Consider the following 1,137,772-nt stretch of genomic DNA (forward strand, 5'->3'; position numbering starts at 1 on the left):
GGAAACTGATCTCATTTGATTTCCAAGGGCTGATGGGCTCCAATTTGCATTCAGATCAGAAGGCTCTGCATTCACTTAACACTTTTAAAAGACAGACCACTCTGTTTCGATGCCTGTATTCAGATGTGAGACCTTGGATGCCCAGGAAGAGGTTAAAAGTCAATGGAAACAAACATCAGGAAAAACTTAAAATAGGAATGAGCATAAACATGGCAGTTAAAGATGCACTTAAGTGGAAGAATGGAAAACAGAAGCAAATTAAACAATAAGCATGCAGGATATCAAAGGCCATAAGCCTGAGCTGATATTTTTGCATGCAAATTGCATTTCGGAGATTAGCCTAGAAAGTAATTTATTAGGATGTGAAAATCATACCATGACTAATTCTTTATCAAGGGAATGAGAATATTAAACACAATTGTGTAAAGAGGCTTTACAGGAGGCTAGATGCACATTGATTCAAAGGGGGAAATGCCACTTCAGAAATAACCTATAGTACCACCACTCACCAGAGGTTGCTCACAGCAATTATTTGAAATAGCCTAATCAGTACTCATCAGCACTCTATATAGCTATCCAGATATTAACCTTCTTGGACAACTCAGAATCACTAACAGGTATAAAAATAATTTAATCAGAAGATCCTTGTATAAGGATCACTCTATGATCATCCGAGTAAAAAGGACAAGCATATGGATCTTATCCTCTAAGCTTTTAGCCTTCCTCCCAATGTATTCTCTCAGTTCACAAACATTTCCCGAGTCCTCTGGGTTTTGAGAAGAGTCTGGATTGCCTGCTCACTTCTACTCCACATCACCTCTATCTCTTACCTCCCTCCTCTCTTCTGCCTACAAGAATCATTTTGCCACATCAGGCTCCTCCTGCAGAGGATACTTTTCAAGATCAACAGCGCTGTGTTTCAGTTGAATGCCACATAATCCTGCTCATGTGTTATCACTTTACAGAAACAAGTGATCACTGATCTCAATGACAGAGCAAAGAGCTAACTGGAGGAAATCAACCAACCAACCACACACACACACACACATACACACAGATTGATCTACCAGGAATTTTCCATAACAGCAGACTTCAGAAACAATGCTGTATTTCTTAACCAAAGATGCTGTGCTTAATGAGATCCATCCTCCTCTCTGATGGAATATTTTTCTATATTGTATTCCAGAAGGAGAGTATGGTGCATCTTTGTTATTTTATCTGTGCACACAGATAAGCTTTACAAGATGTTGAGGATACTCAAAAAAAAAAAAAGACCTTAGAAAGATAAGCATGTCCATGAACACATCAGGAGCAAAAAGAAATGACAGTCAGCTTTCACAGGCATCATACTGTTCTTGCAGACCATGATGCACAATATCAAGTTAACTGTGTGTGGCCCTTTAGGATCCTGTCAGATATGCTGACTACATTACAGGTAACTTTTTTCCAAAAGCCTAAAAGTCTACCCCTGAAACTCAGTTAAAGTTGATACCAAATCTTAATATTCACAACTATGGATCCTGGTGAAGCAATACTTCTTCAAACAACAACATGTTCTTTGCAGAAATAACCTCTAGGTCATTTAAAATCCTTTTGCTGCTAAGAACAGAGCACAAAAGGTACATTGCAGTACAGTGTTACATTAGCCAATCTGGTACAAAAACAAAGGAGCTGCAATAGGCTGGGTAAAAAAAATGCCTCATAAAAGCTCTGGATTAATCATTCCTTTTCAATCCAGCGCTGGTTACAATTCCAGCCCTCACCTTGGTTGTCAAAACATCGTGTCTGCCAACAAACAAGCATTAATCTCTTTGTGCTGGTGCAAAGCTTTAGCAAATTTAATGAGAAAGTATTATTTGAAGGATAGAAAAAACACTGAAGGGAAGAAGGAAGGAGGAAAGTTGTTTTGTATTTGCTTTTCTTCCAATTCCTAGGCACAACAATTGAGATAGATCCACAGCCTCCTCTGGATCACAGCTAAAATGAAGCTCTTTATCTTGAGCAAATGTTGGTTCCCAAATTTATTTCAGTTTTCATTCCATGGAGTGTTCAATGTTCAGTGTTTTAGACCACATTTAGGAAAAATAATCAATGCTAAAGGTTTGTGGAAAAGAGACAGATGTCTACTTATTTTAGGAAATACAGCTTCCCCTGAGTATACCATCAAAACATATGGTGCACACATACAGTTGTGACACTCATCACAGGCAAACAAGTTGTGTTCTTTTCTGGTGAAGTGACTCACAGACCAGATAAGGTTTCAGCTACAATTAAATCTTCATTTGGTATTTCAGAAATTAAAAGAAGCTCCATGAAGCTACTACACAGGTCTCAAAAAGGTGCAAGCACTTAAAATGTTTATCTAGACCTTTCAAGGTTACACAAGGGAGTGCTTCCATTGATTTGTACAGAGGCAATAACTTTCTCTTACTTAAAATGTGTAGTAATCAGTCAGTGAAAAAAAAATCTGAAGACTGACAGAGATATTAGATGACTAGCATTTAGTGATAAGACTAACAGTAAAATCAAGTATTCCATAAATACTGGAGGTCATGGTTCTGAATTAGTTTTGTTCAGAAAAACCTCCATCCATCAAAATATCCAATTCCACACTAAGTGTTCAGCACTGCTACTAAAATGAAACACATATTTAATTACTCTTGACTGATGTTAGCGTTCACACTTCAATCACTTGATAAAAATAGCTCAGAATCATAGACATCAAAGAATGGCTTAGGTTGGAAAGGACTTTAGAGACCATCTTCTCCAAATCCCTTGCCATGGGCAGGAACACCTCTCAGCTAGACTTGGCTGCTCAAGGCCTCATCCAACCTGGCCTTGAACACCTTTGGGGAGTGAGCATCCACAACCTCTCTGGGCAACCCATTCCAGAGTCTTATCACCCTCCTACTGAAGAATTTCTTCCTAAGATCTGGTCTAAACCTGTGCTCCTTCAGCTTAAAATCAACCTCCCTTGTCCTATCACTAGACACCCCTGTGAAAAATCCCTTTCCAGCTTTCCTACAGGTTCTCTTTAGGTATTGGAAGACAGACATAAGGTCCCCCTGGAGTCTTCTCCACATCAACACATTCAGTGCCTTCAGTTTCAGCATCAGCCCAGCACGCTGTGGGGCAAAAAGAACAAGACAACCCTCTCCCAGCACAGCTGAACATTTCCTTCCTCTCCCAGAGAAGCCCTTTAACAAAACTCTTGTATCTTTAACGTGCAGTGGAGCAAGACGTGCATTTGATAACTTCTGCTATACCCACAAAAACCCACCAGCATACTTCCCAGAAGAAATTTGTATGAGTAACAGGTTATGTTCAGCACTAAATATTCTCTCATTACACACATTAGAATAATTCTGTTTTCATTTACACTTCTGCAGCCTTACAAATAGTCTTCCTAACCACACATGATAATCCAAACTCAGAGTAAGAGCAGGGAAGTCTAAAGGGTCAGCTTTTGTTGTAATCCACTCCATGAATGCACAAAAGCCTAACCCCCTACAGTTATATTATTTTCCATTAATCCCACATGTGCCTTTACACAAATCTACCCCTCAGGTTGCACATTTGCAACAGAAATATTCACATAACACTGGTTTGATGCTAGTGATGCTGTATAAATATGTAGAGGACTAGTGCAAAGTGTCAATATGCATATTCATAGTATACAGATGTACAGTTATTAATTAGGACTGCATATGAACATATTGCACACTAGGATTACTCATTTTACTCATCTATAAGCAGCATGCAAAATCAAGCTTAGGTCTTGCAGTTAATGTAGTTTCTATCTATTTGTGAATATTCATAAATATTTATGAACACTCAGAGAATCATGAAGGCTGGAAAAGACCTTTGAGTCCAACCATAACTCAGCTACCATGACCACTAAATGATATCCTGAAGTGCTACATCTGCCTACTTCTTGAAGACCTCCAGGGATGGTGCCTCCACCACCTCCCTGGGCATCCTGTTCCAATGCCTCTCCACTCTTACAGTATTTTTTCCTAATTTCCAATCTAAATCTCCCCTGGCACAACTTAAGCCATTTCCTCTTGTCCAATCACTAGTTACTTGGGAGAAGAGACAAACAGCAGCCTCACTACAACTACATCCCCATTACATCCTCTTAGCTTGGACAAGAGTCTTTCCTCTGAGCCTCAGTGGAAGAAAGAGTTCCATGTTGGGACTCAGTGTAAAACGAAGTAAGCTTAGAAGTTTGATGATACAAGGGCCTTGCTTCTGTGCAGCATTCTCTTCTGACTATCTAGAAGCTACCTTCCCCTCCATTTTCTCAGGGGTTTGTTCATTCTTCATTCAAGCAGCAGACAGTCCCAGGAATGGCACACAGGCAACATCAGTTTCCATGACCAGGGTCTGTGCTGCGTTGCCCCAGATGCCACACTGCAGTAATGGAACCCCAGTGAAAGCTGCTTGATGAAGTTGACTGTACTTGCTACAGCTGAACTACAAAAAAGTTTAAGGCCTTATGCTCAAGAAAGATCATATTCAAGGCTGATGTATCACAGAATCTACACAAACTGCATTTATACTTTTATTTCTTTTTAAAAAGTGTTCCATTTCAAAGGTGGACTTCCACATTTGACACATCCTCAGGATTCCAAACTTATTTCTCTAAGCTAGGTATTTATTTTTCACATGAGGTTTGCTCAGGAAATTACAGAACCATTTTGTGATGTAATTTTTATTCTCACTAAAGCACCACAGAATTACTTCATTAGGACAGACATCTGCACCTCTGTCTTTCAGTGATTTGAGACTGACTGCTGTTTAATTGAACCAAACAGATGCTTATCCCTCTTTTACAGTTTTATTTCCTTGGAATTTTATAAACTGCTGGGGAGAATAACTGATACTACATAGCTGCTACCGCTAGCGAGACTACACAAACATTACCATCGACAATCTGGGAGGCAATAGTTAAAAATAATGAGTTTTGTTGAAAACCACAATTTAATTTGCATTCTCAGTGCTTCCTGACACTTTTTAGAGATTTATTAGTCACACTGGTTGCATATGAGGGGCAGCTGAATCTCTTAATGCAGTGACTCTCCCAAGCATATGATCATGCCATTTAATTTAATTTAAAATATATTGCTTCTCCCTACCCCCCAGAAGTTACCCAAATTCAAGCTATTGAGCTCTTAATGAATATTTTACATAGACCTCTAACAGAAAGAAAAATATCACTTGTTACTATTGGAATAAACTGAGTCCCCAGCAAGAAAATGAGGAAAATAGATGTGCCTGTTCCTCTGACAGCATCAAAATTCTCAAGAGTGATTCTGGCACCACAAGGAAAAAAAAAAGAAAGTGTGGTGACTGAAGAACCAGAATGCCTCTATTAACCCAGCAATACAAGTCTTCCCACTCTGCCATGGCAACATGCATCAGCCCAGAGGAATTGCACAAAGCCAGACTGAAGGTTGCAGTGATGCTGCAGTGATACGATATGGGGCAGAAATTAAGATGAGATCAAAGCTCTGAGTCACACCCCCTCATCATCCTGTAAGGAAAAACAGTGAACAGAAAAATAGCCAGTGTACACGGATTATTGTGAAGTAAGAAAAAAATCTGAAGAGAGCTAAAAGTACAAAGGGCAAAATCTACAGTTAAAACAGCCAAGAGAAACCACTGTGCAAAGGCAACAGCCTTTCCAGATACCTCAGCACATACATGAAGGTACTGAAATGACAGAGATGGTTAAACTGCAGAAGTGGGGCAAAGAGCTGCATGTGTACAATACATATCACCTATCCGTGTTTGGTAATGCAGGTAATCTGGGACTACAGGAGGATGATTAAATACTTCCAATATACTTATGACAGATAACATCCAAATAACTTTTAGCACTTCATAAGGAAAAACATAGCCACAAGGCCTAGAAAAATTCCAAAGAGAACTGCTTTAGAAGCTCAGTGGGACCCCAATGTCCCTTTACAGTTCACACAGAAGTAACTAGGAAGTTTCGGAGTAGGTATCCCAATATAAAAAAGTACAACTAATAATTGAAAGAAAGTTGGAACACTTCTTAATAGTGGAGTAAATGTAAAAAGAAGGTTAATTAATGAACTATGAATCACTTCATAATACAAGAGAACACTCTTATTAGTGCAGTCAACATAGGTTTAAGGAAAAGTTGTCTGGTTAAGCCGGGGGTTTCTCATTTGAGGAACTACAGTAATACTATTTGGGCTTTCAGAAGGCACTTCACCTAAACCACAAGGCATTCTAGACAAAACAACACAGTGAAGAGTACATTCTGTGAATTAAAACTGACTTAAGTAAGCAATCTCATATTCAGTAGTTATGTCACTACTGGATCTGAAGTAATTTTACACTGTTCTCAGTGAAAGTCACAGTGCTGGCAGAACAGAGAACAATGGTGGGAGCAGTGGGATCCAGGTCAGTGGGCTTGCTGCACTTTTTTCTTGAGAACACATTTGCATGCACACATTAAAACCAGAAGGAGCATTTGCAGAAAGCATATATGTAAATCCCAGCTAAAAGTAAATGATTTATGCTCAAAGTTAAAAAGCTTAATATTTTTAATCCTTTATAAATAATAAAAAAACAAGCTTACTTTGATTGCAGTATAAAGTGCATACAAGAGGCTGTACTGAAAGGTCTTTCATCCTGAGGATGAAAAAAAATAGAAGTAAGGACACTAAGCTTTAGAAATTAAGCTTATTAAAAAAAAACACCAACAAATGTAATGTTTGAACTTACCTAAAGGTAATAGAATTGGAAATAAAACCAGACAATAGCTTTATATCTAAGTTTTTAGATCAAAACTTTAGACTTCCATACCCTTAGGTGCTCTTAAGTCAGGAGTGTGCTGTATAGGAATTGCAGTACATAGGTGGTCAGGCTATATAAACTAGCAGGATCTTTTGTCTCATTCAGATTTTACTAGTCAGACAAATGCTATTTAATTGATTTTGCAGCAAGGCATTTTGGAATGCAAGCTGTTTCCTCTACATATGTTTCTTCCTTCATCTTTACTCATCCAACAGTTAACCTCATACAAACAGGCATGAGAACAAACAAACAAACATGCTTTTCCTCCATATATTTTTTACTGCTTCAAAGAGGCTAGTAAGTAATAATTTTTCCTACAGAATCCAAACCATTCTGTTCCATGTTATGACTGATCAGAGGTTGTCAGTCTTGTGTGACAAGCACATGATTTAAAATACCTTAAAATTTTGGCTTGTTGCTATGACAGAATGCAAAACTTAACCACCAAGTTAATTTTATTTACCTCCTCCCTGGCTTACTAAGAAGAGTTCTACTCTCTCAGAACAGTCTTTGTGCTCTTAGTATATCTTTGACAGTTTCTAAAGTAATAGCCTGTACTGCTAGATGTCACAGATACTGCAATGTATTTACTTGCAGCTCAGATATTTCCATCGAGCTCTCTAGTCTCCTCCACCTGCTTGTCTGCAGAGTAACTCCAACTCTATGCCTCTAGATTAAGTAATGTAATTCAAGTTCAATTTCATATAACAAATACATCCTGTTCAATGATAAATATCAAACTTGCAGAGAACAGGATATTACAAGACATGATATAACATAAAATATTCCACTGAACATGGTAGGATTAATAAGTGAGAAGCAGCAGAAATCATTATGGCTGAGATTAATCCAGGCTCTTCTGCACTCTTACAGCAGGACACAACAGACATGAAAAGAACATCTGAAAAACCTGCTGTACCCTACACCATGTCAAATCATACCCAGCAGCTGGAAATCATACCTGGGCCCCATGTCATCTTTAATTCCACTTTGACTGTCTACCGCTATGTAAAATCACAGAATCACAGAGTGTCAGGGGCTGGAAGGGACCTCAAAAGATCATCCAGTCCAACCCCCCTACCAGAGCAGAATCACTGATACCAGATCACACAGGAACGTGTCCAGGCAGCTTCTGAATATCTCCAGGGAGGGAGACTCCACAACCCCACTGGGCATCCAGTGTTCTTTCATCCTCACAGTGAGAAAGTTCTTCCTCATGCTTACATGAAACTTCCTATGCCTCAGCTTCCACACATTGCCCCTTGTCCTTTCGTTGAGCATCACTGAGCAGAGCCTGAATCCAGCCTCCTGGCACTCACTCTTTACATATTTATAAACACTGATGAGGTCACCTCTCAGTCTTCCTCATCCCCAGCTCCCTTAGTCTCTCCTTGTAACAGAGATGTTCCATTCCCTTAATCATCTTTGTGGCTCTGCACTGAACTTTCTCACGCAGTTCTATGTCCCTCTTAAACTGGGGGGCCCAGAACTGGACACAGTACTCCAGATCTACCATTAAGCTACCAATCCCATACTATGCCTTTTTTGGGTAGGTAGTTTATAATGTGCAGCAAGGCAAATTATTATTGAAATGAAATTTAATCAAAGAGAGCACCTCACCTTTGGCAGATTTATTCTGCTTTCTGCTCAGTTACTGAAAAATACACCAAATATGTCCCCTTAGAGGTCCCAAGAAAATAAATATTCAGTGCAGGTGATTGTCAGAGCAACAGCATGTTACTGTCTGCCCAAGAGAATAAAACAATGCTGTGAGAACTGATTTTCAATCTTGTATAATAAAAGGGCAATTTGCCAGGAGACCTTTAACACTGATTTGTTAAATTAATGCAGAAACTTATTTAGTGGAGGGATATAATAGAAACACATAATCAATTTTTATGCAGCCTTAATTACTAAGAAAATTGCACTGCAGATTTTATTCAAATAAAACAAATACTACCAGACAAGCCTGTCTCCAGGAGAGTGAGGCAAACAGCAAGAACTAAGCCACAGCTTTTTCTAACACAAAGGAAAAACCTCTTTATGTGAGCTGGATGTCTACCCTTTCCAGTTTGCCCAGACTTGCCCCTTCCTTTGCTGTACATTTAACCATGTTGTTGACATAGTAGATACTTTTTTTTTGCTGACACACTAATACTAGACAAGGCTCTCTTTCATCGAGTACTCAGCTGTGCTCCAACACCAGGCTTCCAAAAAAATCAGCAGAACCAGACAACTCCTATAAGTGCCTATGCAGCCTCTTATAGACAGATTATAAACCATAGCTGCTTAGAGCATGATCTGTAAATGGAATCCTTTACTGGACTATCAAGTCCACACATAAATCTGCAAACATGAGGTTATATTATTACACCAAATCCATTCTGTATGAGACTTCTACTAAACTTACACCCAACTGATATTAGAGACGCAGGCAAAACAAAAGACAACTCAGAGAACACCAGAAATGGCAGTTGTTTACCTTCCAGAAAAGTCCAGGTAGTTACGCAGTATTGGTAAGCAGTGTTTGACTCCAGCTCCCCAGATGGTTTTACATTGCAACAGATCAATGTTAGAAGAGTCCTTTTGCTTCCATTCAGTCTCATACAGAACACACTGAAGAAAAACAACACAGCTCCACAGAGACTATTCAGCTCTACTCAGACACTCAGGCAGAAAGCTTAAAGATGAATGTTCAGAGCTACACCTTACTACCTGTGAAGATATCTGAGATGATCAGGAATTGCTAGATTAAGCTTTGAGAGCAGTGTAAAAAGCCTGGGGAGGGGGGGGAAAAAAACCACCAAAGGGAAGGAAAAAAGAAAAAGAAAAATCAAAATCAATCAACATCAACTCAAAAGCAATTTAAACAAGTCTTTATTGTTCTACTCCAAAAACTAGAAATAACAAGACAAACTAATTCCCCAACTTCTTTTTGTCATGATGGAATTCAACCCTCAAATACATGCTTTGAAAAAAAAAGGAAAAACAGAAGTTATTTTTGTGATTTGTGCCTCGCCACCAAACTTGAATGACCCTGAGAGAAGTCCGTGCAGACAAACCACTGGGAAGTTTTATGTGCAGCTTGTTAGAGCTGTTTCCCACCCCCCTGCTTTGTGTTATTGCTCTGCAAACTGAGGAATGTTTATAGCAAGTGTTAATCTTGACTAAAATCCATCATAAAGAGTGCTACAATATTGCTTTTTATTACAAATAGCCAAAACTTTTTTTTGAAAATATAAATGTGTAAAACAATCAACTGACTGTACAGTGCATTTACAGTACACAATTGAGAAAGTGTATCCATGCAGTGTGGAGAACTGCTTTATACATTAGCCCTTGGCCACAAAGAACTTGGCAGCACTACTACAATTTGAATGACTATAGGGGGAAAAATATAATTAAAAACCCAAGAACCTCAGTTACATCTAGGTTTACCATTAGAATGGGATACATACATCATTATACATGGAATGGTGATTTTTAACTAGAAACTGTCATCATGTTGTAATTCTTGGAAGGGCTGGATCTGCCAATTCTCCACTCCTCCTTACAGCTGGTCCTGCTCTCCAGAGGTTTGGCTGCCTTCCCACCAGGCTGGGGGTTTTCGTAAAGGACACAGATAGATCCATCTTCACCTATGCGATAGGACACTTCGAAAGGGTCGACCCACAGAGTCAATTCGCTGGGCAAGAGCTGGAAGAGTCTCTCGTGGCTCAGTCCAATCATCCCCGCCGCCTTTCCTATCAAGGGGTCCATCTTATGGTTGATCCTAATGCATCGGTACCCGGAGCCTTTGGAGGGCACCAGGGGGAACCAGTGGTGCTTGTAGTGCTCTGCGGGAGGGAACAAAGAGCCGCTTTACCCCGTCCCCTAAGCCCCACCGCCCTTCAGCCCCGCGGAGCCTGAGCTCCGCCGGATACCGCCCTCCTGGCGGAGGAGAGGCAGGGGAGACAGGCTGGGGGAAGAAGAGCCCACTCACCCCCGCCCCGCGGCCTCCCACCGCCCCCGCTCACCGCACAGCGCCTCCTGCAGGCACTCTCGGAAGCACCGCAGCTGCTCTTCGCCGATACCGCCGGCGGCCCGCAGGAGGCGGGTGACGAACGCCGCCGCCGTGGAGATCTCGGTCCTCATGGCCGCTCCGGCCGGCGCGCACCTCCCCGCCGATGCCGCCGCCGCCCCGGCCCGCTGCCAGCGCCGCCTCGCCCGCCCCGGGGCCGCCCCCCGCGCCTCCGGCCAATGGTGTCTCCGCGCAACTGCCGCACGGCAGAGCGGCGCCCCGCCCCAGCTGCCAGGCCGAGGCCCCATTGGCGGCTGCGGGAGCGGGGCGGGCGCACAGGCCGGGTCGTGTTTGTTTTGTTGGCGGAGGGGCGGTGTCTGGCGCCGAGATGGGGACCGGGCCGGTCCTGCGCCCCCCCGCCCCGCGCCTTCTCGGCGCTACCCCCGAGCTGATGTAAAGTAACGGAGCAATCAGCAGCGCCGCCTCGAACAGCGAGAACGGCCTTAGCCTCTGCGCACGGAGCCACACTCTGGCTTCGCTCTGCCGCTTTGCGAGTTCACACAGGCCGCGGGCACTCCCACACGGGATCTATCTGCAAGGGACATCTGAAAATAATCTAGTGCAGCCTCCTCTTCCCCTTGTCTCTCCGCCTTTCCCCCTTTCAGTTCTGACTTGCTGTCGAACAGAAATAACAGGTTACATACACCTTCCTGTTCATCACGTACATTCTGACTGCACCATTTTCTGAGTCCCTCTACCTGCCCTTCTGGAGCACCAGATCCTCACTCCAGGACATCTCCAGTTCCTCACCCTTACAGTCTTGACCACCGTGGGACATCCATCACTAACAATACTCCAGGCAGACCCAGCAGTTAGCTTGCCTTATGCCCTTCTCACTCATTTCTCAAGACCCAGCATGAGCAAAATCTAAGAACACTTCACCACTTCTTTTTGGACAGTGCCAAGGCCAAGATGCTCTTACATGGCAAAGCAGAGGCAGCTCAGGCAACATAGAATCATAGAATCAGCCACGTTGGAAGAGACCTCCAAGATCATCCAGTCCAACCTATCACCCAGCCCTGTCCAATCAACTAGACCACAGCACTGTCTCATCCACACACTTCCAGGGACAGCAACTCTACGACCTCCCTGGGCAGCCCATTCCAACGGCAAATCACTTGCTACAATTAATCTCTTCATGGATAAAAGATGTGTCTTGATGACATGTGTCTTGGCAAGTCAGTTTGCTCAAGAGTTCCAAACCAGTAATTCTGACTGTAACCTACCACACTTACTTCCTCCAGATAACTGCCAAGTGTCAGCTGAGTTTCATAGAATCCATATATCATGGGTTTTAAGGAGCTGACAGAATGAAGCTCTCAAATGAATTGGAGAGAAAACAGAATTATATTTGGAAAGTGAGACATAGAAAGAAATTACAAAGCAGATTCAAAATCCATAAGCAACTCTCTTGAATTTTCCTCCAACTCAAAACTAAATCTATAATCCCCAGTGTGCAAATCCTCCTCCCCAACACCTCTGCCAGCCAGAGGCCAAAACAGGCCTACTCCTTACATGTTTATCTGGATAAAGCAGCTCCCACCAGACACAGGGCTGCAGGCTGAGGAAAGGAAAATGAGCTGGCCTCACCATGAGTTTATAAAGAGATAGCAGAATTATGGGATTGAATAACAATTTTGGATTCTTAACCCTATAGTTGCCAACCTAGGACACCATAGAACACATTGGGTCAGAAGGGACCTTAGAAGGTCATCTAGTCCAACTCCACTGCAGTGAGCTGGGACATCTTCAACCAGATCAGCTTACTCGGATCTCCATCAAGAACTAAAGAAGCAAGGGAAACAGTAAGGGAAGATGTTGGGGTTCCTTTGTGTCCTACATTTCAGCCATGAACTGCCCAGGACAAAAGTATAGAAAGGTATTTTACCTCAAAGGAGTAAAAGAAAAACAGTAATGCAGAATTGGAAATTAAATGGATTTACAACATCAATACAAAGATGTGTATGTACAACTACTTACAACGTTTTTACAAAAGATATTCATGGGGAAGGAATATATACACACAAACCAATCTACCTCAGCCCAGTTCTCCACCTGGGCCTTCCAGGCCTAAACCTTCAGTGCCTTCCAAAACCTCCCCTGCCCCCACCCTTATCCAGGCCAGGAGCAAGCTGAGCTGCCTTATATCCAGGCCCAAGCCTAGCAGCCCTCAATGTTCCCTCCCAAGCCAGTGGTGTAGCAAAAATTAGCTTGCCAGCCACAGCCAGGTAAAAGAGGACGGCTGCTCTCCCCCACAGACCAAGAGGTAACAGCCACTGCTTCAGAGGAGAGAGAGAACTGGATGTGAACTCCCCTATATAGAGATAACAGAAAATAGAATAAACAGTTAACATGTCCTGTGTGCTCCCCCAAGACTTTCCAGTCTCTCTGAAGGACTTTTCTTTATGGTTATACAATTTAATTCTTAATTTCCCTTAACCTACATCACTTTCTTAAATATCTCCAACTGATAAACCCCTTTGGTTTCTTCTGAAATTTGTCTCTGCACATTGTCACGACAGCATTGGGCATGTGCATGCCAACTCAGCTGTGACCTTCCCACCCTCAGTGACAAGCCACAGCTATTTTTAACATTTAAAAAAGTAGCTGTGTTAGGTGTAGCAAATATTCCCCCAATTTTCAATAAGCCTTCTCTCTAGTCTGAAGATACTTGTTTTCTCTTATCCTTGAAGGTCTGTTTGTGATTCTTTCAATCACTTTTTTTCAAGGTCAGTGACTAAGGCCAGGATTTTATCCCCAAGACTGCTTGCAGCCAAAACTGCACATATCAAAAGCCCATTCACGTTGCAGAGGTCATACAATGCTCCAACCATTTCCCCCCTCTGTCTTACTTAAATATTTCCTCTCCCTTCACTAGTTTTTGTATCTTAGAGGACAGACTGTTCATTAAACTACCAAGGAATCACTGCTTGCTCCCAAGACTTTGTTTGCTAGATTCTATCACCTGATATGTTGAGGTGTTCAAATAAAAGTGATCTTACATTTTAAATTAGAACATACTCTGACATATTCTGCTTAAACTTAATTGAAGAAAGCAACTTCCTATCAAACTTTGATAAAATTTGCAGTAGTATGTCATGAGAATTCGTATAGTGCCTCCTTATTAATGCTGCTCAATTTAAGAGGATTAAGACATCTTCCCCTCTCTTTAACAGCACACAAGACCAAGATCATAGTATCATAGTATCATCATCAGGGTTGGAAGATAGAAGGGCCAAGAACCCCAAACGAAAACGCTATAGGCATATGTGCAAAACTCAGATGCTGTCACCTAGTTTGACATTTCCACTCCACAGCTTAGAGTTTAATACAGGCCTATCTTGTCACAGAGCTGGCAGATGTGCCCTTGACCTTTCTGCTTTCCTTTACAGACTCCCATAACAGCTGAGAGCCCCCTGCCCCAGGTGCCCCCAGCCAGGTGGCAGCAGCCGCACCCTCGAGCAGTTCGGGGGCACTGGAGAGCAGCAGCATCCCCTGTGCCCGTGAGGGTGCAAGATGAGTCACACCTGCGGCGTCGGGGTGAAGCTGCTGCCTACAGCCTGCCAAGAAGAGGCTATGAGAGACGTCCACATACTTTAGCAAATACTCAGACTGCGGGCGTCCCCTCCAGCCAGGTGCTGCTTGTGGCATTGCACAGCTCAATGGTCCTGGAGCCCAGCAGTCCCACAGAGACACCATCGGGAGTCTTGAACAGCTCCCCAGCGCTTGAGACTGGCAGCCGGTCCAGCACTCCAGAGCCCGTGTGGGTGCAAGTTGGTTCCCGCCTGAAGCATCGGGAGGATGCAGCTTCCTAATGCCCACCCAGAATATGCCACCGAAGGACCAGACGTGCAGCACCCCCATGTGTTGGCCCTGATTCCCCTGCACAATCTCCACTATTAAGTCGTTTTTTATCTCTACACTGGCAAATTCCACGCTCATTTGCCCACCTCCTCCTCTCCCTTTCTCGGGGGGCAACATTAGGGGCTGGGTTCAGAGATTGGTAGCACCTTGCCCACCCCTCCCTCCTTGCTGCCTGCCCTTGGCCACCTGCCCAGCAGCACGGACGTGTGCTTTGGGCCTCACTGGCCCCACAGCCTGAGAAGTTCACAGCAGCCTCCCAGACTGGGGATCCCTGCTGCTTTCTCCTGCCTTGAGTGTGGCCCAGCATGGCCCAGTCAGTGCTGCTGTGTCTCTCACAGCAATACAGGCCTTGTGCCAGGGAACATTGTGGCAGCGTAGCACAGAACCCATGGAAGAACCCCAGCTCTTCCAGACAGCTCTGGGACAAACATCTTGCTCCCAGCAGGTCCAGAGACTCCTGCACAGGAGTCTGCCTGCCAGGCAGATCTGTGGACTGTGAGCCTGCACCCCCTGTCTCATATTCAGGGATTCTGTGGACAAACAATTATCCTGCGGGACCATGGTGTGCCTGACATGTAAACATGCCTGATCCATTGGGAATGCATCCAGGTAGGAGCCCATCCCTCATCCTCAGGACACAACAGGTGCTCAGCAGCACCAGGGCCTAACTCAGGCTCCTCACGTTTCTCCTGCAGGCACAAGCGCTGCACAGTGGCCACCTTAGATTCCATTGCCCAGACACGTAGGGATCAGAACGCATTCCTGCCAGGAATGCCCATGGGGATGCAAATCTGGACTGTGGTGTGCCCAGCCTGTGAACATGCTTCCTCCTTCCAGACTGCATGTATTTACATGAACACACAAACTCCCAAACATAGAGGCTTCGTTTACTTTAAGTCAGAAAAGTTCTGCTAAAACCCAGGCAGATATTAAGAGATCTTGTTTTAACTCATTTGTGAACATTTTCAGTGAAGATTAGAGTAAAAAAAAAGTTTCTAAGCAAGTAAGTGAAAAGTATGTAGGAACACTGCAGCAGTTAACACTGCTAGCAGAGATTAATGCTCACTAGAGTGAGGTCTGACACCCAGATCCATTACTCCCAGGTTGTGCATTCAAATAATATAAGGTCTGCCTACTAAAATAACGATAATAGATTTACCAGGTAATGCTGAACTCAAACTTTGATTTCTGGTATTCTCCATGGTGACTTTCACATTTAAGACTCAAGGTAAGTAAACCAGATAGAAAAATATTAACCATTTTTCATCTTCCTGTCAGAAAATGGAGCCACAAGCAGGAATACTTAAAACTGGGAAGGGTTTATCAAGAAACTAGTTGTTTACCAATTTCTAATATAATGATTTATATAAATAGGCGGTTTTGGAGGCTGCTAGAGGTTCAGGAACACAGCACTGGAGGTGGCAGTAAAGCAACTTGTAAGCACTGTACAGCAGAGTTTAGCAGTAGCTTCATTGTAAGCAGTAATTCAAGTACTTGCGCACAGAGGAAATAAACCGCAAGCTCCCACGCCATTTTCTGGTCCACTTGCTGGCATGTTTTCCCGGGGCTCGGAGCGGCGCAGCCTCACCGCACGGCCAGAAGCGGGACGCGCTCCCGCCCGCCGCAGCCGCGCGCTCCCGGCCAGCGCGCGAGGCGGCCACAGCCGACGGCGGGGGCGCTGCGGCCGCGTGCTACGCGCCTGCGCCGGCCTTGACTCTCGGAGGCCGCCGTAGGTTCCGCGCCTGTCCCATTGGTCTGAAGGGTGGCCTGCGGCCGGTGATTGGTGGGTGGGGTAGGGCGCGCCGTGCGCTGCTGCGCGGCGCGTGGAGAGGCGCGGCCGGGTTGACCGAGATCTGCTGGCGGAGATCTGCTGGCGGGGCTGTCAGTGCTGGCGGTGCGTTCTCGGAGCCCGCCGGGGAGGCCACCAGTGTCCCCCGCCATGACGTCGCAGCCCCCACTCGGGCTGCGGAAGCGGAGTGGTTCGGCGCTATGCCGGGCAGGCTGGGCCGGGGTCGCCTCTCCGACAGCGGCGGACCGCGGGGAAGCCCTAGAGAACGGCTTCCCGCCCCACAAGCGCCCTAAGAGCTCGAGGGTGACTGGGCGTGACGAGGGACCGGGAGATCCCTTCGGTGACAACGACGACTTTACAGCGGACGACCTGGAGGAGATTGATGACATCTTGGCTTCGCAGGCGCTGTCCCAAGAGGTTGCCGGGCCCCCCACGCCCCGGCCAGGCCTTCCGAAACAGACGTGGGGCGGCTCCGGAGCAGGCAGCGCTAAGTGGCAGGGTCTGCCCAGAGCCTGCGTCCCAGCTGCGGAAAGGAGCCCGAAAGGTCGGTGTGCCAGGGGGCACGGTGTGGGGGTGTTTCTCCCAGACAGTGCGGTCCCTGGTCACAGGCGATGCGGGTGTTGGTGTTCCTGAGGCCGCCCTGCAGTGGTGAACCATTTGGGAAACGGTTGTTATCCCTTAAGGAATTGCTTCCATTTACTGTATCAGGCCATCAGAACTTCCCGGTGGCATGCCGGGTGTTTAAAGGGAGAAGTAGCGTCCCAGGCAGTCACACAGCATTAAACTAGCAGTATTTGGAACACTTAACACTGCCTGTGACACGTCTTAAAACAAAGGGGTTTCGTAAACCTTTCACCTGCTGTATCATGGTATTGTGCACAAGACCTGCCGGAGACTTTTTTTACCCCCGACTATTAAGTAAGTTAACCGTGTCTCATATTAATACTTGATTTCCAGACTGACTTTCAAAAAACATAGAGGTTACAGGGGTCTGTGCATTATTAAAGTGAAGAGGATTTAAATACTCTTTCACATTTGTTATCTGTCCAGGTCAAAAAGTTCTTCAACCCTTGTATGTTAACTAAAGTGATGCTGGAGGAAATGGAAATGCTTGCTCTTACTGTGGGTTATCTTACTGGTTTAAGATGTTAGAGACGTTTTGAGGGGAATGTTTCTTTTCTGTTTGAAGGATTGATTGCTCTAAAAGAAAAGTGACTGTAGTGATTAGATGCACTTTACCTGTTTGTAGTGACAGGACAAATGTCCAGGTATCCAGACTTACATAATAGCAAATATTAAAATGCTGATGCTAAGTCATCAGTGATGTTCACGCTTCACAGATGCTGTCTTTTCTCTGCAGCACAGGAGGACAATGTGATGAGAGAAGCCTTCCAATTTGAAGTACTGCAAACACAGCATGAAGAAATAAAACAGAAGGTTAGCAAGATTTTTCCCTCCCCCCTTTTTTTTTTTTTGTTTGGTAGGGTGAACTAAAAGATGGGATAAATTTGGTTCCAGGTATTTTATTCTAACCAAGTTGATTAGTAATCATTGAAATCCATGGATCTGTCAAAAACCATCATACTAGAAACAGCTCCCATAATATTAAGAGTCATAGCAGTGTTTTATTTCTCAGTCATTTCAGCTTAACAATTTCTATTTTAGTAAGTTGTACAGGTTTCTAGTGCACCTAGTGGTTTTCAGTGGATGAGTCTTGGCTGTTATGAGAGGAATAAAGAAGGAGCAGCTTGTGTGCAGCATTCATGCCTCCACAGACCTTGGTTTCCTCACAGTTGTGCTTTCTCCCAGATGGAGGGTCCTTCTCTATTTCTTTCTCTCATCACCCTTACTTCTGTTCTCTGAATCTTTCCTAGCTCTATTACATGCTTTTCTACAGGGGAAGCTCTGACTTGGGCACCATGTTCAACAGGGGAGTAGACCAACATTTTCTGCAGTGATCTAGAGGGGTAGATCTGCCTTTGTTTCATGCTTTTATGAACAATTAGTTTATTATCTCTCCAAAGTCTTCTCTCGAAGGGTGATGGCTGTTCAGAAAGTGTTATAGATGTCATGAAGATACTGTCTGGAGGTGGTAGCTTGTCTTAGGGGACAGTGTGCTTGTCGACTGCTGTGCTAGATGAAATATAATCATCACTGTTAAAATCCAAACAATGAACCAATTACTGATGTGCAGTTGTCTCTTCTTCAAAATAAGAACTTCATCACAGAGTAGAGGAAAGAGAAGAGTAGTCTCTGACAGATACTAGGATGCTTCATGAAAATATTCTATCATTCAGTGAGAGAAGACAGTAGCTGAGCCTGATTTGGTGAGAGAAGATGAAAAGCAACATTGCAGAATTTCCAAGCTGGGTTACGGGAGGATTTTTCTCCCGAGAAAGTATAACTATACTTAGTTTTCAGCCACATAACATAGACAGGCTTTTAGTCACATAGGTCCTTTAATGGAATTAATCTCTTTGCAGCTGAAAGAAATGCAAGATGAAATTCTTACTAAAAATGGAGAAATTAAAATTTTGCGTGACTCAATGCAGCAGATGGAGTATGCTATGGAGGAACAGAAGAGATCATATGTGCTGTTGGAACAGCAAAAAACCCAGACCTTAAGTGAAAAAGAAAAGGAGTTCTCCAAAAAGGTTTGTCCACATGTCCTGCCTGATTTCACAACTTAATGTCCAAGACCATGTAGTCAAACGAAGAACATCTGTGTGAAATTCCTGATTGACACTTTAATTTTCTTATCTTGAAGGCAGCATTTGTGAGAACTTGCTGAGGGCTTTCTTCTGCCAACAAAACAGTAAAACAAGTGGTAGAGGTTTTAATTTGCTTGTTGCTTATCTCAGCAATCTCAAGAACATTAAGATTGGAATGTATTGTGAAAGGGGGAGAAAAAAGGGACAGAACATGCTTTTTGACTCTGACCAGATTGGTATTCATGCAGTCATCTTTGAAAGCCATGAAGAGGACAGTGGCTGCTTTTGTCCTGTTTATGGCCTCACTGTTATGCCCTGCGTGACACTTGGTCTGTCTTAACAGCTCATTCTCTTGCCTGAAATTTTGACACTTGGTTCTAAGATAGCATTAACTGGGCTGGCAAACATAAAAAATGGAGATCTCAGTCACGCTTCACAGAGCGTAGATGGTAATCTTGAAATCTTGGCAATGCTAGTTGCTCTGCAGTTGCTTGACCTCTAAATTATTCAGCAACAGTAAAACTGTCTCTAATTCCTCTTGCAGTTGCTGTCATTGCAGTCAGAGTTGCAGTTCAAAGATGCAGAAATAAATGAAATAAGAGCACGACTTCAAAACTGTGAAAGAAACAAGCATGTTACTCAGACGGTTTTATCACGAAGGTAGGAGCCTTGGGAAATGGATCTGTGTTTCCTTTTTTTCAGTATGTGTGCTTAAAACTGTCTTAAAAAATACAACCAAATAGGTCTGTTGGTTGATCTTTTTGGAGTTTGCTCAGAAAAAGCCTTCCTTGTATCCATGACAGAAATGCAGAGTGAATTGCCTATAAAATATCAATGTAAATAGATCCTTGTCTGTTGTTTAATAAAGTAATGACAAAATAAACACTGATTAATCTAAGTGATTTTTATTTTAGCCCTAAAAAGAATTCTGCAATACAAGTGAAATCAGAAGGATCTTCTCCACAGCCTGGGAAAAAGTCTTTTCCTACAAAGGAATCCTTCAATGCTGAAACATCCACTAGACCATCATCTTCTTCAGGAAATTTGATTGCCCCAACTACTGTGATCAAAGAAGGTAAACTCCTGTACAGCTTGCAACATTTTTAGCTGCATATGAACATTCTGCCTTGGAGATTTTTGTACCGTGACCAGACAGTTTCAGTAGGGCAGAACAAGCATTTGTTTTAGTTTTGTTTTGCTCACACTTCTTGCCATTTTACATCAACTGGCATTAAATAAATGTCAACTGAAATTTGCATCAAGATCATTTTAACTCACACCTTGATCGTGTCCATATACCAGATGCCAAGATGTCAGTGGTGATGTAGCTCTTTGCCATCATGAAAAGCTTTCATTATTATTATGTCATGAACTAAAATAGCCAACATTTTAATTGCCTTTCTTATTGAATAAAGAACAGGAAATAATTTGCCTGTTCCATGAACTGGACTGCCAGTCAGCTAATGCAGTTTTTATAATCTTGTGCGTTTGGCTTTACAGTTGACCTTTTTGGGGGTGTTATTTTAAGAGGCGCATATTTAGCCATATGTAAAAAGCAACCGACACAGTGTACATGCTTCCTCTTTTCTGGGTAGGGCAACAGTTGTCATAAAACTGTATCTCGAAATTCATTGAGCAAAGCTTAGGAAACAAGTATGTGCATGGATTTGAAGAGTGCTGTACCGTGAAACACAAAGGGTGGGGTTTCTATAGCAGCTGACTGACAGTGTTTCAAATAGGCACTGAAATGGAAGAAATCCATTACAGGAAGAGTCCTGAAAGATTTGATATGTGACTACTGTCAATTCCAGTATTCAGTCTGAAGCTGTATGGGTAGTATGAACTACATCCAACACAAAACCGCAGTGGCTTTAAAGCATTAGTACTGCTATTTTTTTTCATCTACCTGGCTGCTGGTTATGGTAACAGCACTCAATGTGCCTATTTGTTTGACAACCACACTCGATTATTTGTCTTATGAACCCTGCAAAACTTTTGGCTTCAGTTTGGCTGCTAATTGTGACTTATGGTGACAACGGAAAGATTATTAAATGCTGTGGATTTTATTTGTTGATCTTTATTTTTACTTTTTGGTGTTGATTTTTAACGTTAGTAATGTAAATCTCTGCTAGTAGTGGGAGTTCAACTCAGGTATTAGTTTTCTCTAAAAACAGTTGAGACCAATAGCACTGAACAATCTAGAACATCTGATAGTAAAGGTGAAATTTTGTGCACTTTTTGGGGAGATTTCTGCTTGCTGTTAACTTTTGTATGACATCTGAGTTGCACAATACATGTTTTTTACTGCCTGTTTACATGCTACACAACAGCTCTGGATGTATGTGATGGACAGGAGCAGACACTCGAGTGGTGTAGTTGTGACATTAGACTCTAATTCCTATTTGTTTTAGACAGTAAGATAACCCACCCTGAAGTTCTATCTGTGAAGTATGAAGCAGTGGCAAGAAACGGTTCCTACAACTCTGTGCCTAAACGAAACACACAAGGTAACTCAGTCCTGTTACTGCAGGGAGGAAGAGCATTTCTGAGGCACTGCCTTTTTGTTGAGCAGTGTCAAGATGTGGAGACTACTAGGTACAGGGTCACTATGCAGGACAGTGCTGTGAAGCTGGTTGCTTTTTGCTTTAAATCCTGTGGATGTGCAGTAAAACGTCTCTGATTATTATTACCTTGTATCCTTACAACAGGCTTATGTTCTTGTTTTAGTTCATTAAAAAAGATGTCCTAGATTTTGTTTTACAGAAGGATATGCATCAGGAGGCAGCTTATTACAAGGCTGGCTCGTTCAGTGTTTACATATTAAGCTTTTTATTGTAAATGGATATAAACCCAAGAAAAACATGATTTTTGCTTTTAAATAAAGGTAAAAACCATAAAGCAACATTTGTAACAGCCAACACCAGGAAGTCTTCAAGGCATTATTTTATTTCCAGTCCAGAACAGAGTTGTGCATGATGGAATTTCAATGTCTGGACTGGAAAATCATCCGGATAGTTGATATGTACAAAAATTTGCCTGGAGCTGTTTTACTAATAAAGGGCTGTAATTAAAATATCTCTGAATATAATTGGGTTAATATTTAAATCATAGCTTAAGCTCATTTTTCTGAAAATCATTCTTTTGTAGAGAAATATTTGTCATGAAAAAATCATTTAGAAGTTGAGAGGACTATAAACAAGGCTGTTTTTTTCCAAGTATTAATTTGTTGATGTTACGGTTGATGGTAAAGCAATTACAAAGACAATTCTGTGTCCTTTCAGGTTCTATCCTACTAAATGCACTGATGAAGCAGCCCATTGTCCCTGGGTCATCATTAGGACTCTGCCATCTTCTTAGCAGCAGCTCTGAGCCCCTACCTGGAGCAGTACTGCAGCCTAACGATTCAGAAAGGTCAGTTTCATTTTACCCGTGTCTGACCTGTTCTTAGTGCAGTGGCACTCTGAGTGCAGAGGTGTCTATTCATGTAGGATGGCTCATTCCTTGTGTTAAATGCTCTTCTCCTTAGGCCATTTAATGCACAATTTGGAAAAATATTCTGTACCTTTCAGTATTAATCTTTGATGATCATAGATACTAAAGAGGAGGACTACACTAAGAGATAAATTATTTTGATACATTTGTAAGTTAAACGAAACAAAAAACAAACAACCCCACCCCCCAAAAAAAAAACAACCAAACAAAAAAAAGATTAATTTTTATTAAAATTTTATTTTGGTGACTTGATCTCTCATATCTCTGGCCAAGGAACTAAGTTTGTTGTTGTAGTCCTCTAAAGGCCTCTACACATAACAGTGTATATCAGTAATGTACAGTTGCTCATTCTTCCCAGAAGCTATCAATTAACCTATTTTCTGATTATCCCCTGATGCTATCAGAAGCATGACATTGGAAAGCCATTGTTTGAAATCTCACTACAGTGAGCTGCTGAAGTTACAAGACCTATGAATGCTTTGAAATTGCCTAACTATGCAGATAACAAGGAGTAAGATTCCATTTTTTTCCCAATTTACACTTTATTTTGGGAACAGGCATCTCTTTTTACTCTAGCCTTCCTATTTGATTCAGAATATTAAGTCACAGTTTAGTTCTCTGCCTTCTGAAGCATTTCCCTTCAATTTTTCTGGATAGGAAGTCCACACAACCACCCAGCAGCAAGACAGCTTCAGAAGAAATTGCTCCTCTTGTGTCCCTGCCAGAAGCTCAAAAACTTGCAATAACAGGATTGAACTTGATTGCTTTGGATGAAGGATTATATGAAGGAAACCCAACAGGAAGCCAAAGAGAGATCTTCCACATCACATGCTGCAAGATCCGAGGTGCTGTGCACCTCCTGCCCTTGATAGAACACCACATTGGTGCATACTGTCAAGCGGTACAGTTAGCGGACAAGTCAGTAAATGGTTCTTGTGGAGACCATTCAGCCCTTTCTTCCACAACCAACACAAATAGAGTGTCAAGTAAGGAGGACTTCAGGTTGTCTCTTGAAGAAACTACACTCATATCCCTGGGTGTTCTTTATTATTTGGTGTTTTATAGCTGGGATGTTGTCCACACTTTGCTATCTGCTGAAGTGGAAACAGGTTCTGCGGCTGGAGATGAACAGGTTTCCAAGATGGACAAAAAGGTGGTGTGTGATTATCAGTCTGATAATAAAGAAGATAACAGGACACAAAGAGGGCTGCCTGTAGCTCCCCAGGATGCTCCCAATAAGGATGGAGTTCAGCATTCTTTGTTTAAAAAGCTGCTTCAGGTTTTAGCTTTTTCTGCTGCAAGAGAGGCCCAGACTGACAGTATACTGAACCACAGCCTAAAGGTTTTGGTGAAATTAGCTGAAAATTCAACAATGGACTTGCTATTAAAGTAAGTCTCTATTAGCTTTAGAATTACTTGCCTGTTGTTTAGCAACTTTTAATTATAATTTGCACAGAGGGCAGGACAATTTTTGACATGCATGAGAGAATCTCACATTTCTCAGATCACCTTTGAGAAGCAGTTGAGGATCTTCCTATTGCCTTTGCTGCTACTGAATGTGATCATCAACCCCCTTCAGCAACAAGATATGCTTATGAGGGTTATATGAAGCAAATACTGTTGCTTTGTTGCATGGCTGTCACTTGAAAATGAGAACATTTTCATATGAACTTGATCAGAATTTCTGTAACATTTGTTTTGGGTTTTTTTTGTGATTACTGGGAGGTGCATAAGGAATGAAGGCACAGGGTCTTGTGCTGGGAGGTAAAATGGCACTCTCAAATGTGAGGCATTTCATCTGTTCATGGTCACAAAACCACAGTATGAACTGCAGACTGCCAACTGTAACTGTTTCTTAGTGAACTTACGACACTGAAGTTGAGATCACGTATGCTTTGAATGGCTAAAAAGGCACAAATTAGAGTGTTGTTCAGGGCAAATAGTTTATTTTCAACTTGTTACTACTTTCCCCATTTTTAACTGAGCTTTCTTTTGAAGTTTTCAGCACTTGCTGAGTAATCAAATACTGCTCCGGTGTCTCTGTCCAGAGACCTCCCTGCCTGCTGTCCTTTCAACTGTCAAACTGTTGTGCATTCTTGCTCAACACCACATCTTGGCTAGCCAACTGTGTTCCCACTCAGGTAAAAGACTGCATAACACAGAGGACTGTTATCAGCTGAATGTTAGCTAGCATGATAAGTGATGTTAGGTAGCATGATAAGTAATGCAAACAAGCCTTGCTCCAATGTGTTGAAACTGCAGAAGGCAGTGAGCCTGCTTTTGTTACCTCAAAATCTGACTTCAAGTAGTGCAGCATTCAGAGAGCATTTTGTCTTGTGGCATCAGGCTACATAGTGCTTGTGTGGCTTTTCAAAACTACTTTCCATATTAATGTCAGTTGTCCTAATGATGAGGGGAAAAAGGGCATTTGAGTTCTGAAGTGTAATTTATCTATGCTTGTGACATTGAGTTTAGTGTTTCCAGTAGTCTGCCTGACAAATAGTCTTTGTCCAGTTCCTTAGGAATGATGGAGGACAGTATTACTACAAAGTTTAGGGATGTGAGTTTCTTCAGCACTGCTCAAGATGTTTGAAGTAAAGGAAGAAGTTGAGCCTGGATCATGAGTCCCAGGACAGCAATCTGTATTTTCTGAGATGTTTTCTTGTATGAGAAAATTATTTTTTGTCATTAACAATCAGTTGGGAAAAGAACAAAGCTCTCTCAATTTCAGACACTTGCCTTCTTCTTGCACTGTACATGTACATTACATCAAGACCAGATAAATCAGCATCTGAAACGCTTTGGCTTCAGCTGGAACAAGAGGTAATTGCTTCTGTCTGTTCATGTGCTTTTTCCTCCTGTTTCCAGTTGGGGGAGAGGGAGGAGCAGGGCAACGTACAAAGTGCCTGAGAGGAAGTTCTCTCTCCAGCTGAAATAGAAACTGAAAGTATTGACTGCAGTAGAAGTCTGCTTGACACAAAACTAGAAACTATTCTTAAAGAATAGTTAAGGCACTGAAAAGCAAGAAAGATCTAGGTAGCTCGAAGTGCTCAACACGTGCCTTTATTTTGCTTCTAAGTCGATAAAGGAGGAAAAGGAAGAAAGGTCTATGATTCATTCTGGCTTGCATAGAATGGTTTAGGTTGGAAGGGACCTTTAAAGGTCATCTGGTTCCACACTCCCTGCCATGGGCAGGGACACCTTCCACCAAACCAAGATGCAGAAGGCCTTGTCCAACCTGACCTTGAACACCTGCAAGGAGAGTGTTGTAGAAATTACTTCTGAACTGTATGTTTCGAATTATTACATATAAAAGGCAGTTTCTAGTGACTTAAGACTGTACTAATTTTATTCAGTGTAATAGAGCTTTAGAACTTCATTCTGAGGTTCTGTTTGCTCCACTTCTACTCTCATTTGAAAGAACTCTGAACCACTTTAATTATTCAACTTACCTACACTGTTCTATTAGGTGGAAACATCTGTATGCAGTGCATTAAGGCCCAGTGCACCTGTTAAGTCTTTCTCATCAGGAAGCTGAAAATATTTCTGTGCAAGGCAAACTCTGTAAAATTTTACAGGGAAAGCATTATTTTGGGAGGGTAAAAAGAGATCAACTGTTAGGAAAACATCAAGGATGTGTGAAATACCACTTCTACCTCCCTTTATGTGCAGCTCAATTGTTTGATAATGCATTCTGTGTGTTTCGTAACAGACAGTCAGGCTCCTGAGCAGATGCATGCGGTGTTCCAGACCAGCGGTTTTACTACCTGGTTCAGACTGCCAGTGTAATCTTGAGGTATGTCACAGAGTTCAGTCTAGTGGCAACTTGAATGTACTCAATGCCTAAATGGCTTTTTGTCCCCCATCTTTTTTTAGCTACAACAAAACAGAAGGAATCTGTCACTGAAAAGATGCCACCTTCTAAAGAATTTGCTTTTACTTGCTAGAAAATATTCTGATATGTGAAAGTTTGAGGAGATTGATCAGTAAAGATCATCATGACATACATTTTTCTGCTCTTGTAATTTGTGTACTGAGATGCTTTTTTCCTCTTGCAGGTGGTTAAGGCACTAATTATAATGTTACACAGACAGTGGGTGAAGATTAGAAGATCTGAGAAAAGCTTGTGTGCACATAAGGAACAAGTAATTCAGTTTTTACGGGATGCTGTTTTACTCTTGCACAGCCTATCTCAGAAAGATAAACTGTTTCATGAACACTGTTTGGAAGTTCTCCATCAGTATGACCAAGCCATGCCAGGAATAAGAGCCATTCTCAAAAAGACTCACAAACTGAGTGCCTGTGAAGGTAAATCAAGCCAAATGACAATGAATCCCACTTCTATCCCTCCCTGCCCTCATTTCACAAGTACTAAGTATCATGGGTGCTTGTTGCTCTGTTAAGGATGTCCATAGTCTAGTGCTTCTCAATCTCCATTATACTGAATCACTACTATTCTTTAATAGTTTTATCCTGTTCTTCTCTACATACAACTCTGCTTCTGTTACCTGATCAAAGTTCTATACTTCAGCTGTCTGTAGTAGAATATTAATTGTACATTACCTCATTTAAAAACAGAGCAAATCATTACTCACAGTCTTTTAACTGGCGTTACATCTTCTGCTGTTTTGTTATTTTTTCCTTCGTAGATCCATAACACCTCTTTGTTCTTTCTCATGTAGCCCCCAGCCTCCCTCCATACCACACAAGTTTCTCTAGCCTATATCCATCAGGACTCACCCTTTGCCCTGCGCACTTCTGGTGTCTTTTTCCTAGAGAAAGCTAATCTTGTGAAATTGCCTCTCCTCCTTGAATCTGGATGCCATCTCCTCACTTGCTCCTGGCATTATTTACATGCGTCTTGAAGATCCGAATGAGAAGACTGTGCTCTCACATAACTATGTGGTTTGCTACAGGATATCAGACAAGGCATCAGGTCTTATGCAGAGCCAGAGTGAGAAATCCTTCATTGTTGATTGCCTCATTAAAGGCAGGTCTTGCTAGCATGCCATTAATAGTTACAGTGACTTTCCTGGAGATGCTAACCAGAGCATTAGTGCTACTCTAATTGCTTAGTGTCCCAAGGCTTTCTTGAACTTTGTGTAGCACTGTCTAGTTATGCTTGGGAAAGTGCCAAACCACCATAACAGCTTATGACACCAGGGACAGCAGTCTACCTGTGTGCTTGCAAACCTACAGTCAGCATTCAGTTTCTTTCTTTAAAACAAAGCCCTGTGCTTCTGTCCTAGTGACTCTGGAGAATTAGTTAACAAAAATGAGGCTTGAATGCAGTAAGTAGCCAAAAATATCTGCAAAACCAATTGCCCTTTACTGTTTTTCTCCTAACAGACAAATTTAAGTGGCTGGTCCAAGATGCTTTCTCCTTTAATGCCTATCTAAAGACCTTGAAAGAGGAGACAGTTGTGGTAGTTTTCTACAGTCAGTATGTTTGAAATGCAGATACCAGCTATAATAATACTACAGCAAGTAATTTTGTTGTTGTTGTTGCAGAGTTGATTTTGGATGAATTATATCCTCCTGAGCCAGAAGCAGAAGACCAAGGAATGGACTCCAGCTAGCTAACATACAGCCAAGATCTCTGTCCTTCCTTCTCTGCATAATAATCATCGCCAGTGGAAATCTCCAATTTAGATCTGTTTTATTAAGGGATAATCTAAAGGCAGCACTCACAAATGCATCACAACTGAGCCATTTCTTTGTTGTGGCTATTTTCAGTGCTATCTAAATGTAGCTGGGAGCAAAGGAATATCAATGTAAGAATGATACTGTGATGTACTGTTTTGCTATGCAAAACCACTTGATGGCTCGTGACTGGTTCTCTTGGCGATTTTTGTCCTTTATGAGACTGTTGCAAATGGAATGGAAATCTCACTCGTGGATTCTACATCTTACTGTAACTACAGCTGAATTTATGATGCTGAATGTGTGCTGAGGTGGTGGGGATCACCTTTTGAACATGTTTGTTTCTTCTGTAGCTGTAACACTTTTTCTTGACTTCCAAAATTTTCATGTTGTTGTTAGTAAAGAGTTGGCTGTGATTTTAAAAACCTTTTTAGAAATGACTTCTGGTTGGCAGGTTAGCTGTAAGCAAGACATTCAAAGCCCTGTAACAATCACCACGGTCACTCATTTTTCTGAGCTTCATCACCATCCTGCAAGTGCAACTATTAGATGCCAAAACAAAAATACACTAGAACTTAATTAAAACGTTACCTTATAGTAAGATGGTGATGTTGAGGAGAGTGTTCTGTCTCAGTAAGAGAGAGGATATCAAAATGTGTGCAGAATGTAGTATCTAGAATGGTGAACATCTCACTCCCATGGTACTCCTGGAAAAAGAACTGTTGCTGCATCATTTCTCATGTCCATGACTGTCAGCTGGGTATCAGCTGAACCTTAGGCCCTAGAAAGGAAAGGGCAGTGCAACTCACCTGAGCCTACAGGTTTTTAAATAATATGGACAGCTTTTTTCTTTTATTTTTTATTTTTTCTTCAGCAGATACTTGACTCAGAACAAGTCTACCTGCAGGATCCAGAAGAAAAGTACTACAGGGGGAAGGAAGCCCTAGGAGAACTGGGAAACATTCAGTTCTCTCCTCATAACCCAAAGAGGTTGTATCCTGTTCTGGTGTGTCTGGGCAAAGAGCCCTACTCCAGTGTGAGGAACAAGCTCTTAACTTGGCTTTTGAAGAGAACTTTCCCAGAAATGGCTACACAGCAATAATCCAGCATTTCCCTGGGGCTAAAGCTCCTAGATACAAAGCTTCATTCCTTCCTCCCACAACACAGCTAGGGGCTAAGTCTCCTCCTCTTTGAGCTCCACTAGGCATGTCCTGTTTATTTCTATTAAACACAAGCTGCCAACTGCTCCTCTTAGTAACAGGCTTCAAGTGCCTTGTAGCAGCTGGAGCTCTGCCATTTTCCTCTTTAAATGCAAGAAGGGAAGACACACAGGCATGTAACAGCACAACCTTCTGCGTCCATGGATGCTTGCACAGCAGCAATCCTAGAACTGCAACCAGGGCACTGCACAAAGCATACCACAGGTATTCCAGCATGACATAAAACCATTTCAGTTGTCCACTTCAAGAAACAAGCCCATAGCAGTTCTGGCCTTTTGGGTAAGAGGAGAGCCTGAGAATGTCAGGTTGAAGCCTGTTCATTAATGAAACTCAAAACACTTAAGATAATTCCTTAGGAAGAGTCCCGTGTGCATAACCAGTGGTGAGGCAGCATCTGGCACTAATCCTGCTGTGAGGAGCAGACTTACAGCTGCCCTAACAAGGCTATGATAGTCACAACATAATGCAATGACCTGCCATCACTTTTCAACTGCCCTATGCTGTTGTCACCACCTAATTTCTCTAAACAATTGGTTTATAGAGATAAAATTAATTTTAACTCCTTTGGGTAAACAAACCAAATGAAGTGTTAGGAGTTTGGATGAAAACAGTTAAGGAATCACAAATTTTTGCAGCAATCTGCTTAAAAAAGTTTCATTAAAGAATTCCTGGCCTCATCTGAAGGGTGTGTGTTTGGCAACTTGGTCAAAGGGAGAAGTGTATTACGGTTAAATTTCATATAAACAGAAGTGTTATCTGTGGGAAAAAATTGCTAGAACAGCCCTAACTGCTCCTGGCACTGTATCCCTTCCCATCCACCCACTGACAGCCAACACCCTAACATGGACATCTACACTGATTATTCCCAGATTTGACTTCAAAGTGGTATAGCCCAGGCTACACAGAAACAAACTCACGCCCCTACACCCTCACCAGTAGAAGTTATAGTAACATCATGGTACTTTAAACCATAGCTTTTACAAATGAAGGCATTTTATGTAAGTGAAAAGTCTGTGCTCCTAAGGAGAATGAGACTGCACTGCTGAAAAGGCAGACAGCTGCCATAAATCCTCATCTGTTAAGTCAATTACAGTGACCATGTTTGCTGAAGGTTATTGCTAGATTGTACTGACCTGCAGTAATTCTTCCCTTTACTTTCACTTGAGATTAAAGAGATGCAATCACGTATGCAATAGTTTATCATCTCCCTGAAACAAAACAAGCATTTTTATAGATGATGTGGCTACTGGTTTCCTACTTTTATGATCTAGAAATAACAGAACTCAGACTGCTCATCAGCAGAATTCACAGCATAGCAGCTCTTACTTCAAGGCCACTTTGCATTTTCCACACACTACAGATAAGCTGTGCTTCTGTATTAACTGAGGAATGCAATTTACTTTGGCATCAAGCACAGTGACAGGACTGAATAGTAAAGTATTGAGCAGCAACAGAAGCCCCTAGTCATGTTCTAGACATGCTTATCACATTTCTCAGGCAGCAGTACAACCATCCAGCAATTTTCTTGCTCAGGGATGGCAACTAGAGCTTCCTCTTGGCTGAAGGCTGAGCTATGTACAGCTGGCTTTTTCCTCTTCAATTAACAACCATTTGGAGTAGGCAGGACCAAAGCTAGGCTAGAGCTGAAGAAAGCAACCACCTCAACTAGCTTACCCAGTACTTAAGCAGCTGTTTGCAAAAAGAAGGATGATGATCTACTGACACCACCCACTGAACAGTTGCAGTGCAGCAGGAGCTATTTGCACAGCCAAGAATCTTCCTGTGGCAATTCAAGGACCTGAGGTACTGCATGGATTCAAATGCACAGCAGTTATTTCTGCTGGAGTTGTGCACAGAGATAAGTGCAGGATGCTTCACTGACCAAAAGAGAGTAAATTTGCACAGGTAATTTTCTGCATGGACTAGCTGAGGATGGAGGGGGCCTTTGTAGGTCATCTACTACTGTCCCTGATCAAAGCAAACTTCCACAGACAAACAACTGTCTCGTGTCACGTCAGGCCCCAAAACACATTTTTATAGAGCAAGCTGTAGTAGATGAAGATGCAAATACAGAGTAAGTTGGCTTTACTCATCCTAATAGTGTGTACAGCTTAAGAAAGTTTAGCCTGGGCTGTTGAAACAGTTACTTTAACCACTGAATTATAGGTTTATTTATTGCAGGCAGAATTATTATTTATGGTTATATTAATAAAGGTCAAACACAGTAGTTCTGATCTGCCTGTATTATATGCTGTGAATGTAACAGCAAATGCAAACACGTTTGTAGTGTGAACTGTTAAAAACTATGTATGACTGATTAACATTTGTGAAAGCACACAAACCTACCGTGCCTGAAGTTTATGAAGATGCTTCCAAGAGCGAGGGCCAACATACTCAGCACAAAGTTTAAGTGCAAACAAGGAGCAATATGCTGAGCACAGGTACCTATAGTTCACTTTGAGCTAATCTTCCAAAAGAACCATCTGCAAGAGCAAGAAGTGTCAGAAGGAAGTCTCCAGTAACTGGCTTAAAAGTTGTTTTGACTGCAGTATGGAAAATGGGATATGAGAGGTTAACTTATACATATCTTGAACTGTTCTTCACTCCAGTGAAACAGCCACCTGAGTTGTGGATTTGCATGACAGGAGGGACATGCACTGCTCCAAATTCAGCCCCAGGGAAGCCAGGGAGAACCTGTGCCTCATCATACCAGCCAGAGTCTCCTTGTTATCCAGTACTGACAAGAGTACTTGAGCCATGTCTCAAGCCTAAACGAATCACTTTACAACAGAAGGATATCCTTTATCACATGGCTAATTTGCCCTTAGTGGAGACTGACATAAAAAGTGAAGCAGAGGAGACTGCTCCATCAGTACAGATGCCTGAACTCTTGAAAGCTGAAGTAATTGATTTTCTTCAGCTTTATCTCACCTCTTACAGAATTAACATAGGTATGCTTTTTTCCCCTGCTCTTACACAACTTACTTAAAATCTGCAAATCTGACCAGGTTCTTGTGATGCAGGCTATGCCAGCAAGTACAGGAGTTTAAATGGTAAGCAGAGGGAAAAAGCCAAGGCCCAAACCACTGGCTAAAGCAAATCAGGTAAGTTATTCTACATACCCAGATAAGATACTAAGTTTCCATACTTGAAAATAAAACAGGAAAGAATTGCTTGTTTGGGAATAATGACCAGAATTTTCCCCTCCATTATGTCCAGTTCCTCAGTGGAGCCCTGCCATGGATTTTAAAGTACCTGCCAAGTTTTGTTCTGGAAAAATTCACACTACCCTAAACAACTGCTGACTGACTTCATGGACATGTAACCAGCAGTATTACTCAGCTAACCCAGGCTCTTAACTTTTTAGTTCAGCAGATTTCTCTACTTATACCATGTTTTGTTGCAGTTTTAGAGGATGAAGGTACCTTTGAAATGTTGAGTGCTTGCTGAAGGAAATTTGAAGGTTTCAAACAAAACACCAGCTCCTATTCTTCAGATCTATATGCAGAGAGAAGGGAAGGCGCACAGCTCTTCTCTGAACAATAGGAGGCTTTTCTGTGTCACGCCTCAAATTCAGCACAGATGTGCCTGCTGAAAAGTCATGGGAAAAGAAAAACAGACGAACTAAGAAGCAGTGACAACAAAACCATCAGAAGTAACTCTGCCATCTCCTAGTATAATTTCTAGCCCAAGTATTAACTGTTTTCTGGGAACACCTGGTAACAATGGCTGTCACACACTGAAGAAAAATGTGGTTTTGCAGATAGTCCCTTAAATAATGCTCAGATTGAAGGCTAAGAAAACCAGATTGATAGAATGTACTTCAAACACAGCATTTATTACAAAGGTGCATAGAGTTTATGCCATTTCTTTTGGATACGTAGGTTTAAACTACAAACAACATACAAAGCTAGGTTACAGTATGTAATAAAATCACCACTGGTTATCTAATAAAATCAGTACAACAGAGTAATTCTACTGTCTTTAATTTTGCAAAACATTTCCGCAACAAAGGCACTTACAGAATTAAACAACAACAACAAAACAACCCAAACCCAATATACTCTTTCAACACTGAAGTTTTAATTCTGTCCCATCTCCCCTACAGCACTGTGGGTAAGTGGTTTGATGTGAAGGCAAAGTGATTACTTGGGCTGACACATCAGCAGTGTACAAAAAATTAACTAAAGTTTATGGATCAATTTCTCCATCTTTTCTTTAAGGACCCTATTCTCTTAACTATACAAAAATGAGTGTCAATGGGTTGCACGGCAACAACTGAGACAAAATTTGGTCCCACAGCTTATTGTTAATGATGATGGATACACTAACAGTAAGAAAAGATCTGATTAACTGCTCCAATTCCAAAGTGAGGTAAGTGGACCATTTTCTCTTCTTTCAATGAGTTTTGTAACTGAAGTTGCTGAAGTACTACTCAAGTAGTTCCTTCTAGATTGCTGATTCATCTCTTCACTTGTATATAGTTATCATTACCATCTGCTCACTGAAGGAAAGGTGTAAGTTTCCAGGCTCCTTAACCCTATCCCTCATCTCCTCTCACCACTCCACACACAGTGGTTTTCAGGGCAATTTATTTGGTCTGTACAACATCTACAACAAAACTTCAGAAATTCAAGCAACTCTGTTATTGTTGCCACTTCACTATCCTACTATCCTTTGCTCAGGCTGATGGCAGATGATGGAGCCAGCATCTCTGAGAAGTGAAGATTTTCCTTTCATAACCCAAACATAACCCTGCTAACACTGCTATGAACTGTACATGTCACATCAGATGGCGGAAAGGAAGAGTGGCGCAGAGTAACCACCTCATAAACACTAGAACATGGTAACTATGCTTTGAGATGGAGCACTGGCCAGGCTCCACCCAGGCAGCTGCCTAATGAACAAGCTGGAATAGTCTCTGCACTCCTTTTCTAGCAATAAATGTATAAGGGTAGGATCTATAGCAAGGGCATTATTTCTGCAGTTACTCAGTGCCCTCCCACACATAAAAAATGCACATTTCTAGAAAAATGCCTCAGTCTCCATACAGGAGGAGGTCTATTTTGGGTTGCTTTCCCATAACTGCTAGCAGTGTAATGAAGCATTGCCCAGTTTCTCAGATGACAAGGCAGGAAGGAGGAGGAACATACAGATACAGGGTATGCATACTCTGTGAATGCCTCCTGGCACCATTTCACGCTACTGACTTCAACACTCTTAGAAAGGTGTAACAGAGGGACATAGGTTGGCACGAATCAAAAGTCTACAAAGTTCTACAAGTTTCTTCTGAAATGCCCTAAAGACTTTCTTGAGAAAACAATTGGAATAACCCAGAAATAAAACTCAGGAAGAGAAATAAGGCTGCCTTTGACAGCAGCACCTTCCATCCATCACATGAGGTAAAGCAATGCCACCATCAATGTTTTCAAACAGTTAATACACCCCAAAGGTAGAACTGGAGCACGAATGGCTTAACAGCCTCTCTGAAAAAAAGAGTCAAGTCAGTGTACATGATAAGTCAAAATTATTTCCCCAGTGATGTCTCAGCGACACATACAACAGACTGCACGACTTGTTGTTCCTCAGCAGAGCTGTAGTTCAGTGGCAGAAAAGACACAACTGCAGAGGGAACCAAAAACAACTAAAAAACGTTTGATCAACACAAGGTGTACAGAGACAAAAGCTTTGCTAACACTGGTAGTCATGAGGATGGTCTCAAGATGTTTCATGACTGCAAGCACTACCTTCCTGAGAATACATTGCCTCCATGTGACCACATTCTGCCTTTCTCTGCCTTCCATTCAGCTTTATGGGAAGGCTGAACACAGCACCACATACCATTATTCAAAAGCAGATTGAGTTTATGTAAATCCCACTTCTAGGTTCCTGCCACCTACAGTTCCCCTTTAGAGACAGGCAATGACAAACCCTAAACTTTAAACACCACCATCTATTTCTGACATCCTATCTCTCCTGCAAATTCTTTCCCTGTGATGAGGCAAGACTAAACACTAGCAGGTACTTCTGCTTAACATAAGATTAAGGTGCTGGTTTTACTTCCAAACTCTCCATCAACACATACCTTACATAGGCTTGTCCAGAACTACTTGGACAACAAATACCTGTCCAACCATTTTACAAAGAACTCTCAGATTTTCACCTTTTGACCTATTTGTTCTACTAAGTGGCAGAGAGTTCAGTTTGTTGTTAATTGCTAGCTATAACTTAAAATGGCCTGAGAAAATATTCAATAGAAGGCACAAATTAAAAAAGACAACCCCCCAAAACAAACAACAAACCCCCAAATAACTAATAAACCAAACCAACAAACCACTCAAATTTTTAAAAATCCCAAATCCTAACACCAGGAAAGAATATGAGGAAATTGTCAACTCCTGCTACTTAAGCACAGACAAATGCAACTACTCTGAAGACAAACAAACATGGTGGTCTGCTCCACTGAAGGCAAATGTGTTTCAAGAAAGGAAAATTCCCTTTTGAATGGTAAATGAAATGTATAACATAAGTCTCTTACCCAACAACAGCAACAGGCAGAACACACATAACATAAATCAGGTAGATTTTTGGAGACTTAAGCTTTCCTGTTTCGATACTGTGCAAAAGATTGCTGCAGCTTTGGGTGTTTGATAATGCCCAGATTAGAGCATTCCTGTGAAAAATTATTGCACAGCAAATGTTATTGTGGTTCTTATCTCTGAAGTACTCTTTCCACACACTTTTCTCGTTGTACATAGAGCAAAACCTCTCTTTGCATTTGCTTGAGGTATAAATTTAACCATGTCTGCAACAAAAATACTCCTTCCTCATACTCAAAACATTACAGAAAAGATACCAAATTAACTTTGACTTAGACAAAAGACTGCTGTCTTCCAGAGAAGTATACTACAGTTGCATGGTGTAAACAGCACAAATTATACGTAGAATATGGAGAAGCACAGTAGATCTTTCAATAGGTGGGCTTCTGAGGATCCATGTAAGCAGGGTTGTAAGGGGGCTGGCTGACTGGGTAAGGTGCTCCAGCACCAGCTGCAAAATCAAACCAAGAAAAAACAGATTTGTAAAATCTATACTCTGAATGAATTCTGTAGCTACAAAGGCAACTTCCATTTTGAACACACAGTTCAACTTATGAGGAAAGGCTGAGAGACTTGAGGCTTTTTAGTGTGCAGAAGAGAAGACAGAGAGGGCATGTAATAAATGTTTAAAAATATATGAGGGCTGGGTGTCAGGAGGGAGGGGACAGCCTCTGCTCACTTGTGCCCTGTGATGGGATAAGGGACAATGGATGTAAACTACAGCACAGAAATGCCACCTCAACATGAGGAAGAACTTCTTCACTGTAAGGACCACAGTGCACTGGAACAGGCTGCCCAGAAAGGTTGTAGAGTCTCCTTCTCTGGAGGCTTTCAAGCCCTGACTAGATGCATTCATGTGTGACCTGCACTATATTATATGGTCCTGTTTTGGCTAGGGGATTGGACTCGATCTCTGGAGGTCCCTTCCAACCCCTAACATCCTGTGAAACTGTGAACTTACTATGCACCTCAACTGGACTTGAGGACAGTTTGTGCTAACCCAGAAAGTACCTTCATTTCCAAAGTAAGATCACAAAACCCTTTGTTCTTGTGGTTGTTTTTATATATATACTTAGGTGTATATGTCTATTATGGCAACCACAGGCACATGGTTAGCATTCAGGGCATAACAGTCTAAAAAAATGCAGTCAAAAAAAGAACAGCTTGGATCCAAAAGAACAGACACTGGAAGTCAGAGATGCACAAACAATAGGAAACATCTGACGGTATGCAGAAAAATGAAAATAAAGCACCAGATAAAAGAAAGAGGCCTAAAGAAAGCATTTTAGGATTCCTCCAGTAGAAATGTTTTCTTGACAAATGTCAGAGTTCATAAAAAAATAAAATAAAAGGTAAAAACAAAAGTATCTCACCACTCTTAAGCACATCAAAGAGGTTTGACTTATAGAGATGTGCATCATTCAGAAGATATCCTTATTTTCTAGTAGTCTGAGACAAGCTGCTCTCAAATGGCATCCTTGCTTTTAGGGCTGTCAAACAGCACAGGTTATCTGAACTAACACAGCACCTGACCAGATGCCTGGATGGGGTGTGTGGTTATGCCCGGCTGATCTGTCAAAGTGATTGGCTGTAACTCCTGTGTAACACAGCAGGTGATCCTCCCTTGCCTGTGATCTAATTCCACAGAATCACAGACTTTTCAGGGTTGGAAGGGACCTCAATGATCATCTAAGTTCCAACTCCCCTGCCATGGGAAAGGACACCTTCCACTAGGTCAGGTTGCCCCAAACCACATCCAATCCGGCTTTGAAAACATCCAGGGCTGGGGCTTCCACCACGCCTTTGGCCAACCCCTCCAGTGTGCCACCACCCTTATGGTGAAGAACTTCTTAATGTCTAATCTGAATCTGCCCTCCATTAGCTTGGAGCCATTCCCCTTAGTCCTATCACTACCTGACACCCTGAAAAGTCCCTCACCAGCTTTCTTGTAGGCCCTCTTCAGATACTGGAAGGCCACAGTAAGGCCTCCTTGGAGTCTTCTATTCTCCAAAGTGAATTAAGAAGCTGCCCTTTGGTTGATAGAGAACAGAAATAAATTAGAGAGCTCTCATGTTGAGGCATTGTCAGCTGGCAATGTGGGAAGTGCTTTAAGATTTTTCCAAGAAGAAATAAAAAGATTTTAAGAACTAATAAAGCAGCAAAGGTTTGAGAAACCACAGAGCAAGAGAAGCAGGATGACCAGTTTATTGGCTCCATCACATGGTAAAGCAGCCACAGCATTCTGGGGTAATCCCATAAAACTTACAGTTTCTTCAGAGTTTACAACAGAAACATGAGGTCAACAGGGCAGCCAAGTCAGTGTCTTTACATGCAGGCTGCTTTGCACATCATCAATGTGCAATTTCTGACTGGTTTACAAATGTCTGAGACGATGAACAGCCACTTTATATCTGATCTGTCACAGAAGAGTTACTTTCTAAGGGCATTAGCTACTATCGAGGACTATGCTTTGCTTGTTAGTTAACAGGATAAACAGAGTGGTTTGTAAGAGGGCTTGAAGATCCTAGGACAAGGTAAGAGCCTAGTTTTGGCCTCTCTGAACAGCCAGGAGGCAACTGTTCAGAGAATGGCTATCACCAGCAGAAACGGATGTAACTAACGGCAACAATGAAGCCGCATGAAAACAATGCAATGGCAGAAGGAAAGCAGAAGGATAAAAGATTCTGCTAATTTTAACTTCTAGTCATTAGGCAAACATGTCTGAAGTTGATCAGAATCTCTGAATTCCAGAAACATTCCAGACAAGCTAGCTACTAGAAAATGCCATCAGTGTAGACACTGAAAAAATTAGCAAATACTAGAATAGAAAGGGCATGCAGAAACTCCTAACTGCTATACCAGATGTTAACTGGATTCTTGTTTTAATAGGAAATTTCAACTGAACTAGGAAAACATTCTACTGACAGTCCCACTTGTCACCAAACTTGGTTACAGCTACCTCTACTCCAGCAATGCTCAACATAGAAATGGTGATGGAGAAATTTCAGTAAGGGTGAATTACAGCATCCACTGTAACTTGATACTGCCAGAGAAAATAATATATGCAAATAACACAAGACTGCCTCTAAAGCAACTGTCTCTAGCTATTTAGGAGATGAAGAAACACTCAGGGCTGCCTTACCTGCCATGGTTTCATGATAAGCTGGAGGTCCTGATGGCTGCATGGGGTAAGGGGGAGGGTACTGTGCAGGGTACGGTGCTACTGGCATTCCAGGTTGTGGCTGGACAGCCACAGGCTGATAACCTTGATATGGAGCTACTGGGTAGGCAGGTGCCATCCCCTGTTGCTGGGGATAGGGAGCGTGAACCACTGTAGTGGCAGTCGTAGTGGCCACAACGGCTACAAGAAAGCAAAAGGAACATGGTTAGTGCTGGTGGTTCTAGGAGATCCCCTAAGAGAGCCAAAAGCAATAATGTAAAAACATTCTCTCTGAAGATCAATTTCTCTCTTCAAACTCAGGGTAATTTCATTTTCAAAGTTCCACGAAAGCTTTAGAGAGATGTCTCTAAATACCCTTCCATTGATCTCAGTGGTAATAACAGCCTCCACACACTGGGCTGGCAGCCAACGCAGCTCCTTGCTCGGCCACAGAAGAACAAAGGGTTTTTTTCTTGGCCTCTTCAGAAACCAGGAACTCAAGCCTGCAGCCACATTATCTATCATTTGGTATGAGACTGAAAAAAATGCTCCTTTTAAAGTGTCATTCTCTTTTAAAGATGAAGGTGATAGAGACCTCCTTTATTAGGTACAGAGCTTCCTACCACAATTGCCCACATGGTTTTCCTTTTGTACGTAATCCAGACACAGGTACACTCATGTGTCTGTCTCTAAACAGCAGTTGGAAATGCAAGTACACATCAAGATGTTAATTTTCCTAGGAAGAGATGTTGGAACACTGGTTCATAGCTCTCTTTGGAATGAGGAAGTATTAACATTTTATAATAAAGGGCAACAGTTTAGTTTTGGAGATCTTCTTCCCCTTTATGCTACAATTTCAGACTTTGCTCAAGACTGCACTGTTGCAGTCCTGGGCCTTTGGTGTATTTAAAATGTCACCTGCTCACCTAAGCTAGACAAATATCCCCAACTCACCCTAAATCCACATATTGAGGGGGTGGAGAGAGAAACCTTCTAAATGCTTAGAAAATATTCCAAAACATCCTCCTGCAACTTCACATTCTGAAGCAGCTTAAAAGCTTAGTGTTTTAAGTATTGCAACTTTTGCAGCAAAGAGGTAAGTTAAGGTAAGGTTATCGTCTTCTTTCAGAGGAACATCATCTTCTGGGAGGGGGAAGTTGTCTTAGAGATGTGAAAAACAGAACAGCTGGGCAGATACTTACGCCGTGGTTTTCGACATGCTTTGTACAAGCAGCAGCAGGAGCAGGTGAGGCACAGGATAATAGTGATGATAATCACGGCACAAACGGTCACTCCAATTGCAATCAGAGTTCCAAAACTGCTAGAGACACACCACCAGAAGTAGTAAGAAACTTTAACACAAATTCACCCAACAATTCATAGAATGTACTGGGCTGGAAGGGCTCTCTAGAGGTCATCCAGTCCAACCCTCTGCAAGCACACCCCCAATCAGACTGCACAGAGCCCCATCAAGCTCAAGCATGAATGCCTCCAGGAACGGGACCTCCACCACCTCCTTGGGCAGCCTGTTCCAGTGTTGCACCACCCTCATAGTAAAGAGCTGCTTCCTAACACCCTCATAGTAAAGAGCTGCTTCCTAACACCCAATCCAAATCCACCTTTCCCTAGTTCATTGCCCCTTGTCCTAGTGCTACAAGCCTTTGTAAACAGTCCTTTCCCAGCTTTCTTGCAGGCCCCCTTCAGGTACTGGAAGGCTTACCTCACAGGGAAGGAAAAGTTGCTCTGTTAAAAGATTTGGTGCCCAGTAATAATTCCCTTTCACTTCTTACTTTACATAATTTGTTTCCTACAGTCTGAAATCAATGAAGCCCATCTGCCCTAGAAGTCAAAATCACCACCAATGTAAAATGCACCATGCATCAATTTTGGGAACAATTGCAGGAAGTCAGTTTTAATGAGCACTGAGCTCTAAAATAATAAGAATAGAGCACTGGTTTTATATCCATCCTGGGTTTGCTTCTTTAGAGATTCTGACTACAGATGTTGTTTTTTTCCTGTTAATAGGTTTAACAATGACACATCTCCAAAGCCTCCAGCAATTCTCACTTGGCTACCAAACAGATATGGAATGTGAAAACCGAGTACTGATGACACTGAAAAGTTAAATCACTGCAAAATGCTCTACATTCAGAAGACTTCACCTCAGTCACTCAGAGCAACTTAAGCCTCAGTAATTTGGACACTGAATCTAAGCACAAAACAAGTTCAATTTAAAATGCCTTTTTTTTTCCTTCTAAGAGAGCTTCCCTCATTTTCTATTCTATTTTGCAACAACTATAAGAAAATGCTTGAGTCAAATCTTTTCAAGAATCTGAGCAACCATTTTATCTAACTGTATCTAACATATGCATTGATTTCGTTAAGCACTTAACATGAGACTATGTATTTACTCCTTGATTACTCTATTTAATACTGCACCTAAGCCTTTGCATGTAAAACATGAAGCAGGAACTGCTGTAGCCACCTGAAGTTACAGAAGCCATCTGAGAAACGTGGCCAAGAAAGCAAATGGAAGATTGCAACAGAGCTGCAGAATGTGAAGAGGCATGTATGCTTTCTCTCTGTTATTTGCACCTTTGCAGGATGTTGTGCTGACTGCACAAGTATATTCCTAATCATGCTGCTTATCAGTGCTACTCCTATCCTTACTAGTATCAGCTTCTCTTCAGCACAGTCCACCAGTCAGCTCATTTCCATCAAAAAAAATCCAGTTTCTTACAAACCTAGTATAAAAATGAAGGTACAAATAGAATTTCAAGGGAAGGGGTTGAAGGTGGAAGACAAATAAACATTCACAGTGATACTACATCCAGAAACAGTGTCTGCCTCCTGTCCATGAAGCCAACAATAGACATATATCATATCAGTGTGAAAACACAAGCTGATCCCTTGTGTATGTGGAAATGGATGAGATTTAAGAGTGCTTTGTGGAATTCAAATTAACCATACAGGGTTCTTACTACATACTCATATGAAATCATAAATACACTGGGAAAGGAAGAGAAGTGTGCACAGTAGATTCATACATTGGACAATATTTTGACTGCAGTGCTTACAAGAAGCAGAATGAATGTCTGTGACACACTATGAACACCTCTAGAAACATGAACGATCCCAAATGTTAACCACAAATACTCCTACTTGTGGAGTGCCAATGGCATTTTCCTTGCTCTTGTTCCTACTTCTCTATCAATGCTGAGAAAGCTCTCTCACTAGGGAAGTTGACATTTCCATTATACACAATTATTACCAAGCAACATTAGCAGAGACAACAAAAAAAGAGTCTTCTAAGTTCTTCCTTGGGCTGTTTTCCCAGTAGAGAAAGGAGGAGGGGGAGAACTGCTAGTAAGCTATGCCAGAGACACAAATTGTGTCAAAGGAAGGGATTAGGCCCAACAAAGAAACTAGAATGCTTCACTTCTACAATGAACCTCACTGAATTTTGGCAAGGCTGGGCAAAAATCAAACAAGAGGTGGTGGGGTACCCATCACTGGAGATGTTTGGGGGGAGGCTGGATGAGGCACTTAGTGCCATGGGTTAGTTAATCAGAAGGGTTAGGTGATAGGCTGGACTCGGTGATCCTAGAGGTCTTTTCCAACTTGGTTAATTCTGTGAGTCTGTGTGAAACCTAAGAAGTGGAGAAAAAGTGAAGAAATGCCTACTCACCATAAATGAACTAGCATAGCAGGAAAGTAGCAGGGAGGACTTATCTTTTACAATCAAATTTAGTTCTGATAAGTCTATCTGTAAGGAGTGCGTCTGCAGCCAAGCTGGCCACCACCACCAGATAAACTCTGGATGGCTTGAAGCACGGGCTCCATTTGTTTCATTGTAGTAGCAAGTTTTCTGCTCACTAAAGCAGGTTACCTCACTGCATATTTACTATCACTAGTAAGGGAAAAAGTGACAAAGGCAAAACTCAGGGCCAGGGGAAAAAAAACCCAAACCACTACATTCTTATTACCAGCAAGTTGATAGAGACACTGTGCATTTTCATTATGTGTCTGTGCCTTTGCTGAAACGACACAACCACAGCATGGTGACTCTTGGCATACATCACTTGATGAGCTAAATAGAGACCCATATTTAAAGTAAAGGTGTGTCAGGTGCACAGCCCTTACAGCACAGTTCTGTGTTTGTCTGTGTAAATGCTGCAATTCAGCTCTACCTGCTGAAATACTGTGTTACTACAGACCACAATCATAGGTCTTCAGCAACAGTCCAGGGAATAAAACAACAGACAATAGTTAGCTCTTCCCAGAGTTTTCCAAGGAGACAGTACACAAGTGGATTATTGTAGGCATTTTTATTACCTGCTTGACAGCAGAATCACAATTTTCCTGCCAGTGCTTGAGCTCATGCAGACTAATGTCTTACAACAGAAGGCAGCCTGATGCTTAAGCAAAGCAAAGCAGTGTATGCTACCAGCTTGCAGCTCGCTGCATCAACATTCTCTGCTTTGAAGAGCTCTGCTGTGAAAATATTTTTGTTTTCTAACAATTTCTGTCGATAAGCAAACCCAGCAATAGTCTTTTGCAATAAGTGAATGGTCAGGCACTACCTTCTTTTACTGCCCAAAAAGTACTACCTCGAGCACTTCTTCCTGAACATTCAGCAATATCCCACTAGCAAAACTGACAAAACAAAACCCAGTAATAAAACTACTGAAAAAAAGTGCAGGAAGGCCACCAGTACTAGACATTACTCAAGTAAGGCCAGAATGGTGCTCAGCACACTTTGAGTGAACTGTCTAAGCCTCAAGAGTTAAAATATTCTAGATACTGCATAAAGATTGTCCTGCAGTTGTGACTCCAGAAAGCCTATACTCCTTTCTTGACCAAAACTACTGCCTCATTTAATTGCTTTCACTTGATGAATCTGTCTAACGGGACTCTGAAGCCATTTTTCTTTCTGAGTAACTTCACATTAGATGATAATTTAATGATCAACTACTAGCTTTATACATAACGGAAAAGAACAGATATGACAGAATGTGGCTTCCTTTTTTCCCCCCACTGAATAGTTAAGTGAGCAATAAAAAAAACACCAAACAAAACCCAACCCAAGCTCTCTGCACTCTGCAAACAAACGTCAGAGTGCAGAAGTTAGGGTGGTCACAGCACCAAAGCAAAAGGCTCTGCTGACGTCAGTTTGAACACAGCTTTCCAGACTCCCACATTATATATACTATAGTCTCTAAATATAGCACACGCTGCTACAAGCAACTTGAGTTCTTTCACTGCCACTTCCTGCTTCTCTCTTTTCACAGAAAAGCTAACTTGTGCCAATAACTTAATAGAAAACAAAATCAAGCCTGGTAGCAGTTTTACTGCAGCAAACATAAACTGCTACTTAAAATATCCATAGGAAAGTAAATATAAAGAGACACTGCTTGCCCTTTCCTACCACCACTTCTCTCCTACCTTGCCCTACCCTTCTCTCACCTTCACAAAGCACCAATTTGTGTGTGCAGTAAGACTTCCCTTTTCTCTAAAATCCAGTTATTCTGTGTCCACAGAAAGAGAGTTGATTAGTGCCAGTTTTACCCCTTTTGGCACCAAATGAGGCACAATGACCATATTAAAACAGTACAATTAAACCTAGGCTCTAAATAGTGCTGTTTATAGAAGTTAATCTCACTCTTAAACGCTGTCAAAAACAGTGTAAAATGCTTTGAGTGTACTTAAGGCCCTTTAGAATACCCAAGTTTCAATAGCAGCAACACATTTTTAAACCTTCTTAACAGTTTGGATCAGTCAAGTCGGTGACATTTTGTAAGCCCTGTTGGAAAGGAAGTTTTGCCTATCTGTGTATTCATGGCAACAGGACACACTGCCAATCCTGCCTTCAGAAAAGCAAAAAAACCCATCCAAATGAACAACGAGGGGACCTACTAGTTCTGAAAATTTAGTTTAAGCAGCCTATTTATTTTGCAAGTTCTAACCTGCTCCAAGATTTGTCCCATGCTACAAGCAGCATGGCTGCTTTTAAACCCAAACATTTACAAATAGGGAGTTAAGGCTGTAACATGGGGTGGTCTGGAAAGACCTCAGAAAATAATTTAGGCCATTCCTAAAAGTGGAAAAAAAATGGGAATATACACATCTTGTTCTTTACTGCTCCAGAAAAGGACACAGTTCCCAGAAATGGTCTACGCTTCTCCTGACTTTGGTGTAGAACATGACCAAACAAGTTCCTAGTCTGAGATACTTTCCCAAGCCAAACACTTCAGTCACAGCCATACAGTGCCACACTCTGCCTCTAAAGCCTAGCAGTAAAACAAAGGATAAACCTCTTAAAGGAAAAGTAGTATGAGTTCCCAGGAGTCTTCCAGAAGGATTATTTCTTTTTTCAACTTCACAAACAACACACTTGCTCAGTTTAATATTTCAGCACGAAGATTCAAAACATAAACCCCACTTTGCTTCCTCAGTTTAATATTTCAGCATGAAGATTCAAAACATAAACCCCACTTTGCTTCCTCAGTTTAATATTTCAGCATGAAGATTCAAAACATAAACCCCACTTTGCTAAAGACTCAAAGAAGTCATTTGCTATTACAAAGAAAGCAAACTCCCCTGAGGGAGTAGAACATAGTAGCATGACTTTAAGATGAATAGACTAACCAGCCTATTTTAGTGTAGCTGGATTTGGGGCCACAGGAGCTTCAGCACATGTTGACAATCAAAACAGACAACACAAGAGTCCACTCTCAATGGTCTGGGTGCAATGACACTGACTGCTGGTGCCAGTCATGGCCTGCTCCAGTCACTTTACCCAGGGGCCACCTCCCCAAAACAAGGTCTCTACACAGAATCAGAGAATGCTTTGAGATGGAAGGTACAAGGTCATCTAGTCAAACCTCCCCTTGCAGTAAGCAGAGACACCCTCGACTTGATCATGTTGCTCAGAGCCCTGTCCAACCTGACCAAGAATGTTTTCAGGGATAGAGTTTCTGCCAACTCTCTCAGCAACCTGTGCCATTGTCTTACTGTAAAAGAAGTCTTCCTTCTCTCTAGTATAAATCTCCCTCTTTTAGTTTAAAACCAACACCCCTTGCCCTGTCACAAAAGGCCCTGCTAAAAAGTCTGTCCCCAACACTTGAATGAAAGGCCACAAGAAGGTCACTCAAGTGCCTTCTTTTCTCCAGGCTGAACCATCTCAACTCTCTCAGCCTATTCTTCCTCTGAGAGGAGGAGTTCCAGCTCCCTGAACATTGTTCCAGCCTCCTCCGGACTTGCTCCAATAGTTTCATGCTCTTGTGCTGAGGGTTCCTGAGCTGGACAAAGTAATCCAGGTGAGGTCTCACCAGAGCAGAGTGGAGCAGCAGAATCACCTCCCTTGCCCTGCTGCCCACATGATCAAGAAACATCTAAGAAATGAGGCTTGGGTGATTCCTGAGGTGGGTAACAGGTAGCTTAAGACTCAGAGTGAAGAGTGTGGTTTAAAGAATTGTGAAATCTTGATAGTTTCATCAGACTGACATGTGTGAGTAACTGCTAAGTCATTTTATAAACTACTCAGCGCAGTGGAGGATGGACCAGAACTGTGATGACTGCCTTGGGCTTTCAGATGAATGTTAACTCAAGTTAGCACTTGAGTGTCCCTCCCAGGATCCTGCTCACACACAGTTCCTTAACGTGAAGAAAATGGTTTCAGTCATTTTTGGCTAAACCATCATCATGGTATCAGTTTAAGTCATCACTAGTTGTTGCCTCCTCAACTGCTCTAGCATGGACACAGATTAGCTGCCACTGAAAAGCACTACAGCTTATCACAACATTCCGAAGTTCAGAGTACCCCAAAAAAAGAAGAGCAGCTCACAGAAGGAGCTCCCCAAAACAATCCCTGGCACACTTCTGTTTACGTACAGCCTAAATAAACCTGAGCTAGATCCCTACTGTCAGCATCTGAGCACAGCCCCAGTGACCCCCAGCATCACCCGAGCAATCTCTGGTGGGAGAACCAATACCAAGGCAACAATAAAGCCATGGCAAGCCAACAAGCCTCACAACTGCAGAGGTGTTATAGAAAAAAGCAAGTCTTTGCAAAGAAAATTCACTCAGTGTGTCCTATATTTGTCCAAGTAGGAATTCAATGTGGGTTACCTTAAGCCCCAAATAATAAACTTTATTTTCATACACAAGGACCTAGTGGAAGTAAAGCTAATCACTATTTTTTTCCCCCAAAGACACAAGCTTTTATTTTTTCAAGTGGCAGGTTTAGCACAAGTTCTTAAACAGCCTGTATGACAAAGTGGCAGGGAGGGAACTTCCTGGAGTCTGTGGTTTTACCTAGATCCAACAGGTTATTAAAAAGATGTATACAAGCATTTCTCCTTGGTCTATAAACAGTCTGCTTGTACTAAATATGTCTATTTACACAAATCCCTTTGTAATGCATACTGAAAACTACAGTTTTCCAGGGAAGTTCCCCAAGAAATCTCCTATTGTACACTTTGTAGACAGTTGACAATAATTGCTGCAGGTAACAGGTACATTACAAATATGCCCAGAACAAAGGGAAAAGTCAGAGCTGCATTCAGGAGGACTACAAGTCTTCATCGACAGTGTAAGAATTAAGACCACAGCTTGATGCATGTCACAAGATCAATTCAGACAAGTCCACTGGACCCCTAGCATGAAACCTGTCCTCAAACAATATAAGGCATTTGCTTTTACAGACAATAAATAATGTACAGTGCCACTTCAGTGGCAAAAAGAAAAAAAGTAGAGTGATTACAGGCACAGATATTTAAGGCAAAAGAAGTAGTCCCACTGTTAGGATGCCAGTTCAACAATGTAGGGTGTTATCTCCCAGCCTAATTAAAATTTGGGATCAATATTAAGGCAACGGGAGGGCTTTCTCTGAAATGGCTAACTGAATTCACAGAACAAGTTTAACTGAACAACAACAAAAATCTAGCTACCACCAAAATTTTTCCCCACCTAAACAACTGCAATGCCAATAATTTGCTACTATTGATACCACAGTGTTTCTAAAAACATATTTAAAGCAACTAATTAGAAAATATATTTGTTACAGAAAAGTGAAAAAAAAAAAAAACACCACAAAACCCACACATTTTTTCCTGACAAACTGCAACCCAGCATGAGAGTTGCCCAACACAGTGAAACACAATCAAAGAAGTTTGGACTGGGTTACACCCACCAGCTTTGCTTACCATATAAACCAGCTCTTATATGAAACAGCCTTTACACACACTGCTCATACATCATCACATATATAAAATCCAGAAACACTTTGTTCAGGTAGGAGCAAATCTTAAATTAAATTAATTAATTTTCTTATACTACTGAGAAATGGAATGCTGCCTTACTCTCCTCCTCTTCAGAAGTGGTGTTACTCATCCAGCACAATGGGGATCATCAAGGAAAATCTAACACTGCACAAATGAGAACAGACCTCTGCAGTTAAGCTCACATCTGGCTGACTGCTACTCCTCCTTTTAAATGATATTCATCATTAATGAGACCTCCATAAGAGAAGTCACTGAAGTGATTTTGATGACTGATTCCTTCCAGAACATTAAAAAATAACCAACAAACTATTAAAAAAAATGGTTTTCAAGTTTACCTCTCAGTAGAGCTGAGAGACAGAGATCATACTAGTAAACACAGAGGACTATCACATTAAAAATTAATGGTGTAAAACATTTTTCATAAAAACACTGTCAAAAGAACAACCTTTGCACAACTTCCTGAAATTAAACTAACTTGTTCATTTCACAGACGACCTTACCACTGCAGCTCTGAATAAGTGGGCAATTTAAAGGCATTCTCCTTCTCCCATAATACTTCAACAACACAACCTAAGACAAATACATCTAGTTACACCTCAGGCCATGGCTATTTTATGGAAGTATATGAAATGGCAAATTAAGAGCTGGCTTTGGAACCCATGTGTCCACACTTTCATAGACACTGTGTAAGTAACAAGCATGGTCTTTTAACCACATTGTGAAGGAAGTATTCAGTGTTTCTTGGGCTACTAGACTCTTCTCTGAAGGGTCCCTTCTACTCTGCCTTTGGTTGCTTTTACAAGCTCTTTCCAGAGTTAACCTGCATGTCAAAAAATTATTGTTTGAAGAGTCACATGTGTAGAGGCACAGCAAAGCCCAAAGAGTTAGAAGAGGTAACACTCTACCCTAGTAGGTACATGCAGTCAACGAAGTACATGCCTAGAGGAGTACAGCCCTGAGTAAAATCCAATGGATTAATCTTACTTTGCACATTTAGGCCAGGTTGTCTTGCTTTTTGCCATGACACAGCCCTCTGCAGTTAGAAGAGCGTGCTAACCCAACCACACACACCTGCTGAGCCAGAACAGCATATTTCAATCACTTCTTTCATCTTGGTTTCAGAGTAAATGAACCTGCATAAGCATTAAGTTTGAAGGAGGCAGCTGTGAAACCACTAAAGGCAACTCACAACTGATTTGTGTCAGAAGTAGCTTCTTCACTTAAACTACAAGAAACACAAACCCAAATGCTCAGTAATGCAAGTTCTGATTACAAACTGTGCCAGCTTTTACTTACTTTTCAGGCTAGCAAAAGCATGTATTTTTTTAAATATTAAATACCTTCAAATCTCAATTGTTTCTAGACAAGAAGCTTACATTCCCGGGAGAGATTAACCCGTGACTGAACATAAGCCTTACAGAACAGGCTCTGTATGTGATTTAACTTGTTACAGAAAATATGAAGGATCAGTACTGGAAAACAAATCCTCCACTCAAGAAAGAGACTGCTTACATTTCTACAAGTTCTTTTCCAATTAAGAATTTAATTTTATTTTCTTGTCATTGGCAACTTATTTCAAATGCTGGAGCATCCAAAAACACAAAGTGTAAAGTGAAGTCCCTGGTAGGGATGGTGGAGAAGAAGTGGGGATATCAGAGGATTTTTTTAACTTGTCTGTGGAGAAGACTTGTGATTATCCTAATTTGCTGTATCTCAATTTAGATTTTTTTTAATACATCTTCCACAGTCAGAAATTTACTGGTTTTGCCAATTATGCTCATAGCAGACTACTGCAGGTACTGCATCTCATAGGGTTTCTCCATTTCACAGGAGAACTGCCACAAGTCAACACATCGATCAGCCCAGGACAAAACTCCAGCGAGCACATCCTCAATCTGACAAGGCAGCTCTGACTCTGCCAGCTGAGGCTTCCCAGACAGACTGCCATTCTGCCTCCCTGTTACCATCACATAAGGATGAACAGCATTGTCTCAAGCATTTCTGTATCTGTTAGACAACTTGCTGTAATTTCAAGGCAGAAATTAATCCAGAGTCTGATTAACTGTGTACAAAGTCAATGTGAAGTTCTGTTTCCATTCAGAAAGACTGATAGCTGTCTCGACTACATTATTTACTTCTCTGACTCTGATACAGATGTTCCGAATTGCTCCACCTCCTTAAACACTCAGCTACTTCTCAATTAGTTGAACTGTGGATGTGAGTCATCTAATTTCGTTTTCCAGTAAGGGTCACTACAGGAAAACTGGCATACCAAGGCTGAATAACCATGTTACCAATGCAAATGATGGCAGCTGTGGTTCCAGTGAATCAGTGCAAAATTAAATGGGTCAAGACAACTAAATTAACTTTACTATTCACCATCCATCTTTGAAACCAGAGCACAGCAGGGGAAAATTCAGTAATTAAAAGAAATAAAAAAACAAAAACACCACACCAAAACACACACACACAAAAAACAGTGGAATGCCTTCCAGGGGTAAGGCCTTGCCACAGTGCACTTACACCACCAGCAGAAACTGTAGAAATCATGTACGGTCACCTCATGCGTTAGGGAAAATGTGTTGGCAAGTTTAAACATACAAACCCAATGCACACACTCTGATCCACAGGCTTCAAATGATCTTTAATGATTGGTCAACAATGGAAAAAGCCTAGATGTGAGTTAACACTTTTATACTTTTCCTAACATTTGTTTCCAAATGCAGTGTTTTGGGAAGAGAATTCTCTCAAGTACTTGAAAGAAAGTTATTAAGACATTACAAATGAATGAAATGCATTGTCTTTAAAATGTCCAAAAGAAGATTATAGAACACAAACTGTTTGAACTATGAACTGCATTTAATAGAACTGCCAAAAGTGCCTTGCACTCCTGCCTCAACAGCACTTGATATTGAAGTACTGAAATACATTAACATTAAAGGATACTAGCAAAAATAAACTACTAAAAAATTGCTACTTTGCTTGCACTTCCACAAGACCTCAGAATAAACACATATGGGTGGGGGGGGGGAAAGGCAAAAGCACAAGTTAAAAACTCCTTAGCCAGATAAGAAAAATACACATCACCACTAAGCCTTCCAGAATACTGTCCATAGGTACAGAACTTAACTGTAGCAAGTTTTCCAAGCAGGGAGAAGCGATGGTCCAACTCATTCATCCCAGTAGCAAGCCCACATGCATTTTGTAACAAGCCCTCAGAAAGGAGAAATCCTCTTAAAAAGCCAAGATTGATGACGCATGTGCTGGAGCGGTAACTAGGAATAGGCAGATGCAAGAACGAGAAACTAAAGGCTTTCTGATACTTAATGCCAGGAAACCATACCTCCCACTATGGGAGGGTAATATCAAAGATAGTATTTGCAAATCATGAGAAAGAACAGAGCACTAAAGGAAGCTGTCACCTCTCCTCAGACAATAAACTGTTCAGAGACTGCTCGTCTTGCTGGAGATAGAAAGAGTTATCTCCACTCACATCAGCACTCCTCTCTCACAGTAAACATAGTCATCAAGAAACAATGCAAAACTTGTCTTCCATAAGAAATCAGCAAGGAACAAGAGGGCGGAGTACACCTAGCAGGCAAAAAACAGGAATAACTCTTCCAGGAATCACAGAATACAATTTACTGCTTGGGTTAAAAAAAAACCAAACAACAAAACAACCAATCAAAACAACCCAACGCCCCCAAGAGCACACAAAAGCCTGGGCAAAGTGTAGGGAAAGAAACCTACTCCATGTGCCACTGACTGAAATCACCAGTATTGCTACTCACTTTCATTCCTCATGTTGAAACACCCTAAATGGTGTCACCAGTTACTTTGGAAAGTTCTGGAAATCGGTGGGGTTTTGTTTTGTTTGTGTTTTTCTTTCCCATTCTGACGCTGCATGCACGTGGCTTATCAATGTTGGTATTTTGGTGAATAATTACCATCTTCCTATTAAAATGGCCTGAACAGAAAGTAAGTTTCATGTTGTCTCTATGCCTTTGCAAGAGTACAACATTTTTCAGTGCTGCAATGCAACTGTAAGGAAAAAGGCAAGTATCCCTAAGGATTCTCTTTTTAGACATACCATAGTTGAAAATAGGTAATTAAAGCCACTTAGCTACTACTTCCTAAATGTTTTCTGTAATTTACAAACACTCCTTTGTGGACTGTGGGCTTAAATTCCTTTAGCAATTGTGCAGGTACTTGTAATTTTAGTTTTTGTTTGGTTGGGGTTTTTGTTTGTTTCTTTCTTTCTTTTAAAGACTATATACTTTAATTTTCTGTGCTTTCTACTAACTTTGCCTGCTGACATGAAAAGCAATATATTTAACCTTTATTATTACAGCAGATTCAGTATTTCTGCAGCTCCAAAGACTCAGTCTTTTAACTAAAAACGCATCAAGAGTGAACACTGATTGCAAGATGAGGCTCACATCTGATGCACGGGAACTATGTGAAAATACAGGAGACAGCACCTTCAAGCCTAGCAGAGAAGCAGGAACATCTCTCCTCCTATATATATATTACATCAATCCTTTCCGTGTACAAAACTATTGGGTCAAAAGAGACCAAGTACCCAACAGTGGTGACCTTATATCGCTCTCTACAACTACCTGAAAGAAGGCTGAAGTGAGATGGGGCTCCGCATCTTCGCCCAAGTAACAGCCCTAGGACAAGAGGAAATGGCCTCAAGCTGTGCCTGGGGCGAAGCTTAAGTTCGATAAAAAGAACAATTCCTCCTGCTAAAGGGCTGTCAAGCCCCGGAAAAGGCCGCCCAAGGCAGGGGTAGAGTCCTCATTCCTGGAGATATTCCTGGAGCCGCGCAGATGTGGTGCTGTGGAACACCCTTCAGCAGTGCTCCTGGCAGTGCTGGGTTAACGGTTGGACTCGATGATCTTCCAACCAAACCGACTCTATCATTTACCCTCTTCACACTGATGCCCCGGCATACACCGCAGCAGCGCTACCATTAGGTGCCTCCAGCCTTCCTTCCTACCGCGTACAGAAAGCAGAAAGACGCATCAAGAGGTGACACGACGCGGCTGCCGGAGGACTCGCCCGGCCCTGCGCACCCGCCGTGCCGCACAGCGCTGTTCCCCGGCAGCGGGGGGAATGTCGCCTGCGCACCCCCAGTCGCTCCCCGCACACAGGCTGCTCTGCCGCGACTGATTCTCGCCCTACCGTGCCCGCTTACCCCATGCTTGCCGCTGCCGCTATCGCCGCCACCGCTCGCCCCGCGCCCGCCGCCCGGCCACACCCCCATGCGTCACACTGCTCGCCCCGCCCCCTAGGGGGTCTCGGCCCCTCCTGCCGGGGCGGGGCGAGCGGCGCCAGTGCCCCTCCTCTGCCTCCCGCCCCAGGCGCCGGAGCTCAACTGCTACTTCCTACGCAACCTGAGCACAGTAAGGGTTGGAAGGGACCTCCGGAGATGACTAGTTCACTCTCCTTGCTAAAGCAGGCTCACCCTGAAACAGGTTGCCCAGGATCACGATGTCCAGGCGGGTTTGGAGTCTCTCCAGAAAAGGAAACTCCACAACCTCTCTCCCTGGAGCCTGCTTCAGGGCTCCAGTACCCTCACAGCAAAGAAGTTTCTCCTGTTCAGCTGGAACAGCCTTAGTACCAGTTTTTGCTTCTTGTTCTGTCACTGGGCAGCACCGAAAAGACTCCGGCCTAGTCCTCTTGCCCTCATCCTTTAGATATTAATAACGACTGATGAGATCCTCTCTGTCTGCACTTTTCCAGGATAAACAGCCCCAGGTCTCTCAGCCTTTCCTTCTCGCAGAGATCCTCCAGTCCCTTCAGCATATTTGCAGCTTTCACTAGACTCTCCAGCAGTTTCCTGTCTCTTTTTATAGCCTCCCATGCTATATAAATGTCTGAAAGCAGGACTCTTGTCATCACCAATGTAGTGCACAGATTTAATTTACTTTGCCTGACGCTGAAACAGGACAATAAATACTATAAAACGGTTTGGGTTGGAAGGGACTTCTGGAGTCACTGCAGTGAGAAGTGGTAAACACTGATAAAAACTAAATGCAAAAGATGCTGAAAGTCAAGAGGATAGCTCAAAAGCAGTTTCTCTAACTAAGCCACTATAAATGTAATCTGTGAGTATTTAAGAGCATAAAGAGTGTCAGTACTTTTTTAACAACCCTTCCCATTCAGTAATAAGTGTATGGACCAGTGGTTGTTATGGTCTAAACGACACGATCTCTCCTCTTCCTTGTGTCTCTACTTCTTCACATACTCCAGCATATGCATGGGGTTTGAGTTATCCACATTCTTAACACAGAAATAGCATTTCTATTTTCATATTCTACTCACATGCATTTATCACACAATGAAGAACCTTTAAGGAAGCATTTTAAAAGCTGAGGCTTGGCATGGCTTACCTGGGGCCAGAAGAAATGTAATCATCAGAGTCGAAGAACGAATCCATGTCAGTTAAAGTGCCTGAGTCAGAGGCCCTGTAGTTAGAGAATTAGTTTCAGAAATTGAATTTATTCAAGCATCTGGCTAAGTGCCAAATGCTTATGAAAGGTAACATACACTAGAGATTTATTTTCCCATCATCAAAGGCCAGAAGTATTTGAAAACACTCAAGCAGACACACTTGTACAGGTTGCCCAGGAGTTCATGCTCCAGTATGTCCACCTCATCATTCCCATTTTACAGGTATGCATTAACACAGATCCCTGACAGAGGCAGACAGCTAAAAGGTCCTGTTTTAAGTTTTAACCATTAAACCGTACATTTTTTGTCACTTGATGACAGAACTGTAACCAGCTGTATGCATTCACTTTGCCTCATACCTTCCATTCATCAGACCACAAGATTGCCAGTTGTCGTATTTTAAGGCAGGATTAGAGCAACAATATCGAAGCGTGCAATATCCACAGCAGTAGTAAGGACAGGATTTTGCAGGTTGTGCGTTGCCTCTCAAATCAGTGTATGCCTGACAGTCCTCACTCCAAACTGGAAAAAAGTTAAAATCCAATTGTTAGCAACTACAGAAGCAACTGTCTCAAGTCTCTTTCTCATACTGACCAGCTTACCCATGGTAACATTTAAACATGCTTCAGGTATTTTGTTAAAGGTCTAACAAACGGATTATTTCCTTTAGAGTATAACAAATACTTCTCACAAAGTACCTTGGCATCATCAAGTAGCTCTTCCCAACTCTTACACATACATAAAGGATTAAACTCTGTGCTCTGCCTGGTGACGCTCTTCGTCACATCTGCTAGCAGCTACCAAATTACTGCAAAGGCTCAAGGTGCAACATCACTAGCCAAATGTGTTATAAATTCCACAGAAGCCCTGAAACCAGTTAGAAGAAAATGTGAAAAATTCCTGGTTATCTGATTTGATGCAAAAGATGCAACACAACCATATTCACCATAGATCTGGCTTTCCCTGGGACTTGGTGGCTTCTACCTGGTGCTTTGTTTACTTCATGGAAAATCCCTACCCTGTTAGCACAAGAAAAGAGACATCATAAACCAGAGGTTCCTAGGTTAAGTGGTGTCTTTCCATTCCAAGAGTGAACTGGTGTTGCTAAAAAGGTAAGATAAGCAAGATGCTCATGCCCTAGGATGGATTTCTTGGGGGACACTCCATGCTTTTCAGCACTACACTGGGATGATGTGTTTCTTAATGTACTGGCTGGTTTCTCTCCTCTACCTCTGAAGCCTGAATGACTGTATTGTAAGAATATATATTTCTCAAATTTTAAGCAAAAAAGCATTTCCTAATAAGAATCTTCAGCAAGAGTATCACTGCTGTTTTCAGCAATAAATGCTGCAGTCAGATAGTTTCTATTCCTCATTTTCCATTCTGTCAGCGTATCACTTACCACATTATCAAGACACACCCTGATATTTTGCTCCTAAACTGCAAAATCTCAAATTACTTCAAGTGTAGTTGTTCAGAGAAAGCAAACAAGAGGCAAAGAAAACAAATAATGTTCTTTCAGTAAGAGGTCTTTCCTGAAGTATTTAAGTTGATTTTGACATTTGAAAACTCAGTCTTGACTCTGATACCAAGACACACACAAATATTTCAGCCAACATTAATAAAAAACTAAGTAAATGTTCTAAGAGGTTAAATGTGTTAAGTTCATTAAACACAAGCAGAAAAGGAACTTCTCCTGTACCAATACCAAAGAACTTCTACTAATGTGCTCATGCATACTTATGCCTGATTAACCAAATTCTTCCCTTTCAGACACATAACATCACCTGAGAAGTCTCTCCTTCCTATATCACCAATAAGGAAATTATAGTAGCTAAAACAATTCCAAAATACCTTGTGAATACCTTACAATCAAAGAAAGAAGCCACAGAATTTCTTCCTCTGTCTCACAATCTCACAACTGCAGCACAGTAAGACTGGAAACTAAAGGCTTAGACCTTAGTTCTCCAGTGGCTGAGCTGAGCCAACAAGGGCTAAGGGCACCAAAGCAAAAGAATCTGGGTCCTCTATTTTCTTTGTTCCTGTCTTATTCCATCAGCTGTGGCACCCACAACACTCTTCCTCAACTGATTCAATTCACCAACTGATCAGTAAATCAACTAGGTCTTGTGAGACTTTTTCCTCAGGTGGTTTTCCAACAGGTTAATAATTTGAATCATCTCCAAAGACATCCATAGTATACCCAAAGCAACACAATGCAAGGGCTATGGCTAAGGAAGGCAAAAACTCCCTCCTGTTTTGGTACATCTGGTGCTGAGGTGTTTATCCTATCCTACAGGACAGCACCCTAAGGATTTCAGACAACCAGTGCAACAAAAACACTTGACACTGATCAAGTTTCACCTCAAGAGCAGGTCTGCTAAACTATTCCCACTGAAAGTCCTAAGCCACTCCAAAAAGGAAACTTCTACCTTCCAATGCCATTTATTCAAGGCTAGCTAGTACAGTTGCTGTTGTGGCACTGTCATTGTGACAGCTCAAAGAACTATTTGTTCTGGTGCACATACTTCAAAGTACTTATAGATAAAACTCAACATTTCAGCCATGCTCAGCACTCAAAGTGTGCCCCTTTATTACTCTGACCAAGTTAAACGATCTTTTACATATCCCTTGAAGATCACGTTCACCTTTCTTGCACATGTCTGTGTAGAATTTGATCCATCAGGGTGATGCCACTGATGCATATGATATCAAAAGCACTTCTTTTCTGAGACTTCATCTGATAAGGCCTATGACCAAATCTGCTTTCTTTCATCATGTGACAAAGTTGGAGAAGCCCACACGCTCCATCCTTTAAGCACAGTAACATGACAGCTCCAAACAGTGCTACTGAAAAAAGGCAATTATCAATGTAAGCATCTGATATCTATGCATCAACCCAGTTATCAAATGATTTTATATTAGCACTGCTGTTTCTATCATCACCCAACACCTAAGCATTTATATTGTCTTGCCCTAGAAGGCTAAAATCTACCATGACAGGGGTGAAAAGGTGGAATGGGATTCAAGAGGGACCAGCAGCCAAGCCACTTTGTGGCACGTCGTTTCTCTCCTAGTAGTCCTACCCTAGGTTTACCACCGGACAGTACTCAGTAAGTAGGTACATGCAGCCGTTGCTGGGGCACCATTTGCTGCTAACAGCACACTCAGGTACCGACACAAACCTACCTCACTCTCAGCATAACCCGTGTCTTTCTCGATGACCACAGTTCGCACCAAAACCACTGAGGTGTGCATATCCCCTGCCTGCCACTGGGCCACTGGTGGGGTCGGAAGCTTGTGGGTTTGGGGCACCTCGGCTGCGCCGTGGGCTCCGGCCTCAGAGTCGGCACTCGCCACAGGGCGGGCAGGACCCGTCCGCCGCCGGTTGGACGGCTGAGCTGACGGGTTCGAAGCCGGGGACTCCCCCATGCCGGGGACTTCTGGAGGGCCTCCTCTGGGTACGCAGTCCCAGAGTCTGCCTCAGAAAGAGACGCCGGAGCCTGCCAACCCCCCTTGAGGGCCCAGACCGCCTCCTCTCCCCTCGCAGCACCCGGCACCCCACCGCCCTCAGCTGCCGCCCCGCACTCACCGACCACCGGCAGCAACCAGAGGAGGCCGAGAGCGCCACGCCACATCCCGTGCGCCCTTCCGCGTCTGCTGCTCCGACGGCCCAGGGCTGGGCGCTCCACGCGCTCCGACAACGCGGGGCGCCGCCGCGCGGCAGCGGAAACGACGAGCAGCGCCGCGTGCACGTCGGCGGGCAGGGCGGCGGCCGAGGCGCGGGAAAGAGCGGGAGCGGTGCGGCAGGTGCGGCTCCTTGGCCTTCCCGCTTACGGTGACCGGAAGGTGCGAGGTCTAGCCGCGGTCAGAACAGAGGACTTGCAATGTGAGCTTCGAGGCACTCCCGAAACACGGAGCTGCCCAAAGGGCTGCGCTGCTGAACGAGCTGCTTGTTCCCTGGCTCCATTTACCTCTGCCGCCATCTAACGGATCACTCACAGGCGATCCACAGCGTGAGTGCCATAGGCGTTCACAGGCGATGTGCCTACCTGAGGTCCAGCACAGCCAGCTGGCAGTGCAACAGCTGTGCTGGTTCCAGCAGAGGTAAGAGGCAAAGCTACCAGGTACCCCTGGGAGTGGGCTGGCAGTGGGTGCCCCAGCTGAGCTTGGCAAAGCTTCTCTGCTCCAGAAGGGCTGGTGACACTACCCTGGCCTCCCCTGCCATGGCCGTGGTAAGGCCACATCCATGACTCTACTGCTTTCCTTTACAGCCTTTAGTGCCAGCTCAGAGCTTGCTGGCCCCAGCACCACTCGCCAGGCAGCATCAGCACCCTCTACTGGCTTTCCAGTACTTCAGGAGAGCAGTCATTCCAGCTCCCCATGGCCTACGTGAGTGCAAGCTGGCTCCAGGCTGCAGCATCACTGCCCAAACTCCCTACGATTGGCCCAGAAAACGCTGCATGACCAGCCATGCAGCATCCCCGAATGATGTCCCTGACACCTCTCACAACAACAGTAAAGTTGGTTGCTTATCTCTGCACTGGGAGGTTAATTTTTAAGCTGCCTTCTCGCCCTTTCCGGGGTGGGACAGCGTCATGGGCTGGGCCCAAAGTGTCCTCTTCTCCCCGGGGACTGAAACACCTTCAGCACACGTCTGTCCTTGCTGGCTACACAGCACCATGGGCGAGTGCTTCAAGCCTCGCTGGCTCCGCAGCCTCGGAAGTTCACAGCCAGCCCCGGACCGAAACTCCCTGTCGCTGTCCCGGCCCGGCCTAAACGCGAAGCGGGTTCTGCCTCGTGGTCCACCCAGCGTCTCCGGCGTCTCCCGGCAACGCAGGCCACGCCCTCCCGCCCGGCATGGCCCTCGCGGCTCGCCGTAGCGCGGCGGTGGTGGCGGCGCGGCCGGGCTGGTGGTGAGTTCTGCGGCCCCCGGGCCTGGGCCGTCCTGTCCCAGGCTCCTCAGTACCCGGCCCCGATAGTGTGGGATCTCTGCTGGGTCCAGTCCGCAAGCCGTTTCTGCTTTCGCGGTGTTGATGGTCGGGCAGCGGGGCTCGGGGTTGCCGCTCGTATAGGGGAGTGTGGTACGGTTTTGGGGAGGTGTGCTTCCGCGGTTGAGGGGCTGTTTGGCTTCGGCCTTGTTGACAGGTGTTGGCAGTGTCCCCGGGTTTGGGAGGGTGTTGTGAGCATGGAGGATACTGCCAGGTTTGGGAGACTGGACGGAGTGCTGTTCAGTCTAAAGGATGTCGCCGGGTTTGGGGGTGTCGCTGTGGAGTGGGACTTCAGACATGCCTCCGGCTTCCGAGGTGCTGCCGGTGGGGAGGTGTACTAGGATTTGGGCAGTGCTACCCAGTGTTTCTGGTTTAGGAGTGCTGCCAGGCTTGGGGTGGAAAAGAGAGGCGCTCTTGTGATGCAGGCAGAGCAATTGTCCGAGCGGCACGGGGGCCTGTGCTACCTGGCTTCGTCCCCGCTGCTCCGGCAAGAGCGGGAGGGCTCGGTCGGCAGCTGCCGGAGAAAGCTGTGCTTGCTGGCCCAGCTTCTCGGCTTCATTGCCTGCCTTTCGTCTGCTCAATTTAAGATCTGGGGTCCCCCGCGATGTTTATTCTGCCCTTCTTTTGGAATCTGCTTGCCGGTCCCCAGAGAAGAGAGTTTAACTTGTGGCCAGGCCCAGAGCTGTGTGTCTTTGCCAGAGCTGCTGGGGGCAATTTTATGAATGGCCCATGAGAGCCTCAGCAAAGGGGCAGATGCATGTCCCCTTTCTCTGACCTGTTGAAAGCATCTGCTCCAACTGAACACCCCTGCCCATGGCACAGCAGCAGTACCAGCAGTGCATCTGTTATGGTGCCAGTGTGGCCATGCTGCACCCTCTGCCTGAGCATTTGGGCTGTTCAGCAGCTCTGGTATCAGAGCTGCGCACCCTTGGGAAGAGCTGAGAGGTGGCCCTGAGGAAAAGGGCTTCAGGAAGTCCTTTCCTAAGTCTAGCTGAATTGCAAGTGATATTCTGCCGGTGGAGTTGCTGTGGCAATCATGTCTGTTGATGAGTTTGCTGACTTCTCTTGGGTTCACCTGAGTTTCTGCTTTGTATGAGATTGCCAGCAAGCTTTTAAATCCTCCAGCCTTTGCTCCTGTTGCACCTTCCTGTTTCTCTGTGTCACAAAGTGGTTTGGCAGATGGCTGTCTAGTGAACAAGAGAGCCTTCCATAGCAGTTGGCTGTCGGAGCCATCAGAAACAGGAGAGGGATGTAAGCTAACATTTCTAAGCTGGATGGGACTAGCAACTTGGCTTTGTTGTTTCTGTCCTGGCACAGGTCAGATCAGCTTTGATAGTGTTTTGTATTCTAGTGATGCCAGAAAAGGTCACAAATCTTTAGTCTCGTGGTAGTTTTTCACCTGCAAACACTTCAATGTACTACTACTAGTGCTTGTTACTTGCAAATAGAGAACAGGATCTTTTGCTTTGTAGTCAGTGATACTCTTGTAGTGCAGTTCATCTGTGTTTGTCTCATTCCTTCTCCCTCTGTCTTTGTTTAGGGTAGTGGAGTAATTTAATTCCCTGACAGACAATGAACCTTGTGCCTATTCCAGGTGCCTACTCTCCTGTGTGGGAGAGAAGGGCAGGTGTCTCATCAGGACATGAGTAGAAGTGCGATGTGGTTACTAGTTGCAGTGGTGGTAGCAGTGGCCCTGTACTGGCTCAGTGATTCCGGCTCAAACTTGGTGCAAGGGCTGCCTGAGTTTCTGGCTTTGTTTTGCCTGTGCCTTTGGTTGGAGTGGGGTCTATGTGGCTGTCTGGAATGTAGCTTAATGCCTTTTGAGCTGTTGGAGAGGCAGGCCTGAGAGCAGAGTTGGCAGTGGGCTCTTGTATAATGTCATTAGAGCAAGGACTCTGACTATTTTTTAGCTTATGCTTGTTGTTCAATCCAGGTGCATCAACCTCCAAGGAAGGGAGACATTTAAAGGCAGCATCCCTCTCCAGAAGCTTTTGTTCTAGGCATCTGCCCATCTTATGTGCACTCTGGAAGTGGCAGCTGTGAAGAATGACATCAAGAGGTGCTGGGACTGCTTTCTCGAGGAAGAACTACAGGCTGAGCACTGAGCCAGAGAAGTCCAAGGTCACAGGTATGGTCCTATAATGTGCCATGTGAAAGCAGGACCACTGTGGATCAGATGTGTGCCTCGCTTGAGATCAATTGCCTTCCATATGCAGTTACCTTGCTGATGTGAGGTGTGGTGGGGCTGAAACTGAGTAAATCCCTGAACCAGGATCAGATTTTGGGATGAATGTTCCTGTAGTACTAAAGACTCCAGAAGCTCATGGCTCAGTGCCCTTTCTTTGGCTTTCTCTGAGGCTGGAGAATTTTGGGTTGCCCTCCTTTGTCCCGTCTGATTCAGGGAGCTCTTCCTTCCAGGTCAAGCAGCTTGTCAAGTTCTCATGTTGATCATTTTCTGGGAAATTGTGGTACCTGCTAGTCAGTCTGTTTTCTGTTGGACTTCCTGGTCCAGCTTATGGTTGTGCTTATGACACCACAAATCTGGCATTCGAGTGCACCGTTACACACAGAAATAACAGATGCTGCATCAATGTGACGCTAGGGATTGTTTTGCAGTGGGAAAGCTGAAGTGAGGTGTACATCATTGGAGAGGGCCATGGGTTAGATAAGATGAGCTGCATCTACAAGCCTTTCTATCTTGGCATCTTGTAGTGCAGTTTAAAGATCTCACAGGTATGAATAGGACATCACAAATTGCACTAGTGATACGTTTTTGGTTTTGTTGGAAATTAAATTGAATTCCTTTGTCCAGCTTTTAGAATTACTTTGTCTGTACGTAGAACAGAGGGTTGCTGTGGCCATAGTTCTACTTGTGAGAACCAAATTTTAGCCTCCTATACTGCTGTTGTAGAGCAGCTGAAATTGGAGAGGAAAGCCCTTGCTGTGGAAGTGCGTCCCACAGTGCTGGCTGCTGGGGCAACGATTGAAGACAGTAAAGTAGTGAATGACTTCTTAACACTGCGTTTCCCACTGCATTGATCTGCAAACCCCAACATCTTTTTCCTATAGTTACCACTTTGTTGCATGAACATGAAATTAATGTTTGAGTTTGTCTCCTGAATCCCCGAGCTTATTGCCTTCTGTTTTTCACAAGGGATTGTGAACAGCAGGCTGCTGAATGATTACCTGCATCGTGTCTTTACCAGTGCTGATGGGAACCAGCCTGCAGCTGCTTACAGGTATTCAACTTCTCATTCACTAGGTGGCAAGTGATGCTGTATCAGTCCCCAGACAGACAGCACTGTGGCGAGAGGAAAAATCTTTTAGTGCCACTCTGTGATCTTTGTCAAAAGCACAGCAGCACTGTGTTACAGAACTGGCTCTTGGGTCTTGTCCTTTGATGGCTTTTCAAATTGTAAGGCTTGCTAGGAAGGATTCTTCAGATGTTTTTGTGTGAAAAAGCTCATGTAGAAAATCAGTAGGTAATGTTTGTGAAAGAAGGAAGCAAGTAGGCATTCACATCATTGTTTCTGTTCCCTCTTTACCTGTAAGGAAGTGCAAAACACACAGGTTTTAGGTACAAGAATGAAAAACAGGTTGTCAGTGCCCTGTAAACTAAAGGCAAGTCTCTTACTCTCTTACTGATACATGGAGTACCATACAGTTCTCAGGCTGTAGAACTCTACTGAGAGTCACTAAAGGAGAAGAAAGACAAAATTTCTGTTTCTGTTTAGTGTCTGTTTTCTTCTGTTTGCTTTCAGTATTCCTTCACCTTGTAGCTCAGAAGTTTTGTAGCTTTGGATGAGAGGAATTTCCCCTGTGTTTAGCTCTTTTGCCAGAGGCAAGTCAGACAGGTTCAGGGCAGGTGGGAGCGTGGTAGAGCGGGGCAGGCGTGTAGCTGCTGCTGGTTGGTGCTGCTGCAGAATGGCTGGGGTCACGTTCCATGGGCTATACTTAGCAGTGCCAGCTCAAATGTGAGCTCAGAGCTCACTGAGCTAAAAATAGCTCTTGGCCCTCTACACTCTTAGTGAGCTAGGGTTGTGGCGGGGGGGAGACAAAGTGGGTCATGTTACTTTGCCATGAGCTCTCCTGCACAGCATGCCTTGGAATATTCCATCTGCCTGAGTTTTTTTGTTTCCAGTATTTCTAAGTTCCTTGGCAATTTATGACTTGAAATGACAGAATTGATAGTTTGTTGGACTGGCCTCTATCTTTTTTTTTTCCTGCCTTCCACCCTTTTCCCTGGACCTTGCTATTTGGTAGGAAGCCCAGTAGCTGTCAAACAGGTCTTGAAAATAACATTTGCCATATGAGAGCAACTTCTGTGGTATGACATCTTGTATGGTATGACATCTTGTATTGAGAGGCCTAAATTCCTCATAGAGGAGCTCACTGCAGGTGTGTCTCTGACTGTCACGTGCTCTTCTAACCTCCTTCCAGAACTCCTCCTCCACACTAGGTACTGATTAAGCTGTTTTGCTGAAACCATCCTCTCTCACATCAACCAAAACTGACACTTTGCTTCCACTTATGTGTATCTTTACATCCATCAGGCTTTCTAAAGGTTTCAGTCTTAAGGAAACCCCTAGTTCTGCAGAAGTGGGAAGCTGTTCCACAGTTAGCTTTGGAAATGGTACGCAAGGATAGGAAGAGCTAATGACTCCCACATTAAAAGGAGGTCTTGTTGAGGTGCCTCAAAGGCCTGCAACACAACTTGTGTTGTTCTGTGTCTCCGTGGGAGACTTGGAAAGGGAGAGAGCATAAGATGGGAAGGGTTGATGCTTTTACAAAGCTCTTTGGGGACAATATAATGGTAAGGTGTCTGTGATGGTGACTGGATAGTGAAATGGTCTATGAAACTCGGTGTAGGGAGATGCAAAGGAATGTATTGCAAGGGGACCTGCATCAGCGTGATGCTTAAAATGATGGTCCCTGGGCTGATTTCCGCTACGTAGAAATGATATTGGACTGGGTACAAAGTCAGAAAAAGAAAATAGGAAGTTAGGAACTTCTAGGAAAGGGATGCAGGATAAAGGAAGTCAGTATGCCACTGAAGAAATTTGTGGCTTTCCCTCACCTGGGGTATTTTGTGGTTCTGGTCTCATCAACTCCAAAAGGGTATTTTAGAGCTGCAGAGGTTTTGAGGATGGGTAAGAGCAAGTCGGGTGTCTGGGTTGACTCTTGTACAAGAACGGCTATGTAAAGTAGCCTTGAAAAGAGAAAGCTAGGGGAGGGCATTATGAGAACTTTCTCTAAAATAGTGGTCCAGAGGGAGGCCATGAGAAGCTTCTCTTCTCTGTTAGCAGCAAATTCCTCAGGTTTATGACAAGAAACACGGATCAGCTACTTCCTGGTTCGTATTCTGCAGCACAGGACTGTGGAGACACATGTGTCTGGGCTGCAGCTCTTCTAAAGCTTGGATGCAGTTTTCTGAAGTGCTTCTGTGGATGTTTATTCCCTAGAAAGCATCTGACCTTCCAGAACCTGCAGGAGCACCTTGACCGGTTGCTAGCAGAAGAGAATGGCTCTGAAGAGAGTCGAGGTAGGAGATACTGAGCAGGTGTCCAGTTTGTGCTTCTGCTTGTGCTGCTTAATTGGGAGGGCAAGTTGTATCATAAAAGGCAGTCCTCTGAGTGAGTGTTGTTCTGCCCTGCTGTGCTCTAATTTCTCACACCTTAAATTCTGCCTGAGAGTCTCATCAGCCAGCCCTGGATCAGGTCTGCTTGCTGATGGAGGAGGAATATTTCCAGTTAAAAATGCCTAGAAAAGCACTTTGGGGACAAATGTTGGGAATGTTTCACTGATAATGATGTGCAGAGCCATTGCTGTGACCCAGCAGTGTGCAGTGCTACCCTTGGGGGGAGGAAATGCAAAGGCTTGTTCACAGTTTTTATCTACTGGCATGCACTTTGGGCTCAGACTGCTGCCTGCATTCTTGCTAGCGTCTGTTTCCATGAGTGAGTCAGGATGTAGCAGAATGCAACCTGGTCCTCTCCTAAAAAGAGAAATTTCTCTTGCTGACTCCAATCAAAGTATGGTATGTTGGCCAGACATTTGGCTCAGAGTTTGCTTTTGTCTTTGAGTTTTGCCAAAGTAAAATTTTCAGGCAATATGGAAAATCTGACATATAACCTGAATGCTGCATAGCTAAGACCTTGTGTGTTGCTCTGAAAACTTCCTTTTCAATCTCAATGGTGTCTCCTTTCCTGAGGTTCTTCTGTTCTAACATGATTAACACTGTTTTAGTCTTTCTCTGCTGTAGTGGAATTAAGATGCTTTTGTCTAGCTGGAGGCATTCATCAGGTGTCCTGTTAAATCCTATGCAACTTTCCCTAAGAGATTTTCTCTAACTCCTGTTTCAGATCAGGAAGCAGAGGGTCGGCTTGGCCCCTCTACTGTGGTGCTGGATCACACAAGTGGGTTTGAGGGGCTCCTGCTGGTTGATGATGACTTACTTGAGGTGAGTGTGATGCTGGGTGTAGCAGAAAATGGTCTTACGGGACTAAAAGCACTTTGGGCTTCTTGATTTGTTCTCCTTTAACAGATCCTTGTCTCTAGCTTTGTAGCATGTTGTGAATGGAGTCTACCCAGAAAGCTGCAGTATCCTGAAGGAAATGAGCTCTCCTGGGAAAACGTCTAGCAGTACCCCTAGGTCTCAGCTCTGAATGGAGCTGCAAGGAAGTGAGAGGATTACCCTAGCCCAGGGTTTTACTTGAAGAGCTTGGCTAAGCAAAGAGAAAACCAGGAGCCAGCCTTCCTGTCTCTCCCTCCAGCAGCCTGCCTCTTCCTTCCTTCTGGTCTTCTCTAATGGTGGCATGAGGATGAAGCTGAGGCTTTTCTTTCTCCTTTGTTTTCACTAGGTCTCTGTTTGCCTCTTAGCTGATGTTCCTTACACAGAATCAGCTGAAAGAATCCACTGGAATATAATCCTTTCATCTCTTCACTGAGCACACACATCCCATCCCACTCTGCTCATTGCCTTCTTAATCCAAGTATCCTTCTTTACCTCTAGGAGAGGAGACTGCCCTGGTCTCCTGTTTCCTGTTAATCACCGGCTGTAGGTAACCTCAGCTGTACCTAGAACTTGCCCTGTATCAGATCAGACTGGCTTGTTTGTGAATTCCTTGTGGCTGCCTTCATTTCTTCTTCATGGTCTATCCTCAGATTGAGAGAGTCAGGAGTCAACAGGGTTCAGTTTCTGGACAGCACTTTACCTGCCAGTCCTGCCAGTTAACCTGGACACCTTGAATTTAAAGTTTTGTCCTACCTTGTCCAGGATTCAAACTTCTTTCCCATATTATAGGCACTTTTGTATACCTGTCACCGTTGTCTGAGAACCTGTCTGCCGCCATGATACCCCTGTACTGCTGCCATGCTGAATGCTTCTCTGGGATTTATCAAGTAGAGATGAGCTTTGGGAAGGACCTGGATGGTTCCCCGGGGCCTGCTGGCTCCAAGTACAGGTGCTAGGATGGGGAAGATGTCCTGTCCCTTCCCTGTGTTTGCAATTAGCTCTCCATCTTGCTATTTTGAAGGCTAGGATGCAGGGAATGGGTATGGCTGAGCAAACCTGTCTTTCTGACTGACTTTAAAGTATCTTCTGTTTGTTGTTCCAGGTGATTGGCCACAGTAATTTTGGGTCCATCAGGGCAACAACGTGTGTGTATAAAGGTAAGAAGATGTGGAGTGATGCTTTGAGAAAAGACCCTGGGAAGAGTATGTGGAGAGTTCTACAACTAGAGAGCTCAGGAAAGCTTAAGTACGTTCCAGATCTTGAGTTCTGCCTTCCCCAGTTCATTCACTGGCTTTTCCAGGAAGTCAGAAGGGTGGAGGGTTGTGTGATGTCAGAGGGAAGAGGTGGGAAAGGGATGCTAGGACTGTCCCGAAGTTCCTTCATTTACCACACTTTCCTGTGGGAGCAGTGTCAGGTTCTGCCACTCTAACAATGAGGCAGGCAGCATGCATTGACTGCATGGTGTCTCTTTTGCTTCCAGGGAAATGGATTTACGAGGTGCTCATCTCCTCCCAGGGACTCATGCAGATTGGCTGGTGTACTCTCAACTGCAGGTTTAATCAGGAGGTACTGTCACTGCTGCGTGTGCCACAGGGGTGCTCTGTGTTCCTCCACTGCTTTTCAGATCAGTGTGAAGCATCACACTGGTGCTGTGCTCCTGCCCTGCTGGCTTCTTGTGCCCAGCACATGCACTAGAAATGCTGGGTCTGCTGTTTTCAAAGCCCTCACTAGACTGTGGTCTGTGTTCACAGGATGGGCCCAGTGGGAAAGCCTTGCACACTAAGTCTGCGGCTATGGTCTTGCTGCTGCTGCTCTATGTTGTCTTCCAGATGATGTCTTCTCCAGAGCATGAGACGGGTCTGCAGTGCTGGCAGCCTGTCTCAGAATGGCTTTCAGCAGCTGGTGCTAGGGAGCTTTTTAGCCCAGGAGAGACAGGCCCAGGCCAACTCTTCTCAGGCATTGTGTGGAATGTATGATGCTGGGAATGGATGTCAGCTGCAGAGTTTCACTAACTTGCTACTCTGCAACATGTGAGAGAGGAAGTGCTGAGCATCCTGGGGGTGCTGCTGAGACAGAATTTGGAAGTGTAGGATGCCAGTACTCTTCTTCTGACTGAAAAACGAGTAGGGGTGATGAATTTCCCTTGAACCAAAGATCACAGGCCATTGAATTCACTGCTAGAGAAAGGGCTTTTCCCATACATAGTATGTGTGCTGTCAGCTGCTCTACCTGCCTGCTGTTCTCCCTATTAAAGCTGCTCTTGCAATGAGAAGGATCTTCTATGCTTGGTCTGGTCTGAGTCTCGTCTTCTATTTGTGCAGGAAGGAGTTGGAGATACACCAGATTCATACGCGTATGATGGCAACAGGGTGCGCAAATGGAACGTGACTACTACCAACTATGGCAAAGTGAGTAGCTGTTCTCCCAGTGACAGTTTGCAGAGTAGAGAGAACAAAGCAGGAGACTCCTCCTGCTTGACAGATTCTGTTGGACTTATGAAATGTCCTGAAGCTGCGCTCTGCCTCAGTGCTCTTGGGCAGGCTGTGTGCCAGCAATTGTTTGTGCCCTAGGGGTGCTGGACATGCGATGAGTGTGCTCAGTTCACAGACTGCAGACTAATTCCCAGCGTAGTGCTGCTGTTGGCCTCTGGAAGGCTCTGATTTGCTGTAGCATGTTTTAGTGTTGGGATATTTGATTCTCTGCATATTCTTAGTGCTGGGGAGGGGAAAGATCCCAATACATAGTTTATATGCAGCATCCAGAAGTGTCTGAAAATACTATATAAGCTGCTGTGAGGAGAAACTCTCTTCTTCAACTCTGAATGACGAGAAACTGTTTGGGTTTCAGTCTATTTTCTGACGTGGGAATACCCTGAATTGATGTTTAACCTCTTCTCTCCCTTTTCTGCAGTCCTGGGCAGCAGGAGACATCGTCAGCTGTCTGATAGACCTTGATGAGGGCACCATTGCTTTCTGCTTGTAAGTACCTTTGCTTTGTTGATGTCTCTGCGTAACATAAAGGTTTTCTCACTGCTCAGCAGGATGGTCAGGCCTATTTCTGCCCCCTTGCCTTTTAAGTAGCAGAAACACATCTGTAAATGGGCTGTTGCCTCTCCTAAGGTGAGAGCTCCTGTCAGAAAGACATATGTGTTACAATGTCTGGGTAAGGCTTGCTGGATTTTGGAGGGGAAAGCATCTACCATGATGCTTAATACTGCAACTGTCTGAGACACAGATTGCTTTAGTGGTCAGTGTAGACCTTGACTATCCTAGATTCACAGGGAGCTATGGAAAGGCGGATAATATCCAGATTCCAGCTCCCATGCACAGTGAGCAGAGGCCAGACTGAGTTCCCTGACCCTGAACTACAGCCTGCAGCCAATCAGCTAGGATTGAAAACTGTTAGATGCTTCTCATTATCTTCCGGACACGAGCAGCTTGAAAGTATTGTTCTTCTGTTTCCATTCAAATGAATGTGGTCAGAAATGTCATTTGCCTCTAAAATGCCCTGCTTGTTGGTTAACCGCTAAGGATTTGGGTTGTTCTTGAAGCTGGGTGGGCTCTGCATGTTGTGCAGACTCTGTGCCCTCCTGTGCCACCATATGAGAACTGGGCTGCTGCTGAGCTTTCCCTGGCTGTGACGTTTGTATGTGTGCCAGGTTAAGAGTGACAGGAGGCACAATTGTCTGATGTGTCTGTGTTGACAAGTTGCTGGGAGGGGAGGGCAGGTACCTGCATAGCCCAGGTAATCTCAAACCCCTCATACTGTGACTAAAATCCTGTGGCTTTTCCTTCTTTTAGGAATGGCATATCTCTGGGAACAGCTTTTGATAACATCACCAGAGGTGCTGGAATGGCTTACTTCCCTGCTATCAGCCTCTCCTTCAAAGAGTCTGTTGCTTTCAACTTTGGAAGCCGACCACTCCGATATCCTTTAGGTGTGGGGAAAGGAGGTCTAAAGGGAGAAGAGCCTGTTTTGAGACCATCTTTGGAGGGTGTAGAATATACATTCCTGACTGCCCTTCACGTGTTGGCACTTGTGTCAGAGCAGGGTCAAAGAGAAGAACCAGATCAGATACCCCCTCGTCTGGAACAGAACAGGGCACACTAACATCAGTCCTAGATGGTTTCTGAAGTGAAATTTGCTGTCAGATCTGAATCAGCAGCTACTGCTGCAGCTGAGGGCTGCCTGCTCCCAAGCCCTCAGATCCTGCAAAGATCTCCCTCTCCAATTTTTTTGAAACCCCGATGCTGCTGACCTGCTGAGCCTCTTTGTCACGGGTCACTGCTACCTTCCAGATAGAAGTGATCTCCAACATTGCCTGCTGCCTTCCTGTTCAAATGCTGCAGCTCCTGTCAGCAGCCCTGGATGTGCCCGCTGATACCTATAGTAGGGGGTTCCTGTTGGTCCTGCTGATGAGAGCAGAAGTGTGGTGTGAAACACTTACTGCCTGCAAGACTGAGGAAGCAGAGATAAGAGCTTGTGGCTTATCATCCATTTAGAAGGCTCTGTGGTTTGAACTGTGACTGAGAGACATGGGTGGGTATAAAGTAACATAGAAACAGTCTTTTCCTTGCACAAACAAAAGAAGTCCTGGAAGGATCAGGTTGCATTTCACCTTAACCCTTGCCTACTTATCCGGTGGAAGGTTACCGTCCCTTGCAAGATCCTCCAGTTGCAGACCTAGTGAAGGCCCGCAAGCTGCTAGGCTACTTGAAGAATGTGATCCACGTTGGGATAGATGTGACGGTAGGGTGATGCCTCTGCCTGGGTCTGCGAGGCACCATGCTGGGAAACGTGGCTCTACTTCTCAGCACATGTCCATACACCTGAGAGGCTAAATGCTTAAGTGTTTTTGCACAGGGGATGTGTGTCCCTGGAGTGCTTAGGCTTGCAAAGCGGGATACTAGGGCTTTGTTACACTTTTCAGTCCTATGAAGTGTCATTCCCAGTATGCAGGAGGTGATACTTGTCAGAAGTGGAACTGCTGGATTTAATTTTGCAGCTGTGAAAGTTCATGTCCTGAACTTTTTACTGATGTCTTAGTACAGTGGTGTGGTGAAATTCTGGCAGGTCTGCCTTGAGAACTGCTCTGGCTGTGGCACTGTTCACTAGAAACCACTTTTTTTTCTACTAGGGTAAGAGATTTGCTCATCCCCAAAGCACAGGGAATGCCATCTGCTCTTGGCTCGAATGGAGGCCTACTTTACTAACTGACTTCCCATTGACAGATGATCATGTAGATGTGAACCCTTTTGGAGAAACAGGTCTTCAGAGGCATGGGCCTGGCTGTTTTACTGTCCTCACTTCCCACGGTCAAGGTTTTTATTGCAGTCAGGTGTGGAACAGCAAAGAGTGGCTGCTCCAGTGGTTCATGCAGTTGGTGGTGGATTGGGCTGGATCCAAGATGTGTCTTTTCCTGGATTCATCATTGCAGGAGGGGAAGCTGGTGGAGAAGGACACATCCATGTGGCAGCTGCAGGGAGAACCCACAGTGCTGATTACATTAGCTCACATCTTCAACTATTTCTCCCCACTTATGGTGAGTTTTGCCTGCCCAGTGCAAGGCTCTCTAGGTGTTTGTTATTGTGCTTGTACCTGTAAGGGAAGGTAAAGCTCAGCTTCTGAGGCAAAGAAACTTTGCCTTGCGGGACTGTTGACCTGGCTCTCCATCTGCAGTGCAAAGTGTACCTGGTAGAAGATGTGCTCATGACCTTCCTGTTGAGCATCCTTGAGCGTGGAGGGGCTGTGGAGGCTCACCCCCTTATTCAGCAGCTACTGGATCTCATGTGGCTTCTTATGGAGGTGAGTTGCTGGGGTGCTGGTTCCTCCCCAGAGATGACATGGAGAACCTGGGAGGTGCTGAGGACAGGAACCTTTCCTAAAAAATGCTGGTAGTGATCAGCTTTTTTCTCTTCTTGCTGACAAGTTTCCTTATTTGTGGTAGACTACTCTCTCACCTCACTCATGCAAGTGCCGCTTCAGAGTCAGGGAATGAGAGTTGAGTGAGAGTAATGGGTAATGGTGATGCTGGCAATGATCTAACAAGGCGTTTGTAAGCTTCTCCTGCTGCTAACAGGACTGGTGATGTTCAATAACTTATGGGAACATCAAATGTATCAATAAGAAATTATTTGTCTCTTGGGTCTTATTAATGCTTATGTGACTGTGAAGGTCTTAAATACCTCCCTGGCAGAAATGGGCGCTGCACTCTTGCCACCTCCAGTTAAATATGTCCCTTCTTGTCCAAGCCGGATGAGGTTACTCCATTCACAGACACTTGTTTGAGGCAATCTTTGCTAGCCACTGGGAAGCTGGTAGTGCTGGAGAGCTGAGGTGGTTACAGAGCTGGATCTGCCTGGGCAGAGCATGTCTGTCCTTTGGGGTAACAATTAAGAGATAAGGGAACTGGCCCAGTCAGCTGCCTTGCAAAGCTTCATTGAAACGTATGATGACCCCCTAACCCATCATCTCAGAAGTGAAGCTGAACATCCTGGTTGGGCTGCTGTGTTAGTGGGAGAGTTAGCTCTTGTCCTGCTGGCTGACTGTGAGACAACTCTTCCATTGTTGCATTTACACAAGAGCGGCTTCTTTCCTTTCTGGGTTGGTTCTGCTGACTCTCTGGGTTGGGTAGGTTTAGGTGGCACAACAGTAGGTGACTGAGTCCTACTAAATACAGCCAGCGACTCGGGGTTTTGGAGATGACTTCTGGGTTGGGTTTACTAGTGTAGAAACTGTGTTCGTGCAGCAAAGTGATGGCACCATCTTCTTAGCCTTTCCTGTGGAGTCAGATGAGCAAATACTGTGGGTTCAGAGCAGCTGCTTTTTCAGTTCAGAAGTGGATGCTTCCTTCCAAGGTCACAACTCTGGGAAGTGCATCTATTCCCGACAACATTCTGCTGCTGCTTACTGTTGCTTGTTTTCTCAGGAGTATGAAGTGCATGAGTGCCTCAAGCAGCTACTGATGTCCCTGTTGCGGGCTTACAGGTTCTCCCCGATCATCCCAGACCTGGGATTGCAGGTGAGTTACATTTCTGAATGCCCAGAAATCTGTGACTAACCAGCTTCTGTTCTGTCCCCTTGTGCAGAGGTGCACAATGGCTTGGATTTTGCAATTGCTTGATCTGGAGAGGGCAGCTGTGTCACACTGTGCCAGCTGCAGAGTTGTATGCTCCTCTGTAGGTGGAGCCACTTTTGCTTCTCCTCTTTCCCTAGATTCACTACCTCCGGCTCACCATTGCAGTCCTGAAGCATGAGAAATCCAGGAAGTACCTACTCAGCAATGTTCTGTATCCTTTGTGTCTCCTCTGGGTTCAGTTCTCCCTGCCCCCAGAAATGCAGCCAAGGAGATTATTTCAAGGATCTTCATGTCCTGGGAGGCAGAAGCTGCCCTGTCTTTGAGAGGTCATTTCTAATTTCTGGGGTCTCCTCTGCCTGCCTGACACCACTGTGCTCAAAGACCTACTTTGGGGGGGTGAGGGGAGCAGTGTCATATATAGTTCACATTCTACTAACAGAGGATTCTGTTTCTACCCAGCTAACCTCTCCAGTGTCCACAGGGCAAAGTACTTTCAGAGCAGAGCACCTTTGGACAGCTACTGTGGTAATTGTGTGAGACTTCTCTTGGGAGAAAGGTGCTCTAGGTCTTGCAGAGCTGGGAGCAGTTGTTTGGAAAAGGGCCTGTCAGCACAGCTCTGGAAAGCTGGCCTGTGAGTTCTCCCCACTAGCTTCTGTGCTTGCTTTAACTTGGCCACAGCTTCGATGTGCTTCGTTCGGTTGTGTTCTTCTACATCAAGAGCCCTCTGCGTGTGGAGGAGGCTGGTTTGCAGGAGCTCATTCCCACCACTTGGTGGCCAAACCGCTTCACCAAAGAGGTAAGGGCACACCTACTTAAAGACTGAAGAAATGTGGCCTGCTGTGCCCATCGTTTTCCGACTGAGGAGATTGGACTGCCCATGTTTCCAGCTGCATTAGCTCTGGTGGAGCCTGCTGAGCTGTGTGAGAGCTTTAGCCTCTGCCTTGCCCTGTCATCTTTATTGTCCCTTTAGAGGGGATGACTGGGATATGTTACTCAGGTCCGGGGAGAGGGATAGTTTTCTGTGACAGCAGGTTTGGAAGGGAACCTGACAGTGTCTAAGGAACTACAGGTTGGCTTAGGTGTCCTCAAAAGATCTGTCCCTACTTGTTACAAGGCCAGGGAAGGCCTGTTCAGGTGAGCTGCCAGCTGCAGTCACACACTGGCACGTTGTTTCAGGGAGTTCCTGCTCTCTGTCTGGGACAACGTTTTGCCCCTGCAGCGATCTCCTGCTCATCGGTGTCTATCCCCCAAGCAGGGCAAGGAGAGTAAGGATGTGAAGGAGGAGAGTGCTGAGGAGAGGCTGAGGCGACGGGCATACGAACGAGGCTGCCAGCGGCTCAAGAAACGCATCGAAGGTCTGTGAGGAAGGAGGAAAGTCGGCAAGATGCTGTCCCTTTTGTGCAGCTGGTGGGGACCAGGCCCTGAGCTGTTTCCAAACCCAGCTCTGTTCCTGCCAGCACAGGCTGTGCTGCAAAGGCAAGGGCCAGCCATACCATAACCTGGTGGAGCGTTATGAATGCCAGGACCTCAGTGCATAGACCTGCAGCACCCCACCGTGGGGCACTGGCAAACTAAATCTCCCCTTTTAAGTGCATTATTAATCACCTGTGCATTAATTTATTGCTAGGTGTTGGAGGAGAAAGTTCTCAGTGATGCCATTGCCTCTCTGCTAGCACCAGTTGTTCCTGGGCCCCCTCTGTTGAGGAGGGAGCCTGTCTCCATGGGACGGGGAACTGCAGTTGGGGTTGGTATGGCAGTTGCTTTCCATTACATGGTTGCTGATGGCAGCTGTGTGTCTCCATTTTAGTGGTGGAGGGTCTCCAGGTTCAGATTCTGAAGCTGCTGCTGAACAACAAGGACAGAGGCGGGGTGAGTGCTCTGTAGATCTTCTGCTACAGTATCTCCACATTATTGGACCCTTAATGCCTAGATTTACCATCTTCTTTTCCTCTTGCCAGGGAGAAGCCTCCAGATACATCTTCCTAAACAAATTCCGCAAGTTCCTTCAGGAAAACGCTAGCAATAGAGGGGTAAGTCGGAGGGCCAGACTTCCTGCAAGCCTTGTGCTGAGAGCTCTCTGGTCCCTTCAGGCTGGGAGCCCTGCCCTATTGGCTGGCTGCTTCCAGCAGTTGATCAACTGAGATCTAGATACAGCAGGGAGTGGAGATAGAGAAAACATTTGAGGGTAGAAACCAGATAGAAACCAAGTCCTCTGCAGTGATTAATAGGAAAGTGGTCCTTGGGAATGGCCTTAGGGGAGAGCTGAATGTCCTCCTAAAACCTCTTGTGGAGCATGGCTGTGGAGTGCTCTGCTGCAGCTGGCCTGCTGGCTTTGCCATCCTTTTGAGTGCCTGGGTGAAGGTTGTTGTTCTGGCTATAGATCAGGCTGCTGGCTTACAGCTTTGGGAAGTAGGTGTCTGCTGTTGCAGGAAACCCTTTCTTACCTGCATCTTCGTGTTCACCATGAGCCTCATCTTTGATGGTGGAGCACATGGTATTCATCTTCCTCTGTCAGACCAACTGCTTGTTTCAGTATCCAGGACTTTAGAGATGGAAACTGATGGTAGACAGCAAGGCTGGGCACCAGTGCTAGAAGCTAGAAATGCTTGCAAGGCTGAGAACACAAAGTTCATGCCTGCCTGATGTGGCCACTGGAACTAAGATGCACTTTCACACATGCCCTGATGGCTGAAATCTCATTTTTGCCCTAGAACTTGACTGTGTTGTGCCCACCAGAGTACATGGTATGCTTCCTGCATCGACTTATTGCTGCTCTGCGTTTCTTCTGGGATGGTCACAAGGCAAAGACCCCTGCCGCACTGAGCAGTGAAGGTAAGGCTTGGAGGAGCAGCTTTGAAGTAATTTCTGTGATTAGGGCAAGATTTACCTCTTGACAGTGCTCTCCAGGATGCTGGAAATTGGGTGCTTGACCGTTTTGTCACCCTGCATCTGTAGTTCCCAGTCACCCTGGGAAGTTCCTGTGTGCAGAGCTAGTCCAGTTAGCATCCAGACCTGAGACTTGCAGAAGACAACTTGCACTGTTTGCTAGTTCTGCTTGCGTGCTCTGGAACAGAGTCAGTATTGATTGTGGGTCTGTAGAGGGGCAACTCACTGAACCCATAGTGAAAGTTTTGGGGAAGATCTTTGTCTGTTTTGTGGTTCCCAGACTATGGGATTAAGGGGAAGCCAAGTCAGTTGTGCAGTTGCTTTCTCACTTTCAAACCTCGTCTTGCCTGTCCTGCCACAATCTGCCTGGCATTCCATTTTTTCACTTTAGACTGAGACTCTTTCTGGATTCAGGAAGTGCCCCTGTGGGACTGGGACAGAGCTGGAATAGCCAGGAGGAGAGCTGCCGAGTTTTTCTATGATCCAGTTTCCCCCAGTGACTGTGGCTGGGAGGGATGAAAAGCTGGGAGGCTTCTTGTTGATGGCCAACAGTTGCTCCTGTTTCTGCCTGGATCTAACAATGCCTGCTTCATTGTGGAAGTCTCCTGTGCCTTAATGGCTTGTGTGTCTGTGACAGCAAAAGTCGTCACTGAATGTGATGGAATTTGCCTTGGGAGGCCTTACATGTCTCCATGGATTCTATTCAGGGGACTCATGGGGAAAAACAAATCTTCTCAATTTCAGAGGCATATGTTCCTCCTCAACTCTTCTATAATGGGAAGGTGGATTATTTTGACCTTCAGCGACTTGGAGGTCTCCTGTCTCATCTTAAGAAGACTCTGAAAGGTAAGTGCTCTTATTTCCAATGCCTTCATCCAGGTCCCAACTGGATTTCACCCATGAGACTTTCAAGGTGGGGAGCTGTGGGTAATAAATTGTGATTAAATTTTAGGACAGGAGACTTGAATTTTAATGAGATGCAAGTTAATGCTGAAGAAAACACCATCCCTCTTGAGTGGAGTATGATTTAAGTTAACAGTTTACTGTTTATATCCCTGAATGGGGCTTGTTGCTGGTGGAGGGGCATGAGTAGTCTGGGAATACCCTCTGGTCTGGTGCTCTTGCTGAGCCACAGTCAAGGGCTGGGAGCTGTCACAGTGCAGACCATCAGCCTTGCTGCTGGGTGTGAAGGGTCTCTAGGATCCACTTGCTGTACTGCTCCAGGCAAGCCATAGCAGCCCTCTCTGTTTTATATGCTGCAATAGTCTTTGAAAGCTTCCCTTTTGGAAGGGTTATAAACCACTCACCATTCCACTGGACTTGTTTATTTTCTGATATCTGGCTGATGTGGCACTTTCCTTTGGCTCAGATGTCTCTTCTCCTTCCCCAGTGTGCTTGCAAGATTTGCACCATTTTTCCTGTCTGAAATTGATCCCTGGCTGTCTCAGATAACTTGAGAACTGTGTAATCTTCTCTGGTGCCTTACCAAAGTCTTCCTGGCTCCTTTAGAGATGGAGCTATGGACTAGAGGACACGTTGTTCAGGCTTCATACAGCATAGCCATCAGCACAGCCCTCCTCTGGGCTGAAAAGGGTTTCTGATCTGGGACTCAGTCCTAGAGACTTGGGAACACATGGGAGAACATTGGGCTGGATGCTTAAATGGTCTCAGGCCCTAAGTTTTCTTCTCCATGCTCATCTGACTTTGTCCTGGTGGTCATCTGGTTCCACAGTTACTCTGTTTGTAGCTGTTAGGACCAGGAACAGAAGCAGGTCCCAGGAGAGCATCACCTCTCACTGTGTGTTCTCTGTTAGTAAGAGCAGGAGGCTGAGGGGAAGGTGAACTTGTTCTGATGTAGCATCCAACTTCACTGGCTACTGCCAGAAGCAGGAAGGAGGATGCGCCTTGAGAAGCAAAGGCAAATCCCACGTTCACAGATGCTTTGGTGTACTCTGTGCAGATGACCTGGCTGCAAAAGCCAATGTCCTGATTGACCCTGCAGAGTTGCAGGCAGTGACTATGGATGACCTTGATGAAGATGAGGAATCGGCAACATCAGCAGCACAGGTGAGCCCTGTGTGGGGGACAGCAAGCTCAACCTCTGCAACCTCTGCCTAGAAGAGCTTTGCTTTAGAAGAAGGCAGTGTCTGGACTAGGACTGCAGCAGATAAACAGCTACACTTGCATGAGGGTGGAAATCAGCAAGGACCTGCGTGCACCAGGTCTGAACAGCAACATTTTCTTTGCTTTGCTCTTTCATTACACACTGATCTGAATATGTCCCTCTCCTCTCTGGCAGCTCTTGGTCTTGAATTCAAAAGAGTGCTAGGTGACTGCAGGAAGAGCAGCTTCTTGCTCTGCAAATCTGCTGATTTTTATCTGCCATGTGCTTTTAGAGGAAAGACTTTGCTAACCAGGCACTGGTGGTCCAGCCGTGATAGGAAGGGGGTCTGCTTACCTTCCAGAGGCCCCTATATGTCTATACCAACGTTCTTGCAGGGACAAGGGAGGAATAGGAGGCAGCCAAACAGCTGGAACTGCTTCTCCCTTAATTTCTTTTCAGTCTCAGCGTCCCTCTGCTGCCCTGGCCATCGGTGGAGCTCTCGCCAGACCTGGCTGGCTCAGCTCCCCCACCCTGGGCCGTGCCAACCGCTTCCTCAGCACGGCGGCCGTCAGCCTGATGAACCCACGGCGGCCGCTTGGCAGCCTGGAGAAGATCAAAGTGCGCACGCTGAGTGTGGAGCAGCGGACTGAGGAGGACAGTGAGTACTTCTGCTGCATGCTAGCCTGGCCCAAATGGTCGATGGGACAATGGCTACTTCCAGCTCCCAGTACTCTCGAGAGGAATGCAAATCTATTTACTGCCTTCCCATTTCCGGGGTCCACAGTTAACTGCTTTAGCCAACCTGAACATGACACTGATAATGCTGCCACTCTCTGTATGTAAGGTGATGCCACCTTGGTTCCTGCAAGTGCATCAAGACCTTGCAAAGACATGGTTCAGAGGCAGCTGTACCCCTTATTGCATTGAACACAGATCAGCCAGAGTATGATGTGCAGTAGCAGCGCTGTTGCTGTTGGGTTTTGCCAGGCAAGCCCCTGAAATCCGCACTGGGCTTGAGGCGCTGGGACTTGCATGGCCTAGGTCCATTTGAACAGCTTTGGCAGGTCAACCTGATGCAGACAGTGAGGTGGGAATTGTGTGTTAGTGTATCTGAGGAATCACATGGGCTGGGGAGGAGCACTGTGTTAGAGAGGCACAGCAGGGATTTGGCTTAAGAGGTGTGGGCAGAAGTTGAGGTGCCCAAACGCCTTGGTGAAAAACTTCTCTCCTGTCTTGGGGGTGCATTGCAGTTGAAGGCAGCCATGGAAATGAGGGACTCTTACTGGGCAGACCCCCAGAGGAGCCAGACCAGCCCATCACAGAGAACTCCCTTCTGGAAGTCCTGGATGGGATAGTGATGATGTACAACCTCAGTGTCCACCAGCAACTTGGGAAGGTGAGTGGCACATGCTTTGTGGGAATCCATTCCCTGAACATCCACAATTCTACACTGACTTTGTGTTTTCTGCTTACTTAGTGACTGTGTGTGCCCATTCTTTATTGAGCCCCTGTGGGGGATCTGGTTGCATGCTTATGTCTAGGAAAAAGTATACCCTGCTCTATTGTTGAGACTTGCTGCTTTTCAGATGGTTGGTGTGTCGGATGATGTGAATGAATATGCCATGGCACTGAAAGACACAGAGGAAAAAATCAGCCGCTGCCCGAAGAGGGTAAGTGTCTCAAGACTCGCAGCTTCCTTCTCTGGTAGAGCTTCGGTATCTGACAAAAAGAATGCAGCACAGTGGGTGATTTCTAGCCTTGGATAGTAACCCCTGTCTGGAGCTGCCAGCTGCATTTCATACTGTGCCAACCCATTGTACCCATGCCTCAAGGAACAGAGGGAATGAAGCAAGCACTTCAGCTTCTCCCAGACAAGCCATGGCAGCTTGCAAACCTCTGAGCACCACAGATGCCACAGATGGTCTCCTGAGATGAGGATTTTCCAGTGTGATCTGGGGGGGACAGCTATTTTATTACATCTGCCAAAGGCTGCTGGTGTATTAAAAAGTATCTGACAGTAGTTGACTCTGAAGTCAGTGTCCACACTAGACTGGTGTATGCAACAGGCCTTGTGGGCTGCAGCTGAGACTGATGAGTCCTCTTCTATAGCACTGATTCCCACTCCCTCTGCGGAGAGGCTGCTGTCTCTTGTCCCTCCTGCCAATACTCCCTAGGTGGTTTTCACTTTTGCATTGTTTGTCCAGCTATAAATGGCAGCAACATCTACCTTCACATCTCTGCATTCTTTTCAGAGGAGAGACATCCATGAGGAACTGCTGAAGAGCCAAAAGGTCTTCTCTGAGAAGCTGAACCACCTAAGCCGACGCCTCGCTTGGATAAATGTCACCATTTATTCAAAGGTAGGAAGCATAACGTGAGCAGCTCAAAGGAGGCTGAGCAAGTGTGCCTCTATCTGTGCCACTTGGCTCACATGTCACAGGTGTCATTTGCCCTGGTATGGGAGCAATGCCAATGATCTTTGGGGCTTGTTTTTTCCCTTCTTGTGCATAAATGACTCTTTCCTAGGCGTGTCCCAGGCTTGATCTCATAATGTTTACCCAGTCTGTCCTGAGCTGTGCATGGTGCTATGGGCTTTCCCTTGGGACATCAGGCCTCTGCACCACAAACAGAATTACCAGTCAAAGGGTGATTCAGTTCTCAGGGTGTATCTAGAGAGTAGAGCTTACTGGGAATCATTTCTCTGATCTGTGCTGTGCTACACAGAAAGGTCTCACTGATGCTGCTCTTCCTGAAATCCATGGGATCCAAGCCTAGGGGTCTTTTTCAGGTGTTATCTAGTCCTTCACTATGTTCCCATGCAGACAGAGTGCATTCTGTGTTTAGTAACACAGTGAATTCTTGCACATGTTGTTCCTCTTTCCCTGCAGTCCCCATTTTCCAGGATACAGTCTCTGATTTGATTTCTTATGAACAGTTTTGCTGTTATATCCTCTTCCTGTCTTCCCTTGCGCAATGCCTTGCTTGTAGCTTTGTTGTGATAGGGATGGGGACACGCTTCCCTGAATATACAGTGGCATCAGCATCTTTGCTCTCCCAGGATGTAAACAAGGGGAGGAAGTGTGTGAGTTCCTGTGAACATGTATGTCAGAGATCATATTGATCATATAATAGTTTAGGTTGCTGCAGTGTTTGATCCTGATTCTAGAGGTCTTTGCTCATCCCTCACTCCCTGAGCAGGACTGCAAGGCACAGTGCTCTGCTGCAGAAGCTCTCCCACTGCACTAGCACAGTCTGTGTTGCCAGAAAAGAAACTTTTCTTCCTGGACTGCTCTTGAAAGGCTGAGAAGCATTGCCAGAGTGCATTGCAGGTCTTGCTGTGATGGCCCATGCAGAAACTACTTGTGTTTCTAGATGATCTGATGTCATATTGCACACAGGTGCCCACTTCCCACTATGACCTTTCTGGATGAATCAATAGCATCTGAGAATGAAAGTTACAACTCCTGTCCACTTGTTCTTCTATCCTGGTCTGCATTGCCCTCAGGGAGAGCAGGTCACTAGCTGGCTTGGGATGTGAAATGTGCTCCAGGAGTCCATTGAGGTTGCTCTGAGGAGGGGCATGGCTGCACAGAGGAGTTTGTCCATACTGCCTGTACCTTCAGGGCTCCATCTCACAGCCATCCAAGTGCCTGCTGTTTCCCAATGGAGACATTAATCTTTGTCCCTGGGACTTCTTTGCAATGAAGGGACACTTGTCTGAGTGCTGCAGACTCTGACGATGATGAAGAGAAAAAAGGCTGTTTCTGTCTAGAGGTGAAATCCTGCTCTGTGCTGAGGTGTCAGGACACAAGAGAGGCTGCTCCTTACTCAGGGCAGTTAGTCACCAGTTTATTCTGAGATGCTCAGGCTTAGTCAAAAGGGAGTGCTACAGCTTAAAACCAGTTTTAAAATCAATAATCCTGTCTTCAAACCACCACTGTGGAAGCACTATTTCATCTCATTTCATTACAACACTGTGTTTATCCATCATACTGTAGGTAATCACATCTTTGTATTTTCGTGGTGGAGGCTTCCTACTCACTTGGCAATACCTGAAATGGCACTTTCATGTTTTCAGGTCTTAATGAAACCAAATGCAGCACTCTTTACCTTCATATTTTCTGCACAGTTGCTTCTTACCCTGAAAGGAACAGCTGAGCTGTGTGTTAGTGCCAAGAGAAAGGTGTCTTTTAGTCCATTACTTGGTTTGCATTAGTTCAGTCTAATCCACAGAGCAAACACATGTCAGTCTCCTAGACATCATAGAAACAAGCTTCAGAAAATTCACTAAGCAACTGAAATCCTTTATCTGTACATCTGGCTTGATTTTTTTCTTTAATAAGTGCAACCCTTCCCCATCTGTTTCACTGTAAATTGCTATTGCTTATGGTAGCTTCTTGGCATTATTGCAGGACACGAAGTAGGACTTGACAGAATTGTACAGGTTGGAAGGGACCTTTAAAGGTCATCTAGTCCAGTTTCCTCTTTCTGTGGCTTTGTTGGTGCTGATTTTTATAGCTTAAAGTTCTTTAGATGCCTTTAAATGTCCTGGTTTTAATTTGGGACCCCCTGAGTTTTCCTTAGAGAAGCAAGAGGCCAGAGTTCCTCTGAATGGCTGGCACAGAATCGAGAAGGCTGTGGCCACCTATTGCAAAGATCCAACTTGGTATGAGCTTTCAGCTTGTTCCCATTCAGTTCCCCCAGAGGAGCAGCTTTCTTTCCAGCAGACTTATGGTGGGTTTGTGTGATGGTTTGGGTGTTACCTGCCCCCCTACACTTCAGGAAATCACCCAGATTAGGCTCAGATGTCTGGTAGTTAAAGAACAAGGCTATATTTACAGCTTAGCAGAATATACAAGCATATATATATATACACAGTTATATACAAGTTAAAAGTAGTACAGAAACACAATACCCCTCCCAGAAACAGTCTCCAGGAGGGCTCCTGACCCAATCCCCACTTCCCCCTCCCTCTGTCCCTCCTTCAGAAATAACCAGATCAACCCACGGATATCTCGCATGATAAATCTGGAGATCTGAGGTGAGATGTCAAAAAGATGACAAGGAGGTTAGAGGAAAAAAGGGTTAGATTGGGTTAGAGTTAAGGCAGAGGCAGCCACAGAGACCAGACTGCCAGAAAGGCAGCACAGCCAGAAATGAGAGCTGAGCAGGGTGTGAGAGGTGAGTGTCTTACCTATATTTTGCCTAGTTGTGTTTCTCAGCAGAAGAATGGTGATATAGGGTACATGTTTTTTTTCCTTTCTTCTCACAACTAAGGATTTTGTATCTCTCAGTAAAATATTTCAGTTAGTCTCAAACCAGCACAGTTTGCTAGAGCCTGCCTTCCTTCATTCCAGGTGCTTGGAATAAAAACTGGCTCCTTTCTTTTGTATCAGGCCTGTGTGGTCAGATATACCCTACCGAGGAGGAGTTCTTGGAGGGCTTCAAGACTCAGTGGGACAAAGCCACAGTTGATCTGATGTCACATTGTTGATGGTTATGCCCTGAGCTTGAGGTTGGTGTAGGAATCTCTGACTGCTCCTTCCACCTGATGCTTCTGTGGAAGACCAAATGGTACTGATCTGGTTAATGAACTTAGAGCAGTGTTCTGAGGAACATCTCAGACATAGAGTTGTTTTTCATTGTCTTGGTGGTTATTGTGTTCCTCCAAACTGAATCTGGATAAAACTGAATGGGACTTGTGTGCTGTCTGGCCAGGAGAAGATGCAGGATATATATTGGCTGCTGCGAGTGTGCATCCGCACCATCGAGCATGGCGACAGGACAGGCTCCCTGTTTGCTTTCATGCCAGAGTTCTACCTCAGCGTTGCTATGAACAGCTACAGTGCACTCAAGAACTACTTCAGCCCTGTAAACAGCATGGAGGAACTTCCAGGTAAGGGGCTTTCGAATCCCCCTAGGATTTAGAGAAATGGCCACTCACTTGATGCCCAGAGTTTGTGTTTATGTAGATCCTCTCTGTGCACATTCTGTGCTTTTCCTGGCTGAGTGATCCCACTGAGCTCTTAGTTATGTGCTTTCCAGGGCCTGAAAAGGTAAGAAGAGCTTCTGTTCCCATCAACAAGGCACAATTAAAGTACTCACATCCATTAAGTGAGAGCTGTGTTCAGGTAGTAGCAGATTTGAATGGTAGCAGACTTCTTCAGGACCTACAGGCTGGGCATGGCTTTCCTACGCAGGTCTGAGCTGTTGTCTGCATTGCTCAGGATCTTCTGCACTAGGCATCTCTGGTTTCCTCTTTCTCTGGGTAGCTCTTTCAGGCTCTGCAGACTGAGAGAGGTGAATATGTTTTCCCAGCTGTCTCTTGTGACAACTAGATGCACAACAAAGCTGCAGCTAGCTGTAGCAGGAAGGAATTCCATGGCCTGTGCCGTGCCCACAGTAATGCTGGGACCACAGGGCTGCCCATCAGGCTGTTGGCATGACTCCTGCTCCCTCCTTGTCTTTGCAGGCTATGAAGAGACTCTGATGCGCCTCGCTGCCATCCTGGCCAAGCATTTTGCTGACTCGAGGATTGTGGGCACAGGTAAAGCTGCTTTGAGGTGATAATGATGCAGGTCAGGTCAATCCCACTGCCAGTGGCTCACCACACTGAGGCTGGGAATCTATCTGCTGAATCTGTTGAGTGCTTTGTGCCTTCACACACAGAGGGAGGCTGGGCATTGCCCTTGTCTGGTGTGTTCTGCCTATGCCAGGGCTAGATATGTGACCTAGGATATCCTTTTGAGAGCAGGACTCCTGTCCCAGCTGCTTGCATGTCCAGTCTGGGGTTATACTTTAGCTGCCTGAATACAGGAACACTCTCCACACTGGCTGGGACAGTATGCCCTTCTAATTGAGGGTCAGCCCCTGCCAGCCTGTGGTGTGCAGGTGCCCCCAGCTATGCTTTGTGTCCTTGACCTCATCCCTTCTTGTTCCTCCTCAGACATTCGGGACTCCCTGATGCAGGCGTTGGCCAGCTACGTCTGCTACCCGCACTCGCTGCGTGCTGTTGAGAGGATCTCAGAAGAGCAGTAAGTACTGCTCTACTTCTTCCCAGGGAGCTGGGGCAGGGCTGGGGTGGTGGCAAGGCTCAGTGGAGGAGCAGGTGGGCTGCCAGGCACCACTGAGGGTCCAGAAGCTGCAGCAGGGTGCTGGAGTTGATTTGAGTTTTCTATCACCCTTATGCTGGTGACTTTGCTCTGCCCCAGCTCCACCAGTCCTGCTGTGTGTTCTGTTTAGTCCCCTACCCCCAGACCCATGGAGCTGACCCATATCCTTGTCTGGCAGGCGGATCTCTATGATGAAGAACCTCCTGGCTCCCTATGAGCAGCGACCGTGGGCACAGACCAACTGGATCCTCGTCAGGCTTTGGCGGGTGAGCATCCTGCATCCTTGCCTCTCTCAGCATCTGAGGCTGACTGGAAACTGAGCTTTTTGCTTTCCCCTAGTGGTAAAACTCAATTGTTCAGTCGCTAAGATCTTTCCTTATCTCTTTTTTTCCAGGGCTGTGGCTTTGGGTATAGATACACACGGCTCCCACACCTGCTGAAAACCAAGCCTGAGGATGCCAGCCTCCCCAGCCTGCAGAGTGAGTGGGGCAGGGATTGGGCATTTGGGATGGTGAGAAGGACTGGTCTCTTCCCTAGCAGCCATCCCTACTATGGGCCAGACCATCTGGTGAGATGGCTGCTAAAGTAAGGGGATCCTGGCCATATCTTTGCAGCAAACATTTCCTTTCCTAGACATTCCCAGCCTCTCTGCACTGGCTGGTGACTCTCTTGTGCTGCATGGTGGGTTAGATCCACCAAGTGGAGGGGTTCTGCCTTTCAAGGGAAAGAGGCCTGGGGCTGCATCCTTAATCAGAGCTTCACACCAAAATGTAGGCCTGCGAGAGGGTGCTCTGATGTCTCTGGTGAGCAGCTGCAGTGGGGAGGAGTTGGCAAGTGTGCCAAGCAGCCAGTACCCAGTGAGAAGGAGTAGAGACCCAAGGAGGCAGGATACTGGACAAGTTTGTAAGCAGAGTGTTTGAACCAGGCATCTGTCTTGGAGCCTGGTAGAGCCTGTCCTGCTTTTTGTTGTCAGTGCTGTAACAGAATTGAGAGATTCCTCAGCTCTGCTGTAGCTGAGAAGGGCGTGTGGAGGAGAGGTTACTTTACTTGAGCTGAGGAATGTGTCCCCAGCTTCACCCTTGCAGAGTTTAGGCGTCTCTGGATACATTCCTGGCACCTCTGTGCTGTGAATAAGGCTTTGTGCCAGACCTTGCTCTTGAAGAGCTGCACAGGAATGGGGGATAGAGGGTGTTGGAGCCTGACATGGGCAGGTGGAGGTATGCACTGAATCCTGACTGGTGTCAGTGTCTGTGTTAACCACTCTTGTTCTCTTTCCTGCCCGTGGGTGCCCAGGAGATCTCTCTGTTGCTAGTTTCCAGAGTAAGTTTGTTGTGTAACCCTCTCTTGTCTGGTGAAGTAGATTTAGAGAGCTCCTTCCTTCCCCTCTTCTGTCTAGAGAGGTCCTTCTTTGCGGGGCAGAGGGCTTCACACAGTGATGGTTTTGTCTCAGTTACGTCCCTGGGAGATTCCAGGCAGGTGAGTGCCCACATGGCAGTCACTGAGGCTGCATCATGGACCCATTCTTGCAAGTTTTATCAGAGTTACCTCTGGGTTCAAAGCCCTGCTGCAGGCTGTGCCAGCTTTGTGATCCTTTCATCCTTGTCGGGAAATGGGGAAGCCCTGGAATACATGCAGGAGGAACTTCTCATCCTTCTGATGCATAAACAAGCCACTGAGTGGCTGCCACCAGTCCCATGGGGTTGTAACTGAGGTCCCTGTGTCCCAGGGAGCTCGGGGGTAGGAGCAGAGTACCTCAGTTTTTGAGGTCTTTCCCTCTGTCTGCTGGTGGCTCCGCACAGTCTGTGCCCAGAGTGGGCTGGGCTAACTGCTGAGGATTTGCTCCTGGGATGGCTATTTTAAGTTGCAGCCAAATCAATAATGAATGTTGATTTGATTGAAGAGGGACAGGGGACTTGGAGGTATCCTTGAGATGCTGCCCAGGGAAGACAGAGCAGGTGACCCTCCTGCCACCTTGCCATCCATCACTCTTTGCCTCTTTGCAGTTTAAGCATTGACAGGGACAACAGGACAAACTGCTGAGCTGAAGGAAATCCCTGTCTGTGTCTGGGTCTGCTTCTGCAGGCCAGTCTGAGGGGAGTGTGGTCAAAAGGCTCCTCTCTGGTGCCCCGGGCTTGCCCTTTTTGGGAATGCACCTTGCAGTAATCTATGAAACACATGGAGCACAGACCACCTGGTCTCCTACTCGGCCTCTTACCTGTGCTCACTTGTGGTGAGCCACAAGATGGCTGTCTAGGTTAGCCCAGGGAGGGGAAGAGGCTCAGAAGGGCCATGTGCGCTCCTGCCTGCTCCCTGAGTTGTTCCTTAGCCTCCTGGCACCAAAGAGCTCTTGTGCAGGCTTGGCTTCTGAGAGCAGATGAGAGCTCTGCTCAGGGGTGGGGGCAGTTCTGGTCGGTGGCTGCTGCGGGAACTTGTTTAACTTTCATCATGGTTTGTAGGCAAGGCTGGGTGCTGTTATGGCACGCACATGGTGAGCAGCAGTGGTGGCCCCATGCCAGGCCCAGCCTTGTCTTGCTTTTATTGAGCAGCAAGGTGGCTTCAGGTTGCAGCACAGAGCTCTGCTGCCCTAGGCCTTCTGCCCACACATCCATCAAGCAGTAGTGGTGAGGTGGATGGGACCATGAGATCATCTCGCTGAGCTGTTGTGCAATGTGGGCCAGAGAATTCACCCACGTCCCCTTTCCAAATCCAGCAAATTACCTAAGCTAAAGAGGTCTTTCAGGAAGAAATCCTGTCTTGATCTGGCAACACCAAAAGCATCAGCTGGTTGCAGCTGAACTGTCCAGCCCTTCTGATGGTGTTTGCTCACCCTCAGAATTAAATCTGTCACTTTTCCTGATAGGAATGTACCTAACCTCATCTTATGTCATCTACTGCTGCTCTGCCTTTCTCTGCCAGGTTAAACTCTGTGGTTATTCTTCAAAAGTGCTTGTGTACCAGGGTAAACTCACTTCTTGGTCCCTTTTAATGGTGAAAAGAAAGAGCAACCTCCGTATCATCTCCAGAGAGGGGGTTTGCTTTCTGTGAGTCCTGGCATTCACCCTTCCTATGTTTTCAGCAGCTCCAGAGATGCCAGTGTCATGCTGACTGGAATGCCTCCTGCTGGTCATGGAGCCAAAATCTACATTAGCCTCTTGACCAGCACTTTGCTTTGGAGGGATGTGCAAGTCCCAGGCAGGCACTGGGGCATCCTGGTGCCTTGCACCCAAGCTCGTTGATATCTCATACCCCGAATGCCACTTCCCCCTGCCTCACCCTGCAATGTTCCCTTTGGTCAAAACATCACTGAGCAGGCAGAGTTTACTGGTGACATGGATCACTGCATGCCTAGCTTACCTTATTCACTGCTCTTTGATCACCACTGAGCAGTAGCTGATGCACATCTACATCTGGATGCTTTGATGATCTGAGTGTTGAGTGTTTGCTTCCCAGTCTGGTCCTTTTCAGATTGTCCTTCTCTGTGCTCAAGTGCTGCTGTAAAAGCTGCAGCATCCAAAGCCCCTCTTGGGCTGCTGACCAAGAAATCTCACAGATAGCCCTGTTATAAATCTTCCTGGCTCATTAGCAGACTATAAAGCACATCATTATCTTCTTGTGATGAAAGTGCATGACCCTGCTTCTTCACAATTATCTAGTGGAAACACTTAGTGAAGGTGCCTCTGCTTTACAATTATCTGCTAGGAGCACTTATTGAAGGCTTCCACTCTGTCTGCTTTATTAATTTTTAACTCTCTCTATTAATGGACCTCTGCTGATAGACTTTCTCCCATTACTATATTTTTTTAATAATTACTAGATTTTTTTCCTATTGTTGAAGAAACTTGGCATCTAGCATGCTCAGCCATGGATGTTTCTATTATGTCTTCTCCTTCTGTCACCCCTTTTCTCCTTGTTTCCACCAACCACTGCCTGTGTTTGGTTATATTCACTTTATCTTTCACATTTTAACCAATGTCTTTGCTTCATCCTGGTCTGAGTGAACCTTTCAACCCAAGTGCTTGCTGTAGTGTTGGGGCTTTCTGGCCACCTAATAATCTTCTTAAAGGCATTTCTGGTTTTTTTTCCACTACTTACCACCCACCTACACGTGGGATTTTTTTCCCCTCTCTGACTATTTTGCTTATCGTGGGGAAGTTTCTGTTTTGGAAACATCGAATGTGTCTGTAACTGCTTGGGGCCATGCCCTGTTGCCCACATTAAATGTACTGAGGTCATAATTTCTGGCCTTGGAAAACCACTGATCTCTGTTCCAGTGACTGATCTGTATCTGTCATGGTGAAGACTAAGCCAAGATTGAGTGGCTTTTGTATTAGGGAGTTACAAATTGTAGGACCTCTATCGACATGCTATTGCCAGCATCAAGAAAATAACCACATCAGTGAGTATCCACAGCCTCCCTGTGGAGTCAGGTCCCTGCTGGAGATGGCAAATACCAGGGCTGTGTTGTTAACCAGGAGATATGTCACAGCAGTAACTGGGACCTGAAGGAGGTGGGTGGAAATGCCTTAGCAAAGGTGAACATCTTGCAGATGAAGATGAATGCTGCACCAAAACTAGGTTTCTGAATTCTAGTAATGACTGCCTCATGAAGAGCCTCATCTGGGAACTCATGTAAGGGACAAAGCTGCTTTTGTTGTGTTCTGGGGCTGGTTCCTTATGTTGTTTTAAAAGAACAGCACTGATTGCAGGTTCTTTAGATTCAAAATCCTCTTGGGAGCAGGAAGAGCCAAAGTAGTCCGCTCTTTCCCAGGTTTAGCTTATAAACCTTAAAAGAATATACATAACTATGGAGAAGTTTGACCAGAGGCACCACTTTTTAATGCTTTTTTGAAGTGACACAGTCTTTGCCAGAAGCAGGGAAAGCATTTAAGAACCTAGAGTTGGAGGTTTGGAGCAAATTCACACCACTTATTGGAAACAGACCATGAGGAAGCAGTCATTGGCTAAAAGTCAGGATAGAACAAGTTATTACAAGCATAAGACTATCCTTCAAAAAGCCAAAGCTGCCTTCAGATGAGGTAGGCTTTGGCTGGGCAATTCATGTTGAGATCCATCCTGACTTGAATTGTTGGTAAAAGAGGCTTTGGCAGCAGACCAGCAGGACAGCCCTCAGAGCTCATCCTTATGTAGAGCTGCTTCAGAGCTAATGGGTCAGCAGTTCTAATGAAAAAGCACTTTACACATTTAGTGGGGAGAAAGCTAAGACAAAAACTGAACCCTGTGAAAAAATCTGCCACTTCTGAATGACTGAGAGAGGAAACAGCCAGGGTTTGGCATTGCCAGGTGTGGAGTTGTGAACGCAGAAGGAAAATGAGATTTGAAATCGGGCTGTGAGGTGAGCATGGCCTCTACAGATAAGATTGCAGGCTGGGCTCGGGACCTGTCTAGGCACCCTCTTGAGGAAAGAGTCCTGGTATTTTGAGTCTAACCCCTCCTCCCCAGGGCCAAACAAAGCGGTGGCACCTTTCCTTGAACTGCTAAAGACATTCTCCTACCACCACCCACCTCTTTGCTGTAGCAAGAGCCCTCATCTGTCTCCTGTTCAAGCTGGCACCATACAAAACCCCTTGCGGGGTGGTGCTTAGACCATTGTTTTCTATCCAGGACTGGTATTTAGTGTGGTTCTACCCCAGATGAAGGTTTGGATCCTTCTTGTTGAGGACTGGAAAAAAAAAATCTGATCATATTCAAGCTTCTGAGGCTGCCTCCAGCACACCAGACAAAGCCTGTTTGTTGTCATGCCCAGACTGGTAAAGGTGTGCTGTGTCCCATTGTTCGTCACTGATGAAAAAGATGATGAGATGGGCTCCAGTGGTGACTTCTGGGCTTCTCCACTTTTGCTTTGCAACCAGCAAATTACTGAAGATCTTGAACTAGAATTCCTGTGAAAGAGTTATCCTTGAAATCTCACTCTCTTGTCATCTTTTGGTATGCACCAGCTTAGTGCCCAGTCAAAGGAACAAATTACACAGCAGCAATTACAAAGAAAGGATACCGGAACCAAACCGAACCACTTTAGGCCATGGTGCAAATCTGCTGTGTGCTTGTGGTCTGGGTGCTGTGTGCACTTCTGATTCCATCTCTCCAAACCAAGTCTGGGAGAACTGACAAGGCTCAGGGAGGGGTGGCCTCTGTGTGAGAAACTGCACAGGCTGGAGCTGTGTCTGAAATCATGGCTAGCTGGAGAAGGTGGCTGGAGAGAAGCATTTTGCTGTGTCTCTCACCAGGAAGGGATTGCAAAGAATAAATCATAGTATCATACTATCAAAGAAAGCAAATAGGAGCCAAGCTTATTTCCAGATTCCTCTTGCCACACACAACTGAGCTTTGAAATGTTACTCCAGGACATGTTCAATGCTAAAGACTTACATGGTTTCAGGGTACCCTGGGCAAGAAATCCACTGAGGACCACTAAATACATTCAAAAGATGTCTGGCTTGGGCAGTCCCTGAGCCATGTGTAGCCAAGGGCTGCGAAAGTACTTGTGGGTAGGAGGACAACATCAAAGATGTTTCTTGTGATGAAATGCCTCCTAAAGATAAGCTTTTAGGCAGGAACAAAGCCAGGGTGCTGGCCTGCCTGGAGTAATTATGCACTGTGAGACATCAGCACTTGTCCTCCAACAGCAGACGCTCATTGTACTTTGTAGTGGGTATTTACAGAATGGTTTGTCCTGTTCCTACTGGAGCTGATGGTCTTCTGCCACCCCTCTCTGGTTTTGCTAATCTCAGTTTGCAATTTGCCTGTAGTTATGCTGCCTTGCTTCTCAGTCCATAGGGATGTGATGTTTCCTTTGCCCATGCTGGGCTTTTGAGCGGGCTGCCTGCCACCCCTTCTGCAAGACCTTCTGCAGTCACAGCACAGCTTGTTCCTCTGGGCACCACAGTACTGGTGCTGCCAGAGTTTTCACCAGCTCTTACTTACTGGTAGCTTCTAGTAGAAGGAAATGTCTTAGATTGTCTTTTTTCCTTTGTATTGGGTAAATCTGCTCAAGACTCTTCCTCCAAGCCCTGAATTTTAGCCTGTGGTTTGAACTCTGATGACCTTCCATCATAGTGTTGGATGCTTTTGTAAGTCTCTCGCTTGTGATGGTGAGAAGCATCCATGCCGTTTGTGCCCCCTTGCTTTCCCTGCCTGTCCATGGGGCCCAGTGCCCCATGCAGCCCCGCAGGGGCTACTGGATCTGACCCCATCTGTGCTCTTGATAGTGAAAAAGATGCCACAAACCACAGGGATGTATCTGTGCTGGGGCTGAGCCTGGCCAGGGGGCATGGGCATCTCTGCCTGAGCCTGTCAGGACAAAGCCAGTCACAGCTCCATGCAGAAGCCTCTCTGGAGTGGAATTTACTAGGTAACTTCCTCCCTGGATGCAGGCAGAGAGGCACAGCCACATGAGGCCAGGGGTGGCCATGCTGGCTGCGGGGCGCTGCTGCCACACTAGTGTCATGTTGAGATCCTGCTGCCACACTGGTATCAGGAGCAATCACTGCTGAGATGACCGTGGGCTTCTGCAGAGCTGAGCAGGAGGGATATGGAGCTGCAGGGCAGCACTTCTCTGCACATGGACAGCAGTGGACATGCAGGGCACTTCCCTGGCTAATTCAGGCTGGCATTGCAAAGAAGTGCTTGGAGGCCCAACAGGCAAGAACACTGCTCAGAATAGTCCTTGTACCCTGCCTCCCAGTGCCCTGCCACCTCTGTTTACTGTAAGACACAAGCCAACACTTACCAAGGCCAAGATGGGGCTCCCAGCCTACCCTTGCCCCCCACCCATGGCCACTCTGGGACCAGACCACTGAAGCTGTCACTGTCTGGTTTCAGAGCCGTGTCCCTCCACCTTGCTGCAGCGGCACATGGCAGACCTGCTCCGCAGCGATCGCGACCTGGCCCCCAGCTTCCTCAACAGTGTCCTCAACCAGCTAAACTGGGCTTTCTCTGAGTTCATTGGCATGATTCAGGAGGTGAGTGTACCACTCTGGGGTCTGGTGCTTGATGGATGCCCATGTCCTACACCCAGCAAGGTTCCAGACAGGGCTAAGTGTGCAGCTTCCCTGGCAGACATGGGAGCTGAGCTGTGCTGGGAGTCGTGGCCCTCCTCTTGGGAAGGGGCAGCTTGTTAAGCCATCTCCATTGCCTGGCAGATCCAGCAGGCAGCAGAGCGCTTGGAAAGGAACTTCGTGGACAGCCGCCAGCTGAAAGTGTGCGCCACCTGCTTTGACCTGTCGGTGAGCTTGCTCAGGGTGCTGGAGATGACAGTCACGCTGGCACCAGAGATCTTTCTCGACTGGAACCGCCCATCCTCAGAGCTGCTGCTTCGGAGGCTGGCCCAGGTATCCTCCTTTAGCAGGATGTGAAGGAGCATCCTTAGAAGGACCTCGGGGGACCCTCGGCCAGATGTGCTGAGAAGTGGGGGATCCTGCTGCAAAAGCTTCAAAGAGGAGCAACTAAGCTCGTGAAGGGCCTTGAACACAAGCGTTATGAGGAACACCTAGGGGAACTGGGGCTGTTTAGTCTTTAGAAGAGGAGGCTGAGGGGAGACCTGGTCACCACTATGACTACGCAAAAGGAGGTTTGAGCAAGGTGTGGTAAAGCTGAGCAGAGAGCTGAGGAGGGTGTATCTGGCTTCACAGGGAACATGTGTTTGGGTAGGTGCCTTGACCCTTTAGGATCCTGGAATATGGTTTTAGATTATGTCTCCACTTCCCTGGCAGGGTTGCTAGAAAAGCCTTGTTCCAACCCACAACACGTCTTAGGCTCTAGTAAAATCGTTTCTGTTCTGAAGTTTGAGCAGCCCTGGAAATCCTTGAGGACAGGCAGCACTTGAACAAGCCACCCTGCTGAGGAGCTGTCACAGACACCTCACCTGTACTGCAAGGGCTGGGTTGATTCCAGGCTGAGGTGACAAATCAAAGCAAGACATAGTAGGGTTTAGTAAATCAATTGTGAGGGAAGGTGTCAGCCTGGGATCCTGGGATTTCTGTAGGAGTCATTGCATGAGGAGGAAAGCAAGGAAGCAAGGGGGCCTTGGCAGGTGGTTTAGGAAAGCTGGGGAATAGGCAGCAGAAAGCAGGGTGCTGCAGTATCCCCCTATGCATCTTGTTGCTGCAGAAAAGTTTGTGCCTCACTACATGTTCTTTGTGCATGAGGGCAGCAGGAAGAGGCTGCATCTGAGAGATGGTACTCAGCTTGTAGCAGTTGTCAAGCCTGGAGCAGTCCCTGCTCAGCCCACCGAGACTTGGGTGAGAGCTAATGGTGGCTAATTAAGTCTCTTCACAGTTGATTTCTTCTGTGCTGGTCAGAGGCAGAAATCTCTGCCCGTGGTGATGTTCATGTCAAGCAGAGAAGCAGATATCTCTTTGCACTCATCCCGTGCTTCAGGGCTGGTAGGTCCGTCCTTCTGTCAGCTCCAGGCAGGGCAGGACCTGGAGTGTGCTTCACCCTGCTGACACTGCTTTTGCCCACAGCTGCCAGCTCACTCTTTGCAGACTGTGGCCATCCTAGTGACTTTAGCTTCTGCTTGCCAGGAGTTTTTATCCATAGAATTAGCCTGTCATCTGTGGATGAGATTCAGATTTAGGTGGAATATGCTGAGATTCCGGTGTCTTGACCTCGGACTGACTCTTCCTGGAAAGTCTGGGTCTGGCAGAACCACTGAAGTGTGGTTCCACCTCCTCTGCCAGGGCCAGGTTAGGTCTGTGCTTTGAGCCTCCCACTGTGTATTAGCCAGCTCCCAGGCACTGAGCCTGAACTATAAGGATGTGCTGCCCCAAAGCATTCTCTTTGGATGCTGCTCACAGGAAGGCCCTTCCAGATAATACGAAACCTCTCTGCGTTTCTCTACACAGCTCTTGAACCAGGTGCTGAACCGGGTGACAGCCGAAAGGAACTTGTTTGACAGAGTGGTCAGCCTCCGTCTGCCAGGTGAGTCCCTGCTTCCCTCTCCATTGAAAACCTGCTGGAGGGGAGCCTTGGGGTGGCTTGCACTGAAGGTCAGTGCAGAGGTGTGTGAGATGGCACTTCCAGATACAGTTTAGTGGCTATGGTGGTCTTAGGTTGACGGTTGGACTTGATGACCTTAGAGGTCTTTTCCAACCAAAACACTTCTATGATCAGACCTCAGGCCTGCCATATCCTGGCAGACTGCCACAGAACTGCAGTTTTCAGAAGACATGTAAATCCTCCAGATGAACACAAGCTTTGAACATGAACCTGGAAAGCAGCTCTGTAGAAAAAGACGTGGAGGTCCTGGTGGACAACAGGATGACCAAGAGCCAGCAATGTGTCATTGTGGCCAAGAAGGCCTGTGACATCCTGGGGTGCATCAAGAAGAGTGTGGCAAGCAGGTCAAAGAGGGTTATCCTTCTCTACTTTGCCCTCATCTGGAGTATTATGGCTTTTTCTGGGCATTCTGGTTCAAGAAGGACAAGCAATTGCTGAGAGGGTACAACAGAGTGCTACAAAGTTGATTAGGGGACTAAAACATCTGTCTTACGGACAACAGCTGAGAGACTTGTTGCTTTTTAACCTAGAGCAAAGAAGACTGAAGTGGGACCTTACCAATGCTTATAAATACTTAAAGGGCCTGTGTCAGGAGGATGGGGCCAGCCCAGTGACAGGGCAAGAGGTAATGGGTACAAACTGGAATATAGGAAGTTTCATCTAAACATGAGAAGGAACTTTGAGGGTGATAGAGCACTGGACAGATTGTAGTTTAGGTATCAGGCTTGGTTGCCATGCTCTGCATGGAGTGAAGGTGCACCAAACTGCTGGGGGAGCCCATTCTCAGTAGCAGCCCTCCTCCTTGTGCAGATGACCACAGACAGCCTGTTAGCAAAGACTGGCTCCACATGATGTGTTAGGGGCATCCTCTCTATTTCCTGTACAGAAGCTGGATTTTCCTCCCTGCTTAAGTGGGCACAGACCACCCTTTCTTGAGGTTTAGAAGAGGCAGGGGCCTAGACATGAGTAGGAAAGACTCCTCTGTCCTTAACGAAAACCAGACACTCACCAGAGAGCCCGAGCCATGATCACCTCCTGGACTGTGCTGCCACCAAGGCTGGAAGTAATGGTGCCTCCTTGCTTTACCTGGGGTGGGGTGGCAGTGGCTCTACCTTTCACTTTTGCTTTTGTAGGGCTGGACAGCGTGGACCATTACCCAATTCTTGTGGCTGTGACAGGCATCCTGGTCCGGCTGCTCGTGGACACTGATGTTCAGGGGTGAGTGGCTTTTGACTTCCAAAGTACAGAGCTGTCACATGTGGCGTTGCTTTGGGTACTGACGTTGCTTAGTCAGCGCTGTGGAAGGTATTGGAGGAGTGATGTGGATATGTGGGGAACAAAATGAGGTGAGGTAGATGTGCACAGAGTAGGTAAAGAGCCAAGAACCCACCTGCCTCCGCAGCAGCTTCATCCCAGTGCTAGTGTTGAGGTGCAAAATTCCTTCCTGTGGTGCAGGAAAGTCCTTGTGAGAGGCAGCTGTAAGGTGCTGTACTGTCAGCACATATGAACCTTCCTCCCCAGGATGGGGTCTGTCACTCTGTGGCAGGACAGTTGCTCTTGAAGGCAGTAACCTCCACATGTGCCAATGCAATGATGCAGGCAAAGTGCTGTAACACACAGCAGTGGGTGCAAGGGAGTTTGTTAAAGCTCCTTCACTCTGGACACAGATTGGGGAGGCATCAAAATAGGTACAGTGCTCTCTGGAGATGCATCTTATGCAGCCACTTGGGTGATGCTAATTTTTGGGTGAAGTAAATCTATTCAAAGAGACAGCTTTGGGGGAAGAATGTGGCTGGACAGAACCACAGCTGATATTCTAGTTTGTGTCTCTACCCAGTCCTGCAAACAGGCTTATTCTGGCATCCTCTGCAGCTCTGCCTTTGTGCATTCCTGGTGTCATTCACAGGTGTTTTGTCTGGCCCCTGTGCCCTATAGGGTACTGTGGGAGATGTGGCTCTTCTGTCTGCACTGCACATCCTGCTTGCTTTCATGTTTGGAGAACATGATAGTCTCTGGCTTTGCAGAGAGCAGAGCCCCATCTGGCCAAGCAGCTCAGCCCTGCAGCCAGTCTTTCAGCCTCTTCTCTCAAGGACTTGAAGATACACACAAGTATATCTAATTATATCCTGCCTCCCATGGCTGCTGCAACAGTCTCACAGTCCCAAGTGTGACAGTGCCAGGAGTTTAGCACAAGGTCATTCAGCCTTTCTGGACTGTGAACAGGAGTGGATTTTGCTCACCCCCAGAATCCTGCTCCCTGGAAAGGGCAATCATGAATTTCATGTCTCAAGTAGACACTTCTTCCTGGATGGAAGGTGATAAAGCAGTTCCTTGCATGCCAGGCAGGATGATAAGTCCTTCTCTGGCCCCCTGTTCCTTGAGTATCTGTCCCAGGCCAGGTGACTTGTAGAGTTCAATGGGGATAAAGCTCATTCTCTGAGCTTTGATTTAGCAGACTGAAGAATGCTAGGAAGATGCTGTGGTAACGGTTACGTCCTTCCTAGCCTGCAGGGAGTCCTGAGGAGACAGAAGGCTTCCAGACTGTGTCTCTTTTACCTGAAAAGCCATTGGAGCTGTGGGTTAGTGAAATCCAGGCAGCCAGTGTCACAGGGGTTTATGTTGCCAAGCGGCACTGTCCCATCTCTGCCAACAGCATCCTTCATGCCTTGGGCAGCAGCAGGCTGTGTGGTCTCAAACCAGAGGTGCCATATCCTGTGGTGTGTGGTTGGGAAGTGGCAAGTCTCTGACCAATCTTCAAGGGCTTTGTAGTCACCTCCCTGGGCACAGGAAAGCAGAAATAAATACATTCCAGGGGAATGATGTGAGAAAAGCACCGTGTCCTTACGGTGAACCTAGCTGAGCAGGAGAAGCACAAGGTGGAACAGGCGGAAGCCCAAGGAAAAATGCCTATAAAACAAAATGCTGCCATGTGATTTTGCAAAGCCCTGCACTAAATCTGTGGTTTGATACATCACTGGTCTATAAAAGGCAAGCAAATGTTGCAAGGGAGACATTGAGGTCAATCAAGACAAAAGACATAAGGCTGATGGCTTGGTGACCCTCTACTACTCCCAGACAGAGGGGGTGGGCAGCCTGATGGTAGAGATCAGCATGGCCGTAAGCGACATACCTCATGGGGAAGGGAAGAACCAGCCAGCCGCCCTCTGAATTGAGGACCAGGGTGCAGGTGTTCTACCCACTTAGAGTGGTTCTGCTGCTTGCAGACTCTCTGCAAAGCAGCAATTGTGGATGGGATGGAGAGAAAGAGTGGATCTGAGAGGCTTTTCTGCTGCCTTTGTGTTCCTCAAGGGTTCAGCTGTGGCTTCATCCTGTGTGCAAGCCACTTGGTGCCAAAGCTACAGGATGCTGAGGACAGTGAGGTGGGGCTGAGGTAAGCAGAGCCCCACAGGAGTGTCCTTCCCAAAACCCAAGAAGGTCAGCAACAACTGGCCCAGCAAAATCTCTTCCAGATCCTATTTGTTAACTCCTAAATTGCCAGAAAACGCTATCAGAGAAATTATCTGATCCACATTTGCATATAAGAGCTTCTCTGTGGGACACCAAACATCACCCTGTGAGGAGGCTCTGCCCAAGAGGATGAAGCCAGGGGATACCACCTTCGCTGTGGTTTTTCTGGTTACCTCTAATTCAGTGAGCTGCTGCTGCTGTGCCAAACACTTGGTTAGGAGGTGCTGTAAAGTTTACCCTGGGAAAGAGAGGATGTGAAGGAATGATGTGGTAATAGGGTCAGAAGGTTCTACTTGGGAAAGATTGGGAGTAAAGAGAGACAGGGCCTTGCCGACTCGTCTAGGATGCAGCTGGATGCCTCAGCCTGTGCTGTGCCTCGGCACAGGACATTCAGCAAGTCCTCTTGCTATGGACTCCTGGCATCAGAGCCATTAAGCACAAGAAGAGGGAACAGTGCCCAGGCTGGGATACGATGAGCCAGCTGATACATTGTACACCTTGGTCCCTGGATGGATCAGGCTGTGCTTTTGAGACAGAAGAAGTGCTTTTTCCTCATCTGGCAGGACTGCTGGTGCTGCTGTGGTGAATCAAGGCTTCAGTGTCCACTTCGTCTGGCTTTACTGATCGTTGTAGCAGGGCCTAGGGATGGCTCAGCTCCTTCACTGAATGTAACAGACTTTGCAAATGGGTAGAGCAGAATTAGCGCAGGATACACATGGGCTGCTGCTAGCTCAAGCTGGCGTCCATCAGAGTTCCCAGACAGGAGTGTGGCAGTTGTTTCCCAGTAGAGCAGCTGCCTGTTAGACAAGGACTTGCAGGAAGAGAACTAAACCTTGTCTGCAGGTGAGAGTGGGGCAGCCTGGTGCTGGCTGTCTCACTTGGTTTAAAACTCTTTTGGTCTCTACTGTATTTTAGGATCGCTCAGGCCACCTGACTTGACTTCCAGTTCTCAGGTCTGACAGCAGTTGGGCAGCACCTTGGTTGCAGGGAATCTTACCTGAAGTAAGGATGAGAGGCAGGGATGCCCATGCACTGCTTGTTTGGAGGCCCTAGGTACTGAGCCCTGGTTTTGGGAGGAGGAAAGGGAAGGCAGAATCTGACAGGCTGAGCCAGGAGTTGGGGTTGAAGCTTTGGGTCTGCGCCAGAGACCTTGGCTGCCTTCATCTGGTATCATCCCCTCATCTATCTGCTAAATAATTGAGCAGATTTTCTATTCAGCCTCCTTTGGAGCAAGCTAATGGAGCAATGTTGGCTAGAGCTTCTGTAAGGATCCTGGTGAGAGCAAGCAGCAGGGGAAGGGGTGAGGCCCAAAGGTGAGGCTCTTGTCCCTTGCAGGTGAGGGCACATTGTCATTAGTACTGGATGCATAGGTTGGAACAGGCTTTGGGTAAACTGAGTGGCCATCCTAGAGCTGAGCTATGTAGTGCTGAGCCCTGGCCACCCTTCTACTCTTCATGCATCCCTTATGACTCATGGACACCATAACCTCAGAGGCAGCGAGAATCAGAATCAATCAGGGTTGGAAGAGGGACCACAAGGATCATCTAGTTCCAACACCCCTGCCATGGGCAGGGACACCCTACCCTAGATCAAGCTGTCCAGAGCTTCATCCAGCCTGGCCTTAAACACCTCTGGGGATGGGGCCTCAACCACCTCCCTGGGCAACCCATTCCAGGGTCTTACCACTCTCATGGTGAAAAATGAGGCAGCGCAGTCCCCAGCCCTGCCTGTGGGTGATGGCTGCAGTGTGAGTCTGGAGGGTTAGGGCACATGCAAGGAGCCAGGAAACATGTCTGCATTGCAACTGTACAAGAAAAGACCTAAGCAGTCTTCAGGGTTCATCTTCTAGGAACTTCTGCCTGAGAGATGCAGGAAATAGAGGGAAGAGAACTGTTGTCACCAGGACCATCGTGGTATCAACCAACAGAGCAGAGAACAGGGATCCTGGGCCAGAAAAAACTATGCTGTGCCAGTGGAATGCTGAGCACAATCCATCAGGACCTTCCAAGAGGAGCACCACTCTTGGGACCCTGGGGACTTGACTGGTCCCTGCCAGACATGGCTCTTCTCTGCAGTCCTATAGAACACTAATTACTAATCACTTAAACACTCGTGCTTCTTCAACACGTACTGATGAGTGAGCTGTCACGGACTAGTAGAGATTTCATGGGCCACTGAGTCTAAAGGAATCCTTGCTGCCCTGCTCTGAAAGCTCAGAAAGTGAGTGGTGCTCAAGCCTTGCAGTGCATAATGCACTGGGACGAGCACGAGCCAGAGCATGGAGAAGTGACTAGCTCAGACCTAGGTTTCATGACTGTAAATGGAGTCTGACCTTACTGATCTTGCAGTTTTTACAAGCTGCCAGTTCCAAACACTGAATCCTGGGCAGGGAGACTGCCAAGACTGGGATCTCTCAGTCTCTTGGGGCTGTTAGGCACATGCTGGGAGGCAGGAGTAGGCTTCATGCTAGCTGGCACCAGGCTTTCCTGCTTCAAGCTCTTTGAAAAACTGTGAGCATCATAAGGGAAGAATCCATGGCCAGGCATAGTCATTGCAGCCCTGGTGGCAAGAGGACAGGAATGGGACAGGCATTTGCTGTGCCCATGGAGTCCTGCCTAATACATGAAGTGCCAGAGGAGACAGGAGTCAACACTGGAGACTGGTCCTCAAAGCTGGACCTTATACTGCCATGTGATGCTATGCTTTGTGCTGACCCATTGCTTCACCCTGCAGAGTCAAGGAGTAGGAAGCCAGTTTGGCAGCAAGCTGGGGCTATAATGGTGCAGATGGCAGCTGAGAGAGGACAGTGGATTCCCCAGAGACCATCCATTATGTTTCTCAACTTTTGCCTGTCAGGGAGGCTGTGCTCCTGGCTAGGTTGTTCCTTGCTGAGGCAATTTGCTTTTAAAGCTACTTAATGAACTGCTTTGACAGTTCAGATGGCCATGCCTTGCTTACTGGAGCAGCAATGTGGTGTCGGGTCTGTTCTGAGCATCAGAAAGATGTGAAATGCAGCAACAGGATTTTCCTGGGTAAAGGCAGTGAGGAACCTCAGACATGCTGTCCCTGGCATAGTGGGGCTTAGCCTTCCTGCAGGGATAGAACTGCAGCCAGCCTAAAAGAGCTCTCCTGGGTTTCTCCAGGCTGGTGTGTCCCTGAAGTGCTTGGGAGCTTTTCTCACACTCCCAGGTTGTCCTGAGATCTTTCCCTGAGCTTTGGTCATCAGCCTCGGCTGAAGATGCTGGTTTGTGGGAACATTAATCACTGGATGCTGGCACTGGTACCAAGGAGGGGGAAGGTTCATGAGGAGACCTATGAGGATGGTGACAGCAAAGCAGTGGGTAGGTAGCACTCACTCCAGGTGCTGGAACCTGGATCAACACTTCACCTTTCCTTTTGGGGGAACATGTGGTGCTTAGGTGTGGTGTGTGCTCCAGCATGGGCTCAGCACCATCTGAGCAGACTTGGGGCAATGACCTTGCCAAATTTCAGCCTGGGCCTTCTCGTCTGGGTCTCTTCTCTGGACAATCCCAAGGCAAATTGAACCATCCTTTGCATGGCATCCCAACCTGGATGCAAAGCTAAGGCATGGCATCGCCTCAGCTCCATCCGCACGGGGCAGGGTGTCGCTCACCTGTGCATCCAGCGCTGCAGCACCTCGTCGCTCTGCGGCAGCACCCCGCTCAGCGTGGCCCGCTCAGCGTGGCCCGCTCGGCGCTGCGGGCTCGTCAGGAGCGCTGCGCTAACGCGAGGCGACAGTGCCGGCGGCGGCGGGAGCGTGGGGAGCAGGGCGCGGGCCGGCGGCGCCTGTCGCTGCGCATCCCATCGCCCTCGCCGAGCAGCGGCCGCGGGGTGCGCAGCGCCGGGGCACGTCTCTCATGAAGCTGTGCTCAAGGTCAGCGTCGGGAAGGGCACTAGGAGGCTCTGGTTGTCGAGAAAGAGCTGATTCCCGCAAGCTCGCTCCTCCTTGAATAGACTGGGGGGGTTCTGACGAGTACTTTGGGTAGGGTTGACTCATTGCTGGGGAAAAAGCTGCTTGTTTCCTGGCTGCAAAAGTTGAAGGTCAGGTGCTAGCACTGTTTTAGTGCTGCAGGGACTTTCACCTCCCTCTAGCAGGTCTTGGGGCTGGAGCACATGGCCATAGGGAGCTGCAGGTTGTGGGGAAGGTCTGCAAAGGGTCCCGATCCCCATTCGTCCTGCTTGGGTTGTGTTTGAGCAGTGCTCTTGCCAGCCCCGTGGCTCTGGCATCCCCTATGCTGCAGGTGATGGTGGCTAGCAGATGTGGGGAGACACCCTTATCTCCCTGGAGGATCAGGCATAGGGGGCAGAGCTGCTCTCTGTGCCAGGGCTATGCAAAGCTGGGTACTGGGGAAAACAGTGCCAGTGTCCAGTGAAGTGGGGACTCTGACCACAGAAGGTACTGAAACTCAGCCTCAGATGGGATCAGTCCTATCTTGAGTGGGTCTCCTCAGAATTCCTCAATCCTGTTTGTCCCTTTTGAGCTCTAGATAAGCCCTTGTATCTGTTGGCACTGCTCCTTCCCCACTCCCATACATCACTTTGGAGACCTGCCCTCCCAGGAACAAGCCACTGGATGCTGCTCTTGCACCAGCCCCAGGCCAGCTCTGTTTCAGCACATCTAACCTCCTTCACTGGGTTCACCCTGGTGCTGATGGGAACAGAGACTGTGAGCCTAGTGTGAATCACCTGGCTCTGTGTGCTAAGGCATCAGGAATTCAGGGCTCCCGTAGACCCCACCACTACACCTATGGGCTGCAAGGTGGCTGCACACTGCTGCCCTGCAAGGGCAAGGAGACACTCAGCCCAGCATGAGCTTAAAAAAATAGGCATTTTTTATTCCAATGTAACTAGAGAATTACAACCCGAGGGAGGATTACTCACATGTATCGATAGGCTGTGATTAGATTACTGCCTAAATAGCTGTGCTTTAGCAGCGCATTTGTCCGCCTCAAGGAGAAGCAGCGAAGGATGGTGGTGCATCCGAGCCCTCTGTGTCCTTGGTGGCACAGGGAGCTCTGAGCAGTGCGGACCAGGCGCTATACCACGGCACCTAATCCTGCCTTGACTATTTACAGCTGCTTGGGGAGCAAAAGCTTGTCATGTTTGCTTGGCTGCGTGGATGGTCGGGTGCCAAGCTCCATCCCTCCTGTGTGGCCATGTTCAAGGATGGGGTGTGTTCTTGCCTTGAAATGGGGTCGTGCTTCCCCTGTGCCCCCAGCCACAGCATTCTGATGAAGACTGGGAGAAAATGGTGGCATTGCCATCCCTGGGGGCCCTGGCAGGAGTGAAGACAGTACCCCACTTGTCACTGCTATTCTTTGGCAGGGTCATCCATTACAGTGGCACCAGGTTGAGTCTCACATGCCTGATCTGTGGCAGACCACTGGCCCCAGAGTCACTGCTAGGGAGTTTGGCTGCCTGAAGGAAGCAGGGGTTCCTCAGGTGTGTTGCATTCATCAATGTTACCCTTGTGCTAATGAGGCTGTTGCCAGTGGCTTATGCAAAGAGCTCTGGCCGGGCACCAACATCCACCCGCAGCCCAAAACCCACCAGGAGCTCATGGCTGAAGCAGCTGTGGGTGATGCTGGTCACCCTTGTGGGTCATAGTCAAAGCTGGGAATTCAGGGCACCAAAAAATCCTGCCTCTAGCAGTAGTGGAGAACAGCTTTCAGGAGACTCTGGCTCTGCTCCCAGCTCTGCCCCACTATGACACAATGGGGGTGTCTGAAAAGACAGAGCTGATGGACTCCGAGTCTGACTTGAGCTGCAAGACCTTGGGGTGCTTGGGGTCAGGGAGGTCCTCACCAAGAGCCAGGCGGATCTTGCCATTCTGCCTCTCCCTGACAGGCTCAAGGAAGACCACGTGCTTGTTGGCACTGACCTTGCGGTTTGGGCCATCGGTGGCAGGGGGAGTGGTGCTGAGGATGGAGGACTGGGCGCTGCACTCCTGCGGAGGGCTGAGAGGAGCTGCCTTCTTGCAGCAGCTCAGGCAGCGGCAGGGGGTGAGGTACAAGTAGATGATCACGAGCACCAGGCTCACGATGCACCCCAGTAGTGTCGTGAGGCCGGTGCTGAAGGTCTCCCCGCCTGGCTTGGGGTAGTGAACTGTCACATTGAATTCACACAGCCTGCTGAAATTGCGGGGGTTGTTGATGGCCAAGCCTACATAGACCCCCGAGTGCCAGGGCTTGGCTGCTGCGATCTTTAGGCTGCCGTTGTGGTAAACCTCCAAGGAGCGGTTGCTATTCCCTGGGTGTTTGATGGGCTCATGTTGAGGAGAGATCCACATGTAGGTGGTGGCTGAGGCTGGCAGGCTGGTGTTGCAGGCAAGCAATGGGGTCTGGTCCACCATCACAGGGAAGGGCACAGGGTGCATGTCTTCAGGGCCTGCCGAGCAGTTCTCAAACATATGGCTGTATTTGAGGAATTTGATCAAGGACCGGGGCACGTTGTCAGACACCTTGCAGGTATGTTCCTCAAAGAAATCCTTCACAGAGCTGAAACCTCGCTGCTTCCAGCGCTGGAGCATCAGGTAGAGCGGGCAGCTGCACCTCACAGGGTTATTGTGCAGGTACAAGCCGTTCCTGATGTTTTCAGGCAGAGCTGCCAGCTCCTCCACGGGGATGCTGCTCAGGTTGTTGGAGGAGAGGTCCAGCGTGCGGAGGCTGTAGTTTCCCAGCCCTTGAACTGAGTGGAAGGGGAAGGTGGTCAGGTTGTTCCAGCTCAGGTAAACCTTCCGCAGGCCGCTCAGCTTGGTGAAGGCATTTTCATCCACTCGTGTAATGTGGTTGTTGTAGAGCAGCAGCTCCTCCAAGCTCACCAGCGCATCAAAGTAGTGTGTCTCAACAGCGTGTAGGTGGTTGGAGGACATATCGAGGTGCCTCAGGTAGGAAGCATTGTGGAAAGCCTGTGGAGAAAGGTCCTTAATCTGGTTGTGGCTGATGTGGAGGGCCTCGAGGTGCGGGAGGGCAGCCAGCCAGTGGTCGTGGAGCTGGGTGAGGGCGTTGTGGCTGAGGTCCAGCGTGGTTGCAGTGGGTGGCAGCGCCCGGGGCACACGCTGCAGTGTCTGCCGGCTGCAGCTCAGCAGGTCGGAGGTGCAGATGCAGGCGATGGGGCAGCTGCGGGGCAGTGGGGAAGTGTGGGGAGCATGGCCGTGGGCACACAGCTGGAACAGCAGCAGCACCACCAGCTTTGCCACCTGAGACCAGAGCAGAGCTGTGGATGCCTGCAGGGACATTGTGCCGGGCAGATGCCTCTTGTGCAGCTCAGGAGCACGGCCCAGCTCGACAAAATGTGAGAGAAAGCGTGCTGCGGTCCTTCCCTCTATCCCCCTGTGCTGCCTTGGTAGAAGAATCCTACCAAGCATCCACAGATGCAGAGCAGGATCCCGATTCCAGCCGTGGGGCTTGAAAAGAGTTCAAGGGCAGCATCACCCTGCCCAGCACTGCCGTATCTCACCGCGGCGGCCCGTACCTGTGCTCTGCTCTGGCTGGTCGTGGGCTGCCCAGCACTCGGCTGCCGTGGGGTGGGAACTGGCGTCTGCCGTCAGGGGTCTGAGGCACTCCAGCGTTCCGGGGCTGTGCTGCGTGCTCGGCGAACGCCTTGCACTCTCCCGCTGCCACTGGTCCCTGGAGCACGAAGTTTCTCACGGCTCAGCATCCCCATGCTTCGGTTGCTGGTGACCACCATTCGGTTCCCTCCCGGCCGGCAGCATCTCCCCAGGGCCGGAGCTCGCTGCGGGAGCGCGGTCTCTGTCTTGCCCCTATTTATGACCGTACCGTCAGTGCACAGCCTGTGGGCCGGGCAGGATCCCATTGGTCCTGGCGTGGGGAGTGGTGGCCGCGGTGGTGGCTGTGGCCGTGGTTGTCCTGTTAGTGGGCAGGGCGATGCATAGCCGGCACCAGCTCTGCGTGGTGGCTTTTCCCCAGGGATACTCAGAACCACTTCACCAACCCTCCGACCTTACCGGTGTGCAGCCGCTGTCCCTCCCGCTGGAGAGGCGCAGCCTGGAGCCGCTGGAGTCTGTTAAGCGACGAAGCAGAGCGGTGCTGGCTGCTCCACCACTGCTCAGCAGGATGCTGGAATAAACCCGCCCCAGCTGGAGCCCATCGTGTCCCGTCCTGCACCTCACGGTCCTTTACGCTGCTCTCATCCTCACCAACTCCTGCAGGAGATAGCAGCGATCCTCCAGGTCCTCTGGCCATCGGGGGACCTGAGCCCAGCCCACGGCAGAGAGGGTGCTGTGGGGAGGGGTTGCCACAAGGTGAAGGGCAGGATGCACAGGAATGTCATTACCCAGTTAGTGGGAAGTGGAAAGGCGGGCTGGGGAATTGGTTTCCATTAGGGCAGCAAAAAAGCTCATTTGGCTGCTGCAGCTGCTGCGAATCAAGGGGCTGTTAACCCCCTGCACGCCGGCCCAGACTTAGCCCGTGCAGCCAGATTGCTTCCCTGCTCTGCTTGCCTGAGGGCCAGCCATGAAGCCAGTGCTGTGCCTTGCCCAGGGCCACAGCACTGGTGCCCGATGGAGATGCCTGCTAAGATGCCCTTCACCTGTCCCTTCTTGTGGCTGCCCTTGTACCTTGTCAGGCAGCCACTTGCCCTGGGAATACCCCGGTCTGTCCCTTGGTGTAGAGGAGCACAGCCCCTGCCATAAGGCAGCTGCTGCAGCAGCCCTCCCTTCACCTTTGTGGAGCTGTGAAGCAAGGATGATGCTGGCTGCTTCAGCTGCCTTGCAGCTTCCTAGGCTTACCAGGCAAGGGCTGCAGCCTCAGCAAGTGCTAATGTACCGTATTGATCCCCCGAGACACTGAGCTGGGGGAGGCAGAGGAGGATAGCTGCTGTGCCCTTCATCTGCATTTGACCACGTTTCCCTGGCTCCATGCTGCAAGGAGTCAGGGGGCCTGCTGGATGGGGCTGCAGTGGGGTGGCCTTGTGACCCTAGGGTGGGTTTCACCCAGGGCAGAGGCCAGACTATGTCCCTCCGCAGGGCCGAGCGTGCGACAGCGGTGCTGCTGGCGGACCCCTGCTTCCAGCTGCGCTCCATCCAGTACCTCCTGGGCCACACAGAGTCCTCGGCTCTGGCAGCTGCTGCCCCGACCACAGACAAGCGACACTTCTCCCTGCGCAGGTGTAAGTGTTCTTGCTGCTTGGGGACCTGGGCTGTGGCCACCATGGGGCCATGGCTGGCATGGAGGATGGAGCTCCTGCCATCTGTGACCCCTGCGACACATCCCAGCCCTGTAGCTGTGGGACAGGGGTCTCTGGCTCTCCTGCTGTCTCTCAGTGATGGCATTTGGGATGGAGATAGGTCCACTGCCTGCTTTTGGCAGCATTTTTGTCCCTCCGTAGTGCTCAGTGTCCAACTGCTGACCCAAATACAGGGATTCCTGTCCCTAGCAGCAGGCTTCCTGTCCTGGCTGGTTTCCAAGGACAGCTGCAGTCCCCTAGCACCCTGGGGGAGCCTGAGCTGCATTCCCCCTCATATCCATGATTTGTTTCACAGACACAGGGTACATCAGTGCTGAGGAGCTGGAAAAGGTGGAAAAGATGCTGAGCCACCTGAGCGAGGAGTCTAAGCAGGCAGCTGCCACCACACTGGTGAGTTTTCCCCTTCCCAGTCTCTGTGTTTGGCAGTAGCCCCAGCACAGCTGCCCTGGGACGTGGGGGTTCTGCTGGCACTGGTAGCAGCCCAATGTCTCTCAACAGCCCACCAGTGAGGAAGACCTGTGCCCAATCTGCTACGCACACCCAATCTCTGCCATCTTCAGACCCTGCTCTCACAAATCGTGCAAGTGAGTAGCTCACATCCATTGACCCCTGCCAGGGTGACCTCCCCATGCTGTGCTGGGGAGCACTTACACTCTTTCTTTCTCTGTCCCAGAGCCTGCATCAACCAGCACCTGATGAACAACAAGGACTGCTTCTTCTGCAAGGCTACCATCACAGGGGTGGATGACTTCACCAAGCCAGCCAGCTCTTAGCACCCAGCCACACACCACAGGCTCCCCGAGCTGAGCAATTGGCTTTTCTCAAACAGGGCCACTGCCTGCAGGGCCAAGACCCAGCACCAGCCACAGTGTGGGGCAGGGTGCTGCTGGGTGGGACAGGCTGCTAGGGGTGAGATTGAATGCCAGGCTCTGGGCCCCAGCATCCCCCTCACCCAGCACCTCTGTCTCATAGGCCGTTCTCAGGGAGGGGAGCCCAAGCTCTGCAGCAGCCTCGGTGCTGGGGCAGGGGGGCCAGACTGGGCAGTTGGGCTGTTAACTTGCCCCTGGCTGGGGGCTGACTTCATGAAATGCAACATTAAATTATTCTTCCTTATGTGGTACCCTGAGAGGTGGAGACGGGAGGTCAGGCCAGCTCTGGCCGGTGCCCCAGCGCTGGCCGTGCTCAGATGACGCTCAGCGGTAGCTGGAAATATAAATATTTAATCCAGGCAGAGCCAGAGCGCAGGGTCCACTGCAGGCTGCTACATGATGATGCGTGGCTCTGGGACAGACTCGGCGATGGACTTGTGCGGCAGCACGTTGGCCCCGTTGAGGTAGAGCTCGTCGTTGACAATGACGTCCTCACCCAGTACTGTCACATTCTCCATACGCACCTACCCCATAGAGGCCCTTGTCGTACCTGCCCTGGCTCAGGGCTCTTGCCCACCAGCCCCTCCCTCCCCTCAGCTCCAGCCAGCAGAAGTGGGAGAGCAATAGCTGAGCCCCAAACCCTGCAGGGCTGCCTATGTCCTCACCCACTGTCCCACGGAGCAGCTCCAGCCCACGATGCAGGACTCCAGCCAGGAGTGGGAGCGGATGCGGGCCCCCTCCAGCACAGTGCAGCGTTTGATGCGCACACCATCCTCCACCACCACACCGGCCCCGATCGTCACGTTGGGGCCAATGACACAGTTTGCCCCAATCTTGGCACTGGGGTCCTGGAAGGAAGAGGGGCTGCACTGGGGCCAGCAGGGCAACCAGAGCTCTTGGCACGGTCTGTGCCACTCAGCCAGTGTGAGGAGAAGAGGGCACAGTTCAAGGATGGCAGCGAGGACAGTAGTGGGAAGACAGAGAACCTGTGACAGGTGCTCAAGGCCAGTGTGCTAGGGGCTGGCACTTACCACCAGCACATTCCCTACAACACCGGGCCCCGAGTGCAGCTTCTCAGGGTGCTGAGCCCGCAGCCACTGCAGGTACATGCACATGCCTGTGAGGAAGTCCTTTGGCTGTCCAATGTCCATCCAGAAGCCTGTGGGGATAAAGCCAAAGTGCCAGTCCTCAGCGTGGGGGGGGGGAGGCATGACAGTGCAGGCAAGACCCTACCATGCTGCACACACCATGTGCAGAGCCTTACTCTGCAGCTCCATGGCATAAAGCTGCCCGTCCTGTGCCATGGCTGGGAAGATCTCCTTCTCGATGGAGGTGGGACGCAGCTGTGGGGACAGGGCACAGGGCTGAGCTGGGGGCCCAGGCCCACCAGCCCAGCTCTAGCACCCCAGCCCCTACCTGGATGCGTTGCAGGATGCCAGGGCTGAAGATGTAGAGCCCGGCGTTGATCTTGTTGGACACAAAGACGCGTGGCTTCTCCACGAAGCGGCAGATGCGGCCGGTGTCAGCCTCACTCACCACCACACCATACTTGGCTGGTTCCTCCACACGGGTCACCACCAGTGAGCCCTCGCCTCCATGCTGTCGGTGGAAACGGGCCAGCGCCGCGAAGGGGAACTCGCAGATCACATCGCTGTTGAGGACAAAGAAGGGCTCCCCGCCTTCGGCCAGCAGGTCCCGTGCCAGTGCCAGGGGCCCCGCTGCCCGGCCGTGAGTGATGCCACAGGAATGGGGTGAGCCCAGTGCCCAGGCCCTCCTGGCCCCACCTGTGACTATCAGTGGCCCTGCTCCCCACTGCCCCTCTCAAGCCCTGAATCCTCAACTGACACACCCACTCCTGCTGGAGTCCCCATCCCTGTCCATCCATAGCCGCCTTCCTGTCCATGGTATCCTCTTCCCAGTGTGCTCTATCCCTACCCGAATATTCTCACCTTGGTGACCATGGTGTCCCCTTCCTCGTTCCACCTCTCCACCCCCCCCCCCAATACTTCCTCTCCCCGCGCCCATGGTATCCCCTTTCCTACCTACCCACACCCACCCAAGGTTCCCAGCTCCACCTGTACCCATTCCAGTGTCCCACCTAGCCCACCCTGCTGCCACCGCCCCAGCCCTGCCCTCTTCCTACCCGTGCCCAGCGGCTCCTTCTCGTGGGACAGGGCGATGTGGATGCCGAGCTGCGGGGCACAGGGTAAGCTGCAGCTGCTGAGCAGGATTGCGGGGGGAGGCAGGGGGGATGTGAGCGGCCCTTACCCGTTGCTCCTGCTCCCGCATGGCCGCCTCCAGTGCTTCCGACATGTAGCTCACGGCCAGCACCACATGGCTGACACCCGCCTGCGGGAGCAGGTCCGGCTCAGCCTGCGGCGGGGCGGCCCCACGCCACCCCCCGCGCCCCGCGCCGGGCCGAACCTGCCGCAGCGCCTCCAGCTGGTGCAGCAGCAGCGCCTTGTTGCAGAACTCCACCAGAGGCTTCGGCCGGCTGAGGGTCAGCGGCCGCAGCCGCGTCCCGAAGCCGCCCACCAGGATCAGCGCCCGCATCGCCCCGCGCCCGCGACACGTCAGCGCCGCGCGCGCCGCCCGCGTCACCGCGCCACGGCACGCCCCTCTGCCCGCCCCGGGTCCTAGCGCCGACCGCGCCTCTTGCTGCCTGCCCCGAGTCCTAGTGCCGACCTGCGGGCAAGCTCCCGCATCCTATGGGTCACTCCAGCTCCTAGCCCCGGCCCTTAGGTGCTGGCGGTAGCCTTCAGTCCCATTGCCCGGAGAGAGGTCCCTCCCGCCTCCTGCCCCACCCCCAGAGCTGCCAGGCCCAGTCCCTGCTGCTGCCCGCCGCACTTCTGCGCGGGGCAGGTGTTCCATACCCGCGGGCGAGCCTTGTTGGGAAGAGGCTGCACCCCACACCGACGAGTCCTGCCTGAGCCTTGCCCCCACCCCACTCCCCCGGGAAAGGCAGGCACAGCACACCACGGACAAAAACAGAGCCTTTAATGGTTTTTGGTTCTCTGTGAAGCACGAACAGGGTGATTATTCATGTAAAAACAAACTGGGGGGGAAGCAAGGCTATGTACAAGCTCTGGAGTCCCTCCGCGGTGGCTCAAGGGGAAGCAGAGGCAGTGCCCTGTATTCAGAGAAACGGCAAGAGGCAGCGTCGGAGGGGTGCAGCGGGGCAACCCAGGACTAAGGGCCTTGCACCAGCCTGAGTACAGCCCGCCGGAGGCAAGGACATGCACAAGGAGGTGGGACACAAGCCCAGAAGGGCAGCGGGGCTGCTGCAGGGCCCCGATGCACCTGCTCCACCAGCCTAGCTCCCTCCTGCCGCTCAGTTCCCTGGCCACCACCCCAGGACAGTGAAGCAGGAACCCAGCGCAGGGCAGAGGGGCACGGACGTCTCTAGCACTACCCAAAGGGAGATTGCCCTGATGTGGGTGTTGGTCTCCTCTCCCAAGTAACTACTGCGAGAACAAAAGGGAAGCGCTTGCACTGCATCAGGTGACGTCCAGGCTGAGCACTGGAAAAACAACTTTCACTGAAAGGGTTATCAAGCATTGCAAGAGGCTGCCCAGGGAAGCAGTGGAGTCCTCATCCCTGGAGGTGTTTAAAAGGCCGGTAGAGGTGGTGCTTAGGGGATATGGCTTAGTGGGACACATGGAAGAGTAGGGGTAGCAGACATGATGATCTTGAAATGTCCTTTCCAACCAACTTAAATGTTTCCATGAATGAAGGTCCTTGGCCAGGGAGCTTAAAGGGAGCAGGGGCTTAGCAAGCCTTTGAGTAGCTGAGAGAGAGGCAGAGTGGTGTGATTTAGGTGGGAAAAAGCTGGCAACTGCCCCTGCACCCTTCCAGAGCCCCTGCCGCATATTACACCCACAGTGGCAGCTATGGCTGGCCACTAGCCCTGCACCAACGCTTTCCAAGCAGGCCGTGCACACACCGCGCTGGTACACATGCTACATGCCAAACAAGCTTTCCTGAAGTAAAAAACAAAACAAACACACACAAACCCCAACCCTGGCCTTTCAGGTACTCAGGCAGTTTGTCAGGCAGCCAGGAAAATGGTAACGCCATGGAACAAGTCAGTGACACCAGGGAGGGTGCAACTGGAGGTGCAGAACAGAAAGACAGGGGAGTGATGCAGAGCGGGGTACAGTTCAGTACCACCAGGCCACAGTATCAAACATTAATGCCCTCATCAAGGGGAGCTGTGAGTAAAGCACCAGCTCCAGGAAGGAGCCTGGCAGCAGAGCATGTCCCAGCTGGTTCATCCCCAAACTGGTTACTAATTTTGGGAAAGATCAACTCTCTGCAGCAAAACTAAAGGAAAGAGTCAGGTGGCAGCACTCCTCACTCAACCAGGAGCCCCCTCAGGGAGGAGACAAGGAGAAGGATCAACCCTAACTCTCGGCCTCCCCTTCCATCATCTTCATGCATGGGCCTGCCAGAAGAGCAGGGGGAAGAGGACAGCCTGGTGCTGGAGGGACAGTCGCCTACATTCTGTACGACCAACACTACAGGACAGAAGGGTTGAAATGGTCCAAAAGGCCCCGCTGCACAGCTGGGGTCACATTAACTGCTACAAGTACTATTGCTAGCCCACAAGCTGACGTCTTATTTGGTCAGTGGTCCAGGGCAGAGTTACTCTCACAGAGCTCCATGCCTGCCTGCACGCAGGCCTGCCCATGCCACACCAGTGGAGAGGAAGCAGAACCCAGGCTTGAGTATAGGCCCAGGCAGTGGCATTCCCTCCCAGCTGCAGCTCTGCCAGGGGTTGCATTTGGTCATTTTATTTCTGAGTTTGGGTTGGTTATTCACAATGCCCAAACAACACAAAAAGGCAGCATCAAAAGCAAAGCCCTGTCAGAAAACCCAGGGCAAGGCTCACAACACCAAACACAGACCAGCACCTGTGCTACTCACCATCAGCCCCACAGACACTGCCAACCATCAAGTGCCCTTTCCGAAGAGCTCAGGAGAATTTCAAAGGGAAGGCTCTCCAAAAGGCTCTCGAGGAAGGAGGCTACTCACACCAGAGCCACAGCCCCTTGAAGAGCTCCAGAGCTCTCCTGCTTTCTCTTCAGTGTGTCCAGGTCCTCCCTTCAGAACGCACATGTGACAAGCGGAGAACCAGAACACCCAACACTCAGCAGACATCTATGGAGCCTCCTCCAGAGGCAGAGCTAGCACTGTCAGAACCATCTGGCTGACATGAGGAGCTCTTCCATCCTGCCTCCCCTCAGCTCTCCTATCAAGTACATTTAAAAACAACGGAGCAATACAATTGTTTAAAACCAAAGTTGTCGTCTTTTTTCCTGTGGTAGTCGGTGGTCTTGTCTGCTCTTGCCACCAGGACAGTAAGAGGCTGTAGCACAGGGCTACTGGTTTTCCTCACGCATCTGTTCCATGATATTGATGAGGCTTTCCAGCCCGAACACATAACCCATGTCAGGTCCATCATGCACAGTGGGGTCATCTCGAAAGCCCTTGAAGGTGCTGTGTGCAAAGTCAATCATGCGCACGTCCACCTTGGGCTGGGCTGAGGAGCCAGGCTCCGTGCTGCTGCCATCCTGAAGGCTCTCTGGGAGAGAGCTGTCCACCCGCTTCAGGCGCATCTCCGGCCGGCGCTCCACGAACATCCCTGCTCTGCTGTCCTTCCCATCATAAATGATGAGAAGGGAGCTGGAGTAGAAGCGGTAGGAGGCCTGTCTCTCCAAAACCGCCTTCAGGCTTCGCAGTTTGGCCAGTACAGGCTCAAAGAGGTCCTTGCGCAGCTCAATGCCGTTGTGGAGATACTGGTAGAGGGCGTTGCGGAAGCCTTCAATGGAAAGACCTCGTCCATAGTATTTATTCCTGCACAAGTAATGTCCTGTGTCCAGCTGATAGACCTAGAGCGCCAAAGGAAACAGGTATCAAGTGGGAGCAATAGCTTAAGGCCCTGCACTGATTGCCCTGAGCTGTCCCACACTGGTAATGCAGAAGGAACTCACCGAATTCCCCACCACGCCCAAGAGGGAGCAGGAAATGGTTCTGCCTGCTCCCTGAATCCCACAGCAGCTCATGAGTGCATCCCACGGGCACAGACAGGATGCCCAAGTACTGGTTCTCTCCTAGGACACCCAAAAATGGCTCCTCACCTCAATCAACCCCAGGAGGCACAGCAAAACAGACCTTGAAGCTTAAAAAGCAGCAACCTGGACAATCCTCTGGTAGCAGGAGCTGCCAGCATGCACTGCCATTATTGGGTGATATGATTAATGAGGGGTCCCTGTTGCCTCAGAGTCTGTGGGCAGACATCTGGATTGCAAGATCCTTCCATGGGTGGGGAAAGAAGTAACTGTTGTGCAACACCATCAAACCCTTGTGCGCAGGGCACAGCCATGAGAGAAGAGCATACAATGCAGAAACACCAGCTGCTGCTGCTGGGACAGAGGCACACATTCTTCCCTAGCCACTATGATTCTGGGTCTGGCTAAGCCTCAAAAATTATTTTACTAGAAAACTTTCTAATTGTCTGTGGACAAAAGAGCTCTGGGTAAAGATGGCCTTCTCAGGAGAAGCAGATTCCTTTGTTCTGGGCTTAGAAATGAAGACATGTACCATTAACACTGCTGCACCTACCTCAACTGAGAGGCTTTGTAACAGCACTCGGCAGAAGACACTAACTGGGAGTTCTACTGGGGCTGTGAAACAGACTGCACAGCACCTGCAGCCTTGGGAATCCCTACCTGCATCCCACACACGCGCACACCCAAGGTGGCAGAAGTGCTCTGTTCACACTTCTTCATCTGCCGAGCAGCCTTCTCCTCAGATGCGTCATCTCCGTGCTGCCTGGTCCCCATCTTCAAATCAAGCACACAGGGAAGCTTGAAGTGATGCACCACATTCTCCAGCAAAAGGAACTCTGGGAGACATGTCAAGGAGAGCTCACCAGTCAGAGACACTGCTTCCTAGGGCCACCGTACGCAGGGGTGTGGGCCAGCACATGATAGGGTTGGGCAACAAATGAGAATCAAAGAACTGCCAGGACAGGCAGAACAGACCATCCAGGGAAGTGAAGAGGGTAAACAGGATAGAAGAGTGGCAGTTTCAAAAAGGACACAGTATGCCAGTAAGAACTGCTGATAGGCTCAGGGAGAGCTTAAAGCCAAATCAAGTTAGCGATTTAACCATATGGATAAACAATGCAATCCCCATGGACTGAAAACTCACAGCTCAAGTACGAGCACAGTGCTGCTGCTCCAACACACAGTGGGGAACCAGGGAGGCTACAAAGGCAGGAAACAGAAGGCTAACGGGAACCTTCAGGCACAGTGGGCAAACCCTCCACTGAGGCATAGCATCGAGGACAAACCCCAGAAAACTGAGGCAACAGCTTGACCCAAAGGAGAGAAAACAACCCTGAAGTTTGTCCTCCAGGGCACGGCTTAATATGGCAACCAGAGCATATCCAGAGTAAACCTACAAGGAAGTTTAATGTTCAGAAAAATCTGTCATTAACTGTTTGAAAAAGCAACTTCATATAAATAAGGAAGTGAAATTCAACAGGACAGGCAAAGAGAAATAGTTGTCTGTAAGTGACACAGGCTAATTTAAAACTAAAAGCTGGAGGCTCAAAGCACAGGTTTGGGAACACAGAAAGGAAATCCAAAGAGGTAAGTGGTAAAAAATACAGGTACTAAAAGTAAATTGGTTTCCACGAGAGGAAAACAGTATCAAACTCCAGCAAGTGAAACACAAAAAGAAGCAGCAAACTCCCCACAAGCTGGCAAGTGCAAGACGAAAACAGGAGAAATCATGTGGAAGGCACGGGAAGTAACAAATCCAGTTAGTTTGGAGTCAAGCCAAGTCAGGCAAGAGTGCCCACAGAGCTTAAAGATGAAGTACAAGAGGAGCTAAAGGGGGCAGCAGTGGCATGGGAGCGTGCAAAGAGACCCTCTAAAAAGAGAAACGGGATCAATATTTTGCTGCTTTGTTTCCTGGTAAGACCTTAAGGGATTCCCAAACCAGAATTGTGATCTCAGAGAATTCTCGAACTGCAGTGGCCAGAGAAGGGATTCCACATCAAACAAAACGAGTCGTGCAACTCATCTGACACCATCTAAACACCAAGAGACTGAACAGGGGCTGCTGTTCAGGCAAACCAGCCTGACTGGTCAGTAGGGGCTGTGTGTGGTGATCCACACCGTTCAGCAACTGATCTGGAAGAGTAAACCAACAGGGAGATGGCAAATACTCTCAACGTACTAAGCTACTCAAAGCTGCAAAAATAAGGAACAGTTGTGAAAGACTCCAAGGATCTTATGAGACTAATGTTGCCATTACTGGGCAGGTGAAAATCACTACACATTATTCACAAGATGAATAAAGTGCATAAAGTAACATGTTTGGAGACAACCATTACCAGTCAGGAATGGGATCTGGGGGTCAATGAAACAGCAGTTAGAACAAGAGACTGTGCAAGGAATTATGGAGAGGATAGGCAACAGCACTTAATAGCAGTGGACATCTCCAGTTCACCTGCACTTTCTGTCCCATGTGCAGTGATGGTTGTTGTCTTCAAAGGAACCAGAAGGCACTCAGGAAAGGTGACAGGGGCAAACATGACTCACTCCCAGACAAAGCCTGGCACAGAATCACAGAATGGTTTGAGTTGGAAGGGACTTTAAAGATCATCCAGTTCCAACCTCTCTGCCATGGGCAGGAACACCTTCTGCCAGATCAAGCTGCTCAAAGCCCTGTCTAACCTGGCCTTGAACACCTCCAGAGAGAGGGCAACCACAATCTCTCTGAGTAACCTGTTCCAGTGTCTCACCACCCTCACTGTCAAGAATTTATTCCTAATATCCAGTCTAAATCCGCCCTCTTTCACCTAAAAAACTTTAAAGTTCAAGCCACAAGCCAACAATGAAAGAAAACACAAGATGATCTAGTCAGAAACGTGGCTGCTCCAAGCATCAGCGTCACTGCATGGGAAGCAGGAAGGAACAGCAACAAGAAACACCTAACAGTTTTGGTTGTGTGAAGGACAGGAAAGCCAAAGGAAATGGAGGCCTGGCTGCTCAGGCTCAAGGCACGAGGCCAGAGCTGCAGCAGCAAGCTGACACACTCAGTTCTGCTTCCAAAGGATACTGTAGAGCTTTCGGTCCTTAGACTCAGAGCGCATGCGGCTCAGCTGCTGCTTGTGGCAGCGCAGGCTCCAGGGGTTATAGCTGATCTTCTCAGAGCTCAGACCACTGTTCCCATCCAACATCTGAAATGGAACATCTGAATGGATGTGCAAGTCCATCCTGGGACTCTTTGTCTCCTGGATGCTGCTGGTATAGAGACAGAATAAACTGGCCTGTTAGGATCCAAGCATCCTCCAGATACAACTGTCTCCCTCCTGGGGACACAACCATCTCCTGCTGCACACTTCACACAATACAGTTCTTAACAGCAAATCCCCACAAGTACCCTGGGCTGTGAACCCATGCTGCAGAGCAGTCTAGCTAACATCTCTGCTAGGTTGTATTGTAGGAACGTTTGCTTCTCAGGGAGCTCTGGCTGGTGTGAATAGGCAGACACTCATATTTAAAAGAGCCCTGGAAAAAACTTCTGGATTAGTAACTAAGTGGATTGAAGTGTGTGAATCTGCTCCACATGCTTTGGTTCCACGTCCAATAAACTGTCAAGAGTTATATCCTCTGTCAAAAGCATTTCATGTGGATGATTCACCCTAAATCCAGCACAACTCCTGACACCATTTGCAGCACCACAGTGGGCTGGGCTAGCAAGTGAGAGAGAGCCTGACCGCTGCAAGGAGTGCAAAATGCCCTTGATAAAAGGAACACCAGAGCTGAAAGGGGAAGACACATTTCCTGCTCAATATGCTGTCATTGGGCCCTCAAAGCTTTACCTTTCACTATTGTCACTGGCCAGACCAGGCTTCTCCTCCTTGTGCTCAGTGCCACTGCTTGATCTGTGAAGGCTTCGACGCGAGTGCTTGCGTCGTGGCTGGTCCCTCTCTGGCATGTCATCCTGCTCCAGAGCCTCATTCTCCACGTAAGGATAGGCCACCAGGTTAATGTAGCCATCGCTGTCTCCCTCAAAACAGACAGACACCACACCTGCCAGAGAGAAGTGATGTGTCAGTTCTGTTTCCCAAGACAGAGAACACAACCACTAGCACCCAAACATTCAACAGGAGAGAGGAAAACGTAGCTCCCAGAGCAGCAAATCCAGAGCCATGAAAGGTTTAAGACTACAAGAACCCAAATATTGTCAGCACAGGCCAGAGGAGAAATCCCCCAAGCAGTGCTCGGTGTGTCTACCTGAGCAAGCAGTCGGCAGCAGCAGAGGAAGCTATGCCACCCACAGGAAATGAAGGACAAAAAGCACAACTGCTAGGCTGAGAGGATCATTTCCTTCCCTTCAGTCTTGCAGCCAATGTCATCCAATGGGAGAAAGTCAAGTGTAGCCCAGCAAGGTGTTGAGGTGGGCAAAGCACATGTAATATACATCTAGGTCATCTGGGTAAGCACCTGTGTCCTGCAGAAGTGTTCCTGCTGCTGACAAGGACATTGTTGGCCAAGGAGGAGTGTGCTTTTTCTGCTGAATGATGTCTCCAGCATTTGAGCCATGAAGCACAGCGTTTGATGGCTGAGGTGACAACTGCTACTCTTATTAGAAGCCAGTTTCACAGAATAGGGATCTGCAAGGTCCCAGGGCTTCCTAGCCAAAAAACATGGAGCCCTGGAAGTAGAACTACCTCAGCCAGGTGCAGGCAAGCAGGACCATTTGTATCCGCTCCAGCTTTACCTTCTGAAGGCTCCCAGAAAGCACCTTGGTGCAAGGGAAGGTAGAGATCTTTCACAGCACAGACTCTGAGTACATCTAGCTGGCCAGCCACACAACAGCTGACATCTTCATTTCTGGGACTCCTCAAGCCCTGAAAATGAAGCTATCAGCCCATCTCCTAACTTGCAGTGACAAAATTCTTTCACTAGCTTCTCACCAGCACTGAATAGCTGCCAGGAGCATCAGATGCTAGATACACCAAACGACAAGACTCATCACTAACAAGAAGCAGCCCTCAGCTGATGCAGGACATCATACTACTGCCCTTCCTTTTTCCTTATCTGCACATAACAGTGCTAACAAAGGTTCAGGCAGCAAAACACCACCCCAGGACAGTTCAGGACTCCACTGTGTCATGACATAAACACCACTGCAAGTGCTCTGGCTGTCTGGACATGCTCTTTAAGACATCCCTGTGAAAGGGCAATCCTAACAATAACCTCAAAGTGCTAAAGCAGAAAGTATCATCTTAAGTAATCCTCACCCTCAGATCAGCAGCCATGATTTCTGGGACTATCAGAAACCCACACTGGACTCAGACTGGGGTGGAGATGCACGTCCTATGCATTGAGGCTACCAGGAAGTATCTACCTTCAAGAAGACAAGTCTCCATCTGGACTATCATTTTCATCAGCTTTAAACACGACTCCCAAGGCAAGCCTTACATCATGTTGATGTAAGTAAGTGCATAGGATTCTGCTGGGATTTCTGATGGGTCACTAGAGCACTGTACAGCCCCAGAATGAGCAGAGTGTAATAGCAGGACACATCTGTTGGAGGCTGTATCTTTCATTCATGACCTGCACACAGACACAGGTAAGGTTACACTGCTCCAAGACCTCAAGGCTGCAGGCAGATCAAATGGCAAGGCCCTGAACAGATGGTGGTCCCAGCTGTCTCCGAGAAGCACTCTACTCCCCAGTTCTGTCTGGTGACAAAGCAGCAGAGGCAATAGGGACACCACATCCCCCAGAATGCTACCTGCCAGCATTACCATCCTGAATACAAACACACATGGGCCTGAAGATATTGAGCTGCTGAAAGATACAGATGGGCTGCCAACCTCCCACAACCATGCAGGCACTGGAAAATTCCATTCCTTCCAAGCAGCTGGAGACAAGGCTTCACCTCAGCACAGGGAAAGAAACACTTCCTGCTTCAGCAGCTCTCCGATAGGGCTCCATAAAAGAGATGGGATGAGGAAGCTATAAATTATGGGGCTGCAATGTGCCAGTGCTTAGTATATGATCAAACTTCGTTTGCTCAAGGTCAGGCCTGCAATTGACAATAACTTGGTAGTAAAACTACTTCAAGTTACACCTCCATAACCTTAAGCTTCAGACTACAAAGTGCCATACTGCACATTCTGTGTCAAAAAAGAGGAACGTGTTAAACTCTGCATGTCTACGACAAAGACTCCCTCCTTCCCAAGTGCCCCTATCCAACTGCCAGCCTGCATAAGAGGAAGAACAAATGCCAAATTAACAGAAAAAAACCCACATCAGAACAGGCAGAAAGGCACCAGCAGCTGTAGGCAAATGAGAGGGGCAGGCTGCTGAAGCAGTAAGTGCACTCTGGCATGCTGCCAGGCCTCACCTTTGTACTCGGGCGTGAACTCCTTCATCTCTGGGGGCAGAGATTCATAGAAGCGCTGCTCTCTGGTGATGAGGGGCTTGCAGACAGTGTGATCATCATAGCGCATCATGCTGCTGTGGCCGCCCACCTGGTGAATGAAAGGCTCCAGCAGGACCCCCCGGTCTCCAGATCGAGTGGCATTCTTGCCATACTTGCCCACTTCCATGGTTTGACAAACACACATTGCGTTGGGCACCAGTTGCACTCTTGGAGCATGGGGAGAGCCACGTGGGCTGGAGGGGTAGCTGTCAGCAGTGGTCAGGCAGCCACGGCAGGGAAATCCTGGCAGTCTGCTTCCTTACAACGACCTGGAAAAGCAAAGCAGAGCCCTGTGAACAGAGGACCACTGGCATTCACTCCCTGTTGGCTCAGAAAAGTTTTCAGTATTTATTTGCACCCCTAACAGTTCCTCTTCTGTTCTGTTTATACCCCACGTGTTCCAGCATGCTCCTCAACACCTCTTTGATCCTGCAGGTAAACATACTAATTTGGAAGCAGCCTCACCTACAGTTTCTCCAATAGGGTTGACAGGAGACAGGGAAAGGAGGAGATGTAAGTATTCTGAGCCTCCCATCCTCCAGTTCCTTTTATCAGTGAGGCAGTGTGATAATGGATCACAAACCACAAGCTACAGCACAATTAAAGTCAAGACCACACCTGCCTATCAGCAACGGTGACTGACACAGGCAGAACAAACATTTCAAGAACCTGAACTCCACTCCATTTTCAACATCTAAACGAGTAAACAATTTCCATTCACCTCCTACTCTACCACTGCTCCCTCCTTTACCCACTTGTTTGTCTTCAAGCGACATGAAAGAGTCCAGGAATGAGACAGTCATCGTGTTGCTGTGTGTATGCTTCTACTGAATGGATTCAGACTCCCTCTTTTATTACTCTGAGTCCCTCAGGAAAACAACTATTTGCTGATGCTTTCACAGAACCAACCCACACAACAGGTCCCTGGTCTCTAGAGGTAGGCAAGAGAGATCACTAGCTCCAAATGAGATTAGAAGTGCCCTGGAGAAGACAGATGCTCTTTTAATGCATGCAGAGTGCCTGGCACAGCCACGGGATAATGGAAAAGTAAAAGCCATCCAAATTATCTTCAGATTATTTGCCCTTTCCAGCTTAGATCCCAGATACTTCTAGGGCTGCAGGGGAAAACACCAGAGGATTTCTTCCTAACAATGAGTTATCCAAAGTGCTTGGTACCAGAACCAGATGCTGACTACAATTTCTGAATTCATCACATTTCCAGCTTCTCAGAACAGCCACAGCCACGAGCAGGAATTTAAGAACTGAGTGATCTCGGAGGCCTGAACAAGGGACATGATTCGGGCTGTTCCTCATCCGGCCACAGGATGTCTCCATAGCTGCACAACACTGCCAGGCTGGGGCAAGTTTTGGGATAAAGACGGGCTCAGTTCCCTCCCCTCCAACTCAACCGTGTAAGATTCAAAGGCAGGGTCAATGCTTCAGAACACATTTGACTCAATCTAACCCGAAAGATCTCTGCAACAGGACAAGGCTTCTCTCTCCCTGTCCACACACTCCTGCTCACTGGCTCGCAGTGGATTTTGGGGCAGTAAGAGTGTACGTACATTTGAGTTGAATCATCTCACTGATACCAGGAAAAACATTTCCTTTTGTGGTTACATGACCACACAGCCACACTCAGTGTGAGGGGAACAAGGCGAAAACAAGCTGGCTTTTAAGGTGGGGGGCAGAAAATAAGAGGGGATGGAAAAAAACCAACACCACAGATTTCTCTGGAGCAACTCCTATCCAAGTCTCTTCAAAGTATCCTTCAAAGTCTAGACTGTACCAGAGACAAAACTATGCTGTGGATTTCTTTCCTCTTATTTGCTTTATCAACATGAAGAAACAGCAGCAGAGGTTTGCTTACATCACATGTTTTGGTTTGATTTCCTGGTAACATCTCAGAACAAGGTGCCAGAATCTGCATCAGATCAGCACCTCACAGATTTCAGAAGAGTGCTTTACAGAATTAAATCTCCTGATGCAGCTTGGTCTTGGAATTGGTTTTTGTTTTGCCAATGACTAAAGCGGAATTTTTCAGTTATTCCAAACAATACAGGGCACAAATTTAACTTCACACTTTCCTAGAGTTTAAGCCTCATGGGACAGGAGAAATAGGAGACTGTGTGACAACAGTAGCTGGCACACTCAGGAGACATGCACATGATGCTTGGGCCTGGTGCTAGTCCCACTTCTCACTGAAGGCCAATGACAAAATGTCTCTGGGTCCCAGCTTTGCCACTGGTGGAAGAAGCGATACCTACACTTTAAAGAAGTGGGGCTAAGCAGACTCAATAGCTTCAGTCACCACCACTAACTTCAGATCGTGATCACCAGCACCCAGGCAGACACTCACACCCCCACAGACTGCTCTTGCCTCACCTATGGGCTACAGAGAGATTTTAGCCATTAGAACAAGAGACTTGAACTCTGCCCCTACTTGCAGCAGCCTGCTTTCCCGAGAGTGCTCATCGAAAGCACATACTGCCTGACTTATCTGGCATCCACCAACTAGGCAGTGTCTCTCAGGCCTTCTCCACTGCATGGCCTACAGATATCTGCAAGATGACTGCAGTTGTCTGAGGGCTCCTGGGCAGACTGCAGCCACCAAGAAGTGCCCCAGGCTCCATGGTGACAAGTTTAGGATGTGCAGGCACACTGGGAGGGAGCAATAGCCACAAAGAAAAAGTTCTGTGGTTGTGATGCAAGAGGAGGAGGCAGGCAGCAGGTGGGGAGTGTCCAAACCTGGTTACAACTGCTCCATATTCATCCATGTGCTCTAAAGAAAACCCAGAGCTTATGTCTGCCCAAATACAAGTGAATGTGAGGGAAAAAAGATTTCGTGGAAAGTAGCGTTTCAGAGACAACATTTTAAAAGAGAAAGCTGGAAAATCAGATACCTTACAACTCAGATGCAGCTTGGTGGTTTTCATCAGACTAACTCAAAGTAAAGGCCTGTTACTAAACATGGGCACTATCCACAAATAAAGCCAGAAGAATCCTGGCTGCTTCAAACAAGTATAAAACTATTTGAAGGCCTAAATATTACTCATCCCTCCCCTGTTAAACAACAGCAAGGATTCAACTATTTCAGTTGGCTTATAAAATTCAGAGTCCTTCCAATTAAGCTGTGAAATGCAGTGTGCAGTCCACACAATAGCTTGAGGGTGACCAGTTCATCTAAGCAGATCCTTTGATACCTTCCAACTCCACCACTATAGCTCTAACAGCACTAAAACATTCAGGCCAGTTCAGCGTTCCTCTTCCAGCAGACTCATGTACAGTTAGCAAGACAGATCACCTGTCAAAGCAGACTTATGAGTGGTGGAGGGTTAAAGGTTCAGGAGCTGACTTATGGGTGGCTACCAAAGGACAGAGCATATCCCATAATCCATTATCTTCCCCAGTAAAACACTCTTTTACTGTAAAGAATTTGGTCTGCAGTATTTAAAAGTCAGTGTACCTACTCCAAATTTTAACTGCACACCACTGAACTAAAAAGTTCAAACACTTTTTAGCAAGACAGGTATAAAGAAGAGTAAAAAGCTGTATTTTCTTGTAGTAACAAAGTATTTCCAAACTGAAGCCAGGAAGAGACACAAAATAGCTCTGCTCCTCCTACTATTTAGTGTGGTAAAACCTTCCCCCAACACGAGCATCACCCTCCAGCAAAACGTATGCTGGTCCACAGAAACAAACAGTTCTGTGCTCTTGAAGGCCCAGACAGGTACACTTATGTGTTACTGAACCCTGGCTGAAGGCACTGAACTGTACCAGACCACCATCAACATCAAGGACTTGAAGATTTTCAAGGTCTCTCCCAAATGAAACACTTCTATGATTCTAAGGAGATGTCTGCTCCTGCCAGTTCCCAGCACCAGAGCACCACCAGCTGAGGATGCCAACAAAGAGGCAAGGAGTGGGAAGAGCAAAGGTGTCCTCTTTGATGGTGTAACTTAAGGTGACAAGCACACTAGCCTCGGCGGTCACCACACACTTGAGAAGTGGGGGTGGAGAGCCGCAGTGCAATGAATGCAAGAATCACAGCAGCCTGCACCGCAGTGCTGTGTTCCCACTCTTTATAGGCCATCTTGTACAGGAACGCTGGCTGTGCTGCATGACTCACCAGCAAAGCCATCCTCCAAAATCAAAAGGAGAACAAACATTTAGAATTGTGATGTGCTACAGCCAGGAAGCTGCCTGCACTAAGCACAGCTGACTCACGCCCTCGCTGTAAGCAGCCTGCACGCCAGTCTTTCCAGCATCGCCTCCCTCTGGCTCCTAGGGCCACCGCCAGCCCTCGACATCTATGGGGATGAAGACTAAGGCAGACAGCCACTGACAATTCTGGATTCAGGCCACAGGCAGGAGATAAATATCTGACCTCCAGGTCATGCTGACAAAAGTTGGCCTTTCTCTTAACAAGCCCAAAGCAGTCAGGAGCAAAACACCAGTACAGCAGGCACCTGGATGATAGGTGTGTGGTGAGTGCTGCTTGTGAGCCAGTCTTGCTAGCAGAGAAGAGCAGCAGCCAGGCTGAAAAGCACCATATTTTCTAGTCGTGCTGGACTGGGTGATCCAACTTCTGTAGAAGAAAATCCAGTCTGAGGAAAAAAAAGTAAGTACAGCAGTGGGCTATGAAATCAGCTTCCCAGCACAAAAGCTAAGCCACAGGCCTGAGAGAAGTCTGTCTAGTCAGCAGAAAAGGCAGATGACCTCTGGGACCTGACTAGAGGGGGAAAAAACACTCTAAGAACCTGTGGCAACATTTAGGATGTAAGCAAAAACATTTGGCCTGTGTCGTCTCCAGGAAGCTACAAACCTTCCTAGGCTGCTTGAGCACACAGCTTTGAATCCTGAACCTTTCCTCTCATCTTGTCCAAAGCTGTAACTAATACCAAATGCAGCCCTTTTGGACACACTGCCCTCACCAAGGCAAGTGCAGCACTTCGGGTCAAGGCCAGACAGCGGAATACATGAAAACGTCAAAAACTTATGCATGCATCAAAAGTGAAACAGAACTCTTAGGAAAAGCTGCTCAAGAATGCCAGCTGAGGAAGAGAATGCCAACAGTAAGGTTGGAGGAGGAGTGCAGTAAGCAAAGCCACAGCCAGCAGTAAGTGTCCTTCACCCTATGCCACATGCTGAACAAAGCCACACTTCCTTCACCAATGCTGTGTCCTCAACAACAGGGCAGAAATGCAGAAGAGCCTCTGAAGCACTCACAGAGCCTCATCTGCTTTAAGCTAGGGCTTCACTGAATTTAGAGAAAGGACCATGTGGAAAATAAAGTTAAGCTTGCAACACAATTCCCTAGGCATACCCTATGCTTCTGTCTCCTAGAGAGCAGCAGGAAGACCATTTGTGCCATGCTTCTGTCACATCCATCACAAAGCCTCAGCACTTAGGCCAGTAGCCTGTGAGACCAAGAATTTTCTCCTCTTCTCCTCCTAAGAAAGGAGCGGAAGCCAAGCCTTTTCAGCGCCTCCTGAAGAACAAGAGGCTGCACTATGCACTACTTACCATGGCTGGAAAGCTGAAACCACTGCCTACACTTGGGGTTAAAAGAGGATTTTTCCTTAGAGGCCAGATTAGCAGGAATTGCAGCAGGCAGCCCTTCTGCTGTCACTTACACAAAAGCATGGCATGCTTTCAAGGAAGGATGAGCTACCTGAAGCCCTTGCTAGGGATCTAGACCCTGGGCACAAACAATATCTGTTTTCTCACTGGCACGCTACACTGGTAGCTTCTCTTTGGTTTTAGGCTTAAGCCAAGCCCTAGTACACAACAGTGCATAAAGAAAGTCTGCCATGTTTAACAACATATGGAACAGGTGCTCTGCAACGCTTTGTGAACATCTGCCACGCAGCTGTCTGCCAGTAAGGGTAACCAAAGCTAGGGCTCAAATGGCCTCTTCCAGTTTGTATTCCTGTTTGGCCTGATGGTGGAAAAGCTGGCGTTACCGAGATAACATCAGCACAGCAAGCATCAGAGGACTGCATGTAAGCTGATTTAATTTCCCTGCTGCTTTTTACTCCAGGCCTCCCCTTCTTCTCTGGAGAAAAGTAGCATGTTAGCAGGAAGGCATAGGCTGCCTGGGGGCCTGTCAGTCCTTGTCACTGCTCTCAGTGTCACTGCAAAGGGGAGGTTTGGAGGAAGGTCCAGCCCTGGTCTCATCATCACCAATTTCCTTTCTGCTAAGGCAGGGAGGACGAGTACAAGGGAGCTGAGCTGCTGAGTCCTGCTGCACCTTACCATTAGCAAAGGGCACCTTCCTTCTCTGTTCAAAAGCACTGGCCTCAGGCCAAGTCTCTGAGTTTCCATAGCAGCAAGACCTGATGGAATATGTGTATTAACAAAAGGTTGCTTTATCAGCACCCGCCCAGAAGACTTCCTCCCAGGCTTGTTCCTGGCAGAGCAGGGTCGCCCAACACCAGCTTTGCATTTTAAAAGAGAGATGAGAATATGACACAAGCTTTCTAGAGATGAGCTTAGGGAACGTCAGTTCTCATGAGGCCTCACTGTTCAGCTTTCTGTGAGCTCATTTCTGGTTTCTCTTCACCTCATTTAGGAAGAGGAAAAGTCTCTGGTGGATGCAGGTTATTTTTAAACTATTCCAACACAAATGCTGCCATTCAGCACAGCTCTCAGATCCAACAGAGACACAACAGAATCCACTTTCAACAGCTACCAAATGTAAAGAATCAACCTAACCCACTAAGATGTTTCTTCACGTTACACCAGTGAACGGGCTCAGGAACAGGCTCTTTAGTAGCAAACTGTGGTCCTTGCATTCATAGCAAGAGAATTTTTTTTAAAAAAGGAAAAAAAGAAAATAATCATCACATCAGTCCCATGGGAGAGGTTTGCCTCAAAGACTAACTTGGAAAGAATTTGTAACTCATCCTACAGACTGAAGAAGTAGACAGAACAATTTCACCTCCTGCCTCAAAAATCCTGTTTCAGGTTTTCATTGATGCTGATAATAAAGCATAGCCTGCTCTTCAGTCACAAACCCTGGCCTCTTCCCCAACAGTCAGGCTTAAATAAACAAGTCACATCCTTGAGGAAGTCCTGAAGGACTGCACGATCATCTAGGTAACTCCACCCAAATGCCTCTCCAGTAGGAAGATGACAGCAGGCTGTGATGAGCTCAGCACGAGGACAAGCACATTCTGAAGCTCTGGACTTTCATGTCGGCTGTGGGCACCAAATGCTACAACCTCAACAGCATCAGAAGGTGGGACAGATGAGCAGGTAAATGCACCAGGCTGATCTGCTGACACGAAGAGAGTGAGTCAGAGCTTGTGATGCTTGTGCTGAACCAGAGAATGCAGCAAGCCACTTCCAGCAGAGAAAAGGAATGTGTGATTTTGTGATGACATGCAGAGCTTAGCTGGATGGATGGCAATGGTGAACTGCTCAGTGTCAGCAGGACAGCCCCACAAGGCAGATGAGAATCCAAAGCAATCAGATGAGCAGTAGTCTCAGTTTTGTGCCACAACAGGGGTGAAGAGAGTAAATGGCACCTCCTAAGTTCTTCGTTCACTTCCTGATTAAAAATGCCCCAGAAGTCCTTGGAGGTGTCAGGGCCAGAGCCAAAGAAGTCAGTTTGGCCTGATCACCTAACAGAGCACCTGCCATCCCCCCCGAGCTGAAGAGACACTGTCATACACTTGTGCAAGCACCTCAGGATCTTGACCTCCGCTCACACCTCCACAAACCCAACAGGTAGAAATGACTGTGCACTTTAGGCTTGTGGCCCTCAGGCTTCTAGCTGGTACAAACACCTGGCAGGAAAGATGGGACAAGATCCTTCCACCTTGTGTAAGAACGAGAGGAAGCCTCCAGCAAAAGTACCAAAATCCCAGATAAAGGAAGTACAGCAATAAAATCAGTTTGCAGTCTTGAGATGGTGGTTGAGAGGAGCTGAGAGGCACAATCAGTGTGTTGCATCATATACATGCCACACACAGAAGCAAAGCACAGAGACCAAAGTGACAATTCCTCAACAGGAAGAGCTGTCAAATCCCTTGACTCAAGAGCAAGGGCACACATGTGCTCTACTTTCAGACCACATGTGGGCTGCCAAAGAGGAGAAAGAAGAGGTGTGCTTCTGGCTCTTTGCCCTTCATTGTCTCACAAAGAATACTCAGAAAAGAAAGGGAAAATTAAAGAAAAAAACTCAAAGAACCAAAATCTATCTAGAAAAACAACATATAAAATCTATTTGAAATTAGAAGTCAAGCAAAAGAAGTTTCATCTACCTGCACTTTGTACATTTCTTTTTCTGCTTTTAGAATGTGCAATCACTGAATTAAAGAAGAAAACCTATGTGAACAACTAGGTCTCCAGCTCTTTCATAGGGAAATGCGAGTCAAAAAACAAACATGAAGAGCTTGGCCCACAAAAGGAAAAGGGCATGTTGATACTTTCTTCATCCACCATGTTTTCTCTTCTTTAGTAAAACAGGGCAGATTTTGGAGAGGAGACAACTGCTGGTCATCGTGGCTCTTTAAAATAATCCTCCACAAGGAAACCAGATCAAACCAAATACCTGGCTTTAAAAAACAACCAACCAACCACACCAATATTATATTCAGATTTCTTCTGGCATTGATTGAGCCAAATCAGTTTATAATTCCTCCAATTATTTCCTTGGACCATGGTTACATAGGCAGTTGACAGCTGCACCATCACGAGCTGCACCCTCCCACTCAACTCTGCTGCACTGGTACAACAGTTTGCAGCCTCACCATGAATCAGAGGAGAGAACTGATCACAGTTAAAAATAAACCAGCACTTTGTTTTGTTGTTTTTAAGGATTACTTTTCAAGCCAGGTCAGATTCCCCATCCATTGTGCAGCTGTACAAACAGTTGTATCAGTACAAGGTCCCTGAATTGCTGATGGTTATCCTTGTGCCTAAGGACAATGTTTGCATGCCCAACTCACCTCCTATTTGATGGCTGCTGCAGAAGAGGATTACTCGCCAAAGTGAACACGTCGAGTGCTTTATTGCCGCAGCCTGCAACCGTGTGGAGGGTCTCTCTAATGAGACAAAATGAGGTCACGCTGATGTGTATCTTACAAGTAAGGCACGGCTGCTGTGCTCCCTTGAGCTGTTGCTTGTCCTAAATTATATGTCATTTCTGCAGCCTGCACGCTGAAATAAATATAAACCCATGACTAACGAAGTCAGCAATGCGAAGGAACAGCTTTGGGCCAAGCTCTGAAGCGAAAGCGCTCCGAGAAGTTGCGTAACCGTTAACTGTCTTGGTGATCTTCCATTCACAAAACCTGAGCCTACGTGATGTGCAGACTCCCACCGATTAGAGCGAGGAGTCTATCTGCAGTTTTGGCAGCTCTCCAACTGCAGCTGAATTTTGATTCTAGCAAATTCATCTAGCAAAAAAGATGGAAAAGCAGAATAAGCACTCGGCAATGACGACATGCCAGCAGACTTCAGAAATGACCACGAGAGAAGGAGATTGCAGGTTCTTTTCCCAACTTGCCAGCTCAAATACTGTTTGAAACAAACCCAACTGAAAACACTTCCTATTTGATGGCTGCCTGGCAACCTACTGGAGAGGACTGAGTTCTTTGTTCTCTGCTTTCAGCTGGTGTCAGGTATCCACGTCGGACACACACCAGGATGGAAGGCATTCTCATTGAAAACAAGGCACAAAAGATGGACTAACCATTAAGGTCTGACTTCTGGAACAGAGTAGGAATGCGTGTTCATGACCTAACTTCAGGAAACAACTTCTATAGTTTCTGTTGTGTCTGGTCTAGAAAGCAAGAATCACAGTCTCTAAGTTGTTCAGCAGCCTCGTTCTGTAGATGTTGTGAAATCTGCCCAAAAGGATACACAAAACTAACCAAATCAGTATTTGGCAAATCTTACCCTTCATTACTTAATATGCATCTCAGGGTACAGCTCCATGACAGCTTAAGCAAATCTAAGTCAGCACTCTTCAAACCCTTCCTCTCTCCTGAGTCAGCACTGGCATTCACCCGATCCTGCACAGAAACTAGCCTGGCAAAAAAGTTAACCTGGAAAAAAAGAAGAGTTGTTTTTTGCCAGTGTGGCTTCCTGGACTGGTTTTATGCCAGTGTCCAACCAAAGTAAAAGAGGAGACTCATCCAACAGGACAAGGACAGGCAGAAAAGTAGCAGTGCCCATTTCATTGAGCTCCAACTGTCCTGTAATGTGTGCTCAGTGAAGTCTCACCCCAATCTTAAAGTGACACGAGGTGCTGCTCCTAGGACAAAGATCGTTCAGCTTTTTCACTCTCTCAATGTCTTCTCAACACCAGAGTCAGCGCTCCTGCAGACAGGTAAATTATCTGATCTGGCAGGAAACTAAACCAGCAATATACAAGCCAAAAAGCCTTTAGCTTTCAGCTGAATCACACTTGTAGTGACAGGACAACAGGGAATGGATTGACGCTGGAAGAGGGTCAGTTTAGACTGGATATTCAGGAAGAAATTCTTGACAGTGAGGGTGGTGAGACACTAGAACAGATTGCCCAGAGAGGTTGTGGATGCCTCGTCCCTGGAGGTGTGCAAGGCCAGGTTAGATGAGGCCTTGAGCAACCTGATTTAGTGGATCTAGGTGTCCCTACCTATGGCAGTGGGGGTGGAACTGGATGATCTTTAACGTCCTTTTCAACCCAAACCATTCTATGATTCTGTAACAGATCTGATCATGAGGTTCAGCAATCTGCTTAATATCAAAAGAAGGGATAAGGTAGGAATCTGTGACTAAAGACAAGGAAAGTCTAAAGCACAGCTTCAAATGACTATGAAGCTGCACTCTTACTTAACACAGTCCTGTTGTGATATTTTGTCTATGTAACATTTATACAAAACTACTTTTCTACAAAAGATTTAAATTGTACTTAAAATCAGCAGATCTAATGTTTCATGTCTTTATTTTCCACGACACATCACTAATGTTTAAAATGTTCTACTTCCTAAAAAGTAAAACTTCATTTTCAGAGGGAAAGAGATATTGAAAATATATAGAAACAGCCTGCTGTGATTAAAACTAGGGCATGACAAACAGCAGTAGAGTGTGCAAGCAGTACCAGGGAGCAAAGCCAGGAACAACAACAACATTTTACAAACAACACTGATTCATGAAAAACAAAGAATTCTTAGAAACTGCTGCCTGGGTTATGTCCAAGGTGCTCTCTACCTTGGTTCCACTATTAAGAAAGTCACTTCAGAAAGCTGACCACCTCTGCACAACCAAGCTTTGCTGGAAGCAAGAGCTGATCCACCTAAGGGGTTTATGGAGGAAAGCACTGCAACAGTGGCTGTGAAGTGATCCATAATCAAACTCATTTCAGCAGTCATGCACATAACTTCAGTGCAGGTACTACCCAGAGCAGCTGTCAATCAATATACCAGAGCTCCCTGTGTGCTGTCACAGCCTCACCAGATACATTGCAGTGACACTAAAGTTGACATAAAGCTGGAACCTGCAATTTCTCCCCTGCCTCACTTGTGCATGCATGTACCTCTCACACTGGAGACCAAACACTTCACCATCTGCTGTACACAGCACTACCTTAATGCTAGTGACGTTAGAGGGTCTTCTCAGAGATATGTCATTTGTTCATAAGGTACAGTTCATGCTGACACCCACTTCCTCATGATCCATTTTAGCCACCTCTCATTGCTGCTTCTAACACCTAACTCTGGACACAGCACTGATCAAACATGGGATTCTTGGAAGACATAGTTTTGCCTCAGAGACACAGCAAATTTGACTTCTGTTTGTCACACTGCTGCCACTTGGAGAACAGCACACTGAAACAGTCTGGGCTACTTCCATAAACAATTCCCTTCTCAAAAATTCAGAGTTAAAGCTGTGGCTGCCTCTTAAAAAAGAGATGGCAAGTTTCCAGCCCTACTCTAATTGGACAAAAATGTAAAAAGTAGATCTTTTCAAAGAAAACAGTATGTTCACCAGCAAATGTTACAACAGCTCTGTTGCAACAAATCACTAGAATATCATAAATCAGGAGCAAGAAGTTTAGCTTAGTAAATTCTTGACTGCTGGCACTTAGCAACTAGCATTTCTTTTTAAAAACCAAATACACACATGAGAGGATTTTAAAACATGAAGAAAATTCAGTACAGCCATCGTTTAGGCCTGCATTTAGACACTTGAATTTCACACAACTCTCCAATACAGGTACAACAAAAAAGGCAAATGTGAAAATGCAATGAAGCTGCAGAAGCACAACGTCCCACTTACATCACAGTAGGCTCTACGTGTCTCATGGGCAACAGAATAGGATCTGCACAGAGGAAGACTTCATAACACTGTCACATAAAATTATCAACCCATACAAACACAGCTGTCTTCTGGCAGTTAGTCTCTTGCTCATGCAAACATGAAGCAGCAAGAGTTTTACAGAGGTCAAGACTCACAGGATTCATCTAGATCTACTTTCTGCTGCTGAAATGAAATATGAAAAAGGGAGAGAAACTGACCACAAATAGGGAGAGCTTCGCACAGGGGTTGTTTCTTACCCTGCAAAAGGTGACCTCCCAAAGCCTCTTTGACTCTCCTCTCCTTTAAGAGGATTATGAAGCCTACCCTTGGGAGACCTCTGCTCAGCTACTGCCAGACTGATACTGCACATTAACACTATGTTTTGTCTCTTCATTATTATCAGTGGAGAGATATTAGAAGAATGTGTAAGGTCACTCTGCAAAATCAGGACTTTAAGTGGAACCTCTAAAGCTAGCAAGGAAAGCCCCAACCAGTGGCATTTGGTGTGGACTGTTTTGTGGCTGCCACATGCCCAGCTGCAGATCTGCTTAGTGCAGACCAATCCAGCTTATTTGCACATGCAGGCTACTGATTATCCTTGGAAGCAGACATTTCAGAAAACAACTGAAAATGGAAGATCACCATATGCTAAAAAGTCAGGGCAAATCTAGGGACTCCAGCTCACAGCTCCTGCACCAAACCGGCTTCTGAATGAACACTAAGCCTGGGTGTATTTTGAAGTGAGGAGCTGCAGTGCACGTTGTCATATCAAAGGGAAAGCCAAGGAGAAGACTGCAGCAAATCCAATGACATAAATCCCCGTTCTTCACAGACACCAGGAACCAACATTCTGAAGACTCTTTTGGTTTTTTGCACCTTCCCATGAGACACCATTTGGATGTTTCCAAGGGGAGTCTATGAAGCAAGTCCTGAGTGATCCTCAGACAATAGCAATCAGGAATCAATTCCCTTGCCACCTAATAGCACACAGATTTAAAGCAATCTATGCTGCCATGCAGGTGAACATATGCAGTTTTTCTTTCATAAAGTAATCAAAATCACAATGTATTATAAATTCTACAGTTACAAAACCTGTTAAGAGAAACCTGAACAGGTAGGAACACGTTGCCGGCAAGGATACCTAATCTCTGTGGATGGAGGTTTAGGAAGAGATTAGACAGAGTCAAACTAATCCCAATGGGTATGGGCAGTCCCCAAATGGGACAAATGGTAGAGTGTTCTCAGAAGGAAAACAAATAAATTAAAAGTATGTGGCTAACACAACAGAAGCTCTTCTCCGATGCAGCTCTAAGAACACTCTATGATTCTGGCTGGTTTCAGGTCCTCCTGAAAATCCTTAACAAAGTTTCACAGAGAATCTTCTTTTGCACCTTCAATTAAGAAGAAAAATCTAGGTGATAGAAAAAGGAACCAAGGCTTTTTTACCCAGCCAGATGCCAAGTTGAACAGCTAAGTGAAGCCAAGGGCAAAGAGGTTTAACCACTAACTGTAGAGAGAAGCTATGGGGTTAACCACGGAAGCACAAAAGCCATAAGGAGCTAAAGCCATGAAGAATTACTACAAAAGCTGCAAATACAGAGAAGCTCAAATTACAGTCCTGAAGTACTTTTGATAAAAGAAGGATGATCTACAGCTTTCCAAGAGACCACTAACTGAAAGAAAATCAGCAGCAGCTTGTGGTGAACTTTTAGTATCTATTCTTAACTTCTGAATTATGATGCTTTTAAACAAAAAAAAAAAACACCAAAAAAGCACACCCATACCAACTTTGATTAAAAAACTGTCAGCTGCTGCAGATAATTGATTTCCACTGAAAAATCCACAACTAGGACAAAGCTGAACTTCTAATTGCTATTTTTGATTCTGCAGTGACAAAAAACCTCAAGACAAACGTTATGTAAGACCATTAACCTCTTTGCTCATAACTGGCACCTTAATTTAGCATGCTACCACACTAGATAGCTTAAACTGAATTCTTAATGCCAAAGCATAGCACTGGCTGCAGTAAGGCAGAAACAGCAATAACTGAAAGGGAAAGAAAAAATTCCCAAAGCAAGCATCACATGCTGAATTTTGCAATTACAGTTCCTTGGGCACAAGTATTCCTGAGCCTGTCCAGCTCTAATAGTACTAATTCCAGATTGGTAATCCCCAAAAGATGATCAGATGCTCTGTAGTTTCTCAGGAGCACTGAAAGAAATCAAAGTACGCAGTAGAGCCAGACCAAAAGAAAACCTTCAGCTCACCTTCTACACTAGAAAGCAGGTCAAACCCAAACAGGCTGCAAACTGCTGAAATGGAAATGACTTTGTTTTGAAGGACTGATTTTCTTCTTTACAAACTGACCTCTCAGCATTCCACACACATCCTCCAAGGCAGTTTAAATCAGGCAGGTCTGACTAAAGCCTCCAAAATTACCCTGTACTGTACTTTCCTTTAGCCCAGTGGCTATCCTATATGACTGAGGGAGAAACACAACAAGGTAATCTTGAAGAACATTGATGTCAACCTCCCCTCAAGGAAGGACAAATTAATCTTTTACACTGATAACAAGCAAGACAGATTAATTTCAACCAAACAGCCTCCTAAAGACTGTCTTCCATCCATTTGTATCATATTGAGGCAAAGAATTACATTCAGGAGGAAAAAAAAAAGACTGATTAAGACCCTACTTTCAGAAGTTATCCTGCTGTATGGAAAGAGCTCTCTCTATGAATCACCAGTTCATCCTCCTCTGACTTCATTTACTCTTCAGAATTCCCTGAAGTGCTTGCATTCATACTCCACCCATCCAGATTGTAATGTCCCAACTTGCATACAAGAATACTGTGGGAGACAGTATCAAAACACGCGGTGAAACTTAAGCCAAACGGCCTCAGGTGCTCTTCCTCATCCACAAATCCGATTACTTATCAGAGGAGACAAGGAGGTGCGTCAAACACAACTTACCTTCAGTAAATCCACACTGACTGCTTCCAGTCACATTCCTTTACACACCCAGAAAGGTCTACCAGAAGGACCTGACTCGACTGTCCTCAGGACTGAAGCTGACCAGCCTGCAGGTCCTTGCATAATCATGTGGGCCTATTCTGAAGACAAGTGCAGTTTTTGCCTTTGTCTAGTGATCAGAGACATCCCAGCACCTCCACGACTGGCATTGCCATGACACAGGCAGCTCAGCATCTTTGGGTGCACATATCAAGTACCATGGACTCACATGACTCAGGTCCTCTCAAGCAGTCCTTCACTCTGTTTTCATTTGCTTCTGACTGCAGTTTCCTCTTTGAACTCTGCCTCTAAACACAAAGCCCCAGGAGACCTTACCACTGAAGACTTAGGCATAAAAGCATTGAATATCTGAGGCAGGACTGTGCCAACCATCACTCATTCAGCCACCTCATTCAACGGAGCCTTTGTTAAGCCTTTTACGGCTGATGCAGAGGTAGAAGCTACCTCATAATTATCAGGGATGTTGCAACAAGCTCTGTCCTCCGAGAAAGTAGCTGTTGCCACAATTCAAAGAGAGAAATGCAGAGTAACAGAGCTGAGTTTGTCCTTTCTGTATTCCAGGTTGTCAAAGAAACCACAGGTCTCTTTGCACTATGTAAAAACAACTTGCTGGAGAGTTGCATGACCCCATTTCTAAAATGTCTGGCAAAAAAAGCCTCCCCCTCACTGACAGCCAGGCTGAGAGAAAAAGCAAAAAGGAAGTTGGACTTGTAAAGAGCAAACCTAGGTCCTCCTGAAAATCTCCAACAAAGCTTCATGGAGAAGCTTCTGTTGCAGTTTGAATTAAGAAGGAGAATCTAGGAACCAAGACTTTTAACCTAGTTAGATGCCAACTAGCTGGACTGCTTCAGACATAGAAGATGATGCTTAATGACGACTGGGCTCCCGTGGGTTTCACAGGCATAATATCTGAGTGTATCAGATGAGGGGAAACGGCAGGAGAAATCTCAAAGCTGTTCTAATGCCCAAGTCATTGCTGCAGGCTTCTGGCATCGAGCAGGCGTCTCATTGTGCCACGCTCGCACTGCCAAAGCGGCGGCAGTGCCTGCTGCGTCTGAAAGCTAGCACGGAAGTCTAAGACAAGCAAACAAAAGTGCGTGTTATCAGGCTCCAGAACTTGCAAGTCTCCCCTGCCCCCTTCTGGGAACAAGGTGGATTTGAGAACTTCGGCATCTATTTCCAATGACAAAATTGTTTACTTGGGCAAACAACCCAGAAAAACAAACAAACAAACCAGCCCAAACACAGAGAGAGCTTCTGCCTCAAGCAGGAGTTCCTTCAGCAGCCATGTGGATATTATTAAGAACATTTTCTTCAGCAGCAGACACAGACTCAAAACGGATTTTCTCTCCCCATACGCTGAAGCCTCTGAGAGACACTCAGGCCTGTCAGAAATCGGCCCAGAAAATTCACTACAGCTCAACTGCTATGACTAAATCATTTCTTAGGGCACGATGCAGATGCGCAATGCAGACTCCCACTCCTTCACCCCAGGATCTCCACTACTTCCAAAATAAAATGAAAACAAATTTAAAAGACAGCAACTACAGGAAAACTGCACGATACGAATTAACTGCTCACAAACCTTCTCCACGAGTTATGGAAACCACATTCTATTAAGCTGCTGACTGAGACCTGACTGAAGCAAGAATTCCTTTGCAGTGAGTTGCCACCCCACATATTTATATGGAGATCTTAAATGCAAGACACAAAAGACCTCATTAGGGCCAGGGGAGGAAAAGTTGTCCATCTCCCTCTTCCTACCACTGCCAACCAGAAAAAGGTTGTGATACTCTTTGTTCATTTTTTTAAAGGTCTGAAATGCAAAAGTCTCGCACCTTCCTCTTCACCTCCACAGTGCAGTCCTGCAACACTCTGCTACTCAAACAAAATTAAACGGACATTGAAGCACTTCTCTTTTGTTTCCGTTTTGCACATGGGGTACTGAGAAAGAAAAGTCTAAGCAAAGACTCCACATCCCACTCCCAGCTGTGACAAGAAGGCATTTTCCCAAGGAACAGAGCAGCCTGTTAAGCAGCCATTTAGGATTTGTGAAGAGAAGTGCTTCTCATTTGAAGAGACTGATCCTACATTAGAGATCCAGGAACTCTATCCAAAGAGCACATTGTGAGCAATGAAACATTCCATGCTCTCCCTTCCTCTTGCAAAGTCAGCTGGTAAGGAGCAGAAGCTGGCTCCAGTGCTCGGGGAGCAGTCCAAATGTTTTGTTTCCTAGGAATAAGGACAACATCTAGATTTAAACTTATCATGTCTGAGAGTCATGCATCAAAGTCAAACACAAACTTGCCACAAAGAAGCATCACAAGAAGCTCTGTCACCCTTACCACATTTCAAAACCAGCATTTAATTTGGTTCACTTTAAGCTCACTGTAAAGCAGCTTTACAATTCCTATGATATGCTGTGAGCTGTCACACCACTCTGATCCATTTCCTCCTCAGATCTATACATTGCCCTTTTTCTGAGCTGAGAATTAATTATATGGTAAAGAATAGTGCCAGATAAAGGGAATCCAAGAAATTTGCTCTCTTAAAGGAACTGAGGACTACAGTAGCTCTGTCTTCAAGAAATCTATAGCAGTGTCCATTCAGTACAACTCATGCTGGTAGAAAGAGAATGAGCTTAAGATCTAAACAAGCAAACATCAGTATTATGTCCATGTCTCCTCCTATGGCCAAAACCAAAACATGCTAGCCTTGGCACAGGCTTTACCTCTGCCTCTTCCACCACTAGACCACATCAGAGCAGCATCCTGACCCAAAGTTCTGCTGAAACTGCAGGTGACACACAAAGAGCAGCTCTGAATAAACAGATTAACACTTAAGCATTGTCTGCATAAGCTCTACCTACCCCTCCACAGAAAGCAAGGCAGTAACAGTGAAAGCTTCGCAGCCTCGCACAACCTAGAATTGCTCTACCCAAGAGGACCTCATTTCTCATATGCAGGCTGATATATACTGGGGCATTTCAGCAACCCAAATCGACTCAAGAGTGAATGAAGGGACAGAGATGGTAACATTTTCTTTTTTTCTCTGTCTTACTGTGAAGATAAAGCCGAACATTCTCCTTCAGCTACGCTTGTCTTTTTCCACCTGGGGAAGCTGACAACACTTACACCTGGCAAGCCTCAAATGGCATCATGCAGTTTAACCAGACAGCCCAGCTTTTGTCAGAAGAGCTAAACCATTTAAAGCCAGGAAAAACACAGCAATTTTTACATCTCTGTGCTGAAGTGTAAAGCGCTCAGTTGATTTGGTTAAGAGATTCAGTAGAAAATCATCATCTGAGGTCATCCAAGCACAAAAGAACTAGGAACAGGCTACCAGTTCTGATGCTTCCACTGAATGTTTCAATCATCCTGTCCAAGCATTCAGTTCTGGTGCTCCTCAGCACTTCAGAAAAGAACAGCAGGACAGTCAAGTAAACTATCTGTACACTGTTTTGAAAAGACAGCAGTCTGACCATCATTTTATTTCCCATGATCTCTCTTCACTCCATTTTGGCTTAGTCTTACATGACAATTACATTCTCAAGACTTTAAGAATTTGTATCCTAGTCCACTAACAACTGAATTGAGTTTGTTAGCACAGACTCAAATTAGGACAGCTCTTTCAAGTGAATGTGGTGCATTTTGGCTGAAGAATGAAACCCTTTAGCAACTGTTCTGCTCAAATGGCAGAAACAGAAAAGGGCAACCCAAGAGCACAGCAGCTCCACAGAAAGACTTAAGAGCATGAAAGCAAGATTATCCAAACATTCACTTCACCCTGGTAAACAAATCCTTGTGCCAAAAGCACAAGGAGCAGCTGTTACCAAGTGATTTCTTATGCTAACATAGTTCCAAGATACTGAGAAAATTTTGGGGGTTTCTGAAGCATCTGAAAAAGGTCAAGGAAGTAAAGAAATCCAAGGTAGATGTACAGCACTCCAGACTGTATCAATGCTCAGCACACAAGTTATTGCATAAGAAAAGGGAACCATAGGTTACCCTGCTATACCAAGTGGACACGGATTCTGGAACCAGTGTAGAAGGCCTGTAAGGATAGATAAAACTTTTTATTAAGACCAGTTGATAGAGGATGATCTTCTCTCCTATTGCAATCCCTTCTGATTTTAAACTGCTCATGAAGAAAATAGTGCAGCTGGAAAAGACATATTTTGGGGCCCTACTTCTCTACCTAATCCTTCTTTCCTTGGGAAAAGCGCTGGCAGCTCACATACTAGTTGGAATGACAAAAAAGCACTCACATCATCATCTACCTCTCCAAAACCCCAAGAAAAACGAGTTGTACTTTGAAAGTGTGGGTTTACCACCAGAAGTGTTTCTACATTAAGGGATTCCACTGGCAAAGCTTCACGAGGCAAGAATGAACGTGCTGATTAATGCAGCTGTCCTAAGCATTTGTAGCAGAAACGACCTTATAAGCACGTCCACTGGGAGTTAAAGTCACTTAATCACGTTGCAAATCCATGCTCCCTACTTGATATCAGTTTAATTTTCTCATGCAGATGACCCTAAAGGGTCACAGACAAGAAAATAAGAGCTATGACTTCCCAACTTGACACTTCATTGTGATTTTTTTCACAACAGAATATACTGTACATTCTCTTCTACGGTCAAGGCACTAAAAAAAGAAACAAGCACAGGAAAAAAAAAGAGAAAGGAGAAGGAAGAGAAAAATCTGAGCTCCATGTTAGGAAGAAAAAAAAACAACTCAATGCAGGTGCTGCAAGGAAGTAAACAATGTCATGGAAATACAGGGATGAAGTGCAACATTTGGGGTTTGAGGTTTTGAATAGGAAATAAGAGTTTCTGTCATAACAAACCCATTTTTGGCAAAGATAGTGCACTAAAGTTAACAAAAGATTTAAGCAAAACATAAGAGTATGTGATGGCCCTTAAAGCTAAGGTAGCAGACTTCATTTGAAACTGGCTACAACTCCAAAGAGCATTTCATATAGGAATAGTCTTGTGTCCCTCTTTACATTAAAAAAATCCAACATGGCAAAACAAGCAGGATAGAATTCAGGGTCCTGGAAGGGATTTGATCTGGGCTTTTGTTATCCTACTATTCTTTTAGGGATCAGCATAACCTCACAGACTCTCAGTCATTCATACTGATAATCTTAAAGCTGTTAAAATGGCTCAGGGGTTGTTTTGCAGCTTGCAGTGTGCTCCAGAAGGTAAAGGGTACAGAATTAACTGAGACACCTCCAGCCACTTGAGTGAAAATGAAAGGCAATTTGAACCTGAGGCGATCTTCTCAAGCACTAACATGAATTGGATGGCTAGTCACAGTCTTGAGCTTGGCAAGGTGCTATGCATTCTAAAGGGCAAAAAACAAAACTTGGCACTTAAAGGTGTCTGCAAGATCATTTTACCAGACCAGGAGCCAGCACTGACATCCTTAGGAGCAGCCTTCTAGCAGATCTCACACTTCCAATGTAACTTTGGCTTTGCAGTTAAGACATACTCAAGGAGAAGGGAGCTCAAATATGCCAAAGCAGCAGTCTTTGAAAACAGTTCACCCTACTGTATTTCTCAATCTCCTTCTAAAGGAAAGGGACCTTTAGTACTCAAAATCTTATTAATACTCTGCTCATATGCTGATACTGGGCAGCAGCCCTCCTGGAATATTCTACCATACCAGCCAGTTTTGTTCTGAAGGTTTTGAACAAGAAACTTGTCCCTTTCAAAGGAAGCAAAGAACAAATCCTATATTTAACCTCCTATTTGTTGCAGCCATTGCAAACAAGTTCTTGTAAACACCCTACAGGTCACAAATCTCCAGTATCTTATCTAAACGTTAAGCTGCTGAAGTAGAGCTCAAAGCTCCTACCAACAGGCTTCCTAGAGTGCCACTTAAAACAACTGAGGCCACTGGCTAAGTAGCAGAGCTGGAAAGCAAAAGCAAAGAGAAAATTTGTTAAGTTTGATCTATTGTCAAATTAGCATTTATTTTTAAGTGCAGCACCTGCATATATATACACACACACACACACATAAAAATAAACAAACTCCTTTTCCCCATGCTAAAAAAGCATAGCACACATTCCTTTGGAAGACAGACTGTGACAAGTTTGCTTTTAACTGCAGGTCTGTCTCAAGTGTATAAATGCTACCTTGATTTTTTGCACCTTAAATTTCTCTAAAGATACTGGAAGACTGTGTTGCAGCTCCTACAGAACAGAAGCCTGCTAAATCAGATGCATTCTTACAGACACCTGGATTGCGATGCATCACAGACTATACAGAGCTGAAGAAAGAAAATGTACTCTTTCATTTTCTTCTCCAGTTCAATACAGCATAACAACAGGTGCCAGAAATGACCCCTCTAAGACTGAAAGACAAAGATTAAGAAACCTTACACATAGAAAAATAAGATGCAGTTCTTTTCTCTGGAGGTCATAGCAAACCCACAAGCAATAGCAAACCTGAAACAGTAGAAACTGCCCTGCACTCACCAAAGAGCCAACCTGCCAAGCTCACTACCACAAGGCATTGACCTTGACAGAAACAGTCCACAATCTAACTTGTAACCTTTAGTTGCCAGGTTTTAGGAAGATATTTTAAAATAGTAGATAAAGAGCTTGGTTTACTTTTGGCTGGTGAATGAGACCACACTCTGTAACTACTCACAGGATATTCAAGTCAAGACATATTTACAAACCAGAATTGATTTTTAAGACAGATGGGGTTTGTTACTAGGTAATTTGGGGGTAATTTCCTCAACCCACCACACTAGGTGAACCAAGCTGTCAATAGGTTCAATGTCTTCTCAGCTGCTGAAATACATATGAGAACATCAATCCTAAGGATGCTCCATGACTAATGAACAGACTGTGATCTTTCTTAACGAAAGCTGAGAATAATTAAAGAGGGAAAATAGAAACCTGGAGTGCTGCTACTACAGCAAAATTAAAACAAATCAGTGTGCACAGCACCTGAAAAAGAGGGGATACTATTCAGATTCTCCATGGTGCACAATAGCAATACTTAGTCTAACTAATGAAGTAAGAAATCTTTTCTCAGGTCTGTAAAAATAAAAGATGTATAAAACACGCCTGATAACACTTACTGGTTCAGACTGAGCTTACCTTCAAATTTTAATAAGCATATTCAGGTCAACACTTGTGGTTAGAACTGCAAAATATTTAAGACCTTGATTACATAAAGAAGATTTGTACCCAGAGTAAATGCCACTTGCACAGTGTAAGAAAAAAAAAATCACTTAAAATATTTGGTCCAAATGGGAAATAAACCATTCCAGGATTTGCAGAAGTAAAGCTACCCAGAATCAGTTAGTATATGGTCACATTTAATTCGGGACAGATCTGTGTATTAAAGATTAACCTGATATGGAATTTATTGTGGAAGTGAGGGTATTTGTTTAAGAAACTAGCTAAAAAGCCCAGCATATGCAGTGCTTTAACAAAAGCTGAGTTTCAGACTGCTCTTTCTGGGACAAACTCAAAAGAAAATGAAGTTGTCTTTTTCCTCCCCCCTTGCATTTGTTACATGAGACCCTCCACCTTCACCAATGTCACAGACATATCTCCCTCAGAGCTGCCATACAGCTTCACATACAGTTTGGAAAGGTAAAATACATCTTAGTCTACATAGGAAGTGTTACAAAGGCCTTCCAAAGCTCCAGGACTTCAACAGTTTTATTTACAACCCACAACAGCTCTCGAATCAACACAAGAGTGCAATCATACATCATCCTCTGCAATAGCTCAAGCATTTTCACTGAAGTTACTCTTTGGTTTGATCCAGCCACTGACTAAGACACAGGGCTATGCAGTCTCCTAGGCTTCTTTCCCAAATCCTTCCTGCTTTAAATAACTCACTGACATCTGCACTCACTGGTGCACTGATTTTGGTGCTTGAAGCTGCTTATCACCTATAGTTAGCTGTAATGAGATCATGACTGCCTCCCCACACGTGCTTAAGCTGCTTAGACAGTTCTGTCAAAGGACACAGAACAAACAGCCAGCTCTATCTTCTTTTGCCTAAGATTCCTAAACTCACTTTTGGAGCCATACTTTGATACCGAACAGTGGACAATGCCAATCCAAATTAAAGACTACACAATATTTTGCACAGATCCACTACAGCAGTTTTAAAAACAAGGGAAACACAGCTCAGCATAGAACTACAGGGGAGGGAAAAGATAAACATCATAGAAGAATATATTAGCAATGTAACAGTTCCCCTTTAGATCAGCACTTAAGTCAGCTGTGACAAAGAGAAGCATCCCTTGTAGAGCAGGCACCATATTCTTCTCTCCCTACCCAAGGCAGGTAGATGTGGAACTCAGCATCTTCAGTCATTACTTGTTGCACCTAAAACTAGCTAAGACCAACAGATACACAGGTCAGAGGCCTCCTCATCAGAAAAGCAAACTGTGGAAGACAGTCACTATTTCAACATAAGTTCTCTCAAGAAAACAAGGTCATTTGAGTCTGCTGGCAAACAAATGCTTACACCGTGAGTACTTCTACTGAGTCATATCGCTGCTGACACAGAACTGGAGGAAAAGAGGTATTCTACTTTCTTCCTCATTTAGAATAGCACAAGGTAATCCCTTTCGGCCTGGAGGCCTATCAAACGAGTATTTTAGCAAACTAACCTCAAAATAGAAAAAGAAAATAAAAAAACAGTCGATGACTGAGTTCTGAAATCATCCTAAATCAGCCACATAAATGGCCAGCATTGCTAGAGCACAAGCTAGCCTCCAAATCTTGGAAGCTTAGCTCTTATTACCGTGAACTGACACTGATTTAGAAGTCAACAAATATACAACAGGAGCCAGCTTTCCACTCTAGTTCTAGTAAGTTCCAGTACACTTACCTGAGCATTCCTCTACTATATCCTCCAAAGATGAGAGTGTATTTCTCACAAACCGTGTCTACATGTACTCAAAGGCCAAAGTTACAAAGCAAGAGGTAAAAAGCAAGCAGCTTATTTCTCTTTGCATAGTATTTCAGGTGGCTGCATAGTTATTCTGGGCAAAACAGGAAAAAGTTACCTCAGAGACGTCACCCAAGCTCTCTCTGTCAAGCAGTCACTGGAATATGGAGCCAGCGTCTCACAATCAAGAGGGAGAAGGATGCCAGAAGCAAGTCTGCCTGGAAGATGTTGCATGGAAACTAGTTAGCAAGTTCTAAATTAGCTTTTATTAAGATCTTTTGTTATTCATTAATTTAGCATGTTTGAGAGCATGCTTTTGCTAGAGTCTGAGACCAGAATTCATAGGGATCTCCCTTCAGGATGCAACTGCATCCTGTGGGCTCTGAGAGATGCTCTTTAGCAAAGGTACCACTGGGGCTGAGGGGACCAATGTCCCCAGCTGCATCCTCCATTCCTCAGTTGAAAATTGCCAACCAGTGGGTAGAACAAAACAACTTTGCTCTTTCTATGACCTGGTTGACAAGGCACTGATGGGTATTAATGAAGAAAGGTTGAAGCGTGGTATGCTAGGCTGCAGCAGCTGAACAGGCACTGCTGCAGCCCCAAATACAAGAGAGGTAGTGTTTGGCAAAGCAGCAGGACAGCTGGGGGAGGAGATAACCTTTCTAACTACAAAAGCTAAACCAAACAGCTTATCTAACGGAGCTCTCAACCACGTGTAGTAACATCCTACTGGGATAGGCACCTTACATCTCGTAACCTTTTTCACTGCTTTTATCAGATTGGGTTGACGCAGAGGATCTACTAATACAATTACGGCTGCTACACCCAGGTTATTTTTGACCAGAAACAATAGCACCCGTGTGCACTACTGTGCACAGCATTACACAGATGGAGAGGCACCTTTACTCCAAAAAGAGGGGATAAAATCACTCATTGTGAATGAAACTGAACCAAATCATAGAATCAGTCAGGGCTGGAAGGGACCACAAGGATCATCTAGTTCCAACCTCCCTGCCATGGGCAGGGACAACCTACCCTAGATCAGGCTGGCCAGAGCCCCATCCAGCCTGGCCTTAAACACCTCCAGGGACAGGGCCTCAATCACCTCCATACTGATGGAGGTTACACAAAATAAAAGCTTCAAGCAGCTTGTCTTTTGTACACAGTTCATGCCACTCAACATGCACACAGAAATAAGTGAAGGCAAATGGCACGCACCTTGTGATATCTGCAGCTTGCACCAGTGGGGACTACGTAGGAAGTAGGGCACCCCAACATGCCAATTAAGAGAAGGGCATCTATTAGAAAGTACTTGTACCCGAAGGGCACGCTGGGAAAGCCAAAAATAACAGCTGCTGCCACATCAGAAAAGCACAGGCACTGCATACAGGCAATGGCTGCAAAACAGAAACTAAGCAGCCATGCACAAACATTTCCTCTTCCTCCCCCTGCAAACCCTGCAACAGCAGCAACAAATCTGAGATGAAACACTTGCCAACATCCTGCTCTCCATTCCTGTCACATCAGAAGGGTACAAGAGGGAGACTGCTAGCTGCTCATCCATATGTCTGAAGGGTTCCTTTGGTTCACAGCAGGTAATACAAATATTCAACATGATGCTTGTAGTGGTTTATGTGTTTTCTTTCATTCCTCTTCTCTAGCTCACCCAACTCAGAGCTCAATAGGGACTCTTTGCATTTACTAGGCTTGGTTTTGATACATTTCTTCTCAAAGACTAAGAAGTCAGAAATAAAAGTCATTGTTCCTAGGTGAGTTACATTACATAAGCAAGAGCAGAGTCACAGCTCTACTGAGCTGCTTCACACCAACTCTGCAAGCCGAGTTCAAATCTAACTCTGCCCAGCATTAGGACTGACACTCAACTGTAAGAGCAAACAATTGAGGCTGCAGTTTTCTGTTAGTACTAAGTCCTGAGACTACAAATGCCAGCATCAACACTGAACTGTGACATACACGTCTCTTACACCTTACAAGCTAACTCCTGATGGAAGATTGGGTGAATCCCAGGTGTTTGGGTTACAATGCAGTGTCTGAGTAATGGCCCAAGCAAGGCCTCTGTCCAATCTTCTACCACTTGGGTATCTGTCTTTCGATCACAGATAGGAGAAACACACCTCCTCTACAGCGAAGGTAGCAAATAGTCTACTTCAGACTTACCACCTATGTTTCTTATTCCAATGGAACCCACAAGACAGGGCCACTTCCTACCCTGGTGTACCAGTCAGAACTCATCAGGTCCACAACAACTTTCAGACACAAAGAAACCAACTGAAAGCCAAAATCTAAAAAGCCAAGTGAGCAAATCTTTTTACAAACAAGTGGTGATCCACTGACTCAAAGGGATTACGTTCTGCAAGCAGATGTTCAACAAGCAGCTCCAAGCTTGTACAGGGCTTGTCATTTTGCACTAGCCAAGCTCAACAAGGTCACATTTTCAGAGTTTGATACTCAAAATGAGTAAGCTGTATATGTGGTGAAGGGAAGGACAGAAGAAAACAAACCAGGCAGATCAGATGTAGTATGCAAGTGCATGGTTAAGAAGAAATCACAATGCTTGTTCAGAAGGCTAATTAGCTGATAAGGGGGTAGGTACTACTTTGGCCTAGGCACTTTCTGACCTCCTAGTACCTCGTATTCTAACTTTTGCTTGTCACTGCATGCAGTGCAGTACAGGACAACTTGCAAGTAGTTGACTTAGCCTGACATAATAAGGGATCCCAACGCACATCTAATTTTACTTTCCATAACATTTTTGTAAGGAGGAGATGGCCAGTACTGTCATCCTCATGGAGCACACAACGATACTATTCATAGAAGTAGTAGGAAAGAGGCATCAATGCTACTGGTCAATTTTTAAATATACATAAAACTGTATTTTGAAAGTCTGGGTTTGTATAGCTAAATACATACAACCACATTGACGCGGTTTCACAACCAAGATGCAGCTTACTCTGAACAAGAGTAATGCTCCATTCCATAAACAGCCCCATATTCCCACTAGCAAAATTGTTTTAAGCACCCACAAACGTGGGGAGGAGACAAACAAACAAGTCAGCTTGTCTTCAGTTTCCTCTGCTCATGTGTTAGAGAACTCTGATTCCCACCTGCACAAACGCCTCAGCTAGCACCAGTGACAGAGCAAGAACCTCTCATGGGTTGCCATCTATACTTGCATGAGTTGAAGTGACTGAAAGTATCTACAGAAGGGGGCACAACGAAAACTTCTGGTGACTGGAAATGGATCCTAGAAACTGTCCCTTTTCTCATCTTCAACAGTCATTGTGCTCACTTGCTCTAATTAAAATGCAAAACTGCCACAAGGTGCCTACCGCATAAGCACAGCAGAAGCTATCCCAGTCACACATACTGCTCCAAAGCCTCTATCAGCACAGCTTACTCTTTCCACCTCTGCAGTCATCAGGGACTCCCCCCTCAAGGGCCCAAGGATCACTTCCTCTGCCCTTCTAGAAGTCCTCATTAGACAGGAAACAAAAGCAGTGCCATGAGAAGGACCCTTCATATCCACCTATCAGGCTCCAACCAGGATGGCACTAGACCATTCATCCACACACCTGGAAACAGATGAAAAAGCTGGGGAGGGTACAAAACACTCCCTGATGTTGCCAGAATAAAAATCAGCATTAGAACAATTTAAAACTTCAACGAGGCATGGGTTTTACACAGTTAAAACACTAACCCAATGTTATCTTATCACATAGAGAGTTCACAATCTATTCACAACATACCACTTTCCATCCAGCTCCAGAACAAAGTGCCCAGCCACAAAAAAAACATCCCTCATTCTCAAGAACAAGGAGCATTATGCAGGATTAGAACATCCCTAATAGGCCTATTCAGGGTTACAGTGACAGCATCTGATAACCAACATGTCTACTTCTAAAACAAACAAATGAAAACTTGCAAGCTTCTGACAGAACTTCTGTGGAAGGGAAACTGAAGTTGTAGTTCAGTGATGTATCTAACACAGACAGTATTCTCCTCCATTGAAAACCTGACCATACACATACGTCAGCTGCAGATGACAGCTCAATGCAAAGAGACTTGCAGAAGATATCACAGCCTATTATTCTGTGAGAGAAGCTCCCAAGTAAGTTTACACGATTAGGCAGACTATAAAAATACAAGGAAGGTACAGAAACAGTGGCCACACTGTTCTGGCACCATTCAATGCCTCGTAGCAATGACCAATCCTGGAATTTGCTTCTGGAAGGTCTGAATACCAAGTTAAGCCAGGTGAACCTCAAGGGAGGAAAAGCAGATGGAGAAGAAATACAGCAAGACAGGCTGAAGTGAGAAGGGCTGCACGTACTAAAGCATACTGCTGGAAAGAAAAACGGGGCCTTGCTGATTCCGAGTTTTAACATGGAGGGACACAGAGTCTGGCACCAGTTTACACTAATAGTAATTGAAAACTGAACAGCAGTTAGTACCACCTCTCCTAATTCAAGTTCTGCTTGGAAAACCTTAGGGAATGGCTGGTGATGATCCAGGTCTGCAGATCCATGAGTACATTATCCTCCGGGGACTGCCAGGCACCCGCCGGTAAGCAATGGGGCATCCAGCCTTACCGGAGCCTGCCCACACCTCTCCTCTGCAGGGCTGGCAATACGCTGAGATGTAGGAAGGGCCCCCAACCCCACCAGCTTCCTCACCATCTTGGTTTCATGTTACCACCGTGGTTTGCCGAGTTCCTTCCTGAGAACAGCGCCTGTAGAAGGGAAGGGCACAAAAGGAGGGGACGCTAGACCTGCTTGCTGGGCCGGGCACGGGCAGCACGGCCTTGTCCTGGCACCGTGCTGCCCACTGACCTGTCCTCACCGGCCACGGATCTCGCAGCTCTCCCCACGCTGCGGGACGGCCCTCCCGCCCCAGCTATGGTCCGTACGCGCCTCGCATGGGGAGGCACCTTGGTCTCACCCCTAATGCATCCCGAAATTCGAGGTCAGTTCCCCCTTCCCCTCCTTAAGGGACCGTGCCCGGATTCCCCCCTAGCATGGACCTGTGCCTGGCTTCCCTGCCGCGGCAAGGCGCTGGGACCTGCTACTCTGCACAGGGATGTGCCCGTGTCCCGTTCCCAATCCGCGGGGCCGCGGAAAGCTCTCCCTCCATCCCAGCCTGGCCGCACCAAGCTCTCCCTCCTTCCACGACGGAGCCGCGCCCGGTTCTCCCCTCACAGCACCACTCCCCTGCCTTGCTCCCCTCCCCCTCACGGCACCGTGCCTGCCTCAGTTATCCCTGTTCCTCAGCCTGTCCCGGGCCCTCGCGCACTGCGGCTCACCGGGCCAGCCTTGCCTGCCCAGCCGGGGGCTGGCGACACCGAGCCCCCAGCACCACCGCTCCACTCCGCCCGCTCCCTGCCGTTCGAATCAACAAGAAGATGGCGGCGACCGCGGGGGCGGGGCCCTGCTGCTGGCCGTCATAGCAACCGCGCCGGCCAAGGCCCGCCCCGCCGCCTCCTGCCGCAATCCAGAGCCATGCCCCGCCCGCCGAGGGCAACTCGCAGAGCTGATAGGTCCAAAGCTCCGTCACTCAAGAGCAGAGCCTCCCTGCCCCTTTCCGTGCACGGACTGCCTCCGGACGGCCGCGCACGTTAGGCACACGTGACGCTCCCCCTGACCCCACCCCGCCGCGGCTCACGGCGCTCCATTGGCTATTGCCGAGAGCAAGCGCAGCCAATGGGCAGGGGCGGCGGGCGCCGCTGGCCGGGGAGGCGTGCGGCCGCTGGGGCGTGGCGCCGTGGGCATGGTGCTCCTTTTGCTCCCGCGGGCCGCGGGTCAGATGCGGCGCTGGGAGGGGAGCCTGGCTCCTCAGTCCCGTGCGTCCGTCTTCCCTGGGGTCTTGGGCGAGTGTGGCGGCCCCAGTGGCGCGTTCTGCGAGGCTAACCAGGCTAAGGCTGGCTTCCCGCCGCCGCGGTCTGGCGTCTGGCAGCTCCCGCGCGCTGGGCTGGCTCCTCTGGGCGGTGAGCAGAACGTAGTCACACGCCGTTCGGTACAGTAAAAGGTTTAAGTCCTAAATAGTCACAGTTCCTGCGGGCTCAGGGACCCCCTGTCAGGGTCACAGAAGTGACCTCTGCTGCAAAATTTCACGTCTGACTCCTGTCCTTTTCCTCCCTTCTAGCCACCTACTCTCCAAATTAATGCCTTCCTTCTCACCTACCAGCGCTTCATTTCCCTGGAAGCTGCCAGAGAAACATCCTTTGAAATTCAAATAACCAGCTTCCCACCTCTGGGCACCAAATGACTCCTTCAAAGCCCTCCTGCCTGTTTGACGGGCTCTGCTAACTCCTGCAGTTTACCTGCACCAGTGCCAATTTGGTTTTCCTCTAATTAAGAAACGCAGCACCTCTGCTGACCAGTACCACCGACCAGCTGCTAAACCTTCCCACAGCTCGGAATGCTCAAGCAAGGGAGATCTTGAGGAGGACGTGGGGCACGGGGCAAATGTTTCTCAAAGCTACCTGTGATGCAGCTTTTTTGCCTCAGATCATGTCTCTGCAGAGAACCACCCCACATGGGTCAAATCCAGAGGTTACAGTGACCTTGCTGTGACCCTGCCAAAGCCCTTAGCACATTTTTCACAGTGTCAACCCCTGCATAGGGCTGGTGCTGCTGCCATAACTACCATCCTGGTACTGGGTTGTGCCACCTTCAACCACGACTGTGGACAGTGCAAGTGACCACCGCAGCAGGACAACCACCAGCAGGACTGTTTGACCGTGGCAATCACAGCAATAAGTGCAATCTCTGCCACAGTTTATTGAGTCTGTGCTGCCTGGAATGGCTCAAGGGTTGTCTCCACTCCAACATGGGCAGCAGGTTTGGACACAGAAAAAGGATTTCCTTCTCCTTTCAGGCCTGAGTGATGCATCAAATTATCTGCCAGTGCATGGTGCTCTCCCTGGCATGATCTGCAGGGAGCTGTGGGTCATAGGGAGCCCTTCACTGAGTCAGGCTGCTCAGATCCAGCGCCGTGTCCCAGTCTTGCTGTTGAAGAGATAGTCCCTGCCGGTGCCTGAGATGAGAGGCAGCATTCAGCTTTCACACTATGGGCACTGCCCAGGCATGGCTGCCTGGTAGCTGTGTCCTCCAGACAGCACAAGTCTGACAGATCCAGGGGACAGGGCACTCACGTGGGTCTTGGGCACGACCATCAAACTGCCCCTGCACAGAGGAGATGGGAGAGAGTGCTGAGGCCCCAAGGCTCCCTCCCACGCCCTTGGTGGGGCACCCAGCCTCACTGCTGTGGCACACACTTACTGGGCTGCTGGCATGGGGGCTGCTCTGCTTCTCTTCAACTCCTCTCTGCTCCTCTACATCCCAGGAGCTGCTGAGGGAAGAGAGGTGAGGGCATGTCAGTAATGGGCCCCTGGCATCAATCCCAAGGAATGCAACCAAGAGTGGGTTGCCAACCCGACTCTGCACTGCCAGCTGCACCCTATCGAGCCCATTGTATCCACCTACCTGATGATCCTTTTACCCAGCCCTTGTGTCCCTTGGGCACTGAAGGAGAATACACCAAGGGCCCAGCTCCCACAGGCACTGCCACCTTTCAGCAATAACCAAGAGACAAGCCAGTCTGCCACCACATCCTCTGCTTCCCTCACATGCTGTTTCACACTATTCCTGTGCTTGGAGAGTGCTGTGCTGAGGCAAATGCAACCCCAGAGAGACTGCTGCCAGGGCCACCTGTGGGGGCTGAGCCTTTTCCCTTTCATGGTCACTAGAGCCTCAGTTCCACCAAGCATCACCAGTGAATGTAAGATCCAGACGTGCATCACCCTGAGGCAGTTAGGCCACTGGAGGTGGCTGCTATCCTGCCTGTGGGCTTGCATACCTTCTCCTCACCATGCAGATGCCCAACACAGGCTGGGCTGGCTCCAGTGCTTCCTCAGGCTCTCCTCTTCACCAGCTGTCACTCCTCATTCATCCTTCCAGAAGGGTAACCTGCTCACCTCTTCCTGGGGAGCTTTCTCTGTCAAATTGGGGCTTCCCTAGCAAGTCACAGCAGCCCCAGATGTGGTGCTGGGATCCAGCACTGCAGCTGGCAGTAGAGCTGATACTGATCAATCCCACTATACCCACTACAGAGTTTGTCCTCCAGCCTGGTAAAGTTGCCATCTGCTGCACCCATGACTCCCAGCAGTGCTGCACCCTCACCCTGGGGCAGAGATGGCTCCCTGGCACAGATTTACAGACCATAGCTAAACGCAGGGTATATTAAACATCCCCCACATGCTGCACCTCTCCAGCTGCAGGATCCTGTGCAAACACACATGGCTGCACCTTGCTGCCAATGTGACCACCATGACTGCACACCACCCACCTCTTGTCTAGAAGAAACTTGCCAGAGTCTTGGTTTCTGCAGGAGGAGGAGAAGGCAGTCATGAGCCCCTGTTCCTCCTCACTGTTCCAGCCTGTGCTGCAAGGCCAGGGCTCACCTGCACAGCAGTCTCCAAACCATGCAGGCCAGGGTGACCAGCAACAGGGCACTGGAGACTGTCAGCACGGCCACAAACCAGGCTGGTGGGTGCCACACTGCCACTGTATGCATGATGACCAGTGGGTCCTTCTGCAACACCTGTGTAGCCAGTAGGGTGAGGAGGTATGCAAGGCCCAGGGATCCTGATGGACCTGGGAAGACTGCCTGGCCTGGTGCTTACCGTCTGCCAGGTGGTGGTGCTGGGCGGCACTGGGGTGCTCCGAGGGGTGACATGCACCACTAGTGCTACCACAGTGCTGCGGCGCGGGCTACCAGCGCTGCTCCACACCTTCACTAGCAGCACATAGGTGCGAGGCTCAGGCAGGTCATTGAGGAGATAGAAGATAGTGTTCCCCTCCAGCTGAAAGCGCCCATCCTTATTGCCTGAACAAGAGGGTCTGCTCAGCGCCATGCTGCAGTGTGGGACGGGGCTGTGCTGCGGTTTGCCAGCTCCTCACCTCCGGCAATGGCGTATGTCAGTGCCGCATCGCTGGGACTGCCCTGGCACACCAGGCGGGTGACAGGCTGGCGGTTGCCTGGCCCAGCCACGATCCACAGCTCCTGCAGCTCGGGGGTGCACACAGGCGCCTGGTCCGGCACGGGCTGTCAGGAGCAGGGGCAGGCGGTATGGCACCCGTGGCGCCTGCAGCCATCGCAGCTCACCCGGCAGGCTTGCACTCGCACCTGCAGGCGCACGGTCACCTCGCACAGGCTGCTCCGTCGCTTTGCTGGGTCCACATCGTTGTGAGCGTCTGTCAGCCGCACGCTCAGCCTGTAGCTCTTGTGCCGCTTGGAGTCCAAGGGCCCCACCACACGGATCTCGCCTGCAGGGCAGTGTGAGCTGCTGGGCACCCACAGGTGCCACAGGGTGCAACAACGGCTAGGGAAGGGGCCAGACATTCACCAGTCTGAGTGTCGACGGAAAAGGGCTGCGCAGGGCCAGGGCCTCCCTCTAGTCTGTACTCCAGGCTGTTTTGTGGGTAGTCACGATCTGTGCCAGTCACGTACCCCACAGAGCTTCCAAAAGCTGCTGTCTCAGTCATTGTGAAGGTGGTACCACTGGGGCACACCGGTGTGAATTCATTGACAGGTGTCACCGTCAGGAACACGGGCACACGGGCTGTGTGGCACACAACAGCTTGGTCACACTGGTACCACCCCACTGCCTGCACCAAGATGGACATGCCTGGGAGGAGGGACAGTGACACCACCCCTGGGGCAAGCATCTCTAGGGCAGCAGGAAAGAAATGCTTCCTCTGTGACTTGCTGGTTTGGGAAGGAGCTTTTCCCACTTCCCTTGTGACCTCCCCCATTGCATCCCCACAGGGCACCCACTGGGGACTCACTGCTCTGTGGGGGCTGCCCTTCCGCTGTCACCACGACGGTGGCTGTTAACTGAAAGCCCATAGTAGCCACAGCCTCCGAGTCATAGTCCAGAGTGGTGTTGACCTACCGAGCCAAGGCACAGGGAGCCAGGTGGAGTTAAGGTGCCCTGCAAAGCCAGGGTGCCCTGCAAAGCTGGAGTGGCCCACAGTGGCAGGGTGGCCATCAAAGTATCCTGCAAAGCTATGATGCCATGGGAGCACAGGGAAGCAAGGGAGTGGGGAGTGTGCAGGCTCTGGGGAGTCAAAAGCCCCAAGAAGTCCTGATCTAGGGCCAGGTATAATGGCACATCAGAGGGTGCTGTGCATCAGATGGTCCTGCTGTGCTTCCCCAGGTCTGGGGTTGCCCTCTGCCTGGGCACTGCCCATGGTCTGCTCACCTGCAGCCGTGGCCCCTCCATGTGGAAGATGGACCGGGAGGCAGGAGGTCCCTCAAGAGCATAGTGCAGATGCCTCTCGGTGCCACTGGAGTCAGCACACCTCAGTGTCACCAGGGTGCTGCCAGGGGACACTGTCTCGGGCACCTGGGACCTGTTGGAGGGCAGCCAGCATCTCAGCTCCTGTCTCACATATCCTGGGTGTGGCAGAGATCCCCCTGTACCCCACGACCTCCTGAACCATACACGAAGATGGCTGGGACACAGCTTGGTGCCCACTGGTCTGAGCCCTGCACGGTGATGTTTACTGTGGCAATGGCATGGTCGTTGGGGTGCAACACATTGTAAGCCTGGACAAGGAGACGTGCGTGGGCCACCTCCAGCTGCTGGGTGCTGCAGATCTCACCTGTCACTGCAGAAGAAGGCATAGCCTTGTGCTGGGCACAGGGATAGGGTAGCCCTAGAAACCCCCACTGCTCCACTCACTCTCATTGATGGTGAAGAGTGCAGGTGCCACAGGAGCAAGGATGGCATAGCGGACGTTGTCACCGTTGGCATGTACCTGTGTGACCACCTCCAAGGGGCCAAGGCTCTTTGGTACTGTCACAGCCCACTGTGCCTCACTGCAGGCAAGGCAGGCAGTGTAACCTGGCCTGGTGCCACTAGCACCCTCCACCCAGCCCGGCCCAACTCACGGAAAGGTGACACGGGAACGACTTGATGGCAACACCTCCACCCTCACGAAGCCACTGCAGTTGTGCCCATGGCGGTCCATCACCTCAATCTCCAGCCTGAATGTCTGTGGGGCAGCACCAGGGCAGCTGTGGAACAGCCCTGGGTGGGACTGGGAACTGGGACAGGGACAAGGGTAGAGATGGACCCAGTGATATGGATGGGGATGAGGACAGGAATAGGAATAGAGATAGAATGGGGACAGGAACAGAGAAAGGAAAGCGGAGAGGGACAGGGACCAAAATGGGGTTTGGACTGAGAAGTAGCAACTGGAGTGAGAAGAGGGTTGGAGCTGGAGAGGAGGATGAGCTGGAGACTGGAATGAGGATGGGAATATGGACAGGGGTGAGGTTTGGGACAGAAGTTGAGATGCAGAAGGGGATGGAGCCAGGGATGGGGACAGGGCTGGAGTATTACTGGGGCAAGAGTAAGATGGGAGCCCAATGGGACGAGCAGGACACAGAGAGCTGCAGACAGTGCCAGCAAGGGGATAAGCCAGGTTAGCTGAGAGGTGGCTGTGACAGCCTGGGGATGCTGGTGTCCACCTGGATGTCTTTGCTGGGGCTGAAGCCATTGGCAGGTGCCAGAACCAGGCCTTGGTGTGTGAGTGTGAGTGGTGTCTCATGGTTTCGGAGCCTGAACTGCAAAGAGATGGGTGGTGGGAGCAAAGTGGGAAGAGAGTAAACACCTCTATCTCCTCCTCCATGTCTGGGGTTCCTCTGTCCCCAAGGCTGCTCCAGTTTGTGGGGTCTGCAGGACCCCACGGCAGCCACCACTCACCATCAGCCCACCAAGTGGCTGCGGCAACACTGCATACAGGGGTGTCCGGGGTGCAACATCTGCCAGCACTTGCACCACATCTCCTTCTGCATCACAGCACAGCCATGGGAGCCCAGAGCCATCTGGCACCTGCAGCCCCCACCACCCCATGTCCCATGGCTTCTACCTGCACTGGCAAAGGGGTTGTCACAGCGCAGTGTTTGTCCTCTTGTCACTTGGACAAAGAGATGATCTTGCACCTCATCCTCCTCAGGACAAGCAGCCCACAGGGTCAGGGTGTACTGGTTTACCTGGCGAGCATCAAGCTCCGCACCAGCACGAAGCGTTATCTACCATAGGAACATGAAACTTAGTGAGGCACCCAGAGGCTTCCACTCCACTCCCCATCCCCCAGGCGCACCTCTGCCTGAAATGTGGTGCGCTCCATAGGGTCAGCACTGATGGCGATGGAGTTGAAGGGGTGGCCAGGCTCGATACCATACAGGGTAACATTGGGGCTGCCACTTGCATTTCTGCAGGCCACGGTCACCTTGGCCACGTGAGTGCCTGGCATCGCATCCTCACTCAGAGTCACCACGCGTGGCAGGTCAAGCAGGGCTGGCAGGAGACCCCAGGGACAGGCCTTGCATCTGGCCAGTGCCACTGACAGCTTGCCCAGTCATGCTTAGGGAGCTTTGCTCCTGCATCTAAGCATCCACAAGCACGCAGGTCTCCCTGCTGGGTGCAGCGAAGCCCAGGGCACCCTGCTCTTACCTGTTGCTCTGACAGAAGACCCTGCAAAGAGGAGAGAGTCACTCCAGCCGGCCAAGTGTGTCCCAGTAATGCCCCCTCCCTGCCTGAACCCAGCCAGACACTGGCTCCTCTGCCTGTCTTGGGGTCAGCACCAGGCACGTGAGGGCAATAGAGGGGACCCTGTACCCTGTCACCCTCCTCTTGATCCCCCACCTAGGGTTTGGCTGCCAGGGTGCCCCCAACAGTGTGAGCCTGAAGCACCTACCTGGGGCATGGAGACTGAGGAGGAGGAAAAAGGTGAAGCGTCCATGCATGCCCATGTCTCGCTGGCTGTTTGGGACAAGCTGGAACCCGTTGCTAAGGGTGCTGGGCACCACCCCAGCACAACGTCACACTGGCCATCTGCAGCTGCCAGCCCTGCTTCAGGGCAGAGACAGGACATGGCCCTGGCCCTGGCTCTCCCTGCTTTCTCACATCTCCATTGCTACCCTCTTGCCATCTCTAACTGGTGTGAGGCAGGTGGGCAGCGATGCTCCATGGGGTTTTGCTGCTGCACCATGCTGCCTTCCCATGCTTGAGGCCTGGAAAAATTAGCTGGGAGGTAATTTTTGGTCAAGTCCTCCTTAATTTGCAAGCCAGAGCTGCTTCTCCCAAAATTCTTATTAAGTGCTATTAGCTCCCAATTAATAGGCGCTGGCGGACCACGGCCTGTGGCTGGGGTCACCCTTCCTCCAATGCTCAGACCTCTTTTGGCAACCCGGTGTTTCCAGGTGCCTCGGCTAGGGCCCTGTAATGGGGCTACCCTTCCTGCCAAGGCTTCTCGGGATCCTCCGGTCTCCGCAGGGCTGGGGTGCTGCCACACAGGGCGCCGGGTCCTATCTTCCCTAGAGACGGCTAGTCCCACCGTGCCCGCGTAGCGCCCGCATAGCGCCCGGCGCGGGGCCCCGGGGCGACGGGGAGGGGCAGGGCGGAGCCCCGTGGCGGCGGTGCCGGTGCTCACGTTACGACGACCCCATTGGTTGCGGTAGGGCGGGGCGGTGCCGCCTAGACAGCGCCGGGAGGTGGCGGGCACGGCCGGGCGCTCCGCTCCGCTGCTGTTCCGCCACCGGCACCGACGGGACCGGGAGAGGGACTGGGAGCGGGAGCGCGACCAGGCCGGGCATGCAGAGCCCGCGCTCGGACGCCTGCCCGGGCCAGCTCGGCGCCGACCGGGTGAGTGCCACCGCGGGCACCGGAGAGGGGACGGGGACACCCTTGTCCGCGCCCCGCCGAAGCGTCCGGGCATTGCCATGATGTCAGGGTGCTGGCAGTAACATCAACGCCGTGACATCATGTGCAGGACCAAGGCGGCGCATGGGACGTGAGCGTCTAGGGGGATGTGGGCGACCCGCTGGGACACGGGTAGCCGTGGGGGCATGAATGGTCATGGGACGCTGGTGCCCAGGGGCTGCAGTGTCCAGCGGCACCGCCGCCCCGCAGCTGCCACTCTGCCGCCTTCCTCAGTTGCCCCAAGGGGGCCGATGGTGACAAGGTGGCCCAGCCGGCTCCCCTGGGCCTGCCGCACGCCTACCCAGCTGCTCCCACCGCCGGTACAGGACGACTTGAAGTGGTGGCACAGCGCCAATAAGGCTGGCTCAGAGAGTCCCAGACAGCGGGGACCGGGACGGGAATTGGGACAGTGACAGAGACCAGGGCAGCGACAGACCGGTCAGCAGCTCCTCTGGGGCTGGCTGGGGGCGGCTGGGCGAGCAGGACGGGGGAGCGATCCCTCCCGCTCGCTAGCTTCCCGCAGCTTCAGCGCTGAAAGGAAAGCGGACGTAACACCCTGCTTTTGGGGTCAGACAATAGGAATTCAAGAACGAGGAGCGGCCCGGCTGCAGAAGCCAGCCGCCCCTTCCCCGCCTGCCCGGCCACACTCCCTTCCTCCTCGGTTGCTCCAGACAGAGCTCTTTGGGGGGCCCTGGGTTTAGGCCTGGTTGCACCCTGACGTCACCTGGGGTGTCCCCAGCTGGAGGGCACAGGGTGGGTGGGGTAGTCCTGCCAACACACGGGAGGAGAGCACCCCACCCCACCACCCGCGAGTGCCCTGGGGCTGCAGCTGGCCCTGTGCCACCGAGCGGGGTCCTGCCTCTGGGTTGTCTCGACTGCCACCCCACTGATACTGGGGGGAATTGAGAGGCCAGCGGAGGCAGGGGCGGGCAGTGGGGCCCCAGCTTCTACGTGCTGTGGCCCTGTGTCATTTCCCGCAGGCACGGCCGGGGCTGGGTGCCTGCTTGCTCACCCGACATGCCGCTGCACGCCGGCCAGCTCCACGCAGGAGCCGCAAGAAAGCGGGGCCCGGGGCTGCGGGCAAGCTGGGACCTGTGCCCTGTTCCCCGCACCCCGCTGCATGCCAGGCTCCGCCAGCAAAGCCCACCCCCCCAACCCCCGAGCTAGGGCTGGAGGACGCGGGGTACTGGGGGAGCGGGCGATCGTGGTGTTGGCAGGGGAAGGCGGGGGTGATGGCACTGACCTGCACGTTTCCTCGCAGCGGTGTCGGCGAGAGGCGGGCGTGACACTGCGGACACACATGCCGGGCACGCGGCAGGCGTCGCATCACCCCGGAGGGGCACCGGGACCAGCCACCCGCGCTTCATGTCCCTCACGGCCCAGCTCAGCAGCGGACTCGGCCTGCAGCCTGGAGACAAGGGGTGAGGAGGATACAGGGGGAGGACCGGCCACCCGCTCCCCCCCGGCCAGCGAACGCAGCCTGGAGTTTGACTCGGGGTACTCGGAAGCATCAGGGAGTACATGGAGAGAGGAGGAGGTGCCTGTACGGCGCCGGCACCCACCGCCCTGCCAGCGGGCACACCGTCTCTCCGCTGGCCTCGCTGCCCCACCGCCTGTCCCTGCTCGCCGCACTCGCCCAAAATCCACCTCGGACGCCTGTTTGGAGCAGTGGCGGGTGCTGGAACCAGCTGACACGCAGGATTGGACCGTAGCACTGCTGTCGCAGAGCCGGAACCGGCAGCCCTTGGTGCTGGGCGACAACTGCTTTGCCGACCTGGTGGAGAACTGGATGGACCTGCCTGAGGTGGGCGCTGAGCCCCGGCGCAGAACCTCTGCCGAACTCTCCCGCCGGCTGGCCAAGCCACCCGCCTTCCTGCTCAGCCTCTCAGGCAACGTACGCCGTAAGTTGGCCAACATGGCCCGTCCACGGGGAGCCGATGGTGCCCGGCCAGCGGCTCGTGAAGCCACCAAGCGCTTCTCCTGCCCACTGGGGCTGGGGGGACAGCCCAAGGGTGCCTGCTTCCACCAGTCCCACAGCAACATTGCCCAGTTGGCCACGGACTTCCACCGCTTCACTGCCCTCATGAACAGCCGCAGCCGGCAGCCCATCATCTGCAATGATGTTATCGGCTACATTTAGCCCTTCCCGACGCTGCCCACATCCTCCTCCGCTGTAAATAAACCCCAGTTTTGTTACAGTATGGGCACAGAGACCTTATCGAGGGGTGCTGCCTGCACCCTGGCTCTGGGCAGGGGCAGGCAGGGGGGTTTTGCAGAGAGATCAGATGCAAAATGCAGCTTTTATTTCATGGATTAGGGGGTGACAACCCCGCACTTAGGGTAGGGAGCAGAGGAGAGGGGGACGCCTGTTACTGGCCTCAGCATCCTCTCCCTCACACACATACAGCAGCTCCAGCCGCCGCATCTCCCTGGCATGCTCCAGCTTCTCTGATAACCTAGAGTAAGGAAAGGCTGTTTTAGGGCTGCTGACTTGTCCCCCAAGGCTGTCCAGCTGTATCAGGAGGCCCTTAGGTCCCTCTGGGGCTCCCAGATAGGCTGGGGGGATGTGGGGGCGAGAGCAAGGGGCCGGACAGGGGTCTTGCCACGGGAAGTGCTGCCGGCAGGATGTTTATCCAGCATCTGGCTGGGAGCTGTGCTGCAGCTGGAGCAGCTCAGGATGGAGGGAGAAGGGGTCTGGTAGGCCCCCCCGGTGCAGGATTGGATCATGGAGCCAGGGATCTACCTCTGTGCCTGTTGTTGGGCCTGTATCTCTTCATCCTCTTCCTTGTCATAGATCACAGTATAGCCATGCAAGAGCATGGTCACGCTCCAGCCATACGTCCTCTGCAAGAGGTGGTTGTCAGAATCCAGCCCTCCACCCCCCAGGGTGACACGCTGCCCATCACTGTCGGTGACAAGCTCACCTGCAGCCAGTCCAGCACCTCTTGCACGGTCATCTCCTTCCCATCTGCACCAACTGCCTGCAGCTCCAGATGGTCCCAGCAGCTCCACTCCTTCCCGCCATACTGCAAAGGGCAGGCACTGGCACCCCACATCATGGCTGCGAGCCCCATGGGTCAAGGACTGGTGGGGCACGAAGGCTGGAGAACAGTAGGACAGGCAAAGAGACCTGTCTAGGGGCAGGGGGATGGGGGCACTGGGGACCACAGCCATTGCCCTAGCACAGCAGGGGCCAGGGCTGGTGTGGGGCTGGTGCTGCCCCCAGCCCCGGGCTAGGAAGAATTCACAAAGAGCCATTGAAGTGCTGCCCAGCCCCACACAATCAGCTTTTCTCACACCCGCAGCCCTGCGACCCCAGCTCTGGCCCGAGGGGACCAGTGAGGCGCCAACCTCGGGGCCATGTGCTGGATGCAGCCCTGCACCGTCTGGCATGGCTGCCCTGCCATCTGCCCTCACCACAGGCAGTGCCAGCCCCTGCCAAGTGCTGGCCCCGGCTTTGCTCAGGAAGGGGCATTTGCACCTGGCCACTCTCCCCTCTTGCCTTCTGCTGCCTGCACTCATCTCACCGTGTGGAATGGGCTTAACCCCATCCTCACTGAGGCGTTGACTGCCCAGTACAAAGAGACTGCCACTGCCCAGTAGCCTGGAAAGTGCATTGCATCCCTCTGGCATCCCAAGGTGGGTTCCCCAGGTCACGCCAAGCAGGTCTGGGGAGCATATGCTCCCACCATGGCCAAGCACCCAGGCATGAAATGTTGCACTGGGCAACCTAGTTGTGGGACATGAAGGTGCTGGGCACTATAGCAGGTACCCAAGGGCACGGCCAGCTCAAACAGCATACTCCACCCAAAGATGGTGCCAACCCAGGGGACATCATGGCAGCTAGGCTGGGCAGCCTGCAGTGTGTAATAGGACCGTGGGGTGGCTGGGCAGCCTGAAGTGTTGGAGCTGGCCAAAGCGGTGGAAGTGCCTCCTCCCCCTCTTCCTGCCCCCGGCCCTGGGCCCCCCGGGCCAATCTGGTTCCAATCGGAGTTTCCTGCCGTGCCGGAAGGGCTGCCTCGCACGCCATAAACCCCCAGACAAAGGGGCCTCTATCGCCCAGACGGTCCCAATCTGGGCTGGCCCCCACCCCCGCTCTCCCTCCGTGGCAGAGTGGTTGCGGCTTGGCCCCCCATCACTGGGACCCCCAGCTCCACTCCCTGCAAGCAGCCCTTCCCGGCCCAGTGCCAGCTGCTCTTTGGCTGCTGCAGCTGGTTTCCATAAGCCAGATGTGCGTGGCTGCTGCAGCCTCCTATTCCCTGGCCATGGGGCTCACCGTGGGGCCCACTATGGGGGGCAGCAGGGCTGCCTCGGGCCTAGGGGCTCCCCAGAGCATCCAAGTTGGCCTAGAAGCTGGGGTGAGTGGGATGGTGGTGGTGGCAAGGGGCCAGGCAGATGGCTGCAGGAAGGAGTCAGTTCCTCACTGCCTGGATCCATTTCCAGAGTGCCACTGCCAAAACTGCCCCTTCTGCAGGGCCACCTCCTTGCTCCTTGGTTCCTCTGGCATAGCCTCACAGTGGCTACCACCAAGATCTACAGTTACCTAAGTCCCCTGAGCATCTCCACCTGCCCCACCCCACAGAGAAGGTCCTACCCAGTAGGTGGTGGGTGGCAGGGGCTGAATGCGGAGCAGCAGGCAGTCAGACAGGCAGAGGTTGCTGTTGCGGTAGCACTTGAGGTCCTGGCACCCCCACACCAGCTTGTAGACTTCCAGGCACACCAGCCCAGCCACCGCTGCTGTGGTGGTGATGATGGCAGGCACAATCCGCCCAGCAATCCTCTTGCTCTGAGGACAGGAGGGATGTCTGTGGCTGCACCACACAGGACAGGGACCCCGACCCCACAGGCTGCCCCTCTCACCATCAGCCAGTCAGCAGGGGGGATGCCATAGTTCTCTGCACGCAGGTTGGAGGCTGCTGTGATGAAATCCACATGGATGTCATTGTCCTGTGGAGAAGAGCATGGAGATACCAGCATCTCACAGGGACATCAATCTTCCCAAGCTTAGTGGGGCTGCCTCCCCAGTCTGCAGTACCTTCTCAAAGTGGATGGGCTCCATCAGAGGCACTTGCACCTCCTCACCCCCTAGCAGCTCCTCTCTTTTCTGAACCAGATCCTGGGTGAGCTTCACCAACCGCCCATGGTCTGTGGGCACAAGGACCCCTGAGGTTGTACACCTTCACTGAGGCACTGTCAGGAGCACAGCATGGTGCCCCTCCTCTTGTTTCAGGTCCGTCTAGGTGCTGGGGCAGCAATCCTGCCCCTTGGCTACCAGACTAGACCTGAGGACATGCCCTGGGAAACCATGGGTGTAGAGAGTCTCACCCTCAGGTGCCTGCACCTCCTCCTGCTCCTCAGCAAGAGGGATGTTGAGCTCCTCCTGGGGTAGGAAGGGTGGCAGGACTGTGCTGCGGAGGATGGTCTGGGTGGCTGCCTGGTCACTGCATGGAGGCACCTTGTGGGCCTTGGCAAAGAGGTGAGCAGTGGCCAGGATGTACTGCAGGTGGGTGTTCTGTGGGGCAGAGCAGGGGCTGTGGGGTGCCTTGCCAGGGTGGCCCACGAGCACACACAGCTAAAGGCTGCCTTGTGCAGTCATGAACAGAAAGAGCAGCATGGCTTTGCCCCGAGGTGGAGATGGAGATGCCTTTCCATCTCCAGCCACAGAAGGTAAGTAGCTGTCCCCAGCAGTGCTCCTGCTGACTGGGGACAGGGACAGACCCAGCTCAGGCCTTGGCAGCCCCAGATGGGCTGTGGCAGATGGAGCATGACTACAGCTTGGCATCCACTGTTCATCTCTTCTCTGCACTCACATTATCAGGGTCAAATGTCAGTGGATGAGGACAGCTCCTGTCTCCTGTCCAGAAGGGGATACCTGGGCTGGTTTCCTAGCACAAGAAGGGCAGAGTCAGGCCCAGGGACATGTCCCTCTGGCTGCAGCAAGACACTAAAGAAGAGAGAGGGTGCAGGGGTGCCAGCTGCATGGGTACTGGGCTCACGTGCTCTGGGGGAAAAGTGTGCAGCAGCTGGACAATGGCATTATGGTAGCAGTTCTGCCAGTGCTGGTGGGCCCAGCACACACAGTCCTGCCAGTTCTGTGGCCGCTCCTGAAGGCTCTTCTGCACTTGCTCCAAGACTTCCAGGGCCTTCCCTGCTGGCAGCTGCTCCAGGAACGCCGGGTCTCTGCAACACCAGGCACTGCTGCTGCTGCCCCAGGAGCAATCCCAGGGGACACTCCAGGTGGGGCACAGCCATCTGTTCCCCCCTCCACAGCCCTGCAGCAATGGGCAGTGCCTAAGCCCACTCACTTCATGAACTGGTTGACGTGCTCCGCAGGCAGCTGGAAGAGCCCCTCAAACTCATCACGAGCCCACTGTGGAGGTGTAGCAGAGGCTGAGCGCTCATACTTTCTAGGGCCCCAGCCCCGGGGGAGGGAGAGGCCATGCAGAGCTTGGGCTACCAGCAGGAAGCAGCTGGGGCGGTATCCTGCCCATGTCTCATTGCTAGACCATGGCCGGAGAGGGAAACGGGAAAGGAAGACAAAGGTCACAGTGCCTCTTTGCTGGGGGCCATAGGCCAGCACAGCACAGCCTACCTGCAGCGTGTGCTGGATGGTGCGGGGGAAGTACCGCAGGGTGCAGAAGGGGAAGGTGCCATCCCTGGATGCACCAGCTGGTTCCAATGGTTTGGTCAGGAAGGGCACCATGGCCAGCACATTCCCCCGTGGCCCCTCAGTGCCCGAGTCCAGCAGCGGTGTGAGGCAGCGGACGCAGCGGTTCTCCAAGTAGGTACCTGTGGTTAGGCAGGGGTGCTGGGGAGCTAGGGACCATGTCCAGGGACTCAGCCTTTGCTCCCCCAGCACTCACGAGCCTCCATCGAGTCCAAGGCACTGGTGACGCCATTCAGGTGCTGGAAGAAGTCATCTCCATAGAGTGACTCAGTGGCAGGTCCCACCTCGTTCTGGTGAGCTGTGACGCTGACATCAGGGTTCATGCGCTGTATAGCTGCTGCAGCCACCACTGACTTTGGCTTCTACCAAAGCAGAGACAGGGTGAGTAGCTCTCCCCTGTTGCAGGGAGCCCTGGGACAGCCAAGGTGCCCTTTGTGGGGACATTGACCTCCACCTCATGGCCCCTTACTGATATATCTGATGAGCGGTACAGGAGCTGCCGATGAAGGTTGGAGAGAGCGATGGTGTCCATATCAGTGACAGTAAGGTGCCCACCTGGTCCTGCTGCCAGCCCCATCATGGCAAAGTTTTTCAGCAGCTCACAGCCAATGGCACCGGCTCCCACCTGCCAGGGCAGAGCTGCTGCAGCTCACCATGCACTGGCTGCCTGCTGTGCAGCCTCTCTGGTACTGTAACAGCCACCTCAACTCACCACCAAGTACTTCTGGTGGCCCAGCTGCTCCTGGAAGGTGGCCCCAAAGACAGCAATCTGTCCATCGTAGCGAGTGCCCCTCTACTGGGACAGAGGAGCTATGTGAGCATGGGTGGCCACAGCATCCCCAGTGCATGGGAGCTTCCTGGCACACACTCTCACCGGGGCACAATCCTCCTCTGTGAGCTGCATGGCCTCCTCCAGTTCCAGGCACTCCAGGGCATCAAAATACAACCACTGATCCAGGGGCAGGAACTTCCCAGTGATGGCCTGGGGTGAATGAGGCCCTGCTGGCTCAGTGGCCAGAGCAGTTCCTCCAAAGCCCAGCCCAGCCGCTTTTCCCAAGGCTGGCAGCAAGTGCCCTCTCGTGGTCACCAAACACCGCCGGATGTGCTCCAGCACGACCAGCTGGACCTCAGGGCCCAGGACCCCCACGCTGCTCACCTTCAAAGCCTCCTGAGCTGCCATGGCCCCAACAACGGCAGCCATAGGGCACAAGTCCCCTGCACTCACGCTGGCAAAGGCACGCACAACATACTCATCCAGGAGACCCTGTTGCGTTCTCAGGCTCCGTGCCAGCTCCAACATCCGCTCAGCATCTGCCTGCAGTGAGAGGAGTGAGGCTAGCTCAACACAGGGTGGCAGGGGGCCGGGGTGCCTGGCAGGGTCAGGGTGGGGGACTCACTCGTGCTCTGGGTCGGGGCAGGTGACCCTGCTCCTTGCAGAAAATGTGTAGGGCCTGGAAGGCGGCATGCAGGCTCTGACTGCGCAGCAGCACATCTGGACTTGCCACTTGGATTCTGGGCTCTGCCAGTGCCTGGCGCAGGGACTTCTGCTGGCACAAATGCCAGAGCTCTGGACAGGGCCTCCTCAGGGCCAGGGCAAGGCGCGGCATGGCATACATGGCAATGCCCCAGCAGGACCCAGGGTCCAAGGAGGTACTTACATAGGAGTGCACCTGGGGCAGCCGCTCCTGCAGGACCAGGCCCCCACAGCAGTAAGGTGAGAAGGAGCTGGTGTCTCCAATCTCCAGCCTAAAAGCATCTGTGGAAAAGGGGATGTCACTATCACCATCAAGGACCTGGAAAGCTCCCAGACTCTGAGCCAAGGCAGTTGTGGATCCTTGGGCAACTCACCCAGCACATGCACAGGGATAGGCTTCTGGCCATTCAGCTCTGACATCCCCTCCACGCCAGAAAATGTCACCAGGTCACCATCACAGAAGAGGTGCCCATGGCTGTCTTCTGTCCCTATGCATGTCACCACGCCTGGGTTGCCCTGAGAAGTAGAATTGACATGAGGGTTGGGGACTAGATGTGGGTGGCATAAAGCCACCTGTGGAGACAGTGGTGTTTTGGGGAGCTCCTCCTGAGGCTGCCCTCCTACCTGGGAGATGTGTTGTATGATGGCACACACTGGGTCCCCTTCTGCTGGGTCCTCAACAACAAAGTGCTCCCCAAAGTCACAGAACAGCTGCCTGGAGAAGACCAATTGGGTTTTGCTGCAAAAGCTGTCTCACTAAGCTGCCCAAGCACTGCCCAAGGTCCTGCCCAAGCCAAAAAAGCCCTATGAGCAGGACAGAGACATAGGCTGCAGAGCGAGGCTGGGAACTCTAAGGACAAGGTGACCTGGAACCAGTGGTAGAACTCTGCAGCAAAGACACCACTTACCCTGCCAGCCCCTTGGTGTCAGCCACAATGAAGCAGATGCCCCGGACATGGCAGAAGTCTCCAATCCAAAGCTGCTCCTCCAGTGGGGATTCAGTCAGTACCACCACCTGTACCGGGCTTGTAAGTGGGTGCTGCCATGCTAGACAAACCCCAGGACACAGAGATGTGGACTCACCTGGAAGGAAGCAAGGAAGGCTTCTGACAGCTCCTCAGTATGAGCTGCCACCACTACATGAGGGTTCAGTTCAGCCAGGGCTCGCTGGGACACCTCAGCACGGTTCTGGCCTACATCGTTCCCTCCCAAGAGAAACTGTGGAGGGGACACATTGTGAGGCACCCCACGGGTCTGGAGTGCTGCTCACAATGGGTCATGTTCACACTGCTGTGAGGCCCTCTGCTGAGGGCCATTCCAATGACATGGGACACCCCATGGACCCTAACCAAGACATTAGGACCCTAGGCTATACCCATTACAAGGGCATCCCATTCCACACTGCTTACCAAGCCGCCCAACCTGAATCTGTTACTGGAAGGCCCCCATTTTGTACCCACACCTACAACAGGGTGTGTATTTGCACCTATACCCATTATTGTGACCTCCACCCCAAACTTCTACCCAGTACTGGCACTCCGACTTGTCCTGTACCCATACCCATTATGGGTATCCCCACCCACAGCAGTACCCATTACTTGGAACCCCATTTGCACACCCATACTCATTACCAGGGCCTCTGTTCATACCCATAACTGAGACCTCTACCCATACTTCTCTACCTGTTACTGATGTCCCTATCTGTACCTGTATTCATCACTAGCACTTTTGTCCGTGCCCATGCCCATTATGGGGACCTCCACCATACCTGCACCTATTGCCAGGACGCCAACCCATATCTGTACCTGCTACCGACGACCCCGCTACCAAGACCCCTACCTCTACCTTCACCCGTTATGGGGAGCCCTGCCCATACCCGCGTCGGTAGCCGGACCCTCGGTACCTGGTGGGAGAGGTCACCCGTGCGGACGGCTCCGCTGTCGTGCAGGACGACACGCCCAGTTCCCGCCAGCACCAGCGCCGCCGCCACCTGCGCTCCGGTCCCACGCAGCCCCGACACCAGCACCGCCGCTTCTGCCAGCCGCCGCGCCCCGCCGCCCAGCACGTACCTGAAAGGCAGCGACCATTAGTGAGACCGGGAACCCCCGCCCACGCTCGCCGCTCCGCCGTCCCCGGTCTCCTCACTCACAGCTGCCGCGAGTAAAGCCCCTGCTCGCCGCTGCCCGCCATGGCCCCGCGGCCGCCACGCCCCGGGGCGGAACCTGCCCAATGCCCGCACCACGACTGCCTCCCCGCAGGCCCAGCCCCGCCCCCAGGGACACCCACTTCCGCGTGCCCCGCCCCGCTCAGACCCCTCCCGCCGGACGGGGCTCTGTAAGCTCCGCCCCATAGCCGCTCCCATCGAAACATGGCTCTTGCCGGATGTCCCGCCCCCGCCCAGACCCCGCCCCCAGCCCCCCGTGAGCCCCGCCCCCGCCTGCCCACGCCCCCGGAAAAGAGCCCCGTCGCAGCGGTCCGCCTCTCCCGCGGGGCCCGGCGGCGGAGCCATGGCGGCAGCGGTAGGGGGGCAGTTGCCGTGGCGGGGGCTTGTCGCGCTGGGCCGGGAGCTGGCGGCCGAATGGGCGGCGCAGGACGTGCGGGCTGCGCTGTGCCAGCTACTGCTGCTCTGGCTGAGCCTTAATCTCCTGGGCATTCATCTGGCCTGGCGAGTTTACGGCGAGGAGGTGGCCACGCTCTGCTACCGGACCGGGCCCACCGCCCGCCGGTCCCCTGGTACCGGCTCCAACTCCGGCCCCGGGCCAGGCCGGCCGCGCGCGCACTCCTTGTCCCCTGCCAGCCCCGCCAGACGCAACGGCGCCGCCGAGCGGCACTGCCCGCCCCGGTGAGTTCCGACCGCTACCGGACCTGAGCCGCTGCACTCTGCCTGCTCTGCTGCGGCCCCCGCAACGGCCTCGCCTGGCTAGCGCCCTCCCGCGGCTGCACACTTGACCCGCTGCACCGCCCTAGACCAGTACGTCCCAGCAAGCACCCTCCTGGCCGTGCCTCTCGCCCCGTGCATGCTAACGAGCGTCCCCCAAGCTGTGCCGCCAGCCCCGTGCAGCCCATCACATTTCCTTCCAGATCAGTAACGCCAGTTGCCTTTTCATTTGCAGCTAGACCAGTACAGCATCCGTCCAGCTACAGAGGCAACACAGTGCACTGAGTACCCACCCCAGTCTACTGTACCCCAGCATGCATTCTACTTGCACACCTAGACCAGTACAGCTCAGTGAGTGCCTTCCCAGATGCACACCCAAACTAGTGCACCCCAATGAGTGCCCCCCCAGCTTTGCATGTCCCAGTGAGGTCCTGGTTGCACTCCCAGACCAGTATAATCAGTGAACATCCGCCCATCTATGCCTCCAAACCCCCGTGCCCCCGTGTGTGCCTCAGACCAGTATGCTCCAGTACATGCAGCCTCAGCACTGCCCAGCTCACATGGGCAAACAGACACCCTTCCCGTGTGCTGGGGAGCCATTCCGGAGTTTCATCCCAGCCCCACTCACCCTGCTTCTCTTTTGCAGGGAGGGCTCAACAGCAGAGCTGGCAAAGACACACCGGGAGTGAGGAGCACCGGGAGCGAGGAGCACCGGGACCATCGGGCACTGCCTGCAACATTAAAGCACTGTGCCCCACCTGCTGCCCCTTGGTTTGGCACCTGCATCCATCACTTGGGAAGAGGCTGAGAGAATGGGACAGGGTGTTTATTGTGGCAGCCTGCAGCAGGCACTGGCCTCACTTGGCCATGTAGTACTGGGTGGGCACGAAAGGCATCTTGGTGACAAGGGCCGGGTGCTGCTTCTTCCGCACTTCAATGGTGAGCGCAGTGCCAGCCCGGCTGTGCGCCGTCTCCACATAGCCCATGGCAATGTTCTTTCCCAGGGAGGGTGAAGGGCAGCCGCTGGTCACTGTACCTGGGGATGTGGAGATATGCAGAGGTGAATGAGGGTTGGCAGCTCATTCCCCTTCCCCTGCCATGGGCACAGCTTGGGGCTGTGCCCAGTCCAGTCCTGCTGCCCCCACCTACCTACAGGTATGCCCTCAGGGCCCAGGATGGCTGTGTGGGGACGGATTGGGGGTCCCTCTGATGTCAGTCCCACACGCTTGCGCTTTGGCTTCTCTTTCACTTGTGCCATGATGATGGCTGCGCCAGGGAAGTCCATGGCTGCACGACGGCGCTTCCCTGTGGTGTAGATAGGCAAGGGTTGGTGATGTCCACCTTGTCCACTTACGTTTCACTGGGAGTATGGGAACACCTTGCCCCTCTATCTGCCATGAGGAAGAGGTGAGGGTGACTGTGGCCATAACCTACCCAAGGTCCACATCAGACCAGCCTCGGCAGGTGTGGTGGTCTCGTCGATGTCATTGCCATAAAGGCAGAGCCCAGCTTCCAAGCGCAGGCTGTCCCTGGCTGCCAGCCCTGCTGGCCACACCTCAGGGACACCCAGCAGTTGCTCAGCCAGCTCCACTGCCCGTCCTGCAGGCACTGAGATCTGCAGGGAGACATGGTCAGGGTCAGCAGGGCAGGGTGCTACTCAGTACCATGGTGCAGGGTGGGCAACGTGGTTCCTGGAGTACCTCCACACCATCCTCGCCAGTGTAGCCACAACGTGTAACCCGGCAGCCTGGCACACTGAAGACTGTCGTGGTGATGCTGTTCATGAAGGACAGCTTGGCCAGGTCATCTGACAGCCCCGCTTGCAGCACCTGTGCCATGGAAGGACCTGGGGAGACAGGTGGCTCTAGGGGATGGCAATATCTAGGGAAGGAGGACACATGGGGAGGGCGCTGGCGCCCATCAGGCAAGGACTCAGAGGAAAATATAGTGTAGCACCCACAGAGGGTGAGACTCCTAACACGGTGACACTTTGAGCCAGTTCACAAGGAACCCTCTGTACCTTGCAGAGCCAGGAGCGCGTTGTCTGACACCTCCAGGTGAATGTCACTGCCAGCGGCCTGTAGCTCTGTTGCTCTGCCCTGCCACGGTGACAACGGGCTGCTAGCCTGGGGGCCAGGCTAGTGGCAGCCCCACACGTGGCCATGGCCACCTCTCCACAGATCTCACTGAAAGGTGACAGGGCTCATTCCCACCATACATCCCACCTCCCGCGGGGCTCAACCAGCCCAGTACCCTCATGATGGCCAAATCCTTATCGGCACAGCCAGCATTGGACACCACGTAGAGGTGATCTTCTGACGTGTTGGTGACAATGAGGTCATCCACGATGCCGCCCTTCTCGTTGGTGAGTAGCGTCAGAGTGCCCTGCAGGGGACAGCTCTCGAAAGCAAGGGCAGGCTGCCCGTCCTCCACCAGGAGTATTCCCAGGATCCTCTAACCCCGCCAGACACCTGGTGCCCCCCCAACTCCCAGTGCCCCATACCTGTCCCGGCTTCAGCTCGGCGATGTCCCCCACCACCAGGCTCTCCATGAACTTGATGCGGTCCCGGCCGTACACCCGGGTCTGGAAGGGTGCAGGGGTCAGTTGTGAGGCTTCTTGAGTGCAACCTCTTGTCCTCAGCCCCCCTCCCATCCCCTCCTCCCGCCCCAGTGACCTGCAACATGTGGGAGACGTCGAATAGGGAGCAGCGACGGCGAGTGTGCAAGTGGGACTGGAGGTGACCCTGCTCGTAGAGCAGCGGCAAGCTCCAGCCGGCGAACGGCACCATCCTGCCCCCGCGGGACCGGTGCAGGGCGTCCAGCGGCGTCCGCTTCAGCCCCCCATCCCCGGCCTCGGCCCCTCCAGGCCGTTGTCGGCCGGCCGCGCTCACCGGCGCGGAGCCCAGGAGGCGGCGAGGCAGAGCGGCGCGGCAGCCCGCCTGCAGCATCCTTTCTTCCCTCCCTGGCACGGCAGCCCGGACCGGCCCCGGGGCTCCTGGGACATGGAGTCCGCCCGGCCCCCGCCCCGCTCCCGCCCCCCGGCACCGCCTCCCCCGCCGCCGGCCCGGGGGGATGCTGGGTGCGGGTCCTGCGCGGGCACGGCCATTACCGACCCGCCGAGAATGAGACAAGGCAGGCACAGGCAGAGCCATGGTAGCAGCTTTTAGTCGTGACCGAGATTCTCCCCACTCCTCCTCGGCCCCCAGGGAGCGGTGGGCGTCAGCACCAGCACCCTCCTGCCCGAAGAGCCTGGACTTGCAGCAGCCCAGGGCCACTCCCCAGGGCAGAGGTTGGGGGCAGAAGGGGTGGCTGGGTGCTTCCAGGGGCAGCGAGCAAGCGGCGCGGGACATGCCAAGAGCAGAGCCACCGCTGCTGGAGGGCAACTGGCCTGGGAGAGGCTCCTGGGAGGCTCCAGGGCAGCAACATTGACCACCACTGCCAACACAGGAGGAAATAGGGAATGGGCACTGGAAGGGTCTGGAACGCCTCCGGGGCTTCAGGTACGAAGGCCAATGCAGGAATGACGGAGTCCACTTGGGCCCTGGGAGTGTGGAGGAGCCAGCTCCCTCCCACCAGCACCCACAGGGCTCAGGTGTAGGAAAGGAGGTTGATATCGTAGCAGCCATCCACCTGGAAAAAAAACAACCATTGTTCCTGTCACAGCACCAAAGCCTTGTTGGGACACCCCATCCCATCCCGAAAGGGCTCCCCTGAGATGCAGCAGTGCCAGAGCCCCACGAGCAGGGTGCTGGGACTCACGTCGAAGCGCCCAATGCGGGCAGCTGTCTGGCGAGCCCGGATCACCTCTGTCAGCACCCACATTTGCTGGACCTCTGTTGACACCTTCTCCGGGTCAGGGAGCTCCTAGAAAGAAGTGAGCACAATGCTGTGGAGCAGGGAGTGGCCCAGATCAGCCTGGACTTGAGCAGTGGTGTGGAGATATGACTGTGGTTTCCAGGGAGCTGTGATCACAGGACACTCGAGATAGTGCCCACATTCCTGACCTGCTGGTGGTTCCCCAGAGCAGGGTGAGCAGAGCCCTGCTCTAGGAAAACAGGCAGCAGGGGAAACAGGTGACCCTGAGCCTTGGGTGCCATGGTGCCGGCACAGCCTGTCTCTGCTGGCAGGTGTCCAGGGCAAGGACAGAAAGCAGATCATTGGCTAATGATTAAAAACCTAATCACACAGTCCAGAGTCCCTCCATGGCACTCCCCAGACCTGGGGACAGAAACCCCACTGTGAGCACTGACTCACGCAGGAATCTTCATCTGGACAAGACTCACTTCCATGCTGCTTCTCCTCTGCCCATGGTATCAGGCTGATGGTGGGTGCCTTGTGGTGATGCTAGGAACAGCCAAGCCCAGAGTAAACCCTGGCACCTCCTCTGGACCACCCCTTGCCAATAGAGATGTGATTCATGCAATCTCCAGCCTGTCAGACAGCTAGGCAGGGACCAGAGCTCCCTGACCTGCTAGGGTTGACAGAAGCCTTGCCACCAACGTGGTGTAAGCTCAGCAGCACCAAAGCCCAATGGCAGAACTGCTCCAGAGGTGCTGGGGGGGTGTGAGACTGCTCCTGGCCCAGCCAGTGGTTATTCAGCAGGTTTCCATGGGCAACCCAGCTGCCTGGACTTTGCTCACTGAAGGCCACTGGCCAGGCAGATGTGCCTTGCAAGCTGTAAACACGTGCCATGGTTGTGACCTCTTTCTGCCCATGTGCTGCATACTTCCCAGAGTGCACCCTCTGCAAAGTGATGGGGACCAGCCAGTCCACCCTTCCTCACCCATCCACCCACTAGCTGAGTGATGCCATGCTGCCTCCACTCCCACGGGGACCCTGTTGCCCACAGACTAGAGGTCAGGTAGACTGAAATGCCACCTCGAATAGCACATCATTTTGGAGGTACTTCTGAATGCTGAAAACTACTTCCAGCACAAGGTGGCTTATTTCACAGAATCACAGGATGGTTTGAGTTGGAAGTGGCTTTAAACATCTAGGTTGAACCCTCTGCCATAGGCAGGGACACCTACTAGATCAAGTTGCTCAAACCTCCATCCAACCTCATTGTCTGTTTCAGGGCTCCACAAACTACTTCTGCTGTGGGGCTGGAACCATCAGGACAGGAATAAGGCAAGTAGGGTCACAGGGGATGCTTGCACCCACTGGGACCCCTGTGCAGGTCCCTCCTTCCCCTTGAGACCTCAGTGGAGATCACTCACCTCATGCAGGCTAGCTGGCTGCTCTGGAGGTGTCAGCTGGGAGAGCCAAGAAGGGAAATCTTTCTGTGGGCTCTGAAACAGATTGAGAGGGTCACACAAGGGTGTCCTCAGTCCCACCCCCATCCCTCATGCTGTGAAGCATGCTGCATTGGTGTGGTTTGAGTCTGTGCTCCTGTGGTCTGGAGTCCACCCACGTTTATAAGTATCAATTTGTTTTTAAAGGGAATTTTGTATTTTGAGTAATTGTTTGCCATCTTGATCTTGCTGTAGCAACTTTCAGCTCCATCTCACTACTCAGGCAAATGTCCACCTTTGGAACAGGCAGGGCTGGGGCTGGCTGGAGCAGTCCCTTCCCAGTCCCCAGCACACAAGGGGACCCCAAGTGCCTCAGCAAATGACAAGGACTTGGACCCACACCCCTGGGTCTTCTGGAGGGAGCCTGAAGGCCCTGAAGCTGTGGCAGATGCAGGGCTGGGAGTGATGGCCTGTCCTGGACACTCTGCACATAACTGACAGGGAGGGCAGCACCAGAACAGGCTCACCTTCTGTCCAGGGGGGAAAATCTGGATCTCCTCAATAGTGAAGTGGAGCCAGACTGGAGAGGGCTGCCGCAGGATGAACCGCACTGCTGTCACCTGGTCCACGTCACACAGCATCTGCTGGGATAAGGACGAGGAGGGAGCTGTTACCACAAGGGCTGGTGCTGCTCTGAAGCAGTTTTGGGTACTTTATCCAAAAAAAAACCCCACCCCAGATGGAAAGAGCCTAAGGGGAATAATCACTTCATGGTGGGTGGCTGGGTAGAGCATGGCATGGGCTGGACCAGCATGGAGACCTTGCTGAGAGAGGCTGGCAGGGGTAGGAGAGGCATGGCATGGCAGGAGCATCAGCACAGGCACCTAGGGACCAGGTCTTGGGGTTCAGGCAAAGAAGGGTGAGCCCCAGGAGTATGAGTGATGTCCCAGCTGTCCTGACCTGGTGGCGATGGAGGGAGAAGTAGTCCTGGGACCCCTCTTCGGTGTGCGGGCAGGGCATCAGGCAGTAGTCTCTCAGGCAGGTCACCCAGCGGCGGGATCCGCCGGGGCCGGGCCGCTGCACCCGCACGCTCAGAAACGCCGTGTAGAAGTTCTTGAAGACGATCTCCTGCACCTGCGGGACTGGCGACCTCAGCCTCTGCACCGGTATTCCCCCGCCAGAGCCAGCATCGGCATCGGTATCTCTCATACACGCATCGTCATCCCTTTCAATACCGGGGCTGGCATCGCACCCGGCATGGGGACTGGTACTGGTAGCCCACGCCTCGTACTGACACTGACATACACCTCATACCACCACACCCATACCGGCACTGGTACCGGTATCCCCCCAACTACTGGGACTAGGACAGGCACCGGCAACCCTCCGTTCCATACTGGGAGCGGCAGCGGAATCGCCCTCGCCCCCATAGCGGTACTGCCACCGGCATCACCCCCTATACCAGTACCAGCATCAGATTCCGCCCCCACCCCTACTGGGCCGGGCACTAGCATCGCTCCCACCCATGCTGGGATCCAGATAGCGCCCAGCATCCTGCCCAACACAGGCACTGGTGCTGCTCTCGGCGATAACCCGGCACCGGTATCCTCTCTTCCGCTCCAGCATAGACCCAGCATTCCCCCGATACAGGATCGTTGCCGTCCCTGGTATCTCGCCCCCGGTATCTCTCTTCCTGCATCAGGACTAGCAATGGCCCCCACAGCGGGACATCCCCCCCGGCATCCCCCTTGGTACCCCGCCGGGACCATTCCCATACCGGGCCCCTCCATACCAGTACCGCTCCCGGTACACCCCGCCCAGCGCCGGGCGGCACTCACATCGGCGGGGGCACCGCGGGGGAAGCGGAGGTCGATGACAGCCACGCCAGGCCGCGCCGGCTCGGCCCCTCCGCTCAGCTGGAGTGCAGCGGCGGGGCGGGGGGCGCAGGGCAGAGGGGAACGGCCCGACTCCACCGGCGGCCCCGGCCCCGCCGCTCCCGACATGGCGGCGCACGGCGGCCGCCGCTCCTGGGCGGGCTGGTGTGCGCGGTGATGGCACACGCCGCGCCGGCCGGAAGCCGCTCCCGCCGGCAGGGGGCGCCGCGCTCCCACCGCGCAGTCCCGCGGCCGGAGCCCGTCCGGAGCCCGCCCCGGTCCCGTCCCGCGGCGGTGGCAGAGGCAGGACTGTAGTAAAGCACACGGTTTATTGACTCCATACGTTTACACAACGCGGAAACCACCCCCGCGACGCCGAAATCAGAGCGTGAGGTGAGGGGGCAGAGGAGTGAGCACCCACCGGCTCCCGCCCGGGCCCCTCGCCTCCCCCCGGCCAGCCCGGAGAGGGCGAGGGAAGAGCCCCGCAAGCAGAGGCAGGCGGGGCCTTGCCCACTCAGCCGCTCACCGGGCCGCGGCGACGCGCAGCCCCGCGGAGGACGGGTGGGTATGGCTTTGTGTGCGCTGGGACCCTCCCCGGCGCACAGGGCTGGCTCGTCCCCTTGCCGAGGACCGCTCGGGGCAAACACCAATAACTCCATGCTTCGGATGAGTCGAGAGAGAAAAAAGAACAGCAACAAGGTGAAGGAAGAGGCGGCCGGGGGGGCCCCGCGGCTCGGCCCGAGCAGGACGGTGGGTGCCGGGCGGCGGCCCGGGGAAGCTAAGCTGGTACAAACTGCTGGTAGCGGTACACCGGTGTTTAAGTCTTTTTTAATAAAACAACTGGAGGCTGTATCAAAAATTTAGTAAAAAAATTAGATTCGAGAGTTCGCTGATTTTTCCCCCACCTATTCGCTAGTCCTGGCACTTTCTTTTTTGATTTTTTGTTTTTTGTTTTTTTTTTCAGTTTTTATCTTTCCCCATAACGTCCCAGCGTGGAGCAGCCGGGAAGAGGCATGTGGCCCTGAGGCCGTTCCAGCACCGCTCTCATGGAAGAGTCCAGACAAAGAGGTCCCACAGAGCAAGCACCCTTTGCCAAAACACTTCGTGGGGAGGGGGCTTGCTAAAAACGTTGCCCCTCCCCTGCCCAGTGCTGTGTGGAAAGTGGAGGAGCTGATGTGGAGTGGGGCCTGCTGAACTCCCCCCCACCCAGCACAGTGCTGCAGCACCTTGAGGCATGGGCAGCTGCCCCCTGCTTAGCCATAAGTACCCCAAAGCCAATCTTGACTCAACCAATGACTACTGTATGATGTATGAGAAAAAGAGGATTTCTTTGATTAAGGAAAAAAAAGAAAGAATCAAACCCCGAACCAATTAACTGATTCCCCTGAGGAGGAGGGCTGGCTGTCCTTGAGGGTGTCCCCTGAATTGCCCCTGGAGCTTGCCTGCAGCACAGCACTGTCCTCTCCTCCCCAAAACTACATAGCCCAGTTTAGGTAAACAGCAGATTAAATGTAAAAACTTAAAACATCGACTTCAGAAAGTCCCTTGAATTTAATTATTTTTAGGCTACCTTTCATGTTACGTCCTGTAGCTAGACACACGTGAATAGAAAAAACAGTACAGTTAGTGTTAAAGGCAAACAGCGGAGACTCAGAGTGCTACCCCAGTGCTGCCTGCTCCTCCCGCCCCGTCCCGTTCCATCCCAGTCCCGTCCCCCCTCCCTGCCCGCCACCCCGGCCCCGGCCAGGAGCCCAGCCGCTGGGAGGGCGTGTTTCAGCCGAGATTTTTTTTTCTATGAATAAAATAAAACCAAAGCTTGTTAGGCAAAAATAAAACAAGTGTCCCCCCGAGTCCTGCGAGCGCTCCGGTGCGGCAGGCGCAGCTGGGGAGGGCCTGCTGGGGAGCGGGCTGGGGTTTGGGGTTCCCGGCTGGCGAGGGAGCTGCCGGCCCACAAACAGCACTGGCGTGGAGCTGGAGGCCCCTTCTCCCCCCGAGAGCCTCCCCTTCGTTAAGGAGGGACGTAGGGTGGCGGGGACCTGTATGGGGTCATGTTCTTCGGGCGGGAACCTTTCCCCTCCATGGGTGCAGTGAAGGGAGGGGGAGGCTGGTAGGGTGGCGCATTGGGGTCCTCGTCCCGCAGTGGCGTGTACTCCCCGATGGTGTCCTGATTGAGTGGCGTGGTTTCTGGCATGCTCTGGTTGGGGTACTCTGGTGGGGGCAGTGGGGCTTTCTCCTCCTGGAGGATGAGGGGCATGCTGGAGGATGGTGGAGGCTTGGAGTCATCCAGCTCATCGGCGAAGATGATGGGTACACCTTTCTTGATGAAGGTGGCCTGATCTTCGATGGTCAGCTTCCCTTTCCTCTTTTTGCGGTAGCAGATCATGGCAATGATGCCAGCCACAAGGAGGATGGCGGCCACCACCACAGCAGGGATGACAGTGTGCAGGTACACATCGTCCTCACTGCTCTTTTCGGGATCTTTGCCTGCTGCCACCGTTGGTGTTGCCTCTGAGATCACCCTGTCATCTTTCGTCACAGGGATAAACTGGATGTGCCTGCAGCTGCCAGAGCCAACCACTGACACATTCAGAGGCTTGAACTCAGGCTGCAAGACGTTGGAGAAAGCTGGGCTAGGCCCACCAGAGTCATCTGCAATCTTTTTGCTCAAAGTTCGGATCTGCTCCCGGGGGCAGGGCTCCAGGGGCAGTGTGTTGTTTGTCCACTCCACAACAATGGAGCCTCTGGCAATGTTCTGCACTGTGATGGTGCTGCTGTTCCTGTCACCGAAGGCCAGAGCCAGCTTCTTCACTAGCATGATCTTCTTATTGATGTCATTCACCACTGCATCATGGTCCCCTTCCAGCCTGGCCTTGAACTTCACCGGAGACTTGTCCCCATGTGGGCGTTTGTGGACGTGGATTTCAAAAGCATCCACGGCGAAGAGCCCACCTTTGTCAGTGGCGTACATGAAGTACTCGTGCTTCCCGATGTGGCTGTGGTCCGGCATGCCGTACATGAGCTGGCTGGTGCTGTTGAACTGTACCCACGAATTCTCCTCTATCATCTGCTGCTCCTTCAGCTTCAAAGTCAGCTGCAGCTTGTCCGTGGTTGTATCCTCCTTGTCATAGAAGGTATCTGATGGTATTTTAACCTCAAAGTAGGTGCCCTCCCATGCATCGACTCTATCAATGTGGTTTGTCAGCTTGGGTGGCTCGTTTGGCTCCCAGGGCCGAGGGAGCCCACTAGCTGTGGTGCGTACACGGCCTGGAGGGGAGGCTGTGGTCAGCTTGGAGATGGGGGATCTGGTTGTGCTGGGAGGCTTCGTTGGACGGGGTGTTTTAGGTCTTCGAGTAGGCCTTCGTGTTGTCGCTGTGGAAGAATCTGTTGTGGATGGTGTGGCTGGCTTCAGTGTGGAGACTCTGGGCTTCTTGGTAGTAGTTGTGGGTGGTGTAATCACTGCAGTGGGCTCTATGTACCCGGGCATTGTGGGGCGAATGGGCACAGAGACTGTGCCAGTGCCTTCCGCTACCTTGGTTGGCTGGATCGGTCCCAGTGTGGGCGTCTGGACGATGGGGCCCCTCGTTCTGATGGTGACTGTTGGCTTCCTTGGCAGCGGTATGGGTTCCCGGACAGGGGGTGCTGTTGTCTCTGTGGGAGGTGCGATGGCAGGTGATGTCGGGGTAGGGACAATCCTGGTCGGTGGTTCCTGTGCCGCAGTGGTGGGTGGCCCGATGGCAGTCAAAGGAGTCGGGGTGGCGTTGATCTGCCGCCGCATCCTCTTTGGGAGGTGAGGTTTCTTGTTAGCAATGTGCCAACCAACAACAGGGTAGCCAAGGCGGGCAGACATGGTTCCTTCCTTAGCTGGAGCCTCCACCTTGCTGATATTTGGGACACTGTTTTGGCTCAGAGAACATCCCAGTTTCCATGAGAGCAAGGCTCCATTTTCCACCACCTTCTTTGCATTTCCCGGTCCAGCCATGAAGGCTGACATGTCAAAGAGTCTGTTATTTACAACAGGAACCAACTTCATGTTATGAAGTTCCACCTCTGAGAAGCTTCTCATTCTGTTTAAGAGTTCAATCCTCTGCTTTGGTGTCATTTTTGTTAAGTCAGCATCCAAAATAACAGTCAGGATAGTGACCGGCTCTTCTGAGCCACACACAAACGGTGCTGCATCGCCTGTGTCCTGGATGGCCACTCGCACGGACTGGGGCTCGTTGTGATCTTCCTGGTGGACCTCAACAGAGAAGACGTTTGCAGCCTGTGGCACATAGCTCCCATTTGGGAAGGGCTGCAGCGTGCTCACCGAGATGTAGTGGACACCCTTGTCCGTGTCAAGGGGCAGCCCTTCCAGGGAGCTACTCTCCACGTTCCAGTGTAACCAAGAAGGCAAGGAGTCCTTCCCAGCTTCGGAGATCTACCAAAGAAGGAAAAAAAAAAGGTGGTGGTGCTTTTAGAAGTACAGGACTAGGACAGGTTCTAACAACAATAATGCTTAACTTAAAGGATTAAAGACAAAAATCCAAAGTGTAACAACTGGGGAAGAACTTCCTGGCCAGGGCAGGGCAGCTCATATCTTCTCTGCATGGTGGTGAAGACAAACTCTGTAGTGTATGCTGGTCCCAGAGGACTTCAGGAGCCATGAGAGATCACAAAGTCCTGCAAAGGTCTCTCACCTACAGGCACCATCTCTCTGCCACTTGTTGTGCAACTACTAAGCACAAATGGTTCATCTTCTCCAAGGGCAGGTGGGGAGCTTAAGTCATGTGGACAGCTACAAAGCTGAGGGTGAAGTTAGACCACAGAGCAGAGCTGATTCAGTAACTGTCCTCTTCCCACTCCTTCCTCTCCCAGCCCTGCTGTCTCACACCTTTCCTCATTTGATCACACCTTGCAAGCCCATTGCTCCCAGCAGCTCAGCAGAACACACGTTTTCTCTGTTAACTTTCAGCTTTGCCCCCCTGTCCCCAGCAGTCAGGCTGAGCTAGAGGGACCAGGAGCTGGAAAACTGTGGGTCAGAGTCCCCAGCCTGGTTGGAGCACAGCAGCTCTTAACAAACAGCAGGAAAACCTGAGAGGCCTGCAGACACTTAAAACACGGCATGTCCTCCTGCACTGCCAGATGAATGGCAAGCTGGGGATGAAGGAGTGGTGCAGACCCAAGCACTGCAATGGCCAGTGCAGGCAGGCAGGGGCACAGCTGACGGGCTGGGGCACTGGGGGACATCAGACAGGGTGGTGCGCCAGCCTGGCTTTGCACCCAGTTACCTTACAACAGGGATTTTGCATTCATATAAGAACCTGCTTCTGCAGACTACAAGCAACTGACTCAGACTGCAGACACCTCAGGATGTGCAGCCCAACAGCAGAGGCAATGCACACAGCGATAACATTCCCATATGCTCCAGTGGAGGGAGCCAGCAGTAACTTCTCTGGCTGCTGCCTCTCCCCAATTTATCCCTTCGTGCCTTGCTGAGCCTGCCCTCTTCTCCCAGCTAGGTCTCGTTCCTAATCAGCCTAGGCCCAGACCCTGCAGGTCTCCTGGCCGTTTTGCTCATGTGGAAATGACTGCCCGATTTTGTCACCAGCATGGCTGGCAACCTGGCAAGGTGCTCCCCAGCCCGTGTAGGGCAGAGAAACACATGCCAGAGCCCAGGGGACTCCCATCTCCTGCCCTAGGCTGTAGCTTAGGGTGAATGCAAACCCCCAGACCTCCCTGGTCCCTGATGTCCATCCAGCTGCAGGACAGCCATTTGCTACAGCTGCTCTCCAGCTACGAGGCACGGCAGAGCCACTCAGGCTGCACAGTGGGAGAGGTGACACTGTCAGCTCAGCAGGCTGTGACATGTCCCAGAGTTGTAGGTACCACACAGGGTAGGTACCCCACAAGAAGTACCTTGAGATTTGCCACGCCCCTGGCTGGGAGGCCCTGGCTGGGCTTTCCAGAGTTCATCACAACACATCCTCCCCCACACTCAGGAAACTGGATGCTTTGGGGCCCATAGAGACATATTCAGCAGCCTGGTTGAGGTGCTGGGCTCACTGCAGCCTAATGTGGAGCTGTGCTCCAGCTCTCCTGAAAGAATGCTTTGGTTACTCTGCAGTTTTGTAAAGCTCATATGCATTTCATAATTCATCCAAACACAGAACTAGGTAGGAAACTTCACCAAGAAACCTGCCTGGCATGAGTGCCCTCAGGTCTGGCAGTGGGTACAGAGATGGGGCTGGACGCACCAGACCTGTCCAGCCATAGGCCCTGCTTGGGAGAAAGCCTCTGGAAGGGACAAGAGCAGTGCCTGGTGCTGCAGGGCTGAACAAAAGAATCCTGGGCACCTCTCCTGCCAGCTGTAGGCAGGATTCAGGCAGCACATGGAAGGGCTGTGTGTGTAGGTGTGCCTCAAACTCCTTGCTACTGAAGGCTTTGCGTGCTCTGTAAGGATAAGGTAGGACCCCAAAGTCTTTTGGGAAGAGCAGCTTTTGTGCAAGAGCTGCAGAGGTTTCGGCCATGACCACACAGGCAACACCCTCATTCCTCTCCTCTGCAAAGGATCGGCCCTGCTTTTGGCCAGCCTGGACAAGCTGGAGAGCACATCGTGAGACATGTGCTGGGTACAGTTTATAGAGCAGAGTTTGAAGCTGTTAGCACAGCTTTTGGTTAACTCTTCAGCAGCAACATCCCAGAGCAGTAAATTCAGACTCGCTCTTACACAGGCCAGAGAAAGCCACCCCATGGGCCCTACACCCCGATGTATCCCACAGGAGCTGAGGCATGGAGATATGAACACCCTTCCATTTGGCCTTGCTGCTTACCCACATGTCTGGCAGAACACAGTGGGTTTTGGCAGAGCTGCTCCATGCACTGCGGCAAGAACAGGAGCTGCTTTAATCTCAGCCAGCCTGAAGGAATAACAGCCCTTCACCTGGGACAGGCACTGGGAGCCAAGCCTCCCTCCTGCAGGAACAAAGGACCAAATTGTCCTTCCTTGGCATCTTTCCCACCAAGTGAGAACAAAGGCTGGGTCTGCCCCTGCCAGCCAGAAGGGCTGACCTGCACTTGTGTTCCTTTAAAAAAGAGTGATTTCATCACACCTTCCAAAAACTGAGACACCAGGACAGTGCCCTTAATATTAACAGGAGCTGAATGGTACCACTCTTTATCCTCTCATGCCAAAATTAGCCACTGACCTGCCCACTGAGGAGGAGGAAGGGCAGGGTTGGGCACACATTTGGAACAGAAACACAATGAGGCAGGACCCAGACGCAGCGTTATTGAGGCTTACACGATCAAGAAGAATAAAACCTCAAGTAGTGAGTGGTGAAATGCATGCTGAAAGTGGAAGTTTGGGCTACACTTGGAACAAATCTTCCCCGTCCGTGCACTCTGTGAAAGCCCTTAATTAGAGGATCACACCCTCCACGCAGAGCTCTCCTGCCAGCCGGGGTTTTCTGATGCGCCCTCCTCCTCCTCCTCCTCCTCCCTGGGCATGGCACATGATTTGAAGAGGAGATGTACGAATGTCACTTTTAATCTCACCTCACGAGGTGGTTCTCTTCTATCACTTCTGCTCCTATGTTCAAAAACCAAACTCACTTAGGAGAGGTGGCCAACCCCATGTGCAAAAAGCAGAATGAGGGAACCTCTAGCCAGCCTGAATATTTCTGCTTGAAAACTCCTTTTTAACCTACAGTTTAAATGTGAGCTCATGGTCTTAAGGGCTCACAGCTAGAAAATGCAACTGCAGCTAGACAGATTCACACTCAAAACTAGACTCTCCTGAAAAAAAACAAAACCAGGCCAGGCAATCACCTACTGAGACAACTTGTTCTAGCAGGGATGTGATGGCTGCAAAACACCTATAAACCCACTTAGAATCATAGAATCAACCAGGTTGGAAAAGACCTCCAAGATCATCCAGTCCAACCTATCCCCCAGCCCTATCCAGACAACCAGACCATGGCACTAAATGCCTCATCCAGTCTTTTCTTGAACAACTCCAGGGTCGGTGACTTCACCACTTGCCTGGGCAGCCCATTCCAATGCAAATCATTCTCTCTGGCAAGAACTTCCTCCTAATGTCAAGCATATACCTCCCCTGGCATAACTTGAGACTGTGTCCCCTTGTTCTGTTGCTGGTTGCCTGGCAGAAGAGACCAACCCCCACCTCAGCCGTGTTAAATCTCATGCCACTGGCCTCTGCCCACCCATCCAGCCTCCTGTAGGAGGCTCTCCTACCCTCCAACAGATCAACACCTGCTCCTAGCTTGGTGTCATCTGCAAACTTACTGATGCTGGACTCAATCTCTTGGTCCAGGTCATCAATAAAGATATTGAACAGGACTGGGCCCAGCACTGATCCCTGGAGCATACCACTAGTGACAGCTGCCAACTGGATGTGGCACCATTCACCACCACTCTCTGGGCCCGGCCCTCCAGCCAGTTCTTGACCCATATCAGAGTGAATCTGTCCAAGCCATGAGCTGCCAGCTTTGCCAGGAGCTTGTTGTGGCAGATGGTGTCAAAGGCTTTGCTGAAGTCCAGGTAGACTACATCCAGAGCCTGCCCCATATTCACCAGGCAGGTAACCTGATCATAAAAGAATTTAAAGAGCTGAGCTAGTTCACCTGTACACAACCCACAATGAGATGTGGACTGCTTCTAAGGGTTCTGCAAGAGGTGATTAAGAAAATGAAATTTCTGTGAATTATGCCTAAGCCTGTGAAGATGCCTGTGCCTCCCCTGGGAAATGTTTGGGGAGGCACTAAGTTGCAAGCAGTTGATGCCACAGCTCCACTTCAAGCACAGCCGCTGCCACGGCCACAGCACGACTCATCCGTGTAGCAAAGGAAGAACCCAGCAAGATCAGAGCAGATAAAGCAGTTGTTGGGCTGAATAAAACCACTTGTTCTTAAATGAATGCCCACCAGCTGAGCCCTCTGCATGGGTCTGTCCTGGTCATGGTTGTGGGGAGCCCTGGACTCTCTTGTAGCAAAGCTTCCTTCAATTATTGCTTCAAAGGGCATTTGTTAAAGCTACACAGAGTTAATAATTTGGGATCTCTAGTTTTCATGTAAAAAATCCTCCCAGTTTTCTGCGTAGGCAATAAATAAGAGCTTTCAGCCCTGCCATTTCCCTTAAGGGGTCTGGTTTCAAAATAACTCTTTCGTTGCTCAAGGGAAAAAAAAGTTGTCTTTGTTTTCTCATTATTTGAGATAATTGTAAATGAATGCTTATCAGCTAAAGATTATACACAAGCCTGGCAGGGGACTGAAGGCCATTAAAAAAGTAGCCATGTTTGGGAGTTTAAATACGTACAGAGGTCTAGCTGGGTTTGAAGACCTTGTTCACAAAGTCCTTTCAGATATCCATGCCCTGTTATTTTTAGGCTGACCAAGAGTAGTCAGCTTATGAAAGAAGATAGCTCAGTTTGAGTTGCCTTTGCTCCCCCTCCTTGTCCCATCCCACTCCAACTTAGATCTTAAAGCCCTATAGCCAATAAGACAAAGATAAGCAAAAGAGCAGTGAGCAAAGCTGCTGCCTCTGAGGGAATTCGGGCAGAAAATGCTTTCTCGCCTACAAGAGTGGCCTCTGATCCTCGAGGTATTTAGTCCTCCTTCCAAGCAATCCTCTGAAAAGGAGGGAGCAAATCCTTTGCTATGAGGCAGGTACTGTAGGATCCCCACTATCTGCCACTACGAAACCCTCCTGGATATCTAGAGGTATCTGATGGGATCTTCACAGTCTATGATGCCAGATCTTCCCATGAGTAGCACCAGCTGGGGACTCAGCTCCTTCCTGCACCTTTTCAAATCAGTCCTAAAACATCCCTGACTGCTTTTGGGCAGGGGTGAGCAAGGCTAATCCTGCAGCTTTGCCAGAACTCCCACTGCCCCTTCCCCTCCCGGCATCCAGCTGTTGCTGAGAGACAGACTCTGTGCCAGGGATTTCTTCTGGAATATAATCACCAAATACAATTAACTGTACGACAGACTCCCCTTAGGAGTTGCTCCTTCAACGCTGCCCTAACACACATGACCAGCAGTGAAGAATACCCTGGCAGAGCCCTGCCTCCATCTGAACAGAAGGCAAGCTGAACTGTGCTCAGCCGCCTGACCTCGCCGGTGCTAAACCCGGTCTGCAGCACCCAGGTTTCAGAAAGCAATTAACCAGCGGGCAGGGGAAGGAAAGTGGAAATCCAGATGCAATTCAAATGCAAATACAACTGCAAAGTCAAACCTGAGCTGTTTGCCTAAGCTCCAGCTTCATTTTAACCCCCTCCTAATGCAGCAGCACTGGGCAGTTTTGTCAGCAGAGCAACAGGCAGTCTCGGCCTCTAACACGACGCGTGGGCAGCAAGATTTTGGGCTGCCTTGTTTCACTTGAGCCAAACAAGTGGTGATAGACACTGGTTTCAGATCTGCCCCAGAGCTGTGGTGATTTACAGTGCTGGCAACAGCTGATAAGGAAGCTAAGAGAAATGTTGAGAACATGGGGCTTTCAGGCTCCAACTCAGAGGGTGGAATCCTCATTTTGGAATTCCCTCTGTCCCTGGGTCCACTGGCAACATTCCTCTTCTTTAGTGACACAAAGATGGAGCCAGTGACTGCAGACATAGGGTGTACATATTGTTAAGCTGCCCAGGTACCACTGGCCTGGGCAGATCCTGCTGCAGCAGAGGTGCCACGCTGGGTTAGAGAACACAATGTCTCAAGGCAGGAGCTGAACAACCCTCAAAACACAATGGCTGCAAGTCTTAGGCTCCAAGGAACAGCCCTGACAGTGAGGCAACCAGATGATGACAAAAGGAGGAGTATGCAATCTTACTCCCCACCCTCCTTTAGTCGAATATATTGGAATTGCAAAGTAGGACATCGGATAGGCATTTCCTAGGAACACGAGGCCCAAGAAACAGTGGTGAAAAGAGGGTGAGCATTTTTTGGAGCCTTCTGCTGACCAGGCACAGCCTCAGTGCCACTGCACAGTGCTGTGCTATGGGAAAGCTTGGTCTGAAGGAAGGGAATTGAGTTTCCTTGGCTCAGTGAGGAGGGAGACACCACAGCACATATGCTTCCCCACGGAGGGGCTGCAATACCTGCCAGAACTTTTGGGTGTCCTCAGCAGACAGTGCTCTTCTGGGCTGCTGCATGGCTTGGATGAAAGGCACAGGCACTCACAGATGAAAACAAGCTGCCCCAGGACATTTCATGCAGGAGTATCTGCCCCTGGAAGTCTAAAAACAGCCCAGAGACTTCAGTGCCTCTCAGAAATACGTCAGCCTCAGTGACCCGAGTCTTCATTACCAGCAGGAGCTCACCACTTCTGTTCAGAGACCGAAAGCTATAGGGGAACAGCCGGTAATTGGTGCTTCCTTTGTGCACAGGGTAGGTCAGGGCGGTTAAACTAACTTTGCCTTTCGGCTGGTCCCAGCTGAAGCCCTGCAAAGCTCCCCTGCACGGCTCCATGCACTGAAGCTGTTGCCTTAGAAAAAGCCAACCTTTCACCCTCAGAAGGTGGAGTTAAGGGACAGCAAGGCTAAAGAGGCTGTACCACAGGTCCTGGCTCCCAACCTCAAACTTCAGTCCCTGAAAGAAAAAGGCAGAAAAGCTACCTGAAGTAGCTGCTGTACTTCTATGTGCCCATGAAAATAATAAGTTCAGGTGTGTGCTGCTCATCTCATTTCCAAGCACTGCGCATGCAAGCACAGCCTGATGCAGAACCCCCTTCCTTTGCACACAGCAGGGCAGGGCTGTGCTCTGCGGACGCAGCCTGCCTGAGGAGCAGTGGCTTTGTCTCACCAACTTCTCCCGAATCACTAAAATGGCTTCGCAGCAGCGCAGGCTGAGCGGCTACGCCCAGCTCATGCCAACCTCGCATACTCCTACCATGACGGCTTCTTTTCCAGATGCGCCTCTGTGTTTGCTATAAGGGCACTATTCAGCATCCCACTCTGCCTGGGCAAGGGAACACAACAGCTGTTTCACTGGGAGGTCACTACAAAACATTGAGTGTCCCAAGAAATCCTCCTTTCATCGGTTCATGCAAGCAGCTTGGAAGGATTTGTTTAGCCTTATTGTGGGAGCGGGAAGGCAGAGCCCGCCTGCGCCAGGGCTGGGGTCAGTGCGGGCTGCCCACACCCGGCTTTCTCCCTTGTTTGGAGGGTGAGCACAGGGCAGGAAAAGCCTCAAACAGCTTAGGAAAAAAAGTTCAGTTGGGCCTCTCTGTCAGCGCGACTTTTTATAAGCGAAAGGCCAACGGGAAGCAAAAATACCACACAGCAGGGAAGCCAAGTGCTGGGGGTTTAGTGCTGCCACCGCGCAGCTAACCAGCCCTGGCAATGTATTCCTGCCATCAGCAGATTGCTGGAAAGCTGGCACTGGAGTAGGACAAGGAAAGACAAGCCAGGTCCCACAGTCTCAGGTCAGTTCCTTTGCAGGATTCTCCTTACCGCTGCATTTCTCAGGTTCTCTGGACACTCAGAGCAACAACCCCTAGGAGCAGGACAAAACAAGGAACTTCCCATCCCGTCTGAAAAGGCAGTTTATAATTAGATTGAGTCACATTTTCCACTCCTCCAAATTCAGAGCTTGTTACTAAGCGTGCACTGAAAATGCCAAATTCGCCCAGTCTGTCTTGCTGCAGGAAAAAGATAAGCAGCCTCCTTGCCCCCCCCAGCAGAAATCTTATCAGCTCATCTTATCACTAAGATTGCAGCATGGCAGCTCAGCAAAGCCCTGCCCAAGTCATCCTTTGCCTGGACCTGTTCCAAGCACCGCCATTTATCCCTGTGCAGTCTCCTGCAAATGGCAGCTGTTGATTTGCCTCCTGGTTGGTCCAAGACAACTGAGGACCCCAGGGATGAGGCAAAACTTGAATGCACTGACACAGAGTCTCTTAAGATACCCAGCTTGATGACAAAGACCTTCAGGAGTGCTCTTTGCTTGTCTTCCTCCTCTGAGAAATGCCATCTCAAAAAAACTCTCACGCAGTTAAAAAGCTTTGAACTAAAGATTATTGCAAGAGAAAAAAAGAGTGAAGTATTTTGAGTTTTTCTTCCCTGAAATTGAGTTTGTGCTGGCACTGTGGAGTGGTTGCTGACATCCACTCCTTTGTTTTTGGGGTCAGAGCAGGGTGGAGACACCAGGCACAGCCCTGGCAGCCGGTACTCGATGTCAGGACTCCTACAACCCAGTCTCTGCTGATCCTGCTCACAAAACACAGTCCCTGATGAGAGTCTGATGAGAGCAAAGCTGTTCAGTAAAAGCCACTTCAATTGGCAGCAAATAGAGCAACCACTGGAAAATCAGGCTACTGCTTGGAAAGCAAGACTTCTTTTTACCCAGATTAATCTCCAGTGCTCTGCTAACCCACAAACCTGCTGCATAACTGCACCTCTGAATTAATTCAGTTTTCTAATCACTTGGCCACCAGCTATGTTTGCATACTGCGACAGCTTCTTGGAGCCCCTGCAACATGTTTTATCTGTCTTCCCAGCAAAGCCCTGGTGAGACTGTGCACTTCAACCTGAAAGCAATCAGGAGCCAAGGCGCAGCCAGTAACTAAGGCTTGGCTGCGCTCACCTGAAAGCTTCCCTTTAGCACGGGCTAATGAACCTGGGGCAGATCTGCTCCATAGGATCCGTCCCACAGCTAACATAATGACGCAGGTCAGCAGCTTCACATTCCCTTCAAGGAAGACACAGCAAATCAACTGTTTGTGCAAGGATGTGCCGTGGCATTGCACATCTTTATGTATTGTGGCCATATACACTCAGAACATTGGATGTGCAAGGGCACTGGCTCCATCCCTGCATCCCAGGGAACACTATCACAGCAATGCCACTTCATGGCTGTATTTAAAACTCAGCCCCAGGTGCAGTGCCTGGTGCTTTTGGAGAGACATTTGCAGCTCACATGCCTACTCTTTGCTGCCTCCAGCTTGGAGAAGTGCTGTCGCAGCCTCCAGCCCACAGCTCAGAGTCAGGAAGCCCTTCTCTCTGCCTTGGAGAGGCCAGATGCTTTGTACAACAGCTTCTGCACGAGTCAGCTCAACATGCTGCATGCAAGAGGGAGGTCATTACCATGCAGCTGCCCTCACTGGTGTGGTGATTCTTTCATGGGCCAAGGCCAGTGTTAACTCTTCAAACTTCTGGCAGGTTTTCCTTGCTGGGGGGATGAGTGAAGAGCCACTTAGTGCAAGAGCTACTGTCCCAAATGCTGCCAGAGGTGCTATCAGTGTTAGCACCACTGTTCTCACCTGATTGTGTCTTTATCTGGACAGCAACAAGAGGCTTAGGTTTTCATGCAAGAAAAATGAGACAGCCTTAGAGACAAGACTAGCAGACCTCCTGGAGACCAGTATCAGCACTGCAAAAACCAGTCATGATGCACCTTGCCTAACATCCTCTTCTGGGACCTCAAAAATTGGAAGCAGAAAAAGCTACAGACCTGGATATTTCTGCCAATGGCAAAGATGTCTGAGCCAAAGCAAGATGGACATTGAAAAGCAAACAATTGTATCAAGGGAGGTTATTTATAGAAGAGAAAAGGAAGTTTTGATGCTGCTATAGGAGGCTCCAGTAGAATTTCATCTAGAGCATTTTGTATCACTGTGGTCATGCAAGCATAAGGAAAACAAACTCAAGATGGAAGAGGTGCAGAAGACAGCTGCAAAGATGAGCAGAGGGAAAAAAAAAGAAGTTCATTTTATGAAAAAGACTAAAGAGGCTGGCTTGCTTAACCTAATAAAATCAAGTCAGAGGAATATGCCTGTCACTTATAAATACATAAAGGAAGTAAATATTATGAAGATAGAATTGATTTAAGCTAAAGGGCAGCACATAAATATTTCTAGCCATCTCTAAATTTAGGCTGGAAGCTGCATTTTTAATCAGGGCAGCCAAATTCTGGAGCAGCTTCAAATGGAAGTGGCAGGAACAGGAAATCCACCTGGTCTTTGGCCCTTGCATAATCTGTTCCTCAACAACAGGACACAGCTGTGAGGTAAGGGGTCAGACTCCATGCAGTCTTCGGTGGACATGGGGCAAGGAGATCACGAGGCCAACAACTGCTCGTGGTGAGGCTACCAGCACCAATGCCCAACCATTACACTGCTCCCAGCCAGCCTCTGCCAGGAGCTAGTGGGCAGCTGCAGACCCTCACACTACCTGTTGTATAGTATGTGGAGATTGAGTGTTTTAACCCAACTCCTGTAAAATCACCAGTGCGACAAGAAGCTGATGTTAATCCTTTGGGGAAGGCACAGCACAGAGTTTTCATTTCCAAGACACCTTCAGACCCCAGGAGAGCAATCTTGCAGTGAGAAGCCTTGCTGTAGCGAGGAAGCTGGAGGTCAGCAGCTGAGCTGAACTGCCTCCAAATACCTGCAGGCTGCAGCTACCCTTCAGAGGGCACGTTAATGCCTGACCAAGGCATTTGCTCAGCAAGACAAGGCACAGGGCAAGGGGGTTTCTGATTGCCAGGCATGAGCTACAGTGGCCACAAAGCTTCACTGGTAGCTGGCTCTGAGCAATGTAGAAACAAGAGGTAAGACTTTTAATGCTTTTCTGTATGTCCTCCTTTGCAGCTAGAGAACAAACTTGCCTGTGACCAGCAGCTCTCACCTGTTGTGAAGCAGCGTGGGGGCTGCTCACAGGAGCTGACACCTGCTGACGCACCAAGCACGCAGATCCGTGCGGGAGTGCATGCCTGTCAGGCACTCCTCCACCACGCTGCAGATGCCTGCCGTTGTTTCCATCCCACAACCAAGTTTGCAGTGAAAACTATTTTGTCTGCAGCTGTCTGGAATCTGCCTGGAATCTGCTAACGAGCAGGGAGAGGATCTGAGCAGCAGCTTCACAGCCATCCCCACCACAATACAAACTGAGCCTACAAATAATTAACGGGAATCATCTAGAAATGAAGCACCTTCTTCAGGCTCCAGATGGGAAGCTCCTGGGAGCTTGGAGACATCAACTGTCAGCTTTTATAAAAAAATAATGACATTACAGCCAATTTCTTTGAAATGTAATGGTACTAACTACAGGCAATCACATCTCATCATAAACCCTGACCCACTCTTTCATCTCACAGGGCACAGCCCTTATTCTTTCTCATTAAGGTTTGAGTACACCAGTGAGCAAGCTCCAGAAGGGTTAGCCTTTTCCTGCTCCACCTGTGAAATGCAAGGCAGCTGAGGAAAAAGGAAAAAAAAACTAAGCAACTTGCCCTGAAATTTTCTGGCAAGATAAAAATGCAGCCCAGCACCCAAAATTGCCTACGCAATTCTCACCAGCCAGGAATGAGATCGCTGTAGCAAAGGTCAGCTGTGCTCAGCAGCCGACATGCTTCCTCTGCGAGGGAGAGACCTTCTAGACACACCAGGCTGCTAACAGCGCCCCAGAGCCCAGTGCACTTCTAAAATCAATTTCAAGGTGAACAGATGCAACATGCACTCAGGCAAGCCCATGGACGAGCGTGAAAATCACTCAGCGTTCGCTGAACCACACACAGCCAGCAAATGTTGGGTCCTGCTCCAGCCCAGTTCATTTGAGGCTTTTCAGGCAGCTGCTGGTGTTAGCAAACACACCTCGACACCAAGGTGGCAGAGGCATTGTTTGAAGCTAACAAGGTGAGGTGGAAACATTCTATCAATCAAGATTTTCCTGCAGCTACTGGGGCTATCACAGATGACTTTGGTGCCAGGATAAGGAGATGGAAGAAGCTGTGGTGTCACACAAACAGTGAAAATGCTTCCTGATGTCAAAGTAGCTATTAGACAGCACCAGAACAAGCTGCTAAGATACAAAATCCCAAAGCAAAGTTATCGTTTCCATAACACGGGATCTTGGGCTCGCTGCGCCCACACAGACTCCTGCAGCTCAGTGCTGCACAGGTGCTGCATGCTCAGAGAGCAGGCTGTGGTTAAAGGTGGGCAGGCACCACTGCCCCCCGCTTTAGGCCAGTCTCCCTGGCCACAGGCAATTAAATGTCACAGCCTTTGCTTTGAAACCAGCCCATCCCCTTCCTCAGCTTCCTACTAGGGGTTCACACACCACCTTCCTCCTCCCTTTCTGTCCATAACAGAGGCATTCCTCAGATTTTCTGCCTACCACTGGCACACCACGGGCCCAGCACCCTCGCTAGGGTCAGCGAGAACATGCATCTGGATTGAGATAGTTGGGTGACAGTAGACAGAACTAAACTAAATCTGCCTTCAGGAGAAGTGGAGATGTCAGACTCTCTCTCGAGTTGCTCTCCATCTCCCTCTGATCTTCTGAGACACACCAGAAGGTTGTTGTGTTGTTTTTTAAAGAAATGTTTTCTAAAATTGGATTTTTGTAACTACTTTCCAGTTTTCCTCTCTGAAAAAAAATTCAAGACTGGAAGGTAACTCTGTTACAAAACCAAAATTTTCTGAACTCTCTGTGATCCAAGCAAGCAGATGCTAAGAAGAGCAATGTCTCAGCACCTTCTTGCCAGGAAAGGAAGGATGAGCAAGTCTATGTTGAGCAGTGTGTCTGCTCTCCTCTGGGCCACTCTGACACTTTCTTGCCCTCAGGACCAATTCCAGAACTCAGTTTTGAGGTGACTGCAGTGCCAGCAGCACGAGGGTAAATAAATCAGATAAATAAAAAGGCTCCCATCTTTTCCAAGATGACTGAGGTCAGGAGACACTGTGTCAAAGGCAGCTCCGAGCCCCAAAGGCAGAACAAGGCCTATTTGTCTAGCAATAGTTTGTTGCCACAGCAGAGCAAACTCCCTGAGCCTCAGGGCAGCAGCCCCAGGGAATCCGTGGCTCCTCAGATGCTACAGCAACATCTCATGACCGTGCCCATCGTTCCAGGGGCCAGCACTGCACAGCTTAAATAAAACCAGCAAGCCTGATCAGTCATCCCCCAGAACTCTCCTCTCTTCCTTACATAAGAAAGGAGCCTTGCCACGAGATGAGAACTTTAATAATTTCTTTTTAAAGAAATCCTTCTCCCATAGCCCTAGAAAAGCACAAGGCTGCTTCACAGCAACCTTCATGCCCCAGCCCATTAGTGGGGTTTGACTCCTGCAAGGATCTAACTGAACGTGAGCCTTAGGGAATGGCGTTTCTCACCTGGACGACTTCTCCATTGGAAGCAATGAGGTCCGTGGGGATGGAGACTCTGAAGAAGCGCCCCACCACCGCAGAGCTGTCCGGTATGCCCACCACAGCCGGCACAGTCTCCCGGAGGTCCGAGAGCACAGAGTGCATGGAGGCCTCCAGCTGGTTTTCCCAGTCCCGAACCACTTCTGCTGGCTCGCTGGGCCAGTGGCAGTGAGCAGAGGCTGCCAGAAGCAGCACGGGGAGCCAAGTCCTCCCCAGGAAAGGGGGCTGCAGTAGGCATCCAACAGTCATTCTTCCCAGCAGCCTCATGACAGCGCTTCAGCAGGAAAGGGGGGGGCAGGCAGTCTGCAGGCACCGTGGTGCAGGCAAGGAATCCACCAGTCCTTCACAGCAGCCTCATCCTAGGAGTCCTGGGAACCTAGTTAAACACAGGAAGCCCAATCAGCACATTAATTACAATACCCAGGTCGGCCTCCCTGCAATGGACAGAGGGCCACCTGACATGTCTACCCTCTTCCTTTCAGCTTTTTGGTTTAGCTGCAGGAGTTACCACCGTTAAAGGAGGGAAGAGCTTCTCAGCTCCTCTTTTGACAGGCAGCAGCTAGAAATGCAAGATCCTTCTGCTTTGCCATGTTCTGCTGCTCTGGAGCCACAGCATCCTGAGTCAGCCACAAGTAGGGAGACAGGACAGACACAACTGAAGCCAAGACAGAGCACAGCAGTAGAAGGTGATCTTTCAAGGCAAGCTGAAGGCAAGCTGCAGTACCAGTGGATGCCACTTAGCCAGCATGAAGGTCCCAAGAAACCTTCAGTATTCCAAAGCTGCTATCTTGACTGCTTGATGCACAACAGATGTTCCTGCTCCTCTGACCCATGAACCTGGCTCCTCTCAGTTCCAGCTTTTGGTATGGTGTGCTCAGACTAGATTTAGGGGCCAGTGATACACACCCCAAAAATGGGACTGGAGTAAGCTACACACACACACACACACTGCTACCTGTTGTCCTGCCCCTCCCTCCTGCTTGCACAGCTTATCTGTCCTCACACTCTGTCAAGAAACATCTGCAGCTCTCCCTCACTTTACTGTTCTCTTCTTCCACTTGCTTCCTCCCCATCTCAGCCTGCTCTGCTACCCTGGATCACAGCTCTCCTCTCCATCTTCTGTTCTTTTGAGGCATTATTTCCTTCACTTTCCCAGCTGTTTTTCCCTCCAGACTGCATTCAGCCATGGATCTGTACACACTCCATGTTCCTCTTCACAGCCTGTTTGAAGAAGAGCAGGTGGATTCATGGAAGAAGACAGTGCCATGCGGGCCCCAGGGGAGGCTGTACTGCCCACTCTGGTATTTCAGCTTGCAGCTAACACAGGTCTCTATAACTAATCTGGAGTAAGGAGTGGGCAGTGGGTTATTCAGGACTGGGGGACAGACACATGGACCAAGTGGGTGCTGCTTAGTCCCCAGAAGCACAGAAGACCTGAACCAACTCCTTTTTTCCAAGCTCTGAGACAGAAGTGACTCCAAATTCTCAGAGCAAACCCAGCCCAACCTCTAAGCAGTGGCTCTCAGTCCTTTGAGCATGGCTCCATTTTAGCTTGTTCCAGCTGCATGCAGCTGTTCCTGTGACGCACATCAAGCCGTCCCAAGAGACCCTGGAGCCAGAGCAGGTGGGAAGGGAAATCCCCACTGCTTCTTGCCTTCACAGAGCTTCCAGGGCAGCACAACAGCAGAACCAGCTGACCTGCTGTGCTGCAGCCAGGGAAGAGTGTACTGCCCACCATGGGCTTGCAGACAGGAGCAGAGGGCAGCCAAGCCCAAGGTTTGGAGATCTGGTTGCTCACCCTAAAACCCACACTCTAGAGAAGCTGAGAGGCAGTGCTCAAGGACTAGCATATCCTCATCCCTTGATGGGCCTTTCCACAACAAACCACTGATGCAGAAGAGCTGACATCTCCCATGCTGAGGTAATGGGTTGTGGGTAGCAGAAATTATGAGCTTAGTACAATCACCTCTGGCTATACAGCATCCAGGAAGCAGATGCCTCATCTGACCACTGTCAGTTGCGGACAACTTATCTCAAGTGAAAGGCAAAAGAGACAGCAGCAGCAGAACACTGCTGGAAACCACAGGACAGATGGGAGGATGGTTGGTGTGAGATGCCAGTGCCAGAAGAAAGCCCATTCCCCTGCTGTTCATGTCCTTCCAACTGCCTGACCCGACTGGGACAGGAATACACCAGCCAAAACAACAGGGGAGCTAAGGCCAGACTCTTCCCAAAGACAACTGAGCACATGGTGGTCTTCCCATGCAATGAAGTGCCTGAGCCACTTCTCCAGAGGTTATCACCATGAAGTGGCTGGGTAGGTAAAGACAGGTCACTCTTCCTAAAGGGCACATCTCTCCCAAGAGCTCACACATGGTCAGAGGACCTAACACACTCCAATTGATTTTGAATGAACCTAGAATCAGCTCAGCAAGCAGCCTAATACCACAGTACAGGGCTGGGGGAGAATATCCAACACTGTGTGAACGAGCTACAGAGATGAAGCAGAGTTCCTGAGGAGGCCACTGACCATCAGAGCAGGAAATGGGGAGCCTCTCATCCCCACACAGTGCCTTAAGCACAAAGAACCAACTTCACACTCTGTGTAGCCTGAGGTATGGACATTGCAGAGGTGATGCCTTGCCCATGAGCTACTTCTCCTGAAGCCTTCTCACTGGAAAGTCCTGCTGCATGAGGGACTAGAAATCAACCCACACGGCAAGTATAGGCAGGATGGGAGGCTTCAGCCAGGGGAGGAATGCAGCAGCAGAGCCCAACACTGCCATGGCGGCGGTGGGGCTGAGATGCTATCAGCATGGAAACATGGCTGCCTCTTGCAGCTGCACACACCCCAGCAGAGGAGAATGCTCAGGACAAACACACCCAGCACACAACCGCACAGAGCTGGAGAAGTCTGGCACCACATCTTGAGGCCAGTCTCTGCCCCTGGCCTGACAGGGCTGCAGAGGAGCATGGTGCAGCTCTGTGCTGTTCAGCCAAATGACATGATCTGTCCTGGAGTGCTTTTGTTGAATGGAGGGGAGCATTTAGGCAGAAAGGAGATGGTTTTTGATATCTGTGGTGAGTAGGAGATGAAGTCATTGCCTATTTCAGAAACAATTATCAGAGCAGGTGACAAACACTGCCTGTCTGACAGGTATGTGCCTCTCAGCCAAGCACCTTGCATGCAGGCCATTAAAATCTTGCAGGTCACACAAACTCAGAATTTCATTTTAGAGGAACCACAGAAGAGCCTCAGCATATAAAAGTGGAGCACACAGGAGGTACAGGAGGAATTTGGTAACTTATAACGAAAACCAAACAACAGGAGAGCTGAGAACAAACTTGCACCACCAAAAAACCCTCTCCAAATGCAGCTCCACCTCACCAAACAATTGACAGAGGCTGAAACAGTGCCAGCTTTGCACAGTGTGCTAAGGAGGAATGGCAGCCCTGCAGATAGCTGGAACAAGGCACTGTCCCACAGTGCTGAGCTCCACACGGACTATTGCCTCAAGGCAGAAAGCTTTTTGAGACAGAAGGTCCTCCACCTAAAATCCACTGGTCCTGTTCAGCAAGCCTGCTGGCCACCAGCACTGATGGTGTCTATGCAGCTATAGAAGAGAGCAACTATTTCCTACAGCAAGGCTGGAAGAAGCACTGGGGACTTGTGTGGTTCCTCTACCATGTTCAAGAGCCCACATCATTTCACAGGGCACTACCACAGTCAAAACCCAGACTGGCCAGCTTGATACACCATCCCAGCTGCATGGAGAAGACATCAGTGCTCCAGACTGCTGTCTGTGACTAGTGAGTGGCACAGAGCTGGAGCTCTCTGGGAACAGAAATCTCAATGCTTCAGCTCCCCACAAACTCAAAACAGGACTGAAACCCAAACACAGATGGCATTCTGCTGATCTCTGGGAAGGATCAGGCCACAGAGCTGACTGACTTAGCATTCTCCAGTTGTGAGGGAAGCCTAGACCACCCTGGCTTCTCTACGTGGCACAGTGCTCCTTCCTCCAGCAGGATCTGTACTGCTCAGTTTTGCAGAACAAACACAAAGATTCAGGTTAGTCCTGAATTTCAGGATGTTTCCTTCCGTCTGATCTTCTGAAAGAACCGACTTTCTCTTTATCCTCCTGCTTCAGAGAGAGCTCTTTTGGTCTCAACTTTGGATGAAACATCAAAGTCACTATCAACATCTGCTTTAGTCCTAGCACTTGGTGCACGTGCCAATGTTGATTTCTGATCTCCAGTGCCAATCTCCCCCCATCTCAGACACACAGAACTGGGCCTGCTTGATGAAGTTATGTTGATATGATGCTACAGTTTGATATGATGCTAACTTGTCAAGACAATGCTGGAACTTGCTCCTTCTCCATGCATCTATAAGGCCCCACTGACACGTTAAAGACATGCTCTACCTTCATTATCCAGGAACACAAAGCAGTGCAGATGGAAGATTGGACTGTAAGGGAGGACTGAGAGCAGGACAAAGTAGCTACTGCTAGCCATGCTAGCACCTTCCCACAGACCTTTCCTTCAGCCCAGCATGGAGGGAAGAGTGTAGGAAAGCATCCCAGCAGCAGGAGCATGGCTGTCTTGGAAATCCCTCTTCCTCTGTGTCCAATTACACTCTCTCTCCAGCAAGAGGCAGGGAAAGTGAAGTCTCCGTCCAGCTGCGTCTAATCCAATTGCTCAAGCACAATCACATCACCGGGCTGCGGTAATTAATCACTGCCAGCACACTGACGCTGCTGAGCCGAGCGCGCAGCCAGCTCAGGTAACTGCCTGCAATTCTCTGCTCCAGATAAAAAGGTATTTAGGAGAGTTAGGAAGGATCCCACTTACCTGATTGCTTATTTAACAGTATCCTAATTAAAGGAAGCGTTAAAGGAGCGGCCTTTCTCTAAGGAAGCAAACTCGGGCTCAGCTAAGAAGGGCCGGTGCAACTTTGCAGCGCAGAGCTGTTGTCTCTGCAGAGCTCTCCCGGGCGTGTTTCCACAGGAGGATCTCGGGGCAAGTCCCGTCAGCTACCGCGCATCTGCGTGTCAAGGCAGCAGCAGGAATGATGAAACCCAGCGCCACCAGCCAGGCACACAAAGATGGCACTCTCCCTGCTCTGGCACAGGACGGTGGGCACAGGCAGGGGCAGCTGGTGTTTGGTGCACGTCTGTGCCGTGCCAAAGGGGCCTCGGTGGGGAGGCAGGAGGGAGCAACAGAGCAGCCTACCACTAAGGGTATGAACAGGTACAACCTCCTTAAGACCAAGAGCATACCAGTCTGCAAACCTAACATAAACACAAAGAGCCTCTGGAGCATAAAACTGAGGCAACAGAACTTTCTGCACCTGCCCAACTCCAGATGCACTCTTGAGGAAAGGCAGCAGCCCCTCTTACATTATAAGCAACCTGCTGCACATAGCTAGGGTTATTTCCAGCCTCAAGGGCTTCAGCTACTTGTGTCTGCAGAAGATGACCCAGGCCCCAGACACTGCTGTGCTGAGGATGAGTTCCGAGATGGGATGTAGAGGAGGGGACGGCATGGAGATGCATTTGTCACATGCAGATACTGCAAGGGAACAGGCTCCATGCTTCACTGACCACATCCTGTCCCAAATGGTACTAAGGGGGCATCGGCAGGGCCAGGGGCTTTATAATGAGGCTAGACATCTCTCCACAAGCCAACTTCATTCACGAGTCTTTAGCTGAAGGCTGCAATTGCAGCTGCCTGCTTACAGCCATGCATACATCAAAACCAAAGTAGCAGGCAGCTTGGCACCACAGACTGGACTGCAAGAGAAAGCTGCCTTACAGAGCTCAGATCAGTGCTCCTGAAGCCCCAGGAGCCCCTTCCACTATGCCCTCTCAGCCACTTGACAAGGCTGCCACCATTAGTTGGTCATCCAAATACCATTAGCCCAGGAAGTACAAACCAAGCTGGACTTGATTCTTTGCCCTAAGCTTGCATTTCTATTCTTCTGCTGCTGTGCCCACCTGGTATTCTCACCAAGTCAAATGTCCAACAAGACAGCTAGCTCAAAGGACAGATGGACACAAAAGATACCTTTTCAGCCTCATCCCTTCTTGTATTTCTGCAGTGCTTATTTCCAGCACATCTGGTGTCAGTCACAGGAAACTAACACTGAAAACCAAGCTAAGGAAAAAAACCAAAACAATCCAACAAAACCAATGAAACCAGAGACAGCAGTGCTAAAAATGTGTGCTGGGCACTCTCCTGCTGCTGGGGAACTTGGCTGGGAACTGTCACTGACTGGTGGCTTCAAGTCATACATGTCACAAGCTGCTTTGTAGAGCTTGTAGAGGAAGTGGTCATGGCAATCAACACCTCGCAGCGGTTTCTATTCTGCCAGAGTAAGCACCATGATATTTAATTTTCCTGTAGCTAAGAAGAAACTTTTTACTATCTTCCATCACATCTTGCTTGAAAACTACAGCTTTGTGCCATCAAGAAGGGATGAAGCTGTGCCACAGCCCTCTCCTTTGTATCTTATGTCTCCCCTTGGCCAACAAAACCTGCTGATGGCTCTTCCCCAGCCTGGGAGAAAAGACTCTGACTGATGCCTCTGCTCTGACCAACAGACAGCAAAGTGCTGAGCAAGCAGCTAATGGAAGGTAGGCCACTCAAGGGACTACACAAGCTTTGTGTTTGTCACCAGCACCATCTGTAAAGAGAACACAGAGGCAGCTCCAAGACAGACAGGAAAGATGTAAACAGGAGATTGCCCCCTTTTCCCCCTGTACTGTATCTGTCTGTTCAGAAGCTTGAACACTATACTGCTTTTTCCAGCTGGGGACTCTGCTCCAGGGAAGACACCTTGCCCTAGAAAGGGTAAGCATGGAGGATAGGTTCCTGGTTAGACCTCTTTCCAACAAGGACTGCGCAGGGGACCCTGACAGCCTCTGAAACCCTCAGCCAGAGGCAATCCTGCAGAGGTGTGAGCAAGGAGATCTGCAGAGCCACAGCAGAAGCACACAGGACACCAGAGCCCTTCGGCCAGCTGGACAGGAAGCATGTTTTTCTTTCCCTGCAGAGTACATTTCCCCTGCAAGGTGTGGCGATAAGCCTTCTGGAGGCAAGGACCTTCCCCAGCCTCCTGAAGCCCTCGGGAGGAAGGAGGGGATGAGTACAGTAGCCACAAGCACCTCTTGACTACACACTGCATGCTGACCTGACACATTTGCTGGAAGACCCATATGGATGTCCTTGTGCTTGCCAACCCTGCTCAAGCGGCCCCTTGCAGCCCATGTGTGCCACACGTCCTACACTTGAGCTGCGCCTTGACTGACTGCTGCTGGGATCAGCAGCTGCAAATTTTGGCTAGGCAAGACTTCTGACTCTTTGATGAAAGTTTCAGCAACCACAATCAATCCTTTCCTCCCACTTTGTTATTCCCAGACAGCCAACTCAGATCATATCTCCAAGTGCATTCAGTTGAAAGGAAATTCAGATATTATCTTCCCAAGTATTTAGAAGGCCTGAGAGATCAGTTTTTCCCTGTAATTACAAACATAGCAGCCAGGTAGAACTGCCATTTTCCTGGCTGCTGGCAGCAAGCAAATGAGGACACAAACACCCACCAAGCAGCCAGAGCAGGGGAACAGCTTCGGTAGTGCCACTCCACACTGTCTGCATCCTGCAAGCAAGTCCCACCTTTAGGGGAAGCCTACCAGAGAAAAGTGCTGGAGAGTAAAGGTACAAATGGATCCTTTCTGGAGGAAGCCTTGAAAAAAGTGGGATGCACTGAGGCATGAGGACGATGCAGAACAAAAGCCCATGCTCTCCTCCAATAGAAGGACCAAAAGCTAAACTAACCAGAACCGGGATCAAACCCAAGCAAAAGGAGAGTCTTCCCAAGGACCCAAAGGGGTTGAGAACATGAATGTTAAAACTTCATGTTGGCTCAGGAGAAAAAACCAACCAGGGTGGGATGGGACAATTTTCTAGAAGGCAGAGTTACCAAGGCAGCATTTCTGGCTCAGGCAGCACTTCGTGACAGATAGCAGGATCCTGGGACAGCGTTCAGGGAAACGATGACTCGCATTCCTCTCCAGGCATCTCCTCCCGGCTGTTACTGGAAAGGGCATATAGGCTAAATATACAGCTGTAGCAGGGCAGAGCAAGGGGTTGCTGCCCAAGGGCACGCAGCTAACGTGGCTTTGCCTTCGCTTGGGTTTCCAGTGCGAAGCCAATCCCTCAAAATGCTACTTGCAACTCCTGGGTTTGTCTGAAACAGAGCGAGAGTGTAGAAATCCTAATGTGTAATTCTACCTTGAAGGAGATGTAAGCTAAAGCTGGTACTAAAACCCACAGGAAATTAAACTACAAAAGGTGAAAAAACAACCAAAGCAAAAGGATGGGACTAAGAGATCCTTCCATACACATGCCAGAGATGCATGTTTTGAAGATAAGCACAATGGGCATGTACATGTATAGACACAGGCACATAATAAAGACCAGAACTCAAGGTACCAAGATACCTTGCTGAATTCACACAAAGACCATGGTGTTACAGAACAGCACTTTAGCAGAAGCCACCCTATAGGAAAAGCCTGGGACGAGGGCACCTGGGCAGGCAGTGGAAAAGAGTCCACAGAGATGAAACCAAAGCACCACAATGAAAATTTAGACTGATTTTTTATCTCAATCACAAATAAGTTATCTCAGTGGTTAGTGTATATAAGGCAGCAGACCAGTGCCCATGGGACTTGGGTTTGAGGGACAATGATTGCTAGAAACGTTGAAAGTAGAAGAAAAGTCTCCCTATCCTCCATGGGCTCACCACACCACAGCAGCTTGAGCTCACTGAAGTCTGATTCTGCACTGTTTAGAAACAATTTAGATGTGGCTCCAACTGGTTTACAAGGGAGTTTGAAGAGACAAAGCTGAGTTTTATGTTGTTTTAAAACCAGTGTGGATTTCTGTCCCAAACACAAGTATACAAAGCCGAGCCCAGCCTGCCTCTTGGCCATCTCCATCCACAAAAGGCACAAATTGATTTCTAAAGGCTAAATAACCTTTGTTTAAAAGAAGATATCTAGAGGACCCCTCGGCAGCTCTAGTCAAGAGAGTACAGCTGAGGCACCCAACAAGAAGAGAAGAATGAGATAAAAACAAGAAGCAAGGTACCAAGACAGCACTTTTTGAACGTGAGGAATATATCAGAGCCCAATGACATGTTTCTCAACAGGCAGATCCTTCCCCAGCTAGAGCCAAAGGACACGTGCAGGAGCAGCTGTCGTACAGTCACCACTTCATGTCCTGTCCTCTGGTATCACTCGCCATCCACCAGCTGTTTCAAGTCTAATTCACACCAGCTAATGACCTCTGATAGAAGTCACCCGGCTGGGAAGCAAGTTTCTGTCAAAGCTGCTGCTGTGGAAATGGGTATAAACCAAGGCACTATTGCTAACAGGTGACCACAGCCTTTCCTTTACCCCATGCTCCAAAGGGACAAAGTCATCCATAAGCTTCTAACAGCACCTGAAATTTCAGCTGAAGCCTGGAAAGTGCAGTCCCCTGCTGTACTATGCAAGAAATGTTCTTTTCAGATGTAGTAATGAGCACTGCAACCAATGAGGCTAAAAAGATTTACATCTCTTGCTTGATTTCTTAATTGAATTAGGGGCTGAACAAAACTCCTTATGAGGCTTCAGAGGATCCACATGGAAGAGAAATAACGAATATCCCAATCAAAGAGGAAGCTTCTACTGGACATTTTGCCTTATTAAGTACTAAAGAGTCCCCACAAAAAGAGAAGGATCCTGAGGAATAAACTCCCATGTCTGGCAAGGCAAGAACCGTTGCTGCAGTTTTGGAGCACATTACATGAGTCGCACAGAGGAGTGTGGTGAGCTTTGGTGTGTGCTTTTAGCCAAAACTCTTCCACCTACCTGGCTGCTATTTTCTATTTTTATTTTTAATATAGAAGGTATAAAGCTCTTTCTGTCAAATTATCAAGCTGAAGCTACTGGAGGAGTGACAGACTGATGGGCAGGGCAGTCCTGCAAATCCCCATTGTAGGAATCCTGACCATACTTTCAAACCCTGTTCGGAAGGAAACCCTCCTGAGGATCCAGCTCTGGTGCTACTTCTGATCCTGGCTATAGAGCTTGCAGAAGGACCTTTGCCCATAGTTTGGCCATGCAATGGCAGAATTTTCTTCCCATCACCAGAATGGCCTTGTGCAGCAAGAACAGCATCCAGGCTTCCCTAGGACACACCAGCACTGCAGCCACCAGGCAAGCGTTGGCTTTGCTAATGGTTCCAAAGCAGATGCGAAAGGGCAGGAGAGCCTGAGAGTGGGCAGCTGGAACAAACAGCTGTGGGGCTGTGGGCATCAAACCCAAACCTGAAAATAAGAAAATCTTGATGGAGGTTTTGTAGCCAAGAGTCACCTCAAAATGCTGTTTGTCTGAACTGCTTCAAGGAGAGGCAGCCGCATTCCAAGGGTTCCTAATCACCTTCTGGCCATTCCATAAAATTCCTCAGATAATTAAATAGTTCAAGCAGGTCCCTGAAAGTGTTTAAGCACCATCATTTCCCACAGGCTGATGTCATAGCGCCAGGGCTTCAGCACTAAGCACAGGACTGGAAGACACGGCTCCAGGACTGCTCCCCCACCTGCCAGGGGCCCTGACCTCCAGGCACAAGATCTCCTCCTGCTGCTACCACCAACGGGAAGCGAAGCACAAGCAGCTGACATTAAGTGGACACAGGGAACAAGGCAAGCAACATCAACAAAAAGCCATTTTCAGCACTTCAGTTACATATGCAGCATGATTTATATTCTTTGTGGCAGCGTAACTAAGGGCAGGCACATTCTGTTTAGAAACATCCTGCTGTTCCATCAGCTTTACCACCCCACCCTACAACTCCAAGCCAAGGCATTAAGATTCAGCTTTATGGAGCTGCTCAGCCCCAATTTATTACTCAGCTAGCAAGACTGCCATAGCTCTTCATTTAAATATATTTACCACCCAGCGATTTATGCAGAGCAGCCAGGGCATCAGCTGTGGACCTGCAACTTGCAATGTTTCCTATGAAAACTATTCTAAACACTTCTTGGCAGAATGAGATATAAGTGTTCCAACTTTAACCATCAAGCAGAAAATGGAAAGCTGCGAAATGAAGCAGCATTGCTCCCATGCCACAGAGGCGCAGAAAGCTTCTGGAGGAGGAATTACCTCCCTGAAGATCAGCAGCTTCCAGCTGAGCAGCACATTCCCTTAAACCTGCAGAAATTCAGGAGGCACCAAAACCCCATCGAACTGATAACCTCTTCCTGCAAGAACACATTTTTATGGGTGCCTTCTCTTGCTAGAGACCAGGGAGCAAAGGGCTGGACTGCTATGGTAAAACTGCCTGCTCCTCACAGTAACCCCTGGCTCAAGCAGCTAAGCCTTTCCTTCACACAGTAAGTCCAAAAGCAACAGACCACCCATGGCACAAATTTACTGAGGCAGAAGGATAGTGCATGGCTTCACAAGTCCATCTGCTTCCCAACTGCTCTGGAACAAGAAGATTGATTTAAATGAAAAAGCAAAGATGAGCACCTTAAAAGAGAAGGCAAGGGAGTCTGCACAGCACTCCTGCAGCATTCGTTTCACTGCATTATTTTTCAGATCATCTGGTTTTGACCATGGCCTGTATAGCTTCAGTCAGAAGTGTGGAAGGCTGGAGCTGCTCATCACAGCTCTATCAACATAAAGATAGCTGCACTCTGCTCTGGTATTGAGAAATCAGGAGACAAGTTGAATTATTTCAAGGAGAGACCAGACTACTTCACCATAAGAAGTATCAGTCAGAATTAGGCTGTTTTTAAACACTAACCCTCTGTATGGATACAGGACCCACTAAGTCACCATGCTGAAGCTTATTCCTTACACCAGGCACCAGGCATTCAGCCTGGCCAAAAAGAGCCTGAGAAACAATCCCAACACACACAAAACCAGCACTAAATACACTGCAAGGTGACTGCCCCTCTCTGCAATCAGCACAGCACTGCACTCACCATGGTAATGAAGTTCGGAGGGTTGCTCCAAATAATCCTCCAACACAAATATCCTGCCATTCCCAGTACCCAAATTCCAAGAACAAGAAAGTCCAAAGGACTTAAAAATAGGATTGAATTGTCCTGCTCAGCCACTAGATGAGTTATTTAAAACTGGGACCCAAGGACAGACTGGGTAAAGGCAGAGTGCTCGCAGGAAAAGGGGAAGGCAGAGAAATAGTAAGTCCAGAACAAGGAAAAGTGATGGTTTTTTTTCCACAGAACAGCCACAGAAGCTGCATAGTGCAACACATCTGCAACAGTTAACTGGCTGGCATGACGTCTGGTATCAGTCCTCAAAAACAGTCCCGAGGTTTTGCCACAACAGAAAAATGTCTCCCTTCCTCCCAGACACTTTCCCTGGCACAGGTCACATTGGTTGAAGACCTGTGCCTGTTTCTGAGGCAAAGCCTCCCAGTTACAGTGCACTCAGGCTGCAGCCCTCCTTTTTGACTTTCCATAGTGGTTTTCACACAGAAGATGAAGAACTATGCCTCACTTTCCCAGCACACAAACAGTGTCCCACTGCTTCCCAGAGGACAGTCCAGACAGCTGCAAGAGGACAGCAGCATGGGCTCACAGCTGGACACAGACAGGAAAGATGACAGCAGCTGTGTCCCTCCTCCTCCTGACTGGTGTGGGCAGATTAAAACATGAGTTTAAGTTACAAAAAACATGGAATAAGAAGATGGGATGGATTCTATACCAACTTCCTTCCCAGTGCAAAGTAACATAGCAAAGCCTGTGATGACTAACAACTCCCTCGGCAAGAATCCCAGGAATGGGGGCAAAGTCATCACAGCTCCAATGTATGTCCCAGGAAAACAGAGTCAGATGCCACTCTGAGAGAAGAAAAATGAAACCAGAGCTCATCTGGGTTTTGTACAAGTTTGAGTCAGGTATCACCTCTTCCTGCTCACCAAACATGCTTTAGATACCCTGAAATCACTCTCCCCTTCACGTCTGCAGTTCTTAGGCAAGTCAGGTGTACTCAGGCTTTGTCATCCTTTGTAACAGCAATGCCTCTATGCCCATATTTCATTTTACTTGGAGCTCTACTCCCACAGAGCCATCTTCTCTGCCTCGAGGTACTAGGACAGAGTGCAGTCCTATACACAGTCCATGCTGATCCTGGGAGAGAATCGAGGACAATCCCACTGCCCAGCCTAACAACCACCCACAACACTGCCGAGTGTTCCTGAGAGTGTGACAGCAAGCAAATACATCTGTCCTTACTCCAAGCCTTTTCTCCTGAATCTCTCACCCCTACCTGAGCCACTCTTGCTCTGATTTCTGCTCAGTGCTCATTGTTAACATGATGCCCAAACCCCAGTAACCAGTTTAAAAGGGCACGCCGTTACCAGCACCCCCAGAGATCCCTTACTGCTCCCACAGTCACATGGCTACGGCTGTTCATGTTTCTGAGCACATCTGAAGCACTTCCCAGGAAAGCCTGACAGACAGCTTGTTGCCATCAAACGGCACAGGAGAGCATCGACAGTTTAGCGAGAGCATACGGGCTGTGTGAGGAGAGATGCTCCAGCACCACAGGAATAATGCAGTCTTGGAGCAGCGGAGAGGCCGTTAAGCTAAGCTCTGAAGGTGTGTTCAGCTGCTTTACAGTGCTGCTGCAGATGTGGGGAAACAATTAAAACTGCTTATGGCAGTATGTCCCATTCAGCCTCCCAAGCGGGAGAGCAATTCCCACCCCCAGGTGGCAAGCGCAGCGACTCGCTACCCAATTCCCTGCACCAAAGCTTCTTTCCTCATGATGTCTCATCACTGTTTTCAGTGGCTATAGAGCATTTCTTTGGCTTACTGATGTTGGTTTGGGGGTGACCTGTAAGGTCTCAGCCAAGATAGGTGAGTTCCACAGGACCTAGCTGCATTTTGTTACATGGCATTGGGAGGATGCAGACCACTTCAAATGTGGGCAGGTGGCTTACAAGTCATCCAGCAGAGTCAGTCGCAAAGCCTGGTCACAACCACCCGTTCTTCATCTGCAGGGGCCAGACTTAACATTTAAATACAAAAAAAAAAGCAGTTACACCACACCCAGGGCCAGCCTCTAGCTCCACAACAGCCCCACTCCCTGAAGAGAGAGTCTGGATTGGCGCTTGAACCTCTTCTGGACATAATAACGGGTTGTAGAGTCAAAATATGGGCTTAGCAGCTCAGTCCATCCCTCCAAAATGAGATGCTATGCCAAAAATAACCTGTTACTAGTTACAGTCACCCAGCACTCAGGAGGTCTCTGACCAGAGACCACAATGCTCTGCACCACAGCATCACCATCACCACCAGCTCGGTGCTGGCCCGGAGAGGATATCCTTCCCAACAGCACACTGAGCATAGGGGGTTTCACATAGAGCAGTTAGTGGTTTGTAACACAGCAGATTGCCAGGACTCATTCACCAGCCTTCCCAGAGGAAGCATTTTCTTCTAGCTCAGAGGTCTCTGCTGCAGCTTTGCTGCATCTTCAGCCTTCCTGCTGGAGCGGTTGGACTCCTCAGGCAGTTTGTACCTGGCACTTCCCAGAGTCATGTACAACAGCTGGTCAGCAGCTGTAGCGAGCAGCACACTCCAATGAACAAAAATGATTCCGTTTTGGAACTTCTCAAGCATAATCATAAGTTCAGTGTTGTCCCCTGCAATCCCTCTGCTATCCCACTGCAGCAATACCCAGAGCAAACAAAACCAGGTTACAGAACTCCCACAAAACACAGGGGAAAAAAACCAACAAACTGTCAAAGATAACAGCAGTGTTTCCCACTGCAGGGCAGCAACAGCAGCCTGCCTTCTCATTTACTCCTCAAGACCTTATGCCAGCCAGGAGCTTTACTCGCTGCTGTAGGCTGAGCCTAAATCCCATCCCCCCCCCCCCCCCCCGACCCAGAGCAGCTGCTGCTCTAGGTAACACGGACACTGCCTGAACCTCAAGGTTACAAATAACGAGTTTTAAAAATGAGAATACCTGAGAGTTAAGGCTGTCCAGGAGCTGGTCACAGCAAGCACCACAATCCACTCCTACACTCCACCCCTCTTCCAGCTTTTTGTCCTCCCTCCCCGTGAGCCAGGCAAACCCTTCCCCATCCACGAGTGTCAGCAGGCAGCCCAGGAGAGGCAGGACCTTGTTCTCAGTGCTGGGGATGTGGCAGCACCTCCCTCCCACCTCCAGCAAGCATTCAGCCTCTCCAGCCCCAGGCTGGATTCAGCGCTGTCTGGACAGGAGCTTTGAAAGCCTTACCTTGGCAGATCAAGTCTAGAAAGCCCTGGTGAACAGGGAGCCTTTCAGATGCCCATAGCCCGATAAGATGTAGGAGATATGGGGCACTTTTGCTGGGAGAGGAGATGGCACATCCCTTGCAATCAGACCTGGGGCTGCCAGCCCCCAGTCATTGTGCCAGACCAAGCACTCTGAATGCAGGCAGTTAGGATCTCTTTGGGGTTTTAAATACTGACAACCTAAACCTTTTTTTTTCCCCCTTCCCTTCATCCTTTCACTCTTGGAAATGGCTGAACTGCTTTGGCTGAAAACCTGAAACAAAGCCTGAGGCAGGGACACAGCATGGGAAATTCCAGTGCCAGCAATTAAGTTCAAGAGTTAAAAGCATCTTCCATCTCAGACAGTCTCTGCAGCAGGGTGTGACTGGTGTCACCACCGTTCAGGAGCTAAATTTGTCACAGCAGCTAAGGCAGGCTACCCCACACCCCGAGATCTGGATTAAACCCACTGCAAACGAGAATTCATTCGGGGAAGTCCAGCAAGAGGCAGCTCTGGCCACATCACTGCAACTGGGAGGGAACTTCTGAAGAGCAGGCTGACAGCCTCAGCATGTGTGTGCTCCACGGTTACTGTTGCTACGCCTTGCTCCGTCCCAGCCTCCCTTTGTCACCGGCTGACCCCACCTCCAGCGGGTAGAACTGTGGCGCTGCAGCGGGAGCAGGTGGAAGGATGCTTAGCTACAACTGCATCCATGAGTGAGGTGCGAGCAGAACGCAATCCGGCAGCTACGCAAACAACACTGCCATTAGCATCTCTGCTTCAGCTGCAGCCTGAACTCCCGAATCTAAACCGGTTTGAAATCCGAAGGAAGGACCTCCCAGATACAAGCCCAGTTGAGGCTGCCTGAGCAGAGTTTGAAAATACCATTTCATTGCTGCAAGAAGTTATGTTCCTGACGTCTCTATCCTGTGCAGTAGCACTGCTTGCTCCCTCCTCGTCACTGCTCCTCTTCCTTGGGAAAGCTTCTGCTTTCTTATGCTGCTCTTTCACAAAAGCAAGAAACAATCTGAAGAAAAGCTGATAAGAGGACCCCGGGGCAGATGTGCTGTCATTTTTAAAGAAGATATCAGCTATCTACATCAGCAGTGTCCCTAGAAAGGCAAATCACTGGAGATGGGTGCCCTGAAGCACTGCAGGCAACAGCATCACCCAGACTGGCTGAAGCAGCCCAGCAAAACACCCCGTTAGGCACTGAAGGAGAGGTCTAATCACATCACCTGCAAGTCTATCTCTTATTCTGGATTTTGCAAGGACCAGCAAACAGAACTGGAGTGAATTTGAAGCACTTCGACAACTCATATACTGACACGAGCACAACAGCCAAAGTGAGAGCTCAGAGGCTGGGAAAAACACCCATAATGTCATTTGTGACAGCAGGTTTGCTGTGCTTGTAACATACGCTGCCAACACAGCCGGGAAAGCTGCTTGGAGATCAACAGATAAATGCTTCTCACCATTCAGCCTGTTATTTCATGTAAATTGGGTTCTCTTGCTACAAAAAGGCATCTCCATATGAACTGCAAGGTGCTAAAAAAACTCAGGAGCAGCTACAGCAAAACACAAGTTCCAGAAGTGCTCACACCATGGCTGGACCCTTTCACGGCTCAGGGGGTCCTGCTCCCCTTGTTGAAGTAGCAGCTCTGCAGACTGGAACTACAGAGACTTGTCGATGCAGGTGATCTCCTCAAAGATCACCTTAAAACAGGGGTTTGTTCACAGAAATAACTTCAGAGTCCTCAGAGATATGAAGTTATGTTTTGAAAAGCAATAGTGAAGCAAATTCAACTAAGTAATTGAGTCTGCCTTCTATTCGGGCAACGTGGAAATAACGTTTCCCAAAGCCCACATCTGACACACAGCACACTCATCAGCAGGTATGCTGCTGCGACCTTCCAGCCTGAGCTACCGCATCTGTCTCTAGCAGCCCCTTCTGCTGGCCCCCTGGTGCAGGGAATCCTGCACGGAGCATACCGCGTCCCAGGGAAAAAAAAAGGGAGAACTGCCCTGGCTCTTATCCTGAACCCTGGCAGAGGCTGGAGGGGCTTGGAGAGGACACGTGCAAACCAAGCCAGAGGCAAACAGTAGCTCTTTAGAGGAATAAACCACTCGTCAGGCTGTCGTGATTGATAAGTACATCTGCCAGTCCCCACCTGCTGTTCACATTCCTGGCATTTCTTTCTGCAGCATTTTCTCCCCGAGAAGGGACCGGTTGCTTATCAGCTGCTGCAGAGCAGATTTAAAGGAAGGGAAACAGGCCCCAGCTTAAACAAAATTAAGAGATTTCAGGCCCTAAGCACGCCAAAGGTAGTTTTCTTGCATCAGATTGGGGAACTTGCTGAAGGGGTTTGTTCCTTGACAGGACAAGGGGTGGTGGTTTTAAACTAGAAGAGGGGAGATTTCAGGCTAGATGCAAAGAAGTTTTTCATAATGAGGGTCGTGGAACAGTGGCCCAGGTTGCCTTCAGCAGTGGTAGATGCTCCATCCCTGGAAACACTCCAGGCCAGGTTGGACAGGGGTCTGAGCAATCTGATCTAGTCGAAGATACTCCTGCTCACTGAAGGAGGTTGGGCTAGGTGACCTTTAAAGGTCCCTTCCAACCCAAACCATTCTATGATTAAACATTCCAGGCGCTCTTGCAGGTTCAGAATCTCGTAATGGGCGTTAAGTGCTCTCCTTTGCTCATTCCTGCCACTGTACTTCTATTAATTCCTGGCAGATAAAGCAGAGGGCTCCAGAAAGGTCTCTGTAGCCTCCAGCCACTCATGACAAAATCATTTTCTGCACCAGTCAACCACCCCCAGGAACAAAGAGAGATATGGGTGAAAACATGCCAGCCTCTTCAAAAGGGTGAAGGCTTCACTGCCTTCTCTGCAGAGCTGATGAGCATGGACAGCCGGGCCAGGACAGCTGCTGGGGGCAGCAGCAGATACTTCTGGGAGCAAAGGGCAGGAGTTCAGTTCTGGTTTTCAGCCCTGGACATGGGCTGGAAATTCCTCCTTTTCTCCAAGTTGGTCTTAATGTGGCAAGAAGGTAAATAAATTACAGCAGGGTGTCAAAGTAGAGAGTAGAACATAAGCCTGCTCATTATATTAAGGGGAAAAAGCAGCTCTGAGGAGTTCTCGAGAGCTCAGTGTCTTTAAGATCCCAAGCTCTCTGACAAACTAGATCAAAATTACCCATTAGGATCAAATTTATTAGGAATTCAGTACAGGCAGATGCTCTATCAGCCCAGCTGCCTGAAGGCACCCAGACAAAGCACAGATTCTGGATTTGGGGCAACACCAGCACCCACATAAAAGTAATCTCCTTCCACCCAAAGATGAACACACAGAAAACTTCAAACAAGTACCTGAATTTTTGCTTATCTGCAGTCTTTGGGGAAAGAGGGAAGACAGAGAAGGAAATAAATGCAGCTTTCCCTATGCCTGGAAGAGGAGTGAAAGACAAACCAGGATTTTATTTCTGCCTGGGGCAGTTATTTCCATCAACAGGCAGTATCACTCCTGGAGGCAGACGGTGCAGCCATGCCTTTAGAACCCAGACTGAATGCCATCCAAACCCTTGATTTATCCTGGCCGCTGCTGGGAAGGGTCCAGGACACCTCAAACACCATGAGCCATCCCCCTCTGCAGAGCAGCTTCCTTACCACTTTGTGAGGCTACCCCCTCAAAGCTGCCTTGCTCTCTTTGAGGAAGGAGCCAAAGGTTAGCAGTGGGGAGGGGAAGAGGAGGACAAGCCAGGTGTGAGCAGCGCTGGATTAGCTGGCTAATGGGTGCAGCTGTCCTCCGGTTTTACGGCTCTTGGAGGAAATTTAAACAGGAACTTTCTATAAATTAACTGCCCATAAAACAAGCATGTTTTCTCAACACACCAGAAGGTCGCCAGAGGTCTGCTCAGCCCCCTGTTCCCAGGACACGGGGAGCAGCCTCTGCAGTTGCTGTTTCGCCCTCCGAAGCAGCAGAACGCGCATTTAGCCCCTGCAGAAGTGAGCTGCCGAAAGCACGTTCACGAAGCAATCAAAGTCATTCTCCATTCACAGCAAACTCATAATTTATGTTCCCCCTAAAACCTCCAACATAATCCAAATGTCTAAGTAGCCTTTGTCCCAGAAAGCAAACTATACAACAGCCTCGCACGGACGGCCGCGGCTCCGCTTGCAAAGTCCATGCGTAGCTGTTTGCTCTGCGGGAGCAACAGACACAGCGACTTCAACCCCTCCCAAACCTGGAAGTGATAAGCTGGTGATAGACCCTGTCCCTAATCCTTCTGGCTTCCTCCTAAGGATTGCTCAAGAGGTCAGAGTTGCCTCTTAGTGATATTAGGCTGATAAAAATGCACCTGACAGATTCCTGGTTATGGAGGAGCCAAGAGGACCTGAAAAACCAACGTGATGCCAGAGCAGCAAACAAGGGGAAGAAAAGAAATAAGGCAAATTGCTTAGGGTGCATTAAGAGGACCAATGTGTGTTGTGGGGTGCTCATTCCTTGCGATCACCCCAAGCCACAGGAGCAGAGTCCCTGGCAGCAAGGACCCCAGGAAGGGCTGCTTCACCAGGGAACAAGCTGCCTAGTCTCAAGAAAGAAGGAGCAAGTAATTTGGCTGAAGGGCTGAATTCCTCTGGCAACACAAAAAGGCAAGTCCACAGCTGCACCTGTCTCGAGGTATGGGACCCATGCCAGACAAGGAGGGGGCTCACAGGCCCCCAGCACCCTGCTGTGGGGATTGCTGGACATGAGCAACAGGCTCCCTATGCTGGGGGAGGCTCAGCAGAGCCAGGAAAAAGCTGTCTGAAAGACCGATGGGAATGTTTGGAAGAGTTGAAACTATTCGAGTTTGGGAAGCAAACACTGACCAGCCACACAGTTCTTCCAGGGACATTTCAAGCATCAGTATGGTTGTGTTCCAGTCCTCGAGTATATTTGCTATAAATAAGCATTTTAAGACACTTTGTTTCAAACCTTATTAGTCAAGAGCAGTGCAATGCTTCAAATCTTAGACCCGTGGGCTGCCAGCCAAATTTACCGCCAGCTTTTAAATCTGTGCCATGTTACCCAGGGTACAGCACAGGATCATCCTTGGGCCTTTTTCAGGTACTTTTCTACAAAGACATTTATTCTGTGTTACAACACTAGGTCTCTGCCAACGCATCAAGCTCTGTGGATTAACACATCTTTATTCACAAACCAACACCAGGGAGTTTATTTTCAAATCTATGTTTTTGTTTCTTTTTCCTTGGCTTTTGGTTTGGGTTGGTTTTTTTTTTTTTGGGGGTTGGTTGTTTGATTGTTTTTTTAATAGGTCAATAAGCAGAAGACACCAATAATTCTGTGTGCAAAGTGACTTTCTGGAGCTAGGTATTTTTGTCACTGACAAAGTCACAGTACATACAACTGGCAGTGATTTCTGGGAGCCCCGCTGGAGCAGGCACAGCGCTGCCAGGACACAAGGGCTGCATGTACCAAGCCAACTGCACTGCAGACATGCCAAGGCTCCCCAAAGGCTCTTCTCCTCCAACGACATGGCAAAGCAGCCTGCAGCGGGAAAACGGATCGTCCCGCATCCTGCCCTGGGCACTCTGCCTGCAAAGAGGTCCAGACCCATACACTTCTCCAACCCAAACACACAGCATTCACAGCAGGATCTTACTCTCCTGCCTGGCAGGAGAAAAGGGAAAACCCAGGCACAGTGGTTGTGGTTTGGGAAGCTCCAAGCAGCTGTTTCGATGGGTTTGGCTAAGGGCAGATCCTGCACCCCAGTGCTGCTTACTGCTCTGCCACTCCAAACTCTGATCCCAGCAGGGATGCAGGTTCTTGTGCACCAGAGACAGACACAACATGGCTTACCCTTCACAGCAGATTCCCACTGGCATCTTACAGTACACAAATATTAATATTCACTGATAAAGCCAGGCCTGCTTAATCCAAAAGCCATAGAGCTGTGGCCAAGCAAGTGTTTTCTTTGGAGAACAGACCAGACACTCCAAGCCTGGTTGCCTTACCTATTTTCCAAAGCCAGACTTAACCCAACAGGAAAAAAAAAAAGACAGGCTGAAACATCAACCCTCACCGCAAAACCTCCTGCTCTTCAAGCTCTTGGTTGTTATTGAAAGGGGGAAAACACCCCCAAGGTATGGCAGCCATCCCTCCCTGCCCCACCACAGAGATGGGGAGAGGACATGCCTGCTGGGTCAGGTATGTGGGGTATAATAATCCTAAGTTATCAGCTCGATCAAGGTAGAGATACTCTGTGACCACTCAGCAGGAGAAGGGCTAGAGGAGTCCTCTATCTGCATTCCCATCCTTACAGCCCAGGCTGTAAATTCTTTGGGGGCAGCTGCAAGCAGGAGGTCCTGGGGCAGCAGTGCTGGCCACAGCTAGCTGGGAGCACCACAAGGAGCCACAGCAAGTTCCAGCAGCTCCAGGGGAAGGATGCTGGGTAAACCTAAAACCCGGGAACAGTGTTTGTTGCCTTGATGTGCAGCCCGAGAAAACTGCTGAACTGGGCACAGGTAGAGGAACTGAGACTGAAGCGGAGTGATCTGTCTTAGGGGCATTTGTTTTGGGTGTGCCAGATAACTGATAGGGAGCTTTGGGCTGTGAGGACTTGCAAGGCTACTTGCACTGAGAAGACTACAGCAGGGATACAGTCCTGTCAGTTTGACATCGCCTATGTAAAAGGAACACCAGATTTGAGTATGGATGTAGCAGAGTTAAAATCAATGAGCAAAAAAGCAATACGGGGCTGTTATTTGGAGGTCTGGGAAGAGAATGGAAGGGACAGAGGCAATGAAGTGTCCTGAAACAAAGGAAATGTGGAGAGTAAGATGTAATATGAAGAACAGAAGAGGGTTGATTGTCCTGTGGTAGAAGCAGAGACACATAAGGTCAGTCAGGACCTGAGTGTGCAGACTGAACACCCCCAGGATGCTGTGGAACCCCTGTGGACAACCTGTTGAATTCTCCACCCAACCTGTGTCCAAGAGACTTGCTGTGGGAAGACCAGCTTGGGTGGACTCACACTCCTGTGAAGTGGCAGGGAAGGGTGACAGGTTTGCAATTCAGCAGCAGAGCGATCTGTCGGACTTAGCAGTGATGACGACTGGGGCTTTGGAGTTCTAAGCCTGCAAAATGCTCTAACTGTAAATTACTATCAGTGGTGTTTATTAGTGAATCAATTAAACAATCGATAACTCAAAGAGCTTCTCACTGAAGTACTGCTTCACAACACACACTGCAGTCTCTCAGATCAGCTGCACCTCCAGCTTGCATTCAACGGGGCTGGACCAGCCCAAGGTCTCAACTGCTAACTGCTGTCTAGGTATCCCTGCTCAGAAAAGGAGCTTGGGTAAGCCTGCGTGGGCAGATGCCATCTGAGCTGCTTGTGTTACATGTTTGTACAATGCCTGACCCAAAGAGGTTGTGAGGCACCACTGAAAATCATGTATGCCCCCACCATGGTGCAAGCACACCACTGGCCATGATTTTAGTACCTTCTAATAATAAACTAGGATAAAGAGCTTAAAAGTTTGAATTGTCTGTGTAAAGCACACCTGCGATTAACTGGACACACCTCAAGCCCACCACATCAGCCAGACCAGAGAGCCAGCCAAGTGGGGCTGGGGACAGGGTCCACCTTGGATCCTCCCACTCTTCAAGAAGGACTGACCTAAATCCTCCCTCTTTCAGACACCAGTGGCAGGAGGAAAATGAGCCAGTCTCATTAATTTCACCACCCACTGCCTGGTGAACTTCTCTGCAGAAAAAGTAGAATAAAATCCATAGCTCTGCTGATGACCTGGCAGCTCCCACCTGGAGCAGGAGGTGAGAAATGACTGCTGCTGCGGCACTGCTAACGGCCAAGCTCCGCACCCACAGCTTCTCCAGTTATTCACCTGGGGACTCTTTAAATTCGAGTTAGGGCCCCAGCAAGGCAACCGTTCCTCGGCAGGGCACTTTATGCAACAGAAGGGCACGCAGCCCATCCTCAGCTGGTGGTTCAGCAAAGGCTCCTCTGATACACAGGAGACCTTGAGACCAGCTGGCTGCACAGCACAGGCGATGCCATCAACCCCTCCCTGCAGCTCCCCCAGAGCCAAGTGTTCCAGGACACCCTATTTTCCTGTGATTTCCAGAGTTCAAGTCTATTTTCCAATTTGATAGTAACAGTACAAGACTATTTAAAAACCCCACACTGGCCTGAGTGGCTCCAGAGTCTAAAATAAACATGCCAAGCCCTATTTGTGATGGAGTAAAAATAGCTTGTTTCTTATCCCTTCCCAGGACCTCTGCTTCGTACACAAAAGCTTCACAGGTTAACTGTAAAAATACCAGGCGTGCAAGGAAACATCTTCAGTTGAGCTTTGCACTCTTTGGAGGAGTTCAGAAACCCACCTCTGCCTGCAGTGAAGGGATGAACCCTCAAAGCTGCTCTTCCACCCAGGGCTAAAGGCCAGGTGCTGCCAGTTCCCTTTAATAGAAACTACTGTTCTTCTGGAGAAAAAAACCCAACAAAACCAAACCACAACCAACAAACCTTCACTGGAATTACATCTTGTGCTCTTTCTTGGCTGGATACTTTTTAAACAACACTTACTCCAAAGAGCTTTAACTATAAAAACTGGTGCAAAGCTGCGTGGCAGCCAGGAAGGGCTCCCCAGGAAGCGGAGCGAGGACAATCAGCGTCTGCACCAAAAGCAGGAGAGAGGCTGCGGCCAGTCTGGCTCGCTGTAAGAAACATCACTGCACAGCAAGTTCTGCTAAATTAACTTTTTTTTCCCAGAGTCTAAGTGTATCTCACATAGCACCTGCGAGGCTCAGGGCCTGAAGAGAACAGAAAAACCAGACCTAGAAGAGCAGCTCTGCAGGAAAGTTGTCACCAAGCTGAGTTTAATCATTACATCACTTCTAATGACAGACCAGCCAGACCCACAACCTATTTATGACTCAGCCTTAAAAAAGCACCAGGGGAGAATCTGCAATGCATCTGAGACCTGCTGGTACTTATACAGGCAGTGAAAGGTGTCAGGGCAAATGCCAGGCGTAGGCATGCCCAGCCCCACAGGCAAAGCTGGCCAGAGCCACCAGCTCCAGGGACCTTCCCAGAAATGGCCAGCAGCCAGCACATCGCCCTACAAGGCAGCCCTCACAGTGGCACAGGCAGCCCTCCATCTGCTGCCACACTCCCGGGCACACCTCCGCCTGAGAGCATGCACCAGGCTTTGACTCATGGCAGGCACCAGGTTTGGGGCACCCCTAAACCCCACCTTTTCCTCAGCACACCCAGTTGCAGGCACCATGTTCCAGCACCAGCTCTGTGCTCACCACTGAAATTCATCTCCAGGAACCTGGGCTCCAATTGAGGTGGCATAAATGAAGCAGAAATTCAGGGCTTTGGGTAAGACACAGCAACGTCTCAGAAGAGTTCTTAGGCACAGCCACACACTCATTTTAAGTGACAGGGACTGGAAAAACAAATTTGCTTGCTAAATACACATCTAGTTCAGCTGGTCATGTTGAAAAGCTCAGTGCTTGTATTTAGATTATGTCCCCACATTACATTGAAGGCCAGTGACCGGTGAGACCCCTCACATGGGTCCCTGGAGTTCCCACCTCTTGATCCAAGTCAGCCTTGCACATTGTCTGGAGCCAAAGGCTTCAAGAGATGGAAAGCTATGGTCTCCCATCAGCTGCTTCTTCCCACTGTTAGGCACCCTAGTAAATAAATGAGAAAGAAATGCTCCTTTTCCAGGTTTTACTTTGTCTGGCTTCCTCCTCCTCTTGGTATACAGACTTTCATCACTCATGGACAAAACTGCTCCAGAGAACAAGGAGAGAGATCTGGAACTTTTCATCTCTCTTATCCCACCTGCCTACACACTATCTCTGAAGAGTCACCTCTTTAGAGATGCTTCAAGGTAAAAATCACAGCTTGTCTTATTTACACTGATATTCTGTGTTAGCTGTTACATAAATACCACTGCTCCTAAAGGAGGCTTCTCTTGTGTACCCTGCTCTCCTCACCTGCCATTCTTTCAGCTTACTCTGCAAGGGCAGGACTCCTAGAAATTAGGCCAGGCACCAATATAACAACCCAGCCACCAAACAAGCACCAAATAACCACCACACCAGTAACCTCTCCTGTACATGCACAGTCAGGATTTCAGCTCAGACTTCCACTCCCCAGCGCAGGCACTACAGCAACGCTCCCATCCCTGATGCAAGGTGATGCAGTGCATTGTGCATCCTTCCTACTCTGATGCACTTTTCCTCCTATTCAATGTCCCACAGAGATTTCCAGAGCTCGTCATGCATCACAGGGCCCACGAGTGGCACACACTCTCCTGCAGAGGCAAAGACTTGGAAACTCCAAAAAAGGAATGGCTGAACCTTTGCCCTGACTCTTCCTCACAGGGCAGATGTGCTCTGACCTGCCTGAAGATCCACAGCAGCATCATGGTCAGCTTCATCATCATTTTAAGCTGGAAGCATTTCTACCTCTCAATCTCATTCCTCTCCACTTTGTGGTAATCTAAGTGTTACAGCCCCTTGGAACAGCGGATGTGGGAAATGATACACATTAAAGGAGCTGAGTAAAAGATGAACAAGAAGCCAGTTTCCATCTGTCTCAGCTTTCTGGGTGGATGCAAGGTCCCTAAGACTATTTCTATTTTCTCTTGTACCCCTACAAACGGACCTCCTCCTCCAGCAGCACCAGCTCAAATGAACCAAAAAAAGCTGAACATGCCAACTTTGGACCCTGTAAAAAACACTGTGCTGTGCAAGAGTACTGCACAGAGTCACCAAAGAAAACCCAAACCACTCCAAAAAAATAAAGGGACAAATAAATTAAACTCCCTTCAGCTGGACATCTCCCATTCATTTCCCACTATTGTCCCAGCTAGCATCCAAGCAGCACATACTGACAGAGAGAGTCACCTCCCACAGCCAGCTGCATCCTGGTAGCAGGCAGTGCAATTCCCTTACAGCAGAACTCCCGACTGGATGCATTCCACATTAATAGTCTGCTCGAGCACTTCTGGGCAAGCTGCAGCAAGCAGGCAAGTGACCTGACGCAGGTTTCTTTTCAGCCACTAAGCCACTTTAAAAGACATCTAAAAATACATTAAATGCTTTTCTCATGTGACTTTTCTATGCAAGGGACTGCTCTAAAGCCTGCCAGCAGCAAATGGAACAAGACACCGCTGCAAGACCTCTTTCCTGCACCAACAGCCTCGGCATCATCAACTTCTTTGAGTCTAGGAGACCAACCTAAAATAAAACCCTGTAAGAGCCAGTCTGCTCCTGATGCAGCAGCATTTCCCCCCAAAGGGCTGTGCTTCCATTCAGGATCACCAGCCAGACAGGGAGCTGCAATGCCTTGCCTTGTTTCTGCTCCAGAAGGATCTTTAACTAGTTACACCCAGAAGAGTCCAAATATGTACGCCTCCCAACCAAGCCTAAAGAAGAAAAATAACTTCCCAGCTCTGCTGACACAGGTAATTCCTCTCCACTAAGGAGAGGCGAGGTAAATAGGACAACTATTTGTCTTGGAAAGTGCTTTGCGAATCAGCTCAGCTGCCTGCCACCACAAAGCCCAGGCAGGAGGGCACCGGTCACTTCAATTACTCCAGCTGATCCTCAAGCCCATCTCCCTAGAGTAGATTTACATCACCAGTGTTCCCACCAGGACTCTCCCCTACTCCCAGTGGGGAGCAGACAGCTTCTCGGCTCTGTTGAGACGTGGACCTGTGTGCTTACAAGCTTCTGTTAGTGCCTGCGTCTGCCTTCGACTGCAGCAGACACTGACATACTAGGAAATGAACGGTGTCTGCTCCTAAGATCAGCTCAGGCTGCAGAGCAGACCCATCTGCTTCTACAAATACTGAGGGTGGCTCTTCCTCGCTCCGAACCAGACACCTAGCTGTGTGCTCAGGCAGCTCCCAGCTTCAGCTGACCTTTTCCAGTTGGCATGGTCTATGACTGCTGGTCCCAAACAGGGCTTCGAGTCAGCTTTGCAGAATTCACTAAGAATCATCTTAAGTCACTGCTTAAAGAAGAATCCTATCCCTAAACACTCGCTCAGGCTTGGCCAGCCTGAATGCCATATATGACCAGAAAGCAGTACTTAAGCAACACAGCACCCTTCCCGGGCTCTCGGATGGAGGGATCAAGCCACATACAATACTGGTCCAAAAGATGCTTACAGTGAAGAGCTCTGCACCCAACTTTGCTCTCCATGATCTCCATTCTGCTGGTGGTGGACTGCTTTTCCAGCAGGACCCAAAATGAGAAACCCATCACAAAACACAGGTATGTGCAGCCAAGGCACTCCAGCAGGACTTTGATTTCATCTTAAACTTCAGGAAAAATAAGATCCTAAATCTCACCACCTCCTCTCTTCTCTGCTTTTCTTTACAGAGCAGAGAAGAAGCTGCCTCAAGTAATCTCCTGAAGCATCATATCAAGGCAATGGTTTTCAACTAGTGTGTGAACAGACTATAAGAAATCCACAAAAGGTGTGAAAAGCCTTACCTGAAGTCAGCAGGATGAAGTTCTCTACACAAAGTTATGCCCCTCTAGAAGAAGCCTTAGGAGCCTGCAAATCATGGAAGAGAAACAAGCTGGAGGCTGCTGCACCAGATCACACAGAAGTGAAGCACCCAGCACCAGGACATAATGCGGGGGTCTGCAGGAAACAGCTTCTTCCTGTGATGACAGGACCGCAGCCTTGTTCCGCGGGGACGCCCATGGCCACGCACGACCTGCCTGATTGCCAGACTGGGCTGAGCATACAGAGCCACATCCAGCTTGCAGATCAGAAGTTACCGAGGAGCGATGCATGGCCCTATCTATCCCAGCAGGTCCTGTTCCAGCCCGGCGAGAGAGCGGGAGGCAGAGGCAAGCAGCACTTGCACCATTTCAACAACTAGGGTGTTTTGGGGGCATGAAAGTCTTTGGAGTGGCAGCACAGAATCAGTATGGCAGGGAGAAGAAGAGTTAGGATTCCAGTTACCAGGCATAAAGGGCATGCAGAAGTATGGTACCAGCACTGGGACACTGGTTTGAGAGGAAGGCTGTGCCCGAACCACATCAGACGTCTGTAGTACCGCTTCTGGACTCCAGAAGCTTGTCCCACCTCTGATGGGACCTTGCAAGCAAGCCTTCTCATGCCCAAATTAGCATGGTAATCATGGAGTACTTCGCTCTGCCACACTCAACAGACAGAACTGCACGCAACTTTTATCCCCACTTATCACTGTCACCATGCAGGGGAAACACTGCTGCCTCCTCAGTGCTTTATTGCCAGCAGCAAATTAAGACCTTTTTCTACATTAACTTTGATGACAAAGGTTTCATGAGTCTATAAAGTCCTGTTCTCACACTTTCCTTACAGTTTATTGCCAAGGGCTGATGGAGTTTTGCATGTGCTACCATTATAACATGTTGCTTCAGCTTCCTCTGTACATTTCTGAAGCAGATTCTTATTTATTCTCAGCAATTGTTATTCTCAGAAGATCAAACTTCTTACCTCCCTGACCCCTGAAACTCAAACAAAATTTTATTCTAAGATGTGATAAAGTGTATTCTGAAAGAGCAACCAGCACAAGTCTGCTGGCATACAGATAAACATAAAGCACTGTCTTCACAAACACGGCTGGAAGCACAGAATTCCCCCCACACAGAACACTAAGTTTCACAATTGGGCCAAACAGCTCTCTCTGGAGAATGAAATGGTTACTGTGTGAACACGTACAGCACTATGGCAGAGAGCTTTATGCTGGATTACATGAGATCGCTGGTCTGAATCAGTTCTTTATTACTGCCACAAACATTAGTGCTCAGCCTGGAAAACACCTGATCTGACCTGGACACCAGTTAAAATAAGGCTCACTGCCCAGTTCCTGATGCTTTATTCCACACAGGATCGACAAATCTGCATTATGACCACAATCCCAAACCCACAGGCCCACCTATGTATGCCATACAACAGCTATCCTGTGCAAAACTGCATGGCAGAGGCTTGGAATGAACCCACAGTGAGAGCTAACAAAATCAATGCCACAAGTTGGTTGTGTTTATTAAGTTCAGTTATTGCCAGCATTACTGAAGTTACGCTTTCCAACATGCCTTAACCATACACACTGCAGAAGAAAGGAAACACACTGAGGATTCAGAGAGTAGATAGGTGAGGGGGAGTGTTGAATTTGGGGAAAAATACCAGATGACCTCTCCCTTTGAACTGGCATGGTTCCACCCTCATCCACGACCAGTCTTTACCCTGTGTCTGCAGAGGTAGAGGTCTAATCTTTAGAGGAGACTTAGCTACACTGATTCTGTCCATCCTCCCCAATAGGATTCTGCAAAGTTTAATTCAGAGGAGGTTTTAGAATAACCACCTTTCATGTTCCAATGCTAGCCTCAGGCAGTAATAAAAATTCCACTGGAAATACTTCCTATGGGGTAGGGAAGTACCATGCATGGGCTATCATGCAGGAGCACAGAGAGCTCAGACCTCACTAGAAAGTCTAAGGGACATAAATACATAATCATCACAGCCTCGAATATTCATACCAGCACAATCCCACCCTTAAAATCATTGTGTCACATTTTCCACTGGCATCAGACTGTGCTTGCTGATGGCTGCCAGACCATCTTATTAGAAAAATCCCTTACTTCGGGAAAAGCAAAGTAGGCATCTTAAGAGAAAGCAAATCTTGAGGGAAAGTCTTTTCCTTAGCAGAAAAAAAGAGCCCCAAAGTATCTGGTATCAGCACATACTTGGATCTTCTGCCTCCTAGCTCCAAACACCTCTTGGTACCCATAAAGTAGCCAACACCAGTGCAAGGCTTTCCTGTAGTACCCCAGCAGCTGCAATGCAAAGGAAAGATCTCACCTTATACATGATTTCAGCAACATGTAAAGAGAGCCTGATGAAATCTTTCCGTGCTGCAGAAGAGACTCAGCTGAAGAACAGCACTGAAGGGTTGCTGTAAAGAACAATTTCACTGCAGAGGCGCTGAAGCCACACTGGAAAAACCCAACAACTATTTCCATTGTGATTAAAGAGCTATTTCAACAGCATCCTGACTGCTGAAAAAGCAACTGCTAGAGACAGATTCAGTTTTGTCTACCACTCTTGGTCTTCCTACCCTGTAACCGACAAGTCCCAAAGAAGACACACACACAAGGAAACCTGGGAGCTCAGATGTTTTCCTGAGAGCATAGAAGGGTCCATTAGGGGACTGCCATTATAGAAGAAAAAGGGAGGAAGTCTATGTGACAAGAAGGAAGCAGTGCCACTCCTGCAAGGGACTGGCAGCACAGACAGGCCCCACATCGCGATTTGAAGTTGTGAGAGTGGCAAGAGGCTTTCACATCACCTGCCGCAATTCCACACCTGAGTGGAAAGCTGCTGGTTCAGACCTTCACCCAGCTATTTGTTACTCAAGCTCATCCCAAAATCAAGCCCTAGCTCTTGGGACTAATATAAAATGATTAGTAACTGCTAGAGGAATCTCTCATCAAAATGACTAAATGCTAATCTCCACTCTTAAGGAGCATGCTTCACAGAAGGTTAAGCTTTCTGAAGCCTGAACATACAATCCAGTTCAAAACCAGACCCAGTGTGAATTTGTCGCCCGCATGCGTGCATTCGGCACTCTCATGACCTGTAACCATGCTAGAGCAAACTGAAACCTCTCCCCTAATGGTTCTCAGCCCCCGAGGAGGGAGGGGAGGAATGCTGCCCATCAGGTCCTTACCAAGGAGCATCTGAAACACCAAGCATTGCAGGAAGAGATAACTTAGCCAATTTGTTGGAAAGCTCCAAGGATCCAGGATCCAAAATATTCCTGAAGGTGCTCATGTAACCCTCTATGAACTGAGCCCTCTTGGACGACACAGGAGAAAATACACATCTAACTCACACTTGGGGTTGCACTGATGGCAAATGGCACAGCTGAGCACTATGGTGAGGCCCAAACACCTCAAAAGGGTAAGAGAGCAGAACTTTCCAGTAGAAACCTTAATTCAGATTTGTCTTTACAGGTCAGACGAGGCTAGGAGTTTGTTTTTCCAAGTGAAAATCCAAAGCAAAGCTGAACACTGTACATCTGCAGGGCTGGGACAAGTCCTATTGCTGTTATCAAACTTCATTCTCTGTATGTGGAATCTGACAGAGACTAAGAATTACTCTCCAGGCCTAGAGAATACTTGCAGGAGAGTGAGACAACTCAACCCTGAAGAAGAAAATAACCTTTACTGCTCAGAGCACCATCCCAAGGGTGAGAGCTCTGTTTACACAACAGCACACTGACTCAAGTGTGGCTGAAATCCTCTCCTGACCACTTTGCTAAGCCAGTGCAGAAAGGATCCAACTGAAAAAAAGAACAATTTTACACCAAGTTAGCAGGATCAGTCGATCCACTGATCATCATCTCATCAACACAGCTGGCATGTGGGAGGAGGCAAAAGGGCACAGCTGAAAGGGAAAGAGAAGGGCCTTTTTAAGAGCATCAAACCACGAGGCTGCCAGAGATAACCACTCACTCTGAGCTCAGCAGAGGGGGCATGCCCACCTCTTCTTTCTCTAGGCAGGGCCTTACTTCCTCTCAACCTGCATTGCCAGTGTGCTTACAAGCTCCCTCTGGCTGGAACATTTACAGACTCCTTCCATGGACAATGCACATTACTAACTTCCAGACCTGCCAGACCTCTGCCCTCCGAAAGCCTTACATCGGCCCAGCTCTCCCACACTTCACCCTCTGCTACTCACTGACATGCCCTGGCAGTGACACAGCAGAACACCACTGGTGCTAAGGTCTGGGGGAACATTGTGCGCTCTGAGTTAGGCATTGGCAAGGAGCCATGGGACCCCACTCCAGGTCCCAGCACACTGCCCAGGGATGTGGAAGAGCTGCAAGGCTGCACTGTTGCCATCAGCAGCAATTCTGGGGAATTCCCTAGCATGCATCAAGCCTGGCTCCCTGAAGCCAGCACTGCCGGGCTGAGGGACCTTGAGTGGGACACGACACTTGGGAAAACAGGGTACCTTGCATCCAGCTAATAACTTGGGCAGAAGCTACCACGAGACAAGAGGCTCCAGCTTTAATTCAGGTTGTGGTTTCAAGCTACATCTGTCCATCTGACCAGGTTACTGCCAAGAGAAGAGGGAAGCCCCCACTGCCTCCCCACATCCCAAGCAAAGCCACACCGTTCACCTTGGCCATACAGTTCACAAGCCACAAAAGAGCCAGGGAGATTTTCTACTGGTCCACAAGTAATCAGCTCCCTAGCACAGTAAACACCTGCAAAGAAAAAAGGTTTGAGTCTGCCCAGATAGAGGACCTGAACTGTCTCCTTTGGATGGCATTGCATCAGCAGATTGGCTTGGGTGCTCATGTGAAATGCAATAGAAGTGGTAACATCAAATCTACACAACTGTCTTTCCCACTGGCAAGCTAGAACTTTATCCCAGAAAAGCTGAACCAGAGACAGTTTAAGCCAATGGATAATTGCAGGGAGAAATACGGATAGAAAAAGGCATTAGATTAGGAAGTGCATCTACCTATCATAGTTGCAGGTTAACATGCTTGCTTTCTGTGCAGCAGCGTCGTACTAGTTTTCTCAAACTTACTCAATCTCCCAGAATGAGCCCTAAAAGCACCGGTCCTTCAGCTTCATCTTTTCTTTTTCACAGCTTAAACACAGTCAGTTCTCTGCAAATGGGGTTTAAGATACAGACCTCTCCAAACTGCACAAACATCCCAAGAACAAACATTTTCAGCATACCAAGAGCTCAGATACACTAGGTCAGTCCAACTCTGTTTATTTGTACTTCGCTCAAATCAGTGCCGAAGTACTCGGAGCTCAAGGAGCGACAGCCTCCTACTGATTCCACAAGAGACCAGAAGTAATTGGTAGATAGCCTGCAAGCACCACAAAGAATGCCAGAGGCATTTATTTACATGACCCCTGTTTGCCCAAGAATTCAGAGTTTGCAGTTTCTTCACTCAAATTAATCATTACTGGAATTAAATCCTTCATACTATTCCTCAGCTAAGAGAAGTAAAGGCACAAACCATCCAGAACCATCCCCACTCTGAAAATTTTCAGATAGCCATCACTGCTGAAAGGAGACAGACAGGTTCAGTACTTGTCAGCTGGCAGTGCACCCTGGTATTTCTCCAGGACAATCTCTTGTTATCTTTCTAAGTGACACAGAAGAGGCAATGAGACACCATTTCCACTGCTGAACACCACCACTCCTGCCAGGGCAGAACCATCATACCTTCTCTGCCAGGCTGCAGCATGCCATGTCTCACACCTGTGCCACAGAGCAGGAAAATTGCCACAGCCCTCTGTGGTGGCAACTGCACAGTCCTATTCTCTGTCAAACCAAAGCAGGACCACTGGCCTTTAGTGCAAAGCACCTTTCAGACTTGTAAGCTGGCAAGCTTGCACAAGCCAGAGCGCAGCAACACTCCCTCCAACATTAGTCCCTCACTGCTAGAGTGCAGCTCTGCCAGCAAGAGACACACAGGGATTCCTCCAGACCAGCCGTCCGTGGAAGACAAGCTGCGGTCAGAACTCGGAGCCAGCTTTACCCACGCACTTCGTAGCTGAAGCTGGCAAAAGGTCTCACCTTATCAGTCACACGTTTTCCTTCCTTCCTTGTAGCAGCTTGAGTCCAGCACACAGGGCAGTGAGATCAGAGGAGAAAAGTGGATAAGCAGCACTTGAACTAGAAACAAGTACTGGCCATTTCTAAAAGCAGAGAAGTGCTCAGGGTTAACAAACCCTACATAAAACCCACACTGCAAGGCATAGAACACCTTTACTGACATCAGCCCCACAGCTTTAGCCAGTTCAAATACCAGGTCCAACACAGCAGTTAAGCAGAATTAACTACTCTGTTAAAGAAACAGGTACTTCTAGGCTGGCATGTGCCATCAGCAACATCTTCCAGTTATTCAAGGCTTCGTGCCAGCTCCTGAAGAAGTGAGCACAAACTCCTGCAACAAGAAGACGGCACGACCTGGAATCAGCCAGGCTTTGCTGATTACTCCTCTGAGTAAACAGTGGTGTTCCCAGCACTTCAGCCTGCTCTCGAGCCTCTCCTGTTGGCATACTACCCTATATTTAGGATAGAAGAGCGCAATGACAAGCATTAGGGAGAATGAATAAGTGGTTTAGGGTGCTCAGAATAGTGGCAGAGACTGTGCAAAGAAACCTATGCTGAATTAGAAACTCTTAAAGTGAGGAAAGGAGTCTACAAAGCTAAAGTTGGGAAGACAGCCTTCCATACATAAAGTCAAACAGCAAATTTTGCTAAGGACAGCATTCCCAAGGTGAGATGCTGGCAGTCCAACCTGTAATAGCTATGGGCTGCAACTGCCTAGAGGGCCTGGAAGAAACCTGATGAATACTTGGTCTTGTAACATAAAAGGAGGATTTTAGTCTCATTTTGGACAGGTGAGGGATGTCAGTGCTATTTTTCAAAGGCTCTAAGCCCAAAGCTCCAGGACCAAAGGGAAGAAGGCACCTCAGGGTACGACTATGAACCCTGCTATCACCTCCCATGTCCTCCTGCCTGCATTTCCCTGTTCTCCCTACCAGCACCTTCCCACCTGCAAGCAGCAGTGATTAGGTTAAACTCCAAAAACACACGAGGAGTTTGTGATCTGCAAACCTACGCCAGAAGTTGCCAGACTCATACCCCGTGACTTGATGGACACTGAAGACTCTGCAGCCCGGTACTCCTGTGGAGCCAGGGCCCATCCTGCATTGACACCCCTTTGTGCAGCAGAACTTGTATTTATTTGCCAGCACTACTGACTACAGAGTAAAGTTTGAGTGTGGGTTTGTTAAGTACAGAAGAGGATCGCACTCATATCAGGAAGACCCAAGGTCAGCCCATGGTGCTCTACAGACTCTCTGCGAGGTCGGTCTGTCCCGCAGCGAGGCCGGGAGCCTGGTGTTGTCCTGCCGCCCGAGGCGGCTGCGAGAGGGGCGCACCCCGGGAGACACTGAACACCGGACACGTGGCGGCAGCCTACCTGTGTTCCCGTGGAGCCGAGTCAGGCCCGGTAGCGGATAAAGCCACCGGGTGCCAGTACAGCCTGCGCTGGGTCGGGCCGGGTAAGCTCACATGAACTTGGCCACAGCTCGCCAGGCTTTCGGCACATCTCGGCACCGGTTGCCGCCACCTCTAGCACCCGGACTACTCCCACTGCTCCCGCCGGCGCCTACAGCGAAGCCCCACACCTCGCCCAGTATAGCACAACGCCGGCCCAAGCACTCGCTGCTCCGGGCCGAGCCCGCTCCGCCTTCTGACCAGGCAGGGCCGGACCACTGGGCAGCAGTGGGCGCGGCGCCCACCCAGACTCCGGGGGGCACCGAACAGAGTCCGAATGGCAGCCCCAAAAGTGGGTATGGGACGGCGGGAAAACAACAAGACGAAGGGAAGCGCAGTACGATGGGGACAGAGACGCCGGACCCCGCCGCCAGCCCGGGCTGCTGCCTACAGCCGGCCCCGACAGGCCGCGGAAGGAACGCGGGAGCTGAGACAAAGCCGGGCCGCCCCCGCAGGCCGAGACAGGCCGCCCCACTGCCCGCGTACTCGGAGGCCCGAACCCCGCCGCATCTTTGCCCAGGCCGCGCCTCCGCTCCCAGCTCCGCTACCGGCCCACCCGGTTAGGCCAAGGACAGGACGGCACGGCAGGTGCCGCCATAGCCCTACCGGGCCGAGGCCGACACCCTGTACCCCACGTCCCCGCAGCCCCTCACCGTGCGACGGCCGGGCCCGGAGGCCGCTCCCCGCCGGCTCTCGCCGCCAGCGGCCCCGACGCACCGAGCGGGCGGCGCGGCGCGAGCGCGACCCGGCGCGGGCACGTACCTGGGGGCGGAGCGCGCGGCGCCTAGCAACCGGCGGCACGAGAGCGCCACGGCCAATCAGGGCCCGGCGCCCGCCTCCCGCTCCGCCCCCCCGGCCGCGCGCGGGCCCCGCCTCCCCCGGCCCGCGCTCTGCGGCCCCGCCCTCCGCGCCGCCGCAACCACTCCCTTCGGGCCTCGCGCCAAGCCCCGCCCCGCACGGACGGCCCCGCCCCGTGCACCACGTGCAGCCCGGTCGCGAGGTGACCCCCGTCCCTGCGGGCAAATATTTGCTCTGGGCCGGCCTGGTGGCTCCAGCAGCCCGGTGGGTCCAGCAGCCCGGTGACATGGGTGCCGCCGCTATGCAGCCTGTGCTGGGGGTCCTGCTCGCCCTGACTGCGGCCCTGGGCTCAGGTAGGGCCACGGCCAGGCTGTGGGGCTGCCATGGGGCTGGAGGGTGTAGGGCAGTGTGGGTTCAAGAGGCCAGGACAGAAGCTTGCAGGCCACTGTCCTGTCCTTCATCAGAGGGGTGAAGCAGGAACTAGGAGCTGCAATGGGTGCTGAGTACCTGATAGGTCAGGGAAACCACTGCCCCAAGAGTCATGGGCCCTGTGTCCATGGGGAAGGGATTCCATGATCCACAGGACAGAGGTCCACTGCTCCATGATCCTGTGCTCTGTGGGCAGGGGTCCCATATGTCACAGGACAGAGATTTCCCACTCCATGAGGCCGGGTTTTAGTACTCCATAGAGCCCCCACAGGCATTCTAAGCTACTGCCTCACTCCTCAGGCCACCGCTCACCCCTCAATGACTTCCAGCGCCTGCGAGCCACCGAGCTGCTGACTGTGCCCTCAGACCCGCCACTGCCAGAGCAGGGCTCTGCGGAGCAGTGTGCCCAGCGCTGTGCCACCAGCCTGACTTGCCGGTGAGTGGGGCGTAGTGCCACCACAGGTCAAGTGGGAGTAAAGAGGGGCCATGATGCCAGGGTCACTCTGTACACTTGGATGCTGGGTGTCCGTGTGTCTGCCCCTGGTTCCGCAAGTCCTGGCCCTGCATGGTGTCATGCCAGGCTCCTGCTGTGCCTCCTAGGGCCTTCCACCATAACCGGCAGAACCATCTGTGCCAGCTGCTGCCCTGGACCCAGCACTCACCCAGGGTCCAGCTGCAGAAAAACATCCACTATGACTTGTATCAGAAGAAAGGTGAGCTTGTGCCACGGGTGGGCATGGGGACACCACGGATCAGGCACAAGCCACTCAGGGCTGGGCTCCCTGCTGCTCATGTGCTCTGGCTCAGCCTTTGGGGCTCTGACACAGTGCCTGTCTCTGCCCAGACTACCTGCGGGACTGTATTGTGGGTGATGGCTCCAACTACCGTGGCACGCGAGCCACAACAGACAAGGGTCTACGCTGCCAGCACTGGCAAGCCACGACACCACATGACCACAGGTGCCCCCATGTCCCCATCTGCCCTGTGGCACCCACCAGTGGCCCTGGGCAGTGTGGGACAATGGGAAATGGGCTGGGGTCAGTTTGGGGGCAACAGAGACAATATGGGACAACAGCACAAGCAAGTGATGGCACAGCATTGTGGCCGTGCCTGCCCCAGGGTAAGGGGCTCCTGGCAGCCCTCCTACCCACCCTGCTGCCATCAGGTTCCTGCCATCCCCCCGCAATGGGCTAGAGGAGAATTACTGCCGAAACCCTGACCGCGACAAGCGGGGCCCATGGTGTTACACTGTAGACCCTAACGTCCGGCACCAGAGCTGTGGCATCAAGAAGTGTGAGGATGGTGAGTGCTGCAGCCCAGACACACCCTGTGCCATGTGTTACCCCTCCACTGAGGCCCCTGGCCTTTGGCAGCTGTCTGCATGACCTGCAATGGGGAGGAATACCGTGGCACCGTGGACCACACTGAATCAGGGACTGAGTGCCAGCGCTGGGACCTGCAGCATCCACACAAGCACCCCTACCATCCTGACAAGTACTGGCTCCGGGTCCTGAGCAGCATGTAGCCACCCTGGCTATGCCATGTGCTAGGGTGGTGGTGCCACACTCTCTGTCTCTGGCCCAGGTACCCAGACAAGGGACTGGATGACAACTACTGTCGCAACCCAGACAGTTCTGAGCGGCCCTGGTGCTACACCACCAACCCTGGGCGGGAGCGCGAGTATTGCCGCATCCGCATCTGCAGTAAGTCCCTACTAGTGTCACCACGCAACTGGGATGAGGGGTCCTGGGTGCCAGCCTAACCCTGCTACTCTCTGGTCATGCAAGCAGAGAAACAACCACGGCCCCACAATGTCACCACTGGCTGCTTCAGGGGCAAAGGTGAAAGCTACCGGGGCCGAGTGAATGTCACTGTGTCGGGAATCCCCTGCCAGCGCTGGGATGCCCAAGCACCCCACCAGCACCATTTTGTGCCTGAGAAATACTCATGCAAGTAAGGAGTTTGGGGAGGAGGTGCCTGGGGAGGGGGGCAGTGGACAGCACTCATGGGTGCAGGCTGGTGGGGGGGCACCCACTTGGCACCCCCACTAGAGACCTGCAGGAGAACTACTGCCGCAACCCTGATGGCTCAGAGGCACCGTGGTGTTTCACTGCCCGCCCTACTGTCCGCATTGCCTTCTGCTTCCACATCCGCCGCTGCCCCGATGAGCTGAGTGCCCAAGGTGAGCTGCCCTCAGACACCCTTGCCTCAGGCTGCCTGATGGTGGTGCCAGCCCTCTCTGCCTCTCCCCAGAATGCTACCATGGCCACGGTGAACACTACCGCGGTCACATCAGCAAGACACGGAAGGGCATCACCTGCCAGCCCTGGGCTGCCCACGCACCCCATGTGCCCCAGTGAGTGTCCAGCGGAGCTTGCCGGGAGGGGTGGAGAGAGACTTGAGGATGGGGCTGATGGTGGGGTGGAGATGGGGTGGGGGATAAGGATGGAGACAGATGGTGACAGTGATGTTGACTTCCCTCTGGCAGAATTTCACCTGTCACCCACCCTGAGGCACACCTGGAGGAGAACTACTGTCGCAACCCTGATAATGACAGTCATGGCCCCTGGTGCTACACCATGGACCCCCGAACCCCCTTTGACTACTGTGCCATCAAGCCCTGCTGTAAGCACCTACCTGCAGCCTTGGGGTGGGTCTCCCTAACCACTCACTGGGGTTGTGATGGTCCTCCTGGGGTGGATGGATCTTGCCCTGGTGCCACACTCTGCTTTGTTTCTGCAGCTGGCAGCACTGTTCCCTCCATCCTGGAGAATGCAAGTAAGGGTCTGTGGATGCTGGGTGGGTGCCACGGGGTGGGTGCCAGTGGTGTGGCCCTGGCCAACACCCAACCTGCCTGCAGACGTGGTGGCATTCGAGCAGTGTGGCCAGCGGGATGAGAGGCTGCAGCAGAAAGGGCGCATTGTTGGTGGCCAGCCTGGCAACTCACCCTGGACTGTCAGCATCCGCAACCGGTGAGTGGGCATCCTGCTGGCTCCCCTGTGGGCAGCATACCCCGGGAGCTCATCACTCATCCTTGCAGGGCTGGGGTGCACTTCTGCGGGGGGTCCCTGGTGAAGGAGCAGTGGGTGATCAGCACACGCCAGTGCTTCTCCTCCTGGTAAGGCCAAGGCTGGGGTGCGGTGGGTTGTGGTCCCAACCTCTCTGTGCTCTCACGTCCCTGTCCCACAGCGATGCAGATCTGATGGGCTACGAGGTGCAGCTGGGGACACTCTTCAAAGACCCTAGCCCTGGAGACCCTGACAAGCAGACTATCCCCATTGCACGAATTGTCTGTGGCCCCTCCGAGTCCCAGCTGGTAATGCTGAAGCTGGCAAGGTAAGAGGCCAGGTTTGGGCCCTCGCCCTGCTCTGCTGCCAGCTGGGCTCGCACTGCATCACATCACTCCTTTTGCCACAGGCCAGCCACTCTAAACAGGCGCGTGGCCCTGATCTGCCTGCCACCCGAGCGCTATGTGGTGCCCGCGGGCACTGTCTGCGAGATTGCTGGCTGGGGGGAAACTAGAGGTACCTGCTGTGGGCAGCCTTGCAACAGTATCCCATGCCCAGCACATGCCTTGCCTGTGACACTCCACTTCAATGGCATCCCCCTGCCCACAGCATCTTCAATCCCTGGCATCCCCCTGTCTGCAGCATCCCTTGCTTGTAATGTTGCCATGTTCATAGTATCTGCCTGCTCACAGCTCTGACAGGTCCATGGCATCTCTCTGCTCATAACATTCCCCTTCCATGCCATTCCCCTGTCCATGCCATGTCCCTTCCACAGCATTCCCGTCTGTGACATTGCCCTGCCACAACATCTTTCTGTGCATGCCATCCTCCTGCCCGTGCTGTTCCTCAGCAATGCATTCCCCCACTCACCACGTTATCTGTCCACAAAATCCTCTGCCTGCAGCATTCCCCTGTCTATGGCACCCTCTTACTTGGCATCCCCCTACCCCTGACATCCTCCTGCCTATCACCCTCTTCCTGCCTGTGCCTGCATCTCCCTGCCTACAACATCCCCTGCCCATGATATCCCCTGGATGCTGCATTTTGACAGCACTCTCCCTTTGAAGGCATCCCCATGCATGCAATGCCCAGCCATGGCATCCACTCACTCATGGCACTTGCCTGCCATGACATCCCCTTATCTGTGCATCCCATGCCTGCTACCCCATGCACTCTCTGCCTACAGGCACAGCAGACAGCAGTGTGCTGAACGTGGCACGGCTGCCCGTGCTGGCACAGGGTGAGTGCAATGCAGCACTGCGTGGGCGCCTGAAGGAGAACGAGCTGTGCACAGCCCCGCTGCGTGCTGGTGTGGGGGCCTGCGAGGTGAGCCAGAGTGAGGACCACTGCCTCGGGGAGCCCACAAGTGCCAGCAGTGGGGTGACTGACCTTTCTGGATACCACAGGGAGATTACGGAGGGCCACTGGCCTGCCTCACTGCTGACTGCTGGGTTCTGGAGGGGGTAATCATCCCTTCCCGCGTCTGTGCCCGCACTGACCAGCCTGCGCTCTTCATCCGCATCTCCCTCTATGTTGACTGGATCCACAAGGTGATGAAGATGGGCTGAGCCGGCTCAGCCCCAGCCTGGCATAGCTGCCAGCGAGCAATAAAGGATTGCCTGTGGCCACAAGGGTTGGCACTACACAGGGTCTCACACCTTTATTTTGCATCATCTTCAAATCAGGTCTTTTTGTCTCTTGCTCCTGGCTACACTCACTCTGTCTTCTTCTGGTCCTGGTGTGGTCCCCAGGGCCAGCAGTTATCCCAGGTCTGGCACAGCATGTGCTAGGACCTGTGCTGGCCTGTTCCATCCTGCTGGGGCTGCCCCAGATGCTGTAGGAACCAGCGGGCATAGTTCTCAAAGACATTGGCCTCTGCCTCCACACCTGTCAGCGCATGGCCATCATCTGGGTACCACAGCAGCCTGTGTAGAGAGTGGGATGAGATGGATGTGATAGAAAGATATTCAGCCCGTACCCTGGCAATCTCTCCCTGCTCCTGTACCACTGCACCCCACTCACCGTGTTGGCACCCCCCTGGCCCGCAGCAGCCGGTACAGCTCCAGTGCTTGTGTGGGACTGACACGCCTGTCCCGGGCCCCCACGCACAGCAGCACTGGCGTCTGCACCTGTGGCACAGACAGCAATGGATACCTGGCACCCTGCATCAAATGCCCCACACCTCCTATGCCACCCATGCTTTACCTGGGCTGCCCGGGCAATGGGCGAGTGCAGCAGCATGGTGATCATGTCTTCAGTGCATGGCACCCGCTCAAAGGAGTAGGGCAGCCCCAGGGAGGTGTAGCGCCTGTGGCACAAAGATGCTGGTTGGCAACATGGAGATGTGACATGGCACAGCATGGAATGGGGTGGCACTCACCAGTCAGGGATGTCAGATGTGCCCAGCAGCGCGGGCAGGTTGGAGACTGGGCTGCGCAGGGCACAGGCTTGGTAGCGCTCAGGCTCGTGGGCAAGAAGGTGGAGGGCAATGAAGGCTCCATGGGAACCAGCCAACAGGGCCAGGCGGTGTGGGTCGAGGGGCTCACTGCTCAGTGCCTGCTCCACTGCCAGCTGCACTCGTGTGGCACCCACTATCAGCACCCTCCCAGCAGATTCCACCATCAATACCCCACTGTCAGTACCTCCCCAGCCCAGTGACCCTCACCTGGGTGTCTGCTACATCCTGTTCACCCACACAGGAGAGCAGGGAGTGGATGCTGGCCTGACCGAAGCCCAGGGAGCCACGGTAGTTCACTGGGGAGATGAGGGATGTGGGTGCTGTGTTCCCAGTGGGGCACAGGGGCCACACTTCCTTGGGCTCCCTGGTACTCACCCAGGAGCACAGCAAAGCCCAGCCGGCACAGTGCAGCCATGCTTGGGCGCCAACGGGCATCAAAGACAGCGTGAGGGCCACCTGCAGATAGCAGAGATGTCATCTGGGGTGCCACCAGTGCTTCCAGAGAGTCCCAGTGGTCCCCCCACTCACCATGGGGGCACACAATGAGGGGGTGTAGTACCATGCTGTCTGGTGGGCTCAGCAGCAGGGCTTCAAAAGCGAGGGTACCTGCACCAGTGAAGGGATCCTATTCAGCACCCACCACTCTGGGGACCCCTCACCCTGCCCACCCCCCCACGCCCAAGGGCCCCCGGCACCCAGGCAGCACTCGGGTGCAGCGGGGACCCCTGGACGCTCACCATGCGAGGTGGGGCTCTGCCTGCTTTGTGGTGGCTGCACTTGTAGGGTCTTCCAGGTGACACCAGGCACTGCTGGGCTGTCCTCCACTGGCACCCAGTGGATCGGCAGCTCTCGGCCCGCTGGAGGCAGCACCGCCACTACCTGGAGGCAGGCAGCAGGTGGCACCGGAGCACCCTTGCTCCGGGCCACCTGGCCCCGGCCGAGGTGTAATCGGCCCTAGTACGCCGGCTCAGTGCGCCGGTGCTCAGGGGTGCCTCTTCTGCCATGCCCAGAGGTGTCATGGTGTGCCGTGCTGTGCTTCACCATGACACGTTGTGCCTTGACACGCTGTACTGTGACCAGCCATGCCAGGCTCTGCTGGGCCTTGCCACACTGTGCTATGCAATGCCATGCTGGATCTGGCTATGCCACAGCATGCTGGGCTGTGCCTGGACATGCCTGGCTGTGTTATGCCATGCCACACCAGGCAACACTGTCCTACAACATTCTTCATTATACCATTCTGTGCCTAGCCCAGATGTGCCTAGTTGCACATGCCCATGTTGTGCTGTGCCTGGTCATGCCATGCTGTGCCTAGCTTCCCAGTGCCATGCCATATGATGCTGTGCCATCTGGTGCTAGGGTCTACTCACAAGGCTGGGAGGGTGGTGTGGGGCTGAGCACGTGGCCACCAACAGGTCCCACTGGAAGGTAAGCAGCTCCCAGCATCCTTCAGGTGACCCTGGGGACAGAGAGCACACTGGCACTCTTGGATGCTCACCAGGGCACCATAGCTGGCTTTGCACCACATACCTGCTGTGAGGTTGGTGACAACAGCTGTCTCTGTGTCCACAAGCAGCAGGTCCTGCAAGGGGGACAGATCTCAGACACTATTAAGCAAGGGGACCACATTCCCTGTTCCCCTGGACCAGGACTCACCTTGCGGCTTCGCTGTGCAGTGCCCAGCACTACTCGTCGGCTGTCGGCTGCCCAGCACCATGGCGGCAGTGCCTCTCCATAGAGCCCAGCGAAGGCTGAGAACAGAGCAGAGCAGTGGTGAGGCTGGGCCATGGGCACCTGGCATGGGGAGGTTCTGGCCTCCTGGCAATTCTTGGCACTGCCCACCATGCCAGGCTCACCCTCTGTAGGCTCATGCACCACGTCGAGAACAGTCACTGCCTGCCTTGTCTGCCAGTTGATCTGGGGACAGTTGGCAGTTGGGGAAACTGAGCCAAAGATTACAGGCTGAGACCAACCCCTGCCCTGGCCAGACACTGCAAGGTGCCATAACATTCCAGGCCAGGCACATATCGGGGAGGCAGCTGTGCCCACTGTCCACAGGGCCTCTCTCACCATGCACAGTCGCAAGCACTGGCGGTGGGGTCCTCCCAGATCTCCCTCCAGGTAGATCAGGCGCTGGCCATCAGGGCTCAGCCGCGGGGAGCAAGCAGCACAGTACTCAGACGACAGCAGCTCTGCAGGTGGCAGGGGGTCAGCACCCTGGAGACTCTTGGGACTCTTGACACCCACTTTGAACCCAGTGCTCACCACAGTGCCCACTGGCCAGGTCCAAGTAGAAAATCCCTGACCTGGTAGGGGATACCTGGGTCAGGCTGGAGCTTTGCAGCTATGCTGGCATGGGGTAGGTGTCCTGGATGCCAGAGGAGACCTACCTCCTGTTGGAGCAGGCACTCAGCCCCAGGCGGAAGGGCTCATGCCACCAGCCCACAAACACCACACCGTGGTCATCTGGGGACCACAGGGCCTGTATGACAGCAGAGCTCAGTTCCACAGCCCCTGGCTGGCCTCCGCAAGGGATCTCCCTGCACCCTATCCTGACCTGTCCAGGGCAGAGGTGCTCCGGGACGCCCTCCAGCACTGAGAGGCTGCTTCCTTCCAGATCCAGGGCACAGAGGACAGGCATGCTGCGGGTGCTCAGTGCCTCCCCCCAGTCCTCGTGGTACACAAACCGTTCATCCTGTGCCACAGTAGCCACTAGACATGGGCTTTGTGCGTGGTATGCTCATGGGGCACATGCCATGCTCACAGGGTGCACAGCACACTCATGGAAGATACCGTGTGCTCGCAGGGTTCATGGCACCCACCTGCTCATCCTTGTCCTCCTCTGCTGGTCTGGCTGCTCCTGGCACATCCCAGGGGCAGGGGGGCTGTGGTTTGGGCCGGCTCTTCTCGGCCACGTAGAGTAGCCATGTCTCTGAGTGGGACCAGGCCAGACAGGCAAAGGGCTCTGGCATGGTAAGAGGGTGCCAAAGCCCAGCCTGGCACAGGCACAGCCAAGCACTGGGGTCACTGGCTGTGCTGCCCTCACCTGTGTTGTGGGCAGAGGGCATGAGGCATGGGACCTACCCTCCGTGTAGATCTCCCCATGCTTCCCCAGTGCCGTGAGGTCTACACTGTGGCTGCGTCCACTGCTGTCCCACACCTACAGGGACAGGGGTCAGCAACGGCACACCACAGCTGTGGTGCCCACTGCCTGACACTGGCCCTCCAGCCACGCTGGGTGATCCCCAAGGGTGCCGTGATGAGGGCAGTCCACGTTACCTCCAGCAGCTCGTGGCCCAGCCGTGGGCAGCGGCTGAGCACGGCACGGTGCTGTCCCGTGGGCGAGTCCTGGCTGAGAAGCCTGTAGGTGGGAGGGAGGCTGCAGTGGGTGGCACACTATGGGCACCAGTCATGCTGCCGGCATTGGCCCCGTCACGGGTACTAGCCAGGCCACGGGCACGAGCCACGCCATGGGCACCAGCAACACTGCCCCATCCCACTGCCTGTCTGTGCCATACTGGTTGCGGATCTCGGCGCTGAGCGCTGCCTGGCTGACAGCGAGGCCGCCGCTGCCTGTACGCTGCAGGCTGTAGTGGCGGCTGAATCGCAGCAGCCGGCGGCGGGACAAGTCGGGGCGGCTACACTCTGCGGAGGGCAGAGGGAGGGCATCAGCGCCCATCAGCCTCAGCCCTTTGGGCCAAAAGCAGCAGGGCACCCGAGCCTGCAACTCACCGGTGTAGAGCAGGAAGGTCTGTCCCCCCGCGGTGGCCCCAAGGGCGGCACGGGTGACGGCAGGGAAGCAGCTCAGCTCCCGGTAGCAGGCAGCAGGCCAGCTGGCCGCCTGGGTGGTGGAAGAGGCACTCCAGTGGGGAGTGAGCTCACCCTCTGCCTGTGCCTATCCCCACAAAACTGGGCTGTGACCACCCACAATCCCCCTGGTACCCTTGCTCACCTCTGTGCCTGACTCAGTCCCTGAGGACATGGGGCCTTGCTCCGCTGCACTGGCCTGCTGGTGCCTGCCGCTCCACAGCAGGCAGGGTGCCAAGGCATGAGCAAGCAGCTGGCGTGAGTGGCCTCATTGGTGCCAGCTTTCCAGCTGCCCCTCTCTTCCCATTATGCCCAGGGTGACTGGGCAAGGCTCCCCCTCTGCCATGGCACACTGTATCCCTGATGGCACAAACGCCAAGCCGTGATGGAGAGGGTCCAGTGACCACAAGCTCCTGAGGCGCTGGGAGCAGAGGTGATGCTGGTGGCAGCATCACCATCAGAGACACTGAGGTGCTGAAGTACATCATTTATTGGAGGGTGGCAGCAGCGGTGGGTTGCTGGCACTGCAAATGTTCAAGCAGCCAAAGCACCATGTTCATGAAACCGTCAGCTTCAGCCTCAACTCCAGCCAGAGCATGGTTGTTCCCTGGGTACCAGAGCAGCCTGGAGGGGAGAGTGGGGTTAATGCCATGCCCACACCACCAACCTCAGCATCTAGCACAGCACTCACCGTGTGGGGATCCCTCGGGTCTTGAGGGCACGGTAATACTCCAGCCCCTGCTTGGGAGGGACACGCCGGTCATCCTCCCCCAGCATTAGCAGCACGGGTGCACGGACCTGTGGGAGCAGCACAGCCTCAGAGCCAGCACTGCCCGTGAGGACAAGGACAGGGATGGGGACTGGGACAAGGATGTACTTGGTTGATGTAGCACATAGGTGACTTGTTCAGCATCTCTGTCCACTGTGCTGGGTCTGGCAGGGCATCAGGCTTGTAGGGCATCCCTGTCTCAGTCAGGCACCTGCGAGTGAGATGGATGGGGTCACATGCAGGGTCGGGGTGGCAGCAGATTAGGGGCAATGAAACTTACCAGTCAGGAATGTCAGTGGTGGTCACCATGGAAGCGATGTTCACCACAGGGTTGCGAACCACACAGGCATGGTAGGTGTCAGGGAACTGGCCAAGGAGGTGGCATGCCAGGAAGCCCCCATGAGAGCCACCCACCAGTGCCACCCGGCCAGCATCCAGCCATTCCTCCTGTAGCACCCGCTCCACACAGAACTGTCATCACAAGGCACACCCATTAAGGTAAGCAGCCCTTTTCCTCCTTGGGGTTACCCAAAGGAGTATAGGGTCTCCCAAGATCATGTGCTGGGGCCATACCTGCACATCGCGCACATCCTGTGTGCCCACGTTGCCTGGCAAGGAGGCCACACTGTCCTGGCCGAAGCCCAGTGAGCCGCGGTAATTCACTGTGGGGAAGAACATCAGAGCCTTTCTTCCCTCTGTCCTGGCCCCATTGCAGGCACCATACTACCCAGCAGCCCTAGCCCCTGGCACCACTCACCCAGCAGCACTGCGAAGCCAAGGCGGCAGAGCGCTGCTGGGTACAGCATCCACCTGGCTGTGAAGACAGAGTGGGGACCTCCTGTGAAAGTGAAAGGCAAAAAGGAGTGACTGCCCAGACAGGGCCACCAAGTGGTCTTAGTCCATGGTTAGGACAGATCAGCTTCCTTGGGAGGAAGCTGGGGATGGGAGATCAGACTTGCAGGTGTGACCCTCTCACCAGCTCTTACCATGGGGCATCACGACTAAGGGATGTTTCTGGGCAGTAGGGCTCTCACTTGGGCGCAGCAGGATGGCATCGAAGTCCAGACCCACTGTGGAAGTTAAGTGGGATGGTCAGAGATCAGAGTTGATAGTGGAGCCAGGCCCAGTGCCTGGGGCACTCACCATACTGGGGGTGCTCTTGCTCTGGTGGTGGCTGCAGGGTGCGGATAGTCCAGCTGATGCCACGCACAGGAGGTGCATCCTGCAGGCAGACCCAGTGCACCTGCGCTTCCCGGCCAGCCTCGGGCAGAACGGCCACTTTCTGTGCAGGGAGAGCGGTTGGTGAGGGCGTCAAGGGGCTGGTAGGTGCTGGGAAGGGGGGCATCATCTTACCAGTGTTGGGGGACAGCTAGGGGTGGAGAACCTGGCCACTAAGAGGTCTCGGTTGATGGTGAGGATAGACCAGCTTCCCTGGGGGGCATCTGGGGTGGAGGGGAGGAGTCATAAATTGCAGGCATGACTGCCTTCCTAGGCCTGTCACTGGCTTGGCACTCACCAGCTGTAAGCGAGGTCGTGGTGCCCATCACTGTGTCCACCACGAACACATCCTAGGGGTAGAAGGGCAGAGTCCAGCAGAGCACTGACCCAGCCCAGCCACCCTGCATGCCCCCATGCTATCCTGGCACAGCAATCCTCACCTGCTGGCTGCGCTGGTATGTATCCAGCACCAGCCTGCGGCTGTCGGCTGCCCAGCACAGCCGTGGCAGAGCACAATAGATGCCTGGGAAAGCACCTGTAATGACAGTAGCAGAGTGGTGGTACTCAACATCCCTTTGTGACCCCACTGTTGCCTCCAGGGCTGTACCTACCCCACGTCTGCCGTGGCACAATCTCCAGCACTGTGTTGGTTTGCTTGGTGTACCAGTCATACTGCAGAAGACAAGGGACAGGATGAGTTTTGCTTGGTCTCAGCCTGCCCACCCCTGATGTGTCTCAGGGAAGGGCATGACTGCCCTTCTGCCAGTCCCAGCACGGGTGCTCTGCCAATCCTCCTGGTGTTGCTCACCAGGCGGAGGCGGCTGCACTGCTGATGGGGGCCCAAGGTGTCATTCTCCAGGTAGACAATGCGGCAGCGGTCGGGGCTGAGCCGCGGGGACCACACAGCCTTGGTGTCCTCAGAGAGCAGCTCTGCATGGGCACAAGAACACAGTGAGGGGGCTGCAGGGAGCAAGGGCACCAGCGGGGTTGGGGTGTGCACTGCTCACCGCATCTCCCACCCGTCAGGTCCATGTAGAAGAGTGCTGACCTGCCGGCAGGGACAATTGTCACTGGGGAACTGGGGGCCTTGGCTGCAGGGCAGGGTGCCCTACAGGGACTCACCGCCGGTTGGTGCAGTGCAGCAGCCCCAGGCGGAAAGGCTCGTGCCACCAGCCCACAAACACCACGCCAGTGTCATCAGGGGACCAGAAAGCCTGAAGGGAGAAGGGACAGAGAGTGGCTCAATCTCTTGCTGCACTGACACCTCCCTTCTCTGGTTCTCCAGAGCTCCCCATGCTGACCTGGCCAGGAGAGATGTGCTCTGGGACACCCTCCAGCACTGAGATGCTGCTGCTTTCGATATCAAGGATGCAGAGGACAGGTACGCTGTGGGTAGTCAGTGCCTCCCCCCAGTCCTCATAGTACACGAATTGCTTGCCCTGTGGCACAGCCCAGTCAGCCTCATGGCTGCCCCATCAGGCCTCTCCTACCTCAGGGTGGGGGGACCCCACCTTGAGGGATGCATCCTCATTCTCAGGGCATCCTGTGTCCTCGTCGGAGATGCCCAGCTCAGTGTCTTTGCTCTGGAAGAAGGACTTGGCCTTGGGACGCTTCTTCTCCGCCACGTACAGCAGGTGGGTCTCCGAGTGTGACCAGGCCAGGCAGCCAAACTGGTCTGCAGGAGTGGATCAGGCACTGGCTACCCCATTCCCTCAGGACCCCACGTCCCTCAGTGTCCCTGGCCCCTCACCATTGTCATAGACGCTGCTGTGCTTCTTCAGTGCCGTCAGGTCTATGCTCTTCACCTTGGAGTTCTGATCCCAGACCTGTGGGCAGATATGCCAGCGCAGCCCCAAGCCCTGCTGTGGATCTGGACCCAAACCCCACTGTGGACTCAGCCCCAAGCCCCAGAGCTGATCTGTCTCACTCTGGCCCCCTCCTCACCTCCAGGAACTGCTTCTCCTTCTCATTCTCCTTGCCAGGAGGGACCTTGCACAGGACAGCCTTCAGTGCCCCACTAGGGGACTCCTGGCTCAGAAGCCTGCAGGTGAGTGGACACCCATCAGCCCCTTGGTATTAGCATCCTGAGAGGATGCTGGTGCTGGGGAGAGGATGTGACTCACTCGTCCTTGATCTCAGAGCAGGTGCCAGCAGGCCCCGAGTAGACAACTGAGGCCCCATCATGGAAAATCAGGTACTGGCGGCAGAACTTGATGTTCTTGGCCCGTGCCAGGTCCCTCTGTGTCCACTCTGTGAAGAGCAGGGTGAGGACATGTGCTGTGCCCCTGTTGTTCAGAGGAAGACCCCCTGGACACCCCTGGGCTTCCCAGGGGGCTACCCTGTCCCCATACCGGTGTAAAGGTTGCAGTACTTGCCCCCGTACTGGGTGGTGATGTCAGGGCCAAGGCAGGCAGTGCTGAGCTCTGGGTGCCTGCTCAGCTCCTGGTACAGCTCCACCACATCCTCTGTGCTCGACATCACCTGTAGGAGACAGAGGGGTGTCAAGGGGGTACGAGGCCATGCCAGAGTGCTGCAGGAGGGACAATAATCAGGTAGCAGTGAGACAGAAAGGTCAGATACTGGTACACCAGGGCACATGGGAAAGATTGGGAGCACACTGGGGGCAGTAACTGGGGGCACTGCCTGGAGCAAAGTGCTGAAGCAGTTATTGGGGTATACTGGAATTAGAAGGGCACTGGGGAGAGCAAGTTACTTGGGTACATGAAGAAACAGAGGAGTACAGGGGCAGTTACTGGGGCATTGTGGCAGTACTGGGGACAGTGCTGGAGATGCACAGCTGAGGCAGTTATTGCAGCAGAAGTGGGTACGAAGCCGTAGAGGCAGTTACTGGGGGACTGGGCGCAATATTAGGGGTGCAGGGGTCATGAGAATAGCAGGGCAGTTACTGGTGTACCGGGGGCAGTATCTGGGTTGCAGAACTGTGGCAGTTACTGCGGTGTATACGGGGATTAGGGGCACAATGGGGGCAGTTACTGAGGTACCAGAGCCATTACCTGGTGGAGCAGAGCTCAAACACCTGCTGGGGCGCATGGGGGAATCAGGAAACTATGAGGGGCAGTTACGGGGAAGTGCAGCCCACGGAGCACCGGAGACGGGCGGCTGCCGGGGCGAGGACACTTCCCGGGGTGGGGCTCCTGGGGGCTGCAGTGCTGGGGGGCGAGGGCGGCGGGTCCGCCAGGGCTGCTGGGGGCAGGGTGGGCTCCCGGGGCAGTGACGTCACGACTCCCCCCTCCCCTACCCGCAGGCCCTCACCGGCGGCTCCATGTCGTGGCGGCGGAGCGGAGGCGGAGCAGCGCCGCCGCTTCCGGGGCGGAAGGGGTTGGCGGCGGCGTGTAGCACCTCCCATCGGTTGCAGGTGCTGGGGCTACCGCGCACGGTGCAGCGCCTCCTGGTGGGGGCGGCGGTGTCGCTGCGGGATGTCTCGCCGACCGTGTCCGCGCTTCACCCCGCCTGGCCCTGCCCCCCCGGCGGGTGTTCCAGCCCAGAGACGCCGGTTCATCCGCCCGGCCCGGTTTGAAAGCCGTGCTCAGGGGCGAGGACACGGCCCCGCAGCCCCTGGGCTGACCCAGCAGGTCTCCTCGGCAGATGGCTGCAGCGCAGAGGCTTTGTGGATGAGCCGAGGGAAGTCCGCCGTTGGGGGACTATAGGGACCCCCAGCCCACCAGTCAACCCGGGGGGCGTCTGGCCCTTTGGGGCCCACGGGGCCCTCCAGCACAGCAGCCAGCCAATGAGGGGACTTGGCCCTCGGCAGCATACAAGGACGCCCAGGTCAGAGCAGAGCAGGTCTTTGAGCTCCTACAGGGATACGGAGACTCCTCTAGCCCAGCAGCCTGAGCAGTTGGATGTTGGGTCCCTGGGGGCCCACAGGGACACCCCTGTCCAGCAGCCCTGGATGTGAGCTGCAGAACCCACTGGTGCTTGGTGCCAACCAGGTCAGTTGGGCTCCCAGGTCCCTCTACCCTACTATGCCAGGGTTCCAGACCCCCTACTCCCCCTCGCCACAACCAGACAGGAACCAGGGCCAGTCCAGTGGTTTGTGTCAAGTCCTTTTTATTCTGTTCCCACAGAAACACCTGGTGAGGGGGCAGCTTCTGGGAGGGAGTCACGACACAGCGGCAGGGGTGGTACGGCACGGCACGGTACGGCACGGTACAGGGTCACTACGGGTGGCACAGAGCACAGCAGACACGCACACCGTCACAATGTTCAGAGGGAGCGCACCCGGCACCGCACTTACCACTGGAAACCGCACCCGGCCACGCACAGCCCTTTGCCTTTGCACCTTCTGCCCCCTGCTGCCCTGGCCAGCAGACTGCCACAAGCTGGGCCGAGGGCCTGGCCTGGCGGGGTGGGTGACAGGCCCCTGGTCCCAGTGGGTGCGAAGGCAAGGTGGCAGATGTGCTTGGGCAGCGAGATGGGCCCCGGCGGGGGTCTTGGTCCCGCGTGCAATTTACACACTGTACAAGTATTTACAGCGCGAGGAGCGGGGGGGAGCCCGGAGGAGGCACACTCAGGCTATGCACTTGTCATCGGTGGGGAGAGGCGTCGGGTGTGCGCAGAGTTGGGACTCTCCTCTGTGGGGCTGTCCTGTGGGAGCACCGTCCTACCCCCGTCCCACAGCCGCCGGACTCTCCCCTAGCTTTGGGCACAGGCAGAGCCCCTTGTGAGGAACCTGCTGGAGAGTGTGAGCTCCCGATGGCAACCGGGTCCTCAATAACAAGTGCATCGATCTGCTAAGAGCTTTCAGTACAGCGATGGACTGATGGAAAAGAAAAAAGAAAAGTCCAGGCAAAGAACAGCAAGCACTGAAAGGCGGGTGGAACCGTGCAGAGAAGTAGCAAGCCATGCTCTACGACGGGACAGACAGTCATGGGCACTAGGGCTGCCCTTTGGCAAAGTGGCCCTCCGTGGGTCGAACATGCCACGAATTCATACGCACGGGTGGTTGATAAAGAGTAGTTATCGGGTCGCTCGGCGGCACGCTTTGCGATGAAACCCTTAGGTGCGACACTGAACTGATTAGCTATTCACAGGTCTTGTCTGGAGTCGTGTTATTTCGTTGCATAGAACATCAGGTGGGTGAGCGGACGGCTGCCACCCACCGTGGAGGGCACTGGGGGGGATGCCACCGGTGCAGAGAAGTGACGGGGTGCAGGCAGCACGTGGCTGTATGCTGACGAGCCCCCTCCTCGGGCTGCCTTCCCCCCCATCCTGGAGAATCCCCTCCTAGCAGGGTGAAGTGGGCTTTGGCCTCCAGCCGCCATGCCGGCCATCCCTGCGTCCCCACGAAATGGCTTGAGAAGGACTTGGATTGCACAGTAAGAGGAAGGATACTGCTGGAGGCAAAGCTCTCCTGATCTTGTTCCACGGGATTTGTGCTCTTTTGTAGCCTCCTGCACTCTATTGCTTCTACAGACAACAGCCCGTGTGTGCTGACTCATCGCACAAAGCAAAGAGGGAAGAGGATTTGGTATAAATTTTAGAAAAAAAATTCCCAAAACAAAAATAAAATGAGTCCAAAGAAACCGAGAAAAAAGGACCCCCCAACGACGCCCCCTGCCCCCCCAAGTGCGGATGAGGTATACACAGAAATCAAAGTGGGATGATTAAGGCTGTTCTTGAAAGAAAAGGGGTGCCTGGCGGCGGGCGCGCTGGCTGCACGGTGAGGGCGAGTGCAGCCCTTTCAATACTTCCAATGGCTTCGGGATGTGCACCCAGCTGGCAAAGCGTCGACAAAGGCTGGCCACGCCGCCTGTCAGAGTCCTATGGCCTCGTATTTCGGTAGTGAAACAGTGTTAGGTCCTAGCTGACACGCTCCGGGGGCTTCCCGGCAGAGCCGGGAGCAGGCTGCAGTGTAGGGGGCATGGGGATGGCCCCGGCAGGGCAGATGGGATTGGGAAGGAGAAAAGGTGCCTGTGGCGCCCAGCCCTCGGCTCACGGCAGGGGGGAAAAACCCATGAAGAGGCAAGAGCTGGGGTGTGGGGGGAGCAACTCTGCGTATAATCTTGAGAAAGGGCTATGGCCCCTCGACAGGGCCTGACCCAATGGTCCGGATCAGGCCTGTTCCCTCGTGGTGGCTGCTGGGGCTTGCCATGTGCCACAACGGAGCTGCTTGCCAGGCACAGGGGGCACCTGCTCCAGGGCGTCCGCCGGGCCCCTGCTTGGCTGCCATTTGGTCCAACATCCAGGGATTGCCCTGCTTTCAAAAGCTTGTGAGAGACAAAGAGAGAGGTGTTAACCAGAGACAGTGCCCTTGTGGAGGGGATCCCATCCAGCAGCAGTATCGGCATCAGCCTGAGCAAATTGGCAAGGGTGAGACAAGAGGTTCTGCTAGTGGAGCAGCTGCTGCCACCCCTGTACTGGATGTGTTCCCAGAGCAGAGCTTGGGCTGCCCAAACCTCCCCTGCAATCCTGAGGTCATGGGATCAGCCTACACGGCACTGCCAAGATCAGGGAAGGAGGCCAAGCCCCCATGTCTTGGTTTGGGGCAAATGCTTAGGTCTGAGGGTGCGGATGAGTGGCCCAGAATGAAGGGGAGGGAGCTGCACTGTGTCCGTCTCAGCCTGGATATCAAGAGTGTGGCAGGGCAAGGCTGAGTGTGTGCTGGGGGTGACAGCAGGAGCTTTGGGAGTTGCACAGCGGGGGTATGACTCACTGTTATACTCAGAGTCTGCTGCTGCGAGCTGAATTCACTGGTTTCTTCATAGGTTTTTCCACTGCAACAACTCGATCTCCAACTCACTTCCCAAACTCCTGCAGTGAGAGGGAGCAGGAGGTCATCAGGCACATCTGGGCTTGGGATAGTCTGTGGTACAGCTCCAGCACTGGCTGCACTCACCTTGTGCTGGTCTCTCACCAGAACGAAGTGAACTTCTTGCCGAAAGCCGACACCGCTGCAGGGAAGCCAGGAGAGGTGTTAGTATGCTGCAAGCACCCTGGGCCCCCCGCTCCCTGGCCCCTCACCTCCCTAGACCTCCCATCTCCCCTAGCACCCCATCTCCCCGAGCCCCAGATTGCAGGAGCATCACATCCCACTGGCTGCACCCAGTCACTCCTATGGCATCTGACCCTGTCTTGGTGCCAATGAGCATTATGACCCTGTCTCCACCCCGAGAGCAGCTCTCACCTTCAGTCAGTTTGCCTGCTTGTTCCGCTGCCCCTCCCGGCAGGATTTTGGAGAAGACACTCTCTCCTTCTGCCCCAGGCTGTCCTGTGGCCATGCCGGTGGGACCACGTGGCCCGGCAGTTCTTGGACCAGCTTTGCTGTCTGCTGGGGGACAAATTAAGCCACTGTTGGCTGATGATAGTCCCAGCCCAGGGAGCTCAGCCATGCCCTCGGGGTGCCGGGCAGCTGGCAGAGGATTATGGCATCATGCTGCTGGGCCCACTGACCTGCTGCTCCCAGAGGCTGTGCTGTAGGTGCTCTCCCCGGCTGTTGTGGCACTTTAGCTGCAGGTTTGGATGTGTCCGTCTGCTCTGCTTTTGGCTGGAATGAGAAAACAGCTGTCAGAGCTTGCCCTGCTGGCAAAGCATCCTTCAGGGGTGGCCTGGGCTGGGAGGTGAAACCAAAACCCCTGAACACTGTTCCACAGATCCAAAAGAGGCAGCTAGGGATCCAGAGCAATGGGAACAGAATCATAGAATTGTTTAGGTTGGAAAAGACCTTTGAGATCACCGAGTCCAGCTGTTAACCCAATGCTCCCAAAGTCACCGCTAAACCATGTCTTTCAACACCACAATTGCACAGCTTTTAAACCCCTCCAGGCATGGGGACTCCACCACTGCCTTAGGTAGCATGTTCCAGGGGGCTTGACAACCCTTTCAGGGAATAAATTTTTGCTAATGTCTAACCTAAACCTCCCTTTGAACAGCTTGAGGCTGATTTCTCTTGTTCTATCTCTTGTTACTTGGGAGAATATAGTCCCTTTCAGGGTCCTCTTGAGGGGATGGCTGCTTGTATAACACCCAGAAGTGGCTGTGATGGGCATATGAGTAGGATACACACTGCCCCAAGGCTCCCATCTCCAACCTTTCATCTGCCAGCACTTGGCCATAGCTGACCAGGCCAGTTCCAGGCAGAGCCACGAGGCAGGGAGGCAGCCGAGCTGGCCGAGCTCATACTTACTGCTGGCACTGGATGCCCGCCTGGCTGTGCATGCTGTGTGGCTGGTGCCTTCCCTGCCGCCTGGGCTGGCCCTGGTTGCTGCTGTGGTGGTCGAGATGATGGAGGTCCCTGTGTCCTGCCCCTGGCCTCAGGCTGTGCCGAGCCCACTGGCTGGGCAGCCTGCCGTACTGCTGGCTGCTGCCGTGCTGCCTGCTGCCCTGACTGCTGCTGCCTAGCCGCTGGCTGTTGTGGGTGTGCGAGGGCCTCCGGCTTCAGCGCTGAGGTGGCCGACCCATGTGGCTGGGAAGGCTTCTGTGTCTTGGGGGTCTCAGCGCCATGATGGTGAGCACTGCTGCGGGATGGTGGGCCGTACTCAGCAGAGCTGGGGCCATAGGGGGCAGGTGCGCGGGACTCAGACTGCTGTGCCTTCTTGGGAGCAGTGCGGGGCTCGTGGCCACGGGGTTCATGGCGGCCAGGCTCTCGTGGATGTTGCTTGGTTGAGCGGCGTGGGGGCTCGTCACTGGCATGCCGGGAAGTGCCAGTGTGGCGCCCGTACTCTCCATGGTGGCGGTGCTCACGGTGCTGGGGGTAGTCATCGTGATGCCACATGTCCTCATCGGGGGGCTCATCGTAGTCGTGGTAGGTGTGCTTAACTGGGGTTCTCTTCTGCGAGGAAGAGTGGCCACCGTAGTGCCTGACCCTCTCTGCTCGTGCCTCTCTGGGCTTATCAAACCAGTCTGTCTCCTCCTGACCCAAATGATAGGCTTCGGAAACCAAAAACAAACCACAGTCAATCTCTTGCTCAAGGCTGCCCGGAAGGAAGCCATGCAATGAGGCGGGAGAGGCAAGCAGCGGGCATGCGCATGAGGGACAGCCCGTGCCAGGAGGGGTGGGACACGGCACAGCACAGCACCGCATGGGACCGGCTAACACCGAACACCCGGGGAGGGGGGAGGAAGGCACATGTCAAGCAAACTGAGGCAGTGAGAGTGTCTCTGCGTACGAACGGATGGCATGCCCCGGGGAAGTGCCATGCTCTGGGGTCGTCACCATGGGGAGCCATTACCTTCACTGTCCGAGACAACGCAATGGGCATCGTCCATGCCGTAGCCCTCCTCGTGCTTGTACGAGTGACTCCTTGGCACGTCTTTGATGTGCTTTTGCACATCAGGCAACGAGTGGCTGGAGCAGAATGGGGAGCAGGGGTCCCCCGCCGACTGGGGGCCGGGTCCCCCTGCAGTGCGTGACCCACCCACTGACTTCCCCAGAGGGCTGACGGGGCTCTCCTCCTCTGAGGGCTGTGTGCGGATGGGTGGTCGCCCACGGCTCTGGCTCATGCCAAGGGATGAGGGCTTGGAGCTGCCTTTCTGGGAGCGCTCCATACCCTCCCGCTCATAGGACTTGCTTCTACTGCCCACCTCCCGGCTGGAGGATTTCTCCACCCCATAGCCAGAGGAGCGGGTTCTGCTGCTGGCAGAATAGACCCGCTCCTCCTCGTCCACCAGATCCCGGCTGGAGACACCGTAGTACTTCTGCTGCTCATAGACATTCTTCTTTAGGCCATAGGTGATCTCCTCCTGCATCTTCTTAGCCCTGGAGGCCACATTGCTGCTTCCAACTGAGGTTGTCACTGCATAAGAGGCCAAGTCCGATTCCACATCTTTGGCTTCTTCAATGGGGGAGAACTTGGAGATCTTCTGCTCCATGCCCTGCTTCCTGTGCTTGCTGCGCTTCGAGGACACAACAGCAGGTGCCAGGTTCTTGGATGAATGCTTTGGTAGCGGTGCACCAGGGCCGTGCTTGTCCACCCTTGAGGCATGCCGGTATTCACTGTCCCCATAGTAGTAGGATGAGCTCGTGGAGCTCCCTGACACTCTGCCATTACTCTCCATGCCCCTGTGGTAGCTGTTCTTCCCTCGATAGTCGGAGCCATGGTGGTCATAGATGTCCTCCTCAGACTCCTCCTCAGCTTTGGCGTAGCAGCAGGGCCGGCTGGAGCTCTCAGCATCCCCCAGCTCAGTCTTCTCTCTGCCATGGCGGCTGTCAGCACCTGTGCCCACTGGCTCCCCTTTCTGCCCCTCCACTGCTGGGCTCTCCTTGGTGAGTTCACTGATGTCTTCTATCATTACGTAGTTACGAGGGATGTTCTGCTCCAGGTTAGTGTAGAGGGACTCAGAAGAGAAGCTGGCCGAGGGGCCCTGTGCTGTGCTGGCTCTCTCAGATGTTCGGGCTTCAGGTGCTTTGTATTGCTCATAGCTGCCACTCACTGGTGCAGTGCTAAAGGTGACATCAGGAACAGCAGAGGAGCTGGTAGCTGCACCTATGACCTCGTAGTTAGTGGGGATCTTCTGCTCCAGGTCAGCCAGAGATGTCTGCCGTGGCTTCTGGTGCCCACTAGCTATGTCTGCAGGGCTCTGGAAGAGGGTTGGCTGTGCTACTGGTGCACTGGCTGCCCCAGAAAAGGCGCTTGGGGCTTGGTAGGGGTTTTGAGGCCGGAAGCCTGGCTGGCCTGGGGTGCCCAGCTCTGAGTAGGCAGTGCCAGGGGCTGGGAAGGTGCTGGGTGAGGCAAAGGTGGGCAGTGGGGTTGTCTGCAGTTCATCCTGTGTGGTGCTGGCTGTAGGGTACTGGGGAGGCTGCAGACGTGCCTGTGGGAAGGTGGTGGGACCCTGCGGGGTGGGGTATGGGTAGGCATTGTATGAGGCAGGGGTGGAGGCAAAGTCAGGGAACTGCCCGGTGGGTGCGGGGCGCAAGCCAGTGCCATCGTAAGCAGCAAGACGCAGTCTGTGCAGCTCGCTGTCGGACAGGTAGTCGCGGCGGTCCCCAGGGAAGTGCAGGTAAGGATGGTCCCGTGGGCCACCCCGCTCCTTTAGCAGTGACTCCTTGCGCTGGGTGATGCCCAGCTCCAGGTACTTCAGCTTAGCATCAATCTCTTTCTCTTCCTCGTCCAGCTCTGCCTGCTTCTTCCGCAGTTTGGTGGCCTCATGTTCCACCAGCCGCAGGTCACGGTCCAGCTCCTTCAGCAGGCTGGCCTTGGTGACTGGTGCAGTGGCCTTGGTGGCCAGGCTGCTCAGGTAGAGCTGGGAGGTGGCTGGGCTAGCCAGGGGAACGTGGGGCTCCTCGGGAGGTGGGCTGGGCAGCGTCCGCTTCACCTTGCGTGCCAGTGGGCTTGACTGCAGCCCTGCCACCTGCAAAGATAAGGAACATCTGGTCAGGGCTTTCCAAGTAGGTGTCTCCCCATATCTCCCAACCCTGAGCATCATGGAGCTCCTCCTGTGCCCTGGGGTTGCGGCGAGGCAGCCACTGTGCACGTGTTCCCCACACAGGGAGGAAGTGTGTTTATGTAAAAGCGCAATAAATAGGATGGAAGTAACAGGCAGGGCGCTTGCCATGAGTAATTACCGGGGGTGGCAGCCGGCCAAGCGCCGAGCTGGCCGCATGCAACTGCCGCCTGCCGCAAGAACTGCCTTTCATCCTTGGGCACTCGGCAGTGGGGCCTGAAGGCGCAGCCAGGGCCTGTTGCCGCCCTGGGAATTTCCCGAGGGCTCTTTGCTGGGCACTCAGCAGCCCAAAAGCAACCTCATCATGTGAGGGAAAAGGGGGGGATGGGAGCTGCCACAACCCAAAATGGAGCCATGCTTGGTGGCTGCTCCTCAGGAGAGGAGGGTGACCTGGCTGGAGCAGAGCACAGCCCTGATCCTTCCACCAGCTCCTGCTTGCTGATGGTCTCCTGCAGCCGTTTGAGTTCCAGGGCCTGTCTCTGTCTGCTGGCGCTGGTGTAAAAGTCTATGCCCACCGGCTGCCACCAGCTGCCACAGGAAGCCAGCCCTTTAAAATATTAATTGCTGCAATGCTAATGAAACTGAAATGTCTTGAGGTGCCTCCTGAGGCTGTTTCCCGAGGGACTGGTTGCTCCCCACATGGACGTACCTGGGTGCCAGGGAGCAGTGAGTGCTGGTAGAGGGAGAACCTGTCCTTGCTGGCCTCCTCGGCGGTGGGGCTGATGGGCTTGGGATCGGAGAGGGAGCGCTGCATGGTCTTGATAGGGCGTGGCAGCGTCTGCTGGCGCTGGGCTGAGTCAGCAGTGAAGTGCTTCTGCGGGGGAACGTGAGCCTTGTTCAGCCGCTCACTGGTGGCGAAAGAGGACTCAAGGAGGCGGTGAGGGGACAGCGGGGAGACAGGCGAGTAGAGGACCTGGGGAGAGCGGGGTGGCTGGCGGGTCACCAGCTGGGAGAGGGACTCGGCAGGCAAATGGGACTGGTAGCCAATTTCCAGGGGATCCGGTTTCTTCTTCTCGAACTTGCCCAGAGTCTGCTGTCGGACAGTGTGAGGGTCCAAGGGGCCAGTGCTCACCATCTGGATGTTGGTGGAGTAGGGTGGGATGGTGGTGGGGACCGTCAGTTGGGGGACTACTATGCCGGGCTGGGGAGCTGGCTCCGGCTCTGTCTGACAGGCCAGGCTCTCGCCTCGCTGTGTTTTTTCTGGGGCCGAGATGTACTTTACAATCTCCACTCGGGGATCATGGGTGGTGATGTGGATGGATGGAGAGACGCGGAGAAGCTGGTCAGGCTCTGTCTGCACTGAGCAGTCACTGATGGTCTGAATGCCCACACTGGCTGTGCCACGGGCCGCCCCCTCTGCCTTGCCCTCGGTGCCAGAATCAGCATGCCGTGAGGTCCGGGGTCGCCGGCGGCGAACAGGCTGTTCCCATTCTCCACTGTCCTCCTCGTCTGTCTGCACACTGCAGTCAGTGCTGCGCCGTGCCCGCCGCCGCCGTGATAGCAGGTACCGCTCTTCTCCATCTTCCTCATCTGTCTGCACACTGCTGTCTGCTGTCTTCCTTGCTGCAAAGGCCTCTCTTGTTGCCTCTTTCTCATAGGCATCCCGCAGCCGTGGCATTGAGTTCCTCTTCTTGATGCCCCGGCCAGGCTCCCAGGACTCCTCGATTTGCAGTGACATGTCCGAGGCTGAGCTGCTGAGTGGTCGCTGCGGCATGGGGTAGCGAGGGCCGGCAGACCCCTCTGGTGGCGCCTGGCTTGGTGGCAGCCATGCCTGCCCATTGTGTGGCACGCCCCGTGGCACCTCAGTGGGACCCTCGGGCAGGCGGGCAGTGGGCTCGGCGGGCACAGGGAAGATGGTCTTCTGACGCTTCTGTTCCTCCAGCTGTTGCTGCAGCTGGTGCTGAAGCTGGTGGATGTGCTCAAGTTGGAGGCGTTGCTGGGCGAGCTGCTCCCGCTGCAGGGCCAGCTGTGCATGCCGCTCCTCTTGCTGCTGCTGCAGCACCTGCTGCTTGATGCACTGCAGCTCCTGCAGCTCCCGCTGCACCAACAGTTGCTCCTTTTCCCGATGCCGCTGCAGCTCTGCACGCTCCCGTTCAAGCTCCTCCTGGAGCCGCATTTGCCGCAGCTTCTCCAGCTCCACACGCTCCCGCTCCAGCTGCAGCACGTGCTCCTGCTGCTTGCGCTGCCGTTCCTCTTCCCGCTCCCGCTCCTCCCGCTGAGTCCCTTCCAGTGGTGCTTTGGGCACCGTGGCTGCTTGCCCACTGTCCTTGCTGGCCGCTGAAGGTGCTGCTGATGCCACTGGTGCCTCAGCACGAGGAGCAGCTCCTGCTGGTTCCACTCTTTGCAAACCACTGGTGGCTGCAGCAGGGGCTTTGATAGTGGGACCAGCACCTGCTGCCACTGGTGCAGTGCTAACAGGCTTGCCCAGGTAGACAGGTGTCTCCATCAGTGAGGCTGCTGGGGCTGGCCGGCTTGGGGCTGGGTAGCGGTAGAGGCCCTGTGTTGCCAGTGGGACACGTGGGGTGACGACTGGCAGCCTGGTCAAGCTGGCCAGAGGGACAGCTGCCACGCTGCCGGGGCCATACGGTCTGTAGAGACCACGCAGCATGGGCCGCAGAACTGAGGCTGGCTGCGTGGTGATGGGCAGTGTGGAGGCAATGGGTGTGTTGATGGTGGAGTAGATCATGCCATCGGCGGCTCGCACGGTGGCGGTGGAAGGGAACATCTGCCGGACAGCGCCTAGACGGATACCAGGGACATTGTAATGTGCCAGGCTGCCAAAGCCCTGCCGTGCCTCGGGGAAGGTTGGGTTGTACATCCCCCCAGGTTTGGCGGGTGTAGGGCCCTGCTGCTGAGCTGTCATTCCTCCTGTGCCCCCTGGCCCAGCACTAGGGCCGTAGGGCAGCATGTCAGGGCCATTGGTGTGCCGGCCCCCATACTGGTCCATGGAGTTGAGGGCAGCACACATGCGACTGATCTCACGTGCCGTAGTGGCACTGTAGTGGGCCAGGCTGGACTCCTGGAAGCTGGCCAGATCCCCCCGGGGTGAGAAGCGGTAGTCAGAGTAGATGTTGGAGACTGAGCTGTACCTCCGCATGGGGAGTGGGTGGCCCAGCATGTCTGCTGGCTGGCGAAGGTCAGAGAAGGAGCCGTACTGCAGCCCCTGGCCCAGGTAACCTCCCTCAGCGAAGCCCACACTGTAGGAGTGCTTCATGGTGCTGAGGTCCACAGCGGCATCACCTGCTGGGGAGTGGAAGGGCTGGTCCCCCTTCATGGGGTAATAGTTCATCCCAATTTCAGAGAGGTTTGTGTCTGACATAGAGGAGTAGAGGCGGCCAAAGTTGCCAGTGGAGTAAAACTTCTGCTCCTCATAGAGTGGAGGTGCTGGGGCTGGCTGCTCCCGGTAAGGGAAAGTGTCTGGCAGCTCTGATTCTCTGCCGCCATAGAGGGGGCCACTGGCTTTCCGGACAGGGGCCACTGCCTCCCCAGCTTTCTTCTCTGGCATCTTAGAGGTGGGGTTGAAAGCACCAGTACAGCTGCCACCAAAGGGGAACTTGTAGACCATGTCACAACAGGCCACCTGGCTCTCTGGCTTCATGCCGGTGAGGTCCAGCACATTGTCTGGCGGCTCCTCCTTCAGCACTTTGGTCACTGGGCCAGCTGCTGCCTCCTCCATCTGCACCATCATCACCTGGGACTTCTTGCCTCCCAGGGCAAGGAGAGGGCTCTGGCTCTTCAGCTCCACTGGCACCGCCCGGTACAACTCTGAACCAGGGTCTGTTGGGAAGGTCTGTGGGAGGCCACCAGTGTTCTGTGTTCCACCAGTCTGAGCAATGAGCACATCCTTCTTCACCATTTGGCCTGGCAGGCTGTACCTTGCAAACTTGGTCTGAGGGGCTGCAGTGGGCTCAGGTTTGCTGCCAGCTGCCCCACTGGCTCTGACAGCAGCTGTCTGGACACCCTGCTCCACCTGCTTCACCTGTGCCAAGCACACAGGGCTCCCGGTCCCCTGCCCAAAGTCCATCCGGCTCTGGAAAGGGTCTCCATAGACCATGGGCTGCTTGGACTGTGAGAGGATCATGGGAGAGGCGATGGCCAGGCTGGCAGTGCTGGCTGCTGCGATGATGGCATGGGGCTGCTCCTGGGCATTGAGGTTGATAATCAAAGGCTGGATGGCGGTGGATTGCCGACTTGGGATGTGGTCCAAGGTCAGACAGTACTTCCTGGCCTCAGTGGCCAAGGAGGTGAGATCCATGCCTTGGTCTGTTATAATGATGGGGGCAGACTTCAGCGCAGTCCGTAAGTCCACAGCATTAGTGCTCGGCACTTTGGGTCCTGGCTCGACCCGAGATGTACCAGGGATGGAGGAGATGCGGCAGAGGGAGATGTTTTCTGCAGGGAGTGCTCCCCAGCCATACAGCCCAGTGATGCCATCAGTGGCTGAAGTCACAGCAGGTGCCTTCTGGGCATGCTCCTTCACTGACTGTGCCCTGACATAGGCGCCTGGTGGCTGCTCCTGCTCTGGTGTCTGGCTGTAGCCATGTGCTGGCAGCTGCTGGCTTGGCCTGGTAGGTGATGAGGTGGGGGATGTCAAGGAGCCAGAGCTGACTGGCTTGGTTTGGCTGGCCGCATCAGCTGCCAGAGTGATCACCATGAAGGGGGCATCCTGTGACGAAGCCTGTCGGGTCAAACGTGGTGAACCTGACCGGTGTGGTGTTTGTGTTCCCTGTGCCACCATGGGGGAAGAGGTGGCAGGGATGGCAGTGGTGGCAGAGAGACCCTCATAGGGAAGAAGGGGGCTCTGTGTCTGTGTGGAAAACTCTGCCGTGGCCTTTGTGGTTCGGGTGGGACTCTGTGTGGGGGAGGTGGGTGAGAGTGGAGGGCTGGAGCTCTTGAAGAAGGGGTATGTCTTGGGTGCTGGGGGCTTGCTGTCGCTCACTGTTGGGAGCTTCTCCCTGGCTGTCTGTACACTGATCTCTACAACCGCCTTGCTTCTGCTGGTGTCCTCTGTCTGTGAGCCGTAGCTGACAGTGGTCTTCACTGGAGTGTAGCTTCTGCTGGCTACAGATGGGGCCTCTGGAGTTGGGGAGCTGTAGCTCCGTGGTGCACTCGCAGGGCCGCTTGCCACTGTTGTCACTGTGCTGGTACCTTTGCTGTAGGTGTAAGGAGTGCTGGCAGCCTTGGGCACTGGGCTAGGTGCTGCTGGGGTGCTCTGGAGCTTGGCTAGGTCTTGACCTTCTTTTGCAAAATGCTGGGTGACCCGGACATCAGGAATGGCCTTGGCTGTGCCGCTGTCAGAGGTGGAAAAGGAGACAGGAGCGGAGAGCTGTGTGGGGCTGGTGCCAGGAGTGAGCGGACCACCATTCTGCTTCATCAGGTCAGCATAGGCGCTCTCGGCATTGAGGAAGTGCTTCTCTGGGTACACCTCCTCCTGCCCCTTTGCCTTCTGGCTCTGCTCAAGGGCCAAGTCAAAGGAGGAGGATTGGTGCATCCTGGAGATGCTCTGCGAGGTCTGCAGGATCTCCTCATACACTGCTCCCACCTTTGGCAGGGCACTGGGATAGCTGGGCTGGGAGGGGCGTGAGGAGCCACCATCATACTGGTACTCCTCTGCATACTGGTACTCAAAGCCATTCTGGGCCCCGGTGCCACGGTAGCTGACCTGCTGGTAGGTGCTGCTGTAGGAAACAGCTGGCTGGCCTTGTTGGACCTGCTGCTTCTGCATCATCTCTGCCTTCCTCATCATCTCCTCATAAGCTTCCTCAGCACTCTTGAGGGGCTTGCTGGTGGTCTGGCTGGGGCTGCTCTCTCCCTTCTCCGTCGGGGAGTATAGTGACATGAAGGTGGGCAGGTTGTATTCGCTGCCTGACTTGTACAGCTTGGAGGTCACAGCGTCAAAGCTCTCTGCCTCCGAGTCGATGGAGGGTGAGTATTCAGAGCAGGACGAGCGGTGCAGCTCCTCCATCTCTGCTGCTTGCCGCAGCTCCTCAGTGGGGGAGGCATCTTCGATGGGAGAGAGGTTGCTGGGGGGAGTTTTGGAGCGCTCCCTCCTCCGCTGAGCTCTCAGCTCCTCCTTGTCACGCTTGGTCTTGCGTGCTGTACTCCGGATGCGCTGCTGCTCTACCTCCCGCATCTTCTCCTGCTCCCGCAGCAGCTCCTCTTCCTCCCGCAGCTCCTCCTCCTCGGATGAATCCTCAATGGTGGGCAGCAAGGGGCCATGGGAGCGATGTCGAGCCTTCCTCTGCTGCTTCACCTCCTCTAGCCGCTGCCGGCGGCTGGGACTGCTGTCGCTGTCCTCCTCCAGGGAGGAGATGGATGTGGGTGAGGTGCCTGAGGTGTAGCTGGGCGTTGTGGCCGGCAGAGTGGAGGAGTACTCGCCCCGGGAGCGCTCCTCTGGAGAACCTGTCAGGCTCTCCATCTCCAGCTCAGGCTCCCGGTCCATGCTGGTGTCTGCCTCCTGGCCCATCTCCATCTCCCGGCCATAGCCAGTTGTGCTGTTCAGCTCAATGGTCTTGAAGCGCCGCAGACCACCCTGGGCTGTGCTCAAGTCGTCGCCCTCTGCCACCTCCATATCCTTCCTCTCCTCTGTGTACATGCTGCTGGCACCATGTGGCAGGCGCCGCTTGGTCAATGCCGGCTCTTTGCCCTTCTCTGCCTCAGCCTTCTGCCCGGTTTTGGGAATGCTGTACTTGGCACGCCCGTACCCTTCCTCCTCCTCCTCCAGGTTGTCCTCCTCAGCACTCATCTCCAGGATCTGCCTCCGCATGAACTCCTCGTCGCTCACCTCTGCCTCCCGGCCCTTGGACCGCGGGGGCACCGGTGAGAAGCCCCCTTCACTGCTGTCCTCCACGTAGTCGTGCCGCAGCTTGCTACCAAACTCGTCTGAGGACTCGGCACTCTCCCGCCGCTCCCGCCGGTTCTCCCAATCCATCGAGTCCTCATCCTCCTCCAGGATGTCCTCTAGCTCCTCATCAGAGTCAAAGGCTTCGGGGGCAATGGAGAGGTACCGCGGGCGCTGCCGTTGCCGCTGCTCCTCTCGCAGCTCTGTGGAGCCTTTGCTACGCTCTGCAGGCTCTGGTGGAGCACCTCGCCCTTCTAGCAGGGGCCTCATGCTGCTTTCCAGCTTGGTCAGCTCGGAGGGGCTGGGGGGACTCTGCCCAGCCAACCCAGTGCCGCTCAGCTTCTCTTCCTCTTGCTGCACCAGGCCGGTGATCTCGCTCTGTGAGCTGGAGATGCCATCAGAAGAGTAGCCAGTGTCACTCAGGCTCTGGGGGCTGCGGGACAGGTCCGGCGGGTAAGGCTTACTCCCGTCCTGTGAGTGAGGGAGAGCACAGCATCAGATCTGAGTGGCTCGGGAACTGCTCCCCCTGCTTCCCCCCCAAGTCCTTGTCTGGGGAACATGCAGAAAGTCTAGGCAGCATTTGGGGTTGTTGTCCCATGTCAATGGCTTGTCAGCAATTTCTGTGCTTGCTAACAAAGGCAGGGGACCAGGGGAAGGGCGTGCTGCAAGCAGGGGACAGCACAGCAAATATCTTTGGGGGAAATGTCACCATGGGACTCAAATATGTGTAAGAAACTGAGTCTCACCAGTGTTATCTTCCCAACAACTAACTCAAGAACCTGTCCCATAACAATGTTGATTCTTTTACTGCCCACCACTTAGAAAGCCAGCAATGGCTGAGCCCCAGCTGTAAACTTTGGGTTACTTATGGACACATGCCCTTCCCTGGAGGAGGGATGTGAGGGCAGAGCTGCCTATAAGGGGTGCATATGCACTGGTATTTGGGACAGGGGTTTGGGGAAGGGGCAGCCCTTACACCCTCGGGGTGGTGGCACCAAGACAACAGCTTTGCTGGCAGCAGCCACCTTTTAATGACTGCTAGTGTCTCTGACTGACAGCCCTGCAAAGCAGTCTTCAGAAGCTGGGCGGCCCTCAGGGGCCTTTTTAATTGATGTTACAATTAGGTAGCATGTGGATAAGCCTCTGAGCTGTGAGGGAAGTGCCATCGCCTCTGGCCCCAGAGCTACTAGCAGGGTCTGTCACTGTGGTTGAAGGACCATAGACCTTACTTGATTTTGGAAGTGTCAGCAGACAGGGATGTGAGGAAGTCTTTCCTGGGGCTGGCTGTTCCTGGCTGGTGGACACTTCTTGCCATATTTCCTTCCTGTGGGGGGCTATGCCAGCTGCTGCCAAGATGGTTGCTCATGGGGGAAAACCATCTCAGTGCAGCCAGATGTTTGCCCAAATTGCACTGAATTTTCAAAAGGGTGGGAGGAGGAGCTTCAGCAGTGCCCACTGCTGTGGTGTGCAATGTCATGAAAGGAGTTTTCCATTTAACAACAAATTCAACTGCCCTTACATCATTTTAAAACAACTCCAAAGGCCAAAGCTGACCTGAACTACCTACCATGTTATGCCCAAACTGATGGAACCATAATAAAGAGAAGGCAGATACTAGCAGGCTGCTACGGACAGCTATGCAGCCTGCCAAGTTCCTGGGAAGGTTGGAAGTGCTGAGACAGTGAGACAGCAGTGATCTGAGCTCACGCTTACCCAAAAGGCCATTTCCCTAGGCAAATGGCCTCAACAAGTTGGTTTCTGCTCCAACTTGGAATAAACTCCCATTTCTGAGCACAGTAACTGGTGGAGGCATGGATCAATGCCATGCCAGCCTTGGGTGGGATGCAGTACCCAGGGATGCTCAGAGCAGGATGCACTCCAAGAGCTCACCTCCTGCTCCTTTGCCCGCGGTGCCTCGGGGGGTGCCCGGCTCTCCTTGCTCTCCACCTCTGGTTTGGGGGTTATGCTCTTCCCCTTTGATGCAGTGCTCTCTGGAGCTCTGGAAGGCTCTGGGACAGCTTTGGGCAGTGGCTTTTCCTCGGCTGGCGGTGGGGGCTTCTTTTCAGCTGGGGCAGGGCTCTGGGTCCTGCTCTGCTCAGTAGCCCGCAGAGTCTTTGCCGGTGAAGACTGCCGCTCAGAGGGTACCGCCGGCTCGGCAGGTGACGGCGCGGGGGCTCTCTGCTGCTGGCCAGCGGCCGGCGGCCGGTGCTGCGGGGAGCTGGTGGGCGTTTGCTTTGGGGTAGGCATCGGCACTGGGGCAGGGTCACCGAGGCTGCCTTCAAGCAGGCGCTGAGTTTGGCAGTTCAAGCACAGCCATTCGTTTTTCTGTGAAAGAGAGACAGGAAAGGTTCTGTTCAAGCTCAAGGAGCTTTGTCCCAGGAGGGTCCTCACTGAGAAATTGAGCTGATGTGACACACAGTGATGGTGCACAGGACTCAGCCCATCCCGACCAACCATCCAGCCTAAATCTTCCCCCGAGTCCAGACTTCAGTGACTGTTCATGCAGAGAGACCGTGACTGTGACACAGGGGTTGCATGCTGTCCCCCACGACACCTCAGCATCACCAGCTCTTTTCAATGCCACTCTTGCTGGCGTTTCACTTTTAAGCAAAATTAAACAACTAAGGCAGATTGCTACCACAGCTCAACACTCCTCAGGCTCCACGCAGCTTCTCTCTCACTCTGATTTGTTCTCCTCGATACAATAAAGGTTTAATAGCATCATCATCGTACTCAGAGCTCTTTTTTCTAGGTTATCAGAAAACACTGGGTACACAAGTCCGCAAGAATTTGCCAGAGATGTTACCCAGAGCACACGCTGTGCAGGGAAGGAACACGGCAATCTCCTCTAGTGCAGTTCTCAGCAAGAGACAGCGTTTTATGGCCTGCAAAAAGCAGCCTGCGAGCGGGACTCTGAGTGGCAGAGAGCCTGCGGGGCTATGGCAGGGGCTCTGCGTTAAGGCATCAGAAGCACTTCGCCTTCCCCGTCATCTGAGGGCTATTTTTACCCTCTCAGGGATGTCCAGGAATAGGGGCTTGACATTTCTTTCCCTTTTGATGTTTCATCGTCTTAAATCTTTATGGGTTTGCTGCTAACAGCCTCATGGGCTCCAAGTTCTTTCCCCCAGACTCCTCTTTTGTCAATCCACTGCTCTCAAAGCTTGGGGTGGTCAACCTTCAGGGGCAGCTGGCCCCAGAGGAGCTGTCATGCTGTCAAAGACATGGTCATATGCTTCAGCTGGGTCAGCTTGGGACTGGGGCTGTAAGATGCCTGCATTTCCTGGGGCCACAAAGGACATGGTCTCCATGCAGAGGATGAGGTTCAGCAAAATGGCCTTAAGGAAGCTGCTTCAAGTTGCACCAGGGGAGGTTTTGGTTGGACATTAAGAAAAATTTCTATCCCAGAAGGGTTGTCAAGCCCTGGAACAGGCTGCCAAGGGCAGCAGTAGAGTCACTACCCCTGGAGGGATTTAAGACTAAAGATGTGACATCAGGGACATGGTTTAGTGTTGGACTTGGCAGTGTTAGCTTAATAGTTGGACATAATGATCTTAAGGGTCTTTTCCAACCTAACTGATTCTATGATTCTGTTCTCTGACTCCAAACCCCAAATGTATGGGATGGAAGCAACATAATGGACTTGACACCTGCATCCCACACCTGGGAGTCCCCACGTTTTAAAGATCACAGGATGTTAGGGGTCAAAAGGGACTTAAAGGTCTTCTCCAACCAAAACAATTCTATGATTCTTTGATGCCAAGATGCTAGAGATGCTTTTGAGCTGGTGGTGGCTGAGAGTAGCAGAATTCCCCACAAACACTTCTTGGCTCCTAGAGCAACCCAGACCAGGAGCAGCTATCCAGGTCCTGCTCTCCAGGGAGCAGAAGGGCAGGCGGGCTGCTTCTGCAAGGATGGCGTAGGTGGGCAACATCCTCCCTCCCACCTTCACTGCCCCACAGCAGCCCCTGCTTGTCACACTAACGTCTTAAGAATACATTAGGGCTTCAGAAGGCCATTAAAAAGAATCCCTTTCAGTGTGGTAATATTTAATTACTGCTTAATCAAAGAGAAAGTCTAATTAAGGGGCAAGTGCAGCCTATTGTATCTTAATGACTGCATTTGTCTTCTTTTATTTCAGAACTTGCTCTTGTCCCTGTGCCTCTGAATCAGATCTCCTCGCCCCGCTCCGCTCTGTAATTATTTCAGACTGCAGAAGGGAATGTGACTGCATGACACACATTGAATCCTTGCCTCATGGAAATACATGGTCTTTCATTTTCCTTTCAGAAATCCCATTTTCCTTCACCACAGCACCCTCCCCAATGCCAGCAGTAAAGGGACAGGCTGACTGTGCCGGGCAGAGCTCAGCTCCTGCTCATCCCTCTCTGCCACACCATTGTGCCAGTACACAGTTTTATCCTGCAGGCCATACACACACTCCCTGGGCAACCTGTTCCAGCGTCTCACCACCCTCACTGTAAAGAATTTCTTCCCAATATCCAGTTTAAATCTACCCTTCTGAAGCCTCAATTCATTTGTTCTTTGCCTATTACAACAAACCCTTGTAAAAAGTCTCTCCCCAGGGCATATCCTGAGATTTGCTTTAGTGAATACCTCCAGCAGCAGGAGCTGATGGCTGCCTGCCTCCTCCATGTGCACCAGGGTCAAGAAGTCCTGTTTGTGGCAGCTATAGGGAGATGAAGGTGAACAAGGCCACCTGCATCCACTGAGAACATCTCTGGCAAACCTCTCTGAGCTCAGGGCTGACACCCATCATAGAATCAGTTGGAAAAGATCTCTAAGATCATTGAGTCCAACTGTCAGCCTAACACCACCATGGCCATTAACCATGTCCTGAAGTGCCATGGCTACATGTTTTTCAAATACCTCCAGGGACAGTGACTCCACCACTCCCCTGGCAGCCTGTTGCAAAGCCTGACTAGTCTTGAAGGAAAGACATTTCTCCTAATATCCAGTCTAACCATCCCCTGGTGCAATGCCAGACCATTTCCTGTCTTCCTATCATCTGATACTAGGGAGAAGAGACCGACCCCTGCCTCATTACCACCTCTTTTCTGGGAGTTATAGAGCAATGAGATCTCTCCTCAGCCTCCTCTTCCCCAGACCAATCAATCCCACTTTTCTCAGCTGCTGGCTGCTAAAAATCCATGGGCTCAGTGAAGATGCTGCATCCGAGGCATCTCATCCCCATGCCATCATTCCCAGGCTCTGTCAGTGTCACGACCCATTCCTCTGCCATGGCCCTGCAGCATTGCTGGCTGTTGTTTAGTCATCCCACAGCACCTCTGCTCCCTCTCTGAGGGCTTGGCTCTGGAGCAGCTCCCCAGTACCCAGAGCCTGGCTGCAGGCATTTCCCAGCTAAGGTGGCCAAGGGGATTACTCTGCCCCTGAGAAAAATGCAAACACTCCACCACTGGCTGCTTGCTAACAGCTTGTAAATCCCCACCGAGATTAACCAGATCCCATGAAGATAATAATAATTAGGCTGTATTTAGTGCTTTGCATGTCCACACTGTGGCATGCTCAGGAAGTCAGGGTGCCCCTCGCCAGGCTGGGAAGTGGGTAAGGAGCTTATGGCAAAAGCACAGCAGTGCCTGAGTCTCTGTACTTAAAGATACTGGAAAGCTTGGCCTGATCAGAGCAGGGATGGAGGCTTCTCAACACCAGGTGTTGCTGCCTGAGAAATCTGTACCATGGCAGTGGGCACGGGGGATTTAACCATGCAGAGGGCATGCAGTGGAGAGCAGGTGAAGTATGCCTCAGATGCCATCTTAAATGAAGAGGTGCTGGCAGGGCAGAGAGCACTTGGCAATCGGCCAGGCAGGCAGGGGAATGAGGAGAGCTGCCCAGCCCAACTGAATCATCATCTTACACCCTGGGAGGGTCACTGCACTGACCCCTTGGGTTCCCAGCCTCCTTCACTCCCAAGTTCCCAGAGGAGTTATGGAAAGTGTAGGTTTCTGTGAGAGAGAGATCCTGTGGTCAGCAGGATGAAGTCCAGGGTGCAGGGCAGCCCTGGTCAGCGACTGAGGGCAGGTGGCATCATTCACTTGTCACATCTGAGCAGTAAGGACTATCCCAGCTTTCAATTCTGCACCACTTGAGCAGAGCCCATTGGCAGTTGCAGGATGTGGCCACAATCCCCGTGGGCTCGCTGCAGAGGCAGCAATTGCAGTGCAGTGTCTGCCTCTGCTCACTCCTGGGGGGCCAGGGGGCATCTGCAGCAGCCCTGATTACAGAGGACTCCCTGGAGCTGCTGCCCTCACAATACCCCAGGTCAAAACGTGGTGTGCCTCAGGGGTCTGGGTGTGTCGGGGGTGCACCCAGCTCCCCCCAAGCTCTGGCATCTGCTGGCAGGTGGCCACAGCCACGCTTGCCAACCTCTGCTGGGTTTTACCCTGCAATTGTTTTAATTTACTAATGGGCAACAACGAAGCTGTAATTAACTGAAATAAAAGCTCTCCTGCCTAATTTTGGTCAGCATTACCCTTGGCAAGTTCATTACATGCCGATTCCCCCAGTGCCAGTGGGTTGGTGTTTTAATGATGGAGCCAGCGAGCTTCTGCATCACAGCTGCATGTGAGTCCCTGTTCAGCTCAGAGAGCTTTGGTGGGAGCCAGTGGTGACAGAGGCTTCACAGGCTTCCCCAGAGGTTTCCCACTTTAGCTTCTGGCTGCCAGTCCCACCATCCTCATCAGCCCTGAGAACCTCTCTGCAACCTCTCTGGCTTTCAGGAGGTGCATGGCTTTGGTCTTCGTCCCAGTGCAAACTGCTCCCTACCATCCCCAGCACCCTCAAGACCTCCCTGAAATCTCTCTGGCTTCTGGGAGATACATGGCCATGGTCTTCATCCCAGCACCAACCACTCCTTGCAGTATCATTCTTAGGACTCTGTCTGGTTATTTCTGCTCTTGGGTATTACTTTACACAATCAAAACGGTGTCTGTTAAAATACCAGGACAAAAATCAGTACAAAATGAAATAAGCAGCATGAAGTATAAGTATCTTGTGAGCCAGATCTCATCTCCCAGCATTAAATGCAGCGAATCTCACAAGAATATTTCATTTATTTGCTGACAAGAACTGTGCAGGGCTCATCACTGTGACAGATGGGTGCCTGGAAAATATGGAAAACACTTCTGCTATCTGAATCAAGATCCAAATTAACAACAACCTCATAAAAATCACTTCTCAAGCATTCCTCTCAGTCCTACTTGCAGGAAAGCTCCTGTTTACACTTCTGCTATCTGAATCAAGATCCTAGTTAATGAGAGCCTCATAAAAATCACTTCTCAAGCATTCCTCTCAGTCCTGCTTGCAGGAAACCTCTTAAGTCTTCTGACATCCAGACACCTTCTACACAACTTTCTGCAGCAGAAAGGGGACATCTCACTGTATGATCCCATCTCCCAAGCACTCAGCATCCCTGTGCTGAGAACCCCACAGCTCTCTCCATACTGTGGATGTGTTTTAGAGAAAAGGGACTGAGTCATGTTTCATCGTTGTATGCCAGGACTATTTGAGACCCGTCTCAGGCAGTGTCTGGGGTCTGGCTGGTAGATTCTCCACCCCCTAAGCACTCCTGTGCTTTTCCTTCCCCTCGGCAAAGATGCTCTCACTGCCTGCTGCCCCCTCGGCCAGACCCCAGTGCTCATTCATTTCGGATGTTGCTGCCCAAGTGTTGCCTTGCTCCCCTCTCAGTTTCAGCCCACTCTTATAGCGCAGCTCTCCTAAGCCCCTCCCAATCACCTCCCCATGGCTCTGACAAACCCCATTCATGAAGCTGCTGCAGTTTTAGGAAGCAAGAGGGAGCGAGTCAGCCCATCCCAGCAGTTCTCTGAGATGCTTGCCTGTGGAGAGGAGGATGCACATCACAGCCCTGACTGCTGTACGTTCATATACAGTGCTTTTAACCTCGTGTGCCATCAGCAAATAACTACGGGCCTGGTTTTACCTCCACCCCAGCCCTTATCTCTCCTAGGAGGCTCAGGCAGTGATGGGATTTGAAACGAGGGCAAGGAAATGCGTGGCAGCTGCAGAAGTACCAAAGATCAGGAGGCGAGATGGAGCAAGCAGCAGAAGCTCGTCAGAGCTGTGCCTGCAGTGGGAAGAGACTGCGGAGGATTCAGGTGGCCTTGGTGCCAGGAGGGAACTGAGATCCAGGGAGTCTCTCGCCTTGATTGTGCACCTTCTCCCTCTAAAAAGGCCCCCAAAGTGCCTCTCAAGCAAGATGCAGAGCTGCCTGGGCCCGCGCCGCTGGAGTCTGTGCATACATGTAAATATACATATGTGCAAGAGGGAGCCCGGGCTGGGGAAGAGGCAGAAAAAGGAGGCTGAGGGGGACCTTCCCACCCTCCACAACTAACTGAATGGAGGTTGGAGCAAGATGGGTGTTTTTCTCTTTTCCCGAGAGTAAACAGCCTCAAGTTGCACCAGGGGAGGTTTAGGTCAGATATTAGGAAACATTTCTTCACCTAAAGGGTTGTCAAGACCTGGGACAGGCTGCCCAGGGCAGTGGTGGAGTCACCATCCATGCAGGGATTTAAAAGAGGTGCAGATGTAGTGCTGAGGGACATGGTTTAGTGGTGATCTGGCAGTACTGGGTTAACAGACTTGATGATCTAACTGATCCAAAGTCAGTTCCAACCAGAATGATTCTATGATTCTATATATACATAAAGTCTGCAAAGAAAAAGGGAGCACTAAATGCAACTCTAAATGCTGTTCAGTGGGTTGTGTTTCTAGAGCCCAGCTGGCTACACACCAGGGCCCATCCAGCTCAGGGAGCCAGTGGGCTCCCTTAGGAGCTGCTGTACATCTCTGGGCTGCCCATGGGAGGCTGTAGCAACAGAGAGTCAGCAATTCCCCAGCATAAAGCCACAGTCTCCTGGGACCATCCACAGGGAAAGGCAGCAAGGGGACTGCACACGCCTCTCACAGCCAAGGCTCCTTGGCAGCCAACTGCCAACTGCTAATTGACTTCATTACAATCAACTGGGCAAGTATTAAAGCAGCCAGGGTTCACAGACTAGCCTTGCTGCAAACCACCACAGTTATTTCAATCCCTTGCTAAGTATAACATTTGACTAAGCAACCCATGGATGCGTTTTCCAGTACCAGCCTATTCTTATCTATTCCCGTGGCCACTCTCAAGCTGATGGAGCTGACAGTCCCTCCCTAGCTCTCTTTCACATGTGTGTGATGGACCAGTGGCCTTCACACTGCCATAATGTGATTAAAAGCAGTGCAGGATAATGAGCTTCCCAGGATGAGCTTTGCATTGCAGGGCTTGTTTTCTGCCTCCCATCTGCTCCATTCCATCCCTTTTCCCTTCGCCTTCTGGGACCTCTCCTCATTGGAAAAAAGACATAGGAAGAGAAGGTGGGAGAAGCCATACATGATGGCTGAGTACTGGAGCTGCCATCAGCCACGCCAAGAACACAGGCAGTGCCAACTCCCAGCCCTGGCTCTGAGGCAGCTGCAGGGGAGATGCTGTGTCTCTCACCAATGCTCCCTGCCCTCACCAACCCTGCCCACAACACGTCTGCTCTACCACCTGTCCCCTTTACTGGTACCATGGAGAAATGAAGGCAGAGGTGGGGAGCTAAACAACAGCCAGATACCAAAGAGGTCATCACAGTCCTGTGGTGCCCAGGACCATCCTTCACCCTTGGCTCTTTGTTTTCTTCTCCTTCCACCTGCACATACCTCACACGAGGAATTTTCCCCTCTCCTGCTCCCAGCTGCAGCACACAGCCCAGAGGTCAGAGCAACAGCCCCTGAGGCATTGCCAGCCACCTACCCTGTGGTTTGATGCTCTGCAGAGCCAGCAGAGGATTATTCCAGCTGAAAGTCTTGGACTGATGAGTAATAGCAATGCTCCTCTCCGCTCGCCTTCGAGGAATAGCTGTGCTCCTGCCAAGTCCAGCTTATTGCACTGCAGCAGCCGATGGCTGGGCAGCCAATGCTGCTGTGGTGAGGGGGAAGCAGCACGAGCCTCTGCGGCTGTAGGAGAGCTGCAAAGGTGGTTTCCACCAGCACAGCCAGCCTGGACCACCTGCAGCTTCCTGCCCAGTTGCAAACCCCTGTGGCTGTGTCCCTGGGTCAGGGCATCACCGTCCAGGGCAGAGGCAAAGATCTGCCAACGGACTTTCTGAGGCACTGACCTGTGGGTACAAGTATATGCTGCTCTGCTTTCTCCTGAGCTGTCCCAGCAAGGGTCCTTCCCACGTTTGGCTTGATAGAGGCTAGAGGAAAAGGCCACCAACTCTTCCATGTCATTAGGTATTGTGATATTAGAATCAAGCTTGGACTGCTACTCAATATTGTTATTTCACTGTTGGGTCCTAATCCAGAGAGCTGGGAAAGAAGCTTACCCTGACTGACTCAAATGCCAAGGGGCCAGTTGGACAAGCAGTTTAAATCATCCAGCTAGGACCCCAGATACCCACCCCAGCTATAGCATCCACGGGCAGTGGCTCTCAGCAGAACCCAGCTCTGGAGCATTTCAACACCCTCATCCTTGTGCAGCCAGAGTCATAAGCCCCCCAACTCATCCCTGCTCATCTTCCACCACCTCCAAAATCAGGACAGCTGCTGTGGCAGGAAGCACCTTCTGTATTTTTGGAGCTTTTTTAAAAAAAAATCTTTTCCAACAGCAAGAATGTTTCTGAGTCAAAGGACTGAAACTATTTTGCAATCAAGGAAGTGTATTTCCAAACGAGCCGGATTGCGAGAGCCTGGGTGCTGTGTGGGCTGTGTGAAGGGGCTGCTAAAAAAGGGTACACAGCTGCCCAAAATTTGGAAACCAGTGCTATTGCAGAGTATATATAGACACCCCTCCCCACTCAACATATTTCCTTCCAGTTCATTAGATAAAAAAGCATTCTGAAAAAAATCGGTAGGATACTCAGGAGAGCAAAAGATGCTTTTGGCTTGTCTGAAAGCCGTGGGACCAATTTCCAGGGCTGTGGCTGAGCATCCATTGCTCTGGGGATGGCCTGCTGAGCACTGGTGTCACTGCCATGCTTCTGCAAGAACAGAGACATCCAGCCATAAACCAGCTGCCATTGAGAATGGGAGGCAGAGATGCCAGCTCCCAGCATGGCAGTGATGGTGGAAATGAATGCAAGCTGATTTGCCTTGAGATTGTGAGGAGGTGAGAAATGGCCCCTATGTGGGCACAGGCCATTGTCTGTGTTATTATTTGAAGAACAGGAGACCAGTATCAGGGTGAGACATGACCACCAGAAATGCCCATCCTCACTCAGACCAAACAAGTTCACCTACCACCTTCTGCACCAGGTGGCCCTTGCTTCAGATAAAACAGCCCCTTGATTTCACACAGTTACCAGTGCTGGGCAGCAGCTTTGATATTCATTTATTTCCACTGTCATTTCCAATCTGGATGTGCCCACTTTTTTTCCTGGCCATGCCTTACCACTGTGCATCTTCTGCTATCTTAACCTGATGTTCCTTTCTATAGTAAGCAGCTGGAGATTAAGCAGCCCTTGGCCCTGGCCAGGCTCAAGATGGAACATCTATTTCAAATATCTGGGAGAAAGAGCACATCCAGGGTGGGGACCTGAAGGTGCCATTACAGGAGGAAATGCATGAGCACAGTGTTGCTTGTTTAAGAAAAAAGAAAATCACAAAGAGTAAGAAAAAAGGGAGGGATGAGAAAGCAAGTCTCAGGCACTGAAACAGCTTTTTGTTTTCCTTTTCACTGAGCCTTACTATTTCTCTCTGTTTTATCTTGGAGAAAGAGCTAAATTAACTACCAGCTCAGTTCTGAGAGACTGGATCCAAACAGAGGAAGAATTAAGAAGATTTTCTGTTCACAATAAAATCCAGCCAACGGTATTAGAGCAGCAGAGGGTTTGGTCTGGTTTTGAGAGATTAGCTATGGCTGTCCCAAGAAGGAGGAGCTCTGATTTCCCCTTTCTGCTCCAAGGTGATGTTTATAAAAGCTATCCAGATCGTTTACAGTTGTCACACAGCAGGCTGTAATGACCACCATCTAACCACACAGGAGAGAGATGTGGCTCTTGTCCTGTACCATGTCACAGCATCACAGAATTCATTGGGTTAGAAGGGACCTTTGAAGGTCATCTTGCCCAAATCCCCTGCAATGAGCAGGGACATAGACTGATAGGATCATAGAATGGTCTGGGTTGGAAGGGAACTCTGCAGGTCACCTAGTCCAACCCCCATCCTGTAGTCAGCAGGAACATCCTCATCCAGATCAGGTTGCCCAGAGTCCTGTTGAGCCTCAGAGAATGATTTGAGTTGGAAGGAACCTTAAAGATCATCTACTTCCAACATCTCCAACTAGATCAGGTTTCTCAGGGTCCTATCAAGTTTGACCTTGAATATCTTCAGGGATGGGGCCTCAACCACATCTCTGAGCAACCTGTTCCACTATTTCACCACTCTCACTGTAAATAACTGATTTCCCATTCCCCTTAAACCACACGCAGTTTCTCTCAGTGCTCCAGCGCCAAGGACCCTACTGGGTTCCTGCTCTTGGCACTGCCAGAGATGAACCCACTGAGAAACCACATCTTCTCAGCAAGCCCCACTGCTAACATCACAACTCAGCATCACATCCAGCACTAAACCCCACCAGCACAGAGGCAGGAGCCTCTCCTTCCCTTGCTGAAGAAGCAGCAATATATTGCTCATTTTTGTTTGAATCGATCTGGCCATGCATTGTAATTTACTCTCTGATGTAGCACTCCTTAACACGATCTATCAGCCTGCCAGCCAGCCTTATCTTTAACAGTCCCCATTATCGGGATGTATTTCTCAGCCAAGGTTAACAGCAGCAGGAGGATCTCCAAACGCTGGCTGCATGACAATAATCCTGCAGCACTGCCCAGGAGACTGTACCTTGCGTCCAGTGGAACCCATAACTCCTCATCATGGATCCCAACTCCCAGCTGCCTTTGGTTCGAGCTGAGCTGGAGTTAATTCTCCTCAAAGCATCTTTCTAGTGCTGTGCTTTGCAATGCTGTAGCTGAGTGTTGATCACACAGCAGTGTTTTGGCTACTGCAAAGCTGAGCATCCAGGCTATGCTTTTCAACACTTCCCCGCCTCGAGAGTCTGAGGAGACTCAGCTGAGCCAGCTGACCCAGACTGGCCAAAGGGATATTCCATGCCAAATATAAGAACGAAGTGAAAGAAGGAAGTCTGGGGAGATTGGCCCATGGCATCTCTCCCCCAGGACAACCATGACACCCAGAGCACCCTGCTTCCCGAGCCCAACTACCGTCCTGCTGACGGGCAGTAGAGATTAACATCTCTCTCTCTGCTTTCACTTCCACGCAGTCTATTACTTTGCTTATCGTTATTATTGAATTGCTTCTGTCTTATAACTGGCTTTAGTTATATTTTCTCCTCTCCCCTGTCCATCTAGTAGGAGGAATAATAAAGTGGCTTTGGCGGGCATTTGGCCCCTAGCCAGAGCCAAACCAGCATAGGTGCGCTGGCAAGGGGCAGGTGCAAGGTGTTTCTGGTGGCCACACTGCTCTTTCACACTGTTGTAGGTTAAGGGAAATTAAGAATTAATTGGTATAGCCATAAAGAAAGTCATCCAGAGACTAGAAGGCCCCAGGCAGACAGGCTGCATGGCCCCAAGGGAAGCCCAGGATATTGCAACCTGTTATTCTGTCCTGTGTTCCTGCATCTCCCTGTTTAGGGCGGCACACAGCCAATTCTGGGGCTCTTCCCTCTGCTGCTGGCACATGCGCTGCTATCTTTTGGTTTGTGGGGGGTAAGAGGCCTTCTCCTGGTCTTGGCTGGCAGCTGATTTCTGGCTATGCCACTGGGCCTGTTGCGGGGGGCATTAAGGCCTGGTAGACCTAAGCCAAGTCGGGGCAGTTCAGCCTGCTCCTGGGTCAGATAAGCCTGCGTGGGGAGGAGGTTTTTGGAAGGCTCTGGAAGGTTTTGGGCTGTAGGCCCAGGTGGAGAACTGGGTCTAATTTGTGTCTGTATTCCTTTTACCTGAATCCATTTGGCATCTACTTGTAAATAGCATTTCCATTTAAACTTCCAACCCAGTGTGGAGCGTTTTCATTTCACTCCTTCGGGAAGGGGTGGAAGAGCTTCCTGTCTGCTGGAACCCCAGACACACAGGCAGGTGTGCTGCAATAGTCAGCTCTCTGCAGGAGCCACCTCAGCCTCTACGTGTGCAGCAGTGTGCTGCTGGCACAGAGCAGCCCGGCTGGACCATGCGGGGCGGGCAGCAAAAGAATGTTCCACTTGTTTCCCAACAGGATGGAAGAAAGTCCAAGGAAAGATAAGTTTATCAGAGAAGTCTTATTTCATCAAGCTCTTGGGTTTTCATAGGCACTAGTGTTGACTAAAATATCCAGCCATACAACTTGTAATTTTCTGCATCTGATCAAAGCAGATCCAAGCTGTCTGATTGCTCTCTTTCAGATTGCAAAGAGCCCCAAGTGTCTATCAGGCAGCAGCCACTCATTTCCAAACCTGAACAAAATTTGTGTCTTCAAGAGTTTCAGCTTCCTTCCACAGAATCAGAGCATGACAGGGTTTAGAAGGGACCTCTGAAGATGATCCTATCCAACCCCTTTGTAGCAAGGACATTCTTGACTAGGTCAGGTTGCTGAGAGCCCTGTCCAACCTGGCTCTGAATGTTTCCAGGGATGCAGCATCTCCAGCCTCTCTGGTGCTCTTGGATCACCTATCACCTCGATCCAGTTTTGTTTCCTGTCATGAGCTATTCAGTTCTCAGTCTCCTCACCCTCAGACCAGTCTAGCAGCAGCAAATGGGATTTCATTTGATGGTTACGATGGCTTTCAAAGCATGGTGGGGAGCCATCAATTCTATGGCTTGGAAGCTAAGGACGTGTCAAAGCGAGATCCTGCGGCACCCACACAGCCACATAATGCTTTTAGAAGTTTTTAAACAAGGACAAATGTTCTCTGGAGATAACCCTAGACTGGCAGAGCCCCAAAACCCCACCCTGAGGTGGCTCAGGCTGCTCAGGGTTCTGCCACTGATGCCTACCAGACCCCCCTTCCCAGGCCACTGGCATGTTGGGTAAATGTGCCACCATAAGACATCTGGAAACAGTCGTCCTCGGCTCCCCTGGGCCAAGCCACAGACTGGGAGGTCGCCTCTGGAATTCCTGGCTGTTTAGCACTTGGAAAACAGGGCACCAAAGGCCAAGGACTTCACCTTTGGGGGGAAAGCAACCAGTGCTGCCTAGACACAGGCAGACATCTCACATAACCCATGACCCTCCAATTTCAGCCCTTTGCTTTCCTCTCTTTCTCCACAGAACAGTTTGGGTTGCAAAGAGCCTCCAGAGGCCACAGCCTTTGCAGTAAGCAGGAACAGATTCAACTCTCAGGGCCTCATCCAGCTTGACCTTGCATGTTTCCAGGGATGCAGCACCTATCACCTCTCTGGTGTTGATGTGGAATCTACCACCTCCATCCTGTTCTACTTCTCTTTCTATGGCCCATGCCAGGATTTTTTCCTGAAACAGGGGTGTTCCTGGAGAACTGGAAGCTTTGGTTTCTGTGGGCAATGTTGTTTGACCCCATTAAATGAATGCTGCTTCAAAAAAAGCTCTGCTCCAGGCTTCAAGATTGTGAGTCTCGATAGCAGCAGCAGAAATATTTTAATTAAATGAGCTACCTTTATGGAATACACCAAGTGATAAGCTTGAAAAATTAACTCTCATAATCTTTCATGCCTCTGTGCAGGTCAATAAATTATTACAGTGAAAGGCTGGGAAACGTTCTAGAAACATGGGTTGCTACAATGGAGACAGATAAGCCATTTTGCTCCTCAAATTACACACAGTAGCATCTTTCCACGCACACCCTCTCCCATCCCCTCGCCTGCTGCCCACGGCAAAGCTGGAAGAGCACAGACAGCATCTTCTATCCACTCAGGTCCAGCTCCCAGCCCTCCTCACCAGAAAGTGTCTTTCTGTCTTCATCATCTATTTCCATTTCCCAAAGTGCCACGTCTACGTGTTTTTTGAACACCTCCAGGGACGGTTACTCCACCACCTCCCTAAGCAGCCTGATCCAATGCCTGACCACTCTTCCAGGAAAGAAATTTTTCCTGATACTCAGCCTAAACCTCTCCTGGTGCAGCTTGAGGCATTTCCTGTCTTCCCATCACTAGTTACTTGGGAGAAGAGACCAACTCACGCTTCCCTACAACCTCCTTTCAGGTACTTGTAGAAAGCAATAGGGCTCTCCTCCTAGGGATCCCTCAAGTTGCCTCCAGAGGGGTTATGTGTTTTGGTGGGTCCACCATGATTTTCATTATCTTCAAGACTTATTTTAAAACTTAGTATTATTTTCAACCCCTTCCTTATTTCAACTTAAACTTACTTCAAAAACAGCTGATAGCTTCCCCCCAGCTGCCATGTGGTGGTCTCATGGCAACCCTGACCTGGATGGATATCCTCACCAGCAGTGTCAGGTCTCTCTGTAGGTTGGGGGTAGAAACTGCCTATGAACACCTGGGTGGAAGGGATGAGATATTCCATCTCAAGAGTCAATGTAGCAAGAATGAAGCTAAGAAGGCAAAATTAAATGGTGCAGTCTACATAAAATGATTGCTCAACCACCCCCACTCCCTCACCAATGAATATTTACTCAGTTTAACGTGCATCTTTGAAGGCACTTCCTTCCATAGCCACCTTCTTTGCAAAGGCAGACAGATGCCTGTGGGACCTCTTGGCTCCCTGAAGTCACAGAAGAAACCACCTCATGTAAACCCTTTAAGTAATTTAAGAAGCTCCACTTTTAAGAGTAGTTTGGGGACACTGCAGAAACCTGTTCCTCGGAAGGCTGGCAACAGTCATCTGACTTCCAGCCTAAATCAAACGCCAGATCTGTTAAAAATATTGCTGCCTGGCTCTAGTTTGCTCTTCTCCTGATGTCCTATTTGCTCTCGGCAAACAGATGACTGTTGGTCATACTTAACAGCTCCAAGTAAATGAGGGAGTTATGTAAAGCTGGGAATTTCACAGCTCCTTGGCAGTTGGCGAGCCCTGTCGGAGCAGCATGGGTGTTTGTTCCCGGCAGCCAGCGGGATCTGCCACCGCAGCCCCCTCGCCCAAGTGGGCGAAAGCCAGGGAGTGCCAGGCTGGCACTTGGCCACACTAAGCTCAGGCTGTCCAGTTCCAGAGCCTGGCTGAGGGCCTGGCTGGGACAGTACCCAAGCTTGCAGCGCCACGGGCAAACCCACAGTGTAGGTCCTATCCTTACACCCATGGTCACGTTTTGAGGGATTATTCCCAGCCCAAGATCTCATTTCTTTGACAAACTAGAAGGACTTTTTGAGAATACTTGTTCTCTGAGTCAACCAAGGTAGACAAGACAAGAGAAAGGAGCCTCAAGTTGCACCAGGAGAGGTTTAGGTTCAGTATGAGGAACAATTTCTTCCCTGAAAGGGTTGTCAAGCCCATTAAATCCCTGGAGGGATTTAGAAGCTATGTAAATGTGGTGTTGAGGGAAATGGTTTAGTGGTGATGCTTGGACTAGATATCTTAAAGGTTTCTTCCAACCAAAAGAGTTCTCTGGTTCTCTGATTCTATGAAATCAATGCTTTCTTCCTTCAACAGACTTGTGTGCTCTTTGACCTTCAAACAATGGAAAATATCATAATCAAAACCCGACACAACCCAAACTTGTGTCATGGATCAGAGACTGCCTGTTAGTTATCTCCCAGCCACAGAATAAATAAGGGCCAAAAGCTTCTAACTGCAGCATGGGAAAATGCAAAGTATTCAGAAACACAATCTGAAGATACCAGAGCAGATCTCTAATTAAAAAAAGTCTTCTTATCACTCTCAAATGTATCTCCATTTTCCCTAAATCCTGCCTCTGGGTTTCAGCATTTGGTTATGCTCCTTGCTTCAAGTAACTCAGGACAATGAAGTCTCCAAGCTAACTCTGCAAAACATCTTCTCCCCACTTCATATCCTCACCTTGCTTGTTTTAGTGTAATGAGAAACATAAAAGCCAATAGAGGACCTTCCTCTGCACTGCCACTTCTGCTGCAGAGCACCAAATCACTCCCAACCCACCCTGTCCTGGCCATTTGCTTTGTTGGGTGCAAAACAGCTCTCAGAAAATATACCTCTGACATGTTTTATCATGCCAAGGAAGATGGTGGTGAAGGTGATCTTGTGTTCATTCCCCTGTGGTCATTCTTCTGCAAGGAGAACACGGGACAGGACATCAAGGGGTGAGAAAGATGTGAAGGGCTTATCTCCACTTAAGGTCTTCCAAGGTGCCTTTCCTCTGTCTAATATTTGGGCAGCTGGCCTCAGCCAGGCATCATCTGCCCCAGGTGTGAGATAAGCATCTCCAAAATGACAACCCAAGATCCTTGTAAAAGCCACCCTTAGTGGGTACCACTCTCTTCATCAGCATGGAGAGAAACCTGAAACTGGAAGGGGAAAACTCTACCCTTCGTGGCAGCAGCTTTCTCTAGGCCACAGAGAAGATGCCCAGTGGAAGGTCCCTGTGTGCTGAGCCAGTGGGCAGGGTGGCACAGGGCTTCCCGAGCATAGCACACCTCACCCACAGCATGCTGCCTTATTTTAGCAGGCAGAACAGATGGCAGTGGGAAGAGAAGGAGGCAAAGCAGAAGCTTTTGAAATAAAGCCCTGTGCTTTGGTTTGGTGCATTTTGACAGCCATAGTCAGGATGAGCTTTGAAGCAGCTCAGAGGTTCATTGGTGGGGGACCTACAGCCATGGAGAGCAGAGACAGGGGAGAAATCTGCCCTGGTTCCCAAATACCACTTGGCAGGGACAGCTGGCATTGGCTCAGAACTGAAATAATCCCCAGCAAAGGGAGGCAGAGCACTCAGAGAAGCTTTCAGCCCTGCCAAGAGGGTGTCTCGGCTTCACCACCTCCTGCCCATGGGGCTGTGGGAAGCTGGGACCATTCCCTCCCCTGCTGCTGCTGCGGGTTTGTGCACTGCTGAGCCTCAGCACCCAGAATCTTCCTGTGGGCAGCACCCTGATTCTTCCTCCTCTCTGAGCCTCTGCAGGCCTGGGGACCATGACGGCAGACATGCAGGAATTGCTCCAGCAGCTGCAGTCCTGGGCTGGAACTCCAGGCAACACTGAGAAGATGGCTTATCCCTGACCGGCTCTGAGCAGCCCTGTGCTGGACCACAGCACAGCTCACAAGCACCCCAGAGCCCATATCCCACCAGCCCAGCCACCAGGATTCTCGGGAGATGGTGCCAAAGGCTTTGCAAGCAGGTGCCATCCAGGCGGGAGCTGAGGGGGGCCATGAAGCCCCAGCTTCCTTGCTTTTGCCTGGTTCCACACTCGCTGTGACCAGCAGGATAAAACACTACAGGGCAGGGCAGGGGAGCCTGCAATAACCTCTGCCACCTCCTTCTGGATCTCTGCCTCACCATCCACGAGAGAAAACACAGGCCCACCAGCTGTGCCTTGAAAACCGTTTCTCTTCCAAGTGCCCTGGAAAGTTGTTTAAGTTGCAAAGCATTACCTGGGGCTCTCGCATCAGGTTCTTAATTAGCTGAAACGATTTGCTTTGTCGGGGAATGGTTTCCAGGAGCTCCTAAACAGCTTTTTAATGTCAGCTCTAGGAGCAGTCTCAGAAGGAAAAAGCCTTTCTTCTGGGTTGTGAGTGCCGCACCGGGCTACACCTTAGCCCACCCCCGGCAATTTTCTCTCCATCACACAACGAAGCCAGGCAGTTTTTAACAAGCTTCATATTCCCTCCCGCCGGTGCAGGCTGAGCTGTGCAGGCTAAGCTATGCAGGCTGCTCTTTCCCCGGGTGCCTGCGGTGCTGGCAGGGGCACAACTGTGCTCTCAGCTCCTTGGCATCATCCTAGCTGGGAACTCCAGCTCCCGGCTGGAGCTCACAGGGAAAGAGTGCCCGAGTTTGGCTATGACAGCACCAGAAAGAGCAGGCGGCTTCGGATCACATCAGGGATTAAAACCATCACCACTCAATTTGCAAACTACCCTTCAAATACCCAGAATCATAGAATGGCTTCAGCTGGAAGGGACCTTAAAGATTATCTAGTCCCAACACCCTGCCTTAGGCAGGGACATCTTCCACTAGACCAGTTTCTCAAAGCCTCATCCAGCCTGGTCATAAACACTTGCAGGGCTGAGGTCTGTGTGAGGCAGAGAGAAGGTGACAATTGTCCCTTTAATGGTAGCCTACCCAGAATCGCTCCTTTTGTGTATTGCTACATCTCATTCCTCTAGGTGCCATTTCAAGCACTGTATTTAGAACCTCCTGACAAAGTACAAAGTACTAAATAATTTTGGATGTCCTTTTCTGAGAGGGAAGGTTTCACTGGAGCAAAGCAGTCTCCTAGGGCCATGGCAAAGCCATGGCTTCCCTCTCTCTTTAAACTTTCACTCTGTGTCCCATTTCTCACCCAATTCCTTATGCCTGGCTGGGGTTGCCTTTAAAATTTGGGGGATTTTATACTGAAAGTAATTGGGTGGCAGAGCAGCCACACCAATGCCAGTTGCAGGCAGCATTTGCCCGTTGTCATTTTCTCATGGTGGAGGTGACCAGGAAGGGGTATGGGGTGGAGGATGGTGCTGTAATCCCCTCCATGCCTGTGCTAGGAGATGGAGACATGTCCCAGCTACAGCTAGATCAAGCTGAATTAGGAACAAAAGGATAATGGGGTGAAAACAAGGAACTCCAGAAACATCATCCTAGCAAATTACCAAGTGACTCTACAGAGTTTGGATATGCCAAGACCTTGAACCTGCTGCTTCACCCACAAACAGGCTGTGATGCACCAAACACCAAAGGAGGCAGGTACCCAGGTGGACCCACATTGGCAGGTGACACAGACACTGAGCTAAGTAAGAAGGGCCAAACGGGATGGCATATCCTGTCCCTAAGGGGTTATTTGCTGCCCTTTGGTGTTGTGCTTGGACCACAGGCCAACACTTCAGAGAAAAAGAGTTTCTATAGAGCAATCAATATCCTCAGTCAGCAGGCAAGCCTCTGAAAGCACAGAATCTCTCCCCAGCCCAGCTCCTCACCTTTCCTATGTTCTATGAGCTTCTGAAGGGATGTTTCCTAAAATTCTCCCATTTTCTCAGGAAATTGTGGCACATTTAATGGAACATTTTATCCCCCAGGGCTTCTAAAGCTTGCCTATGTCATCAGAACTTTCTCCAGCACATTCTGGGTTAACATCATTTAGGGCCATCAAAATGTTCGGGGGCTGGAGCCCTCTGCTGTGAGGACAGGCAGAGAGAGTTTTGGGCTATTCAGCCTGGAGAAGAATCTGGGGAGATCTTACTGTGCCCTTGCAGTGTAATTAAAGGGGCTGATAAGACAGGGACAGACTTCTTAGCAGGAGCTGTTGCAGCAGGACAAGGGGTGATGGGTTCAAACTAAAAGAGGGAGACCAGATATCATGGAGAAAATTTTTGTGACAAGAGTGGGAACACTGGCACAGGTTACCCAGAGTGGTGGTAGAAATCCCATCCCTAGAAACATTCCAGGTCAGGTTGTTTGAGGATCTGAGGATCCTACTTCAGTTAAGATGTACCTGCTCACTGCAGGGGAGTTGGACTAGATGACTTTTAAAGGTCCCTTCCAACCCAAACCAGTTCTGTGATTCTATGATCCTTTATTTATAGTTAAGGCCAGAGCAGGGGCAGGGCAAGTGGGTGGGGAGGAAAAGCAGTGACACATCCCTGCAGAGCCAGATCTCAGCCTTGAGGGAAGTGGGATGTGCCCTTTGCCCTGGGAGCAGTCATGCCCATGAGCCCATTGCAGGTGCCAACAGCACGGTGCTGCGCTCAGCCCAGCTCCTGGCAGGGCTTTCTGAGCTCCAGCATGGCCATGGTGGGAGGGCCCAAGGAGCACCTGACATGCTGCACATGCAGAACACCCTTGTCCAGGCACCACTGTAGAGCTGTCACCACCATTTTAGGGGGCATATCTTATGGTGGCAGAAATAACAAGTAGCAAAGGCAGTGGCAAGAGGGGAGATGGGGACTCCCCTGGCCCCAAGCATGGGTGCTGGCTTGCAAGTCAGCAAGCACTTCAAGATGCAGGAACTCAAGCACTGGACAAACCTTTCCACCCTCTCATGGGAGTAGAAACAGGATAAAAATTAAAGATGGAAAAAAGATTGTGATCACTACAGGGTCAAGCACAAGCATCTACATTAGTGCCTTGGCTTATGGCTACAACCACTTATGTCAATAACTGCACCTCCTCACCCATCCCTGCTACACTTCCCATTATTGGACAAGAGCTGGTTTGCAGCCTTACGTGAAGAACCACACTGTGGAAGCTTCAGGCTTTGCAGGAAATCCTGTGCCAGCACTATAGAAGCTGCAGCAAGGCTTTGGTCTGCTCAACAGAGTGGCTGCTGCTGGGCACACTTTATAGCCAAAACCAAGAGGCAGGTATGAAACTGATGCAGCTTCAGTGTAAATGGCAGGACAGAGACAATATTCATCATTGATGGTGAACATCTGAACCATTTTGGTTCACTAAAAGCTGGGACATCAATGATAAGTGGAAATGCAGGGATGAGTCTTTCTGCTCTGAATGGAACCCGTGTGGAGGAAGCCAGGGTCCACAAGCTCAAGGAGCCCTGAACAACAGCAAGAAGAGTTTTCAGCAGATGAAGAGGTAGAGGAACCCCTGGAGGGCCAAAGCTGCTATAAAGGTTTGGTACCCAACTCCTCTGCATGCGAGTCTCCACAAGCCATTCCAAGAATTTCCTTTGGGACAGCAGAAAATAAGTATAAATACACAATGAAATAATAATGTTTCTAGCACCTGGTGTTTTGCCAGCCAGACCCTGCCCTGGGGTGCCATGTGGGCACAGCTTCTGCAGAGACCTCACACCTCCAGAAATCAAACCATCCCTCTGAAACTTCTGCCTTTCAACTAAATAGCAAAAGTCAAGCAAGAAGTATTTAATCATGTGGTTCCAGACAATTCCTGACCCCACATCTGACAAATTACTCCAAAGGTGGCCTTTATCCCCCTGAAACTCTGTCACCTGTTTGTTAAGAGATATTCCTGCCCTAAGAGGACAGCTGGAGTTCAGAGGGCTGTGAGGTGGCCATGGGCCATGCTAATAGGTGCACTGCTGAGCCTCAAAGTCAGCCCAGATAGCATGAGAATGAAACATTGCTCAAGGTCTGCATTCAGAGCCCTGGTGTGCTTCAAAGGAAGAGCTTGCTTTCATTTTCTATTCCATTTCTGTATTTCTTTTTGGTGCAGCCTGGTACCATCCACCATCAGCCTAGCAACCAGGCCAGAGGCGGAGAAGCAGGAGGAAGCAGCCAGCCACTTGCTGCACTTTCTGGCCTGCTCAGCTCTTTGGCTTTTAACATGCTGTGAGGTTTTGGGGTTTTGAATAAAAGGTTGAAATGTCCCAGCTCATGTTCTTTGATACTTGCTGCTGCCTATGTCACCTGGCACAGGATCACTGTGTGTGGGGAACATGGCACCAGAGCTCTGTGGAATCCTGGGCACCACGACAGTGCAGAACCCTAATTCCCCAACGGTATTCATCACAGGAGGCTTCCCTTCCAACAGGGAGAAAGGAAGGCCCTCTTTCCTGGGACACCAGAGCTGCCATGTGGGGAGACTCAAGGAGAGACACAGCAATGGTGAGGGCTCAGCTCTTCATCCTGCACCTCCTGGCAGTACCACCAGCCTGATGGATGAGGCTGTGTCCCTTCAGCAAAGCTCCACTGCCATTCACAAAATCATAGAATCATTTTGGTTGGAAGTGACCTCTAAGATCATTAAGTCCAGCTGCTGACTTAATTCCACGGTGCCCACTAAACCACGTCCCAGAGTGCCATGTCTACATGTTTTTTTAACACCTCCAGGGACAGTGACTCCATCAATGCCTCAGGCAGCCTGTTGCAATGCCTGACCACTATTCAGGAAAGACATTTTCCATACTATCCAACCCACCTCACTACAACCTCCTTTCAGGAATTTGTGGAGAATCCAAAGGTCTCCCCTAAGCTTCCTCTCCCACAGATTAAACAATCCCAGTTCCCTCAGCCACTCCACATAAAACCTGTTCACTAGACCCTTCAACAGCTTCATTGCACTTCTCTGGACATGTTCCAGGAACTCAATGTTCTTCTTGGAGTGAGCAGCCCAAAATTGAATCCAGCATTTGAAGTGTGGCCTCACCAGTGCTGAGTACAGGAGCACAATCACTGCCCTGGTCCTGCTGGTCACACTGTTCTCGATACAGGCATCGATGGAGGAAAAAAGCAAACACCCAGCTGGCTGAGTCCTGAGCTCTCATTTGTGATCACTCTGTTAATGCCTTCTCTTTGTGTAGGTTTTCTCCCCTTGCCAGTGGCATTTTCTCCAACACTTACTGTACTTCTCAGGAGATGAGATTTTATAGCCCTCACCTCACATGGCTCTCCCCACACACGTGTTGGCAGGAAAATAGGGCATCCCAGCACACAGCAAGGGCTGACTGCTGAGCTGCATGGTACCAGGGTGAAACCCTGTAGAAGTGTGAGTTGTAGATACCATAGAGCTGTCTCTGAAGTGCTATTGGCCCCTGGAAAAGGACACAGCCTTCACCGACATGCACGTGGCTGGTGAAGGCTTGGGCTTTCTTCAGCAGCACGATATCAATGTGCCTCCAGTGCAAGCAGGCTGTGCTACCCACCTGGGCTTGTCCTGCCCTTGGTCTTTACCAGTAAACAGCTTTGATATGGGAAGAAGAGAATCAACACAAGTCTGGCCTGAGCTAGCAATGCCCATGTCCAACACAGGCATGTGCAGCTGGTTGTCCCATCACTGTTGGCTGATAGAATCATTTGGGTTGGAAAAGACCTTTAAGATCATTGAGTCCAACTCCACAGTCCCAGCACTGCCAAGTCCACCACTAAACCATGTCCCTAAGCACCACATTGAAACATCTTCTAAATGCCTCCAGGGATGGTGACTCACTCAGCTCATCCCACTTCCCTGGGCAGCCTGTTCCAGTGCTTATCAATTCTTTCAGTGCAGGTTTTCCTAATGTGATGGACTTCTTCCCCAGCATGCCCACACACTCGTCAGCAGCTCCTCTCCTTATCTTTGTTTCATGGACCTGTACAGACGCTAAAGACCAGAGATACAACTGCAAAATGCCACAGGGTTAACTAGGAGCAACGTTGCTTTGGAAGGTGGATCAGCACCAACAAAATCAGTCCAGGATGCTCCCATCACAGCTGGAAAACCGTCTCCACTGCAGCCCAGCCCTAAAGCTGCCTCCCCCTCAGCCCACTCAGGAAGCCAGTGTTACGAAGCCAATTAAACGCTCGATTAAGTGTCCCGACATGTTCCCAAATAAGGCACTAACATGGCATGCTATAAAAAACAAAACCAGAAAGCTCCAAGTTCTATCATGGCCTGTGAGCACATCAGGATAATCTGTGCCTGCTCCCAGGGGTGGAAACACGAGCTGAACAGCCAAATCCTCTCACCATCTCCAACAAAAAGAACTGTTTCCCTCTCTACTGGCTGCACCTTCTGACCGAGACTCTGATTTTGTGGTTCCACCAGCCCTGTGGTCTTGCTGCTGGTAGCTGCTCAGGGCCCACATGCTGCTCAAAGCATGGTGTTCCAAAGGTCCTCACCAGAGGAGAGGTCCTGTGTAGACAGGACCCCATGCACCTCATGGAGCAGCCTGGATTCAAGAGTTGGTGCTGCCACATCCTGCTGGCCCCAGTGAGTCCTCCCACCAAGCTAAGCATCACGAACTTGATCCAAGCAACCCTAAAGCAGAAACCTAGAGGCCACCAAGCATCTCCAGCCAACTCTGATCCCACCACTACCCCTCCCAAGGTTACAGTGATAACCTGCTGATTCTGGGTGCTAGTCCTTGCTCTGGGGACTGCTCCTGGGCGTCTTTATCCACTGTTCAACATCAGACATAGCAGGAGCAGGAATGTGTCTCAAAACTGTCCCTATCCCATTGAGAGCCCTCATGCTTCCCCTGTAACCTCACACTCCTCCATCCCTGCTTTCCTGTAGCATCTCCTGCTCTTCACTGCATCTGACATACCATTAGGAGAACACCATGGGAACCTCTTTGCTCCCTTGTCAGCTGTGTCCCTCAATAAGTTGTCCACTGAGGTTTGCATTGGCTCCCTGCAAGTGGGGCTCATCTGATAGGGTACGAGGACATCTCCCAGGGCTGGTCCTGCAGCGGGTGTCAGTGACACAGCAGAGAGGCATGAGGCTCCAGGTCTGATTTGAAGAGTGAAGGCAGAAAATCCTGTGCTAGAAGCAGGTACACCTGAATGCTGTGAATGAACTGAGATTTTTTTGCTCTTCAGCACTTATTAATCAAAACCTTTACACCGTGGCAGCTTTAGCATGTCCTGCTTCCTCTCTGTGCTTCTACTTTGCCTAGTTTTGCTGCCTTCAACCTTTCATGTGTGCAACAGTAACTCTTTTCAAAGCTTCTCAAGGTCAAGAAAGTCCCTAACAAGGCACGTTAGGGCAATTATTGATCTTCCCTCTGTCTTTCCCAGAGCGTCTCTGAACTGTGAAACCTCAGTCGGCAGATGGAAAGTTACTCAGGCCCTTCCCAGGCTCCTGAGTTTTAATATTCATGGCACCCGACTCAAGAGAATATCAAATCCTCTTTCACTGATAGCCTTGTGTCTGCCTCCATATCCCTGCTGCAAGGGCACAGCTCCTTCCATCTACTCAAGGATGGCTTCAGAAGGTTTCTGAAGGATAAGCCTGTGCCACAAAGGTTTCATTGACAGAAAACCATCACTCCTTAGAAGCAGATTTGCAACAGCTACCAAAGTAAGTGTCTGCAGAAAAAGCATCCAGAGCTTAGAGGGGATGGGAGCTGGCATGGAGACTTATCCATGTTATATGGGCCAAAGGCACTTCCCTGAACAATTCCTTGGCACTCTAGGAAAGACCATAATCAATACCACACAGATGAAGTTTCACCATCAATTATAGCAGAAATAAGTACAGGCTGCTGCCTAATGGGGCAACACCAGTTGCCTTTCACATCCCCAGCCTGAAGCAGCTCAGCACAGCCAGAGCAGCCTCCCTGCTCCCCAGGGCTTGCAGTCACCACCTCATGTGTACACATCCACACTGCCACTGCCTGTGGGAGCAATGGGTGGTGGTTGGGCACTCATGGCACCGAGCGAGGCTGCTACAATTCAATACCTTGGGTCTTACAAGTCTGCCTGCAGCACCCTCTTGGAGAACACTGGCCAGTGGGTCTTGTACACCCCAGGTGGTTGTTTGGAGCAGGTGGCCATTCCTGGGCTGCCTGTGGGACCAAGGCAGCAGTGTGGGCAGCCATTCACCCCACAATGGGGTGGTGGTGGCTGTGAGAGCTGGCAGAAAAGTTGCCTGAAATCTCATGGGCATTCAAGAAGGACATCTACAGTGGAGGCTCATCTATCATGCCTGCCCTCGTACCCATCTGACGTCCAGCACCACAGGCTGGCTCACAGCAGCAATATTGATGCTCCAAAAGCCAAAAATCTCTTTGTTTTATGGCCAAATCTTTGCACTGCCTGATCCATGGTGAGTACCAAGGCTTAGTTCTTGATGTATCCTGCTGGCCTTCCCAGAAGACAGCTCAGAAAGACACCTTGGCACTGCCTGCCCAGGCAGCTTGCTAGCGCAGGAGAGCAGCAATACAACAGACAGAGGCTCCAAGTCCTAGGGCACAGCAAATATGTTCTGGAAAACCAGCCTGGCATTGGGAAAGCATCATTCATTTCAGCTACATCTTCATTTAGAAGCAAGGAAGGCAGAAATCTCTTGCCTAGCTCAGCCACTGTCACTCCTCTGAATTTATCACTTGGCTTTATGAGCCATTGCAAACAATCTGCAGGCATGGGCAGTGCTTCCTCCAGAGCATCCATCAGCAGGGGGCACGGATGGCTGGCGTCTGCCTATTAAGAATATAACTGCATCTGCAGAAGGAAAGGAGTCTAGAGCTCTGGGCTTCTTTCTGATTAAAGGAAGGAACAGCAGGTCTTCAGGTAACTGTTTAAGTGGCCAGAAGCTGAGAGCAGGTTTAGCAAGGCAAAGCCCAGCAAACAGAGTAGTCCTAGAACCTACAAAGATGTGATCAGCAGAAGACAAGAGTCTGCAGCAGACACAGAGGTCACACAGAAGCATAAAACTGTTTGGGTTGGAAAAGATCTTTAAGGTAATTTAATCCAACCACTAACCTAATGCTGCCAAATCACCACGAAGCTGTATCACTTAGCACCACACCTGCACATCACATCAATACCTCCAGGCATGGTCTCCATCACTTTCCTGGGCAGTCCATTCTAGTGCTTGACAACCTTCTCAGTAAAGAATTTTTTCCTGATATCACAGGATCCCAGGATATTAGTGGTTGGAAGGGACCCAAGGAGATCATTGACTCCAACCCCCCCTGCCAGAGCAGGACCACACAATCTTGCACAGATCACAGAGGAACGAATCCGGATAGGCCTTGAAAGTCTCCAGAGAAGGAGACTCAACAACTTCTCTGGGGAGCCTGTTCCAGTTCTCTGTGACCCTTACAGTAAAGAAGTTCCTCCTGGTGTTGAAATGGAACCTCTTATGCTGCAACTTACACTCATTGCTCCTTGTCCTATCACAACCTAACCCTCCCATGGCACAAGTTGAGGCTGTTTCCTCCTGTTCCATTGCTTGTTATTTGGGAGATAAGACTGACACCCACCTCACTACAACCGCCTTCCAGGGAGTTGTAGAAAATGAGGTGGCCTCTCCTCAGTCTCTTTTTCTCCAGGCTGAACAATCACAGTTCCTTCAGCCTCTTCTCACAAGACTTAAGCTCTGGACCCTTCACCAGCTTTGTTGCCCTTCTCTAGATATGCTTGAGCACCTGAATGTCGTTTTTGGAGTGAGGGACTCAAAACTGAACCCATTATTCAAGGTGTGGCCTCACCAGTGCTGAGTGCAGGGGCATAATCACTGCCCTGGCCCTGTGTGCCATACCATTTCTGATCCAAGACAAGATGCTGCTGGCTTGCTTGGCCACCTGAGCACACTGCTGGCTTGTATTCAGCTAGCTGTCAACCAACAAATCTAATCACTGCATCGCAGAATTAACCAGGTTGGAAAAGACCTCTAGGGTCATTGAGTCCAACCTATCACCTAACCTTTCTAATTAACTAAACCAGGACCCTAAGCACTTCACCCAGTTTCCTTTTAAACACCTCCAGGGATGGTGACTCCACCACCTCCCCAGGCAGCCCATTCCAATGCCAATCACTCTTTCTGTGAAGAATTTGTTCCTAACATCCAGCCTAAACCTGCCTTGGTGCAGCTTGAGGCTGTGTCCTCTTGTTCTGTCACTGGGTGCCTGGGAGAAGAGACCAACCCCCACCTGCTTACAACCTCCTTTCAGGTAGTTGTAGACAGCAATGAGGTCTCCCCTGAGCCTTCTCTTCTCCAGGCTGAACACCCCCAGCTCCCTCAGCCTCTCCTCACAGGGCTGTGCTCCAGCCCCCTCACCAGCCTTGTTGCCCTTCTCTGGACACGTTCAAGCACCTCAACATCTTTCTTAAATGGAGGGGCCCAGAACTGGACACAGTACTCAAGGTGTGGCCTGACCAGTGCTGAGTACAGGGGCAGAAATAAAAAGAAGGCTGAGAGTGGATTTCATTAATATCTATAAAAATCTGAGGGGTGGGTGTCAAGATGAAGGTGCCAGTCTCCTTTCAGTGGTGCCCAGTTGATAGGACAAGGAATAAGGAGTATAAACTGGAACACAGGAAGTTCCACCTCAGCATGTGGAGAAACTTCTTTACTGTGACAGTGATGGAGTGCTGGAGCAGGCTGTCCAAAGGGGTTGTGGAGTCTCCCTCTCTGGAGACTTTCAAAAACCACCTGGACATGTTCCTGTGTGGCCTGCCCTAGGTGATCTTCCTTTGGCAGGGGTTTGGGCTAGAGGTCCTTTCCAATCCCTAATATTCTCTGGATTCTCTGGTTCTAATGGACTTCTGCAGAAAAACCCAGCAGCCACAGACAGGTGGACTGTAAACTGATGCACGCTGCGCATCACCCGCCTGACAGGACTCCACTCTCAAGTCAGCCTACTCTGCCCCCACTGCCCCCACTTCAGCACTCAGTTCTTGACGGAGGAGCCAGAGAGAGCCCAGCATTGCCCGGCCTGGCAGCAGGAGGCAGCTTAATTACCGCGGGTTAATCAGCAGAGAAAACTCCTGAGTCACAGCCAGCTGTTAATTACCAATCCGTAAAGGGATTGCAGGGCTCGCTCCGGCAAAGCCAACTTCATCTCGCGCTGTGCTGTGCAATGCTCTCCCTTTGACCTGAAGATTTATACCCCTGGGGCTGGGGCATTTTCCAGAAATGAGTTTTCAGTCATGAGTTTCTACCCAAAAATTCAAGAGAAACCCAGCGACTGCTGCACTCCATGGCCCACAACTCCGGTGATCTCTTCCTCCTGCAGGCAACTCCAGGGTCTAACTCCCTGCCCATCCTTCAGCGTGGCACCTTGCTCCTCCTCCTGTCCCCAGAGAGGGGACCCAGCTGTTGTCTCAGCGTCCAGATGAGGCCTGAGGATCCTGCCAAGCTGTCAGCACAGGAAGCCCCATTTCAGGGGAAACAGCCTCAAAAGAGGACTGACAACAGCTGCTCCCTGCTACACCAGGGGCTGCAGAGCATGTCTGTTGGTACCCTTCAGCCCTCTGAGCCCAGTAGGAATAACTGGACCAGGATTCACATGGAAACTTTAGGTGCCTGTCTCTGCTTGTTGCCCAGCTGCCCATCACCAGGTATGAGCAACAGCTCTTCAGGGAGGGTTTCATACCCCCAGTGAAGAGCAAGGGCATCATATGGAGGAAGGACATGGGGCTTTTCAGGATGGTGAGCTGCAGATCCCCACCATGGCCACTACCTGTGCTCCAGAGGGCAGGAGGCATGTTCTTCCCAAGACACTTCTATCGTGCTTTTCCCCTTGGGAGGGGCTGGTGAGGCTGCCCAGGAGGCACATACGGCCCCAGATGCCAGACCTGGGATTTCCACCCTAGGACAGTGCTGATCTGTAGGGACTCTCTTAACCCAGTTAATCCTCTTTGGCTGGGAGCTACCAGCTAATTACATTCCCAGAGAGAGCAGGGACCCTTGGAAAGGGGGCAGGGAGGCATGGCACACCAGGACCAAACATGGGCTCGTGGCTGCTGGCTCCCACCTGCAGCTATGGCAGGTGAGGCCAGAGCTTGACTCTCTTCCCTGCTTGCTTTTTTCTCTTCTGTGATTTTTTTTTGTGCTGAACAAAATAATTTTGACACAAAACCTTTCCTTGGCCTCCCTTCTCTAAGCCATCCTCTGGCTGCCAGCAGTGCCACTCTGCTGTGCACAAGGGCTGATCTTGCAGAGTCTTTTCTATCTAATTGAACTCCCTTTATCACAGGTTCCTCCCTGCAGCCAAGCGCAGGAGCTGCTGCGGTGATTTCTGCAAGTAGGGCAGCTTGGCCCCATCCTCAGCATCAGCATCTTCATCATACCCTGGGGAGCCTTTCTGCTTGGGGCTCAATTTTCCCAGTGGGAGGTCTTGGAGCATAATGGAAAGAGAGGCTTAGGGCTTTCTGGAAAATATCTGATATGATGACTCAAGGTCTTTGCAAGAAATCCATCTGAACAGGCTTGTGGTTACCTGGCTGCAGGTAAAGGAGAGCAGCAGAACATGTCCCACGAAGGACTTAAGTGAACACTGCTCCCACATCTTGCTGATTTCTGATAGCACATCCAGGATAACCTCGGAATCCCAGCGTGGGCGGGGAGTGGAAGAGACCTCTGGGGATCATCTAGTCCACCCCTCCTGGTAAAGCAGGGGCACCCAGAGCAGGCTGCCCAGGATCACAGTGTCCAGGTGGATTTGGAATCTCTCAAGAGAAGAAGACTCCACAGCCTCTCTGGGCAGCCTGCTCCAGGGCTCCAGCACTCTCAATAACAGATACAACACATGGATGTGATATGCATGTTGGATATGATATATCCATCTAATAAGGAACCTAACAGCACTGACTGGTGAGACCAGAAAGGGAAATGCAGCAGCATACCCATGACCACACAAGTGTTTTAAAAAAGGATGACTTTCATAATGCATGGGGAAAGCAAGAAAACAAATGCAGTTTCAGGGCCTGGATATGGGCTGGTGAGTATCACAGAGCTTAAGAGGACCCCTCCTGAGGGAAAGGGACCTGTTGGAAGGTCATGGCCTGGCACCCAGGGATCAGCATCATTCTTGAAGGGAACTTGTCACTGCTCCTGTTTCAGGCTGGTTAATTAGGCAGAGGGGCATCCTGCCACGTTATTTAGTGACACAACATGCATAGTTCATTGGTTGCTTAATACAAAACCCCTGGAGTCAATTGGGGTCAAGCAGGGTTACCAGGAGAGCATCATTTGAGCACAGGGCAATCACGGTGTGAGTCAGCTCTTGCCAGATCACTTGGTCCCTTAGCAGACTGCCATAACCAGGCCTGATTCCTCAAATCCCCAGGGAAATGGTCCAGCACTCACTTTTCCTGCAACGCTGCTGCCTGCACAGCACAAGCCTGAGGCTGTAGAGAATTTAGGAGAGCCCCAGAGCATTGGCTCTGACTTGGTGGGCACAGCTAGCTCGTGGTGCTGTTGCCAGGAGCCAGCTCCTGGAGGAGGTGTGATGAGGTGGGAAGAAGCTCCAGGCACCTGTACGTCTGGTAATTCATGTAAACAAGTTATTTAAAGCTGGGTAGTGTGTTATGGCAAGCAAGCACAAGTGGAGGGCAGACACACTTTTGGTCTCTGCTGGTCCCCCATAGATTCCAGAACCATGGACCACCATGGACCACTGCAGCCCACATCTTCTGTCTTCTGAGATGCGCTGCCAAAATGCCATGCTTGTACCTGAACTCTTCAAGTGCCCAAGGCTCTCAGTCCTCACCACCATCTTCTGACCATAACTGCCATGACCCAGAGCCAAGGGAAAATCATCCTTGCTGGTGGATCTTGTGGGACCTCTGAGCTTGGAGGCACTACCCAGCTCCTCACAGGCAGGATGCTTTTGGTGCAACCTTCTCCTGAAACAAACTACGCAAGTGCTCAGCCCACAGCAGCGCAAAGACAACAAGGGACATGCAAGTCGCCTTTTCTTTTGGTGGCTTGGCACCCAGGCAGCTCAGCTAGTGAGTCCACCAGAAAAAGCAGCACCTTCACTATTCTCTTTTGCTAGGTTTGAGTGCACTTGGCTGAATGAAGTGCCGGGGAGGAGGCAGCTCCTTGGATACCTCCCTAGGCGGCTGCAGAGGGTGGGAGGGGATGACAGAGACCTGGAGCCTCCAACTCCATCTTTAGCTCAGGAGTGGGATGGGGATGAAAATACCATGGGTAAAAAAAAAAAAAAGGCATATTTCCAGGGAAATTGGAAGGGTTGGGGCTCTGCAGAGAGGGGAAAAAGCCATCCCTGCTTTCTGCACCAGTTTTCTCCCCATTTCATAGCAGCAATGGTCAGACAGCTGCACCTCCTGCACCCCTACCACTACTGACTGCAGCTCAGAAGTTGGACCAGGTGTCCTTCCTGATGCTGACTGTGTTTTCAGTTACTTGAGACCTGTCACATCCTGCTGGTTGCCCATCCACAGAGCTGAAACACACACAGACATGCAGCAGAAGGTCTGCTTCCAGCTGTGTGAAACAGCCTAGCAGTCTCACCTCCATGGCAGGCCGGTACACCTCATGGGGTCTCTCTGCATGCAGCTCCTCCATACTTCTCTATCCCCTTCTTAAAGATCTACTCTGGCCACAGGCTCTAAGACTCACCTCAGCCACTTGTGGGGACTACTCTTTAACAGATGTGATGAATTTGGAAGTCAGCACATGCTGAAGCACTTGGGTTAGTACGTGTTAGAATGCTCTTCACCCTCAGCACTACACAGGATCACAGGATGTTTGGGGTTGGAAGGGATCTCCAGAGATCATCCAGTCCAACCCTCTTGCCAGAGCAGGACCATATAATCTAGTGCAGATCGCACAGGAATGCATCCAGACAGGTCTTGAAAGTCTCCAGAGAAGAAGAATCCACAGCCCTCTCTAGGGAGCCTGTTCCAGTGCTCCATGAGCCTTACAGTAAAGAAGTTCTTCCTCATGTTGAGATGGAACTTCCTGTGCTGTAGTTTAGATGCATTGCCCCTTGTCCTATCACAGGGCACAAGTGAGCAGAGGCTGTCCCTTCCTTCTTGACACCCAGTCCCCAGGTATTTACAAACGTTTATTAAATCCCCTTTCATTCTTCAGACTAAAAAGCCTCAGGTCTCTCATCCTTACCTTATAAGGCATGTGATGCCATCAAGGAGCTGGGGTCCTCAGGAAAGCAGTGCTGCCAGTGTGCTCTCCAGCTCCCCTTGTACTACTGGGGTCACTCAGCCCCACAACAACTTGTGCTCCAGACCCCTCACCAGCTTTGCCCAGGCTGCAGTGGTACAGAGCATGCTGCCCATCTCACCTCATGCTCCTCTGCACATACTAGACCCAAACTCAAATCTCCTTGTTAGTTTTCACACAACTTCCAAGGGCAGCTTACAGTGAAGGCCTAATTCATAAAGCAGTTAACGGATCAAGCCTCACTACTTCAAAGAGCCAGTTCTGGTATTTGCACAAATCTCAGGGCTTGGGACAAGCTCATGTGAGCTGCAGGCAAAAAGAGGATCAGACCACAGGAAGATTTTCTCAGAAGATCAAGGAAACCTAAAGCCCTACTGCATTAACAGATCTTGTAATGTTTCCCTCTCCTCAGAAAGTTTTTGTTAAGAGCATTGGCAGCTCAAGTGCTGCTTCTTCAACTCTTAAAAAAAGAATAAATCCCACAAACCAATCCATCTCTTCTGAGATGGATAATGATTCTGTGCAAAGGGAAACAAAACTGAAGGCACCACAAAGCCCAGACGGGACCTTGCTGGGGGTCTTCACTTGTGAAGGTGCTCTGCATGGATACCTCGGTGATGAGCAGCAGCAAGAAGCCCTGAGATGGATGTATGTGCAAGAGTGAGCTTGCTGAAGGTATCTGAAGGTGTTTACTCAACAGCTAAGGTCACCTCTTCACATGACACTTAATCTCAAGTGTCAGCTAGTGACCCTGGAGACAAGCACTGGAGAGAGGTTACCTTTCCACGGTACCTGTAGAAAGCACCATGTTATCAGTTACAACCTAACCCCAAATTAATTCTCTAATTAATTAATTAACAGGTGGGTGCCAAGAGGAGCACATTAAAGCCATCACACCGACCTGTGAGCTTTCTGAAGCCTGCAAACACATAATTGCCCAAGGATGTGCCAACACGGGGCTCCAGCCTTACTCTAGGGACTAAGCATCTGGACACCACCTTTTGTCCCCCAAGCCCTTAGGGGTAGAAAGGAAGCAGAAGCAGGAGCAATGAGCAGAATGTTTCCCCTGTAAGAGCATCATGCATGAGCAGGAGCACACTGCACACCACACCAGAGAGCAGCCCTCCTCCACCATGAACGTGACCATGAGCAGCAGCAGCTTCAGGAAGAAGAGAAAATTACTGAGTGTAATTGAAACTGCAGGGAGGAGCTAGGGACATGAAATGTAATTATCTGCTACGGAACAGAGCCAAGATTAGCAGTCCTACTTCTGGCCATTTAAAGTTCCCATTAACTTTTCCACGTGCTGATGATATTGGTTTTGTGTCTTACTGGCTGCCAGGTGCAGCACTTTCAGAAGAAAGCCCTGGACCTCCTCTCCCAAGTGTCTTGAATCACCTGTGAAGGAGGGAATGAGGGTCTAGATTGAAGGATCCAGAAGATCTTTCTCCCTAGCTACCAAGGTGGAAGGAGTAGGAAGATGCTCCAGATGAATCTCAGTTTCACCATGCTCCTCCCCAGGTGTCAGTGGCTACAGTTTCTTTGGATAATGCTTTGGGTGGGCATCACAACAATTCAGGGACCTCCTTACTACAGCTGGTGAGACTATGTGGACCTCAGATCACCTCAACCTCACTGAGGTCCTCTCCTCGCACTCCTTCTCAGCAGTCTGCAGGATATCCAGCCAATTCACATCCAAACATCTCCACATCCATTCCACACTCAGTCCATTCCTCAGGCATAACTCAGTGAGGCCCTTGCCTCCTAGAGAGGGCAGCAAGCTCCAACGGCCACTGAGTGCCCCTCAGCTGGTTTGAAACACTCTAACACTCTCCTCTGTACCATTTTCCTTGCAACCTCACCATCTGAGTACATAGGAGCTGCATAATTTCCTTCAAGAGAGTCATCCTAAACTTGGTCAAGCTACCCATCTACAGCACCAAGAGGTGACTGGCACCTGCACAATCTCCTTCTACTTTCTCACCACTGGACACCTTCAAGGAGCAACAGGCACCGCTTAGCAGTGGTTCAGACAATGGCCACCCTCTCCTCTGCCTCTTGCATGAAACCAGCATGAAGCTGGTGCACACATATGAAGCCTGTGTCTTTGTCAAGAGGTGGAAGGCCGTGGCCTCCAGCCCTGCAGCTCCCCCTGGGAGGAACTTCACTTCAGCAGCTCAAAAGCTTTTTATGCCCTTGAAGGAAAATGCATCATCTTTTTTCCATTTTAAACTCCCATCCTTGGATCGAAAGATGCCCACCCCCACCAGCCCTCTTACCTCCACCAGGTGAGGCGTAGGGTTGAAGCCACACATGTTGCAGACCTGCTGGTGGCAGGTTGTGCAGGTATTGTAGTTGGGGGGCTCGCTGGAGCCCACGTTGATCTCCGCTTTGCAGAGGGGGCACGAGACCTTTGCTTTCGGCACTTCCTTTGGCTTGACACCCTGCTCCGGCTTGCTCGGCTTTGTGGCCGGTGTGGCACCAGCCCGGCCCTGTGCCCCCGGGGCTTTGGGACCAGCTTCTTTGCTGGCATCACTGAACACGATTTTTGGAGGCACTTTGCCAGGAGACGCCTGGCTTGGAGGGGGTGCTTCTGGCTGGACAGACATGAGCGTGCTCGCCTGGGTCAGGAGGGACGCCCCAAAGCCAAAGAGCTTCCCTGTGAGCCCCTCCTGGGGCTGCTCTTGTGCTCCAGCCCCAGGGGCTGGGGCAGCTGGCTTCACCCCCGCGTCTCCCGTCATCTTTCTCTGCTCAGAAGAGGAAGGCTTGGCTTGCTGATGCTGCGGGGAGGACCTGGCCGCCTCCTGAGGTTTTGGCTGGCCTTGGCCGTGTGGTTCCCTCTGGGGTGTAGCGGGTTGAGGTTTGGGTGGCTCAGGTGGCAGGGTGCGGGTGGCTGATGGGGACTTATCCACAGCTGAGGGTGTCGGGTGCTTGGCTGGGGAGTGGGAGGGGGATGGTGAAGGAGAGTGAAGCTGCTGCTGGCTCTTGGAGCGAGGAGCGGTGGTCATATCCATCCCCAGCGCTCGCTGCATCTGGCAGTTCAAGCACAACCATTCCTTCACCTGCGAGATAAGGAGAGGACACAGGCATTGAGTGGTGGGCAGGACACTCTAGTGCACCCTCAGGTTCGCCTGAACAAACCCCGTGTAGCTACAGGAGCGAGCACCAACCCCCGAGAAGCATTTTGGTACCACACTCTGCAGACAAAGTCCTGCTGCCAGGGCGGACAGATCCCATCTGTCACAGGTACCCAGCGCACGGCGCGGCGGCGCGAACGCCAGCTGCAATTAGCCTTGGCTTGCTTCCAAGGCTTCTGCTGTAAAGCTCCTGCTAGCCATGAGGCTCTGCCTGCAGGCAGCCTATTTTGTGCTCCCAAGGGGAGAGAGGCCTTCCTGAGGGCTCCTAGCCCCATCAGCTCCCTGCAACAAAGCTGGTGAAGGGTCTAGAGACCCAGACTTATGAGCAGTGGCAGAGGGAACTGGGGTGTTTAGTCTGGAGAAGAGGAGGCTGAGGGAAGAAGACTTCTCTATAACTACCTGAACCAGTGCTGTAATGAGGTGGGTGTTGGCCTCTACTCCCTAGTAACAAGTGAAAGAATGGGAGGAAATGGCCTGAAACTGTGCCAGGGGAGGTTTAGATTGGATATTAGGAAAATACTTTTTACAACAAGAGCGGTCAGGCAATGGGACAGGATGCCCAGGTAGGTGGTGGAGCCACCATCCCTGGAGGTGCTCAAGAAAGGTATGAACGTGGCACTCCAGGACATAGTTTAATGGCCATGGTAGTGACTCAGTGCCCCCACTGAGGCTTCCCCAGTGCCAGCAGACATCGCTTCTCTGGAATCATTGAGGTGGTTGTGATATATCAGCCCAAAATTGGGCACTGCCGCCTATAAGGGACAGCAGGGAGCAGGTTCTCCTTGCCTGATACACCTGCATTGCTGGGAGGGCAGAAGGTTAGCTGGGCAGTCAACAGTTAATTGTCACTCCCATCACAAACTTTTGGATGCAAATGAAAATATAATGCTCCCTGGCTAAGCAGTGATAAATGAAAGACTTCCCCCCTTGAGAGGCATTCCCTGTGACACGTTAATGTCTGAATTAAGTTAATTAAAGAGGCTGTGCAAAAGCTGTGAGCTTTTCCATACCAGGAATCCCCAGGATGCTCGGCAGCCGTACAAATGCTAATGGATAGCACAGTCAGCAGGACAGCCAGTCCTGCCTCCAAAAGATTTCTCTAAGACCAGCAACTAAAGTGGCAAAAAGGGCCAGACTATTCCCAAAAACCAGGGCAAGATCCATGACAAGTGGATGCAGAGCCTGGCATGAACTGCAGCACCCAACAGCTCCCAGTCCCTGTGCACTTCTGGGGCTACACATTCATAGGGCCAGAACGTGCCACAAGAGCTGTGGATTTTCCTGCCTTTCATTTCCCCATTTCAGTGTTAAGGATATAGAACCACAGAATGCATTGAGTTGGAAGGGACCCTCAAAGTCATCTTTTCCAACCCCCCTGCAGTGAGCAGGGACATCTTTAACTAGATTGGGTTGTTCAGGGTCCCATCAAGTTTGATCTCAAATGTCTCCAGGGATGGGGCCTCCACCACATCTCTGGGCAATCTGTTCTAGTATTTCACTACCCTCATTGTGAATATGCAACCTAAATTTACCCACTCTAGGTTGAATCCTATTACTACAAGTCCTTCTAAACAGTCCTTCCCTAGCTTTCTTGTAAGTCCCCTTCAGATACTGAAGCTCTATTATAAAGTCTCGCCAGAGTAGAGTGCCAGAATCACCTCTCTGGATTTGCTGGCCACACTTCTTGTAATGCAGCCCAGGATGTGATTTGCCTTCTGGGCTGTGAGTGCCCATTGCTGGCTCCCATCCAACTTCTTGTCCACCAGCACCCACAACTCCTTTTCTGCAGGGCTTCTCTCAATCCCCCAGCCTGTATTAACATCGAGGACTGCCCTGACCCAGGTGCAGGACCTTGCACTTTGCCTTATTGAACCTCATGAGGTTCTCCTGAGCTCTTTTCTCTAGCCTGTCTAGGTCCCTCTAAGACTTGGCTTAATCCTTGCTGCAGGGACAGCAATGGCCCCATTGCCTTGCCCAACCCCACATTTCCAGGCCTATGTGGACATTTGGTTCTGAATTTGGATGCTGCACAACAGATTCATAACCCAGTGACAGGATTTTTGTCCCCTGCACTCCAACCACAGGCAGGTTTTAACCACTTTCTGCATCAGAGATGCAGTCCAGTATTTTGGGAGGTCCTGAGACAGGATATGATGAGGAGTTCCTCAGAGGGGATGCAGATACACACTGAATCCCTCTTTACAGGTCCCCTTTCTAGAGGGACTCTCAGAAAGCCCAGCCTACAAATAATAAACTTTTTAAAATAGAGGAAATTCAGATAAATTAGTAAAAACTGATCAAAATCAAAGGGGAGGTGCAGGAAGAAGTCTCCACCTGCCTGCTATGTCCCCCTGCCCAGCACCCAGCTGACTCACTGGGCTGCTGAGAGATCTGCATTTTCTCTTAGCCTCCAGCCAAGCTCTTCCCATCACCTTACAAGCCTGGTTGTGCACCAGCTCTGTGCTCTTCTCAGCCTTCACTGTGTTTGCTGAGCTTCCATGCCACCATCCCCACCAGCCTCTGCTCAAGGATTTCACTCAGAGCCAAGTGAGTTTTCCCTCAGCACTTCTGAGTTCCATCATTTTTGCTCCAAGCTGTTCCAAAAGACACATTATATTCAGGTCCTGAGAGTACTTCTTTAATTTTGATCATTTCTTATGGTCTCTCTGTCTTTCTTCTACCACTAGAACTCCTTATGTTATTTTTGCTTTCACACTCTCTGGAATTTCTTCCCACTATTCTATTTCAGGAGAGCATCTCCCAAAATCCCATCAGCTTTTCCCGCCATCCCCATCAGCTCTGATTAAGAGAGAACCAATCCTTTCCATTCAAATTCTCTCTCCCAGTATCTGAGGAATGCAAATCTTCCCTCTCCACATAATCTCCTTACTCACACTTTAAGACCTTCCAGTGAGATGAAAACTGGGAGAAGAGGACATCTCTGTGTGCACCTAGATTTTAAGGAACCATGACCACTGGGTCCACAGCAAAGGACACTCCACACTCCTGGTTTTGTGTAGCCCATATTTGCTGTAGCCTGGTACAAGACTTAGTTTTACCTTCTGGAACAGGAAAATCACTTTGCCACTCTCCTCCACAAACTTCCAAACAATCAAACAAAATATTGAGGGAATTCAATTGTCTACTCTCAGCTGTCTGCCAGCTTCAGTGAGAAGTGTGTGCTGCTGGTGAACACTGAACAGCTCCAACTGTGTCGCTTCATCCCCTGCCTGCCACACACATGTTGCCCACTTTGCCCTTGGCCAGGATTTGTGTAGGAGAACTGCTACCAGGAGGTGCCATTCCCAGGTCCCTTGGCCATGCAAGCTGCAAGTGGCTCATGGACAAGCCCACCAAGATCTTCCTGTGCTGAGAGCTGAGGAACAACATTATTATCTGAGCTTTCTCGGTGTCCAAAATAAACCCGGTTCATATAACCAAGACAGAAAAAATCCAGGGGGTGTTGGGATGGGGTAGGAACCACCAAACTGCTCTAAGTGACATGGTGAACAACTGCTGAGGAACATCTGTCCTGAGGAGCAGAAGGCTGCAGGGAATGCAGTGGGGATACATGCTCCCAAAGCAAGCATTTGAAACGTGAATTCAGTTGGGGATTATCACAAACTGCCTGGACAGCCTCTACTGATGCAACTGATGATACAATGTGTGGCTTATACAGATCAAAGACATCCTAAATTGTACTGGAGGGAAGATAGTAAAGAGGAAGGGCTAACTCATCTTAACCAAAGATCTTCTTCCCCCAAGAAAGAACGGAGGACAAAAAAGCCTGGGTGTAACTCTTTACTAAACTAATCCCTGAACGTTCTGCTTTGGTGGAGAATGGGGCAAGTAAGACACAGGAGCAGATCACTGAGTGGACTGTGTGGTTGGCTTGCTTCGCTGTCCTCTAAACGCTTCTCTTCTTGCCTGAAGACTCATCATCTGGGGGAAGATGTTCAGAAAACAACAGAGAAAGAAGGGGCAAGAATATGAAAACTATTTATCTTACTACTTCATCAATGCTAAGAGTCTGGGTAACTAGCATGAGGAAGTGTCTATCAGTGAGAGGGGAAACACCCTACACTACTGAGCGCTCACCTTCCGCGAGTGCTGATGTGACTGCTCTACGCCAAAATAAGGGGAGGTAAAACTGCACGAGGCTGCTGGCCACACCAACCTCCTTCACCCCAGGAAATCTGACTGGGGGAAATACTGAAAACTGCAAAGAAAATGGGGATGTGGACAATAGCTCTAAAACCAAGCTGGTGCTTCAATGAGGAGAAAATGAGGCCAGCTAAAAGTGAAGGTGGCTGCTGTGCAAAACTGAGAGCATCAGCAAATGTCAGAGCTCAGCACACCAATGTCAGCTGGGAAGCGCTTAAACCTTCTGGAAACAAAAGAGCTTCAGGAAGAAGTCTCTGGGGGAGCTGAAGGAAGGATTGCTGGAGGGCGTTGGGGACAAAGGCGATCCTAGAAAGGACAAAGGTCCATCATTGGGTGGAGGTGGCAAAGCTGCTAATGAGACAGATATGATGCACATGCTGTAATTACTGCCACTGAACATTTGGGGAGAAGCAGGATAACACTTGTTATGAGGATGAAGCATTTCCAACTTATTAGCAATTGAGAAGAACATTCAAACAACATCTCCCAGTACCAGAAGATATTTAAATTTGGCAGGTCTGAATAATTTTGCATCCAAGAGATCTAAGAGTGCTAAGAAAACTGCCGCGTGCTGATGTTCATTTTTAAGACGCAATTTTAGAAGACTGGAAGAGTCTTTTGCTTGAACACCCAAGGCTGTAAAGGTATGGCCTGAAGGTGACAGCTAGCCAGACATCTGTCCAAGACAGAAAGACAGCCCTGGATTCAGGCAGCAGAGAACTGAAGGGCATGGAAATGTGGATTTAGGAAAAACTAGGTCACGGCGAGCCAACCTGATTTTATTCCCTGCACATTTGATATTAGTAATGCACAGAAGCAATATCCCTGATGTCCAAAAGGTGTTCTGACCCAGTAATATGTGACATGCTGACAAAAATCCCAAAGCCACTATAAAATATGACCAGTGAATATGCCTAGTGGATTTTGGACTAGTTACCTGGCTGACCTGGCAGACGAGAAGGATTTATCACTGCTTAGGTATCTCTCTCCATAGCGAGGCCTTCACCTCACTACGGCAACACCACTCACAGGCAGGAGATTCTGGTAAAACGATCAGTCCTGATGAAGAGGAATCTCTGCTGCCTGGCGAACCTGTGCTCACTCCCAGCTGCAGGTGGGAGTGAGGAGGTGGCTCAGCCTCCTCTTCCAGCCCAAGGGACTCTTTCCAGGGCCCTCAACTGTTCCACACCGACATTTTAAGGAGCTTAGTAAACCGCTGCGGGAGATGCAGACCGGATCTGTAAGAGTGAGCCTAGGGATGCAGAAAATGTCTGAAAGGAGAGAATTACAGAGGTTGATCTTTTTTCTTTATCAAAGAGAAGATTAAGAAGTGACTTGATTACAACATAGCAGCACATTGAGGAGAAACAATATCAGGTACTAAAAGGTTCTTAATTAGGCAGAAAAAGGCATAAAAAGAACTAATGACTGGAAATTGAAGCCAAATATACTAAGCATCACTTTTAACAGCAGATGTTTCTAACCATTAAAGCAAATTATACACATGCTGTTGGGCTTGGCAGAAGACTCAGGGAGGTAAAGCTTGAAGGCCTTTCATCTATAGGGTACTTTATATCCGTAGTCATCTCCAAAGCTCTGCAAGTTTGAACCACCCCATCTTTAGTGACATTGGGTACGCCTATATCCAATGCCTGACTGGCCTCAGCCCCCACCACAACACCCAAAGCACCCACAGCCACTAGCTTTACTCTTCCCACCAGAGACCCCTGCAACATCCCAGACTGTTCCTCTAGATCACCTCTCAAATCTTGTTCCTCAGTGTGTGGACAGGTCTGCAACTGACAGTGCCTGCAGAGTCACTGCTGCCAGATGTGCCTCCCCTTTTCGATGCCATCCTGCAGCTGCAGGCATTGACCATCTGCAAAACCCATTAGGAATGAAAACTTCCCAATCAGCATGTCCTTGCAAAAATGCTAGCAGGCACACACAGAGCACCTGCTGGCCCTGCCCAGGGCAGATTTAAACACCAACAGGGATCATAGAATTGTTTCAGTTGGAGAACACCTTTGAGATCATCAAGTCCAACCACGACCTAACTCTACCAAGGCTGATGCTAAACCATGTCCCTCAGCACCACAGCTCTGAGTCTTTTAAATGTCTTCACAGATGGGGATTTGACCACCTCACTGGGGAGCCAGAGAGTTACAGAGGGATGGGCACAAGCATGGTGGGCTAGACCCCGACCCTCTGCAGAGGGGTGCAGTGCAGGAGAGCAGTGATACAGATGTGGGACCAAAAAGCCTCTATGTGTGCTGCAGCTTACTGTGTCCTCTAGAACACACCAAGAAAAGCACCCTGTTAAAAGTGATCTGAAACAATAGCGACAGCTTGAGTTTATAAAGCTTCTGAGGTTATTCTAACACCACCTATTTTAAGAAACTAAGTGGAAACAGCTCGTCCCCTGGATTTGTTACCAGGAGATGCAAGGGAGTGCTGGTAATGCTCAGGTTGTTTTGTTCTCTGAGGTAAGACAATCCAGGTCTAAAAGTATCTCAAGTATAGAATTCAGCCTATGCACTAGACAGGAGAAGCTTTAAAATCAGTTCTAAACAGAAAAAAAAACTTCTTAAATGAGCATCCAAGATTTCTTCAAGCCAAAATTTAGGATCACAATGAAGAATCATGCTGTCTCTGCTGAGGTTTGGTTATTTTGGATCATTTCAAGGTCAACAAGGCTGCTATCCATGAAGATAGCAACCCCCAAAAGAACAGAAGAGCATTTAGATGACCAGATTTAAGACTTTGGAGATTTGTGATTGAATAACTTCTCACAAGCTCTACTCATTTACAACACCTCACTGTGGCCAAAGCCACCTGACCTCATTAGCTTATACTCCCCTGTATCAGAGGAGGACATTCAGGCACTTCAGAAGCATAGTCCATCTGACTCATTTTAGATGGTTCTTGGAGGCTGGGAAGAACAGGTGCCAAGTCATCTCAAATCAAGCATGATCAGTCCCACCCAAGATGGATCACTTTGAACAGGATGGAGCAAAGAATCTTTGTTCAGCAGAAGATAAAACCCATCCTCCTCTTTTGGCATAAGACAACAAAGTACACAACCAGCTGAAATCACGAAGCTACATTCATGGGAAACCAGAGGAGAAGAGGAGCGTGGGTTTTCTCCAAGTTGCCCAAAATATGTGTATTTAGTATTCTACAAAACTGGAACTCCTGAAATAAAACTCCACATTTGGCATGTTTTGGAAGAGCAGGACAACAAGCCCTCAGCAGGAGCTCTTCAACTCAGAGAACCTGGAACAGGCATCTGCTTCAGAGCCACCACTCTCAAAGCCAACCCCCAGCAGATGCACTCCAGGACCAGGGTCAAAGCTCCCTCCTCTGCCTTTTGCAGCCACCAGTGTAGCCAGAACTAGATGAGTATAAAAATAACCAAAGCTGAAACTGGGTAACAAAGGTAGTGTGTTAATCAGGCTAATAGGAAGGCTCAATGCCAAAGATCACTGAGGGGATGAAGAAGGCCTTCATTAATGGGTGTCACTGGCTTATCCTGGAGAAACACTGCAACAGCCTGGCCCCTCCCAAGAGCTGTGAAAGCTGCCAGTGACCTGCCTGAGAGTGTCCTTACGTGCCTTCGATTCATCAGCTCTGCCTGCAGAAGAAGAACCGTCGTGTCTCATGAAATCAGCCAGTCAGCAAAATGCCCCTTCCCTCCGTGCCTCCCAGATCTGCTCTGGAGGAGCTCTCCAGGGGGCACATCTTGTGTCCTACATTGCCATGCTGAAATCTGCCAAAGCCACGTACTCTGCAATTAAAGCAACATCCTGGTCCAAGAGAGGAGGCAGAGCTAGAAAGCAGCCCTCTGCTAGAGAACAGAGAGAACAGCAAGCTGTGGTGGGTAGCTGGGATGCTGCTGGGAAGGCACGAGGTGGGAATGGCTGTAGGAGAGCAGGGAAAGCTCAGCAAATGTTGGAAGAGCTGCTGATGCATGGAAAAAGCTAAAGGTACTGCATGGGGAAGGCTTCCCACACTATGTCAGACTGGCTGGTGGAGCCTATGACAAATACAAATATGTCTTACTGAGAAGTTTTTGGTTTGTTTCTTAAAGCAGAGCTCTCGTCGATTTCTCCTACAGCAAGGAAGGAGACAGCTTGCCACAGAGCTCATGCTGAGGGTAGGAAAAGCAGCCCCTGTTGTTTGGATCAGCGCACAGCCTGCGTGCAAATGAAATTAGAAGCCTGCAAAGCATCCCGTGGGAGGCTGCAATGTGGTATAGCAGCCAGGGTCCAATCTCGGGGACGTGGGAGAAAGGATAACCTCAGGAGATGAAGTCTCCTAAAGAACCTCTGGAGGACCACGAGTGGCCCAGGAGGCAGGAGCTCTTCTGTGTTTGTGGCCATGCTGAGTGTCAAGACATCACCAAAATTCAGGCGTGAATCCAGGTGGAGAGGAGGCGGATGCAAACACACAGGCAGCGTGGGCTGAAGCTTCCCGGCCCAAGTCTACAGCACAGTTTGAGGAGAACCCAGGGCTCCAGAGCAACTGTGCAATTAAGAGTGTTTTGGCTCCTAGTTGACAGGGGAATTGGTCACTGAGGCACTTCTGAAAAAGGCCACCTTATGCTCATCTTTATCTTCAAACATCTCACTACAAATAAAATGCAGCCCTTAGCACTTCTGCCCAGAAGAGGAAGCCACCAAAGCCGTCAGTAATCATCCTGCTATTGCCTGCCAGAAAATCATCAACTTGCTTGCTCGCTGGCGAGTGAAAGGAACCAACCCCCAAACTCATCTCCTTCACCGCAAATAACAGATGGGAAACCGCGCCGGTCCTGAGAGGCGAGCTGCGAACGAGGCAGTGCCATTTCATCCTATTAGTCACTTTCCTCCAGTTAGCACTCCCTGAACCAACCCAGCGCTGCTAGAGCAAGGCTTCTCCTCTCCGCAGAGGGCCTCGGGAGGTATGAACCCACTCGAGTCTCCGCAGACCCTCTGGGTCCAGCTGTTGAGACAACCTTTACGCACGCCGCGCAGCCACCGCCGCGGGGACGAAGCGAACGCCGGCAGGAGGGAAGTGGCCGCCGCGGAACTCGGACTAACCTTCACCTGCCGTCACCGGCAGGACGCTGCTTCCCCAGTAGCATCTCCCACAGCTAAGGCGCCGATCGAGCCGCTAACCCCTCGGTGCGCTGCCTCGCTACTCGCCTTTGCTGACGGAGAGAAGCAGGAGGAAAGCTTCCCAGTGTCAGACCTCTGCTCCCCTCCGGAGCACGGGTCCCCCCGCCAAGGCAAGGCAAGGCACTGCCTAGCTAAGCACGCCGCCAGTGCCACCGCCGCAGGCGAAGGGACAAGTCCTTCCAGTTCATTAGGGAAGGGCTCTTGTGCAATTTGCTGCCTCACTAGCTCCTGTTTAGACAGCCTTTGTTCCCTGTTCCATGAAAGGTTTGGACGTCTGTACGAGCTTAGAGGATGTTGCCCCCTGGGCTTGGTCAGGGAGGATGGGGAAGAGCTCATCCCAGGTTTTAACCTCTTGAGCTCTGCACGCCGGCATGTCCCAAGTGCAGCCCCAGGTCCCCTCCTGCTCCACGACGTGGGACTCTCACATGAGCCCTCTCAGGCGAGGGAAGCCTAATGGCTTGTGCTGCCTTTTGCTGCTGCTGCCTCCGTACCCTGCCGCCAGCCAAAGGACGGACGGACGTCCCGGGTAACAGGAGCCCCTGGGCCTGCTCACTTACTGTCTTCTCCGGAACTAAAATAGCAGCCTGGGAGGCAGCGGAGGAGCTCAAAACTTTCCATTCACTGGAACCTCCTGCCCAAAGCAGAGAAATGCATCAGGCCGTGGGGTTTCTCCGGGTGCAAAGTGGTTACCATGCACAGCAGCAACGCAGCTCCCAGCTGTAAAGCCACAAAGAGCATAGGCTGCTCTCCATACGGAGAGTAACTGAAAAGCAGAACAGTTTCCTGTCGGCAATGCAGAACAAAATCATCCTTCATTTACTGCATGACTCCACATCTATTTGTTTACTGCATAGCTCCACGTTTATTCAGTGAGGAGTGATCCCTCCTACAGTCCTGCCCGTGAGTTTGTGCCTCCTTTGGGGATCCTCCTGGACAATTACAGCAATAGGAGATAATGGCTGTAGCTCAGGGATTCAACTAAACAACGCCTGAATATCTGAAAGTCCTTTTCTCCCTCAAACCTTGCATTACCTTGGCAGCATCAACATCTGAGCACAGCACAGCAGTAGGCAGGGCAGAGAAGATCATGATCCTTTGACCCAGTAGAAGGCATCTGGGACAGAAGGTTTTAAACAATAAAGACAACCCTGGTGCTAGCATAAATAACCCAAAGTATTTTCAGAGACAGAGTTGCAGAGCAGGTGTCATGGCCTCACATTCCTCCAGTCTGAAGGAGCCAAGTTAGGTGTCATTTATCCTGGGCCAATATGTATTTTATGGAGTGCAGAACTTCTGCAAATGAAGCCATCACCATGGATCAATGCATCACAAGCAGAATGTATTTTCTGCCCTCTTCCCCCCCGCCTTTTAAAAAATTAATTGTTATTCTGAATTAAACACATAATAAACACTCTTGCAGAATTCAAGGCTTGAAGACAGACAAGCCATTGCACAACCTTTTTACATACCTAAACAGATTTAATTGCTCAATTATTCCAGATAAACATGATAAGTTCCCCAACATGAATAATTTATAATCCAGCTAGCCACACAATCTATGAAACACAAACCCATGGCTGCAGCAAAGGCAAAGCAAGCATGGTCCTGAGAATTCAACAGAGATGTTGAGGTGCTGGAACATGTCCAGAGAAGGGCAATGAAGCTGGTGAGAGGCTTGGAACACAGTCCTATGAGGAGAGGCTGAGGGAGCTGGGGGTGTTTATCTTGGAGAAGAGGAGGCTCCGGGGTGACCTCACTGCTGTCCACAACTACCTGAAGGGAGGCTGCAGCCAGCAATCAGCAACAGAACAAGGGGGCAAAGTCTCAAGTTGTGCCAGGGGAGGTATACGCTGGATGTTAGGAGGAAGTTCTTCACAGAGAGAGTGATTTTCCATTGGAATGGGCTGCCCAGGGAGGTGGTGGAGTCACCATCCCTGGAGGTGTTCAAGAAAAGACTGCATGAGGCATTTAGTGCCATGGTCTAGTTGACTGGACAGGGCTGCGTGATAGGTTGGTTGATTCTATGAATCCCTCAGCTTGTTACCTAGCACTGGCCAAAGGAGCTCTAGTGTAGGCTGCCCAGGGCAGGTCAGAGCTTGCCTGAAATCACTGGGAGAGCCCATACCTTCATCTGGGTTACTGTGTTGCTCACAGGATACAAATATTGACCAAATTAAATAGGCACAAAGTTCAGATGTGCACCTGTGAGGAGCTAGCCACAGCACATCCCCCTTGCTGTTGACTGTCTGTGCATTGCTGGATGTCTCACACAGCCCTCTTCAGCAGCTGGCTTTACTGGTTTCTCCAAGAATTTCGTTAGGTGATCAGGAGGGAGCTGAAGAGCTGAAAGGAAGCCCAGCGGGACAAAGTGCATTGGAGGATGAGCATCTGACAGGGCACTGAGGACCCCGAGGTTGGGGGCAGGGGAAAGAAAGGTCTCATTCAGCCATGGGGCAGATAGGATAAATCTGAGAGGGGCCTGGATTCAAACCAGTCTGCACTACAGCCAACAGATGTTTGTCTAGTTTGGTCTTTAACAATTCCCATTAGTGGTGGATTTCCTGGGAGGGCAGCAAAAGTGGGAATAAAGGAGTTCTGGCTTATCCATCTTCACTGCTACCAAACCTTCACCAAACATTAACCTAGGTCTTCCTTGTGGTCCTGCAGACCACAAACAGCGAGTAGCAGCTATTTGTTCAGTAAATACAGTCTGCCAACAGCTGAAGGCATCCATTAGAGGAAGAACACCATGGCATCAAGGGCACTGGCTACAAAACTCTCGGTCTGGATCTCTCTTGGGCTTCACAGCACCTCCATGGCCTTCAGACCCATGCTATGAAAAGAGCTCAGCCTTGCATTTTCACACTGCAGAAGCCTACAGACCACCTGCCCCCAGACTCATCTCCTGTGCCTCCCCTTCTTCTGACAAGCCCCACTTTGATGACCGGGGTGCCTGCAACAGGCTTACAAGCAGAGCCAGAAACACCAGAAACATCTTGTCCAGCCTACTTTAATAAATTAGACTTTCTGTGTTGGAATTCCAATCCTCGTTCAAATGTTCCCAGATCCAGCCAAAAGTTATCATCTCCTAAGTAAAATATTCCAACTGTAATAAAAACTCTGCAAACAATTAGAATTTGAAGAGATACCTGTAAAGCCACATCACTGTTAATTGGGCTTTTATAGCCATTATACACCCTCTCAGAAGGAGACACTTAATTGCAAGCTAGTCTACAATAACAATCACTCTTCTTCTTCAAAAAAAAAAAAATAAGGTAGTTGAAAAGGAAGGCTAAAATTGGTCCTTCAAATCTTGATTTTTTCACTTGCTGGTCTAAAGTCATTATTGCCATGGAGATATAAACTGATACATCCTGGAAAGGTGAATAACCTCTTAAGCAGAAAGAACCCTGCTGTTTGAAAGGCTGCATCTTCTATCAGCATCCAAGTCAGAATATAAAGTTATCCAATCTGGGGAGCATTCTACCGCCCTCCTGATGTGGGGCTCAAAGGATCACCATAAGGCAACCTGCCTGGGATCTTTCAAGCCCAACTAAAACCTCATGACAAGTTTATGATGACAGCCAGCTTCATTCTGCTCAAATGAGGGACCCAGTCCTTGATTACAAAACCAGAAACTGTTCCAAAAGAGAAAAGAAAAATCTAGCAGAAATGTCTCAGTTTAAAAAACAAACAAACAAAAAAACAGCAGCAAATCTCCCTTCCACATTTTGGGCTTCTTAGCTTTTCTTTGACAAATGTCCAAACAGCAGCAGCTTTGGGTTAACATAAAACATCCAAAACACCAACCAATGAAACCACCCACAGGAAACAGCAGAAACCTCCCAAGCCCAGCACACAAGCATTCTCTCACAAGCACCCTTTTTGTGCACACACACCACTGTCAGCTGCTATTTTAAGGCTGCCTTTGTCCCTCAGTGCCGCCACAGCCGGCTCTCGCATCCCGTGGTGCATGAGGAGCATCCAAGAGCATCCCCCTTGCCAAGACAGTGCTCCCACTGCTGAGCTGCAGCAGCATTCCTAGCAGCGGTGCCTGCAATGAGAAGATGGACACTGAAGCATGCAGCCCAAGCTACTAATACCAGAAGAATAAATCAGGTTGCTCACTTGAACTGTTTCAACCAAGTTCAGTTTGTGTAGCATTGAGAAAAGAAGGCTCGGGGGACATCATATCACCACCCCTCAGTATCTAGAGTGCCTACAAAGAAGATGGAGGCTGCCTTTTTACAAGGAGTCACACAGAAATTATGAGGGGTAGTGGGTAAAAGGTACTCCTGGGGACATTCCAGTTGGGCACAAGAGGAACATTTTTCATAGTGAGATCAGTCATTGGAGTAATGGAAACATTAATGCTGGAAGAGATCTCTAATATCATCAAGTCCGACCATCTACTCAGCATCACCATGTGCACTAAACCACGTCCCACAATGCCACCTCTGCATGTTTTTTTGAAGACTTGCAGGGGTGGTGACTCCACCACTTCCCTGAGTAGCCCATTCCATTGCCTGACCACTCTTTCAGTAAAGGAGTACTAACCTCCCCAGGCAGGTGGTGGAGTCCCCACATTGGACACTTTTAAGATTCAGCTATATAGGCTGCTGGGCCATCTTCTCTAGGCAGTGCTTTTGTCAAGAGAGGTTGGACCAGATGACCCTTAAGGTCTTATCCAACCTGGGATTCTGTGGTTCTATAAAAGTATTTAAACACTTCTCAATGAGGGCATCCATCTACACCATGACAGCTGACAACTCAGTCTGCTGGAGCAGGCCAGTGTCTAATGAAATCTCAAATCAACTTGTCAGGCAAATGGAAAAGAGAAAAAAAAGCTTCTCCTACTTGTAAACAGTGCATCTTTGATGGAAGCACCACGGCTGTGACAGACAGCTATCTTCAGGCAGCCATCCTACACTGCTGGCAGGACATTGCTCAAAAGGTGCACAGCTTCTACAGAACCATTTCTTGGCCAAGCCCTACAGCTCAGTACAGAGAATCATACAGTCACTAAGGCTGGAGAAGAACTTTACCCTCACAGAGTCCAACCATAACCTAACTACTGCAACCAGTAAACCATACTCTGAAGCATCACCTTCAGGGATGGTGACTCCACCACCTCTCTGGGCAGCCTGTTCTGATGCCTCACCGTTCTCTCAATAAAGATTTTTTTTCCTAGTCTCCAATCTAAACTTCCCCTGGCACAAGTTAACTCCACTCTTGTCCTGTTGCTAGTTACTTGGGGGAAGAGACCAACACCAGCCTCACTACAACCTCCTTTCAGGTAGCTGTAGAAAGCAATAAAATCTCCCCTTAGTTATCTCTTCTCCAGACTAAACAACCCCAGCTCCCTCGGCTGCTCCTCATATGACCTGCCCTCTAAACCACCCATTGCTCTTCTCTAGACATGCTCCAGGACCTCAAAGTCTTTCCTGTACTGTGCTGCCCAGAATTGAACACAGTACTGGGTCTGAGTACAGGGACAACATCACTGTCCTGCCTCTGCTGGCCACCCTGTTTTTGATAGAAGCCAGGATACCACTGGTCTTTTGGCCACCTGGGCACACTGCTAGCTCATGTTCAGCTGGCTGTTCACCAGCACCCCCAGATCCTTTTCCACTGGGCTGCTTTCCAGCCACTACTCCCCAAGCCTGTAGCATTGACTGTAGCTGTTGTGATCAAAGTTCAAGACTTGGCATTTGTTCCTGTTAAGCCTCAACATCTGCAGTTGCTGAACATGTCCAGCCCCTTCATGCCAGGTGATGCTGCCACCACAGCCAAAGAGAACACAGGCAAGGCAAGCTGAAGGCGCTCCAGGAATGGCAACACTCTGTGTCCATCCAGGCAGAAAGGAAACTACAGAGGAGCAAACTGCACAATTCAAGCTGATTTCATCCCTCTCTGATTTGCTCCAATGCCAATTAGAAATTGCTTTTGGAGAGAAACAATCAAACTTGTCACTATGCCCCAGCCTCAAACCCGGGTGACCCAAGAGTAATCACCACAGGACTGACTGAACTATAGCACACTTCTTGTAGCCGAGGGAGCCAGAGCCATTGCCGCTCCCTCCATCTCTGGGTGTTCTGCTAGAGAGGTCTCACTTCTGATTTTCAAGTGTTGTGCATCAGAACCACCAGCTGAACAGTGGGAGTCATGCCGACCATGAGCAATCAGAACCAAACTGCCTTAAATTGGATAGAGAAGGGATGGATTGGCTGGCAAGAGGGAAGCAGCAGGAGCTGTGCATCAGGGGGGAAAAAAACATTTTACAGCCCAGCAAATACCACCTTCCCATAACTTTTTATCTGCCCACAGCCTTGTCTGTTAGCATTAACCCCCTGCTTATCTGGCTTAGCTTCTGGCACTCTGCAGAGAAAGGAAGGCAGGAGGAGCAGGTGTGAACCACAGCATGGAAGATGGCACATTGTGCACAACCAGCACCACCTTGGGTGATGCTGCACACTGATGCACAGAAACCCACTCCTTCAGGAAGAGGGCCTTGCCATGATGAGACCTTTGCTCCTAAATGGGATGCAGGCTGGGTGACATGGGGCAAGTGCCTGCAGCTGGAGGACATAGAAAAAAGGGTTGGCTGGAGAAGTGGGATTTGGGACAACAACTTGAGCCAAGCAAAACCACCAGGAGAATAAATGAAGACCTGACTTTTGACAAAAAATAATGTAGCACCTGAAGCTGAGGTTGGGGTGGCATGGCATTGAGATCACTCAGTGATGCTGGAGCTGTTCAGAGCCCTCCAAATGGCATGTCCTTCAAACTGCCACAGCATGGGACTTTTCCTGTATAAATTGTACACCTGGGACCTGCATAAAGCATTATCTCAATATGTCCCCTGGGTCTCCAAAAGAATTTAGCACCTGGAGTTAGTCACTGGATTTTTTTTCCCTCCTAATTCAATAAAGCAATAATGATTGTCTGCTGAGAACAAGTAATGGGATCCCAGAAGCCACTCAAAGACAGATGGCAGTGGCAGCATGCCTGTTTGGGGACATTTCTCAAAGCGCTCTCCAATTTGAAAGCCACAATTATATCATCTGGAAAATTAGTATGGCAGGTCAGAACATAAGGTAGAGTATGTAAAAAAACTCATTTCAGGGCATTAGCTGGCCTGGCCAGGACCTCACTACTGACCTGGGACTCCAAAAAAGATCAGGATTCATGCCCTGGTCTGCCAAAGGTCCCATTGGCAGGTTGCTCAGGACTAGATGAAAGCAGCAGGTCTGGGTACAAGAGCCCAGTTTAAGTGGGCTTCACATTTGGCAGGAGGCCTCTCCTTTGCCCCAACACCATGGTCTTACCCATGCTCGACCAAGCACCAGGGGTACTTTTCTCAAAGCTCTGCCCCAGCACCATGGTCTTACCCATGCTTGACCAAGCACCAGGGGTACTTTTCTCAAAGCTTGAAAGGTTTTGTGATAGAGTAGGGCAGAACGGAGGCAGATGTGCTCAAGGATAAGCCTCTCCCCACAGCAAGGATGTTCATTATTTCTAAGGAATCCAGAAATTCAGGTCATTCAGCTCTACCTCAGGTGCCCACTTTTAGCACAGATCACTCATCTTTAGCCAGACCTTCCCACTAGACCTGGTATTTTATCTCCTGGGCATCATACCCTGCTGACAGGGGAAGGAGCAGCAAGCAGCATCTTCCGGGGAGATCAGGAGAAATGTGGGCTGCCTCCTGGGGAAGAAAGAAGAGGCGACACCTCTGAGAGTACAGAAGGGGCTGAGCAGAATTGGTGTGCAGCCCAGGGCCATGATGAAGCTGGGTTTGGAGGAACCCCACACCCAAGCTGTTGCAGAGACATGGCCTCTCAGTTTCCTCCCCTGCCTACCCATTCAGGCACTGGGGTATTCTGCAATTTGGAGACAGTAGGAAAAAAAACCACCCCAAACTAAAATCCCAAGGGGAGTTCCCATGCCTAGAGCTAAGCGTGGTGGTGGAGGCAGCCCATCCAGCGCAGCTGCCTGCAGCACTGCAGGCACAGCTCAGGCTCTGAGCAGGGAGCGCTTGCTGAGGCTGCGCTTCTGGCAGAGCCGAGTGACGTGCGGTGACAAGCTCCTTTGCTCTTGGGGGACAGGGCTTCAAATAGCTGCTGGCTTGTGGCAATTAGAGCGGGCAGCCTCTGCCAGCCCGCGCTGTGACTGATGCAAGCGCCGTCTGCGGAGCTCTGATAAGCATTTGGGTGATTCACAGGACTTTGGGCTTTGCTGAGCACATGAGGCCCAGCGCCCATGCTTCTGCCTCCGTCTAAAGGGAATGCTGGGTCGTGCTTGTTAGCAGGTGAAGAGGGTGGCTGGAAGTGGGAGGGCAACTAAACTGCCTCTCCATTGGACTGATGGCACATCTGTCCTGCCCACCACTTAGGTATCGTCAGTGGAGGTCTCCCAACTCAAGGGACTAGCCAGCCTAACCCCATGGCTTGGGCACAGCAAGAGGGTGGCAGAGCAGGTGGGGAGGATGCCAAGGGTCAGTGTTAAGGCTTCTTCCCATTCTGTTTTTTTTTCATAAGCTATAACCAGGCTGCTGCACAAGTAGTTTGGGTTCAATTAAGATGCAGGAGATGGGCATCCAAGTGAGCAAATAGGCAAGGCAAGAAGAAAAAGGACATGGGGAAAATAGGGAGTGACACACTGGCCCTTCAGTCTTCAAAACTGACTTCCAGCTGTTTTAGTGCTGTGTTCTGTCCATGCCTTAATTCATTTTGACAAAGCTTTAGTCCCACAGACCTGCTGCATAGTTCACTTCTGTCCCATCAAGAACACATCTCACTCCCTATTGATTTCCCTACTGAGCCATCTCAACAGCTTGGCTTTGATTTCACCAGGAGCAGAAAGCCAAGCCAGAGGCACAGTCTATTTACAACATGAACCAAATCCAGAAGTGAAACATCCCACCCTTTGGCTGTCCTTGATCAAAAGATTTATATCCTAGATGAAACAGTGTTTCAATCAGTTAAAATAACTGATTTTCATAGTCCAATTAGCACCAGACCCCCTCAGACAAGGGCTGCCCAGGAGCACAGCTGTATATTATGTCTTGAAATGAGCATCTGGGTATGACAGGAGGGTGAGGTCTGGGAGCAAGGCTGTATGAGCTTGAATCAGGCAAGTGAGGAACATCTCTGCAAGCAGGAACTGCTGTCCCCCAAGCACCTTGCTGCATTCACAGGGCTGTTTCCAGAAATCTCTGGTACTTCTTAATCTGCCACACAGTGCAAAACAGACAGAGTTAGGAAGAAGCAAGATGGTTTCTGGTGGTGGGAGCCCACCCAGCTCTATAAATAGAAATGGTGACTGGTTAAAATTCATGTCAAAAGAGACAGTGCTGAGATGCCACCATCTCTGCCAAGCATCACTATCTTTAAGGACCAGATGAACCTATCCAGGGTTAGGTGAGGCATGTCAACTATCTAGGGCTGGGTGAGCCACATCATGGCATCTCCTCCTATACCAGAGCTCTCCCACCAGGCACCCCTCTGCCACACCAGTTTCAGCACTGCATGGGGTGCAGAGTAGGTGCTAACAGGGGGCACTGTTGTAACCCTCCTGCTCCCTGCTGCTGGCAGAAAGAGTCAATAGGCACCAATTTGTCTGGGGTTAACTCAATCCCCAAGGAGACACCGAAAGCACCTGAAGGTTCTTCCCAAGCACTCCAGGAGGGCAGTGCAACTATTACCATCCAGCACACACTGCAACAGGATTGAACCAGGGCAACAAAGGCACATGCAGCTGCTGCTCTCTGGGATATTCTGTGTGGTGAGTGTGATGCAGAGGGTGAGATTCCCCCTACTCATCTTGTAGGAAAACCTTGAGCAACACCTGCCTGAGTGAAGTAGCTCCATCCTCTAACCTTGCTGCAAATATCTTATTCCTCTGCTCAAGGATGTCCAGGGCAGAGTGCAGAAAGCAAGCAGCAGACACAGTGAAACTTTCAAAAACACAGAGCCTCTAACACGATACCCAGCTCTGCTTTGGAGAACTTGACAGCTGCTTCCAGTCCTCAGCTTGCTTTTCTTTTTACTGATAAAGAGATATGCGAGTTGAAAGCTGGAGGAAAATCACATCCAAGCAAACAGCTGCTGTAGCTTAATGTACTGAGGGAAGGATGCAGGGCAGGGGTGGCTTAGCTTGTGCAGAAGCAGAAGATAGTAAGAACAACACAGGCCCCTTCTCTAAGGACTACTCATCTTCACTTGCAGTTGTTATTAGCCCTCTCCACTGCAACATGGCTTTGGTGTGCAGGAAGCCACCTCTGCCATCCCCTCCAGACAATTTAGCATGTCACCATGGACCTTTCTGTGCCCCTGAAGTCCCTGCTGCCAGGGCTCAGCAGAGCCAGCCACCAGCAGAGGGGAGCCACTGTGAGCAACATCAGCCCCATTAGTCACTGGGGATTGTTAGCCAAGACAGTTTTTGACATTTTCCACAAGTGATTTTTTTGCATTGTCTGAATCATCCTCACCGAGCGCAGCGGAAGGTGGCATACTGGGAGGAACAGCCAGCATTACTCATGAGCTGCTTCTTTTTTTGTTGTTGGCTCCAACTTAAACTGCAATCTGTTGAACAGACAAGTCACACCTCGCTGTGGATGGCTTGGAGAGGCCCCTTGCTCAGGGTGCAGCAGGGGCTGAAAAGGCAAACGAGTTAACTCCTAGAATGGTGGAGGCTGGAAGGGACCTCTGGAGATCATCTAGTCCAACCTCCCTGCCAATGCAGGTATGCCTAGGTCAGGTACCACAGCTAAACATCCAGGTGGGTTTAGAATGTCTCCAGAGAAGGAGATTCTACAACTTCTCTGGGCAGCCTGCTGCAGCACCTTCACAGTAAAGAAGCCTCTCCTTATGTTCAAGTGAAACCTCCTGTGTTCTAGTTTGTATCTGTCACCTCTTGTCCTATCACTGGCCACCACTGAAAAGAGCCCAGCCCCATCCTCATGGCCTACACCCTTTACATATTTATGTGCACTTCTAGGATCCCCTCTCAGTCTTCCCTTTTCCAGGCTAAGGAATCTCAGGTTTCTCAGTCTTTCCTCATGAGAGAGATGCTTCAGTCTCCTAATCATCTTTGTAGCCCTCTGTTGGGCTCTCTTTAGCAGTTTCCTGTCCCTCTTGAACTGGGGAGCCCAGGACTGGACACAGTACTCCAGCTGCAACCTCACCAGGGCAGAGTAGAGGGGCAGGAAAACCTCCCTCAACCTTCTGACCTCACTCTTCTTAAAGCAGCCCAGGAGACCACTGGTATTCTTGGCCATGAAGGCACATTCCTACCTCGTGGTGAATGTGCCCACCAGTGTTTCCAGGACCTTCTCTGCAGAGCTGATTTCCAGCATTGCAACCCCTCACCTATACTGGTGCAGGGGGCTTTTCCTGCCTAGGAATTTGCATGTGGAAACCCTCAGTGAGCACAACTATGCTCTATGCTACTCTCCAGCTTCCTACTAGTTTGCTTTATTCACTGCTTAATTACCTCATCAGAAAGCGATAGAGCAGAGATACATAAATACATACATATATAGATAAAGAAAAGCCCATCCGAGAGCTAACAGAAGCATCCTTCACTGCAACAGAGTGAATACAGGATGAAATGAGGGCTGGAACACCTGGTGTAGGGATAAAGAGATGACAAGGTGAAGGACAGCGGTGAGGAAGCACTAAAATACGGAAAGTACACAACACACATGCAACCTATTGGTCCAGGGTGATAAATTCAAGGTTCCTATCAATATTTTCTCACCTTAAAAACAATATAGAATAGTCACTGTGATCATAAAGAACATATTTTTAGTGCCTAGCTCACAAGGTGCTCTTGAAGAGAGCTGTAAGACTTGCTCAGGCGGCCCATTCTTGGCAAGTGCTGGTTCTGGCCAGTGCACACTGCAAGCCCCGAGACCAGGGCTGGGAGCTGCCCCATGGCAGGAGATCCAACCAACCATCCACCTGGACAGGGATGTTCTCAGGGCAGGTGCAGCCCAAACTAGTGCATCTGTATGAGAAGGCTGCAGCCATGACAGGCTCCAGCTTGTACATACAGGTCACTGTTGGCTGGAGCTCTGCTAAAAATAAACACCACACTGGACTAAACCTCCCATTTCTTTCCTATTGCACAACCTGATCCAATAGAAAATTTCCTCCTGGATCTGCAAAGTAACACTAACAAATTTAGTTTTACAGCATCTCATGAAGAAGAATGATTTCAAAGACAAATCATCCTAAAATGGGCAACTTGACTCAGTAACTCAGTGGTCTTGATGAATGCAGGGTGCAATGTTGCCATACACAGATGCAAGAGGGCTGTCTAACACCACAGCAGCACACAAATCCTGCCTGCCTGAAGGCACCCTGTGGTTTGAATTGATCTCAGAATGAAAAAACATACTTCTGAATTTGCTGAAATGTGCATGGAAAGGAGGGATGCTGCTTACAGAGCCAGCCCTACACCCTTACCTCCCCCAGCTACCTGCTCCTCTACCACAGCCACCACGAGTGTGTGTGAAATCCCTTGGGGGATGCCAGCGTGCAGAAATTTACTGTTAAGTATTAGCTCACTACAGCATCTGCTTTTTGAGTTGCAGCATTTTTCAGACCACTCTTTAAGGGGAGCAAGAACAGCCTCATGTTTCTGCACGAGCACAGTAACAGTCCTTGGAGACGTGGTGCTGCAGGCATGCCAGTGGCTGAGGTTGCTCCACAGCCAGGAAAATGAATAGCCAGTGAGGTCCCAAGGGCAGGAGCAAACCTTGTTGGCTTTGCAGTTCAGTAAGGGAACAGACCATGTAAATGCAATCTCGCAGCTCCTCCTCTGCCGTCACTCCCCTGGCAAAGAGATAAATCGAACACGGAGCTGACGCACCCAGAGAAGCTGAGGAGGTGCCATGTCAGCACCACCCCACGGCTCCTCAGTGAAGAGCCAAGAAGCAGAAGGACCACTTGGGTTGTTTGAAAAAGCAGAGAGAATCGGGAGAGATTAAATCTCTCATTTAAAATGTGTTTAATTATCTCCCAGTGAGTAGATACCGTTTTTCATGCAACCCTCCAGCGCTCACTCCTTGGTGCCACCAGACCACTCTGGACATAGCCAGAGCCCCAGAAATCACCACATTAACACCCAGGAGTGATGAGGCAGTGTGTCAGAGCAGAGCATGTTGTAAAACACAGCTTTAAGCTGTATCAATTACAGAAACACAAATCACAGTCATGCTCCAAGGACTTCAGGGCTACTCAGACCACAGGGGACCTGCGCCCAGCAACTCCCCACCAAATCGTTTCAGCATCTAGAAGTCCACAGGGCAAAAGCACTGATGCCAACAGAGGTTTTGCCCACGCTTGCACAGCAGGCAGAGACCTGTAAATGTTTGGGTATTCAATGAATGATGGGCAGGAGATGAGACAGCTAAGAGGAAGAAATCAGAGACTTACTACAATTAATAATGGCCATTGTTTTAATGTAGCACTTATGACCTCCCTCAGGCCCCTGAGCACAGCCCTTGCTTGAGAGACTGCTGAACCAGTGGTCTCCAGCACACAAACTTCAGACTGGGCTCTTAACTCACAAACCCAGAAGTTTATACTGCAAACAGAATCATAGAATGTTAGGGCTCGAAGTGACCTTGAAACATCATCTGGTCCAGCCCCCCTGCCAGAGCAGGATCACCTAGGGCAGATCACAGTGGAATGCATCCAGACAGTTCTGGAATATCTCCAGACAGGGAGACTCCACAGCCTCCCTGAGCAGCTGGTTCCAGTGCTCTGTCACCCTCACAGTGAAAAAATTCTTCCTCAGGTTCACATGGAACCTCCTCTGCCTCAACTTCCACCCATTGCCCCTTTTCCTGTCACTGGACATCATCAAGAAGAGGCTGGCTCCATCCTCCTGGCACTCACCCCTTACATATTTATAAGCATTGATCAGGTCACCCCTTAGTCTCCTCCTCTCCAAGCTAAACAGCCCCAGCTCCCTCAGGCTCTCCTCATGTGGAAGATGTTCAACTTCCTTAATAATTTTTGTGGCTCTGCGTTGGACTTTCCCAAGCAGCTCCCTGTCCTTCTTGAGCTGGGGGACCCACAACTGGACACAGTACTCCAGATGAGGCCTCACCAGGGCAGAGTAGATGGGCAGGAGAACCTTTTTTAACCTACTAACAACACCCCTTGTAATACACCCCAGAATGGCATTGGTTTTCCTGGCCACAAGAGCACACTGCTGGCTCGTGGCCATCCTTCCATCCACCAGGACTTCCCTTCACTGCTCTCCAGCAGGTCAGTCCCCAACCTATACTGATACATGAGGTTGTTCTTTCCCAGGTGCACAGCTCTGCACTTGCCCCTGTTGAACTTCATTAAGTTTCCCCCTGCCCAACTCTCCAGCCTAAGTCTCTCTAAATGGCAGCACAACTCTCCGCTGTGTCAGCCACTCCACCCAGCTTGGTGTCATCAGCAAACTTGCTGACAGTGCACTCCATGCCCTCATCCAGGTCATTAATGAACACTGTTCCCAGTACTGACCCCTGAGGAACTCCCCTAAGAGGATGCAGTGGGAGATGGTGTCAAATGCTTTACAGAGATCAAGGTAAAGCACATCTACTGCTCTTCCATCATCTATCCACCTGGTTACATCCTCATAGAAGGTTATCAGGTTGGTCAAACAAACGGCATACTAACACACTGCAAAGTATGAGACTGACAACGAACCACATGAGAAATGGGCTCTTAGGAAAAGCAGCATATGAAGACCTTCACAGTTTCTGTGACATTTGGTCTTTATTGGGGTTTTTAAGTAATTTGCTAAATGAATGAGGTGATGCTGTGGGCAGGCACTGCACCTGCCGGTGGAAGTGGGGTGGAGAAGGCTTTGGGCCATCTCAAGGCTGTCTCTCTAGCACTGATGAGCTCTGCTACTACTGTCAGGGAAGCTCTGCTGAGCATTTAATCATTCCTCTGCTCCCCCTGACCCCTTTGCTCCACTTTACCTACGTTTTCTTACATCACTGAGCAAAAAACCATCTACTGTTACATTATAATAACTACAGCCCTACACTGTACATTCCTACTTAGTTATTATTTCATTCTCTTCTCCTCAGCTGCTGGCCTATTCTCCATTAATACAACTGAACCATTTATCTAAAACCTGTAAATTATTTTTGTGGCTATCTCCTCCCACCTCAGATAACTCAGGAGTTCAGGAGCAGTTGTTGTTTCCAGGCAAACGACCCTGACCACCCAGCAAGTTCTTAATCCTCCCTGAGACTTTTTACATTTCATCTGCTGAAGGTCCGTGATCAAAGGCTGCTGCTGATCTTACCTGGCACAGAGCACACAGGGAACAGATTTATTCTCAAATACTTTAAATATTTCATCTCAGACTCTACTCAGAACGTAAAAAGTACAAAGAATCTCCTCAATCTCCGTAAGCAGAGCTAAAAACGTGGGCCAGAACTGAAGTGTAACAAGCATCATCACTGCCTGCAGACACAAATGCAGCGAGCACATTCACACCAGCTTTAGATAAAACCACAGGCTTCAGGAAGAAAGTGGTTTGGAGAGGAACATACGTGTATAAATATGCTCCTTTTAGTCAAGGTGGGGGGAAAAAAACCCAACAACCTATTATGGACATCTGAATGTTATGAAACAGCATCTGAGGAACACAATTTCAAATGGAAAGAAAAAGAATAATAGAAAAGCAAAGATCTGCTGTGATCCCAAAAGGTCCCAAGCAAACCCATTAGCCAGACAGACACTTTGAGTCTCATCTCAGCACTAACTGAAGCACAGATTTCAATGCTGTGCTCCTGCTCTTCATTAAAATCAAAACCAAGTTCTACTTTTTGTTGTTGTTGTTTAGCACTTAGGTCCAGGAGGAAACGAATCAAAAGAAACCCAACCAATTTTAAGAGAACACTGAAGAAGAAATTAATTTATCAAATTAGCAATGTGCAGTGGCACTTCAAAACCCCAGAGAAACAGAAAGGATGCCTGCAGGTTACTCCTTATGATACCAAACAGAGCAAATCCAATCAGATGAACATGCTGCAGGATCAGTCAGGCAGAAGCCACAGGAGCAGCATTACAAAGTGAAAGACGTATAAAGAGAGGATTTTCTAAACCTATTGTACTCATTGGAAATGGAGCTGTTCCCCCCTGGAGGAGATGACAGCATTGCTGGTATGGTCCTGCAGAACAAGCTGTACCAAAAAAAAACCCTGATGACAGAGAAACACTAGAAGAAAGTTTGAATGAGACATTAAAAACCCTCCTAGAATGTTAGGGCTGCAATCCTGCATGTGAAACAACACAGGAACGTCAGCAAACTGTGACTTTCTACCACACTGTTTCATCACTCCTTGCCATTAATGGTGCCACCATAGCTCCCTGCTTCACGTTTCCTCTCAGTTAAAATCACAGGCTGTGGGAAGAGCACTGACCTTCGGGAATAAGTGAATGAACAAGAGAAGTGGCACGCCAGCACGCGACCAAATTGAGAGCGATGACAGCAGTTATTGCGGAGCATGGAGATGAGCAGAGGGAAGGATGTGATTATCTGCATGTAAAATACTGAGTGACACTGACAGCAGACAGGAACTTCTGCTTGCCCAGTCTTGTGAAACAGGAGCGAGCTGGTGCTCCAAAAAGTAAAGAGACAAAATAAAACCAAACCAAAAAGGTATTTATTTTCCTCTGCCCAGCAAGTGATCAAACCCAAGGCACCAGAGGCCAACTGCTTCGTCGTGATGGAAATCCCTGGCTTGCCTTTAAGACAAAATGACCATCAAACCACAGGAAAAGGAGCAAAGTAAAAAAGACAAAGGGGAAAATACAACATTTCAAAGGAACGTGCGTGCTTCTGAGCAGAAGATATCAGCTAATTCTCAGGTTGTGGTGCTATGCTAGGAGGTACAGTTAACTCTCCACTGGTAAATTTCCTCTTGGTATTTGCCAGTGGCAGGACAGAGTGTGATGGGTTACAGCTCATACACTAAGGCTATGATTTTATTTATATCATAATCATAGAGTCATCCAGGTTGTAAGAGACCTCCAAGATCATCCAGTCCAACCCATCACCCACCCCCATCCAGTCAACTAGACCTTGGCACCGAGTGCCTCATCCAGTCTTTTCTTGAAGACCTGCAAGGACGGTGCCTCCACCACCTCCATAAAACCTATTTCATAACATTTATATACAAAAGGCACATCAAGCTTATATAAACATCCTGTCTTCAAAACCAGGCTCCCAAACCAGAAATCCTCATGTCAAACAAGTACTGGAGTTCTCACCACACCAGCAGTTTCTGGCAGCCCCACAGACCGTGCAGGTAAGGATGTACCAAGGAAAAGACAGTTTTGGTTTCCATAGGTTGAGGTTTCTTGGAAAATGTGATATTTTTGACAGTTTAATCCTCCTAGAGAGCCTTGAAAGCAGAAATGGAAGTTACAAATCCCCTTCTACTGCAGCACAAAGTAGAAACACCAACTAATCACATGAAAATGTATTAGCAAGAAATGCAAGTGGAGAACGCAACCCCTCCAATCACCTCATCAGCAATACCGAGTAGCAGCCCTGCAGCACCAGCTGGATCTGAGGGATCAGGCTGGATGGATGTTGTGCCCTGTAAGCATGGTCAAGCAGTGGAGCAGGATGGACTGCCACACCCATTCGTGGGGAGCTTCAACTAAGCCCAGAGCTCCCTCATCTGATTGCTACACTGAGTGGAGGATTCAACCCAGCTCCTACAAACAAGAAAGAACAACTTCCAAGCTGCCTCCTGCTAACCCTTTTGAACATCACCAAACTGCCTCAGACACCTTTCTGTGGGGCTCTGCAAAAGAAGCACAAGCGATTGTGCTGAGGAAAGTGAGTCACACTTCAACCACCACAGCTCCCCCAGCCAGCCCATCACACAGGCTGCCAACACAAGCTGCAAACACTTCTCTTGGACAACTGTTTTCATCACCCAGCTCCCTCAGCGACCTACTTACAAGTCCTAAGGTTGCTTGTTGTTGAAATGCATATTAAACTCAGAACAAGCAAATAACCACATTTTTTTTGTCCTGGGTCCAAAGTTGTTTTATATTTGACATTTAAAATGCTGCACAGTCAACCATATTTCAGAGGGCATGGAGACCTCAAGATGCTAAGAGACGGCTTTGAGATGCTACGCAGAAGTTCCACGTACACACAGATATTTAAATGTGGGCTCCTTGTACAAAAGGGTTGGGGAAAGCTCTTGGGGCAAGGCAGAGGAGAAAAAGTCTCTGTGAAGCAGGAATTGAGCAGTTACTGCATTTTTGTTTGTTTATTTGCTGGTTAGCTGATACTATTCAGAGCAGCTGGTCAACTTCCAAAGCAATGCTTGGACAATAAAATAAATGTTTAGTAATTCTATTCAAAAGTGAAACAGAAAAGTGAGCCACAGGTATCTCTTCATAGAAGCCTGAATGTCCACCTCAGGGCCCTTTATGAAGATATGAGACTTTATACTGACCTTCACAGGGGTAAATACCTCCTTACAGGGGTACAAAACCAGTGACAGCTAATTATGTCTTACTATACCATGGGTACCCCAACTCTCCTTTCACCAGGGAACAACTGGAAGGCAGGAGTCTCTCAAATTATGGTGTTTAGAAACTGCTATGCCTAGTGTCAGGAACCAGCATCATATGTTTGCCAGACACAGCTAGAGGCCATAAAATGTGGGTACTCAAGGGACAGCTTGAATCCTATTTCCTTGCACGCTGGAGTGGAACAGTAGCTTTCTAAAATTTGGCTTAAAGTTTCTCTTATTAAACTGGAGAGCAGATTTGCCTCTTCAGAGCTGCAAAAAGCATTCACATCACTTCCCATCCTGCATGGAGGCTTCTGACCTGACAGATTGGTAGGGGAAGCCCCGTGCCCCAGGCAGCTCCAGCATTCCACACACCGCCACTGCTGGATCCACCCCTGGAACTCTGTGCATCCATTTCCCATTCCACACAATGCTCCCCCAGCAGGGCATCATCTCGCACAGGACTCTTCGCACCTCCCTCCTGCTACCACGCATAATGCTGGCTGAAACTCATCCACCAGCAAACCACTGGTACCTGGGATGAGTCAGGGTCTCAGACACTCAACACCTTGGAGGTTGCCAGCAACCCTTCTGCTCCCTTCCTGCTGTCGTGTCCTTTGTCCTCAGGACAACTGTGTGTTGGTAGCTCTCACCTCAGCAAAGCTTTTTGGAGTCCCAGCAATAGAGACTGAACTTCTCTCGTTCAGTCACCTCCCTTTAACTAATTTACCTCCTCCATGTTAAAGCTCATGTTATTGTAATTATTCCAATTAGCCAGCAGAGCCTTGTTCTTGCTCACTACCTTGCAGCTGCCAAAAGCAAAGGCACAACTTTAATGCTTGGAGAAAGCAAGAACCTCTCCTTGCAAACCTTGGCATGCCACCATCCAGCAGAACTGGCTGAGAAGGCTGCCTGAGAAAGAGGAGGTGTTACCTGGGTGAGATGCGGGTTGGGGTTGAAGCCACACTGGTTGCAGACTTTGCTGTGACACTGGGTGCAGGCGTTGAAGTTGGGCTGGCCAGAGGATGAGGTGAGCTCCGTCGTCTTGCAGATGGGGCACAGCGTGCTGCTGGGGAGCGGGGCGATCTGTGGGACCGAGTAGGGAGAGGTGGGGGTGCTGCCCCGGTCCGGTGACACTGACGGGGACCGCCCCGAGCCCTGGCTCCTGGCGTCCACCTGCAGCATCTTCCGTGGTCCCTCTGCTGGTGGTCCGGGCTGGCCCCGGCCCCTCATCTCCCGGGGGCTCTGGGAGCTCGGTGCGGTCTGGGTGAGGGAGGGGGATGCTGAGCGCTGGCCCGCGGCCTGATCCAGCTGCTCCGGTCTCCTGGGTGTGCTGAAACGTCATTAAAAATACACAGAGTAAGGCCAGGTTTAGCACATTCCAGTGATGCCAATCACTGTAAAAAACCATCTGAAGCACACTCTCTGCCCCTGAAGCCCCAGCTCAGCCACAGAAGCACGGGGAGACCACGCTGCAGAGCAAGGAAATTGTTCAGCTCAGCAGAAGGATGAAGGATATACTTTACCTTAGGAAATGAGGCACAATTTCGGCTTTCTCTTGCATAACCCAGCAGCAGAGATGTAATTGAATTACTCGGTGTATGCCGAGCTGAACTTCAGTCAGAAAGTTGCACATAGAAAATGAACAAGAAGTTTGGGGCAGCTGAGCCTCCTGCCAGCCAAGGACTCCCCTTCAGCACTTCCCCAGCACAAAGTGGTGCTAGAGGAGGCAGCAGCAGTGCTGGGCTGCAGACTGTGGGGGGCCTCTCTGCAGAAGACAGCCAACACATGCTAAACCATCTTCTCACAACCCACCTTTATGAGATGCTGTGAAACCAGAAGACTGCAAAAAGCACTATGGACTCCAAAGCCCAAAGGAGGCAGAAGAACTACTTGTTTTCTCTTTCTGAATTGTGGAGCTGCCCTTGTGCAGATCACAGGTGAAAGCAACTGAGGGCTTGTTTCTCTAAGGCCACAGTGGTGGTAAATTAAGAGAGAGGGCATCAGCTCTGCTTTGGTAATCATTGCTAAAGCAGAAAACTTGAGGAACAGGCTCTGGCCACCCTCACAGCTGAACCCTCTTCTGGGTTATTCCAGCCTTGGCTGGGCAGAAAACCAGCTGGGATGCATCAGGTCATCAGGACAGGGCTATGAAACCTCCCTGTGAAACCTCAGCTATCCAGAAGGAACAGTCTTGGGGTCAGCAGCGCACCCACTGATGGGCAGGCAGCAGAGCCACTGGCCTGCGGGGGATCCTCAGCACTCTGCAGTGTGTGCTCTCTGCCATCCCAGAGCTCAAGGAGAAGGTGCAGCAGCCCTGGGAAGCTCTGAGTCCTTGTGTTGGAGAACATGGCACGAGCTCCCACGTAATTCTCCTCCCACATTAGTTCTCTGCAGGTACCTTGTAACATGCTGCCGAGAGACTACGAGTGTATGAGAATGAGCCTGGGATGGGAGATGTTTATCTAATTACAAAATAATTTGGTGCTTATCAGTGATCCCCACAAATATTTCTCAAGGAGGCAGGAGCCCTAATGCCCTCACTACCTGAGATCTACAGCTGTTCAAGGAAAAATATTACTCTGAATCTCAAATTTAATAAATTGTTGATTTACTGAAGCAGGGTCTGACCTTATAAAGGTTTAAAAAGGGAACTTAAATGCATAAAGCTAATGAAATTCAAAGTGCATGTTGCCACAGTAATAGGAAGTCAGATGAAAATAAATATTAAAATAGCACTTTGGGAATTCTTTTCAGCTGCAGATTGAAATCCACTTCTGTGAAGGAGGAATCGTGCAATAATAATAAAGCAAAGCAATATGGGAGTAACTGATCTGCTCCAGACTAAAGAGCAAACCACACCTGGCCCTGCAGCCAGACACCTGCAGAAGTGTGGTCTGCACACACCATTCCACCATTAATGGGGTGGGAACTCAGAGCTGGGATTCATCTCCTGATGCTGAGGGCTGCAGAACAGCTGTCTCCTAAGACATGTGGCATGTGTAACCGTCGGAGATGGGAGAGCTCAGCCCCAGACACTGGGATAAAGCACTCCTGGGAAGCAACTCTCCCTACTTTCAGTCCTTACAAACCCAGCATTCGTGTATGAAGATAGCTGCTGCCCTAAGGGTGAGCCCTGCAACGCCACGACAACGCTAACTGGAAACTGGAGCGAATATCGAACCACAGAATCTTGCAGTTGGAAAACACCTCTGAGATCACCAAGGCCAACTGTTGACCTAACACCACCATGCCCACTAAACCGTGTCCCAGAGTGCCATGTTTCTTGCACAGGGATAGTCACTCCACCCCCTCCCTGGGCAGCCTGTTCCAATGCCTGACCACTCTTGCAGTAAAGGAATTTTTCTTAATATCCATCCTAAACCTACCCTGGTGCAGCTCGAGGCCATCTCCTTTCCTTCTACTGCCTGATACTAGGGAGAAGAAATCAACCCCCACCTCACTCCAACCTCCTTTTGGGGAGCTGTAGAGAGCATTGAGGTCTCCCCTCAACCTCTTCTTCTCCAGACTAAACAACCCCAGTTCCTCAGCTGCCCCTCATAAGACTCGTTCTCTAGTATACAGGTTCTCTATGTTCTTTAATACATAGTCAAGTAACTGTTGTTTGAAACAGAACAGTTATTCTCCTGCAAATCTCCAAATTCAAATTTCTTCTTTCCACTTGACATGAAAAAAAAAAAAGTTTGTCCCCAGTGGGAATTCTGATCCTACCAATCCCAATCCAGCCCTAACCACAGAACTTCCACTCAACCACTGCTTCACTTCCCAGCCCAGTGAGAAATGGAAGAAAGCAAGAGCAGCTGCCCACTGCTGAAGAGTTTAGCAGTGTATCGGCAGGTACCCCCATTTCTGCAGCTGGTGCTAGCAGTACTGGCAGCATGCCTGACCTATTTCAAGCACCTTTCTTCAGCTAAAGAGAGATGGTTTTGCTTAATGAGCCATTTGTGGCATGTCAGGAGTGGCATCACGAGGAGCTGGCACACAAGGCACACACAAGTTCACCATGTTTCCTATCTAAAACACAGTTTGTGGCTGTCTTGAAAGAGCAAAACTCCACGAGAAAAAATACACAAGTTGCTGTTTATTTTGCCTGGAGCATCTTTCCTGGCACAGAAGTGGGAGGAGAGCAGTGGGGCACTTGCTGCCTGGTGGAACAGTGCTCCTCTGAGATGATCTCCCGGTCTAGGATGCAGCTTCCTCCCAGCTCACTCCACATTTCCAAGTGCAGAGAACACAAACCCTATGAGGAGAGGCTGAGGGAGCTGGGGTTGTTTAGCCTGGAGAAAAGGAGGCTCAGGGGTGATCTTATTACTGTCTACAACTACCTGAAAGCACATTGTAGCCAGGTGGGGGGTGGCCTCTTCTCCCAGGCACCCAGCAATAGAACAAGAGGACACAGTCTCAAATTGTGCCGGGGTAGGTATAGGCTGGATGTTAGGAGGAAGTTCTTCACAGAGAGAGTGATTGGCATTGCAATGGGCTGCCCAGGAAGGTGGTGGAGGCACCGTCCCTGGAGGTCTTCAAGAAAAGCCTGGATGAGGCACTTAGTGCTATGGTCTAGTTGATTGGATAGGGCTGGGTGATAGGTTGGACTGGATGAGCTTGGAGCTCTCTTCCAACCTGGTTGATTCTATGATTCTATGAAGTGCTGTGCACCATCTCCATCCCGCTCTCAGCAGTGGCTTCCCTCTGTGCACTTATATCATCACTGCATTTATGTATAGTTACCCAAGATGCTTCAGCCATCTCATGACACAAGCTGGGCTGTCTCTCACTTGCACCAATTGAACATGTCCATGAAATTTTAAGACCAGAAGGAATCATCTGGCCTGTCAAACGCAGTAAATGCAGGAGAGATGCCCCAGGAAAGAGCATGAGAACAGTCATATGGAATCAGATGCAGGCCCACGCTCATTGCATCTTTTGCTAGGGTGCTCCAGTGTATGTCCTCTGCCCATCTATGAACCATTTGCTGCTGTTACACAAGTCCAAACTGCAGCTCATCCACTTTTTTCCCCACGCATCTCTTGTTATTATTGATAAAAATATTAACTAGTTTTGGCTGCTAAGTGGCTCCAAAGGAATTCCCCCCCAGTGCCACTGGATCGTTCATTAACAATTAGCTTGAGATGCCTTAATGAGGCAGGATTGCACCCGCTGGATGAGGACTGTATTGATTTTGCACTGCCCTAATGGCTGATTAGAAATATTGGGCGATGCTCGCTCAGACAGCTCCGCAGGGCCCAAATTCAGCAGCTCTCACAGTTAACAACTGAGTGATAATTTTGTCCAAGTAAAGAATATCAATTGCATTTGACTAAGCTTATTAACAATTATACCATCGAGGTTTCCATTTAATATATTCTGTTCATTAATGCTTTATCAAGGGAAGGGCAGGCAGGCAGCTCTGCTAATGTGCACACAGTCACTGGCAGGTTGGGCAGCTGGGAAGATTCATTTTCTTCCCTTTTTATTTCTTTTAATTTTTAAATTGGAAAATTATGGCTCTCATATTGGTTTCTAAAACTCCCTCAATATTCCAGCATAAAGCCATCAAATCAAGCCACAGCCAGCCTCCTATCCTGGTGCAGCCCAGCCAACCCAAGCAGCACTCATCGACAGCCTCTGCTCAGCTTCTTCTGAGTCTGCTGGAGCTGAACGCTGACTATGTCCTTTGAACATGGGGCATCGAACCAGCCAAAACAGCACATGGCACCAGCCCTGGCTTCCTGCAGAGAGAAGCAGAGCATTTCACTGCCCAGAAATGCAGGGGGTAGCCCTGGGTCCACAACATCAGTTTCACTCCCAGCTCTGCCACCTGCCTTGTCTTCCCTAGACATTGAAAGAAGCACTGCCCATCTCCCGATGGGCACTGCAAAGCACCCACAGAATTAACCCTCAGCTCTGTGCAAGACAGGAGACTAAACTCCCAGGTTGTTTCCAGCATGGCCCAGAGCTACACCACCCTGATAGATTCATCTGTACCCAGGTCTGCTTTGCTGTCAGACTCTTCTTCTGATGAAAAAAGTGCAGAACTTTTCTTCCTCCTCTCAGGAACAGGCACAGATATGAAACCAGCCTTTCTATTTAGGGCTGGTGCAAACCTGGCAGGCTGGGAGGAGACAGGGAAAGGCTAAGAAAGAAGAGCTCACTGAGAAGATCAGCAACAGGAACAGTATCATGAAAACCAAGAGCCAAAGCCATTATTCACAAAATCAAGCTCAGTGGTGTAATAGGTCACAACCACATGATTTTTTTATGCCAAATTCTTTCCCTTCTGTAAAAAAAATGATGGATTTCCACTGAAATAAGAAAAATTGGGAAGGCTTTAAAAACAAACTCCTATTTACAGCCAAAACAAATGTTAGACTGTTTGCTGATTGATGTTTAATTTCAGAAAGAAATGATTTGTTGTAAAGCTAATCTTGATGGCATGGCAGCACCAGTGAAAAGATGTCAGTAGCTTTAGGAAAGATGAAAGCAGTACAGTGACACAGCATCTGTCTACAACCCTGTTCCACTGAAGAGATGCAGCCTTCTATTGGGGAATTCCTAGGTAACTTCAGGGCCTGCAGAAGGAAATTGCTCTAATTTAGCTCAAGCTGGTGCCACTAAATTTTACAGATGAGACTCAAGCTTGGACCAAATTTCCCAATAGCTGTCACTGGGTTCTTTTTAACACAAGATACTAACCTGGAGCAACAACCATCACAAGGTAAACGCCAACATGGTTCATGTTTTTGCTCTAAAATCAAGCAACAACCATATGCACACATGGCTGCTGACTTGGTGGTCTTAGAACCACAGAACTGCTGAGGTTGGAAGAGACCTCTGAGATCACCAAGTCCAACTGCTTGCCTAGAGCTCACAGTCTCACCACTACTGCTAAGCCACTACCACTAAACCATGTCCCTCAGCGGTACAGCCATGTACCTTTTAAATACCTCCAGAGACAGTGACTTGACCACTTCCCTGGGCAGCCTTCTTCAGACAGGGTGTGTGGGAAAGTTCAAAAGAGAACAGGTACATTGCTCCTCTCCTAATTTAGTTGTTCTTTCCCAGTTTCATGTTTCTACAATAAACATACCAACACTGTCCACCTGCTCAGCTGCCACCAAACCCCAGCAGGGTCTGGCATTTTTGGTCCCAGTAAATCATCTGGGAGCTGCAGCCCTTTTATGCAAGTGAGAAATATGGACTGCATCCCTTTCTCTGCCTGGGGTTGGCTGAAATGGGCCCCTGCTCGCTGGGCAACAGATCCAATCACCGCATTGTAGTGGATAAAAAAGAATACAAACCCAAATGGCATCACTGCCATCATCTGCCAAAGGGGGCTGCAAAGAAGAGCTGAGTTTGTTTGTGCAATGGAGGAGCGGGGTCTGTCCATGAAAGCTACTGCCTAGCTTCACAGCCACATCACCAGCAAAGTCTTTTCCACCAGTATAAAAGGGAAAACAAACGACTGCTTACATGCAGCAAGAGCAAGTGCAGGAGCAGCAAACGACCAAGATAAAGTGCGAGAAGCAGAGATGCTCACACCCAAAAGAGGGAGGCTGGGTTAATGAACGAGAATTAGAGCTGCTCAGCTACGAGCAGAGATTTGACCTACTTGGTTTGACTGAAACCTGATGTGAACATCCACATGACTGATTTTAAGAATCACTGAATATAACCTATTTAGAAAAATAAAGAAAAAGGGGTAACTAAGCAAAGGGAGAATTGCACTCTAGGCAAAAATGGCACAGGGTTGGACTCAGAAAAAACATAATTCCTAATGTCTATAGGAACTGCATGGGATAATATCAAATATTAGCTGGTAGACACTGCTTGTCAACAAGTCAGACTGGAAAATAGGACACACAGCCTCTTAATAAATAAACAGAAAAAGAGGTGTCTGATGTGCAGAGCCTCTGGTTTCAGCTCTGTGCACTAAAGATCTCCCATTAGCGATGCTACAACACCCACTGAGCTTGGGAGTTTTATTGGTGGCAGCTTTGGAGCTCTGGAAGTGCTACATCCACATAAGGGATCCTGGACCAGATTCTGCTTTGACCAAAAATAATTATTATTTTTTAAAAAAGCAGCAGTCAGTGAATCAAAAATCAGCACCTGCTTAAATCCACTCAATTACATTTTTGTCCATGCAGAAAGAAGCCTGTGCTGGAACTGTATGTACTGGGGGGCTTAAAAGCAGCGAGTGCCACACAGCTGAAAGGAAACAGAAAACACGAAACGGTGAGGAGAAACTGTCAGGGAGTATTTTATTAGCTGGCAACACAAGCACTCTGGTGAAAGGCCGTGGTGCTTAATGACTTGCTTTTGTGAGCAGTGGAAAAACCCTGCTCTCCTGCAGCCCTGTGCTCCAGGGCTGCTTCATCCCCATCAAATAAGATGCAGCTTCTGTCAGGCATTTTCCCCATGACTGAGGCATCCCTAATGCACATCTCCTGATGCTAAGCAGTATATGTGAGCTTCTGCTCAATGCTTCTACCCAATCTGGGCAATCACTCGGATCCCAACCCTCCACACACACACCTGTTCTTATAAATATAGAGGAACATGATGTCCTCAAGCCCTCTGCCTCGCTGCTAAACCCCACTGGGCTCACAGAGGGGCTGCCAGGCAAGCAGTGGCATAAGCCACTCGCACTTAGTGCACCAGACTAATGGCCTTCCCTGGAGGAGTCACGTTTCAGTGTGATGCCATGGGTCTATCAGCACCACGATGCCCAGCGTGCCACCTCACTCCTCTGGCCTCTGGTTTTGCAGAAGATAGCACAAAACACTGTTGCTGCCAGCTTTACCCTTAGCTCAAAAGGCAGAGATCTGTGCATTCCATGGAAAGGTAGCAAAATCCATAAGTTTTCCAATGTCCATCCACGTTTGAGGTGCATGAGTTGGCATACTGCAAAGTCAGGATTAGGAAAAGCCTCAGATCACCATGAATCAGTCACTCACCAGCTTGTTACCATCACGTCTAGCTCAGCCAGGAAACAGCAACAGGCTAACACACCCATGGCATGCATGCATGAAGCACGGCTGTTAACCAGCCTCTGCCATCTTAGTAGCTGAATCCTGTGTGCCAAAAGTGGGGGTTCAGGACAGAGTAAATCTCTAAACATTTACTTTCTTATTTTCTTTCCCATGCCCTGTTTTTTGCAGTTCGACCAGATGATCATTGCAGGTCACTTCAAACTCATGTTTCTCTCTCTCCTCTCCTCTTCTCATTTTGCTATGTGTCAAATAAGCACCTGATTTGCACCTCACTTGGCCCTGTTTGAGGTACAAGAACTTCCTTTAGGGCATTTTGCAAGATAAAATCAGAGTGAAGGTTTCTTGTACCCACCAGCCTGGCATCCCCAAACCTTTCTCCACGATCTGATATCTACTAGTCAGCCCATGCAGACCATGAGCATCTGCAAACTGAATGCAAGGAAAGTGATCCTCCTGGAGTTCAGAGCAGCTTTCATGAACCCCAAGACCTGAACTGAAGTCAGTGCAGAATTTTGCATACCTCAAATAAGCCAGAATATCACCAAGTGACCTGCAGCCCACCATGTGCTGCCCTTTCAGCTGCTGATCCCTGAAATGTGCAGCTACCACTGTCAGAATCTTGACCAAGCTCCTCAGAGCCACCAGCAGCTAGCATGACAGAAGAGCCTGCATGAAATGATCTCAGACCAATATATATCAAAGAGATTTTCTGTGAGATATCTTTATAGGAGAGGGCACACCGAAGGTTGAAAGGTTTAAACAGGTCTCCTTTTCAAGTGATATAACTGTTGCTAAGAACATTTAAGATCTTGAACTTCAAAGCATCAAAATGTCTCAGGGGTAAGTGGGGTGTCCGATATCCATTCTGCCTGAGCATCAGGGAAAATCTGTTCCCTCTGTGATAGCAGAAAACTACATGTAAATCTCCCAGAGATAGAGTGGAAGGCACTTCTTGACCATGAGGCAGTGAGCTGCACAGTAAGAAGAGCAGTACAGTTAGCTGCTGGGAGCCAGGGGGGGTCCAGATGCAAAGCAGAAGCCCTGAGTCTGCCGTGCATGCACAGAAATGTCACCCCTGGGGTCAGTCTAGAGCTATTAGAAAGGTCCATGGCATTTCTGATTCACTGCCTGCACCTCTCTGGGTACTGTGTTGTAGCTGGAAGGTACAACACCAGGAGGAATGGTAGCTCTTCCAGTCAATGGGTGCAGTTGGTAGGTCAGCTTTCAACCACAGGTGCAGGTGAAGAACAGCCTTGTAGCCATCAGGCAGAACTAGAAGGAAAGGAGGCAGTGGCACCCCAGCTGCTGACCCCAGGGATATTGCTGAAGGGGAGGATGCTCAGCACATCTGCCTGACTTGTGAAGAAGTCCTGACTTGTGAAGTTCTGCCATGCTGAGCACATCAAACTCCACATTCATTCAGGAGAGTGCTCGGGGTGGCCATGCCAGGGGCTGCTGCAGGCTCCTCTTCTCTTTACTGCAGGACATGGAAGGTCTGTAAGAAATGATGAAAACCCCTGGCACGGGGATGTAGCCCTGCAACCAACACCAGGGAGCATGCAGAGAAAGGGCAGCAGGGATAAATGTCCCTAAAGTCACAGTGAGGTTCACGCTGGAGCTGTCTCTTTGATCTGATTTTCACCCAGTGTGGCCTCTATATCCTTCCCCACTCCCAGCTGCTGGCTGTGAGCAAACCATTGATGCACTTTACAAATCATATCTTTTAGAAAGGGTCATGACAATCTTGAAGATACTGCCTGCACCAGAAAGGACAAGGATGACAACTGCTCCCTCTGCCTCCATCTGCTTATAACTGAGCTCTAGCAATGAAACAGTGAAAGCTGAGTGCCACAGTCATGTTTAACTGAAAGCCTTTGTCCCAGTAAAGCCATCAGCATGAATTACTCTGCTGTGTTTATGAAATTCCAGCAAAGCCAAAAGATAAACCATGGCATGAAGCTAAGGAATTTTTATGGCACAAGGCTCAGGAAAGCTTATCTTGTAAATCTATGATTATAACCCCCCCTTGAGAGCCTCACTGACTTTAATTGGCAGAGTTTTTTGTTTAGGTTGTTAGCTACTGCTAGAGCAACGCAGCACAAAGCTGCCTTGCTCTTGCCTTACTCCTGTGACATGCTTTCAGATGCCAAAACTGATGTCAGAAACGTTCAGCAGCAGTGACTGTAAGAGACAGCTTAAGATCATAGAATCATAAAGGTCAGAAAAGACCTCCAAGGTCACCAAGACCAACCACCAACCCAACACCACCAGGCCAACTAAACCCTGTCCTGAAGTGCCATGGCTACACATTGAACACCGCCAGGGACAGTGACTCCACCACCTCCCTGGCAGCCTGTTCCAATGCTTGACCACTCTTTTTTTTCTAATATCCAACCTAAACCTTCCCTGGTGCAACTCAAGGCTACTTCCTCTTGTCCCATCACTTGTTATTTGGGAGAAGAGACCAACACCCACCCCTCTACAACCTGCTTTCAAGGAGTTGTAGAGAGCAGTGAGGTCTCCCCTCAGTCTCTTCTTCTCCAGACTAGACAATCTCATTTCCCCCAGCTGGTCCTCCTAAGACTTGTTCTCCAGACCCCCACCACCTTTGCTGCTGGACTGAAAAAGGCACACAGACTACAACTACTACTATACTACTAGAATATTCAGATTTACATGGGCAAAAAGTAATTCAAATACGTGAGAAAGTTTCTTAAAAGCAGAGTAAAAGCAGCAGGTGGGAAGGTATGAAAGGGAAGTTTCCATGGTACCTGTTAGAAGATTAGGGCTTTAGGCAAAACATACACTATCAAAAAAGAGTTTAAGACATAGCCATAACGTGGCAACATAAGTAAAGGTGGAGGAAGTAAGGCTGCAGGAGCAAGAAGCCCTTCAAAAAGTAAATATTGTATCTAAATGTGGATAAAACCCAAAACAAACAACAAAACAAATGTGCAAATGAAATGTTGCCAAATTAACTTTATTAGCTTTTTTAAGGCATGCCAAAAATTTCCCTGAAGTAACAACTTATAAATTGAGGGGAAGGGGGAGAGAAATATTTTCCAAAGCTTTAGAAGCACAAAATCTGCCAAAGAATCTGAAAAACTGAAACACACAGAAATATCTAAGGAATGAAAAGGAGACTGAAACACACAGAAATACCTAAGGAATGAAAGACTGTAAAAGAGAAGATAAATGTAACCTTTGCCATGCTAAGGAGAAATTTATGAAGGGTCCCACACCAGAACAGTTTCTTTTACAGGATAAGTCTGCAAAACCAGCTCAGTAGGAGAAATATCAGGAGAAATATCTAGAAGGAAGGGGAAAAAACAAGTGAGAGATGGCAGAATAAAGGGAACTCTTCTTCTAGGTTAATAATTGATCACATTTTAGGAGGCCAAGGATAGAGATAGATTGTCAGGTTTTCACCAATACAGCTGCAGGACCCTGCCATGAGATAAGTGAGATATATTCATAAATGGGAAGGAGGGGAACAATGAAGAGACAATTTTGCTGAGCCATACAAATCTATTCAGAGTATTTGAAGGTAAAACTGAATGCAAAAACCCTCAGAAGGCTCTCCTGAAATGGGTCTCTCAAAATGCCAAGGCAGCTGAAACCCAAGGTCAAGGAACGCAGGTAACGCAGAGCAGATGAGACAGCCATGGCCACACGTAGTGATGGGCTCTAAATGAGATACTGCTGCTCTGCAAAGAGTTCTTCAAGCCATTTTGGACACTTCTCAGAAAATGTCAATGCAGAGCTCATCCACAAATATAGAACAATCTACAAAAAAACAGACAATTAAGTTATTTTGGGAAAAAGGCCTTCTGGAAAGCGATTCAAAGAGCAGAGCAGCCCATTCCCTTGACTTGCTTCTGGCTTTTTTCCCCCTCAGAGAACAGCATGAAGGTCTTGTTTTGCAAGGCTCCCTTTTGAGCCTCAGCCTTGATTCAATCCAGGAGCTGGAGAGATTTCTGCAGGCAAGTGTTCCAACACGAGAGCAATTTACTGCTGGTGGGTAATGAGGGGTCATTTCCAGTGGTCCAGCTCCCGTCTGGCTCCGCTGTCCTGTCCACACCACCCATTTGTCCCTGTGCTTCTACAAAACCTTCAGCAGCAAGAATCTGGTGTTTGACCATTAAGGAGCTGGGAAGACTACGTGGGCCTTTTTTCAGATGAGTTGAACTCATGCTCCAAAATCAAAAGCTGATGCAAAAAAAATAATGTATCATTATGCACCTCCTTGACAGCTTGAATCAACCAAACAGCCCAGAACAAGGAACAACACTCATCCCAGGCAGAAAAAAATAGGAAGTTCCATCAGAAAGAGAAGTGCTGTTAAAAAAGAGGTGGTAATGACATACCAGAATGAAACCAGCTTGTATTTTTAGCAAAAGGAAAGAAAAGCCCAGTTAAAGCAGCAATTTCCCAAAGAGGAAATCAGAGTACTGTACTGCAGAGAGACACAAACAGCTCCTGGTGACTGCAGTGAGCAGCAGCAGGAAAATCCTGACTTTGCACCCCTCTATGTTTCAGCCTGGGCAAATCAAACACAAGATTTCTTTTTTTCTTCATTTATTTGTCTGTATGTGTCTGTGAACATTTGTATCCACCCTGCATTCATGTCTTTGCACCTGACAGCATTTTGGCCATCTTGTAATTGTCTCTCTGAATCTTCTCCAGGCCGTTCAGGCCCTTCATTTTATTTTTGTTGTTGTTGTTGCCTCAGGTTACCAGGCTGGCTGCCATCTAAGGTGTGGAAAAGCAGTCAAAAGAAGATGACTTAGACAAGGAGTGAGGAATCAGGGGTCAAGTCATGTTCTTCCTGAAGAGCTCCAAGCACTGAGCATGTTGAAGGGTACGAGGACTTCATGTCCAGCACAATGAGATACCATTTAACAAGACTGTGTTTGTCAGAAACACTTCTCAGCTGCAGATGTTTATCCATCCTTGATGTTCTCCACACCAGCACATGTGGTCCAGTAATGTCAGCTGTTGGAGACAAGACTATGGCTGCAAGTGCCTGCTGGGGATGCCACCGTGGGGCTGCCAGTCAGCTGCCTTGTGCAGGATGGGGTCAATACAGCTGTTTGTATGGCTTGGCTTTGCACTTTTTGGTTTTCAGAGAGTTTTAACTGGAAGCTCCAACATGAATAGCAAATCAAACTCTAAATCAGTCCCATTTTGGTGTGTTAAACTTGTTATTCACAACAGGAAAGATAAAGCAAGCCCAAAGAACAATACATTACCAATACTGTCAGAGACACCATCAACTTCAATATTTCAAGCTGTTCAGTTTAAATGTACTTTTGAAATAGGAGAGGTTGAAATTCCCCTGCCAAATTCTTTACAGGATCAAAGGGAAGCACTTCTCCTGCATCTGCAGTTCTTTGAGGCACCTTGTTCCCTCATGTATTTCCCTCAGAGCAGAACATTTGTCCCAAAAGAGACTGACACATCTGCATATTTGAAGTATCTGTCCTCACATTCCCATTGAAAGGCTAAACTTGGCAGGTAAAATTTAAGGCTGAGAAGTTTACTGGCTAAGTAAAACAGCTTTTGCATGCATTGATAAGCAGAAGGCATTTTACTGCCACCCAAAGCAGGCTAGCTGATATTGTTTGCCTGTTTCAAAGCAAAATAAAGGCATAAACACGTGTTAATCCAGTGTTGATCCAACATGGGTTGGAAACCCGTTGTGGAGCCATCAGGAGTTGCATCCTAACAAGTGCAGCTTTCTCAAGATGGGAAAGGAGAGAGATGAAGTAAAAAAGGGCCACCTAAGGAGATACCTTTCAGACTTTTGTCCCAGAATGATGATTTCTGGACAACTTTTTTTCCAGGTTAAGGTAATCAGCAGCATGTGTAGTAACAGGGACCATCTTCTCCACTCAACAAGAACTGATGTACTATCACAGATGTAGTGTAACCAGCCAAAACCTAGTCTAATAAAGTAGAAAATGGACTCTACCTGCTCTAACAATCACCACCATGAACCACCTGTTCAAAGGACAGAAAGGAGGACACACTCCCTCTGGCTTCACAACCTCACCCAGGCTGGAGGTGCTCCTGCAGGACCAGCAGATTCAAAGATCTTGACTCTGTATAAATGGAAACCACTTCTTTTCCTCGTGTGCTCCCCAGCTCAAGGTTCCCAAACAAAACATCCACAGCAACTTGTAAACAGGAGGGAAAAGAAGAAAGCTTGGAAAATTCCGCTCCTGGGACTGCAGAGCTGCCCTGAAGACAAAAGGACAGCTGGGGCAGATGCTGAGCAGCACAGACCCATTCCCAGTGGTGTAAGCAGAGCCCAGCGTCACCTCCTCTCGTAGGCTGGCGTCAGGAGTGTTCACAGAAAGCTGCCGGTGCCTCCTGGCCGCGACACAATGTGCCCCAGCACTATCTGCTGCAGACATCTCCTGACTTCCTAGCACACAGCACACAAATGTGTTTTGGGAGCAGCCTGACAGTGGTTTCCCTGCCCTCCTAAGAGCCATTCCCAGCAGAATGGAGAGGATGGAAAGGAGGGTCCACAAGGGCAGCAGTCCAAAGGATTGCTATCAAAAGTTGCCCACTTCTTGTGGAGATCATACAATGGGTTGGGTTGGAAGGGACCATTAAAGGTCATCTAGTTCAACTCTCACTGCCATAAGCAGGGACTTGTTCAACTAGATCAGATTGCTCAGAGCCCCATCCAACCTGACCCAGAACATTTCCAGGGATGGGACATCTTCCACCTCTCAGGGCAACCTATGCCAGGTTGTAAAAAAATTCTTCTTGGTATCTAACTTAAATCTCTCTCTTTTAGTTTAATACCATGGTCCCTTGTCATGTCACAACATCTGCTAAACAGACTGTCTCCATCTCTCCTATCAGCCCTTTTAAGTACTGAATGGCCACAAGAAGGTCTCCCTAGAACCTTCTCTTCTCCAAGCTGAACTCTCTCAGCCTGTCCTCATAGCAGAGGGGTTCCAGTCCTCTGTTCATTTTTGTGGCCTCTTCTGGGCTCCCTCTGATAGGTCCATATCTTTCTTGCACTGAGGACTCCAGAGATGGACATGGTACTCTGTGATGATGATCATGTAGAAATCTTGCTGTAAACAGGTAAAACGAAACCCAAAATACAGTAAGTCACCATTCGTGGGCAGAAGATGCAGTTCAGAGGAGCTGTGGGAAAGATCTGTGTACTTCAAGGACAACACATGGCTCATCACATCCTAGTGCTTGGTCCTACAAGTACTACAGTAATGGGTCCCAAACTTGGAAACCTACACTGAAACCTCAAACTCAAAGGCAGTAACACAACAGAAGTTACCTTTAGACAAGGTACTGGAAAAGAACACTGCAAAATCATAGAATCACAGAACTGTTTAGGTTGGAAAAGTCCTTTAAGATCATGGAGTCCCAACCATTAATCTAACACTGCCAAGTCCACCACTAAAGCATATCCCTCAGCAACACATCTATGCACCTTTTAGATGCCCCTAGGCATGGTGACTCTACTACTTCTCTGGACAGCTTGAAAAATTACTTCTGCAAGCACAACAAGAACAGTTTAGGCTGTGACTACCTCGGGTGCTTAAGCTAACTAGATCAAACCCAGCCTGGCCAGGCCAATGTGTGCTGGTATTGCAGTGTCCAACTGCAATGCAGAAATACCTGGAAAGGCTTCAAGCCATCAGCATTTGCTGGGTGCTAACTAGGAGTTTAGTGCTTGAAAAAAATCAAGAAAGAGAAAGAAAAAACCCAATCAAACAACAATTTGTCTCCCTAAGAAGATTAATAGGTGCATTTAAAGAAATCAGTCTGTAGGCTTAATGAGAAAGAGGCAGCAAAATCCTAAATGTGAGACCTCCTACAGTTTTTCAGTCCAGCTGTACTGTCAAATAATAGTTTATGTAACTGGGATTGGAACAAAATAAATTAAAAGTAATTTCATGTTTCACCAAAGGAAAAAAAAAGTACAATTGGAGTCATCGTGGAAAGAGCTCTAGTTCAAGTGCTGCATTTCCCCCCCAGCCTTCCATAAGCTCCATACCATCAGCTGGTTTGGTGTTTTCAAAAGGGGAAGGCAAATTACCAAGTCCCTTAAGAACTTATTACACATTTCCAAATTTCAGCTGTTCCTATTTTATAACTCATCACTTCACATCTCTGTAACTGAAATGTTTTCTTCAGGAGATGAAAGAAGAAAAAAGTAGCTGTTTTTCCTAGGCTGCAATCTGGTTTTTCTGGTTAAAAAAAAAAAACCACAAGTGGTTAACAGCTACAACATGTCAGTCTGGGAAAGTAATTCCCACACACAATTTCATCCTTTTGCAGACATGAAATATGGCAAAATCTCTCCATACTCCTCACGTCTAGACTGGTGAAGGAAGGATGCAAGCCACAGACTCTTTCTCACACTGGGGAGACCATGGTGGACCCAGATGGGTCTCAGGTGGGCTTACAAGAGAGGCAGGACCCCCTCTGAATCCATTTAATGATAGAAAAAGACATTTCTAACATTGACTTCATGCTTGCATATGACTTCCAAGGACGGAGCACCCTGAGACTCTGTCTGGAGAGGTCACATATTCCAATCACCTCTTAACTGTGCTCAAAATCCATCATTAAAGTGGAATTCCAAACTACATCCCCACATTCACAAGACTACAATCATCAGGAGAGTGCTGGTCCTGTGCAGCGATGTCTGCTGGAGCCAGGCTCTGAGCATGGCATCAGTCTCATGTCTCTCTCAGCCATTAGAGAAGCTAGTGAGCCTCCACTGCCAGCAAAGTCTCAAAACAGGCTAAAAGGCAATCTTCTACTGGCAGGGAAGAACAAAAAGAGAAATGGTTATTGACATCTGGTCTCTGAAAATCTCCCTACCATTAGTACCTACACAGGCATCTGTGCTGCCAGCACTTGAGGCTGGATGGAGGAGGATGTGTCAACTTCAAACTTCTAACACTGAGTTTTGTCACATCTGCACCAGGCAACGCTTTGGTCCAAGGTGAATTTTTCCTTCTGTGGCCCTCAGAAGAGCTGTCAAGTCCTCATCTGAAAATTATTCAGTGTGGGAAACTGCTTTGTCACGTCTGAGAAGCCGTGGTCCCTAGCAGGTCCTGGAGCCCAGTGACGAACAGTTAGTCAATCCCTGCTCAAAGAAACCCAACATTCAGCAACATTTCCCAAGCAGTGTGGATGCATTTTCCAGGCAGCAGCTGCTCACTCTAGGTTGTGTTATAACTCAGAAAAGGGGGAAACCCTCTAAGAGGAGAACAGGAGATGCTCTTCCTCTGGAGATGAGCTAAGCAAGCGCAAGTAGCAGAGGTTCAGATGACTGCTGGTGGGACAGGCAGCAAGTCATAGGCAGAAGACAGATTTGTTTAGGTTGCAAATGGCCTTAGATCAGGTCCAACCATTAATCCAGAACTGCCAAGATCACCATTAAAACATGCCCCTAAGTGCCACATCTGCATGTCTCTTTAATACACCTAGAGCCAGCAATCCAACCACCTCCCTGCGCCTAACACAGGGGCTCAGAAGCTGCAGGACATCCTGCACAGAAGTCTCAGTACAGCGCTGAAGCCTGCTCACCGAGAACAAGAAACACCTACAGACACAGGGACAGCCTCGACAGTCGTCAGGGAGGAAAGAAAGAACTTCTCACAGGATCCTGCATTGCTGCAACTCAGTGAAGTCCCTGTATAACTTCCATGCAGTGGAGAAAACTTGGTGTCCTTCACATGACCCTTCCTTAGGTCCTGCTGCCTGGCTGTGAACACAGAGGAGAGGGCCATGGCAGACAAGGGTAGGACCATCACATCATCTTCAAAGTCTCAGCTTTGAATCCTGGCCCATGTGTCAAGGGATGCCTTTGCTGTGTTCCAGCCATGCAACATGAGCCATCATCTGGCTGCAGAGCCATAACTGGGTGAATGTCCCATTCAACATCAGTTCATACTAAGAACCCTGCTGTCCAGTATGGCCTAAGTCTGATTCTTTGAACACCTGGACTTGAAGGTACTGTTATCCTTCAGGGAAGCATATGAAGCTTAAACTACATCTACATATCTCAAACACATGGACTACCACAGGCAAATCTATGGCTGCCTTTTGGCTTTGCCAAGGAGAGCATCCCACTGAAGATCTCAGTCATCCCTTTGTTCGACTACAGATGGGGTGTCTACCAGTGGGGAATGGCCCACAGGTCTTCCCTGGTCCTGTGCCCCCACCTTTGCCCACTGGTACCTTACACATCTTGTCAGTCACTTAGTTCTTGGACAACTGCACCAGCATGAGCAAGTGCTAATGGTCTCCAAGTGGCAACATTCATCTTGGTTATTTCCAGGTTGTTCCAACCTGGAACAGGAAGTGAGGGAAGGATAAGGGCAAGCTGCTGAGGTGACCTATAAGCAACAGGTCTCAAGGTCTGCTGCTGCAGAAGACACTAAGGACAGGGACAGGAGGAAAGTCTGGGGACAGACTGGGCAGGAGAGGTTTTGGGGTTTTTTTTGGTGTAGCTCTTCTTAGAAGCTGTCTAAGACACTTCAGCACATTAAACACACGCACATTTTTCTTCTATAGACAATGACCTAGAAACATAACTAAATCATTTTTGACAAAAGAGAATGCACCAAACTATTTAATCACATCTTCAGGGGGAATAAAGCCAGAACAAGCAGCTAATCTACTGCACATCACAGAAACCACAGTTCTGGGCTGAGGGAGGCTGCATCTCTTAGGAGGGGAAGCTTTAATTTAAGCCTTTTGTGATCATACTTCCCATTGCACCCCCTGGTAGTGCACTACTCCTACACTTATTTGTGCTCACTGTTTACACACATCTCATTGCTGTTCAGCTAGCTTGGGGCTCTGACTCCAAATTCTGGTTTGCCTTTCTTAGCCATCATAACAATCTTTACCACCCGGGGCCAGAAGTCAGGCTGGATGGCAGACCATCACTTCTCATCTCCAGCCAATTCATGACACTTTAAAATAACAACAAAAACAAGAGAAAAAAAAACGAACAAAATTAAAACTGTGTTCAGTTGTGGCCTGTCTTGACTTGGTGTTCCTCTGCCTCTGAGCTCAGCACAAGCAGGGACCTGCTGCCTCCTATCCCACTGACCCACTGTTTCCAGTCTGTTAATGGAGTCAAGGTCTATCTTTGATATCAAACAGACCTTTTGTAAGGGCATGTGGTGATAGGACAAGGGGCAAAGGTTTTAAAATAGAGCAGAGTAGATTTAGATTGGACATTAGGAAGAAGTTCTTTACTACCTGGATGTGAGACACTGGAACAGGCTGGTGAGAGAAATTGTGGAAGTCTCATCCCTGGAAGTCTTTAACACCAGGCTGGCTGAGTCTTTGAGCAAGGTGGTCTAGTGGGAAGTGTCCCTGCCTACAGCAGGGCAGTCAGAATTTGATGATCTTTAAAGTCCCTTCCAACTCAAGCCATTCTCAGATTCACACACTAGCAAACTCTAAAGAGACCAAGAGCCAGCAAGGTATCACCACCAGTGTAGTTAAGTCATCTTTAATGTTAAACATGAGCGAAGTCTGGGTAAGGAGGCCCCTAGGAACATGCCCTCCAGAGTCGCTGCAAAGCACAGGGATTCAGCAATGCTGCTCTCTCTTGCAGGCTCCTCAGTACCTCACTGGAGGTGCTGGGTGTGCTCAGCAAGGAGCCAGCTTGCTGTATGTATAAACACTTCTGAGCATCAGTGACATGAGAAGCAGTACGGTGAGCCCAGCCATGAGTGACAGGCTGCACAGCAGCACTTCGGGGTCACCACAGAAGACCAAAAAGCCCTGTTTGTAAGAACAATTGTGTCCACAGAAGGATGCAAAGATAACAAACCTGCCACTCAAAGAGACATTTAGAAATGCAGCAGTAGCTCAACTGCAGAATCTCCATCACAAGAGAACACCTGCACCCCCCATAACAGTTCACAGTGTGCGGGACCAGGATGACCACAAGCACTTGCTGCCAGTCACCAGCAGAAAACAACCTGGGCAGCATCCAGGAACTGTGGTGTTCACCAGCAAAGCCGACGTGATAACCTTATCTCCACGTTCAGTGAGGGGGCTGGGGCTGTTCAGCCTGGAGGAGAGAAGGCTCAGGGGAGACATTATTGCTCTCTACAAGTACCTGAAAGGAGGTTGCAGCCAGGCGAGGGTTGGTCTCTTCTCCCAGGCACCCAGCGAGAGAACAAGAGGACACAGTCTCAAACTGTGCCAGGGCAGTGGGCATTAGGAAGAAACTCTTCACAGCAATAGCGACCGTCCATTGGAATGGGCTGTCCAGGAAGATGGTGGAGTCACCATCCCTGGAGGTATTTAAGAGGAAGCTGGATGAGGCACTTAGTTAATTAGAAGGGTTAGGTGATAGGATGGACTCGATCCTAGAGGCCTCTTCCCACCTGGTTAATTCTGTGATACCATGGAGCCTTTGCCATGGAGCCCATCCACCCAACCTGCTTTAGGAAATGCTGTGGGCACCCCAAATCCCTGTTACATCCTTCTGGAGTTGCATCCCCCTCACTGGGAAATGAGGATTGCTGGAACAACACTCTTGGCCCATGAGGATTCATGGTGCCAGCCCACACAGGGAATGAGTGACAAAGGCTGGCACAGAGGCTGGACATGCTTCCCTGTCAGGAAGGTGCCTAGATGCATGGTGAGTTTTCCCCAACCAGCATAAACTCCAGGAGTACACCACAGCACTGAATACCTGTTTGCCCTGAATTGGAAAGATAATGGGAAGCATCAAGTATGTGCTCAACTCACACAGCAGAGAAAAGCAGCAGCTGCACCGGAGCTGCAGAAGTCAGCCAATCACACTGCTTGGCACAACCCACAGTAAGGAGGGACCCAGTGGATTTGGCACCACTGAACATCAGCTGAAGAGGCTGACCACCAGTATTCCAGATTTTGGGGCACAGCAAGCAGCTGTGAAACAGCTGCAGGCTGTGTGAGAAGGGGCCGAAGAGCTCTCCTGCTTTTCAGCCAGCAAAAGAAAGGGAGCCCCCTTGCTCTGCGAGCGGAAGCTGATGCCGTAGGGGTATCCCGGAGCCCCTGGCGCAGCAGAAGGGAAGGGCATGGAGCCGTGATGCCTCCAGCACAAAAGCCAGGCAGGTTTCAGCAGGGAGAAACCCCAACCTGCAAAGCAGACTGCAAATCTGTGTATTTGTTTTGGAAATAAAGGCATTAATATTTGATGCCAAACAGTTTGAATATTGATGAGTGTGTTCAGAGAAGAGGTTTTGGAGTTACTTAAGCACCCAGAATTGTGCCATCTACATTCCAGGGCCTAACAGCTGCTGTCAGAGCCATCAGAAGGATGTAAAACACCATTTGCTGAAGGGAAGACATGTTGCAGCTGACACCACCAGCCCATCACGGGAGAGAAGGGGAGCCCAGCGGGATATTTAACACAGCAAATGTTTTGACTTGCTCCATCAAGTAAGCCATTTTATACTCCTCCTTTTACCTTCTCTTTTGCTCACATAAGGCCTATGAGCTTGAAATGTTGCTTATCTGTTCTTCTCCTGCTTGCTTGAACTCAGCCTGAGCTCTGTCCTGACTCTCCAAACATGTGGTACCAAGTAACAAGCCAGCAGTGTGCTCAGGTGGCCAAGGCCAACAGCTTCCCTGCCTGTACCAGCAATACTGTGGCCAGCAGAAGTAGAGCAGTGGTCACGCCCTGTACTTGGCACTGGTGAGGCCACACCTCAAGTACTGGGTTCAGTTTTGGGGCCCTCACTACCACAATAGCGAGGGATGATGGAGCATGCCCAAGAGAAGGGCAACGAAACTGGTGAAAGGTTTGGAGAATAGGTCTGGTGAAGAGTGGCTGAGGGAACTGGAGTTGCTTAGTCTGGAGAGGAGGCTGAGGGAAGACCTGCTCATTCTCTAAAACTAGATGAAATGAGACTGTAGTGAGGTGAGTGCTGGCCTCCTCTCCCTAGTATCAAGTGTCAGAAAGAGATGAAATGGCCTGGAATGGTGCCATTGTGCCAGGAAAGGTTTAGGATGGATATTAGGACAAACTCTTTTACTGCAAGAGTGGTCAGGCATTGGAACAGGCTTCCCAGGAAGGTGGTAGAATCACAAAATTAACCAGGCTGGAAGAGACCTCGAGGACCATCGAGTCCAACCTATCACCTAATCCTTCTAATTAACTAAACCATGGCACTAAGTGCCTCATCCAGCCAGGTGGTGCCTCCACCACCTCCCCAGGCAGCCCATACCAATGGGCAGTCACTCCTTCCGTGAAAAATTTCTTCCTAACATCCAGCCTAAACTTGCCCTGGCACAGCTTAAGGCTGTGTCCTCTCGTTCTGTCACTGGGTGCCTGGCAGAAGAAACCAACCCCACCTGGCAACAAGCTCCATCCCTGGAAGTATTCAAGAAACATGTAACCATGGCACTTAGGGACATGATTTAATGGCCACAGTGGTGTTATGTCGATGGTTGGACTTCATCTTAGAGGCTTTTTCCAATCAAAACAATTCTATGAATCCAGAAACTAACATTTACCAGGAACATGGAAGGCTTTCCAGAGCCCCAGACTGCAGTCCAGCAGTCACATAGAATCATAGAATTAACCAGGTTGGAAGAGACCTCCAAGATCATTCAGTCCAACCTATCACCCAGCCCTATCCAGTCAAGTAGGCCATGGCACTGTCTCATCCAGTCTTTTCTTGATCATAGAGCTTTGCTTCATATGCAGCACAGTCATATGGAAATGGACATCAACTGCTCATTTCTGCAAGCTTCTGAAAAGTGACCATGTAAAATGAAAGAGGGAAACTTAAAAGCAATTAAAAAAACCAAATCTATGTATAGACTTATTACCCATTATTTCTGTGGTAGGCAGGAAAGCAAAGCCAATACCCAGCAAATGCAAGGGGGATACCAAAAGGGCAGGCAGAGCATCTGGACAGCACTAATGTTTTTTTTCTTAGGCTCGAGCTTCTTGAACCTGAACTTCCCTCTAACTGGGAAGGCTGCTTCTTTCAATCCTGTTCTGACTATAGTCTTTCCTATAACCCAATTTTTCACTCCAAGCCCCAACACCAGCCAAATAGACTGATCCTATATGTATATATAGCAAAGTGAACAGGATCATCATTTGTCTTGCTGTCCCAAGCCAAGCAAAGGCTTTAGGAGAATGCCTGCAGCACGCACAGGAGGTGATACTACTTAATACCAGAAACTTCCCTTCTTGGTCACTTCAAGACCTTTGACTTGCAGTAAGCCTACCTGAAGACTTGAGAAATGCTGTGGTATTCAAGAGAGCAGTTTCTTCATCACCAAAAGCAAAAGCAAAGGTCACAGTGATCTCTGCTATGGTAGAAAGCTTCCTCCTGACCTCAAAGCCCAGCCTGACTGTTTGCAACATGCATTTCCTAGCTCTGGAGGAACAGCGACGCTAAAAGCACCACTGCTCCTACTAAGCATATGTATTTATGGCTAGTCCTCAATGCTTCCCAGGAGACCAACCATCTTGCCCTCTCCTATCCTTCAGTCTTAGCTCATATATCTAGACATCAAAAAAGTCTTTTACAGGCTCCACATCCAAGCAGTGGATAGACCAAAAACCTGAATGATTTTGGCATAAATCAGGCACAGACAAATATGATCAGCAGAAGCAATAAAATCTCTCTTCAGGATACCAGGAAAACCAGCCATCTAAAACACTGTGCCCCAAGCTACGTTTCCACCCTTGGGATCACCCCTGCGTTGACATCCAACCGCTTTTCACCAATCCATCAACAGCACTGTAAAATGAGCTTGTCCTTTCTGTTTAGGGGGCCTCTTTGGAGGAACAGACCAGGACTCCATTGCCAGGCAGCTGGCAAGTTTTCAGTCCAAACACGTTTGCAACCAATTTGTGTTCCTTTGATCCCACGGCTTAATAATGCTCCATCTTTTCATCTCCTTTGAGGCCACAGAGCCTCTGTTTGTCTAGGCAGACCAGCAGCATCCTTCCCTTCCTCCTCCAACTCAGCATCACCCTGCCTGAGTGCCAGAGCCAGGCACAACACCCCTTGGTGAGATTCTAGCAGCCTTGCACAGGGGTGAGGTCTGCTAATCCATGCTAAGAACACCTCCTTGCCTGATGCAATCCTGCACCATGTTGGCTTCTTCCAGAGTTGGCAGAAGCTGGCACCTCACAGTGAGTGCTGTGCCTATCGTCCCTTCACCCTCTGGCTCTGCTGTGCCTCACCCAAAGCATGCAGCCAAAACCCCAAAGTTTACAAATAGCAGTAAATGCTGCAACCCACTGAGAAGATGTCATTTCTACAGGATGTTTTTTACTCTCCAAAGTCTCTCCTTGGTGTACAGTGCACAGTTTCATGCAAACAATGGCTACAGATGTAAACAGAAGACCTCCAGCGCACCCCACACAAGGGACTCAGGAAACTTCCCTGAATAACACAAAGCAAGAGGAATTGTGAAGAATTACACAAAGTAGCACCACTACAGCTTTCATTGGCTCACATACAGACTTAGCTTACTTAGCTCCAATTGAAAAAAAATATGCCCAGATATTAAGAGCAATTCACTTTCTTCCCCCTTGCCATTTGGGATTTCTGGGGCAGCAGTGTTTGCACCACTGCTCAGCCAGCAGAACCTGTGCTTTGCTAAGCCTTTTACAACATCTGGTCTACCTTACATGCCCACTCCAGCATCTCACAAAGACAACTTTCTCCACAAGGTCTATTTTTTCCTTCATTTCCTCTTTGTTACCTTGAATTAAAATCCCTCGGTGTTATCTCAGCTCCCCACACCCCTCCCACACTCAGTTCTTAAACACCGATACAGATCAGCAGCTTCCCTATCCCAGTGCTGCTCCACAGCAGCCTTTGCTGCCAGCCTGCAGAGCCCTGCGTGGCCCACCTCTTTAATTGCATGAATTAATTGTGAGGGAGGGCAGCTCCCCAGCAGCAGCTCCCCAGGAGGGGCAGGAGCAGCAGCTCAGCATACAAGGGCTTGAGCGTGGCTGGCAAAACCAAAGTGGTGTGTCTGGCAGTAGAGCAGCAGGACTGCTGCAGGACCTAGCTCCTCCACCCCACCACCCCCATAGGTTCTGGGACCCTCAAAGCCACGAGGAGTGTGGAGACTTTCAAAATCTGCCTGGATACTGCAATCCTGGGAAAGCTGCTCTGTAAGATCCTGCTTTGATTGGACTAGCTGATCCCAAGAGGTCCTGCCCAACCCTTGCCATGCTGTGATTCTGCCCTAGTCCAACAACGAGCACAGACCCTGGGCAGTGCTGGGGGAGCCAGGCAGCAGTGCCAGAACCAGACAGAGAGGGCACAATCTGCACAGCTCCCTCGGCTGATCCTGTCACGATGGCCTAAATGGCCCTGCAGGTATTCAGTATTAAATTGTCATCAGCAAGCTACAAACAACTTCTGGCCAGCAGAGTGTGAAGCAGAGGAGTTGGCGACTCTTCAGCAAGGCAAACTGGAAAAAGTACAGAGGAAAATGGGCACATTTTCACTCGGGGTATTTTTTCACACTCTTTGTGTAAAAGTTAAGAGCGATTTCACCAAGCAAAGGCTGCCCACAGTGCAGCCGCCCTGGAGGATCCCTGAATCCCATTTGGATATGACAGTGCAGCCTGCATCAGTGATTGCAGCCTGCTGGCTGGCTGGGAGCAAGAGGAGAGCATCACCAGGTGAGACCACAGCCTTCCATTTGGGCTTCCACTTGCATTTTCCCCGTTTGAAGGAACACAACCAGCAACACCAGCAGCGCTCATCGCTGCATGGGCGAGGCAGAGAGCCTCAAACGCTGCTGCCTCACCACGCACCGTAGGCACACCGCCTGCAGAGTCCCCCGCATCCCTTCGTGAAACTTTCCACTCCTTGCATTTATTTTACCAGACAGGATGGTATTTCGGGACTGGTTTGTTGTTTTGGTTTTTTTTTTAGGAATATCTTCAATCCCACGCCCATTTCCAAAGCATCTCCCTTCTGACTGACACTGCCTGGCAGAGGGAGAGCAGCTTGGTGCCGTTCCCCACGAGGTTTTGCACCGATGACTCCTGGCAGGGCTGCACGTCCCTCCTGTTACATAACAACCTTTCCTGTTTGGTGCCAGCTCCAGTTTGGGTGGCTGTGTTTGGGGCACTGACACACCGTGGTGTTGTCAGCTGCTGCCAGGCACTATCCCCCAACCTTGACTGGATCCCCCAGTCCACGCTCCCCAGACCCAAAATGATGTCCCTTCCTCTTCCTAATTCCACTCCCCCTGCAACTGCCCTGGCCCTCACTGCTGAACCTCTGCCTACCTGGCAGCACCTACCTTTCTCCTGCCCCTGAAAACCCTGCACTCCTTATTGAGGGCATGCCATCCCTCTCCTGCACCCAGTCTAAAACCACACCCTTGCCTTCCCTTAGCACAAATGAGTGTCCCCAAGCTGCCAGCTCTCCTGAGGCTCTAACCCTTTCAGCAGCGACCTGCCTTACTGACTTAGGTGCCTCTGTCTGTTTCCTAAGCCATGCTCCACCTCCTCGCCTGCCCACAGCCCCTGCCTATTGCCTGCCCACTCACCCGCTTACACCCCTCAAGACTGTGCTCTGGTTTCCCCTCAGTTTATGCTGCTTGCATGCCCCTCTCTTACCCTCACCTGTATTTGCCTGTAAGCAGCCCATAAACGTGTCCCAAGTAGCATCTCCTTCTTGCGTGCCCCACAGCACCCCAAACTGCACCCAAACAGCATTTCCTGTCTACATGTCCCCAGCCACCTCCTGCACACTAACCTGCACCCAAGCAGCATCTCCTGCGCTTGGAATGCCCCCAGCACTCCAACCCGCACTCAAAACCCTTGCATCCAATTGGCACGTCCTGCCTGCACACCCTCCAGCACCACAAACTGCACACCACAAACACGCACCTAAGTGACATCTCCTCTGTCTGTACTCCCCAGGATCCCAACCTGCACGCACAACGTCTGCATATTCCTAGCCACCTCCTGCACCCCAACCCGCACCGAACAGACCTACGATCAAGCAACGTTTCCCTCTGACTGTGTGCCCCCAAGTACACTCTGGGCAGTGAGGTCCCAGAGTCCGCGCCCCACGCCCCCGCATCCTGCCGGCACCCACAGCCCACCCACGCCCCTGCAGCCCATCTGCTCCCGTACACACGGCCCCCCGCAGCTGCCCCCGCCTTCGCCGCCGCCCGCCCGGCCCTGGCCGCGCCCCCCGCGCTCTGACCTGGGCCCGGGCCCGGCAGCGCTGCCTGGGAGCTGTCCGCCGCCGCCTGGTGCTGAAGGCGGCTTGGAGAAGGCGGCGGCGGCGGCTGCTGCTGGCGGCGGCGGGGCTCCGGCGGCGGCGGCGGCGGGCGGGAGCTGCCCGTCGTCGCCGCCGCCCTCCAGGCTGGCCTCGTTGCCCATGGCGGGCCGGGCGGGACCGCTCCCTCAGCGCAGCGCCGCCTCCGCCGCCGCCATCAGCCCCGCGCCGCCATCGCCGCCTGGACCCACCGCCCCGCGCATGCGCCGGACGCAGCCCGCCCGCCCGCTCGCGCCGCGGGCACGCGCGCCGCCCCGGCCAATCCCCGCGCGCCGCCCCGACCCCTCTGCCCGCCCCGCGCCCCGCCCGCCGGCACGCGCCCCGCCCCGCGGCCTGCGCCCCGGCAGCCAATAGCGACATGAGGCCACGGCGGGCGCGCCCCACGCGCCAAAACCGCCGGCCAATCGGCGCTCCGCAGCGCCCGCGCCCGCCAGGCGGCGCCCCAGCAGCGTGCAGCCCAGCAGCCAATGAGCAGTCTGCCTCTCATGAGGTCATACCCCGACAGCCAATGACCATGGAGGCACCTGTGAGGTCAAAACCAAACAGCCAATCAACTTCTAGACTCCATGAGGTCACATCTTGATGACCAATAAGTGCTCACTCTTTCCTGAGGTCACACCCTGACAGCCAATGAACACCCACGCACCCATGAGGTCACAGGCTACTGCAGGATGGCGCATAGCAATCACCTCTGAGTTCACAGGCTGCTCCAGGAGAGCACACAGTGCCAGGGGATAGGCTTTGCACACCCTTGGAAACTCATTGTCTGTCAGCCAATGAGCAGCCCCCCTCGCCTGAGGTCAGGGCTGCTCAAGGCTGTCAAACTCCACCAACAAATGAGCATCCTGCACCCTTGTAAGGTCATACACTTTCATTATGGTATCGTCCTTGTCTTGCTCCCTGCAAGGTGGCAGGCAGTCCTGGGGTGTCACGCACTCCTGGCCCACGAGCAACCTGGTATCTCATGTGGTCATAGGTTGTCCTAGGAGGCCAATCAGTGCCAGATAATGAGCATGCAACTCCCTCTGAAGACTCCCCCCTGCTGCCATGCAGTGCCTAAGGGGTACTGCTTTGAGGTCACAGGCTCTCTAGGGAGGTAATAGAGGCCTCAGCCAACCATCAGCCAGACCCCCACAAAGTCACCAAATGCATATCTGATGATCACTGTTGTACCAATAGGCTTTCCCTAAGGCTTATACTCAGCTCTTGAGCATCCACCTTCCCTGGGAAGGACCACTAGTTCATGTGGTGCTCAGCCAACAGGCACCCCATTTCTGCATGAGGTCACAGGTGCCTGATAGGGTCCCACTCTGCACAGCATCTGCACGGCAGCTCCCCCTCTCTCACACACAGCAATCATTTACCTTGGCAGTAATGAATGTTGCTAATAGAGCACACCAGAAGCAACTACCGAAAGGAGCAAAAACAGGTGAAAAGGGATCATGACTAACAACACAGCCAAACCAGGGCAAAACCAAAATAAATACACACCACTATGAAAAACACACTGTTCTCTTGGGTTTGTTTTTTCCTGCAGACACAGAAGACTTAGAACATCCATGTTAACCTCAGTAGCCTTGCAGCAGTCCCAGCTCAGGCTTTGCCCGGCCAAGAGACTCTGGCCCTGGCTGAAACTTTCCTTGGTGCCAAACCCCAGGCAACAGCAGCTTAGGAGATCTAGTGAGAGATGATGGAAAACACCACTCACCAAGTGACACCATCTCTGAATATATCTGCTTGGAAGAGACCTTAAAGATCATCCAGTTCAACCCTTGACCCAGCACTGAAGGGCTGACATTAAACCATGTCCCTAAGCATCAGGTACACATGCTGCTTGAAACACCCCAGGGACAGTGACTCCAGCGCTGCCCTGGTGAAGGTGCTTTGTTCACTGCTGTCTGATCAGAATCTTTTGGCCCAGGATGGAGTTGATTTTCAAACATTAAAGTAATGGAGGCAACAGACACAGCAGAAGGGGAACGTGAGATGCCAGCTCACACAGACACTGCTGTCCTTGCTGGAAGGGATAGTGGACCACAGCTGCGGTGCTGTTTCAAGCAGAGTGGTCTAGCAGGGGACAGGGCTGGCTTGATCAGGTGCAAACACAGACCCCCAAACCAGGGCTAAAGCATCAGCTCCAAGAGCCCTTCTTCACACCTCTGCTGCAGGCTGTGACCAGGTCTCCTTTCACCAGCTCTCCAACACCCCCATGTGGAAGCCCACATCCCTCACCAGCCACACACACCGACCTTCATTGCTGCCTTCTTGGAAGGGTCTCTCCAGCCTGGCTTCAAGCCAGAGAGCTGGAGGAAGGCCTGTCACTTTTTTTAAAACGCATGCAGATACCTACCTTGAAGAGATGAGTGCAACATACAAGAGGCTCAGTAAAAGGCTTCCTGCAGAACCTCTCCCAGGCTTCTCTTCTCCAGAATTAACTCTGCTTGGTTAAGTCCCCCTCCCTTCCTTTCATGCTTGTTTCCTAGAGCTCTGAATTCTTGTGCCCCAATCCAACCTCTCCACCATTTCCCATCATTCAGCAGTCAGCCCCACGTGATGTAGAGAAGACCCAACTCAAGCTTCCATAGACATTTGCCCTAGGATTGGCACCACTTCAACCACAGCTTCACCCCACCTTGGCCTTCCCTGCAGCAGAGGGCTGTCTTTTGAGAGCTGGCACCAGATGTTTCTGAAGGGTCAGGCACACCCTGGGGTGACCCCCACACTCAGCATCTGAGCTGAAGTGGAAGGAGACCACTCAGAATCCCATTAACCTGTGTGCACAGCAGTACGTTTTATTCCACACAGACATATTTTTTAGCCAGCCCAGGTACTTGGGTTTTCAGCCTGAAGCAGATGGAAGGGGAAGCATCACAGATTTGTACAGTACAAAGTTCTGCAGCAAAGTACCTCCCCAAGCCAGTTGGTCTTGGATGACATGGGATCTCTTGTACCATGTCTCCAAGTTGATGAATCCCAGACAGGGTCAGCCCCACCAGTCTCCCTCTCCCTTGAAGGGAGCTGTTCTCCAGCACTTCCTGAGGCACTTCCAACTCTCAAAACACCAGGCAGACCAGTTACAAACCAACAAAAAAACCCCCATCTCATTAAAAAAAAAAATTAGAAATTCATACAACTGAGTTTCACAACACATGCCCAGAAGAGAGGTCACAGCAGCACATTCATCTTTCAGTTTCCAGGCAGCACAGGGGGTGACCCTCAACATCCTCTGTGATTTCAGTGCCAAGCCTGCAAAAAACTCAGAGGCTGCCAGTCTACAGAACAACATACCCCAGGTGTGTCTGTGCATCTCTCCAGTTCTGCAGCAGAGGGAAGATGTTTAATTTGATGAACAGCCCCCTTCCAGTACTGCTGGCCATGGATGCCCTGTGCACACTTCTTTCTCCAGGAAACTCTTGGAACTACTTACACCAGGAATAGAGCTAGTCCAGGTTGCTATTCACTGCTCTTGCTTCAGGCTGACATCCCAGATCCTCTTCCTATACCTCTTGCTTGCAGCTGCATCCAAGAAGTACAGTTCCACCTGGTGTCTGAGAGCTCAACAGCAACAACAGCCAGTATAACTGCAGAGCTCTGGGCTGGCCAGAAGGTGAGAAAACTGTTTAAACTGCATGAAAACAGGAAGAAGTAAAACACGAGAAGTAATTCAGTCCAAGCATTATCCAGAGGCTTGGTGTGAAGCCAGGATTCTCCCTGGGGCAGCTCATCTCCCCTGCAACGCAGCATCAGTGCTTTGCAAATAGACCCCTACATAGCGGTGCCTGCATGTTGCTTCGTGCCAGGCTCTGGGCAAATGCACCCTGCCATGCAGCTGCCTTGCCCAGCTGTGCCCTGGAAAGGCAAGAGGTTGTCACTGCAGGAAACTGTCCAGTCTGGCTTGGCTGCTGCTGACAGAAGACGTAGAAGGAGCTGTAGATGCTGGCCTGGAGACCTTCTTCTTGGTCCTCACTGCTAATGGACGGATTTCTGCCAGGTTTGTCTGAAAGTAAAACTGTCAAGGAACACACAGACCAAGGTCCTGGGGACCTAGCAAATCAGCCCTGGGGCATAGCCATCTATTTGCACCCGAATTAAAACTCCCCTAACTCACAGGAGCAGAGCTGGGGCATGCTCAGTGTCCCACAAATCATGAATGCTTCCCAGTCCTGTGCTAGCCTCTGGCACACATTCAGCATTTAAATTTGTCCATCAGAGACTCAGGTTCTACCCTGCATGCCAGGACTGGGACATTGTGTGGGAAAAGGCACAGCAGACACAACCTGCAACCTCCCAGGGCAGAAGTTCTTGGAACAACAGGTCCCTTTTAACTCACATGGCACCATATAAATCTTCAGAGACACAGAAGTGGCAGAAAGTAAACATCACTGACTGTAAGAAGTCTTGAACAGCCACTTGCTGCAGACTGGAAAACACGTGGAGGCTGTGCTAGCAGAGCTGCAAGGTTACACAGACCAGCATGCCTGCAGCTCTTGGGCTCAGAGAAAGGAGCTGCTCCTCCATTGGCCACGTGCAAGGAGCAGCACTGGATCTTCTCCATTCACCTAAGACTGACAGTATGGAAACATCCATACTGCCCCAGAGACTTGCCCAAATATCTCCTTGCCATTGGGTACTTCCACCAGGCTAGAGTGAGGCCACAGGAGCAGCAGCCCAAGGTTTTCCATCAGGTCACACCTTCCAGCCTCCTGTTTGTCTACAAAGAGCAAACCCTTTCAAAACTAGCACCAGAAGTGTAAGAGCCATGGGTCACCACAGTCCCCTCTGACAGCACTGCCTGGAGGGGAGCAAGCAAGGGACAGACTATATGCAGGGTGGGAGTCAGAGAAGCTCCCCACCTGCTGAGTGAGCTCAGCCCTGCCACTCCTAAAGGTCTCTTCCAACCTGAAAGATTCTATTAAGATCATCAAGTCCAGTTGTTAACCCAACACTGCTAAATCACCAGTAAACCAACCATGTCCCTGAACACATCTTTTAAGTCCCTTCAGGAATGGCAACTCCACTTCCCCGAGCAGCCTGTTGCAGGGCTGTCTTCCACTAAAGAAATCAAGGTCTCTCACCTGCTGCAGGGCTGCCAACTGGGACAGGCACAACACAGCAGCAGTGTCCCACAGGAATGAAGGCTTTGTTGCATGGGCTGGCAGGCATGCAGCCAAGAAGAGACCGTGGTACTCAGAGATCCCAAGGGCATAGGCAGCCCCTGCAAACTGCACCAATTTCTAGTTGATAAGCTTCCCTGAATGAGCCGCCTCTGATAATGCCCTCAGCAAGTTCAGGCCCTGCATGCCTTGGCTGAACTCAGACTTGTTCAGAATCAAAGAGAAATCTGATAGTGCCTCAGCCTATATTTTGCTGACCAAGGACAGGACACCAAGATGGTCACAACTGAAGAGAAGAAACAGACATGAGGTGTCCACTGCATCACTACTGCCACGTAAGCTTCAGGAAAGGATACAGGTTGTATGAACTTTGTTCTGCCTCCCATGCCATCATAGCCCATCCGCACCTAGGAGAGAAAGAAATGAGCCTGGGGCCTTGGCTACCTCTCCTAATGCAGATTACGGGGAATGGTGAACCTTGCAGGCTGCAGCTTCTGGAGGCGGGTTACAAACACCCAGTAGTGCCAAATACAACACATTGAAGGGTAAAGTTTGCATCTCTTAGGCACTTTGTGAAGTAAGCTGAGCCTTCCAAGCAGTAATAAGGCTTACAACTCTGTCACTGTGACTGAGGAATACAAGGAAAACGTCCAGAGCTCCAAAAAGGTGGAAGAAAAGGACTCGGAGGGCTGCCAGGAAGCAAATGAGCATCTGTCATCCCTGGAGCAGTGCAGGACTGGGAAGCAGGCAGGCCATGCTCTAGGATTTATCTTCCACACAGTAAATGTGGCAACATAAAAGCCTCATTTCCTTCCTCCTGTAAGGTCACTTCAGGACAGAGGTGCACAGTGCCAGCCCTCAACAGTATCACCAAGTGGATAGTCATACTCACAGTGCCGGTGTTCTTGTGGGGACCCAGGAAGCTACCCAAAGATGGCTTCTTGGAGAAAACAGAGTTCCTGATGAATGCTGGCAAGAGTCCTTTAAGAGCATCATCCTCCAGATCATCTGGCCAGTTCTATCCCACAAAATGAGAAAAGCCCTTTAACCAGCACAATCTGCTGAATTTAGTCCACACAGAGAGCACTAACAATGCAGGGAGACATTCAGGACAATGGTTACTGCTGTGCCACACCTCAGGCCAAAGAACAGCAGCTTCAAGCCTCCTACCAGGGCCCGTGTGGAACAGCACCAGGAAGGCAGGATGCCACACCCAGCAAGTCTGGAAGAACAGCCCCATCAGCTGATCCCACAGCCCTTATGGGTCAGGCCCACATTGTATTTGCCAAGCACATCTGCAGCAGGATAATCAGCAACAAGCACGTGAGCCTCCATCCTCCCTCCTCTTCTGCCCAATTCCAGGAGGCCTGAGGCAGCAATACAGCATTTCTAGAAGACTGTCAAGCAAAGTACTCTGAAGCATGTACTGTGGTTCTGTAGATGGGCTAGTCTATGGTCACAATGTCTCCTACATGGAGAAAATGGCTCCTTTACCTCAAGCTTATTAACAGCAGAATCAAAGAGATAAAACAGACAAAAAAGTTTTAAAAAATAAAATCAAGGTTAGTTCTTTTACCTCCTCTGTTTCCTTCAGAACTTTCTTTGCCAGATTTACCACAGGAGGCCTGTAAGAAACCCAAGGAGCAAATCAGCAGAGATTTGTTCAAGTGGAGCTGGCAAGGACAGACAAGGCTAAACAAATGACAGTGAAACTTGCAGCACAACACCACGCAGCTGGAGAGCTATCTGATCTCACACAGCAACTTCCAAAGAAGAGAGACTTTGATCTCCTTTAGAAGCAGAAAGAGGAGGGAAAACTCACGGCTTTTTATCCATCTTCCTCCTTTTTGCAGGTCTGCAGGGAGACCTGCAGGGCTCATGTTCAGGAGTGTCCACATCAAAGGTAGCATCTAGATTGATCTCACTGCTGTTGGCTGGGTGGCGGAGCTTTGGGTGCTGCAGTTCCATGGGAGCAGGGCTGCAAGGCCATGCAAAGTGTTATCAGGAGGTCACTGCCTGCCACCCAGCAGACAAGACAGCACTGCACAACACACAACTGAGTTGCAAGGCAGCTGTGAAACCAGGATCAGTGCCCTGTTGTACTTACAAGACACACAAAGGACAATCCAGATAGCAGAGTTTATAGTCAGTGTCCCAGTCATGGAATGGTTTGGGTTGGAAGGGACCTTCAAGATCATCCAGTTCCAACATCTCTTCCATGGGCAAGGACACCTTCCACTAGATCAGGTTGCTCAAGGCCCTGTCCAACCTGTCCTTGAACGCTTTCAGAGAGAGGGCATCTACAACCCCTATTGTAAATAATTTCTTCTTAATCTCCAGTCTAAATCTTCCCTTTTCCAGCCTGAAGTCATCACCCCTCATCCTACCACTACAAGCCCTTTTAAAAAGGCCCTTCCCAGCACTCTTATAAGCCCCCTTCAGGTACTGAAAGGCCACTATAAGGTCTTCCTGCAGCCTTCTTCAGGCTGAACAACCCCAACTCTCTCACCTTGTCCCCACAGTGGAGACGTTCCAGCCCTCTGATATCTTCTGGACCTGTTTTAGCAGTTCAATGTCCTTCCTGTGTTGTGGGTACTAGAACTGGACCAGGTGGGGTCTCACAAGAGCAGCATAGGAGAGAACTCCTGTTCACCCTTAAATGGTCTGTGTTGTAACAACAGCCCCCAGAGCTCAGGGGAACTGGCACCCTGCTGTTCCATCTACACAATCAACCTGCTGTGCTGGGGTAACAGCACAGACTCCTCACAAGAAAAGGCTTGACTACAACTGTGAAAGATGCCATAAAGGCTAGGTTCCTCTGCCTGCCTAACACCTCTGTTCCCCATACACCACTCACTAGAATGCCAAATCTGAGGTAGCCAGAAGAGCAGCTCTATGGATATTCCCCCAGAAGTACATAGGGACAAAAAGTCTGTCAAAACCCAGCCTGTTCTTCCACCCTGTCCTGGGCCAAACCCTCCAAAACACCCACCTTTTTCAGGTACACCAAACACTACCTTGTCAGCAACATGAAAAAATACAGTATAGGATACAAGCAGCACAACTACCATGCTACTGCAATGCCCAACAGATTAGCACGTCTCTACTTCCCTGGACAGTTAAACTATGAGCTCTTACACTGGACTTGCCACCTCCATCCTTGGCCCAAACCCAAGGATGAGCTTCACTAACCTTTCAGAGACTAGTCGACTGATTGTCTCTCTGGTTACAGACGGGACCTTCAGAGTATCCTGCAGGATGGCTATCTTCTTCTTCAAACTCTAGGGGAAAAGGGAAAGCAGACAGGGAGATAAAGGAAATACTTAGTAACAGATACTTCACCCCTTTTCTATAAATTAGCAACAGGTGGAGCTGAGGCAAAGCAGATAAGGAAAGGTGGGCTGGGTAAACTAGTCACTGAGCAAGAGCCAGCATAACTCCTGGCTTTGCAGCTGCAGGACATGGCCAGTTGCCAGTTACTGCAGACAGAGGAATTATATTCTCACCAAGATCTCCTTGTCTGCATTCTTCAGATCCTTCTGGGTGCTTTTTAACTCCTCCTCTGTCTTCTCCAACTCCAACACTGTTTTCTGTAGCTGCAGAACAAGCCCCACCAACAGCAGAATGCTGGTTACCACACCAGGAAGACTGCAGAGCTGCAGTGCCACAGGCTACTCTCCCCTCTTTCAGGACTCAGTTTTCCTGTGACCTATCTTGTATCAGAGCAGCTGAATGCCTGCCCATTTCCTCAAGCTGCCTGCAGAGGGACCTCCAGGGCTGCTTGGCCAACAAGAACCTTGCTAGAGCACTTACTGAGCATTTATGCTTCACAGTGATAGCTTTTCCCTGCTCTAACACTTGGTGGCTGCATTCTGAATTTCTGCAGGACCTCGAACACACCAGAGCACAGTAATTACAAACCACAGGCTGGAAGATGGTTGTGCATCAACAGTCCTGGCACATGGACAAGCCTGATTCAACACGGAAAAAGTGCCAGGAGCAGGGGTCAAGATGTGGACTGCTACCACATCAGAGACTCTGGTGGGTTCAGGAGTCTGGGCCAGCCCACAAAGTGCTGGTGCAGTCAGCTCTCTGTCAGCCAGCCCCAGATCCCTGAGTGCATTGACTCGCATCCTCCTGACGCAAGCCGGTGACTGCAGCTTGGCACGAACTCAGCCGGAAGCAGCCCAATTTCAGTAGCACCTTGTGGAGGGACTTAACTCCCTGCAGGAGCAGCACAGCAAACTGAGAACCTCCTTCTCCATTTGAGGGGATAACAGCAGCTATGGCTGAGTTACAGAAATAGACCAAGTCCACCCACAGTCTCTCACTTCGTAAACTTGGACATGGGAATGTCCCAGGGAACACCTGTGCCTTGGAAAGCAGGCCATACATGCCTATCATGGGGACTTGCTACCAGAAGTGACAGAAGGCGACTCCTGAACTGAGCTAATAGAGCCCAGCCAGGCCTGCAGCAGAGGGAGCATAGCAATGGAGGCATGTGAGCAGCTCCACACTGCACCAGGTCAGGACTATCCCTGGCACGCTCTGGGCAGAGCCACCTGTATGTCCTCACCGCTCTCTGGGAACCTCTCCTGCCTGGGTGCAGCAACATGCAGGGCTTCTGGCTCAGTTCAGCTGGCTGAAGACACAAGGCTGAGTGTGACTGTGGTTGTGCCAAGTCAAGCCTAAGCCCTTGTAACTGGTACTGGCTCCAACTCCCTTCCCACCATTCCTAGAGGCCAAATTCTGCGGGAGGAGAGGCTAGCAGCCGAGTTAGCTCATGCTCAGCAGCATGGCAAGATGAAAGCAGTGTTGCTTCCAGAACTCAGTGGAAGCAGCAAAGCACCTGTGTGCTGCTGTCTTCCAGTCCAGGCTCCCTGCCAAACTCTGACCAGCTGTGCACATGCTGCCCCACCAGTGTTCCCTGGGGCAGCACTCCTAACAACCACCCATGAGCTGCAGCATCACACCCTGACCCAGAAACCACAACCTGACACTTCCACATGACCCATACCCATAAAGAGGTACTCTGTTGCAGGAGGTCATTGCAGAGGGCTTAGGCCACAGATACAGACAGATCTACAGATATCATCCTGGTGACTCAGACTCGTCCTTTACCTTGCTATTGACAGAAAACAGCTCCTTCTTCAGCTTCTCTGTCATCTCACTAGACATTTTCCGAGCCTCCTTCAAATTCTCATACTCCCTACAAAGAGACCAGGAAAGCCATGCTGTTTGTGAGAGGACTGAGCTAGAACTAATCAGAGACAAGCCAAGGCCCTTAATTTGAAGCTCTGCAACTGCAGAGCCACAAGAGAAAACTCATGAGACACAAAACCCTTTAGGGAACAGTTGAACAGCAACCAAGAGCATGTCAAACGCACTACTATCCCACAGAGGAGAAAAAGCCTGCATGGAATAGCATGCCTGAGAATAGAGCCTGAAGAGATCTTGCCAGCAAAATGGAGACCAGATCCAGAGATACTGCAGTTGCCAGTGGAAAAAGAGACAGCAGAGCAGGCTTCATGCTGGCAGCAAAGAGGGGACTTTGTTCTAAGTGACTTTTCAGACTTCTCACTCTTGGCCATGGTACATTCATTCCCAATTACACCACAGGGACACTTGCCTCATTACAGCTTTGTATCAAAGCTACAATTATTCAACTGCCATCAGAAGAGACCCAAAAAAAGCTGTGGTTTTGCCCAGCAGGACCAGATGGATTTCCAGGTAGGGGAGCGCAGTGCTGCAGATTGGCCTGGCCACAGAGCACTGGAGGCCACAGCTGCACCATGCCCTGCTGCAGAGGTACAGCCTGGAGCTCCCATCCACAGCCTTCCACCCAGGCACAGGAAGGGAACAGGGAATAATCATCATCACCTCATAGGTGCACTGACAACTCTGGAGACAGTTCCCATGGTGACACACATGTCACTACAGTGACAAGAGGAACGCTTCAGTGTGACAACCTCCAATCTATGTCCCTGGGCTTTGTCAGTCAAAACCCACTGGAGGCTCAAATAGGCAGTGGGAGCCCTGCATAGCCCATGTGCCTGCTGGCACTCAGTGGAGGGCTCTCCCCGGGCACACCCAGGACAGCACAAACCAGCTGTGCCAAGCCCACAGCACCTACTTTTTCAGTGAGACACAGTAGACTGCAAGCTGCTCCACCGCTGCCTGCCCGACTCCCATCTCTCTGATCATCTCCTCCACTTCAGGGCGCTGGCTCTGAAGCAACAGCTCAATCCTGTATCAAAGGAAAAAAAAATACCCTGAGCTCATGAGTCACAAACAGAGCTGGGAAAGAGACTGGAGCTCTGCTTCCCTGCAAGGAGCTGGTGCAGCCTAAGCTCCTGCTGCAGGTACTCTGGGTGTTGCAGGGGAAGACGCAAGTACCCCACCACAAGCATGGAAGAGTAGCATTACATGGACAGGCTGCAGAAGGGGCAGCTGTACACACACACTGTGCTGACATCCCAGCTCCTGGGCCCTGTGACTGACTGCATTCTAGGCTGGGATTCTGCCCCAGCATCCTCTCACTACGGAAGGGCAAACAGCCATGCTGGGAGCACTGGAGACAAGGTCAGCCTGCACACAGCACTGTGCCCTGATGCTCTCTACAGGGAGACAACCTGTAAACACTGCAGGGGCAGAGGCACGAGCAGGCAAGGGCCAGTGTGCTAATGCAGCAGTTTCCAACCCTGTCGGGGTAAGAAAACCCAGCATGTGGAGGTGGACATTAGAACAGGCAGAGGAGGACACTTCCCCCTCCAAGAAGGGCATGCAGCCCGGCCTGCAAGGCCCAGGATCTCACCGCTCCATGGTTCTCAGCTTGTTCCGCAGACGACGGGCCTCCTCCTTTGAGCTTCTGTTATCCTCCTGCTGCTGCTCCAGGAATTTCATCTGCTTCTGCAGAGAAGCAAGTGCACACAGACCGTTAGGAAGGCTCCAGGGATTGTTAGCGAAACATCCTGGCTTATGCGCACTGCAGGCAGCTGGGAGCATGCATTGGCTCTTAATGCTATCGCCACCTTAGCAGCCCAGGATTAGGAGAGTTTAGCTCCCTCCCTGCTGCACCCCAAGCTCTGCCCCTTGCAAGCACAGCAGGGTTTCAGCTCTCATCACAAGATAGGTCTGGAACTGAAACTCAGTCAGAGCCTTCTCTCTGCTGGGAGCGCTCATAGGGTTGTGCAGTGCCCTGTCTGCAGCGATGTGTTTCAAAAGCAAAGGAGTCCACAGCAAGCAAACCTCACTATCGCCTTCTCCTCCATGCACAGCTGATCTCTCTGCCCTCGCCTCCCGGTTCTCCTTGCTATTAGCCGCTTAGAGCGTAAACAGGATTGCTGAATGGGGCTCTTCTGAGTAACCTTAGCCAAAGCAGAAACCCACCCAGCCAACTCTCACTTGCCTGGAAAGGCTGCAAGCCTCTGGCAGCCATCACCTTGTCAGGCTCTCCAGTAGCCGGCAGCAGTAACAGAGAACCTCAGCTGAGCTGGCAAAGCACAGATCTGCAGTCTGACAGAGGAAAGCTGGCCCGAATTAGCACTGTTTCAAAGCATCTACGTGGTTTAGGTTTGAGTGCACCTGAACACCTCACACAGCATCTTCCAAAGGCTCCGGGTCTGGTTTCAGCACAGGGCTGACTCTGGGAAGAGGTCCAACTAGAGACCATTACCTCATAAAACTCTATTCCACACATCTTAGAGGAATTTAGCTGCTTCCTGCTGCAGACAGCAAACAGCTGTGAAACTGCTGAGACTTTGCAGAGGAGATAGTGTTGCAGTCTTGTGTGTTATTCTTGCTCTGGCTCTTCCTAAACACAGGTCTCTATACCTCAGTTCCCTAAAGCAGCGTTTTGTGCCAGGTTGGAGGCTGAAAACAGCAAACTCACACTGAGGTTCAGCAGCAGCTGACAGCACTAGCAGAAGACAGGAATGGCTTGCAGCTTGTGGGCTTGACCTGCGTCAGTTAAGCTTGTATTTTCACTGCAGAAGTTTAGTGCTTTAATCTTTAATGATGCAGTAGAAGACAGTGCTTGGCATTCAGCTGGGAAACCCCATACACCACAAAAAAGATACCTCCAAGTCCCTAATCCTGCCTTATCCATCTTTCATTAAATGGCCTTAAGCATATACAGAAGGCTTTGCAATAGCCAAAATAACCAGTTTCCTCCTGAAATGCCAAGGCAGAAAAGCCAAGCACAGAGATGCTGAGCTGAGCAGCAAGCACTAGCTCCCACCATTACAACTGTTTCTGTAGTAGGTAGCATCAGAAATACCCTGCCACTGGTACACCCAAGATCCCAGAAGCATGTCTGGTATGGCACAGACCCAGGCTACCTTTACACCCAAGCAGATTGGATACAGTCCCATGATCAGACAAAACAAGCCGTGCTGTTTTACAGCAAGGTTTATCTTGCATTAATTCCTTCTGTATCTCCTGCCCTGTGACAACACCATGTGGCTAGCATCAGGCAGACCTCGAGGAAGAGTTCCCCTAAGAAGAGTCCAGTCACATAAAGCAGGACCCATAAACAAGCTCTCCCTGGATTGCTTGGCTTTGCAGGTCAAGGAACATGATACAGCTTAGGTTACTGGATCAGACTTGCAGCCCAAGAGGAAGAGATCTGAGGGAGTGCAGTTGACCCCTACCCTACCTTCCAGCTCACAAACCCACTGGCCTGAACCCCACCTTCTTGTGACAAGCAGAAAATGGCCAGCCCAGCTCCAAGGCAGTCACTCTGCTCATTACAAGACAGCCCAACAAAGCAGCTCCTGCTCTCAGCCTTTTCCACTTGCTGTTTACGCACAGTACATGACTACACCCTGAGTCACTGCATGCTGAAACAACGGGAAAATTTGATCCCTGGACTTCACGCATTACTAACCTCACCAAAGGAAAGCCCTGGCAACAGCACAGACAGGAGAGCTAGCTGGATCAGATCCCACTCAGCTGAAGCTTGCAACTCCCCCTCCATATATTTCAGTTTGATTTCTCCTCCAGACAAACTAAGAAACTAATTTTCCTTGAATCCCGCCTGGCCTAAACCCATTTCAGAAGAACATTCTACCGCAGGGAGCCAGTTTTTTGGCAATGGGGCACCGGGGCCAGCTCTCACACTCTGTTCATGCTGCTACCTTTATGATCCACACTGCCACTTCTTCATTAGCAAGGCTCAGCCAGTGTCCCCCAGGCTCAGCTGGCATCTCTTGCCCACCGCAGCCACCTCTGCCTTGAGCAGGCAGCCACAGGCCTGGCTTTTACACCTCTGAATCACCCCTGGCTGGAGTGCACGCAGGACCTCAGGACCAATGACATCACTCACTTTGGATTAATAAAACAGAAACAAAAACCCAGCCCCACTGCCCTCGTGTCAAGGAGACAGAAGTCTTGCGGCTTCAAAAATCTCACAGTACAATCTCTTTACTAGCAGGGCCTGTGGAGATCTTCAACAAAACTAACACCAGCTGTGCAATGGTTAGTGCCCAAGTCCTGCTGGGGGACAAGAAAGGTACCTTGAGAGAGGAGCACAGCATCTCTGTCTCTCCCAGCACCTTCTGGAGTGAGTCTATTGTGGCATTGCGAACATCCAGAGTGTCCCTCAGCTCATCCACAATGGCCTGGCATTCCCGCTTTTCTTTCTCTGGAAAAAAGGGAAAAAGAAAAAGGTCACAGCTCAGCAACCCAGGCTTTATCTGCCCCACAGCAGCAGGAGCACAACAAACAGGCACTGCTTGTAGTCTCAGGCTCCAAGCTGCTTGGAGCTGGCCGTTCCCGCAGAGAGCCATTTCCTAAGTGCTGTCTGCATCAGGGTCTGTACTGAGCAGTTGCTTCTCCCAGTGCCAGCAGGCTTCAAGATTTTCTTCACTAAAGATAACAAGTTCCCTTTAATAGCTTTCCAGTGCCAGCCTTGCTAGCATTAAGCTGATGTATCTTGCGTGTGCTCACAGGCAGGCTTGCACAGGGGAAACTGTTCTAGTCACACCAAGTTGTTGTTGAGCTGGAGAACTGAGCCCCAAACCTGTCCTTTCCACGTGAAGCCTGATGTGCAGAGAAGCCCTGTGGAGCCATGGGACGACTACATACAGCGACCTACCCTGCTGCTGCATCAGCCCTCCCCACAGCATCAGCGAGAGGCAGTAAAGCAGAGCTGTGCTGGGCAGGTTCCCAGGTCCCAATGTCCCTCCCCAGGTAGGCAATCCAGTAACAAATCATACACCTCTGACCACCAGAGCTGGTAGAAAACATCACCAGAGTACAATTTGTGTTGTAGAGACAAAGTAGAACAGCTCAGGAGGTAACAATCACCATCAGGAACTGACAGACCCCAGCAGGGAACAGCCACCACCACTAGAAAGCTCAAAGCAGTTGGGTAATGAGAGAAATCAGCAACAACTCTGTTTAATTTTGCTGAGAGCAGAGTAAGGTCTTCACCTCAGCATCTTCTGCCTTTGCTAAAATCACCCATGACTCCAGCCTGACCATAGTGGAGAGCCAATGAGTGCCTTTCCACTTTTTCCCCTTGCAAGTAATCCAGTTTCAAATTATGACCTGCAGCCCAGCTTCACTGCTCAATCAGGCAGCAGGAGAGCCACATGGGGCTGAAGAAGTGAGGAACACATCTCAGCAGAAGCACCCAGGTGGATAGTGAAACTGAGCATTTTCTCTCCGGTGATCTGAACCCTTTCTCACCAGAGGCAGCATGGCTCTGAGATGCTTCCCTGCATTTGCAGGGACTCCACAACCACCAAAAGACTTAGGCCTTCCCCCTCCTCCATTCCCAGCTGTCCAGAGGCAGATGGCAGGAGTCAAACCTCCCCATGCTACAGGAATGAGTGTTCAGCTCATTCAGAGTGCCTCCCACAGCGCCTTCTGGGTCTACTGGGAGCTCAGCGCCTCTAGAGCCATTTGCAAGCTGATCAGAGACTGGCAACTGCACAGCCCTTCTCCAGCACAGAGCACACTCTACTAAGTGAAGAATTTATACATAAGAACCACCAGAGAGCAGAGTGCCCACAGCAAAAGAGGCAGGAGGTGGGAAGGAGTTTCTCATTTCCAATATGAAAAGAGAATGGGACAGGGAATGTCAAACCCAACCTCTACTCACCAGAAGCCGAGAAGATGAGCAGGCCTTCAAGCAGTGTTTCTTGGAGAACATCCTAGCAAGAATCCCAGCCACCTTCCCCAGAATATCTGGCTCTCTACCAAGTCACTAAACTCAACCAAGCTGGCAAGAGAACAGGCCTCAGAATAGAGACATGCAGACCATCCAATTCTGCTCTCAGGCTAAGGACTGAATCCTCAATCTACTGGCTATTCATGTCTGTCTCGTGCACGCAGGGAAGGCAGAGGGAAGACGACTCTCAGGGCGTGGGTGAGCCCCCAGCATTCTTTAAAGATTTATTTTCCCCCCTCTTCTGCTAGTGTGTCTTTGGATTTCTGTCACTCAGAGTGACATTTTCCTTTTGCTGCTCATGACTCATGTTCTGATGACAGGCTGCCTACAGACGATGCTTAAAACCCATCCACAAGTCTCCAGGGCTTTTGGTTTTCCTCCCTCCTTCAAACATCCTCTAAAATTAAAGATGGGAAAATGGAAGCGCGCGCACACTGAACTCCGTCTGCTCTTCACACGACACATGTGGCACTGCAACAGCCAAACAAAGCCCACTGCTGCCTGGGCACTCTTCTTACCCCCTCTTCTCTTACACTCCTTGCCATATGCAGCTGTGAGTTCTCAGAGAGCAAACCAAGGGGTCTGCTTTCAACAAGCCTGCTTCAGATATAGCTCGGCTGCACGTCTGCAGTTTGTGATTAGGAAGAGAGGCAAAAAATAATTGTCTGTGTGTCCTCAGCTACAGCAGATCTGGGCCAGGCTGCGGGCTCTGGCTCTACTGTCAAAGCTTTCTATGGCTTCAGGTGGCCTCACCTCAGATAAGCTCTAAAGAGGCTGCTCTAGCAAAATAGTTTGCAGTCTGCACCGTGCCCTTGGCTTCAGAGAGGGGTGGGTTCTGCACAGGGGCTCCTCAGGCCTGGGCAAGGCACCTCACAGAGAGCAAGCCCATGATGCATGGACTGTGAGCTACTGATTACCTACAGGCAGCTGGAACTCACCTTTCAGAGAGAACTGAGCCTTCAGCTTGTCCAGTTCATTCTAAAACACAACACACAAAACCAGATTAGGAAACACACTGCAAAGAAGCTTTCACTGGATCTTAGGACCCAGGAGGTTTCTCAGCTGGACAGTTGCACCAGTCAGGTGTTAAGAAGGGCACATGGTAGCAGCAAACACCAAGTAATATCACAGGGAAAGCAAAGAGCACCTCCAACTGGCATTCTTCAGGGGCAGAGAAGATCCCAGTTTCATCTTAGCCTTGTCAACCTTGTGTTTCTCACGCTGTCAGTCATCTTGTTTTAGCTGAATAATTTTGGAAGGCTCTCAGGGAAACACAGAAAATCAGACACGAACAATTTTTAGAGTGTTTTACCTAAACAAGGCGATAAGGCAGGGATGTTGCCAGACTAACTAGATTGAGAGCTGCTTTGAACTGAAGTGAACTTTAATCAGGTGCAGGTGAGAGACAGGAGGGCACGTCCAACTGTCTGAGAAGGTAACCAAGCATACCATCCAACAGCAGCAGCTAGCATTCTGATGGACACTAAGGCACTGCAGATTTGGATGCTGATAGGAGCTAACAGATTAGCTAAATAGGCATATACAGATCACCACTAAAGCAATCCATGTCAGACTGACTGCCTGTAACATCTTCGGGTGCTATGAGTGTCTGGGGAAGGTCAAGTGTTTCTAATACCTTCGTTAAGGATCAGAAAGAAAGAGCAAATGCCCCTTAGCCTAAATTATACATAAAGCAGCAATATGAGTTATAAACACTGGCTAACAGCCAAAAGAAACAGAGGTTACAAAGAGAGGCTATCTATAAATAACACATATATATTTTTTAAAAGTGAGAGAGAAATATATACAGGAGTTAACAGAAGATGACTTTAAAAGCTGTGTTAGAGAACTGCAGAGGAACAAGTCAGGCAGGAACTGCAGTGGAATAAAACCACAATAAAATGCCAACACAGTACTGAAGCGGAGCACACAAATCTGTGCAACCTGGAATGCTACATTCAAATTTAAGCTGAGAATAGCACTGCCAGTGACCACGGACCTGATGGGACCAGAGCAAAGCTCTGCTAGTGACAGCAAAGGCAGGAGATAGGGGATGTAAAGCTGGGTAAGCAGAAGGGACTCAGCACAAAGCCTAGCAGAGCTGACTTGGACTTGCCCCTGGGGGCACAACAGCCCGAGGGCTGACATGGAGTTAACTCTGCTGCAGGAACTATTCTGGAGTAGCTTCCTCAGAGTCCTATTCAGGAACGATTAGTGAGCTCACAAGATGTGCTAATTAGCCTGATAGCAAAGAAATCTCAGGCTGCTGCGGGCAGCTATGTAACATTACCTCATTCATCAACTTAATCTGAAATCCCTCATCCTCCACCACAGCTCCTAAAGGCTGCTCCCAATTTTCACTCCTATGACAGCAGCTCTCCTCTCTCTGCCAGCATGAGTTACAAGACCACAATTTCATAAGATCAAATGAGTTTATCCTGACCACAAATAGACAGATGTCCTCCCAGGTTTCCACCCTCCCCTGCAGGTTTACAGGCAGGAATCCTCCTCCTCCGCCTGCTTCCTTTTCACCAAGCTGAACCAGCCAAAGTCTCCTGATCTCCTCTGGAAGCAGGGGCTCAGCTCCCCAGATCATAAGCAAGCTGAAGTGCCAGGTTCCAGGCTGCTACAGAGGTGTTACACCCCAAACCTCACACTTCTGCTCTGGGAATGGTCACGTGGATATTGTTCTGATCACTGAGGGCCACCTTTAAGCACAACACAGAATAAATCCGCGCTCAGCATCCAGAAGTGCTTGGACAAACTGCAGCATTCAGCATATGGTCTGCATCTACTCCAGGGAATCAAGTTTCAGCTGAAGCTGATGACCAGTGGTGGGAAGCAAAGCAAAGCCCACCACTACCCTTTGGCTGTAAACATTTCAGAGCAGAAGCAGGAGTGAGGAAAAGCACCAAAGACAATTATCCAAAAGATAACATGGATAGCTCTGCAGCAAGAGGAAGAGGTCTCAGATGACGCTCTTCCAACCACTGCATAAGGCTGGTTGTCAGAAAAGCATTCTGTTTATCTCCCCCAGACAAGTGGACCACAGCTAGGCACTCTGCTTTCTAGCACACTGAAGAACACTCCCTTGCCCTGGTCCAATCTTTTAATGGCAGGAAGCCAAATGCTCATTTCAGGACATCTGCAGGCTGCACAGATACAGCTCCAGATGATTATGGAGCTAAGTACCACTCTACAGCCAGGCTATTGCAGGAAGAGGCATTGGTCAGCAACAAATCCTGGCTTTGGGGGCTTTTTCAGGTGAAATTGCTTCTGGTTGAAGATGTTCCAAATAATTTCTTCTGCTTTAGAGTCTGGAGATGGCTCACTATGTGTTTGCTTTGCTGAACTGCTGCCCAGGCCAGAATCAGATGCCCCATGGCAGACTAAACTCCAATCTAGATGGACATTAAATCCCAAGCAGGAAGATCACTTGCGTTCTTAACATGCTCCATGTTCTCCAGAAACAAGACAATGCACAATATGGAATTGATAACAAACCAGCATCAGCCCAGCAGCAACAAGGATCAGCATATGTGACAGTAAATACCCACACAAGCCAACTACACTAATGCACACAGAAAACACCTGGCTCTTTCCCTCACCTCTCATTAGGAAAGCCACACACTCAAGGCTAGATGCTGCTCTGACCGCCACACAACACGCTTTGTGAGAGCAAGATGAGTTACCATCAAGCTTCTTGTGCAGAGAACAGCTCTGCTATCCTGCCATTGAGCATAGGAGCAGATCTTCAGCACATCCTGCCTGGAGGGAAAGGCTGGAGGAACCCATCTTAGATCCCAAGTTGGGGGTGAGAGGGAATAGAAAGCTCTTCTAGGGCAATTTTGTCCAGTCACTGGTATATTTACACTTGTGAGAACGGATCTGACTACATAACTGAAGGCAATGTTTATCTGCCCCGAGCCATCACTCTGCCGCTCAGGCACACAGCTCAAGAAGCCCAGAGATGCTTTTTTTGTTTCCTCAGCACAAATACTTTGGCCTTCAGCTTCTTTATTAGCTGCCTTGGAAAATGACAGTGCTACTGACATTAGAGTCTGGCTGGCTTTATTTTAAAAACATAGGATATACATATAGCATTGTCATGGCAACTGCTAATTATGGTAATTGCTGCACATGCTGATTCTAAACACAAGAGGGTACAAGCGTCCCATTATACCAAGGTCAACCAATTACCTTTTTTTTTTTTGTTTTGGCACAGATAACTCCAAGACATAAGGAGCCATGCTTCATCCAGACTAATCGAAGGAGGAGAACATGGAACAGCCACTCTGTGTTCATCCCTTCTCACTCACAGCGCTAACACACCTACGGGCAGCACTTGGAGAACTATACCCAGCACCTCAGCTGCAGCCAAGTTACTCCCCAGGACCCAGTCTCAGCACTGCCCACCATTGCTGGTGCAGCTTTAGGCAGTCTCTTTCCTAATTTATCCTGGGGAACCCCTGACTTAACCTGATTTAACCTGCTCTAGTTGAAGATGTCTCTGCTCCCTGCAGAGGGGTTGGACTGAATGACCTTTAAAGGGGAGATTCTATGAATTTATCAGCATCCTTCCCCACTTCCTTAGTCTGCTCAAACCCACCTGCACAGAAGTGAGGTGATGGCACTTTCTCTAGCAGCCTCTTCTCTCCAGAGAGAAGCCCCGTTAGCAGGACTTAAATGCAACTGAGCCAGATGCCACCAGTAGTTCATAGCATTTGGGATTTTCCTTCTCCTGCCTTTTGGCAAAGCCCTGAAGTCTCTTCCCCAAGGCTTTGAGACCCAAGGGAAAAGCGGCAGTTGGATGTTTACTTGATGCTGCTTCAAGTCACCAGGTAAGGTGAGAATGAGAAGGAACAGCAGTGAAATAGAGGAGGCTTCTTGAGTTATCACACGAGATTTGGTCAGGAGGAACTCTAACCCACCACACAGACACTTTCGTACAATATAGGCAATGACTGGGCAAGGACCAAGAAGGAAAACAGACAGGCAAGAAATAGTGATGTGCATCGTGTCTGAAACATGAGCACAGCACAGAGGGCACAACATCAGGAAGCAGTTCTTGGCAGAGGACTGGCAGGTTAGGCCGTGCTTCCAAGATGCTCAAGCATCACACCACAGAAAGACCACCCAAATTACCTGCAAGGCCTCTGCATCTGGTGCCATCTGCTCCTCCAGGGCAACATCAAAAAACAGTTTATTGATGATGTGTCTTTTGTTGACCTAAACACAGGAGAAAAGAGGAGGTTGATGGGCACCGATATGGACACACAACACATATGGAAGGCAGATGGAGTGGGACAAGGCACTATGTTATCACGAGGCCATGAAAAGAAAGTCAGATCACGTGCTTGATGCCGTTGGTGAGGATGCTCTGCTTTGGCTCATCAGCACAGCAGCAGACCCCCCCACACACCCAGTTTTGGAAGCGCGACTCCAGCCAAGCTCCCGAGCTGTGGCAGAAAGATTCAGGCACTTCTGAATTGAGCGCAGTCTGTTCTCTGGCAGCTAAGGCCCAAGCAGCTGACGCTGAGCTAACATGATGCCAAATTCTAAGACAGAAGTACGTGCTGCTTTCTGCAGGCAGAAGGTGCTGTAATTGAATTTGATAGCTCTCCACACCTCCCCCATGCAGTTACAGCTTTGTGTTTTAAGTATTATATACAGTCATGACACCAGCTAATTGCATAGTTACTGCTACATAAGATGTTATTTCGCGATAACTCCATGGTAACCCAGAGATGTAAGAGGCAGTGAAGAACAGAGGGAATCAACAAGTCAGCGAAGGAACAAGGGCCAAGACCTTGAGAGGAAGAAAGAAGCACGAACATGGAACAAGCCCAAGCTGCAGCTGGCTAAAACCCTACATCTGAGTTTGAGGCAACATCTCCTGCAGCCACTAAAGACCAAGACATACTGGCAGCACCAAGGAGGGTGACAAGTGACTTCAAAGTTTAGGTCCCAACTAAGCTGCTGGATCTCCAAGCTTTGGCTGCCTATCTCAGAAGCAATGCACATCCTTCCTTCCCTCCCCAGCCTTGGCTATACTCAACACAGGGCCGAGTGATGCAAAATGCGGACTGGATTACAACAACCGTGTGCAGCAGAATGAGCTGCTTACCCAATGGAAGCAGCGGGGGACTCTAGAAATGCAACTCTGATGTCCTGATTGAACCCTTGCCACTCTTTCTATTGTTATGCCAATACTTAGCCTAAATAAAAGCCATGAAGACCCAGAGACCCTTCCCAGAGAGGCTGCAGTAGGGACAACAGCAGGGCACCCTCAGACCATCCCTCTAATCAGAAGGGTGGCTGAGGGGAGGGTGCTCTCTAAGCCTTTGAGGAGACGTTTTAGAGGAAGAAATTTCCCTCTGCCTCACACCATCACAAGCTCAGAGCACAGCTCAGTGCCACAGGAATATCAAGGTGTACAGAGGTGATGGTTTTACCTGGATTCTGCACTGTGGGCAAGTCCGTCTTGGTGCTGTGTCAAACCACTGTAGGAGACTGAGAAAAAACAAGAAAACACAGAGTAAATCCTCAGAATCCAGAAGCGCTGCTCCCTGAGGCCACCCCTCAATTCCCGGGAGACAAAACAGAACCAAAGGCATTTAGTCCAGAGGTGCAGCTAATGGGAACACCATGTTCCAGCACGTGCACTTCGCCCTTACCTCTGAGACAACTTCCAGCTGAATTTAGCATGTGAGCTTATCTTTACCAGGGAAGTGTCTTTACAGAGCTCACATCTCCCTGGAAGAGAGCCTTTGAACAACTGTAGCTTCGCAGCAGCAAACGGATCCACACGCAGAGTGGCACAAGAGCTGCTATATCAGGATACAACAGCTGAGACATCTCCAGTTTGGTCAGCTCCAAAGAGTACCACTAACACCAAACACGCCTCTGCAGAGCAACGGAGACTGGGCTGGTCTCTGCTCTGAGATGATGAACACGAACCTGTTGGGCTCCCCAGGAGAGCTACAAATGTGTTTTGCAACCAAGGCATCACGTCACGCTCAGAACAGTTTATTTTTGGAGCAGGGTAACAATTTGTATCTGGCAAGTTACTTTCAGAAGCTGTGAGAGGAAAGCAGGCCCCAGCTGTGCCAGTGGCTGAAAAGTGACCATTGCACCTGCCAGCGGTGGTGCCTCTCAAAAGCAGACAACCAAACGTCTGCTTCCTCCACAAACATGCCGAATTTATTTTCTCAGAAGTATCATTTCCTTCCAAGACAAACATTTGCAAAACAAGTTACAGTAAAAGCATGAAATTGCCTGGAAGGCTTCTTTCATAATCTAACACCGCTCTTTCCCGATAAACAGCCTACGTAGGAGCGATCTGCTGGCACCGGCCCTGCCAGAGAGGGGAGGCCACAGGCAGGAGTGACAGCACAGCGGAGGCTCCTGCGGCAGCTTCATCAGCTCCTCCAAATCCCTGAAAAACGGAACCACTGCCTTTAAGGCTGCCAAAGCCTCCACAGGTTAGAGGCAGGGCAGCAGCTAAGGACGAATAGAGTGGCACAGCAAGTACCAGCAGCGTAGTGCGCACTCAGAGCCCCGAGGAGCGGAGCAGGCCGAGCGGTGTCTCTGCGGGAAGAGGCTGCCGGGACAGACAGCTGTAGGCCTGTCCACCAACTCGCTCCAGGTGGGGAAACCCGCAGCCCTACGAGGCTGCCGCCCCACACCAACACCCACCCACCCGCCCGCCCGTCCCGCTCCCCGCGGGAGGCCGCGGCCCGGCAGCCAGGGGGGCGGGGCGCGGCGCTCACCAGGCATGGTGGAAGGTGTGCCCGCAGGGCACGGCCGCCACGTCCCGCTGGTTGTCGAATAAGTCGGAGCAGATGGTGCAGTAGGCGCGGATGGGCATGGCGGGAGCTCGGCCGGGCCGCGCTTACGGCCCCAGGACCGGAACGGCGGTGCGGCGCCACACCATTCAAATCCGGCCGCGCGCCTCCGGCTTCCGGCCCGGCGCGGAAGTGACCTCAGGGGCCCGCGCGGGTCTGCGGGCGGGGCGGGGCCCGGGGATGGGGGCGTGTCCTGCGGGCGGGGCGGGGCCCGGGATGGGGGCGTGTCCTGCGGGCGGGGCGGGGCGGGGCGCGGCCTCGGGGCTGCCGGTCGTGTGCCCGTGTGTCCCGCAGCGTGTCAGTGGCAGCTGGGACGGAGTGTCGCCCTGCCCCGCCGCCCTTACTGCCAGAGCGGCAGCATCGCCCCCAGCCTTCCCGGGCCGCCCCGCCTCAACCCTGGCAGCAGCGCCGTGTGCCGCCTGTACGCAAGGCAGATAGCGGCACCCCGGGCCCCACAGAGAGACAGGGCAGGCGGCGCTGGTGCTGTCTCAGTTTGTCCTCAGCGGGATCTTTATTTGCCAGAGATACAGCGTGGGGTGGGAGGCGGGCGTACGGGGTGCCGGCGGCAGCCGCAGGCAGAGCCGGCCCTGCAGGCATGCAGCTGCGAGGGGGGAAGCGGGGAACGGAGAGGGGTAGGCACCGGGGGGACACTACATTTGGGATCCTCCAGATATGAGGCATTAGGGGGGGCCGTGTGACTACCCCCTGGAGGGGGGACACTGTTGCACCCTCGCCCCCTCCCTCCAATGTGCACTCACACATTCCCCCCCCCCCCGGGGCCCCGGGTCGGAGAAGGGTGCCGGGGGCCCCCTCCTTCCCGCGCAGACCCCCACCTGCAGTCCCGCACATGCACGCGTGTCCCAGGGGACCCCGCACGACAACCCCCAAGCCCTGCGGAGTGTGACCGGGGGGAACTGCCCCGTATCTCTGGGCATCCCCGGGGAGAGGGGCGGTGGCAAGGGACAGACTGAGAGAGCAGTGGGGGTGCGGGGGGTAGACCGACCGGCAAAGCCACCGAGGGAGCCGGGTGGAGGGCCGGGGGATGCCGGGGAGGACGGGCTCCATGCAGGGCTCTGCCCCGCGGCCGACTCTCCGTCGGGGCACGTAGAAAAGAGGGTGCAGGCGGGGGTGCGAGGGGGGGACCATGCCGGGGGCTATGTACAGAGAGGGGGCATGAGGACCACCACCGCTCAGCCGGTCTGCTCGCCTGAGGCCTCGGTGGTGGCGGCAGCGGCAGTGGTGGCAGCCCCGTCCCCGTTACACGTGGTGGCAGGAGGCGTGGCGGGGGCCGGGGGCTGCGCGTCGGCGGGCGGAGTGCTCGAGGCCGCGGGGGCCGCAGTGTCCGTGGCGGCGCTGGCGGTTGCAGCGTTGGAAGCGGCGGTGGCGGCGGTGGCAGCGGTAGTGGCAGTGGTAGCGGCCGGGGCCGAGGCGGTCTCCGTCTGCTCGGGCGCCCGCAGTCGCTTCATGAGTGTGGTTACTCGCACGGCTTTCTGTGGGGAGAGGCGGGGGCCGCGGGGTGTGGGCACTGCTCTGTCCGTGGGCCCCTCACAGAGGCTTCGGGTCCCCCACCAGGATTGCCTCCTGATGGCTAGCAGGGACGCAGGGACTGGCAGACCCATCGCGATGGGGAAATGGGCTCGGCTGAGTGGGGAAACTGAGGCACAAGGACCCCACACTCACCTTCCACTTGGCACGGGCAAAGTTCTTCTCGATCTGGGCACAGACACCATCCTTGATGTTCTTGTCGGAGGCGGCGTTGCCAGAGATCCTGGGGAGATCGGGAGGGGTGAGCAGCACCCACCAGCACCAGTCCCCCCTCCACTCTGCCCCTCAGCCCCACTACCACCACCTCCAGCCCATACCACTCGTGGGAGATGGCCTCCTCAGCCGTGATCCTCTGGTCCTGCTCCACCTCCATGAGGCGTGTCACCAGCTCCTTGGCTGGGGGTACAGAACACGGAGGTCACCACCAGGGGGGAATAACGTGGGAGCCCCGTGTGTGTGTCCCTGGCATGGGGCTCACCTGCCTGTGAGATGTCATCCCAGTATGGCGGGTCAAATTCATAGTCCCCTGCCAGGATTTTGCGGAAGAGGTTCTTGTCGTGGTTCTCATAGTCATCCTCATCTGCCTCCTCATAGAAAGGGGGGTTTCCGGAGAGGCTGGGAGAGAGAGCAGGAGACTCAGCCTAGCCCTCAGCCCCCAGCCCACTGTGGCCACCCTGTCCCTTGTCCCACACTCACAGAATGTACATGATGACACCAATGGCCCAGCAGTCCACCGGCCGGCCATACCGCTGCCGTCCCACCACCTCTGGAGCTGCAGGCGACAGGAGAGCAGCCCTGCTCCGGGGTCCCCACCCCCCAACTCCTCACCCTTATGGTGATGAGGAGTTAGAGGGACCCAATGGAAGCACCCAGGATGAGCCTTGGGGTGAGGGAGACTAAGAGGGACCCACCAGGAACACCCAGGATCACCCCCTGGGGTGGTGGAGAATGGGAGGAACCCACTGGGAAGACCCAGGGTCAGCCTTGGAGCGATGGGGAGCATGAGAGACCCACCAGGAGCACCCATGACCATCAGGAAGGACCGAATGGAACCCCCCCAGGACCCCCTAGGGTTGTGGGGAGCATCAGAAGGGACATGCTGGGACCTCAGCAGTGCCACCCACCCTTGCATGCCTGCCCAGCTGGCTCTCACCCACCCAGATACTCAGGGGTGCCGCAGGGCTCTTTGATAAGCCCATTCTCCAACTTGGCCAGGTGGAAGTCACTGATAACGATCTTGGAGTTCTTCAGACGGTTATAGTACACCAGGTTCTCCAGCTGACAGCATGAGGGCCATGAGTTCCAGGGCACAGGGCATGCAGCCCCTATAGGTGCTCCCATGCCACTGCCACCCACCTTAAGGTTCCTATGAACGATCTTGAGTGAGTGCAGGTAAGCCACAGCCTCCAGCACCTGCCGGATGACGTTGCTAGTGTCCTTCTCGGAGTAGTAGCCCTGGTCCAGGATCCAGTCGAAGACCTCCCGGCCAGTGGCCCTGCCAACAGCAGCTTTGATGAGACACCTCCACAGCAGGGGCACCCTCAGCCAAGCCCCTTGCAAACCCCAAACTTACAGCTCCAGGAAGATGAAATACTCCTTGCGGGTGATGTAGACATCCACCAGCTGCAGGATGTTGGGGTGTTTCACCCTACAGAGAGACAGGGGCATGGGGCAGGGAGTGTCTCCACTTTTCTGGCAGCACAGGAGCCCCGCCAGCCTTGACACTCACATTTTGAGGATGATGATCTCGTTTTTGGCTGCCTTCCGCACTTTCCGACCATCCCGCTTCAGAAACTTCTTGCAGGTGTACAACTTCCCTGTCGTCTTCTCCTTGGCCCGGAAGATTTCGCAGAACTCCTCCCTGCAAGGGTGCCCACAGCTGTCACCCCACCAAAGACTGCCAAATTCAGGGAGCTTAGGTGGTCCCTAGGCTCACCCTCTCAACCCAGGAGAGATGCTGTGGAGTGGGCAGAAGCTGCGGCTAGAAGCAGTCTCCGTTGCCAAAGTGGAAAAATAAAAAACAAGGGCAGTAAGAAGAAACAGATGTGGAATAAGCAAATTGATAAGGAAGGGAGGAAATGTGCTGATTAAAAAGTCCCCTTCCTATGGCAGGTGGAATAGGACCCATCATGACGCTGCCTGCGCTGAGGCAGAACAGTAGTATGCTCTGACTTCCATGTGAGCGCTGTGGTTGGGAAGAAAGAAGAGGGGATCATTGCTGCAATATTTTTGTTCTATTATTAATGGAGTTTGAGCCCATCAGCTGGGCTTGAACTGCATGGGAGCCTCCAGCATCAGTCTGGCAGAGCCTTTGGCTTTCCAATCCCCTGTTTGAGCTGAAATCCTCATTAGTGTTGCCTCTGATGCAGGGGAACTGGGATCTGTGGGCTTTGGGGCCGGTTGCAAGAAGAATGGAAAAAGGTCTGAGAGCATTCTAAAAGGTCCCCACCACCATCCACCATGACTCCACGAGTCATAACCCATGGCCAAGTGGTTCTAGATGTTCTGGAGACCAACAGAAAAAATTCTGGTGCATATTTTTGGGCCAAACCACTCTCAGTGGATCTGAGGACTTCATTTTGTGGATCACTTCCAAATGGTTTCCCCAACATGGCAATGGAATTTGAGGGGAAGCAGCAGCACTCCACTTCCCTCCAAGTGACAAGTGCCCTTTCCTTTGCTGTGCCACCTTCCCAGGGGAGCTGGGACTGTGTGGAACTGCTGTAAGCCCACAGATCTTGGGGGAAGAAGAAAGGGATACAGAGAGCTGCCTGGCTCTCCTCCGAGCCAGCAGTGAATACCCCCCGGCACCCACCTGCGGGAGGGAGCAATTAGGGGACAGTTAATGCTAAATGCACCCTGCCCGTCCCAGACGGAGTCTGGAGCCCTGCAAGCCCCCGCAGGTGGTATGGTGCCACCCCCCAGCCTGGTGCATGCAAGCAGTTAGGGTGCTTGGGGCACCCCCAGGGCCAGAGAGGGACTAACTCACGTTTTGATGACCTGGCCCAGGTCATATCTGTCGGTCACCTCGGACGGCTGGTTGTAATCTTTCTTGTCTCCCAGCGTCACACAACCAAACGGCATCGCAGGGCCCGGTGCTGGCAGGGCAGGGAGAGGCGGTGAACACCCCAGCACCGCCTGCCCCCTTAGAGCAGCGTCAGCACACACACACACTCCCCCCCGCCCCGAGCCGCCCTAATTAACGTAAACCCTGACGAAGCGCAGCGGCTGCTCCTGCTCCCCGCCTGCCGCAAGCCACCATATGCCCAGTCCCACCGATGTGTGTCCATCCCCGTGGCACTCAGTCTCTCTGTCTGGCCTCGGGTCACTAGTGCCAGCTCCTCCAGCCCTCGTTTGTGTGCCATTGATGAAGTTGCCAGCGCTAGCACAGAGCACACACTGGAGAGGCAAGTAAACGCGGACCGACCCTTTCCTGTTTCTCAGCCCAGTTTTGCCATAGGGTGATATTTCGGTAGGTGGTTTCCCCAGGTGAGGAGTCGTCACATATCATCATACATGCAGTGAGCGACACCAGCCTCAGCTCCCCATCCCCTGCCAGCCTGGACAGTCCCACCACAGCAATGGTCATGTGGGCACCGAGGTTTGGCAGTACCAGACAGATGGACACTGCAGTTTGGTGGTGCCAGCCCTTCTGCCACAAGCAGCAGGTAAAACACTGGCTCCAGCATGCTTCAGCTCCTCTAGCCTTTTAGGAAGTATTTTTTGCCCCTTGCTTTCCTATTGGGAACCCTTTGAAACCAGAGCTTCCCAGCAAAAACTTGTTCCCACTAAATGATTTTTTTCTCTTTCCCACCCCGTTATTGGGAGGAAGTTTCAACTAACATTATTTTCTGGTGGCTCAAAGGGAGAAAGGGCTGCCTGAGCCCCGCCAGCCCTCTCAGACAGGCCTGAGCATGACCCAATGCCAGGATGCTGGCACGATCCTGGAGGCACCCATTTCCCGCTGTTAAAGCTCCTGAAACACTATGCTGCACCATACCATGCTGTACTGTGCCAGTAGTGCTGAGGGCCCGGCAGCACAAGCTGCGGGCAGGATGGCAGCGCGGGATGCGGGAGCCGGCATCGCGGGTACCCAAGCTCCGAGCCTGTTGCTATGGCAATGGGAGCTGGAGATGCAGAAAGCGGCACATCCTTCGGAGGGGGCAGGGACAGGCAGGGACGGACAGCACCCGACCCACCTGCGGGTGCATGGTGCTGGCTCTGCTGCATGGGACCCAGGAAGATGCCAGTCGTGCCTGCAGCACCCCGGGCAGGCACCTAAGTGCTCTCTGGGGTCCTTGACCCTAAATGTGAGTGGGACGTGGGTGCAGCAAGCCAAAGAATGGGGGGATGCTCCTTCCTGCCTCCATCCCTTAGACCATGTCTGCTGGAGTGATGTCTACGGAGTGGGTGCACCCAGCTCACATGACACCTGGGCACCTTCTGCCAGGAAAGCCCACATCGGACAAGAGCATCCATCCTCAGTCCACCGAGGGTGAACCCACTCCCAAAAGAGAAGCAGAGCACCCATGGAATTCCCTTCCCTGCACCACAGACCAAGGGAAGCTTTCCAGCCCACATTCAGCTCATCCTGACAGCTTCCCAGGCAAAGGTGCTGCCTCTCACTGCTGTCTCCCCGTGCCACATGATGCTGGATCTGACATGTCACAGTGCCCAAGCTGAGGAGGTCAAGGGCTGTCCTGGCAGACATTGGCATGGTGGCAGGCTTGGTGTCGCAGGCCGGCAAAGGCAGGGCTGGCCTGCAGGCAGGTGGGCAGGCTGCCAGTGCCGGCGGCATAATGCCAGGATTAGCCGGGAAGGAGACCCGGGTGGGATGATATATTGGGATTTTATTGCTGCCTCTGCGAGCGCTCAGCTAATCTGCACTCATAAAATTAGTTCCCGTTGGTTTAGCAGGCACCCATCATGCCAGGGCTGAGTACCAGCACCCTTCCTTGCTCAAGGCTGGTCAGCACACCTGAGGTATCCCACAAGGAAGTCTGGAACCAAGCCCCACGTCGGTGCCAGCACCTGCACCCCAAGGGTGAGAGCATCCCTACTGTGGTAGGGGCACCCAGGCAAGTGATTTACAAAGAGGTGAGTGCTGGCTCTCCGGGGTGTTAGGGAGGGGAGGTTAGGTACTGTGCTGGCACCTGCACTCAACCAGTCGTGCCCCCCTCCCCCCTCCAAGCATCTAATTTGGGAGCAGAAGCAACAGCGGGTGTAAGACAATAGCGGAGAAGTGGGTGGCCGGGTGCGGACGGAACAGAGGGATGACGCAGCCGTGCAGCCCTCCCCGGCAGGGCCCCCCAGCACCCCGAACCCCGGCTCTGCCCCATAGTGTGGGGTGCCACCAGTCAGTGCTCCATCACCTGCCTCGCTTTCACCTGCAGTCGCCCTGGACGTGTCTTGCACGGGGGGGATCTACAGCCATCCTGCCCCCCCCCATCCCAGGGGAAGAATGTACCGGGGAGGGGCACAACGTAGGGGTACGGGATGGACAGAAATACGGATGGTGCGGGCAGCGGGCAGACAGGGGGAGGCGGAGGAGGCTGCGACAGCCCCACGATGCCCGTAGGAGCCCCTGGGCTGGGGCTCGGGCAGCGGCAGAGGCAAGGCTGGGGGAAACCTTGTGGGAGGAGGTGCAGCCCCGGACCGGGCACGGCAGGGGAGTGCTCGGCCGGGGCCGGCCCGGAGCGATGCGGCAGAGGGACTGCAGGAGAGCGGGGCAGGGGCCCGGGAGGGGATGCTTGCGGCACGAAGATCCCCAGCGGCTCCTGCCACAGGGGCAGCCAGGTTCTTCGGGCTCTGCGCTGGTAGCGGGGGCGGCCCCGGGGGAAAACGAGCGGGGATGTGCAGAGGGGAGCTGGGCTCTGGCAGCTCGTCAGCGCCCGTCGGGGATCGAGATCTGCGGGTCGTGGGACGCCGGTGGCGAAGGGGCGGCAGGAAGGATAGCCGTCGGGGAGGACATGGCCCCTGGCACGGCCCCGCCGTAGTGTCCCAGGCCACCGGGATGGGGAGGGTGTTCGGGGAAGAGTTAGGGGCCAGCCCCGGCCCAAGAAGCGCCAAATCCTCGCAACGCCCCCCACCCCGGGCTCAGTCCCCGTTGCCCACGGCCCGGCTTGGCCCGGCTCGGCTCGTTCCGGCTTGGGGCAGTCCCGGCGCGGTGCCGCGCTCACCTGCACGCCTCTCCGACCGCAAAGGGGAGACGCGGCCCGGGGCCGCCACTCGGAGGGGGCCGCACGCCCCTCCCTCCCGCGCGGGGCCGGTGCAGAGCGGAGCGGAGCCGAGCCGAGCCGAGCCGTCGGTCCGTCGCGGCGCGGCCCCGCGCGCCCGGCGCGGCAAGTTGGGGGGGGCGGGACCGCGGGGCCCAGCCCCCATCCAGCCCCGCCCTCCCCTGACGTCACCACCGAACTTCGAGCCCCGCCCGTCGGGGCACCGGTGGGGACGGGGCGGCCGGGACGGGAACCGGGGGTGGAAAATCACCGAAACCGGTCTGGGATACTGCCGCGATACGGGAACGTGGTGGAGTGGTATGAGATGGAGTGGGGTTGATTCGATGGTATGGGGTGGGATAGGGTGGGGTAGGATGGGATGGAGTGAATGCTAGGATGCGAGGGAATGGATTGGATAGGATAGGATAGGATAGGATAGGATGGCATGGGAGAGAGTGGTATGGAGTGGATAGAATAGGATGGAATAGAATAGTGTAAGATGGGATGGGACTGGATGAGATGAGATGAGATGAAATAAGACGGGGTGGTGTGGAGTAGATGTACTGGGATGAGATGAGGTGGGTTACAATGGGGTAGAATGGGATGAAATGAGAGAAGGTTATTAGCAGTGCCAAGTGTGGACTCAGTGTCAAGTGTCTGTCTCCTCAGGACACTAAGAGGTGCCGTGAAGCTGTAGGTGGACGCGTGGCCCAGCATCTACACTGTGATCCTGTGGGAACTGGGCAACTTCTCTCATCCTCCTTCTGTAACTGCAGGACCAAAGGCCCTCCTCACTCCCATGTGTGCAGGGACTGTCTGTGCCCCATGACTTGGGCCAAGAGGCAAAAAAGGGCAAGAAATTTGCCACCTTGATAGCCTTAGCACTGGCCACAGCCCAGAAGGCACAGTAGAGTCCCCATCCCCTTTGCCCAGCCCTAGAGCACCTCACTCCTCATATAATGCAGCCATGTGTACAGAACCTCCCAACAGCTGTGTGCTGGCATTTGCAATCCATATGGTGCCACTTCCAAGCTGCAACCCTCTCCTCTCCCACCCCTGCACCCGCCAAGCTCCAGCTCCCCCAAACCATCCAACCTGACTTGTCCAGAGCTGTCTTCCTCTTCTATAACTCACAGCCCTCTGAGCCAAGGTAGGGCAGGCCCAGGGAAAAGGGGCAGGAGGGTCCCATGCCCCAAACCAGCATCTCCTCTCTGCATGCAGGGAGAACAGCCAGGACCCCAAAGCAGAGGCAGCTTGGGGCACTCCCTGCATCCATCTCCTGCATGGCACAGAGCCCTGCAAATCCCAAGCCCACTGCCACCCACATGGGGTAATTGACAGTACGTAGAACTGAGGAATTAGCAGGACACTGTAGTTGGAGCTTCTAATCAAGAGTTTAATCATAGCGGCTGGCAGCAGCATGGCACAGTTATTAATCTCCACACCTCGCAGGAACCTGGAGAGTAACTCACAATTACCCAGCAGGCACTCGGCATGGCCCAAGACTGCCTGAGGGATGGGCAGTGGTCCTCTAGCGCCCCCCAGCCTGCTTTGTGCTCATCATCTCCTGGTACTAGCCTTCTGCCCCAGCAGGACTGCCACAGTGTCCTATCACTGTCTACCCAATCCTCTCCTGGCCTTGGCTCTCATTCAAATCTTGGGCCATTTTGTGTCCCATTTTGGGATTTTGGTTCTGCTGAGCTCAATGCCCGTTTGTTCCCTGTGCCCTGCCCCACTGTCCTGTGCACTCACCAGTCTGTACTGACCACTCTGTGCACCCACCACTCTGAACCTTCTTCCTTCTGCATCCACTGCCTCAGTGCACACACTGCTTCATGCACCCACTGCCTCATGCACTTGTGCACCCTGTGTACCCATCACTATTCCCACTGCTCCACAGTCAGCCTCACAGTGCAGGGTGGCATGGCTAATTTAGGGTGACATTTTCCACAGGACCCCTGCAGGGAGCAGGCTTTGTGGAGGCTCAAGGTGATGCTGCCAGAAGTGGGACAACCAGGTGATACCTCTCTGCCTGAGGTATGGGGACACATGGAGTGGAGGGACACCTGACTGCACCTCTTTGCCTGTGGCAGGGGGACATGGGGTGGGGGACATCTGGCCTTCCCCCTCTGTCCCAGGCAGGTGCAGGGGCTGTGGGGCCAGCCCAGCCTGGCAGCCTAGTGATGGGGCACACACAGTGGGGTGCAGTGGGGGGGGTTCAGTATGTCCGTGACTTAAGCACCACGTGGCACTGCATCCCTGCGTGCTCACCATTGCCATGGCAACCGCCAGGCAATCAGAGATAATTGTGTGTTGGCCTGGCAACAGGGCCAAATAAACCCCATCTCTCCTTTCGGGGGGCTTCAGGGAGGGTAGACACAGAAAAAGGGATCACAGCCACTGATCACTACTGCTGGTCCTTTATTGAGGTCAGCGGCAGCAGGGTGGTGCAATGCTGAGACCACCCTCACCATGGGCATTCTGTGGCACCCATGTGCCCTGTAAGGTGTCAAGGGAGGTGGCCACATCCAGGCGGAAGGTGATACTGGGCAGTGCGTAGCCTTCCCACAACCTCACTGCATGGCACATGCTGCACTGAACCCACCACCACCACACCAGCAGTGTGGCCGCAGGAGTCGGCAATGAGCAGGGCAGCACCCGCACGGCTGGCATCACAGAGCTCTCCAAGGGCAGCGTGGCCACTTTCTCCAGGTTGACAGTGGGGAAAAGTGGGGCATCTGCAGATAGCACTGTCACTTCCTTGGGGCAGACATCCAGCTCCCAGTAGATGTCCCTGGTAGAAGATGGGGTACTACAGCTCCTACAGCCTGTCCCAGTTGGTGACCAAACTGTAGGTGAGGGTGGGGCCACCCTCCATCTCCCTGGGTGCATCTGCCTGCAGCTGCTCATTGCTGGCCAGTCTGCTCCTGGTGTGACTTCTCCCTGTGTTGATGATGATGGGACATGAACACAAAACACAAAGCCTTGCGCCTCTCCACCAGCTTGGCCTCTCCATAGTCTCTCTGGGGCAGTACTTAAAGTTGTGGGGACCAGGGCACAGAGAGGCTGCTTAGGGTGAGGAGTTTCACATGCAGATCTCTTGCTAGGAGAGAACCAGCCCCCAGGCAGATGCCTGGGATGTGGCTGACACAAGTCCTGACCAGGTGCTGAGAAGGGGCAAGCCACCTAGGCCCAGGGCAGTGGCTGTTTCAGAGGCAGAAAAAGCTGTGTCTTTGAGGCTGGAAGACTTTGGACTACATAAAGACTCCCTAGGGGCCAGCAGAGCTCCCCAGGATCCAGCAGAGGTCCCAAAGGGCTACCAAATCTCCACAAGGGCCCCATTAAAGCTCTCCAGGGGCAATCAGAGCTCCCCAGGGGCCAGCACAGCTCCAGGCAGATATAGAAGGATCCTGGGTTATGCAGCTGCCCCCAGATGTGGGTGACAGAATCAGGTGGAGAGGACAGGGCTGGCGGCTGGAGTGTGGGGTGTCTGGGTGCAGGCAGCCCCCCTGCCATTCTCTGGCATCATTAGCAAAACTTGCTGCTTTCTAAAACTGGCACGGCCGCCGCTCTTCACGCCTGCTCCCCGCCGCGCCGGCAGCCGCTAAAAACAGCTCGGTGCTGCCGACTGCCTCCTGCCACCTCTTACCGGGGCGGCTGGCGTCGGGGACCACCACTCTGCTCAGGCACAGGTTTGGCCGAGTTTTGCTTGTCTCCAGTGCAGTCCCCAATCCGGTTGCCCAGGGTCTGCAGCGGAGGCAACAGAACAGGTTGCCCACCTAGGTGTAACCCTCTGCCTGCACCCAGCCTTTGCACCTGCTTTGCCACAAAGAGCCTAAAACCTCCACTGGTGCCAGGTGCCGTTGCGGCAGCACTGGGAAAGGCTCCTGCAGCATGTCCCCGGGCGCTGCCAGCAGCAGGACTGTGGCTGGCTCTGCTCGTGTCCCCGCAGCCCCACGCACGGCCACTCATGTTTTATAGATGGCTGTGATTTTAATAATTAATCCCTGCTAACGACAGCACTTTCCCCAAATAAAACATTTAAAGTGCTGTGTGTGCAAGGCGTGTTGCTGGGGTGGGATGCTGGCTGCTCTGCCGCAGCCAGGGTGAGTGGGCATGGCATGGCACGGCATGGCACAGCATGGCACAGCATGATGCAACATGGTACAGCATGGCATGGCATGGCATGACTGCACATGCCCACAGCACCACCAACCACACCCAGCCATGCAACACCTTCAGGTGCCACTTACCTTGTGCCCACCCTTGGGTACCCACCTGGGTAGCACCTCTGAGACACCTCCCAGTCAGGGCAGGAGTGGTGAGCATGCTACATGACATGCCATCCTGAGAGGTCACCCTGCCCTTCCCCTGTGTCATGGTAGTGTGCGCAGCACTAGTGCCCATCCTGCCTGGCAGGAGTGGGCAGGAGCGGGCAGGAGCCTGCAGGAGCAGGCACTTGCCAGCCTGCAGCACTGAAGGCTGGGTGCTCGCTCCTCACCTCCTGCAGCGTAATTAGGGCAGGATAAATTCGTATTAGCATGAAATCTGTCATCTCTGCGAGCACAGTTGTGGTGGGGGGAGCAGCCAAAGGCAGGGGCCCTTGTTATGTGCCTTAACCACACAAGCCTCGTCAACTAACGAGTCATTGGCTGTGCCACTGCACTGTGAGGCAGTGGTAGCCCCACTCCCATGGTGTATCCCTGAGGCCACCACCCATGTCATAGAACAGCTTGGCACCCATCCACCACCCAACTACAGCCTCAGGCAGCCACCCTGCCCTGTGCTGAGGAGGGCAACACCAAAGTGCCTGTCTGGCTAGCCATCCATCTATCGATCTATCCATGCATCCATGCATCCATCCATCCATCCTTGCATCCTGGCTGCTGGTGGCTCCCCAGCTAATCATCTTGGCTGCACTCCCAGCACCCAGCATCCCGAAGCACCTCCAGTTTCTGATGCAGCTCTAACAACCATACAGTGTCAGGCCCTTTCCATTACCACAGCAGCTCGGCAGCATGGCCAAAATGGAATCAATTTGCCTCACAGTGACAGGGCCAGGACCTACAGTGGGTGTCCCAAAGCCCCAGCCAGGGGAGCAGCATGGTCCCACTACGGAGAAACAGAGGCATGCTTCTAGCAGACCCCTCTGACTGTGGGATGCCAGCACCCATTCATGCTAAAAATACTCTGGAGGGCAGAGCGGCAGAGCAGTGTAGGTGCGAGGTGCCGGCGGAGACGGACAGTTTGGCTGATGGGAGCTGACGCAGCCCCGGGCTCCAGCGCTGCTTAATGAGCAGCCGAGGCGGTTTTATTTAAAGCCGGTGCTGTGTGGCTGGCCCCGGACTGCCGAGTGGAAGTGGCCATGGCCGCGGGGACAGAGCATGTTTCAACACCCCTTGCCCAACCTGGATGTACCCTGAGAATCCTCTGTCCACCCACTCAGCCATCTGCACACCGTGCCCTCATCCTGAACTCTGGATGTGTAACCAAGGCAGCGATGCCCATCATCCATCCTCTTCTCTTTTCCAGTATTTTGTTCTAAGGCAGTTTTGCCCCAAAACTGGAGTGGAAGCATCCTCCTCATCGGGATGAGCTTCTCATAGATGTGAGAGAGGCAACAGGAACAGAGAAAGCCAGTTCATGTTGGGGGCAAACCAAGTATTGTTAGGCGGGTGCTCAGCTACTCTCCACTCCTAGGCAGTCTCCCCGCTCCTGGGCAGTCTCAATGTCATCTTATGGGCATGTTCTGGAGCTGCCCTGACAGCTGCACTGTCCCCTGCACTGGCAGCAGCTGAAGCAATTAGGATGCAATTAAGTAAGGTTGGTAATGATATCACAAGGACACTGTGCAAGCAGGTAGGGTGGACAGCGATGCCCAAAAGCAGGCAGCACAGAGGGATAAGATGGGTTAGGTGCCACTGTGTCTGCCAGTGTGATCACGTGGCCTGTGCACCATCGTCCCATGGGCAACTCAGTGACAGGGACGCTATAATCCCATGCTCTGTGCTTCATTACACCAGCATCACTGTGATCCCATGTCCAGAAATCCATCACTTCAGGAGCATCATGATCTCTGGGGCACTGTAATCCCATGCCCTGTGCACCCATCCTGCTGTGGTCACAGGGGCACCATGACCCACAGTCCCAGCAGAGGGGTCCCAGGGGCACCACCAGGCTCTTCCCAAGAGCACAGTGCTCCCCGTGCCTTCTCATGCACCACTGTTCACTGTAGCTTTGCAGTGGGATGGGTGCCTTGAGCCTACCCAGCTGGCACAGCTGCTGGCAGAACCACTGGGGTTATACTTAGCCACGGCTCAGAGAAGGAGGGAAATTTTTAGGAAAAATGTTTAGTGCCAGCATCACCTCCTGGGCACCTGAGTCCCCCTCCAAGTGCAGGGGGCTGTGGGTGGGGGACCTCGGGTGCAAGGTACAGCCCTGGTGTGGTGGACACAGGGATGGTGTCCAAGGTGGCCATGCCAGCACCGGTATGAAGGTGCCCTCCCGTGGCTGGTACGGGAATGGTGGGTGCGCCCTCACCCAGATGCCCCTGGAGCAGTGGGTAGGACCTGGGGCAGGGACTTTCATACACAGGGACAGGGGTGCTGCCAACACAGGCACAGCCCCCCCGAAAGACACAGTCTCAGCCTGGAGAAAAATATAATTAGGTTTTAATGAGTAGCTGAGGGGCTGAAACCCCCTCGGGATCCGTGGGTGGGATGGTCCACCCCATGGCACCTGCTGGGGCTGAACTGTGGTCCCACAGCAGCACAAAGTGTTATGGGGCCGAGCCTGAGGTCTTCAGCACCCAGCTGCTGCAGGACTGAACCCCAGACCTCACAACACAGACTCATCTGTGAGGTTGAACCTCCCAGTGCTCAGCCAGTTCAGAACAGAGTCCCACAGCACCTCATGGTGTGGGACCAGTCATAGGGAGCATCCAGCATGGCCTGGATGTGAGCCATGGGAGAGCACCCCACAGCACCCAGCTGCCTCCCAGCACCCATCCCATAGGGAGGGTGTCCCATAGCACCTGGTTGCACACTGCATCCCTCCTAGGGAGGGCATACCCATGGATTATGCAGGTCCAGGAGTCTCCGTTGTGCTGGACACCCCATCAGCACACACTTGTGTCCTCCTCTTCTTCCTCTTCTCCCTCTTCCTTCTCCTGTTCTTCCTCAATGTCCTCATCCTCATCATCAAGCAGCTGCCCTGATGGGGCAGGAGGGAAGGGGGGGCCATGCTCCAGGTTGACATAGGTGACAGCCAGGTTAACGTAGTGCTTGCCCTCCAGTGTGGCCAGGATGTGCTCCAGCTTGCCCACCAGCCCCGTGAAGGATGGCCTCTCCTCAGGTGCCGGTGCCCAGCAGCTCAGCATCACCCTATACCTGTCACAACATGCCTATCAGCACTGGCAACACCCCAGGCCAACCCACCACCACCCTGCCATCACCCAGCCCCACTCACAGGGAATCGGGGCAGTGGGCAGGCTGTGGCAGACGTCTCCCCCTCAACAGGTAGCGGGCCATGTCGTAGGGGTCCACCCCGGGGTATGGTGATGCCCCCCGTGTCAGCAGCTCCCACATGAGCACCCCGAAGGACCACTGTGGAGCAGAGAGCCACCATTAGGAGTGGGCAGGAGGGATGAGGGTCAGGAGATGGGGATGGGCATTGTGCCTACCACGTCTGACTTGGTGGTGAATTTTTGAGTCTGGAGGCTCTCCAGTGCCATCCACTTGACAGGCAGCTTGGCATGGCGGTGCTGCTGGATGCTGTAGTACTCCTTGCCAAAGACATCCCGTGCCAACCCAAAGTCAGCCACCTTCACTGTCAGTGTCTCATCCAGCCTGTGGAACATCATTTTAGGGATCATGGGGAGACAGCAACTGCCATGCTCATCCTCAGGCCCATGGGGTGACCTCCTGGTGGAGGTCTGGTGGGCATGGCCACACTCACATGCAGTTCCTGGCTGCCAGGTCCCGATGCACAAACTTCTTCTGGGCCAGATACTCCATTCCCAGGGCCACTTGCAGTCCAAAGCTGATAAGGTCCTTCAGCGTGGGACTCTGTAGGACAGTTGTGAGAAGAGTGACCTTGGCCCTCCAGTGCCCCTGCCCCTTGCTCCAGGGTACTCCCCTACCCGTTCCTTGGCACGGATGAAGTGGCGCAGATCCCCGTGGCGCATGTAGGGCAGGACAACGAGGGGCAGCCCATGGCGGGGCAAGCACACCCCCAGCAGTGAGAGCACCTGGGGGTGGTGGAAGCTCTTCATGAGGATGCCCTCACGCAGGAACTCCTCCACCTCCTCCACGTCCGTTATGCCTGCCAAGAGCAGAGCCATAGGGCACCCTGCCACCATGCTGTGGGACCACACAGCAAGACTATGCCACAGAACTGTGCTGTGGGAGCACGTGCTACTCACGGTGCAGGGACTTGACAGCACAGTGGATGTCCCCCAGCAGTGGGTCCATGTAGGTGCCATGGTAGACACTGCCAAAGTGCCCTATAGAGACAAGTGGCATGAAGCTGGCACTGCATGTGGTGAATGGGTGATACCACAGCCAAATCAGTGTGTGGTACCACCTTTGCCGATGACCTGGTGGCGGTGGGTGATAAGCCGCTCCTCAGGAATGAGAATGTCCTTCACTTCCTCCAGCAGCTCTAAGCGCAGATCCTCCAGGCAGTAGGACGTGGTCCTGAGCAGAGGTACGGGGGAGCCACCACCCACCACACCGGCACCAGCACTTGTGCCAGCACTGGCACCAGCACTGGCACCAAGACCAATGAATCGTGCCCGAGGCCCCACTGGGCTCGGACTGACCACCGTGGGCAGCACTGCTGGGACAGGCAGAGGCAGGGTGAGAGCTGGGTAGGTACCCAGCACTCCACCACCCACCAGTGACAACCACTTACCTGACACCTCTCTATAATCGACACCAGCACGTTGGGTGGTGACTGGGGTGTTGCTGTGGCCAGACTGCACCAGCAGTTCCAGGTTCTCTGTCCCTGCAGGCAGTAGTAGGGTGGGTGATGTGGCAGGGGGCTGGGGGGGCAGTGGGGTGCCTGACGATTGTGGCACTCACCCTTCTTCTTCCTCCAGTGCCAGCGGAGCAGTGCAGCAGCCAGGATACAGCAAACCAGGAAGGTAATCCCGATGCCCAGGGTCAGGCTGGTGGCCAGGTCCAACGAGGTGGCAGCTGGCAGCACCCAGCCCAGCGCCTTGCAGTCTCCATTCACACAGATCTAGGGGAGCAGAGCCTCAGCAGGAATAGGATAGGGGACACCAGGGTGGGTCTCCAAACCTGAGGGGTGCCTACCTCCACGAGAGCCCCAGCCGAGGGCAGGCGCAGCTTGCGGGGGAGACGACATGTCACCTCATTCTTCAGCACATTGGGGTGGCAGTCCTGGCCCCCCACCGTCATGGTGATGTTCATGCACTTGGCCACAGCATCCAGCCCCAATTGCTGCCCAGACACAGCACACTGAACCTGGAGGTTCCGATGGTGGGACCCTCCAACCCAAGCTCACCCTGATGCCCCACGTACATGCACCTCGATCTCATCATCGCCAGGTTTGAGGCGGAGGCGCCTGCCCTCCTGCTCCAAGGGGAATATTTTGGGCTGGGGGTAGTAGCGGAGGCGGAAGAGCCAACGGTCGCTGGCACCATCCAGCAACACGCTCAGGTTCCCTGGTGCTGTCTCCACATTGCTCTCGAAGGGGAAAGGTGGGCTGTGGCACAGCAGCTGTCCTGCTGCTCGTGGGCCCTCGCACTCCTGCAGGCAAGGGGATGCTGCACACTGGCATAGCATGGTACCCAGGGAACAGGGGTGGGCAGGGCAGGGTCAAGGGACAACACTCTCCTGCCCCAGTGCTTACTGTGGCTTCAGTCCTCACACTGCTGGCTTCAAAGCGGATCTTGGCACGATACACTGAGTCCAGGTGGGTGCCGGTGATGGTGACAATCGAGCCCCTACAGTGGGCAGAGATCAGGGCCCCGGGGTGCGCATGGCCCCCAGACGGTATACGGTCCCTGAGGTGCACGTGGTCCCCAAGGGGCACACAGTCCTTGGGGTGCATGTGGTCCCCAGGGTACACATGGTCTCTGGGGCACATGTGGCCCCCAAGGTTAACACAGCCCCTGGGATGCACATGGTCCCTGGGGTGCATGCAGTGCCCAGTACCTCATCCAGCCCAGCTGGGGTGGAGGGGAGGCCAGGGCTGTTTTCCTGCCAGCATAAGGGAGCCCACACACTCACTCATAGCTGCAGCTTGGGACAATGGCTGAAACGAAGGGGTCAGGGCGGTACTGGAAGGGCATGGGTGCCAGAAATTCCTCCCCATCGATCCACAGGGCCACTCTGGTTATGCCCAGGCCACCAGCAGCAGGTGTTGTGCACTGAATTGCCTTGTCGCCCTGCCTGGGGACACAATAACAGTGGCTGAAGAGGACACTGAGACCACAAGGAGATCTCCATGCCTGTCCTTGTGCCAGGGACCCCACATGTCTGGCAGGGGCAGGACAGAGGCGTACCTGGGCTGCCCAGCCAGAATGCATTCAGAAGTGTTGATCATCACCCGCCAGCTGCTCCCTGCTGAGAGGTGTGTGCCATGGAGTGAGAGGTGGGTGCCACCACCCTGGGGGCCAAATGGAGGGTGGAGGGTGCTGACACGGGGGTCCTGGGTAGAGATGGGGACAGTGGGGTGGGTGAGCCAAGTCCACCCCTCACCTGTGACACAAGTGACCACCAGTGTAAGGCCTTACCACAAAGAAGAAGCCATTGAGGGTGGCTGAGCCACGGACGTGGAAGCCAGAGGGTCCAGCAGGTTCCTCGACAGTGAGCACCACATCAGCTGAGCCCACTCTTGCCATCGGGCCCCCTGGCTCCAGCTCGCACACCAGCTCATCCACAAAGCCCTTGTGGCGAGAAGTGGGCAGAGATCTGTGGGTTGGTGATAGCAGTCAGCCTCAGACAGAGAGCTATCCCCAAACCCCCCACTGCTGCTGTTACCCACCCAGCACCACCATGCACCTGTGGCTCCTGCTCTCCTCTGGCAGCACGGTGCAACCTCGCTGTCCCACCAACACCTGGTACACACCGGCTGGTCTGTGGCTGGGGTCAGGGTCCAGGTGTGAGCGGAAGGTCATTCCACAGAGTGTCACCCGTGTCCGGCCCCGTAGTGGAGCAGTCCGAGGGTGGAACTGTGGGAGAGGCATCAATGTCTCCCTGAGCCCCCAATCCTTGAAGTCACAGGTCCAGAAAGCCCCTTCTCTGAGGTCTCTGGATGGTGCAAAGTTCACATCACCCATTTGCCACCTCCCTCCCCACTTGAGCACCCAGGAGATGTGGGGAGCAGAGGGGAAGGTGGCGCAGACCTACGTCAGTGAGGACGGGTGGGCAGCTGTCCTGGACCCAAGGGCCAGCACACTCATGCTGGCGAGTGCACCCATCCCCGCACCAGCCGCAGCCCATGAAGCGCTCAGCTCGTAGGCAGCGCTGGCATGTGGAGAAGTGGCGGCAGCCAGGGCCAGTGACATTCAGACGCCACACCTGAGGACAGAGAGTGGAGACGAGTGGGGAACGCAAAGCTCAGTGCCCACCCTCTGCCCCTCAGACTCCCCACTTACCTTGGTGCTGGCAGCAAAGAACACCGAGTGGCTCTGCAGCCCCATGGCACCTCGCACTGGCCCTGGCTCCCCCAGGGAGAAGTTGGCCAAGGTGAGGAGGTAGGAGCTGGAGCGCTGGAGCACCATCTGCCATGGGGCAGAGCAGGGTGAGGAGCACACCCCATGTGCCACAGGGAGCACCCACCCTACCCAGCCATTGATCCCACCTGCAAGATGCGCCCCTCAGCCGTGCCCAGGTGGGCCACAGTGACGTCTCCCAGGGCAGTGACGAAGATGGAGGTGAGGAGGACACCGGCCAGTTGCCTGTTGAACAGGTCCACCTTATGGGAGGCGGCAGGGATGAGGGTGGGCTGGTCCCAGCAGCTGGTGTTGACCACTGCAGCTGAAAGGTTCACCTGTGGCCAAGTGTGGGGTGAGTGCCTTGAAGCTGGCCCTAGCATCCCAATCTTCCCACAGCCTTCTGGGTGGGCACGAGCTCAAGCCACAAGATATTTTGGGGAGCACTCAGTTGCACAAGCTCCCTCTCCAGGCTGGGAAAATTTGGAGGAAAGAACATATCCGCAGCCCCTCCCGCAGGCCCCGCACACGCAGCGTCAGATCCTGGCCTCCCATCCCACTGCATCTGGATGTGGTTATCTGTGCCAGTACTACAGGGCGTGGTCCCCAAAGCCAGCCCTCCACAACATTCGAAGCTTAGCAGGGGGCTGGGCTTGAAGTCGGACCCCCGGAACCAGGGCATCTCCACTAGTCCCCCATCAGTGCTCAGAGCTGGGGGTTCCCTCCTGGCTGGCCGTGCCAGCAGCATGTGTCAGCAACAGTGAGCACGTTCCACGTGGGAAGAGGAGGGGATTTGTCTGCACCTTGCCCCACTCCTGGCTGAGAATGCCCAAGCTCATGTCATGGTTGCTTGCTGGGACCCTCCCTGCAGAGAGGATCTTGCCCAGGCACCCACTCGTCCCCATCCCAATTGTGCCTGGGCTTGTTCCTGGGACACGCTGTTCCTGCCCTGTGGCTTCATCAGACAAAACCCCGGTGACTAAACCACACTTCCGCCTGTGGTTTATTTGCCCAGAGAAGGCGTCGGCTCCGGGGCTGAGGGGGGGCAAGGTGGGAGTGGCCAGGTACCCCAAGTACCCTGAGTACTGAGGCCCTGAGTCTTCCCTGTCCCTCACAACTAGTGCAGGGGACGGCCACTGTGGATACAGCCACACTGAGGACTTTCAGCCCAATGCACAGCAAGCAGCCGTGTGCCCATGTGTTGGGACATGAGTCTGAGGCACCCAGCTCTGATGAGAATAGGGAGTGGAAAGCAACCATATCCCTGCCAGTACACTTACTCCTCAGTGTGAGCAGGGCTGGTGATGCAGAGTGGGCAGTGATGGGCAACTGGTGGGGTTGACTCACACCTGGGCAGTGCCACTCTCCCTATGCATAGTCCACCTTCCTGTCAATCCAGCTTTACTAGCACTTCCCAGCATCCCAGATCCACCTAATCACGTCCCAGCCAATTCCCAAGCTCCCCCAGGATGGTGCAGGGTGAAGGACTCACATTATGTGGGCAGTACTCCACTGGCTGGAAGAAACTGAGCCCTCGCAGCAGAGGCTGGTGCCCAATGCCACAGCACTTCTCCATGCCCTCCTCTATGGCCTGGTTGATGAGGTGGAGGGGGAAGGCACAGACAGCTGAGTCCTCTCGTGGTACCCAGCTCTCTGGATGGCTCTCAGCAAAGGCACCAAAGAGCACCATGTCAGTATCACTGATGCCGAGGTCACGAGCCAGGCGGGCACCAGGGCGGGCAGCATGGGCTGCCTGCAGCACATTGTAGGCGACATCCCTTTCATCATCCTCTTTGCCACTGCGCCGCCGTCGCCGTCGCTTGGACTCAAAGCGGCAGTCGAGGACAAGCTCACGGTAGTGGCGGAGGTCACGTTCATGGGTGCTGAGCCGTGCCAGACGTGTATGGTATGCTGCAGAGCCTGGACGTTCTGGCTGCACCATCAGGAAGTAGATATGGTCCCCACCAGCAAAAGAGTGCACGTAATGGATGGTGTAGTTGTCCTGGTATTGGGGCAGTACTGTTAGCCACTGGTAGTCATCCGAAAAGCCATCCAAGGTGCCCTTCAGCCTGCGAATGGACACTGACTGTGGGCTATACTGTGCTGCCACACTACTGTTAATGGTGGAGCCAAGGTAGAAGAAAGAGGCATAGGAAGTGGCCACTACAGTGGCACTGGTCCCCAAGGGGCTGGTCACGCAGTCAGGACAGTATGCAGGGCTATTTCCTCTGGCTGAGTACAAGCAGTGAGTGGTCCCGATGGCCACCATGCCATCCAGAATCTCCAGCTGGTGCTGGTAGCAGAGTCCATGCCGTGCTGTGCCACAGCTGTACAGCCACGGCTCCATTGGGTCCAGCAATAGCAGGACATTGTCCATGTCCTTGGGCCCATCCACAGTAGCTGGGCACAAGTTGCAGATCTCACACTCAGCACTGTCCACTGGGCCGGTGACAAGGACGGAGAGGAGATGCAGCTCGGGACTCGCCAGCAGGATACGGTTGCGGACAGCCACAAAGACGGCAACTGGGCCAGTGGCATCGGTGAAGATGGCAACGTTCTGCACGGGGCTGCCAGTGTTGAGGCTGGGCAGGGTGTAGGGGACAGAGAAGTTCCTGGTGGAGCTGTAGGGAATGCGAGGACATTGCCAGGCACTGGCGTCCAGCAGGGTCAGGGCAAATGCCAGCAAGAGACACAGATGACATGACAGCTCCATACTGCACAGTGCTACCGGGTTGGGGCTATCACTGGTGCCCAGCACCGAGCAGGGTTGGGATGCATGACAGAAAGGTCACCATCACATCTGCCAAAATAAAAGAGAAAGAGCTTTTACTCACTGCGGTTAGGCGAGGACTCCATGGCTGCACGTGATGCAGGAGGTGCCAAGGCCCCCTGAAGCCAGGCAGTGTTGGGTGCTGCCAGGGGAAGGGTGGGCACCACCAAACTTCTTCCCGATACCACAGGGAGGTGGTGAAGTGAAGCTCTGCATGGCAGAGGCGGGGGGAGGGGGGGGGGAGGGGGAGGGGCAAATCCTGCTTATTGCCACCTCCCAGAGCCTTGCCTGTCCCCCGGAGGCATCCTTGTCCTGCAAGACCCACGCTCCGGGGGACCGGCATGGGGGCCCCCGCCAGTACCTCCGGCGACAAGGATCCCGAGGACCTCCTGGGGGTGGGGACCCCTGCCAGTCTTCGGGACAGCAGTAGGGACAAGGGATCCCCACGGGACTGGGACAAGTCCTCTGCCAGTCCCTCCGAGGGCAAGAACCCCGACGTAGCCCCAGATCTGCCTCCTCTTCCCCTGCACCCCCGCCCCTGCCGCCCCAGCTCACCAGCTGGAGTGCTCCCCGGATCCGGTTGCGCTCATCCGCCTCTCCCCGGAGCCACTCGATCCGGTGCCAAGCGGAGCAGGGCGGCGGGGAGCTCACCTGGGCGCTGCCGTGCCAGGCCGTTCCGTGCCAGGGAGGAGTGGGGCCGCGACCGGCCGGAGCAGGCGGGACGGGACGGGGCGGGGCGGGCCCAGGAGGGGCGGGCCGGCCCTGCGCCGGGCCCCGCGGGGATCCTCTGGGGTCGGCGTCGGCGCACGCAGCCCGGTGGAACAAGTTGCCCTGGAGGGGAGCACCGTTCCGAAGTGCTCAGAGGGTCGCTGGTCACCCTGGGGGTACGAGCTTGGGTGGGCACGGTGCCCCGGAGAGACACGTCTGAGAGCTGGGGTCGATTAGATAACAGGGTGCAAGGCTGGCACAATGCCTCTGGTGCCTGCTACAGCCCGGTACCAATTGGGTGGCTATCGGAGGGAGGGCTGGGAGGTGGCTGCCAGCAACCCGGGATTGGAATAGAGTCTGGGCACGTTGGCTCCTCTGCTGTAGCCTCCAGCCCCGTGCCAGGGGTGGCACAGGGGTTCTCACCACCCTGATACATGAAATTGCGGCTTCCTTGGCATCACACTTGCCCCTCACTTCCAGGCCTTCCGCGGGAATACGGCAGGTTCAGCGAGGAGATTTCCAGTGGAGGGGCAAAACCAGGGCCAAGGCAGCCACAGCTTTGCGAGGGGAGCTTGTGAGGTTAGTGCTGTTTCATGCATTCTTTGTCCCTTGTCCCTCTTCCCCCGCCTCAAGGGCTGCCTGCAGAGGCAGGAGCTGCCAGCGCTGCGAGGACTTAAACCTTTCCCCGAGATAAAGGAAGACGCCTCATAGCCTGCTACCCTGACGACGGGGCTGTGGGTCCCAGCTGCACCCACGGACTTTCCTTCATCTGAGCAGGGCGCTGTCAGGGGAACTTTGGTCCCAGGAGGGGCTGGACAGCCGGCAAACGGACTTCCCTGCCTTAGCACCTGGCTGACATCCATCGGCCCCTTCAGGCTCCCGCCCAGCGTTGTGCAAGGCGTGGCAGTCCTGTGCCTTACTCAACTGCTTCTTCCTCCAGCGTCTCCCGCTCGGTTTCGACATCAGCTGGCGCTGGCCAGCTCGTTCCAGGCTTTTCACCATTCTTAACCCTCCGGCCAGCATTATCACCATCTGCCTTGCACTGCTCTCTCTGGCAGCTTTCCTGTCCCCCAGCAGGTCCCTGGGGCTGGATTCAGACCAAACATCCACCCCAGCTTCGCCCCTGCTAAGTGGACACCCATGAACATGACAAGACTCGACTGAGGGTCCAGAAAATGTTTATGAGTGAAAACAAGCGATTACACTCTGGCAAGAGCACAAATTCAGGAGCAGAGTCCTTGTGCTAGCCCTGCTGGGTTCCTCCCAGCTCTCAGTGTCTGGGTGAAACCTAAGTGGCTCTGCCCCTCCTTGAATGCCCCCTCCCAGGGCTCAGCAAACAGGACCAAAATGCAGGGTCAGGTCCTGCCTGGCATTCATAGGTGCTCAGCCCCCATCAGTGCCTGGGGACAGCTAGGGAGGAGGTGGCCCCCATGCAGCAAGCTCAGCATAGCTGCCCGAGGGGCTGAGTTGGGAGGGCACATGACCCTGTGCCAAGGGGAAGATCCTCCTTGGGTTGGGGGGATACCAGGGCCCCATGCCAGTGGGGTCTCCTAGGGGCTAAACCCTTTAGGACCCACTGCCCAGGAGCCAGCTCCATAAAACCACAAGCACCTCAGTGGGCACCCCAGTAGCTCAAGGTCACTGGGACAACTCTGTTCCCAATGGGGAGGTAGGCAGGAACCTGCTGTCCCAGCTAGGGGCAGGTTAACCTGCCGCCCTGCCTACATGTCCCCGGGGACATCCTTCTGGCCACAGTGGTGGCCTCAATGCTGCCATATATCCCCTCGGGACCCCCACCCTTGGCATAGCCACATGATGATAGTGAAAGGAGGGTGCTGGGCACAGGCAGCAAGGCCCAAGGCCTCAGTTTCCCACCAGTGACCTGAGGCACTGGTAGCCCCTGTCCAAGGTGCCTATAACAACGAATGAAGCTGGGGATCACAGAGGAAGGGGCAGCCCCCCAACTAGGGGTATTGCCTGCAGATGAAACTCCTGTTCACACCTTCCTCTGGCAGTTGTGCACCCCACCTCTACTGCTCAGGTTGGACAGTCCCACAGATGGGTTTCCCTGTGCTTCAGGGTCCTACCATCCCCTCTCCCTGGATGCATGACCCAGGTTTCCCCAGAGGACAGGCTCCCCAGCATAGTGGGGGCTCTCTCAGCTGGCACCATGCCCCGGGTAATGCATGTCAGTACGTCTGGGGCGTGAGGATGAAGAGTCGGTCTTCCTCCTTACGTATCCACTTCATGAGCTTGTTGACAGCACTTATGGCACCAGCCTTGGTCCCAAGAGGACTGTAGCATATGTAGAGCTCAAAGGCGCTGGTTACCTGAGTGGAGAAAAAGGGTACACTCTGGGAACACATCTGCATTCCACTTGGGGCTGACACTGTATCTTTTCACCATGGACTACTGGGGAAAGGCACAGTGGCTCCAATGCAGGAACATGAAGTGGCAATGGGGCACCCTAAATCCATGGCACCTGTTCTGCTCAGAAGTGGAAGGATCAAACTCCAGGATTTGCTCCCAGAGTGGCAGTACGGAGTTCAGCACAGTGCATGGCACAGCTCTTGGTGCTGGAGCTCAGTTTCCTGTTTTCCTTGTGGAAAGGGTAATCGGACACTGGAATTGACTGCCTGGGGAGGTGGTGGAGTTGCCATCCCTGGCGGTATTTAAGGAAAGATTGGATGTGGCCCTTAGTGACATGGTCAGCATGACATGGATGATCTCAGAGGTCTATTCCAGCTTCAATAATTCAGTAATTCTTGTTGCTAACACTGCACCTCCCTGGAACAGGGGTGAATGGGGACAGACTCACCTCTAAAAGGACAGTTCATGGATTGGGAGCCACTCTGAGGACCAGAGCTGGTGCTGTATTGGGCCACCACCCGACTACTCTGTCATGTAGGACCAGAGAAGATGAGCTCACCTGAACCCTGCAGACAGTTCTTACCCAAGCCAGGAGGTTCTCATGGGGGCCTGTAAAGTAGATGTTCTTCAGGGGTCGTGAAGAGTTGTGAGCTCGGCTGTGGAGGTACTGGTAGAGCCCCAGGAGCCTCTCTTTCTCCTCCTCCCGCACATAGGGTGCCTCAATCTCAGGGCTGCAGAAACACAGCATGCTGTTAACCACTCTAGGAGAAGGCTTGACCCATGCCCCACACCATGGCCTTGGCCTGATGGTTCTCTGGGGGCCTCACCTGGTGAAGAGCCCAGAGCTCTTAGACTTGTAGATGAAGTGCCGGAGGTCAGGAATGCCCACCTGGGCAACGCTGTAGAAGGGGGTGCGCAGGGCCTCCTGCAGAGCGTGGTGCACCCCTCGCCGCCGTAGGCGCTCCTGGAAGCGTCGCTTGCAGTCAGAGACAGTGAAGAAGTCCTCACGGTCAGTGGAGACCAACAGGAGGCACAGGTCCATCTCCTGCTCCAGGTAGGAGATGTGGGCATGGAAGAAGCCGCTGGAATTGAATTTGGGGAGGCAAATGGGAGTCCAGGCTTCACCCTCCCGGAAGGAGGAAGAAGAGCTGATGAGGTTAAAGAGCAGATGGAGGTCAATGGGGTGGAGGAATTGATCCTTCTTCCTTACAAGAGACACCAGTTGGTTCCCTGACAGGAGAATGGAAAAGACCAGGCTTTTGGCCTTGGCCTGCTGGAGGCTGGTGCTGACAGCGTCCCGGACACTGGCAGCCAGAGGCAGGCAGCGCACAGCACCCATAAGGAAGCTGGGGTCATGGGCCATGAGGTCCAGCAGGTTGTCAGTGATGCGCTCAGAGCCAGCCAGGAGCCTGCGCAAGTCATAGTTCTGCTTCTGCTGGAAGATGTGGTTGAGCTGGGTCCAAGTGAGCAGGCTCAGGATCTGGTAATAGATGTAGAGCAGCTCGTGGGCGATCTCCTGCTCCGACTGCTGGGTCCGTGCCACTGCCACCAGTACCAGCGGGCTCCTCCGCACAAAGACAACTTTGTAGCCATCTGCTTGAGAGGAAGTCCCCAGGGGCCCGGGGACAGATCTGTAAGCCTGGCTCCTCAGGGCTGCAAGGAGGACACAGACTACAGTCTCTACACTGCCTCCCCCCGCCCCTTCCCTTTAATCTTCCCTTATGGACAGCCCACAGTGGCAAACGCACAGGCAGGCAGGCTGTGACATCTCCTGTCCCGCTCCCCCCAGGGCAGTACCTGCATGGATGGACCGGATGGCATTTTTCTCAGCCTCCAGGAAGGACACTAGGGCCATCATGACACCCATGGTGCTGGAGAGGGCCTCCTCGGAGCCATAGCGGGAGTAGACGGGCTTGCCAGCCTCACTCAGTACGAAGACATGCTTCCGGTGCATGCGCCAGGCCTCCATGGTCACATCCTCCTCCTCCTTGCCCGACAGGACCGAGTCGCGGCGGGTGGTTTGTGGAGAGGCCTCTAGCTTCCCCTCCTTTCCCTGCCTCATCTCTTCCTCCAAGTCGAGGGCCATGCCCGTGAGCTGCGTGCTCAGCTCGCTGAAGTCCTTGCTGATCTGCTCCATGCTGGTCAGCTCCGCTGGCTCACTCTGCCTCTCCTCTGGGCTCCGAACTGCAGCCGCCCCGTCCTCGGGACTCGTCAGGTCCTCATAGGAGCGAGTGTGCACGAACATGGCTCCCTCCTGGCCCGCCCCTGGGAACAATGGCTGTGCAGCATCTGTCCACCAGTGCCCCATGCTGAGGCAGCAGGTGAATGGAGGGTGCATGAGGGTGAGGGGTTTGCAGGGAAGGACCTGCTCTCCTCTCCCCATCCCATGGCACCCAGGGGTGGGGACTGGCGGGGACTCAACCAGTGGGCCTATTTCTCCCTGCTCATAGGGCTGTGGGGAGATCAGCCTGCAAAATGAGGAGATGCTTTTCTCAATTACCCCTGAAGCAAGCTCAGCCCCGTACCTGGCTCTGTCCCCTGTGCCAACCCTGGTGTGGGGCTCTCAGACCGCTCTGTGTGCTGCCCATCTCCTGGTGTCAGGGACCCGTTGGGCACTTCCCAGCCTTTCTTCTTGTGGACATCTGCAGCCATTCCTCGGGGCAGGACCTGCATGCGACCCACAGTGTCACACTTATATCCCTCATCTACACAATGGGTCTTGAAACACTCTGCTTTCAAGCAGGGCCATGACAGCACCCTCAGCCCAAACCTGCTGGCTCAGCAAGCAGCATATAGCCCTGGTGACACGTCAGGAAAGCCACTCTAATCCAGCAGGATTTCCTCCCTTCCATGGCCCCAGCAACTTTCATCCAGGCTTGGCCCCGATTTCCCTCCAGGTGCTGGAAAAGCTGCTTGGGCTTTCTCTGCCTTGGCTTGGCAGCAGTGGGGAAGAGAAATGGGCCTGGGTGGGGCTGGTCCTGTACAGAGACAATCCCAGTGGCCTCATGTTTGCAAAGGGTGAGTTTTATGAATCTCCTCAGCCTGGATTAGGTAGCTGAGATGAGGAGAGGATGGTGACACTCCTCCTGAGGCCATGGCCTCACAGGTGGCGTAAGCCTATGTAAGCAGGGTGCCTGGAGGGTCAGCTCTCCTGGGCACAGCCTGGCCCAGAATCAAACGCACATACACGCACACACAAAAACAAATCCAAGCAAAAGCAACAGGATACACGCTGGCTGGCTTGGGCTCCAGTGCCTCCCAACCTCGCTGTTGAGGAGGCTCACAGAGTCACAGCTTCACTTCGTGCTTCATGACACCTCCTGTGTCCCGGACACCCAGCCCCAATCCCAGCAGGTAACAGTGCGCCTGGATGGACTGGACCTTGACCCCAAAAGCCTACGACAGCCCAAAAGCCCTTTACGGTGCTGGGCTGTGGATTAGGGCCCCGTCGTTGCCTGGCCCTTCCCTTCCTGACTGCACCGCGGGCAGCCTGCTGCCCTTCTCCGGAGCTCCTCGCAGGGAAGGGGCACCCTGGGACACCCACTGCCCACGGCGGAGCCCTTTTTGGTCCCCCTGGAACGAGGAGTCACCACTCCCGAAGCACCGACGTGCCTCAGGGAAGCAACAGGCCCGGGATGTCCCGAAGGACAACGCGCAAGGACCGACCTTCGAGATTCCTCCCGTCGGCGCCGGAGGCCCGGGCGAGTAGCGCGGCAGGCACAGCTACGGCGGAGGCCGCCCCACAGCCTCCGGCACGGCCTAAGCAGGCCGAGGGAAAAGACACCGGGGCCGAACAACCACCTCCCGCCCTGCCCTGGGCCCTAACCTCCGCCGCGGCGGCCCCGGCATCGCGGCACCCCGCCCCAGCGGGACCCGCCCCCACGGCCCGGTCGGACCCGGCCTCGCCACCCCAAGGTCGAGCGCCAGCCCCGCGGCTATCATGGGAGTTGTAGGCAGCGCTCCCTGCCCACCGCGGGACCGCAGCCCACCTGCGACTACGAATCCCGGCATGCAGGCTGGGGGGCGGGGCCCGCCGGCCGCGCTGCTGGCGCGGGGCGTGTCGGGAATAGCAGTGCGGGGGCCGGCGGAGGGGACTCCGCTGCCCAGAGTGCCGTGCGCAGGGCGCAGGCGAGCGGAGCTTCCGGTTCCTCGCCGTGGCGGCGCTGGGCCTGGCTCGGCGGGAGCGGCACAGGAGGTGAGGGGCGGCTCTCCTCCGCCGGCCCGGCCGTGACCTCTCTTAGGGGGCTGTCCCATGCGGTGGGGGCCGCCCGGTGTGACGGGAACCAGGCAGGACTGGCGGGTTTTGCGCGGGGAGGGGTGCGCGTGTGCGGTGGCCGGGGCGGCGGGGCTGGGGCGGCTCCCGGAGGGCTGCTGGGGTGCGGGAGCAGAGCGCCAGCGTCAGTCACTGAACGGGCGGCGTCCCGTCAGAAAAGCGGGGAGGCGGTGTTTCTCGAGCGTCCCTTTGGCTAACGGGGCCCCTCTGCTCGTGTTGAGAGTGGGGAAACGGGGTAGGGGTCTCCTGAGGAGCTCCCGGTAGGGAGCCTTCCCACGGAGCTGTTCGGAGTATGTGGAGGGGTCTATCCTAGGGTCCACCTGCCGTAGTGAAGCAAGGGGTTCCTCCCTAAGAACCTATCACGCTGCGGGACAGTGTCTCTTTTCGGGTCACCCGTGACACGGGCGGTGTTTGAGGGTGGGGGTCATGAGGAAGCAGCTCTTGTCTGCGTAGTCCCACCTGGCCCTAAGGCTGGCCGTGGGCTCAGACGGAAACCGTGGGCTTGGGCAGCTCATTCCCAGTGTGAGAGGAGCACGGAGTGTTGTGCAGGGCTTTGCCAAGCCTTGGGGCCTGCTGTCTGTGTCGTTGTCTGTGGCTGTGGTGTTTCTGGGTGTCTCTTACTGTGAGGCCCTGATAAAAATTAGGTCTTTGTTTACAACGTGTTTTATGTGTTTCCATGAAGAGATGGACAAAAAGTGGGCTGGATTCATCCCGGGATGCAGAGAATGGTGATGGGGGCTGTCACTGGGAGTTGATAGTAATCCCCAGTGATGAGCTAAATGAGTTTTGGGCTGCAAATAGAGGCTTAAGTGGAGAAGGGATCTGAGACCCTGGAGGGTCAGGATGTGTTGGAGGCTGGTGAAGGCCGTGAGCTACTGGGAGCAAGGATGTTGAGACTGGTATCTCAGGAGTTTAATGGTGTTGCTGATGTGTGGTATTCATTTTGCAAATGCTACTGCAAGTGGAATCCACTTGCCTATTCCTGCAGATTGCTAGTGGTGTGAAAGCCTTACAACACCTCTTAGTTGGGAATGTGCTTGTGAAGTCCTTTGGGAAGGCAGAGTCAGCATAGAATTGAGGAGGTTTTAGAAATTCACCTAGTTGCTTCTAATATGTGTTTTTAAAAGCATCATAGAGCTGAAAAGCAAACACACACCCCTTTCAAGTGAAAGCCTTCAACTTGACATCCGGAAGAGCCAAGTGGGTTCTCTCCTTGCTTTCACACTTCAGCAACATGGTTTTGATTCTTCTTTGCTTCTAGATTAGACATCTTCAACATTAGCATTGAAAATAACAGACTTCCTTTGCTACTTCCAGTTTCTGTAGCTTGGGGAAATGCTTTCTTTTGTACCTACTATAGTACTTATATTTCATGGAGGCTTTTTCCTTTCTTCAGCCTTAAAAAGACATCACTGAGCACAGAAAGTTATTCCACAGCAAACAGCTTCTGTTCTTTGAGTGTAGTCTTGTGCGTAGTGCATGTTTGAATTCCTCCTGCTCTATAAATATCAAGTCTGTCACCCTCAGCAAAATATGTGTGGAGTATTGGAGCATTTTTCTGAGAATAGCATCTCTTTGAAGCTTCACCTTGCCTAATCCATCACCAGTATCATCTCTGTCTCCCCAGACTTGGGAAACTGCCACTCAAAGTTGGGCGTAAGTTGGTGAGGAGATGCTCAAGAACTGTGTTGGCATCCCTTGCTCTGCCCCTTGACAGAATTCTTCAATTATTCCTTAAGCAGACTGGCTTCTTAGTCTGGCTCAGCTGCATGATCCTGATGTATAGTCCCATTATTTTGCTATACTATGATGTAAATTGATGTAAAGAGTCTCCCATTGGGCTTGGCTTGTGCAGTTTGGGAAACAGAATTGGGAACATCCCCAAAGGCTGTCTGTGGGTTGGAGAGGGCAGGAGTAATGTCCTGAGGAAGTCCTTGGGTGTAATGGCCAGGAAGCATCCAGAGGGCTGTGGGACCACTGGTCATGGGAGACAGAAGACCACAAAAGAGCTTCCTCTCTTTTGAGGCGCACCTTCTGTATCTTCACTGGAGCTGAGGATGTGCCACCAGGAAAGAGAGCCAGCTGGGAAAGGAGGAGGGAAGTAAAACATGCTTTTAGGATGCATATCTTCCCTCCTGAATATTCACTATAATTACAACAGCTAATTATTGTCTCAAAAGGACTCTAAGTCCAGGCTCTGTGAATAACTGGACCACATTGTGCTTTCTGTGGCTGTTACTGTGTCACTCTGAAACATGCTCTGTCCCACGGGTGATTGTGACTGAACTGTGGCAAACCTAATTGATCCACAGTCCCTAGCACTTGAGGGTGGATCTTTGCCATGCTTTGCTGCTGGCCTCAGCCCCAGGCTCTGTTGGATGTCTTTTGCAAACAGCCTTGCACACACTGACCAGTCTCCCAGCACCTGCCCGTGAGTAGTATCTGAGCTGGCTGTTATGTGAAAGGTAAATTCTGCTGGTGTCTCATCACAGTGTCTTTTGGAGCAGGGTGTACTTCCAGGAGGTCTTGGTGTTGGTGGAGGCCAGTCTTAAGAAGTTTCTGACCCTGTCCTGATGCTTGCTGTTGCCTTGTTTTGTGGGCCTGTGTAGTAAACTATCACTGAAATGACCTGGGTTAAATATAACTCTTTTCAGAGGGTCATCTGTGGTGCAGCCCCAGAAAAGCAGTAGCTGGCACAGCTAACATGCTGCACGTTGCCAGAGGTGGAGCATAGGCAGCAAATCAGGCTGACTAGGGAACTGCTTGAACTGGTGCTGCTGCCTCTCTTATTGAACCATGACCTCATGCTCATGGATGTTGCTGCATGGCTCAGCTAATCTATGCCAGGCTTGGTATCAGTTCAGTGGTGTTTTTTTTCCTGTTAGACAACTCCTATATTATGTCTGAACAGTTGGCATGGGATTTTTTTAGTTTAAGCATCAGTAAGCTTGTTGACTTAATGAGAACTGGAGTAGAGGAGGAAATCCAAAAGCGAGGAACAGGAAACACCAGGTCCTCAGATATCTGCAGGCTGTGAAAGATGGTAGATAAAAGGACTGGCTGATGACAGGCACTTGTAATGATGACTGCTGTAACCATCTTCATTCGTCTGCTCTCTCCATGGAGGGAGGAAGAAGAAATGACAGGGCTTGTGGAGGAGATCCTGTGAACTAGGGGGGCTTGCTTATTTCTTCAAGAGCCATGCCAAATGTGGGCAGACCAGTGCTCTTGGGCTTGAGTGGTCAGCTGAGCGAAGCTGTTTTTTAGAGATGGCATCAGTTGTGGTTGTACCCATTGCCTTCAGCAGCCATGACTCCCTTGCATCTTGAGGCCTGTCAGGCCCTGCCATCCCTGGCTCACATGGTTGACTGCTGATGGGCCCCACCAGGAGTGGGTACTCTCTTTGGCAGGACAGCTTCCTGTAGCTCCTTGGCACAGGCAGCTGCTGGCAGTAGCACCTGGAATTGCTCACCATACTAACATCTATCATAACCTGCTCTGTTGACCTGCTGCCCATATGGCAGTACTGACCTTTGGAAGTGAAAAGAAACAGGATCTTGTGTATTTTTCTTCAACAGGAGCAGCTGTGGCCTAAAAAGCTGCTGTGGAGCAGCATGCAAGCCCCAGGTCCCCTAATGCTGGTCTGGTGACGCAGCAGACAAGCTGAACCACTGGGCCTCTGTTAGCCAGAGCAGGTTTGAGACTGTCAGGTTGCTACCTGCCTCATTTTTCTCTGCGCTCTACTGCAGCTGTTTTTTTGGGGTAGGGGGAATGATGAAAGTACTTCTCCTTTTGAGTCTTGGCTTTGCCAGTCAACAGGAAATCCTCACCTGCCCTGCTGGTGGGAAGAAGAGGATAAAATTTTAAATCTCTGTTGAGGCAAGTGTTCTTTGCATCCCTCAGCTTGACAAGGGCAGTGTTGGGGAGAGCACTGCCTGGAATGATTTACTGGCAAAGCTTTCTCTGTTATCTACATACTTTTGATGGCTGGGTAAGCATAGCAGACCAATGGTGGTGATTGTTTCCTTGAACAGCAAAGAGCTTTTGGCAGAAATGGTTTGGATTAAACATTAATTGCAAACTGTTGTTCAGTGACAGTCCTTGATGTTTCTAGATGATGGTGTTGTTATGTTTCTTGCTGTACTTCAAATAGTGTCAGACAGCACAGTATGTTGGAGAGCTCTGTGTTAATCCAAGCAGATATCAAATAGTTTGCCCACCCATATTGACGGTTTGATACCAGGAGTCAATTTGCGTCTGCAAAACGTGGAGAAATAGCACAACTAAACTCATTCATGGCTCATTGTGGTCTTGCATCGTTGTGGATCCTTCTTAGAGGTTCCACACATCTCTTCTCCCAACTGGTGGTGCTTTTCTTAGGTGATGTGTATTCTTTGCCTTGTGACTCACATTGTCCTGTCATTTATTCAACAGGTTGCACTGTCTTGGTGTTCTTAGAGCGACTTGTCCTTTTCTGGCAGTCTACTAAACACAATCAAAATGTGGGGAGACCATCGACAAGGCAACAGGATGGGGTCTTTTCGGTAAGCATGTGAACAGACAGTTTGTTTCAGCCACACTCTTAAATGCCACAAGCCACAGAATGTTCTGTTTGTCAGTATTTTTGCATATCCTCCCATAAGGAGACTAGTTTGGTTTAAAAACTCCAAGCTCCTTTTGGAGCTTGGTGTGATTCCCAAAGAACAGGCAAGTTAAGGAACAGTGGAACTTCCTATGTTTTGGTCAAGTTTTTTTATCTGCCTTGGTTGTTTTTTTATCTTCAACAATTGTTCCTTCTCCATGCCACCTTTTCTAGTGATAATTAGTTCAGGTCTTATGAACTAAGGTGTTGATATGTCATATGGATTGTGGTAATGTGCACCTAGTAGTGTGATGCTGATTCTTTTCAGCTGTGGTGCTTGGTTTAAACTCAGAAGTAGGCACTTCATTGCACACAGGATTTTATGAAAAAAAAGGTTGAGAGTTTAGTTCTGTCCATGAGATTAAGCAGACCGTATATCCCCATGGAGTCCTCAGGACAAGAAAATCATGGATCTGTTGGAGTGAGTCCACAGGAGGCCACAAAAATGTGAGTGTTGGAATTTCTGCTCTGAGGACAGGCTGAGAGGCTTGGGATTCTCCATCTTCGAGAAGAGAATGCCCTGGGGGGGACCTTCTTGTGGCCTTTAGGTACTCGAAGGAGCCAATAAGAAAGACTGGGACAATCTTTTTAGGAGAGCCTGTTGCAACAGGGCAAGTGGTAATGGTTTTAAACTAAAAGAAGGAGATTTAGACTAAAGAGAAGGGAGACATTTTTCACAATGAGAGTGATGAAATGCTGGCACAGATTGTCCAAAGAGGTGGTAAATGCTCAATCACTGGACACATTCCAGGCCAAGTTGGACAGAGCTCTGAGCAACCTACTCTGATTGAAGATGTCACTACTCACTGCAGGTTAATTGATCTAGATGCCTGTGAATGTCCTCTCCAAACCAAACCATTCTGTTCTATGTTCTTGACTGTGCTTCTTCATAAGACATTTTTAAATGTCACTGGAACGGTTTTAAAGATTCATGTACAAGTGGACCTGCACAGTATGATATTTTTCTTTGTTTGTGTTCCTCTGGTTGTTACTAGGCTCTGTTTGCAGGAGTGCCCTGGGTGTAAACAGAACCACAACAAAGCAACAAATAAAATGGAGGCACCAAGAACTGCTGTGCATGATTCTTTCTTACTTTGCTCACATGTCCAGCTCAGTTACTTGAATATCGGTGTGTTAAAGGCACTTCCTCATGTCATACCTTAGGTTTCTGTAATAAGAATACTTAACATAAGCATCCAATGGTGATGTGTTGAGAAAGCTGATGACACTTAGGCTACAAAAGCTAGAATGTGGCTTAACAGTATTGATAAGAGTGTGATTGTGTTTTGTGATGGCATCAGTAGGGCTGTTCTGCTGATTTTTCATCATTCTTTACTGTATCGAGTGGGGAATTCTAACTTTGAACAAAGTTTTAATTACTGTTCTGTAGGGTGTTGAGGCAGGGGTGGTGAAGCAGGGGCATGTAGCAGAGATGTGTGTTTGGTTGATTAACTGTGTAGACATTCCCCTGTGTTCTGCTGGTGAGTGGTTCTGTAGAGAAACTCTGAGAAGAACGTGACTTGCTGTAGTTGCTAAGGAGTTGCCCACTGATTTGGGCAGCATTCAGTGCTATTTTAAAATGTGGTGTTACTCTTGTTCGTATTTTTTTAATGTATTGGAGCCTCACCAAGATGAAAAATCATGTAGTTCCCCCTCAAAAAAAACCCAAACCCAAGCCTCACTAGGTTTTGGAAAACTGTCTTAAAACAAAACCTCTTCCTGCATGGTTTTATGCAGGTATCAGGAGCGCTCTCGGGTATGGTGTTGTAAACTTGGTGTTAGACAGCCAGTCTGGAGGCATGAGCACAGGATCATCCTGAGTGATGATTGTTGGCATATTCCTGTGGGGCATCCTCAAAACCTGAACTGACAGCTTTCAGCATTTTTCCAGTTTAGACTCCAGCACGAGGAAGCAAAAAATGAGTCTCTGAAGTATGTTAATAGAGCATGTTTGGTAACCTCTGCTGTTGTGTGCCTCAGGATGACGCGTTAACTTAGCAGTTTGTCATACTGCCCGGAGAGCTTAAGCTCACGTGTGTGCTGGTGGTGCTAATGAACAACCTCACCAGCTGCTGGAACATTGAACAGCTGCTGAGCTGTGTGCAGTGCAGGACTATGTGGATTGCTGCCATCTTTAACCCATTAATATTGCAGGTATTCCCTGTTGAGTGCTTCTGGAAATTGTGCTGAAATGGGAGCACCCAAGTTTACTTTCTCACATCTGTCGTATGCTGCCTCATCTTAAACTGCCACACATCAATATCTTCTGCGGATCTTAGACTGTTACACAGCTCTATAAAAGTTTAGAGAAGAATGTGCTGCTGTGTAGATTTCAGACTCTTAAGCACGTTATGAATAATACTGTCTTTATTTCTACAGTGGGAGCCAAGAAGAAAGGTTTGCTCCCGGGTGGAACAGGGAATATCCTCCTTCCCTTGATAGTCTTGGTCAAGAAAGACACTCTGGCAACTTCTCTGGCAGAGAATCACTTCCTTTTGATATCCAGGCACTCACAGGCCTCCTCAATCCTCAGTTTGCCAACAGAGAGGAACCTTCTTTCAGCTTTGGAGCTAGAGATGGACCACGTAGTGACTTCAGAGGTGGGGAGGGGCACCATGATTTCAGGGGCAGAGATTTCCCACCGTCTGACTTCCAGGGCAGAGGAGAGTCTCAGATGGATTTCAGAGGCAGGGAGCCATCCTCTTCTGAGTATAGGAGCAGGGATATGTACTCTGGAGACTTCCAGGAGAGAGAGGGGCCACCAATGGACTTCAGAGGTGGGGATGTTCCCTCGGTGGATTACAGGAACAGGGACACGTTCCGTATGAACTACAGGGATAGGGAAGCACATAATATGGATTACAGGGGCAGAGATGAACCTCCATCAGACTTCAGGGGAAGGGGATCTTTTGATCTCGACTTTAGAGGTCGAGATGGATCTCATTCAGACTTTAGGGCAAGAGATGTGCCTGAGGTAGACTACAGGGGCAGAGAACATTCCTATTCAGACTTCAGAAACAGGGATGTACCTGATTTGGACTTCAGGGGTGTGGGCACCTCTGATTTGGACTTCAGAAACAGAAATGCACCATCATCAGACTTCAGAAATAGGCACAGGTCCCGGTCCGATCAGGATTTTAGGAGCAGAGATGTGCCTCCTCCTATGGACTTTTCAGATAGGGAAATGCCTCCTGTGGATCAAAGCCTTGTAGATTTTAGGCGCAACCAACCTACTGTACCTTTAGCAGAAAGAGAGGGCTCTGGTTTAAGTACCAGCAAAAGGGAGGAGTCTGCACTTGGTCTAGATAGGACTCCCTTTGGTAGCCAAAAAGGAGAATTTCAGCATTCGGAAACGTCAGCCAGAGAAGAGGAATCCCTGGGACTGGGCCTTGAAGACGACTCTGCCCACAATTTCCAAAATAGCCGTGGACCTCTTCCTAGTCTTCAGGACCAAGAGGAGCAACCTCAACCCTTTGCTAACAAGCAGCAACAGCAACAGCTTTCTGGGGGTGAGCAGCAAGGATCCGATTCTGATCTTATGTTAAAGGATGATGGTGACCTGGATTTCTTTGGAAGACAAGATACTGACTACCGGAACATTGAGTATCGCGATGTGGATCACCGGCTGCCAGGGCATCAGATGTTTGAATATGAACAGGGCAAGTCCTTTTCAGAAGGAAAACCCAACAAAGATTCTAGGCCCTATAAGAGCCTTCAGGTAGGTGGGTTTTGTCAGTTGATGTTTCTGTTTGCTGTGTGTGGGCCAGAGAATGAAAGGAGCTGGGAAGGAGCTGTCCTATGACATCAGTTCTTTCCTGATTCACTGTCCTTTTCTGAGACCATTCTCGTGCTCCAGGTTGTTTTAATGGGTGCCCTTTCTGTCTCAGAAATACTTTCCTCTGAAGAGAAATGCAATTTAACAAGATTTGGTTCAGAAAGCTCCTAAACTCAAAATTATCAGACCAAGGGAAGGTGCTGGGGGAAGTACATGGATGCACTTATTTTGTTATTTTTCTTCTGGATATTGCCTGTGAGCACCACAAGAGAAGTTACAGGCTTGGGTGGACCTGGTAGAACAGTATGGCTGTTCTCCTGCATGCTTTGTTTTCCTTCAGTGTCAACTGTGAAAGCTGAAGGTAATGTTAACTACTGAGTTAGTAACTCTTATGGAATTTTCATCTCCCAGTGCTGGAAAGCAGAGAGAGGTGACATGGCCTGGTTTATTTTCCTGGACCGGGGTCTCAATTGTCCAGCTCGGTGAGCACATGAAGCTAGCAACACTTTTGGAGCTCTAATCCTTGAGAGCTCTCTGAGTCTTTCACAGTGCTGTGGGTGAAGATTTGGGAAAGGCTGCTTATGAGCTACTGCCTTTGAATTATACCTTTCTTTATCTTGTTACTGCTTGTGTATCTTGTGAGCTACCATCTCTCATTTGTCTAAACCATCTTGATTGTGTGAACTCAAGGACCAAGATTACCGGACCTGTCCCAAATATGTGAAGCCAAGCAAGCTCATTCGGCTTGGAGGAGTGCCTGAGACTGCCACAAAGGATGATGTAAGTGAGAGGGATTCATCAAAAAAATTCTGTCAGGGGGTTCTAAAAGGACCATTTTGAAGCTTGATGTGGTTCAGATGGTGTCTGGTGTCAGAAGCTGGATCTAGAAGTCATTGCAATGTTAGATTTATCTGAGTTTTCTGGTTTTGAGTGAGTCTGGAAGTTACAATTTAGTTTTTTTTGCAGTCACCTGTGGGATGTTGTTGGCCAAAAGCCTTGATCCAGACTCTTTTGAATATGCCCTACTTCACCATTGCTTTATATGTACCAAATACTGTTATAATTTTGTTGCTGTATTTTGGGCTCTGAAGACATGTAGTGTCTGACTGAACCTGCTCATTTATAGTTACTTGAAATTGCTTTAAATGAGATCTTAGAAGGATAGAAAAGATGTCAGCTGCTACTGCTAATTTTAGTAAAAACCCCAAAAATACAATCTGGGCTACAAGGTGAAAGAACCTCCCTCCTTTTCCAAACCTTCCACTTCAAATTGGGATGTTTATTTGGTGGCAGTTCCAGATGTGAAAACCCCTGCATGCAGCGGTTTTTGATAGGGCTAAACTGTGAGATCAGAGCTCTGAGGCTTGATACTGGAGAGCTTATGGAAGAAACTTTGTTCGTCAGAGGATAATACTCAGAACTGTCACCTCGTGTCTGTAGTCTGTTGAGTTTCTTAAAGGCCTCACCTGGAATACTGCATGCAGTTCTGGGCTCCACAGTTCAAGAGGGACAGATGTTTACTTGAGAGAGTCTAATAGGGGACTACAAGGATGATTAAGGACTGGAGCACTGCCTTATGGGAAAAGGCTGAGAGACCTTTTAGTCTGGAGAGGGAATTTAATAAATGTTTAGAACTATCTGAGGGCTGGGTGTCAGGAAGGAGGGGATGGCCTCTTCCACTTGTGCCCTGTGATAGGACAAAGGGCTATGGATGTAAACTACAGCACAGAAGTTCCATCTCAACATGAGGAAGAACTTCTTTACTGTAAGGATCACAGAGCACTGGAACAGGCTCCCTAAAGAGGTTGTGGAGTCTCCTTCTCCGGAGACTTTCAGGACCTATCTGGATGCATTCCTGTGTGTCCTGCTCTGTTGGGGGGGAGTTTGAACTCGACCTCTGGAGGTCCCTTTCAACCCCTAACATCCTGTGATCTTTGACCTTAAGTATCAGAGATGAACTGGCTGGCTGAAAGCAGCATAAAGAACTTTCGTACAGTAATATTGTGCAAATTATGCTCACTCAAACCCCAAAAATGCTTCCCAAAACTCGGCAAGCGGTTCTTGTGTTCTTCTGAAACTTAGCCAGGAAAATGCTTCAGAACATTAGTTTGTTACAGAGTTAACCTAAAAGGAAAAGTCTTGGAGACAGAAATGTAGGTTAGCAAGTGCTTTGCTTTTGGAGGTATGATTTTGGAGACTCAAATGAATCTTGTTTTTCCTGCAGATTCTCAATGCTTTCCGAGGGCCTGATGGAACACCTGTGAAAGACTTGAGGCTGAAAGATTACAGTTCAGGTGAGAATGCTTTTCCAGTGCTTCTGGTTTCAAGTTTTCAAAAGGCTGGTTTTCATTCTGATACTCACTCAGGCAGTTTGGTTAAAGCCTTTGCTGCCATTATTGCAGGTGTTTTCAAATGAAAACACCCACTGAGTTGTAGTTTGTCTTCTTATCTTCAAAACTGATGGCTGTGCTCGCCATCAGAGGTGAAGCATGTGTCCTGATGCCTCTAGAGAGACACAGGAGCAGCAGGAAAACCAGTAAGGCTGTTGTAATAGCCATCAAGAGTAAAGCTAATGCTGGCATGGGACAGCAGGTTAATTCCTCAGTAGGCTTTTAAAGGTGTTGTTATTAAATCCTGTTGGATCATTCTACATCTTGTTTTTGAGAGAGTCTTGCTGTGGAAGATGTCCTACACAAAGTTCCTCAGGAAGCCTCATACATTCTGATGTTTCTCCTTCAGTAACATGAAACTGTTACCCTTCTTAGACGTGAAGACAGGTTTAAAAAAAAGGAAAAACAAGTTTTATCAGCACATATCCAAATACTGGGTCTGGATGCTCTTCCTTCTTCAAAGAATAAAGTTTTGCTGTTACTTCTGATCAGTGTGTGTAGGATTCTGAAGAAAGAAAGATTTTACAAGGCTGCTTTGTGAGAAAGGTGTACTGGAGCAAAGATGTGCGATGGTAGGAAATGCAGGGTGAGTCCTGGGAATTGGTTTGGGTAATGCTGGCAGGAAATACCTAGAAACTAGCATTTTAAAGTAATTTTTAAATTAAAGCTGGGAAAGCAGAGGCTTCTGCCTTTATCATGCTATTTCTTCTTACTGATCTGGGTTGCACTTGAGTTGGCTGAAATTTTTGGTGTTGATACATTACATAAAGGCTTCCTATGCGTTTAGTAACAGGGGAGAAGAACTGGGGCAGTTGGGTATTTCTCAAGTATATTTTTGTTTCTGGAAGCTGTCAAAGGAGATTTCACAACCTTCCTGTGACCCTTTGAACTGAAAAACAACCTTGTGTCACGTAATCTCGTCTGACCCAACAAGCAGGGCTTAAGGGGCACAGTCAGGCTTTCTTGCTCCCTTTCCTCTTTTCTAAGCATAGTACAGCGTGGCTGTTGTCACCCCCTGACTGAACCCAACAGTTGTGACATGCTTACTTTCTGCCTATGCTGATGTGGTTGCTCAGGTTTTTTTCTGAAACGCCTCACTTCTTAGTAATAAATCAACTTGAACAGAGAGTCTCTTCTTAATTATCTTCTCGTGTATGTTATTAGGGCTTACTGCCCTCATTAGAGAACTGTTATCTCCTCCCATTCCCCATTTCAAAGGCTACCCAAGATGAGACAAGTGTCTGAAGTTAGCTGCAGAAGCCTTGGTATCTGCTGGTGGTTACAGCAAATATGAGGGCTTTGGTTGTCTATTGTGTCTCTGTTTCAGTCTGTCTCCTCAGCTGCAAAACTATTTTTTAAAGGTTTTTCTGGCAATTGTGAGGAGGGAAAGAATGAAGTTAAATTTAGCTGATAATTCATGGTCTATTTAAAGCTATTGTTTAACCCCGTCCAGTCAACATCAGTAATTGAAGTAATGTAGCAGGTTTCATGGATGATCCAAAGACTTTGTTTTGCATTATGGCCTGAGGCTGCATATGCAGCTGCCGATTTAAACAGCTTCTGGTCTGTCTTATGCAAGATGGGTAAAGTCTAGGACAATAAACGCTTCCTGACTTGTGAAAACGATTGCTTGAAACTGGGTAACTAAAAGCTGCGGTAAATTCAATCCAGTTTTTCACATTAGGGCATTCTGTAGAGAAGTGTGTGAAGTGGAATTTGTGTTAACTTCTGAAAACTTAAGGCTGTTTGAAACTGGATGCCAGTTACAGGCTAAAGAATGCTTTTAAGATGAGGTGCATGTGTAAGTACTCATAGGAGTTAATCCCTTGGCCGGAGTGCTGGTCTCCTTCACATACCGCTGGGCCCACTGGCTCAGTTGCTCTATCAGCTCAAGAGGACAGTAGCAGCCTGGCCCAGAAGAGTCATGCTAAGTCTGTCTGGGTGGGTTGTGTATTTTTGAGTGCTGTCCAGAAATGTTAAAAATAACATTGATCGTGAGTCTGCATGTTGAGTGTGTTTGAGAGAAGAATGCCTGCAGCTGCTGCGGAACAATAACCACCGTAACAAATAACACGCAATTAACTCAAAATAAGTGAGGTTCAGCTCAGCTTTACAAAAAGATAACACTTATCATAAGGCTTAGCTCAGCAGCTTCAGCATGATGATTCCACTGTATGATCTTTCACAAGACTCCTTCTGTTTTGGGGGGGAAAATACGTGGTTGATTTCTCTTGGAAAAAGCAGCTCAACTTCTTTTTAAGGCACTTTCTTTTTCTGTGCTGCATATGTGCTAAGGGGAGCATATTTTTGCTGGAGGTTGTGCTGAGCATGGAACACTGTTCTTTATATACCTGGTGTGATTTTTGGTATATGTTCAAGCTGTTTATTCTTTAGAGTTTTGTCTCAAGCCCACAGACTGAAATGGTGGCTAGATTTTAAACAAGATTGTGAAAGGAGAGACCTTCAGACATGGCATAGTGATTCTATTTAAATCAAAAAGGCAGATATTTACAGACAGTGATAAAATATCACAGTCAGACTTTATAGTATTATATTACACAAGATTAACTTGTAATTTCCACCAGTTAGACTTTTTTTAATTGATGCCTGTATGTTCAGGCTGAAAGTATCAGATCCATTTGTGAGGGGAAGAGAACTCCTTCCACTGTAAGCCCTGGCAGAAATAACTGTGCTGGGTTGTTGACTTATCTTCCAGCTTGTCTTCTCAAGTGTGTTTGGACATGTCTGTGCAGTTAATCATTACAAAGAATAAACCCTGAGGAGTGGAGTCTTCTCAAAGACTTTCAGCTAGCTGCATTAGTCTGCAGTATCTGTGGTGCTTCTTGCTGCCTCTTGTGGATGTTCTGCTACTTGGATAGGCACTAGCAGTGCTGAGCAGCTCTCTGCCAAGGGGTTGTCAGTAATGGCTTGTGAGCTCATCCTGTCCCATCCGAAGGCCCTTGTCTCTGCTTGCTGGGGACAAGGCTTTCATGCATCTTTGTAGTGTGGGGCTCCCTCTGTGCAGCCATCAGCACAGCGTGTAAGAGCACCAGGTTACTGGTGGCACAGTGTCTGTCATTCTCCTGTTACTATCCGTGCGCTGCCATTGGTGGTGACTGCCAGGGACTTGAAACCAATACCTTTTGACCTTCGAGGAGTCTAACATGGACACACCTTGTCTTGGGTTTGATTTCAATCACATCTAAAGCTTATTTCCTGCCTGATTCACATCAAGCTTTATTTCTACTTTCCTGACTAATGTCAGACATAAGCAAAGTCCGAGATAGTATCTCAAGTGTCTGATGTGCACAGAACTTTCAGCTGAATGTGCACGATTGCCCTCAAGAAGAGAGCATATGGAGCTATCTTTATCTTAAAGGGTTGCTTATGATGAGTAGTTTGCCCTTAAAAGATTCTACAGAGATATCCAAGTAGTAAGTGAAAACATGAAGTGTACTCTGAGCCTTCTGTTCAGATCATTCTCTGGGATGCAGTCTGTGGTGGGACAAGACTGGAACATGTGTTTTCCAAACAGGATTCATGTTAGGGTTGGTACCAGCAGTTGGGCAAAGCTATTCAGGGAAAGTGAGCCTGAGAAATTGCTGGCAGCCCATGAAGCTTTTCTAGCTTACTCTACAAGCCTGTCTGGGGAACTGTTTTTGCTGAGCTGAGAGAACATGGTGGAGAATGACCAAGATGGAGAGCAGCATGTGTGGAGAGGAGCTCTGTGAAGTGGACCTGGAGGGACAAGGTGAGCTGAATTACAGTCTGAAGGAGTCGTGAGGTCTAGCTGAGCCCCTTTAGATACCCTCTACATTAGTGCAGAAATTGAGAGATTTGAGTTTGTTAACTTTGTTAACCTTCTGAGGGTTCAGTTTTGACCCTGGGTTGGGATGTGGGAACACTGCTGCATGGCTGAGGAGCAAGGCACCCATGGAAGTGGTTAAGTGGAGCAGAGAAGAGTTTTCTGAAAAGCAGTAGTGTGTGGGGCCAGAGAGATGGTCACAGATATGAGGGACTTAAGCTGAAGGACAGGCATTCTCCTATGGTGGAGGTACCTGCAGGAAATGTGCAACTGACCCAGCACATGTGATGGCAGCTGCCTGCTCTATTTTGGAAAGCAAGTACTACTGGCAGCATATGTACTTTATTGCTTACTTAGTCACCTTCTTTCACTGGCTTTTATTTGTTGTTTCATTTCTGCAAGCCTGGCCCTTTTGTGGTGTTTGGAACTGTCCCACTTATTCCACCCTTTGTTAAACTTAAACTGCCTTGGCCAAGTCCTAGAAGAATCTGGATTATCTTGCTTGTTCTCACTAAGCTCTGCTGCATTGGTGCCCTGTTAAATATTAACAAGCCCTTTAGATAAACCTTTAAGAGTTGCTTTTTTTTTTCCCCTTCCAAGTGCAGTCTTGTACATCAGAACAGTGAGTCATTGGTTTCTGGAATATTTTGGGAAGCCCCTGAAATTTAAATTTGTGCTCTTTAGTGTTGCATTTTGCTAAAATAATCTAAGGGCCACAAGTTTAAACTTCATAATGGAAGAATTGGTAAGTGTTTTTGAGTAGTTCACCTCTCTGTATCAGAGCTAAGTTCTCTTTTTTAAAATGGCTGGAGTGCATCCCAAGGCAGTGAGATCTCTTCTGCCTTGGAGCAGAGTTCTTGTGGTGGTTGGCATAGCTGTGTCCTTGTATGGCCCATTTATAAGTGATCTGTAGCTCACTCACTGTGTCTCTGTGTATATGGGGACTTTGGGCTCTTGAGGGTCACAAGTCCTGGTGAAGTACCAACTCCTTCACACCACAGGTGCCTGGGTATGGCTGGAGAGCTGAGCTGCTGCTCTGCACAGGGAGGGGATGTTTCTGGAAGTGTGTGGCAGGACTGTGCTAAACTGGGACCTTTTGTTGTGTTTCAGGAGTAATGCAGTGCCCTTGGGGAAAACCCTTTGCAGGGTGGATTTTGACCCTCTAGTGACTTCTGCACGGTGAATGCTTTGCACCAGCCCTGTGGCATTTGGTTAGGAGTAGATCTCACAAGGACTTAGGTTCTTTAGTTTGGTGCGAAGAACAGGCTGTGGGTTGATGTCAGATGTCTCTAATAATATACACTGTGGCACAGAGGTGCATCTTGCCTGTTGTGCTGATTATATGGAGAGCAACTTGACTCGTCCTCAAGACTGGTGCTGGTGCACCACAGGAAGAATTAATCTCCGGTTGCTGTGGTTAGTGCTTTGCACAGTGAGGATGGTGTGGCTCACATGGCACACCCATGTCAGCCGTGAATCTCAGGCACTCACTGGGCACATTGATCTCAGGCACTCACTCAGAGCTGGAGCGATTGTCCATGACCTCACAAGATGCTGTAGCATACACACAAGCATGAGGCATGACCAGATCACCTGCTCATCAGCTGAGTTCATCAGTCTAGAGGGGCTCACCTTTTGCAAGCTGGGAAAATACCTTTGGTGCTGATCTAGGAGAAGTAATTGATTCTTGTTTGTGGCCAGAATAGCCTGGCAAGGATGGAAAAAGCACTTAACTGGAATTAGTTCATGGTTGTCAGTGCCAGTCCTTGCCAGTTTTCCCAGCTGTGTGGGCAGTAGGCTTTTGGCTAGTCTTGCTTGATTTCAGGGCAGCAGTGGAAGGAAGTGTCTTGAAGCAAAGGCGTTCTTGCCAGTCTTTTCCCATCTGTGATGTGGTGGCTTAGGAAATAAAAAGTCCAAATCTGTTACCACAACACAAGTCAGTGTTTGTGATGGTGATCAGCCTTGGTTCAGGGTTGTAAGGCTGTTCAGTAGGAAAGGCAGCACACCCTGATCCATAAAGCATGCTCACAGCCTCTTTGATGTGCTGAATCCTTCTCTCTGTAAGCATTTTTACAAACGTGCTCGCCCTTTCTGCATCTCCAGCACAAAACTCCAAGGCTTTTCACAGCATGCTGACGTGATTGCATTGATTGCCTTTCTGGGGAATTTGTGCTAAATGACAGATCATATATCCTAGAGAGCAGGTTCACTTAGCAGCACTTTAAAACCAAGGTCCTGTTAGTGACATCTTCCCAGGTGCACAGCTTCCAGTTCTCTCCTGGGAGTCTTTCACCAGCCTTCCTTGGATACCAGATTTCTGTCCAAATGTAGTACCTGGTCATTAATAAAGCTGCAGTGAATACAGTCTGGATGTTGTGGATTTTCCCCTCCTCTCCTCAGTGCTGATGTACAAACTGCACTCCTGGGACGAGGTTTGACAGCCATCTGGGGCTCTGACTGTTGTAGTTCCTGCTGCTGTACGGGACTGACGGTGTCTGCCTTTGAGGGCATCTCAGACAGAGGTCCTTCCTGCGTCTTACCCTCTTGGCTGGAGGGAGGAGGATGGACCTTTCAGTGCATTTTATGTCCTGCGCTCTGTGCTGTTCTCTTGTGCAGTGCTGTTGTGAGTGTGTAACAGTGTAGCTTTTTATGCAGAGGGCCAGCGTTAAGTGACAGGCCTTTTCCAGCAGCCAGGTGTGACTTGTCAGTGCTCAGCCTTTGAAAGGAACTGGGGATATGGCTTGTTGCAGATCGTCCTGTTTAGTATTCAACAGCAAGCTTTTCTGGTACTGCTCTTCAGCTTTAGGAGCTCTGAAGACCAATTTATCTGCGCAGTAAAGAGATCTAGCAAATTTATGGATGCTCAGAATCCTCCAGCTGGTACTGAGAGAGCTCTCAATTTTGGCTTCTGAGCTTGTGTTAGCATGGATGGATTGCTGCCGTTCCCTGCTGTGCTGCGGGGTGCCCTCCAAGTTTTCAGGCTGTGTGGACAGCTTTTATTTTCTCTGCTCACCGTGGAAGGCACTCTGCTGTTGCCCATCCTCACTGCGATGGCAAGGACTCGCTGCATAACACAGATACGGCTGCTGCTGTGCATGTTCAGGAGCTCTTGGCTTCTTGGAAGCATCAAGTGTATTATGCCTGCTAAGAATAGCACACATTGGTAGTGTAGATATAGAGCAAGCCCTGTGTTTTCCAGTATTTTCTTGTGATAAGGTATTCACTCTTTAGTATGGATGACCTGCATCTGCATCTTTATCTTCCCTTGGGGGACACAGAAGATTTGTGCATGGGGTTATGGGCCTGTTGCCAAAATCTCCCCCGGATGAGGTTGCTCTTCCTCTTGACCGAGGAATAGCAGATTCTCTGAGGACAGTGTGCAAAATTTTGTCTCCTCTACCCAAGCTGTGCAAAGGTCAGTGCCTGGGACTGCAGATTCGTTCAGAGCACGTGGAAGTCCTTCATGGTCACTCTATACTTTGTGCTGTAGTTGCCAGTGAAGTGTCAGAGCCTTCTTCTCTAACATGGATGAGACCCTGCAGAGGATTTCTTCACCTGCACTCTGCTGTGCTGTCTCTGGAGAGAGCATGCAGCAAGATTGTTCTTGCTTCAGCAGGCTGGCCATGGCTTTGCTTTAATGTACTGTGTTTCCTAGAAGTGCCACAAACTGCAAATACTTCTCTGTGGTAGTTCTGTCTCATCCTACTAGAAAAGGCACAAGTGAAGTGTTGGGATGGTTGAGAAGCTTTCTGCCTATAGAAACTCCATCACTGCCATCTTCAGCCCTTAGGTGGCAGGCCCTGTCTTGAACAATGCAGGGACTTCCACCATGTTCACAGCTGGCCCAGCTGTCCAGTTTGGCATAATGTTTTTTGGCAACCTGTTATACAGAGTTTCTGCAGTAGGAGGCTATTTTCTTACCTTCCAGGCCAGAGGAGAGAGATGTGTTCATATCTCACCACAGCGGAGGGGGTTCGTAGCAGTTCTTTTTGAGAAGGCAGGTGATGGTTCACTGTGGACTTAAAGACTAGATGTGGCACTTGGGGACATGGTTTAGTGATGGACTTAGCAGTGATGGCTTAACCGTTGGACTCAATCTTGAAGGTCTTTTCCAACTTAAACTAGCTGATCTTTCGAGGTCCCTTCCAGCCCCTAACCTTCTCTGATGCTGTGTGATTCTGTAAATAATTCTGTGATTCTTTGATAAGGTTACCTGACGCCTTAAGCTTGTGGGGGCAGGCAGTAACATGACCTACTGCTTGCTCATTCCTGCAGTCCAGGAGCTGGATCACCTCTTGAGTTAAATGCCCTTGTCACATTGCCATCTTCCCTTCATTCCAAAAAGTATCTTTGGTTTGGCATAGTCATGGCTGCTGTAATTACATGATCATTTAATTTGGCCTTTTAAAATTCCAGAGCTATTTTTTGGATGTCTTCACATTGCTTACAGCCTCTCAGAACACAACATGGTCATTTTCCTTTATTTAGATCTCTGACATAACAGAACATCATGAAGTAACACATTAAATGTGTCAGTTGTTCGGCAGAAGCTGTGTGCATGTAGAAACAAGTCTTATTTTAAATCCCCAAACTTTGATCACTTTATCTGAAGCCAAAGAATGCTAATTTTAAATCAGGCTTTCAGGATTTTCTGCCAAACCATGGCATGCTCACAGAGACCTGCTCGTTGTTGTCAAAAGTTCACTTCACTAAAGCACATCTGTTTCAGAGGTAAAATATTTCGTACTCAAATGTTTGCAGAGCAGCTTCCTGAAGCGCTAAATGTGTTCATAGTCCTGAATATTAAGCAATTGCTTCCATTTTCAGTACGGGAAACAACTCAGCATGCTGTGGGAACATCCGTGAAGGACTTTGTGCGCAAGCGTTGCAGCACTGTTCCTGCTGCAAAGTTCACTTTGCCTTTTACATGGAGGTGTTCAGGGCGAGGTTGGACAAGGTCTTGAGCAGCTTCTTCTAGTGGAAGGTGTCCCTGCCACTGGTGGTGGGGCTGGAACTAGATGGTTTTTAAGGTCCCTTCCAACCCACACTGTTCTGTGAATCTATGATTCATTTGGACAGTGTGGCTCTGCTGCAGCAGGCGCAAGGGTTGCCTGCGGGGAAATAGGGATTCTTTATTTTTGACAGTCTGTGTTGACTACATATACTTCTCTGAACACTTGAAGCACTTCTGACTCTAGTCTGCTTTTTTTCTGGATTCTGAAACTATAGCATCATGCTAAGCAGTGAATAAAAGGCCAAATTAAGAAGATTCAAGGATTTGTGTTTTCATGTGAAACCTTGCATATGAATCGAGGCTACCCTACGTAAAAAACCCACCAAACCACACTGTAGTCTTCAGCAGTGATTTTTGCTTTGCTGTTTTGATTGCTTTGGTTTTACTATTATGGCCTGAAGAGTACCAGTGGCTCCTGTTCACAGGGGAGGACAGTTTACCTTGGACTGCTTGTTGTACCAGTTCCTGCTATCAGGTGCCTGGATTTACCCCTCTGTCAAAATCCCCTGTCCCGCTTCTGGTACCAGCAGCTGGTGGCTGTATTCTGACAGGCTAAGTGTGTGGAGGCTTCGTAAATAAAAATCTGCCAGCTCAGCAGCTGCTGCACAAAGAGCTGAACCAGCCCTGCGGGAGGGGGTAGGGTAGAGGCACAACACTTGGTGTCAGGAACCTCTGTAGTTGCTTTCCCTTAAGAATCAGCCTCAGGTCACTCAGTGTTTCAAGTGTTGCGTGCTGCGTAATGTGATTATTGCAGATCCTGGGGGGAAATCAGCAAGCACTGCCTTTGGAAAGCACTCTGTAGCAGCAGCCTTGTTCCTCCTCTGGCCTCCATTTCAGTAGCCTTTCCATCATGGTCTAAAATGCAAGGATGCCCTGGAGGAGCTGGGGGCAGAACAGGGATGCAATGAGATCCAGGGCTGATGTTACTTTGTAGCTGTCACATACCGAGCCTGCTTCTATCTATGCAAAGGGCTGACTCTAAGGCTGGGAAATATGTCACCCCCCCCCGGGTCTTCATCAGTGCTTTGGAGTGGAGGAGCAGCTCCAGACTGCTCTTCTCTTACGTCACCACTTCACTGCTGTCTATACAAGGACGCCTGTAGTGGATTGGAGAACACCGTGTCCCTCTGCAAGTTGACCACAAGAGCTGAACATGTGGCCTGAGACTGCTTTTTGGCAGGATATGAGTCCACGGTTTCTGCTTTTGGTTCTCATTGTACATGTAACTGCAGCTGTGCTTATTGGGAAGGGGTTGATTTTGATGGGGGAGGGCAGAAGCTACAAAGTACACAAGGAGAAATAAGGAGAAGATCAGCACAAGTCTGTAGAGGTTGAATATTTACATCTCCATGTAATGCTTGGAAAGGTCCTCTAGTGTACATTTCCTCTAAGTGTCTCAGTTTCTGTACCTATGTATAACATTTGGGGTGTCACTCTCACTTGTGTCATGCTGGATTCAGTCCATGTCTGAGCTATTCACTCACTTCACCAGGAACAGGATGTAAACTGCCTCTCATCATAGAGCAAACAGAGTAAAAACTTCCACGTTCTTGTTTTCAACCTGTCAGGAGACCCCCTACTTCCCATGCACGTGGAAATAAGGTAGCACTCTCATCCTGGCTTGCTGATGACAGCATCTTTCAAAAATCCTCTCTGTGAAGGCAAATCAGGATCCTTACAAATAAGCTTCCTGCATCCCCCTTCTAAACAGGAGGGAAGGAAGCGACTCTGGGCTTCTGAATAAGACTTTCAAAAGCACCATGCGAGCCCTCACGCTGCGCCATGAAGTGGCAGAGGTGTCTGCCCAGAATGCAAAACAGGCTCCCAGCAAGGGGCAGCACTGCTCCTGGAGAGCAGCTCTCTATGGAGGAGAGAAATGCTTCATTCTCATAGTGTGATTGAGTGTGGCTGAAGCTGCAGAACAGGAGGGCCAACAGCTACAGGAGTAGCTGGGGAAAATCGGTTCTGTTGATCCTGCCAGCTGAAGTTACCTCTAGTTCCAGGTGCCCACTTCACCTAAGAATATCAGGTGGCTTTAGCTGCATTCCACCACAGATGGCATGCCTGATGCCTGTGCCTTTCAGTGAGCTAAGAGTGCCCAGACTGATGAATTTCCCTCTAGTCTAATAATATTGACTAAAATAATACAGGCAAGTGGAATAAATTCCTGTGTGAGGTAGAGCTGGGGCTAAATTCGAACTGGAGTCTCATTATAAAGGCAAATGTGCAGAGTCAGGATCATGGTGTTAGAACAGTGTGCAAAGAGCTCCCAGAGTAGAAAAAAAATCAGTAGGACCTGATGATGAAACAGTTTTCTATGACCTTGTCTCTGATGTGGTTAAGTGCAAAGATGGTAAATAAAACAGTGAAGGGAGATTTGGAGAGCACAGGAAACATTCTTTGTTGTAATCTTGGGGGAGATGAGGGCTGTTTTCCAGCCTTGCCTGAAAGAAGTGTGTGTGTGGAGTTACCTTCCTGTGGAAGGTGAGGGGCTGAAGCACTAGGAGCTGGATACTTACCTGGTTTGGAGATCCCAGTGTAAGATGTGCATCTCTGGGAGAGGTACAATCCACACACAGCCTGGCTTTCCTCTCACTGCTCTCACTCACCAGGCAATGGGGCAGCAAGAGGAGGGAACCAACCCTTTCCTCTTGCTGTTTGTCCACATAAACATCTCAGCCCACGATCATATGGAAGGCATTGGAGTGAGGTGGCCTTGACATGTGAAGGGTGAGGTTATGTCTTTAGGTTGTTCCACAGTGTTCTTGGAGTTAGTTTCAGCATCGAGGATGGCTCTTGGGATGGTCACAGCTTCGCACTTTGCTGTGGGACATAGCATTTCAGCACAGGTAACTGGAAGACACAGTTGAATCAGTAGGTCCTTTCTGCTGCTGGCTGAGATGACAGCTTTCCAAAGAGTGAGAAGAGTAAAGGCTCTCTACTTTCTTGTGTCTGGACATAAGCTCCCACTCTCTCTTGTTACATGTGCAGTAATGTCTATAGCAAAATGGGAAACTTGGAGTTCTCATTCCTGCTCTGCTGCAGTTTTTCATAATTCAAGGGATTGGCCTTCAAAAGTAAGCAGGCATTGAAGGAAAAATAGCAAAGGCAAAGGAATCCTGTCAGTTTCTTCTGATACATTGCCCAGTTTAAATGGGTGGCTATTTGTGTGAAATACTTTTGCAGCAAGGTACTTGGAAATGACTTACAAACACTTGCTTTGGAGAGCACTGCCTCCAAGGTAGCACAGAATGTGAAACTAGCAATGGAAAATCACTATGCTTTAAAAAAAACAACAAAGCAATTATTTCTTGCCCTGAGGAAGGGTGTGCCTGCCACTGGGTTGTGTAAGGGGAAGTGGGAACACTCTACTATTAACATTCATGATAAACTGCACAGTTAATCATCATCCAGCTAGTCCCTGACTCCTCTCCTTTTCATGCTGCAGCAGAGGGGTGGTGGTTAGAGGGTGTGTCATTGGAGGGAAAGGGAAATTGAATATTGAATATGGCTTTCTTTGTGACACAAGGCACTAACATGACTCCCGTCTGTATTTAAATGCTGTCCCCAGGTTACGACTATGGCTATGTCTGCGTGGAGTTTTCACTCTTGGAAGAGGCCATCGGATGCATGGAAGCCAACCAGGTTGCTTTACACTTCGGTCAATGCTGCTAGAAGATTTTTTTATATATATATTTTTTTTTGGTGGGGTGGTGGAAAGCCTATGAGGATTTTTGGTTTTGAACCAAAGGAAGATCTGTTCTTGTTCAATATACAACACTGTGGTTTAAATGTCAGTTCCAGAAGCTTGTCAAAGGCTTAGAAATGTCAGTATGAAAGAGCTGCTGGACACCAAGTGGTCTGCCCTCCTCCCTAGTGTGTGTCAGCAGACTGGCAGAGTTAGAGGCTGGTGGCTGACAGTCTCCTAACGCAGGTTTTGGCCCTGCTGCTTTTGTACTCACACTGAAATGCAGTGGGGAGGAGCTCCTGCTGGCACCGAACTTCCCAGCGCACACAAGTCTGTGGCTGGAGGGGAGGCCTCTGCTGTGCAGCTCTGAGTCAGCTCTGACTTGCACGCTCTGCTTTTCCATTTGCCTTGCGTGGGGGAGAGCCTTCATTGTGTTTCTCCCCCGTATCTATCCTGTCCTTTGGCAAGCTGGAGCTGCAAACGTGAGGTCTACTCTGCGTGCAGTTGCACCTGGTAAATCTGAACATTCTCAGCCCTTTAAAGTGGAAAATGGCTCAAGTCCCCAGTAAGTACCAAAGGAGAAGCCTTTTCTCTGGCCTGGTGTTTGAGACTAGAGCTGTTGTCCACCATATAAGAGGAAAATGTATGAAATCTCTTAGGTTAGACCAGGTCGCATCACCCTGCCTGTGCCTTAGAACTACAGGTAATGAATCACTCGTGAAAAAACACTAAAATGATTTATTTCCCCCTTCCTTCACTGTTTCCCTTAAGTCTCCTTTCTGCTGCCACCTTCCACCTGTTTTGCCCGAGTAAGAATCCATAGCAATTATCCAAAGCCTTTTTACCTGAATCCCAAGTCTCACTGTCATGGGAGAAGAGTCATGAGTCAGATTCAGAGATGTGCATCTGCAAAAATGTACTTACAGTTAATGAGTCTTCACAGCTGGGGTTTCAGAGGTCCCACTGAGCACTCACATTTGCCTCTATTTTCAGTTACAGAGGTATTGCAACTTACAAAAATGTTTTACAGAAATGATTCTGTTGCTGGGAAAGAGCCTGGCCCATTCCCACTGGGGTGGTGGCAGTGAGGATAGAGAGAGAAGGCTCCAGAATTAATTACTTTTGCTGTCAGTGACAACTTCTATTTCCCCTTCAGTCTTGCTGCAGTTGTCAATGTGTTTTGTTGTCGCTGGGGAGTCTGTAATTATGTATGGCATGCCTTTCAGCCAAATGCCTCTCCATATTCTCTCCACAATTCTGCTCACATGAAGTGATGTCTCCCTATGTGGGAGCAATTCCCAAATATCTGGGAATTGGCAATTCCTCTTTTTTCCTGGTGTCAGTGCCTACTCTGCCCCTTCTCCCATCTGGACCATCTTTATGTGGAATTACAGAATTGTCAGGGCTGGAAGGGACCTCAAGGATCACCTATCTACAGCCTCCCTGCAATGGGTAGGGGCACCTCACACTAGATCAGGTTGCTCAAAGCCCCATCCAGCCTGGCCTTAAAACATTCCAGGGATGAGGCTTCCACCACCTCCCTGGGCAACGTTTTCCAGTGTCTTACCACCCTCATGCTGAAGAACTTCTTCCTAACATCCGGTATGAATCTACCCACTTCTAGTTTTGCTCCATTCCCCCTAGTCCTACCACTAGCTGATATCCTAAAAAGTCCCTCAGCAGCTTTCTTGTAGAGCTGTTGTCCACCATACAACAGGAAGATGCAGGAAATCTCTTAGATACTGGAAAGCCACAATAAGGTCTTCTGAGAGCCCTCTCTTCTGTATGTACTTGGACAGTTGTTTGACTTGATCAGACTTGGCCCATTGCTACAGCAGAAGCCTCTGAGCACCAGTTCTTAAACTGCACTGGGTGCCCAGAGCTGCCTAGTAGATTAGATGCACGTGAGATTGTGGCTGGTGTTCATCTGCAGCTTACATTAACTTTCCCAACAGCAGTTGCACCTGCAGCCTGGATAATTTTTTACTGTGTTTCACTGCTCAGAGTGCAGGCAGAGCCCCACTAGCAGTGGGGCTCATGGTCCCAACTGTGCACCCTACCAGGGACATGTTAAAACCAGATAGGGTGTGAAGCCTTCCACTCTCCCTCTCTGCTGTACATGCTTGTGTGTGTCTGCAGAGGAAGCCTGGAAGATGGAGTGGTTGGAAGGGGCTGTCTCCAAAGCCTGCATGTGCCAATCTTCACTGTGTTTTGATAGAACTACAGCAGTTTGTAATTAATGAAGCAATAAATCTGCTTTTGGGGGTGACCCAAGCTATATGAATTTGTTCAGGATGGTTGCAAGCTCTCAATTCCCCCACATAGGTTAATTTCCCTAATTTGGTCTTGATTGAAGTTGGGGAAGAAAAAAACCAAAAACCAACCAAATGAAAAACCCCCAACCAAAACCCATAAAACCTTCTCATTATTTAAATTAATTAAAAAAAAAGTAATGACATCTGTATATTACCTGCTGCAAGGGAGGGAGCTGACTTTTATGTTCTCAGTAAAAGCCAAATAGAGATATTCAGAAAGGGAGTTATGCAATTCACTTGTTCTTTGACAATCGATATCCCACTTTAATACCTTCCAGGCTGGAGATCTAAGATCATCCTGCTTAGATTGAGAATCTGCATTTTTACAAGCTGCAAACCCCCAAGTCTGTGTTAGCTAAGATGGGAATTCTTTGGTAGTTCAGTTATTTTCAGAAGGTTATCAGCTATCCCTGTCAATTGAGTTGCTTGTGAGAACGTAAATAGCAAACCAGTGTCAGCCCACAGTGACATCCTAGCCCCTCACTGGTCAGCCTGCCTCTTTCTCAGTGATCTCTAAGCTGGGAATAAATAGCTCTTGCAGACACAGCATTTTTTTATGCTGTTTAATGCTCCTTCAACTGCCCCTAAATAAAGAACAATTAGCTACATCCCTGTGTGGTGCAATTCCTATATCATGAAACCCTTTTGTTTGATTCAGCACAGACCAGCACTCACTTAAGATCATTCCCAAATTTGTGAACTACAGATTTACCAGGTGCAACTGCCTCCATGCAGTGAGACTAACGTGTGTATGTGAGATTCGAGGGGGCTTTCTCTGTTCAGTACATTGTGGCAAGGAAACATCTTCTATGTCGCCCTCATTTTGCAGGAGAGTTTCATTCTGCTTGTGTTAATTGTTGCAGCTAAATCACAGAAATGCCTCCCCTTATTAATCGCTTTGTCTTTTCCGTGTTGCGTCGGCAACTTCCTACGGCTCGAGGGTCCCATCTAACTTATGTGGAACGTGATGGATGGCCCTAGTGGCTAGTTCAGAGGTTGGGCTGAGCTGGGCACCAGCTGCTTGTTCTCCTGATGTCTTTGGGAGGCTTTTTGCTCCCAGATGGGCTGAGGAGCTGTTTTGCAGAATCCGAGTGCAGCCTTTGTTGCGCCCCGATGGTTGGTGATGTTCCTCTTGGTCTTTTGTTACAAGTTGGCTGTTGTTTGACTTCTGTGAGAGGAGATCTCTTTTCTCTCTGTGGTGAGCTACATTTCTGTTGGGGAGAGACAGGTTTTTGAATGGAAAATAAGGTTTCTGCGTCCTAAATAATCCTTCCCTGCTTTATGCTTATTTTAGGAAGGTTGAAGTGTGGCGTGGTGTTTGTCTTACTGCATTTTCTTTGCCTTCAGGTTTGATGTAGCCCCTAGTGTTGTAGTGTTCTGTCTGAGGGCACCAATTTGGCTTCTTGGAGGCAACTTTGGGAATACAGCTCATGCCTTGCGATCTCTTTGCACCCCTTCATCCCTTCATCTGTAGAAGAAACGTGTGTCATAAGCTTGTTATTGGATGTGAAGAAATGAAGTACCCTTTGTGTGCTGACATGTCACCAAGGAGAGGTGAAGGAGGAGACATGGAAAGAGCCTATCTCTGCTGCCTAGATGTTTTACCATTTTCACTGAGGTAGAGCTGGTTGTTACACATACGGAAGCAGAAGGGTTTTTTAAGCTTAGGAGCTAATACTTAGTCTTGTCTGACTGTATAGTATTTTCTCCAGATCCTAGCAGGCCTCAAGCTTAGCAGCCCTGGCAACATGAATATTTCCTGGCTTTTGTTGCTAGTAACTAGTACCTTCATAATCCTTTCCTCTTGTTTCTTAAACAAGTGGGCAAAAATGGGAAGCTTAGAGCATGAACTTTTAAAAGTACATAATGGTGGAGATCTCTAGGCGTGTCCTGGAGCAGTCATTCCAAGGCTTGCTCTTTGAGCCTTCCTATACTAATGGCAGCACAATTTGGAAGGTGGTTTCCCCTCAGTTCTTTGTAGTCATGGTTAAGCTCGCTGAAGTGATCCCTCCCTTCCCCGCTCATTTCCTGCTGGAGAGGGTAAGAGGGCTTCTTACTGGGTTTTCTGGGTGCTCACTTCACTTGAGCACATTCCACCACCCTGCAACTGGAAGCATCAGGTCTATGTTTCTCCTGCCTTGAGCCAGTCCCCTTTTATCCATTCACAGCCCTGCTTTTCTGCATGTAGTGCGAACAAAGCTTCTCATACAGATCACACTTCACAAGGTTTTTGCTGTAGCTGTTGGTGTTAAAATCCACAAGATGCTATGACAATAAGCAAAGCTGAAGACTTTCTGTCCTGAAAAGATCTGCAGCAACCAGTCACAACTCAGTGGCTTCTCAAATACAGAAGGAGCTCATGGTTATCCTGAATATGGTGACCTGTAGTTTTGGGGTACTTATTGAAGCCCGTGGTACAAAGGGTGTATTGCAATTTCTAAGGGAAGATATGTGTCCAAGCATCAGAAATAGCTGTTTTCTTTTTTGTAGGGTATGCTGCGTTGTGAAGTCTGGCATGTTTTTAGTTCAGTCTATGGAATGCCCTCTCTAATAAGAGATGACACCTGCCTCAAGTGTATTTTCACGGGCTGTCTGGTATCCATCATTCACTTGCTTGATAGCCTCACTTCATCTCTTTAGCTTTAACCTGCAGCTGAGGGTGGTGGTGGCAATTGAGTGTGTCCACAAATGTGCTGAAATCCATTTGTGTGTTAGACTTAGCGTGCTGGAGGTGGCCTTGCTTTTGGTATGCCCTTCTTGGATTATAAGCTGATGTCCTCTTCTGCTTCTCTTGTTGTATATTAAGTGTATGGATTTTGCTCAGATGATATCATTAGCACACATCTTGTTTTTAACTCCGTTAGCTCTGTTGTGCTTTGTCTGTGGGTTTCTAGGATTACCTTTTGGAGTCTTCCACTTGAAGTGTGTGAAGCTTGTATACCTAGGCAGTGTTTGTTCTGTAAACATCCCAGTGGTTTGGCAAATATAAGTTGTGGAGTCATTTTAATGATCTGAGTGACCTATGCAAAGTTCCCTCCATGGGCTGCTGTGCAATCAGCTGAGTGGATTTCCAGGCAGCAGAGCTGATTTGGGGGTTTTTAATGTGTCTGATTCAGTGTGTAAGTTTGTCACGAGCTCATCCTGGTCTTACATCACTGAGGCTTGACATGTTGAGTCAGTCACTTGTTCATTCCCTCTGGTGTCCCACTAGTGGCTGCATCGTACCGCCATGTAATTGCAGTCGTAAGCCTCCGAGATCCGGACGGAAGACTGCAGTGGGAGGCTCCCAGCGCTGGGCAGGCTCTTGCTGTGAATAAGCAGTAGGATCTGCTGCGCTGACCTGTGACCAGGCCAGTGTGTGGGTGTGCATGTGTGTATCCTGCAGTGATGTGGTGGTAAATGCTCTGCCTGCTTCTCTGTTCAGAAGGACTGACTGAGCCTCTGTGCTGCAGAGACCTTTCTGTTGCAGAGAAGGATATCTTTTGTTGTAAAGTGTAACTGTCAAAATATTCTAGTACTGAAAATACTTCTCTGGACCTTCTGTCATCTCAGCATCTTCTGTCATCTAAACTGTTCAAGCCGTATGAATCCTCTTAGTCTCTCTTCTTCTGGCACAGGAGGTTAAAAGAGATCTTCTGTCAAAGACTTCACACACTCTTCTTTCAGCCATTGGTAGCTGCCCATCAATATGGTTTTTCTAGCCCATCCCAGATAAACCTGCAACCTTCTGTCCTGCCTTGCCTCAGAAAGCAAGCTGTGCTAACCAACCTATTTTAAAATAAGTGTGCTTTTAACTTAAAGAGCTGTGAAGCTGCACCTGCTTGCTCTGCTTCAGGCTTCTGGTTCTGTGATCCCAGCTTGCCATGTCCCTTTATCACTACTTTTATTTCAGATCCTGTTCTTTTTTCCTCCCTCCATTTTTCCTTCAGCCTCACCTTACCTGTGTGATGAGGATTTTGTGTGTTTGCTACTCTGTGAGGGGATTGTCCCAGAGGACAGCAGATATGAGAGTAGGTCTTTCCTAGTATCTGTGGTTGGTGCTGGGGACACATGGCCCCGCAGGGTCATCTCAGGGCTCAGATGTTGCTATGTATTACAGAACTATCTTTTCCATGTGTTGAAGTTCACTTGGGCTGCTGTGTAAAGTTGTTCTACATAAAGCATCCCTCTCTACCCTTTCCTAAAATGAAACTGCTCTCCCTCTGGCCCCTGGGCTTTTATGTTCTGGTTGTGAATTAGTTGGGTTTTTTTTCCTGGTTGACATTAACCACGCTGTGATAGTGATGTATCTGAAATCCTCATTCTTTCCCTGTAGACCTCAAATGCCTTGTTAATTAAGTTTTTTTACTGTTGGGATAGATGTTCTGTTTAGAATGCCACAAGCTTGAGATGGCAAGCATTAAGGAATAATTGTGAATTCCTCAGCTGTATTTAAATAAGTTGATCCATGGGTGATTGCCAAGGTAAGCCTCCAGTCCTCCCTGGCTGATCCATCACATGATGTGATACACCGGTACTTGCAGTTGGTGACCACATGCAGCTGTTGCAGCATCCAGAGATGCTGGGGGTAGACACTCCCCACACTGGTGCCTCAGAGCGAGGCACCACTGTTGGGCAGTTGGACCTTTGGTCATGCCCAGCATGGCTGTTGTGAAAATGAGGGTACTTGGAAGCTTCTCATGAATAAGTGCAATGTGCACCACAGATAAGTCAGCTCTCTGCTGCTTCCGCTGCACCAAAGTTATGTTGTAGAGCAGTCGTTGGCAGAGCAACACCCTAGAAATAGCTTCCTTTCAGTCATTGTCAACATGTGAAGCATTTGCGTGAGTGACATCTGGCACACTCATTCTTTGAATTCGTTTATAGGTGATATTTTGCCTTCAGCTAAAAGGGGTTTGAAGTAGTCCTTGGATGCAGGATACAGATGCTACTCTGCCTGTGTAGCTGTCAGGTCCTCTCCTAATATGCTAAAAGAACAATTGTGTGACAATGAGGAAATCTTAGTCAGAGGTGTGATGTATAGGTGTGACTTGACCTTAAAACAAAGAGCTGGCTGCTCTAATGGATTTTATCTTTTATTCATGATTGGTTAACTTTCTCTGAAGATCTGTAGAAACTCTTAAATATGTTCTCATGTAACCATTTGGAAGGTGTTCATCACTGCAGCATCAAAGCCCTTCAAAGGGGTACAGTAAATCACCTGTAGGACAGACAGCATGTTGCCACAATTGGTAGGTTGTGTACATGGCCAGATAATGATTTTGGATTAAGATGCAAATTTCCTTGATCAAGCTCCTGTATGAAAGTTGGCAGGACTTATGCCACTAATTTGCTTTAATGCTTTTGAAGTCCTCCTTTAAGTAAACTGGTGACTAACAGAACCACAGATGCCCGATCAGAAATTCCCTCTGTACTCTTTGAAGTGGATGGTGCTGATGGTATGACTGAAGTTACTTGAAGGAGACACAGGGGCAGTCAGAGAGAAATGTCTGCACAGGGTCAGTTTGCATGGATAAAGGCATTTGGGTAAGCACAGCACAACTTTAATTTCCTGAGTAAAAATGCCTTCGTGCTTTGCGCAAACCCTGTCGTTGTGAACGAGGCAGCAGTCCTTCCCAATCCCAGCAACGTTGAGGGGAACACCAGATATGTTTCACAAACATATGAGCCAGATTCTAGTGCTAAGACTCCATCTGGACTGTTTTGATAAGTGGGAGCACACCAGAATGTTGTTGCCATTTTCACTTGATGAGTTGTTTTTGTTCACTGTAGCGTCAGAATTCTCCATGCTTTTATGCTCTCTCAGTGGCAGTTGCTTTTCCATTCCTTGGTGCACTGGATTGCTGGAACAGGAAGGTAACAAGATGAATGTAGAGGCTGAAAAAAGCATCAGATTGCACACTCCGTGGGGCTGAGAAAGGCAGAAGCACTCTTTTCTTCCCTTAGAAGGATGATACCCTACATACTTTTCTGCAGAAGCTCTGCTGGTTTTTGCACAACTATGCTTGTGATAGAGAGAGGTGGAATTCCCTTCACCTGTGGATTTTAGTCTGTTTTCTTCCCAGTAGAGTTTCTGTTGGACCTTTTCAGTGTAGATCACAGAAGTTGGGCTACCTGGAACTGGGGTAGATTCAAAAAGAGTACCTTGGATTTTGCCATTTTCTGCTCAAGTTGTGAGACTCGCAGAACTAAAAGATGAAATTCACATGTTTCGAGTTTGAAGATGCAAGATCAAAGCCATGGCAGTCAGCAACTTTTATTTGTGAATTTCTGTTGCTATCTGACTGTAACTGGGTTGTTAATATTCTTGGCTAGAAATGAAACATGATTACAGTGGAAAATAGAGGCTGGCACACCTGGGAGAGCTATTGTGTCATTATCCATCAATCCCAGGCAGCAATGAAACAGATATTTAGCACAGAAGGACACACAGTTATTAATCCACCCCAGGCCCCTACAAGCTACAGGGCACTTTCAGGACTCTTATTAAAGCTTTAATACCTACAGAGATCACAAGAAACCCTGTGTGCTGCTGAATCGGAGATCAGGAGCATTGCTGTCATTCTGCAGCCATGCAGGTGGAAGAGGTCCGAGATTGCTGGCAGATAGCAGCCCTCTGTGCTTCTGAGGAAAGGCAAAAACATCCCCTGAACTTTTTTTGTCTCAGAGGGGAGAATTTCTTCTTGTCTGGTGATCTGTGTGTGTGAATGGGACAGCAACTGTGAGGTCCTCAGCTCTGCCGTGTGACCAGCTTGCTGAATCTTTGGCCATGATTGCTTCTGGAAGAAGGCAATGTGGAAAAATTCTGAGGTCTTTTTTTACAAGGAGGAAGGTGGAAAGTTCTTCCTTGGCTTCTGCAGCAGCAGAAGCTGTACACTGGGTGGTTGACTTGTTGCAGTGAAATGTCTGATGTAAAGCAGCATTCAGCCTTAAGGCTTGATTTGCTCTGCTATTTCACTCTGTGTGTGCGTTGACAGTTACTCGATGTTGCATCCGAATGTCCTTCTGCATCTCCTTCACTTCAGGCTACCTCTAAGTTCAGTTAGTTATGTCTTCCACGGGGTGAACAAATGGCTTCCAGAAATAGATTCCCCAAAGGGCAGGGGTCTAAAATCAAATGTGTCTTGTAATGAATTACATTCGTTATGAGGGTCAAAGCTATAAAGCTGTAAACATGAGATTTTGGTATTTAAATCTCTGAAACTTGTCTTCTTTAGAACAAGAAGATGAAAGTAGTTCTCTCTTGTTTTCATCGACAGCAGGGGAAATCTTAGGTTTTGTGATGTATAGTCTAGTCTTAGCAGGAAATTAGCAATATTCAAATGGGCTTCGTGTACCAGATATGAGCCAGGATGGCAGTAAAAGCCCAAGCAAGCATTTGATGTACTTTTCCATCAGGGATCTCAGGAGCAGAGTTAAGAAAAAGTAATTTTAAAGCCTCAGTATTCCAAGATGTATTTTCATACACATAAAAGCAGGTTGAAAAGTCTCACTAAGAAGCTGTCTCATGGTGCAAAGCTGTACATTAATGATGTGATGACTAAGGTATCTTACTATATATAGACCTAGGTTTTTGAAAGCTTGATTGACCCTTCCCGTCCTGTTGTATCCACTGGAGAAGAGAGCTGAGATGGTTTGGTTTCTTTTTCCTCTGAGAAGACATTCCTGTGTGTCTGGTCCATGTGAGATCAATGTTTGCCCTCCAGCATTACCTGCTTCTCTGCCCATGGCAGCAACTGTGCTGGTCTGGTTTTATTCTAGTGTGCATTGGGCCCATCATTAAAGGCAAGAAGTGAGAAGCAGAATGTTTAATAGATGCATCTCGGTGACAGGCAAATGACTGATCCATGTGATTTGAAGAGTATCAGAGTCACACAGGAGGTTCAGGTGTCAGTGCCTGAGCCACCCGCTGCTCTGCTGCTTATCCAACAGTTCAAAGAGATGTCTCTGTGTGCCATTTCCTCTTCCCAGCCCCTTAGGAATTCAGCCAAGCTGGGGCATTTCTGACACAACGATGAGCCATGCTCTTTTCCTTCCTTGCTGCCAGGGTTATCACAGGAACTGCTCTCCTGCATGCTCACCTCTTTGGTTAGAATCCCCTGAAGAGCTGAGGTCAGCTGCCAGAGCCTCGGGGCTTGGGTGTTTGCACAGAAGAGTCACTTCATCTACCACTTGCACCTTGACAAGGTACTTAGTTCCTTCCTTCACCAGTTCTGGGAACTGGCCTGGAAGGAGAGATCTGGATGTACCTCTGAATGTTCTGCAGTGCAGTTGTCCAGATGAACCTCTTGAACCTCAGTGCCCCTGTAAAAGAGGAGCTGCTGGGTCCCACCGGGAGCCATGACACCCACTAATGTCTCCTGCCAGGCTGGCAGGAGAAACTCACTTTCTCCTGAAGGGCTCAGGTGGCTGCTCTCACACAGTGCCAGGTTTCTTGGGCAAATAGTGACGGAAGAGGTTAAAGCAGCTGTGTCCCAAATTGGCTCCTAAGAAGAGCTCTGTAGGAGGCAGTGCCTGCTCAGATGTAGAGATCAGGTCAGGTGCCACTGTGAAGATGTGCCAGCTGCCTTGTTCTGCCCAGGGGTTCCTGTAAAGAATCTGGATTTACTTTTTGGATGGGACACATCAAAGTCTCAATGACATGGGAATGAGACAGCAGAGGTAAGTGTTGCATTGCTGGTGTGTTTCCCCTGGCAACTGGCAGGGTTCTTGCTCTTTCCCTCTTGGGATCAGTATCAGGCCCCACTGTTGCCATTAGATGGGAATCTGGAGATACTGAAATCTGACGTTACCAAGGACACAACACTCTTTTAATCCAGAGCTCCTCCCTCTTCTCTTAGTTTTTTGATGTTTTCCTTTCAGCAGAGAGGCTGTCCTGCAGGGAACTTGCCCCAAGGCTGGCTGTGGAGAGAGCATTGCAAGAGAAGGCTCCAAGTGCAGAAATTAGTTTGGAGGCATCTGTGAGGGAACCTCTGAACTGCTCTCTTTGCCATTTAGGTTTGGCATGGTCTTAGCAAACATAAGGAGAAACTTCTTGGCTGTGAGATTGCTACCCAGAGAGGTTGTGGAGTCTCCTTCTCTGGAGAGATTCCAAATCTGCATGCTCACAGTCCTGTGTAGCCTGCTCTGGATGACCCTGTTTCAATGTGGGGGTCAGACTAGATGATCCCCAGAGGTCACTTCCAACCCTTACCATTCTGTGATTCTGGTTGCTGCTGTGCAAAACATCTGCTCTGTTCACCATGCAGGTCAAGCTGTGTTGAAGTAGGGGTGTAATTCCATGGTTGTATGCTGCAGCAGAATGACACAGTTTTGTTTGGGTGTGAGGTTTTTGAATGCTTAATCAAGTATTCAGAGTCATCTAGGAGTGAATTTACTCCTTTAAGGCACAGCTTTCCAGCCTGACTTCTTTCCAGCATAATTTTGCATTGAGTTTGCTCGTGAGTGATTTGATATTGTGCTTCAAATCTACAGGTTGGACCTTTCCTCATTGTTCTCCCAGCTTCCTTATGGCCATTGCTAATTGTAAGGTGCCCCTGGGGGAGATGAACAGGAAGGTCCCGGGGTGGATTAGTGCATTGTACTAATGGGCTTAATGTTTGTATTGTTTAAGAGCATTGTGGGATGAGGTGATCACTGAGGAAGAAGGTGGACATACAACAAAGTATTGAAAGATATGCCCAGGCACTGGAGCAGCATTTTGGAGGGAGAAGATAAATCCTTGTGTTGGAGACAAAGAGAGTCTTTGAAGCAGCTGCTGTTCAAACAGAGTCCAGGCAGCAGACCATGATGAATCTGTAGAGGAATACAGATGAGGCAGAGCCGTGTGGAGCCTTCCCTAGGGCCATCTATGTATAATGATTCTCAATATTTAAATACTCTGAAGTTGTGGCAGTTTTAAGTATACTTTTTCTTTTACCCAAATAGAGGATTCGACCTAGAATCATTGCATCGTTTTGCTTGGAAAAGACCTTGAAGACCGTCAAGTCCAATCTACCAATTCTGGTGCTAACCCATGGCCCTCAGCACCACATGGCTGCATCTTCTACACATCTCCAGAGATGGAGATTCAACCACTTCCCTAGGGAGCCTATTCCAGTGTTTGAGAATCCCTTAAGTGAAGAATTTTCTTCAAATGTTCAACCTAAACCATCCCTGGTGCAACCTGGTGCAACTTGATTCATTCTGTTGTGGGTATGGGAACAAGTGTTGGAAACAGAATCATAGAATCATTTATGTTGTGAAAGACCTTTAAGATCAAGTCTAACCATTAAAGAAGGTCATATACCTGACCTTCTTCACTTACCCTGTAATAAATCCTTAACCATCCACACTTCTCTTTAGCTGTGGTATGGAGTGCAGCCAGGAACACCAGAGTGCTGAACTTGTCCCTCTGGGAGCTGTATTTTTATGCCCCCAGGCTCTCACACTCCAAACTCTGGAAATTCTCTTTGATCCCTTTGTACTGTATGGGGAAGGTCTCCATTAAAATATGTCCACGTTTGTCCAGTGATCCTATAATGCTGGCCTTGCCCTCTTCAGAGGGGTGAGGGAAGCTGGAGGTGAGAATGAGATGGACAAGGAGATGTTTGTGCTTTAACTGGCAGGTAGAAGGTCCACTGTGCTCCACTGCATCAAAGGAAACTTTCAGATGTGTTGATGTCTCCTTAAAGGGTAAAAGGCAGAAGCCATTCCTATCACCTGCCACTCAGGGCTTTACATGCTCCATGGCCAGCTCTAGGCAGGCTCTGTGTTTTCTCATGCTGCGCCACATCACTGGTGTCCTTCTGGGAGCTGTAACTGGGAGCCTGTCTGTACCGACTGCTATGGTGGCATTCTGAGGGAAGAACTGAGTGTGCTGACAAGTGAGGCAAATGCTGTGTTTAAAAGATAAGCACTTTGAGACTCCTAACTTGGAAGCGAACTGGAGTTCAAAATTTCAGCACAAAAATGAGAGCTGGCACTGCCTGAAAGGTAATTTGTGTGTAAATTTGCGGAGGGGATGTCAGCAGGGGGAGATGAGCTGAAGAAAGATACTGGGGCTTGCCTAAAAAGGGTATGGCTGGTGTCCAGGGAATTCAGAAGTCGTAGGAAGGAAACTGGAGGTGTCTTAGCAGGCTCTTTGGGGTGTCTGTGGAAATAGATACTTAAAGGATGCAGACTGACACCTTCTGCTAAAGGACAAATGGGCATGGGTAACCAGGCAGAAAGGGAGGCTTGAGGGGAGCAAGTACAAATGGCAGCTCAAGTGTCACAGTGGGTGGTCCCAGTGCAAGTAGGTAATGGGGTTTGTATGAAAGGAGCTTGAAAAAGAGGCACTGAGTGCAATCGGAGGTACAGTAATCCTTACATGACATCTTAATCTGTTATAATTAGATACTACATCTTTAGGAGTCTCCAAGTTATCCTCCTAAGGCCTCAGTTCTGTGTTAGTACCAATTTTATTTCACATACCTGTCAGCGATGTGCCTGAAGTGATGGTCTGTAGACTTGGGATTGATGGCATCTCTGGGCTCTTGGTCTCAGGCCTCCTCTGACCTTGAAGACCATGAGCCCTGAGGATGCTATGCTGGTTGGCTATCAGGTTGGCACCTGCAAAAGCCTTACTGCTGAATAGTTCAAAGTGGTGCCACATGCTTCTCAGCCTCATAGCATCGCAGATACCCAGGATACAAACATCCTCCTTTCCAGGTGACTGCTAACACATTTCAGTAAGATTCATCTTGGTAGAGACCTATATTAATAATACATAGCAAGGTAGTTTGGATCAGCTTGGTGATGCAGCCACTCCTCAGGGAACCACCATTTGTCAGATTGTCCTTTTCCTCTGTGTCTTGAATATTCTGGTTTGATTTTTGGCTACTGGACGCACATAGACCAGGCCAATAGAAAGAAGCCCCAGACCTGGGCATGATTAGGGAGCTGGAGAAGGTGGCTGAGAGCCTCGGGCCCACCACGCTAGGAATCTGCTTGTTGCTGTTCCTGTAGGAAATGTCAGCTTGCCGCAGTGCCCTGCAGCAGGCTGGGTTGCTCTCCTTTCTTCATCTCTGTGTCACACTCTGCTTTCTAAATGTTTAATTACAGATGGATTGTGTTTTCTGGGTTCACAGCTTTTCTCATCTGCTTTTTGTCAGAGGTAGGCAGATGCACTGCCTGTTGCTCTGTCAAGTCCCTTGTACAGCAGCTGCCAAGGAGCTCAGAGATATAAACTTCAGCATATGGAGGAAAGGGGATGAGAAGCCAGTTTCTATGGCTGAGATGATCTTGTTTTGAAATCCAGCCAGCCAGATCCCAGGTGTCTTGGTGTTGGCCCTCTTCTCCATCCCCGGAAGCTGCTGCCTGCTAGAGTCCAGGAGCAGCTGGCTGTGTGTGCACTAGAGGGACCTTTGGTGTTTGACCCTGTCTGCCTGCTTTACTCGAGGATGAAGAGAACCTTGTGCTCTCCCTGCCAGCTTCCCTCCAGCTGCTCTACAGGGATGAGAACGTGCCAGTGAAATAGGCTGTGGTTAATGTCATTTACACTGTGTTGTGGTTGGGGTTGTTAAATTTGCATTTATAATCCATAGTGAAAGCTGAAAGCAGCCTGATTTGTGGTTACACTTGGATAACCCAACTTGTGCCATGCCATCCAGTGCATTTGGGGGCCAGGACTGAAAGATACCCTGTGGATGGTGAGAGCTCACTGTTCCAGGAGCGCTGCTGGGGCTGTGGGCTCCCTCTGCATTCCCAAGGCAACAAACACTAGTCATTAATCAGTTTAAATCACTTTTAAAATGATGGATGCATAACGATTTTTGAATGACCAGCCTACTTATAGTAAATCTGCATAAGAAAGCTAAATTAACATCACATCAAGGAGGCCAGTTCTGGTGTTTTAATGTGCCTGCTTTGCTGTGCTGCACATAAGCATTCTTTCGTTGTAGTCTTTGTATGCAATTTTGTATAGGTTTGTAGGTGATATTTTCAGTTTGTTTTTTAGCACATGCAACTATGTCAGTTTTCTTGGTCATTACTAGCAAGAGAGATATCAGAACACTTTGGTTTGTGACTCGGACGTTTTCCATTTAATCAAACTGAACAATGTAAGGAAATAATTAGGTGAAGTGGTGTTTGGGTTTGTGCACGAGCCAGTTGAGGGAGGAGATCAGAATACGGTTCACTTGTGGTGCAGGCACCTCCTGCTCTGCTTTGGCTTCTGTTTTGTAGTTGTAGCCACTACAGGAAACTGGCTTGTTAATCCTTGTGGCTTTTGGGCTGTAGAGCCTTGATTCTGACCAAAAATGACCTGCACCGCGCCAGATGTATCATCTGTAGAGCACAGACTAACAATTGCTGTTCCTCTGAGTCAGGTACCCCTAAGCCTTTCATGTGACAAGGAATGATGGCATGTGGTCACCATCCCACTGGAAGATCTGGAGCACCCTTCCTCCGCAGCCATCCTCAGCAGGGCTGGTTGCTGCAGCCATATTTCTGTGGCAGGGGTTTGGCAGCCCCTGTGGTAGCTGCTGAAGTATGACCCATGGGGTGGAATACTTGGAGAGCTGTCAGCTCATTGTAAGAAGCTCTGAAGTGAGATTTTACAGAAGGTTTTAATGTTTGGCCAAACTCAGTGAAAGCAGAAGCCTGGTTTGATGTGAGGGAGTGTGCTGTGCTCTGAAAGCTCTCCACGATTCAGATTTTCTAGGTCACTCTTGGATGTGCTGATTTTTTTTCAGAGAAACAGTTAGCGAAAACTTTGACACCGATGATTTGTATTCTTCTATCATCTCAGTCGTGGAGAGCACAGAGATACTTTTTTGGCAAGTTCTGCCCCTCCTCAACCCCCAGTCATCCTCATTAGAAGGCTGTCAACAAGCATCAAAAATGCCAGCATGCCAACTGGAAATGCTAATTGACAGATAAGCAGCCGAGGTGGGTAACTGGTGCCATGCCTGACCTGCAGCAGGCTGTCTCCTGGCCCTGTCAGTCGCAGCACTGCTTCCCAGGGAAGCCTGATCAGAGCCATCTCTGCCCATGTCCCTGCACAGCTTCTCCTGCCCATGGGAGTTATCAGGGCAGTCTCGAGGCAGGTGAGCTCTTTTCTGGATAAAGTGGTACGAATGCAAAGAGGTTAAGCTAGAGATGGGTTAAAACCAACCTGCTGAGTGAACACCCTGTGTGCTAGCCCTGCAGCCTGGGTGTCTTCATGCTCTTAGGCTTTACCATTTAGATTTTATTGATACTTTTTTAATGCTTCTGATTTCACTGCCTCTGGGGACAAAGAGCTTGGAAACTGCCCTAGCAAAACTGGAGGTTTTATGCCAATGCCTTGTGTCCAATTGATGTGCAGTCTCCAAAGTGCTTATGAAAGTCACTTGTGGATAATCATGGATAAAGGATTTTCCCTTTTTCTTTCCCTCTGTTGAAGTAACCTGTTCTTGTGGGATCTATCCCTGCTCAGTGAGGCTCTCTAAGACATTGCTGCTTGCAGTGGGTGCTTTCTGCAGACGGGCTGTATGGTTTCATGGCATCACTCTCTAGGACCACTTCATGATGGGATTACTCAGCTGATCACAGTCTGCTGACAGTAATACTTACATACTAGCCCATAGGCTCTTGTTCCAGATGCAGATGTTTTAGTAGCTTTAGCTGAAATGGCTTGTACTGGATTGTGTCACTGAGACTAGAATCCAGTATTGCATCTCCAACAGACCTCAAAGCAGAAAAAATTCTCTAACTGTGTTTGAAAGATACTGAACAGCAGTGTAAATCATTGCTCCCAGCAGCAAAGTCCTGATGCTCTGTTTGGATGAATTTGGCAGTTCAGAAAGAACAGCAGAGTCTGCTTGTGCCTGTGGAAATCTGGCCGTTTCCATCGCTGAGAGCTCGGTGTTCTAGTACTGCAGAGCTCTGCTGCCTTTTGAACCCTTCACTGGTGAGTCAACTCTGTGTTTACTGCTAGTTTTGAGGAGGAGGTTCCTGATGGGCTGGACCAGAGAGACATTTCTGTAGGGTACTTATTTAGAAAGAAAAAGCCAAGCTGCTCAGAAGGACAGGATGTTGAAATCCACAAGGAGCATCAACAGGCATAGTGCAGGTGAGTCACTGACAGAGGTCCAGGATGAAATGCCTCAATATGGAAGAGATTCTTACAGTTTGGGTACCAAACAGTACATGTGGCATACCGTGAGCTTAGGGTGTTTTATTTCCCCTAGCACTGTTCCCTGCAATTCTGAGAAAATCTTTGTGATTTCACAAAGGTCTGCTCAGCTGAAAGTGATGAACTGAAGAACTAGAGTGTTACCTGAAACACTTTTCAGAGAAAAGAAAGAAGAAAGATATGAAAAAGAATAAGCAGTGGCAGGGTCTAAAGGAAATAAAGGTTCTGAAAATATTTGGTATGGAAACTATGCACAAAATGAGGGAATGAGGAATTTAAAGTCACTGAATCCTGACAATATGTGTCCTAAATGAAGGACTCGTTTTGGAGTGTTAAATGATAATTGCAACCTCGAAAATTACTTTATCAAGAAGAAATCAGTAAGGGAGAGCTTGTGGAAAAAGTGAGCAGGCAATCAGCAGGGTGTTAAGGAAATTAGGGAGTAATTATGCAAGTGACACGTTCTGCAGTCTCTGAGAACTGAATTTGCAGTAGAGACCAGCACCACATGCACTTGAAAATCATTTTCCATGAAACCAAAAATAATCTGAAGGCTTTCTGGCAGGTTTTATCCTCAGTGGCTGATAGAAGAATGGAGCTGTCTGATGGATTGCCCTGCCAGAGGAAGTGTCCTCAAATCTAGTTGTCCTTGTTTCCCAAGCCCATAGGCAGGGCTGCCACTCACCACTGCCTGATGAGTTGCTGCTGCTTCTGAGGACTTTCCTGGGCTCAGGGAGTGGCTGCAGCCCTGCTCATGAGGATGTGCATCCTGCCTTCTCTCCCTACCTGGGCTCAGGGGGTCCTGAGGCAGGTGTTTCTGGCCCTCTCTCCTGGCACTGCCTGTCTCTTGGGTGTGTGATATGACATGGTGGGTACCCTGCCTGGAAGAGGGAGCCTTCATTTCAAAGGACCAACAGTCATAGTGGGACAGCCTGGATTTCTACTTCTCTACTTCACTTGTGTTTCCTTACGTGCCTTAAGGAGAGTGCAAACCTCCTAGGTGTGCAAAACAGGCAGTACTCAGGTTGTGAATAGACCCCAAGGACATTCCATGTGCCTGAGGTTTCAGCAGTATGCTCTGGGTGCGTGTGCCAGCCCTCAGCAAGGACTAGGAAGGGCTCAGCCCTCTGTGAGACAAAGACAAATCCATGCTGGAGAGCAGTGCTTGAATGGCTGAGCAGCAGAAAGTGTTCAGTGGATACAGCCTGGTAGAAAAGTATGCCTATGGTCTATAAAAGGCAGTCTGTGGAGAGGACAGGTGGTGGAACCTAACTTTAAAGAGCAGTGCCTTTGGTCTCCAGCTTTCTCTGGTGGGTTTTTTTTTTTGTAGGGGTTAAAGGATTGTTGTACTGCTGCTGATTGTTTCCCTCCTATGAACTTTTCCCTCTTACTTTACAAATTCCCTAGCATCTCCCTCATATTCTGCACAGCAGTTTATGCGTGGGTATATAATAATATCTGAATAACCCTGGGAACTTATTTTGCCATGTGCATGGTTTGCTCTGGGGACTCTTGTGTGTTTAGGCTACTGGGTCAGAGTACCTGGGAAGCTTCTGGCTCACCAGGGGTCCCTGAAATAGCTTGGGGCCATTTACAACTCCCTGACATCTCTTCGTACCATCTAGAAAGGGACCAGAAGAGCAGATGCTCTCCCAGGACTTGTAAGACCTGGGTCTGAGTCTCATTAATCATCACTGAGTCTCATATTGTGGTGTTGGGAAAATCAGTGTGTGTGGTCTGGCAGTGCTTGCAGTGACAGGAGATGTCTGATGGCATTTGCAGCTCAGCCTGCATTCTGGAGGCCCAGGCATGTTGCGTTGTCTATGGCAGATGAGAGCCACCAGGAGTCCTGGCTACTCACTGCTTTTAAGGGCTGCTGCAAATAGGAGCTGGGGGACTTGTACCTATGAGCTCATTTCACCCTTAAATCATCAACATTTTGGGATAGCTTGTGGATATACTGGGCTCCTGACTTCTCTCCAAAGCATCGTGCGTGGAACTAAAAGCAGTGGAGCTCCTCTGCTGCTGCCACACAGGTGCTTGAGGCCAGCCCCACGAAGGACTGGCTGCAGGGCAGTCACTGCTGGCTGTGGAGCCAGTGGCCTTGCCATGTGGTGGCACACTTCTCTGAAGAAAAGCCAGGGTTTCATGAGTGACATGAAGATTTGCTTACCTTGGTGGCATTTTACCTTGTATTCCTCTTCAGGTAACTGCCTTGAGGCCAGCCTGGTGGTGGCTGGTGTGAAGGAGGCTGTCCAGCTGCCCCTTTCCAGCATGTGGACAGAAGCAGGTTAAAGCAGATTCCCTCATGCTTTGGTTACTCTGTTTCTGCTCTTGCTGGGAGGTGGCAAAGCCTCTTCTGCCCAGTTCCTCTGGACCTAACTCAGCTTTGTAGCCTGAAGCTAGAGCAGGACACAGGCAGCTTCCCTTTTGCTTCCACGGCGAAGCTCCAACTAACTGAAGCAGGAAACTTTCTCCCTCTTTTCACCCTGACTTGTGAAACCTTTGGGAGCCAGAGCTTTAACCCCTTTCCTTGCCTCTGAGCAGTCTGTGTGTGCTGGGCACGTTCGTCACTTCCCCCCTTGTCTCAACAGGGAACTCTTACCATCGGTGGCAAAGAAGTGACCCTTGAGTACACTCCGTGCCCAGAGTTCTGGCGCTGCAAACGCGTAAGTATGCGAGCAGAGAGCTGTGTTGTGCTTCCCCTGCTGGTTCTCCTGGCAGTGGCACCAGAGGGGAGCCTTAGCTATTTGCTCAGTGGCTGAAGATACCCTCCTGTCTTGAAGCTCTTGCCTCTTCTAAACTTCCGTGCTTCTCCCTGCCTTATTTTCTAGTATCACCCGTGAGTGCTCTGGCACAGGTAGCCAGTGGTTTGTGCACACAGCAGTTCCATCCCTATGCAGCAGTTCCCTTCTAACATATGGGAAGAATAGCCTGTGGATCCTTTCTCTTTAAAAGCCAAAATGAGACAGCAAGTCTGCCACCTGGAACAGATCAGGCTTTCGCTGTGGTTCACAGGTGAAACTGTCTTCTCTGCCTAGAGCCGTTACCAGCCAAACACTGCAAACCTCCCCTCTGTCCCATGCAGGAGCCTGAGGTCTAGCTTTGAGTGTAGTAAGTGCAGGAGGGAAGAGAGTGTGCGAACAAGTCCAAGTGCAGCCAGCAGGTAGAGCAGACTGCAGCTGGTCCATTTCTGGAGAGGCATGCTTGCCCAAGGGTCATTTTTGGTCCCATGCACTTCCTGTGTCCAGCACAGACACTTCTGGCTGTGATAGGCTGGAGAGGAGTGCTGGGGCAACGGGCTGCTCCCTGCCTCCCCACTGACTGCAGACTGAGACAGCAGCAGGGCAGGAAGGCATCAGTGCTGGTTAGACTCCCACCTTGACCACTGGATCACACTGGACTACAAAGTCCTCCTCCCGGCTACCTGAGCATTGCTTGGCAACTCATCTATCTGTGCTTGTGGTTCTCCAGGGATAAGTAGAAACAGGAGCTTCAGGTAGTGGTTTCACAGCAGTACTCAGTGCAATGAGAAGCAGCTGGAGTGTGTGTCCCTCTCTTGCTGTGCGCAAGAGCTTCCTTGTGCCCCAGAGCATTTGCAGGGCTTCAGTTAGAGAGAAAGGCAGTAGTATGGAAGAGAAACAATTTGCAAAGACTTTGAAGAGGAAGTTAGAAATGCTGTGTTTGGAGGGAGCTGTGAGGATGGGGCACTTGGCTCTTTCCACAGTGGCTGTGGGTGGGGTAGCCATCTGAGCCTGTATAGCTCTACCTCTTGATTGGCAGAGACATCTTCATTGACTCTTCCTGTGCAGAAAATAGCATCAGAATCTGCACTTTAGCTTGAATAAGGACTTTCTCACTGCTCTAGGAGTGAGTTGAGATTAGAGAATACAGAGGTACCTCTGGATCCTTTGAAATGGCAGGGTAGCTAGTAGTGTGGGGCCCATCATGGAGCGTTTAGGACTAGTCAGGCATCTCTAGAATGTGAACAAATCCACACTGGGAAGTTGACAGAAAATCCTCTTTCCAAGGCAATCCCAGTTTCCAGCCATGTCGTCATTTCCCTTCCATTCCAGCCAAGGCTCCTGCTGCCATTACCTATCCTGCCTCAAGGTCTCACTGTAACTTTTCCATGGCTGTTAATTCCTGAAAGCACTGCAGAGTCTGGCCTTCTGGAGTAGGTTGTACCCAGAGCCTCCAAAACATGACTTCCTCATGCTGTCCATCTTCCATTGCAGTGTAAGGTGTGTACTGTGGGCTACAGATCTTCCTGCTCCTATTGCAAGCTCCCAAGAGATGGTGAGTATATCCGGTCCCTTCTGCTTGGTTGGTTAAGTTTCATCTACCCTGACAAGTAAGTTTCTCTTCTGGCTTCCTCTTGGTGGACGTGCTGAGCACTGTGTTAGAGGATTATTAGTTTTGCTTCATTTACACCTTTTCCTGTCTATACTAAAGACATTACACATGGTTGTGCTGCCACCAGGTTCTCTGTTCTTGTGAGGCTTAGCTTAGAATTGTCTTACTGCACAAAGCTTTCCTATTGCTCTGGCATTGTCCTTCATCCACGGAGTGGCAGGTTGTGTGTCCTCCAGGACTATGAGCTGGTCCTGTTGACCACAGGTGAGGTGGCTTCCTCTCCACTCAGTTTTCTAGGGAGACGCAGCTGTATGTTTTAAGTGTTTTTCTTTTAAAGGTGTCAGATCAGAGGTGAATCCAAGATTTGAATTGCTGAACTCGCCTTGCATAGAAAGGAGTTCCATTCCTCCAGGAGCTTCTCCTCCCCCCGCCAGCACCTCTGCTTTCTGGGGTGGGAGAGCAAAACAGCCAAAACATGCTCCCTTGAGGGACTGTGTTCTTTGGGGTGAGCAGGTATTCCAGGCACTCTATGAGCTTTGACTCTGTATCTTTGAACAGGCATCTAACAGTTTGCATCTTACCCTCATACCCCAGGCAGAAGGGCATTAAAGTAGCTGCTGATGCAGAACTCATTATTTACTGAAGCACTATCCCCATGGTTGTGCTTTCCTTGCATTGTGGCCCTTCCATCAATGTTCTGAAGGCAATATTCTCATAGCTGACCCAACACAGCTGTGGGCTATCATAAACTACTGAGGAGCAAATTAAACAGAGCCTATGAGCTGCTGTGAAGACAGACTGTGGTGCATGCTTCTCACTGACCTGCTTCTGTTGATTATGGGAACATGGGCAATAAGATAACCACTGTATGACTGACCTTTAGTTGCTGGGTGAAACAGCACAGCTCTAGGCATACACAGAGGTTACTGCAGCTTTGCGTGAGTTCTTGCGTGCTTTGTGGCTGATGGACTTGAAATGGACTTTAATACACCTCTCTTACAGGGAACAGAGCTGGCCCAGAGTCCAGAGGTGGTTCTGAGGGTGAGGACATGTCAGCTGAGCAAGAATTCAGTAAGGCAACTGCTCTCATCTCTGGGGTTGTGTGCTTTGCATGGACAGCTTTCACAGCTGCGTGTGCAGGCTGGTTTCATGTACAGAGTTTACATGAGGTTCTGCTCATGAAGTGTAGCCAAAACTCTGCACACTGCAGGCTGCAGACAAATTAGTACAGACCTGTCCAACATGAGCTGTGCTGGCAGCCGAGGGAGTCAATGTGCAGCTTTCCCAAGGTTTATGTGGAAAATGGTTGTGTCTTCTGCTGTGCTGCCTGCTGCCCCAACAGAACGAGAGCAGGGAGGTGCTCTGGGGGATGTTAAAGAGTGAAGCTTCGCTGTGCCAAGTCTTACACTCTCATTTCTTTCTCTTCGTGGGAGGAGGCTTTAGCAGCAGGTGCAGGGCTGGCAGTGTTTGACTTTGCAGTCCTACAGCTTTGGCGTCTCTTTTCCAACAGCTTTATAAGCTCAGGTAGGGATTTCTTTTGAAGTGAAGTTAGATGCTTCAGAGGCCTTAAAGCACAGGAACTTGATGGAATTTATCTTGCATAGGTAGGTTGGGGGCAGGATGTTTCCACTATCTGCTTCATCTGATAAAATCAGTGATTATATTAGGATGCTTCCTGTCACTGACAAAGGTTAGGTAAAGGACCCAACATGACACAAGGCAGTGGAAGGATGAGCACTCTGTAGCTTGTCCTTTATAAACCTTGTGTCTGCAGAGAGTTAAGATACGGGATATGAAAAGGGCAGAGCAGGTTACCCTTTTATAAGGGCTGCTGCTGCACTGGCCAGAAAACAGGAGAAGGAAAATACATGCCGAAGCACTGTACGTGGAAGCAGTCTATTTCTCCTCTCTAATAGCAGATACAAAGCTTGAAAAACCTGAGCAAGACTTATCAGGACAACCAGAATCTCCAAAGCAGCCTCTCCAGCCCTCAGTTCCTGCTCCACAGCAGGAGTGTCAACCTCAGGAACAAGAGCCGAGGAAGAGAGATGAAGGGAGAGAGCGACGGCCCTCTCAGGAGAAGAGAAGGGACATGGGAAGAGACATGGACCAGCACCAGGAACTGCCTTCTCAGAGAGAAGCTGAGGAAGCCACACCACAGGATGGTGGAGGAAGCAGAAGTGAGTGACACAGGGCCTGGGTTTTAATTCCTCTTGCTTGCAGTGTATGAGGCCATCTGCCGAAAGGGCAGCATCTGACTAAAGCTCTGGGAAGCTGTTTCTACATTGTGTAGATCCTGGCATCAAGTAGTGGTGGGCTGCCCAGCCTCAAAGGTGCTGCTGAGTGACCCTTAAGAAAATTAATTCAGGGCAAACTGGCTTCAGGCTGATATAGTTAATTTAGCAGAGCAGCAGAAGTGTCTTGGATGGAAGCTGTTCTGGCTTCAGGTCCTCTGAGAAGGGCCTACTTTCTGCTGTCTTTCTGGGAAGGGAAGTGTAGCAATTGGAGGGGATGCTCTAAAGATCTTGCAAAGAAGAGAGGCAAAATGCAACAGCAAGAAGCCACAGTGTTGGTTTGAGCGGGTTTGCTTTCTCCTGCACTGTCACAATAAACTTAGATCTGAATTACCTTTTTTTTAACTACTTTTTCTTTCCTGGCCACCTCCCTCCTTGTGCTCACAGCCATTATACTGAAGCGCATCACTCGATTCACCCCACCAGAAGTGATCGTGGGGCTCCTGGCCCCCTACGTGCGGCTCTCCACATCCAGCGTGCGCATCATGAAGAACAAGGCTGGGCGGATGGGGCAGACCTATGGCTTCATTGAGCTGGATTCGCATGCTGTAAGTGGTTTCTTGCTTTCACATGCTCCCCCTGTTGGTGTCTGTAGAAGCAGAGAAACCACGGCAGGTTTAGGCTGGATGTTAGGAAGAAGTTCTTCACGTAGCGTGATTGCCCATTGTAACAGGCTACCCGGGGAGGTGGTGGAGTCACCATCCCTGGAGGTGTTTAAGGGAAGGCTGGATGAGGCACATAGTGCCATGGTTTTGTTAATTACAATGGTTAGGTGATAGGTTGGCCTCGATGATTTTAGAGGTCTTTTCCAGCCTGGTTAATTCTGCGAGTCTGTGCAATGTAAGAAGTAGCTGTATTTGTGAGTCAGCTGCCCTGGAAGGAGTCTTCTTTTCTGTGTTTCTGGATAGGTACAGAATATCTGCTGTTCTCTGGCTTTAGGAGCCAAAGATCTTCTGTTGTCACAAGCTGTGATGCTGACTGAGGGGTTTTTCCCTCAGCGTAGCCCCTCTAAACTTGAACACTTCTTTTTGTGTTTGTAGCAAACTTGAATTCAGTGGTTTCTGCCTGCAGAAGGCAAGAGTCTTAGTTCTGCACTGAAAGGTTCACATCTTCTGCTTCTGATGATTCCCAGATTCCATAGTTGTGCCCTGGCGTAGGTCCCGAGGATGTTCTTCAAAACTCTTTGGAGTAGCAGCAGCCACAGTGCCTCATTGTCTGGCAGCCACAGGAGAATACAGTGCCTAGCTGGCTGCTGAAAACAGACATAGGACATACAGAGAACCTAACAGTGCATTTATCCCAGTCATTGCATCCTGAATACCTTTCAGTAATACTTAGACAAGAGTGTTGCATCCTCCGTCCCTGCTGTGGTCATCATGTAAGCACAGAGCCTTCCCTTCAGGCAGACTGGATTTGGGAAATGAGCTTGTTTTCTTCTCAGAGATGTGAAATTCTCCTTTCCTTTTACAGGAGGCTTTGAGGTTGCTGAAGATACTGCAGAACCTGGATCCCCCTATCTGCATTGATGGACGTACAGTGGAAGTAAACCTTGCTACAGGGAGGAGAAGGTATGAGGCAGATGGGTTGTTCTTTGTGTGTTGTGCTGCAAAGCTGGAGCTGTGTTGTCAGACTAGGTGCTTAAAGGTTGGCACGTGACTTAGCAAAGATGTCCCTGCAACCTAATGTCTTTGACATCTAGAAGAGGCTTCAGTGCTTGAGCAGTATGGGATTAATCACTGTCTTGCATGGCCTCTTCTTGATGTCCAGCCATCAAATCCCATGGTGAGGGAACTGACAGGTTCAGCTTTTTAAAGTGCAGTTGGAGAGATTCATCTGTGTGAACACAGCAGAAAACATGGTCACAACACCGGTGGAGACAGCAATCTGCACAGCCTCTCTGTTTAATGGGGTGAATGCAGTCCAGCACGTGGCCACTGGGGATGGTCTTTCTGCCTTTACTGGTCCTGCTGATCATTTAGAGTATACTGAGAAGCCAGACTTGTTAACCTGCAACCTTCATCTCCACAGGAATGACTATGGTGAGCATGGTGACAATTCCTACTATGGCCAGGTAGGTCTGCACCACTTCCCTGCAGGTCTCCAGAATGACAGGGAGTGATGGGGGTTACAGGCCTAACTTTTTGCCTTTGGGTTGCTGAAAGGTCAGCATGTTTGAAGATGGGATGATAACGCTCAAGTGTGCTCCTCACTGCTGTGCCGCCCCTACACTGTGTTTATAATGTGCAGAGAAATGCAAGTCAGGGAGCAGATGCTGCTTGAGGGAGTTCTGAGCTGGATTACTCTGTACCATGCTTTTACAGTCACTTAATTGATGACTGATTTCAGTTCCCAGAGTGAATGTCTCTTCTCAAGTGCTTGTTACTAGACTGCAGGGCTCTTCCCTCTTCCCATACTGAATGGGCTGGAGTCTCTGATACAGGTTGCTATGAGCACCTCATTTAAAGATTCATAGAGGCTGCAGAGGTCTCATGCCTTGCAACACTGTCCATTGCTCTGTAGATGAAAAGATGCTTGTGCTTTATAGCTAAATGAGCTGTTTTTCCTGAACTCTGGGGCTGTGAGAGGGAGGAGAAGCAATGTAATGTTTGTCAAAGAGTCTCTGATCTGTTTGTGTTGTTCACTTACTCTAGGGCAGAAGAGGCATGAGAGACAGGAGGGGTGGCGAATCACAGAGACGCACCAGAGCCCAGTGTAAGTGAAGCTCTGCCTCACTCCTCCTGTGGAGACTTTTCTTCCTTAAAAGGGCACTGACATGTAGGAATCAGCCCAGAAATATTTTTAAAGGCTAAGAGTAGGTTTGTTTGCTACACCCACTTCTGAGTTCCTTTGCCAACTTTGTTTAGTCACATTTTCCTATCTGATGATGCGTTTCTCTCTACTCTTACTGTGCAAAACTACAGGCAGATAAAAGAAAGTTGCTGCCTTCTTTTCCTTGTTGTGTCAAACTGATGGGATAAAATCAGCCTGGCAGTTACCAGATGAGATGGAAGAAAATAGACTTTATGCAGCAGAGCCAGCAGCTGGGAGAACACTCCTGATTGTTTTACTAACTTCCATGTAGCATCACTGAGCTCTGGCTAATAATGTTTTGGAAACGAGCAGCATCCCTCCCATCGTGGGCCTACCCTTGAGGCTTTGGCTTTTCCTGTGGAAACAGTTTGCTCCTCTTTCTTGTCAGGAGCTTTTCGTGTACCCACGGGCGGAAGGGATGTGGGGAGTGTCAGCGTTTTAAACAGGAGACTGTTTGAAAGAGCACAGATCTTCCTTGTTCACAGGGGTGGGTGGATGCAGAGCCTGGTTCTCATTACCCCATTCTTAGGGAAATTACTGAATTTCATATCTTTGTATGGTCAAGTGTTGTGGTCTGGTGATCTCAGCACAGCCCCTGTAAGTGTGCTTTGGTGTGGAAGTTCTGGCAGAGTCCTAAACCAGAAGGTTGTGAAAACCTATCTCCCTTCGTACTTGCTTAAACAAAAGAAGATGTGGGTGAGGTGATGGGAGGATGCTCATAATTTTCTTGCAAGGAGAGAAAAAAATCTTCTTTCCCACTCTTGATCCTTTCACCAGTGTAATATTTGCTCATACTTTTGTCTTTGTAAAAGGCAGCCTCTGCCTTTTGGAAGATGATGCTGTTAACTCTTGTCTCTCTGTTCAGCACCATCAGATGTGTCCACATACATTTATGATCCTGAAACTGGGAATTACTACGATCCCATAGCTGGTACATACTATGACCCCAGGACTCAGGTGAGTGCATGGGCAGGAAGCTTTACACACAGGATGCTCTTACTAACTGCGCTTCTCCAGAGAAATTCACAGCTAGATCCTGAAGACAGGCCAATAATGGGCAGTACAGAGGCAGCTTTGTTTCTCTCACTCCGTCCTCTGACCTGTGTAAAAGGGATACATGTTCGATTAGCTGTGTGTTAAACCAGTTACTGTAGCTGCATTTGTCCTCTGAAACTCCTCCTGCCTTCGGAGGGTTTTTAGTCTTCACTGAGTAGGCTTATGGGTAGAACTTCCTTGCTAGATTTTGCTGAAGACATGTGATGTGTGACTCTGTAGTAAAAAATGGACAGAAGAGTGCTGTTTTCATCTGTGCTCTGTTCCCCAGCCAGCAGTAGTCACGAGGATGCCAAAAAAAGAGCCATCAGCAGAGGTTCTCTAGGACTATCATCATGTTTTTGTGATAGTGGAGAAGTCTGTGTTGTGGGCAGGCAGAGTGGTGCTCTGACGACCTGGCTGTGGTACACTGTCTTCTGCCCCAGCACCGTTCTGAAGCTTCTCTCCTCAGCTGTCTGAGGCTCTGCAGTCCCTTCTGACCGTGCTGGTCTCCCAAGCCCGATCAGGATGATAAGGCCAGCAAAAAGACTGCAGGGGTTTGGCTAAGCCTGTCACAATGCCTTTCTCAGAGAGAAGTCACGATAGACCGAGAAGCCTGCTCCTCGCCTACGGAGAGCAGAAGGCGGCGGCATGGGAGCCAAGAACGGACAAGTGAAAGGAAGGAAACACACAGCAGGGACAACAGGGACAGAAAGGAAAAAGGGAGGAGTACTTCTGCTAAGGTAAATCCCTCTAGGTGTCAGAACAATAAGAGATCCGAGGACCAGGAGGCTGAAGGTAAGAGAGCATAGAGAATAGAGAGTGATTTAGAGAGCATTCAAAAAGGGAGGGACAGTGAAAGGAAAAGAAGTAAATACATAGTCATCAGCAGCCAGGAATGCGGTTGTTGTCTGGCCAGGTGGGAGTTTCCTGAACTTCCCTGCCGTTTTTCTCTGGTGGCATTAAGTCAAGGCTTCTCATCCCTTTGTTGTGGTAAAGGAATCAGAAACATCTGGGTAACTGAGACGGTGCCTTTCACTCACGCTGCTGAAGGCACCCAGCTACTACAACAGAACCAACAGAAAAGCAGCAGAGCTGGTTAAACATACAAGTCAGATGGGAACACAGACTCGGCTCTCCCCTGCCTGCAGTTCCTGTCCCTGCCAAACGTCATGGACAGGCAGGAGGTGCGGGTGGACTGCAAAGGCAAACCAAGATTAAATGCAGATAGACCATGTAGTGTTGCTCCTGGAGTCTCAGTCCTGGGGCAGTGCTCTTCAGTGCTGCTCCCAGTGAGCAAACAGCCTCCCCTGTGCGGGGAGCAGCTCATTTGGAGTAGCTGCCCAACGTGCTCTTTGAGCACAGGCCACTTCTGTGATACTTGACTGAGCCTAAGGAATGCCAGGAGAGTGGTAGAGTGTTTTCATCATGAACACAGAAGCTTTGTTTTCGGCCTTGCCCATTGGTCTGGATATGCTGTCTGTGGCACAGCCAGTCCTGGGCAGATGGAACCCAAGGGCTGTAATTGTCCCTGAGGCTGGTACCAAGCCAGCCAAGGAGTCTTATGTTGTGGTGAGGATGCCTGCTGTCAAGAGCACTGACCTAGAAGAAATATGATCTTCTCTGACTAGAGGGTGAAACCATCTTCAGCAGAAATCCTCACATCATTTTTCATGCTTGCCTGTTTTCCATGGATGCTCAGAGGTGGCTTTCTGGCTGCTCTGTGTGTTCCCTGACCCCCGTATTGCTGATGGCCTAATGCTAGATCTTGGGTTTTTCAGAATGAGCCTGGAGAGGAAAGATGCTTTGTAGAAGATGTCTTCAAAAAGCCATTGCCTCCCTCTGTGAAAAAGGATGAGAGTGCAGGCCTGGTAAGGTGTTGCCTAGCACTTGTCTTCTTCAGTTCAGTGTGAGTAGCTAATCAGCTGCTAGACTGGAGCATGGCCAAGGCTTCAGAGCAGTTCTCTGTACAGCATGTAGGTGTGAAGCTTCACCCTGGCCTACTCTATGTGCCACAGAGTGCACACAATGAGCATCAGAGGCTCATCCTATTGCAATGCTGGGTGACTGCAGCTTCTGGTCTTCTCTGTGCAGCAGAAGGAAGATCCTGAAAACACCACCACACAGGCAAGCAGGACTGTAACTCTTCCTGGAGTGGCGGTTTTCTCTGCTGCTATGCTGGCTAGCTGTGGAGATGGCTTTGCTCCTGGTCTCCAAGTCCTTTAGTATGCACACAGAGATGTACAAATGTGACCTGATCTTGCTCCAGCTTCCTTGCTGGTCTGAGGCACAGCTGGGGCCCCTGTCAGCATCAGTCAAGCAGAGTGAGAGTAGGGCAGGCTGGGTCAGTGTAGGGAACTGCTGCAGCTGTCCCTGAAACCAAGGGCACACCTCCAGTAGAACTATGGATTCTTCAAAATGGGAATGTCTCCCACCAAAAAGCACCACCTCACTTCTGCTAGCTGTCTGGTTTCCTTGGAGGCCTTAAATGGATGCTTAGCTGTTGTGTGCAATGAGTCCATGCTGTGGTGGTCTTTAACACCTCATCTTGACTGTTCCAGAATGAGACTGGAGAGGAGAAGTTCTCTGCAGAAGGTATCTTTAAAAAACCATTACCTCCCTCTGTGAAAAAGGATGAGAGTACAGCCCCGGTGAGTGTCTCCACAGGTTTGAAGTTTGGCTTGTTTGAGCCTGGGGAAAAGGCTAGAGAGACTCACCAAAGCCTGCCCATGACCTTGAGTGAGAGATGCCAGCTTCTCCTGCCAGACTCAGGGGCATTGGAGGTGGAGTGGCAAAGGCAGTTTGTTTTATGACCCTGAGCTTGTTTCTGGGCTTCTCACATGGGGGAATTTAGTGCTGCCATCTAAGCAGAGTCTCCTCACTCAAGCAGTCCCCAGGCAGAAAACTTCAGCTGCCTTTGGACTGAGGGCCAAACCTCACTGATCTTCATCCCTAGAGAAAGAGACTGACAGCATCCTCCTGTCAAACAGCTGCTGCTTTGGTCAGCTTCCTGTGCTTTGTGTGAGACTAGGAAAACCTGGCACCAGAGTACAGCAGCAGAAGGGCTTCTGCCTCGTGGTGATTAAATGCTGACCATGCAGCTTCCTTCCCTTCCTTGCCTGGAATGCTGCTCTCTGGCTTTTGGGTTGGAATGGAGACTCAAGTTGTGGGGAGATTGGTTGGGAAAGCTGAACCCTCCATGGCTACAAATAGTCACACTTCTCCACGTCTTCCCTCAGCCCAAGGTGGTGAACCCTCTGATAGGACTCCTGGGAGAGTATGGAGGAGACAGCGACAATGAGGAGGAGGAGGAAGAGGAGGAGCAGCAGCCACAGGCACAGTGGTTGCCACAACCTGCCCACCCACCAGCTCAACGTGAGGAACAGCCAAGGAAGGCCAAGGCCAGCGACGACAAGCTGACTGACTGGAACAAGCTGGCCTGCTTGCTGTGCAGGAGGCAGTTTCCCAACAAGGAAGTGCTCATCAAGCACCAGCAGCTTTCCAACCTGCACAAGGTATGGAGAGCTGGTGGCTGGGGTGTTGCTCTGTTCTGCAGGCTGCCTTTGGCTCCACAGCTCTCTAATCTACAGGGAATAACAGGATGCTTGGATGAGAAGAGCTGAGTTTGACACAGCAGCAGGCAAAGTTCCCATCAAAGTGGTGTTCAAAGTATTGTGTGAGCTGCTACTTCCTGCCACAGCAGTGCTGTAAAGCCAAGGTGTGACTTTTTAAGCTGTAGCAAGACAGCTCAGGCTTGGGGAGAGTGCGTTGCTGGCACACTGCAGTGTGACAGCAGTGAGAACTTACCACACACCTCCCCGTGTTCTGTGCTGCCTTTGAGCTCTTGCTTTTTGGAGGGCCAGACTGTGTGCAGGTTGAAGCAGGTCTGATTGCCTTCTTTTCCTGTGAGGGGGAAAGGCAGGCTCCTGGCCTCTGTGGGGAGTAGGTAGTCTGAGCTGCAAGGGAAGCTGCTACACCTGATCTAGTGAGCGGAAGAGCAAAGTCCTTTACCTGTGCTCCTTATGGGTGGAGCAGATGACCCTGACAGCTTGTATCCTCTGCTGACACTGGCTTCTGTTCTCCTGCTTCCAGCAAAACCTGGAGATACATATGAAGATCAAACGATCTGAGCAGGAGCTGGCATATTTGGAGAAGAGAGAGCGTGAGGTAGGTCTTCCTCCTCCCAGAAGGGTCTGAGGGTTCAGTTGCCCTGCAAACCAGAGTTGTGCTCTGGAATCCAGAGTTCCATCTAAAACTGATGCATTGTATGGGCTGGTGCTGCCTGGCCAGTAGTGAGAGAGCTGGAACTATCTGTTATTTAGAAAGTAGCAGAGCTGCTTCTGCTCCTTTCAACTGAGAGGCTGAAAAGGCAGTTGTGGGTCAGGCAGGTGCTGTCAGGCAGAATCAGTGGGTTGCGCGTCCCCAGGATGGATTTCCGTCCAGCTCAGGATGAAACAGGACCTGGCTGCAGAGCAGTCTCCTGTGGAACGTTGGTTACTTTGTATCTGCCACATCCATTTCGTTTTTCTGTTATGAAGGGGAGATACAAAGACAAAGGAAATGACCGGAGAGAGAAATTCCAGCAGATGGATTCACCAGAGAGGAAGCGACTCCGATACGACCGGGACTCGGAGGGGTAACGCCTGCTTGTGGTTGTGTCTCTTTAGGGCTGGCACAGGATCAGGAGTTGGCCAGTGGGGGAGATCAGGGAGAGTAACAGCCAGCTGGGCTGTGATCCTTGTGTATAGAGTTCTCCAAAGTGGAGAACTCTGCTGTGCTGCAGAACTCCTCAGGTGACAGGGGGAGGTCAAGGTGAGTAGTGCAGAAACAAGGGTTTAGGGTGAAGCAGAGACAAGCTGGAGGAATAAGATGGGGGATTTGAGTGTTCCTGGCCTGGCACAGGATGCAGAACACAGCCTGTTCTCATCCACCTCATCTTTGCTGCTCTTGCTGTCCTCCTGTCCTGGCGTCCCGCCATCAACAGAAAGAGCAAAGCTGTGTTTCATCTGTTCTGCTGATTCAGAGGAAGGCAGGGAGCTGTCTCCACCTCACTCAGGAGTAGGTGGAGGGAGCAAGAGTGTGCTCTGTGGACCTCCCAGAAGGCCTGCCCACTGTGAGCTTGCCTGTGTCGGTGCACTGAGGAACTGCTAGGCACGTGCTGAAAGCAGAGCTTGTGATATGCCTGTTCCCTTCTGGTACAACAGATTTGCCTTTGGAATGGGCTGCCCAGGGAAGTGATGGAGTCACTGTCCCTGCAGGTGTCCAAGAAAAGACTGGCTGAGGCACTTAGTGCCAGGGTCTAATTGACTGGATAGGGCTGAGTGCTCGGTTGGACTGGATGATCTTGGAGGTCTCTTCCAACCTGATTGATTCTGTGATAACACTTCAGGAGGAGACCTTTTCTTCATGTCTCACAGTTTGAAAATCCACATATTCTCTTTCCTCTTTTTTTGCTGGAATAGCTGTAGGTAAACTAAAGCACCTTGTGTGCAGCCAGAAAGCAGAACTTGCCTGCAGGAAGCTATTTTTGGTTAACAGAGGAACAGTGAGCAGGTGGGAGAGTGTCCAAATCAACATTGCGTCATTGAGCTCAGTGACCACAGCACTGGGAGTAAAGGAAGATCTACCAGGGCAGCAGGGGTTAGACTTCACTTTCTATCTGTTTCTAAAACTCAGAGTAAGGAACACAAGCACAGAATGCCCCTGACTGGCTTGTACTGTAAATGTTTTGGAGGATGAGCTCATTTCCTGTGCCTGGTGTGTTTTTCCCTGAGGTGAGACAAGGAGTTATGTGGTCAAAGGTGCTCGTGCCCTGCACACAGAATCCACCCAGTTGGTTTCTTGGGTGGTGTGCTTCTTATAAGTGGCTTTGAATATCCCTCAGGAGAGGATGGAATGTCCATGAAGGTGCTGTTAGCAAGGCTAAAAACCCCTGGCATGTGCTCAAAGCATTGCAAGACCAGACAATTGATTCTGCCTCTTTTGCAGTGACTATGACTCAAGGATGGACAGTAACAACAAAGGGAATCGAGCATTGCAGTCGCCAGGCTGGAAGAAAGGCTTTGGCCACAACCAACAGGGCACAACATCACCAATGGAGGTGAGTCCTCCCTTCCTTCTGGAACATGTCCCTGTCTTGAGCTAGGAACGTCTCCCATGACAGCTGGAGGGAGTTCCCAGCTTAAACAAGAGTCAGACTGAGTTCTTGTATGAAGCTGGAGGAATTGAGCCTTCTGGAGCAGGCTGGTCTCTCAGCAGACCTTAGTTTGCTGCAGATTTGTCTGCCAAGCAGCCCGCAGCAGGGTCTGCTGTCCCTTGCCCAGGGACATGTGAGCAACACCCTGCCCTCGTGGGCACTGTCACTTGTGGCAGAAGGTCTGGCTGGGCTGCCTGGCTGCCGTGGCATTGGTGCTTCACCAAGGGACAGGCAGCTTGCAGCACTGCTCATGCTGTGCCAGGTGGCTTGCAGTCAAGTGTATCATTAAAGGCAACTTGCTGAGGCTTCATGACATAGGCTTGCTTCAGCCCACACACAGGAGGCAAGGTTCCCCCATCGGTGCAGACAGCAAGAACCAGCCCCAGCTGCTGCTCAGTCCTCATGGAGACCTTCCTGTGGCCATAAAATGGGCTTTGTCACAGAGCCAGCTCCAGCAATGCTCTCTGGGAGGTTTGACCTCTGACCAGGGCTCCTTGGACCAAGCAGGGGGCTGAGTGCAAAGCACAGCCCTCGGGCCATCCCCATAAAGTCCTCCCAAAAAAGCCGGAGAGATCTGCTTTCTTCCCCCTCCCGAGTCGTGCAGGGCAAAGCCATGTGCCCTCTGCAGCCCCACAGAACTTTGATCTGTCAGCCTAATTGATCACATCGCTGATATTCAGAGAAGTTGGACTTAAAAGCAAAGAGAAACTTTCAGCCTTGGGCCTGCTCTCCTGGGCTAACTCTAGGCAGGTATTAATGAATAATTCAGAGGCTGGCTGCAAAAGCCAGTCGTTAAAAACTGGTTGAAATTCAAAGCGAGCTGCCGCAGCCCATGGGAACTCTATTAGAGCAGAGAACAGCTGAGCTTGTGCAAATGCAGGCTGGCTGCAAACAGCTCCCCGGGAGCTCAGCTCTCTTGCTGGCACTTCGTTACTCTGCTTCGATCCTCGCTCGCAGGCGGCTGCGGGCGCTGCCTGCTTCGGCTGCCCGCTCCCGCCCCGCCGTATGCTCCTGCTGCTCTCCACAGCCCACCCCTGTGGGCTGCTTCTTGCCGGGTATTTGCTGGCTGTGTTTTTGTTGCTGCGAAGGGGCCTTAGTTTCTCCCAAACAGCTTTCGGAGGAACATGGTGCACTCGCTGTTCCTCCTCTCCCGGATCCACACGAGAGCAGTCAGCTGTTTCAAAGCAGCCCCGGGGACGGCTTTTCTTCCGCGGCGGCTGGGGAAGAGGTGAAATCACTAACGCAAGCTGTGTCTGCTTTCAGGCAGAAAACAGGAAGAAGGGCCCTGGCCTGAGTGCCCAAGGGAAGCCCCCCAAGAGGCAGTCCAACGAGACCTACCGTGATGCTGTCAGGAGGGTCATGTTTGCCCGCTATAAGGAGCTTGAGTGAATGGTGGAGAAACCCCAAGCCTGTCTGTGTCCAGCTCCATCTCCTTCTGTCTCTCTGTGTCCTGTTTTTTTTCAGGAGTTGGTCTTTTTTTTTTCTCTCTCTCTTTTTTTTTTAATTGTTACAGGTTTTGCTGCTAGAAATTTTTTAATAAAACTGAAAATTTGTCAGTGCTTGTCTCTTGCCTAAGCTGCTGTGGTTTAAAACAAGGTTCCCACTGTCTTGTGCTCTCTGCTGCTGAGGTGTCTGAGAGCTGCAGCCAAGTTCGTGGGACTGGAACAGGTTTGGTCACCTGGTGGCCCTGCCAGCAGTGCCACTGTCCTGCAGTGTGTTCCCTGACAGCTCAGGGACAGCTCTTCTGATGCTGTGTGCTCATGGGTCAGGATGTGAACTGGGAGCCAGGCTATGGCCCCAAGGCCTGGGAGGGATGCAGGAGCAGCCTGTGTGGGATTTGCCCTGGCTGTTAGCAGGCAACTGGATTCAATTAATAGCAAGAGCTTAAAGGCTGAAGGTGTCTCCTGAGGTTGCCAGCCACAGCAGAGCCTTCCCCTTCCCACAGAATGTAGAGAGGGCTGGATCTGATGGTGGGGATGTTGGCGGGGGCATAGCTATGTGCCAGGGTCCTGTGGGACAGGGTCCTAGCTCTGTTAGGGAGGAAATAGTAAAGAATTACCCCAAAGCAGAGCCTGAACAGCAATGCAAAATCTGGAAGTGAGGCAACCTTTCACACTCCTGCTGATCTCCAAGTGAGGACAGAGAACTTGAGAAAACATGCAGAGGGGGGCCCTGCCTGTTAGAGAAGTCTGCAGCCAGGGAGGCAACTGGGAGCTTCAGTGCCTGTGGAAATCCCTGGTGTGTGGAAGAAAGGATGGGAAAGGTGATGGACTCCTGGAGATGAGCTCCCTAAAGGAGAGCAGTTGTGATGGCACGAGGTCTGGAGGAGCAAGTTGGTGCTCTCAAGTCTGGGAACTATTCATGCACAGAAGGAAAAGAAGGGTGACTGTGATGGGATGTAATTTTCAGCAGCACTGGAGGGAAGCAAGGAGTTTGGGTGCAGAGCAGCAGGTGCCGCATAGGGGGCATTCTGAAAAGGAGCAACCAGAGTGTCATTCCCAAAGGAAAGGGGAGGGAGCCTTTACCTGATTCTATTGATTTGCTGGGTGGATTCATCCATGTTGGTGACAACCTGTTAGTGACTAATGATACATAGTTAATGAAACAAATAAGAGCAGCTTCCTTTGGGCAGATGGACCTCGCTGAATAATAAACACATTGGCTAAGCTTTGTGCTCACCCACTGGTAGTTGGTGTGGTGTTCATGTGTGAAAGGAGAGGCAACACAGCCCCATCCTTGTGGGCCACCTGCCAGGGCCCAGGTCAGGAATAAGGGAGGAACAGCAATAAGCTGCAGTGAAAAAAATTAAGTTGACCCCCCCTAACTGCAATGTGTCTCTGTCTCCAATCACAAGAAATCCTTTTTGGCTCACTGGAAATAGCTCTACCTCCCATTCAGTTATATTCATCACAGAAACACTTGATTAGTTGGCTCCCATTATTGTAAGGATCATAGCAGATGCTGATGGGAAATCACAGATGTTGCTGCTTGCTGAAGCTGTTGGAACCACACCATGTTACCAACAAGTGTGGGATTTCAGGGAGATGTTCTGTGTGTGGCCTGGAAACACTGCTCACCCAGACTGAAGAGTGCCCCTGCACCAGCCCATGGGAAAGCAAGGGATTCGCTGTACTTGGCAGGGACTGAGCTTCACTGTTCCCCAGGGTAACCCAGTGGATTCCCTTGAAGCTGTGCCCGTCTCTGTAAGGTATATACAGGTACACAGGTACGATGGGCACCCACGCTGTGCTTTAGCCAGGTGACAGCCCAGGTTAGGGAAGGTGCAGAGCCCTCCACTGGGGCTGGGATGAGGTGACCAGAATGAGTTTATTAGCAAACTGAAACTGAGGAATAGGGAAGCACCAAAGCAGAAATCAGACTCTCTTAGGAAAGCAGCAGCAGGGGTGGTGATGTAGAAACCTCAAGTGCTTGTCACTGGTACAGTGGCTCTGAGGTATTTTAAAGGTTGGGCACCAAAAGCCACAGCTGCGTCACAAATACCTTTATATCTTTTAACTATTTTGTTCATGTTCCAGAGATTGGTGACTGTGCTGGTGCTGCTGCCACCTCCAGCACACTGCCTGGTGATGGGTGTGACCAACCATGGCAATTTATTTCTGTTCTCTGGAAGGTCCTGGGAAAGGCCAGGTCACAAGGTAAGTCCTGTGTTGGAGTTGACAGAGAGACATCGTTCGCACTTGGCACTGACAGGTCCACCAAGGCAGGAGCCTGTGACTTCTGCAGAGCAACCACATGTAGTCTTGTCAGCTGCAGTTGAGGTGTGCAAAGACAGCCCAAGAGGCTGTTCCAGGGGTGGTGAGCATGAGCTGAAGTACCTGTCCTGCAACATGGGCCTGGGAGAGCAAAATGCATACTACTAGAATAGTACAAAGGCCAAAACCAGGCCACATCTTCCTGCCCTGGTAAGTCCACTTGGTGTCCTCTCTGTAATGCTTTTCACAGTCTGGCACAGAAAAACACAACATTTCTGCAGCCCAGACACAGCCACTCTGTCAGTGGTGGCATTAAACCCCCTGTTTTTCTCGAAGTCAAAACCTGAGGCTCCACAAATTTGGTTCATACCACTCAGCTGCAAGTGAACTTTAAAACTTAGCCCCTGGGGATTTCTTGCCTTGTATTCTGAGTGCACCTACTGCAGGGCACCAGACCATTGCAGATGGGTACAGGTACAGCTGGACCTGGTGGTCAAGCATATCTTCAACAGGCAAAGCTCTGCTGGAACAGCTCAGAAAGCACAGGACACCAACCAGCTGAACATGACTGGACTACAGTTCTCCTGCTGGGAGAAGCTTTAGGAGTGAATGCATTAAAAGATGTATAAAAAAATGGCTTATTGCAAACACCTCCACAGCCCTTCTCCTCATCTGAAATGGGAGAGCAATGAAAATGTGTGCATGCCTCCAGTGAAATAAGGGAAGACACTCAGTGAGTAGGATTAAGTATTTTATTCATTTCATAACTTAAGAGGAACAGGAGTTTAATGTTCAGAGGAGGATGTTGCTCCCTCAGATCCTGCCATTCTACTCCTCCTTCCTCACACTGAGGACATGTTATGCTTTCAGATGTCAACAAGAATAATCTGGGTGAAACTGCACTTCCATGGGCTTCCATCTAGTAGCACAAAGAGTCAGAGGAAGATGAATGACACTACAATAAGTCACATAATGACCGGAATAGCCAAGATAAGCACAGACACAAACCCTTGGCCAAAACTTAAGTGGACCTTTGGGGTTTTTTTGTTTGTTTGGTTGGTTGGTTTTGGGTGTTTGGTGGGGTTTTTTTGTCTGCCAGCACATTCTGAAGGGGATATGGTCTGGCCGGGTTGCTGCTGGCATGTGTGCAGGGAAGTGGTTAGAGGGAATGAGATGACACAAGGCTGACCTGCAGCAGCACCCCAGCATGAGTAACATTGCTGGCCAGCTGAGAGGACACTTTTCACACAACTTTCTACACTTTCCACACAACTTTCTAGTGCTTAAAGTCCATCACGTGTGCTCAGAGTCCTGCTGTTACAGACCACTCTAGGCAGGGTGTTGCCCACAAACTAACACTGCTTCTATCCATGGTACCCCTGCCCCTTTTCCATGAGGAGATGCACAGGCACCTGGGAGGAGAATAAATTGTGCTGATTACTCCCAGATGAGGTAAATGGCAGAAGCAGTTCATAGGACAAGGGGCAATAGTTTGAAACTAAAGGAGGGTAGGTTCAGACTAGATGTAAGGTGATAAGACACTGGCCCAGGTTTCCCAGAGAGGTGGTAGATGCCCTACCCCTGGAGACATTCCAGGTCAAGTTGGACAGGGCTCTGAGCAACTTGCTCTCGTTGAAGATTTCCCTGCAGACTGTAAGGAGGTTGGACTAGGTGACCTTTCCAACCCAAAGCAGTCTGTGCTAACCCAAAGCATTTCCAGTTGTGGAGGAGTTATCTATAGCTTGCCACAATTGTGCTGGCACATATCCAGCACACACAGGGCTGGCCCCATCCCCAGGAAACTGAAGTGGATCAGCAACACAAAGACCAATCCAGCTGTACACAGTGCTGCTGCAAGCACTTCTTATCACCTCCAGGAGTATGACCAGTCTCATCCAGCTGTTACAGTGCACCTCTTCTTCCTGCAGAGCCCTTGGCCGTGTTACAAGGGAGCTGGAGGATGAGAAGATTATATCCGTGGGGGACAGAGTCCCCCATTGCATGTGATTGAAAGATGAGCTGGTCCAGAAATGGCAGAATGCTGGATAGCAGATAGACTTTGCATCGTGCTGGGCTTGATCTAGAAGGAAGGAGAGAATCAGCCTGAGAAGCTGCAGTGCCTCTCTTGGGGTTGTTTGGGTTCCCACTGGGGGGTTCATCATGAGGAAGGTGCTGTCCCTGAGCAGGACCAGCGTGGTGGTAGTGACAACTCCCATCAAGCAGCTGCCTCAGCAGTGCTTCTAAGCTCCACCCAGGAGAGGGCGCTGCATGCAGCAGTCTGAATTCCATGCAGGAGCGCAGCGTGGACCTGCAGCACACTTAGGAGGGCGTTCATAGCCTGCGCTGAAATGGAGCCCCTAGCCAATTAGCCCCCCCTGCGAACAACAGGCGGGAGCTCACCTGCGCTCATTTGGTGTCTCCATGGCCCTGACACCCTCCCTGCTGTGATCTTGGGTAGCCCCCTTGTGTCCTTTTTATTGCTGGGGCTTAGGGGAAGGGCTGAGCAGCTCTCTGGGTAGAGAGCAGTTAGACAGCAAAGTCCCTTTCTTCCAAAGCCCTGTTGGGGTGTGCCTGCTCCAGCGCATTGATTTGGCTCGGGGTGCACTTCTGAAACTAATCTCCTGACTTTCCCCACTTTACTGCACTTTGGATTGTGTCCCAAGCTCAGGCTTGGGAGAGCACCGAGTGGATTCCTTTCAGATGAAACCAAATTGAACGTGCTCCAGGAACGCACCTCACACTCCCCAGGCACTGATGGGCGTTCAGGCTACAGCATCGGCTCGCGTAGAGTGAAAACCCCTTGTAAATGTATAGTACATGCATGGGGTCACTGGATGTGAGCGTCTGCTCCCGCTGTGCTTGTGCGCAGCCACCAGAGTCCAAACCTCCTCTAGTTTCCCCTTCCATAACATCTCTCCCTTGTCGCTCATGGACTGGAGTTTGCCTTTTGAAACCCCCTCACCAGGCAGCAGCAGGACAGTCCCTGGTGTGCCTCCAGTCCCCGCACACCTCGCTGCCTTTCACTTCCTCAAGCCGCAAGAGCAAGCCATGTGCTTGATGGGCTGCTCTGCCGTCCCACCCCTATTAGGGGTCCTTGAGCTGCAGGAACAGAATCATCTGGCGAAATATCAATCCGCCCTCCCGAGAGGGGCTTAAAACACGCAGAGATGTGGTGCTGGGCCCCACGGTTTAGCGCCAGACTTGGTAGAGTTAGAGAATGGTTGGACTCGATGATCTTAAAGGTCATTTCCGACCCGCACGGTTCCATGATTCGGTGAAAAAGTCGAACGCTCCCCCCACGACCTCTCCGGGTCCAAGTGACTCCAGGAGCCGCTAGATGGCAACTGTTGCTCGTGGATCCCGCAGCAGCGGGACGCGGTTTCACCAGCAGCATGGGCTAGTTCCTGAAGCCTGGGCTGGTTTGATGAATGAAGGGCTGCCCCCGGCTGCCATCCTCCCCTCGGCTCCTCCCTGCTGCCTCCAGCCCTCAGGTGCCGTGAGTTTGCTGGGGATAAGGCGCTGCAGGCTGCTGGGCTGGCAGCGGTTCATCGCGGCTGAGATCCTGCAGGCTCCTCGGCCGGTGAGTAGCTGAGCTGGGTTTAGCCGTGGCTGAGCTGGGTTTAGCCGTGGCTGAGCTGGGTTTAGCTGTGGCTGAGCTGGGCAGCACAGGCTGGGCTCGGCTGCTGTGGTTTTCTCCGCGGGAAAGCCGGCCGGGGTCACGTTCCCAGTGGGAGCAGCTGAGCCCGGGGAAGCTGAACCAGGTCTGACCCTGCTGTAAACTTGTCTGATTTTACGATCTGCTTGGCTGGTTTTTACCCCGGTGTGCAGAGTGACTCGTCTTTTCCCAGCTCCTACAGAGAGAGCAGAGCTTGTTCTGCCATGGCACACAACACAAAGTTTGTGGGGATAATGTTTGCTGGTTATATCTACAGAATCTGGATCTAGGAGGTTTCACTGCTGTGGTAAACATCTCTGTCTCCAGGAAGTTTTTGTTTGTTTGGTTGTTTTTTTCTGGGGCTTCTTGACCCTGATACTCTGCTTTGCTGCTAAGGTTTAGCAGCCCCGAATCCCACATTGGGCATTATTTTTTCACTAAACTCTCAGTCTGTGCTGGGGACTCTTCCATAGCTCAAAGACAGCTTTGTAGGATTTCCTATCATTTACCTCTAAGCAGTTGTGGCAATCTTGGTCCAAGGGGGTTAAAAACAGCCTTTCTGGTCTGAGGGAGGGAATTGCTCCCAGCTCATGCTGCATGAAATCTGTCAGGAGAGGCTCAGCCTCCCTCTGCAAAGCCTCAGCTCTCAGAAAGCCTGGGACAAATGATACAGCAGGAAAGGAAACAGAGCCTGAGAAATGCCGTGTGCTCTCCAAAGGAGTCCTTTAACTAATGACCCTTCTGCTCGGAAGCATTGCAGATCCTGGGGATGGATGGATGGGAACTGGGAGCCCACATGCCTCCAGTGTCCTGGAAGCCCTGGGTGGATGTTTGGGTGTGATGGGATTGCGAGACCTGGGGTGAGGGTGGAGACTGAACCTTTCTTTCTGCTGTCTAGAAACAAGTAACAAAGCACTTGGCGAACTTAAATTAAGACAAACCAAATTAATTTTCCTGTCTTTGAAGCAGGAGCACCTTTGGCAGGAATTACAGCTCCTGACGGTGTGGGGCAACCCTACAGGGCAGCAGAGCAGAGGGATGCACTCTGCTGGGGATCACCCACAGGCATCTCACAGGCAGGGTGGAGCTGGGCCTCAGCGAGCCCCGAGTTCTGGGCTGCTGCCACGGTTGAGTTTCATTAAGCTATTTATTGCCCAGAAGGAGCCACTGTGTTAATCCAGCTGCTGAGCACTGGCACAAAATTCCTGCTAATCTGGAACCCCACCGTTTCCCCTGAGCTCCGTGCCTGGGGGAGGAGAGGAAAGTGCCCTGGGAGCTGAGCTCAGAGCGCTGTGGCTGCCCTGCACACATGCCGGCCACGCGACCCGTGCCGGAGCTACGGGGAGCAGTCTCTGTGCCAAGTGGAGCGTGTCCCAGCTTTCTGCCCGCCAGACCTCGCACAGCCCTCAAAGGCAGGCAGCTTGGCCGCCCCCATGGGTCACTGGTTTGACATGATCGGTTGCTGTAAGGTATGGATCTCCCCTGCTGAGTTAATGAATGGAGAATGGCAGAGACACAAACACCCTCATGATTTATGAGCTGGGGATGGGGAAGTCAATCGGAAAACTAAGGCAGAGATATCAGCTCCATAAAAAATATGGGAAGAATTCATCCCTAATCTAATCTCACCAAATTCCACAAGGATGCAAAACAGGGATCGTTTGCTCCGGTTCCTTGTGCCGAGATTTAAACAGGAAGCCCCCAGGGATGTCAGTTGTTCTCCTGAATACCAATGTGCTTGTGTATGTGGAGGCCACAGAGTGGGTGTCATGCTCCCAGCCGTTTTGGCTGGCTGGACGAGAGGTGATGCCAGGCTGTGGGGCTGCCAAACAGTGCCCAACTTAAGCAGGAGCCAAGGCCAGGGTCTTCAGCAGGACTCACTGCTATCCATGCTCTTTGCCAAGTCCTTGAGCCAGTGGGGCTGGCAGATGTTATCACCAGTGAGGGTTCCTGGCTGCCTCGCTCTCTGCTGTGCTCCAGTGACACCCTCTCAGAGGCTGTTTACAGTGAGGATAAAGATTTATTGTAAACCTTGGCTCCTGGACTCTCTGAGCTGCCTCTTCCTCCAAGTTTGGTCTATCCCCACTCCAGCTGGGATTACAGCAAGAGGCAGCTCCAGGAAAAGGGGATAATGACATCTTCGGAGGCACTCACTTGTGCAGTTGCAAACCTGGTGTGGAGAGCAGACACAGAGATCAGTCATTCCTAAGTGCCTCCAAGGCCAGGGTGACTGTGAATAGGGTGGGCATGCCCAGTCTTACCTGTCCTCTTTGAGCAGCCCTCCTCTAAGCAGAAGTCTGTGCCTTCTCCAACACTTTTTGTCTGGAAAACTGAAGCACAGGGTGGTAAAATGGCCAATGGAAGGTTGCAGAGCTGGACTCCCTAATGATGGCATTATCCCAAATCCCAGCCGTAAAACCCCAGCATGTGCTTCTAGCCAGATGTCAAGGAATGAGAGTGATTTTGTGGTACCCAGGAGGAAGTATTCCCTATTCCTGGCAGAGATAAGCCTTTATTATCCCCTGATGCAGGCAATAGATGTGGGCTCTTCTGTCTCCCTGCTGAGTGGCCCCATGTGCCACTTGTTCCACCCAGGCTCCTCTGTACCTGCAACCATGAAACACATGTGCTCTGGGCCACCACAGCCCAGCTCCATCAGTGGGATGGCAAGACCTGGGGAGCAATTGTTGCCAGCATCAGCCCCAGCTGACCTGGGAGCCTGCCCAGGATGTGGTTTCTCTAGAACAATGTCGCCCACAGGCACTCGGCCGTGCAGGGTCATTGTTCTGGTCTCGCACGTTGGCAAGCTGCCACTTATTGTGTGCAGGAACTATTCTGCTTCTCCCACCAAGGAGGCCAGGATTATTTCCCTGTTTTCCAGGAGGAGACCACTGATGTCACTGAAATTGGCCTGAGCACTTTGCAGTGTTGAAAAACCCAGCCAAGCTTTCAGTTTCAGTCTGCCCCTTGTCCACTGAAGGAAGAGCAGGTCTTCCCACAGCAGGTCACCACCATGCAGGCAGGTGGTGACAGCTCTGCCACCATACACTGAAGCTGCATGCTCATTTCTGCAGGGGCAGTGGTACAGTCAGGCTTAGCAAGGAGCTGTAGGAGAATAAATAAATGTTTGGAAGAAGATGTGACACTTGAGGTCAGTCCTTGCCCTACTGTGGTTCTGGTTTGGCAGTGGGCAGATCACTTAGCCTATCTGTGCCTTGTCTGCATTGGAATTGTGAGAGCTGTGGTGACCTTTCACAGCTGGATGCTGTGCAGATTAATACAAGAAGATACTGAGCACCTCTCCTATGAGGAGGGGCTGAGAGACATCAGGCTGTTTAGCCTGGAATGGAGCAGACTAAGAGAAGATCTTCTCAATGTGAATCAATAGCTAAAGGGTGAGGGGCAAGAAGATGGGGCCAAATTCTTTTCAGTGCTGCCCAGTGATAGGATAAGGGGCAACAGGCACAAACAGGAACAAAGGAGGTTTTATCTGAACACAAGGGAAAATTTCTTTGCTGTGAGAGTGCTGGAGCCCTGGAGCAGGCTGCCCAGATTAGTTGTGGAGTCTTTTTCTCTAGAAAGATTCCAAACTCACCTGGGCATGGTAATCCTGGGCCACCCGCTGTGGTGATCCTGCTTTAGCAGGTGGGGCTGGGCTAGATATCCTGAGGTCCCTTCCAAACCTCACCGTTCTCTGATTCTGTGACTGAGAGGCTTTCAGGTGAAATAGGGTTTGGACAGAAGGGATGTGTCCTGGGAGCAGTGACTCTGTGGTGGTGGCTGCTTCTGAGCTGTGCTTGCCAGATGAAGACCCTGACACAGGGAGTTGTACTGGGAGGAGGTGACCATCCGCTGGCCCTGGTTGTCTCTGCTTTGTTCGGGCAGTTAAGTGGCTGCAGCAAGAGGAGTTCTTTGCTTAGAACACACTGCTGCTGCCAGAAGTCACCCTGGGTGCCCTCTCACAAAAGCTACAGCAGCCGATAGTATTGACCTGCTCCAACCCCTGACAGATGTGCCTTCATCTTCAGCTCAGCCTGGGGCTGACCTGGCGTCTCCTGGGAAAGAAAGAATGAGCAGCCAGCTGGGGTGAGTGGCCTGGCGTCCATACAGTGTCTCTGCCGGTCACTGATCCTTGGAAATACCCTGCACAGAGGCTGCAACCGGGCCAGCTCAGGGCTCCCTGCTCCAGACACCTCCCTTTGCCACAGCAGAGCTGCTGCAGTGGGGACTGCAGGGCACTCGGCTCTGGGAAGCTCCCCGCCGGGCAAAGCTGCGTTCGCCGGCGCTGGCATTCCGCGGCCGGAGCAAAGGGCAGCCTGCTGAGGAGGCTGCCGGAGCGTGGTGCTCTGCAGGGGTCCGAGCTGTGCCAGCTCACCCCCAAGCCGAGCCGTAATTGCCAGGAGCCCAGCCAAGAGGCTCTGAGAAGAAGCAGATAACAGTGCAGGCACCTCCGTCCTCATTAAAATACTTTCTCCGGCGAAGCCCCCACGCCTGCCCAGCCTGTTCCAATTAGCTGGAGAGCAGAGAGCAGGGCTCCCGGTGATGAAAAGAAAACACTGCCCAGCTTCCAAGCGCTGGGGGAGGCGGGCGGCCGCGGCCGGGGCAGCGAGGGGCCCTGGGAGCGGCAGCCGTGCGGCTGGAGCGGCGGCGCGGCCGAGCCGGGGCACCGAGCGGGGAGCAGGTGCCCGCAGCCCGCGCTCCGGCTCCCCGCGGCGTGGCCCCGGGGCTGCAGCTGGGGAAATGCAGCCGGCCCAGCAGCTTCAGAGCGTGCTGAGCACCCCTGAGCTGGTGGAGGGTCTAGAGCACAAGTCTTGTGAGAGGTGGCTGAGGGACCTGAGGCTGTTCGCCTGGGGAAGGGGAGGCTGAGACATTCTCATGCTCTCAAGTACCTGAAAACAGGTTCGAGCCAAGTGGGGGCCTCTCTCTTCTCCCAGGTAACAAGCTGTAGAACAAGAGGAAATAGCCTTGAGTTGTACCAGGGGAGGTTTAGGTTGGATAGCAGGAGAAAATTCTTCACTGAAAGGGTTTTCAAGCCCTCGAGCGGGCTGCCCAAAGAGGTGGTGGAGTCACCATCCTTGGAGGTATTGAGAAGAGGTGTGATGTGGTGCTGAGGGACATGGTTTAGTGGTGGCTTGGCAGTGCCGAGTTAACAGTTAGATTCAATGATCCTAAAGACCTTTTCCAACCTAAACAATGCTGTAACTCTGTGAAAACCCTTGGTGTCACCCAGGCCATCTCCCCTCAGCAGAAGCTTTTCAGCCAGCCTGGGGCAAGGCACACCAGCAAACCTACCCCTGGCTACAGTCCCTGCTGACCCTTGGCCCTGGAGCCCCTGCCAGGTTTTAGTATGTGAATGGTTCACCCAGACCCAGGCTGGAAATTCTGAAGCCCAGAAAACAGCCCCAGAGCTCCTTGAGCCTCCATAGGGCTGCATGGAATGTCAGGCCATGTGGTGGACAGGTGACAAGGGTGGGTTTCAGCCATCGGGTGACATCACGGTATAAATGGCCCTGAGGAATGCGGTACTGGCTCTGGGGACTCCAGAGGCTTTGGGGAGCTGGCCTGGTAGTGAAGTGGGCAATGCAGAGATGCTTCACTACCTTATTTGAGTACTTTTTCTCTAACACGAGGTCAGAAGGTGGTAAGCCCCTTCCCAAACTTGAAAGAATGTTGAGCTTTTCAACTGCATGAGGAGGAAGCTTGGGGGTTCAACAGGCCAGGTCAATCCAGAGCTCAGTGCATTGTGTTGAGCTGGAGTTGGTCCTGGATGGGTTGAGATGAGCTGTACGGCTCCTGCCCAGCATGAGACACAATTGCTCCATGCCTGTCTCACCTTCCTGACCCTCCTCTGTGTCTGTGGTTTGCTCCTTATGGGAGCCCTGGCTTGGGCAATATCCCTCAGCCTGGGCTGGGATTTGTGTGCAGGACCTTAGCACTGCTCTGTGAGACACGTGCAGCAGACGTCTGAGAGCAGAGGTGGGACAGTGTGATGCTGGTAGGGCATGGAAGGAGACTGGGAGGGTGCTGAGTCCCAGGTGTACCTGTTTTGCTGAGGCCTTCCATGAGCTGTGTTTGGCCAGGCTCGGTGGTGGTGGCACTGGAAGCTGTTGGTACCCTGAAAGCACTTTAGGTGAGAGGAGGTTTGAGAAGTGCAATTGTGCTGTGTCTCCATTCCACTTTCTCTGCACATTCACTAGATTTACAACCTCTCTGGTGCTGGATAGCCTTGAGATGACTCAGTGCCAGCTGAGTAATGCCCATTGCTCCTGCTTCTATCTAGCTCAAGCAGCCAGCCTTGAAGGGCCTGCTGCTTGAAAGCACAGACTAATCACCATGCCCATCATGGTTCCCATCACCATACAGTGAGACAAGCCCCTCTGCTGGGCCACCTTACCAGCCCAACCCCTGAGAGCCAAGCCAGAGCAGACTTCGCATCTTTCTCGGTAGCCAGGGAAAGGTAGAGGCTGAGCCAGCAGCCCCCAGAGAAAGGGGATTAGCAGGACATTAAGTGAAACCAGCTCCTTATCCCTTCATAAACAGTTATTAATATCCTGGCCAGCCTTGGGCTTGGTAATTCTCCATTTCAAAGGATGAAGACCCAACCAGAGTGTGCCTTAAGCTTCGGGGAGCTGTTAGAAGAGAAGCTGCATTCCTTCCAAACATAAAGGTTTACACCCAAACAAAGATCAGGATCGGAGCCTGGCTCCCCCCTACTGAGGCCCCCAGCAGCAAGAAACATCCTATCTGCAGAGAAAGCAGAGGCAGGTGGGCTCTCCTGGGTCCAGGGCACTGCTGATGGGGGTTCACAGCCAAGGATGGGCACCACTTTGTTCCATGGGACAAGGCAGAGGAGAAAACAGCTGCAGAGCTTAAGATCTCTGTGTGTGTTGGCACAGCTGGCATGTGTTTAATGTGACATGCCAGGCCTGATGGACCAGGAATGTGAGATGTGAAAAAGAGGACAAAGCACTCACTCCCTGCTCCACCCCCATTATCACCTATAAGCAACATCACCTCCCTTGCCTAGCAGGGGTGATGTGCCAAAGGCTGTGGTGTGCCAGCAGCAGCTGGGATCATTCCTCCACACTCAGGGTGCCTGGCACACTTCAGCAGCACTGGGTGGCAGAGAAGAGTGATCTGGGGTTAATTGTGATCATGGGCTTTAATCTCCAGAGGTGGGAGCGTAGGAAGCTCTTTGGAGTCTGGAGGTGTCCTGGCTGGCAGAGAGCCTGCTGGCCAGCTAGGCTGGGTGATGGCAGAGGAACATGGGCAAGGCTTAAGCAGCCTCAGCCCCACTGTGCTGTTGAACAATTCCTCCTTTCAAACTCTCTGAAGTCTGGTCCCCTCTTGATCTTCAGGGCTCTGTGTGGGCACGTGTGACCTTGTACTGAGGGATTCCCTGAAACCCTGCTCTTCCTGGCGTTTTGCAGGGCACACGTGGTGCCCTGGTGCCACCCCAGCTCTGGCACAGGCTTTTATGCTCTCAATTTGTGTCATCCTGCAAGAGCATCACGTCGCCCTCCCACAAACAGCTCAGCACCACAGGCTTTCCCTGCCTCCTGGTCCTGCCCTAGCCAGGCAGCTCTGGGGGAAAGCAGGGGGGAGCTGAGGGCTGACCCTAGTGGCTTTGTCCTTCTGGTTGGAGAAGGACGACAGCTGCCTCTCCTTGCAGCTGCTGGGGCATCCATCATCCTGCGCGGGCTGGAGAGGAGCGACCGAAGCCCTGGGCTCAGCAGGGAGGGGTTCTATGCCTGTGAAGGCAAGAAAAGGGTCAGGCAGCACCTCGGAAAGAGGGACAGCCAGGGGCAGGGTGCAAAGAGATACAAACGACCTTCCTGCCCTCCCAGCCAGAGAAGGGACCACCCATACCCAGGGCTTCTGTGTGGGGAAGCAGGACACTTTCAAGAGCATGGGTCTGGGAGTCAGGGTTTGGCTGCTGGGGAGCGCTGGGCAACACCAGATCCACGGAGGGATCTCAGGAGCTTTGGGTAGCACCAGCCCCGTGGAGGGGGTCTCTCTCCCACCTGGTCTGTGGCACAGTGCTTTCATGCACTCCCAGGGAAGGTCACCGTGGCTGAACGCTGACACGGGGTGCAGCCCCTCTCTCCCCACCCCCTTTGAGGTGCCCCAGCTGCCAGGGGCCAGTGTCTCACCCTGCCGACAGCCTGGCCAGCCCCGTGGTGTAACTGAAGAAGGCAGTAGGCTGCAAACGGCCAGAGGGGATTAGCTGGGACACAATCGGGCCTGTGAAGGCGCTGGAGCACATGTCCTGGGCAGGGTGGCAGTGCGGGGGGCTGCTCGCAGTGCCGCGGGGTGACTGCAGAGCTCGAGTTCTGGCAGCTCTTCCCTCTCGGGAGGTGATGCATACCCAGACAGAGCCACTGCTGGGGCCCTTCCCCCTCGGAAGCCGAGGCTGTTCCACACTGCTCACGGCATCGCGGCCAGCAGGCATCTCCAGGAGGAAATCGGTGCTTTGGGTAACCAGTTCCCTCCCATACTCCACGTCTCAGACCGAAGGGGGTTGTCTTTTTCCTTCTGCTGCTCTGTCTCCAGCAAGACCCTCCGAGGGACTTTGTTTTCCAAGGAAAAACTCATCCCCATGCCATGAAATGGTGCCTGCAGATGACAGCCCAGAGCCCTAAACCTGTTGGGCTGCTGCAGGTAACTGACAGAAGGGCAGGGTCAGGAGAGCACAGTGTGGCCACTGGAACCAGGGCATTGCTGGACTGCTGGCACACAGTATCAGTGTCATGGTGTGCCATGGTGCCACCATTTGTGCCACCTACACCAAGGCACTCCTAGTGACTGCCAGGCCTCCAAAACAGGGCTGATACTACCCATATCCTGCCCTCGGCCCCGTGATGCCTGGAGGATGAAATCTTCACCCCTAGACATCCCTGTGCTCAGCAGCCTGCCCTCGTCAGGCACTTCCCTCTCCAAACTGAGATAGAAATAGTTGCAGCTCAGGACAGTTGATTATTTAAGGCTGTCGGGAGTGTTTAATTTAACCCTGGATTCATCAGCCACAGCTTGTTTCCATCCACTAGACACCCGTGCTCCCCCTTGCAGTGTAAACTCCACTGCTGCTGAGCTCTTCACCTCCAGGCAGATTTGGGCAGAGGTTTACAGGCAGGGGACGTGACCCTGCCATGTGTTTCCCCAGTACATCCCTGCTCTGACTGGCACAGCAAGGGATGCCCCCATGCCAGGGGCTGTGGGCACAACCAGATTAGGAGCTGCTGCTGGCATCTTAGCAGTGTGTTAGGAGTTGGGTATGCTGAGTCCTGCCCTGCTGCCTGGCCGTGGTGAGGGGGGACCATCGAAGTCTTGGCAAAAGAGTGATGTAGAGGAGAAGCCATTCTTACTGGGAGGTATCCTCCAACAGTTTTTCTTTTCCTTCTCCCCTTTTTGCCCCTCACCTTTTGTGAACCTGCACCCAGCTCCTTCAGGGCTCTGGGCTCCTCCTGTGTGTGGCCATAGGTCCTGCTACCATCAAACCTGCCTTTTACACCCCCAGGCCCAGGAGACCAAGTGCTGGTATAATATATATAGAGATGGGAGTGTGCACACCTGTCCTGCTGCCCTGTCTTCCACCCCAGGCATGTGGAGCATCCCCAAAGCCATGCATGATCGTGTCTGCAAGTCAGGAGCTCTGCCCTGCCTGCCATCCAGAGAATCCCAGCCCACTGTGGCATCCTCCAGAGCTCTGGGGAATGAGAAGTTCCTCCCAGGGGAGGCTTATCTCAAAGCTAGGCCTAGCACAGGTCCTGCTCCATTTATAGAAAGCTGCAATTAGAGGCCAGCATTTTCCCAAGTCCCTCAGCAATCAAATCCATGTTGGTAAAGACAGTAAAAATCCCTGTCAAATCCCAGGCACCCCCTTGCTCTGATCCCTGGGATAGCAGTGCTTGCTCAGAGCATGGACACAGGTCAGCAGGACAGGTCTGGAGAACTCCACAGCACACAGCCAAGCAAAGGGAAGGGATGAAATTGCTGGAGCATCTGTGGAACAGGAAAGCCACTCTGCATCTCTGCCTACTGTGAGGGGAACACAGGTAGCACTGTTAGCTCCCCACCAGCTTGGCTGGTGGATTGCAGCCTGGAACTCCTGCTCTCTGCAATCAGTGGGTCAAGCAATGGGCACTTCACAAATAGCTAAACCTATGGCTTTTGTGTGTTTTGTTTTGCCCAGGCAGAGGCTGACCTGCTGAAAAGTCTGCCAAGACAAGGAGTAGATGGGCTGAGAAAACAGCCCCTGACTGAAGAGGACAGAAAACGGCATAGCCACTACGCCGAGGTCACATCTGGGTCCCAGGTTGGTACCAGGTCTCCTGGGGTGGGTGAAGGCTCTGGAACATAGCAGGTTGTGCAGGCCAGAGCCGGAGCAAGGCAGCAGCCAGGGCACAGAATAGGCTCAAGAGGAGCTTTGCTGAGGGGCTGCTCCCCAGACCAGCCAGCAGCTGCTGGCAGGAAACTCCAAATCCACAACCCTGAAGCTTCCTCCCGAAGCAGAGCTGAGTGCTCCTTCTTGGGGAAGACAGAGCCCAAATCAGTTGGGAAGACTTGACTACCCCATCCTTCTGACAGTCCTTCACCAGATGCCAGAGACCACTGGCCAGGAACCTCTGCCCAGAAATGAGCCAAAAAACTCAGTTCACATCTCTCAGCCATGGGACTGGAAGGACTTAATCTGCAGCAAGAGGGAGGGGGAGTTAGTCAGAGCTGCCATTTAGGGACCAGGTAATTTATAAGCAGGGAAAAGCATCTCAGTTGCCTGAAGGAGTTGCTGAGGACTCTCAGGGAAGCCCTGCTCCCCATAGGAGGGGTAGGAGCCAGCAAATAAGGCTGTGAAACCTTGTAGGGCTTGGAGGGGGAATGAATGTGAGAGTGCTTCTAGCCTGCAGCATCCTGCAGCCAAAGGGTGCTGGTGGCCCCCGAGAGCTCTGCGGTGACCAGGCGATTTGCAGGGCAAACGGCCAGAGGGATGCATCCTGTGGGCACACAGCCACAGCTGATGCTGAAGGGGTCACAGAAGTGTTTTTTATGAACAGTGCCCTAAAACATTCATTCCCTTTTGAGTAAGACGGACAAGATATGATCCCAAGCTGAGATGAGTATTTGGGATCCTTCGCCAGACACTTAACAAGCACTGGGTTCTGAGCAGATATTTAGCAGAGGATACCCAAGCAGTGAGAGCCCAGTGAAGTGTGTACTGCTTTGTAAGCACTCCTCACTTCTTCCCTCACAGCAGTCACCTCCAGAATGTTCAAATCTGTGTTCTCTGAGCACCAGCACCATACCACACTTGCCCCCTGAGCAGGCTGTAGTAGCTGCTCTTCTGAATTCCCTGGGCATGAAATACATTGGAGCTTCCAGGTGGCAGCTGAGGTGCATTTTCCAGCCACAGCTACATTTCCAATACTCAAACTGGCCCTGTGAGCACCAGCTGTTCTGCCAGCTCCCAGAGGTGGAGGGTGCAGTATCTCAGCAGGGATCAGCATGGTTCATGGCAATGGGGATACTGTACGGGGCTTTGAGGAAACCAGTCTAATGGAAGGTGGGCAAATTCCCTTCAGGGCAAAAGGGTTGGGCCTAGAGGATCTTGAAGATCCCATCTGACCCAAACCATTCTATAATTCCTCAATTCTGTTCAGACATCCTCCTCACTGTACAAGAACCATCACTGAGTGCTAAGGCTGTGAGGACAGCCCAGCCAATAAGACAGCTGCAGCCTTGGGCTCACGCTTCCCTGCCAGCCCAGCCAGTGTGAGCAGCATGAGCTTCACAAGCTCATGACAAACTCTCTGTCTGTCTCCAAGACCAGACTCCTCAGGGTGGGATCCCTGGCAGCTTGCAGGTGCTCTGCCCAGATAACCACGAGTGAGGCACATGTGGTGGGTGTTGCAGGGTCCCCATGCTGTGCCTTGCCAGCTGAGCATGCCAAGCTCACTGTGATGTGACTTCCCCTTCCAACAGTCTGCCCAGCAGCTCCAATCTATGTTGCAGTGCTGGCCACTTGCTCTTAGGTGGCCTGAAGCCTTCTGGGGGATGAGCTGTCACTCGACATCCCTTGAGCACCCACCCCAGATGGGGGGGGCAGGGGTTCCAACCTACACACAGCCCACCACAGTGCAGCCTCCTCCATTTTCTGCTTGCAGCTGCAGTGGAGGTGGCAACTCACCGCTGGACCATGGTACTGTGAGGTGGAGCTCCCCACTGCTGAGTGCCAGGATGCCCCTTGCTGTGCTTTTCCTCTGCTTCCTCCTCCAGCAGCCAGGCAACGTTAAGGCATGGAAGCAGCATGCCCCTCGCCTTCGTCTTGCCTACAAAGGTAAGGGTGGGTTTCTCTGAGATCTGCACCTTGCTTGGGAGGTCTGGGAGAGAGTACTACAGACAGGGAGTGAGAGCCAGGGCTCCAGGGAGGCAAGCAGTAGCCCTGGAATTGTATCTGCAACATCTCCACATTCTGGGCATGCTTTACAGGTGCAGCTCCAAGCACAGCTCCTGTGTGTGGTGCACCAGTGCTGCTGGCACCAGAGAAAAGGGCTGAGCATCTTCAGCTCTTGGTGAGCTGAAGAAGCAACAAGAGCAGGCTGACAGGTACCACAGGATGCAGCCCAGCAGAGAAGGGCAAAAAGACAGCTTCTAGGGAAAAGGTCTTTGCAGAGAAATGACCTGCAGAATCCTGCTTGCCTGGCAGCTGGTCACCCTGCCATGGACCTGCAGCACAGACTTGGCCAATTTACCTGTGTGTAAATGAGCAAGCTGCTTAGAAGGACGGGCAGCTTAGCACATCCCCAGTGTCTCTCTGGCCATGACAGTTGGCAGGGCCCAGCCAGCTCTCCTCCACACTGGTGGTATAGCAGCACAGCTCTCCATGGGTATCACAGTCAAAGCTCTGAGGCCATCCTCTTGGCCTGCTCCACTACCCTGAGCAGCCTCTCTGTAGGTGGGGACAGCCAGCAAGATGAAAGATGCCCCCAGCCTGTGGCTGGAGAGTGCAAGATATCCCTGTGGGAAAATTGCCCCACTTCTAGCCCAGCTCAGAAAGATTCTGAAGGGTCTGCCTTTCCTTGGAGCCTGAGTAGGGCTGGGGCAGCAGTAACACAGAGGTACTGCTGACTTCAAAGCCCTACAGTGTGCTGGGGCCAGACATGCCAAGAGCCCTCAAGCCTTGGGCAGAGGCAGAAAAGGAAGCTCCCAGCATCATAAGGGCTCAAGGACAGCGTGAACAATGGCAGGGGATGTGACTCATGGACAGCACGGGGCAGGTTCAAGGACACAATGCCTTGAGAAGTTTAGGTTTAAAAACCCCTAGGAAAAAAAATAAATAAAAGGAGGCTTTTGAGAGTCCAAGTATGGAATCAACCCTGCTCTCAGATCCCAGCATGGGGGAGGCAGGCAGAGCCTCGCTGGGGCGGGGGCAGGAGACGCAAGCAGGCTTGGAAGGAGGAAATGACAGCACTGAAGGCTGAAAGAGCAAAGGAAGGATGGGGCACGGACACAGCGCCAGGAACAACAGCAGCGGCTGCCGGCCGGGTTTATGATGGCACGGCGGCCGTGATGGCCCTGCCAGAGGCAGCCTCCGGGTGAGCTGGGTCAGGCCAGGTCAGCCTCATGCTGCCCGCAGCTGAGCCGCCCTGCCTTCTGCTGCCGCAGAGCAGTGCAGCCACGGCAGCCTCCCAGCCGCCTGCTCTGCCAGGCGCCAGGGTAGCACAGCTAGGAGATGGCAAAGGGTCTCCTGCCAGCCTTTGATCCGCAGCCAGCCCGGACCCAGAAGCCATCACCAGGCAGCACGTGCAGGGCAGGGCAGGGCAGGAAGCTGGTGGGTCTCTGGCTATCGGCATCCAAAGCTGCACTGGCACATCCCTTATCAGCCGACGGCTGCGGGGAGCCGGAGCCTGACTGAGCATCAGGCTTCCCCTGGACTGCAGGGATCTCCTCTGTAGTGTGCTCTGCTGGGGGAAGGGAAGAAGAGAGCCCTCTGCACAGCCGGGCTGTGACCCCAGGAAGCCCAGGGTCACCCTGCACTGAGGATGATGTAGCTGAGGAGCGGGCAGAGGTGATGGATGGGACAAGGTGCTTACAGTGGTCCCAACAATGAAGAAAACACCGTGGCCTTGAGAGATAACGAATACAAAGGAGAGGATGTTTCCCTGGGCTCACCCAGCAGTTTAGCCAACCTGCAGGCACTGCCTTCAGGACCCAGGTTTGGATCCAATGCCATGTGCATACAGCTGGAACGGGGGGAGAAGTGAGCTGCAGCTTCCTGCCTACAGGGTCTGAGTCCACAGCATTCAATGTCTCCTTGGTGAGGGAGTGAACTGTGCCAAGTCAGGCTCAGACTCTCATGGTCCTTAACCCTGCCAGGGGTCTCATGGTACACGTTCAGGACAGTGAGTCCTTCCTGGGTCCTCCTACATACTGTCATGGCCTCAGGGAAGGTTCCCCCATCATCCTGCCTGATTCTGTCCTCAAGTACAGGGCCAGGGCAAGTCGGAGGGTGACCAACAAGTGCTACTCCCTTGTCTCCACTCTGCTTAATGGCACCCATGTACTTACTGGATAAACTTCAGACCTTCTCTCCTGCTGCAGCTCAAATCCCCAGTGTCCAGCCTGACATGTCCCACTGGATTGGGCAGGTCCCAGAAGCACTGACAGATGCAGGAGGGTGGGTGATGCACAGCAGTCCACTGGGGACTCAGCAGTGATAATGGCAGGGACAGGTATTCAGCAGTTAATCCTGTTCAGATGGTGGGAAATGACTTGGAAATATGCTCCCTCGTATCCAAGGTATCCAGATAAGAGCCCTTGGGCATTGAAGGGTAAGGGGGATGAAGCAGAGCATTGTACAAGTGCTGCAGGAGCAGGAGGAGGCCAAGATCTCCCTGACATAGCTGGGAGCTGCTTCTGGCAGAGGACTATTTGCATGCCACAGTAGCCGGAGCTCCCACAGAGCTCTGTCCCCGGAGGAAGGGGAGAAGGAAATGCTAGCTGGGAGCGAGCCTGGCGTGGATCCGGGAAGGGACCCTGCCCGCTGCCTGTGGCCCAGCAGGTCCTCCCCCGCCGGGATGAACGACGTCAGTGCCATTTCCAGCTTGCAGGCACTGGCCCCGCTTCCCTTCTGCCCTGGAAACAGAGTGGAAGGAAGAGAGACACAACCTCCTGGGTCTGCAGGTCCCCTTTGAAAGGAGCCATGCCCCTGCCCACGTACACCTCACCTGCATCCGCGGCTGCACGTCCACCGCTGGCCAGCACCAGCTCCCTCTGACTGCTTCCCTCCCTCTCTTCCTGACACACTGCTTCAATCCACACGATTCGGGGCAATTTCACAGCTTGGATCTTGCAGATCACCTCAGGTTTCCAGCTGCACTCTACCTCCCCCCAGTCCCCATCCAGCAGCAGTCCAGCCCCATCTCCCCTTCCCATGGCCCTATTTCCTCACCTGTCCCTGCACAGCACTGCAGCCAGCACAGCTGTGACAGCCCAGACAGGCTTCACACTGTCCCTAGCCAGATCCCACCACTGCTGAAGAAAAAAGCAATGTGGTTTGATTTCTGGAAGCTCTAGGGCTTGCTTCAGTGCTGGTCTCCCCTGCCTTGATCCCTGGGAGCAGGCACTGGCTGGGGTGGCAGCTGCTGTGATCCTGTGTCCCATGGGATGCTCACCCCAGCAGCCAGCCCCAAAATCTGACACTGCACGTCAAGAACAGATGTAGGCCCCTGGAATGCTGTTTCAGGAGTGGTTAAGCAGAACACAAGGGCTTATTGTCCCTCTTGCACACTCACATGGCTGCAACTGTGCTGGAGGGACCATGCTAGCCACCGCAAGGCATCTGTGCAGAAGGAGCTCCTGCCAGAAGAGCAGAGCCTTTCCTGCTGCCCAATCTCCACTCCACATGGAACATGCTGAGTCTATGGCACGCTTTCCCCCTTGGCAAGGTGGCCCTTCTCTCCACCACTGCCGAAGGGGTGCTATAAACATTTGCTTTCCTGAGACAGTCTAATGCTGTGTTTAGGCTGCTTCAGGATGTAGCAAGAGCTCTGAGCAACATGAGCTGCTTGAAGATATCTCTGTGCATTTGCAGGGGAGGTTGGGCTGGGTGATCTTTAACGGTCCCCTCCAACTCAAAGCAGTCTGTGATTCTATGACTGCAAAATATGAGGTGATGGCTGCAGGGTCAGGTGGCACAGAGGACACAGTTGAGGATTTCCCTTCCAAGCCCCTTAGGCCAGGGACAGACTTTCCATCTGTCTGTCTCTATGCATCCATCCTGTGCATGGGGTGAAGACCAACAGTCAACAGACATTTCACAGGCTTGGAGGTCAGCAGAGGAGAGAGAAGTCCAGACTGGGCTGTTGCAGCTGTGTCTCCATACAGTCTGCCTCAGCAGATAGCCCAAATCTTTTTTATGGCAATACTCCTTGGTCTGAAGTCCAGGGAAACCCTGTTGGGAGCAAATATCTTCAGTTCTCAGCCCTTTCCCCACGGTTTTGTAGTATAGAGTGTTTGGGACCCCAAGAGCTCAGCTGAAGGGCTGGAAGTTTGAGCAACCTGGAGTCCTTGGGCTGGACTGCTCTCCTGCCCTGTACCCTGCAAACCAGCCCAGCCCAGGGCAAGGTCAGTGTAGTTTTCCTCTTTGTATGGATGAGTCAATATTTCCTCCAGGTGGGCTCACAGGAGGAGGCTTCATGATGAGCTATGGGGCACCAGGAGTGGTGGTTTGCTACTAAGGCAGCAGCAGGAAGCTTGAGTTCCCTTGGGGCAGGGATGGGTGGCCAGAGGTGTCCCAGAGAGAGAGAGAGAGTATGTGGCCTCCAGCTGCTTGTTGTGTTACTCATGGATGGGCTTCTCTTTCTCCCATCTTGTGCTCCTCAGATCTGCTGAAATCCAACAGCTCTCACCTGTTGCTTGCCTCAGGGGACAGGATGGATTTCCAAGCTGTCTTGGTAGATGAAGACAGGGCCTGGCTGATGGTGGGAGCAAAAAACCATGTCTTCCTGCTCCATTTGGACCATCCCAGCAGAGAGCCTGAGAAGGTCAGTGCTGGGAGGAGGGTGTGAGCATGACCCTGGCCAGGCTGGTCTCTTCCTCCCTGGGAGCCGCTCCTTGTTCCAGTGATGGGGCGTGGAGGTGGATGTGCTCTGACTCCACTGGGGACACATTTACACCAGGATGCCTCAATCAGTGGAGTCAACCTATTCCTGGCAACGTTGAACCCTGCTGGGATAGGCTGACGCCAAGGAGGGACAGGGTGGCTTGGCCAGGAGAGGGGACCTGGCAGACCTTGGACATGGGTGGAAGGGTAGTGCCCAGAGCCTGCTATCCTGCTATCACACCTAGTCCCTGCTGCTGCTGCAAGAGCTGCAAGAACTCCAGCAACGAGTCCACTAATGTCATCCCAAGACATCCTGCTGGCAGGGAGTGCAGTGGGAGCCCAACAAAAGGAAAGCCCATTAAGGCACTGCAGCCTGGCGTTCCCATGGGCTGGGATCCAGCACAGCCTGCCCACCGACTGGGTGTGCCGTGGCCCACCCAGGCTCTGTCCCCATGCCAGATTTGCTCTCAGCCTATTTGTCAGGCTGCCTGCTGAACTTGGCCAGACCCTGGGGAATCAAGGGGTTGTCAGATCCATTGCAGAGCAGCCTCATGTCCTCGTCATGTGCCTAAGCCTGGCAGTGCCTTCTGGCCAAGCCCTATTCCCACCAGTGCCTGCAGGAGTCGGCTGACCCAGGAGGGCGAATGAAAGCAGGGGCTGCATGTGAGGGGTCTCTGTGTTGCAGATTTTCTGGCCAGCCTCCAGGGAGCAGGTGGAGCACTGCCAGCTGGCAGGGAAGAATGTGGAGGTAAGCAGGGCTGGCAGCCCCCAGATCACAGCCTTTTGGGATTGACCATGAGTATTCAACACAAACAGCACCCCAAAAAGGAGCCTTGCAGTCTGCCTGAGCTCAGGGTGCTGAGGCAGCCAGTGTTAAGATCAGCTTACTGGCTGCCAAGAGAGGATCTGTCTGGGCTCCCACGTCCCAGCCATGCATATCATGGGGCTGGGAGCGAGTGCTCAGACTCAGGCTCAGCCCACTAACAAACATCTCCCCTTGAGCAGACAGAGTGTGCCAACTTCATTCGCCTCCTCCAGCCCTTCAACCGGAGCCATGTGTTCGCCTGTGGGACTGGCTCCTACCAGCCTGTCTGTGCCTTCATCCAGCTGGGAGCTAGGAGCAAGGTGAGGGACACCCTGTCCAGCCACATCCTGTTGAATCACAGAATAGCTTGATCTGGAAGGGGCCTTAAAGATCACCTAGTCCCACCCGTCCTTGCCAGGGACACCTCCCGCTAGACCAGGTTGCACAAAGCCTCATCCATCCTGTTCTTACACACTAACGAAGAAAACGTGTCCACTCCCATTCCAGTGTCTCACTATCCTGGTAGTATAATACTTAATGTCCCCATTGCAGAAGGTGGCAAGAGAGCCCCAATGTCAAGGGTGCCCCATGGGGACAGGACTGGATCCTGGCGGCCCCCTCAAGGGACCCACTCACTGCAGAGCTGCACATGCCAGCTTCATTCTCCACATGCCCAGCTGGTTTCCTGCTGGGCTGACACCTCTCTTTTGGCTCTAGCAGGGTCCCGGGGCTCCCTCCATGCAGTTGGTGACACACTCCTTGGAATCAGGACGAGGACGGTGCCCATACAGCCCCCACGAACCCTTCACAGGACTCCTTGTTGGTAAGAGGGAGCCAGGAACACAGGAGGTGCTGGAAGGTGGGCGTGCTGGGAGGCACTGGCAGTGATGCCTGCTGCATGTGGCTGTGGTCCTGGGTTGGCGCCTGAGTGGGTGTGAGAGGAGTCAATCTGTCGAGCCCAGTCCTGCACCAGCTCACCCCTTGTGGTTCCTGCACAGAATGGTGAGTGCAGGGTGCAGATGGAGTGGAACACACATGGGCTATGCGGTGTCACCAGCCTGCCCAGCTCATACCAGCGCTGTGGAAGGGCTGGGGGAACTGGGAGCTAGAAACCATACTGGGTCATGGGTCTGGAGAAGGCTCCCAGGCAGGCTGTGCCACCTCCACTGTCCCTGAGCCTTCAATGGCACAAGGATATCCTGCCAATGTGCCTCCTTCACTGCATCCCAAATCATCCACACTCCCTCTGACCCCACAGGTGGGGAGCTCTATTCGGGCACCTCCAGTGACTTCATGGGCAGCAGTGCTGCCTTCTTCCGGACCTGGGTCCATGGGGCTGAGCAGAGCTACATCCGGACGGAGCAGAACCAGGACCACTGGCTACATGGTAGGAGCTGGGGGGACCCACAGGCATGAAGATCTCTCCTAGCTGCTGGGGAGAAGCACTGATGAAGCTTCTGGTGCGACCCATGCTCCAGCATGCACTCTGCAGCCTGAGCACCAGCAATGGGGCTCTGCCTTCTAGGCAGCAGTGTTTTCATGGGGCACTCTGCATACCCTCAGCATCTAACACTGCTCTCAAGGGCTTCCAAGGGCAATACAATGGAAGGAGATCAGGACACAGGGCCACATTGCACTGCTCCTTCCCCCTGCAGAGCCTGCATTCGTTGGTGCCTACACCATCCCTGATACCTACAATCCACACGATGACAAAGTCTACATCTTCTTTCGTGAGACGGCCATGGAAGCTGGGCAGTGGGAGAAGCGGCACATCCATGCCAGGGTGGCCCGAGTCTGCAAGGTCAGTCACAAAAGACCTGCATGCTGTGGCCAGGTGTCTCACCAGGTGGGGTTTTACCTTCTTTGGGTTGCAAGGCACCTCAAGCAGGGGTCAGCAAAAGGCATGGGGTTGTCACCACACACCCACCACACAGCAGAGGGGTTGGGACTGGGGGTGTCCTGCTGTGGGGATGGAGGAGCATGCAGCTGTGGGAAGGCTGGGACAGACTGGACTGAGGCTGGCTCTCGGTGCCTGGCAGAACGATGTTGGAGGGAAGCACAGCCTCATCAATCGCTGGAGCACGTTTCTCAAGGCCCGCCTGGTGTGCTCCATCCCTGGCCCCCAGGGCACCGAGACTCACTTCGACCAGCTCGGTGAGTGCACAACCAACTTTGCAGCCAGGAACAAGACTGCGCCACTGCAGCTGCTCCTTCCAGTACATCCCAGGGAGGTGGGCAAGGCATCGAGGATGCCCACCTGCATCTCCTGGGCTGGCAGCACCTGGGCTTCTCACCTCCACCTCTCTCTTTCGCAGAGGATGTTTTCCTCCTGCGCACCCGGGACCCCCAGAATCCCCTCGTCTTTGGTCTCTTCACGGTATCCAGGTGAGCAGGGCTCTGGCTTGTCACTGCTTGGGGCCGTCCAGACCGCCAGCCCCTTCCAGTGCTCCAAAGCAGGGGACAAGGGCAGGACCAGCACCCGGCTGGCAGAAGGGCCAGCGGCCGTTTCACTGCTTTCCCGGCCGCTGATTTCCAGCCCATCTGACGCAACACCACGTTTGGCATCGGCACAGCCTGCGGTCCCCCGGGCTGGGCTGGCTGTGCCAAAGGCATTCCTGTCGCACTCCAGTGCCACGCACGCCTGCCGGGCTGACAGGGGCTAGTGCGTGCTCAGGAATGCGGGCACGCAGCGCTCCGGTGCCCGCGGCGCAGCCGGGCGCTGACGGCCCCGTGCCTTCCCCACAGCGGTGTCTTCAGCGGCTCCGCGGTCTGCATCTACTCCATGGCTGCCGTCAGAGCTGCCTTCAGCGGCCCTTTTGCACACAAGGAAGGGTTCGACTACCGCTGGGTGGAATATAAGGGCCGCGTCCCCTATCCCCGCCCCGGCACGGTAAGGGGCTGGGGAGCCCGGCGGGTAGGGAGGGAGAGGCAGCAGGATGGGTTGGCCTGCCCCTAACGCCGCTGCCCGCCCCACGCAGTGCCCCAGTGAGACCTACGACCCGCTGCTGCAGTCCACCAAAGACTTCCCCGACGAGCTGATCAGCTTCATGCGCACCCACCAGCTGATGTGGGAGCCTGTGTACCCGCTGGGCCGCCAGCCCGTCCTGCTGAGAGCCAACGTGCCTTACCGGCTGCGGCGGCTGCTGGTGCACCGGCTGGAGGTGGAGAGCCGGCACTACGACGTCCTGTTCCTCGGCACAGGTGGGTGCGAACTCACCCCCGTGCTGGCAACGCTGCCACCACAGGGCAGCTTGCACGGCACAGCGGCCCAGTCAGCTCCAGGGCTGCCGAGCCCTGACAGCTCTTTCTGCTGTGTTCACAGATGAAGGTAAAGTCCTGAAGGTGGGGCTGGCCAGTGGGGTGAGCCGTGGCATCGAGGTGATCAGCCTGGAGGAGATGAGCGTCGCCAAGGTACAGGAGTCCAGGGCTGGACTATGGTGGCTGGACCATGCTGTCTCTCCTCGCCCCAGTGGCATCCTCCGTGGCAGGAGGGTCCCTCATTGGCTTCAGATGATGTTAGCATGAAGGGAAGCTGGGGGACCAGAGCCAAGCTATCTCCCAGCTCCCACTCCACTCACTTTCTGGGGGTGAGGGTGGCACATTGGAGCCCTTACTAAAACGTGAAGGTTGAGCCCAGGTTTGAGATTGCAGCTACCAGGCAGAGCTGTCCACACTGACCAGGGCCAGCCCAGGGTGCTTGTATGGAGCTGGTGGAGCTGCGAACAGAGACCTGCACCAGGGCCCCAGCACCCTGCCACCCTGGGGTGCCATCCATCCCCACTGGCAGGCTGGGACACCCAGAAGAGACCAACATAACTGCAGCACCCTCTCCTTCCCCTTCAGGTGCCTTCTCCAATCCTGGACATGAAGTTATCACTGAAGCGGGTGAGTCCTCCCTCTTGCTTCTTGCTGAAGCAACAGAGCACAGAGGACAGCTGCCCGCCCCCCCCCCCCCCCCCCGCCTGAGTCACTCAGCCCCAAGGCTTGCACGTTTAGGGAATGGCCTTCTGCCAGGGCAGTCTGGGAGGTGGCAGGCTCTGCTTCCCAATCCCCATGTCTCCCAGTATCCCCACCCCAGCACAGGGTGCATTCTGCTGCTAGCCCTGCTTTCCAGCCATGGGCACTGACTGCCACCTTCCTGCTTGGCTGAGCAGCAGGAGCTGTTTGTGAGCAGCACCCACGGGCTGCTCCAGCTCTCCCTGTACCGCTGTGAGCTCTACGGTCAAACCTGCACTGACTGCTGCCTAGCCAGGGATCCATACTGCACCTGGGACAGCAAGACCTGCACACCTCACCTGCTCACTGACAAGAGGTGAGTGCCCACCCTGCATGACCTCCTGCATTTGGAGCAGCAAAAGGCAAGTCCTCAGCCATGGAGCTGATCAGCTCATGGATCCCTCAGCTCAGATCCCTGCTGCTACCCTACCTGCCTGACCCTCCACTCTCCCCTTTTCCCTGAGCTCTCCCCTTCTCTCTTGAGTGCTGTGCTGTGGAGTGGCCTCACAGCCTGAGGCAGATGCCACTGCACAGCCCTGTCTGCTCTCCCACAGACGTGCTCGCTGCCAGGATGTACTGAAGTCTGATGTGCTCAGTCAATGCCAGGACACCACAGAGGGTGAGTGCCAGCCCCAACCTCTCCGAGAAGCCAGCTCTGCCCAGTGCCTGGCAATGCCAAGGAGTGTGGGCAGCATAGCACTAGGAAACCGGTGCCCGCTGGTGCACCAGCACCATCCACCACAGACACCATGCTGCTCACCACACGATGAATGCTCCATGCTGTCCTACTTCCCTGCCTATCACACAACTTCCACGCAAGGTAGTCACTCCTTCCCTTGTCCCATCCTTACCTCCAGGGACCACTGCCGTGGAGAAGCTGGTCTTTGGCATGGAGAAGAACTCAACCTTCCTGGAGTGCCTGACGCGCTCCCCACAGACAACTGTCCGGTGGCTGGTGCGGCACAGCGAGGAGACAGGCCTGAGTGAGGTGTGGGCAACAGGGTGGTGGGCATGAGGTTCCAGGGTGGCTTGGTTCCCAGGAACTGACCTATGGTGCTGTTTTTCACCCCAGGTCAGGAACAATGGCCACTTCTCAGTGCTGGAGCAAGGGCTGCTGATCCGCCAGCTGGCGAGGGAGGATGAGGGTACCTATGAGTGCCAGGCAGTGGAACGTTCCTTCTCCCGACCCCTCACCCGATACAGTCTCCGTGTCATCAGGCATGAGGCAATGGAAGTGCCATCTTACAGACGGAGCAAGGGAACTGAGCCAGGAGCAGCCCACCAGAGCCCTCGGCCCCGGGTGGACCTGCATCCAGGCTACAAGGGCTTCCCACGGGTCCTGGGGGCACCAGGCACCAGCCTGGATGTCTACTGCAATGCCCTGCGGCTCCAGGAAAGGCAGCGGCAGAAAGCCTGGCACCAGAAGTGGCAGCACTCATCCCCAGAGACCAAGAACAGCCGAGTGCGGAGGCAACCCCAGCCCCTGTGAGGGGGCAGAGGGAGCAGGGGCCCTACTCTTTCCGGGACCCTTCTCACACGTGGGCATCAGCTCTGAGAGCCTCTCAGCTTCCCATCTCGCTGTTACTACCTCAAACCCTGCCAGTCCTTGCTGCCTCGCCATGCCCCATAATGCACACTGGGGCCAGGGCAGAGCCCATGCTGGCTCTCCAAGACTCAAAGCTCTTTAGGCCATGCAGAATATTTATTCTCCTTGTTTTCCCCTGGTCCTCAGTGGCTATTGTTATCAGCAGCAATAATAAGCTCAGAGGAGAGAGAAGGGGAACAGCCAGCTCTCACAAATGGTTCCAACACCCAGCAGCATCCAACCCAGCCATGGCCCCAGCTCTCACAAATGGTTCCAACACCCAGCAGCATCCAACCCAGCCATGGACATCCTTGCAGCCAGCCTCCTTCCCCTCTGGAGGCTGCAGCTCTGGCAGCGTGATGCCCCAGCTGGGTACCTGCAGAGCTCCAGCGCTGCTGGAGGCAGCAGGGCACAGCCACTTGCTGAGCCTGGGCTCCAGCCATGGGGGCACCTGGAGTTTGCAGAGATGCCTACGGCCAGCTCAGCTCCGAAGCACTTCAGAGAGATTTTCAACCTTCCATCCAAAGGCAAGAAGGAAAAAAAAAAAGACCAGGAAAGAGGGAGAAGCAGCAGGCAGTTATACCAACTTACAATTTATTGTTTTTTTAAAAAATGACATGAAACACAAGTAAAAATAAATACATCATATAAACAACAAATTGTTCAGTCTCTGCTCCGGGAGATCAGGCGAGCACGCCCCGTTCGACAGAGAGAAGAGGGAAGCACAAGATCATGCGTGGGGCCAACCGACCAACCCACCCTGCTAGCAATACTCCTCTTTCCAACCACAAACAGACAGGCCACAAACTAAAGGTGTAGTTAAAAAAGGTGAAGAAACACAACGAAAAGAGAAAAAAAACCAAACAACCCCAAACCGACAGAAAAAACAAATGAGACTCAGTGATGGATTCCTTCAGGCTCCCGTGGATCTGCCCAGGACTCCAGCTTCAAGCCAGGTGCCACTGAGGTGGCAGAGGTTGCTCTCCCTCACTAGCACTGTTGTCCCTTGCTCTGAGTTCAAGGAGCCATCATCTCACTGTCATCTAGCTGGACTACGTTCCCCTTTTAACCTCTGCCCCCCGCCCCAGCCCTCCCCCCATCCCAGTCCTTCCAAGTCTGAATTAACAAAATTCATCCCAGAGTGGCAAGAAAACATCAGCTCTGAAGACTTTTGCTGTGCTTGTCCCTCCTGGCTTGGAAGCCACCCACGAACCGACAGCCATTTGCTGACACCACTAAGCCAAAATACACAATTACTGCTAGTGAAGCCTCTGTGGAAACCCCATCCTCAGCCTGATGGAGTATTTGCTGTCTGTGAGTACCTGCACCCACCCCATCCACCTCCCAGGCATGCTGGGGTCCCATGTGCCCATGATCCTGCCCAACACAGGCCAGACTGGGCTGTGATGCCCCCCAACCCACAGCCCCCCATGATGCCCCAAGAGCTGCATCAGCAAGAAGGCAACAAGGCCACTAAGACTGGGGTGCAGAGCAGCCACAGCCCTACCCTATACCCATGACACTATATTCTGCAGTGGTACCCAGCCTTCACTCCACTGTCCCCATGTGTGGGGACCTCCCACTACAGGGAGGGACTGAGGGCTGAGTGCCAAGGTGGAGGGCAGCTAGCCACTCCCTGAGGCCTCTGCAGCTCTACCATGGCCTCAGAGCTTTGCTCAGAAATCTTCCTTAGTGTCAAAAAACCTCAGTGGAGGGTCCTTCACTGCTGTCCCCAGTGTCACCCACAGCCCCACCACCAGCTGGCAGCTGCCTCTCTCTAGTCATTTGGAGACAGTAATTGAGCAGCAAAAGGAAAGTGTAACCCGTGCAGGAAAAGCCCCAGTTCAAGGCTGGGGAAATCAGAGGTGGGACTCTCTGCAGCAGAACCATGTGCTGAAGAGAAGTCTGAGGAGGGCAGATGAAGGGGAGAGGGAGTCCCACAGGAAGTGGAGTTTTAGGGCTCAGAGAGGTCCTCCAACTTGAAAAGCCCCCTTGGATAACCCACATGCCCTCACAGCTTCTGTGGAGTGGAGAAAACCCTTCCCACAGCTCCTGGGACACAAAATGCCATCAGGCAGCTTGGAGCAGCCCCAGTTGCTGCCAGTCACTGTGGCAGTCCCGTGGGTCAGGATCTCACAGCTATGTCTGCAACCACCTCTCAAGCCCCTCTGATGGGGCTCAGGGCACCTATCCCCTTGTTAAGCAGGTGTCTGGGGTTTGTATGTGGGGCAAGTGTCACCACACCCCACCGTGCTGAGGGAGGGTGTATGGGGCTATGCTCAGGCGCGTATTGAGCAGGGGCACCATGGTGCAGCTGCCTGCCACATCCCTAGGCAGACACATCACAGGAGGGTGGTGAGCAGTCATGGCCATGGCCATGCTGGAGTCAGGAAGCCCTCACTCCTGGCCCTGGTGCCAGGAGGTTAACAGCCAGCCCATGGCACAGAGCATGTGTTCTGCAGCAGATAACTGCCAAACTGGACTTGGGCTGTGCTGGAGAACCCTGGGAGGACATCAGATAGCAGCATGGGGACGTGCCAGGGCCTACTCAGGAAGCCCTGGGTGCTCTCCTGGATAGACAAGGAACAGAGAAAACGGCTTGCAGTCAGGTACTGCCTCCAGAGCCAGCTGGTGCCAACCGCCCCCAGCCAAACCTTCATGCCTTGTCCCAGCACAGAGCCACAGAAAAGCCCCAGAAGTGTCCCTTGGATGAACCCCACTACCCTGACTACCATCACCAGTGAGGACAGGGGCTGTGGCAGGGCTCTGGTGAAGGTCTGCTTGTGCCTCGGCCTCCCCACCACACCCACAGGTCTCAAGACTTGCTACTCTTGACAAAGAAAGCTCTTGCCTAGGTCCATTCCCCAAATCCAGCAGAAAACTGATAGCCTCACAGGGATGCAACGGACATCTGGGCAAGCTGGTCATACAATCAGTGTCACAGGGTTGTGCATGAGGTGGACACACAGAGCACAGGAGGGCATGACTCACAGATGCAGCACTGTCAAGTCTTTGGAGAAACTTGCATGAACACCATCAGTTAATTTGCTTTGTTACTTTTGTGGGGGGGTCTGATTTTTATTTCCATGGTGCATCCAAAGACAAGTTGTCCAGCAGTTTGCTCAGAACCCCTCGGTTTTCAACTCCTAGGATATGTTAAAGAAGAAAGCACTATTTTAATGTTTGTTTTCTTAAAAAAATAATTAAAATAATTTGCATAGCTAAACTGTTGATCTAAGGCTTCTACGAGTGGTGTGGTCATGTTTGACAGACAATGTCCATTCAACAGAAAGACACTAGGGAAGCCCCACGACAGCTTTTATTGGTTTCATAACACACGCGTGCACACACATTCCTCTCTCTCTCTTACGAAGGGAGGTCCCTATCTTCCAACACCTCTTTCACAGAGGATGTTGGGACATCCTGCCCTTTCCTACACCTAGTTGGTCCCAGCAAACACCAGTGCCTACAGCTTCCATGACAGCTACCACCGCTCCAAAGTCCCAGCCATGCTCCAGGGACATTGCAAACTGGCAAGCACATATCCTGTCTGGTGAAACCCAGATGTGGCATGGAGGTGGCCTGGATTTCAGGTCTCCATCCTAACCCGTTCACACTCACAGTCACACACCCCAAGTCCAGCTGTGCTTGGGTGGCCTGGCCTCTCCTTAGAGCCCTGGCACCAAGGTGAGCAGCCAGCATGTCACTGTCGAGGCCAGGGCCAGCCTCCATGTGCTTGGCAGAGCAGGGATGTGCCAAGGGCTGCTCCTTGCGTGGGAAAAGGTGCTTCCCAACTCTGCATGCCTCACAGCCCTCCTCCTCATGGGAAATGAGCACAGGAGGCATCCACATGCACTCCTCCACCTGCCTCAGCATTACAAGAGGACTCCATCCTCCCTCTGGCTGCTGTGGTGGAACACTTGGAGCAGCTCCTCCCTGCTCTGACATGATTGCCTGATGGGGCGCATCCAGCCAACAAGATATGGGCCAGCTACAGGCAGCCTCTGCAATTGGCCTTGCCTCTAGGCTATGCTTTGGTCAATTGGCTGCTTCTCCCCACACAGACACCCAAACAAGCAACCACTGCATGATGGAGGCTGGCATTTAATTTTTTTAATTAATTTTAGAGTAGAAAGAAAGAGTCTCCCAAGCAATAAATATTACACTTTCATGAAATAAATTAACCTAGAGATTCCGTGCAGGGGGAAGTCACTCCAATTACAGATCCAACAGCAACCGGCACTGGGTCCAGCATCCTTTCCCGACCTTCTCCACTGCCTGGTGCTGCTGCCCAGAAGCAGCAGCGAGCACACCTACCCGTGGATTTGGTGGGCCATGGCAGGGTGAGATGTGGCCTGGAGCCAGAGAAGTCACCAGGACTCCCCTGCAACAACCATCAAGATGTTTGGGATTGCTTCGCTCATCTGGTACACAGAGCTGGCATCAGTGCCACAGGACTGACCTACCACCTTGGATGGGACCCTCCAGAGGGATCCAGGGGAGAACAGGACCCTCCAGAATCATAGAATCAACCAGGTTGGAAGAGACCTCCAAGATCATCCACTCCAACCTATCACCCAGCCCTATCCAGTCAACTAGACCATGGCACCAAGTGCCTCATCCAGTCTTTTCTTGAAGACCTCCAGGGACGGTGCCTCCACCACCGCCCTGGGCAGCCCTTGTCAGTACCCTGCCCTTCTTGCTGCAACAGGAACCTGCCTGGAACCCTCACACTAGTTCGATGTGAATTTGAAGAGGATGATAAATTGTTTGTGGGGTGTTTTCTTTCTTTTTTTTTGTTTTTTTTTAACATCAATCCCCCCGTGCCCCACCACACACGACATAGAAGCCCTCCCACTCCCCTCCCCCATGAAAACACTTCGTCCTCAACCTCTCCTGGAGTTGCCCCGCCCTGGCCCACACCTCCCGAAGTAAGAAGTTCACAGATAAGGCAGTTCATGTGAGAGGGAGCTCGGCCCTGCCAGCAGTCAAGCCTCCAGGCCTGAAAAGAACAGTGACTCGCAACACCAAGCCTCCCCCTTCCAGACAAGACAGAGAACAGAGACAGACAGACAGACGGAGGGTGGGAGGGAGGCACTCTTACGGTTTGCATGGCTGCTTCCCTCCTCCCCTGGCCCTCGCTTCCCTGGCCCTCGCAGGTTTGCTCTATTGCCCTCCCATTTCCCAGCCCCTAATACAGTTCAGAACCTTGACAGCTAAAAAACAACAAAACAAACTGAGAACAAAACCACCCCCACACCACACCCTTTGCATCCTTCTCCACCCGCTGATGAGACCCAGAGGGGAAATCCTGACTCCCAAAAAAAGGTCCTGCAATTTTTGCCTCCTGGCGGAGCTGAGACCATGCAAGAGCTGGGCTCTTTATTTCCCTGTGATCTCTATAACATCGTCGTCTTTGTCCTCATCATTAGAGCTGCATCCCACCTCTGGGACCTCCTGGGGTTCAAACTGAGGCACCTGGGACCGAAGGATGCCCCCAGCCGGGTAGCCCGAGTGAGGGGACATGTAGCCAGGGTAGGCAGATGCCATGCTCCTGGGAAGGCTGCTAGGCAAGACAGGGGCTGGGAAAGGAGCAAACATCCTGGGCTCGGGCAGGAGTGACTGCGTGAAGGGAAGCGAGTAATTGGGCAGCACCCCCGTCAAAGAAGGGTTTACCATGAACGAGGGGACGCTGGCGGTGGCTGAGGTAGCAGCAGAAGAGCTGGCGGTGCCGGCTGTCAGCAGAGGGTCAGTAGTCACAGGGAACACCAGATGAGGGTCTGGGAGTAAATTGGGCAGCTGGTAATAAGAGGAGCCAGCGCCCATGTACAAGGAGTTTCCTGGTTGGGAGGCTAATGGATGGGTTAGGTTGTGGTTTAAAGAGACAGGAGGCATGGTGAACCCACCAGAGACAGGGTACCCGTGTTCGTAGGGCTGCACGGACGATGGCAGCTGGCGCTTCTTCTGCTGCCTGCGGGCCTGCTCCTCCGGAGCCGACGGCGAGGTCGACTTGCGCTTGTTGCCGCGTAAGTCCAACACCGAGTGGGCATCGACGTGCTGGCTGGTGGCCGGCAGGGCTGAAGACAACGAGGGAGCCATGCAGTGAATCCCCACACGCTGCTCGGCTGCCCGGGCTCCTAGGCTGGGTGCGTTGTCCGTGCGGGCAGGGTGGCCTTGCGCTGCGTTGGTGCTGGGAGAGCTGTGCCGGGACTCCCGGGCAGCCGCCGCCTCTGCGTACTGCTGCAGCTCGCTGATGATCTCAGGGCTGTCAGGGGATATGGGCCGAGTGAGCTCCTCTGTGCTGGGGAGCTGCGGCGATGAGGCACTGTGTCTGCCATTGCTTGTGGACTCCAGTGAAGAGCTCTGGGAGCCTGCTGGAAACAAAGCAGGTGGAGCAGGTGAGAAAGACAGCTGGGGACCAAGAGGCAACCGTGGGAAGGTGGCGATATCACAGAGGGATTGTGGAGGGGTCGGGCCTGAACACAGGTATGGTGGAAGGTGGCCAGGGAACACTGCTGCACACGCTCAGGTAGGGAAGTAAACGAGCTAGCGCTCAGCAGCTCCTACCTGAGGCAGCTGTCCGACGCTCTTCACTGCCCTTCGGCTTGCCCGTGGTCCGGATAGCGAAAATCCGCCCGTCGCTGGTCCGGATGTACGTCCCTGCAACAGAAGCAGAGCAACTCACCTTAGGGCCCTGGGTCTGTGTGGCTGGCCAGGCAGGGAGAGGACAGAAGTGTTGCATCAGGACAGCCCATAGATCATCCATGGAGATCGGCAGTGGACTTCTGTCCCCTCCCTCACTCCTCACTTTCACCTTTGCAGCTTTTCTGGGTTGGAGCTCACCTTCTCCACATGTGCTGTTGGTGGGAAATGTGAAACTTCATGCTGGGAACTACATTTGTTCTGGGAGCACTAGGAAGTGTCCTGGCTGCCCTGGGTACGTGCTGTGGGCATTGTGAGAATGAGACACCCAGCCACAAAGTTCCAAACTCCTTTCAGAGGCTGAAGCATCAGCTACAACAGTAGACCCAAAGCATGGGCTGCCACAGAGTCACTGCACAATCCAGACCTCCTCCTCCTCCTCTTGTTTCTTTTCCACTCAAGGGCCTCATTCATGCTTTTGCATTTCTTTTTTTGATAATCAGCATTAGTTAGGACCCTACCCTCCACAAGTCTTAGCAAGACAGAGACTTACCCTTTGTCCCTCGGATGACATGGATGCTCTCACCAGCACTGATTCTTGCCTGGACATCAGTGGATGTGTTTGTACCCGGAATCACAATATCTGGACATGGGGGAGGAAACGGGGCAGGTAAAATCACATGCTGTTCACAGTCGGGAGCAGGAAGGTGCACTGTCCAACTCATCTGCTTGCAAGCAGATGTCTCTCCTAATTGCTGTGCTAGAAGCAAGCCCTGGGTTTATTTCACAGAGTCACAGAATCAATCAGGTTGGAAAAGATCTCTAGGATCACAGAATCCAACCTATCACCTAACTCTTCTAATTAACTAAATCATGGCACTAAGTGCCTCATCCAATATCCTTTTAAACACCTCCAGGGATGGTGACTCCATCACCTCCCCAGGCAGCCCATTCCAACATCAATCACTCTTCCTGTGAAGAATTTCTGCACCTGCCCTGGTGCAGTTTGAAACTGTCTCCTCTAGTTCTGTCACTGGGTGCCTGGGAGAACAGACCAACCCCTGTCTGACTATAACCTCCTTTCAGATAGTTGTAGAGAGCAATGAGGTCTCCGCTGAGCCTTCTCTTCTCCAGGCTGAACACCCCCAGCTCCCTCAGCTGCTCCTCACAGAACTTGTGCTCCAGATCCCTCACCAGCCTTGTTGCCCTCCTCTGGACACGATGAAGCACCTCAACATCTTTCTTAAATTGAGTGGCCCAGAACTGGACACAGTACTCAAGGTGTGGCCTAACCAATGCTGAGTACAGGGGCAGAATGACCTTCCTGGTCCTGCTGGCCACACTATTCCTGATACAGGCCTGGATGCCACTGGCCTTCTTGGCCACCTGGGAACACTGCTGGCCTGTTGACCAGTATCTTCAGGTCCCTCTCTGCCTGGCTGCTCTCCAGCACAGGAAGCAGCAGAGGGTCCAGAAAGCAAAAGACAAACTGCTTTTGGCACAGCATGTCCCCCATCTTAACAAGGACAACTGGAAACATTATTGTTTGCCCTCTCACAAAGAATCCACAGGTGTGTGTCCCTTGCACAGCTTCAGGTACAGGGGAACCACTCAGATGCAGAGAGGTAGCAGCCGTGGCTCTGATGCCTGCCTGCGCACAGCACATGTGGTCATGAACAACGCCCCCTGCTTCTCAGTGCAACATGGCAATCACAGTGCAACTCACTGCAAGCATCAGCAACTAACCTGTGGTGGTGACAATCTTCTGCACAAGGACACCAGCTCGTTGTAGATAGTTGATGGGGAAGTTCACAGCAGGATTGGAACTTGAGGCTGACCCTGCACTGCCCATGGGCACATGTCGGGGCATCATAGGAATGGGGGTGGATTGAACTGGGCGGACACTTGCCACGGGCTTGTCCTCACCCTTGAGGGCTGGTCGCCTAGTGAGAGAGGAGGGAGGAAAGTGCAGTGCTCCCAGTGACAGAGCTAAAGTCTCCTCTGCCCCTTCTTTTCATGTCGACATGAAGGGCAAAAGAGGAAGAGGCAGGCACTCACCAGTTCCTCTGGCTAAAGGCAGGGATGCTCGTCAGGCTCTGGTCGCTGGCTGGGTAATACTGTGCGTAGGACGGCCGGGTGTAGGGGACGGATGCTCGCTTTTCTTCCTCGTAGCTCTTCTTAGCCGCTTTTTTCTCTGCCTTGGTCAGCTTGTGCTCCTTCCGGTCGATCAGCAGTGACTCATGCTGAAAAGGCTCCTGCAACCCCACAGCACCGAGGTGTTGACAGCAACACACCACAAGAGGGAGCCAACGTGCCCCAAATGGCAGGCCCCAGCATCAGCGCTGACTCCATCCCAGACTGGAGCAGGGAAGAGGGGATGCGGGAGGCAGAGCTGAATGTGTGGATGCGACCAAGGCCCAGCTTGAAGAGTGACACCCGACTCCAAGCCCACTGCGGAACTACCCTACCAGCGAAACTCCTCACAACACAGGCAAGTGCTGGCTCTTTCAGCTTTGGTTTAAAGCCACCCCAGGAAGAGAGTTCCCAGAAAGATGGCAAATGCCAGCACCACCTTCCTGTCCAGAACCAAATTAAGAAAATAATGCTCTACAAACTGCCCCAAAGCTGTCTGTCACAGAGGTGGCTCTAAATGCACAAAGGACATTGCAGGGAAGAGCAGGATTCTTAGGGTCCTCTCTAGAGGATTATCTACCTATTGGCACCAGCATACAGTTGTGTTCTTTTGCCACCACGTCCCCATCATACGGACAGACTGCTCCAGACCTCCTGCCTATGCCAGCAAGGACACAGGTTGGTCTTACCTTGGTGATGAGGTGAGGATACTTGAGACAGGCTAATTGTAGAACAGACTCCTTCATCTTGCTTGGACTGAGAGAGAGCTGAGCAGGGTCAGATTCCTCTTCCACAAAATGCAGCAGGTTCTCTACCTCCCGTCGGGTGAAGTTCAGCATTGGGTTCAGATCATCCACCACCCGATCTGGAAAAGACAGGAAAGAGAGTGAGCAGAGAAAGCAGGAGGAGAATCTGCTACCTTTCTGCTGCTCTCCCTGCACTCCTATCCTATTAGAGGTCCCTCCTTGCAATCTGCATGATCCTCAGAAGCCTTCTGTAAATGTCAGGGCAGCCAGAAAAATCATCAGCCACATTCAGAGATGAGCCTGTTTGACAAAGTCAGGCTGACAAATGCCTCATGCTCCAGACTGTGCAACAATGCAGTGCAGCTCACTGAGCTCTTGGCATGCAGGAATATGAAGCTAACTGATGATGGTGTCCTCTCTCACATTGCTAGACTGAGAACATACAAGCCTTGGGTTAGGACTGCAGCCACATCAGGACCTGCCCTCCCACACATCCCACTGAGAATGCTCAAGTTAGTAATCAGTTGCTGAAATTCACAGAACTCCACTGAGCTGAAAGCTCAGGAAAGCAGCCACAGTTCTTCCCTCACAAGAGCCCGGAAGTTTTCCTTGCATGTTCCCTCCTGCACACAGGGCAAATTGGAGCACATGTAGAAAATGCCTACTTCTACATCTCCTGGGAGCCAGGTCAGCTGTCAAAGGACTCCATTTCAAGTACAAGACAGTATCCTGAACCCATCATGCTGGGCTGCTGCCTCTGGAGTTGGGTTTCAAGAGAAGGGGGGACACAGGCAGCAGAATTTTCTTTGGGTCACCACAACCCTCAGCTGCATGCTCTACAACAGCAGCTTAACAGCTAGCACGAGCCAGCACAGAAGATACTTTTGGCCAAGGGCAAAATGAACTCATTAATTCTTGGCCAGTAAGGAAGCACTCAGACAAAGGTATCTATGTGTATTTTAATTTTGCTCTTTTTCCTTTCTTGATGATGGAAAAATGAGGGCACAAAGCTATTTAATAAGTAATGCCTAGTTTAAAACAAGGCACAGGGGTAAACAGGATGACCACTCCCAAGCCTCCTGTCTGTTGTAGCAGCCAGGAGAGTAGCAGGGAAGATAAATGCTACTCTGCACTACTCCGATGCCACAACTCTCCTGCAGGATGCTCACTCCACAAACCCTACTGCTCTGCCACAAATTTCTCGTAGGATCTCGTGTCACTGCCAACTCACAAACCCTAAACATAGCCCTAGGGTAGTGTCTCTGTCACTTCTTAGGCTGTCTCGTTTTCAACCTTAAAAAAGATGTTATGAAAACCACTGAAACAGGACTTGAAGGTACTAAAAGTAGAGACAGCTTAGAGAGGAGTGCTGTGTCCATCCACGCTTACCTGACATGCTCTGCTTGGAGATCTGACGGTCATAGATCTTCTTCTCAAGGGTGTAATCTGAGACCAGTCTGTAGATGTGGCAGGGCTTCTTCTGCCCGTAGCGGTACACTCGGCACACGGCCTGGGCGTCATGGCATGGGTTCCAAGAAGCGTCAAACACCACCACTCTGTTTGCTCCAATGAGGTTGACACCCAAACACCCAGCACTGGAAATCAAAGGCAAATTTCAAATTGCTGCCTTGGCCAATTGTCAAAGCTTCTAGGCAGGGAGACTCATCCCACCCAAGAGTCCCTGTAGTGTCTGTGGAAATTTCCCTCCAGACATACAGGCAACTTCAAAGCCATGGTTTCCAAGATTGTTATGTTATTGTAGAGGACTAAGGCTAAAATCCTGCACCCCTAGGGAATTCAGAAGCAGATGGCACTGCATTTTAAGCACATGTTACCAAGGAAGTTAAGAACTGAAGACCCACATGCACACAGAGCATCAGTGTGAGTCCTCCACTGGGCCTTTCTGCTCCAGACAACTTACCGTGTGGACAAAAGGAAGAGCCAAACAGAAGTATTGCTGGGGTCATTGAACTGGTTAATCAGTCTTTCCCTTTCTGAGGCAGAGGTGCTGCCATCCAGTCCTGAGAAAGAAATTAAGGATACATTTAAAGGCTTTGTATATTTGCAGGAATCCCATCAGAACAAAACCACTTCCCAAACCCTGAGCTTTGGCATTGTTCCAAACCAATTCTAGTTTTCCTCAAGTCGTGCACTCCAGGACCTCAGTTGGAGCATTACATATTTCTGATTGCAGCCAGCCAAGCTGGGATTTGTTCAGCTGAGAGATCAGGCAAAATACTACTCAAGCTTGGCAAGATCAGGACTGGGAGTGCTACAACACACCTAGCCCACTAAGGCTCCATATTAGACAAGACAGCAAGGATGAGCAGCAGGCACAAAAGTTTCATGCATGCTAGAAGCTCAAGAAAGCAAGAGAAAGCAAAGTTGTGAAAGCCTTTGTCAAAACTCATAGACTGGATCTGAGCACAAAGAGTACTGGTCTAAAGGAGGACAGAGGGGTGTCATGTCTCTGTTCCTAAGCAGATGCTTGTTTCTGGCAGCTCTGCAAATTTCAGGAACACCATATTCACTGTTTCTCTCAGTCCTGGTCTGTAAAGTATCTACACAAAGCAGCAATCTATGCCAGAACAAGATTTAAAGCTGGGTAAGAGTGAAGGAGCAATTCACAGCCCCAAGCTAAGTGAAAGCATTCCACAGTGATTCTGGTTTGCAAAGCAAAACTCAGAAAATAGCCAGAAAGGAAGGAAAAAGTATCTTTTACAACTCAAAAAAGCACCAGTGTGTGAGATGCTAAAGATGCCAAACATCTTCTGAGCAAGATGTCAGAAAGAGGATTTAGAAGTTATCAGTTCAAAGCTATCAAGCTGTCTCCCCAAGCAACTAAAGTAAGAACAATCTGAAAGAGACTTCATCAGAAGAATGCTTCAGAAGAACAGTTTCACACCCAGGGAAAACCACAAGGAGATGCTGGGTGACTTCTAGCAGTAAATCTGTCACAAAGAATCAAACAATGTCACACCAGAAGACAGGAGGACTGGCTGAACTCACTGTAATAGTTGATGTTTCGGACCCAGTTGTGACCTCCTTCCGAGCACGGAGGACTCGGCATTGGTCTCTCCGCCAAAAACTCTTCAATGACAGATAATGTGGACAAGCTCTGGCTGCAAAATCAAGATCTCTGTTCAGGTCAACATCCCCACAGCAGCAAAAATGGAGTACAAAGAACTCTTCCCAAACAATGACAGTTGCCAACCCATGTTTGTGACAGCAGACCTCTCACCGATAAACTTGTGCGAAGTACAAAATCCATGGAGAAAAACCAGGACCTAATGCAACAAAAGGGGAAAGGGAAACTGCCACCCCACTCACCCTGTGTAACAATTTCCTAGCATTTAGGGACTGCAGGATCAGCTGCTGATACTTCGCTTACCTGAAGACCAAGATCTTGTCTCCAAGCTTCACGCTTTCCTCTATTAGGTGGAACAGTAACACCATCTTGGGTGAGTTCTCCAAGACTCCTGTCTGGTAATTACACAAGATGTCTTTGGCCTACCAAGAAACAGAAGACTGTTACAGGTGGAGCAGCTGTTTAGTTCAACAACCTCCTCTCAAGGTGAGAGAGAACAAAGTCACTGCAGAGAGGTCATATACATCCAGCCTTGTTGAGGTACCACCTCCCATTCCAGAAGCTCCAAATGACAGATTTCTTGGAGCATGGATGAAGGAGCAACCTCTTAATCTCTCATGATTCTGTATATCAAGACCTCTTCCCCAGCCCAGCACATTTACCACCACCTTATGTAGCTTAAACTTCACCCTAATGCTTTTTTTCAGAATAACAAAGTCCACAGCCTTTGTTGTCAAATGCAAACAATGGAATGAATGAGTGCTGCATGCACTCCTGCCTCACTAGAGGCCCCAGACCCCTAACCAGCACCATGTGGACATGCTTACCAAGATGCTCTGTTGCAGAGGAAAAAATAAAAGAAATCTCCAACTCTTCACAGAAAAAAACTGCCCTCACACAAGAGAGGCAAAGCCTTTCAGAGTAACTGTCTAGTTATGTTTACCATCACTCTCCAGGTGAAGCGTCTTCCAGCAGTGGTACTCACCCACTCATAAGTAACAACCTGATTTGCTCTCTCTTGAAAGGGGTTGAAGCCAACACTCTGGAGGAACTTGCTGTTAGTAGCTTCTCCAACTGGTGATGCCAATGCATTGCTCTCTGTTTTGACTTTAATTCCCTGAGGCTGGCAGCGGGAATTCGTACTTGCTGTGCCAAGGTCATCCACATCCAAATCCTGCTCGTTTGCCAGATTCTCCTTTTGCAGAGCTTCATACAACACATCTGGATGGTTCCAGATCTGAAAAGGGAAGAAAAGTGGTTAGGCTTGCACTGGCCTAGTGCTAGTGAATGACTGTGGACTAAAAGCCAATCATTCAAAGGGAAGAACTAAAACTGCAATCACCTCCTCACATGGAACTGTGAGGCACTGCAGAGAAAACCAGTCTGACCACATAAAGGTAATGAAAACACGACTCTGACATGACACAAGGAATAAACCACCTTAACCAAGGCTCTCCTGACTTTAAACCACCCAACACTGCACCCCACACAGTACAAAGGCAGAGGAAGCTGCATCTTTGCCTTGCAGCAGGAAAATGGTTACAGTAGCAGCCCAGTAATGGTTCAGATGATGGCTGCAGGTTTCCTGGACAAATCTGAAAAGGCATTTAACATCCATGCACCCCAGTTCTGAAAGTGAGGATAACAATCCTGAAGGGCCACTGCAGGACACTTTGGAGACTTATGTGCCTGGCCAGCCACACTTTTACCTCCTGTTTTGACTCATATTCCTGCCCTTCCCTTACAGGGTAGAATATTTGTTTGCATCTTCTGCCAAGACCTACCTTACAACAGACGCAGAAAGCTTTGAGTGGGTTCAGTCCCAGCCAGCCACTGTTGCCTGCATCTCGGAAGCGGTTCATGAACTCGGTGTAAAGGGCCCGCTGGATCTTGGACAGCCGCACCAGAATGACATGTTCTTCCTTCGATGGCAGCTGCACCTTCAGCACATTGTAGCCTCGCCTGTGCAGGAAAGGAGGAGTGATAAATACAGGGAAGGGAATTTCTTCTCTTTGCGGCTGCCTGTAGGGTAAGATTTTGACTTCTTGCCCACCTGGCTGCAGGGAGAAAGACCTCTAGTTGTGTGCTTCGCTAGCACATGACACTTCTGAGATACTACCCCTGCAGGCGAACACCAACTGAAAGCACAATTACAGAGATCTCAAAATGTTACAATCTTGTGGCACAGGTCACAGTGGTAACAGAGTGATGAATGTCCTGTTTTTCATGGCAGTCAAAAAGCACAGCTAAGACCTGTGGTCTCTTTCTAGTTCTGTCAACGACTGAGATGCTCCATCCAAATCACTGGTCTAGCATCTCAGAACCTCATCTGAGAAACAAAGGTAATTAATTTCCCCAGTGGTGGAAACAATGTCACTTTTCATTCCTGAGGGCTCATGGTACACTTTCAGATCCTTGGGTAAAGGATGTCAAATAGTGCACATCCAAATTAACTATTAAGACATCCAAATAAACCTGAGGTCATTCTGGTGCAGTGACTGGTGTTGTTCTCAATTATGAGTCTGTGGTAACAAAGCAAACTAACTTTACTTCAACCCTCAAGGCAAAACAGAGTCATAAGGACCACTTTGCAGTGGACAGATTGAACAAAACAGAGGTTATGAGAGAAATATGAAGCTGCTAACCTAAGAACCTTCTCTGTGGCTTTCTCTGTATGCTTAGATCCCCCCATAAAGACAAATAAGGTACCTGTTTAAAACTCAAGCCTAGGAAGGTGGATCGATAGGCTGGGATCAACTGTATGAGATTCAACAAGGTCAAGTGCTGGTCCTGCACTTGGGTCATACCAACCCAAAGCAATAATCCAGGCTTGGGAAAAAGTGGCTGGAAAGCTGCCTGGCAGAAAAGGACCCAGGTGTGTTGGTTGACAGTTGGCTGAATATGAGCCATCAGTGTGTCCAGGTGGCAGAGAAGGTGAACAGCACCCTGGCCTGTATCAGAGACAGTGCGGCTACAAGGACTAAAGAGGGGATCATCCCCCTGTATTCAGCACTGGTGAAGCTGCACCTCATATACTGTACTCAGTTTCAGGGCTCTGGCCGCAAGAAGGACATTGAGGTGCCCAAGGAAGGGCAATGAAGCCAGTGAAGGGTCTAGAGAACGAGTGCTGGGAGACCTGGGGTTGGTTAGTCTGGAGAAAAGGAGGCCGACGAGAGACCTTCTCACTCTCTATAGCTACCTGAAAGGAGGTGGGAGCAAGGTGGTGGTTGGTCTCTTCTCCCAAATAACAAGCAAGAGGACAAGCAGATACAGCCTCAAGCTGTGGTAGGGGAGGTTTAGATCGGACATTAAGAAAAATTTCTTCACCGAAAGCTTGTCAAGCCCCTGGAATGTGCTGCCCAGAGAAGTGCCTGAGTGACCATCTCTGGCCAGTCACCACTGAGAAGTTGTGCAGACATGGGTTCAGTGGTGACTAGACAGCACTGGGTTAACTGTTGGATATGATTTCATGGACCTTTTCCAACCTAAATGATTCCCTGATCCTATAAGGCAGCATGATTGGCTGCAATGCACAAACTCAGCAAAGAAGCAGTTAAGAATTGCTCCTGGACTCACCGCTGCACAAAGCCCTCCAGCAGGCTATGCAGGACGTGACTGCGATACCTCATGAGGCGGACGTCTTGAGGGGTGCTGTCGATACACTGCCCGTTCAGGATAGGACGCTCAAACATGTTGCTGAATTCCTGCCTCGAGCCTAGGAAGTCAGGTCGGACAAAGTCTACCATGCACCAGTACTCGAGGAGATTGTTCTGGAGCGGGTAGCCAGTCAGCACCACCCGCCGGCGGGAGCGGATGTTCTTCAGGGCCTGTGAAGTGCTGGCATGGCAATTCTTTATCCGGTGTCCCTCATCACAAATCACCACATCTGGGCCAGGGCGAGACAGAGCTTTCTCAATCCCTGAGGACAAGCAACATTAAGAGTTAGAGACGAATAAGACAAAGTTCTGGGTTTACATGGTAACCAAACTCATACAAAGAGAGGTAGTTCTGCAAGACCAAAAGAAAAACAGCATTCATGGGTGGCAGAGCACAAGGCTGACCCAGGAAATTAAATGTGACTAGACACTAGCTCAGAATTTGCATAACCTGGTAATGACCACACACAGCTGTCCCTTGATTTCTGCACTGCACCACGTTGGATTGTCTTGCATCACATCAGACTGACAAATCTGACACAGACAGATCACCAAATGCAGTGTACTGATTTCCACGCTTAACTTGCAGCCAGTGTAGGAAATGGAAGACACAAACAAAGCTCAATAACTTTCTGTCTCCTAAGACACAATCCCACCCAGCAAAGGCTGAACATGTCAGAGATGCCAAAAGCAAGTTACAGGTTGCTTCCTCGTGCTGCCACAGTTGACAGCCAGGCAGCCAACAGACCCACTCTCTCCTGAGGACTGGCTTCCCACCTTTCAGAAGCTCCTGCTGACGGTCTTCCTCGTCCAAGTCAATAATGACAGGGCCAGCTTGTTTCTTTGCTTTCTTTTTCCTACCAGTGGCAAAAGACTTCTTCAGTGAGAGGAGACGGTACATCTCATACCCCATCAGCAGCACACCACCGTCTGTCACCCAGTCATTCACCACCTTTGCACGTGCAGCTGTTGTCCTGCAAAACAAACCAACCGAGCAAATAAACTGCATGCTTTCTCTCTGGTTTCAGTTTGAACCACTGGATTGGACTCTGCTGAGAAAAAAGTCTTGTTCAATCAATTAAAGCACTTTCTCACAGCAAACCAGACAGGGAAACACAATTAAATTTGTTTAGGAGAAAATCTGGTATAGAAGAAAGCAAAAAAGCCTTTTATGTGTCACAGGTAGCAGAAATCCTTACAGGAAATGAGCTGGAGAAGTTTATCATGTACAAAAGCATATCAAACTTGAGAGCATCCCTTTTAAAAGAGCTGTTGAGGAGATTACTTCTGCAAAACCTTTTTCAGAACAAGCAATTAATGTACATGGTTGTAACTGTCTAGTTCTTTATCCCTTCTTGTTGTCTCTTCCAGTGCTAGTGTCCCTCCAACTATTCCTTCTCTGCTAAGCCATGCAAAATTGGTGCAGACCAAGACACTATCCTCGCTCAACCCTCCCAAAGCCTGCCATATCCCATCCAATTGTAAACATGTGGATGGAGTAGCACCAGCAGATTTAAAGTACATTCCACCTGGGAGGTGAAGAACTCAACAGATAAGTGCATGAACACAGCTGATGATGCTCCCTAGAATCACTACACTGCCCTGATCCACGCAAGAAAAACGACACAGAAAGGAGCAGAGATTCACAAGCCAATACACTCCAAGGCTGTAACTGAAATCACTCTGGGGATAAAGAGGTTTTGTGCAAGTAGCCAGAAACCCTTACGGACCACATAATTCAAAGGAAGCCGCAGTGTCAAGCAGAGGAATCCCTAAGTGTGTGAAAACAACCACACACATTTAAAAGAAAAGAAACCTGTAGTACAGGGGGCATATGCCCCAGGAATTCCAGGACTCCAACAGGACTAGCAGTGTAGCATCAGAAACAAACCACAGCACTTCTGTTCCCCTCTGCAGAAGCACATCTGTCTCTGGAACTGGGTTCCTGATCTCAGCATACATAGAAGAACAGAACATTATATAAACAAGATATAACCACTGGGTGAAAAAGACAGTCTTATCTCCCACAGGTACCAGAATCCTCCCGTCCAGACAGCAACCACAACAAATGCAGGGTGGAAAACATCTGGGAGTTAAGGAGATGAAATCAGCAGACAGTCTGCAACAGCACCTCTGATAAAAGTTCTGTAACTATGCAGTCCAAATGTTCAAAAGGGATTTTATTGGCACCTACTTGTGTTCATCATTCAAGATGTGGACTTTGAAAGTGCGGGGTTGGATCTCTTTGGAGTTATAATCAGCAGGAAGGTTTTCAGGTGCTGGGAGCCACATGTTGAATTCTGCTAGCCAGTTCTGAAGCGTATTCACCTGAAAAAGTTAGCCATGGGAGGATTAAATGCCCAGCTGAGTTACTCGGGATTTTAAAAGCAAAAATAGGGCATGATAGGTGTGCTCAGACAGAAGGAGCAAAACACAACATTCAAACTCAGGGACACAAGGAAGGAAAAAGGGAGAAGAGCAGCAAGGGTATGATAGAGCAAGCAGTGCAAGGAAGCCCCTCAGCCAGCCCTTCACATGGCTACTTACAGGTACAATGGCAAGAACAGTCTTTGCCTCTGTGTGCCGAAAAAGTACATCCAAGAAAGAGATGACCTGGATGGTCTTGCCCAGGCCCATGCTATGTGCTAAAATACACCCAAACCCACTGCTGGTTTTAAATCTCTCCAAAGACTCTACCAAGTTGTCATACAGGAACCGGATTCCACCAATCTAAACAGAAAAATAGAAGAGGTATTAGTATAACAGGAGAAAAAATCCAAACTATGTATTTACAGAGCAGCAAGCACAATAGGATTGCATAAACCATGAAGATGTAAAGATGTTTCAAGTTCTCTACAGTACTCCTATCCAGGGAAGACTCAGAAAGTCAGTACTTTTGGATACTCACAAAACCTCCCAAGAACAGAACAATAAATCAAATCAGAATTCACGATAACAAGAGCCCAAGTTATACACAGCCCTGGTCTTCCTTTAAATTTGCCCTTGTCGTTTGACTGTCCATGACGGCCACCAATACAACCAGACTGATCACAGAGCTCACCAGAGAAGTTCTGCTGAGATTACAAGGCAAGCTTGCCTGAACTTCTTGCATTTTCAAGGCTAAGAAAGCCTACCTGATGAGGTTTTACTGCATGTGCAAGCTGGGGAGCCAGGAAAATGTCCTCCTCATTTGGTGGATGATTGATGTTGACAATGACTTGCCCCAGAGCATCTGACTGATTTAAGGCATCATTCACATGAGAGCCACTGCTCTCTTCACTGCCATCCTCCTCCCCTTCATTGCCAGAGTCACTGCTGTCCACAATTTGGAGGGCATCATCCTCTCCTGAACTCAGCTCAATCACTTCTGCAGAGGAGGGAACAAAGGCAAAGATTAACTTGATATCAGAGTTTATCACGCATGGGAAAAAAAGTCTTATCAGGAAAATCAGACTACCACCTTTTGCAGTTCCACACTGACCTAATGACCTGTTCTGAACAAGCAGGCACAACACAGGTACCTATCATGTCCCTCACACCAGCACATAAAAGCATGAGTTTCCCCATGCGCCAGAGAACATTAATCTGGGCTGATCCAAACAGAACCTGAGACAGTTTCCTAAAGTGTTTTACCTTCTCATCCACATGTCCTCTTAACTCCCACACCCAGATGTGAACTTTATCTGTTGTTACAACACCTAAGGACCACCAAAGAAAGCAAGCAGAAGTACCCTACTGGAGTGGTATAAAGGAGTCATGTTAGATCCATTTGGGAGAGCAGACACAAAACCCACTTTCAGCTGCAGGGCTGGTAACTCAGATGCTCCTTTTATGCACAGCAGATGCTGTTACAACTCAAGTATGCATTCTTCAGCACAGCACCAAGCAAAATTAACTGTACTTATAGAGCAGAAATAAACCTACGTTTGCAAAGTGCCTGATAGGCCATTCCACAAATGTCAGTTCAGGGCTTAAAGGCCAGGACTAGATGTATATTTGGAAATCAATAGGCCTACAAAAAGCTGAAGTGATTCACTACTGGAGCATTTGACTAGAAGAAGAGATTTATGGGTAAATAAACAGCATACTGTGAGAAGACCAGGCTGAGGTAATTGGTCACTTACCGTCTTTTATGCTATTTTTGCCTTTAGCATCATCTTCACTGCCACTGCTGGTACTATCCAAGCAGATAACTTCCTCAGCCAGGACCTGAGGGGGGAGCTGGGTAGCCTCTGCTGTTCTGAAAACCACGTCCTCTATAAACATAAATTACAAACAATAAGTAATTCATAATTATGGAGAAGGAGACAAAACTGTTCAGAAACCAGATAGTATTTCCTTCCACTTTTGCTCCAATAACTTAGCCCTGGAATTTTCCATAACAGACTCTCACTGTCTATAACACTGCTATGACTCAGCTTCCTGGGTCACAATCTTCTTTCCCAATATGCTGAAACAATAGCCCATTGCTGATTGCACTCTTTCTACTGCATGCACTGGCTGGGGCACACTGACCGTGCATGCAACATGCTCAAGTCCTCTCTATTTAGTGGAGGGGTTTTGAAGTAAAAGCTGGTTTTCATTAAGAGAAATACCAGCTGCTGAAGGGATGATAACTGCCCTTTGTTAGTAGGGGCACTCTCATAATTACATCCCACATATCATAAACAACTGTTGCTGCTCCAAAGCATTTGTCTGTGTGTTCAAGCATTGCCATGTGGGGAGAGAGGCAAGCTGGCAGGGCCAGATGAGCACCACTGCCATGATTCAACAAGCAACATTCTTCTTCTGGGGCTGCAACCTACTCTGCACAGCCAAAGTGTTCAAAGTAGCTTTTACTCCTTTCCCATCCTGTAAAACTGTTTTGCATGCTTCAGGGAGAACACACGTTTTCTCAACAACCAAAGTCAACTCAGGAGCCCTGACACAACTTCCAACTGCACTTCTGTGCCCTTTACACCAGTCTGAGAGGTTGTGCTGTGTAGTAGATCACTGAAATGATCCAGGCTAGAAGACAAAGCAGGATGATATATTCACCAAAAGACAAGGGTGATGCTTAACCATTTACACTATCTGCTAGTCCACTGCTTGCTGTAACACGCAAGGAAATGCAAGGCTACATCATGAGCCTGTGTGTACCCAATCTAACATCATAGAATCACAGAATCATTTTGGTTGGAAAAGATCTTTAGGATCAAGTCCAACCATTAAGCTAACATTACCAAGTCTGCTGCTAACCCATGTCTATACGTTTTTTAAAACCCTCAAGGGATGATATTTAACCACCTTCCTAGGCAGCCTTCCAGGGCTTTATAGCCCTTTCAGTGATCTTTTTCCTAATATTCAGCCTAAATCTCCCCTGATAAAAACTGAAGTAATTTCTGCTAATCCTATTGCTTGCTGCTTAGGAGACTCCCACCTTGCTACACTCTTCTTTTAGGGAGTAGCAGAGTGATGTTTCACCTCACCCTCCTTTCCTCCAGGTTAAACAACTCCAGTTCTCTCAGCTGCTACTTATAGGCCTCATGTTCCAGACAATTCACCAGCTTCATTGCCCCCCTTTGGACCCACACCAGCACCCCAAGGTGTCTCTTGTAATGAGGGCCCCAAAACTGAACTCAGTCTCAGCAGTGCAGAGGACAATCACCTCTCTAGTCATGCTGACTGCACTATTACTGATATGGGGGTGCTGATCTACAGCTGGCTGAATACAACCCAGCAGTGTGCTCAGGTGGCCAAGAGGGCAAAAAACATCCTGGCCTCTATCAGTCCCATTCAACCTGATCTGGACTGTTTTCAGGGATGGAGCATCTACCACCTTTCTGGGCAACCTGGGCCAGAGTTTCATCACAGTGTTAAAAATGTTCTCCCTATATCTAGACTGAACCTCCCCTCCCCTTTTAAAACCTTACCCTTTGTCCTATCATGGACAAGCATGACACTACCCTCTTCTTCATTCACTTTCTATCCTAAAAAATCCTGCTTAGGTGGTGTACCTCCCACTGCTTACCAGGAAGAAGCTCCAGGGGCACAGTAGGTATTGTGGCTGGGTAATCCTTCCGCTGCTGTTCTAGCCGCTTCCTTCTCTCCAACTCTTCCTGCTGGGCTGCTTTTGTTACAGCTTCCAGTTGGTCCTCACGCAACAGCTTCCTGAACACAGAGGCAAACATGGCTTGGTTAGTTTCTTACCAAAAAGAGAATGGCTGTAGAGCTGGCTCAAAAGGTGACTGGGAAGCTCCAGGCAGTCTGACAGCTACACAGACTAGGGACACCATTGGCAAGACAAATTCTACAGCTATGTCACAGCAGTGCTTCCCAACTACAGGTAACACTGCTACTCTAGGGAAAGACAAAGGTTTGGTAGAAGCAGAATAATGAAAGGAGGGAAGAAGTGAACAGGTAAGTGCTGAAACTGGGTTATCATAGCCTATTCCTTCCATCTAGAAGGATGTTATTTATTGTTGTGCAATTTATAAACAGAAAATGCACAAAGTCAGGTAAAGAAGATACATGGGGAAAAAAAGGCATGGTTTCCCCATCGAGAAGTCACTGCTCTGATTCTCCTCTGACATAGTATTTTCAGGAACATCTAGGACCTTTAAGAATTGTTTCAAAGGATGCTCTCAAAGCACTTACAGTTACAGGTAATTCTTAAGGCTTCCAAAAGCTCTTCTCATCCCTTCAGTTTCACACATGCAGCCTTGGAAGTGAAGGCTCTTTACCCAGAGGAGAGGTGCAGCACAAGCAGTGGTAAAATCCAGTTCCTTCAAACTAACCTTTAAACTCAGCCCCACACTGCAGGGACATCTCCTCCATCCTAATGAAGTCTCATTTTCCAAAGCAGTGCTCATTCCTTTGGTTGTAAGGATTGCATAAGCTTAAATATGAACCAAAGGCCACCAGCACCTTACATACAAGGCAAAAGACCTGTCTCCTTCCATGGGAGTTAGTGCTCTGTTACACCACCTCAGAGCATTTTAGAACTCCTTGAATAAAATTCCATTGTGAATTACCAACTTGTAATCTGTCACAGAATATATGTGGTGACTTGCAGAATCAAATCCTTACAAAATCCAGGTGAAATTCATTTCCAAGTCACCACTCACAGCATCAGCATTCCTGCCAACAAGTACTCAGGACAGCAGAGGAAAGGACCATATTTTAGGATGTTTGCAATAGGATCCTCATCAGCAATTATCATGGTGACACTGGTTTTGTCAATGACATGTCTTAGAAGCCAGCAGAAAACACACAACTTTTGCAATGTATTCCGTAACCAAATATCCACTCTTCTGAAATACCAAACAAGACTGCACCCACATGCAGCACTCCAGTCTGAGATCATAATACTCCCACTGGTGAAATCCTAAAGTTTTGGAAAAGAAAAGCCATCTGGTTTGCCAGCAATGGCAAAATGTAGCTCAGAAGTCCAGAGATTCCATTTTTACCCAAAGGGCTATGTAGCTCTTTCTGTCCTGCTGCTTACCTTATGTTCCTCCGCATGTGAGACGGTTTCTGGGCTCTCTTCTTTTTGGTGTCCTCAGAGGCCAGGCTCTTGTGCTGGTTCTGCAAGAGTCGCTCTGCCCGCTCACTCTGAGATGAGGTAGTTGAAGTAGAGCGCTGCCATTCTCCATCCTCTGTGTGTTCAACATGGTCACTGCTGAACACAGGTTCCTGGGGTTGGTCTGAAAAGATGAGGAGGTAGTGACATGAGAACAACTGTGCCAGGCTGGCAGCTGGCTTTTACATGAGCATTCATAAAGATGTGAGCTAAGAGGGAACCAATAATCCCTATTCCCACGCATTTGCATGCATCTTTCTCTGAAGGCCAGAATTTGAGTCCTTTCCAACAGCTGCTCAAAGAGTGTTAAAAAGTTTTATGATGAAGAGTCTGTTCCCAGAGAGCCAAGACTAACATCACTCAACACAGCCCAAAAGTGTCCTGACAAGAATACAAGGCAAAAGTATTTCAGTCCATGAGGAACACTTGCTGCCCCTAGGGGCCTGTTTTCCCACAGGGGCCTGAGGAGCTCTAACACAAGGAACTCAAACCTCCTTTTCTTTCACAGCATTCAAGCAGGGCAGAAATTACCATTTATGAGACACCTGTGTAACCACCTTCCAAGTTCACAGAACACGCCATGCAAGAGGTTATCTGGTTCAAACCCTGGGTCGTGGCTTAGCTGGCAGCTCAGTGGTTTTATCACCAGGCTACTCTCATGATTTAAACAGTCATTTCTGGCAAGCCTTTCTAAAAACAACATGCAGGTGGCAACACTCTTTGCACATTGTAAATCACACACTTTTCTCTTCCTCTGGGTTCTCCTGTTTCCAGACTTCCATTAGGGGCTGATTTCAGTCCTAAAGCACTATGTGAAATGACACCTTGCTCTATGTGACGTTTTGCTTTTCAGCAGGCTGCCAGTGACCAAGCTAACAGTTGCAGAGCACAGAAAGGAAATGTTTCCTTTCAAAAGCTTCCCTTGAAGTAAACTGTTTCTGACAAGCCTTGTAATAGCTTCTTTGAAGCATCTTGTCCCCTCGTGTCAGGCAAAGAGACACCCTCATAATCAGTTTTCTCACTTATACTGTGTATCTGAGCTAATGACTGAGCTGAAATGACACTTAGACAGCACTTCGAAGGAAAGAAGACATCAGTGCAGAAGAATTTGGCAGATGAAGTAATAGAGAACCAACAAGCATTACACTGTGACTCTGTGGGCACTGGAGACAAAAAGCATCCCTTTCTCAAAACGCTGGAAGCTTAAATGAAGGATGCTCTGTCAGTACAGCACACGGCATGAACGGGCACCTCTACAGCTCCCATGTTGATATGCCTATTAAAGGTAACTTTCCCACCAGTACCACTTACTAGAATCAGGGAAACAAGGACTACTTCCACACCTTGGTCAAAAGCACTGACTTTGCAAGCTTCCTCTCCAGACATCCCACCAGACCTGCCCCAGCGTTTGCTCAAAGTCTATCTCAGGACTTCACAGCTCATCCCATCACAGCCTAGTATCAGCAGAACAGCTCAAACATTTTTGTGAACATCAGTCCCTGCGAGCCCTACACACTGGAAAAACAAGCACCTACAGCTTGTGGGATGAAACAGATCTCACAATGAACGCAACAAAGAATTACACTGCATGTGAAGATAAAGGCAAAGACCAGGACCACAGCCAAGGTCTTGGCACCCCATCCTCCCACCACGTCTCCTTAAACCTGCAAGCTCAGACATGGTACATCACATTCACTTGCACACAGAGAACTGTGCTAGGAATAAACCCAGTTGTCCATGCTTCCCAGACAACAGCTCTGCTGTTAGAGCCAAAGAGACACTTTTTAGACACAGTACCTGCAATTCTTCAGCACTGTTTCCTTCCCCTACTCCTCTCAACTCCTGGTTATATAACTAGATCAAAAGATTGGATGAAATAGGGCAAAGGGAAGCAGGGAGGCTGCACACGTGATCACATGCTCCAGGATGAGTCATTAAAGCAGTGACTATCCCACAGACAAACACTGTCATGGTTACACTGCTGCCATCTCACCCAGGGCCCAGGGGACCTTGACAAGACATCAGACAGCAACAAGTCATGCTTGTTTGGGAAAAGGAAGCACTCCTCTACCCATATCCCGGCAATTAACTACATCACCTTCTTCAGCAGTAACTCTGTCACCTGCACCATGCTGGGAAAGGATGTCTTCAGGATGAGAGCAATGCTAGCAAAATCCAACGGCTCAGCAGCCCAAAGCCCACTACATGTCTCCTCCATATGGTTTCATGTTTGTTGTGCAATCCTTATGTAGACTCAGCCCACCTCTGCATTTCACCTTTTCTTTCCTCTTAATCATATGTAATATAAGCTTAGGTGAAACCCACAGGCAGTTCAAGCAGTGATGTTTTAAAAAGTCTTGCTTCTCATCTGATTAGGAGCCTGAAGCACAAAATCCGATAATAAATTTGGTCCTGCACTGAGTACAGGCCCTCATCTGCCACAGCCTTGTCTGCTCAGGCTGGTGTTTGTCCTGCCAGTACAATCTCTGAGGTGAGGAACACATTCTGTGCCTCAGCCCACGTTCCTGACACATATGCATCTAGACACCAGATCTCCTCCACACTACCGACAGTACCAAACATCACTCTGACTCAGCTGCAGTGGGATTCGGAGGACAAGCAGCTTCCTGAGGCTGGTGCCATCCCTGCTGCTACAACAAATAATGCTGCTTTTTCCACAAAGCTTAACTAGCACAATGATAAAACCACAAATCAAACCATGCGACAGCTCCCACCACACCTGTGACATGAGTTGGCAGTTACCACCAGGTACTGTTCTGTACTAAACTCCTGACTGTGTACTCAGCCTGTATCTTCACACATGGAAAGCAAGGCTCCTCACCACAGCCACGTGGCTATGCTCCAGCATGGTGAGCTCCAAACTGCCTGACTGGGACCCACACAGGGACAGAAACAATAACCACACACACAAACCCCTATTTTGTACGATAACAGGTTTAGTCTTTAGGTTGGAGAGAGTGTGGGAACGGCCTCACTGAACAGGTCTCATCAAGTAATCAATGGAATAATTCCTGCCCCAATTTTGCCAAGCCTACATCTACAACAGAAATGCAATTGTGGTTTTGTAATAGGAGCTCGATATGCTGTTCCAGCATGGCTATGCAAGTAGCTATTTGCACAACACAAAGATTCATCAGCCATAGCTACATATCGACAACTGCCTGATCATGCTGAAGCTCTTAGTGCACTCTAGGAAGACCTTGGCACGCACATTGCCTCAGTGACAAGAGCACTGTCACCAGCCCATGGGTAACAACCCCGCACAGCCTTGCATGGGTAGAATACCCACATATGTCCAAGCACAGCTGAGTAAAACAGCAGGCCCAAATCTGCTCAATAGAAGACAGTCCTTGGTCAGATGTGAACACCAACAAGGACATAAATCCATCCCATGCTTACTCTGCACTGAGATCCAGCTGGAACATCAGCTGCTGGGTTCACACCACCTGTGATGAATGTTTTGCACTGCGATCACTACATCTACAGAAGGTTTCCTGAGGGCAGTGGCATCAATGCAGACAGTGATCTTGGCAAGGAGTTGCACTTTCAGGTGGGTTACAGCTCTCAATTTGAGAGATTTCCAAGCAGTTCCCACTGGTCCTCACTGAAGGACTTCTGCACATACCCAGGCACTGCCTTGCAAAGGATCCTGAACAGCAAGAGGGATGTGACTATCCTTTCTCAGGCACTTTTGAGGTTTAACATATATCTGTGCTATCAAAACCCCATAGGTTTGATTAGAGCATAGCTATGGTTGTGCTGCAGACCAGGGGTTCCCCGATTTTTTTTTTGTTCAATAAGCAGCAGCAATCACCACCCCCAGATGTACGTACAAGCAGGGGGAGGCATCTGGCTTCTCGACCCACACTTAAATGTTACCATTTGGAAGGCTCCGTAAGGAGAAGAGTCGTGACTGTATTGTGTAACTGCTTCAGATGCTCCCTACATGGTGTGACTGCCAGAGCTGCCCCTAAACACTGCACAAGGTGTGACTCATAATGCATTACACAGCAGAAGATGTGTTCCACAGTCGGGAACTTCCTATTGCACCTAAGCTTATAAAACACCTCTTTCTTATAGAATGCTTTCAAACTTCCCTTAAAACAGCATGGATGCAGCCTGGAGAATATTCTCCAGCATGGTCAACTCAGCAGTGAGTTGCTCTCAACACACGCAGCCTTCTCTGCCAGGGTAACTCCAGTGACTCCAGGGAAGCAACAACACTGAAAAGCAGACACGGCTATTTCTAAAATCATTTCACTACCAAACAGCACCTTTTTGATGAGTCTTTGGGCGTTATTTCCTACCCTAAGGCTAGGGATGTGCACGCATGTTGAGGAACTCAGCTGCATGCAGAGCAGCAAGGAGTTAACGCTTGCTTTGGGAGCTCTTTTGTCCTGCACAAAGCGCAAGGAGCAGTTAAATATTACTGCAGAGTTCTGGGAACTTCTAAGCACTTTGTGAGAACTAGCTTGTCAGAGACTAGCTAGTACCAGCTAGTACTACTGCAGCCGGTACTGAGCTGTCAAAGCAAGAATGGGAGGAGCACTGAGGGATGGCACAAGAAAGACTAATTGCACAGCTCCAACTGCAACACTCCCAGTCACTGACACACTGAACTACAACTGTGTCACAGGCTAGAGAAGTGACTGCACTGCAAGCCCGACTGCAAAGGCACTGAGAGGCTGGAAGATGTTCTCTGGAGTTATGCAATGTTTTCCCAGCACACTGGGCACTGGAAACAGGTGTAGGTGATGCCAGAGTTCAGATGTACTTGGCACCTGAGAAGAGCAGTTCTGCAGCACAGCAATCATCGCAGAGGCTGGCAAGAGCCAGAGTGCTCTGCCTCATCCTGCATTCAGCTGTGGAATCGAAATCAAATATTTTCAGAATATTCTTCCTCTGTATGCAACTGGTGCAGCTGTTGCATGGGTGCCGTGCAAACAAGGAGAGCCTTCCACATAGGGCACCCTCTCACAGAGACAGCTTTACAAAAACACTTCAGCACCCCAAGGCTGGAGGCAGGATATTCCCTGTGAAACCCCTTAAGAACGGTGTAGGCAAAAGCAAGGGGGAAAATCAGACTTCCTTCCTCCTGGTCCTAACCGCTGCAATATCGAGGGGAGACGTAAAGCCTCGTCCTGGAGCTTGACACAATTCAATCCCCAGACCCTTCCTCCCGAAGCACCAGGAAAGTCACCGGGGCGGCACAGAGGGAGAGGAGATGCAGCCCCTCTGGGGGGTCGGGGGCCTTGGCTACCCCTGGCAGCTGCTACCAGGGCAGTTAATGAGCAACGAGACTTTGTTCTCCGCAGAAAATAATCGGGCTCAGTCTTGGGCGGCAGGACGCCCCTCCCAGCCACAAGTGCTTAACAAAGCCCTAATTATGTAAGCATTATATAAGCCGGCACACCTACCCCCCCGCGCCGCCGCGCCCGCCCGGCCGCGCTCCCCGCCGGCACCCGCCGAGCCGGGCGCCACTCGGCCCGCTCCAGCTGCGAGCAGCCGCCCACTCGCCAGCGACACGGCGGCCGGCGGCGAGCCGGGATCGGCCTTTGTCTGTGCCGGCGGTTTCCAGCATGCACGGGGTACTCCTGGGCTTGCCTGGGTGCTGCGGTGGATGCCAGGGCCATGGCTGGGGGGGGCTCCCAAGCCAGGCGTGCTGCACTTTAGCCAAGAGGGCACGCACACCAGGGGCCTTGGAGAGCAGCACCTACAGCCTCCAGCCCATGACTGCAGGCTGTCCTCACTCGACTGCATCGAAACGCAGCCCACTGATCAAAGGAATGGCCGATTTCCACCACTGCTCTCACCCCGGCTCTGCTGCTGGCTGCACCGGCTGGCATCCTGCTGAGCCAGAGCCATGGCACTGCGAGCCACACAAACCTAACTTTTGAGACGAACGTGCTCAGCCTCGTAACTCGCCTGATCCCAGGACAGTCTTCCCTCGCCTGTCAAACAACACGTACCTTGGCTCTAACATCTTCATTCCCGTTGCCAACTTATCTAGGAGTTAATCACCTCGGGTCTGTTGCTCGTACTTGTCATTGTAACCACAGAGACTCAGATGGGTGTAACAAACAGTGCTCGCTGCTTGAAGACTGAGGAGCACATTTTTCATTTCTCTAGGTATCTGTACAGTGATCAGTTGCTGTGGGTTAAAGACACCTACATGAAGTCTGTAGATTGCTGGTGAGATTGCAGGTTGTCTCCAGCCCAGCACCAGAGGACAGGGACATGAAGTGAGCTCTGTAGAAAACTCCACCAGCACAAGCTCTGTGGGACACTTCGGGGGAAGTAAGGTAGATGAGAAACACATAAAAGGCAAACTTATTTCCAGGCTCCTTCTTGGGCAGGAAGTAAGCCCCAGCTGATGGAAAAGTTTAAAAAGACTAATTAAGGCAGCGCTGCCCTTCTCTCTTTCTGTCAGAGGTCTTTCAGTGTATCAGTTACTGATGAGGCTATGCTGCAGAAAAAAAACTCCTTTTGTGGCCTGAAGGAATCCTTCAGGAAACTTTAAGGAACAAAAGGCAGCAAAATTGAAGGGCAGGAGCAAGGGAGACACCGATCAAAAAACAGGGAAAGGAAGCAGCCAAGAAGGGCTGAGACGCAAACTGGAACACCAAAAAGGCAACTTTGGTGACAAACAGTAATATATCTTCAAACTCTGGGATTATGCAAGCAGAACCAGGCCCCAAATACCCAAGAGCTCTTGTTCTGGCCGGGCCTCAATGCTGAGGACGCTGAGACCCAGGTTACATAAACACCAAAGAGCACTTATATAACCATTGTATGGCACCAGCTTGCAGCCACAGGCACCCCAGCACCCTGTGCCACCAGAGCAAGGCAGGTAGATGTTCTGGCCAGACCCATGCTAGTGCAGTTGTGCCCATCCACTCTGGGACTTTGCACCCATCACCTGTAGAACCTCACACCTATGATCTCAAAGACCTCACACCCATCACTTCCAGGACCTCACACCCACAACCCTGCATAAGTCTCTGAAATGCAGCCCAGACAGAGTGCCTACCAGGATGTCCTCCTTGTAGGCATCATAGAGGAAAGGTTGATGGCTACTCCAAAGCACTGGGTAATCTCATGCCTGTTTCCACCTCTGATATGCTCAAAGGAAGGTTGTGAAATTTGGAATAAGATTTTTTTTATAGTGCCTCAACATGGCAAGAACTGGAGAAATGCAGGACACTGCTACCTGGCATCCTTCCTCTAGATATATAATCAACATTACTTTACCCAACAAAAGTCCTCGAACTTAAAATGCAAATGGCCTCCTCCTCACAAGCCTCCTCCCATCTCAGGATTAGTCAAGATGGGGAAATAAAGCCATGGAAGGTCCCTGTTCAGGTTGTGAATCAAACAGGGATGAGTTACACTTGTCCTTTAGCTGGAGATGCATGAGACCAAGTGAGTTACATAAAACTACTGCACCCGAGTCAGGAAGTGTTTCAGGCTGAGTGAAAAAAACTGGGAAGTTTTCAACGAGCTGCAGCAGGAGGGAACTGAAACCTCCCCTTTCTGGTTATCCCAGTTAACTAGTAACTCAGAATATCGTTTTGCTAGCCAGATTACAACAACTGCCATAGGGATCTAAACCACAAGAAGCTGGATTTAACCATCAGACCTTATTTATTTTCACAACAGTTCAGAAATTTCCAAATAAATAATCTGCTCTACTCCGTGAAAGGGGGAAAATATTGATTTAGGTAACAAGGACTAATTTCTCCTTCCAACTTCAGAAAACAGATGCATATAGAGGCTTGACACTGTGTTCCCAACACAGAGAATCCAGCTGGCTGCTATCATGACTCTTCCAGGTATAAATTTCAGGGACTAAGAAAAGAGGACGAGTAGGGGAGCAAGCATTCTGCATTATGCAATGATTACATAAGCATTAGTTTACACTAGGTAGCTGGGAGTTGTGGTATTAGCTTTATACCAGGACACCCTCAGAGCACTAAGAAATAATAAAGAAGGGATTATTGCTGCCACATGCTTCCAAGGCCACCAAAATGGCGAACAAAATGTGCACAAGGCAAACTTTAATGTCTGCCTCAAGCCTTTGACATAGCTTCATTCAGGACCTGTTACCAGAGAGGGGAGAGAAGAGAGCTGATACTCATAATTCAAGAGAGTGGGGTGAGAAATAATCCCAGCGTAAAGCTTCCACCGGTATCTGGGTGCTGCTCTGCTTTTGCTCACAAAGTTTTTTGAAATCTCATGAGATTTCAAAATCCTGCTACCTGTCATTTGGACTCGAGTTCAGTGTCAAAGGAGTTCACAAGCATGATACAATCCTCACAACAACCTGTGAAACGCCCTCCTGTTCATTTGCGGAGGAGAAAACTAAGGCAAAGAAATCAGGTAGGCATCAGTGCTGAGTAACTCCCAAGCTGTTAGCTCTTTGTCCTTGTCCTAGGCTTTCTTTCTTCTCCTCAAATATAATTTCCTACTTGGAAAAACAAACCATCGTTGTGGATTTTTTTAGAACGGTAACAAAGCGCAGAATTTAGCCTGCATTCCCTTTTTCTGCTTCAGTCTCTAAAGTAATTTCAGAGGAATTTTTAAGGACTCTTTAATGAGGGAGGCATCACTTGGGAGAAAAATGCAAATTGTTGAGTTTGAGCCTGTGTGCCACTGCATTCCATTGGCACTTCTCCCATCAACTGCAGCCAGAAAAGTGACCCAGAGCACAGGAGAAAGCTAATAAGACCAGGATGAAACACCATCACTCAAAGAACAATATGTTCCTAGTTTTCCTTTTCAAAATATTGCTTCTGCTTTGTGTGCTGCTAAAGGAGCTTGACAAAGGGCTGCAAAGTTGCTTATGGTAATCAAACTCACACAAACTGAAGCCATGACATCATATAAGGACACCCACACCCAAAATACGTAAGACCCCAAAAGCTAAGCACATCACAACCTGCAAAGTACTGGTTCCTTCGTAAGGCTGCTAAAATTACAACTACCTCTATGGTTAAAAAAACAGCTTACTTGTATATGGGGATCTTTAAATAAGAGACACTATTCTTGCAAAGCACCAGGGGGATAGGTACTGTACTGCAGAAAAAACCCTTGATTCACTAGCTGGTGGGTGCTAACATAAAATAATTAAAACCCTCTCTAACTTTCCAGAGACATTTATAAAATAAAAAACAGATGGCACAGCACTGCATGTACAAGTGCTTCCTAGCTTGAAGACACAACGTTCAGGCACCTGGAGTGAGAAAAAAGCCACATAAGCCAGAGAAGAACAGAAAGGCTGACCGGTGGTTGAAGCATAAAGTCAAGGCAGAACACTTAGTTCTGCCCCAGAGTCACTCTGTAACTTTGTGCAGTTTTGTTATCGTCTCTGGAGACAAGATGGTTATGGAGAAGTGGGATAGAGACCCTCCCGGGCCTACCAGCCAGACCACAAACATGTTAGACCAGTTACAAATGTTTACTCAGAGAAAAAAATCTCCCTGGTAGAGCAGACTTATCATAAACCTTGCCCCAGACTTTACAACTTAATGAGCAATGCTGTACAAGGAGGAGCTCATCTGCACTCTTGTTCTCCTACGTTTGCACAAGCGACCCCAAAATATCTTTCCCACCCAAACTTTTTTGAAGACCTCTCATCTTGAATTCTCTCTCCATCTATGACCTACAGTCTCATTTCCAAAAGCATCTTCCCCTCCCCTTTCCTCTCTTTTTATACCCATTATCTAGACTGAGTTACATAAGCCACTAGTATCACCTAGATTCCTCATTTATCCAGACTCATTTTGTGTCATAATTTCCTTTCTCTTCACAGTTTGCAGTCTTCCAGAATTACCTTCCTTGTCTTGCCACCACAACCAGAAAACTATCAGAGCAAGAAAATATTGATTTTTGTTTTTCTGTTCTCTCTTTTTTTTTTTTCTAGAATCCACTCCTACCACTAATGGACAACAAATATTGCCCTATTTCTGTAGAAGTCTCTCATGAAGAGCACACTGCACTGGAATTCTATCATAAACCAGGAACCCAGAACTGGAACTCCTGGGCACTATATTTGGACAGACAAAGTGCAGCATTTTGGAGGTACTGGCCATGTGAACATGGTGGAAGAAGCTTAGCATCCCCAAGTACCTGACCTCAAAGTAACAAGTTAAATTACAAATTTGTGAAGTTCTTCAAATCTGAACAAAGCTTTTCTCCAACACACAAACATCCTCCCACCAGCAAGCAAGCTAAGCAGCATACACCCCAAAACCATAAACTCCTGTTGGGTTTCCACCAGCATCTTCCATTTGACTGGGGGGGGGGGGGAGGGGAGGGAATGTGAGACTACTACTGGAAAGAACCAAGTAGTTCCTAGTCTATTAGGCACTAATTAGGGGATCTGAAGTAAGCATCAACAGCTCTGCCTGGTGCCCAGCCTGCTGCCTGGTCAGCAAGTCACCAAATATTTCACTGACAAAAACAACTCTCAAAACTCTTATCAAGCAGGATGTTAGGGGAAAGTATACACAAAAAGCTGAAGAGGACACTGGATATAAAATCATACTGATATTAACAGCTACCTCCTCTCTTGCTAAAAATTAGTTTTGCAGCACTAATATATAAGGGCAGCAGAAACAGTAGCAGCCAGACCCAGAATGTCACATCACTAAAGTCCTCAAAATTAAAAGCACAAAGAAAGAGCTTCCTTCTCATATCTCTTCCATCAAACCAATGAGAACTGTGAGACTTTGGAACGTCAACCATTTCCATACCTGCTAGGTAGAGGTAGCAAAGTAAAACCTGAGCCCCTGAGTCTTACTTCAGGATGCACTTTGCTAGCCACTGTGCCTCCCGCACAGGAGATGGAGAACAGTGGTCTGTAACAAGAAAGCAAGATGGAGCAGAAAAACCAGGAGGAGAAAAAGAAAAATCAAACAGAAAATCAAAACAATAAATCAAACAAAAAAAAAAACAAGCCCAAACGCCAAAAAAACCCAACCTGTGTCCTACCTGGAAACTGCTGAGACTCATCCAAGAGTAACATGTTGCTCAGCGCTCTGAGGCAAGACCTCTGTCTCAGCACTTGTTCAGTGTGGCCGCACACTCAGCCCTTCTGCTATTCTTGTCTCAGGGTCTTCAGGACAAAAGTTTCTACTCGCTCCCGACAGCTCACTCCTTATCTCTCCCAGCGAGCTCTAAACGCACTCTCACTGGCTGCTCAGCTCACGGGCGGGAAGCGCCGCCTGATAAAGCAGTCCAGGGTACAGGCAGGGAAACCTGCACTTAGGTTTCTGAAAATAACTTCGGTAAATAGCGGCTAGAGCTGGAGTCCCCCCCGCCGTGTGACGGGAAGCAGCGCGCACATACTCTCCCTGCGCCCGGCCGAGACGGACCAGGGTCACAGTTATATAACTGGTTAAATATGCCTCGTGTGCAGCCTAAATAAAAACGGTCACTATCTCCTCCCCTGCTCCCAGAGTCAAACAACGCAGCCCTGCCCGCGCTGGCTGCTGCTCCGCTGGGGACCGATGGCTGGAGCTGCTGCGCTGCCCGGCTGGTGTGGTGGCTTCGGTACCTGTTCCCGAGCAGCGGGAGCAGCCTCGGTCACGCCCGGCAAGAGAGTTAGAGAAGGGAGAAGCGGCGCGGGAAGGCTGAGTGGGTGTGTACGGGGAGGTCTCTCCTCTCTCTGCTCTCGGCGGCAGAGCTGCCCGCGCTTCAGATCAGCTCGGATGCCATTCACCCAGCCCGTGATCCAGTTCAACTAGTGGCAGAGAGCAAGCCTGAGAATAAAATAAAAATCCTTACATAACCATCCCGGCCCCGGCGGGGCCCCGCGCAAGGGGAATCCCAACAGACAACAGGACGCTTGGAGCAGGGGGACCGCAGCCCCGCTTCCAAGTTTCGCAGCACCAAAGGAAAAGAGGGGGAAACTGAGATGCGAAAAAAGAGGGCTGTCTTTCTGGCCTTGTAAACCCTCTGGGGATAGATGATTTTATGAACTGTTTGCACGATGCTTTCTAACTTCCAAGAAACTTGGACAACTGAGCCCGAATCCGGAGCAAGGCGCGCTGGTAACTTGTTTGCACAATAGCAGGCAAAAGAGCATCCTGTCTTCTGGTTAAATCAGCAGCTCCTACAGCACAGTCTGCAGGAAGGCAGTGCAGCACATGGACTATGAATGAGATTTACCACTTTTTAGGAAACAACCTGTCAGAATTTGTGGAGTGCGAGCTTATTTCAAAAGAGCCTTCCTCCTCTGCACCAGAAGGACAGGTATAGAAGAGAATAACTAAGTACAGGAGAGAGTACTTTAAAGCTGTGGTTGAACCTCTTAAAGCTAACCATCACGCCTGACTTTCTTCAGTGCTACATGAGACCTCCTCCAGACAGCTAATGCCAGGAAGAAAAAGCAAACCAGGGCTGATAGACATGCTAAAACACCTGGCAAGTGAGAGATGGGAAAATTCAGCATGGACACAAGAAGCCCAAAGTAGTTTGAGTCTAAACAGCCCTGGCATAGATGTTCAGGACTGGAGGATAACGAGCTACGCTTCTAACAGTAAAGGTTTGTAAACACAGCCAGGGCAGAGCCTAGTCACCCTCTGTCTGACTCCAGCCATTTTTATTAGACCTTTCATGTGAGAGAGTAGTAGGGCTCAGTGAATGCTTGCTGCCATCACTGCTTCAGGGGACATCACACATTTGAAACAAACCCAAGGTGCTATTTTCATAATTAGAGTCATATAAATTTTACTAAAGAAAACATGAACTGTATTAAAAGGAAGAGGTTTGGTAAGAAGACAGCCGTTGCCCTCTGCCACAGATTGACACAGCCTGGCTGCTACACAAGAGCATACAGTGTTTAGCAAGGGGGAAAAGAGGGACAAATATATTAAGAAAAGTACATAGCCAAGGACCTTGCAGCAGGCCTTATAAGGACTTTGTAGGGTTGGAATAAATAACCAAACATGACCTCAGTATCTGACCAAACAGATTCATGCAAGTTGGAAGCAAGATTTAGAGACAAACATTTGTGTAAATACAATTGGGTATTTTCCAGGCCACACTTTTTACGACAGTAAAGCATGGGAAAGTTCAATACACTGCAGGAAATGGGTTCCCCATACCTGTCCTGCACACAGCACTAGAAAGGAACATTTCTTCTTCACCTTAGTGTGCAAAACGTTAAGAATTTTTCTGTCTTTTCTACTCAAAAGTGTACTGGTGAGGCCATCACTGTCAGCCACGACACATACACACAGCCAAGAATGAGATTTTCCAGTAACAGTCAGTTTATAAAATGATCTCCTCATGGAAGGGAATCTTGTTATAGATAAGCCCATTTACTGAATAGCTTTTCTGTGAGGCTATCTTGGCCAGTAAGGAGGAATGTTCTCCCTCCTCTGTGGGGTCTGAAATCTTACCTGCCTGTCATACCTCACCTACCTCATGCTCAATCCACAAGCTCTTTGTAATTGTACAACTGTACTATAGATCAGAAGAGACCTCTCAAGAAACTGTTGTCACTTGAGAGGTTCCCTTGCAAACAACATAGGAGATTAAACTGTTAAAAAGAAGAAAATCACCAGAAAGTTTGTATTTTCATAGAATATCATGATAAATGGCCTTCAGAACATGTTTTTTTATTCAATTGAGAAGTCTTCTTAGCAGTACTGTCAGCATCCTCGAGCACTGCAAATTCATAAAGTTAAAACTTGTGTGCCTACCCACATAAGAAACTCCATGATGGAGTTTTTCAGGACAGTAGCTCCCCTGTATAGCTGAGGACACTGGAATGGTGGGGGAGTGTGTGAATCAAACTAAAATCAGTTCAATTTAATTTTTTTTAACAAAATATTCTGAAATATACCACAAGTGACTCTCCTTCCCCACCTCTTCAAGCTGGAGTAGTTCCTTCTCCATCCCCAAGCCTGTTCTCCACTTCTAAAGCTCCACTGACACCCTTGCTAAGATCTGCAGGCCAAGCAGCTCCAGGATTGCTCAGCTTTGACCTGATTCAAGTCCATCAAGTGCAGCAGAGATGAGAGGCACTGAATCTGTGTGCCACCATGCTCTCAGCCCCTGCAAGCTAAGCTGGTTCCCCTCTCTCCAAGGACTGCCATGTGTGCTGTTCACCCTCATTAATGTTCTGCAGAACAGAAGAGACCTTCCTTATCCATCCCACAGCTTTCTCACAGGTGTGTTCCACATCCATCAGCTGCTTCTGCACACCCCAACAAGTGGAGAAACTGCCTACAAATCTGAATTGTTTGTAAGTCATTAAACACAAACTAGCTTTGTCAAACAAATTTCACTCTGGACTATCAGCTGCTACTAGCACATGCAAACATTGTTAAGACCACTTTCCCTGTCTTCTTGTTTTAGCAACATGCAAAGCCACGCAATATGACGTTTGTGTTGTATAGTACAAGGTGGTGTTTATCAATCTAAACCAGTTCAGACAGAAGCAAACTGAAACTCCGTAACACTGTTTGATGGCAAGGCAGTACTGGTGGGCTTTGAGAATAATTTGCTTTTCAAACAAACACTGCACTACAAATAAAAACTCCTTTTAAGTCAGTAAACCAACCAGGGGAAAAGCAGGAGTCCTTCTGTTGACTTCAGTGAGTTTTGAGTTGAAATTTGATCACTATGATTTTTTTGGGCTGATTTTATTTGTATAAATCTTGGCTTATTTCCTTTCCCACACTCATTTGTACATAGAACTCCAGGTAGTGATGAAACACAGTGCCTTCTGCAAATGCTTTTCATTGTGGCAAAACCACTTCCAACTTCAGACCCAGGCTTTCAAAGGTTAAATAGATTGAAGGGGGCGGAAAAGGCAGTTATTAGACAAGATGCAATGGCTTTAATTCAAAGGATTTATATCATAGATATTTATCATCATCTTAAAGTTAAACCCGTTGAGTTACAACCAGAGTTAGATTCAATTTTCCATCTCTTCCTACAACTTGCTATGGTTCTGCTGCTGCTGACAACAAAGTATTTGCACACCACAGCAGAGTGATTTTGTACAACTTCAATTTCATTTCAGGTTTTCATCTGAGTGCAAGTGTGACATGAATAAGAAGCTAAGAGTACACATAAGTGCCACTTGAAAATTGCTTCTAATAGTTACAGTATTTAAATATTGTACATAGATGAAGGTTGGCTACAGATGCTTGAACTGCAAAATCTGTTTTGACAGATTTAACCTAGAAGTTTCTGATCACCTATCCCCAAAAGACTTTATCTTGTAGCTTTCTCCTGTCTTGCTCCTATTTGCATATTTGCAAGTGAAAATAATGGCTTCTGATTCCTACTTAGATTTTTTTGGAGACTGAGTCAGTGAACTGCATGTGGAAGAAAATGTGAACAAGCCTTTGTCAACATCTGTAGTACAAACCATTGTTATTAAAATTAAAAATGGGTATTGCATGAAAAAACTTTGATCCAAATGATGAGCCCAGACACTTCTGGAAGTTCAGTGTCAGATTTCTTACAAAGCCTAGGCAGGAAATTAAAAGAACAAATAAAGGAAATAACTGTGATGGGATATTTTAAAATCTGACAAATACTTCTAATTTGATTAAAATCGTTCCACCTCCTTCCAAACTTGTTGCTGCTCCTTGGCTAAAAATATTATACTTGTATAACATGCTCATTTTATTTAACCAGCCATTAAAAGCAACACAATACCAGCTAAATTAGGGAAAAAATGAAAATAAGAACCCTGTGCATAGTTTAAACTCAAATGCAAACCAGAAAAGCATTTCATCTCGTACAGCTGAAAATAAAAGAGGTGCTGCCTAAAAGGTAAAGCAGAGGATTTTCAGTTTGGCTTCACCACACTTATCAGGCAACCTTGGCAAAGTCACTTTGCCACTCCTGACCTCTTCAAGAGGGAAAATACCACATTACAGATTTGCTAATTGGTTTCCTTATAACTTCATCATGGTTTTAGAAGTTGCAGGTGATGGAGTGCGATATCCATTAGCAATGACTAGGTGTGGCACAAAGCTGACTACTGAAAATCTGCAGAGGGATGAAGGTACCAAAGATGACTGAGAAGTGTGACTGTCCTTCCTCAGAGATCCTGTGCCTGCTTTGTGAAAAGAGACAAGCACATTTTTGGCCAATAAAGCACAACTCTCATATCCCAGACATCACAAAAGTGGAAAGAAACAAGGTACTTCCCCTCTCCATGGAAGACTTGGAGCAATTCTTCTTTCAGCTAATAACTGCTCACTCACTGCCCCTGCTCCCCATGCATTCACACTTGAGGCAGCTTTAAGAAAAGCAAGCATGTAGCTACAGGTAAAAAACAACTTGAGAAGGTTCATATCCATAAATACAGAAAATGCAGAACCACAGACGTGGGCTGTTCTTGAACCTCATAGAAGGACTATTTCACAATAGATCAAAGGGAAAGGAATAAAAGGGGGGGGAGGGGAAGTGTAGCTAGTTCTGATACATCATTTCACACGTCCCTGCGCCCTATCGGCAGGTCTGAAGGAAGCAGGGCTCTGGCGTCATCACCTTTTAAAGAAGTAAAGCAAGTCATTACTCCAGGTTGCATAACACTGAGACTATGCCAGACGCTGTGCCACTCTCTCAAAAACGAAGCTGCTGTCAGAGATCCTGGGAGGGGGCAGAGGACTCACAAACGTTTCCATTTGGAGTTTCCCCCTGCGTAAAATACACTGAGGAGACCGGGAAAGAGTTCACTTGATACAATTCTTGATATAATTCCATGCCAACACTTTTTTTCCTCCACCACCAAGTGAAAATTGTACACAGAGCTGACCTAGCAGTACCCCTGCAAATAAACAGGCTTTCCTCTAGCAAGAGTTCAAGGAAAGCAAAGATCTTTTCAGACCTGAACTGAGACTGGCTGTCATCTGAAGTCCAGTACTTGTCCTAGTATCTTGGGAAACTCAGAACTGCTAGTTCCAAGTGACACACTCTAGTTCAGACAAAAAGCAGCCATTCTGGATCATGCTCCAGAAACAAGAGGTACCTTTGACTCTGTTACAACACCATCAGATGTCACAGACTGGAATGAGAGCAGTTTTAAGAGGCTAGGGTGAGGAAAAGGGTCTCTCTTTCCCCTCACTAATGTCCTCTGGCAGTCTTTCAGAGGTTCTGAGACTTGGACCTAGTGCCTTCACTCTGCTAAGAAACTGCAGTGTGAAAGAGCACAGGAACTTGCAATTCTGTACCACCAACACAAGCATGCTCTGTATTCACTCCTCTTTAAGGGTCCCTATGTCCATAGAAACCCCACACAATGTAGACCTTTTTTGCTCCAGCACTTTGTCAGGAAGGAGAAGGAACAGTTTGAGTCTGAGGTGGGAAGAGAGAGCACAGATTGCCTCCATCTTCTGTTCTCCATTAGTCAAACAGAAGTGCCATGGAGCTAGCACACCCCCAGCCCTATGGAAATAAAAGGGGATAAGAAAGCAGAAAACAGGCAAAGTGAACAGCACAGGATAGAAGACAAGGCCAGTTGCACGGCAGCTGCCATATCACAATAGCAGCATTTAATACACTCCTGTTTGGTGTTCCCTGGTGTATATGTACCTTAAGAATTGCAGTACTGCTATGTACTGCTGTGGTACTGGAAAACTGTTCACTATGGTACCCTAGCAGTACTGACTTCGATTTCTGCCTGCTGTACCACATGTCCTGTAATGCAAACACAACCAGGAGCCTTTGAGAAGTGAATCCCTGAGACAACTGAAACGACCAGCTCTTTGCACTTTTATCTCCATACTATGCTTTTAAAGGTGTTTAACTCATATACTCAGAGGTAAGAAAACAAGCCACTTGCTATCACTAGTAACAGCAGAACTACAGCAATATATATGAGTAAGAGATAATTAATTCCATAGACTTCAATCAGAATAATCCAAAGACATTCAGAAAGTGGAAAAACAGAGCCTTACAGGGGGATTCATTCAAACACTTAACAGCTTTCCTTGGGAAAGCTCTCAGGTATGAACGGTCTCTGCATTTGAAGTGATCTGTAAAATCCATATTGGAGGTTTGTTTTCTCTTTGCTCAAATTAGCTTTTATTTCTACAGAGTTCTACCCAGCCCTGAGCAACTCCGAGGATCAGAGAAAAATGCAGGGCTTGAAACAGTCCTTTATCTCTGCAGTTATCAATACACCACATTTCTAGTGAAAAGGATTTAGGGAGTTAACAAAAAACAAAAGTTCTTAGCAGTCATGAGCTGATTATCACAAATCAAACATGACAAAACAAGTGCTGCTACCCACAAGTGATGAGGAAACAGATACAGGAGGCAGAGATGACAGGGCTAGAAAAGCAGTGGAAGCCTTTGGCTAGAGTTGAAGAGTGATTCTAGGATGAGTATGCACTCTGACTACTACTAGGAAGGGTTTTACATGCCAGGGTAGTTAAATCCCAGAAGAAGTGCTGTTGAAAAAAATGGTTTGAGCTGTAAGAGCTCCAACATGCGATGCTAAATCTTTTTAACTGACCACCACTGAAGACATGCACAAAGGATGTAAGCTATGTGGTTATTAATTCTCACTTGTTCAGAAATAGTCAGAAAATTAGCCTTCTGCACTCTTTTTGTTCCTGGAGGGCAGAGGGATGAGTTTCATCAAGATGAAGTTTGTACCATAGAAGTCTACACTAATGCACACTATAGACCATCCATGAGACAGCCTATAGCAAATGAGTAAAACTGCACCAAAACTGAAGGTAGCACAATTAGTTACCACAAGTGCAAGAAAATTCTCAAACTGAAAGCACCACAAGTATTAGTTCCACACACAGCACACAGCAAAAAGACAAAACCAGCTTAAATGTGGGAAACACAAGCAACTGCTAAGTCTGAGACTACACTATCCACCATCAGCAGGTGTGGATAACATTACACTGACCCTGGAAGCTTCTGAAGTAACTTGAGCCACCATCAAAACACAACAAACCCTACGTTCCTAAAACAAAGCCACTATCTTGCAAGCATTGTTCGTTCTATGACTGTTACAATTGCTATAATTGCAAACAAGTACTCAGCTCCAGTTTGGAGCAAACATACAGGCAGCCTGTCACCCTCCCAAAGAACTAACTGTGAAAGACTAATAACATTCTAAATCCTGTAGTGCTAGAAATACACACGAGCTCATCCACAAGGCAAAGATTCCCCTCACGATTCCCAGCAGAGCATTTACAGAACAACCCAATACCAAGAGAGAAAGAGAACAGCATGGCTGGGAAGAGGGAGAAGAAAGGCTCAGGAGAAATTATTAAAATTAAGCTTTTAAAAAGCTGCATAATATAAACATTGGACTACTTCCCTCCTTCTTCTAATGAAAGTAACTGTCTGTTCCTAAGATGATTTTTACAAAGGAGGGTCATTTACAAAGAGACAAGAATGTAAGCATCACATGGGTCAAATAGAATGATCCTCTTAATAATGTATTTAGCTATATTCCATAGGCCAAATAGCAGGAGACTGGCTTTATACTAGATCTAAAGTAATAGAGATGACAAATGACATTTCTGAGGCAGTGAGCAGCTGCAAGGAGATAAAAGCCAAAACACAGTGGACACCTCCACAGAAAATAGTAATTATACAGCTAACCACACAGAAAGCATCCTGATATTCTGGCAGGCAGAATTAAAGCTGAAACAATCTGAAATCTCAGAGGCAACTTAGCTTTCTGTAATTCATGAACACACCTCCTTAGAATCATAGAATCAACCAGGTTGGAAGAGACCTCCAAGATCATCCATGCTCAGAATGTGTAGGAGAGGGCTTTTTCCTCTACCTAGCAAACAATTATAAAAACACTTCATGTTATACCTAAGTTGTATTTCTACTCTCTCTCATTATCTCCTACATTTGTTAAAATGTATTGTTAATTACTTGCTGAAGAAATACAAAGCATAAACACGTTTCTAACGTTTGAAGATGAAAATAAACAGCTGCCATTAATGGTTAGTGATGTTCTGATACACCTACACTCGGTTTGTTTGCTTTGGAACCCTAATCCTGACAAACAACTACAAGTACTCAGCCACAAGAATATAGGTGTTGATAATAAAGGCATAGGCTTGTGATAAATAGCCATGAGAAATGACCCACTTGGACACAACATACAGCCACTCCTCTCCATTAATGAAAGTTTGTCTACAACATCACACTGGGCGCAGGTTCCCATGAACAAAGTGACAAGGTCACCATTAGTCTCCTTCAGGCAATGCAATTTGTGACCCTATAGCTCTGTATCCTGGGAATTCCCTTCTTTCCTATCTGAACTAACACTTCTGTTTCTGCTACCCTCTCATTAGAAAAAGCCATCACGTGAATAAAAACATTTGTGTCAACATTTCGTAACCATTTGAAATCAAAACAGCATCTTCAAGTAGCAGGTGGCTGAATGAATACAAAAATCAACCCAAACAACACTTGAGGACAACAAAGTACTTTGAAACTAAAAATACTTCAGTAACTTGAAGAGAGAAGCAGCCCTCTTTAACATATTTGACAGTAAGGAAGACTATTATCAGTAGGTTTAAGTAGTTGCATTCAAAAATCTGCAAACCCTTTGGAATTATTAAAAATCACAGTTTTAAAGGAAGCAAACAGAGCATCTCCTTAGGCTCAGGCTGTAGTTTTATGACACAAGGAGTTTGGTGGCAAACACAGCACAGGAGATTTCCACCTGAGACATGCATTCCTACATGCCCTAGAACATCAGCCCTCCTGCTGAACCAGCAAATACATTTTTAGGATCATGCCATAAAACAGAACAGTTACCTAAACTTGGTTAAATGCAACCTGAACAGCAGGTCCATAAACATCTAAATTGGTCCCAATTGAAGAGGAGAGTGGGGTAGTTGCAGCTAGGTAAGGATAGAAGGTGACAGCTTGCTTAGTCAGCACTGCCACCTTTCATATTGTAAATCAAGCAAAGGTAAACCCAACCTGTATGCTGCCAGAAAAGAACATTTTACAATTGTTAAGTGAACAATAATTGCCCACAGTACCCATTAAATTATTTATCAATAGGCAAGCCAATGATGTAAATATCTTTAATTTGACCAGATCCTTTTGATAATACAAATATTTGTGAATGTATTTATGTACTTCTTTACATAATTGCTTCCCCAGAATCTGTATCTATTATAAAAATTCTGCCTTCCTTATAATTCATACCTGTGGCTTGTTTTCATAATGGAAAATTATTTGTTGGTCAGGAATCCAAATTTAATCTGCACTAAATCCCACATAAACGCTTCTCCTTACCAGGTACTGGACAAATCTAACCTTTATGCTACCTTCCAAGAGGTGTAATCCACCAGAATTAGTGATGCCAGTTTTGCCTAACAAATGCATGCACATATTCACAATCTCATTCACTTACCACTCTCATCAAGTAGGTCCTCCTCGTCATCCCCGTCATTATCCTCCTCCATCGCCTCCTCCTCATCTTCCTCCTCCTCCTCTTCCATATCCTCCTGCTCCAAGTCCGGGTCCAGGTCCGGATCACTCCCTGAGATTGACTCGTCTGACATGATTCCCAGTGGTGCTCCTTGTGCATTACCTGCTCATGTTCTCCCGTGAGGCAGCCCTGCCAGAAAAGCAAAGAGGTACATAATGAGCCCAGTAAATCCCAACCTGAGAGCCTCAAGGCTCAAAGCCCTAGCAGGATTACTGCATATAAACCCACAAATCAGCCATCTCTCTTCCAAATAACAGTTTTATCAGCCTGTGCAGAAAATGGATGCCACAAGCAATGTATCATAATGATATAGTCCCAGCACTGCAGAATCACTATCAGAACCAGTATGTGAGCCAATCACTTTAAAAACACCTATTTCTTGGTATCCTTGACATGTACACAGCAGAAAGATTCCTTGTTTCAATGTCTCATTACACAAAGATGGAAAAATAAATAAATTATGCAAACAATTTCAGAACTGACATCCAAATGTGAAGCACAGAAAAAAAGACCAGTTTCAGAGTCCTTCATGGATATCTGTTACCTTGATGTATGCAGACCCTAGGTCACAGACAGAAACCTCTCCTAACTTTTCTGTACCTGCTGCGAAGGTCACCCAGCTGCTCATCACAGCCTGCCTGAAGTCTCTGTTCCAACCAGCAGAGCAGAGACGTTGTTACCTTAACAAGGATATGGGCAGAATATAACAAAGGTTGTATGTCCCTCTGTAAAGCTAGGTAAGAAGAAAAGCAAACACAAAGCAAGGTTGGACCAGAGAGAATTTGCATTTCCTTTTTTCTGAAGGGCAAGATCCGGAGCTGGCTGTGTGTAACTCCTCTGTCACGCTGCTCCAGTGCACTACACCAGAAATCATAGTACAGAACAACAGTAATGCCCAACAAAAGAGGGCCAGGGCAATAGTGCAGGCACAAGTTTATCTCTTCAGGTAATATATTGTCACTTCTGGACAGGGGTGGGTACTCCTGGGTATTCCTCTTCTGTACACAATGAATTAGCATAAAGGAGCTGTTTAAGATGGATTAAAAGAAACACAACTAAGAAAGGAAAACAACAAAAGCATCTTGATCTCAATGGATATAAAGCCAAGTGTGCTTTCTGTGCTCAGAAATCAAGTCTCAGAAGAACTGCTACCCACACATTTCCCAAAAAGCTTTAAAGACAGACAAGGGAAACATTTCCTTGTCACTCATCTTCCAGTGCCCCCTACTTAACACCACACTTCCAGTGTAAACTATAAACTGTTTGAGAAATAATCAGCCACTCTAAAGAAGAAAAATGAAGAAAAAGAAAAGAGAACTTCTTTAGCAAATACAGCAGAAAAGGCAGCATTTCTACCTACAAACACATCAAGACAGAAAGAAAGAATTTTGGATTGTGCTTCAGCAGTAACTAGATGAGGAACTTGAAGGTTAAAGACACAACTCAACACTCCTGTAGCAGGGCTAAAAATCTAAATGCCAAGTATGCTGAATTATTCCAGCTGAAGTCATCAGTTCCTGCTTTGCCTCTCTCAGCTCCTCAATAACACTGAAGAGTGGAAGAAAACAAACATAAGGGAAGACCAGGCTTTGCAGAGATTGCTACTGGAACAGGAAGACTTTCAGCACTAGGTTTTAAGCAGAGACAACTGAAGTCCCTCCACTATTACACATGTCACACAGAATAAGCTGGCTTAGTCAAGCACACGGCAGAAAAGACCCAAATGTAAATTAGTTCAGGTGGAACTGTGCCATCTTACACAAGCTAGAGAGATCCATTTGGCTTCAGTGGCAGGCAGGTACCCAGCCCTGCTGCTGCCAGCCTGCTGCAATAGGGTGACCCTTTGGCACTACAAGGTCCAGGACTGCTTATTTTCTGCATCTGGTAACTTCACCCAAGGACTGAAGACACAAAGCAACCTTCTATCCTGACTAATGCTCTGCTAAAGTCTATGAGTATTCCAAAACAGAGACTTATTTTAACTTTTAAATAGCAACAATGTTCCCCTCCAGCCTCATGGAAGACAAACACCCTTTGACTCTTTATAGGATGCTCTCAAACCTCTAACTGTAAAGCTGCATGTGCTGCCTTACGCTTCAGGTGGAGGACTACTACTTCAGTAGTGTTACCTTTACAGGTCTCTCCTGGTCACCTGGGATTTCAAGGGGATTGATTTATTCCCATGTTGTGAATGCAATCTGCTAAGAACCATCTCAGCAGAGGTAGAACAGAACAACTTTCACATTTTACTATCCCAGTAAACAAGGGAAAAAAATACAACCCAAAAATCAAACCAGTAAGGCCCCGTGCCCTTCTCCTCTCCTCTCCAAATGAGTTTTTAAAAGGGTAAATGTATAAGCACTACTAAAACGGCAGGAACTAACTCTCACCTACGAACAGGAGAAGCAGAAATGCGGTAACGCCGCTGAGTGCTGCACGTCAGAGCATGACACACGATACAGTTCCTCGCTCAGTACCCTGCTGTGTGTCACCTCTCCTTTCAGCGCTTGTCGCAGAGCCTTCGAAAAAACAACCACCGCAAAACACTGCCTGGAAATTGTTTGAAGGGAAGGCTCTGGGTCCTTGCATTTCTATGAATAACGCGAAAGCCAGTGAGAGCAGCCCCCTGCAGAAGGTACAGAAGTACAAAGAAGGGCTCTAATCTAGGCTTTGTTTCTGTTTAGTAGCAAGTAGATGTTCTTTAGGAGCAGCCCCAGCCACATACAGGAGAGCTAAAGAGAAGCTTTCAAAAAGACTTAATTAAATCCCGCAGAAGCTGCCTGAAACAAAGATGGTTAATTCCTCTGTGCCTATTGTCCTGCTGCTGTCTGTCTTTCTCTCCCTCCCCTCCTCCTCCTCGGCTCTGGCAGCCGTTCTCCATTGCGTAAGCGCGGGTCTCAGGAGGGCTCCCACCCTGCCCGGTGGCACCGGGAGCAGGCAGCAGGGACACGGCAGGACAGGCAGGTAGGCTTTACCCAGCCGGGAGACTGCCCTCGTTTCTCACACCGATCTGACCCAGTTCGGAGCCTTTCACCAAGGGGAATTACACAACAGGGCCAGATTGGAGCTGTCGCTACTGTTTCATGGCTGAGTTACTCCAACCTGCCCCATCTCTTGCCTTTGCACACTCGACGTTCGGTCGCTGCGGGAAGGACACTGCGAAAGAGAATCAGACTTCCTTCAACTAGTCCGAGATACCGTTTGGCTGGGCTTTACAGCTGCCCCACGGGAGACCAACCCACCAGCCTGCTGCAACAAGGGGACCTACATCCTGAGGGGTGGGTGGGCTACCAGCTCCTGATAACCTGGTAACCCGAACCTCCTGCACCAGCCTACATCACAGAGCCAGGAGTCCACAGAGGACAGTGCCCTGCTCAATACAGGGTGAGGCTGCTGAGAAACTGGGGTATTGGGTGAAAACACTTTGAAAGATTCCTTTTGCTTATGGAGGGAGGAGAAAAGAGCTGTCATGTTTATCTTACCTGGGAAGTTAAACCCTGCAATCAGCTGCACATCAAATTATGATCCAAGACAGCCTCCCTCATGTATTAATGTCCCGTCTTTCAACAAGGATAAAAATAGTTCTGAAGTTTTTGGGGCTCCGCTGTTTTAAGGTAGAACATTTCAGATAATACGTAAATGCTGTGTAGTGATGACTACCTTCTCCCCAGCCTGCACAGAAAGAAGGCTCAGTTCTGGACCAGGAAATTTACAAGGCTTGCAAATTCAGACACAGTTGTGTTGTCATTGTGTTTTTCTTTCACTTTGCAAAGGTTTTAAAGCGCCACTTCTTCTTATGTATGAACCTGAGAGAGAAACATGGAAGCAAACTTTTCCCTTTTACTTGATGCTTTTCACCGTGGGGTCACACATGCCATAAGCCAAACTGTTAAGTGAAACAGCAAACGTCATGGGATCTGGTGACTTTGGCCATTTCCATCACTTTCAACAAAGGACTCATCGCCACTATAAACACTAATGTTTATTTAACCACTACAAATATAGACAAGTAAAAAGGAAGGATGCAAGACAGAGCAGACAAAGAGTCCTTCCCCACCTCAGTAAGGAGGAGCAAGATTCTCCTGTACCTCCAAGAAGCCACAGAAGCTCTTTGCCTGCTACAACGCAAGTGGTTTAGGCACAGGACACAACAGGACACACTTGTTCCTGAGTACACACCCATCCCATACAAATCCTTTCAGAAAGGGCAGGTTTAACACTGATGCTACTACAGTGCTGAATAGTAAAGAGGATTCCATCACCTCCCTAACCTCCAGCCATGCCAAATATCTAGGACTCATCAAGATTTGTACCTTAAAAACTGTTTTGCAACCAAGACTTCACAGTGGTCATTCTGGTGGATCAAGAATACTGGCAAATCATGAGAGGATGTGCACAGGTTAATAAAGCCAGGTACTTCACAGTCAGTGCTGCATAATGCTCATCAGTTTCTGCCACGCAGTCATGTTTTATGGTAGTAATAACAATGTCATTTATCTTTTGTTCTTCTTTTCCAGCAAAACGTTTGGTTGGGGCTGCAAACTCAGCTCGCACACAAACACTTCAAACTGGATGTGCACAAAGACAACTGCTGTCTCCCTGGCAGAATCTGATCTTTTTTTCTGGATTGCTGCTAGCAGAGTTGTGGTACCTTATAGGAAGCCATCAGCAGCTATTGGAAAATTATTACAAATCATAGAAATGGATCACTAAAGAAGTAATGAGCTTAAGTTTCTGTACATGACAAAAACAGCTAGTAGCAGTTTGCCAGTCATAACTTGCAGTGATATTGCCAAATGACAACAAATACTTTTCTGTTCAGTTTAAACATCTGGTAAGAAATAAACTTGAGAGCAGTGGGTTTGCACAGTTCAATTGTTACAAACATTAGAAGGTCTCTAATGTACATCATGCAGCATATTATAACATCTCTATTTGCATTTGCATGCTAAAAAAAAAGTGAAGGAAGAGAAAATCACTTAAAAGAATAAATATTTCCTCCAAAATGAGCCAGCAGTGTTACTGGCCAGTGGTAGCCTAGCAAATCCCTTACATATTTTTACCAAAGCAAAATGAAGTGTTCATTGCAAAATCAACACAAACTTCTTTCCCCTAGTGATGCCTCTCACAAATTACATTTAAAGCTATCCTTAACTGGCTACCTCATGATTTAGATCCCCATCCTTCACAGTCTGAGACTGAGACTCATACAGTTTTTCAGCTGTGACTCATGGATAACTGGTAGTCACACAGTGCTAGCTGGGAAGGAAGAAAACAATTCTTCTCCTCCATTTCCTCTTGTTCAAACTGCAATGAAACCAAGTGGTGTTGATCCTTTCCCTAGATAAATCTTAAACTCAATAAATGGGAAAAACCTGAAAGCAGCCTGTAAAATCAGAAACTGGAGGGTATCTGCTTGCCCTGGGCCATGCTGCTGTGGAGGCCAAGCGTGCTTCTCCCCACCCCACGTAAGCACAGTGACAACACATCCAGTCTTCGCCCACATTTGATGCAAGTATTAAGGAGCCCACTGTGATTTGTGGGGAGCAGGAATCAAGAGATAAAAATGTTTTAGAAAATACTTCCATATGCCAGTTTTAGGAGAGTAGCAAGACCTGTTCTTTTATTCTCTCAAAGTTAAAAACCTCCTTCCTAAAAGGCACCACAGTGCTAAAACCAGCCTGAAACTAGTTGTTCCCTGACAACAAAAACAACAAAAACAGCTTCGAGAAGTGGTGGGAGAAAGCTAAAAAACACCACTGTAAGACCAGCCCATAGAGAAAGAAAAAGCAGAGATAATCCTTCCTCTCTGCTGACATGACAGTGCCGAAGTGGAGAGTGTGACAATGAACATTACATAAGGCCCAGCTCGCTGTGATTCCAAACAAAAAGAGCCAGTGTGAGTCAATGGCAGCATCTGCAGATCATTACACAACCTGTGCTGGTGGCGTCATCCCTCAGCCACTGCCCGAGCCCCCTGCCACAGGCTCCGTTCTCCCCTGCCCCGCCGGCGGGGTGCAGGTACACCCCACTGCTGACAGCGCCAGTGTCTTGTAACCTCTGCAGAAAAAAATGAACCCTCTTCAGAAGGTGTCAGCACTCACCTCCACACAGACCTGGTGAGGCACTGACAAGCTCTTTACCTCTGGACAGAGCCAGCAGAAACGGGCAAACTATTCTGGTGTTTGCAGAGGAGTGTGAATGCAGCTACTTGCTGACCAGTGCTTCAAAAGCAATCCGTGCATCCGCAGAATGGGTTGGCTTGGAAGGCACCTTAAAGATCATCTAGTTCCAACCCCCTGCCATAGGCAGGGGCATCTTCCTCTAGATCAGATTGCTTAAGGCCTCATTCAGTCTGGCCTTGAACACCTGCAGGGAGGGGGCATCCATGACCTCCCTGGGCACCCTGTTCCAGTGTCTCACCACCCTCACTGTAAAGAATTTCTTCCTAATATCCAGACTAAATCTGCCCTCTTCATGCTTCAATCCATTCCTACATCCTATCACTACAAATCCTTGCCAAAAGTCTCTCCCTGGCTTCCTTGTAGGCCCCTGTCAAGTACTAGAAGGCTTTCATAACGACCCTTCTCTAATCCAGGCTAAGCAGCCCCAACTCTCTTAGCCTGTCCCCATAGGGGAGGTTCTCCATCCCTCTGATCATCTTTGTGACTCTCCTCTGGACCTGCTCCAGCACTTTGGTATCCCTCTTACACTGGAGTTCCCAGAACTGGATGCAGTGCTCCTGGAGGGGTCTCCGGAGAGCAGAGCTGAGAGGCAGAATCCTCTCCCTCGTCCTGCTGGCCATGCTTCTTTTGATGCAGTGCAGGATGCAGTTACCTTCTGGGCTGCAGGCAACCACTGCTGGCTCACGTTGAGTATTTTGTCAACTAATACCCTTAAGTCTTTCCCCTCAAGAGTGCTCTCAAGCCACTCTTTGCACAGTCCATATTATTTACTCATATAAAAGTAGAAACTGACTTCCTATAAATCATTTTTTTTCCTTTGAAATACTGGAAACCTCCTCACCAGTGAACCACCTTAGAGAGTAATTTGGTCTACACTGCACAAAAGTTTAGGCTATCTGAGGTAAGAAGCATGTGATTGGTTTTGCTTCCAATAATTGCTGATATCCATCTGAATTAACACCAACACAAATGAACAGAAATTTTGTCTTTTACTTGACAGAATCTCCATTAATGTTCTTAGCTCTGGCACTTCTATATAAATGGCACTTGCATACCCTGCTAAAGAAAGGTGAGAAAAGGAAACTTTCCTTCCCTGATCACTGTTTCTGCTTTCAAAACAGGATTTCAATGTAAAAGCCACTTTCAAGGATGCTTTTACAGGTGCTATAGCTATGGAAAAGCAGTAAATACCTGTGAGAGAAGCAAAATCCTGAGGAAAGATTTCAAGTGATGGGGAAGACTGAGTAGTGGGATGTAGCATGTTAGGATTCCGTATTACATTCAATAGATTTTATACAGCAGATTAATTTGGGGCAAATTTGGCTGCTCTCCATTACCAGTCACCATTCTCAAATTCCAAATGATAGATTTTAAAAGTCAGCTTGTGAGAGAGGTATACCAAGCCTTCTCTCTGTCAGTACCCAAACTGTGTCAAGATTTGAGCCAATTCCCACAAGCAAGGAAGATCCAGATAACTGAAAGATCCCTCTAGGAGTTTTAGCTCTTGTGCCAGGGAATAAGTTATATAACAAACCAAGAATAAATCACATAAAGGGAGAAGAATGAAAAGACAAAGAGCTAATCTCCACTCAAGTCAGGCTCAGTTGCTGCCAGTTTGTGAAGACAAGCTATAGCCTTGGTCAAGGAGATATAGCAACACTATGGCTTACCTCCTTCACAAGTATCCCACAGAAACAGCCTGGTATAGCTCATAAACAATGTTTCCATCTTTCAGATGAGGAAAACTGGATGCTTTCCCAGTGCTGAAAGGCCTAGTTGACCTATCCTGTTTTATCTGTATCACCCCATCCACACACTCCTCTTTCTTTGCCTCCCAGAGAAGCACATTTCACTTGGGAGAAATGATTCACTGCCTTTGCCTGCGCCTGGAAACAAGCCTCTCCAAGAGCAGCAGGCCAGGGCAACCCACCATCCCTGTGAGACACAGGCCAGTCCCACTGCACATTCTTATCAACAGATGACAAAGTCAACACAGCTTCACTCTTCCTTTGGTCATGTGTCTGCGTTTCACCACGACGAGCTGCAGAGGTCTGGGAGTTTGTTTTCAATGCCTCATCTTCCTTCCTCCTCAGAACTGGACTTAAAACCTGAGAGTTTGTGTAGTTTTTAGAAAAAGGAAGAATTCAACATGGTTTTGCTCCTCTGTATTCCCTACCCCACACCCAGCAATGAGAATTACACTAGCAACAAGAAAGCGTTACTTATTCCACCTACAATTTAGCAAAGACACTTGAACACAAGCAAAAAAAAATAAAGAAGAAAACCAAAAAATCCTGAAGTAGGAGGAAATGGAAATAAACAGTTTGGGGCTTGCATGAGATGAAGATGACAATTAGCATATGTTAGATCCAAGTTGCTCCAGTCTGTCAAGCAGTCAGACATTAAATTAATTTTTATTGGATTCCACTGTAGATTAAAAATCCATTAAAGGATTAAAAACTGTCAGAAACATGGGTTTCCTCCAAAGCCATTCCCTTCAACAGAACATTCTGCTTGCACAGTACTGAAAAAAACTTACATTAAGTAGCCACTTACAAAGGTCACTTTTTTGCTGGTTTGGAGAACAAAGTCACTAAAATCTGTTGATCTTTGTCTTTGCCACTGAACAGGACAAAATAAAACACTGGCACTGCTCCTTTTCTATCCTGCATAAATACACTTGGCTTGATAACACCTAAGATTTATGTTATAGACAGCTCACACAGAAAGCAACTGGATGACACAGTCTCCTGTGGCTTTGTCCTTAGCAATGGAAGTGTCACTTTGGTTGGGTTTTGCTGTTTCACAACCTCTCAGTGGTTGGGCCAGGCCTGCAAGGGAAAAAGAAAGCAGCATCCTACCTCTCACCATATCAGAGAGACAACCCAACAGACTGTTGAGGGGACCAGTTGCATGCACACACAAAAATCCATCTCATTTAGAGATAAGTATTACTTCACAAAAGAAAGAGTTATGAGTCTCATGATACACATATATGCCTAGCTTACAGAAATGTGAGTATATGACTCTGCACACATAAGCTTACTTTTCAAAGAGCCTTTAAAAGCAGCACAGTATCAGTTTGGCTAAGGACACACAGATCTTCAGAGGAAGGTAATATATCCTGTGGGTCACCACACCCTTGTGGTACACATAGCTGACTACCAGTCCCAGCATAGGTTAAACAGGACACCAACTGCTATTACAAATGGCAGAAGCACATCCAGTGCTATGACAGGATGGTGCAACTGAAAAGGGACACATTAGAAGTTATTACAAAACACTGTATGGTGAATAAGCACCACAACAGTCATCTACAGAAGTAGCTGCTGGCTAGCAGACACAACTCTTTGAGACTGAAAATGTCACTATCTCCCAAATGTATCATTCACTTAAAGGAAATGCTTTCATAAATGCTAGGAACATCTTTTGTCTTACTTGTACTTCCTGAAGAAAAAATGCTGTACAGATATCCATACCCAGTCAGAATACAAATGTTAGGCTTCCAAGATCCAGAAGCAGAATGATAAAGAGCATTCAGCTGTGATCTTCAAAAAACCCACAACCTTCTGGGTATTCTTTCTTTCAAAGTTAAGCACGAGTTTCAGTCAATGGCTTCCCTCAAGTGACCACTTTTTCTATCAAAGCTCATTTAGCGTTGCAAATGCTGCTTGACTGGCAGCTGTACCCAGCCAGCAAGTACAGAAGGAACTGCAGGCGAGGCAGTTCTAGTGTCCTGGTGACACATTACCATCCCAAGTGAAGGGGACCATATGCTGGAAGAAGTGAACATCCCTACACTCAGCTGCTGATCTCTCCCAAAATGAAATAGGAATGAAATTTCTTGCCCCATCTTTATTTATCCTCCATTCCTCTTGAATTATTAGTAGGATTGTTGAATTACCAGTCTTGATTCGAAGTTGCCAAGTCAATTTACTGAAGCTACTCATTAGTCTAACTGTAGAAATTCTTGATCTGAATTCTGACATTTGAATAGCACCTATAACTTCTTTTGCTGGGAGCTCTTGGGTATACTTAATAGCATCCTTTAACAGAGAAGGCCAGCCACATAGCACCTCTAGAGCAGATTTACTGGCAATGCTGTAAAAATCTCACTCAGTTTCATTAATTTTCTCTCTCTGTTAGGAATGAAGGAGGTCTTTCTAGAGGATGCACTTCTCATCACAGCAAAGTATAGCTATATTTACAAAAGAGTTCCACACTGGCAGCAGAGGCCAACTACTCTGTATCTCATTCAGTTAAAATAAGCATTTCACTGACCAGAAGTATTGATTCAGTTGAAATATCAGACCTTCTCTCTTGTTTTTCACAAGTGCCATGCTAAGTACAGGAGGGACAAAAAGGTACCTCTAAACAATTTCTTTTTAAAGAGAGTGTCAGTGAAACAATTCTCTTACAGAGCCTGCATGACTAAGCACATCACCCACTTCCTCAGTGTTCTCTACTTGTTATCTGGGTCTAATTCCTCTCAAGCAGCTAACTATTGTCATTAGAGAATAAACAAACTCAGATCACATAATAAAAACCTTAGCTACTCGCATTCCTTGGAGAACAGGATATGAAGTTAGAAGGGACAGAAACTTCAAAATACTGGCACGGGTAAATCTTACTATGCACTGTCCAGAGTTAAGAGCTTACCCCTCCCCCCCCCCCCCCAGGAAAACCCATCTTCCCCTGGAAATTTTCTTCCCAGAACTGCGGGAAAAATCAGGAGTCTCTTTGGAATACAGACTTTCCTCAAATATCTCAGAAGCAGCTAGCTTCCTCAACCCCAAATCTTCTCTATTCCATAAAACAGTCATCTTACCATCCAGTTATCAAGGCAATTGCTCCATCCTGTTTAGAGCCTGGAGCATGCTTCATACATGGAGTGCTGAAAGGCACTGATTCTTTAAGGCTCATCTTTTGGTTGGGTCCCTCAATTTGTTGACACCTATGCACGAGAAACTTAAATCCCAGCTGATGACATCACCCCAACAACTTCTTGATTTAAGAAAATATTCTTTGTTCATGCTCTCTCCCACACCCCAACATCCCCTGCAAAAACAATCTGACTTTCCTTATTTCCTCTGCCCAGAAGCTCATGTTTGGTGGCAGAAGTGCACTCCATAACCCTGGCACTGTTTTTTAGAAGGCACATTCAGTGCTGCACTGCTTTTGGAAAGGAGAAGCCACAATCAGCTGCCTTTTCACACAGGTGTTAAGTAATGATGCTGCAAAGTAAGCTGAACTCCTGGACAGTTACAGTACGTGAAGAATGTTGGGTTTTTTCACCTTTGTCAGTGAGTGATGCAAATAATAAATGCAAAGACAAAAGAGAACGATAAACAGAAAATGGCAATCAAAATCTGATGCTAATCCCATCAATTAGAGAGGCAGCGACATGCCCTGACATTGACAGACAGTGTTCAGCTTTCACAGGCACCAGCAGGGCAATAAACATTTGGCCTTGATTAAATTACCCATTTTCCCTCTTGCTGCTCGCAGCCTCCCGTGTCTGACGCCGTCTCTGCAGCAGCTGCTCTTTCCCACTAGCACCCTACTCCCACGCTGCGCTGCGCCAGCACAACTGTCCGCATGGCTGGACACGAAACTGATTCTGCTGAAAAACAACCTGCAAGTAAAACTCAGTTCCCAAATACAATTTACTACAAAGCTGCACAAACAGCTGTATGGGCACTAAGGAAAAAAACATGCAGAGGGTGGAAACGAGCAGCTTGGGTATTGCTTGACCAAGATGGCACAGTCCCACAGGACCATGGTCTAGGCAGCCAAAATGCTGTTCAAGTAGAGGGCACAGAGAGTATTTTGATTTGAGATGGCCCTTGTGACAAAGCTTCCTTACCTTCACTATGATCACCAGTCAAAAGGATGGTGCATGCACCCGAGGTGAGACATGAACATTCTCATACTGAATCCTCTCATCTTTCTTTAAATAATCATGGCATCACTACATGGTTTCTGTGGAGAGGTCTCTATTTCTGAAGTTCATTTTATTTGGGCTGTTTGTTTTTTTTGTTGAAAAATCAATGCAATTGCCACTCAAAGGGCAAAAGTATCATGAATTACATCATGCACTTAAGACACCCTTGATTTGCACATCTCTTTCCCCATAGCAAATGTTTTTAAACTAAAAGCAAAATATAGATAGACCTCCTGATGCAAGTCCTTAACATCCAGCATATGTAATGACAGCCTCTATGAACAGGTCCTTGCACTCACATGTGGGAACTGGCACTAAAGGAGCAAGTAAAGGACAAGGCTCTGTTCTGAGGAGCAGGAAAATAAACTGCCCTGACCCAGCAAAACTGGCAACTAGCAGTGGCAGAAATTTCTCCAGGTCAGGGCAGGTCCTTCCCTAAATTCAGTCACATGGGACTCATGAAAGGCACACTTATTTGTGGTTACAAAGGGAAGCAATGGAATCTGCACCACGACAGAGAACTTTATACAGCGTTTGGGTTGGAAGGGACCTTTGGAGGTCATCTAGTCCAATCACTCTCCAGCCAGCAGGGCCATCTGCAGCTAGAGGAGGTTGCTCATAGTCCCACGCAATCTCACCATGAATGTTTACAGGAATAAGGGATCTACCACCTGAGTAACTAAAACATTTCTTCCTCTCTAGTCTAAATCTCCCTCCTTTAGTTTTAAACCACCACCCCTTGTCCTCTCAAAACAGGCCCTGCTAAAAAGTCTGTCCCCATCTTTCTAACAAGCCTCTTTGCATACAGAAAGGTCACAACAAGGTCTCCTTAAGGCCTTTTTTTATTCCAGGCTGAACAACCGCAACTCTCTCAGACTTTTTTCATAAGAGAGGTGTTGTAGACTTCTGATCATTTTTGTGGCCCTCCTCTGGACCCTCTTTAATAGCTTTATGTCCCAGTGCTGAGGGCTTCAGGGCTGGACACAGTATTCTGGATGAGGTGTCACCAGCGCAGAATGCACACTGTTAGCACACACCCAGCATTTAATCCACCAGTACCCTCAAGTCATTCTCTGTAGGGCTGCTCTCAATTGCATCATCTCCCAGCCTGTGTTGATACTGAAGGTTGCACTGATCCAAGTGTAGGACCCTTTACACAGCCAGCTCTGTTCTGTACCCTTGTCATTGAGGGCCCTTTCCCAGGGGGTGCTAGGGACAAATGCCTTGAAGAACTGCAGGCCAGGCTGCTTCCAATCTGGAAGTCACCCAATTACCTCACTTGTATTGGTGATCATCAGGCCCTCAGGTAAGGTTATGTATTACTTGGCTTAAGAAATTACCTGCCATGCAGGCCAGGAGCCTCCTGGATTGCCTACAGTTGACCATGCTACTTTTCCCTGCAGATGTTGGGGTGTTTGAGTAGCCCCAGCAGGATGAGAGCCTGTGAGTGCAACACCACCTAAAGCTAGGGTGGTGGCTTCACCAATAGGCTACCCTTGATCATGTGGCCTGTAGCAGATACAAAGGTTCCCTTTGTTGCCTCGGTCTCCAATTCTTACCCGTAAGATTTTAACCTGCTCATGGCAGGATCCATTCCTTGATGGTGCATGGCAGCTTGCAGCTCCTTCTGTTTAATGCCCATAGCACTTCAGCTGGCTGTCAACAGCATCACCTTCTCACAGGAACACCCTTTGAGGCATTTCATCAATGTTTCCCTGCTGGCTCCTATTACCTCAGGATCCCCTGGTTCATTTCTAACACTTCAAGTGTGCTGCAGTGTCCCCACTGTTGAAGGAACAGGTTGAAGGCCCTTGCTAGCACTTTGTCCCACTAACCATGGCTTGTCATCTCACAGCTTGCCACAGACAAGTCTGACATTACATCCCATACCCTTCAAGTTTAGTTTAAAGCCCTGTCAATGAGCCCTGCAAGTTCCTGAACAAAGACCCTCTTTCCCCTTTAACAAAGGTTAATTTCTTTAACCCTATATGAAGAGCAAATTGCTTTGGCCATAATGCCCTTGGCTAGAGATCGAGGGCTAATTTTTAGTACACAAATAAAAAGACAATTGCTTCCTTCAGCCTTCTACAATCCTTCCCCCAACCCCAAAATCTCATCCAAACTCCTGGACAATTCACTCTGCTTCCCCTCAGTCCTCTCTGGCATAAATAAGGAGAGAGGTACAGCTAGCTGATAATACTCGCAGGGAGCAACAGCATGAAAATGATGGGATTTCACAGAGCCAAACATTGTTTGCTTCCCCTTTGCCCCATCCTTCTTTTTACTGTGCCTTTTTATTTTCTCAGACAGTAAACACAAATCAAAAAGCCACCCATGAAGAAAGCAAAACCTAGAAGCTGTAAGAACTCAAAAAGCTCACAGGGTAGTCTTGAGTTCCTCCCGGCTCGCATATACAACATAACTAACCTAAAAACTAAAGACAGTAACCAATGAAGGTGACATAGCAAAATTATCTTTATTCAAGAAAAAAGCATAATAATTTTCAACTTTCATATCCATTTCCTGCAAGGCAAAGGTGAGAAGTTTTTGACTGAGTTAAAAAAAATATACACAATGAAGCTCAAAGGGAAGATTTCTTATTTCTGTAAATCTAGAAAGAACATTCGTATTCAGAGTTTTGGGGTGGGGTTTTTGGTTTGGCTTTTTTCTTTGTTTGGTTTTTGGTTTTGTTTTTTTTTTTTCATCAGTCTGGAGGTTTTTTCCCCAGGAAATCAGGAAAAAAACATTAGCTAAATTGCAGCTTCTTCAATTTAATCTCTCACTCTATTCCAGTTCTTGTGGTGTAATTTTTGCACAAAAGTAATAACAATCATATTTAAAGCAGTAAGGCTTGAAAAACTAGTGAACTCCAGCAAAAGTGACAGTACATTTTAAGGAAAACTTAAATTGTTACTTTCAGAACCATTCTAGTTCACAATAATTTATCTTTGAGAGGGAAAAAAAAAAGAAAAAGGAAAAAAAATGTGAATAAGAAGCCTTGAGTTTAAGCTTTGTGTCCTCCCAAGTCTTGTCTGTTGTGGAGGCCAAGAGCCCTCCAAAATGACACAAAGAGTTAAAAAAATTTTGCCTAGACTATGACTGTAACTCATCATTGCTGCCTTCTGCTTGGCAATTGCCAAAATCCTAGAGCCACATAAGAAGCTGTATTAACTGTCCAGTGAGGCATTAGACCCCACGCCCCCAAGAATCCACCAGCCCTTCAGTGATGAAACTGCCTACAAGAGCCATAGGAAAGGAGAAAAGACATACAAGATGAAGGACTTTATAACATTAAACACTTCTAGAGCAGAAGCAACTGCAAAGAGAAGTTAGAAGATGTTTTTAAAGTAATTTTAAGACTGCAAGTAAAGAAACTGTTCACTTACAACCACTTCTCTCTCCCTTCATTGCCTTCTTTTTGTCAGCAAAATGGGTCAGACAAGATAACAGTAAGAAGCTCCAGGGGTACAAAAGGAGAGAGACACTCCCTACAAAAGGCAAGGAAATTCAAAGATTAAAATTCTTCCCTCAACAAAAGGATTTTATCTGTATGTTTTCCTGCACAGGACAACTCAAGAGCACAAACTGAACACAAGACCGTCCTTGTCTTAATGAAATCATAATATACGCAGCAAAGGGGGAAAGGTAGCACTTGGCTGGAAAAAGTTCTAGCAGCACAGTCTCTTTCAGAGATAAGAATGTTCTTCACTGTAGCACCTGCCCTTTCCCAAGACCAGAGCACTGCACATACCATGTGTGATGCTTGCTGGAAACACCGGCACAAGCACTGCTCAGTGTATGCACCCATTGCCTACTGATGTCAAGGGAGCAACCTGCTAGAAGCAAAGCATTCTGCAGGCTCTGCTTTCCATGGCCCTTCCTCTGTTCACATGACTAGTAGGCACTTGTCCTGTGATGGCAGAAAAGATCAAGATGTCTGGAAAGGTGCCTATCAGAAGCTGTTGTCAGTTGTCACAACTGGACTAGTACCTACCACAGTCCCAGAAAGGTTTAGGAAAACATTCCAAACCAACTGTCCTGATGGCCTACTAAGAATCCACAGGCATTTGTCTCCACAATGGTCAAGGTAGGAGAATACTCACAGCTCTTCTTTTCCCCCATCTCTACATCCTTCACCTCTTTGGCAGAAAGGACACAACAGAAACATTTCTTTTGGTGGACAATAAATACACCAATTTCATACTGGCAGAGAAACACAAGACACTGCACCTTCATGCACTCACACTTAAAACTACCCTTGCCACCATGAGCACTCCCTCAACACTGACAATACCATAGAATGGTTTGGGTTGGAAGAGACCTTAAAGATCATCTATTTTCAACCCCCTTGCCATGGGCAGGGACACTTTCCACTAAACCAGGTTGCTCGAGGCCTCATCTAGCCTGGCTCTGAACACCTTAAGGAAGGAGGCAACCACAACCTCCCTGAGCAACCTGTTTCAGTATCTCACCACTCTCACTGGACAAAAATTTCTAATATCCATTCAAAATCCACCCTCATCAAGCTTAAATTCCATCCTATCACAACAAGCCATTTTAAGTTTACCTCTCTACCAGTGATCAGATTTCAGTGCACATTGTAACTTTTTTGAAGAAGACTGGGGCAGATACTCCACAGTTTGTTCAGGAAATCAAACAGCTATCCCTGCCCTTCCCCAATCCTCAAAAATGACAATGTTCCCTAAAAAAAACAAAACACAAAAAGGCCACAGACATTCGATGTCACTCAAGTGCATGGTTCATATAAGCAAATTTATTCCCTTGACAGCAAATGTATACTTAATAGACTTAAAGGAATACTATAAATGAGCAACTATCATAAATCAGAGCATTTGACTAACTCCAATTTGGGCAAGTAGACAGATCTGGTCTGAACAGGACTGTGCAAGATCTGTTTGGCATGTGTGAATACTCCTGTACTTGGGTGGTGGTGGCATCTACACCTGTACATTTACACCTACACGTACAGTCTACATGTGCAAATACTCCTCATGCATATCTTTCAAACGGTATTTCATCCTGACTTGATGACTTCAAGAGATGGAGACATCCTAATTTCCCTTAACAGTTATGAGTATCTTTCTTAATGTCTTCAGTGGTTAATCACATTCATTGTTAACAATCTGTGCCTTTTTCCTAATTTGAAATAATCAGTTTAACTGCCAAGCACTGGCTCCTAGCATATCTTTTTCCACTAAATTAAAGAGCCTGTTGGTACACAGCCTATTAGCCCAAAGAAAATAGAGAAACTTTTAAATACCTCATGATGAGCTAAACTGAATGAGTACCTGAAGAAAAGTTTTATGCGTGACCCCCAGGGTGGTTGTGGAATCTCCTCTCTAGAGACTTTCAAGACCCACCTGGATGTGTTCCTGTTTGGACTACCCTAAGTGAGTCTTTTGGCAGGGGAGTTGGACTCAATGCCTGGAGGTCCTTACCCAGTATTTCCTGTTGTTATGCATACACATTAGTATTTAAAAAGTAATTAGGTTACTTTAGTAGCCCTCATACCTACAGTGTTACTCTGAGGACTCACATATTGCCATACATCTGCTCTGCCTCTCCCATCCATGCCAAGGTCACTGGTTTCTGGAAGCACAGTTCTTTGTTCTAGATCTACAGCCTCCAGTCTTGCCTGCAACACATACAACTTTGTGCTGCAGCTCTATAAAAACATATTTGGCCATACTAGACCCAGTTACCCAAACAGTTCAGAGGAGACTCTTAAGCTGCTATTCCTTCTTCATGCTTCACCACTCAGCACAACCTTTACATAATCCACAAATTTTATCAGCTCTAATTTTGTGTTTTCTTCCAGGCCACTGATAAAAATACTACGAAGCCCTGGACCTACCATAAGTCCCTGGAAAGCCCTCCATTCATTTTCTGCTTTCCACATCTACTATTTTTAATCTAGGTTTTGACTCACTGACTGTACCTGAAACCACATCTGTTGAACAAGATTCACTTTTCAACAACACCCTCATTGCTTATCACTAGAGGAGGTCTGGGAACACAATTAACACACAAAACCCATACTTAAGTATATGGTTGATACAAGAGCTTTAATTACAATTTTGTGATTTTCCAGAGCACTGGCACTCACCAGCCATGTAACAATTTCTTTACTTCACTGATTTTGAGTAAATCCTGCTACCAGCCCTTCACGACCAATTCCTTTTTTGGCAGCATCCTATTTTCCATGTTAGCAAACTGTGTGAGCAGCCCCACCCCACAGTCCCTTTCCAGGTTTTTTTAGGTTCATAGATTTTGTTTGTTTTGTTGGTTGGTTGTTGTTGCTGTTGTGTTAGCCTTTGAGTGCAACACACAGCTAGAGCAATTCATACGGAACTCATACACTTTAACAACCTATTTATCCTGGATTCAACAACTCAAAATACAATAACCCACACTTAAATGATGCTGATATCCAGGGTAACAATGAGTTTCTCAGTCTGCAGAAAAATCTTTGATGAATTATGACATCTCTAAAACATTCTTTCCATAGTTCTGATGGGCTGGAAAAGGTTTATTCTCAAGTAAAAAAAAAAACAGGTAACAATTTTCATCACCAAGGGAAGAAAATACAAGATCATGTCACCTCCACCATATTTCAACAACTATGGCATGTTTGCCCTACAAACTCTTTGTACCTCATCAGTCACATTGGCTCTGTCACAAAAAAGTTTTGTGGTTTCTGTTAATCAGTTCTGGTCACATATAGCTCCAGCTCTTCGTTAATTAGCTCAAGCTAGCTTTCCACAGAGAATGCTAAAGGTATCTGCCTGTAATCTGCCAAATCACTACAAAACCTCCTTAAATTGCTTTTATACGTTTAGTACCTCTCTTAATGCTCTCTTGTTGTGTAAACTGTATGCTAGTCCTCAATCACAGTCCTCACATTCAGCATACATTTTGATGTACCTGTAACATAAGAAAGGCTGTGGTACACTGAGCATTCCCAGCTTTGTTTTTTTTTACTTATCTGCCAGCAAAAGCAACCAGTACAGTGGCTGAAGAAAGCTTCTCTTAATGTGCTTAATCCTCAGTTAACGATTTCAATTATAGCAGGAGGAAGTTTTTTGTAACAATGTACTACACCTACTAATACTTCCACCAATACATGTGTGCACCTGTAGAGGAAGAGGAGAACACAGTCACATCAAGTCATAAGAGCAAGAAGCTGATTCATCTATCCCATCAACTCTCCTCCTCAAAAAAGTGTTCAAGAAACTAATGGTAACTGCACTTGGCAGCTCACAAACCCCTCCTAGGATTGAGGACAGTAGGAGAGGGCACTGCTTACAAGGTTTGAATACTGTACTTAGTGTTTATACTACAAACCAGACTGATAGCATCTAATAGATTTCTTCAGCTTTGTTTCAAACCAACTGGTGAAATGTCTTCCTCTTAAGAATTCTTATTTCCCAAGATTTTTAAAATCTTAGTATTTTCAAGGCTATCTTCAGTCACCAAGTTATTCAGCACTTTGGAGCACAGAATCAATGCTTCCTCCAGTGAGGTATGTACCAGCCTTTAAGCCTTCTCTGATGTGTGAACAATCATCTCTTGCTAATACATAAGTAGTTTCATGCCTCCTTTCCCTGTTTCTGCATTCAAACTTGCCGATACAGCCACAGAATGGCAGCTTTAGGAAAGGCTAAGAGGCAACTACAGAGAACTTTAAATCACTGCTCCTACTTGCGCATTACAGAGCATGCTGAAAATGCTGTTACTGAATTTAATGTGATGTAATACTTCCCCTCCCACACTTCAAGTGAACTCTAGTTACCTTCAAAATGCCACAAGATTTCTGGAGGTGTCAGACTGACCCCAAGTCCACATTACCACTGAGCAAAATCAAGATTTAAATTGTCACAGTTGCTGTGACATTACAATAGCATTGAATCAGTCTCACTTGCAAGACTAAACTGCCATTCTACTATTCCACTTCAAACATAAAACTGAGTCAATGCTGTATCTGACCTTCAAGAATTTCTAAAAGCCTATTTTCTATACTTTGAGATGTTATTAAAGGCAACAATTCTTAGCAGGTTCTATATCTGCATGGCTGAAAGCAATGGATACTTTTTCATCCCTGTTTTTCTTTTTCCTCCAAACCTGTTTCAGAGATACACATTTTGTTAGCAAATATGTGCAATTAGTATTTACTGGGTAGCACATACAAAATATCAATCAGCACTTTTCTTTTACATTAGGTAGCTGCTGACTTTAAGAACAATGACTTAGAAAAAAACAAGCAACCACAAAACCCCATCACCATATTCTCAGGAGTCCAGCCAGCCTCCAAAGGTGTCTGTGCAACAATTTTTCTCTCATGGCTACCTGTAATCCCATCTTCCTCCTCCTCACTGTATGTAAGGATACTGGACTTCATCAGCTAATTCTGTCCTTTTCTCAAACATTAAATGTTGTTTCTTTATCATCTCCTTCATCTTCAAGATTCTATTTCTTAATAAGCATAAAACCCCAGAAACCAATCTCAAGGTTTCTAAAAGCTGCCACGAAATTAAATGTTCACTGTTTCAAATTACCTAAATATCAGAGTCTACATATGCCATTCTCCAAGTCCAGATCTAAACATCGATTTCTGCTTCTTCTGTTTTGGTGCCAGTACTTAATAAACACTGATTTGGGGGAGCAGGGGGAACCACAGCTCTTTATACATTCTTCTATTTTTATATAACTAAGAATGTTGTTTAAACACAACAAATTTCTGGCATGCAATCAGCATAGGAAACAAACCCAGGTGTAATTAACTCAACATACTTGACAATCAGGAAAATACTATGTAGAAATTATTTTGTGTAAACAGAAAACACACATCTCAAAACTCTTCCTGTAGCAAACATCTAGGAATACCAAATGGTGCTTAACCTCCGCAGGAACTAAGGTCTCCAGAATTAAGTTGAAAATTGGAAACATGGGTAGCAGAAAATATTTATCCTGCAAGGTACTATCTCCCAAAAGCTTCTAAGCATCTGAAGGAGAGAAGTTCAAGAAACTACATCAACATAATTGCACTGCAGCTGTGTTCTTAAAAACACTGCATAGAAATGTTTCATGTAACTCACATCCCTAAACGACAGAATCTGAAAACAGGTTTCCTACATTATTACATCCAAGATTTGAAGCTGATCAAATGGGACTCAATGCAATCTTCCTGGGAAAGCTTCGCTCCACTACCACTCCCTTTCTAACCTAGTACTCTGACACATCTCAAAGAGAGATTTAAAGCAATGAAATCAGAGAAACAAAGTGAAGGCAATGCAACAGGCAGACTTGCTAGCTGGGAGGCACAAGTCAGGGTATGTGTGACAGCAGCGGAGTTAGGAAAAGCCAAGTAGCCAACAAGTACCACTAGCAGCAACTGCAATGAGTGGGAAAGGATGGAAGAACTACTGTTCAGTGCTGTAGAAAGTGTAACTTGATGCAGGTGTGTATGTGTACACATGTACATGTATATACACACACACCCCAACGAGGCTCTTTCAGAGATGCATGACAGAAGCAAGAGAGACAAGGGCTCTGTGTGTATACACATATATGCATACCTACACACAAACACATGCATGGTGGAGAGCAGGCTAAACGTGAGTCAGCAGTGCGCCCTGCCAGTGATGCAAGCTAACAACACTCTGGGCTGTATCAACAAGAGCACAGCCTGCCTGATCTAAGCAAGTGGTCACATCCTTTCACAGGGTACTTTTCAGACCCACCTGAAACACCACGTGCAGTTTTGGACATTTACAGTACATAAAAGACATAGATAAACCAGAGTGAGTTTCATGGAAGGCTACTGAGACACTGTGTAAAGGGAGGCTGTCAGAGACGGGGTTGTCCAAACTGGAGAAGAAAAGGCTTTGGGGACCTGACAGCAGATGTCCCATACCTATACAGAGGTTATCAAGATGGAAGGCTGTGCACAGAGGCATGTGACACAAGGACACGAGACAAGATGCAACAGTGAAGGTTGTGACCTTACATAAAGGTTTTTCCCTGCATGGACAGTCAAACACTGGAACAAGGACCCAGAGATCGGTCAGATTTCAGTTTTGGAGGGTTTAACACCTGAACGAATAAAGCCCTTGTCTGAACCCACTTTGAGCGGCAAGTTGGACACCTCCTGAGGCCCTTTCCAACATGAATCATTCTGTGACATCAGTATGGACCCCAGAGAATACTATAATGGCTGTTACAATTTTCTATGCCAAATGTTATACTTTTCAAATATCCACTGAAATGCAACCACTACTCAAGAGATGGAAATACATTGGGTCTCCTCCTCAAAAGAGCACGATGTTCTCATCCAGATCTGCAATACAAGTATCAAAAGCAAAATTTCAAGGTATTTTAGAGATGCAGGAGTTAACCAATCACCTGAGTGGAACACAGGGGGAAGACAATGGCTAAATAATCTGCTTTTTTGGGGGGAAGGAGAAGGTGTTATTCAGTCTGAGACACTGCCAACCCTGGGAAAAAAAAAAATCACAGGTCCACAACAGCTATTCCTTAAAGCAGCAACTGCATTTTTCTTGGAAATGTGATATTCAACACCTACCGTTAATGAACAGCCCCTGTATTCTGATGCTGACAAGGTCGCAGGATAAGAGGCTACGTTGTTTGCTCTGTATATTCAGGATGTAGAGCTTCACACCTGGGGAAAGAAGCCTCACTTAGCAAACCAAGGCCAGGTCAGAGCTCCCATCAGAAGCAGCTGCAGTGCTCTAAGAAGGCTGTTTTGGTTTTGTCCCTCTGCTGGGTGCTATTGCCCCTAGAGCAGAACCACCAAAACTAAGGCTTGTTGATTCTAAATTGGTTGAGTTTGCATTGAAACAGAGCGCTCACAAGGTCCATTACGCTAAGAATGGGAGTTAGCACCTTCGGCTCGGCAACAGGAACGGCTTAAACCGACACAGAAGTTTCCACAGCGAATCCCTATGGACTAAGTTACTACTCACTAAGCATGCTGCTTGGATAACCATACAACGAATACCCAACGTTAAGAACGTTAAAGCGAACAAATGTGATCATTAGCATCTTATTATCATTAAAAAAGGAAAATAGAGCCCCATTATTTCCTTTTAAAGGGTTGGTATTTTTTAGTCCACTTGCATGTGGACTAAAGTGATGTTCAAAGAACTTTTTAAAGCACTGGCTTTGTACAAATCGATGGCGGGGCAGGAGGAGAAATCAATTGAGCTTACCAATGTCCCTCAGATGTGAGCACCGAAATGTCTATTCACCAAGGTAACCACCAGCAAAGGCAACCCATAAACTGCTCCGTGGAGGGAGCAAAGTAAAAAGCGGTGAGACCGGATCAAGAATGAAGAGCCAACATCTCAATACACAGAGCCTTCCCCCTCCAAAGCTCACCAACCTCTCTCACGCAGACACTACATTATTACTTCGCGTGTCTGTTTACCAGTCCTACGGATCACTGCTGTTCAGCCAGAGCAGGAGCGTGACAACCACTGCACCCAGGCAAAGCCGGGCTCGGCCAGGCCCCTCCAGCTCAGTTTCCCCTTCCAGGTCGGACTGGCACCCCGAGGGGCCACGACACCCCACGGGAGACAGGTGCAGCCCCCGAGGCTGCCTCCTGTCCACGCCCCCCCTAAATCAGAACCTCACTTAGGCCTCGAAACGCACCGTGCTCCGACCCAAACTCGGCGGGTTATCGAGCGAGCCGAGCCGCGCTGCTCTACCGGTCCCAAAGCCCAGGCTCAGCGGTCCCCCAGCAGCCGGCGGGGCACGGGGGGACGGGTACAATCTGAGCCCAAGCCGCGTCCCCAGACGCAGCCGCGGGCCTGACCCGGCAGCCGCACAGCCCCCAGCTCCCTCACCCCACCGCGCCAGCACCGGGACCCGCCCCCCCAGGCCCGGCGGCAATGTCAGGCGGCAGTGCCCGGCAGCTCCCCAGAAGCTGCGACTGCTGCCCCACCGCCCTCCCACGCCCGGGCCCGGAAACCATAACATACCCCAGACCCCCTCAGACTGGGTGGTCGTTTCTTCTTCGCCACTACTCCGCCCCCTCGGGCCCAGCAGCCGATCCCCCGCCCGCCCCCACTCCTACCCTGAGGATCCGCTTGCCTATCGCCATAGCCCCTACACAGGAGCAGGGCGGGCGGCCGTAGCCCCACGCCGCTGCCCACACACCCCCGGTGGGGCGGGGCAGGGCGGGCGACCACGGGCCTCCGCCGGCGCGCCCCTTCCCGGCACGCTCCCATTGTGGCGGCGACAGCGCTCCCTCAGCCGCCCCGCTAAGCTCTCACCTCGGCGGGGGGCGGAGGGACTGCGAGCCGCGACGGGCACCGGGAGCTGGCTGGCGGCCGCCCGCCCGCCTCCGTCCCGGCCGCCTCCGTCCCGGCCTCGGCGCTCAGCCGCCGCTCGGGGGCCGCATCACCCAGCGTCCGGCCCCCCCACCCCCCGCCGGAGCAGCCGCAGGATCCCCCGGGCAGCAACAGGCGCCTTCGCCGCAAAGGTTCCGCAGGGCGGATAAAGGTTCCTCCTCGCCCCACAAGACGGGCAGGCGGCGGCAGGCGCACGGCACGGCGGGAACCGAGCGACCCGAGGGCTCCGCTTCCCTCGGAGGCCGTCAGAACCTGCCTGCCGTGCGACGGGGCTGCTCCGCGCTGGTGCGGCGCGCCGGAGTCCCGCAGACCTCATCTGCCGCTCGGGCGGGCCCGGTGGTCCCGACAGCCCAGCTAGAAGCTTGAGCAGGTATCTGCGGGATGCGGGGCCGCTCCGTCCGACTCGCTCACTGCGGGGTAACAAAGGTTGAGGGGCAGCAGGGGCTCTCTCCTCTGTCCTCCCTCTCAGGGACAGTACGGAGCTCAGCTCTGGGCCCCATCCTGCCAAGTCCTGAACCCCTCCACCTACGAAATTCCATCAGCTTCCAAGCTCTGTTCCAGCGCTGGACTTCTCCCAGGAAAAGAACTCTTCTCACACCCAGTCTGACACAAGACTCATGGATGTTTACAACCACTGTTCCTCATTCTCCTGCTACGAACCTGGCTTTGCCACCTCCATACCTTCCCCACAGGTGATGGACAAATACCACTGAGTCCAGCCCAAACCCTTCTCCAACTCGTCCTGTCAACTTCCTTCAGCCTGTTATGCCTCTTTCACAGCCTCAGAATCAATGATGGAATGGCAGAATTTGGAAGGCTCCTCTGGAGGTCACCTAGTTCAAAGCCTCTGCTAAAGCAGTGTACCCAGGACCATGTCCAGTCAAACTAGAAATCTCTCCAGTGAACGAGATGCCAACAACCTCCAGGGCTCCAGCACCCTCAAAGTGAAGGGTTTTTCTTATGTTTAAATGAAGCCTCCCATGTTGCAATTTGTGCCTGTTGCCCCTTGTCCCATCACTGGGCACCAGCAAAAAGAGTCTGGCTCTATCTTCTTGCCCTCCACCCTTTAGATACTGATAAGCATTGAGATGATCCCCTCTCAGTCTGCTCAGTTCCAAGCTAAAGAGCCTTAAGTATCTCAGCCTCCCCTTGTACAAGAGAAGCTGCAGTACCCTCAGCATCTTTGTGGCCCTCCATTGGACTCCAGTAGACTCCTCAAGACTTGTCCAATTCACCTTTTCCACGTATCATGAAGGTCCAAAGCCACACACAGTATTTGAGATATGATCTAATAAGCACTGAGTAAAAAGGGAGCTCATCACTCATCTCCACCAGCTGGCCATAGTCCCACAGACAGACACAGCCCAGCGTGCCAATAGCCATCATCACTGCCAGGACACGCCACTGACACTGCACAGAGCGTGCTGCTCGTCCTGTACAACAGAGAGGCCTGGGGTTTGCTTCTGCTAAAGGGAAGAACAAGAACAAGACCAGCAGAGAAAGTGCCTGTCTGGTTCCCCAGGTTATCCTCCAACATCCAGAGCATGAAAACTCAGTGGGCAACTGGTATCTGACTCTGGATATGTAGTGGTGGCCTGAGCATAATTGCTGTAACTAAACCCTTCGTCCTTCAGAGGTCTCCTGGCCTTCTGGGAAGCTGGAGCTGATACAGAGTAGGACCACAACACCACAGAGCCATCTCACAACCTCTGGGTTTGCTTCAGGGGACTTCACAAAACCATCATAGGAAGCTTTTATCCTTCTCTCTGCTTAGACACATCCGAATCTTCTACAAGACCTTCTACTAAACCTGATGTGAAAATGCCAGGTTTTCCTTCCTTGCCCTAATCTGTCACAAAGAGGAGACACCGAGAGAAGGACGACAGCAGAGGCCTCAGAGGCACAGCGGAAGAAGTGCAAGTTAAAGCAGGCAGAAGAGCCCCCAGCAGAAAAGTCAGGAGTTCTTACTGAGTTTTATTCTATTTTACAACATTAAAAACATCATACTTTGGGCATTTGCTCCACAACAATGCTGACAAGCACAGTCCAGCTAAGGATGACTGCTCCAAGAGCATATCCTACAAGCACTCCGGCAGTTAGCACCTTCTATGTATATCTCTGAAGTTAAGCCACCTAAAACAGACCTAAGAAATTATTCTTGGGTTCTCTAAATGTACGATCATCTTTCAAAGTCAATTAACATTTGTGTTTAGACATCCATACAGTCCAGCGGATGCATTTGGCTTGGTTTGTCCCACTTCAGTGTTTGCCTGCTTCACACAGCTCCCCATTACTCATGCGTTCTCAGCAAGTAGCTCAATGAAGCCTCGGGACACCCATGTTCACCACACCGAAGCAGAGACCACCAGGAACTCACATCACCACCAACATTCAGTCCAAGCAGCAAATGTAAGTACCTACCATTGAAGCTGGAGTTACACCAGAACTGGGACAGGGTAGGAAGCTGAGGTGTTAGAATCATAGAATGGTTTAGGTTGGAAGTGACCTCAAAGATCATCTAATTCCAACCCCCTGCCACAGACAGGGGCACCTCCCACTAGAACAGGTCACTGTCCAGTGGTTCCCACCCAACCCGAGTGGAGCACACAACTCTCCGAAGTCTCCTCACAGCCTATCAAACACACATCAACACCTGATATACAGACAACAAACTGACTTGTTTCCTCAGGCCAGTCACTGATTGCTTACCACACTGGTGTGCCCTCTGTCCTTCCCTCATATTCTTTGCCTCAAGTGAATACTGCTGGCACCTGCAGCAAGTTTTAATCTGAGCTGGGCAGCCACCCAAGCATAGGAAAATTCCCTGAGCTGTGTGTTGGGAAACACCAAAGCAAAGGGATGTGGAACACCCCTCCTTTGCCACACTCCTGCTCTAGCCTGCAGCAGCTATGCCAGCTGCTTTCATAGTTTACATGGAATTCTTGGCTTTTGCAAACCCAGCCAGTGCACTCACCCAAAGCAAGACCTTTAACATCCATAGAGTATTTGATTTGGACCTGGCCTTCTCATGGACACAGGGAGCTTCAGCACATACAAGCAGCAACAGATAACTTCCCACCAGGGTCCTAGGCTTCCTCCAGCACCCCACTGCACCAGCTCTTCTTTAGATGTCCCTGCACATCCAAAGAATGCCAGAATCTCATTGCTAGGGATGAATAGAGCTGACCAATGCCCTATGATGGGGCCTCAAGAGAGCAAGGCAGATGTTATCTTAATACAGAAAAGACCATCAGATTTCAAAGCAACAGCTTCAACTTCTAACTTCTTAAATGCTCATATCATTTACGGTCTGAATTGGGTTCTTGGGCAGTATCAGTTACATGGATTAGGAGCTGTAGAGGACATTAGTATAATTCCTCTTCCTGAGGTTTTTGTGTCTTAATGGACAGGAAACATTGCTGGTGGGCCACCAGCCCCTGAAGCTCTAACCAGAATCTCCCCCAAAGCTCCCCATCTTCCCTTTGTGCTTTTTTTCTGTCCTAGAATCACTCTCAATTAACAGTACAAAAATAGAACCGATGTCATCCATCCCTCCTAAGCTGCACATGCATTATTCATCAACGTGCCCTAATTGATTCTCTCATAACCATGAGCACTTCTTCACTTGGCTACATCATTCTTGTCCAGCAGGGCACAGTTTATGATGTTTTATGCTGCTTGGAAAAGGCACTTTCACAGTGCTACCTTTCACAACTTCTCTGATCAAATGATCAGGTTAGATCTCAATACACAGAGCCATCAGCCCTCAGTTTTGTGTCCAGACAAAAGTGTCCATTAAGTAACTCCACTGAACTGATGCTCAGCGTCCTGACTGGGAGGTCAGTATTGCTCTAGATACTCTCTTCCTACAACAAGGCTTTTAAAAGAGGTGAAGGGTTAGGGAGTAGGAAATCATCACTGTGCCGTGGTGACACAACGTACTTACTAGAGAAATTAGCTGGTCAGCAGTACTTTGCATCACACTACCTGTGTAACCACAGCTGTGTTGCCTCTTTTCACACGTGCCTTTACTTACCACAGATTTTCCTCATTTCTTCATCTGGTGCTTGCTGTTTACCATTCCTTTGCTGCGTGGTCCCACAGTGGGAGAAAGTAATGCACCCCAAGCAGTCCCTCGCAGGAGTGATGTGAAACCTACAGGCCAGGCATCCTGAGAGAAGGACTGCAGAGAGAAGGAAAGTGAAAACTCAGAAACAGAAATTAATTCTATTTCTAACATCACACGTACTGTAACAGTAAGCTTTGTGATGAAGGTCTCGGCCAGGGAGTTACCAGGGACCCTCATCTCAGAGGAGCCTGTTTAACTGGTTGTGGCTCAGCTTCACAGATGTTTAACCAGTCTCATGATAAACAGCCTCCATGAGCTTGCATTTCATCTTCACCTCCTCAGTCTGCAGCCTTCTCCTTTTTGTCCGCTAGACGGCGCTAAGAACCAGACACTGGAGAACAGAAACAAGTGAGTTTCATTACAAACGAGTTAAAGGCAACCTTTATTCCCTGGAACACATTGAACACTTCCTCCTCGTGTCAGGCTCCGCAGCCGCCCAGTTCAGGAGACTGAATGTCACTGCAGAGGAAGCTGCTAGACAGCTGGCTTTTCTTTTGCTTTCTTAACCCTGTGGTGAGCAGCTCTGGGAAGGATTAGGGCACGGAAGGGCTGTAATGCCGTTGCATAACTCAGCACAGTACTGCTCACATGAAGTACTCCTCAGTCTTCAACAGTCCGTTGCCAAGCATTGGGTGATAATTGGGAGCAGCCACTCGGAGAAGGCAGCAGGAAGGTAAGGCAAGGCACCATCTCTTGTAGAGGAAGGTTTACAGTTTTGGGTCAGGAAAGGGAATAGCAAAGGTATGACAATATGCAGACTAACCAGAAGTTAGAGCAAGATCAGATGCTTCTCATAGAGAAGGCAGTGGTATGTTTAAATAAACAAAAGTAACAAGTTTAGGAACTAATCAAGGCAACGACTTCGTAGAAAAAGTCACACAGCTGCTCCTGGCAATCCCCACAGCAGTATACTTGGCTACAGCAGTGCTCACCCCAGTTAGCTTCCAACTACAAGGACAAGGACTGTGAGGCCAGCGGCAAAGCCCATGAAGATCTGCAGCACCCAGACCTTCTCTAGAAGGGGACAAAATTAGACCTGCAGCTCTAGCACACATAAGTGCATCACTGAATTACCTATAAAGCCCATTAACAAACCCACAGCAAGGCCTAAAACGTTTTGAAGTTACGTAGTTTTCTTCTTTCTGGTTCAACCAGAACCACATACTGTGGGAGGCACTGAGAAGTAAGTGGACAAAATATGGTCTCCCAATAAAGCTTTACTAAGCTTCAGGTTTGGTCCTCAACCCAGCCTGAGAAGTCAGACATCTTAGCACTCTTTTCTAGGATCAGCTCACCCCTTTCAAGCCAGTTGGTTCTAGCAGGTGCAGCACAACCACCGCCCCTACTCTGCCCCCAAAATGCACTGACTCTTTTCTGCCTAACACAGGCTTTCTTATTCCAGCACATTTCACTCACCTGGGACAAGAAGAGAACATATGGTAAAAAAAAAATCATGTCCTCACCTTCCTTATGGAAAAATAAACCCAGGGGCTACTCAGGACTGCTCTGCTTCCACTTGTGCTTTGGAAGCTATGAGGAGAAGGCACCATCTTGACATCTCAAGAACTTCACTGGTCCTTATTGGAGACAGAACAGACTTCTCTGCCACTCCAAAGTCAGAAGGCTACCTCCTTCTGCTGAGAGAGAAGCTGGGTCACAGAGCTGGCTCACCTGACTGGTGAGACCTCTGCTTTCCTGGTCCCAGGGTCCTCTTGGCTCCTATTGTCTTGTCCCTTTAAGAGCAGCAGGTCTTTTTAACTAACAGAGAAGGGAGGGACTGCTTCTCAGTTCCTACCCTTTTTCCTGAGATTGAAGCTGTTGGCCTCTACTCTCAGATTGTCTGTTGATGAATAGTGGGGCTTTACTATGACTATGAGCTGTGCATGAATTATGCTAATAAGTAGGATAGTTATAGACCAGCTAGAAATAGTATGACTGCAGCATGATATGAATAACAGCAACAGATTCAACTCAACCCATGACACAAGATTTTTCTGTTTTGCTCATTTTACAACTGCACTTTCTTTATCCTGAAATTATCTTTATACATAAGGATGGTAAAGGAAGGAGTTTGTTTTGGAAGAAGGGAAGGATATGTTCAATTAAATGACTAATAATTAAAGAGGTTTTAGTTTTCAGCAGCTGTATAGATGGATTATTAAGGTTTGGGAAGAGAATTCAGTGTAGTTTTTTTATTTATGGTGAGAAGACCTACATTTGCTTCTTCCTTCTGTAGACTCATCTGAGGCTTACTGTTAATCTGCAGCCACAAACCAAGACTGCTAGCTTTTCTCTTTGCCCTTCAGCATGCTTTCCACTCTCATTGTTCTTCATATGGAAGCTAATCTTTCCTTCATTAGAACACCTGGAATCACTGTATTTTTGTTTTATTATGAAACCAGCTTATATGTAGGGATTAGGGCTAATTTCAGTTTTTATTTATTAGCAGTAATGCTGCTTTTTTAGTATTATAGTCCTGAAGCATGCACCATCTGACACTCCCTGGTCATACATTGCCTGCTTGCTCAGGCAATGAAGTGTCACTATCACCAGGAGCTGCTCCTTTCCTGACGCTCCACTGGTATCCATGGTTGCATCTCACCTTGAGTTCTGCAGCTATTGCCCGCTGTCTGCCTTTCAAAGCTTCTTGTACTAGAGGGGTTTCCTCAACACTGTGTACTGCAATTATCATTTTAATGTTTTAAAACCCATACAACTTGAATGCAAATCATGGCATCTCCTGATCTGTGCCTACACTTTCTTCATTGCAGCTTGGATGTCCTCCTGTGTTTTATTACCAGTAGATATTAGTCACATTTCTTTCATGCCAAAACATTTTTTCTCAAACATTGGTGAGTTGAAGATGAACACAATCATACTAATGGCAGAAACTGATGTGCTTAAACCCCACAGTGTGTTATGCTCTACTGTCCTAGTATCTCTTGCCTTTGGGAAGGGATCTTCACAGCAGTTATTTCTGCTTCCTCGCTCTGCGGGAGCACTCTGGTGTAATTCAGCACTCTCTGCAGTTTCTGCCCTCCTGCAGTGGGTGGTGGCTGAGTTTCTTAATAATTTAATATTGTAGTCTGCTTTTCCTCCACTACAGGTGACTTCATTTATACAAAAAACAACCCCTAAACAAGAACCATTTCAACTACATTAAACAGCATTTCTCCCTTTCATTGACTCCACTGGCTTTACAATTGTTTCTGAGGTTTGGGAGCTCAAGGAATTACCTGTTTCAAAAGCACATTTTCATTCCTGCAAGGCTCTTAGCCTCTGGAGCGTGCTTTAACAAAATACTTTTGATGGTGGATGTATTTAAGCAGGGAAATTATGGAACTGTAGGCATGAAGGAGGTAATCTTGGGGCTGCCTGTATGCACAAAATGCATAAATCAACATTAACATGTAATTTCTACACCTGCATGGCTGGAGCCTGGGCAAGTGAATGACTTTCCTTGCTCAAATGCAGCGTGACCTGCCCAGCCAGGACACTGACAGAAAGGAGGAAAAAGCAGTCAAGGCTGTGCAATTATTTTTGGAAACTTGTTCTTTACAGCTCAGAATAGCAGTTAAGGTGACAAAATACCTGTTGGAAGAGGTTGGGGAACTGTACAATACTCCCTTTCAGAAACTACCAAGGAGTCATGAAACAGCAAATGGTTGCCTTTTAAGAGTCATGGGACTGGTTTATGTGTTTAGTATGTGAAGGAAAGCAGCCTCTGGGTCTCCCCTCATCACCTTGGGTAATGACCCATGCAGATGTCCAAATGTACCCTTTCTGATGTGCAGCTGTGCTGTGCTACTTCCTTGCCCAGCTCCATCCACCTTCCATATCTCCACAACACTAGTGAGAACAGAATTGGAGAGTAAATTAAGCCATACAGTTTGTATTACTCTCTACAGCCTGGTCTAGACCACACAAAGGATGTTTGTGAACAGGATTAATTTGCTGAAGTTAATTGGTGCTAGAAGAGGGAAGGTATTAGTAACAGTTTTATTTTCAGTTTATTTTCAAGCATCCAAAATAGCTATACAAAAAAAAGGCAAATTAATCAGCAAAGCATCCATGCTGCAGCCAAGCTGCACACACCCGTAGTGGGGGATTGTTACAGATGGCTGAGCCTGGAAACACTGCATAGCAACCAGAATGATGTGAAGTATTAGGGGAAAATTAAAGAAAAAACACAAAAGAAGAGACAGAGGAAGCTAAAGAATGACTGGAGCTGGAGCTGCAGAGGGTTAGAGATCAGCCAAGGAATAGGAATGAAGTTTACCTGGACAAGCCTGCATATACCTGCCAAGTGCTTTCATGGACACAGCAAATCTGATGTGCTATGATATGGGGCAGAGGGTTGCAGGTGGAGGCGACTCCCCTGATTGATCCTTTGCCCAGCCACTTGCTTTACAGTAAAAACAGTGGACAGAGGTTTTTCCACTGAGACAGACATCTGGAAGACCACCAGGCAGTGGAAATGTTTCTGAAGATGTGTGCCATATTGAGCTCTGGCTCAATATCAGAGTGCTTTGATATTATCAGGAGATTTGTATATGTCTCAGGGCTTTGCAGGAGAAATGCAGACTTCTTTAGCTGTTTCCAGATGAAGAATATATTCCACAGCACACAAACTTGTTTTTCTTAGTCATCTTTCATTTTCTTAGTCATATGCACCCAGTCCACACCCTATGTTTAAAGTCGCTTGCAGACTGGGCACAGATGTGAGCAGAAATTGATTGCTCCCAGATGGTGCACACTTGAGGAGACTGCTGAATTCCTGAGAGGTTTGGGACACAAGTGCTCCTAGCAGTTCCCCACCATCAAGTGACCAAAGTTGAGATGAGAGGCCCTGAACAGACCTGGATATTGTGACTGTGGCAAAAGCACAGTGTGAAGTCAAAAGGTCCTTCCACAAAACAGCTCAGGGATGAGGATGCAGCATCTGACACTCACATTAGGAAGAGGGAAGCCACAGCCTTTCTTCTAGCAAACTTCTCAGCTAGATGCAAATCTCTTCTAGGGATTATTCCTAACTGAGCAATTATCAACGTCAGGTACTGTTTGCTGAGGAAGGGAGACACAAGCTGTGGAGTATGATAATGCCTGCAGGGGGACATATTCTCCTACACAGGGTATGAGGCACAGCACCACTGAATACAAAATCCACACGTTACAAGCTAGAGAGAACCAAATGAAAAAAGCAGAATTTGTAACAGGAGCAAAATCTTTTCTCAAAAGTGTGGAGTCTTTGTGGCCAGGTTCAGCAGGCCAAATGGTTTTGTGAACTTGTGTGGCTGTAAGGCAACTCATTTCTTCTCCTCTCCCATTTTACAAGGGTTTTGGGAGTGTGATGGTGATCAACTCCAGGTGAGGAGGGAACAAGTTCAGAAGAGCCGGAGAGCTGTGAGACCTCAGCATTCCATTTTTATCTGTAGAGGGGAGATACAGAGAGTTGTATGGTTAGATCTGGAGATACTGCTCTGAAACAAACACTAAATATTCATCTCCTGTGTGGTGGGTAACCGCAGCTGGTTTGTAAAGCTTCCCACAGCTTTACAAGCTTTACAAGGGAGTGTTGTTTCTTGCAGCTTTCCCTTGGGGATTCATCTTCCAAGAGATTCTCCCATCACTCATGGGCAGTTTTCTGTAGCCCAGGAGAATACAAGACTAGTTAACATGAACTGCTGGGAAAAGGTTGTGTATCACAAAGAGCTCCTCAGGCTGGCAGCATGGCCTGATGTATCTGTCTGCTCCAAAACTAAATGGGAACCATCCCAGCCAGCATGCTGGAAGAGGCTGGGATGGAGATGATTCAAAGTGTCCATGATGAAGTTTTGCTTTATTATTTTAGTCACTACTACCCCACATATTTCAAGGAGACCAGCATTTTACTCCCACAATCCAAACAAAACCAAATAAACCTTGGTACTCACAGCCATAATGCAGAACTCTGCTTTATTGAAAATAGCATGCTAGCCTCAAAAAGTGGCTAAATATGCCTCCTCCTTCCTTCCTGGCTCAAAGATTTGTATCTGTACTGCTAAAATCTTTAAACAGTCTGTAAAAGCCATAAACATCTCCCATAATTTACTCCCATCTTTTTAAACTTCTCCTTGGGATAAATCAGTGTTTCATTCTCCGAAGATTACTGCCCAGAGACTACATTAAATGTAATGTTGCATTACTATAAGCTTATAAACATTACAATGAACACAAAACATAGGCTGTCAAATAAGGTAATACAAGCAAAATTCTGTTTGGCTCCATCCAGTCAAACTGGTGATTTAGTATGTCCAACAGCTCAGAAGGATCACAGTATATTTTTCTCTGAAGAAGACTTGAAACAGAATCAAGAGAAAACCTCTTAAGAAAAAGAGATATTAATTCTCAATGGGGGATGCCAAAATTATCCCTCCAAAATGCTCTTATTTCATACTCAGTTGCATTTTATCACAATTTAGCAATTGCATTGCAGCAGGTAGACACATACACACCCCTGAGAGATAGTAATTAGGCCTGGAGTAACATACCACTTTTCAGATTACATAATTTGGTGGCTTTGAGGGTTGCCATGCAAATATAACCTGCAGTATAGTTGCAAGTCAAGTTGCATGCCTCTGAATGATACACACTTAGAAGTACAGTATTTTTATAGTTTGTTGTTCCTTTGTGTCCAGAAGAGGTACAACTGTGTCTTTCTCAGAAAACTCTTCCATTGCAGAGCAAAGTGAGTGTATTACAGGGAGTGTGTCGGGTATTCAGCTGGAATGGTAACACAGAGCTTTGTATCACCCACTTCTTATCATTTGTGGGCATTCCTAGACATCCAAACTGCTCCCAAGACTAGCCTCAGAAGTAGAGAAGACATTCAGATGTTTTTTCTGGTTATCATTTAGCAATTTTGGGTTTAGAATAAGGACGGGGATGTGTCTCTCAACACTTATCTGCATCCCAAAAGGAATAGACTGCTATATAACAAATCTTGCACTCCTATAAATGCAACTAAATGTTCACAAACAGAGCTCCTTGGAGAGCAAAGCCCATGAGTAAGCCTCTGCAGCTGCTAACAGTGCACTGTGTCCTGGGAGGCACTGGGATTTTTCTCTTTTGTAGGTTGGCACCAGATTTAATTCTTTAAAATTAATATTTTTCCCCTTTCCCTTCTTGCCTATCATCAGGGTGCTTCTGTTTCATTTGTACAAAGATATTTATGAAAGGGTGTTCCCTCCCCACTGACTAGGGCTATGAAGCACATGGAAGGAGAGATGCTGCTGTCTGCACAAGGCAATGAGTGGAAGGGGGAGGCTAAGAGCCCTTCAGCCAGTGCTGCTGAGCTCAGCAGTAGAAGCTGCACTTTGTGACGTCATCTTTGACAACGGAGGTCTGCATCTGCACCATTAACATCAAGCAGCAAGGCCTGCCTGCATGTCCAAGGTACATGGGCTTGGTGCTATCCAGGTTTTCAGTAAGACATCTTGAAATGTGCCTTTCCTGGAGTGTTTCTGGGGCTGCAGGGGCCATTTGGGGTTAGGGTAACACAAAGTGAGGTGTTGCCAGAGGAAGTCATGCTTTTGGACAGACTGTTTCCATGAACTGTCTCATGGCAAAGGAAAACTTCGGGGCAAGTGTCTTAAGTAAATCCCAACACAAGCTTCTGCAGCCTGTCTCTCTTCTCAACTCTGCATTACCTCATTTCAGTTGGTGATTTTTCTCATGACAAAAGCTGTTAAATACTTTATACTGCTAGGGCAGCTTCAGAGCTTTTTCCTCGGTGTGGATGAATGTGAGTGATTGTTCAGACTTCACAGTGGTCCAGATGTCTCACTACTAATTGCAGTGGCACATGGCTGCTCAGAGCTGACATCTGCAGAGCTTTGAAAGCTGTAACGACCACCGCTGTCAAAGTACAAATTAGGATTACAGCTGGAAGTGCTACATATGGCAAACATCACACAGTTGTTACTAAGACCCTTGATGGAATCTATCAGAGATAAACCAATTAATGAATCCAAAATTAACATGTTTGTACATATCTGCAGTGCCTGTAATTGTTATAGGCTACCTTCATCCATTTGCTTATTGTTTCCCCATACATCAAAACTGTCACAGACAGACACTTGGCCCAGTTAATTCCTATAGAGAGAAGTAATGAAGAGAACAGATATATAACCTGTGTTTAAGGTCTGATGTCTTTAAAATCAGCACAAAAAATAAATCCCTCTCTCCTATTTAAGACAGGATAGCTGTCTTAAAACCATACTTTTTTCCTGGTTTGTTTAGTCTTTGTCTTTTAAAGCTGCTGTTGTTACAAGTAATCTTAAGATTCTTGTTGCTGCAAAACATTAGGAGGAATATGTTTATATTCCCCATGTGTCTCTTTCAGGCATTTCACAGCATGTTGTGCATAATCTTTACTTGCTTCCTCCTGTATGAAGAGGGTTTTTTGCTGGTTGAGTAGCAGTTTCCTAGAGTAACAAAACAGATGAAAAAGGAAAACCCTTGTTAAGCCATGAAAACTAGCAAGAGATTTTGTGTAGTGCCTGAAATGAACTTTTAACTCACTCCCACTTAGAGGAATAACTTCAGTCAGGAAATGATGCCTCATTGCCATGCCACTCTGTGCTTATTTGCTACCCCCTGCTTTTTCCATGCTCTCCCAGTGTACATGGCTTATCTGTGCACTTTCACTCTCCCAAAGGCTTGTTCCCATTTGCTGGATCATGGCTGCATTCCTCCTGGGTAAGACACAGCCCATACAGGATGCATCAATGGCTCCACTTCACAATGATTTGGGAGAGAGGAGAAGTGGAGCTGCCAGACACCTGTGAGAAGCTGAGCATAAAGCTCTGAGCAAGGTTCTGCCCAGTGCTCGCTACTGTGCAGCATTACTGTGGTGTGGTCAGGATTTAGGTGTCATGAAACTGGAAAACAAGAGGTTTGTGCCAGTGCATGATCCTCTGCTTCACACAACAATGATCGCTTTGTATCATTTAACTTTCTTGTTGATGTTTAGCTAGTGAACACAGATGTGCTGTCATTCAGATGCTCAGCTAGGCAGAGTTATGTGCTCTTGGCATCAGACTCAGTGTCTGAATGGAGAGTTTTGGCACTGGCCTGTTTGGAAGACAGCTATTTGTCTGCTCACGTTCTCATTAGTATGTGAGCAGATGAACTACATTCTTCTGCTCTTCTCTGTTCCTAGATATAGATCTGGCTTCTCTCTTCAGTCTGGGCCAAATTCTCAGCTAAATCATTGCTTGAGGGGAGCTGGCTGGTGAGCCTGTGTCTGCACTACTGAATTCCTGCAAATGCTTGGAGAGCCTGAGGTGCATTCTCTGCCTGACAGCAAGTCCTGCAGACCCCATGAGCGTCCAGAAGAGATAGCTTAGTTGGCCGTGATACGGTCCTTGATGCTTTCAAGACTGAATTGCTTCTGCTGTAGTTAAACAATGCACAATGGTAGCTGAGCCTCTGCCAAAATGTAACTTCCTCCCTAGCCTATCCTCATAAATACCTTATCCTTTTTACCTTGTGCTGCTGTGTTAGCTCCAGCCTAGAAGAAAACCTGCCCCAGAAATGATGCTGTCACTCTCCTATCACTATTTCTCTCTCCACAATTGACCACCCTTGAACTCATTTTGCAGTAGGCAATGCCAGGCTGATGCCAATGTCCCTTACTCTGTCTCTGCTCAGGAAGCAGAGAAGTTTTATCTGCTGCAAGAAATTTCTCTTTGCACTTTGGCCTTTTCTTATGGAAGGAAAACCCAAATGCTCTCTCCACATGCAGGGGCAGGCTTAGCTCCCAGAAGAGGTTGTAACTCTATTTACTAAGGTGACTACTGTGCTTTGCTTATTTGAGCTCTTCCATGAGTGGGTCTCCTCAACCCTGCCCTCTGTCACTCAGAAATAGCAAAGGAGCACTGGCAGAATTTGAATGAATGAGCAAATCTTGTCTACACTTTAACATTTGATTTCTCCACCTAGTTGTTGACTGGTTTTACCCTACGTTTATGCACAGAAATGGCCCTTTCTAAGCACATCGGCATCGGGTGATTGCTTGTTACTTTATGCTTTGGGCTATTTTGCTTGCTTTCCTCTGCTCCCGAGAGGATGCTGGTCTGGTGTGATGATCCTGGTGTGCCATCTAGTGATTGGAGTATTTCCTTGTCGACCGTAATTTATCGTGGGCACCGAGTGGACTTATTTTGGCCCTATTTGCCATCAATCATTGGAGAGCAAGTAACCTGCGGTAATGCCTGCAGCCCTTCTGCTCAGTCTGTTCTGGAGCTGCACAGTTTCCCCCTGCTTGCTCCGAATTTCTGTCTCTTTTCCCACTTTGCTCCAGTAGTACCTCCCTTCTCTGAGACATAGGCAAGAAAAAGGAGCAGACCCTTTGCTGATGTGCTAGCTGCTGGCTTGCAGGTCAACCATGTCACCCATGGTGACAATCTCAGCAATCAAGCAGGACTTTTGCACAATCTGTGAAAATTTAGTGTTATATACACGGCAAACAAGTGCTACTGGGGAGTCTAGACAGTGTTTAAAGCCTCTGAGGCTTGAGGGATCTCACTGCAAACATTAGATACCACGGTACTGCATCACACCTCATCAAACAACTTGTGAACTATTTGGGCAGATCGAGGCTGGAAGAGAGATAGATGGTACCAAGGCCTTCCTGGGAGAGCTTTGTGCCTGCTTCTTGCTCCCCAGACACCCATAGGCACTGCAGGAGACCAGCAGGGTGGGAGGGAAGAAAGCACTCTGCAGAGAAGTGCATCACAGCCTAATCAGTGCACAGGCAGACTGATCTTCACTGTACTCCTAGAAAATGTCCTCTCTTCCCAGGTGCAGCTCCCCAGACGTCTGACCTCCTGCCCAGTTTCTGCAGTCCCCTGGGGCATGGGAGTTCTACAGAAACAACCTTCAGTTTACAAGCATCTTAACAGGGCAGGTTCAGACCCTTCCAAAGGTTCAGTTCCTGGCATTGTACCCTTCCCTAGATGCTGGCAGGGGATCCAGCTAGGTTCTGTGTGCAGTTGCTGCAGCAGCGTGATAAACAGAAGAGCTGAAAAGAGACTGAACTCTGTTACTGGACTTACTACTCACCTACTATGAGTCATGCAGCAAAATTATGCTGCAGAGGTTGGTAGCTGCTAAGGCAGTAACTACTCTACAACAGAAACTCAACTGCAAGTAGAAACATGGTGATGAGCAAACTGACTCACACAAGCAGATGGGGCAATTAATAGAAGGTGAGGTTTAGGAAGTCAATAAACTTTATCAGTGTAGATTAGTGTTGGAGGTAGAAAGCTTTAAGGGTCCTTCCTATTGCAGTGCAGTCACAATGAGGAATCTGAATGCTGCAAGCTTCCTGATCACAAAGTATTTTCTCATTGCCAAAGCAAAGGTCTGTTCAGGAAGGAAGGTGAACCTGGATGAGGGGTTCTGTCTTTGCCAGCAGCTGAGTGGATGAGGCATCCCAGCCACGTATTTCCAGCCACATACTTCCACTCAGCTGTACTCCAGACATTCTTTAGAAACACAGCTTAGGTCTTCCTGGCTTCTCTAAAGAATGTCATTCCTTCTCTGATTCCATAATAAATTGGTCTTATGTCCAGGAGCTTATTAGAGCTCACTGAATGGGTTTATCCTGTCCTGGTAAATGGCTGGTCTTATACAGCATTGCAAGGTGATCTGGGATATGACTGCAATGGGGAGAATTGAGCATTTAGTTCAAGTGAGGTCAAGCTTTGATTCAGCTTTAAGCCATAAGTTGTTGTCACTATCAGCTGATGATCCTATGTGAGTTTGTTGTCTTTCTGGCTGGGGACAGCATGGAGGTGAACATGCAGAGATAACCCTCCCCTCCTTGCACACCACAGGCTTCACTCAGTCACAAGAGCCCAGAGAGCAAGAGGTCCAAACTTACTGCTGTTCTCTTGTTTTTATTGCTCTGCAATCAACACTGATGATTTGTATTTCTTGGGGTTTTTTTCCCTTTTTTGTCCCCTTCTTTTCTTCAATCACATTACTGAAGCAAAGTGGCAGTGTGAGGTGGGGGCTTGCTCACTACATCCAGTGTTCAGGGAGTTTCCTGCTGCAGGAGTCTCGCTGCTGCAGTTGTTATCTGGTAGTTAACCAAGACTTCATGGTCAAGTACTCTAAATGCTGTAGCAGGATCCATACCTGGGAGAGGGGTTGCAGTGTAAGAAGGGGACACTGAAGGCAGCAAGCATCTCAGCTGGGAATAGTGCCAGTACTTATAAAGCCTTCCCAAGAGGAGAGGACCATGTTTTCTGTTACTAAATTTTCATCCTTTCATTCCTGTAAGAGAAGAACTTCTGCTAGTACCTGAGCAATTACTAGAGGACTGCAGAGCAAGCTGGGGTTTCATTGCTTTTAAAGTAAAGCCAAATTAAAGGAGAGTTCATACTGCCTTGGTCCTACCAAGTGAACCAGCAGGACCCTCACCTGCCCTGTGGGAACAAGGATGTTAGATCGAGTTCTTACCAAATAACCTCCTGAGGCCTGGAGGTGGTGATCTGAGCACTTCAGACAGCTTGCATAGGAGGCAGTGGCAGACCTGCCAGATGTTGGCTTCAGGCTGTCCTATTCCAGTAACATACCAGGCTCTTGCAATGCAGCAGCAGGCTTAAAGCCTCCTTACTTGCTTACATGTGCCTGGGGCCTGAACCTCACATTCTCTGAGAAGTGACTGTCTCTAGTGCACCACAGATGTGGCAGGAACAGGAAACTTTGTCTTAGCCGTGTGAACTTCAGTGATGAGATGCGAGTGGTGACCTCTGCAGCCTCCTCCTGAGCAGCCCTGAGGCTATTCCAGAGGCTGCTAGGTGCCTTTGTGATGGTTTGGGTGTCCCCCGTCCCCACACACTTTAGAAATCACCCAGACTAGACTCAGCCGGCTCTGGAAATATGAATGAAGCTTATATTTACAGCTAGCACAGTGTACAAGCAGATACTTACAGCATATACAGTTATAGACAGAAATAGACAAGGTAAAAAGGTAATACAGAAACACAACTCCCCTCCCAGAAACCTGAGTCCCCAGGAGGGGCTCTCAACCACCCCTTCACCTTCCCCCTACCCCTCTCATCCTTACCCCAGTCCCAAAGAAGAATAGGGGTTTGGCCAAGAGTTTAGGAAGCAAAGTGGGCTAGCCCAAAAAGGAGGGTGAGGTTAGAGAGGTGCAGATCAGCCGGCAGCTGGAGTGCGAGTGACGTGCTGAGTGTGACTATCTAATGATTTTATTTCTTGTTCCTACACATCTCAGCAAGACTGGGAGCGAAGTAGACATCACCATTGTTTTCTTTCCACAGCCTGCAATCTAGTTCTTCTCACCAAAACATTCTATCCTGCTTCACACTAGCATAGCCTTGCAGGGGGAGAAAGTGTGGCTGTGCTGCTCTTCCCTGGAGAATAATGGTGAGGGAGGCCTCTTAGCTTTGATCATCTGAGCAGCCGTGAGGGCGTGGGTGAAAAGTGTACCTGTCCTCCCCCTCACAAATAGTAACCTTGCTGAAATTACACAGATTATCTCCATGGGTAACTTACTACCACAGGTACAAGGGACAGTGCAGAACAACAACTCGTTACCACTGTAAAAACAGACAGTGCTGCCTGAAGAGCCACTCACACCGTGGAGCCAACAGACAAGGGAAAAGATCAGTGAGGAATGGAAGAGTTTTTTCATGTGGAAATCAGCGATGGGACTACGAAACGCTGAGCATTTCTCTGCATGCAGACTCTCCCTCATTGCATGCATACACGTAGCTTCTCCTGGAGGGTGTTAGATGAGAGAACTGGGAAGAGGATGATCTCTGGCATCTAGGAGGAAGGGTGGAGATATGGGAAGAGGATCTTATGCTAGAGGCCTAGGATAGGCTGAGAAATGCTTCAGTCCAGTTACTGCTTTTTGCTGTTTGGCGTGGTCCAGAGCACAGGTTGGGCACTGCTGTGGGGTTTGACCTCTATTGTCAGAGATGGTCGCTGTCTAACTGGGAAGAAACAGAACGATGTTCTGTCTTACAGCTGAGGAAGAACCACTGATGAGGAAGTGACGGCAGGTATGCTCTTCAGCTCAGCATTTCAAGGTACCCTCTGACTGTACCACCTCACTGTCCATCTAGAGGTAAGGTTGAGCAGGTCCACAATAAAGTGAGAAAGGACGAAAAATACAGAGATAGTGACAGTGCTTGCCGTGGCTGTTGGAGCTGAAGGACAGGATGACGGCGTGCCCATCGTCATGGTGCTATCGGGGTACACACACGGGTATCAGAGTCGGCAGCTGCTGCTCAGTGATCCCGAAAAAGTAAACAGCCTCGCCTTTCTCAGGGGAAAACGCCCTTTCGGCTGTGACCGCCCGCAGCCGCGGGGGGCTCGGCTGCCGCAGCTGGAGGGCGCCATGGCGGCGCTTCCGGAGGCCTACAACTCCCAGCGTGCTCGGCGGCGCCGTTCCTGGCCAGCGCATGCGCAGAGGGCAGCCGCGGCGAACTCCGTTTCCCGTGAGGCCTCGCGCGAGGCCCTGGAGACCGCCCCCTCCCCTGCCCGCCCTGCCGCTCGCGCTGCGCCCCGCGCGGTGACGCGACCAGCGCAGTGACGCGCAAAGTGTGTGCCCGCCAGAGCAGTCGCGGCCGCCGCGGGTGTGCGGGGCCGAGCGCAGCGGCCGGGGGCAGCGGCGGCGACCCAGCGGGCATTGGGCAGGTATGAGGCGCCGGACAGGGGTGCGGGCCGCGCCGTGCTGGCGCCGCGCTTCCCTCTGGGCCGGGCCGGCTGGCGGCCGAGGCCTTCACGCCGGATAGGGTGGAGGGAATCGCCTCAGGCCCGAGGGAGCTGCTGGCGGGGAGCGGGTTGGGCTGCGCGCCCCGCCCCCACACTAGGGGGCGCCCTCGGGAGCGCCACAGGAGTCGGGGACGGTGGGCGGCGAGGGCCTGGCGGGGCTCTGTGCCTCGCCTCTTTTCCTCCTGTGCCCCTCGGCCTGTCAGGCTGCCGGCGGAGGGGCGGGCCTGCACCGCGCCGGCCCCGCCCGCCTCGGTCCGCACCGGCCGGCCAGCCCGCCCCCTCCTCCGGGGCTTTTCCTCTTGCGCCAGGGCCTGCTGAGTGCCCCGCGGCTGGGCCTGCTCGGGAGGGCAAGCTAGGCTTTTGGGCACTGGGGACGCTCATCCCCTGTACTAACCTTTAAATCCTCCTTTCGAATGGGCAGTGCTGGCGGTCGGGGCCCGGCGAACGCTCTGCTCTCACAAGGCTCGCCGCGACGGGCGCCGGCACGCTGGGGGCGTGTTGCCGGCTTAGAGACCCTCTAGAGCTGTTAGAGCTGTCATCAACTGCAGCTTTCCCGGCTAGAGCCGGCTCCGGTGCTCCACCGGGGAGGAGGGGCCCTCTTGTTGCGCTTCCCAGCCGTGTAAAGAGAAATTCGCTTTGAAACCGAGCGTTGTGTTCCTACTTTCCTTTGTAGATAGTAGAAGTTTGTTCCTGTTTTTTACGTTTGCCCTGATATATCAATCCGTAGTTCGAGGTTTGTTTCATAAAAGCAAAAATTCCGAGATTTCTTTTTCCCATTGCTTTAGAAATAATCTAATTGTAAAAAGATGGTGAAGTTTCAAGCAAATATTTAAAGGAGCGTTAGGAGTTTGTTCTGTGGTAACAGTCAAATTGAAGTTTTGTTAGAGGTTAAAATGGGAAGTTGAACAAACGAGAGTTTCCTTCATGTTTGATACCCAAACACAGTTCTATTCTCTGTAGGCTCTGAAAATTTTGCTGTTCGGTGGCATACTTTCTTCCACAAGTGAGCTTCAGTGTTAACAGTTAAGTTCCTTATACTTCGGCATGGTCGTATGGCAAATAGCTATCTGGTATCTCAGCCGTGTAAAGAATAATTGCGATGAGAGGGAGGGTTTTTTTTTGTTGTTGTTTTTGGATAAGGAATTCTTGGTGTTAAAACATAAATGGGGAAGGACGTTGCTCAGCTTGCTACGTATTCCACTGGATTCCTATTCAGGAGTTCCTGATTTTCACTTATAATACATTGTTACATCTCATCTGTGTTGTGTTCTCATCAATCCTTAGAGTCACATTTAGAAACAATGTTGAATTTGATTGCAATAGTTACAAAATTTGAGTTGGTTCTATACGTATGGATGTGCAAATCATCTTGTGATTTCCTTTTTCACGTCAGAATCTGATCTGCAGTTTTTCCATAAAGTTGATTACAGTGGATTATTTTTTTTCCCCAGGGTATGATTTTTGGTTTTGTGATGTGGCTCTTTTATTTTCCATTTAAATTGCTTACGTATGGATGTTGCCCTTGTTTCCCAAATGGCCAAATTGTTGGTTTTCAGATTTTGTGAATAGATTTATTTTCACCTGAGAGATTTCACACTTTAAAATGTGTATCTGTTTGAGTTAGTTTATTTGGAACAGACAACTACCTGTAGTAGTACTGAAGTTGGTGTGACATTCAAAGGGGTGAAGCTGAGCTGCTTGAACCTTACATGTGCTTACTGAGGATTTCAGCTGGAGTTCAGTGGGTCTTGTGCTTCTTTGTTGTTCAGAAGTGTCTAAGGTGGCTCAATGCCCAAGACTTCAAAAACATGAGTACTTCTAGGCATTGATGTCTGAATACTGCTTTGGGTTTCTCTTTTCTGTCAGATGTATATGGGTAACTCAGAAAAATACTCAAAAAATCTTTGCCACCACATTGGGACATGCAGTAGTGTTTAATGTTAAAGCAGTTCTATGCAGCACTGTGTGCTGGAGCATGCATATGTGCATTCTCAGTGGGTGATAGTAAAGATTGTAGATATTAGTCTTTTGGAATCAAATCTTTTAAGTGCCTTATGTTTTGTTAATATCAATTCTATCAATTCTAAATATAGTATTTTTACAACAATGGTGCTTGGGAAAAAACTTTCCATTTCTTACCCTGTTTAGTATTCTAACTGAAATCTGCAGTAGGCCATGATTTTCAAAACTTGGAAAATTAGAAGCCCCCATGGATTTAAATCCACAATGAGATAGCTGTTCCCTCTTCTACTGATTCCTGGAGAGCAACTTAAGATTAAATTTCTTCACCAGTTTGTCCAAGGGAATAGTGAGAGTTGCTCTCATGGACCTTCCTCTCCAGCAGGCTGAGTGTATTTCTGACAGACATTTCAGATTGTAGTGGTGATGACCTTGTCATTTTGGCAGAGCACTTCTATTTAACATGGAATTCTTGAAAAAAGGGAAGCATAGTAGGAATTGCTTTGGGTTTTGTATTTAAGAAGTCATTCACCTGCTACAGTATTCCATTCTTATATATTTTGCTGCTAACATTCATTAATATGAGAATTGTGGAAGTCATTGCTTTTTAAAAGGTAGTTTTTGTTGTTGCTGCTCTTTGCAGTACCGTGTAGAATAGTGGAGATTCGTTTGAGGGCTAAACCTTTGGAATAGATCAGAGGCCTTGGCAAATCTTTTTATGGTTGTGTACCTGTAGAAAGGGTAACGTTATGTTTTAACTTCATTTTAGGAAAGTTGTCTGTTGGCACCAGTTATTTAGACTCATAATGTACTTTAAGTGAGGTGTCACAAAGGGCAACATGAGCAGTTCCTGTGGTCTTCCTGACTGGAACTTTGTTGACCTGTTGCAAGTTTTGCTTGACCTTTCTTATTTTCTAGCTGGAATAATTAATGATAGTTGCGGGAAGTAAACTGTTCTTCAGGTTGCAGGGAAGACTGTACAGGCCTCCTACCAGCTCTGGGTTCTCAAGGTGCTTTGTTCTGTGTCCCCTGGGTATTTAACGAAGGTGGGAATGTCTCACATGGTTGGATGCACATACTGTTACAGCACTTGTGTTCTGGGGGTGGTAGTAGGTTTGTCTGAATGTTTATCTGTGATATTTAAAAGCGCAGAAGTGCTGCTGGCAAGTGTTTTCAGTTAATGAAAAAGGGAATGGAGCTTTACGAGCTGGGAATGGTTTTCCTTTTCAAAGGCATTAGGGGTGTGTGTACAATCTCATTATGTTTTGTTGCCTGCTTTTAGGTAGTGTTTTTTTCCAAAGCGATTTATGCATTTGCATTAAATTTCTTAGTCTAATTCCGTGGTGAATGAATAATGAATGCTCTTGATAAAATCATAATTACTTGTCATTTAGAAAACATCATCTTTCTTTATGCTTAGGTAGGTTTTTTGTTAGCATATGCTCTACTCCATATAGTACTTATCAAAATGGTGTTCTTCAGGCTGGATGTCTTGGAGTCATAGGATTGTTTTTCTGTAGGTTTTGGGTAGTGATTTTTGTGCAGTTTCTGGCAGTTTCTTCTTCAGACAAGTGATCTTCATTTCTTGTCTTCCTATTTAACTAACCAGTCACAACAGATTAAGTTCAGAAGCACCTATGAGACAGGAGGTAGAGTTACAGGATAGCTCATCCATTCCCTGAGTGAAAAGAGATTTTAATCTAATTAGGGGTTAAACATGGCAGTGTTTTTCAGAATTAACTTGGGTCATGGAAGCTTATGTAATCTACGCTGACCTATGGCTCTTTATAGTCTGTTATTTGATTGCTGAATATGTGTTTCAGGAGGTGACGTGTGTCTTAAACATACCTGCATTTAGCCTTGGTTTGGAAAGTTCTTTCTCTTGGTCAGTTATGGCAAATAAATATTTAATCTTGTGCCTGATGGATATTGGACATGCACTGGATTTTTTTCTGCATTTTTGGATGTGAAGGAATGTATTTTGTTTTGATTTCTAACACAGTCCCTGCCCCCAGTACAAGATCAATTTGTAAGTTAAGATTAGATTTTCCTCCCTCCAGAAGTTGCAGCTCTTCTCAGCCATCACAGTCTGTCTGTCTGAAACTAGGGGCACAACAGCGTTTGGAGACAGATTTTGTTCTTGTTTGTTTTGTTCACTTCAGTAGATGTTAATCAGACTGACAGAAACAGACACCTGGAAATTTAGAGGCTTAAACAGAATTTGGAGTGATAGTTCCCTTCATTAAATGGTACCTTAACAAGTCAGTACTGTAAGGGGATTTCACTTTTAAGGATGGGAAGATAAATCTTCTGTCAAGTGCTGTCTTGCAAGTAGAGTCTGACAAACTTGAAGTAACTGCTCCAGCACTCCTGTGATCGTTCTTCCTTCTTACTAGAGCCACCCTGTTCTTGGAAACCTTGAACAAGTCCTGATGCGATGACCTGCTCCGTTTCCCAACTATTGTTCTCTTGGTGCACTTTCAGCTCATAGCTGCTCAGTGCCACTACCTTCTGCCTCCTTGGCAGTGTGAAGCTAATATGATTCTTGGCACTTACACTGCTATCTGGAGAGTGTTAAACTGGAATGGTGACACTGATCGTAATCTTGCTGCCCTGGCTTTCTTGTTTCTCGACTAAATCCCTGAGCAAGAGCAAAGGACTACCTCAGGTCTGATCATGGAATTGAGGTAGAATTTTAAAAAGCTTCAATAGCACCCAGAGCTGTGGGTAGATGTGCATACTTCCCATCATGGTCAGAGCTGTCAGACACCAGTCAAGACTTGTGTGCAGAATGTGCACATGTATTTTATCCTTCAGGCAAAGCACCAAAAACAAGCGTCCAGATTTGAAAGTGGAGTTCCGCAGTGTTCTGTCACTTAATCTTTTGTTTCTCACTCCTTTTTGCTGTTTACTTGCCTCTTCCATATGACTCTTAATCTTGTATTTATTGAAATAATTCAAGTCAAGCAAAAAAAAAAAATTTACCTTGTTATCTCTGCCTTAGGCTAAGCCATGACTTCGGGATCTGGGCATGTGGACTCCAAGGCTGAGCTCACTGCTTTGCTTGAGCAATGGGAGAAAGAACATGGCAGTGGGCAAGACATGGTTCCTATTCTCACCCGGTAAGGTCTATTAAATAAATTCTTTAATCTAAGTATCCAAAGGTAATTGACAGCAGCTTTTACCAAGTTTTTGCTTGAGGTTTTTTGGTACCTGATTACTTGTTGGTAATTAATTCTCTTGGTCTGGAAGATGAAGTTTAAGTGTGATATTTAAATACATACATTTTTTAAATAAGAAATTTGTAGTGTAAAGACTGTCTCTAAAACAGGAACTGAGTTCTCTGAAATAACAGAAGTCAGGAGAATCATTAAGTAGACGAAAGAATGTTGGTGTCTTCACCTGAAGCTTGTAAAACATTGACCAAAGTTAAAAGCTGAGGGAATGTTCTTAGAACAGTGATATTATAGAGGTTGTGATTGTGGTAACAGGCCTTCCTTGGGTAGAATGGTACTTTTGCAGATTCACAGAAATTTCACCCATTTTCCCCTCATGCCTGGTGTATGCAGAGGGACTGACTGCACTTGTGCATTAAGAGCAGTCTGAGTTTCTGTTTATGTCAGACGAGTCAGTGCACAGATTCTAAGGTGGCACTGGATGGAAGTAACAGGAATCTAGTAGAACTTCTTTGCATGGCTCTGTGCCTCACTTAGTGGGCACAACTCTTTTCCTGGCCTTACTACATTTTAAAAAAGCAGCATGGAGAAGGAAGATGAGCAGCAGAAAGTCAATCCTTAACACTTCAGTAGGTTTCTTACACCAAGACATGTTTCATAATATATCTGTATTGTCTGATTTGTGTCTTGAAGGGAACATATGTGCTATTTCAAGGCTTTTTCTTGCAGGCATAAACAGCAGAAATTTACTATGTTCTAAGGAATTTAAACACATTTGAATTAAACATGTATTTTCTTGTGTTCATAGTAGGCTGGCACTCCTTGCTCCTCCTCAGATCCTTGAGTTGCTTCTGTTATTTGTGCCCAGACAAGTCTAAATACCGTCTTTTGGTTCTCCAGGGTTTCTGTGCAGCAGGCAGAGTGGTTATGAACGGTGGAACTTTGGGTATTTTGGCTTTAACTGAGATAATACAGATTTATTCAAGGCAGCAAAGGGATCTTCTGGTTCTGGCAGAAGTTTGATTTACAGTGCTTCAGGTGTCAATGAATGCCATGTGCCTTTTTGGAGCAAAAGGGTTTAGATACAGCATATGTTTAAAGAAATTTGCTGGAAGAGATGCTAGGAATCCTCACCAACTGGAGCTTTTGCTAGCTGATGTCCTGAGTCAGGGGAATGCCCCTGCATATTGTTTTACTGTTAAGGCAGAGTAAGCTGTGGTTGCACTTATTCGTCAGTGATGTTTTTCTGTTTCCTTCCAGTTTCTAAGATAAATGGCTTAGGACTTCCCTGTGTGGATGGGGGTCTGTGAAATGTGATGCCAAGCAGTATACTTGAGAGTGCAGTAGTGAGTGTTTCAGCAGTAGGAGGATAAGAACAGCAGTAGTGTGCTTGTAGGATGCAGCTGAATTGTAACTTCAGATGAGCTAGTTTTCTGGATACAGACTGTTGAATGTCAGAGGTATAAATTGAAGAAGTTGCTTGGAAAGCATGTCAGGAAACAACAGGTGCTTTATGGCTTTCTACAAATTGAAATGACCCTGCGAGATCACTGCTTCATAGTCTGATACAAGTTATGTTCAACCACTCTGGCAAATCGTGGGAGTCAAACCCTTCACTGCATCCCAAGAGTCTCTTCCATAAAGAGAATACACCAACAGTTTAACTTCACCTGCACAAACCAAGCATATTGTGGTGTGGGATCTGAGAGTATCTTATGCCATTGCAGTCTGTTTTAAAAAGGCTCAGGTTGATTATTAATGCCAAGTGACGAAATAGAGCATTATTAGGATTGCTTTATATTGTGTCATCTAGGTCACTGGGTGTCTTGCAGAGCTGACATACTCTTATGTATACCACTGCCCCTTCCATCTGCATTCCTAAGGTAGTCTGAATTTGTGGCAAGTAAAAGTGAAGAACTAACTTTACAAAGTGGTTGCAAAGACAGTTGTGAAGAGAAGAAAAATATAGTAAAAAATGTGGGTAAAGAAGCCCTACCCCTGAGTCGAACCTAGAAATGGCTAAAGAACCAATATATTGCCAAAGGAATGAGGGAATCTTGAAACCTGAATAAAAGTTCAGTAGTTTTGTAAATGGTACCACATGTTATGATGGAGGAGTGAGCTTTGTTAGTAATTTGACTCTCCTGGTGTTTCAACTGAGAAATAACAAAGCTGTTGATATGGATAGATTCATCGAAGGCACTGTGCAAGCCACCTCTGTAAACGTCAGTTAAAAGAAGGGCATTGAAAGCAAGCTTGATTTTTCTTTATGAAAGTCAGTTATAAAGAGGCAGTGCTTTTTTATTTTGGTTAAACAGTTGTGGCTAATTGTCTCATAAAACTCCATAATTGGTGATTGACATGCCTGTTTAGGCTGTGATAATGTTGTCATCATTGAAACCACTCAGCAGCTTCAGCTGGCATGCAGTTTGGCTGCCTCCCTAAACAGGGTGGACTGATGAGAATGTTACATCCGCTTTCCATGCTGCTTGTCTGGCCTTCCTGGCACCTACTCAAAATGCTGATTGTCACCTAAAAAGACCTGATAAGTCTGGGGTGCAGCTACTGAACTTCCCATTTGTCCCAGCTGTCTGTCATCTGGCACCCCTCAAGCTATTAGTTCTCATAGAAAAACAGCAGAACAAAAACCTGAGGGGCTGGCAGTGGAGTATTGAAGTAACTTGCTTTTGCCAGAAATTCATGGGAGCTCAAGCTGTGCCACCTGTTAGCAAGGGACACAATTTGCATCTCTTCACGTTCAGGCTTACTGAAAGTAAATACTAGAACCCCACAGGATAAACAGTTTGCTGAAAGATAATTGTCAAATCAGAGACACACAAGGAAGTTCTCCACTCATTCCTAGTGAGCTAATTTGCTGTACCTACAGTCTGGGCAGGCTTCATGACTTTATCCTCTATCGTACTGGCAAGTCAGCATAGCTCTCAGGGGCAGGACTTAAACATGTTTTTGCTTCTGGTTATCCCTGGGAGCACAGCGTATTTTCTGGACACTAACAGCAGTATAAATCAGTGACATTCTGAAAAGGAAATCCCCTGCAAAAGACAAATATTTTTCCAAGGATTACTATAGGCTTCCAGCAGTTTTCCCTCCCTTGTAATAAACTCTGCCTAGATCACTGCCCTGGGTTAAGACCTTGTTTAAGGTCGTGCACACAAATTGCACTCCACTTCAGACCTCAGTAGAGATGAGGGAATGAGGTTCTGTAGTAAGGAATAAGATTTTATTTGGTAACGTGTTTTGAATACTGCTCTTTCATCTCAAACTTCGAATATTTATGCTACTTAATGGAGAATTTTATGGAAAAAGACCGGTGTATGACTGTGGAATTTTTATTGTTTGACTGTGAGATAATATCTCTTTTTTTACTTTATTTAAATAAAAATAATAATTCATTCCTTCACTGCTTATTCTAAATGAATTAGGGCATAGGGTTTCTGCTTTCTGCTGAGGCTGCTTGTCAATTTAGGAGAAGGCAGAGCTTGAAAGCAACCTTCTTTTTTTTTTTCTTTCATACAAAGGAACATTTGATATATTTTGAAGGCATATGATTAGGGCACTGGTTGAGTTTTTTCCTTGTCTTAGCCATTTTGGTAAGTGACATGTGATAAAAAGTTGAGCTTTGATGGAATGGAGCCAAAGGGATAAGCTGAATAGAGATTACACAACACTTTATTAAATACTTTTATTTACTTTATTTACTCTGCTTCTGTAAGTATGTGTTGTAGGACATTATCAGGACTTTAATATGAGTAAATAAAAGGTGTTGGCCCTTCCAGAGTGTCACACTTGTGTGTCTTGCTGGGATAATGATACAAGTTCAGGGTGGTTCAGAGTGCAGTGCAGGGGAAGAGACATTACAGGCAAGTTTCTTTCCTCACCCCTCTATTGTGAACTGTCCAGAATGCCCTGGTGGCACTGAACATTGTTCACAGGGAAGTTGGTGAGTTGTTTTGTAGGACATTCAGGCTGTTGTGAGGAGCTGTGCACTAGGAGAAAACTTTTCAGTTCTACTCATTTGGTATTGTTCCTTCTGCAGAATGTCTGAACTGATTGAGAAAGAGACTGAAGAGTACCGCAAAGGGGATCCAGACCCCTTTGATGACCGACATCCAGGTAAGATGTTCTGAATGGCTGACATCACCAACTCTGTTACAACAAATACCTGGTAATTCACATGTAAGAGTAAGCAGTTTTTAGCTTGAATGTGCCCACTACTGATCAAAGTTTTATACTGCTTTTACACTGGGTAATTGTGCTCTGGAATCCTGATATCTGGCAGTTTTGATGTTTGCTTCAAGATTTAGAGGTCCTGAGTTTTGGAAGAGTGTTTCAGAGGCTGATTTATGAGATCAGGATATGATCATGTTATTAAGTTGCAGTTAATGTCAGTTAAGTAGGTGTTAGATGGACAGAGAAGACTGTCTCAGATTATCTTGAATTTGCTATTGAGCAAGTGCAGTGCTTTTGTTACATACAGCCAGTGACAATTTTTTATCTTGTTACCCTTGGAGTTTTTTACTTGGTTTTATTTTTATTTTGGAGATCACTGTAATAGTTTGCCTGTCATCTGTATCTTCACTGTCTGGAGAGCTGACTGTCCAATACTCTTGGCTTACTAGAATGTGCTGTGCTTTGCCTAGTCAACATTCTAGGGAAGTAATACCTACTAGAAAGATGTTAACTTTCTGAATAATTCGTGATTTCTTTTAGTAGTTTTCCTTCTAAGAAAGGTCCTGCTAGTGAAAGTATTCCACAATCAGCTTGAATCAGTAGTCAGTATTAATCTTGCTGTCCTGAGGTAGGTGGATAAGCCTTGTGTCCTGTTTCTGCCACAGGTCGTGCGGACCCAGAGTGCATGCTTGGGCACTTGCTGAGAATACTTTTCAAGAATGATGATTTCATGAACGCGGTAGGTTTGCTCTCTCAGTTCCTGACACCAGATTAGGTTTTTGTTTACCCTGTGCTGGTCAGCCTCAGTACTTACTTTAGTCTGGGAGCTATCTCTTCCGTTGTGGTGTGGTGTTGTGTTTTAATAAACGAGTTTTGATGCAACTCATTTGCCACTGTTAGAGTGACTCAAGGAAAGGGGAGTTCATAAGCTGTTCAGGAGTGCTGGAATGTGTAGTAATGATTCAGTTAGTTCTTTTCAAATGTTATGAATTTCTTAAAGAAAATGTAGATCCTCTACAACAAATTTAAAAAGCATAATGAATTTCTTCAGGGGAAATAACATCACTAACTCCAATGTCTTGTCTCTGAATTCTTGGAAATGCTGGACCACCTGTAGGAACAGAGGACTATGTCAGCTCTAAGAGGCTCAGCCAGAGAATTAGGAGGCAGGAGTCTGGCTTTGTTCTTGCTTTGCTGTGCTGAAACATGAGTTAATAGCTAGAATTTTTGTTACTTTCATATCCCTGCAGGCACCCATATCGGTACTCATTGCTATAAGGGTTCTGACAGATTGCCTGCATGTAGCTTTCTGTCTTAAGCTGCAAACAGATGCCAATAAAAATGTGTGATTTTCTGTTATTAAAAAAAAAACACCTTTTCCTGTTTGTGCTGTTGCTGAACTGTAATATTTTTAGGCATTAGTTTTTACAAATCAGTTCAAGACAGTCAGTGAACAGCGGATCAGAGAGGAATTCTGTTTCTCTGAGAAATAGTTTCAACTTCTGAGACACCAAAGGGAGCAGGTTCAAGGCTAGTCATCTTGAGGTCCAGGCCTTACATACTAACGTTTCTCACCTTACTGTTTTGCTGCTGTGGGAGCTACAAGGTTTTCACTGCACTGGTTTTGGTCAGAGTTGAATTTCAAACCAGTTTTGTTTCTGATCTTCTCTAGCTAGTGAATGCTTACGTGATGACAAGCAGAGAACCTCCATTAAACACTGCTGCCTGCAGACTTCTTTTGGATATCATGCCTGGACTGGAAACAGCTGTTGTCTTTCAGGAAAAGGTATTATCTGTACTAAGTCTTGGCTGCTAAGCTTGGTGTCTTCTGTACCCCCAACAGTCCTTCCCATATGAGAAACCAGTAAAAAGACATACTGAAATCCTGTCTCTGGGAGACATTCTATTCAATCTTGCTAATGGCTTGGGGTTCTTTGATTTTTGGCTTGTTCAGCTGATCACGTCTTCGTTATTTTGCAGCTTTTAAGGTGTTTACAGGACTGATTCAAACAGAGGAGCTGAAACTTACTGTAATGTTTTGGGAAATACTAAACTTGATTTGTAGGCCAGTGAATGGAGAAGGCGGTGCAGCTGGTGAGGACTTGCTGTAAGAGTCTTGCCCAGTAATCCCCAGCTACAGAAGGGCAATAGCTTTATTAGAGTTAAGTGATAAGCAAGTCATTCTTTAACTAAGCAGTCTAAAATCCGTATGCTTTGTGGGCATTATCTGGAACTGTGATGGACAGCTGAATCAGACTTCTGTATGTTTACAAGTGTGGTTTTCTGAAGGAATGCACAGAGAGGAGAAAGTTGACTTCAGTCCTGAGTTAGCTTCCTCGTCTGCAAAAAATATTCTGAAGTTTGGAAATCAGGTAGTACTTTATATAAAAGTTCTAAATTGATTTCTTTTTTGTTGGAAATACAGTTATGAACTCTAAAGCATAACAAAAGGAAAGAAGAATAGTCTCCCTTTGTGAGACACTGGCTATATGTGAGCCCTCTGCAGATGAAAGTATTCCACATCACAGCAGATTTAATGACCTCAGTGTACTTAAATCGTAATGCACTTTTCTTGCTTTAAATATATAACAAGCAACTCTTTAAAAATCTGAAAACTTGGAGTTCTTATTGAAAGGTATCTGTCTTCATTAATACTTTTAACTCATCTTTTATGGCACTGTACCTGTGATTCAGATGATGTGCAAGATTCCTGCTGTGACAATAGTGTGGTGTGGGATGATGCTATGAAATCCAGTCATGAAGAAAAAAAAATTAATCTTACATTCTAAACTATTGTCTTTTAAATTGATTTTATGTTTTAATTAACACTTATCCAGCCTTGTTAACCAAAGCTTTATGCTAGGCTGTTTTCAAACACTGTTGATTTTGTTACTGTTAAAGTATTACCATATTAAAGATTGATATTTTGATATGTACAAATTGTTATTCTAGCATATATTTGGCTTTTCTCCAAGCATTATGGAGTTCTGACTATGCTGAGAATTGATTGTTGGGTGATGAGTATTCATCAGTACAGAGTTTCTTTGAAACTAGGTTGCTTGCTTATTTAAGTGACTTTCTCAGTGTAGCCCTAGTAAGGTTGTAGTGAAATGTAAGAAAGTTACCCAAATTTTGTTTCACTTTATGTTAAGTTCATAATGGCTTCTATGTAAAATTTGTGGGGATTTGCATTAGTGAAACTAACAGGAACTTTGGGCTTGTTTGTTTCTACTCATCAATTTATACATGCAGTGTTTTGCTCATTTCTAAGTAGTAGGTTGACTGGCCACTTCAGAAGATGTCCGTGGGTATGCAAATCTTGATTCCAGATATTTGATGCTTAGGAGTAGTTTTATGCAGCTTAAAATGTTAGATTGATTTCTTTTGGTTCCAGACAGTTTTGATTCATTACCTGACTGGTAGGAAATCTTTTCAGGTCATTACTTAGAGATAGGGAGAGTTTTTATGAATTGATGCTTTTTCTGGGCCTGAGAAGTAAAAACTCAAAGATAATTGTTGGAATTGCTTTTGTATTTTCTTCATTCTAGGAAGGCATAGTTGAAAATCTCTTTAAGTGGGCACGAGAGGCTGATCAGCCACTAAGGACATACGCAACAGGACTATTAGGAGGAGCTATGGAAAACCAAGATATTGCTGCAAATTACAGGGACGAGAACTCACAATTGGTAATGATCTCAGTCACTTTACCTTTTTAGAGGGCAGATATCTTTACTTTTTTTTTTGTTTCTTTTAATTTGTGTGGAGCTCCTATTCACGAGTTAATTTATAGGTCTTACAGTGGTTGTAGTCATATCTGTAGGAATCAGTAGCTCATGCTTTCCATCCTTTCCTGACTCTGTGTGTTGAGGCTGGGACATGCAGCATAATTATTCTATTATACCAGTTGTTTCAGAAGTGCTGATGGAAACCCAAGGAGTCAAAACACCTACTTCTTAGTGGGTCTCTCATACAGCTTACTTAAGCAAAAAAAATTCAGAAGCTTTCTATCTGTAACTATTGCTTGTCGTGATTTATGCACTGGCCAAGGATTTTGAAATGAAACTTAAATCAACATGGGGACAACTTAGTATGAAATTTCATTCCCCTCTATTCTAAAGCTTTCACCTTCATCAGTTTGATGTTGGTTCTTTATGATCTTTATCAGCAATTTAGATTATTTTTGCAAAGAGGTAGGATAGGCAAATTTGGCTGTCAGGATGGTGTACAGTGTGTACAACAGTGTGCCCAGGAGAGCCAATGGCATCCTGGCCTGTGTCGGGAACAGTGTGGCCAGCAAGTCAAGGGAGGTTATTCTGCCCCTGTACTCAGCACTGGTCAGGCCACATCTTTAGTACTGTGTCTGGTTCTGGGCTCCTCAGTTCAAGAGAGATGTTGAGATACTGGAATGTGTCCAGAGAAGGGCAACGAAGCTGGTGAGAGGCATGGAACCAGCCCTGTGAGGATAGTCTGAGAGAGCTGGGATTGTTTAGCCTGGAGAAGAGCAGGCTCAGGGGAGACCTCATTGCTGTCTACAACTACATGAAGGGAGGCTGTAGCCAGGTGGGGGTCGGTCTTTTCTCCCAGGCAACCAGCAACAGAACAAGGGGACAGAGTCTCAAGTCACACCAGGGAAGGTATAGGCTGGATGTTAGGAAGAAGTTCTTCACAGAGAGAGTGATTTGCCATTGGAATGGGCTGCCCAGGGATATGGTGGAATTGCCGTCCCTGGAGGTGTTCAAGAAAAGATTGGATGAGGCACTTAGTGCCGTGGTCTAGCTGATTGGATAGGGCTGGGTGATAGGTTGGACTGGCTGATCTTGGAGGTCTCTTCCAACCTGGTTGATTCTGTGATTCTATGTTGAAGCATGAATGAATTCTATTTCTTTCACAGGTAGAGCCTTTAAAACTAAAAGTGTGACTTTAGGTTTTGTGGAACTGCAGTTTGTCAAAGCTGCTGTTTTGAAAGGGAATGTTGCATTTATTTTAGGCTAGATGGAGATGGTAGAAGGGTGGTACAAGCTGATACAATTTTCTATTGGCACTGATATAACTCATCTGCTCTTAAACTCTTTAAAGACACTTTCTTGTCATGCAGGAGGCTAGGCGCTGATATTTTAGAGTGAAAGTAAATGCAGCAACAAGGATTGCAGTTTTCTTACTCGCTTCACAATGAATTCTCTGGGCAGGTGTACACCACAGCATACTTGACACTTCATGCTGTGGGGTTGGTTGTACGATAAGAACAAAAGAATGACTGATGTGAGCTGCATGATCAAAGTGAGAAGTCTGTTCTCATGCATGCTTCTCTTCTGAAACAGGTGGCTTTGGTGCTTCGACGACTACGAGAGTTACAGGTCACTGAAATGACTACGAAACAAGAAAACAAACGTCCCAGCCCTCGGAAAGTGCCGTCAGATCCTCTGCTGCCTCTGGATGAAGAGGCTGTGGATATGGATTATGGGGAGATGGCGGTAGATGGAGAGCAAGAGGAAGTTTCTGGAGATATGGAGATCTCCTTTAATCTTGGTTCAAGTCACAAGACCAGTAGCAGAGTAAACTCTGCTACAAAGCTAGATGATGGGGGACTGAGAAAAGGCAAATCAGGGAAACAGCATGAAAGAGATGGCTTCCGGAAGGCCAAGCAAAAGCTGGGCTTCTCTGCTTCAGAACAAGAGCGGATGTTTGTTGAACTGTCCAACAGCAGCTGGTCAGAAATGTCCCCGTGGGTCATTGGCACTAATTATACACTTTACCCTTTGACTCCTGCCATAGAGCAGAGGCTAATTCTTCAGTACCTGACTCCCTTAGGGGAGTACCAAGAGGTGAGCATATCAAGGTGGGAGGAAGCACTTGGTACTCTCAGTACTGGAATTCTCCTGAGAAACCCGAGTGGTTTCAGGAGGAGCAATGTGCAGAACTGTTACATTGCTTCCTGATGTTTCCTGGTGTGAAGAAGATCAGTAACCTTTCCTGAGTTGTTGATGGCTTTCAAATTGATGAAGTCATTAATTTGAGTATCACTTGGTATATAATACTCAAACCTGAACCTAGCAGGTGTGTGGTCTAGTAATTGGAACATGGCACTAGGAATTCTATTTGTGGTTTCAGTTAAATTGGTGACACAGGGCAAGTCACTTTGAAATGCGGAGTGTTTCCTCTGAGGGATGTTATGGACTTCCACAATTAAAAGTCTGAGGAATAATGAACTTTAAATGAAGTGACTTGTGTAACCTCTGCAGTAGTTCTGAGAAATGGCAGTGCCCATGTTATGGATGTGCTTTTGAGAGCTGTTGTTACTTACAAGGGCAAAGTAGTTGGGCAGCATCACATTTACCAAAGCGCTTTCTTTTTCCTTTTTTTTAACCATAAAACTTAAATTAGCATAGCTCTCTAGGCCACCTTTATCTCTCTCTAATTTTTTTTCAGGTGGCTTAACTTAAAGTAGAACAAAGCAACAGCTTTGCTTTGTGGTATACTTCGTGTGTGTGCACATGTGTACCTTGCTTCTACATGAGCCAAAGAAACCCTAATACCTTGCATGCTGACTGAATCACTTCATATGCCAGCAATAATAGGATATAAAAATAGGAATTAGTGCTATGAAGCTGCTACACAAAGAATTATGCAAAGGGTTTTGGTTTGTTGCCCTGCTCTCCTGTTTTTTTTCTGTTCAGTTGTTGGGTAGTTGTCTTTGCACAGATGGAAGGTGGAACCTATCGCCAGGGTGGTATCTGTGTGGACTTATCACAGCCCCACTTGAAGGAGAGTCTTAAGATTTCCATGTGGCAGCTGTCATGCACCTTGCTGCAGTCAGCAGATGTATTACAAGAGGTCTGTTAACTTTTATTGCTTCCTATGGATGGAGCTGGTTACCACTGACCTCTCATAACAGGTATCTGCTAATAGGGGAAAATTGGGGGTTTAAGAGCGTAAAAACCAAAATGGATTTTGTATTTCCCATGAAACATTCAGCCTGTCTCTCATTTTTATTTCCCTCAGCTACTACCCATCTTTATGCAGCTGGGATCTAGGGAGCTGATGATGTACTACATTGATCTGAAGCGAACCAATGATGTGCTGCTCACTTTTGAAGCCCTTAAGGTAAACTACTTTCATAATGCATAAAATGTACCATAAATATTGTAAAAGCATTGGATGTGTCTGCTGCATGTGCCAAAGGCAAATGCTCACCTTCTTTAGGCCTGTGTATTTTCTAGCATTTCCTAGGGTTAGAATTGGCTTTCACTCAAGTTGAATGCATTATCGTTTTGTTTTTATAACTATCATATATTTCAAATTAGAAAAAGAAAGGGGTGAGTGGATACAAAGATACTAATTTCACCTGCAGTCTACTTATCTAAAGATGATAAAAATTCCTTTTTGTATCAAATGGTTGTGTTGCTGCTGCCCTTAGATGGCATTCCTGAGTTGTTCCACTGCCTGTCATCTCAAGGGACGTCTGTGAGAGATAAGAAGCATAAGCATCTTACTCCCAGAGGTCCCAATATGACACCTCTGAGCTTAATGTTTGAAATAGAATAGTTTTGCATGAGTACTCTTTCAGGTTACCTCCCCAAGGTGCAAATCACACAAAATAAACTTATTCAAGCCAAACCTGCAGTGCAGGTTATATTTTCCTGTGTATTTTTTCCCCTTTTTCACTAAGTTCTCTGCCTCTGATCCTCCAGTGTTGTCATTCTCTCAGTTTCGTTGTCGTTTGTCTGAGAATTTATTTCCAAGGAGGAGTGTTCCTACAAAAGGTGTAGGTTACCTCAGCTGAGAGTGGAGTGGATTTTACAATGGTTCTACTGTTTTCTGTATTACTAACACCTTAGGAGGAGAGCAGTGTGGGGTAAATTGTAGGCCTCCATTTTTAACAGTGTTCTTTTAAACTTTGTTTTGTAAAATTCTTCTTGCCAGCAATGTGGCATGTACAAAGTGTGAATGCAAATTCAATTATTTCTTCAGTGATAATAGTGAGTTAATATGAAAAGACTAAGAAGGCTTAAGGTGGCCTATTGGCTACTTTCTGAGTTGCTCTGCTTTCCTTGTATTTCTTTTGGAAGATGTGTATAACAAAAGGATAGTGCCGTTTTTGAGATTGATGACAGTTTGAAAGGGTCCAGTCTGATCTTATTTTGTCTTTCTTCAGCATTTGGCATCATTGCTACTGCACAACAAGTTTGCAACAGAGTTTGTTGCTCATGGAGGAGTGCAAAAGTTGCTGGAGATTCCTCGTCCTTCCATGGCAGCAACAGGGGTTTCCATGTGTTTGTATTATTTGTCTTACAATCAAGATGCCATGGAGAGGGTAAGAGACTTTGATGGTAACTGCAGTGATTCCCAGAATTTCTTAGTGTTTCCATCAGTGTTCAAACAGTGAGTAAACATCACCTATGGTGAAAGGCAGATCTATATAGAAGACTTTGATATGCATGGAGGCAATGGAAATACGTAAATAATGTATCTGAGTGCTTTGTTTCAAGGGTCTGGATCTTGATCCCTGGGGAATTAACCAGAGACCTGTCTTGTTGCTTTTGTCTTGATGCTTTCATCACCCTCTTCATCCCATTATTCCCTCTTTCTCTCTCAAAAAACCCCAAAAAAGTCCTCCAGTCTCATTTGTCTTTTCTTTCCCGTCTATTCCAATGGACTTCTCTACCTGATAGTGTTTTCCCTGTGTCCATTCCTGGAGTGAATAGCTGTGGTGTTGCACAGTGCCTCAGAGTCCAGACAGCACCACAGCTTCTGTGGTAGTGTTAGAGTGCAGCAGAAGACCAGTAGAGATCTGGTCTGATTGTTGAGAATACCAAATCAAAGCACACTGAGGGTTCTCTGTGACCCAAGCTTATAAATGTTAAAACAGCTGATAATAAAGGCAAAATTCCTCACCATGTATTTCAACATAGGAGAAAAAAAAATCCAAAATTAAACCTTCACTAGTGTCCTTCCAGCAAGTATCCCATCAGACAGCCTGATATGGCTGCCCACCTCTAAGCTTCAGTTTCCCAGGTACTTTAAATAGTGATTCTGTTTCCTTTTTTTATTTTTTGTACTGGCAGCAGCATGTGTGTACAGAGCCGGATCTGCAAACTGATCCACTTTATTCTGAAGTCACTATCATGGCAAGAAAAAAAAATACTAACTATGAGCTTTAAGCTTGTGAGCATTAGCAGTGACATCCTGTCCTAAGATTCCTTCAAACCAACGGTAGAGGTGTAGTGTTAAGCCTTCCAGCTTGTCCCTAAGTGACGGCTTTTGATTGCTGGCCTGTCTCTGGCATTGCCCAGTATTTTTCTTCAATGGAAAATGGAAGCAATTAAACTAGTAACTGTACATTTCTTTTATTCTTTCCTAGTGTTTGATGCTCTTTGAATGTGTGTTGGCATTTAATATGCTTTACACTCCTGAGCGCCTAGAGGCTGGAGTGGTAGTGGTTGTTCAAGGTCATGTCTCTACGGGTTCTGCTGGCATTTGTGTTCTGCATGGATTTGTAAGAGAAAGTTCAAAAACCTTTCAGTAGTCATGGTTGATCAAGGGCTGCCTGTGCTCTGTATTACATTTCTCTTAAGAGGAAAAGAAAGGTGCAACAGGAGTAATTTTCCTTCCACTTCTTTGTGCCCATTATGTCAGAAAGATGGACTGTATATGACCTGCTTTGGTGTTTCTCTGAACTTTGTCATGAGAAAACTCTTCCTGCCCTCTTTTCCTTCTTTTTTTGACCTAGTTGCACTTGCTGGTGGCATGGTTGTTCAAAAGGAAACTCAACAGACAGCCATGGCAGGGAGCTGCTTGACCATGACTTCAGGCCATGTCATAAAACCATGCAGCTGTTTTGTAGTGAGATTGTTTCATCTGTCAGATGTTACCCCAGTGCCTACAGATACCGGGTAGAGCAGGCTTCTGTGGTACATTCCTCTCTTGTCTTTGGATTTCAGAGCAAGCCAGTCACTTAGTTCATGCCAAGCCTCAGGTCCTGAGGTGGAAGCAAGGCTGGAGCTGGTAGCATTCTGTTGTCTGAGTATATCCATCAGCAACAGAGAAGAGATGAAAAAATCAGCTAACTTGGCATATAGCAGCTGGTGCCAGTGCTTCAACTCTCTGTGCTGGTCCTCTTGGTACTGACCTTGGCAGAGGTCTCGGAGTTCCTCATTGTTAGAAATTAACAAAGGTATGCAACAGTGCAGTTCTGAGTATGTGGTCTGTGTGTCTCAGAGGCAGGATCTGAGAAAAGAAAAAGATCAGCTCGGCTGTCATATTTCCAGAAGAAGTTGAGTTTTAGATTTGCATTTGCTGATCCTTGCAGTTCTCCTAGAATTCAGGGCTGCCAGTGTTTGCTGGAACTTCAGCATAGTGTGTAATGCTGTTACACTGAGAAGAACTTTTGTTTCCCTAGTGGGAACTTTCTTCTCTCCCTTTATCAGAGCATGGTTTGAGTAGCTTGAAATGTTATGGAGGAAGACTACACTACGTTAAGACTGCTGTAGTTACTGCATTTAGATCTGGACCAGTTAGCAATGGACCAACTGGTAGTTTGTCATTGTCACACCATAGCCTTTATTTGTCTCAGGAGCTTTCTTTTACTAATCTGGAAATGAGATTTTTTTTTTTTTATTTCATATCTCAGATGTCCCAAATCAGGCTGGGAGTAACTGATATTTGTCCTCTGTCTGTTTGCACCTCAAAGAAACTCATTCTCCTTGAACAGATTCTCTTTAGCAATCTGTTTGAAGTCCTCAAGAATGGTTTTTGGTTTCTTTTTCTTTCTAGGTGTGCATGCACCCACATAATGTGCTTTCAGATGTAGTAAACTACACTTTATGGCTAATGGAATGCTCCCATGCCTCAGGCTGCTGCCATGCTACCATGTTCTTCTCCATTTGCTTCTCCTTCCGTGCTGTCCTGGAGCTCTTTGATAGGCATGATGGCCTTCGGCGTCTGGTTAACCTGGTAAGGCTTGTAGTTGGTGTGGTGAAAGGGATTTTTAAGTGGTAGTGCATCCTTTACAGTGCAACTGTGGGGAGTTCTGTTCCTTCGTTTGATTTTGCTTCGGTTGTTTTCCTCCTCGATTCCCAGGAGATGGAGAGTGGGGTGAGTTTTCTAAGCAACATTCATATGGATGTTATTGTTGTTGTTATCCATTCAGAGGTCTGCTATCCTTTGAGAGCTTTTTTTGTGCAACTACTGGGTGAAGTAGTGCTTATTCAAACAGTGATGAGTTAGAGTTCAAATGTTTCTCACCATTCCACATGTATGGTATTGTCCTGCACCCTTTTGGATGCAGATGATGCTGGCCTTCTTCCAGGTACAGCTGTGCTCTGTGGTAACCACAGTACCTTGTAAGCAAAAGTTACACTGCTTGTGTACAAAAGCTGATGGGTCTTCGTGGTATTGCTGTGCAGCCCTGATAGCTTGGGTTGTATCCAACTCGGGGGTCATCAGCACTGCAGGGTGTAAGCACACCTTATGTTGCACAGCAGTGCCTCCAGCTTTGCACTGATGTAACTTCTGGATTTTTTTATCCACAGAGAGTGAAGGAGGATAATGGATCTTTTTGTCTTGCTGTTTATCCATGCAGATAACCCTTTCTGTTGAGACAGCGTTTGTCAGCTCTCAGAGTGTGCCTGTATGTCTTGTATAGCAAAGTGAATTTGTTTGGGTTTAGTACAAGTGCAGCTGGGAGTGGTAGGTGTTTCTTTTATTCTCAAAAAGTGAGGTGATGGAACTTCCTTTTTTTCTTCCACATCCAACCTCTTTCTAAAGATAAGCACTCTAGAGATCTTAAACCTAGAAGACCAAGGGGCCCTTTTGAGTGATGATGAGATCTTTGCCAGTCGTCAGACTGGGAAGCACACCTGCATGGCCTTGCGCAGGTACTTTGAGGCTCATCTTGCTATCAAGCTTGAACAGGTGAAGCAGTCTCTCCAGCGAACTGAAGGTGGTATTCTGGTCCATCCACAACCCCCCTACAAGGTGAGTAGCATGTTGCAAGCTTTTATCATGGCTCCTGAATTTTTCAAGAGAATCCAAGCTGAATGAATATATGTATGTCCTTTGGAGATAGTGGGATAACTAGGCAGTGTGCACTTCATAGAAATAGAGATTTTGGTTTACAGTTTACTTAAACTTTTCTGCCTTGTGGAGTGACTCTGCAATGGAAAAGTACAGAGCAGCCTTTGAGGTTCATTTGAACTACAGTTGGTTAAGGCTCCTTCTCATTCTCTGTGGTTCCCCTTCCATTCCTCAAAAACTTAAGTTAAAGGCAGTTTATTCTTTATATTCCTGGGTTTTCCTATGCTTTTAATCATATAAAGGATAATATCTGTATTTATATATATAAAAGTGCATAATATTGAAAAATGTCAAAAGTTTGATTTGGACATGCAGATTTTAGGAATAGGCTGAAAGATTCTTGTGTTGGTCATGATTAACTTTTTTCCTACTTTCTCTTCGAAGGGTTTAATTTTATGGCTGCTTATTTTCAGAGAGTACCTTTACCTATGTTTTTTTGTTTAATTTATGGTGGTTTTCTAGAAGAGATGAATTAAGAAAACATAAGGGTGTTCTTTGCTTCTGCCAAAATCACTTATTTTAAGTAACTAAAGAGATGTGTAGAAGCTGCTGCCTTCTGTAATTAAAAAAAATTGAAAGGCAAAGTTATTGTGAATCTCCTTATTCTTTAGTATGTTTTGTAGACAGAACTTAGAAGTTGTAATTGAATGTATTTTGCAGCCTTTTTTAACGTTTTAGTGCAAATTTATTTTGAGTAATGGTTTAATAACTAGTAGATTAGTAGCTTAAAACCAGAGTAGAATTGTCATGTAACTCTTCTTAAATTTGCCTAAGCCTCCTAGGACTTCAAAGAAATGTAAAGGGTATTATTCTTAAACTTATTATTGTGTACTATATTATGATTGGGGAATAAAACATGAAGTAAATAGTTAATCTGCAAGAGACAGTGGTAGCCTGCTCTTTGTGGATGCAGTTTTCACTTAAATCCCAGCATTGGGGGATTTGCAGAGCAGGTTTGTAACCCTTGTGATCTTTCTAATGCTTCCAACTTGCTTCCCTGCAGGCCTGTTCATATACTCATGAGCAGATTGTAGAGATGATGGAGTTCCTGATTGAGTATGGTCCAGCACAACTCTACTGGGAGCCAGCAGAGGTTTTTCTCAAACTGTCTTGTGTCCAACTCATGCTTCAGCTCATTTCAATAGCATGCAACTGGAAGACATACTATGCAAGGTGAGTTGCTTGCTGTAGTACTGCATTTTAGTGCAGTAAGTTGTGGCTCCTGGGCTGGACGTTGCATTCCTGACAGCATTTAAAACAGGCACATACTGGTTAGTGCTGCTAGGGCCTGTGCTGTACCTGCACAGTGCTTATGCACGCTTACACAATGGAAAGCAGGACTAAAATTTTGAGGTAGAGAGGAATGTCATGAGGCATTCTGGCTTTTCAAATATTTCAGGCCTTTAATTTCTGAGAAATCAGTTTTGTACTAGAGCTTAATCACAATTTTGTGCCACTTTCTGTCTCAAATTTTGTTTACATTTTTGTTAGAGAAAGGCTATAAAACCTTTAAAGTAGAGGGTGAAATCAATCACAGAATCATACAATCAGTCAAGGATGGAAGGGACCACAAAAATCATCTAGTTCCAACTCCCCTGCCATGGGCAAGGACACCTTGCACTAGATTAGGCTGTCTAGAGCCTCATCCAGCCTGGCCTTAAACACTCCAGGACTGGGGCTTCAACCATCTCCGTGGGCACCCCAGTCCAGTGTCTCAATACGCTCGTGGTGAAGAGCCTTTCATAGCATTCAGTCTGAGTCTACCTATTTCTATCTTTGTTCCATTTCCCCTAGTCCTATCGCTACCTGACATCCTAAAAAGTCCAGCTTTCTTGTAGGCCCCCTTGAGATACTGAAAGTCCACAATAAGGTCACCTCAGGAGCCTTCTCCTATCCAGACTGAACAGCCCCAACTCCCTCAGTCTCTCTGCATAGAAGAGGTGCTCCAGCCCTCTGATCATCCTCGTGGCTCTGTTCTGGACACGTTCCAGCACATCCTTATGCCTGTTGTAAGAGGGGCTCCATAACTGGACGACAGTATGGCATAGAGGGGGAGGATTACTTCCCTCCTCCACTTGTTACTAGCCTCCACTGGGACATGGAGCCATTGATAGCCACTCTTTGGGTGAGACCTAGTTTAATCCTCAAGAGAGGCGAAATATCTGTTTGCATGTAGCTAGTTCAGCTGACTTGAGAGGATGCTGTGTATCACTTTGATGTTTGATGTTTACTGAGCAGATAAAACTATGTGAAGGAGTCCTGTGAATATGCAACAAGTCAGCTTATGAGAGAGGAAAAAAGACTGAAGATTGCAATTGTGTGTTGCTCAGGTTCCTGCCCCTAGATAATACACTTCCAGCAGCTAAACTCACCATGTTGGTAGAAGGGCTCACCTTGTAATGCCAGTTCTAAGTTTCTGCCTCGTTTTGGCTGCAGACGAGCTATGGGGGCTCCATGATATTGTTGCCTTTCTGTGGCACTTCTTTCCCCCAACTCCCTACTCCAGAAAGACCTACAGCATTTCTCCTGGTACAAAAGAAAGGAAACTGCCACCAGGCTCTGACAGAATACTGTTAGGATTCTGTCCACACCTCAAAAGGAGGATGGATGCAAAATTCCAGCCTCTGTTTAGCCTTATGACCATCTGCTCCCCAGAATAAGGCTGTAGTCCTCTCTAGAGATACACTCCCAGGTGAGTCACTGTCTGCTAATGGTATTTTTGTCACCAGGACTCGCTCCTCAGTTCTGCTGCCTGCAGGATCTCTATACTTGGTTTAACTTTAAAGTCTTTGAAATCTGTTTTGCTTCTTCAGTCTCCTGCCTCCCTCAGGTTGCACTTTCCTGGGTAGCTCCTATCCTTGTGTTTCTTACTCTCTACAGCTGTTTCCTAATTGCTACCTGGGTTAACTCCTGCCTTTTCATACAGGCTTCCCCCTTTCTCTTTTCCTACCTCTTGCGTAATAACCCTTTTCATCTTCCACACACCTGTGCCTCTCTTAAATGGTGCCTAACTCGATGCCTTTTTTCTTATGACAGTTGTGTTTACTATTAAACATTTTTCTTCACGTCAGAAAAGCTTCCTTCCTAATTGACCAGTGACTGTATTTTAGAGTTACTTAGTTTTCCAACCAAGATGTACAGTTAGATTAGATATAGAGGCTTACTTTCAGATCTTTTTGTGGATAAGTCTTAACTTTCTTATTTTTATAAATACAAAGTGACAGTACTTTTAGGAGTGTTGAACAATGTGGGATTGATGTTGACAGCCTGCAGGCAATGTGGCCTTGTGTGGAAGCCAGCTCTTTAAGAGGGGAACATTCTGAAATCAAAAGAAGCCATCAAATACATCAGATGTGACTGATTTAGTCCTACTTGTTGGAGTAGATTGAATGCTGTTTTGTTGTACTGAACCAACTGTCTGTACACCTCTAAGTAATTCTTCTCTTGTCATCTTCCAGGAATGACACAGTACGATATGCTTTGGATGTACTGGCCATCCTGACTGTGGTTCCTAAAATCCAGTTGCAACTGGCAGAACCTGTGGATGTGTTAGATGAAGCTGGATCTACTGTTTCCACTGTGGGTAAGATGAATCATAAAATGGTTTGAGTTGGAAGAGACCTGATGACTTATGCACTTACCAATTGTCTTCTGCTACATGTCTTTTTAGCTGACTATTTCTGACCTACAGTGAGAGAAGGGTTAAAATAATTTGTGCATTTAGAGCTACTGTCAAGGATGCAAATAAAGGGGAGAGTAGACTGGCTAAAATTGTAATAATTAGCAGTGTGGTCAGATTACAGATTTGCAGGTGTGGTCGGATTAGAGATTTGCAGGTGTGGTCTTTGACTTGTACTTGTTTTTGAGAGCTCATTAAATACAGATGGAGGCAAATCCACTTTTCTAATGGGCCTATTAGGTTCCCTCAGCTTCCCAGAAATGTAGGTCTCCTGGGAATATGACATTTGAGAATATGGGAGAAGTACAATTACTGCTGCTTCAGTTACACTAGAACCAGCTACCTGCAGGTTCAGTATGCAAATGAATGAGAAGTACCTGGGTCAGATCTGAGGCTTATGCCTTAACTGGAGCCTGACCTTTTTCTTAAGAAAAAGAAAGTAAAAGGTGGGCAGAGTCTAGATACAGGCAAACAACAAATTCTTTTGCACAAAACCTTTATTTAGAAGAAACAGCAGTTATTTCTTAAGGGAAGGTTTTGATCTTCTGAAGTGAACATGAAATAGAAGCTCTGTCTTGGGAGAAAACCCACAAACCTAGTTTTGTTTTTTGCCTTTTGGAAGCTCCCTTCATACATGAACTTCTTCCTCTCTGTTTCTCCTTTGTTAGTATTTATTCAAGAGAGTTGTTTTCTGCAGTAAGAGGCACACCTGTGCATCTTTCTTTTTGCCCGGTGTCTCAGATTATTCCTGGGACATGGCTGATCACCTCTGAAAGGCTTTTGGCTTGCTGCTCTACTTTGTCATCAATAAGCAGAATCAGTACAGGAAAATGTTTTTCCAAGGAGGTAGACAAATAAGTCTTAAACTAGTTAGCAGAACTTCAGGAATCCTCAGAATGAGGAGCATTACCTATTTCCTTTACATCTGTGGAAGACTTGTACTTGTCCAATGAACTGCTTAAGATAGATTTTTACAGTACTTAGGAAATGTTATTTTCCTCTCTAGGTATTAGTATCATCCTTGGAGTTGCTGAGGGTGAGGTTTTCATCCATGATGCTGAGATTCAGAAGTCAGCCCTTCAGATCATCATCAATTGTGTATGTGGCCCAGATAATCGGATCTCCAGTATTGGCAAGTTCATCTCTGGAACTCCTCGTCGAAAGCTTCCTCAGGCTCCCAAGAGCTGTGAGCACACATTAGCCAAGATGTGGAACGTGGTACAGTCCAACAATGGCATCAAAGTGCTGCTGTCATTGCTGTCCATTAAGATGCCAATCACAGATGCTGATCAGATACGAGCATTAGCTTGCAAAGCCTTGGTGGGACTGTCACGCAGCAGTACTGTCCGGCAGATCATCAGCAAGCTCCCTCTCTTCAGCAGCTGCCAGATCCAGCAGCTGATGAAGGAGCCAGTGCTGCAGGACAAGCGCAGTGAGCACGTGAAGTTCTGCAAGTATGCGGCGGAGCTGATAGAGCGTGTCTCGGGGAAGCCGCTGCTGATCGGCACAGATGTCTCTCTGGCACGACTGCAGAAAGCAGATGTGGTGGCCCAGTCAAGGATCACGTTTCCTGAGAAGGAGCTGCTGCTTCTGATTCGGAACCACCTCATCTCTAAGGGCCTAGGAGAAACTGCATCTGTCCTTACTAAAGAGGCTGACCTACCCATGACTGCAGCATCTCACTCATCTGCCTTCACCCCTGTTGCTGCTGCCGCCTCTCCTGTGACCTTGCCTCGCACTCCTCGCATAGCTAACGGCATCTCAGCCCGTTTGACAAACCACACTTCTGTAGGTTCCACTGCCGCCTCTGTCCATGCTCAGGCAAGGCCGTCTGCATCCCAAGGTCCACTTGCCCTTCCAGGCCCTTCATATGCCAGCAACTCTCCTCTGATTGGCAGGATTAGTTTTGTCAGGGAGAGGCCGTCTTCCTGCAACGTCAGAAAACTCAGAGTGTTGCGACAAAAATCGGACCATGGCGCCTACAGCCAGAGCCCAGCTATCAAAAAGCAGCTGGACAGACACCTTCCTTCCCCACCCACGCTGGACAGTATAATCACAGAGTACCTTAGGGAGCAGCATGCCCGCTGCAAGAACCCTGTTGCCACCTGTCCCCCTTTCTCTCTCTTTACACCCCACCAGTGTCCTGAGCCAAAACAGAGGCGCCAAGCGCCAACTAACTTTACCTCACGGCTGACCCGCAGGGCAGCCTTTCCAAAGTACGGAGGGGTGGATGGTGGCTGCTTTGATAGACACCTTATATTTAGCAGGTAAGGAAGAAAATTGTTTTTTTCTGATCCCTCTCAGGATGTACCCTTTGTCAGAAAGGCTTTTCTGGATTCAGACTGCAGTCCGGCAGTGGAGTATCCTTGAAGAGAGAAGTGTTTTAATTCAACAGTGACAAGTGGGAGAGCCTTCAAAGGCATTTTTAGAAGATGTTCTGTTTCTTTCGTCCTTAGTACTGACCCATAGTAACTAAATCACACTTTATTTTCAGCATCATGTTAATTCATTAGTGACACTGATAGCTCTTTGTTCTCCTTTGGAATATAGGTATGTAATGCCAGTTTTGCGTGAGAGCGTAGTGTGTCCTTGAGGATGGTTTGCTGATAGACACAGGACAGCAGTATCCATATTTTGCCCTTGGAGTGGAATTCAACCACAAGTTGTTTGCCTTTATGTGACCTTTCTTTGCTGACGTGAAATGGGAAGATGCCATAAAGTTTCTAAAACCAGAGATAACACATGGATGTAATCTCTCTTCATGGTGAAAACAGTATCACCTTGGGCTATTTTGGTGACAGATGGTTATTTGGCTGATGTGCCATGCCTTCTGTTGAGCATTTAGAAGTTCACTAGCTGTCTGTACTTACCCAGGTGACAGCATTACAGCTTTGCTATTGATCCAGCTTTACAGGTGAACTTGCAGATGTTTCAACTTAATGATATATTTTGTAGAAGTACTTAGTAGGACAGAACAAATCCTGAAATATTGCACAGTAGCAACATGGTCACTTGAGTGCTACCATTACAATTGACATTTACCTTGTCCTAGATGGGAGCTTTAACTTGTACCTACATGATTTTTAAAGCCTAGATGCAATATCATCACAGCGTTTCCATTTTGCTTTTCTCTCTTTTGGGTGACCCTTGTATTTTTGCCTTCTCTAGGTTCCGTCCCATTTCTGTGTTCAGGGAAGCAAATGAGGATGAGAGTGGCTTTACTTGTTGTGCATTTTCTGCAAGAGAACGATTTTTGATGCTGGGTACTTGCACAGGGCAGTTGAAACTCTATAATGTGTTCAGTGGACAGGAAGAGGCCAGTTATAACTGCCATAACTCTGCCATCACTCACCTTGAACCATCCAGGGTAAGTAATCAAAGACCTATTCAGAGTTCTAGAAGTGCTCACAGTGTAAGCCCTGGTGTGTTAAAAGGCCCATCTGAATATACATATCTAAAAAGCACCTCCTGGCTGGCTTGCAATGCCTGTCATTAAAGTACTTGTAATAGTTACAGTCCTTCTCTGTGAGTTCTGCAATTATGTTGTTCTTCTCAAGATAGTAGAGAAGATGTACAGTGGCAGTGTGCCTTCATATGTAATAATATGTATCTGGATGTGGAAAAATGCATAAACTGACTCTTTTAAGATAGATGTGAGATAAGGTACCAAAGTTTATATACACTCCCTTTGTTAGAGAAAGGAAGATTCTTGGGGATGATTCTAGAAAGAAATAAAAGGTGATTTCTAAGATGAATGAACTCCACTCACAGGGCATCAAAATTCAGGCATGGATTATCCTGATTATTTGCTGTTACTGCCCCATTGTTACCTGTAATGTTTTCCTTTGTCTGCCAAGGGCTTTTTATATTATAGTTAGGTACTTAGGGATTATCCCCATGGGCATAGTTAAGCACTGTATCTGCTATAGTTCCTAGGCTAATCTTGAAAGCGTAAGTTGAAGTGTACAGGTAAAACAATAACCTATGTTTTTCCTCATATTTTCCTTTCCTCCCTCTCCACTTCCATCTGGAAATACAGGATGGTTCTTTATTGCTGACATCTGCTACATGGAGCCAACCTCTGTCTGCATTGTGGGGAATGAAGTCTGTCTTTGATATGAAGTAAGTATACTCTGATCCAGCTGTGGGTTATATTGTAGTTAGAGGAACTATTCAGTATAGGCAGAAATCCTAAGAACAAGCTATGAGAGGACAGTGCAGAACAACTCTTACAATTTCTCTGGTGAAAACATGAAACATGCTCCCTTTCTTGCAGTTTGTATCTTCCTGGGTTTTTTGTATGGACAGCTTAGCTAAGTTCTAACTACCTGAAGTCCTATTGAATGTGAGATAAACCAGTGAAGCCTCTGCTGTCTGTGGAAGCAAAGAAATTCTTTACAGTAGGGGTGGTGAGACACTGGGTCAGGTTGCCCAGGGAACCTGCAAATGCCAGTGGATCATTTGAGCACTGTACAATGCCATAGGCAGAGATGAAGGAAAGGCTTTTCTACATTTTTACATTTCCTGCATTGTTGAAACCTCAGCTGGTGGTGTTGGAGTGGCGTTTGGTTCACTTGGGTGGTTTGAGCCTGCAGATCCTTGACTTCCTTACTGCATTTATCTATAGGCATTCCTTCCCTGATGACCACTATGTGGAGTTCAGCAAGCACTCTCAGGACAGGGTCATTGGCACAAAAGGAGACATTGCCCATGTAAGTACCAGTAAAACTCATGGTTATGAAGCTGTGACAGGAACTTAATCCTTCACAGGATATTTATTAGCAGAGCTGGGTTCTGTGATGCTCTGTGTAATTGATGAGCTAAGAGGTTTTGAAGGAAAGCTTTGAAAGTGTTAATCATTCCAAGCCAACTGAAGCACAAGCAATGTGCAGGGCATAGCCTCTGTCATTAATATTCTGGGCAACTGTAGAATTTACTTATGCTCATTTGAGAGAGATCATGCAGAGCTTTCTTTTTTTTCTTTCCCCCCTGAAGTTTCCTTCTTTGCCTTATTTTTGAGTAATAATAAATTCCACTGTAAACAGTAGCTCAGCCAACAATTGTGGGAGGTGGTGTATTCAAAGAGTCCTCCTCTTGTGCTCTTAAATTTGCAGCATGCTTTTGGCTAATTTAATTTTACCAATATGTTTTCAGATAACATTGTCATAGTGTTTTGTGTGAATACCTGCAAATTTGACACTTGGGTATCAGAGTGCTTCTCAGTCCTAATTTGTGTTTGTTATGAGTGCTGTCTCTCTTGAAAAGAGTTTTTGCATAAAAAAATGTCATGAAACAACTAAGTCAAATTATTGATGGTTTTACTTATTGCTTTGATTTGTTTAAACAAACTGTCCATCCCTGCCTGGTTTTTAACTCAGATTTATCTGGAAGTCAGATCCATTTGTGTATTGTGTTTATCTGGTAAACAGATTTGTTTTACAGCTCTAGAGAATTTTTTCCTCTCTGTAAATTTGAATGGGAGCTAGCCTCTGAGAGATGTTAATTTGTCTGAGAGGATGTTCATAAACCATACCAGTTAAAAAGCCCCATTTATCTCCCAATGGTTTGTTGGGACAGAGCTCAGAAAGTTGCCTTTCCCTGTAAATGCCAGGAATTTTAACTCCTTTCCTGTAGTTTATGGCTGCTTTTCCCCTTTATGTTTGCCTTGGAGATTTTATGTTTGTAAATACCATCTGCTTGGAAAGCAGTTCTGTTTCTGAAACAGTTTCTGGCTAAGTGGTACCTTGTGACAGCAGCTTCTCAGCCCACTTTTCATAATAGGATTGGTTTCTTTGGAGCTAATCCTTCTTGTATTGAAATATATCAGTGTAACTGAAGTAAGCTAAATACTGGCCAAAACATGTTGTGAGACTTGGTTCCAGCTGTGAAAAAGAGGCCTGGCAGAGGAAGGGCTATCTTTGGAGTACTATTACTTGAAAGGGAAAAGTACAATGGGATATGGGGGGTTTCTGGAATTAATCTGGAACGGGGAGCAAGGGATGATTTTAGGCACAGGTGTATTACAAATTGTGACTAATCTTTCTTTTTCTTTTTAATCTAAAAGATCTATGATATTCAGACTGGCAACAAGCTGTTGACTCTGTTTAACCCAGATCTTGCCAACAACTACAAGAAGAACTGTGCCACCTTTAACCCCACTGATGACCTTGTCCTAAATGATGGTGTCCTCTGGGATGTCAGATCGGCACAAGCCATCCACAAGTTTGACAAATTCAACATGACCATCAGTGGTGTTTTCCATCCCAATGGGCTAGAGGTCATAGTCAACACAGAGATTGTATCCTTTGGTCGCTGTGTTTACTGATGTGTTGGGACCTGAAGAATTTGTGTTGATAGACAAGTAGCTGTTTGTAGAAGTTGTGTGAATGACCATGGCAGTCTGTGCTACAGGTTGTACATAGTGACAAGATTTTGTTTGTGTATCAAGTGACTAGGGGCTGTCACACAGTAGCTTAGATTTAGTTTCTGCCTCTGTTAGAGTTTAGAGGAAATACTGCTGTCCCTGGAGGTGTTCAAGAAAAGACTGGATGAGGCACTTAGTGCCATGGTCTAGTTGACTGGATAGGGCTGGGGGATAGGTTGGAGTGGATGATCTTGGAGGTCTCTTCCAACCTGGTTGATTCTATGATTCTGCTTAACCCACAGGGAGAGCAGGAGAGATTTTCTTTTCTTCTATACTCTCTGGTACCTCTGCTCTCTTCCCATTTCTTACCAAAATCAGCCTTGAGGCTACTGCAGTAACCTTTCGTGACTAGGAATGACATTTTTAATAAGAGCTTTTTCCTTTTGAACACATGGTGCTGGAATCAGACTCCAGTTTTGCGAGAGAGAAGCACTGAGGTTTCTTGAACACAATTAATCAGCTTTGTTTCCCACTGTGTTGAAAAGGGAATAGAAACTTCCAATTGTTTGTTGTTCCTTAGCTTGTATTTTTTCAGTGGGACCTCCGAACTTTCCATTTGTTACACACAGTACCTGCACTGGACCAGTGTCGTGTGGTCTTCAACTATACTGGCACAGTCATGTATGGAGGTAGGACTTCTCAGTCATATATTACTCTTCTTAGTTATCTTTGATTTGAGATAAGTAGATGCTTGTTCAGTGAAATTGGAAGCTTCAGAGAATGTAACTCCAGGTCTTGCTGGCATGAGTCAACTGGATTTTTTTCAAGATGTTTATGCTACTGTATTGCTGACAAAGAGAGTTTTCTCTAACATCAGCAGTATGAGAACTCATTTGTGAGATTAAAATCCAACCTATTGAAGAGGAAAGTGTATATAACATTTTCTGATGATGCTTGAGAAAATAATTCTGTCCTGTGTATTAAGTTTCAGTGATCTGCAGTATTAATAAAGACAGCTCTGGAAGGGGGTTATTAAATGGACCTTGCCAAGTGATTAAATAAAGAGAATGCATGTCAGAGTCTGATTTGATCTTAAGTTGATTGATAATAGTGAGGAATGGAAGGTGGATTTGTGGAATAATTTTTCCTTGTATCAGCTATGTTGCAGGCAGATGACGAAGATGACCTTCTGGAGGAGAGAATGAGAAGTCCCTTTGGCTCTTCTTTCAGGACATTTAATGCAACTGATTATAAACCTATAGGTAAGAGAAGGGCAAATAGCTTGGTCTGGATGTTTGCAGGGTTTTTGAAAGCTCTGCTTAGTAACATTCACTTGCTGCTCTCCTTTGCATATGTGACAAAACAAATTCTGCACGAGTTGAGTTTAATGCTAAAATGGGTTCAAGCGTCATACATATCCTGCTCAGTGCGTAATTGCCTTAAGCAGTTCTGGCTTTATTTTCCTTTCCTCTTTCCAAGTAGGGCATAATCTGAAGACAGTAGGTCATTTGGGCAAGATGTCATTGGTCTCACTTCTTTAAGGGATTTGTTGTTGTTGTTTTCATTGTAGTTCTGTTTTCCTTTTCCCAGCAGCATTACCCTGTGCTAGTAGTTCAAAAACCTGTCAGTTTGGCCTTCAGCTTGCAAAGCTCCTGGAGCTAAGCTAATTGCTGCCACAGATGTAAACAGATGTGGATTTTGCTGTTTAAAGGAGACATGGCTCACAACTCAGTCAGTTGGTTGCCACCTATCCTGGAAGGTTATCTGTTTTCTGCATTTAGAGAAGCCAATAAATGTACTATCAAGAGAGAACACACTCTGCAAAGCAGGTTAAGAACTTACCTGGTTAGTTTTTATGACAGTCTCCAAAATTTCTGTTCTTTGTTACAGACTGAATTAGTTAGATGGTCATTACACTTTTATTTCAGCTGTTGTTTCTTGTCCTAACATTTTATCTCCTTTTATCCATATATTGTTAAATCTTTTATTTTAAGCAAGAATTGAATAACAGACAGCTAACCACTGGTTGATTTTGTGCTCTTTTCTAGCTACCATAGATGTGAAGCGGAATATCTTTGACTTGTGCACAGACAGCAAGGACTGCTATCTGGCTGTCATTGAGGTAAGGGAGCTAAGAATAAACTCTGGTCTCTCTAGCTGTGGTTTGGGTGTGATGCTTCTTTGTTTCTTCTGAGATGATCCTGGGGTTCCTACTGCTCAGCTCGTGTCCTAAGCGCTTATGGTGTTTTGATGATGGTAAAGATGCTGTTAGTTTTTTGTTGTCCACCGACAGCAGTCTTGATTTTCTGCCTCTGACTCCTTGAACTTCCAAACACCTTTGTCTCTTCTCAAACATTTCAAACTCTAAAATGCTCAGAACTTTTCCTTCTCATGAGTATAGAAAGAAATGCATTTTTTCCTATTTATAGCAATAATTTACTATTACAATTTGCACTGTATTGAATAACTGGGAAAAGCAGTTTTCCTGGGGCTTCCCATGGAGCTTTTCTTTGAATCACTCTTACTGATCCTTTTTCACTTATCTTCCTACCGAAATTCCAGAAGCTAGGGTTTTGAAGCAAAACTTACTGAGTGAAACTTCTGGTTTGTTAAGGATGAAGTAAAATTAAACTCATGAGCACAGTTCTTTGCCTGATAATGTGTTGTCAGTACTCAGTTTCTTGAACCTGACTATGTGCTTGTAGTGACTGATTTAAAACCCTATTGGCTTAATGCACTGTGCACCACTGATCCTTAAGAGACCAAAACACAAGACAAGAATTTGTAGTAAGGTGAGCTTCATGGTTAGCTGCTGAGGTTGGAATTGTCAAGGTTGTGAGGCTAGGGTAAGACAATTTTATTTTCTAGGAGTGACTGGAAACATTACTTCTGGGTGTGAGGCGGCAGTGGTTACTGGGGTGTCAGACTGCTGTCTTCTGGAACTCTTGCTATATAAGAGAGATTCTGGCATTCCCTCAAGGCATATGGTTCAATGATAGGATAGGCAAATTCAGAAGGAAGTGGTGCGTGGTTAGGTTTGAACTAACCAGAATCATGTGAAAGATCTAGTAAAGGTTTTGTTAAATCTGAATAGTAACCTACTTCTAAATCTACTGTAACTTGGGGATGTCAGAAACAGAAAATAGGTATTTACAACACTCCTGGGATGGCCCTTGAAACCAGAAAGATTGGTTTCTTGCACTAATTGTACTGCAGCTAATTAATTGAAGGGAAGAGTTTTGATAATGTTTCTGTGTTTAGGATGAAGTGTAGCACTGTATATGTTTTAATTCTTGGGGCTAAAGGCTGTGTGGGCATCTCTTCTTTAGAACCAAGGGAGCATGGATGCCATGAACATGGATACAGTTTGCAGACTGTATGAAGTGGGCAGGCAACGTTTGGCAGAAGATGAAGAGGATGAAGAAGAAGATCAGGTGAGAAGTATAGCAGTAACCTAGTTGTTCAAGAGTAGCAGTTAATCACCTAAGTGTGAGGCCAAAGGCCATTTACTACCCATGAAATACAGGTGCCTCCTTTGGTTTCAGCTCATGTTAAAAAGATCACTTTACTCTCTGTGTAAACAGAAACTGTCAGTGCAGAACCTATATGAACAGTAACTGTGCACTGTAAACCCACATGATACTTTGTGGCTTGCTTATTAATTACCCTAGGTGTTTCTCGTTCAGAAACTTTGCTGGTTTGTTCTGCTTGGATTTTAAAACCTGTTTTGACACCCAGCAGGGACAGTGTTTGAAGTGTTCCATTTTTCAATTCCAAGTCTCATCTTGGGGCAGAACTTATCACCAGTTTCTGAATTAGACACAACTTGTGACTAATGCAGAGAAACTGCCCAGTACTTCTACACGACAAATTGCTTTAAGAATTTTAAAGAATCTGTAGGCTTGCAGTGGGATGTGTTGGGTTTCTTTCTCAGATAACCCCTTTGATCTCTGGCAACTTGACAAGATTGCTAAAACCTTCAGTAAGTGCTCTTCAGGGTGCAGTTGGCAGAATACACATAGTAGCACAAAATACTTCTTATAGTACAAGGAAAATTAAAGATGAATTTGTAGTGGTTTGCATGCCAGGTGTTATGTGTTTGTTTTGAACAGGCAAACACCTTGTGCTTCAGTTCCCTAAAGATTTTAAGTATGTTACCTGCTCTTTGATGTCTGCATTCTAGTATATTGGTTTTTTGTATCTCCTATGAGAAAAGCTGACTTCACCTTTTTCCTCAGAATACCAGAAGGTAGTATTTTAGTGGTTCTTAGAATTTCTTTAGACTGTGTCTCTGAATCTTCTCGTTACTAGGTTAGTACTTCTTCGTTCAGAAGGCTGGATAGCAGATCTCAGGACAGAATAGTTTTCTTTGCAGTTAGTCGTTTATTGCTTTTCACTGTAATTTTGAAGATAAAGCAGAAGCTCTGTTTTGTGTCTTCTGTGTAGCACAGTCTGCTAATAAACAAGACCCACTCTCACCATCCAGAGTGAGGGGAAAAAAGAAAACAAACAACAAAAACTGTTATAGTTAGACTGAATCTCTGCACCGTTTCTGCAACTTGCCCTCCGGGGTGGGACAAGAAGGAGAAGGATCCAGGAGTCAGATAAGATAGCAGAAAACCCTTGTGAGTTAAGGGGAAAAAAAACACAACAAATTGGACAAAATTAAAAATTAAAAAAAAAACTAATTGGAATAGTGGTATATGTAGCAAGGAGGGGAACAGACAAATCACGAACTGCACCCCACGACTGAACTGACACACAAGGGCAGCAGCTCTGCCTGGAAGTGGGGAAAAAGCTGCAGAAGCCTGGAAACTTTACAAGCTATAGGACGAGCCGCTAGTCCCATAAATCCCTTTTGCCTCCAGCTGGCCCTTTCCTTTTGCAGTGGGCATGGTGTCAGCATGGTATCGAATAACTCATTAACACTCCGCCCTCCCTCCCACCCTTCGGTTTGCTCCACTGCCGGAGTGGGGGTTGGGGTAGTTACTCTGGTGAGACCGGTCGGCTAAAACCACTACAACTTGCCCTGTTCTCTTCATGTGCTACAAGGTTGCAGTTGAAGTCTTGATATTCTTACGAAATCACTGGTTGCCGTTTCTATACCTAGATCAGATGGATTCAGTTTAGGAACTTTTAGGGTGGGTGAGAAGGGTAGAATTCCTGGGGAAGCAATGAAGTGGGGAGAACTTGCTGTTTCGTCCACAGTGTTTCTGTTTTCTAGCCATACATTGCTTGTCCTAGGCAGAAGTTTCTGCTTTTGTCTATGCTAACACTGATTTTATTCACATTCAGTGTATTCTAGTAACCTTATTCACATTTTCTTTATAAAATCTCAAAAGACAATTGGTAGGAGAAGTTGTTTTTGTATTATACAATGATTTACAAGTGGCTATGAAGACCTTGATTTGCATTATCACTGGTAAGTGTTGCCTCAAGTGGAGAGCTGTATTGGTGTAAAAGTACACCGTCTGAATGCTGTTGTTTCCAAGCTGTAACTTTGGGCACCAAGCAGAGATAAGGTGTCTGTCATCCATCAGATGTGACTGGGGACACTTCCTGTCTTAAGAATGGAGGTGGCCCCAGGCAGAACTTAAGTATGTGAAAAGCCTTTCTGTAAGGCTTATGGAGTATTCAGAGCTGCTCTGAGATTAATTTGCAAGCTAAGAGTGGTACTGTATATTTGCTGCATTTTCTGATCTTTGTTTCTGGGGGATGTAGACGTTTGCTAGACACTAACTTTTAGGGATTGTTAGAATTCTGTTTATTAGAGAGATCTGATTTAAATATGAATGACACATAAGAAACCAAATTCAATTCAATACATATACATGTAGCAAAACACACTAAACCACTTGCTTTCTCCCCCGTAGCTGTTCACTGCTGTTCCTCCAGGTTTGTTCTAGCCTTAGGTTTCCAAATGTAGATTTTGTCTCCATAGAGACATCCAGTGTTGAGCTAGAATGAGTAGAGGTTTTCCAGAGCAAACATGAAATCTCTCTGGCATTAGATAATGTCACCAGACATTATCTAATCAACTAAATCATAGAACAAAGTGCCATATCCAGTCTCTTTTTAAACACTTCCAGGGATGAGGGCTCCACCACTTCCTTGGGCAGTCCATGCCAATGGCCAATCACCCTTTCTGCAAAATACAAACTATACCTCCCCTGGCACAGCTTGAGACTGTGTCCCCTCATTCTGTCACTGGTTGCCTGAGAGAAGAGACTAACCCCCACGCAGCCACCATCTCCTTTAAGGTAGTTGTACACAGGAATAAGGTCTCCCCTGAACCTTCTCTTGTCTGGGCTGAAGAAGTCCAGCTCTCTCATTTGCTTCTCATAGGGCTTGTGCTCCAGACCCCTCATCAGCCTTGTTGCCTTTCTCTGGACATATTTGAGCATCTCAAGAGCTTTCTTAAATTGAGTGGCCTAGAACTGGACACAGTGCTTAAGGTGTGGCCTGACCAGTGCCGAGTACAGGGGCAGAATGACCTCTGTGGTCCTGCTGGCCACACCGTTCCTGATACAGGCCTGGATGCCATTGGCCTTTTGGCCACCTGGGAACACTGCTGGCTTGTGTTCAGCTGGCTGTTGACCTGTACCCCCAGGTTCCTCTCAGCCTGGTTGAGCTTCAGTCACTCTGTCCGCAGCCTGCAGCACTGTGTGGTATTGTTGTGGCCAAAGTGTGGCACTTAGACTTGTAAAAGCTCATACCTTGTAGCACATTGTGTGTTAAGGCCAACAAGAACAATTTGTTTTCTGCATAGGTATGTGTATGCTCACACACACCTAGGTGTTTACTTCTTGTCTGTTTAGGCTTTAAAAATTTTGAGATGAACTTTCAAACTTGTTGAGGCTTCTCACAGATACTCTGAAATCCCTTCTGGCTAAAAGAAGGTGCTGTCTGACTTTTTTCATGAAAGTGGTGTGGAGGTAGATTCATGTGAATCAACACTTAATATGTTACCTCTTTGATCAAGATTTTTAGACCAGATGTGAATCTATTTAGCCCCCAACTTCATGCTTGTATATATATTTGTATATGGTCTCCATGGGTCCACTCATAACAGTTTTCTGCCTGTACAGGAAATAATAAGTACTCAAATAGAAACATATTTCAAGGGCAAGCCTTGCTCAGAAGTCATGTGATGCAGAGTAAAAATACTTTTAAAAATGTGCTTGAGACAGTTTAAGAACTGTGGAGAAAAATATCTGTCTGACTTTTTTACTTGTATGCCTTGGTTTTGATAAATGTCAGCTGACATCTCTGCAACAGATTTTTGGAAAGCAAGAGTCCATAAAATAAACCTAGTGAGGGCACTTGGCCTAGGCATATTCCAGTTCCTTCTCTCACTAAAGCGAAGCAGCAAAACAACTGTATTGCTCCCCTTTTCTCAAAGCAAACCTTGTAAAATTGACTGATCTGTTACACAAATTGCCCTCAAATGAAATGATCAGGCTGACTTAGCTGGCTTGTGTCTGGTCCTGCTGCAGGACACATTTATGGTTTTGTTTGAAATGCTCCAGAACAGCAGTCCTGTATCAGGGTTCTTCCTTGGCTGCTATGCTGGCCTCTCATATGAGGTCTCTGGACAGCTGCTTTTTCCTAGTCATAGTCAGTAATCTGATGTCATCAAGCCTTGTTAAACAGAACCAGTGCTAAATGAATACTGATACTCTGTGGTTGGAACTTACTACAGTAACTAAGGGAAAGTGAAGATGTAACACAATTAGCAAGAGCTGGTTTATGTGCTTTATTTTGTTGGATGCTTTAATCCAAAAATACCAGTTTTTCTGCCTTGAACTTTCAGGAGTTTTGTGTATTATTTCACTGCAGGTTGAGTGTCTAAGCAGGTCCATCAATGACTGACAGTCTCACTCATATTTGCAAAACTCTGCTCACTATTTGGGGTAGTAGGCAGAGTTTCCTATTCTTTGGTCCTACATCAAGATTCTCTGCCTCTTCCTTCTTTATGTGCAAGTGTTTTGATACACTCCTTTGGAGTCAGACTTAGCAAAAGTAAGATGGGTATCCAAGCTAGTGGGACAGATGCTGGAGCAACTTTTGGTTGTTAGCTTGCTTAGTTCTTGCTTGTTTCCCTTTCTTGACTAGCTAGTGTCTGTCCCCGGCTTCATTCAGTAATCTGCTTGTCTTTTGTAGTGAAGCAGAGCAGGAATTTTGGAGTAAATGATGCAAAGCAAAGTGGATGTGCTGCTCTAGTGTAGAAATAGCACATAGCAGGTGCTATGGACTAGAAAAGGAGACTTAGAGATACTCAGTGATCAGAACAGCTAAACCTAAGACAACTTGCTGACCACAGAGTAGACTCAAATCTGTGAAACTGGGGTCTGGACGATGTGATCTGCTGAGTGGGTTACAGGATTTTTGGGTTGTGCATTTTTGCCTCTCTTAGTTTTTCTTTCCATGTTAGTTCTTTAAAGCCTGTTTTTCTCTCTGTAGTACATGTGGATGATGCTGCACCTGTGAGTCTGAAGTAGATTGTTTAGTTATTGTCATGTTCAGAGAGATGTATGGCTTCAGCAGCAGGTTGCTTCACCTAGCTGTCCCTGTCCTACAAAGTGTGTTCTACTTCTTTCGCCAGAGCTGAAGAATTGTTAATTATCCTGCAGTGCTTCTGGGCTATGGAGGTGGTGATGGTAGGTGTGTAATTTGTCTTCTCACATTGGTTAGAAAGCTGTAGATGACAGGAAATGAAAGCTTTGGACATGGGGGAAGTAAGGACTTGAATATAATCACTGTTGTCACTTGTGGTTTTGCCAGGGTGAAGAACGATTTTCCCCTGCAAAATTTCTGTGTGGTCTTTGTGCTCCCAGTTCCCACTTTTATTTCATGACTTTTCCCCTATCGGCCTGCAGCAGCAGTGTCACTGTACTTTCACTGCTGTTGTTTGATACAGGTTTGTTTTCAGGCAGATGCTCACTTGCTGAGGTAAAACACCACAAATGCTTATCTGTATTGGCATATGTATTTGAGAGCCATCAGGTCATGGTGGTGCTTTGTCACTACAAGCTTCCTAGAAGGATTTATGTCTTCAGAGACTCTTAGCTTTTTAGGAGCTGTTCCTGTAACATTTGAAGATAGGGTTTATTTTGAAATCTTGCTCAAGATAATAGCTGGGGAAAAGTATTTTCAGACAGGTGTCTCAGCTGAAAATAATACACATTTGTTTATTGCACACCTTAATAGAAATCTTTGGACTTAGTTGCAGCCAGGGAGGCTGAATAAAGAGTGGTTTCCATCAAAGACCTTTTTACACAAGACTCAACTTTTGAACAGGCATTCTCCAGAACAGATGTTTTTAAAAAATACAAAGTTTTCCCAGTACCTGTACTACTTACTGTGGTTTCAGACTGTGACAAATAACTGTGACTGCTTTAGTCTATTCTGCTGTTTCAGAGTATAGTTTCATAGTGTAGTTTTAGTAGGTGTCAGTTAGTGCGAACAGAGGAGATTCCTGGAAAGAAAAAAGTAATTGATCAGAAGGCTAGACCTAGTGTGGGGTAAAACAACTTCAGCAGGGATAGAAACATATCCTGCCTGTTCAGTGACAGAAATCAGAGGTTGATTCTTTCCTCTCACCTGAAACTTCTTTCTAGAATTCCCAAAATAACTGAGATCCCAGAAAATAAAAGTTGCCTTAGGTTTGATGAGAAATGTCAGTTAGAAGCTGAAAGAGAGAAAAAAGGTTCAAATTCCCATCCATAGAGGGAGAGTTCTTTTACCTACCAAATTTTGACTTGCACATGGCTCAAAGAGGGCAATGAAAAGTAAAGAAAACATTTAATAGACAAACCTGGCTGGTTGTGAGTCTCATCTGAACATGCCAGTCCAACAGAGGCCCAGTTGCTTTGAACTTGTTATCTGTGTCACTGATGCTTTCTCATTCGTCACGGGCAAGTAGTGATTGTTAGACAAGCTAAGCCTACTTACATAGACTAAAAGAATAACTGCCTTTTTATTTTTTCACTCTATGTTTTGTCCCTGTGACATACTCTATGCTGTGTGCTGTTTCCTGTATTAAATCTGCACATGCCTACATCTGCATAAAAGCCTATGGTAAGATTCCTTGCTTGTTACATAGAGTAACTCTGCACATTCCCAAGCTTCTAAGTTTTTTGGCTCTGTGACCTTACTAATGGCTATAAAGAAGGAGAAAGTCTAACACCAAAGTAGCTAAGAAGCTAAAAAGTAGGTGCAGCCTTGGTGCCATGGTCTACCCTTGAGCTCTGCGGTAAAGGGTTGGACTTGATGATCTGTGAGGTCTCTTCCAACCCTGATAATACTGTGTGATACTGTGAAATGAGTACTCATGAGGAATGAGCTCAATGTTGTGATCATAGAAAGTCAGTTTGAGCTTGCTCATTTAAGGGAAGGATGGAGATCAGGTGATCTGGCATGTAAAATTCCTTACATGTGTGATCCTCTAGAAGGACTGTTGGCTGTATTTAAGATTTTTCCAGTGCCCATTGTTCAGTGAATGTTAAGAAGTGGGGGGGAAAGGAATTGGACAGAAACTTTTAAGTAACTGAAAGGCAGATATTGTCCATTGTCACTCCTGAGAATTGGCATAACAAAGAATCAGAAAGTAACAGTATGCTACACAGATGCTTTGGAAGCAAAGAGAACAAACCTCAGAAGGTATGACAAGAGTATTGTGTGTGGAGAAAGATGAATCACTAAAAGAAGAAGAAACTACTCTGGAATGAAGCATCCTTCAGTGAACTTGTACTTGAACAACTACCATGTGTTCATTTTTATGAAAGCTAAGCTGTTTGCTATGCTGGAAATAGGTCATTATTGAAATAATACTGATAAATTCAAAGAGTCCAGATGACTAACAATTAGTTTGCTTTTCTCTAGGAGAAACTTGAGGGAGGAGGGTGAGAGGGATAAGTAAACTAGTAGGGTTTTTTTTTTTCAAAAGCCAAATTGGAGAAAACAATGAGACTTGGGGAGACATAAATTTCTTTACCAAGAAAGAAAAAAACCCAATCCACTCAGAGAAAATAAACAATTTATAGAAGCAGTTTAAATATGAACTAAAAGACTTGAGAGAGTAGGAAAAGTTTCACTGACTTTTGGTGAGCTGCTTGGTAGGTAGAGAAAATATAGCATCCTAGATGAAAATAAGAATAGTTAAGAGTGATGCCATATAACATGATTCAAACTGAGACATGCAATAGAGATTATGTTTTCAGAGGAAGGGACTGTTGCTGGAAAGCATCTGCAGGTGAGAGGTGTTGACTTAGAAGTGGTGATAAGAGGTGAGCATGGGGCTAGAGAAAGAGTAGCTGTGAGGTGGTGACAGCTGAACAGTTCATAAAACAGTAACAGAGGAAGCTGGGCAGAGAGCTACTGATTTAAGTACTTGGTTTGGGCTGTGAATCAACTCCTCTTGGACTCCCATTGAATTGCCCTGTTCTTGGCGTCTATCAAGGTAAAGCTCCTGTAAACTAATCCTAGATTTAGCTATCTGCAAGCAATTAATACACCTGAATCACTGCGTAACTAAAGTGATGGAGGTGTGACATCCTTAGTTCAAAAGCTGGGCTCTGTCAAGTCCCTCTGAGTGTTGTTTACTGTTTAAAAGGGAGCATTAATTTTTTTTTCTTTTTTTCCCTCCATCACTGTTGGCAGTCTTAGCTGAACTGCATAGGAAGGCAGGGGTTTGGCTGGGTGGATGGTGCGCCTAGTTCTAGAGTAGGCACGTAGAATGCCAGGCACTGAGAGTGCTGATAGTGAGGGAAAATGTGTTACAGAGGGAAGGTTATGAGATGGTCAGTTTGTGATTCTGTACTACTACCTTTGTGCCTTCTGTAAAGATAACTGGCAACTGTGAAGTGGCTTCTGTTGGGGAAGAGAATATTTTGAGGAAGCAGAGGGGAATGTGAAGTCTCCATGGACAATTCAAGTTCTTATCTAAGCAGCTATTACAGAGAAGAACCCAAATAAAAGCATATCTTTAGGCATCTAATTGAGTTAGTGATAGCTTTAAAGCTCTTTGATATTGTTTAAGTCATACAGAGTGTGCTGATCTGTGGGTTCTGTGGATCAGTTTACTGCAGTGAAGATAAGCCCAGGTACATGCTTGTTTTCCATATCTGCTGTGCATGCTGGTTCTTTTTTCTAGCAGCACCTGTGTCATTGCCCACAGCTCTTGGGAACTACTGATGAGAAAGCAGGAGCTTGCTTTTGCAGATTTTTCCTTCACAAGTCCAGATATGGGCTGCAGTAACTCTTCTGCTTATCTTCCCATGGGACAATGCACTCTGAACTTGCAAGTAAGAGATTTCCTTGCCCAGTGTATACAATTCAAACAGCAACATTAATTGAGGACTCGTTGCCTCAAAGTAAAGTTTGTAACTGTCTGAAAGAAGCATAGGTTTTAACACAGAGTGGTTTAATTTTATACTTTCAGAAAGAAATCTGTGTGTAGCCAACCAATATTTTTATATGCTGTAGTCTGACTTTAAATATCACAGCACTTCTAGTCAGTAGAGAAGACTTGGCTGACTTTTGCAGGTGAAGAGACAATAAAATTTGCTCAATTTTTTTTTGCATTCCTTGTTTCTTTTCCTGCAACAGATGTTAGATGTGTGTGGGTGTGGTGGGTTGTTTTTATTTTTTTATAGTATTGACTGAAGAAAATGGAGGCTGGGGAGATGACAGTGAGGTCTTTTCCTCTGTCCTTTCAGATCTGAAAATGAAGCGGGTTAAACAGCACGATGTGATTGTGGTGAGCTTGAGGACCAAAGCAGCCCTTGAAGTGTGTAGTTAGGTGTCTATCTTAATTGCTTCCTAACTTTGCAAATTGTTTTCCCTACTGAAACAATGAGTCAATTAAGACTGATTGACTTGAGAGCTGCTTTCCTGCCACATGAGAGCATTCTGTTAGGGAAAAAGGGTGTGACTCTGAGATGTGCAGGTATATTGAATCCTTCTTTGGAATCTTGGATACCTCCTGGAGCCTGCCTCGTTATGATAATTCTTGGCCCCAGACTTGTCTGGAAGAATGATAGCATTGCAACAGCTGCTTCTCACTCAGTTTTATCTGCTAGACATGGATTTCTGGATTTGATCTCTACTGTGAGGAATTCAGTTCCTGTACTGAATGCACGTTCTTATTTGATAGGCCTTCATCCACAGGTAGATGCCAAAGATGATGCTTCTGAGCTGCTTTAAACAGTTTTGTCACCTGAAGCTGAGTGATTCAGGGATTGTTTTATGCTAATAGTATCTTTCACATTTTACACCTCATCTAAATCAGGAGTGACTGAGAGGTTGAACATACAATGCTGCATGTTATTTGATGTAAAGGAGAGGATTTGGTCCGGTGGAAACTAAAGCAGTTTGTACAAGACTACAAAGAAAGCCATGGATTAACAGGTGTTACTGTGTGTCCTTCTCAAAAGTTGTGGAGAGATGTTTATATATGTGATGGGAAAGTGTCTATAATGTGTGATGTCTGGATATGGAGAAAAGTGAAAACTGTAGGTGTGTTTTCTTCAATTATTCCATTTTACATTTGCTTTAACGTCTACAATGGACTGTTTTTGCTGTCTTTATAGGAGGAAGAAGAACAAGAGGAAGAAGATGATGATGAAGATGATGATGATACAGATGACCTTGATGATCTAGATACAGACCAGCTAATGGAGGCTGAGCTGGAGGAGGATGAGAACAATGAGAATGCTGGTGAGGATGGAGAAAATGACTTTTCTCCCTCCGATGATGAGGAGCTTGCCACCCTCCTGGAAGAGGGAGATGAGGGTGAAGATGAGGATTCTGATGCTGATGAGGAAGTTGAGCTGATTCTTGGAGATAGTAAGTGTGCGTGCCCAGTTTGGTGACCACAGGTGACATTGTCCTGAAAAATAACATCTATCTAAGTCCTCCCTGAAGTTATTTAATTGACTTTTCCCTTCACTGATATGAAAGGCACAAATGGTAGTACTTGATTATCTATGGCCTCTCAAAACAATCTGTCAATAAAAACAGCACTTACCTGAGAGGATTACTCTGAGGTGTAGAAAGGAAAGTATCTCCTTTCTTCAAGTGCTCCCAGGTGCATGTGTGAGAACTTGGCAGGCCAAGAAACTCCATGTGAAGAAGCCTTGCCTAATTGCTTGCCTGTCTGTCCTCTAAGGGTACACTGGTTGAACTGCTACCTCTACTGTCTGCTCTGTCTTGTTTGTACCAGTAAGGACAGAAAAGCGCCTTTTGGTTCTTTGTGCCGTTCTTTCTGTTTTGTAATTGCTTAAAGTACAAAACCAACATGGCATTTCTGACTTCACTTCCCTTTTTCAAACCCTTCTGAAGCTAACATAACTTTTGGGATAAAATTTAAATTGTAATTTTTGTGGCATTCCATGGATACAGGGATTTGAAAAGTTAGTGAAGTGCGTGTGTGTGTGTGTATGAAAGGTGAGTAGGATAGCATCAGGCTTGGGGTTTGTTACACCAGATTCTTTTCCTTTGCTTGCAGCACAATTTTTGAGTGTGCATGGCTAAGCCACTTAGTTCTTTTCAATTTCCAAGCAGTAAAATGGGGATAATAAAGTTACTCATCCTTACCAACCTCTTAACTTCAGATAATGACAGTGTGCAAGGTGAGTCCTGCAGTGATAGGTGATAAATGTAAGAGCTGAGGTGGGAATCAATGTTTTCTGCCGATGCCTAGCCTCTATTTTGGCAGTAATGTATCTGGCAGACTCGTACATGTCCCTCTCTTCTGTTGAAGTACAGCTCGTGTGTTTTTCTGGATGTGGCCATAGCTGGTTGCCACACTTATTCTGTGGGATTAGGCTGCTGTTTTCTTGAAGGCAGTAGACACACAGTGCAGGACCATAGAGGATGTTTACGTAGCTCATGTTGACTAACAGCATATTGCCGTGCAACATTTGGGGATTGCAGATAGCTTCTGTCCCAGCAGCTGGCAAGATCTTGACACAGCTCCATTTCTGCTGCTTCAGGGGGTGCAGGGCCAGAAGCTGTTAAGAGAGCACCCTGAGTGTTGTAATGTCCAAAGGGCAGCGTGGAAGGGAAGTTCAGTCCATTTCAGTAATCATTCTTGTGACAAAACCAGGTGCTACTTGACAGTTATCTGAAGTGTGCTCTGCAGAGCACTGTGTATGTAATGGTCACATCTGTACACTGTGCACGGGCAGAGCCTCTTGATCACACCTTTGATCTGCAGCCAGCTCCAGCCCATGGCTGTTAGGTTGCTTAGCAGCATCTTTGGGAAATTACAGCAGAGTGCAGCTCTGCCAGGCTGATGTATGCGTGGTCCCTGCACAGGGCTTGATGAGTGAGGGCTCTGTGGAGGCTTCTCTGTGACTTCACCTGGCTTGCTTTTGTTTATCACCCAGCAAGAGCAACTAAAATGTCCCTCTCCTTTGCTTATGCTATATTCCAGAATTAAAAGTTGTAAGGGCACTGATGCTGTTGCAAAGTACAGGTCTGAGGCATAGAGCTATATTTAGATTGCTTCCTGCTGCAGATCCTTGCTGTATTTTGGGCATAACTGTAAAAATGTGGTTCAAAATGGTTCAAACAACAGTTAAAATATGGGCCTGAATAGCTTTGTTTCCTCATGCTTTAGAAAAGGGTTTGTTTCCTTTTCAGGAATAATCCATGGAGAACTTTAAGTATAAATTTGTCTTCCTTCTTTGTCATTACCTTGGGGAGAATAGATCTGTTTATCTTGTCCAAAGCAGTTTATGCATTGTGCATATCTTACATGAGGTTGTTCCTGGGCCAATGGAGCATCCTTTTTGAAATGTGCATATGATGTAGGTTGGAAGGGAGAAAGGCAGTTCTCACCAGCAGCATGGCTAACTTGTTTCCTGTTTTCTTCTGTAATCAAAAATGGCAACTTCTAGACAGGTCTTTAAGCTTCTGCCAAACATTTTAACTGCAGTAAGGTTTACTTATAGATATGGAGCTCACAATTGTAGTGGACCAGAGAATAAAGAGTTGGGAGATCCCTTTTCAGCATTTTATTTTGGTGTCTATAAAAACCCCAGCAACCAAACCAAACAACTTTTTTAGCTTCTATTCTTCCACAGAATTTCTGGGTTGTGCTTCTTTCCTTCTTCTAAGTGTAGCTGCAGCACTGGCCGGTGTCTTCCAACTCTCTTTATGTGGCTGTAGTTTTGGGAGCACTGATGACTCTTCTGCTTAGGCTTAATGTCATGAGTGGGGAGACTGGAGCATCCCTCACTGATCACAGCACATGAGCAGCTGGCTGATCTTCAGGGAGGAGGGTTGGGGGAAGGGGTTTGTGTCCTCTACTGCTTGCCTGTAATTTGCTTTTGTTCTCAAGGATAGCATCTGAGAAGGGGTGAACCTTTCAGGAGGTCTTGTTTACCTTGGCAGGCATTTTAGGTCCAGTGTAACTGAGATGGCTAAGAGGAAATCTTGGTGTCTTTTTCTTTCTTTTTAAACTATTTTAACACCTAGTTAACTGCAGCATCCAATGAATTCACATAAGAAAAAGAACCAACGTCACCTCTAAGGTAAGGCAGGAGACTTCCTGCTGCCAGAGCTGCTAGCACAGCTGCAGCTCTGGCACAGCTGAGGGAGGAGAGATCTTATGTTTTAAGATAAAAAGTGTGTGTGTGTGTGTGCTGCTGCTGGCAAAGCCTTTCATGTCTTCATTCTATACCACAGTGAAGAAAACCATGAAGAGCACAATTTTCAGGTCTCCTTTAGTGAGTGTCGTGTAGTTAAATTCATTATAGAAACCTCTGGGTTGCTAGGGGAATGTATGGATTGGTTTCACTCAGTGGAGGGATCTTCTGTTGTGCTGTGCAGAAGGGAGTGACAAGCCAAGAAGAACCTAGGACTGAGAAAGTCTGAGTTTAACTACGTAATGAGTTAGCCCCACGCACATTATACAGAGACAGTGTTTCTCCACATCAGATTGGTGGAACTGTCAAGATTGCTTTCAGATAGCAGCTGTGAGGAATGACTGCCACATCTGTCCAGCCCCCAGCATGAAGAGCCATTGCACTCAGACATGCACAGTAAGCTGTGCAGGCAGCTCATGTGCAGGTAACTTACTGCTGGTGTCCTCCTCCCATCTTGTCATGGGGAGAAAACCTGCCAGCTAATAGAAACTGCACTTGCTAAAGCTGCTGTCCTCTGGACCCTCTATTTTAACCAGGGGAAGCAAGCTCTGGTGCAGATTTGCTAACTGCTTTTAATTCATTTGAAATGCACTAATGGTGCTAACTGCCTCTGTCATTGCTGGGGAGCTGCTGGTCTCAAGCAGGTGGTGGCCATCTCTGGTAGCTACGTATGCATTGCCTTGCTTCGCAGCCCTGACAGCTGTGTTCTTCCACAAACCAAACATAACCTATGTGTTTCCTTTTCAGCCGACAGCTCAGATAACTCTGACTTGGAGGATGACATAATCCTGTCTCTGAATGAGTGAGGAATGACTGCCAGGTGGGGTGTTGGCAGGAGGAAATGCTGCCTTCCCAGCAGAAGACAGGAGACCAAATTGGAAACCAATTCTGAGCACCCCAATCGTTTTTCTCCTGGGAAGACTTGAGGAACTCCAGCCTACTCGCTGTGTTGCTTTGAGTCAATCTGAGGCTCTATAATAAAGAGACCTGGGGTTAGGCCTCTTTTCTCTCTGCCTTTTTTTTTTTTTTTTAATTTTAGGCTGAGACAACTCTCCCAAGAAAACTTCTGAAGATATTTCACAATATATTTTCTTTGTATAAAGTTCTTTCCTAAAGAACAGAAATAGTTTTATATAAAAGAAAAAAAAGGAAAAAAAAAAAAAACCACAACAAGCAAACAAGGAGGAAAAAAAACAAACAACAGAAAAAAAGAGAGGTGTTCTAGTCAAGAGGGGATGAAACTTTGTATTCCTGTAATATCTTGTTACCATGGGGTAGGATATGGGGAGAAGAATTGTTTAAAAGAAGAGGCATTTTTATGCAACTACAAAGTGGAATAAGAGGATCTTTGTTTCTAATATTGTTGAGGAGTGAGAATATTTTTAGTTTAAATATTATTTTATTTTTTAAAAGATAAAAGCAACATGTGTGAACACCTGCTAGTGCACCAGGGTGTTTCAGATGCTTCTGTCCTCCAGGGAAGAGCCCTGGAGGTGTTTGGTAACTGAACACAGTTTAAAGGCTGTTGGAAGCGGAGATTCTTGCTGTGATCCCAGCCATAGTGGGAGGCTGAAATACTGGGTTGGCCTAGCCAGAGCCTGGTATTCCTAAAGACATAGAGAACTGAGATTGAAGTTTGAGCCCACTTCCTCCCCTCTGCCCTTTGTGGTTCAAGTTTTTTAATCTTCCCCCCCCTCCCCCCCTTCCCCCCTTGCCCTGTGTGGAAACTGCAAATTGAAGGCCTTTTTCTTTAATGTAAAGTGTATTTATTAAAAAATTAAATACAACTCCTGTCTTTGTTTATGGCTGTGAATTGTAGCCATGCATTCCTCTGCCACCCATGCAGAAGCAGGGCTCTGTGTGCCAGTGGCCCCACTGCAGTAAGGAAGGGCAAAGTAAACGGGGGAGATTTGAGTGCAGGCTCCTCCCCTCCACGGGGACTCCTAGGGCTGCACGATGAACATTGCATGGTGCTTGAGGGTTCTAATCTGCCGTGGTGATTTGCCTGGCAGCCTTGAATTCTTGGCAGGGTTGTGGGCAGTGTGGCACTGCATTTTCACTCCATGGTGCTGCTGCTGCCGGGCTGTGACTGTAAAGATGCCCCAGCACAGCCTCTCTGTGGTTCAGCCACCTTGCTGCTGGCTGTGCAGGCAGGAGCAGCACTGGGCCTCGCACCCATGTGTGCTGTGGGCATACATAGGCTGCCTTGTGTTTGTCCTGGCAGAAGGGAAATGAAGTGCTCCTGTTGGTACATGACAAAAGGCCTTTGCCCATGGAAGAGGATGAATAAATTGGCAGCTGAGTGTTTGATTTCAGTGTATTGTACACAACTGCACAGATCAGGTCTGAGTCAGAGCTGGAAGGTAAGTGCTCATTGCTTGCTTGGACAAAGCCACTAAATGTACTATTTATTCCTAGGTGTTCAGATAATATCCACTCGAACTTTTTACCCTTTCTCTGTTTTGGCCACTTTCAGGGTAGTGTTTGAGGCAGAACAGGGAGCTGCAGGCTTCTCACTCCTTGATGCTACAAGTTTCAACCAAGAACTGATAACTTCAGCTAAGCCTTAAGGTTTTGTTGCTTGAAGAGGAAGGATTTTATTTTTAACTGAGAGAAGGAATAGCTTTTTCCCTCCAGCACTGCATCTACTCAATGCACTTACCCAGGGCTGCTTGTTAATAATTAAAAAGTGAGGTTCTACTGCAACTTGCAATGGATAATTGTACCCAGCAGTCGATAAAGATGAAGGAGTTGTGATTACTACAGCATTTAAGAGCAGCAATTGGAGCAGCATTCTGATTAAAGGAGGGGACTGAAAATTGGACGTGCCATCCAACAGCTGTGGAAGCCAGCCTCTGTCTTATCAAAAAACATCTTGTGCAACTTTACCTTAGAAAATGTGCTGCTCAGGAGGAGACAGAAAAACAAAGCATGTACTTGGCTGCCACTAAAAGAGGGAGATGCTGTGCCAGATGTCCCTGTCTTGTTCTGGCATTACACCCCAGCTATAATTGGCTGCATCTGTTGCTGGTTTGGGCCTGGCTATCTCAGAAATTTACCAACCAGTGTTGTGAGAAGAATCAGAACATCTAGGATGGAGTTCCTGTTTATAAACTTGACTTGAAACTGAGCCAGTAAGTACCTGTGTCATCCCTACCCTCCACACCTATCCGAACTTTATTGAGTAGAGCCTAAGGGAGCATGCTAGGGCCCTGCTCTGTGGCCAAGGAGGCAGGGCTGATCACTGTGTCCTGCAGCTCACTCACTACTGCCTGCTTGAGCACATGGCCCTCATAGCAGAGCTGCTGAAGTTACCTAGGCACTTGTGGGGAAACTGTTTGCCCTATGTCCCCTCTGTTCTTGTAGGACATCATTTGAGGGTACTAGGGAGTAGGGTGACTGATAGGCTGAGTGCAAAACAAGGATTCAGAATTGAGGGATGGCAGGGATTTTTGTTTAAGTCAGGTCATAATTGTACAGCTAGCTGAGATGGAGGAAATCTTGGTGTTTGGAAAATCACCTCTTCCCCTGCCAACATGGTGTAATAAATGTAAAAGCATTGTGTTTGGAAAAAGTCCTGTAATCCTGAGTGCACACAGCAGGTTGCTGATGTGATGCCATACAGCATGTCTTCTATGCAGGCATGGCAGACCTTGGCTTAGGGCATGGAAGGGGCATTTAAATGTCCTGCCAGCAGATTAAGATACTTACCTGCTCTGCAAACAAAGGGAGCCGTTGCAGGAAAGATGCTGGGTGTCCTCCAACACTATCCCAGCCCTTGTATCAGCATGGTCCTCTTCACTCTGTGACTGGACTGAGAGTGAACACCTCAGGCCATATGGTACACTGCAGCTTCATGGAGTACAGGCTGTGTAATCATCCCTGTGGTGTGATGGGACACAAATAAATGTCATATAGCCCATGGCTGGTAGAGGAGGGTAGAAACCTCAGGGCTGGTCAGCAGTTGAACCTGCATGTTAGCTAAGGGTGGCAATTAAGTTATTATGAGCTCAGCACTGGCTGCACTTGCTGGGCACTTGGGGACTGCCTCAGGCTAGCCTTTTTGGAAACTTTTCTGTGGTAGTAAAGATGGCCAACAACTGATGTTAGAGGCTTTGTAAGACAGAACAGTTACTAATTTTTGTAGACACCTATTCAAGTTACAGAGCAATTTCGTCTAACCCTGACACCAAATCCTCCATCTCACAACCCAGTCCCACAGAGTTTCAGATAACTTTCAGAGAGACAGAGACCATTACTGTGTTGCCATTTCCTTACTGCCACTGTTGTATGGAGTTGAAAGACACATACCACCCACTCCCAAGCAGTATCTTCCCAGCACTGTTAGGCTGTGTCCCACCAAGTATCTTAGGTGTCTCAGCTAGGGCTACGGTGTTCCTCCCTCTCTGCCATACATCTTCCTCCCCAAACTGCATCCTATCCCGATTTCAGGGCCAGGCCTTGCAAGCTGTAGGATACAGGTGCAGTGCTATCTTGCTGTAACTATCTCCCCTTTTCCAGGCCTACTTCTCTCAGAAGCAACCTGGATGCCTGAGGGGATGGGATAGCAGATAGGGTACATGAGGGGGTCCTTCCACCTAAGCACAGTCTGTCCCACCACTGCTTGGGGCTCACGTGCATGCTGGAGAGCTGGGAAGGCTCAGGTCATCAGGTAAGAAGGCTGATGCAGTTTCTCTCTCATGTGTTTTTCCCTTCATCTCTCTTAACTTCTCCTTTATACCTGTTAATTTGTTAGTAGGAGGGAGATTTGTTGGTCCTCTGTTCACGCATACATGCTGACAACTGTCATCCATCACACTGGGAACAGATATCCCATCATTAACAATCTTTTCCAACCCAAAGTACGATTGTCCTCTGAAAACCCCTTACTATTTACTTGGCTCAAAATGAACCAAGGATTTCTGCTGATCTCTGGATTTGCCATCAGTGGCAGCTTTTATCAATTGTGTTTTTCTTCCTGATTCCTCACATTCACATACCACAGCACATGCACATCACACACACACAGAGCCACTCCACAGCAGTAAGAGCTGTAGCTCCCTGCCAGCCAGAAGCCAGCCAGGCATTTGTTACCACCAGGCACTGTGCCTCAGCCTGAAGGGGCAGCTCCGACACATAGGATACTCTGACAAAAAGCTCTAGTCACTCTATGACTCTGGCCATAAGGGGCATTTAATAGCACTTGGTTTCAGATAACACTTAACGGTTACAATTGTTGACATTTTGGCACTGTCTACATTACAACAGCATTGGGGACTGGGTCACAAGGTTAAAAGTCAGTGTTGCTGTAACCGTGTAAAACCAGGGGCAGTCCAGCTACCCTACGCCATGCAGCCATGGTGCTCTGGAGGGTAGCTCTGTGCTGCCCAATGCAACCCAGCATGGTGAGGCCAGAGATATGGCTCAGCTGCTGGGAGCAGCAGTGGTGCTTCTCTTCTCCCACAGCCAGTTTGGCATTCCCAGAACCCTGCTGCTCCTCCTAACAGATGAGCCAGCTCTCCTCTTACTGAACAGTGCCCACCATGGACAAAACCCTCATGGCCTTGGAGCTGTACTTGGGCCCTTACGGACAGAATTACATTTTCTGGGGTACAGAAGATGCGTCAGCAAGTGAAATACTAACCCTCTCACTAACTCATTAGATTTAATATAATCACAGTATTAAATGTTAAAAAAACAACAACAAACCAACCCATACTTGCTGATATCAATACATTAAGCAACTGCTTGTACATCATCAGCTGATGATGTTCCCTACTGTGAAATGGCAGGGTTAAAAAAATAAGAGAAAAAAGAAGGGATCGTTTGACTGAGTTATGCTCCCTGTTCTATAGGTTTTGAGACCAATCATACCTGAGAGCAGTTTTAAAAGGGCCTTTGGCAGCCATCAGCAAGTGAGTCTGCTCAGTCATGGAGACTGCTGCAAGACTCTGGTTCTCTCAGGACATTGTTCACTTGCTTACCACTAAAGCAACAAGAACCAAAAAAACCTGAAAAAATTAAAGAAACTTTACATTTTAGTGTTTTTAATCCCATACGATTTTCTGCAAGCCTCCCAAAATCTACAGGCAGCGTTTCCAAAACTAAAAATATCCCCAAACTGAGACATATGGATTTTTAACTCAAATTTGAACTAGTTACCACATCTTTAGCATTGCTGAACAATCAGAGGTGCAGATGTCCTGGCTGCTCTCCTGAACAACTGTCTCACACCACAGACAGAAAAGGTGACAGGTCCAATCCCATCTTAAAATCCAAATGTTGATCTCTGGAATTCCCTATAGTCACAGACAGGTGACAGGTGTAGTAAAATAACACATTTTTTCAGCCAGCCAGGCAGGTTTCTCTTTTTCTGTTTTTCTTTTTAATTTTTTTGGTAAGCCTACAACTAAGTTTCAGTTTTAGGAAAAAAAAATTGCAGCTTAATTTTCAATAAAGGATTTCAGATTTCACATAGTGCAACATGATTGACTATGCAGATGGGCACCAAAACCCTTTGTGCCCTTTACTTGCTTGTCTACACCTAAAGCAGGCCCAAGAGGGTTTCCCCTTAAATTACTTTTCTTTTCCTCCTGCCTTCTTTTTTTCCTTTTATGAAAGGCAGGAAATGTCAATCTTCATTGTTCTATCACCCAAGAACTGCTGACTGAGACATGTATCAGGTGCTCTCAAACCTCACGGAACTGACTACAGAGTTACCTCCCTTGTAGCCAATGTAGCAACCTCTACTAACTGATTTTTTTGTTGCACTTCCAACATGATTTTTTTTCTCGGTAGCTGGTGTCCTGGGATGCTTCTCTTCTGAAATAGAGAATCAAATAGGAATGCATCCAGACTCAAATTTATGAAATAAAAAGCAACAGGACAGGAAAAAAAAAGAAAATCAACCTTTCAACCCTCCAGTCCCTCACACAGCACTAAGAAGAACCCTCCCTTCCCCTCCCACCCTGCAGGACAGGTATAAAGAGATGGAGGAGATGCAGGAGGCTGGGGTCTGAGAGACTGAAATGGGTTGGGGCCATCACCTTCCAGCTCCTGACAGCACAGGGAACCAGCCCTTCCTGGACCATAAAAACTAGGATACTGCACAAGTTTAGAAATCCATCAGTGAACAAGGCTTTACTGACAACTTTTCAAACAGTTAAAAAATAAAAATACAGAACAACAGCGGACAGTGTCACATATTAAAAACGAATAAAATGGGCTCTATTTAAATGGTATTAAAATTAATTAGAAACTAACAATCTTACCACTTTGATTGAGGTGTTTTGAGCCTCCACCAAAATGATCGGCCTTAAAAACAACTGGGTTGTGTGACACACAAAGAAAACATGGAATTTGAAAAGACAGTGTGGGCTAGGCAGTGTCTTTGACTATAACTATCACCATATGTTCTTCTTCTAACTTCCCCAATGTCCTTAGTGCTGACTGGAGGTACTGCTGAGAGAAATCACAAGGAGGAAAAGCGTAAAGCATGCCTGTGCTGTCTCTGCCCTTCGCCCCTCCCACGGGCAGGCTGATAACCCCAGCAGCCTGCTTCTGTTTCAAGTAGGAGACCAGATTCCTGAGAAGCCGTCGCTGCAGGCCAGGCTCTACAACAGGGAAGGTCCCCTCAGCCCCTGCCGGGGCGGACTGGGTTGCCAGGAGCACAGCGTAGCCGTTGGGGCTGCCTTGTTTGATTCGGCGAGTCACTTCATCCAGCTTAGGCTGGTCGAGCCGAAGTCTCTGAGCGATTTTGAGCTGCGTTAACTTCCCGCCAGATGAATGGTCTTTAAGGAGCCCGTTGATGACACCCAAGTCTCCCTCCAGGATGTGCATAGAGGTGGGGAAGCAGCTGTTTTTAAGCACAAGAAGCCCGTTCCAAGCAAGCTGCAGTGTCTGAGCATATTCTGATAAATTCTTTAGCTTTTTGGTCTCAGATTTTGGCTCCTCATGAGTTTTTGATTCCGATTCACCAGTTCGATGATTGCGTTCGCTGTCCCTTTTTTTAGGCTGGGGAGCATCAGATGCCTCACGATGTGGTTTCTCCTCAGTCGCATGACGATTGTTCTGAAGGGAGTTACTCTGCTCTTTCTCAGCTCCAGATTCTGTAGTGTGATTCTCCTTGCGAGCCCTGTCTGGGCTGCGATCTAAAGCTGGCCCACTGGCCTTTGTCCTGCTTCTGTCCTCATAAGGCGAGTGAGTAGTCCTCCCGCGGTCACTGGAAAGACTCCGGCGTTTCCGCCTCTCTTCCCATGGTTTGGGCACGCTGCGATCGCTGTCGCTGCCCCAGCGCTCTCCGCTCCGGCTACGCACTGATCGGCTGTAGCTTTCCAAGTTGTTTCGGCGCTCTGCGTTCTTAGCAGGGCTGGCCCACTCTGCCTCTGCAAAGCTCCTCTCCCTGTCCGAGTACAGGAGGTGTGGAGGAGTCCTGTCTCGCACCCTCAAGTCTTGCTCTAGGCTTCTGTGTCTGCTGTACCCATCAGCTAGCAGTTCGTAGTGCACAGGGAGCGGTGCAGGCTGGTACTGCTGTGGGTATCTCGTCTCTTCTGCTTTGGCAAAATCCACTCGAAGTCTCCTCTCTGGTCCGCCCAGAGGAAAGCCCCTCATCTGTGCGCAGGCAGCCTGGGCAGCATCCAAGCTTTCATACTGGATATAAGCGAAGCTGTCTCCTTTCACGTAGTCAATAGTCCTGATGCTGCCGAAGCGGTCGAACTCCCTTGCCAGGGCGGCCAGGGAAGTACTTGGACCAAGACCTCCCACCCACAGCCTAGTAGTTGGGTTGGCTTTCCCATAGCCAATTTTGATAGGGTTCCTGCCAACAACGCGGCCTGACATGGCAACCTTGGCCCGATGTGCCATGTCCAAGTTTTGGAACTTGAGGAAGGCGTAAGCCCCACCTTGGCCACGGGCAGGGCGCTTGATCACCACTTCTTCAATGATGCCATACTTCTCAAAGGCACGTCTCAGCTCCACCTCTGAGACGTTGTGGTCCAGGTTGCCAATGAAGAGGTTGCGGGTTGCTCTCTGATCGTCCTCCGGCATCAGGTCTTCCTCAGCCACGATGGGGTAACTGTACGGGCGGCCACGCTCATCATACAGCCCATAGTAGTCCAGGGCCCTCTCCCGCTCCCGGGAGAGCCCTATGGCAGCGGCTTCCAAAGCAAAAGCGGCAGCTGCAGCGTGAGCATGCCTGGGCCGTGGCTCCCGCAGCAAAGGGCTGGTGACAGGAGACAGCGATCTCTGCTTGTACTGGTAGGTGCTGTGGATGGGCGGCAGGTAGCCCAGGGGCTCCGGAGAGGGCGCCGGCGGTGGCGTGCGGCTCCTCCGGCCCCCACGCAGGTACACCGGCTCCACCTTGAGGGGCCGATCGTAGAGGAGCAGCTGTCGAGCTCGAGCATGCCGGCGGGCATCGCGGGCGTCCCCGGGGTGTCGGAAGTTGACGTAGGCAACGCGGCCGAGCTCAGGCGTGTGGGAGAGTTTGACACTGATGTCCCCGGCGCCCCCCCCCGCGAAGCGCTGGAAGAGGCGGAACAGGCCGTCCTCCAGCAGCTGGTCGGGTAGGGCCGCGCTCAGCCCGCTCACCAGCAGCGTCTTGTACTCACAGGAGCCGGGCGGCTCCCCGGCCAGGCCCGCCGAGCCCCCGAGCGGCGCCAGCAGCAGCGAGGGCGCGGCGCCCGGCGGTGGCCCCGCCAGGAGCAGCGAGGGGGCCACCACAGCGCCCGGCAGGGCCTTGGCCTTGGGCACGCCGAGGGCCCGGGACGACGACGAGGAGGAAGAGGAGGAAGAGGGGGCGGCCTGGCTGCCGCCGCGAGCGCCCGAGGCCGAGCCGCTCCCCGCCGGGCGGTGGTTGGAATCGCCGCCACCGCTGCCGCCTCCGGCGCGCTCATCGCCTCGATGGCTGCGGGAACTGGAGCCGCCTCCGCCGCTGCTGCTGCCGCCGCTGGTGGTGCCGCCGCCTCCGCCGCTGCTGCTGCCGCCACCGCCGGGCGTGGACTTGTCCCGGCTGCTGCGGGAGGCGCCCGAGCTCCGGTGCGGGCCGCGCCGGCTGCTGCTCTCACGTTCGCGTTCGCGGGGCCTCTTGGCGGCGGCGGCGCGACCTCCCCCAGCCCCCGGTGGGCTAGAGTCCCGTTCGCTGCCCCGCTTCATGGCGCCGGGGCCCGCGGCTCAGGAGACGCCTCCGGCGGCCGCCGCCATCTTGGACAAAAGGGAACGAAGGCGGCTCCGGCCGCCGCGCCGCGCGGGCCCTACGTCATCGCCCTGCGTCCCGCCGCCGGGACGGCAGACCGGCACGTGACGGGGGAGGACCAATCGCGAGGGGCAGATGGTGGCGCGCGCCCGCAGAGCCCCGCCCCCACCCTGCCGAGCGGAGGCGGCGCGCGCGGGGCCATTCCCGCCGGAGGGGCGCGCGGGGCGGGGGCGTCCCGCAGTAACGTCACACGTCACGTGCCGCCCGGTGCACGCCGTGCTGCTTTAATGAGCATCCCGCAGTAACGTCACACGTCACGTGCCGCCCGGTGCACGCCGTGCTGCTTTAATGAGCATCCCGCAGTAACGTCACACGTCACGTGCCGCCCGGTGCACGCCGTGCTGCTTTAATGAGCATCCCGCAATAACGTCACGTGTCCGCCCGGTGCACGCCGTGCTGCCTCAATGGGCGTCCCGTACAGCGCGGGCGTCCCGCAGTAACGTCACACGTCACGTGCTTCCCGGTGCACACCGTGCTGCTTTAATGGGCGTCCCGCAATAACGTCACACGTCACGTGCCTCCCGGTGCACACCGTGTACTTTAATGAGCGTCCCGTACAGCGCACTGCGGCCGCCCGAGGCCCGGGGCGAGCCCAGCCGCGCTGCCGCCCCTCACAGGTCCGCTCGGGCGCTAGCGGCCCGCGGCGCGTACTTGGGCATCAGTTCGTGGATCCGGCGGATGAAGTCGGACTTCTCGGCGCAGCCCTTGCACGCCTCGCCCCAGTCGTCCAGGATCCTCCGCAGCTCCTTGACGCGCAGCTTGCGCAGGTCTGCAGTGCTCAGGTCGATCTGCTTGTCTGCGGGGAAAGCAGAGCCGCACTCAGCAGGGGGGATACCGGCGGCCGCCGCCTCCGCCCCCTGGGAGGGGGCCACCCTCCGCCCCCGGGGGGCCGGTGCGTTCGATTTGCGGAGAGACAGCGAGGATGAGCCCGGCAGTGCGGGATTCGACAGCTACTGGTGCTGCAGAGAGCGGCGCAGGAGACGAGGGAGCCAAAATGAAAGGGGGAGAAAGGTGCCAGGCTCCCGGGGGTGGACGTTAGGCTTTGGACAGGTTTTTAACGCTAAAAGTCGTTGTTAGAAGGCAGAAGTTTGGTTGCAGCTTAGATTGTAGGAGTTCCACAACAGCCCTGAAAACCCCTTTATTGTATGAGCAGCAATACTTCAATTCTCTGGTCCACTGGATAAATAAAAGGCATCAGAGTGATTTCAGAGGGAAGATAGCAAGTGACAACAACAGAAAGCTTTTTAGGAAGCAACAGGACATTAGTACAAGACATGAGAAGTAGAGACCCACAATCCAAGGAAACATAAGAGCTGAGACAGAGGGAAGCAGACCGAAGGAAGCATTTCCAAGATTGTTGTTCATCTTCTTAAGATGAGTACATCATCTAGGAATATGGGAATTCAGAGAAGGTGTTAAGAAACAGCTGAATGCTTAGAGTAACAGAGAAGTGTTGGATCGATTGGCAAAAAGAACAGCAAAGTAGCAAGAACTACAGAGCTCAGCTAGGGCCTTGAACCCTGTGTACTGAAGACATCACCCCAGGGTGCAGGACACACCTGGCTGCCCCCAGGACAGGCCTTGATGTGCACTTTCCCAAATACAATACACCAAATAGTGACATGGGCACAGTGATGCTGACATCCCTGGGAGTGACTTACTATAAGGCATATCAGTGGCTCTGCAGAAACTTGGGTTAGTAGCCAAGAATCTTACCTGAGAATCTCTGTGGAACTCTCTAGGATGTTCATAGAGAGCTACCCAGGTTGTGCAACCTAATTAGGCTGGTGATCTTGCTACAGACCTTGGGACTGAGAAGTTTTAGGGCAGGGCACTGGTTTACGCCAAATGATCTATACCCCAGAAGTGCATGAGCATTTGCCCTTAGGCTGGCAACTCACCATATTTTAGTTCACAGATCTGACTGTCTTTCTTCTTTAGCTTCTCACAGATCTTTTCCACGGGGATGTGATGACTCATGGGCTTTGATACCTCATTAATGATTTTGGTGGCTGCATCACTTGTGGCCCCAATGTAATAGCACTAGAGGGATGAAAAGAATACTGTGGTGATATGTGGAAATAATATTTCTAGAAGACAGTTTTCCATCCATCTTCTCTTATGGCTCGATTTTGTAGCTGGGTGTTTGCTGTTACTGAGTGTTTCCAAGTGAGACAGCTGCAGGGAGCTGAGCTGTCCATCACACTGCTTTTAAAGCTGTTGATGCTAATTGTCTTGTTTTCCAGTTTTAAAAAAACTAGTTGGATTAAGGGTAAAGTCTTCATTCAAGGAGAGAGACTTTCTGAAGTGTTCCCCCTCTGTATTTCTCATATATTTAGTTCTCTTAAGAGAGTTAAGAGCCTTTTCATTTGAGGATTTTCTTCTGGCTTTAATTAGGGCAATTTAGTTTTTCTTTAGTTTTCAGCTAAACAGCCAAATATATATTAACAGCTTATTTAGCATCCCAAATACAGTGTAAGGGACAAGGAAGTCCTGTAGCAAATAAAAGCTTTGTAATCACCAGTGCTTCAGTAAGATGTCTGTTGACAGATTCCTTGAGGTTTTTTTTTTTTTTTTTTGTTTTGTTTTTTTTTTTTGTTTTGTTTTTTTTTAAGGCAAAGAGGTTGAACTCTTTAAGCACACTTATGAAAAAGAGACAAGCTGTGGCCACAGAGCTAGGAAGACCAGCCTCTGGGAAGCCTTATCAAGCAAACTCAGAAGCACTGGTTTCCCCATTTGCCAAGTGGTCTACAACTTGGTCCCTCCAGAGGCAAGTATCATTAACTTGTGCTACTTACCAGGCGGTTCTCTTTGCCTTTTGCTTCTTTGCAGGATTTCAGGAGCTCCTTTTCAATACCGGCAGGCGTGAATTCAATGTCGTTGTCCTTTAGACTCTGGTAGAATCTTCCCAGGAACGTGACACACACTGGAAGGGAAAATAGATGGAGTTATCTGCCACTGCAATAATCTTGTAGTAGCTTTGAGAGGGCCACTTTTGTAGGTAAAGAGAACAAGGGGTTTGCAGAAAAGGACTTCCAGAACTGCATTAGCAGTTAATGACTTCACACATTTCAGTCAGTCTTTCAGCATACACATGACTCAACAACATGCCCTGGTGGTTTTGCTGGGTTTTTGACAATCTGAGAATCCAGATCTACGGGAAGTGTCCACTGTCCTGAGTAAGCAGCAGGATTCAGCAGAGGGCTACAACACGAAACACCATGCCTGCAAGAATTGTAAACTTCATTTTCTGTCCTCCTGCTTTGGGAAGCAACTTGTCAGACTACAAACTCCCGAACTAGTTTTGATTGAAACTCAACTCCACATAATCCCTTTACTGACTCCACACGTGCTGTTTTTAGTACTACAGCTGTCCGTGATTATGAAGTTGTTTCAGTTCACAAGTACATTATTTCCAAGAGAAAAAAATTGTGTGGTCACATAGTATGTCCACTTGATGTGTCTCTCCTCTTTTTGTTACTCCCACAAGCTTCTGAAGCAGGCTTAGATTTGAAAGAGGGAAAAGTGTTATCAAAACTCCCACAAATGTACCAGTAGTTGCAAGGACAGATCCAAGTTCCTGCACGTGGATAAGCATGTACTGCTTAATCCCTGTGTTTTCCCTTTGGCCCACTCTCCATCGTGGGCACAGCATGCCTGTCTGTCTGGGAGGACACAGCTCTGGCTATCAAAGCATGCAAGGGTTGTGCCACAGGATGACTGAGAGGGGCACTGCAAGAGTCAGATTCCCTCCATGCTACTGTTCACACAACTTGCCTGTGGAACCCTGGCATTGCTTGGACCAAGAGCTCTGCAGGCCCACCGATTCCTGCAGTGGGACCTGTGGATTCTCGCAACTTCCAGATGAGAGACAAGTGCCAGGTGTTGGCCTGCCTCTAGAGGAAAGGCACAAATTATGTCTTCTATGTTTGTTTTCCACCTCACCAGAAGGGATTGGTAAATACTGCTGTTCTTAGCAACTTGTGTTCATCTGACACAAGCCATAGCACGGGAGATGGGCAAATATAGAAAATGTAGCATGACCATCATGAAACCAAGTAGAAATTTACTCTCAGTGTTTTAAAACTAGAAGTCATTATAAGATGGGCCGTTTAGGATCATCATTTACCTCACATCAGCCTTTTCCCTGCCACAGACACACACTGATGTCCACTGCACTGTTTGAAAGTGAAAACCTTTAGAAAGAATAAAGATGCTGCAGGTGTGAGTTCTGCTGTAGTGGTGAGTACAGCACAGCAGGAACAAGTTCCCAGCTTAGTGCTAGGACAGCAGTTGAAAGTTTTGATTTACTTTGCTCTCTCCACATCCTGCTGTCTGTTTGCCTATAGAGGAGGAAGGGGTGAGCTTTAGTACCACAAGCTCCCAAGCAGTTTCTGTAGTTGCACCTCAAGTTTTTGTTGTTTCACCCGAGGAATCTGTTCTGTCCCACCATGCAAGAGCAGTTTCATTTGCTGTGCAGCTCCACAGCTTCCATCCCAGAGGCTCTGGCATTTCGGTGGTATGTAAGGCACCCAGTTTGATTTAGATCAGCTGAACACTGATCCTGGCTTTGTACGTTAAAGAGGGGACACCCAGTACTCCAGCAGTCGTGGACAAAGCCGAGGCCAACATAACACTGTGAAGAGTGAGTGTCCAGGTGAGTGCGCTCGCTTCCTACTGCTCCGGTGCTCCGGTGCTCCGGCATCCGGCTCGGGAGGAGGCAGATGGAGCAGATCGCTGCCCCGTCCGCACACATCGAGCTATGACAAGAGCCTACCCGGTCTCCAGGGCTTTCCTTTCCCATGGGAGTTCCGCGATGCCGCTAACCCGGTGGAGGAGAGATCCGGCAACTCTTCGACAGAGCAGCATCTCCGGAAGGGAGGTCCCGACCCCAGCCCCGCCGGACACGGTACCAACACCCAATTCGCCGCGCGCCCCACCCGAGCCGCTCATCCGTCGTCGGGACACGGTTGCGTCCCAGACTGCTCCCGGCCTGGCGGCACTTGAGCAGACTTGGAAGACTTTTCTTGCTGTGGCGGAACCGTTCCGCCGGCCCAGTCCGGCTCCAGCCGTAGGCGGCGCGGGATGTCATTGCCCTCTGCCGACGGGGCACAGAGCAAGGGAGTGCGACCAGAGCCCAGCCCTGAGGCCCGCCGCGGTGCTGCTCCGCGTCCCAGCCGCTCACACCAACGGGCGGGCTGGGCTGCGGAAGGCGGCGGTAAGGAGCGGCCTCGTCTCGTTCGCCGGGCCCGGGGCCCGCCCCCCCCTCCGGCCCGGCCCCACTCACCCTCGCACTCTCCGTCGCGCAGTGCCCGGCTGCCGGCCGGCAGCAGGAGCAGGGCCAGCGCCGCCCAGAGCCCGTGGGCCGCCTGCATCCCGCCTCGCTCGGCAGCCCGCGCTTACTGCTCCCGCCGCACCGGCACCGGTACCGCCACCCCCGCGCCGGTTCCCCCGTGTCGCTGCCGCCCCATTGGTTCGCTCCGCTCCCGGCTTCCACGCTGCCCCCTCTCATTGGCCGCGCCGCGGCCCCCACGGCAGAGCTGGCGGCCGCTGATTGGCAGAGGCGGCGGAACTTCGGCGCGCGGCGAGTTTCCCCGCCTCCCGCTGCCGCCATTTTTGTTAAGGGAAAAACGTCCTCGTGCTCCTCCTCGTGCTCCTCCTCGCGCTCGCCGGCGGGCGCCATCTTGCAAAGGGGCAGATTCTCACACCTGTGGCGCAGTTGTGAGGAGCGGCGCGGCGCGGCGCGGCTGGCGTTTGCTGGCGGTCGTACTGACCGTGAGGCCGGGCTGAGCGGCACCCGTGGGCTGCCGCTGCCCAGGGTGGGTGCCGGGAGCTGGCGGGACAACATGAAGTGCCCGTTCGTCCGCTGGCAGTGTTGGGGCGGCTGTTTGGGGAGAGGTGAGTCCGAGGGGACTGCCCCAAGATGGCCGCCGAGGCCCTCGGGCGGCACGGCGCTTGGTAGCTTTGTGGGGTCTTGTTCTTCTGGGTTTTCCTGTGGGCTTAGTGTGTGTGGCACGACGCTGAGGGTGGCGGCTCGGCGGGAGAGAGGAGAAGCCGTCCCCTTGGGCGGCCATTGAGAGGCCTTTGCCTCCTGAGAGGGACTTGGCAGCGGCTGGGGCAGGGACACCTTCTCCTTAGCCTGTCAGTACTGGTAAATGCCTATATGGGTGGCTCTGGGTTATGTCTGTACACCCTGTGACTTGTAAGGGCTGAGTGCTTTGAGGTTCAGGGACAGCTGAAATCTGAGCAGTTGAAATGACCCACATGCGTTTTGTGTTTTAATTCTGGCTGCTTAGGTGTGTCATAAATAACAGGCATAAACTGGTGTTCATGCAAGTTAAGGCTTTAATAGAGTTTGCAGGAATCAAGCAATGTACAGGCCTGGGCACGAGGGGAGACTGATCTACCCCAACGCACACCCTTTGCCTTCAGTTTTCTCTTTTTATACCCTATTCTATTACATATTTACTAAGTTCTAAGAAAAGGTTGGGTTTTCTTTATGAGTTCTTAGGAATGTGAGATGTCTCTTCCACACAGGTCTCCTTTTATCCGGTGGTCCCTCTGGTAATCTTTGATGAAGTAAGGAGTCTTGCTTAAGTGTCTTCCTCATGAACTTCAAAGTCCTGGTTCTTCTATTTGCTCATACAGGAAAGGTGGCACCAGGAGGAATGCATTTCCATTTAAATATGCAAAAGACTGTCTCTTCCACATGCCTCCTTCCTTTGCCAATCTAATTCCTCTTATCTTTAAGCTTATTGAGATGGTGGTGCAAGCAGGAATGCAGTTTCATTCAAACCCCCCCCCCCCTCCCTCCTTGTCTGTGACCCCTTGCCACGAATTGATTGGATCAAACATATGATTCTATATATATTTCTCACAGGTGGTCTTTTTTGCAGAGTCAGGGAAACAAATTGGAATTTTAAATTTGGTTTTAATTATGGCTTACTCTTCTGGACACCTGTAACCTTTTGTTCCCAAAGCCCTCACAGGATGTGCTGGGAACTACCTTCAATGATCACTGACCTTAGGAGCTTAGCACTTAAGAATCAGAATCATTATAGTTGGAAAAGATCTCTAAGGTCATCAGGCCCACACATCCCTTTGAAGTTGTAGGCTGGTTGATAGTGCTGTGTCTTGTGGTGCTGTTGTGCTAGTTTGAGGCTAGGTGAAATGTTTTAATGAGAGAAATTAGATTATAGGCTGTGAAAATGAAACAGTGGTCATGTCCAGTTTGCACATAGGCTTGCTGAGAATATAAACACAGACAATATGCAGTGAGTGGGTAACACCCAAAACCGACACAGCTGCCATATATTTAACTGTGTTCTGGGATATCGATGCAGTAGAACAATGCAGGAGCAAAGTCGTGTATCCCTGTGCTACAGCAAAGGCATGTGCAGCTTAGCTTGGTGGCTTCTCTTGATACTAGGAAAACTAATGAGGCAGCCTGCCTCAAGCGAAACCATGGTAAGAGCTGTGGGGAGTTTTTCAGTGCCTAAGTCTGAGTTTTCTTGCAGGTCATCAGCTGCAAATCATAAGCCTGATGGTGTAAGACAGACGGGATGGGGATAACGAGCAGCTTGATTCAAGCAAAGTGGTAGCAGGTGAGTAGTAATTAGGATGCTGTCTTGGTGTGAATACACCTGTTTGTCAGATAGAAGAGGTGGCTTTTCACCTTTCTAGATCTTCTCTCTCAAAGTGTATTTGTTAAGATTGAGAATGGTATTTTTGTTTTTAAAAAATCGGTCTGTGGCAATTCCCAGAATTACTCAATAGCAATGTACTTTAGGAGGATTATCGACTTTTCTAAGCTTGTGCTGATTGCTCATTAAAGTCAGTTGTGTAGAGAAGCAGTTACTTAATCTACTCTTGTTTCTTATCAGGACAGTGGCCAAAAGAGCTGCAAGAAGAAGTGGCTTATTAATTAGTTGTGAGTAGTAATTCAGAACTAGGATAATTTAGGAGCTTCACAACAGGGAGGGAATTTACCTATCAAGGGAGTGCAGTTATGAACTTGATCTTCATACAGAGTAGGAATTTTATAAATTCTGATAGCACAGACAGTGACAGGATAAGGGGTGATTTCACTTGCTTTTTGACTGGGTCTCTATACATCTTTCAATATAGGATCCTCAGAAAGTTCTAAGGAAGAACAAAAACTCCTTTTGCTATTTGCTATTTTTTTTCCTATTGTGTTTATACTTTTTTTTTACAGTGCCCCAGCAGCTAGAAAGGATTGCCTTCTCTTTATTTATGCTTCATTTTTGACCCATGGAGATGTTTCTGGGGTTCTCTTTATTCCGCCACTCTCCAGTTACTATGTCTCTGGACCATTAGAGATTTGTCGTGTCTGAAATCTGGGTGATGAGCAGCTTGTGCTGGCCCTCGGTGTTGGCACATTCTGTTGTCAGTCTAAACTGGGTGTTGAAAAAAGCAGGAACCTTTTTATTTTTCTTAAACAAAATCCTTAACTTCCATATATATATATAGGCAGTAAGCAGTAATATTCACAAGACAGGCTGAGCCTCAGAGATCTTGCTGCACTGGTATGTGCTGAAGGTAGTTTTAGTTGCCTCAGGGTTTATGGTTCCTAGTATCTGTCTTTCAAAATTGATTGGACTGAGGAGTTAGTTCTGGATATAAGAGTTGGTTGTTTGTATTGTTCGAGCTCTCCTCAGTTGTTATGAAACTTGTGTTTCACTGTGTCATAGTTTGAAGCCACGAGTTACCCAGGACTGGATGACAGAGGTGACTCTTACTCTGTTTAGAGAGTAAGAATGAAAATACTGCACACTGATTTGACGCTTAAAAAAAGATTCTATTTACTAGTGCATATTTGCAAACGACAATCAGGTGGAATGAATATGTCCACAAGCTCAGCCAAATCTATCAGACTAAATCCATCTGGAATCCTCCACCTGTTCCACCCTCTGCAGGCCTGAGAGTAGGCCATAACTGCCCCACCCCCCCATCTTTAGGCCTTCAAGGCCTCAGGCCACTCAAAGTTCCCTGCCAGCTAGTAGCCATCTCCCTCAAACAAAACATGAGATAAGGAATGCACACTCTTCCCAGAGATGAGAAGGAATGGAAAGAAGGGAAAGAGCGGGATTGGCCAGGCACTGGCTTAATAAGCTGTGATACAGGAAAATGGAATAGAATAACAGTATTACAATATCCTGGGATGCCCAGATCTGTCCCCTGGGATGGGTCTTAGTCCATGTAGTTTTTCTTAGGGGAACCTCAGACTATGACACACTGTCACATGTTAATGTTATGTGCAGGAGAATATTTATGTTACTTGCCTCTTTGGAATAGAGGGGAATTGACAAGGAGGGAGATATGATCTTGTATGTGAGAAAGGCAAAATGTGGGAGGAGTTTACATTATTACCAGGAAGATGCAAAAGGTGTAGGAGCCAGCAATGTGGGCTTCTAATCCTGTCCTAAGTTGTGCAGTTTGATGTCATGGACAACAGGAGGAGGTCTAGAGAACAAATCTTACGAGGAACAGGTGAGAGAACTAGGGTTGTTTAGCCTGAAGAAAATGATACCGGGGGAGATCTTACTGCTCACTACAACTACCTGAAAGTTGTTGGTCTGTTCAACCAAGTAACAAATAAAAGAACCATAGGAAATGGCTTTAGGTTGAGATAAGGGAAATTTAAATTGGGTATTAGGAAGAACTTCTTTCCTGAAAGGATTATTGGGCATTGGAACAGCTTTCCCCGGGAAGTGGTGGAGATTTGAATAGACATAGTAGTTAGAGATATGGTTTAGTCAAGGACTTGTCAGTGTTAGGCTGGTGATTTGAAACAGTGATCTTAAAGGTCTTTTCCAATCTGGGCAGTTTTGTGATTCTGAGGTTGTTAAATGATGCATCCATTACAGTTGCTGTACCCTACAGGGCGCTGTGAGGGACAGAGGTGGTTGTGTTTGTTCCTCGTGCTCCTGGAAGTGTTTGGATGTGGATTTGGTTGTAGTATCAGCTAAGCCAAATAGTACTGAAGGAGTGGGGGAGAGGTAGAGAGGTACTGCTCCAGTGAATAACCACAGGTTTAGGGCTGAAGTATGTGGCTAAGTGACAGGTAAACCTCTAGTGATTTCTGGTCAGCTTCACAGTATCACAGTATCACCAAGGTTGGAAGAGACCTCACAGATCATCAAGTCCAACCCTTTACCACAGTGCCCAAGGCTAGACCATGGCACCAAGTGCCACATCCAACCTTGCCTTGAACTGCCCCAGGGACGACGACTCCACCACCTCCCCAGGCAGCCCATTCCAGTGTCCAATGACTCAGTGAAGAACTTTCTCCTCACCTCGAGCCGAAATTTCCCCTGGCGCAGCCTGAGGCTGTGTCCTCTCGTTCTGGAGCTGGCCACCTGAGAGAAGAGAGCAAGCTCCCCCTGGCCACAACCACCCTTCAGGTAGTTGTAGACAGCAATAAGGTCACCCCTGAGCCTCCTCTTCTCCAGGCTAAACAACCCCAGCGATACCACAGAGCACTGTGATTATGGATGTGACTACAGAGCACAAGCACTGGGGTTTTTGTAAACTCTTATTTAAAGCTCAGGACTCAACACATCTTTTCATAGAGTCATAGTGTGCTAGGTGTTGGAAGGGACCGCCAGGGATTGAGCACAATGCCCCCTGCCTCCCATCCAAGCAGGCCCACGTAGGGCAGGTCAGTCACAAAGGAATACATCCACGTTTTGAAGATCTTTAGAGAGGGAGACTCTACAGCCTCTCTGTACATCCTGTTCCAGTACTCTCTCACCCTTACAGTAAAAGCTTTTTCTTACGTTGCAATGGATTTCCCGATTGTCTATTGCCTCTAGTCAGATGGGCCAAATGGGATTTTGCTTTACACAGGTATTTTTCATGTGTCTGGTGAACACTTAAACTAAGCCACTTTGACAGTTTAGATGTTCTTTGAAATAATACTCTGCTCAGTTTCTCTTTTCTCAATATGTAGTATGGAGCTAATGAAAAGGGTGGGTTGGTGGTACACCCCTGTCAGCTTCTCAGATGTACTACACTTCACTGCTAAATGGCTTCTGGGACAAGTTGCATGCATGTTTTTTTGCTGATTTGTAATGACAGGATGGGAGACTTTTTCTGTCTTCTGCCCCTTGATCTTGTTTATTACCACTCATAAATGGAAGAAAGTATCTTGGATTTTACTTGCATGTGGAGGTAATAATAGCTCTTAATTTCAAAATCCTGTGCTCCTACCTGTCTCAATTACTCTTACATCCTGTTACAAACACTGGTATTTAAATACTTTAAATTGGGAAATGAAGTAGCTGCTGAACTATGTGCTGTTGCCATAAAGAAAGGGAAGTGTCACTCATCTACTAGCAGTGAGATCTGTCTTTGAGAACTCGTTACTGATCTCTCAAAGCACTGCCTCAAGACTGTGTCTTGAGCTGTTGCACATCATGCCAATTCACTGACTGACCAGCCTAGCTGGTGACTGTGCCTGATGCTTGCTTGAAGTTGATAACAGATAAACCAGCGTGCTGTCAGCAAAGAGAACAATGTAGAAGCTGTTCCCTCATGATAAGGTCCTTTTGGTTGTCCCCTTGCCCATTTTTTTAATTCACTCCCAAGTGGGAAGTGAGGGCTGCTCCCACATATCTTGCAAAGGTTTGCACCAGCCTGAAGTGGACCCTGGCTGGAGGACAGCAATGACCATACAGCTGCAGTGTTTTAATATCAGGTATTAATCTTTAATTCCACATCACAGCAGTCGAGTGAATGGGTCAGGGAAAGAAACCCCAAACAAACGGCAGATATTTACATCTAAAATTCACACCACTTATTTGTTGGTTCTGGAAACATGCTATCACAATATATACAATGAAGTACCTTTAGGACACTTGTACAAATTTTTTTTTCCTTTTAAATTTGATTTCCATTATAGATAAGATAGCTGTTTTTGTTTTATTTTAAACATGAATACACAAAAGAGAAGTGGTTAGAGGTTTTTGCCTTTTTTTTTTAAATAAGCACAGAATGCCAGAGGTTAAAAACACATTTACAGGGCAGAATACCAGTCAGACATCACAATCTATACATTTTTTGCTCAATTTCCTGTACAAATACACAGCATTCAAATGGGGATATTTACAAAGAAGCATGATCAGAGGAAATTTTAAATTATCACATAATTTGTTTCCCAAAGGCTTTTGCTCTCTCCAGCCTCCCCAGTTTTGGCTGATTCTCCCACAGAAGGGATATACAATATGCCTTACCTATAAAAGGGTAAAGTAAACTGAAATCCAAATAGAGAAAACGGGAAAGAATCTTAGTTTTGCACAAAAAAAAAAATTTAGATTTGAGATAGAGTTTTAATTGCTTCTACTACTGTAGCTCTTTAATTTTTTTTCAGATGGGGCCAGCAGGTGCACTGACAATGGAGAGACTTGCAGCAGAATCCCACTGATTCCCTCAGGAATGCACATGCTATTTTGTTACACAAAGAAAACCCAATGAAGGCAAGTACACGTTAAATTTGAATTAGAATTAAGTATAGATTGATGAGGTCCTGTTCAAAACCTCCTGTTGCTGTGGTTTATACAAGGAATCCTCAACTCCTGCTGGGCAAGTGCCAACAACTGCTGTTGCTTCCACCTGCTCCAGCACTGGTCTTGATGTTGGAGCTGTACTATGCTATAAGACACCTCACCTACAGAGAGTAGTTAGTTCCAGCATTCACAAAATCTTAAACATAGTCTGTCTTTCTTCTGCCCTCTTTAAGGTAAGCACTGAAAATGGAGACAGAGTGCTTGGTAGATACCAGAACAGTAACAGAAATTTAATTTGAGAGAGGCTTACATTTGGTAAATGTATTCTGCCATTCTCTGTGTGGACCTGCCGTGGTATTTGTATCCATCATCTGATCGGTCTTCAAACCTGTACAGAGTAATGTCAGGCTCCCAAAATCATCTCACTGTTGTTGTACAGTGTCTCAGACATTGTGCACTGTACCAGAGCAGGATGATAGCTTTTGAGAAACTGAGCAGAGCTCTAGTGGGCAGGCTTTACAGCTGACAGGGTTTTGTAACACCTGCTGTTTCTTTACACTAAGGAAGCTCAGTAAGTCTCTACATTCATTACTTTTAATTTTCCGGGCCAGAATAAAACCAAAAGAGGGGGTAGGGAAAATGGAATTGAATACTTTGTTCTCTGAAAAACTTCACTTGAGGAGTCTGATTCAGATTGGAGAATAGCACATGTGAAAATATTTCACTCACTTCTGAGGAATTACCTTGACTTACCTTTACCAAAATGATAATTTTGAGATGAGTTTTCATACTTATGTTCTATAGCAGAGATCCATCTTGGTTCATTAACATTTAAGACTGTCCTAGCATTGGATAACCTTCCTGCTAGAGATGAAACATCCCCTATAGGCCAGGTTTTATTTTCAATGTCTTAATTGTGAAGGATAAAATGATTACAAGCAGCCTGCGTTAGTAACAAAATAGAGGAAGCAAGAGAGACTTTGTTCCAGCCAACTAGGCCATTTAAGAAACAAATTCATAACTTATTAGTTTAGCATGGTCTAGAGCTTGAGAAAGAAACTAAACAAATCCTCTTAAAATCCCCTTCATACAACCACTGAATCCAGGCTTTGTACAGACAGACCCAACTTTAGGAGAGTTCAGAAGCAATGTACTCTGCCCAGTCTCTGTATTTAGAGGTAGTGCTAAAGGTGACCTGTAAAAGAATGTCCTTTTTTGCTTCTTTATGCTGTTTGTAGCATGAGAAACTGTGTTGTTAGGGCAGGAATTCAATATGAAAGCTGAGTGCTAGTCCTGTTTCTGACACTAATTTGTATGGTGGAGGTAAGTCTCACTTGAATGTGCTTCACATTTTTAAGTGGTAAGGAGGAGGGGAGTGTGTTCTATCCCCTGGAGTGTGCTTTGCAGTCTGCAGGCAGAGAGGGTTCTAAGGAAGACTAAAAGGTGTATGGGCATGGTGGGGGGAAGGAACTTGTTTATTTAAAAATGGTAAATATTTGATACTTTCCTCATTGAAAGTTTCTTGAAAATTATGGAAAGAGGAATAGAAGGGGTTTTTTGTTCTTTCCAAGGAACAGATCTTGTCTCTCCGTTAACCACAGATTTTTTTTCCTGGTTTGTTATGTACTGAACTAAGGAAATACTGATTAAAAGGCTTATTTTGTGTTCAGAGGTTTGTACCATCTTCACTCCTGCACTGTTCTCTTTCTTGGGTTTGTTTCTTTCTCCTTTTTTTTTTTTAATATCCTTCAGCCTTTTCTGGAGCCTGTCAATAAAAAAGACTTGGGGGGGTAGGGACAGGGAGAAGGTTGTATTGCTGCCTGAGAAGAAAAGAAATCAACCTTCCAAGAGAGAAGCAGCAGCTCTTTTAAAGCTTCTTTATGTATTCTAAAGAAGCAAAAGAGGAAACAAAACATTTCTTCTTTACAGGTTGCCTTTAAGATCCCTGACTCTAGGGTATACACTATAGACTGGGCATTTCTTGAATTGTGGTGCTTTCTGTCTGCTGTGAGAGACGGAAATGACTCCTGCACACCAACTGCATTGAGTGTTTGGGAGGGACTGAGGATGTTCATGAGGAATCAATCTCAGCTCCTGGGGGATGGAAAGTGGTGAGAATTGTGATGTTCAGCCCTGAGGCAAGGATTCTTGGATGTGATGCATTTAAGCCACCTTTTCTTTACTGGCTGGGTTACCAACTGGCTATAGCATGAGAAACTCAATTTGGTTATGTGTGTGTTGGTTCTTTTAAACGGGAATAGAAATGCTGGTGTCAACAGCCTGCCCAAAGCTGGGCATGGGAAAGGCCTACGATTAGGTTGTAGCTCCAATGGCTACTAACCCCCTCTCATTCTGTAGCACAGATGACTAGCAGATGATTCCAATGAGAAAGCAGGTTGGTTTAGCCAGTGAAAGCAAAACTTAAGAAATCAAACAGTACATAAAAAACAAAGGAGGCAGAGTTTGTTGGACATGATATCTTGGAAATCAGTGCATCAGCACTGGTTAGATTGCCTCAGCACCTATGAACCAATGCAGGGAGATCACTGCACAGATATGTACAATCCTGCTCTCAAAAGAGCCAATTTCTTAGAATTGCCATCTTTCCACTGCCTGCAGCTCTTTCGCCTTCCAGCCTGACAGTTCATAGAATCCCTGATTTCAGCAATGAGCTTTCACTTCTGTACAACAAAGAAATAAGTCCCTAGTGCAACTGCTTCTACTCATGTGCGTCTCAGAACAGGGAGGAAAGCAGTTTCAAAATCAACTTGCCACATTCTCCCCTTCTTCCTCTCTCCACTTAAAATGGTATTTTTCAGCTTCTGCAGGTCTCTATGGCTTGTGTGCCATATGATGTGGTTAAACTGCAGAAGAAATAAACTGTCCACTGCACAGGAAGTTAAAAGTCATAAAGGAAAGGTGTAAAAAGAAATTAAAAAGGAAAGCAGCAACTTCCCATGCTGGCCCAGTTGCTTTTGTGGGCTCCAGACATATACTTGCGGCAGTAAAAAATCGGTTTGCTGTTCTCCGAGTCCTCATCTCCTCTGCAGTCAGACCTGGAATGACGATGCAAGCTGCTTACCAGGAGCCATCCCTACTGCTCGCTGATGCCATGCTCCCATGCTACCCTGGCCTGCTCTTCCTTTCCACCACTTACTGGTTGGGACACTTTACGATGCAATGGGCGGTGTTTGTCATCATCTTCAATTATCATCCCCTCCTCATTCTCCATGTTTGGCAGCCGGGAGTGGTAAGGTTTTGGGGGTAGAGCAGGAGGGTCCATGGTGTCCTGAGGAATGACTCCAGATGGAGCAGAGTGGCTTCGGCATGGCTGGGATTTGAGCGATTCCAGGACATCAGGCTCAGAGAGACTGTACCTGACAGGGAGGTAGGGTGTCTCTAGATCTTCATCAGTGTTCCAGGCCTGGCTGGGGACAGAATCCATGGTGTCTGTGCGAGGAGGTGGTTCAGAAGAATGTCCAAAATTGCTCTCACTCAAGGAAGAGACACCACTGCTTGCACTGCCAGATAAAGTGGAGTTGCTTCCATCTAGACCAGACTGCGGACTGGTGGGTGAGGCAGGGATAGGATGAAGAGGGGACTGTTGGGAAAAAAGTAAGACCAGGTTAAGACTGACAAAGAAAGCAACACTGCTGCACTTGGTGGAACTTGCTGTTCCACCTTTCAGCTTCTGACAGCGATGTTAACAGTGGTGCAGTTCTGTCAGTGTCACTGGTTTATATGTGCACTCCCTGACTTGGGTGGAAATACCTCTTGTGGGCAGATGAGTGCACTTAACACCACCAGACCTGTTCAAGAAGCAGTGCTTGTTGAGGTGATATTCTTAAGTGCTGAGAGCACAGCATACAATGTGGAGGAAACTGGAAGGGCCTACCACACACCTAAGTTTTTTCCTATGTAATTCAGCTGTGGAAGAAGTTATGAGCTTGCATGGACTTTCTCATGCAACTTTACTAGCATGGTAAAAATCATATTTCTGTATTCAGGAGGTGCTCAGTGGGAGAGGAGGAGGGGGATTCCTTCAAGAACCTATTTTTCTCCATCTCCCTCTGCTCTCCTGCCACTTCCTTTTTACCTTGCGCAACGTTCGTGCAGGCAGTGCTGGAGGAGCATCACTGAGCTGGTGATGGAAGGCATCAAAGTGCAGCGAGTAGTGTCCTGGAACGAGACAAAGATCAGAAATGCAGCCTTCTGCTGCCTCACTGCAGCAAAAGAGTTGGGCTTTTAGACCCTGTAATGCCAGGTAGTAGCTCCAAATGACGGTAACTCCACTCCAGCCTAGGGCTTCCTTTCTGATAGATACTGCAGAGTGCATCTGTCACACACACAAGGAAAGGAAAACTCAAGTGCAGTCATGGATTCCCACCCACCCATATTATCAAGGAGCTCATGGCAAGGCAGCAGGCTTATAAACAATGAATATCTAAAGTTTCATTTAATGGCTTTGTAATCTTAAATTACTGAAGGACATCAACCCTCACACACCTAATTCTAGTCCCAGAATAAACACAAGTCCATATATGGACTACAAAAAAATGGAAGACAAAAAAAAAGACTGAGACGCTTGTCCAATGCTAACCTAGCAGACCAGGAAAGACTGGGGGTTTGTTCCTGATTGTTTTTATAGGGGCAGAAAGGGCTAAAGTCAGTTTTCATGTGGTTGAGACTTAACTGTGCATTATGGACTGCAGGCATGATGCAGCAGGCCTACTGGGCAGTTCCTTACCATGGGGGAGGCTTCGGGGAGGCACTGGTGGGGCCAAGATGCTCCCAACGTGAGCAGACAGGAATGGCAGGGCCTCTCTGGTTCCGCTGTCTAGGCTCCAGCTACTGGGTGCTGCTGGCACAGCTGAAGGATTGAAACAGATTTAACTTGGGTAACAGAACAGGGCAGGTGTGGGGCCAGATGGACTGGCTTTCTGGTGTGCTCTTCAGCAATGAAGGGACATTCTAGGACCTGATGAATGGTGGGATTGAAAGTGTAAAAAGACACATCTAGTCTACAGCATTAAGCTTAGAGGTTGCTTTGTTAAAGAAGCAAGAGAGTTAGGTGATCACTGTGTTAGTCTGCCCATCGCCCCTCCAGGACCCTTTTTTAGCAAATCTGAAGAGCAGCAGAACTCTGTGAGGCTTGTTTTTTGCAAATCAGTAAGGCAGCTGGATTTCGGTTGTGAGCTGTTCTGCTTGGCTACCACCGAGTGACATGGTGATGGCAGAAGGGAATGTGTAGCACACAGGAAGACCTCTTGCTGCACTGCAGTGGCTAAGTGAAGACAGGAGGAAAATTACAGAAGAAATTACTGTAAAGCTCTGACAGAGTTGATCAAGGATTGTGATGAAAAAATACATAAAGACAGCAGTTTGGACTCCTTGTATTGCTGGATCACCTGAAGAGATCAAGTCTGTTCCTCACATGACAGTCACTATGATCATCCTGAAATTGTTTTTTTTTATAGAAGTAAAAGCTGCTTCTTTCAAATATTAGTATTTTCAAGATCTTGAGAATTCTGCAACCTCCAACGTTACTGAAATGCTCCATCGTTCCTTCCACTTAAACACACTGCAAGACTTGATTTATTCTGAGAAGCGAGACATGGAATAATTATTTAAAAACAAATAAGCAATTTCTTCAGATTGGCAAAGAAGAGGAAAACAAAGTAATTCAATGAGCCTACCAAAGAAAACCAAGATACAACCATCTTTTTCCATCTTCGGTTTGGAAAATGGAAGCCTGGAGATACAAATATGAAATTTTGACACCTGAAGAAGATTTCTCCTTAATTAAAATGCCTGCAGCCATTGCTGGTGCTTTTTCTTTTCTAAAATGACTTAGGTTTCTTGGTTGGTTTTTTTTCTCCTTTGTTCTTGAGTTAGCATGAACATAGGCTCCCCAAGACCTAAAATTCCCTAGAGAGAGATCACAAAGTAACATCTTCAGAAGACAGAACAAAGCCCCTAAAAATAAGAAAGTAAACATTTTTGAAGAGAGACCCTCAAGCTGAAAAAGGCAAACAAGCCACTAAGAATCTTGGCAGAGAACTGGTTTAAACCAAGGGTTGTATCTCAACACGTGTGATGTGGCTTCAGGTGCATTTTCTGCGCATTCCTGTGCACGTGCCATAGTGCTCTCATTTGCACTACTGCTGTGGGTGTCAGGCTAAACCAGAGGGAGAAGATGCAGAACACAGCCAACCATGCTAGTCTTCTGCATTATACCAGCGTCAAGTGGAAAGGACAGAACAAGACTGGATCTTCTTGGCCTGTAGCATGATTGCTGTGCATCACCGAGATGCAGTTAGAAGAATGTGAAGAGGAGAACTTGGTACCTCACTGCATAATCTGCTTAGCCTTTAGGAGTGCTGGAAATGATCCTAAGGTCAGATGGTTTTGGAAAGTGGTGTTGCCTGTTAAAACCAGTTTTATCCAAAATGCTTCAGGGAGAGACCTAAGCAGGGATCTCCCAGAGCTCTCTCCTAGCCCATCTCTCCATTATGGCAGTATTCAGTGGTTCTACGGCCAAGTTTAATTAGCAGGGAAATTGCATTTGAACCATTCTGCTCTGGGCAACTGATATCACCCTGCAGTCAATGAGAATTACCAAGCTGAGCTGACAGGGTAAGGAAGGGGGCGGGTAAATTCACAGGGCATGACTGTTAACAAAAACCAAGGCAGATGACATCCACATCTTTCTCCTGTCCAGTGTAAAGATGTTGCCACCTCTGTTGTTCGTTCAGTTCAAACTAAAATGGCTAAGATGGAGCTCTTGTTCATCCCCTAGTCTTAACTTTGTTGGTGACAATAATGAATGATGTCATTATTCTGCCATTTCTTCAGAATTGTACCTTGGCTTTAGGTTTCAATCTGGACTGCTCTGGAAGGCTGTCACATTGGTAAAGTGGTGGAATCTGGTGTACTAGAAATTCTAAAGTAAAATTGGGATTTTTTTTCCCAGAAGATAGTTTAGTTCAGGCACAGCTACTGAAACAAAAACCAGTAGTATGGAGGTCAGACTAGAGAGTTGTGATGGTCTTTCCTGGCCTTAAAAATCTTTCAAGATACCATTTTTCCACAACTGTTCCTTGCTCAGGCAACCTCCTCGTCTCAGATTTTGATTCCTAAATTTCATCCTCTTCTGTTTTTTCGCTGTGCTGCCTTTCAGATAATTTTTGAGCCCATCGCTTTGTCCATGGCACCCTTTTTGCAAACGCCTCCTTTTCTGTTACATCAAACTCCCTCTTCTTTCATATTTCTTTCTGTAGGGACTCTGCTTGTTTTTCCCAAAGCAATGAGTTTGAAAAAAGATATATTCATAATAAGTATAAAACTACTTGAGAGAAGGATCACAAGAAATGTTAGTATTTTGAACAAGAAATGCATATTAATACAAATACTAAATCTCATTTTAAAATACAGTCCAAATCTGCCACTCTTCTTTCAGGTAACTTCTCATTTACTGCTTTGGAAGTTTTACTTGATAAAGGCTGAAGGATTTGTTTCACTAACAAAATGTTAAAAAACTCTCTGAAATAAAGAGGTTTGTGCAATTCTGCCCTTCTGTGAATCATCAGAAGTGGCTATAGGTTGGCAGAAGGCCCAGTTAATGAAACTGTTAATTAAAAAAATGTGAGAGAATGCACTCTGCAAGGAAACGTAGAAGCCCATTTGTTACTTGCTGCAGTGTGGCCAGAGTAGTTCAGAAAGCATGCATGCTGACTAGGAGAAGGGGTACCTTTCTCTGCCACAGACAGGTTGGGATCACTGCAAGGTTTGCATGGTCCAATCATTTGCTGCATCAAGGCGCGCTGGAAATTTGGAGGCTAAAGGAGAAGCAAGTTAGAAAAGATAAGTGGAGGGGAAAAAAAGAAAAAAAAAGGAAGTTAGGAGGCAGCTGGTGCAGAATCCTGGAGCTTTCTTTTAAGCAAGGAAAGTTTTTAACTAAAAAATATATGGGAGCCTTCATCTGTCTCTGCATTAGCAAGTACTGTGGTACCAGCAGATCTCTAGAATGTAGCAGTGCCAAAGATCCAGTTTTATGCTGCTTGCGTTCTCTAGAGTAGTTACTCCAGACTCTCTCTCTAGCCTGGTCTTATTTATGCCCATTATCAGCAAAAATGAATTGTGTACTGTGCTCGACCTTACCTTTGGTTTTTGATTCATTTGAAAGAATCTGAGTTTGTGTGCTCTGACACAGTTCTCCGATGTGAGCTGAAGTGCAGTGAGCATGCATGACCAGGAGATTGCCTTAAAAAATGCATGCCAGGGCCAAATTTAAATGCTTACATATAAGCACATTCTGAATTGTTTAACTTGTCCAGAGAAAGCACCAGATACAGATAGAGATTGTTTCAAAACTGTATCAGTGTATTATTTCAGCCTCTCATAGTTTTTAATACCTCTGGAAATCACCATAAAAAGCTATTTAGAATCAGCTTTGATGCCAGACTGCGGGATAGCTGTGCTTCTAGAAAAAAATGAGTTAAGAAAAATGGTAAGACTATTTGTAGTGGACCAGGACTCATAGGATAAAGTTGGAAAGTGATAAGAGTCCATTTTCAGAGGGCATACATGCAGTTTTACAAGTCATTACAAATTGTATCACTTGCCCTCCAGCAGGGGTGATTAATATGAAAAGCTCTGTATTGCCTCTGAAATGCTCTTAAGTAAATGGTTTTGTTTTCCAAAAGTAAATTGGGAAGTGTTCAGGTGGTCAATAGTAAAAATATAGTCACAGTAATAAAGGAAATTAGATGTGCTACCTGTCCATTTTCCATGATAGCTGTGGGATACATGGCACTGCTGGGTCGGTCCCGGTGGGCTGGCAGCAGCATCATCATCTCCCGAGAGTGGCGGTACTTATCTGGTAGAGAGGGAGAGCCTGTAAACAAGTGAGAGCAATCACGTACACATGACAAACAACAGCCATGTCTCCGCATGCCCAGTCACCTAGGTGTCCTCTGCCATTTGTTCAGATGGATGGGCTTACAGGACTTCAGAAAACACGGTGCCGAGCCCACTAAGCAGCTAACTGTTGGTGGGGTGCACAGCACAAGGATGAAATCTGAGCTGGCTGCTTGTATACAATTAAGGACATACCACAGAAGCTGTAGATGGTATATGCGTACCTAGTTGTATGCGGCAAAGTGCTTCCTCTTAAAACAAGTGGGCATCTGTGTGGAATCAGCTGCAGCTGTGCTGTACAGTGTCTAATGCTCCTTTGGCCCTTGTATTGTAGAGTTACAGAAATGCCATCAAACTGTGCCTTTTAGGACTAAATGTGGAAGAAGGAGCTAAAAGCCATTCAGTTAGAGCAGGAAGCTAATGGGAACCTACTTTATTCCTCAGTTCTGGTAGAGATAGTTTGAGGTATTGCCATTTAGCTGGTGATACCTTGATGAGCTTCCTCTTTGTTAAAGCAAAACAGAACCCAATAATCAAGAGAATTTTGTATAGGTGTGGTGGCACTTTGCTTACAATGCCACAGGGTAATGTACATCCCTGCTGAGTGCGTTGGAATGCTGAGCCATTGTACGACAACAGGATATTTTATCAATGCTTAAGAGTTACATAGCAGGAACTGAACTGACTTCAGTATTGGTTATCATTTATAGCTTGCCACTATAGCATGACTATCAGTTATCATTTAAGACATTGAGGTATTTAATGTAATCGACTTCTTGGCAGGTAGAAGTATTTGGGACTCATGTCCTTCAAGATATGCAACAGCTGACAAAGGATTTGCAAGAAGAATGGTTCTCATTAGTGACTTCCTCAAGTCTGATACTACTGATACATGTATCCCTTGGGATGCACACTATTAGGCAGGAACTGATGTTCAGAAGCTGCTGAAGTAAGCTTGAATTTGCACTGATTATTTTGTTGTGTCACAAACACGCACTTGACAGATAGCAGCACACAGCGCATCGCAGAGCCATGCCGGCTTGTGGGGAATACATGCCCCCTCTGGCAGACTGTCCACAACCACACACAGGACCTGAGCAGCACTCCAACGTATGAGCAAAGGCACTGGTGCTGGTTAATGCAGCTTCCACTCCAGCAAAAGCAAACATGCAGTTTTGGGGACTGATACTCAGCAGACAGTGGAAGGAACAATGTGTCCAGCAGAATGCAGGATAAAGTCCTACAATTGCAACAATTCCATCGAGGGTGGCAGATCCCAGATTAAGCTACATCCCCACCCTGACATTAACAGCTGCAGAGTATCTGCATTCTAGTTCTGAACTCATTTTCTCCCCAGACATGAAACAGAAACATAATTAGGACAACATTATTTGCTCTTATACACAACATTGGCTTGGAAAACAGTGTTAACGCTTTATGCTGAGTCTCCTTTACTCACACATCACAGCTAGTCCTGTTTCTGCAGGACAAGTGTTAAGTATGCTAGACTTTTGTGTGCCTAGAACTACATCACAGCACAATCTACACTGTATATATTTCCTTCTTATTTATGTTGTCATTCTTGTTCTTCTAAGTCCAAGATGCAAACCACCTCTATTTGTCAGCAGTTTAGATGGGATTATGGTTTCCACACACCTTGCAGTGCACAACCTGAAAAATCCCAGAGATGTGCTAAATATGGTGGCAGTCTCAGTTACAAAACAGCTCTGCAGTTTGGTACCCTACAATTTGTAAATAACTGTAGCTATAAAAGTTGTAATAGATTATGCCAAGAATCCAGTCTGCAAATAAGACTAAGGAGGAGTGGCTATAACTGAAGCTTTTATATCAGCCCTGCTTCTTTGGACAGATAGAGAGCACAATCACTATGGTTTCTTGCAGGGACTCGCAAAACTTAAAACTAAAGTCAAACCAAGCTTTTAATGGCCATATAAAATGCTGCAGCTGGTATCAGGATTTAGCTTCTAGTGTGGTGCACTCAATGTCTGCAGCACTGGTGCAGGTACTGGGCATGAAAAAGGAAAGACTGTGCTGAAGCCAGAGGTGTTTTTTCTTGTGTCAAGTACTAGTTTGAACAAATTAAACTGAAAATTAATGTAGTTAAACTCCAAATCCCGATTTATCATTTTCATTACTGTTAAGAAAACAGTTCTCTCTTGCACCAAATCATAAGTTGTTTTTTTTTTCATTCTTGTAGAGTGCTAAATAAGACAGCAGGCCTCATTTTCTACACCTTAAAAGGGGGCTACGTTGAGGAAGCAGCAGGGATACCTTCAGAGGAGAGTCATCTACTGAAAAAAATCCTAACCCAACTACTAGCTTTTTTCTAGGCTTCTTGGCATTACGGTTTTTGCTTAACAGACATCACCTTGCATCATCTTTTAACTCCAGTAAGGCTGGAGTACTGCCTCATGAGTCACCTCAAATGAAGCCAAACCAAACTGAGCTTCTTACTGATCCTCCACACAACAAACACCAGTGTTGCTTTCTCGATAAGGAGGAAACTACACAAGAGTCAAGCCAGGTGAAAACAAAGATATATATCTGGTAATCTGAAAAATCAAGTACCTACTAATGTCTTTATTGTTAGCACTCATTAGAAAACCTTTACTGTATTCCCAATTCTATTTAAGACTTTGGCTCTAACTGGTGTATATCACAACTGGTGTGAGGTGTGCTGCTTTAATCTGCTGTTCAGTGATACAGTCAAATCAATCTACTGTCTTGATGGCTACCTTTTTAAAGAGGTTTTGGATTAATGGCTCTATTTTGTCTTTGGACAAACCATATAGTCTGCTTTCATTGCTGTTTTAAACAGCAAGGAAAGGGTAATTTTTTGGATGTGGAAAATTTGGAGTACAATTTAAATTCCTTCTGGGTCCTCAATACAGTGGCCATGGCTTCCTTTGGGCACTAATTATAAAGATCCTCATCTGCTTAGACCACTGCTAGCAGCCAAGTTCCAGAAAGGACTTTGCAGTTAAACAGAGAAGGTGCTATCTGGCTGCTGGAACAGTGTTTTTTTCATCTCTACATTAGTGTTTGAATCAATGAGAGCAGCATTTAAACAGACCCTAGAAATCCTCGGTCACCATGCTCAGGTGACAAAGATGCTAAGTTAATAAATTTAGGTGGCCTGTATACAATGAACTGTTGGCCTTTGTGTTCTTCCCATCTGAGAAGTGATTAACTGCAGCATTGTGACTACTGTAGCTTTGTTGGCAGTCTCAGCAGAAAGGCCAAGGATTGGATGGGTCATGGTGACTGAACTATCCTCTCACCTCTAGAGGTGGTCCCTCCAGGACAGAGATGAGGCACATTGGTGGGGGCAGCGTGAGGAAGCTTGCACAGCTGCCGCCCATGGTGTATCTGTTCTGTGGATAAATAGAGGGCTTCAGCCTCCAGTGTTGTCAATCCAGCACCTTTCATCAGCACTAAATTAAAAAAAATATAAATAAATAATAAAAAAAAGAAAACAAAACGGATAGAGGTGCATTGGCAGAGCTGCAGAGCTGCACATGGAATGTTCATGAAGTACCTTGCTCCAGCCAGGGATATTGGTCTCTCGTTTTCACAAGCATCAAATTCACCCAATTAAAAAAACAAAACAAAAGGAAAAATCACCAAGGAGAAAAGCAAAGGTGTATTAGCACAGTGGAACTTAAGTGTAAGGGCTTTTCCTTGTTGGAAACAACTCCATTCCGGACAGCAGTGTTGTCATAACCAGAACAGTGACTTGCACATTGTGAAACACAGGAGAGCCCCATGGACTTTACTAGAAGTGAAATCCCATCATTAGTGGGTAGTGTGTGAATGCTGTGCTCACTTAACTTAAACGTGAACAAAACTAGCAGAGAAGTGCTGTATCATAGGCTATCAAAACACATTAGTAAGAGTGAAGGATAGAACACAAATACATTCAAGTACTTTTCAAAACCATGACTTCTCTTATTCCTCATTTGTGGTCATTTACACTGTCTAGTTCTCATCTCTGGGAGGTGCTGTTGGCTCATCCATCAGCGCCATACCAAGATGATGAATGCTCCAAAGGGTTTCTAAGCAACAGCAGAGAATAAAGAGGGAAGCTGGTGATGCTGTGAAGTCATCGAGCTCAGAAAGACTGTCACAGCCTGTCACTGTAGGCACTGGACTTTTAAAGTAGAAAGTAGCCTGAAACACTATGAGCACCAAACTTCCTCAGACCCTCCAGAAGATTCAGATCTCACATATTAAGTGAGGCACATCTGTTAGACCAGTTTCATCTGGTTACTGCATTATCTGAATTGGCATTTATCTTCCTCCCAGCCCTTGGGTATTAGTGAAGCCTATCTGCCTTTAGCTGAAGATGTCCACTTCTCACCTTCCTACTCCCTCTGATCCCTCAACTAAATCACTTTGATGCAGCTGTGTTATAATGGTCACTCAGATTTTACTGTAAGACTGAGCAAAAAAGCCCCAAGATGGCTCAAGAGAAAGGGCCCTTCTCTCTATTCTCTGTCCATAGGAGACATAGAGTTCCCCTGTATGGGAAAAAGGAGTAAGATTTAAATAGCAGCCTCTATCCTGGATATCTTCTTCAGATGCCTGTGGAAAGAGGTGTAGAAAAATTGTGAATCTGCAACTGAGACTAAAATGAGAGAAAAAAAATCCTGGAATAGAAGTTACTGAAGTCAGTAAATTGCACAGAGTGGTATTTCACTTCAGTTCTGAGGCTTGGAAAGAAAATGATCAGTGATATCAAGTCCAGCTGCTGCAACAGCAAAGGCAGTATGAGTACCCTCGAGCCTACTTCTACATCTTTTCTTTCTTCAAGAATTTCCTGGCAGGGAAGCCCTTTTTTAGCTCCCATACTTAAAATTCCTCTTTCAAACATTCATTGCACACATACGCTTTTGTATACATACGTCTTTGCTAGACTGCCTCAGGTTGGGTTTTGTACCATAATTCTGTTAGATGTGTACAATATTTTTTTTGCCTTTGTTTTCACGATCTCTCTTTTAAGTACTGTACTGAAGACTACTCTTGTTTTCCTCTAGATGCCTGCCAATTTTGTGGCAGAACAATGGAAACCACCGTGAAATTCAGCTGCCCAAAACCAGCTTGTAACACTCTAAACACAGCTGAAAAGAAATGATTAAATCCATTTTTGGAGAATGAAAAACATTTTTAAGAGATTGTGTTTGAAGAGGCTTTTAGAGCTCCAGAAGAAGAAGAGTGTAGGTGGTCTTTCTCCAGTAAGTCAGTGAGGTTGCCAGGTTTAGGGGATACCTGCAGGTCCAGTTAACCTTTCATTTGGGCCCATCCATTCTTACCTCGAGCACTGGAAGGGGCAGAGTTAACCATCTGGGACGGTGCCGAGTGAGTAGAGCTCAGGCTTGAGGTGGAAGGGCTAGCCTGGGATGAGGATAAAACAGATGTTGGTGACTGAGCCTTAGTACCTGGAGTTAGGGTAGACAAACTGCAGCAACAGAGAAGTCTCCAACACATAACTGAGTGGATTGGTCCATTAAGTATTTACCTATCTCAGGTCACCCAATGCAGCCACAGGCTAGGAAACAGCTTCAGCAGAGACCAATGTAAATTGTCAGTCTCCTTTCATCCTCCCACAAACCAAGAGCAATACCAACTGCATGTGTTGAACACACCAGGTAAATAATATGCTGACTCAAACCTCACTTGCTGAAAGCAATAGTGTGATCACAGACCAGAATGTACACATGCAGAAGATTTCTTCCCAAAGTAAACCTAGATGACTTACTCTGTCTCCTTTCCTGAACAACATTCAGGTCTACCTGGTTAGCTCTTTGAACCAATGTACAGCTGAAGGCAAGTGCCTAGGTGCTGTGTGCTCCTCTGAAGTACAACCCTGCAGAGCACCTTCAGTGCTGTTTTCAGTGGCTGCCACTGGCTGTGTAGAGATGTACCTGCATGTGATACATGTCCTCAGCAGTCTCCCCCACAGAACTGTCTGTTAGGATAACCAGGTTTCCTGTTTCACTGGAGGTGTGAGATGACAGAGAGGATGATGAGTGTCGGACTGAACCAAGCATGTTCAGTGGGCTGGAACAAAAAAGGCAGAATGAGGGCATAATTATTTTCTGAACCTGTTTTAATTTGTGAAGCCTGATGATTTTTTTCCCAAGCTCATAAATGCCTTCAATTAACCTACTGATTTAGATCACCTTTAAATGTCAAACATTAAGGAAAAATCAGGCTGCTTAAACAAACCCATAAACATGAAAGAAGTGATGACCATAAGGTTATACGTTAAGACATCATATTAAGCAGGATGTAGAATTTCAGACTCCAACGTCAGGTTAACATCACCTCATAGTTTTGGATACGTATTTGTATTGCTTGTAACAACATCCTGAAAACACTCATTTTTAACGCTGAAGTACGATGAATGGGAGCAGCTTTAGAAAAAAACATTCCAAAGGAAGCTAAGCAGGAGACACACAGGTCAAAATACAGTTTTCCTTATTGCATCTGTTGGGCCTCAGCATTACAGTTAAAGGCAGCTTTGTAGCTGACAGTAAATTAATGCAGCCCAGCTGGCATGCAGGCTGCACCCTCATTTCCCTCATGAAATGAAATTTTTCTTTGTCACTCTGAATCGCATCCACAAATGCCTGTTTTGTACACTACAAAATCTCCCTAGATTGCCTAGAAGGCTTTATACAAAGTGAGGGATCGTGAGGAAAACACAGTTAGGGTGTCACCCAGACACCAATTGTTAACTGCCAAGCCACTAAAGTAATGTAAGAGCTACTCAATTTTAACAGTAAAAAAAAAAAATCACTAAGCTGTGTAGACTCACCAAGAGAAACAAACACAGAACAGTTAAAATTTCATAACTTCAGTGGTGTTCCTATCACTTGTTTCTCCTGCTGGCATGGGCTTGTCCATTTGAAAGCAGGCAGTTTTGGCTGGATACAAAGTCATTTGTTTTGAACTGAAAATCCCCATTTTTATCCTTATTTCGCTCTTTATAGATGAGTATTCAGTTTGCATAGGTATCCGCATTTTTGGATGTTTCTGTGAAGGCTGAGCCAATTTTTTGGTGTTCTGATCAAAACCACTGTCAGTTTTTCCTATATTTGGGTTCTGATATGATCAGAATTATAAAAACCAATGTTGGGAACATTTTTGGTCATTAAAAATAGGTACATCTGGAGTTGGGTTCTGGAGTTTATGGTAGCCAAGGACCCATTGATTTGCTGTTTGTGTAACAGAAGATGTCTAGGTGCAATCTGACTGGGAGTGTCTGAGTGGCAGACTGTTTACTGCAGAGGCAGAAATGCACAAGTGATGGGAGTAACAGCTGGAGGTGTTCAGCATTTGCTGCACATTTGATTTCTCAAATTTTTTTTATTTCAATCTTCAAATTTTAATAATTAGCACCAAATAAGGATGAAATGCACTTCTGCCAAACACATCCTGCTCCTCTTGCAGTACTTTTTATCAGTTTTTAGATCCTTGAATTTTAATGCAACAGTATGCAGAGATCCTGGAAATTTTGATAGAAATAAAAAGTATACCTGTGTCGATGCATTAGCTTCATGCTCTCTGGGCTCATAGGTCCATGTGAAACCAGAACATTGCTGCGTGGTGTACTAGTGCCAGAACAGGCTGGACTCAGCTTATCCAAGCCAGGTAACTCCTGCAAAGGAAATGTACTTTAGCTAAGTTTTTCTTCTGAGGAAAACCCTGGTATGTTTTCTTGTTCTCTATAGCTATCCTCAGTTATCCCGTTTCCACAGGACAAATTGTTCAGTGCTTTACAACCCCAGTCTCTGTTTATTTCCAGTGACTCTTTCTAGCCACTATTTCAGGAAAACAGAAGCCTAGTGTGGCCCAAATTACAGCTACCAACAGTTAAAAAAAACATAAAAAATACAGCTCTCATCCGAACTCTCCAGGGAGGTAGTGAACTAAAATTGGCAACTACAACCTCTCTGCTTTGAAAGAAAGGGAATGTGTTAAATTCTGGTGCTGTCACCTAGTTTGGCTGTGATAACGTTCAAGATAGTGCCTGGGTATCCATAAAGATTTCACTGTACGAGGAAGAGAGGAATGTTCTGCAGATTTCTGAGACCACCTGGCAAAGCAGTCTCAGAGACAGTTGTCTCTGGGTACATGCAGCAGAGCACACTTAGCAGAAAACATTTCATTCCTGGAGGATGCTGTTTGTACTTCTGGTACCTAACAGGTGATGTGAACCATTCTCTGGAGGCAGTTGTGTTGATTGTATAAGAACAACAGACCCATAATAGTGCATGTCTTGATCGCCAGAGTTGGATGTAACCAACTGGAATTTCTGTCTGTATTATAACACTTCTGGAGAGCCTAACCCATGTCATGCTACTCCAAATTATAGCAGCTCTTTCCCAGCACCTAACACTTCCTGTTAATCTTCCTCTGTTTTCAGTTATTTTCTGCTACGTAAGGCAGTAACTGAAAATTAATCTTTACAATTTTGTGACACAGTAAAGAACATAAAAATACTAAAGCAGTTTAAATGAAAAGCTAAGCTAACACTTAATGGCACTTCTTTCTTGCATAAAAATCCAGAATTTTTTGATTATCTGTCAGTCTAGTAGGGTCAATCAATGCTGTATCAGCTTTGTTCTACCATGAGCCTTACTGTGACTGACAGGAGTTTAATCATAACTCTGTGTAATTCAAAACGGGACGAGGCCCAGCTTACATGGTAGAGACTGGATCGCATCATCTGGAACTGGTCTATCAGCTTCTTATGCAGGGGACGCATTTCTGGGTGTACAAACTTCTCATGGACTGCCAGACCCACTCCTAAGACATGTACCTGTTGAAAGAACATCTAATATCACGATCCCAAATAAATTGTGTTTAAGACGGAGAACAGAAACCTGTCCCGTGGTTCTGCCAGTGTGCAAGAAAGTCCTGTAAAATATGCCACTGCTCATTCACTGACTGCTGATAATTAAGCAAGCCTTGGAGACCTGGCAAGTTCTTATTACTTCAACAACTACTTGAAGTGTGAGACATGCACATTTATGTCATTTTGGATTACTTTTGTTAAGAGATAACTGTAAAAAATTACCAGATTGATTCTCTCTCCAGAGTGAGTGGCATTAAGTCCTCACACAGATAATGTATTGTGACAAATTCCTTCCACCCAGTGTTAGAGGGGGTTAGGGGTCAAAGTTGCCAGCAGAGATTTCTAAAAGGAGTTTGTGCTAATTGTGCTGAGCAGTGGCAGCGTGGCTTGCATGCTCATTATTTATTTTTAAAGGTCACTTATTCAAAAGTCAAACATACAATATTAGTGACTGAATGACATTATATAAGCTTTCTGATGAAAGAAAACAGTAATGATAGCAGGCTTAAGATGTATAAAATTCCCTACATGATCCAAAGTCTGTACAAACAATAAGTAATTAATCTTCAAACACACTCTTGAGGACTGGAGGGAGATAAGCATTATCTTTGTTTTACAGATGGGAAATCTGAAATGCAGTTAAGTGCTTTGTTGAAGAAACAGTCCTGGTAGCTCTGTTCAGACTTGGACACATTGTTTAATGGGGTGTATCTTGCCAAAGTTGCAGTTAAGAGGGATGTGATTTTCTGGTTTCCCTCCCACCAAAGCATCCAGCTAGCTTTATCTACCCAGACATTTCATGGGGATATTAAGGAAAAATGCAACTGCAGATAATACAGATAGGCACTAAGTAGCTCTGCCAGTTTAACCTCAAGCCTGACTTGTCCTGTCTCTGATTATCTTTGAAATTTACTGGGAAGACATAATTCAAAATACCCAAAATAAATGGCAGGCTTGAAACGTGGTGCGACATCTATTGGATAATAAGTGGAGTAACAAAAGTAATGTCACAGAGTCACAGAATTGTCATGGTTGGAGGGAACCTCAAGGATCATCTAGTTTCAACCCCCTGCTATTAAGCAGGGACACTTGCCACTAGATCAGATTGCTCAGAACCATATCCACCCTGGCCTTAAAAAATTCCAGGGATGAGACTTCCACCACCAAACTGGGCAACACATTCTAGTGTCTCACCACCCTTATGGTGAAGAACTTCCTAATGTGTAATCTCAATCTACCCTCCTCTAGCTTGGATCCATTCCCTCCAATCCTATCACTACATGAAACCCTAAAAAGTCCCTCACCAGGTCTCCTCAGAGCTGCCTTCTCTTCAAACTGAACAACCCCAATTCTCTCATGTCCTTTTATCTGAGCTTCACCTAAGGCTTGTTCCCAAACTCCTTAGCCATCTCTCTGTTTTGTTTAAATGCATTTTAGTTCTCCTGCACCAAAATTCTTTGCTTCTTAGTGAACTAGTTGGACATGGTATGTTTTAGACTGCTGATGAATCCAGACACAGCAGCAATGTTCATTTGCACGAGGAAAACAGTACCTGTTCCTGCATGAGTTCCTTGAGCTGTGTAATCTTCTCTGCATCTCCAGGGTGCTTTGTGATATAATCTTTATCAAAAAAGGCCTGTTGGAGAAGAAAAAAAACCAAAGCTTTCTGCTTACTGGAGGATGTTTCATCATAACCTTGTGTCAAATGATTGGAGGAGAAAGTCCAAAAGTCTTAGGAAAGGTAAATATATTTGAGCTAACAGCAGCAGCTAAATCATTCCCCCCCACTGCTTTTAGCACTCTGGGATCCAGCTAAAGTCACAGAATGGTTTTAGCAACCTGATGACTCTGCTCAATCATGATTCTGACCGTGTTTCCCCATGTGATGGTAACAATCAATACCACTGTAGGCCTTGTATCATCCACTACTCTGCACTGTATATAGTTTCCTTTGCATAACTACCTAGACTTGAAGCCATTAAGCGAGTAAAGTGGTAACTAATGTAAAGCATCAAGAAATGATGCTTTGCATTAGAAATGATGTACATAGAAATGATGCAGCCCTGGGCTGCTGCTGACATTTCTCAGTATTTCACCCTAGCCTTACCTTTTGTAAAGTGAAGTTTAAGAAACAGCTGCAAGTAACATCAGTTCAGAGTTACAGTGAGTCTGACATTAGGCTAGCGAAGACAGTGGTTGAGTGGTGTGAATTAGTGGCTGTTCCTGATTACAAGCCAAATCAGTCTCAGTTGCCCTGAGTCTCAATGTCTCTACTGCAGAATGGATTTATCATGGACAAAGGATAAAAAAACACTTGCTTCACTCTTTCATCTACCAAGTGAGGGTTTCCAAGTAAGCCTAGTTTCATTCTTGACAAGCCCCTGAGCCAACCACATCTACTTCAGTGTGATATGCCAACTCCACCTTTGGATCCTCCTGTTGATATGTGGCTATATGAGCACTGGAGCAGAGTAACAACGCACAAGAATCCCATGCACATGAAAATATCTTAGGAAGTCACGTTCTCTTTGAAACAGAAATGGAAATAAGATGGAAGAAAAGTGACAAGGAATTTGGAAGCAGAGCATGGCTTACCTCCTGGTATCGTGCAATTCCCCCATTAACAGCTGCATCAATCACTCCATTCAGACACATGCTGAGAAGATTAATGTTGCCATGCATCTGTTTATGCTGGTACTGGCTTATCAGCGTTCTCAGCTCCTGGTTTTTGTTCTCAACCACTTGAATGGCATTTTCCAAAGGACTTACTTCAACCTCAAAGGCAATAAAACATGCTTTAATTCCATGGAAACTTCACTGAGATTTATTATCTTCCATGTAATGAAATGATACTCTAGGATTGTTCAGTGATCCCTCAGTTTTTACTGCTTTGTAGAAAATTAGCTACATTAACAAACTTCACTGTTGAAAATGTTGTATTTCAGGTCACTCGGTTGTGATAACTTCTTTCTGTAGGCTGAAGACACAGCAACAATGCAATTATTCCATCTTTTTGGTGCTGTCTCCATTATACTACCATGTTCCCTTACACAATTCCCCTGGTTACATTCAGCAGTTATTTAGACTAGGTGGTGGAAAAAGGACATACTCAATCACTGGTAAAAGTCACAGTTTTAAACCACAGTATTTCAGCCAAAGGAGTTTTCAGTTGCCTTTCCCATGCCCTTACTAATTCATCATTTCAAACCCCAATTACAGCAACAAGGAACGTTACCAGTTCTCTTCTCTCCACTTCAAACCAACGCGAGATCCCAGGCAAACTGTGAGTCAAGGTCAGAGTGGTACGTTCAACCCACAAGCTCTGTGAAGAGTAATTGAGGATATGAAGTACACAGCAAATCACAATCCTTTTGTTGGTACTCTTACTACAGTTGCTAAGGTGGTAAACTTCAGAAAAGAAAATATTAACCTCCTGATCATTATGTTACTTTGTAGAATGTCATGCTGAAAGTCACTTCAGCAACAAACCCAGAATTCAGTATGCTCTAAAGCAACACATTCAACATTTGTATTAATTGTTAAAGGTTGATAACAAATGCTGTCATGGGAACCAAGCAGACATTGTGTACATATATAGCAGTAAGAATAGAATTCCAGTCAAACACTCAAAAAAAAAATCTATTCTTGTTTCAAAAAGCATTTCTCTTGGCACTGAAATAACTCACCTTCAAACTGGAGAGTGCTTTACTCAGGTCAGATTTGTAACCATTGGACCCTAAGACTACTTGCTATTTCAGTTACTATAGTATCTGGCCATCAAGTCAGGGTTACTTAAAAAGCTGCAACAGCATAAAGCAACAAGACAGTCTTTGCCTTGAAGAGAGTAACATTTAAACACTGCTTATTCACAGCTTCTACCTTAAATTCATTCTCCTTGTCCTTTGGGCCTTTGTGGAAGGGTCTGTCATAGCGGAACTTGCGGATGTTGTTGACTCGGTAAAAGCTCTTTATGCGGTCGGGGACACGGTCCATTTGCAGCACATCAATATTGTCTGGGATGGGAGTCACTGCATAGATCTGTAAATCTGTGAATTATGTGGTCAAAGAAAGCTATGGGACATCAAACAGGAAAAGTAGCTCTGCTGTGCAAAGAAACAGGAGGGAGAATTCAGTCATGGTCTTCTCTTTTCCAGCACTTTTCTTTTGCCAGTGAGACAAGAGGACACTAGACTATGTCTACCAGGAGTGTCTACAGAGTTAGAGCACTTCCTAGGCAGAGTAACCGAAGAAAAAAATACCTAAGGATGCAGAAAGCACATGGTAAGATATCCAAAGCATCCACAGCAGGCAAGCTAACCACTTCCTATTAGTTTTAAGTAGAGCTAAGTGCCTCATTTGTGCAGAAACTTCAGGGGATCTCGATAGATTCATGAACCCAAATATCTAGAATTTCCCTTCAGTAAATTTCACCACTGATACTCAAGCTTTATCTAGAAATCAAAGTTACCCTAATTTCATGAATTTACAGTCCTGTTTAACTAGTCTAATCTTGGCATTACAGACAGGATCTCTGCACACAACCAAACCAACCAGAACACACAAAGCCAACCTATCTGTCTATGCCAGAGTCAGTATTACACAGCAAAGAGCGTGAAGGGCGTGTGTTACAGAAGCCAAGTGGCAAACTGCAGCTCCCGAGGAGACTCCACTTGCAGGCAGCAGGTCCTGCACAACTGTTCTTCTTGTCACACAAGCCAGACGCTGGTGTTGTGATGACTAACAGCTCCTGAAGTCTCTGCAGACCCACTGAACGTTACATAGGTGAGTCTTTAAATGCTGCTTTGGATGCACTGAATTACAGTACAGATTGACAACAGCAGAAATGAGATTCAAAGCCTTAGGTATAAAAGGATTCAGCAGTTGAAAGAAAATGGAGACATCAAAACTAAAACAATACTGCTGTGAAAAATAAACAGTGGAAAATGACACTTTGGAATTAATAGCTGTTCCCAACGAAGTATTCTCCAAGGGAAGGTATTGGGAGTACTTCTAATGACTCAACCTGTGCATTATGGTAGTGCTGTTGTTCAAGGTTAAAACGCTGATGTGACTAAGCACAACTATTTCCCTTACACATTGACTATGACTTGCATTACTCTCTGAGTAACAACTCACCATTCTCTTCCAACATACACAGCACAATGAACCAGTTAATGTCTGCTGGAGACAGGTGTATAGTTTTGTCCATACCCAGCTCTATGTAAGAGAGGAACTAAGAAACTTAGTAACTAAGGTATCCAAGTGATGACTTTTTAATTTTCACTATGTTTCTACTTGTTTTTCTATGATTCTTCTCATCAGAGTTTGCCTTTTCACTGAAGGATACATTGGGCATCACACTGCAATATAGAGTCATCTGGGTGGTTTGGATGCTGCATTGCAATGGCTTGTGGGAACTCGCTTAGCATCCTCTGCTGGAAGGCTTCCAGCCTCTCATAGTCATGGCCCCGACATACATATTCTTTGTTCTGCAAGTAGGACAAAAATAAATTAGTCTCCTTCAAAGTAAGTTAAGTTCTATTGGCTTTTATCTGACTTGAAAATTTACTGCTTCAGAACCAAAGACAAATGACAATGTCCATATGCTAATGTGAGAGTAAAATGTGCATTTAACACAGCTGATACATGTTACTCCTTCCTTGTTCTTTACAATGCATTTAAACAAGAAGTGATGAATAAGTAGACTGTTCCACTGATCTCTCAACAGAAAGGTGCCTCTAATCCATGCACACACAGCACTCAACCCTACTATCTTGCCTTATTTGCTTTTTAGACAGCTGAAAAGGAACTGTTTTTTAATTGGACTACATGGAAACAGATTAACCAAAATTTAAGACTACTACAGCTTGGCTGTTCTGCACTGAGAAAGCTGCTGTCAAATAGAATTTACACCAGATGGATAAAAGTCCAGTGTGTTTCACAGAAGAGAGAGATCTATGTTTATCAATTTACCAGTTATGCCTAGAGAGAATCTGTAATGAACTGTTCACAAAAATTATTGTTTAGTCATTGCTGTACTGTCATAGCCAAACCATCCACCTCTGATCCTGATCAACAAAACATCCTCAGGAGCTCTCCTGTCTGCAGCAGAGCCTTACTAAGAATTCTCAATGTCTGCTTAGCAAATTCCCCTTCAGCCTTAAAAGCACTTTCCTCTCAATGCACAAAATCTCCTTTCTGCCAATAATGGAAAGCTTTCATTTAGATGTGCCTCTGGAGGCAGTCAACCACTTGTGCAGAGGTCTTGGATGCTTCTCCAGCCGTCTCAGATTTTGAGTAACAAGACACAGGATTTCTAAAGTCCTGTGCCATAAAGATTGTATTCCTGTGTCTTATCCTGTTACCACAAACCGCAGTTGTGACTGGTGTGCCTGTCTTCTGACGCAGTCAAAGTAGGCAGAGTCTCTAATTCAGGTAGTTTTAACTCTCATACAGGTAACAGTAAATGGAACCACAGGGAAAATGTTCACCTTCGTAAACCAAAGACAGACTCCCAGCAAACAAGAACATTTCCCTCCATCTACTAGTTGCATTTAGAAGTTGTGCTGTACGCGCCACTATTTTGTTAATTGCTGCAGAAAAGGGCCCTGGCCTTGCAAAGCTTTGATCTTGTCATGAAATCAAAGAGGAAGAAGCTAAACCCTATCATCAAACAGGGCTGAGGAGCGCAGTTATCTTTGGCTTTGCATTTCAGCTTTATGGGACAGATCTCCTGTTCCAGCTGTGACACGTGTCACTTTGTATGCATCAGTCACAGCAACCAGTGAACTGGAAGAAATGCTGCATGATGAGCCTTGACAGTTCAGTCTGTAATGCCCAAACTTTGCAGCTATTATTACATTTGGACTGAGTCCATGTTTGAAGGTGAATCTCTTCATACTCACTGCATTCTCTATTTTAGCTTTTGAATCTAGCAATCCAGAAGACTGTAAGCCTATAAATACAGTTACTGTGATTCTAAAAATAATGCCCTGAAAACACCTCAAAGATAAATTTTATGCCAACACAAGATCTCAAAATGTGGCTTGCCAGGCCTCGCTTGAACTTCTTGTAGGTGGAAGACATGGACAGTCTTAATTTACTTATGTAGGAAGGCCAGAAATAGATGCAGAATTCACAGAAACATGAACAATGTCTTTTCTAAACAAAGGGCCCTCAAAGTCAAAGATGCAGAAAGAAGTGGTTATCTTCTGTCTTAAGCTGTACAGCAATAGAAAACTAGATGAGAAAAGGGTGTGGAGGTATTTGATCACTTTAAATCATTCACATATCCATTTGAAAAAAATTAAATCCATGTAAATCTTTTTCTCTCTACAATAGCTGCTTCCAGTCTCTTTACAGTGTGATCCATGCTGATGTGATTGCTAATGGGCTTAGTCTGTGCTTTGCAATGTGTATGCTGTATGGATCATTAGAGAGAGAAAGAAGGAGGATGACTTTTAATGAGATTGCTGCATTAGTAATCTGCTATCAGAAGTACTGCTACCAAATATAATGGCAGAATTAACAAGGATTATAATTATGTATGCTCATGTTCGTTCTCAGCGTCTCCAGCCAAGCATCTGCAAAGAGTAAGTGCTGTGCACTGACAACTTGTGCAGGATCCAAGATAAGCCACAGGATCCATCATATAGTAAGCTAGATTCACTGATGTGACCTGTGCCATGATGACTTTGTTGCCATTAATTTTCTGAAACTTCTGTTTTAGTTTTGTCTGGAGATCACAGAATCACAGAATGTCAGACATTGGAAGCGATCTCGAGAGATCCTTGAGCCTAACTCCATGCCAAAAGCCGGATCACCTAGGATAGAGTGCACAGGAATGCATCCAGGTGGGATTTGAAAGTGTCCAGAGAAGGGGACTCCACAACTCTGCTGGGCAGCCTGTTCCAGTGCTCTGCCACCCTCACTGCAAAGAAGTTTCTCCTCATGTTGAGGTGAAACCTTCTATGTTCAAGTCACTGTTCCTTGTCTTATTACCATGCACCACCAAAAAGAGATTGGTCCCAACCATTTGACACCCACCCCTCAAGTATTTATAGACATTAGTTGTATCTCCTCTCACGTCTTCTCTACACTAAACAGCACCAGGTCTCTCAGTCTTTCTTCACAGGGGAGATGCTCAAGTCCCCTAATCATCCTTGTGGCTCTCCATGAAAGGGTAGCTACTGCTTCACACTGCAGTATATCTCATGTCCTCTGATTCCTCTGCAGGTGGGCTCCACAGACTGACTCAACAGCACCATTCACCTTCACCTTTAAATAACATGAACCCACCCTTTATCCACTGGTATTTTCAACCTTGATTAACTCAAACTTCCCTTTACTTCCCCAGTCCGTATTTCCATTAAAAAGATGTAAATAAACACCAATGTTTAAATCCTATTTAAAAAACCATCAACTTATTAATCAGAAGGAAATTGAAGACTGCAGTTTTCAAAACAGTAGTTTGGCTTTTTGTAGCTTCTTACTATGTAACTCCAGAGTGGTGGCATCTCTGGTCAAAGCACTTCTTTAAAGGGACACAAACCTCCAGTCCTTGAAAGCATGCTTGAAGTTAGCTTGTCCTGTCAAGCTGGATGGCACATACCATCAAACAGTTGTCAGACTGTATTCCTTCCCTGCTCTGAGCTAGCAATGAGACATTGTATAAACAAATACCCATTTAAAGTTTGATTCCTCATTAGGAAGAGAAGGTTATTCAACTTTTTAAATGAATTGCATATCTAGCTTGTCCTGTATACAGCAGCAGTGTCAACTCACAGTGAGGACATGTCCAGGGAAGCTACTGGGCTCTCTGTTGAAGAGAGGGCAAATTTTTGCTTGTAGATAGCATGAGACAGTCTGGTTTTAGAAGCTTCCTACCATGTGAGACTTTAAAGTGTGATAATTTCAGATGATGAAAATTAGTTGAGTAATGACCCAGCATTACTGCAATCCAGCATATTGCTTTATATAGAGACAATTTGTGCTGCATCTGCAGATTGTCAAAAATACACACAGGCATGCGTCAAATTCCTCATCTGTGTTCCTAACAACATTCCCAATGGACCACATCTTTTGGATCAGCTGAAAGCCTGTTACTATTTGTGCAGGTGTGGGAAAAAACAACCTAAAACTCAGCTGAATGGCAGACATATCTCCATGACAGAAATGCAGAGCCTTAGCTGCTAACTCTGAGCCTGGTCGAATTGTGTGTGTGTGGCTTACCCGCAGGAAGAATGGGAATTTCCGGCCATAAAACCCAACTCTGAAAAACTCAGGTTCCAAGCGCTGCTGTTCCATGATGTTATCATAATAGGTAGCTTCCATTTTCTGTGGAGGAAAAGGAGAGTTGCCATCAGATCCTTAAAGCTGCACTGAAAACTCTGGCTTCTCCAGCCATTTTTTTCTGAAGAGACCAAAGTTCTTCAAAAGACACCTATGATTAACAGAGCAGTCTACGCAGAACCACAGAATCATAAAATGAGAATGCTGATGCTCTAGTCTGTTAACTTTTTGCAGATGACACATAGAACTTTTTCTGTTCTATCTCATTTTAAATTCAACAGGTCTTGCATGTGAATTTCTTTGCCTTGCAGAGTTAATGGCAAAGCTGAGATTAAGATCTGTGTTGCCCGGCTCACAGTGTCCTGTTCTCTCCCACAACTCAAAATCTATAGCACTGTCTGGAAAATTGTATCAATTCAGTTAGGTTTGGCTTAATTGAGTTGTGGGGCATGAAAAAAGATCAAACGAAATTGAATCTTCTACAGCTCCGTGCACCAGTAGGTTTAGCATGGGAAAAAATAAGCTTCGGGGGGAAAGTTTTGGAAAAAAAGTAAAAGGACTTTGCTCTAGTTCCAGTTACCAGTTTTGTAGCGAGGGATTTCAAGACCCCTTGCCAAACTGAATCACACTTGAAAGGCCCACAGGAATTTCACTTTCGAAGAAAAGATAGCTCAGGGTATTGCATCAACTGGAGAAGGTCCCAAAGTCATTGCAGGATGTGCTAGTTTGAGGCTAACTGGAATATTTTAATGAGAAAAATTAAATTATAGGCTGTGAAAAGAGTGGTGATGTCTACTTCACTCATAGGCTTGCCAAGATGTATAAAAGCAAGGACACAAACACAGATAAGACAGTCTGTCTGTGTCTGTTTTTTCTCCCTGGGCTTCTGCTGTTCTGCTTGAATCTGTGTAACCCAACTAATCATTCTGCTTCTAACCTCCCTTGCCAATCCTCCCAACTCACCTGGCACATAAGGCAGATTCTGAGATAAGAGAGGGGGGTGGAAAGGTGGTTGGGAGCCCCTCCTGGGGACTCTGATTTCTGGGAGGGGTACTGTGTTTCTGTATTACCTTTACCTTGTGTAGAACTGTAAATATTTGTAATATATCTGCTTGTATATTCTGCTAAGCTGTGAATATGAACTTTCATTCCTTAACTTCCAACTGGCTGAGTCTAGTCTGAGTGATTTCATTGTGAAGGGGCTTGCTAACTCCCAAAACATCACACAGGAAAAATAAATGAGCACGTTAATGGCACAGAGAGAAACTCTAAGGGGAGGAGAATTTCAGATCAGTTCAGGTCAACACAGATTTGGGAAACTTGAACAGAAAACACACAGGTGAGTGCAAGGATGAGGTCAATGGTTATACTGAGCAGCTGATGTGTCCTTCACCTGCCCTCAGAGTAACTCCAGGTAATAAAAAGACAGCAATAACATCTAATGTGACAGTCTAGGAAACAAAGTCTTAATGCACAACTTGATTAAGGCTTTAAGAAGTTTGTTTGCTTATTGTTCACAATCACTTTACTGATACAGTATTTTCTGTGCACCAGGATACATTTTCACACTGCTCCATTTGAGTTGTCTACAGTGAACAAGTATGCAGTCAAGATGGTCACCTGGGCTCTAAAGAAAACAAGTTCTTCAGACATGCACTTCCTGAGGCCCAGTTAGACAGGTATCTTCATATGAGAGTAAATTTGACTCTAAGAGTGAATTTAAACCACTCTGTGTAAGAATACATTCACATAGCATAAATCTTTCAATTAGGGTATGTGCAGGGTACCCCAGGGGACAAAGCAAATGAGCTACTTCCACAATTATAAAGCTTTTAAATAACAATCAGAATGTAGACTTTTTCTGATGAAAGCATGGTGCTGCAAATGTGCTCTGATTTCGTCACCTGTTTGGTTTTACCAGAGGACCAGATTCTCTTGCATTAACAAGGATGCCATAAACATTTGCCTTCTCCAGTCTGTCCCTCTTGTTTCACTGATGTTAGCTGAGGCACAAGCTGTCCTTGATATTTTTGGAATTAAACTGAAGTAACAATGTGTTTTTTGTTTTTGTTTTTTTTTTAATAAAGGGGGAGGGGGAAAAGATATTTTATGCAAAAATAGATATAAATATGCAGCAGCAGCCCAGCTCCTCTGCATGTGCTGTTTCTGTGTGCTCATGGGAGTTTACTGCTGAATTACTTCAGTACAATTACAAAGTCATCAAAATGAATCAGTGGCAAAGGAGTGGCATACTGGAAATGCATGGAGCTGTACAGGGAATATGATTATATTTTAAATTCAAAATGTTCTGAGAGGAGAGCAAAATTCCTTGGGGAATGACAAGAGTCTGTGTGGAGAGGAACTGCTGCTACTTACCCGAATCCAGCTAAGGCTCTGGTAATCATAGAGACTCTCATACTGTAGGGCCAGTTCTCTGCACAGCGGGATTCCAAACTCCCAGCTCTGTAGAACCAAAGCAAATCACACTCACAGCAAACAATGTTATTGCCATCTCAGCTGAGAGGAACATGGAAACTCAATTTGGGGAATTCCTTTGGTATGAAATGCCAGGGATTAGATGTGAAAATGCAATGTGATGAAACAGTTTCTACTAAGCATCAGCTTAATTCCTTCTTCAAGATGGTAACAGAGGCTTACATTCCATTGAACTCACACACACACAGAGCTCCTTTCTGACAGTTCACTTGTGAGACTGGGGACTTATCTGGAGAAGGATAATACAACTAACAATTTTTCTTCTTGTTGGACACCCCTTCAACATTCCCTACCTCCAACAGCTCATTTGCTTTATGCACTAATGCTTCCTGCAGTAAAGAGTTAAGGCGTAGCTCCCCAGCAAAGTACTCCCTTCCCAAGACTGCTGCTTACTGCTGAATGCATGAACCTGGCAAGCAATGAGACGCATTCAAAACATCCTCAGAACTGCTGTGCGCTATAGCACTGAGTAAATATCCAGATCCAGAACTGAAAACGAAACTCATTTGTTCAACTTACAGTCTGCGTACATCACATCTTTCCTAGCAAGCCATATGAATCACCAGACTGGGTTTGGGCACACCCAAGTTGAGAGAAAGACTCCCCTGTTACCTCACTTAGGTTTTGAGAGAACTCATTTTACACCCGTAAACTGAAATCTCCTTTCCAATCATCTTGTACCTGCACAGACTGGAAGCCTTCTGGGGGAACAAATGTTTCTTACCATACTCGGGTAAAGGATCTAGAGTACCAAGGTCTCAGCTGAGCCTTCACTGGATTAACTTCTGTGCATTACTGGGTTAACGTGCCCAATAATAACTCTGGGCAAGACATGAGTCAGACTATTAAGTAATAAGAGTATTAATAGCAATACTGTAAATTACTGGATCCAGTAATTAATTTTGTAAAATATTAGCACTTAATATGGAAATACTTTTTCTAGTTACATGCATCTTCACTTTCAGAAGTCACATTCTACACTGTTTGGTTCAGTGGACTAGGTACTTCACAATGCTTCATGACACCAGCAAAGGGATTTTTTCTCCTGAACAGAAAAAACAATGTTTTATTAAAAGGAGGGATAGTTTTAGGAATAAAAAAAGGCAAAAATAAGCATCTTGTATCTCTTTAGCTTTGGTCAGTTACAAAAATTTAAAAGGAAACTTGATAAACCAAAGATGCTTTCTGAATCCATTTGGGTAATTTGTCAGTGTTAGTAGTTGAGGATGATGGGAAGCCTGATAAACACAAATCTGTGCAACAGGAAATGAACTGAGAGACTCTTTACTGATTGGAATATAACTGAAATAAAGGTACATGTAACCAGATAATGTGTCCATATTTGTGCTCTGAGTTGCCAGTGTCACAGAATCACAGAATGCTAGGGGCTAGAAACAACCTTGAAAGATTATCACAGTATCACAATATCATCAGGGTTGGAAGAGACCTCACAGATCATCAAATCCAACCCTTTACCACAGAGCTCAAGGCTAGACCATGGCACCAAGTGCCACGTCCAATCCTGCCTTGAACAGCTCCAGGGACGGCGACTCCACCACCTCCCCGGGCAGCCCATTCCAGTGCCCAATGACTCTCTCAGTGAAGAACTTTCTCCTCACCTCGAGCCCAAAATCTCCCCTGGCGCAGCCTGAGGCTGTGTCCTCTCGTTCTGGTGCTGGCCACCTGAGAGAAGAGAGCAGCCTCCTCCTGGCCACAACCACCCCTCAGGTAGTTGTAGACAGCAATACAACTGAGCCTCCTCTTCTCCAGGCTTAACAATCCCAGCTCCCTCAGCCTCTCCTCGTAGGGCTGTGCTCAAGGCCTCTCCCCAGCCTCGTCGCCCTTCTCTGGACATGCTCAAGCATCTCGATGTCCCTCCTAACCTGGGGGGGCCCAGAACTGAACACAGTACTCAAGGTGTGGTCTAACCAGTGCAGAGTACAGGGGCAGAATGACCTCCCTGCTCCTGCTGACCACACCATTCCTGATGCAGGCCAGGATGCCACTGGCTCTCTTGGCCACCTGGGCACACTGCTGGCTCATGTTCAGGCGGGTATCAATCAGCACCCCCAGATCCCTCTCTGTCTGGCTGCTCTCCAGCCACTCCGACCCCAGCTTGTATCTCTGCATGGGGTTGTTGTGGCCAAAGTGCAGCACCCTGCACTTGGAGCTATTGAAGCCATCCCATTGGACTCTGCCCATCTGTCCAGGTGGGCAAGGTCCCGCTGCAGAGCCCTTCTGCCCTCCAACTCAGTCACATCTGCCCCCAGCTTAGTGTCATCTGCAAACTTGCTGATGACTGACTCCATGCCCTCATCCAGATCATCTATCCAGTCCAACCTCACTGCCAGAGCAGCATCACCTATATCAGATCACCCAGGAATGAATCAAGGGAGGTCTTGAACACCTCTAGTTGTTCAAGGATAGGCCTGGGTGCTAGGTTGGACTGATCTTGGAGGTCTCTTCCAACCTGGTTGATTCTGTGACTCCACAACCCCCCATGGCAGCCTGTTCCAGCATTCCATCAACTCAGAGTGAAAAAATTTCCTCATGTTTACATGGAACTTTTTATTCCTCAACTTCCACCCATTGTCCCATGAGCCATGACATACACACTGATAAACATCAACCAGTCAAGTGTTTGCAAACACAAACCAGTCTGCAACACCACTGCATTTTCTAATATGGCTTTTACAACAAAGGGTGTGAGCAAAGTCTCACCTCCAAATGGCTGTGGCTAAAGTCTAGATAATTCTTTAACTTGCCTTCCAGACAGAAGCAGAGAGCAAGCTGGCTGTCTTCCCTCCAGGTGATCCTAAAGATGTAACCTTTCCATGCTCCTTGTCTGATGTGAATTAAATTAACAACATGTAATGACATCCTATTTCTCTTTATACCAGCTCTTCTACACATACCCTGATTCTACTCCTGTCATCCTAACTCAGGCTTTCTCTCTCTGTTTCAGTTAGATTTGCACTGTGCTAGCTGAATATTCTGCATACGTTAGATGAGAGACAGAACTGAGGAAACATGACATACAGGTAACTTCTTAGAGGTTTGCAGATATCTGAAAGGAGAACAATGAATGGATCTCTAATTCACTAGGATCTTCACTTTTTAAATCTGTGACATTAACCAGTACATCCTCACAGTGTGGAAATTTAATATGTAATTCCATGTGATGTGCTAGCGTCATTTCCCTCTCAAGCATCATTCTTCCTCCCTTCAAATAATTTCCTGATGTCTCCACTATTAATTTCCCTCATTACTGCTTTCTGTTTTGCTGACATCTGATCTGTTTCCATGTTCTGGATTATGTCCTTCACTTGAAGAGCATGTTCATGTGACATTTATTGCAGCTTTGTCCTATGGCACCAGCAGCTCTCAGCTGAGCGCTACTGACTGCACACAAGGTGGCACAGATAGAGACTGATAACCACTGTTTCTGGATGGCAGCCTTGCTTTATTCACACCCCAATGTGTAGATTTCTTCTGGAAATAAGATTCACGTGAAGCTACACTAGAGAAATAAGTTCAAATGTCAGATCTGGAGCACATAACTGAAAATACTTTGGAAAGAGCCTTGAGTCTCTCAGCACTTGCCTAGCACTAAGGAGAGTGCACACTGAGATGCTGTGATAGGAGATGGTCAGGACTGGACAGAAAAAGGTTGTGAACTTTTAAAACTATTGCTATCCAGAAGCATGATCAATGAGGTTCAAACTATTCCATTCACAGTTGTCTTCCAACTAGAAAACTTTGAGTTTTAACAGACAAATACTAAGTGTGAGTTTAAAAAAAAGTATCTTCATTTAAAGTTATGCACCTGCATAACTGCTGACTGCACCATTAACCATCTCACAGCAGAGCAGGCATCAGTAGGGAGGAGCACACAACTAGAGGGAAGGCTAAAAGGGCTTTGGCACAGCTTGTTCCTTCCCAGCACAGGGCTGTTACTGGCAATTGTGAGACTGCAAGTTATTCCATTCTACATCCCTCTGCAGTGCCACAGGCCATGTCACCACTCCTCGTCATCTGCTGGCATGCCCTACACATCAAACTCACAACAGTCTTGTGTATATAGTGCTTCTTCTGCTCCTGCGCAGAGAACATTTTTCCATTAACAAATGTGGAACTTTTACAGCTTTTCATGATGTGTTGACTCCTTACTTAGTGGAAGGTGCTAGGGGCAGCATGAGAAGCTTATCTGTAGAAATGCAATGTAAAGACATGGAACAAAAATTCCCACTCCTCAGGACCTGAGGAGGGACCATCTTAGGGTAGTAGAGGAAGAAGTATCAGACAGAAGTTGAGAGAAGCAAGTTTCTTTTGCTCCCTGAGCTGTTTCTGTTAGCAACAGAAAAAAACGCTGAAAAGCAGCAAGAGGATTTGGCTTCTCAGTGTCTTTCCCTGCCTGAGTGACATACACACTGCTTAAGTGGATTATTTAGTAATTCAGCTACCATTTCTAATAAAGGAGGATTAAAACACAAAGTCAAGGAACTCAAAAAACACCAGCAGGGGAAAAACCTCAGGAGGGTCACACTCTGTAATCTGTCAGGAGATTTATAGGAAAATTACATCCATGAGGTATTTGCTCTCCTTCAGTGCATATATGGATTGCCTGTTGGTGTCAGAAACACAGACTCACTTGCTTTGCACACTCTCTACATTGTCTAGTGAGACTATGCAGTACTGCAGTATTGGCACAAGTCAGTGTTTTTATTGAAGTGCAGTCTGAAAAACCCTGAAAATTTCTGACACTGAAACAGGAACCATGTGCAGTATTATTAGAAACTAATAAAAATAATAATTTCTTAATGAATCACTTCCTCATATACATGCCACTTCTTCCTACACACGGGAGTCTGACTTCATTTTGCAGGTCCTGTAGAGAATGCCTCTGCCTTATGCAACTTCCTATTCTCAGGGCTAGGAAAGAGTCACCTGGAATGGCAACCCTAGATGAATCAAATCACATTTGTATTTAATGGCACTGTCACTGCCATCACAGATAAAACCAATCCCGAGGTGCATATATGGATGTCCTCTTCCAATAATATATGCTGCAGGGATTTTTCTAGAGAAGGGAAAAGTATGAAAATATTCTGACAGATGACATTGCTTTTAAGGTTTGCCTGTGAAATGTTCCCCAAATGCCATGACACAAGGGACTAGAACACCTACAGTAATTTAAAAACTCCCATACTTATTATAGGAAACCCACACTGAATTATGTGAAATTGAAATGTATTGATTTGCTTCTTGTGCAGTGGATGGAACTGCACTTTAATTGAAAGCTGCTTTAAAATAACAGCCACACTGAAGACTTAAATCTTTTTTTAATAAAGGGCCTCCTGCAATGGATTGCCTGCCACTGACTTCTTTAGGTTAGAAACAAAACAAGTCCTAAAGTGAGTCATAACACAGCAATTTGCAGAGACAACTATGAAATGCAGTCCTGCCCCTGAAAGCTAGGGAACAGCATTCATAGAACTTTCTACCATATCAGGGTGATCCAGTTTGGTTTGAAGGTATGAAAATGTTTTGCTGTTTTTCCTGTTAGCCCACCCAAACTAGTTCCAAATGTTATGCATGATGAAACATCCATATCCATTTTCTCATCTGTTTTCTCATCCAGAGAGCCAAGAAGCAATCTGTCAAGTTACAAAACCTTTTGCCACAAATTTACTTCCAGACTACTGAACTGAGATGATAGGCTTGTAAGCCTGAAGGAAGTCAGGAAAAGGGAAGGAAGCTGCTGGAAGAGAGAAGAAGTTGGCATACCTTCCCTTTGTTGAAGTAATGGATAATCTTACGGCACAGACCTTCCTTACGTTGCCACTCTGACTGAGATGGATAATGCAGGAACTCTCTCAGAGGTCTGTCCTCCCACTGAAGCAACTCACAGTACAAAAGCAAAGTAAAAGCAGCCTCTGTTGGAAATGCAGTTATTGAACACTGAATCAATGACAACAAATAAATACAGACAAAAGACTCAAAGGTCACCTGACCTGCTTCTCAAACAGCCTGGAATTTCTGATGTACAATTTGAGAAAACATGCTGCAGTCTTAAATGATCATAAGGTTATTCAATTATGTAAAGCAGCTGATTATTGGGTGCAAATCTGTCAACTTTCTACTTGGTTTGAATGCACAGGCAGATAGTCAGAGAGGTAACTCAATTCAAGGCCTGCAGCTGTAAGCAGAGCTTGGATAGCAGAGAATTAGAGACTATGCATTTTCTGACTGGTCCCTAAATGCTACAATGCAGGGAAATAGGTCAAATGCTAATAAACTGGTCAATTAATGATTTTAATCTTCCTCTAATTTTGATTCCACTGTTGTGATTTTTTGATCGGTGTTCCCCAGAGAACACATTAATGTAAGATTTGGGGTGTGATGAAATAGTTGGACGGCTGTGTGGGCATAGACGTAGATTATTTCACTTGAGAGCATGAGCTGAACCTCACTTGCTTATCTTCCCAACTGCCATAACTGGTTCACACCACTTTTTCCAAAAGAATGAATCAGATGCTAGAGCACAACTCTGGGAGAGCCAAAAGCTTTCAGTGCGACTTCAAGCAGCCCCCATGCAACGCCTGACTAACCTGTGTAGTTCTCAGCCTGTAAGTGCATATCGCACAGCTTGTGGATATAGCGGATGTACATCTCTTCCTTGTTGATCTCAGATTTGTAGAAATTCTGTGAAATCAGAAAGAGGTGACACTGAGACTTCACTCCAGACAATCAGCACCCTCTGTGTATGTATAAAGGTACTGAAAAGAAAATACATGACTGGTTTAAAAGAAAAGGCATCGTTCTTTTCACATTCACAGATTTAACCCAAGCATTTTCTTGTGCTGTGAATTTTTTTTTCAAAACTAAGGCCATCAAAAACTGAAAGAAAAGGCAAGAGAGGTTGTAGAACCTCTGCCACAAGGATACTTAGAGCTCAGCCAGAGGAACCTGAACTATTTGGCTCTGCTTTAAGCAGAGCTGGACAAGAGAGACCTTCTGGGCGTTTGTACAACTCCTCTTGTTCTGTCACCCCAATGCTCAGATTTTGAAGCTATGTTTGCCTGACAGAGATTCCTGTCCTGACCTTTCCCATTTCAGTTCCAGCAACACTGCATAGCATCACAAAGAGATAAAAGAAACATCTTTACCATAAGGTTAACAGTGCAGCCAATTTTCTTGTTTTCTGTCTCATCTCCTTTCATGCAGTCCCTAAGAAAGCAGAACAGTGTTGAAACATACATCTGCAAAAAAAGTTCCTTTAAAATAAAGCTGAAGCCATTCTTTGTTTGGTTTCCGTGGATCAAACAACAGTTAATTTAAGTTTCTCTATTAAAAAATGTCTATGTTGGGATTTAAATGCTATGAGAATTCAGTGTGTCACATTTTACACGTCTGCATCTGAGAACAGGCACTTGAAATGGCTGCTACTTCACTTCTTACAGGAGTCTGAACAAAAACAAGGTAGTGGCTTTCACAAATTCAGCTCTCCAGCGTGGTGTTGGCATGCTGAGACACTCGTGACAACACGAGTCATTTAGACTAACGTCTGCATAGGTAAGTTGGCCATAAAACTTATCTATAGTTTCTGGACTGTTTTAGAAATTACATCTGTTCAAACAGTACAGAAAGTTACAGCTTGAGAAATTACTGATCTTGACTTGAAAAGTCACATTCACTTGTGAAAGAGAGACCAAATTTTTAAAGCAGTGACAGCAAACTGTCTGGAGACCTGCTGTGTCAGCTAGCTGGCAGCTGGACTCCAAGAGATGCCTGTGTATTCCAAATGCTGATGCAGTTCCCTGCTCTGTTCAGCTCTGGGAATGAAAAAATCTGCTGTTTATTAAAAATTAAGACAGGTATCTGTTCCTCAGTTAAGCATGGAAATGTCTGCCTGTGTATCTAAGTTGTATTGTTAGCAAATCTAATTTAAAAACAATAAATCAGCCCCCTTTAAATGTGTCTCAGATACCTGGTCCTGCACAGCAGCTGTACAGCCACTGCTGCCAGGAAACAGAGAAGAGATTGGATCAAGCTGGTGAGGGTAACAAACAACAAAGTAAAAAGCACAAAAGAGGATTTGAGACTGCAGAATACCCAGCCTAGTCACAGGTCTTCACCTATAATGAGCAGCAGCAGAAGGAAAAATCATTTCAACTCCTGTCAGTAAGCTAAAGATAGAAATATCTGGGGCAGTTCTACATAGTTTCAGATTGTCTGTCACTCCATGAAAAACTCTGTGTCTGTGTATCTGAAGTTACAATATTTTCTTGTAATTGTGTCAAAGCTCAGCTTGTTGACACACAGTCCTGCAAACTTCTGTCTAAAACCAAACAAAGGATTTAGAGTGGAACCTTGCACGAGTCACCAGCTGACATGTCAGACTTTTTCAGATGAAAAGTTTTCTATCCCTGCACGTCTCCATGAGGCATTCAGTACATCTTAGTTCAGCAAGGCATTCCTGCATTTGGCATCTATGTTGCTGAATTATGTGAGATCATTTCACTGATAGGAGAACGATAATCATTTAGCAACCTTGTTAAGCCTTAGTACAAAACTACATAATCAGACATTTCTTTGCTCTTATCAGGAATGAGAGCGTGAGAACTAGAACGAGGGCTCCAGGACTTCTGCTCAGGACCCTGCAGCAGTGGGCTAGGCTCACTTACTTGCTATCAGCCTGAGAAACAAGGAAAGCATTCCCTCTAGAAAAGAAATTTGGTACTACTACATCTGCACAAACTTTGAATACGTGGCTGTTATCAGATACCTGTAGTCAAGCAGGCGCTCCATGAGACGGGTCACTGATGTGACAAAAGAGATTCCAGTCTCCCGCCACGTTTCCTGTTCAATCTTCTCCAGCAGGCTGTTTGGAGATGCAAAGACAGCAGATGAGGCTTTCATAGAAATGGTACAGTGGATGCAGACAGCTGCAGACAACTTGGTTACTCCCTCATAAAACAAACCCATTGAATGACTATCTTACCTGGGATAAGGCCCAAAGAGCTGGGTTCTACTCCAGGCAGCATGAAGCAAAGACAAGGAAATTACAGAATAGAAAGGAGAAGGAAAAATAAGTAACAGGCTGCAGTCCCTGAATTCTTAACATTGTACATCATAAAGGTCTTTAGCTGGAGCAAAGGAAATGCCCAATATTCCTCTTGCCAGGGGAATCATAATAGTAATTTTTAAAAGGTTATTTTCTTTCCTTTATCCCTGAAATGGACTTATGTATCTTATCTGTACATGTGAAGTACCAGACATGCCAAGGCTGAACATGAACAAATCAGAACTGAATACATTTCCATACTTCCTAAGGATAAGCATAAAGGATGGGCAGGCTTACCTATCCTGAAAATAAATGAATGCTCCATTGTGAATTCAGAAATACAAGTACTGGTTCTGGCAAAATAAAGCTTTATGCCTCGAACTGACAGCATGCTGCTGTGGGCCACATAAAATTGTCTGGAATAGAGGGCTAAAATTCTGCTAAAGATTGCCATGGTTTGCTAGAATATTAAAAGATCTAGAGTTAACTGCTCTGAACTCCCCAGAGTTCAAAATAAACTCCTTTGGAAATAAAATAGGATCATTGGAAAAGAAATTTGGAGACAGGTCAGTAATTAACAACAACAAAGTGGAAAGTCAGATGTAAAGTCTGTCCTCCTTTTCTTTCTTGTCCTTAGGAGCTACTGGATTTTTGGCGTGAAAGGGAATGGAAAAATAGTTGTCATGATGGACTATGGAGGAAGCAACTTGCAACTGCTGAGCCAACCAAAGCATGACCTTCAAAACATGTAAGAACCCAGAGAAAATGCTGAGGAAAATCTCTGTTGCTCTAACAAGGTCTGAGCTGCCAGCTAGTACACTGTTTAGAGAAGCAATCCTAAGGCCAGGATTTCACTTACTGCTATTATTATTCTCAAAAGCAAGGCACTGGCTCCTCCAGCAAATCAGTTTTTGATAGGAGGATGATTACTTATCTCTGCTGCCTTGTATTCGATTTCACAGAAATATGACAAAGAAGAATTTACATTTTTATATTCCCTTCAGAATTAGAGTGATGTATTTCTATTTCAGCGAGCCATGTCATGAAACCCTGCCAGAAAGCCCTGTCCTGTTTTCTCTGACGATCAGTGCTGCAGCAGCAGCTGCACAGATCTCTAGCCTGATTCTTTCAATGACCCTGCACAACACAGTGAGCAGAAACTGGCATAGCTTACAGCAGGCTGAAGAGCTCCCTGTAGTTCTCATCACCTTTTCCTTCTGACACCAGGCTGTCCAGCTTATCGATCAGCTCGGCTTCCACCTGGATGAAGAAACAACTGGTTATGAATTAGCTGTTCGTGTAAAGACAAGGTCCAAACACTGGGAAGACTGAAATAATATTTTATTTCTCATGCCCCAGGGCTGCCCACTTCTGTGTGCAAGTGATAGGTTTCTCTGCAGCTCATTTTTCAGTGAAATAGGAGGACTAAAATTAAATTCTCCTTTTGCTTATCAGGGACTAAATGAACATCCATGGGGAGATAATGCCGCTGCTGGGAGGAATTTCTGAAGTTTATTCTCTTGTCAAATAAATCACTCAGACACACTTTCTGTGAACTAGTCTATCAGATACACTATATCCCTGTACCGAACGGCCACACAGAGAAGCAATTCATGGTGTTATTGCTAGTGGTCTGCTGGGATGGTTCTGTTGGTAGGTAGCTGATTTCCCACCAGCCAGGCATCATTACACAAGAAGATTGATTCTTCATTAAAATCAGTTTTGTCAAGGCTCTCTATATGATGAATTTTCTTTCCACACTTATATAAAGGGCAACAACAGTTTTGAATAGGTTATTTATTTCTCCCTCAGCCTAACATGTCCTATTATCAAGTTTGATATCAGACATTCCCATAAAATCGATTCAAGTGCAGAAATCAATGTCTGTAACATTAAGCAAAACTATTCCATGTAGTCCTGAAAGTAGTAGTCTTTGTTATTGTCATTAATACTACATGACTACAAGAAGACAGAGGTTTTTAAAGGCTGAAACTGTTTGTAGAAACATGTCTTGTTTTTATTTAAGGACAAACATAGTTACAGTTTCTCTCTGTTTTTCAGCTGCCAAACGGCAAAGGAGATAAGAGAAGGCGAAGCAAATCATCCAGTGGCACACAAGTGGAGCTAGTGCTTCTGTTGCTGAAATCATTCAAGGGAGATCTGATCTAGTCCATGAATCACTACCTCATGCAGCATCACTGAAGAAACTGCCTTTTTAAAACATAAGCTACTGAAGAAATTTGAAACAGGGTTCAAAATTTAATTTTCACTATGATTCTACTTTCTGAGAGCAAATTTAGTATTCAGAAAGTAAAAAAGCAGCTCAAAATGAACAGAACTACCCTGTCCTTGCTTGTGATCTAGAGTGACTTGACAGAAACCACTATGCATCTACCCAGCTGTCTGGCATTGCACCGGGCACAGATAACTTCCTGGTTCCAGCAGCTAATGGTAGTCAGGTCTAATCCATCTTGTGCTTTGGAATCATTTATTTCATTCTCACTAACACAGATGATTATTCCATCTCTAATCTTAGAAAGCTACAGTATATGCTCCATTAAACAGTGTTGACATGTGCTCCACAGGTAATGTAAGAAATATTCTTGGGAGCTTGGGTTGAGAATACATTAGTGAGTATAGAAATTAAATGAAGAGTTCATCTTGATACAGAAATGTAAACAAGTCCAGAAACTTGTAGGTACTTATATCTGTAACTGCCAGAGCAGGAACTGTTCTATTGTTATGCTGAAACAAGCAAATGAGGACCATGGTCAAATGCTACTGTAATAACAGCAGCAAGTAACAGTAATAGTAATAATCAAGGTTGAAGAGGGAGGAAAATACAAGCTTTTCCACAAAGCCTTTAGTGGGTCAGCTTATGGAAAAGGTCTTGTTATTCTCTGGGAATGACAGAGTAGACCTGCCTACATTTTTGTGAGTATGTGGATAATAAATAATCACATGAGTTATGATCGTTGAAATACATTTACTACTTGAGAGCACTCATCTGCAGATACTTGCCCCCCACTACTGCCCCAAACACAACAGCAATGAAGCACCATCATTGGAGTATCCAGTCCAAACTGATCCTTTAAGACTCTGAATTCCAAGGATCTTTTCTGCACTGGAAAATGTAGGGAATTCTCTGACTACAGCTGGGCAACAAAATGACAGACTCCTCTCTGTGTTTTGTAACCTGAGCTCGTGTCAGGTGGAAACTGCCGACCTGTTGTTGGGCACAACTGTTCCAGGAGAAGTGCTGGAGTTTGTTAAAAAGTGTGCAGTCACAGAGTCCATTTCAAAGCATGGTAGTTACTTGATTATGCAGTAACACTTTCTAGCTGGAACCTGAAGACAGAGGCAGATCACTGCTTTCACAAATGCTCCCTAAATCTTTACATCTCCAATTTTGGCTCTTAAGCTGACCCATGAAATGGTTGACTGAAAGCCCAGCACTTAATCCTTTTGTAGCCCTCATGACCCACGTGATAGCACATTGCTCCTCCTCCTCCCTATGTTCATGAGAAAATGTAGCTTGCTGTAAACTACACTGCTTAAATAATTCTGGGACTCTTGTAATAGTTCTGTGAGTTAAGCTACAAATGTTCTCTTTTTACATATTTACATGACGGCATCTTCTTCATCATCAGAAATGATCAAGAGGTAAAAAGGCCTTGCCTGCAGCTGGGCATCACAGATAGAGCAAGAGAAGGAACACTGCAAATGCTTGGGAAGTCATTTCACCTGTTTGAAGTTGCCATTCTTCCTCTGCTCCCAGTCCATCATGTCATGGAAGATAGGGATCATGATATTCCGGACTTCTGGTTGCGGAACAAGAGTAACACCAAGGAAGGGTCCAATCATTCCAGGAATAAAGTGAATCTTGTGCTCACCTGTACAACACAAAGCAACTGTAATTAAATGCAAGCTTTTGTTATCTGCCACTAGGAAAACAGGGAACCCCTGCAGTAATGACATGTGGGAAGTAGAAGGCATAGGCATTAGAAAAGCAAGCACATTCTTTATTCCTGAAAGGACTAGAAAAGCAGTATTTGCTTTACATCACTCCTCGCAAAGTCTCTAAGAGCATTTCTAATTTCACTGTGGTAGCCTTCAGCAAAAACTGTCAGTGTGTTTTACTTGCAAAGGAATTCAAACTGTCAGAAATAACCAAAGTAAACCATACTAACTCGGGAGAAGAGAGGCTACAGATACTGCTAATCTGGAGGGAAAAATATTCTGAAAGGGCTGGTGAGAGCAATATTTAATAGAGCATATTTAGATGTCAAAGGTCTATACAACTCTTCAGACTTGGTGCTACAGAAGTCTCAGTTTCACAGCTGACCTTAACTTAGGACCAAATTGCATTGTTTCTCAGCACAGAAACCCAAGGCACTTCATTAAGTTTCTTCTGTGGCACAATTACTGTGCAGTCATGGAGAACAAATTCAAATGGCTGTATTTGGAACAACACTCAGTGATAAATACCTGCATCTACATATCTAAAATGAGCTTCTCCCTTCTCAGCTGATTTTTTTCTAGCATCATTTTCTGGTTATTTGTATCTCTTACAGTGGAGAGCCTTCTATTCTCCACACAGATGCTTAGAAACCATGACGAAGGCTGGCTGTGTCACCTACATTCTTCAAGGCAGGTCAGTCTTACTCAGTGTTTTTTAAGAAGGCATTTTCTTAATTCTTTACTGTGCTCTGAACTCTGTCCAACTTGTCTCTGGGTTTTGTTTTTCTTTTTTAGCTGTAGAAAGCAGAATCAGGTGAACTACTCTACAATCAAGTGCACTTATGGGACACCTGTGGCAGTAATATCGTCTTTCTTCTGTGCAAAACTGTGAGATGTTTTTCCCAAGGATGACAGAAGGTTTTACTCACAGCATTTCACAGGTAGCTCCCATTCAGCTCATTAAGAGCATGACACATGTAGTAGTTCTCTGTTTTCCTGAACAGCACTTCTTACGAAGAAATGTTTGTATTTGCCCTGTGGCCACGTTATCAAGTTAACTAATCAGACTTGTACCATTCCTTTATCCCATCTAATGATTTCCCTGTTCTCAGAACCTTGCACTATTTGTGATGTCTATCAACAGACTTCATTTTCCTCTAGAATACAGTATGCTTCCTTCAGCCCAAATGTTTCCATGGGTACTGCTGCTTTTTGGTCTCTGACGGAAACAGGGCACTGGCCTAGCTGGGTTGCTCTGATGCTGTACCAATGTTATTTGTCTCTCCTATTAATAAAACCCCAAATCACTTAAACCCAAGACTGCTGCAGCACACTTCCAAACGCACAAGTTCCAGATGAAAAATATCCATTTACCTTTTGAGACCCTTGGTGAGATACATGTTTCTCCTTTTTTCAAACGTGCTTACTTTCTTCATCAACATACAGAGGAAAAGCTCAAATCACAGAATCACAGGTTGGAAATGACCTCTAGGATCATCGAGGCCAACCTATCGCCTAGCCCTTCTAATTAACTAAACCATGGCACTAAGTGCTTCATACAGCTTCATTTTAAACACCTCCAGGAATGATGACTCCACCGCCTTCCCAGGCAGCCCATTCCAATGGGCAATCACTCTTTCTGTGAAGAATTGCTTCCTAATATCCAGCCTAAACCTGCCCTAGTGCAGTTTGAGGCTGTGTCCTCTTGTTCTGTCACTGGGAGCCAGGGATAAGAGACCAACCCCCGCCTGGCTATAACCTCCTTTCAGGTACTTGTAGACAGCAATGAGGTCTCCCCTAAGCCTCCTCTTTTCTAAGCTAAACACCCCCAGCTCCCTCAGCCTCTCCTCACAGGGCTGTGCTCCAGCCCCCTCACAATTTTGGCTTTTGAATCACCTACAAAATGGTATTGTGAAAATTTAGACTTCTGCTTTACAGCCACGGATCAGACAAAAGTCAGAGAGAAACTGTGTATCTCCACGGGAAACTGACTGCAGCACAGTTCGAGGGATTAGAAAAAGCTGATTTTATATTTGCAAATACATAAAAACCTGTCACAGATGTGTCAAAACAACCCAAACCTGCCACTGTCACATGTAAGAAGAAAGCATTCAAATTCATGGGAATGTGTTATTTCAGTGAAAAAGAATGATGAGGCAGTGCAGATGAGAGTTTTTGGTGTGAGAAGAGAAGTGCCTCCTGGTTCTGCAACTGTTAAGAGAAACTAAGTATTCTATGATGCTACAAAAAGACAACAAAATCCAACAAAAATCTGGGGTTATTTTGGCTTTGCTTGTTAGGACAGAGGAGAAGGAGACGTACCCAGGTTCTGCCACATGCTGAAGAGCTCATATGCCATCATCACTCTCATATCACCATATCTGAAAGAGAGGAGGTAGAAAACTGCCTCATGGAGTAAAAAATGGCAAGGCAGTTATGTTAAAGACAACATTGTCATTATCATACTCATGTTTAAGTGAAACAACTAATCACTGAACTCTATTAGAAGGTCTACTTATTTATTTCCCAAGCATTTCCACATGCCACATTCCAAAAGAAATCACAGGCACTTGTGGTAGAAGGGAAGTCTTGTCTGAACCCAACAAAACATGTTCTTACTTATCCAGAATCTTCTTCCTCTTAGCTGGTGTGGCATTTTCTAGTTGGAGACTTGGCTGGTTTATAAACAAAACTGCCAGGCTGAAATAGGAGTTCCAGACCTGTGACACAGGAAGGAAGTTTTGTAATGCTCTTGAGGAATAAGTTTTAAACAGGTTTAAGACAAACATTCCTTTACATGTAGAATTACCATTCCCTTTTGTAATCAAGAAGTAACCAAATCAGTATGTATCTTAACTCTTGGGATACTAAGCTCTTAAGAATACCAAAGGACTATATGATCTAGTGTGAGGTGTCCCTGCCCATGGCAGGGCAGATGGAACTAGATGATCCTTGTGGTCCCTTCCAACCCTGCCTGATTCTGATACTCAAAACCTAGTAGAAATTAAAATTAAAAACTCCAGGAAGGAAATGCCACTGGGTTTGCCTCTTAGCACTACAGGTTCAAAAAGGAATAGTCTTGGTAATTTCAGCAAAGCTTTTTTTTCTGCAGGCTGAACAGATTTTATTCCTCAACCCCCCCAGAGTCTGCACTCTGTCATGAATAAGAGCTCTATAATTTAGTCAGTTTGCCCAAAGAAATGAGGCTGTTGCCATCGCGTGGTGCATGGTCCTTAGGTATGTGTCTGGCAGCTTTTCCTTAGTAACTTGTTGCCCATTTTCAACTACATCAGGAAACACTAAGATACTGTGTTCCTCTAAGTTTTAAGTCAACAAAGAGACCACTGGGAAAGAAAGATCATCAGTGTCCCAACTTCAGGAATGTATCAGCCAAGTTTACATTTTATTACCCACCAATCTGTGAGACAGCCTCCTTCACAAGCTCCACTGCTTGAGAAGACACTCACTGCCTTTATGAGTGGCTCAGTTTCCTTGACTAGATCTCAGCGTATTTCTACTTCCCCTCAATTCCACAACAGATTCAGATTCCTGTCTTACCAATTTGCCCATCTTTCTCACAGATAATGCTGCCAATGTAATCAAATAAGGTAGAGAGCAGCTCTTGCTCCTCTGTTACTGCCTCATTTAGAAAATGTTCTGACACCTTTATGAGTAGCAGTTCTTACCTTGAAATCAAAGTCCGTTTCCGTGAAATTCTTATGCAGTGCAGAAGACAGGTACTGAACAGTTGTGACTATGATACTGCAGAGAAAACCACAAAGAGATCATTTGAATCTGGAGTCTACTGTATGGCAGCAGCCTGTGGTGCTGATTTCACTGTATGTGCAGAGATGGGCATTCTTCATGTCAGCACTACTAGATTCACAGTCACTCTGTTTTACTAAGCATTTGAGTGTTAATAAACATAAGGAAAGGCAACAGAAGCATGTGATAAATGTAAGGATTAATAAATAGAATGCAGGTAAGGTAACAGTTGTATCAAAAGAAACAGCATCCCTTTGATTCACACACAAGTAATACTTCAGCAGTAACTCTGCTAACCATACCTGTCAGTCTCAAACTTATGGTAAAATATGCCCAAGGAAATGGGGTAACCCACAGCAGCTGGAGTAACTCTTACCCGTGGATTTGTCTTTTCTTGCAGAACTGCATTTAATCTTTGCACTTCAAATACTGAAATCCACTTCTTTCCTTCCTCATTAGCACAGCGAACTCACAGAGCACTTCACTGAGCAGTCAGCCTTTAGCAAACCTCCACAGTAGTGCTGTCTTATGGGAAACCCCCCAGTTGTCAGTTAGTCACTAGCACTACTGCAGCTATTTTATCTGAAGAAACTATTAAGTAATTCCAGTCACCTTGTGGTCACTGCATTTCTGCCACTCGAAACAGCACAGTGCTTGCCCCACCAGGAGCAAGAAAATTAGATAAAAGGAAGCAGTAAAATGATGGATGAGAAATAATTCTTTATCCAATGCACTTGGTGTCACTGAGTCTGCTCCTCCTTTTCTGAAATAACTGAGCCCTCTCCTAGGTACGTTAAGGAGTGATATTTATGGGAGAAGACAGACATTGAATGCAGTAATTTAGGGAGAGAGGGAACTGTGAGGCCTGGCCTTAACACCCCTTGGTGCAAGTTACTATTTCCTACCTTGTGTTATGGTAGCTGCTGTGCCACTCCTGCCTCTCAATGCAGCTAACTTCAGCTTTGGCTGTAAACCTTTAACCCTGAAATCTGTGTCTGCTGGTAGAGTTTAAGAAATGCCATGAATGCAGAAGTCTTAAGTTCCAGAGTGTTAAATAACTTGCAGAATGAGGGTGAGCATTGTAGAATTCCTGTCTTGATCACCACATCTCAGTCAGATGGAGCACATTGCATCACAGGTTTTAACTGCTCAGCTGAGAAGCAAAAATTCCCAGTGTAGAACGTAAACAGCTTATACCTGCTTCTCTACTTACTTGCTGGTGAGCAACCTCATCACCATCCAGTCTCGAGGAAAGACACTCATTTTCATCAGGTTCCGAAACACGCAGAAAATCTTCAGCAGGAACTCCTATCCCACAGGGAAAAACCCAACAAAACGAACAATAAAAACATCACCAGCAGCTGGAGACTATCCTACTCCTGCCTGGATGACAGTTAAGCTGTGTGCTCCCCTTCAGCTCTGCTCCTTGGTGATTCACCCCGAAATGTGGGAATAACAGACACTGGGCTATGTCTCTATTCATTTTGTGTGCTTCACCCATGTACTCAACGACCTGCAGCTGGCTTCTAAATCTTAGCTTCTACAGTGGGATGAGAAAATTCCTTATGTGCCTTCTCATGCTATCATCCAGAGTCCCAGGGTCAATCTGTAGCTATTTTCAAATGTACTGGGATCATAACTGTGCATTTATGCATTCATTTAATTAATGTATCTGTCCAAATTCCTCTGCATTTCTCTTACAGATGTGTCAAAACCCCCCACACCCTAGCCCAGTACAACTCCTACATATGCTTTAAAGATAGTAACAGACACAGCCATTTCTGGCAACATGCAGCAGAAAGATCCCTTAAACACCTTCAGCTGAATTTCTGCTTTCCAAAAAAAACTCTAAATCTGAAGACATTCCTCTTTTATGAGAAACCAGCACTATGTCTGTGAGGAACAGCAAGGATAAAACATGCCCAGCTGCTGGCCTTGCAAGCTATGATTTTCTTGTTTTGTGTCTCTACACAAAATCAAGATGGCACAGAAAGTGGCAGTGCAAGGTTTCTTGAGAAGTGCCCTCCCACTCTGGAGGGAGGAGAGAAGATTATCATCTTGGTGTAACTGGGCTATGAGTAAAGCAACAGAAGCTCCCTGACTTCTCATAGACTAGAATTAACCAGAATGGAAGAGACCTCCAAGACCATCCAGTCCACCTAGATGACCATCCAGCCCTATCCAATCAACTAGACCATGGCACTAAGTGCTTCATCCAGGCTTTTCTTGAACACCTCCAGGTATGGCAACTCCTCCACCTCCCTGGGCAAATTTCTGACCTCATTTTGGCCTAGGTGTAACAATTCTAAGTGAATATAATGCCTTTCCTTTTGCTAATCAAAAGCACTTTATAAAAAAATCTTCTCTTTAATAATGAAATTATTCTGTCTTTTAACCAGCCTATTGTTGGAGAAGCTCCTCTTCCCCTGTGGAAGTTGAGGTAAAAGGTTAGTTGCTCATCTTTTGCCATGTGCCATTTCAAAAAATGATAGTGGCAGAAAAGCCACCAGAGAGGTCTGCACCCCTCACCAACCCCTTCAGTTCATCAAGGGCTGTAATTTAATGTTCACAAATCTAGGAAGCATGCAGCAAGTGAAGTAGTAAGGTACTGCTTTCCCCAGAAAAGATTTTGTCTGCTAGAAACACTGTATGCACAAAAATGCCCAGAGTTCTCTTTTGGCCTAAAACTGACACCCTTCATAAGTAAGCTCCAGTGCATGTTCACCTTAAGAGTAAACTGCTGTAGGACAACTGACTTTACATTCATGGGATTAAACCCCTTGTTCCTGAGTGTGTTCTATATGGTACATTAACACTACCCTTTCAGGTCTGAAGACATCTATCTTGGGACTTCAGCTGCTGTCCTGAAGATAATACAGTGCCCTGTGGTCTTAGATGCTGTTGTAACCCATTATAAAAGAGAAAGGAAGGTACACGAATAGAATGCCAGTGAATGGAAGTGATTAGCAGAGCAAGGAATGCTGGAGGGATTCCCCTCTGCTCTCCCATTCTGAGTGTACTCCCTACAGACATCATGTCTTGATGTACCTTTAGTTCATCCTTGCTTTGGAAGTTGTCCAGTAAGTGCTGGAAATGGGTGTCTGACATCTGACGAAGCAAAGATAAAAGGCAGGAGACATATTCTCCCTGTTGGCCAAATGAAAAACTGTTTCATTCAGATGGTCTGAAATACCAGAAATGTAGAAATCAACCTGGGGTAAGGTATAAAGGGAGGGGTCTGAAATGGCCCCAATGCCTATGAGAGGAAAGCTGACATGCACAGAGATTAAAACAGTTCTTGAATTACTGTCAATACATAGGAGCACACCTCCTGGAGGCTCCTGCCAGCTGTAAAGGTCTTTTAACCAGTGTTTTAGTCTAGCAATAATAATTTCAGATGATTAAAACAGACACTGACTCACCCTCCAAGCATGCAATTTTTGACAATCAGCTTTTTCAGTCACTTAATAAACTGTCTATCAAAGGTGTGACTGCAGCTCATGCAAACATACCAGAAATTATTTAGCCTAATTGGTTCAAATACTCCCAATTGTAAAGTGATGACAGCATGGCATCAGCTTGGGCTACAACAGGTGTCTGGAATCTTGCAAGTAATTGGCTTGTTAATGCTCACCAAGTTATATGCTGTCATAGCTACAGAACTAACAGTATTTCAGGAAGATGCCCTGAGCAGAGTTTGAGTAAGCCTACATGAGCTACAATTACATTTCTGGCCTGCAAAACAGATGCACCCTAACCAGTTACCACAGTATCCCAAAGTGTTTTCCAAAGATGAGCTCCCCCATTTTACATATCTGAAAGCAAAGCACAGAGAAGTTAAGCAATTTGTCCAAGATAATAAGCAAGGCAGTGCCAAGAACCAAAGCACTATGGCTTCTGACTGCCAGTCCCTTGCACATTATTTTTTTCAGTGACAATGAGCAATCAATTTGGAAAATACACAATCTGCTTTCTGAGCAGTATCTAACAAGATTCTGCATCTCACTGTGCTGTCAAATATAAGTTCAGGTACAATTACAAGGGGATTTTATACTTGGGACTGTTTCTTCCCTCTTATTTTTTTCCCAGTTGGTTCAAACGTCTACCCAGAAGTTTTGACACAGGTTGTGGCACTAAACTTCCCAGGGCTTCATCAGGAATGAAGGTGTTCTCTTATGTGTGAGGTGGCACGTGAGAACTAACAGTAAGTCAGCTGGTAGGAGTAAAAGGAAATGGAGATGTTACTGGATATTTGCAAGCGAGTGGCTTTCTCGTTTTGTGTCAAAAAACACATCTGAAAACTACTAAATATCTTGTTCTTCACCAGCATTCTCAAGTTTGCTACTCAATATGTTGAGCTAAGGTGGAAAGGTACCAGCTTTTCTCGTGTGAGGAGTGTGCCTTAGCATACATCTGCCCCAACAACACCTCTGAGGTTTCAGCCCTTTGATACAAAGTCTGTAAAAAGGCATGTTCTGCACAACAGCTTAACATCAGACATTGTGCAAAAGCTGCATTAGGGACTCTGACAGACAGAAATAGACTAAAATAGGCTAGAACAGAAAAGGGAAACAAATCCAGAGAAGAAAGCTGAACTGCAAAATTCTCTTCTTTTTCTCCTCTTCCACTGAATGTCAAAGAAAAAAAAATTCCCTTAGGTTTATGCTGGCAGTCTGGATAAAGTGGTGACTTCTCCCATTTCTCACACCAAGCTCAACAGCTCACTGTACCTGTTCCTTTCTCTTCCAAAAGTATGCTGTGTTTCATTTGCACGAAATCATCAGTAAACGTAGACAGAAACCTGCCAGGGTGTTGAGCAAGGGAGCTTGTCTGCTGAGCATTACAGTATTCTCAGTTGTAGGAGTCAGAGCCTGATGCTCACACAATGGTTCTTGGAGATACCTCTTTAGGGATGAAGCCCTAGGCAGCTGCTCAGCTAGCACAAGCCTCAAGTTTTAAACAATAATTCTCAATTGCAGCTGCAGAGACAAGAAAACAATCTGGAAATCCACAAAAGCTTCCTGAGCATCTCTGCTTCCTGCAGACCTCACTAGTGCACAGAGGAAGGCATGGATCTGTGGCTTATTAAGGGAAAGAGACAAAGCCCTGGGCATTCATGCAGCAGAGATGATAATGAGGTGCCAGTGGTGGTGAGGGACTGGACCAAAGGTTAGAGAAGCAGGAAATAGAAACTGATTGTTAGTTACTAACAGTGATTTCTGCTGTGCACTGCGGGCAACGCTGCCCTCTTACCGCCTCCTGAGACTGCGATTTACTCATGATTGTAAGCAGAGTTTGTAAAAGCACATCCAGGAGGCTCTCCACCATCATCTCAACCTCCTCCACGACATCTCCCTCCTACAGTGAGTGGTGAGCAGACAATTAGAAGTTGAGAGAACAGAACGGACAAAGACAATTCAAATTAATTCTGATAGTGAGCTCTGCAGCAGATGTTCAAAGTGCAGTGGCATTCCTCGCTGGTACCACTGTGGTGATGCCAGTGTGTGTGCCCGTTACCTACTCAGTCTGATGGAAACACTCAGGGTCACAGCCATAAAGGTAAATCTATAATCAAAGGTCTGCATACACAATGGGATCAATTTACCTGCAGGAACCTTTATTCTAGGTAGTATTATTTTAGTTTATTATTGTGGCACCTTTCATTTCATTCCTTTCAAACTAACCCATATGCTGCAACTGGAAATACACATGGCTATGGATTGTATTTAGCATCAGGAGTTTCCTCCTTTAAAGTCAGGTGGGGAAACTTCACTACTCTCTGTTTGAGCATTGCTCTAAATGATCAGGTTACCATTTGAGATCAGAGTACTATGATCATCAAAACTGGCTGCTCAAACTCAGCAGCAGTTTGCAGAACTAAGTGTGATTTCATTGATTGGATAATTTTAGAGTATTCTCTTAACATGAATCACAAAGTGCTAGTTACTGTCTCTTGCAGAACTACAAGTGCTAGATCTGTGCAGAGCTTTTAAACTCCACTGACACCTAGCTTCTGGGCTTGGATGAAGAAAATTAAACAGTGTCAAACCTGGTAAATGTGTATGCTTTTTTTCCCTCCTAACAGCAAGAACACTGTGTAATCAGAATGCTCTGAGTCACACACAGAAAAGCAGACCCTCATTTCAGATGTTCCCCTGCTGACAGAAAGTTAGTAGAATTTATTTTTTAAAGGGATTTTAATAAACTTGTATTAACCTATAAAATACCCTCAGTCTTCGCTTTACTGACTCAGTGAGGCAACTGAAAAAATAACAATAAAAATCTAGCAACAGATTACCAAAGAGCTGGTCTTGATTATGGAGAAGATACTACTGAGGATCCCAGAGCAGATAAGTAGCTCCTTCTGCTGTCGTAGGTGAAGGTGAATGTGATGGAGAACTACAGGTAGCAGGATGCGCCGGGACTCTAAAGCAGGAAAACCAGATCACAGTTCTTCCAAAAGAAAAGGAAATTCCAGCCATCCTCATCTGCAGCCTTTGGGTATCCAAACTAACCTACTGATACACAGCACCTCTGATGAGCTGCAGCAGCTTCTACTGCTGATTGTAGGACACTGCATTACGAAAGACTGTATCTAATGCATCGACAGTACATCAGAAGTTCCTGATGCAGCACACATGAGTCTCAACAGTGACTCAGCCTGGAGACAACAGATGTGACCTGCTACTTTCCAGTGGTGATCCCTTTTGTGCAAACCCTTCCTCACTTTCTGCTGCTTTCCAGCTATATTGTCACAGCTAATAAAGCTCCTCCAACGTATCCCTCATGGACACTGGTTAAATCTTCTCCTTCATCTGGCTTACAAACTTTATTCTTATTAAAGAAGAAAGACCAGGTAGGAGCTGCAGAAACCAGTAGCCAAAACAGGAGGAAAAAGTGGCGAGATGTCAGCAGATGGACCAGTAGGAGAGACAGAAGGAAAACAAGTCATCACCATATGGGAGGCAAGAAAAAGAGAATCTATCTTCCTTTAATTGCAAGGCCTGAAGAGCTGGGAGGTTGGGCAGGTGAAAGGTAACTTTGGAAACCTCCCCATCAACCTTAATTTCTCCTTTACAATGATGCTGGCAACCAACGATGCTTTTCACTGCTGCACAGCACCACGACATCTCACTAAAGCATCAAAAACCCCAAAGACAAACGTTTTTATTCAATATTGTCATTAGATAAAACTGCCTGTTTCACAGCCACCTCTAGACTCCTACTTTTTGAGATGAATTTCAAATTTAAAAAAAAAAAGTTTGTAAACATAATTCTGTGTTGTCATTCTCACCTTGCAGTGAGTAATCTGAGTGTGCTGAGATCCTCCCTACAGGGAAGATAAGCCCAACGGTGCTTTTTATCCTCTACTATTACCTTCATAACTTCTTTCATTCAGACCTTTGTGGTATAAACCCATAATCTTAAGCCTTTCTTCATTCAGTTCTTCAGTGAATTACTCATATGTTGAGTGAAAGAAATGTTGAAGTTCTAATGTGGTGGGGTTTTCACATTAATTTATCTCCTTGTTGGAGACAAACAGCTTGCTGGAAAGGAGGTTCACTTCTAGCCATGACAACCACAAATTCAGATTTGGCACTTCTAATCACTGATTTGTTCCTGTATATATTTTGATCACTGTTTAGGAACCAGTTTATATACAGTGGATTTCTAAACATTTTCTACCACAGAGAACCTTAGAAAGTACCTGCAGTGAACATACCTAACTGTGATGCTGCCAAGATAAATCATTACCACAATCATTGTCAACCAGCAAGGAATTATTTTCAATATAGTGACTGCAAAATAACGTGAGGTGTTCCTACCCTTAGCAGCAAGACCTTCAGCCATCTTACCTGAGAAAGAGAAGAGGTGGCTGTCAACAGTGCGTGCAATTGACTGCAGCTTAACAACATCCATGGACTGCCCGATGTGCACTGTGCTGGGCATGCTGCCCAGAGTGCCCCTCACGAACTCTGCCACTTCCTGCACAGTGAACATCTGCAGCAGCTCATCAAAGATAGCAGGGAAGGAGTTCAGCAGAGCAGCCTGAAACAAGGAAAGGAAGAAACTGAAAATTCTCAGTTCTACAACTGCAGCTAAATACAGTGAAACAGGAACAACAGCAAAACTCAATTAAGGGTCTGCAAAAACCTACTCAAGAGTGCACTGTGGCTGGTGCTACTTTGGCAACACCTAAAGTTCACAGTGAACAAACTATAGTTTACAGCACATAAAAATCAACACTAAGTCTTGACCACATACACACTGCAGAGCTTCAAAAAGCTTTATTTTAGGACAATAAAAGAGGGAAAAAAACCCCAAATATCTGAGGTACTGGAGAAAATAGTGTGGCTTTTGTTGATGTCCTTTTCTTCTGTAAATAGGAAACCTGCTTCTGATTAGAGATCTCCATACCAATTGTTTGCTCTGAGCAGGTAGGTAAGGCAGTTGAGACTCCTCAGAAGGTATTCTGAAGAACAGGCTGACAGACCCTTAACCGCAGGCGTTACGTGACGTCAGAACATTTCTGCAGCAGGGGTGGGGTGTGAGTTCATGTGAAAGAGGCATCACATCATGCAAGTGAGTGTGCTCGTGGTTCTTGCAGTAACGGATAGCTGGAGCTACACCTGCAGGTGCTCTTAAGGTGCAGAAATACTACCACTACAATAAAAAATAATCCAACCCTTAATCTCCTCATTTGCACTTTTCCATTTGTTTTTTCCCAGCCGTAGAGAATTCTATGTGTAGCCCTCAAGCTCCACAGACTCTGTGTCATAGCTAACAACTGCCGCACTCCCCTGATGTTTTCCAGTTATTTTTTCTTCTACATCCTAGCTGAAGTCCATCATCTGTTTCCTCATTATAACTACTTGAATTCCTAGATGGTTGCTTTCTTGAACTGTTACATAGCCTGGTTCTGACTCAGCTGCCTTACTCCCATCCACCCCAATCCATCTCACTCCTCCCCACCACTGTCTCCAGTTCCCTGGGCCTGAATCTCTCTGCACAGACCTCACTGACTTGCTGCCGAAGTTTAGGTTTACCACACTTCATTGCAGATCTCTGTTCACTTTGCCCTTCCAGAGTCTCACTACCTCTCAGAATTTTCTTCTATTCTGCAAGTTCTCCTTTCCCTCATGGATTTTTGTGTTGTTTTCTCATTGCATAAACATCTCTCTGTACCTCCCCCAAGCTGGCCCTAGCCCTTGGTGCATCTTTCCTAATCCCATATAACATACAGCTTCCTTCTTTGCCAAGCCTTTCCTCAAACAATCTTTTCCTTCAAACACCACTGATAGTGATTTAACAGTCTTTAAGTTATTTCTACAACTAACACTGTAGAGCTCATTAAATTATTCTGAATATGAATTTACCTCTTTCTTCTTCGTGCTCGTTATCTCTCTCAACATCTTGTCTTGTTACAATCAATTCAGATTACACAAACCCCCACATAGCCTCCTGGATGTTGCTATTTGTTGCTACATACATACAATGTACTAATAAAATAAACAAATATGAATCATTTAGATAGCTCATGGTACTCTTGGAAGGCTGCAACAGCCACAAATCCACTCATCAAGTTAATCTTTGGGAAAACACAAGTGAAATTACAATACAGGCCAAACAAATCCTTACAAGAGTTTTCCTAAACGTATTTCTAACTATTGCTATAAAGCAAAGGGTTTCTGTGGTGATTTGGGATATCCAGGAGCACTCTAAGGATATGCAAAGGATCTCTTCAGGAAGATTTGGAGCTGTCTTGAGCAGCAGCTACGTAATTTCATCAGTTCCTTGAAGGGCTCTTTTTTGCACAACACCCTAAAATATGCTGGAACATTACTCATGTCAGACTAATTGCCTGGAAGGAAGGACATAATCAGTTTTAATCTCGTTGTTGGGAAGAACTATATTGAGACCTCCCTAATATCCTGGATAAGAGGGCAAGTGAGAAGAAAATGATGTTTGTTAGGGCCTCAAGCATTTCTGCAGATATTTAATGGTTGCCCAGATTTCCACAACTAGTACATAATCAACTTGGCTCTCCCAAATGATTTGATGTGTAATACTGTGTCCACCCTCAGTACTGTCTCTCTGGTGTGTGGACTCCGTAAGCTGCTCCATCAATAGTGAAATATTGCACATTTCTTAATTTTAAAGGACCAACCACTTAAACATTAAACTCCAGTTTATAGGAAGGAAAAGAGGGCTTGGGGTAGGGAAGAAGGATCAATTGGGAACATCCACGACGGAAACACTTGTGCAGTGCTGAGGATCATTACTTACAGAATTAAATGACGGCCTTGAAGTACCACCACATTTTTGTGGGGCACATGTCCCAGCTCCGCTCGCCTGCCCTCCAGGCTGAGAGGCCTATGGGGCAATTGGGATCAAGGGGCAACATAAGTGGCAAGGGGGAAACAAAAAGTAAACTTTTCAAAGATTAAACAAGGACAGGCTTTACAAATTACAAAAGTCCAAAGAAAGAAATACCACAGCGAGAGAAAGGAGAGAAAAAAACCCAAACCAAACACCAGAGACAAAGAGAAAAGGGAAAATAATCCCATCCTCAAATCTGCTCCCCCTGTATTTGTAAGTGAAAAACAAACAAAGCGCCCTGAACAGCCTGCATTCAGAAGATGCTGCTTCCACTCACTCTCACATGCCTGCAAAATTCTGTGCACTGACTTCTCATGTTCCTGGCTCATCTTATTATACCCGCTAATGGATGATTAAATAAAAGATTAGAGCAGCTGTTTGCAAAATCTCTCAGAGAAGCTTCTTAAGAAAGAGATCACATTGCTGGCAGCTTCCCTAACCAGTGCAGTCACTCTGTTTTGTTGCAATGATCACAGCAAGTGCTTCTTTGGCAAACTGCAGGTGTTCAAAACATCTGTAAACAGTAAGTTAGTGATTACAAATCAGCTACATAGTATCAGGAAGTTCTAGATAATCCCTTTTGACATTATCTGAGCTGAGGCACACACAACACATTTGACATTACTATTTAAGACTTATAAATACAGAAGTATACAGTTTAGTACAGTAACCTTCAAAATAGGAAACAAAGCAAAACAGCATCCTCACTCACTTTCAGTAGTATGTTAGGCCCACATGAAGCCTTTGTGAAGCCATCTGGGCCAAATTCAAACCAACATATTAATGGGAGTGTAGGTATCACAGTATGCTTGTGGTGAGGCTGTATTCTGACCATCATTTCCAAGGATGCTGGAATTCATTTTATCTGACTGTGAGTGCATCAATTGAACTGTGATGCTGCTATGACCCTAAGCATTGACTTGAGCTACTACAAAAAAGGATAGAAAATTTCTTGAGGGCAGCCAAGACATGTGAGTAAGACAGCCCCAAGACTTGAAAATACAACCGTTTACTTTTGTGCAGAACACAAACTGTATCCTTGTGACAAGTCACTTTCCTCTCGAGTGTCCACAGTTCAGCTCACCTGTACCTGAGAAGTGGTACAAAGCTGCTGCCTAATAACAGCAGCTGGCTACACAATTTTTCAGCATCATCAGCTATGTTAGAGGGGAAGCCTCCTCTAACCTGCAGTTAATCATCATGTGTCCATAAAGACTACCTGTGCAGAAAAAGAGCTGCATTTTTGGTTTGCCAGTCAAAATGCAGAAAATAGCAAACCTGTGTGAAGATGAGAGTCTCAGAGCTCCTGCTGTCCAAGCTGAGCACAAATCTGATGGACTGGAAAAGCTCCTGGATGCTGGAGCGGAACTGTTCCTCCTCCATTCCACAAGTAGCTCTGGAGTAAAGGATCCGAGATTGGACAATGAACTTGAAAAGATACTCCAAGGCCTTAAGAAGCAGGAGAGGAAAGAGATTAAGACAGAAAAAGAAAGAAAGAAAGAAAAATAAAGGAGCTTTAAAGAGAATCAGGAAAGATTCTAGGTGCATAATTACATTCTTCAGCTTCAGAAAGCAGAAAGAAACCCAGGTTTTGCAAGTTATACAGTTCAGTTAGAAGCAGCTATGCCTAGGTCAAGTACCCATGCTTGGCCAACAGTTTTTGTCACTGGTATGTCCCACTAACAAAGGCAGTATGCACTTAAGTCACAGACAAATCTGAGTTACATAATTTGAGGAATAGCTTGGTGAAGGATCAGAGGCTTGCAGTTCTCATCATTTGGCACAATGCCTCTAGGTGCCTGAAGAAACTGTTCTGCTGTTTTCACTCAATTTTCAATTTAATTACTTAACTAATATAGATTAAGGAAAGTGGACTGCCAGTGGAACAGAAGAAAGGTTACCTAGAGAAAAGGAGAGTCTGCTTCTCAATATGACAGAGCAGCAAGGTGCACCTTTATTTCTGGCAGCTACATGTACAAACAGAAATCAGTGCAGATGCAGAAACTGAAGATGACAAGAGTGGCATGTGAAGCCCTCTGGCAGCCCAAAGAAGTAGCAAGCAGCAGCACTGGAATGTCTTTTTGCTTCCAGCTGTGGTAATTTAAAATGTCTTTCTTTTATCATCACGCATGAAACTTAGAGAGCACCCAGCAGAGGGAGAATAACCTGCACAGAAGATGTCACTGAACACTGTTACACAATGCGTGATAGATGCTGCAGCGCTGACAGACTGGCAAGTTGCATCTTTTTGTAGCAGAATGATAATTTGCTCTACAACATGTCTAGCTTAAGTCTGAATTTGCAACCTAACCATCTTTAACTAAAATTTTGTAAATGCCATTATTCAGACCTCCATTTTTTTTTGGCAGCAGTGTGTTTAAGAGAAATACATTATTGTTTGCAGCCTTTAACATGCTTACCAATCCATCACAGCCACTCTCAGAGCAATGCAATATCCTACACAGCAACAAAGCCTTTTTGATCATCGAGTGTGCAAAACTGTCAACGCTGGGATGTACAAAATATCAGTGACATTTAGACTTCACTCCTGCCTTTAGTGCTTAGCATGATACACCATCAAAGCATGATGCACAGTTTGATGATATCCTCAAAATACAGCACAGGAAACAAACAGGCTGCAGCTTCAGTAGTCATGATCTCTGCTGAAACATTCCACTGTATTCGCTGGGAAATATTCTTGCCCTGCTTCAGTGATTGGAAAATGGAAGTTAATTCAAATTTTTTTTTTCTCAACAGATGTTTTTGCATCCAGTAAGATGCCCCTCACAGAACCACCACAGTATCCGTAATCTTCTAGCTTTAGACTGGTACAGTATATTATTTATACACCTGCACTAAAACATCTCCCAGTGAAGCTTCCTTACTCCAAAGCACATAATCAGGAAATAACACTTTGTATTTCTGGATGGTTTCCAGACAAAGGTCAATTGGTTGACAAGAGTCAGCTCTTTAAGGTTGGCATCTCTGCTGCTAACACGACATACAGCAAGTCAGGTGCTCATAGAAACTGTTTTATAGGTTTGCTATAGACAATCATAACTCCAACCTGAAAGCCCATAACTTTAATGTGAAAATTATTCTTTGCAATGAATCAGAGCATTTATGTAGGAAAGTCTGTGTGAAGCCTTCAGAGACACTCAGCACAGACAACTCAAGCTGTTGCCGAGAATGACCCCATAAAGGCAGTTAACTGAAGGGCTCAGTGTGGCTGAGACGGTAAAAACACAAACTGAGACTTGTTAGCACAAATCAGTACTTGCACCAACTGACTCACACTAGCCACAAAATCACAGTTTTGATGCACATATGTGCCCAAAGACACAGAAGTGCAGTGAAATAAAAGTCAAGCTTTCTATTATATTTGAAGCAATATAAGAAAATCAGTCTAAAATTAGAAGGAGTTTCTTAAACACACAGTCTGAGCACACACCACTCGCCTGTGACCGGCAACTTAGACGTCATCACATAAAAACTTCAGTGGACAAACAGCATCATAACCTATTGCCTCTCAAACAAACAGTCCTTAAGTTCTACTAGTGGTGCTCCAGGAAGGACAAGGAGCAAGAAATGTGCATATAGATAACAATCCCCACTCAGTAATGAGTAACCCTCCTTTCTGCTCTGAGTGACTGTCCATGTGCATGTTCACTCTGTGAATACAGGATCAGCACATCTCAACTTGCAGATTACCTGGTGGTTGGCTGCAATGTCCCAGAAGAATTAAGACCAGAAGACCACTGTGACAAAAGCAGCATCAGTTAGAAGCTTCTAAGATAATACAGGTTAAAAAGTGGATAAATATCTGTGACTATTCTGTAGCTCTAACAGATAAAGATACTCTTCCAAGACAGTAGTGCCACTTGAGCCTTCAGGGATTATGCTCAGACAACATTTGATGCTTTACTGTAGCACACAAATAGAGTGGACAGTCTGTGGGCCAGCACAGTAGCATATCTGGACTGACCTGCTGTAGAGATGGAGAGACTGTTTAATGCAAACAAAAGGGAAACCATACCTGATGTTCAGAGTATGAACAGATCAAGCAACGATGAACAGCAAACTGCTTTAAGAAAAAGCACAGATTAACTCTGTAACTCAAGAAACCCAGGGATTACTTTAGGAGAGTATGTGGAATATGTAGACTGGGTAGCCTTATGACAAGCACAGTGTATGTGAAAAAGATTAGCCTTGAAGGTCTAAATCTCTTTCACTGTTCTAACCCAAGTGAATGAAAGCCATTTTCACTTATCTCTGAGTGTTCACTTCGCAATTCAAAAGCAGCTTCAAATTTCCTCTGCTACTGTCCATGTGTTTTTCCCAGAGAACAGCGTACTTGTTTCAGCACAAGAAGTATTTACTATGGAGTTTTAAGAAAAGAAAGTGCAAAAGTTCAAGTGAAGGTACTAAGTCAAGTCTTGTGAAAGCAGATGAAAGACCTAGGGCAAAGCTTATTGCATCAGGAATAAAAAGAACAAGTCCCACAAACAGAATGCTCACAGTGGAAAAACTGTAATTACATCAGCAACTTTCTGGTTTTCTTAGAAAAAGTGAGACTGCAGAAAATGTAAACCACCAAATAAAGTAAATATTTCTGAATTAGGTAATTACTAAGTCCAGAGACAGAATGACATGTCTTTTCTAAATTCTGGGTTGAAACAGTTTGGAGGAGTCCCTAGACTCAAAAGGCAGGCTCAGAATGCAGTTCCAGATCTCCCATCAACTATCTTTGTGGCTGGCATGGCTCAGAAAGCATGCTCAGGGCTGAGAAGGAGCCAGCTGGGAAGACTAACCATTTCCATATCACTGATCCATGTAAAGTCCCATAGTAATGGTATCCAGAACCCCAAAGTCTCCAACAATACATGTTCTGTGTAGTTCTGCCTTGGAACACTGATATGAAGATTGGCTACCTGAGGAAGAAAAGATCTTGCTTTTTTCAGCAGGTTCCTTAAGATTAGGCAAAAATAACCTGTAATTCCACTACTGGAAAGTAGCTACCTTCCAGTAAAGCTGAAAGGGTAACTCCTAGAGACACTTCCTACATTTTACCATAACTAGTGTGGAAAGTAAAACTGAGGGGAGTCAAACACAGACACTTAGTTAGAGAGTCTGTGGGAAGGCACAGGGAGCTGGACCTGGATGCAGCTTCTGTGGAGCTTGTTACAAAGCATAGTAAAGGGTGATAATACGGTGTTCTAGCATGGGTAGAGATATCCTTTTGGCTAGAGTTCCTCCAGGTTTCATAGATGTTTTTGAGAATTAAGAAGCTGTTTTGAAGGAGGGAAGGACTTTTACAAACAGCGTAGAGGACTGCGTACTGATGGCAAGATTGTAAATTAGAATCCTGTAAGAGGTCTCCAAACAGCATATCCATCATGAATTTGCAAGGTCAGACAAGAACCAAGAGCGCAGAGATAGCTCACAGTTGCTTTAGGGTACTATGTGTAACAGCTATTTCAGGGAAAAAGGGACAGAGTGGAGACCTACCCTGCCTTCTCAGCTGAACAACTACTAATGCAAGGAATGTAGTGAAGACATCCAAGACCAAAGAAATCCCCAACAGTAGAACATAGCACTAATAGTGACACTAGCAACGTTAATGGTTTTGGTGCAAACTTACTCCAAACATCCAAAATAAAACCTGGAAACGAAGAAGGAAATCAATCAACACAGTAATGGAAGAAGATGAAGACTTTATTTGGGCCTTCAAGATACACCTGCAAAGTCAGCTGAGTAAGACATGACACCACTGTTAGTGGTACAGGATGCACTGTTAGGTCTGCAGACATTCTTGTAGTAAATATAATTCCTGTGCTCAGAGAGGCCTGGGCACTAAAGAGTGGTTTTAGAGAGAAGAAAACCTTCTACAAGTCATTCCAAGTAGAGATGTCTCATTTCTTAATTGTAATAATTTATATGAAATTAAAAAAATATAAGAGAGAGAAAAGAAGCCTAAGGATGAAGACAGAAATAATGAAAAGGTGGCTATTTCTTGGGAAGGACAGCTGTGCTCCATTTTTACTATTTCCTATGAATCTGTAGCTGAAAAGTAATACAGAGAAGCAGCCTCTAAGTATGTCAGTAATTACCAAGAGAAAGTAAACATTGGTGTAATGTCCTTCTAAGTATCAGGATATGATCTTAACAGATGTTGGAAGCTAGCTGATGGTGGTGATGCCAAATCACCCAAATGGAACAAGGATTCTCAAACCAAAAATTACTTCCTCAAGATTCTGATGAAGTTAGCCTGAAGGAGGCAAAACAAAGCACCACAATGTCACACAAAGAAGGAAAAAGCCACAACAAAGTCTGAAATGTATACCAAGACACGAGCAGAAATACATTTACAAGGAACAGTCTCTAATTCTTCCCAAATGGTTCCCACAAATTGAAGGAGCACCTCCAAGATGCTTCACCTACTTGTGCCGACATGAAAAAGTGAGAAAAGTGCTAATCTCCAAAGGACTTCTCTGCATGAAGGTCAATCTTCTCATAGAACTTAAATTTTGGGGCAATATAGAAAGAAACAAATCTCAGTTAACCAAGTAAGTTGTCAGAGGCAGACTACTCCTCATGCTGTTTGCAGCACCCCCAGCCCAGCCCTTTTGTACTCACGGATGGAGCAGACACTTTTACTGAATACATACTCTCATTGCCTCCTGGATGTGGTCTTGGCGCACAAGCTCAGCGGAACGGTCCATGTACCACTTCAAACATCGGATCAGTTCTCTGAATACAACAAACACAACCTTCAGCACCGTTCTAAAATTAGTCAGGCAACAACCATGTTGGTTTTAGGCAGCAATCTATCAAACAGTCTCATTTCACTCCATTTCAGTGGTCAGCTATAGCTGCCCTAGCCACTGAATTTACACAACATATACTCATATTGAAGTTTCATAGCCAGAAAATAATTTCTTCTCTGTAGGTGACTTAGGGCATGGAGAACACTAAAAGAACATCAAAAAGATGTTATTAAAGAGATAGCTTTGACAAAGGCATGCTATATAGTTGGAAGATCAAAACATGCCTTTTTGTTTGTTTATTTAATGAGAAATTCAGGCTGTCCTCTTAACTTCTTAGTTTTTAGAAACTAAAATCACAAAGAATATACTGGCATTTGTTTTTCCTAAGTACACAAAACCATTTGGACTAACTGAAGTAGATCTTTTAGACATCAGACTACAAAAATTACTTGTTTTGTCTGGAAGAGATAATAATTAATGCAAAGGAGAACACCTTTATTCTCTGAACATCCAGTGCTGTATAGTAGCTACAGTTTTTATCTGCCACGGACAGGATATGTTTTGTATTTCTTTTAAGTGACACTAAAATGTGAATGGCTTAAAGCAATCGACCCCTAATTGTAAGCTGTTTTTAATAGTTTGCTGTGGTTAGAAAGTGCTCAAATATACCAAAGAAATGGTCTAAAAGAAAGGTAAAACACCACCCTGAATGATACTGTTACTGCCTTTCAAACCTTGTCTTACTCTCTGATGCAAAACTCAAGAATAGTAGAAAGTAAGGCAGAATCTTCAAAGTGACAGTGAAAATGAAGTTTCTGATCTCCTGAAATTATACATTTACTGTAACCAAACAGAACATCATCTTATGGGAATACCTGTCTGCTTTGCAAGAGGAAATCAGTGTTAGCTCTATGAGCTTTCACACAGGTCTCATGTCCCAACACCCTCCAGACAAGAAATGTATATGCTCTTGGTAGCTCATTAGGACAGACTGATAACGAGCTGCTGCTAACAGGGTCTCTCCAGTTAAAACAGGAGGAATGACGACTTGCCAGTTCAGAAAGGCAAGATAAATTCCAAAGTCTGCTCATTCTGAGACACAGGTGACACTCATCAGCTTTTCTTTATGTAATTGCACCGGAAAACTTTGATCTGATTAGTTCTACTGCTGAAAACCACTGTGGACATGAAGGTTATGATTCCGATGGTGACATCACTCAAACGTTTGCTAACACCATCTCTGGACGTGATGGACAAACAAAACCTACTTGTAAGCCAGTGCTCCTGCAAAGTGCTTCTGAATGTAAGTGTCCATCACAGGCCGAAAATGGAAATACTTGCTGTCACGCAGCAGGTTGATGATGAACACCTGTGGGAGATTAAAGAGGTGAACCCAGACTAAAGGAAATTGCCCACTGTTGCTAGGTTTCTGTAAGCAAGTTGCGCAAGACAAGCAGCTTACCAAAGACTGGAAGACCAGCAGGCCATACTTTTCTGTGTTGTCATCCAAAACTACAAACAGCGTGTCGAGGATATCTTGTAAGAACTAAAATGACAAGGAACAAAACCCAAACCATTTCAAATTCAGTTGTATTCAGAAGAATAGAATAGCATAGCATTAACCAGGTTGGAAGAGACCTCCAAGATCATCCAGTCCAACCTAGCACCCAGCCCTATCCAGTCATCTAGACCATGGCACCAAGTGCCTCATCCAGTCTTTTCTTGAACACCTCCAGGGACAGCAACTCCACCACCTCCCAGGGGAGCCCATTTCAATGGCAAATCACTCTCTCTGTGAAGAACTTCCTCGTAACATCCAGCCTAGACTTCCCCTGGCACAAGTTGAGACTGTTTACATAGAACTTCCTACATCTCAGCTTCCACCCATTGCCCCTTGTCTTGTCATTGGGAATCACCAAGCAGAGCCTGGCTATGCCCCCCCCTGCTTTTATCATTTCATACATGTGGATCTCTTTGTGAAACACTTGCCAAGGACAAACCACTTTAGCCATACGACGTCACAGGCTTCTTTTTTTTTCTATTAAGAATTTGTGTCTTTACAGGGAATATTTCTAAACAAAAATGACAGCAAAACAAAAAATCAGGAATATGCACTGTGTTCCTGACTTGTAACTACAGCTGACTGTTCTTTTCATTGCAAGCTGCCTGGAAGAGCTGCCTAACAACAGTGGCAAATCAACTTAACTTTCATTCACCTATGATTAGAGTCTACCAGATTCTGTTGTTCATCATGAAGTTTCAGAGTTGGAAGCACATTAACTGGTGCTTTGAACTATGTTTAGTACTGAAAACTTCTGCTATGTGACAGAAAGTGAAGCTTTTATAACAGGAATTAATTGGGTCAAGTTACGCATTGCCAATTGTTTCTTTCATCCGTAACACTGCAGCTTGCCGATTGTTGACAATTCGGTGATTTTCTTTACTGAAAGCACATTCCTCAGAAAAGATGACTGAAGAAGAATGCTGAAGATCAAGCCAATTGCACATTCTCTCATGACTTTTTAATCTATTCTAATGGAATTTCTGATGTGGAAAACAAGAAATAAATATAACAGTTTATGAAGCCTCTGAAAGGATAATTTTTTTCCCTCTGAATCATTGCATTCTGTTCTTTGTATCCCAATGCCAAATGGCAGCTGTTTTAAGGAGGGAATCAATTACTTCTTCCAGTGGGATAATTTAATCCATATATTTTTGTGCTTTTCTTCATTAGAAAAAAAGATACTTGCACTACCCTGCAGATGAAGTGCACAACAAATGACATTCTTGAAGAATCCCAATAAAAACTGGGTTCTGTCCTCTTCTGTTGCTGTTATGAAGTTACCATGAAGATTAACACTCAAGACATGACAACATTCAAATGAGTTAGCAAGGTAGCTTTATAATAAACCACTAATTAAGTGGCAGGATTTCTCTCTGGTTGTCTGCCATTGCAAATTATCTCTTTTTACTTCTAGCTTGTAGAAATAAATTCTAAGGAGAGTTCTCAGCCCAGGTGAAATTATCAGAGGAAATCTGGAACGCACTTCAATTTTTTTTTTGGCTGGGATCTGAAGTATTTAAATAAATTTTGAAATTCTTTTGACTTTAGATATTTTGGGCCACACAGAGGACTGTCCTATAGAGCAAGAGTGGTTACTAAATGTAATGATATTACAGATAGAAGCAAGATGATTGATAGGTTAGAGAAGGTAGAGAGCAACTGGTGCTCCAGGCAACAGGTCCTCCTCATCATGTCAGGACAGGAAAATGTGTCTGTGGGATGGTTTACTGGCTGCTGAGCAAATCTGAACTCTCAGGTTTCATCTTCCTTATCTACACGTGCAAACCAGAAATACAGATCAACTCCCCTAGCTGTTTCAAAAGGCCAAGTTTTCCCAGTCAGCTCTGTTCTCTTCACTCTAGAAATAAGCACCCATCATGCAATTTCACAGAGTGCCTGGTTTGAAATGCAGTTGTAACAGCCAAGTCCACACAGAACACTACCAGTGGCTATGTCTGCAGCAGCCCAGCAGGAGCAGGCCTGCACAGGGAAACCATCGGGGCTGAGGACTTGACACACAGAAGCGTATGTGCAGAGCTCCATTTCGATCCTAAGGACCAACTAGCCATTAATTTTGGGAGAGTTCCTGTTCAATTATGTGTCAAAAGGTCTGAAGTCACTTGCTACACACTCAACAGATACATCCAAAGGCTGTTACTTCATACAGTACCTTAACGATTTCCTCGCCACTGACATGCCTCAGTCTTCCTAGAATATCCATCACACGATCAGGGTAAGCTTTCCATTTCAGGAGGGCAAGCAAATCCACTGCAGAACAGTGAGACAAAGAGCTAGAATCCATAGGGAGAAGGAAGAAAGGCAACCCCAGACTCACCCAAGGTTACTACATGTTACACTTCTGCTCTTGCTGCAGCTCACAGCAAAAAAATCAAATGAAGAAGGGAAATAAGGAGCAAGTCCAATACTACTGAGAGAGAATGAATGGTGGAATGATAAAGCAGTGTAAAAGAGTAAAAACTGTGTTTTCCCTTATGTGCCTTGACACTGCACTGGGGACAATCAACCCTTTTTCTTCTGGTGTTTCAGGGGTGCTACTATAACAATATATTTACTCAGTCACTTTAAAAGCAGAACAAAACAAACTTCTGTGTAGAAGTGTTAACACTGATTTTTTTTGTCCTTTATAGTCACTTAAAAAAAAAACCAAACAAAAAACCTTTGCCTTAACATTTCACCCTTCCCTGCACTTAAGAGCAAAACATGTGGGATTTCTCTGCCTTCTGTCAATATGCTCATTTCCTCAAAAAAACCCACAGTTTCTGCTCTGTCATGGTAGGCCTAAGCAGGCCAAAATAGGCTTAATACATGTACTGGCTTGCCCAGACATGTTTTTCTGCTCTCCCTCCTTCTGTTTTGGGGGGAAGCAACCACAGGAAAGAGGACAAAGAACCTGGAGCCATTAAGTCTTAAGGACTCTGGCTTGCCCAAGCTTGTTTACATCCTGTGGTAAACAAGGTACAGACACTTAGCTTGTGCTTACCTTGTGCAGGGCCTATGCTTTTCCCAAATTTGGGTAAAGCAAGCCTATGGCTTCACCTAATATGGTCAATCTTGGATAACTGCCATTCTGATTGTCTACTCTATGTCCAAAGGCCCATTAGTCTCGGGCTGCATTGATAAAAAGAGACGAGCAGGTAAATGTGCTCTGCCTTTGTATTCATGTTTCCTACTGCCTGCTGCTATTGCACTCTGCTCCTGGCAGTGTACTGCCTTACTGTCTTACTGCATCCTCATCTGCCTGGAAACTTCACTGCCTCGAGTTTACCAGGAACAGGCTCTAAATGCCTCCACACAATTGCAGCATGACATCATGCTAAAACTGCACATTGCATGACATTCTGCCTACACCTGAAAGTCTCCTGCCAAGATAGGAAGTCCTGGAGATACAAAGATCATCCAGAGAAGCCAGGACAAGTTCAGACATTGTCTGTCTTCTTCCCCATCACTCTCTGAAGTCTGGGAAGAATCAGAAGTCTCAGCAGCTGACAAGACAGTCACAGTAACAGAATTCCCTGAAAGCATTTGGGTACTGCCTGAAGCTATAGCTAGTCTCATGATTTGGGAGATCATTTTGTGAGTAAATACTTAAAGTCTCTTTTAATTCACCACTGCCTTCTGGCATAAGCAGAAAGAAGCTCCTTGAATCCATCTAGTGGGCAAGTGGTATATTGACTGCAGAAACCTTCTCTTCCAGTTCAATTAATGTTATTATTTTTGCTAGTTATTTCTAGATCTAGTTATTCCTCTGTGTAATGTTTCCACTAAAATTAGTGGTCTGGGGTGGGGGTGGTGAGAGTTCTGAATATCAAAATTAATAAACAATATTAATTTTGGAAAAATATCACCTTGCATTAATTTCCCTTCATAACATGCTCATTTCAACAGCATTTATAAAAGCACAATAAAACAAGCATACATGTAATGCAATTGTAAGAAAGAAGGGAGTACTTGAGTCCAATGAGCAGAGCTCAAGTGTACCCATTTTATCTTTCTTTTTCATAATCCCTCTTGCTTCAGGCAATTTTGAAAGATTAGCTACTTACCATTCTGGGTCAGTTTGGTAGAGGAAAGCTGTGTGGAGACTGAAAAGGTCTCTTTGGTGCTGCGCTGGAAAATGAGGCTGGAAGGGATGTTGGGGCAGCCGTTGTAGTCCTCTTTGCAGCAAGGCAGCCCCAGGTACAGCGCGTGATTGTTGAACGTGCTGTTCTCATCACACTGCAGGAACAGGGCAAGAAATGGAGGTGCACCTCATCTGTCTCCTTCCACACACTCACACCCTGACAGCAATGGCCTAACAGTATTTTGATTGATTGATCTTTTGGGTGCACAAGAACACTTCTAAGAGAAAGCTGTGCTTATCACCTTTGAGGCCTGTACTGACACAAAAAGAGACACAGCTCTAGAAAACACAGTCTCCTAAACAAAGACTCTTTAGAACTTATCACCATCTTCCAACTGTACAACTTAGTGCTGCTGTCTGAAAATCATACTGAAGAAATAAACATAGGTAAAACAGCAGGAAGAAAAAAACCCTGAACAAATCTCCAATCCTTCTGCTCCAGGGTTGGCCAGGATGTAGCAATGAAACGTGACACATCTGAAGCACAGCATCATTTCACTGTACAAATGATTAGAGCAATGCTATAGGCTGGTAAGACTGGTCAGTGCTCAACAACACTACTACGCTTGAATTCAAAATGGATAGGATTAACAGAAGCTACATCATCACTATCTGAAGGAGAAAGGTAGGCTGTACCTCGAGTAGAAAGCTGTATCCATACCCAGTCACATCAGTTGGACTTTATGAAATTTTGAAACTACTATTATTCTGCTCCTCAGAGACTTCCAATGAGGAGCAAAAAAGATAACGTAATGATGGTTACTTATTTAAATTGAAGTAGAGCTAAGTAGATGAGAAGCCTAAAGAGAAGAATTGTTACCTTATAAACATAAAGCTCATGGATGTCATCTGACAAGGTAGTGCCATCATCTCTCATCAGTGGAGTGAAAGCAAAACCAAAGAGCTTCTTTTCTCCCTTGTCTTTAGCTGTAGCAAGAGGAAGAAATAAGGAATCAGGTTTGTGCATGTTCTATCCATCCATATATTTCACAAGGTTATTCACTAACCTCTCCCTGTGCCTAACAAAAAGTGATCAAGTTACAGAAGAAAGAACACAAAATATACCAAGTCTAATTCTATGAAAACAATCCATGAGCCTCAAAACAAACACTGAAATACATAATAGAAATTATATAAAGAGAACACCACAGGAAAACACAGCCAAAGAACAGCAGCAAAATGTTTTACCCTGTGTTCACCACGTTCTTAATGTGCTGTTTAATAAATGATGTAACCAGCTAAGGAGCAGTGTGTTTTCACTACATTTTAGGTTGGCACTCCTTTCCTGCTTTCCATGCACCAACAGCCTCACCCAAGTACAAACTTGACAATGGAAAGACCTCAGAGCTTTTCTGCATTTCTCTTGGTTATACTTTGTACTCACTGGAGCAATGTCTGAACTCAAACCGAAGGTGAGACCCACGAAACCTGTCTATAGGGATGGGCAACTTGATGATTTCCCCCCACCGAGGGCTGTTATTGTGGTAAAGGACAAAAGAGTGGTATGCACTCCTGCTTGGCTCTCCTGAGCCTAGGCTGATGCAGTCCTAGAACAAAAGAAACCAATTTCAGATGAGAAGACATCACATCACTATAGATGAGTCATTTTATTACATGGTGATAACCTTTATATAACTCATCTCTTTTTGCAGACATAAAGGAAGAGTCAGAAGCAGAACTCAGGCACAATGAAATCTGATTTTTTTTAAAGAGATCTTTATACTCTGCTTTGGGTCAAAGCATGAGCTATGAGACCTAAGATCCTGGATTAATTCCAGCATCTTAGGTTATTATTTAAGCTAAATTTCCTATCAAGTACACAACATATACAATAAACACTGAAGTCCAAACATATAAAGATTGAGTCAAAAAATGTCCCCCAAGTAACCCAACAGGATCATCACTTGTAGCATTAACTTTTCTCAAAATGCCATTAAGATTTCTGCTTCATTATCTTGAGCTTTTCAAGCTTTAAAAAATGTGGGTCTTTTGAAACTATAACCATCCAGCCTCACTGACTACCCCATGAAATACTGATTGAGTTACTTCATTAGTGGTAAAAGCAAAGAATTTCTACTGAATAGTCATCACTTAAAAACATAACAGGACTTCTGATTTTAAATATAAAAAGCTCAGAGACTTTTGACCTATCTATGTATTCTCAAAATACAAGTGAAAAAAAATATGAGTTGTTGTTTTTTAGGAAATACACAAAACCTCAGCCAGAACATGAGCAAAGAAGTTAGCAGAAATGTTGAAGTCCTGAAATAAGGACAGTAAAAGTTCCTTTGTAATCAAGACATAGAGCAGGAAGCACATTTTGTAATATAAGCACTAACTCATGTTCCAGATCCAGCACTTACAAAGTGATTCAAAAGATGTGACATCTTCTAAAATCATGCAGGAAAAAAATCATCAGCTTTAGGGTTTCTTCGTGTTAAGCATCTCTAAGAACAAGGAGTGCAGGAAGAAGCAGAAGCCAGGCAGGGCCAGGACACACACAGTGTAAGTCCTGATGTAAAAACACCCTATGTGGAATAGTATTGTGACAAGAACTACCAGCACTTCCCCAAGGCATCTCTAAATTCTAACCCAAAACAAACTTAGAAGGTTGATTAGAGTTTTCCATCTTTAATCAAGGCACTATCTTGTCCAGTATTTTCCATGAATCAGAGCCAGCTAGTTTGGCCTTGGGTAATTTTCTGGTTTTGAGATAGATAATAATTTGTGAAGGAGCCCAAAAAGAATGAAAAGTTCTCTAGAGTTTGGGATTCAATGCAAAAATAGCCTCCCTGGACAGAGATTCATAGCAAAAGCTCCAGTCCAAACTGAGCTGCTACAGTAAACACCCACAAAACTCAGGCCTCTCAAGTGAGTTTTAACAACCACATGATTTGTGCTATAACCTTAGCATAAAGGAGATTGTTTTAATGCAGCAAGAATAATCAACTGTTGCAGATATTAACAGGTTGGAGTGAGAGCACTGAAAGCCAGAATGTCTGCAATATCCAAGTCACATTTTGTAGTAAGAGTAACTTGTTTGGCTTCAACACAGCAATTCTCAAACCTCTCCCTGCATTAGGTTCCTAGGACAAAGTAAAATAGTATTTGCTTTTCTTCTATAAAAGTACAGAAAGAATCTACCTTTTAATGTGAACTTTTTTCCTGATGCCTCAAAAAATTACCTGCCTTATCAGACAAATGGTCAGTCTTTTCTGTATTGTGCTATCAACTTTAAATAAATTAATAGATGATTTTTTTCCTTCTGCTTATTAACTTAGTTTCTAAGGATTTATATGAGAATGTATAGCCTGAGGAGAGATCATCCTTTAATCTTTAATTCTGAATTACAATCTGCAAAATGCAAACATGAAACTTTTCTCAATTCATCTAGTTGCCTTGGGACCTACATATGGAGGTGAGTTGGAGGGCAGAGGATAGTAAAGGAAGCTAAAACTAGAAAAGCACCAGGTTATAATTTTATCATTTAAGGTATGCAATTAACAAGATAGCCCTGCTACAGGAGCAGAAAGGAGAACAAGTGAGAAATGCATCAAGGTTATTTATTTTTTGGACTGTACTGAAAGACACTGAGTAAGACCATTTGGAAAAGGAAATACTCATTTTCACTTTGAACAGCACTGTATTCCGGGAATAATGCCACTGCTTTCAACAGGATCTCTTCTTGATCAAGATCTACTCAACAACAATAGGGATTTGAGACAGAATATTATCATTAACTCTGTGTATGGCTCTGCTACAGCCTCCACAAAGGCATAATTCAGATTTGGATCATGCTGCTGGTCAGGAAAATGTTAGAATAAAATCTGTGAACTAAGAAGAAAGATTGGTGGCAATTACTGTGTAACTAAGCAGACTCTTCATTTGGCAGTCTCAGCTTTGGAAAGGCCATGGGTCAGGACAGCAGAGGACATCTCACCAATGAACAGCAGTGCTACAGGGTCAGTGACTGAACTTTCAGTGTTCTGCTTGTGCTATTTTAAGCTAGAAATGGAGTTTTTTATTAGCTTCTTTACTGTATCACCTAGAGAAAGCTATTAATGTCATAATTAGGGAAAAGAAACAGAAGAAATAAAATAGCTACACTTACGTGTGAAAGCAACCTCATATCATGCAAGTGATCATTCAAGGGACAGGGAGCCCACAAAAAACAAACACTGCATCAGGCCCTACCCAACAGATGTCTTAACATTTATATCAAAAAGTTATTAGGCTTCTCATGTATTCAGTACATTCTGTGGGCTACGCTGAGCAACTGAAATGAAAGTCCTGGTCCAGCAGATACAGCTGCTTCATCTATAAATGAAATATTCTGGGGTTTGGATGAAACCAGTTCCCTCCTAGAAAAAAAAAGCACTTACCTTCAAGATCTCTCCATCTGCATAGAGCACGTACATGGTCACTTCAATGTTCTTCTGCACACTCTTCCCACCTCTTTCAAAATCTCCCTTTTCTAATGTCAGGTATAAGTCATTGCGTATGTCACCTACAGCAAAAGAGGAGCCACACAGTTAAAGCGGATGCGGAAGACTCGGTACCTGTGCGCAGCGCACTTCCATTCTGCAAACCGGCTTCTGTGTTCTGCAAGTCTATGGCTGATGCCCAAATCATTCCAAGCAGCAAGTTAATTGTTAATAAGGATGAACGTTTTAATATCAGTGCATAAAATCAGACCATTGTTAGTAATGCCTTTATTAATTGTGAACTCAGAATTGATTCTGGTTTTTATTGTTAGCAGGGAAGGGGACAAAAAAACCCTACTATTACTTTGTCTAGCCAAAGTACCAGTCTATCCCTGACAAAACATCACTGACATCAGGCTTCCCACTGCCAATATATTTTAAGTAGAATAAGTATTTTTGTGATGGTCAACAGAAAATTATACCCAGGTAGCTCTTCAACTATTTCCTGTATTTTCAGGATTTCCTTTTATTGTGACAACAACATAAAAGCAGCCTCTCTGGAAATCTGGTTGCAGTGCAGCTCAGACGGATTAAGAAGGAATTATATTTTGTGTCTGTGCTAGATTCCTGGCCAGCCTCTGCTATCCATATGCATGAATATAAGAGAGAGGGCAGCATGGAATCATGCCAGTTTCTCACTGCCTCACTTTCAAGAGCTTACAGAGCAAATGATTATATTCAGAAATACAAATGCCAGCCTCTATCTCAGCATCACGTTGTCCTAAATTTGACAGATTCTAGCTCACCTTTTATTTTTATTTAAAGACAGATTTGGGAACCTGCTTTCCCAGCTAATGCCATCCATTCTAATGCAGGTACTAGAAGGATAGCAGGTAGCACCTGCTAACCTGTACAATTCACTTAGCCTGTTTTGTGATGGCTCACTTACCATTTCTTTTTATTTACCTGCTGCAAAGCAAAGGTACTAAAGGATGATATATAACAATACCAAAAATTTAAACCCTTTCAACACCAAGTATTTTGTTAAGGAGCCTCGAGAGATTAAATAATGAAGTAATGGAATGGTTCTCTAGCAAAGCAGAGGGTCCTTGAATGTCTGATTTCTTCCACCCCAGTACTCAGAGAAGCTGATGCAGTTAAATCTGTTTATTAACCAGAAGCACAATGAAAGAGGCAGCATTTGCTTTCAGGCAGTGACGGATATCTTTTTGCATCTGTCAAAGAAGCACTTCCAATTCTTCTGGAAGGCTATAACCCCACAGAATTTGTCCCTTAATGTACTGTAGGGACAAACAATAGAAGCTTTCACTCCTGCTTTACTTTCATTTTTATTTCTGGAGATAAGACAACTTTTAAAGCATGAAAAATAGAGCTCTGTAGCTGACATTCAGTGCTTTCTGCTACGAGCTCTCGGTGAATGGAAATCTGTATGCAAAACGTCCTCCTTTTTCCATCATCTCACTCTCACTGTGGATTCACACAGAGCTGACTGCTTGAAACACCTCACAGTCAGTGGTCTGAAAATGCTGTGGTTCATTAACAGGAAAGCGATGACAGCAAGAGGCTGGCAAAAGACTCAAATATTTGATCTCTTTTTTCTCACCAAAGAATAGTCAAACGCAACACTCCATGGTCCACAACAACAGAGAAAATTATTTTGCTGTTCCAAATGAAGCTAAGCTACCTACACATTTGCTACAGGAATACCAAGAAATACAAAGCTCTTCATAAAAGATAATTTCAGTTGGGACTTTTGTTTTGAAAATTATTCTCCTTAGCCAACTCTGTCCTTTCTATTTAGAACTTTGCACAATGAGGAAAAAAGTTTCGAATTCTATGCTGCAATTCTTGATCTATAATTAGCATTTTGGAGCTTCCTATTTTATGACCTCTTTTCTGGCTACACAAAGTCCAATGTCAGATTGCAAATCATCTTCCAGCCTAAATTAAAGGCAGCTTTTAGTTATATATAGCATCATATCTTCCATTAAGCTTAACAGGAGGGATATTACTGCACTAATTAAAAAAAATGCCTTTGGGGTAGGGGTTGGAGGAATCTAAAATCCAGTGGATTTGCATCAAAATGAAGAAAAAAAGAAGGGAGAAAGTATTTTAGTGAAGCATAGTGGTGCACCTCCTCTTGTAAAAATACTGTCTACTGAATCTTAAGATAATAGAAAAGGTTTCATACAGTAAAAACAGTAAAGTAGAAGTATCCATCAAAACAAAAAAAAACCCCATACAGCTATGAGGTATGGAGTCCTCTCTTGAAAATCTGGATTTTAAACTACAAACTCAAAACCCTGTTTCAGTGAGAACAACCTTACTACAAAGAAGTACCTCCTTGTCCCAACATATTAGCCAACTGCATCTCTTGCTGAGTCCTTGAAGTTGTTTTTCCTCTAGCCGCTACTGATTTTCAGGGGTTTGAGCTCATGTACACTTACAGGCTGTACAGAAACTAGAGCAAAGGCTTGAACACAGAGCAGTTAGTAAAAAAAAAAATTGTTCCACGTATGCAAACTGCCAGGCTAAAGAAAATGCTCTACAGACCACCACAGAAGTGCAGGAGCAGAGAGCAGAGCACAGCTTGCATGTGACTAAACAAAAAGTGTTATCAGTAGGATCAAGCACTGATCCTTGCCAGCTCTAGCACATAATGACAGCTACATATCAAGTCAAAATTCTTGGCAGATAGAGCTTCTCCTACATTTAATTCCATTATAAGAAGAAAAAGAGATAAAGAAGTTATTTACAAACCAGAAAACTAATGCCTGAGCATGGTAACTACTGTACAAACGGTGCTGGCTCTGGAATGAGCAAAAACCAGCATGCTGCATCACCTGGGATCACTTAGGCCTTGCATCTTCACAAATAGGGCAGTGCAGATTATAAAACTGGGTTATCTGTGCCCTTCTATCATTAGTGCAGCAATAGAAGAGGGCCAGAAGGCCAGTGGGCCAGAAGTATTTACAGACTAAAACCTGCAGATGACATTTTAAGCTGAGGTCTCTGTTTTGGATGGCTGTCAAGGATGATCTGAAAACCTACTAAGAGTCTTCAGAATGGCATTTGTTTTAGTGCTCATCTCTCTGCAACTGCTTTCCATTCAAAACCAAACATAAACTGCTTTATAACATAGCTTACGTGCAGTTCTAACAAATGCAGCTCCAAATTCTTTATGAAATGTCTTCAAACACAGTACTTTTCACCATAATAAAATGGTGAAAACACTTATTTTCTGATGTGTTAATACATCTCTTCCTTTACCTTCTCATCATCTCCATAGAGGTTTTGTTTCACTTCTTTTATCCTATTTGCAAAGTCAAATGTACAACTGTTTAAATTATAAATCATAAATTGGAGCTCAGGGAAGGATGTGCTTATATTAAAATTAACCTTTTCTCATTATCACCTGGATTATTTTTAATGGTAACAGGAAAAAAAGGAGTGGTGGAAAAGGCTATATGAGCCATATGTCAATTCTGTGTTTACAATGCAAAGGAACATACTGGCACACTTCCTAATACTTATTTCTCATTTTTAAGACTTAACAACATTAAGTAGTCCAATGGGCAGTAATCATTAGATTAAGTGGGAGATTTATCTTGGTAAGATCTGTGGTTTTCATTAGAATACTGGAATGTAGTAACAATTTACAGAAACTACTTACATTTAATCTAACATTTATTAAGGCCTCCTATAAGATTTATACACTGAGGACAGCAATAATCCCTATTTCATACAGGTGAACATTGTGTCACATAAAGGTGACTTAACTCACTAAATTTCTTACAGGAGAAAGAGGCAAGTAAGTCTCTGACAGCTGGATTCTAGGAAATTTGTTTTCTAAGAGGTCAGTGTTCTGTGACTTGCTGAACTGTACAGTACACAACAGGAGCAGACCACACTGTGGCCTTCCAGTATCTGAATGAGGACTACAAGTAAGCTGGTGAGGGACTGTTTAGGGTGTAGGGTAGTGATAGGACTGGGGGGAGCAAACCCAAGCTAGAGGAGGGTAGATTTAGATTAGATGTTAAGAAAAAGTTCTTCACCATGAGGGTGGTGAGACCTGGACCAGGTTGCCCAGGGAGGTAGCGGAAGCCCCATCCCTGGATGTTTTTAAGGCCAGGCTGGGTGCGGCTCTGAGCAACATGACCTAGTGTGAAGTGTCCCTGCCCATGGCAGGGGGGTTGGAGCTAGATGATTCTTGAGGCCCCTTGCAGCCCCTGACAGCTCTGTGATTCTGTGATGTTCCCATAAGCTAGGGAAAAGCAGTATGTCCCAGCATCTGGGGTGCACAGGTCTGGTTTCAGGTTAACTTAGGAAAATAACTGCATCGATGCAGATGATCTACATTGTCTTGTGCAGTTGGGTTTGGGTTTTCTTTTCTTTTCCTTTCCCCCAAAACTGACAATTTGGTCTTTTACAATAGAAGAAGCCAAAGACATAAGCCCCAATCTGTCTATGAAAATTAGCTTGTTAAATTGCTGAGATGGTCCTGTTTACTTGGGGTCCAAGACTGACATAATACTGTGTCTACCTGAGTTTCTGACATCACTGAGTTCAGCACGTTTTGGAAAATACTGGCATTTTACAGAACAGTTTCAATAATCCCCAGAGCATCAATGGGCAAGATGGTGAACACTCAAAGAGTGTCCTTCCACACTGGATTATGAAGGAAAAAAACCCAAACCCATAGATTTATGAATTCTTTATAACAGAGCATCTCCACAACTACATTAACCAGCAGCACCCCACTGACTTCTGTGAACCTAGAGCAGTTCAAACCACTAAGGGTCTGATTCAGAGGCTCAGCCCAACAAGTAACTAAAACCTTTGAGACAAAGCCTAGAATGTGTAACACTTATATTCATGGATAGTATCATCATGTGCTTTACTGTATTTGTTGTAGCTCTGACTACTCCTCCTCATGGCAAACAGCACCATCTTAAAACAGACATTCCCTTGATGGACAACATTTCTCTGCTTTGCAGCCACCTGCACAAGAGCAGGGTGCCAGTAACTTCCAATTTGCTTCACATAAAAAATGTGCTCCTCAAATGCAGTGATTTCAACACAAAGTTAAGAGAACAAGGCCCACAAGCAGCTTTGTGACCATCTCATTATTTTTTTAAAGAAAAAAGACCATAGGAAAAAATAACAAAGTGTCCTATGGGGAAAGGGTCTCAAATGCTCTCTGACCTTCTTTTCAAGTGGCTGTTACAGACATTCTCAGTCATGTCTCCACAGAGTGCCAGGCCCCACACAGCTGATTTTCTCTTGCTCTAACCAACCTGACACCACCTTTGCTGCTTTTGCCCATTCTGTTACTACTGCCTGCTAAAACTGAGAAGCCTGGTATGGTCAAACAGTCACTAGGGCTCACCTTAGGTCCACTTCAGCAACTCACCTCTCTGTCCCTTCTCTGGTCAGTCACTGATTTTTCAATCTGTATGATTTATATATGATTTAGCCATTCAATCTGTATGATTTATATATGATTTAGCCATTCAATCTGTATGATTTATATATGGTCTACAGGATTGAAATAGTTATATCTCGCAACTGTTAACAGCACTGTGGATAGTATTAGAACAGCAAGAGGAAAGAGAACTCTTATCTACCATCTGTATGACAAATTACCTTTTTTTCCCCCCTTCTATAGAGAGAATATTAGCAGGTTTAACTCTACTCCTGCAGCTTTTGGTGAACAGAACACTCCATTGTTTCAAGGAGAAGGAAAAGACAATACTTACTGGATTATTTGTTGTCCATTGTTTGACTTCTGCGTACACAGAAGAATTTATACAACTCTCTTTTAAAATTATTTCCCTGAATGCTTCCTTTCATACTAAGAACTTGAGTTTCAATACATTTTTTTATCTCCTCCAACTTTCCATTTCCAAGTTTATTTATAACAACAATACTTCTTATCCTCCTTGTAAATGCTTTTTGGGGACAATTATGACATAATGATGTCTCTCAGCCTGAATGACTCTCTTGCCATGAACATTCTGAGAACAGCTGATGGACTTTGCCACGTCTGTTCCGTTGTGTATTTTTGCCATGACTTTGTGCTCACTGACAGAACAGATGCTGAGATGTTTCTCACCTTTGCTACTGATTCATCTGTTGGAGCTACTAAATATATCTCAAAGTGTGGTATCAAGAGAGACTTAGAAGACAAAGTCTACATCTCTCTCTTATCAAAGTTTCCCTAGGATGTCATGATTTGCTAGTTTTACCAATCCCCAACATTCCATGAAAGATATGAAAATGGGAAAAAGCAAGCAGTAAGCAGACATTACAAAGAAAAGCTGAAACTTACACCCAACTATCTTCATCTCTGCATCAGTAAGAAAAGGGCGAGAATAAAGGGAGAGGAAAGGGAGAGGAGCCAGGAAATTAAGACAAGGGAAGAGAAAAAAGAGAAATAAACATCACTCACAAGTAGAAGATGAAGCATGCACTTTTCATCAGAGGATCAAAGTAAAAGACAGAATACTTATCAGCACATGGGGAAGGGAAGGGATGTCCTTTGAGGAACTGACAAACGCCATGCCTATGCAACAGATTCCTGATCAGCAAGTTCTGTACACAAATAAAGCTGCAACCCAAAAGGCAAGCAGCACATGTCTCGTTGCCTTTCTCTCTGGGGCAAGGTAAAATTGTCACCATGAGATGGACACTCTTACACTCAGTAGCAATTTAGTAAATAAAAAAACAAACCAGCAAATAGACAAAAACCTACCACATCTCTTCAGGAGGCTGGATTGACTGAATGAATCCCTTCTAATTCGGACAAAAAAGGTAGCAGAAGCCTTTATGATGCTCTTCTCAGACCACACCACAGTAGAAAATGAACATTTTATCTTTAGAATTTAAGACCAGCATGGTTATACTGTACAATATGGATCTTGTTCTGCATAACCATGCAAGCTATTGGCGCATGAAGACCAGATTCACCTTATTTGTTAATGATAACCAGATACCACTGCAGTTGCTGAGAGAAAAAGAAGGCTTGACACAGAAACAAATGCTACTCTTTAGAAAACAAAATGGGGTAGAGAAACTGTGTGACAAGACACAGCTACAGAATGTTAACAGTTGCATACATCTAAAGCATTTCCTAAAAAAAGAAAATGATAAAACTTATGACCAAGAAGATAAATTGGAAATGCTAGAGCTGTTTGCTTACTTTTAACAGCATTTTATTAAGGTACTCATAAAAAAAAAATCAGACTGCCTTGAAAAATCCACATCAAGCTGCTAAGTGTAAGTCATGAACTTTCTATGCTCTTTTTTTAAAGATAAAATTCTATCTTTAATGAGAAAGGAACAGTTCTGAAAGCAAAGCAAGGAAAATGTAGTATGACAAAGACAATTAAGGCAGCAGACACAGTTGAGAACTGCCACAAGGGGAGTACTGAGAACATACACTGTGGAATTTGGGGTTAATTTACTAAATATCCAAGGTCTCTTGTGCTGAACATCTCAAAGATCATCATAACCAACTTCAGGTTTGGCTGGTATCTCTTGCATTGAGGCAGGATTTTTGCTGAAGTTCTTCATCAGAGAAAGTTTGGAAATTTAAATCAGTTGCAATAAACTGAGAATTTTTTAAGTTTAGGGTATGGGCATATCTTGACAACTGCTAACCTGAGTGTTCAAGCCCTGGACTAAAGCATTGCCCGAAAGAGCAAAAGTGCAGGGAAGGCAGCCACTATGCCAGCTTGGAGAAAATGAAAAGAACAATTAAGGGGAACACACAGACTATAAAGGTACTCCTTAAGCTTGCTAAAATTCAGTGGTCTAAACCACCTGAGGGACAGCTCTGTAGATAGAAATGGAGGAAAGCAATCCTTGCAAGAGATTCACTTATAGAGATATGCAAATATTATTTCTGATGTTGACTTTTCCACCTGTGATCTAGCTACTCCAGCTGACACATCTGGCTGTGATCTGAATTGCAGCAGATCAACCTGCAGCAGTTGCAGCAGCAATATTTAATCTTTTCTCTATCTGATTGCTTTGGGTTAAGACAAAACCTGCTAGCAGATCACTAAAAACTGGAGCTTGTAATTGGCTCTATTGGCACATTCTCTGCTGCTCTATTACTATTACTTTCAAATTAGTAAATAAAACACAGCCTCTACTAAATATTTTTACTGTAGTTTCTAGCAATTCTTCCTACCTACTTCCTATTCTTATTGTGCTTCCTGAAGAGCCACCATAATGAGGCTACAACAACTACTTTAGATATTGATGTGTCACTGCAGTCTATCAAGTAATAAAATCTGGTAATTTTCCTACTATGTTTTCACACAATTTGCCATGTCTGCAGTCATCCTTGGTCCTGGTTAGAATGCATAGCAGTGAGGAAGCCTTTCAAATGCTGTATGTGCAATGTAAGTAGTAAGCTCACTATATTGTAAAAATCAAGACATTGCAATGCCAGGTTTTCTATCTATCAACTGCATGACTGGTTACGTTCTGGCTTCCTCCCTAGATGAACTCTTGGCTATGCTGGGGCTACTCTGACTTGTGCCAAAGCAAGCTGCTGCTTCAGAAGCAAGGAGCAAATGCAGTACAGCTTGGTTTCAGCCAAGACAGATGTTGCACGAACTACGTGCTCTGTAAAGCCAGCAGGAAAATCAGACCAGATTTGCAGCCTCGTGTATTTTTAACCACAACAAAAGGATCACAGTAACTCTGAACATGAAGGTGGTGAAGTGGAAACTCTTTTTCCAGGCTTTGTATTATTGACGAGAACTAACTCCATGCAATTTAAAAAACACCTCTATGCTTACCGTACATGAAGGACATCCAATTAAATAGGGAGGTGGGGACAGTATCAAAGCAGTCTTTCCTGATCACCTTCTGTACCTGTGACTTTAACATCTTCTAGTACCATAACAAATAAAATGTTCTAGCATGCCTCCCTGCACCTAGAATTGGCATTTAATAATAGAAGAGTTGCCTCAATAGTAATCTTCTTCAAGTAAAGCATCACTGAGATGAGTGCTTATCTAGAAGAGCATGAGAAAAATCTGACCAGCTGTCATGTTTACCTGGCATTATGACATCAGGAAAACCCAGCTTCCTGGTAACAGATACACCTCTGTTAAAGATCATGGGGTTTTCCCTTCGAATCTGCTCCATGTCGCCACGAAGAAGCTGAAGAGATATAATAAGTCCTGGAAAAAAACAAAGAAGTTAATTTTTTCAGACCTACGAATTAGATGCCTTTATAGACAAGGCATGCTGGTAAAATAATGCTTTTCTCCACAGTTAATTTAACCCAAAGATAAATACCGAGTTCTTTTCTCCTTTGGGGTAATTTAAAATTGAAATTGAAGAAGCAAAACTGCTTTAAGGGATCAGTTAAGAGCATAACATTAAAATACAATTTTTAAAAATCAGAACACTTAATATCAGAGAGATGTCACAAGTTACAGTGAAGTATCAGCCCTGTTTCTGTTCCTCACATACAGGTTACAACACACACAGGGGCAAAGCCACCTCCACCTGAAACAGCACATCACACAGTGCTGCAGAACATGTCTGAAGCGCCTTTAATCTTGCTTAATACCTTAAAAACCTCTAAAATCTCCAAGCACATCTGGTCCACTTATTTACCTCACAGAGAAATGCTGATTTTAATGAAATACCCTTCATTACCTCAATGTTTAACAAGTACCAAATGGTCAAGCTAACTTCAGCAACTAGCTCTTTCAATGTGACCCTCTGATCCGTACTTGACTAGGAACAATTAAATGGTTACTCTAACTGCTTTCTCTAGTTGCTTTCAAGTTGTAGCAAGCTACACTCCTAAAATGAGGATAAGATATTGGTAAAGACACAAAGTCAAGCATTATGATACTGGAAAATGCCAGGATTAAGCTCAGGCATGCAAGCTTAGTCTCACCTGCTGAGCATTCATCATCAGCTTCACATATCAACATGAATTACCTTCACACAGTAATTTTCCACAATCTTTACCTCATTCAAATGAATGACAGTCATTATTTTTTTCTCTCCTCTCTGTTCACTCACTGGAACAATCTATATGACAAACACCACCTTGTACACAATCTCTTGCACGAGCACCCTCTGAAGTTTTGCTGTTTCCTGATCTTAATTAATACATGGGCTTTGTGAACATTTAGTTGCCATTCTGTTAAGTGACTAGGGGAATGAATCCTCTAGGATGACTAGGGGTATGCTCCTCTCACCTACTGTTCTGCTCTTCCTTTCAAGCCTGTTGTTTGGCAAATAAGTACATATCTATGTAACATGGAGATTGTATTTTCATGAGTATTGGGAGTTGGGATCAAAGAAAGGAGCATAAAACCTCAAAAGGAAGGAAAAGAGAGGCCAGTCATCCAGCTGGACAATCAGCATGGATGTACTCAAAAGTTGCCAAAAGATGGACTTGCTAGGTGAGCAGAATAGAGCTGCAAAGCACTTCACAGAAAACAGAGGCTGGATAACCATGGCCAAAATTCAAACCTTTTTGATGTCATTATGAGAGCACACCTGTGTGTGTGCTACAGGTTTACCAGAACACAGAACACAGGAGCCAAGTTCATTAGAAATCAGTCTTGAATATTTTTGCCATTAACAGAAATATCTGCTTGGTTTAGATCCTGATTTGTCATTAAATGGAAATAAATCAAAATCAGTTTTAAAAATTCCACTGTAAAGGACCAGAGTTCAGACTTCCCTGCACTCATCTTCCCCAGTACTTAACAAACAACACCAAAATTAATCCATTATCTACAAAAATCAGTCACTAGAGGTTAACAGAATATGCACTTTTCCAGCATATTACACACATTACTTACATGCTACTCTGCCACATATTCCACCCCAAAAGAATTCTGCCTAGCTTCTTGCTCTCCCCATGGTTTTGCAATACACTTCTCCAGTCCTCTTTTCCTACCCAGCCTAGATCTGTAGGACTAATTTTATACAATACCTGGGAAGGTGACGAGAGAAAAAGCAAGACAGCTTTTCTTTGGGCTTGTGGGGAATAAATCAAAAACCCAAACACTTTTGATTTGAGTGTTTTCTCACTGTAAAAGACAGTTCTGAGAGGTCCAAACAGTGTCAGTTGTGCTTAAATCACGTCAGCCTGCAACACTGAGCCTCCCAGCAAGTCAATACTTCTGCATGTTTCAACATTTTGCTCCAAAGGTGTGCTAGATCTTAATGAAATGTTTGAAATAATTACTTTAAAAAGCCAAAGGCAAGGATAAAGACTGCTCTGCAAAGAGTTCATGCTTGTTTTAGGCAGACAGCTGGCTCTGGAAACACATGTCAACAGTCCAAGTCTGCAAAGTGGGAAACAATTCACCAAAATACTTTAATGATGAGCAGTGGATGACCTTAAACTGTAACAGGAAGGGGAAGGAGATCAGTGTTGCATACAATAAAATGCCACATCTGAAAAGTGTTTAATTTTCCTGTTGTTAAGCTTGGTATCTTGTGGGATTGTGAGCTGCACACTGCACTGCAGTATCTCAGTATGCAAACACCTGAAATTAACATAGCATCAGTATTTGGCCATCTTTACGCCATGGAATCAGGCACTCCGCTATGAATGCAAACCAAGCTGTAACAAAGCAGACTTGTTTCCTATCACCTGATTCAGTTGGAATGGAATAGTAATGACATCTCTAAATGAGCCAGCTACAGAAATCATTAAGTGATGTTAACAAGATAGGACAAGATTTACTTTCTGTATTTTTCTCTCATTCCCTAGGAAAAGAAAAATGGATTTGAAAGGAGACAAAAACACCACTAAGACAGTTAATTCTCCTCAACTATTTAATGAAACATTTAGCTTTGAAACTATGACACAGACCCTTCTTTGTAATATGTGGGTATGAAAACACTGATTACTGTCTGGTCAGACAAGTATGTTAAGACAACTTTAACCTCTGGCTTTGCCTCTCTTGACATGGAAGCACAGCATGGTCATGAAAGCAAGTCTTAGCTGGGTGTTACATGTGGCATTTTCAAGGTGGCGCAGGATGACAAGGGAGTCTGTTTCACTCAGGGAAATTCTGATGAATACAATTTAAATGAACTTCCTGCACAGTCATGTCTGGTCACTGTAACTGAAGTCAGAGTCACCAAAAAAAACCCAAACCTAAAGGGTTGTGCCAATGCTGATTCCTGCTCATGTTGTATCTTCCCATAGGCTGGCAGTTTTCACAAACTGAAAACTGTTTCCGTGACTAACAGCCAGCAAACAGAGATGCAGAGTTAAGGCAGCACTACAGCAGGACACTAGATTTCCACTGCTGACTTCTCTTGAGAACAGCACAGATAAACCAATGAGAAATTCAGCATACTGAATCAATAATGCTGCCAGCTGTATCTGACCAGAAAGGATAACAAGTGACTTTATTTGAAAGTGCTAGTTAAATCGGCAGACACAATACAGACTTTTACCTGTAAACTTAACATGAATGAATTTCAGCTAAACTTTTAGCCACTACAAGCATAATCTCACATTTCACTGAACTTCTCTGCAGCTGCCTAGAGGAAACCTTCAGCTGTAGTTGACCAAAAATGTGCACTTACCATAGTTTGAACTGGGTGCTGTGTATTTGGTGCTGGACTTGCGAATAATATTTTCATGGATCTGGCACCATTCGTTTTCATTGTTACACCTAAAATAGAAGAACACTAGTTCAAGTCAAAAGATTCTGCTGAACCACCATAGGGCAGAAAGTGAACTTTGCTGTAGAGAGAACACAAAATGCTGTGGGGTCTGATGTATGAGAGAAATTCCACCTATCTTTTATTTATAAAAGTGGAAGGAAACAAAAATTTCCTGGTATCTTCTGAAGGGACTTTTCACAATTGTTCATCCATCTATATGTAATTATAATAAACTGTTTTGAAGTACTGTCATATTTCAGTTACATTACCAACAATAAAATCCTAGAACAGAAATTACAATTATTTGTCAACAGATTATATTTTCATCCAGTGGAATAAGTCAGTGGTTAGTATCAGTTATAGTAACACACAACAATTTAGTGTAGCCTTGTTCAAAGAATATTCAGGCAGGATAGCTGCCTGCATTGCCTTCCATCAGACAATACAACTCAGTCCTGCTGGACATACACCTCTTACCAAGACCATCACTTAATAGCAGCACTTATCAACAAAACTGCTCCTACAACTCCATCCTTCCCGCTAGGTTAGCAGTCAAAGGCTCATCCTGAACACAAAGGAGAGGAGGTACAACTGCTGGTGGGAGAACATGGGCTGCAGCAGGAGGATGTTCAGTACGTGGTCCAGTTGTGGAGCCCGGCAAGGTGAGTCAGCCAGAAAAGCTTTAAGGACTCAAAAGGGTTACTGCCTTTGGACTCATCATTACAGGATGCTGGGGAAGCATACACTGTCAAAAGAGGGGCTTAGGGACCTGAGCTTTTCCAGTTTGGAGAAGACAAGGCAAAAGGGAAACACTAACAGCACCCTTCCAAAAACAAGTAATTATTAAGTTGAAAGAGCCAGTCAGATTCTTCTGCAGTGCACAATGAGATGACGCAAAGCAAGAGGCATAAACACAAGCAAGAAAGGTTCAGACTGGATATTAGCTTTTCTATGAGGACTGCCAAGCAGGGTTGGAGCAGGTTGTCCAGAGAGGCCATGCAGTCCTGGAAGTTATCACAATATGACTGGGCTTTCTGTGAGCAGCCTGGTCTGACCTCCTTGCTGGCCTTGCTCTAAGGAGGAGGTTGGACTGGAGAGGTCCCTATCAACCTGACTTAGGATTCTTACTTACCCGAACATCACAGTCACTCGACTTTATTTTTGCACTAATACATATAAAGCTGTATGACCAACCTACTGAACTCACTAATCTTGAATGGAACCATGTCAGGAGAAAAGTCCCATCAGTGCTATAGCTCATTACCATGTATCAAATGGACACACTACAAATGCTAGGAAGTACTTTACATAGCCAAAACAACAATTTTACTAGTAGAATCAGCTGAATGAAAAACAAGAATTGAACCTTCACCACAGTGCTACTGGTTAAAGAATGAAAAAACAAACAAAAAAAACCAAACCAAAACAAAACCAAACAAACAGAAAACCAACCAAAAAAAAAGACAACAAAAAACCCCAGTATGTTGGTCAGGTCTAACTGCCTTTTGAATTCAGCTGTGCTTTATTTAAATGACAACTGCAAGACTTAAAGATTCCCCATGAAGTCAGCAATTTTTAACTCAGCAGCATTAGTGCATCTTATTTATCCTGAAGTGCAACTGAATGTAACAATTAAATTAAATTTCTTGAAAGTGAAAAATCCAACACACAAAATTGAAACAAAGACTATAAGCTTTCAGCTCCCAGTAAGACAGAAACTTGGAGAAGTTAGTCACTTTGTAAAACTTCTCCCAAGCTGTGCTAGTTTGAAGCAGGCTAGAATGTTTTGGTGAGAAGAACTAGATTACAGGCTGTAAAAGGAAAACATGGTGATGTCTACTTCCCTCATAGGCTTGCTGAGATGTACTGGAACAAGAAATAAAAACAGAGATAACCACTCTCACTTGGGCTGCTGGCTGAGCTGGATCTCACTCTCTAACCTCACCCTCCATTTTGGACTAATCCACTTTGCTTCCTAACCCCCTGGCTGAACCTCTATTCTTCCCTGGGACTGGGGTAGGGTTAAGAGGGGTAGGGGGAAGGTGAAGGGGTGGTTGAGAGCCCCTCCTGGGGACTCAGGTTTCTGGGAGGGGAGCTGTGTTTCTGTATTACATTTTATTTTTGTCTATTTCTGTCTATAACTGTATATACTGTAAATATCTGCTTGTATATTGTGCCTAGCCGTAAATAATAAGCTTCACTCATATTTCCAGAGCCAGCTGAGTCTAGTCTGGGTGATTTCTAAAGTGTGGGGGGCAGGGAACACCCAAACCATCACACAAGCATATTAACATTTTCCCCATGTTTTGTTCTCCCCCCCACCGGAGTACCTCATCTTGGCAAAATCAGAGTAAGAGAGAAAACAGCTACTGTGAAGATAGCAGGGATTTTTTATCTGCTGCATTACATAACTGAAGAACAGTGTGGCAAAAGGAATTAAGGCTATCCAGAACAAGTGGTAGCTGGTAATTTTCTACAGCTTCAGAGTCTTACAAACCCATATACTGCCAAGAATAACAAGATAACCCACAAAGCCTGTTACAGTGTACTTACTGACACTGCCTCTAAATGTTGATTACTATAAAAGCCAAGCAACAGAGACAACTTCAAATAAATCACACACATAGCACAGACAGTAAAAAAAAAAAAGGGTGGGGGGAGAAAAAACATTAATAGTTTCTGCCTCCTAGGGTGCTATCCAAAAGTATCCATTTAATTAAACTGCTGATTAGGCTGTATTCCTAGGTTATCTGGGGCAGTTAGACCGGGATTACCCCATCTTAAACCTTAGTTTCAACATTTTGACTTTCTCTGCAGTGGATTTAGGTTGTTAGAAAGTACATTCCTGTATGTTCCTATTCCTTTCTTCATGGACCTGTTGTTCATAAACTTTGGACCTACTAATACTGTCTGTCTTCAAGCATTCTATGGCAGTACAACCCAGATGATCATTACCTGCTTTCTAAAGAAGTTCTTTCTTCCACCCTTTTTAGTGCCATAGCCTACCAATTTCATTGTTCATCCCTAGTTCCATACAAGTTCTGATCGTATTCTGTCCCACTACCACTTTTCTCCTCTTTGAACTAAAACTCCGCATGTTCTCAGTGCCTCTGATAATGAAGCTACTCTAAACTATTACAGATCTTAGTTGCTCAATTCTGCACCTCCTATATCCTTTTTGAGAGGAGAGATCAGATATCCACATGGTAACTTGAGACAGGTCAGCACAGAGCCGCCTCCTGGAACTGAACAGTCTGGCAAATTTGCTATATTTGCCCTCACCAAAACATTCTGAAATCCAAAACACAACAGAGCAATGTCATTAATAAGCAGTACAAAACCTCTTTCAGCAACTAGAGTTAATGTTCTGTAACCATCCAGAAAAATTAGTCAGGAAAAATTAGTAATTACCTCCACTTTGTTTACTTGTCTTGCTGAGACACTAACTCATTTATCCTATCGCAAGTAACATTCTCTGTAAGGAGAGATACCCTATAGGAAAATTTCTGTACCATCTTCTATCTTCAGAACTGAGACTACCAAAAATTTCCAGCCCCTTAGATTTTCAGTTGCTGTACCAGCCTCTGGAGTACAAAATAAAAGAGATTTCAGCTTCCAATGACTTATGTCTAACAAATTAACCTGTAACGAAGTTATCCCCAAGTCACTGGGCTGTAAAGATAGCTTAAAGCTAGCTTTGTACCAGCTACCAATGTAAGCTGCACTTTACATTTCCTGAACACAAAGCAGAATAGTGTCCCAAGTTTGAAATTCTGGCCTAACAAGGTTTGCTTGCAATGTATTTTATTAACATTTCACCTGCCCAAATACCCAATATATTACCAAAATACATTTCTCTCTGAGTAAGAATTTTCTCCTGAGTCATCCATCACCTTTTCAGGTTGGCTGGTTCTGCAGTACATTTAGCATTTGGAATGTTTGCCATACTACATCAGCCCCTGATGTCAAACAGATGAGGCCAGAAATGCAATGTACGCTCTTGTCCAGCTGGGCAAATAGCAACAACTGGGTATCAAAAGGGAAAGGCATTCAGGCAATAAACCACACTAACAGGAAGGAATTCTAAGAGCTAGCACTGGAGAAGAAGAAAAATAAAGGATTGAGGATAAAGTAGGACACAAAGAAAGATAATATAAGAGAGAAGTATGTGAGGAGTTTAGGGGAATGGGAAGATTGACACAAAGACTAATATTAATTGAACAAAAAGTATCATTAAAGAAGTCATATAAAAATATGAAATCAAAAGATCTCAGGGAAAAAAATGGATTGATAATTTAGTTTCCCCTCTCACTTTTAAAATATCTTACATGGATATTTATCAAAAAGAATTACAAAAGTAAACTTTCATGCTTTTACATAATGAGCTTATAACCAGAGCTGTGGTAGTATATCCTCTTAGTAAGATTACGACATGACTGTGGGATTAGCAAACAGGAAAATCTAGACTGCGAGAAAGAAGTACTTTTCAGACATAAACCTTTAACAATAATACTGCAAGCTGAGAAAGACTGGGGAAGTAAATTGATTTACTTTTTTTCTTCCCATAAGCATTCTCTCCTGTGGATCCAGTGAAGATCTCCATTGAAACACCATGTATTTGTTTCAGCCTTTGTTAGGTTTTCAGTCTCTTAGATTGTTTCCGGCTTCTCCACACAAAAAGGCTTTTCTGGCTGTCTGCTGACTGCCTCATTTGTGGCGGCTTTAAGATTTTTCTTCAGCCAGCTAGCACACAAAAGCAATGCTTTTTTACTGCTGCTTTAAAAATACAAATACACCTCCCTCCTTAATCTTTGTGATGTTTTTGGGTTGGCCTGAAGCATTTTAACAATAACCAAATGAGAGCAGCAGGTAAGAAAATCCATTCATTTTTTTGTAAGTGCTCATATACAGCTTCAAACCTAAAAAAGACAAATCTGTCATTTCAATTTGAGTCTACAAAGCAAGAAAAGGCAGGTTAGCAAACGAATGTGCAAAGAGAAGATGTAAGCAGATAAACCTGTGAGAATTTCCTGTCATGGAAGACCAACAGCTATTAAATTTGCAAGAGGGAGAAGCTGGTGCCCTTTAGATACATCCATTTTCTCTTCAGAGGATCTTTGTTGGAGGTTTACAAAGGATACACTCCAAACAGCAGTACCATAAAAGAATGTTGTGCAAGGCTTAAAACAACTCAGGTGAATCATGATAGCAATAAAAAGCCTCTGATTACGAAGCTGAATTCTGTTACAGGCTCTGCTTCCTCTCTGGGAAGGCAGTGAGAGCCACATGTGGATGCTGGAAACAAAGGCTGTGGGGAAGCAGACATGAAGAACAGCTGGTATAAACCTACTTAACCATTCAGGCAGATACAGCTGGCACATTGGGTGGTGTGAAGGGACTCCATCCTAACAGAGCTCAGTTTAAGAGGAAGAAAAGCAAAGCGCTCTGTCCTGTGATTGCTTTGATCATAGTGCTAGGACTTTGCACCAGCTGGCTGCATGACGTTGTTACTACCAAAGAGAGAAGTCCAGTATTTCACAAGAGTTTTCTCTCCTATTTTTCAGTGACTAAGAAGCTAGAGATGCATTAAAGGAACATCAGAAGAGAAATCTGATATTCAGAATATTCCATTGCTGTACACAACGTTGCAGTTGCAGTGTATTAGCACCATATCCACAAGGGCAATATTAACAAACTTTACAACCAAAACCCACTGGTTTGAGATGAATTCAAACTCAGTGGTGACAAAATGCCAAGATTATCCAGATTCTATTGACAAAGAGAAGAAAGGCCATTTTCTTCCCAACAACTTGACATTTTTGCTGCCGTTTTCGTAACTGTTGGCAATAGAAGAATCAAAGAGCTGACTTGGAGAGACTTTTCTTTGGACTTAGAGATTTCTAATGTTTGAAGAGTTCTCCAGAAATCTTTCAGTGAAGAGTGAAAAGGCAGTTTTTCACTGATAGTTTCCTTTGAATGTCCCATTTTCTGCTGCTGAATGCACTTCTCAAAGAATAATAGAGTTCTATAACCTCCCCAAATTGTCTGATTACTTGGAATAGAGGCTACAGACCACAAATGCCAGCTGTATCTCAGCCCATCTGCAGAGCAGATCTCGCCACTGAGAAGAGATTCAAGTATTCCCTGAAGTTGCAGATAGTTTGGTCTATGGTCTCTTTATGATGACTGCGAGGCCATATTTCATATAAGAATTTGTTAGTGCGAAGATCAAAATCACAAATAACTGAAGATAGATTCTTGCTCAAAAAAACATTGCCTTGTTTAGAACTTTTTGGTCACACACTACTGACTTCAGTTGTTTTCTACTTCTTTGGCTGGTCACCAGGCTGGATAAGGAACAGAAAATGGGGACCTGAGTCACTTTTCCCTTTATCAGGTGAAATACAGCATATTTCTTTGGTTTTGGACTTGGCAGATTTTAAATAAACCACATAAATAAGTAAACTGCTGCACATCAGGGCAGTATCCAATAATTTCTGAAGCATTTCACATGCCTGAACCACCTGTGATAAATGTCATTAGTTTCTATGAGCTTCTAAAATAATAAAAGAATAAAACCCAGTGCCAACTGCACACATTTACTTTGTGAGGAGAGGATAAAGCATCAAATTCAGTTTACAACACCTTGATATTTAATGACTCTATATGCTGGATGATGAGATACTAATTCTTTTCCTTGTAGGAGATACTCACGTGTAAACTTTGAGAACAAAATCCTTCTCCTCTTTTATTTCTGAGATTGACTGAAGTACATCCATGATGCTCAACACTGCACAACCATAGGGGCGACGATAATGTAAGTGAGGGGGCCCTTTTTTTGAGTCATTCAGCAACATGCGACCTAAAATCAACAGAGATTTCAAACATTAGAGATTCACATGCAGCCACTCTGGCTGTTCTATTACCCCCTCTGAGGATGCACAGAGACAGTAAGCTTCAACTACAGCTTGCAGTCTTTCCTGTACATCTGTACTGGCTCTGGCAGAGATGGAGTTCATTTTCCCCACAGCAGCCCTCACAGCGCTTTGCTTTGTACTGGTGGCTGGAATGGTGCTGGTAACACACCTGTGTTTTGGCTGCTCCCACAGCATCAAGGCTGTCTCTTCTGCATTTCCCCCACCTGACCCAGTAGGTGCAAGATGTTGGGAGGTGACATAGCTAGGACAGCTGACCCAAACTAACCAAAGTGAGCTTACAGAACATATGACCTCTGCTCAGCAATGAAAGATAAGAGAAAGGAGGAGAGAGGGACATTTGTTATGACGTCATTTGTCCTGAGCAACTGCTATGTGTACTGAAGCCCTACTCCCTGGAAAGGGGCTGGACATCTGCAGATGAGAAAAGAATAAATCTTTTGTTTTCCTTTGCTTCCACACTTGGCTTTTGCTTTATAGAGTTCCCTTTATCTTAACTGTTGAGGTTTTATTTAATCTTATTTTTTAGCCCACCTTGTCCTTCTGAAGAGAAATAATAGTGTAATTTGACAGGCACCTGGCATCCAATGTCAACTCACCACAACTTGTCACTCTTTTCTCTTACACTGTTTCAACTCCAGAGCTCCTCTTCAACCTGCCTGACCCACTGAGATACTTTGATTAAAGCAATCACCTCACTGAGTTAACAGAACACTCAAGGGCAAAGTGAACATTGTCATGTCTGGCCATCTTTGATTTGCAGCACCATGACTTATTTTTTCATCCAGCTGAGCTGACTACAAATTATCTGCTGAACAAGCCAACAATACAGCTTGTACTCACCTCTCTGCACACCAAGATTCACCTTCCATTACAGCTCAGTATTTACACAGTATTTTCACTGTACACAACTGCTTTAAGAGACTGTGTACATATAGTGTGTCATCACATTTATCTTAGAATCATAGAATGGCTTAAGTTGGAAGGGACCTCAAAGATTTTCCAATTCCAACCTTCTGCCACAGTCAGGGGCACCTCCCACTAGAAGAGGTCGCTCAAGGCCTCATCCAACCTGGTCTTGAACACCTCCAGGGAGGAAGCATCCACAACCTTCCTGGGCAACCTGTGCCAGTGTTTCACCACCTTCACTGTAAAGAGCTTCATCCTAACATCTAGTGTAAATCTCTCCTCTGCCATTTTAAACCCATTACTCCTTCTCCTGTCATTACAAGACCATGTAAATAATCCCTTCCCAGCCTTTCTGTAGGCCCCCTTCAGATACTGGAAGGCCACTTACAAGGTCTCCTCAAAGCTTTCTCTTCTCAAGGCTGAAGAGCCCCAGCTGTTGTAGCCTGTCCTTGTAGGACAGGTGCTCCAGCCCTCTGAGCATTTCTGTGGCCCTCCTCTTGACTTGTTCAAACAGTTCCATGTCCTTCTTGTAGTGGAGGTTCCAGAACTGTATACAAGTTCTGTGTAGTCTCACAAGAGCAGAGTAAAGCGAGAGAATCACCTCCCTTGACCTGCTGGCCACACTTCTCTTGAGCACATAAAGGACATTTCTGAGGTACAAAGCTGCTCAATGATTAACTTCCTATTGTTAAAGCAGTTTTTTAATAGAGTAACAAATGCCAAGACCAGAAAAACCCCTAGGATAACCTAAGCCAATGTGTAACATTACACATGATAACTTGTTTGGCACTTACTGCATCACATCAAGGTTAAAAACTTGAGCTTAAACTAAAGCTTCATTTATCATCTCAACTGATCCAGAGTAATTATACCTTCTGGACACTACAACATGATGAAGTCAGATAATGAAAATCCAATCTTTCTAACACATTTATGACAGAGAAGGCACCCTGTCATTCACAGGACAGCATAACAAAGCTACGGCTTCACTGAGCTGTCTAAACCTGCTGTACTTCAGAAAAGCTATCTGTGGCTAGTGGTGGATGTGAGGAGCAAATGGGCTGGAAAGAGGGTTGAATACCCTACAAACACTGTGTAGTCATTTTTCAGTTAACTGAAAACATGAAAAACATGAAAGACAGTGCACTACTCAGTCATTTAGAATACCGCAACTGAAGAGACTGTCTTGTTCCTACTGTGTGTTCTTAACATTATAGGGCTAAATATATTTAACATAGGTAAAATACTTGCTAATTTCTTAGTGAAAGCACATCCACTCATTATCTGACCAGAGGTTTTTTTCTGCTCAATACCTTCCATCTCAAAAAGATTCTAGAGTTTAGCTCCCATAGCAGAAGTCATACAGCCACTTCACTTAAACTGGTGACCTGAAAAAATTATCTAACTGTCCATGAACTACTCAAGCCCTGCACTGTATCATGTAAGACACATCCTAAACTCAGCTTTGAGCATAAACACTTTCCAGTCTTGCTAATGCAAATGTCAGAGAGAATAAATGAAGCTTGGCCCAGCTAACAAGTGGTCAAAGGAACTCCGCTCTAAAAAGGGTGAGTAGTTGAGTTAGGGGGGTTGTGAAGTCTCCCTCACTGGAGATATTCAAAACCCACTTGGATGTGTTCCTGTGTGATCTGGTATAGGTGACCCTGCCCTTGGAGGTGGGGCTGGACTGGATGATATTTTGAGGTCCCTTCCAGCAACTAACATTCTGTGATTCTGTGAGTGAACCAGCCAGGAAAGGTCTCCTTCCTTGGGTGGGTTCAGGTGTAAGCACTACACATCCAGACCTCTCTTTTGTACAGCTCTATGCTAGCAGCCATACAAAGAGACAAGTGTAAGCTGCTAAGTGTTGGGCTGCAAGGCTGATAGGCTTCCAGCAGGCAGGCAGTGCTGCTCATGCTCCATTTTGGCATCAGCAGGTAGAAAGAACACCTGACAGTTGTGACAGCTTCCCTGCTGTTGCCTTTTATAACATATCCATAAACTCCAGTGTGGGTTCTTGGAAGCACTGCAGACTCCTACAGAACACACCAGATCTTTATACTCTAACAGCCTTTGATTGACGTGAACAGCCAGGTATGCTGATGTCCTGCCCTGTAAACTATGTATCATCAGTAAAAAGAGCTCATTTAAGATTTTGGAGCATTGAACAAAAAGCCTTTTTAGTTGTTTCTTCTTCCCCAAATGTGGTGTTTAATAAAATATTTGTTTCAGACTTAGGAAAAACAACCCTCTGTTAAACAGTCATCAGGAACATGTATCTACAGCACTTAGCTATGCATGGTCTGAACAGCAATCTCAGCAGATATTCATGGTCTATTACTGAGTTTTCTCACTGGTTAAATAATTATACTGTTTGTTAATTAAAACATACATTTAAAAATACCATAAAACCATTGTTAATTATAGATGTTTCAATGATTTAACCATACTGTACCTATTCGAATTACATGGGCAACTATGTACAAATCTCTCTTCATGTCCTTGCTGCTGAGATCCTGAAAGATTAGAAAGAATACAGACATTGAAAAAAAAAAACACACTGCACCCTCCAAATTAAGTGCCTGCAAAACTCCCATGAACAATAAGGGCTGCACAATATTGCTCTCGTTTTGTTTAGTCCCTCCACTTTTCAACAGGAGAAAGCATCATTATTTATAATTTACAGATAAGGAAAGTGAAGTGTAGAAGGCTTGTGGTTGGAATGTTCTTCCAAGGAAAGAAATGGAAGGTTCTGACTCCACTGACTAGCAATGATGTATCAAAATGCTGGCAAACTTTTAAAGTGTTCATTTAATCTGTGTTAAATAAACATAAGAAATTTAAATTCTTGATTTACTCCAGTTGCAAGCCTTTCTGGCTTCCTTCACCCAGTCCCCTGCCTGTAGTTCTCAAACCTTTCCCTAAACATGTTCCTTCACTTTGACTTTATGTTTTTGGCTTTGACTTCTCATTGTGCAATTTTATTCTGAAAAAATGTGTCAGAATTCAGATAAAACTGAGGTGTGTTTTGATCAACTATTTTATTAATGGGGATAGCTGCAGTTTCTCACAACAAACAAAGGTTTGAAGAGGAAAAAGGGTAGAAGACTCAAAGAATTATAAGGGTCAATTTAGCTAAGTGCTTCTTGCTTTTAAGTCACACAGCAAATTTCTTTCCCACGTGACTTGAGAAACCAAAATTCAGCAGCTGAGGATACAACGGCAATGCAAACAGACACTGAACAGTGACATACAGCACAATAAAATCTGGGCATAGTGACTGAGAACTAGGCATAAAGAGAATTTATTTTAAGGAGACGGTTCAGTCCCTTTCAATCAGCATTATATTGCTACATTAGAGCAGGCAAGTAGTAAGTTCAGGGCTGCATCTTCTCTGTTTAAAAGGAGTACTGTGTTTGCCTGGGCAGCATATGTGGGGAGCTGCAAACATGCTGGTTGGTATGCTTACAGAGAGCAGATCCTGCCTCTCTGAAGCCAAAGAATTAAGCTATATAAATCTTCCTTTGCAGTCTTATTTTGCTGCTGCATGAAGATGGGTATATACTTTCTAGGCTTTCTTCATCACCTAACATACCAGTGTAGCATATGGTAGGCTTTATCCTGCATGCCTTGGAGAAACTGAAGTTCTACTGTAAGAATAGATTTTACATAGTTTTAATCTCAGTAGTGTCTGACAATACATTTCAGAAGGGAAAAAGCAATCTTGGTGCTCTAGAGAGTAGTAGAGTTTTGAAAATACCTGGGATTTGGCAGAGGGAATTTTATTAAACTATCAGATTACCATTTCTAATTAACAGCAATTTAGAGAATTATTTTTTCAAAGGGCAGCTGTCAAAACATCAGAAAATGGTAGGGCATGCACATATTGATGGGTTCACACTTCAGTTGCTTTTCATTTTCACAAAAAATATACTGTGTCACAGGCAAAAAAACGTGGGCCCAGATGGCCTCGTATTTCATTTTGTACAGCAGAGGTTTTTCACCAGGCAAGAAATTCTTACTATGACATGGCCCAAAAAAATAAAAAACCCCAACCCCTCTGAGGAAGTCTTCAGACAACAACTTTGCAGGGAATCCATGTGCATGGCTTAGGACCCAGAAGAGGCCACACTAAGTTTATTATTTGCTTGAATGCAATATAAATAAATTCATTTCCAAAAAGACCTTATTAGCACTGCATCCACAGGGGGTTTGTTTCCCACATCCTTCTGAGCTTCTTAAATTATATTGGCTGATAAACAAAATAATGTTATAATAACTCTAATTGCATGGCTTTTCAGAAAATCACCCCTAACTTCTTATTCCCTCCACATTGAGTGTGGAAAAGCATGACTCTATAATAATGCTTAGCTCCTTGCAATGCTGATCTCCAGAAGGAACTAATTGCATGTTGAAAATAAAATAATAGCCAACATAATCACCCTCAAAATAGTGAAATCAAGGATACCTGACTGCCACTAATTATTTGTTTAAACAGCTTTACTAATTTCAGTTGCCAGTCTCATAGGCCACAGAGAGTAAGGTACTGAACAAAAGCAGCAAGATTATAACTGTAATGATGTTTTGATTCACCCATACATAAAGGGGCACATTTGAAAATGTGCATAGGCTGTTTGCTTGAGTGAGCATTAATACTTGGAGGAAACAGCTTCTCACCTCTGGTATGATATGACAGTAGATCTAAACCCAAAACCTCAGTAATTTTGATATCTTACACATAGAGACAGCTGAACCCCCAGGAGCAAGAAAGATGGCAGGAAAAGACAGGATTACCTTGAGTTATTTAAAATACAGGGCTTCTTGATTCTGGGACAGATTAAGAGTTTTAGAAAAACGGTGCAGGGTTGGGGGCAGGACAAGAAAAATCAATGAAGTCATGACAAACATGAAAATGATAGAATTATCCTATTTTCAAAGTATTCCATCATAAGAGATTATGATAAAATATAACCATTGCAGATTAATTGGATATTCAAAAAAGCTATTATTTGTTGCTCCTGTTCTACATACTTTGGAAAGTTCATTGAATAGACTGATGAAGAACATTGTTTCAGAAGTGTTTTGCATAGATAACTGGAATTATGGTAATTGGGAAAATTATCTGGAGTATACACTCTGCCAGAGAGTGACAGCAAGTCTGAGCATCCTGAAGAGTTGATGCTGTGGCAGCTTTGGTATTAGTTAAATACCAAGGTACCCCGAGAGCAGTCTCTGGTCTGGACAGGTACTACAGAGTGGCATATCAGCAACACTTGGGGTGGGCCTCTTCTGCGCTAGGCTGACACCACTAATAACATGAAGCAGGTGTCCTCCACAAGCAAAGTCATGCTCCTGACCATGGCATATACTATTACTCTTTTTGTATTCTTAAAAGCACATAAAGACTGGTTTGCAGGCTGCCAGAACAAACCGTTCCACACTACTCATGATACAGACTGAAACAGAGCAGATGTCACAGGACCCAAAGTAGTGTGGCCTTGGTGTAGTTGAGTAGTGAAAATATTTTTATGAATTATGCACTTCAGAGGCCACAAAGTGCCAAAAATTACCATCAATTCATCTGTGATGCCTTTTGGGAATAATCCTTAGAGCAATTCTCAATCCTACACCCCACCTGTCTGCATGATTCAGACACCAGTGCAGAAGCTTGGTCCCCGGCCACCTTTCTCTCAGAAAAGAAGGAAACTCGGTTTGAGTTACCAACAGTGAAGTCATGGGTGCTAGCAGCAGTACCAAGACACCTCTGCTGACATCTGACCAGCTGGTAGCACTTCACCAATGGCACCAACAGCAGAACTGTTACTGATGTCAGCACCAATGTCATCGCTATTTGTGGGCTGACTTGCATCTTTTATCTCCAGGTAGAGGCAGAACTAAACATCCTTAATCTGGCTTGATATACTCTGTTCCTTAAGAGAAGAGATTCAGCTATCTTCTCAGAGGAGAAAAGGGAATGGTGCTGGGAACTGTGCCTATTTCAGCGTCCAGCCCTTCTTACCTTGGAGGGTTTTGCTGCCAGAATTACAGCTTATACCCAAGCTGTCTGCCATCTTTTTCCTTCACTGGAGGTAAAAATACTTCTGTCAAAGAGCTTCTAGCATGTGCACTACCTAAAGGTGAGTCACGATGGAAGGTGTTTATCACACTTGGGATCTGAAATTCCTTGCAGTTATTCTGTGATGAGCTGTTAAGTTTCAGTGTCTCTAGATTTCCATACTCTTTCTGAGAAGAAGTGACAGATAAATCTAACGCACAATTCTGAGGCAATTTTTAACAGAACTCAGGACCAGTGCAGGCCAGATATTAACGCCTGAGTGCTTTGAAACTATTTCTTTGGCATAATCAAAAACATTTTAAAACAAGGCAAAAGGTGAGTCAGAAGAATTAAATGGAAATAAATCTTACATGACTATTTCACACCCAACTGAGGCATCTTGTGGTAGAAGTCACAGATGGATGGATATTACTTATTCTGTCTTCATGGCACAGACGGTTAAAGACTGCTAGTATGGTTGGTCATATCTGCTTTGCGTCAGGACAGGGTAGCTATACAGACCTGCTGCATAAATTTAGGAAGTCACAGTGTTTACTTTACTGCAACCAATCTTCTGAAGCTTAACTTGACTGCTGCTTCTACAGCACATCCTGTTCTTCCTGTTCCATCACACACACCATGCTGCTGACCTAAGAGGCTAGTGCTGCACCATCTACTTGGGGCTGCTCCGTGGCCCTTGAATTGGTCATGACAAAAATCTATTAGGAGATTTTTCTGTTTTCCTGTGTGTGCAGCTGTGTTGTTGTATTTTGCTAGCCTGGATGCTGAAAAACGTGCCTTGCTTAATGTTCAGGCCAATGCAGCTTTTGCTGTGCCCTCTTATCTAAGAGCACAGTAAACGCAATGAAAATATTCAAAACATCAAACTGTAAAGCAGGAACAAATACACTTGAAAAAAATTGTTTCAGAATATTTTCTTAGCCATTAAATAATTTATAAGTATATCTATTTTCTTCTACTAACATTTAGTTATAACCACAACAAAACTAGGAAACAGCTTCAGCTCTACTCCCTATATTCCAAAGGAGGAACTGGGTTGTTTCCCCTCAGGGTGACTATGGCTACAATCACAGCACTGTAAGAGAAGAAGTAAAGAAAGCGACACGTACTGTGAAAAGCGCACACATCCGATCTATCTTCTCCGGATTCCTGGGGCCTCCATTCTTGTTTAACCTCACCATAAACCTCTCACTAGAAAGCAAACAACAGCAAAAACATTAAACAAGAGTTTCCTGTACATACTTCAACATAAAATCACAGGTAGGTGGGTTTCATTTTTAAAAATGCGAGAGGTATTGTATTTTTATTAAATTCCCAAAGCATATGAAATAGTTCTGACTATGCTAGATAAATATACATGGAATAGCCCAGGAGACTTAATAGCCAGTACTCTGCATGTGAAAACATCAAGCTGATAGCTGATGCATATTCATGATGCAGTAACATTGAAATAATGTGAATACATGAAGCACAGAATTTGAACACATTAGAAGTACTTCAGGCGAAGGTTAAGGCACACTTGCTGAGGCGTACACTGCCTTTGGTAAAACTGAGTTCATTAAAATCCACTCAGAGTTAAAAGCAACAAGAATACCAATTAAGCAATCTCCTTCTACTTATAGAAGCAATAAACTAATTCAAACACATTAAGATTGAATCGATAGAACTGCTTATCAATCAAGCCAAGCAGTCCTTTTACCAGCAAACCCAGCACATATAGCCAGAGAGCAAAACAAATTATCTCACTATGGATGGAAAGCCACAGACATTCCTATTATTTCTTAAGACAGACAGAGAACTTATGCACAGAAATATATTGGGTCAGAGTGATTTATTCACTCGCTGTGTGACAACACAGCAACTATTGACGGGAATTTTCTTCCTACAGGTTCACATAAACAAAGCAAAAGTCCATCATTAAATCTTCTAGTTACATTTCCAGTTTTATCCAGTATGACTGTATCAGCTGCAGTAACCTTTATTTGCCTAAAACACATTTTCCAGCATAATATACACTGCTGGTCTGAATAACCTGAGAAGGCAGAGCACGCACTACTTTCCTTGGTAGCTTGCTCCAAAAGGCTATTCAGCCCTACTCTTAAAACACATGGGTCAGCAGAAGCTTGGAAATGTCTGGTTTCAGTGCTTACCCACTGCTTTCTGCCACTTTCTTAAAGAGCCCTATAGAAAAGCTGATTTCTTACAGGGCAGTGCTATCAGTCACTAATTATACTAGGTAATCAGACATCTCTCCAAACAAGTAAGCATTTTAATGCTGTTTAAGAAATTCAAGAAGCAGTTTTATAGTGCTTACAAATGGTTCTATAAAGGTAAGTTTGTCACAGTCTAGTACTTGTACCACCTACACCAAAAATAGAAATACACACATGTATGTATTTCACACATGAAAACCAGTCCCTATTAACCTTAACCCTAACTGTAATTTATCAAAATCATGTATATTAGCCTTTCCACCCCAGCATGGTGCTGTGGATTCACTTGAAGCAATGTGTCCATTACAAACTCTGAGATATTTTCAGAATTGCCACTTCTGTCAGAATGCTCCCTAATTCTGGAAGCATCACCCATACATTTTGTTATACACCTTTGCATGTTTATTTGTCTAAGTTTATCTTGCTAAGCAATGCAGATCATGCTCTTTAGTTGCTGAACTTTCCCTGTTACTCACTACTACTTCAATATCCATGTAAACCACAATCTCATTCAGTAGTAATTTTAACTAATTGGCGGCAGATGCTTCTAAGCTCAGATTGTTAACATGCCCCAAAGACACTGAGAAGAAACAGACACTTGGTAATTCTTTACCTACAGCTACTTTCTGAGATGTCAATTAGTAAGTTAATGTTTTAGCAAACACTTAATGACATGGCATAATCTAATCTTTCAGTAAGACTAAGACACACTGTATTAAGTGTAGAGCACTTTAGTACATTACACTTCAGCACCAATTAGAACAGTATTGCATCTTCACAGTAACCTCTGTCTACCTAACACAGAAATCATCAAAAAGTCAAATCAAAAATTTCAAAGTAAGACCCATTTTCAATCAACCTTGTGCCCATCAAGTTGGTGTTAACTAATTAAGGTTGTGAAAGCATGCAGCAAGAAGCCATTCAAGCAGGATGACCAAAGCCATTGTTTCTCCCGGTTGTTCGCCTCAGTCTTTTGTTGCTCCTGCAAAAGGGACACACAAACAGGACCTCCAAAACCTCCCAAGCAATTACAGGGTGGAAATCTGGATGTTCACACAAACTGAAACAGGCATTGGTAGCTGCTGGCACTCTGCTTTCCCTACTTGATCAACTTCCAAAGAAGAGAAAGAAGGACAGTTACAGTGGTGCCCACAGGTAAGCTCTGGTTAACCGAGGGAACAGACCAGAAGATAACCAAGCTTATACCATCAATCATGCTTTATATCATTAAAAATACACAGTAATTTAAAGAGATAGCAGAGCATAGCCAAGTTATTTCCAAGGCACAGCAATAAACATCAATATTTCCAATGCCTTTGAAAACACTGCTTAAGGGTACTTTAATTTTAACAAACCCTTAATTTCATTCTTAAATTCATTTAATGGAATGACCTTTCATTTAGAAAGATTAGTAGGTAACACACTTTTAATTCCCGCTACATGTATCATTTGTAAAACCTGTCTCCTGCAACAAGGTTTAATTCCTTAAAAAACAGATCAAAATAATTACATCAGCACCTTCAGAGCTACAAAAGTTCCTTTAATTGAATAAACATCAGTACCCCTAAAAAAAATCTAGAAACAATGATAATTAAAGGAGTGTAGTTCATTTGTTAAACATACATTTACCAACACCCAATACTAGTACACTGAAAAATAATGACTATGCCTTGGGTATATTAACCATATCCTACTTAAGGATAAAAATGTAAACCAGATCCCTACTACATAAACAAGATCTCTGGGAAACCATTTTTCCTCTCCTGCTGGGAATGTAATCTACCCACCAAATAGCAGCATCACAGATGAAAAGCAAGTTGCTATGTGCACCCTAGGATCAGGAGGAAACGAGACAACAAGCAGCCTGCCAGTTGAAGACTATGAGCAATATAAATCACATCTGCTGGGCAAAAAGATATCTGACTGGTGAAGATGTTCATCCAAAATCCAAAGCGGGTTCACTCAGATTTGATTGCAAACCCCTGCAAACTATAATACCCTATATAATAAGTAGTTAGAACATCCTCCCCTTCATGAAGTTGTCAGGTGAAAGCTAGTTCTCTTAATTCAGAGGATGACTGACATTTTGAAGGGAAACCAAATGACTACCAGAGCACCAAGCTCTGCTGTAAGATGAAGAATGCAAAGGGTTAACCCTCCTGGAGGAGTGGTCTTGACCCTGCCCTGGGGGTGTGTCCGAACACGACCAGCTGTGGTGGTTAGCCCCATCCCACTTCCTGCCTAGCTCCCTATAAAAACAGAGGAGCTTCCCATTTCTCTCTCGCCCTGCCTCCCTGATTGCCAGCATCACCTTCCTGTTCCTGCTACTCCTTGTTTCACCACGTGGCTGTAATCCACAAGGCAGACAAAACCAGTGCCATCAAATCTGGTTGTATTTATATATATTTTGCATCTTGCTTTCCCTTCCCTATACCTTTTTGTAACTTCCCTACCTCAAATACCTTTTATTTATTGTTAAAATGTTCTCCTTTTAATTTCCAAATCGAAGTGAGACTATTTATTTGGGTGTACTTTACTACATCTAATTCCTTTTCTTTGGGAAAGAAGGAGGAAGAGGGAAAGGCATCCTATAAATTGTTATTGGTTCTATTAACTATATTTGAGTCTCTGGGAAATGTAAACTAGAACAGAGACAAAGAATTATTTACAGAAAGAGGGAAAAGGGAAATTTGTCAGTGTACTACCAACTGAGACTTTCAAATTCTGGGATAAAAGTACAGGGAATACATACTACTACCCAAATCAGAAAAGCAGAAGATGCTGGTCCATAGATAAACTGAATTAGGATCAAAAGGACAAATCATAACAGTCCTCCCTATGAAAGGTCCATCCTTACCCTACCAGCCTCTTTCCAACAGTGTCCAGTAGTGGATGATTAGGGAAACAGTGGAAGAATAATGAAAGCATATTCAAGACTCTGCTGATATCAGTTTACACCAAAATAAAACTCAAGCATTGCAGCAGTATCTTGGAGATAACGGAAGGAGCAAACCCAGGGCAACATTGAGGCTGTCACAAGGCTTTTACAGAATTTCTGTTAGCATGAACTTTATATTCATCTGTTACACATCTGTACCACACAGATACATTTGTACATGCACTATATAGCCTACTCTAAGAGTTTAAGAATTAACCTTTGTTATATCGAAGTTCTTAAAGAAATAATGTTAAAACTGTTCTTTAACCTCTATGCCTCTCAACATATTAGGTACACTTGAAGTTGCCACTAAGTTCTGTATTTTTAAACTCTCACCACAGGATTCCTTTGAAAAACTAAGTCAGCACTAATGAGCATTTAATTTTCATAACCAAAGTCAAATACAACACAGCACACCACAGACTCCTGTGCAGGACATCCCTCTGACAATGGCAGAAGAGGGACTGTCAAATCTTTGAGCAGAGATAGCCTATTTATAACTGATTCATTACCAGAAGTTGTATTGCTCAGTCTGCTCTCAAAATGTCCTAAGAGAGATATTCTGGAGGCTCATTTAATAGCCTTTTGCAAGCTTTTACTCCATTATCAGGTGGAAATATTTTAAAACTTGCAATTTGCCCTTTTTCTTGTTACAGCCATAGAATATCTGGTTGCTGTCCCCACAGTCCAGGGCGTTTCAAGAAAGGAAGCAGAGCGCAATCTCTTTCACCAGCCTATTCATCAGTTGTTCCCTCACCGCAGAACAGCCTCTCTAACAACCTTTAAATTCCTTTAATTTCCAATCCTCCCTTGTGTCACTAAATAATCAAGGGGACTTGGAGGCAACCACAGCACTAGAGAACGGTGGCATGTGAAGAGGCTATAAGGAGAGCTCCACTGGCAGGGTGAGCATGGAGAGACAACAGTGCTAAGCAATCTTGGGAGACTAAGCCACCTCAAGTTCTACCACTTTTCTTCACAGATCATTTCACCTGAACTTACAGTTTTGTTCCTCATCTCTACAATCTCTCCAATCTCTGGTATTACTGTTCAAGTTTCAACAGTTTACAGAAACTAGTCTAAATATCTGCTAAGGGCTTGCTAGTGCTAATAAGGTTGGTATATCCTGGAATGGAACATGGACCTTTTTTTACACCGTTACTCTGCATTATGAATCAGTTAGCCTGACAGTCCCCATTTTACAACTGCAAATTTATTTCCCTGTTAAAGGAAACCAGGAGGAATAACCCAGTTTCCAATGATCTGAAGATCCACTGCCTTTGGCTATAATTATAACTCCATTATTGGCAAAGACTCACATTTAGGGTCAAGAAACTTCACAGAAATTCAGTCACTTAGTTTCCTTTCAAAGTCTTCAGTGTGTCTATTGATCAAGTTCATCTGCTACACCCACACAAGTGCATGCACAGAATCTAAACAACATTAAACAACTTTTAGTAAGACCAAAATATCAAACCTGAGTAAAGTCCACATGCAAATAATTGCCCAAGCTTGTAAGCACTGGACTTTATTACAACTGAATATTGGTCTAATTGCTTAAAGAAAAACACATGCTACCCTGGTAAAAATCCCCCAAACACATTATAAGGAGAATTTAAACAATCAGTAAGTATAAATTCCAAAAAGGCCATGGAAATTCACTATGGGGAGGGACTGAATGTTTGCTGCAGTCTGACTGTTTGATCAAACTACTGTCAACAAAGCCCAAGAACTCATTTTCAGCTATTCTGAAAGCACAAAATCAGTTCTCTATTGCAGAGCACCAGAGATAAGAAATGCACCAAACCAGATTTTTGTTTAAACATTTTTACCTTGCTGAGTTCAGATTTCAGATGTGCCATACCAGTAGCAGTTTCTTAAACAAAAGCTTATTTATTCCTCTTGCTCCTACATGCTATAAACAATCTTCAATTACTCTAACTGCAAGACCTCCTCCTGTGCTACCTCACATCACAGTGAAACTACCTCTTGTGCAGCAGTAAGTCAAGTTTCACAATCACTTGCATGATTAGTAATTGCTAAAGCTACTCAAATATAAGAAACATGGCTCTGATAAGCAAAATCAAACAACTTTTTGTTCTTTTTTCTTGAAAAGAAGAAAAATGAAAGGAGAGTAGTGTCTCATTTCTTGGCTTCCTCTAACTGTCTGAAAAGCAGGACCATACTGAACTGGCATCTGTTTCTGCAAAAAGGAAGGAAGCAATAAATGGTTTGGGACACTACATTTTCAGCATGAAGGAAGGGGCAAACAGGGACAAAATTTACTGTTGGGTGAGCAGGAGTGGCATTATGCCTGTGGGGAGTTTCTGTTATTGAGGGGTTTTGTTGTTTGTTGGTTTTGGGTTTCTTTTTTTGCATTACATGGAAAGTTGACAACAAAGGGCCTGGCAAAGAGCTTGGAATCATTTACTGAGGTCCCTTGTAATTAACTCATTGGTGAGTGCAATTGGCGTGAGGTTGCAAGGCAGAAATCCTGACTGAGTATCAATTTATGAATGTAGGTACAGCATTAATAGGTACATACTGCAAAGAATGGCAGAGAGTTGCAAGTCAATTTTCTGTTTGACATGGAAGTTTATGATAAAGGGAACACATTAAAAAACATTCTTTCACAACATATAGGGGATTTGTTTTCCAGGACACATCGGGATGACAATTCCTTTAAGCAGAAACCTCACACCCTGCACCTTTCCTTTGCTCTAAATAATGGATAAGGTAGACATTTCTCCCAGAAACAAATGCCTCCTTCAGTCTCTCCAATCTAATGTGCCACTAAAAGGGAAAAGGTACAAAGCTGTTTCCCCGTTTTTCTTATTTACCCCAGTGCTTCTGATTTCTAGAGAACAGCTGAAAAAACTCAACATTTTTACAAATGCAACTGCCTTTTCCCAAAAGCTGCATTTAACTGGGTTTGCAGCATCTAGCATTTGACCACTCCCTTCTTGGAATAAAAGTGATTTTTAAAATACATGTACCAGTGCACAGTGCAAAGAGTCATACTGCAGCAAAGCAAGTAATTTAATAACTTGCATTTTACTCTTTGATCTTATTTTGGTGTCTTCCTAGGTATCTTTCTCACTCTTCTATCATCATGTAAATGCCTACTACTACCTGAATGCAAAATAAAAACTTAGGAACAAAAGTTTGAAAATGCCATCGTGGCATCTAGCAGGAATAATCCACATACAGAGATCTGCCTAGGCAGCAGACCTCACCTCCTTTCATGGTACTCTGTCCTACTGTTGATAAGCATGATACTGTTTAATTTCTCACCAAAGCATCTCTTTTAGTGTCTTCTTTTAATGAATGCTAATACACCTGACAATAACTCTAGAATAAAATCTGAGTTGCCATAGGAGTATCTTAAGCATGTTAACATTCTACAGTAAAAGTATCCTTTATTCGGTCTTAGATAAATCTGTGCAATGCAAGACCAGGTCGTTCAGGATAGACCTCAGGATGAGCTCTCTGAGTCACTGTGACAACAGAAACCTTGCCAACACTTGCCTTCAGAACACTGCAGTCTTGCTGTGCACACCACACCTTGGGCACTTTACTTCATCAATGCCATGAAATGCTGCACAGTTCCTACCACTGTGTGCACAACCTCTATAGTGACAATATGCTGAACAGCTGAATGGAAACGTATCAGCAGTTAATTGTATATGACCATCACATTTTATTCATGCTACAAAAGAAGGTGCTTCTTTCCAAACATTAATAATTTAGCAGAGAAACACCATGAAAGATACACCTGGGGTTGGTGGGGGTGGGAGAGGCAGAGAGAACTGAACTATGGTCTCTGAGCCTAACAGTTTGGACAAGCTAGTATTTGCATAATTAACTGGGGAAACTGCTCTCTGGACCAGAGAGGATGCACCAGTGTACCAGTACAGTGTACCAGTGCTGTACCAGCACAGCAGCAGTTTTAAAGCCCTAGTGCAGCAGCATTAGCTGTTTTTTTTCTAGAAAGCAATTAGTGCTCTCCAGCTGCCTGTGCGGTGCCAGAGAAAACCCTGGTTGCATTGTCCTTGTTTTCCATTTGTGCTGCAGCCTGCAATGTATTCAGCAGCACCAATACAAGGCTTCTCGTATTTGCTGGCAAAACTTCATGTAAGAGCAGGGAAAACACAAGATTTTATTTTCATTCCATTTGCCAAACTTGTTAAAAATCTTTCTCATGCTTGTCAATTGCAAAATCATTCCTGTGCTCAGTGATCAAAATGGTCACTGCAAGCCAACACTGTATCCTGATGACCTTGAGAACACCCTGTACAAACTGTAAAATGGAAATGAGTTTCACATCCTAACTTCTGAACTTTTATTTCATTTCAAGCAGATGGTCTCATATTCATTCATGAAGAAAGCATGTCTGTATATGGACATTTCACTCATTTCCCATTGTCACAAACACTGAGTTGATCTTTCCTTTGAAAGACACTTCAAGCAATGAGAGAAAGGATTTCTAATAAGGTACAACTGTTCATGACCCACACATAATTATGATCAAACAGTAAATACTTTGGACTTCTCCTAAGAGCTAAAGTCCCTTGTAAATACTGCTTTGTGGAAAGATCACAAATACTTTCAAAGTTTCCCTTTTTTGAAAGCAAGTCACAATACATGTAGGTATTGCCATAGTACTTCAAAAGGCACAATTCTTCAGATGATTAAGCAGTCTGCAGTCCACTTAGGAGCACCCTCTGTAAAAAGCTTTTCAGGTTGATTTTCCGCTAGTCATGTTTACCTCCTAGAATTGCTTTTTTTTTTGCTCTTGTTCTTAGACAAAATTTAAGTACTTCCAGCTGCTGTAAAGCTGACCTAATAACACTTCCCAGTTCTCCACAGAATGAGTCTTCAGTTTGCAGTTTGAGTAAGACAAAGCAAATGTATAGAACGTTACTATGTCTGTGAAGAACTCAATTCCTGTTTCTAATGCAAACCAACAGTGCATACCGGATCCCATGGCACAGCAGTGTTTGAGCAATCCATCCCCGACAGCAGCCACTCCTCAACCCCTGAGACACAAAGATCACCTCTGCTGAACTTTCAGTTTGCATATTGTCTGAACAGTGATTCATGGACTATTTAAACTCTTCCTTTTCAGCCAAGTGCTCATGCTGTCTGTTTCCCCCCTTTTCTTTTGTGGGAGAGGAAAGGGAGTTTGCCAATCAGCTGCCTTACCTGGCAGACCTGCAATACTCCCAGTTTCAGAAACAAGTGAAGCAAGGTACACTGCTTTGGTTTAGGGAGTGCATCTTATAAAGACGTCTTAGAGAAAAGAACAGCAAATCTGTGAGGGAAATGAATATGGCTCTGAGGAAACAGCTCCAAGCAACACAGTTTGCTTCCCAGCAAATTCAGGCTTAACGCTCATGAATTATTAAGTTACCACATTGGCTAGAAGCCCCGGGGGAGGATTACAGAGCTTACAGTAAGACCGTTACTGCAAACACTGGGTTTCCATAGAAACTGAAAATAGTGAAAATAACTACCTGTCATTTCTCTCTACCACATTAAAGGAAAAACAACCACAAGGTTAAAAACATTATTAAAGCCTGCAGGAGAAAAATGGCTAAGCACCAATTACATTCTCCTTGGGTTCTCATGAGTCTGCCACACTTGAACATTTGACACTGTCATTAGGGTTTTTTTGCTGTTTACATCACGAAAGGTACATATTTGTGTTCCAGAAAGGAATCCTCTCCATTAGCTAAGAAACGTTTTTATTTCCAAAAAAAGAGACTCAGTCACAGAGTGTGATTCCTTAGTCCCTGCCAGTGACCGTGATTGTAACTAATGAGAAGAAAGTCAGCACAACCCTGCCAGGCAGTAGCTGTCAAATGCTTTGACCATAGCCACAGGGAAGATTTCTAATATTGGATTACACATATTTTATAGAATAAGTATTTTACCACCACTTCTAACCTGGGAGAGAAGCCAATAGTTCTGAGGGCTAATACAGCAGTCATCCCATTTACTTCTTGCTCTACAAACCACAGATCCCTGTCACTTGACTTTGCACATGACAGTTTCAGTCAGAGACACAGAACTGAGTTTTGACAGCAAATTTTGCAACAGAAAGAGCTCAAGTACGAAGAGCAGTATTCATTCCACTGGACCTTCCTACAGAGAGAAAATTATTTGCAATTGCTTTCTCTGAGCTATGTAGTATATGATGTGTATTCACATCCTACCAGTAGTGACAGCACAATCTCTGGTACCTCTGTGGGTTCAAGAAACGTTTTGTTCTTTTTTCCCCCTCTTCTGATACCTGCAACTAATCAATTTCTTCTTGTTAACAACTAAAAAATTTGAAATACCTCTGCAGAAGAGTCTGTATCCCTGCCTACAGATATGTCATGTCTGATCCCTAACCTGATTTTTTTTTGTGGTGGTGAAGATAGAAGATAAGATTGACTTTTCTAAAAGCTCTTCAATAGCTTATTTTACAGGGGAAGAATTAACATCCCCAGTAACATCACTTACCTCTCTACAGCAACCTTCATATATTTATTCAGTTATTAACAGTTTGAGATACACAATATTAACAGGAGAAGGGATAAATACAAACAAATGCAGATTTGAGAGCAAGATCTAGGGAATGAAAGTCAGCCAAAGCGACGGATACAGAAAACAAAAAGATGTTACTCCTCCTTGGCTCTTTTAAAAGGAATCTAACCCCCATATAAAGTACTATGTAGGCTCTAGAGGTCTCCTGCAATGAGCAAACTTACCCTTTCTAAAAATTACATCTTACATTAGAAAGACTTTTTGTCCCTTGCTGTGTGTGTGCAGCAGACTTCAAAGGTCCACATATTTTCCCTATTAGAGTGATCAGGACAAAGGCCACTGCTGTGGAAAGCAATATCCCTTAATGTGTGCTTACTGGATGAGTTTTTTAAGGAAGTTTGTCTTGAGCAGGATCAAGAAGTGACAGTCTCCTTGTTTCTATTGCACAAAAGCCAAAAGCAGACTTTCCTTAAAATACTAGCAGCACAAAGTAGAGTATAAGAGGAACTGATAGAGGATTAGCTATCCCAAGAGAATTGTTCGCTCAGAAAGAGTAAAAATTAGAAAGATGGATTTTTTTCATGACTAAGCAGAAGAAAAACCTCATTAGTTGCTAAGCCTAATCCCTAGGAAAATTCTCTGAGTATTAAAGAAATAATTCTGAACAATACAAAATTATTTTTTCCCAGTAGACAAATCATTATAGAGAGTGAGGTAACTATTTTAAAATAACTATGAGAAGGCTGCTACTAAAAACATAACAAATGGAAAGTTGAGCATATAATTGCACAATAAAAGTAAAATACAATTTTCTGCTTCCTAACATAGCAACTGGCAACAGTGGAACATGATAATATTTTTAAGCAATTAGCAAGGGATAAATAGACACATACTGTCACAGCACTTCCTAAGTTACTAACTGAAGAGAGAAGCAACACAGAAAAAAGGATCCTCAGGTCAGTTTCATGATCTGGTGAGAATGCAGTCAGATCATTTTGTCACAGTTTTTAACGTGGATCTTTCAACATTAATAATTTCTTTTTCAGCTGTTCAGCTTCAACCCTATTCATTTATCCAGTGATCCTCTCTTCACTTTTGACATTATTAATGCCCATCTTCCTGTTTATTCTTCACCTGTCTTGATCTCTCCAAGCCTTTTGCCATTCCCAGCTGCTCAGCTTCCCTCTCCTCAAGCAGCATCAGATTTCTGGAACACGTATAGCTCTGGCATGGCACATGTGGAACTGCTCTGTAAGGGTATGCTCCTATTAAGCTTGTTGATCCTGCAGATCAGAGCTTTGAGGGGGCCTCAATGCCTACTTGGAAAAAACTTGTGGTAAATGTGGTATAATTTTTTCATGAGTTTGCTTAGTGTTTAAAATGAAAGTTCCAGACATTAATTGTCTATGCTAGGAAGCATTACAAGAGAATTGTTCCAAGACGACACGTGTAAACACGATGTAATTTTAGCTACCCTGTTCTTGCTAACATTTTGGAGCAGCCAATATACATCTCTATCAACAGTTTAAAAGTCAAGAAAGTACGACTAAGTGATAACGAGAAGCATGGAGATAACTGTCATCAATAAATACACAGAGAGAGGAAGGACTCCTGTCAAATTGTCAAGGTTGCTGCCAGCAGCTTGGAGTACAGGTTTGTATTCTGACATCTGAATTAGGGATGCAGGGTCAGAAAAACTTCTACTATAGAAAAAGGGACAGTCAACTGCTCTACAAACTCATAATTTCTAAATCCAGTGTTACGCAGTGGTGAATTCTATTCTACTCCAGCAAGAGCCACTTTTCATTTTTACAGCCCCCCCCTCCAAGGGCAGTATTGTGACCTCTGTCAATTCGGTAATCCCTATGGCAGGTAATGAAGTTTAGAGGTCCTAAATCAGGGCAACAGTGTACAAGTGAGAGGTAGTTTGAGAAAACTCTTCTTTTTCTAACACATTCACAGGCTGGTCAAACCAAAACCACTTGGGTCATGCAGTGGAAGTTAACTTGTTTACAAGGCCAAAGAGATGATACATTTAAAATAAATCATGTTGTTCTCTAATACTTTTTACACCTTTAATATTTTAAACTCTTAAGTATCTACTTGTCTGTTAATTTTTATCGGTTAAAAAGCTTTGGGTTGGAAAGTTATCTCACGATCATCCATATTTCTTCTGCAGTTAGCACCCATACACAATGCTGAGCAGCATTAACAAAACAGTGCCTCTTAAAATATTTTGATTCAGCCTTGGAAAAAATGGCAGATGATAAACAGCATTTTTTAGTCCATAATTATGTTTCCAAATCATATTTCTCTCCTGAGAGCTGTTTTGTCAATACAGCTAAGTTCTGAAAGCAGAAGATACACGACAGACTGTGCTACTCGCATTCAACCCAACATCCACCCACAAATGCAGAACATTTCCCCAAAAAACATCTTTCCATATCACCTATCAGCGACAGCATTAGAAAGGAAGGTTGTGGTTTTCTCTCATTTTGTCTATTCCCTTTCAATTTTAAGACAAAAATAGAGGTTTGGAAATTAGCAAATTCCCAGTGCTGCACTGAAAACTGGCAGCTGGGTCAAAAATACACTTCTACATTTCTAGTATTTAAAAATCACTGTGGGTCTCCATTTTCTCACATTTCTGCACGTGTTTTACCTAGCCATCTGCTGGATTACAATTTTATCCTTCACTGACAAGGAAAGAATGTGAGAAGGCATCTCAACAAAACACAATAAGATGCTTTAGAGCAGGCTAAATGTTAACCTTGTTAATACTTCTATGTACTCTGAGGTACAAAGAAGTACTCTTGCAAAAAGCAAGAGAAAAGAATGAGGCAATAAAGGCACTTCACGAACTTCAAAAGACGACTTCTTAGTTTCAAAAGAACAAGGCCTATCTCTGTGATGCACCTAATAAACGTTGATTTGCATTAGAAAAGCTACAAGCAGCTATATACTAAGCACTGAAGGATACAGCCTTGTTTCACAGCAGACACAAGCTTCTACACCTTTTATCTTATTGTCCTAGGCAAAGAGGAACAGTATAAAATTTGGAGTTCTAAAGGAGAATCTTTTGGGGAAAATATTCTGCCAACATATCTTTTCCTAATTGTAATTTCTGGTCAATATTGGCTTCCATCATGATGCTGCTGCGAGGAAATATAGCAGAAAAGACTTCTACCTCAGATTAATTTTAAGAGCAGATGAGATCATTGCAGTTCAACCTTGTCTGCTATATAACTCAGACCACACACTCTTAATATAAACCTTTGGCTTGACTTGCTTGTCTGAAAGACAGAGATAGAGGCACTGAGACAGATGTCTGGCTTATAAATATATTTTGTTACTCCTGGAGGGGTTTTCAGTGTTGTGGTTTTTGAGTTGTAGGGTTGGGTTTTTGGGTTTTTGTTTGAGTTTTCTTTTTTTTGGTGGGGAGGGTGTTTTTTTACTTTCATACCTTCTGATTGTTTTCTGTATGAGCAATTGGTGTCTTTTCCCTTCCATTAGAGGGCAAATGATTTATAGTTGTAATGCCTATCAGAATATCAACCTACAGCATAAAAGAACGAAGCATACTCTAGTAGCACACAGCATTTCAGCGCAAAATTGTGGACAAATATCTTGCATTACAGCAAACATCTCCCAGGAAATAATCATACCCTAACCTCTGAAAGTCTGAGCACACAATCTGCAGTCATGTCTGTATTTATCATATAAATAATAAGACAAGAACATTTTAGTAACACCGTATGTGCTCATTCTGTAAGGTTACATGTAACGTCATTTAGACAGAATCCAAAGGCACAAATTATTATAGAGTAAAATAATCAACGGCATGAAATGCTGATCAACCCAAGTTAATAACCACCAAAATTATTACCACACTGTCACTGTGTCTCTCCAACATTCCCCTCTCATTGCAGTGCTTCACACTCCCAAAAATTTCCTCTCAGGAATGATTTTAATTCAAAGACTCTTTTTTCCCCTGCTCTTTTTCTTCTCCCTTAGAAAAAATCCTCAGTATTTTATTTTACAAATCAAATTAATTGAAATTATAACCAGAGAAGGAACTTCAAATTTCAATTGGATATTTCTCTTCTACTGACACAGGGTAAGAATAAGGATCAGAAGGAGAAAATAAAATTTAGATACAGTAAATTACTGAAGGATGAGTGGCTGCAAAAGGAAATGAAAGAAATGGTCTGAAAAGCAGAAAAAAAAATGCTGACTAGTGAAAAGCTTAGATAATTATTTGGTTAGGTCCTGGAGAAACAGGATTTTTTTAAAAGCAAGATAAATAATGAGAATCACAGAATTAACCAGGTTGGAAAAGACCTCTAGGATCATCGAGTCCAACCTATCACCTAACCCTTCTAATTAACTAAACCATGCCATGGTACTAAGTGCCTCATTCAGCTTCCTTTTAAACACCTCCAGAGATGGTGACTCCACCTCCTCAGACAGCCCATTCCAATGGGCAATCACTCTTTCTGTGTAGAATTGCTTCCTAATGTCCAGCCTAAACCTACCCTGGCACAGTTTTAGACTGTGTCCTCAGCAGACTGATTATTGTGCTCTGTACTGGTCCACTCAGAGAGGCACTATGGTAGAGAGGCCCCTACAAAAAAGTGCAGAAGTAATTCTCATGCATATACAAGAAGCAGCCACAGCTTTTGAGGTTCCTAACTATACAACATCACTACAGGGACTTACATACACCCTTTGAATCTGATCATCACCTCAGGTTTTTCTCATGCATTAAGAATTTGCAAAGTCTAGTTGGGAAGAACTTAACCAGAAGGAATGCGTGGTTCTACATTTGCAGGCAAGTATTTATTCTTTGCTAGACTCTTTCCCCATGTCCCAGTGACAGCACTCAAATTCCCAGAGAGAAGCCTAGATACTACAAAACTCTCAAACAAAACCATACTGAAACACACAGAACACAAGATCTACACAATTCCTGCACACCTTCACATGAGGAACAGACAGAAGTTCTAACCAACACGAAACAACCACCTTTTATTTTTTCCTCCAGTTCCATATCCTTTTATTATTTTTCTTATCTTTCTCTTATTTGGACTGGCCTCATGTAAGATGTTTCAATTTTATGATTAAAAAAAAATAATCCAACAAACCAAGTTCTTATTTGATAGCATCATTCCACTTGCATCGATTTTGTTTCACCTTCTCTACAGCACTAGAAAAAAAAGCCTGGACACAGTTAACAGCCATAAAATAATTACATGGATCAGTGAAAATTAGTGCCTTTTGTAATGTTATTTGATTGGGTTTACTTAATAGAGTATCACAATTAATAGAACAAACTTGGTTTTGTTGCAGAGTCATACAGAAAGGCTTCCAGTTTAGCCACAGATGTTGGAATCCAAACCTTTAATCTTCAGAATTCTCACATATCAAACCAGATCACAACAGAGACTTTGCGGACTTCTTGATGATTATTTCAGGATTCAGAGCATCCTAAGGACTCGTAACAGGAAGCAAATGTTTGGGAAGAACTGACAAACCTAAACTTGCCTATTTATGTGTTAAAATAGTAAGTTGGATCTAATACAAAATCCATAGTAACCTTTCTAGTGTAGACTTACCACTAGCATACTGCATATGCCAAAAAACTTTTCTCTGCCAGTGGAAGACATTTCTCTTCCTCTCAACTAGTCTGTTTACAACAGCTTCTCTAGATGAATGTTCTGTCCCCTCCTGCATACCCCATGAACAAAGTGCTAAGGAACCAGACAGCCATCAAACATGCTACAGCACTTTAAAATTTACATATCTGCCACACTTCTGAGCGAGACAAGTTTGGATTCTGACCACTAACCATCATTTATGGATAAAATAAGATGTTCACTTAAAAATATCTGCAGTACTGAGAAAACTTACAAAGATGTGGGTCCACAGAATCACTGTGAAGATCAAACTAATTATTCTCCATGGCATCTCACTTAGCTTCTGCCAGTCTCTGGGTAAACTGCAATGTTAATTTTTGATGGGAATATCTTTGATTATGTTAGTTGTTGCCTCTTCTTTCCTCTTCTCTGCTATCTCCCCAAGAGAAAATGACAAAATAAAAAGTAGCATTTTTTCCCTACTGCATCCTGTCTCATTTTTCAATTTGGCTAACTTTGAGCTGAAGTAAGCTTTCTCACACTTCCTGCGGCACTACAAGATCATGTGGGGAAGCACATATTACTGTACTTCTCAGCCTTCACAGTTCCTCAAGTAACACTTCCAGAGCATTTTCATCAAACTTTTCTAGCTATGGAGCTAGACTTTATTTTTTTTTTAGCATGTCTATACTATAGGCTTTTTAGACACACTGTACATTTAATGTATCTCAGAAGAGAATCATAGAATGGTCTGGACTGGAAGGGACCTTTGAAGGTAGTCCAACCTTCTCTGCAGTAAGCAGGGGCATCATCAACTAGATCAGGTTGCCCAGAGCCCTGTCCAGCTTCGCTTTGAATATCTCCAGGGATAGGGGCCCAATACTTTCCTGGGTAACCCAATCCAGTGTTCCACAGCCCTCATAGTAAAGAACTTTTCGTAACATCCAGTGTAAATCTGCTCTTCTCTCGTCTGAAGCCATTGCCCCTTGTCCTATCACCACAGTTTTTCTTCATCCTTTTTGTGGGCCCCCATTAAATACTAAAAAGCTGCTATTAGGTCTCCCCAGAGTTTGTCTTCCACAGGCTGAACAACCTCAGCTCCCTCAGCCTGTCATCATATAAATGTCAACGTACAATTTTATCAATCTCTTAACCTGAGGTGTTGGGAGTCCCACATAGAGAAATCCTACCAGAGCACAGAGTAGAAGAGGAAGCAGTTCTAAACTGAGTAAAACTGCCCTATCCATAGGTACTTTCTTAATTTGTTTTATGTGATTGCTTCTAGGTCACTTTGCTATACATGTATCAAGGAAAGAGAATTGCTGAGAAATTGTTAAGGAATTTCTGTTTCTTAGTTACCAAAATGAAAATAAAGATAACACCTTGAAGACATTGCAAAAACAGTTGCACATCTTCGAACTAGACAGGATGGAATAATAAATGTGAATGATAAAAAAAGTTACATAAGCAGGAAGTAGAAAATATAATGTGTAGTATGGTGGTCACTGAAGAGTATGTGATCTTGTAAGTGAAGAGCTAATAATAATGCTGATGGCACGAGTGGGAACTAAACTTTGGTTTGCACTGTGCAGCACTCAAAAGAATGTACTTTCCATGTCTTTCCTTGTGCATGTGTAGTCCAAAAATAAAAATCAACACCAGTGACACAAAGTCTTAGGAGTTTCATTACTATGTCACTGTCAATGTACTGAGCTGACAATCTTCACTGCAAACTTACAGCTAAAAATATGTACAGCCACCTGTTGTCACTATTGCAATTCTTTAAGCTCTAAAGATTCACTGTTTAGAAGATCCACTCCATCATACACTGTCCTGATAAGCACCTGGACCACCTTTTCCTTTGCCTTCCATTTGCTGCTGATGTGCCTGCAGAAGCTGTGTTTATCTCTCTCTCTCTCTCTCTCCATTCAACTCCAGATGAGATTCCACTTTTCCATTTCCATCTCTGCATTCCCAGGCAATTTCTCAGTCCTCTCAGGAAGCTAATCACAGAATGTTAGAGGTTTGAAGGGATCTCCAGAGTCCAACACCCCTACCAAAAGCAGGATCACCTAGGGCAGTCCACACAGGCAGGTTTTCAAAGCCCTCAGAGGAGACTCCTCAATCTCCCTGGGCAGCCTGTTCCAGTGCTCTGTCACAATCACTGCAAAGAAGTTTCTCCTCATTTAAAATGAAACCTTCTATGTTCAAGTTTGTGTCCATTGTTCCTTTGTCTCATTGCTGTGTACCACCAAAAAGAGATTGACCCCATCCACTTGACACCCACCCCTCAGATATGCAGAGACATATAATCTGATGTATGTGCTTGACTGCCTGCATGTCAGGGTGGACCATCTTTGTACTCCATAGAATGCAACACTAAGGTAACAGGGCAGTTAGAAAAGACACTTGGCAGCAACAAGCAAATAAAACCCCAAGCAGTGCTGCATTCTGCCTGAACAAGCCTGCTTATAAAGCTGTGTACTGAAGAGAGAAGATCATCAACAAATGTATGCCTTCTGCAGATGCTGTAGAGAAAAGATGGTCTCACAACAAAAAAATTCCTGAGCATATTCTGTGTGAGCAATGTACACATGACCTTCCTCTGTCAAAGCATCAACACTACCACGGGTACTTAGCACATCTGCCAAATCTCCAGTCATGAGGAGGCCTTTATTATACCAGGCGTGGTACAGACACAGCAAGTAGGCGAATGGAGGAGTCAGAAGCAGAAATATGCATGCTGCTATTTTCCATGCATAATTACTGAACAGCCCCAGTTTTGCAAATTCAGACACATCAGAATTTCTTGTTCTGTTCACTCTCCATAATTAACAATGCATCTAGATGACAAGAAACTTAAGTCCCAGAGGAGTAAGGCAGGATAACTGGTAAAATAGTTCAAGAATCATCTATTGTGGTTTAAGAGAGAGGCAAAATAAACCACCTTTATGTGTTTAAATGTAAACTTACAGAAAAAAGCCATACTGAAATTCATTTCTCCTTTTTCATACTCAGTGGATTCTTCAAGCTTATTTTCAGAAAAAAAAAAAGGTATCATGCTTCTGAATGTGTAATTTTTGAAGTTATGGATAATTTTATGCATTTATTAATAGAAAAAGAGTTATTTTAAGAGTAGCTAAACTTCACTGCTTTACTCAATTCAGTTTATCTTCCCGCTTTACCATATCAGGTTTAATGCTTCACTTCTGTCAAGGCATGAGGTACATTCCCATGTAATAGCATAAAATTAGCTGACTCTGATGTGACTTGTGCTTGACAAATTTGTGTTGACTTATCATCTTGTTAGTTTTTAAGTGCTAATAAATAGCTTATTTGTTCCAGAACTTTTTCCATTTGTCATCTGATTGCAGTTGACCTTCTTGAGGGAGACCAAGGCAAAACAGTTACTAAATACTCTAGCCATCCTTGTAACATCTGCTGATGGCTTCATGTCCCCTTTAATCTGCTCAGTTATTTCTTGATTTTGTAAAAATAATTTTTACTTCTAGAGTATCACAGAATTACTGTTTATCCTGGTTGTCCTTTGCTAGTTGCATTTTTTCTACAAGTTCCTGTCTCTTTCCATCCCTGTTTGTGCAATTTCATTAGTTTCTCCTTTTTGAAAACAATTTGCTCTTGTACTCTTCAACAGTATTGCTATGGAATTGACAACTCTCAAGTTCATTTCCTCCATATCAGTTCACCTGTCTCTCTTTGTTTATTGACACCTGGATCACTGAAGTTCATTATCCATACATTAAGATTTTCCTTTTCTAGTTTCTATGAACTGGACGCGTTCCTGTGTGACCCACACTACATTATGGTCCTGCTTTGTCAGGGGGATTAGACTTAATAATCTCTGGAGGTCCCTTCTGACTCCTAATATCCTGTGATCCATCATTTTACAATTATTTATCCCAAAGTACTTCTCACAATGGGACTGTACTTCCATATCCACTGGAATCAAAATTAATTTTCTCATTGTTTTCCTTTAACTTTTACATGGCAAAACCCCAAAACAGGAGGTGTTAAAACTTAGTAACAAAGACTGATGCCTTTTTATGTAAAAATATGGGCAAAATTTTGTAACAAAACCCACCAACTTTCATGCTTTTTGGTCTGAGCCATTATCTAAGGGTTGATTCTGTTGTGGACTGAGAGAAGTTACTGAGGCAAACATTCATCAGGCTACTTTCTTATAAGTATTTCCTTTTAAAAACTCTGTTAGAGTAAACCTTAAGTAACTTTTCCCATTTTTTCACCTCCAGGTACACTACCATGTTGTGTTCCCAACCTGGGAATACATCTCAAAGTATATTTCACCTGCTGCTTCAGCCTGCTGATAGCTAACCCCTAGGTAGTACAGGCTTGACAAACAGTGGAACTTTCACCGATTCCTCACTTAACCTGAGTGGGAAATAACTATTGGAACCAACAGGTTCAATGAGGTTTGCAATCTACTATATGTCCAAAGCACTAACACTGAAAGCCAGTCAACTTCCAGTGGGAACTGTTTGGGTAAGAAATTTATCAACCTCTAAACCATTTCAGAAAAGTCAATTTGTCCTTTTCGTTTAGAATGTAGCATGAAGCAGCTTTCCTTGCCTTTTTATCTTAACGCACTATTTCACAAGGCATACAGATGACGAAAGAAATGTGGACTTCTGAAGCAGATTAAAAAACATCATTCTGAATTTGTAGCAGTGTACTTGTTTTCTGTTTTTAAAGTTTTTCTAAAACAGAGTTCTGCCTCATTACACATTTTGTCCCCACTTCTCTCTGGGAATTAAAAAAAGGTGTAAAATTAATACTACTTTCACTGCAATAGATGGCTAATGGGTAACGTGAAGAGTTAAGGAATAACAACTGTTTGCATATGAAACATTATTATATATATTTAAATCTGCTAGAATTGCTTTTTGTACATTTTATCATTAGAACTTTCTGTTGTTGTCACTAGCAAGGCTTTCTCACTGAGTGTTTACATACTAGACAAACTGCAGTTCAAACCAATTAATCTCCTTCTCAAGCCATTTCTGAGGCCTTCCACAGCCATGACAGCACCCTGCAGCTTTCCTCTCTAAACAATGTTTTACACTTTGTGGTATGAACTAATTAATTGTGAGTGATTTTCTTTTGATTTGCCATTTGCAACTTTTCCTCTTAACAGCTATTTTCTGTTGGTTCTATCAACAGAGGAATTTTAAGCCTGTCCTCCTAACTATACGATAACAAGCATTTCATATATAGTGGGGGTGAAATTCTTGCCATATTCTGCAAAATCATATTTAAGTTGTCTAACTAAAAGGCACCTATTTATAAGACACAGCCAAGCCATGATAGCTTTCTAATACAGACCATTATCAGTGGAATGTATTCTGAAGAGCTACTGAATCATTATCGCTGGCCTTTAATTTTTCTTGATTGAACATTATTCACGTAACACTCTTCTTCCAAAGAGAGGCAAGAACATTCTGTGGCTCTTTCCTTAGTCTGGAACAAAGCTGTACCTAATTTGCTGAAGATCAGGACTCCACGGTCATTCTGACCCTGAGGCAGCAAATGTCAACTGTGCCAACTGTCAGAATCTGGTTTAATCAAAACTCAGAAAATCCCACAAACATCCTGTGCTTTGGATCAGGCCAAGCTACCCTGACTTAATTTCCAAGACACAATGCATATGCTGTAATAATCTTCTACATATTCTGATGTTTTCAAAACACATACTTGTAAAAGAAACACAGCACATTTTGTATCTGCTAACATTAGTACCAATTACCTCAGCGTGCTGAGCAGCACAGTTGTCTGTCTAGATGCAGGGATGAATATGAATCCTTGAGTTTATACTGATAGCAGAATAATGAGAACAAGCCACACTGTAACATGCTGGTAAAACAAGGACTGGATGAGAGTTCAAAAGCCTCAATTCAGCACCCAAATACACGGCAGACCTCTTTCAAAACAGCCATATGGTATGGCCCTGCCATTAGTAGTACTCCTTAAATAGCAGCCCTAAGAAGGCAGCTACTGAATGCTGAGATCTTTGTTCATGTGTGGAGACCAAGAGAGAAAACTAAACAGAATTACCAAGTGAGAAAACTAGACAGAATTCAACTGTTCTGTGTCTTTTATGCTTTGCTTTTATGTAAACACTACATCTCACACACAATGATTAGTATTGCTGACGTCTTCATTTGTGCACTGCAAGCCTGTCAGCCCGTGATTTCTCCTTTCCTATGTGTGACAAGAACAGCTCAAGGGTTTTTCTCCAATCTATTTGCTCTGTTCATAATCTCTTTTCTCTAGGAAGCTTTTTAGTTCTCACGGTCCTACCTGATCTGCTTGCCTTCCCGGACATCATACAACGAAAAAAAGACATCTGTATCTTCTCCAATTGTGTTGTAGGTGAAGCTCTTCAGACTGAGGAAGAAGTGATGAGGCACTGGCATACGGCAAGCTTCCCCATGACGCTGTCGAATCGTATCCACCTGATTGAAAGATGTGGAAATGATTTTCAGCTCTTCACAAATCAAAGACTTCATGTATTTTAACTGAGAATCCATGTTCTCTCCACCAAGTAAAAGCTTAATCTCAAGTATGTTTTACCTTAGAGACTCAGGCCAGATTAAGCTTTCCTCATCTCCGTGTTCCATTTTTAATTTGGATAGTTTGAGAGACCACAAGAAGCAGGCAAATATGAGATACATGGTTCATGCATTTGAAATTGATATTTATCAAATAAACTGAGTCAATCCTATTTCTCAAGTAATATCTTGACTCTGGTACTGAAAATGAGCCATAATAAGATGGTGCTAGGGTGGTTCTTAGTGATTTTCATTCAAAGCAGATGGATTTCAAAGTACGTAACATTTGTTACACTACTTCTTTTCAGCAGCTGAGGTTCATGTATGGAGGTCATTTAGAACCAGGTAGTATAGGCTAATACACCCTGCAGGGCATAACAAAAAGAAATCTTAACAAAGCTCAATTTTCATTGAGATTTCTTTTTGTTAAACATAATGCTTAGCATGAGCAATCAATAAAGTCAAACAGCAGAAAGATTTACATTTTGATTTAGTATACCAAGACCTATTGACAACACTGAAAATTGAATTGGAAAAATCTAATTAGAATTATTTATTATTTTTTACAGCCCTTTATATCCTTTATATGCTGATATTAATAAACAGCTGCAATATCCTAAGCTCACTAGGCTAGTCCCCTTCACATGCACAGACTGATACTAACAAAGAAAATCTTAACATTAACAGACTTTCAATCCAGATTTGTGTTAGCCTTAAAAAAAACAACTTCTAAAAATAGAGCTTAGAATGAACTTTATTCTGGATTTTAAATTAAATCCAGGTAAATCCTTTAAAGACAGGTACCTATGGAAGCAGACTTCTCTTGGAAAGATTAGATCCAGATTCCATAACCAGGAAAAAATTACACTATTACAGAAAGGTTATGTGAAACAGAAGCCTACTAAACCATGTGTTAGTAGGTGGAAAGAAAACTCACACAGAACAGCTGTTAGAGATAAGAAAAAGAGGTCTAAATCGAACTTTAAGTGGCTGAGGGATGCCTTCTTGACCTGGTCAATCTTCTGTGAAAGTCATCTACACGTAGGGACTCATCCAATCATCTCCATTACACCTTTACATATACTACCAAACACATAAAGATGACAAAAATTCTTATGTAGACAATGTTTACCTGTGATGTGCTCTGCTGGACACTGTGTCTACTTGACAAATGCTGTGGAGATACAAAATAGTAGTTTTAAACCTTTTTGAAAGTAAGAGACATTTGTATTCTGTGATTCTGTGACACTGTATCTGTGTAGCATTAGTATTTTAAAATACAACTCTTCAAGACCATTACCAACTTTTGACAGCCTGTTTTCACAGTGTATTATCACTCACAAGACCACTAGTTTTCCTAAGGGCTTCTCCCAGTTAAGCTATTCCTTAGCCTATCTACTTGAATTTATAGGTGATATTTACCTCAGCTTGTAAGGTAAATGGCTGTCACAAGCTAGACAGAACTTCCAACACTGTAGAAGCATTTTTTCTTTTGAAGAGTCCACTCTACTGTCTAATCCATGTTTTCTCTTGCTAAATGTGAAAAACCTCACCACTAATCCTCATGGACCAATATGTTGGCTATGAAAAGATGCATTTGTTGAAAGTATGGAGATCTGGAAAGAGGGATGGATTTGAGACTTCGTTTGAACTCTTTGCTCTGATCAGAAAACAAAATCCTTGGTAAATGCTTAAAGACTCATCTACAATTCCAGCCAGCTAATACCTGTACAAAGGCATCACTACAAAGTCCTACATCTCCAAATGGAACTTGGAGGATGATCCTGTGCTTAAAGCCCCTTATGCCACAAGGAGACATAATAATCAGAAAATGGACTTCAAGTCTCACTGAACCAATTTCATTTCCAAAGGGAGATTTAAATACTAATCTGAACTGAAAAGGTTTCAGTAGGCTTTAAAAAACATATCACTAATGATTCTGCCGTGCCTGTTATACACATATTCATCTTAACATTGGCATTTTTAACTAAAATATGAACAGTAACACTGCCTTGTTCATTCACTCCATCTCTAGCTTCTTATTGCATACCCAACATCTAATTCTGACCAAACATAGACAGAATGAACAGCACAACCTGCTGATGATCTCATAGCTTCAAAAGAGGTGAAAGCAGAAGTCCACAAAATATATTCAGCAATACTTTTTTCCAACTATGCCACTGTCTTTTACATAAGAAGTAAGACTTTTTATCACAGAGGAGGAGAGAAATTTCATAATCTGTCTAAATCCAAAAGATATTAAATGGCATATTTTGACATCTGTTTATGTTCACAGTTATAAAAACGTCCTCTGTCACATTGGCAGCAGAAGAAACAAAGACAAACTGTGGAGCTGGAAATTAAACTACTGCACTGTCTTCTGAATGTGAAAACTCTCTAAGTTTAGGTTGGATGAGTTGCCTCTTTAATCCTTTTGTCAACTGTTAAGAAATTATAAATCCTCATTCTAAAAATTAAAATAAAATCAGTTTTATCTCCCCTCCCCAAAGACAGTTACCTGCTACTGTGGTGTAAACTTAATAGGTAAGAATCATCCTCTTCAGCATATCTTTCTTCAAAATGCTGTCTGATGCTTAAATTGAATCCTTGTCATTGCAATTTAGGCCATCAGATTCTTGTCTTATCCATCAGTAGCACAAAAAGATTAATTACTTCATCTGGTGATTCCATTATAATACTCCCATCTTCTACAAAATCATCCAACCCACTTCAGAAGCCACAACTGTCTGCAGAAGTCAGTACCTTGCATTTTGGATTCTCACTTGTACCCTACACTTTTTGGATAATTTCTTCAATTTCTCTCTGTTATCTGGAATTTCAAATCTTTCCCTTCCAGGTACTGCCACATCCTGCTTTGTGGTATTTGCATATTTAGTAAGCATAATTCCTCTGCCAACATCCTGTCATTACTGAAACATGAAGCACTACAAAGTGGAAGATGGAACATGTCCAGAGAAGAGCAACAAAGCTGGTGAGGGGCCTGGAACGCAGCCCTATGAGGAGAGGCTGAGGGAGCTGGGGGCATGCAGCCTGGAGAAGAAGAGGCTCAGGGCAGACCTCATTGCTGTCTACAACTACCTGAAAGGAGGCTGTAGCCAGGTGGGAGTTGGTCTCTTCTCCCAGGGAACCAGTGACAGAACAAGGGGACACAGTCTCGAGTTGTGCCAGAGGAGGTCTAGGCTGGATGTTAGGAGGAAGTTCTTCACAGAGAGAGTGATTGGCACTGGAATGGGCTGCCCAGGGAGGTGGTGGAGTGACCATCCCTGGAGGTGTTCAAGGAAAGAGTGGATGAGGCATTTAGTGCCACAGTCTAGTTGACTGGATAGGGCTGGGGAACAGGTTGGACTGGATGATCTCGGAGGTGTCTTCCAACGTGGCTGATTCTATGACCACAATAGATTAACTTGATTCATCCCTATTTAAACTCCTCCTATTTAAATAAGTTACTGAAAACCATTCTTCACTTTTTTTTGAGCATGGGTTTTCTAATTAGCTTTGTGTTTACTTTATAGTAATTTCATCTAGAAATAACAACCTTAGGAGAATTTCAATTAAAAAAAAATCAATTAGCATCTTTATGAAAATCTAAATACAACATCAGCTGCTCTTCCTCTATCCACTAGACTCATTTATGTTCTGCAAGTAAACTTGAAACTTTTAAAAACTGCTTATTCTGAACAAGATCACAGTCACTATTGCTCACCTCCTTGTTGCAAATAATTGAGATTTTAAGTTTTCTTCTCCAGCATTTTTTCTAGGGACAGAATGATTACCAGATCCTCCTATCATTTTCTTAGAGATGTAAAGCATGCTTGCCCATTGTCAGTACTCTAGAACCTTACCCATCTTTCCAATCATTACCACCAATGTGCCTGATATGGCTTCTCTAGACATCCTAAACGAAATGCATGTAAGCCTAAATCTGCTGGAACTCATTACTACTTTATGAGGTGTTCAGGTGTGACCCCTTTCACTTTTCTCCAGGTGCTGTAAGTGATCTGGCAGTTTACCACCTTACCAGAGCTCGAAGAGAGCAAAAAAAGAACATTAAATGCACACTATTTTCTTGCATGATGTGCCAACTGTTTTCTTCCTTGTATAAAACCTCTTCAGTTTCCCAGTTAATACAAGTGCATTTATATGAAGCTGTTTTGTCTTAATTTGTGCACTGACTTTCTGATTTTTCTACTTACCCATTTGTGCTAGTCTATTATACTTTTCTATACCTCTGTTCTTCTATAGTTTCTGTAGTTGCTCTTGGTAGTCTTAATTTCTCTTTCTTTCCCTCTACAATTAAAGGCAATGTAGAATTTTAAATTTATCCAACTTGGCCTTTTAGTGAGTAGCTTGTGGCTTTATTTTTCATTTACTGAAAGAACTATCAATTCTCTTTACCTCTTTTTTCTCCAAACTTGCTTTATTTTATCTACCAGTATTAGTTTTTATTGTTGTTCTTCCTCCTTTCTTTCCTAATGATGCTTGGTAAGTGAAGCCTATTATTATCAAGTCAGTCTCAACCAAACTGCTTTCTGTCTTCATATTTCCAACCAACTACCTGCTAGGGATTAGAACCAAATGTGCACAAATCTGTCCTCCGACAATCTGTTTGGTTGAACAAACAAACAAAAATCCCAAAGAGATTTTCAAGAGCTTCCTGCACAGTTTGTGTCCAGTTGTTTTGCTTTTCTAGCAGAGTTCAGGCAGTTGCAGTCTTTATTTTCAAGTTTTGTAATTATTCATTCTTATTAACCTCATTTTCCATCTGAATAAAGAAGCAGCAATCATGAGGTGATGGCAGGATTAATTTGACACTTGCTTGTTTACTAGGAACCCAGGTAAAACTCACAATATTTTTTCAGGTAGTTGAAAGGACAGCTAAGATGTAGCAGTACTGCAGTTGGGCTATTCATGCATATACACAAACAAATACATTTATAGGAAAGCTAAACATATTTAACACCAGGCCTGAACATTCCTGAATTTTGCAAATGCCTCCAGACATCTGCGTCTTGTATTTTTTCTCACTAAGAAGAGTTATCCAGGTGTTCTAGGCATTATGCTGGACTTGTGTTGCTAAAAGACAACTTCAGTCTAGTGGCAACTCCAACACTGAGCTCTGTGGCAGAATTCTGACAAGGTACTTTTCCCACTATTTCAAAAGTGATGCAAATTTTTTTGGAAGTGTTCCACAATATTAGTTAAAATCATGAACACTGTCGTAAGCAAAGAGCAAGAAGCTTTCCTTCAGGAGGGAAGCAACAATTTCTGACAGATGCTGTGCATCCTGAAGGCAACAATATTTAGCTTGGAGAAGAATGTACACAAAGCACAACAGTTGTGACAAAGAAATTATTATAGTGGTCACAGAGTAGTCACAAAAATGAGAGCTAAAAAAGAATGTTCAACTTTTAAAATTGCTAAGAATCTGCTAAGTCTAATGGCTCTGGATAAAATGCCTGAATTTGTTGCAGATAGGAAAGGCTGATGTGTTACCTCATCCACTGTTCTGTTAATACAAGGCTGTTTTCTATGGTACATTTAACATTCTACAATCCTGCAAATATGAGAAAGTAAATTGGGCTCTCACAACTACTCCCACAAGATTATTTTACAACATAAAACCTCATTGCTCATCTGAGAATCCATTAAGCATTTTGCCAGGAGTAAGGAATATTATCTCCCTGGGTTTTTGTTAAATAATAAAACCCAAACCACACAGAAAACACCTAAAACAACAAAACCTCACCAGTACCTCTCTACTTCAGTTTCTGTCAAAGTTTAAAATAATAACAGGTTTTTCAGCTGTTTTGGTTCCCGAGATCCCTTTGTGACTATGAACTAGATGTGATTAGACAGCACTGTCTTCTTGAATCTACAAACTCAAGTGACAATGTAGAGCAAACTGACTAATGGTCATGTCCTGATACCAGCAAAGATCTGAGCAGCAAACTGTGCTGTGGACATTTTCTTCAGGACTAAGATGGGCGACATGATCAGACTACTCTGACAATTAAATTTTAGCTATTTGCTGTATTACAAGTAGTCAGAGTTAAAAAATCTTCACTAAGAAAACAGAGTATTAAAGCAATCCTATAAGCAATTCATCTTGTGCTCTCCAAGTCATTAGTGATTGGATTTTGTATGAAGTTTTCTATACTGTATTTGAAAAACTGCTGTAATAGCACCAAACTCCTCAGAAGACAGCAAATCAGGAACAAACATTAAAAATTAGTACTACAGAGTGCTGTACTTCAGTATTTCTTATGTAGCAAACTTTACTTCTTTCCATGAAATTCACTGTCATACGCTGCAAATACAAAACAGCAACGGTGGCACACAGCCTGCTTACCAAGCATGCCTTTGTTTTAGGGAGAAGTGCATATTGCATATCAAGAAACCCCACCTAAACGTGGATCTATCACTCCCTAATCTCAGACAGCTGAAAGTCAAAAACATTTTAAAATAGAAAATTAAAAGTTTACTAGAAGTGAGTGTAATGGTAACAATATTTATGTACAACACCCACTATTTTCTTTGAAAGATATTAAGCTAAAAAGTTGTATTAAAGTAACTGCTGTGGAATGGTTTTGCTTTGGTTTGTTTTTTTTTCTGTTTTAAGTGAAGGAGCATCTCAGGGAAGATGTGCATTCACTTTCCACTGAACATCACCTGCTCTTCCTCCTTTTACAGTTACATCATGATACAAAACAAAGTTGACTGTATTACCTAGTCCTACTAAGAAATCAAACCTCCTCCAGTTTTCATACCATGATAATTTGTAAATTGAAATTAAAATGTACATAAGCCTGCCACTTCTGACAGAAAGTGGATCCATTCTTATTAACCTCAGGGTAGTAGAGACACTGACTATGCTAATGATTAGAGTGCAAATGAATAAGATATTTGGCTTGTGACACTATTCTAATCAAGAGAACTAGGTAAGAGTAAAGAACAGGAATGTTTCCCTTCTTTCCCTCCCAAAGTGAAAGCTCTAGAGAATCTCCCATGGATTTCTTACCATTTTATACAGATCCGAAACACTGATCTGATCTGAATCCACAACCTCAAAGTCCTTCCGAGGAACTAAATCCAGACCCAAATGTCTGCAAAAGAGAAGGCAGGGACAGTGGTCAGTGTAATACATCAGCATTCACTGTTCACTACAACAGGTCCTCAAGGGCAAACACACCAGAAATACTGAGTTAGTTCAGTCTTTTTGAAATTGTAAATTATTGAATAGATAATCTTTATAATTCAATTCAGACACAAGGCAAAACAAACCACCATGAACCCTTTGCTTTTTATTCACTGTCTTCAGCAGAGCTATAGCTAATAATGCTTGTTGAAGTTTTTGGCCAATATGTTAGTGCAGTACCCACAGCAAGTTAATTTCACGTGCATAAATGTGATAGGCAAATAAAGTTAGTGCTCTGGTTTCTGCTGCCATATTGGAGTAGGTTTCTTTGTTACATAATGAAAAAGTTCTATTAGTAACCCTGTTCAAATGTCCAAACAGAAACCGTGCCTTGGGAAGCTGCTATGAAATTCCTGGTGTATCCTCCAGCTTTATCCCCATCTAGACACAGTACAGCTAATAGAAAAATTACTCTGAATTAAAATAAAATCTGGTCTCAAATCAAATATATTGACTGTTTCTTTTAGAAAGTACATCAGTGCAAAGATGATGACTAGTTAAGAAATTCTGTACTGAAGAAGGCAGTTCAGGTCACAGCAGCGAGTAGTAGACATAATAAGGTATTTTGCATCCAGACAAATAAACAAGCAATAATTAACAATTAATTAATGAGAGGCTGCAGAGCAAGACAACATAAAAGGCATCAAACCTTAAATTTTGCTCTGTAGATTCTCAGTTCTGAGGAATTCAGAGTTCCAATCACTACAACAGAAACCTATTCTAAACGCATGTATTAGGAGCAAAATTAAAGATACACAAATTAATTTTCTAAATTTCATCTTATGTAACTCTGGCAATTCATTTACAAATATTTTTAACTGGAATTCTTAATAGTCTTAAAGAGAAAGATTGGGAAGAGCTGCCCTTCTGGACCAACTTTGCACTCCTATCACTAACTATACAAGAAAAGCAAATGTCAACTCAGTTTTGTAATCAGAGCACAAAACATTCTTCACAGGCTTGTTCCTGATAGCAAATGAAAAAAATTATTGGAAAAAGCCTCTAAAGTACTGCAGAATAATTGTATGGTGCAATAAACAAAAGCCTCCAGGCAATAGTGTGTCTCTTTCGGAGCAATTAATTTGAAACAACAGCAAGGAAGAACCAGTGGCTTGTATGAAGCCCAGTTACCTTTGCTGATCACTGCTCTTAATCATTTCCCTTAAGTTCCCCAACTCCATAATTCTTTTTGAAATTTTGCTTATTTGGGTTCTCCTTTTTCAGTGGTATCCTTAAAGCATCGTATCTCAGAAACACAGCTCAGCCCTTGTCCACTTGCTGGCAAACAACTATTAGGCAGAACTGTAATTGCAAAGGCGATTAACAAAAATATTGTACTGATAAACTGTAGTTTCTTAGTTCTTTGCCAAAATCAATTATATAGTCAGTGGGAAAAAAGGAATAATTCTCCTTTTTAAATGCAGTTCTCATGCCAAATATTATTTTCTGAACACTAGGCTAAATTGTGAAAGTGATAGTTACACCTTTCATACACTTTGTTTTGCTTAAACCCCTCAAATGTGAGTTACTCATGGCCTGAGACCAATATCTGAAAACTGCAGCCGCAAAGACGATAATTACTGTATCTGTTTACTGAATGAGAAAGATTAAAATAAGGCAGCACTAGGGAATCCTTACCTGTAAGCTGCCCTTTGAGTCTACTCAGAATAGAAAGCCCAAAAATATGAAGAGCTAAAAACGGTAACCAGAAACATGCAGAGTCCACTTCAAAGCTTTTAAATTATGTCAATGCTGATCATATCCACTGATAATTTTTCTGAATGCGAGTATCTAAATCACATCCAAATTACTTTGCCATTCACATGTGCACTCATTCCTGTTGTGGTTTAACCTCTAGAGTATATTCATAAAGAGCTTCTCCTCAATAAAGATAGTAACAAACTATTTCTTAATAACATCTTCAAAACGACTTGTAGGTGCCTTACAGTCCCAATGCACTTCCAAAGTACTATTAAAGTTTTACAGAAAAAAACTGCCCAGGCTAATTCTAGTCTGATTTTGCTCTATTCTCATCATTACAACCCCCTAGAGAACAGAGGTCAAACAGTGATTGGGCTCATTACTCAACACATGACGAAAGTATTATCTTCTACCTAATAATATGTCCAACACCACTGCAGAAGCATCCCTCTGAAACTTATCTGACATCCTATTTTTAGTTAAAACCCTTACTGCTACAGATTTCCAGCCCAGAAGATTCTCATTCTCTGATCCTGCACAGTACTTGCTCCCACGAAATATAGGTGGGTTTTTTGCTTTACTACGAACACGCTGTCATTTATTGTGCAGGTGGAAGTTCAGGTTTATGCATCTTATTTGTATCAATTATTTTCTGTCCGTGAAGGACTGACAACATCATGCTTCAAACATCAATGACAGTCAGCAGCCCACTTCCATTCCCTGTTATCAAACAATGTGGGAATATAAGAGGACCAGCCGCCAATCAGCATCTCTCCAAAGCTTAGCATGCATAAAAATTAGATGACATGCTGGTTTGTTTATTTGACAGTTCTGCTCTCCACAATACTTTATTTTACAAGCAAATTCATGTGCTTTCTTCTTCATCCAGTTTTAAAAATATTTCCCAAGTATAAGCTACAGAATATCCCTGAGCCTCAATTACCTCTTGATAGCATACATCTGGAATGAATCCAGCTGACATTTAGCTATGCCTCCTCTACAGACACATAAGTCTTCAGAATTTTCCTTTCTTTAGAAAACTAAATAAATACTTTTTTTTTTTTAAATCCACCACTCTAGATACATTTCCTTCAAGTAATTTGAAGACAAGCTGACAGATAAAAATATTAGTATTTTTAATACTGCAAGGGCTGAACATACAATTCCACTTCGGGTTAAGTGGGCTTCTAGAGCAAACTGGCTCGAGTTTAACAGTAATTGCAAAGAATTATCCTAATTTCTAGCATTTTTATTTATTTGCATTACAAATGCCACACCCATTTAGAATCCACAAAATGACAAGTCACAACAACTCTTCCTAGAAGAGCTTTGCAGAAATATCTCATTTAACTAAGAAAGTCCTTAAGATACATATCGAGTCTTGAAGAAGATTGGGAGAACTCAACACATTTCCAGTGTAATAATCTTTGACTGAGAAGTGACATAAGCACACAAACTCATCTTGTTCATGCCTTTTGTTTGTTCAAAATCTTCAAGTATAGATGGCTTCCCCTCCTCTACCCTGTTTCTGAGCATGAACACAAAGTTCCTATCCTACATTTATAGGGAAGGAAATGTCTCCTCTTGGTATAAAAGGAAAGTGATCGTGCTCAAAAATTTGGATGTGTTTTGACAGGTACTGTTTGACAGGTATTAATCTGAAAGTATCCATCCTGAAGATCACTTAAGATGAATATTTCTTTGAAGTCATTTAACTTAAAAAAAATCAGAGGCCTTTCTGTTAAATGAGGTATGCACATACTGCTGCTATTTTTTGCACTGAGGCAGGAAAGGATTCACGTTTCAGATAGAAGATATGTAAGGCAGACCCCTTCAACTCTTTTGATGCAGAACAATTTTCAATAGTAAAAAAATTCAATTCTCATTTCCCACTCTAAGCATTAGTCAAAGTTGAAAATTTACCCATTTATTAAAAAAAATAATTCAAAATCAAGTTTCAGTTTTACTTGCAAGGTGATTAAAAATTAGATTTAGGACTGCAGATTTCATTTCATAACACCACCTAAAGTAAGATGGTGAACTGCACGCTTCAGCTTCAAATGTTTGCTTCCTGTGCTATAATGTTTTCCTTGTAAATTACAACCATTGGACACTTCCAATGGTATTTCAGACATCAACAGGTTAATATTCTAATAAACTGTATTAGAGTGAAAGATGCAAAAAGACCCACAAAATTATTTGTACTATCCTGTATAAAACGTAGCAAGATATGCTAGAAAAGTGATCATGTGTTGAGTTTTCTCACTGAAACAAACAGAAGACTGCTCAAAACTGAAACTCAAGAAACACAAAGCTGCTCATCTGAAGGTAGAAAACTCTGCTCTTTTGAGCAATTGGGAGATATATACATAAAATATATACATACAGCTGCAAGACCAGTTGCTGTATGAATAGAAAACCAAACTGGGGAATACTGGAAGAAGTAATACAACATCATAAAAAGGATGCAGCCAGGATCATATTTTGTACTGGGGAAAAAGAATGTCTAAGCAGTGGAAAATTGAATGACTACAGTAAGTGAAAATCATTACTGTATTTTAAGAATGACTAGCAGCAATACAAAAGGTTAGCAGTAATAACTGTAGAATAAATTATATTCCTGCTTTTTTAGTAGACCTAACTACAAAGTTTATTAGTATTTAGACTAAGCATTCAAAAATAAGAAAAAAAGCAGTTTACTGTAGTAGTTTTGAAAACAGTCTAAATTAATTCTTTAACTACAAATCCAAAGAATGTGTCTGTACCCTGTTTTCCACAAACTCTTGTGAGAACACAGGCATGACTGCCAGAACCACTGCCAGCATATTTAAGGGAAACTGACACCAGTTTAACCAACTGAAAGAAATCCACTAGTGGAGACAAAGTGTGAATTGCATGTTTGCACCCTTCCCCAATAATACAATGCATGCACGATTAAGGTCAGGATCAAAGTAGCTTTACACAAAAGCAGCACACATGCTGCATCTTAGATGTCTAAGCTTACCCGTTTCCTGAAAGCAAACTGGTCACAGAGTGTCTCCTATTTGATTGCACTCTCTCAAATAACTACAGTCTGGCTCGAATTGTATGTATTTAAGCTTCTCAGTTAACATTAATGCATGCTAATGGCACCATTATTTATTTATTTATTTATTTGCAAATCTGAAGTAGGTCACAGCAAGCACTGAACATGTTATTTGAGAAAGGGCAGTATTATGTGAACATGCATATGAAAGTCATGGTCAGTGTGAGTGCCACGATAAAACTCAGGGAAGGGAGATAAAAGAAAGTGACAAAATAATCTCAAAAATTCTATGGAAAAGAGTGATCTTGCAAGAAGATCTTTTGCCAAGAGTTAGGGCTGGGCTGGCCTCTAGATGACTGACAGATGCTCTCTATAAACTCTCCTAGAGGTTTGTATTTAAATACTGCATCGTGTAGAGATTAACTATCCTTTCAATCAACCCTCTCAAATTTCTATGCAGTTTCTTTATTGATACCCTCTTCTGCTTCAGGATGTATCTCTGACACCATATACCTCTTTCTCTAGGGAGGTCAGTAGCTGCTCATATGTAGTAAAAAAAACAGAAGTACTTTTTTCTTAAACAAATATCCTAAGCAGATGAATTTAATCACGAGCACAGTTAAATTTATGTATTTCACTGGTGCTTCCTAACAGTTGTCATGCATTAGATTTTCATTGTAGTTTAAAAGTACTTAAATTATGACATTTAAAAGGTATCAACTAAACAAATAAACAACAATTTTAAAAGATGTCTACAGCCACCTCATCAAGTAACTTTTTTTCACTAACGCTGTACTGCTGTCTACTCACCTCATCCTGTCTTCTTACAGCATTTTTGCAGCTTCCTGTTGCTAATTTCATCATCTTTGAGCAAAAACATCTAAGCAAAATGTTCAAAAATAGTCTCTTGGTTCCCATTCCCTGTACTGGGAATGATAATGGATATTATCTGTAACTGCGCACTGTAAAACTAACAGATTGCATCAAGTCATTGTTCTTGTTGAAAGAAAGCTCTGAAGGACATGAGAGAAATAAAATGTAGCATGGGAGGCTGTTGTCAATGTATTCAAGTAAGTCTCTCAGAGGGAATTCTGAAGTAGGTGACTAAGGAATAGTTATAACAAGGACCTGCTTGTGACAAACACTTGCTTCCTAAGACGACATTGCTTTAGCAAGGGGGTTGGACTAGATGATATCCAGAGGTCACTTCCAACTCCCCACCATGCTGCGACTCTGCAACTTTCTCTCCTAATTGTCAACTCACAGAATTTCTTCCTGCTCTCCATGCACTACCTAGCACTAATTCTACTCCTAGTTGAGTAGTTGAAAAGCAGTCACTATATCCCTGCGGAGGGTGGTATTTCCTTTGAAAAGGTCATGTGTGTGCCCTGCAAAACTTACCTGCCTGACACACTGTATCTCAGATCAAAACCAATTCTGGTGAAGGGCTACTTTTTGTCTAATGGCTTCTCTCAGAATTGAAGTTATCTTTGGCTCTAAAGCAAACTCTCCACAAATTCAACATGGAATTGGCCAAGGAGAATCTAGACCTCTGAGAAAATCTAAATATCACAGCTTCAATTCCTATGTCACCATGGACAGGTGAGCACCTCTGCTTACTGCACCAATCATTAACATACTTCTTCAATTGGAAAAATGTGAGTTAAGTACCTATCAACACATCCTCCCGTGCCAAATATTCAGTACATCAATGCAAAGCAAGTACAGTGACCTAATCCTTTCCAAAATGCAAACAGCCTTAGAAAAAAAGCCAATTAATAAGGAGACAGCTCATTTAAAACTAACAGTAGAAAAACTATGCAATAAACTCACTGTAAAAAGTTGTACTTGATTTCCAAAGCATCAAATATTCTACCTGCATACAAATACTACTGAAAGGAAAAAGTTGTTGTGTTGGTTTGCTTATTTTTAATTTTAAATAAAATAATTAGAATAAAGAGTACCCAGCTGGTACCTGTACTTACTCATTGCCCCAGTCCAGCCTCACTGTGAGGTGCCTCTTGACCTCTCGCACCTGATCCTGTGTCAAGTGACCTGACAGCAGCTGTCTACGTAGGTCAATGAGCTCATTCATCACATGCCGTAGTTTGTAGAAAAGATCTACCTTATGTTTCTGTAAAGGTATATTTTGGGGAGGAGAGGGGGGAGAAAGTGATATAGAAGGAAAGGAGGAGAGGGAGAAAGGGGATGGGGGAGGAGGAGAGTTTAATAAGCGTGGAAAGAGTGTGAGAAAGAAAAAGAAAGAGAAGAGAGAAAGAGATATTAATAAGTCACCAAATTCTCATGCAATTACCTTAGACGAACGTTAAATTCAGTTCATACAAGCTTTAAAATACTTATACCAAAAAGCAGTGCTAACTGAGTAACTTTCTCTTTCTAAATTTTAGGCTTAATCCACTACAGGGTTCATTTTCTGATGGAGGCTAATAAGAGGCTTCATTAGGTGCAACAGGGACCACTTACTCCAATCATACAAATTCAAAGGTCTAGATCTGAAGCAACAGAGAGGTGAAGAAGTTTGCTTTCTGCTAGCAGCTAACTTGATGTCTCTGTGCAGTCACCACAACAGAAAACCACTTTTAATATCTTTGATATTCAACTGCTAAAATTTACCCACGTATCTGTTAGGTAGGAGGGTATGAATATTCACTACCTGCATTCTAAAAGGCTCTAAAGTTGTTAATGACAAATTCCACCTGCAAAACTACTTTAAGAGTATCATTACTGCAGACAGTAAAAAAAAAACCTCCAGAGCATCACCAGCAAAACCCAAAAAACTAACACCACAGTCTTTTCTAGAAGAACCAGTATTCTGCAATTGTGAAAACAACCCTAACAAACAAAAGCCAAAGACAAACCCGTAAAACACAGGCAGAAATGGAAATACTTCTTTCCTCTGCAATAAATAACTACATAAAGTCCAAATAAGGCAGTTCTGAGGTTAACAAAGGCTACCTTGTAAGCACTGAGAAAGCAAAGAAGGGTGTCCAAACAACTAACCTGCTATGTAAGAATTGTGTGTCAAAGCAGCACTTGTGTCTCATACTGCCTGAAATGATGCATGGAATGAGGATCTCCAGTTAAAAATAAATTTTAAAAGTATTTCTTAGTGCATTTAAATGCTTGCTTCAATCCCATTCCTGTCTGTATGCAAAACTGGAACTATCTGAATCTCACTGACTATATCGACTATAACTGAGACTCAGCAAGCCAGCTTTGTCTTGATTGTATTTCATTGTGAGTGTTTTATAAAACCTCTAAATAAAGATACCTGCATTTATCAAGACTGGATCTGAAAGAGGAGCATTCACAGATGTCTAATATTTGTATATCCCAATATGTAAATATTTTCTACTGCAATATGTTATTGGGGGGAGGGAGGACAATCACTTGTCTTAGCAAAAAAGAATTTCCATCTCCTACAAGACCACTAGATTTGTTAAGCCTTTGGAAAATAGATTATAATGCAATTCATTTTGCTCAACAACTTGTTAATTTCTCTGAACCTGACTGCACATCTGTTTTGCTGAATCAGGTTAAGCACAGATGGCATCATCATCTGTTCTTACCAAAAATTTTTTGAGATTGAAAGATGTACAATTTCTCAAGTATGAATAAACACTGGTTCTGACCCCACCCCACCCCCCCCCAAAAAAAAAAAAAACAAACCACCAAAATACAGACACCAGATCCATCAGAAGACATATATATCCAGGACTGAAAACACTTATTCCAGGAAGATAATCATGATAAACAAAAATTTACTAGATTTGTGGTTTATTTTCATTGAAAGTGGTCCAAGTTAAATCCTATACAAGCTAAAAAAGATAGTAGGTATAGAATATGTTCATTTTCATATGGTCTTGATGTGAATGAGAAAAGGTTGCAACTTCTTCCAATGCAAGACAAAGACAGTGAATTTTTGGACTACTGAACAAGCAAATTAGGTACATGCCAACATACAACAGCTGGCAAAGAAATTATCGGGAGAATCAACTCTGAAATCATCATATTCAAACTTCCCAAATGAGCCTGCTGAAAGAGCCACTCTTGCAATAATGGTTCAGAGCTATCAATAAACTCAGGTCCAGAACACTATGCTGGTGAATTTACTCTATGTTCTGGAGTTATAGTAGTATAAGACATATTTACTCCAAATACAAATAAATGAGACTGCAGAATACCATTTCAGAAGATTCACATTAGATCCTACACAATGATGAAAAAGGAAAACTCTCAAGCCTCTCTTGAACCTCAAACCTCTTTTGTGTTCTATGATAATAAAAACAGACCCTGGTCAATTTTAGTTCTCAAGGAAAAAAAAAAAATCCATCTACTTTAAATAGAATGATCAAGCATTGCTGGACTAAACATACAGGTTTGATGTATGGCTCCTTTTCATAAAACACAAGGTTGCCTAGAAGGAAGAAAGGGATCAGAAAGTGGAAAGCCTGAGAAGCCCTAGCTGTTACCACAGGCAGAGAGCTACGAAGTGAACCACAGATACAAGACCCCTGAAAGTGAAGGAAAATGCTCATGAGAAAGAAAGAAAGGAGAGATAGTGCACACTTGAAGGTAACTTAATTCAAGGCTTGCAGATAGCAAAGAGTTTGATGCAGGGAAAAAAAAAGCTTATAATGCCACTATTCACACTACAAGTCCAGTGAATAAGCAGATTCATTTGAGAGAGATGTACAGAATTTGATGACTATTCTCTGTCTTCTTTCAAGGAAAAAAGACCTTCAGAATTCAGCACTAAGCTAAGTTGGTCAGAGTCCCCACCCCCACGTAAAGAAAGCTGCTTAAAGTGAAACAGGTGACCTTGGGCACGACATTTCCAGAAAAACCTGTTTCTAAGCACTAGAGTAATTTGAGCAATTTCAGCCAGAGCAGCACCACAGAACTGAAACTTTGTCTTCTTGTCAGTTGCTAAATAAAACAATGCCAAGTCAATCTGATATGGAAGTGTTCATTCCTTTTTACAGTAAACTTTCATACAACCTATAACCTCTCATTTTTCATCTAGCTTTGTCATGAGCTACTGAGCAATAAGCACTTTAATCAGCCCATCCAGAAGGATTTGCTGCACAGACCTATGAGCATATTTAGCAAAGGTTTTACATCCAGAAAAGAAACATTGCATGAAAACTTTCATGGTAACAATTAAGGACAAAGCTTCTGGATAGCCTTAATGAATTGAAGACTCTCCTCTTAAAAGCAGCAGAAGTCTGTCCTCTAGCACATCTTATTTTATTATTTTGCTATCTCCAGATACACTTTTGTGTCTCTTTGTTCTGTTAGTGCTAAGGAGCTGTGCTTATTAATGCTTGGATAATCTCCCTATGCAGGGCTACACATTTGAAGTGGCATTCTGACAATATCTGTTTTTGCTGCAGTGATCTCTACAGAAATCAAAAGTCAAAAGATGGTTTAGGTGTTTTGGGTTGATCTTTACCAGATGCCAGGCCCCACCTCGCCACTCTCTCACCCTCCTCTTCAACAGGCCAAGGTGGGAGGAAATAACAAGCAAACACCTACAAGGATGGTGAGATTGCTTACAACTATCCCAGCAAAACAGACCTGATGTGAGGGAAATCAAACAAATCCACTGCCAGCTAATAGAACTGAGTGATGAGAAGCAAAGACAAAAACCTAAACTCCCTTGTCCCCACCCTGCCTCTTCTCAGGCCCAACTGCATTCCTTCACCCCCAAACCCTTCACCCTTCCTCCTCCTCCCCGCCAGCAGCAGAATGGTGGACATCAGTCCACAGCAGCTCCTCTCTGCTGCTCCCTTCCCCTTGCACTTGCTCTACCGTGGGTGGGCGGTAGGTCCTTCAGGCCTGGCCTGCTCTGCCGAGGCCCTCCGCAGGGGCTGCAGTGCGGGTACCTGCTCCATTGCCTGTCCACCTGCTCCGCTCCTCAGGTCTTCTGTGGGTTGTTTCCCGCTCTTTTTCCTCCTCATCCTCACTGCCTCCGCAGCCCTCTGCTCCTTCTAAGAAGTGCTCTCCCAGAGACACTCCCAGCTTTGCTAAGAGCTCAGGTGCACCCTGAAGCAGGTCTCCCACGGAACCAGTCAGAACTGGTCTTTCCCAGAGATCTCCCTCTGCCAATGCCTGGGCAGAGCAGCCGGCACAGGTGTCTGAGCAGAGCAGCCGGCACAGGTGTCTGGGCAGAGCACCCGGCACAGGTGTCTGAGCTCTTCAGCAGGCAAACACTAAATAAACTGCTCACACCTGGAGACAAAGCACACTCCCGACTCCATGCTGACAGTGCCTCTGAAACACTAAAGGCTGCCTTTGTCATTCTAAATAAACACCACATAACAGGAAAATCCCCTAAAAGACAAGTGTGTTATGGAAGATGACCACTTAGAGTCTTTCTGCTACCAGGACTTCATTTAACACTACTGGGAAGAAGTCAGGATTTTGCCTCTCAAGAGCATCCCCTGAAGATATTGCCTATATATAATTGCCTTAGGCAATAATAGGGGAGAGTGGCACAAAAAAATTATTTCCCTTATAAAAGCTAGTGAGTTATCTTTTCCCAGGTTCCTTGTTGTGGATTTTGGGATCTAAAGTAGGTATTAAAGCCTGGAAGCATCCTGAGCACATGAAAGGGAATAGCAAAGCTGGAAACAACACAACACTCCTGTTTGCCTTTCCAGTTTTGCCAGATTTTTTAATTAAGCCAGTTATTTTATAGATAAGCTCTGTCAGAATGCAGACATTTCTGCAACATTTACAATCTTTTTAGAACAATGTTATTATCTCTAATATTATTACCATGCAAGCCTTAAATACTACCAATCAAACCAGACAGCATTCAAATGCCTGTTGACGAATAAAGGTCAGACTTTACAGGTGAGGACAAGGATGTCTCAGAAACAGGGAAAGGAACTGAAGTAAAAGTTGTGTGAGAGATATGAACAGCATGCAGGTACCAAGCCTGGCACCCACAGAAAAGCAAAGCAATTTGAGAGCACAGTACTTGCACATACTCTCCTGTTCTGTATATATACCTAGACATCTGGTCCTGGTCCTGGTTTATTATGTAACTAAAATGGACACTAACAGAAGTGTGGTGGTTTGGCTGTTACCCACCCCCCCCCAAATTTAGAAGGTACCCCAGCTAACTCAGCCGGACTCTGGGAATATAAATGAAGCTATTTATTTACAGCAGCACAATATACAAGCAGATATTTACAATATATACAGTTAGATACAGAAATAGACAAGGTAAAAACAATACAGAAACACAACTCCCTTCCCAGAAACCTGAGTTCCCAGGAGGGGCTCTCAACCACCCCTGCACCTTCCCCCTGCCCCTCTCAACCTTACCCCAGTCCTAAGAAGAAAAGAGGTTCAGCCAAGAGGTTAAGAAGCAAGGTTAGTGGCAGTGAGGTTAGGAAGATGTAGCTCAGTCTGAAGCCAGAAGCAGAGTGAGAAAATGGTGAAAAGTGTTATCTAATGTTTACTTTCTTGTTCCCATACCTCTCAGCGAGACTGTGAGGGAAGGAGACATAACCACTGTTTTCTTTTCACAGCCAATTATCTACTTTCTCTCACCAAAACGTTCTAGCCTGCTTCAAACCAGCACACAAAAGTTACAAAAGAAAAGACACAGGGAACAGTAACGCCAAGCAAGAATGAAATTAAGTAAACTACAACTTTCTCCAATTAAAACTAAAAATCACCCTTAAAAAATGTTGTGGTACCACCCTGGAGTTTTCACAAAGAGCCTAAGGCTGAGCTCACATTTCTTAAGAGCACCCCAAGAAAGAACATTCACCTGCCAAACAAGTTACAGAGTGCAAAAAGAGGCCACCTCAGTTTTGGTCTCTATTGGTTCTTTCACCCCTAAGTTCTCTATTTGTTAGTTCTCTAATTGTTACTATGGATGTATTAACATGGGTAGTATTTATTCTCCCCTATGACTATTCATAGCCTTTAGCTTTGAGTTCTTGACACTAACATAATTCTGTTTTGAATGTCTACTGTATTCAGAGGGCATTTCAATTTACAATGTGTACTAAAGCAGAGTTAACTAGTGATGGAAAAGTTCTTCAGACTCTTTTGACAATGAAAATATGTATAACAGCTTAAAATATCAACATGTGACAAAAGGAAAGAGCATACCACCAAACTAAAGCTTTTGCAAGATAAGCATAGATGGTGTTACAAGCTTTGTATCAGATTAAATGACATACCTGAATTGTAGGATCATAGAATCAATCAGGTTGGAAGAGACCTCCAAGATCATCCAGTCCAACCTATCCCCCAGTCCTATCCAGTCAACTAGATCATGGCACAGGCTGTTCTTGAACACCTCCAGCACACTTAACAGCAAACTCACATCCAGAAGAGTTCAGTTATATAACCTGATACTTTTATCCTTTTCCTGGCTTCTCATGCAGTGTTATGCAGCACAGAATATTAATAGAATCAGAGACTCAACCAGGTTGGAAGAGACCTCCAAGATCATCCAGTCCAACCTAGCACCCATTCCTATCCAGTCATCTAGACCATGGCACCAAGTGCCTCATCCAGTCTTTCCTTGAACACCTCCAGGGACGGTGACTCCACCACCTCCCTGGGCAGCCCATTCCAATGGCAAATCACTCCCTCTAGCAACAACTTCCTCCTAACATTCAGCCTAGACCTCCCGTAGCACAACTTCACACTGTGTCCCTTTGTTCAGTTGCTGCCTGCCTGGGAAGAAGAGACCAACCCCCACCTGGCTGCAGCCTCCCTTCAGGCAGTTGTGGACAGCAATGAGGTCTCCCCTGAACCTCCTCTTCTCCAGGCTAAACATCCCCAGCTCCCTCAGCCTCTCCTCATAGGGCTGTGTTTCAGGCCTCTCACCAGCTTTGTCACCCTTCTCTAGACATGTTCCAGTATCTCAACATCTCTCTTGAATTGAGGAGCCCAGAACTGGACACAGCACTCAAGGGGTGGCCTGACAGGAGCTAAGTACAAGGGAAGAATATCCTCCCTTGAGTCAGAATATACTGTACTTAAGTAGAGCAGTAACTTGGTTTTGATACACTATATCCATATGCTTTTTCCAAATAGTGAAATCCCCAAGAGTTGTATTGAATTTACACCAGTGAACTCATGTAGAAACCATAAGAATTCTGCCTTTCCCCAAGTTGCAAAATAAATAAGTAAATCTCAAAAGACTAAAACCTGTGATATGAGGCCTTAATTTATACAGAAGCTGATTTCATATGGGCATCCTCACCCCAGCAGTGTCTATGCAAACTCTACCCCTCACTCATTTCCACTTTCTCTGAAATGTACTAGAAATTTCCATCTGTGCAGAATTTATGCTAACCTACCCTACTGTATGTATGAACATTTAATGTGCTTTACCAGAAACTTTGCACAGTGAAGCAGCAATTAGATTGCCTCCAAAATAATTTCCTCATTTCCATGGATTGCCCTTTTCTACATAAAATGTTTTTCTTAAATGCAGTTACATTTAAATCTTTCATGATAAACAGAAAACAACTAAAGTACTTGATCTGCTCCAAAAGTGAAATAGTGGCTTTAAATCAAATAGGCTTAAAATCAAAGCTATCCATCAACAAGTCCAAAAACCCAATGACATGTATCTGTTGCAATCCAAATGCCCTACAGCTTTTCATAGATACAAACATCATGCCATAGGGTGCCCAGGAAACACTGCAGCAGCAGCAACACAGGAAAGAACAAGGCACAGAGCAGGGTCTACGTGGTTATAAGGAGGCACTTTTCTGTGAGAGTGACTAACTTTAGTGTAAAAGATTGCCCAGAGTGGTCATGAAGTCTCTATTTTTGGAGGTAATTCCAAAGCTCTCTAGACATGGGCCTGAGCAGCTTGAGTGACGCTGGTGAGCAAGAAAGTTGGGCTAGCTGACCTTCTGAGGTCCCTGTCAGTAGCCTGCTGGCTACAGAATAACCAAATGCCTGTGTAGGTGGTGCCATGAGAGGCTCATGGTCATTAGCTAAAGCAGCACTTTGTCTCTTGTCATGATCCTGTCTTCTGTGGAGGGAATAGTGTTGAACTAGCAACATGCCATAGGTGTTTTCAGTGTTGTCCAAACTGGAGATGTTATCACAAGTCTTCTGGCATTTCTAGTTACAGAACAGTTTGGGTTGGAAGGGACATCAAGAGGTCATCCTGTCCAACCCTGCAGCAAGCAGGGATGTCCCTCAGGCTGGCTAGAGCAGGTAGCTCAGAACTCCCTCAAGCGTGACCCCTAATGTCTCCAGGGATGTCATTCTCAACCCCCCATTTTCCAGTGGCCTCTGTGACCTGGGATTTCTAGTGATCACTGAGGAAGGCATTCAGCACCTCACCCTTTCTACACCTTGTCTCCAGGACCCTTGCCTTTCCAGAAGCTATCCTACATTTTCCCTGGCTATTCTTTTACTGTTTATGTACTGAAAGAAGTCTCCTTCTGCCTTTGACATCTCTTGCCAGCCATAGCTCCAGGTGAAATGTAAGTTCTCCTCAATCCGATCTCTGCATGTTTGGATGATGCCTCTGTATCTCTCTTGGATTTCTTTTCCCTGCTTCCAGCTCCATACACTTCCTTTTTATGCTTGACTTTTACTAAGAGATCCTTGTTCAACCACACAAACCTATTGGCCTGTCTGTCCAACTTTCTGCTTGCTGGGACAGACCAACCTTGACTGAGCTTGGATGAGGTGATTCTTGAAACTGCCAAGTTTCTCGCATCCTTCTTCCTTCCAGGGCCTTGTGCCGTGGGGCTATTTCAAAGAGGTCAGAGTGTGTTCTCTTGAAGTCTAGGGTTGTGACCCTGCATTTAGCCCTGCCTTCTGCTCTCAGGATCCTGAGCTCTACTCTCTCAAGGGCACTGCAGCTAAGGATGCCAAACTTACACATTCTCTACCTGCCCTTCCTTGCTCCCATATATATGAGGCCCCAGCAGAACTAAAATTGGTATTGAATGTTGCCTGCTCCCATCATCACCTTCTATTTTTCCTTGTAGACTTGTGTCCCCTCTTTTCATCAAAATCACAGTCATAATGGTACTTTACATCCCAAAATATATTTGCTGAATTGCGTGGACTTCCAGAGGAAGAACTGATTATCTCGGTCCACAGCAAGTTTATTTCTTGTTTCCCCGAGAAGTTCTGGTCCTGTGAAGCTTGGAATATTGGTAAATTTGGCTGAAAGGAGGGTTTTCAACCTCCTGCTGCCATCTCTGTTACAGTCATTCAAAATGCCTCCTGCTGGAACCACTGTCTCTGCATGCCAGCAGAACCCATTTATCTTCTGATGTATTAGAAAAGGGAAAGCAGTACAGCCTCCATCTGAGAAAGACATAAATCTGGAGGAACTGAGGAAGACACTGCATTCTATTCTAACTGGCAGTATTTACCTGTCAGAGAGGTAATAAATGAAAACATTTTGCTCTGAAAGAAACTGAAGCAGTATTGAGTAAGTGTGGAAGCCTCTATATTTCATACTTTTAGTAGGCTTTTTACCATTATTTAAATGCAAAAGAACTTATTCAGAAGAACGCTTTCTACCCGTGACTAAATGGCTGCATTCTTTTGCAAATACAATAAATGACCCCCATAAATCATTTTTTTAAGGTCTTTTTCTGCCTGACAGAAATTATATTACCTTTTGCATCAGTCTTAAGGTAGAGTTAAATTCTTGTTTCCACTCTGAATAAGCATAATTATCTTTATTAGAAAGTGCATTAATAGTATTTACTCTAATTAATAATAGTCAAGCTGTCTAAATTACAACTTACATGAAAATTATCTAACAAGAAACTCAAACTGATTACAGTATATAACAAGTGCTGACAGACAAATATTTTCCCCTTAGCAGTGCCTTACACTGGTGTGCCAAATTCTGAAATCAAAAGATGTATTTTTACCCAAAGCACTTCCATTGCACTGAACTGAACATCTGCTCTTTCAATGCTATTTACACACTTAACAGCAACCTCACACATCCAGAAGAGTTCAGGTATATAACCTGATACTTTTATCCTTTTCCCAGCTTCTCTCATGCAGTGTCATGCAGCATAGAATATTAATAGAATCAGAGACTCAACCAGGTTGGAAGAGACCTCCAAGATCATCCAGTCCAACCTAGCACCCAGCCCTATCCAGTCAACTAGACCATGGCACTAAGTGCCTCACCCAGTCTTTCCTTGAACACCTCCAGGGACGGTGACTCCACCACCTCCCTGGGCAGCCCATTCCAATGGCAAATCACTCTCTCTGTGAAGAACTTCCTCCTAACATCCAGCCTATATCCTTATTTACCCATGTGGAGTGGTCCAGAAGAACCACTACTGTTTTGGACCTGACAAACATAGCAGGAGACAACACAGAACCTGTAGAAGCAGGTCAATATGTGTAATCATAAATGCCCCTAACAATCTTTTGTCTCTGCAAGGGTGTTCATGCAGGTCATTCAATACAGGGGCATTATGCTGGAGAAGACTTTGCCAGAGAAGTTGTTTTGAAGTGTATTAGAGGCATTCAAATGTTAAGGGAAAAGCACAAGCAAAACACACACTATTATTCCAATAAAACACAGAACATAGACCATTGTTTGCAGACCAGTTTGATTAGTGCATTTTGTAATTAATGATCCTGGGCATGATGCCACCATTTGTCCTGCAACATTTCTGTGTGAAAATGGCTGAATGCATTCCAACACTCTTCCAACTATGTACTTCTTGAGTGGAAAAATAAAAGAAAAAAAGGTAGAGACATTTCAATGTTGCTCCACTGCAAAAAAGATTCAGCTGTGCCTCTCAGATTCCAGTAAATGTCATTCCTCCACAGGAGACAATTTTCAACTCCAGAAGAATAGTTCTACATAAACAAGCACATTGGTTTCTTATGCCTTAACCTGTGATAGTATCTGTCATTTTGTTTGGATTTTAGTCACAAAAATCTGTTGTAGTCAGTAAACAACATTGGGAAAAAAAAGGTCTATTTTTATTATGTAACACTTATTCTGTAAACAACTACTTGGCATTATAATTAGCATTTATTGTAATTCCCACAGTAAGCAGCACAGCTTCCCTAAATTACAATAAAAGATTAAAATTACATAACTGACTCCAAAATCCCACTTGTTGTTCTTAAAAAAATTGATTTTAGATCAGAGGCATCCTACTGTTTAGATAGAGGTCTGTAGGAAGTACAAGTTTATCTGCAGCATTTATTCTCGTGCAAAGGCAGCACAGGTAATACAACACATCTTTGTGTAGGCAGGATGGGCAAATCCAGCACATTTATCTGATACACTGAAACCCAGAATGAGCTAAGGTGCAGAAGTTCTGTCAGGGGATGGCAGCTGAACCAATGCTACTGATAACAATCACAACTGATGTACACGTTAGAAAAATTAATCCTAAGCCTTTCAGAAGGAGAGGAAAAAGGAGCAAGATAGAGAAAAAAAAAAAAACAGTCTCTCTTCCTGAATTATTAGGATGTTCCAATCCTAAACCTTAACTGAAGAAGCTTTCAAAATCAGGACTACTGCCCAGGAGAGGAAAATACTTCACAGGAGAGAATTCTAGCCCATTTACCTAGCAATGTAACTGAAGTATTAACACACTTCTACTACTTCACCCAGATGCTTATAGCATAACTGCAATACATGCTGGAAGTCTTAATTTTCCTCTACTTACTTGGCAGAGTTCAGAAAATAACACATTTTATTTTATTAGTTTCCTAAAGAGGAAGCTAAATGCTGTATATTCTTCCTCTAAGTTGAGGATGGTTTTTGGAAGGTAAGCTGATCATCTAAAATAGTCTTCTAACTGAAAACTCTTCAGATTTTCACATTTTCTGTTTCTGTTCTGCATTACAGTGCAGTACTTTTCAAACACCAGATACAAAATACACAACTGTGACAAAAAGGAAAATCAGAATTCCCTTATACACAGGTATCTTCTCCTTACTGACAGTAATGATTCTTCATGGTTCTTTGAGCTATTTCCATCTATTCAAAGTCGAATTGACGCATCAACATATTCCAAAGTAATGCTCATTTTTGCCTCAGACATATTATAAGCCTCCCTCTACTATTACAAAAAAAGAAAATGAATGCAGAAGCCACAGCTCTTATTTATGCAAACCATCCGTGGTACTCCTACTTCAGAACACAACAGAAGGAGAAATAAAGGGCAGGTCATGGGATCCACAGACTTAAAACAACAACTGTTACTACTGAGTAAGTAACTGTCCTTTCTTACATGTTCCAATTCAGAGTTTAACATTTGTAGCATCATAGAACTGCCAGGGCTGGAAGAGACCTCAAGGATCATCTAGCTCCAACCCCCTGCCTTGGGGGCAGGGATAGCTCACACTAGATCAGGTTGCTCAGAGCCCCATCCAGCCTGGCCGTAAAAACATCCAGCGATGAGGCTTCCACCACCTCCACCTCCCCGGGCAACCTGTTCCAGTGTCTCACCACCCTCATGGTGGAAAAACTTCTTTCTAACATCCAATCTGAATATGCACACCTCTAGTTTTGCTCCATTTCCCCCACTCCTATCACTACCAGAGAGCCTAAAAAGTCTCTCACCAGCTTTCTTGTAGGCCTCCTTCAGATACTAGATGGCCCCATTCAAGTCTCCTTGGAGCTGCCTACTCTCCAGACTGAGTAACCCCAACTCTTTCAGTCTGTCTTCATAGGAGAGGAGCTCCAGCCCTCTGATCATCCTCATGGCCCTTCTCTGGACACATTCTAGCATGTCCAGATCCATCTTGTAATAGAGGCTCCACAACTGGATGCAGTATCCAGGAGGGGTCTCACCAGAGTGGAGTGGAGGGGAGGGGAAGAATCACCTTCCTTGACCTGCTGTTTACACATGATGAATAAAGTATTTTCTAAAGAGAAAGATCCAGACAATATCAGTTGTGTCACTGATAGCAGCCTTTGACTGGAACCTCTGTCTCAGCTGCCAGGTCAAGGACACAACACTAGTAAAAGCAGAAGTTGTTTTATTTGATAGCCCTGCTGATAGAGGACTCTGAACCATGCAGGAAAGGCTGTGCTTAGGTGCAGAGCATCTCTATGTTTTAGGGAAGATGCTTCCAGACAGCTAAAAGCAAATGGAAATGCACTGCATGATCAGCTCAGATACTCTGGGACAGGATGGGTTTCAGAACAGTCAGAAACATTGGTAAGAATAGTCCGATCCATCAAAGCAAGCCTTATATAAACAAGTAATTTCTCCTGCCTTGACAGTAAATGCAGCACCACATATGGCTTCAGGAGGAATACTGGTGAAATAGTAACTGATTCACATGCAAGTTAAAGATAAGCTCCTTCACCTCATGAAAGAGTGTGTGAAGCAGACCAGCCGTAAACTCTGGCACTGAGCTGATAGCCACTTCATAATGTAGCAGGATTGAAAATATTAGTTACAATTTAGTAGTCAAAAAGGGGGGAAAAAACAACCAACAAGCAGAATGCAGCAAGTAGGATGTAAATTATAAATAAAGCTTCTTTCCAGATACCTGTTTTTATGTGCAAAATATTCAAGAATTTGGTAAATAAAAAACTGAAATAGTTACAAGACAAGAGAGAGAGCTGAAAAAAAACCCAACAAAACAAAACAGAAAACAAGCACAAACTCCAGGATAAGGAATTAATTCAAATGTCACAATAGCACTGCAAATATTTGTAATGAACCTGTGGCTGGCAGCTGTAAAAACTGCAGGTGTTAAAGGTCCAAACAACATCAGAACAATTCCATGCTCTTCCACTTAGGGTATCTCATAGCTACACAAAACAAATAACCAAAGCACTCCTGTTAGTGTGGAATACTGAGATGTTTTTTCACCTGTTTTAAATAGGGTCACCTTCCAAGCTAGAAGTTTTCACTGGTGCTTAAAATGTAAGAGGATGTTTCATAGACTAAAGCCAAAAGGAAAGGAAGAAAAAGATCATTACACAGGCTAACACTCAGCTTAGCTATCATGGTTTCAAACTCCAGTTAACAGGTAAGTCAAGCATGATGTCAGCATTCTGTCCTGACTGAACTACAGCATGTCTGGTAATGCAGTACCCTCAAGGACACTACTGATTCTCATCTGCCAAATCAGTACACTCTCAAAAGCAGAACTAGCTACTGACTCACCCTTACACCTTTACACAGCATCTGAATGACTTCTGGTGATCTCCCACGCAGGGATATCCAAAATATCTGCTGTTCTCTACAGAGTTTGTAACTTAAGGAAGCCAAAAAAAAAGTATTGAATGTCAATCTTTTCTACAGTTGATACATAAATAGCTGGAAAGTGTGTCCTTGCCAAGTAGATAAGTCACCAAAAACCACAAAGAATATGTTCTAAGGGATACAAGAATTAGCACATCATCTCTGAAAGACATCACTAGAGGAAGACTCCTAAAAACCCATTACACTTTTGCCTACAACTCTCTTGCCTGAAAGACCATAAAAGACATCAGTGTAGTATATCCACTTCTTAGCATATTCTTTGTGTTTCAGTAATGCTGTTTTTCAACACAGCTGGTCCTGACTAAACAGATTTGAAGATTCATCAATTCCAGCACTATAAAGGATTATTGTGATTATCTGGTCTGACTTCCTGCAGGGCACATGCCATAGAAACTCAGCTCACAGATTGCTGCAACATACTTCCTCTAAGATAACGTGGCAACTGATCATTTGAAATGCAATCCAGTCTTGTTTTAAAGAGATCAGTAATAAACAAGCAACTGCTTTTCACAACTAATTTATTGTTAAATACCCTAATTATTAAAAAGTGGCTTCATTTCTAGTCTCAATTAGCACAGCTTCAGTTTGCAAATACTGGACTTTGTTTTTTCACAGAACTGACTGATTCAGACAGATTTTTGACACATTACCTCAATTAGCAATCATCTACCTGAAAGCCTTCTCTATGTACCCATTTACAAGTCCTAAATAGGCTGCCTCCTCAATGAACTTTTGGACTGAGTAAACCTACAAAGTAATTTCCTCTCTCTGCTTGGTACTTGTCAGGCTGTTGCTGGAATATTGTCTCACTTCTATTTATATACTTCTCTAGATATGTCTTTTTTATCTATTTTACACTGAGCAAGTGTAGATAAGCAGGTAATTATTTAAAGCACTAATGAGAATATTCAGTTGACATCATATAATCTAAATATTGGGTTTGAGTGTTTGGCTGTTTAGTCTAGAAACACGAAGACCTAGGAAAACAATTTAAATCCAAAACCTTCAAGAAAGAAGAGCCTCTTCTGCTTACCATGGCAAGCAGAAAATAACAAGCAGCAAGGACAATTCATCATAGGCTTCAGAATAATGTTTTTAACAGCATAGGCCAGAAAGTACTGAACTTTGAGAGGCTGCATAATACCTGTTTGGGTTTTTTTTGAAGCAAGACAAGCACATGTTGAAAACATCATAGTTAGAAATTAACTTGCCTTAGAGGAGTTAGATGGACTAGGTCACCTGAAGATCCATTCTACATCTTCCTTTCCTATTCTAGGTTCCCTCTCCTACCACTTCTTGCCCTGCCAGAATCAAGTATTTCAGATTAGCTCTAAATCCTTCTGTCTTTTCCACGCTCATGCTGGAGAGGACACTGCAGAATCAGTAGCAGTCGCTCCATCATCACCTCATTTATTCTACACAGAGAAATTTTCAATTACTCTCCTCCTCTGCCCCCTGTCTATAAAGGCAAGACTTCTTATCCTCTTAGCTATCAAAATCAAGAAAGAGGCTGATGTTCAACTGGCTAGCCACAATAATGTTTCATCATGTTAAGTGTCACTGCACCCCATGACACACCATCTGTAGGTCCTTTCTATATTTGGATGTATTGGAATAGATGCTGTTGAAATGAGCCAAGTATCTGACAGAAACCACACTACTCCTGAACTAATCATTATTTAACTTTCTGCTTCTGCATCATCAGCAAATTCTCAGAGACTGCACCAATTCTTTCTGATTCCTGTTATGAGCCCAGTGAATAACAAAGAGACAAGAGCAAATCCCTGCAGGTTCTATTAGAAGCAGCAGCACTGAAAAACAATTCTCCATTTTCAACTGCTTTGTTATCACTTCACCTGGTTTTAAACTGTTTAGTAAATGCTATATTTAATTCCATACTGCTAATTTCTTTAATGATAGCATCATGGGAAGGTTAGCTAACGCCTGAAGAAGTCTCACACATATTGTTAACCCAATCAGTGCAACCTGTAATCAGATTCAAGGATGTACACAGTTTCTATCTCTGACACAGTTGACAACTTCTGAAGACAGTTAGCACTAGCAGACAGTGAACCTCAACCCTGAACTTTTCAGACTTGAGGTCAGAAATAGGTAATGGCCTGGCACGGCCAGGGTACATCTCCTGGAGAGCACATGCTGTAAGCCCTGTCTGTGAGATACAGACTGGACAAAGATTCTAAGTCGGATGGAACGCTGGTGGCCTACCAGGCTCAGAGGGTGGTGACTGACTTTAAACTCAAAACTATGATGGAGATAGCAAGCACAGCAATAATCAAGTTCCACAACAGAAGAGTTTTGTGATAAACAGCATAACAGCTCCTGCCATCAGACTCTTTTTATAAAAGAGTTTTAAAACTGTTCATAACTAACCACTCTCAAAAGCAAGGCTGTGGCAGCTCAGCCAGTTTAGCTCACCAAAGATACATGCTGCTAAAAAAGCAACAATTAGAGCAGTCTCAAACCTCTGATTGTCTGAACCCACTGTCCCCTTTCCAGGCACTGTGACTGGCACTTGTACAGTGAGCCCCATCACAAACCCAATATGCCAGAAAAAAAGCAAAAGAATTAGAGATGTTTAGCAGCCATCCAGGCAATTCCCAAATCCCACTGCAGAGGCACAGACACTGGTGTACGTATGCAACACTGCAATAAGCAGCTCATGATGTGGAGCCTGAATCTGATCCTGTCTGAATCACCTTCTGCTTCACAGCACAGATGAAATCACACTGCAGTCCTGAGGACAGAAGCACTAAAACTGATTCTCCCCCTCTACACAGCCACTTCCAGGAAAAAAAAACTGTTTTGGTCATAATTAGATTCAACATCATAGGGCAGGGGGTAGAAGAAAGAAGGAGAGGGGATTATCTAGAGTGTTTGAAGGATCACTCCTCTGAAGACTCCAGCCAGGCCAACCTGATCACCTTTAACAAAAGATGATTCATAAGAAACAGATTTATGTACAATGGGAGAACTCCATCAGAAATATGCTGGCTTTCACTGCACAGTAATACTCTCAACTGAAAACCAGCACCACTACTTGCATCATAAAGTCACACAGTGTATACATGCTTTAACTTAATGTCCATGCAGAAGAAAATTCTAACTTCTTTTGGCAATGCCTGTGAGGATGTATTTCCCAGATGTGCCTACCAAAATAACCTGAAAGATGGAAGTGGAATGAAGAACTAAGGTACTAAAAAATTACATCCTAAAACAGTGTGTGGCTTTTCTAGGATAAATAAAACTGACAACCAGAAAAGATTTATCTTAGATTTTTTTTCACACAGGAGCATTCTTTCAAATAAGGAAATATGTCTAACATCTGTCTTTCCTCCTTCTGCCACTATCTGAATGTGACCATTTTGTGCTTTATAACACAGCAAAGCCATTAGTTTCAGCAGAAACATCAAGTCACAGTTATGCTGTTCCTAGAATACTGTGCTGGTAATGGAGTAACTGTTTAATGGAATAATTGCACTCAGATGTGTTTCTAATGTGGATTTACATGATGACAGTCTACAGCATTACAGTAAGAACTGACATGCCTGCAATCATCTCTACATCTGAGACAGCAAACTCAGCAGCTACTTCAGAGTCTGACACCAAAATCCAACAACAAGCCAAACTGGCTCATTACAATCATCCTCCCAATTCTTGTCAGCGGTGCTGCTAGTTCCCCTAAAACAAACTGCCATTCTGTTTACATGCTGTGACACAAGGGCCAGACAAAAAATGACAGAAAATTTATCTTTGGCTTGTGTCTTCCTAATACTGGATTGGTTGCAGTGTTTTCCTTCCCCATTTCACTATATTTAGCACCTAGAATCACAGTATCATAGAATCAGTCAGGGTTGGACCACAAGGATCACCTAGTTCTAACCCCCCTACCATGTGCAGGGACACCCTACCCTAGATCACCTCTTGAACTAATAACTAAAACATCTGTTTATCGCTTTGTCCAGCTAAATGAATCATCCAGAGAATTTTTTAATTGCAGGGAAAACGAAGTCATTCTTATCCCACTTCTTGTTCCCTTTTGTAGAAGTTAGATTAACAATTAAATAAAGTCACTTAGGAAAGAAGAAAGTGCCTGATAAAATTAAGGAAAGAGAAGAAAACATACTGAGGTTTCATCAAAATAAACACTTGTACATTACAGAATCACCAACATGCATCACCTGGGACCACCTGCAAAGTACCTCACAAGGGACTGCCCAGTGACAGGACAAGGGGCGCTGGGTGGAAGCTAAGGCATAGGAAGTTCCATATAAACGTCAGGAAAAATTTTTTCACTGTGATGGTGACAGAACACTGAAATAGGCTGCCCAAGGAGGTTGTGGAGTCTCCCCCCCTGGAGATACTCAAGACCTGCCTGGACGTGTTTCTGTGTGATATGGTATAGCTGATCCTGCTCTAGTGGTGGAGTTGGACTAGATTATCTTCTGAGGTCCCCTCTAGCCCCTAACACTCTGTGATTCTGTGATTGAGAGATTAAGAGTTAACGAGAAGCAAAAGTTAAGATCCTGAAAAAGCATGAGACAAAAGCAGACAAATTATGTGACTGGAGTTAGATGAAACAAATGCAGTAGTTGAATTCCCTGTATAAAAGTACAATTCAAAGATTCCAGATGTTCAGAGTGGGGGGTTGTTTTTTTTAACATCTGAAATCCAGTGAATAATTGACATGAGTTCTGAGAAACTTAGGGACTGTCTTCAGAGTACAGCATTGTGTCAACTCAGATCCATCACACTGGACACGTCTTCTTGACTGAGCAGGAGAAAGACGACAGGGCTAGACACCTCCAAAAAGCACACAACATCTAAATTATATGCACTTTCCTAGTCAAAGTGACAGAGCAGTTTCTTTCACTTAACAAAAGAATATCTTTGAAATACTAAAAATACACCATATGTACCTAAGGATCCAGCACATGGACCAATAACTTTCAACATCAAGTTTCTGTCACCACATACATTCAAACGAAATGAAGATATTAATAATATCTATAAGCAATGCCCTTATGATTATTTATTTGTTAGAAAACTTCCATCATGCTGGTTAACATAATATTTTTTCCTTCTCTCTCTTCCATTGTACAAAATATTCCATAATTAATGTTTTCTTTACAGTAATTCCATTAGCTCTATCAACAGATTCATGACATCCTGCTATACACTTGTTTCTTTACAGCTCCCTTTTCATTAGTAAGGAAAGGTTAAAAAGGAAATCTCTGCTCCTGTTCTTTCCCAGTTTTTCCATAAAATAACTTTCTTTCAGCACTGAGCCACTCTTCTATGCAATGTTTTAGAAATTCATTAAATCCTAACTGAGCAGGTTTCCAATTATGCCTCTCTAATAAGAAAGTAACAAGTTCATTTGATGGAATCAGGAAAACCACTGACAATCGCTAGATACTAGGCAGAAATCTCATCTGCAGAGAAGCTGCATAAGTTAATCTCACTGCAGAAGGTAACTGGCCTTGTGCATTTCAAATTAAACTTGAGCTATTAGGGTCAAAAGAGAAATTCTGAGAACAAAAATGTTACTGTACTGCTCCTCTAAAACAGTAACTCCATGCTTCATTGGTATGCACTCCGCAGGGCAACTCACATTGCCATGTCATATATACAACAGAAAGAAGTCTTTAATTATTACCTTAAGTTCTGAGGTGATCAGGAAAAATAATGGAGAAAGATACAGATGGATTCTCAAAGGAAAATTACTGCCTTCAACTCTCTACTGGCCTACCCTGACTCAAAAGAAAACAGTAAATGCCGTCAATAAAAGAAGATGTGGAAAAGAAACAGCACTGAGATGACCACCAGTACTGTAACTGTTGTATTAGATCACACTGACAACATATGCATCTGTACAAAATAAACTGACCCTAAGCTAATGCAATAAAGAAACTTGTAAGTATTAATCTTAAATAGAAGACTTACAGCAATATAATAATTATAAATCTGCATCCTTGATAAATATCAACAGCTCTATCAAAAGGCATTAACCACTGGATTAAGCAAAAAGAAGCTCAAACTACCCCTTCTCAGCTGCGAGTGGCAGCACAGGAACATGCAGCTCCTCTGCTCACTGCTACCAGAAAGGATGGGGTGGGAGCCGGGCACAGGGCAGGAGAGGGCAGGAAAGAGACAAGCCACCTCTTTTAGCTGCAGTGCCAGCTTACATCAGCGGGCAAAGTCCTGGAAGGTATTAAAAAAGAGACTCCCATTCCCTCTGAAAGGATGCAATCAGCCTCATTTCTGAATGCCTGCTCTCGCACAGCCTACAGAGCAAGCATTTACCAATTCCCCATCGCCTCTAAGGACATATCTGAAAGAATAAAGCAAAAACTGCTTTGTCAACTGCAGTTTCATTTTAATCAAACAGCTATACACCCAAATGGCGAAGGACAGAAAAGACATCACTATTTCCCCTGCTTGTAAAGGCCTTGGAACTCACATTGTGTATTAAGACAACTGAAAAAATACCCCTGAACTTCAGACAGAGTTCTGGATTTGGTACCTTCCAAATGTATGAAAATCCTTACATAGATTACAAAGTTCACTCATGCCTCAACAAAACACAGGGGCAAGACAGAATTAATATAGTTGCATTGGCCCCAGAGTGCCTCATGACGACAGGTCACATGTGGAGGCAATCTGAACTGGTAAGGCCACGACTTTAAGCAAAGGCAGGCTTTGAATGCTGTTTTTAAAGAGTAAATTTTTCTGGACACGGTTACTACTCCTCACCTCTAGCACAGGGTTCCCAAGTTTCCTGCATCTCTGGCACTTGCTTGCTCAACAACCACAGAAGCCACTCTTGGCTGCACACGTGCAAGACGTAGTACTTGAGTGAGCAGTGCTCATGTACCTTAAGCTCTGCCCTTCCGAACCACTAGCAGCAGCATGCATTTGTGTTGAAGGAAAACAAACTGGACACTGCATCAGCAGGAAGTCACTGATACAAAGAGGTATACATATATCAGTGGCTATTATTAGATAATAATATAGTCCCACACATGATTTGTTTTCCATTATTTCAGCAACAGTTATTTTCTGTAACATGTACTGGAGCTCATCGCAACACTGGATCCTCAGTTATGAGTGGCAGTGACTACTGGCCCTAGCAAGAAATGAGTATTTGTTTTCTAAGCCATCAGGGTGCTCTAAACTCATTTATCTTTTGGAGTTGACTTTTCCCATCATCTGTTTAGTATTTTTTCCCCCCTCAAAGGCATTATGTTATTTTTAGGGATAAATGTGCAATCAAATTATCTTCATTACCTGAAGAAGCAGAGCTAGCAGCTGAAAACTGTGAAATCAAACTTGGCACTCAGTATTTTAGTATTTAAGCAACATTTATGGCTGAACTATTTAAGTAGAGACATGTCCACTAGTTCTATACAACTAGCTTGTGATATCTCCTATAATACTGCCATGGAAGAAGTAAGGTCAGAACCCTTTTTGGGAGAGCACTGTATTTGTTCCACCTGGAGGGTGGCTCTCCCTCTTTCCAGAAGTCACACTCATTATTCACCGGAGAACAGCTTAAGCATGAGGAAGGAAAGTGGTTTACAGCCTTGTTACCATACATACGCCACATGCTAAGTGACAATAACATTAAACATCTCATAACTTAGAGAAGTAGACAACTGAGAACACCAGTTCCTGAACTCTCTTTGCAACATATACTTTTACAGTGGGCTTTATTTGCCAATTATTGCTCCAGTACATCCACAATCATGTGGCTGGAAGTTGAAATAAGGAACAAGTCTTCAATAATCTCATTACATGTTTTAATTTCACCTTAATATCTTCTGTAAAATTAAGTATCTATACATTTCCCAGGCTTACCACTGAGCTTTTAAATTAAGATGAGTTCTTATTCCTGTTTGTTTAAAAAGACACAGTCATCAACCACTACCTCCTCTCCAGCCAAATGAAACAATGCAGAGGGTTGTCAAATTTGGCAGGCCAAGTGTTGGCCATCCTCTGCTGCAGCTACAGCGCTGTCCGACTCTCCAGTCACCACCATGGTTTTGGTACACTCATGAATATGCTAACTCATAATCTCAGCCCTGGTTTTCTAATCCTCTCACTTAGGAAACTTTCTGTTAGCCACTCCCCTTAGAAAGCAAATATAATTGTGTTACATGGTAGAGATTAAAATTAGTTTCTTGGTACCACATTGACAACAGTGCCACACAGGCTGCCAAAAGGACAGATGTTCTTAGTTTCTCTGTTAAAAAAAGTATCTGTCTCCTATAAAATGAAATCCAAACAACTGTCCTTTGAGTTCCAACAAATACTCACTTGGGATGATCAGTCTTTTGCCTTTTAAGTTCTCCATATGCACACCAGCTTGCTCACTCACTCCAAAGAGCCAAACTTCGATTTTCCCCTACCCTTTTCCTCCCCTTCTCCACACTCTTCAAACCACACTAGCATTTGCCACTACTTCAAAAGTAACTGTCATAACATCATATTTGGAACAAGCCAGGTGAGGGTCTCCCATTACAGATGAAAGAGCTCTCAAACTCCTTTTTGGATATTTAAATTATAACTCCTTTTCTGGTCCACTGCAATTAAGGCTTCAGTTTGTTTACTGTACAAAAGAAACCGCTTGACAGGACCTGCAGGTCACCCACTGGCTTCCCCTGAGCAAATTCTATTCTATTTCCTTGCTGTTCACACCTAGTTTTAAACCAGTATTCAATAAAACCAAATTCCCATGTTTCAGTATTGCATGAGTGCTTTACATGCACACTGCAACACTGCTTGCAGCATGTGGTAGCCTGCCTATTGCTCTGAAAGGCAAGAGCTCTTTGTTAACTACAGACTAGCTAATACGTCACCAATTTAAACTCAATCTCAAAGACTCCCCTCCAAATCCCCCCACAATTTGCTCTGAGGTTCAGTATCAAGCAGGCAGCCATTCTCATCTATTCAGCAAAAGAAAAGAGCACATTCTGACCTCCCACATCAATCACTAAATAACATACTCCTACAAAGCAAGAAATTCTAAAAACACCCTGCACATAGCTTGCCACAGCAGGACTTGCCAAGGACACCAGAAGGTGACTTACATTTAATTCTGTCTTTATTTTCAAATCTATTAAAATCTACCCATCTCCATGGTAACTGGAGGCATACAGCCCTCCAATTCAGTCTGATTAAGACTCTGAAGTCTTTATCTTGAAGTCAGTATTTTGTTTGTTTAAAAAAAAAAAACCATAAGAACTGTCTAGTTGATCTTAACAATCCTAAATGACAGCATAAATCTGTATGTGGAAGGAAATGGAAGGTGAAATGTACTGCATATGCTGCTCCTTGTTGTACTCTTCTTTAAATCTCACAACCAACCACAGGTTCTGTGGTCTTTGAAGCAAAGTAGCTTTCAAAGTAATTATTGTACTTTTTCAAATTTGAATGATACAAGACCTGTGTATAAATTAACTTTTACTCTCCCAAAAAACAGAAACTGAATTCTTCAAAGATAAATCACACTATGAGAGACCAACTGCACTAAATCTCTTAAAAATAAAGAAGGGAAAAATAATAATCATGGAAATTCTTTATGACCATAAAATACGAAGCAGTCCAACTGAACTTCAGGCACATTAGTGCTAATGGGGAGATGTCATGAAATGGATTGCATTTTATGGCAGTGACCTAATAAGTATCTAGTGTAGGTTCTACATAAGGACTGTTTCACCAAAGAAGAAATGCAGAAGTCATGACATCCACTAAAGACCTCCAAGAAACCACAGCTAATAAATTAATCTAAAAGCAAGTCTCAATTCACAGAGCATGAGAAGGACTTTTACTGAACCTTCCAGAGAAAAGTCAATCTAAGCAGCATAAAAGTCTATGATTTTAGGTACAAAACCTTTTCTCTACCTAAGGTAACACACAGATGCAAATCACACCCTGACACTTCTATGTTGTGGTCTTTATTTCTGGTCCCCACAATTCAAGAAAGATGGGGGCAGAATGGAGGGGCTCCAATGAAGGACCATGAAGATGATCAAAGGGTGGAGAACCTGACTTATGAGAATAAACAAAGAAGTGTGGCTTTTCTTCCTGGAGAAGGCAGCTCAGGGAAACCATCATAGTATTCTACTACTTACAGAGTGACTACAAAGAGGGTGGAAGTTCTGTCTTTACAAGGGGACACACAGAGAACACAAGGGGCAAAGGGTGCAGGTTGCACTGAGAGAGGTTTTTTACAGTAAGAAGAGTCATTCCCTGGAGCAACCTTCCTAAGGACATGGTAGAGTCCTTTTTGCTGGAGGTTTTCAAGATGCAATTGGACAGGGTGCTGGTGATCTCATCTAGGCTCCCCACAAAAGGTTGGAGCAGGTATCTTTAGAGATCCCTTCCAACCTGGGTTATTCTACACAACTACAATTTCTCTCCAGCTTCACTTTTCATGACTGAACATCCCAAATCATAAAAGCATCTACCTTAGACACCCAACACTAGTGTTCATCATTCTGCATTCCTAAAATCATTCTGCACATACCCTTCACAACTCAATCAGGAAAAATGTTCAGGTATTTTCTAGTAATCAAAGGACAATCTGCTAAAAGCCTCTGATTATGTCACTAGGTAATCAGGTGATGTTTCCACCCCACTGCTCACTTAGAGAAACTGAAGAACTAGAGCTACTGAAAGTGCAAATATTTGCTTGAAGTTTCCCTTACATTCTGTGCAGCACTTAACACTATTGGCTGCACCTCAAACCTATACACGAGTTCCTGGTCCCTCCAGGAAGATCTATCCTTCACTTCAAATATGGACATAAAAATATCCATACTGCTGCTAGGCATTAGGAGTATAGCAAGAACTCGCTTTAGATGTTTCTTTCACAATGTCTTGAACAATCACACTAAAGGAATTTCATATTTGCAGGTAACCTTGAAAATGACTCAGAGAAAGAAGAGAGAACTGGCCACGTATCTCTGCAATACCACTTCTGTACATATGCCTCAGTACAAATACTTCATCTTTCCAGGGACTTGCTTCCACAGAACTAAGTGTGTGTGAAACATGCTCAGCCTTGACTTGAAGGAATTGTGTTCTTTCAAGGGAGGCCTTCTGAAGCAGACCTCAGATGCAACATGTCTGGTTTAGATCATACCACATTTTTTTCTATGTATTTAGGAAATGCATCAGCAGTTTCACGTTTTATCAGACATGAAGCAAAAGGCTAAATAAAATTGTAAGATGCTCCCCTACAAGAGTACATTAGTGATTCAGGAAATAGCTTTTTTAATAGGAGTTTTGAACCAAGACTTCAATTTTAGGGATGCTCTGAAACGCTCAGGACAGACAGTTTTGACTTCACTATGTCCTTTTACCCATTCTCTTTTCCCTGACATGATCCCTCAGAAAATCTGAAAGAAGGCAACAGGAAATTTGCTTCAGACCTAGATGGCAAAAAGTCCATCTATTCCTAACACCTTTAGGTCTTAGTTCTAAAATGAAACAAGAAGTTACTCTACACTTCCACTCCCTGGCTCCCCTTCCGCATAAGAGTAGAAAATTACCTTTATTGATCTGACCAAATTCTAAATTAGGCAATTATGTTTGGTCTCTTTACAGTCATCTGCTGTTTCAACAGAAGTAGTCCTCATATCACATCTTACACTCTGAGGAATTCTTTTTTTTTGCTGTTAAAATAGCTACTATGCTTCAGCTGTGAGTTTCAGTGATCTCTTTAGCTGACTTAACAACTCACAGGAGTCTTGTTTGACCTAATTAACAAAAGCTGACAGAGAACTTGCAGATCTTCTATTTAGAAGCAGTATAAAAATAATAAATCTTATCAACACATACCGGCTAAGAGAGAAAGTGACCTACCTTACTGGTATTATTTTCCTGCCTCAATGGCAGTCCTACACTGGTGTAGGCAACTACAGGAGAGCCACACACAAACATTTCACCATAACAAATACAACTTTACATCTTTTTATCCACCTCTATACCTAGAGAAATCTTCCCAAGTTTTGTTACTGTTCTGCTCCCTCTTTGTCCCTTTGGAGCGGGAACAAGCTCAGATTCCCATAGTGGTACACATAATCACCTTACTTCTCTTTCCTCTTCCACTCCCTATGAAGTACTGTATTGGGGAAGGGAATCACTGTCATCATCTCTCTATAAGCCTTTGTAATTCTGAAAAAGTGTAAGCAGAAACTTGTAAATTCCCTAGGTTTTCCACAGACTGAGATGGGTAACATGCCCAAATTAATCTGAAGAACAATACAATGCCTGAGCCAAACAAAAAACAGTAACTGAAGGCAGAGGGTCAACACACTTAGTGAGAACACACATACATATATGGACACACACATTCACACACATAGCAGGTCAAGCTTCTGCTATCAGAAACTGCACCCATGTTATGAGCAATTCAGCAGACAGTGTTTACATAGTACAGTTCCTGTGAGCTCCCTTCCAAGGATTTTGTACAATGGCAGTGAAAGTAGGAAAATCCAAACCAAGTAGATCAGATTGAAAAACAAAAAGTCACTGTTCTAACAGAAAGTAGTTACTAAATCTTGGTGTTTCTGTGCTGGATACAGGCAGAGCAGAAAGTAAATAAACGTTTTTCTATTTTCCAGTGCCATGTATCTATCTGCACTCAGACTACCTATTTAAAGAGAGGGCACAGTGTGCTCTTTTCATAGAATGGCTTGGGCTGGAAGGGACCTTTAAAGGTCATCTAGTCCATCTTTCCTTCAGCTGAGTTCAGGTTGCTCAGAGCCCCATCCAAGCTGACCTGGGATAGTTCTGGGTATAGAGCACCTACCACTCTCTAGGCAACCTCGGCCAGAGTTTCACCGCCTTCATTGTAAAAAGTTTCTTCCTTATATTTAGTCTAAACTCCCTTTATCTTTGTTTAAAACCATTACCCCTTCTCCTACTGCAACACACCCTGCTAAAACATCTGCCCCCAGAACTGTAAAACTTGTGTCATCTTTATTCCTTCAAAAGCATCATATATTTAAGTTCCATTACTCAGCAATAAAAAAGGTGATTTTGAAGTACGCAGAGAATTTTTAACTAGGTTATAGTTGCTGCTACAAAAACCATCCAATGTAAGTAAAAAGTGCTGATAGCTCCCATACCAGGATTATTTATATCCTTTTCAAGCTGGAGAGAAACTTTCTGAATTTTCAGAGATCTTACTGTTTTGTTAGCATCTAAACGGTTATAACATCAGAAGCCAACTACTCAGAGCAAAACATGATATTGCCACAAAACAAAGAACATGCCACACATCTTTCAATTTCAAATTCATTTCAGGCACAGCTCTTCCTTTCTGAACTCACTGCACACAAACGCCTCTTTCTCTGCAGTCTCAGCTTCTATTTTCACAAAGACCATCCCTTGGCTTTCACCTTGATAGCAAAAATTACCAGACTATCACAGCCCTGTGCAGGACAGTAAACTCAAGATAATCTCCCCTATATATTTCACAGACATACAAACTACAGTTACTGCACAACTTTATAACTCCAAGCTGTTCAAGCCTCCACACACACAGTTTCTGCCTGGTATCAGCAGACTCTTTGTGGCCAGAGGGAACTGAGGGAGATCGTCAATATTTTACACCAACCAATTTTCTGCAATTGTCTCTCGCAATGCTGTGCTTCACTTTACCCTTCTGTTTCTCTCTGTTCTCCTCTGCTCTCCAATCTTTTGTCAGCTGGGCTATTTTATATTGGAACAACAAAGCATCCCTCTTCAGGTAGCATTTTGATCACTCCAGGCTTCCTGGCTATAACATTCCAATTCCTGTTATTTAACTGAAAGGCAAATACAAATCTTACAACGTATCTCAATGCTATTACCAAAGCTATTTCTTGTAATTTTTAATTGACATGAACTTCATCTTTCAAACCTTAAGCCAGGTAAGAAGTTTGCCAAAAATCAGGAGATGAACGTTTCAGCCCAGAGATATTAACAAGCGCTGCACATTTCGTTTGGCAGGTGTCTTAGAGTGCAATGCTACTGAACAATTCAGTGCCTGCTATTAGCACTGATAGGTACTTGCCTACTGAAAACATCTGTAGGAACAACAAGCAGCATCTGAACTTTGGCTACAGCAAGAAACTTCTCTACAAAGCTGACCAGTCACAGAAGCATGATAAATAACATTAATTAGATTTCTTAGATGATTCTTACTACAGTTTGGGAATAACAAAAATTTCTGCTGTTGCTGATCCAACAAGCAGGATTTCCATTTAGGTTCTGAATATATTTTAAGAAACAACATTACAGCAGAGATTCTAGTCTGAATATCAATAAAATCCTAACCCTATCTCTGCCACCTCCACTTGTCCACTTCTGTATGCTTCCCCAGGCTTCAAATTTACAGTTTGTAAATGTCTGCTACCCACCCAACAAGGATGTAGATTGTTCTTTCACATCAGAAAGCTTATGGTACTACACATGTAGTCCTGAATAAAAAACCCAAAACACTGAAGGTAGTCAAACACTGACAGCTTTGCCCTGGGAAGCTGCAGAGTCTCCATTCACAAGAAACTCAAAACCTCACTGCATGCAGTCCTGGACATCCCCAGTGTAGCTGAAAGCACTGCAGAAGGGAATTTAACTAAATGATCCCAAGAGGTCTCTTGCAATCTAAACTATTCTGACTGTACTAGAAATATTTTTTTTCCTAATTTATGGAAAAACATCCTAAAATGTATTTCCTACTCTGAAGCTCTGCCAGTTTCTTCTCACGGAACACATCCTCCTTCCAATGTTCTATGAAAACAGTAACTCCTTCCCCCTGTTACTTAGGAATCCAATAATGTTGTGTGCAATGTTAGAGTAAGTATAATGAGCTAGAAAATAAAACAGTCCCAGAAAGAAAATCACTAAGTGAAGGTTTGCATCTTGAGCTCTCTCTCCCTCTCCTCAAGGAACTAGCTTTAACAGTAAAAAGGAAATAGACTAGTAGAAAGCAACTGTAACTCATTTATAGGTAAAATGATTCCCCTTTCTCCAATTCAATGCCATTTTCGGTATTGCTGTTGTCATCTTCATCTGACACTGGGGAGAGAGCATCTTACAGGAAGAAAACAGAAAAGACTGCTTTATTCACATACACCAGAGAGGTAAGTATCTGAAACAGAAAAAGGACTTCTAGGGGTAAGATTGGTATAAAAGTTCCATGGCAGGGGGGCTGGAACTAGATAATCCTTGTGGTCCTTTCCAACTCTGACTGATTCTATATGCCACTGCCATCCCCCCACTCCTGAGTCAGATTGGATGCTGCATCCCATGCAAACTTCTCCAGAGGCATATGATCCTCCAGAGAATCTGGAGCAACAGAAATAAAACTCGTCTCATAAAAGGCTTCATTGCTTTATGAAGGGAGTATGGAACATGACTGGTTATGCCACGGATACACCAGACTCATTTAATTGGATCTTTCTGGTTTATTTTCGAGATAGCTACCACTGTCACTTCAGGTTTAAATAAGGAAACTAAGATGATGCAGCCCTATGTAGAGGTATTTCTCTGAAGTAAGGAAAGAATGGAAATTCCTGCTTGGACCACCTACAGTTCCTGAATCTAATCTTACAGCTATGGCCTATAATCACTAAGCCAAAAAGCTAAAAGAAGGAAAAAATGCAGGAAAAATATGCTTTCAAATGTGTAGGGGTTTTATTTGCTGTTCCACGGGGGATTTAGCCATTAAAAAAAGAGAACAAAGAGGGAGGCAGAAGTAGGTGATGTTATGTAGCAGAAACTGAAAACTAAATATCACAGGTGAGTATAAGACTCAACAGTGAAACACTCGTGTGTTTATTTTTAATAGATGAAGGAACAATCATATAAAAAGACCTCTGAGTTCTTCCTCTCAAACTCTGAATGCTAAAACACTCACAGATTACAGACCAATTCTTTGAAGACTTGGATGGGATTTACTTAAGTCTTCCATTTTGTGTTACTAAACACATTATTTCCTACATATTTAAGAACACTTTTTTAAACAATGAAGCTTCCAGATCTGAAGGTAGAAGATAAGACCTGCTGAGATTTCCAATGCAGTCCATCTGAACCTCACAGGATTAGTGATTCTGCAGTTAGCAAAGCCCCACAAGATAACATTAATCTAACAATTCTTACACTGATAATGATTTTTTCCTAGTGGACTGAAATGCAGGCAACATATCTCCCATGGTATCTGAGAAGTGTTCTTACCACATACAGCTGCTTCCAGAGCACAGCCCATTCCTGCAGTGTTGCTGTGACTTCAGTCACAACAGAATCTTCAAGTGGAACAACTGTTTCATATTGCCTATACAAAAAGAGAGGAAAATAATTAGGAAAGGTATTCTGGAAAAGGTAGAAAAAGAAACTAGTGCCAGCACAGTAATTCATCAAATTCTAGAATGTGAATTTGCTTGATTTTTTTCAGCATACAGGAAAATATCCTCCTAAGAAAACATTTTGTCTCTTGTAACTTTAGAGCAATTTCATAGTCATATTGACTGTTCCTCCATCACATTCCAAATGGATCATCTCACATGAAGCATTTCCTAGGGTTACCTGTTCAAACTATGCATTTTTATTCTAATCAAGGTTAATGAAAACTTGTCATGAATATAGCATGTAAAATTAACCTGTTATTAATTACTTCCCCTATAAAGTGAGGTCTTTTAACAGCTTTTCCCTTCCAATTAATGATACTGGCTAATATATTAACTACCCAAAAGATCTACCATCTATGAAATTTTCCTGCCCAAAGGATTTATTGCACATGAAGCCTGAGTGAGCAGTACTCTAATCAAGAGCAGGACTTGTCCTTGCATAGTCAAGATCCTCCATACTCACTGAAGAGGAATCACAGAATGGTTCGGGTTGCAAGAGACCTTTAAAGGTCTCATAGTCCAACTCCACTGCAGTGAGCAGGACACCTTCAGCTAGGTCAGTCTGCTCAGAGCTGCACTGAACCTGACCTGAAGTCTTTTGAGGGATAGGGTTTCTACCACCTGTGCTAGGGTTTCACCATCCTCATCATACGTTTTTTTCCTGATACATTGTCTAAATCTCCCCTCTTTTAGAGCCATCACTTTTCTCCTGTCACAACAGGCCCTGCAAAGGACTGTCATAATATTTCTTACAGACCCCTTTAAATACCGGAAGGCTGCAATAAGGTCTCCCTAGAGCCTTCTCTTCTGCAGGCTAAACAACCCCAACTGTCTTGGCTCCACAGCAGAGGGGTTCCAGCCCTCAGATCATTCCTGGGGCCTTCTCTGGACTCACTTCAACAGGTCCACATCAGCCATGTACAGCTTGCTCCCTCATTTCACACTGAGATGTAAGAATGTGACAACTGACGCATGTACTGCAACACTGTCATATTATCTGAGCTATTAATGCCCTGATTTGTCCTTTATGTTGAATGCTATTACTGAAACAAGTGCCAGACACTGAAAAGGTCTATTTCAAGCTTCTGCTCTTGCAGCAGTTTCTAAAAAAAGAAGGAGATAAAAAAACAAAACTCAACCCATTTCTGAAGCACACCATTTTGGAAAGATTTTCCACAGGTCCTAAAACAATGGTACTGAAAAACTCTGGCTCAAAGGGTGTTTTGAGACTAGTGGTGTCAAGGGAGAGGCAGCCTCTGGCAGCAGATCCAACACCAGCCCCACCTTACTCTTCAGCTGTAGAACTGAGCACGCTGCCATTCTGAAATCCTCCTAAAGCAAGCTACAAACCACCATTCCATAACCAGCTTAGACTAATTCTGTCCTTTGTGCAGAGTTGCACGAGTGCCAGCAAGAAAATACTTGAGCAGCGAGGTGTAATACTGAACAAGGTGTGTTTTTTTCCCTTTATTTTGTTTTGTTATTTTAAAAGAGAACACAGTACACCATTAGAAAGCAGCCACACTTTCATGGCAGTACTTCCCTTTGGAAAATTCTTAGTAGAAATAATTGTGCCTTATTAGCTAAAGCCAAAAGTAGCAATGGATGGGGGAGAGGACTAAGAAGTTAAGTTGCTGTATGTCTGTATGTATTCTTGGAACAGAAAAATTATCCAAAACCAAACCCCAACCCACAAAAGCTTACATTCTTCATTTCCAAGCTAGCAAAGCCTCGTATTTGCATCAATGACATAAGCAAATCTTGTATTAAGATTCAAAACATGCATATATTAGAAACATCACTACCTTGGGAGGTTGTGGAGTCTCCTTCTCTACAGACTTTCAAAGCCTACCTGGATGCTTTCCTCTGTGGCCTGCCCTAGGTGATTCTAGTTTGGCAGGCAGGTTGGACTAGATGATCTCCACAGGTCCCTTCCAAGCCCTACCATTCTACAATCAAAAACCTGGCATAGTTGTACTAGGTAGGCATTTTCAGCAGTGTGCACTTCAGTCATTCTTTGGATTGAGGTGTGAAGGGCTGGATGCTTTTCCAAGGTTTCTAAGCAACATAGCTACCTTGTCGGCTGTGTCTCAGTGGAAATGCTGATAAGCAGGAAGGGCTGTCTATCTGCTAGCGTCTCCATAACAAGTAGGGACATAAAGAATTTTGCCTGTGAGAAAACAAGCACGACTGGGAAATACAGAGTTCTTTAAACTGTGTTTGTTTCAGGTGGCACCCTTGAAGTTACAACTTTATGAGCAAAAGCGAATGGGGATAACCAACAGAAGTGATTCCTGCTATACTGAAGAACAAAAGCACTCCAAAGCTCTGCAGAGTTACATTTAATTTTCAAATTGTAATACATAATAAAAGATAGAATCAACTAAAAACCACTCCATACATTTTAATTATTTCTTAGACTACCTTCTAGATGAGAAGCACCACAGCTTCTTAGAAAAATACTCACCCTCTGTTACTGACAATTGCCTTTTTCAGGTGAATGTAGTTTGCAGGGAAAATCCCCTGTAAGAGAAGAAATCCTCACGTTAGAAAAATACACTTGCAGGTTTCAGAGTTTCTGTCCCAAGTCACAGTAAGCAACTGCTGATATACCTAGCAAAAACAAAACAACCAACCACCCAACCCTAACGCTGCATCAAAGACACTGCCACAGTCAGAAGTCAACATTCAAACCAGTCACAACTGACTTTAATCCATATTCAAACAGGACAGCACAATGAATCAAACCTCTACCCTGGAAGATCAACTCCTTACCAAGGAAGCTTCAAACATCTATGCAATAGGAACATCATACACAGATTCAGGGTAGGTGCTTTCCATTCCTGAAGGGTTCAGAAACACTACTGCAGGAGAAGTATGCTCTGGTATAAAAGTCATGGCTAAGTCAACCAGGATGAAACAAAAATGTGTCACACTGATCCTACACAGCTGCCTTGGAAGAGACAAGATTGATCTAAAAGAAACCATCTAAGATTAGCCATTTTCTTCCTACTGCAAAGACTGTGTGAGCCTAATAAACCACTAACAGGTGATGAGCAAGCAGGAAAAAGGTGTCACAAGTGGGAAGAGCTCAGAGAACAGCTTGCAGCTAGCAGAAAGGAATGAGTAACAGATGTAACTACCAGAAGCTAGCCAAGATAGCCAGAAAAGTGGCTATCACACAGTTTGCAGCACAGCATCAGTATGCTCCAAGGCCAGGCCTCTGTACCGATATGCCACATTACATCAGATGACAAGGACAGACACTTGAAACAACTCAGAACAAAGAGCCTACCATCACATCTGTCTAGTCCCCACCCTAGCCTTTCACTAAGGAAGCTGTATCACTTGCCACCCTGGACCTGCCCTGTTTCCTCTCTCTGTCCAACAGAAAGCTGTTTAAAGCCACTTGGGTTGGCTCTGCTTATTTGTCTTCTGCTGCTCCCATGACAGCTGTACTCTACCCTTACCTGTGCCACTGTGTTCTTGTGCGATGAGACATGAGGAAAAGAGGTAATTTAAACAACACTTTTCATTATCTCTGCAAGGCACATGGCCCTGAACTCTCCTCACAAACTTGGTGCGTAAGAACAATGAGCCTGCACTTCAGTGGGGCAAGCAAGATCAGCACTGGTCGTTTCCAGGTGAAAAACCAGCTGACTGACTAAAAGGTCAGTAATCAACTGTGAACTTTCAATTTTCAGAACCTTTTAGAATTCAGGAAAGAAAATTTTCATGGGGGGTAGCTGAAAAGAATACTAATTAAAGATGATTCAAAATGCTGAGATAAATCCCTTCTTTTTCACAGGTAAGACTGAGACTGCAAAAGGAAAAAAGATTAACCTAAGAGGAATAGATCCATCAGGAGGAAGAATACAATAAATGTGCTTTTCAACCACATGAAAATGTGGAAAAGGAAAAAAATGCTACTTCAGTTTCTTGTTTGGTTCACTTCCAGTTAATGCTGTTTATTTCTGTGATCCTGTGCAGGTTGCCTAAGAAACCAAAGAAGGTTTGGAGGGCTCTCCTATTCAAGCTGAACCTATACGCAAACAGAAGATGTGCCAACACATACAGAGTGAATGTAGGCTTTTCCATTAAAATAGTATTAAACTCATGAAAACATAATACAAGCAATATTATATTCCATAAAGGAAGCAAACAGGAGGAATCTGGTACTCTTTTAAAACACAAGTCCTACATAAATCAAAAGACAATGAAGTGATGCTTACATAGAAGCAACTACTTACACGATTGGATACCTACATACAATGCACAGTAACTACACATCATAATAAATCTAATTAGTATGTATCAGATGTACTGACAAAAAAAATCATCAGAACATTCAAAAAAGTTGATCCCAGACCAAACCAGGGGTATGAGGAAAAAAATAACCAAAAACTACTAGAAAATCTGAAAATAGAACAAACTTTAAATACTCCTTTTCCATCAGACTTTTTTTCCAGGTTTTTAAGATAAATAATGAAAATGTTTGAAAGTGTCTTTAAAAATCTTCAATTAAGCAGTGCAAGATGACCTATCTAAGTTTTTCTTAAGGGCGCAAGGGACCAAGCTGGATGAGGTTTAGAAACATTGGGGAAAAAAAAATAATCACACATCAAGAAAGTGTCTGATCCTTTGGGTGCTACCAAAAATCATTCTCTCAATTTAGAAAATAAATCCAATCCTCCTGTTGGAAAAGAGAGTTAGAGAAGTAAAATCCTAAGGGCAAGGAAAACGAGAAGTTTATTGGGTTGCAACAGCACGATAGATATAATCTCCCACTAGATGAAAAAAAAACAGAACTGTATTCACACTTACCTTTACATTGGGCTTCTTAATGGAAACCCCTCTGTACCAGCCTGAAAACAGACAAAACATTCTGCATTAATTTATGGCACTCCTTACATCAGAAAAACTGAAGACTATGCAGTTACTGAGCTCATCTGAAAAACCAGCTGTGCCTCACACAGACACACATTTTAAAGAGGTTTTTGTTATCTTTTGAGTTTAATTATTCCTTTGCTCTGCAATGACAACTGGCAATTAACAACCTAGAATGCTCCTGTTTGCTCCCACCTGGAATAAAAGCAGCCTACTATTAAAGTCACTTTACTCAAAATCATTAGCCGCAGCAGCAAAGATGCATTCAGCTCTCATGCAAGAATCTGTGCTGAACTTTTCTTATATGCTGGTACAAGACTCCCCTCTTACTGATCTACCAAATCTTCAGACTCCAAAACCCTGTGCTTTTCAAGACAGGAAAATCCATTATCACACATTTCTAATGCTGTTTAAACAAATACAGATCCTTTGCATGTATGTCTATGAGAGTTGAGAGCAGACTTTAGGATCTAATTTCACAAACCCAATTATTTCTCTTGTATCCCACATCAGTTAACAGCCACACAGCTCAATAGATCAGGAGTAAAAGGCAAAGCAGCAAAAGCTACAAGTTAAACAGAAAAACTCAACTAGTCCTTTTTTGAACAGGTGAAAGCATTGTCACTCTGTGCAGGACTCCTCAAGACAAAAGGACTGGAAGCACCATTCAGTCTAACAACGGAAAAGGAGCACACTGCAACTGCCATGCTGGATGAGCTGCTCTTCCACTCCTTAAGATACACAAAAATACCTTGAATTTTAGTTAAAACCCACAACTGTTCTCTGTGTGTTCTCTGCAGCCTAATGCTGCAGCACCAGAACATTAAGGTAACCACTAAGACCGGAGCCTGGATCCCCTCACAGGGGAGCAGTGATTGAGAGTGCCAGGATACATCAAGAGGATGCCAGGGCTGCGTCAAGAAGAGTGTGGCCAGCAAGTCAAGATAGGTGATTCTTACCCTTTACTCTGCTCTTGTGAGACCCCATCTCAAATGCTGTATCCAGTTACAGTGTCCCCATCATAAAAAGGGCACAGAGCTGTTGGAGCAAGTCCAGAGAAGGGCCACCTCTGCGATGTGCATGGGCTGAGGGAGCTGGGACTGTTTTGCCTGGATAAGATTCCAGAGATACCTTACAGCTGTCATCCAGTATCTGAAGGGAGCCTACAGGAAAGCTGCAGAGGTACTTTCCATAATGGTGTCTAGCGATAGGACAAGGTAGAATTGTTTTAAGCTGAGGGAGAGTAGGTTTAGACTCATTCTAGGAAGACAGTCTTCAGTATGAGGGTGGTGAGACTCTGGAATATGTTGTCTAGAGTGGTCATGGATGCTGCCTCCCTTGCAATGTTTAAGGCCAGGCTGGATGAGACCTTGGGCAAGCAAGTTGAGTTGAGAGATGTCCCTGCCCAGGGTAGGGAGGCTGGAGTAGATGATCTCTGAGGTCCCTTCTAATCTAAGCCATTCTACAATGGTACAAGTTCTGTGGAGGAGGTCTGGCCAGCCCTTGCCACACAAAATTTGTGGGCAAAGTCACCCAGAAGAAGCAAGTTCAACTGCCTGCGCATCCCTCTTCCATTTACTGCAGCCCAGGAGTCAGACAATAACCTAACCTTACCAAAACACAAGAACTTCATATAATCTAAATCCACTTTCCATAAAAACGCCTCCACTCTTCCCCCAGCAACTTCCTACTTTCTTTTTTTCTACAGAGGGCAGATATCCTTTAGTACCTGCAGCATTTCAGAGAGCACCGGGAAAACGTGTCAGCAATTTGCTATGGAAAACAGAAAAGAGCTGAACAAAGTAATGATGTATTTTGTCTCTCCTTGAAAAAGGACTTCATAGCTGTCTGAATTTACATCACGAGTCTCACTTAGAGGCTCAGGACTGGGGAACAGGGCTGTTTTAAAGATAGCCTGCTAGCTTTGAATTATTATTTTTAAAGGAAATCTGAGTAAATGTAAAATAAAGTAGTTGATGAATTCAAGACATTTGCAAATCTCAGTGCAGAAAAAAAATTAAACCCATCTTAATTACACAAATTTCTCACGAAGACATAATGTAAATTTATTTTCCCATTAAATTATTGCTTATATTAAAAAATAAAGTGTTGTTTTCAATTTATTTCTTAGTTGGTGGAATTCCATGGCAATCATGTCGGTATAAACACATATGCACAAAGACCACATGCAGAGCCTTAAAATGAGTTATTTCTAAAGCTCTACACAACTGTGGCTACCACACCTGCTTTTGAGTAACAGATGCTGCATACTTGTAAGGTTACAGAGAAAAAACCACAAATGCACTTACCCTGTGATTCATTGTTACTAACATTAAATACAGCATGCTGCTTTTATATTCATAGACTCTGTATCTTGGAAATAAATACACATTTTAAGATCCAAGACAAACAGAATGGCAAAGTTCTTGGTAAATACAGAAAATAAGGTTTAACCTAAGCTTGTGAAGAGAACTATAAAAGTAAGAACAAAAGGTGACAAAGCAGGTGCCTATTAATGATTTAGATGTATGGAGTCAGACGTGAAACATACATCAAAAAAAATACATTATTCCTCAGCCTCCTGTTCTTAATCCCAAAACAAATCTTCAGAGTTTACAAGGTGTGTGTTTACAGAGCTGTAAAGAACAGGAATGGAAGGATTGCTGAGAAATCACCTAGCTCATTCAAGCGATGCCTCTAAACCTTTCCTCACAGGTGTTCAGCCTGTTATTAACAATGGCCACCAATGCATCATCAGGACTAACGCAGCACTCTTTGCCAGTGAAGTCACAGTCAATCAGGATGGAAAAGACCTTTAAGATCATCAAGTCCAACCAATCACCAAACACCATCTAATCACCTAAATCATGGCACAAAGTGCCATATCCAGTCTCATTTCTAACATTTCCAGGGATGAGGACTCTACCACCTCCCTGGGCTGCCCATGCCAACAACCAACCACTCTTTCTGCAAAGAGCTTCCCCCTAACATCCAAACTAAACCTCCCCTGGCACAGCTTGAGACTATGTTCCCTTGTTCTGTTGCTGGTTGCCTGAAAGAAGAGACCAACCCTCATCTGGCCACAACCTCCCTTCAGGTAGTTGTAGACAGCAATAAGGTCCCCCCTGAGCCTCCTCTTCTCCAGGCTAAACAACCCCATCTCCCTCAGCCTCTTTTCATAGGGCTCGTGGTCCAGGCCCCTCATCAGCACTGTTGTCCTTCTCTGGACACATTCAAGTATCTCAACATCACTCATACAACTTCCCTAAAACCTAAATTCCAAGGTATTACTGCAGAGAGTATATTTTGGCTACTCTACCACAGACCAGTTTGAAAGTGATGGTGTTGCACAGGCATCTTTTTAGAGGGAAATTCTTCCATGGATCGACACTGGCCAAGATAACTGCATGTAGCAGCCACTCTTTGGTACAGGACTTGAAAATCTAGAATATTTATGTGGAGATGACAAATCCCCACTAGGCAACCTATACTGGTGGTTCAGGCAAAGTACATGCACTTTATAACCTGAACTTCCTTTGCTGCTTTTTGAATTCAGGTTTTTTTTTTTGAGAATACTAAAAACATTTTGTTGATTTTCTTTTTGCAGGTATTTTCAATCACATCCCACAAGTGGGATATTTCCCTTTAATCTTGTAAACTGTGCTCTCCAGATCTTAGTTTTCTTTTCTTCTTTTTTTCAGTGAAGTATATTTTTAGAATCACCATTTTCAGTTTTAAGCTTCCTTCAACTCCATGCAAGCGAAATGCAGGAGAAAGAAGCTCAGCAGAACCTCAAAACACTTAATTGTAAACTGTAATTCCTTCCTGGCTTATGGTGCATGCCACCAAAAACCCCACTCTGTATCTAAAGCAAAATCTATGAGAAAAAGTCAAATGCATTTTTAATGAACACATTTAGAAAAGGGCATCCATTACATTATTCACTAAAGTGAGCTAAACAAAACCTTCATTCTTCAACTAGTCTTAAACTGATTAAGACGAATATAATCATTTATTTGGGAGGATTTAATCATAATAGTCATCAAATCCAGGCCCAGTCTGGGCTCCTCAATTCAAGAGATGTTGAGGTACTGGAACATGTCCAGAGAAGGACAACAAAGCTGGTGAGGGGCCTGGAACACAAACCCTATGAGGACAGGCTCAGGGAGCTGGGGGTGTGCAGCCTGGAGGAGGCTCAGGGGGAACCTCATTGCTGTCTACAACTATCTGAAGGGAGGTTGTAGCCAGGTGGGGGTTGGTCTCTTCTCCCAGACAACCAGCAACAGATTGCGTCCAGGGACACAATCTCAAGTTGTGTTGGGGGAAGTATAGGCTGGATGTTAGGAGGAAGTTCTTCACAGAGAGAGTGATTTCCCATTGGAAAGGGCTGCCCAGGGAGGTGGTGGAGTCACTGTCCCTGGAGGTGTTCAAGAAAAGCCTGGCTGAGGCACTTAGTGCCATGGTCTAGTTGATTGGTTAGGGCTGGGTGCTAGGTTGGACTGGATGATCCTGGAGGTCTCTTCCAACCTGGTTGATTCTATTCTATTCAGCTAACTGTGATCACAACATGCACTACAGTTAGGCCTTAACAGTGACTAAGGTTTTTAGAGGTTACTGTACTACAAATGATGAATTGTTAACATTTTAGTATTATGGCATTCATTTTCTAGTGATGCATGGCCCTTAAAGGGTGCTAACTTCAAGGAAGAGTTGAAAAGAGAACAGGATTTCAATCAAGAAACAGAACATGATTATGAAGCCACAACAATTTTGTAAGTTAATGTGAAAAAACAACCAGGATTGGAACAGATTAACTCCCTGGCAATTATCAATAACTAGTAAGAATTTGAGAACAGAGGAAGTTAAGGCACAAGGCCAGACATGGAACACCTACAAATCTCTACAGAGAAAGACTGAGTAAGCTTCATGCATACAATGCCTCCCCACATTTCCTTTTCTGACAGCTAGGAATATTCTCAAGTTGCTTGACCCAGTGGATGACCTAGGGAAGGAAGACAGATAATTCTAACTGGATTTTGATACATGAATCACCTTATTGGGTCTGGCTGGAAGGGAGCTGACTCCCCCCACCGCAGCCCATCTGCTGCTGTGTTTTGTATCTGCCGCTAAAGCACTGCTGATAAGAGACAAACATTTTGGCTTTTGCTGAGCAGTTCACAGAAACAACCAGGGTTGTTAGAGACTACAAGGATCATCCAGTTCAAACCCCCCTGCCATGAGCAGGGACACCCTACCCTAGATCAGCCTGGCTAGAGCCTCTTCCAGCCTGGCCTTAAACAGCTCCAGAGACAGGGTCTCAACCACCTCCCTTGTTCTTGTAGAATATGAAGACTTTCTGCTTTTCCCAACATGCAGCAAGCCAGCTAGAGGCATGCAAGGTGAGAAGGGCCCTAGCTGGGAGAGGTGGCCTGGATCAGCTAAAGGAATCTCTCATACCCTATAACATCATTTATGCAGGAACACCAAACCCTTTTTCTAGGGCTTCTTCAGCTGTAAAAATTACTAGGCTTCCCACTTCTCTGAACCCTAGATTTGATAGGGCTTCTGAAGGGACAGGACAGAAAAACACACTGTGAATGCAGATACCAACATCACACAGCAAAAACTGCTCAGGTGAACACCATCCCTTTCACCCGCAGCTACCCCTAAACATGAAAATTCACAGTGCTGGAGACCTGCAGTCATGTTACAGAAACCTGCAGACTCTAAAGCAGTCTTTGCAAAGATGACTCATGCTCAGAGGCCTCAGCAATAATGCAATCCCAGTACATACTGCAAAAGAAGCTCTGAGGCTGGCCTGTACATCCCAACCTCTCAATCTGAGCGACCAGGAGACTTAACCAATGGTTTTTTGATCTCTATCTGAAACTGCCTTGAGCAAACCAGGATATTCTTTCTAAAAGTTGCCCTGTAACCTTTTTCAGATTTCTACTTAACAAGAGCTCTGTCACATGGAAAAGGCTCATCCCCTTGGAGCACTCAGTAGCAGAAAACAAAAGGGTCCTAATGGAGAGGTATTGATCTGGTTTTTAGAAAAATAAAACTCAACTATCTGGGTTAAATAAAGTAGCACCAGCTGCAGACTGTAGGAAAAAACAAACCCCCTATGTACTTTCTTGACAAACAGAACTCTAAAAACACAATTATGTAAGTCTTAATGCTAAGTCCTAAAGATAAACTTGGTTCTTGCAGAATGCACTGCTGGTAGGATCTGCTACAGGAACTCAAACCTTCTTTGTCCTACAAAAATAAGTATACTTTGCAGTACTGTGAGTAACCCTCAAAGCTGGGGGAAAGCAATCTTCTTTTGCATATACTGGCCAATTAACAATGCCTTTTACCTTTCAATCTGCATGTCAGCTGCTGTGCAGAGCTAAAGCCACTCCAAGTGACCCAGAAGAGGGATGGTGACAGCGCTTAGCAACAGCTTCTTGATGCCGAAACCATTCAATGCCAAGACCACTCTGTTCTGAGCTTGACACTCTGAGCAGTGCCAGGACAGGACGAGCAGCAGATGAATACCCAACCCTGGCTGCCAACACCATGTCAGGGAGCAGCCTCATGCCAACAGAGCCACAGGAATATGCTAATAATGCAATCAGAGATGCCACAACAAAAGCAGAAGAGATAGAATGTGGTTTATGTCAGTTGTTAGCCAAATAAGAGAGCCATCTAGAAGCCATTCTCAAAAAGCCTAGTTAGAACAGGCAAGCAAGATCTTCTGCAGCAGCCATGTGGGTCCAAGAGACTTCCATTCCACTGGCACACTTCACAGAAGTGAAAAAGCAACATCTCACTGGAGACATCCTTCTGAGGGTAAACTCACACTACTGGCCGTGAGTCAATTTGACCCAGCAAGCCACAGGACCGCTCCCAACTGCAGGTGGAAGGAATTATTCCTTGTCACAGCAATGACAGACTGACATGCTACAACTTGGAAGCATGACAAAGACATGGCTTCTCAAGCACACTGAAGTGTTCAAGAATTTAAGGAAAAAACCTAATTGCAAGCTGTGTCTGCTGCTTCAGTGTCCCAAAGACAGAGGAGCCTTCACTCAACCATGCTGTCACTGCTAGAATAGCAGAGGGAAATTTATCAGATGGATGGCTTAAAAAGGCTATTATTAACATACACATTTAAACCAGGTAAATCAATACCTGTGTGGTCACCAGAACTTCCATGGGTAAGATAACAAGTCTTTTAACTGGGTCTTCAGGCATCAGTTATTGTTTATTCAGTGATTATTTAAGAATCTCTGGGTAATAATTGAAATCACTGAAGTTGCAGCTTTTTTAATCTAAAGAAAACTGCTCCCTAGCAATAAAAATAGACACTTGAAACTTACTCTGAATGCCACTAGTTACTTCCATCCACTATCAATGAGCATGCTCATGCTTTGCCACCTGCTGAAAGACAAAGCTTTGCTATGTCATTTACAGGTGGCACACTAATGCCACACTCATCCACTCAGTGCATGGCATATAAAGCAGAGAACAGCCCTCAGTGGCAAGATCACAAGTGGAAGAGCACAGAGAGAGAGAAATGATGGGAAAGACAAAAATACATACAACTGATACCTTGAAGAATGTTTGCTACTTTTAAGTGAGACCACTGAAGGACCTTAGAGTTCTTCATGCAAAGAGTGACTATAAAACTACCTGGGTAACATCCAACACTTCAGAGACAGCATAATGTGTGATGGAAACAGGGATGGAGCTTTTTCTAGCTTCAGAGGAAATACAGACCTCAAGTCCAAGGGTTTAAACCCTGTCAGACTGAATTACTGGGGCAGGAGGCACTTGTCAGACGTAGACAGGGTCAGAAAGTGATTTAGATATTAGTTGGTCTGGTATGAAAGCACACAAAGTATCAGACACACAAACTGGCTGTTCAAAAGTTCCAATTTCAAGCGTAGACAGGGTCAGAAAGTGATTTAGATATTAGTTGGTCTGGTATGAAAGCACACAAAGTATCAGACACACAAACTGGCTGTTCAAAAGTTCCAATTTCAAGCACACAAAAGTCACAGTAACAGAGACAACTACTTCATTGCATTTTATTTAAGATATGCACAGACAACCACAATAAAAATGTGTTATCAACTGGCATTAATATTTATTACCCTTAGAGACAAACACGTGCATAAAATAACATGTGTAAGCAAACTGACTCTGACAACACATATAAAACTCATCTGCAGAGGTAACCAAGAACTTAATAAAGGAAATTCCCTAGTCTTTCATTCAGTTGCTGTAAAAGCAGTGACTGCTTCTTACACCAGTCACTACAAAAGAGCACTTAATGCAGTTATTCAACAAGTCATTATGATTTAAAATAATCACATTCAAAAATATAGCTAGTATTGAATTGTTGTCAGCCTTGAATTCTTCAGTGAGTCTCTGAAACCATTCTTCAGCTCTCTAGAACAGGTGTGTGTGTGTGTGTGTGTATGGGAATCCTTTTAATTCACACAGCGAAGTCCCTACTGTAGGGAATTGTGCACAAACTGTTCTATGGAGCAAAGCTGAAACAGCAATAGTTCCTCTGTCGACTCCCACAGTAGTGACCCTGATGTGCAGCGGTCAACATTAATTTATCCAGATTGTCTGGTCAAAAGAATCCCCAGCAAATGATGCAGAAGTAGAAGATGAGGTTTGTTTCATTCTAAATTTGCAATGCAAGCCAAGGACCCTGTTAAACAACCACTTAGACAAGAATGCTTAAACAATTACTATCTTATTTCCTTTTAAGAACCTACTTTGCACATTTAGTGTGCCTGTTTGCATAATTCACACATGCAAGAGCTGCAGCACAGATCATCTGATTATTCAGATGGGTTTCATATTGTGGAGCTCCAGATGTTATTATCAAAATTAATCTATCTTTTTATACATTAATAGATAGAGGGCTTGAAAAACAACCCCCAAAAGCTCTGTACAAACATCTCCTTGCAACCAGGAAAAGAGTCTGAGAGTCTTCTTTCTCAGCATTTTGAAGACTGGCATGAACTGCCTTTGAGGAATCATCCTTAAAGCTACTGGCATAGGGAATATGCAGAGCCTGATTACTATAACATTGTAAAGAGACATTGGATTATCCTTTTGCTTTTCTGTGAGCAACCTGCTCCTTTGAGAACTCCTGCTTTTATTTTGCAGAGGTTTCAAAGTTTCCTTGATTAGCAGAAACGGTTTGAAAACATCATGACCGTTTTACCCTAGGGTTATACTGTCCTATGCAAAGCAGTTATTTTTTCCTGAGCTTGCACCAAGTGCTGATTCACAAGACCTAGCAGAACAACAAGCAACCGTGCTCAAGTAAAGCTTAGCCCATTACACCACACAAGGGTTTTTTTAAAACGTTACCATTTGCAGAAATAACTCTACAGGCATTGCTTACAGCATGCTTCTTCATGGATTAAGCATCACCACTGCACTGAAAATCTCCCATTCAACAAAGAATCTTGACAAGTGTAGGTGAAGAAGCTATTACTTTCATAGAACAATCAGCACATAAGAGAACACCTTTTCAAGAAGAGTTAAGTAGGCTAATATACCACTTGATTACAAGAAAAAACCATGAAAAGCAAAAGACAGTTGTAGCATGAGAGAAGAAAAGCTGCTTTCTGACAAGCATGCTACAAGGTTTGGGTAGCAACATTAACACTGGAGAAGAAAAATGATTGAAACCTGAACAAACACAAAACCAAACCTACATCTTTGTGGAGTGTTAATTTGGAATTCTAATTGGTGGTTCTGGTTTTGAATCTGTTTCAGCACTTCAGGATTAAGGTAACACTATTTCCCCTCAGTCTATAATGAAATATATTCTCACACAGTATCTTGTCAGCCTGCTTCTCAATAGACATGTTTTACACTACTACCTTACTCTGAGCATTAGGATAAAAAATCGTTCTCCTTTTCAATACAACTTCAATCACACTATTCATGTGAACAAAGCACAGGATTCAGACATGCAATTTGTTTGCATGCAGACATCTCCAGCCACAGCCACCAAAAAAACCAGACTGTACTTATAACATTTGCAATGGCATTTTCCTTTAGGTACCAAACCCCTCATGGATAAACACAAAGCAATCCCCCCTAAATCCATATCCTTTCCATTTTTTACAGAACTGCTCCCAAATGACCAACTAATCTATTTCATAACTACCATTTTTCATGTGTTCAGATGTTTCTAAATAATAAACACTAATACACTTGACTGAAATGCATAGCAGTAGCACTGAGAAAACACAGTAAAAAAAAAAAGGGAAGATGATACTGATTATATACTTCACATGATGAAAACTCACTCTAAGACCCAATTACCATACAACAATCAGGTCAGGGTTCAAGATTTTTCTGGACAGATGGTTAACTTAAAACACACTGACCCCCTATCAGACTGGATTAGTGCCAAGAGCACTCAGCCTTTCCTGCGGAAAGTGGGTCAGATTAGGTTTTGTTCAAGTGCTTTGATTTGATGCATCATGATTTCCAAGCAACTTATTAAATGTACTAGATTAAGATATTTGTATATTCTAATATAGAAAAAGGGGTTCTTTCTTGCCCATCACACTTACCTTCACATTTCTCTAGGATCTGGACAGTTTCACCTAGTTCCAGGACCAAGCCTTGCGGTACAGCTCCTCGGAAGCTGCATATCACTAGAGGGTGGAGAAAAACAGAGAGAGACATATGAGGGTTGAATCTGTGTGTGAATTTTTCTTCTAAGCATAGCACTTCAGCTCACTCCCTTTATAAAAATAGCTATTACATCGCTGCCCAGAAAACCTGTCAGCCAACTTTCCCTCACCAGATATCTTTATTTTGGCCCTTATCAGAAACAAAACTCAGCAGCACCACAAAAGCTCCACTTTAAAAAAGATTTTTTAATTAAGCAAGGCTTGTAATCACTTTAATCACCATAATCCTAACTCATATTGCATGCAAAAATTTCCTTGTCTCACAATTCCTACTCTATTATACAGCTCAGCAATGGAGCAGGTGGTTCTAACCGCAAAGACCATAATAGGAAGTCAACTTCAGGAATTACTTTCCTCCAAGTTGAAGTACCATATGTGCAGTTAATCACCTGCAAAAGTCCTGCATTACCATATGTTATTTTATTTATGTATAAGTATTGTATTTATGTACATTAAAAAAAACCAACAGGTAAGAATCTGTTCTTTTCACAAGCACCAACTACCATGACATACATCTTAAATATTCTTTTAGATATCTTTAGTTTGCATTAACTGTAATCATTTTAATGTTTCAGAAAATACAAATACGAGGAAAAAATTACTAAATGAACTCAATATTTATAAATAAAGTTTTTAAAAATAAACTAGTCTAGTGTATAATGATATAGTCTTTAACCACATGTATTAAAATGCATGGATGTGGACATGGGTTGTTACAAGGGATGCCCACCCTCCCCCAGCCATGCAATGCCTGCTCATCAGCACTTAAAAACCTCACTCGGGCACACATTTAATTTAATCATTTGAGTACCTTGCTCTAAGCAAACACCTGCTCAGCCACAGAGCACGCCCTATATGCCACCTGAACACAAGCTGGAGCACAAGTGGAATTCCAGGAGTTGAAATAGTGACCTCCAGTGGGCATCATCCTTTTTTCCAATTTAAGGGAACCTCCCCCCCCTCTAAATGCCAACAGCTAACAGCTAAGTCCCCGTGCGAAGGGGCTGCATTTCATTTCCTCCATGAATACCTTTTCAGGTCAAAGCCACTGAATCCCTTTGCACTAAAGACTCTGTGCAGACTTAATGCGGTTAACCAGAAAGGCTGAAGTCCAGAGGAGTACACACACCATGGAAACTACCATCTGCACCATCCATCACAAGGCACCTTTCTTGAACCTCTAATTTCCAAGCAGTGAGAATTCTCACTGAAACAAAAGTTTGAACCCTCTATGCAGATTTCATAAAGGGAAAGGGCAAGAAAGAAGCAGCTACATGCACCAGGTAAACACCCACACAGATCCAAGAAGTATGAGAAAGAAATATGAATCAAAATCTCAAGATAATCAAAGAGTATGAAGTGCTTGCCCTTCCACAGTAAGTCTCAATGCAGCATTTAATTAAACAGGAAAAAAAAAAAAACAGATCCCATTAACAACCCTGAACTCTTCTCTCAGTTCATACAGCCCAGCAGAAGTCACCACTGGGTAAATGAGGTTTTAAATTCTTGTTTACATCAGAGACAGGAGAAACATAACAACTGGCTCCAGACTAGAGTAAGGCAAACAACATAATCCAAGAATAACACTAAGCTTGTCAGCATTCCAGATTCACTCTTCACCCATGAAGAAATGATATGCATATGCATTTCAATCAAAGATAAGCTACATAATGCTCCTCCCAAAGTGCAAGAACACTGCCAGCTGCCAAACGCTTAAGCGGCAAGCCACGATCACATCTTCTAATGGCTTCTCCTCACCTCTCATATATTTTAAATAGCAGTAACCCTTAACTACAGAAAATGTGGGAAGGCTCTCCAACAGGAAATTTTACCAGATCAAAAAGGTAAAAACATCTTCTAGTTTTGAGCTGACTTACAAAACACATAGGAGTCCATTAAAATGCCACGACTGCTCCATTCAGGTCAACAAAACCACAAAAAAATTCAGGCATGACAATTATTTACTGTATGAAAACTTCTGAGTAAGGGATGCAACCAGGAAAGAAACTGGATTTGATGCAACTACTTGTTCTTTGATCATCAGACACCTGCCTATTATGCAACATTAAAAAGTGAACTTGGAATGAATGCCAAAGGAAAGGCACCAGGAAAGCTGAGTATTGGGTATTTTTTCAACTGCTGATACAATAAACCTTAAAAAACCCCTGCCAATAACAACGACTGTATGATATTTAGGCTTATAAGAAGTGATTTTAATAGAGCTGTTAGAGATGCAAACTGTCCATTTGTAAAAGGATTCTACTGGTCACAGAGAGAATATCTGATATAAAGACTACTACATCTGTACGTAACCAGCTCTTTATAGATTTCAGACTACTCTTAGGATAGCCTCTCATGCCTACCCTAGTCAAAGAAAAGGATAACCAAAAACCACAGAACAGAAATTAACTGATCCCACCAGCAGTGGATACAATCTGCAGATCATCCTCAGTCAGAAAATAAATTCTCATGCAGAAATAACATCCCCCTTATTTTCCTCACTCTTAATACAGCAGTATGAAATCTAATTCCTTCACTAAGGAATTTGTAGTCACCAGTAAACTACGTAAGTCTCTTCTGCTTGACAGTTTCAAAAACCAGCAGAGTGAATAGCAATATGGAGGTTTTCAAAATAACAGAAGCTAAATCTCAGGATTAGTTGGCTTCCCAGTAAATGAAAGCAGGAGAAATTAAAGAACCCCAGTAAGCTGACTCGATACACCAAACCAGATCTCATCAAAATTGTTTAACAAGAAAACCATTTAACATCTGCAAAAGAAACATGAATGGTAAAAATAGCTACTGATTCGGAGAGAATCTGAGAAACCTGAGCCTGTTCTTTATAGCCTCACACATGACTCCAAAGGTTACTCCCAAAGCAATGGGCATTACTCATTTGTCCAGCTAAAGATGGTTTATGCAATAGGCTCTTATTTATGAAGTCACTTTTAGGCACACAATTCTTCTTAGCAGTAGTATCTGAAAAATATGAACACAAATGTATACAGGAAATACAGAATAAATTCACAGGAAGGACTCCAGTAACTGACTTCTGTCCTTCCCATGGAGAAACTAATTATAACACCATCACCTACAAACTGCCAACCAGCAACCCTCCACCATTTATTTCAAGAGTCATCCCTTTGCTCACCACGATACAGATGTAATGCATCATCAGAAGAGGCACACAGAAAAGCTTTTACCCACCAGTTACCAGATCTGAATGATCCCTTGGATTCCAGGACAGACTGCTGAAACATTGAGCATTTGTTCTGGGATGTTAAAGCCCCTTGCATCGTTCAGGTTCACAGGGAGGTCACAGTTCCTTTCCCCCAGCAGTTAAACCCAACATGCTGCCACAGAGAAATGCTTTGAAAAAGCACCACATGCCATTTTCAGGGATTATCTCCATGTCAGCAGTTCCTTAACTGTGGTACCTGGACTGTATCAAAGGGGGCCACAGCCAAGTAAACCCCTCCCTCTGCACCTCTGTAATCTAGTAACAACAAAGGCACAAACTGGTTCCCATAGGCAGCTACTCCCAAGCTGCAGCAGACAGCATGACGGAACTGGAGGCACAAGAACAGACAACACTGGACTAACAGTTAGGGAAGCCAAAGATCCAGAAGACAGATTCAGAAGTGTTTCCCTTGCCTTTGGACATACCCTGTCGCAGCAGGAGGCTGTACTATAAATCAGCAGCAGCAAGAGGAACTACTTCAAAAGAGTGAGGGCACGCAGACAAACATGGCATCTGAAAGAAGGGCTGGTGCATCTTTGCATAGCTTACCATTTCCTCTGTAGGATAGCTAAAGGAACTGCTGGCTACGTGGAGAAAGAAATCTGGTTGATGCCATCCAGTATGTTTTACAAAAATCTATTCTGAAACAGCCCCAGTTAAAAGCTCTTGCAGAAACTCAGCCTGGTTGTGATAAAGTGGGAGGGCATTTAGCAAAGAGATATGAAACAGAAGCAGCAGGAAGCGTTCTTAGTGAAGACAATGACTGGCAAGCTCTAAAGGGACCTTTTCACTTAAAGTATTTCTAGATGATCCAGAAAAGCTGATCATTCAGAAATGTGACAAAGTCTGTGAAGCCACTCAAGCTATTCAGGGTAATAAACCCTTGCAGATGGACATAAGTACCGCATGCAGAACTGGCAAGCGTGCACCATTTAGTTCATGTCCAGGGTGTTGCATGAGGGATGAAGAACTCTCGCCTCCCACACAAAACCACCATCTCTCCTTCTGCCATAATCACAAGTGAAGCCCTGCAATGCCAATGCTATTCAGAGCTCCTGTCCCAAGCTCCATGCTCAGCCACAGTCAAGCACCATCATCCTCACCATCACAACATCACAGCAGAATATTCACTTGGGGGGAAAAGTGAAGGCACCATTACCTGCTGTACTCCAAAATTCACCATGAACCTCTACATGCCACTTGTCCCCTTGGTCAAAAACAACAGCACAAGGAAAGACAGGAAAGAAGTGAGACAAGAGATACCAAGGACTGCAGAACAGTTTTCATACACTTAATTATGAACCAAGATGGGACTCTTCTACCACTAAGACTAGCAGCAGAATGGGTGGTGAGGATGTAACTGGCAAGTTGCATGGAGAAGGTGAACAGGGAACAATTGCTAATTATTCCTTCCAGCACAAAAAGCAGAGCGGTGTCGAACGAAACAGCAGAGTTCTCCAGACTTTTATTAAAGCACTTTTCCACACTGCATAAACTGTGACACTCCTCACGAGATGCTGTGAGTGGCAAAAATAAAAACTAAAAAAATCACTCAAGTAGAAAAGCAAGTAAGGCACATAAATGGATGTGTACCACCTGAGGCTCAGCAAGTCCCTGACCCAGAAAGCACTTGAGTCTTGGGAAAGCATCACATATGCCTCTCTTGCTGTGCTCCTAAACTGTAAACACCTGCCATGGGCCAGAGTCAAGGGCAGGACACCAAATGAGATGAATATGTGGCTGGGCTGTTATCTCTCTGTGTCGTGGTTTGAGGGGGTCCAGATTTCCTAAAAACTACAGAGACCAAGGTCTGTGCCAGGGGACGAAGTGGTTGTCCCAGGACAGTGTCATTTTGCTATCCTATTCCATCGGCCTGCCAACGGCAGGTAAACAGGCAGCAAAGTCAGTTTGCTCTCTCTTCTCCCTTCTCCTTTCAGCTCTCCGGAGGGAGCCTTACCTAGGTAACCATGCAGGGGTGCCCTGCAGGCTGTGGCCTTCAAGGACACAACTGCAGTGAATTTTGGCCTGTTTTGGCCTAAATGGGAGACAATGTGGTGGGGGGAGAAAGTGAGCACTGGGGTTTTGGCGGTTCTAGTTTGGCTGGGGGGAAGATTCAGGGGGAATTCTTACGTATCCTGTATCTGCACTACGTGTTAAGGATTCATGTATGCTCTATCTTTTCCTGCACATCCTTAAATACAACTTCTCTGTATCTTCTTCTCCAATTCAGCAAGAGCATTATTATTTTACTGTGCTTTTTCCTTGAAAAGAGAAAAATAGAATAATCTAAGTCTGTTGCACTCCTGAACAAAAAATTATGACACACTCACACTGTGATTATGGAATCACAGCCTGAGCTTCTGTTGTCTCTTGTTATCTATTGATTTGTGACCTCATCCAAACACTATTATGGCAAAAAACCCCAACAACTCACAGTTAGAGAAATACTAAATTAGATTTCATGTGTGTCATTATTGCTTTCTGCTGCCCACCTAAATAGCAGAGCTGACTTCATTTTTGCTGTGGTATAATTTAAAATACATCTTCCTTTCCTAACTCCTTCCAATTCAATTTCCTAACTCCCAGCTTCCCCATCCAGTCTCACCTGGGTCACCATGCTTCCACAGATCATTTTTCTTCTCAAATAGATTATGTCAATTACATGATAAATATGGGAAGAGAAACCTGTCACATTTTTAGCACCATCAGTGGGAACCCCCCCAAAAAAGATGCCACAGTACTGTCCAGCACAATACATCCACACAAGGACCATGCAGCATCTAGCTGTTAATGCTGCAGAATCAGCATTTTTCTTAGCATATAGATAAGAATGCACAGTGAACTGGCACAGGTATATGCCTTCTATTATACTTGCTAAGTGTTTCAACCTAATTGTACAGACTGCAGTAAAGCCTACAAAAATATTCTGACATTGCATAATGTCCCATTTAAAGTATAAAATACCAGTTCCATCTATAATGAGTAATTTGTTTGTTTTCATAAATGAACAGCATCTTTTTCCATCCCTTTCCCTTCCCACCTTCCATGATGTACCAAGGAAAATTGGAAGTATTTGTTAATTAAAATGAGGACTGGGAAACAAAAGCAGTTCAAGAAGTCTGTATTTACACTGTCCACTTTTCCTTCTGCAAGTCTAAATTATGTTTCTTTAATTATAAAGCTGAGTTTTTAAAAACTATTGCTAATTGTACACATTTCTTCTTCCACAATAGGAATCACTGCTGCCAGAATAGATCCAATATGCTAACACACCATTTGTGCTTTCCTTTATCCCAAGATGCTGGCAAAGCCAAGATTTAAGGAACTTTATGAGATAGCTTTGGGGGGGGGAAACCCACTACATTTCATATTATGACCTGTGAACATACCTGGCTGTTTGTTTATTTCACTGGGATTTTTTAAATTGCACAATGTGACAAAGTAAGTGCAAGTTTAGTTTCTTCAACTTTTTCCACTGTAAGAATCATAAAGTTATCTTGGAAGTTTACAAAATTATTCACAGCTTCAAAAGAGAACTCTTTGTGGCCTCTGTGACAGCTTTTCCCAGTTATTATTATCTGTCTCATTATTGCAATTCTGCTAACTTGCAACATTTTTAGATGACACCAGCAGAACAAGTGTTTCAGGTCAAAGTATGCCATTTAACTTTTCAGTCTGCTTTGTGCTACACCCAGCTTGCAGTTACTCAGGTTATACACTGATCATGCCGTACTGACATCTTCAACCAAACTGACCACAGGAGGACTGATGAGGATGACACACACCAGCAACACAGGAGCAGTTGTGTTGCTCTATACCCAAACTACTTAGCTCCATACCCTGCCATTTAATCATCACACTCAGCAGACACTGAATTCTGTTCTGTGCTACAAATGCCAAAGTTTGGATACTGGGAAAATTTCTTTACTGAAAGAGTGGTCAGGCATTGGAACAGGCTGCCATGGGAGATGGAGGTGTTCAAAAAATGAGATGTGGCACTTCAGGCCATAGTTGAGTGGTCACCAAGATGTTAGGCAGAAGGTTGGGCTTGCTGATCTTTTCCAGCCTTTACGACTCTAAGCTCTGAAGTTTTCCAATGGTATAACTTCATGCAACACAATTGTGTTTTAAATTCACCCCTCTATCACACCAGACAGGTGTTTGGTGTTCATGTTTATTTTGGGTAAACATATAACCTCTTAAACGTCAAAGAGCACAAAGAATATTGCATTGAACAACTACTACTTTATACAGAATATGTATCAGTTCCCAAGCCTAAGTTTCACTGCTGCTGATTGAATATTTAAGAAAATAATATAAGTACTTCAGACTGACAAGTTAATGTTTTGAGGAGGATGTATCTTTCCTCAGAACACCTTCTGATATTAATCCATCTGTTAAAAATGTCTAGTATCAAACAGTATAAGCTAGTTTGAACAGCTGAGTAAGATGAACTTTATTTTCTTCCTTGTAATAACCAAATGATAATCAAAGCTCCATGAAACATAACCTAAGAGTTACTGTAGAGGCAAGACCCAAGATGGATCCAAATTCAATACCTTTTCCCTGACAGAGGCTAAAACAAGAAGCTGAAGGAAGGGCATTGGAACAAGACAAGGATGTAGGTTTCCTCAGCCATCTGTGGACTAGTTCTTCCTACAGCAGAAGATTTTATATTGATTTCCTGCATGTTTTTAGGTGTTTTCTAAAGTTTTTTTCTTCTCCAGAGCCACCCAAGTATTTTAAAACCATATCCACACCACTCCAGATCTCCACACTTTATTTATGCACCACACAGAAAGCATTTTTAATGCCCTCTGAGAACTGTATGAAAATAAAGAGTGAACAGTCAATTTCTACACTTCCATTCCACTCTATTTATGGATTTAGAACCTTCCAAACTGCCTTACCTTAAAAATTTATTTTCCAAGAAGGGTGACATGGTAATTCTTTGTATTTACACTGCGCAGACAGGGAAAGTCTCTAAGCCACAGCAATGTGACTGTGCAAGAAAAAACACCCAACGCTGATACAAGGTACCACACAGAGGAGAAGGCAGCCAAGAGTCAAGATTTAGCTTTACCTTTTTGTGAGGCAACAGTGTTGTGCAATCACGCCTACAGGCAGCAAAGAATTAATACTTTCCAAGCTACCAGTCTGAGCCTCTCTCGGAAGCACAAAACCTTCTTGCAGCAAAAAAGAGCACTTCTTGCAAACAGAGAATTGTGGGCTTAATAATTTAAAAGATCAAAAAAACGCTTTATTAAGGAAAAAGCCCTCCCATTTTCACAGGAAAATTAGAGGCCAGTATGATTAAATTTTTGTGGAGCTGCTTGATTAAACCTGGCAGCTTCATAGATTGCAGAGTTAAGGCTCTGATCACATTTGACAAGGGAGCAGAACCACAAGGAAATTAAAATGAAAGCATTTTCATTTTATCCTAAAGATACCTAGAAGACTGTTTTCACCTTCTATGTTCCAATTATTTAAATGATTTAATTGTGGGTAAGGGTTTCAATTATTTGCTAGAAATTAATTTGAGACATGCAAATTTATTTTTTGCCAAGTTCAGGCCACATTCAGCAAGTACGTTTACAAAGAAAACAGGGAACACAAACCAGGCCTGGGACTTCCAAACGTTCTGCTGCTTCACCATAATGAACAATATGAAGAATTTAAGTATCAGGCAAAGGACATATACAAACATGCACTAAAAAAACAAACTACCCAAATAGAACTCAAGGTTCTCACAGCAAGGGCAATTTCTTACAGAGTGCACTGGTACACATGGCATAGAATGAGGCTCTAATCCGATTGGAATTGCCAGGCACTAATGTAATACACACACACACACAAAAAAGATTATCAAAAGCTGATTAAAAGCCATCCAAACATTACAATCGAAGAGCAGGGATTAAACAAAAGACATGGTTTAGAACAGGTCTAAAGAATTTTTTGACCTTATTAATGAACTATGCAAAAACTTGAGGAAGGAAAATACACCTCAGAATTGAAAGAAATTGAGCAGCTAAAACTTAGAGGTTAGTGTATTAGCAAAATGGCACTGCAATTAAGTGAAGGTATTGCAGGCTGGCCGAGGGGGAGCAGTGGCAGTTGCTAGGCAGCATCTGCTCCTGTCGGAGATGCTTCTTTCTTTGTGCAGCACAGAACCTCAGCCAGGAATACTGCCACCAATGGATTATTACAAGGCAGCTTACTGCCATCACATGGCATCTGCAAAGTGCTCAAACTGCTGCCTAGCAACACCGCCTCTTTCTACTGAGTCATACCATCACTATGAAAATATTCATGTAAAAAAAGAAACAGATGCCTGAGAAGAAAGGTGATCATTCACTAACAAAATGAGTTATTGCTAGCATCCTTCCCCTATCCCCCCCCCCAAGTTAAAAATAGAGATTAGGCTCAAAACCCATATAGTTTTGCACATCTTGGTGGCATGAGAGTTGAAGAAAAAAGACCCAGAGCCCACAGTGTTGTCCACTACCTTCGCTGCACTGGGCTTTGAGTTTCTAGCTTTGTTAGCATCTACCCTAGTTACACATCTCCTTCCTGTACACCTATTCTCTCTTATATCTGTTCATTCAACTTCCACTCTGGCAGTACAGAGGGCCCTCATCCATACATCGTTCCATCTATGAGGAAAGTAAGCGCAACAGATTCTTCTCCTTAAGCAGAGACAGGCTGGTTCAGTGTCTGAAACCCCTTCCCTTCTTTCCAATACCTAACTGGCCAAGAGAAGAGAAACATTAACCATGCCACGCTTTGCACAAAGAAGCATGGAGCTGTTCTGCACTGTTGTGTTCCACAGGCTGCAAATATAAGCCAGAAACAGCTACAATTTACTGCTGAACATTAGGGAACAAGGTAAGGAACTACTCAAGTTTTGCATATCTTGGAGGACAGAGACTGGGCCACTTCTCCAGTACCTTACCATATGCATTGTGGAAATAAATGTCCCTTTTGATAATTTTCCACCACTACTGCTCCCTTCACTGTGCACCTCTAACAAGGGGCTGGCTTAATAAGTAGTAACCATAAACTAGACCCCTTCTCATCCTCCTCTTCTACCCCTCCTCTGCCATCCTAGATCTTGCAGACTGTCCTCTCTCCTCATGTGCTCCAGTCTCCTCTTAACCATCTGACCTCATCCCTGGTACCAGAAGAAACAGTACTCTAGATGCAGCCCCAAGAGCAATTCTCCAAAGGAGGAAACAATGACTTCCACCAACATGCTGGTCCTACAGGAATGCAACCTAGTATACAGCTAGCTGCAAGAGAGCACCACAGTCACCCATTCACACAAAGCCACGGGTATCACCCCACAGTATTTCACATCTGACCCTTTTTTACACTGACTGCACCATAAGACTTTTAGTCCTGCTGTCCCACTGCCAGACAGGCTCATCGCATGCTAAGGTTACCTTGGCATGTACACTCAGTTTGTGCATTTCCATTGAGGAGGAGGAAGGGAAGACCAGGGCTGATAAATAAAGTGTATTTATCAGCATGCCAGCTCCTGCATCTCAGTTGAAAACCCTACTCGAGCCTAAGTTGTCTGCCACACAACAATTTTTGTGGGCATCTGAAGAGAGCTTACAAGACTGCTAAGACACCTTCCAACCCCCACACAATGACTTTGACCTTTCTGGTAAACAGTTTGCTACTGAAATAGCAAAAAAAAAAAAGAAATATTTGCCTGATGTAATTGAAGATGCTGTTTTTTTCATGAGTATGAAGATTGCTTATCCCTTCTAATCTTGACTTAAGCAAACATACATTATTTAACATTATCAACATCATCTGAAACATTGGGAACAGCTTCTTTTTCTCTTCCTGCATCCTCCATCCAGGTTGGATTGTTTTCTTTCATTATTAAAAGAACAGTGTTTTGTGCCAGCAAGCTGAAGTGCAGTCAATCCAGAATTGAAAGAACAGTAAGATCGGAAGTTGCAGTTGAGGGCCTTGCTGTGACAAAGTGAGAAAGAAGCCTATTTTCTGCCTCCTCTTCCCCAGAGACAAAAGAGAAGCTGTTTCTGCTAGACCAGGGCTTCAAACGTAATCTTCCTTAGGGTAATAAAACCTTTGGACTAGAGATAATAAAAAGAACCCCAGACTTAGGAGGAAAGAAAGCCCAAACACCAGGCACTGCAAAGCAACTTGGTTCATAATTCCGATCGGCTCAGCAGCATCCCGGGGAAGGCTGGAAGAGAGCAGCGGGCGGGCAGGACGGAGAGCCGCAGATTACTGCGCGCATGAGGGAGCGGGAGGGAGCAGCGCTGACAGCAGCAGCACTGACAGCAGCAGCACAAGCTGTTCCAGGAGGATGCTCAGCTGCGTGGTCAGCAGACGGCAGGCCCAAGCACATCAGCTCACTGAGCCGCTCTTCCTGCGCCCCGGGCCAGCTCTTCCCGCACTAACAAGCCATCTCCAGGGGAACTCACAGTAGGTGCAACCCTTCAACAGAAACACAGGCACGGAGATGCTTCACCTGCTCACTCTCTTCACACCAGGCCAGGCACTCAGGTAGCAGGCAGCTCCATTTTGTACAGCGTGTAATTGCAGATGCCAGGGCAAAATCCTCCCACCAAAACACTTCACTAAAAGCAGGGAAGCTGGATCACTGCCCATTCGGAAATCAAAACCCCAGTCGCTCATCATTCAGCTCACAAGCATTTAGAAAGGAAGAGAGAGCACAAAGACACATCCAAGTTCAAACCAGAGTTTTCAATAACCTCCTTGCACAACAATCCATATATTTTTGGATTATCTGTCCCACACTGGCTGACACTTTCTCACTTGTGCCCGCACACTCTCTGCATGTATATAATAGAGCCATACGTGCATAAACTTAAATGAAAAATCTCTGCCTAGGTGAAGTGAGCAACTCTGCACAGCCATCTCCATAGGCACTTCTGTCTGCAAAGGAAGAAAACAGAATCATCTCCCCCTCTCCTTCCAGACTCAGTTACTGGAAGCACACACATTACTCCCTACACTGTCTGTGATGCTCTCCTACGGAAGGTTTTCTGCTGCAGTTATGACTTGTTTAGGTAGACCATTCATCCCAGCAGTTCAAAGGACTGCATGGAACCCAACACACCAAGAGATCTGTAACATTTTACACATCACTTTCAAGCGGCTTCTGTTTAACAGTTCTTCTGGGTTTCTCTGACACGTATGCAAGGCTCCACTTATAAGATCACAGGGCTGAAAGGACAGGTGTATCAGATTAACAGTTGGCAAAAACATCTCCTTCCTAAACCAATTTAAGAGGGAGGAGAGAGGCCCCTGCTGTTCAAATACACAGAAACAAGAGATTTCTAGAACAGCAAGCCACCTGCCTAGGCACACTGAGCTATACTCTGGCATTCACACTGAAATATAGAAAATAAAGTCATTCACCACTCCATCAACCACCTACTGCCAACACTGACAGTGTTCAATGCACAAGTCTCCTTATACTGTAACATCTAGACAAACCTTTATTTATATTTCAGAGGGTAACTGCTTACCTCTGAAAGCAGAATGACCTGCTTTGCGTGGCCAGCTGGCACTGCCTGTCAGAAGCTTTTCTTAAGGCTTAATAATATCCAGAAAACTCAAGAGAAAATAATTAAGTCAAATGCTGAACAGGGACAAGAGGGAAGTCTATAAAGGAAGTTCTTGTAATAGGCAATCACCTCACACTGCACTGGAAAGCACTTTGTATGCTCCAGCCCACAGCTATAGGAGACTTCCTAACACCTTCGGTATATTTGAGTATAAACTCCTTGTTTAAACAAACACTAAAGCACGTCTGAAAGGAAGGAATTACAGTTCTAAAAACTTAAGGGATGCTTTCAGGACTTCAGAAGTTAGTTTTTGACATGCAAAAGCCTGAATGGAGGCTTGATTTTAATATCAGTCACTTGAGTGAGGTGTTTCATCTCTTTGCCTTGAGGTTCAGTTCAGTGAGCACAAAGATTTGGAAATGTGTAAAAGGTAGTTGATGTTAAGGCTGATTCGGTTCTTAAAAACAATGAGGAGAGTGACTGCCGTCAACTGCAACTGGTTTTGAACCGAGGTTCTACTGCATGCTTCCTTTAGCCATTTCCTCAGTGAACACCACAGCTGATAAAGGAACATAATAAACTTAATTCACTGTACAAACTAACAGAAATGTGTCCTCATCAAGAAAAAAAAGAGTTGCATCAGGCTCTTTTAACAGTTAATCTTTCAAAGACATTCCACTCTTCGGTCAACGTTTTCACATTCACGTCCCAAAATAGCTCCCGCTTCAAGACAAAACCTGTGAAGTCAGGGATCTTTTACAAAATAACTACGTTCCACACAACTAACAGATTCATCAAAAAAGCCTGTGTAGGTAAGGAACTCTTCCTCATTCCCAACTATCCCTTTTTCGGGGGCTTTTAAAGGTCATCAACTACATGGTAGAGAATTTTCTAGGTCACAAGTTCTGGTGGTAGTTTCTGCATGTTTGTCTGGTTTGCACCAGACTGAGACTTTTTACACACAGAGCTGCTGAAAAGAAAGGCTTGACAAGACAGTGAAACTCAGGTCCAGCTGACCTATACCACTGACTGTAAATCAAGAAAGCTGCCCTCAAAAGGATCAATAAAAGTACCAACTTCCCTCTCTTACTCCCACATACACCAGCATCACCACCCCATCCTTGCACATCAACCTCCTCTGCCTTAAATTGTTCAAAAGAGAAACTGAAATTTTCCTAATTTCACTCTGAAGAATGTCTGCTCCTGTCCTACAGCCTTGACAGTGAATTTAAACCCAAAACAGAGAAGCATCAAAGAACCACCTAAGCTTTCCAAGAACTAGAAGCATTCGAGGCATACATGCTGTTTTTAACCGTAATTGGTCTACACTGCATTAAAAAGGGCAGCAAAATAACTTGTTCCTTGCCATAAATAATGAGAAGTCTAGTGTCCTGCCTGTGGATATTCCCAATCCCTGTTTCAACAACAGTCCTATGACAAACCGAATGCAGCACCATCAGAACTGCAATCTTCTGCTATTCCAAGTCCTGCTCCTGAGCACCCTCAGGTTTACTCCCATGCTCACATTACAGCTTCACATTCTCAAACAAGCAAAGAAGTTCTGCTAGGAAGAATTCTGACAGAGCTTTATTTATTATCCATTCTTTCCAGAAAGCTGCTTATCTGCACTCCTATCCACAGGAACATTAATAAGTTCTTTCCCCACTCAGCCAACAATTTTCATGTAACACGTGTCTGAGGCTGCTAACTCTCATATGATGAATCATGGAAATGATTTGGGTTGGAAGGGACCTTGTCTAAAAGTGTCACTCATTGCTGAACAAAAGGTACTGTTAGGAAAGGGCAGAAAGCCTGAACACTTAAAATGTCTACCCTCAGGAAATTAAGCAGAATTAAAAAAATCATTCCTGTGCCGTCAAAGGTCAAAAAGGAAGCACTCTTGCCCCAGCCCTGCTGGCAAGCAGCTAAAGCCTTGGGACTATTAACTGAATACATAATACGGCACAACTAAGAATAAATGGAGAAAAATCACTCGAAGCCATCAAAATGTGGACATTAAAGCCCATACTGCAATACTACTTCTTCTTAATCTAAGATCACATTTGCATTCTCATACAAAGCACTCAAACTACTAACGTGCACATCTGATTCCTTATCTTTGCAAGCAATCTGAAGGAAAAAAATCTCTCTCAATCTCATGTATTTAGAAAGTTTGGGCTAACATCTGCTGTAAATGTACCTGTGGAAAACAGGACTTCAGGCTAGTAATATATTCCAGGTTAGTTCTCATCTAAGTCTGCAGACAGGATATTTATTCACAAGAGTAACTACAATGTCCTCTGGTTGGTCTTTTCTAGGATAAATGAGCCAAAATATACTCTTCTCTTCCCAGAAAAGAGTGTATTCAATCTCCAAGTTCTCAGTAACAGCAGAAGTACAGACTTACACTAGACTGGAACTTCAATTGCCCACTACATTAAATGACACCTCACTCAACTTTCCTATCTAGACTGAAAGTCTCCAATTAGGAGCATCTTGGGAGCTGCTCTTTCTCAGAAACATTTCAAGGTGTGATTCATTTCTCATTCAGTCAAACAGCACATATACATTTCCTTTATGATCCCTGACTGACAAATTCCAAGTCCTAAGGGGAAAAAAAAAGACCCTCGGGGCAAACTATTGAATGCAACTAAAAATTACTTCAATCCACACATCTAGTTTTCCTGATGAACGAGCAAGTCCCTGGGTACTATCCCCACCTCCTAAAACAGCCTTGCACAGAAGGTTTAGGAGTACATCCAAGGCAGACAACTGAAGAATATCCTTAGTCACCTTCCTCCTAGTGCCAGACAGTTTCTGGCAATAAAATAAGAACGAGAAGATGCAATACAGTATGTGTCACACAGAGCCCAGCTGCAATGATTGATACTGCCTCCCAAATTGCTGAAGACAGACATTTTCCTAATGTGGAGGAGGGATTTTTTTTCCATCTCTCTAAAACTTTCAAAGCTGCAACAATTACTTTCCAGCACTCTTTCCTGCATCAGCTGCCTGCTGCACCAACAGGTAAGAACAGAGCAGTGTTATGAGACTCGGGGGGAGAAGGCAGGGTGCTTCTGGGCAGTTCTGCAGCTCTGTTTCTCCAAACACAAATATGAACTGGAAGACAGACGTACAAGCCAAGGTTTAGTGACAGGGGGGAAATAATAATAAAATGATACTGATCAAAAAGTAGAACTGCAGTACAGAACTGTAACTAGGACATGATGATGCCTCATCCTTTCTTAGTAGGAAGAAGGGAAAGATTATATATATTTGTGCTTATGGATTTACTTTACATTGTTACCAATTAAGTGGTGAAAGTAAAGATAAAACCTTAATTTTAAATGAGCCAACATGCTTTAACAGTAATTCTTTGAATAAAACAAGAACAGTACTGTTCATGCAGGTAGGTTTTTCTCTCCATCATTTAATGCACATACATGCAATGTGATAAAATACAGGATTAATTACATCACAAAAAGGGGGGCAGAAGCAACACTTTCCTGAGGACCACCTAAAAGTGCTCCCTGCACACACAAAAAAAGAGAAGAAACTGACAGCCTAATGGAATATATAATCACCTCTCACATATTTGCCAAATTTTAATTGAATTTATTTAATTAAGTTATTTACTTGAGTTCTCTTTGCTTAGCTTTTTCTTTTAATCTATTATCATTTAATACTTGCTTTAGGAGCCTAATGTAACTAATCAAATCACTTCAATAAATATTTTTCTAAACAGAGCCTGCTTTAAAAACGTTAAAGCACTAGAGGGCTGGAGAGCTAGTTATCTTCAATAATCAGGTTGGAAATTTCACTGATTGTTGTCACAGTTTAAGCATCTGTGGAAGAACTGTTTGCTTTTCACAGTGAGACTGAAGTTTTAGAAGTGTAGTTCAGAGCACAGGCACAGAGTGTAAGCCCTTCAAATAGAACAGAAGGGAATTATTCACAACGGCTTCCAGGTAGTGGCTACAAAATACAATCAATGAAGAATGTTAATGTTATTAGGGGAGTGTTTAACTTAATTTAGTTACAAATACCCTGATCAATCTTCCAGTACTTTTGCTGTAGAAGTACACGAGTGACTTGTATGAAGACTGGACAATCCAATAGCATTTTACAGCTACAAGCACTGAGATGTTTTTTAAATACAGATAGGCAGAGAATTCAGAACCACCACAAAGTCACTGATGTTCATTTAACATTTTCTCCTGAAGGTAAGAGTCTGTGTAGCTGTAGAAGGGTTATCTGAAAAGAGGCATCTGTGAAGGGGCTCCAACAAGCATGTAAGGCATGCCTTTGTCTCAAGCTCTCTGAAAGCCTGTGCAGAATACAAAGCCCTTCTATACTCACGTGTTGAGAGGGGGAACTTGGTGTCGTTCTGAAGGAACTGTTTCCATAAATTATCAATTCTGAGCCAACTACCTTGCTAAGAAGATGACACAGGCCACAGTTTACTTTCAATGAAGAGAACAGCATCAAAATTAACTGCCTCATAGGATAATTCCACTTTCCTTAATACATGTGAGCAGGTATATAGAAGGACCTGGATCCCCACATATACCTTCCTATTCCAACAGAAAGCAATTTATGGTATTCCAGTTGCAGAAATAACTGTTTTGTTTCCCCTCCCACTTAGCTTAACATCAATGGGGACGAAGAGTACTGTTTTAATTCAAAGGCACATAAAAAACTTTCCATGGTTTAACAAGACCAAAGGAAAAAAACACACAGGGGTTTTGAGGATAGTGGTCAAAATAAAACTGAATTACTGAAGGCCAAGGCATAACCTCATATTAGCAACTCATGCCAAGGAAATTATTTTTGCACACATTATTTTATTTGTGAAATTAGGATAACTAACATATGTAGAAACCAACCAAACAAAAAAACCCCCACAAACCAACCAACCAACCAAAAAAAAAAAAAAAAAACAAAAAAACCCACACACCTTTTTCCTGCCCCCTTTTGCTTTGCTACTGCACCTCCTACCAGTAAAACCTCAGGTTTGCACCTTCTGTAGGCTAGTTTACCCAAAACACACGAAAATGACAAGTCCAGCAAGCAATGACAGATCTACTGCTGAAAAACTACTACCCTTCCCCATACTTACAGCAACTAAACTCCAGATGGATGAAACATTTTTTCCAGTGTTCTCACTCTCTGGAGGATTATCAATCAGTTTCAATTACACAAAAAGTCATTCAAGCTACTCAAGAATAAAAATGATCAAAATGCTTAAGATTAGCCATGATCTCAGACCTGCCTACTGTGTGTTGTATGAAAGAGAAAACTCCACATCCCAGGGATACTGTTAAGCCTGAAGCAACACTTGTTTTCATTCACTACTCTCTTTCCTGGATGCCTCCTCTAGACTTGTTTACTAGCTGAATGGAGATTTCCTATCGTCTCCTCCCCTAAGTCTGCGTAAGAAGCATTAGTTCACCTACTTTTCAATTAAGGTAACACACATGTTTTATTTGGGAACACAGGCCAAACACAAACAAAACCCCGAATATCAAACTCTACCACTTAAGCAGAGAAAAAAGGCCAAGCAGAACAGAGGAAAACCAACAAGACTTGGAATGTTTTTTTTCTGAAGCATCTATTACAAGTACAGCAACAAGCTTAGTGCTAGGACACCAGAAATGGTCTTTGACCAAGAGGTAAGGTATGAGCAGGTCTGATAGTTTATATTCTTTGAACACCCAGCTAAGACGTAACAAAGCTTGTTAACTCCATGTGCTCCCAGGAACTGACAAGCATTCTTTACTTACAACGCTGCTGCCTTCTTGTGCTGTTTTATGCCACTTGTGCGTATTGTCCTATACTGACAGGGTCTCATCTAACGGAATGTACTGACCTTTTCTTTTTTTAAACAAAAGTGAGTTCTTTCTATTCAAGATGTGTCGAACGTACTAAGCAAAGTATCTACTGCATGCGATGCAAAGTTAACAAAAAGCACCGATACACTGTGCTATTTCTTGACTCACTGCTCAAAACATGTAACTATCAGCAGCAGTGATGCTTTTAATTGCCCACATGTCAACTGTCAGTCCCTACTTCAGCGGTAGAGGTTAACGGATCTTTGTAGCAAGTTTGCTTAGGTTTTCTATGTGCAGCAGTCGATCACCACTGCACACTGTGAAACTTGAAAATCAATATGAACAACTGATAGCTGTTGATTTAACGAAGCATTTAGGTAGGTAAGCAGAGCAGATACTACCTCCTATTATTATACAAGCCTAAATTTTAGATTAATCAAGCAAAAGTGAAGTTAAAGAAAGTCTGTCTTCATTTCATTAGGCGTAACATTTCTGCTCTTCAAAGAACACCAAGATAAAAACCCAAACATAGAGCTACTGATGATGATCTCTCGCATTAGTGCAAACAACACTTGAGATGACGGCAAAATCTGGTTTACCATCAACAGCGAGAACAGGCGAGTGTTTGCGTTCACAGGCAGACGGGCCGTTCCCATTGAACGCAATGCACCAGTAGCCCCGTGGCCCTCTGCGCCCTCTGCCCCCGTAGCCCGACACAAGCCACTGCCGGGCTGGGCCCAACCCGGGGCCCGGCTCCCGACTGCCTCCCTCCCCACACGCTGGTGTAAGCTCCGGGCCCGCCGCTCCGAACAGGTGCATCGCCGACGCCCCCTAATGACACGGCACCGCAGCCCTTCCCTTTCCCTCAACTCCACATAAACAAGATCACCACAAACCACGGCTTAAAGCGGAGAGGAAAAGGAATCGCACGCTTAAGTAGATTAAGGGCTAAGCGACTCGTTTTCTGATTATTTGTGCAATCGGGGCCGGACGCGGGCCCCGAAACTCTACTTTTCCCTTGCCGCCCGCTGCTTCGCGGCAGACAAACTCAGGGCAATAGCACGAACCGGAGCAGACGCAGCACAGCCGCGGGATGCTGAGCTGTGCGGGCCGGGAGGCGGCGGCAAGCAGCGCACAGCAGGTGCCCGCTCTCCCTCAGGAGCAGCCTCCCCCAGGCAGAGCGACGGGCAGCGCCTGCCCTCCTCGCTCTTCCCCTGCTCTGTACGTGCTGGGCAGTGGCAGGCTACCATCGCTGCCCCCGCGGAGAGGCAGCTGCGGCCGAGGGAGGAAGCGGGGGGGAGCAGCCCCAACCCGCGAGGTCCGGCCGCTCCAGGGAGGGGGTGAGCGGTGCGGGGGAGGGGATGTGGCAGCACCTACCCACGCCGTATTTCTCCTCTTCGGTCGGACTCCACATGCTGCTGCGGCGGCAGCCGGCCGCGGATTCCCTGGGCAGACCGAGGCAAGCGGGTGCCGCGCATGGAGCGGGGGCGGCTACTGCTGCTCCTCCTCCCCCCCTCAGCGGGGGCGCCGCTCCTTCGCCGCAGCCCCCGCCTCACGCTCCGGCCGGGGCTGCGCTAAAGATCCCTCGCCGCTGCTGGAGAGGAGGGGGGGGGCGGGGGTGAGATCGCCCCCCGCCCGCCCGCGCAGCAAGAGCCGCCGCTCCCCTCAGCGCCCGGCGGGCGCTCGCCGTCGGCCCAGCGATTCTCACTCCCAGCGCAGACCCGCCGCTCTAAGTGGGCTTCCAGGAGGCCCCGCGGCGCTTGGCGGCCCCTAGCCGCCTCCTCCGCACCACCGCCGCTCCTGTCGCCGTCGTCGCCACCGCCGAAGGACTCCGGCTGCCGCGCCCCCCCCCCCTCCTCCTCCTCCCGCCGCCGGGGCCCTGCGCGCATGCGCGGCGCGCTCCGCCTCTGTCTCCCCCTTCCCCTGGTGCGGCCGCACGAGGCGCGCGCGGGCGCGAGGCACGGGGGCGGCCGCGCGTGGCAAAGCGCGGGGGCGAGGCCGGGGCCGGGGCCCCAGCGCTGCGGGGACGCCGCAAGCACACCCTGCAGCGGCAGCCTCGCAGCGGGCCAGCCGGTGCCGCTCTCGGGAGGCAGGCCCTGCAGGCACGGCCCCGCGGCGCACCGCGGGAACGGGCCGCGTTTGCAAACAGCGGGGGAAAGGCTGCGCAGCCCCCCGGCGCCGGCCCGCAGCTGCTGAGCAGAGCGGCCCGCAGGCGGCTTGATGGCATCCCGCAGACTCTGCCGCCCCTCAGAGCAGGCGCTGCAGCTCCGCGCCCGCCACAGCCGGGCAGACATAGCTCACTCTTCTCCGTTAATGAAACGAAACACACTAAAGTGCCGTTAAGTCAGCATGCGAACCCGTAGGAAGGGAGGGCAGGGCAAGAGAAGCAGAGCAGATACATGTCGGGGCACTCTCAGCTTGCAGCAGAGCACGCAGGCCGCTTCGCTCTGCACACGCCGAAAGCACCAGCACACGGTTCCGGGGCAGGAGAGTGTCAAAGACAGAGAATTCCCACTTCGGCCCGGGTGAAGACAAAGATTCAGTTGTTCCCGTGTTAGAAACCGGTCCGGGGCTTGTACTGCTGCCCGTACCTGTGACTGCTGCATAGAAGTGAGGTCCCTGATGGGGACACTTGTCCAACGAGGACATAAAGAGTCTTAACTCACCTACTGCTTGTATAGAAAACACATTGTTTTAAGCACTAGAAATTAAAGGTTGCATATCTAAACCGGTTAACAGGCAATGAGGAAAATCTGTTTTCTCCAGTTAAGTTTTTTTGACCTCAGTGTGCAGTGGCAGCATTTCAGCTGGCACTGAGCATGAAGAAGATCAAGAAATGCTGTCAGGACTCCAAATGGAGACACCACCCTTCCTTACTGAGATGAGTATTTGTTCAATACAGTGATTTTTGTTGACTTTGTTTTTTTTACTAATCTCCAAAGCTTCCCAGGAGCTGGCAAAATTTGTACAGGTTGCACAAATCAGTTATCCAAAGTATGAAGTTGTTTTCAGATCTCATCTTTCAGTTCCTCCTTCATTTCTACTCTTACCATAAAACCTAAGTTTGAATTCTTGACAGCATGACCATGTAATGCAAAACATTTTCTGTGACTGAAACTTTGATCACTAAACCTTCTACTTTTCCCCAGTCAGAGCCATCCCAAGGCAATGTCAGAAAATACTTTCTAAATAGCCTTTGTAAAACCTTTGTATGTAATTCCATATGAAGTTTTAAGATTACATTAAACTTTTTAATAACACAACTTCAGCTGTACCAAACACTTTTTATAGACTGTTCTATCATTACATAATAAACCAGAATGAAAGTCATCAATTTGCACTCCAGAACTTGGGTTGCTGTGGAAACCCTCATTATTTATTTTAACATGTGCAACTTCTGTTTCATGACTGAACACAGACAGCTTTCTGGTTGGGTTTCTGCTGGGTTTGGGGCTGTTGAGTTTTGCTTTTCTGTGTAGAGCACAAGGAGAAAGTGGCCACCATGTGAGCATATTTATACATTATTGATTTAGAGAAAACAACATATTTAATCACACCTTAATTCATGTTCATATTCAGGCATATATATTTACAACAGCTTCACTACTTTCCTCCCTAAGGCACTCCCACAGCATGCAGAAATAGCTTGTTGAAGGGACAAAACCTGACAAAGTCATTGAGTTGCATTCTGCTGGAGACAGGCTGCTGCTGGGATTGAGAAACTGGGGTAGTTTTGGGTTTTTTTAGATATATATGTGTATGTCAATAATAAATACCTCTTCATCCCTTGTGAGCAGAAAACCTCTGCAATGACAGGAAATGGCTAATTCTTCCATCTCTTCAACCTCTGAATTCTACAGCCTCAGCACTTCATAGATTCTTCTGCCTGCCAAGCTGACGAGTAGTGAAACAGATACTTTTTCTGCCTAAGAGAAAACACAGCAAATTTTCTTCAAAACAACAAGCATGACTAAGTTGACTCTTCCCCTTAACGTAAATACAGAATGAAGGTGAACTTGGGAAGACAAGGTGAGAGCTTGCACGTTTAGATAAACCCTGAGGAGGACAACCAAAACAGTTTCCAGAATGGGACCTGCAGAAACTAATGGTGCACAAGAACATTTTGATGAAAGGGACCGATGTCACTTGTACTTCCTGATCACAGATGTATAAATGACAGCATTAACAAGGACAGTCACACTGATGATAAATGACTCTTATTTGAAATGTTGTACATCTTTCTACAGTGTTCCTAACACTTTTCTGCACTGCTGCCGCCGATACCAGCTTCCAGAGAGTCAGCAGAGGGGCATGTGACCCACTTCAGGAGTTAAAAAAAAATCCATGTAGAGTCAGTGGAATGCAAGTTTGCATAACTTAAAGTTACCAAATATATTTACACCTGTTCCTCTGATGCATGCGCTCACCAGGTTAATGAGCCTCCTGTCACCTCTATATATACGCTGATTGATTCAGTAAATACCCTTAGCTGAAGTGTAGCAGAGAGCAAACACCTCATCCTGGAAAGGAGGCAGAGGCACTAATCTCCCAGGCAGCAAACAGGTATTCAGGATCACCCACGTGCAACAGAGACCAAAGCAAACTGCCATGATTGCGCGGGGCTGCAAAGCAACTCTTTCTTCTTTTTTTCTTCTTTCTTAATAGAGCTTACTCCTGCTAACCTCAATATTCATGCTACTCTGTAAAGCATGAGAAGAGCATAGTAGTATTGTGCAAGCATTAACAATGCATTCTGAGGGTTGTATGCCTCAGGGTTGTTTTGGTTTTTCTGGAGTGGTTTTTTATTTTTCCTAGTTATAAAGATTGCACATTACAAACCCAGCACTACAAAACTGGAAGCCAATGGCTACTTAATTAGATCATTTAAATGGTTTTAAGGATTATTAAGATTTTTTTAAAAACAACTTCAGCAATCAAACTGTATTTTAAAATCTGCTGTAAGAGTCATAGTTCCCGCAAGAAGAATTTCTGCTAATGGATGTTATGGGACCCATACACTGTTTTTCAGAGAACAGCAGGCTCCTTTTGCTGAAGTCTTCTGAGCAGCCATCTGAGTCTTTGTCACTAAACTTCTCTGTTGCACCATATGGAAATAATGGCAAATACACACTTCAAGACTGTATTTAACTGAACAAAACACGGCAGAAGGAAAGCACTAATCGCTTTGAAAACACTGTTAGAAGCTACTTAACATCCACTGCGTACAGGAGCTGTTACATCAAAAGTATTGTGAGTCACTTATGGTTAAGTTACTGCAAACACAACTGTCCAAACAGAATATCCACTAGTGTGTAACACAGTATTAATTAAAATACATGAGACAGTTCACCTTTATCAAACTATCTTGCTATAATATAGATGTGATCTGAAAGACAGCTGGCTAGGGAATGGGGAGATTTGACACAGTTTCATTCTCTTAAATAGATCAAGGGAATTGCACAATCCTTTCAAACGCTCTGCAAGGGACAATGGAAGGTCAGAGTGCAGAAAGCAGAGAGACTCTTATACCTCCCTGCAAGCAAATATTTCTCAGTTATCTCAGCTTTAAGGTATCATGGAACATATTGCCCTCTTGCCTTCTCTTTCAGGTAAGAGCATCCCCATGCTTTACCCTTTCTGCCCATTCTCAGGGCTTCTACTTCCACTATTACTTCAAACTTCTGTTTTAGGAACATGGCCCAGAACCCCTGCTATCAGAAAAAAGTAAAAATAAAGTTAGGGGTGAATGTTAACTCCTTCTGACAGTCAATTTATTTGATTGTTACCTCCTTTTCTACACATTTGCCTGTTTTTATTTCTTTAAAGTTCACATTTTCTCCCTGTTGATAAGATGGTTTAAGCTATTAAACAACTTGATTTTCCCTTTACATTCTAAATTCCTCACCTTGCAGGAAAAAACAGAAGAATCAATCCTTTCTCAAGCACCAAGTGTTTCTCCTTTTCTCCTTTATGCTTCAAAGAAAGGTGCTATCCTGATGAAGTAACATGAAACTTTTCAGCAGGTCCCACCTTCTGACATTCAGATCCAAATTATACTATTTTTTCCCTACCAAAAAACAAAACAAAACAAAAAAAGGAAGGAGCCATCACATCAGGAATCTAAATGCAGCAAATGACAACAGGTTTTCTCTTTATGGCAGTGCAGTGTTTGTGCCCCACAACTTCCTTCACCTAATTCCCTACTAGTGAAGGAAAACATCAGAGAACTAGTTTCATCAGGATAATTTCTAATCATACTCAGGATCAGGGGAGGATTTTAAAGGCCACTATCTTATGATTTTTTCCTAAAATTTTAAATTCAGAATGAGCTCCTTATAAGCAAGTTTGCTCTCATTCCTCAACATTTCTCAGAGTGACAGGAAAGGAAAGCAGATCCCTATACACCAGACAGCATTTCCAGCTTGTAGTTAAATAATTACTCTATAATCTAGTCCTCACTAAGTCCACAAAGTAGGAGCTCATAAATAATTGAAAGCAACCAGCATACAACTAAACTTCATCACATGAGACGCAGGAAACAACTTTTTGTAAATCCTAGAAACACCTCAAGTACAATAGTTCAATTATTCCATTCCTTTAACACCAACATTTTTCTTTAAGGCAAAATGGAAGTTAGCAAAAAATATTCCAGCGCCGGCCCTATTTTTGGTGTAATCTTCTTCAAAGCAAAAGTTATCTAAAGTCATTAGGGGCAGAGTAAAAGGCACTTTCAAATACCTCCAGGATATCAGACATTTGGAGTTCAATCTCACCTAGAAAAGCCCCCACAATTACATCAACTAAGAACAATGAAATTTGCAGCTACAAATAAAATGTTAAAAATTACTTTTACTCTATTTACAATATTGCCTGAAAACAAATCATTAAACCAGAAAAGACCAGGCCTTGTGTAAGGACAAGTATGGATCACTGAGCACTGTTATGCCAACATATCACAGTTTGTAAGATCATATGTTGCTTGTCTAGAAGGTATTCTGGATTAAGCACAGAAGTAGAGAATGCTTTAACACCAATAGCACACATCAAGTACAGTTACTAAGAATTCACAGTGCAGGTGGTAATTAGTCAGTTGGATTTGATTTAAAATAAATCACAGGCCACGTGGAACCAATGTTTTCCTGATACGAGTGCAACAGAGTATTCTGTTGCTCAATTAGTAGAAAAAGGAAGAGAGTCATTTGAATTGTCATGTTTCATAAATAATTAGGGAATTGGAGAAAAGTACTACTGCAGCTTCATTCTGCCCTATCCCTAATGTTCTTGCTAGAGCAATTTACCCTATTAAAGGAGTGAGAAATCATAGAAGGTTAATTGGCACTGCTGTGACAAATCAATACCTTTTATTTTGTTTTAATGCCCAGGATATAAGAAACCAAACAAAAGTAATAATTAGCTCCTGTCTTTTTTTTTTTTTTTAAGAGAATTCAGAAATATTTAAGAAGTCCTCTTGTGAGCAAGCTTTTTTGGTCCTTATTGAAATTTCTGACCTTACATATTTCTTATCAGATATCTTTTAATTGCCTTGAAAGAGATCTCTTTGATGCTAAGAAATTTATATTATTGAGGGAAAACATCAGAGAACTGGTTTCATCACTCCTGGAAATGCAACAGGCTTGCTATTCCAGAGGCTGCCTTAACTGATTTCAGCTATTACTTACTTATCCCCTAGCCAAATCTCTACAAGGGAATGCAGTTTTGTTGGTTTGGGGATTTATTTCAGTGCCATCTCTAATGTTACTGCTTTGTTTCAGGAGCAATTGAACATTGGTTCACAGAGAACAATCTAACACACCTCCAGGGAACAGTGGCTGAGAACTAACCAGTTCTATATCCTTACATACACTGTATGTAAGAGGAAAAAGTGAGCAGATGTATTAATTTTAAACTGGTTAAAAGGTCAAAGCAGGAGTCCCTTATTAGTGTGCTGTCACCACCACTTCTCTGTTCCACCTGTTAGTCACAGCAGCCTCACTATCAAATCAAATATCCCATGGCTGCTATTTTTAGAGGATTCTCTCCTCGTACTCTGTGGTGCAGTACATGTACATGCATCACCCATTTTGTGAGGCAGAGCACAGACAAGGACAGAGCCGCGTCCCACCCCACCCTCAGCACATGACAGGCCAGGACAGAACCGTTTTCCCCAGGCACAGCACATCACATCCGAGCCGCGCCCCTCAGCCCCGGAACATCCCAGTTCATCCCAGCCCGAGCCGCACCTCGGCAGGCACAGCACAGCCCGAACCGTGCCCGCCTGGCACAGCCCAGCCCGAGCCGTGCCCTCCGGCAGAACGCGGCACAGCCCGAGCCGTGCCCCCGCCGCACACCGGCCGGGGCCGTGCAGCCGCCGCTGTCCGTGGTGCTGGCGCGGGGCTGCAGCCAGAGCTGCCGGCACCCAGCGCCCGCACAGGGTCACGGCGGCAGCCCGGGGTGTCTCAGTGAGCTCTTGTGCTCAAGGGTTCAAAGCCTTCCCCTGGCACACATCAAGTCAACCTCCCCCAGCTCCTTTGGCAAAGGACATGACAGGCTGCTGCTGCCGTTCCTCACCATTCAATGAAGGCAGCAGTAGCTGGCCAAACCATGAACTCAAGGATCAGTTTTGTGCCTGGAACAGTTACAATGTGATTGATTCTACAGATAGCCAAGGCAAAATTCTGCCTGCTACTGTCATGTGCCCTGAGTCAGATTCTCCCCTTAGGAAGCAGACAATAGTTAAGTCTTCTTTCATATATTCATAGAATAGGTGGGGTTGGAAAGGACTTTAAAGACCATCTCATTCCAACCCCCCTGGCACTGGCAGAGACACCCTCCACTAGATCAGATTACTCAAAGCTGCATCCAAGCTGGCCTTGAACACCTTCAGGGAGGGGCATCCACATCCTCCTTGGGCAATCTGTTCCAGTGCCTCACCTCACTTACTGGCAATTTCTTCCGAATATCCAGTCTAAATCTGCCCTCCTGAAGCTTCAATCTATTCCCTCTCATCCCATCAGTACAAGCCATTGTAAAAAGTCCCTTCCCAGCCTTCTTGTAGACCCCTTTCAGGTACTGGAAAGCTGCTATAAGCAGAACCTTCTTGTCTCCAATCTGAACAGCTCCAACTCATGCAGCCTGTCTCCGTAGGGCACGTGCTCCAGCCCTCTGATCACCTTTGTGGCCTTCCTCTGGGCCTGCTCCAGCAGTCTGATGTACTTCTTATGCTGAGGACACCAGAACTGGACAGGTTCTGGACACAGTACTCCAGGTGGGGTACTCATGAGAGCAGAGTAGTGGGGAAGAATCGTACAAGCTTCAGATACCAAACTTAATTTGAAATATAATCCCTGTGAAAGACATCACAATAATCTTATTTTTAAGATAGAGAGCTTTGACTTGTGTTCCCTGCATGCCAAAACCACCTCAGTCTTCCACAGAGCAGACTTCTGAAACTGCCTCATGCATGCCTAAATCACAGCTACAGCTAAAGACACTGACATATCACTTAGGTTAATTGGAAAAAAAAAAGAACAGAAATTTATTTTAGGAGCTTTGACCTGTGTGATGAAGCCAAGATCTTCTTGAGCGAAATCAAAGAAAATAGAATACTTTGTTACCTGACACAGCAGGACAATTAGTCAAGTCTAACAATTACACAGACTAGCATGTCTCTAAGTAAAAAAGATGAAGTTACTGTAAATCCATCTAAATACTTATATCCATCTCTAAGAGTGAATCAGCACAAAGTGACCAGCAGCTGATTCATCTAAATAATAAAAGCATGAACACCTCATCAGCCATCACCACAAGGAAGTAATCAATAATGACATCAATGCATTCTCCTGCCATAATGTGCTACAGTCCAATTGTCAAAGAACTCTCTATATTGAGCTATCTCCTACTCAAAAGTAGTGAAATTGAGTTAGATCCACACATCTTCTCAAGGTTGTTGACTATTCACTTTTCCTTAATGGTGTTCTTGACACTTTAGCAACAGAGGAAGTGCATTCCTGATAGCTGTTTGCCAAGGAAAAAGGATATGGATTCAGGTAATTCCCCTGCCCTCCAGCTCAGTGAACAACTCTCATGTAAGCTCAAGCAGTAAAGACTTAGCCTAGAGCTCTTCAGAATGCTGTCTAGTTGTTGCAGACATGCAAGTAGCTCTGTCTACATGAGAGGCATTTTCCTGAAAACCAGAAAGAAATGTCCTGGTATCATGAAGTGACTGAATCAGTTAGCAGGAGAAAAACCCTAGATTTAGTAGGCTGCCTTCAGATGGAGAGAATTTACCATCTGAGATTGTGCAGGTACTATTTAAAGGCAAAAATATGTTATCTCCTGCAAAGATATGCAATAAAGTTTTAATTCTTTGTATTGTCATTAACATCCTAAATAAAAAGCAACATAAGCCCTAATGTCTGTCAGCAGGAGAAGTGAGAAGTTCTCCACTAAGTCCCCACAGAAACATTCCCTTGGAAAGCAGGCCCCTGAAAGAGGACAGTGTACCCACATTACCAAGTGGTCAGCAACAGGCACAAAACCTCACACACAGGAGAAATAAGCACACAGAAACCAACTATGACACAGACAGTGTTTTGGCCACAGAAGTGTACATTTAAAGACTAAATTAAACTTATTCATTCCTCCAAAGGGAAGGGAAACCTGGAGAGGAGTTAGCAAAAACTACTTTTCATAGGCATACTTTCACCTACAACATGTGGCACATAGTAAAGAATAGAGTCAGTTAGGAGATCTTTCATTTGTGATTCATAAATTCTCCATCACATGGCCCACTATCAGGTTTTAGATTGGCTACAGCCACTGCAGCCCTCCTACACAGGATAAACAAGCTGGCATTATTTCTTTAGTAGTACTGGTTGCTGGGTTTAGTACAAAAATCTAACATGCCTGTCAAGCAGTGTGCAGATTGCTCACCTAATTGAACCTGTAAGGATTATGAAGTCATTTTTAATAATTCTTTTCCCCACCATGTTGATAGCAGAGAAGGCTCTCCAGGAGCCTTCTAGACTCAGCATGCACTGCTACAAATGTTTTGCTATTTAGAGTGAAAAGAGTGCAAATTTTGATGCACTTCCTGCATCTCCCTCCTAATATGAAATCTTTCTTTTGTGTGTCTGATATGTCTCTCAATGCCTACTGCAGTTCAAAATATAGTTTCTTTCTCAAAATTCTTGACTGTGTTAATTTGAGCTGAACTGTGACAGCTGTTCCTTGTCACCCTCTAGACAGGATGCACTGAGCAGAGATTTAAGACTCCAAGCCGCTGTCTGGAGGATCTGATGGCAGGATTTCTAGAGGACAGGTAATCTTCCACTAATTCTAATTCTACTGCAACCTGGTAAAATCTGTTGTTCATCCACTAAAACAAATCTACTGCCACTTAGTAGTTCGTCTGGAACTCATATTAATTGGTACAGTTTGCAAACTGCTCATTCTAGTACAAGTAACAAAGCTTTTAATCAGACCAGTTCTAAGGGAAGAAACAGACTTATTTTGGGGCATAGAAGCCAGTGTAGAAATAATGTTATTGAAATTACTTTGTGTATAAAGAGGGAAGGACTCAACATTATTACATGCATATAACATCTTATAGTTGAAATTATTTAAACCAGCAAAGACTAAAAATATAACTAATGAAACAAAAGGAAAATAAGTATATAGCAATATAATGTTGTGTGATGCTATCACACTGTTGTACATTAAACTGCTGTCTGAATAGTTAGTAATTAAGCTACACAGATATCTAATGCATCATTTAAAAGAACCTGATGAAAACACCTAAGGAAAATAATACTGAGAAGTGACAAAAATAAACTACAGAAATAAAGTGCAGCAGGTCAAGAGAGGTGATTCTTCCCCTTCACTCTGCTCTTGTAAGACCCCACTTCAAATGCTGTGTCTAGTTCTGGTGGCCCCATCATAAGGAGGACAGAGAGCTGTTGAAGCAAGTCCCGAGGAGGGCCGGCCACAAAGGTGATCCAAGGGCTGGAGCACCTCTGCTATGTGGATAGGCTGAGTGAGCTGGGGTTGTTTAGCCTGGAAAAGATTCCTGGGGGGACCTTCTAGCTGCCATCCGATACCTGAAGGAAACCTAGAGGAAGGCCGCAGGGGGACTTTTCATAATGGTGTCTAGTAATACAACAAGGGGAAATTTTTGAAGATGAGGAACAGTAGGCTTAGACTGGATTTTAATAAGAAGTTCTTCAATTTGAAGGTGGTGATACTCTAAAATAAGCTGCCCAGGGAGGCTGTGGATGCCTCCTCCCTGGGGGTGTTCAAGGCCAGGTAGGATGAAGCCTTGAGCAGCCAAGTCTAGTTGAGAGGTGTCCCTGCCCAAGGTGGGGAGGTTGGAGTAGATGACCTCTAAGGTCCCTTCCAAGCTAAGCCATTCTATGACTCTATGATTCTATGACCTCAGATATACTAGTGCTATGAAGCAAGAAGACAACAGGTTAAAGAAATTCAAGGAGCACAAAAAACCCAAAATTTGTCTTAGCTGAAGTAAAGTTGGGAAATGATAACCAAATGAGTTTGCTCAAGTTTTTTAAGAGCATGTTAGGATTGGATTGATTTAGACAAGTTTTTGATTCTATGGCTTCTAGAAGTTGCATCAACATAAGAACTAACTCTGCAGAGACAGGAAAATAAATGTTCCTGTTAGTGGTAGCATTCTTCTACTGATTAGTGGGAGAGCTGACAGATTTCTTTCCCAAATGTTTAGCAAATTCACATGAAGTGATACTATTGTGAATATGATTTTGATTTGCAATGAGGACATTACAAAAAAGTTGATGTAACAACCTTGAAGTGAATGCACATAAGATGGAACAGTAGAAGAATCTTTGAGTAACTATGGTAACTATTTACTGAAAATAATTGGGCTGAAAAACTTGTGAAAATGAAGGTCTAGAATGTATTTGATTTGTAAACAGATTACTCTTTCTAGAACTTTAAGATCAAGCCAAGAAATTTGAGTAAAAATGGGTTCCAAAGGAATAATCACTCCAAAGAAAGTTAATAGTGCAAATAAAAAAAACCTAACAAAGCTGTAAAAAAATACAAAATCTGAAGAGATAGCTACAACTCACAAATGGAAATTGTGAAGGGACAAAGGCAGGACTTCCAGAAGCCAATTCAAATAAATCATGGAGAAAACAATAAAATAAAATATTGTTTAAATCTGTGTTTAGTTTTTTTTAAGGCAAAAAATGGGACTCCACTGTGGTGAAAATATGAGAGAGATTAAAGGTAAACTAGGGCAAAAAAGCCTTTTTTTCAGTAAGGGTATGTGGCAGGTTCAAGTGCTGAATGGCAAATTAACATCAGGCATTTGGTGTACTTGTTAAAAGAATCACGTGTAGGAGACAAAAGTCAAAGAGTTCAATGCAACCCAACAGGGAACCTCACAGTGTAGAGCTCCAAACTCTAAAATATCTCAATATCTTAGTGACCTTTTCTGAAATCAGAGAATTGTAATGTATTTCCTTTTTTGATTCCAGTCTCAAGACAGATTTGTTACCTAGGAGTCAATGAGACTAAGCAGCACCCAAGGTGCAGAACAATCTTAGCAAGGGAGCTTTAGACGTGGCACTGGTTGTGGTGTCCCCCAAGGGTTCTTTCTGAGATCGTTTTTTCACATAGCATTTATGTTAACAGCATTTCCACAAAACCCAGAAACTGCATTAACATAAACTGACTACAATACAATGTGAAAGATCAGTAACAGATCAGTGTATCTTGAGAAGAAATGGATTATTTTAATGACAGAGCAATTAGTATAGGATAAATGCTAATAGTACAAATGGAAAGCCATGCTAGAAGCTGCTCTACACTTAAGCTTCATAGGGTGAAAATGAATGAGGCAAAAAGCCTGGGCATGGTTGAACACAGCTCACAGCCATGCTGGTGGCACAACCAAGGGGAAAAAAACCCAGCAAGCATGATACTAGGATGAAACAGGACAAATCTTTCCATTAAAAACAGACCAGTCAACTAAAGCTTGGTAAAAACTTTTAGTAAAAGCTTGAGAGTACTTTATATATTAATATCTTCCATCTTCCAGCAAGATTAATGTGAGTAGAAAGAAAGGCTATTAGAGTAATTAGGGAAATGGAAGATCTATGTCATGACAGGAGACAGAAGAAACTTTGTTTGCCTAGATGAGAAACACAAAGAGAAGTTGTTACTGTTAGATCACTGCCAGTCCTGTGTTCTTCAGAAAGACCTTGCTATACAGTAAAAAGATTTGTCTTGTCTTAGGTTGCTATTGTAATAAGCATTTTATTCAGAGTATTTCCCCTCGTTTTTTGATTTAAAATATTTATCACCATTTTGTTTTGCAGGGAGGAAGTGTTACATATCAAATAACCATGATAAAAGCAGACAAGAAGTATCAACCTGACTGGCTTTTTGCATCTGTAATCAGATAGAGATTAGGTCTAGGAGTCAAAACAGGTACCCAGAATATACAGTAAGCAGTTGTATGGGAGCTGACTTGTTCCTCTCAAACATGGGCATGAGTGATGCACACAATACCCTCTTAGGGACACTTCAGGAGAACTACAGAATGCTGCATGAGAAAATAATTCTAAATCAATATACCATCTACTGAGCATAGCCAAAAGCAGCTGAGAACTTTTCATGGTCTTACAAATATTATACTAGAAGTGATCCTATAAAAACCAGTGAACTACATGAAATGTGTATTTAGTAATAACTTGGCTTGCTTGCAACACAGATGCACACACAGGCAGGTTGAGCTAGCTGAAGTTAAGAAGTCATACTTTTGCATCTTATTCTAAATATGTGTTTATGGGGCTTGCAGCCTAAGAAATGTTTGACTCAGAGGCCAGCCCAGGCCATGTGATTTACTCAAGTAATGTGATGAATCCTACTACAGGGAATTTCAAATTCTGAAGCTTTAATACATCTGATATACTTTCAGATATTACTTTCACTAATTCAGATATTTACAATGCACAGATGCTTAATTTCTCTAGGATTATTTGCTGGAATACTTCAAAAGTTTTCTATTTACAGTGAACATAAATCATAGAAGGCTTCCCACTTTATGTCATTTAAATGTGTTAGCTAAAATGGTTTTGGGACAGAAGCATTATATAATACTGAAAAATAGAACAGTAATTGTCATTCCTAAAATGCCATTGATACAATTCCTGGGTATTACAGACGTATTAAAGATTAATACAACACTGAAGATTTCACTACTGTTATTATCAGTAGCTCAGAGAACTTGAAGGAAGCAATCAGACCATAATCAGCTCTATGGCTAATCATAACAAACCTCAAAGTGTTACAAGTCTCAGTAAGAGCTCCAGCCATGGAACTCAGATGGATTCAGATGAAGAGTGAAACAATTATTTCTAACTACTTTGCATGAATCTAACCTTACCACAAATTTTTGCATCGCTTTCATACTGTAACAGGCTGTGCCAAAAGAATACTTTGAGGTCTGAAATAAATAAAATCTAATATAGACATTTAATAGGATCAATCTCTTTAGCCCCATCAAAGAGAAGTGTAAGATATGATACTTTCAGTGGCAATAAGCATATACACAAGGAGATTTCTGATAGCTCTTTAAGTCTAGCAGACAAAGGCATTACAAGATTAAAAGGCTGGATGGTCATGACCTGTGCAGACTGGAATAGGTGCAGATTTCTAGTCATGGGTGTCAACTGGCACAACTTACCAGAAGATGCAAAAGATTCTTTATTGCTTCAGCTTTTTGCTCTATGTTGGCTGCCACTGTAAGAAACATTCCTATCCCTGGAATGTTCATCTTTCCCCTATGTCTGAGCTAGAAGATCAGCTCAAACAGCCACAATTAGCTCAACCAGAAAAAAGGTCTTGAAATAATTCTTCAGTGAAATTCTTGGACTCATGTTTTCCAAGGTAGGCAATTTTTACCCTTTTCTATAGAATCATTTATTAGATAGGTGACTCTTAACTAAAATTTATTTTCATTGCTGACATTTAAATACATTTATACAAATATATTAGCACATATAGGTCTTATTTTAAAATAAGATCTATATGTCCTAATACAAACACAACTAGACATTATCTATGGCAGGTTTTATGATGTCTGTTTCACAGAAACAAACATTTCAAAGAATTAAAAACATTTTTATATCCTTTCTCACAGAAATTTCATTTGTGCATGAGTCAAAGGAAAGAAGCCTCATTACATGTTTTCTGAAACAGTCTGAAGGTTAAAAAAGATGACTACAAAACATGGCTTAGTCTTCACGGCAGGGGAAAAAATGTTTTAGCTGTTAAGATCCTGTGAATTTTCTTGCTTCTGTAGTTCAAAACTTCCTTCCAAGCTTAATAAACCAAAAGAGGCAATAGACATGGCAACTCTCAGTGGCATATCGACAGACTGTGCTTAGTCTCAGTGGGCAATACCATTTACATTTGGTAGGAAAGGGAGAACTCTGGCTTTAGCTGCTCATTTAAGAAGTGCAGCTGGCTGGGTCTGCTCAGAGATTTGGGATAGGTGAATCAATCCTGGAAATGATGGCAAGGTCTCAGTAAGGTATCAATACTGACTAGTGAAATTCATGGATATTAGAAGGCTTTTTTCAATACACAACTCTAGTGATGTCTGCTTAACCATTACTTGCATTTGTTTTGTTACCTGGCTGCCCACACACTTGCTCTTCCCTCTCTGGCTACCACCCATTCTCAGTCTTGATTCCTGTGCCAAAGGCTGTCAGTCTGATGAGAACTCATGGCTTGTAGTCACATTCCTGTATCCCTGTCAGAACAAAGCACCAAAGGACTCTCAGCTTGAGACACACTCACAAGCAAATGAATTAAACTGCAAAACAACCCACTAGCTTCTGCTCCAGCCTCCACATTCACCTGCTATTTGCTAAGATGACCAGCCTTCTACAGTCTTCTCAAGCTCCTCTTGGCTTAGCAAAAAGGAAGCCATCTTCTTAATGCTGCCTAAAAGCTTTCTACTCATGTACTGCTTTTGAATTACACAATTCTTGACTCAATTATCAGATGGCTAAGACTCAAACCATCCTAAGGTAGACAATGAATTTCCAATAACATCATGACTTTGTGCATACTTCCCAATAAAAATAAAACAACTTTATGATGCTAAAAGCACTCACAGTATTTTCACACCTGCATTCTGGTTCCTGTTGCCAGAAGGATATTCACATACAGATAAGGGTGTGTCTGTGTGACAGCTCCCATGGAACAGCAAGGAAGATGCTGCACTTTGAGCAGCTTGCTTGCTTTGTTGTCAGCATTGCCCTTCTGAAATATTCCAGGCATATTTCTACTTGCTGCACACAACACTCAGATTATGCTTTGCTTTTCTGATGATTCAATGGGTCAGCTAACACAGTAAATGTTTTAAGGGATTTTTTTTCAGATTAGGCTGAACTTGCCACAGTATTATCAGGTCAGCAGTCTTTACCAATTACTTACACTGCTAGACATTTACTGTAGCAAAGACCTTGATTAAAGTGCTAATGGAAAAGGCATCATCTCAGTGATCTGGAGCACAAAGTTCACTTTTGCGTGAGACTTTCCAATACATGAGTCCATGAACTCAGCTGCCTATGGAAGAGAATTGCTTGCTTGAATGACTGCACTGGAGTTGCATGAGAAGCTTGAATCCAGATGGTTAAATCTGGATAGATAAGCCTTGCATTTTCTTTGAGTAGTCATATGGAGCAAGGCAGCTAAGAACGTAGAGAAGCAGTAGCCTTTGAGTACTTGTGATTGCCATCCTCAACAGGGGTCTTCCTTTGAATGTATGATTCCTGTTAGCTGTAGTTAGATAGTGTTGCTTAGGCACAGACTAGACTAAAAGTCTGCAAACTGATCTTCTGCTGCTTCTGTCAGTGGCCTGTACACTGCACTCCTGGTATCCAGGTGATGTACCTATGACACAGCAAGGGGAGCATGCCTTCAGTTCCCCAAGCACAGAACAGAACAGAACAGAAATGGAGAAGAGGAAAACCAGTAGTGAGCTATTTACTTCTCTGATTCTACTTCTCCATCTCCAATGAACTTCCCAAAACTGGGGCAAGCAAGAGCCTTTTCAGACCACAGAACTACTTTCTCTTCAAGATTCACACCTGAGTGTTTCTGCACTGTGAAGTGAGATGGGAGGACACCAGCACAGCAAAACAGTTGGTGCTGAGAACCAAGTGTCTGTAATATATTTTACTTTGCATAAGCTCTGGTGTGGACCCAGAAACTAACATTCTCCAATTGCTTAATGGACATGCAGGAGTGCTCCTGGAGTGCATTTCTAGTTAAGCTTTAACCATAAGGAATCCAACTCCTGTGCTCTGACAGCAGTCAGTGATGTGAGGCAAAGTGCTGTAAATGGGAATGACTGAGTGATTTACTTCAAAATTGCATGGAAGGTGGTACTTGGTGGTTAAAAACTGTTTTTAAAGAAGTGTTCTCTCATGGTAGATCTCGAGATTGAAAAAAAATGGCAAATAAAATCAGAGAACACTGAGTTAGAGTAAAAGATGAACTGGCTTCAAATTTCTTGATGTAGTGTAGAAAATTGGGCTTTGTTCTGAAGGCAACCTGACAGATACAAAACAACTGAGATAAACTTTCATATAGAAAGGTACTTTTACTGCAGTCAAAGGTGTGCTAGGAAGTCCTGCACTGTCTCCAAGAGTGAATACATTCCAAGATCAAGGGCCAAGATCAAGAATCAGCTGAGTATGATGAAAGGTTGTTTGTGTATCCTCTTTAGATTGCAGAGTCACAAAGGTATGGCACAGATAAAAGGAGATTTAGCTGTCCTAGGAGCAGACTTAATAACTGAGCAGGCCACTTATCACAGAAAACAGGATGGTAAAATAGTAATTGACAATTAGTTCCAAATCAAGTTAAAGATAAAAATATCAAGCTAATTGGCTTGCCAGGCAATATTGAGTGGGAGGACCCTACAGGATTTCTGGAGCCTTGGTTTCCTGTGACTCTGTTCCTTGTCAGAGTAAAGTTGGTTTATATGAAAAATGACCTTCAAGAATCTCATAAGGAGGAACAGATGCAAAGGAATTCCTCAAGGGGGGGTGGTGGTGGTGAAATTTAAAAGGCAGCTTTACAATTATAGGGACAATCATCCACAGGACTAAAAAGAAGTGCAGTTTATTTAAGGATGACTGTTTGTGTTTCCAGACTAACTACTAACAGGAGAAGTTTCAGTATGACATTCCTATGAAAAGACAATTTTTCAGAGGCTGTGGTTTTGCTCTCTCAGTTTCAGTCCTGTTGTGAAAACTGATATTAATACAGATGTATATAAACTAAACTTGTATAATTGCATTTCAAAATACATGCACAAGTGTGGGGCTAACTAGCAAAACTACTTGATATTTCATCTAGAGAGCTTCAAATAAGCCTTTTTTTGGTAATTTAATCTACAAATTTATTTCTAAGACAATTTCTGCTTTTCTCTTGCTGTTCTTGTTCTAGCTTTGCCTTTACTTGCCATCCACATTGGCAAGAAGCTCCCAACATAGACTTTCAGAAGTATTCACTTCTGAGCTATCTAGAGTCTCATTACATATTTCAAAGGGATTCCTCATCCCCAACTTTAAGAGCACTTTGAAAAGAAACCTTAGAATCTTCAGAGACAGACTCTATGGCTCAGCACCAGCAACTAGGGCCAACTTTTCCAAAATGCTTTGCTACTCTGCTGAAGGCTTAGAGACATGAGCATTCACAGTGCTTGCACAGCCAACAAGCTCTTCAGAAAGCCTATGACTACATAAAAGTGATTGAATCAGTGAAGACTTCAGAACCGAGACATATCTGCTCTGTTACCTGAGGCTGTTATAAGAATTAATTTAATGAAATAGCAATAGTAGTGACTAAATGAGATGTGAATCACATTTTGAGAAGTATCTAAATGGGAACCTAAATAATTACAGTTTATATGGAGATGGGTAGAAGAAAATGTGAATTACATTGATGTAGATACAATACTGAGTTCATTCTGATTAAAAAAGTTTTAGAGATAAAAAGACTTTAAAGGTGCAACTTTAAGTAATGACTAGAAACATTTAAAGTCAAGGGAATTGTGAGAACATGTAGCTGTTTAAATATTTTGTCATTAGTTCAGATCAGGCTACCTTAAATACTTTAAAAATACACTAAGAATACAATATATATACTTCGGCTCCCTTTGGCTCGCAGCAGACGAAAGAGGAGCTGCTGTTGTTAGAAGCACAATGCATGCACAGGCACACGTGCAGAAACAGTTCCTACCCCAAGGCAACTCCAATCTAAACAAATATTCCAACATAAGATAGAGATAGTGCTGTGATATGTACGCAAAAGATAGTGGGGGAAAAGATCCATTGTATAGAAGGCTTCATTTAAGTAAGAAATGACTGAATAGAAAGGAAAGGGAATGCAACTTGGGATACTGATGGAAGTGGATGAAGGATACCATCAAGAATAAATACATTTGAACCACAGTAGTTGCTACTGCCATCCAGGTACCAGTCCAGAGATCTAACTAGAAACAGTGTGATGACAAAGGGACACCAGGAAAGGACAGGATGCAAGATATGGAAACTTGATCCAAGGTGAGAAAAAGACTCATTCATTATAGCTCAGGAGGCAGAGAGGGTGAAAAGGGAGCAAAATGAGCTATTAGGAGATAAATCTTAGCTGAATGGACTGCAAGGGATAAAATCAGGCGAGATTCCACTGAAAGCTTGTGACAGGAGTACCCATACTGTTCCAGGGAGCCAGAGCAATTCATCTCCTGTGTGCATCTGTATGGGGGAAGTAAAAAAAATAATCTGTGGCTTTATCAGTGGGCATTAATGCTTCTGTCTGCACAAATTCAGACTCATGTGACACAGCAGAGTGGTTTTGAAACTATCAGACATGAATAGAACAATTTTTTGGAAGAGATGATTCAACCCTGCACCTAGAGAACACAATTAGACTTCCACAGAACTATTTATGAAAAATTACTGAAACAAAGGAGCTTTATTCCATCACTGTAAATGTGTGCATGAGACAGGACTGCAGGACTCCTTTGTTTGCTCTGCTAATAGCTGTGGTCAGAAGCTTCACTGCATTGTGTGTCTAGACCCTGACCAATTGCTCTTTTGAACAGCCAGCTATCATGTGATTCAAATTCCAAATGTAAGATTAACGTGCTGCTGCAACAACAACAAAACCAAAACATGTCATTAGTGGCCTCTCACTGATCTAATTCAATCACTTTGCAACTTCAGAAGAAATTAATATAATCCCAGGGACACTGCCAGAAAGCCTGAGCTATGTATGTACAGCATTTGGAAACAAAAGGTCCATCATCTTCCTCTAGTGATGGAATAATGCCTTCATTTCCACACTGAGGATTACAACTCACACAGAATCACAGAACATTAGAGGTTTGAAGGGACATCAAAAGACAATCTAGTCCAATCCCCTGCCAGGACAGGATTTCCTAGAGTACATTATACAGGAAAGTGTCCAGGTAGGTTTGGAATGTCTCCAGAAAAGGAGACTCCACAACCTCTTTAGACAGCCCATTCCAGTGTTTTGTCACCCTCACAGTGCAAAAGTTTTTCCTTATGCTCACATGGAACCTTCCATGCTCCAGTTTGCACCCACTGCCTCTTGTCCTATCATAGGGCATCTTTGAGCAGAGCCTGGTTCTGTCCTCCCAACAATTGCCCTTCACATATTTATAAACGTGACTGAGGTCACCCCTCAGTCTCCACCTCCTCAAGGTAAAATGACCCAGCTCCCTCAGCCTCTCCTCACAAGAGAGATGTTCCACTCTCTTAGTCATCTTTGTGTCTCTGCACTGGACTCCGTCTCCCCAGGTAACCAGACTCTGCACCCATCACATCTATTTGCTAACACTTAGTCAGAATTACCGAGAGCTTTTTCTCTCCATTTAGAAACTCCTCTAAAACTACCATCACTTCAGGCACTTTGCACTAGAACTGTTCCCTGAGTGAATCAAAGTCCTAAGAGACAGGCTCTTCTCACTTGCCTGAGCTCCTGTGCGTGTGCAAACACTCAGTGATGAACTCAGGTGCCCAAACAGCCGCACAGCTCACAGATCTGCTTCTGGAAGGCCCTGCACTGCAGCTGTACCATGAGCAGGTGGAGAAAAATGACATGAATGTCTCCTGGTGCACGAAGTTAGATTTAAGAGTATTAGAGGTCCCACTGCCAGTCTTTGAAGACTAGCTCAAACACTGTTAACTGTCAGATGCTCCAGTTTACAAAGAGGGGTGCACACACACTTCACAAGAGCACTGGTTGAGTTTGATGCACACAACAAGGGTTTTGATTGAAGAAGTTTCACACAATTCTAGGTTTGAGAACAACCATGGATATGTAAACAAGGACACAAAGTTTTCACCCCTGGAAAATTCAAAGGTATAACCACGTTGCTTCTTTCTGTCCTCTCTCTACTCCATTGTTTTTCTGTGAAAGAACAAAACCATTTCACTACCAGCAGCCTTTTGCGGGCATTTACCTGGCGTACGCATTTCTTTGTGACTATATTTTTTAAGGTTTCTCCTCTATTGCATATTGGCAATGAAACAAGGAAACATTCAAAGTGGCATAAAAGAAATAGGGGAGAGAATCCTGTAAATTGTCTTCCTTTTGGGAAAGAATTTTTTAAAAAAGGTTACTTTGCTATTAATTGGCAGTTATTCCCAACAGTTCTTTTTTTAACTGTATATACAGCATGGCAGGTCCATTTTGTAGGACAGCTCCCTTTAATCACTTAAGTTGTTACACACACATCTTCATTCCCCTGTCTTGAGAGATCCTTTTCATATGGAAATAGGTAACAATAACACCACTGCATTTCTGAGCAAGACTTCTCTGGCGTATCCAATTGTAGATCCATCAAGGTCTCAGTCAGCACATTTCCTGCTCATCATTTTTCTTCAGACAGCAGCAACACATAACACTTCTGGTGTAAATTAGTTTAGCTCCACCCAAATAATTACCAGCAGAGGACCTGGCCTAATACATTCAGTAGATAAATTGTCTTCTATCAGCCTACGGTATCTTCAAAGCCATAATTTATCTGAATATTCATTCTACAGTACAAGATAAGAGTTTTGTTACATTGAGTCTGAACTGAAATAAGCTTACTTGGGTCTAAGAGACTTGTTATCAAAGAATCTCATCTCCAATAAAAAAAACATATATAAAGATCAAAATTTTCCCTGCTGTACAGAATATTAAACACTTTCTGAAGACTTCATGTGGCATATGTGGGATAAGCCTGTTTCACTGCAGAACTGAAGTGACTGAATGAGAGAACAAGAGAGGATGATCAGAATTTTAGAACTGTTAGAGAAGTACATTATTTGTTTACACAAGAGAGTACCTGCTGGACACAACTTCTGGAAATCACACATGGAAAAGAGTTAATCCACACTGAACAAACACAGGAAATATATCTTTCACCAGATATGACTGATTCTTTTTCCAAGTAATATTCCTTTCTCTTGCCATTTTTGCATAATGCAAAAACAGTTTTGACTATAAACCAGTCTGTTAATTAAGGCAATTTAAATACAGACCAAAATCTTACAGCTGACACTGTCACCTGGTAAGTACAGACACCTGCCTGTATGCCCTATCTACCATCGTTCCCAACAATGTGTCCAGCTTCTGTTTCTTACACAAAAATAAACCAAAACTACAAACAGCATCTGCCTCCAGCACTCCTGGCCCCAAATCCAAGTGCCATGCTTTGTCATATTCTTAGCAGTGGCCCACTTTGAATCAGGCAGCTGGTGGGTTTACGTGGCTGCACACATTCTCAGGAGACATGATGAAACACAGATCCTGCTGCAACCATATTCACACCAAAGCCTTGTTAATGTTATTTTACAATGAAGGACTGCAAAGTTAAAAACAGGATTATTCAACTAAAATGAGAATTTGCAGTGACAGAAACATAACACTCACTTTCCTGTTAAGGAAGAATCTGGGACTTCGATCAGCACAAGAACAGAAGGAGAAGAGGCAGTCTTCTAGCACAGATAAAACAAAATGGTGCCAGCAGCACGTCCTCAGACACAAACATGACTGAAGTAGATGACGACAGCTTGGTAGCCAGAACTGTGAAAGATATTACACATATTACACACAATCTTACCCTAGTAATAGGGGGGAAGAAAGTCTCAGGGTTTCTAATCCTCTCTAACAGAAAATTAGGCAAAATTCGAGTAGAAACATGAAAATTATGATCAAGCTAAGCAGTTTAGAGTATCATGCAAATAAGGCAGGTATGTGAAGATAAATTTCTGCCACTGCTAAAGGAAAGAGCTACAAGAAGCTTAAAGATTCACCATATCATGCCAAAAGGGCTACAGAGAAAACACCTGCATTTCTGCGTTCCTTTCAGCACTGAAATGCCTCCTCAGACTCTGCATTGTCTTAGCTTCCAACCTGACCGTACAGGGTAGAACGAGCAGGTTTGAAACTGCAAAGGCATATCATCCAATCAGCCAGAAAGCTATCATGATCTGGGTTCATAATGAGAGAGGCAGACAAAGCTCTTCTGCTGAAATAAACAAACAAGACTGTACCGCAAACAACTGCAAGGAGTGCTGGTATTTCTGTTTAACAAAGATCTCAGAGCGTGGTGCAGACATAGCTCCAGTTCTGCAGCTGTTTTCAGAACTTTTTAAGAGAAGAACAGAAGATTTTATGACACCAGTCAAAGGCTTACTCTGAAACTTCTTAAAGCACTGCCATGGATAGACATTTTCTAAAGGTACACTGCTGGAGAGCAATGCTTGCCTGTCATCAGATGGATTTGCAGAAGATATATATGTATTTTGCTGTTGGCTTGTAAACTATAATAAATTAGGGAGTGCTTAATCACCTTCAGTTACAGCTTCTCTATCAAAAGTAAGTTTTGTGTTTGGCTCCAGCTGACAAGACAGATTAACTTTGCTTGTAAAATTCTGACCATAGCTTGTAAATGAAAGGTAAGAATAATGTTTAGGGATGTTTGGTTGGGATGAGTTCAATATTAAGTAATTAATTGTTTATAGATCACATATTTTCCTCTAGTAGACAAGAATCTTCATATATAGCTATCCTTAAGGTTTCATTGCTGTTTGGTACTCAACATGGTAACACCAAACCTATGCTTCATTCTTGGCATACGAGAATGAAGACACTCATGCTCCTAAAGAAATAAGAGACAACAAAAAGTTTCAGGGAGAGACAGGGCAGGGTCCTAAATATCTGTGAAAAGATTGACATTTTTGGAGAAGAATTGCCCACTTCTTTTCCACTGTCAAACCTCTCCTCTGTCCTAGCCTCAAGCAAGGAACAACTTTTTATTCAAAACAAATCCAACACTTGTCTTAGCAAAACAAACAGCTAGAAGCACAGGAGACTCTCCTTTTGTATCTCTTTCTGATGAGAAAAAGTGATAGAAACTGGTGGGAGAAACACAAACCAACATCCCTGCTGAACACTGTGATAGGCAGCCAGCTCTTCATTTTTATCTGTCTTGTCACGTTTGAATTCAGCAAGAACATCATATGGTACAAAGATCAATACTGCTGGTATATTTTCATCTCCCCAAAAGCAACATATTTTTCACAGTTTTTAATTTCAAATTTGACTAAATTACAGCTATTCCTGTAAGTTATCATCTTTCTAATAGCACCAGATCTGGCAGTGGTGCTGCAGGAGCCGTGGGATCTTATACATTATTCTACTCTGTTAGCTGAGGATTTAGATTATTTTCTTTTCCATTTAGATTTTTATGCTGAGTAGAGCAATTCTAACACAAGGAGACATTCAAACAGTACAGGAAAAAAAATCAGTTTGCACTTTCACAGACATTAAACAGACTCTATTTCCTTCTAGGACTCACTGAAGACTCTCCTATAAATGCACAAAACCAGAACTAATGCTATTCCCTAAAGCTGTCCTGACAACATCAGGAGACTCAGTTTTCAGATAGTTATAAACCTGGCCAAACTTTATTCATTTAGCCTAAGCATATTGATGCTGAACATCACCTGCAGAGAGCAATTTCTTTCTTTCCCTTACGGACAGGAGGTTTAGCAAGCTATAACAACAAAGCCAGAGTAAGGAAAATAAGCTCTGTTGCTAACATAAACCCCAAGTTCTGTTTGGTTTTGGAAAGGAATTGACATGATTTTCACCAAACCTCCAGTGCAAGGGAATGATCACACTGCCGTTGAAAGCCACATTATAAGTCCATCCACTTCCTAATTTCATCTCATCTGGGAAGCTTTCAGAAGACAGACCCCACAGGCTTCTCCCTGCTTAAAAGAAAACCATGGCCACCTAGGCAAACATTTAGAGAGCAGTCTCAAGAGATTAAGAAAACTGGTCTTCACAGGGCTCCAGAGGAATAAGCTAACCCACTCTCCTTCTATTTTTAGAAGAATATAGAGGCTCTGGAGCAAATGAATGCAAAGGAATGGTCTCCAAGTTAAAATGGCTCTAAACTGAAGTTGCAATATTTTTTGATGCCTAAAAAACTTTTTGCATAAAACAGGTCAGACTGGTTGCTCAAGTTCTTTGAGTCATCTTTATGCAAAAAATTATCTCTTTATCACATTTTTTCCAGGAATTCTTTCATTCATTTTTGATAGAATAAATAGATTTCTCATCAAAAGAAGTCTGTTGTTTTCTCCATATCTTAAGCAAAATCAAAAGAAAAAGTCCTGCAGGTAATTTTTATTATTTCTTTATATGATTGTGCTTCCTTCACGATAAAATTCAAGTCCAGTCAAGTTCAAACTGGGAAAGAGAGCAGGAAGCAAGAGTTCCTCTGGAGTTTTGTCAGAAAAAGGAAAGTCCCAAGCAGCCATCGTGAACACAGGGCTGGCCAGTGTCAGTTTGAGCCAGGTGGAAGATGGGTACTTCACTGGGACATCACAAATGGACAAGAAAATTTGGTCTTGTCAGTGAGTGACTGCAGAGTCAGAGGTCTGGAGAAAGCCCCAGTCAAGAACAACTACTAGGCCGAGGCAAAGCTAGGGTAAACTGAGGTGACTGGGGTGGAGCTGAAGTGAAATCTCTCTAGGAGTCAGAACTTTCAAGTAAAGCAGACTGTTTCTCAGCACATCAAAACAGGCTCTTTTCCCAGGCTATCAAGGTTCTCAGACATGCTTACAGAAAGGGAAGAGCTCCTACTAAAAAGGCCTTTAGGTATTTTTACTTTAAACTCCTGGAGTCAGAATTTAAGAAGAGAAGCAGCTGGAAGCCAATGTTTTGTTAATACTCAAAAGGATCTTTTAGGTCCTATCACGCTGACATAATGGCTGCTACATATGGCAGAAGGGTTAAACACACCTCTGTGAAACAAAGGGAAAAATGCCACTGTCATTGCCCCTTGCTGGTGCTGGATACACTTGCTTCTGGAAATAGCATGTGGCTAACTGGCAGGACTTGCCAGCAGGGCTGAATTAGAAAAGCTGCCAGGGAGGTGGGAAATCTCAAGTATTTTGCTTGCTCCAGGGCTTGTTCCACCACGGCACAATTACTAATATACAGCTGTAAAATCTGCTGTGCTGCTGGTTCTGAAAACAATAATTCAGGCTCTATTTTCTTTATGAATTTCACTCAGAGCTCCAATTAATGCTGACAGAAACCGCACACATACAGGGAGAAGCAGAGTCTCATTTTTCTCCCAGGTAAAACAATTTCAGTCAGACAGCTCATGCTTGAAGATAGAATAATTTCTTCACATAAGTTTCAGACTTACTACAGCTGGCTGATTCTTCAAAGTCATTGCTCTTCTTCACTGTTTAGTGATAGTAATCAATATGTTACTGCATTATAAATGACTAATCTATGGATTAATAGATAGATGACATGTAAATCTCTTTCAGAATATTCACAGAAGGGATAGATAGGGAATTATAGCCTAGAAGCTTCTCATCTTGCTTGCAGTCCTATCAGTTCTCACTGAAGTGGCAGTCAGGCCAAGCAGTCATTCAGAGCAAGAAATGTAAAGTCTGGGAATCAAGCAATGGAGAAATGGATTCAGCAGATGAGAAGCACGAGGCTTGATTTAAGCCGACCCTCTGAAAGCTTCACTCACATATGCATAGCCTCCTTTTACAGAAATTATTTTGCATGTTCTTTACATAACTTTTGCATAAATATAAAACAAATGTGTGCCTTCAGATATGGCAGCTCCCAGACTTTTATGTAGGGTCTTGGGGAGAGCACATGGAAATAATGGCAATGACAAGAACATGCACATGGAAAGAAGATGCAGATTAGATTATTAGACAGTTCTAAGGAATCACAGGTACTGATCATGGGATTATTCTCACTACCTTGTCAAAAGTCTGGTATTGCAACATTCCCAGCTGTAACCACTCAGATATCCTGTTCTTCACATTTCTGGAATTAAGTCTTTTCTGATTCACCCTTCTCTGAGAAGCAGACCAGATGGGCTCTAGTAGATCCTGAAGTCATGAACACAGTCCCTGAAGCAAATGACACTTAAAAAATGCAAATGCTGTATAAAGGCAAAATGCATCCTGAATGACCAATTCTAGAGACTACATATATTCCTTTCTTCTCTTCATAAGCCATTCAGAATACTGCTGTGACCAGGCTGACTAGTTTAGTCAGACATGAGACCACACATGTTTTACCTGACCTAACTAAGCCTCCACTACCTAATTCCAGACAAAAAGCAATGCTACAAAAACTGAAACCCCCAGCTGCCACGAGGCAATCCAAACCAGCCTTTATCATAGAATCATAGAATCAATCAGGTTGGAAGAGACCTCCAAGATCATCCAGTCCTATCCAATCAACTAGATCATGGCACTAAGTGCCCCATCCAGTCTTTTCTTGAACACCTCCAGGGATGGCATATATTAGGTTTGGCTGAGATGGAGTTAGTTCTCCCTACAGCATCTCTTGTTGTGCTGTGTCTTGTAGTGGTAGCTGGAAAGGGTGTTGAGAACACAGCAGTGTTTTGGCCACTGCTTAGCACCAGGGTTGTGCCTTTCCAGCATACCATGCCCCATCTTCCCCAACAGTAAGCTGAGGGGTGGGCAAGATCTTGGGAGGGGGACATGGCCAGGCCAGCTGGCCCAAACTGACCAAAGGGATATTCCCTGCCATATGATGTCAGGTCAGGTATAAAAGGTGAAGGAAAGAAGCATGGTGGCATTCGTCAATGGCATCTGCCCTCCAGAGCAGTCACTTTGTGTATTGGAACCCTGCTTCCCAGGCAGCACCCAGACATCGCCTGCTAATGGGAAGTAGAGAATATCTTTGTTTGCTTTTGATTCTGCATTCAGCCTTTGCTTTTGCCCTATTAAACTGCTTCTATCTTGATCCGTGGTCCTCTTGTATTTTCCCTCTCCCCTGTCAGTCTTAGAGGCTGAGTGATAGAGTGGCTTTGGTGGGTATCTGGCCTCCATCCAAGACCAAACCACCACATACCATCAGGATTAACAGCTTCTGCCAGAACAAATACATATGTTGAGGGACTCATATTTCATTCCTATCAATAGCTGAATCATTACTTCACTACGGGTATATTAATTTGTAGATACACTCACTTATTTCATTGTTTCAGTTCAGGAAAGTGAACTGAATGCCAGACAGTCTGCACCTTTCTGAAACACACAATAAAAAAAGGTATGAGAAATAACAGAATGACAAAAATGGAGAAGAGATTAGTATAAAAATTGTAAGCTGGTTTTAGAAAAAACATGGCTAAAGCTCTGCCAGCAGGCTGTTCTGAATGGAAAGACACTGTGCATAAAGATGATCACTACTGGTTTTCCTGAGCTTTGCAGTTAGGACCACTTTTATTTAGTATTTTAATTAATAGTGTTGGTACAAAAAGTAGAACACTTGAGGGAGCTCCTGATGACATAAGGGAGCACAGTCAGCACATAGAGAGGCTGGCTTTACACAGGAATTTTATTTGTGGATGATCTTGTTTAATAGAATAACCATGTTAGATTAAAAATTAATAACACACAGCTATTAGTGATAAAACAAAAAGATTACTGCAAGCCTTAGCCTTACCTGTAGCTGGGGGAAAAAAAAACCCTTCTCTTTATCACCAAATCTTAAGCCAATCCCAAATTAGCCAGGAACATGGTAGTGCAATGGTAGGGCTTCAAGACTAAGGTCAAGAGAAGTATTAGTACCATTGGGCAAATTTCCTCCTTTAGAACTCTGAAAATGGGGGTTTGCCAGCAACAATTTCCTGCACTAATACTTGTGTGAGAGACCACTATAAAAAAAAAAAAAAGGAATGGAAATCTTACTTTTTTCAAGGAGAGTAGAAAGGTTGGCTTGTCTAAACAAAAGAAGAGAATTATTATTTGCTTTTACTGCTTAGGAGAACAAAGAGAAGAGGAAAGGAGAAAATGACAGAAGCTGAGTAACATCTGCATCGCACACCGACAGACAGAAACTGGCTGTAGTAAAATGGAAGCTGGAAAAAGATTCTGTTACAGGCTTCCAAGAGGCGTTTCAGGGACAACTTACATTTATGAGACTAAGCCTAATCCATTTGCCAAAGGGATTTATACTGATATGATTACTTATGATAGAAATGGCTTGGACTCTTGACCCAGGCAGTCCCTCTTTATTTCCTTGGAGATTTAACAGGGAGTGGATTTCCTCTGGGCTAGCACAGTATCAGTGCACGTTATCAGGCAGAAGATGATGTGCTACTTTAAATCTGATGGCACGTGGCTGGAATTTTAATTATACACTGTAATTTTGCAAGGCTCTTAAACCCCTTTCAAAAGTCAGGCTGCGTTTTTTTTAATGGATTTGAGAGAGATTTGTCAGAAGCAGAATATTTCAAAACAACTGACTACTTGGAAGTCTTCACTTTTTATCATAAGATCACTTTAATACCAGTTAGCTGGTAAGTACAGCGAAGATTTTGGGGCATTTTGGTGTTCCCTTAAGCAATGGCAAGCAAGGTTACATTCTACCTCATTAAATTCACTTACAGTTTTATCCAAATACAGTAGTGGCCATGGTGTCCTAATATAAAACATTCAGCTGATTAGCATCAATTCACCTTACAGGTGTTTGCATTTGAAACAGGAATGAATATTTTACTTGGCAAAGCCTCTGGGGCTCTTCAAATAAAAACTAGATAAAAAGTGCTGTGTCATAATTAATACTAATCATAATTAGTACAGTTTGATACAGGATGCAAAACATGAGTTATGTCCCATTTGCCTTTTGGCTAGCATAGCAAGGCATCCTTCTGCATTTCAGTATCAAGGGACTTACAAGGTTAACAATTCCTGAGACTATTGATTTAAAGTTGACTTTTCATAGTAGCTGTAAGAAAGAGAACTGACATCCATCTTCTGAAATAAAGAGTTTTATGGAAGAAAATTGCACTTCTCAGAGCACCACCATCCATGACAACTGGAGTTTGAGAAACTGCAGAGAGTAAATAAACCCTTTTACTGTACAACCCTCAGCAAGATGCATTAATGAACAAAGAAAACCCAAAGCCACTTTCTGTATCTGGAGCTTAGGAACTTTGTTGCTGTTGTATATTCACATTCATTCCGATAATAAAACAATTTCCAGGGGAGATAAAGAAGCCACATGTCATTACAAAGACAGACTCACATTTCTGAGTGTGAAAAAAAATATAATTGCAAACTGAAGTTTGGAACGAAAGAAAACTATGCAGCCTTCTACTAGGCATAGTTTACTTGTCCTAAGTTCAGAGCCTCCTAAGCATTGAAACAATAAAATTACATTTCTGTATATTTATCAAAACAGAGCAACAAACACACGCACACATACACAAATCCATTCTACTCTCATGTTATGGAGACACAACAAACAGGCATTTTTTAGTCAGTTTTCCTATCAAAACAACAAACCATGAAACCAGGTTTTGTTCAAAACAGTACTCCTATCTCTTGTCTTTTGCCTTTGTTCCACCCATAACCTCTTGACTGACATCAGAAGTAATCTAGATCCTATAAATTCCCAGAGCAGATAAAGGGGAAAACACTGATGTACACACCTTCTTAGCAACAGCAGAGTGAGTCCCAATAAACAGATCAACAGCACACGGGAAAGACAAGTTATGTTTTGAACCTGCACCATATTAGATACTGTGGTGACTCAACTGAGATCTGAATGCATAGGAAGATAACAACATTAATATACCACTGCTCACAGAACTACTTCCTGGATATCTCAGCATAAACTAGATTTCCAGTAAAATACTTAAGAATATATATATGTATTCTTAGGAAATGGCAAAACACCAAATGCCACTGGGTAACGGAGAGTGCAGCACACTTAAATTCCTGCAGAAACAATTTACTGATTTTACTCTACCAAAAGCAGAGATGCTAATAAATGTAGTGAGTGGACTGAACCCAGTTGAGAAGAGCAGTCTGTGGGGATGTGGAGGGTCATCACACTTGCCTCCTGCTTTGAACCTCATAGCTCACAGCTTTCTGCATAATTCATGTTAAAAAAGTCAGGCACCTAAAAGCAGGTTTCACAAGAGATGTTAAATGGTGTAATTTTTAAGCTCATCAGCAATGGAGGCTGAAGAGTTTCTCCTCAAATCACATCTACACCTGCTCTAGCACACCCAGTTACAAACTCGCATGTCAAACTTCTGTGAAAACCAGAATAAGCACAAACAAGATGGGTTCTTGTTCCACTCAGCCATTTTTTTTCTGAGATTGGTTCTTATGCAGCGCTTCCAGTGCTTTTCACTGGAGGACATCCCATGTCAGGGTGCCCTTTAAAAAGGACTGGATTTGGTTCTAGTGCTCTTTCAAGCTAGGGGACACCAGACTTCCAATTCTCACTCTTCTTGTCTCAAGTGCATTTGTTTTATAAATCATCCCACTGCTCCCTCTCAGTTAAACTAAGACTTAAGACCTATCAGTTGTAGCTGTAGATCTGTGCAGATAGCAGTACACCTATACACCATTTTTCATATTGTCTGCCTTCCATTATGAGAGATATGTGGTACTTAATAGGTTTTTTTCTTGCTATGTGGACATTGGACAATAACACAGAATTTGAAACATAAAAAGTTTTCAAAAGTTTTCCCTCCCCTCTGTGGTTTACAGGAATGGAACTGCTTCCCTCTATGTAGAGGAAACACAGATAAACAAAGTTCATCCATATATGATTTTTTCCCCCCTCTTTTTATGGTACTTGACTGGAAGAGAGCTTATACTATTTTCCAAGAGCCACTTGGGGAAAACTACATTCTCGTTTAGATTTGTGAAGTAGCAATGAAACCGACATGAATAAAGGAATTACGAACAGCCCAAGCATTTACTTTCCCCAGCATAAGCCCAATAAAAACCTCTTAAGGTTTCAAGAGAAAATTACACCAGAGAGGACCTCTTCAGCCATAATCTTAATTTCTTATGGGGACAAAAAAAAAAGATGAGCAGATACTAACATCACCAGCTGATTGCAATAGGCAGCAGAAAATTTAATTAAGTTTTAAGTAAAAATGTTACCTGATAAAGATTTCTAAAACATAAAATATCCAAAAGCTAATTGCAAAACCTCCACATGTAGTGCACACTAGGCAGAGTGAGGGCTGAAGATCTGTCACTGGACACATGGTTGAACTCTTAAGTTAAAGTGCAGCCTAACCAGGCTTTTAGTCCTTAAGGATCCTGTTTCTGAGAGCCCTTCACAGCAGGGACAGGAAAACTGGCAGTTCTGCAGGACCCGAGTTCATCATCACCACGCAAGAGCAGCTGCAGGAAGTGTCCCTGTCTCAGGGTAATGTCCTCATTAAGCAAAGCTTCTGGAAAGGCTCATCAGCTGGTTAGGAATTGAGGCTGTGTCCAGCTCCAGCATATTTTCCAACAGTTTTCACTGAACATTGTCACTGCCACAAAGCCATCTCCCTGTGCTGAATCAGCACTCCCAGAACAGTGTTTGGGATATAAAGCCATCTGGCAAAGGGCCTGGTCAAAGGTGCTGCTTTTTGAATGAATGCAAAAGGAATTTACGCAGGAAGGAAAGAAAACAAGAATACAGGTCAGAAAAATAAAGCAAGCAGGAAAGGAAGATGAAAGTGCCACCTGAATCACAAAATGGAAAGTTAGGAACAGATTTCAAATCCTGGCCACTAAACCTCCTCCAAGGCAAATCACTTAATTCTTCTAATTTAATTTTCCTCATTGCTGTACAACTTGCCTAATAGGAACTCTGTTCCTGAAAGTATTCTGAAGCAATAAAATGCTTACTAATAAAGATGAGACAGATATACTGAAGATGAACAGACAAAAAGCAAGAAAAGAGAAACTTGGAAGAGTAATTAGAATAATGTGGAAAAGATTTTAAGATTACTTGCATGATAGGGCAGCAATAAAAGCCAAATTCAGAACAGCAAATTCCTTCCAGCCAAAACTGTCCACAAAGAGGTTTGCAGGTAACCTACTTGTGACCTTTTGCTCTTTATTATTCAAGATAGAGAGATACTTTCCTAATCCTAATTAATTTTCCAGAACAGCAGATTAACAAGAAGGGATCACTATCAAGCTGAATCGTCCAGATAATAATCTCTTAGCTCTAAATAATCACTGAAAGAGGAACAGAAAAGGAACTGCAATCTTCTCCTTTTAATGCTGCTGATGGGGAGTATGCAGAAAGCTAACACAGAAAGGTGCTAGAATGCTGTATTTTCATAGCAATTGGGAGTTTTATCCCAAAATAAACCCAGTTAAATAAAAAAGGAATCTTATTTATTTCACCCTACAGTGTTATCCACATATAAAATTATTCAAGAGAAGGGGAAAATTATTGGTTGTCTATCTAGCAAGTTAAATCAGATTAAAATACTGTATGAATTTTAAGCAGAACTGTTCCTACACACTTATTTCAAGGGAATTTAATTCACTTAAAGGGAATTTAGCCAAAAGAACAAGGCTTGCTGAAATCCCAGTAACAGAGTTCCCAGATTAAGCTGTGCTAGGCTTTACTTAGGTCCTGGAAGTCACTTCTTCTGTCGAATACAGAACACTCAAGGGTCATTCAGTTCTGGCCAACTCCCAGATAGGTACAGCAAGTGTTCAAGTCTCCAGGTTTTCATAGATGTACATACTGCCAACATCCATACAAATAAAGAGTTTTCTGCATTTTACTGAGAAAAATACAACATGATCTTAAATCCAACCCCCTAATTTCTTAGAGAATTAAAATTGAAACCACAAAACAGAAAGGAAAACATAGCATGTATTTTACCTGATGACATCAGAGGAAGTGAAAAGTACAGGGTGTTAAAAGGAACAGTACTGCCCATGTTAGACACCTGAAATCCATAAAAAAAGAACACAAAAATATACTGGCCATCATCCAGATCTATGCACCTGTTGGCAACAGTCATCCTATCCCTCAGGCCAACGCAGAAGCATAGAATGCACTGGGTTGAAAGGACCTCTACAGGTCATCTAGTTCAACCCTACTGCGGGAAGCAGAAACATTCCCAACTAGATCAGGTTGCTCAGAGCCTCAACGAGCCTGACCTTGAATGTCTCCAGGGATGATGCCTCCACTACCTCCCTGGGAGGTCTCCTGCACCATATTTGCACAGATCTCATTAGCTGCCCCTCAGGACTGCCTGGAGGTTGGGTTTTCAGTTGGGTTGTGTTTGTGGGGGTTTGTTGGGTTTTTTTTTTTAGGTTTTACTGTTGTTATCGTTGGGTTTGTTCTATTTTGTTGGTTTGCTTTTTTTTAAAATAATAGTCCTAGTACTAGAGCATTTAGAAGACCTGGGATGACATTTTTCTATTGCTGACAGGTCATTCACATTCACCAGAGCAGTGGTGTGCTTTCTTTCCTGTGAGCAGGAACACCATCTCCCAGAGAGGAACACAAGTCTCTGGTTAAACAAGCTCACAAAGGAGGAATTGGCAATCTCTTCTGTTTCTAGGTGATGCCGTAGGATCACTGCTTGGTCTTCCTAGGTATGTAGATGAATCTCTCTCTGACACAGAGGGAAAAGAGTGAATGAACCAAGCAGCCAGGAGCCTTCCAACTTCTCATGTTTACAAGACAAACTAGCAAATTTTGTTTGCTCCCTCAGATTTATTTGATATTATTTCTAAGACTGCCTGTCCTAGGATGTTTTATGCTCAGCTGGTTGTCACCACACTGCCTGTAACACAGAACTCCAGGCCATTAGCAGACCAGTGAAGAAAAACCTTTCTAATCAGACAGAACGACAGAGGCATGACAGGTTTATACATTTTCAAGTGTCTCATAAGAAGTAACTTTAAAATATTACTTCCATCAGTAATTTTACTTCCAAATGAAATCAAATCTAAGATCAAAATAAAATGAAGAACATGATAAATAAAAGCACAAAAAGTAATTTTGAGCTTGAACACAACTACAGTCTAAAACTGTGGATGCATTATGTATGAATGAAAAGCAAGTGACTGACACAGGAGTTTGTCCTTGCAAATAACCATGATTTCCTCTCACAGTCACAACCACTGACAATGTGCCTCATGCTTCCCCTCAATGCTTACTGTCAGTGTCATCATCACCCCCTCCACCTCTTACGAGCATGTTTCCAATCCATTAGCTGAGGCACACTTCTATATGCTCTCTTCCTGGTAATGACAGTCTGCTGCTGCACATGCCACACACGTGACAGTGCTGCCTGCCTCCCTGCCACAAACTGTTCTGCACGACTTTCCACAGATGATCCCTGAAATGTTTGCTGTGCTGTCATGATCCCAAAGTCAATGCTTAGAACTGAATGCTGAAGGTTTTTTCAGTTTTCTTTCCTGAGGCATACCATGGAAATGCACTACATAGAAATACTGTTCCCTGAACTCAAGCCACTGTGGTGCTTCATCCAAACAACCAGCTAGCCAGCCACTTTAGGATTAATTCAAATCCCTCTTTATTTTTTTCCTTCTAACATATGAAGATGGTACCTTGTCCTACTTTTGCAATCTCTTTTGAGATTGATTTATGGTAGCAATTTACTTCCATCTGCATATCCAGGAAAATTTGGGACCCTGCAGCAGAGCATAAGCTTGTTCTAAAAATACAAAAGCTTCACAAAAATAAGTAAATGAAGGCCTGTAAGAACACCCAAGGTGAGCTGAGTACATCACACAAGGCAAAATAAGGACCCTATGGAACATGGCAGCCTGAAAGTATTCTAGACACATTTTTATCCTTAGCAAGCAGATAAAAGGTAACTCTTCATTTTAAAACCTCTAAAGGATGAAAAGAAATTCACCTTGGATAAGGGTAAATACCACTACGAAAAGACCACAGATTTCTCTATGGGAGTAATTCTTCTTATGGATTTACTTTGATTTGTCTTCGAGTTCCTGTTAACTCAAATTAATGACTCATGACTGCTTTAGAGGGTTGCACTGTTAACTTACTGGATCAGTGAGGAATTTGTAATGTCCTTTTGGGAAAGCAGAAAACAGTTCACCCACCACCGTCTACCTGAAGGCTTTCTGGGGTTTATATTTTGATTTGGTTTTTTGGGCATGTCCTACAGGTAAAGCACAAGTAATTATCCAGACAAAGTTTCAAATAAAATATTAAATATCTAGGAACTGATAACTAAGTGAGCACTAAAGTGCTAATCTAAAAGCTCTTAATACTACTTAGAAAATAAATGGAATGGACTGCAATCTTCACATGTAGGCTTGCCTATGAGTAAGAGAAAAACCTATTCAGACTAGAAGCGGGTTCCCTGCAGTGAAACAAGCTTACTGCTCCTACAGCAACTACAAGGTAGTTTGAAATGCCACTGTAGAGAGCTCATGGTATGTGTCTTGTATCCTTGGTGCCATGGCTACAAATACCCAGGTTGGGTGTGAAGTTCAGAGACATTTTACATCAGAAATGAGTTTTTAAGGGTATTACGAATATCTCATGTAGGGATGATGCAGACAGAAGGAAGCGGTTTACAGAAGTTCTGTTTTATAGCCAAGGAAAGAACTTTCCACTGAAGCTGTCAAGTCTGTCATGAGTACTAAATTCACATGGATTATTTATTATTAATAGAGGAAAAATGTTCCTGGACTTTGACATTACAGGGACCTGATAAAACCCATCAGAGAGATGTGTATCTGTTAGCACAGCATGCACATATCAATTATTTTTAAAAATCCAGGAATAAACACCATAAAGAAGTTTCCTAATCTCAATCAATTCCTCAGTGCAGTTTTAAATTCATGTTAAGAATCTACCATGAAAGGATATACAAAACCTGGAAAAAGGTTTGTTTGGTTTTAATGTATTGTGTATGGTTACTAGCTAATGAAATCTACAAAATTCAGCTACTTGCAGAGATGTAGTACAAGGAGCTTGAGAACAGTGATGACCTTGGAAAGATTTGTGTTGACCAGTCTATTTTAATGCTAAGAAATTATCATTTTTACCTTTTGCCACCTCCATGCAGAACTCTCACTGAACTTCCGAGGGACCACAAACTGTTGCAAGTATCACAGGTGTGATCCCACTGCACCTAAACATGCATCCTGGTTAAATCCACAGGGACAGAGGGAAGAATGAAGACAGTTTGCCTTGCTAAATCTGCATGCAGAACAATTTCTTCAGTTTTCAGGGCACACCAGTCTTGGCTAATATTTCCTCTAACTTTTAAAAAAGAGGAAAAAAAGAAAAGGTTAAAAATTTTCCTTAAAAAAAGAAAAAAAAAAAGCTGCAACAACTCTTGTAGATTGCTTCCTCTGCAGCTAAACCAAAGAACTTCTTTTAATATTCTTTTCTACATACCTAGAACATACTCTTTAATTTATCAGGCAAAAAGACAGCTTATGATTCCCAAAACACTCTGATGAGCTATTAAGCCAAATATTTTTACAAACAAAAGTTCTATGCGTGGAGGCAGACAGCTAGAGGCCAACCTCAGCCTCCTGTCATCTGTGTGGCAACACTAAATCATACTATCAAACTGCAATTACTAGACAATGACATTCATTTGGCTTGAACCAGATTTTTCTGTAATTAAGTGTCAGCTTAAACTTTACAGTGAAAGTATACCTTTGGTCAAATGAAAGGGAGAAACAACACAAATCAGTACTCTGAACTCACTCAGCTGTACCTCACTGGCACAAGAAGGATCAATGCATGCATCTATGTTTCTACTTTAATGCTCTGAATAGACACAGATGATATTTCAAGACAATTATCACTAAAGAACCTTACTCCCTTGTCAACAGTTTATTTCTTCAGCTGTGCTGTTGTTACTTCATTGCAGTTAACATTTCCTAATCAGTTTGGTCAGAAGAAGGACCAACCGCAAGAAAAGAAATGAGTCTTCACGTTAGTCTGGGCAGCCTAACCAGATATCAGCTCAGGTGTGTTGTCATCAGAGATGATCCCATTTGCAAATCTCTTGGATTATGGTCTTTGTATTCCTCAATACTCTTTTCTTCTTATCTTCTTTTATTCATTCCAAATTACCTGCATTTTTTTTACTTTCAATCATCTAAGAAAGCCAACCCTTTTGATCTGCTCTGCAAGCCTTCTGTATGTGCTTATCCTTTCCAGTTGCCTACCCTCCAGGGAACAACAAAATAGCATGGTGAGGAAAACACTTCAGTCCTGCCCAGAAGAGAAAAAAAGTGTAGAGAGGACCTGAAAAGCCTTAAGGCAGCAGTAGACTCCTCAGCAGCTCTGTGAAGGAACTGCAGAGCAAACATGGAGTCAGAGAATACTTCCCTTCTCTCTCAAAACAGTTTAATACCAGCTGCTTCCCCTTGCAAAAGCAGTGAATGAATTTCCATTTCTGGTGGTCTTTGGGGCTGTCAGACACATTCTTGCTTCCTGGAGAAGTGACACTACTCTGTTGCACAGAGAAATGGGAGCATTTACCTTAGAGTGTCTGCTTGGAGATAAACCTTATCTTCTCACTTTAGTTTATAAACTATGATTTTTGCCTCCTGTGTTGACCTAAATATTGCAATGTTTGGTTTACAAACATGTCAAGGGAAAACTGGTTTTGCCCTTGCCCTACATTTCCTTTTTTCTTCCCTCTTTAGCATCTCTAATATATTTTCTTTATCCACATTAGAGAAATTACTTTTTCACATGAAGCACTCCATTAATTAGCTGAAATTCATAGACTTTATATCCCACTGTTTAAATGGTCAACATTGAACGTATTTATTTACATTAAATGTACAATTTGCTATTTAAAAAAATCCACATTTCAAAGGCTACTGTTTTGACTAATATTTGTAAGGCAATTTGTTAAAAAATAAGCATTCAACAAGCTTTTGGTGCTACTTTTAATAATTTATAAAATAGAGGAAAAACTCACCTCTTCTGGCATTCATTTTCATTCCACTGCCTTTTGTTCCATCTGACTATTCCCTCTGCACACCTGCTCTCTATCTCCATTCGTCTGATTAATTATCCTCACTTCTTCTCCACAGGCTTTGACAAGTTCCTCTTCCTTCTCCAGCTTCATCCCAGTTTTCTGCCTTGTGTGGCTTAGATTTCCACCCTAGTTACACCGGATCTTCTCAAAATCAAAGAACACAGAAACTACCAATAAGCAGTTTAAAATAAATTAACAATGAATAGCAGAACATCTTGGCCATCTGGAAATTTGTGGAGAACTTAAAAATTAAGCAGTTTTCAGAGTAAAAGCTGGCTGAGGGGTTTGGGGTTTTGTATGATACATACAGGGCTAAAAAGCCATATTCAGAGAGGTCTTTATGACAGCATGATACATGTGATTTCCTTTAGATGACACAAACTATTATCAATTTAGAAGCCAATACAAATACTGAACTGTACTTCCTGTATGTGAAAATATCACACAAGTGCATCTCAGTTTGTTTTTTTCAACATCAGAGCTGCCTGGTAGGATAATGAATTCTTCTCAGGATTTCCACAATCATTATTCCTCTCTTGTCCAGCTTTCAGTTTGTTGAACCTTGCTGAAAAATCCTACAGTTAAGCTAAAATGTACTCATGCTTCAGCACTCACACAGCTTTTAATATGGAAATATTGTAGATTTTGATTAGTAAACAATTCAAAAGGGGATACAGAATCTCCACAAAGATGGGGCTGAGTGTTCCTTGAGAGGTTATAATAAAGAGGACCAAGACAGTCCAGTGTTGCAAGTACTTCCATCATAGAGATTAGTTTTGTGTTCAGTTTCTTTCTCTGTCCAAAATTCACGCAACCTTTTCAAGCTTTTCAGTTCAGGATTCTCAAAGGCCACTGAGTCCTTCGAGTATCTCTGAAATCAGGAGCCTCTCTGTTCAGTTTTCACCAATTCATAACACTGGTAAGGATTTCAGCATAGTTATGAGGTGGGCATTTTGGAAAAAGCCCAGAGAGTCTGTTTGGCAGCACAGACAACAGAGGTGTAACAGGCATTACACGCCTATGTGAGGCACAATGTTACATTCTCTTTATCATATGGGCAGAGATGGCTGGAATATATTTAAAGTTATTTTGCACAGAAACATTCACCAGCAGCTGCACAGCCTTACATTGCACCAGCAACCCTTCTCCTGATCCATTCTCTGCATTCAACACATTGACAGAGCTTTTGGGGGTTTTTTACCGTTTATATATGTATGGTGAGACGTGGGTGTCCAGGCAGAAAGCTTTGGCCTCACATGTCCCACCTCCAGTTAGTTCTTTTTCTTTTTTTCCCCTTCAAACATATTATTACTGTCTATGAGTCACTCCATTAATCCAGAGAGAAGGCTAGAAAACAAGTGAATAAACACCCTGCCTCACAACCTTCTGTCTGGGCTGTTTTACTTCGCTGCTAATGAATGAACAGCTAAAAAACAGAATTATCCTAATTGGGGACATTCAAAGGGACATTATCTCCTCTTTGTCTATAGCTGCTGCCTGGGTCTGCCTGTGATTACACTACAGGATCAGAGGATGACCTCGGAACATTCACTGCCAATGACAGTGTAAATATGTTGGAAGGTCCAGGAAAACAGTGGAAGAGAACATACGTGCAAGTAAAAAAGAGCACAGGAGACTTTTACAAGACCACAGTGTTCCTCTTAAAAACTTATTAAAATAAAAAATGATTAAAGTAATGCATGAGAAACAGGAAACAGTTGCAATGCCAGACACAGGACCCTGTCTGCAGCAAGAACAAGGTCAGATCTCTCATAAACACTGCTGGAATTCGGCACATGCTCTAAGTTCTGCAGTTCACCGTGTACATGGAAAGGGTTCTTCATTTATCACAAATATGGCAGGCAACTGTCTGAAATGTCCTACTCCCCCTGTTACAGCTGTCAGAGTGATCCTATCTCTTGTGAAATGAATAAAGATAGAAGATGAAAGATTAAATGAGAAACAAATTACTGCAGCCTCAGTTTTGCCCTCCAATGCAGGAATTACAGGAATTCAAGGTCTAACTTCTCCCATGATGAAAGTCTGTGTTTCATTCTCCCTTACAGTTCTACAGCTGGAGAGACATACACGGATGAACTGATACTCAGTGCAGCCTGTAAACCATCTCAGCTCCTTTCAGATGCATACAATCAACTTGTTCTTGCATACTGAGAGTTAAACCTTAGCATACTGTAAGGTATTTAACAAGTCCCTTTCAACTTGCAAGGATAGGACTATTGCAGTTTCTTTTATAAACCGAGTATTTAGTGGTCACAGAGAGCATTCTAAGTAACATTCAGATTACTCAATTATTTCCAAGATGAGGCGTGATGCTAAGCCTGCTTGTGTGCTTTATATCCTCTTTCCCTTTGTTGCTACATGTGCTCAGATTTTGGAATTTTGTCTAACATTTGTATTTCTGCACTTCAGTGTACAGTTGAACACCACTCTTCTCTGATCTGCTTTCAAAGAGAATCTATTAATTTCTATATCAAGGAGGGCTGATGTTCAACCCCTGAGCTAAACACACTCCAACAGAACATGAAATTCAACATTCGGCCATTCCCTGTCGATGTCTTTTCCCATTCCCACTGCACAATGGGACAGCAGCTTGTACACATCTCCATCATGCAAGTGGTGGCTTTCCACTTGTGTGACAACTGGTTGTATAGGAGGTTTTGTTCCTGCCAATTGTCATATGAACAGAGCCGCCTGCCTAAAAACTGGTAAACCCTTGCGGCAGAAGCTGCTGTCGACCTCCTCGTGTCCTTTTCAAAGAGAATACATTGTCCATGATGTCTGTGCTGCACAGACAGACTGGACATGACTGGTCTATGATATAGGCACAATGTGTCACCTGGATTTCTCAGGACTAAGATGAGCAGACAGCCTCCAAACCTGGTTTGAGCCCTGACAATATGCATGGAGACACGTTTATGGCTGGCAGCATTTCAGAACAAGTTAGTATTTTATCAGGCTCCTTGATAGTTTATGACACACAAATCAGCCAAATAAAACAACCCTTTCCTAACTGTTCAATGGGACTGTTTTATTCTTACATTCCAACAGATTCAGGAAAACCAGAAAAATGAGTTGAAGTGACCAGCCAAGTGCTAATCACCCTTACATCACAGTCAGTCTACTTTCCCCCTCCTCTGCCACATAACTGGGGAAGGCTGCCATGGATCCTGGCAGCCAGACAGCTTAGCACAGAACCAAGGTTTGCTAGAGAGCTGAGGTAAAGACACTGAGCAATACAGACAGACAGGCAACTAACTCCATGTCCTTTTAGCTGACCTGCCACACCTCATCTGCGTACGCAGAACATAGGCAATTCCAGCCAGGGCTCTTCACCACTGCTTCTCTCTTCCTCTTCTTTGGACTAAGCAATGTCCAGTAGCAGATGGGAAAGAGAGGACAGAGTCATGAAACCACACAATGTTTACTGAGAGTGAGAACCTTGCTTTAGTGATGCTGAAAAAAAAAAGGCTGAATTTCCTGAGGCTTTGCACCAAAGTCTGTCTCTCTAAGTAGATAAATTTGTACTTCTTAATTCAAAGCATTTGGGCCACAACATTCAAAATGTGCACTTAACTTTAAGATCTATACCTCCAAAGATGTAAGCACACAAAATCACTCTCAACATGGAAATCATTCTGATACAAACAGAAGACTAGCATGGCTTTTTTTTTTTCCCTTAAAAATAAGTACTTTTGGCAGAATGGTATTTCTGAATCTGAAATCTGAATTAAGTTTCTCCTTTCATGTATGCAGTAGTTAACTCTCATCAAGCAAGCTCGAGGTTTTCAGTTGCCTATATAGTACCAAATAGATATCTCCAATTCATCACTTCAGCATCTGCGGTCAGATGGAGCAGACAAGTATCAACTTTGTTTCCAACAAGTATGAACTTCCTTTGAACAAAATATTAAATTTCTTTTAAAAATTTCACTGAAAATAATTTTCTGGAACATAACTTTGGGAACTAAATCAGCTCCAAAGGGAAAGACACAATCTCAGGAATAATACAAAGTTTCAAGTCTCAAATGATTTCGAGTTACTTTGGTTAGTACAGAACACCACCACCATTCAGGTTTCATGTAGAAATAAAGTAACTCTTTTTATTAGACTGAAGGAGGTTTGATGCATGTCTGTGAGTGCACACAAATGACATAAGACATGCTATGAAAACAAACAATATTAACAAACTGATTGTTGACTACTGAGTTCCTGTTAAGCAGGTGTGGAATTGCTGCAACTTAAGATGACAAAAGCTGGAAGTGATAGCACCAGATGCCTTATGACACAGAGTCGTACTTTTGGGGCCAACAGATGCTTACTAGAGAGTGGTTCCTTGAGGAACAGCTTTAAAACTGACTGCCCAGAAAGAACAGGTTGATCAAGAAAACATTTGGTAACTACCAAATCTCAGCCCAGGTTTGAGCTGGATGGAGAACCTATTACGAAACAAGGAAGCAGACCTAGCTGAGTCACTTTGAATCAGGAAATTCAATTCCCTCCTACTCCTCAGATTTAAAACATCCTACAGCAAAAAGCTTCTATAGGATTTTTCTCCTGCTGTGTTTAGAGAAGAAATTGAAATACTGCAGTCAGGTTTTTCTGAAGGAAGTAAGCATGACTTCCAAGCAATGTAAAATACGTCACTCTGACAAACTTAAGGAGAAAGAAAATCAAAATATTTAAAGGGAAGATAACCAATCATCTCATTTTACTGTGCTCTAAGTGGCTACCTGTGCTCTAAGTGGCTACCTCTCAGTGAGAACAACCAACTACGTGAGTACAACCAACACCAAGAGATTCTGGAATAAATTTCTGTGACCCAGGACATTAGCATGATGCTCTACCCAAAGGATTGAAAAGAAGCTTAGATCCCATGAGAAATAGGACCTTAAAGTAATAGAATTTCCAAAGAAATGTAGACGTGGTTATCCTCTATAAAGGTGAGAGAAAGCCAAGGTTAAAGCATCCTGTGCAGAAGCTGAAAAGGCTGATGAGTATAGTTACACCCCTTCATTCACTGCAGCACCTTGGGGATGAGAAAATGATGATGGAGAAAGTGCGTCAGCCTCTGAGAAAGTGTCAGTGAGGCAAGCATGGCAAAGCTCCTCGGCACACCATCAAGCAGGAGACTCCTATGGCACTGAATAAAGAGCAGCATCCCTTTGGATAACCTCTGAAGGAGGCACTCATGAACACTGGCAAGCGCACAAGTTCTCAAATTGGCAGCAAAAGAGTAAAGTACCAGTAGAGTTCACTTCTTTGCAGAGGTTTTCTATTACTCTCAGAGGGACATTTTTCCTCCTATTACCCATTGCTTGGAACTTTCCTCCTTACCATTTTAAATACAATGCCATGTCTCACTTCCTGTCAGGGAGTGGGATTCCTTGAAAATCTTCCAATACTTTACACCACAAGAAGTTCAGAAATAAAAGAAGAGGTGGTAAAACTGTAACTGAGCCAAAAAAAGAAAGAAAACCACTGCATCATGGAATGCTAGCCTCAAGATGCCTAATTAGATGTTTATTTGAGACAAACACACAGTGATAGATAGAAAGATATTCAAGATAGAAATGCAAAATGTCTGAAAGCAAAAGAGAAAATGAATCTCACATTGATAAGATATCTGCGAGCAGAAGGGGAGCTCATGTAGGCAACTTTGGGAGGGCTGAACACACCTAGAAATTGTATTTGTTCAGTTACTAGTCACTCTAAAAAAGGAGGCATTTACTCAAAAGTGTCATTTATAAGCATCAGCTAAGCCTTGCTTTAGACAACTTCAGAAAAAAAAAGTTGAGTCTGTACTGTCTATCTTTAGGGAAACAAAATTATTTCTGAATTCAGGAACCACTCTGGGTTGGAGCAGTAGCTAATATCCTAATCAGAATTTCCTTGATCATTACTCAAGCAGTAGCATTTTGTTTTAACAACCCTTAGTCCTCCTCCTCCACCAGTATTTCTCTTCTAACACATTCTATTCTAATTTTAGTCTTTTGAGAAGTTTCTTTTCCAGATCAACCCACTCTTTTTCACATTTAAATAATTTTCAGTTTTTTAAAGAGCTCAGTTTTAGCAGGTGTTTCAGTAGCTAAGCAATAAGAAATCTCTTGAGAACATCTTCCATGTTTCCCAAATGGAATAGCCTGGAAATCTGGGGAGAACAGTATTAGGCAAAGTTACCGCACCATTTAATTTGTAAACTGGAATAAAATACCTAACAAGGACAAAAAAACCCCAAAACCAAGGGAAAAAGAGCCACACTCCTCAAAGCAATCACTTATGCTCTCTGCTAACAAATAAAGAAGGTGCAATTAGAAACAGTTGTTACACTGACAGTACCAATAATTAACTTGCATGCAGTAAAATTCAACAGAAATAAAATTAGAAACTTAGCATGGAAGAAAATGATGCAACTCCTCCTTTTCTGAATTCTTCAGCTTCACTGCAGACCCAGGACCAAGAATGCCAAATCGTTTCCAACTACAGATCAAATAGGCTCATTTCAGTGGGTAACAGTGGCCCACAGCCCCATGCACCTAAAACATGCTCATTACCAGCACTGGAAGCTGAACTGCAGGTCTAGATACCTGTATACTGTTTTCAAGCACCATCTCTCCTCAGGCAAAAGATAGCTTGGCCCTTCATGTCACCTCCAGCTATTTGAAAGCTGCTTTTTTCCCCTCTCTTTTGGTTCCTGGAAGCTGAAAATGCTGTAGGACATTTCAGCAACTGCATATTTTTACAGTTTCAAGCAGTATAAGAAAATCCACTGACAATGGTGCCTCTGCCCTTTAATGGAGTTAGAGAAGACCTAGGAGATCTTGGCACCTGGTAGATTCATGAGGCAGGAACTTTTGAAATAAACTTAGTGCTAGGCATCATTTACAGACTTACCAATATTGATACTCATCTACAGTCACACGCTTATCTTCCATGTTTCCCTAGACTGCAGAAACATCCTCTTTTTCAAGTGGTAAAAATGACCAATAAAAAGTTGCATCTCTCTTGCTATGCCTGTACAGAGCTAGCACTTGCAGTAAAAACAGCAGCAGACATTTCTTATGCTATTCTTCAACATGACACATCATCCCCCATTTCTACTCCCTTTGCCCTATTAAATTCTTCTAACCACAGAGACCCTATTTTAAAGCTGTACTGAATACTTCAAAAGCATTTTCTTACCCAGTGCAAATATTTCAGAGAAACGTTTTCTTCAGCAAATGTTATTACCTAGGATTGCTCTAATCTCAGTTTTCCAGATGTGAGATGTCTTCCAGTACCTGAAGTAAACTTGCTTGTCAGCTTGCAGGAATTTCTAACTATTTTTTTTCATTGAGGTTTCAAGTATGTGTTCTCTGTCTTCCAAGTTTGCTTCTTTGTCTTCATCCTGTTCAGGCTCTCTAAAAGAGAATTAATTCCGTTCATTCTCAGCTATGCCAGCTTCACTATGGAGAACAGCCAGGTAAAGAGGGGAAATACTAGAACCTTTAGGAAAAAGGGAATTCAGCTATATCCAGAAAATACTCCTCAAAGCATGTACATGGAAGAAAGAAATTCTCCCACATGTAAATTCATACCCTGCTTGCCTTCACTCCCTTTTTGCCTGTGGTTTGCTAGTGTGGGTGAAGGGACACTGGTGAATGAGCTGGGGTGAGTCCTTGAGGACAACTTTTCTTCCTCTCAAGTACAGTGGAGATGGCCCCCACAGCTGACTTCATCCAAGACCAAGCAGGCAAACACACCAAAGCAGCTGGACACAGATAAGCACCTCTCCCTTACCTTTAACCCAGGCTTAAAAGAGTACATGTATTTATGATCACATGCAAGTAATTAGAAGCTTTGGTTTTCTCATCCTCACCAAATCTTCCTTTTCTCAAAAGAACCTTTGTCTAAGCATGGGCCAAATAAAGTCTGAATTGAAAAGAGGACGGGAAATTAGATCAAACTGAGTATGTAGCTTTCTCATTATCACTCATGTCAGACAAGTCAGAAGCAGTTACGTAATTGGGCCTCTAGACTCTAGGCAGTGAAGTGTTAAGAGAGAAAAGCAATCCCAGGACTGCATGCTGGGTTTTGACAAATAGAAAAACACAGAAGTAGGCCAAGAGCTTACCATTAATGCTGGTTTTTAACTGCACTATGTCTAAAACCCAAAAAAGTTGAAAATATAGCACATGTGGCCAAAGGGGTAAGAAAGTGGAAATGGAAAAAAGTGAGGGAGGGAATTTAATCTGTGCTTGTGTACTCACTTTTCTGTTAACCAGAGAAAGTGCACTTGTGAGTGAGGGTGCATGAGGAGTACAGTGCAAGGGGAGGCAGCAGCCCATGAGCAATTGCTATGAAAGGCAATGGGGGTGGGGAATTGTGCAGAGTCCTTTTTAAGCTTCTGCTGTAAAAATAAATAGACCTTTTAATCTGTGTTCTCCATGAAGCCTTCTCTATTGACCATTCATTTCTTCTTTCACTTACCAGCTCTTTACCTCCTCTATATGGCTGATGAATATGCAAATGCATAATCAGTTCTATAATAGCCTATCCTTTCTAAAAACAGGCTATAAATTTGGATCTTAAGCACCAGGTTTTAAAAAGACTATTATACTATATGGCTGGGGAAAGAGGCAAGGCCCAAATACCACCACTGCCACACCAGAGGTCTTTATATTGCGTGTGAATGCAGCTAACAGGCTTCATACAGCAGAGCCAGCAGCCAGAAAGAAAGCATCTTCTGCACCACGTATTCCAGTCTCAGCGCAGGCTCCTGCAGGGCACAACGCACCTGGCAGCCGTGCTCCTGCCGGCTCTGGCAAGAACGCTAAGGTAAACTGGGCCCCGGGGTCCCGTGGGTTTGGGTTTCACTGCGGGCGCTGCCGGGGAAGTCCGGGGAGCTCGATGCGAGGCATGCTCGGGGCCGGGCCCCGCGGCTGCAGAGGGGCCCCGCGGGCAGCAGGTGGCGGCGCGGAGCCGGGGCGGGGGCCGCCGAGAGCCTACTCCTCCACACGAGTGCTCAGAGCGGGGGCGGGATGGACACTGACACTGGTGGGAGAGCATCTGCGCCCTGCGGTGGGCGGACAGCAAGCGCAGCTCACGAACCTCCTCCCTGGCAAGTTTTCACATCAAGACTCGGACATCAAGATCAGAGCTCTCACCCTGCTCCCACTCTAGATCAGAAGGCAGCTGGGCTACAGGCGGGACAGCAGCTTGAGGGCCCACACATTCCAGTCAGCTGCTTCCTAGCTGCCTCCTTTCTTCTTAAAGTGGGCTAACAAGAACCTGATGAGATTCAGCAAGGACAAGTGTAAGATCTTGCACATAATCCAGGAGTGCAGCACAGGCTGGGATCTGCCTGGCTGGAGAGCTGTTTTTGCCAGTAAAGGCTGGAACAGATGGTCCTTGAAGTCTCTTCCAACCTGGATTCTATGATTCCTGTAAAATAACCATACACCGTGCTGTACAATACTTGCATACACTTCCATGTCTGCTATTCTGAGGCCCTCCTCAGGTTTCCACCAGGCTTTACAGTATTCCTGGATGTTGTCACTGCAAAGTAGAATGCAAGAACTGTTAGGTTGTTGTCCTACTGTACAGGCATTGAAAGCTGAAGGTGCCATGCAACAGCCCACCACTCCAGCTTCTGACCCACAGTGCAGTAAAGACTGGAACCTCACAGAAAGGAATCAGGCCCAGATGTGCTTTACAGTTCCCTACTCAGGGACAGACAGATGCCTTCAAGCTCCAGACTGAACTCAGAAGCAAGAAGACATGACTGCTCCTTCTCAAACTTTGGGCAAAGCAGAAGCAAAAACCTGGGTGCGCTACCACTTGAGGCAAGGCAGCCAGGACATCACATTATAGCCAGGGTGCCCTATTAGCTGGGATAGTGGGAGCATCTATCACCCTAGTGGGGCACAGAGGTGGGGAAGGTAGGAGTGACATACACAGAATCTTCAATAACTGTAGAGAGAGGGACAGAAACTTGGATCTGGCTCTAATCCCAACTGTTGCACCTCAAATGCATCACAGGTAGGGAATAATATCTGCTAATTCATAGGAGTATATGGTAAAAATAAATAGAGGACAAGCTATAACCCAAGAGCTACTAAACATGAAATAATTACAAAAATATATCTTTGCAGAGAGATATTTCACACTAAACCCTTGCAATCTTAACAAATGCTCAAAGTTGGATAGCCTTTGAACATGGACATCACTGGATACTTTCCTTCTCCCTTTTCCCATCACCTTCAGCACAGATGTGCCTTGCAAAGCAACAAGCTCTGCAGCATCTCAGTAAGACCAGGGATAACAGGAGGAAGGAATGTTGTAACACAATTTATTAGAATCAATTTATAAAATCCTAGGACCAGTTCACAAAGAGGAATGGAGGTCACATCTGACATTGAAGATACCCCAGACAAGGTATGAAGCCTGGAACTGACATTTGTTGGAGATAACAAGGTCTACACGGCAGTCAGATCTGACAGTTCAGATTCTCTCTGGAGCCTTGTTTTGCTTTTTGGCTTTTAACTTTCTTCTGAGACTATTAACTCACCAGTACCCTATGCCTACCACAAAATACTTTTTGTCTGCATCACTGGGAACACCTAATTTTCATCCTAGATTCTGATAATAATTTCACAAATATTTGCTTCACTTCAACTGAAAAAAAAACAACAAAAAACCCCACCAAAATACAGTGGTAGGAAATATTCTGACCAAAGTAAAATGAATTAGCAAACCAAGGCCAGGATCCCATAAAACAAGAACTAGAATACCAAGAAACCAATGGGTGGATTTACTTAATAGGTACATCCCTCAGGTAGTAGAAGACTTTGGATTCAGAAACACTGACAAAACACTGCAAATAAAGTATCACTTTCCCCTCCCTGACTCTGGGAAACAAACCAACCCCAGCACCCCAGAACTTGCACATCTTAGGCACAGGCCCTGGAGATAATTACCGAAAGGGCTGCTGGCAGACCCAACGGTCCATTCAGAGAACATGCATTTGCCACTTCTTCCTGAATTTCATAAGCCTCTCTTCTAAAGCAGTTTCTTGTACACAATTGCATGTCCAGTTGCAGGTTGTGGATCCAAGAGGAACAGCAATATTCTCTGCAGGATACTTTCAACTAATTAAAATCCTTATTAACTCTTTGCACAAAGTATCACTTAAATTAAAAAAAAAAACATTACAAGAGAGGGATATGAAAGTGGCACAGAGACAACATAGTGGTTACAGTTCAGAAAACCTACGTATTATCAAATGAGAATCCATGACAAGCTCAAGGTATGCAGACTTTATGAAAATGGAAATGTATGGATACTTTTTCCTACAACAGGAATAACTGTTTCCTGTTTAGGGGATGTTCTGAAACTATAGGAGGTAAGTTTGGAGATCTTGACTCTTACCACTTTTAACACAAAATGCTGTCCAGATGCATCTATAAGAGAACTGTACCCATGCTACTTGTATAAAGAGCAGTCCCATTCTCCTCTTTTCTCAGTACCCATGTTTGAATTACTAAAACACTCCTGGCAGACAACTCAGCATTTTTTTCTATTCCCAAGTTTAAAGTGGTGGCAAGCGCTACTCTTGTAGATGGCTGTTAAAACCTCAGTGCATTAGTATGCTCAGATGCCTCCTATCTCTCCTCATGGCTGACACAGTTAAGCTAAAACAAAAACCCGTAACATTCCCAGTTATTACTGGACCTTCCCTAGCTAAAGGCAACAGAATCATGTCACTTACATCAGTCTTCAAAAGCAAAGCACTGACTCAAGTTATAAAAATTAAATCTTTCACACTGCTCTTTGCTGGACAGCTTCTTCACGGTCTCTTTGTCTCTGTAGAATGGACTGAGTTGATCATATTGACTTTAAATTGCTTCTTTAAACTTTTACCCTCCACCCACAAGTCATTGGCTTCTCTTCTCACTGGTTATTGCACCCAGGAGCTGCAGAAGAGGTGCCTGCCTGCTTCTGCTTCTTACGGCGTTTGTTCAGGAGGCGGTTGTTGGACGTTTTCAAGTCTTTGATTTTCACCTGATCATAGTCCACCCTCATGGTAGCCAAAGCACTGGTCATCTCCTCCTGAAACCAAGAAAGCACTTGATTGAAATCTCTGAGGTAGAGTGCACAGCCACCCCACACGACTGCCAGGAGATGAGCCCCCTGTTATGCTATGGCCAGAAAACAGCTGAGCCCTTTCTGCTGCACTGCACTGTGACTAAAGGTTTCGTTCTACTCATGGACTCATTCAGGAAGAATTATTCACACAGTGTTCCACATGTGAGCACGCAGGACCACACTCCGCTAGCCTGAATTCCACCATGTCCCTGTGCCCAGCATTTCTTACTGCCTGGCTCTGGCCCTTCACCAGCTACTGGGCCTGGGCTAGTTACATCAGTCTCAGAACACTGCTTTCTTTGCTCCATTACCAAACTAGGTTAGGAGCAACTAGAATAAAAGAGTCCACAGAAAGTTGTGTGAAAGTATGTGCTTCAAATTCACACACTTCCTTAGCTTCAATTAATGTTTAAGTGCAGGCAAATTCTAACCTTTCTAGTAAGGTTGTGAACAAAAATCTGCTTAAGGAAATGAACGTCTGGGCATTTAGTTCAGGAAAGGGAAAACAATGAACAATTACAGGTATGTCAGTGGCCCAAGGGAATACCTGTGGGACCTCTACGAAGAACAAGCATAAGGAGTTCTCAGAAACACAAATGAAGAAAGCTAAGTGAAAATATCTGTTTGATCTCTTTGACTCAGGAGACAAATGTTGCCTAGGTCCCATGAAACTTCACCATTACGTAGCTCAATAGCTGTAAATATACATCAGTAATTTAAACAAAATCAGCAAAAATACTCAACAGGAGTGTTGCAGTTATCAAGATGCCAAGCATTTTAAGTGCAGAAAATTCAGAATTAATTGTAAAAGCATGCCAACCTGATAAAGGCCAGCAGGAAAGAGTTAAGGCTTGCAAACAACTTTTAGTCTGCCCTACAGTTTCATTTTGCAGGAAGCATTCAACTGTCATCAGCACAAGCAGTAGGTGAGGCACCTGGTTAGATCAAGGGAAAGACAGATATATTTTTTTCTCCCCCCCTGCCAAATGTCATGACAAGACAAAGCTAAGGATATTTAAAGTTGTTTTACAATACAAAAACAGAGCAGAAAACTATAACAAAGCTCAACCAACCCTCCCACCCTGTCCCCCTACATTTTCATCATATACTTCACCTCACTGTAATGAACTTCAAACTCCCTCAATACTGCCCCTTCTCCTCTGTGGTAACACACAGTGGCTCAGCAGGTAGCAACATTAATATCTTTGATCACAAACAGCTTTTTTGTTGATATTTGGCACAACCTTAAGGCTGTCAGAGAAAAGCCAAAACAACATTTTTTTTCATACAGTTACCATACACACAACTGTTCTAACCAAGACTCTTTATGCTGTCCTTTTTTAACATGGTTGTATTCAAAACAGCCATAATCTCCAAGGAAATAAGCATACACACAGAGGCCAGCCCATCTATCTTTTCAAGAAATCTGAACTAAGATTGACTCACTTTAACTTCATCCCAGTGGTCTTTATCCTCTTGCAGGACCCGTGCGGTATGAAGAGGAGTTGGTGGCACTGCCATTGATCTCTAAGAAGAGGAAAAAGTATCAAGTGTTCTGCAAAATGACATTTGGGAAGTGACTGCTTGTTCCTCTACACGTACAGAGGACATAAAACTTCAGCTAATGTCCTTGGGTGGCCTTCACTGTTCATGTTTCCCATTGCCTCACCAGTGAATTCATGTGTGAGTTAGGAAAGGACTCTGGCCCCCACATGACATTATCTTTACAGAATGAAGTGGAGGACTAATCGGTGCTGAGCGTCTCGCACTATGTTCCCTTCCAAGTGCGACCAGTAACCCTCTGTTGGATAAATGTCTATACACATTTTGGATTCTAACTATCATTTCACTATTCATTAATCAGTGTTTTAAAGTGGTTAATTTGACCTTTCTCTTCTAGGATTTGTGATAGGAGACATTTTATTGTGTGTCTACATTAACTGAGACTACCAGTTTAGTAGATCCTGAGTGTGCCCAACAGAGGAATTGATACTGTTATTTAGAAATGTTCAAGGCATAGTTCAGAAGACAGCACATCACCTAAGACGCTTTCACATAAAACTGAGATCTGTGCTCACCTGCCATGAAAGATCAGCAAATACCTTAAATTAGAATAAGGTACAATTTCTAAAGCACAAAGCACACTTTCCAAACTAAATTCAGCAAGAAAAAAAGGTATTTCTTGTCAGTCCATGACCCAAACTATAATTAAATTTGCATATTTTACCTTCCTTATGCTTTCTACCCGAACTTGCTGTCTACTAATGTAGTGTCCCACCCTAGACACAGGTGCACATCAGCAAAGTCTAATGAGATCTCAGTACATGTTACTGTAAAACAAGCATTACGCTGGGAGCTGTGCTTAGTGCTCCACCAAGCTAACAGCAGCACTGCAGCAGTTACAGAAGTGAAGCAGAAATCATGACTTCTGCACTCTCTGGAAAAGGACCCTAACTGGCCAGGGTACAGTTCTAGCAAGTACAGCAGGGTCAAGAGAAGTGATAAAATAGCAGACTGGCTTTAGTAGTGTCCCTGGGCAGGTGTCACAGCAGATATAGCCTCCTATCTGATGTCAGCAGCTACTTGTGAAAAACATCTTATCTAGGGGTCATGTGGTCCCTCTGAACTGACCATCTTTGCATAGTCCACAATAATGCTTTTGGCATTCACCTCAAAAATAAATATGAAAAAGAAAGAGGAGAGACAAGTGACCTCCTCTGCTTGTGCAAAGCATTTTCCCATACATGTTCCCACTTAGGAATTCAGGAAAAGGAAGAACACAGACATTCATTATGTTGATCTTTCCCTCTCCCTCCCTCCACCTCATGGAACAATAGGTTCGGCAGAAAAAATGCCAATATGCAGTTCATAGAGCATTCTTCCAGGAGCAGTATTCTAGCATAGCACTTTGGTGCAGCAGAGTCTATAGACCTTGTCTCCAATCTCCTCCTTATTAATTAGTTATATGCATAATTCAAGTACCATGTGTCACTGTAGGTGGTAGCTTCCTTAGCTATTAGGCACTCATTCTGTGAAATTCATTGCCCACTGACTTCTGAAACACCTCCTTCTTGGGGCTTCAAGCACTTAAAGCTGGAGGTATTTATTCTCAACAGCCATTATGTTTTTATTTGGTTAAAGAAGACTGAAAAATACTGTCTAGGTTCTACTCTAGTTCTGCAGGGTCTTTGTAACCTTAATTTCTCAGCTTTCACAACTGTAAATGAAGACATCTACCTCCTTTATCAGGATGTTGCACACCTACATTCCTACATGATTGTAAGGGCTTTCAGATCTCCAAACAGGCGTTACAGAAATGGTAACCATTAGTCATGCCTCTGTTTCTGCCACCTATCTCTGAGGGTCAGCACAGACAGAGAAAACACTCTGGGGGAAAAGGGCATTCTCCAGCACAAGTGATTCTGTTCCTCAATGATGATGTTTTAGGCAGCAAAAACAAACGTGAGAAGTATAATCTATTCTTTTGAGTGACATCTACAGAGTAAAAAGGACATTCTGGAACTTGGCCTGGTAACTCCTGGAATGCTCATCTCTTGTTTCAAATAATAAATATTATTTTATCAGAGCCCTTTCTCTTTTTTTTTCCTCTAGAAAAATTATTTTTATGGAAAATCAATTTAACCAAATATAAAGAAGGCTGAACTGGGACTACTAATAGCCCTGTGCACCACCCTATCTGACAGTCTCTTACGGGGCACTAAGCCGAGACCCTTGCTCCTCCTCCACGCATTTCCAGACTCTGCCAAGAGTGAGAGCTCCCACTAAGCATAGGGCTGTGTTCACACCAACACAGCTATGCACAACAGTGCCTAAGACCTCTAATAATAGCTCTTGTTAAATCCTGCACTGATGAAGTAAGAGCATGCAGTTTATTTTTGTATTTTTCAAGAGAGTAACACATGCATATGCTGCAGAGTCAACAGTGACTGCCTTCTCTGAGAAGATATAGATACACTCGTCTTTCGCTTCCAAGAACACTATTGTGGGTGTCTCTTTGTGTGTCCTCTGGTAACACCAAGAAGAAATGTGGTTCTACAAGCAGATGACCATCTGTGGAGGGCACAGTAAGTTAATTAAGTTATTAACAGCAATCACCATCCTTCTCTTCCTGTGCTATGTGGAGCTACATGTAAGGTCTGCCTCTAAGAACTCATTTTGTAAAAAGAGATCTAAAACTCACATTGATCCAAGGGTGATTCATGAACTGAGAAACTGTCATCCTCTCTGTCGGGTCAGTCTTCAGCAAATGGCGAATCAGCTGTTTGGCTGAAAGACAGGACCAACATGGCATGCTGCAGTCTATGTCTGTGCTCCCAAACATGACTGCTCTCCCTCGAGAACACAAAGACCTGCTGAATCAAGACATTTAATTTTGCTGAACTCAAAACCACCTACTGATCGCTCTTACCATGTTCAGGTGCCATGTACAGTGGCACTGGTTACTGTGATTAAAAAGGTAGAACACAAAAACATCTAAAACAAGAGGTAAGAAAAAGAGATAAAGGACTGGGAGTGTCAGTTATGCTATCTACATCACCAAACCAACTGTTTTGAGAGCAAGAACTTGAGAAAAGAGAAGCACAGGAACAGAAAGGTGCCAGGCTGACTGTCTGAAAGATGGTGACAAGCTTGGTGTTACAGGCTAAATGAATGCATAAAGTGGTGTTTTGACAAATGATAGGAGACAAAAACTAGAACAGGCTGTGGAAGGGGAAAAAAAAAGTACACTTTTCCTGACAACTGAGAGGCCACTAAAAGGACAAAAAAAGTCAAAGAAATGGATTGCACAAACAGGCTTTTCAGTAGCTTTCTGTGAATATGGCATCTGCCAAAGCAAAAGTACCAGTAACTGAGATCTGAAATGGTGAAAGTCTAGACAAGAGTTTCAAGAATGTGGGCAGACAGGCTGGAAACACTGCAACCAAGGGATGTTATTTGGGAAGACTTACACATAACTTCGTTGGGGTAACCTAGAAAAACTTCTGAATAACAGATTCTCTTTTAGAAACAGAATCTGAGATGACTAAATGCCTGTCAGAAGCTGCCAGAGGTACGAGTTGCGATTTTAGCTTGGTGAGATTGCAAAGGAGTTTTACAGCAGAGATTACCTGGAGTATGAAATGTACAAGGAAACAAAGCAAGGGGACCACAAAAAGAGCTGGTTAAGATAATTGCAGGAATATGGAGGGGAATTTAGAGGAAGCTTCCATAGGTGATGCAGTGACAGAAAGCTCAGAAAAAGAAAACCATGAAAAGAAGCATGACAAAGGAGAGGCAAAAGAAACAGTCTGCTGAAGGTGCCTGATCAGCCTAGGAGAAAACACATGAACTTGAACCAGCTGATCTTAACAGATTCAAAGGTAACGGGCACCTCTCTTCAGGTAAGCATACAGAGACCCTGCACACTTTTCAAATGCATGTTCCCTCATCAAGCTCCTCTAGCATTTTAGTAACTGCTGTAATATGAACAAGACACAAGGCAGACAAAATATTAAACCAGCAACCCAACAGCAATGTCAATGGTTTGTTAGTAAAATGTAACAAAGATGAGCTCAGAGGTTGGTAACCTTTCTCTCTAATACAATGGGCAGGTGAGACTTCTGGTTTAGGAGACTGTGAGAACACGAGAGAATCAAACCCATTCACTTTCAGGACATTGTTTTGAGCCCATCCAGGTCACAGCTGAAGAGCAGCAGCTTCTAGTTAATGACTTACACAAAACAAATGGTTGACCTTGATTTAAGTGGTGGCTGGCTAGTTCCCACATCACAAAAAGCTAGCATGAAAACTGGCCATCCTTGTCAGCTGTATCAACAAGGAGAGCAAAGACTGAATGAGTTAAAGACAGTTTGCCTTTCTTCCAGCTCTGCTTTCATTGCAGCTGTCCTGGCAGTCAAGGGAGACTCAGGATTAAAGACTTTTGTCTCCAGAGAGTTTAATCTTGCCATTCAGTAGCACTAGTTGGTATTTGAAAGAAATTTTTCAGTAGTCCTTTACTTTCTGTAGTACTTAGGTTGCTGGCTAATATCTCAGTTCCCAGTTGCTCTCTCTATCACCTTACCAAAAATGTAAATTCTAAAAGAAAAGGTAACAAAAACTAAGAGTTTTTAGTAGTAGCTTCTTGTAAGCACTCCACCACTGCACAACACCATGCACATACCCAGCAGCAGCAGTGAGCATTGTTACCTTCCTCTGATACTTCAGCCCACTCTGGGTTGGGAAACCCATATTGCCCCATCCGAATTCTTCTCTTCATCCCTGGAGAAATGGCTTGACCAGTGTTGGAGTAGAATGGAGGGAACCCACACAGGCTGTAGGAGTGGACAAAAGAACTCTTAGAACTCGCAAAGCCCTTTCAGCTCTTAAAAACTCCCTTGCAAGGGTATATTCTTACAGAGATTTCATGATCCTAGTCAGTAATTACTTGTAGGGTAGATTTTACAGTATGTGTCCTTTTTTCTGTTTATCAAGCTTCTTTTTAAATACTTACAGAATATATGTGATGACACCTAATGACCACATGTCACATGACTTGTCATACTTCTCAGGACCAAGGACTTCTGGGGCTAAAGATTAAACCCAAAAAATGGACAGATATTAATTAATAAAAAATAACCAGATATTTCTATTCCTCTCCAACACCTTATGAGTAGCAGCACTTCAACAAGAAGCAGTCAAAGCCATTAAACAAATGCAAATTGCTGCAGAACTGAGTAGCATTTTCTATTGAAAGTTCCTAAACACATTTAATGTAGCTTTAAAAAGGAGGCACGAAGCTGGCAAAATGCCCTACTCTTCACCTTAGTGTCTCTCTGCTCAATAAAGTACTAAGATTACAGGAAAGCAGAAGGAGCTACAGCTAAATGTGTACAGGGAGACACTGCACTGAAAGAGGCAGGAGCATATGTTCCAGAAAGCAAAGCTGAAAGGATCTATTTGAGCTGCGATAAAATTTTGAGCGATGCCTCGGTGAAGTGTCTTTAGCTTCAGCAGCTACACAACACTCTACTTTTCTTTGGCCTCCAGAGCGTTTTATTTTTTCACTAAGTAACAAAATTATAGAGAAATACATTTAGAGGGGATTTGTTTTTTCCCCTTGGGGCGGGTGAACTGCCAGGGAGCTTGATTTTGTAAAGGAAATGATTCTCTGAACATATGAGCAATCATGCTGGTTTATAAAAAGGTGCTGAGAAGGGAAATGTCAGCTTGTTTATATACAAAGGCATAAAAACATATATGCATACATTCCTTAACATTTTATCACTAATCTCAGCTTAAATAAATACAGAAGAAAGCATCAGAAAGGATATTGCTATTGTAATTATCTGCTATCAGTGAATAACAATACCAGTTAACACAAAAAGCTATAAAAACTTACATCATTCTACCACAAAACTCTAATTCTTCCACAAAATTAAGCCCACTTTCCTCCACAGAAATTCCGAGCCTGGACTGCCTCAGTCATACCATATGGTGAATGACTATTAGCTCAAACACCAAAAGGGATGTACTCTAAAATGAGTGCATCAAGGACAGTCTGCTGTGGCATTCATTACACAATGCTCTGTCTTTGCACAAAATGAAGGCAAAAATTCAGCTGTGATTAAGTCACATTGGTCTTTTATTACTAATTCCTTTACTTGGCAGCCTTAAGAAGCTTTACATCTGAGGCAACAGTCTCTCTCTGTCCTCTTCTACTGTACTAGGCAAACTAGGGGCCCTTTTGCAAGGGGGCTCCCAAATAATCACAAAGTTGAGTTCAAATTATGGCTTTTTATCACATTATTCAGAGGAAACATCAGGGTGACTTCACATGTAATGAAAAGCAACACGTTTTCTTTCCCTGATCCTCATTTGCACCCCTTGTTAAGGCTGTTTCCTCTGCAATCAAGGAAGACAGTAGGAGCACTGAACTGTACTGCAATCAGACTAGGTTTGGGCTGGATCCCAGTTTAAATTCTGCAGTCCCCCCCTGTGAATCACATCTGCAATATGAGACTCCACATCCATTCCTATGGTCCACAGGCCCATCATAAGGTGAGGGATGACAGACTGGACCAAAAGAAATGTATCTTGGATTTCTTACCCACATAATAAGGGGTGTAACAGGGCGTCTGCAGTGCATTTTGTACAGTGGTTTCTTTGGCAAAGCCGAAGTCTGTGAGCTTTAGCACAGTATCCTTCTCTTTAGATGTGTATAGCAAGTTTTCAGGCTGAAAAAACACCAAGAGAAAAAATAAGTTGGACAATGAAAAGATGTCTCTCATGAGATGAAAGGTGAAATCATTCTTGCTTGGCTGGATCACCATCAGCATATAGGCCTTCTTATTTCTCTCACATCCTCACCATACAGCATGTAACATTTGTGCTCAGACTAAAGACCAACATCCTTCTCAACATGGTATTTACAAGAGCAAATCACAAGGCTCTCATAAGGTCTAAGAGGTGACAAATCTGGCTTCACGAACCTCTCTCTGGTTGAATGCACTTACTAGGATTGTTCCTTTGGATTGACACCAGCTGATCTGACAGCACTCTGTACCACACTACCACACTCAGGTAGCTGAGGTGGAAGACAAGAGAAGTCATTAACCACAGTCTCTATAATCAACTGACATAACTGAACGAGAATGAATTGAGACAGACAGTCCACTTCCTGCTTCCCCCAGCTCTGTCTACTGAAACCTGTCTTAATTCCAGTCTTGTTCCACACTCTATAGTTTCTCCAAAATCAGCAGTGGCACAGATTGAAGTACAAGCTCTTGTGCACAAGAGCAGGGACAACAGCACATGTGCAGAATCTGCAATTGCTTGAACCAATTTTTCAGTTTCTCAGCTATAAGGAAGCTCTGTTGTCTCTTATGCTAGTGTTCAGAGACATAAAGAAAGAGAAATGGCTTGGAAGAAAACAGGATTTAGGATTATTAAGCAGTTTGAGCCATTTATATGTTAGCTCACTGAGTGGGTTAGAGGGTGATGGGGGCTAAATGCTTCAGCTTCTGCACTGGTGATAGGCAATGGCACACAGCTCCACAAAAATTAATAGATTTTTAGTCTTTGAATCTCAAACATACTTTTCAGTATGTTTCACCAAGCAACGGCAGCTCTCCCTCCAGATAAACACACAGAAGCATCTGTAGAAACTTCACCAACTGAGCACTATGGAACCAATCAGATGCCTCAAGTCTGTCATTATGTGACCTGCTCTCCAGCACATTCCCTCACACAGCTGTATTGCTGTGCTGGAAGTGCCTCAGCGCAGCTACCCTGTCTTTGCTTAGGCTGCATGCTCCACAGAGTGAAAACAAAATACAGAATTACAAATCCTGTCAAATCCTTACAGTAAGATCCAGGTACCAATTTTAGGGTTGTTTGACATTGTTCCACATAGCACTACCTGAGATCTTCCCATTTCCCCCAGTATTTATGTGTACTACTATATTAAAGTGGGCTGGATGCATGCAACTAGGACTATTCCACCCATGCATGCAGTTTCTTCTGTTTCTGAAGAGAATTTTGGTATTTGTTTGGGTTTTGTGTTCTTTTTCTGTTTTTTTTTTTTTTAGGCAAGTATGATTCTGAAAACAACTAATAGCTGGCAAAGCCTATATGCAGAACTATAGCATCTAGGGTAAGATCACTTCAGGCAGTGTTATTTTCTTGTTAATTAACTGGACTGCAGATTGCAAGTTGCTAGTACCTCCTAAATTAACTATCAGCAGGTTCTTATGCATTCAGCACACAACTGGAAGGCATTAGCATATATGAATGTTGTGACATTAGACTGGTTACAAACTAGCTGTGAACAGATCCCTTCTCACACTGCCAGAGGAGTAGGAACATTCTGACCATCTGACTATACTCCTAGTTCTATTTAAACCACCACTGCCCATACATTTTTCTGTCTTATGTTCTTTTCTCACTGCTCACTCGCCTTCAGGCCTCACCTTGACATCTCTATGGGCAATGTTCATTGAATGCAGGTACTGGATGGCTGTTCCAATGTCTCTCATTATTTCAGAGGCCTCTGCAAAGACAATTTTAGAGAAAGGTCACATTAACATTCCCACTGCAACTCAGGGACATGCTTATGACTTACAAACAGCTTGTGCTGGAATACAGGGCTAGCGTCAAGACTAGAAAACCTAAAATTAGCCTAACAGCTGTGTTTTGGTTTTGCAGGCAACCATAACCCCCAGTTCCCCGGCTGCTCAGCCCCCCTCCTGAGCAGGCACCACAACTGAAGGGCTGAGAGTCCTTCTTGTGATGAGCTTGGAAATCTGTGCTTTAATCCACTCCCCAGAAAAGCAGTAAAGAGCAGAGCAGGTACACAAGCCACATGCAAGACTGTGGAGAAAGAAGCCCCAACCAGAACATATGCCTGATTCTCCAGAGCACGTCCTTGGTTGTCCAAGACAGAAGTATAACCTTCAGCTTCTAGTTCAGGGGCAGCTGGAGGATCTAACACATTTTCTAAAGATAAAGCAGCATAACAATGCAGTAATTTTAGGATAGGTCACATCTTCATTCCTCACTGACTTCAGAAGTTTTTCCTCAGGAGAAACAAAATCAGCAGTTCTGTTCCGCAAAGCCCAAACTGCCACCTCTGAAACAACATGTTTCTCAAACACAACCCCAGTGGGAAGTTCTAGTGGTTGGTGAGCTGCCTTGCAACAGCAGTGTTCTTGAAGTCTGGAAGAGTTCAGTGACATAGGGAGAGTGTCAGGCTAGGAAGGAGTGACATGCCCATTGTACAAAGTGAGCATTATATTATATCTCCATTGAGAAGGAAACAGTAACTCCAACCTGATCCTGCATTTTCTGCATGCATAGAAACTTCAGCTGCAGCACTGAAAGAGAAGGTAGAAATTTCTGTACTGTCACCTGGAAGTCTTGATGTGGCTTTAGATGGAAATTACACAATCTCAAGGCAAGGACAATCAGAAGGCAGAGCCACTCATCTTCGGGGAAAACCTTGCACACCTCCTCCTTCCTGGCCCAGGACAAAAGCTGTGCTCCTAATGGGAATTTGTGGCTGACAGCTGAACAGCCAGTGAACCTTGAGAACCCAGGGGAAGAGGGTTCATGTATCTCTGGAAAGAGTGAGGGTGGTTTTTTATTTAACATTTTCAGATGACTTCTAGATATTTAGACTTATACAATAGTATTCAATATAGAAAACTCATGGTTTTTGTACAGTGGAGTCACTAATAACCTCTGGAATCTTCTATTTTGAAGAGGAGCAAATACTCCTGAAAATGCATCCTACACAATCTGTTATACCTCTTAGAGGATGCGTCCCAGGCTAGGAAACAGAGGATCAAAAAAGCCTGGCCTCTAGACTTTACAAGCTCAGGTGTGCATTTTTGTTCTTTTAATCACTTTGCCACAGATGTTGACATTTTTGCTCCTGAGCAGAAACAAGCTCTTGCCTGCTGTGATTGGGCAAGGAGAACTCAAATCAAGCACACCTGTGGTGGTCTGCAAATAATAACTGGCAAACACAATAAAAATGGCAAGACTACTCTATTGCCAGTTCTGTCACTGACTCATGGCAGGTCTTCTAAACTTGCACACAGTCTCTATTATAGATGAGCAGGCTTGTTTACAGTGTAGCTAATAACACTTCCTTTCAAGTAGTACTCTGAAACTCTTGAATAGGGGATGTTTCATCAAATGTGATTTGCTTGTTATATTCACAGTGCACAGCGATGCTGCCTGAGGGACAGCCAGAAGAGAAATCACAGCAGGAGCTGCATTGATCATGTTAGAGGTGGTCTGGCAGGAGACCAGCAACTAGAGGGAGAGAAGCTGTGATGGTTCAGAAGTGAAGAACCTGAGCAGATTTGTAGGAAGAATTTTCCTCTAAGCCTTCCACTGCTGTGCCTGAACTTGGCTAACTCCTGATTTTCAGGAACTTTTCAAAACAGCTGTTCAATAGAGAGTTAGACAGAAAATAAACTAAAATACTAAATTACAAACAAAAAAAAAATCAATTAAGAATTCTCATAATGGAAAGGGGCTGAGAAAGGAAGAAGCAATCTTTCACAAACTTTAAAATGGAACTTGTAGTTTTTCACCTCTCTCAGTGAAAGCTTGATCTCCTCTCTCCTGGATTCTGCTAAACAGCTCTCCTCCCTCCATGCTGAAACAAAGAACATGAAAAACCCCATAGGTTATATGAGCAGAAAAGGTCAAATTAACACCTAACTGTGCATCCAGATAATCACACAGAACCGTGGCAGGAACAGATTAGAAGAGATTACAGGCTGCCTCCTGTGGTAATGCTTCCTAAACATCACACGCATTTGAATCGATGCACAAAACCATTCTGGTATGGAATAAATCCAAAACAAAACAGGACCAAGTGAATTTGATGCTTTCAGTTTAATGTACCCTGTCACACGGAACACGACCCACATAGCTAGGAAGTCATATGCTGACACTGGGAGGCTGACTAATGTTGTTTTATGTAAGGGTTGGAGATGAAGGAGAAAAGAGAAGGAAGCAAAGATACTGAAAATGACTATTAATTTGTCCTTGGTATTACAGATCAAGGGGAGAATAGGAAAATCATAGTTAAAATAATAGCAAAAAAGATCATGTCAGATCATTGGATTTACATCTAAAGCTGGAAGCCATTCACAATCAAAGCACATCATATTTGTAGAGAGGTATCTTTAACAATTGACAATGTTTTAATGAGAAGAACTGTTGTGGAATATAAAGAAAAGCTATTTTCTAGTTAAGGCTCCTCGCTGTTCTATCATGCAAGATGTCTGGAGCAGCTGTACATTGCCCTGCCAATTTCATGAAGGCAACAAAAGGTTTGCTGTGCAAACCAAAATGGTGCTGCTGAGAATGCTCAGCTAACTCTCATTTAAGTCAACACTTTCTCCCACTCCCTCCACCCTTTCAAAGAGCAATGCTTGGCAGGGGGCTGCTGCTGGTCCATACCATTCCATGACAATGAGGAGGCATCTCTTTCCATGATGTATATTCTCATAAACATCCAGGACATGGACAATGTGGGGACAACCTGACGCCCGCCAGTGATACTCTACTTCCTGACGGGCTTTTGGGTTGTCATACAGGAGCTGTAAAGAAATAGAAGAGAGCAGTGTCAGTGAGCCAGCATCACTCTGCTTTAAATTGGCACCTACACACACTTCAGCTCAAAGATGGCATCAAAAGATACTCTCAGCACTTTCTCCAGCCAAAGGATGCTGATCCATCACAAGACTTTCACCATCTCTGGGCTGTCCAACTTCCTGATTGTGGAATACAGAGACAATTGGTCCCTTGGAATGGGAAGAAGCTCGAGCGGCACTGAGATTTGAAATGGAGATTGAGACAGATCTGTCTCACTCACCTTTGAACAGGAAACAGCATTTTTTTTTCTGCTTCTTTGCAGTACTTGTAAAGAGAGAAGAATTTCTCTGATAAGGACACTAATTCTCTCACCTGCCCCCCAGCTGCTGGGAGAAGAGACGAAGAGACTTCTAGATGCAGTGTAAATCTTTAAAGTTCACCGAGATTTAAACCAGTGAGGAGTTTCACATTGCCCCTAAATGTACTTCATAAATACCACACACATTTTTGACCCCATCAAGGTCTGTAAGGGACCTTTGACTATCTGGATGTTTGAACTTCTCTGTCACATGCAAGACCAGTTTATTTTAAAGGTGCTAATCTCTAGAAGGTAGGTAAGAGCTCATCTTTCCTGATCCTGCAACCTCCTACACAAGAAATATGTCCCTACCCATTTGAAGAACAGCTCTGTATATGACTGCAACAGAGCTTTTGTGTAACAAGGACACACTGCTGAATCATTCTTTTCCTTCTCTGCCTCATCTCTCCAGACACCACTAACACTTTGTGGCAGAGACTCTCTTTACTGCATATTTATATGGTTCCCACACAACATGGCTGTGATCTGCCTTTGATACTTTATGCCCTATAGTAATAATTGTTGTAATGATGGAACAGCAACAAAATGTTGCCATGTACAGCACTCTTAAATGCACTGAAACAGAAAAGGCAAATAACAATAGACTCTGATTTATTTACCTTAGAAAAAGACTACAACAACTGTGGGGGAACTGTTTTCAAACAGGCAAAAAGTATTGTTGGTGCACTACTGGGCCTTAGCCTGAAGCTCTGCTCACTCATGTTTGCTATCAGGTCCTAGTCAAAACACAACTGCATGACAATTGCTGAAAACAAGTATTAACACATAACCTGTCATTAGGAACCTATGAATCAGCCCAGGAAAATCAGATTGCTTTTCCACCCAATTGCTGTGACAGTGGTGTCACAGCCATCTCTCAGTACAGGGAAACACATGATTTAAAGGGCATGGCAAGTTAGGTGCAAATCCTGGCTTCTTTGTTAACCCCAAAACTGACAATTTGCATCACTGGGGGGGAAAAAAAGGCCTACATTTCTTTGCTTCACTATCCTTTTCAGCAAAGCAGACACACTAACGTGGCAGGAAAGGTCTCTAACACTTTATAAAATGCTGGAGAAGCACTTGGGAACCACTGCAGAGAAGGTAAGAGGCTTCTCTTCCTTTCCAGGCTGGGAACAGGAAAAGAATTACAAGTTTGCTGAGTGCAAATTTTTATATTTCTGTGAAGCACAGAGGAGTTGCAGGAGAGGGCAAGCGACCTCAGGAGGGCTGCTGGCTCCTTAGCTGAATGGTTAGAGAGTCTCATCACTGTGATCACCCTCCAGGCCTCCTCAGCTCCGCTCCAAAGGCTCCAGCATGACACCAGATTTTCAGCAGCACAAGAAGCTGAAGAAGTTTTCTTGCCGGGTTCAATGCCCTCACAGCCAACCTACTTCTTCCACAGCTGTCATTCTGCACCCAGAGCACACCCTTTTGAGATCACTGACTATCCGCCTCTTCCTTCCTGCTCCAGCTTGGCTGTGGCCTCATTTCCAACACAAATAACTTCCTAAAGAAAGAGATGGCTCCAATTTGGACAAAAAGCCCATTAGTGAGTCCAAGTGCAGTCACTTTACTCCTTTCAGCCATTAGCCCATTCAGCAGCTTTTCCTTCACAGCCTAGCTCAGTAGAACTGTCTATCAGCATTTTCCCCTCTGCCCTTCTGAGTTTGGGCTGTTGCCTAGAGGTCTCTTTAAAAGTTCATTAAATTACATGTGCCACAATAAAGACCAAAGAACCCTCAGGACTAACCGGGTCATTTAGAAAAGTATTACTGCTTGGAAACCAGTGGATTAATGCCACTTCTGAGCAGGATGCTTCAAAAACCTTCTCACCTATCCTGTGCCACACAACCATTGTGTTGACAATATTAACTGCAATATCATCTGTGTATCTTGTGCTTGCACCATGTGCAGAAATGTTGTTTTTCAAGTTTGTACTAAGTGCTTATGAAAACCATTTCACAGAACTGAATTCCCACTCTTCAAAGAGCTTGTACAAGGCATTTTGATACACACAGTTTCTTTTCACTACCCCTATAAGCAAGTTTCTTACAATCTTTGGTGCCAAACCTGAATGTACTTATGTCAAGATGACACCTGGAGAAGCAGAGAAAAGGAAACGCAAAAATAAAGAGCAGAGACATGTACCAAGCAACATCTGATATATCAACCAACTGTTAACCTTTGGATTTCTCTGAGCCTTGAAAACAAATCTTTTCCTTATGTCTAAAATTGGAAGCCATAACTCTACCTTTCAAGACATCTTAGAGGCACAGACACCTGTAAAATGAAATCCGGGCAGGGCTGAAAGCACCAATTTCTACAGAATTTAGGTGATGATTTAAAACCACAGAAATTCTAGTCCTATGGTGACATTTAACAAACTTGCAAAAAACATAAATGGAGATTTTTCTATCTTCCTGAGCCAGCAGAGACTCTGCTGCTAGTGCTGCAGTAACTTTGACAAGACCATGACCAGAACCCCCTGACATTCTATAAAATCACAAAGGTAGCTGAGAACAGGCACAGATTTTCGGCTAAGTTTTCCAGTAATGCTGGTTCAGGTTAATTTGAGAAGAGAGCAGCTTTGTCAGTCTCGGCTTAAGGAACCTCCAGTCATCCCTCTAGAATTCCCACACAGTTCAGCTGAGTCACAGCTTGTCACAATGGGCTGTGGGCAGGAGCACGAACCAACCTAACGTCAAAACAAGGCAGAACCATCTCCCAGTTTGTCATGATTCAATGCATGCTGCCCAGCTGCCTTTGCATAGCAGTGAAGGGGATGCCCGTGTGTGTGGTTAGGCAATACAGTTTGGAAGAGGAGCTGCACAGCGGAAAACAGTATCTTTGCTGGAGTGCTACGTTACTGAGCCACTCAAAGAAGCAGATGAAGCAAGTATTAACAGTTATTCACAGAGAGATGATCAAAACCAGAGGCAATGGAGGGAAAGAAAGTGCAAGAGGTCTAGAGCCCTGTACTCGTTTGAAGCTAGCTAGGACATTTTGGTGAGAAGAACTAGATTACAGGCTGTGAAAGAGAAACAATGGTGATGTCTACTTCACTTACAGGCTTGCTGAGAGGTATAAAAGCATGAATCTAAACATAGATCAGGGAGTTCACTCTCTGTCCAGGCTCTGGGCTGCATCTCTTTAACCTCACCTTCCATCTCTCTGATTAATCCACTCACTTCCTAACTCCCCTGGCCGATCCTCCATTCTTCCTTGGGGCACAAGGCAACATCTGGGGTAAGGTAGGGGAGTGGGAGAAGGTGGAAGAGCAGTTGGGAGCCCCTCCTGGGGACTCAGGTTTCTGGGAGGGGAGTTGTGTTTCTGTATTACATTTAACCTTGTATATTTCTGTATATAACTGTATATATATTGTAAATATCTGCTTGTATATTCTGCTAAGCTGTAAATATAAACTTCATTCGATTTCCAGAGCTGGCTGAGTCTAGTCTGGGTGATTTACAAAGTGTGGGGGGGCAGGGAACACCCAAACCACCACAAGCCCTAACCCCTAGTGACTCACCTCAGTGTCTGAAAAGGCTGGAGAGGGAAGAGAGCTGTGCCACAGAGTGTGCTCTGTTTCTGAGGAACAACGAGGCAGATGCCAGCAGACACTGCAGGGCATCCTGCTAATCCAGGGCCTGGTAAGAGGCATGAACTCTTTAAGTTCTAGGGTAATGAATGCCCTATCTCAGTTTAGTGCAAGCAGATTCTAAGCTGCAGCTTGGAAAGACAGCTCTGTCAAATTCTCCCTGTGCAGAATTTCTTGAAAGAAAAACAAAGGGAGACTAAAGAGTGACACAGTATCTTCTAATTGCTTTTTCATCGATTCAGTGTTGGGTAAGCAAGGAAGAATAGCAGGAACCCTTATACCTTAATGGGCTGATCTATAGAGGAAATGGTCTTCTAAGGGCTCCAGGGAGCAGCAAGTGATTTTCTGGACTGCAAAACTGTAAGAGAGAGGAGATAGCCATGGGCACGGGTATCACACAGGCTGAGGACAGGACACAATGACTTCTCTGTGACTTTCTCTTCAGTCTGTATTACATACATTACTATTACACCTGCCATCTGTTCCCTACATGGGAGTTTATTTTCAACTTCAGCAATTTCTCCTCGTTGCAAATAGTTGTGGTGCTTGGCTCACCTACTGCATGTGCCATATTACAGCAGGATCACCCTGCCCACATCTTTTACTTGCACCGATCCTGGGATCTGAACTCTCCTTCAACGATCAGTTTTGTCATCTCTACACTCTCTTCCTCACAGGAAAGCTTCCCATTACTAAAACAGAAACAGGACCTGAGGAAACTTTCAGTCCTAGGAGCCCTCAGCATGTAATATTGAGATACAGGCACTTGACTACAGCTCTAGTAATTTTTCTAGCTGAGGAAAAGAAGTCTCTCCTCAAGTATAAGTGGGTAAATGTCCAACTCCTTTTGTTTTCTTTCCTCTTTTTATGTAGCTGTTACAAAAATGCTGAATCCTACAAATAAGCCTTGGAATCAGAATTCACACTGATGCACAGAAACTAACACCCTTTGCTGCAGAGCAGTACTTCCAGTCATTCTCTATTCAAGACGAGCTGATGGCAGGAGGCTTGGATAATGTTTCTTTCATCTCCCTCCCCTGTGCTACAAAAATAAGAGGTGGGGGGAATAGAAGTGGTTCGCTACGGCTTTGGACATTTTGGCCTTTGTTACATCCCAATCATTTGCATTACATCTATTAATTCAATGTTAATAATCTTTATCTGTTTCCAGACACCTTCTTAAAGGATAAAGCCATCCTCTGTGTCAGAACGCTAAAGGAATTGAAACTGTCAAGGTTTTCTTCTTCACGCATCAGCACTGCCAGTCAGTCAAGCTGCAATAAGAAGCATGTGTCTCTTTGCAATGGCAGCCCAGCAAGCAGGGAAATCCACACATGGAAATCTCAAAGAAAGCACTGAATTTTCACTTAAAATAAAAAATACCACACATTTCTGCTTGAATTAGTTAGTGCTGAAGCATCAGTCTGTAAAAACCAAGGTAGGCATGTGTGGTGGGTCACCATTCTATCTTTTACCTTCCTGCTTTTATTTTAAATCCACCTTAGGCTACTGGAAATTAAACCTGCTTGGAGGCTTCAATGAAGCAAACCATCATCCAGATTCCTGCAGAGCTGTCCAAGCTGTTACTACAGCTGGCATTAACTGGCATCTCCACCAGTGCTCAGGTAGCCAGACAGCTCCAGAGGTGAGCTTCTCCAAGTTAATAACAGTCAGTAATAACAGTCAAGTAGCAGGATTTTGCAGCACTCCTGCCTGTGGATTCTAATCCTTTCACTCGAGCTACTGAGCATTAAGGTCTTACTGTCTGCACAGTGGGACACTTCTCTAACCACCTCTGCTCTTCAGTCTTCCAACCTCCACTCAGCTTACCTTTCAAAACAGCAAAAACTACACAGATTTTTGGTATCTTGCCTGTGTAAGCAAGAACGAAGAGGACTCAGAGAGGACTCAAAGCATGTGGTATCAGAGTCACACTCTGAAATCAATTTCCTGCTGACACACAAGGCTTTAAATTTCTTAAGCATACATTTTAAGGGGGAAATAGGACAAAGAGCAGGATGGACAAAGAGAAAACAGACTAACAGGGAGATGTGTTTTTTGTTAAGAGTTTATACACCAGACATACAGCAAATCTGCTGAAGTATTTAGCTCTCTGAGCACTCCTGCTTCTCCATCCCCACAGAGCATGCACCATATAAGTATTATTTTGCTCCTGCAGTGAATCAGCTTGGATTCTCTAAAATAACTTTGGTGTCATTCTGAATTTTATTTATTGCAGCAGTATTCAAACCACCACCAGGCACTCAAAATGACTCTACAACCTGAGGTAAATAAATGAGACATGCCACTATTAATTCTCTAATTACAAATGCATCTAGCCATTCACTCTGCAAAGGTCAACTGTCTTTGTTCATAAATGTTAGTGGAGATATGGCAAATGTAGCTGCACTGGCAAAGCAGTAGGCCAGTATATATTTCAAAGGTATTCCCCCTGCACATGTGAGGTAAGCATAAAAGGCTGGCACAAAAATGAGCAAAAAATGCCCATGACAAATACCATCCTGATAAATACTCTGAAAATACTCCACGAATCTGTTTGAACTGCAGTGCTGAAAGTATGTGACTGTACACTCAGTCCTATGGGGTACATACAGATTAAAAAGAAAAAGCATGTTATGTATTTTACTACAAATAATAGATTACTTTGCATTTTAACACTGTGTTTGCTCTGCTGTGGATGGAATAGTAATTCTTATTGCTACCTTAAGATTCCAGCTATACTCAGTTGTGACAGGCTATAAACCAGCTACATGTGGCTTCCATTTTGTTCAAAACAGTGCAGTTGCATTTTAAAAGAAAAACAAATCACCAACATGCTGTTACCAGACAAGAACATCCTCAAATGCTTGTTTATACAAGAAGGTCTAGAGATCAGCTCCTCTCTCTGCCTTCTCCTTATGGTAACTTCTACTGCTGATTAGCCAGCATTGTGTTCAGTGCCAGCATTCACTACTCATCAGCATCTAGGGGGACCTGCTATAAAGTACTTTCTGAAACTCAGACTCACTACAAAACACTCTTGGGGGTCAATCTGAAACTCAGACACAGGTGTCCACAGTAACTATGGCCATCACAAACCATCTCCCATTTGCTTTTTAACTGCCAAATCCATTTCCTTGCCTTTGCCTTTCTCCTGTGCAGTGACCTGTAAAAAACAAACTATCACTTCTCATGGTCATGAAATAAGATGAAATGTGTGTCTTCCAGGATGTGACCCTCTCACACACTTCCCAGTATTGGTAGCCACAGTAGCTAAGGTCCCATTTTAAGTTTCCTTCCAATGATGTGACATTTTTTCCATATATATTGTTTTACACTTTGTTTTTTCTTAAAAAACACACACACAAAAATAAAATCACACAACCCCCCCAACAACATAGATTATTACTCTAGCAGTAACAGCCATGGTGCTCTACTCACATTTTCCATGGGAAGAAGTGGAAAGAGCAAACATCAGCAATGTTACTCAGAGTGCTTAATGCTCCTTCCAGTGCTAACAGCCATGACCCTCACTTGTATGGTGTGGGACAGCAGAGCAATGGTACCTGGACAGGAATGTGTGGACATCTTTCTTGGAGAAGGATGTGGTAGAAGGCACAGACAAGAAAAAAAGAATTACTGAGAAGATCTATGTCTGATGTATCCCTTCCTGTTCTTCATGCTAATAAATGGTATCAAAATTAACACAGAAGTGATAATACTGAACAAGGTAGAAACAAAAGTTAGCAACATGTTTAATGTCATTAACCAGAGATAACAGCAGCTCCAAGAGGAACCTGTGCTGCCTCCCAGGCCTTCTATGTACTTCTTGTATATGTGAATATACTTATGAAGATGAAATCACTCAAGAACTCTCAGGAAGGCTTTGACATCCTTCCCCAGTACACTGGGAGAGGCTCTTCAGGGTTCATGCTGAATTCATGCAGTAGACAGTTCCCATGCATCTGTCTTGTCACTCTGCTTTGCACCACAGCCTCATTTTTTGACAGTTAATATCTCCTGAGCCCATACCCCACAGCTGTAGATATACTTTTCTCTACAGCCCCACCATTTGGCAGCAGAATTCAGAATGAAGACACCATCCTCTCGTACTACTGCCCACACATCTAAGCTCCTTTTAGCTAACTTGCCCTCCCCTTCCACATGAATTTAAGATTGTCATCCATGCATGCATGCAAGGCTTGGCAATATGCCACTCCAGGCCAGTTCTTTGTCATAAGTTGCTGTTCTTTCTCTTCTTTCACATTTCCTTTCTCTTCACCTACATTTGTGTTGTCATATAACCCACCTGGCTAAGCAGCATCTCTCTTCTGATGCACCATTCACCTCAAATCATTCACACACAAGAACTCAGAAATAAACAAAGACTCCTCAGATCTTCCTTCTCTCATGCCACAGGGCTCATCTACTTTTAAGCATCACCTTAAGGGAAGACTTGCTAAATCCCAGACACCAGTGAAACTGACAGCAACTGTATCTCACATCAAACACAGAAAGGGTATTGAGATTTTATCCAGTCCCTGGGAATCTAACTGGAGTGACTCTGGCCAGCATCATGTCACTCCTGAAAGCAGTTCCCTGTGGAAACTTCCCTTGTCTTCAAAACCAAAACCTACAACTGTCAGTATGGGTACCTTTAAGATTTCTCTAGTACTTCAGACCACTGGTATATATGTTTTTTCTCACTCAGGTTTATGCAAGCTCTACAAGCTCTGCCATTGGCATAGTCAAGCAAAGATCTCTAAGTCACAACTAGGTAGATAATCCAGTGATTGGTCATTTAAGGGTCCATCAGGCATGAAGATCCTTGGAACAGCTTATTGTGTACAGCAAAAAATATGACAAAAAATGGTGTGACTGTGAATGGATAGAAAATCATGTAGCTTCAGCAGAGGCTAGAAATGCAAAGGAAGCCATTAAGGGGTAGGCAAATTGCTCTCCCTAGACTCCTGACGCTTGTTTTGTCCAAATATGTATTCTAAAGTCAAGTAAACTAATACATAGGAAAGGAAAGAAATAAAGTAGGGGAAGGGGGATTTCAACAGATGGAGGCAACATAAGCAAGTAACAGTTCAGTAAAACTGTTACTTATGCTGCAGTTTTCACTGATTCATTTTGCTCAGTGCACTGGCTTAGCCACCCAGGGTTACAGCTCTGCTTCTCCAGAAGAGCTTCAGAATACAGCAGTCACAACCATTACTTTTCTCCTAAGCCACACAGCACATGCCTGGAGCTAATGCCATACAGCACTTACCACTTGATTAAATGCTCTTTAATATCCAAGATGCTGGAAAACACACACTTCCTGGAACACAACCGGGAGCTGCCAATTCAAACATGGCCTATCAGTCCTTCCCAGTTCCTCTCAGAAACCTTCAAGTAGCACCACGCAAGCTGCCTTTGAGGAAGATCCCACACCACATAAATGTTTCATCCTTGTAACCTAAACCACTCCTGAGCCACAGCTCCCTTTACTCATGCAAACATGTTATTTGTCCAGCTCAGGAGGCTCAGGGGTGACCTCATTGCTGTCTGCAGCTACCTGAAGGGAGGCTGTAGCCAGGTGGGGTTGGGCTCTGCTGCCAGGCAACCAGCAACAGAACAAGGGGACACAGTCTCAAGCTGTGCCAGGGGAGGTATAGGCTGGATATTAGGAGGAAGTTCTTCACAGAGAGAGTGATTGGCATTGGAATGGGCTGCCCAGGCAGGTGGTGGAGTTGCCTTCCCTGGAAGTATTCAAGAAAAGACTGGATGAGGCATTTAGTGCGATGGTCTAATTGATTGGATAGAGCTGGGTGCTAGGTTGGACTGGATAATCTCAGAGGTCTCTTCCAACCTGGTTGATTCTATAAGATGAAGGAGGAGGGAGTTATTTTTCCAAATTAGTTACTTGTAGTTACTAAAAGAAGTGAAAAGGGCTGCACACAACCAGGAAGATACCAGCTCTGAGGAGCACACCAGCATCCCTACCGCCACAAGCTTCTTCACTCTCAGGTCTCTGTTTTGGGTGACGGAGGAGAACCTCTGAAGGTCCACTGAAAGAACATCAAGACAGTGACATATCATTCTCATCTTAAAACTGTACAGTACAAGCTTGAACCAGGTCAAATGCAGTCACTTTCAAAACTCTTCTTAGTACTAAATGATTATACCAACTATCACAGCATCTGGAGATATTTTTCAAACCTTAATACATTAAACTTTAGAGCTCCTGAAGTCTCAGTTTTTTCTTAGCAGCTGGCAATTATAAACTAAGGAGCTGTGATATTTTGAATGTGAGGGGGGAGGGTGCTCTGGCAGAATTCATAATTATCTATCACTAGCTGTATCTCCACCTGCAAGATTAGAACTACTAATGAAAACAAAAAGTTTCCACACAAAAACATACAACAGACTGGTAGAAAAGCATTCCTAGGTCCTGGGCAGAACTGACATCCAAAACCACTAAGACTCTGCATTTATACATCAGATAATCAACAGCTGGTTTGCCTATGAAGTCTGGGTGCAGAAATCCACTTCTACATCCTTGCTCTGCCTGAATGAAACCATAGTCTACTTCACTACTTGAGTCCTTACAGGTCTCACAGATTGCCCTTTGCTTGTCTGCAGCATGATGTCTCACAGTTTCCACTATTGAAAGCAAAGGAGGGACACAGCCCTGCATTTCTCAGACCCCAGCTGTCTATTTGGGGATGGATATGACTACTCTTGTTTCTAATTAAGAGTTTTTAAAGTTTCTGGGGGTTTCTCAGTGGGGGAAATACAAATAGTTGTATTTGATAAAGCTTTCACACAGTCAAAATATCATTTGCTGATTGGTTTTAAGAAAGGTACATCTAAAAACAATTATCACAAAAGAAAACAAAAAGTGAGTTATAACAAGAAAAACCTCCTCAAGGCTACATGCCCTCATCACATGCATCATGAGAGGGGATTCAGAAGAGAGCCTGTGAAAACAAGACATGCCTAAGACATGGTTCATGAATGCTGACAGAACTGAGACTTGCACAGCACAACTGTCACAGGGTCCCTGGGGGATGCCATGTGATAGCTGCACTTAGTTTCTAGCACATACACTGACGCAGCAAGCACTACTGGAAAAAAAAATTGCTCACTTCCCAAAGGACTGTTACACAAATACCTATGCCTGCTTTGCACATTTATCCTTAGGCAAAAGACCTTAAGAACTTGTGACTTGAAATATGAAAGTGAAGCCTTTTTGCAGCTCTGCAACATGCTTATGAAGGCAATTTCTAATAATGGCTGCTGCAGCTCTGTATCAGAAAGAAAAATTCTCTTGCTTTTTGAGAAAGATGGAATAAGGCCTGGCTGCAGAAACATGACTGAAATCAAACGACTAAGGGCATATTTTTCTTGACCCAAATTCTGGCTATGCCACAACAGCACCAAAAAAAAAAAAAAAAAAAAAAAAGGCAGGGGGGAGGAGGAAAGGCAAAGTTATAAAGCATATAGAGCATATAGCTTCAGATTTTCTTTAAACAAATATTTTAGGAAGCTAAACAACCACCAATCCAAGAAAGTGTATGAAGTGAAGTGAGCAACAGAGCTCAACATCCTCCTTCAGACCCATCTAGAAACTTGAACTGTGACATTTAGCCACAACCCATAATCTCACCTCTTGGTCTGCCCAGGAAAGGTCCGGTTGCAACTTTTAAAGCAGCACAGCCTTCACGTCTTTGGAAACTTGTCTATAAAAGATGTCCCCCTTTGAGCTCTGCTCCCTTGGACAACTGTGCAGGCCTTGGCAATGAGTCCCCTGCCTTCTTACAATACATACAATACCTTTGTTCTCTGCTAGATGCAGCCACCCAGCTGTCTCTCATACCTTGCAAAAGGTACAGAAACAAAAGAATATCCAGCAGGAACCAAAGAGAGACAGACATTTAAATCCTAGGATCCAGCAGTGCTTTGGCACTTCAGAGATGAACTTTAAAGATTCCAATCTGTAGAGACACTATCAAATTATAGATTGATAGACTATAAATACAGTGCTGCAGAGTCTTCCAGTACTCACTCTTCATTTCATCTAGGACACATTGGATAACATCATATCCTTTGAATATATGAACCTTCCAAACAACATTTGCTGCTGCCTGTCCCAAAAAATTCAGAACACCCAATCCACAGTTCATTCTTCCTACCTTTGCTGTTAGCCTGTGCATACTGTTGCTACAGATTTCTTTGCTGTTATCAATAAAAATCCATTGTGCTCACTGTGTTTATTATTTACTGCACTTATAGCTCAGATACAGAATCAAAGAACTGTCAGGGTTGGAAAGGACCTCAAGGATCTAGTTCCAACTCCCCTGCCATGAGCAGGGACACCTTCCACTAGATCAGGTTGCCCAGAGCTGCACCCAGAAATGAAAGCTGAATCCTCTTCTTGCATATTCCTGATCAAATAAAAATAAATTAGCAGTAAACCAGGCAAGACCCAGGCTGCTGTTTTCACTAAAAAAAGCTTCACTGAAAGAGAGGAAGAACAGGGACGCTTCATTGGCAGTGATTGATAGTAAAGTAAAAATAACCCTAGCAGCAGCTGAGTTTCTGAGAAGTGTGTATTGAAAGCTGTTGTGCAATACGCTCTGCGCATGCTGCAGGGACTGCCTGGGAAGAGCCTGCAAGAGCACACCTTGGGTTCCTCAGACAGAGTACTTCACAGACACATTGCCTATGTGAACTACTATAGCATGGCTAAGAGGCTATGCTCTCACCGTTAAGAGATTCAACTCAGGAATCTCAGATCCTTTTCTAGGTCACAGAGTTCTTTTGGGACACATTCCCCCTGCAAGGAGGTGCTTTTGGCACAAACTTTTTGAGAATCTCCGACATGGAGATAACCGAGGCTGTAATAAACCCTGACAACATAAATTCTATGCATACAGCATACCTCAGTTGTTTCAGCACATTGTGGTTTCTCTAAATTTTCTCTGAAACATTTAGTACTCCTTCAATAAATATGTAAACAAAATGTTGCAGATAAAGAAAAAAAAACAACAGAAAAAAAACCCATTATTCCATCATGTTCTTGCTATCAACAGGCCTCTGTGATAATGAATACAAAATCCCCTCAGATTTCATAATGTGATTTAAATTGCCCTTCTAAACCTCCTAACCTCAGTGAATTCCAGGATTAAGGTGCTTGAGTTATCTGAACGCTTCTCCCTTTGTATATGCATTAAACACAGTATTATTACACATTACTCCTCCCTCTTCAACTTCGTCCTTCCAACAGTCAGAGTACAACCTGGACTTGATTGGGATGCAAGTGTGAATGTAGTGACAGGAATTGCTATCTGTAGCCTCTCCCACCTCCTCTTCACTTTACATAGAGTGTGTAATGTAAGAAAGGTCTTGTGACTACCAAAGCTGAATGCCTCTCTCAAAAATATGGATTCTCCTCTTGTCGCTTTCTGATGTCTCCTGCAATACTCAGGAAGTCAACTGGCCCCAACAGGTAGTCACTCACTGCCTGTGCCTCATTTCTCAGAAGTTCTGTTACAGCTGGGAGTGCCGCAGAGTTTTGCAAATAAAGCTGCAGCCTCATTTGCAAAACTCCAGGGCACTCCCAGCTGTAACAGAGCATGGATCCAAAAAGTTTGGCTTGAGCTAAAGTGCAACTTGCTACTCAGTACAGAAGAAAGGGAACGAGATTCAAGAAACAAGCCATCCTCATCTACAATATTTCAGATAAAGCTCCCAAAATTCAGTGGGTACTTTTAGTCTTATAAATCTCTCCTATTTCTCTGCTTCCCAAAATAAAATTTTATATTGGTCATATTTCACATAACACAGTGCTATGAAAATGACAGGGATCTTGGCCCTGCAGCCAAACCACCACAAAGCACAACCAGGAGGAAATGAAATAACCTGAAGTAAAGAAACCTTGTTCATATGTTGAACAATGACCATGAAGCCAGCTATTGAAACCAACCAATTTGACAATCTATTAAATTTGCTTGTGCACAGAAAAGGGCAGAAGCATGGTAGAAATATACAGTGCAAGACACAAAGTATGTACATAGCACAGATCTTGACATTTACTACATCTGAATGTTCAGTTTCCCAACCCAAAGCTGCTACTTTAGGAAGGAGTTCTGTGTATGTGAGAAAGAGTGTGTCTAGTTTTAGGAGTTTTGTGCATGTGAGAAAGAGTATGTCTAGTTCTCACGGTGTGGGCTGTTCTTTTATTTAGCAACAGCAAAACAACCCTGAAAATAAGAAATCCCCTTGCACATCTTCATACTGATATCCCTTATGACTTACCTGTAGAGCTAAAGCTCACGCATCTATTGCACAGACTTCTGCCAGTTATCTCAAAAAGTAGGTAATGACAGTAACACAATCTAACAACTGTGGAGGGTGCAAAACATCTTACAGCAGTGAGTTTTACACCTGCATGGTGACTGGAGAGAAAGCAGGAAAACAACAGATTCTGAGATGGACTTCTGCCTGGACAGGAAAGAACTATGCAAGGTAGCTTCCCATTCATTTTCTGGGAAAAAACAAAAACAAAAACAAAAAACTCACATCAAAAAACCCCACAACCTTCCTGATGGTCCCATCTGCACATCTGACTCTCTGCCTTAATCTCATCATTGTCTCCTACCAAGCCTCATTGCCCAACAAGTTCTATTCCCACTTCTTGAAACCAGTACTAGAGCCTTGGCTCCTGTGGTCTATTTCTCTACCTCCAAATCCCAGACTCCAGCTACATTTCTCCCCCTCTTCCCATTCTCCTCAGCTCCCTGCTTCTGTCTGTCAGGACTCCTTATCCAAACTCAGCCTCGATCCTCCGGGTCCCCATCCGTCACCTTATTGCCCTTGTCTCTGCGTCCTGGCTGTTCCTTCAGCATTATCTCCTTGTAGGTCTCATCTTCTATGACCTTCAGGCCCCAGTTTCTCTGCTCCTCATTCTCTCTGCTAGTACACAGCAGACCTCTGTTCCACCATGCTTCTGGGGACAGTGGGAGGGTCAAAGGCTGGACTAGAGATTGCTTCTCTCAGTAGCTCTGTCCAGAGGCAGGACAGATTTCAAGAGAAGAGGGAGCCAATCCCTGGAAAATACCTGCTCCACCATAGTCTGTGTCACACCCAGAGCAAATGGAAATTTGGAAAGCTAACTATTAAAGTTACACATATTTCTACTGATTATTAAAGATTTAGAACTTGGTGACATGGCAAGACGCCCCTGGAAAAAAAACTCATTCCTCAATAAACTTCAACTCCAAGCAGACGAATCACTAGAAACAGCTTGTCTTTTGTAAGCAAACAATTGTTTCTTTGTCTCATTACTGGAAATAGTTGAAAAATCTTCCCACTTTGCTTTTGTAACACCATATCAATTACTTTGTTATTATTCTGAACCTTTTACTTCTGCTTGAAAATAATTTTCAAAGCCAGAGGAATTAACAACTTAAATCAAACCTCACTGTCTTTTACTGTAACTTCTTTATTTGCTTTTTACTGGGCAGACTGGCTATAGTAAAGAATGCAAAGACTTGAATAAAAGACTTTCTAACTTTCTTAATGCCCATTCAATCCCATAATCAAAACCAGGCATTATCTTTATTTCACTGTTATATTACACAAAATTGTGCCACTGCAGTGCTTTTGAAAAGATATGCAATTTTCCACTTCTGATTTTGGTTTATTTTAATTAAAATCATAAAATCAATAATTCTTAAACTCACTTATCCAATTGCTCTCCTCTTTCAGCAGTGGTCATTATCCCTGTGTCTTCCAATCCCAGGAGACTTATTAGTTGGTTTTATTTTCCTCAGTTCTTTGGGGCATGCCTTATTTCTTTGTTGTACTGAGCATGGGTAAGTAATTTGCTGCTTTCTTATTTTCCCATTTTAAACTAGCAATAAAATGGGTGAAGTTAGAAGATATTTATTTCACGCTTGCTTACTTTTGGGGCAATTAACAACAAATTACATTTCAAGAAGATAATTTTAAATAAACGTAGTCAAGATGAAAAAGTCTGAGATTATTTGGGCAATTCTACAGTAAGATTTTTATAATACTTAATGTCCCTTGCTCCAGCAGGGACCCCAATTCAACAACAGCAGCAAGAACAGAGAAGCAGGCTGAGGTAGGATGTGTGGAAGCAGCTCTTGGAGCAGCCAAGCTTCCTGGAAGGCAGTGCTAACAGTTGGCTCATGTTTTCCACCAGCTAGCTACAGACACTATATAAATTGTTACTCCTAGCACAGAATGAGATACTGCAACTTCAGGTTACAGGAGACTACAGTCTTTGGCACCTGTATTCAACTGCTAAGAGCTTGAGTTGGGCACATCTTTATTATCTGTGAGGTCACAATCCCATATGATCGCATCTACTTACTGTAGCTCAGACACCTCACCAGAGAAGCCATTTGGGAAGTGGTAGAGGAGATGCTGTCCTACGAGACTTCCCAGACCACATATTAGGGAAAACAGATATTAGTGGAAAGCACACGCACTGGAAGAACAGATACATTCCAGAATCCTCCCTTCTTGTGTCATCAAAGTCCATCCTTCACAGGGTCTGTTCTTGCACTGTCCCCCCCAGAGCCATGCCGCGCAGTCCAACACTTGCACTCATAATACAGCCTAGTGGGAACCAGGCAGATAAGACCCTTCTCCAGTGCCTTTTAAAGTTGCACATGGAAGCAACAGCTGAGTGTACAAAAGTAATTTAGCCAAACAGCAGAAGTACTAAGTAAAGGTGCCTCATAGCTTGTCCAAGTCTCCCACAAGATCACTCAAATCAAAGCAAATAACTAGGTACAATTGGGTATATTCTGCTGAGTAAAATCTTCACATATCCAAATTTTATTGGTTACACTTTTGTCAGATTTTTAAGGTGTCAGTTACAATCCTGTCTGGATATACAGCAAAATGTAAATGTTGAAATCGGAACACAGACCTCCTGGGCCTAGTGTTAAATCACAGATGCTTGGGTTGCTGTAGGGCCCTCAGAAGCAGAAATGTTGAAGTGTAGAAGTACCACACCACCTATTTTGGAACTACTTTTTCCTACATCCTTGAATTATATCATGCATGGAAGTCTGAGTACTTCCTGAAAATGGCAATGCTTACTAACTTCTATTTCTCACAGCCAGTGAGAAAACAAATACAAGGCCAAAACTGAATTCCTAATTCAAGCCAAACTCCAACAGACTTTGCAGAAAAAAAAATCAGAAGGGAATCTAACATTTTTGGTTTAGTTACCCTACAAGTTTGATTTTGTTATATATTTGTGGTTACTAACAAGCCTCTAGTGGGCTACAGTTCCCAGTAATTAATGTTTATTGGTTCCCCATTTTTTGTAAATACTGTAAATTTTGGCTGTGGTGTTCTCACACAAAGATATATACAAACACCCAAGAAGGGCAAAACTATGTATTTTATTCTGAGCTAAAGCAGAGGTTTGGGAAAAGATTAACAGCAAATTAATCATGTGTCAGAAGGATGGCTTCTATTTATTGAACAATAAATAGTTCTAAGAAAAAACAGGGAACTAGTGAAGAGTGATTTCCCTTCATATAGTTTTTAATAATAAAATGAAAGTTTTGAGGTAGAAGGAAAAAATGACATTTACTGACATTTAGCAGTAAAAATGTATTCCTTCCAGAGAATGAATAGCAGAAAAAGGTGGGGGTGGAAGAGAAGGGAATCAATTTCTGCCCTGATTACACAGAAGAAAAAAGTTCAAAAGCATGGAATAAACTGAATGAAACCACAAACCCACAAGTATTTGCAGATGAATTTGTCCCAAGCATGGAGGAGGCTGACAGAGGTCTCAGGAATATTGATTTTGGGCTCCCTAGAAATATTTCCTGCAAAACAAGCAGCTACGAACCATTAACAGTAATTAGTCATACTGAACTAGATAAAGAGAACGTTGTTCCTAATGTCGCAGTGGCAGTAATTAGTGACCAATACACTCTCTCACGCAGGTGAGAATCTGCCCAAGATTTTAGTTGTTTATTTAGGAAAACGTGTTTTAAATTTAATTAACGAATTTTTAAAATGAAAATAGAACAGAAGAAAATCCCCAGAAGTTTTGTAGTAAGGTCACCAATCAATCTATGTAGATGCAAACCGAATACCAGACATCAGCCAAGATTTCTCTATGATCATGCAACAAAACATGCACTGGAATCTAAAGGTTGACTGCAGTCCAAAGGTATAGAGTTTCAATGAATAACTTGCAGATTTAGATTAAATGTGGTATGAAAGTGTAAATTATCTTTAATAAAGTTAATTTATTTTTTAATTAAAGTTTAAATACTATTTGAAGGCTCTAATAAATGTCTTAAGGTAATTCAATGCAGCCTGATTTCTCAGTATGTTCACCACATTAGAAATGCCATTCCTCCTTTGAATCATTTCAAGCTAAATAGATGAAATCAAATGAGCTCTACTCTGGTGAGCCCTTTTATAAAAAAAAAAAAAAACAAAACCTGCTGTTCTAGGGAGCTTTGAAAGAGATCATGCTTCAGAGGTGAGGAGCCTTTCAGTAATAAGAAGCAATCATAACATGAATCAAGGTTCCATTTCAATAATATATTAACAGTGCTAATCTCAACCAGAGAGCATTTAAGGTTCTTGTGCACATAAAGGAGTAATGACATGCAGTTGCCTACTGGTAATCCTCTGCACAGCAGGAACCCAGGTGAAGGCAGAACACATTAACAGAATTATTTTTTAATACAAAGCAGTGCAACGATCCTCAGTGATGTTGGTGGCATGTCGTGCACATGACAAGCTGGTGACCAGCACTGATGTTAGCAATACTTCCCCCTGCTGAGGCACCTCTATTTTAACTTGATCAAATGCAGGTCAGGAAATCAATTTTAAATCACAAAAGTGACCACTTCAGTCTGCTGAGTCAGACCATCCTCAAGAAACGAAGATGAAAAAATCACACCCAGAATATGCATGACTTGTGTTGGAAAACATTTGTCCAATACACAGCACCAAGTCTACCACATTGCTCAGATGTTCCAGTTTAGAAAGTTTACATAAGTAAAACCAGAGAACACTGGTCTCCTCATGATCTTTGATGCTTGGGATAGATGGGCAAAACGACATGTGAGGAACTCCACATTTGGTAGTACCACAGATGCTTTCCCATCCCATCCTTAGAGGACTGCCACAAAGCCTCTTCTCACACTGACTCCAGGCAGACTCCAAGCTCAGACTATTCTTCTCAGAACTATCCTTCTGTGAAATGTGCTCCTTTGCTAGTAGGATGCAGACAAACTCCCACTTGAGTTTTTAAATGAAACAGTCCTACACAGTTACTAGTTCATACTACCAAAAACTCAAAGACTGTCACAAACACCAAGAACCAGTTTAGGGTATTTTGATTTAACAAAAAATCATTATTTCCGTGTTGGAGGTTTCATTGAACCAACACTCGTGAGAACTTTATCCATGTTTCCCTAGTGAGACTTGGCTTTTGTGCACAAACACACAACACTGCAGACATTCATTCTCCCTCACACCTCCACAACAGTGATTCAGACAGCAGAGAGGCGGGAAAGCCACAGAATTAATTGCTCTTATATCAGGTCTTTTATCAATAATGTATATTGCTGTTTTCTCCTCCTCCTTACTGAGGAAAGAAGTTTGTTTTCATAGATTTTGAGTGTCATGTCCAACTTCTCAACAGTAACAGTTACATAGGCCCAGCCCAAGCCAAGGCAGTCACACTCACCTGCCAAAACAGAGGAGGGCCAGGCAATCAGGGTTTCTGACATGCAACTGGAATTGAAAGTCACTCTCACAGTCACTCCTGCCTTCAAGAAGCCTTTAATCACACCATCTCAGCAACAGGAAAAAACTATTACAGAGCTTACAGACTGGAGGAAAATTCCACTTGATACCAATCCACCAGAACTGAGTTTGTTTCTACATTAATTGACCTTTCCTCATCCACTGGTCTCTGTCAGTCTGCTTCCCTGCACTCTGGTGCTGGAAATCCTATGAGATGCTACATTATAGGTTTTCAAACATAAAGAACTGAAAAAAAAACCCACTCAACTGAACATGCTAAATTTGGCAAAACACCCAATTCCAGCAGACAAGACAGTTAGCCAAAGATTTTTTCCCCTTGTAAGAACAACTGGTGTACCATGAACTCCTATGTGCAGCCAGATACTTGTGAAAAAAGTGATAAGGAATAAACAGTAAGACTAAACTAGGTATTGAAAGTGGCTGTGACTCTAAGTTGCAGATACAAAGTTTAGTCTTCAGAAGTCATTAAAAAAACAAATTAAAGCCATATCTGCATTTGGATACATGATTTCATCAGGTATTTCAGCTGCTTTAGGCATTAACTTTCTATTTCTCTGCAGCCTCAACTTCTGGTTTTAACTGTTTTCAGTGGTTGCTTTTTACCATAATTTCCATTAAAGATGCAAAAAAGGCATCAGAAAGTGACTGAAGTTTCAACACAATGTTTGCATTTCCATAGCCCAAAACTGATAAAAGTGCTTTCCTGCTCTGCCTTTCTAAGGAAGGGAAAAAAAAAAAGACTGAAGTATGAATAGTCATTGTGAAAAGTCTGTTTCACTTGAAGTTTACACCCTGGTTTAGACAAGAACAACTTGCCCAGGAAGATACACCCTGACACGAAACTATTATGCAAGTGATGAGCATTACCCAGAGCTACAGCCATCTGCAGAGACCAAAGCTCCACCGCCCTCTCCTTGGGACAGGATGGTATTTTACACCTGCAGCAGCAACACATCTAATGCAAGACAAACAGCAAGATGCCTTCTGAAGCTCAAGTTTCATTACGTACCCTGACAAGTTTGTAATTCTAAGTTGTAACAACAGGATTGAAAAGACCGGAGCCACATTTGTACAGTATATTGGAACTATGGGGGTTTTCATCACATGTGTAATACTCAGATAACTACTTTTTCCTCTCAAGATCTTCACAGCATCACTCAGGTCCTGAGGCACCGAATTTCACAGGTCAACATATGTTAGAAAATAGGTTTAAGCAATGCCATTTTCTAAGGTCAACAGGAGTGAGACTTTCCTCCCTAAGAGGATGGGTCCCTCAGAAAAATCCATCTGAGCAGGTTTAACTGAAGCAGGTTTCACATTACTAGGCAAGATAAAAGGACTGATCATTTTTCATGTTATCATTTATAAGCAGACATTGAACATGGGTCAGAAAGAATAGTGCTCAACTCACAAACTCACTGCCACAGGCTTTGCATGTATGCAAGTGCTATTTTGTTCACGGAAAAAAAACAAACAGAGCAGCACCCTTCAGAACAGAGGGCTTGAAAGAACAGGAAACTTCCAAGCATGGAGGAACCACCAAGCCCTGTCACTCTCCCAAGTGTCAAATTTTGACTGTAAATTGATTGGAAAGGGAAGAGTAGAACAAAATGAAAGACTTCTACTCTTCACAAAGACAATGGAGACGTTGTACTGTAGTGTGGCTGCAGCAAGGGCCTCTACCATGTCGAGGCAGCTGAGCCAGAAAATGCAGCCCCCTCCTTTCCCTACCTTGGAGCACTGACATCTTTGGTGTTAACAACTCAGTTGCTGTGGAAACCAGACTGCTTTTGACAAAGCCACATTGACTAAAAGCAACATGTGGGAAAATGCAATAAGGCCTTGAGAGAAATGAATCCTTTACAAAACAAATAAATAAATACTTTTTTGGTTAAAAATGAAGCAAGTAGAGGATAGTATTTCACATCATTAGAACTACAGGCAAGGAGAATACTGTCAGCTATGACAGTACTGAATGCCAGGCCTTGTGGCACTGAAAATTAAATGTTAAGGTCTCTTCATCCCTGAAATATGTGGCAGATTTGATGCTAAGGAATCCCATGCAAAATCCAGATGTGCAAGGTGGCTGCTCCCCATCCAGCTTTTAACCACTTTTGTTTGAAAACAGAAACCAGCCGCAGTTACAAATAACTGCTCAGGTGCTTTCATAAGGCTTACAGCTGATTCACGCCTCGGCAAACTACTCGCCCCAGCAAAAATTTCACCACACAGGAAAGTTCAGTGGATGAAGAGCATGAGTCACTCCACACCCTCAAACAGTTTCCAAACAGTTTATGTATTTTACAATGCTGTCCAAAAACAACAACAAAAAAAAACAAACCTCAACAACCGAAACAAAACAAAAAAAACCCAAAACAAATAAAATAAAAGGTTTCCTGAGCTCTCCCCTTGAAAGGGGCTTCATAAATCTGTTCTCAGCCCTCACAGACTCAGATTGAAGGAGGTGCCTTAGGGCCTGTTACTTGGAATGCCAGCATACTTCAGAGAGTATTCAAGAAAAAAAAACCCAAACAACAATCCTGAGAAAAAGTCCATGGAGAAGAGCCAGAGCCTGGACTGGCAAGACTTAAGATCTGTCAACAGTGCAACTTTAATAAGATTGGCTCTTTAGCCAGAATATCTGAAATTCCTCATAAAGGTGGCACATTCAGAGTGGTTTGTTCTGGCTTTTTTAAGCAAACAAACTTTTCTGGAGTTAAAATTAATCTTAGGCATATTCAGAAATTGCTGCTTCTCTTAAGACAGACCACGAAAGCATCAGTGCAAAATGCCAGAGATTAAAAAGGTTCAGGAACTAGGAGGCCATGCGTGATTTACATGCTGAGCAAGAATTCTCTCTCCATCACTCCCAAGGTATTAAAATGCTGGAGCGTTATAGCTTAATCTCATTTACGGAGCTTTGAATCATCTTAAGTACTTAGGAAGTCTGTATAAAATACCACAATCCACGCAGTTTATACACTCTAATCCAGACAGACTGCACCACCAGCTTTCACTGGTGATGATGGAAAGAAGTTCTCACGGTTTTCCACTTAAGTAAACAGGTCCAACACTGGCCACATCTCTGCCACTTTCCTCTTCATGAGTGTTGCCACTACTTCTCACGGCGTAAGGGCCACAGCACAAAGAACTCCAACAGCTCCACTGCACCCAAAGAACTGAGGACTCCTATGCATTCTGCTATTTGAATATTGCACATGATTCCAAAGTCTGGCATTCCAAAGGCATCTTTATCATGGAAAAATTCCAGAACAGGGAAACATGCACATCATATGAGAAATGGGAACTTTTTCAGGGCTGAGCAAATAATAACAACAACAAAAAAAAATCTGCATATGATTAAGTAAATATATATATTATTATTTTTTTTAATAAGAAAAAAACCCAACACTGTATACAGTTAAGAGCTTAACTCCTAACAGTCTTTATAAGCAAAAGATTCATCTACTAACTTCTTCAAATTCACATTGGCTCTTGCTCCTAATGAGAGGGACATCTTTCTTCTCTATGCCTACCATGAATTTATCACAGCATGAAGATAATCTCTCTTTTCTCTTGACACTTGACTGGCAGTAAGCTATCATTAGGAGTCATTCACTCTCAGACCAGGCTGCTGTTACAGAGAGTGCTACTACAGACGGGGAGAAATACACCAAGTTAAAAAAAGATTTGTGTAAGCTGTGACATTCAGGTATGGTCCTGATTTTTCCCAAATTATAAAAGATGTATCAGATTTTTCCAGTCTGTGCATCTCTAGATGGTATTACTATAAGTAAATGAGACTGGAGCATACTTGTCTTGTACATGACTTTAGAATTCTTGCTTATTGTTCCCTTGCACTAAAGCTGATTTGCAAAATCCAGTTATCTGTAATGAGACTCCCAGATCACACGAATCAGCAAGGTTTTACTTGACTTAAGAGGAATAGGAGGATTTAAACTGTAGAGGAGGGAGAGACAAAGGGCAGAGTCTACTAGCCCAAAGGATCCCCAGCAGTTAGCCACGTCCAACTGACACGCACATGGGCTCTCCCTTCAAACATCTTCCTTACATCTGCAATAGGACACATCTCTGTAACATTTCACAGCTTGGAACCTGGGTGTAAGGAGGGGAACACACCTTGATCTTCCCAGCTTTGCTGCTACACAAGTCAGAGTAAATCCTGTGCCAGCTTGCTGGCAGACTGGAAGAGAACACAGAAAATGCACAGTTGCATCAACATAGTTTTGGGTTTTATCAAGATTACTTAACGGTTGATAGCATTTGCCTTCCTGTTTTCAATTTTTAGGCCTAATGAACTGCTACTGAACCTAGTAAGAACTCAGTATATATGGTTTCATTATTTCAGATCATGTCCATATTTTTTGGGTTGTTTTTTTTTAAGCATTATTATTTTCTGTACTTCAAATTAGGAAAAGGCCAGTCAAAAATGTCAAATCTTCAGAGTGAACTGATAAAATCCATCTTTTTTGTAAATTAACTAGTCCAGCTGGTGCTGTGAAAGGAGCCATTCTAGCCCAAATATGTACAAAGTACTCAGAGACTAATGTCTTGAATGACTCACTGGTTTAAAAACAATTCTTGTAGCAGTAGAAACGACCCACTTTTTAATCGGCTGAATGTTATTTTAGGGTTTTTTATGCATATTTACGTAATAGTCACCAAGATTGGCACTGAAGGATAAAATTCAAGGACCAGTCTGAAGTCATCCGTATTTTAGGTACTCCTTCATACACTGGGGACTGCCATTTAACCAGAACTTTTCTGAACTTGTATTCGTTCTACATTGTATCTGGCTTTGATCTACAATGCATAGCTCCTGGAGTTTATTACTCATGCTTGGCTGTGTGAGATAAACTGGTATAAATAGGCTGCGGGAAACATGGTAGGTCGAAGGGAACTACAGAATACTTCACTAGAAAGTGCTAATTTCCTCCTGAAATGTACAATCACTTCAGTAAAACAAGAGCTCCTTCATCCTGCACAAACCTAACCAATAATTACACTTGGTTCCCCTGAGTTCCCATCATAGTTCTAGCTCAGTACAACACTATTCTTTCTTTATGCTAAAAAATGTTGAAATGTTTCATTCCTAATCTGGTGTAATTTTCTTCTCCTCTAAAAAGGCAACCTATAGCTCCTATGAAGATTGTGAACATATTCTAGCCTACAATCAAACACCAGCTTAAAATAGCCTTTACTTCCACTGTATGCACTGCTTTCCCCATTGCTGCATTCTTTCCCTCAATCACCTTATTGCAGGCAATAATCGGGGTATTTTGAAAGTACCAGCTCTTCAGATAACTTGCAAAACAGATATTTTGGACTGCACAGTCTCCTGCTTGTGAGCAATCATGGTCCAGCTTCAGAGTATGCTAACTGAAAACAGACTATCCAGCAATTAGCTTACCTGATGTAGTGTTATTTAACGTAATCAGAAACATTCAGTGAGAGGCACAAACATAGCACAAAGATAAACAAAGTGAAGATGATACAAAATTACTTTCTCCAGCGCAACTCCACTTTGGAAAGCAGAACACTCTCCATATAGTCCTATGTGTACTTTCCAAGAACCATTTTGGGAATGACTTTTTTGCAGATTTTTTTTCCATTAGCCTCTTTCAGAGCAGTTATGCTAATATTCTTAGGGCGAACAGTAGAACCTCCTACTGTATGCTATCACTTATACCATTCACCAAAAGTTCCTTACATCTTAAAAGGCAAGGAGCCTGCTCATTTTTATTTGCTTTGTGCTTTATCTAACTTTCAGGCTTTTCCTATTTGCCTTCAAATTGGCAAGTCACATACAGTGTATTGTTGCCACTTAGTAACACAGGACATTTGTCAAGAGGCAGCTCATGGCTTAAGTCTTATCCTCTAGAATAAATAGTGAGTTATGTGGAGATTTGGCTCTTAGGGCATAGTTCGGTGGTGGACTTGGCAGTGCTGGTTTAAGTTGGACTTGATCTTAAAGCTCTTTTCCATTCTAGATGATTTTATGAACTGGCATGTCCATTCATATATGTTCCATCCTAACTCAGAAGTCTCAGATGACTGGAAGGCAGCCATATGGCACACATGCACAGTGCACAGAGGAGAAACAGTTCACAGCTGCTATACCGTTATCAGGAGAACTTCTATACCAAAAGTATTGATACACTCATACCACTGTTCTTTGTTTTCTGAAGTTTCATGGGTTTTTGTTTTGCTGCTACATCTGAACTGCTCTTCTTCTCCTGGAAAGAAGGAACATCTGCTTACGGAAGGTGAATAGTATGCCAATAACATGTAACACCAGGTTCATACCTCCTAAAACATCCATCAAGATCCTGAAACTACACAGGCAGAGAAGTTTCAGTACCCCAGAGCACACTCTCTACCTCTGTCTGCACACTTTCTGTCATCTTTCACAAAATAAAGTCGGTCATCAAATGCATTGAAATATTATTTTGACATCACTTAGAAGGAATTTGTGTTGAGGGGAAAAAAGTAAAAAAATTTGAGAGAAAAAGAAAGAACAAGAAACTATAGGCTGGAGTATTTTAATAGGAGGCAAGTCCCAGGACTTCCCATTTATTGTCACAGGCAGTCAGCTATCTTGGTCTCCTTTTCCTAATGCCAGGGAGGAGTATGCAAACCAACAGAGAACACCCAGGTAACTGTGTTAAAAGAAGCAGAGGTTAAATTTTAGCCCCAAAAAGTAAAGTGAACAGAAGTGGGCAGGTTGACATGGAAAAGATGAAAATAGAAAGTGACTGGAGTTCACTTGACTGCTATTTCTGGATCAACTATGGAAAGAGATGTGAGAAGGTTTTCTATTTGTAAGGGAGACACCAAAAGACAAGTGGCCTTCTGGAAGGCCACAGTACTGCACAGTTTTGTTGATGCTTCTACTTTTCTAAATCCCTGCATTCTCACTATTTGAAAACAGTACTGTTCAGCCAAAATGTCAGCACGAGTCTAAGTGAGTCTAAGCAGATGAGATTTCCTGGAGCAGGACAGCAATGCATGTGGCATTTCATCTAACAGAACTGACAGCACATTGTAAAAGCGTGTAGCGAACCACAATGCCAAGCAGAGTAAACTAAGCCACATAATACTTTAGGAAAATAACCAAAGGCCTGCAGTATCTCCAAGAGAATGTCTTGTGTTTTCCCATTCTAAAATGATTAATGAAATCCTAACTAGTTCCAATTACAGATGCAGACTAAGAAGACGAAAACGGTGACCTCCCAATTACAGTACATAGCCCTTGACTGACACATGGCTCTGGGGATGAATGTTTCTGCCTCTTATAGCCCTTTCCTCTTGAGTACTTCAGTTAAAATTCCTTCCATTGAGTAATTTCTATCCATATCCTGGCTGTGCTGGCTTTGTTCCCATATAAAAGAAAACCTGCAGGCAGAAAGCAATGCCATCTGCCAAGTCAGAAGCTGTTTTAATGGGCAAGTTCGGTGTGAAAGGAAATGCAGTTTTAGGCTTTATCTCCAGCAGCAGGAATGTTGTTTTTCTTTTCTCATGAGCAGGTTACAGTAAGCATACTCATGCCTTAAGTATTTGTCCACAAATATACACAGATCTCAATGGATACTGCTCAAGCAACCTCCATTCCACCCAACATCCCTTTTTCCCTGTTCGACTAGCAACTCAGTCTTTACATTTCTCTTTACCTGTCAGACCAGTTGGGATTTTCTGTGACAGCTTCATCAGCCTCCACTCTATTCCTGTAAGTCTGTAAACCTGCCATCAGATCCAGAAAGCAAGAGCAGTGGCAAGGTCAAAACACCAAGGCCCTATTGTCCCTGCACAAAGAATTCTGCCCTGAAGCTGTTCTGAGCACTTCCTCCAAGTTTACCATCCTTTTTCTGTACCTGTTTTGATCAGATGATTTGCTCTAAGTTCCAACTGGAGCAGGTCTGGGACTTGTGTGGTTTCACAAGAAACAACGAAAAAACTTTCTCTAAATATTTTCATTCTTGCAAATATCTTGAGGGCTAGGAAAAGATCTTTCCATCCTTGCCAATTAACCAAGCACAGCTTTTATCCTTCCTTGTTGAGTAATCTTCTCATTAGACCATCTTTGGAGAGAAAAGTGGATTCTCTCTGGGCTGCTGGCAGTTTTACTTAATTGCATATTTAACTTCTTATTCAGCACTTAAACTCATAATGATGAGAAATACATACATGCAAGCAGTGAAGTACTATCTGCCACTTAAACTCCCCAAAGAGCTCATAAACATCTTAATATTTGTGTCCCTTTCAGAAACACATTACACAGCTGGGGGAGGATGACAAACATATCATTTCAGTGGCATATTAGCCACTTCTGACAAAATTTCAGCTTCTGAAGGGAGGTAGTGCTTTGGTCCTTCATATATTTTCAAAGTTCTGAACTAAAAAAAGATCTACCAACTCTGTCAGTGCGAAACAGAAAATGGTATTAGAGGATATATTATGGGTTCCTCCTCTCCATCAGGTATAGGACATTCTGCCAGGGCACAGCAACTTTCCTTCTCCTGCTGAGTGATGAATTAAGACAAGCATATTACAGATTCTAGTATCCATAGGAATTCCTAAAGAATTTGCTCTGGAACACACTTGTTGCCACTGTATTGCACTCTGAAATAGTAACTTCATTTCAAAATGCTTCCAGCCCTTACGACTGCAAAATCTTGGAAGTACGAATGGCCACTGAACTCTTCAGAAACAGCACAACAGTCTCAGTATTAACTATTATAGAATCATAGAATCAACCAGGTTGGAAGAGACCTCCAAGATCATCCAGTCCAACCTAGCACCCCGCCCTATCCAGTCAACTAGACCATCATCACAGTATGCTAGGTATAAAAAATAATGTTTATAGCACTTCAGAAGGAACTGATTAATGGTAAATCAATCAGCTTTTCTAGTTCCCCTGCTAAAAATCTTTTCAGTACACAAAGCTACCAGATATTTCTGGTCAGCTCTATCACAGTGCAAAGGCTTTGCTAGGGATAGCAGTTCTAGCTTGGTAAAGGTTAGACCATATCCAGACCTTGGCAGACCTTCCAGCTGACCACTAGCAGATTTGTCCTGTTGTCAGCAATCATGGATATGAGGTTTAAGAACAGGAAAGGTACCTGAAACCCCTTTAGTTATCCCAACTAATCAGATAAACACCAGTAAGGGCTTGATAACGTTCTTAAAGCAATTTTCATGACAATGACCCCAACTGGTTTTCAGTCTTACCACGCAGAAACATTCTGCCTCTCATTTGGGCTGCTTTATTCCAACAATGTGGTTTAAAAGCATTAGGGAAATATTTGAGTTTAAAAGCTGCTGGGCAAAAGGCAAGTAAGCTTTATGTTCTTCAACTGAATCAATACTGTTCCATTTACTTTAGTGGTACTTATCACCATAAATATCAACTAAACTTACTTGCCATACTGGTGCAATCAGTGCTTCCTCTGTAAATGGATTGCAAAAGTAAAGAGAAGAATAAGTGAGTAAACAACTAGAAATGCCCTTTAAGAAAAGTCTTCAAAGGGAGGAAAGCCTGAAGACCAATGAACATTTAAATACTTCCCAGTTTAGGCCTATTTCATTGCACAAGATTCAAAATAGTTTCCTTCCCAAGGATTGCATAACTTGTTCATTCAAAAATCTATCAAGCTTTCTCACAGAGACACCAAGACAATGTTTCCTCCCCCACTTCTTTTATCTTAAATATGAACATGAGAATTTTGCAGCTGATATTCTTCTGACATTCCACATAGACTATTCTGGAAAAGAATCAAGTTTGGAATACAATGTTGTAACTAACAGCAAACATCTCTACATATTCAAATTCTTCACACAGCTCTCTGCAAAATGTAAGCAACAGATCAAGTAGCTTTTACAGAGCTTTGGAAGTGAACTCTGGCCTCCAAGCCATAAAGAAGGAAAACAAAACAAAAGCCACGTACCTTCAAAGCACATTTCTGTCCTGTCTCCTTGTTGAAACACTCCAGTACTTTGCCATTGATTCCTAACCCTAGCACCCGTTTGGAGAGTTTGTAGTCATCAGTAACTGCATGTTTTTTTATCTCTAGTTTGACATGGGCCTCTCCCCCAGGCAAAGATTTCACACTGCTCTTGCTATCCACGTGACTCTCTGGCTGGGATACCTGTTCACCTTCACTTTGCTCCATATCAAGGAGATGATAGAGATACCCAACAGATTCCCTCAGCAGATCCTCCAGTCAGGCGATCAAACCCAGTGTTTCAAACAATCCATTTGCTTGCCATGAGTCCTAAGTAAAAATGCAAACAAGTATTAGTAACTGATGTCAACTAACCATTTTCCCAATTATCCACATCTCTCTCCCTTTTTTGAAAAGAGGACCAGGTACTAGAGGCTCACCTCAGGAAAGATGCACTGTTTAGCTTTACAGACGATTCACTCCAGTTCCAATACACAGCTATCAGTCTGCAGCTGCACATTGCTGCAACAAGTGCCTGTGCCTAGTCTCACACTAAAGCCTTACTCTGTACAACTGAACCGTGCTTATGAACCTGAATCATCAACTTGTTGCCTCAACGTTTTATGCAGAAAACTCCTCAACGGTCCCCTGTCTCATCCTGACACTCCAGGTAACACAAGAGAACCACGGATTTAATCCCTCTGGATTAAATCAGAGGGACACTGCCTGAGCAGGGATCTGACCGATGTTAGGCCAGCGCTTATGAAGTCCCCCCGGCCCGCGGGGCAGCACTGGGGACCACCAAACCACCCAACAACTCGGGTGCGTGGAGATACAGCAGCGTGGCTCCCAAAGCCGAGGAGCTGCCGGACTTCACTGGGGACCAGGGCTCCTCAGGCCTCTCAAGAGCATAGCCTCGGGGGAGGTGCCGGTGCCAAGGCCTCCGAGACCCGTTAAAACGGCAGAGCCACGAGCAGGCGAAGCGCCGCCAGACGGCTGAGAGCCGGGGGGAGCTGACAGGCCCTAGGCCTGCCCCGCTAGCTCCATAAGGACCGGCGGCGAGGCGCCTCCTTCAGCCCCCGGCACTGCGAGGCGGAGGAGGGCGGGAAAGCCTCGAGGCGGGAAAACCCCGGGGTGAAGTGAGGCGAGACAGGCCGCGCAGCGGTGACAGCGGCGGAAAACCACAGGGGAGGTAGTGAAGGGGCTCCACCGCCAGACCCCGCCGGAAGACGGTTACCTGCCTGTGACGGCGCGGCGCGGCCCCAGCCGAGGCTTCCCGGTGCGGAGTCCCGGAGGGCGGGGCCTGCCTGGGCCCGCCCCGGCGCCCTGGGCAGGTGCGCACCGCCTCCGCCCCCTCGGCGCTGAGAGGATGCCGCCTGCGGCGGGGCCTCGACCGACCGGACCCCAGGGGAACCTCGCGATACCCCCGAAGTCGGGTCGGGCCGGGCCGGGCCCCGCATGGGTTGAGGCGGGGAGGGGAGAGGGTGGCTCCTGCTGGAGCTGCCTCAGGCAGTAGGGTAGCCGGCGGCGGGCTCCCACAGGAAAGGTTCCCCGGGAAAGGGTTCCCCTGCTTCGGGCGAGTGTTTTTGAGGCACCGATAACGTTACTAATTTATGGGGGTAAAGGGCCCCGCCAGAGGAGCGCGGGGGGAAACACCAGGCTGCGTCGCTGGCTCCGGGCTTGTGCCGCAGCGCGCCCGCGCGGTGGCAGGGACGGCAGGCGAGGCACGGCACGGTGCAATCCCGCTCGGCCCCTTCTCCCCCACCGCTCGTTTTGGGAAAGAAAGGAAAAAGGATCGACACGTACCCTCTAAACCTTGTTTTATACAATGCTACGGAGCCAAGCACTGAGAGCAGAAATCTGGCTGCAATTTCTGTGGCAGTCAGCATTGCTGCACGAGTAGCAGCAGCATCCTTGCCACAGGTATAGGCTGGAGAGCTGGGGATCACTGCAGCCATCCCAAATTACGGTGAAACTTAGAAGCTTTGGAAACATTGCCCTAACAGGAGGTTGGGGGTAGGGTGAAAGTCATACTTGGATTACACTCTCTCCTTTCTCGGTTAACTGCTGAGAACACCTGCACTTGCTAACAAAAGAGGCTGGCAGGTCATCGGAGCCATCCCAACCCAGCACTCTGCTTCTAACCCATCACACTGCCCTGCCCTGCTTCATGTGGGCCACAGAAGTGGACACCCAAGACTGACGAAAAGACTTGCTAGGACAAGAGGAAATGGCCTCAAGTTGTGCCAGTGGAGGTTTAGGTAGATGCGCTGGGGGACAAGGTTTAGTGGTGACCTAGCAGCTCTGGGTTAACAGTTGGACTCGATGATAGAATCATAGAATCAACCAGGTTGGAAGAGACCTCCAAGATCATCCAGTCCAACCTAGCACCCAGCCCTATCCAATCAACTAGACCATGGCACTAAGTGCCTCATCCAGGCTTTTCTTGAAGACCCCCAGGGACGGTGCCTCCACCACCTCCCTGGGCAGCCCATTCCAATGGGAAATCACTCTCTCTGTGAAGAACTTCTTCCTAATATCCAGCCTATACCTACCCTGGCACAACTTGAGACTGTGTCCCCTTGTTCTATTGCTGGTTGCCTGGGAGAAGAGGCCACCCCCCACCTGGCTACAATGCCCCTTCAGGTAGTTGTAGACAGTAATAAGATCACCCCTGAGCCTCCTCTTCTCCAGGCTAAACAGGCCCAGCTCCCTCAACCTCTCCTCATAGGATTTGTGCTCCAGGCCCCTCACCAGCTTTGTTGCCCTTCTCTGGACACGTTCCAGCACCTCAACATCCTTCTTGAATTGAGGGGCCCAGAACTGGACACAGTACTCAAGGTGTGGCCTGACCAGTGCTGAGTACAGGGGCAGAATAACCTCCCTCATCCTACTGGCCACACTGTTCCTGATGCAGGCCAGGATGCCATTGGCTCTCTTGGCCACCTGGGCACACTGCTGGCTCATCTTCAGCTTACTATCTATCAGTCTTAAAGATCTTTTCCAACCTAACAATTCTATGATTCTGTACTGGGTAGGCTGTGATCCTTCAGATACTGTGGCTATCGAAATAGTGGGTGCCATTAACAGCCACCTTTTCTGCCAAATAAGCAGTCAGTATTTCTTTGAACTTTGCTATGCACAGTCAGGATATTAAAAGTGATGGTTCCCACAGCAACTGTCACTCATCGCTAGTGCACAGAGTGTGATTATAGGGATGTGAAATGCTGAGTTTTTCCTCCTTGTGAAGATGACTCATGCATTGAAACGGAGCTGCACTTGTATCACTGGAAAAAGCTTAAAGTTCACATGCTTTATGAGTTAAAAATACATTTGTCATTTTATATAACATAATGGCATCTGGAGTTCTAGTGGGTAGGAAAATAATTAAAAGGGCTAATGAGTCCTTTCTCCAAGGGATAAAAAGTAGTTCAAGTTAGCAGGATGCAGATCTGCAGTGTATCACCATGTGATGTGACGCTGCAGCTATTCTGCCTCAGGTTTCCCTCCCAGGCTTTCAGCAGTTCAGCTACGGAAGAGCCTTGATTCAGTTCACCTATTCTGGGCCAATCAAATCCCAGAGGAACACATCTGTTCCCAACCTTTCCTTCTCAGGTTTGGCTTCCAGCCTTCTTAGGCTTTGCACCACCTCCCACTGTGGCAATCTCAAGGACACAAATACTTAACTGTAAGCTCCCAGGTTGCAAACCTTCAATAACACTGTACTGTAGTCAGCAGCTTGCTCTTATTTTTCTCCCCATGGCTTCTGCCTGTAATTGCTATTCTATGTGTCCTGGATGGGAGGTAACCATGGTCCTCTTCCCAGCTCACAGTCACTGGGGGCCCAACCCTTCAGAAAACCTCTACATCTTTCAGCTCTCCTCTGTAACTTCAGAATTTGAGAAATATTCACAGATTTGTAGCTCATATTCCCAGCCTCACTGCTGATGTTTCCATGTAACTCTTACACAAAAGTCTATGGCTGACCACAGCAAGCAGAAGTTACCAATGGCTAGCACATTAATGCTAGCAGAAGGCACTCTATGGCCCTACTCTAGGAAACAACGTTGCAAAAATTCCAAACAGATGTCTACTGAAGGGGTTGATATTTTTTACAGAGTGTGTCAGAAGCAAAGAATTTCATTAAGAAATGATGATTCTATTACAAGAATGAGATCCTACCAAACAAGCTTCGCGTGGAAAGAAAACAGGACAGATGAGGGAATAAGACAGGATTCTGCTGTGAGAAATTAGTTGCTTCTGCATGTCTTTGGCTTCCACTAAGAAAAATTCAAGTGACAGGATACAAAACACATTTTCCAAGTCACTACTTGAAGTGATATCTTGCCGAAAGCTGTGCTTGTCTGTGTTCACTACTCAATACTATCTGTGCTCTTAGCAAAGTTCGCCATTTTACCAGCAATCAGTAATAGGTTTAAAGAGGGCAAAGACCTTAAAAATCCAGTATGACTCATGGTTAATAAAGCCTTACACCAACCCTCTGCTAATTTCACCCACCATAAATTCTGAAAAAGTCTTTCCAGCACCATCTGAAATATCAAATAACCTCACTGTACACAAGGATGACCACAGCTGAGGAACAAAAAGCAAATAAAATATATTCCCTTAGCTTTTATGTTCATTTTCTGTCTCAGACCCCAGGCAAAACATGAATAACTTGTGTAGAAAATCTTTCAAACCATCAACAAAGACAGCATTTCTCAATATCTAAAAATTTTGCAACAGAGTGTTGTCACAAGTAATGAGGTAGTAATCTGATGCTGTAAGCAACAGCCAAAAGTACCCCATGCTCTTATACTAAACTTCTAAATCTCTTCCACCAGCCATCTCCTGATTTAGCTTGCCTGGTAGTTTTCATTCAGTGTTACGCTGACCATGCTGGGCAGCCCCAGAGCAGTCTATTTTGGGTGATGGCCTAATGGAATGACTCTGCCACAGTAACTGGTGTGGTGTCTCATGTGGCTTGTGTACCTGCAGACCTGTGTTGGGTATCCATTTAAGCATGTGAAAATCCCAGCCTCTGCAATCCACCCATGGTTTGCACAGAGCCGAGAATGTTCATTTGTGCAATATCCTTCTCTTAAGCTGCTTAAGGGTTTATAATTTCTCTGACAAGCTCTGGGGGAGGGACAAGCATTGGGGGCCCATGCACACATCCTGCGGTTAACAGAGTTAACCATTTAACCCCAATGCCTTTAACATCCTAAAGACAAGCAAGTATAGTTGCCTCTGTTTTGCTCTGGGGGCATTTCCCACAACGTCTGCTTTCAAATGCCAGTTTTAGATCTCTCTGGGAATTATGTCTTGCATGATCAAAAACTTAGACTGCAAATCCCGCAGCTCCTCTTTGTGCTGGTGACAAGTTAAGCCACATTAGCATCCTTTGGAGATATGGATGTGGGACATACCAACAGGCCCACTGCAGCTTATTGGGCTGGAGGGCATTTTTCACTGAAAAAGACATTTCTATTTATTTATTGACGTTTGCTTTTCTGAGTTGTTTTGTTAGTTTAAAAACAAAGCAAAACAAAACACACAAAACAAAACAAAACAAAACAAAACAAAAAACCAAAAAAACAACCCACCACAAAAACAAACCCCACAACAACACAGTACTCTTACAGGATACAAGCCCACTGTGGCAAAAGTTTTTTCATCCTCACAAAAATCCCTAAAGCTGTAAATTACATATTAATCCTGTTTTTACCAAAACAATACAAACCAACTCATTTCAAGAGAGAACTTAGTAGCTGAGCTATAGGAGAAAATAATTAAAAGATAAGGCCCTAATCTTGCAGTAAGCACTGGGGCAGCAGCCCAGTTTCTTTAAGCTAGGCTGTTAGCCCTCTGAGGTTCCCTGATTTATCCAGCACACAGTTTGGATCTGCTGTTCCTGATTTTTACCATGGCTTGGGTACCAGAGACACCAGGTTTACACAGAGAATGTGGCTGTTTCATAGAATGGTTTGGGCTAGAAAGGATCTTAACGATCATTTAGTTCTAACCTCCTGCTGTGGGCAGGGACACCTTTCACTAGACCAGGCTCAAGGCCTCATCCAATGTGGTCTTGAATAATTCCAAGGGGGCAAGACAAATACAAAAAATTGGCTTTCACATTGGGTATTTTCAGTGCCTTTATACCACACTGTTGGCAATTCAGTAACATTGATATCTGGGATCAAAGACATTTCAGACTTCGAAATATCTCATTCCTTTACAAAAATGTCACCTTGGAGAGCTCAGAAAGCTGATGGTATCAAATGTTCTTTACAGAACATGTTCTTTACATGTCCTATTTTGGTGAAGTGATACTTACCTGAATACTACAGCTACCTGTGTTTTTTTATATAAATAAACATCCTGAACATCTCTTCTATGAAGAAAGACTGACAGACCAGGGGCTGTTTAGTCTTGAGAAGAGAAGGCTGAGTGGAGATCTTACTTATGTCAATAAAAATCTGAAGAGAGGGCGTCAAGATGAAGGTGCCAGACTCTTTTCAGTGGTGCTCAGTAACAGGACAAGGAACAGTGGGTATAAGTTTAAACACAGGAAGTTCCACCTCAGCCTAAGCAGAAACTTCTTTACAATGAGGAGGGTGACAAGGGCACTGGAACAGGCTGTCCAGTGAGGCTGTGGAATCCAGAATCAAACAGGTTGGAAGAGACCTCCAAGATCGTCCAGTCCAACCTATCACCCAGCCCTATCCAGTCAACTAGACCATGGCACTAAGTGCCTCATCCAGGCTTTTTTTGAACACTTCCAGGACACAGACTCCACCACCTCCCTGGGCAGCCCATTCCAATGGCCAATCACTCCTCTCTGTGAAGAACTTTCTCCCAACATCCAGCCTATACCTCCCCCAGCACAACTTGAGACTGTGTCCCCTTGTTCCGTTGCTGGTTGCCTGGCAGAAGAGACTGACCCCCACCTGGCTACAGCCTCCCTTCAGGTAGTTGTAGACAGCAATGAAGTCACCCCTGAGCCTCCTCTTTTCCAAGCTAAACAACCTCAGCTCCCTCCCTGGAGATTTTGAAAACCCACCTGGATGCATTGCCATCTGACCTGCCCTAGGTGACCCGTTTTAGCAGGGGAGACGATCTTTAGACGTCCCTTCCAACCCCTAACATTCTATGATATACAAAACTGATTTGCATGGAGCGCACTGCTTTGATAGCAACGTCAGGTAGAAATCCATACTAGCAGCAAGAAATGATCACCCATCAGCTGAAAACAGTCACTTGTTTCTCTGAAACACTGCATCCCCTGAGTGACAGCCGTGTACTTTTTCTGGCTTTCCGAGAAATCCACCCTCTGGGATGCAGGATATAGATACCCGCACAGAGAAAAGCCTTTGCGCTGTCAGGTTGAAGCTAGGACACAGCTTTGTGTGGCAGAGCTCCTCACAAGCACTATTCTCCAGGCGTTCACAAGATGGCGCTCTTGCGTTGACGGAACAACAGACGCCGCCGTCGCGCCCCACCGCGCCGCATGTGAGGCTTCCCGCGCATGCGGCAGGCGGGGGCTGCGGCGGCACCCCATTGGCTTGCGGCCTTACGGCTCTTAACGCCTATTGGTAAACGAGCATACCCCGGCCAGTTCCCATTGGTGGGCGCGCTCACGGCGGAGGCGCCCATTGGCAGCGCCCTGCACGGCGGCCCCGCGTTCCTGGAAAGTTCTTGGAAATGGATGAAAGGCGGTTCCGCGAACACGGCCCTGCACGGCTGGCGGGTTCCTCTCCCTCCCTCCCCTCCCTCCCGGGAGGGCTTCGCAGCCGCTATGGGCATAGCTATTTATACTTTCTCTCTCGCTGGTTTTAGCCCCCCCTCCCCCTCCCGCCCCGCCTGGCCGCTATCGGAAGAGTGATGTGAATACAATGCGATTCCAGGAATCCCTCACTTCCTGGAACAGATTAAAAGGGGCAAACAAAAGATTACTCAGTAGGGTGGTGGTTTCTTTTTTCTCCGCGGAGCTTCATTAGTTGTAGAGGCAGGGGGAAAGGCGGTCGCTGCTCTGCCGGCTCTACTCCCGCACGCCCGGCGGGATTATTTGTTGATACCTACTGCAGAGAGCTCGGATTTTTTTTCCTCTTTCTTCCCAAAAGGCTGAAGGAAGATCAGTTCCTCTCTAGATAGATGTCATTTCCCTTTGGTTATTTTTAAAACTATTTGTTGTCGCAGTGTGAAAAGCAGAAGGACAAGACTCTTTCCTGAGGCACTGAAGGGCACACCTTTTCCTGGCCAAAGTTGCCGAACAACCTGCAAAGTCGCTCTTGGATAGCCCCACTCGCCTGCTGCTGGGCTGCTTCTGGCTCTGGAACACGGCTCTGCGGGGCTCTCCAGCCTTCTCTCGCCGACAACCCCAACCTAGAGGCTGGAATTAGCTTGCTCCTTCTGGGACGCGAGAGAAAAGGGAGACGAGAAGAGACAAAAGAGGAGAAAGCGCTTCCCACCTTCTTGAAGACTTAATGCTTTTCCCTTGGTCCAGGAGTGACATGATCCTCTGTGTTCAGGGGTAAGATGCTTTGCAGCCTTCATCACTAGTTATGGTTTGATAATTCTAAGATCCTTTGAGGCAGTGTTTCAGCTCATTTGAGTTGCTGTCACTGTAATGGACTAGGAATGGCTCACGCTGGCTGAGTTCTGTTTGTGCTTCATGTTTCTGCTTTTTAAATTCGATGGCCAAAAATCATGGATCCATGAAGTATTCCTGATTTCCATACTTTCTACTGCTTTAGATCTAGGTGGTATTCCAGGTGGTTGAGGGAGTAAAAATGACTAGCATCTCAGTGTGTGTTGTTCAGTGCCATGTGTGCAGCTCCAGCTAGAAACAAGCCCCAGACCAGAGGTGTTCTCCGATCTCTCGGTGAAACAAGCTGCTTTCAGGGAAGAAGTTACCTGGAAAAATTCCCTTCAGATGTTTTTGTCTAAGTAAATCTTTATGCTAAACACTGTTTACTTTTTGTCTGGCTTGCACAGGTAGGATTAGATGCGTGTATATGTACGCAGACTTAGCCATACATGGCACTCTGGAGAATGAAAGCCATAGGTGGCACATGTATATATTAACACCACCTTTGTTCAGTGGAACGGGTAACAAGTCTCTTCTCGGCTATCCTTGCCTGGTGCCACCAGCATGTTGGCACTTGAGTGACTCTATGGTCAGCTCAGGTCATCATTATGAGTAAAAGGCTGGTCTGCAGGAATCATACAGCATTTTTACACATGCTGCATATTTGGGAAGTGCATTTGCATTTGTTTCAGCCTGAGCCATGCTGTTAGCATTCCCCTTCCTCCTGTGCACAGCAGATTTTCCTCAGAGGCAGTGCTTTTGCCTTGGCTGCTTTAAAAGACTAACGCATGGGGATTTTTCTGCCATTTTCCCCTAAGATCTGTTCCACAGACAAGCAGAGTTCATGCTTACCAATACTTTCCTACTCGTCAAGTGAGTTTGTTTTCACTCTCATTTTCAGTCTGCTGTTGCTATTCCTATAGTCGTGGTAAAGGAAATTAATTTTTCAAATTAGGCTTTGTGAAATCTTTACTTGAAGCTGTTCTCCAGGATTAAAATACTAGAGCTAGTGCTTCCCTTCACCCACTAAGCACTTGTTATGTGTAGATGGCTGTCTCTTATTTTTTTTAATGCCCATTTATTGCTTGGTTTTCATTACCCTCCAGGATTCCATATATCCTGTACTCCACACTCTCCCTCCTATTCAGACCAAGCTCCCATAGGTGTCTTGGAATGGGGCTGATGGAAGGGAGAGCAGCTTGACACACTTTCTTCTACTATCTGTACTGTTAGAAAGATTAGCTTATCAGCACGGTAACTGCAAAGCTAACAGTAGATGATACCAGACATACCCGATTCCCTTGAACTTTCTTGGCTTTCCAAGGCTATTTGAAACACTAATTACCAAAGCACAGGGAAGTTCATTTGCTGTGTCTCTCAACCCCAAACATGCCAAGTTTTATATATTTGTTTTCTTCCTCGTGGCAGTTGTATTAACACTTTACACTGTTCAGTCTGAATACTCCAGATCTCCCTTTCTTTACTTCTTACAAGCACCAGTTACCTTCAGATACTTAACTTTGCCCCACTAAAGGGCTGACTCTTCCATGTCAGCTTTTTCAGCATGTTCTTATCCCACAAAACCCTTCTTACCCCTCTTGCAAATGTACTTGCATTACAAGTTGTAGTTGCCATTACTCGCTGATTCCTCTGCCCTCCCTTTCCCATGCTTGGAGCTGCTCTGTTTGGCCACAGCAGCAGCTCTTCTTTCTTCAGCCTGTTTAGGACACCAGCACTTCCCAGTTAGTGAGTATTTCTAATCCCCCCCATCTCTGTTCTGTCCTGCTTCTTTGAGGATGTAGTTGCACTAGAACTGTGTAGTGGGAGAAAGGAGTAAAGCAGGTATACAGACAGAAAATAGAAGAGTATAAGCATAGCCCTGCCCTGGCTTTGGTGGAAGAATGTCCACAGTGACTGCTTGGGGTCTGGGCTTGTGCACCTTCAGGTGACAGAAAGTGTAAGGCAGCAGAGTGCAATGCGAAAACTCATTTTAAGCACATGAGCTCTGCTTGAGAGAGACCCACAGTGTCTCTATAAATGAAACTTACTGATAACATCACACAGTTGATACATCTTTTGAAGGACTAAACTGTGAAAGGCTAGAGCATTCAAAATGAACAACTTTCTGCAGTGAACTGGGGGTACGTTTCCCTGTGTAGCTTTGCCATCTCTTGTTTCCTTCCTTCCCAAGCCTCTTAGCCAATTTCTGATTTCCTCTCTAAAGTAGGCATATTTTAAAAAGAAATTAAAAAAAAAACCAAAACAAACATAGTTCTGTTCTAAGAACAAGGAAAGCTTTTTGTTCAAAGCCTTTCCCAAAAGGTAGTCTGGAACAATTTTCCAGGAAGAAAATCAGTACAGAGATCTGGAGTATGACTGGGGAGTATCTGAGTTTAGGGAACAAGTGAGCAGTGCAGGACTGATTTTAATGAATGCTGGTGACAGCCTTTTTTAGCTCAGTGAACAGTCCATGTAAGAATGTACCTAGGAGTGAATGCTCTGCCAGCAGTCCTGCTTAACTCCCTCCTTGCACAGTGTGAACTGGTATGTTAGGTTCAGTACACGGAAAGAATCCTCTTGTAGTCATCCTTGCTCAAAAAGGGTGGGTATTCTCGTTTCCCCAAGAAAGCAGGTAGCTAGACATTTGTGAAGACCATGACATTAAAAGAGAGACAACCAAATACCTTTGAAAATGCAGCCCTCAACACCTACAAATGTAGCTCAGGTGACACAAGAGAATTCTGAGGTTTCCCAGCAGAGATTGCCAGGTCTAAAGGGAGATTCGGATTCACTGTTCTGTGGAAACCACTGAAAACACAGTCCCTGTGATCAAGGCTACCTGGTGACAACAAGGGCCAGCCAGGTCTGGCTTCCCACCCACTAACAGAAACGGAGAAGTGAAGATCAAATGCCATGAATACCAAGTAGATATTCTGCCTCTGAAATGTGACTTGACATATGGAAAAGGAATAATGGTTTTTTTTTCTGAATAGCAACTGAACAGCAGGGGTTTGCTGTGTGTTGCGTGGGCTCAAGTGTCTCTCTGTACATTCAATTTTACCAGTAGTTTTAGAAACCTTACTCCAAAACCTACGTGGTTTTATTAGAAATGCAGAGTCATGGAACTGATTGTGGCTGTCAATCATAAATCATTTTCAGGTTCTCTGTAACCTTCTTTTTCTCCGCATCTCCCCTTCTTTCTCAGTGTCCCATACCTGAGACTTGTCACTTTGAAAAGGTGGAGAGCAGCTGTGATCAGGTGCAGATCAGTTTACAACACATTTTTCTGTGTACCTCAAGTGTCACTTTCACATAAAGCACAGAGAAGGAAGAAGATTGGAAGGGAAATTCTGATGACCTTGGAGTCTCCCTCTGCTTCTCTCTTCAGTGATGTGGGAGGAGGTGGCTGCTGCCTTTGTAATCGCCATCAGCTCTGGTGATGCCCTAACAGTCTCATGTGGAGGACTGTGCTGTGTCTTTCAGGAAACTCAGCCATCGTTTCTATTGAGTGTCTTAAAGTATGCCTCGGGCAAGAGAGTGCCAGGGCGGGGTGGGTACAGAACAGAACATACAGCAGTGCAGGGCACACAAATGGTTTTCTGCTCAGGAGCCTGCCTGAGGATGAAGTCTCCCCTGGCTCCCAACATCCATCCTCCCCTGGAGCTTTGCCTTCCTTTGGGAACCTCCTGTGCTGCAGAGGAGTACCCCATCAGAGCTCCAGGCTTTGCACTTAGATGCTGAATGGCTCCATGAAGGCTCTCTCTAGGACACAGAGAGATTAACTTTCAGAGCCATGGCAGACCCTCCTGCTGTGTAATCCAGCAGGGATTACAGTCTCATCGAGATCTCCCTTGTGCTGTTGAACACTAGGGTTTGTGTAGTGCACAGGCTTAGTTGAAACAGGAATTGCCATTATTCCACTACAAAATCAGCTCACCCTGGGGTCGAGCAGACATATTTAGGATCAGGTCAACGTTGAGCAGAAAGCAGACAGGACAAAACCTAAGTATTTCTAATTCTGCTTCTAATTATACTGCATGACTAACAAACCCACTGGCAGAGAAAGAAATGCTCTGACACTGTAATGATGTAAGTGAAGCTGTAATGCTGCTATGAACCTTATTGCCTCTGAAACTACGTATTAGAAGGCAACATCTAAACCCATCAGATTTCAAAACAACCTAAATTGCAAGACAGACCTTTTACAAGGCAAAAGAGTCCAATGCGCTCTCCTTGTTTTTAAGGGCTTATCTTTAGCCCTGTAATTCCACACCCTCTCTTCTCTCTCTCTCTGAAACTAGCACATTGAGGATCTGTTTAGAAAGCATAACATATTGCAGTACAATGTATCGTGCACTGGACAGACACCACAATCTATTTCAAGACAAGGAAAATAGCAGAGTATGCCTTTCTTTTCAGACCTCATCCTTTGCTGGCAGAGGAAAAGCTCGGGAGACTGTCACCCAGGGGCATTGAGGTGGAGCTTTCGGAGCCGATCATGCAGCCCCTCCCAGTTATGGCCTTCCAGGAGGAGTCTGCACCTGCCTTTGCAACACCAGCTGCGGACAGCAACCCATCTCAGACACGAGATCCTGAAGAAGACCTTCTCTGCATTGCAAAAACCTTCTCCTACCTGCGAGAATCCGGTAAGATTTAACTCACAAATGCACGAGGACAGAAGGCTGCAGGGAGCAGGGAGTCACCTGTGCAATCCGAGCTCCAGGAAGAATCTTCTGATCCCACTTCAGCTGGGAACCCGATTCTGTCACAGCCATGGCTGACTCTTGTGGATGTAGCAATCATATCTGCAGTCTCTACAAGCATGTATCATGAAGTTATTTGCTACTAGTGTAAGCAAAAGCTTTGCCTTCTATAACTTAAGAGAAAGGATTGCAAAGTGCCCCCCTTTCTCTGTAAGCTGCAGTAGCTGCCAAAGTAGTCATCCTTCTCATAAGCCCCATCAGAATAATGATAAGCCCAGGAAGGAAACTATTAGAATTGCACATGGTCTTAATTTTTTAAGGTCTTACCAAGTCTGGCCTGCTTGCTTCCCAAGCCCTGAACTCAATAGGCTTCAGGGTCTCCTTAAATATACCATCAGTCCTTTAGTAGGTTCTTTCCCTAACAAGTTCTCTCTGTGATACTTTTCCAGGTTGGTACTGGGGATCCATCACCGCCAGTGAGGCCAAGCAGCATCTCCAAAAGATGCCCGAGGGCACCTTCCTGGTACGAGACAGCACTCACCCCAGCTACCTGTTCACGCTCTCTGTCAAGACAAACCGAGGTCCCACCAACGTGCGCATTGAGTACACTGACAGCAAGTTCCGGCTAGACTCAAACTACTTGTCCAAACCTCGCATCCTGGCCTTCCCAGATGTAGTCAGTCTTATCCAGCATTACGTCCTGTCCTGCACAACGGAGAGCAAGAACGATGCTCCTTACCCGCCTCCATCTCCTCTACCTCCCATGCAAAAAGAGATGGCAGCAGCTGCAGTACACTTGAAACTCATCCGGCCGCTGGGCCGCAAAGACAACGTCCCCAGCCTGCAGCACCTGTGCCGGCTACAGATTAACAAGTCCACAGCTGACGTGGACCAGCTCCCTCTGCCCAGGCGGATGGGGGACTATTTGAAGCAATACCCTTTCCAGCTCTGAAGCACAGCCATCATACCTCAGACACAACACAGACAGAAACAAGTGAACTTTGTGTCTTTTTCCCACTAAAGCATGGCATCGGGTGGGTGCAGCAAGGACCTGATTATCAGCAGGGACTGCATCCATCTTTCCTCTCCCTTTTCTCCAAATCCATTCCAGCCAGGGAAGAGTTGGTTGTTTCAGTGAACAGTGGGACACAATCTGAGCTCTGAACCTCAGGCTGCGCCGGCAGTGGCTGTGAGAAAGTGCTGTAGGCATGTGCACACTACTTGAATTTCAGAGCTGCTGTGACATCAGAAATGTTAATATAGTTATTTTTGCTATTTATTTCCATGGCAGTTTCTCTCCTCATAGTATTTTAAAAGCACCTTTTATTTTATGGGGTTTTGTTTCTTTTTCTTTCGTGGAATTAGAGGTAGAATAAAGGTTCCCAGCCAACTGGCAGCCAAAAATCTGTGGGAATTTGGATTTGGATTCACATCCATGTAATACCTGCTGGAGCCTGTCCCTGTAACAGGTCACAGCACTCCACATCCAAAGCTCCCCCAGACTTTTTGGGCTATGTGGGATTCAGATGACTGTATCTAGACCCACCTCTACAGAGGTAAAGACATTTCTTTTTCCTTTTTTTCCCCCCCCTTCCTTAGGTACAGGGAGCTGAGTGTCACAATCTCAAAGCACATTGGTAGCTGCTTATGCATCTCCCAGACATGCATGCTGCACCATAGGTTGTGAACAGGAGGCTTCTCTGAGAAAGCCCTTCTGCCATGAAAGCTCCAAGCAGAGATTCTAGATACTGAGCTTGGGCCAGGGAACACTCACCCTCTTTTTTACACCTTCCCCATCTCCAAAGGAAGTCTGAAGTCTGTGACAAAACATTTAGAAATAAGTAATAAGAACCTAAGCTTCACTTGCAGGCAGAGAGATTTGGTTTCAGAGCACTCTGCATTTGGCTTGTGGTTTGAATGCTGTTCCCTGACACTGCCCTTGTCTTGTGAGATGTGGGGCAATAACAGGGTCTCCTTAACAAGGGGTTCAGAGACAGCTCAGCTGAGCTGCACCAAAGTTGCACACAGCTTCAGGATATTTATTTATTTATTTCAGGGGGTGGGTAACACGTTAAAAGCACCTCAGTAGAAAGAGCTGTCCTTCCTCTGCTAACACAATGCCAAACTGCCAGTTGCTCTGCTTCTGCCAGCATTACTCAGAAGCCACGTAGCTTCAATCAGAGCTAGGCTTCTAACACACACTGGAAACCACAATTCAACTTTTCTGTTTGCCAAGGTCCAGATCTCTCCTCTGCCTTTCTCTGACTTGCAAGTTTGTTAACCTCAATTATTTTATTTTTTTTGTTCTGGATTTACTTCTCACATCCCATCCTTCTCACATCCCTGCAAATGAAGCACAATGGCTCTCCCTTGCTTTTTTACAGATGAAAGGGACAGGTTCCACCCAAAACCAAGCATAGATGACGTTGCCCCTTCCTTTTCATTTCATCACCTTCTCAGGCTGTAGGAGCCAGTCCATACCACAGCGATAGTGGAGAAGGGAACAGACAGGTCTAGAGAAATTATCCTTTGGCTCATTTTGTCCCTAGGACTCCAAAACTTGATCAAGTATGAACCAATGTGAAGAATTTCTCATTCATCCCTTCCTGGGACTGTCTCTTAGCTATATCTGAGGGTTGACAAAGGAACTGGAAAAGGATGGGATGGTGACCCAGGCAACAAGCTCAAAAAAATGGATGGAGTTTGTTTCACTTAACTTAAAGCTGCCCAATGGGACAAGGTGACCTGATGTGCTTAGTCAGTGTCCTTTCCCCACCTGGCCTCCATATTTATACAAGTTTGTGCTCCTGCCAGCTTTGTTTTTGATACTTTGATGATTTGACAGTGTGCATGTGTGATGTCTGGCTTTTTATTTTATCTTCCCCCTTGCCCCATATGGCAGCAACTGTGGGAAGGTAATGAATAAGAATGAAAACTTAGAAGGCAAAACGAAAACTACTTTTTCTCTTAAATTATATAAACCACTGAAAAGGCTTCCTTTTATCCAAACACCTCTCTGCCTGAGGACACTGGGAACAAGGAAACCAGAGCTCTTCAAGGAGCAGCAGTGATCTCAGGAAGCCCACATGGCTCAGCCACAGGCTTGGTAATTTACAGCATGTGAAAAATCAGCTTGAGAAATGTACATTGGGAAAGGGCAAGTTGATCAGCTCTCTCAAACTTGCCTCCTGCTTGATCTTTGCTCTGTTGTGAGTAATGAGGAAATGAAGATTGCAGTTTAGACCTCATTGCTCCAGGAGAGCCCAGCTAAAACAGCAGACATATAAGGAGAATGAATGCTTGGTGAATCCCCAGCAGGATGATGCTGAGGCTAAGCTGAAGGCTGTAAGCTCACATGGGCAGGGACCACCTCTTACCTGTTCAGCATCTAGCACAATAGGTTCTCTAGGTGCTACTGCAATACAACCAATAAACAATACAGTTACTCCAAAAAGTCTGTTTCTTCTGTCTTCAGATAGTTTGTTAAAAAACATTTGACTTGGATTTTAAATAAACATTTTAAGTACATTTTAAAGCCACTTGATATAGAAGTCTCTGGTAAAATTCAAATGGATAAATTAATTTCCTTGTCACAGAAATCCTTCTCTGGAAGACCAGGCAAACTCTTGACTATTTTCAAACACAAAACCCTTAAACAAATAGAAAAGCCTTTCAAATACTGAGATAGCAGATCTGCCTTATGGTGTGAGAGGGAGAAAGAGGCCACCTCTTCTGGTCTGCCTCTGTGAAATGTAGAGAATAGTCATAGAATCACAGAATGGTAGGTGTTGGAAAGGATGTCTAAAGATCATCTAGTCCAACCCCTCTGAAGTACAACTGCAACACCTCTCCCAGAGATGCATGTATAGTTTGCTGACCCAACACAGGACAATGTGCTCAGATCCTCTCTTGCTTTGCAGTTTCTGACTGTGGATGTGGAGCACTTTGCTGAAAGTCTGAAAAGCAGGTTGATAGGATAGGGAATAGAAATCCCAGTCCATGGTGGAAACCATGCTACAGTGGCTCACTGCCACACCAAAAGTACCCTGCAGTTTGTAAGGCACATATGATATCATTTTTGACTTAAATAATCAGCCTTCTGAAACAGCAACACATGAAAGGGAAGAATCATCTGCTCATATGCACATTCCGCTCAGTCTTACTGAAATTTTACTCCTTCCCTCAGCTACTCTAAAGAACACAACTTCCCTCAGCCCAAGCCAGATGAACCAGCACAAAATCAAGTGAATCAGCAGAGTGTATTTAATTCTCTTATGACAGATGCAGTCAGGTTTTTCAAGCAATCAACCTATTACACAGAATTTCTTGTCCAAATTTCCCTGTCATTCTCATCTGCTATCTATGAAATTAAGAAAATTGAAATAAAAATTGACAGTGTGTGGATGACTCTTCTGCTCTGTTGAATCATATTCCCATGTTCCAATGTGTTGGAAGCCAATTGTCACAGTCCTGTCCTCTCTCCCCCTAGAGACTGGTGAAACACGCACAGTCCTCACAGAAGTGTGCTATCCTTTCCCCCACCCCTGAATTTATCAGCAGTCCAAAGGTCTAGAGCATGGGGTAGTGCAATAACCAGTAAAGATGTGCCAAAGCAATTTTGGATGCCAAGTGACATCTTTCAAGGCAGTTTCTAGCTTCATTGTCACATCTATGCCTCATTTTCAGTGAGCCACATCTGTCATTCACAGGAGAAAATGAGAGGGCAAAAACCCCTAGCACTAGACAGTGAAACACATCAGCGAAGGGTAAAAATGACAGATTACAAAGGGCAGACCCTTTTGTCTTTTTCTATTCATGGTAACCTAGCAGGGAATTTTCAAGAGTACAAGGGAACCCAGTCCTGCCACTATTGCCCAACAGCCTGACAGCCAGATGAGGGTTACGCAGCTGCTAAGTGTGCTGATAACAGGTTCAGGCTCAGACTGATTTCTTTTGAGACACATCTATTTTCTGCCCACACCTAGTCCTGCCTATTTATAATTGTTTGTAATCATGAGTACCAGAGAACAGGAACACGTGGAGGTATGGTTTTATCTGCAGGCTAATCCTGCCTCATGTGAACCTCATTTTGATCTTACACTTCCTGAGAAACACCAGGACCATGTGGCTTCTGCTACACGCTACACAAACAAGCAAAGCAAGTGGCCCTTGGGAGCAGGCAGAGCACTGCAACCTCAGCCAGACATCAGCATCACCTCTGCTACATGTCCAAAATCAAGCCTGAAGAAAAATAACCAAGCAGGCCTAGGAATAAAATTAGATTGGAGCCTTTCAGCATTTCCATCACAGAGGCTGATAAATGTACTAGAATTTGGAAGAATTAATTTGTAATTTGGACAAAAAAATAATCATAGAATCACAGAATGGGAGGACTTGGAAGGGACCTCTGGAAATCATCTGGTCCAGTCCCACTGCCAAAGTAGGATCACCTAAGGCAGGTCACACAGGAACACAGCCAGATGAGTCCTGAAAGTCTCCAGAGAAGGAGACTTCACAACCTCCCTGTGCAGCCTGCTTCAGTGCTTTGGCACTCTCACAGTGAAGAAGTTTTTCCTCATGTTGAAGTGGAAATAATTATATTGTTCAGAGTAAAAGGCTACTGGTAGGCAAAATGTAGACCAGACAGAAGGAAAATAAAGTTAAGGGCTTCACTTTTAGCATTAAAGTTCAAAAGGAAACTATGAAAAGTAAGTAAAACACAAACTGGGGTTTAAATAATAACACAACACTTTATCTGAACATAGTACTTTAGAGGGCTTTGCAGATTGGTAATGGAGAGAGAACACAGCAAAGCTTCAGACCTTTAGCTAACATTCATTGAAGATGAGACTTGATGAAAAAGGAAATTTTACTGCAATTTCCTTCTATTTAGCTATGGTAGTGGTCATGGCTCAAGAGAGTGTTGGGCTAGAAGGCCCACGGGTCAGTTCCACATAGAGATGGTCTTCAATTCTTGCAAAGGCATCTTTTAAATAACTTAACTGCAGTAAAGACCAGACTCCAGAGAAAGCAGCCTGCCCCAAGCAGAGGAAAGTGTACAGTCAGAACTCCTCCCCATCTGACATGATATCAACCTAGACTTGCAGAAAAAGGCTTCCTCCTGCCAACAGGAACTACTCTCACTCTTCTGGCTCCTCCTTCACAGACCTCACTGGCTCAGGGTTTTCTCTTGAATGCCATTACTTCCTACAGGCAGTGCAACTGCACTTTGCAGCAGCTTAGATCTGAGGTGCAAAAAATAATATGTTATCAGGTTTTGGAAAAAAAAAACTCTTAAGAGAGCACTCTGTCTAGGCAGGAAAGACATTTGCTCCACTGAAAGCCCACGCAACTCCAGTGACAACAAGAACTTGAAATAATACTGGCTACTGCAGCATTAGATTGTCCAAACTTATGTTAGACACTCGGTGTTTCTCAAAAACCTGTAACAAGAATGTGCCAGAAGGAACAACAAAGGAAGAGCTGGTCAGTCAACAAACAGTGTCAAAGCTTCGCCAGGACTCGAGTTCCTTGGACTCCAGCCTGGCAGTGGGTGTACACCCATCATGTGATTGCCCTGCTCTAGAAGATACTCTGCAACTTTTCCAGCCACGGCTGTCGGACAAGTGCTGCTTGTACTGAAACAGTCCTGCCTGTGCAACCTGTAAAACAAAAGGGGCTAAACCCAGGTTTGTTTCCCAGTGAGCGTGATGAGAATTCATTTACTTCAGAGCTGAACTTTGCAAACTTAGTATTTGTAGCTTCACAGACAAATATTTTACCCTTGGTGTAATCCAGACATTAATTTGCCCTTAAAAGAAAACGGCAACACCAAAGGGCAGTTTATTTAACACAAGAAAAGCCTTCTCACACACTGCCCCACTGGCATGCACAACCCCTAGCACACACATTTCCTTTTGAAAAGTAAAATGAAAGCCTGCTGTGCATTGTACAGTTAAGTTCTGGCTTCACTTGAATTAACCTAAGAAGATGCCAGTCAGAACATTTGCAATGCCACTATGGGATGTAAACTTTGGTCTGTGGAAAGCTGAGCAGGCAAATCTGGTCTGATCTCAGCAAGCTCATTTCATGTTGGTCAAGACAAAGCTTTCAGTGATGACACATCCTAAAAACTGACAGACCTGGGTTATCTTTGTGATAAAGAGACAGCAAGACCCAGTGCTAGGCTCCTGGGATGCCCATCCCATCCAACTGCCATCTGCTGCTTGTTTTTTATAGGCTCACTCACAGTACACATTGGAAGAGAGACTGAATAGCTGCTCACAGAGACTGTGTAGTCTTTAATGTCAGGACAATCTCTTCCCTAGAACAGCACTATGGTTTGAAATCCAGTTTACAGAAGGCAGAGCTGTGTTTATACTTGTCAGGAGTTACCCAACTTGGCAACGAGTCTTCCCATCATGCAAGTGTCATTGTAGTCATTGCCAAAGTCTGCAGAGGCAGAGTTCAAAACACTACCTCCAAGCCTGTAAATAAGTTGAAGAAGCACAGAGCACAGGCTGTGTTTGCACCTGTCTGAAAGCACTAAGCAGCAATAAAAGGTGTTACAAGTAGCATGGAAATCTGAGAAAGCCTAAAACGTGACCTACTAAGATTTCCAGGGAACTCTTGGGGAATTTCTCTGTAGCTGTTTTTGAAAATACTTCCCACTCTTCTAAGCCCTTGGTTTTGGAATACTCCTTACATCATTTCAAGACTTCTTGCAGTTCACCCCTCTTTCATTCCCTTTCCTCCAGTCCTGAGCTATGAAAGTCATCATGACTAAGAGATGCTGGGCAGCATTTTGGAAAGAACACGCAGGAAATAGCGCTGCAGAACGGCCGCAGTGGGGAGGATCATCTGAGGATTGAACAGTCCACTATAGAGACTCAATTTATTTTTTCCCAAGAACATAGGAGGCTGAAGGCTTCCCTGCGCAAGCAAAACCACTTCTTGCTGATCAGATCCTCAGGAGTGAGGAGCCGGGTTACTGTGACCTGCCAGGCTGCTGACTCAGGGTACTCACAAGCAGCAGCTCCAAGCCAGAATGTGCAAATATAACAACCTCAGTGCTACAGGACACCAAGAGTGAGCTGGGAGGCAGTTTGGTCACCAGGGTTGTGGGGAAACAGCTGCAGAAGTGGCTGATTCTTCTACAAAGTGAGTATCTGCACTTTCCCCTTTGAGTGCAGACCACTCGGGTGACACAAGCTGGACTGGTGTGCTGTGCCTAGAGCTGCCTGTTACTCGATTCAGCTCAGCTCTCTTCACCCACACTATTTTCCATCTGACACACTTGTGCACCCCCAGGCTGCATGCAGATAACCTCCTGGCTTGGCTCTGGGTTAGGGGAGGAATTTCCCTGTGCCTTGCCAATCCCTGTATTGGGCAGGGAGGAGGCCAGATCCACACACTCTGCAGTATGTGGGTCCCTCTTGCTCAGATGTGCCACGTGAAGGAGGTACATGAAGGCCACTATTTTTAATGTCCTTTAGCTCTCTTCTTTATAAGAGCCTGAAAATCCTGAAGAGATGAGCCTTTATGGCACAAAAAGTAGGAATCAGCTCAAAACAAATGAATGCTAGTGTCAAGTCACAGCACAACCTAGAGCTGTGCAGCTAGTCAAAAGGTCTCATGCTGGCCTCTGTTGTTTCCTAACACAGAGGCATATTAGCAGATTTGGACAGAAAATAAACATTGGACATCACATTGGTATTGCTCCCTTTGAAGGAAGGGTCCATCACAGCTACTGGAAGGGAAAAGACTTCACTCAGATGGAAAGAGAGGTGAGCTCAAAAGAGACATTCCCCCCTAACGTAATCAGATCACCCCTGCCACACGTTATCAGTCCAATCCTGCTTGACTAATAAACAATAGATACTTGGTCTTGCTTATGCTTCTGACCTTGTTGGCAGGAGGCAACAAGCAGAGTTTTGTATGTTAATTCTGCAGTTTATTTTGTAATTTCCTTTTGGCCTGTTATTACTCTAATATAATCACCTCCTTTATCTCAGCTCTTTCAGGAAATGGCTGATGGAAGAACAATACTCCTGTCCAAGAGCTTCTTAAACCAAAGACAATCCTTTTCCTATGAGACAAACTAAACCTTTTTTTTTTAATGCTTAGTTTAAGGGAAGCAGGTAACTACCACATCTGTTTCTTGATTATTTTTCCCATTCCCCTACCAGCACAGCCAGCATCACTCTTCAGCCTATTGCGTAGGTGGAAGTAAAATCCCAGAGGCTTACAACAAACTCTGTATATCCTGTAGTGATCCCTAGAGGCAGCACTATTAATTCTTACTGGAGCAGAAGCAGAAAGCTCTCCACGTTCTCTCTGCAGGTATTGACAAAATAAATGACTTCACAGAAAGGGAGCATGTTAGGGACACTGGTGGATTCTAGGTAACCAGTTATCTCATGCAGTGGCCAACAAATACCAGGTGATGTAGCTAGCTGAGGTCAACACTGTTCATAGGATTTACCTTGAGCAGCTCCAGAGATACAAATATTGGCCATGCCTTGCTGTTCCAGTGTGTTTGTGGTCAATGGGATGGAGTCCAGTTGGAGGCCTGTAACTAGTGGAGTTCCACAGGGGTCAGTTCTGTTCAATATATTCATCGATGACCTGGATGAGGGCACAGAGTGCACTCTCACCAAGTTTGCTGATGACACCAAACTGGGTGGAGTGCCTGCCACACCAGAAGGCTGTGCTGGCGTTCAGCAGGACCTGGACAGGCTGGAGGGTTGAGCAGGAAGAAATTTAATGAAATTCAACAAGGGCAAGTGTAGAGTTGGGCACCTGGGAAAGACCAACCTCAGGTGTCAGTACAGGTTGGAGACTGAGCTGTTGGAAGGCAGTGAAGGGGAAAAGGATCTGGGGGTCCTAGTTGATGGGAGGTTAATCATGAGCCAGCAACGTGCTCTTGTGGCCAAGAGGGCCAGTGCCATTCTGGGGTGTATTTAAAGGGGTGTGTCTAGTAGGTCGAAAGAGGTTCTCCTGCCCCGCTGCTCTGGTGAGGCTGCATCAGGAGTACTGTGTCCAGTTCTGGGCCCCCCAGTTCAAGAGGGACATAGAACTGCTTGAGGGAGTACAGCACAGCCACAAAGATGATTAAGGGAAGGAAACATCTCTCTTACGAAGAGAGACTGGGGGAGCTGGGGCTCTTTAGCTTGGAGAAGAGGAGACTGAGAGGTGACCTCGTCAATGTTTATAAATATGTGAAGGTGAGTGCCAGGAGGATGGAGTCAGGCTCTGCTGGGTGATGCCTGACGACAGGACAGGAGGCAGTGGGTGGAAGCTGAGGCATAGCAAGTTTTGTGTAAACATGAGGAGGACATTTTTCACTGTGAGGGTGACAGAACAGTGGAACAGGTTGCCTGGGGGGTTGTGAAGTCTCCCTCTCTGGAGATATTCAAAACCCACCTGGATGCATTCCTGTGTGATCTGGAATAGGAGATCCTGTCCTGGCAGGGGGAGTGGACTGGATGAGCTTTCAAGGTCCCTTCCAGCCCTGACATTCTGTGATTCCGTTTGCTTTCTAAGAAGGGCACTTCAAAAGAGGATATCACAGGAAACCAAAAAGTATAAAAGAATTCTTTTTTTCACCCCTGCCCTTAAGCCTTCTTTTATCAGATATAACCAGGACAGCAGTGCTGTTTGGGAGGCAATTGATGATTAAAGCCCACAAAAGGAAGCACTTCAAATTAATGTCAGGGAAGACTGATATTCTTAAAAAGTATCTTTTGCTTTGCAGCAATGACTTTTTGATGCAAAAGGAGATGAAGTCAAATGAGATTTATATGTTATGGTATCAAACAAAGGGGGAAAGCTAGGCCCTTTACCCTCTCAGGGCATTCATGCCTGCTGGTCCCATTGCTAAAGGAAGAGGCCAGCTTGTTGCTGTGGAAAGCAGCACAAGATCATACATGTGTATGTGTATGAAGAATACTGGTGATGAAACTTCACATAGGCTCTTCTCCAGCTTCATCTTCCAGCCTCAGTTTCTTAATCTCAGGATTAGTATCTATACCAAGACTATTCTGTTAATAATCAATGCAAAACATGTTCTGAGGTCCTTCTCCATGGACATGAACCTCCTAACTCCTAATCATAGCTGTGACACTTTCCAGCAGCAACAAGGGAAAGGATGCTGGTACTCTGATGCTAGCAAACCCATCCATAAAGCACTACACCGGAGTCAGTATGGCAAAATGGTAAAGGCATCAACAACCTGTATAGGAAAGTCTCTGGCTACATATATTAAATAATCAAAAGTAATTATATATAATTTTTTTAAAGGGCAACTTTCCTTCCCTCCTCTCCCCCCAGCTGAACAATGTGCACACTCAGGGAACAGAAGGAAAACTGTCAGATAAAAGAAGTTTCCTGTTCTGTTCTTTTGAGGCTAAGAGTTGTTAAGGCTTTTCGTGTCCTACTCCATGGCCTCAGGGGAGGAGGCAGGAACTAGAAGGCTGAGAACACAAGGACTGAATGTAATCTCCTACATAGTGCTTGACCGAAGTGACAGATGAGCAGAAGTTCCATGTCATTCCTTCTTTTCGTTTCCTATACTGGTGATCTGCTTCCACATCATCACAGAACACCTGAGTGATACAAAATTATCGGTGGTGACCAACCTGACCTTAAGACACACAAAGGCAGCTACAAAATTCAGCAGCTGAGGACAAAGTGAGACTATTAAGGATACTTCAAACCCTGCAGTTACCAAGTAACAATTTAAGGTCTGTTCTAAAATGACAGCTCTCCATGCAGAAAGTAGGTCATTTCTTCCATGTCAAATTCAAAACAGACAGACCATAGCTCTGTTCACTTAAACCTGTGATTCTAGCCATCAGGCAGTTCCTGTTGCTATCTTAGATAAAAGCAGTTTTTCACACAACCTTAGTGAAAAGACGCGTTTGCGTCGTGCCTTTGTCCCCAGGGACAACACGGGACTACATCAACACTCCATGTTTGGTCAGTGGATTTATGTGCCGTGGCACAGAGATGAAGGCTGCCTGAGGGTGGGGGCTGGGGAGGTCCCTTGGGTGAGAGGCTCAGGGGACCAAACTGAGCTCAAGTCCTCCAGACTTGTTCTCTGACCTAACCCTCAGCTCGAATCCTCACGCAGAGCGCTGGGCCGTGCGCCCGGCTGCAGCCGCCACAGCGGGAATGCCCTTTACCAACAGTGGGCCACAAGCCTGGCGCCAGCGCCGCCGTGGCTCTACCCAAGCCCCAGGACTCTCCTGCAGTGCAAGTCAAAAACAACCTCGGAAACAGTTCTGGAGAAGTGACTGGGGCAGCGCACAAAGGGGCTGGTTCTCTGCGCTGCCGCCTCCGCTGAGGTCAACCCAGTACCAGTAACCTTAGCAAAATGAAAGTCAGGCCCAAAGCTGTTCTGTACAAAGGTGACTTTCTTGCCCTCTGCAATGCTGCCTCTAATCCAAGTGAGAGTTACTTGTAAGTGGCCCAAATTCCCTTCTTCCCAGTGCTGCTCAGGAAGAGACAAGCCCATCGGATCGGTAGGATGACAAGGGGAAGCACAAGTGACATAACTGAATCTTCTCTTGTCCCTAGGGCAGTCTGCCACACATCCCCACACCGAGTGAAAATAACACGTTTCTAAGCCCAGCTTTATAAGCTGGGGAAGTAAAGCTGTCCCTTGGGTTCCTAACCACAAAAGGTCTTCCCTTGGTCCTCTGTCTCTCAAATGGAAAACAGTGCCTTGACCTCTCATCGGACAGCTTGCACCCTCTATTTTTATTGCTCTTGCACAAACACAAGCAATCTGCTTGCCAGAGTGCTAAAGACAGCCCCCCCCCTTCCCCATAGTGGTGGTGGGTAGCTTGCTGCTGACTGCGATGAATCACAGTTGTTCTTTGGAAACTGACTGCAATTTAGCAGAGCAGTGTAACTTTAGAGTACCTGAACAGGTCTGACTCCTCACCTCAGCTAATAAGCTTTTCATGGAAAGTTGGATTCTGTTACTAATTACAGCTAGCTACACCCTTCTTATGATAAACACCTATTCCACCCTGTGTTTGCTTGACAGAAGATGACTAAGATGATTTGCTTGGAAAGAAACCAACTACAAAAGAGCATTTCCCTCCTGCTGTCTTCATACACCTTCTCTGATTAATTTCCCTGTGCTGCTAAATGTCAAGTAATTTTGTTATGTGTACACTTATTTCTTTCGTGTCTCCAAAGCAGACCAAAGGAGCTTGGAAAGAAAGCTTTTTAATTGTATTCAACCTCTCATGCCTGGAGAAGTACTTTCTAACTCTTCCATACAGTGCACTAATATTTTATGATCTATGCACAATACTTTGGACTCTGATTTCCTCCTGTATGGTGGTAAATTCAGTGCAGCTCCCAGCTAAGTCACCCAAGCAATCGAAGTTGTGTGCGAAAGGGCAGCCACACCCACTGCATGCAGCAGTGACTGCAGACAGCCCAAGAGCAGGCTTTGATGTGGGAATGGAGGAGCCAGTGGGGGAAACCCATATTACTGGGATGCTCATGCACCCTAAGGTGGGAAACAAAGCAGAGCCATTTCTGACTTTTTCACTACAATTCAATTTGCTGCTGGTTGAGCAGGATCCTTCCACGGAGCAAGCAAACTAGTAGCAGCATGCCTCTTTCCTCTACTTAAACTTTGAAGAACTACCTGTGCAGGCAAGAAAGCAATTTAGATCTTAGTGCCAACAGAGCCTGCAGTCTGAAATGATGCTCACCCTGCACTTCAGGAGAGGGAATAAATCCTGAGCACGTGAATTTTTCAGGGCAATAGTTTGTCACACCCAGAGCCTGGCAGAACCTGCAGGAGGACGGCACAGTCTTGTCCCAAACAGTACCCCAAGTCCTCCCTGATTCTGGTCTCAGTTTCTGACACAAGATAATTCAGACATTACACTGAGATAGTAAGTTACATAAAATCAACCATGGCAACAGTGAGATAATAAGTTACATAAAATCAACCATGGCATGAAGACACAGAGAGCAGCCAGCATGCTATAAATCCATGACCTGGATTTATAGTGCATTCTGACTTTAGATAAAAGACAAGCTCCTGAGCTCAAGGCAGCTGCAGCTGTAGGTTCGAAAGGTTTGCTGCCTTCCTGCATGCAGCATGCAGCAATCAAGGCTGCTCTCATGCAAAGCAGGCACAGACATTTTCCCATGCAGCAGGTTCAGTCTGACAGCATCAAAGCACGAACACCTTCCTTGCTTGCTCACACCTCAGCCTGCACTCAGAGGACACTGCTCTCTGCATTCCAAGGTAAGCAAGGTGGGGTGGAAAGCAACTTCCAGATCTTTCCTTTCCACTGTTGTCTTATTTCCAGATTGTAGCACAGGCAAATTTTTCATTTAATAGTAATTCCCTTAGGCCTCTGCTCCAAGGGCTGAGCTTGTATTTTTCCCTTCTTCCCTAAATGCCTTCAAACGCTGGGCAAAAGACCAGACAAAAGAAGGTACAAGCTTGAAGTGACTGTAAATTCCAGAACATCTGTGGAATTCAACAAGATGAGAACAGATTCTGACACGAGATCAGCCCACAAGTACAAGCCAAGGAAAAGACCAAGTCACATCTGTGACATTTGCAGTTCATGTTTGTTTGTTTAAATATAGAGAGGCAAGCAGGTTTTAAACAAAATAGGGAAAGGTGAAGGAAAGCATCATACAAGTCTGAAAAGGGTCTAGAATTAAAAAATGTAAATAAGGAGTGGACAAGTTATCTGCTGAGCTTTTGGATCTCCAGAAACAAGAAGGATGCTGACAGTACCTGCAGGGTGCCCTGCAACAGGCAGGAAAAACACGACAGCCCAGTGCCTTTACTGTGGCTGATGATGCAGGAAGCACTAAAACCCTACTGATGAAGGATGTGATTGAAGCTGTGTGCAGCACTGCCACTCCCTCCATTTCTCTGTCTGGCTGCAGAAAGGAAACTAAATGAGCTCTTAAAACCCTCCAGTCTCAGCCAGCCCTCCCCCAGACTGTCAGGTTTCTGTGGAAAGCTCATTGCTCCCTGGGGTCATTTCCATTGCACTTTAGCTCTTCCAGGAATTCAGACATGCTGACAGCAGTCCCTCCTCTACCAGACACCCAATCAGAGCAGCGCAGGAGGTTTTTCTAGGGAAGGTAATTGAACATGGTTTATTAAAAAGAAAAAAGGAATAGAAAAAAACCAAGCAACCAACACCCACCACTTTGATCTACAGGAAAATTCTATGAAACACACAAACCTCAGAGGGCAAGATGATAGGCACAGCATCAGCTGGAAATATGAAGGGACGCACACAAAGCTGACAATGATCTTTTCCTGGTGTCTGGAAGGGCCATAAGACCCACATCTGGCCTGCACCCTCGACCTTGAAAAAGGGATGTTTCAGTTTGAGGATGGATGCCTGGAAATGTGTCAAGACGGCAGATTCACATACACTCTGTGTGAGCTGTGGGCAAAAAATGACTCAGAACTCATATTCCCTATGCAAACCCACTAGCAGTGATTAGCACACCAAAGTGGTGGGAGCAAAGCCGAAGACACTGAACACACACTCCATTTTCACAGCTCCAGTTGCTCTCTGAACTTGTAACTTGTAAACTCTCTGCTCTAGTAACTTGTAAAGCAGCCCGTCTTCTGACTGCACCGAGCTTCTGAAGTTAACCCTGACATTACAAAGACACAGAGCACTGCAAGGTCGGGAGAGGTGGACTTTAATTGTGAAGGGGTATACTAATGGGATATACAAATGACTCCAGTCCCAGCTATACTCTTTATAACCTGACTCTGAAATGGAAGGCTGACTCAGAAGAGACCAGGGCACACATAGGCCTGAATGGGGAGGCTCTCATCAGGCCCCAGCCAAGGATTTAGAAGTGTGGGGACACCAGCTCCTGTGGAGAGCTACACTGCTCTTGCGACCCAGGCTGTTATCACCATGGCCATGTACTGAGTTGCCACAGCAGCTCAGATTATCTCTGGTTTGAGCACCTCCTCAACATGACTTCTTGCAGCATGCAAACATTTATCCAGACCTTAAAAAGAGAACAGGTCACAGGTATGGATGTAAAGATGGAGCAGATAGGAAACAAGCTTTAAAACCTCATACTGTCCACAAAGACAAGATAACTAGAAATATAGCAACATGCCACAGTTCTTTATAGTGACTGGCTTTCTACAGATTTCTCATCTACTAAGGCTTTCTAAAGGCTTTATGAAAATGTGCTGCATTCAGCACAGGTGTAACTTTATCATGACTAGAATGATCCTTAATCCATATATTGCAGAATTACAGAATACATCTGGTTGGAAAAGATCTTGAGGATCATCCAGTCCAACCTTTGACTGAGCACTGAGGGGCCAACACTAAACCATGTCCCTAAGCTCCAGGTCCACACGCAGCTTGAACACTCTCAGGGATGTTCACCCTGCACCACTGCCCTGGGCAGACTATTCCAATGTTCGAGAACCCTTTCGGTCAAGAAGCATTTCCTAATATTGAGTGTAAACCTCCCCTGGTGCAACTTGTAACCATTTCCTTCTGCCAAAAGTGAGTGCCAGTAGAGGCTCAGCATTTCCAGCTGTGGGGTTAGTGAGGGCTATGCCAGCTCTGGTTCACTGAATTCATAGAATGGTTCAGCTTGAAAGTGACCTTTAAAGGTCACCTAGTCCAGTCTCCCAGCAGTCAGCAGGGACATCTTCAACTAGGTCAGGCTGCTCAGAGCCCTGCCCAACCTGACCTGGAATTTTTCCAGGGATGGGGCATCTACCACATCTCTAGGTAATCTGTGCCAGGGTTTCACCACCCTCAGCATAAAGAATTATTTCTGATATCTTGTCTAAAAGAGGGAAAATTTAGCTTAAAGCCATCACCTCTTGTCCTGTCACAACAGGCTCTGCTAAAAGGATTGTCTTAATCTTACTTATAGACACCCCTAGGCACTGAAAGGCCACAATAGTGTCTCTCCAGAGCCTTTTTTCCTCCAGGCTGAATGACCTCAGCTCTTTCAGACTGTCCTCAAAGCAGAAGGGTTCCAGCCCTCAGATCATGTTTGTGGCCTCCTCTGGCCCTGCTCCAACAGGTTTGCAGCTTTCTTGTGCTGAGAATACATGTTTTGGCCTCTGCACTGAGATTTATCACAGGTAGTCTACACAGCCTTTGAACTGCTTAAACATCCCCTTTGGAACAAAAGGCACCAACCAAGAAAACTGCTTCTGATGAGTTGTTCCTAAACTTTCACCTGCCTCTCTCCCCTCCTACCATCTCTCTGATGGTCTCTGGAAAAGGAGACAAGAAGTGAGAAGGCAAAAAGCCCTGGGAAGGATATGCAGTATCAGAAGGGAATGAATACACTGGCACTAGATCATGTTGCAAACATATGGTGCTGTGAATACTTCTGGAAGCTTCCCATTCACTGCTGCGCAAGAAATCTGCACAGGCTTTCCCCAAGCCCCACCCAAGGCCAGTCTGCAGGGAAGTCTCTTTTCAAGGACAGCTCTGATGTCAGATAAAACGGATGTCTCCCATGGCTAATGGAATTGGGAGTGTCATGATTTTTGCACCCATCTTAGGTCACCACCAAAAGACAGGGACATTTTTAAGCATTATGCTGCAACTAGTCCCCCTTCTTTCCAGCTGCTCTGAACTCCCTGCGGTGCCAGCCCCTGCTGTTACCCTGCAGGTTCCATAGAGTCCAGCAAGCAGACTTTCCACTGCAGCTCTTAGCATGACAATGTGGCACAGAGAACTTCTTCCAAGAGTACAAAAGGCAAAAGCTGCTTTACTGTAGGAGTCAAAACAGCATGTGGCAGAATCCAGTTAGCCAAAGTGCTATGGATGGCCAGTCCAAGATGCAGAGGATGTGGTCATGCTCAGGTTCTCATCAGTTGCAGGGAAACTTGCTCAGTCAGGAGACAACTATGCAGTTAATGTCTGGAAGAGAGGGGGTTTCTGCAAGAGGACAAAGGAAGTATTATGGCAATAGATCTGTATGCTTAGGGAGGGGTAAGGTCCATTTCCTTTAGGACACCAGTTTCCCATAGGAAAAGCAAGCTGAACATCTTCCTTATCCTTTGGATTAGGTAACAAATTCATAAAAAGTTAACTCGCCAACAGCTCCTTTGAGGAATCCCTGCACAGCTTGTTGGAGAGCTAGCAGATGGAGAAGTTGAGACTTGTTTCACCTCTTGGAGACACACATAATAAACAAGTTATGTGCAAACTTCAAACCATACCTTTCTTAGAAGGGAAAAGATGAAAAAGTGCAACAATAGATGGGTCAAAAAAGTCACTGAAGACTTCACAAACAAAAATGATAACTGTTCTACTGTTCTACCACTGCTCCATGAGGGAAGTGAGAAGTTTCTATCATCAAACAACTCCTTCTGGCAGTAAGTGAAATCCAAAATGCAAGCTCTATCCATGCAAACAGTAGCTGCAAACAGTGCATATAACCGAGTGAACAATGACATCTGGCACTTGCTCCTCATTATGCCAGTTGCAGCAATGGAAAAAGAGAGAAGCAGTCTTTTTTTTTTTTTCCTTAGAGTGGCTGTACAATTTCTTAGCTTCCCTCAGCTCCACCCTGCCTGCAAGCAAGGCAACAAGTCACAAAACTAAGGCCCTGTTCATTTTAAACACATGCCTGCATCCAAAAGGAGACTATTTGGTGAAGAAGAGGAAAACTGAATTATGGAAGAAAATGCTACTTAGACTATTCTAGCTACATTCAGGCAGAGTGAAGAGACCCTAAAAGGCCTGGAAATAACTCCATTAAAGCAGAGCATCTACAAACAATCTGAATCTATTGCTCCCCCAGTCCCTCAAGGACTTTGCACAGAAAGGTAACTAAAGAGAAAGTGAACCTGCTAGGAGAACAAAGAACATTCCAGATAAAGAGTCTACAGGCAGTCTTTAAAGGAATGCTGCTAAGTGGGTGCATTCTCATCCATCAGAGCCTGTATCAGCCACACACCTGCACAAACTCAGGAGACCACAAAGATGCTGTGGTAAGGACTCACTCTCTACTAAGCATTTAGTCTTCTGGTATCAAAGCACAATGTGGGAAGCATCAAGTACAGAGATGGATGGGTTCCTGTGTGACCTAGTGCAGGTGATCCTGTTCTGGCAGGGGGGTCGAACTAGATGATCTTTCGAGGTCCCTTCCAGCCCCTGACGTTCTGTGATTTTGTGAGGGAGGATGGACTTGATTCAGGATTTCAGGTGCTTAGAAGAGACCAGGAAATGTGCAGAACCCCTGCCCAGATCAAGGGCAGGAGGATGTTCTCAGTGCAGCCACCAGAGCTGCTCTTGTCTGTGGTACCGGGAGATTCCCAAGTTCCAGCTTGGCCACCAGGTGCACATCCCACTGCGCTTTTCCTTCACCGTACCCTGACAGCAGTGGCCTCTGCCCACATCTTCACAGAGCACATTAGAGGAAGATTATCCTTGCACAGCACTAAACCCCTTTGTTGTCTTTCTAGGAAAGAGATAAGCCTTTTGATCTCCTCCCAAAAACTAAAAAGCAAATTAGATGTTAATAAAACCTTAATAAAGAGCTACTTTTCTGCATTTTAATTACTTGCTCATAGAATCCAAATGCATCTAACAGACTGAGAAAATCAAAGGCAGCAAGGAAGCTTCTGTGACTTTGATGGAGCGGCTACTCCAGCACCATAATCCTGTGAATCCATTAAGGTCTTTTGCATGAAGAGCAAGAACAGCTGCCTCCCTTCCAGACACAAGCATATGCTTTTTCCCAAAGCAAGTGCATATACAAGCTGAAAAGGTTTTGCTAGCTCTCGTTTCATGAAAATTTCTCACACAGTATAAATACAGAGTAAAAAAAAAAACAAACAGTCAAAAAACCCACACAGTACAAATAAAAAGTGGCAAAGAGGAAAGGCTCAAAAGCAACATCAGAAAATCTAATCAGATGCTGGAAAAAGAGTCACAATAAATACATGGGCGAGGGAGGGGAAAGGATGTTTGGAGGCTGCCTGATAACTTAGGAAGTCATTACATGTAAAAGCAAAGAAACAACCTGCTAAGGTGTCCAAGGAAGGCTGACAGCATTAAACGAACAACCCCAGAAGATAATGCCCATGCTGGCTGTAGCACAGTGTGACAGAGCTGTGCTTATCTGCTCAGGTCAGAGACGAGCAGCAAAGCTCAGGGTCAGAGCTGGAACAGAGAGCACAGGGTGTTTTAGAGTGGGACTACACTTAAGAAGAGTGTGACCAGCAAGTTGGGGGCAGATTGTCCTATCTTTCCACTCTGCCCTAGTAAGGCCTCATCTGGAGCATTGTGCCCAGTTCAAGAGAGACAGGGAACTACTGGACAGAGTCTGACAGAGGGCTACAAGGATGATTAAGGGACTGGAACATCTCTCTTATAAGGAAAGGCCGAGAGACCTGGGGCTGTTTAGCCTGGAAAAGAGAAGGCTGAGATGAGATCTGACCAGTGTTTGTAAATACTTTAAGGATGGGTGTCTTGAAGAGGGAGCCAATCTCTTTTCACTGGTGTCCAGTGATAGGACAAGGAGCAACAGACACAAACTGGAACACAGAAAAAAAGCTTCTTTCCTGTGAGGATGCCAGAGCACTGGAACAGGCTGCTCAGAGAAGGTGTGGAGTCTGTTTCTCTAAGAACTTTCAGAGCCCACCAGGGTGTGTTTCTGTGTGACCTGTCCTCAGTGAACCTGCTTTGGCAAGGGGTTTGGACTAGAGGGTCCCTTCCAACCCTTACCATTCTGCAATTCTATGACTTGAAGTAGTGTGCAGAATGATAATTTGCAGCACTGACAATGTCGAGGCCTAAGGGACCTATCTGGTCTGGCCAGAGGACCAGAGAATGTCATTTCCTTGCCTCTCTTTGTACAACTCATAGTGGGTTCGACCACCTCTTACAGGAGAACAACACTTCCATGTGTGCACCACATAAACCCAGGAAAAGCAGGCACTCTGCAGCCTACAGCACTGCTACAGTAGCTTTGAGAGCCATCCTGGAAGCAAATATCCAGCTTCAATGTTTCCTCTCCTCAGCTCTATTAATTTGAAGTCAACTCAAAGCCACCCAGTAACCACATGTAGATGTATTTAGAAGTCCAGCACTGTGAGAAATTTACCCCTCCCATGCTGCCAGCAGTATGTGAAATAATTTTATCTTGTAAATAGGCAGTAACCTTAATTTGTCAGTGTCATGCTAAGATTTTTCTTTAGAAGCTCTGCAGGGCTTGGGAGGAAAATTCCCATCATCTGCTTTGGAAGGAGCAAACATGCCACAGGCCTAAACCCGAAATAGGCAAACAACTGATGAGAGCCATGGCACTGGAAGCAGAAAATGTGGGACAGCAGTGCAAGCCAGGCTCAACCTCAGTTTGTTGCTTCTTGTTTCATTTATTAAAGGTCATATGGCTCTGTGACGTTTAAAGGTCTTGAAATCTCTGCCTGAGCTTCTGGCACCCTCTTCAACTTCTACCAAGGAGATGATGACTGATGGCAGGAAATTTTGACCTTTAACTCCATATCCCTTTTCTAAATTCCTGTGGTCACTACTGGTATCTCTTGTGTAGCAAATTCTTCCCCTCTCTGCCCCAGGCAGCCAAACAACTGCCTGTAGTACACTTCTGAGCAGGGCATAAATCTCCAGGCCTTGTGCCTCTGGTAATTGTCCCAGCCCCATGGCATGAGTCCAGACTCCTGCCCCCAGCCGCTGGGGAGCCCCAGGTCACCGGACGAGCTCTTTTGCCATCCTTGGAATGGCAGCGAGAATTCCCTGAAGCGTCCCGTGGGGCCCAGGGCTGCAGTTCCAGGAACTGGCAGCTGCTGACTTGGCTCAAGCTCTTCCTAGAACCGCTGGGCCCTCGCTCAGCCCCTGGGTGAAAAGAGGCAGAGGAGGGGGAGGAAGGATCACAGGAAAGAAGCCATGCTGTGCACAGCTTTCACCTTCCCAGACATCACCCTCTCCTCTTTCAGGTGAATACCAGGAGGGTTATTTTTACCTGCTTTTTAATTGTGGAGATGAACCCAGATGCAGCTTGTTTGGACTGGCAGCTGACAGCACCTCCTCCTCAGCTCCCCGGCCTGGTGCTGCCTCCCTGCTCCTGCCATATCTCAGATTTGCTTCCAGTAATCCTCTGCAAGAGGCAACAGCCATGTCTAGGTATCGCCCTGAGACTAGCAGCCATGTCTAGATGCCACCCTGAAACTCCTTTCCGAGCACCAGCACACATGACACCAGGATACACCAGTGGTTACAAATGTCACCGAGAAGGAAGTTTGCCACACAGACTGCCTGTGCTAAGAGTGATCTCCATCGCCAGCTCCATGTCCAACAGCTGTGTACAAAGGCTGCAGCCTAACACCATTGTATCACCATGCTCTGACAGCACTCTCCTTTCAGGTAACAGCTTCTCTGTCACAGCTTTATCCAACATTCACTTCGCCTCCTAGCTCTGCTGCAAGCAGCTGGGTGCACAACCCATCACACACCTAGCTAAAAAACATTATTTCCAGGGAACAGTTGCCTATAGGGGTGCTGGCCATGTCTGGGACTCAGTTCTTTTCTTAGCTAATCACATGCAGTTTCTCTTGCTTCAAGAAAGCTGTGCCAGGGTGATGGAGAAAGAATTTAGTTCAGTGTCTGGCTTCTCCCCAGCACAGCACTTAGCTGTAGACAGACTTTGGGTTCTCAGAAGGAAGCCCTCTGAGCACCCAGCCAGAAGGTAAGAGCCAGAAAACCCCAGAAGCCAGTGGATGAAAATTAGGAGCTGAAAGAAGGTAAATAAAATGGGTTTCTCTGATGGCATATTTTGCCGTCAATCATCTGCACTGCAAGGAAAGGTGATGATATTGCTCCATTTACTGAGTTTTTCCTGGCCTGTCCCCAAGGCCACAATAAAGTGTGTTTATTTAGTTTTCATAAGGTCAAAGAAGCATATTTGGGTAAGACAGAAGGTTTACTATGGACTTTCACCTTTGGGATCTTAAACCAAGTGTGACAGATGCAACAAAAAATATTTAGGGCTGTTTACACACATTAGGAAGGGGCTTTTGGAAGAGTTAAGGCTTTCAGTCTCATTCCACATCCTTCTCCACAGCTCCTCAAACAATTTTTTACTACACACTAGAAGAAAAAGAAGAACATGTCAAGATGGAGACTTCACTATCTTCCCAGAACACACTGCTGATCCTCCTGAGGCATTGATCATGGACAAGTCAGACGCACCCAGGAAGTTATTCACATGGTTCCGTGTGGATCTAAGTACTGCCATTACAGATCACACACCTGAGGCTGCTGTCCTCAGGTACTACTTCAAACAGGCAGGCAGAAGCTGCAGTAGGCAAGTCACATGCAACACTGCCTCTTCCATGGGAGCCAAAAACCATTGGCATGGCTTATCAGCTTCTTTTATCTGGAACTCTCATCAGGCTGGAACTTCATGTACTCACACACCCTGTGCTGAGGTTTGTAAACACAGGCCATCAAGAATGCACACTACCCAACAGGCAGCCTGGCCTACTCTTCACATTCCCAAATGCCACACTCTGTTTGGTGACCGCCCTTTTCCTGTTTGTAGTGGCTATGGAAACACCCAGAAACAAGGAAGATTGGGAGCCTGACACAGGTCCACAACTTGTTCTCACTTTCCCAGAAGAAAACACTACAAAGGAAATCATCTCTCCCTCAAAAAGCAGGAAACAACCAGCAAAAATCCACACTAGAGACTGAGACACTTCCAGAGATCAGAACACACTTGACAGGGAAGGACATGAGCTGAAGCGCTACCAACACTGTCTATGGACAAACCTGCACATTCTTTGACTTGGTATCATGAGGGCTAAAGTGACCACAGAAATGCAGAATTCAGCCTCCCTCAGATCCAAGCTCCTTTCTGACACAGAATGCAAAGAAGAAAAGATATGCTAAAATACATGGTCATGTCACCAGAGGCATTACCAAGCTGTCACACACCAGTGGTTTTCAAACTGCAGTCCTCAGAACCTGGGGGCTTTCATGGATTACTGCGGACATCCACGAAAGATGACTAATTAGAGGAAGCCTACAATTAGGAGGACTTTCTGATGGAAAGCTGAGTTACTCATGATGAAACTGTTGACAAGCAAGTACCCTTGGTGATGAGGTGCAAACAGTTGATCTATGTCTTTGAATGTTTTGTGTGTGGGCTGACAGGTGATGCTCTTTCCCCTCCCACCTACATACTGAATTACAGTAATTCCTTTCTAGTTTAGCTCCTCCTGTTAAATTCCAAGCAGCTTCCTTGTGCAGTCATCTCTAAATTAGAGACTAAGATACAACAGATCCAAAAGTCTCCCCAGAAGGCAGACATGTAAAAAAGGTTAACCATGTTCCTAACCCCCTCTGACTGTACTTGTAGCAACATAATGTAAGCAGAAATCCCTTTTTGACCGGTAAGAGAACACCACCAAATGAGCTCAACAACAGTTTAAAGGACAATACTTTATAGAAGGAGGCAGCTGAGCCTCCTCAGCTCTACTACAGTGAGCCTAATAGAAACCCACCTGCTAGGTAGGTAGGATGTATGGATATGAGGTACAAATGTAACACATTTGCAATAAGCACACAGCTACACAGAAAACGTCTCCAATCTGCTATAGAAGTTCAAGTTGCTATAACTCAAACTGTTGGTAAGCCATAGAGAGTTAAATTAACTCTGACTCAGGCAAAGCAGGTTAGGTGATTTCACTGAGAGAAGAAAGATGCAGGAAACACTCCAAGAAAACCATTTTTAAAATTCTGTTTAGAAAGCTCCCTATTTTTCACCCTCACTCTTCACTCCAATTCCACTACCCAAAATGGTGAAGATTTGAATCCTAGCAGCAAAATGTGAGGAAACCAAACCAGATGTCATTCCACCCTCAGGGCAATGCAATACTGCATAAGCTGAGTACATAACCCTTCCTTCATGCACTGACCTCAATACACAGTGTACCATCACTGCTAATTAGCACACAGAGCCCTACTCAGGTCCGAGGAGTGGTTGTCCTTAATGCCTTCTCCACAACTCTAATTTTGCCACTGCTACAACAGGAAGGCAGAGCTTGCATCCTTTCTCAGATAACAGCTGATCAAGATGTTCCTCACTTGGTTCTTCATTCTGGACATTCATTCTGTGACATACTGTTTCCACAACCACTGAGGCCTGACAGCCCAAATTATATCTGCTCCTCAAGGTGGTGATTACACTTGCTCAGTATTGCTACAGCATCAGATACCTGCCTCTTACATTATGTCCCACATCATGCAGGTGTAAGAGAGGAAGCACCTAGGAGAGAAAAGCAGATCTGCAGTAGGCTTAGGAATCACAGAATGGGGTAGGGGTTGGTAGTGACCTCTGGAGATCATCTAGTTCAACTCCCCTGCTAATGCAGGTACATCTAGATCAGGTTGCACGGGAACACATCAAGGCAGATTTTGAAAGTCTGCAGAGAAGGAAACTCCACAACCTCTCTGGGCAGCCTGTTCCAGTGCTCCAGCACCCTCGAAGCAAAGAAGTGTTTCCTTAAGTTCAAATGAAACTAGAGGAAGTACTCACTGAATTCTCAACAAGCCAGTGACAAATTTGCCCTCAGCGCAGGATGGAACTGCTCACATCCCAGCCAGCCCTTCACCGCCCTGCTGAGGACAGCAGGTTGCCATCAGTCCTCGTTGAGGTGGAACAACCATCCTGTATGCCTGGCAGTTTTCAGACAAGCTCTCCCCCTACCCTTACACACAAAGTAAAGCACAAAACAGAGTAAGCAGCCTGACATTAGCTGGTGCCATGGAAATCAAATCAAACACATAAAAGCCATACCAATGGTTCACACACTGGGGCTGCTTACTTTCCCCATGTTTTATTCAGGACATATTCCGCTCTATTCTTACACAGTTGTTGTTTTCACCCTTCTTACTCCTTGTGCTGTTTCTGCTCTTTCTTTTTAAAAGACAATAGCTCTTCAGTTGATTTCTGGACTTCCCTCAGCTTCTCAAGTCTTTTATCACACATTCCCTCCCCATCTGAACCACTTTTCACAAGGGGCTTACAATATCTTTTATTTCCCTAAATTATTTGTCCCTGTTTTCTTCTGGTCCCATTAGAAACACACAAACACATTCCAAACTAAAAGGAACAGCCACCACAAATGCCATCATTTGTCTGACCTCAACCCACTGCATGGTTACAAAAAAAAGTTAAAAAACCAAAAAGTATCTTTGCCTGGTTTTGCTGTTCTCTGTGCCCTTCATTTCTTCTGGGTTCTCAGAGTCTAACCAGGAAACCAATTGAAAGTCCCAGCAGACCCAGCCCATTTCTCAGTTACCTTCTTCAGCCACCACTAAGGTAACTGCTGTCTTTTTCCAGACAACCACGTGTGTTACAAGCTCTCCTTTCAGGGCTTAACTCTATTCACACCAGTGGGACTACTAGGACCAGGACTTAGGCAAAACCCCTTGAAAGCCTGATTGAAGCAAACTGTATCAGTACTCAGTAATGTCAGTGTGGCAGTGCTAATTAATTCTCTGGCAGTCAGTTTATCAGAAGCACCCAGGCAGTGTGCTCATCATTCAAGTCCTCTCTTGTGTCTCCAAGTGCCCCACCTTTCCTACTTTCATTGCTGAAACATCTGGGTGGTGCCTTCTCCTCTCACGGTGCATTCTAAAGAGACCACAAAGGCTCTAACTAACAACAGAATTCAAGTTTTAATCAAAATGCAGTAGAAAACTGAGTGAGAAATCATGGCATAGTCTAAAGTGTTCAGACATTTTAGTTGCAGACTGGAGCACCTTCTGTGTTGCTCAGCACAGAAATACTGATCTACTGCCTATCTGGAAGGGCAGCAGGCAGCTGGAATAGCACAGTGTTGGAGATCTTGCATTCACTCTCTCTGTGTCCTAGGAAGGCTGGGGAAATTAAAGTAGATCCAAGAATTTTCTTCTCTGTTAACAATCATCTGTCACCAGCTTTTTTGCAGGGCACTCCCTCCCATCCTCTTTCCTGTGGTCACTTCAGCCAGCAGCCAGGCTCTTCCAGGAAATCAGACAAGAGTAGAATCACTCAGCTGCCAACCACCTGATCACACAGCAGGAGCAAGAGATTGTAAGAGGGAACTAATTTTTTAAAAAGAAGCTTTTTACTGGTTCTTAGGATCTGGTTTCTGTGTAGAATGACACGCAAAGAAAATTACAACACACACAGTGAGGAATTCAGATTAGGGAAGTACAGACAGAAGTGGAGACAGCTCTCAACCAAGCTTGAAGACTTGCAGATCCTCAAGTGTGTGTTGTAAGATGAAAGCAACAGGCTGGTACTAGAAACTGGAAGGAGAAAACAATCCCTTTGAAATCCTATTTGAGAAGCTGCTGAACATTCAGTTTAAACTGGGGATTTTTGCACATAATTTCCACAATTCTAACACTTACATTTGCAGTGGGAGGAGTTAGCAAATGACCACCAACAAAGCAAAGCAAGTCAGATCTCACCGGGGACAATCTTGAGTAACTGAGTATGAATGGGAAAAGTGAACTCATGTATTTTAGATTTGTGAACTTAACTCAAATATCTCAACCTCAAAAAAGCTATGAACTCTTACACCATTAATATCTTGTAAACTGATTTCAATACTTTTCATTCATAGCACATGTATATACTGAAAGAGTGGCAATGAACTTTCATGGCTTTAAATCTCAGGAGGGTTAAATAAGAGCTGGTGACAAAGTCAGGAACTGTAAACATGAGTAGCAGTACTGTCTTATGCAGTGTTGGGCACCCTCATTTACAGGTCCTGCAGCCAACCTAAAGAACAAGTGATCAAGGATTTCAGCTCATAGGAAACAGACCACATTCCATTTGATTTACAAAATGAAGTTTTCCAAAGCTGGTCATAAGGTTCCCCTTCATCTTCTGCTGAATCGGAGGCTGTCAAATCCAGCTACTCCTGAGAGGGGTCCAGCCACTAAATTCTCAAAGCCTGCACAGTGTTCCTAAGTGCACAGGGGGCAAACACACGCTGACCTGAACTGCAGAGCTAGGAGAGATGAATAAATCAGAAAGTATGGGACAGGTTACTAAAGGTTTGGTCCATGACTCAACAGTTTGCAAAGTCTGCCCAGGAAAGGCTGGCAACCTGAAACCGATGTAAAAATAGTGCCTTTCTGAACGAATCCAGAGCCAATCGAACCCTTGTAGCAAATCCACTGCACTTCAGGCTGCTACCACACTGTGTTGCAACATTTTGAAACTTCCCAGAACAAAGCCTTTGTCCACAGGACAGAGCCATTTGCGCAAACGAGAACTATCCACGGCCAACAGAGAATCCTACGTACGTACATGCAGCCGCAGGGACCTCTCTCCTCAGCAGCCAGCAACGATGCTTACTTGAACATCTACATGTATGTGTACAGCCACACAGACAGCAAATGGCATGTGCACATGTTTATTCAGCTGTACTAGCAAAAGCTTCAGCAGCAGAATGTTGCTGTCATGAACCTGTCAAAGCAAAGACACAAAAGACACAAACCAAATATGCTCTGTAGCTTTTCAAGGAAGAGGCTATGGCGAATGTGGAATCCGTAGATTCGGTTTTAACTGGGGTCTGATGACTTTATGGTAGAGACAGGTGAAGCGAAACCTGACTAGGGTAACTTTAGCCAAAGGGAGCGAGATAGAAATAAACAATATTATTCCTGGAAAGATGGGGTAGTAGCTGTCCCTCTGCCAAAGCGCACTCCAGAGCTGCAGATTCCTTCCTGTGCTCCACCTCCCAGTGTCAGGGCAACAGTCCCAGGTCTTGACGTCAAAGCTGCCTTTTGTTTGCTGCGCAGACTTTCCCCTTTCGCAGGTTTAGCAGATCGAGGCACGGAAGCAGCTCTATTCTGACCAGATCTGCAACGCAAGCCTTCAAGGAAAAGCCTCGGCCCATGTTACCAACTTCAGCTTTTCCAGTGGGGAAAAAAAAATTAAGTAGGTCTAAATTGTTTTACATCTAAATTGTCCTCCTGCTAACTCTTCCTTCAATTCATGACCGTGTTCTATCTGATGCAGATTTATCTTGCACTACTTAGATTGCGAGAGCTGCCACACAAGGCATAAGACAAATCTTAGAACTACTTTTACTATTTTAGGAGAAAATCCTTGGAGATGAGGGGGTAAACTCCAAGCACTTCAAGACAGTACTCAGGTATATCAGAGGGGAAAGAAAGAATGAGAACAGGTACTATGATGAAATCCTTCACCTCTCTGAACCTGGGACAGCTAGAGCCAGTTTTCCAAAGTGCCTCTCCTCCTTCAGTCATGAAGGCTTTGGGACATACAAGCCATTTCTTGGCCTTCACATCCACCAGACTGCCTGCCCCAAAACAAGCTACCCTGTGGGTTGACAGAACTAGCTGTGCTAGGTCAGGCTTCTTCTGCTAAAGAGGCACTTACAGGTACAGTTATAGCAGTCACAGTAAGATTATGTGACTCTGAATATAAATTGGACACTCCATTACATCCTATAGGGTTTGTTTAAAGGCCAAAGATTGTAGGCAAATAAACAGGAGGCAAAGAGCAATGAAAAAATGCAGTCACATAACACACACAAAACGGGCACAGTAATCAGCTGCTGCGTATTTCCAAGGGGAAATGTCTGTTTTCTCACGTGCTCAAAGATCTGACCACATCCCTAATTCCTCCTTCCAACAGCAACAACTCTGGCACTCGCTGGGATATTCCACAGCAGGAGCCTCCTATTCCCCTCTTATCCCAAATCATGTCCCTCTGCCCAAAGCAGAGGCCAATGCTCTTACTGCTGTTATCTAAACAGGTGTGCTGCAGGCTCTCCTTCCTCCCCTTCTGAAAGCTTAAAGTTGGAGAATTTTTGGTATCTTTCCTTCTTGTGAGACTCTCAAGCTAGTACTTGACTTAGCAACTCTTGCATGAGTGCTGTGGCTGGCTTTGCGTACCAAAAACTGAGTGGAAAACCAGGACTATTATCACCTGGCTAAGGCACAAGGCCATCACTGCTGGAATGCAATGTTCCAAGGCTATCAGCAACTAACACAGTGAGCTCCTGCTAGTGAGAAAACACAACAGAGGAAAGGAAAGAAAGAAGGAACAAAGAGCTTTCTACCATCTCTGCTGTCAGAATAACAGAAAACTGTATGTTTGACCCAGGCCAAAGTGTTTGATCCCTTGTAAAGTGTTCATCTGTGAGGCCGTTGTCTACATCTTGACAGAGCCTGGTCCTGTGCAGAAAGGCAAACTTCCTAAAGAACTAACCCATGGCAACTCCCCTGGGATAACTCATTCAGTAGCTACTGTATGCAAATCTTCATTCAGCCACACACATCCTGGGCAGATGGAAGGACTCCCAACCAGAGTTTCACACACTCACACTTCCCTCTCCTGTCTTGCAGCAAACTACAAGCACACAAACACAGGAACCCAGTGTCACATTTACTATCTTTTAAGCTCCCTGTAGTGTTTTCAGAGAAGTAATACTAAACAAAACAGAAAGGCCTGTTCAGTTTTGCTTGCTCTCCAACTGCAGAGGACACGAGCTAGAGGATCACTAGGATACTACATGGGTGGTATTGAGGGCAGATGGTAGAAAGTCCACCAGCTGCTAGAGTGTGATCTACAGCTCTTCATTGGAGTGATACAACAAACAAGGCTCTGACTTCCTATCAGTGTGTCCTGGAAACGCAAACTGCCAGTCAGGGCATTATGGAGATAAGCCTCATCATTCTTAGGCCTCATACAGATCCTTTCTCTAACATAAAGGCTGGACCAAACTGAGCCCTGGGGATGACTGGCTAACTTGAACTTAATTTACATCACACAGTATGCTCCAAAACTAAGCTGTGAGGCAGAGAGAAAGAATACTTCCAGGTATTGAAGAAACAGCTATTCCAGTCACTCAGCATTCCCTCCCACTCCACTGAGGTAGGTAAGCAAGTGACATGAGGCTTACTCCAAGTGCTCTGGACCCAGAAGTCAGGTCTCACAAAACCTCTAGACTGAAATGCTTATAGCAGGTTTGTCGGGGTGGAATGGTTGCATGTGGTTTGTTATTTGCTTTAAGACTCTTGCCTCTGAAAGAAAACATATTTCCAAGCCCTCTCTCAAAAAAAAATCATAGACTATCTCACCACAATGGAGAACTACAAATCCAGAGTCAGAGGACTGAAGGAAAGCAGCAGGTGTGCAGAGGTAACAACTACCACAGCATCCTCCTTGATGCTGGAGATAGCTTAGGCTAGTGCTAGTTCTCAAAGAACTAGAAATAAGGCAAGCCCATCATCATTGCCTAGAAGATCTACTTTTAGCAACCAGCTGGCTCCCAAGGCAGGATCTGTGCCACAGCAGTTCTTCCCACTCTCAGCTCCTACTCTTCTCTCCATTCCAGAATCAGAGGATACAGGAACAAGCTGCCTATCACAGGAAGATGATTGCTTTCCTTTAATTCGTAGATGCATGACTGGGCATTTCCAGGTTAAAAAAAACAAACCAGTCACATAACTGAAAACGTTCAGCTAGGCCCTAGCTGTCTCAGCAAGCCAAACAAAACTCTTGCCACTTCCCCAGCACCGAGCAGTGAGTGGCTCTTTTGTGCACTGCCTGCCGAGCAGCATTGGCTTCCCATCCAGTCAGAATGGGCCGGAACAAGGGGCAGGCACTACCATGGCTTAGAGGTTGTGGCTGCCTTGACTTTCATGTCTCTATCACATTGGGATTTTCTGTGATGTTAGTGCAGAGACCTAAGGGAACAGAAGTCCTGGGAGGAAGTGAGTCAGGAAACCTGTACCATGTTGCAAGGGGAAGTGTGACTCAGAGCGCACGGTGCTGCTGCTCCCCTGCACGCTGGAGGAGGTGATAAGATTGTGTAATCCCCATGATAACTTGCTGCACATCCTAATTCTGCTGATCCTCCCAGGGGAGGGGTGCCTCTGCTGAGTACTGTACATTAGCTGATTTCTTAGAATGAACTGTGACAGCTCCCTGTGAGCTCATCGTGTGGGAGGGGGGATGCTGGGCTCCCTGCCTGTGCTGTCAGAAGAATGAGGAGCAACAGAAGCATTGAATTTATCAGGAGCACAGCAAAGACCTGGCAAACCTCTTGTTTAGTCTATTTGTTCTTTCACAGACAGAGCACAGGGACATACGTATCTGAAAGCCACAGAGGAACCAGCTACAAAGAATTTGAGAAAGGCAAGAGGAGGGGAAGAGACAGTCTCTGTGGTGAGAATTAGTGGGGGCACAGTCAGGAAAAGAGGTATGTGAGATACTGAGAGGTGATCTGCTGGAGAGCAGTCAAGTGGAGAGGGACCTGGGAGTCCTGGTGGATAACAAGTTACCCGTGGCACAGCAATGTGCCCTTGTGGCCAAGAAGGCCAATGGGATCCTGGGGTGCATTAGGAGGAGTGTGTCTAGCAGATTAAGGAAGGTTCTCCTCCCCCTCTACTCTGCACTGGTGAGACCTCATCTTGAATTCTGTGTTCAGTTTTGGGCTCCCCAGTTTAAGAGGACAGGGATCTGCTGGAGAGGATCCAGCAGAGGATTACAAGGATGATTAGGGGACTGGAGGGCATGGCTTGTGAGGAGAGGCTGAGGGACCTGGGGCTTTTTAGTCTGGAGAAACGAAGACTTAGAGGGAATTTGATAATGTTTATAAGTATCTGAAGGCTGGCCAGGAGGGGGGGGGCACAGGCTCCTCTCACATGCTCCCTGTGATAGGACAAGTGCAATGGGTGTAAGTTGCAGCAAAAGAGGTTCTGCCTCAACACAAGGAGGAACTTCTTTACTGTGAGGGTCACAGAGCACTGGAACAGGCTCCCCAGAGAAGTTGTGGAGTCTCCTTCTCTGGAGACTTTCGAGGCCTGTCTGGATGTGTTCCTCTGTGATGTGTTAGATAGTATTGTCCTGCTCTGGCAGGGAGGTTGGACTCGATGATTTCCTTGGGTACCTTCCAACCCCTAACATCCTCTGATTCTGTGAAGAGTGTAGGCAAGCAAGGGAATAGAGAAAGGCAGAGAGAACGGAGGAAAGGTCACAGGGAGATTCACTTAAGAATAATGAAGAAGGTACAGCAGAAACAAAGCGCCCCTGGGACTGAGAGAGCAAAGCAAAATTACAGTGAGGGAAAGAGGCCACCTTTCATTTTGAGTTCTCAGTACACTGCAGAGTCAGCTCTGCATTTCCAGGTCTCTGTTCATCTATGTAAGGGTCACTCTTGAAAAACAAGCTTAGCCCTATAGCAGGAGAGTGGAACAAGACACAAAAATCACCCTTATTACACAGTATCACAGTATCATCAAGGTTGGAAGAGACCTCATAGATCATCAAGTCCACCCATACAAGACTGTCTTTGCTTCCTCAACACAAATGCATGCATGAGGCCTGTTAGCAGTCACAAGCTCAGTCCTCTGCCTATGTGAGTGTGGCCTCAGAACACAAGTAGGCTTCCAGAAATTTCTACTGTACAAGTAAAACTCCCAGGCACTTCAGGGAGCTTGATGCTAGCTTAACTTCCAACCTTCTGCTCCTCAGAGACAAAACCATTGCAAACAAACTTCCGAACACAAATGGAGACACAGCTGGCATGCACGGACACCAGAGCAGGAACTGTTCCTGCACATGGGCTTTCACAAACACCATCCTGTCCTGCTCAGCAGCTCCACAACCCACAGAACAATCATGAGCACAGCAGGAGTCAGGGAAATCCAGGCCTGGTTATACAGAAAATTCACTCTTGTGCTAGTTCGAAGCTAGCTAGAATGTTTTGGTGAGAAGGATTAGATCACAGGCTGTGAAAGAGAAACAATGGTGATGTCTACTTCACTCACAGGTTTGCTGAGATAAGAACAAAGGTAAAAACAGATAAGGGAGCTCGAGCACAGCCTGAGCTCTGAGCTGCATTTCTCCCTAACCTCACCCTCTGTCTCTCTGATCAATCCACTTTGCCTCTTAACCCCCCTGGCTGATCCTCCATTCTTCCTTGGGACACAAGGCAACGTCTGGAATAAGGTGGAGGGGTGGGAGAAGGTGGAAGGGCAGTTGGGAGCCCCTCCTGGGGACTCAGGCTTCTGGGAGGGGAGTTGTGTTTCTGTATTACCTTTTACCTTGTCTATTTCTGTATCTAACTGTATATACTGTAAATATCTGCTTGTATATTGTGCTAAGCTGTAAATATAAACTTCATTCAAATTTCCAGAGCCAGCTGAGTCTGGTCTGGGTGATTTACAAAGCAAGGGGGGGGGGGGGGGGGCAGGGAACACCCAAGCCACCATAACTCTCAAGAAGCATCATTTTCAGAGGGGACTGATCCATGCCCCTCAGGAGAGCTTCATGCTCCAACACACAGGTAAACTCTGGGGTTGCAGCTGCACAGAAGCTCTGTCCATCTGAAGCAGATCTAACTTGTATTTCAAGGATGGTTTCAGAGTCCTAACCATGCACAACATGGCACTGAAAAAATACCACACAGCCTTTCAACTGCAAATCTGCTGTGCTGTTTGTCTTTGAGTCAGGAGCCAGAAGGGATCAAAGCACCAGTTTCACGGATTTCTACCCTCAACTAAGGGGCAACAAAGATGCTGGCTGAGACCTAGACCATCTAAAGCCTATTTCTACTTCTGCCCTGACCTCTCAGCCATTCTGACATGGTGTCCTTGGGCTCCAAGTCCCTTTTTTCATTTTTTTTTCCTCACTGGTATCTAATAGCAGCTTCCTAGGTGTTGGCTGCTGGACAGCAAATGGCTGTAACATCAAATGCATCCCAGAGTGCAATGTAATAAATGGAGCTCTGTATAGAACTGCATATAGGGGAACAGGCAACCAACTCAACAACCTGTAGTAATAGAAGAGTAACATTTTTATCATAAAATCTATATGAAAGGAAATTCTCATTCCTTACCCATGAAAATTCACAATTTCTGGAAAACCAGTTAGTTGGAAATGTGTGATTGTTATCACAGGTTATCATGGGCTCAGTGAGATTCCTCATTTCACTGCAATCAGTCTGTGACTCAGAAATGGAACAACTGTAGGTGGTACCTGTAAGGCCACGGTGCAAGGTCTAAAACCACTGGTATCACGCTTTATAAGCATGCCTTAGTTATTCTGCTCCTTCCTGTAAACTCTCCTCCATCTTGTGAGCACAGCACAGATGGGTTCAGCTGAGAAGGTTCTCATGGATTTTTAAATGATGTTTTGTGAGCCTGACCCAGCTGCCAACACCTCCTCATCACACAGGATACCTGTGCTCTTTTGCAGCAGCTCTGGTTTTCCCTTTTAACCTGTGCTAAGAAGAAAACATTAGGTGGAAAAGTTTACTTTTCCAGTTACTGTTTTTCAAGATGCTGCCTGGCCTAGATCAGTTCCAAGAATTGAGGCAGGCGAACAAAGAAACTTTCACAGGCTCAGCAGCAGCATGAACATCACTGCTCTGGTGACTTCCCACGCTGCAGCAAGAATTTTCACAACCCAGAACGAGACCACACGCAACAAAGGCTGAGCAACACATGCAGGGAGCTGCTAGCAACAGCACCTTCAGAACCTCCACAGACAGCAGAGGCAGGGGCAGCCTCCTTCACCCTGTTGTTACACTTCCTCAGAATGGGTTTTCAAGCAGAAGAACCTTCCCAGCACTGCTTACGCAGGCAACTAACCAAACCACAGTGCTTCTACAGTGGTGGCAGGGGGAAGGCAGGAGATATGGTCGGTCATTCATTCAGTTCCCTCCCACAAAGCCACACTCTCAGACAAGATTCACACACGCACAAAAAACAACACCAAAAAAAAACCAAACAAAGAAACAAACCAACCAAGCAATCCACAAAAAAAACCCAACCCAACCCAAACAAACAATCAGTCAGTCAGTCACTTCTGTGAACTCTGCACAGGCACAAAAGTAATTCAAAAAGCCATCTCCTTACATGCAGCTACCAGTGCCAGCTTCAAAAGAGTGAATTTGACATACCAGATTACTCCAATCCCTTCACATGCACTTTAACAGATGCCTGTGCTGGCACTTATGGTGAGTTTGTTTTCTTTTCCAGATTATTAATGCACTGAGGAGCTCAAATGAGCAGCCAGCCCTCATCAGACCTCCACTGAGAAAGTAAAGCCCCCAGGCAGACCAAAATCTGACCAATGACCTCTGTCAAGTGTGAAGTCCAAGCCAATTTTAGGCATAGAGGAAAAGGAAGAGATTTTCTTTCTTCTCTGAATACAGAAAGAGAAAAATATTGAAAGAGAAATACCTTTGGACTACTTATCTTCTAATTGCATTCACTGAAATAGCAACAGAAATGCCTCCATCTGCTATGTTCTGGTCACCTGAATCTGTTAATCTGGATCTCATGAGATTCATTCCTACCATCAGACCCAGATAAATGTGGCATTGGGGCTATGGCTGTGACAGTCACAGCTGCAGAATAACAAGCTTTGAAGACAGCAGCAAATGAGCCAGTGCATTGCCAGTGAGCCAGTAACAATCTGCTTCCAGAGATCTCTGCCTGGGGACCCCACAAGCATCAATAAGCTCAAAGGATCATGAACTGAACCATAGTTTCAGAACAGCCTACAGTACACTGGTGAAACTGAGGTATCAGAGAACAGTGCTTGGCCCCAGTCATGCAGCAAGAAACAGAATCCAACTTAAAAGATTATAAACTACATATTCCTCCTCCCTATCCATAACAGAAAGGCAGACCTTCAAATGAGTAATTTCATTTACTGACTGGAATTTACCCTACATCCCGCAGACTCTATTTGGTTCTAAAAGCACACTATCAAACGTTTGGTTCACCAGTGCACAGCACCGTGCTGTTAAACACCTGCAAGATACCCTTTAACCAGGACAGCTTTGGGGCAGCCTGTGGCTGACAAGTTCTTTGCACTCCTAAAAGCAGCACTCTCCTGAAGCACAGAGCCCAGGGAGGACATGGTCACTAGAGCCATGCCTGCTCTCTGAGCAGCTGCTTGTGCTTCAGTTCTGATGGGCAAGATAAGAAAATAAAAGGTGAATCTAGCATCAATCTAATGAGCCTGGGTTAGATCAGGGATGCATCTGGCCAACGATGTGACATTGTATTGCAGAGTGGCTTCCAGCCATATGGCCCCAGTGAATGAAGAAAGCCTTTGTTCCTTTCTAACAAAGCCCACTTTGTAGCCTCTCTTGGTGCAGTGAGGGTTAATCCAGGGGAGCAAACAAGAGGGATGAAGATTGGCTCATCTTTTCCATTCAAGCAGAAAATGCTGGTTTCTCGATGCTCGGTGTCTCGGTGACTTCCAGGAACAGTGAGCTAAACTCAGCTGCTCTTCCCAGCACCAGCTGAGGGGGCAGCAGGGGATGGAACACAGCCCTGTTCTTGGAAGGCAGGAAAAAATAAGGTTCTGGCAGAGCTCTGCAAACTCTCCTCTCTCCCTTCTCCCTCCTCCCCTCCTCCAAAACCACTTTCAGCATCTTCCTCACAGTACAGCTGGGCTGTTTTTTCCTTTTATCAAACAAACATAAGAGCAATGCAAGAAAACTGCCAGCAATTCTCAAGCAGAGAGGTTAAGTTAATCAAATAAATAAATTATAAACTCATCTCCATCAGCTCCCACAGGCCTCATGATTTTGCTCTGTTTAGTGCATGACCTACTGTACCTCTTAATATTTTCTGTTAGATAAACACAGAAAGCTATAGAACCATCCAGCTCGTGGAAATCATTTTTGGCTGCTTTATCTTCATGCAATAGGAATTCCAAGGGATGATTGGATATTTGGACTTCACCCAGTCTGGCTGTCTGTGAAAGGAGTAGACAGTAACCTCATTGCTATTCTTCTATGGAAACAAACATCTTTTAGAGATGACAAGGATCTGGCTTGTAGGTACAGTGCTCTAAATGAGATTCAGGGAAATATTCACCAACTGTGAGGAATGTGAGGATAGCCTCGAGGCACACAAAAAAGTAAAACAGAAATCAGACAACAGATTGAGTTTGTTCTCCACATGCTGTCCTTGAAATACAAGGCAGCAGCGTCGAGTTGTGAAACAGGGAAAACTCCTGCTGCAGAGCTTGCAGTGAGCAGCAGAGGTAGAGGAGAATCCACACCATCTTTCAGACTCCAGCCCAGCCCTGTGGAAAAGCAGAACAAAGCCTGTGTGTGATAGCTGTGGTAGGAGGCCTCAGCTGAGCACCCAGCAAACTGGCTCCCTTGCTGGGTGCCTTGGCCAATGGGCCCAGGAATGAATGGGCCATGCAGTGGCTCAGACCTAAGAACTGGGCACCCTGAGCCAGGGCCATGGCATGCTGCCACCGAAGCATTGCACCAGAAGCTGTTCCCTGAGATATACAGGAGCTGTTCAGCAGATAAGAGGTCTGCCTCCAGCACAATCAGTCTCTCATTTGTTACAAGCGTTCCCTGCACTTAAAATGCTATGGTTTTCCACCTGTTTGGTGGGTGGGTTTTTTGTTTGGTTTGTTTGGATGGGTTTTGTTTTGTTTGTTTCCCCCACCTGCTAGGCAGAAGGAAGATGCAAATCTGCATGGTTATTACACAGGACTCAAGTTCTCTGCAATGCCAAGGCCATACACACATTTAGAAGACAAGCACAGGCTTCCTTCATTGCTACCTTTGATGAATTTCAGGACTACAAAACACCACCGAGGGAGCAGCACAGACAGCAACACAGTCGGCAACAAACTACAGTAAGAGCAGTTTATAGGTGGTTGAACATTTTCCACTTGCTGATTTCCAGGTTCTCAGACACCAGCTAAGAGATTGAAATCCTTTGCTTTCCCTCTGGGACTTGTAAACTCCCCCAGCATGACACAGCATTCATCTCTCCTACCTTCAGTTAGAAGCAGGAAGCAAAGAGTTGGGCACTAGGCTCATCTTCCACTGTGTGAAACAGTGGTGCCCCAGCTACTTGCCTACAAATCAATGCAGATGTGCCGATCTACACTGAGAAACTGGTTCATTAGCTAGAATTAAACAGAGGCCCAAGCCACAGCATTTCAATTTGAACAGTGCTCTTGAACACCCTGTTCAGTTCAGGAACTGGGATTTGGTTGGTGCCTTCCTATATTTAGCGTACAGTAATATAATTGAAGCAACAAAATTAGGTCCACAAATAGACTGGTTTCTCAGTACTTAATCAAGGACTTTTTCCTGGAACTGCAGAGGGCTGAAATTAAAAGAAAAGAATGTGTGGTAATCAGCCCCATAGAGGCAGGAGGAAACCACCCTGAGTTAAAACTCCAAACACATTCTGGCCAGCTGAATGTATGTTTAAATTAAACGTGGCTTCATGGTGACCCAGGCCAGGGATTGCATGAAACACTTCACAGTGCACAGCCCACGTACAATGAATCACTGAGGAGATAGAATTCATGGTCTGCAATTCTCCCCATCTCTTCTGCTCACACTGTCAGCAACTGTTCAACCAGCAGATGGAACAGCCTCTCATGAGCAGAGTACACACCAAAATAAGTCCTCCAAACAGGTTCTGACCATTTAGTTTCAAAACTGAAATCACTTCCCGCATGCAGAAGCTACTGACCTAGCAATTTTTTCCTGTGTAATGTGGGGTCTCCACTGGTTCAAGACAGATGAGGTAGAAAGATACACTGGTAGAAACCAAATTCCCATTCCCTGCTACTGCAGGAGGCAGATGGCGAGGCCAGGGCAGGGAAAGTGAGAAAGTAAGGAGAGAAACAGGAAATGGGAACCAGACAACAGTAGCATATATTTAAATCAGCAACTGTGTCTTTGAGTCACCCCATAGCAAGACAGCTGAGAAAGGTCCAGCTAGCTCCCCTCCCTGCAACAGAAAACAGCACAGGACTCTAAGGCTTAATCTAAAAATCACTCAATGGAAGCTCCAAATACTAAGAACTGATTAGATAAAGCTGCATCAGGGAAAAGTGTTTCTTGTGTAGTGCAGATCTTTCCCAGAGCAGGTCTGCTAAACACTACATCAAAATTAAGCTTCCATAAATATTAAAAAAGCTATTTGCAATTCCATTTCTAGTTTTGTTCCTTCCTTTTATCTACTAGCGAATACTGCTTTCACACCATCATTAAAGACACCAGCTTGATACCAGGGAGAATAGATTAGGCCACGAATCTTACTCATAATGAGTGGTGACGAACAATGTTAGGTACAGAATGCACTGTGTGAGAATGCCCTCACCTCCCAGTTAACAACACAAAAGCCTCTCTGATAGTCACAGGTACTAGCATTTCCCAGAAGAAAACTGAGAAGAAATCACTCTCTTCAATTACACAACATCACTGAGTGTCAAGTACATTTGAAAAGTACACATCAAATGTGGTTCAGGGAAGCACACTGCAGCGTTTTAAGAAAAGCCAGGCTACCTTCCTGTTGGGAAACAGAAATGGAGCTGCCACCCTGCCACTGTGGTGACCTCATTAAAGCTGAGGACAGCAGAGTTGTAATGTGGGGTACACGAGGAGCTGCGAGGCAAAGCTGATGGGGAGGTAAGGGACTGATACCTTTTATTACACAATTCAAAGCAGAATCAGCACATGAACTGGTTTAATGCCTCAGCCTTGGCCCTGCCTTCCTTCTTGCCCCTAAGGTGTGCTGTTCCTCTAACCAGGCTTCTCCTTACTGCTGCATGCTTTGGCAGCAAGGAGCTCAAAGGCACTGGCCAGAAAGCAGCACTCAGACTGTCATCCCTGTATCTTTGAAGAGCTTCCTTGGGCAAGGTTTCACTTTCCTGCTCCAATTTGTTACCTAGGAGCAGTCTGGGCTTTCACATCTCATCCAGACCCCCAGCCCACAGTGAGCAAAGCTCTGCTAGTGCCCTAGTGAAGACACAACCACTACAAAGAAAGGCATTCCTGTAGTAAATCTTACAAATCCTTTTTTGGGTGCAAAGGGTGGAAAAGTCCCTCAGGAGTCACAGGCAACAGAGCCCCTGGATAGTGTCTCAGCAAGCACGAAAGCTCAACAGTAAGCATGCCTTTTCTTTAGCAGGGAGGCACAAAAAGGCTGTACAGACTCCATGTTTTCCTTCCTAGCCCATCAAAGTAGAGTCACCATTTCAGCATCTGCACTATCAATCAGAACATTTCCAAAGGAAAGTAATTTGTGAATAAGCAGGAGCTTAACTGTCCAGTGGACAGAGCACCCAAAAATAAGCAGCATGCTCCCACCTTCCACTGGCAATTCAAAATCGATATTGCTTTGGGGATGATGCCTTTGAATCTCACACAGCTCACTTCTCTCCCAAGCACTGCTTTGTGGACTTTTTATGACTCAGAACCTTCTGAAGATCTTTGCTTGACTAACTCAGTTTTCCTTTTGGCATATTGAAAGCCCAGCCAAAAATCCAGTGTCCTGGATTTCCCTAGTATTAAAAATCGCCATTTGCAAACCACTTATTCTCTTAGAACCTCCGCAGGGGCTCTTGCCTGCAAGTTATCTGAACATGGACTTTCTAAAATGGTTATTACCAGTCAGTGTTTTATAATACTTTTCTTCCTGAGGCCTAGCAATTTAGAAATTAATTCATTATCCTTCTCTGATTCTGCTGTATTATTCTGCTGTCATCCAAACACAGATCAGAAATACTTACTAAATGCCTCTACTTATTTTCATCATCATTAACAATTGCACCATTTCCATTTCAAAGAGGCCTTACACAATTCTTTCTCTGTTTCAAGCAGAATGTTTAAATTCTTTATCATCCTTGAAGACAGCAGCCAAGGATAATTTTACATTCTCCTTTTCATTTCCAGTTTTCTGCACTTCGCTTCTAATTTATATTAACCAATCTCCCTCCCCTTCCACGCTGCTTTTTTGTTCTTAATGCTGTCTTCATCACTGAACAATGATCAGCTTTAGTGAAGCAGCCTGTTTCCTGCGGGCAAAATCACAGTTCTTTGCCATATAATGCACTCTTCTTAGTTATTAGAGTATCTAATTCTGATACTTTTTTCCTATAAAGTGCTATCTAAGTTTCACTTGAAAAAGCTTTTAACCCTGGGTAAATGATAACATTACATAATTACTTAAGAAAGCCTTCTCGTTGTTTATTTTCAGTGGGGTCACAGTCACACAGATACTACCAACCTCCAATCCACCTCTGAAATCCTTTGCTCTCAGATGTACTGGGTCTGTTAAAACACTATTCAATGATTACTTGAAGGTCATGCAGCACATAAATCCTCCCACTCTGTGAGGTTGCACCTGCTGATTTTCGTAACCACCATGCACTTTACCTTCTTTGGATGCAGATTCCTGGACTCCAGTTGCACAACACTGACTCCACTTAAGTCAGTGTGGCAGCCGGGACTAACATGTACCTCCACCCATACCACCAAGTGAGAACATTTTTGCTCTCCTTGGAATGCAAAGCTTCTCCCTGCTGCTCTGACTGGATGCTAGGCTTAGAGGTAGACCTTACCAAAGTGCCCCCAAAACGGATATGGAAGAAAGAGAAGAAAACTGTCATGGCTAGAAAACACCAGAGAGGAACAAAGCACGACCCTGAATTCTGCAGTGTGTTGATCATGATGCAGGCTAGGGATTGAGATATCACTGCTCTTGAGGGACTCCAGCAAGAACAAAAAGAAAGGCAAGGGAAGAAGTCATCAGTGAAAGGAGAAGAAATATCTTATTGACTCTTTTTGGGGGGCAGAACCTTCCTAAGTGAAACTCAGAGGAGAAAAAGAAAAATGGAAAAGGATTAAAAGAACTATGGCATTTACTGAAAAGCTTTTAACTTCTAGGACCACAGATCTCTCATGACACCCAGCAATAAATTGTTGCTTTCAACATTTGATTGTTTGGTCAAACAGCTTCCTCCTGGCTTCACTGAGCCATCCTATGCAAAGCCCCTTCCGAGTGGCCAACGCTAACTGCATAAGGTATCTCCAGCAGGCTAAAGTCAGACCCATCAACCCTTCTGCCTAGGGAACTGGGGTTTTCACTGCAGGAATCTTTGTGTCCTCAAACAAAATAGATACTTGCCTATGCCCCTTGTGAATATTCTTAAGTCAGAGCACAATTTTACAGAGTTCTTCTTTGAAGAACTGCATATTCAAATCTTAGAGAAGGTCAAGAAAGAGGTAGGAAAAAGACCCTAGGATTGGAATTTCACTGGACAAATTAGTGGACTTGATCTTAAAGAACTCCAGGTACTTGGTGTGTTCAGTACCAACTGCAAAAATCAGAATCCCCAAATCACAATACAGGATCAGTGCTGTGATTCAGTCAAATTTTTACCTACTTCTGACAGTGCCCAAGACTTCAAAGGGAAGTAAAAAACAAATAAACAACCAAAATCCCATTCTGTAGAATTAAGGAAGAGGTTGTTTTGAAGACTTGTCCTGTGCTGGCACTTTGACCCTTCTGCTTTCCCCAACTCTCTGCTATCTTGTCATTTTTTGGCACAAACATTCCCAAAGACAGATCCTGAAGAACGTAGCAAAGATCACAGAACACAGCAATTTGCTACCATGGAGAAGGTTCAGACTTAAAGGTAAAGACAGCTGTTAGAAGCTGAACAAAAGCCCTCAGCCTTCTCACTTACATGACCAGCACTAAGAACTGACTACTACAACCAGTACTGGAGCAACTCAAAATGCCTGTCATAATATAATCGAGGTTGGAAGGGATCTCTAGGTTGCATTTAGTCCCTCAAGTTAACTCAAAGCAGGTTGCTCAGGTCTTTGTCCCTGTGAGTTTTGACACACTAGGTCTGCCGTGAGTTAGGCTGCAAAAGAGGGGACCAAATCCTGGAATAAATTGCTGCATTTGCAAGTGTGTTTTTCCTAGTTATAAAGTGGGAGTATTGCTACAAACCAGGACAACCCTTTAACCACAATTCCTGAAAGCCAAACTAGTGTTTACTCTCAGATGTGAACAGTCTACTGCCAGAGAGAACAGCCAAGGGCTCCCCCATGACCTTCTAGCTTCCTTAAGTGGTTTCTAAATGGTACTCTACACTCACAGACAATCCATTCAGTGATAGAGAACCAGATCAAATTGAAAGGTTCTCTCCTCGATGCTAGATATGTTTGACTCACAGAAACAGCACAAAAACACTAAAGAATTACTTCAGATTAGCATGCTACACAACCACATTTCTTTTAAAACCTCCTCAGCTCCATCCTATCCTATACAAATGGAGAGCCATTCTAAACTCAGAGTAAATCTGTCACCATCCTGATCTGTCTCATTTTCAATTTTCTCACTAATGAACTGGTGGAGAAAGAAACCTGCCTTTAGTGGCACTAGTCTGACTTTAAATACCAAAACTATGGATGCCAAGAGATAAGACTTTCCACTGAGATTTTAATTCCTTACAGTCTTCTCCACACATTGCTCACCCAGATATGTTCTGTGGATGCTGTATGAATCACGCACCTGCAATGTACATCCTGCTCTGCCCAGAGTCATTATCTCATAGCCTCCTACCAGTGCTTCAGTTCAAATCCTCAAGTTCTTTTGGTTCACCATTTAGCCTTGTGAGGTCTTAGAGCATCACTGTTTTCTGCCTTGGTTGTCTGCATTATCAAAGGTAAAGTTAAAGGGACAAGTTAAAAAAAGGGGTGGGGAGAAGAATATTGCACTATTCTGCCTTTAGAAGCAAGGATCTACCAAGCAAAGTATATTTACTCTTCATAAATCTACTCCTGGTAAAGTTTACTTTGCCACAAAACACCAGAGACATTCATCCTGTGGTATTCTGAAGCTGCAGGTGTTCTTGAGGAGTCTGCTTTGCAATGAACAGTTCTTCACTCAAACACTGTCCTTGAGACTTCTCACCTATGTGGCAGAGGCTGTTAGGAGGTCAGAGATCTAACAGGGATTATAGGAAAAGCTTTGGTCTTGCCCTGGGACAAGACAGACAGATTTCTCTGCCTGATTTTCTCTAATTGTTTCATGCTTTCCTAGAGATAATTGCTTGTCTGTACGTTATTAAGTTATTGAAGCTGCCTTCACTGCAATCTTCTTTCAATTGGTTGAACACAGGCAAACTCAAAAAGCTGTGAAGACCTCTGCATCAGAACATCAGTGCCTACCCACTGTTATTATTTCAGAGCACTGTTTTGATACTTCAGCAATTCACTTAATTCACTACCAACACAATACAGTTTACAAGGGACATGTTTATGGCTTTCAGTGGTTATTATCTCTCAGCTTAATCTTATCTCAAAAGTGTAAGACCCACACAGAAACATCTCTCAGCTGGATCCACCAACTGCAGGAAAGAAGTACTTTGGTAAAGTGAAGAGATAAAGAGATCATCTCTGTATGTTTATGAACACATATGCCAGTGGTTCCTAAACCGTGGGAACTGCCAAAGCAGACACTGTCCATGTCCCTGGGCAAATATCTCCATGAGCACAGTTCAAGTCGATGGGGATATAGTTTGGTAAATGAAAGGATGCAGTGTGGGTCTTGCCTCAGGACAGGGAAGATGGGTCCCTCTGGGAAGGACTATGGTCTCTTAAGGGTTAGAACTGTGTATGATGTGAGGGTGTAAACACAAACCTGCCTATACACACTGAACAGCACATTTCCAGAGGACACTGTGTCATGATCTGCCCTTGGCTCCAGCACTGAAAACGATGGCTGCTGCTAATACCTGTGGCTGCTATTGCTGCTGCCTGTGCCACACAAATCTGGGAACCCCTGGCACAGGTTACAACCGCAGGCTGAATTCCTCTTTGATACTACTTAAGCCAACCTGAGTTCTGAGAAACTGTTGCCACATGTTCTCTCCATGACACACTGCTTAACAAACAGCTCTTATTTTGTGTTGGCTTCAGTGTCAGAGTAATTTCCCTGTATGGTCCCACACTCAGTGCTTTGCAGTGGAGTGACTTGGAGCCAGGTGTCTGAAAGACAGCTATATGCTCCTCTAGCTACATACAAACGGAATCAGTAACACTCAGGGACCTTCCTATCTATTGGAAATATTCACCTACACAACAAAAACACCATGAGAAATGCTTATGTCTTTTAAGTCTCACTTAAAGTGTCTTATCTCACACAAGTCTGTCCCAAAGCCATAAAAAATCTCAACATCCCTCAGATCTGAGGCTGATGACAGATTGGGTTTAGCAAGCAGCCACCACTTAGGTCTAGCTGGCTGGCTGACCTGTTAGAGGTCCTTACTTGCAGTGCCATCACTCTCTAAGATGTGAAGGGCTGTTTTCACCACAAAATCACAACACATCCTCCTACCTGTCGTGACTTAGTTACAGACCACAGAGCTCTCCAGGAATGAAACATTACCCACAGTGATCAGGGGATTCTGTGCTGTTGCCCAGAGCAAAAAGCAGTCTTTGTGGAAGGGTTCTAGATCAGCACCCTGACCCTTCACCCAGGAGAAAGGCAATTACGGTTTCAGCGCTGCTGTAGTTTCCCTTCTGTGCAAAGGGAACTCATAGGAGGTGATGGTGTGAGAATGCTTGCCACAACAACACACGTCTCTGAGAAAATCAAAGAGCATTTGTCCCTCTTTCTGGAGCCTGTCTTGTTCTCTTCTAACTGGGTCTCATGAACTTTGAGATGTGCTGCGTAGTCTCCCACTAGCCCAAGCTTTCAGGAAGGAGAAGTCAGAGAAGAAAAAGCCATTTATGAGAAAAGGTGGGTTTTGTGGGAGCTCATTGAGTCTTTAGGGTATGTGACTATTTACTTCTGCTCTAGCTGTACTTTTACCATTCAGCAATAACAGCTACAGCTTTTTTTTCCTCCTTTGTTTCCATTTAAAATTACTCATTGTTAACTAGGCCTTAGCTTGAAATGCTACCTGGCTTACATAAGTGAGAAGACTCTTTATGCAGCATTCAGTAACAACCCCAAGAAATCAGGCTAAAGCCAAAAGGCCTCTTCACATCAAGCCATCCTGTTCACATGGAGCTTTGTACCCCTGAGAGCTGCTGCTACTACTAAAAGTTCTTCTCATGAACTTTTGTTCGTGAGATATTTACATTACTGTTTACCAGACACTTGAGGTCATTACAACTTAAATATCTTGAACATTATGCTTTCATTCTGTACACTCAGAATTAGTTGAAATTCAGTGCTTTTGGTGAAACTGAGAAATAGATTTATTAAAGTGATTTTTTCATCCCTCAAATCCCAAACAATCACATATAAATACTCCTATTTATTTTTTTTTAAAAGCAATTAGCATTCACTCAGATTGGCTTCTACCACTCGTTGCTAACTCCTGGCTCCTCAGTCAACTGACCACAACCAACAACTCCTGTTCAACTGGTAGTATAATACAGCACCAGCATCTTGCGGGTTTTGTGATGCCTTGCTGCTGCCTTGAATTCTGCTGTGCACAGAAACAGTGCTTTGGCAGAATGTCTGAGTTTTATCCTCATCTTTGCTTCACTGTCACAACAGGAAAACACTGGAGGCAAGTGTGTTCACCGAGCCCATCACACAAAACCCAGACACAGAGCAAAGCACAAGACGTTAGCCAAAGACAACTCCCCTGGCACACTGCAGGAGACAAGAGAGCCTTGGGCATGCCCCCACTCTTTCCCTGCAGGTCATTCCCTTGTTTTCAAGCAGGCCCTTGCTGCCTACGTGACCCAGCTAATGCAGACACCTAATGCAGTTGTCAGAACGGGAGATGGAGGGTCAGTAGTAACAGCAAGATTCACTCCATCTCAGCTCTATGACATGGACAGTGGCTATTGACCCATTCTTAAACCTAGCACACTCTTTTCCTGCTGCTTCCTCAAAGTGAAAAGAATAAAACATTCATTCCTGGCTGTGGCAGCAGCTCCTGACCTTGCAGGAGCCCAGTGGGAATTGTTGCCACCCCAAAGATGAGAACTTGCTGATGTGCTGTGAAGAAGGACTTGCAATGCTTCCAAAACCATAACCCAGCTTTCTTTTCCCATTTGTTCTGCACCAGATGCTGTGCTAGATGAAACCCTAAGAGAAAAAACGTTTTAGCAACTTCTCAAGGGGCCTGAAGAACAGACCTCTCCTGCTCAGAGCTGCTATGGTCTCTGCTCACTGGAACACTGAGACAATGAAGTTCACTAGCAGGTAGTTGGTGTCTTCTGTGCTGTGGTGTCACTAAATCCTGTCTATTTATGTCTACCACAAAGGCCTTTATGCATGGCACAGCCTCCTGAGTCAGCAGCCTCAAAAATGAAAGGAGAAGGTTTGCCCACTTTAATTAAGGTCCCATGAGCCTTGCAGTGCAGGATTTCTCAGGTGCTTTGCCTTTTTCCCTGTTTCCTTGTTCAACCACACCCTGCAAGCACGACTCTAATGCTCAGAGCTACTCTTTAACTGCAGATGCCTCTGTGAGAAAAGAGCATGGAGATCAGGTGCTGGTACACAGGGAAGCAGGAGGACAAGGGGCTCAGGTCACAGCTGGATCACTCACTGGGGAAGTTCTGCTAGCATGCCTCAGGCATGAACGCAACACAGCAGCCTGCAGCACAAAGAGCTTGGGAAACAAACATAATGTAAAGCCGTCCCTGGTTTTACACCTCAGTGCACCTTTTGAGCAAGAAACCTGAAATACCACCAGACCATATGAGGATCATACACACTGCTGTGAGTGATACTAAGTCCTAGCACTGCTCACCTGATTGAGCCTGCCCACGTTTATGGGGCTGCAGTACTTAATCTGAACTGAGACAAGAAATAAGCAGCTGAGAGGTCCTCATTTCATCACAGAGATAGTTTGAAACCTGGAACTAACCTTAACAAAACATGTTTGTTAACCCCCAACAGCACTGTTCAAAGAAGAGAAATGGCTGTTTACGTTGCCGTTCTGCTGCTAGGGAAGTGAAACTGGGAAGGTTGTCACACCATCCTGGTAAGCATTTACTTTCTCCTGCAGCTACTTCTTCTTTCCCAAAGCTTTCAGCACAGCCCTCTTTCATGCTCCACTGTAAACTAGATCACTGTGTACCTCGTACAATTTTTGTTACACAAAAGCTGTACTGAGCACATTATTATTTTACACACTATCCTTTCTCTTCAGTATCACTTGTGAGATCAAAGAATAGAGTTGATCTCAGCTAAACATAAATGCCTGCTGCAAGTCTGAACCAGGCTGAGGTGCAGATATTACACTCAGATAAGCTGAGCTCTGGGCGCTCTAAGCTGCAATAACCATTGCACATTGAGGCATCAATGCCTAATGTGCTGTTCAAACCACAAATCAGCAATACTACAGAATGAATTCAGATAAAAACAGTCAGAACTCTGACATTTTTAGTCAAATCAAATGTTGTCACTACTGTGAAAAAGAATTTTCTTTTCCAGCATTTTTAAGGACTATGCTAATTTTTCCATTTCTTGTGCAGATCTATATACAACCTTTTCTTTTTTCACAGATGATAAACCCCAAACACTTCCATTTTCAAAGCCTATCAGAGTTGGTCTGATTATCTTCTCTGAAGAAAGACCCCAGAACTACATTTAAGCCTCATCTTTCAGGTACACAAGAGAGGCTGGATTGCCTTTTAATACACATGAAACAGTAAGACAAAACAAAAACGACCTTGTGCTGATATAATTACCTTGGGAAGCCAAGTCTTTCACCTGTGCTTAATTCAACAGAGAGGGGAACACTAGGAAAGGGAGTCTATTTCAGAGAACTCTGCAGTTAACTGCAACACTGAAAAAATAACATCACACACAATTTTCCACTTCTTCCTTCCTTGCTTGCACAGGAACAAACACTGCCAGTATTTGGAATAACCAAGACAAAGTTAACGAGGCACCATTTTGCCTGCACACTGTCAGAGCCTCATCACCATCATGCTGACCAGAACTGATCAAATTGCTTCCTCCTCATGCCACAGTAACTCCTTACTACTCAGTCATGAGGAAAGGAAGTAAACACATGAAAAATTTATTCATACCTGCTTTGAAAGACACCTTTACTCTGCCAGAGAGCTGTAAAGCAGCACTACTGCAAACCAGATCTGTGACCAGGCTGCTCCATTTGCTCTGAGCAGGAGCCATATCCTTGAATTAGTAGCACCTGCCTGGTTCTGAGCAATACCTGTGTGAAGGGCAAGCATTTAGCAGCCCTCATAGGCTAGGTAAAAAGACCACTTGACACAAGTGTCCCCCAGTTACCAATTCAATCACTTAAATACTTCACAGAGTAACCTTCACAGAGGTTATCCATCCCCAACCTGGACCAAGCTCAGCAAAATTCTGGTGACAAAACCCAACAGACCCAGGCTCAAAAATCAGAGCATTCTCAAATGATCAATTCATCGGTTTTTTTGTCACTTCAAAGGCAGTGAGAAAAATCCCAAAGTATTTGATGCTCCTCAACCTATGTCACAGTACTAAATCATAAATACAGTGCTTGGATATCCTTTTGCTAAAGCTACTGAAAAGTCCCTGAGCTTCTAATCTGCAAACAAGATGTCTGCCAGCAGAGACAGGAGTTTGGAGACAAGCACCCACATGAACTGGTATGATCAGAACAGGTGATGCTCCAAACACTCTGTAGAGATTTTATCAGAGCTGGGCAGGCAACTGGCACTGCATGAGTCACTTGGCACGTGTCACAGCAGCATTAACCCTCTTCAGTAGTGTTAGGATTTGAGGTGGAAAACCACACGTGTGTTGCAGACCAAGGCTGTGTGATAGGTCACCTACATGGGGCTGCATTTCCAAAAGGTGCCAGCGTGAATGGTTCAAGTATGGAGAAGGTATAAACACTTCAGAAAAGTGATTAAAATGAGAAGCACTACACCCTCACAGAAACAGATTAGAAGAGAAGCACCTCACACAAACATTGTGATGTACCATGATACTTAACTTCTATCGTCTCTGCATGATATCCCTTATCCTGACCCAGGCAAGTGCCTCATCACCTGCAAGGGCTATTTTGCTCTTCCTAGTCAACAGCAGCAGAGAAGAGTCAGATCTAAGGCACAACACTGAGGCTAGTGTAGTTCCTGATTTGCATAGGGTTTTCTCAGAGCATTGCATCATATTAGCTCACTTCCTCAAGTAGATTTCCCCTCCAGAGTCTGGTACTACTGGCTTGGACACAGACTTTGGCATCACATCTTCCCCCCCACTCCTGACTGTTCAGCTACATTTAAATCTAACCTTCAGGCAGTGGACAACACAGAAAGCAGACTTCCTTGCATTCAGATGTTAAAAGGAGTGCCATTACCCATAACCTAGCTAGAAACACAGACATTAAAGGTAGATGCACACCAGTAGTTGGATCATACCTCTCAGCTAGGCACTGAGCACTGTATTACAAAGACTGGAGAAGCCCATGCTTAGCCACAAGACAGGAAAAAAGGAGGTGACCCCACTGTCTGTGGCATCCTTCCTCACTTTTTTAGTTCATCTTGTAATGCCACTTGCTCCTTCTTTTGATCTGCTGCATTCTCACAACAAGGCTGCAGGCCTGAAGTGAGTATGGGAGAGCCTCCACATCCCAACTGACCAAGACTTGCCTCCCCAAGTATTTCTAGACAAAACGGTACAAAGCATGGTGCTGTGGCACTGCTCACAGTTGACATATTTTGAGAAGAGGCTACAGGGATGTGCTGAGTTCCATCCTGCCACACTCATTCCCCATCTGCCATGTGGGAGGGTATTTACAAACCCCTTAAAGCTGGTTTCTCTTTCACACTCCACACTGAGCCAGTGTCTTCAGTCTGAATTTATGAGCACACTCTTTGGGATCCACATACTCCACCCTTCATTACTTAGACTGAAGCCACAAGAGCTGAAGAGGCTCAAGAAGTATCTCTGAGCAATGACCCTCACCACTGGCACAAGTAAAGACCTAAACTCAGCCTGAAGAAGGTGCTGTGTGTCATTCTGACAGGAAAAGCAGGACTATACTTGTGTGTGGAAAAAGAATCCCCTGATTAAGAAAAATGGCTTGGAATGTCTTTCAATCCAGCCATCTCTGCTAACTAGCAAACATCATTCAACTTTCTTGTTGGAAGTCTGCTTGGGCTGTTGCAGGGATGTCTGCTTTTCCATCCAGCCGAGGGTGGGCCTTGCCACCCACTGCTTGCCTTTACAAGGTCCCAGATCTGCAGAGCAGCCCTTGTGGCTGTGTAAACCAGTCTAAACACGTCTCTGTGGCTAATCCCTTCAGGAAGCAGATGGAGGATGTGGCAGTGACAGAAGGTAAAAAGACACAGCAAACATCTTCCAAACATTTCCATTTCCCTGAAGGCACTGCCATTCTGGAAGGTCCACAGCTGAGACAGATTCTCAACATAATTTAGAGGAGACCCTCAGGACACACAGCTCTAAGCGTGCAAAAAAAAATAGTTTTGAAACTGAGGGCAGACTCAGGGTAAAACTTGAGTTTACAGCTACTCATTTGCCAGTGTGGTAGCTTGAGGGATTCCTATTTACATTCACTGTGAGATAGATTCATCTTAGTTATGGTTTATTGAGGCTTTCATCTTCATACTAAACAGTATTTGTTGTATTCACCTCTTCTATTTGCCTCAAGACAAGGCCATGAGCTACTCAGCATGTAGTAGACTTCTTCCAAATGCCTCTATGTTGCTCAGGACAACACTGTCAGACAACTTGGAACAGAGACGCTCCTGTCATATCTGAACAGGCATTGTTTGGACAACTGAGGACAGAACTTTCATCTCTCCAGAACAGTAAGTCTCTAACTCCATTTTTCAGATGTTGCAGAAATAGAAAATTTCTTTCTCCTGCAGATTACAGATCTTGGTCTCATGGAAACCAACCACAGGTTCTACCTTTCGGAGAACAGACAGCAATTCAGCCTTGTCACAACAGTATCTGGAGTGTTCAACACCCCAGCCATTCAGAAGAGTGAGGTAATTTTGTAGGAACCATTCTATAATAAATTCACATCATTTAATGTTGATACCCTTCCGCTGAAAACACAGTCTTAGCTCATTGTGCCACTCTACCAGTTAACTATTTCTGGCCATCAAATTGTTTTGTAATGTTGAAAGACACTGCTGGGCAGATTTTGGGTAAAACAGTGCTCATTTCCAGACAGGGTATGGCAGAATTCAGTTTTGAGCAACTTTCTGTCTTCGTTTATAGTAGGTAAGACCAGGAATCAATCTGCCTTGGTCTGTCAGGTCAAACAGGGAAAAACATCCCTCAGTCAATAGCATCTGCAGGTCCTGCACCCCTGAGGCCTGGCCTTAATCACACCACTTCTCTGCACCAAAAGATGAACATGAAACCAAGGTGCCAAATCAGCGTGTGCAGAGGAGACTTATCTTCACCGTAAGTAGGCCAAATTGTCCAAAGGCACTGAAAAGGTGAAAGCTGAGAGCTCAAGCCTCTGTGTAAAGGACTCTAGGTGACAAGCTGAGCTGCAGAGGACTAGGCTCATAGTCCTTGTCAGTGATTAAGATCATGTTGATGTCAGTCCCTCAGGATTTCCCTTATTCCTGCCACAATTTCCTACTGGCCCATGGTCACTTGAAAACACAAGGATAGAAAGCTTTAATGAGCTGGAGAGAAGAGAAACTGGCCCCTTTTGAAAGGCCTATAACTTCTCACAGCATTGAGAAAGAGCCTCCTCCGGGAAATGCCATTTTTATAGCCACTTAATCCCTCCTGTGCATTGACTCCATTGATTAAGGGCAACTTTCCAATGCTCTGCTTAGTTTTACTGCCAGTCAGGATCATGCTGAGGAACAAGTACGTCTATTACCAGGAGAAAAATGCTGCACAGAAAACCAAACTGAGCAGAGCCACACCATGTGTGTTGTGGCAACATTCAAAGGAGCAGCAGATTCTTTTCTTCAGATTGACAATAAAGCTCTTCCAGCTTTCTGTCATATCTCTGAAGCTCTCTAGGTCTGTGTCCAGAGGGAGTGGGAAGTAAATTCACTTTCCCCCGATTGCCTATGTCTGATTAGGAGCTTAAGAGTCTTGCTCTGCCTTGTTTTCATTTCTCACTCTTCTATCCAGATGCATTGTCTATTTCTTGGTTGCTACTTGTACTCCTCATCTTAACTCCAAAAAGCTGCCATTTCCAAGAATCTCTTCCTATATACCACCATTAAGGGCTGAAGTTGTTCTAGCTGGTTGGTTTTTTTGCTTATCTACTTGCATTTTCCTCTCATTTTCTAGCCTGAAAAGTTCATCCTGTCCTCGTCCCTCAGTTCTGATCCAGGCTGACACTGTAATTTGCAAAATACTTTGAAGAAACTACTTCATGGCCTCTGAATCAAAAAATTTCCTGACACCATTTTAACAAGCTGGCTTGCAAAAGGATCCCAGCACCAACTCTGACAAAGGCAGCTCTGCTAAGTTTTGCTAACCTTCCTTCAACAATTTCTTGCCAAATTGCTCTCTTGGGAAGTCTCCAGCAAAATTGGAGACATGCTAAAAATATGTCCTAAAATCTACCCTAATCTTCTGTGAATGAGTGGCACAGACACAAAGCAGGCACAAAGACAGTGCTACTCTACTAGAGCCACCGAGCAGATCTGTGCCAAAATGGAGCAGAAAATGGCTGCGACTGGGAAACTGGAGAAGGGAGATTTAGCATGGTCCTGCTGTGCAAGTTTTACTTCTAAAAGACGTTGAGAAAATGCTCTGAAGTTAGTCAGTTGGGTCTCTGTTCCTAAACACAAGACACAGCCAAGGCTGGATATCTTCACAGCTGAGCTATCCTGAAAGTCCTCCTCCTCCTCTCCTGCAGCTGACTTGTAACCTGGCTATCGATTCCCACCACCTCCTGCCACTTGCCCTCCTGCCTAGACTGCTGGGTCAGGCTGCCCAGAGCATCGACATGCACAAAGTAAAATAAGGCCACGTGTCAAAGATTTTAGTTTACTCTCCCTTTGCTACTACAGGCTCCTCAGGATTCTTTACAAAGCACCTTTGGTTTCCAATTCTCCCTTTGAGAGACTGCTCCAGAATCTCACTCCTCTAGTGGTTGAAAATCTAATTTCCAAGCTAAGTTTATTAATAGTAAATTTGTGCCAATTTGTCCTTGTTGCCAGAACTGATCTTCATAATAAAGACCTTTTCTTCCCCTCTAGTATTTACTTTGCAATGAAGTGTTTACAGAGAGACATCACATTCCTCTCCCAGCCTTTGTTTTGCTAGGCAAAACAAACTCATCTCTTTTAGCCTTCTCATCTGCTGAGCTTTCTGGCCCTGCGCTGCACCTGCTCCTGGGTGAGTGCACTTTTCTGACAGAACTGTACACACTGTTCTTGGCACACTCCTGCATCCTGGTTTGAAAGCTCCTTACCTGCAGCAGGACTGTCTCCTTGAAACTATCCTACAACCACATCAGCCCTGACACTTCTCCACTATATGTTCCTATTGCTCTCAAAGTCCCTCTGCTGCCTCCAGCAGTCTCCTCAGTGCCCAGCTCATTCCCTCCTCTACTCCCAGCTCTTGGTGTACATCATTCCTACACTGGCTGAAGCTGCAGACAACATCAAGCTGGGTTGTCAGTTCCATGTTCTCTGTGTTTCTGTAGGGCACTTCCACACTCACTGCACGGCACTTCCACACTCTCTGCAGGTATCAGTTCTGCTCCTTCACTTTAAACCAAGAAAATTCCCACAGAAGACTCGCCTGATCCTATGTGTCCTTCCCTTGGTAGATTCTTCTGAACACCACTGACCCTCTGTCTCTCAACCCTGGATGCTCTGAGGCTCAGTCAGTGGTGCCAGAAGCACATAGTCTCCCCTAGGCCCTTAAATATAAGGCCCTGTTGAGATGTACACAGTCCTTCCCTGGACTCCCAAGCTTCAATACGTAGCCAAACAACCCCTTCAGAACGGCCAGATACATTCATTGATCCTCTCATGCTGCCATGAACACAGAGGAACACCCATTTCTTAACAGGGACCAGCTCTCCTCTGGCTTTCTGCTAATGAAACAGCAATTCCTGCTCACAGGCAAAATTCTTGCTGACTTCATTACTTTGGGGTTTCTCTGTAGCATCCAGCGTCAAACACATAGCTGTGATGTCTGCAGGACATGTAAGGGCAAGAAAAGGCATTTTCATACTTGCATAAAGAATCAATTTGGACACAGCTGAACCCAGATCATAGCATAGGCAATAAAGAATTCTTCTGTTTTACAATCCTTGTTCATATTCCATGAATTGGGGCAACCAGGGACATCTGTTGTCTTGTGGAAATAAAATTCAGAGGAGCATACCCATGGGAACTAGTCCATTGCTATGTAAGTGGCACAGTTCCAGACACTGCCCTCATATCCTGTCTTCACTCATGCACTGCTCCCAGATCCTTGCAGAAATAATGGCCTTAGGGTCACACAGCACAAATCAGTTCATGAAATCTGCTTGTTCTAAACCAACAAAAAAACCTGTCACATATCCTCTTATTTTCTGCATTTGCAACAAGGCTGTCAGCATCTTTATTTCTGACTTCTGGAGAGCTCAGCCCTCCCTGCTAGGTAAGCCTGTCTTTCACTGATACCATCAAGAAAGTCTTTACATCAGTGGAGAAGGGTGAACGTGGCAGCTATGTCTTGCCCAAGATAGACCAGTTTCAGCAGTACACTGCTGACTCTTGCTTCTCTGCTGAGACACTTTACATCTTGGAACTACTGATGTCTCGACTGCCTACAAACTCCTTTGAAAACATCTTCCTCACAAATCCCATTGCCCCTGCAGTTCTCCGCCATGCCACAGCTCAGACATACTCCTCCAGGATACTACTGCCATGTTGAACTTGTTTGCTTCAAACAAAGCAACATACTGCTTCTACAGTTTAACTATAGCTGGGTGGATTGAGCATAAGACAAAATCTTCACCTGTACTGTGAGTCATGCTGGAATTCAGTTTACCACACTGTTGCCTCCCACTAGTGTCTGCAGTGACAAATGCTGAAAGGTAAGCACAGAAACACTGCTCTCCATGAGAGTGGCAAAGCCTCACTCACTAGTCATCAAATCTCAGTGCAAAGCATGACAGGAAAGGGAACTTTGGCTCTATTAATTCTGTGGCCTCCTTCTCATACAAATTAGTTCCCTGCTCAGGTCATCCTGAGTTTTGTTGGAACTCATCTGTGTTGCTTGTGTGGGCAGCACCTTGGAAAAGGTCAACAGGCATGACAACACTTGCCATTTCCTACCCATTTCCTTCCTCCATGGAAGAGGTCCAGTAGTGACAGCACACTGTCCTTCCCTACGTGAGGAGCAGAAAAGACAGCAGCTGTTTGAACAGCATGCTCCTGCCTCAGGGCAAGGAGAATTATTTCACACCTGACTTGATGTCCTACAAACAGCACAAAAGCAGTGTGGGAGCAGAGAAGGGCAGCTTGTGGAATGAAGAAAGTTCTAGGAGTTCCATTATGGATTTAAGTCCTAGTGAGGAACGGATATCCAAGTCTCCGTTATCTGCAAGGGTGGGAAGCATAACAATGAGTGCCTTTGCTGGGACAGAAAGCAGCCAGTAGAACACTACCATCAAAACATTCTCTGGGGAAGAGCTTCTTTCAAGAATAGATTTTCTTAAAATTTGTTTTTGAAAGACCACTGGCTTTGATAAAAGTTCCTGCCAAAGCTACTTGGAACAGCTTTGTTTCTGGCAGTCCAGAAGCTCTATTTATTGCAGAACTTCCAAACAGCACATGCTTTTTTCCTTTCATCCCACATGCAATTGTTATTACCTTGTCCTAATACAAGAGAAGCAGTGAAATATTTCATTACTTTATAGATCATCAAGATGAATTGCTCTTTCCTACTGATGGCAACTGGACCTGCTTTTCTAGATGAGGGCACTCCTGGGTGTTGTAATAACGGTGCCAGATCTCCATCACATTGCAGAAAAAGGACTTCTTGTTCTAAAGAATGAGATAAAGGTTTCAGTCATATTAATCAGCACCTGTTCCTATGGATTTTAAAAGAGGTAACTACCTACTGCATTGTCTTACATGATACACATACTGTGACGTGCTGTTAGTCTTAACAAATCAGCAGTACAACTTAAAATGGATCTAACTCCAAACAAAAACTCAGAAATCCCCAAGCAAAACATTTCTAAAACTCAAAATCTGGGACACAGTATCCTCATAGGAAATACAAAACCCAAACTATTTAATTCTGATTAAAGCGGAGTGGAGAGTGGGGAACAAACAAGCTTTACAGTGTCAGAACTTCCCAGGAAACAGCAATTCCTGAGGCTAGTAAGCATTAATTCTGAGAAGCCTGGGCAGGATTTGTTCCTAGGGACAAAGTCCAAGAGGATCAGGACGGAGGGAATTCTGCAGAGATCCAGAGCACAAACAGTAAGGTTATGGGAGGACAGGCACAGCTGGATGTGAGAGTGCTCCAGGGCTGAGCAGAGCTTTGGTGGAAGTGTAAGACACTACCAGATCAGAAAAGCAAGGAAAAAGGGGATTGTCTTCCTTCATCCAACCACTGCCTGCAGAAATGCAGCAGGCTTGTGGGGTAGAACTGTCAGGCTCCTGTGTAGGATGTATGCTGCTGCCCACAAATGGATGCTCCAGGCTCTACTGACAAGTGCCTACACCTTCTGGAGGGGTGCTCAGGGAAAGGTGTGGCAGCAGCAGCAGGATTGAGCCTCCCTTCTTGCTCTTCCAGACTCTGCTCTGCTTCCAGCAGCAGAGCAGGGCATCAGCAAGCACCAACTGCTGCAGATCCGATTTCAAGTAGGGCTTTTGTGCTCAGGGCACCAACAACAGGCTACAGGGCATTCATCTGGATGTCTTCCATCTTTTAAATTTTGTGCTCATGACTCATCATCTTTCATGCTTACAACCTGCCCTGGCCTTAATCCTGGCCCTACTTATTAACACAATTAATTAAATAATTTAGTGGCTAATTCAATTAAATCATCCAGCTTTCACAAGTTACAAAGGTCATCTCTCCAAAGACATTTTCACTCTTCAAATGTTGATGCCTATTTTCTTTCCTACATAGGCAATGACAGACAAAGAAGCCAAGAACTACTTCCATGCCCTGGTCTTTACTGCTGGTCAGTAGGGCACAGCATTGAGGCCCTGAAGCAGAACAGATGACTTCTTTGCTGGGCTTATGGAACTTACCGTGAAGCTTATTGCACAATTCAGGATCTGCATCACATGTTTGTGTGTGCACTGCTGAGGTGGAAAAAGTTGTGGTGCTGAACAAAGGGCTGCTGTCTGCTGACACATAAATGAGACAAAAACCCCACTGACCTAGAAGTTCAAGTACAAAATCTACTTTCAGCCTGAGTGCCTACTGCCCATACACATTAAATGAAGAACCCTTGTTTGAGCCAAGTGCGATTTTAATCTGCTGCTCTCAGGCAAGGAAGGTACATGCCAGAACCATGACTCCTACCTCAGCAACCCCCAGCAGCAGCAGCAGCAAAATCATGTGAAGAACAGCACAAGGCCTTTTAGATTAGGATTTTTCTGTTACGAGGTTAACCCAAATTATTCAGCAGAAAGAAATGTACCCATGCAAGCCAGCAATATTGGCAGGGGGAGAGTTAAACAAGAGATCAGCAAGGGAATAAAGTACTGAAAGTTTAGAGAGATGGAGCAACCTGTGAGAAAACCCAAGCACTACGACAATACAAACACACTGTGAACACAAAAGCTCAGAGGACTCCAGAGAAGCAGCAAATTCACAGGCAAAAGCACGGTGAGAAGGTCACTCCAGGTAAGTGGCAGAGCAAAGTAGAAAAGGAGAAAAGATTTATCAGCTTAACAGCCTCCAATGCCTGGAAAGGGATGCTTGCTTCACAGAACACAAATACCCTGACTCACCAGATGAGCCAACTCCAACCTAACTGCAGTGAGTGGGATGACTCCATCAAGGTCAACTGAGCTGTAACAGCTTACTCTGGATTTAGAGCTGGAACATCAAGCACTATGCAAACCTAGGTAATTAATTATAAGCCAAATGCCAGGCCAGGAATTTTGTAATTCAAGCCTCTTTCAACAACCCAAGCAACTGTGTTCATGGTCTAAACAGTCTTGAACCAATATTCCAGACAGCCAGTGAGGATTTGATGGAAGAAACCATTCTTCTACCAGCACTGCTGGGTACTGCAGCTCCTGCAGCAGCTCAGGCTGCCAGCTAAGGACTCCACTGTAGTAGCCACTGTCACTGTCATTATCAAGCTGACATCTTTAGGTTAATTTCACATAATAGTTTCTCCACCACTCCCTTCCTCCCCTATCACATGTGTCATGTGCAACATCCAGCTCTCGCAGTGTTCAGTAAGGGCTGTTCCAGTAACTGAGTGAAAATGATCCTGATGTTACTTCTCAAGACTGAGGGTCTCAAGACTGAGTATTTCTCTGGTCACACTCTCCTATCCTTCCTTCATGGAAACAGGAAGGAATGGCAATATTTATGTTCTACTCTGGAGGTACTGTCTCCCTGCCAAGTGACAGCTAGGACAGCTATACTGCTTAAAGAACCAGTAAAGGGAGAAAGAAGTGCAGCTAGAGCCAGGTTACCAGAACTGCCATTAAAAGCATTCAAGCCCTTTCTATGACTGCCATTGTGTTTCCTTTGCTGTGCCACAGTTTCTCACCACACATGTTGGCCCTGGATATTGAGATGACAAATTCTTCTTTGCCAAGGTGCAAATTCCAGGTGGAGAGATGAGAACCCCTGCAATGTCCCAGACATGGAAAGGATATTCTCAGAACATCCTGCCTGTTACAAAACCAAGGATGAAGCCTGAGACTATTGGTGCAGCCCTTTGAAATAAGCTGAACACAGAGCAAATATGAAATGAGGACAAGACCCCTTCCTCCCCAGGCAGTAGTTTGTTCAGATGCAGTTGTTAGCAGCTCTTCTGTCCTGTGGTAACCTTGCTTGTATAGGCATGGTTATCATCTTACCTCTGACAGGGTGGCTGCAACTGAAATAACATGTTGATGCCCACTCTTCCCCAAAACAGCAGGATGAGCACAAAAGACAGAAGAGTGACCACTCAGGTTTGCTAGTGAAAGAAGAAGATGAAGCAGATCTTTAGAGCTAGAAACTGCCACTTAAATCTACAGACGTTCTGACATCAACCATGTAAAGGTGACAGACCATGGAGACCACAGCATACTGCAGCACTTCTTGCCACCTGTCTGCAGTAGCAACACATTTGATTCTCCCACACTGTAAAAACAGCAGCTACCTTGTGAAGAGGCTGTAGTTTGTCAGCACTCTATAGCAGGCTGGTTTGTCTGCACATCACATTCTCACCATGCTCAGAGATGTGCTTCCTGTAGAAAAACCAGTGCTGGTAGTTTGGCTGTCTTCCACATCCTTTGGTTTTGGACTGGCAGCACGGGAAATCAGCAAAGAAAGTATGCTTGATCATGCTGCAGCAGGGTGGTGTGCCCCCTCACCAAGAAGCAGGTGAGATGGATTTCATAAAAGCTGACTCATTTTTTTTCTCCTGATGCATGTAATTGAAGGATAGGTTGCCACACAGTAGTCACAGTCCTTTCTGAAGTAACTGACTACTCCACATTCTCTAAGCTACTCTTACAATGTTGTCTGTAAGACAGCAAAGGGACATTATTCCAACTCTAACGGCAGGGAACAGAATAAACAATAATACAGCCAAGGTTAGGCTGTTTGTCACACAGAAGGGATCTGAATTCAGATCTTGTGAGTACCAGGATGGATCTGCTGACAAGTTTTCAACAAGTGCAGAGTTAAAGTTCCCAAAGTGGGCAAAGTGGACCCACAGCTTACATCTGTCCTAGCAAGAGCCGATGCAGAAGACAGTGCAAGTCACACCTGCTCTTGGGCACAGCTAGAATTACTCAGGCCTTGCCTGTGGGCAGAAACTACTGCAAACATATTTCCCTTACTTTGTCATCCCCACCCACTCTGTCCCCACACTGAAATTTATAGGCATGTGGATTTTCCTCAAGGCAGAAGGGGAAAAAATCTCAAGCAGTTTGCTCAAGAGTCCCTTGAAAAACAGTGGCTTCGCGAAAGCTTCAGTGCAGCTGCACACATCATACTCCCCAAAGGCCTGATCTCAGGATCCAGCCCAGAAGGAAAATCATCCTGGTATTCAGTTCAGCACAGCACACACAGGTTAGCATAATCACACCTCTTACTGCTAGCATGCTCCTTGGGCTGCTCCATTCCTTCTGCCTAGTGGGTAACATAATCTTTAGATACCCTCTCTAGAGGGTATCAAAAGCCCCAAGCAACATGAACAGGACTGTCTAGCAAACCACTTGTACGTCTACCCTCAGAAGGCTGTTCTGTCAGACCCACTGTGGCAGTGACAGACAAGACCAAAAAGCCCCAGGGCAGAGATCATACAGGTCAGGATCGCACAAGACAGCACCTCTTGCTTGCAGGCACATTTACAAAAGACTGCCCCGGGCTGGAGGGCAAATCCTGGGAACAGCTCAGATGCAGAGTCTGAACCTCGGGCATTCAGCTGAGCAGCACTCTCAACAGCCTAAGCCCATCTGGCACAGCCACAGGTGACTGCAAGGTAAGAGAAAGTTTGGTACAGGTCTGAATCTGCAACCAGGGCATGTTTTAGAACATCCTTGAGGCTACAGCAGCTTCTGCTACCTGTCCCAGGTGCAACAGCTGAATGCAGAGTGTGCTTTGGCCATACTCACAGGGCTGCGGGATGGCAGCAGGTAAACAGCTTCCTGTGTTCCCCACAGACTGAATAGACCTTACTGAGATTTGCATGCAGCTGCTAGACCAAAGTGAACTGTGACACAAACCTCTGCAGGGAAAAACATCTGAAATGTCTAACTCAAAGCACACCAAAACATCTGTGTAAGAGGAAATAGGCTGGAAATTGGATAAAGTCTTTCTTAATGCCTCATCATCTGTACAGATGACTGTAAGAGAAATCTTCTCTCACTGGGTATTTGTCCCTTTGGATGCAACCTAGAGTAGAAATAGTAGTTTATCAAAACTTACATACAGCTTTTGAAAATTTGCCCAGACAAACAAAATGTTAATGCAAGCTTTGGCTTGGTCTTCAGTGCTTGGGAAATTACTCCTTCCCCATTATAAGATGAGCTGTAGCAGCTCTGTTACTCCAGTCACCATAAGCACAAGTATCACCTGCAACATGTCTGAAGCAACACTGCCCTTCAGCACTCCTACTCCCCCTTTACCTCTCACAGGCAGGGAAGGAAGGATGTGCAAGCAGCCTACAGAAACAAGACAATATGGGTGTTCTTTTCCTTAGAAATGAAGATTGAGAGGAAACACGGGAACGGACTACTGCATGGAAGCCGTTCTAAGGAGACAAACAGCTGTTCTCCACCTCAGGACAGGACAAGTAGTCAGCTTTAAGGACAGCAAGGAAGACTAGGTACAAAAGGATATCTCTCTAGCAGACAGAGCAACAAAGCACCAGAACAGATTGCATGCAAAAGTCTTTAGCAGCACTGGAAGCCTTTTAGATCAAGCTGGGCAAATATTTGTCAGGCATGATGCAACCCAAGCTGATTCTTACCTGAACAGAGAAATTGGTCTAGGTGACTGTCAAGCTCTCTTCCAACCCATTTTGATCTATGGCCCTACATCAAAGATCTGTGTGCTAACTAGTAATCCATGCACATTTGGTCACCTGGGTTCCCAGGCAGCTCCTGTATCACCCTAATGGAATCATTCTGTGTCTGACAGCTCCTCACGTGGAAAAGAGTCTCAACCCTACAAGAGCACAGGCTCAACTGAGAGCACTGTGAGGATAAACACATTTCATTGACTCTCTAAGGTCCCAGAGAATGTCCCTTTCATCCCACATCTTAGGTGCAAGACTGAAAAACACAGGTGACACTTGCACTTCAGAGTGCTTACCTGGAAATTACAATGAAACAAAACTGGTACTCTGCCAATGTCCTCCATACTAGAGATTGCCCAAACCCATTAGGCCTGAAGGCCTAGGGGAGCCCCTGTTAGTGGGGCTTTGGGCCTCCCATTCACAGCACAAGGTACAACCACTATCCTGTATCACAGGCTGTGAAGTCCCCTTCCAGCCTCACTGCATGAGTCCCATGCTGAAACTCTGTTTTACTGACACAGGAGCAGAGGCTGAAGACCCACTTCACTGCTGCACTTGCACCAAAGCTATCCACTGACCCCAGCTCTCTGACCGCGACTGCACCATGCCCTCCTCCCCAGGCAGAAAGCAGCCTCCCCAGGCCTGATCTGCAACACTCACACAGCTAAGCTGGGACCACAGCACCATCTGCAGGGCTCTGCAAATGACCAAGCTTTTACCAACTCCTCTTCAGGAAAGGCTTATGTTAACACAGTAGGTACTCCACACCGGGTAACTCTCCAAAACACACACACGTAACCACACTCTTCAGGGCCCTGGAGGAAAACAAAGCCCCTTTCTTGAAAGCATTGCTTCAGGAAACAATTCACCATCTGATACTGCTCCAAAGACCCAGTCAGTCCCAGGAAAATGAATGTGTCAGAGACTGCATGACATAAAATGCCAGCTGAAGCCTTTGTGGCTTCAGGGAGCAGCTCTGCCTCTGCAGAGAGCTCCCATGCAGAGTACACTACTGCCTCAGCTGAGCCTTCTGCTCACAGGCAAAGACAACACAGACATGGTCCAACGCTTTAGCAAGGGCACAAGGAGTGCCTTGGGGTTCCTGAAAACCACCATCACTAAAGAGCTTTGCAGCTCTGTATCCAAACGAGCCCCGGCCAACCTGCACAGCAGTCTGGAGAACACACTGTGCTACACCAGCATGGCCACTCCAACCTATGTCTGGCAAAGGAACCAGTCCCTGTCCCTAGGCAGGAGGAACAGTTTTTCTCCATGCTTGTCTTCACGAGAAGGTCAGCAGCATCATGGGATTTTCCAAGGCAGATAACCACTATACAAGGCAATCCCACAGAAATCCCAGTGCTTTTATTATTGCTTTTGCTATAAACATAGGAGTTTAACACTTGTCTGACTGGATTAGGCTGCCTGTCTCACAGAGAAAGTGTCCTGCGTGGAGCTCAGGCAAGTGATGGATGGATGGTTCTGAGAAAAGGCAGGCAGCTCTCTGCAGCCCAGCCACCACTGCTCTGATGGAAATCCAGCTCCACTCTGCTACAAGGAACCAGACTGCCTCCTAAAGAATGCTCTGTGGTGCTGTTCAACAACATTCAATAGTCGGCTTTTAAAGCACCCTGCAGAAAGAAGCTGTTTCAAACACTGCTAAAACCCAGATTAAATCTGTGAACTCCTTTCTATAAACATCATCTGTAAAGCAAAGTCTCACAGACTGAACTGAAACAAGACCCTAAACTGTTGTAAAACCAACCCAAACAAACAAAAGAACATCTCTTGGACTCTAGCAAAACAGCTGGGAAATACCTGCTGGACCTTAATTTTCAAACCTTAGATCAACTGCACTTGAACTGAACGTTTCCAGTTCTCTCATTCCCTGGATTCTCTCTACTGTGTTTAACCAGGGAAAGGACTACAGATTAGAGAAGACTCATCCTTTCAAGTGAAGAGTGCATGGAACATGGCAAACTACTATGGTGTGAAGAGCAGAGAGGACAAATGCAGTGTGAGTGGTACAGTGGAGTGGAAAACCAGTCTGTGAACAGAGCTCTGAAAGCCCAGAGGGCGAGGAAAGGATCCAGCTGGAGACCTGAGCACCGGTACATCAGAGACATCTCAGTTATCTATGGAAAAGCAGAACCGGTGGCAAGAGTTACAGAGCCAATGACAGAGTGAAGAATGTGGGAGAGTTGAGGGGAAAGGGACCAGATGTTATCAGTGTTCACATAAAGCTCTCTGGATCTGCTGCAGCCTTCCAAACAGATGCAGTCCTACCTCATGTTTCTGGCTATGTACTCCCAGTCCAGCCTGGACAGAGGACCTGATATACCTCCGTGGTCACGTAGACTCTCTGGACACTTCCACTCCTACGAAGTGCTCACCCTCACTGGCCCAGTGGCAGCTTCCATTCAGACTGGCAGACTGGATCTTTTCCTTTGCTTGCTTTCCTTCTTTCCCTGGCTAGCTGAACTCAGGAAGGGACTTTGTAAATCAGGGAACAGCAGCAACAAGCAGCAGCAGCTTAAGTTGAATCCTGCCATTATTCAGAATGTCACAATAGTGACTGTCCATTGCAGAGACTTCTCTGTGTTGTCTCAGGCAGCCTCACTCTGAGTCACCCTTCCCAAAGGAGCATATCTCAGCTATTCCTACAGCTGTCAAATGTCTGAATCCTACTTCAAACTTCACTTGCTGTCAAATCCACCTCCCATTTTTGCAGCTTCTCCACAAGAACTAGTGGCCCTGGTCCATGTTGTAAAGTCTTGCATTTAGACACCTTACACAGAGCTTGGGCATTCCTATTCCTAGCAGAAGCAATGTGTGGGTGCCAGATGTTTCTCCAGGTTTGCCAGCATGTTGGAAAAGGGAAATGCACAGCAGTTCTTGTAAGTGAAAGACTATCTTTATCACAACGTTTTAATTGTTTCTGGCAGCATTCACCAAGTATCAGATTCTGTAGATTCAGAGGGTGTAATGTGTGCACTGATCTTTTATTGACACATCCCTTGGCAGGACTGGCAAACAAAGGCTGCTTTGCTGTTGGAGATCTACTCCAGACCATCAGGATGCGGCAGTGCAACTCAATGTGAAGCGTGCAGGTTAGTCATGGCCAAAAATCCATGTGCCAATATACATCAGAGTGTGGATCTATCATCCAGTCTATAAAAGCTTGTCTCAAGGCCAAAGGGAAAAAGAAAACAGAAATTCTTCCTGGGTAAATGGGTGAGCTGACATCTTGAGTTTATTTTTAATGAACGATCTGGAGCTGTGAACTCTGCTGTGCCAGGTCCTGAGATTAACGAGCCGCTTTAGCAGAGCAAACTAAAAAGCTGAATGCACCTCCCTGAGGAAAGGGAAACACTTCCATACTATTTGCTGAACTCCAGCACCTCCAAATGAAGTCTGGAAACAAAGGGGTCTGCCACTGTCCACAGTTCAGTGCACTGGGGAATGCAGCTGAGTTTCCTTTTGTCACGCAGAATTTTCAACAAGCTGTTCAGCAGGGTTCACCCACAAAAAGCATAACGTGGGAAGAGTTGTTTCTAGTACAGTTGTCATCTGCTTTGCTTTTGGATGTGCAGAAACCTAGGCCTGTGGGAAAATGAATGACCAGAGTTTAAATCATATGCCTCTGCCTCCATCCCCTAAATACAGCACCTTCCCAGTGGTGATAATTGCACCAGAACTGGTCACCCCCTCAGCACTGCTTACCTGCATCAGAACTCCTCACTCAGAAACACTTGCCAGGCTCTCTCAGGATACAGAATCATAGAATCGACCAGGTTGGAAAAGACCTCCAAGATCATCCAGTCCAACCTGGATGATCACTCAGCCCTATCCAATCAACTAGACCATGGCACCAAGTGTCCCATTCAGGGGTTTCTTGAACACCTCCAGGGACGGCAACTCCACTACCTCCCTGGGCAGCCCATTCCAACAGCAAATCACACTCTCTGTGAAGAGCTTCCTCCTAATATCAAGCCTATACCTCCCCCGGCACAACTTGAGACTGCTGCCCCCTTGTTTCGTTGCTGGTTGCCTGGGAGAAGCGATCAAGCCCCACCTGGCTACGACCTTCCTTCATGTAGTTGTAGACAGCAATGAGATCACCCCTGAGTCTCCTCCTCTCCAGGCTGCACACCCCCAGCTCCCTCAGCCTCTCCTCATAGGGCTGTGTTCCACGCCCCTCACCAGCTTTGTCACCCTTCTTGGGACACATTCCAGTACCTCAACATCTCTCTTGAATTGAGGGGCCCAGAACTCGACACAGTATTCAAGGTACAAACTTGAGATAGTTGCAGGGAGACCCTGTTTTGTTAAGGACTAGCTTCAGCTATAGACTTTCTCTGTGTTAACACATCAGAGTGAAGCATGCAATTGGCAAAGGACACAGGCCTGTATCTGAACAAAAAATCTGAAGGTCAAAAACTTACTTGCCACAGAAGTCCTTGTGAACAGCACGGAGGACAAGTGGTAAGTTAGGGTGTGCTTGTAGCCAGTTTTCTACCATATTTGGGTGCCTGGGATCCACTTCCAGAAACACGCTCCTGAAAGGACACATTTGGGAGTAAAACGTGGAGAGGTGCACATATTAAGGTTGCTAAACTGATAAAAAAGAAGGTACTTCAGGACAATTCCTAGCAGTGCAGAAAATAAGAAAGTCAAACAAACACAGTATCAAGCCATTAATTCTGAACAAGACAATAGCTGTCTCTTCAAGATGCAGATCCCCCAGCTGCCTTCTTCAGGGGAAAAAGTGTTGATCCTGGGGAGAATCCTTGTGGCACTCTGTGTGAGCAGTTAAACCCTTGTGTTGAGATGCAAGGATCCCTTTTGAACCCCATGCAGAGATACCACCAGCTCTCAAGTGCCTAGAAATCTAAGTCCAGAATGAAGTTATATGACGCAAATGGATGAGCACTGAGCACTGGCCTGGCAGCACAAAGTTTCTCTTTGTATAAGCTGTGTGACATTCAGTCCCAGGAGTGACAGTCACAAAGTGCAAGTTAGTGCACACACTTTCCCATAGTAAATGTCTCCATAAATCAGTTATGAAAACACTGCCAGCATTCAGACCTACAGTCAGGACTGTACAAAGGAGAGTGCAGCAGGGACAGGGGAGCTAATCATACAATCTCAGTCAGCAGCACTAGGAATAGGCCTGGACACTGCAGGACTATTTCCATCTCCACTGCAGCCAAGCTTTATGACACCAGCCCATTTCTGTGTCTCCAGTCCTGCCACAAGGTGGGATTGCCCCCCACCTTACAGGCACCTGGAGGTGATAGGACTGATTACAGCCTGTGACAGTGCAGCAAAACACAGCTTTAGTGGGCAAAGAAGAGAGGTCAAGCCTCAATCATGTGCTCTCCTGAGAATTTCTAAAAGGGCCCACACTGAATACTTGCTATAAATTCACCAAACTAACTACAAGCTGGGTGTGGGTCTCATTCCTGACCTTAAAAAACTTGCGCTCCTCACTGGGCTCCATTTTACAAAATAAGGAATAATGAAAGGAGAGAAAACAATTCTAACAAAAACCCAAGGGAGCAGTCTCTGCTGCTGGGAAGTTCTAAGGAGCATCTTCTGCTTTTGTGGTCATGCAAAGCATGAGGAATTAATTCTTCAACATGCAATACGCCTCTCAATGTTCCTCTTCTCAAAACAGCAGATTTTCAATGACCTCTCTCATGCTGGTAAAAAGCCAGGGATTTTCAACAGGATATGTGAATGCCCTGGCACAGCAGACTTTTAGTTGCCAGCACGTTGATCTTTAAGCAGAAAATGGATCCTACATGACAGGCACAATCAGCCTTGAGTATTAACCACAGAGAAACTTAACATTTAAGAATCTATCCTCAGTTATCTTCTTTCTCCTGGGATAGTCACCATAGTATTCTGGCACAATAAACAAGTTTCTCCTAATTAAAGAGTGGTAGGGAAGTAAAGATATACATCCATTCTCACAGAGTTCTGTATTGCTTCTCCTTCAATCAGTTATTCTGCTTAGAAAGTTGCTGCTTTGACCTGTAAAGATTCTCACTTCACTAATGACTATGAAACACCACCACTGGTCAAAGGAAGTTCATATCCCTTTATCAACCAGTTTCAAGCTAATTTGGCTTATACACATGACTTTCTTAAAGCGCTACCATTAATTTCTGCAACTATTCCCCCTTTGTCCCTTCCTGTATGAAAAGCAAACAAAAGACTTGAAGTTCAAACAGAGAACAGTGCTTACCCAGAATCCTTCAGAAGAGAAGGAGCCAGAGTCAGAATTGTTTTGATGACTCTCATACCATCATCTCCCCCATCTAGCGCATCAAGGTCCTCATAGCTGAAGTGTGGGAGTAAGAAGACATTAACAGCAATATTGATGTGGCTACAGCCCCACCCTTGAGGATGCACTGCCCTATGCTCCATGAAGAAAGGTTCAACTAATCCACCTCAGCTCCAGCACTACTACAAAGTTTTGGATTCTTTGATCTTGGGGAACTTTATATGGCTGTGTGTTTGCTAGCAACAGATGGGGTACAACTGACTCAGAAGGGGAGAAAGATCCTGGCACATGAGCTAGCTGGGCTTGTTGAAAGGGCTTTAAACTAGGCTGGAAGAGGGAGGGGGTTAAACACAACAGTACTAGAGACAAATCAAAGGCAGCTGAGGGTGGTAGGCCAGAGATAGGGATAAAACCAACAGCTCAGCTGAAGTGTATGTACATGACTGCATGCAGCATGGGTAACAAACAAGAGGAGCTGGAAGCCTTGGTACAAGAGCTGCTTGGTACATTCTCCTCTCCATCTAATAAGGACTGGAGGTTGCCCTTGCCCCTTCTCTTGCCATTAATATAGAAACATTTTTTATTCTCCTTAACAGCAGTGGCAGCCTAAATTCTAAATGGACTTTTGCTTCTCAATTTTTTTCCTACAAGACCTAGCAACATCCTTGAACTCTTCCTGGGATACCTCCCCTTTCTTGCAAAGGTGATACACCCTCTTTTTTGTCCTTAATTCCTGGCCCAGCAGGGGATCTTGGAGGTCTCTTCCAACCTGGCTGATTCTATGATTCTATGATCTGCTTTATTTCAACCATGCCAACAGTCAGATTGGAGCCAACTGGAATGCAGAAAGCTCGGCTTTCAGAATCTGCTCTGGTGCACATCTTGCAGAGAGTTGGGTGCAGGACTTGGTCCTGACACACAATACAATCAGTTCTGAGGAAGAAACAGCACACACAAAATAGCTTCACATCCCCAAAGAGCTTATTCATGTTTGTATGGGTTTCAGACAAGCACTGGGATGAGAATGGTTTGCAGCATTTCCACCCAGGGCTTTTCTTGCATCACAAGAAGTTGCTCAGATTATTTGTACTTCCTCTCATAAGCCCACATCAATTACAAGGAAAAATAAAAAGTTTAGAGAAAAAAATGTGCTGAAACAGTTTTGAATTGGCAATTTGTTAATTTCAAAGTGTATGCTTTTTCCACTTCTATAAATACCTAAAATCCTTCCATACTGTTTCAGACCAGTCAGCTGTTACATGTCATATAAGCACACCCACACTATGCACATGCATGCTGCATTCATGTGTTTTGGGAGCAGTCCTATGACAGAAATAGACAGAAAACCTTGCTTCAAGGAACAGGAGGAGGACAACCTATTTGTCTGGTTACCAGAGGATTTCTGTGTCCAAGGAAGCCATGTCTTCGTGGAAGACATATGGGGGATTACTGACTATGAAGTCTACAGGGCCCCAGAGCAGCAGCTGCTTCACAGAACCTAGAAAAGAAAAAGAACCACAACCAGGTCTCAACCATAGTAAATTTTCCTGTGAGTTCAGGGCCAAAATCTTACCCAGGAAACTGTCTCTCTAGACGCATGCCTATGCATGTCTGGCTCTGCTTTTCTGTAACAGAGTTGTGTGCCATTTCCTTTCCAGGATCACCTGGCCTGCTCCCTCCCACTTGGAATGCAAGAGATTTTCTCATATCCACAGCTGGACTTAGTGGAACATGTTACAAAGCAGAAGACTCTGATGCTCTGCAGCTCTCTGCCCATCTGGATCTACTATGATACTAAAGCAACAAGTGGGGTCCTTCTAACATCACTGAAGAGACAGGCATATACACAATTATCTAAAGCATCCGTGTCAGCACAGAATGAGTTACACTCTGTATATATTTGCCTTTCCCCAGTAACACTAGAAAGCACCCAGACTGCCAGCTCAGACACAACCTATGGAATCTCTGAAGGGAAAAGCTTCACTGGCTCACTTTTTACTTATCTTTTTCTGTATTAACTTCATCACCTTCCTGACATTTCCATCCCAAAGGACTCCCCTGACTGTCTCTCATGCCTGTCTCCCCCCCGTAGAAGTAAAAAGGAAGAAAGACAAAGAGGATTATAACAGTAAAAAGACTTACTGTATGAAATATCATGGTGGAGAATGTGGATCCTCTCCTGGAGCTGCAGCCTGTAAAATGTTAGATGCAAGAACAGACAGATTAGGAGGCATGTTTGTATGAATTCATGAACAGTACTTTCTACGAACAGATTACTAAATATCACATTTCATATCTGACACATGTATGCTCTACCCCACTGACTGCAGCGGATTCATTTCAAGCCACAATGGAAGCTCAAGATCTGCCAGACAGCCTGCTAGACAGTCACCAGGCTCCTTAAGAGGTTTCAACAGGAACCCTTTCTGAGCCTGCCCTAATTAATGCAATTATTGAGGATATAAACACACACTAGAGCTCTGAATCTTTTACAATGTCCACAGAGACTAGGATCCTAGACTCAAAAGCATGCTGAGATTCCAGCTCTGGGGTTTGCTATGTTAGTGACAGTCTAGAATTAGCTGAGTTAAGAAGAAACAGCTAAGTAGTTTCAGCCACTAGGAAGGACAAGGCCAACTTCATATGATTTGTCCTGTCTTCAGACACAAGATGTTTGATTCAGCATCTCTGAGCAGCCAGCCACAGCACAAGTGTCACCCAAACAGCACAGGATGCAGCAGCACCATTCTCAAACCCAAGGATGCTGAGGGATGCTACAATAGCACATCAGAGTGCAAGTGCTAGTTCAGCATGCAAGCTTGTATCTTGAGAAGCAATGACAGGAACAAGCCCAGTAACAGAGATATGGAGAGCCAAAGAGAGAAAGATTCAGGCTATACTTATCCTTCACCCTTTTAAGTGAAGTACATTTTTACTATCTGCTGTCTTGAGTTTCTCAAGTTCACAGAAGGTATAAAAGCAGTTACCATGAATCACTTTGAAAATCCTTGGAAGACAGAGAGCATGTAAGCACTACTGCTTTATTTAAGCTGCTGTCTTTGCAAAGCACATTCACAAGTCAAAGAAAAAAAAACCAAAACTGGTAAACATAAGCACATTTTTACCCCTTCCTGAATTCTTACACACTTGAGGAGCAAAAAATCATTCATTGGTTTCCAGTGGTGATAAATATGAACCACATGGACGTCCAAGTATTGAGGTCTTTCTCAACCAACCATTTGCAAAACAATGGGTAAAATGCAGGCTTATACCTATGTGTATTCTCCTTGGTGAGATCCACAGCAGCCTCCTCTTTATCCATAGCTATCACCAAGCTCTGGAACAGAAAAAAACCCAAACATCAACAAGTATTACATCAAGGTTCCTCATCAGACATGTTCTGCCAAAAAGGATATGCAAGATAAAACTGCCAATCAAGTGCTCACACATGGCTCCCAAAGGAAGAGCTCATGAAGAACACATCTCAGGGCATGGATGGGATCATGAGTCATTTCTAGCACAGCCATCCAAAACAGACAGGCTTCTGACCAAACAAACTCAGCTGAAAACAGTGGAGTCACTCTGACTCGTATCACCTGATACATTCATAGCTTGCAGTAGCATGAGACTTACTCTGGCTAGCCTGCAGCAGGCATAACTTAAAGGAAGATCATGCCACAGGCTTCTCCTCTAATGGGGACAGACTCCTTCCCAGCATTAACACAATCAGCTTGGATGGAAGCTCTGGCATTTTCCATCTACTTTGCAGACACATTTTGCCTAGTGACTCTCCTGCAGTCCGAACTCACTGCTTGAACTGACTGTGTGTACTTCACTCCGTGTCAAGTGTTTGAGAGTCCTCCAGTGTAATGTTAAGAGACAGGACTGCACAGAGATCTCTTTGACCTTCCATTCCACCTTGGAAAAGAGCAGGCAGAAGGCCTGACTTAGTTTTGCTTTGCTTAATGTTTTTTTAAACACAGATGTGTGCAAGTAGTTACACAGAGAAAGTACGCCTAGAGAAAGCAATCTGCATTTGGAGGTGACGGTGTGATCAATGACACAGTCTGCATCTAGCACCCACACACATGAAGCTGACTCTTGAGAGGAAGGACATAGCTGAGTTGATTAGTGAAAACTTGTCATTGTTTCCTCGCTACCCTAATGCCAAATTCTGCCTCAAACACTAGAGAGATCACACAGACTGTAAACTCCACCTAGCTGTCAGTGTGGCTACCACGAAGTCTAATCAGCCAAGGCCCCTTATTTCTCTGGGCACAGCAGTTTGTTTGCCAGCTGAGAAAGGACTGTTATCAGATACAGGGCCCCACCGACATGGCTCTTTAACTTAACAGGCAAAGAAAAGAGCATGAAGTACAGCTCAGGAAAACAGAGAAATTATACTTTGAAGTCAGGAAGTTAAGATCACTGGAAGGAGGAACACAAGCATCAACCTTTAATTCTTACATGTCAAGTCTGGTACTTCTACAAGATGGGGGCTTACCACAGCAGTTCTCATTCACGAGGAGGAACTGGTGGATCTGTAATTCTGAGGAAAGGGGAATAATATTCTCTAAATCACACACAGTGAGAACTTAGATTTGTTTCTCTTTCTGCTTACCAACAGTATCTCAGTGAGCATGTTACATGCTACAATAATCGGGGGCAAGAACAGCTTCAGTCACCCAGATCTCAGCCCCTTTTCTGCTCTTTTCTCTCTGTTCAAGAGGTGTGGTTGTCACTGGGCACAAAAGACTTCAAAAATGTGGCTTGGCAGTTGTGGCACTGTGACATGTTTGTCATATTGATCCCAAGTACTAACAACTCTGTACTCAGTCTCCTAGAGACAAGATCTTTTGAACCACAGCAAGGTGATTTTTAGAGACAACTGCCCCTTAAAATGGATTAATAAAGTGTGTGCCTATGCCTCATTCCCTCTTGTTCCCAGCCCAGGATGTAAGCTTAAACCAAAATCCACCAGTGTTTCAAGCTAAGGTGACTAATAGTGAGCCATGACAGATGAAGAATGAGCACATCTGCTTCATTCTTTCTGACTATGTCTCCACTGCTCCTGCAGGCAGCTGGGGAGAGCAATTCCTAAATATATTCCTCTTCTACGTAGTATGAACTTCTAGAACCTGCCAGAGACCTTAGCTGCTGAAGTCCCATCAGAGCAAAGAGTTTTGTCTGTGAAGTCTCAGTGAAGACTAGCAGAGTGTGATTGTTCAGTATCACAGGCATCAGCACTGAGAAAAGCTCACCTGTGGCAGTTTGCACAACAGACTTAGGGCAATTGCTCCAGAGCCACAGCCGATCTCCATGATCACAGGGTGGGGGACAGAAACTGGGAAGCGGAGGCCTGAATTCTTCTCACATTTCCGAGCTTCTTCCTCCACAACAAGAGAAACAAGATCCTAACAGAAAAGAAACAGACCCACAAACAACAGTTTTCTAAGGGAGCTGTTTGGACTCATACCCTGGTGGCCTAACGAATGGAGTTTTAATTTCTTGACTCTTTAGCCCAATGAAATGTATTTTTGTTGCTAATTTTCAAAACACAGATGTCAACAATAGAACTGACATGCCAGAAGTCACTTCAACTCCATCTTCCCCACAGGATGCTTTGATTAGTAACCAAATCCTCAGGACACAATCTTCTAGCACTGTTGGGAAAAATAATATCCAAACATCTGGAGCACATTATCTCCTGCAACATCATCTTATTTGCTCCAAAATTCCAGCTTTCAGAATTTGTAAGCTTCAAAATCGAAGATTCTACACCGTCACAGCGTGGTCTGCAAGCTGGAGGCAGAGGTACAGCTCCTAATACCATCTAAACCAATAATCTAACCTGCAGACGAAAACCAAAGGCAATGAATTACTAAATGATTCAAATGAGCAGTGCCCTGCTCATGGATTTCAGATTGTGGACTCCTACTACATTTTGTTGATATAAAGTTACAGGGAAAAGATTTTCATCCATGGTAAAGACTTTCATCCATGCTCCTGGACCTATATACCATTGATGACTCCTTCCTCCCATTAATTTCCTCACAAGTTCACATAAAATCCCCCATAGAGGCAGAAGTCTCAAAGGCAGTTCTACGGTTCATGAAAATGAGTGAGCAGCTACATGAGAAAGAACACATGTACCTGCCTCAGTCTGCAGCATGAAGTTAACTTCCCTTGCCAGAGAAAACGGCAAGACAGAAACCTTGCCACCATCTTCAGTGCATCAGCAGCTTCAGCAGGTGCCTGCTCACTGCAATCCTTGTGCTTTCATGGCACACCAGAACAGAAACAAGACCCTACTGCCCAAGATGCTCTCACAAGGCTAGGTTATTCCCCCTGAGAGGTCTTCCCTTGCACCTCTCCTGTAAATCCAGAAGGACAAACATTTACAAAGAAGAACTGGCTTGGTTTTGCCAGCAAAAGGTATTAACAGGAAAATCACTGACCTTCCATTTTATATGGAATCTTGCATATTCTTGGCACAAGCAGGAAAATTTAACAGCAACACGCCCTGGAAAGCAGGTCAGCTTCTCCCTACCAAAGCAATGGTCTTTCAGGAGCCTACACTGGGCAGGCTTGTACATGAGGGGTAAGCCTTTCCTTGGATGCATCACCCTACCTGGGGTGCAGAGCAATAGATGCCTTGTGCCAAGCTGCAGATACAAATTGGCCTGGCCTGAAGGAAGTAGGGAGAGAGGATGCAAATAGGTATAAACCCAAAGTGTTAAGGTAGATGAACTTCACCAAAACCTCCAAAGCAGCAAAGCGTGGGACATTAGCTGTTCTCTGAGTGTTTTCTGAGGTTTCCCACAAGACAAGAGCTGTGTGAAACATGTTAACGTGCTGTAGACCTGCATGCAAGCCAATAGCAAGTGCCTGCAGATCAGAAGAGAGCCCTGCACTGCTTCACATGGATGGAAAAGCAGGCACATCACAGCATTGTCGGGGCCTTGCAAAGCCAGGCAGCTTCAAACCACTCCATTTTAATAGAGCCTTGAGTCCTCCTGCTGAAGGACTCCAAAAGCATAAGTAAAAAGGAAAGATTTGGATTATTTGAATCTGTAAACACTCCGTATTTCTTACAGTAACATTATTACTTCTTCAGATCAGCTTTTCTAAGCCTTTGCCGTTTTCAACTCTAGGCTTTGCCGCTTCTCCAGCAGCCTGGCTCTTCCAACAATAGTCTTGTGGGAGCCACTGGCTCCTCTACTTTCTTCAAGCTCCTTTTAACAGCCACAGGCGTTGGAGCCCTCAGGGGCTTTTTAACAACAAGCACTTTCAACTGTTTTCATTGTTTTCTCTCAAATCTTCTCCAGTTGTTGAGCTAGGAAGAGCAAGAGATGCCTGTGCCCTTGCTCATCAGATACTCAACAAGAGCATTCCTGCTTCTCCAGACTATCCCTCTGTCTTTCACCGCTTTCAGTGCTTCTCAGCAATAAGCTCTGTTGTGCTCATACCCAAAAGGCCATGACAGAGAAATTAGCAGCCCACAGGCTGGAGAGGCCTTCACCGAAAAGTTTGGTGACTGATGCCTAAGCTAGCCTCCTCCAGGTACAAGGAGCCACACTGCAGTGCCCTACCCTGATTACCATGTCATTATTGCCACTGCACTCTGCCAACAGCCTCCAAACATCACACATTCCTTGTTGCTGCCCTGGCATTCCTTTGCTAGGAAATTATGGGGGAAAATATTTTTATAGGGTCCCAAGAGGACTGTGGAAAACCATTAATGGACTACCTGTACTGCTCAGCTAGCAACAGGGAAAACCAGCCACCTTATCTACCCACTTTTGTGTGCAAATGACTTTTGCCTTTCACCTAACAGCTTCAGAGGAATTGTTTTGAACACACTTCTGCAAGGGAGACAGCCAGAGATTGAAACTGCAGCTGGTGTGGGGAAGCAGGTGCTGAAGATTCTAAGACCACAGATGAAGAGCCACCCAAAAACTTCTGCTGGGCTATTAAATCACTCTTTTAAATACCAGCCATTTCTGGTCACTCACAAATATTTCCAGGAAATCTCTGCAGTCACTCAGAAGAACCATCTGTCTCCAGGACTAATCACAGGGTAGCTCAAGTTACTGATTACAAATGTCCAAATGTAAATTTCACGTAGTAGAACTACTGCCAGCATTTATTAACTTCTTTAAGGTTTATTGTTAGTAATTCCAAGCTTGGAGTTTTCAATGGTTCTGATTTACATATTCCACAGGGAAAGTATTTTTAGAGTGCTTGCCAAAGCTCCTACTTAAATATGACCGATTTCTGGGTTTACCACATGTATATTAAAAAGGGATGCTGGCATTACTTAAGCTTTGCATCCTCTCTCCTGCCTCCCTTGCCTTACTGTCTTGCTTGTTTCATATACTCTTTACTGTGGCAAAGGCTAGTTTTCTCAAAACACGCATGGTTATCACAAGAGTTCAAAATTAAAAGGTATTACAAACATGACAACCTAAACAAACTACATTCTTTTCCAGACACTGATATCTCACAACAAGCAAAAAGTTCAATAATTACAAATATAAATTAATTTGTGAAATAACTTTGATTGGCAAGCAAAACAGAAGGTGTATTCTAACTGGCATACTAGGAAAAGAAACCACAGGATTATTTGGTGCTGAATTCAATTTGTAATTATGTATCAAAGGCAAGAAATCAAGACAAAACAGAATGCAGTGAAGTAAGAGATTTTGTAACTCTGCATTAACTGTCTGTGACACCATGGTCATTGAATCAAAGAATGCGTTAGGTTGGCAGCAACCTCCAAAAGTCATTCAAGTCCCATCCCCCTGCAGTGAGCTGGGACATCCTCCATTAGATCAAGCTGACCAGAGCCTCATCAAGTCTGACCTTGAATTTGTCCAAGGATGGGGCCTCAACTACCTCTCTGGGCAAACTGTTCCAGTGTTCCACTACCTTCATGGCAAAGAGCTTCCTCCTAACATCTAACCTAATTCTACTCCTCTCACATTTCAAACCACTGCTCCTCATCCTATCACTCCAGGCCACTGTAAACAGTTCCTTCCCAGCCTTCTTGTAGGCTCCCTTCAGGTACTGGAAGTCCTTTCCTTCATAGCTTTCACATGAATACCACGTTTCCCCAACATCTGCAGAAGAACCATGAAAGCCCAGCACCCACGACACAGTCACTGCCACTAAGTTCCCTTTTCAGAACTCACAAATTAAGTTACCCAAAATTGCTTTGAAACAGTATTCTTAAGAGTGTTCTTAGTACTTTTCATCTTTTAGCTTCTCTGAGCACACCACCATCTCCAAGATGTCACTGCTGGAAACTGATAGATCACTTTGCAGAACCCCTTTCAAATCTCACCGTGAGATGAGGTGTCTCCGGCCACACGTTACAGTGTTCACATAAAGACTATGAAACGGCCTACAAGACACATTCCCCACCTCTATGAAGGAATCTGATGAGAACCACAGCTGGGGAAGAGCAACAGAGAGGTGAAAGGTGTTAAAAAGAGATGTCAGTCCCAAGCACAGCGAAACTGGGACAACAGCAGATGGCCAAACCCTCTGGTCCTTATGTGTGGGATATGCCACATCTTCTCAGGCTGAACATGTTCAGAGCATAAACATCTGCTAATACAATGCCATCATTACTAAAAGCCATCTTCACTGTCAGTTTGATCACCAGCTCTAAAGGCTGAGAGATGGAATTATAAAAAGTTCCACTGGGAAATAAGAGAAAACACTTTGGCAGCCTGGGTAATTAACTTTGGAATGTGCTAGGTAAGTCCTCCACATCCTGGCACTCCCAGCTGAAATGGCAAACAGTTCCAGGGGGTTTACTGTCACTCACAACACTTAGAGGATTCAATACATCAGAGAGAGAAACATCCTTCACTACAAACCAACCAAACAACCCCACAACTAAAAAGGGCTATTGAAAAACTATTTTAGATGAAACAAAGACTTGACAATCCAGGTGTCTTTATTGTCTCTAAAAAAAGGAAAATGAGTTGGCTTGCTCAGTGGCCTTGTCCCTCCAACACGCTACCTTTCATGTCCTTATCCTCAAACAACTCCTACTTTGCAGATAAGCAATTGTAACAGAGTCACCAGCCCAAAGTCACAGAAGAGCATCAAACACAATGCTCCAGAAGCCTCATTCATGTCTTTCCAAAGACACCACTTTAGAGCATGGAAGCAGATCCCCCAGAGCCAAGCTGGAAACAGGCAGGGATACAGTTGTGTGATGGCAACTGACTTGCAGAAAAGCAGAAGGCACAAGGATCAAAACTAGATGCCCACACCAGCTAAACAGTGTCTGACTGCTTTTGAATCATCTGTTTGTTTCTACTGTTGTAGACAAACCCTCTAAATATAAAACCCCATTAAGGTGCAAGCAGAATCATAACCCCAAGGGGCATCTTAGAAACATGACCCAACCCCACATTTCCCATAGCCTGCTAACACTGGATATAGGATGAATGCTCAAGTGTGGAGTTACTAGAATTAAAATTGCTGCTTACAGTATGTGTCACTATTGTCAGGAATGGCACAGTCCACACTGAGCTCTTACTAACCAGTGCTACAGGTACTGGCAAAACCACTTTCATCTTGTAGTCTGGTGCACACATACATGGGTATAAGAGTAAGCTATTTTTGTGTCAGAGGCAGGAAGTGGAACATTTTGAAGACATTTTCTCCCTTAGTCTGTGCAAGAAGTTTCTTCTTACCAGCAAAAGCCACTTTTGGAAGGAGTAGGAGAACTGAATGGCAGACAGAACCAGAGAGAACCTCCAATCGGCTATTACTAGCAATGGCACAAAGGTGAAAGGGAGACTGGGGCCTGGGCATGGCTTGGGTAGCCCACATAACTCAAGAGCTGCCTGCAGGGGGATACTGTGCATTTCATTCAACAGACAGAAGCAGGGCCAGCTCACAGCTGTGCCACTACTGGTGTGAATAAATCCCAGTCTCTCTGCATGTTGCAAATCCCTCCTGCACAGCAACAATCAATAAACTTCCCCCTAACTGCCATTTTAAAAATACTTTTGGGCAAAACCCAGACATATTCACAAGGATGTCAAGAGCATCTGCCACCTCCAGAGCCTCTGCATTCATGATGGAAGTAAGCCAGGTAAGGCATTTTACACTGCACTGGACTGGAAGTGATGCAGGTATCACATGAGGGGTTTTCAGGGACCTACTTTCTGTTGCTTAGCACAAAATGGACTGGGGAGAATGCATCCAGACCCTCTGCATCTTTGCCAAGTGAACTGTAAAACCTACAGGGGAAAAAGCAGGACACCCTTGAGAGGGAGAAGGGTCCTGACTAGCAAATGGAAGAGCTTGCAAGAACTGGAAGACATCCATTACCTGCAGTTCCATATACAGAGGACACAAATATTTGCTTCCCATGCTACTTAATTTCCAGCGTTCGGAAGTTCTCAAGCTTTCATCTCTTAGCCAAGCCACTCACAGCACGTTCTCACCTTGTGATTCCAGGAAGCCTTGCTTCACTGCCAGATTTGCCCTAAGTTCACACTGTCATTTACTTGGATTTCCCCCAACCACATCTCCTCTGCTGAGTGAAATATAAAGCTTTGTGAACACCTCCAGCTTTCCATGAGCCACTTGCCTCATCCTCCCACTCACAACTCCTGCTTCCCAGCCCCCCAGCACACACTCATGTTCTAACAGGTTCTTGGTATTACCTCCCCCTCCCTGTGGCCAGGTCTCTAGTTCACTGTATTTCTTGGAACTGCAGCTGCACAAAGACAGAGCAAGGACAGTGTCTGCCAGCACCCAAACCACAAGCTCCACAGCTGCACAGCTCCAGCCAGCACAGGGTCAGGCAGCTTTCAGCACCACGACAGCCGGAAGGAAACAGCAGATTCTGACTGCTCTGTGGTGGCTACGGAGCTGTGTGGAAGTCCAGAGTTGAGGCAATCAGTGCTTCAGCCCAGCAACAGTGAATGACCCACCCCATGTTACTGTATTAGAAGTACAAGGCTAAGAAAAACATGAGAAGAGGAATGGGAAAGGCAAGTATGGAGGTCACAAATTCATACAGTGCTCCCTAGAAGCACCCTTTCCTTTTGTGCCCTCCATGCTCAGGGGAAAGCAGGCAAGACAAGGTTTTAGGGTGACAGGCCAGAGTGACAAGAAGCTCTAACTTTTGACGTTAGCAAACAGGACAAGGAAAGCAAGAGACACAGGAAAACCTGGTTAACCTTCTCTCTGCTCTTGCACACTTCCTGGGAATGTTTTAGTTATTTGCATGCTTTCCAGAAACTTCTGTTCTCAGAATCCAGGACTTTCTATAGAGCCTGATCTGATATTAACCAAATCACCCCTCCCCTCCTGTTTGCCCATTTGGCTGCCAATCAGCACATGACCAAACACTGGGAAGCCAAGCTGCAAACCTAAGCCCATGGCAATAGTCCTAGAAGATCACTGCCATGCATCCTCCTTCCAAAACAAGTCACCAAGCCAGCCCAGTGCTCAGTGTGCAGGCAAGTACAGCACTTTTGTCCTGGGCGAGAAAGATGTTGCACAAAGTCCACGGGACTCACCTATACAGATACAAACCAAAACAGCATTATGACTCCAGAAAGAAGTTCTGAAATAACTGGTTCCTGAAAGAAAAGGTGGCTTTAAACAGAAGCAATGGCAGACAAACAGGTAAAGGCACACACTGAGGAGGGGACTTCGCTTCTCTGTCACACAACAGAAGCAGACCCTGATGCGTCTAAGCACATGCCAAGCACTCTTCCTTTGTTGGAGGAAAGGCTCTGAAAGCACTCAGAAATGACTTTGCCAAAAGTCAGCAACCTTTTCAACCTGTATGTGTTAATCTCTGAGAGAAATTACGACGTTTGTCATATCCAAACTCAGCCATGGCCAAGAGGTGCAAGAAGAGTGGATCAGAGTCAGTGTAAAATGGTGGCATCTCAGGTTTCCAGCTAGGGTCTGTCTAAGTACCTCTCTTTAGAAGCAGCTACTGGTACTGATGACTGCCAGACACAGCATCTGGTCCAGCTCACTAATCCCTACCTCAGAAATTCCAGTTACTAAGATGCCTGAAAGAAGACGGGGGTAGGAAATAGATTGTTTTTTCCCTGTTCATGTGGGGACCCCCTGAGTTCAATCCCTCCTGTTACAGTCCTCCTATAGTTTTTCTCCAGTTTTAGTCCCACTCCAACTGCTGCTGTTATTAAAATCTTTTAGAGGTTTATTTATGGTAAAAAAAAACCAAAGCATTAACACCATGGAGCTCTGGGGGTAAGTTTGTAAAAATCAACCTGGGGAACAGGTTTGTGTGGGATTTAGAAAGAATAGCTGTTGCCAGCTTTATATTTCTGAGTCTGTCTTGGAAATGAGCAAACTTTGAAGCAAATCTCTGTACTAACACAGCCTTCTTTTGTTGCCTAAGAAGCCAAGAGAAACTACTGCCACAACTTGATCTTGGCCAGTTAGCCAGGAACAATCCAGCTTCTTCATCCATTTCCTTTTCAATAAGAAATCTGTCCTGGGAAAACATCCTATTCTCACTTGGCCAGCAACAGACTCCTGCTAGGCTGTTTCAGTAACTAATTACACTTTCTATTAAAGATGTGCACCTTTACTTCTGGCCTGCACTTATAGTGCTTGTTATACGCACTTGTCTATGAAACTACAGAGATTTCAGTTATCAAATTTCTGCTGCCTGTGCCAGGTAATTAACCCCTCAGCTTGTCTCTGATGAGCTAAGCAGCCTTTCACAAAAAGGCAGATTTTTCCAGCTGCTAAGCCACCTACTGGTTCCCCTTTAAACCCACCTTTCCATTTCTTTCTTATCAGTAACATAACTGAACATAGTATTTTTGCAATTATTCCACTACTGTCACACAGAGATTATTTAATCCTGCTACTTCTATTTGGCAATTGCCTGCTAACACCCACAAAGATCACATTAGCCTGTTTGAGCAGCCCACTGAAAATGGGCACTAATGGCCAGAGCATCTGTAAGAGCCCCAAATGTTTACCCAAGCTACTCTGGCAGCAGAAGTCCCTCAGCCGTAAGGCACAGGCTGCATGATTTGTCTCTACCTATATGTCCCTATTAAACACTTGTACCAAGCTCAAAAGGCAATTCCCATTGCTCTACAGCAAGAACAGGCTCCCGTCACAATTCCCATTCCCCGGCCTCTGTGCCATAGCCCACTTTTAGAGAATAGTTTTCCTCCACTATATTGATAAAATATTGCCTATCATATTGGCTAAATCTGATCTATGTGAGGCCACAACAGCAAGGCTCCAGCTTTGGCATGTTTATTTACAGCTACGCATTGACAGAGAGCAGTTAATTTTTGACCCATTAAATAATGCTCTGTTGCATCTATGTTCACTGCACTTTATAGGAACCTGTATATATAATTTCAGGAAAGGAACTTAAGTTAGGTACAAGATAAGGCACTGTTATCCTTTTCACTTCCCACATTGGGCAGCCAGTGATACAGAAAGGAGAAGCAGCCTCCCATTGAAAAGATAACTGGTCAGAGGCAGAATCACGAATAAAAGCCAATCTCCTGACTCCTGATCAATGGTTGTACTCACTAGGCAGTGTGACCTTTTGATCTTCCCCAAAAGTAAATATCTGTGGCAATGAAACAAGAGAAATGAAAGGGGAATTTGCATCAAAAGCTTCCTCTTAGCACTGATTAAAACAGAAAATGTGTACAGGCCTTTGTCACAGTGCTGGAGAAAGCTCCACCTTGCAATCCCTGTATTTGCATACCTGTGTCAAGAAGCAAAAATCCTCCTTCTCTGTGTGCTTGACTTTCATGAAAGGTTAATGATTATGTTTAGCTGGAAGGAAGGTGAAACTTCACAAACAGTTTCTCTAAGCAAATCTCTGCCTGAAGAGCTCTTGCAGAGCAGCCCAGCACAAGCAATGCCCCACAGCTGACAGATGCAAGTGAACAGCAATGGTTCCAGTGCATGCAGCATGTTGTCACAGGAAAGGCACATCTAGCCTAGGAAACAAGTGAAAAGCTTAAAAATCATAGGAGGAAAAAAAAAGCATGATTGGGCAGCAACAGGATTACAAATTACAAATGCTTTAGAAAGCATGAATGGTTAATGTGTTACATGTAATAAGAAAGGGCTTTCCTGTTAAATGAGCAGGCAGCACTGCAAGCAAAGAAAACACTTTTCCCACTTACAATACAAAATTAGAAAGATTCACTCTCAGATGATGTCATGGGGGCTAGACACAGACAGCCTCCAAAGAGGATTAAACAAATTAAAGGAGGACAGATCCAGACAGAAGTATGGCCCCAAATCCAGCTTTTACTAAGAACAGTCCTTAACTGTTGTCTGTCAAAAGGAGGGGAGATCCTTCCATGCCTGTCTTTTCCCCTGCAATTTGTCCCACTCATCTGCTGCAAGCCCCCATCAGACAGAGCAGATTGAACCAAATGGACCAGCAGTCTGACTCACTAAGCCTTTAGCCTTGCCCTTGCAGCAGATTGTAGTTGCTGTTTCTGCATGACTACTGAAAAAACATCCAGAACAGCACAGAGTTGTAATTTCTTGCCCTGTCTCCTAGGCTAACCACACATCCTCACCCTGCAGTGTCCGCCCTCACAGGACAATGAACTGTTCCCATGGCAAGCCACCACAACAAAACCAGACAGAAAAAAAGGGGAAAAAAAATGTAGGGTCTGACCTTGTGCTGAAATGACAACAGGTCAAGATGCCATAGGTGGCCTGTGGGTCTGAAGGGATGGCAAGACTGTGACAATCCTCTCAAGCAGAACTGGAGCTCTCCTCCAGCAGCATTCCTTCAGCAAAAATAAAAACTCAAATGTCCAAAAGCCTGACTCTATCCACGTAGCCGCTGCGAGGGATAAAAGGAGACCATTTTTTGTATTCACTGAACAAACAAGCCCTCATATGCTCTAAAACACAGCGTCTGAGACAGGAGAGGATCAGAAACCCCCAAAATCTCATCGCAATTAACGCAGAACCGAGCCATCGGGACCTCCGCCAGCCAAAGCCTGGAGTGCCCTCTAGGGGTAAGGAACAGGTGAGTCCCACGTCCAAACCACCTCGGAGAGGTCCTGGACCAAACCAAATCATTTTGCCTGAACAGGAAAAGGAATCCTGTGTCCACGGTTTGCTGAGCAATCCTTCTCTTCGGTCTGCTTTTCCTCTGATCCACGCGGCTGCTTCCCGGGTTCTAGTCCTTGCTTTGGGAAAAGGAGTTTCTTCTCCATTCAGACAGTGACTGAGCAGTGTTGAGACAGAGGCCCTTGGACATTAGGGTAACAATCACCCAGCAAAGACAACTCGCAGGACTGGGCACAGCCCTGCATTTTGGCCGCAAACTCCTCCCCAGTGCAGAAGCCTGGCTGTGGTGGTCACAGTGTCCAGCAGGACACCGGGCTCCGCAAGGACTTGCTTGCGGCGAGGACTCTGAGGCTTCGCTCACAGAGGGACAGGTAACTGAAGGAAGGGCAGGCTGAGGACTGCTCAGCAAGGATCTCCTCCAGTGCAGCACATCTGTGCTCACAGATCCACCAGCCCTGCAGCCAAGAAGCTATGACTGAGTGAAATCAGCTTTGTTATGCCCCTCTCAGAGCTTAAAAGAGACCTTCTCTTTTCCCAATTTTGGCTGATGTTCCCTCCCCACCCAGATTCCCATGGAACAGAAGAATGAAGCCACATGTGCTGAATCGATATTCCCAGTGGGAGCATACGGGATAGGGCTCAGCTACCAGACAGAACTGAAGAGATTACCAAGGGGCAAGTTTCACACAGGGCAAAACTCAGCAGAGAGCTGAGCTGTTCTCTTTACAAGTGTCCGTGTCCCCAGGACTGAAACAACGTTGTTGGTTTGTGTCACACTGCATTGGCCTTCATGCCTTACGACACATCTGGGCACAAGAACCATAACCTTTGCTCTGTAACCATAGAATAAAATGTGCATCACAGAGATAGTTCTTCCTCTTCTCATACTTGAAATCAGTAAGCAGGTGCTTTTGCAGAAGCTACTTAATTATGACTAGGAAGCAAATTTGGAACTGCTTGTGTATCCACAGTTTAGGGAGTCACATTTATTTAGTCAAGGACAAGACGTGTGGCTTATGTGTCTAGGCAGCTTGAACCTGGGATGTCAATGCTGGTCATGAACTGCTTCCTAAAAAGCAAGGATCATTTACAAGTATTAGTTGTAAAGCACTACTGGTTTTAAGAATGCTGCAGACAGATCCTAAACACAAAGAGAGCAACAGATACAACTAACAAATACGTTCAAGAGGAGATTATTTCCACTGCAGTTGTGAAGTCTGGAAAAAATACTCTGGTGAAACAAAACAGAGGCAAACTCCAGCTCAAAGCTATCCCACAAAGCTCTCAGTCAGAGGTGACCAATCTTTCCTCTTCCTAGCAGAAAGGCAGGCTCCAGACACCAGCTCACTTTGTGCAATTGGTGACACAGAGTATAGGATTCCAGGAAGCTGCACGTGCCTAATGTGCTGCTGCCAGGTGCTGCAAAACAGCTGGATCTTGTCCTCATGCTCTTCCTATCCAGCTCCCCCATGCCAGATCACAAGAAAATTCGCTACTTTCTACACAGCTCCATTCCTGGGCTATTACCATCAACTCCTGGCCTTCCACAATAAGTGTGCAAAAAATGTGCCTTCCTAGTAAGTAGACATTATTTTTCCCAGAGAGCCAAGGTTTGGGTTATGCTGTTTATATTTTTGCACCAGAGTATGTTAAGTGGTTTCAAACACAGCATGCTACACAGCACTGCATTTCAGTTTGGGCCAGCAGAGATGCTTTTACCAAAATCACATTTGTAGGCACAATTCACGACATTCTCAGGCATTAGCCACTGTGGCTTCCACTCCACACAATAGGCCTTTGTTTGAAACCTGGCACTGTATGGAGAGAATTAGAGAACAGCACCAGAGGAAGCCTTGTGAGAAGATGTTTTGACTTGCAGAAGAAGCAAGTTCTCCCTGGTTTCACAATGCATCCATGAATTAATGGGCAATCAGAGGCTGGAAATGCTCTCTTGAATTAACCAGACCAAAAATATTGTTGACAACAACAAAGCTAACTATTGTTGGGCTCCAACTGGCAACATCATTCCTTAGATCCCCATCTCCAACTTAATCACCACAGAGTGATCAAATCCAGATGGAGAGAGCTTGCACCTTCTCTGGACACAAATGTCATCACTACGATTTAGGGCCCAGCAGGCTCTCAATGAGGTGCTGCTGATGCCCTCCACACACCAAATCAAGACTCTGGTTCTGAATATTCTTCCAGAAGCTGATGAGAGGATGCCCAAGTGGATTTTTTTCTTGTGCTGATTCCCACTCAGTTTTCTAGAACCCTCTCACAGATTCCAGTCGCACCCTCTTCCCCAAAGGGCACGATGGAAGCACACATTGTCTTTGCCATTTAACTTTCACAGATTAAAAGGTTTCAGATGAAGGGCTCTGCAGACTATATTCTCTCTTTAGTGAGCTGCTGCTCTCTTCACACATTCCCAACACCACACCTTCCCCAGCAAAAGCAAAGATGGTCCTCCCATCTCCAAAGCCCATCCAGTCCTTTGCCTCTTTTCTGATGGTGTCAGCAAGGGACTCCTGAATGAGCCTTTCCATTCTTTTTACAGTATGGGCTGCTACAACAAAAAAAAAAACCCAAAACCATAGCACATGCCAAAAAATACCCGAAACAAACTGCAATCAACTAACAAATCCCAAACCCTAAAATCTCCTGAAGACTAGCAAACAGAAAGACTTCCTTTCTGGGTTGGTCCATGAGCTGAAAGCCAGTCTGCTGTCAGGGAAAGTGTCATCATGGAGTTGTTGAGCTTTTCGCTAGCAGCTGGAATACTGGGAAAAATAACTTTTATCTTGATCATACATGGCTGTCCTTAACATTCTTATGACTGACATTCATATTTCACTCCATCCCAGGTTAGAATAAGTTTCAGTTCCTTCAGTTTCCAGTGTTTGTCCAGAAGCCACTGTGGAGCCATCAGACAAGTGGCAAGTGCCATTTCCTGTCAGCCTGCAGTGGTTTAGTCTGCACATGGACAAATGACCTCTCTGGAATCCCTTACCATATTCCAGCAGCCACTTTCTCCTACTTCAGGATTTTGCTAACAACTCTTGGACAACTCGGAGTACTAAATCCACTGGGATAAAGCAGTAGAGGTTTTGAACTTCTCGGAGTCACTACTGCAGCAAAAGTAAGGAAACAAAGCCAAGTGCTTCCATCAACAGAGAGAGATCTCCAGGTAATTAAGCAACACATTAGCTTGCAAGATCTTTTGCCCTAAGTCAAGAGGCAAAGTTCACTAACACCAATTCTAGATCACAAGCTTGGAATCCCCCTCTGCTCTAAAAGCAGGGATATGACCTCCTCGTCACTACAAGCTCACACTATACAGAGCACCTTCATTGCAATGTTGTAGGTGCACTGTGTTACATGATTTGCAGACTCGAGCCCAATCCATCATTTCCCACATCCATACCTCTGTCTCAGGACGAGGAATAAATACTGGGGGTCTCATCTTCAGAGTCAGGTTCTGAAAGTCCCACTCACCAATCACATACTGTACTGGCATCCTGTGGCAGGCAAAAGCAAATGTGAACACTTCAGCACTACACTCCGTAACACACAGAAGGTGCTGTGCAATGCGTCTGTGAACCCTGAGGGAGCTGGGAGAGCTCCATGCCCACAGAAGCATTTGTTATCACTGGGCCCAGGGAACTACAGGCCAGTCGGCCTCACTTTGATACTGAGGAAAGTGGTGGAGCAAACTGTCCCAGAGATCATTTTCAAGCATACTAAGTACAAGAGTGTGACTAAGTGTAGTCAGCACAGATTTACAAAGGGGAAATCACTCCTGATAAACCTGACAGCCATCCATGGCACAATGACTAGCTCAGTGTCCTGAGGAATCAATACTGTTTATCTGGACCTCTGTAAGAGTTTTGACACTGTCTCACCTAGCAGTCTTATGTAGAAGCTCACTAAGTATGGAGTAGTTAAATGAGGTGAACCGAAAACTGATTGAACTGACAGGCTCGGGGGACTGTTTTCAGCAGCACAAAGTCCAGCTGATGACTGATCCCTCATGGAGTAACCCTGGGGTCAACAGAGGGGCCAATATAGCATAACATCTTCAGTAATGATCTGGATGAAGGGACAGAGAGCATCCTTGACATGCTTGCAGATGACAGAAAATTGCAGGGAATGGTTAAGAGACCATACGGGTATGCTAATTCTCAGAGGGATCTCAGGAGGCTGGAGAAATGGGCTGACAGGCACCTCTTGAAATTCAGAAAAGAGCAACGTGAAGTCCTATAAACTAGGAAGGAGTAACCCCATGCACCAGTGCAGGCTAGGGAACCAACTAGATGGACAGTGGCCTTACAGGAAAGGCCCTGGGGAGTGGGTGGGCAAGTTGACTTTGAGCCAGCAATGTGCCCTTGTATTAGCAGCAAGCAGCCAAAGGCCTCCAAGGCTGCATGAGGCAGAACACTGCTAGAAAGCAGAGGCAGGGAATCCTTTCCCTCCATTCAGCACTGGTAGGGAGCATCTGGAGAGCTGGGCTCCCAGTATAGGACATACACTGACATACTGCAGTAAGTCCAACAAATGGCTATTAAGACAACTAAGCGATTGGAGCTTAGAACACACAAGGAGGGAGACTGAGAGGTGGGACAGTTCAGCCTTGAGAAGGGAAAGCTGTGAGGGCAAGAGAGGGAAATCTCCCCAAAAACGATACATATCTGGTGAGATGCAGTGAAGATGGAGCCTGACTCTTTTCAGTGGTATCCAATGAAAAGACAGGCCAAGGGCACAAACTGCCATACAGAAAACTCCATTTGGACCTAAGAACAACCTCCCTATTTTTTTATTATTACTGTGAGAGTGTTCAAACACTGGAACAGGATGTTCACAGAGGCTGTGCAGTATCTGCACCTGGATAAAATAAAAATCAAACTGAGCAAGGCTCTGAGCAACTTCACAGAATCACAGAATGTCAGGGGCTGGAAGAGATCTTGAAAGCTCATCCAGTCCACTCCCCCTGCCAGAGCAGAATCACCTAGAGCAGATCACACAGGAATGCATCCAGGTGGGTTTTTAGTATCTCCAGAGAGGGAGACTTCACAACCCCCCAGGCAACCTGTTCCACTGTTCTGTCACCCTCACAGTGAAAAAAAATCCTCCTCATGTTTACACAAAACTTGCTATGCCTCAGCTTCCACCCATTGCCCCTTGTACTGGCAACAGGCATCAGCAAATAGAGCCTGGCTCCATCCTCCTGGCACTCATCTTCACATGCTTATAAACATTGATGAGGTCACCTCTCAGTCTCCTCTTCTCCAAGCTAAAGAGCCCCAGCTCCCCCAGTCTCTCTTCGTAAGAGAGCTGTTTCCTTCCCTTAATCATCTTTGTGGCTCTGTGCTGGAATCCCTCAAGCAGTTCTATGTCCCTCTTGAACTGGGGAGCCCAGAAATGGACACAGTACTCCAGATGCAGCCTCACCAGGGCAGAGGGGCAGGAGAACCTCTCTCAACCTACTAACCACACCTCTTTTAATATACAACAGAATGGCACTGGCCCTCCTGGCCACAAGAGCACATTGCTGGCTCATGATCAACCTCCCATCAACTAGGACCCCCAGATCCTTTTCCCCTTCATTGCCTTCCAACAGCTCAGCCTGCAACCTGTACTGACACCTGAGGTTGTTCTTTCCCAGGTGCACAACTCTACACTTGCCCTTGTTGAATTTCATTAAATTTCAACCCTCCAGCCTGTCCAGGTCCTGCTGAATGCCAGCACAGCCTTCTGGTGTGGCAGCCGCTCCACCCAGTTTGGTGTCATCAGCAAACTTGGTGAGAGTGCACTCTGTGCCCTCATCCAGGTCATTGATAAATATATTGAACAGAACTGGTCCCAGAACCCTGTGGGACTTCACTAGTTACAGGCCTCCAACTGGACTCCATCCCATTGACCACAATTCTCTAACTTCATTATGACTTGCTGTAACTGCTTTCAGCTAGAGGGTGGGCTAGATTTCCAGAGATGTATGTCAGTCTCTGCAATTCCATGGTCCTATGAATCTAAGGCCACGTTTTCAGCAGCTGTGAGGCACCATACCTCACTTCTGCATGTACAGCAACACTTAAGACAGTGACTTGCAAGGCAGGCAGCTCTGGGAATTTTGTATTTCTGCTTGTAACACACTGAGAGCTGCAGGAAAATTTCAGGGAAGACACTCAGATTCTACAGGCAGTCAACACACTGACTCCCTGAGAAAACCTCCTATCCTATTCTGCATAATCAGGGCAAGACTAATCCACACAGCAAAATGAGGATCCCCATCATAGCACACTCATGTAAGCAAGCAGGGGGAAGTCGTCTTCAAACATACTCCCAAGGATCAACCAGCCTTCCAAATGATGTAAGTTCCTGAATATTTTTAATCCACACACTCCCCAGTTAGCTCCTTCACACCAAACCCATTTCATTTTCTGCTAAAAGAACCTCTCACACAGAGCAAACAAATGGAGACCAAGGCTATGGCAGCCATGGACACCCAGGGCTATAGCACCTAGAGAAAGCCCTTTGCAGGTAGTACCTTGAAGTAAAGCCTAGCAACACCACAGCCCAGCATAGGACTGGCAGCTGAGGAGAATGCTGAACCAGGACAGAAGGGCCAAGGCTAAATTTTTTAAGCACAGAAGGGCTCAGGGAAAATGTGCCCAACTCAGGAGTCACTACTGACAGTTTCCTGCTCCTTTGCAACACACCTCAAACCCTCTTTGCTCCCAGACAGGAGATTTGCCACTAGACACCAGCCATGTCAGACCGACACAGGTTTGTTACCTGACATGTCCACTGCTAACTGCCTTCTGCCTTGTCTCTGCTCCCATTCTTCTGACTGTGTCAAGGCTGAAGGAAAATCCTCCAAATAAACAAATGTAAGAGGCTGCTCCTACCTTTCTAATCGCTTGTAGCTCAGCTGCTGGATGTGTTCCTGCTGCACTGCTGTAAGCGGAGTGTAGAGGCTTTTGGAATTCAAGCTCTGAAACTGAAGACAAGGTCACTTTTAAATCTGTCTGTTTGTGACACCTGGGTGTCCTCTGCACCCTCCCAAGGGCACTCCCCAAGGAAACCCAGCATGCTGACAAACACATATGCCCGAGACTGTTAGAAAGCATAAATTATAAGAAGAACCTACCTGTATGTTTAAAGCCAAGACTGTACAACCGTTCTGCTAATTTTCAGGGCTCAGGAAAACAGATACAATTAGGAAATGCCCCATCAGGCAAGTCAGGGTACAGGGTCTATGTACAGGTCATGGATTAACATTTCAGTCTCTGCAAAGGAAGGCATTGCAGAGGCTGTGAGCGTGTTCTACTGGCAATAATAAACTATGGCTCGCCCTTTCTGCCATCTAAGGATGTAAATATTGTTCTGCTCCCTTTAAGTAAGATAAAGGCAAAGAATTCAACCGCAATGACAGAGGTACACACAAACCTTATTATTTTCCTGATACTTAACTGTTTTTGCTCCCAGGACAAATGCCACAATATATTCACTGGATTCTTGTGCTTCAGGGACCCCATTGGTTTCAAACACCTTCTGCCAGTACTTGACCACATCAGTGGCAGTCACAAACCCAGGTCTTTCATTGTAGCTCTGCCTCAGAGGTGACCACTTCAGACCGAGGATAGGACTTTGACTCAATCCCCTTGGCAGGCACCAAGGTGAGAGACCAAACAACCTCCTGAGCAGTAGGTGGGTGAGGCATCTCATTGTTGTGAAATCAGTTCGTGGTTTCCAAATGTGTTCTTTGTTGCCATCAGATCATCTAGTCAGTGCTGAGACTCAGAGGACACTCGGTGCTACCACAAGCCACTGCAGCTAAGCACCAGCTGACTAGTCAGTGGATTCTTCTCAGGGCAGCATAGACATGACACTGTTTTGCAGCTCTTATGGTCTAGAAAAGAGGTAAGAGTGCAGTCTGAATCCCTCAGGCTAGCAGAATACACGTTTCCCCTCTGACAGAATGCAGACTGCTTGCCCCAACCCCAGGCACAAACCCTAAGAGTAACAAAGCATTACCATGAGAAAAGACTCAGGTGACAGCTAACCAGCTCTGCCATTGAAATCTATTTCTCTACAGAGCTACCAGAAGGCCAATCCATGCCTGTGGCAGGTGAGAAGCCAGCATGTCTACACACAGGCACAAAACTCCTGCCAGTCCTTGGTCCCAGAAAGCCACATGCCAGCCTCCAGCTCCAGCCCAAGAGTGGGTCACCCTGGTTCCCTGAAGAAGGAACTTCAGTCTTTTCTAAATCATTTACTTTACTCCTCTCTGCTCATAAACTACAAGCCCTAGGTAAGCAGGTGTGTTCACAGAAGATTTGACTTCATGAGTCAAGAGTCTTCCATGCTGTGACCGCTCCCACAGAGCGGACAAGGTGCCACAGAACTAGGGCTGAGCTGTTATGAGCAAAGGAAGCAAAAAAGCTCAGAAGGCAAAACTAGAGGGAATAGAAACACTTGGAAGATGCAAAGACCAGAAAAGGCAAACCCTGCCAGAGGGAATCAGTCTCTTCCAGGAGAGAACAGGCAGAGCCAGACAGAGAGGGAAGACAAACAAACAAGATGAGTGCAGGAGACAAAGAATATGAAACTTTAGAAAACAGCAGCTGCATATCACACTTGGAACTGTGTGAGACAAACAGAACAGCAACTTCGATTTCCTGCTGTGATCCATCAGAAATGAGACCCTCCTTCCCTTCTGACTCACAACCCCTGGAGCCATTGTGGGTTTCCCTGAGCACCCATTCCCATATTGACGGCTGCTTTTCATCGCTGTCTGGGAGAGGCCACGACTTCCCCTTCTCCAGTTCCTCCAGAAAACCACCACACAAACAACTACCTCTTCCCAAGAGCTAGCAGTACCCAGGGTGTGTGGCTCTCTGCCTCCTAGGAGTGGTGCTGCAGGGCAATCTCAGGAGGCTGGGTCAGCTGGGCAGCCTCCGCACTGAATCCTTGCGGTAACCCTGGGGCACCCGCACAGGCTGCAGTGTGGGGCCTGCGCTACTCTTGCTGTACAGTGAAACTGTGGGAAGAGTCAGGCCTCCACTGCCTTCCTTCACGAAATGGAACCAAGCTCCAAGGAAAAAGCAGGGGGAATACCCTGCAGCAAAGATCTCATGATTGGTTTACCTCCTGGGTTTACTAAGAGCCCAAGGACTCCCTTCTTACCACTTCCCTTATCCCCAGCAGAGAGATAAACAGCTCCTAGAAAAAGGTGCCTTTATGTCATGCATTAGCAGTCTGACAGCTACGGTTTTTACCCAAGCATCTCCCCATGACAAGGCCCTGTTTCAGGTATAATGCCAAAAGAGGAATAAACACAAACCATGAGTGCTGCCGGGGAAGCAGATAAGAATTTAACTGCATACAGTTGGAGCAATGCTGCCACTACTGTTGTTACTAATTATACCCAGCAACTGCTGTGAGGTCCCCGCCAAGGGAAGTGCCTCTATGCTACATCCTGGTGCACACGCCTTTTTTCCCCCCTGCAGTTCTGCGCTGCTCTATTCAGCCTCCGGTTCCCCTCTCACTACAGGCCAATATGGCCTAGCCCACTGGGGGCCCCTGCCCTGTTCTCTGTCAGAAGCTAGGGCTTGTTCGGTACCTTTCTCTGAACAGGCCCCGGACAGCCTCGCTACCCGTACCGGGGTAGAGGGCACAGGTCCCCACATGCCAGCCAGGGAGCTGGTTACCCGCCCCTCAACTCGGTGCCCGGGCGGCTGACAGGAGAAGAGCCCCACAGAGCACTGCCGGGACCGGCGCGCCCACACAGACGCCTCACCTCACGGCGACCGCCACCGGTGGGGCTAGAGGGGTGCCGCGGCAGCGGGCAGCCGCCTCCCGTAGCGCGGCCTAGGGCTGGGGGCTCGGAGAAGGGCTGTGAAGGCACCGACCGCGCCGCCACCGCCACCGCCGCGCCGCCACCTTCCCGCCGCCCGCCCGGCGCGCGCAGGAGTGACAGGGGCGCGCGCCACTCGCGAGCCGGGCCTTGCGGCCGCGAGCCAGTGGCGGAGGCTCGGGGGGGCCGCGGGCGGGGCCGCGCGGCGGTGCGCACGGAGCGGAGCGGCTCGGCCCGGCCCGCCCCCTTCGGGCAGCGCTGCCCAGGGCGCGGCCCCCCGGCGGCCCCACCGCCAACGGCGCTCCGGGGGGACCGGACGCCTCAGCGGGGAGCGCTCAGTAAGTGCCGGGCCCCGGAGGGCAGTGGCTGCCCCGGCCGGGGGGTCGCGGAGCTGAAATGCGGCTGCCTCCGGGGAGGGGCGCGGGGCTGGGCCGCAGGGGTGTCCGACCGCCCCGTCCCGTCCCGCGGGCGCAGGCGGGGGCTGCCGCATCCTCTCGGCGGCTGGGAAGGGCGGGTGGCGGCACGCCGCACTGTGCCCGACCCCGTCTCTGTCTCGGCCGTCCCAGCGAGGCCCGGCTAGCCCCAGCAGGGCCAGGCGAAGCGCTGCGGGTAGCGGGCGCAGGCAGCACTGCGGCGGGTACTGGCTGACAGCCTCGGCGCTGATCCGCCACCGCCCGAGTAGCGTTTGGGAGCGGGAAGGGCCGTGTGACCTGTCATCCGTCTGGAAACGTCTCCCCAGGACGGGCAGGGAGTAACCTCCTGCAGGGACCGAGCTCCCTGTCAGCTAGGGGGACGCAGCCCGGAGAGGGCTGAGGGGGTTCAGGGCGAGTGCTCGCGTTCCAGTGTCCTGGAGTCAGCGAGGGGTGAGGCTGTTGTGGCGTCCCGGGGCGGGATGGGCCCCTGACGTCTCTGACAGCCGGAGGGGGACTGCTGAGCTCTCCGGACAGTAGCTACTGGCGATCGGGGCCGCCCCCGAGCCTGGCCAGCCCTGGAGCGCGGGGAGAGGGAGCCACAAGTTCACGCACTGGAAAGGCACATCCCACAGCCTCCAGTAACCCAGTGCTGTTCCCACTGCTAGAGATACTTGGTCTTGGTGAAGTAACGCAAAAAAAAGTACTACTTAGCGTTAGCCTCTTCATCCAGATACTCCTATCCTGTCTGACCCAAGAAGAAACTGTAGCAGAGAGAGATTCAAACCAAGACTCAGATAAGCCAGCAGCTTTAAGGTAGTGCCTGATACAATGTTTTACAGCCCTGAGTTTTTGGCTAGTGCAGCACCTATCAGAGATCGGTTTGGAAATGCTGGCTTAGGAGAGAAACAAAGATGTACTATTCCCAGACCTAACAGAGCTCAGCACAGAGCTGTCCTGGCTGGGTGAGCAGCTCTGTTGGTGTAAGCACTGGAAGAATGCCAGCTTGCAGCAGCTGAGGATCTGCTTCCTCTTCTGTTTTGTTCTGTTTGTGCGTGGACTGTGCCAAAACCTGCCAGCAATTGGTAGTAACTGTCCCTGGCCCCAAAGTAACTGTTAGAGACTTGGAATATGTCCAGCCTGCAGATCAAACTCCCAGCACCGGGATGACCACAGAAAGGAAGATGGTAGGAAAGAACATCCACCTTCAGCCTTGCTATTGTAAGCTATAGGTGCAGGGCCATACTTAGACTCAGCATCACCATCTGACCCTTTGCAGCCTGGACCAGAAGGGACTTGGGAACAGAAATGCCCTCATCTAGACCTGGAGGTGGTTGTCTAAGCCATGTCACAGACTTCTCACTCAAGATAGTTTTAGAGCTAGGTCTCTGGGCCCTTAGAGTGAGCAAGAGCCTCTGTTCCCGTTTGACCAGGTTTTCAGCAGGCTAATTTTAATGTGGCTTAGCTTTGTTCAGAGGAGCAATGCACAGCAGCACAGTCTAGTCCATACAAAAGGGGTCTTACCCAAAGGCTTGGTATCAGCTCCATCCAGGTTCCAATGATTTCTCCAGAACTGACACTGCATTGATGAGAAAGCCTAGCCTGGGTTGTTTCCAAAATTTGGGTCCAGAACTGTGCTTTGCCAAGCTCTTAGTCCTTCATTCCTTTTGCTTAGGCTCTTTTTCCACCTTTTCTTTTTCTTGGTGGTAGGTTTTTTTTTCAGCCTTGAGTTACTGTCTCAGAGATTTTCTCCAGATAGCACAAATCAGTGATTCTCCCTGAGCAGCTGCTCGGTCTGCCCAGTACCTGCTCAACAATTCTTTCCCCAATGGGTTGTAGCTGCTGCTGCTGCAACACTTCAAATTTGCAGCATTGCAAATTTGCCATCTTTGTATTTGAGTGTCTCCTACACCTGAGCTCCACTGTGATCAGTAATGGCTGTGGAAATCCAGGTGACACATGAATTAAACTAGGCATGGGTGGTTTGGTGGTGGGTGAAGGGGATGGTCCCTTTCAGCTGCAATGAACTTGTGTCTCACCATGGTTAGATGGGACCAGAGAGGAAATGCTGCCTTCAGAGTTCTCTAGAAATTCATGGGCGTTTGACAGCTCCCACAATCTCTCAAGCACTTCAAAATCTGCCAGCCACTTCTGCTTCACCACGTTGTTCACAGGAAGCCGTGAGACAGATCCTGCATGTATGGTGAGGGATTTTTACCTGCACAGGACAATACAGAACAAGTGCTGTATGTGTCTAGGTGGCCACAGGGTGATGCAGGACAAGTGCTGTGCAAGCTGAAGTGGCTACTTGTGCTGTTGACTCCTCACAGGGCAGCCTGGTGCTGTTTGCCTGGTGTGATGTCCCTGCTTCAGCTAGTGACAGATGTTCTTCATGCTGCTTTCTGAGCAGCGGAGAGGCGTCAGGGTAATGAGAGCAGTGCAATAACCTTGCCCAGAATAGAAGAGCGGAGCAGAACAAATGCTCATTTCTCTTTGCAGGCACATCTTTTTCTGTTGAGATCTCATTAACCTCTGTGTCCAGGCTGCCTTCCAGTCCAGACATGCAATGTCTGCTAAAACTGCAGAAACATTATCAGAGGACTGCCACAATTCTTGAAGCTGGAACTGATCTGGTCCAGGGGTAGCTGCATTTTCAGGCAATCAATTTCTGAACCAATGTTATCTAGAGAGGGTTTATAAACAAAGTTGTGCTAAATACTTCCCATAGGCTCATCCCCTGGTGTGTTGCAATTCCTCATCATTTGCACAACAGAACCATGAAGCAGTTAAAGCCTTTCATGTTTTCAGCGTGAACAAATCTATCAAATTTCACAACTCCAAAACTGGACTCATTTTAAAATTAGCACTGATAATTAGCAGTGCATGACTAAGATTGAGTGGGTGCTATCGGGGGGAATTGTGAAATACTCACTGTCTTGTAGCAGCAGCTGGGGCACAAATGCAACCCCCTGCTTTGAGGAAGCTGTCTGTCTAGAACACATGGAATGAAGGACTCGGGCAATGGATCACGTGGTGGCTTATCAGCCACCAGTGAAGGGAAGTCCTATTTTGGGTTCAGATAAAAGCATCCTGAGACATGGATTCCTCACAGTTGATATTAGATGTGTTTCTGCTAATAAGAAGATCCATGCAGCATTCAAAAAATTAAAAGGAAGAAACAGAAGCAGGAAAATGCTGTGTCTTCCAGGGCAGATAGAGGTCACCTGCCTCAGCTTGAAGCAGGCTAAAGATTCTGAGGTTGTTTCCACACAGATCTACAAGTGCCTGCAAGAAGGCAGCAAGGAAAGAGTGAACCAGGCATGACCTGGGGGTCTCTCAGTACCCCTGAAGTTAATTTTTCTTATTTTGATTTGGCATCTGTGAGCTGCCCTCAGAAACTGTAGTAGTGAATTCAGAAGCTTTGGAAAAGATTGTGTCTAAGACCTCTGCACTGTGCATTTGTTTTCATTCTCTCCCAGCAGAAACCAGTATGGCTCCTGTAAAGAAAAACCATCAGTGATGATGCTGCAGGATAAGTCTCACAAGAGGGTCCTTGATACCACCTCCTGTCGCTGATGGGTGATGACAACAGCTCGGTCACAGGAGCTACCAAGAGCTGTCAGAATGAATTACAGCTCACCGTCTGTGCATGACTTGTATGACAGCACCACCGCCACGGCCAAGACAGACCCAGGGACAACTCTGGATGTGACTGTACCAGAAACAGCTACCATAAGCCCTGAGACTACCAGTTTCAACAGCACCAAAATCCCTGATGTGGCCAGCACTGGACCCGGCCTGAGCACAATGCTGCTGTCCTTTGGGATCATTACTGTGATCGGGTTGGCTGTAGCTATGGTAAGAGAGCCCTGCTAAATATTTCTCTGTTGAGGCTGCAGGGGGTTCTAGGACTGATTTGGGTTAAATAATTTATATGTATTTCACTGCAAGCTTGCCCAGAACTACTGAAAACTGATAGGTCCTGAGATCCCTTTCTTTTTAAAGTTTTTATCCAGCACCCCAGTATTTCTGCAGTCTCCCTAAGGTCTAGTCCAATTGGGATGCTCAGCAGACCTAGGGGAAGTCCTGTGTAGCATCAGTGTTTATTTTTAATAGCAATAAGAAGGTCAGTTAGAAGAACATGAAGCAGATTCTGTTCTGACTTGTTAACTGAAACAGCTGCGTTGATTTAAACCTTGTCAGCAGGGGGTGCCTGGCCAGAAAGTTCATCCAAATTAACTTCTAAAACAGACTGTTGAAACCATGTTAATCTCCCCAGTGGCCATGACTTTCTGAATTAAAGTGGCCTGAATCCATTTTAGCTGGACTCATTCTGGACTGCATTTCCAAGGTTCTTTCTGGGTATCAGCAAAGTCCTTGAGGATTTGCTGCATAGCTGCCATTGATGCTGTAGGCAGAAGCTCACAGTAATATAGGTCTAGAGCTGACACAGGCAATGCAATTGCTGCAGTTCCTCTTCTGATATATAACCAGATCGTTTACCTGCCAACAGAGAACAGAAGGTAGCGGCAAGCTCCCATTCCTCGTATGAGGAAGAGCTTCACTAACACAACCACCAGAGGATCCTACAGAAAGGGACTACTGCAAAATGTCATTGCAGGCCCAAGGAGAAGTTTTTCCAAAAGCCCCTAGGAGAACCTGGAAACATTACCCTGGAAACGTTATCCTGGAACCGGTCATAAGTTCCCAAGAGCAACATCCAGCATTCATAGTTCTCAAAACAAGGCTCTGGAGGCCAAAAGCCTCACTTTCTTCCCAGCACAGCCATTTTTACAGGCTGATATGAGGCAAGTCATTGAGCATGCCCTCTTTGCTTCTTCCCTTCACACTGGGGAGGGGGTGTCAGCACTTTCATGCTGTAGGAAATCTGCAGAGGAAAAGCCTAAAGGGAAGGTTCTTCAGCCACTCTTAAATCACAACATGTGCCTTGCAGCCACCAGAACATGCCGAGTTACACATAATAATCCACCTAATATTCTTACTACTACTAACACACCTAATAACAGGCCACTGGAACAGACATAATGTGCTACTGAGCTTCCACTGATGCATACAAAATTTCATTTGGGGTTGTCATTTCTCCCATCCCCCTTCTTTGGTGAGCAGTGACACCAGACCTGCCACACACCTTTCCGTGCACCCTGTGCCCGAAATTTATTCTCTCAGCTGTTACTCATCCTAGAGGGCCTGTTGTAATGATGGCTTTCTTTCTCCTTCAGGTTCTGTATATCAGGAAGAGAAAGAGGTATGTAATGTTTGTTGTTGGCTGAAGGGAACTCAGTGCTTCCAAATCCAGATAGCTAAGAAGGAACAGGGAGATGGGCAGGACATGAGGGGTGGGCAAGAACAAGACTATGAGGATTCCATAGCACGTGAATGAGGCCAGGGGTAGAGATGCTGCACCCAGGTGTTGGCCCATTTTCTAACATGAGACCTTCAAAGACTTCTTTGAAGGTTTGAAAAGGAAAATGTGTTTGAGCAGGAGAAAATCCTGCAAACTTCATGCTTCACCTGTTTGCTGCACTAAAACAGATCAGGGCTATGAGTGTACAAAGAAGCTGGAAACTATCATGAGAGATGTAGATCTCATGTTTCAGCCATTCCAATATCCCTGTGTTTTCCAGCAGTTTCAGGCCAAGGACACTGGCCTTGCAAGTTTGAAAGCATCCACAGCTGCAGTCACAGCACAGTGCAGAAATGCAGCTTTCTAGCTCAAAGCTTAGTATCTTAGTTTCCTTGTTAAGCTCCTGGCTGAAAATAGAGAGGAGAGCACCACACAGGGAGACTCACACCTTGATTCTTCTGTTTCCAACAACTGAGACACTGGTGAAGATCCATGAGACATGGTACCTCCTCTCGGCCTGACTTCCTGTAGCAGGCCTGGCCTGGCCACAGATTGCCAAAAAGTGCTGCCACTGTCCACTGTAAAATTTCCAAGCTAGATGCTGAAAACTAGGTCTGGGTACTGCCACCAAAGCAGTTAGCGCTTGGCTTGTAAGGACAGCACTGCTGGAGATAATGGTTGTGTTGGCAAACCCACGTAGAAGCAGGGAGGGAATGTGTCATCCTGACACTTGCCAAAATAGATATTTGTGGTGACACTGCTGGGAACAGCTTGTGTGTTTCACTCTCTCACCCCCAAAACTCAGCTACAACCTAAGGCTCAGTGTTTCCCCAGGGACACACCTGCCCCTCTTCCATCTCGGAGCTCCCCAGTATTTTGGGAGATCCTTTGGGGCTATATTTTATAGCAATGTCACTTGAAGCAGTGATGCAAAAGTAAGAACAGCCTGTCCACAGACATCAGATTCTCCTGTGAAAATCTCTTTCCTAATCTCTGTTTTTATGTACTCCTGCACCAGAGGTAAAGTACTACTTGTAGGCCCCCAGAACTAAAAGTGGACTTCTGCTGGCAGACATAGTGTGATGTGGCAAGACTGGCTGTTGTGGGAGTAGTCTCACAATGCCCAGCCAGTTTGTTCCCCTGTCTGTTTTGTCCCACCACATAAAGCTTGGTCTTTTAAGGTCTGCAGGAACTTAAATCCCTGTCTGGTTCCTCTGTGCGTAATGCTTGCCAACATAGATTAGCGGCAACAATTAATCCCTGTAACTGCACTCTGGGTATCTTGCCCTCTTGCCAGCTGTGGGTAGTAGGTTCTTATCCTCATCCCTGCAGGATAGGACATGACCCTTACCCAGCAGGAGCAGAACCTGTTCGCAGCAGGAGAAACAGCCTGCAAAAAGCCTCAGCAATGGTGTGGGCAAGGCACCCTGATCATCTGTCCTTCTCAGTCTACCCTTTCCCTTCTCTCCTGTGGGCAGGTTGGAGAAGCTACGGCACCAGCTCATGCCCATGTACAACTTTGATCCCACTGAGGAACAGGATGAGCTGGAGCAGGAGCTGCTGGAACATGGGCGAGATGCAGCATCTTCCCAAGCATCACAGACCAAGGTAGGCAGTGGGGGCTTAGTGAGTCTGTTGCTACAACCGCTGGTACTTGCACTGCTTTTGTTACAGTGTCAAAGAGTTTTTGTAGGGTTTTAGAGTAAGGAGACCATGAGAGACCTCAGGATGACTTCTCTCATTTCTGCCAGCCCTAGAGATAGAGAACTTGGATATTTTGGAGTGCTTCAGAAGGCCTGAAGAATCAGGATGAAGAACCTGGAGAGGCAAACTGTTGGCTCTGCTCAACTAGGATCGAGAAAAGGGCTACTTGAGTAATTAAGGATAAGTTTACTACAGTTTACGACCCAGGGCATGACAAAAGAGTAGTAGGATGAATGCTGTTTTCTGGGAGATGAGGCTTCAACATCTACAAAGCACTGAGGCTCCTCTTCCCTAGCAAACAAATAATTCCCACCCAGTTTTAAGCTACCCTTGCTTTATATAAGGATGAAAGTGTGAAACAAAGCTTTGCCAAGGGACAGTCTGTAATCATAACAGTTAACTGTGCTCCAAGCCTGAGGAACAGAGGCAGAAAGTCTACACAGTGCTGTGGCGTGACTCATCCGGCCTCCTCAGCGTCTCCAAGCCAACCTGGGCACAGAGCAGGGCTCACAAAAGAGAAAGGAAAGTTCTCTATTTGAGGTTGCAGAGTAGGAAAGAAGGCCTTGCTTTGATCACTTCAGAGCATTGAAAGGCATGCAGCAAAATAGTTAAGACATCAGAGACCATGGACTTAATACAACTGCAGGTTAGGAAACAGCATGATAGTTTGGCCACACTCTTTTGGTTAGTGGTCCAAGATGGGTCTTAGACAATCTCCTTTCCTAGTGTACCAAGAGGTAGGAGAAATAGGGAAGAAGGACTCCTCACCATTGTTTGCAGACAGCCTCAAAGTACTTTCTGTTTCCTTTGTCACTACCACACAAAAAGCCTTTCTGACAGAGCCAGCAGGGATGGTTGGAACAGGTATGTCTCTTAGTCGGTTATGCAGCCTCCCTGTAGACTAGACCTTTCCTTTCCAGCTGCTGTGTCACCCATATCTTTTCTTGCTTTTCCAGTACCAAGAAGCTGTCACAAATAATTCTCAGTTTCCACACACTTTATACCTTCAGATAACATGTAGCAAGCTTGGAGTGGGCAGAAGGGTAAAGAAGAATAAATACAACTGTAATTATAATATAAATATTTACCTTGAGACATACTTCCTAACCTGATAAAGATCACAAAGGAGGCGTGTGTTGAAATATGAAAGACAGTCAACATATTTTGTGCACTGACTTGGAAAAGCAAGATGTACCGTTGTATGAAAGTAAAACATCTTATTCTTGAAGTAGCACACACTGGGAAAACATCAGAGGACTCTGTTAGTGCACATCAAAGATTTTCCTTCAGGTAGTAAAAACGGAGAAACTACAAGATCTGAGTTAGTCTTAGGACAGTCAAAGCAGATGCTTCCTACACAGTGACAGGCCAGCAGGATACCTTAGATCCCTCCAGAGCTTGCTAATGCACAGATACCTCTGCTTAGAAAGCACACAAGTTTAAATGTTTAGCATATTAAGAGAGTCTAATAAAACAACAGCCAAAGGTCAGTGCATGGCCTGTTTCCAGGCCTTTCAGATGTTTTAAGTCTTTTCATGCTGCCACGTATACACTAATAGTGATGCCAGTAATCCAGTGATGCGGAGATTCTAAACCGGCATGGATGGGCTGGCTTGCTCTCTGGCCGCTGGTAGTTTTCTGTCTGAGCCCTGCTAGTGCCACATTAGTCAGCCAGCCTCCCTGTAGTAAAAGATAGAATGTAGTTCCAGTGCTGTGCAGCCTGTGCCCACAGACACACAGCTGAGCACAGGCAGGCTTGATGGGGCTCATCTTTCACTGCTTCAACACAGATTCTGCTGACAAGTCAAGGAGCCCTCCAGAGACCCAGTCGTCTTGTGTTCACAGACGTTGCCAATGCCATCAATGCATGAACAATGCCTGCCTCTGCTCTGGGATCATGCTGAGACTGGGGAGGATGAAGCCAACAAACCAATGACTACCTGCAAGCATGGCTGATCCGCTGAGCCCAGCTGGTCACCCCCTTGGTTTGTGTTACAAATGGGTACAAGCACTGGGAGCTGTTGCCACTCTGGGAAGAAATCCATTGTGGTGGCAGTGGTGAATTTTTGGTGTGTCCATTACCACTGAAAGGTCCTGAGCTCCTGTTTCAGGGCTGGTGCTGACTAATACCATCCAGCAAGCTATATGGTTAGGAACAGTTGCAGATTAACTTGTTGGAGCACATGTGAATGCTCTCTGGACCAGGGAAGAAGAGGTGCATGTTTCAGAGAGCTTCCCCCTTGGGCTTTGTGTCACCAGACTCCAAGGAAAGCAATGAACAGGCCTCTGTGCAGTGACTGCAGCTTTGGCAGATCTTGGAGGGGTGCCTGGTGGCAAAGCCCCTTTGAGCAAGGAGAGCTGACTCTCCAGGTGGAGTGGTAATTCTGGGCATGCCAGGCAAAACACGTGTACCAAGGTCTTACACCCCTTGTGGCTCATGGGCTGCTGTACCCAGGGTGATGTCAAAGTATGGGGAATTCATTAGCTTTTAAAAGTGAAATGGTTGGCTGATTACATCTTAACTGAGGAAGTGGCTCAATACCCAAAATTAGGGCTGCTGTAGGGATAGAAGTAATTCACACAGCAAGAGGCAGGAGGTGTCAACGTCTGGCTATGCAACTCTCTGCTGCTGAGCTAGAAATAATGGTACTTGGGCCACAAAGAGGAGTGGGATTCTGCTATCATGTATCCCCCTCCTTTCTTGGCTCAGGGAATGGTAGAGCATTATCCAGAAGATTAAGCTTAGAAGCATTTTCTCTTCAGAAAAAAAAAACAAACCATGAGCTGACTGAACTGCTGGTTCCTACTTCCTTACCAGCATGGACCTGCAGTCAGAGCCTTCTCTTCTTTGTGCTGCAGACAACATGGAGCTTTGCATTAGCCTCTTCTCACACTACTTGCTAGTGCAGAAGCTGGGACTAGACAGGTAAGCCAGGAGCTTCCCTGGGACACCAAAGCATCTCTGCTTGTGCATCCTTAGGGCTGCAGAAGGGAGAGTGCACAAAGGGATCTCTGGCCAACTTGGCATACTGCAGTGCAAGATGAAGGCTGTCCACTGCTGAGCCCAGTGGTGGCCACCAGCCTGGAGCATTGTCGGTAAGCACAGTGGCCAGAGGCCAGCAGCAGTGCCCAGCCCTGTGCTGATCACCTGCCGTTTCCTCTGTACATGCACCTGTCAGATCCTGTTCCATCCACAGCACCAGCCAAAAGGGAAATGAGGACAGCCACAACCTGAGTGCAGGTCCAAATGCTGGCTTTCTTCAGGGAGAGGTTTCACTGAGTGGCAATTCAGGTATCATGCTGTGTCACAAGTCTGGACCAGCCACTTAGTTTTTGTTCTCCCAAAGATGTTTTTTTCCTTTCCTGATATTCTTTTGTTTGTTTTGGGTTTTTCCTCCCTCTCCTCCATATTTATTAAATGCAGACTCTGTCTTGGGTATGTGCCACTGACTCCTGCAGGGCACAATTTCTTACTGGCCCACTCTCCTTCACTGACACAGCTTCCCTCATGGAAGTTTTGCAGGGCCAAGTTACTTTTTCAGTATCCTTCTTTCTTTTTAAAATCAGGGAGTCCTGGGAGTGTAATAAGGCTAGGGGTGTCACCACCTGTGAAAGTGGTCCCTCCTCCATACCTAGAGTTGGTAGGAGGCACTCCCAGGCTGCTGGTTGGCTGCTGCTGGTGTTTGCACTCCAGGGATAGAATCCTAGAGCTGTTCCAGTTGGAAAAAGAGTTGGAAGGTGTTTGGGTACAAACACCCAGTGTAATCTGGCTTAGGTCATTAGAATTTGGACATTCTCAGTGGGTTCTCAAGAGGTTATGCCTGTGTGACCAGCTGAAGAGCAAATTCATCACCTCCCACGCACACATGCACACTTACCCTTTCCAAGTGCTCCCTGATGGCAGCCAGCCCCAAAGACTTTCAATTTCACAGAATTGCTATGGTTGGTGATAACTAAGTCCAACCAGGTTTCACTCTTCAGCAGCTGGCACATTGCTGTCTGCCACACTCCACACTTTGCAGCAGGGCAGGGATGCAAGTGGTAAGAGGGGTGCGTGGCTGCCCTAAATCACAAAAAGTTCCCTCTAGAACCCCTAGGGTTAGAACTTTATTTGTTGTTCTAAACTCAATAAAAAGGCAAGTGGAAGCCGAGCTGTTTCCTCAAACAGAGAGCCTGCTTTGTGCTCTTTGCCCACCTCCATGTGCTGCACAGGCAGCTGCCAAGCAGTACATCTGCCAGCTCAGGTGCAAAAACATGCACCTTGTTCCACCTTAATGCTGACATGTGTCTCATGTAACAAACACCTACAGAAGAATCCTCTTAAACCATTCTTCGTGGTAGGCTTTGTCCTGTGATAACTGCCCTTAGGTTACAGAAGTACAGCTGCTAAGATGGAGAGAACATTACGGGTACGTGCTGGGCTTGTACTGGAGCGTTCTGTTAGCTCGATAGCACCTCCTCTCATGGCTCTCAGAAGCGTGTGTACAATTTAGCAGAAGCATTATGATGTAATTTAATTCAAGTATTTCTGTGTTTTAAGCATTGAAATATAATTAAACTATTTACATGAAATCTAGTATGATTGTCTTTTTTCCCTCCAACATTTGCATTTCCCACAGAAAACTGCTGGAGTTGGTACTGACCTCAGAGCTGTTGGTAGTCTGTATGCAGTGAATGCCCCTGCTCTATTCAAGACTGAAGCAGGTGTGAAAAACATGGAAACTCTTCAGGAAGAGTTGGTGCTTGGTGGAGAAGACAAGGCAGCAGGAGATTCCTAGCAGATCCCAGGCATCCAGAGCACAGAAAGACAAATTCCAGCTAGCCTACTTGCCATATTACCCTTTAAGCAGCTGAATTCCTAGACAAAACAGGGGTTCATCAGCTCACCTGCAGCTCTGTCCAGGTAGCCTGCCCCCCCGGGTGCATGTTGTGGGCAACATCAGCAGCAGCTCCGTGGTGATATTGTTGGTGTATTCCAGATTTGCTTCTTGCCTCATCTTCTGGCCTACAGACCCAGAATTTAGGACTAGTTATAAGAGATGTCAGATTAACTGAAGAGGTTATGCACAGGAAGAGAATTAATTGCATGAAAAGCTAAATAGTTGTGTGGCACCTAGGCATGAACAGGCTCATCTGTGGAGATTTCTGCAGGTACACAGGAAGCAAAATGGGCTTGTGTTCCACTCCAGCTAGTTAGGAGGCACTGTAAGACACACAATAGTATGGCATTTGCATTTAAAGAGCCCCTCTATCTTCCTCATGCTCGTTGTTCCTTGTTCTCACATCGATCTCTGGGTGCTCCTGGATGATCAGATCTTGCTTTATAATTCCCAAAACTCCATTTCAGACAAGGAACAACTTGCCTCTGATGATACGTGTGTGTGCTGAGAATGTTGGGTGTGGAGAAGGCAAAGCAGAAGTCTGCTATATTTCATACCTTTATTACAAACTCACTCCAAAGCTAATTTTCAAATTGCCAGCACTCTTCATGCCTTCACCAAAACCATTTCTGAGAATCTTCCAAACATTGCTAGGTAACAAACCTCTGTCATATTTTGATCCTACTATAATGACCACTTCGTTTTTGACCAAGTCAAACCCTAACAGTCTGAGCTTAAAAACACTTGAAAGGCATTTTCTTAGAGGTAGGATTTGGCTAAAAAAGACAGCTAACTGTACAGGAAGTAGAAAGTATTTATCATGTCAAAACAAGAATATCCAAACAGTCCAGCATGAGATCCTGGCTCTGAAGACAGCTGCAATTCCACCCTCTCTTTAATAGGTGTTGGGTTTCATTCTAAGTCTCTGCATGAACATGGAAGCTGAAGCCATAGATTGGAGTTTCAACTACACACAGAATAGCCTGTGACCATGTGGAATTCTGCTGGTCTTGAGAACTTACATTTTTATGGAAGCATGTTCTACTGTGACTTCCCAAAGGTATTAAGAGGTAGCAAAGATTCTTTTTCCTTAAAGAATGCTGTGTGCACATGTCCCAGAGGAATACTGCTGACCTAAAGCAAGTGCTTTTACTATGTAGCAGAGACAGTTTCCATCCATACACCATGCCACCTACTGAGAAAGGTCTGACTGATAGCCCAAGTAAAACTGAAGTCTCACACTGATACAGTCCCTATTCTACTACAAATCAGCTGAAGTTCCAGTCTCACACTGAGACAGTTGTGACTGTCAGGTATAGGACTTCATTCAGCAGTGCAGCCTTGCAAGCAAAGTCCTAAATCTGCCAGTTCACCTGAAAATCAGGTGAAGGAGTTGATAAAATGTCTTGGTCTGTCACTCAAGTGGCCTTTGAATGCAGATATGAGCTGCAGCTGAACTTGTGCTGACGAAAAGCAGCTCCCTAACCTGAGTTCAGAGCACCACAGTTGCTCATGTAATCAACTGTTACAGATTTGTATGCGTGCTGCTCCACCTGGATTTATCTACACAGCAGGAGAAGGGGGTCAAATCCTTGCCATACCTGGTAGCATGGCTTATCCTACAGCATAAGATTTAGGTCAGTCCCTGTGATCTAATCCACCTAATCCTCAATTCCGCTGCTATGTGGTGGAGGACACACAAAGGTTATCTGTGCTGGAACTTTCTGCCGAGACCACCAAACTCCATACACAAGAAACTACTGTTAGGGAAACCAGGAAACACCCAGAATTAACAGAATCAGGACTGCCATCACTACTAACCTGGGTGAACCGGACAAAATGACCTAGATGAAAAGAACTTCCTTTTCCACCCCACCCCCATTCTCTCTCTCCACTCAGCCCTTCCCCTTAATTCTGCATGCATTTTCTTCTGTTAAATAAATGCCTGCTAAGGAAACAGACTTCTGATGAAAGGATGATGGATGAGCTCAATATATCCTGCCATTTCTTGGGTTTCTGATATGCATTGCCATAAATTTAAAGCCAATTATGTTCCGCTTAAATATTTAACACTGTAAAGGTAGCCAATTTTACATCTTGTCAAAGATAATTGAAATGCCCACTTTGTCCCTTTAGTAGGCAAATAGAGCATCCCCAAGATGGAAAATACCACTGAGATTTCACTGTTTGCAGTTGGATATCAGAAACACCCTCAGTTCCTCAGAATTCAGCAAAATGGGCTCTGTCACCAACAGCACAAATCTGCACGGAACACAAGACAGCAGCGATCTCAGACCAACTGCCTGCTGCTGTCTCCCAAAACTAAGCACTATGAGCAAGCTCTTATTTGCGTAGCTACAACACTAGAGGACCCCATGCACGCATTTTATGGTCTGAAGATACAACTAATTTGAATTGAATCCTGAGGCTGAGGCTCTGCAAGAAAGCAGCCTTTGTGTAACTGGGTCTTCACGGCTGCTGCTTTGAAGGGGTGAAATCCAGTGGCTGCGACTGAACTTGTAAAGACTGTGCAGCATTGCTGTCAAACTCAGAGGGAGTGCCACCAGGCCAAAAGCTAGTTACAGGAGAGGGCCCTGAGCTGATAATGATGGGATAAAAATTTCTGCTTAACTCCCAAGACTTCAGGGTGTGAACTTCTCTAATGCATCCAAGTTACTGACTGCTAAAGCAACAGTGTTTGATAAGCCGGATACAGCATGAAGGTTTTTCTTTGATGTAATAAAGAAAGACTCTTTAAGATTCAATCCCTATCAGCATTTGAGCAAAACTGAACTCTTGGGACTGCTCCATCAATCTGCCAGAGATATGATAGAATATATACATGTTTGGCAATTAGCTGTGTAAAGAGTTTCCTTTAGTGTGTCTGCACTATTGAGTCAGTAAGCTGTTGCTGTCCAAGGCAGGGCATGGCATGGCACAATGTTATTCAAGTATTTTTAAGAAAGGTATTGATACCCTCAACAAAAGGATATTCATACAAACTGTGAGAGGCATCTCTGACAAGGCATTTGCTATTTCTTCCCTTACGTTCCTATTTCTGTGTCTGGGGTGAAATAGCAGATGAGAGAAAGCTTGGCCAAAATGATCACAAAGTAAGAACTTAAAAATATGACTTAAAAAATCCTGCTTGCTTTCCAGTCCTCTGGCTTCAGCAAGACATGAACAGGTGGCATACTACTGAGCAGTGGCAGGGATGTCACTCAGATTTCTCTGAAGACCAGTAGTTTTGCCAGGCCTGGAACCGCCTTTTCCAGTGATGCCTAAAGGGAAAGATCATGGAAGAGAGAAGGTTAGAGCTCTGGGTCCAGGAGCCTGGCTGCCCAATCGCCCCATTGCAGAACCTGTGCAAGGTTGGAAAGGTAGCAGGGATCCCTTCCCAAACAGCCAAAGGTCTTCACGACAACATTGCCATTGCTCTTGGACCAGCTCCAGGCTAAAGCCTGATGCAAATGGCTTCCCTGGCAGCAGGCCTCAGCATGAGGCTATTGAGAGCCCAGAGCTGTAGTCTGCTTGAGAATTTCTGGCTTCTGCAGTGCAAACACACATGGTCAGCCTCTGCTGTGAGCAGTTAAATGTATTTCCAACTGCCATCCTGGATCCTCATGAGATACAAAGTACCAGAATGCTTTTAACCAATGTAATATCAGGAAAGTAGATTCACAGAAGGTCTGAAAATTGTCTTGGGGGGGGATGTTTCTGGCTACACCAGCTTGCCCTGATCCCTGCCTAAGCCCCTGGATTCAGGAAAGCTGAGGGAAAAGTGAGCAAGACAGAGGAGTCTGCATCTGCTCCATCTCTCAATGTATTGAGAACACAGAGAAGGAAAGAAAAATGAACGAGACCTCAAGGCTATTTGTAGCTTTGTATTTGGTGTTGGAAATTTTGCCATAAACCAAACTCCCTCTCACACCTCCACTCTCTTAGCTAAGCAAGGTCGTTAAGACAATCTGAGACTGCCTTTGTGGCTTTTAAATCAGTTTCATCAATCATTCAGTAGTGATATCCAGGGAAGAGAAGACAAATGCTTCTTGGCCCTGACAAACACAAAACTTTGACAGATGAGTTGTTATTGGTAGCATCTGCAGGTAACAACACAAAGGCTGAACCACTAACAACCCCTTGCCTGCTCCTACATGACCTACAGTTACCCACAACCAGTGCCTTGGGAAATCTGGGCCTGGATAGCCAGCTACAGAGGTTGTGGGAAAACATCAGCTAGCTTTAAAGGAGCTCTTCACACTGTGTCCAGTTGGCAAGTCTTGCACATATGTAGTTTGGCTCTGTTTCTTGGTTCTCCCCACGAGACTGAGAAGCAGGGAGTCAGTCATGGTTTATTTCAGCAATTCTCCCTTAGCAGACACTGCAGCCGAGGGCAGTTTTTTCCCATTCAGAGCAGTACAGCCTACAACCTGCAAAATGAGCAAACAGATGCATCCTCCCTTGCCTCCCCTCTAGCACAGCAGCTCAAAAATTCTCACCTGAAAAGGCAAACCAAAGACCCTCACAATGCCCAAAATCTGACTGTGCCTATAGCAGATTATTTAGAGTCCTGCTAACAAATCTCAGAGTAGTAGCCTTCTGTATGAGTAGCAAAAGGAACTTGCAGGCATATGATGTCTGAGTTAGATTCATAAAGTGGAGTCACCAAAAAAAACACTGATCTGAAAGCTGCTACAACCTATATCCTGTGCAAACAAGGCACAGAATCTGCAGTTTTCAGTAAATCAGAAGAGTTAAGTCTCTCCCTTCTTATTCAGAAGTTCCTAGAATAGGTTCTCCACTCAAGTTCCTGAGTAAGCAATGTCTGTTATGAAATTTTCCAGAAGCCTGCCAGGTTTCATGCTGTGCAAGCTTATCCCCACTGATTCTCAGCTGGTTAGTGTTTTTTTTCCACGTACTTTATTACAGAAGCACACACATAGTCCCCTCTCTGTCCCTGGCGCCAACTATGCAGACAATGAGTGGTTTGCACCTCAGTGCCATGTGCTGTGCTGCCGCCTCCCACAGACCGCAGCATCTGCTTATCCTGTCACATCTGGTTCTACCTTATTGCGACCGGAGGGAAACATTCCTCATGTCTGTCCTCGGTCCCATTCAAACTGAGAGGAAGAGGAAAGTACCCATGTTGGCTGTGGTTTGGGGTGATGCTTCACAGTACTACAGAAAGGCAGCAACTGGGCTGGGGGTGAGCTCATCTGTAAGCCTGCGGCTCTGCTGATGTCACCACACGACTTGGTGGCAGGAAGTGATATGGGAGCAAGAGCCCAAGAGGAAACTGACTTGAGCAGCTGAGGTTAACTACTCTGGAGATTTATCGTGTGGCATTTCCAGAGACTTTTTAAGAACCCGAGGCTGGGTTTGGTTGCCCAGCAGCAGTTGGTTTGCTTTGCACACCACGCTTAACAGCAGTAACGGCAGCGGCGTGAGGGAGCAGCTGTGCTGACCACACATCAAAACAAGGCAACATCTGCCTCTGCTGGGCTGCTGCCCCCCTCCCACTGGAGGGAAAACATTTAATGAGTAGCTTCCAACAATGCTTGCTGATGTTAGGACTCAGCTGTACATGTTTTCCTGGCGTCTGCCTCAGAATGAGCCCTGCATGGTAAAGGCTGGACTTGGATTTGTACTATCCCAGAGATGCAGTGAGGCAGGCTGGGGCTCAAACTGCTGGGTGGTGTAAATTCCCACAATAGTCACAACAGTTATCTGGCATCGTATCTTAGAGGAGCTTAGATAACTTTACGGTCCCATACAGAAACTTGTCAGTGCTGTCATTCTCTGTGCTGCTGAGGTACAGGCGTCTCTGCTGGTGTGCCAGCTGCCAACAGAGCCCTGCCTTACAGCACAAGCCAGGAGAAGAGGGCAAGACTATCCTGGGGACATTTGCTGAAGTCAGTGTAGAATACTTTTCCTAAGAGCATATATTCATGATAGACTTTTTTCACTTTCTATATGACACAGATCATAACATTCACCAGAATTCATCTCAGACACATGACTTCTCAGAAAGACAAAGGCACAGATTCTTTTCCTATCCCTCTCTTCTGCTGAAGTTGTCATAACCGAATTAGATGAAAGGAATGTGCTACTCCTCCTGCTGTAATGTGCATGGAAGCCTTCCAAGTTCTCCTGTTTGTAGGATTTACCAGAATGATTTGAGCCAGTGCTAAAGCTTTGGGGGTACATGCATGGTTTACCAGAAGCACAGCTGCACAGCTTAGTTTCATGTAATTACAATTATCTAATTTCAAACCTTGTGTGGCTGGCACCGAGTTCAAATTCGAGTCACTGCTTCCCTGAGGATTTTCTCCATGAGACGCTCCATCTTGGACCACTACTTGAGGCTAGGAAGAAAAACACCAAAAACAAACAAAATGACTTGCATAAAACTAGCTGCAAAGAGACAAAATTGCAAATTCACAAAGTGGATGGAACAGCAAAGGCTTTTGATCGCTATTGTATTTAAACAGAACCGCAGCCCTGAAAACATGCTTGTTTGCCACCACTTCCTGCATCCACCCACAGGCAAGAGCAAGCACCAGCGTAGGTAGTGTCCATATGCATTCAGAAGCATCTCTGAATGGCTGTCAGAATCCATAAGCAGCCACCATATTACCAGCCCTATGAAACACATGGCCTCATGTGAGAAAAGCCTGCCCACTACACACCTGTGGAGAAATTTTTTCATCCTTGAGAATATTTTCTGCATTAAGTTTCCTGATAGCTTCCTGTAATAAACTACTAAAGGTATTGCCCTTCAAAAATTAAGAACTAAATGGCTGTTGTTTTTCTTCTGCTTTGGTTTTGTCCTCCCCACTCCCAAAGCCCTCAGCTGTTAAATTAATTTTGAACTGAAACATCAGAATGTTTTGCTAACCAAAGTTAGAATGACACATTTTGAAACATTCAAAAGCAAACTAATGGAAAAGGAGCCAGTGTACAAAAAGGTTTCAATTCAGTCATAAATTATTATTACAGCTCATTGCTTGAGTTATTGTTAGGGTGTTAGAACACTCTAATTTATAGCTCTGGCAAACAAGTCAATTTAACCATAAAACCCCAAGCCTAACCCTAGAACCACAGCTACTATGACCTGTTACAGAAGAGAATGGCTGGAAGAGTCCTTTCTGATCTATAACAGGCTGCAAATTAGGTAAGATTGCTATAAATTATTTCTGGTAGACTATAGGTATTTATAGACTGGACAATTCCCTGAGCACTCTCATCAAAAGAGAGAGCTGTTTTGAACTAAAGGTTCTCCAGTGAGCCCTTCCACTTAAATTAGTGAAACACAAACAAAAAGCAGCGCAGGTACATGGATAGCTGAGGGATCCCAGGCATTCAACACCACAATTAGCAGATGCTGGGAGATACAAGAATGCTCCAAACTCTTCTCTTGATGCTTCTATGGGGCATAAAGGTCTCAAGGAAGAATAAAGTGTCAGTTGAGTTCATATAGGAGTGTTTTCATTAGATTAGCATTATGGGAAACCAAGAATTTCCATGGAAAAGCAGTGGGTTTTTTTAATTGCAAAGAAGGAGAAAGTGGAAGAGGAAACTATTCCCGACAGTGTTACTTTAGGTGTAAGCTTTTGAGATCACACATATGGGTGTCTGTGCCTCATGAGACGTCAGGGAATGTTCTCAGCACTGCTTGCTGCCCCCATTCCCTTCTCCACTGCAGGAGTCTGTCCCCAGAGAGGATGAGGGACTCTCTCTCTGAAGCCATAGCAAGCACACAGAATAGCAGGTCTGAAGCCATCTCCTTTATTACTATTCCTGTCAGTTTAACCACAAGACAGCCCCACCAGCAGGTGTTTTATAAACTGTTCCCTGCTCTGAACCCTCTGACTTATCACACACAGGATCCTCAGCTCTATATAATATCTACTTAATTTTTGGCTTTGCTGAACCCAACAATAACACTTTCACAGCCAAGGCTTCTCTGCCCAGTTCAGCAACAGCAGAAGCTGAGACTGAATCTGTTCCTCCCACAGTTCCATTGCCTGCTCTTCCCTCACTGGGCTGGAAGCAGAAAGGCACTGGAACAACTCTGAGGGTTAAACTTCCTTTTCCAGATCAGACAAAGAATGCACAAACTAGTGCCAGCTGCTCTGGAGTCCTTTGGGCTCTGCCTTTGCATTATACTCACTGTAGCTCATGGCTACATTTGTACCACTGTCCAAGACAAGATGGCAGAGCAGGCCTCCTCTTTCCACACTCTTCTCAATCTATCCACCTCCCTTCATGTATGTGGCCAGGTCAAATTGCCTCTTCTCAAATTCAGCAATGTTCAGAATGCTCCAGAGCTACTTGCAAAGCTCTGCTGCCTTTCACTGCTCCCAAGAAAGGATTGTCACAACACTGATGGCCTGCTCACCCTCATGTAAGTCTCTGGGTGCCAGTCCTTTTTGCCTGGTGAGAGTATGCCATGTCACATTGTGCTAAGAAACACTGATGGGAATAGAGCAAACACTCTCTGAGCTATAGCTTCCTACCTGGATTGCAGCTTCAAAGTAACTTCTAACAGCATCCAACCAGATCACTGCAAGCACCCAACCTTTCCATAAAGGGGTGACAAACTCTGAGCAGGGAGAACCCTGCAGTTCCAGTCTTCTAGGAAGCACCTTGACCATCTTTCACTTTATGTTTATGAAGCTGTCTCTGATCCACATTATCTGGGGTGTCAGGAATATGTTTTCTGACTGTACAGGTCCCTCCACGTCCCCAGCCCTAGTGCAGGCTGACTGTGTGTGTTTTTCTCCTGGACCTGAAAGCACCTCTTCCCATCCTAAGCATTCCTGTGGCACTGCACAGCTGTTGAACAAACCTATGGATCTCTGCAGCAGGTGCACAGCCTGGGCTTGGTCTAGACTTTTGTGCTTAGCAGATAGACAGCAAATAATAGATTATGATTGCCTTATGTGTTTGTTGTTTGTGTTTGCCTTTTTAAATCACTCTTAATGATAGATAACATGCCATTAATTGCTCACTGGACTGAATAGCTTTATTAAAAGCTTTCCTCTCTTTTTCATGTTCTATTTTCACCTACTGGTTCTTATCAATCTTTTGTCTGCTGCATAAAAGAGTCTCCTGCTGTCAGGATTCAAAGTTTTGTCATTCACCAGATTTCTTTTGCTTAATTTTAAGTTCCTGCTTTTGAGGCAAGCTGACATGCTAAGCAATCACTTCAGTCTTTCAGGAGTCCTGGGAAGATAAATCCTCTGCTCAAGGATGGAATACCTGGTCTGGCGTTCCTAATCTGTGAAAGTCCTGCAGAAGACTAACATGCTTTGAATTAAGCAGAGCAGCTCTCATTCACTCAGAATTCAGGAGCTGAATATGAGGGGTGACTGGTGAAGTAGTCAGAGCTTTCCTAACATGTTAGGTTTCCAGACCACTTCGAGATAGAGAGCCTAAGAAGAGCAAATGGAAGTGAAAATCCCCCAGAATCTGTGACCAGGCCAGAGGAAGAGGACTAAACACTGTACTCACCTGCTTGCGGGGCCTCCCTCTCGGCCTTTTCGCAGCAGGAGGTTCTACCTTCATTGAAAGCAATACAGAAAAAGAAAGGTTGTCAAATCTTGTATTTGCTGGGCAGTGTGACTAATACACTGTGACCTCTGTGTACAGTTTTTGTGAGACAAGTGGCAGAAAAGGAGAAGTCTGGGGTAGAAGACAGTTGAGAAAGAAACACCTGCCAGACTATTCTGGCTGTGATTATTTGGCAATGGTGGAAGAAAAGTGCTAGAAGGAAGCTGCTGAAGAGGCAGTAGCAGCACAGGAAGCGAGTTAGGACTAAAACCACAATAACTGGTTTGACCAACAGTGGCAATCAAGGCTAAGCTGAATTAGGGCCAACTTTCACTGTTTGTCTTTAAGCTAAGAGAATCCTCCCTGCCTGTCCCTTCAGTGACACATTGAGTAGGGCCAGCCAACTCTTGCCCATAAAAGAAAATGAACCATTTTCTCTTACCATTTGTCCAGATCCAGTAGTCACCTTCTTGCTTCCTTTTGGCCTTCCTCGTGGTTTCTTCTCTGGCAGTGGTCCCACATCCTCCTCCTGGGATAACAGGAGAAAATGATTTAAGCAGGATGATCATTAGAACAACTTAAATTCTCATTCTAATATGCCTTTGACTGTATTGCACCAATAACAGCACCCAGACAACTAAATATCTGCTTGTTTGCTTTTCTGGCTGTGAATTGCATTAGGAGGTGGCCAAAAATAACCCAACACTTTTGCTTTTTGGGCTGGAGAAATGAATACATTTCAGGACTCTTGCCATAGTGCCTAGAACAAGGAGAGGAAAGTCCTTGGTCTTCTCTGCTTTATCTAAATACCAGTGCAAAACTAGAGGGTGATGACACCTGAAAGTCTCTAGACTGGATTTGAGATCTGACAATTCCCCTGATGCTATTTCCTGGCCTGCCCAGTCATGGCCTTCCACATTAGACACACTTCTGAAGCCATTGGCTGAGACACCCCAGATTGCACATATTGCTGCTTTCCTAATGACCAAGACCATTTGCCACAGAACATCTCAGCTTCTCTTGTCCTTCATTAGTGAGCTGCTTCCCAGGGCTGCCTACAAGTCCCATCAGGCTAAAGCCACAGTACCATCAGGCTGTCTTTTAGGATGCTGTGCTCTCACCTCTGGCTGCTTCTTTGGCCTTCCCCTCTTTCTCTTCAGGCCCTCAGTCGGCGTAGGTGAGCTAGGGTTCACTGGCTTTTCATTGCTCATGATGGCACTTCCCACGGGTTTCCAGGTGACAATCCAGCAGGCTTTTCCTCTGTGGACTGGGAAAGAAAACTTGTCTACTCTTTCTTTCTATATCTTATTACAGATTCTCTTCTACCTGCAAGGCTGAAATTGGGACAGAGGATCGGGCATGACAGCTTGCCATTGTTTTTATCAGCTAGGAAAGCCTGCTATTTAAATATCATAACCCTGCTTTACAGACATTACTGATCTGTTCTTTTACATGGTTCATTCCTCAGCTTTTTGAGGCCTTGGGCCAAAGAACCTGATTGCTCCAGGTACCAGACCATGTGATGCCTGCATTTTTCTATTCCTTCTTCAGCTCTCTGAACATCTCTCTTTGTAGGCTTCCTTTGCCCAAGAAGAAAGTAGGTGGGAGACAAAATATTTGCAATGATTTATAAAAGCCCTGATTTGGAATTCCTTTATCATCAAAAGCCAAAGCTAAACCTGAGACACAAATCCACAGCAAGCACAGCTTTACATCAGGATGCCCGAGAGCAAGTATCAAGGTATAAACCCTTTAGGAGGTGAATTTAGCTCTGGAGCTGCACCTACAGCATTTCCCCCTAATCACTGATTGAACAGGTACTGTCTGGAGAGATGGCCTGATCCCACTCCAGTGCCTAGTCTCTGGTCTTACACAGGGCTCATTGTTTTCTACTGGACAAAAGTAGTTACCCAGACATGGCTTTTGCTTGAATCCTGAACACTGTGTTTGCCTACTCCAAGTTTTGCACTAATAGACTTGCCAGCTAGCCTTCTCCTTGTCCCCAAGCCCTACAGAGTGCCTACTGTGGCTGAAAAGATCCCTGATATGACTAATTCAAGAAATAACTAAGATCATGAGCTATTGATAGCTTTCCTTGCTTCTGCTTGAGGCTTCTCCTCTGACCTTGTCTGCCACAGAAGGTGGCAATTTGACTGTGAGCCTTTGTACCTGCATACCTTGAAGTGGGAAGAGAAGAGACCTTGACCAGCTGGCACCTGATTCCCTGGTACATTAAGAGAGATAAGGGTCATTGGTCTTGTTTGTGTGGAGTAAGTTCTAGCTAAGGGTTTGAACTCACCTACCATTTTGCTGAACTGCTTGGAAAAAGGCACTTATAGCCTCCCAAACCTTATCTCTTGTTTCCTTGCACAGCAGGGAGATCTCAGGAAGCTGCAAGCGGCTGAGGGAACTGAGCCGGCTTGGACAAAGGCTGTCAGTTCTGGCTAAATCCTCTCATCAGTAGCTCTTACCACAAAATAAATAGCTGAGAACAGTGCAGTTGGGAAGGCAACACCATTGCCCCCTCAAGTAAACAGGAGCATACAGATGAACAAAGCGTTTCTGCCTTCTACCCGAAGCCACTGCTGCAACCTCATCTAGATGTTGTGGGACAAATCTGCCTTGCCTGTAGAAGCTCTTCCATCTCCACCTGTGAAATGGGTTTTGCAGCTCTTTGCTCTACCCAATTTACTTCTACTTTCTCACTTGTGAAAGATAACAGCAGCATGCTTAAATAGCTCTTTGTTCCACCAGCCTTGAGTGCTACTGGGCCCCCAGGTCCCTCCAGCAGGCTCTACCTGAGGCAGTAAAAGCAGTATGCTAGTAAGAGCACAGCTTCACCACATGAGAGTGTGACTGTTCTCTTTGAAATAATGCTGGAGGGCAGAAGCTGGGTACAGTTCCAGTTCATGCATGAGCAATCCTACCAAGTGAGCTCCCTGAACATCCCCTTGTGCATGCTGTTGGGACACAGCTCACAGATGCTGCTACACACTCAGCTTTTCGATCAAAATCTCTGATCAGAGGGCGATGGAAAGACTGTAGCTGAGGTCTGCATCTGCAGGCAGATGAGTTAGTAAAAGAAGTTTCTCTGTACTTGCAAGCCACACACATTTGGCACTCAGTCCCTGAGAGACAAGCATGAAACACTTCTGCAGTCTATTTCAGAGAAGAGCTGTGCTTTATAGAATGTTTCCAGTGCTTTGTAGTTTCATCAGATGTTCAAGTTTCAAAAATGAGAGGGCCTTACCTGAAGATGACAATAAACATTCTGCCCACTGGTCTAGCTATTTCTCATGTCTGTATTTATGGGCCAGAATTTGGCTCAAATATCCTTGTACTGGTTCTGACAAGCAGGAGAGAGTCACTGAAGTGCTTCTCAAAGAGGTGCCAAAGGCAGGTTTAAACCAGCCCATCTCATGCTGCACACATCTGCTGCTGGCTCAGCCTAGAGTGCTGCAAGGGTGGCTTCAAGTCTCCTGATTCTGATCCTCCCCTCAGCAGTCCATGGAAAGAGAACAGACATCACTATAGGATGATAAGTGTGAAAGTGCTGTCCAAGACAGGGCCCTGTGAAGAGACTGAGATTGCTCTGACAACACAGCTTCTACCTATGGATCACAGTAAACTGGAGGCACTGGTTCAGTGTCTCTGGGAATTCAGGTCCTAATGCTAATATGCGGAGAAGAGTTCCAGAGAAAACATAACCACTTCCTTGGAAAAATAACATAAGTGCATATTTCCCTTGTTTAATCTGTGGTGATATCAAGGCATGCTGTGTTGCAGGTATTGTCAAAGCTAACAACAGAGGTAGTTGTTAGAGGGGAGGCTGTGCTAGTAGGAGGGCTAGGGGGTTGCATTTTCTTGTTCTTGGAGCACGTTCTCTTCCTGTCTGCTTGGCCACCTCAGGCTGGACACGTGGAACCTGAAAATGTCACTGGCAGATGGAGCAAGAAGAGCTCCAGCCTTCATTCCAGCTTCTAAAAAACAGTCACAACAGAAACCAAATCCATGGCTCTTGTTGCCACAGCCTCTCCCCTAAGTTCACTGTAACTGAAACCCACATTAAATCCAAATGTCATATGCCATTACTCAAGTGGGAGCAACCGCAGTGTACAGAATCCATTTTTCCCCAGTTGCAAAGAAAATCACTTTCTGCACAATGATTGTTTTCTAAATCTTGCAAGAGTGACACACTCCACAATGCCTTTCACATATCTGGCAGGCTTTCTACCAACAAGTATACAGACACTGCTAGGAGATAGCAGTGTCTTTGTACATCGCTCTTCCACCTTCCCATCACCCACCAAAGACTCATACTTGAAGCCTGGTGTGAAGAGAAACAGTACACAAGAGAAGCTACACAAACATCAGTCCTCAGTGCTTAAGTGAGCTTCATATGACTCAATGTAAGATGCATGCAACACAAAGCGCCCACTGCAATGCTACTTCAAATTGAGGGTATATAAACCTTCACATCAATGTTGAATCCCATTGTATGCAAAAAGAACCCCCAAGTATTCCAGGGTCTTTGCACTCCTAGCTGGAAGCTGAGTCAGCAGGGCTGAATTCCACTTCTATTCACAAGAGCACATGATCTAAAATCTCCATCCTTAGACAACCTTTCATGCCATATGCACAGCTTTGCAAATGATGCAGACACATGAAAACATGATTTTGACAGTATTCAGAGCTCTGTGTTGCTGAGACATCAACAAAACAAAGCAGCTCGCTAACTAAAGGCATTCCCAGGCACCTGGCAGAGGACACAATTTAACTTCTTACATAGGATCAAAAAAGAAGACAGACATTGAAGTTCTGGAGTGTGTCCAGAGAAGAGCAAGAAGGCTGGTGAGGGGATTGGAGGCCATGCTGTACGAGTAGCTGCTGAGGGAACTGAGGTTAAGTATGGAGAAGAGAAGACTAAGGGGAGATCTTATTGCTCTCTACAGCTACCTGAAAAGAGATGGTAGTAAGGCTGGTGCTGATCTCTCAAGTAACTAGTGATAGGATGAGGGGAAGTGGGCTTAAGGTGTGCCAGGAAAAGTTTTGAGTGGAGATTATGAAAATTGCTGAAAGAGTGATGAAAAATTATAACAGGCTGCCTAGGGAAGTGGTGGAGTCAACATCTCTGGAGGTATTCAAGAAACTTCAGGATACACTTTAGTGGTCAGGGTAGTGAGGTTGTGGTTGGACTTTATCTTAAAAGTCTTTTCCAACCTTAACAATTCTATGATTAAGTGCTAAGTGGTACAAAGCCAGTTTGTCTACCATAGCGAGTTCTCAGGAAAGAAAAGCTGCTATTAGGTGTAATGTAGTTGCAGTCTAACACAGGGTATTGATTAGTCTTCTCCAGACACTTTTCCCTTTCTGCAAACTACAGAAAAAGCCTTGAGAATGAGTCTGTTGACTTGGGCAGGCAAATTGAACTGTAGAACCCCCTTTTGTTGGTTTCCTCAGGAAGGTTACATTTTAGGCTATATCCCTGGGAGAAATACACTATGACAGAGGGATACTTGAGCCATCATACTAAAATCCCCAAACTGTGTGCATGACTCACAGAGAATGCTGCCAGAAAAATGACTGTCTAGCTGCAGTGCACACATACAAAAAGTAGAGAGTCTCAAAGCATTTTTCAAAGCATAATAAGAGTGTGATTATAAGAGACCCTTCATTACAGTCTTAACTCTGATGCTGTCTCTATAATAATAGAAAAAAAAAAACCAAAAAAAACCAACATCTACAAAGCACAACTCCCACGTGGTAGCACAGCACTGTTGTTCTACTGTCACATGTGACAAAGTAAACCCAGGGTAGCTTCACTGACATGAGCATGGTCACTCATCGGTCCCTCTAGTAAAACAGGGAGGGAAAAAATTTGGCCCAAGCCCTGCATCAAGTGGAGGAGAATAAATGACTCTGTTAGACAAGACATCTAAAGAATGGAATTGAGACGGCCAGGCAGAGAGAAACCTTTCGTTCCAATAGCTATAGCCTTACCAGAAATGACTGTCACCTTCTGAGAAATCAAATGCTCACAGCAGATCAAGAAATAACACAGCTTGTCACAGATCCCCATGGAATGTTCTACCAGAAAAGCAGGCTAGCCAAATGCTGGAATATCTTCTTTGGAAAAGGGCAGTGACAGCAAGAGCGGCAACTGCATCTTCTTTACCAGATCTTTCTGTGAAATGAGGAACCTGAGGACTACTAAATCAAACTTGAGGCAAGAGCAGGTAACTGCTGCAGTCTTGTAAATCACATCTATAAAACATAAATAACCTCTCTAGGACATTTCCCTTACTATTTTCAGTGTCTAGGACTAAGCCTTCTTTTGTCTCATGCTTATAAACATCTCCTAGTTCCTTGCCTGTTTGTTGGGTTTTTTTCTCCTAGTGAGCAATTTATTGCTATTTGTTCTTCCAGCACCAGAGTCCTCCAGCAGTCTCTCCCCCATTGTTAAACCCACTCTACCCAATATCCATATTCATCTGATCTCCCCCATCCTGCCAGCTGAAACAAGCCAGCACGTTCCAGTTTCCTGGAATGTGCTCATACCTTTAGATCATTTTGGTTGTCATTTACACCCTTTCCAATCTGGGTTCAACACTTCTGAATGTGATAAGATTCTTACTCTCAAAACTCTCTTCAGCGGGGACAGCTGGGCTAACCTAAGCTCTCACATGTTCAAGTAGCATGGGTTGAGCCATAGTTCAGTGGGAGAAATTCTAGTTCCCATGTAACATTCAAAGCACAAGCTTCCAAACTGATTCAACTAGCAAGCTATTGCACCACCTCCAGCATATCCTGACAGACAAAGCACCCAGTTCAGAAGAGAGACACTATTTAAACTTGCAGAGGTAAAAATAAATAAATAAATACAGGAACCATGGGAGCTTCCACGACTCACATCAGTGCCTGGGACCAGTTCAAGGCCTGAACAGGAATTTCTGTAGCTCTAGCTACAGAGTTACATTTCTGATCTGTAGAGTTCTCTGTCACCTTAATGAAAAGGACATCATGTATTTCAGCTTCTCACCCACAAAATGGACAGTTCCCTGACTGCTGAGCTACCCTAGTGATGAGGCTGAAGAGACCATCCTGGTTGTTTCCTGTTTCCCATCTCCTGAGCACTCAACACAGGACTCTTTGACACAAGATTAGTCCTTCAAGAACACTCTTAAATGAGCCTACGCTTTATGTGCTGACTGCCAATTTATACCTGAGACAGTTATGTCTCAGAGGCATCTTGCTCATCCTAATTCATCCCACAATCACAAAAATGCCACCATGGCTTTGCTGTAGTTAACCCCAAAAATTCCATTCCTTCCTCACAAAAGCAAGGCTTTGCACTTGCCTGAGGAAGGCCATGTGTGGAGTTCTAACTGTTGTGTTCAGTTCTGTACACACAGGACTGCCACATATTTCTACAACACTTCAACTTCAATCCCATCACTGCACCATCAACTTCCAAGTCATACCAAGACCCCAGGCTTCTTATGGTCAAAACAGGCAAAGCACTGCAGCACTTAACCAACTTAGGAAATGCTGGATACCAAGACCAGAGAGGAAGAGAGATGGAATTTGTTGCTGACTTTAATCTTGGACAAGTCATGTATTCTTTCAAGTGCTTCACATTTTCTGTCTAGGTTTATGTAATAACGTGAGGAGTATTAACACTTGCTCACAACCTGGGGTGGTGAGACTGAGAATTAAGTCATTCCTATTTGTAGGCTAGCACTAAGAACCCACCACAGACGAGAACAGGGCAAGGAATTATTAGCAGCCTGCCCCATATCATTGTGTTGGAGAAGAAATACAGCCCAGGATTAGCAACATCCTGCTGAGCATATCCTCATCCTCTTCCCCTAGGAAGTTAAAGGTTCATGGGAACAATTTGGTTCAAGGGTGTCAGCTGAAGTTCCCTGCCCAGAGAACCTGGGACAGAGCTGGGGTTCCCCAGAGCTCAGCGTATTGTTGAACTGCAAAGAAATTCTCATTCAATTCCAAAATAGAGGGGGATTGGGGTACCACCTCTGAGGGAACTCATGTGCCAAACTAAAGAACAAGTCTTCAGGTCACTGCCTGAGGTGTTAGAAATGTTTTCTAGTACTTCTCTCAAAAGTGTCAAGCCAGACTATCAACACTTAATGCCTCTGTGGAGATTGTAGACTCCCTAGCATTAAGATCCCATTCAAATTCTTCCTTAGAGAATCTGCTGAGACACCCAAATATTTGCTTCCTTCTCTTAAAGTCTGCATCCAGATATTTTCCTAAAGAGCAGGCACTGCAGAGTTAAATCAATGGAGGAAAAAAACAGCAGTATTTACATGGAAATAAAAAGAAACCTGTGCTTACTAAAACCAAGTTGAAAAGCTTCACTCCTCTGCAGAATTAGTGCCTTGCTCAGCCCAGCTGCTGCCATTTGCAAAGTGCCGTCCATTTGTGCAAAGGCAGAAACCGGCCCCTGTGTTTCCTGGTGAGGACAGGCACTTGGCACCTGGCATGGGGACACACAACGTGGCAAGTTTTGTGCCTTAGCCTACTTCCACACAGCCTCTCAATAACTCAGATGCAGTATAAATTGCTGTGCAGCAACAAACCCCTCTGCATACACATTTCCAATTCAAGGCTTGCTAACATGGTAAGAAAGGAACAAGATTACCTGTTGAGAAGTTGAACAGCACCACTTGAGCAGCACCCAGCAGACCTAGCAATGGAAGCAGGAGAGAACAGAGGCATCCGGCTGCTGACACCTCTTCTGCACAGGAGAGTGGCAGTTAACTGAAGTCTCTGCACACATTCATTTCAGGAGCCTTACAGCGAGATGAACGCTATTTATTGCACTCCCAGTTAGTGATATGGAAAGCAGCATGAGCACTGCCAGTGATCTCCTTCTGATGGCAGTCCTGAGTAGTGACAGCAAGTGAAACTACTTCGAGCTGTCTGGAATCCCACACTGAACTCGAAACGACCAAAAAGAAACTCCCCCCCAAACCAGACCAATTTTGCAAGGTAGCTCATATTACTGCTCTTCTAAGCTAAGAATAAGGCCAGTTTTCCTCTTTACAAGTGCTACAATCATGCTGACCCTGTTTCATGTAAGCAAAAAGAAATAAAACCAAACAAAACCTCTAAACACATAGCCTCAGGATGGCTGGTAATGACAACGTGGTTATTAATCTGAATGCAAAATGCACTCGGGGCATTTGCTCTAAGCCACAAATAGGAAGCTGACTTCACTTGAGCATAAAAGTACTTAGAAAGGAGATGCTGCATAGCCCTAAGTCAGGTATTACAAGCCATTGCAGCCATTACAGCTGGCAGAAGTTCCCAGAAGTATTTTGCAAAGGACAATGCAGACTTCTCATGTGACTAAGTATATTTAAGACACATACTGGAAGTTTCAGCACATCACCATTAGCAAAACCAGAGAATTAAAATGGCTCTGTCTCTGCCTGTATACAACCCATTACAGTATCTTAGAAACTGTCTGAGACTCCTCTTTATGTAAAGTAGTACATTGTTTACACTGACAGTACCATTGAATAAACCGAAGACTGTTTTTAATTCATTTTTTAAATCTCAGAGCCAGCCATGTGAAAGATTTACAATCACTTGAGTTCCTCAGTAAGTTTTGGAAACTGTCAGTGAGGCACCTAAATCACTTAGCATGATCCAGAAGACACTCATCCTAACGTTCTTAATACAGAAATGGTCATGTCCTGTTGAAAGACTTGCATGAGGGCTCTGGGAACCCCTCCAGTTCTTGGGGCTGCCATGTGCTTCTTCTGTGACTGCAGGAAAGTCACAAGTAAAATGGAGATAACACACAAACCAGGTAAGATCTTGCTTGTTCAGATAATGTTTTCTTTGGGAGGAGAAATATTTCCCACTGTGTAATTCCACAAAGTGGTTCAAGGCTTTGTTTGGAGCTCCCAACCACTAAGAAAACAAAATCAACATGGAGTGTTAAGAAAAGCCTTTGATCACTCCTGCAACAACATCTAATCTAGAAGTTGTAAAAGAGTGTACAAATTCAAGTATCTGAAAATCATTGAGTCTAAATGTTTAAACACATCTAAGCTAATCTATCAATATTTCTCCTATGTCATATGGAAATCTACACCAAGAAGAAAAATATGTCTTAATTAAAAAAAAAACAAAAAACTCAAGCTGCTAGAGAGAAAGTTGCACCCAGGCTACAGAAACAGTATAATCACAATGACCAGCTCAGAGCTTGAATTGTTATGTTTCATATAAAGTGAAGAAAATGAATTTGATTCTATGACACTAAACCTGAAATGCGTACAAGTGCTAAAGAATATTATCAATATTGGGGCAATTAGACTTCTAGTTAGGAAATGACAGGTATAAAATTGGCACATGGAGTCCTATTTAATCTTTATTGGGCATATATTGGAGGATAGTGTCTTTAATTTGATATCCACAATTCATAATTTCATTAGCATTTAAGGCCAAGAGAAATGATCCAATCATTCTGTATATAAATGGCTGTCATTACATTGTTATCCTTGGACTAAACTCAATACTTTTACACTTCACTGAAGCACAGGTCCTAGAAAATCACGTGTTCTTCTTTAAAAGGTGTCATGGGATGGAGAAGGCACTACTATCCTTGGGCACCTATTCCACTCCTTAATCCCCTTTAAAAAGGTTGCCTAATTTACAATTTGACTTGTGTGCTTTCAGATGGCAGGTGCTGGTTGCTATCAGACTGTTCTCAAACAAGTACCCAGCCCACCTGTTCCCTGCCTCTGCCACTCAGCAATACTTCCACACCCTTATCAGGTCCACTCACACTGTTCTTTGAAAATATTAAATGGTCTGAGCTCTTCAAGTCTCACATTGTAAAGCTTTTATAATTGGTTAACCTCACACACACACACATCTTTGTGCTCCTCTCCTTCTCTTCCAATATCAATACCTGTTAAGAAGGGTACCAAAGCAGCATGCCCTGCTTCAGTAGCTGGCCTTGACTTCCATCAAACCAGAGTTAAAATTAATTCCTCTTTTCTACTCCTGTGGTTTAACAGCCAAGGAACACAGAAGTCTTTTAAGAACACAGAGGTGTTTTGGGTTTTTTTGCTGCAGCTTTCCCATTCAATTCACAGGCTGTCCCTTCCACTTAAGTAAACACTGCTGTTTCTTTTTACCCTTTTGGCTAAGTTTTAATGCTCAGTACAGGCCTTTTTCAGAAGGTAAAATTATCTGGTTCCTCCTGCACCTTACAACAGCTGTCCTTACCACACCATTTACTGCTTTAGTAATGTGTTAGCCAACATGTTCCCTGCCACTCTGTGCTGTGATGGTAGTTGTGTGTCTTGCAAGGAAGGAGAATGAAGATCAGTATCTTGGATATTAATATCTCAGCAGGATGTTGCAAACAGAACGGTTTAACCATGTGCTCATTCCATGCACCCAAGTATGTGAGGTTACCATCAAAGCTTCCCTTGGGCAGACTGGTAGTTCTGGTTTCTGTTCTCTCTACCTTTGCATTCAGACCCCAAGATTTCTTCCACTGGGCAGACTTGATGTCAAGAGATGAGCTCCAGTTTGAGCTTCCTGGTTTTGGTGTACATCAAATCAGCAGTCCTTTGCTAAGCAAAGATCTGGGTCTTGGTTGTCAAATGCAGAACGGGACTGCCTTGACATTCAGGCATTCTGAGGACAGAAGCTGAATAGAGAATGCCAAGGGCTGAAGCCTGTTATTGACTGCACACTTTTTTGAGGTTACATGAACAAGCATAATTTGGAACAGCCAGCAGAAAAACAGCAGCAGCCAAGTTTAAAAGGCCTTCAGATTCCCTCTCCTTAGATAGAAGGTGATCAAAGTAGCAAGGTTTTAACTTTTGAGTATTTACATTCCAAGAAAGTTTTCTGTTTGCAGCAAGACCTGACCCACCCAAGAATTAGCTTGTGCCTCCAAGGCTCTTACTAGTTTCCTTTAGGAAACATCCAGATTTTACCACAATGCAGTGCAAGTCTCTGCTTGCATTCCTATTCCTTATCTTCACTCTTCCAGAAACTAGACTGGTCACTGTGGTGCAGCACGATATACTTAGGCTAACACCAGCTGTAGAGCCATTTATGTATAATCCCTTTCTGTTAGCCAGGTGTACACAGAAAGCTTCATTCACAGCTATTCTGATCTTGTCAGAATCTCTCATGTGCACAAATCTGTATCTCCTCAACATAATAAAAGCTAGTTTCATAGTAATTGTTCTATATATGCTTATTATTCAGGCTGTATTAATGAATATTTTAACTGGAGATTAGGCTAAGGTGTGATTTCCACAAGATACAAAATAAGTTTGCAATGCTTTATTATCGTAATGGAAGAGTGTTCCATAGTATTGTATTCTTTCATATTATGCTCAATAGTGACTTAAACTCTCTGGATGATGCAGGGTTACAAAATTTCACCTTGAGAAAGTTGTGAACTTGATGGAAGGCCTCCAAAACTTGGTTAATTAAAAGATATGACCTATGAGAAAAGATTGAGGAACTGGGTTGTTAAACCTGGAGATGAGAGACCAGAAAGGATATGAAAATGGGCTTTAGACTCACCAAATAGTGCAGCATCTAGGCAATATTAGTGATAGGATAAGAAGTCAATTTCAATGTAGAAGGGAATATTAGGCTCACTATTAAGAATACTAATGAATTAATGGTTAGGACAGCAAAGTGCTGGAATAAGCTACAAGTCCATGGAGAAGATAAGAACACGTACTAGGATTGGGACAGATGGTAATCAAGCCTCCTAGAAATAAGGTGGGTGGTAACATCTTAGGCTGTCTCCCAGCTTCCTCTTCTGTGACATGAAGTTTTCAACTTCATGTCAGGGTTAAGTATGTCCATGCAGAACTCTATCAAAGGACCAGAAGAGCTGATCCACAGGGACTAGAACTTTTACTTGTTCTCCATGGCTGTAAAATCTCCTGAAGTGGCTGGGTATTACTTTAGAGTCTTTGGAATCCAGCTGGTTCTACTGCTACAAAGCTTATGATTTGCATGGGGGAAGCTAAAGGTTGTTTTGATACTCCAAGACCAAAATGTAATTTAATTACTGAAGGCAAGAGAATCTAGATCTTACAATGGGAAAGATGAATCCTGGTAAAGCAACACTATAAACACTCAGCTGGCAAGAAGGCTGACCCCTTTCTACCTCTGTAGCCGGAGACAGTTACTGTTCCTGACAACGTGCAGACAAGGAAGGTGGGACAACTGAGAATAAGAAGTGAAAAGGGAGCAGCTTTGCTGCAGACAAGAAAGGTGCAGCTAGAATTAGAAAGAGCTCACACCATGCTCGATAAAGCCATGTGAAGACACTGTGAATGATGGCTTGGAGATGGCCTTGAAGGACCTTTGTAACACAAAGTGAACCTGCCACAAGCAGATATGTGAGCATGAACAGGGCTAGAACTAGACATCAGTGAAAGAGTAAAGGCTGGCTAATGTTCATTGGTGACCAAAGGCATTCACGGTAAGCAGCCCAGGTCAGAGAGCTACCCTGCTAAGATGCAGAGCAGGAAGGCTATGGCTGGGGAGTACAAGCCGGCAAGCATAGCAAGCAGCATCCCAAACACTGTAGTGTGAGTATACACTTGGAAGAAGATTAACCCTTAGGTTGCCATTCAAAGGAGCAGCACCACAAAGATGGAGTGTTTAAAAGACTTGTAGTAGCTTCTCACAAAGAAATACTTGCAGCTGCCCAAGGATGCTTTGCTAGCAAGAAGATGATCTCACTAGCATCCCAGCTGGGAGGTCTGAATTTTTCTAAGAGACATGCAGCATAAGAGACAAATCTGCCTCTCCTCTGCATCTGAATATGGCCATTCTGAAGACTGCAACATACATTTCCTGTAGCAATTGTGCCCTTCCTCCAATGCTCCTGTAGAAAGTTGTCAGGTAGACCAAAGACTGACACGTCCCAACAGAAGAATCAAAAATCTGTCTCAGACACTATACTAAGCAGATTTAGGCTAAGGGAGCAACAATAGCAGTACATACCATGCTGTCTTCCCTGATTTTAAAACATGTATCCCATGTGCAGCTTCAAGATACCATTACTTGGTCCTTCTAGGACTTCGGAACGAAAGAGAGTGAAAATTGGAAGCTCACATTTACTTCTAAATACTAGCAGATCTTTTATCATCAGGCTGAAGAGCTGTTGCAGTCAAGCTGTTTTGCAGAGATGGCTGCAAAGAATCACTAAGCATACTGATGGGCTAACTGCAGAGCCAGTGCCAGGCTTCGAGCACAGGTACAGCCCACAGGCCATGCCCCGGGCAAGGTGGCTGCTGCCTCCTGCTGCTGCCGTTTCTATTCAATCTTATAACAAACAACTGAGCTTCAAAAGGAAGCATTCCTTTCCCCTGAGCAGGGCCACAAACAAATTAACTGCAGACCTAATATTCAAGGACCTAGAGCTAATTGGCATTGAAAAGCAAGCACTGAGGGGTGAGACAGGCTTAGTAAAGCCAAATAACTAGGTTATGAGGATGCCAGGACAGGGGACTAAGAAGCCATTAGTCTCAGCATTAGCACGGTGGGGTGCAGAATGCATGATCCAAGAGAGGAATGATGAGAGTAGAGCCCCAGCACTACTGGTGTAAGTATGAGAAAGGACAGCGCCAAGTCCCTGAACTGCTGCTGTCCATGCCAGACAATCTCCAATAGATTGTTTTGAGAAAATTGCAGGGTGCAGTATATAATCTGTGTGTCTGCTGTTCTGATGTCCCTTGATTTGACTGTCCCTTGAGGAAAGATATGTTAACACAGCTAGAAAGGAACAGACTTTCCCTTACTTTGTCAAAAGGCTGTTGGGAGCAAGCAGGGAAGAAAGAAGAATATATCAGTAAAATATAAGTTTCTGAAGCATTGCTCCCACTTCCTTTATGAGGCCAACCCCAAATCCTGGGGAGAAATCAGGAATGCTTCCACTGACTTCAAAGAGATGCTTTTTTAAACCTTCCAAGAAAAGGACATTTTCTATGTCACCACAAAGTGGCACTGTCCCCACACATTTCCCAGAGGTAAAGCGGCAGGGTTTTTGCCCCAATGTCACGATACCCGTGAGCATACATGTCAGAGCTGACAGGGTTTTCAGAAACCATCAGTAACTGAAACATGCAACTTGAAGCTAGCAGAGACGGTCAAACACCTGCCTTGGGAGCACAAGTATTAGCTGATTGTAAATTATTATAAACCAAGCAGCAGAAAAATCAGATTTTAAAATTACTGGTAAATCTATTTTAGGATCCTTTTGTTTGGTTAGTTTAGGTTTCTTCCCACCTTTTCTCTGCACGCTTCACTTGCACTTCACCATTTTGTGATCTCAGGTACTTAATGCCACTTCTGTCTCGCATAACTCTGGTAAATCATTTATTCTTCATGGCTGACCCCAGAGGAAAAAAAACCTAAAGACTTCCAGACAAATATACATCCACCACCACCCTCCCCCTTCGCTAGGCATGCTTCACATGTAGATGTACTCAAGGTCACAACAATGGCGTGTTGATAGGACTGCGGCAGAGAAACAGAAAGAGGTAAAGGGAAGTAAAAGCAGGGAGGAGTTGGAGGAGTCATTCATGCAGGCTTTCATGATCACTCTTGTGTGGGATTCACAGATAGAGGCTCAGGTATATTTAGTCTCCAGTAAGAGAGATTGAGTATGCAGATGCTTTGAAGTACATACCTTCAGCTCTGCCCTTCCATCCTCCACCTTTGCACTTCCCACTCTTATGAAAGGTCTTGTGCTGCAATGACAGAGCTTACAAAGGTGAACCCATAAGCAATAGCAGAAACATGCCAAAACACCAAGTACAAGGGGAAAAGGGTCTCCAGAAAGGGTCCTATGAATTTTCAACTGTTTCTGACCAGTCTCCACCCCTGCAACTGCCAGTCCAAATGAGCTGGGCTAGCCGTCAGTCACCCAAGAAGAAGAATCCCTGATGTCTGCAGAAATCAAAAGACAACCGCACCAGTGACAGCAACTCATCTGGGTGAGTAAACTCCCTCCACGTTTAAACTTCCATGTGGAGACTAGGCCAGAATAGCAAATCCGTGAGTTATCACACAGGATTTTTTTACTCAAGGGAATTTTGATTTCTGTTTTGAAGAAAGCAAGTCACACAGAAGGCAATGTTCCTCTGGAGAGGTGAGGCCACTGTACTTGAGAAAAGTCACCTAGTGCAAGGCCCAATTTGGGAAAAGCAAGCCTATGGCTGTGTCTAATATGGTAAGGTTTGGCTAACTGCCATCTTGCTTGGCTATTCTTGTGTCCAAAGGGCAACTAATCTCGGCCTACATTGATATAAGGAGATAGGCAGGTGAACAACCTGCTTTTGCTTCACTGCTTTACTCCCTGCTCTTTGCTGTGCCCAGCCCTGTGTTATTGCTTGCCTGCTAAACTCCACTGCCGTGCGTTACCAGGAGCAGACCCTGGATGCCTGCACGTGATCAGCCTGTGTGGGCAGTGTGACATCGTGCTGAGACTGCACCACATCTGCCTGCTGCACCTGAAGGGCCTGCCTAGAATTCCTGGACATATACACAGATCATCCAGAAGAAGCCAGGAGACAAGGTCACAGATTGTCTGCGTCCTTTACCCGGAAGCCAGGAAGATTCAAGCCTCAACATCCAACAAGACAAAGTCCCCTGAGAGCATTTGGGCACTGTCTGGACTGTGGCTACCCCCATGAGTGGGTAGTAACAATTTGTGAGTAAATGCTTAAATGTCTCTATTGTCTTCTGCCATAAAGCAGAAAGAGCTTGAGCCCATCTGCTGAGCAAGTGGCATATTGACCACAAGCAGCATTTGGCCATGGAACCTTCTCTTCCAGTTCAATTAATGTTTATATATTTTGGTGGTTATTATTGGATCCAGATAATATCCATAGAATGTTTTCATGACTGTGCAAGAACAGAAATATCATTAAAATGAGTGGTCAAGGGTGGCAAGAGTTCTGAATAGCAAAATTAATGAACAATATTAATTTTGGAAAAGATAATCTTGCATCAATTAATTTTCCCTCCACAACAAACTAAAAATAAATGGCATTTTCCCAGTATCACTTCATACCAAAAGCTCATGCTCCTACCATCACAGAGCACTACAGTCACAACAGCAATGTGTTCTCAAGTAGTTTAATGAGTTTAATTGTCATCTGTTTGACCAAATGAAGCATTTCATTAAGTGGGTGGTTATTGTGGAACAGATGCACGTTACTCAGGTTAACCACCCTAGCTTGATCAAAATTGTACCAGATGCCAGAGCCCTGGTGTCTTTGCTAGCCACCACACTGAGGTGCTAAGACAAATGGGACAGGTTCAAATAAAAAGGAAGAAGAGAGAGGTATCTATGGAGCCTTTGCATTACGAAGGGATAAGATCAGAGGTATCACTTCACCAAAGTAATGTGAGTGGGAAGACTTCTACTTGCATACCAAGTTGGTTGAGGCAGAACTTGTGATGACAGATAGAGCTTTACTTGCCTTTCTTATCCCTCCATTATCCCTAGATATAGCCACTGTCAGCACAGCTAGCCCTATAGCCAAATCATACAAGGACAGTTACTTTTAAGCAGACATTTCATAAACAGGTTTTGAAAGAAGGCTAAGGAAAAAAAAAAAAAAGGCTTCAATGTATTTCAGTCTCCTTTTCCGAGTGGGATTTCCTGCTGGTAGGCCCAGGACAAAAGATCACTGGCACCCCTAGCTCTACTGATCTCCTGGGAGCACTCATCTGCTAGTAGACCAAGTCCTTGTTTTACACAAAGAGCTCCAGGATGAGTCTCCTAGGCTGCAAGGAAGAGGAAGTAAGGGAGAGACATACACCAACTGCAGGGCATCTGCAAAGGGCTGCACAATAGGCATTAATTCATGCCCCAAAATAGACATTTTTCCTTTGTACTCATGAGTGTTGCAAATTTGGGCACCAGAAGATGGCTGCGATTAGAGTATTTACGGCTTGATTGAAAAGCCAGTAAAACCTCCAGATTGCACAAGGGCTTTTTGTCTCACATTGCAGGCCAGAAAGCTTCAGCCACACACCTGAGGGCTTGAAAAAGGAACAGACTTGAGAAGCTGCAATGTCAGATAAGATAGTCTGGAGACCTGGGCCCAAGGGTTTGTTCTGCCATCTGTTCACAGTATTCAGGCAGGCTGTTGGCTTTGTCCAGCCACAGGTCTCCAACGTTTGGTGCTGTGCCACCCCTGGGAGAGGGGAATCTGTGCAGGTCTCTGCATTCAGCTACTGCATTTTCATGCCCCTGCAAGATTTCTGTCTGCCATGCCCATCCTCATTCCCAGTACATTTTAGAATTTCCCTGCAAACCTTTCCTTCTTTTTTTGACACCAGGGGTTCTGGGAACTCTTCATTTTTCCAGGAGTCCATTTCCTCCATTTCTCCTTTGATGCACACTCTGACATGTATCCCCTCATTCCTTTGTCTAACCACATTTCACCCTTCTTGTTTTCCTTTACAAGGCTTTCATTTTCTCTTACCAAGGACTCTGCATGCCCTGCATTGAATGTTTTTTTCAGTCTCACTGCCAGGACTACAAGTGCTTCCTGTGCTGAGAGGGCTGGACCCTTTTTCCTTTTTCTGATCTTAAACTAAATCAGTGGCTCTCTATCCAGAAATCAGTTCTGACTATTACAGCTGATCAGATGCAGCATTGCCTGGGAGATTGCCACAGACAGATAATGCAAAGACAGGCAGAGTCTTACTCTTTGACCTTGGTTTTCTAGCGGCCAGAGCAAAAACTCTAGTAGTGATACAGAAATGAAAATGCAGTATCTGGGCTCCTTGAGAGGTATTCAATAACCAGGCGCTAGGTTTGTCAGAGATTTCAGTGGCTTGGGGTTCAAAATACAGGCTTTGAGTTTTGATAGCAGTGAAGTAATTTCAATTGAGGTGGAATCCAAATGCCACAGATATAAAAAAATATTTATTAAGAAGGGAACTAAACGAGTTAATTCTGCAGAAACATCTCTACTTTGAAACACTATCTCAGTCAAAGCAGAAAGTAGCCTTCAGTCCAATATCCAGATTTGGACCCTGCTGTCCCAGGAAAAAAGGTTGAAGCATGAACCACAAGGACATGTGTAAACTTGACATTCCAACCCATGGAATGGTTGCAAAACAGTGCTGAATTGAAGTAATTCTGGTTTTGGAAAGTCTTGTGATAGCAAAGAGATCGAGTAAGAGAAACTAGTTTTGCAGCCTGTCTGGAAGTTAAGGAAAACAGGCAAACATTTTCTCAAAGCAATTTGGTTTTTCTTATAATTATCTCCTGTTCCCAGAGAGTTTCCTCCGGGTTTATTACAAAGCCACTAGCATCTGGCTCTTTGGAATCAAGTTCATCCCTTACTTCTGCGGCATTTACTTGGCTAATCACTGCAGCTTTGAAAGCCTGATGTCTGCTATTCTGCAGACCACCAGGAGACAGGAATGGCTTGCTTTAAGTACTCTAGCCAGAGAGGTGATCAAAACAGGAAGGAGCAGAGCAGTCTTGACAGACAGCAGGCATGCACGTGGGAGCCCATCTAAAATGCGAAGCTCTCTTCTAAAGGAAATCAGATGGAGATCAGGCTTGGGATTCATCTGCAGCGGAACAATTGGCTTTTCTTATCTGACCCGCCATTCCTATAGCACACCTGTGACGTGATATCCTCCTTCTCATCTGTCTCGTTCCAGATCCAAGACCACCTCCCTCCGGCACAATGCTGCACCTTCCTACCTTCTCTCATTGCTCCTGTCAGAGAGCCATTGCACCAGCACTTGCTGCAACTCCTCATTACAGCTCAGAATTTTCCATTGCCCTCTGCAGTCCTCATGGTTATTATCCTCTCATCACCTGGGCAAGGGAACTCAATCTTCGCCTTTCTGATTTTCTATTGTCTGTTTATTAGATGGACCCTTTGTGAACTCAGCAGTTCACACTCCCCTGTGGTGCCAAGTGTAAAATTAATATTGACTAAAAAATCTGGGCACTTCTTTCTGGCCAGAGAGGAGACATTTCAAATTAATGGGAATGTTACAGTGTTTCACACCCACAGTCATCTTTCTGAAACCTCCAGCTCTTGCAGCTCATTTCTAATTGCTGACATTAACTCTTAATGGGCCTTGTCTGTTCTGAGTGGGTGGGTGCCTCCCTCAACCAGCCCAGTGCCCACACCTTCTGGGCTGGCTCAACATATCCAGGACCTATTGGGTCTTCTCACAGGCATCCAGCAGTGGTAGCAGAATACTAAACAGCTTCCCAGTTCTTCTCAATCTTTCACACAGCTGTTAGGCAGGCAAAACCATAGGCTCTTCCTCTTTAGAGTTGTCCTGACAACCTCAGAGCTCTGCTGGCACCGGAAGAAACAGCCTAGATACTACTTTCTATTAAGCTGCTGGTGAGTTCCCAGGTCGCGCTGGCAGAAACATCTCAGAGGAAAGAGATCATTCTGTCTTCATGGCCTCAATTCAGTTCTGTGTCTGAGAGGTGACTAGCAGTGACTGAAGGGACAATTACTGCCGACCATGGTAGCTACTACTGTGGAAAGGTAAATGGCCTATTTTGTTTACAGCTGAGACCACAAGCTTTTTTTTCCCCTAAATATCACCAAATAGGCCTCAAAAAAGACCATTACCTTTTACAAGCTCAGAAATTACTAAAAGGAGAAATCCTCTGTCAGCTGAGCATAGGCTGCAACTTATGGCAAAGACATTTATGCCAAGAAGTCCAGTTCTTGCATCTCCCTTCAGACATTGCTCTGTTTCCACAGAGAAATGCTGATATTTTCTAACTGGCATCACCGACCCAGCACCACTGCTCAAGAGACAAGACTGCTTAAATAAGGCATCTCATTACTATGGTGCATTTTGAGTGTGTGTAATGCTACCACTGCTGTAAAATGCCACCTCTGTATGCTCCACATCCATACATGGAGCAAGACAGCAAAAAGCTGAGCCTTTCAGTCATCTTTCCTACAGCACACACTCAAGCTAATGTTATATTTATTCTAGACCAACATCTGGTCCATCTGACTACACAAAAGTGGAACAGCTGCTGGGACAGTGTATGCTGCTTAACAAACAAGTGCCATGTCTTGTGCCTGCACATGGCTGAACACTGAAAACCACAAGAAACTGTAGCTGTGCAGAGGAGCTGCAGGGAAACTGAGTCAATGTATTAACCCATCAGAGATGGAGAATTTCTTTCATTCAGACTAACTCAAGACTTCGGAGGTATTGGCAATCACAGCTTCAGTTTGTTATACTTCCACAGTCCATTACGGCTGAGTAACAGATTGAAGTTTTCTACTGATGGATCAAAACCTCTCAAGAAATAGTACAGGGGAAAAAAAAAGTTTAGAGAGGTGGTGAACATACAGCTATGATCTCAGACAAAAGAAATCTTGCTTGTACACCAACTAACTCTTTATAGTCAAAAACTCTTTGCCAGCCTCTTAAACACAAGGCAGTTATGCTGGTTTAACACCTTTGTCACCAGAACCTCTGTGCACTTGCACAGCAAATGTAAAAAGGGGCAGTTTAGACTATTATCACTTCAAATAGTGTTGCCAACATGAAACACTGGAGAAAAACTGAGCTAAAAATTGTTTCCCTCCCCTTGTTTTCCTTCCATTAACTGTCTCAGTCCATGTCATTACAGAAGACTCCAGTATCACTGCTTTTACTTTCAAAGGAAGATAATAGTGAAAAAACCCCTTTTGTTCTCTAATGAATCTGGACTGGACAAATGGAAGAGGCCAGATGTACAAGTCTCTCCTGGTCACATTATGCACATTGTAGACTTCCAATCATGTTATGAAATGGAGGAAAGGTGCAGTATTACTGCACATGTAAGACAATTGAGGCAGAGAGAAGCATATCTCACCACATGCCAGTGGGCAACCATGAACAGAGCTTCCACCTCCAGCCACGAAAGATAAAACAAAGAGTTCTCTCTTTTCAAAGAAAAGGACATATGGTCTCTAATACTTCACCTGTGGATACTTGAAATAATTGGATTTGGACAGATTAAAGGCAAATGGCAGTTGCTCAGATGACTATAGTGTGCCATGTGGGGCTACAAAACCAGCTAGAAGTACTTGATTTTCAGATTATACCCGCTGTAAAAAGAAAATAAACCAATCACAGAACACTGTCAGGAGAAGACAGTGACTGCATTCCAAATGAAGAGTCAGATTATGGCAGCTCAGGCACCAACAAAACTATGCACCTGGTGAGCAGAGCAACATGTAATGAACCCACTTGCCCAGCACAGCTGAGTTGCAGGTGGACAACTGGAGTTCAAGCACAGCCAGCAGAAGGGTTTGCAGCAGCACAGAGACATCAGATTCTGTCCTTCTCTTCCTACAAACGTTGAAAAATTCCAAGTATGTGATTGGTTCAACTTTCCTCACACCACAGACAACAGTCAAGACCAACAATGATAGGTTTCAAAATCCTCAGCCTGCAGCTCAGGGAAAGATACATAATGGTGCAAACAGAGAGATCAAAGCCTTCATGCAGTATGAAACATTCAGTTTACTCAACTGAAAATTAAAAACCTTTGTCCTTGAGGAAGAGTGGTTTGTTTGTGGTTTTGTTTTAAGTCTAGAAATACCTTTAAAAACATGGGAAAAACATGTACTGCAAGCTTTCCATCTTGTTAAGGTAAACCAACTTAAATGGCAGATTCTTCTCTTATGTGGTCCTCTGCAGCCTATCAAACCAGTGGTGAAAGATCAGGCAAGGACAGGCTGGTAGCTGTTACCCAGAATGCAGTCCCATGTGGTCTGAGCAAATCAGCCCTGCTTCACACCTGACAAAGACTTTTCTTTTGCCCTTCAAATGTAAGGAAAGTGAAGTTCTAAGATGACAGATCTGGCCCTCATGCTAGAAGGGCATTTATATCACTCTTCACATGAAATATGGGAATGGACCAATTTCCCCTATGTGCAAACATGCAGTTTGCACTGAATTGCAGCTTATGACACTGATTTTCCTTCTTCAGATGAAGCCAAAAAAGGCTAAGAAGCATTGCCCCTGTGCTTGGGATGCTCACCATGCTATTTAACAGTGTCAGCTGAGACTTCATGTGGTTTTATCAGTCTTTTACAAATTGGCCACAATGGCCATCATTATTGTGCTATTTGGCTAATAAAAACGTAAGAGGCACATTTTTTACTTAGCAGTTGTTTAGAACTGTGACTAAGGTAGACTTCTTCAATACCCACTAAGTAATGATTAAGGCACATAAGAGTTCAAAGCTCTAGATTTCAATAACCTTTAAAAACAAATTGTTTTCCTTAGCATTGCTTCAGGGCAGAGTAAAGGCAGTTAAGGTGCCTTAATTGCATTTCCACTCCTAGCATGGTTTTAAATCATGCTTGGACTACCATTCCGAAGTTTCTAGGGACTCAGTGAGAAGGATGTGACACAAACTGTGAGAAAAAAAAAGAAAAGAGGTGGGGGGAGAGAAGAAAACCCAACCCAGGCTCTGCTTACTTGCTCCCTGTGATAGGACAAGGAGTAATGGGTTTAAGTTGCAGCAAAAGAGGTTCTGCCTCAACACAACAGGGGAACTTCTTTACTGTAGGAGTCACAGAGCACTGGAATAGGCTTCCCAGAGAGGTCGTGGAGTCTCCTTCTCTGGAGACTTTCAAGGCCTGTCTGGATGTGTTCCTCTGTGATCTGTGTTAGATAGTATTGTCCTGCTCTGGCAGGGGGGTTGGACTCGATGATTTCCTTGGCTCTCTTCCAACCCTTAATATCCTGTGAAGTAGATGACAGTATTTTTTGTTCCTTAAATGGGAGTAGTTGTTTCAAGCACAGGGGTGCTGTATTAGCCTGTTCCTCACCGTAGCTTTAATAAGACATATATGAGTGCAACACTCACTCTCAATTTGCAGGGAGTTGGTTTGAAAGTCCTTCTCTGCCTTGCAGGCTCACACATGATATGTCTGGAATTTACAACCTTGGTTAACTTACATAGGTTTTCCAATTTGCATCTGATTCCTGAAAGATTCAAGCCTAGGGAAAGTGGATGCTAATGTAGGAGCCTGTGTTTGGATTGGTGAAGCAGATAATCCAAGATTAATTTCATCTGACAAAAGAAATCTATTATTACAGTGTCAAACTCCAGTGTGCAGCTAGTAGCTCTCAGCAAGACTGGAGGTGCAACTTAGCACCTGCATTCTTGCACACGAGTGCTATTTGAAAATGCCTGGAGAGATTGGAGTGATTCTGACAGGGGCAAAAAAGTCTCTTTGAGAGCAAGGCCAAGAACATATTATCTTTTTACCTGGGTTTTGGTGGATGGAGCACTGAGCATGTGTGCGATACTGCAGCAAATACCAAACCTAAGACTATGCTGGCCACTGATAGGAGGTTTAAAACAACTACCAAGTTATAACTATTATTGTAACCTCTAGCCTAGGTTTGAGGTCCTTCACTGAACCACACAAGGATCTGACAGGGAGACCCAACACTTTTCATCTCATACACTCCCTTACCACAGTGGAAAGCATGAGCTAGAAATAAGTCTTTGATACTCACACAAGCCATGTGCCACCAAGGACAACACCAGATGGGTACAACAGTCCTTCTGAAAAACTATGGAGCAGATCTAATTCCTCACCAAACACACAAAGATCCATTCAATAAATCAGCCATCTCAGTTGATTCAGGTCTATTGCCTCTGTTGCCTCAGCTTCAGAAGCTGTTGCTGTAACTTTAGCAATTATGACAGTATTAGCTGCTTCCTTCACATTCAGGAGTGAAGGAAGATGGTGTGATCTATTTTACCAAAGATGCTCTTTCCTCATTTGTATCTACGTGCTTGTGTAAAGCATAGAGACTCATAGCCATGGGCCTCAGTCCCACCCCTGCATAAAACAGCAGTGTTGACCCCAAAGCTTTTGCATGTTCTCTGTCTGTGCCATCCCAGCTGGAGACAGAGAGAAGTAGATAAAAGTGTCTGCCTGTGTTTTCTGGGAACATTTTTTATGAAACAAACAAAACCCCATGAAAAGATGACCACAGGGTAAGTGATGCAAAATGCTCGATTACAGACCAGCTCTAACAGCACAAAGCACTCCCAGAGAAGCTGCTTTGAGCAGGAGGCTGGCTCTTCCACAAACAGTAACACTCACTGTTCTGAGGGCTATGTGACTCTCCTACTTTAGTTCTTCAGTGATGTCTTCTGAGGGCCCCAAGAGGAATACTGGATGGATAGCATTCAGACCACACTTTCACTACAGCACATTGTCTCATTTGCTGTAAACCGCTGGGGTTCTGCTGAATTCTCAGCCTGGGCAAACTGCATGAGCTGAGCCTTCGGCTGTATTTCTTTCCACCACTTCAGCCACAACCCAGCATAACTGCCACAGCCCTTTAATTCCTTACAGCCTTCCTGTACACTTACTCCTTGCTCCTCAAAGCTTCAGCTTCTCCCCAGCTCTGCCTACACTGTTTGCACTGACCCCTTGACTGCTGCATGTGCTCTGCTATTCATTTCTGTCTCTTGTTCAGGAAAGCACATGGACACATGAAGGCCAAACAGCTGCTTGTTACAACAACACAGAAAACTCACTAATAATTTCTCCTGAATATTAAGGGACTCTTCCTTATCTACCTGCCAGGACCAGGTTCACAGTTGGTGACAGCTGTTGACATCACTATGGACAAGGCAACAAAGAAAGGGCAGTATCTCCTGGCTCTGTCCTGCACAGTTGATGTTAGAAAGCATAAAGTCTTGACACTATGAAGGCCAAAGAGATCTCTAAATTGTTCTAATTAACTTCAATGTTGCTCCCATCTTACAATCCCAGAGTGCTTTACCAACACAGTGCACACTTGGTTTCATTTGAGGACCAGTAGTTTCAGAAGACATGCAACACGTGAAAGCACTTTTCTGGCTCAGTTCTCTGTAGTTTGGTCAGAATGGTGTGACAAGGAAGAATGCCTCCACAGCTCATGCAGCCCTGGAGAAAAGTTCTCAGCTGCTGATATAATGCTCACTGGGAACTAGACTGCCATCCAAATCCCACAGCATCAGTGAAGACTGATTTTCAGTCATTGCATGTTGGCAACTGGTGAACAGTGACCAACAGGTAGTGGGGAAGAAAGACTTCTGGTAGCACACTTCTATGGACGTGCAGTTTTTCAAGTCACCTTTGCCTACCAGACAATGCTGGAGTGGCTCCTTATTTTTAAGATCAGCTCCTGTGCACCACTGGTTTCTCTCAGCAGCAAGTCCATTATCCAGAGGAGAGAACCCAGACCAACAGATACTTAGATAAAAAGAAATAAAATGATATCCAGTGACAGGTTGAAATCCTGGCCCAAATTAACTGACTAGACCTAAACTACAGAATAGACAATCTTTGCAAGTGTGTCTGCAACCCTGGTTACATATTCTAGCTGCCTCTTGGAATCACACTGGCAAGATACTTGAACATTTGCACCTCTCCTGTAGCCTGAGAACTTGGGCAGGCCCAGAGGGAACCCCAATATATACCAACAGGATCCCCTAATATAGATGACCAATAGAAAAAAAAACATTAACACTGTTTGACAGACTTTTAGGGTCCATGAACTTTCAGAGGCCTGATTCTCAAATATTCCAATCTCCAGAGTAACACAAAGTCATTATGCAGCATTGCAAAGGATGGAGAAAAGGACCTTTCCAGTCTGCACACTGGAGCACAGGATTTATTCATACCCATCTCAGCATGAATAAACACCAGACAAAGACATCCATCTTTTGGACTGTGGCAGAACGAGCTGGTTCAATGACCCGTTGGGGTAGCAATTGCTCCTTGATGGTTACAGTAAAAGAAAGTCCTGTCTGATCCATGCCCTGAAGATGATCTGAATTCACCATGCTTGCCTGGAAGATGTAGAGTGATAACAGGCTTAAGACAGCTGTGTTGGGGTCCTAACTCCTCATATATGCCCCATGGTGCAGAAGAAACATGTCATGAGACATGACACTGTCTTCCTCCTGTCAACATGCATCAGTCCTCTTGGAAGCAACAACTCATGGTGACACATCAGGACCATATAAAGATGCAACACTATCAATACTGTAATGATCCATAAGTCTCAAAATAAATCTCAAGCCTTTGTGCTGGAAGCAACAAAGGCCAATGGAAGAAGAAAAACTTGAAGCCTCTTTCACATTGTGGAGAAGGTGACAGCTCAGAAAATAAACCCCAGGAACCTAGGAAAGTGCTGGGGAAAGGCTTTTAAAAATGACCCACGAGAGAAAAAAAAAAAAAAAGAATTCACCATGGTCTGATAGAGCTCCTCATATTTCCTGCATTTAGCTTGTGTGTCATCTTAGCTGAACTCTTTGTCAAAACAAGCTCCGTTTTGCTGCTGTCAGCACGGTGGGCTTAACGTAGCTTAAGAAAAACATCTCACACTCTTCTTCATACTTCATCTATCATCTCCAACAAGCCAGATAGCAGAAAACAAGCTGTTACCATGCAGCTGATTACTGGTGATCATGCACACAGGCAGGCCTAGCGATGGAAGAATACTACTAAATTTTGCTAAGATCAGTTTTTAGCTGTGCAGACAGGCAGCGAGTAACAACACAGGGTAAGTTTTTGACTTGAAGAAACATCCAGGCTGCTTATTGACTACAGAAACAGTTCAACAGTTTCAGCACTAATAGCTACACTAGAGAGCACCATCTTGACAAGTCTCTTTTACACAGTACCTGTTGTAGAGCAACAAAGTTGCAGGCGATATGAGGCATTTTTACACAAAGATTATCCACAATAACCAGAGAGGAATCAGAAGACCCAAGATGGAAAAGATGCTGAGAAAAAGCCCTGCTAATAAAAACATAGCAATGTGGCCTTTTCATTTTTCAAACAGTTCAGCTGTTTGGCTAGCAGAGGCAGTAAGTCACTCCACTCTTCTGAATTATCCTTTTTTGGCCAACTCCACTGGTATGGACGCTGTCTGTGCACATACATTAACTTAATGCAGCTACTGGCTTCAGTCACAGAATGTTGAACAGTTACCCATCTTTGTTTAATTGCAGAAAATCAGGACATTCTCCTAACACAGTAATAAGAACTTGGGGGATATAGCCCTGAAATAACTCGAGTTAATGTTATAAAACATCAGCAATTTAATTTAGGAGAATCCCGGAAGATATGAAGATGATTTCCTGATACCAAGGTATTCCTGCAAGTGTTGTACTGTGAGCCACGTGTCTATTTTGTTTTGTATATCCATCCTGTGAAAATCTCATCATCATTTTCCATTGATATTCAAGAGGGATTTTGTACTGCTCTCAGCAGCCAACATTATAGCCTTCAACCTCTCTGCTGAGATTTAATGGTTCATTTCCTCTGCCCAGACTAACTTCAGATTGTCAATATTGCCCTGCAGTTCTGTGGGAAAAAAAGAGTACATGCAAAATATACTTATTTGTACTTAAAGCAGATAGTTCCTCATCTTGTAATTTCCTTATAGAGCAAACCAGTGGTGATAAAACAGGTTTAGCCTGTTAAGCTTAACATTAAACACCTCTTCAAAGCTTCCAAGCTAAATGATTCATTATTGCTGAAGATATGCTCAAAGTGGTCCCACCCCACTCCTTGGTGAAGAACCTGAGCCTAGAAGTGAAGCTTATTTCTCATCATTTTTCATGAGGCTGGGAGCTCAGTACAAAACTGAAAAAGCAGAATCTGGCTTGGAAAGGATATTCTCTGCTTCTGAATCTAGCCCCTGCTACTATTGATACTTGTGCCCTGTAACATCCTAGACAGTTAGTTTTCCTCTCCACTGTTCCTATAGGAAAAATGTTTTGCAACTTAACACAGTTGTTTGGAAGGCTTTTTCTTGTGTGCAGCCTCCATTTGTTGAGTTTTCTTATGCTGGCATTTCCCTGCAGCTTTTATAACACTTCTGCTTCCCTGGTACCTTTTCCTGGGACACATTAGCAGACAGCATGCCCAGAGCCATCAGTCTTGCATCGCAAGTTACACTGAGACCCTGACCAGTCTCTCTTCCCAAGTCATCTCAGCTGCACTCATCTCCCAAGACAAAGTAAAAATATATGGGGAAGTGGCTGTGGAACAGGGCTCAGACATGAACCTTAATCCTGTTGGTCATGACCAACACTGACTTGCTTCCACTCAGCTCACACTGATCTTCCAAAGGAATGCCACCAGCTACAGTTGTCCAGTTCCCACCTTTGTCTCAACAGAATGACTCATCCCAGTGTCCCACCAAGAAAATTGACAAAATTGAGTTAAGCAAGGTGAGATCTGAGTGCCAGAAGGGCCTCCTGCAGGTGGGAACAGATACACACAAGAAAGATAGTGAGCCCATACTCACCACAGCCCGTCTGGGTGCAGCAAGAGGAGAACACTTGAGTGTCTTACAGCATGAACAGTGGCCCACACCAGGTGATATGCTGGGCTCAGGTAGGCCCAGTTATCAGTGGCTGCCTAGACTTTACATGCAACTGAATTTCTTAAACCCAGAAACTCTATTCCTTACCCCCAAAGAAGTCACAGCCAGAGAAGGGAAAATACCACGCCTCCTCTTTAGTCACCCTTTGGATCCTCATTCTCACATCTGTGCAGAAATTCAGAACCGCCTCTGGTGTACCAGGACAAAACCTCTGCTTCCAGATGTTTGAGAACACTGCGAACAACATTTCTTGCAGAGAAAGGAAAAGCTGACTTCAAGCCAGACCATTCCAATGTTCCTGCTCACTGTGTGGCAACAACAGTGAAGAATGCAGGAGTAGGCAAGCTGGCTTTACTGCTACAAATGGCAGAGCAAGCTCACTTCCCCACAGCTGAGCCCCATTGAAACAGAAACCTCAAGTAGCTAACTCATGGCAGCACTGATCTGCCTGCACAGACAGCAGTCACAGTCTGTGGTCAGGTGCTCTCAAACTCCTGCTCACTTCTCCAGACACTACCTGTCCTTCACACACCTGCCTTACCTCTTCTTTCTTAGAATCATAGGATGGTTTGGGTCAGAAGGAATCTCCAAAGGTCATCTGGTCCAAACTCCTCCCCGCTCCCTCCATTAGAGCAAGTTGCCCAGAGCCCTGTCAAGCCTGACCCTGAATATCTTCAAGGACAAGGCCTCGACTACTTCCATGGGCAACCTGCTACAGTGTTCCACTACCTTCGTGGTGAAGAGCTTCCTTGCTGCAGGGTTCCACTACCTTCACGGTGAAGAGCTTCCTTGCTGCAGGGTTCCACTACCTTCATGGTGAAGAGCTTCCTTGCTGCAGGGTTCCACTACCTTCATGGTGAAGAGCTTCCTTGCTGCAGGGTTCCACTACCTTCACGGTGAAGAGCTTCCTTGCTGCAGGGTTCCACTACCTTCATGGTGAAGAGCTTCCTTGCTGCAGGGTTCCACTACCTTCACGGTGAAGAGCTTCCTTGCTGCAGGGTTCCACTACCTTCACGGTGAAGAGCTTCCTTGCTGCAGGGTTCCACTACCTTCACGGTGAAGAGCTTCCTTGCTGCAGGGTTCCACTACCTTCACGGTGAAGAGCTTCCTTGCTGCAGGGTTCCACTACCTTCACGGTGAAGAGCTTCCTTGCTGCAGGGTTCCACTACCTTCATGGTGAAGAGCTTCCTTGCTGCAGGGTTCCACTACCTTCATGGTGAAGAGCTTCCTTGCTGCAGGGTTCCACTACCTTCATGGTGAAGAGCTTCCTTGCTGCAGGGTTCCACTACCTTCATGGTGAAGAGCTTCCTTGCTGCAGGGTTCCACTACCTTCGTGGTGAAGAGCTTCCTTGCTGCAGGGTTCCACTACCTTCATGGTGAAGAGCTTCCTTGCTGCAGGGTTCCACTACCCTCACGGTGAAGAGCTTCGTCCCCACACCTAACCTGTCTCTCTAAGTTCAATCCAGTGTCCCCAGTCCTGTCACCACAGGCCTCTGTGAGCAGGCCCTTTCCGGCCTTGTTGCGGGCCCCTTTCAGGCACTGGGAGGCCTCTACTATTCCTCCAGGCATTCGTTAGGCCACAGGGTGGAGAAACTGCTTCTTGTAGGATTCAGCACAGGCACCTCCTCTTTCTGCTGCAACTATTTCACCTTGTGCCATGTCATTGAGAAGTTTTGGCTATGAAACGGTTAAATGCAGCACTGTAAACATCATCAACCTGCAAAATCCCACTGGGCAGCTGCTGCACTCACTTATCTCTGTGCAGCCAGGCTTTGCCATCTCCCAGGCTTAAAAGAAATGTTAATTTCCCCCTGTAGAATACAGAGCTGGATTCTGTCCCTATTCCTGCCCCTTTTCTCTCATTCTGTTATGAGATTCCCCCCCTTCCTCTCTAGCCATGTACTTATGGCTACACCAAGATCCTGACAGACCCTTGGGGCCAGCTGGTCCAAAGCTCTCCTGAAGCTGCAGCAAATGCCACAAACTTCCACTGGAGTATGCAAGGAGTCAGGACTTCTGCTGCTGATTATGGTACCTCCTTTTTCCTTAAAACAAGCTGCCTCGCTACTAAAACCTGTTTCACGTGAAGATCAGCCCAGTCTCACTATGGCACTTCAGATCAGAAACATGGAGGGGCCCTGAACAGTTAGAAAGATCAGACACGAGTCGGGGATCTGGCCCCTGTGCTCCAAGACAGCCTACCAGTGTTGTCAAGGAGCTAGCACCCCGTTTTCTGCCAACTAAATAGTGTCCCACTGAGCAACAGAACCTAAAGCGAGGAACAGGAGAAAAAGTGCTTTTGGATCCTGCAGCATTTGCAGCTCCAGCATTTCTTAGGCATAATGACCTCTGTTCTTTAGATCACTCTTGTTTTCTTGGACAGCACAAGGCAACATTTCCAGAGTGAGTGCTCGCACTAGGTAGTGGTGCTAACTGCACAGACCTAGTGACAGAGTGCTCTCAGAATAGCTCCTTTCCTTCTCTCATTTCTATCCAGGTGTCTCTCTATCATTAGTGAAATATATCTGCTTTCTGCTCTTCTTTGTTAACCTCTTCCATCAGAAAGGGTCTAAGTCAGCAAGATAGGCTGTACTGCAACCCTTAAACCACATTTCACTCTTCATCTCCAACTGATGGGGATATGACCTTCTGTGTCCTAAAAAAACCCCTACACATTGCATAGACGTCAGGAGAACAAGATAACAGCCACACATGTCTGAACTCGCTCATTTTGCATGCAGCAAGAGGCAGACCATATCTAGATACACAGGGTTCCCAAACACTTGCAGTCAAGCCCTGACACTTGGTCATGCTTAGCAGTCCACGCTGTGCTGGACTCAACCTGAAATAAGAATTTTGTACCAGACAGCACAGAGCAATGTTTGAATGGTCTTGCTGCAGCATAACATCATTGCAATTCAGGGTGCCACACCAAACAGCAAAGAAACTGCAATTAAGAGCTGGATGACAGGACGCAGAAAGTTTGCACCTGCCACAGCCTTTCAGAACAAACTGAAATAACCCACTTGGATTCAATCTCTTCTTCCTAAACACAAAGCCACAACTCATGTTTCCAGTCGGTTGATGACAGACGGGTGATCTTGTCAGAAAGCCAAAGACTTAAGCATAAAACTCCCAATTCCTGTTCCTGATCCTCTCTCACATTGTGTTAGTCAAGTCACTTCATCTTTGTTTCTCAGTTCCCCCCCCCCCCCCCCCCCCCCCCCCCCGTGGAGGGGAAGGATATAATTTGCCAGGTTCTGCTCACCTTCATTCAAGCACCATGGAATCCATCATTGTTAGAAGAGAGTAATTTCTTTCTTAAACACTGGAGGGAAGATACATTTACACACACAGAGCTAGGAAACCATCAGAGTATTCTCCCCTATGGGAAGAGGCAGGAAAGAGCCTATGTACAGCATGAAAAGATGACAGGGTTTTTTCATCCAGATCAGAAACATCATTTCACCTCTCTCAGGCTTCAGCTCCCTTCTCTTTCTCTATCAGGAGTGAAGTCTAATCTCACAAGAAAACTGGTCTACAAATGTAGATAGACATCTACAAAAGGCCTTTCCTTTCCACCCATCTTTTCCTGTGTGTTCCTGCAGAGCTGTTCTAGGTACAGATTTGACTTTTGTCTCTATTCAGTCCGTACTGAACATGAACATCATTCTGGTCAGTACAAAAACAATCAGTGTGGCAAGTTCTTTCAAATGCAGCCCTAGAATGACAGTCTTAGCAAAGCCTGTGCTACTAAACAAAAGAGACTTGAGTTGTCTTGCTAACTGGAGATGGTGTGGGTGCACTGGTTCCTTTAACAGGCACTTTCAGATGAAGAAAAATGAAGTGTGCAATGATAATAAGCCATCAGATGGAATAAACTGCTTTACACCAAGCATCACCACCTTTTCTGGGAAGTCAGGCTGAAATTTTTCATTTCAATTTAGTAAGGGACTCTGCACTTTGCAAAAATAATTGTGTGCATGCATTCTACAAGGAATAAAGGGATGTTCTTTCTGCAAGGAGTGGGAAGAGAAGTGGTATTTTTAAAAGCATTAGTGCACTGAAAAGCAGGAGTTATAAAGTGGAGTTTCTTGTGTCTCAAAGTCAGGAGAGTACCTGCATTCCTGCTCATCTCAGGCACTATGAAATACTCATACTGAGGGAAGAGATTCTGTCTCTGCTTCTATCGATTGTGCTGGTAACATCTCCCACCCACCCCAAAACATCTCCCCCCCTTCCAGTGTGTTGACCATGAACAGAGAAGATTGTCCCCTGCCACACTCTCCTAGCAAATTAGCTCAGAGCTTTCAGTGCTGAGCATATGAGCCACACTCTCTTTAGTCTAACAAACAGTAACCCTGAAAAAGCCCAGTCCAGTCCTCTGCTACACTGGTTTATTTCGACAGATGTATGTGGAATCACTCACTGGGTGGGGGGTGGGATGGAGAAGGGATTTTGTTCATTTGATTATTCCATAAGCAAAATTGAGAACTGCTAAATAAGCAAAAATCAGAACTGCTTCTAAGACAGACAAATCTGATGTCCAGTAGCTGAGCTGGACTGTAGCAGTCACTTGTGTTCACCTTTCTTTGAGGAGTTTACACCTAACAGTGGCACAATGATGACAAATTTTGGATTTACATGTCAAACATTTTATTTAAAACCACTCTTTTCTGTCCACAGTGCCAGCTCTGTGCTTCTACCAATGCTGGCAGCAGTGTCAGTTGCTGAGTATCATTGCTCTTCAGAGTTTTTTAGATCCTGACTATTTCCACATTACACTGGGTATGAAATAGTGGCCAGCTTCACATTAAACACCAGTTGCAAAACTACCTTCCAGTGCACAGGGCTTCAATAGGCAGAGACCCAGCAGGGTCTGTCTCCTCTTAGCTCTACCACCCTCTCCCCTCCAAGCTTTCACTTGGTGAGAGTTTGCATTTGACTCGAAAACAGTATATGCTACCATGTTGTAAGTGCAAATAGTTTTTCCTCCTACTTGCTATGCAAGGACTTGCTGCCAAATCACAAAAATTCCAACAATCCTGAAATAATTTTATTGCCTTTTGTGGATTTCAGTTCATTGCCTTAATGGGAAGGCAACAATATTCAGAGTATCCACAAAAGAAAGAAAATGATAGCAGTATGCATGCAAGCCCTGCAACACCCCTGTTAGATCTTGTCTTCTCTTTCCAGAAACAGAATAATGCAGTAGTTTGTATTTCAATACATTTAATTCTAACTGCATTTTTCAGTATCAGGCCATTCCATGAGATCTCTGGTGCTTCTATCACTACCTGACCTGCTCACCAGGGAACACTTACAGGACAAAGTCTTAGAGTTTTTTGTTTGCCACTTCTGATGTGAAAACCACTAACCAGCACTAAGGACTCACTTCTGGTAGCTGAACTATACATATTTACTTCCAAATATGGGTGGAACTCCAGACCTTTCATTGCTGTCTCAACTTTCTACAAGCTTTTGGTTAATGAATATGAGGACATCCATGCCAGTTGCAAAGGGAAAAGTCCAACAGCAAGAAAGCTGAATCATACTTGCCATACAGAAGGCTCTGCCCCTTATCAGCCCTGCAATGCTGTAATACTGCACAGCACCCTCTGGATTTGGAGTGCTCTCTACACTGGGCCCAGAAGGCGTGGGCAGGGGGTGGGATGACAGAACAAAACAGGTATGTATGTAACTTTGCTTACAGGAAACAAGATCCTTATTTTCACCACCATCACATTCCACCAATCAGCAATGCCAGACAGGAATGAATAACAGAGATTCCCAGTTTGTGATTCTGCCTTGGCTAAGAAATCCCTTGGTAAATAGCATGTATCTGAGGTGCCTTCCTAGTACATACCTGACTTTAGGATGGGCACAGCTTCTTTTGTGGATGCAAAGCCACTGTATATGCACAGCCACTTCCTGCACTTGAGCACTGAGGTCTGATACATACAGACAAATACAAGTACACACATTTTAAAAGCCTTTTTAAAGCTCAAGTGTTTATGCAGATATAATCAAGTCACTTAAATTCAACCACAGAAGCATGGCATGGCCGTGTGATTTCAAGCACTGAAATTTCCTTGGCTTAGCAAATTACTGTGTGTCCACTGGGCTGTGGCAACATTGTACACACCCTTTTAATTCAACTCTAAAGCAGAACAGTTTGGTTTATATCACTGGCAAGGTAGTGGCTCTTCATTCTGGTAGTTTAAACAAAGGCACTTCACTGCTCAGAGAGGTTAACACTGCATCTGGTCATTCTCTGCCTGAGTTGAGCTTTGCTATCTTGACCATTTGCAATTATACAGCCTTAGTGTATAAAATAATCTGCCTAGACTAGAGAGGTACTACATACGTGTAAAGTTGGGGTTTGAGTCCAGCTCTGTGGCAAGTATCTACATCTGATCATATTTCAAATCATACAACTACCAGGGTTTATTATAACATCACAATGATATCTCCTTGTCCAAGATCTAGGTGCAGGGAAAGGGTCCTGTAACCCACTCAAGCAGACTACGTTTCAGTCACATCCAGCTGACTGTTGGATGTCTGAGCATCACAGTCAAACTACAGTACATTGGGATGTTGGCTTACTCTAGGCCGATGCAAAGACCACCAAGTAGAACAGTTTTGCCCACTCAAAGGCAAAAAAGATCCTACATTTGACACAGTGGTCAATGTGAGTACTTGGGAGCAACATCAAAATGCTACTTATCAGCCTGGGGAAAGGGTTTGTAACTCAACTGTGTGCATTCGTGTCAGGATGAACACCCTGATACAGCAAGCAGCCAGTCTGGGAGCACCCAGTGTGCTGACTCTTACACTGTCTTATCTGCATTACTGATTAGACAGTTTTGAAATGAGTTAACTTGGGGATTGAATCTGCTTATGTAGACACAGTAGATCAACCCAGCAGAGGACTCAGACAATATACACCACTGAACTGAGGCAGCTTGCCAGTGCCTGGCTACCACTGTGCCAGGAGGTATTGCTAGCGCTGGGTGAGAGCATCATAGCAGCAACTGATCTAGAGAGGGAGAAACTGAAAAAATGAGGAGTTAAGTCCCCACCTCACTTTCCTTCATGAGCAGAGCCACACTTAGACACATTGCCAGCCTGGCTGTGCTGCTTGTATAAACAGCTTGCAGAATAAAAAGAGCAGGAGGGTGGTTTTACACTTCAGCAAAGCAGCTGCTGTGCAGGAGAGCTGAAGGGCAGGATGGCAGAAGGGCTGTAGACCCTTTGTATTCTGCTGCAACCCTATGCATTCCAAGGGGCTGCTGCTGGGACACAGACAGAATATGCAGGCCACTGACTTCTGCTAGGAATGGACATGTGGAGGGATGGTCTTCTCCAGAAGCTGATATAATTATTATCTTTCAAAAGAATTTCTTACTTGTTGCACCTGATCTGTCACTCAACTGAGTCTTATCAGCTGCCTTACCCCACCAAGCTCAGCTTTTTTCTTACACCACCCATTGCAAGATCCACCCTGCTTTGCCCTTCTCCTTGGGACAGCAAAATGCAGTTTTGCCTACAGTGCCAACTAATCTTGAACCAAACTGCCAAAAATTGCTGCATGTGCCAGCCAAACTGCTCAGCTCCAGGGAAGAAATGTCATTTGGTTTAACTCAATTCCCTCTCACCCCAAGCCAGTGTCCAATTAGAGTAACAGAAATCTAATTATACATGATGGCTAAATAAGGTAAATAATACCAGCAGTTGTGTTCACAGCAAGTCCAACTTCCTCATTGCGGTCGCTGAAAGTTGCCAACATGTGTGCAGCCTATACCAGTGGCTCCAGATAGCTGAATCACTGCAGTCAGGACATAACTCAGCCAGAAAGGATAGGGTGGGAATACTCTTATTCTCACATCCTACTGGTGTTATGTATCTGGGATTGAGCTACCTACACCCAGCTGTGCAGATACGGATCTGTAGCCTCTTCAGCACCCTGGTAAACTCATTCAAAAGTTACAGAAAAATAAACTATTACAGTTAAAAATGAGAAAGTAACATACTAAGTACATACAGCAGTGTTGGGTTTGGTGCAGGTTTGTGTGTTTTTTGGTTTGGTGTTTTTTTTTAAACAACTGTTTTCAGAACAGGCTGAAGTGAACAAAATGCATGTGGGTCAATGCCTGCCTAGCAAGGCCAAGATGCCACTTGGGAACTTTGAGAGCTAAAGTAAACCCAGCAGCCCACTGTCTCAGCTCTAGCCTATGCAGTTGACCCTGTATGTTCCCCAACATCACTTCACAACTTCGAGGAAAAAAAGGGATTAAAAATATCTTTGAACCTCTGAATCCCAGAGGCCCAGTTCTTCCTTCTAGCTTCCCCACAAAACCAAGCCGCTTCTGCTTAGTTCTGCTTGGGAACACCTTGCTGACAATGGTCACAGTTAGAAAGCAAAAGGCCCTGGCCACGATATCAGTCTCACTTTATAACCCAGCGCTGTCCCCGCAGGAACCAATTGCTGCAGCAGGGAGGCTGGAGGCAGCAGATAAGCCTTAGCTGGGTGATAGAGATCAGCTGCCCAGTTATCAAGAGAGTACAAAAATCAAATAGATTTTGATTTGGTAGTTACAGCTTTTCATATATCCTGGGAAAAGAAAAGAGAAGGACCAGAGAGGGGGAAGGGGGAAAGAGGAATCTTTTCCAGGGTATTATGATGTCAGATCTTTTTAGCAAAGCATTTCTTGGCTAAGCAGTTAGAGGAATGCGGCTGCAGAGAACTGCAGTCAGCGCAGGTATTTGTAGGAGGAAATTGTAAGTGGTGGAAGAAAGGCAAAGCATAGCACACCCAAGGGCTGTGAGCCCTGCCTGAAGTAAGCAAGATGCAATACAGCAATGACAGTCACAGAAACAAAGAGCAGCACTCTTTCCTGAGAGAGCCACTTTTCATAGTATTATAACTCAGCCATCCAACCTGGGGTGATAAGTTAAACCTAGTCCTTCTCTCAGATGTGACCTTGAGCTGCAATGCCAACTACAATGTCTATTAGCCTGCGTGCTACGGGTCCAGCTCCGTAACTCTTTGGCAGAAACAGATCATCACCAGTGGATTAGACCAACAAACATCAGCTGTGTTGCTGTTTTAAGTCCAGAGGCAGGCAGATGAAGGGAACAGACTGGATTTCAGTGCCAGCAGTAGAATGGGCAATGGGTGGCAACAGGAAGCCAGGCAGAGGTAAGTAGACAGTGTAGCAGAAGGAAGGAAAGATGATCCTTTGCTTACATGAAACTAGATCCAATAAGCTTAGAATTCAGGCACAATTCTGCTCTCAACAGGGACAAGGGCTTGTCTACATTTGTAAATCCTTGTATAGTCATCTAAATATTAGTGCCCATGGCATAAGCTTCTAGTCAGAAGTTTTTGGAAGCTGCAACCATTTCAGCCACAAAGAATCTTTCACAGGTCATATAAAAATAATGACTTGTAATTAGCCATACTACCCAAACCTACAGGAATTGTTTCACAATTTCCCCTGGCATTGTGGGATCAAGACTACTGGACCCCTTCTCACGGTCCCTTGGCAAGTGCAAGCAGACCACTCTCCCTTCCACTGCTCAGCACACAAATCACAGTGCTGGCCTGCTCAGTACCTGGGGACAGCATCCCACCTCATGTGGACTGTACCAAGCACCAGTGGCATAGAGATTTGATGCCAGCCCAGAGAGACAGTGTCTCCACTATGCTGGGATGTTGCCTATCCTAGGAGTGTCAGACATCTTGTATGACCCTTCCAACAGAGCAGGAAAACCAACAGCAAGAAGTTTAGGTTGAGCCTGACCCACATTCTCACAGGAGGGCGTACCAGGAGGCAGAAGATCTGGGTTTAGCAGGAGCTCTAAATTATCCCAGGCTCTTCTGCATCTAATTGTTTCTGAGGACCTTTTTAGTCCTATTCTAGATATATCTGCTATTGAAACAAATCTTAACTCTGATGTTGGCTGCTATCTTATTTCAAAAGGCAGGTCTATAACTGGTCATCCCTCAATCAGTTGACCAGAACCATGACATCCTTATGCAGACAAATCTGCTCTTTTCAGTTAGGATCTGCTTCCTGGCAGCCTTTCCAGACTCATATTTTAAGCACTTTCTATTGAACAAAACAGGCTATTTAAATAGGAGGGGGAGGAAAAGGAGGGGAAGTAAAAGCAGAGCTGTCTCTCTCCAGCTGATTGTCTTCAGAAACACAGGACTGGAGGCTGCTGTCCCAGAGGACTCAGCTGCCCTTATCTGAGGCACTCTGTTAAAAGACTTGGAATCACTTATTAATTTAGTGAAAGCTCCTTAATTTTGATCTTTTGTCTGCATTAATTGATTTGCTATCAATAACCTGCATTGATTAGGCCTCCAGACCTGGCAGTCACTGAAGATGAAGAGACAGAGAGTCTCTTTCAGAGCAGGAGTTCAAAGCCTGACATGATTAAAAAAAGACAGCACCAAAATGGCTGATAAAGAAAAAGGTGTCATTCTTTTTCCATGCAAGTATGAAACCATGCACAGTTAACCCTTTTGCACCTATAAATGTGCTCAGGTCTGAGGCATTTGTATAACTTACAGATAACCATTAGATTTACTGTATTAATTAGATTTGCTATTTTAATTAAAATATTACTGATGCACTGCAATATCAGACAGGATGAGGGCTAAGGGAAGATCTTATCTGTTTCAGCCACAAAGAGAGCCCAGGGACTGCAGCCCAGACCAAAGGCTGGCCAAGACAGTGCTCTGGGATCCCTTCCAGCAGATGGCATTGTAAAGACTGGTTGAGGAAGTCAGATCTCAGTTGCAGTAGATCCAAACCAAACACAACAGTAACAGTCATCAGTTAAAATTCTGACCAACGTTTGGAGGGCTGATAATTTTTGGCTAGTGTAATATGCCAAGAAACAATTGGAACTAGCTGCCTGTCAGAGAGGGTGCTGTCACCCGGCTCTGAGCTGCTCCCCATTCAGGGTCTACTTTGCACAAGCTACAGAAGGGGCAGATGTCCATGTACACTATTCCTCCAAGAAGAAAAACAGAGGTACTGGCTAGGGAGAGCTCTCAGGTCACCTGAAAAAGGGTGTTTTGAGACCTACACTAAGCATAGGTAGCAGCAGAAGCAGCCTGGCTGCATCTAGGAGAAAAAGTATCACAGCCAGATCTTGGGTGACTTTTTCTGCTTCAGATCCCAAATCTCCAGTAACAGCTTGCCAAACAGCACAAAACCAGATATTCAGTGTAGCCTAGAATCTGAATAAATCCAGATGGCCATTGTGCAAAGACACTTAACTGACCTTTGAGACATCCAACTATCCCAAGAGCAGAGCAAGGCTGTGTGGCTCTCACTTTTTTCCTATCCTAGCTGTGTCAGTAGCCCTGACTAACCCTTTGATTGCAACAATGCAACCACTAAGAGCACACCTTCCTAGACCTGCAGATTTTCCTCTCAGTTTCACTAAAAAAAAAACCCAAACCCAAAGCAAAGATGTCATTCCCCTTTCAGTTTGTTTGGAGGCAGCACAGAGTGCGGAGAAGGTATGGCACAAAGTAAGAGACAGCTGCTGCCCTGCAGAACAAGCTGTCAGCTGCTGGTCCAGAAGAACCATGATGGACAAACTTCCTGAGAATCCTACACAAATGCAACATGAATTAGAATTCATGGTTGAAACATGGCCTGTGTGACAGCTTACCACATCAGCACTTCCAGTTCACTTAGCAGCACTCCTGCAGAGGGGATGTGACACAAACACAAGTTGCACTGAGTTTCTGTATTTCTACTTTGACAACAGCATACAGCTACCAGTATTCCAAATCCCCTCCTATGCATCTTTGCCTCTCTTCCTCATGTGAATGTTTTTAACATCCTTCAGCCCTTTTAACACATTTTTCTGTTCTATCCTCTCTTCTCCCTCCCCTCCCTGCACACATCTCCTGATACAAAGGAGAAATTACAGGAAAATAATTTCATTTGATAAATATCCCTAAAGCTGTGGCTGCTCTTCATACGCTGCTGTGCCATCATCATTAAGAACTCTCATGTTTGTTGCTCTGTGCATGTCCAGAAATCCTCCCTAAAATGGACAGAATTTGTAAGTTCTAGCTATACAGCTTTCCTGGGACTACAAGGAAAGTGTTGGCACCCATGGTCTGATCTCTCACTACGAAGAGGTGAGTTCTTGAGCCCTGAACCTTGCAAGCAGCTCTGGAAATGGTGATTTAGAAGCTGCTTTCTTCCAAGTTCTCAGCTTAGCCTATGCTACAAAGCACTATGTGCTGAAAAGGAATCATCACATCACAGGAGAACCAATCCACTGAAACTGAAGATCCTGCACTTTCCAAAAGTTCCTTCCTTTCAGTATGGAAGCGATGTCAGCCTTTGTGTCCTCCATAAATTAAATGTGAATAATGGTTAGGACAGCTGAGCACTGGCATAGATTGCCTTGGGAAGTCATGGAGTCTCCATCATTTGAATTCTTCTGAACAGGCTAAACAGTCATCTGTCAAAAGAGGTTTAAGTATTACAAATTCTGCCTTGGGGAGCGGAGGGAAAGGAAAAATTACCTCATCAGCTCTGTTGTCTATTTCTCTGATTTAAATATTTCCTCTCTGTACTCAAGAAATTCCACTTGCCCCTTCAGCTGAACACAGCACACCTCCTAAGCCCTTGTGTTTCATGACCATGTGTTACAAAACCTCTGTTCTACAGCAAGAGTGATCTTCATGCAATGGTTCAGCTGATGCCCTCATGTTAGTTCCCTGCATTTACAAAATGCTGAGGGATGGAGAGCATTATGCTGCAAACACCCTCAAATCCCCATCTTTTAAAGAGGAACTTTTATTCATACTTTTGACATATGACTTGTAGATCAAAATAACTCAAGGCTTCACCTGGTATCTCCCAGATACCAACACTGGGTGTACATACATCATGATGATGTGCACAGTATGAGAACTGAGGGAGGTAAGTTTCTTCCACCCACAAGGAGCAAAAATAGGCTTTTATTCTGAATGACTTATTTTAGATTAAAATCAAGAAAGAACAAAAGCAAAGGCTCCAGGCAGTGGAGTCTGCACCCGCTTCTTATTTTAAGATGCTGCCTTGACTTTTTAGAAACTTAAAGCTGCAGTGCACAGAAAGCAAAAGTGAATCAGTGGTGGTATACAGCTCACTCTTTCCAAGTACCAATCCAGGATCTTAGAAGCAATAAAGTCAGTAACAGTTTCCAGTTATGAGAATGCAAGACTGTAACAATTAAGGACAGATATAGATATATAATATATATTGCACAGATGTTTTATTTCCCTGCAATTATATATATGATCCTCAAAAAAAACCCCTTATCTTCACTAACTCAACATTACAGTTGTTGTGTACTCTGTATGAAAAAGAAGCAGTAAAAGTGAAGGGAAGCACTCAAGCTAGTATCAGCATCCAGACTAATTGCCTACACATTCCACCAAGTTCATTTCTGATGTGTTCACACACTGGCCTTCCATGAGTGGTCATTACACAAATATTTCCAATGTCGCCCCTTCAGTCTCCAAAGAAGTATCTGAAGTAAAGATTTTGGCACAGAATTGGTAGCAGTTTTGCATATTCACTAGTAAACTCTCTGCTAGGGAGAGTCCAATGGAGAGCCATGAGGATGACTGAGGGACTTGAGCATCTTCCCTATGAAGAGATACTGAGATACCTGAGGCTGTTCAGTCTGGAGGAGAGAAGACTGAGAAGGGATCTGATCAATGTCTATAAATATCTGAGGGGCGGGTGTCAATTGGATGGGACCAGTATCTTTTTGGTAGTGCACAGTAATAAGACAAGGAACAATGGATGCAAACTTGAACATAGAAAGGTTTTGCCTCAACATGAGGAGAAACTTCTTTACAGTGAGGGTGACAGAGCACTAGAACAGGCTGCCCAAGGGAGTCAGGGAGCCTCCTTTTCTGGAGACTTTCAATACCTGCCTTGATGCATTCCTGATCAGACTACTCCAGGTGATCCTGCTTTTGGTAGGGGAATTAGATTCATTCTCTGGAGGTCTGTTCCAACCTCTAACATTCTGTGCTTCTGTAAACAACACACATCCATCCTTTAGGGATACACACATAATGTAACCATTTCTGTAGAATCCACACTAGCATGTGCAAGCCTACTTGGATGCTTAAGTTCATCATCAGGTAATGAGAAAAAAATCTCTGCTGAGGACAGAGCCTCTGCTGCAGGCTGTTAATTCTGACCTCAGCACCTTGTGTTTGCTCACTAAGTCCCACAGGCACACAGCGATAAAACAGTAGGCTCTGCTTAAGAGGCATGCACCTGAGTGTGACCATGGGGAGGTAGATATGAACATTACCCTGTCAACACATTAACACTGCCCAAACACCACTGACTTGCTGGTAGACAACAACACCATGTCATCAGCAGGCGGGCTGAGCCACAGAAAATTCCCATTGTCTTATGGGCAAAGGCAAAAAGCCTTCAAATTAATTTTCATTCATTTTACTTATTGATTAGTTCTCTCAAAATATATCCCAGAAACTCTTATTCAGAGACTGCTGAAACCCAAAATCCCTTGCTCCTGGAAGTTAGGGTTTTTTCCTTTTATTTTTCCCTGATGCAAAGGAAAAATTAGAGGGAAATAATTTCTTTTGATAACAGATGTTTTCCCTTCTTTGGTGTCCCACATGGTGTTCGAAGAATCACTCCCTCCAGAACCAGCCTAACCCCTAGCAACATTCAGCTTTAGTAATAATTTTGCTGCAAGACTCCCAACTGCTCAAATACTGACAAACAGAGCAGCAAGACACTCCACACTTCTTCTTTCCCTCCAGCAGGTATCTAAGGTAGCCCACAAAAATATTCAGGTACCTCAGTTTACCTTAAGCTCCAAAAAGAAGGTAGTCAGCTAAATACCATGCAGCTCTGGGCTTGAACTTTGCAAAAGGCTTCTTTTTCTTTTCCCCAGTTACAGCAAACAAGAGAAAAAGTCTTCCAATCCTGCTGAATTACCTGCTATGAGCTAAAAGCCTCTGCTGAACTGCAGCTGCCTTCAACTTTCAACACTTAGAGACAAACCAGCAGAGACTATGACACACCAATTAGTAGAGGCAAGCAGGAGGTATGCAGGTGATGTATTGCTATTGCTGCATCACCTTTTGTTTGATTAGTGATTAGAAAGTAACAACCTCCCTGCCCAAGGAATGAAATCCAGAAGAATCCTTCTGAAATAAGCACAGCATTTACATGTATTCCTCTAAAAGCTTTGAAATACTGCAGTCTCCAAGCAGTGTAGACCTAATAGCCTTTGTATATAGCTTGATAATATCCCCATGCACTGAATTCTTTGAAATAAGAAATCCATTCCTGTCATCCACACAAAAAAAATCTATCACAGATGTCCCCTGTTTAGCAGGTGAAAAATGACACCACAGTAAGAGATGATAATACAGGAACTTGATTGTGTTAATGGAGTTGCATATGGTGGTGGTGTGGTCCTTGATACTAGTCCTCCTCACTTTCAGTTTCTTCTCATGAACCCTCTCCAGAGACTAGAGAAATGATAGCAAGGGGAGGAAAACTAATCAGGTTTGTTAGTAGAGCTGACATTTTGGGGTGAAAATACTATTAATCACTGTCACCAAGACAAGATCAATAAAAATGTGCAAAAATCATATTTTCTAAAGTGTACAAATCCCAAGCAGCACTGACAGCTGTATGAGCACTGTGATACTAAAATAAATCCAACACTTTTCCTCCCCTGAGTTTTCACTTCTGTCTCTTCACCCTGCGTAACAGAGCTTACAACAGAGATGTGGCCAAGTGTCTCTTGTGACTGTGTGCGCTGAAGCCTTTCACTGACTGCGGCAGGGTGCTGCTTTATACACACAGGCTTTGGAAGACAGAAGGTTTGACACCAGAAACAAACAAAAAAAAAACTAAAAGGAAAACCTATTTGCTGTGATCAGTGCTGAGACTTGAAGATGGTAGAAGTGAGAAGGCCATAGATGGCAAAATATTATATATTTCCAGATTTGCTGAATTTCTTGACCACTGTGCAGTTAACCCATGTTCCTGAGTGCCGTAGGCCCCACATGTGGAATGAAGAAGTGCCTTCTCACTTGCTGTAGAAGCTTCACATCTAGTCCTATCTGTAACAAGGCAAGAAGAGTCTCTTCTGCTCATTGAAAAAGCCACTGTTTCCTACATTAAACCCCATCTCTCTGAAGCACAGGAGTGAGGATACTGCTTATGACAATGGCCTCCAGACTTACTACAGAGTCTTAGATGAAACCAATCCCATTAAAATAACACAGCTCATCTGCTGTCCCCAAATGTCTGCTCCCTCCCTCAAACCAAACAGCCTGCCAGTCAGAATAATATGTTTCTGCATGTGTTTATTTTTAGGGTACAGCTAAGCTAGTGCTATCAGTCTAACAGGCTGTGCGCCCACTGCACTGATTCCTAATTACAAGAAATTCACTGGGGAGGAAAGGAGCACGAGAAAACAATCCAAGCGGATTCCCTAAAACGGCACTGTCAGCTCTCACCTATTTTATCAGGGATCTAACCATATCTGACTCTCTCACTGAAGCTCCAGTGTCTGGATTGCATAATTAAGCAGCAATTTAAACTAAATTTTTAAAGCATACTTCATTGAAAAGGAAAGCACAGGAAAGAAAAAATAAAGAACAGAGCACATACATCTATTATGCTCAAAATACCAAACATATCTTTTTCTGTGCTTTCAATAAATACTCATATTTGTAAATATCAGAGATTTTGAGTCAGTGTCTTCATTCTATGAGCCCTAGTTTAAGTTGTTTTGATGCAAACACCTGCTCCAGCTTAATATGCTCTTAAACTCCCAATAAATTGTGTTCCATTCTCAGGGCACATTAATACCTGAAGTACAGTTTAACCTCTCTTGAAAAAATAGGCTGAAGCAGAGCAAAGGAAGCCTGTTCAGAGCTAAATTAAACAGCAAAGCATTTCCAGAGCAGGCAGAGAGACAGCTAACCAGTTACTGCTGGGAAGCGAGCACCTAAGATGGTGCTTGAACAAATGGTTTTCCTCTGCTTCTAAAATGCTAACTAGGCACATGCTTATTATTTACATGCAGGCTGGCTGGCATGCCTAATACTTCAGAAGACACACTTTGTAGCTGCAATACAACTCGAGTAACACCCAATATTTCACCCTTATGAGGTACCATAATCGCTGAACACTATAGCTCTTCTATACATCACTTTCAAAGCTGGGAAATAAGTTTTTGTTGTTCACTGCAAGTAGGCTTTTTCTTATCTATGAAGCCAGCAATAATAACGATGCTTTACTCTACTCTAGAACCTCATAGCTCTTTCAGGCCATTCAACACCTCTGTCTTACAGCTGAAACAGTGCTGACATCTCTACAACTCAGACAACGAGTAGAAGATGAAACACATCCATGGGAGAGTTAAGATTACACCTTGGAGCTTTTTCCTGCTGGATTACCTGACACTGTGAAACAGTTATTTTCTTATCATTACAGAGGTGCCAGTTATCACAAATTAAGAAGCTTAGTGATATGAGACAAATATGAGACAACTGCAAAAAGCATTCCTAATTAATAATAAATATTACAGAATGGCAAGTATTAGAAATTTATGGGAAAAAATAACCAGAGTAAGGTGCAGATACACTGCCAGAATAACACTTTTAATATTAAGTAGACCCTTCTAATCTCAGGAGATGCAATAAAGCATGCACCCCTGCTTAGCAGACCACAAAACAGCAACCTACAGGCTGAAAAACTTTCAGATTCACTTTCTGTATTTCACTTTTGTCTGTGCTATTTCTAATGCAAGACAAAAAAACATAGTACAAATGAAAACAGACAGCAGAAAAACAAAGCACCCTCTTCTCCAGAGAAAGTAGAAAAGCAGATAACATTGCTCACCAGCTGAAGAGAAGACACAAACCAAGCAAGTACCAGTGGCCAAATGGCTACTTATGGCCTCCAGCTGCTTGGCTCTACTATATTTAAAGGACCAGCAAGGGAAGACACCTGAGGTGGGAAAGTATGGTCTTTTGCAGGGCAGGGTTGTCTGAGGAAGGTAGCCACAGAGAAGGTGCTGCTTTGGTCTGTTGTGCCCAAGCAGTGCATCATGCATTCTATGATTCTATGCAGTTGCAGCACATGCTAAGTCTTACAACTTGCTTTTGTCACATGAGCTCCCTGAGTGTTGTTCACCTATTGTACTACTTCCATGAATCCACAGTCATTTTATGTGATAGGCAGCAGTAGAATGACTGTGATGAGATTGCTTTTTCTAAGCATTGCATGACGCTGTAAGGAAATGTACTTAAGTGTAAATGCTGTTAGAGTTAAGTCCCATACATCTCCTCATACATAATCAGTTCCAGGCCTTCTAAACCACCGTGGGAATTGCCTACAGCTAGTACTATCAGAAGATCCCTTTTCTGCCATGTGATGTCACAACCTCTCAGCTGCACATGCATTGGTTACATTTCTGTGGTGTTAGCTCATTAGTCATTAGATGTGTTTGAGTCTAAGGGTGCCATGTTGCTTTGAAACAGTTGAAACCTGCTAGGAAGATAAAAGTGAAACACTGTCACTTGTGCAGCAGCTTGGCCCCAACTCAACTAGCATTTGGCAAGCCAAAAGCGTAATGCTCATCCCAGAAGAGTGTTCTGGTCTGGGGGTTATGCTGCCTTAACTGGTGCCACATGCTCCCTAAAAGGCAAATCACTATGTCAAAGTCATTCTGTGTTTTGCCACTGTGTGCATCCCATCTGAAGAGCTTGGTGCTTACAGGAACAGCAATGAGACTCTGAGTGTGTGCTCCAAGCTCTAAATAGAGTACCTGGCTGAAACAGAGTTTTCCCTTCCAGAAAAATTACTTCAGTGCTTGAAGTGCTTTGTTGTTTCATGTTCTTAGGCAAGAAAACTGATGAGCAACTTGAAACCAGGCAGGTAGTTGGGATGGTTAGCAGCTATAACAGAAAGTGAGAAAGCAAGCAGGCAAGAGAAATGCCTGTGCCTTCAGTAGGGGCAGTCAGAAGGAAATCCAAGAGAAGCTTCTCCTGCCACCATAGAGGCAGCATCTCCTTGACATTCTCCACGGCAGTGATAAGTTTCATGACAACTGTTGCCAGTGCTTTGCCAATGGAGGGTGTGGAGTTAGCACCTTGACCAACACGGTGGCACTCTGCCACCCTTCTCCATTCGATCTCAAAAGTCTCGAGTCAGCCAGCACTAACACAGAAGCTGATGTGGGTCTTGCAGAAGTTTGTAAAGACCACATAGCCTTCATGCACCTTAATTAGTTGGGAAGCACAGTGAGGGGAAACAGCTGACCCCACAGCAGGCAGCTGTCATTTGGTGAGTTCAGCATAGGTGGTACTTTTTAGACTCAGAGGGAGAGTTGTCTGCAGCATCCCTGGGGCCACATTTCACTGTTCACCTCCACGCCTCTTTTCCTCTTCAACTATACCATGCTTACACTGTTGTGTGTGCTGGGCTTCTCTTTAAGTGTGTGAAAAGGTCATCTGCCCATTGCATTGGCTCATCTTCCGCAGAATGCCTTTGGCAAATGTGAACCTCTGACAGTCCTTCTCTATCTTCATTAGACAGTTCAGGCCCTTACATGTCCTTTCTTTGCCTTAGTAGATGAACCCTTCATGGTGTCTAATGTGTTTCCTCCCTATCACTCCTCCCTGAGAAGGGCAGCTCTAATCCTCTCTTTAGACTTGGAAGTTGGGGCACAGAAAGGCAAGCTTTTAAAGGTCCTTAAGAAACCTATAGATGCAGAGTTGGCTGACACACTTTTCAAACACATGAAATGCATAACTGCAATTCAAATTGCTGAACTGAAAAGCCCTCAGGAATCTATTTCCTTTAGATAGATTTCAACAGGAATTAGACACTGTTTCTGCAAATCGTCATCTTTAAGTATCCTTCAGTATCAGCATCTTGTCTACAACATAGCAGGAAATGGAGTCAGAGTTTTCCATGAGGAAAAGTGCTCCATGTGGCTACTGCTCTAACCAGAAGTTCCCTTTTTAATCATTCTCTCCTTTTTATTTATTTTTTTTTCCCAATGAGAGTCACCAGCTACCCTAGAAAGGAGATGTGGTACTATCAGGTTCAAACATTACCAGACAAAGTCATGAGCAGGTCCACAAATGGATACCGAAAGTGGGTGGGGATGTATCCTCTAGCACAGCACCCCTGATCCAACATTTCTGAATGCTGTGGGAAAATAGAGGAACGTGCCAAGGTTTATAGGCTGCCCTTGAAGGCTATGTCCTTTTGCTGTGTGGGAAGCAGAACACTTGACCTGAAAGACCACCGATCTGCTCCAAGAAAGCATTTTTCATGCCCTGATGTTCTTATGTCTAAGCAGCCTGTGCTAAGTGGCAGTATAAATGCAGAGCTTCTGTCACTCTGCAGTCATTGCTTTCTGCTGCACCTCTCCTAACGGGAAAGGAACGTGTGAACAATGACAGTTGCCATTTTGCTATAGACTGCTTTTTGTCTTGCTCCTGTGTATTTTTAAATTGGAGTCTGAGGTGGTTATCTTCTTCATTGCCACAGTTCCAAACCCATGAATGTGCTTTGCTTTCTCTTTGTTCTTCAAACGCTTTTACATTCCATTTTTTCCCCCTTCACAGCACTGTTATTGTGGCAGTGGCTGGCATGATTATTACTACTTACTCCCAATCCCCCAATGGCAGTGTAATACCTCTTTAATTGGGTATTTCTCCCTCCCGACACTAATCTCCTAACAAATGCGATGCTGTGTTAGATGCTGTGTGGGGATCTCTCATCACTATCTCTTTAAGCAGGCGGTTGTGTGTGGAATGGATGCACAGTCACTCAGCATGGATGGATTTGTCTGAGTCCCTGTCAGCTCCCTGGTTTTGTCACTGAAATCTTGCATTGCGGATTCGGATTTCTATTGCTTTAACTTTTTC

At 46.4% G+C, this 1,137,772-nt stretch overlaps 33 protein-coding genes and 6 long non-coding RNA genes across 114 annotated transcripts; 13 read left to right on the top strand and 26 right to left on the bottom strand.

Annotated features, from left to right (window-relative positions):
• Positions 1-9,691: 9,691 nt before the first annotated feature.
• Positions 9,692-11,038, bottom strand: LOC135182214 (protein BTG1-like). Its single transcript, XM_064156045.1, has 2 exons — positions 10,848-11,038; positions 9,692-10,667 (listed from the first exon to the last, which is right to left on the bottom strand). The coding sequence occupies exons 1-2, from the start codon at positions 10,963-10,965 to the stop codon at positions 10,315-10,317; spliced, it is 471 nt and encodes a 156-aa protein (XP_064012115.1). The 5' UTR covers positions 10,966-11,038; the 3' UTR covers positions 9,692-10,314.
• A 5,568-nt stretch (positions 11,039-16,606) lies between these two features.
• Positions 16,607-30,287, top strand: ATRIP (ATR interacting protein). Of its 3 annotated transcripts, none has more exons than XM_064156390.1 (13): positions 16,607-17,088; positions 17,905-17,981; positions 19,028-19,198; positions 19,800-19,915; positions 20,170-20,330; positions 21,667-21,762; positions 22,537-22,666; positions 23,405-24,136; positions 24,746-24,888; positions 25,479-25,570; positions 26,460-26,543; positions 26,806-27,055; positions 28,259-30,287. In XM_064156390.1, exons 1-13 carry the CDS (start codon positions 16,695-16,697, stop codon positions 28,324-28,326), a joined length of 2,514 nt encoding a protein of 837 aa, XP_064012460.1. In that variant the 5' UTR covers positions 16,607-16,694; the 3' UTR covers positions 28,327-30,287. The 3 variants fall into 3 exon arrangements, with proteins under 3 accessions (XP_064012460.1, XP_064012459.1, XP_064012461.1); XM_064156389.1 differs by lacking the exon at positions 28,259-30,287 and adding an exon at positions 27,524-28,249; XM_064156391.1 differs by lacking the exon at positions 28,259-30,287 and adding an exon at positions 27,524-28,249 and having other exon boundaries at positions 16,846-17,088; positions 17,910-17,981.
• Positions 30,288-34,645: 4,358 nt separating this feature from the next.
• SHISA5 (shisa family member 5) lies at positions 34,646-58,858 on the bottom strand. Of its 3 annotated transcripts, none has more exons than XM_064156402.1 (6): positions 58,705-58,858; positions 55,472-55,634; positions 55,052-55,126; positions 40,572-40,687; positions 39,352-39,570; positions 34,646-36,660 (listed from the first exon to the last, which is right to left on the bottom strand). In XM_064156402.1, the coding sequence occupies exons 1-6, from the start codon at positions 58,748-58,750 to the stop codon at positions 36,581-36,583; spliced, it is 699 nt and encodes a 232-aa protein (XP_064012472.1). In that variant the 5' UTR covers positions 58,751-58,858; the 3' UTR covers positions 34,646-36,580. The 3 variants fall into 3 exon arrangements, with proteins under 3 accessions (XP_064012472.1, XP_064012471.1, XP_064012473.1); XM_064156401.1 differs by having other exon boundaries at positions 40,572-40,690; XM_064156403.1 differs by lacking the exons at positions 55,052-55,126; positions 55,472-55,634; positions 58,705-58,858 and adding an exon at positions 53,854-53,905.
• Positions 58,804-109,623, top strand: RNF123 (ring finger protein 123). Of its 7 annotated transcripts, XM_064156393.1 has the most exons (40): positions 58,863-59,219; positions 59,387-60,151; positions 62,037-62,231; positions 63,258-63,342; positions 65,566-65,645; positions 66,466-66,563; positions 67,720-67,774; positions 68,098-68,183; positions 68,939-69,025; positions 69,528-69,595; positions 70,418-70,543; positions 71,252-71,366; positions 72,055-72,159; positions 72,297-72,422; positions 73,546-73,638; positions 73,833-73,906; positions 74,374-74,491; positions 74,948-75,050; positions 75,503-75,564; positions 75,654-75,725; positions 76,407-76,527; positions 77,326-77,427; positions 78,542-78,648; positions 79,145-79,343; positions 79,936-80,081; positions 80,272-80,355; positions 80,938-81,045; positions 84,404-84,581; positions 85,158-85,232; positions 85,632-85,719; positions 85,976-86,063; positions 86,192-86,276; positions 93,637-93,776; positions 93,957-94,145; positions 95,661-95,736; positions 96,948-97,032; positions 108,290-108,432; positions 108,806-108,900; positions 109,009-109,094; positions 109,184-109,623. In XM_064156393.1, exons 3-40 carry the CDS (start codon positions 62,150-62,152, stop codon positions 109,281-109,283), a joined length of 3,930 nt encoding a protein of 1,309 aa, XP_064012463.1. In that variant the 5' UTR covers positions 58,863-59,219; positions 59,387-60,151; positions 62,037-62,149; the 3' UTR covers positions 109,284-109,623. The 7 variants fall into 7 exon arrangements, with proteins under 7 accessions (XP_064012465.1, XP_064012467.1, XP_064012468.1 ...); XM_064156392.1 differs by lacking the exon at positions 58,863-59,219 and having other exon boundaries at positions 59,972-60,028; XM_064156394.1 differs by lacking the exon at positions 58,863-59,219 and having other exon boundaries at positions 59,972-60,028; positions 74,951-75,050.
• Positions 109,624-109,714: 91 nt separating this feature from the next.
• GMPPB (GDP-mannose pyrophosphorylase B) lies at positions 109,715-111,957 on the bottom strand. The gene is made up of 8 exons (XM_064156400.1): positions 111,804-111,957; positions 111,648-111,728; positions 111,523-111,571; positions 110,796-111,097; positions 110,644-110,722; positions 110,411-110,538; positions 110,045-110,227; positions 109,715-109,903 (listed from the first exon to the last, which is right to left on the bottom strand). Exons 1-8 carry the CDS (start codon positions 111,930-111,932, stop codon positions 109,772-109,774), a joined length of 1,083 nt encoding a protein of 360 aa, XP_064012470.1. The 5' UTR covers positions 111,933-111,957; the 3' UTR covers positions 109,715-109,771.
• Positions 111,958-112,359: 402 nt separating this feature from the next.
• Positions 112,360-151,594, bottom strand: IP6K1 (inositol hexakisphosphate kinase 1). 8 transcript variants are annotated; one of them, XM_064156412.1, is made up of 8 exons: positions 151,476-151,594; positions 150,850-150,905; positions 146,271-146,370; positions 121,818-122,164; positions 119,281-119,491; positions 118,515-118,696; positions 116,111-116,286; positions 112,360-115,270 (listed from the first exon to the last, which is right to left on the bottom strand). In XM_064156412.1, the coding sequence occupies exons 4-8, from the start codon at positions 122,038-122,040 to the stop codon at positions 114,761-114,763; spliced, it is 1,302 nt and encodes a 433-aa protein (XP_064012482.1). In that variant the 5' UTR covers positions 122,041-122,164; positions 146,271-146,370; positions 150,850-150,905; positions 151,476-151,594; the 3' UTR covers positions 112,360-114,760. The 8 variants fall into 8 exon arrangements, with proteins under 8 accessions (XP_064012482.1, XP_064012474.1, XP_064012476.1 ...); XM_064156404.1 differs by having other exon boundaries at positions 118,515-118,699; positions 151,476-151,593; XM_064156406.1 differs by having other exon boundaries at positions 118,515-118,699; positions 151,422-151,593.
• Positions 151,595-151,853: 259 nt separating this feature from the next.
• On the top strand, positions 151,854-152,826 carry LOC135182376 (uncharacterized). Of its 2 annotated transcripts, none has more exons than XR_010305186.1 (2): positions 151,854-152,197; positions 152,315-152,826. It is a non-coding gene; the product is annotated as an uncharacterized LOC135182376 (long non-coding RNA). The 2 variants fall into 2 exon arrangements; XR_010305185.1 differs by having other exon boundaries at positions 151,854-152,185.
• Positions 152,827-152,932: 106 nt separating this feature from the next.
• Positions 152,933-158,998, bottom strand: CDHR4 (cadherin related family member 4). 3 transcript variants are annotated; one of them, XM_064156415.1, is made up of 20 exons: positions 158,944-158,998; positions 158,700-158,720; positions 158,347-158,543; positions 158,113-158,275; positions 157,947-158,032; positions 157,712-157,807; positions 157,130-157,233; positions 156,921-157,057; positions 156,681-156,846; positions 156,438-156,588; positions 156,022-156,124; positions 155,580-155,795; positions 155,360-155,499; positions 155,134-155,278; positions 154,857-155,059; positions 154,635-154,774; positions 154,520-154,555; positions 153,454-153,523; positions 153,327-153,357; positions 152,933-153,208 (listed from the first exon to the last, which is right to left on the bottom strand). In XM_064156415.1, exons 1-20 carry the CDS (start codon positions 158,996-158,998, stop codon positions 153,153-153,155), a joined length of 2,316 nt encoding a protein of 771 aa, XP_064012485.1. In that variant the 3' UTR covers positions 152,933-153,152. The 3 variants fall into 3 exon arrangements, with proteins under 3 accessions (XP_064012485.1, XP_064012483.1, XP_064012484.1); XM_064156413.1 differs by having other exon boundaries at positions 153,327-153,383; XM_064156414.1 differs by lacking the exon at positions 152,933-153,208 and having other exon boundaries at positions 153,235-153,357.
• A 715-nt stretch (positions 158,999-159,713) lies between these two features.
• Positions 159,714-162,145, top strand: INKA1 (inka box actin regulator 1). The gene is made up of 2 exons (XM_064156425.1): positions 159,714-159,890; positions 161,209-162,145. The coding sequence occupies exons 1-2, from the start codon at positions 159,840-159,842 to the stop codon at positions 162,085-162,087; spliced, it is 930 nt and encodes a 309-aa protein (XP_064012495.1). The 5' UTR covers positions 159,714-159,839; the 3' UTR covers positions 162,088-162,145.
• An 83-nt stretch (positions 162,146-162,228) lies between these two features.
• On the bottom strand, positions 162,229-170,291 carry UBA7 (ubiquitin like modifier activating enzyme 7). Of its 8 annotated transcripts, XM_064156416.1 has the most exons (24): positions 170,238-170,291; positions 169,992-170,157; positions 169,172-169,306; positions 168,997-169,103; positions 168,713-168,803; positions 168,463-168,604; positions 168,273-168,370; positions 168,012-168,158; positions 167,771-167,929; positions 167,489-167,596; positions 167,327-167,407; positions 167,084-167,239; positions 166,811-166,976; positions 166,540-166,736; positions 166,253-166,317; positions 165,944-166,127; positions 165,758-165,832; positions 165,273-165,459; positions 164,983-165,092; positions 164,808-164,894; positions 164,542-164,733; positions 162,872-162,973; positions 162,691-162,791; positions 162,229-162,403 (listed from the first exon to the last, which is right to left on the bottom strand). In XM_064156416.1, exons 1-24 carry the CDS (start codon positions 170,276-170,278, stop codon positions 162,283-162,285), a joined length of 3,018 nt encoding a protein of 1,005 aa, XP_064012486.1. In that variant the 5' UTR covers positions 170,279-170,291; the 3' UTR covers positions 162,229-162,282. The 8 variants fall into 8 exon arrangements, with proteins under 8 accessions (XP_064012486.1, XP_064012487.1, XP_064012488.1 ...); XM_064156417.1 differs by lacking the exon at positions 169,172-169,306; XM_064156418.1 differs by lacking the exon at positions 168,012-168,158.
• Positions 170,292-170,511: 220 nt separating this feature from the next.
• Positions 170,512-171,728, top strand: TCTA (T cell leukemia translocation altered). The gene is made up of 2 exons (XM_064156432.1): positions 170,512-170,930; positions 171,613-171,728. Exons 1-2 carry the CDS (start codon positions 170,596-170,598, stop codon positions 171,653-171,655), a joined length of 378 nt encoding a protein of 125 aa, XP_064012502.1. The 5' UTR covers positions 170,512-170,595; the 3' UTR covers positions 171,656-171,728.
• Positions 171,729-171,771: 43 nt separating this feature from the next.
• On the bottom strand, positions 171,772-173,967 carry AMT (aminomethyltransferase). 2 transcript variants are annotated; one of them, XM_064156428.1, is made up of 8 exons: positions 173,642-173,967; positions 173,470-173,550; positions 173,220-173,351; positions 172,987-173,065; positions 172,667-172,812; positions 172,401-172,581; positions 172,116-172,271; positions 171,772-172,002 (listed from the first exon to the last, which is right to left on the bottom strand). In XM_064156428.1, exons 1-8 carry the CDS (start codon positions 173,912-173,914, stop codon positions 171,824-171,826), a joined length of 1,227 nt encoding a protein of 408 aa, XP_064012498.1. In that variant the 5' UTR covers positions 173,915-173,967; the 3' UTR covers positions 171,772-171,823. The 2 variants fall into 2 exon arrangements, with proteins under 2 accessions (XP_064012498.1, XP_064012499.1); XM_064156429.1 differs by having other exon boundaries at positions 173,858-173,933.
• A 146-nt stretch (positions 173,968-174,113) lies between these two features.
• Positions 174,114-178,247, bottom strand: NICN1 (nicolin 1, tubulin polyglutamylase complex subunit). 2 transcript variants are annotated; one of them, XM_064156430.1, is made up of 6 exons: positions 178,039-178,247; positions 177,161-177,334; positions 176,728-176,844; positions 176,186-176,257; positions 174,726-174,830; positions 174,114-174,596 (listed from the first exon to the last, which is right to left on the bottom strand). In XM_064156430.1, the coding sequence occupies exons 1-6, from the start codon at positions 178,201-178,203 to the stop codon at positions 174,555-174,557; spliced, it is 675 nt and encodes a 224-aa protein (XP_064012500.1). In that variant the 5' UTR covers positions 178,204-178,247; the 3' UTR covers positions 174,114-174,554. The 2 variants fall into 2 exon arrangements, with proteins under 2 accessions (XP_064012500.1, XP_064012501.1); XM_064156431.1 differs by having other exon boundaries at positions 176,728-176,841; positions 178,039-178,246.
• A 137-nt stretch (positions 178,248-178,384) lies between these two features.
• Positions 178,385-232,440, bottom strand: DAG1 (dystroglycan 1). Of its 2 annotated transcripts, XM_064156427.1 has the most exons (4): positions 232,355-232,406; positions 224,099-224,162; positions 196,174-196,582; positions 178,385-182,491 (listed from the first exon to the last, which is right to left on the bottom strand). In XM_064156427.1, exons 3-4 carry the CDS (start codon positions 196,471-196,473, stop codon positions 180,083-180,085), a joined length of 2,709 nt encoding a protein of 902 aa, XP_064012497.1. In that variant the 5' UTR covers positions 196,474-196,582; positions 224,099-224,162; positions 232,355-232,406; the 3' UTR covers positions 178,385-180,082. The 2 variants fall into 2 exon arrangements, with proteins under 2 accessions (XP_064012497.1, XP_064012496.1); XM_064156426.1 differs by lacking the exon at positions 224,099-224,162 and having other exon boundaries at positions 232,355-232,440.
• Positions 232,441-232,678: 238 nt separating this feature from the next.
• MST1 (macrophage stimulating 1) lies at positions 232,679-237,567 on the top strand. Its single transcript, XM_064156440.1, has 18 exons — positions 232,679-232,852; positions 233,229-233,364; positions 233,529-233,641; positions 233,773-233,887; positions 234,094-234,230; positions 234,302-234,422; positions 234,513-234,631; positions 234,719-234,881; positions 234,980-235,110; positions 235,182-235,284; positions 235,417-235,553; positions 235,671-235,706; positions 235,789-235,900; positions 235,969-236,046; positions 236,118-236,264; positions 236,346-236,452; positions 237,123-237,262; positions 237,343-237,567. Exons 1-18 carry the CDS (start codon positions 232,786-232,788, stop codon positions 237,502-237,504), a joined length of 2,124 nt encoding a protein of 707 aa, XP_064012510.1. The 5' UTR covers positions 232,679-232,785; the 3' UTR covers positions 237,505-237,567.
• A 3-nt stretch (positions 237,568-237,570) lies between these two features.
• On the bottom strand, positions 237,571-242,629 carry LOC135182384 (acylamino-acid-releasing enzyme-like). Of its 4 annotated transcripts, XM_064156437.1 has the most exons (22): positions 242,347-242,629; positions 242,127-242,235; positions 241,913-242,039; positions 241,674-241,755; positions 241,479-241,554; positions 241,217-241,359; positions 240,952-241,089; positions 240,785-240,876; positions 240,660-240,700; positions 240,465-240,586; positions 240,251-240,311; positions 240,051-240,145; positions 239,925-239,976; positions 239,765-239,853; positions 239,132-239,273; positions 238,923-239,000; positions 238,770-238,850; positions 238,602-238,690; positions 238,317-238,507; positions 238,142-238,244; positions 237,959-238,065; positions 237,571-237,861 (listed from the first exon to the last, which is right to left on the bottom strand). In XM_064156437.1, the coding sequence occupies exons 1-22, from the start codon at positions 242,374-242,376 to the stop codon at positions 237,723-237,725; spliced, it is 2,187 nt and encodes a 728-aa protein (XP_064012507.1). In that variant the 5' UTR covers positions 242,377-242,629; the 3' UTR covers positions 237,571-237,722. The 4 variants fall into 4 exon arrangements, with proteins under 4 accessions (XP_064012507.1, XP_064012505.1, XP_064012504.1 ...); XM_064156435.1 differs by having other exon boundaries at positions 240,785-241,089; positions 241,217-241,326; XM_064156434.1 differs by having other exon boundaries at positions 240,785-241,089.
• A 44-nt stretch (positions 242,630-242,673) lies between these two features.
• On the bottom strand, positions 242,674-247,556 carry LOC135182385 (acylamino-acid-releasing enzyme-like). 2 transcript variants are annotated; one of them, XM_064156438.1, is made up of 22 exons: positions 247,462-247,556; positions 246,540-246,669; positions 246,312-246,438; positions 246,133-246,229; positions 245,939-246,014; positions 245,700-245,863; positions 245,490-245,627; positions 245,311-245,402; positions 245,196-245,236; positions 244,997-245,118; positions 244,800-244,860; positions 244,629-244,723; positions 244,487-244,538; positions 244,324-244,412; positions 244,114-244,252; positions 243,957-244,040; positions 243,728-243,808; positions 243,544-243,632; positions 243,251-243,441; positions 243,079-243,181; positions 242,893-242,999; positions 242,674-242,825 (listed from the first exon to the last, which is right to left on the bottom strand). In XM_064156438.1, the coding sequence occupies exons 1-22, from the start codon at positions 247,471-247,473 to the stop codon at positions 242,690-242,692; spliced, it is 2,226 nt and encodes a 741-aa protein (XP_064012508.1). In that variant the 5' UTR covers positions 247,474-247,556; the 3' UTR covers positions 242,674-242,689. The 2 variants fall into 2 exon arrangements, with proteins under 2 accessions (XP_064012508.1, XP_064012509.1); XM_064156439.1 differs by lacking the exon at positions 247,462-247,556 and adding an exon at positions 247,203-247,437.
• A 686-nt stretch (positions 247,557-248,242) lies between these two features.
• BSN (bassoon presynaptic cytomatrix protein) lies at positions 248,243-356,364 on the bottom strand. 3 transcript variants are annotated; one of them, XM_064156441.1, is made up of 12 exons: positions 356,136-356,364; positions 328,829-329,228; positions 299,147-299,929; positions 264,323-264,757; positions 256,241-262,903; positions 253,380-255,498; positions 252,335-253,077; positions 251,602-251,695; positions 251,336-251,479; positions 251,048-251,102; positions 250,865-250,962; positions 248,243-250,418 (listed from the first exon to the last, which is right to left on the bottom strand). In XM_064156441.1, exons 1-10 carry the CDS (start codon positions 356,312-356,314, stop codon positions 251,062-251,064), a joined length of 11,601 nt encoding a protein of 3,866 aa, XP_064012511.1. In that variant the 5' UTR covers positions 356,315-356,364; the 3' UTR covers positions 248,243-250,418; positions 250,865-250,962; positions 251,048-251,061. The 3 variants fall into 3 exon arrangements, with proteins under 3 accessions (XP_064012511.1, XP_064012513.1, XP_064012512.1); XM_064156443.1 differs by lacking the exon at positions 356,136-356,364 and adding an exon at positions 329,711-329,874 and having other exon boundaries at positions 251,336-251,476; XM_064156442.1 differs by lacking the exon at positions 356,136-356,364 and adding an exon at positions 329,711-329,874.
• A 2,612-nt stretch (positions 356,365-358,976) lies between these two features.
• Positions 358,977-380,740, bottom strand: TRAIP (TRAF interacting protein). Its single transcript, XM_064156453.1, has 15 exons — positions 380,273-380,740; positions 378,956-379,013; positions 377,646-377,729; positions 373,439-373,478; positions 370,840-370,967; positions 368,139-368,233; positions 367,458-367,571; positions 366,446-366,533; positions 364,831-364,920; positions 364,517-364,605; positions 363,147-363,302; positions 362,901-362,949; positions 362,217-362,342; positions 361,681-361,731; positions 358,977-360,207 (listed from the first exon to the last, which is right to left on the bottom strand). Exons 1-15 carry the CDS (start codon positions 380,368-380,370, stop codon positions 360,079-360,081), a joined length of 1,395 nt encoding a protein of 464 aa, XP_064012523.1. The 5' UTR covers positions 380,371-380,740; the 3' UTR covers positions 358,977-360,078.
• A 95-nt stretch (positions 380,741-380,835) lies between these two features.
• On the bottom strand, positions 380,836-388,243 carry CAMKV (CaM kinase like vesicle associated). Its single transcript, XM_064156452.1, has 11 exons — positions 388,072-388,243; positions 384,882-384,990; positions 383,622-383,753; positions 383,466-383,540; positions 383,249-383,387; positions 383,050-383,170; positions 382,589-382,664; positions 382,371-382,507; positions 382,210-382,288; positions 382,028-382,115; positions 380,836-381,837 (listed from the first exon to the last, which is right to left on the bottom strand). The coding sequence occupies exons 2-11, from the start codon at positions 384,974-384,976 to the stop codon at positions 381,538-381,540; spliced, it is 1,242 nt and encodes a 413-aa protein (XP_064012522.1). The 5' UTR covers positions 384,977-384,990; positions 388,072-388,243; the 3' UTR covers positions 380,836-381,537.
• A 6,518-nt stretch (positions 388,244-394,761) lies between these two features.
• Positions 394,762-403,218, bottom strand: MST1R (macrophage stimulating 1 receptor). 3 transcript variants are annotated; one of them, XM_064156447.1, is made up of 21 exons: positions 403,116-403,217; positions 401,283-402,590; positions 399,940-400,128; positions 399,734-399,859; positions 399,486-399,656; positions 399,138-399,307; positions 398,870-399,047; positions 398,639-398,784; positions 398,364-398,525; positions 397,984-398,077; positions 397,653-397,880; positions 397,425-397,571; positions 397,191-397,350; positions 397,021-397,113; positions 396,691-396,942; positions 396,530-396,610; positions 396,248-396,429; positions 396,064-396,173; positions 395,789-395,954; positions 395,575-395,711; positions 394,762-395,495 (listed from the first exon to the last, which is right to left on the bottom strand). In XM_064156447.1, the coding sequence occupies exons 2-21, from the start codon at positions 402,501-402,503 to the stop codon at positions 395,225-395,227; spliced, it is 4,284 nt and encodes a 1,427-aa protein (XP_064012517.1). In that variant the 5' UTR covers positions 402,504-402,590; positions 403,116-403,217; the 3' UTR covers positions 394,762-395,224. The 3 variants fall into 3 exon arrangements, with proteins under 3 accessions (XP_064012517.1, XP_064012515.1, XP_064012514.1); XM_064156445.1 differs by having other exon boundaries at positions 396,691-397,113; positions 398,639-398,742; positions 403,116-403,218; XM_064156444.1 differs by having other exon boundaries at positions 396,691-397,113.
• Positions 403,219-404,429: 1,211 nt separating this feature from the next.
• Positions 404,430-409,522, bottom strand: MON1A (MON1 homolog A, secretory trafficking associated). Of its 2 annotated transcripts, none has more exons than XM_064156450.1 (6): positions 409,305-409,522; positions 408,164-408,305; positions 407,436-407,903; positions 406,466-407,231; positions 406,222-406,369; positions 404,430-405,598 (listed from the first exon to the last, which is right to left on the bottom strand). In XM_064156450.1, exons 2-6 carry the CDS (start codon positions 408,288-408,290, stop codon positions 405,458-405,460), a joined length of 1,650 nt encoding a protein of 549 aa, XP_064012520.1. In that variant the 5' UTR covers positions 408,291-408,305; positions 409,305-409,522; the 3' UTR covers positions 404,430-405,457. The 2 variants fall into 2 exon arrangements, with proteins under 2 accessions (XP_064012520.1, XP_064012521.1); XM_064156451.1 differs by lacking the exon at positions 409,305-409,522 and adding an exon at positions 408,409-408,701.
• A 234-nt stretch (positions 409,523-409,756) lies between these two features.
• On the top strand, positions 409,757-468,924 carry RBM6 (RNA binding motif protein 6). 2 transcript variants are annotated; one of them, XM_064156448.1, is made up of 23 exons: positions 409,757-409,833; positions 414,346-414,455; positions 416,933-418,271; positions 419,019-419,108; positions 420,553-420,622; positions 433,109-433,182; positions 453,274-453,348; positions 454,918-454,978; positions 456,038-456,106; positions 456,952-457,215; positions 457,717-457,877; positions 458,800-458,897; positions 459,358-459,400; positions 459,981-460,041; positions 461,006-461,097; positions 461,763-461,915; positions 462,954-463,043; positions 463,734-463,823; positions 464,412-464,687; positions 465,265-465,339; positions 465,711-465,808; positions 467,161-467,272; positions 468,632-468,924. In XM_064156448.1, the coding sequence occupies exons 2-23, from the start codon at positions 414,412-414,414 to the stop codon at positions 468,755-468,757; spliced, it is 3,561 nt and encodes a 1,186-aa protein (XP_064012518.1). In that variant the 5' UTR covers positions 409,757-409,833; positions 414,346-414,411; the 3' UTR covers positions 468,758-468,924. The 2 variants fall into 2 exon arrangements, with proteins under 2 accessions (XP_064012518.1, XP_064012519.1); XM_064156449.1 differs by having other exon boundaries at positions 456,955-457,215.
• Positions 468,925-472,987: 4,063 nt separating this feature from the next.
• On the bottom strand, positions 472,988-474,461 carry LOC135182398 (uncharacterized). The gene is made up of 2 exons (XR_010305187.1): positions 473,816-474,461; positions 472,988-473,161 (listed from the first exon to the last, which is right to left on the bottom strand). It is a non-coding gene; the product is annotated as an uncharacterized LOC135182398 (long non-coding RNA).
• On the top strand, positions 473,643-498,465 carry LOC135182396 (semaphorin-3D-like). Of its 3 annotated transcripts, none has more exons than XM_064156471.1 (20): positions 473,643-474,661; positions 483,290-483,397; positions 484,929-485,051; positions 486,895-487,067; positions 491,615-491,775; positions 492,520-492,582; positions 492,840-492,959; positions 493,357-493,462; positions 493,898-494,026; positions 494,295-494,440; positions 494,679-494,793; positions 494,955-495,024; positions 495,385-495,529; positions 495,618-495,840; positions 495,962-496,050; positions 496,483-496,524; positions 496,794-496,951; positions 497,190-497,254; positions 497,493-497,623; positions 497,708-498,465. In XM_064156471.1, the coding sequence occupies exons 4-20, from the start codon at positions 486,968-486,970 to the stop codon at positions 498,122-498,124; spliced, it is 2,280 nt and encodes a 759-aa protein (XP_064012541.1). In that variant the 5' UTR covers positions 473,643-474,661; positions 483,290-483,397; positions 484,929-485,051; positions 486,895-486,967; the 3' UTR covers positions 498,125-498,465. The 3 variants fall into 3 exon arrangements, with proteins under 3 accessions (XP_064012541.1, XP_064012543.1, XP_064012542.1); XM_064156473.1 differs by having other exon boundaries at positions 493,360-493,462; XM_064156472.1 differs by lacking the exon at positions 483,290-483,397.
• Positions 498,466-498,797: 332 nt separating this feature from the next.
• RAD54L2 (RAD54 like 2) lies at positions 498,798-573,867 on the bottom strand. 15 transcript variants are annotated; one of them, XM_064156470.1, is made up of 26 exons: positions 573,647-573,867; positions 572,348-572,514; positions 572,091-572,237; positions 566,266-566,361; positions 543,456-543,662; positions 521,972-522,170; positions 520,496-520,635; positions 518,610-518,741; positions 517,620-517,852; positions 517,033-517,215; positions 516,680-516,813; positions 515,263-515,459; positions 514,406-514,748; positions 512,614-512,791; positions 511,815-512,066; positions 511,133-511,251; positions 510,751-510,863; positions 509,663-509,762; positions 509,131-509,336; positions 507,685-507,860; positions 506,921-507,117; positions 506,609-506,805; positions 505,416-505,505; positions 504,788-504,880; positions 504,127-504,594; positions 498,798-501,366 (listed from the first exon to the last, which is right to left on the bottom strand). In XM_064156470.1, the coding sequence occupies exons 5-26, from the start codon at positions 543,604-543,606 to the stop codon at positions 501,299-501,301; spliced, it is 3,969 nt and encodes a 1,322-aa protein (XP_064012540.1). In that variant the 5' UTR covers positions 543,607-543,662; positions 566,266-566,361; positions 572,091-572,237; positions 572,348-572,514; positions 573,647-573,867; the 3' UTR covers positions 498,798-501,298. The 15 variants fall into 15 exon arrangements, with proteins under 15 accessions (XP_064012540.1, XP_064012526.1, XP_064012525.1 ...); XM_064156456.1 differs by adding an exon at positions 559,049-559,150 and having other exon boundaries at positions 498,798-504,594; XM_064156455.1 differs by adding an exon at positions 571,029-571,188 and having other exon boundaries at positions 498,798-504,594.
• A 12,927-nt stretch (positions 573,868-586,794) lies between these two features.
• Positions 586,795-636,865, top strand: DCAF1 (DDB1 and CUL4 associated factor 1). Of its 2 annotated transcripts, none has more exons than XM_064156486.1 (24): positions 586,795-586,904; positions 591,946-592,063; positions 596,175-596,251; positions 596,974-597,047; positions 597,981-598,094; positions 599,857-599,994; positions 601,627-602,130; positions 603,308-603,409; positions 604,461-604,619; positions 607,079-607,258; positions 608,072-608,281; positions 609,384-609,553; positions 611,839-611,963; positions 613,066-614,326; positions 615,228-615,426; positions 616,099-616,181; positions 616,687-616,771; positions 618,124-618,357; positions 619,019-619,112; positions 619,581-619,685; positions 620,472-620,545; positions 621,753-621,857; positions 632,016-632,142; positions 635,826-636,865. In XM_064156486.1, exons 2-24 carry the CDS (start codon positions 591,954-591,956, stop codon positions 635,882-635,884), a joined length of 4,389 nt encoding a protein of 1,462 aa, XP_064012556.1. In that variant the 5' UTR covers positions 586,795-586,904; positions 591,946-591,953; the 3' UTR covers positions 635,885-636,865. The 2 variants fall into 2 exon arrangements, with proteins under 2 accessions (XP_064012556.1, XP_064012555.1); XM_064156485.1 differs by having other exon boundaries at positions 586,801-586,904; positions 632,016-632,271.
• Positions 636,866-640,253: 3,388 nt separating this feature from the next.
• Positions 640,254-645,757, bottom strand: RBM15B (RNA binding motif protein 15B). The gene has a single exon (XM_064156488.1). The coding sequence runs from the start codon at positions 645,225-645,227 to the stop codon at positions 642,456-642,458; it is 2,772 nt and encodes a 923-aa protein (XP_064012558.1). The 5' UTR covers positions 645,228-645,757; the 3' UTR covers positions 640,254-642,455.
• Positions 645,758-645,846: 89 nt separating this feature from the next.
• On the bottom strand, positions 645,847-650,802 carry MANF (mesencephalic astrocyte derived neurotrophic factor). The gene is made up of 4 exons (XM_064156489.1): positions 650,615-650,802; positions 648,126-648,253; positions 647,229-647,370; positions 645,847-646,123 (listed from the first exon to the last, which is right to left on the bottom strand). Exons 1-4 carry the CDS (start codon positions 650,700-650,702, stop codon positions 645,939-645,941), a joined length of 543 nt encoding a protein of 180 aa, XP_064012559.1. The 5' UTR covers positions 650,703-650,802; the 3' UTR covers positions 645,847-645,938.
• A 6,232-nt stretch (positions 650,803-657,034) lies between these two features.
• DOCK3 (dedicator of cytokinesis 3) lies at positions 657,035-862,753 on the bottom strand. Of its 10 annotated transcripts, none has more exons than XM_064156479.1 (55): positions 862,291-862,753; positions 842,147-842,230; positions 831,480-831,520; positions 829,123-829,178; positions 826,486-826,582; positions 795,967-796,115; positions 789,079-789,163; positions 783,172-783,213; positions 781,789-781,943; positions 759,241-759,322; positions 754,511-754,571; positions 750,926-751,073; positions 744,131-744,219; positions 740,608-740,733; positions 731,471-731,595; positions 728,473-728,635; positions 727,909-728,015; positions 727,012-727,183; positions 725,118-725,215; positions 722,846-722,929; positions 722,652-722,752; positions 721,285-721,366; positions 715,895-716,065; positions 712,093-712,285; positions 710,535-710,662; positions 709,448-709,594; positions 707,285-707,383; positions 705,450-705,544; positions 704,158-704,233; positions 703,091-703,191; positions 702,794-702,852; positions 700,256-700,404; positions 697,686-697,771; positions 696,449-696,475; positions 696,233-696,328; positions 694,614-694,674; positions 694,056-694,149; positions 693,232-693,380; positions 687,325-687,411; positions 684,889-684,993; positions 681,005-681,146; positions 679,537-679,703; positions 678,893-678,979; positions 678,253-678,432; positions 677,210-677,293; positions 675,505-675,621; positions 674,336-674,457; positions 672,719-672,854; positions 672,107-672,188; positions 670,076-670,168; positions 666,632-666,750; positions 665,605-665,692; positions 662,602-662,724; positions 661,951-662,033; positions 657,035-661,455 (listed from the first exon to the last, which is right to left on the bottom strand). In XM_064156479.1, the coding sequence occupies exons 1-55, from the start codon at positions 862,325-862,327 to the stop codon at positions 660,949-660,951; spliced, it is 6,237 nt and encodes a 2,078-aa protein (XP_064012549.1). In that variant the 5' UTR covers positions 862,328-862,753; the 3' UTR covers positions 657,035-660,948. The 10 variants fall into 10 exon arrangements, with proteins under 10 accessions (XP_064012549.1, XP_064012548.1, XP_064012546.1 ...); XM_064156478.1 differs by having other exon boundaries at positions 670,076-670,228; positions 709,490-709,594; positions 862,291-862,752; XM_064156476.1 differs by having other exon boundaries at positions 666,632-666,732; positions 670,076-670,228; positions 862,291-862,752.
• Positions 683,392-693,457, top strand: LOC135182402 (uncharacterized). The gene is made up of 3 exons (XR_010305190.1): positions 683,392-683,510; positions 690,410-690,485; positions 693,086-693,457. It is a non-coding gene; the product is annotated as an uncharacterized LOC135182402 (long non-coding RNA).
• A 1,681-nt stretch (positions 862,754-864,434) lies between the features above and the next one.
• LOC135182400 (uncharacterized) lies at positions 864,435-902,015 on the bottom strand. 2 transcript variants are annotated; one of them, XR_010305188.1, is made up of 4 exons: positions 901,304-902,015; positions 899,400-899,616; positions 866,819-866,980; positions 864,435-864,839 (listed from the first exon to the last, which is right to left on the bottom strand). It is a non-coding gene; the product is annotated as an uncharacterized LOC135182400 (long non-coding RNA). The 2 variants fall into 2 exon arrangements; XR_010305189.1 differs by lacking the exons at positions 899,400-899,616; positions 901,304-902,015 and adding an exon at positions 877,595-877,710.
• Positions 902,016-911,694: 9,679 nt separating this feature from the next.
• MAPKAPK3 (MAPK activated protein kinase 3) lies at positions 911,695-957,956 on the bottom strand. 5 transcript variants are annotated; one of them, XM_064156493.1, is made up of 12 exons: positions 957,613-957,956; positions 956,379-956,705; positions 926,486-926,625; positions 925,609-925,673; positions 923,476-923,555; positions 921,615-921,741; positions 920,019-920,094; positions 919,715-919,839; positions 917,709-917,794; positions 914,954-915,034; positions 914,328-914,442; positions 913,333-913,471 (listed from the first exon to the last, which is right to left on the bottom strand). In XM_064156493.1, the coding sequence occupies exons 2-12, from the start codon at positions 956,601-956,603 to the stop codon at positions 913,428-913,430; spliced, it is 1,164 nt and encodes a 387-aa protein (XP_064012563.1). In that variant the 5' UTR covers positions 956,604-956,705; positions 957,613-957,956; the 3' UTR covers positions 913,333-913,427. The 5 variants fall into 5 exon arrangements, with proteins under 5 accessions (XP_064012562.1, XP_064012560.1, XP_064012561.1 ...); XM_064156492.1 differs by lacking the exon at positions 914,328-914,442 and having other exon boundaries at positions 911,695-913,471; positions 957,617-957,952; XM_064156490.1 differs by lacking the exon at positions 914,328-914,442 and having other exon boundaries at positions 911,695-913,471; positions 957,613-957,952.
• A 6,120-nt stretch (positions 957,957-964,076) lies between these two features.
• CISH (cytokine inducible SH2 containing protein) lies at positions 964,077-973,122 on the top strand. Its single transcript, XM_064156495.1, has 3 exons — positions 964,077-964,908; positions 969,385-969,611; positions 970,118-973,122. Exons 1-3 carry the CDS (start codon positions 964,862-964,864, stop codon positions 970,618-970,620), a joined length of 777 nt encoding a protein of 258 aa, XP_064012565.1. The 5' UTR covers positions 964,077-964,861; the 3' UTR covers positions 970,621-973,122.
• Positions 973,123-1,005,872: 32,750 nt separating this feature from the next.
• On the bottom strand, positions 1,005,873-1,019,771 carry LOC135182408 (uncharacterized). Its single transcript, XR_010305191.1, has 2 exons — positions 1,019,563-1,019,771; positions 1,005,873-1,007,801 (listed from the first exon to the last, which is right to left on the bottom strand). It is a non-coding gene; the product is annotated as an uncharacterized LOC135182408 (long non-coding RNA).
• Positions 1,018,002-1,019,169, top strand: LOC135182409 (uncharacterized). The gene is made up of 3 exons (XR_010305192.1): positions 1,018,002-1,018,243; positions 1,018,424-1,018,508; positions 1,019,032-1,019,169. It is a non-coding gene; the product is annotated as an uncharacterized LOC135182409 (long non-coding RNA).
• A 14,736-nt stretch (positions 1,019,772-1,034,507) lies between the features above and the next one.
• HEMK1 (HemK methyltransferase family member 1) lies at positions 1,034,508-1,065,440 on the bottom strand. Of its 3 annotated transcripts, none has more exons than XM_064156497.1 (11): positions 1,065,350-1,065,440; positions 1,063,021-1,063,459; positions 1,062,456-1,062,547; positions 1,058,975-1,059,068; positions 1,044,711-1,044,863; positions 1,042,722-1,042,786; positions 1,041,592-1,041,641; positions 1,040,842-1,040,947; positions 1,039,411-1,039,506; positions 1,037,603-1,037,716; positions 1,034,508-1,036,760 (listed from the first exon to the last, which is right to left on the bottom strand). In XM_064156497.1, the coding sequence occupies exons 2-11, from the start codon at positions 1,063,273-1,063,275 to the stop codon at positions 1,036,724-1,036,726; spliced, it is 1,062 nt and encodes a 353-aa protein (XP_064012567.1). In that variant the 5' UTR covers positions 1,063,276-1,063,459; positions 1,065,350-1,065,440; the 3' UTR covers positions 1,034,508-1,036,723. The 3 variants fall into 3 exon arrangements, with proteins under 3 accessions (XP_064012567.1, XP_064012568.1, XP_064012569.1); XM_064156498.1 differs by lacking the exon at positions 1,065,350-1,065,440 and adding an exon at positions 1,064,894-1,064,987; XM_064156499.1 differs by lacking the exon at positions 1,065,350-1,065,440 and adding an exon at positions 1,064,408-1,064,595.
• A 184-nt stretch (positions 1,065,441-1,065,624) lies between these two features.
• Positions 1,065,625-1,077,457, top strand: C16H3orf18 (chromosome 16 C3orf18 homolog). 3 transcript variants are annotated; one of them, XM_064156501.1, is made up of 5 exons: positions 1,065,625-1,065,744; positions 1,069,296-1,069,674; positions 1,071,057-1,071,082; positions 1,072,660-1,072,789; positions 1,074,731-1,077,457. In XM_064156501.1, exons 2-5 carry the CDS (start codon positions 1,069,399-1,069,401, stop codon positions 1,074,839-1,074,841), a joined length of 543 nt encoding a protein of 180 aa, XP_064012571.1. In that variant the 5' UTR covers positions 1,065,625-1,065,744; positions 1,069,296-1,069,398; the 3' UTR covers positions 1,074,842-1,077,457. The 3 variants fall into 3 exon arrangements, with proteins under 3 accessions (XP_064012571.1, XP_064012570.1, XP_064012572.1); XM_064156500.1 differs by having other exon boundaries at positions 1,069,299-1,069,674; XM_064156502.1 differs by having other exon boundaries at positions 1,069,299-1,069,674; positions 1,074,676-1,074,838.
• Positions 1,076,980-1,096,025, bottom strand: LOC135182412 (AAC-rich mRNA clone AAC11 protein-like). The gene is made up of 7 exons (XM_064156503.1): positions 1,095,986-1,096,025; positions 1,088,442-1,088,587; positions 1,087,763-1,087,849; positions 1,087,282-1,087,329; positions 1,084,040-1,084,130; positions 1,077,773-1,077,890; positions 1,076,980-1,077,659 (listed from the first exon to the last, which is right to left on the bottom strand). Exons 2-7 carry the CDS (start codon positions 1,088,529-1,088,531, stop codon positions 1,077,575-1,077,577), a joined length of 519 nt encoding a protein of 172 aa, XP_064012573.1. The 5' UTR covers positions 1,088,532-1,088,587; positions 1,095,986-1,096,025; the 3' UTR covers positions 1,076,980-1,077,574.
• Positions 1,096,026-1,137,772: the final 41,747 nt, after the last annotated feature.

This window comes from Pogoniulus pusillus, chromosome 16 (assembly GCF_015220805.1).
Source record: "Pogoniulus pusillus isolate bPogPus1 chromosome 16, bPogPus1.pri, whole genome shotgun sequence".
Taxonomy (NCBI): domain Eukaryota; kingdom Metazoa; phylum Chordata; class Aves; order Piciformes; family Lybiidae; genus Pogoniulus; species Pogoniulus pusillus.

What these genes read in the sequence shown, in the direction of transcription:
- INKA1 (XM_064156425.1), top strand. Translation starts at nt 159,840, where the DNA reads ATGCAGAGCCCGCGCTCGGACGCCTGCCCGGGCCAGCTCGGCGCCGAC. An exon ending in GCCAGCTCGGCGCCGACCGG is followed by an intron (nt 159,891 to 161,208) that starts GTGAGTGCCACC and finishes GTTTCCTCGCAG; the next exon opens with CGGTGTCGGCGAGAGGCGGG.
- LOC135182396 (XM_064156471.1), top strand. Translation starts at nt 486,968, where the DNA reads ATGCCCCTTGCTGTGCTTTTCCTCTGCTTCCTCCTCCAGCAGCCAGGC. An exon ending in CCTTCGTCTTGCCTACAAAG is followed by an intron (nt 487,068 to 491,614) that starts GTAAGGGTGGGT and finishes TGTGCTCCTCAG; the next exon opens with ATCTGCTGAAATCCAACAGC. An exon ending in GACTCACTTCGACCAGCTCG is followed by an intron (nt 494,794 to 494,954) that starts GTGAGTGCACAA and finishes TCTCTTTCGCAG; the next exon opens with AGGATGTTTTCCTCCTGCGC.
- IP6K1 (XM_064156407.1), bottom strand. Translation starts at nt 122,040, where the DNA reads ATGTGTGTTTGTCAAACCATGGAAGTGGGCAAGTATGGCAAGAATGCC. An exon ending in GTTCACGCCCGAGTACAAAG is followed by an intron (nt 119,492 to 121,817) that starts GTGAGGCCTGGC and finishes TCTCTCTGGCAG; the next exon opens with GTGTGGTGTCTGTCTGTTTT. An exon ending in TGCGCGTGTGTGGGATGCAG is followed by an intron (nt 115,271 to 116,110) that starts GTAGGGATTCCC and finishes TTGGCGCTCTAG; the next exon opens with GTCTATCAGCTGGACACAGG.
- MST1 (XM_064156440.1), top strand. Translation starts at nt 232,786, where the DNA reads ATGGGTGCCGCCGCTATGCAGCCTGTGCTGGGGGTCCTGCTCGCCCTG. An exon ending in TTGCCGCATCCGCATCTGCA is followed by an intron (nt 234,632 to 234,718) that starts GTAAGTCCCTAC and finishes TCATGCAAGCAG; the next exon opens with AGAAACAACCACGGCCCCAC. An exon ending in CACGCACCCCATGTGCCCCA is followed by an intron (nt 235,285 to 235,416) that starts GTGAGTGTCCAG and finishes TCCCTCTGGCAG; the next exon opens with AATTTCACCTGTCACCCACC.
- CDHR4 (XM_064156413.1), bottom strand. Translation starts at nt 158,998, where the DNA reads ATGGGCATGCATGGACGCTTCACCTTTTTCCTCCTCCTCAGTCTCCAT. An exon ending in GCCCCAGCAAAGACATCCAG is followed by an intron (nt 157,234 to 157,711) that starts GTGGACACCAGC and finishes GCTGCCCCACAG; the next exon opens with ACATTCAGGCTGGAGATTGA. An exon ending in CGTTCCCGTGTCACCTTTCC is followed by an intron (nt 157,058 to 157,129) that starts GTGAGTTGGGCC and finishes CCTTGCCTGCAG; the next exon opens with TGAGGCACAGTGGGCTGTGA.
- LOC135182385 (XM_064156438.1), bottom strand. An exon ending in AGTGCAGCCGCCTCCGCCTG is followed by an intron (nt 244,861 to 244,996) that starts GTGAGCAACACC and finishes TGTCTTCTGCAG; the next exon opens with TATGACTGGTACACCAAGCA. An exon ending in AGGATGTGCGCGATGTGCAG is followed by an intron (nt 243,442 to 243,543) that starts GTATGGCCCCAG and finishes TTGTGATGACAG; the next exon opens with TTCTGTGTGGAGCGGGTGCT.
- TCTA (XM_064156432.1), top strand. Translation starts at nt 170,596, where the DNA reads ATGGCGGCAGCGGTAGGGGGGCAGTTGCCGTGGCGGGGGCTTGTCGCG. An exon ending in GAGCGGCACTGCCCGCCCCG is followed by an intron (nt 170,931 to 171,612) that starts GTGAGTTCCGAC and finishes TCTCTTTTGCAG; the next exon opens with GGAGGGCTCAACAGCAGAGC.
- CISH (XM_064156495.1), top strand. Translation starts at nt 964,862, where the DNA reads ATGCTTTTCCCTTGGTCCAGGAGTGACATGATCCTCTGTGTTCAGGG. An exon ending in ATGATCCTCTGTGTTCAGGG is followed by an intron (nt 964,909 to 969,384) that starts GTAAGATGCTTT and finishes CTTTCTTTTCAG; the next exon opens with ACCTCATCCTTTGCTGGCAG. An exon ending in CTCCTACCTGCGAGAATCCG is followed by an intron (nt 969,612 to 970,117) that starts GTAAGATTTAAC and finishes ATACTTTTCCAG; the next exon opens with GTTGGTACTGGGGATCCATC.
- RBM15B (XM_064156488.1), bottom strand. Translation starts at nt 645,227, where the DNA reads ATGAAGCGGGGCAGCGAACGGGACTCTAGCCCACCGGGGGCTGGGGGA.
- BSN (XM_064156441.1), bottom strand. Translation starts at nt 356,314, where the DNA reads ATGGGCAACGAGGCCAGCCTGGAGGGCGGCGGCGACGACGGGCAGCTC. An exon ending in CCAACCCGCATCTCACCCAG is followed by an intron (nt 299,930 to 328,828) that starts GTAACACCTCCT and finishes CTTATCTCGCAG; the next exon opens with GTGAAGGAATGGTTGTGCTT. An exon ending in AGCAGGCAAACTGACTGAAG is followed by an intron (nt 251,103 to 251,335) that starts GTGAGAGCTGCT and finishes GCTTCCCTGCAG; the next exon opens with CGGTGTCGGCTTTCGGCAAG.
- HEMK1 (XM_064156497.1), bottom strand. Translation starts at nt 1,063,275, where the DNA reads ATGAGATGCCTCACCCACCTACTGCTCAGGAGGTTGTTTGGTCTCTCA. An exon ending in TTGTCCTGGGAGCAAAAACA is followed by an intron (nt 1,062,548 to 1,063,020) that starts GTTAAGTATCAG and finishes CCTTGTCTTCAG; the next exon opens with TTTCAGAGCTTGAATTCCAA. An exon ending in CCACCATGATATTTCATACA is followed by an intron (nt 1,040,948 to 1,041,591) that starts GTAAGTCTTTTT and finishes TTTCTTTTCTAG; the next exon opens with GTTCTGTGAAGCAGCTGCTG.
- LOC135182412 (XM_064156503.1), bottom strand. Translation starts at nt 1,088,531, where the DNA reads ATGAGCAATGAAAAGCCAGTGAACCCTAGCTCACCTACGCCGACTGAG. An exon ending in GAGGGAGGCCCCGCAAGCAG is followed by an intron (nt 1,084,131 to 1,087,281) that starts GTGAGTACAGTG and finishes TTTTCTTCCTAG; the next exon opens with CCTCAAGTAGTGGTCCAAGA. An exon ending in CTCGGTGCCAGCCACACAAG is followed by an intron (nt 1,077,891 to 1,084,039) that starts GTTTGAAATTAG and finishes CTGGGTCTGTAG; the next exon opens with GCCAGAAGATGAGGCAAGAA.
- ATRIP (XM_064156389.1), top strand. Translation starts at nt 16,695, where the DNA reads ATGACGTCGCAGCCCCCACTCGGGCTGCGGAAGCGGAGTGGTTCGGCG. An exon ending in GCCTAAACGAAACACACAAG is followed by an intron (nt 21,763 to 22,536) that starts GTAACTCAGTCC and finishes GTGTCCTTTCAG; the next exon opens with GTTCTATCCTACTAAATGCA. An exon ending in CAGCCTAACGATTCAGAAAG is followed by an intron (nt 22,667 to 23,404) that starts GTCAGTTTCATT and finishes TTTTCTGGATAG; the next exon opens with GAAGTCCACACAACCACCCA.
- CAMKV (XM_064156452.1), bottom strand. Translation starts at nt 384,976, where the DNA reads ATGCCGTTTGGTTGTGTGACGCTGGGAGACAAGAAAGATTACAACCAG. An exon ending in GGTGTCATCATGTACATTCT is followed by an intron (nt 382,508 to 382,588) that starts GTGAGTGTGGGA and finishes TCTCTCTCCCAG; the next exon opens with CCTCTCCGGAAACCCCCCTT. An exon ending in GAGGCCATCTCCCACGAGTG is followed by an intron (nt 382,116 to 382,209) that starts GTATGGGCTGGA and finishes CGATCTCCCCAG; the next exon opens with GATCTCTGGCAACGCCGCCT.
- SHISA5 (XM_064156401.1), bottom strand. Translation starts at nt 58,750, where the DNA reads ATGTGGCGTGGCGCTCTCGGCCTCCTCTGGTTGCTGCCGGTGGTCG. An exon ending in TACATTTCTTCTGGCCCCAG is followed by an intron (nt 40,691 to 55,051) that starts GTAAGCCATGCC and finishes GTGTGTCTCTAG; the next exon opens with CAGTTTTGGAACTCTGATTG. An exon ending in AGCATGTCGAAAACCACGGC is followed by an intron (nt 39,571 to 40,571) that starts GTAAGTATCTGC and finishes GCTTTCTTGTAG; the next exon opens with CCGTTGTGGCCACTACGACT.
- DAG1 (XM_064156426.1), bottom strand. Translation starts at nt 196,473, where the DNA reads ATGAGGCTGCTGGGAAGAATGACTGTTGGATGCCTACTGCAGCCCCCT. An exon ending in CCAATGGAGAAGTCGTCCAG is followed by an intron (nt 182,492 to 196,173) that starts GTGAGAAACGCC and finishes CTTCTTTGGTAG; the next exon opens with ATCTCCGAAGCTGGGAAGGA.
- UBA7 (XM_064156416.1), bottom strand. Translation starts at nt 170,278, where the DNA reads ATGGCGGGCAGCGGCGAGCAGGGGCTTTACTCGCGGCAGCT. An exon ending in TGCCCCAGGTGCACTCCTAT is followed by an intron (nt 168,159 to 168,272) that starts GTAAGTACCTCC and finishes TTGTGCCAGCAG; the next exon opens with AAGTCCCTGCGCCAGGCACT. An exon ending in CCATCCAGCACACGCTGCAG is followed by an intron (nt 166,318 to 166,539) that starts GTAGGCTGTGCT and finishes ACACCTCCACAG; the next exon opens with TGGGCTCGTGATGAGTTTGA.
- RNF123 (XM_064156393.1), top strand. Translation starts at nt 62,150, where the DNA reads ATGACATCAAGAGGTGCTGGGACTGCTTTCTCGAGGAAGAACTACAGG. An exon ending in TGCCGCACTGAGCAGTGAAG is followed by an intron (nt 76,528 to 77,325) that starts GTAAGGCTTGGA and finishes TCTCAATTTCAG; the next exon opens with AGGCATATGTTCCTCCTCAA. An exon ending in GGTCAGCCTCCGTCTGCCAG is followed by an intron (nt 95,737 to 96,947) that starts GTGAGTCCCTGC and finishes TTGCTTTTGTAG; the next exon opens with GGCTGGACAGCGTGGACCAT.
- RBM6 (XM_064156448.1), top strand. Translation starts at nt 414,412, where the DNA reads ATGTGGGGAGACCATCGACAAGGCAACAGGATGGGGTCTTTTCG. An exon ending in TTGCAAGCTCCCAAGAGATG is followed by an intron (nt 454,979 to 456,037) that starts GTGAGTATATCC and finishes CCTCTCTTACAG; the next exon opens with GGAACAGAGCTGGCCCAGAG. An exon ending in AGCTTTCCAACCTGCACAAG is followed by an intron (nt 464,688 to 465,264) that starts GTATGGAGAGCT and finishes TCCTGCTTCCAG; the next exon opens with CAAAACCTGGAGATACATAT.
- LOC135182384 (XM_064156434.1), bottom strand. Translation starts at nt 242,376, where the DNA reads ATGTCCTCAGGGACTGAGTCAGGCACAGAG. An exon ending in GGTGCATGAGCCTACAGAGG is followed by an intron (nt 240,146 to 240,250) that starts GTGAGCCTGGCA and finishes CTCTGTTCTCAG; the next exon opens with CCTTCGCTGGGCTCTATGGA. An exon ending in CTGCACAGCGAAGCCGCAAG is followed by an intron (nt 239,977 to 240,050) that starts GTGAGTCCTGGT and finishes TCCCCCTTGCAG; the next exon opens with GACCTGCTGCTTGTGGACAC.
- DOCK3 (XM_064156474.1), bottom strand. Translation starts at nt 862,327, where the DNA reads ATGTGGAGTCCGACCGAAGAGGAGAAATACGGCGTGG. An exon ending in AGGAAGAAGATTCTGGATAA is followed by an intron (nt 702,853 to 703,090) that starts GTAAGAACATGT and finishes CCTCTCTTTCAG; the next exon opens with ATATGGTGATATGAGAGTGA. An exon ending in AAGCTAATGCATCGACACAG is followed by an intron (nt 672,855 to 674,335) that starts GTATACTTTTTA and finishes TTTTTGTTCCAG; the next exon opens with CCCACTGAACATGCTTGGTT.
- MST1R (XM_064156444.1), bottom strand. Translation starts at nt 402,503, where the DNA reads ATGGAGCTGTCATGTCATCTGTGTCTCTTGCTGGCATTTGCCCTGACC. An exon ending in CTGAGGGGCGCATCTTGCAG is followed by an intron (nt 399,860 to 399,939) that starts GTGGGATCAATG and finishes GCCCCATGGCAG; the next exon opens with ATGGTGCTCCAGCGCTCCAG. An exon ending in GTCCCAAGCTGCAGCTATGA is followed by an intron (nt 398,078 to 398,363) that starts GTGAGTGTGTGG and finishes TGCCCACTGTAG; the next exon opens with GGGCTCGATTGTCACCATCA.
- AMT (XM_064156428.1), bottom strand. Translation starts at nt 173,914, where the DNA reads ATGCTGCAGGCGGGCTGCCGCGCCGCTCTGCCTCGCCGCCTCCTGGGC. An exon ending in CTGGCGAGGATGGTGTGGAG is followed by an intron (nt 172,582 to 172,666) that starts GTACTCCAGGAA and finishes GTCTCCCTGCAG; the next exon opens with ATCTCAGTGCCTGCAGGACG. An exon ending in TGGTCTGATGTGGACCTTGG is followed by an intron (nt 172,272 to 172,400) that starts GTAGGTTATGGC and finishes TCTACACCACAG; the next exon opens with GGAAGCGCCGTCGTGCAGCC.
- NICN1 (XM_064156430.1), bottom strand. Translation starts at nt 178,203, where the DNA reads ATGTCGGGAGCGGCGGGGCCGGGGCCGCCGGTGGAGTCGGGCCGTTCC. An exon ending in TTTTCCCCCCTGGACAGAAG is followed by an intron (nt 176,258 to 176,727) that starts GTGAGCCTGTTC and finishes AATCTGTTTCAG; the next exon opens with AGCCCACAGAAAGATTTCCC. An exon ending in AGCCAGCTAGCCTGCATGAG is followed by an intron (nt 174,831 to 176,185) that starts GTGAGTGATCTC and finishes ACTTCTTTCTAG; the next exon opens with GAGCTCCCTGACCCGGAGAA.
- C16H3orf18 (XM_064156501.1), top strand. Translation starts at nt 1,069,399, where the DNA reads ATGACAACAGCTCGGTCACAGGAGCTACCAAGAGCTGTCAGAATGAAT. An exon ending in TCGGGTTGGCTGTAGCTATG is followed by an intron (nt 1,069,675 to 1,071,056) that starts GTAAGAGAGCCC and finishes TTTCTCCTTCAG; the next exon opens with GTTCTGTATATCAGGAAGAG. An exon ending in CCCAAGCATCACAGACCAAG is followed by an intron (nt 1,072,790 to 1,074,730) that starts GTAGGCAGTGGG and finishes TTGTGTTCACAG; the next exon opens with ACGTTGCCAATGCCATCAAT.
- DCAF1 (XM_064156485.1), top strand. Translation starts at nt 591,954, where the DNA reads ATGACTTCGGGATCTGGGCATGTGGACTCCAAGGCTGAGCTCACTGCT. An exon ending in CTTTGATGACCGACATCCAG is followed by an intron (nt 596,252 to 596,973) that starts GTAAGATGTTCT and finishes TTTCTGCCACAG; the next exon opens with GTCGTGCGGACCCAGAGTGC. An exon ending in ATCAAGATGCCATGGAGAGG is followed by an intron (nt 604,620 to 607,078) that starts GTAAGAGACTTT and finishes TTTTCTTTCTAG; the next exon opens with GTGTGCATGCACCCACATAA.
- MANF (XM_064156489.1), bottom strand. Translation starts at nt 650,702, where the DNA reads ATGCAGGCGGCCCACGGGCTCTGGGCGGCGCTGGCCCTGCTCCTGCTG. An exon ending in GCGCGACGGAGAGTGCGAGG is followed by an intron (nt 648,254 to 650,614) that starts GTGAGTGGGGCC and finishes TTTCCCTTCCAG; the next exon opens with TGTGTGTCACGTTCCTGGGA. An exon ending in GATCTGTGAACTAAAATATG is followed by an intron (nt 646,124 to 647,228) that starts GTGAGTTGCCAG and finishes CTTTCCCCGCAG; the next exon opens with ACAAGCAGATCGACCTGAGC.
- RAD54L2 (XM_064156457.1), bottom strand. Translation starts at nt 543,606, where the DNA reads ATGTCAGACGAGTCAATCTCAGGGAGTGATCCGGACCTGGACCCGGAC. An exon ending in CACATGCGGAGGAACATAAG is followed by an intron (nt 520,636 to 521,971) that starts GTAAGCAGCAGG and finishes CTCTGTGTTCAG; the next exon opens with GAAGCTGTTGCGTGAGGACC. An exon ending in CAAAAATAGCATAAAAGACG is followed by an intron (nt 517,853 to 518,609) that starts GTAAGTGACCAA and finishes CCTCCTCTGCAG; the next exon opens with AAGTGATTGAGCTGAGTTCA.
- TRAIP (XM_064156453.1), bottom strand. Translation starts at nt 380,370, where the DNA reads ATGCCCATCCGCGCCTACTGCACCATCTGCTCCGACTTATTCGACAAC. An exon ending in CAGATGCAGAGGCCTTGCAG is followed by an intron (nt 373,479 to 377,645) that starts GTAATTTGGGTG and finishes GTTGTGTTTTAG; the next exon opens with AATGAACTGGACAAGCTGAA. An exon ending in TGCTGTGCTCCTCTCTCAAG is followed by an intron (nt 368,234 to 370,839) that starts GTACCTTTCTTG and finishes GCTTCTCTGCAG; the next exon opens with AAGCAGATGAAATTCCTGGA.
- LOC135182214 (XM_064156045.1), bottom strand. Translation starts at nt 10,965, where the DNA reads ATGAGGACCGAGATCTCCACGGCGGCGGCGTTCGTCACCCGCCTCCTG. An exon ending in CCTGCAGGAGGCGCTGTGCG is followed by an intron (nt 10,668 to 10,847) that starts GTGAGCGGGGGC and finishes TCCCTCCCGCAG; the next exon opens with AGCACTACAAGCACCACTGG.
- GMPPB (XM_064156400.1), bottom strand. Translation starts at nt 111,932, where the DNA reads ATGCGGGCGCTGATCCTGGTGGGCGGCTTCGGGACGCGGCTGCGGCCG. An exon ending in GAAGGAGCCGCTGGGCACGG is followed by an intron (nt 111,098 to 111,522) that starts GTAGGAAGAGGG and finishes ACGGCCGGGCAG; the next exon opens with CGGGGCCCCTGGCACTGGCA. An exon ending in GCTGCTCCGTGGGACAGTGG is followed by an intron (nt 109,904 to 110,044) that starts GTGAGGACATAG and finishes TCTATGGGGTAG; the next exon opens with GTGCGTATGGAGAATGTGAC.
- MON1A (XM_064156450.1), bottom strand. Translation starts at nt 408,290, where the DNA reads ATGGCTGCAGATGTCCACAAGAAGAAAGGCTGGGAAGTGCCCAACGGG. An exon ending in GGCACAGGGGACAGAGCCAG is followed by an intron (nt 407,904 to 408,163) that starts GTACGGGGCTGA and finishes CATTGTTCCCAG; the next exon opens with GGGCGGGCCAGGAGGGAGCC. An exon ending in CATCCGGTCCATCCATGCAG is followed by an intron (nt 407,232 to 407,435) that starts GTACTGCCCTGG and finishes CCTCTCAAGCAG; the next exon opens with ATGGCTACAAAGTTGTCTTT.
- MAPKAPK3 (XM_064156492.1), bottom strand. Translation starts at nt 956,603, where the DNA reads ATGGAGCAAAGTGAAGGTGAACAGGTATCCCAGCCAGAGAGTCACGTG. An exon ending in TCAAGCTTTCACTGAGAGAG is followed by an intron (nt 923,556 to 925,608) that starts GTGAAAAACTAC and finishes TTGTCTTTGCAG; the next exon opens with AGGCCTCTGAAATAATGAGA. An exon ending in TGAATCACCCTTGGATCAAT is followed by an intron (nt 915,035 to 917,708) that starts GTGAGTTTTAGA and finishes TCCTCTTCTTAG; the next exon opens with AGATCAATGGCAGTGCCACC.